Below are 1,153,433 nucleotides of genomic sequence, written 5' to 3'. Positions count from 1 at the left end.
AGCATGCACTCACCTCAGGGCATTTGTATTCCCTATTTCTTCTACCTAGGATATCCTACCCCTCAGCTATCTCCAGAGCTTACCTTCTCTCTTCATTCAGATCTCTAATCAAATGTCACCTTATCCAAGAAGCCTTCCATAGCTAGCTTAAGATTGTCCTCCATCTTGCTCTCTATATCATATTATTATTTTCACTTCCTGGCTTGTTCACTGACTGATTGCCTTCGCTAGAGTATAAGCTCCATGAAAAGCAGGGCCTTTGTTTTATTTGTGGCTCTATCTCCAGCATCTTGACCTAAGGTATTTTGTTATGAGCAGTACTAGCAAACTAATACACTTCCCTTTTCAGTGGCACTTTACTCCCACCAAGAATTTTGAGTCTGGGCTGAACTTAGTTACTTAATTCTAAAGAACAGAGTATGGAAAGTGAATAACAATGGATCTATAGTGGAGAAACCTGGCAAATACTACCAGAACAAAATAAGTATGGTTAATACCATCAGTGCCAAGTCCTACTGACAGCATGCGCCCTTCCAATAGGATACAATAGGAAAGACATTCTAACCTGTGGTATTCTTCCCAAAAACCCAACATCCCAGTCAAATCAGGAGAAAACATCAGGCAAATCCAAGTGAGAGATATTCCACAAATATCTGACCAGTAGTCCTTAAAACTGTCCAAGGTCATAAAAAACAAAGACTGAAAAACTGTCCCATACCAGGGGAAACTAAGGAAACATAAAGTTCAAATACAGTGCAGTACTCTGGGCTAGATTCCAGAACAGAAAAAGGGTAGTAGTGGAAACCTAGAGTCTGAAGTTTAGTTAAAAGCAATGCACTAATGTTGGTTTCTTGGTTGTGATAAATGTACCACAGTAATGCAAAATATTATGTAGGATATACAAGAACTTTCTGTAATGGTCTTTGTAAGTGGTTCCAAAATAAACATTTATTTTCTTTCAGATGGGCAGGGAGAATTAATAGGCAAATCACTAAAAAAAAAAAAAAAAAAAAAAAAAAAAACAACTAGATGCTAGATGGTCAAAAATCCATGGAAATTATGAACAACCAAACACAAGTAATCAAAGAAATGTAAATGATAACAATGAGTTACTTTTCACCCATCAGAGTGATAATGATTTTCAAAAGTGATAATGCCCAATGTTTCTAAAAAGTTATGGGAAAATATATAATTTGCCGCTGACATCTAATGTCTTTATCAAGTACATACCTCAATCCATTTTCCAAGGAAATAAGCAAGCAAGTACTCAATATAATAACTAACATTTATTGAACACTTCAATGTGTGAATGATAGTACAAATGTATTAGATCATTTGACTCTGATGATAATTCTGTAAGGTAGATACTATAATCAACATCCATCTTTTAAGGAAGATAAAATTTAATTAAAATTTTTGTAATAACTAGAATATTTATTATAGTAATGGCTTCCTCCAAGAAAGTCTTCCTCCCTGTATCTGTGCCCTAGCATAGTCCCCTCCCATAGTGACTCTGGGTTTGGCCATGTCACTTGTTTTGTCCAGTGAGATGTAAGCAAATGTCACAAATAGAGAATTTTCCTTTCTCTTTCTGCTTTTGAAATCTTGCCACAATATTAAGACCTCTAGCCTGCTAAGACTCAAAGTTAGTCAATAGCCAGCATCAAACATCAGACAAGGGAAGGCTAATTTAGACAACCCAGCCATAGTTGAGCTCTCAGATGACATTAGCCACATAAGTGACCCCAAGTGAGAGAAGCAAAAGACTCATCAAGCTGAGCCCAGCCCAATATGTTGGGCTCACAGACTCATGAACCATATATGAACCATAAAATGGTTTGTTTAAACCATTAAGTTTTGGGCTAATTTGTTTTGTAGCAATAGATAATTAAAGACAATCCACGGGGCGCCTGGGTAGCTCAGTGGGTTAAGCCTCTCCCTTCAGCTCAGGTGATGATCCCAGGGTCCTGGGACTGAGCCCTGCATCAGGCTCTCTACTCTGCGGGGAGCTTGCTTCCTCCTCACTCTCTCTCTCTCACTCTCGCTCTCTGCCTGCCTCTCTGCCTACTTGTGATCTCTCTCTGTCAAATAAACAAATAAAATCTTAAAAAAAAAAAATAAAGACAATCCTATGAGAGTCTTGTTACATCTAATTTATACATAAGGAATCCTAGACTTAGTTAAATAGTCTATCTGGTTAAGTACCAGAGCCAGGATTCACAGGGACATAGCTAATAATTTTAAGAGAATATTCTTAAACTCTGCTACGCCACTGACCATTCATCTTAGTAAAGTAACTGAAAAGTATTTGAAGGGATTTGTTTAAGTAAATTATGCTAAAAAATAGCTACAATAGAGGATACAATAAACTACCACTAATAATAGAATAGAATGCCACTATCCTCTCAACAATATAAATCCATTGTTGATATGAGAAGATAATAAAAGTCCACTTCTGTTGGGTGTCACTATGGCTCATGCATTCTTCTTAGTGTTTTATGTGTTTTATTTTATTTGCTAGTCACAACAGCTTTGTGAATGGATTGCAAATTGTTCTCATTTATTTTTTTTCTCAATTATTCCCATTTCCCATTTCCTTACAAATGAGGAAAATGAGTGCAGGGCAATTGAACCCCTTACTCAAGATTAATAAGTGGCAAAGTTGAGCTGCAAACCAGGGAAGCCATGTTCCCAACCACAACATCATGCTGTCTGTTTTTCCCACAACATATTTTTAGTTGAGAAAGATCAGATTATGAAAACAATATGTGTTTCCATTTCAGTACCAGAAAGAAAGTGTGGGTGGTTGTGCAGCATGTGTTTATGTAGGCATAGAAGAGAATATGGAGAGACTTCTAAGTATACACTATCAACTGTAGTTACTCCTGAGTGATAGGATTATGAATGACTTTTTTTCTATATATTTTTGTGCATTTCCTGATTTTTTGCAATGAGAGTTTACAACTCTGAATATGAGAAATGTGCAACTCTTTTTAAAAGAAACACCTTAACACTTCAATATTTAAACACTATAAAATAGATTTTAATATTTGCAAAATAAACATAAAGTCCTATATGACCATATAAAAGAGTACAGATTATTTTGTAACTAAATATGGTAACAGATGTTAATTGGACTTACTCTGGTGATCATTTTGCAATATATACAAATAGTTAATCCTTATGTTGTGTACCTGAAACTAATATAATGTTATGTGTCAATTATACCTCAGTTAAAACACACAAAAAATTATAAATTAAAAGCTAATTAAATAATTCACCACTTAAGACAATTTTTCTCATCAAATGGGCGTCTCTTAAATGTTAATTCTCAGTGCTTGCAAGAGTCTTGAGAGATACATATTTTTAGCCACTGCCACTGGGAACATAAAAACCCTACATAGATATTGTATTCAGAAAGATTTAATATCATAACATGTGTTGGTGAGGATGTGGAGAAAAAGAAACCTTTCCTTGTGTGCTGTTGGTGGGAATGAAAACTGAGGAAACCTCTCTAGAAGAGAGTATTCCTCAAAAAATTAAAAATAAAACTACCTGACAATCCAGCAATCAGACTGCTGGGTATTTACTCCCCCAAAAAACAAGAACAGTAATTCAAAGAAATATATGAACCCCTATGTTTATAGCAGCATTATATACAATAGCCAAACTATGGAAGCAGCCCAAGTGTTGATAGATGAGTGGATAAAGAAGATGTGGTGTATAAGTACAGTGGAATATTATTCAAGAACAACAACAAAAAAAAGAATGAAATCTTGCCATTTGTAACAACATGGATGGAGCTAGAGAGTATAATGCTAAACAAAATAAGTCAGTCATAGAAAGATAAATACCATATAATCTCACTCATATGTGAAATTTAAGAAACAAAACAAATGAGCAAAGGAAAAAATGGGAAGAGAGAGAGACAAATCAAGAATCAGACTCATAGCTATAGAGAATGAACTGATGGTTACCAGACATGATATGTGAAATACGTTATGGGAATTAAAGAGTACACTTATCATGATTTAAAAATAAAACAAAAGAATAAAATAGAAGAAATGAGCAAAAATGAAATAAATTTACACATAAAAAAGAATTAAATTATATGTAATAGTAGCAATGACATCTTATTTATAATGCAGCAAATGGGAAAAAAACCCTAAGTCCAACAATAAGAGTATGGTTCAGTGGGTAATGCAACATGTATATAATTAAAAAGAATATAGCCACTAAAAATACTGTTTTCATAAACTATTTAATAACATTCAGTATTTCCTAGTACTTTACTTCTCCTATTACTTAAAAAGCAGAATATTGGGATTCCTGGAGAGGCAAGATGGTGGAGGAGTAGCAGACTGAAATGACATCAGGTCCCAGGAGTTCAGCTACATAGTTATCAAACCATTCTGAACACCTACAAACTCAACAAAAGATAGAAGAGGAGAAGAGGAGCAATTCTAGAAACAGAAAATCGACCACATTCTGTAAGGTAGGACATGCAGAGAAGTGAATCTGAAATTTCAGAAAAACAGACCATGGGGGGAGGGACCAGCTCCCAGCAAGTGATGGAGCAGCAGAGCACAAAATCAGAACTTGAGAAGTCTGTTCCACTGAGGGACATCACTCCAGAGGCTAAGTGGGAGTGGAGCCCTCGTGGGAACAGTGTGGTCTCAGGACCCACGGGGTCACAGAAATGCCAGGGGTGCCTGAGTGTGGCAGAGCTCCCAGGTGTCAGAGAAGGGAAGCTGACTACAGATACAGAGCTGAGGAGTGAGCTCTGAGGTGGGGGGTTACCTTAAACTGTGATCCAAGGCACAGTGGGGCCATGGCTCTTCAAGCAGGGACCCCACAAGTGGGAGATCCAAAAAGACCCCTCCTTCTTCCTCCAGGAGGAGTGACACAGGAATGTGCTGCAAGAATCTGCTGGGTTTGGAGACTCCAAACAGGGTCATACGCCAGAGATAGAAATGCTCAGTCACAGGCTGGATGTGCTCAGACCATGGCCAGAGACCAGGGAGACAGGCATGATTAGTGGCTTTTCTCTGAGGATGCACTGAGGAGTGGGGCACCAAGTGGTCAGCTTCTCCAGGCCAGGGATTGGGAGGCCACAATTTTTATTCCTGTGCTCCCGAGCTCTACAGAAAGCATTTAGGGAACAAAAACTCCCAAGAGCGAACCCAAGCAGATTACTTAGCCTGGCCCCTGGCAAGGGCAATGAAATTCCTCCTCAAGCAAAGACATTGAGAATCACTGCAACAGGCCCCTCCCCCAGAAGGTCAGCAAGAACACCCTGCCAGGACCAAGCTCACTGATCAAGGAAAACAGCAGAACTCCAGAGTTAGGGGAAAGCAATGCATATAATTCGTGTTTTTTACCCCATGATCCTTTAGTCTTGCAAAGTTAAATTTTTTTTAATTTTATTTTTAATTTTATTTTTTTAACTTTTCCTCTTTCCTCTTTCAGCATTTTTTAACCAGTTTATCCTAACAATACTTTTCATAAAAAAAAAAAAAAAAAACTTTTTAAACCTTCATTACTATAGTCAAATTTCATTCCTTCTTTGTATTTAACCTTATTTTTTGTATACATATCGTTTTTTTTTTCTTTAAAATCTTGGAATACTATAAAAAATAAAAAATTTTAAAAAAAAATCTTGGGATACAATTTCTTCATCAAAATATACCCTAAATCTAACACATGTCTTTGTTCTAGTCTTCAGCCTAATCACATTCTCTCTTTTTTTTCTTTTTCCAACCAACTTATCTTATCAATTCCCTTTCTAAGTTTTTTTTTAAATTTTTATCTTTAAAGTCATATTACATCCCTTTATCATGTTTACCCTTATTTGTGTGTGTGTGTGTGTGTGTGTATACATATACATACATATATAAGTTTTTCTTTCTTTAAAATTTTGGGAGGTAGTTTCTTCTAAAAGACCAGAATACACCCAAAATCAAGTGGGTGGCTCTGTTCTTTTCACCAGTCAAACATATATATTTTTTTCTTTCTTTTTTCCCCACCTTTTCTTTCCCCCCAGTTTTGGGTCTCTTCTGATTTGGTTAGTGTGCATTTTTCTGGGGTCTTTGCCACACTTTTATTTTATTCTCACATTTACATATTCTTATCTGGATAAAATGACAAGGTGGAAAAACTCACCACAAAAAAAAAAAAAAAAAAAAAAAAAAAAAAAGGTAGTGCAAATGGCTAGGGACCTAATCAATACAGACATTGGTAATGTCAGAACTAGAGTTCAGAATGACGATTCTGAAAATGCTAGCTGGGCTCAAAAAAAGCATGGAAGATATTAGAGAAACACTTTCTGAAGAAATAAATCCCTTCCTGGAGAAATAAAAGAACTAAAATCTAACCAAGTTGAAATTTTAAAAAGCTATTAATGAGGTGCAATCAAAAAATGGAGGCTCTTACTACTAGAATAAATGAGGCAGAAGAGAGAATTAGTGATATAGAAGACCAAATGATGGAGAATAAAGTGCTGAGCAAAAGAGAGACAAACAACTACTGGATCATGAGGGGAGAATTTAAGAGATAAGTGATACCATAAAATGAAACAATATTAGAATAATTGGTACCCCAGAAGAAGAAGAAAGAGAGAGGGGGCAGAAGGTATATTGAGGCAAATTATAGTAGAGAATTTCCCTAATATGGCAAAGAGAACAAGCATCAAAATCCAAGAGGCAGGGGTCCCTGGGTAGCTCAGGAATTTAAGCCTCTGCCTTCGGCTCAGGTCATGATCTCAGGGTTCTGGGATTGAGCCCAACCTTGGGCTCACTTCTCAGCAGGGAGCCTGCTTTCCCCCACCCCTACCTGCCTCTCTGCCTACTTGTGATCTCTGTCTGTCAAATAAATAAACCAAATCTTTAAAAAAAAAAAAAATCCAGGAGGCACAGAGAACCTCCTCAAAATTAATTAAAATTCATCCACACCCCATCATCTAATAGTAAAACATACAAGCCTTAGTAACAAAGAGAAAATTCTGAAAGCAACTGGGGACAAGAAGTCTGTAACGTACAATGGTAGAAATATTAGATTGGCAGCAGACTTATCCACAGAGACTTGGCAGGCCAGAAAGAACTGGCATGATATATTCAGAGCACTAAAAGAGAAAATTATGCAGCCAAGAATACTATATCCAGCTAGATAGCCACTGAAAATAGAAGGAGAGGTAAAAAAGCTTCCAGGACAAACAAAAACTAGAAGAATTTGCAAACACCAAACCAGCCCTACAGTAAATATTAAAAGGGGTCCTCTAAGAAAAGAGAGAGCCTAAAAATAGTAGACCAGAAAGGAAGAGAGACAATTTACAGTAACAATCACCTCACAGGAAATACAATGGCACTAAATTCATATCTTTCAATAGTTACCCTGAATATAAATGGGCTAAATGCCCCAATCAAAAGACTCAGGGTATCATAATGGAATAAAAAACAAGACCCATCAATATGCTATCTACAAGAAACTCATTTTAGACCCAAACACAGCTCCAGATTTAAAGTAAGGGGATGGAAAACAATTTTCCATACTGATGGACACCAAAAGAAAGCTGGGGTGGCTATCTTTATATCAGATGAATTAGATTGTAAGCCAAAGACTATAGTAATTGATGAGGAAGGACATCATATCATACTTAAAGTTCTGTCCAACAAAAATATCTATCACTTTTAAATAACTATGCCTCTAACATGGGAGCAGCCAATTATATAAACCAATTAATTATAAAATCAAAGAAACACATCGACAATAATACAATAATAGTAGGGAACTTTAACACTCCCCTCACTGAAATGGGGAGATCATCCAAGCAAAAGATCAACAAGAAAACAAAGGCCTTACACACTGGACCAGGTTGACATCACAGATATATTCAGAACATTCCATCCCAAAGCAACAGAATACACATTCTCTCTAGTGCTCATGGAACATTCTCCAGAATAGATCACATCCTGGGTCACAAATCAGGTCTCAACTGGTACCAAAAGAGTGGGATCATTCCCTGCATATTTTCAGACCACAGTGCTCTGAAACTACAACTCAATCAGAAGAGGAAAGTTGAAAAGAACTCAAATACATGGAGGCTAAAGAGCATCCTACTAAAGAATGAATGGGTTAACCAGGAAATTAAAGAAGAATTGAAAAAATTCATGGAAACAAATGGAAATGAAAACACAACTGTTCAAAATCTGTGGGACACAGCAAAGGTGGTCCTAAGAGGTAAGTATAGTGATACAAGTCTTTCTAAAAAACAGGAAAGGTCTCAAGTATACAACCTAACCCTACACCTAAAGGAGGTGGAGAAAGAAGAGCAAGGAAAGCCTAAACCCAGCAAGAGAAGAAAAATCATAAAGAGCAGAGCAGAAATCAATGAAATAGAAACCAAAAGAATAGTAGAACTAATCAACGAAACTAGGAGCTGGTTCTTTGAAAGAATTAATAAGATTGATAAACCCCTGGCCAGACTTATCAAAAAGAAAAGAGAAAAACCCAAATTAATAAAATCATGAATGAAAGAGGAGAGATCACAACCAACACCAAAGAAATACAAACAATTAAAAGAACATATTATGAGCAAATATACGCCAACAAATTTGACAATCTGGAAGAAATGGATGTATTCCTTGAGACCTATAAACTACCAAAACTGAACCAGGAACAAATAGAAAACCTTAACAGACCCATAACCAGTAAGGAGATTGAAGCAGTCATCAAAAATCTCTCAGCAAATAAGATCCCAGGACCAGACGGCTTCCAAGGGGAATTCTACCAAATATTTAAAGAAGAATTAATACCTATTCCCCTGAAACTGTTCCAAAAAAATAGAAATGGAAGGAAAACTTCCAAACTCATTTTATGAGGACAGCATGACCTTGATCCCAAAACCAGACAGTGACCCCATCAAAAAAAAGAATTACAGACCAATATGCTTGAGGAACACAGATGTGAAAATTCTCACCCAAATACTAGCCAATAGGATCCAACAGTACATAAAAAGGATTATTCACTATGACCAAGTGGGATTTATTCCTGGGCTGCAAGGTTGGTTCAACAGCCCCAAATCAATCAGTGTGATGCAATATATATTAATAAAAGGAAGAACAAGAACCATATGATATTCTCAATAGATGCTGAAAAACCATTTGGGCAAGTACAGCATCATTTCTTGATCAAAATTCTTCAAAGTGTAAGGATAGAGGATACATACCTCAATATCATCAAATCCATCTATGAAAAACCCACAGCGAATATCATTCTCAGTGGGGAAAAACTGAGAACTTTTCCGCTAAGGGCCACATGCCAGGGATGACCACTATCACCACTGCTATTCGACATAGTACGAGAAGTCCTAGCCTCAGCAATCAGACAACAAAAAGAAATTAAAGGCATCTGAATCAGCAAAAAAGAAGTCAAACTCTCACTTTTTGCAGATGATATGATACTTTATGTGGAAAGCCCAAAAGACTCCACTCTAAAACTGCAAGAACTCATACAGGTATTCAGTAAACTGTCAGGATATAAAATCAATGCACAGAAATCAGCTGCATTTGTATATACCAACAACAAGACAGAAGAAAGAGAAATTAAGGAGTTGATCCTATTTACAATTGCACCTGAAACCAAAAGATACTTAGGAATAAGTCTAATCTAACCAAAGAAGCAAAGAATCTGTGCTCAGAAAACTATAAAGTACTCATGAATGAAATTGAGGAAGACACAAAGAAATGGAAAAATGTTCCATGCTCATGGGTTGGAATGACAAGCACTGTAAACATGTCTATGCTACCTAAAGCAATCTACACATTTAATGCAATCCCTATCAAAATACCATCATTCTTTTTTCAAAGAAATGGGTCAAATCATCCGAAAATTTATATGGAACCAGAAAAGACCCTGAATAGCCAGAGGAATGTTGAAAAAGAAAGCCAAAGTTGGTGGCATCACAATGTCAGACTTCAAGCTCTATTACAAAGCTGTCATCATCAAGACAGTATGGTACTGGCACAAAAACAGACACAGAGATCAATGGAACAGAATAGAGAGCTCAGAAATAGACCCTCAGCCCTATCGTCAACTAATCTTTGACAAAGCAGGAAAGAATGTCCAATGGAAAAGACAGTCTCTTCAACAAATGGTGTTGGGAACATTGGACAGCCACATGCAGAAGAATGAAACTGGACCATTTCTATACACCACACACAAAAATAGACTCAAAATGGATGAAAGATCTCAATGTGAGACAGGAATCCATCAAAATCCTTGAGGAGAACACAGGCAACCAGCTCTTTGACCTCAGCCGTAGCAACTTCTTCCTAGAAACATTGCCAAAGGCAAGGGAAGCAAGGGCAAAAATGAACTACTGGGACTTCATCAAGATCAAAAGCTTTTGCACAGCAAGGAAACGATCAACAAAACCAAAAGACAACTGACAGTATGGGAGAAGATATTCGCAAATGACATATCAGATAAAGGGCTAGTATCCAAAATCTATAAAGAACTTATCAAACTCTACACCCAAAGAACAAATAATTCAATCAAGAAATGGATAGAGGATATGAACAGGTATTTCTGCAAAGACGACATCCAGATGGCCAACAGACACATGAAAAAGTGCTCCACATCACTCGGCATCAGGGAAATACAAATCAAAACCACAATGAGATACCACCTCACACCAGTCAGAATGGCTACTATTAATAAGTCAGGAAATGACAGGTGTTGGCAAGGATGTGGAGAAAGGGGAACCCTTCTACACTGTTGGTGGGAATGCAAGCTGGTGCATCCACTCTGGAAAACAGTATGAAGGTTCCTCAAAAAGTTGAAAATAAAGCTACCCTACAACCCAGCAATTGTACTACTGGGCATTTACCCAAAGGCGCATGTAAACCCAAATGTTTATAGCAGCAATGTCCACAAAAGCCAAACTATGGAAAGAATCTAGATGTCTATCAACAGATGAATGGATAAAGTAGAAGTGGTATATATATATATACAATGGAATACTAGGCAGCCATCAAAAGAAATGAAATATTGACATTTGCAACAACATGGATGGAGCTAGAGGGCATTATGCTGAGCGAAATAAGTCAATCAGAGAAAAACAATTATCATATAATCTCTCTGATATGAGGAATTTGAGAGTCAGGTTTGGGGGTTGTGGGGTATAGGGAAGGATAAAAAGAAACAAGATGGGATTGGGAGTGAGAAAAACCATAAGAGACACTTAATTTCACAAAACAAATTGAGGGTTGTTTGGGGGGAGGAGGGCTAGGGAGAGGGGGGTTGGGTTATGGACATTGGAGAAGGTATGTGCTACGGTGAGTGCTGTGAAGTGTGTAAGCCTGATGATTCACAGACCTGCACCCCTAAGGCTAATAATACATTATATGTTAGTAAAAATAATTAATAAAGAAAACAGAATATTGGTAAATACCAATACAATCCATATGGAAATGAATATATGCGAATGAATACATAGTGTGCCCTCTCAAAAAAACCCTGAAATTAAATACATGAACATTTAAACCATTATCTCTGAGTCGTGGCATTTTAGGTAACTTTAATTTTCCACTAAACGGTTTTCAAGCACCTTATGCCAAGTTCAGGTTGAAATCAGTTGATCCTAAGGGGCAGACAAATCAGGATCTCTACCCCATGTCTTGGTCCAGAGAGCTACTGCACATGTGAATCATGGCACACTGAATGCCAGCACAGGGGCAAGAGCCAGAGTGTTGCTGAATAGGATTAGAACCGCAGTACAGATGGAGAACTTACACTCCTGCAAGTCTCAAGAAAAAGACTTTACGAAGATGCAGTTATTTCAGGGGAGACAGATATAGGTGGGATCTTCAGCCATAGCACATGAGAATCTTTCTAAGCGTCTTCAGCATGTAAGTCTATTTGAAATTGAACCTAGAAAAGAATACCAACCACAGCACCTGCCACTAACATGTGTTTATATGAAACATATGAAGTGTTTGGGACCAGCAACAGACATATGAAACAGTGCTCAACATCACTTGGCATCAGAGAAATACAAATCCAAACCACAATGAGATACCACATCACACCAGTCAGGATGGCTAAATTTAACAACTCAGGAAACAGATGTTGGGAGGATGTGGAGAATGGGGAACCCTCTTACACTGCTGGTGAGAATGCAAGCTGGTACAGCCATTCTGGAAAATTTTTTTTCTACTTTTTTTCTACAAAAAGTAGAAAATAGAGCTACCTTATGACCCAGGAATTACACTACTAGGTATTTACCCAAAGGAACAACTATAGTGATTCAAAGGGGCACATACAACCCAATGTTTATAGCAGCAATGCCCACAATAGCCAAACTATGGAAAGAGCCCAGATGTCCATCAACAGATGAATGGATAAAGATGTGGTATAGGGGTGCCTGGGTGGCTCATTCAGTTAAGCCTCTGCCTTTGGCTCAGGTCATGTTCCCAGAGCCCTTGAATCAAGTCCCGTGTCAGGCTCCCTGCTCATCAGAGACCCTGCTTCTCCCTCTCCCTCTTCCTGCTGCTCCCCATTTGTGCTCTCTTGTTCTCTCACACACACTCTTTCTCTTATGTGTGCACTCTCTCTCTCTCTTTAAATAAAAAAAGAATATGATGTGTATACATACACACACACACACACACACACACACACACACTGAAATATTACTCAGCCTCCAAAAAGAATGAAATCTTGCCATTTGCAATGATGACGATGGAACTAGAGGGTATTATGCTAAACGAAATGTCAACCAGAGAAAGACAAATATCATATGATTTCACTTACATGTGGAATTTAAGAAACAAAACATGTACATAGGAGAAATAAGAGAAAAACAGAGATAGAGACAAACCATGAGAGGCCCAACTCTAGGAAACAAACTGAGGTTGCTGGAGGGGAGATGAGTTGGGGTTTGGGGTAACTGGGTGATGGGTATTAAGGAAAGCACTTGATGGAATGAGCACTCGTCATTATATGCAAGTGATGAGCCACTAAATTTTACCTCAGAAATTAATAACATGCTATATATTATTTAAATGGAAGTTAAATTTAAAAAAATTAACAAGAAACATCTGGGGCCAGATCTCCCCAAAATCCTAACATCACACCTTGAATGTGGCTTCAGTAATCAGAATCTTACATTCCAGGGGCTTCTTTTCTTTTTTTCCCTACCCCACACCAGGTACTTCCAACCTGCCAAGGCCACCTTCTAGAAGGAGCACAGGAAGCCTCCTCTGCTTTCTGAGAGAGTCAGGGATACCTCTAAGTTAAGTTTTATATTCTCATCTATACAAATACATAACCAACCCAGGATCCAAACCTGTCAGTCTGCAAAGACTACTGTGAATCTTAACCTATGGCCTATGAATGAGAAAAATTCCATCTTCTTCCCATCTACTCCCAACTGGGGGCAGGTGAAGAGCAGTCTACCAATATTTGCATATAAGATTTATTTATTTATTTATTTATTTACTTACTTACTTACTTATTTGAGAGAGAGCATTCATAAGTGGGAGAGGTGGGTTTTGATATAGAAAGAAGCAGAGGGAAAGCAGACTCCCCACTGATCAGGGACCCCTCCTTGGAGCTCAATCTCACAACTCTGAAATCATGACCTGAGCCCAAACCAGGAGTCAGAGGCTCCTAACTGAGCCACCCAGATGCCCTCCCAACATATGTATATGATGTGTGCTTAAATAAGCAACCAAATGGGTGAATCCATGGATCTGATGGCAATTCCTAATCTTGATCGAAATTAACTAAATCTTGACTTTTAATCCAAACTATTATTTTTAAATTCTATTAATTATATTATTTATATATTATATTATTATTTTTAATTATATTATATTTTAATTTACACCCCCACTTTGTTACCGAAAAGTAGCTTACCAAGATGCAAAAATTGTAAGAAAATAATATGAATGAGAAGTAGGTGAGAACGAAAAGTGAATACAGTGGTAGGGACACAAAAACTGTGGGGTCGAGGCTAACACTAAATCACAGATCATGATGTGATTGGTATTTGTCCTTGGTATTACTGGTATTTGCACTTGGTATGTGTCCTCTTATAAATGTAAACAGCATTTTTGAGTTGCGTCAGTACAAATCCAAGTCAGTGTGTTTTACTCCCTATTACGCAGTTACACCCTAAAAAGACAGGACAGCTCTGCTGCAGGTGGTTTAAAGGACGCCTGTCACGGGGCGCCTGGGTGGTTCAGCTGTTAAGTGTCTGCCTTCGGCTCAGGTCATGATCCTAAGGTCCTGGGATGGACCCCTACTTCAGGCTCCCCGCTTGGTGGGAAGCCTGCTTCTCCCTCTCCTGCTTCCCGTTCTTGTGTTCCCTCTCTCACTGCGTCACTCTCTGTCAAATAAATAAAATTAAAAATAAATTTAAAAAAACAAACAAAAAAAAAGGACACCCATCATGGTAGCAGGAAAGCCTAGTAGTTTAGAATTGGCTTTAGAACCTAATGAATACATGATCACAGATAGCAAACTAAAAAACCTTGAGACACATAACAGCAGTTATCTGGTTTTCCATCATACTGGTTGGGGTGACCAATGCCTAGAAGGACTAAAGATGTAATTTAGGAAAAAAGGGGAAAAAAGGTGTAATTTAGAATCGAGTAAATGTTTAATTTATCACCTCTTGTTTCTATCACAGGCTGCAATTTTCAGTCCCCCCCAATTAATGGTAGAACAATGCTGGGTGGGTATACCGTAATCACAAATATTGTAGCATTCAACATTTATTGTATTTAATGCTACTAATATGATATAATTGCTTTGATTGATAATAAACAGGAAACCAAGGTAGATGTTGATTTGTACTTCAGAGAGATGTTATCAACGAACTATATCACATAAGGTAACACGAAGTTCAACTACATACCTATTCAGGAACAATGGCTTTTCTTTTTTTTTTAATATTATTATTATTTATTTGACACAGAGAGATCACAAGTAGGCAGAGAGGCAGGCAGAGAGAGAGGAAGGGAAGCAGGCTCTCTGCTGAGCAGAGAGCCTGATGCGGGGCTCGATCCCAGGACCCCGGGATCATGACCTGAGCTGAAGGCAGAGGCTTAACCCACTGAGCCACCCAGGCGCCCCCCAGGAACAATGGCTTTTCATTTTGAGAAAATCCTAATAGCCACACCTGCTATTCTCTACTCCAACAGAGCAAAAGAAATTAGAAGTTTATGAGCAAGTACAGCATCTTGAAAAATCAAAAACAGGCACTGAGAGAGTCTAATACTTTCCTTAAAAAGGTGATGCCAGAACCAGGGCTGCAGGCATGAGGGGAGGGTACTCAGAAGAAGTCACATGAGCAATTTGAACAAAATCCTCCCTGCTTTCCCCTACTTCCACCTATGTGTGAAGACTGATTGGTTGGTTTATATCAGCAATTTTCAAATTTTAATGTGCACATAAACTCTCTCTTTAAGATACAGACTCTAATTCAGCAGGTCTGGGGTGGGGCCTCAGATTTTATTCATGTAAGAAGCTCCTAAACGAGGCCAGTGCTGCTGGGCTGAGGACCTTAGTAACCGGTAGTAAGGGTTTTTATTGTATTTTTTTTTAATCAGTAAGTTGATCTATGAAGAGATTTGCCTTCACTCAGTACAATGGTTAATTGTACATGCTGGCTTGACTAGACTGAAGGATGTCCTGAGAGCTAGTGAAACATTACTTCTGGGTGTGTCTGTGGGGATTTTTCCAGAAGGAATTATCATTTTAGTCAGGAGGCTGAGTGAAGGGCATCCTCACCACTGCAGGGGGCAACATCTATCCTTGAGGGCCTGAACAGAACAAGGAGTGAAGAAGAACAAATTCACTCTCTCTACTTAAGCTCAGACACCCACCTTCTCTTTGCCTTAGACATCAGCTCTCCTGGGTCTCGGGCTTTTAGACTTAGGTGGGGACTATACCTTTGGGCCCCACTGAGTCTCAGGCCTTTGGACTTGGACTGAATTACACCACTAGCTTTCCTGTTCTCCAGCTTGCAGACAGCAGATCATGAGACACTTCAACCTCTATAACAACCACTTCAGCCAATTCCGGTAAAAATTTCCTCCCCTATATATGTGTATAGATCCTATTGGTTCTATTTCTCTGGAGAACCTTAACTAATCCACTTGAGTAAAACAAACCATTAATGGAGGTTTGGAGACTCAATTCAATAAGCAAAGTGCAGTGTGATCACTTCTAGCCTTGTGTACCTATTTAAATTTAAATGACTTTATGTAAAATAAAATCTAAAATTTAGTTTCTCAGTTACATTAGCCACCTTTTAAGTGCTCAGTAGCCATATGTGGCTAGTGGCCAATGGACAGCATGGAAGAACATTTCCATTATCCTAGAAGGTTCTAGTGAACAGTGCTGAACTAGAGATGGTTTGGTCACCAAACAAAAATGTAAAGAATAGAAGGTTGACTCCACTTTCAAACAAATCAAAAAGTGAACTCTTGAACTGCCATTGGTAAAACTCCAGCAATGTCTGCTCAAAAAAAAAAAAAAAAAAAACAAGGATAGGTCAGGACAACATGATACCCAGTAATAAAAAGCTTACATTCTTTTTCCCCAGCAAAGCGCAGTACAGCTTAACCTCAAATGGAACGTGACATTAAGGAACGAAAAGGGAAAGACGGGTAACAGAGCCGCTGAAGCTAAACAGAGCAAGCCCCACGCTCGGCATCCTTCATTCCACAGCCATAGTCATTACACTGAACTTTTATCAGTCAGTCTCTTGACCTGATGGGGAAGCTAATGCCAGTGAGACAGAAGTGCAGGTGGGGTGGGGCAGTGTCACAGTCAGCTCTATGTAGAATACTCAGCTCTGACAATGCAAGGAAGTCAACTAGCACCACAGACAAAACAAAGGAACAAGAGGATGTATTAGTCAGGGATTAGATAGACAGACAGATAGGCAGACAAATTGAGATTTACTTAAGGAATTGGCTCATGTGACTGCGATGGCTGGCATGTCTGAGTGTGTAATGTAGGCCAGAAGGCTGGAAATTCAAGGAAGAGCTTACGTGGTTTTGAGAATGAAGGCAGTCTAGAAGCAAGATGCCTTCATCCTTTGAAAGTTTCTGACTTTTAACATCTTCAACTGATTTGATGGGATTCATCTATGTTATGAATCTTTACTCAAAGTCTACTGGTTTAAATGTTAATTATATCTAAATCATATCTAAAAAAAAAAAAAAATACCTTCTCCTGGCAATATCTAGACTGGTGTTTGACCAAACAACTGGGTACCCATAGCTGAATCAATGTGAGACAGTTCATCATGCCAAGGGGTTGGAGATTGAAACCTTTAGCTCTAGGTCCCTAGCATTTGGGACCTCCCTTACCACCTCCCTTTCTGGCTAACTTTCTCAAGCTCAACAGCATCACCAGTGGAGATTAATGTTAGTGAGGCTGTAAGAAAGGCAGACCTGGCCATGGTGGCCACTGGTCACCTGTCCCACATGAGGCTGTTGACAATAGAAGGTCTCCATGAGCTTTCAGAACAGCATGCCTGATGTCAACACTGAGGGTTGCTCTAGGACATGGGGTAGCAGAAACACTAGTCTTTCTCTTTTCCCCAAACTGACTCCTGTCAAAGCCTACAAAGACACTAAAACTTAGAATTACATTTTGCAGATTATATGACCACTTGGGAAATCCAGAAAATAAATGAGATGTTTGTCAACTACTTTGAGCATCTCAAAAAACGAACTCTGATGGAGGGAAAAATGGTTTTTATTAAAAACACTTTTCCAGGGGCGCCTGGGTGGCTCAGTGGGTTAAAGCCTCTGCCTTCGGCTCAGGTCATGATCCCGGGGTCCTGGGATCCAGCCCCGCATCGGGCTCTCTGCTCCGCTGGGAGCCTACTTCCTCCCCTCTCTCTCTCTCGGCCTGCCTCTCTGTCTACTTGTGATTTCTCTCTCTCTGTCAAATAAAAAACAAAATCTTTAAAAAAAAAAAAAAAAAAACATAAAACACTTTTCCAGAGGCACCTGGGTGGCCCATTCAGCTAAGCACCTGATTTGGGCTCAGGTCATGATATCAGAGTTCTGGAATCGAGCCCCACATTAAGCTCCACATAGAGGTCTGCACTCAGCAGGGAATCTGTTTGTCCCTCTCCCTCTCTACCTGCTCATGCTCTCTCTCTCTCTCTCTTAAATTAAAAAAAATCATTTAAAAAAGGAAATAATAATAATAATAATAATAATAAAAGAATGCTTCCAGGCTTCTAAACCTAGCTTGAATTTTTCTGTGAGTCTTATGCAGAAGAGGAGGAAATTTCCTTGACTTCTAGAAAAAAAAAAAAAAGAAAAAAGAAAGAAAGAAAAATTCTTCCAGACCATGGGCTTCATAGGCTATGAGCAATATAAGTTTATACTTCCCTGAGAAAGTTCCTTCTGCCCTTAACTTTTTCTGATTTTACATTCATAACTGATGAATATATCCTGCAATGATATTATCTGGGCAAGAAGAAATTAACTTATAAATCCATAGATATCTCCCCCCCCCAATGATACTAGATATTCAGGTAGCAGGTTTTTGGACTGATTTCCTTTCTCACTTATTTCAACATCTAACCATAAACTTTGTGAGTCACAGGCACTGATATCCAACTGTAGCTTTTTGCCTTCACCTTGGCGTAGTCCTTGGGGCATTTTTCTAAGCACTCATCAGAAACCAATTCCTGCTTATAAATACTCCAAGCCACACTCTCTGCACCTGTTTATTCCACAAGACACAACTAAACTCCATGATTACCATTTCCTCTCAGCTGTTAAAGAGCAAAGATTATTAAAAATGTAGTTATTTAAATCTACAAAAGTATTGGTTTATTTCCAATCTTGATCCAGACTTCAAACATGGACCAAATCTCATCATAATTGGATTTCATAGGAAGTATGAGAACTGTATGTAATTAAAGTGACTTAGTTTCCAAGAGTCAATGTAAATTCAGGAAATGACACTAGTAAATTCATTCATACAAGAATATGCCCCTTTTACAATCCCCCCCATCGACCTTTTCACATTCTAGACATATTCTGCTACCCTGCTACCTCACATCCCACCTTCTCAAAGTCATCCCTTCTTTTGAATTCATCCAACTCATTCCCATTTATAGATCCACCAAAAGTCTGTCTGCCAGGTACTTTACCATCTAGTCCCCTGTCTTTGATAAGCCCTCTCAAAGCTAATCACTTAGAATTAATCTCTCCTCCTTTATACTTTCAGAATACATTGTCTTTACCAGAATTAGAAACTTCATCACATGTCAGGTTAGTGTTACTTGTGTACCTTTCTCATTACTTGTGAGCTCTGACTCGGAAATTTACTGTGTGTCATTTTTCTCTCCCAGCACCTAACACACCAAATATATGTTTAAAATGAAGTGGGATGATGGAAGGGGATGGAAGTAGTTCCCAAGCGGAACAGTTTCACAGGCTCAGGTTCAGCTGTTAATACAGCTTTTCTGAAAGCTCAGTGATCCTATAATGTGGTACCATGACTTTAGCCCACAGGACACCAAAGGCAGGAGAGAAATGTCCTTAGAAAAATGATATAAAGAAGTAGAAACAAATAGGACATTCAGTTAGCAAGTACTCATTCTCCCAGAGTTGCTTCAAACTTCCCATTTTTGCAAGAAGAATCTATTTCTGCCTCTGCACTTTCCAACGGCAAAGTGGCAAACTCTGATTATCCCTCCAATGCATACTATAAGAGAAAGGGTTGTGTTTAAATCTCTTCCATATACATTAGCACATTCCATTTTTATGTATCCTGAGAGGCAAGCAGGGTAGTTTTATCTCGTTTTGTAGATGAGGAAAAGGAATGTCAGAATTTAGATCATTTTCCTAAGGTCAGTTTGTGGCAGAGCTGGAATTGTAACTCAGGTTTTTTTGTTTCCTGATTGAGAAATGGTGGTGCTAGCGAGTAGATTTCCAAGCCTTGACTGCCATTCACTATTCCACTCCAGACATTCTAGGGTGGGGATTGGGAGGACAACAGGTAGCTCCAGATGTGGAAGCAGAGAAAGCTCAAACAAGGCATCAGGGAAGTGGAGAAGGAGCAAGCCCTGAGTGTTAGATTGTAGTATTGTGTCAGGGAAGTTCAGATTTCCATAGACTCTTTTCTGCAAGGAGCAGAAACTTTGCCTATTTTAGACAAACCCTTCAGAGATCATCAGTATTTATAATTGTCCAAGTTAGGTAAAAGTAAGGACTCCACACTGGAATGCAGGAATGATGGAATTTCTGGAACCCACTCAGGAATCATTGGTTCATCGAAAGGAAGAAAGGGACTGTCCGTTTCTCCAGAAGAAAGAAAAAGGCAGGGTCTTTTGAGCTCTCAAAATACATAGTCTTGAGACATTTGATCTTGAGAGAAAGTGCAAGTACATCCTTGACCAAAGTCTAGGATGTTCTGCCACAGGCAGCGGCCACTTTTCATAGACTTGCTGACAAGTATGCTTAATTCAATGTTGTGACATTTTATGGGAATTACCCAAATACTGTGGTTATATGCAAATGACAGAACAGCATTTCGGAGCTGTTCTGAAGTTCAAGGTAAGGTTGTTCATAAAACCTTTTTGGCTCTTTGGCATCTGGTATGAAAAGGGGAAGAAGCATGTACATGAAGCCAACATATATCAGATGTAAATGATACATCTGATAACAAAAGACAAAATACATGTAAATTCTATGTAAGATTTCTACAATGGTGAAGATGAACTGGATGAAGAACCCAAGGAATCCCTAAGGTTGAAAGGAAAAGAGGAAACCAAACCAAAGGATGGAAAAGGATCAGTGAAAACAGGGAGAGGGAGGGGAAAAAAGCAAGTCTTTGCAAACACAAATATCTGCTCATCATAAAAAGATTTTTTTTTAGGATTTTTATTTTTTAACCTAGGGTGTAAGCATACCATTTTCATAAATTTATTTTAAATATTGTTCCATTTTGCTTCAGTAGGTTTACAATTTAAAGAAAGAGTCTGACTTTTTAAATAGGAAATACTAAAATGTATAATTTATTGAGACAATGGGACTAGGAACACTTTTTAAGGTTAGATAATTCTAATATTGGAATATGTGTGTGTAACATATATAATATATGATATGTAAAAATCCATGCATATGATATACATATATAATTTATTTGTTATATAATAAAAATACAAAAGTGTACATATACACACACACACACTTTTCTTTAAGAATATTGGCAAAGAGAGGTCTTGGGCAGGTTGTGAATGAACTTTGGGTTCGCTGGGAAAAACAGAATAATAATTTAGCTAAAGAAACAAATTGATGAGAAGAATAAATGACCAGGTTGCTATGTAAATTTTCTCCTGGCTGGTCCAAGAAGACAGAGGTAAGGAACTACTGGAAATGGAATCTTGTCTGCTTCATTCCCACACCCAGTACCCCCAGATGTCAGCCACTAGGAAGTAAAGCAGAAAAGAGCCTAGCTCTTTGATTTGGAAGAGGAGCCCGTAGAAAGCTATAGCCCATAGCTAATTAAAAAAGCCAAAAAGAAAAACCACCACATCCTTTCTGATAAAGAGGAAGAAATTAAAGACTTAGTTACAGGGTTGCTTAATAGACTGTGTGTGCAGGTGTGTATTTTTTAAATTTATTTTTATTTATTTTCAGCATAACAGTATTCATTATTTTTTCACCACACCCAGTGCTCCATGCAATCCGTGCCCTCTATAATACCCACCACCTGGTACTTCAACTTCCCACCCCCCCCACCACTTCAAACCCCTCAGATTGTTTTTCAGAGTCCATAATCTCTCATGGTTCACCTCCCCTTCCAATTTCCCCCAACTCCCTTCTCCTCTCTAAGGGAGTTGGGGGAAATTGGAAGGGGAGGTGAACCATGAGAGACTATGGACTCTGAAATGCAAAGTCAAATCAAGTTCTAAATTACCATCATACAAATAGAACCTAAAAGCAAATTTTTGACTTTGAAAAAAATGAAAATGAATTGTATTTTATCCAAAGCAACAAATCCATTATGGTTTATTTATTATTACTTCTTGCCTATTTGAAAGAGAGACAAAGAGGGAATTTGATGTGGCTTTTTGTTAAAGTTGGGCATAAATACTGTTGGAATAGAAATTAAAACCAGAAGAGAAGAAACAAATGCTTAACCACAAAGGATAATACAGTTACTGTGACAGAGCTCCATGCTTGGCCCCAAGCTTCTTGGCAGTCAAGACCAAAAAGAAAACACAGTAAGTTATATAATGCCAATGAAAGAAAGCATACAAATCCTTCAAGGGAGAAAACCTTTGTTTCTGGTAATAAATTTTCCAAAAAGCATTCATCACTAGATTAAACAATAATTGATAACAGTTGAGCTCTCGTGAAAGGAGCTTGCCTTTGTATTTCTCAAAGGTTGCTATTTTTTATCTTGGCATAAACGTATCATTTAATTCTTACCTATAAGAGGTTAAAATGCATACTGGTGATGCTTCATTTGTACTCTTGTAGAAAAATATATAAGAATGTGGGCAGTATGTTAAAGTCCTAACTCTCTGTCAGTTATTCATAAACAAACTTTACCATTTTAATCAAAGCCAGATGCCAGTCCATGGTGGCATCCAGTAGAATTGCTTTTCATCTTCAAATTTACTAAGGGATAGAGAGAACAATATCTTCATAAATAAGTGAGCATTCTCCAAAGAACAGGGGAATGGAATAAGAATAGTGTCCATGGGGAGCACCTGGGTGGCTCAGTTGGTTGAGCACCCAACTCTTGGTTTTGGCTCAGGTTGTGATCTCTTGTGTTAGGAGCCTGAGCCCCCTGTGGGCCTCTGTGCTCAGTGGGGAGTCTGCTTCAAGATTTGCTCCTTCTGAACCGCTCCCCATTCTCTCTCAAAAAATCTTTGAAAAAAAGAATAGTGTCAAAGGGATTTTAAGATAGCTTGAATATTTTACTGTAGTCAAAGCTTTTTTGGAGTACAGTGGGTCTATTTCTATTTTAATGTCAGAAGAAGGGGCATGGATTATTCCTCTTCCTTGGAATGGTAGAGAGAAGAGTCTCCATAAAACCATGACAAAGGCATGTGGAAAAAAGCTATAGAAAAGACTAAGAAGTGAAAGATACAGGATTATACCAAGATACGAAACAAAGGAAAGCAGATTATAATGGGAAAGGGTGCCAAAAGGCATTTATGAAGGTCCAGAGAAAGAGATCCAGGTGGATTTTCTAGGAAAAGGTGAATTTTATAAAGAAATTATTGAAAATTGCTAAACATCCTGCTTTAAAACAGAACTCAAGAACAAATAGGAAAAACAACTCTTCGAGACAACAGAAATTCAAGAGATTCTAGGAGTTACTTAGAGTTTAATGTGTAGGATTTTGGAATATAAAACATATCAAGTTTATGTTATAAAAGAATAGGAATTACATTCACATAAGGATTTCAAGTCTTGTGACTACCGATGCCATAACCAAAAAGAGTGGAAAGGAAAGAAATAGATACTATAGGGGATATTATAGGTAGAAAGGAAGAAGGGAGGGAGAGAGGGGAAAGGAAGAAACAAGATGAGAAGCAGTGGGACCGACACAGAGCCTGCATTTGGAGATGGGCTCATGCGGATGTGATTCCCTTTTCACCACTCACTGATTCTGTGATAGGACAAGTTACAAAACTCCTCCAAGCCTCAGTTTACTTTCGTAAAATAAGAGTAACAACAGAATTATGAGGAAGGGTAAATGGAATAGTATGAAAAACACTTAGCACAGTGCCTTCCATAAAGATTACTGATGTATTAATAGGGATTGGGTGGGAGGCTGGGGGCAGAGAGGGAGTGAGTGAGAGAAGGAAGAAAGAAAGGAAAATGAAATCCCTACTTAGACTTCAAAGAAATATAAACAGTCAAATAAATTAGGGGAGGAAGCCCATGCTGTTATACACTATTGGATGTATTAGAGTAGAAATTCCCCTTAGAGATTATGGAATTCAACTCCAATTTATAGGTAGCTAAACGGAGGCCCAAAGTCATATTAACTCAAGATCACACTGCAAGTGTGCAACAGCTACCTTCTCTGGAAAAAATGTAAAAAGAAGATTTATTCTCTGAAAAAAAAATGTAAAAAATAATGATTACTTTAGAAAAGAAAATTAATGTCAGACAAGGTTGCCTGATTTATTTATGGCCATAAGTAAGGGGATAAGCCTTAGCCTTGGCTGGCTTAAATTTCCAAAATGTATAACCTGAATATTTTACTTGCCTTTGGCCTAGTCACTTGAGTACTTTTTCTTTTAAATTTAATGAATATTGTTCCATATTCTACTTAAATATAAACCTAAAGAATACACTGAACATTTTATTCATTATAAAACTTCCAAGACTGAGCATGTAGTTCTTTGGGGTAAATAATTATTATCTCTTTGTTACTTTAACCACTGTCTCTGAACACAATTTAGCCCAGACATGGCAATTCATTCCAGAATCATTAGTTCTTGGCTGTCAGTGTTCCTGATACTATTTCTCTTATTCTAGCCAAATTCTAGAAGCTATAATCACAAAGATCCTTTTCGGTGCCCTATAACATTGTTATTATTTTAAAACTATAGCCAGAAAGAGTAATTCTCAAAGGGGGAAAAAAAAAAGTTTGTTTCTGAGGAAAAATTATGTGTTCCAGCCAATAAAGCCTATTGTTGAATATTTATAGAGAGTATAAGAATATATTTTAGTTCTTTTCACTGTTTCAAAGTCCAAATAACTAACAGATACTTAGAATGGGATTTTGGCTTATGTTTATTTTTTACATCAGTATATAGCACAACATCTTGGGAAAATGGTGGAGGTACATTGTTCTATTGTTTAACTAGATTTCTCGACTTTTCACTTGGTTACTACCACCAATCTGATTCCAATCTACAAGCTATAAGATGTTTTTAGGCTCTTTTAAATCCATACAGAGAGAAATGTCAGACAGATTTACCTATTCTGAAGAGTTTAGCATCTAAAAGAGGCGATAATACTTAAATGGTTTAAGAAGATAATTACCAACGCAAGAAAAGGCATCATTTCCACAGTTACAAAATGAGTAACTTTGTAAATACATGCTGAGTTGAGAGAAGGGATGTAAGATGGTTAGGAAAGACCCTCATCTCCATCATCGCCATCATCATTATCATTATCACCATCACTACCACCATTATATCTAACCCGGATGAAGGGCTCATCACGAGCCACAGGATAGTTTAAGTACTATATATCCGTTAGCTCATTTCATTTTTATAACAACCTGTGAATAGGTAATTGTATCCTCATTTACAGATGAGGAAATTGAAGCTCAAAAAGGTCAAGTGATTTATCCAAGATCGCACAGCAGAGCTGAGATTCGAATCCACACATTCCAGCTTCAGAGAACCTGAAAGGAGGAACAAAGAAGTGAGATTTAATCTGGGTCTTGAAGGATAAGACTTCACTAAATGCAGAGGAGATTAGTAGGGAAAAGTAAGAGCAAAAACAAAAAGGTGAGAAAAGTCACATTGCCTGGAGTAGAAGATAGGAAAGATTGGCTATTGGTAACAATGACAACAAAACCATTGAGATTTTTAAGCAAGAAATAGACATATCAAAATGACATTTCAGGGAAATGAATATGACAATAACATGCATGATGGATTCAAATATTAGAAGACTAGTCTATAACTAGTCATGACAAGTGAGATTTGCAAATACAAAGACTCAAACAAGTAGTAAGAGGGAAGGAAAAGATGACTGAGAAATATTACAAAAAGTAGTGTCATCTCAGTCACTGAATTTGCCTGAGGGTTCAGAAAAAATGAAGAATCAAAAGATGGCTCTAAACCTGGACAAACAGCAATATAATATCACTGTTAACAGAAATTAGAGAGTTGATTTTATAGACAACAGTAAACTAAACTAAACATTTTTCCTAAGTCATTGGCTTTCCTATTCAAATGATTCTTCACTGTATTACTTCTTTCTCTGACAATCCATTTTTTTATTTCCCAAGGCTTAGTCATTGATGCTCTTTTCTTTTTCCCCATCCTTTCCCCTTCAGACAGTGCATCCATTCATATAATTTTAATATTAATTTGTATGTTCGCAATCCTTAATTCCATATTGATATCCAGCCTATCTCCTGAGTTCAATATCTACTCCAATGTGCTAAGTCTTCCCCTTGAGACACATCCAGCATCTCATATTAATATGTTCTCAAATAAGTGAAGTAATGGCAGAGCAGACAACAAAGCCAAAAAGGCAACATTTACTACCAACACATTCAGTCAATAGATCTTGATCCTTGCTATACAGTAGAATCAATTACAGAGCATTTAAAATCCACATGTGGCCATTTCATACCTCAGAATCTCTGGTGGAGGGTCATGAACATGTATGTCTGAAAACCTCCATAGGTCTTCCCATTGTGAAATAAGGTTTGAAAATTACTAACTGATACTGTGATTGATCAATAGAGGTACAGCTCAATGTCTGGGGAAAAAAAGAAATGAAACAATTAGAAGTTAGAATCAGGTTACAGAAGAGAGCTCGGTTTCTTGCATGAAACAACCCCAGCAAAATTGTAGAGGTGTTAGGATAGCAAAGATCAGAAATGGGTCTTGAGTAAAAACCAGATTCCCCAGACCAACCACTTCAGCATCACCTGGAAACTTAAAAACACAAAATCCCTCAAGCACACTTGACCTACTGAATCTAGAACTCCAGTAGCAGGGCCCAGCATTGTGTGTCTAACGGTTCTCTAGGTGATGGTGATGCACCATAAAGTTTGAGAACCACTGGTCAAAAATCTTAGAGAATGGACAGAAGGAGAAGACCTAACTAGAGAAGAGGATGTCTGGAGGCCTTAAAATATTTCCAGTCATCCTGTGGAAATCTTGTTAAGTAACCATGCCCTATGCTACAAGGGAAGTTTCATCTACTACCAAAGGATTAATGTTACACAGATAGTATTCTCTGACAACAATGCAACAAAAATAGAAATAAATAACAAAAGTCTGTAAAAAAAAAAATACAGTTAGAAACTAAAACCATACTTCTAAATAATTCATTGAAGAAATAAATATTAGACTGGAAATTATAAAATCCTCAGACATGAATGTCAACAAAAATACTATGTTTAAAACTTGCACGATGCCAATAAAGTGAGACTTAAGGGGACACTTATAATCTTAAATATGTACATTTAAAAAGACAAGGATTAAAAACTAATGAATTAAGTTTCTAAACATAGGTGAAATATGCCATTTTCTAAATTTATCAAAATTAACTCAAAAAGAAATACTGAACATGAATAGACTTGCAATCATAATATTAAAGGTTCTCAAACTGATAACCCCAGACCAGAAATAACATCACATGGGGACTTGTTAGAAATGCAAATTCCCAAGCCCCCCTCGTAGCAACCAAATCAGAAATTCTGGGGGGTGGAGCCTAGCAATGTATATTTTCACAAACCCTCTCTGCGATTCTGGTACCACTAAAATAATACAGCCTGCTCTACAAAAGAAGTTACTAAAATCATCTCAGCAACTTTTTTCTCTCATCATTGTGAAGATTTGAATGGGTTTTCATAGGTGAGATCAGTGAGAGTCACCAGAAGGTGGATTGCCTAAAACATCTTGCTCCTGTTTTGCTTGAAGATGGTATAAAAGTCTGCTATGCCCTGTAGCCGGTACACTTTCAGATGGCATCCTAGCCAAGTTAGTCCCATGTCCAGCTTTAAATTCAAGCCATTCCAGTTGTGTGTATGGTGCCTCTAGGATATTGTAATGTTTGATACAACATTACCAAATAAGCTGTGATCAGAGCACCTAAAAGGACAAAGATTTGAGATTTTTACATACTTTTTGTGCCTGCTTGCTAACAAATGTTATACATGGATGACAATTTGCTCTAGGACTAGCTTTCATTATAACCTGGTAGGGGAATAGTGGAAGAATAGCAAACCCCTACTTATCTGTCCTGGTGCCTACCAGTATCTATAGAAAAGCCAAATGTGGTCAATTAGTGTGGGCTAGTTCATGTTACGTGGATTTAAATGAGACTGGGAAAAGAGAAGTTGGAGACAAAGAGTATAGACAATTCCTTCAAGTAATTTTATAAATGAGAACAGATATGTCAAGACATGACTGGTGTGGGGGGAGTGAAGTCAAAAGGATTATTGTATTTGCTTTGAAGAATCGGTAAAGTAGTTTTCCTACCTTTTGTCCTTTTTAAAAAAATACTCCCCCAGTACATTGAAAGTATCACAAAGAAGAAAACTGAGAGCTGGTGATGCTCAAAAAAACCTTAAAGTGTTTTAAGTTAGTTCACATTTTTAATCTGTTACAGTCTACATTTGAATGTGCACATATGTAATCTATTTAGCATCCGAAAGAGCCTGGCAAATTAGGAAATACATTTAGAACAACAGAATCAGTTTTTAAATTTTTAATGTTTTAGCCACCAAAACACAGAACAGTCGTGAACCTGCCACTCAGCACCTCTTACCCCGTTCCACTTCTGTGGAATGCCATTCCCCTGCGACCCTCACAAACAAACTTTCAACAATATTTGTTCTTTGGAGTGTTCTGTTTCCATAACTTTAGTTCACAGAAGGTTGGATGAGAGAGAAGGACTTTTTGTTAATGAATCCTTCTCTTTTTCCAAAGGCCTAATCCTGCTCATTAGAATGTTTGATTTTTTTCTGTAGTAAATACACCCCGGGTTATTTTCCCTGGTGAATTATCTGGACACAAATGAATTCTGAGTTTTCATGGCCTGACTTCATAATTTTTTCCTTTACAGTTCCCTGCCTGGCAGAATTCTTAAACTGAAGACTGACTCACAAAGACTGCCGGATTGGGCATTCTGAATAAAGAATGAGTTTCTTCAGCTGACAGTAGTTACTGCAGGAACTAACCTAGGAAAGGTGAGTCCTAAGTATCTATTCTTGAGAAAAGACTTAGCCAGCCAAAGTCAATTAAATACTCAGTCCAGGACATTCTAAACATTTCTAACCCACTATCCAGATGTTTCTATGAAAACATCTCTAAATTGGTTCCTTTTGGGAAGCATAATTTTGAAACACTGATGAAAAGAAACCTCTATCTTTTCATCAGATCTAATGAATTGTTCTACTTTATTTAAAAAAAGAATTTATTATTCTGCATTTATCTTTTTCTCATATAAAAAGTCCTCATTATTTAATAGTAAAAAATAATCAACATTTAAGTTCAAGTTGTCATCTCTTTAAACAAGTCAAGAATTCTATTCATTCTTTAAATCTAATCTTTGAGGATGACTGGGTGTCTCAGCCGGCTGAGTGTCTGCCTTCCGCTCAGGTCATGACCTTGGGGTCTCAGAATCCAAACTGGCATCAGGCTCCCCACTCAGCAGAAAGCTTGATTCTCCCTCTGCCCTTCCCCCTGCTCGTCCTCTCTCTCTCTCTCTCAAATAAGTAAAATCTTAAAAAAAAAAAAAAAAAGATTTAGAAATTTTCAAAAATATCTCTCACCAATACTGTGTTAATACCATATGTTATTAAAAAAAAAAAAAAAAAACTTGGGGCGCCTGTGTGGCTCAGTGGGTTAAAGCCTCTGCCTTCAGGTCAGGTCATGATCTCAGGGTCCTGGGATGGAACCCCACATCGGGCTCTCTGCTCAGCAGGGGGCCTGCTTCCTCCTCTTTCTCTCCGCCTACTAATGATCTCTGTCAAATAAATAAATAAAAATCTTAAAAAAACAAAAAACCTTATCTAATATTAACTCATCAACAGAGAGGGGAAAAGTGTGTTTGTTAGAAGAGTGACCAAGCAAGACTGACAAGGTAATAACTATTGCTATACAGAACCCATAAAGTCTTCAGCTCAAGGTCAGACTAAACAAATATGTTTACTTTTCATTCCTTCCCAAACCCCATTTGAAATAAATATATTTGTATTTATATACATATGTATTTATATACATAAATAAATACATTTAAGGTATAAACCTCTAACAGCACTGGAAACAAGAAATAAGAAACAAGAAAAAGTATCAGACCAGAAATGTTGAGGAAATAAAAAGCAGATGAAATCAGATGGATGGAAAATGCAAACCAGAGAAAACTGGAACACACAATAGGTGTGGGAAAGACAGCTGTGAGAGACACCCATCTCTAAGAACTCCATCAGAGAGAAACTAAGCTCTGAATCTACAAATGCAGAAGGCAGAGTGGAAGATAATAAATTAAGGAAATATCTGTAAAACAGCTGAGCCAGTAGTGTCCCTTCTTTCTGTCTATGGAAATCTTCTGGCTGAGGTATTTTTCTTCCAGAGGATCTAACTAGGCAGAGTAAAAGGAAGCACAGCAGAGTCTGAGGTAACTCCAGACATGCACAATGGACACACACACACACACACACACACACACACGGAATCAACTTTCACACCCACACATTCCTTGTACTGGCAATCCTGGGGGGTCTCTCAGCCTGCACAACTGCTCCTAGCTAACATACTCTAAAAGAAATCCTATCTTCTTACACAGAAAATTTTAAATTCTAGATGAAATGTTATGTCCCTAAAAAACGTAAATATTCACAGTTCTAGAAAAAGCTCTAAGCCAAAACTGGATAATAACCATAGGATAAATGAAAAGCATAGGGGGAGAGGGAGTAAATATGCCCCAAAGGTAAAGGATCCAGACTTTTCATGGTTTTATTAGTCTCAATAAAACCAATCATCTCTATTTATTGAAACTATCCCTACATATTTAAAAAAAAAAAAATGGGGTGCCTGGGTGGCTCAGTTGGTTGAGCAACTGCCTTCAGCTCAGGTCATGATCACGGACTTCAGGATTGAGTCCCGCATCAGGCTCCCAGCTCCTTGGGGAGTCTGCTTCTCCCTCTGACCTTCTTCTCTCTCATGCTCTCTCTCTCACTCATTCTCTCTCAAATAAATAAGTAAATAAAATCTTTAAAAAAAAATTTTTTTTAATTTCCTTGCTCCTTCTATAAGGCTAGCACAAACACATACACACATACCAAATGCTACTAGCTGGGTTCTACAGGCCACATCTACCTTGCCAATGATTAGGTATACATAGCAATTTTTAATATTGAATATAAGTTTGATGAAAGCCAAAATCCATTCTCTGCTATTATAGTCTCTGTTTCTTTCTTTATGAGCCTCATCTACTCTAGTTGACTTTTTTAAAAATTTCACTCCTTTAGGCATGTGAGTTCACTATTCTTACCACAGACCAGTTTCATTTGCAAATGTGAATTTTAAAATTCTTTCCAAATTATTAGCAAATCAAATCTAGCACAGAGAACAAAACAGTATAACTAAATAGAGTTTATGCAGGGACTGGTTTATCATCAGACAAGTAACTTGCACAATTCACTATCATCAGACAAGTAACTTGCACATCAGACAAGTAACTTGCACAATTCACTAATAATATTAACATATTAAAGAACCATTTGGTAGATGGATACATACACACACTTGAAAATTTTATATCCATTCCTGCTTCTTTTGTAACTCTTAGTAAGCTAAGAATAGAAGAATACTTCCTTATTTTGACAAAGAAAATGAATCTAAAACATAGAGCAAATGACAATTTTTTAAGATTTTATTTATTTGTTTGACAGAGAGACAGAGCACGCACACACACGAACACAAGCAGTGGGACAGGCAGGCAGAGGGAGAGAGAAAGGGAGACAGAGAAGCAGGCTTCCTGTCGAACAGGGAGCCCAACATAGGGCTGATCCCAGGACCCTGGGATCACTACATGAGACAAAGGCAGATGCTTAACTCACTGAGCCACCCAGGTATCCCAGCAAATGACATTAAGGGTAAAAGATAAGAAAGAGGTCTTTTATCCATTTTGAGTTTATCTTTGTAACGGTGTAAGAGAATGGTCGAGTTTCATTCTTCTACATATAGCTGTCCAGTTTTCCCAGCACCATGTATTGAAGAGACTGTCTTTTTCCCGCTGTATATTTTTTCCTGTTTTGTCGAAGATTATTTGACCATAGAGTTGAAGGTCCATATATGGGCTCTCTACTCCGTTCCCCTGGTCTGTCTGTTTTTATCCATCAGAATCCTAGAGGAGAACATAGGCAGTAATCTCTCCGATATCAGCCACAGCAACTTCTTTCAAGATATGTCTCCAAAGGCAAAAGAAACAAAAGTGAAAATGAACTTTTGGAACTTCATCAAGATCAAAAGCTTCTGCACAGCAAAGGAAACAGTCGACAAAACAAAGAGGCAACCCACAGAATGGGAGAAGATATTTGCAAATGACAGTACAGACAAAAGGTTGATATCCAGAATCTATAAAGAACTCCTCAAACTCAACACACACAAAACAGACAATCATGTCAAAAAATGGGCAGAAGATATGAACAGACACTTCTCCAATCAAGACATACAAATGGCTATCAGACACATGAAAAAATGTTCGTCATCACTAGCCATCAGGGAGATTCAAATTAAAACCACATTGAGATACCACCTTACACCAGTTAGAATGGCCAAAATTGGCAAGACAGGAAACGAAATGTGTTGGAGAGGATGTGGAGAAAGGGGAACCCTCTTACACTGTTGGTGGGAATGCAAGTTGGTGCAGCCTCTTTGGAGAACAGTGTGGAGATTCCTCAAGAAATTAAAAATAGAGCTTCCCTATGACCCTGCAATTACACTACTGGGTATTTACTCCAAAGATACAGATGTAGTGAAAAGAAGGGCCATCTGTACCCCAATGTTTATAGCAGCAATGGCCATGGTTGTCAAACTGTGGAAAGAACCAAGATGCCCTTCAACAGACGAATGGATAAGGAAGATGTGGTCCATATACACTATGGAGTATTATGCCTCCATCAGAAGGGACGAATACCCAACTTTTGTAGCAACATGGACGGTACTGGAAGAGATTATGCTGAGTGAAATAAGTCAAGCAGAGAGAGTCAATTATCATATGGTTTCACTTATTTGTGGAGCATAACAAATAGCATGGAAGATGCTATTTGGGGAGCATGGAGATGGAGGAGAAGGGGTGATGGAGAGGAGAAGGGAGCTGAGGGAAATTGGAAGGGGAGGTGAACCATGAGAGACTATGGACTCTGAAAAACAATCTGAGGGTTTTGAAGGGATGGGAGGTGGGAAGTTGGGGGAACCAGGTGGTGGGTATTAAAGAGGGCACGAATTGCATGGAGCACTGGGTGTGGTGCAAAAACAATGAATACTGTTATGCTGAAAAGAAACAAAAAATTAAAAAAAAAAAAAAAAAAAAAGATAAGAAAGAATTAAGGAAAAGACAAATAGCTATTACTAAAAATTATTCTTAGTTCCTAAATAATGTAATAAGACAAGAAACCAAAGGAAGCATAAATACTACAATGACAATAGCCAATGTTTTGAATAGTTACAGCTCAGGATAATCAATGGAAAATTTTTAGAACTAATGAGTTTTCTGGAAGATCAAGATACAAGCTAAGTATACTGAAATAATGTCATTACTAAAAAAAAAAACCCATTAAATACAATAAAAAATTATATTCATAACAATTAAAATTTTATATATACCTATGTTTTAAAATAATCAAACCAGAGAAGTATAAGAAAATTATTAAATATTTTAGAAAAGCCTTTATAAAAACCTGAATAAATATCAAAATACATTATTCTTTTTTATATAGGAAGATTCCATTGGTAAAGGTATCAGTTTTTGTCAAACTGATAGCTACATATTGAATGTGTTTCTGACAAAAATCCAAACTATTTTCAATGGAATTTGAAAAGTCAATTCTAGGGGCACCTGAGTGGCTCAGTGGGTTAAAGCCTCTGCCTTAGGCTCAGGTCATGATCCCAGAACCCTGGGATCTAGCCCCGCATAGGGCTCTCTGCTCAGCAGGGTGCCTACTTCCTCCTCTCTCTGCCTGCCTTTCTGCCTACTTGTGATCTCTGTCTGTCAAATAAATAAAATCTTAAAAAAAAAAAAAAAAGAAAAGAAAAGTCAATTCTAAAGTTCAGTGGTAAAAATAAATGTGCCGAGAAAAGGGGCTTAAAAATTGAAAAATAATAAGGATTTTCACCCCCTGGCAAATATCAAATATCAAACTATAAATCCATGTTAATTAAAACAGAGAATTTATGTTAAAAATATAGATTCATAGACATACACATAAATATAGATACATATAGACACACACACACACACACACACACACACCACACACACACACACACACACACACACACCCCTCTTCAGGGTACAACCAGAATGAAGAGTGAAGGAAATATATGAAAGAAGGAAATAAATGAGTCTTCCTAAGTTTCACATCCTTAGTGCATCACCATCAGAGTAACCATTAGGAGCTAAAGTCTATGAAAATATGCAGTTCACAAACACTTTTAAGTGCACTGTAGAATATTTATAAATACCAAATGCCTGTAACCTGTAAGTAATTTTACATATAAACTTAATAACAATAATCTGGCTAAGGGTGAGCATTTTATTTTTAATCCTGGGTCACAGTTGGCTTTATTCTATAGAAACATAAGAGTCACGATCCAATAGCAAGGGTCAAAGAAAATGCTTGCACTATGATCCTGGGGGCCAAAATTTCTGTGGAGCATTTCCCCCATGCATTGTAAGATGTTTGCAGCACTCCTGGCTTCTCTAGGCCAGAGTGATATTTTTATAAAGAAATCAGATCATCTCTCTCCCTTATTCAAAATTCTCCAATAACTTCCCATCGACTTACAATGAAATCCAAATTCTCTACAATTCTGCGGCTCCCAGAAGTGTGCACCACACAGACCTCCAGCCTTAGATGCCAGTAGAACTCTCCCCGCCACACACACCTTCTCAGCTGTGATGGCCAAAAATGTTTCCAGACACTGCTGATGTCCCCTTGGGGACACAATTTCCTGGGGCTGAGAACCACTACCATGAACTAATCAAATCAAACCTTTGCCTCCTCTGGGCTGATGAGCACTCAATAGTGTGCAACCCCATTTTGATATTGCTGACCCAAAGCGCTGGTGGGCCTTCTGTGTTACCTGGCATTCCTGCATTGTACCCTATGCCATCACTCCCCCAGAGTCTAGGAGAAGAAACCATAATTTCATCCCCTCCATTTTCATTTTTCTCAAACCTCCCCCAATTCATCCTCAATCCTCGCTTTTGTCAACCAGTAAAAGATAAAACTGTAAGCTCCAGAATAAAATATGTGCATTTATTTAGGGACTTAGAGATTGCAACTGGGAGACACAGACCCCATCAGAATCAAAAGCATGCTCCAGAGAGACAAAGGGTAAGGTTAGAGCTTTTAAGGAGGGAATTTACATAAGTTGTTTCAAACAAAATGTGATTGGTGCTGGTATAGTTACACTAATCTATACATGGTTGGTTGCTAGGGCTACTGTCAGGCAGAAAGTTCATTTGTGTCCATCTTAACATATAACAGATGCCTTGGCTTTCAGCTGAGTTCAGCAAAAATTCTGAGAATTTGAGATGAAGACGTGCATAAGCCCTACATCCCCAATGTCCGCCCAGCTCCATTTTAAATAACCCTGTTAGCAAAGCTTACTCCCATTTTGCTCTGTTGTCACTTTTAACTAATGGTTTTACTTCCTATTTCACTGAGAAAAGAGAAGCAATCTGAGAATAGCTTTCTCACCTTCTTACCACAAATTCTACCAGCATTTATGTGGCTGCACATTAGTTCCCCTCTTATCTGCAGGGATGCGTTCCAAGACCCCCGGTGGCTACCTGAAACCGTGGATAGTAGCAAACCCTCTACATACTGTTTTTTCCTCTGCGTGCAAACCTATGGTAATGTTTCACTTATAAATTAGACACTGTAAGAGATTAACAATAAGTAATAATAAAATAGAACAATTATAATAATGTCTTGTAATAAAAGGATGTAGGTGTGGTCTCTCTCTCTTTTTCAAAAATATCTTATTGTACTGTACTCACTCTTCTTCCTGTGATGATGTAAGATGACAAAATGCCTGAGTGATGAGAGCAGTGAGGTAAAAGGCGCAGGCGTGACGTAGCGTTAGGCTACCATTGACCTGCTAATGATTTGTCAGAAGGAAGATCACCTGCTTCCAGTTGACACAGTAACTGGAAATGCCAGGAAAGCAAAACCACAGGTAAGGTGGGGAATTGCTGTACCTCTATTTGCAACCTTTTTTCCTGTTACAATGAGCAATCCCTCCTTGCTCCTAGCTAAATTCATGGAATGATAATTAATATACACATTAACTTTATAGCCTTTAGTAATTCACAGTTGCCACTATCCAAAGTATATGTACTTAAATTAAGATCCTATCTTATTCCAGCTGTAGAACCGCTGTGATAATATTCCATTTTTTAAATGCTGATCTTATACTCTGATAACAATATTTATAGATATCAATGACTGTATGAGGAATCCTGATATCTAATATCTGTCAATAGAGTGTTTGGAAGTCCAACGTCATTGAAGGATGGAAGCGTCCAAATATCTGGTATCAAGCAACCACATTCATTAATTTTGCGCAAACTGAGGATGTGGAAGAGAGTAAAGATGAAATTTCATTTTTAATTTTTTAAGAACCTTGTCAGTGAGAACAAAAAATGTGAAAGCATTTTGTCAGGTCTTTTATCGAACAGCTACTACACTTTTTAGAATAGCTCTAAGATAAGTGGGAGTCTTTTATAGGTATGTAACCTCCAAATTTAAATTTTTCCTTTGGAGAAAGTAAGATCTCCTTACAGCAATTTACCTTATGATGCAATTTCCAGAGAAATTGGTAAGAAAATGAAGTTTGCCTGTACCTGCACTACTTTTCTCATGGGAATACTCTGAACCTCATACAAATGTTGGCTATAAATGTAGTTTGAAAAAGTTGAGTGAATTAAATGCCAAGTATTATTAAAAAAAATCCAGTTCTTATCACGGAAATATTCTATCCTAGTGTGGGCAGCATGATTACCATGCATAGTCATCCTTTTAGCTTTTAAAATTTGTGGGAGCAGGGACTCTATTATATTCTTTTCCACTGTAAAGTCTAAATAAGGACAATCTTAAAAATGAGTAAAATGAAATGAGCATTTAAGTAATTTAAAGGACAGAGGAAATGGATACATTCTAACCCCTGGGGAGATAAGCATAAGTGGACTCAGATGGCAGAGTCTGGAAAGCGCTCAGCTAGATGCATCAAATGCTGTGATAGAAGGGTTAGAGGGTGTTCCTGAAAAGGAACTGGGATGGTACTCTGGTCAGAGTGAGTGGCACCTACAGAAGACACAATGGATAGCACTTGCTTGAGAGTGGTCAAATGTATTTGTCTGACTAACCCCCGAGAGCACCTAGGCTCAAAACACGGCCTTGCCTGCAAATGTGATAAATATGGACTAGTAGGATCCCATTCCCAATACCGATAGAGAGACAAGACACTCAGGAGTTTCAGTCTCCTACAGCTCAGGATGCAAGACAGGGAAGATCCTTACAGGGTCCTGGGATGGGAGGGTAGATGTTGGCAAATGACACAGTAATTCTCGGCATTCTAGAACTGTCTCTGAATAAAGATAGAAGTTGGGGATGAGGCAGTCTTTTAGATGAACTCAAACTAGTTCCTAGCAGCCATAAAGGACGAAGAAAAGAAATGTTTGAAGAAATATTATCACAGCCCAGAAATGAAAAAAGAACATTAAAGAACATTTCCAAGGAATAAAGTATGTAAGGGTTCCAAGTAAAAGAGCTTAAAATGTTATTAAAAACAATTTCTAAAAATTAATATACTCAAGGCATGATTTTTTTCTAAGTCTTACATAGGTAGACATTACAAAACTATAGCATGAATAAACTTTACCTGTACTGACTAATATCAACATAGTATTGCTAAAAGGTGGAATAATGACAAATAACCACATCCCTGAGAAACCTGCATCAGCATTTCCTAATGTTACATAACCACAGGATGCTTTATGAATTATAAAATGTTGATGGAACACCAAAGATTTTCTCATTTTTATTTACTTTCTTAAGATTTTATTTATTTATTTATTTGTCAGAGAGAGAGAGAGAGAGAACATAAGCAGGGGGAATGACAGGCAAAGGAAGAAGCAAGCTCATCTGCAGAGCAAGGAGCCTGAGGTAGGACTCGATCTCCGGACCCTGAGATCATTACCTGAGCTGAAGGCAGATGCTTAACTGACTGAAGCACCCAGGCACCCCACCAACATCTTTTTAAAGGATTTTATTTATTTATTTATTTATTTATTTGAGAGAGAGAGAGAGAGCCAGAAACAAAGCACAAGAGTAGGGGAGGAGCAGGGACAGAAGCAGGCTCCCCACTGGCAAGGAGCCTGAATGGGACTCCATCCCAGGGCCCTGGGATCATGACCTGAGTCAAAGGTGGATGCTTAACCAACTGAGCCACCCAGGTGCCCCAGAACACCAACATTTTGACAGAAGATATTATGCATACTTGATTAATAGAGGACAGCCAAAATAAGTGTTTTGGGAAAACATCAAAATTGAATTCACATGTGTAAGAAGAAAGAAACACTTAATGAAATCGCAAACAAATTCAATAATAAATAAATACATATCAAAATCATAAATAAATTCAATAGGAAAATGTTCTTCTGTTATAGAGATAATCAAATATTTAGATGTGAATGCTATGATGTTCATAACCTACTTTAAAATACTGACACAGTGCTACCTAAAGCAATCTACACATTTAATGCAATTCCTATCAATGTACCATCCATCTTTTTCAAAGAAATGGAACAAATAATTCTAAAATTTATATGGAACCAGAAAAGACCTCGAATAGCCAAGGGATATTGAAAAAGAAAGCCAACGTTGGTGGCATCACAATTCCGGACTTCAAGCTCTATTACAAAGCTGTCATCATCAAGACAGCATGGTACTGGCACAAAAACAGACACATAGATCAATGGAACAGAATAGAGAGCCCAGAAATAGACCCTCAACTCTATGGTCAACTAATCTTCAACAAAGCAGGAAAGAATGTCCAATGGAAAAAAGACAGCCTCTTCAATAAATGGTGTTGGGAAAATTGGACAGCCACATGCAGAAAAATGAAATTGGACCATTTTCTTACACCACACACAAAAATAGACTCAAAATGGATGAAGGACCTCAATGTGAGAAAGGAATCCATCAAAATCCTTGAGGAGAACACAGGCAGCAACCTCTTCGACCTCAGCCGCAGCAACATCTTCCTAGGAACAACGCCAAAGGCAAGGGAAGCAAGGGCAAAAATGAACTATTGGGATTTCATCAAGATCAAAAGCTTTTGCACAGCAAAGGAAACAGTTAACAAAATCAAAAGACAACTGACAGTATGGGAGAAGATATTTGCAAACGACATATCAGATAAAGGACTAGTGTCCAGAATCTATAAGGAACTTAGCAAACTCAACACCCAAAGAACAAATAATCCAATCAAGAAATGGGCAGAGGACATGAACAGACATTTCTGCAAAGAAGACATCCAGATGGCGAACAGACACATGAAAAAGTGCTCCATATCACTCGGTATCAGGGAAATACAAATCAAAATCACAATGAGATATCACCTCACACCAGTCAGAATGGCTAAAATCAACAAGTCAGGAAATGACAGATGCTGGCGAGGATGCGGAGAAAGGGGAACCCTCCTACACTGTTGGTGGGAATGCAAGCTGGTGCAGCCACTCTGGAAAACAGCATGGAGGTTCCTCAAAATGTTGAAAATAGAACTGCCCTATGACCCAGCAATTGCACTATTGGGTATTTACCCTAAAGATACAAACGTAGTGATCCAAAGGGGCACATGCACCCGAATGTTTATAGCAGCAATGTCCACAATAGCCAAACTATGGAAAGAACCTAGATGTCCATCAACAGATGAATGGATCAAGAAGAGGTGGTATATATACACAATGGAATACTATGCAGCCATCAAAAGAAATGAAATCTTGCCATTTGCGACAACATGGATGGAACTAGAGCGTATCATGCTTAGTGAAATAAGTCAAGCAGAGAAAGACAACTATCATATGATCTCCCTGATATGAGGAAGTGGTGACGCAACATGGAGGCTTAAGTGGGTAGGAGAAGAATCAATGAAACAAGATGGGATTGGGAGGGAGACAAACCATAAGTGACTCTTAATCTCACAAAACAAACTGAGGGTTGCTGGGGGGAGGGGGGTTGGGAGAAGGGGGTGGGGTTATGGACATTGGGGAGGGTATGTGCTTTGGTGAGTGCTGTGAAGTGTGTAAACCTGGTGATTCACAGACCTGTACCCCTGGGGATAAAAATATATGTTTATAGGGCGCCTGGATGGCTCAGTGGGTTAAGCCGCTGCCTTCAGCTCAGGTCATGATCTCAGAGTCCTGGGATCGAGTCCCGCATCGGGCTCTCTGCTCAGCAGAGAGCCTGCTTCCCTCTCTCTCTGCCTGCCTCTCCATCTACTTATGATTTCTTTCTGTCAAATAAATAAATACAATATTTAAAAATATATATATATATGTTTATAAAAAATAAAAAATTAAAAAAAATACTGACACAGGAATATGTACACTTATAAAACACATAAAGCAAACTGGACACTTTCTTTAAGTCATGCAAACCCAAGAGTCGCTCCACGATGTGGCAAGTTGAAGCAGAGCTACAGAGTCTGGAGTGTAGTGGTGTATGCTGAATATGTCCACAAAATCAAGGTATTTCAAGCCACGGGTTGCAAATGTTGAATGTTATGAGCTGAATTATGTTCTCTCTAAAATTCATATGCTGAAGTTCTAATTATATTTGGAAATAGCATCTTTAAAAAAAATAATCAAATCAAAATGAGATCATATGGTGGGTCCTAATCCATTATGACCTTATAAGAAGAAAAGATTAGGACACACATGAACCCAACCTGCTCATGCAGAGAAGAGACCATGTGAAGACATGGGCAAGAAGACTGCCATTTGCAAGGCCAGGAGAGAAGCCTGGGAAGAAACCAACCCTGCTGACACCTTGATCTCTGACTTCCGGCTTCCAGAACAGTAAAAATTAAGTTGCTGTTGGTTAAGCCACTCAGTCGGTGGTATTTTGTTAGGATAGTCTTAGCAAACAAATACAGATTTCCTCCCAGATATATTCGAATCAGAAAGCTGTAAACACAGGTCCTTGAGATGCTGCCTAATCTGTCCATCATCCTTTGGGCAAAGCCACCTTTATGTCTCCCAGGTGAGGGATAAGAGTACTTGGATATCCACAGGAGAGGACTGTTGTCGGGGGTACATGCTGAAAATTGTGAAATCTCAGTTCTAAATTCTTCACAGCACAAACCGATCGATGAGTTTTGGATATTGATTCCAGAACAGCAGCCTTAAAGCTCTGGTTGACAAATTAAGATGAAAAAATTTGGAATGCTTTGCTACAGAACACACTGCATTAGAAACTACCTAAATGTAATCAATAAAAATACATGAGAAGCTGGGAGTCTCAGTCTTTTTTTTTTTTCCTTAACTCAGAATTCAGATGAGGTCATGAAAAACATCTTAGGGAGCATTTTAAAAATATAAGTTAAAGAAATTCGGAAGAAACTTTGTTTCAGACTTTACCTTACATGCACATTTCCTTGTCTCTTGTTTGCCTCTAAAAATATATAAGTAGAATTGTTTCCCCAGTAAAGTTCCTTTTCCAAACCTATCAAGAAGTCTTAAAAAAAAAATCCCAATGTAGTACATGCTAATTGTAGATGGTGTTGACTTTTCTTCCACATATTAAAAAAATAACTTTAGCAGAAAGATTTTTACTTACTAGTTAGCAATGTCCCTGCATGTCTTTTTGCACTGTTTCTAATTACTAAGTTATTTTGAATGTGTGTAAAGCAGAGGAGTTTGCCTAAAGGGCCAGCCTGACATCCTTAGAACAATATCCCCCTTATTGCCCATCTCCCCACCCCATTCTCACTCTTCATTCCCTTTGACCTCTCCTGACCACCCACTCATTCCTGTAACTCTCTTCTTTCTTCCCAGCACGGACAGGGCCCTTCCCTGGCTCTTTGTCTGATGCTTCTCTCTCTGTTCGAAAGGTTCTGGTTGTTGCTTACCCTAACTGAATGTTTTGTACAAGGCTCATCCTGGCTTCTTGGCCCTTTTCTTTCTCACATTCAGTCTCCAAATGAAATTCTTCCAACTCACAGCTTCAGTTACTGATTTTCACCCCCATGTAAGCCTGAAGGCCGCACCTAGACCCAGACTTAGAGTTCCATATGCCCTTAAATATCAATCACATCCACTTGAAGATTTTCAAACTGTTTAAAAACTGAATTCATCTGCTTCCCACTTACATAAACCTCTCTTGCCCCTCAAACCTGGCTTCCCTTTCTTGGTGCCCTAATGGATTCACTGTCAATCTTCCTCATCTGGCCATTTTGCTCACATTCTATATATGGTTCTTTTTTGCAATAAAAGCAAAGTCCAGTAACTTGGAGGCTGTAGTGTCTGCAAAGCCAAAGTATTTACTAGATAGCCCTTTACAGAACATGTTCTCTGAATCCCTATCTAGCACATAGCTCTAGCCTAACCTCTAGTGGGCTGTTTTTAAGCTGTTTATATATATTTTCCCCCATTAGACTCTAGACTTCTTTAGAATAGGGTTAGGTCTAATTCATTACTGTTTTTTAAAATCTCTACTCCTAGCACAGAACCTGATACACAGTATTTACTCAATAAATACTGATATAGAGTCATTTTTTTTTCTTCTTCCTGCTTCATCCTCTAGATCTACTCTGCACTCTTTCGCCCAAAACAATTCTTGGTTTCATGAGATAGGTTGCAAAAATGGCTGTCATAGTTCTCGCACTATTTCCATGCCCTTGGTTAGTCTCCACTGATACAGGCTCTGGCCTTGACCACATTACTTGCTTTGGCCAATGGGATGAAAGCAAATATGGCGCAAGAAGACACTAGAAGACTACTTGTTTACTGGGTCTTGCCCTTGCTTGCTGCAGTTGGAACTCTACCACCAGACGAATGAACCAGACTAGCCTGTTTGATGGTGGAAGACACATGGCCCTGTGAATCCCTTGCTCCAGCCAGATAGGTGAGGGAGGCCATCAAATGCTAGCTGACTGCACATCCATGAGGAAACTCTACTACATGAATGAGCCCAGCCAAGACCAGCAAAAGAACCACCCAGATGAATCTAACTAAACCTGCTGACCTATAATATCATGAGCTAGTAAACTATTATTGTTTTAATCCAATATGTTCCCTTGTGGGAGAGAGTTGTTATATAACATAAGCTGGTTGCTATTTAGGTCTTCTTCATTTTAAATATCTCTACAATTACTGCCATAGACTTGACCACCAAACCACCAAAGCTGTGTCCACCACCACTTTATTCTCTACCCTTACCCTTTATACTAAGATAACACAGTGTAGGAGGGGAAGGAAAAAACTTTCCATCTACCTTTCTTCTAAGTTCTCTGGCTGGCTTAATAATCAAATTAATAAATAGATTAACTAAAGAATAGCAATTTCAATTACATACATATGGGGACCCCACAAAAAAATGAGAACCCAGGTCAATCCAGACAACTGAGGGTTATATGCCATCTTGAGCTAATGAATGGGATAAGTTCTGGGGTTTCAAAGAAAAGGGTGAGTCACAAGAGGCTAAGAAAAGCAGATGTTTAGCAATTGTATTTGTCTTGTCATTCAGATAGGTCATTGTGATTTTTTAAAAAAAAAGTTATCTCCAGTAGTAGCCCCCTTTCTGGGCCAGGCCCCCAATCTAAAATGTTTAGGGTAGTTTACGGGGGAAGTAAAAGTTTCTTTTGAATCTGCTGGGTCTTAATTGCCTTCAGCTCAAAATAGTCCACCTGCCAAAGTGGCACATTTTGGGGAGATTTGTTCCTAACCCCTTCAACACTAACCTGTCTTCTTGCTCCTAATTTCTATTTAGATATGTAAATTGTAGGGGCTCTTGGGTGGCTCAGTCAGTTAAGCAACTGCCTTTGGCTCAGGTCATGATCCCAGGGTCCTGGGATGGAGCCCTACATAGTTGAGCTCCTTGCTCAGTGGGGAGCGTGTTTGTGCTCCCTCTCATGCTCTCGCATTCTGTCAGATAAACCAATAAAATCTTTTAAAAAACATTATGCAAATTGTAACCTCCATGAGAAAAGCTCCTAAAGCATAAAAAGCCTACAGATGAAGTGATCTTACAACTTCCTCTGATATATGAGCAAACTGTCTACTCTCTGCATGTCCCACCATTATATTTTGGAAGGGGTTTTTACAGGTTCACAGCTGGAGAAGAAATTTCCCTTAGCGAAGAATCATACCTCTAGTCTCACCCATATCTGATTTAGATATTTAGATGAGACTTTGGGCCTAAGACTTTAGAGTTAATGTTGGAATGAATTAAGACTTTGGGGGCTCTTGGGTTAGAATGAATGTATTTTCCATGCAAGAAGGACATGATTTTAAGAAGTCTAGAGGCAAAGTGTTATAAACTGAATGTTTGTTTCCCCTTGCATTCATATATCAAAACCTTGTGATATCATGATTTATAAGGAATATATATTTGGTCATTCAGATGACCAAAGTATATGTCTCACATGTATTTCATCTTCATCAACAATTCCTGGCTCACAGCTCCCACCACCCTTAGAATTTCCTGAGCCATAAGAGTATCTTTTGTTATAATATTTGGTCTCTTGACATCATTGCCAAAAAGCACTTCAGATCCATAAAGGTGAAATGAATGTCTTGTTATTCATGACAAGCCCCTTACCAACAAACTGGGCTATGTAAATGAGGTGACTTTTAGAAAGAAGGTAAGGATGTGGGCTGTCAGGGGAACCAACCATGAGTAGAAGATTGGAACTTTTAATCCATGCCATGATTTCTTGAGACTGAATCAATGATCAATGGCCAATGATTTAATCAATGCTGCCTACATAAAAGAGAGGGTTTGGAGAGCCTCCAGGTTGTGGAATCAGATGGCTCCCACATACCCCTATGCTGGGCCCCAGACTCCATAAAAACAAAAGCTTATTTGTCCAGGACCTCACCCTATGTATCTTTTTTTATAGGGCTATCGATTAGTATCCTTTGATAACCTTGGTCATAAATCAGTAATCTGGAGAATAAACAAGTTTCCTGTGTTCTGTGAGCCACTCTGGCAAATTAATTGAACCTGAGGAGGAGGGTGTGTGAATCTCGGATTTACAGCGAGTCAGTCAGAAGCACAGACAATAAATAACCTGGGTCTGTGACTGATAGCTTAAGTGGAGTGCCATCTCTTGGGGATGAACCCTTCACGTGGAAACTCTGATGCTATTTCTGGGAAGATAGTGTCAGCACTGAGTTGAAGTGTAGAACATCTAGCTGGTGTTGGAGAATTGCTTGGTGGTGTGGAAAACTGCCCTCTCAAATATACCCCTCTACACATTAAAAGTGTTGATCAGCACCCATGAAGCCTTAACCTCCAATGCAAAGGTATTTAGAGACAGGACCTTGGGAGGTAATTAGGACTAGATGAGGTCATGAGGGTGGAGCTTTCATGATGGAAATAGTACCTTTATAAAAAGAGATACCAGGGTACACACCCTTTCTCTCTCTCACTTTCTTTCCCTTTGCCACGTGAGGACCCAGTGAATGGCCAGGAAGAGAGCTTTCACCAGAACCTGAGCCTGCTGACACCCAGACCTTGGACTTCCAGCCTCCAAAACTGTGAGAAAATAAATTTTTGTTGTTTAAACCGTCCAGTCTGTGGCAGTTTACTAGGGCAGCCTGAGCTGACTAAGACAAGTGGTCAACAACCACAAGGCAAGAATCGCTTGCATCTCTACCAATCAAAACTAATTGTTATTTCTATATTCAAGAATCTCTTATATTATTATCAGTTTTCCATAACTTACAGAGTTGTAAAAGTTTTCCATAACTTACAGAGTTGTAAAAGAGCTCAAAGGTTATGGGAGGGACAGAGAACACAGAAAAATGCACTAGACAGGACACCTAGTGATCTTTTCTGCCAATTTCCAAATCTATCATAAGTTGCCCTGACATAACTAAAAAGCAAACTGTAAGCTAATTATCTCTACCTCTCCTGCTCTGAGGCTATTCCACAGGACATCTGCTGTCACCTCCTTGGATTAAGTCTCTTTATTCAAACTTACACATAACTTGTTTGCTGTCTTTTATTACAAGTGCAACCCACAGTTCCCAAGCCCATACCAACCCAAAGGAGTTGACAAGAGTCAGAGTCACAATGATATCCTCACAGTATCCATCTTACCTCTAGTCCTCACCAGCAAAATCTTGAACCTTAGATGCCATTGGTCTCCTTGGCCTTAGTCACTACTGCTAGGTCACTTTTCCAAAGTCACGCATGTTGCCATGGGAAGCTGCTCATTCTGTGCTACCATTCTCCTCATGGACAAACAAAGAAGGGGCAATGAAAGTAAAAAGAGCTATCATTTACTGAGCTCCTATTATGTGCCAAGCCTAGATACTTTACATTCTTTTTTTTTTTTCAAAACCATGTCATTTTTGTTCCTGCCTTGGTAGTTAAAACGAAATTATATATCCCTGAAAAGCATTTCTAAAATATAAGACCATTCTTCTATATGCCAAAAATAATCACATTTAATAAAGTTCATTTCATATTTGATAAAATTAGTAAGTTCTTCACTGCCTCTAACATTCAGTCCAAATCTTAATTTTCCCAGCTGTCCAAAGAATGTCCCTTACAGTGGGTTTCTCCAAACCAGAATCCAATCCAGGACAGTGCAGCTGGTTGCCAGGCTCCTTTAAGTCTCTTTTAATCTAGAAAAGTACCCCTTTTTCATTGGCTGATGTGTTGAGGAGATTGGGCTAGCTGTCCTGTAAAATGTCACACTTTCTAGATTTATCTATTTATTCCCTCACGGCATTTGTCTAATTTGTCTAATTTCTCCTATGTCTCCTAGAAACTAGAATAGCTAAAATCTCCAGTTAAGCATTTGTGGCCAGACAGAAAATGACATCAGAGGACAACTAATATCCGCTTGCTGATCATTAGTGATGCTAAGATAGAATGATTTTTCACCTCTCCAGTAAGGCACCAGTGGTTTACAAAACATTGGGCTGCCTTAGGCCTTAAGCATGTTTGAATGAGGTCACCTGCAGTCTTGGCTACCATGTACAAAATTATTGCAGTGAGAAAACACTTTAGAGTCCTCCACAACCCATCAGAAGCTAACATGTAGGACTATTTCCTTTAGGAAAAAACAACTCTGTAGTGAATTTCAATTAAAAATGGAACCTTAAACTTACTGGGCTTGCCTTTTCTTCTCTAGGTACGTTGTCAACAGGGAACCTTGACCCTGGCACTGCCCAGTGTGAAGACTATGGTGATGGGTCTGGGTCACTGACGTGCATGTCCCAGGCTTCTCCCCGTCTCCTCTCACAGCCAGCTTTCCAGCCTTTCTTTATCTTTGTGGTTTTTGTCTGACCTCTTCATGTTTGCTTTCCCCCAGGGGCCCCTGAAGTGAACACAACATTTTTTGCATATACTGTGAGAGGCAAATCTGTTATTGCACTTGAAGTTTGAGGAGCTTAAGAATTAGCAATTGTGAAATGGATCTGCAAGTTTGAATCAAGAAACTGAAATTCATAAGAACTTTTATCCCAAGGGCAGATGAGAGCTTGGCTTTTAAGTGCTATCTGAGTACATCTTCATCTTCAGCAATTATTATTCAGGAAATCAATAATGATAATATGATGCTGAGAAAAGGCAATGTAACTAACATTACACTAATGCCCCACTTCTGAGCCGCTTGAACCAGAAGTCAAATGTGATTAAGAAAGTCTCCTAGAAATTCCAAAGACCTGCAAACCTGCATTCAACCTACTTTCCAGGGGAAGGAAATAATCCTTGGAAGGCAAGTTGAGAAACTTAGTCAAATATATTAACTCTGTGTTCATTTCAAGTGCAAAGCAGGGGCACCTGGGTGGCTCAGTGGGTTAAAGCCTCTGCCTTTGGCTCAGGTCATGATCCCAGGGTCCTTGGATGGAGCCCTGCATGAGGCTCTCTGCTCGGCGGGGAGCCTGCTTCCTCCTCTCTTTCTGCCTGCCTCTCTGCCTACTTGTGATCTATCTCTGTCAAATAAATAAATAAAATCTTTTTTTTAAAAAATAAACAAATAGGGACGCCTGGGTGGCTCAGTTGGTTGGACAGCTGCCTTCGGCTCAGGTCATGATCCCAGAGTCCTGGGATCGAGTCCCACATCGGGCTCCTTGCTCAGCAGGGAGCCTGCTTCTCCCTCTGCCTCTGCCTGCCATTCTGTCTGCCTGTGCTCACTCTCTCCCCCTCTCTCTCTCTGATTAAAAAAACAAAACAAAAAAAAATAAATAAATAAATAAATAAATAAATAAACAAATAAAGTACAAAGCAGGAGTGCCCCTGGGTGGCTCGGCCAGTTGAGTGTCTGACTCTTGGTTTGGGATGTGTCCTGAGACTGCCCACCTTCAGGCTTTGTGTTCAGCAGGGAGTCTGCCTGAGATTCTCTCTCCCTTTCCTTCTGCCCCTGCCCCCGTGAAAACTCTCGCTCTCACTCTCTCTCTCAAATAAATAAATAAATCTTTAAAAAAAAAAAAAAAAGCACAAAGCAGGGAATATAGAAGTGGAGATATATAAAGTCCTCCTATATATGGGAAAAGGGGTTAGTGGGAGTAGTTAATTTAAATAAAAACAGATTTAAATCTACAGAAGCCATTTTCCCCAAAGTAAAGCAGAAAAGACAAGAATATGAACCTCCAACAACTAAGGGAAATTTGTGTTGTCCTCACCTAGAATGGGGCAGTCCCAATCCCTTACAAAGGCAGATCTATGCTGGTGACCCACATAAAACATATTTATTTATATTTGAAGATCTTTCTTAGAAAAAGCAGTAAATTTTTGTTAGGAACACGTACAGCAGATCAACAGGTAAGACACATAGGCAGATTTCATCTTAATGTCAGGAAGAATTTTTTGTGTGGCAAAATATACAGAATATAAATTTATCATCTTAGACTTTTTAAGCATACCATTGCCACATGAAGTACACGCACATTGTTGTGCAACCATTGCCACTATCCACTCCAGACCACACTCTGAAGCACATTAAACGGCACATCCTCATTCCTCCCCCAATCTCGGCCCCTGGCAACCACCATACCACTTTCTGTCTCTGATTTTGACTACTTGTCTAAGCATTCACATAAAGGGAATCCTACAACCGCTGTCCTTTTGCATCCACCATATTTCACTCAGCATAATGTCCTCAAGTCTCATCTACCTTGTAGCATGTATCAGATTTTTACTCCTTTTGAAGGCTAAGTAATGTTTCTGTGTGTGTGTGTGTGTGTGTGTGTGTGCACCATTCATCCATAGATAGACAATTGGGCTGTTTCTATCTTCTGGCTACTGTGAAGAATGCTGTTATGGACATGGGTGTACATATACCTGTTTGAGTCCCTGGTTTCAGTTATGTTGGGTATATACCCAGAAATAGAATTGTTGGATCATACAATAATTTTATGTTTAACTGTTTGAGGAACCGCCATCCTGTTTTCCACAGCTACTGCACTCTTTTACATTCCTGCCTATAATGTACAAGGGTTCCAGTATCTAGACATCCATGTCAACACTTGTTGTTCTCTGCTTTTTGAAATCAACATCTTAAGGCATGCAGAGGAGGAATTTTTTTTTAAAGATGTTATGCATTTGAGAGAGAGTATGTGTGCACATGTGCGAAGGGTGGGTAGTGGGGGGCACGTGTAGACAGGGGGAGAAGAAGAAACAGACTCCCTCCTGAGCAGGGAACTCAACCCAGGGCTCTATCCCAGGACGCTGAGATCATGACCTGAGCTACCCACCCAGGCACATTTGGAAGAGGAATTTTTAATAACTAGACCTGTGCCACATTAGGATGAGCTGTTCCCAGGATATAGGGGCCAATGGACATGTTCTACCAAAGACTAGATAAACTAATATGCTCAGTTATGCAAGTTGTGCACTGTCCAAGTGTGTCTGGTCACAGAGTGTGTAAGGACTAAGATCCAGCACTTCGTTCACATTCCAAGGTGTGAATCCTGGTGTAAAACTGCCTCTTCTGGAGAAAGCAATAACTTTTTCCTCCTTGGAAATATTGCTAGCTTGCCGAGCCGTGTGCTTTATTTTTCAACGCAAACTAAGGCATTTATTTACTAAAGCTATTGGTTATCCAGGCTTACTAACTCTCTGTCATGGGAAAGCTGTAGATAGAGTAGATTAATACACAGGGTAATACCTAGTCCAGCCGGACTAGATGTCCACTAAAGCTCCACTCAATGGTGATATTCTGTGCACCTCTTTGATACTTTTATAAGACGCCCCCTAAAAATTCTTTGCACTCCTTGCATTGACAGGTGGAGGCAATAGCCCCTCACCTTTAACCTGGGATCAGTGACTGCTTCATAATAGAATCCTGCAGAAGTGACACATACCAGTTTCCAGGCCCAGACCTTATAAAACTGGCAGCTTCCACTTCCTGACTCTTTGGACACTCCTTCTTGGAATAGAGCCACCATGCTCTGAGGAAGCCTACAAATCACTCTCTATAAGTCTCTTACTAGGGAGACACACATGGAGAAAAACCAACAGTCATCATCAAGTGAGCAAACTGTCTTGGAAGTGGAGCCTCCAGCCCCAGCAAAGATGAGCTGTCCCAGCCAAGCCCTGCTCAGATTGCAGAAGGATGAGTAAAGTAAATGACTGCTGTTCTTTTTAGCTACTACCATTTTAGGGTGATTTTCTTTAGCTGCAATAGATAATCAGAAGTCTGTAATATAATGTTACCAGGGCTCCAAACTCACCTTTCCACAATATGTTTCACACCAGTAGTGCCTTAAAGGATTTTAAGGGAGAACTTTCTCTAAGGAGCCCTGAATTTATTCTCGTATGTCACAAGCGATGGCATTTGTCCCTCACCTCCTCTCCCACTCCCCAATTTAGGGTAAAACTCTCTATCATAGAAGGATGCTGAGACCCACCTTCTGCACTGTCTGCACACTGTTTGGATTTCTTGAGGAATCACAGGTTTCTCTAAGCCATGCACTGGCCCTTTTCACAGACTCTCCTGCCTTCCCCCCAGTGGTACGGAGCAGTGGGGAGCAGGCTTCTAGAGGTGAGACAGAAGCAAAACTTGACCCAGTCCAAGGTGTCCAAGGTGGTTCTTTAACTTGGGTTAAGCTTAAGGAGGGGGGTGGGGGCATAGAAGCCCAGCCAAGAGGCAAGGAATGCGGAGGAGACTCCCCACCCCCGCTTGGATCCTGGCTCTAGCCCTAGTCCTTTCCTCACGGATCAAATCTGTCTACACTTACTGTGAAGGGAATGGGTTTTTCAGCGAGGCCTTCCTCAGTTCTGAGTCTTGTCTGTAAAACGCTCCTCCTTCCATTGCCAAACCCCCTCCGTTTCGGGAAGGGAAGAGTTAAAAGACTTGCCCTTCAGGGCCTGGGAGGGGGCGGCAGCTTTGCGCTTTATAGTGGCAGCCGCGGGAGGGCTGGAAGGGTAGGACGTTCTTGGCGTCCCAAAGTGGAGGAGAAGGTCTGGGAGTGTTTCGAGGAGAAGGGGAGGACAGATCCGGAGGCGTGTTCCCCTGGAGTTCTCTTTTTCTTGCGAGCCTTCGCGCGCGCGCGCGCCTGCAGTCATCCCTTTGGTTTGGCGGTTGCGGACAGGAGGTGGAGAGACTCCGTCCCACACGGTGGCCAGAAGACCTCCCGGGAGAAGCCGTGCCCAGGAAGCGTCCGGAAGCCGAGGCCGCTGAGCTCTCGGGCCGCCGCGGCGCGGGAGCCGGGGACAGCCACCACCTATCCTCGCCGGCTCGGCTCCCTCCCGCCCGGGTGCGGCGCGCGGACCGGGCAGCTGTCTGAGCCCGCCAAGCTCCACGGTCGGTGCAACTCTTTCCTCTCAGGGAGCCGGGGAGGTGGAGGTGGGGGGCGCCGCCTGGGTCCCTGGGCTGGGAGGAGAGGCGAGCCAGGCGCCTTTACGGCCGGCGCCCTGCGGCTTGGCGACCCTCCGCGCAGGGGCTGGCACCCACCTGCCCGAGGGCGCGCGGCGGGGCGGGCGCCTTCTCGGGAAGGGAGCGCTCCGAAAACGTTTGGGGGCTGGGGCACTGAGCGAAAGCCCCCAGCCTCCCCAGGCGGGATTCAGATTTTTAGAGGAAGATCAACGGTTCTCCCCAGGCATGCGAGAAGTTTGTGGAACATCATGCCCTTGTCTGTTGGTGGCTCAAAAGCCTACTAGTGAAGTTTGCCTTTCTGACTTGCTTGCTTCTCCCCCCACACACCCCCCGCATACCCGGGGTATGCCAAGGGTAGCCAAGGGCAGTCGGTGTGAGGGACTCATGTGTTTTGGAAAACCCCCAGTGCAGCTAGTTTGGAAACCTGCCTGCAGAGGTCTGGGCGTTTTGTTCTGTGCTCTCCTTTTTAAAGGGCACTTGTTGCGTTTCACGTGCAGAAAACAAGGGCTGTATCTAGATAATCAGCCTCTGTTTACACCATCCTAATGGAGTTCCCGGATAGAGTTGGCGGCGGAGGGGGTGGGGTGGGAGGCATATTAAAGTCAGGCGTCTTCAATAAGACCAGCTGCTAATTTATTACCGAGAGAGCAGAACCCACGGAAAACTAGTAAAAAGTTTCTGGTTTATTTGTTGGGGTTTGGGGTTTGGGTTTTTTTTTTCTTATCCTCCTGTAGATATTCAGGGCTTTCCCCCCACCACCTAGTACCCCCTCTGTGTTAAGTGTTAATTAATTGAGAAACACCTTGACAGTCATTTCAGTAAATTACCTGCTTTAAATTTATGCCATTTCAGTAAGATTGGAATTTCCAAATTACTAGTTGTATAGGTGAACTTTAATCCTGAGAATTCAAGGTGTTAAATGCTTACAGTGTCTGCTGAAGGATTCAGTCCTCTTCCTTGGAAATAGCTTTTTGGACTCCCACCAAATTCTTAGCCACCAAATAGGGGGCATGCCTATAAACCTTGGGCTGAACCTGGGATGCCTCACTAGAGAGCCAGGTCTGATTATGACTGAGGGTTGCAAGCACAGTGTAACTTGGATCCATAGAAAAAGGCTACAGATTCATTCTTGGAGGAACATGCATTTGAGAGGGTTTTTTTTGTTTGTTTGGTTGGTGTTATGTTTTTCACCCAATAATAATATGATACCCACATATCTTTGCCAAGTATCCCTGAATTCTGCAGCTTAATACATGTAGAGAGCTGAGGGAGATGTCATCAGAAATGATGTGGTGGTGTCGTTGTTAGAGGTGGAAGGAAAGTGATTTCGGTGGTAGCTAGCTCACACCTTGGTAAGAACCCACAGCCGTGGCCTCCTTAGCTCCTGCATAATCAGCTGACCAAGCAAACCAGCATCATCTCAGACACTAGTGGTACCTTTCCTGAGTGTCATAATCACCCATGATAGCCAGGTCAGTTCACTAAATACTCTCCTAGTGGGTTCTACTGAGCAAAGAGCCACTCCATTTCCAGGAAAGGCCATCTCTCTCCCATATTTAAGGAAATTTTACTGAAGGGTCCATTCCAACTGGAAAAGTGGATTAGCCATCAAATAGCACAAGGTATTGAAGGATTTCTTTTCTCCCATATTTATGATCTAAAGAGAAGAATGACCATATGCTTTGTTCTTGGAGTCCTGGTCTCCACTGTGGAATGCAACTAGTGACTTTTTGTAGATCTATCAACAGTCAGTCAAATATTCACTCTAAACTGTAAAAAGCAGGAAACAACTGCAAACTACTTATAATTAAACAAAGCAAAGTGAGGCATTATCCCTGACCTGCCACTTCTTGGCCATGAAGCCTTACCTTCTTCAAGATTCACTTTCCTCACAATTAAAATGGGAATATTGCCCCTTCCTACTTAGAGTTGCAAAGCTCAAGTCAGACACATATATAATAAATTATTAATATACATACAAGGTGATTATTGTTTCAGGTTACTGGGAAAATCTCAGGGAAAGGCAAAAGTATATGGTATTTGCACCTTGTACTTACCTCAGACCTTCTTTACAACCTGAATAAATCTTATTTCATTTTTATATTGTCTAAACCTAAGCTTTATTGATTTCCCAAGATAACAGTGAAAATTCCTAAGAGTCATTAGTACCAACCATAAATAGACCAAGAAAAAGGACATAGTTTTTAAAAAAATTAAATTATGACTGGGCCTAAAAATCATAGACACATGCCACTGCATTAATGAGCTTATGGGTCTTCATTTAAAGAATCATTAAAAGCTCACAGAGAAGAAAAATTACAAAATATTTAAATAGGAAGAACCATTTTTATTTACCTTTGATTACTGTGTTACCACCAACCCCCTCATTTTCCCCAGCATCCTTCCTAAAGGATTAAAGTAGAAACCTTGACTTTCTGAGCAAGAAGGACCACGTGCTCTCTGCAAGTCACTTATGCAGAAACCACAAATGATCTTCTGGAAACATGTAATCGCCCTCCGGAGTCTATTGCTTCATCAAAACTCTGGAGACTCTGTTGAAACATTATAGAGCTAAGAAGGCAAGAGAATGAGAGAGAGTGTGGGCTAGCGGTTAGGAACTTGGGGTCAGCATCACACTTACCTGCCTTATGATCAGCATTTCCACTGCCACCTGTGAACTTGACAAGATACTTTGCCCTTATGTGCCCCAGGTTCCCTGTGTTTGTAATGGAACTATGTATTGGCTTCACAGGAATATGGTTTGTGTTGTATGGCACCGTGCATGCCAAGTGCTCAATAGGTCTTATAAACGTAGCTATATAGGATGTTTAAAAGAGAGCCTGGGACAGATGTCCCTTGGAAAGCCAGATACTATGCCTGACCTGAGAAAGCCATTACTCCCAGTTTCAGCCATTGGCAAATATTGTGATAATAATTTCTGCGGAATGGAAAAGAAAACATGGGGCCTGTCAGGTGGATTGTACCCATTGACCATCAAAATTTTCAATAAAATAAATATTTTTTCTTTACCAGTTATATAATTTTTAATCCAAACACAGATTGTTAAATGTATCAATGGTGTTCACCACCAGAGTTCTGATTTTATTTTTTTTTAAAGATTTTATTTATTTATTTGACAGAGAGAAATCACAAGTTGATGGAGAGGCAGGCAGAGAGAGAGGGAAGCAGGCTCCCTGCCGAGCAGAGAGCCCGATGTGGGACTCGATCCCAGGACCCTGAGATCATGACCTGAGCTGAAGGCAGCGACTTAACCCACTGAGCCACCCAGGCGCCCGCAGAGTTCTGATTTTAAAAGAGCATTTTATAACACTTAAATGGCTACCTATACTACATTTTATTCCCATGTCCATTATACCATGTGCAAAACAGAACACATTTTGGAATATTGAATTACAGACTTGGGCGATTTTTAGAGTTAATACCATGCAACTTCTACTTGGCAAATAATGCCTTTTCTCTTCATTAATAAGTAAAATTTTGTATCTCAACTCTTGAAGATTTTTGTAATTCAGGTTCTTATCAGCCTAGGTGTAATGGAGAAAAAAAGTAATTTTTTATCTACTAAAGGAAAAACCAGCATATCTTCATCCATATTATAATCTAGATATAAGGATAGCTGTGGATGGAGATGAGAGAGGGAAAGAGAGAAGGAAGCAGAGAGGCATAGAGAGAGAGCCATAATGGAGCTTTGCTCTTTTTTTTTTTTTCCCCCTGCCATGGGATAACCTGACACAGATTATTTTATCTAATTACCAAAATATAAATATTTTTTTACTTGAAGTAGTAAATAATCAGTGACTGTAATTTTATTGGCAGCTGTATTTGGTAACCAAAATTATTTGTCCTCCTTTCTTTTCCAGGTGAAAAAAAGTGAGGGTATAAAGGCAACACAGTAAGAGACTTTTCCTCAAATTTGCATAGTGATGGAAGCCTTTTGCCTCAAGGTGGCCTTTTGGGTAGCGCTGGTTGGATGTGTAATCAGTGACCATCCTGAGAGCTACAGCACAAACCTAAGCACGCCAGTGGATGACGTCACCATTTTTCATGGGACAGAACTCAACCTTCTGGTTACCACTCATCGACCCACTAATTTGGCTCTACCCAGCAATGGTTCAAAGCACAAGTATTGCCCACAGCAGACTAAGATTACTTCGGCTTTCAAATACATTAACACTGTGATATCTTGTACTATTTTCATCGTGGGAATGGTGGGGAATGCAACCCTGCTCAGGATCATTTACCAGAACAAGTGTATGAGGAATGGCCCCAACGCGCTGATAGCCAGCCTTGCCCTTGGAGACCTTATCTATGTGGTCATTGATCTCCCTATCAATGTGTATAAGGTAGGAACTAACCACAAATATATTTGCAGGTTTGAACATATGCTCTGATTCCACAGTAAGAGAGTTGCTGCTGACCTTTGGAATTTTAGTCTATGTTTTTGCTAAGTGATTTTCTGCAGCCTTCAAACTCGGTGGCATTTAAAAATTTTATGATTTGTGAAATGTTACACTTATTTGCTAACTTAATTGTAAACAAAATAGTATTTCTGGGGGGACTTTTCAAAGTCATGGTCTTTCATGAAGCAGGTTCTCATGGCAGCCCTGCACTTGCTGAGTGGTGGGTGATCTTGGGAAGCAGTGGGATTTTTCTGAGATTCAGTTTGCAGGGGGAGATCCGTGGAGCCCAAACAGTACTTCATTTTCCATTACCTTTTTAAGGTGCTGCCATTCAGCAGCCAGAAATCTACCATATGTCTTGAAATGAAAAGTATATATTTTATTTTGATTGTCTGGATTGATATGGAAGGGCAGGCTGGTTTCCCTCGTTGATCTGGGTGACTTAGAGACAGCGGGGTCCATGGGATCACAGGCCAGTGCTAACCCTGTTCAACAGTCTCATTAAGCTGTTTCAAATAGGCATCAACTTACTGTCACCTCCTTTGTTCTTTTGGTTTATGGAGTTTCCATTTAGGGAAGACCCACTGTGTGCCCACCCTTGAGCGAGGTAGTCAGGGTCCCAAAACCAATAAGACGAAGCTGGTGCTTCAGTAGGAGAGGAGGATATCTAGTCCACTGTCACTATGATCACCTCTCTTTAGGGACCAGTTAGTACCAAAACAAGCTAAAGCCAAAAAGAATTAGATAATTCGTCCTTTCTTTAGTGGTTGTGAAGGGAAATTGCTGCGAGAATCTAAACGACCTAAAATTCATGTTAAATCACGTGGTCTGTATCAGCCGTTATGGATGTCTTTATTCTAAAGCCCAGGAGAAGTGCTTTCCTCAGCCTTTTTCTCTTCTGTGTAATTATCCATAAAAACAGTTATTCTGAGCCATAGTATTCAGCATGATGACTTTAAATGGCAAGTTTTGTTCGAAGACATGATAAATTTTAGGTAAGTCTCTCAGTTTCCAATAGATACACTTAAACGGTGGCAAAATTGTACTCGCCTCCCAGGAAAAACCATGAAGTGCTAACAATAAGCTGAAAATAATAATTACAACCTCGAATGTTACAAATAAGAAACATTTCAGAAGTTCTCCAATATACTGTTTGCAACATTGGGGAAATTAGACAACAAATTATTTTTTAAAAATATACCATCCCTTTTCACAGAATAGCATGAAAACATATGTTTTCTATTTGAACTTAAAATGGGATTTTAGAACTGAACTATGATGCAAAACTTAAAATGTGCAATTAACTTCAAATGTTTAGTACATGCTACAGAACTTTAATTTTTTTAAGTTATTAATTTTATCTTTATAAAATATTATGTATAAACACTTGACTTTCTCATAACATCTTTCTTCAATAATAGATTTTAAATGTTTATATGACTCTTAGTCAAAATTTTACTCTAGCAGTCACATTGTAGAGTATTAAATATTGAGTATTCATACTTACACACGAGTTAACCAACCCATCAAGTCCCAGGAGAGTAATTAACTATCTTCAAATGAACTATTCCCATTTGACCATTGGCAAAGAAGCTCTTTGGAAAATCAATGTCTGCAACTGGTGGGAAGGAGACTTGCTTATCTCTTTGAGGTGTTACCTGCCAATCACCAGACAAAACGGCATTTCTGTTCCATAGCAACATTGGAAGTCAGATCATCTGTTTATGTCCAATTGGTGAAAATTCAAATAAAACTTTGTTTTACATTCAAATAACAATGGATAATAATTTACATGTTCTCATTTGACCATATGGGTCTTCCCACTTGGGAATCCAAGACTTTATATACCTTATGTGTTTTTATATCACAGGAGTACATTTGTGTAGTTCCTGTTTTTCTAAAACTCATGTAATGAGTCATTTAACCAACATTCATTTTAGAAAATAAAACTTTGGGGTTAAAATATATATATATATATATATATATATATATATATATTTTATATATATATATACAGTTTAGTTATTTTAATCTTCTTCCAAAGGAAAAGAAGAAAACATTTGAGTAAGCTAAAAAGCCTCACAATATTGAGGGGTTATTTGTCCTTTATTCTGTCAGCCCTCTTCTCTAGGTTAGGAGACCATAAGATGTTGCAGTTTCCCCAAATTCTGCCCAGGAGAGTTAAGAGAAATCCTTCCAATCGATTTGGAAGGATCATGCCTTTTGTCCGCACCTGCCTCCTGCTGTAAGAGTCTGATGCTTGGGGGTCTCACATACCAGACCTGACCATGGCAGTCTGCCCTGTGTTGCAGGACAAAGTAGCAGCTGTCCATCTCACTTTACCATTTTGTTTAGTACTGAGTGGCTCCTGATGGTCTGTGAGAGTGGCAGAGGGGGTCATTCTACACCTGATTTCCAGAAGTTTTCCTAATTGATCTATCTTCAGAGTTTCTTTCCTCCAGCCTATACTGGTCTTCACTTCTACTTATTGAGCATCACTTTAATAAAAAACACCCAGGAGCTGGCGTGTTTAGTAGTCAAGATCCTCCCTCCTCTGACCACATTTCACGTGTTTCTTACCGGCTCCCGGCAGGCATACACAGCTCTGGTCAAAATGCCATCGTAAATGTCATTCCTAGAGAGGGTAGATCTAGTCTCTGATGGTTGCTGCTGAAGCATTTATAGATCCTAAATTGAAAAAATGAGTCTGGAGTTAAATATGTTGCAGAGAGAAGAAATAAGCCAAAAAGTAGGGAGCGACTCCTCTGGCTGTGGCTTATACTTGTGCACACAGACATGCTACCTGGTGATAAAATCAGACAGTCCAAGACAATAAATATAAAGCAGAAGGTACCAAAGAAGCCAAATAAATGCCAGTTTCCTTCTTGGTTTTTGAGCACACAAGGGCCTTGCAAATGGCAATGTTAAAGAAAAGTTATTACTCAGTTTATCCAAGGATTACTCTAACTTTTTTTTTAAGATTTTATTTATTTGCTTGATAGACAGAGATCCCAAGTAGGGAGAGAGGCAGGCAGAGAGAGAGAGGAGGATGCCGACTTCCCTGCTGAGCAGAGAGCCTGATGCGGGACTCCATCCCAGGACCCTAACTTTTAATTGTACAAAAAAGAGAATATCAATAATTACAAGAGAAGACGGACAAAAACAGGAGAGAGGAAGGGAAGGAAGTTACAAGCCCTTTCAGATATCTACCCTGCTAACCTAAACTGATGATGGATTTGAATTGTCAAGAATTTACATTATTTGGGGGCGCCTGGGTGGCTCAGTGGGTTAAAGCCTCTGCCTTCAGCTCAGGTCATGATCCCAGGGTCCTGGGATCGAGCCCCACGTCGGGCTCTCTGCTCAGCGGGGAGCCTGCTTCCCCTCTCTCTCTGCCTGCCTCTCTGTCTGTCAAGTAAATAAGTAAAATCTTTAAAAAAAAAAAAAAAAAGAATTTACATTATCTGATAAGTGCATTTTGAAGAATGCACAAACTTAGCCAGTAAATTAATCTGTTATGTAAATTGTTTACATTCTTTACAATGGCAAAACAAGTAAAACATTGTATCTGTGTTTAGGGTCACAAATAACCTCCCAACTACAAAATGTCGATATAGGTCGGAAGTACAGAATCTGATCATTGTACTCTTTAATGATTCCATGAGATGATGTTTACGCCTGAGGTGTTGTCTACAGGGAGGAGGTTTATAATTTTGAATAGATTGGAAACTTTGCAAATGATTTGTGTGCACGGGTAAGCCAAGGTTGGGCATCACGTGCTTTCAGGATAACAGCTCACCCATACGTGCACACAGATAAGCCTGTAAACTGCTGTACCTCAGCCCATTCAGTAGAAACAGGAATGTGGGGAAATACATGCATGACAGAAGTAGATCAGAGGGGATTAGAATGGTGGCCAAGGGAAGAGGTAAGAAGTTGAGTCCTATGTAGAGTAGAATTGCTAACATGTGTCGCTGGGAGTTGAAATCAGTGCTGTCCTAGATAATCTTTGTAGGTGAATAATGTCTCCATTCAGAATGGGAGGTAAAAGCAGATTTGTGAGGACAAGCTAACCAGCCTGTGACAGAATCCCATAACTGATTGTCGGTTACTAATTTGGTCCACTCTAAGCATCCACCTCTTATTGAGAACAACAATGAAAATAAACAAAGACAATTTCTGTTTGAAATTATCAAGAATATTTTGCAATGGAAAATCGAGACTCAATCCCTTACTCTGGCAGCGGATCTGAGCAATGTGGAAACCAGAGACGTTTGCTTGGAGTCAGTTATCTCCGTGTTCACACAGCCTTTGACATCTTGTGCAACTGGAATCTGGCCTGTTGTTGGGACAGCCATACCAAAGCTGTTTCCTGACACATCAGATCACCAAGGCAACTTCTGCCTCAAAGTTAAATGGCCACAACTTACAAATTGTGTGTCTCCAGTGTAATAGTTGTTCAGTAAGTGCTTATTGGTATGATTTGAATTGATGAGGATTTTTATTGTTAAAACTCACTTCTAATTCGATTTCTTTGAGATTTTTACGTTACATTATTCATGCTGCTGCTCCTGCTGGTGATAATTTTTCGGAGGGAACCTCTGTTCTTGTACAAGACCTGTACATCCTATTCCAAATTGATTGAATTACCCATCAAATTATTGCAGATGTGATAATGGTGATGTTTCCCTTTTACTCAGCATCAAATAAAAACAGATCTTTCTCATGTACTCCAGTAATAGCACTATAATCATATAATCATAAGATTAGGGCACCTGGGTGGCTTAGTGGGTTAAAGCCTCTGCCTTCGGCTCAGGTCATGATCCCAGAGTCCTGGGATCGAGCCCCACATTGGGATCTCCGCTTAGCAGGGAGCCTGCTTCCCCCGCTCTCTCTCTGCCTGCCTCTCTGCCTGCTTGTGATATCTCTCTGTCAAATAAATAAATAAAAATCTTAAAAAAAATCATAAGATTAGGAATAAAAATTGTATTCCTTAAATTTTGCGAAAGAAAAGTGTGTCCCTTAACCAAGATCTCTGCCCCTTGTTGGTGCATTGCGTCCCAGCTAATGTTTCCTCTGGGGTAGTTCTGACCCTGACTTCCCTCTCGGGGACTCCTCTGCACACTTTCCTCTACCTCCATTTACCTCAGCTAGCCTGGCCTGTCTGAGGATACCAAGACGGTATCCTCATGCCTCCTCTGACTTACTCTACTTGATTCTTCAGATCTCATCTTAAATATTTCTCTCTTGGGCAAGTATCTCTGGCCCAAACTGGGTTATTGCCTTTCTTATGGCCACACAAGACACCCTCTATTAACTCTGAAATAGCATTTAATGTATATATTCGATTATTGTATTTGCCGGTGCACTTGCCTGTCTGGCCCACTAGCCTGCAAGTTCCTTGAAGCAAGCTGCCATCCTTCTCATTTATCAGTGTATCTCCTGCATCCAGCATGGACCCCAACTTAAAAAAATATTAGATAAATGAGTAAAATAAGAAAATGTACTCCATTTGCTTCTATAAGAATGTTTCTTCTCCCACACAATTCCAGATCTAAAAGTTGACATGCCTTTAGAATTTACTGAATTTCTACTTTTTTCCTTCAAACCAAGAAAGTCTCAGGATCCATGAATCTGTGAGATGTGTGTGCACAGCAGAGCAGGACATAACAACAGGATCATTTTCCCCCTCTGTCTGGGCATTGTGTCCCCTTCCTCTCTCTGGTACATACAGTCAACTGAAGAGTCTTTTTTCAAGGTTTCTGTGCAATACACATTCTTTGAGCACACTTGGGATTGAAATATTAAACCTACAAGCGAGTTGGAATATCAAAAGCCATGTTCATGTTCTTAAAGATTGTATTTGCTCTTTAGAGGACAGGAAATAGGTTGAGTTTCTGGCATTGCCAAGTCACATGCACATTGTAGAAGTTCATTATGCTAACTAGCTGATTTCAGAATATCTGTACATAAAAGATGACAGAGTGATAAATTTATTACCCAATTTGCTGTTTGTTACAAGGAAGTTGCTGTCTGGAAAGGCTTTAGAACCCTCTCCAACTCTACCTCCCATTCTGACTTTTCGTTTCCTGTGTCTGGGAACCTCACTGCTTTCTCTCATGGTCATGTTAAATAATTATTCTCATGTGAGGTTACTCCGCTAACCCTCAGCATCTGGCTCACAGCGCAGTGTTTCGTACTTCAGGGGAATGGGGGATGGAAATTGTCCATAACTACACGATTGTTCCTCTGGCTGAAGAGGGAGAGATGGTTTCAGTCCTGTTCTCATTAGGAAGGTGTTGAGATGGAAGAGGCGTCATGACAATATTCCTCCATCAAACACTTCAGCTCCTAGAAGAGGTTGTTGTGTTCTAAATCTAACATAAAATAGGGATGCATAAAAGCTTTATTTTTGAGAAAACAATTTTCACAAGCTACGTTCTGTGTGTGTGTGTGTGTGTGTAAATGTTGTGCTCCTTTGAGCATTCAGGTCAATAAAAGCAGACGTTCAGGCTATTTCATTCCAAAATACTTCTATGTGTCTTCATCTCATGAATTGCTAGGATATGAGTGTTAATTCTTTATTATCATACAAGTGTATGCAGTCAGTAGAAAGAAAAGAGTGTGCACACTAAAATGAAAGAGAAGGCAATCAACTTGTCTCTGAAGTTGATTCTAAGACTAGAGTGATTAAATAAGGACTGTTCTAAAAAATTGTCAAAATAAATTTGATATACTGCCAGAAATTCTACAACTGCTTTCTGGAGCTACCATACTCTCCTGGGAGTTAGAATAACTGCTTTCAATAGCTACAATTTTATTTTTAACCATGTCTAGTTTTTCTTGGAAAAACTTTGCTGCATTATAAAGTTAATGGTTGAAATGGAATTCAGTAAGAGGACTAAATGTAAGTATCATTCAGTATTAACTTTTGGTAGCCTTATTTTTAAACTTGAACATCAAAAATATTACAAAACCACGTGCTCTGAGCTGTTTACTTAAATTTGTAAGATTTGAAGTCCCCAGTGTTCCTGGACTCAGGATGCAAAGATCAAGGATGCCCTCCGGAAGATGTACTACTATTTTTAGATGTTCAAATGGAGGTTACTTTTAGAGTTTAAGTATCTCTATGAGTTTCGTTGACCATTTGCCGTCTCAACTTTTTTTTTTAAACAACTTACATAGAAAAGATCATCAGTAATAGAAACCAGTTAAATCATGCTTCTCGTAACACTAATCCTAAACATAGGATCCCTATTATTTTAGATCAAATTTTGTACTAGAAGATAATGGGGAGGGCAGTGGATTGGCCATTTTGTTACTCAGGGATATCAGATCTTTCTTCTCTAAATGTTCTTATTTTATTCATTCAAAAGATATTTATTGAGCTCCTGCTGTATACCAGTCATTGGGGGAAATAGCAATGAAGAAAACCATTCATCCTTCCCCTCATGGAGCTTACATTCTGGTAGAAGAACAAGACGATAAGCATGTGAAATAACTAAATATATTGCATATGCAATAACTGCTGAGGAGAAAAGTAAAATGGGAAGAAAAAATAGAAGGAAGGGGGAGAAGATACTAATTTTAGAGTCAGTGGCTAAAGAATGCCTCAATACAAGGTGACAGTTGAATAAAAACTGAAACATTAAAGGAGTAAACCATGCCATTCGCTAAGTTAAGAGCATTCCAGCCAGAAGAAAGGGTCCTTTAGCCTGGAGGGTTAAAGGACCAGCGAGGAGGCCATCATGGTGAGTGGCAGGGAGAGAGTGGTAACGTGAGGTCCAGGGGATAGGTGGATAAGGTATGAGGAGAAGCAGATAACACAGAGTCTGCCTAATAATAGGGTAACCGTATATTTTAGCATTCAAACCAGGGTAGTTTGAGTGTGAAAGGAGACATTGCCAATAATTGCATGTGGACAGTAGGCATAGACCCAGATTGTCCTAAACACCAGGAAACATGGTCCCCCTACCTGTACATCTTTATAAAGTCCTTAGTCTTTTCCTCTGAGTGATATCGAAAACTTTTATTTATTTTTTTTTTTAAGATTTTATTTATTTGTTTGAGAGAGAGAGACAGCACAAGCAGCGAGAGCTGCAGGCAGAGGGAGAATCAGGCTCTCTGCTCGGCAGAGAGCCCGAGGCAGGGCTAGATCCCAGGACCCTGGGATCACGACCTGAGCTGAAGGCAGATGCTTAACTGACTGAGCCACCCAGGTACCCCAAGATGAAAAGATTTTAGAAGCTTGAGAGCAAAATGAGTAGCATGATTTGGTTTTTATCTTAACAAAAGCATTCTTCCTACTGGTTTGAGAAGCACTTCCTGAATCAGTGAAGGAAAAACATACAATTTAAAAATGTATATAACATGTATAACATGAGAATGGTGTTACCTGTGGCTTAACTAGTGCTGGCTTTGTGCCAGGCTACTCATTTGATCCTCACAACAAACCTATGATGCACTGCCGTGGCCTGAAAATGAAGAAACTGAGTTTAAGGAATTTTCTCAGGGTTACACAGTGAGCAAGGGGCAGAGCCAGGGTTTGGGGCCTGTCTCATCTCAGAGTCCAGGCTGTCTCTGAGCAGCCATACTGCTTCTCTCCAACATACCTCAGAAGGCAAACTTTACAGTCAACCAAATGCCATCCCTTGTACAGAAATATAATGTCAAAGGCTGTCTTCAAATATAAAGTCAGACCCTTTTCTCCCCTCCATTGAACCCAACAGCTTCTTTAGTTGCTTATTTAAGACAGAAGTCACACATCATAAAGGAAAATGTGTGTGATACAGAGACTGCTCTCCAGATAAGCATCTATGTCGTAAATCTCGCAGATTGCATTGGCACATCTGGGAAACAGATTTTTGTATTCCATACTCACTGTCATGTTGGTGAGGCCAACAGACAGAAAGGAGCCAGAAAGTAAAATAATAAGCTGAAAAGAAAGGTTGAGTTCTTGATGAACTGCTTGTCTAAAAGCATGCATCTGCTTATCTGTTCAGAGGGGCACATTTTTCCAAATAGGTGTCTCACCCAGTTCTTGTTGGGAAGGCTGGGCAGATTTGTATGAACCTGAGACAGAAAATGAGGATGTATGGCTAACCCATAGTTTTATTTGGGGTGGAAACATCAGATTTTATTGATGAAACTAAATGCATTCCTAGACTTTCCTTCTTGGTTTCACAGATGCACAAGAATTAAAAGGGGAGTGTGATACACCATGGATGACATTTGGGAACAGGTCTCAACTGATATTTAAAAAGAAGTCAGAATTCTTCAATAAAATAAATTTACATAAGAACTATAAGTTTTGTGAAGTGATTCCATTGACTCTCAAACTATTTAGGGATGCCTGGGTGGCTCAGTCAGTTAAGCGTCTAACTCCTGATTTCAGCTCAGGTCATGATCTCAGGGTCATGAGATAGAGCCCCACATTGGGCTCCATTCTTTCTCTTCCTTTCCTTCTGTTCCTCCCCACTGTTCTCTCACTCTCTCTCTCTCTTTCTAAGGAAGGAAAGAGAGAAGGGAGGGAGGAAAGGAGAGGAAGAAAAACTTTTTAAGTAAGGAACTTGAGTAGTCCTAATTGCAAAAGCAACAAGTGAAGCAAATAATTATTGAACACGTTAAAAGTGTCCACAGTCATTGCCTGTTGAAGTGCGAAATGTAATGGGCGCACATCTCTGCTAAACACTGAACACTATACTACATCCCATCCCACATGAGCTTTCTATCTGATGAAGGAATTCTGCAGAATGTCTGGACCAAGAGAGAAAGAAAAAAATCTCTGACTGCCGTGAACTTTTAACTTAGTTCCATAAAATAAAAATGTCTCGGACACTCCAAAATTTCTCCTTTCAAATAATGTCATTCATGTCATAAACACGACTTCTCGGTATATTTTCACCATTTCCCCAAATCTGATTTTCTTATAGAAGCCAAAACCTATGAAAATTAGGGAAATGTTACCTAATCTCACAGGAAGAGCCGTAATACTGTGTGAACTTTTTAAAATTTTTATTGAAATATACATCCAGGAAAATGTACATGTCAGCTCCACGAGTTTTCATGCAATGAAGACATCCGTGTAACTAGGATCAAGAAACAGAACATTACCTACACCTAGAAGTCCCTCAGTCCCTAGCTCCCAAGGCAACCACTTTCCAAACTTCTAATGGCATGAATTTGCCTGTCTTTGTATTTTATATAAATGGAATCATACAATATATATTCTTCTCTGTGTGGCTTCTTCTGCTCAACCTTATGTTAGTGACCGTAACCCACGTTGTGTTGTCGCTTACTCATTCTTATTACTGCAAAGTACTTGCTTGTCTGAATAGGCCACAATTTATTTATCCACTCCACTATATGTAGGCATTTAAATAGTTTCTAATTTTGAGCTAATAAGAATAGTGCATTTGGGGGCTCCTGGGTGGCTCAGTGGTTTAAGCCTCTGCCTTCGGCTCAGGTCATAATCTCAGGGTCCTGGGATCGAGCCCTACATCAGGCTCTCTCCTCGGCATGGAGCCTGCTTCCTTCTCTCTCTCTGCCTGCCTCTCTGCCTACTTCTGATCGCTGTCTGTCAAATAAATAAATAAAATATTTTTTAAAAAATAGTGCATTTGTGTATATTCTCAAATGCATCTTTGTATGCACACATAATGCTGAAATAAATATTTTACACACGTATATGACTACATATGGATACATTAAAATACATATATAATCGTTACATATCAATATATACCTATATATTAAATATATATTATAAACCTTGATTATAAATCTTTAATATAAATTTTGATCAGTAATTTGGAGAACTTATCAGGGCATGGTACAGTATTAGGAATTGGGCAGGATTTCCTAAACAGGAATTATTTTCTAAAATGCTCCAAAGACCCGTGTGGTATATATGTGAATTTTGTTCATTGTAATTCTTCTTCTTCTTTTTTTTAAGATTTTATTTATTTATTTGACAGAGAGATTGCACAAGTAGGCAGAGAGGCAGGCAGGGAGAGAGGAGAAAGCAGGCTCTCTGCCGAGCAGAGACCCTGATGCGGGGCTTGATCCCAGGACCCTGAGATCATGACGTGAGCCAAAGGCAGAGGCTTAACCCACTGACCCACCCAGGGGCCCCTACTGTAATTCTTCTTTGCCTTTCAAGCAAATCTATTAACTGCCTCCATAATGGATAATCCCCAGATCAACTCACACATTTGCTAAGTGTCTATAGAAAACACAGATGTTAGAATAGTCATGACTTTGAGTGGCACACATTCTGTTTGAGAATACAAAGGCATACCATCAAGTTAGCCCAAATGCCACTGTAATTTTATACTTTAGTGTTTTGCTGGAAATTTTTGAGACCATCAAACACAGACACATGAAAAACATTTTGAATGCTAAACACCTATTAGCCTTTTCTTTAAAAACAGAAACACTGTCATTTCTCCTTCTCCCAAAGTAATATATGCATCTAAAACAAAACTAGTCAAATTAATTTCAAGAGCTACAGAAATAAAATTAGGTTTCAGCATTTCCCATTGAGGCTATAATAAATGGTTATTTATTTTAAAATGTTGAAACACAGCATGAAATGCATATTTAAAAACTATGATTGCAGACAGTAAATGTTATGACAGTTTAAGTTGAAATGATGAAATTTTCCATACAATCTCTCTGAGGTTAATTTTCTTAAATACATATCTTGGCTGTGTCAGTTGCTAGGTAAAACTTGGAGATTTAGTTATAATCTTATTACCACACTGGTAAGGGAGGGTTGCTATAGAAATTTACCAAGCTGTAGCTTATGAAGACAGTAAAATTTCTCTTAATGTCATCCACAAAATTTCCACTGCAGCATCCTGAAAAAGAAATTGTATTCAGCAAAACCACTGACTGTGGGGCGCTTGGATGGCTCAGAGGGTTAAGCCTCTGCATTTGGCTCAAGTCATGATTTCAGGGTCCTGGGATAGAGCTCTGAATCAGGCTCTCTGCTCAGCGGGGAGCCTGCTTCCTCCTCTCTCTCTGCCTCCTCTCTGCCTACTTGTGATCTCTGTCTGTCAAATAAATAAATAAAATCTTCAAAAAAACCAAAACACTGACTTGATTTCAAATGGAACTTAAATGGTCTTACAATGCAGATATTACATACTCCCAGAAAGTATTCAGAAGTGTGTAAAATGTGTGAGCCTTGGGTTTTGTAATCTTATGAAAATGCATTTGAACTCAGGTAATGTGTTGAAACTTTTCCTGATTTTTGTTCCAAGGAAATCGTTAGCTTCACAGTAATATTTTCATTAGCGTTATGGACTGACCCTAAATTTGCCTCCAGTTCCCCGGGCCACCGTAAAGGACGGGAAGTGAATTTGGAAGGTAGTAGACATTAAAAGGAAGAGTCCAGTATTTCATCTGCAAGCCGTCAGTACTCACCACTTCTGCTTTTTCCTGACTCTCTGACCCAGGGGTGGGCAAGATATGACCAGTGGGCCAAACCCTACCCAATGCCTATTTTTATAAATGAATTTTTTTGGAACATAACCATACCCAATTACGTACATAAATAGTTTTGACAGATACCATATGGTCCGCAAAGGCTAAAATATTTGCTATCTGGCCATTTACAGAAAAAAAAAAATTATCAACCTCTGTGACATCTCACCAACTACCCTGCTCCTGTTTCATCCCTGCCTTTCATTCTCCTTCATTTTGTTCCATAGCAGATCAAAAACTCAAAACACGAACTTCAAAAATATTACTACATTTTCCTACCTTTGATTTTTTTTAAGTAGCTTTGGCCTTCAATCCCCCACAAAAGTAAATGGGCATTATCCCAAGAAATTGAAATGTGGTTCTTTTTTTTACAAATGGTTTGTGACTGATCTAGAATAAATCACTAGATCTCTCAAGTCATTATTTTTAGATGAAAAAAATAATGAAGGGCCCCCAATTAATGGAGTCTTATTAGGCATAATGACACATAGTAGACTTGTTCCTAAGGTGACTACTAATATCAGTTAGAAGAACAGCTAGGGGCTGTTATCATCTCTTTGTCTTCCCCATTTAGTTATCATGCATCAGAACTTCGGCCTCATTGAGGGTCTTAGTGACCAAGTATCCATGAAGCCTCTTGGACAAATCATGTATTGTGGTCAAAACTGAAGAAGTTCTAAATTCTTTGTCATGAATTTAGAGATGTTCACTGTATTGTCTTTCAAACAATGAAGAGCAGCACTAAACTAGGTGACCAGATCTTTGGGCAGCCATTCATGTTTCAGTTTAAGAAAAAAAAAGCCATTCATGTTTCAGTAAAGGAGACTATTCCATCTATTTTGGGGAAATTTCATGCCAAAAAAACAAACAAACAAAAAACAAAAAAGAGTACTCTCTAAAATCTTGAAGACAAAACCTTTACATATTTGGAATTATTTTGTCAGAAAATCACTGCACTTTATATTTCTTTGATAAGCCAATTAAATTACATGATTATAAGTTAAAATAAATGACTTCTTTTTTTTAATCTCTGTGCTATAAAATTCAAGGAATTTGAGGACCATGGGCCAAAGGGCCATATTGCAAAAGGGAAAGCTGGGAAAGGATCAGAAATACTCTGCGTTCCTTTTTTATACACTGTGTGTGTGTGTGTGTGTGTGTGTGTGTGTGTACACATGTAATTTTGTGGCATCAGATATTCTCTGTATATATTAACCCTTTCTTAGTTGCTGGGGGAAAGAAGGAGGTGCTATGGGGGTTGGAGGAAAGAAGACAGTGTTGGGTGATGGATCCATCCCTGGGGCTCAACTCTTAGACACTATGTAATTCATCAGGTACACAGAAGACAGTTCATATATATTTAGGAAAAGAAGAAGAGATGGAAGGAGGTAGGGAAAGAGGCAGGGACCTCAGATTCTCAGCATGTGAGGCATCAACGTCTTTGGTTCCAATTGTGTGAACCAGAACACTGAGCTGTTTATAATCTTACTGAGATACTAATTCAAATCGGTCCTGCTTTCAGGTTGATAGAATAAAAGCAGTCCCTCAGCTGACAGACCAGAGCCCACCTCTACCATGGTTCTGAAATTCTTAACTTGTTTGCAGTAACTCTTAACTCTCATGAAATAGTAGAAGTTTCATAGTTGGTGAAAATGGTCCAGAAGACAAAGCTGGTACAGAATTGTTTATATCTAATAAAATATTACTGCTTAGCCAGAAATGGCTAAATGAATGAATGGATAAATGAGTATTTATTAACTTGAATATGCATTTGAATAAAAAATGAATGGAGAAGAGTAAGTGCCTTAGGGCTTAATATTTGTTATCAGTCCCTTTTTAGGTTCCTTGATCCTCAAGTGCATCCCCTCATTCTGTTCAAACTATCTCTTCTCTGCTAAAGATATCCATGACCAATGACTAAAAGCTATTTGGGTAATTTTCATGTTATGTATATTTTGCCACAATTAAGAAAAATTTTTTAAACTAGGGACATAAATGAAAATGTAGAAATATAAAACTTTAGGGACAAAAAGGAAGAAAATCTTTGGGATCTAGGACTAGGTAAAGAGTTCTTAGACTTGATACCTGAAAGACAATCTATAAAAGAAAAAAAATGATAAATAGAACTTCATCAAAACTTAAAACTTTTGCTCTGCAAAGAACCCTCTTAGGAGGATGAAAGAAGGCTACAGACTAGGGGAAAATATTTGTAATCAACAAATCCTACAAAGCCTAATATCTAGAATATATAGGAAACTCTCAAAACTCAACAACAAAAAACAATCGAAATAGAAAATGGGGAAAAATATAAACAGAAATTTTGTAGAAGAGAATATACAGATGACCCAATAAACATACAAAAAGATGTTCAATGTCACCAGCCATTAGGGAAATACAAAATGGAAACCACAGTGAGATATCACTACACGCCTATCAGAAAGGCTAAAATAAACATACATTTGTAGAACCACTCTAGCAAGAAGTTTGCTAGCATGCAGTTATGGTCAGATCCAGCAATTGCACTCTTGGGCGTTTATTCCAAAGTAATGAAAATTATGTTCATGCAAAAACCAGTTCATGCATGTTCATAGTAGCTAATTTGTAATAACCAGAACCCAGAAACAACTCAGATGTTCTCAGTGGATGAGTGGTTAAACAACTATGGTACATCCAGTTCATGCAATACTACTCAAAATTAAAAAGGAACAAGCTATTGAGATATATAATTTGGATGAACCACAAAGGAACCATGCTGAGTGGAAAAAAAAAGCCAATCTCAAAAGATTTTATATTATATAATTCCATTTATATAACATCCTTGAAATGACAGTTATAGAGACTGAGGACAGATCAGTGGTTACTAGGTGTTAGGAATGGGGAAGGGGACGCAAAGGGAGTGTGGTTATCAAAGAACATCAAAAGGGCTCCTTGTGTGAAGGGCCTGTTCCATATCTTTTTTTTTTTTTAAGATTTTATTTATTTATCAGAGAGAGGGAGAGAGCAAGCACAGGCAGACAGAATGGCAGGCAGAGGCAGAGGGAGAAGCAGGCTCCCTGCTGAGCAAAGAGCCCGATGTGGGACTCGATCCCAGGACGCAGGGATCATGACCTGAGCCGAAGGCAGCTGCTTAACCAACTGAGCCACCCAGGCGTCCCGGCCTGTTCCATATCTTGACTGGTGGTGGATACACACACATACATGACCTAAAATTACATAGAAATAAATACAAACCAATGAGTAACATTGGAGGAATATAAATAATATTGCTGGATCATATTAATATAAAAAAGGTAGTACCAGTTTAGAGTCCCACCAACATTATATGACAGTTCCAATGCCTCCACATGCTCACCAACACTTATTATTATCAACTTTTTCATTATAGCCATTATAATGATGTGTAATAGTATCACATTGTGGTTTTAATTTCTATCTCCCTAATAGACTCATGATTTTGAATATCTTACATTGTCATCTTCTTAGCTATATATATCTACTTTGGTGAAATGTCTATTTAAATCTCTCATAGTTTTTAATTGTTACTTATCTTTATATTTTTTAACTGTAGGAGTTTTTTATTTATTCTAGACATAAGTCCTTCATCAGATATGTAATTTGCAAATATTTTTCCCACCCTGGTTTTTCTTTTCATCTTAACAGTGTCTTTTGAGAAACAAAAATTTTTAATTTTGACTAAATACAATTTATCACATTGTTCTTACATGGATCATATTTCTGGTGTCATATCTATGAAATCTTTGCCTAAATGAAGATCACAAAAAAATTCTCCAGTGTTTTCTCTAACACTTTCATAGTTTTAGCTCTCACATTTAGATGTATGATCACAATTAATTTTTATGTAGGTTATGAGATAAGCACCCAAGTTCATGTTTTCTTTGCATAAGCATATCCAGCTGCTCTAACACCATTTTTGAAAAGACTACCCTTTTATCATTGAATTGCCTTGGCACCTTTATCAAAACTCATTTGATAATAAATGTAAGAGTTTATTTCTGGACTTTTCTATTCCAATGACCTATGTGTCTATTGTTATGCCACTACCATTCTGTACTGAAGTTTATAGTGAGTTTTTAAACAGATATTATAAGTCCTACTTTGTTCTTTTTTATTTTTTTTCAAAATTATTTTGCTTATTCTAGGTTCTTTACAGTTATATATAAATTTTAAGATAGGGGCATCTGGGTGGCTCAGTCATTTAAGCATCTGCCTTTGGCTCAGGTGAGTCCTGGGACTGAGCCTCATATTGCCTGCTTCTCCCTCTGCCTCTGTCCCTTCTCCCCCCCCCAACCCCCAACTTGTGCTCTCTTTTTCTCTCTCTCTCTCTCGCCCTCACTCTTAAATAAATAAATAATTTAGAAATTTAAGATAAATTTATTCATTTCCTTGAAGTTAGATAGGAATTGTATTGACCCTTTAGATGATTGCCATCTTAACAATATTGATTCTTCCAATCCATAAACATGTATTTAAATCTTTGATTTCTCCAGTATTGTGTAGCTTTCAGTACATGCCATACATTTCTTTTGTCAAATTTATTCCTATTGACACTATTTTGAGTGATATTGTCTCTTGATTTCATTTTTGGATTTTTCGATTTTCCATTTCTGGTATATTGAAATGCGACTGGTATTTGTATATTGCTCTTGTATGCTGTGACCTGCTAAATCCCTCACCATTACTCTTGCAGCAACAATTTTTTGTTGCTTTTGTTGTTGTTACTAGTGTGTCATGGTTAAGAATGCAATGACTATTAAAACAGTTTTGTGCCCCGTCTTGATTCCTGCTAAGACATCCTGGTTTTACCCACCATTGTTTTTGTACCAGTAGGGCAAAGGGCAGTAATCTGCTAGTGTTATCTTGATCTTGCAGACCCTAGGAAAGGTTCTCAGGGATCCTTAGGAGTCACAGACAACACTTAAAAGAACCACTGATCTAGATGATCTGTAAGCACAGATCAAGCCTGTCCAAGCCTGAAACAGTTTTGAAATTCTAAGATAAGTGTTGTTTACCAAACTTGTCTTAATAACATTTGATTAAATGGCTGATTTTCATGGCAGTTAATATTCCTTAAACCAGTACAAGTATTTCTAAGTAATTGAGTGTCTAGAAAAGGAAACTTGGCGTCACTGTAGACTAATTACATTAGACTGCAAACTTGTATGTTTTCTGTTCTGTTTCCTTACTCCTTTTGGACAGAAAGAAGGTCAAAGAGAACCAGAAAAGTCACAGATGGGAAAGATAAAAGAGAAATTGGGGGAAAAAAATCATATAAAATCAAGGGAAGGACTGAGGTAAGATTAGGGGTAAATGGAGTTGATAGTAGTTTCAGAGAAACCAGTTACAGAGTACTGATGTGAAAAAGAAATCACACAATTTATGAGCTGGCAAAGAATTTAAAGATAAGAAATGTTGGGCCAGAACTAGATTATTTGGCAGAGGAGGAAAGCAAGGCCCCAAAATTTCTGACAGGACAGGACTAGAGCTGGAAGTCAGGATTTCCAGTTTCCCCCTCAGGATGTTCCACTCTTCTCTCTTCCCATTATATATAACTTTTATGGTTTTAATAGTCTCTATACCACACATAGCACTTCCCCCAGAAGATAGCCAGGCTTCCAAAACTTTAATAGTGAATTGTTAAAATGCACGGCATTCTTCGGCGAAGTGTCATCACATGACTGGTAATTCGGACATCTTAGGTATGTTTTTTCTATTTCACTTTATGCCTCAGCTATTGGAAAGCTTGAAGTTTTATTGTCGAATGAGTTTCTGTCATTAAATACTCAAAATCACCTCAAACGTAGGTACTATGTCATGTCAGCTTCAGCATCAATTGTATTCTCCCCACCCACCCCCCAAGTCACATGCAATACTATATCTTCACGCTTCATACCATTTCTTGGTTGGGTCATTGTTTCTAACTACACATAGCATAATTAATTTCCTGTGACCACGTGACATACTTTACAATGAAGATCTAACTCCAGTTTTTAAGATTTTGTACATTAAATCATTAAATAAGCTGCATACCTTCAACTATGCCATTGGTTTTCCCTTTTTCCTACTTATCACTAATTCTTGTTAAGTCTTTTGTAGGTACTCCTTAGATCTTTATGTGGGGATCTCTACCAGTTTGTTTTGTTTTGCTTAGTTCTGCTTTGGTTTTGCCTGCAGGTTTCTTTTAAATAAATACCAGCATGTACTACCATAGACAGCGCTGATTAAAAGAAACAATAAAATTTTTCATTAGGCTTTGGTCCTTACTGTGTATCCAGGTCAGAGCACTTATTGTCTATAATTAACTATGTTCGCACTGTGTTACAAGAAAACGTAAGCCTCCAGTCATGACACATGTATAAAAGCTTTCTCCATTCAGGAAAAACCAGGTTTGTTTTTTTCCAACATGAATCTTCTCTCGATTATGAATGAAATCTTTAAGTATTGACACATATCTTTGGCACTGATCTGTATAATTTTGATATTGAGTACTTCTAATGTTCCTGCTTTAAAGAAGTTTCATTCTTCTCCACCCAAGGATCCTTTGGTTTTCTGCATGCAAAGCAAGCAGAAGTCTCAGGTCCCTTGCTTCTAGATTGGCATCCTTACGCAAACAGAGTTATTTGAAAGAGACATTTCATTCCTAGCCTTCAGGTAACCGAGACTGTTGAGGATAATAAGCCCATATCTTTCTTCTAAAGAAGAACCTTCATGGCTTTGGAACGCTGGTTTTAGAAACTACTTTTCCTCTTTTTCTTTCCTCTCCTCCTTTTGTTTTGTTTTGTTTTGTTTTAAGATTTTATTAAAGAGTGGCTGGCAGAGGGAGAAACAGGCTCCCTGCTGAGCCAGGAGCCCAATGCCAGGATTCCATCCCAGGATCCTGAGATCATGACCTGAACCAAAGGGCCGTTTAACCGACTGAGCCACCCAGATGTCCCCACTTGGTCATTCTAAATAGCTATGTTATTCAGATTCTAAAAAGTTAAGACCTCAGCAAAAATGGAAACCCTCACATTTCAATAGTGTAAGATGGCGGGCAGCGAGGAGTAGCAACAATCCCATGTTTCCCAGGGGTGAGCAGAGTAGTGGGAGCAGAGCCTCAAGGGAACTAACACTTTAGGATCTATCAACATAGATCAGAGGCCAGGCCCTTCTGAGTGCTTTTTGCCTGGATTAATTCATTTCATACCCACATGCACTGGAGGGCATAGATTCTCTTATTATCTCTCGTCTTCTCTGAGGCCACAGTCACTTGTCTAAGTGATGCCAGGGGGCCATCTCAGACTCCAGATCCTATTCTCTCTGCCATTGTGCCAGACCACCTTCTCCTTCTGTTGAGCTGCCACGGCATGTTGCTTACGGCTTTTAAGGACTGTTAGGTCTGTTCATCACGCGGCTAGTCATTTCCTTGAGAATGAGGTCACTTGTGCTTGGGTCTTCTACCACCCTACGCCCGCCGTGACCGGAGGATCCTCCTTCCCGTTCTCAGGGAAAAACGGGACGAACAGCAGGGACTGGTAACAAACAGCTCACTCCTCCAGAGCCTTAGTTCTGCTAATCCCGCTGTTTGGATTGTCTCACCTGCTGTCTACAGGAATCCTCTGAGGTAGCTGTCACCTGGTCTTCATTTTCTAGAGGAGGGAACTCAAAAGCAATGAAGTTAATCAGCAAGCCCGGGTCACACAGGAACATAGCAGAGCCTTAAGTCCTAGGGCCCGCTCTTAACTGCTGTGCAAAGCCACTTGCTTTAATGTAAAAGAAGTGCTTCTGGGTCCCCATAAGGTCACGGAGGGCCTCCGGCACCAGAATCGCGAAACTTTATGGAGTTGCTGCTCTGCTCTGCATTCACCATGCGCTCCAAATTTGGGGCTGGTCAGGAGGCAAAAAGGGCCTGTCGAAGGAAAACCTATGTGGATAAGTACAAGCCACGGTTTTTATTTCATTTATTTCTATGAAAACTCTGTGTGGGGCACCCAGGTGGCTCTGTCAGTTTAGTGTCGCCCTCAGCTCAGGTCATGATCCCAGCGTCCTGAGATGGAGCCCCACATTAGGCCTCTGCCTGCTTCTCCCTCCACCACTCCCCCACTCATGCTTTTTTCTCTCTTTCTCGCTCTCTCTCAAATAAATGAATACAATCTTTAAAAAAAAAAATCTCCGCCTCAATCCTGAAACAATTAAAACATAAAGGAAAAGCCAAATCCATTCTCAGTCACGCACAGTGATTTATTTTATTGTATCCAATTTGAGATTTGCAACAGCCAGAGAACATGTTCACATTAAAGGCTTGTCCTGGGCATCACAGGCATTATAATGAACTCAGTGTGTGCTATTGGAAGACGTTCTTGTTTACTACTGATTTGACTACTCAAGTGCTACATCCTGTGCTCTCTGCCATTCTCTCTGCCTCTCCCCCAGCAAGGAAGAAAACCTAAGGATCCCAAACGCGTACCTGGTCCATCATCTTCAAGTCCAAGTGACACTACCAGAATTCATGTTGAGGAGAAGAGAACAATTAATTTGAGATTTTCAGCTACTATCAACTGTGCTCCTAAATCCCTTGTTCCTGTCTAGGATGGGTGGAGCGGCCCGAAGGGAGGAAGAGAATCCCTCAGCCGCACCGGATGGGCTGGAAGGAAAATTAGCACACCAAAAAAATGTGCCACTGGTTTTATTTATCCCATTATTAAGATGGCATGACAATAACAAAAGTAATGCTCAAGCAATAGCATTCAGTGGCAAGAGATGACATCTGGAATAGATAAAGAGGGGTAAATTCATTTCTATTATCCTTGCTTTCATTAAGTTGTGCATAAATGGTACATTTCCATTTATGATTACACATTATAGCAATTCAAAATAACTAATGTTTGTGTGGCACAGATTCAGTTCGGAGAATTCTTTCATATGCATTGTTCTGATTGAGTCCTCAGATGGTCATCATACTGTTGGAGGCATGAGAACCACCCCACTTAACAAATACAGAAATGAAACTTACATGAGTTTACCCAAGGTCAGGTAGATCTTGATCTGGGTTTTTGTTTTTAAATTATTATTATGTTCCGTTAGCCACCATATAGTACATCATTCCTTTTTGATGCAGTGTTCGCTGATTCATTAGTTGTGTGTAACAGGTAGATCTTGGACTTGAACCCAAGTCTTATGCGTGCACAACCTAAGATGAATTGAGGGGGGAAGCAGCCGTATTCTATAGTGCCAAGCTGGTGAGTCCTGAAATGTCAGGCTATAACATTCAGTGAAGTCACCCGATATTGAACTGTACCTTTATGTACTGATGCCTACAGGGACTACTGGGGGGAAGAAGTAGTGGAATGCAGGCCCTAAACTCGTATGAGTTTTGATTTCATATGTCTATGTCCTATTATATTCTGCTCCTCCTTCACTACTGGGTCGTCAGCTATCATTTTTTGTGCTCAAAGTGCTTCTAGAGCAGTGGTTCTCCGAGTATGGTTGATGGGCCAGCACTATCAGTATCCCCTGGAAACTTGTAAAGTAAGAGTGTAAAGGTGTAAAGTAAGTAAGGCTATAAAGTAAGAGTAAGTCCTTCTGTGGTGAAGATTCAGGCAGTTTGCCTATAAGGAAATTGCGTGAGCTTGAGGGCATAAATTTCACATCAGCCAATTGGCTCGTTACATTTTTGCTCACTTTCTGCTTGTTGTGTTCCAGAAAACTGACATCAACAGGTACAATGCACATTTCTGAAAGGTTCCTGCCATGTAGACATTGCTTTGTATTAAGCACAGTGGTGGACAGAGATCCTGCTTTTGGATCTAGTCATTCTAAAAACAGGTTGCTTATGGGTGTACCATGTGGTAGAAGTCCTTTGGTAAATCTGTTCTGACAGGTTAAAAAATGCAGCCTGTCAATTTTGTATTAGGTTGGACAGAATCCAAATCAGCCACACACATACATAATTTCTACATTAATTTCTGCCTTTCAGAGGTACTTTAGTTTTCAGGTGATCGTGAACTTTATAGATATAGATGATCGTGATCTTTGTATTTCAACTGTAGAAAAAATCTCGTAGGCTAGAACCAAGGAAAGTATCCTTCACTAGCATCCATACTCAGCAGGTTGCCCTCTCCTGTCTCAGTGATTGGTCTGTGGTGTCCTCTGTATACACTTGAGAATGCAGTTAGATTTGCTTCATGTTCCAGTGTCTGCTCTGTGGTTCTTATCAGGCTGGACAGTCTCATCACAGCCCAGACTGTGAGGTCTCCAAAATTTGTGGCAGTTCCTCTTTAACCTGAAGTCTTAACTAGAACAGTGTTCTCCCACTTCCTCAAAGGACTCGCTGACAGGTGCATGGTTTCTTTCAATGTAAAAAATGGAAATATTACTCTGGGATACAGATAAACAACTTCTAAATAAAAAGTAAATTACAAGAGGAATTTGTTTTTAAGGCAAAATTGTTTCTGCCTAATTTCAAAATATGAAAATATTTTCTTGAATTAATGATTGAGGATTATTAATTCATTCAACACCTACTATGTGCTAGGGATTATGTGATGTCCTTGGAAGTTATAAATATGAGGGTTCATAAGAGCATAAGCCCTTGTATGACAAAAATAAGCTATGACTACCTGGTGCCTGATTAACCCTTTGAACCAATCCAACTTGTCAGTTTGTCACAGTGGTTTGGTTTTTCTTTCTTTGAATTGATAGTGGCTTATTAACATCAATAAAATCAACTAGTTCCTTTGCTGTGGTCTAGATTTATCCTATATAGTTACTTATTTTTTCCTATCTTAGTCTGAATTCTTTCATTGATGTGCTTTTCAAAATCAAAACCTTTTAATTAGACAATAGGACTGCTTACCAGGAAAGTACACTAGGCAAAAAAGATCATAAGAAACTGTTAAAACATATTATTTCCATATGTTCCCACTCTTTTTAAGGGCATTTGCTTTTATGTACAAAGGAACTTTTCTGGAAGAGAACATTTAACAATTAACAGTGGTTGCCCTTTGGGCAGAGAGTTTAGGGGGCTTGATCACAAGGGAGATTTGCTTTTCATTTTATGTTTGTATACAACTTAGTTTTTGTCATTTTAAATATTGTTTTCAATTTTGAATGCTAGTAAATAAGAGCAAGGATGCATTCCCAGCAAGTAGTCTTTCAGAAGTTCTAAAATAACTCTTCTAAATAAGAGAAACATAGGTGAGCTACACTCTATGCCTCTTTGATTCCTTTATTGCTAAAACAGAGTGAACTGAGACTTGGAATGTAAAATTACTTCCACACTGGTTCCATGAGGAAAGATTAACAAGCAGAACCTACCTGATAAGGGGGCCTCTTTGAGGAAGCCACCTTTAAACAGAAAAGGAAGAAGTTACCCCTACAGTGCCCTAATTCCCCCTGGTTGCATTAGGACAGTTACTATCCATACATCCTTTCAGAATGAAGTGGATATAGGTTAGAGAAATCTGCACTGTGATTGTTTGGAAATGTCCTCCAATGATTTTTTTTTTTTTTTTTTAAAGATTTATTTACTTAGAGTTGTGGACAGGGGAGGGAAGAGAGAGAGAGAGAGAGAGAATCCTGAGTAGACTCCCCGCTGAGCATGGAGTCTAACTTGGAGCTCCATCCCATGACCCTGAGATCATGAGCTGGGCCAAAACCAAGAGTTGGACACTTAACCAACTGAGTAACCCAAGCATCCCATCCAGTGATTTATTTCCTTTCCCTTTGTCTTTAATTTCCAAGACGAATCGATGCTCACTCCTGGGGAAAGGAAAAATAACAGCGAAAATAACAAAACTCTGTTTCAAAGAAAGACAATTCTATGATTTTTTAAAAAATATTTTATTTATTTGACAGACAGAGATCACAAGTAGGCAGAGAGGCAGGCAGAGAGAGAGAGAGAGAGAAAGAGAGGAGGAAGCAGGCTCCCCGCCAAACAGCCCGATGCGGGGCTCAATCCCAGAACCCTGGGACCATGACCCGAGCCGAAGGCAGAGGCTTTAACCCACTGAGACACCCAGGCGCCCCAATTCTATGACTTTTTTAAGGTGTCCACCAATTCTGTGATATCTTTCCCTTCAGTCCTTCTTCTAGTTGAAACCCTAGTTGAAAGCTTTGCCAAGCATGAAAAAGGAAAAAAGTCCTGAAAGAGTTCATGCTCAGTTGTGTTTTTCTCTGGATCATTTTTCTTACCACTTGTCATTTAGAACCTCAGAGGACTTCTTCAAAGTCCCCCTTGCTAAGCAAGAAACATCCATTCTCTCATTATTGGATCTGTGAATTGGGAAATCCATCCACATGGATATCAGGATCCTCTGTTTCTGAAATGAACCAACCATAACAACTCAGTCACTGTAAAGCATACCCTGTAACAATTCCTACACATTTTAATTACATCTCTGTAGTCTTCAGGGAGAATTGCACTTGCATGACAAAATATTAAACTCTCATTCTATAAAAAGTGGTTTTCAGCTTTTTGTCTCTTTATGGGGGGAAATTCATCTCAGAAATAGTGTTTTATATCTTTACTTGCATCAAGCATTACCAACCAGCAATCAGCAATGGTATAATTATTTGTTAGTTTCAGGAAAACCATCAAGAGTTTAGGGCAGTGTTCCTGTGAAAAGCCCACCAATTGTCCTTGGACAAAAGTTTATGCAAAAGTTCTGAGAAGAGGGGCGCCTGGGTGGCTCAGTGGGTTAAGCCGCTGCCTTCGGCTCAGGTCATGATCTCAGGGTCCTGGGATCGAGTCCCGCGTCGGGCTCTCTGCTCAGCAGGGAGCCTGCTTCCTTCTCTCTCTCTCTCTGCCTGCCTCTCAGTGTACTTGTAATTTCTCTCTGTCAAATAAATAAATAAAATCTTTAAAAAAAAAAAAAAGTTCTGAGAAGATAGTGACAAAGACTCATCAGAGTGCAGGGAAAAAAGAAAGAGAGGAGAGGCAGAATTGGATTCCTCAATTCAAAATACGTTCAGGAAAGTATTCAGAAGAAAGGGAAATATACAGGCAACAAACTGAAAGTTGCTGAAGGGGAGGTAGGCGGGTAATTGCCTGATGGGCATTAAAGATGGCACTTGATGGGGCGGCTGGGGGGCTCAGTCTGTTAAGCGGCTTCCTTCCGCTCAGCCTTCCACTCAGGTCATGATCCCAGGGTCCTGGGATCGAGCCCAGCATCGGGTTCCCTGCTCTGCAGGAGCCTGCTTCTCCCTGTCCTCCCAGCTTCTGCTCTCTCTCGCTATCTCTAGCACTGTCTCGCTCAAATAAATAAATAAAATCTTTGAAAAGAAAGATAGCACTTGATGGAACGAACACTGGGTGTTGTCAGCAGCTGATGAATCACTAAATTCTACCCCTGAAAATAATAACAGTGTAAGTTAATTAAATTGAATTGAAATTTAAAAACTTTTAAAAATGAAAGGGAAATATGTTTGAAGACTAAAAAGAGAGGATTTCTGAGATAAGTCATACCAAGGTCTTAGCCATAAAAATAGAATTTTAGAGAGCCCTACATTACTAAATTCTCAAAATGAGGATTATGTTAATGACCACATTGACCATGAAATTAAACCTCACATAATCTTTTAGATATGTCAGAAGAGAAATTCAAAGCTCTCCTCAGAGCTACGAAAGCAATAAATACATTGCAAAAAAAGAGAAAAAGGGTGTGTCAAGTTAGTAGGACGGTTTTTCCTATTGAGTGGAATCCATCTCTATTCTGAGTCAGCAAATTTAGAAAGGAAATCAATACCTTATTTACTCTAAAAAGGCATCATGTGTTCAGCAGAGTCTCCCCCTTTCAAGTAGCTGAGCTAGTATTTAAGCCCATGATCCTGGTATAATACTTAATTAGATAAATACCCAGCAACTCACAGGGGGTTTTATGATCTTGCTACTTGCCATGGCCACTAGAGGGTATCCATTTTTCCTTCCAACAAAGGTTTTTAATTGTCAACATTTAAGAAAAGACTTTGGGGCAAATGCTACAAACTGATCACAGTAACCACATTTGTCTGTAGGATAAAGGGAGGTTTAAGCCTAAATAAAGAAAGGCCACTTAGGATACACCTGGTGAAGCAGAATGAGCCCCATCGGCACAGAGGAAAGGTTAAGTTCAAAATGACTCCAAGGTGTTAAGCTGCTGACAAGTCAGTACATCCTAAACTACTTCCTTTTTCCAGGATTCCCCATCAACTCACATTCGGAGCCCATGCTGCTTATCAAGAGATAATATAATCCTCCGATACTGCTACTTGAAAACTAACTTTACTTGTGGGTTAGTAAAAATAGATAAGAGATAACTGCCTCCCTTCTCAGTCAAACTGTCACCCAAACCCTGACTTTTTGCTGCTCTTTGAAAAGTAGGTGGTCATTTGCATCGACTTGGATGGGACTGGAAGGGATTATGCTAAGTAAATTAAGTCAAGCAGAGAAAACAACTATCCTATGGTTTCACTCATATATGGAACATAAGGGATAGCATGGAGGACATTAGGAGGAGAAAGAGAAAAATGAAGGGGGAGAAATGAGGGGGGAGATGAACTATGAGACCATGGACCCTAATGGAGGAAACAAACAAACTGAGGTTTCCGAGGGGAAAGAGTGAAGGGAGGAGGTCGCTGGTGATGGGTATTGACGAGGGCACGTGTTGTGATGAGCACTGGGTGTTATACACAACTGAGGAATGTAAGTGTCCACGTTTTGCGTGCCACCTCTGTTGTTTCTGACCCTGGCGTCTCCTTCTTTCAGCTGCTGGCGAGCCACTGGCCTTTCGATCACAATGACTTCGGCTTGTTTCTTTGCAAGCTGTTCCCCTTTTTGCAGAAGTCCTCGGTGGGGATCACCGTCCTCAATCTCTGCGCTCTCAGTGTTGACAGGTAATGGGGTTCTCTCCCTCCACTCATGTTGGGTTTCGAAAAGCATTTTTCTCAAAAAGAAGAGAAGTCAAGAAGCCTTGAGAGTTGGTGCACAGGACAGTTGTTAATTAGTTTCAAGTGATTTAAAATATTAACAGTCTAGCCCTACTGTTTAGAATCACTTTACACATTGGCTGATCATTAGCCATCTTTCGCTCAGCAATGTGTATCTAGAGCATTTTGCCAGTTATAGCTGTTTGGCACCCTATCGCAGCAAAGGAGAAATGAACATATCGGATGGAAAGAACCTTGGAAAAGGACACTTTAGGACATGCAAATGCTATATTTTCCATGGTACATTTCTCATTAGAAAAAAAGTATATCATTCAGTTATAATACTTGATTACTTGAGCCGAGTGGTGAATACATAATATTGTTATATTCTTCTCAAAGTGTCTCTGAATGCCTGAAATGTTTCACAGTCTTTAAAAAGAGGGCAACAACAGAAGCACTCCATGATCGGATTTTGAAAAACCCATCAAGTTTCTCTTAGTCTTTCTGGAATTCTCCTCAAACAGGGATGCCAAGACTTCTCTAAAGGAGTCCTTCTAGATGGTATTTTCTGCACCTCCTAACTTTCATAGCAGTAACTATAAAGAATGAAGTTAGGAACCATATAACACATTCTATGGCATCCCTTTATATTGAATATTTTCCAATGCAAATGCTCTTTAATGTCCCACTTAATTGATCTACCACAATTTAGAAGAGGTTTCCACTTTTGCTCTCTCACACTCTGTCAATCACTCTGTCAGAGCACCTGAATCCCACCATCATAGAAATAAAAGACTCCTTTTCTTAACATTTAAGCCTTTACAGACATTCTGTTATCTATCACCTGCAATCACTTTGGGGGACCAAATCATTATTATTAAAACATAAAAATATTCATCCCCTTAGTAGATGAAAATTATCCTGGCATCCTTTTTTTTTTTTTTAATTTATTTTTTTATTTATCTTCAGCATAACAGTATTCATAATTTTTGCACCACACCCAGTGCTCCATGCAATCTGTGCCCTCTCTAATACCCACCACCTGGTTCCCCCAACCTCCCACCCCCCACCCCTTCAAAACCCTCAGATTGTTTTTCAGAGTCCATAGTCTCTCATGGTTCACCTCCCCTTCCAATTTCCCCCAACTCCCTTCTCCTCTCTAACTCCCCATGTCCTCCATACTATTTGTTATGCTCTACAAATAAGTGAAACCGTAATAATTGACTCTCTCTGCTTGACTTATTTCACTCAGCATCTCTTCCAGTCCCATCCATGTTGCTACAAAAGTTGGCTATTCATCCTTTCTGATGGAGGCATAATACTCCATAGTGTATATGGACCACATCTTCCTTATCCATTCATCCATTGAAGGGCATCTTGGTTCTTTCCACAGTTTGGCAACCATGGCCATTGATGCTATAAATATTGGGGTACAGATGGCCCTTCTTTTCACTACATCTGTATCTTTGGGGCACATGCCCAGTAGTGCAATTGCTGGGTCATAGGGAAGTTCTGTTTTTAATTTCTTGAGGAATCTCCACACTGTTCTCCAAAGAGGCTGCACCAACTTACATTCCCACCAACAGTGTAAGAGGGTTCCCCTTTCTCCACATCCCCTCCAACATATGTTCTTTCCTATCTTGCTAACTTTGGCCATTCTAACTGGTGTAAGGTGATATCTCAATGTGGTTTTAATCTGAATCTCCCTGATGGCTAGTGATGATGAACATTTTTTTCATGTGTCTGATAGCCATTTGTATGTCTTCATTGGAGAAGTGTCTGTTCATATCTTCTGCCCATTTTTTGATATGATTGTCTGTTTTGTGTGTGTTGAGTTTGAGGAGTTCTTTATGGATCCTGGATATCAACCTTTTGTCTGTACTGTCATTCGCAAATATCTTCTCCCATTCCGTGGGTTGCCTCATTGTTTCCTTGACTGTTTCCTTGGCTGTGCAGAAGCTTTTGATTTTGATGAAGTCCCAAAAGTTTATTTTCACTTTTGTTTCCTTTGCCTTTGGAGAAATATCTTGAAAGAAGTTGCTGTGACTGATATCGAAGAGATTACTGCCTATGTTCTCCTCTAGGATTCTGATGGATTTCATGGCATCCTTATTATAAATTATGCCACATATGCCTGTAATACCTGTGAAACACAAAGCAAAAAGTTTATCAGTGTTCTTAAAAATAAATGTATTGCAAAAAAATGTATTGCTGAAATTACAGCACACAAAAATTCCTATAGTAGTTTAAAATGTAATGATGCTACTGACAGAATTGCTGCTGATGCAGTGGTAAACACGAAATCAGAGAGCATTTCTGCTTTACTAGTTGCATTCTCAGTTGTTCCCAGGAAAACCTGAGCTCTGTGTGCTTTTCTTCTGTTATCCTAGCAGGCATTAAGGGCCACTGTATTAACACATGTATGGCGTGTAGGTGGCCACTGTGTCACTTCCACTGGACTAAATAATTGACTGTGTTACCTGTGGCCATGTCCTAAGAAACTGAGTAAGCATTTGTAATCTGGATTTTATTCACTAATGAGTTCTCACTCTGCTGTTCCTATTCCTAGCATCCAGTAGCACTATTTCATCTTGTATCTGAAGTGGTGTAGTATCTAAAAATTAAAGCACTTAAATTTATATCTGTGACATTACTAATAAGTGTAAAGTGCTTCCTGTATTTATCAAGTTGTATATTTAGAGATGTGGCTGTGTATGCTTATTACAAAATCCAATTAAATTTTTAATTACAATATAACTCTAGAATCCCTGTGGGGAAAAGAAAGAGAAAATAATCATTATAGTTTAAAAAAGAATTCTGTTTCCTACATGCATACTCTTCCCATATGATAGTGCTAAATGTTATAAAGCTACAGTATTGAAAAGAGTATGGCGCAGGGGTACCTGTGTGGCTCAGACAGTTAAGCATCTGATTCTTGATTTTGGCTCAGGTCATGATCTTAGGGTCTTGAAATCGAGCCTGCATTGTGCTCCATGCTGGGTGTGGTACCTGCTTGGAATTCTCTCTCTCTCTTACCCTCTGTTCCCTCCTCCCCAATCTAAAAACAAACAAGCAAACAAAAAGACAGTGTGGCACATACATATGAATATACTGAGAAATAAATGGGAAAGCCGGAAGCAGGTGTTACAGTGTATTAGAGTGTAATATAGACTGAAATCACTTTGAGTATAATGGGGAAAGGAAAAATAGTGCTATTTAGCCGTCTGGGGAAAAAGCACGTTAAAGTCTTATATTTTACTATATGTCAATAATAATATTTATAATAGTTACCACTTACTCCATGTAAGTACGTGCTAAGCCGTGTTAAAAATACTTTACAGCAGTTCTTGTCCTTAGTCCTTAGGACACCAGCTTGTGATGGTCCTGTAATCACCCTCACTTTACAGATGAGGGAGGGAGCTGAAGTCGGAAGAGATTAACCAAGGCCATTTGGTGACCAAGGCAGTAATCAACTATAAGTCGTCCACCTTGTCAACCACTACACTCCAGCATGTAAAAACTTATGCCATATAGAAGAAAATAGACTAATATCTTTTTGATCACTAGTAAAGGAGGACTTTTTGAACTTAAAAAGGTGGTAGAAATGCTGAATAGAATTATAAAAGGATTTCAGGACATAAAACTTTAAACAAAGAAGATCAAGCATTCATAAATTTAAAAAACAAATAAATCAAGAAGCTGGGAGAAATATTTGCAGCAAATACCTGTTAAAAAACCTACAACATTGAAGGGGTGGGGGGTGGGAGGTGGTGGGTATTATAGAGGGCACGGATTACATGGAGCACTGGGTGTGGTGCAAAAACAATGAATACTGTTATGCTGAAAATAAATAAAAAATAATAATAATAAAATAAAATTTTAAAAAAGAAAAGAAAGACAAGATAAGACAAGAAAATAAAAGTCTGCTTTGGAGTTTCTGCAAAAAAAAAAAAAACAAAAACCTACAACATGCTAATACTCTTGGTAATCAAGGAGGCCACACAGATAGTAATTAAAATCATAAGACTTCCATATAAAAAGAGCAGGACTATAAAACTACCAAAGAAACTTAAATGATTAATTAACATATGAATAATGTTCATGTAATCAGAGATTTCAGCTAAGAAAACATGTTTCTCAGTATCTGGTGAGAGTAGAGATTTAAACAGCCCTTCAGGAAGGTAAAATCCTACAAATGCTTTTGTCTTATGACCCAGTAATTACAATTTTCAGGATTGATTCTAAGAAAACAATCTAAAAAATTTGGACAGAGAATTCATGCACAAAAATGTGCTTTATAAAATTATTTACGGGAAAATATAGCAATCTTATTACCCCATGTTAGGCCACTGGAGAAGGTGGCTAAATGTAACTGACGTGTGTAGGTATATGAATATAAAATTCCTTGAAGACAACGTGACAAATATTAGCAGTAGTCATATCTCAGGATGGGATGATGGGTATTTGCAATGTTGTTCTGGGAGTAGAAAAAAAATTCTGAAAGTGTATTTACTTTTATTGCCTGTTACCCATTTTCCTTATTTACTCTATGCTATTTTATACATTTTATTTATCTCAGTTATGCAGTTCATTCCTATGACCTGTGTTCTATATCAAGGTTAATTTTCTATGGGCAGGCAGCTCTAAAGCGTAAGCAATACAGACACATAGACATGACCACGGAAGCTTCTGTATGTGGAGAAACACATGCAGGTGCCCAGCCCAGAGCTGCCTCTATCCCTATTAGTGCCTTTACAAAAACCATCATATTTTGGAAAATATCATTTTATTAAAAAACTAAACTTTGTCCCAAAGGCTTTAAAAACCAAGACAATAGGTTACACCTGGTTGGCTCAGTCAGTTAAGCCGCTGCCTTCAGCTCAGGTCATGATCTCTCATCAGGCTCCTTGCTCAGCAGGGAGCCTGCTTCTCTCTCTGCCTCTGCCTGCCACTCTACCTGTTTGTGCTCTTTCTCTCTCTCTCTCTCTCTCTCTGACAAATAAATAAATAAAGTCTTAAAAAAAAAAAAAAAAGAATATTGTCCTTTTCAGGACAATAAGGAGCACTGGGAAAGAGGAATCCAGCTTTCTAAAAGAAAACTGCACCTCTGAGGAAACATCCAACCAAAAGCCAAAGTTGGACAAGATCAGCATATGACAAAAAAGAATGAGAAACAGAATGAAGACAAGGACGATTCTTATTCCCTATAAATAATAACATCTTTTTTAAGACATGTAAGTCTAATCTCCTAAGGGGCATGGATAAAAAGAGAAGCCAAAAGAGAGGAAGAACTCATCATCAGGGAAATGCAAATCAAAACCACGGTGTAATATCATCTCACGCCTGTCAGAATAGCTAGTATCAAAAAGACAAGAGACAACAGGTATTGGCGTGGATGCAGAGAAAAAACGAACGCTGTGCATTATTGGTGGGAATGTAAATTGGTGTGGCTACTGTGGAAAACAGTTTGGAAGTTCCTCAAAAAATTTAAAATAGAACTATCATATGACCTAGCAATTCCAGTTCTGGGTATTTATCCAAAGAAAATGGAAACACTAATTTGAAAAGATATGAGCAGCCTTATCTTTATTGCCACATTATTCATGATAGCCAAGATGTGGAAACAACTCGTGTCTACCCATGGATGAATGGATAAAGAAGATGGGGCACGTATAAACCATGGAATATTATTCCGCCGTAAAAAAGAATGGATCTTGCCATCTGTGACAACATGGATGGTCTTTGAGCACATTACGTTAAGTGAAATGAGTGAGACAGAGAAAGACAAATACTTATGATCTCATTTATATAGAAAATCCAAAAAACGAAACAAGCAAAACAAATCAAAAACAAGCTCATAGATAGCACGGATTGGTGGCTGCCAAAGGGCAGGGTGGTGGGGGTGACATGCTGCAGGGGGTCAAAATGTACAAACTTCCAGTTATAAATAAGCCATGGCATGTAATGTACAGCATGTTGACTATAGTTAACACCGTACTACATATTTCAAAGTTTCTAAGGGACTAAATCTCCAAAGTCCTCATCACACACACACAAAATTCTATAACTGTGGTGAGGGATGTTCATTAGACTTATTGTTGTGCTCATTTCACAATGTATACAGATACTGAATCATTACGTTATACACCTGGAACTAATGGAATGTTTTGTGTCAATTATACCTCAATACAAATAAATTCATACATACTTACATGTTTTAAAAGAGAGACGATAGAGTTTGCTTGCTTTAGTAAGCAATGTAGGCAAATTGTCACCCTTGAGATCTATTTTCTTGTGAGAAAATTTAGAGTATATTTTGTACGTCATGTTATGTGGCATAGTTATAGTGTTCATTTTATATTTTATATAAGTCTAGGTAGTCAATTTTTTGTTGAAAAAATATTTTAGGGACACCTGGGTGGCTCAGTTGGTTAAGCAGCTGCCTTCGGCTCAGGTCATGATCCCAGCATCCTGGGATCGAGTCCCACATCAGGCTCCTTGCTTGGCGGGGAGCCTGCTTCTCCCTCTGCCTCTGCCTGCCACTCAGTCTGCCTGTGCTTGCTCTCGCTTCTCTCTCTATGACAAATAAATAAAATCTTAAAAAAATATATATTTTAAGGTACTTATTCCTTAGTGACATACTATATAATAAATTATCCCTAGATTGAGAAGCATAATTCATAATTTAGTCCCACAGGGGCTCAGGCAGGAAGGTGATGGTGCACAGATGTGAAGAATAAGGTCCAGCTGCTGCCCCTTAGAAGTCTTCATGCTTGTGAAGATGGCAACCTGAGGACAAGGGAGCCTAAATATCTGTAGCCTAAATATCTTCATGCATTTCCTTCATGAAGATATTTAGGCTACAGAATTCCTAAATCCCCTAAACCATCAAAACCCCGCATTGCTCTTCTCGCTCTTTCTTCCTTGGAGGAATCTCAAGCAACCATTTTGCACACTTTCATTCTCCCCACTAGAAACTCTACCTGTCAGGGGTTGAGGTGGGTTGGGGCATGGAGTGGATGGAGGGAATCAATCATAGGTTCCCATATCAGGTGTAGGCTCACCTCATCTTACCACATCTTTCCCACTCCCATCTCATACATGGAGAAAAGTGAACTAAATGTCCCATCACAAATTATCAGCTGTGTATCCAATGACATGTTCTTGGTTAAACGGAGGAAAGAAAAAATGGCATCAAAAGTCTATTTCATTAAGACGTGGGCTCAGTTTTAGATCAAGACAATAAACCATTTTAAAATTCCATTCCCACAAAAATCTGCCTTAATTCGGGTTTTCCGTGGTAATAAACTCAACATTCGTTGTTCCGTGGGTTCTTTCTTTATTATTTTACATTTCACTTGGTACTAACTCTAAGCTTTGAGACCTGAGTGTAGGGAATCTATTTTGACATTTCCAGTTCAAAAGCTTTCAGAGAATAAATGAGAATGAATCATTCACACTTAATTCCAGAAGATACGATTTGCTTTGGGTCTTGATTTGGTTGCATTATATTCTACTAAAAATAAGAAAATCCCTCTTTCCTTTTTTTAAAAAAATCCTTCCGTAAAATAATAAAACTAAAACAAGAAATAAAAAAGAGGGAAATTGCAACCTATTACAAAACAATTTTCAGGTTAGGCATCCCTGCCTTCCTCTTGTGAGCTAAGTGAATCAAACTACAGTTCAGGAAGAGTTCCCATGATTTTTTAAATATATTTTCAGTGTAATTATCTCTCATTTCAGAGTTGTTATTTTGAGAGAAAATAATAAGAGGAACTATATATCCAAGTTCTATACAATTTCTTTATTACCTGATTTTTCAGTGAATATGGAATTCAGAAGGTTGGAAGAAAAAAAATCTAGCTGTTTCACTATCAGCTTTTAATCTAAATGAGGTAAATAAGAGAGTAAGAGGAAACCATGACTTGCCCCAGAAAAGATGAGCTTTCATTGTAAATATTGACTATGGACTGCCTCCTCTACATATTCACTAGTTCCTCCTCAAATCTAACTTTCATTGACTTTTACTTTGCATCCTTAGTCACTTAAGAAAAAAATAAACAGGAATTTCAGAAAAGACTGAGGAAATTTAGAAACAATTTTGACCTCTCCTCAGCTTTATCAGTGAAAAACGGTTTTTTAACACTATAGTAATATACTTCTAACATGAATGAATTTTTCCCAGCAAAATAGGACTAACCAGCCATTACCAACAATTAAAATAGGTATTTTTGCATGCCATAAATGACATATTTCAGATGTTACTTAAGAGTTTATTTGGGGGTAAAAAGGACAAAGCAGAATGGAAGGGGAATTCAATGCTGTTCTTTGTAAAGTTAACGGTCATGTTTAAAGTGGAAAATGACGGGGTCAGACCAGTAAAAAGGTCTGGGTACAGATCTAACTTGTAGTTAAAAATTGCCTGGGGAAGGCGGCTATGAAAAGATAAAACTCTGGTTGACAAATGCTCCAGGAATGATGTATAATTAGATACCTGGAAAAGTTACAGAGACAATTAATAAGGCAATTTTGTTTGATAAGCCTCAAATTCAAAAGCCGATGTCACTTCTTCATTCCAGCATTTCACGTAATCATTTCACGTAATCAGTGGTCTCTATGATGTTCTCAAAGTTTTGTCCTAAGTCAAGAAACATGAAAGTGGTTTTCTGGAAAGCTTCATTTTTATTTAGAGTCAGACTTGGTTTCTCCTTATTCTCCCGGTGGTATGATGTCTTTTTTTTTTTTTTAAGATTTTATTTATTTATTTGACAGAGATTACAAGTAGGCAGAGAGGCAGGCAGAGAGAGAGGAGGAAGCAGACTCCCCGCCGAGCAGAGAGCCCGATGTGGGGCTTGATCCCAGGATCCTGGGATCATGACCTGAGCCAAAGGCAGAGGCTTTAACCCACTGAGCCACCCAGGCGCCCCGGTATAATGTTCTTTTGCTGCATGAAAATAGGGGAGACATGAAAGGAGAGTCAGAGCCAGAAGAGAGAACGCAGGGCCGGGACAGAGACAAAGCCAACGCTGACTGTAGGGCAACCTGGGATCTCATTTTGAGGTCTGTGTCCCTGGCACACAATTATGTATTCTTTTATCTTAATTCTATTGACAAGATCAAGCAACTGGTTAATTTTGCTATCTTATTTTTCTTTGCTAACAGTCTACCCCAAATCTTAGCAGCTTTAGACAACCACCATTTTATTATCTCACCATGTGGTGGGGTAGGAATTTGGGCAATTCCTCTGCAACTTGTCACTTCGCTTGGGTATTTTGGTGGATTTCAGCTGATGGCTAAGCCTGTCTCTTGGGTCCAAGACAAATGACTAGCCCATTGGCAAGAAGAGCTGGAAGTCTGGGCTCAGCGGAGCCTCACCCCCTCTCCTGCAGTCTAGCAGCTCTCAACACGTTCTGTGAGACAGGCACGAGGGTGGAGCTGTGGCTCTGCTCAGAGACCAGGCCTGAAACCCACAAAACATCCTTCCAGCTCCACTCAGCCAGTCCAAGCAGTCACTAGCCAGCCCAACTGAAAGACTCAGCTGAAGAAGTGTGAAAGTGCTCACCGCTATCTTTTAATCCACCAGGACTGGTTTCTCTTTCAAATTCTTCCCGCTGGTTGTTTTGCCTCCAGACTTCTGTATGGCAGTTGGTTTGTCTATCCCGTAAGAGACAGAAATCACAATCAAACATTACAAGTGACTGCATTTGCTGTTAGTTTAAAGTGTGCCTAGGTGAGGATAGAAGTGATAACTTAAGGGAAGTGGCAGAATTGAAGGAAAAAGAATAATTTCTAACGTAGGCAAGTATGGGCAGGCACCTGATAGAAACTTTTTAAAAGTATGTTAGCTACCTTTTCCTTCCCTTGATTCAGTAATCTCACTCAAGATAATTAATCCAGGAAAATGATTCAAAAAGAGAAAAAACTATATGTACAAACATATTTGTAGATGTGATATTCACAACCTTGAAACACTAGAATTGATGTGACCTTAGGAGAAATATTTAAGTAAACTCTATCAATATCCAGTTATACTGTGTAGCTATTAAATTAATAAATGCCATGCCTCTACAGAAGCATAAGGACTTTTTGTTTAAGATTTTATTTATTTATTTGACAGACAGAGATCACAAGTAGGCAGAGAGGCAGGCAGAGAGAGAGAGGGAAGCAGGCTCCCTGCTGAGCAGAGAGCCCGATGCAGGGCTAGGACCCTGAGATCATGACCCGAGCTCAAGTCAAGAGTTGGATGCTCAACTGACTGAGCCATCCAGATGCCCCTAGGGGTATTTTTTATAATGAAAAGTGGATAAGACTAAAAATAAAATTGTAATTGATATGACTATAATATATATTTAGTTTATGCATATGTGAATAGAAATGGACAAAGAATAAAAAGATAAAAATAGATTTTGTTGAAGTATTATCTTTTGAATCTGTTTTATTTTATATTGTTTCAAAGCACATTCCATAATAAATATTTTAAAATTTAGTGACCATCCCAGACCATAAAAATTCAAAAACATGCATTAAATGCCTTTGGCCTTGAAGACATCTAAAAATCTATTTATAGACATATACAGTAACAAGCATCTTTACATAAATAAAACATGTAACTTATAGTTTTATTTTGTTACCAGGGTAACAAGGTAATGTTGTGGGAAAAGACTCCCCCTGGGAGTTGGCACACAAGAGCCCTGGTCCAGGCTCCCCACATTCACAGGAGAGGAGGCAGAGGATATAGTAACACTCCAGCCCTCAGTTCCCAACTAGTAGAACATGAAGGGGAAAAAGAGCAACCCAAGTGTCCCTCTTGGGTTTTTTGAAAAATTATTTGATTCTAAGATTCTCAAAGTATTAGCTTTTTTTTTTAAGATTTATTTATTTATTTTTAAAGATTTTATTTATTTATTTCACAGAGAGAGATCACAGTAGACAGATAGGCAGGCAGAGAGAGAGAGAGAGGGAAGCAGGCTCCCTGCTGAGCAGAGAACCCGATGTGGGACTTGATCCCAGGACCCTGAGATCATGACCTGAGCCAAAGGCAGCGGCTTAACCCACTGAGCCACCCAGGTGCCCTCAAAGTATTAGCTTTTTATCTGTTGCTACTCAGGGATGACTTGAAAAATAAGAAAATGCTCAGAATGTAGTGTGTATTGGCTAAAGCCAATAAACATAAATGCATGTCCAGGAAACAAAGACTCTTAACAGATATGGATTTGGCATCTATTATTCTAGGCATTATGACCAACATATAAAATGTCTGCCCTCATGGAGCTTATATTTTAAGAAAAGGGTGGACATAAGCAATAAACAAAATAAATACAATCTTTGATTGGTCACATGGTAATAAGTGCTGTGGAGAAAAATAAATCGGGTGAGCAGGTCAGTGTAAGTCTGGAGGGGATTCTGGCAATTTCAAATAGCATGTTCAGGAGAGGACCCTGTAAGAAGATATAAGTGAGCAGAGAAGGAGATGATGAAGCAGCTCTGAGGACACCAGTACGCATTCTCCTGGGATGGGAAACCACTGGGGGATTTGAACAGAGGGATGACATGATGGACTTCTGAGCTAATAGGCTCACTCCGGGTAGAGTACAGTAGGGCAAAGTCGATGCAGGGAGCGCAGTGCAGAAGCTACAGGAGAGCTGGTGAGAGGTGGTTACATTTGAATGCATCATGAAGGAGCAGGTTGTAGGGTTTGCTAAAGAACTGGATGTGTGGTAACAAAGAGATAAAGAGGAGTGAATGCTAACTTCAGATTCTGGGCCTGAAGTGGTAAAGACTGGAGAGAGGTTAGAGTGGGGGTCATGGAAGAGGACCAGGAGTCTGGCTTGGGTGAGTGCCAATGCCTACTGGATATCAAGTGGCCATCTCAGTTAAGCAGTTGGATAGACAAGTCTGGAATAGAGGCCAGGTTCTAGGTTAGAGTTGTAAATCTGGGAATTAATGATCAGTATATAGAAAATTGATACTAAAGCCATGAGACTGTATGAATCACTAAAAGAGAGTGTGTCAATAGAGGTGGAAAGAGGTCCAAGGACTAAGGTGGAATCCAATGCTACTAAGAGTTTGAGAATTGAGCAGTTTCCAGCCAAGGAGATGAGATGGGGAGTGGCCAGTCTTATCAGCTGGAGAAAACCCAGAAGAATGTAGTAGAAGCCAAGTGAAGAAAGCATTTCAAAAAGGAGACATAATTACTGAAATATCAGTTGTTAGTGGTTGAATCTACACTTGCAGATTTTCTGTGTCAAGTGAGGATGTCATATGTACACATCAACTCCCCTGAAGGATGCTTTATAATCACACCTAATAAGGAGAACAGGCTTGCATATATGTATGTTGTATCATTATATTCCAAATAGACATCATTTTTGGAACATCCAGTATTTCTTACTTTCCACACCTATTCCTACGCCCGTCACCACAAACGATTATTTCTAATTGCACTTATGGTTGTTTTCTCATCTCATGGAAATGTTATCAAAATGAATGTGATTATAAAAGAAGAATAATCTAATTCTCAGCCATGTGGGTTTGCTACACTACACAATAAACATTACCTCTATTTATTTAAAAATGTTGAATTTACATTAGATTATAAATGTGTAATATTCTGGGAACGCAGCATATTATAAAATGAAGCTGCTGTGTGAATGTATTCATCATAAGAACATGTTGACCATATTTTTTTACTCAAAGCATATTCTATCTCCAATCCTGTCTAAGAAATCTGGCTTTCTCACTCCCTTAGGAGATAAAGCATTTTATTTAAATCACCTTTCCTGGTAGTTGATCTAAGGGAAGAGGGAAAAGAAATAGATACAACTCACAGCCTCAGGATATAGACATCCTGTCTCCATTCCTTTTAGCTTTTACTGGACATCAGGCTGCCAGTCTAATAAGGTAACAAAGAAAAGTAAACAGAAATGAAAAGCAAAATAAATAGCAATCTTTATCCCACTGGAAATAACCATACATTTAAAAATGCAACCTTGGCTATATCGTGAAAGGATTTTCTTTAGCTGTATTTTATTCTCTTCTGAGCTAATCTAGACTTTTTCTTAAGATTCGTATTGTACACCAGTCTTGTTTACCCTAAAAATCTTTTGCAAAACAATTTCTCAGTAAATTGTGCTGTATCTATGCCATGCGGCATCATCCTGCAAACCCAAACTCTGGGTTCTAAGCTACAGTGAAAAATTAGGTAGCATAATTTCTATGACTTGTGTTTTCATGGATGTACTGAAATGGAACACTAAATATAAGGGATACGGGTAGCTTCCCTTGGCTTAACAAATCTTTGATGTTAAGTCATGTGTCCTACAAACCCATGTGCACCTGTCCTCAATGCCTTTGTCTGTTTTACAGTCTTCTTCTGGCATTATCTAATGAAAGCTATAAAAAAAGAATATTTCCTTCCCGTTACAACAGCAAAAAAAAAAAAAAAAAAAAAAAACCCACAATTTCAAGAATGAAGCCAGAAATGCCATACCATGTCACAGTCCCATCTTAATAGTAGGTCTAAAAGTCATTAGCACCAGACCATCACTTCAGGTCAAAGCAGAGTTTCAAAGCCAAACCCTCTCTAGACTTAACATTGAAATGTGATTATTATCACAAAAATATTTAAGTAAAAAATGAGGCAAACAATTTCTTAATGTCAGTTTGTTTTTTAATTGACATCATTGTTCTATTACATTCATGTTCTGCATTTTGGTATGAACCATTGTTTTTGTTTTTGTTTTTTTTTAATTTTTTAATTTTATTAACATGTAATGTATTATTAGCTCCAGGGATACAGATCTGTGAATCGCCAGGTTTACACTTCACAGCACTCATCATACCACATACCCTCCCCAATGTCCATAACCCAACCACCCTCTCCCTAGCCCCTCCCCCTGGCAACCCTCGGTTTGTTCTGTGAGATTAAGAGTCTCTAATGGTTTGTCTCCCTCCCTGTCCCATTTTGTTTCATTTATTCCTTTCCTACCCCTCAAACCCCCCACGTTGCCTCTCAGATTCCTCATATCAGGGAGATCATATGGTAATTATCTTTCTCTGATTGACTTATTTCGCTCAGCATAATACCCTCTAGTTCATCCACGTCATCGCAAATGACAAGATTTCATTTCTTTTGGTGGCTGCATAGTATTCCATTATATATATATATATATATATATATATATATATATATATATATATATATATATATATATATATATATATATATATATATATATATACCACATCTTCTTTATCTATTCATCTGTTGATGGACATCTAGGTTCTTCCCGTAGTTCTGCTATTGTGGACATTGCTGCTATAAACATTCAGTTACACGTGCCCCTTTGGATCACTACATTTGTATCTTTAGGGTAAATACCCAGTCGTGCGATTGCTGGGTCTCAGGGTAGCTCAATTTTCAACTTTTTGAGGAACCTCCATGCTGTTTTCCAGAGTGGTTGCACCAGCTTGCATTCCTACCAACAGTGTAGGAGGTAATCATTGTTTTCTATTAGGAATCTTCCCTAAAGATTAGGAACCAAGGTGAATTTATCTCCATTTTATCTGTTCTACACAGGACCATAATGGGAGAGATACAGTCATTCTCTGATATTTACCAGAAATATTTACTTACTAAACCTGGTACAAGGCCACGGTACCAGTTGTACAGTGAGAATAGAAGAAAAGAGAAGATGATGGGCTATCTATGGCTACTATTCACTTAAGGGTATCTAGATCTACCTCACAGATGTTTTGAGTTTCTTTTTTTAAAATTTAAATTCTTATTAACATACAGTGCAAAGTTGGAATCTGGAGTAGAAATCAGTGGTCTCTCACTTACATATAACACTCAGTGCTCATCACAACAAGTGCCTCCCCCCCCCCTTTTTTTTTTAAGATTTTGTTTATTTACTTGACAGACTGAGATCACACATAGACCAGAGAGGCAGGCGGGGGGGGGGGGGGATGGGAAGCAGGCTCCCCACTGAGCAGAGAACCCTATGCAGGGCTCCATCCCAGGAACCTGAGATCATGACCTGAGCTGAAGACAGAGTCTTAACCCTTTGAGCCACCCAGGGGCCCCAACAAGTACCCTTCTTAATACCCATCACCCAGCTAGACCATCCCCACCGACCTCCCTCAAGTTTCTTTTTTAATGTATAAAGAGGAAGAAGATACAATGAGTACCAGCAGCTTTTCACTACTCCTTCATACAGTTTTTCCTCCAGTGTGAAAAAAACACAGGCTAATCTATCTGATGCTGCCACATTATAAACTGTCACAAGATTTTGCTGAACCCCAAATGAAGATTTCAGACTTGGGCCTGCTAAAGCAACTGATTCCCAAAGGGATGAAACTCTTAAGGATCCCACTTATTTTCCACATCAGAACTCACCGAAAGTGATAAAAAGCCAATGATTCATCATTGGCCAAGGGAAAGATCTTTCCAGCATTTCTAATTTCTTTAATTTAAATAAATTATAAATTTTGTAACGACTGCTTTCCACCACAACCCCCTTCCCCCTGCCCCTTTTTTTTTCAGGTACAGAGCAGTTGCCTCCTGGAGTCGCGTTCAGGGAATTGGGATTCCCTTGATCACTGCCATTGAGATAGTCTCCATCTGGATCCTTTCTTTTATCCTGGCCATCCCTGAAGCTATGGGCTTTGTCATGGTGCCCTTTGAATACAAGGGGCAACAGTACAAAACCTGTATGCTCAATGCCACATCAAAATTCATGGAGGTATGGAGAGTATAAAGGAAATTCACTGGGGGAGGGGGAGGAGGTCTTCATGTATACTTTATCATCACCAAGACTTGATATTTCTACAGTGCCCAGCATGGTTTACTCTTTTAGTTTGGTCACATATTCTTCAGCTGCATGAAAAGTACACGCTATGGGAGGGTTTAACTTCTTGAATAGAACTATTTTGTTTTCACTCTTACAGCACAATCGTAAACAGGACTGTTCTGCACCAAACAACTCAGAGTCTAAAACAAACGTACTCAGTGCTCACTTCGGTAGCACATGAACTGAAAGAAACTGAGAAAAAAAGATCAATGTGCTATTTGTTTTTATAATAAGCAACACAGCACAACAATTTCCATCTGACAGGCATGCTGATGGGCATTTTATGTTACTTGGGCAAATGTACAATGCTCACATTTTTTAAAAAGATAGATTAACTTAAAATAGGAAGCCATACTTACAGGTACTTACGGTCATACAATTCTGCATGTATTATACAAATGATATGAATTTGCAGAACTTTTTTTTTAAGTGTTTTAGTTAAGCGAATTCCATCTTTATTTAATACACCTGACCACATTAATGTTTTTCTGCAGACTTTAATTATGTAATTGAGTGTATTGGAAAACATGTTTAAAATGCATATTTCCTTTACCAAACTAGTCAAATGTGGACGGAGGAGAAAAACCAAAAGAATAACTTCTTCTCTTAAACCGGCATAATTTAGTGCTTTGATGTAGGTTTCATACAGCTCAGATTCCACATTTAATCATTTACAGACATCTCCAGGTATGTTTTCCTAACTTGGAAAATTCACAAAATTAGTGGTTTTACAGTTGACCAGTTTTCCTCTTTGGAAATTCTTATTTTAAATTTAAAAGTGCTCTTGAAAACTGCCAAACTGGCAATGGTAAAATGAAGGTATTCTGTTTATCTACTGACCTTTTTATTAAGTCAGTCTCCAAAGTGAAAGAACAAAGAAAACAGCAGGAGGTTATCAGAATTTGGGAAGTGGGAATAAACCACCTAGATATTCCAAGCTAAAGTTTCAAGAAAAGAGTCTTGATATAAGAAGGGGCTTACTAATCATGTGAACCAGGCAAAATGAAAAGAGCTTTCGCAAAGACAAGTCTCTAATAAGAGTGGGCAAGCAAAGGTTGGCTATCGTAGGGTTTCAGTAAAAGGTAGGAGTTAAAACTGATCATTTTTTACATTCTGTTCCAAGTCTGAAGTTTCCAGATTCTTTTGCTCCTCTTGTTCCTTTTTTCTCATTTTATTCCCTAGTTTGTGCTCCATTTTTTCCTCCTCAACCTTGCTCTAACCTAGAGTGGAGGGAGGTCCCTTCATACCCTGGCTGATGACATTAGTTCAAAGGAAATGTGTGACCCCTTTCTCTACAGGCCTGTGCCTTGGAGGGGGCAGGGGCTCCAGCCAGACCCCTCCGGGGTCAGCTTCCAAACCCTCTGCAGCTGCTTCTGCAGCATTCATACCCAGTCAACAATGCATCTGGAAGGGGGGGAGGGGTAAAGAGTTCTGATTTTTTTTTCTTTTTTTTTTTTTTTTTTTTTTGGTTTTTTGACTTCAGTACTGAAATCTTCTACAGTGTGATATGGAGAGGGAGATATCTGTATGAATACATCTGAAGGAACCAACTCCTTTGGTAGTTTACAGTAACTTTAGGATAGAATTCAGGGAGGGGTCTGTGAATTTAAATGGAAAAGAAATTACATATTCATTTTCACTAACTTCTAATTGGAATTTATCATTTCCTTCAGGCAATGAACGACAAGCATATTTAACAGAACCATATTTCTACTAATAGGAATAATAGACATTTTCTTGTCACAATAACAGTTGGATAATCTTGAAATATCATTTACGCTCATCGCTTTTCAACTTCTGATAGTTATTAGAACCACCATTAGATTTTTTTCCCTTAACTTGTTAATAAACACCTCTATTTCTAGATCAGAATTTTCTTTTTACTATTTCAATAGCTGTGTTTCAATGTAAGTGGTTACCACTGTAATCTTACTTTTACGCATATAGAAGTGTTATTCTCAGAAAGGATTACAGTCTTCACCAGACCTTCAAAGGGGTCAATGGCATAAGAACAGTTAAGAACTTCTGCCCAGAACTTTTTTTCCTCAGAAGCCATTTATAGATTTTTAATAGACATGTTACAAGTGTAGCCTACTGGGCCTCTTTCTATATTCAGCAACTGTCCAGTTTTTCACAGAGCAGCATGATTATTTTTTACTGTGGGAACTGAGATGATACAGGAGGCCGCGTTATCCTTCGTAAATAAACAATCTGGAGAAAGAACACAGAGAAAAGCATTTCTAAGTTAGCGATTAATTTAGTGGAAGAAAGCATGTAGATATAATTTTCTAATTTCCATTTTTATAGGGTACTAAATTTTCTCCTTTAAAAACACATAAAACTGAATAATCCTCTATTTACAAAGCCTGCGCACAAGGAGATAATGCTAACTGTGGCTTCAGATAAGATACTGGGCCTCAATAGTTTCCAGGTGATAGGTATTAAAGAGTGAGAAAGGGCATGGTTTTTGAGGGCTCAAACTGGCAGGCTGCAAGGTCACATAGCAAGCATACCAGGCAAAGGGTTAACTCCCAGTAACCAGAGCTGCACAGATAAGCCATTCATAACCTTCTTGTTACCAAATAAGACTCCCATTAAGTGCCCTTTAACCACGAGTCAAAAGGAAACCAGGCACTAACAAAATTTTGAGGCTCATCAATAAGTAAAGATAAATACATATTCTGTATATCCCAAAATCATGCTGTATGAGCTTTGGAAGGGAATTCTATTTCTTGATTAGGGCTCTCCCACTGTGTAATTAAAACCAACTTCAGTTCATAGTAAGTATCTTTGTCAGGATCATTTTTTTCGAAGTGACATTGCTTCATGGGCTTTTATAAATCCAGGATGATTTTTGGAGTTTCCAATTGAATTGAGTTTTGAGCGTCATCCCCCAAGCCCTTTGCCACAACCAGAGGGTGTGTACATAGAAACATTACTTCAGGCGTGAAAATTTTGAAGCCATCAGAGGTATTGCCCAGTAAGTTTAGATTATAATACCCCTCCGTTTCTCTCCCTTTTATTCACCTTACAGTTTTACCAAGATGTAAAGGATTGGTGGCTCTTCGGGTTCTATTTCTGCATGCCCTTGGTGTGCACTGCTATCTTCTACACCCTTATGACCTGTGAGATGTTAAACAGAAGGAACGGCAGCTTGAGAATTGCCCTCAGTGAGCACCTTAAACAGGTAAACCTCATAGGCTCGTGAAAATTTGGCCAAGACTGATTTGTCCAGACAACAGAAAGCCTATAGATACTGTATTCAGCTGATGTAGCCTCATTTCCTAAAAATAAATAAATACTGTCTTATAACTGTTTTCTTTATAGTTATAATATTAGGAATTTCTTTTGTGAAGGTGGAGAGCCTACCGACAAAAGAGGTGGCCGTGTGAGCAGGGCCAGATAGAGAGGAACTCTGATTTAGTTTGCCAAGAGTATATTCAACACATGTGTTTGTGTGTCTGTGAACTGAACTGGGCTTGTTGGAACTGTGCCAGGACACAAAGAAGCAGATAAAGTCTTGGTGCAGAAATAAAATACAAATATGAAACATTTGGGAAACAGAATCACAAGGTATGGTAGAAGTGGACTGTGTTGTGGGAAACCAAGGAGGACGTAAGACAGAGTCACAGAGATGCTTGTCATGGATGAGGGAGATTGAATTGTTCGTCAAGGATAAAGGCATTTGACGGGGAAGGAGATGACAGAGGGCATATTTCAAGTGCAAGGACAAGAGTCCAGTGAGACCATGGCATGGGCCCCACGCACTTGGGGAGTGGGGAAAAAGAGATGAACCTCATTAGAGAAACATCTCAATGTCCACAACAGCCAAACTATGGAAAGAACCTAGATGTCCATCAACAGATGAATGGATAAAGATGTTTTATACACACACACACACACACAGTAATACTACGCAGCCATCAAAAGGAATGAAATCTTGCCATTTGCAACAACGTGGATGGAACTAGACGATATTATGCTGAGTGAAATCAGTCAATCAGAGAAAGATAATTACCAGATGATCTCCCTGATATGAGGAATTTGAGAGGCAGGGTGAGAGATTTGGGGGGGGTACGGAAGGAAAAAATGAAACAAGATGGGATTGGGAGGGAGACAAACCATAAGAGACTCTCAGTCTCATGAAACAAACTAAGAGTTGCAGGGGGGAGGGGGGTTGAGAGAGGGTGATTGGGTTATAGACATTGGGGAGGATATGTGCTATGGTGAGTGCTGTGAAGTGTGTAAAATCTGATGATTCACAGACCTGCACCCCTGGGGCAAATAAGACATTATTTGTTAATTAAAAGAAAAAAATTTAAGGTCAGACTCATTGTAGGATTTGGGATTGGGTACAGAAAAAGAGGTCAAATTTTGAAGAGCCCCAGGAAGCTGTTGTTGGTCCCCCATGCCCCTCCCCCAAGCAGCAAACAGAACAGATACAGAGGTGGCTTTAGAGGGCAAAGCTATACACTTAGACTTGCTGAGCTCTGTGGTTTGGGGCAAATTGCTTAATGTCTCTGAACCCCTAGTTTTTTATAAGATGCATATAATACCTCATCTTTCTGTACAAATATTAATTCAAGTCTTAAAAAATTATATAAAATGTATATAATAATACATCAAAGTGTATATACCATCTCATAGTAAGTACCCAGAAAATGTTTGTTAGATACTAATTCAAAGAGTAAAACTAGGACCGCCCATAAGTTCTCAGTCTGAGCAGAGAAGTATATAAGAACACCCAGCTGCACCAGAAGATAATGAGTTGTTGTTGATGGAGCCCATAAATCTGTCCTATACAATCGCCATATACAAGCACCATTCCTCATCAGTGACTCCTTTCCACTACTGTACTGATTTTTCTGAGCTTCAGCTTCTTTATCTGTAAACTGGGCATGATAGTATGTAAATTGATACCACTACAGAAATCAAAAGAATTAAGCGCATACAGGGGCTCCTGGATGGCTCAGTGGGTAAAGCCTCTGCCTTCGGCTCAGGTCATGATCCCAGGATCCTGGGATCGAGCCCTGCATAGGGCTCTCTGCTCGGCATGGAGCCTGCCTCCCCCTCTCTCTCTGCCTGCCTCTCTGCCTACTTGTGATTTCTGTCAAATAAATAAATAAAATCTTTTTAAAAAAAAAAAGAATTAAGTGCATACATATACTTTGTAAAATCTGACATGAATACAAAAGGTAGCTATTATCTTTCAGTAAAATTTAACAGAAAAAGTAGATTATGATTTTGTTCAGGCATGAATGTTTCAAGGGCTCCAAATGGGAACTATATCAAGCAATGCTGGCCTCTCCTTCCTGCAGTAGAGGTAATTAATTATAATAAATTTGTAAAAAACAAAAAGACAATGTTATTCAGTGCTGAAATTTTCATTGATACCAAAATTGAGTCTGTTTAAGTTATGAATGGTAACTGCTCTGAGAATAACTGAACAGAATTGCCTGTGAGGATAATAGGATTCTGCTTTACATTTCCATTGCATTCTTTATGTTTCCAAAGAGCATGTTATTTGTTTGATTCCTCCAAGCACCCTGTGATATAGGCAGGACAGACTTCCTTGCACATTTGATTATGAGACTGGCTTACCCAAATGCAGATTAAAACTGAAGTCTTGGTCCTATGAGGCATTGCCTACTGTCACACCAAAAGTTGTAACAGGTTTTAACAGCAGGAGAGCAGGCTGGGCTGGAAGGCTGGAAGACCTTCCGTCGGGGCCGTGGAGAACTAAACTCACAGTGAAAGGCCCTGCCACCCTTTGGCTAGTATCCTACATGGCTCCCAGTTTTGCTTCCTGCGTGGTTTTCTCGAATTTCTCTTCATTATTCTGACAACAAATTTTATCAGTTAGGGATCGTGTTTGGATGCTGGTAGCAGAGAACCCAAAATAACATTGAGTAAAACAAGTGAGGGTTTCTTCTTTCTCCCACAGCAAAAAAAATCAGATGTCACAGGTTCAGTGCTCAAGGGACTCGGAAGCCAGGGCTCTGCTCTTCTGCTGACTTTTCCGTTAGAAGACAGGAACTACAGCTCTACCTTCTCTCAGATTTCCAGGCAGCAAAAAGGGCGAGAATATAGACCATATTAGTGTTTGTGCATCTGAGGATTAGCCTCCCCTTTTTAGTAGCTTTTCCAGCAAATTCACACAGCGATTTCTACTTGATCTCAGCAGTCAGATTGTGTCAGGTGGCCTTGAAGTCGATTAGCCTGAACTCCCCTGCTGCAGCGACAAAATCAAGGATTTGTCTGATATAAGGAAAACAGGAGAAGAGGTACTGGTTAAGCAAATACAAATACCAGACTGCCATGGCAACAAATTAATAATGGGTTTTGAAGGATCGTCCTCTGAGGATTTGCTCAAGGGAGACAGCCTCTCCCCCAGTACCCTCCTTTTCTCTTTTTCTGGTCACACTTTTCCATGAACATAAAAGGATCCTTTAAAATGAGCCTCTATTCCTACAGATAGGAACTCCTTGTTTTCTCAATTGTTGCTCAGCTTGGATGTTCTCTGAAGCCATAGTCCACCCAATAACTCTTTTTTTTTTTTTTAAGATTTTATTTTTATTTATTTGACAGAGATCACAAGTAGGCAGAGAGGCAGGCAGAGAGAGAGAGAGGAGGAAGCAGGCTCCCTGCTGAGCAGAGAGCCCAATGTGGGGCTTGATCCCAAGACCCTGAGATCATGACATGAACCAAAGGCAGAGGCTTTAGCCCACTGAGCCCCACCCAATAACTCTTAAAAGATTAAAGAACCCCAGTCCTTCGGGCTAGAGCCACAATTTGTGATGACTGCCTTGAAATCTTTTTAAACGGCTCTATTAATCATGTGGGTTTATTGTAGGCTGCCCATACTTAATGCTATATGCTTTGGGTTGAAACAACATTACCCTTCCAAATCCTGCTTTCAATCAATTTTATTTTGACATTAACTGATCCCAGTTACAGACAAGTTGCATTTTATGTTCCTAGTTAGGCTTTCACATGCATGCATTGTAACACTCAAGCATGATGCACCCAAGTGTCTGGTTGCAGATAATTCCTAACCTATGATTTTTCTGGTCCTACACAAACTCTAAAGTATGTAAACCTTCAAACTGAGGTCAGTCCAGGGTTAACATGTCCCAGTCATTCTAATCAACATTGCTGATAATCCTTTTCCCTCATCCCTCTGTTTGCAAACAGAGGTCTTTGGAAGCTACATGTCATTAATAAGAGAATTTTAAAAGCAAAAAACTCCCAATGTTAACTTTCTTCAACATAAAGAAATGGAGAAAACACATCGCTATTGGTTTTTTATCTTCTATTCCCTACTTCTGTTTTCCAAATATCTTCGTAGATTTGTTCATTCTTTATTATGTTGGGTTCAGTCACGTTGACTGCCATGCTGTCATTAAGGTTAGTTACCCATCATTGAGGCTTTTAGTTAACCACTCCCCCCATATAGTCACACACATGGGTGCACACACACGCATTCAGCTCCAGTGTTGGCTCAGCTCCAGCCAATTTCCATTTCCCTGACATCGAACTTCTGTCCTGACCCTAATAACCAGCTTGAGGCCACCATCCTTCCTGGCAGCTGCCCAAAAGAATCATTAGCAACTCCTAGATTAGAAAGTTGGACTCCAAATCTTGAGGAGATGGAGGCACTGTGAGGCACACTCTTCTGGCTCTTTTTAAAGTAATTCTTTCTCTGCTGCCTACTACTTCCTTTGTGTAGCTCTTTCCTCTAGCAGAAAAACACTAAATTTATTGTACTTTTTTCCCCCTCGCTTTCCTTTAGCGTCGAGAAGTGGCAAAAACAGTTTTCTGCTTGGTTGTAATTTTTGCTCTCTGCTGGTTTCCTCTTCACTTGAGCCGTATTTTGAAGAAAACCGTGTACGATGAGATGGACAAGAGCCGATGTGAATTACTTAGGTATGGTCCTGTGTACTCGTTAGGAAATTGGAATTTCTCCAATTGTCATGCTTATGGTATTTTTACAAAATCGTCTAGTCTACAGTCTCGTTAGCCCTAAAAATTAAAACTGCAAAGTTGATTATTTTTCTTTCACTGACATAGCCCATGTCTGATCCCAGAGTTTGTGTGAGCCGTATCTGTAATTTTGCGGCTCCCCTCCTGGGGCTGTACGTCATGGTTTGAGCTAACCAAGTGGCAGGTATATCCATAAATGTTCTGCAGAACTGAAACTGCCACTTAAACAAGGCCTTAAAAAAAATTCTGACTGCCACCTATAAGAAATGGCTCCTGGGCAAGAAAAATGCTTATTCTAGGGATAAATGCTAGTTAGCAGGTTGAAAACATTATCTTCTAATTATTCCACTATTTTCTTCTGTTCTAGTTTCTTGCTGCTCATGGATTACATCAGCATTAACTTGGCAACCATGAATTCATGTATAAACCCCATAGCTCTGTACTTTGTGAGCAAGAAATTTAAGAATTGTTTCCAGGTGAGACTGGTTTGCATATATCTTTTTAAGGACAACCAAGGGGGCACATGAAGTCACCAACGAGCTTGGCTAATTTCCAGTGGAGAAGTGAAAATCCTACTTTGTTACCCAGAAAGAGGATCAGATTGCCAGCGTAAAGCAATATTGTCAGAAAAATTATCTGAAAGGAAATACCAATTCAGACAACAAAATATGCAGGGGCTTGACTAAAAAGAACTAACTTAATAGCTTGTTAATTTAGTACGCTGCTTTATAAAGAAATGCTCGACTGTGAGCTCCAAGCTCCAGAGAATTCACACTAACCTCCGATTATCTTAGATGTTAACCACAGCCTCAACAAAACGTGAAGTCTGCTGTTTTAAAAAGTTTTTGCTAAATAATAGGATATTTAATAATAGCCTATGCAAGGAAAAGAAATGCTTATTGCCCTGGCCATCTGAGCTAATATAATTTCATTTGAAATCACTTTCCTTCTGCTCTTCAAACTTCCTTGCAGCTAAGCCAACCCATGTCCTGAAGCTCCATGTCCTTCTTCCTGAGGTATCATCTCCCCGGTTCCTGGGACGATTAGCATGGTGTAAATCCTTACTGCATCCTTTGGCCAGGATGTTTCACTGCAGTTTATGGCACATGTTAAGAAGAGTAGTATAGAGGTCAAGGGTGCAGGATCTGGAAGCAAACAATTTTGATTTACATCACAGCTCTGTACTTGGTAACTGTCTAACCCAGGTCCAGGTGATCCCCCTCCCTCAGTTCGATCATCTGTAAAATCAGATGATCACTGTGTCTATCTCATAGGTAGGATTCAGTGGGTTAATATTTGTTAAGCACTTGGGACGATAATAAGCTCTGAGTAGGAGTTTTTTTATGATTAGGGATAGAGAAAAGAGGAAAAACACCATGACTGCCCTCATGGGATGGACAGGAGAATAGAAGGAGATTGACATATATTTACCAAAGAATCTTACAAACAGATGAAACTAGGTATGGAAGTTCTAGCTGCTACCTTTTTAAAGTCTACTTGATAATGTTTACAAGTCATGAAGTGCTCTACGAAAGATTTTGCCTGGGGAGCCTGGGTGGCTAGTCCGTTAAGCATCTGCCTTCGGCTTGGGTCATGGTCCCAGGGTTCTGGGATTGAGTCCCGCGTTAGGCTCCCTGCTCCATGAGGAGTCTGCTTCTTCCTCTGATCCTTCTCCCCACTTGTGCTCATACTCTGTCTCAAGTAAAGAAATAAAATCTTAAGAAAAGAAAGAGAGAGAGAAAGAAAGACTCTGCCCAGGGAAGCATTGACTAAAATGCTGGTCATAATTAATCCATCATATAATCTGGAATTAATCTAATTTTAATTAATTTATATATTAATTAGAGGGGAAGGGAAAATCAAGGTACAAACTCTCAGAATTTAAACCAATCTTTGTATTAATCTTCATACAGAGGCAATATATGCAGGAGAAAGACCTTAATCCAGAGTGTCCTGGGTTCTAATTCCAGTTCTGCCTGTTTCCCCCTCTCAACCTCCTTATCCTCAGTAATAAAATGGGAAAAATAGCACCTACCACCCAAGGCTACAAGGAGAGATGAGGTATCCAAAGCAGGCAGCCACACAGGTGAGGCACACAGCAGAAATGCCAAGCCCCTCCGGACCCTTCTATACCCATGCCCACCCCAGGTCATAGGACATGCTCCCTCAGGCCAACACTGCCTTCCCTTCCACCTGGATTTGGTGAATAAATTAAAACAAGAAATAAGGGATCTATTTCTCTGCACTAGAATGGACGGTTTAATTTCTACCTAGAGATTACTCGCTCCATATTCTAGATTACTGTTCAGGTTCACATTCTCTCCTCACGTTTTGTTGGTAGGAGCCCAAGGCTTCTGTGTTCTGCTGGAAACAGGTTGGTAGGCTCATTTATTTAGACTTTGTTCCTTCCCCCAGTCCTGCCTCTGCTGCTGCTGTTACCAATCCAGAAGTCTGATGACCTCGGTCCCCATGAATGGAACAAGCATCCAGTGGAAGAACCATGAACAAAACAACCACAACACAGAGAGGAGCAGCCATAAGGACAGCATTAACTAAACATCTTAAGAGATATTCATCAGAAATCCTTCAGATTCTATTGGAGAAAAAAATCACACAGCAACTGTGTTTCCAGAAATCTTTTCTCTAATCCTTCTCCTGTGACTCAGCCCCAAACCCAGAAAAATGCTTTCCAAAACATCAGAGGGTGGACTGGTTTATGGTCACAAATTCAATGAATCTTATTTCTTTAATTTATCTAATTTACATATTGTGCTTGTTATTTACATATTCCACACTAAAAAAATGGTGGGAGTTGGCAGGAGGAAGGGAGACTGTTGGGTTAAATCAGATGGGTATTTACTACTTTTGCATGAAAACAGTCTTCCAGTATTTGACAGCTTCTGTGGAATGTCCAGTGAGAACTAGCCACTATGAAAATTTAGTGATTATGACAAGATTTTAAATTTTTTTGAATTGGCCAGATGCAGTAAGGTAAGCAATCAGGTTAATGTATTTCATGTCACTTTTTAATTTTTAAAACATCAGTTCTCAAGCTGCAGCAAATATAGGCACTTAAAGCACAGGCTGATATCCATATTGGCAGTGTAATAGCTGGTATTCAAAGAATTTTTAAGAACCTTTCTTTTCTTTTGTAATGAGGTTTCATTATAGGAGCTCTGGAGCATATTTTTATGTGAAATTTTAAAATAATGCTTGAATCAAATAGTTCTATTTTTCACAAGCCCAATCTTTTTTTAATGTAGGTATTTTATGTAAAATCAACATCATGTACTAAAATTTAAATGTGCATATCATTCAACCATACCCAAGACTTTCAGTGGAATGTATTTACATCTAAAGCACAACTAGTAGAAAAAGACAAGGTTTTTAGAAGACTTGGAAATTTTCATCGAGGTTTTTTTTTTTTAAATAATAGTAACATATATGTGCACATTTGGTAATAGTAACATGTATGTGGACATTTACATATATGTACGTACATATATGTTATGCATATCACCTCATAGTCTCTTGATTTCTCTAAAAATGTTAACTGTCAGTCCAACTTTTTTGGTCATTCCCTTTTCCATATAAGAAACCATTTCAAAGTGACCAGCTGAGTTTATCACATCAGTGAGATATAATTACCCCCAAATGCCACCATGAATTTACAGTTCTTCACTTCCCTGGGTTTCCAGCATGAATCTAAACACCTCCCCCACCCCCACTCCTCACATGGTCACCATTTCAAAGGGCCCACAGTGACTTTTGCTGGGCATGTTCCAAGATGTTTACAGACTGTGAGTACAGCAGAAAATCTTTTACTGTGGTGTATATAAATATATATAAACAACTGTACATTTTTTTAGCCAATTTTTCTGTGATTGTCTTTATGGAATGTACTTGTGTGTGTGATATATGCATGTGTGTTATGGTATGTATGGATTTAATGTAATCTAATAACATTGACCTGTAATCATACCACAGGACATACTCTAAGCGGAATCTAAGTGGTTGCTTATCGTGACCACTGGCCTTAGTCAGTTTTAATCTATCTGTGTCATAATTCCTGTGAACATGTCACCATTACAAATGGGATATGGGAGGCAGCATGAATGGGGACGAACCATGGGTTAACAATAGTGTTTGTTGAGCTGGTTGATGGGTTCGTTTGATAAAACAGCATTTGGGATTGTACTTTTCCTGTGCTAGAGCAAAAGTCATTAAGTATTGAAGTATTATATTGTCTTGGTTCCTCAACTCAGTATGCTGATGAGACTGACAAGAGGTCCGATGTTTCCTATCAGACTTCACCAGACAGATTGCTGATGATAAATTAGCTAAGCTGACTTGTTGGGGCTACATTTTAGCATAGTTGTGTATAAAATGATATCAGGTTCCAGTTGATCCAATTGCAGGGCTCCTTTATGTGTTAGCAGTTGGATTCCATAACTTACTGGTGCATCATGTGCAGTGATATATACCTATAACATAAGCCAAAGTTCACAGCATTTTGTTTAGACAACTGTCTTCTTTTTTAAGATGTGGTTGTCTCTTGCATATGAAGATACATTGCATCAGTTCAGAAAATCATAAATTCTGAATAACACACAAGCTTCAATGTGCATTTTGCTTATGGGCCAGTAAGTAGCCATGGTTTACCAGAAGGAATATTTCCAGTTTTTACCTTTATCACACCCTCCCAAGCAAATCTGTAGAAATGAGCCAGAAGCCAAGGCCCCTGCATTGGCAGTGGCCCATATGTATAAAATAAAAGTTTACAGAAGCCTTGCAAGTGTCTCTTCATTTCTACATAGTTCTACACAGAAAATGTTCATTACATGAAGCCTATTGCTAATATCGTCTTAGTAATAGCTCAGCAAGCTATTTAACTTTCAGACACTTCCTAACTGTATCCTATTCATAACCTACTTTGTCATACAGAACACTTAACTCTTTCATCCATTCCTTCATTCACATTTCCAGTATATTTTACTAAGCATCTACTTTGCCCCAGTCATTCTTCTAGGTACTAGGGACGTAGCAGTGAACAAAACAGGCAGAGTCCCTGCCCTCATGGAGCTAGCATTCTAGAGGAAGGAGCTGGACAATAAACAGTGCATCAGGTGGATAGCTGGACGAGGAGACTCACGTATATCCAAGCGCTTATTTGACATCTCCAATGAATGGCTAACAGGCACACTGTATCTAAAACTAAGCTACTCATATCTCTCTATTTGGGCTACCCTAATATTCCTCCGCTCAAGTACTAGTCAAGGTTTTTCTCTGGAGAACGCCAAAGCAATAGGACATATTAGATAGAAAGATGATAGCTAGCTAGCTAGATGGAAGACAGAGAGAAGAGGAAATTTTCTATGGGAATTGGCTCACGTGATTATGGAGTCTGAAATATGCATGATCTGCCATCTACAAGCTGGAGAACCAGGAAAGCCTGTAATGTAATTCAATCCAAGTCCAAAGTCCTGGAAAAAAAAATGGGAGTGGATGGTATAACTCCCAGTCTGAGACCCAAAGCCTAGGAACCATGGGGCAGCCTACTGGTCGAAGTCCCAGAGTCCAAAGGCCCAGGAGTCAGGAGCACAAAGTCCTAGGGCAGGAGAAGATGGATATCCCGTGTCAAGAAAGGACAGAGAACTCACCCTTCCTCTGACCTTTTGCTCTTTTGGGGCCCTCATCAGATTTGCTTTACTCAACCTTCTGATTTCAATGTTAATCTCTTCTGGAAATACCCTCACCAGCATACCCAGAAGTGATATCTTACTAGCTTTCTGGGTGTCTCTTGGCCCAGTCAAGTTGACATATAATGTTAACCATCACAGCTCTGTTAAAGACAGCCCCATCCTTTGAGCTGTAATGATATGTGTGTGTGTGTGTGTGTGTGTGTGTGTGTAGGCTTCTATGACGCCTACTTGTTTCCAGCCTTGTACACATTATACCATAATTGGATCTGGTCTCTCGACCCCCATAAATGGTCTAAAGATAATCACATTTCCAAGCTAATTTGGCCAGCATCCCCTGGGGAGTTTTCTCAGGAACAACTAAAGTAGGAAAGAGCCCTTTCCCACTGTGGCACACCTAGTAAGTCATGAGCCTGGGAGGTGCTGGCTACCATGCTTTGGGAATTATGAGGGACGTCAACCTAGAGTGTTACAAAGATGGAAGAGGACACAGAAGTTCTTGGTGCCAGTTTTCCCTGATGCATTCCCATGACTTCAGTAAGCAAGCCAACATATTTACTTTTGTGCCTATGCAAATTGCATTTGGTTTTTGTTGCTTACAATACATACATTCTAAGAACATCTCATCTAAATTATCTTGGTTTGTTTCTTTTTACTGCCTAAATTCAGAGACCTCAGTTTTTTAGAGTTTTAGAGTGGATTGGAAATTCACAGACAATTCCCACATGCCCTCTTTCCCCCTTTCCCTACAAAGAGTTCACCCACATCACCTGAGTAGCTCAGTCAGTTAAGTGGTTAAGCATCTGCCATTGGCTCAGGTTGCTCAGCCGAGGAGCCTGCTTCTCCCTCTGCCTACTGCTCCCCCTGCTTGTGCTCTCTTGTGTGTGATATATCTCTCTCTCAAATAAATAAATAAAATCTTATAAACAAAGAATTCTCCCTATTATTTCCTTTTGTGTTAGCATGGTGTACTTGCTGAGGCAATATTCATACAGTCTTATCAACTAAAGTGCGTAGTGCACATTGGAGTTCACTATATTGTGCATTGTATGGATTTTGATAAGTGAATAGTGACAGTTTTTCACCATGACAGGATCATTCAGAATCGTTTCACTGCCCTAAAAGCCCCTACACTCCACCTTTTCTTCCCTCCTTCCTTCTCCTTGATTTATCTTTTCACCCAGTAGAAATATAGGGAATACCCTCCATTATTACACTGTGCGAGTTGTGCTGGGAATATGAAACCAGATGTATAAATAAATAAATGCACTGAAGTGCTTAGTGATGACTCAGTACATGTCAGCACAGGGGCCTGTAAAGGCACAAAGACAAAGTAGTCAAAATTCTTTAAACTCCAGCTGGTCACATTAGTGAAAAAAATACCGTGTAAGTGTTCTTGCTTCTGTGATTCTTATCTTAATGCAAAAATATGTCACTGCCAGGAGAATGGCATAATAAAAAGCAACAGACTATTGTCTGTGCATTATGAATTCTAAGCCTGTAAATACATATTATTCTCTATTCAAAAATAAACTTAATATTAATGCATTTAAAATTATTAAGGTAATAAAACAAATGGGAGATTAAATCCAGGACAGAACCAAGACAAATATGAATCTTTTGCTTGTCTATTATCTCTATCATTATTTTCAATATTACTAGTCCATAAATAGTACTAAACAATATATTAGTGTGGAGTGAAGAAAATGCACTACCAGTATTCCCAAGCCTCTCCAGGCCCAAAATTCCGAGACTACGATTCCTTCATTTGTAACATAATCTGGTACAGCACTCTATTGATTGATTTTTTTCCATACCTCAAACAAGCGAAGTTATGGTGGCACAAGTCCACCATATGCAATTGTCTCTGAAATTCCAGTGAGGTCTTCATATTAAAACCTCCTCCATTTTTTTAAAAATAATCTTATATTTGGAGAAGCCTCTGTCACACTTTTGCCTAAGTACTTACGAAGACAAACTAGTGTCTATATTTGGTCAGGACCAATACTCTGACTTTTGTGTTTCCAAAACTGAAAGGAGAGGCTACAGTTCCTAGAATGAGGGAATAATCAAGAACTCAAAAATAACAGGGCGCCTGGGTGGCTCAGTTGGTTAAGTAGCTGCCTTTAGCTCAGGTCATGATCCTGGAGTCCCTGGATCGAGTCCCGAATTGGGCTCCCAGCTCCACAGGGAGTCTGCTTCTCCCTCTGACCTTCTCCCATCTTGTGCTCTCTCTCACTGTCTCACTCTCAAATAAATAAATAAAATCTTTAAAAATAATAATAATATCATTGTAACTGCAAAGTGGGGCTTTGCTCCTGAAGCAAACTAGCATGGATCACTTTTGCTTTGATGAAGGCAGAAGTCCTAATACCTCACGGTTTCCCAAGCTTTAACAATAGTATTATTCAGTAGATGTCCTTGTTTCTTCCTGGCAGGTAACAAATTAGGAACGGCATTGCTAAACCTAGATATAATAAGAAGAGTACTGGAATCTCCTGAGGAAATATAGAGTATTCCACAAATTTTTGCTTCCTGGCCTTAAACCACAGTCCTCTTTTCTAATTTATCTACGTGGAGCTGACCATCTTTTGTTTGAATTGGATTCTATGATGATAGTTACAACTGCCTTTTAGAGTTGTGTGACAGATTTGTCCCAGATGGGAGACAGTAATGCGTGCCGCCCAGACTGCCAAGGATCATATGATCAGTCAAATCACCGGCCCCAGCACCTACAGGACACAGCCCTGACTCACTCCACTTATGCACGTTTTCTCAGAATAAAGCCATTTCTCTATGAACATGAGCTCTTCATTTTTCTCGAATTGTGACTCTTGGGAATAACTGTAGTTAAATGCTTAGGGTTTTTAAATATCTTGAAATAAGAAAATCTAGTAAATGTGATCAGGTGAAGGGAACATATGGGCCCTTTGAGGCTTTTCAGGTGTACATTTGTGCCTAACGCAAACCTGATCTCTTTGATCCGGTCTTTTGTCTACGTTATGAAGCCTAATGGGGTCAGGCCTGGATCACTTCTCTTCACTCCCAGGCAGGACCTTGTTGGGAGGGATGGATTTCTGCTGATCAGTTAAGGCCAAACAGGGCCAACAGGGAGGTGGGATGGGGGGAAGGGTGACTTCCCAAAGGAAACCCCACATGGCCTTAGAAAGGGGAAGGAGGAACAGCTGCACCACTTCCTCTCTTTTTTGAGGATACTGTCCATGTATCCTGCCACTCCTGATTTCTTCTGCTTTTTCACATTTTTAGCTTAGTTAATTCTTCAATTTTTAGTACATTCAGTCAAAAGAATTTTTGCTTTTCAAATTGTAAAATCATACACAAAATAGATCTATAATATATTTAAAGCTCTTTCAGAACAAAACAATAATTAATGAATGATCCATGTATTCAGGGGGAAATCTTTATACATGATACTCTAAATATAACAAAAGACAAATATGCAAATATATTTACATAGATTGTTTACATTATATTTGCATATATTATAATCACATGCTTGTATTTACATATATATCTTACATTTATTTTTCTAGTCCTTTGGTACCACAAACAAGGCTCCACCGTACATCTTTGTATAAGACTTCATGGAGACTTGTGTAATTTCCCTGGGACAATTAAAAAGAAGTAGGATTGCTGCTGGGTCACTGGGATTTGGCACTGATACTGTCCTTCCGTACTGCCAGACTGTCCCCACCAGGTCTGGGTGGAGCTGTGATTACTTCAGGGCTCCGGGTGCCTTGCAGTTATACCACCGTACACAGGCACTGTCACATTGAGGGAGCATATATACCTTTAGACATATGTACAGATGCTGTTGGAGACCTGATCAGATCCTCCTGGATCCCTTGTACCGTCTCTGTTCACCCATCCCAGCTTCATGGTTTTTGCTACTATTTATACCTGTCCTTGGACATCAGAGCCCCCTAGCTTATAAGGAGCAGAGGAAGTGACTGGGAATTTTATGTCCACCTATGACTCCCCACCATGACCTGTGGACAACGGCTCTCGTGCCTCAGGTGGGGCTAATAATACCCAGCACCCAGGAAATGGGGCTGAGTCTGTGACTTCACCTGAAAGCTCACCTCTCTTAGGTTCTTCCCTCTCCTCAGTCTGCTTCTTCTATGCCCTTACTGGTTTCTTCTTCTGGGGCTGGGTATTAGCAAACCACTTATGCTCAATTCTTGGCTTGAAGACTGCTTCTGGAGGAACCTGACCAAAGAGAGCACACTTTTTATTTCACAGTTGAATGTAATTGGCAAATTCCAACAATGAACATGTTAGATTCTTTAGCATACTGAATTGGGGCTCATGTTTGAAACTACTCTTGATTTCTCTATCTAGGGCATCTCAGGATGTATGAGATCTCTTCACTAATCGGCAGTCCAAACTTCCTCACCCTCAACTTCAGTCCCATTGGCTGTCAAAGAGCATGTTTTCTGTTGGGTGCTCACACAGACCACTGTGGGAGCTCCACTGCAGACTCTAAGGTTTTCTGTGTGTCCGACATCACTTCTAATGGAATGCGACTGTCCTTACTCTCAGAAGAACACACTTCTCCCAAGTGTCTGCCAGATGAAAACATCAGTCATTTATGAAGCTGGAAATCAGTGAGAGAGGTAACGAGATTAGTCAGCTCTAGGTTGGGAAGTGCAGGTAGCAAGCACAGACCGCTCTTTCAGAGGGCTGGACGATGAAAGTCCCAGAGAACTAGGATGGTGACTTGACAAAACAGCAGGGTCAAAGGAAAGACTTTTGTTTCTTTAAGAGAAAGACCACCTCAGCACTTTTAAGATGGAAGAATTGAGGCCAGTGAAAAGGAGAGGTCATGGAGGGGTGAAGAAAAGGAAGGTAGTTGATGGATCAAGTGCCCAGAGAAGATGAGAAGAGTCAAATATGGCAGCCTTTAGTAGAAGGAAAGATTTAAAACTAAAAAACTCTGTGTGTCAACTATATGAACATGGAAGGAAAAAAAGGAAGGGAGGGAGGAGAGAAAGGATGGAAGGGAGGGAAGACGGAAGATTCTTCCTTACTGATTAATCAATAGCAAATCTCTCTTCAGGCATGTGATCTCCTATTATCTTACAGTTAATGTATTCAGTCCCTTACTACCACAAACAAGGCTACGCTGTACATCTCCCAACCTATGAATGTCCTTTGTCTATGTTTTAGGCTTATGGACAAGAACAGAGCCTGTTTGTACTGCAGGTAGAAGAATGTCATTTTTAAATCAACCCTTACAAGAACAACCTGGAAAGATACCAAGTGTACGTGTAGGAATGATCTCTCCACTTTGGTCACTCCTAGCTAGAGGGACACAGAGAAGACTGTTCATTCAAATGCTAATCTCCTCCAGATACATTCTCATAGACACACCCAGAAATAATGTTGGGGTTTGTTGTTGTTTTGTTTTTTTCAGAAATAATGTTTTATCAGTGGAGCATCTCTTGGCCCAGGAAAGTGAAAATAAAATTGACACATAAAATTAATCATCACAGTTATACAATAAATACACAAGAAAAACCAAAAACATTTCATTACATGTTCATGTTTTCTTATAGAACCTATCTGGGCAAATAAATTTCCAATAAACTGGAGATGCATACCAACTACTAACTATGCCTAAAAGCCTTTATTTTATAAACATCTTCCAATTTCATAGCTGTTCCACATTAAAGAGTCTTTCTCATTGTTATCAATCAGGGTTGCTGGCGAAGAGTAAGCCTTGAAGCTGTTGTCCAGCATGCTTTCCTTCCCTCCCCTTCCTCTGTGTGTGTCCATAAAGAATCTATAAAATGGTAGATTGTTTTCCAACTCCTCCCCTTCTACTGAGTGCTCCACTTCCAAATATACCTGGACTTAAAACCCATCTGGCAGAGTTCCTTACTTCCTCCATGCTGATACCATTTCTCAGATGCTACATCATCTGCAGATACTCCGCAATTGCGTTACAAATTGCACAACTCCTTGCGCTTGGTTAGTGAGTACAGTCTTCCACTTTTGTCATCAGCCCAGCATCCAGAATCTCCTCCAATCAAAAAGTAGAAGGGTCATGGGAACTTAATATGCTACTGAACCATGACTCGGTTCAGGAAAAATAACGGTATAATTTCTGACCACGCTTGGGATCACACAGCATTCCACCAGGTTGCCCCAGTACTCCAGGGAACGTTGTGTGGTTACGCGTGAGTACTCTCATCTAGGAATTATGCTGTGTGACGTACAATCTTACAAGCTCTTGCCTCTGTTGATTACACGGTATGCAACAAATAAAAGGTTGTTATTCTGATTTCAGCTTAAATGTCACCTCCTCAGAGAGACATTTCCTGGCCACACAATGTAAATTTGTCACCCAGTCACTCTACCATATTATTCTGTTTTAATTCTCTGCACAGCACATATCACTAAGTGATACTTTTTTTATTCATTTAAGTTTGTCTATTGTCTGCCTCCTCTGGTCTATCTTATTTTTTATAATATCTCCAGTGCATGGGATAATTCTGGATGACACATAGTTAGCCCTCAATATGTATATGTTAAATTAATTACATCAAGGTGATATTTTTTTTAAAAAGTGGCTAGGAGGATACCTTGAGGCTACTTTTAATAAAGGATGGTCAAAGAAAGTCTTTCTGTGAGGTGATTTTTGAGCCAAAACCTATATGACAATTAGATAAACGGATGAGGCTTTGATTATTACATTGGCCTGCACATTTTTACTGTTGATATAAGACTGTTCTTGTGAAGAAAGGGCTTTATAACTATTGAAGAGTGGCCCAAAAAAGTATGGGATTGGCCCAAAATTTCAAAAGAACAGGCATAGGACCGGACCTATAGAGTGGGTTTAAAAGAAGTAATGACAAAAATCATTTTCAAAGAGGTAATGAGAGAAATCACTGCTTCCCTGAACATTTTCCTCTTCAGTAATCCAGAATTATTTTTCCTAAAATCTCCTTCCACCATTAGGGCTTAATCACCCAAGGGAAGGGAATGGCAGATACCACCCGAAACAAAAGTCCCCAGGGAAGATGATAAGATTGCACCAGATTAGGAAAAATACATGCTTTTCTACTGAGCAGTGGGAAAGCTTGATTAAGAAGGAACAATATGTACATCCCACCTAGGTTCCCTTGGGTTTCAGAACTCACCCCCCATACCCCTAAGATTTAGCCAGTTGAAGAGTTGATTGTGGAAACAGAAATCAGGTAGAGAATAGAGACAAGTTTCAGACTGGTAAATTGTGCCCTGTGTAGAAAGAGGCTTGTATTGCACACTGCAGTTTCTATTTGGAACACATGAGCAGACCATCTCATAGAGCATTTGCTGACCTAAACCAGCATGGGTGTCTGCAGCTGCTGAGAAATAAGCACGAGTTGTTGGGGAGAATTGTATTAGCTATCCTCAAGCCTCCCATACTTTCCCATGCAATGTGGAAAAGATATAGGTATTCCTGGACTTGCCCCTGGAACCAAGAGTCAAGAGCCGGAGAGTTTGCCATTGAGTTACTATAGAGAAAGGTGAGATGACACCAAAGTCCACAGGCTAGACAGGGTAAGGCAGACAGCCAGTTCAGAGCAAGACTGGACATTACAGCAGTGGATGCAATAAGGATAAAAGTCACTCACTGAGTATGTATCTCAGCTGATGATCAGCAGAAGAACAGAAAATGGTATCACTTGGTCAAGGAACACTTTCCAAAACTATGAGGATAAACAAGCTCCTCCTGGCACCTAGCTGCCATCTTTGGCATAAGGAAAAGGAAGGAAGACTCTTCAGAAGAGAAACAACTCTGGTGGGGCTTATCTTACGAATTTCAAATCGCTGAAACATATACAACCATAAAAATGAAACTATAAACTAGAAAAGATGAAACTATCTTCTAATAATAAGCTTTAAATAATTATTTTCTGCAATCAACAGGAATTTAAGTAGCTCCAAAGGAACATGAAGCAGTTAAAGAAATACACATTTTAGATTGCTTCAATTTTGACCCTACTGTTGTGTATGGTTTAAATATCCACTTCTATTGTTCTAGTTTGAGATGCTCAAGTATGCTCAGTTCAACTCACAAACCTCCGCACTAGGTATCCAAGGATTCCTTTGGTCTTATAGTTGTCCTGGAGGCAAAGGTAGGGTGCAGGTAAGAGAGTAGCTTCCTCTATTTGCTATAGAGCCAAGGAAAGGAAACTTAGGTGGTTACTCCTTCCACACCCACAGTACTGTATGATCTATTGGCAGGATACTTGAAGGCAGTAATACAAAATTCCCAGCAAATACCTGGCCCATCAACGGTGTGACTTTGAACTTCTCTGGAAGTGACCCTTCTCTCCTAGCCCGTGTGTTCATCTCTACATTCCCATATACGGTATTGCTTCCATCCTCAACCTCTCCGAGTTAAACCTATGTCCCCCTTCTCCTGTTGCCACTACCAAAAAAGTTAACTTTTCTCTTTTTTTAACACAGTAGCTATACGGAGTTAATAGGTAGAGCCAAGATCATCCATTAAACCAGGATCCCATAGCATTGGTTCCTTTTCCTCAAAAGCTAGAAGACCTTTCTCCAGAAATAGATTTCCACATCTCCCACCCATGGAAGGGAAGAGAAAGCTTTGTTTTCCAAGCTGGAGAAGGTTGCCCAAACATTCACTACTACTTTCCTCCTATTCCCAAATAAGACAAATGACTTCTATAAATGCCAAAAAGAAAAGACAAACCCAAGATGAGTTTTGGGGACAAAAGAAATTAACTCAAGTAAAATGAGTTGGTTAACCAAAAAAGAAAAAATGTAGGATGCAGTAAAACAGAGGCTCTAACAGAGGAGAGAGACAAAGAAATTCCTCAGAATAACAAAGAACAGCAGCAGGAGCCTAGAACAACAAGTGCAAATAGAAACAGGAGGACAGAAAGCTCGAGAAAGAAGAGCTTGTCTGCAGGGGAATAATGAGATAGAATTAGCAAATATATAAAACTGTCCAAATTGTGACATTGCTCTAATGGGGTAATCAGAGAATGGAAAGTGTGTGTGTGTGTGTGTGAGAGAGAGAGAGAGAGAAAGAGAGCGATTGAGGTAAGACTTCTTTCACCCTGAAAAGAAGCCAAAATATGTAAAAATGTTAAATCCAGGGAAATGATAGTATTAAGTACATTATTCAAAGAGATGGAGTTAAATATCAGTAAAAACAAGTTAAAAGTTGAGAGTGATAGCCTCTGGGTTAACAAGTATCAGGAGAGGTAAAGGTAAGGGGCTTCCTCTTTTCATTATTAGCTGTGGTAGATTAAAGATGACCACAAATTTCTTGAAACTCTTCCCACAGAAGGGTCTATTTCCCCTCTCCATGAGTGAGTTAGGGTTGACCTATAAAAGCTTACCAATAATATCCCAGTGGACACGACACTCTGCCATTTCCAGTTGTCAGTTTTTAGAGGAGTAGAAGCTTCCACTGTGGTCGCATGAATCCCTGAACCAACATGTAAGAACACCAACCCCCTCCCTTGAGAGACCACATGGAGAGATCTTTAGACTGCATTAAGAGAGAAATAACCAGCTGAGCCCAACCTTCTAGCCACCTCTTCAAGACACCAGATGTGTGAATGAAGCTGTCTTTGAATTACCAGACTAGACCAGATACCAGCTGAATACACTCAGTTAATGCTATACAGAACAGAAAAATCACCCAGCCAAGCCCTGCTTAAACTCCTGATCTACAAAATCTTGAGACTTAATGAGATTATTGTTGGTTTAACCCATTACATATTGGAGTAGTTTGTTATACAGCAGTAGATAACTGGAGACTAAGTGTTTTAGAGCTCAAAAGTTAAGTCTTAAGTAGTAAATTTTTAACATGTTTATATATAATTTTCATAAAAATAAAAATTAAAATAGTCTGATCTGGGGTGCCTGGGTGTCTCAGTTAGTTAAGTATCTGCCTTTGGCTCAGGTCATGATCCCAGGGTCCTAGGATCGAGCCCCGCATCAGGGTCCCTGCTCAGTGGGGAGCCTGCTTCTTCCTTTCCCTCTATCTGCCCCTCTGCCTGGAAGTGTTCACTCTCTCTTTCTCTGTCAAATAAATAAATAAAATCTTTAAAAAAAATAGTTTGATATGAGTAAGGTCAATGAATTATATTGAGGTCAAGTTCATGGTTGTAATATTGTACTATAGTTATACAAAATGTTACCTTTGGGAAAAACAGGGTGAAGGGCATATGGGAGTCTCTTTCTTTCATATTTCTTACAACTACATGAGACCCCAAAGCTAATTAAAAATGAAAAGTTTAAAAAAATAATTCAGGGGTGCCTAAGTGGCTCAGTTAGTTAAACGTCTGCCATCAGCTCAGGTCATGATCCTGGGATCCTGCTTTGGAGCCCCACACGGGGCTCCCTGCTTAATGGACAGCCTGCTTCTCCCTCTCCCTACCCTTACCCAAACCCCACCACCATCACCCCTGCTCATGCTCTCTCTCTTGCTCTGCATTCTCTCTCTCAAATAAATAAACAAAACTCTTTTTAAAAAAAAAAAGTAATTCAAACAGTTGAATGTTTCTAACTTATCATTCTTATTTATTTTAAACAAAACATAGTGGCATACCTCGCATATTATACTACATTTTTCCACTTAACATATTTTGTACTTATTTCCAAGTCAGCATGTATAGGTCTAGTTTATTAATTTTGATGGCTAAATTATAGTCCTCTGTATGGATTTGCTGTAACTTACTAGCTAGCACCTTAATGATGGATATTTAGTTTGTTTCCCTTTCTAGAGACTATGTACTCCATGAAATTAGAAGAATTCTAAATTCCCTTTGAGTAATAAAATTTAAAACTGGGCAATCTGGCAATATTCCTCTACTATAAACTGATAGAACTTATTTCTATCATTCTTAGGATAATTCCTTTCCTATCTCACATCTTCAATAAGCAATTCTAGAATCAGTAAGCCTACTTCTAAATCTAGGAAGTGTCCACATATCTATACATAGCTAACTCAACTTATGTGTAGCAGATTGTAACTCCAACTGCTAGATGTCGGGAAAAAAAATAACTAAAACTCAAAACTCCAGCAGAGTTACCCTGCCTGAAGGGGTTTCAGGAAAAAATGAAACCAGTAAAAAACACAGATATATGAGAGAATTGATCTTCAAAACTAAGTCTCAAATCACAATGCTTCCAAAACCCATCATCTCAAAATAATTATTTAATCTGACTAGCATGTTTTACATTAATTATATCATTAAGACCAAAAGGAAAAGTAAAAAGGATGCTCCAGGCAGAGATACTGAATTTGTGGCCAAGAATAAGTCATTCTACCATCTAAAGACTCTGTGCTTTTAAGAAGGTGGATCTGGGGCACCTGGGTGGCTCAGTGGGTTAAAGCCTCTGCCTTCGGCTCAGATCATGATCTCAGGGTCCTGGGATGGAACCCCGTACCGGGCTCTCTGCTCAGCAGGGAGCCTGCTTCCTCCTCTCTCTCTGCCTGCCTCTCTGACTACTTGTGATCTCTCTGTCTCTGTCAAGTAAATAAATAAAATCTTTAAAAAAAAAAAAAAAAAAGAAGAAGGTGGATCTGAAGTGTATTATTTGCTCATTCATTCCCCAAATATCTAAGAATTTGATAGTGTATCAGAAGCAGACAAAGGCAGCTCTTTCTCTCTGGAAGAACTCACACTCTAATGGAAGGACCAAGAACTAAACAGATAAATATAAACAATGTGGAACGGATAATAAAAATAAGCACATGATAGCACAGGGCTGCACAGGAGGGCATGCAAGGCTTTGTGACAGGGACTTCTAAAATCTTAAAATAGGGATAAGCATCATCTGTGGGAGAGAGAGCTTATTCCGGCCAGAGGGCAGCACGGACAGAAGTGAGGATAGGGTTGAGTGTAGCTTGCAGCGGTGGGTGGCTCTATATGCAGTTACATACTACCTGAGTATAAAATGGAGCATGGGGTTCTATTAGAGGCAGCCTGGGTCCAGATCATATAGGGCTGGGTGCCTTTCTGAAGAATTTGACATGCATCCCTCAAGCAAGGGGGATGAACATATTTCCCAATTTGACCAAGACTGTTCCAGTTTATGCTTGTGGTCCCACTGTAATTATTAATAGTCCTCACTTTCACATTCAAATGTATTCTGATTAAGATGACAAGCCTAATTATCACTGTGGTTATGATAGATCAACCTCCAATGGTACTCAGATCATTGAAAACCTGCTTATGTGAGAAATAATTGACAGTACAAAGAAAGGAAGAAGAAAACAATCTATTTCCCACCCTGTAGAAACTGTTATCAATGTTAAACAGCAGTGAAAGAATAAATGCAAAATTTTCATGAGATACATGCAGCAGCAATTTTTATAGTCTTTTGTAATATGAAACCCAAAAATATGTACTCTACAACTTTTACTGTTCTTTCTTATACTTCATTTTTAGGATTTTCTTTCCTCTGGATATACTTGTTGATTTATAAAAGAAATACATGAACATGAGAATAATTATAAGTGTAAGAAAAGTGTAAAAGGAAAAATTAAGGTCTATCTTCCCTCCCCAACTCTGGCCCATTACCCAAATGACACTATATGAATTCAGTTTACTAAATAGTATAAATTTAATTGGGCAAAATAAAAGGATAGTTTATTATTATTATTATTATTATTATTATTATTCTATTGCCTTCTAATATGTTTGAACTGCCCCTCTCAGGGTTGGCTAATTCCTAAAATAGCCAACAAGTAGCCTGCAAGCACACCTTTCATAAGTAAAGCAACCAATCCACAGCACATACCCCAACAACATCCTTTATCCAAACATCACACTTAAAGCCACTATCCCCTGTCCTAATCACACAAGGCAAACAACTAGACAAAGCTCCCATGCCCCAGAGTGCCAAACAATTAGGCACAGCTCTCATGCCCCAGAACTCCCCCAAATTATTCAAACTAGGAGTGATACCAGCAAGATGACCAAATAAGACATCCCCACTAGAACCTCCCCACCTCAACAATTTAGTGTCTTTGGCTCCCAAAACTGCCTTTGTGGGAGCTGTGGGACTCAGCACCATAAGCCAAGGGATCCAGAAAGACTCTTGCCACATCCCACACCCACCCCTATGCTATGTGTAACAGGTTTACAGTCTTTGGTTCCAGCTGTGGACCCTGAAGTGGACCATGGACCTGCTCCAGTCTCTGCCTCTCCTGGCTGCAGTCTGAGAGCAGCTGGAGAACACACTCTTAAACAATCACCCATAAATGAGAGAACTCTGTGGAAGTCCAAGTTTCTAGCAGAGATGTTCCATACTGGAGCACTGGAAAGAAAAAAAATCCAAGTTTGGATACAGTGGAGAACATAAAAGGAATAGTTTGACTTTATCAGTACTATCCCTCCCCCAAGGCAAAACAGCCTAGGGCCAAGAGAGTGATTTTTCTGCAAGGGGTTGGGTAGTGAGGTGAGTATATGTGAGTAAACACCTGGCTTCCCCAGATTTACAGGATGCTTCCAATGAGGTCCATTTCTCTCCCACACCAACTGAGTTGAATTATGAACTGTACGACTGAGGGTAGAGAGTGATTGGGAAAGAGATAGATGGGATTCTTGAAGGCATTAAAGAGAAGAAGATCCTAATAACCATGTCACGGCCTCTATCAAAAAGCCCACCCACAAGCCCCTGGAAACCCCTTGCCCTCAGATCTTCCCAACCAGCACCTCCAGAACTCCATGTACTTCACACACACATGTGCACACACACACACGCGCGCGTGCACACACACACACCTGACCTGTGGTCAGCTCCTTGTGTATGCTCATAACAGTAATAACAGTAAGCTTTGGTAGACTCAGATAAAATTAGAAATGAAAGAGGAAACATTACAACTGATACCACAGAAATATGGGGGATCATCACAGACTACTATAAACAATTATATACCAACAAACAATTATACAACAAACAACAAACAATTATATACCAACATATTGGATAATCTACAAAAAAAATTGTATAACTTCCTAGAAACATACAACCTACCAAGACTAAATCATGAAGAGATGGAAAATCTGAACAGACCAATACCAATACCAAAAGACTAATTATTATAATTAATTAATCAATAATCAAAAACCTCCCAACAAAGAAAAACTCAAGACCAGATGGTTTCACTGGTGAAATTCTACCAAACATTTAAAGAATTTATACCAGTCCTTCTCAAACCCCTCCACAACAACAGAAGATCAGGGAATATTCCCAAACTCATTTATGACACCAGGAATACCCTAATACCAAAGCCAGATAAGGACAGTACAAGAAAAGAAAACTACAGGCCAATAATCCCTGCGGAATATAGGTGCAAAAATTCTCAACAAAAACTAGCAAATCAAATTCAGCAGCATATCCAAGAGATCATATGGCATGATCAAATGGGATTTATTCCTGAGATGTGAGGATGGTTAAAAATATGCAAATCAATAAATGTGATGTTAACAGAATGAGAAAAAAAAAAAAAACCTCATGATCATCTCAATATATGCAGAAAAAGCATTTGCCAATATTCAACAACCTTTAATAATAAAAATTCTCAACAAATTGAGTATTGGGCAAAAGTATCTAAAATAATAAAGGCCATATATGGCAAGCCCTCAACTACTCTTCTGCTCAACAGTGAAAGGTTGAAAGCTTCTCCTTTAAGATCAGGAACAAGACAAGTGTGTCCACTCTCACCACTCCTAATCAACATAGTACTGAGAGTCCTAGCCAAAGCAATTAGACAAAAAAATGAAACAGACATCCAACCCTGAAAGGAAGAAGCAAAACTGTCTCTGCTTTTATATGATATGATCTCACATATAGAAAATCCTAAAGACTCCAAACACAAAAAAAGAAAATGTTATAGCTAATAAACAAATTCAGTAAAGTTGCAGGATACGAAATCAACATATAGAAATCAGTTGTGTTTCTATATACTTACAAAGAAATATCTGAAAAAGAAATAAAGAAAACAGTCCCATCCACAATAGCACCAAAACAAACAAACAAACAAACAAACAAACTTAGGAATAAATTTAACCAAGAGAGTAAAAGATCTGCACACTGAAAACTGTGAGAATTGGATGAGAGAAATTAATGAAGACACAAATAAATGGGAAAATATCTTATGTCTGTGATTAGAAGAATTAGTGTTGTTAAAATGCCCATGCTCCCCAAAGCCATCTTTAGATTCACTATGTTCCCTATGAAAATTCCAATAGTATTTATCACAGAAATAGAACCAAAAAAAATTTTTTTTAATATTTTATCTATTTTTCAGAGAGAATGAGAGAGAGAGAGAGAACAAGCAAGAGTAGCTGCAGACAGAGGGAGAAGCACACTCTGCCCTGTGCAAGGTGCCTGATTCGGGTATTAATCCTAGGACCTAGGAGAGAAAGACCGGAGCTAAAGGCAGGCACTTAACTGACTGAGTCACCCAGGCATCCCCCAAATTTTAAACTTTATATGGAACAACAAATGACCACAAAGAGCCAAAACAATCCTTAAAAGAAGAACAAAGCTGATGGCATCACCCTCTCTGACTTCAAAGATATCACAAGGCTATAGTAATTAAAACAGGATGGTACTGGTATAAAAATGAACATATAGACCAACTGAACAGAATAGAGAATCCAGAAATAAAATCTCATGTGTACGGTCAACCATTATTTGACAAGGGAGTCAAGTATACACAATGGCAAAAGGATACACCCTTCAATAAATGGTGTTGGGAAAACTGGTTAATCACATGCAAAAGAATGAAATTGAACCCCAAATCTTACATCACTCACAAAAATTTACTTCAAATGGATTAAAGACTTAAGCCTAACACCTGAAACTATAAAACTCCTATAAAAGAAAATTGGGGAAAATGTCCTTGACACTGGTCTTAGCAATTGCATTTTGGGTATGCCTCCAATAGCACAAGCAACAAAAGCAAAAACAAACAAGTGAAACTATACCAAACTACAAAGCTTCTTTTAGCAAAAGAAATCATCAACAAAATGAAAAGGCAACTTACATAATTGGAAAACATATTTCCAAACCATATATCTGTTAAGGGGTTAATACCCAAAATATATAAAGAACTCCTAAAACTCAATAGTCAAAAGCTAAATAATGCTATTAAAAATGGGGAGGACCCGAATAGGCATTTTTCCAAAGAAAGCATACAAATGGCCAACAGGTACATGAAAAGATGCTTCACATCACTAATCATCAGAGAAACAAAATATCCATGAGATACTACTCACAGCTATTAGAATGGCTATTATTTTAAAAAGGCAAGAAATTAAGGAGGTAGAAGTGGAACGCTTGTGTATTACAGGTGGGAGTGGAAATTGGTACAGTCATTATGAAAACTAGTATGGAGTTTCCTCAAAATAGTAGAAATAGAAATACCACATGATCCAGTAATCTCACTTCTGGGAATATACCCAAAAGTAAAGAAATCAGGCTTTTGCATAGTTATCTGCACTCCCATATTCACAATAGCAAAAAAAAAAAAAAAAAAAAGGGAAAAAAACTAAACGTCTATCAATAGATGAGTGGAATAAGAAAAGAATATGCAGTGTATATACACTATGGCTTATTATCCAGCCCTGAGGAAGAAGAAAATCCTGCCATTTGTGACAATGATGAACCATGAAGGCATTGTATGAAGTGAAATATCTCAGAGGAAGATGAGTACTATATGATCTCATTCACATGTACAACCTAAAAACATCAAACTTACAGAAACAGAGAACAGAATGGTGGTTACCAAGGGCTGAAGGTTGGGGGAAATGGGGTGATGTCAGTCAAAGGGTACAAACTTGCAGTTATAAGATGAATAAGTTCTGGGGATCTAGTGTACAGCATGGTGACTATAGATAACAACACTGTATTATTTATTTGAAATTTGCTGAGAGAGTAGATCTTAAAGGCTCTTACCACAAAAAAAGAAATGTAATCACATGAGGTTTGGGAAGTATTATTTAACCCTATTGTGGTAATCATTTCAAAATATGTAAGTGTATTAAATCATCACATTTTACACCTTAAACTTACATGATGTTATATGTCAATGATATCTCAATAAAACTGAAAAAAATAAAAGAAAATATTAAAACTAGCCAATTCTAAACCTACTGATCATTCCTCCCCCTTTTCTTCCAACAGACACCACAATAAAGTTTCTGCCTACATTTCCCCCACCCTACTGCATCCTGATGGAGACTGTGCTTCTCTCTGTGCCCCCCATGGCACTGCAGGGCCCCTTTTCTTGGGGTCTGTAACTATAAAAAACTATCTTTGGGCTCTGAAAAACAATCTGAGGGTTTTGAAGGGGCGGGGGGTGGGAGGTCGGGGTACCAGGTGGTGGGTATTATAGAGGCCACAGATTGCATGGAGCACTGGGTGTGGTGCAAAAATAATGAATACTGTTGTGCTGAAAATAAAAAATAATTTTTTTTAAAAAAAGGTACATACTGAAAAGAAAAAAAAACTATCTTTTCAATGGCAATCATCTCCTTAGCTGTTTGCCTTGCCATATTTGAGTAATAATAAAACCTACATTCTAAACGAATGTTATAACAGATTTGTCTTCTTTATAGTTTAACCATTATCCCAAGTAGATCTTATGGCTTTCTAGCCACTTTTATTATAGAAGCTTTGTTTTCAGATATTGAAGTGTTACTCCAGTTGAAACCAAAATTTTCACCTCTCGTCTGGCTTAAAGCTTTCCCCCTTGCTCCCAGGCCTGGCCCAGCTCAGAGCAGCAGTGTAGAAAGGGAGAATGATCTTGCTCTTTCACGTCTCCTCTCTTTCTGTTGCCAGATTATCCAGGGGCAAGGGAAGGGAAAGGAAGTATTAGAGGAGTAAGGAGCAAAGGAATTCTTGCCTAGACCGTATTGGTGGTTGTTCTTTGGGCAACACTAGTCCCTTGTTGTGACAGGTATTCAAAGGGAGAATTAATAAGTAAAAACGATATACAAAACTACAAAGATCCCCAAACTGTACCATTTGTTGATTTAATTCATCTTTCAGCTGACATCATGTCACCACTCCTCCCAGCTCTCTCCTTTGGCATTATACTCTGGAGCCTTTTCTTCTGATGCCTCCCCACTCCAGCAGGCAGCTCCTTCAACATGACTAGAGTCTCGATACCTCCACAGCATCCACATGGCCCACAATAACTCAGATACTTGCGTCCTCTGAATGATGAAAGTATAGCTTGCAACCACTGCTGCTCTCTGATGTTCTAGGAAATGTCAACCAGCATCTTTAGGTACTCAAAATTCTCATTGTAAGAAATGAGCTCCTGAATCTAGAATCATCTACAACCTCAAACTCCAGAAAGCACAGGCCAGCTCTCCCAAGATCTCTCTCATCAAACTGCTCTAATCCCATGGAGCTGATCTCACAGTTGAGAGCATCAGTCAAAGATGGTTCTAGTCTTGATTATGGAAAGGACATTCCCATGGGTCATCACAGACATCTGCACTCTCCCACAGGGAGCCTTCTCTATGTAGGCTGCTGGAGTAATGATTATGGTACTCATGTTGCTACTCTAAGCAAATCCTTAGCAAATGACAGTATCTCTAATACCTCTCTTTAGAATGTGGAGATTCTTTTTTTTTTTTTTTAAAGATTTTATTTATTTATTTATTTGACAGAGAGAGATCACAAGCAGGCAGAGAGGCAGGCAGAGAGAGAGGAGGAAGCAGGCTCCCTGCTGAGCAGAGAACCCGATGCGGGACTCGATCCCAGGACCCTGAGATCATGACCTGAGCCGAAGGCAGCGGCTTAACCCACTGAGCCACCCAGGCGCCCTAGAATGTGGAGATTCTTAACCATTTTTCCCTGCTTTTAGAGTTTAACCAAAATTCTGAGCCAATAAGAAAATTCTCATTCTACCTCCTGTTTTAACAGAAATGAGTTACCCACTTTGGAAGCCATTATAAAAATTATAATCCTCAAGGAGTAAAAACTGACACCTCTGTCCAGTCTTAAAAGTCCAGAAGTGTGTTTGCAGTCAGTGTGTCTACTCCCAGAAACTTGATGAGAATGGGATGGGGAGGAGCATGAAAAAAGAGAAAGGGGCCAATCAGAAAGGTGAGGAAGATTAGGACAATATTCAAAAGAGGGTGGTGGAAGGCCCTTTCACCATAATAAAGGAACGGAGCCCAATGTGATTCAACCCAAGCTGTCACTCCCATTTTCATCCTAGAAGCATTCACCACTAATCGATCAAGAGTATCCAGTTTGCAGTAATGCTCCTCGGTCTCTGGAGACTTTACTACTTTGTGGGATGACAGTAACACAATGGAAAAACCTCATTTCCAACCAAGATGGGACCAGGAAGAACTATCTAGACGTGCCCTATAACGAGAAGAAGAGAGGAACTTGCTTCAGTCTCTATCTGGACCATGTATGGCATACAACTTACCTTCTAATTGTCTTCTTTTTACTATTTTGATAACTGAAGAGAAATATGCTTTCATAATATTAAGATGCCCTGTGTTTTTAATTACACAAGTTATGGATAGAAATAATTTTAAAAATATTCTTTGGGCTCCTGGGTGGCTTAGTGGGTTAAGTCTCTGCTTTCAGCTCAGGTCATGATCTCAGGGTCCTGGGATGGAGCCCCCCCATCAGGCCCTCTGCTTGGCGGGGAGCCTGCTTCTCCCTCTCTCTCTGCCTGCCTGCCTACTTGTGATCTCTCTCTCTGTCAAATAAATAAATAAAATCTTAAAAAAAAAAAAAAAAGATATTCCTTACAGAGCCTCTGTCTTCCTCCCCATTGGGAACTATTCCTTCTAAGCCTACATGCAACTATATATGCAACCTATAATTGCTTTACATTGAACTCCAGACTTCTACTGTGTCTGGATTCTGTATGTTCCTCTTTTTGTTTCCCCTCCTAGTGAATATCCTTGGGTAATTTTTTTCAGATGGTAGATGTCTTTCTTTTGCAAGTACTGGAAATATCTATTTTTCCTTCATACCGGAACAATAATTCTGCTTATAATGAATTCTAGGTACAAATTCTTTTCCCTCAAAATGTGGATGGTATTGCTTGTGTCACCAGTACCCATAGTTGTTGAAGAGACATCTAGTAACAATCGAATGTATATTTATTTGTATATGTGCTGTCAAAGTGAGCACTAGAATGTATATTTATTTGAAGTAAACTGTTCTTTTATTCTCTCTAGTCATATTTGAGATTTTTCTCCTTTTCCCTCAAATTGAGATATTTTCATCTGTTTATTCATTTAACAAATTTTTCCTGAACAAGTAATATAAGAGTGCAAGTGATACAGCTGTGAACAAAACAGATTAGAATGTTGTTTTCTTATTTATTTTTATTTGTTTTCTTGCTTGGAATTCTGTGAGTCTTAAAGTTCACATAAATGGATTAATTATTATTTTTTAAATTTTATTTAAGGAAGCAAGATGCCATCTCTAATTCTCTTTTTCTTTTCACCTCTCAATTTTGATGAATGCATTTTATCTTTCAGATTATGAACTCAATCTTTTCCCCATCAATTTTGTAATTCCATACTTCCAAAAAGTCCATACACTTCTTAAAATTTTGCCTTTCTGTTTTTAATTCTGTGTATTCTTTCTTCAACTCTGCTTTTTCCTTTTATGGCAGCCTGATTTTGTTTGGTGGACACAATATTTTCTTAAATATCTCTGGGGCTAGTACTTAGAATTTTAAAAATTCTCTTCTGTTCCTTGAATTACGTTTTCTCCAGAGTCAATAATCATTTCAACTTCGATCTTCCATTTCACATGCTTTGTTTCCTGCTGTGTCTGATGAGCTGTTTTCTATTCCTATCCATCAAAAATGGATGATATAAGTTAACACAAGGAGATGAGACATGTTTTCTCTCTAATTGTGTAGGGCCTCATTTCCCCAATGGTCTCTCCCTTGAAAACTGGACAGTAGAAAAGTGGACAAAGTTGTGTTTCCAGGCAGCCAATATGAATGATTAGCCAAGAACTCTTCCAAATGTCAAATTATGAAGGACTTCCTTAGTGTATTTTACCCCTAAAAACCCTTCTCCTCCATCCCTTCTCCCTTTCCCGTCCTCTTCTTCTTCATTTGGTTTTGTTTTAGAAGTCTAGAGTTACTTTAAATTCTGTGCTACTTTTCTTCTCCGGCATGAGTAATCTCTCTAGGAGCCTCATGCAAGCCTATTGTTGTCTAAAAGCAGTTATTAACTTGGGCCTAAGGGTAAAGCAACTGCTCCCACAGTCCCAATTTAGGGCGTGGAAAAATAGAGTAGCAATTAGGACCCAGAATGTAATTTGAGGCCTTGGTGCAAAATGAAATGAAAATGCAGGATCCCTTGTTTAAAAATTATTAAAAAATTCAAGACAGTGATAGAGCTTTAAATCAAGTAGAGGCCACTTCCAAGCATGAGCACTATGCCACTGTATGGTCCCATGCCTATGAAGACAGCTCTGACTTGCCATTGGGAATTTCTCCCAAGTTCTACCATAAATACCCTTAAACTCCTTGTTATTACCCTTCTTCTATGTCTCTACTGTTCTGCTTTTTACATCAGTTCAACACCTTTTGCTTTCAACCAATCAGGAACTCCCCAGATCTTCTTGCCTGAGGATGGTACTTTACCCCACTTCCCAGTGACTTTTTTGATAATATTCTCTTATAAAATACATTTTTCTATTATCTTGGGACTTTGAAAAGAAAAGGAAGCAGATATCCATTTGAAACAAAACCTGGTATCTTATAGTGATTTTAAAAGCATCCAGTCCCCTATAATTTATTAACCTTAGTAGCACCAGAGTTTACGTATTAACCAGTAGAACCAGAGCTATATTTAGAAACAGTAAAATACTACATTTCTGGACACACTTGTGCACTTCTCTTTTAAAAATTTCACATTACTTCCTATATGAATTCATTTTTAAAAATAACCACTCATATCAATTAAGTTGACAGGCTTCAAAGTTGGTGGGAGTTTCCCATTATACAAAGGAACATCACTTCACCAGAAAAGTGAACTATTTTTAACATCTAGTTTTCTTCAGCCAAAGGATGTAATTTATATACAGAGAGATAAATGAACACTATAAATATGAGGGAGGAGGTAGGAATTTTCTGATTTTAGCTTCTTACTTTTGCTCTCTATGTGTATATCTTCACAAGCTCCACTCTATCATAAAAGAGATTTAACTGATCATTACCTGGTAAAGGCCCTTCAGCAAGAAGAGACTTTCATTTGCCTCTCTAGAACCTATTGCAATTTTATTGAAAAGAGTTCAGAGGCCTAAGACTTCCTTGGACATTGACATAGTTTTTTTCTGTAAATTTTCTTTTGTGTGTCTAGTATTTGGCTGTTTCTAGCTATACTGTGTCAATTAGGGGGAAGTAGGCTCTACTAATGAAACATCATGTTAGAACCATTGTTTCAAGTCACTCAAGACTACTACTTCATGAATTTGAGACAAGTTTTCTTGTTTTCACAAAATTATCTTGCAACTTACAGAAATGAAAATAATTAGACCAGGAAAATGAGACATAACAATGTCATATTTTTCCTAGAAATAATACAAGTAGATACACTGTTTTCAATGGACAGACGAGCCTTAAACACAACCCACACCTTTTGACCTAACACATCCAATTCTGGAAATCAACCCAGAAAATCATCTGAAAAGCAAGTTGTATGCTACAGATTTCCAGGTTTTGGTTTTTTTTTTTTTCCTAACAGCAAAAAATAGTATATCCTAAGAAGGGTCTGAGTATGGCTTCCCTCTAAAACAGAACCTGGGATTCGGACTCAGGTATGTAGCTTATTTGAAAGATGACTCTAAGAAAAAGTAAAAGAGATGGAAGATTAAGGGAGAGAGAAGAAAGAAAAAGCAACAGGTGGTCTATTTTGAGCTGGTTCCATCTGTAGGTGGCATTGGTCTGGTCCTGCTGGGGACTCTCTGAAGAACCTGGCTTTGGGCATCTCAGAGTTGGGAGACAGAGTCCACAGGATGTTGTCTCCAGCTTTCAGTGTATCTGAACCTTTAATAGGCCATTTCAATATCTTACCAATCTGATATAGTGGATCTTGTGGTCATGAGCCCATGTTCATACATCCTTTGCCAAAATGAGTCACTGGGTCCAAGGTAATGTTCCACAGAGGATCCATGTCAGGAAGTTGAGGATAGTAGATGATAAGACACTTGTAATAGTAGAGGCACTGTGGCCAGGGAATATAAACCCATATTCTGCTGTATAAAAGCTTGGGCAAGACAAATGAATGATAAGCCTGAGTCTGAACTAAAATAGAGGCCACACAGAGAAGCACTGAGACAATGAGGTGCCAAACATTTGAGTAGAGCCTTCTTGGACCTATAAAACCAAACCAGCCCCTAGCTGAGTTCAGCTAAAGGAGTGGCTAACCCCACGTAGAAGAGAAGATCCCATCCTAGCCTAGCCCAAATTTCTGACCCAGAGAATCATAAGAAAAATAAATCATTTTTGTTTTGAGCCACTAAGTTTTGGAATGACTTAATAGCAAGAAGCCAGTAGCTTCTATTTTCATACTCTTGGAATGCTACCTCTTAGAAACCAGCTACCATGTAAAATGTAGGACTACTCTGAGACCATCATGCTATGAGGAAACCCAAGCTAATAAGTAGAGGGGCTTTATGGAGGAGCTCCAAGTCTCTCTAGCCAATAGCCCTACTCTACAGAATCAAATAATGAAAAAAAAAATCAAGTAATGCAGAAGAACTACCTATGCAATCCACAGAATCATGAGAAATTTAAAAATAAAACAAAAGAATCATTGTTGTTTTAAGCCCCAAGTTTTGGTATGGTTTATTACATTGCAATAGATCATTGAAACATATGGTCATTCCATTCTTGAGCCCATTGCATAAGCATTGACAGAGGCTGGCTAACATTCACCAGATACATTTGTCCATTCTGTTGCCAAGTAACTCTACTGCTGTGGATGCTTCCTAGCAGATACTGTTATGATCATAAAGCCTTTGTGCCCACACTCATAGTTCCATCTGCCGCACTCTTTCCCTAGATCTTTACTGTCTGATTGCCTACCAATTAAAAATTTAGATTTCAATCTTCCAGTCTTGCTCTGTTCAGGCCTCTGACCAACAAGCCAAGACATTTGCCAATGCTCGGACCATTTTTGTCTTACAAAAATAACAGAAGTGTACTGCTGAGGCTCTCCCCACTGAAAGGATTTCATCTCATCACTGCCTTAGTGGGTGTACTCCAAGGAAGGACCATTGTGTAGCAGCAGTCCATTTTCAGATATCTCCAGCATACTGAGCTAACTCATGCATGACCTGGCTGGATGGTTTTCTCCTGTTTTGGTTGGTCATAGGGAACTCCTCAAGAAGCTGCGAGTGAGCTGAAGGAAAGGTAAGGGTACAAGAGAAGTAGGTAAATGGAGGGCAAGGCTACCTATCCCTGTTAATTTATGCCCTCTGATTAGCTCCCAGATGTACTATATTATCATACAGTATTGCAACTTTCTTTCCAACATTGTGATTTGGGGGCTCCAACTCATGACAAAGTTCATGATAGGTAGTTTTAATAACATAGTTAGTTGATACCCCCATTGTCAGACATTCAATTTCTACCACAGTAACATTTGAAAAGCCTGCCCTTTCCTGTCCATCATGGGACTCCTTTACTCGGCAATCTTTGCACTGGGCTTCCCATTGGCCTAGGAAAGACTTTCTCAGAGACTCTAAATTATTGTAATGTTACTATCACCAGTGATAAGGTTTCATTGTTATCTGGTTGTTAAATGATTTAGTACAAATTAATAATTACAGCTTGACAGTCTAAGTTCTAGAAACACCTTCATACTCCCTGTCTTAGATACAGACTTGAATGCAAGTTTCTTTGGGAAATGATCTCAGAAAAGAGTAAAGGAACTGCCCTATTTGGGCAATTAGGCTCAATCCCATTATGGATTCTGAGAGGAATCATGTTAATATACTCAAAATTATCTTTCCAAAGAAAGAAAGCTGGAATATTTGCCAGCTCCCACTCCTTTATTAATTTTTTTTAAAGATTTTATTTATTTATTTGACAGAGAGAAATCACAAGTGGGCAGAGAGGCAGAGAGAGAGAGAGGAGGAAGCAGGCTCCCCGCTGAGCAGAGAGAGCCCAATGCGGGACTCGATCCCAGGACCCCGAGATCATGACCCGAGCCGAAGGCAGCGGCTTAACCCACTGAACCACCCAGGTGCCCCCACTCCTTTATTACTTGAGGGTTGTTCCCAAGGGTGTTAGTTCTTCTTGCTCTTAATACATACTTCTATGGAACATAAGAAATGTTTTGAAAGCACGAGATTTTTCAAACTCAATCCCTTGGCTCCTTATTCAGGGCTTTTCACTACCGGAACCAGCCTAATAAAGGGGTAGAGGTAGGTGTCCTCTTTAAGCAGGCAGTTTCAGAAAGGCACCAGAAAACCTTCCTGACTAAACAATGGACCTTTCCAACAGCTTGGGGATGCTGAAAATGACCTTCACTCAAGGGAAATGAGACTTCAAAAGCAAGACCCCTTGGAGAGGAAACTGGCAGAGTTAGCCCAAAGTTTGAACAACCTAGAAGAGACCCCTAAGAAGGGCAAGGGAGGGACTGTATGGAGGGACTGGAAGGGTGTCATGGAGAGGACCAAGGGATGAGGAAGGAATTGTTAAAGGCTCTTTATTTGTTTCCTATGGCTGCTATAACAAAATACCACAAACTGGATGGCTGAAAACTACAAATGACTATCTAGATGCTACAAGTCTAAAAGCAAGATGTTGGTAAGATTGTTTCCCTCCAAGCCTCTGAAGGAAGAACTGTCCCATGTCTCCTAGCTTCTAATGGTTGTAGACATTACTTGGCATTCATTGGTTTGTAGGTTCATCACTCCATTCTCTGCCTCTGTCTCCACATGGTGTCTTCCCTTTGTATGTCTATGTATCTGTGTCCAAATTTCCCTCTGCTTATAAGAACAACAGCTATTGGATTACAGCCCAATCTAATCCAGTATGGTTTCCTCTTAACTTGATTACATCTGCAAAAATGTCATTTCCAAATAAGGTAACACTCTGAGATTCATAGTGGACATAGATTTTGGGGGGAAACTATTCAACCCAGTGTAGTCTCCAAAGACAAATAACTAACCACCTAGGTTCTGTCCTTTTGGCCCTTAGATTTGTGGCTTCAGGGCCCCACAGAGTAGCTATTATTACACACTTCTCATGGTTTGCATCATGGGATAACCAGACAAAGTCTTCCCCTTGCATGTGCCAGAGCCAAAGTACAGTGGTAAACCATGCCAAGAACATTCTCTAACTCAGTGCCTTCTAAACTCCTTTACCCATAGAACTCTTTGTTCAAATGAAGTTTTACTAGGAGTGTTCAGAAAAATATAATGGATAACAGCTGCTCTGATGGAAGTAGAGCTGGCAGGAGCCAGGGTCTCCCCCTCCTGGATCAGATTATGAGGAAAGGAACTTCACAGGACATGACTGGAAATCCACTTATCCACTTCTGTGTTTAGTTCAGGAAGCAATTGATAAGTGCCAGTAATAGCAAAGTAAGTACATAAGGGCTAAGAGAAGAAGTATAGAGACGTACAAGGTAAATTTAGAAAGGGCCAGAGAAGGGACAATTATGGCCACCTTATGTATTTTGTTGGAAAAAGGGAGAGGAAAAGTCACAAAATACCAGTCTGTGGCTTCCTGGTAATACCAGGGAGAGGGTAAAAGGATGAAGGGAGCAGCGGTTGAGCATCCTGGGATCAAGCCCTGATCAGGATCTCTGCTCAATGGGAAGCCTGCTTCTTACTTTCCCGCTGCTGCTCCCCTTGATTGTGCTCTCTGTTCTTTCTCAAATAAATAAATAAATAAATAAATAAATAAATAAAATCTTTAATTTTAAAAAAAAAAAAAAAACAGAAAAGGATGAAGGGAAAAGGAAGAAAGGACCTCCTTATACAAGGATTTGGGATGGCAGCTAGTATTTTATGGCCCATGATGGATTCATGGAGGAAGCTCTAGAGTTTCCTGGGTCAAGTTTGAGGCAATTAGCTATAAAGTACAAACAAGTTTATACTGAATGACTTTGAGATCTTCTGTTTCCCAAATAAGTGGATAAACAGAAGACTTAAGACTCCAGACTCATTAATCTAATACCTCTGTGAGCACTCAGCATTCATACGAGGCCAAATAAAAGCATTCAATATAAATAAATCAATAATAATTTATATCTCTTGATCTCTCCAAAGAGAACTGTTTATATGTGGAGAAAAAATAAAAAGAAAGAGCCATTTCTACCCACAAACACACAGAACATTAAAAAAAAGGGAGACCGGGCAGATGGGGTACTGGGTGATGGGCATTAAGGAGGCACATGATGTGATGAGAACTGCGTGTTATATGCAACTGATAAATTATTGAACATGACATCTGAAACTAATGATGTACTATCTTTCAGCTAATTTAATTTAAATTTTAAAAAAAAAATAGTGAGACACTAAGCCATTTGTTGGTTTTTAAAGTCTTTACCAAAGGAGGGAATTATCTGTCAACAAGCCAAGACGTGTGAGTCAATGGGTCAATTTTAAGTTTTTCGAGAGTCATGCTCCCAAGAAAGCACTTTAATTTTTATCTTAAATAGTTTAGTGATTTAACCTATTAACTCATTTTTTTATTTAAAGATTTTGTTTATTTATTTGTCAGAGAGAGAGAGCACAAGCAGGAGGAGTGGCAGGCAGAAGGAAAAGCAGACTTCTGAGCAGGGATCCAGACACAGGACTTGATCCCAGGACCCTGAGATCTTGACCTGAGCTGTAGGTAGACACTTAAGCAACTGAGCCACCCTGGCATCCCTAAACTATTAATTCTAATGCCTTAGAACTAGCTGAGTCCAATATAAGGTAAAGTGGTAGGTGGAAACCATTCTGATAGAAAAATATTGCTAAGTGGTATTACAATTTCTTGAAAGACCTGAATAAAGAGTGTTTTGCTCGGTTGAATATCTGCCACCAATTCTACCTCCTTGACTAGTTCTCAGTACAAGGCTCTTCTCATAGAGGGGCTTAGTCAGCTTAGGCTGCTGTAACAAAATACCACAGCCTGGGTAGCTAAAACAACAGGCATCTATTTCTCACAGCTCTGGAAGCTGGGAGGTACAAGATCAAGGTGCTCACAGACTCAGTGTCTGGTGCGAGCTGCTACCTGGCTTGCTGATGGTCACCTTTTTGCTATATCCCCACCTGGCAGAGAGAGAGAAAGAGAAGGCTGTCTTTCTCTCCTTGAGAAGATACCAATTTATTATGGTGGTTCCACCCTCAAGGCCTCATCTAAACCTAATTACCTTCCAAAGGCCCCACCTCCAAATACCATCACATTGGGGATGAGGGCTTCCCCCTATGAATTTGGGGGTCACACAAACATTCAAGCCAGAGCAGGGGCTCTTCATCTTTTTGAATCATAGACTCCTGTGGAAGTCTAGTAAATAATATTCTTAAGTGGATTTCTTTTTTTTTTTTACAAAGCAAACACTTTTATTTTCTATGCAAAGGTGATTCCGAGAATTTGTAGAAAGGTGGGAAAAGGGCAGCGAAGCAGAGAGCTTCCGGGGGGGCTGGTGCCCCCGGGCTCCCCGCCAAGTGGATTTCTAAAAGCATAGAATAGGGTACCTGGGTGACTCAGTCGGTTAAGCATCTGCCTTCCACTTAGGTCATGATTCCAGGGTCCTGGGATCAAGCCCAACATGAGGATCCTTGCTCAGTAGGGAGTCTGCTTCTCCCTCTGCCCCTCACCCCACTCGTGCTCTCTCTCTCTCTCTCTCAAATAAACAAATGAATACTATCTTTAAAAAAAAATTTTTAAGTTAAAGCATAGAATATATTCCTAGGAGACATAGAAAGGCTATAATAGACACGCCTGTGTATATGTAGGCACCCACATATACCCATCATACATATGACAGTAAACATCACTCGGAGACAGAATTACAGTTTAGAGATCAACTCTGCCTTCCAAAGAAAAGAAAAAATAAATAATAAAATAAAATACCTAGAATTGTATGAATACCAATTACATTAAAATACAGTTATCACCCCACTCGCCTCCAAAAATATAGTTATCAGAATATTTTTTAAAACCAAAATTTATAAGGCAATATATGTCTTTTGTATGAACACATTAAATAATAAGATCTAATGGCAGGTCAAACAACTATCATAATTTCAAAAGAATGATAAAGGTAGATGGTATTTTGAGAGACCTTTCAATAATTGCAATATGATGTGAAAATATCAGTGGTTTCTATTGGTATAATGTCAGAGGTATAGCTAACACTACTGTGACATGTCGCCCATACTCATAACTGAAGAAAAGGCTAACTGTCATTTGGAAATGCATGAAAATAAAAATGTAATTTTTTCCCATCCCATACTCAGCTCCCCAGATTCAAAACTCCTCTCTCTGATTTCAAAAGTTGTCCTTTTCTCAGTGCTCACAAGGGCCTGGATGAAGAAACACACCTTCAGAAACCCCTTCTCTTATAGTTCCTGCTCATGGCTCTCTGAATAAAGTTTATTCCTTATCCTACCCCGACACCTTGGCTAAGGCTCTGTGCCTTAGAGGCCGCCATTCCTGGGGCATGGAGAGAAGGGTTGTAGTTATAATTTCCCAAACAATGTCCCGAACCCAGGATGCAGTTTGTAAAGGGACAGAGAGAAGAGAATGAGCATTTATTGAGAACCTACTATGTGCCTGGCACTCTACTGTAGGTACTTTACAGTCACTATCTCAAGACGCCCTAAGGAAAGAGAAAGAAAATGGATTGGAGTGGATAAATGGGCTGTTGCCAGTTAGCACATGACTGTCCTTGGTTTTGAATCCAAGTCTAACTAATTCTAAAGTGCACAATCTTTTTTTAGTACATTATGCATTGCTGACACTGAGCTGGCCTCTTGACCATTCACAATCAGTTTCCTTATCTGGATATAAGATATTGTGGATCATTTAAGAATCTGTATACAAGTGTTCTGTAAACTATAAAACACTTAACACACATTACTGTTGTTATAATCATGTCACTGTTGTTATTATTAATGTCAGAAATTTGGCAAAACTTCCGCAATCATTGGAAATCCTGGGCAGCTAGACAATTCTGTTAAAAATGAGCCAAAGTAAGGAAGACTATGTCACAGTAATGCGGGGAATAATATTCTGATTTTTCCTGATAATTACCTTATTATTTAAGGAAATTGGATCTTTTCTAGTGAGGAAAACAATTTGCAAATTAAGAATGATTAAATATAATATTCACTTTCTAAGAACTTGTGTAAAGCAAAAAATAGTAATTAAATTAATAATTTAAATATGATAAGAAAATCTTTTATTCAACACTAAGGAAAGATAAGCTTTATTTGAGGGGTCAAAATTTCTCATAATTCTTGGGCAGCAGCTCTATGAAAATGGATGTGCAATAGCTTCTGAAATGCATACTTGTTCTTGATTTCCCCAAAAGTTTCATTGAGATATGCATTCACTTAAAGTAAAATGGGTTGTTTTGTCAATTTTTAATATTCTTTTTTCCTGTTTACAAAAACACCTTCTTATTTTGAAGGGGAAAAGAGACATGCAGATCAAAGGTAAAATACCAGAGATAACCAATGTCAATTTGCTGCACAAACTTTCAGCCAATTCTTAAACTTTTCAATAAATTCAATACTTTGTTTTCAAACTCTGACCCCTTTTAGCAAGTTGGATCCCTTTTAGTGGATTTAGCAACAGTGACTTTCTATATTGGGGGCAAAAAATCTCTTTCCAGATAATAGGAATACATTCCAATGACCAGCTATGCATTAACAGTTTAAAACTATAGATGATCCACTTATTCTTAAAAAAAAAATTAAGAAAAGTAACCATCTGAAACTCAAACTAAAGGAATAGGATTGTGTCAAAACCTGAGGATCTTGGGGAGAGGCAGAGGAAGACAGAGTTGGTTAAAAGAGGCAGGGAGGGGCGTTTGGGTCAGTTTGTTAAGCGTCTGCCTTCACTTCAATTCATGGTCTCAGGGTCCTAGGATTGAGCAACATATCAGGCTCCCTGCTCAGTGGGGAGTCTGCTTCTCCCTCTCCCTTTGCCCCTCCCCCTGTTTATTCATTCACTGTCAAATAAATAAATAAATAAATATGGTAGAGAGAGGTTCTCAAGCCCCAAGCCTGTGTCCTATTTCCTGGGGCCTCCTGGTGGTCCCTGGTACTCTCACATTAGCAATCTGGCATGAGCTGGCTCCTCACTCCCATTGTCACTGTGGGGGTGGGAAAGTAGAGGGAAAGCAGTACCCTAGTCCTTCTGACCTTCCTTTTTCTCACTCTGCAAAGCAAAATTGGTATTCAAGTCTTCATGATCCACTAAGTTAAGTAAAATGTAATTTCTGGGGACTGTAGAGCCCCACATTTTCTCACCAATATGCTAATGCCAGCATTTCTTTTAACCAGGGCTAAATCCTTCACTTTAGAAATAGAAATAACAAGATTCAGCTCCCAAAGTCTGGCTGAGGTAATAGTGCTGCATAAGAAAGTTTTAATCAAAGTGTAATCAGGTGAGATGGAAAGTCATTTTGGAATACATGTTGGGGCAGGGTACCCAGGACAAGAAAAGATGAATGAGGAAATTCATGAAGATCTGATGTTTCCCAGAATAAACTTTGTTTACTTTCAGCTGATGGAGAACAAATAAAGGCCAGGTCAAATTACTTTTGTCATTCGGTTGCAAACATAGATGACACTGAGTACATAACTCCCAAGATGTGTCCCTGTGTATAAGACTGCCACCCACCACACAGGGCTTCCCTTTCAGTTTATTCAACAAGAATCCAAGATCCTGGAGCTGGATGTGATTTTTTAAAAAATCACCTAGTCCAACCCCCTCATTTTCAGAAGAGGAAAGCAAATCCCAAAAAGTTAAAGAAATTGTGAAAGATCGGATCTCTAGTTAATAGCTAGAATGCAGGTCCTCCAAAACTTCTTGCAACCTTACTTTTATTTTGTTCATGATCCCTCTGTATAATTTTAACATTAAGAGCTTCAAAGATACACTAAATGGGGTTTACTTATATAAGGTTGCTGACCTACATCTCTGTTTACTCAAGATGTTGCCACTCACTATTTTTTTTTATAACAATTATACCATGACACTAAAGAATTAATCATGGACACAAAAGATAGAGTGACTGTGGTTAATTTTATATGACAGTTTGATTGGGCCACAGGTTGCCTAGCTGTTTGGTTAAACATTATTCTGGGTGTTTCAGTGAGGGTGTTTTAGTTGAGATTAACATTTAAATCATTACACTTAAGTGAAACAGATTGCCCTCCCTCATGGTGGGTGGGCCTCATCTAACCAATTGAAGGCCTGAATAAAACAAAAATACTGACCCTCACCCAAGTAAGAGAAGAATTCCTGCCTAACAGTCTTCAAACTCGGATATCAATTTCATTTCCTACCATTGGACCCAAACTGACATACCAGCTTTTCTGTGTCTCCAACCTGCTAGCCTTCAGATTAAAAGCATACCAGTGAATCTCCTTGTTCTCTGGCCTACAGACTCAAACTTTCCTAGATTTCCAGCTTGTCAATTTACCCTACAAATCTTGGGACTTGTCAGTCTCTCTAATCGTGTGAGTTAATTCCCAATAATAAATACACCATTCAATGAATAAATGATTATCTTATTGGTTCTACTTTTCTGGAGTATCCCAATACAGTGACCTTTCCTAATGTTTTTATGTTGTGTCTCTCATGTCCCTCAAAATACACTTTCAAGGAAACTTTATGAGCTTTTGCCCAGCTGTCAATATAAACCATTAGGTACCACAACCATAGTTCATATACATTAAAGAACAAAGGAGTAGAATGAACATGAACTCCTAAAGGTCGTTGCTAAAATGAATACTGTAATATTCAGGTTGTCTTAGGTAGCACATCTGAGAAATATGGTTAGATTAAGTTCTTGGACTGATAAAATTTTATTATCAGATCAGAAGTTCTCTGGGAAAGAAAGTCAGGCTGGTGGTGATTGGCAGAAAATGGGAAGAGAAAGAAGAGTCTGATAAAAATAGCAATAACCAGCATTTATTTGGTACCTACTGTATTCCACACACTTTGCAATCATTTATTTATCCAACAGATATTATCAAGCCCTTCTAATGTGCCAGACATTGTTCAGGGCACTAGGGATATAGCTCTGTGTAAAGAGACTTGATTTTTCTGCTCTCGTGGATCCTGCAGTTTAGAGAAGGGAGATAGGCAAGTAACAAAACTGGTGGAGAAAAATAAAGCAGGGTGGAGGGAGAGGCAGTATGAGGTGGAAAGGGTTATCACTGTTAGGGTTGTCCGAGAAGACATTACCAAAGCCAAGGTAATACTTGAGACTAGAGCTAAATGAAGGAAGTCATATAGAGCACACTTTTCAGGCATGGGACTCAGTAACTGCAAATGGCCAAGGCAGATGGATGTTTGCATACTCAAAGAACAACAAGAAAACTACTGGGGCTGGGGCTGAGTTTTTAGCAAGAAAAGAGCAGTAGAAGATACAGTCATAAAAATAACAATGAGCCAGATCATGCAGAATCTTGAATGAGAAAGACAGTAATGGTGGTATAAATGAGATAACTGAGGCTCAGAGTGATTTGTAATTTTCCCACAACTTAGCTAATAAATGATAGAGCCTAGGATAGAGCTATGTATATCTGTCTAGGTCTAAATCCTTTACTCTTCCCATTTCATTACATTGTTTCTCCAGAAAAAGCTTCAAGCCTCTCCAGTAGTTTTGCTTGGCCTTGGATAGTATTTTCAGTAAATATTTGTCTTTTTTTTAAAAACCCAACATATCACACATCCTTCCTCCTTGGAGGGAAATCCCCATTGTGAGTCTTGGCTTGCCATAGTAAAACCAACCACCACAGAGTCCCTCTCCCTAGCCCATTCCGCTGGAGTGAGAGCATGGGACCTGGATCAGCTTGATGACACTACCCTACACTTTGAGCCTTGAGGGTGTAGTCCAAAAGGACAGGGTCAGGTGGCTGTCAGGGGTGTCTAGCAATGCTGGTGGCAGGGATCCAGCAGAGGCAGGGGCCGGAGGAGCACTTTGAACAGAGGTGCCTCCAGCAGGACCCTGGTTGTATTCCGTGATTCCTCCCATTTTCTTAGCCTGATTTCAGCACTGCTAATAATGCTGCAAGCCAAAAAAAAGTGAGGGAACATCTCCTTCAGTTCCAGTGAGGTACTCCTGTTGGGAAAAATTGTACAAGACTTTGGAAAGGAAAAAAAAGATTACCAAGTGTCGTCTTTAATGTATCCATCTCAGCTATCTCTGCCTTTTATCATTTTTGAGCTATTTTACAACTCTTTAATTTGTAGAAAGCTGAAAACAATGCAAATGATTCTTCTCCATGCAAATGCAAATTAGTTGTGTCAGATAGAATGCATTCCCACTTTCCTGTATCATTGTGTGGTAGTTTAAATTCACCTTTAAACCAGTGGTAAGTTCTCATCACACCCCCTCAGTAATTAACGGGTTAAAATCTGAGTTAAGTCAAATCTTTTCCACATTCTTTAGTTGCCTATATATACAAATGTATGGTGCATTGGAGTTTTTCAACCAGTGACATCTTACTGGTTTCCTTAACAATTAGTAAGTTAAATAAAATCCATGATGCATTTTCATTTTATATTTGTATCAGAGGCATGATTTGCCACTTAAAAATATTATTCTTGAACAATAGTGAATAGGAAAATCATATCAGTGTCCTGTCTTTAGCTGGGAGCTCTCTTCTCCTGACCTCCACCTACCATACACAGTCATGTACTTCAAGAGACAAGAGCCCCAAATGCTGGCCTTAGCTCTCACCTTAACCAACTATTAAATTCACATAGCCTCTCTGGACTTCAGTTCCTTCATCTTTGAAATAACGAGGATGAATTCAGTATTCTTCAAGATCCACCTCAGTTCTGGAATGCCTGGGTGGCTCAGTCAGTTAAGTGTCTGCCCTCAGCTCAGGTCTTGATCCTGAGGTCCTAGGGTTGAGTCCCACATTGGGCTCCTTCCTCCTCAGGGAGCCTGCTTCTCCTCTGCCTGCCACTCCCTCTGCTTATGCTCTCCCTCTCCTCATCTCTCTGATAAATAAATAAATAAAATCTTCTTAAAAAAAAAAAAAAAAAAAAAAAAAGATCCAACTCAGCTCTGCCTTCTCATGACTATGTTACATGCCCTTAGGTTTTCTCCCCACTATCTTTTGTGAGTTTCTCATCCCTTTTCCCAGATACTGCTATATATATTTCACCTTATTTCACTTTCTGCCACAGCATGCCCTATTTTCCTCTTCTTGCTTTCTCATGGTTCAATTTCTTGATATTCAGCTTCCTGTCTCCCCACATCTCAATAAACACACACATGAATACAACCTCTTGTGGAAACCAAAAGACAATAACAAACTTGTAGTTATTATAGGATTACATGGAAGAAACAAGTAATTTCCACTCTGCTTTGCCCTTAATCCCTCTAAAGGAGCTACCTCAAAATAAACACTTCACTGAAAAACAAACTAGTTGAACAAACAAACCACTCTGATCTCACTATTCAGAGGTAGGTAATAATAGCACAAGAGGTGGGCTTTCTTTTTTCTTCTCCATTCCCCTTGCCAGAAGGGGTGGGGAGAATGCACATTCTGAAGATGACTCTTTGGCTTCCATAGACAACTGGTCAGGCCTCCATGCTAGAACTCAGGAGTTCCGGATTCTCTCCCAGCATCTTTGAGGTCAAGCATCCTCAGGGAATCTGCTCTTACAAATACTTTCATGTGCGATTTTCTACCAAAATCCATTAAGAATTCAAATGGATCTAAAGAAAAGATCCAGGAAGAAAGCCAAATTAGATTCTCAAAGAGTTGTCTCTAGCAGTCATTGCTGGCCAGTGTGATGTTCTTTCTGAGCTTTCTTATAGCTTGTAGAATGTCACGGGGTGTTTGGAGGTAGAAGGGATTGTGCCAAACAGAAAGGCAAGAACTTCCAGGCCACGTATATCCATGTAGGACTCTTCAAAGGACCCCTGTAGTTCAATGTGGCTGCAGCAAGGGGCTTTGTAGGGACAGGAAGGTGAGGAGGGGAGAGGATGAAGAGGAGGCAAGCCTGGGAAGATAAGGTGAGAGCTAGACTACCAGGGCCACACTGCTGCCTATACCACCAGGAAGCTCCCAAAAGGAAACCTCTGTCAGATTTGCTACCTTGTTAGTTTATAATTCCACAAAACGTGGCAATGTGACTTCTGAAATGTCCCCATTTGAGGTACTCATTCAAACCAACAGTATTTCCTCAGAGACAAATACTGCATAGTCATTTGACCCTAAATGTTTGCTGAAAATAGATGAGTAGCTGGGAGTTTTTGTTTTTCTCCACGCAAACATATGTGAGTGATTATCTTTCTCTTCCCACACCTCACCTTCCAGCAGCAAGAATACATGGAGCAATCATCAGTAAAATAAACAAGCATAGTTGCAATAATTCCAAATACTTTATGCTGCATTAACAACCCAGGAATTTGGTTGGAAGAACATGATCATCTTCTGTCAAAGAATTTCAAACGCATATTCACTTGATTGATTTTGGTCTCCTAGGGATAATCTGGACAGGTGATTCTTCAGCCACCCTGTTTAATGACTAGCACTGAGGAGGCATGGCTTCCACGCCTGGTGAACTTTATTGAGGAGAGGCCTAGAAAGAGGAACTGCCACTTTGGTAAATTCAAATCGTTGCTTGACTCTAAAATCTCCTGTTCCAAGGTACAACCAGCCCCGAACAGACTCAAGAGAGCAGGTTTGCCTTTAACGTGCTCCCACCTCACACGCACCTTCATTCTTGTTCTGTTCCTTTCCTACTGAGACACACCAGGCATCTTAGTCAGCCAAAGATGCCATAACAAAATGTCATAGACTGGGTGGTTTAGCAGGAATTTATTTGTCACAGTCTGGAGCCTTGGAAGGCAAAATCAAATTGCTAGCAGGGTCAGTGAGTGGTGAGAGCTCTCTCCCCTTGAGTAGCAGACAGCTACCATGGGGCTACATCTTCCTGTGGCCTTATCTCTGTGCTCAGAGGGAGCAAGAGATCTCCTTTTTCTAAGGGCACAAATCCCATCATAAAGTCCCCATCATCATGATTTCATCTAATCTACATACCTCCACTGACCACAACTCTAAATACCATCACATTGGAGGTAAAGGCTTCAACATATGAATTGATACATTGATATGAGGGGGAGGGGGACACAAATATTTAGTCCATAACATTCCACCCCAGCCCCTCAAAAGTTATGCCCTTTCTGCACACAAAACACATTCATTCCATCCCAATGACTCTATGACTCTTAACTCATTCCAGTGTCGACTTCTAAAGTTTAAAGTCCAAAATCTTATTTAAATATCATCTAAATCAGATATGGGTAAAACTCAAGAGATGATTCTTCCTCAGGCAAAATTCCTTTCCAGCTGTGAACCTATGAAATCACACAAGTGATGTACTTCCAAAGTACAATGGTGGGACAGGCACATTTCCATTCCAAGAGGGAGAAATAGGAAAGAGGGGGAAAAGTGGTGGTCCTTAAGTAACTCTAAAACCTAGCAAGGCAAATTCCATCAGATCTTAAGACATGAAACATCCTCTTTGGTTTAACAGCCTGCTCTCAGAATTCACTGGGACAGCAGTCCCACCTCCAAGGCTTTGCCAGACAGAAGTTGCACCCCAACATTTAGAGTTGGGGGGAGCTCCTAATGTTCCATAGGTCAGCTTTACTCCTGAGGTATGAATGGGACCTTCCTGGTACAAAAGAAACAAGAGAGGTAGGCCTACCCTTTGAAAATGAGGAAGAGAGAGACTTGCCTCTGAACCTCTGATGGTTGTGGTAGTCCTCATGATCTCTGGATCTCCTTCTGGGTCATTCTTCCCTTTCCTTGAAGAATAGCACACATTCACAGCCAACTAGGTCTATTATCTTGTCTTATAGAATCCAAGAACTCTGGTAGCCTTTTTTTTCATTTTGTCCCATCTCTAACCCTTCAGTTCAAACTGGCAGTGCTTCTTCTATAATCCTCTAACTTTTATCAAGTGATAGTACATTCATTCCCTTGGTGTTCTTTTCAGAACATGCTTTGTGTCATTTTTTTGAAATAGGGACAGGTGAAAATTTTTTCAAATATTCAAGTTCTGGTTATTTTTTACATAATAATTCCTTCTGCAAGTCATCTGGCTCTTCTCTCATTATACCCTTCTCTCACATCTCTGTTCTCTCATTCTTCAGTCAGGGGGGTCAAGCCACTCCTTCTACACTTTGCTTAGAAATCTCCTCAGGAAAATATCTAATTTCATCACTCACAAGATTTATCTTCCATAAAACACTAGAACATAAATTCTTTGCCACTTCTTAACAAAGATCACTTTCCCTCCATTTTTGAATAAGATGTTCCTCATTTCCATCTGAGACTTCCCAGAATCATCCTTAATGTCCATATTTCTAGCATGTACCTCGAAACTCTTCCTGATTGATTGACTAATTGGTTGTAAGTAATTGGCTTGGGCAATAATGGAGACTGAGAAGTCTCAATATCTACAGTTGGCAAGTTGAGAGACAGACCCAAGAGAACCAAACATGCAAGTTTCATTCTGAGTTCAAATCCAAAGGCTGGAGAAGACTGATGTGCCAGCCAAAAAATAGAATTCTTTCTTTTTCAGACTTTTTATTCTATTCAGGCCTTTGACAGATGGGGTGAGGCCCACTCATACTGAGGGGGTGAGGGTGGCTGGCAGACAGTCTGCTTTACTCAGTCTACTGATTCACATGTTAACCTCATTCAGAAACATCCTCACAGATATACCTGGATAGAATGTTTAACCAACTATCTGGGCACCTCAGGGCCAGGTCAAGCTGACATATAAAATTAAGCAACACACAAGTCAATTTACCTTGAGCTGATTTCTCATCTTTTCCTCACATGTTTTACCCTAGCTTTTCTTGTTTCTTACAATTTTCTGGCTTTGTCCAATAATCATAGTCTTTCAAAGAGACTGCTTGATTGCCCTAAAAATTACTACAAAGATATTGATGAGTGCAAATGACTTAACAATTGTTCTACCTATTGCATTTAACTTGTACTTAAGAAAACAATTTTCTGTTGTATTGTGGTAAAATACACACAGCATAAAATTTACCATGTTAACCATCTTAAAATGTACAATTTAGTGAGATTAAGTACCTTAACAATATCACATGGGCATCAACACTATCTATTTCCAGAACTTTTGCAACACCTCAAGAGGAAACCCCATACTGATTCCCTGCTCCCCAGTCCCCAGCCCCTGGAAACCACTAATCTGCTTTCTGTCTCTATCTATTTGTCTATTCTGGGGATTTCATATAAATGGAATCATACACTATGTGACCTTCTGGATCTGGCTTCCTTCACTTAGCTAAAGAGAAATGTTAGAAGGTAAAAATGGAAAGTAGAATATATTTTGTGATATAAACATTTGAAGTATCTTTAAAATTACACCAACTTTCAGGGTGCCTGGGTGGTTCAGTTGGTTAAGCGTCTGCCTTCCGCTCAGGTCATGCTCTCAGGGTCCTGGGATTGAACCCCACCCTGGGCTTCCTGCTCAGTGGGGAGCCTGCTTCTCCCTCTTCCTCTTTGATCTCTCTGGCTCTCACTCTCTCTCTCAAATAAATAAATAAAAATCTTTTTTAAAAAATTACACCAACTTTCTATTTAACTATTTTATTTTACCAAGATTTAGGGAACTCATCTGTGATCCATCTCCCCCAGACATTCCACTTAATGTTATTCTTTCTTTCCATAGAGCTTTAAGGCAGCCAAACACAAGCTAGCATCAAGCCAGGAAGGAGACTGTGAGGACATTTCAGAGGGCCCATCTCCCCCAGCAGAAAGGCCTTCCTTCCCTGCAAGTGACCTGGCAAAACCATGGGAGTCATAAGGTCACACAGCCCTGAGGGACACAAAGATGTTTGTCCCCTGACACTTTAGGTCTTGACGAAAATAAAAGCAAGCACATCTCTCGCAGCAGAGTAAATTATTCATGGGCTTTATTTTAAAAGACAGTATTTATAGGAAAAAGAAATGGACACCATTTCAATTTCCAAAATCATTTCCAGAAAAAGAACATTCCTAATCAAATGTGAGTCAAAGATACTGCCTTCACGGTTTGCCCAGCATAGCGACTGAATTATCAAAGAATCCCAGGTTTGCTTGGATACTGGTTTCTACAATGTGGGTAATTTGAAAGGATACATAGCTTTACTGGGAATGTGCTGCACAGATGGCCAGCCCAGACTGCAAGTCTGCTAAGTTTTATGGGAAACGAGCAGTTTGGCAGCCCCCCAGTCTAAAGGGTTTGAGAATGGCACGCCAGCAGGGCTCAGGCCGCAGGACTCGTTCTGAAACACTGAAGCCTGGAGGCCCCACTTGAGGGTTTCAGCCTGCGCAGGAGATTTTATGTGCTACAAGCTCCCACAGCTTTATTGGGTCTAACGAACCGACATAAGCAGAAAGCTTTACTTTTTCAGATCTTCATTTTTACTCAGTTCCTATTTTTATTAATAACCAAACGCAAAGAGGTTGTAAATATTTTTAGTCTTTATTTCTATCCTGTTACTGTTTCTATTTTTGCCAAGATCAAAGTCTAGATTCATCCTCAAATGAGTTCATGTGCCTTTCCTGCTCCTGTTTCAAAATAAGGACTGCGTAGTCTTTATAATTTTATTCCATGATGACTAGCTTAGATTTAATCATATACACAAGCCTCGGTAACTCCATAAACAAATCCATGTGAGGATAAAAGAAAGACCATAGGCCCAGTCTGAGTACAAAAGCCTTTATATTTTTCTCCTTCTTTTTAGAAGTTTCTGAGGTTTGTAACTGAACACAGTGGACTCTGGTTAAAAATTCATGATTCTTTTTTAAATAACACCATTTCTCTTTTTATGGATCTGTCAGTCCATAAGGATCCCTATTTAACAGCATAAATATTTACATTCAAAAAACATGACTATGAGGTGAGGTCACTGGATTTTAACAAATACACCTGAATTTATCCATACAAATAAATGATGTCTCCCTTAAGTAGGTAGCAACATTCCAAGGATATTGCTATTGTTCAAAAGGATTTTGGAACTTCAGTGAGGAACTGCTTTTCTTCACACGCTGAGGGAGTTGCTTCAAATATCCTTAATGGTTAAAAATATATATGTGTTTCTCATCGGTATAAGCTTCATTTTCAGAAACAACCAAATCACTCAGTAAAGCAAATGGTAATTAACTAGATTGAACTGCTTTAGCCTAAATAAGAAGTGACTAAAATATAAGAAGACTAGCTTTTTCTTTAATATGATTCCTTAATTATTTTCAGTAATTCTAAAAAAATTTCCTAAAATATTTAGAACAATAGCAGTATTGTTGAAAGAAGTGTCTAGACCTCCAAAGCAACTCCTGAAAAGGAGGACTTTCGTGTGACTATATGGAGGGTTGGGGTTGTTGTTGTTTTTTTAAGATTTTATTTATTTATTTGAGAGGGAGAGAGAGACAGAAAGAACATGCGAGGGGGAGGAGCAGAGGAAGAATGAAAGGGAGACGCAGACTCCCTGCTGAATATAGAGTCCCCTAAGCAGGGTTTGATCCCAGGACCCCCAAGATCATGACCTGAGCTAAAGCCAGACACTTAACCAACTGAGCCATAGAGGGTTTGGTCTTGTTTTAAGAAAAACAGGCTATTCTATTTGATTTTCACAGAAACCCAATGTTAACAATGACTAGATAAGGGAGTTGGCTGCTTTTCAGCTTATGCCAGGATATAATCTAACAACTTGATCTTTGGAGTGAACAGAAGGGCAAAATCCAAAATACCTTCATAGAACTCTGCTTTTGTGGTATCTTCCAAAACAAAATGTTCATATGGCTATACAATCTGAAAGTCAATGTATATGCTAAGCCTAAGAGATAAAAGTATATTCAATGTACATATGGATATTAACAAAATATTCAAAAATTAACTCTGCTCTTTAGAATTTATCCTTTTGGTTTCAAAGTCTTATTTTCCAAAGCTAATTTCTTTTTTTTTTTTTTAAGATTTTTTTTATTTATTTATTTATTTATTTATTTATCAGAGAGAAAGAGAGAGAGCACAAGCAGGGGAAGTGGTAGACAGAGGGAGGAACAGGCTCCCCACTGAGCAAGGACTCCCCCCCCATTGTGAGACTCATCCCAGGACCCTGGCATCATAATCTGAGCTAAGGCAGACACTTAACCAACTGAGCCACCCAGACTAAGCTAATTTCATTAAGCATGTTTATGATTGGCTTGCAAAAATAGAATGTGCGGGAATGTTGGGCACTGTACAAAATTGATTTAAATGAGTTTTGTATGTCACCCACATAGAGATAAATAATATAGGTAAGCCTGTATTTTATTTTTGTATTTCTGCTGATGAAAGGGAGAAGGAAACTCTTGCATGCTGGGCACTTATTGTATACAAAGACTGAACCGATTACTAATTTAATCCTCTCCACATCTCTAAATACTTTTAGCCCCATTTATAGGTGAAGAAACTGAGGCTTGGGGAATTTAAACAGCAGAATGCTGGCATACCACTGGCAAGTAGAAGAAACGCACTCAGAATTAGCTGACTGGGGAAGAGAGAAAAGTCAAAGGTTACACTCCTGTGGGTTTTTTTTTTCTCCCCCCAAAAACTGATACTATCATTCCACCTAATTTTTTTCCATTAATCTCAAAATTCTTTTGCCATAATTTTCTGCAAAATGGAATAGTGCAATTACCTCCTGATCTGGGAAAATAAAATATTCAATGAATTTTTATTGAGTTATTTATATAAGGAGCCTTTGGAAACTAGTTAAGTGCTTGAACCGGTTAAGTGCTGGGTGGGAGATATAAAAATAAAGCAAGCTAAATGAACTGTTGAAGTGAATAAAGCAAACGGAAAAAAAAATCATCATCCTGAGTTTAAAAAAACACTCGCAGGCTTAATCATCTATGGAGGTTATAGGTTAAAGATTTAACTTAGGAAAAGGATAAAGAGGAGATCCTTCAAATAAAACATAAGAGGAAGTTGAGAATCAACACCAGGGCATTTCATTTGACCTTAGAGACATATTTAAATTGGTGACTTTTTTGTTTTTAAGGGTGTTTCTGATTTTTTGTTGCTGTTATTGTTGTTAATGTCCTCAATTTTCCAGTTATCTCCTACTTTTATTCTGCCTAGTGAAGCTTGTTCATTTTTACCTTTTATTTTCTTGTTCAGCCCCTACTGACTGACAATTTGAAAGGAAAGAAAGTAAAATAAAGCACCTGGTTTAAGTAATGATTTTTTTTCATTATCCTGATGGATAACAATACATTTTCCAAATAAATACAGGCTCTATAATTTACTAATATTTTGTGAGGTTCTTACCTTATTTCTGCAGAATTTCATTCTCATTGTCTTCTGTCTCTCCATTCATCACCCAAACTAACACCCCTCCCCCAAATTCTAAAAGGGATTAAAGCTGAAGTGATTGATGTTTTGATAGTGATGTGGCCAAACAAATTATCTTATCCAGAAATTTTGACTTAATATGTTATCTGAGGAGCTCACAAAATCTCAAAATAAATTGCATAATTCTGGCTTTTTTGGTTTGTTTTCTGTAAGTCTGCATCTGTTTCTAAGCTAAAAGGATATACAGAAACTTGTATGCATTGTTCATCTTAAATTGACATCTTATAAAGCTGCGCTGAGTACAGAATTTTCTTTCACTTCAAAGGGCAGACCACAGGGTACACAGAAAGAAGGAATTGGGTCCTTCCAGCCAAACACTGCCCTCTGGCACTCATACTCAACTCCCCTGGGATAGAAGAGGGCAAACTCTGGCCCCTTGTAGCCCTAGGTAACATTTCCCATAACCCCTGACTCATAAATATTGACATTTGTCTTCTGTCTCAAGAGCAGAACAAGAGCAGAAAAGAAAAAAAGAGCTTACCCCAGAAAAAAGTTGTTTTCAAGTTGAAATGGTCATATATTTTCTGAAGCCTGATTTATATCGAAGATACTGATATAATTTTAAATAAAATACACCTCATCTTAAAACTTAAAATATAGTCTTATCCATCAACAACTTGAGAATATAGAAAACAAAATTTTTGACAGAGTTTTAAAATGTATTTTTCCATCCAGAAAATGGTTTTAACTAACGGACTGGGTTGATGCAATTTTTTCTAAAAGTAATAACATAACAATGTTCTCAGAGAAAACCTTTTTTGCTGGATATCAATTTTTAAATCATTGTGAATTTAAAATTCTTTAGTTTCAGCAAAGTCTTTTTTTTTTTTTTCCTCTTAAATACTTGTCTCCCCCACAACCACCACCCAGGCTTCAAAAAACAGAAATAATATTGCTAGCTAAGACCTAAGAGAATTCTTCACAGACCCAGCCTGTGTTTTTCCATTGTGGAACTAGAGCACAACCTGGTGGTGATTACTGTCTTTACAATGGTTTATGCCTGTGAATGACCAAAATTACAAGCCAAAATAAAAGAATGCCTAGAAAATAGCATTTTAGAAAATAAAGAAAATAAAGTATCAGGAAAAAGAACTGTAGAGTGGCACTCTTAAATCATAATTATGATAGATCTCCTGATAGTTTCTAAAATAATATACATGAAGAATGGTTTAGTAAGGTTACTGATGGGTCTTTGACACACACTGATACAATTTTAACATTCATATATTTTCATAGTCCCCCTTTTTATGACTTTTCCAGTTGTGTCAATAATGTTTCAAAAGCAAAAGCATTTAAGGGCAAAGATATCTTTGATATGTGACAAAGTAAACTAAACATTTTATCAGCCCTAGCAGAATTCTTTTCTGCTTTGTGCCACAGGTAATGAGCACCATCAAAAGACCAAAAAGAAAAGATGTACTTGTAATGGAATTTTCCTTAACTGTCAAATTTTAGCCAACAAGAATATAGTCAATTAGGCTCATTTCTATTCTTTTTTTTTTTTAAGATTTTATTTATGTATTTGAGAGAGAGCACACACAAGCAGGCAGAGGAACAAAGGCAGAGAGAGGGAGAAGCAGGCTCCCTGCTGAGCAAGGAGCCTGATGCAGGACTCTATCCCAAGATCTAAGCAGAAGGCAGACATTTAACCAACTGAGCCCACCCAGGTGCCCCAGACTCATTTCCATTCTTTTTTTTTTTTTTTTTTGAAGATTTTATTTATTTATTTGTCAGAGAGAGAGAGAGAGCGAGCACAGGCAGACAGAGTGGCAGGCAGAGTCAGAGGGAGAAGCAGGCTCCCTGCAGAGCAAGGAGCCTGATGCGGGACTCGATCCCAGGACGCTGGGATAATGACCTGAGCCGAAGGCAGCTGCTCAACCAACTGAGCCACGCAGGCGTCCCTCATTTCCATTCTTAAAAGGTTCTTAGAATTGTTTCCCCTAGAAGCAAAGACAATTTTATATGCTTTTCTTTCACAGCTAACAATACCATAGATGCAAGACCTTATGGACAAAATGGTGATTCACAGTATCTATTATCATTATGTGTTTTTAGGACTTTACATTCATTCCCTTATTTAATCCTTTTAATAGCCCTATGAACTTAAAGATCAGTATCTCCCTCTTACAGAGTATGACACTAAGGCTTAGAGGTATAACTTGTTCAAGGTCACTCACCCGATGAGTGACAGAACCAAACCCTTCTCCAAGGCCACGCTCAGGCTCTGGCACATCATAGGTCCTCAAATATTGGTTGACTCAGTGAACAAAAACACCTGTTAGAGGATAGTAAAAGTAAGCCTGTATTAGACCCAGTCCTTTTACTCTCCATCTGGTCATTTATTCAACAAGGTTTAGACATACTTTGACTTTTCTCTTGCATCTGCATGCAGTTGTACTCTTCTGAGCCTGCAAAGTGCCTTCTATTTTCCAGAAAAGAATAAAGCAGCAGCAGTACCAGGCCAGAGACACCTGAGCCTCACACCTGAGCTGTTTTATCCATGAGGTACTAACAGGATCTCTATAGTTTTTATGCCACAGATTCCTTTGGAAATCTAGTGAAGCTTCCGGAACCCTTCCCAAAATAATCTTATTAAATATATTACAAAGCAAACTAACTATTTAAAATATTTTCAAATACTTTTTTAAAGATTTATTTATTTATTTATTTGACACAGAGAGAGAGAGAGATCACAAGTAGGCAGAGCAGTGGGCAGAGAGGGGAAGCAGGCTCCCCACTGAGCAGAGAGCCCAATGTGGGGCTCGATCCCAGGACCCTAAGATCATGACCTGAGATGAAGGCAGAGGTTTAACCCACTGAGCCACCCAGGCACCCCCATCAAATACTTTTTAAAAAGTAATTGGCAATATATGTGCTAATTTATTAATCCATGAAATAATGAGACTAGCATTAGTAGCAGATTTAATAACCACTTGACATAAATGGTATTTTGAGATATCTATAACTACTATAATAACTTAATATCTGTGACTTCTAGTGGAAAGAGAGATAATATTATATTAATATATGTGACATTGATTCGTAATTAGAGAAAAAGCCAAATTTCAGTTTGAAGTTAATGAAAATTTTTTTTTCATTCAAGTTCATGCTCCCCTCACTCCTAAAATTAAGAAATCAGGCTAATCTCCATCTATGAAAAACCCAAAGCAAATATTATTCTCAGTCGGGAAAAACCGAGAGCTTTTCCCCTAAGGTCAGGAACACGGCATGTCCACTATTACCGCTGCTATTCAACATAATACTAGAAGTCCTAGCCTCAGCAATCAGACAATAAAAAGAAATAAAAGGCATCCAAATTGGTAAAGAAGAAGTCAAACTCTCACTCTTTGCAGATGAGATGATACTTTATGTGGGAAACCCAAAAGACTCCACCTTAAAACTGCTAGAACTCATACAGGAATTCAGTGAAGTGTCAGGATACAAAATCAATGCACAGAAACCAGTTGCATTTCTATATACAAAGAGACAGAAGAGAGAGAAATTAAGGAGTTGATCCCATTTACAATTCCACCCAAAGCCATAAGATATTTAGGAATAAATCTACCCAACGAGGCAAAGAATCTGTACTCAGAAAACTCTAAAGTACTCATGAAAGAAATTGAGGAAGAAACAAAGAAATGGAAAAACATTCCATGCTCATGGGTTGGAAGGACAAGCACTGTGAAAATGTCTATGCTACCTACAACAATCCACACATTTAATGCAATCCTTATCAAAGTACCATCAACTTTTTTCAAAGAAATAGAACAAATTGGGGCACCTGGGTGGCTCAGTCATTAAGCAACTGCCTTCGGCTCAGGACATGATTCCAGGGTCCTGGGATAGAGCCCTGCATTGGGCTCCCTGCTCAGCAGACAGCCTGCTTCTCCCTCTCCCACTCCCTCTGCTTGTGTTCCCTCTCTCTGTGTGTCTCTCTGTGTCAAATAAATAAATAAAATCTTAAAAAAAAAAAAAGAAATGGAACAAATAATCCTAAAATTTATATGGAGACAGAAAAGACCCCAAATAGCCAGAGGAATGTTGAAAAAGAAAGCTAAAGTTGGTGGCATCACAATTCCAGATGTCAAGCTCTATTACAAGCGCTATTACTGTCATCAAGACAGTATGACACTGGCACAAAAACAGACACATAGATCATTGGAACAAAACAGAGAGCCCAGAAATGGACCCTCAGCTCTATGGTCAACTGATGTTTGAGGAAAGAATGTCCAATAGAAAAAAGACAGTCTATTCAACAAATGGTTTTGAGAAAACTGGACAGCCACATGCAGAAGAATGAAACTGGACCATTTTCTTACATCACACACAAAAATAGACTCAAAATGGATGAAAGACCTCAATGTGAGACAGGAATCCATCAAAGTCCTTGAGGAGAACACAGGCAAAAACAACCTCTTCAATCTCAGCCAAAGCAACTTCTTCCTAGAAACATCGCCAAAGGCAAGGGAAGCAAGGGCAAAAGTGAACTATTGGGACTTCATCAAGATAAAAAGTTTTTGCACAGCAAAGGCAAAGTCAACAAAACCAAAAGAAACTGACAGAATGGGAGAAGATATTTGCAAATGACATATCAGATTAAGGGCTAGTATCCAAAACCTATAAAGAACAAATAATACAATCAAGAAGTGGGCAGAAGACATGAACAGATACTTCTGCAAAGAAGACATTCAGGTGGCCAACAGACACATGAAAGTGTTCTACATCTCTCCGCATCAGGGAAATACAAATCAAAACCTCAGTAAGATACCACCTCACACCAGTCAGAATGCTAAAATTAACAAGTCAGGAAATGACAGGTGTTAGGGAGGATGTGGAGAAAGGGAAACCTCCTACACTGTTGGTGGGCATGCAAGCTCATGTAGCCACTCTGGAAAATAGTATGGAGGTTCCACAAAAAGTTGAAAATAGAGCTACCCTATGACCCAGTAATCGCACTGCTGGGTATTTACCCTAAAGTTACAAATGTAGTGATCTGAAGGGGCACGTGCACCCGAATATTTATAGCAGCAATGTCCACAAAACAAACTATGGAAAGAGCCTAGATGTCTATTAACAGATGAATGGATAAAGAAGATTATACACACACACACACACACACACACACACACAATGGAATACTATGCAGCCATCAAATAAAATGAAATCTTTCCATTTGCAATGATGTGGATGGGGATATTAAGCTAAGTGAAATAAATCAATCAGAGAAAGACAATTATATGATATCCCTGATATGAGAAATTTGAGAAGCAGGGTGGGGGGTTGTGGGTAGAAAGGAGGGAAAAATGAAACAAGGGGGGACCGGAGAAGGGAAACAAACCATGAGACTTTTAGTCTCACAAAACAGACTGCAGGGGGTGGGGGCTAGGAGGGATGGGACGGCTGGGGGATGAACATTGGGGAGGGGATGTGCTATGGTGAGTGCTGTGAATTTTGTAAGACTGGTGATTCACAGACCCATACCTCTGAAACAAATAATATATTATATGTTAATTTAAAAATTTTTAAGAAAAAAAAATCAGGCTAATCCTAAAAGAGTTCCCTGTAGACAAACCTTTTCAAAAACTAAATTATCAAAAATTCTTAAATTTAAAAAGTGCTTTCAGTAAACATACTTATTTACATTTATATATATTCCCATTGATTACTAGGTGAGATATTCACTTTAATATGAATAGTCTGATATGAGGCAAGTCTCCAAAAATAAGCATGGCTAGGTTTGGGGAAGGTATTAAAACAGTACCTGAGTTTTATGACATTAATCAGCAAAAAAAAAAAAACAAAATGTTTATTGATTGCCTATAATAATAACTTCATTTGATTTAGCAAATATTTGTTAGCAGCTACTGTGTACCAGACACTCTCCTGGAAGTATTAAGAACTAGGTAAAAAAAAAAAAAAGAATAACTTTGTATTATTTGTGTAGCACTTTATAATCTTCAAAGCAGTTCTATATACCTCCTTCATTCAAGCCTAATTGTAACAATGAGAGGTAAGCAAAGTCTGGAGGCTTACTCATTAATTCTGTATTTCCACAATAAATGCCACTTCAAACACATGGTAGATGTTCAATAAATGCAGATATTGTACTCTGTTCTTACCCCTTAAACAAGCCCCTGAATTAGGGTTACCAGATAAAATGTAAAACACTCAACTAAATTTGAATTTCAAACAAACAACAATTATTTAGTGTAAGTATGTCCCAAGGATCATTGTAATATACACTGTATTCATTTAGTGGGGCTGTCAATAACAAAGTACTACACACTGGGGTACTGAAACAACAGAAATTTATTTTCTCATAATTCTGAAGGCTAGAAGTCCAAGATCAGAGTGTCAGTAACATTGGTCTCTTCTGAATCCTCTCTTCTTGGCTTGTAGATGCCCATTTTCTCACTATGTCCTCACACAGTCTTCCCTCTATACCTGTGTCCTAATCTCTTCTTACAGGACACCAATTGTATTAGATTAGGGCTCACCCTAAGACCTCATTCTCTCTTGTCTGTTTAAAGGCTCTATCTCCAATCACTATCACAACCCAAGGTACTGGGGGTGATGGCTTCAATGTACAAGTTTGATGGGGGACATTAAGTAAGCCCATAACACACACTAAAACATAGTTGTTTATCTAACATTCAAGTTTAACTGGGCATCCTTTATTACTATTTGCTTAATCTGGCAGCCCTACCCTAGAGTTCTCTGGATTTCTCTGCCTCAGAGGTCTCTCCACTGCAGAAACTCAACTATGGGTAGAAACAGGCCAGAAATGTAGGGAAATTCAGTGGGGTGCTAGCCACCTGCAATCAACACTAGATGTCGTTTAAGGAATAAAGGCACCAGCTTCTCTCCATCTCTCTTTGGGAGATAATTATGAGTGTGTGCTACAAAGTCTCCCAAAGGTTCCCAGTGGGCTGGAGCCCCAGCTGCCCATTAACACCCCTTACCCTCACATTGGCTTCCTTCCCTTCCCTACCTCTCCTTGCCACACCCCTTCTGTGCTTCCTGGAGTCATCTCCCAAATAAACCTTCATATATACATCTTTGTCTCCGCATCTGCTTCTGAGGGAACTCAACCTAAAACAAAATGCTTATTGAACTACATCTTCGTTTTCAGATGAGAGCTTTGGGGAGCATAGCACATGTTGAAGAGCATGGGGGATGAGCGTGCTGGGCCTTCTTTCTTCTATTCTGCACTGCCTCAAATACCAATCATTACATTCCTACCCCATACCACGCCCTGGGAGAGTCCCTTTACAGTATCTTGGTTAATCCTTTCAACTACTCTGTGTGGTAGTTATCTATTGTCAAATTGCAAATAGAGAAATGGATGCTCAGAGAGATTTTCTTTAGTCACATAGCTATGGCAAATGTCTTTTCCTTTGCTTAAAAGGAATATATATACAGATATATATATCTGTGTATATATATATGAGAAGATATCTACAAACACAAGGCAGTAGGTGGAAGTGTATAACAGGTAGCTCAGAGAGGAAGTCTTACGGGCGTCTAAAGAGAGATAAGGGTGAAAATAGGGAGATATTTATACAGGAAGTTGGACCTGGGCTGAGTCTTAGCAAACATGTTAGGTTCAGCTGTGAGAGGATGGGCAGGGAGAGCGTTCGGGGGTGGGGGGGGCCGGGGTGAGCACAATACAGTCACAGAGCTGGGCAGGTGAATACAAAAAGATAAGCAAAATAACTCCATCAGGATATTATCATTTATCTAAAAATTACACTCTTAAGATTTTCTGAATGATCTGGAATTGTGACTGTGTCCCCAGTTAAAGTAACTCAAACCTATGGGTGAGGCATTTATTTCTTCTTTATCCTCCCTATCCCACACATGACCTTGCCTCGTGCTTAAGACCAGAATCAGTCAATTGCTAAACATAGAGGACATTGGTGGCTTCTGCTTGCCCAATATCACCTGGCCCCCCAGTTCACCTGGTAATGGCATTCATCTTTCCCATAGAGGTCTCATTTCATGCAGTCCAGGAGGGCCTGAGCTGCCCCCATTCCACTCCACCCCTCCCACCAACTTCCCCATCCCTAGGCCAGCTACAAAAATAAACATATAGCCCAGACCTGGCCAATTAAGCCACCTTGTACCCCCTTCAGAGCACGGATTCAGGAATAAGCATGTGGCCAGAGACAAGCCAATCATTAATTGTAATTGTTATTAAGAAATAACAAGAAGTACTTCTTTCAGCTACACTTAATGACCATAGTAGGAGTTAGGGGTTACAAACTAAGGGTTAAAGATCAAAGGATGAGAGGAGGGCTGGAAAAGAGCTAGTAAAGATAAGAGAATAAGCATCTCAGCAAAATCATTTGAATCCCTGGATCTAGCCATATCTGAAGTTAGCTGAACTGAACTCTCTGACTACATCAACAAATTCATTTTGTTTTGAGAAAAAGAAATTAGATTTCAATTACTTGCTATCAAAAAAGTTTTTAGGGACGCCTGGGTGGCTCAGTTGGTTGGATGACTGCCTTCGGCTCAGGTCATGATCCCAGAGTCCCGGGATCGAGTCCCGCATAGGGCTTCCAGCTCCACGGGGAGTCTGCTTCTCTCTCTGACCTTCTCCTTGCTCATGTTCTCTCTTACTGTCTCTCTCAAATAAATAAATAAATAAAATCTTAAAAAAAAAAAAGTTTTTATATAGTTAATTTTACTAGAGATCATTTTATTGACATTCCTTCATTGGCCACCCAGGTGTGTTATGCCTCCTCTCAACTCTCTGCCTCCCACACCTAATATTAGCATGTACTTTGAAGAACTTCTAAAAGTTCTACCAGCACACCACTAACAAAGGAGGATCTTTACAAAAGCTTCCAAAAAGAGGAGAGCAGCAAAAAGCCCAGTGTAGAAAACAACTACATTACTAGCTGACACCTTGATTTCAGCCAGTGAATAACTGAGCAGAAAATCCAGCCATCTGACCTATCAAAAGTGTGAGATAATCAGTTTAATTAGCGTAAGCCCCTTTCTGGTAATTCATTACCCCACAATAGAAATGGACACAGGCCACATACAACAACTTGTCTTTCATCTTGGATGGGATATCTTAACAGGCTATAGGGGACTAGGACCTTGGAAAACGGAAATGGAGATATATTTCCAATGAAGCTGGGTAGCTGAAACACATGCATTCTGTGGACCCTTCCCAGCCAAGAGAAGCAACTCTTCCAACTGTGTTTAAAGAGGTTAGTCTCGTTCTGCTTGAAAAACTTTCCTGGTCAAAATTAGCAAGACAGGAAACAAAGTGTGTTGGAGAAGATGTGGAGAAGGGGGAACCCTCTTACACTGTTGGTGGGAATGCAAGTTGGTGTAGCCAATTTGGAGAACAGTGTGGAGATTCCTTAAGAAATTAAAAATAGAGCTTCCCTATGACCCTGCAATTGCATTACTGGGTATTTACCCCAAAGATACAGATGTAGTGAAAAGAAGGGCCAGCTGTACCTCAAAGTTCATAGCAGCAATGGCCACAGTCGCCAAACTATGGAAAGAACCAAGATGCTCTTCAATGGACGAATGGATAAGGAAGATGTGGCCATATACACTATGGAGTATTATGCCTCCATCAGAAAGGATGAATACCCAACTTTTGTATCAACATGGTTGGGACTGGAGGAGATTATGCTGAGTGAAATAAGTCAAGCAGAGAAAGTCAATTATCATATGGTTTCACTTATTTGTGGAGCATAAGAAATAGTATGGAGGACATGGGGAGTTAGAGAGGAGAAGGGAGTTGAGGGAAATTGGAGGTGGAGATGAACCATGAGAGACTATGGACTCTGAAAAACAATGTGAGGTTTTGAAGGGGCAGGGGATGGGAGGTTGGGGGACCCTGGTGGTGGGTTTTCTGGAGGGCACTATTGCATGGAGCATTGGGTGAGGTGCATAAACAATGAATTCTGTTACAATGAAAAGAAATTAATTTTTTTAAATGGGGGGGGGGGAACTTTCCTGGTATACTGTAGAGGAAGTATCTATAAAGACTTAAGGAGATTGGAACTCTGAGTTCCTGCCTCAGGCACAAAGACAACAGCCCTACAAAAACTATTTAACCAGCTCCCACAATTGGTTAAGTTCAAATCTTTGTATCAAATGTGTGTGTGGTGTGTGTGTGTGTGTGTGTGTGTGTGTGTGTGTACGCGCTTATCCTAGTGTTTCTGCTTTTCTGGTTGAACCCATAGTGATGAAGGAGAAGCCATTGTCCCTAATTCCATGTTGAAGTTGTAACCTTTTTGCCCCAGGACCTGGTGTTAGGAGTTGGAAAGTAAGGGCCAGAATCCCCAACAAGAAGATACGGCATCAGGACAGCTAAGATAAAATGGCACTAATATCCTGTTTTGCAGCTTAGACAGGATCACACTAGCATTCTCTTTTGCAGCCTTTGAAGAAATGACTTCTGCAAAATATTGTAAAATAAGACAATTAACCACAAGGCATTTGTCTCTATCACAGCCAAGGAGCAGTTAAGACCTAAGCCTCCTTGGGGCGCCTGGGTGGCTCAGGGGGTTAAGGCCTCTGCCTTCGGCTCAGGTCATGATCCCAGGGTCCTGGGATGGAGCCCCCCATTGGGCTCTTTGCTCATGAGGGAGCCTGCCCCCCACTTGCCTCTCAGCCTACTTATGATCTCTGTCAAATAAATAAATAAAATCTTTAAAAAAAAAAAAAAAGACTTAAGCCTCAAGATGTCAGCAAAAAAGACCATCCACACATCGACATTAAGCCAATAGGTAGACTGATATGTGACCAAAATCCTGATTGGCAGGACTCAGAGTACCCTGAATGCTTAAGATAGCTCTGCAAAAGAGCTCATAAAACCACCTAAACTTAGAAACTCTGGGGACAATCCTTTGGGACCACCTCCTTTTCTGGGAGCATGTACTATTGCAAAATAAACTTTACTTTGCTGCCCCCATTATTTGTCTGGTCTACCCCTTTTTATTCTTTGAAGCAGAGTGACCAAGAACTGTGGCCACTAAAGACAGAAAACTCCTGCAACACTGGTGTCTTCCTAATGTACCTTCCTCAAAGTGTTATTACCTACAGCTCTGGAAGAGGCAAAAGTCACACTGATTTTCCTGTTTGACTCAAGAGGTTCAAGACATATTGGGCAATTTTAACAAAATCACCATGAGTTATTATCAACCCATTGTTTATGTATAAAAAAGAATAATGTGAGAAAATTTATGAATGCTTTGCTCCAAAATCTCTATGTTTTTCAAAAGCATTATCTTGATACTTCCCTTTACTCTGTGAGGGTTTTTTTGTTTAAAGAATGTGAAAAAAATCTAAAAAATATATATCCTTTTGGTTTCTCTGCAAGTGAAAGAAAAACAAACTGGCTGTACCAATCAGACTTCAACCAGAGAAGCAGAGTCACTAGAGTATTATGGGAATAAGAGATTTATTACAGAAAATAAACCACACACAAATGTGGGAATAGCTGAGGAAGTGAAGGTCAAAGGATTTGAGAGAGAGTCTCTAACTAGTTCTCAAAAAGCATTGGCATGAGTGGGTTAGTTGGAGGTTGCAGAGAAATCTGAGAAGCAACTATATGCAGCTCCTTCGGTGGGACTGTGAAGGGAGCAAATATTCCTTCTGTGGAGCTATGACCTCTGTGGGCCTGCAGCCAAGTTTTTGCATAAGGGGATAGGAAAGAATTATGCCTGCTTTGGATGAGCAGGGTCAGCAGTTGAAAACTGGACAGTGTGGAGGAGAGCTGGAATAAGATGGGATCTGAGGCACCTCTGTGTCTGTCTGCCTTACCAGGATGCTCTTCTGAAAATAATGGTCTTTGGTTCTCTTCAACCTTCCAAATCTTGTGGAAGTTTCTCTTTAGCCAACTCTGAGAATTGTGCACAGAAGAGGATTCTGGGAAATGTAATTCCCAGTTTAATGAGAAGTCATACCATCATCCTGCACACTAGCTTGGTAATAGAGGGATTTATTGATCCTAGGACTCCTCCAAGAACTGAGGACAGGAATGAGATTAGGTCTCGGGAATACTAGAAAACAGGAACTCCAACACCATCACCTCTCTCAGTGCCTTGCCTCTGTTGGCCTCGACTTAACCTGCTTCTTTACCTTCCTCTCCACAGACGGACTTGTTCCCCTGCAGGAAACCTATGCACACTGCTGAAAACTCCTGAGTTGTTTGTTTGTTTTTTTAATATTTATTTGTTTATTTGAGAGAAAGCATAAGCAGGGCTGGAAGAGGCAGAGGGAGAGGGAGAGGGACAAACAGACTCCCCACTGAGCAGGGAGCCCAACATGGGGCTCAATCCCAGGACCCTGAGATGATGATCTGAGCCAAAAGCAGACACTTAACTGACTGAGCAACCCAGGCACCCCTCTTGAGTTTTATTTCCTACAGCTTCCTCAAATGTGTTAACTGGAGAGATTCTCCAAGTTTTGTCTCTTGGTGCCTAGCCTAAGACATGCTGAGAAAGGACTCACTGGCCAGCAGACTGGGTCATGTTATAATATTGCTGCTCCTGCTGTACCATGTGCATTGGGAAGGAAGGAGCAGTAGTCAGAGGAAAGTAAAGTATTTTTGAACAAAGCAGCTCATATATGTCCACTGCATAGGGAGCTACTCTTAATATAACAGGCTCTATGCTAAAAATTTTGCATGTATTATCTCAAATAATGCTTCTATCAACCCTTTGGGGTTGTTTTCCTTTTTGTTTCCATTTTACACTTAAGGAAATTGAGGCTCAGAGAGAAGATATCTTACTGAATGTCCCAGCATGCACAAGTAGTAAGATTGGTCTGGTTCTAAAGATTACTCTTTGTACTACACCAGTGGATTCCAGTGTTTCAAGAAGCCCCAATAGCTTTATCTGAATGTCAGTATGTGATGGGTTTTCCCCCAAGATTGCATTTCAACAAAACTTAACATTTTTTAAAGTTCTTAAAAACCACTATGCCATATTGTATTACCTCCTTTCCCATTTCACAAGTAGCAAAGACACAAAATGATCACCTACAATACACATCTGGAGAAAAGCTCTGACTCCTGGTACAGAGCTCTTTTTTCTATTCCATACAGCCCCTGTACTCTTGATCATCCACTATAGTAAATATGATAAAAAATGACTTTTAATTTCTTACATGTAGCAAGAGAAAAGCTGTGTTCCCTCTTCAAGTTCATTTGGTTTAGCATAATTAAAATAAAACCCACACTTGATATAATCACATAAATTGCTACCAATACTACTTCAGACTCAAGAACTTTCTACCACAAAGAAAGGTAAAAGCAAAATGCAACAACAGCTTGGAAGTTCATTGTTTCTTTTCCTGCAAGAATTTCATTATCAATAGCAACCAATATATATCGATCATGCAATAATAAAGTAGAAAAAAGTAAGCATATAAAACACAATCTTAGCCTGTTCTTTTTAAAGTTTTTATTTAAATTCTATTCAGTTAACATACAGTATGGTATTAGTCTCAGGTGTACAATATAGTGATTAAACACTTCTATACATCACCCGATGTTCATCACAACAAATATACTTCTGAATCCCCATCACCTATTTCACCCATTCTTCCACCCACCTCCCCTCTGGTAATCATCAGTTTGTTCTCAACAGTTAACTCTATTTCTTGATTTGCCTCCCTAATTTTTTTCCCTATGATCATTTATTTATTAAATTCCACAGATGAGTAAAATCATACGGTATTCGTCTTTCTTTGATTGACTTATTTCACTTAGCATAATACTTTTTATCTCCCTCCATGTTATTGTAAATGGCAAGACTTCATTCTTTTTTATGGCTTAGTAATATTCTATTGTGTATATATACACCACACCTTATCCATTCATCAGTCAATGGACACTTGGGCTGATTCCATAACTTGGCTACTGTAGATAATGCTACTATAAACATCAGGGTGTATACATCCCTTTGAATTCATATTTTTGTATTCTTTGGGTAAATATCTAGTAGTATGATTTCAGGTTGTAGGGTAGCTCTATTTTTAAGTTTCTGAGGAAGCTCCATACCATTTTCCAGAGTGGCTGCATTAGCTTGCATTCCCGCCAGTAGTGCAAGAGGGTTACTCTTTCTCTACAACCTTGCCAACACCTGTTGTTTCTTGTGTTGTTGATTTTAGCCATTCTGACAGGTATGATGTGATATCTCATTGTCGTTTTGATTTGTATTTCCCTGGTGGTGAGTGATTTTGAACATCTTTTCATGTGTTTCTTGGTCATCTTTTTTTTTTCCCTTTGGAAAAATATGCATTCATGTCTTCTGCCCATTTTTTTTTCTTCTGCCCATTTTTAATTGAATTATTCATTTTTGGGGTATCCCATTTTATAAGTTCATTATATATTTTGGATACTAACCCTTTATCAGATACGTCATTTGCAAATATCTACTTCAGCCTTTGTTGATTGTTTCCTTTGCTATGCAGAAGCTTTTCATTTTGAAGTCCCAACAGTTTATTTTTGCTTTTGTTTCCCTTGCCTCAGGAGACAGATCTAGAAAGAAGTCACCATAGCTGATGTCAAAGAGGTTACTGCCTGTGTTCTCCTCCAGGACTTTTAAGGTTTCAATTCCTATTATAATACCAATAGCATTTTTCACAGAGCTAGAGCAGGCAATCCTAAAATTTGTATGGAACCACTACAGACCCAAAATAGCCAATGCAACCTTGAAAAAGAAAAGCAGAGCTGGAAGCATCACAATTCCAGGCTTCAAGTTACACTGCAAACCTGTAGTTATCAAAACAGTATGGTACTGACACAAGAACAGACACATAGCTCAATAGAAAGAAGAGAAAGCACCCCCCCAACAAAAAACCCACAACTATATGGTTAATTAATCTTCAACAAAGCAGGAGAGCATATTAAATGGGAAAAAGACAGTTTCTTCAATAAATGGTGTTGGGAAAATTGGACACTAACATGGAAGAGAATGAAACTGAACCACTTTCTTATACCATACACAAAAACAAATTCAAAATGGATTAAAAACCTAAAAGTCTCAGCCTTTTAAATTTGGTTGAGTGGACAGACTATAAACATGGAATATAATCAACCATTTATGCTAGCCTATTTTAGCCACTAATGAATGACACAGAATAGGGAATAACGCTGAGGCCTGGACCAGTCAGAAAAGGTAGCAGGGAAAGGGGCACATGTGGCTCAGTCAGTTTTGCAGCCTACTCATGATCTCATCTCAGATCTTGATCTTAGAGTTGTGAGTTCAAGCCCCACCTTGAGCTCTGCGCTGGGAATGGAGCCAAGGAAGGAAGGGAGGGAGGGAAGGAAGGAAAGTAAGAAAAGGAGGAAAAGGGGGCGCCTGGGTGGCTCAGTGGGTTAAGCCGCTGCCTTTGGCTCAGGTCATGATCTCAGGGTCCTGGGATCGAGTCCCGCATCGGGCTCTGCTCAGCGGGGAGCCTGCTTCCTCCTCTCTCTCTCTGCCTGCCTCTCTGCCTACTTGTGATCTCTCTCTCTGTCAAATAAATAAATAAAATCTTAAAAAAAAAAAGAAAAGAAAAGGAGGAAAAGTATCATGGGGTACATTGAAACCCTGGACTTTAACACTTATTCCTATAATTTATTTGTTCATTCATTCATTCATTCATTCAATACTTTTGAGTTGAGCATTATACTTAATGCATGTAAGAGTAAAGGAGCAATGGCATATAGGCTGGATAAGAGGTATGGGACACTCATAGGAGATATTATTCCACTCTCTCAGAATAGTACAAATGAATCTCAAGCAGGCTCCATGCTCAGCACAGAGATCAATCTCACAACCCTGAGATCATGACCTGAGCCAAAACCAAGAGTCAGACATTTAATCAACTGCATCACCCAGGCCCCCCTAGATCCCTTTTTATTTTTTTATTTTTTTTTTTAAAGATTTTATTTATTTATTTGACAGAGAGAGATCACAAGTAGACAGAGAGGCAGACAGAGAGAGAGAGAGAGGGAAGCAGGCTCCCCGCTGAGCAGAGAGCCCGATGTGGGCCTTGATCCCAGGACCCTGAGATCATGACCTGAGCCGAAGGCAGCGGCTTAACCCACTGAGCCACCCAGGCGCCCCTAGATCCCTTTTTAATGAAGTAAAAGACAACCTGGTCACTTTCTACAAAGACACAAAAAACATCTAAATAATAAGTCTCTGCAAGAATAAATGTCTAAATAGCACCCTGTTGAGGACAACCAGGATTGTATCACACAGTTGTCTCAAAGAAACAGCACAAGGAAAAGAGGATGTACCCGATACCCCCAAGTTCTTACCATCCAACTGCTTATGAGGAACATAGTCAGCCATACCATGTTTGTGCTCCAGAGAAGAGGCATAGATCCTCTGCCACTCTGCAAATTTATGGGAGCAATGAAAAGGGGCAGGAATTACTCAACTGACTTGGGAAATTCAGCCTAGCTGGTATAAGAAACACTCTTTGCTGGCATGTTAATGTACATATCAGCAATAGTTTTAGGAAGAGGCCTTGAAATTTATATCACCTCCTACTCAGTCAACTTAGTGGTAGGTGCCTAAGGGAGGCACCTATTTCCAATAGAGAAATAGTCTGTCTTCTCAGAACTGTAGGAAATCAGAGTGAGGTAGGATGCGGAGATACATCCACAGACAGGACTTGACTAGGTGGGAAGAAAGGGGGGTTGGGAATTCTATATAAGGGGCCCGCACAGGTGAAGGTACAGAGGAAGAAATCAGGATGCCACATTCCCCATAGTAACTCAAGTGCTTAGTTCAGTGCCAAATAATAATGGGTAAATATTTGTTCACTGACTGAAAGATATTTAGGAAATCTGCATGCCCAGAATCTCAAACTTGGTCCATAAAATAACTGGCAATGTCTTGGGGCATATTCAAAGCCACAAGAAATAAATGACAAAAATTTTACCAGATTTACTGATATAGTAATTTAAATATATGCACATATATTTTTTTTAATTTCCACATTATATGTGTGTATATATAACTAGTTTCTTCAAACAAAACATGAAATGAGATTTAAAAAAAATGAAATCTAGCCTTTGCAATAAGCTAGAGAGTATTATTCTAAGCAAAAAAGGTCAATCAGGGAAAGACAAATACCATATGATGTCACTCATATGTGGAATTTAAGAAACAAAATAAACAACCAATGGGAGAAAAAAAAGAGAAAGGCAAACCAAAGAACGGACTCTTAAGTAGAGAGAACAAACTGATGGTTACTGGATGGGAGGTGGAAGGGGGATGGGTGAACTAGGTGATGGGAATTAAGGAGGGCACTTGTAATGAGTACTGGGGCATGTATGGAGGTGTGGAATCACTGTATTATACACCTGACACTAATATTGTACTGTCTGTTAACTAACTGGAATTTTAAAAAAAACTTCTAAAAAACATAAAATGACAGAAATTTCTTCCTTGCAGTACCTTCAGGTGCTATCTCAGACCCCTGGGAAGGACATGTTCACTCTTTCCCACTATTAGGAATACTGTAACGGAAAAGCTTTAAAAGCATGAGTAATGGGTTCCTATTAAGCAAAAGTAAAAGAAAAAAGTGATGGAAATAGCAGCAAAGAGATGAGTTGTAAGGTTCCTAACCTTTCCTTGAAGAGTTGTTAAGACTAAGGAAACTTTTTCTTTAAATCAGCAGTAACCTGGATTTTGTGGCCTCCACGATACATATTATTATAATATGTATGCATATATCATATATACTATGTATTATATATAAATTTACATATAATACAACTAATTTAACATAAATATATAAAATACCTAAGATTATATATTCATTTGGTATTATACATAGTATGTATGATATTAAAAATAAATGTTAAAAATAGAAATATTAGTTCATATCAATAAGAAAGTATCTATCTTTATAAACCACCTTTGGGGAAAAATAAAAACTGGACCACCAAGATTCACTTTGGTATATTTTTGCATAAAATTTTACTAGTCGTCAGTGTCAAAATTTGCTCTCACGGCCTTGCTTCACCTCTTTCAGAAAATATACATTGTGCAACTGGGGACTCCCTGAGATTAACTAGCATGGTCAGTTCGGTGTGGCTCTCAACTTCAGATCTGGATATTGTCCCCCATTTGCTTTTTCCAAAGATGCAGGGCACTTATTTCAGTATACCTGTCCTACTGTATTAGCTTAAAAATTGCTGGTGACAGTGTGGCTGAAAAGTCAAATGGAAAAGAATTTGAAAGGCTCAGCATCTTCCCTTCTACTGATTTTTTTAGACTGATTCTTGAGAAGAATGTTCCTGTGCAGAATGCCCAGGCTGTGGCTCCTCTAATCTCGTCAATGCGAGCCCCATCATAATCAGTGGAGATGGCCACACGGTTCATTCACCCCATAGTGATTTGAATCAAACGTGAAAATGGCTGAAATAATTGGGTCAAATCTGCAGCGGGCCACATAAAAATGAGGGCATATTCAAAAATCATAATGGATCATACTGTCTGTGGGTAAAATAGGAGTGATGATGGGAAAGTATCCCCCAGTTTCAGAAGGACACTAGCAAGTAAAATGACATAAATCATTCATATTTATATAGGTATGGAATAAAAATAAATAATACTCTTGATTATCTAAATTTAGGCAGATTTATGTCCCAAACATCTAATTTCCAGCTCATTCCCTCTCACAATAAAAAAGTCAGCCAGCAATGGAAGCATTGGGAAGTCAGAATACTTTAAGCTTAAGTTTTTTTTTTTTAAATACTGTTTCATTATGCTGGGTTGGATTTCTTCCATTTGTCATTCCAAATCCATCCTCTTTCCTTTTCTGCTGTGTTCCATGCCCTGGGAGGACAGTTTGTTTGGACTGTATCAACAGGCTTCCTTGTTCTCAGACTTCCAGTTTGGCCCATAGAAGGCATGAAAGAAGATCAGAGAAAGGGAGGAGAGTGAGGTTGAGCATTGATTCAGCTCCCCTTGATGAGGTCATTCCTCCAGAGAAGGTCATAGCTCTTTCTAGATGGCCTATTCCAAACAGTCTATCTTCAGTCTATGCAATTAATTCCTCCTCTTCACCCTGTTATTGCACCACCCCTACTGTCTTCCATAGTCCTTGTCCCAAGCTTTGTAAACAATCTCTCTAGTAAACTCTCATGAAAACGCCAACCTATTTGACCATGTGTGACCTTGGCTGAATCATATGACCAGCTACAACCTCAAATGAATCATATGACCAGTAATCACGGTTTACAATTACTTGGCAATTGGTTCAAAGTAATTGTCTGATGATAACAAAAGGTGTGGCTATTTCCCTTCTCCTTTTGCATGCTTTCCTTGATAAACCTTGATAAATCTTGATAGATAAGATTCATGGAATGCACCTTCTGTATTATCTCAGACCTTCCTCAAGGGTGTGTGGCCTTGCCTTTATTAAAACAGCTCTAAGTCTAACAGCTGTCTTGGGGGTGGAAAACAACTAATTCTGTCAAGTTGATTCAAGTCAGGCCCCTATTCACCAAATGTATACTTTTTTGGTGATACAAGTCAAGTAGGTCTGCTTATCTAGCTTAATCTTTACTCTGGGACAATTCATTCATTACATTTCCTTGCTTTCTATCAGCTTTTGCTCTGAACCATCTTTTCAAGGGTTTATATGCCAAACAGCCTTGAGATATAGAGATAATATTTCATTCTAGGGCAAAGAGCACATTTGTTTCCTGACCAGGAAAATAAATTCTCCCTCCAGGGCAAAAGTTGCGTAGGTTTGCCTGCAGGCCATTCTAAAAGGTTGGGGTTTTCTAAATTTGAAATTCCTCAGCTGTGATGTAAATCCACTACATTCACAGCATACACTGGGAGTTTTTCACCTAACCTATGGAACATGGAAGGCAAGGGAACAATGCAGACATGAGGCTCACACTCCCTGCTGTGCTAGGAGTAGAAAAGTTCTTTGTCTCTGATCAAGATGTCTATCTTCTATTGGCATTTATGAAACTATGGCAGGCTAATCTGTTAGTTTGCAAACAGGGTAAAAATCTTACACCCTTCACAGTTCTTAACAGTCCAAGGACTCCCACTGTAACTGAACTTACTTGAATTCACTCCTTGGTGAGTCACAGATAGAAACTACAGCAGGTGGAGTTATTGCACAAAGTAAACTTTATTTGCAGCAAATAAGGAGATCATAAGGAATAACTTCCAAAGCCATGACTCCTCAAGTAAGGGCAAATGGGTTCTGTTTATTTAGGGTTAGGATGAAAGTTTAGATGGGGAGCTTTGTCATCACATATAGAGGTGGACATAGGGTGGAGCATGTGACTTAAGGAAATATGCCTATACATACAATGTATGTTATGTGAAGGTGGCTTATACTAGTCCTTGGGCATAGAATTTAGTATTATGAGGCAAAGGTAACTGCTGGTCACTCCATGGGTCACTCCATGGTCCATCTATGCAGGTGTTAGTCAGGGTTAAGTTAAAACTGGTCTGATGCCAAATGATGTGGAGCGTTTCTTTATACATCTGTCATCCATTTGCATGTCTTCTTTGGAAAAATATCTATTCATGTCTTCTGCCCATTTCTTGATTGGATTATTCGTTCTTTGGGTGTTTTGGGAAGTTCTTTATAGATGTTGGATACTATAAATGCCTGATAAGACATTTGCAAATATCTTCTCCCATTCTGTCAGTTTTGGTTTTGTCAACTGTTCCCTCTGCTATGCAAAAGTTTTTTATATTGGTGAAGTCCTAATAGTTCATTTTTACTTTTGTTTCTCTGGCCTTTGGAGATGCATCTAACAAGAATTTGCTGTGGCCGTGGTCAAAGAGGCTGCTGCCTGTGTTCTCCTTGAGGATTTTGATGGATTCCTGTCTCACATTGAGGTCTTTCATCCATTTTGAGTCTATTTTTCTGTGATGTAAGAAAATGGTCCAGTTTCGTTCTTTTGCATGTGGCTGTCCAATTTTCCCAACATTTGTTGAAGAGACTCTTTTTTCCATTGGATATTCTTTCCTGCTTTGTCAAACATCAGTTGACCATAGAGTTGAGGGTCCATTTCTGGGTTCTCTATTCTGTTCCTTTGAAATATGTGTCTGTTTTTGTGCCAGTACCATACTGTCTTGATGATGACAGCTTTGTAATAGAGCTTGAAGTCTGGAATTGTGATGCTCCAGCTTTGGTTTTCTTTTTCAACATTGCTCTGGCTATTTGGGGTCTTTTCTGGTTCCATATAAATTTTAGGATAATTTCTTCCATTTCTTTGAAAAATTGATTGTATTTTGATAGGGATTGCATTAACTGTGTAGATTGCTCTAGGTAGCATAGACATTCCTTGAGCATTGAACATTTTTCCATTTCTTTGTGTCTTCCTCAATTTCTTTCATAAGTATTTTATAGTTTTCTGAGCACAGATTCTTTGCTCCTTTGGTTAGATTTATTCCTAAGTATCTTATGGCTTCAGGTGCAACTGTAAATGGAATCAACTCCTTAATTTCTCTTTCTTCTGTCTTGCTGTTGGTGCATAGAAATGCAACTGATTTCTGTGCATTTATTTTATATCCTGCTACTTTACTGAATTTCTGTATGCGTTCTAGCAGTTCTGGAGTGGAGTCTTTTGGATTTTCCACATAAAGTATCATATCACCTGCAAAGAGTGAGAGTTTCACTCTTTCTTTGCCAATTCAGATGCTTTTATTTCATGTTGTTTTCTGATTGCTGAGGCTAGGACTTCTAGTACTATGTTGGATAGCAGTGGTGATAGCGGACAACCCTGACATGTTCCTGACCTTAGGGGAAAAGCTTTAATTTTTTTTCCCATTGAGAATGATATTTGCTGTGGGTTTTCATAGATGGATTTGATGATATTGAAGTATGTACCCTCTATTGCTACACTGCGAAGAGTTTTGCTCAAGAAAAGATGCTGTATTTTGTCAAATACTTTTTCTGCATCTATTTAGAGTATCATATGGTTCTTACATTGATTACATTGATTGATCTGTGGCTGTTGAACTAACCTTGCAGTCCAGGAATAAATCCCATTTGGTTGTGTGAATAATCCTTTTAATGTACTGCTGCATCCTATTGGCTAGTATTTTGGTGAGAATTTTTGCATCCTTATTCATCAGGGATATTGGTCTGTAATCCTTTTTGATGGGGTCTTTGTCTGGTTTTGGGATTAAGGTAATGCTGGCCTCATAGAATGAGTTTGGAAGTTTTCCTTCTCTTTCTTTCTTTCTTTCTTTTGAAGTTTCAGGAGACTAGGTATTAATTCTTCTTTAAATGTTTGGTAGAATTTCCCTGGGATGCCGTCCGGCCCTGGGCTCTTGTTTGTTTGGGAGATTTTTGATGACTGCTTCAATTTCCTTACTGGTTATGGGTCTGTCCACGTTTTCTATTTCTTCCTTGTTCAGTTTTAGTAGTTTATATGTCTCTAGGAATGCATCCATTTCTTCCAGATATGCTGGGATATAGTTGCTCATAATATGCTCTTATAATTGTATTTCTTTGGTGTTGGTTGTGATCTCTCCTCTTTCATTCATGATTTTATTAATTTGGGTCCTTTCTCTCTTCTTTTTGATAAATCTGGCCAGGGGTTTATCAGTCTTATTAATTCTTCCAAAGAACCAGCTCCTACCTTTGTTGATCTGTTCTACTGTTATTTTCATTTCTATTTCATTGATTTCTGCTCTGATATTTATTATTTCTCTTCTGATATGTTTATGTTTTATTTATTGTTCTTTCTCCAGCTCCTTTAAGTGTAGGGTTAGATTTTGTAGTTGAGACCTTTCTTGTTTCTTGAGAAAGGCTTGTATTGCTATATACTTTTCTCTTAGGAACACATTTGCTATATCCCAAATATTTTGAACAGTTGTGTTTTCATTTCCATGTTTCCATGAATTTTTTAAATTCTTTTTTTTTTTTAAGATTTATTTATTTGACAGAGAGAAATCACAAGCAGACAGAGAGGCAGCCAGAGAGAGAGAGAGAGGGGGAAGCAGGCTCCCTGCCGAGCAGAGAGCCCGATGCGGGACTCGATCCCAAGACCCTGAGATCATGACCTGAGCCGAAGGCAGCGGCCCAATCCACTGAGCCACCCAGGCGCCCCAAATTTTTTAAATTCTTAATTTCCTGGTTGACCCATTCATTCTTGAGTAGGATGCTCCTTAGCCTCCATGTATCTGAGTTCTTTCCAACTTTCTTCTTGTGTTTAAGTTCTAGTTTCAAAGCTCTGTGGTCTGAAAATATGCAGGGAATGATCCCAATCTTTTGGTACTGTTGGTCCGTACCTGATCTGATTTATGACCCTGGATGTGATCTATTCTGAAGAATGTACCATGTGCACTAGAGAAGAATATGTGTTCTGTTACTTTGGAATGGAATGTCCTAAATATTTCTGTGAAGTCCATCTAGTCCAGTGTGTCATTTAAAGCCATTATTTCCTTGTTGATCTTTTGCTTAGATGATCTGTCCATTTCAGTAAGGGGGGTGTTAAAGTCCCCTACTATTATTGTATTATTGTCAATGTGCTTCTTTGATTTTGTTATTAATTGGTTTATATAATTGGCTGCTCCCATGTTAGGGGCATAGATATTTAAAATTGTTAGATCTTCTTGTTGGATAGACCCTTCAGTATGATATAGTGTCTTTTCTCATTTCTTATTGATAGTCTTTGGCTTAAAATCTAATTTGTATGATATAAGGATTGCCACCCCACCTTTCTTTTGATTTCAAGAAGTACTTTTCAAAAGAAGAACAGTTATAGCATGAACTTCCTCCAGGCACACTTCTAACACCATTAGATATGCTCTGCCTTAAGGCCCAACAGGCACATCAGCCTGGACCTGTTGCAGAGCTCATTCTTGTTCCAGGACCCACTTAAAATTATCTCATGAATGGAGATGGCTTATCTCATGAATGGAGTGGTGCAGCATGCCCGAATGTGATATAGATTGCCATCAAAATCCATTATACACATGCCTTTCTTTGCAGTAGTTGGTGCAAGGTATTGCCACTTGTCTCTCTGTAGTAGGGATCTCCTAATATGCCTCAAACCACTGAACCCCTTGAAACTTCATCAAGGTGGCAGGGCTCTGAACTATCACAGTTTGTCTCCTACCCTTCAGTATACATAGTTTCTACTTCCTGCTCACTAGGTTCAATTAACATTGCAAAAAATCAATGTAAAAAGAAAAATGTGATGTTCCAAAAACACAATTAATTAAAGGTATAGCATAGTCTCTGCTACCTAAATGAAAACTTCTCCTGATTGGGTGGGAAAAGAATGCATTTGCCAGATCATTGGTCACATGTCAGGTGCTAGGGTGATGACTTGTTCCAGTCAATATACATCTATAACTATAGCTGCAATGAACAATACAATCTGATTAGGTCAACAATAATCTATCATTTTCCAAGACCCTTCAGGCTGTTTCTCTGGTCACAAGAAACATTTTATGCAGATATAATAGGAATCACTATCCCTGCCTCTCTCACGGTTTTTATGGCAGTGGTAATTTCTACAATCCCTTCCAAAGTATTGCTTCCCAATTACCATTGGTGTATTGTACAGCAAGAGTTCCAGAGACTCTAGATGTTTTTTCCTTTCATAATAGCTTCACTCTGAAGGACAGGGAACCAGAATGGTTGCTTTGTTAATTATCAAGTATATGTGTGTTCACTCTCACCATATATCCTGTAATTGTAATAATAAACATAGTGTGGATCTGCAGTTTCCACTAGACCCACGGTTAGCTGAATTTGGGTCAGGACCTTATGTAAAGCCTGACGTCCATAAGCACCTACTTTGGTGGACTTTTGTAGTGTTTGTGGTTTGGGGGGATCAGTGTAAAATCAGAGTCAGTATGTCATAACTCTCAGAAGTGCTGGGTATTTCCCTTTCCTCAGTGCGCAGTCCCGTGGGTAAATAGCTACAGGTCACTCTGCAGAAAGCTCTTCTCCACCCCGTGGAGGTTCACTTTATAGCTTCCTTCACTATAGTTTCCTGCAGGGTTCTTTTGCAGAGGCAAGTAGCCCCCTCCTCTGCTGCGGGGCTTCAGGTCTGTACACTGGCTTAGTTTTGTGAGCCTGGTAAGAGGTGATAAATCCCCACAGTGATGTCTAGTTAGTTTCTTCCCAGCTAGTTAGTTTCTTCCTTCTCAAAGTATTCCTTCTATGTAAACCAGAACTTGAGGAGGTGCCCATTCATTCCAGAACACCCCTATTACTAGTCTCTGTGAATTCATTGTACTAACTGCATCAAACATGTCTTTGTTAGGATCTACCAACTAGCTCCTTCCCCTCTCAAATTCCATTTTCCCACTGTAATCAGGAAATGCAATTTCTGTGGCATTTCCCACCGTCTTCTCTGGATGTCAGGAGAGCCTGAGAGAGATGCCCTCTTGATCTCTTACCCAGTGCTTGGTTAAAGAAGTGGCCTCTAGGGTTTCCTAGAGGGCATAATTAGGTGGGAGCAGAGCCAGCAACCAATGAAAGGTTTTAGAGTATCAAATCAAGAGGCTGCCACTGCCTCCAGTTTCACTGTGAACTCTAGAATGCTGCTGGAAGACCAAGCTGTGCTGGACACCTCATTATGCCTTCTATACACCAGAGGATGCATCACTGGAGAAACCTTATCACTATTCAGAACTTTAGCTCCAAAGGGTTTGAGAAATGTACTTTCTAGCTAGGTGGCCTTGTTGCCTAACCACAAATCTTTTACTGTGGCAGAAGAGACAAACAGGTAAGATGTGGGGGAATTACTTCCAGTCACCATCCTTCCCTCTCCTTCTCTACTGATTCCCTCCCATCAGCATTTAAACATGCAGTTGTTTTTTGTCATTTTTGTAAGAGAAAACTTCCCCCATCTCTTTATCTCCTTTATTTCCATCCCTTTATTCTATATGCTTGTATATTATGAATTATCCCCCTAATACTTATTTATTATTTATACTTATATATAAGAAAGTCTGAATTCAGCATAGCAAAGGAAGCTATAGATATCCATATGCAATGTTTGAAACTGACATTTCGGTGGACTGACCAAAAGTTGAAGCCTTTTCCAGTGTCAGGTCATTTATTAACATCACCAGATGTGATATGCAGAATAATAGGCCCCAAAGATGTTCATGTCCTACGTCCAAAACCTGTGAATATGTTACCTTGCATGGCAAAAAGGATTTTCAAGATTAAGGATCTTGAGATTATTTTAAATTATCTGGGTGGTACCAATCTAATCACATGGGTCTTTTAAAAGCACTAGGGTGGCTCAGTTGGTTTGGCATTTGTCTCCCTGCTCAGTGGGGAGTCTGCTTGTCCCTCTCTGCCCCTAACCCTAGCTTGTGTGTTCTCACTCTCTCTTAATAAATAAAATCTTTTTAAAAATAAATAAAAGTATAAGATGAAGAAAAAAGAAGGGACTCTCAAAAAGAACTCAGCTTTTGTTGCTGCTTTGAAGGCAGAGGAAGAAGACCATAAACTAAGGATGTGGACATCCTCTAGAAGCTGTGGATAGCCCTCAGCTGACAACCAGCAGAGACAGGAACTTTAGTCCTGTATCTTCGCGGAACTGAATTCTGCCAATGACTTGAATGAGCAAGGAAAGACATTCTCCCTAGATCCTCCAGAAAAAAAAATGTTACCTGGGCAACTCCTGGGCTTTAGCTCTTTGAGGTACTTGCCTCCAGAACTCTAAGATAATAGATATTAAGCCACTATAGTTTGTTTGGCAGCAATAGAAAATATATGAAACAAGGTACTTTTGCCACATAAATCTTCTTTCCTGGGAACACTGATTATAAAACCGGGGCCCCTGAGATTAGGGGGAGTTGAAAAAGATTAGTTGTGGAACAACTGCCCGACTCTTATATCCTGACTTAGAAAGAGTTCTAGGGAGAATTATCAAGCAGGAAGGGAAAAAACAACGACACTGCTCTTCTGTTTTATTTTGTTTTGTTTTGTTTTTAAAGATTTTATTTATTTATCAGAGAGAGAGGGAGAGAGCGAGCACAGGCAGACAGAATGGCAGACAGAGGCAGAGGGAGAAGCAGGCTCCCTGCTGAGCAAGGAGCCCGATGTGGGACTCGATCCCAGGACGCTGGGATCATGACCTGAGCCAAAGGCAGCTGCTTAACCAACTGAGGCACCCAGGCGTCCCGCTGCTCTTCTGTTTTATTCTCCCTTCCCAAATGAGAAAATTGGAAAACATAAATCATAGGATTTACAAAAGAGCAGCAAAAAATTCTAGTCCTACCTCTACGTAATAACGATGATATGTAAATAAAAGCACTGATTACACTGGCCCAAGCCCAGTGGGATTCCATTCAGAGCTATGCATGTACAGAACACTGGTTCTACAGTGGTATTCTTACTCCAACATCATATCCTTCCTGTGTAAAAGCACACAGGACATGCACTTTATATGAGTTTACACAAGTGCAGTTCACAGCGTGAAATTACCCCATAAGGAGCTCTCCTCATAATTGAAGAAAACCATTCCTCCACAGTAGACTAAAATCCTCCCATGAATTCACCTTACACCTCATATAAATCAAAGCCTTCTTTCTACGGGGATCACCATAGTCTAGCATCTAATGTACAAATGAATGACATATTGATCTTTGTTTCAATTCTAAAATAATTTGTCTCAGTATAAAAATATTTTTCCTTTCTCAAATTTTTATAATGCATAGAATCTTCTTCCTAACCCGAAATACCTTCTCCCAAATCTTCTGAATTATCTAGTTTTGAATCTAATACTTAATAAAGTTATTAAGGTTTTTCAAATTTCTTTTAACCTATAACTTGGCATTTCAGAAGTATCACATAAATCAGCCTGAAAATAAAACATCTATGGAGATAGAGTGGGAAAAAAGAGGGGGAAGAAAGGGGGAAAGAAAAAAAAAAAAAAAAAAAAAAACTTCCCTACCAGACAGATCTATTGGAAAGTTATCTAGTGAGTAATAATTTATAGTAAAGGCAATTTATTATTTACCATGCAAGTTGTTTACCCGTTGTTGTTTACATCTTCTTCACTTTCATGACAAAGGCCAATATAGACTACTAAGGATTACCAGGTGGCTTAAGATACTTTATCACTTTTCTTGTGAGGAAACTAAAGAACCCTACAGTCATTAATCCAGTAATTCTAGTAACACACTTTAGAAGATGAGGGTGAATGTTCTACTCATTTAAATACTTATTTCAATAATTTAAACACAGAAACTTCATTTAAAAAAAAAACATAAAAGCTAATGAAGAAAGAAACAAGAAACCTGATCAAGAATGTAAAAATTAAATCTGTAATCAGAGAGTCATCAAAAAATATTGTACCAGGGGAGGGAGGTTGGGAGAAGGGGGGTGGGGTTATGCATATTGGGGAGGGTATGTGCTTTGGTGAGTGCTGTGAAGTGTGTAAACCTGGAGATTTACAGACCTGTACCCCTGGGGATAAAAATATATTATATGTTTATAAAAAATAAAAAATTTAAAATTTAAAAAAAAAGAAAATATTGTACCAGGCAAACCCTGGAAATGTGGGAAATAGTAATTGGGGTAAAACAAGAAGCAAAGGCAAGGACAAATAAATCCAAGTCAGAAACACAGGTAGATGACCCTAGGACTGCACTTCCCAAATTGTGTGCTCAGGGGCATAGGACACTGGAGTGAACTCAAAAAGCACCATGGGATATTTTAACTTTTTGAGAGAAGCACAGAAACATCTGCAAGACATTTTAAGAATGTCTATGATTAGGTTGTCTGGACCTAATGACTTAATAAATGAAACTATGCAGTATTTCTTAGGCTCAAGAACATCGTGAAAAAATTAAGAGATTCCAAAGGTGCTATCAAACAAGAAAGTTTGGGAATCTCTGTCTTAAGGACATACTAGGGTTCAAAAGACATAGCTCACCCAGAACAGAATCAGAAAAGTAGAGCAAAAGTAAAAAGGACCGTGCCTCCAGCCTCTATATGCCTAGTTATACCTAGTGGAGCCTTTCTTTCACTCTATCCTGGCTCTAAAGAAGGGAACCTTTGTGCCCTATTACTGTGAATTTACCACTGGATTCCTTCAAAATTAATGAATATTGATTATAAATCAGTGAATCTTACTCTTACTGAATAACAAAGACAAAACCATGATTTTTTCAATATTGGTTTGGGCATCAAATAACTAGAGTTCCCCAAATATTTAGTATAAGTCTACTAAAGTTTAAATACTTCTCCAGTGAAGAGATGAAGGAACTTTATGTTGATATTCAGTCAGCAGTAACAGTCCATTAAAGAAGTTTTAAAATTTACTCTAAAGGTTGGCAAACTTTTACTCTTCCATTTTTAACAACTCTAAAAATGTAAGAGCCACTTGAAAGCAGTGGGTATATTCGCGTTATTGTCAACCATTCTCCAAATTTCATTATATCTTAAAAAGCTGAAACCCAATACTCACTGAACTAACAGTTCTCCATATCCCCTTATACACCAGTGTACACAGCAGCTCTAGACACCATTAGGAGACTGAAAGGGGGGCTCCGTGGTCAGGTTTAAAAGGTCAAAGTACATACACCAATATCACACCAGCAATATTCACAACAGGCAAAAGATGGAAACCTGGGCACCTGGGTGGCTCAGTGGGTTAAGCCTCTACCTTCGGCTCAGGTCATGATCTCACAGTCCTGGGATCGAGTCCTACATTGGGCTCTCTGGTCCATGGGGAGCCTGCTTCCTCCTCTCTCTCTCTCTCTCTTTGCCTGCTTCTCTGCCTACTTGTGATCTCTCTTGTCAAATAAATAAATAAAAATCTGTTTAAAAAAAAAAAAGATGGAAACCCAAAGGCTCTTTGACAGGTGAATGGATAAAGACCATATAATATATACATAAAATAGCATACTAGTCAGCTTTAAAAAATAAAGAAGTTCTTAGAGGGTATCATGCTTAGCGAAATAAGTCAGTCGGAGAAAGACAACTATCATATGATCTCCCTGATACGAGGAAGTGGAGATGCAACATGGGGGGGGGGTTAAGGGGGTAGGAGAAAAATAAATGAAACAAGATGGGATTGGGAGGGAGACAAACCATAAGTAACTCTTAATCTCACAAAACAAACAGAGGGTTGCTGGGGGGAGGGGGGGCTGGGTAAAGGGGGGTGGGGTTATGGACATTGGGGAGGGTATGTGCTATGGTGAGTGCTGTGAAGTGTGTAAACCTGGCAATTCACAGACCTGTACCCCTGGGGATAAAAATATATGTTTATAAAAAATTAAAAATTTAAAAAAAAAAGAAGTTTTGATACCTGCTACAACATGAATGGACCTTAAAAACATTATGCTAGGGGCACCTGGGTGGCTCAGTGGTTAAGTCTCTGTCTTTGGCTCAGGTCATGGTCTCAGGGTCCTGGGATCAAGCCCCACATTGGGCTCTCTGCTCAGCAGGGAGCCTGCTTCCCCCTCTCTCTGCCTGCCTCTCTGCCTACTTGTGATCTCTGTCAAATAAATAAATAAAATATTTTAAAAATTATGCTAAGTGAAATATGCCAGATGTAAAAAGGACAAGTACTTTATGACTCTACTTACATGAAGTATGGAGATTAATTCAAAGAAACAGAAAGTAGGATAGTGATTACCAGGAACTAGGGGAAAGGGGAAATGGGGAGTTAGTGTCAAACAGATACAAAGTTTCAGTTTGGGACAATGAAAAAATCACATATAGATCTGGTGGTGGCAGTTTCACAATATGTATGTATTTAATGCCAGTGAGCTGTTAACTACCACTTAAAAATAGTTAAATGGTAAATTTTATATAATTATATTGTTATTTTACTACAAGAAAAAAAGATGTAAAAACAGCTCTTAGCTCCTGAGCCATATAGAAATAGACTGCAGACCAGTTTGCTCTGAATTCTAAGAACCACTAAACAAAACAAATAAAATGACATAAAATAGTTGAAAATTTTTTCCAAGTTAATAGAATTCATTTTTCTTTTAACATCAACATGTTAAACAGATTTTCACATTTCTTATATTTGTTACATCCCCAAAACTTGCAAGTGCAGCCAAAAAGATACTTGAGAGACATCTAAGATGAGGTCAAAATCTATATAAAGACATACAGATACATATGAGAAATCTAGTAATAGACATCTGTACAGCTTTACCTCTTACAGATGTAATAAATATGAATAAACCACAATGAAGCTTAAATGTAACCTGAACAATGTGGTAGGTAAAGCTGACACTTAAAATACTGTTTTAAAATACTGGGCAAAAATACTGTTTTAAAGTTCAGATTTTAAAGTTTGATATTACAGCTTGTTCCACTTTTATTTTCTTCCCCTTTCATTTGGTACATGGTAAGCTATTTTCCGTCTGATTTGGGGGAAGAGGAAAAAAATGACATATACAGAATTAATCATAATGTAAAGACCTACTCACATCCTTTTCCTGAATTTGCAACCTTTAAATCTAACACTTAACTCTTTCATTGGTTAGCACAATCTCAGACTCTGAAGGCAACATATTCCTAAAAAAGAAAACCCTAGATGCCTTTTCTAGGCTTAAAGTCAGTTCCAGGCAAAAAGTCATTCTAAGCAAGAAGCCTTTTACTAATAGGTTGAGTGTACACAAATATAAAGGACATGGTTCCAGTTATCTATTCCCTGGCACAGACACAAAAAAAACACCCCTAAACAAAGAAGTAAAACAAACATTTTCATAATGCTTAAGGATTCTTTTTAAGATTTTATTGTTTTCTCAGAGCAGTTTCAGATTTACAACAAAATTGAGCAAAAGGCACAGAGAATTCGTATATAACCACTGTCCCCCCACATGCACAGCCTCTCCCATTATCAGTATTGTTTACCAGCAGGGCACTTTTTTTTACCAAGGATGAATCTGTATCGACACATCAAAATCACCCAAAGTCCACTGTTTACCTTAGGGTTCATTACTGGTGTTGTACACTCTATGAATTTGGACAAAAGCACAGTGACCTATATTCATCATTATAATATACAGAATATTTTCATTGCTCTAAAAATCCTCTGTATTCTGCCTAGTCATCTCTTCCTTGTCCCCATCTGGCAGTCACTGACATTTTTTACTGTCTCTATAGTTTTATCTTTTCCAGAATGGCACATAGTTAGAATCATAGTGTGTAGCCTTTTCAGTTTGGCTTCTTTCACCCAGTAGTATGCATTTAAGTTTCCTCTAAGTCTTTTTATAGCTTGATGGCTCAATTCTTTTTAGTGCTAAATAATATTCCATTGTCTGAATGTACCACTGTTTACTAATCCATTTATCTACCGAAGGACATGTTGGTCGCTCCTTAAGTTTAGCAATTATGAGTAAACGTGCTATAACGTTCAATGCGCAGGTTTCTGTGTGGACATAAGGTTTCGGCTCCCTTAGGTAAATAATAACAAGTGCAATATCTGGATCACATGGAAAGAGTATGTTTCATTTTATAAGAAACTTACAAACTATCTTCCAAAGTGGCTGTATCATTCTGCATTCCCATTAACAATGTATGAGAATCCTTTCACTCCACATCTTTACCAGCTTTTGGTGTTGTCAGTGTTCTGGATTCTGGCCATTCTAAATACGTGTGTAGTGGTAAGTCATTTTGTTTTACTTTGCATTTTCATGATGATATAATGTAGAACTTCTTTGCATATACTTATTTGACATCTGTATTATCTTCTTTGGTGAGGTCTGTTAAGGTGTCTGGCCCATTTTTTAAATGAGTTTTTATTTTCTTGTTGAGTTTTAGAAGCTCTTTATACATTTTGGGTAATAATCCTTTATCAGATGTATTTTTTGCAAATATTTCTCCCAGTCGGTGTCTTGTTTTCCAATTCTTTTAAAGCCATGGATTCTCCAAGTCAGGAATTAGGACAAGATAGAATAGGAATGGCACACTTCTGGTCCACAAGTCTACGGCCTCAGCTGGCAAGACCGGGCTGAAGGAGGCTCAAACGGCTGAGAGCTGGAATCTGCTACCCCACTCACGTAACTGGTACCTGGGCTAACTGGATGGGGTGGGATCAGCTGTGATTGTTAATGAGAGTACTTCAAGAGGTCTCCCTAATGTTCTGGACTTTTCACACCACGCCAGACTCAGGTAGTCAGACTTCTTACACGATGGCTGTGAGTTCCAAAAGTAAGCGTTTCAACAGACAAGATGGAGTTGCATGGCCTTTTGTGACCTAGCCTCTGACATCACATATAGGGATTATGATGACTTTCACTATAGTCTATTGTATAAATCAATCATTTAAGTCCATCACAAGGTATATCTTTTTATGGGAAAGACATCAAAGAAGTTGTAGCATATTTTAAGACCACCATGACATATTTACAGAGAGAGATGGAAATACATGCCAAAGGGTTAACAGTGCCCACCTCTCAGGATCCCTCAAAGTGAATTCTCTTATTATTTTGTCACACTGACAACAACTAGTCTGTTGTCAGTCTAACACAAACAGCCTACATGGATGGCAAAATTCCATCTACATATATTCATATAATACAGTGACAAACAGAAATTTCATTTTATCTACATAAACTTCATAAAGAATGACTAATATCTTACTTTTGGCCCTAGTACTATCTGCCAGTTACAACCAGTTCCTATTTTCTAAACACCATCAAGCTCAGATCCATCCTCAGACTTAGACTAAGTCATATCCAGAAAGAATACAGAAAATACCTATAGCAAGTAAAGAAAGCAGATTAGGGTCACGCCAGCATTATGACTGCTGAAACTGGTGGCCATTCTCTATCTCAGTGATTACTAGATTTTAGGACTTCATGAACCAAGAAAAATTTCAAAAATAAAATAAACTAAATGGTAGGAAATAAAGTTAGCAATATTTTATTTTCCAAGGAAGAATATTTAGAAAACAACTACGGCTCTATAACTGTCATCACATGCAAGAAATAGAAGAGACAATTTCAAAATAAAGCACAATCCTTATGAATAAATTTGACTAAATGAAAACTCACTATATATATCCTTTTCTCATTCCTCCGCTGATCTGCAGAAACTTCACCATAGATGAACCCCAGTTCACAAACTGGTCTGTGAAACCACTTGTGCATCTGACATTCTGGTCTCTTCTATCTCTTGCTTTATTCTAATAGTTCTAGAACTTTAGCTTGCTTCTAGGAACTTGGTCCAAAAGACATACGAATAGGTAATTATCATACAACATGAATGCTGTAAGAATACAGAGGGAAAAAATCGCAAAAGGTTTCATACATTGGATGAAATAGGTTTGCCCACAGCAGGAAGGATTAAAGGTGCCAGTGGCTGTGGCTGAAAGCGCAGAGACAATCTGTGTGCACGGTATGTCCAAGGGAAGAAATATTGTGTACCAAAAAGTAAGTAGTGGTTATACTTGGTTGCACGGTAAGGGTTACTTTTCTTTGTTCTTCTATTTTCTGAAATTTAACAATGGAATATGCATTAGTTTAGTAACTAGGGAATAAACAACTATTTTAATTTTGTAGATAACCTTAGGAAGAACACACAAAAGGCCCATTTTGCTTTAAGAAAGTAGTTTGTATTAAAAGAGGCCAGGTTGGAAAAGGGAGATGTTAAGGATTTAGTAGATGGGGGCAGAAATCCAGCTCCAGACTTCAGCTAGGACGGATGACATTGGGGAAGATAACACTCCTTCAGTGCCTCTGTGAGAATTCCAGGCTAAGTGCACTCAACACCGAGGTCTTCTTGTCCACAGAGTCATTAGTCAGAAATTCTCAGGTGGCAGGTACAGTCTGACAGGTCAAATACTTAGCAGTGCCTTTGGAGTCAAGAGACCAAGGTTAGAATTCCCACTTACCACTAACTAGCTCAAGGAGCAAAAGCAAATTACTTAACCACTTGAACCTGTTTTCTCACTTAACATGGAAAACTGCCTACCTTTCTGGATTTTTGTACAGATTAACTGATATAATGCAGGTAAAGAATTCAGTACAATGCCTGCCCCTCAGAAAATGAGAATTACAATATAGGACACTTCCCGTATATCTAATGGAGAAGTTAGATATCTGTTTGGTTTATTGGTTCTGAAAGGCTTTAAGATCCTATTTACCAAACTGGCTCTATAGGTTTAGCTAAAAGCTGGAAGCACATAAACAGTCTGTCAGTTGGAATGTCAAAGCCTTTTGAAACTTAAGGGTATGAGAGTTTCTAACACACGTTCTTAAATGCGGAAAGGATATTCATAGCTGACAGCTGCTTCTAAAATGAAGCTACCTTCAGAATGTTCTGCAGGATCCAGAAATAACTAAGTAGCCCTCCCCTGGAGTCTAAAAACTGATAGAAAACCAGGAGGACGTTTCCCGTTCTTCCCGGACTTATTCCGGCTCCCCTATGCACTCCCAGAGAGAACCGGGGATCTTTGTTCTAACCTCTTACCCAGGCTTTCTTAATGCTGGAATACAGCGAGGAGAATGCAGCAGGTATTCCTCAAGTCTTTTCAAACATTTCGTCACAGCTTCCAGAATCCTGTTCACCGGCCACCGGGAACCCCTGCCAGTTCCAACAGCTCCCAACTACCTCCTACTCTTCCCAACCTTCTCACCTTTCTACGCCTCTCTACAGCCCCGCCCCCTGCAAATGACCAATCAGAGAGTGTAAAGCGAGCCGGATGGGGTGGGCCCAGCTTGGCAGTGTAGACGAATCAGCACCTTCAAACAGCGGGGGCGGAAGCGGAAGCCCTGGGTTGGCCTTGGGTTCCGCTGTGGGGGATGTCCCGTGGGAGTGAGTGAGGAAATCCTGGCCCCCGCGGGTTTGAGTCCTCGCCTCTTGTCTGCCGGCAGAATCGGGCCAAGAGACCCCTGCAGGCGCGGGAGGGAGGAAGCTCAACTACCCAAGAAAAGAGCAAGTGGACAGGCAGCTGCGGGACAGAACCAAACTGTGTGCAGGGCGTTTAGAAGTCGGTCCTGGTCGGCGCCGCTGTCCTCGAGGCCATGGTGCAGGCGGAGCTCTGGGCGATACCCAGGTGAGGGCAGCGGCTCCGCCCGGGGATTCCACCGCGGAAGAACTGGGTAGATGCGGGGCAGGGAAGAAAGGATGCTGCCCGCACTGCTCCCTGCTAACACCCTGAGCGGCCGCAGTTGCGGTAGCAGCAGCAGAAAGCACAGCGCGGGCCGAGGAGGCGGCTCGAGCTGCTGGTAGAGTCCCCCAACAGCTGTTCTCTGTAGTATGCGAGTTGACACGACAGCCAAAGAACAGGGCTCCCCGTTACAATCTCCTTCGAGCTCTTTTTCCTTGCTACTTGGAGCTGATTTATGCGGAAACATGCCTTGCACTTGTACCTGGAGGAATTGGAGACAGTGGATTCGACCTTTAGCGGTGGTCATCTACCTGGTGTCCATAGTGGTTGCGGTTCCTCTGTGCGTGTGGGAATTACAGAAGCTGGAGGTAAGAAGGTCCTTCACCATGAGTGTCCACCCTTTCTTCTATCTAAGGTGGCCCATTTTTTACCCCAGATGCCCCAGACTTGATATCCTGAAAATTACGTCATGTAAATGAGCCCAGTCTTAGTTGATAAACCTGTCTGGTTTCTTGTTCACGGTATTTCAAAGCATGCTGCGGGTGGAAGGAGGACCAGGTTGAGAAAATAGACTATATTAAGATTGCTGCTTAGAAGAGCACTCTTTTGCAAGTATTCATCAATTCCCAGAAAGTAAGGTAATTTTATTCCTGAAATCTGATCTGTTCAGATACTGGACTTGACTAGATCAAAGAAACAACCTTGAAAACCATGTATTTGAATTCTGTTAGCACTTAACTAGCTTCCTGAATTAAAGGATTCTAGTGGGTTTAAATTTGTAGTTTGTTTTTAATTAGAAATTAGCTCTAGCTCTTAACCCACAAAGATTTTGCAAAAAGTCCCTTGTATATTTTTTGATGTCATATTCTTATTGTGACATCAGTAAAGTGTACTACAAGCTGGAAGACCCCAAGGTAAATACTCAACTCAGATGGGTACTTTATAAAAATTGTACAGTGAGTTTTCAATTCTAAGTTAATAAATACCAGAAAGTACTTTTATTTAGCAACACCTATTTTACAAGAGCAATGGCAAGCCCAAGGCTATTTTAGGCTTTGGAAATGATTCTTAAATAATTAAACAAAATGCAGCTTAATATACAATTTGTTTTCTCTATGTTCACTAAATTATATTTTGTTGACTTTCCCATATTGGCATAGCATATGTAGTTATTTGTCATGTTAATATAATATTCCACTATGTTAAATAGTCCCCATTTGTTAGAAGTGTAGATTATTCTCATGATTTGTCTACCAGAAATCAAGTATAGACATCTTCATACAACTAGGATTCTCTTACTTGGGAGTATTTTTTTGGAGTGTGTCATAGGAACTCCTTTTAAGGCTAATACATTTAATATCAATATCAATCCAATGTAAGATTTCACTTAGCTGTTAGTTACCTGTGGTTTTTAAGTGCCAGCTTGTAAGGAAAATTTTAATCTGCAGTCTCTACTGCAAACACCCTGAACCAAATTCTCTTCATGTCTTATCTGGACTATTCTCAATTCACCAGCCAAATTATCTGATTAAAACCTAAGTCACAGTATGTGCCTCTTCTGTAAATTTTCCAATCACTCAGAGTTCCAGATTAAAAGCCGGCAGCTTTAACTATGGCCAGTATAGCCCGGCATAATCTGCCACCACCCCCACCTCATCCCCCTCTGACTTACCCCAATTCTGGGCTTCTACCAGTGATTTTGCTCAGACATTTGGGGTAGGCTACGGCCCTTACATTAAATGTTCCCCATTCGTGGCATTCTCTTATCCCAGCTGGTATTCTTATTCCTTTATGTCCTTCAGGCCCACTCATGTCACCCAGCTACCCTGTTTAAAAATTGCAAACTTTCCTTCATCCCAGTGATAAATCAGGCATGTGTTCAGTATGGTGAGAGCTAAAAACCTGGTTCCCACTTGCATGGAACTTCGTGGTGAGACCACTACTACAACAACAGCAAAAAAAAAAAAAAAAAAGAAAGAAAGAAAAACAAACAAACAAAACCCCAAATCAGTAAAATAAAATTGCACAAAATGCTATGGAAGAAACTAAAAAAAAATCTAAGAAATGAACAATTGGGCATCTTCAAAACACCACTACAGCTATGGAAAATTAAGTGGAAGTAAAGGGACATTAGAAAGCTCTTCACGATAGTTAAGAAGTCATCAGTGCCTGAGTTACAATGACTTATGACCCAAATCAGGATAGTAGAAATAGAGATGGAAAAGTGAATTTGAGGTATCCTTGGCAGTGAAGAAACAGGACTTTACCAAAGGTTGGGTTGGGGAGGAGAGGCAATGAAAGAAAGAAAGTAATCAAGAACGACTGTGAGTTTTTTTTATCTTGAACAGTAGGGTAAATAGTGATACCAGTTACTGAGATGGAAAGTTGATCGGGACAGGTTTGAGAGAAATTTGAGTTCTGCTGTGGACATTTAGTTTGAAGTGGATGAGAGACCATCAGGTGGGCATGTCAGATACACAGTTGGATATGCAAGGCAAGAGTTCAGAAAGGTTCGAGCTGCAGATATTAAAATGAGAGTTGTCAGGAAAGAGATGGTGCCTAAAGTCATAAGGATAGGGTGCCTGGGTGGCTCAGTTGGTTAAGTGCCTGTCTTGTGCTCGGGTGGTGATCCTGGAGTCCTGGGGTGGAGCCCTGCATCAGCCTACCTACTCAGAGGGGAGCCTGCTTCTCCCCCTCCCACACCCCCTGGCTTGTGCACTGGCTCTCTCTCTGTGTCAAATAAATAAATGAAATCTTTAGGAAAAAAAAAATCCGTAAGGGTGAATGAGATTATAGAGGCTAAGAACCTGGCACCAACATTTAGAAATCTGGTAGAGGAATAGGAACTTTTTGTTTTCCTCAGCCAGTGAGGAAAGAGAATGCCGAAAGAGTGGTGTCTGGAAGCCAGAAAAGGAGAGTGTTTTCAGGAGCTGAATAGTGCTCCTGAGTCGTCTGCTGGTTTTCATAAGGTAGGATGGTCATTGGTGATCCTAGGAATGGTTTCTGTGGAGCTGTAGGGACTGAAACTGTTGGAAGAATGAATGTGAGTCAAAGAAGTGGTATCAGGATATGAAGACAAGTTTTTTTGTTCATTTTTGGTTTTGTTTTGAGTGTTTTTACTATGAAATGGACCAGAGAAATGAATGGCATTATGGATAGGAGTGTGGGTTAAGTCAGGTTTTTTTGGTTTGGGTTTTTTTTTTCTCTTGTGTTTTGTTTTTAAGGTTACATACAATAAGTAGAGCATGTCCCCAAGATTTAGGTGTAATTTTATTTGATCTTCTTAAAACCTGTGTATCATAGGAGTTGTCCTCATCCTATGGGTAGGAAATGCGTAACGTGGGGCCTGCCACATAGTAGGTGTTCAGTAAACCCTAATTATCACTGTTTTTAAAATTTCACTATTGCTTTGGAGCCCCAATTTCTTTTTCATGTGGAATAACATCTTAGTTGGGATTGGGTTCTCAGTTGAACGCCTGAAGCAGAGTAACATACATTTGCTTGAGCACTAAATGTTAAGGAACAGTTTGCATGAAAAACATTTTTGTGTTTTAAACACTAGAATTCCTGTGCTTCCACAGTGAGAAGTCAGTGGGAACTGAGATTGTAAAAAATAGGAAGTTCATAGAGCCCATCCTGTGCCACGGAGGGGCATATACTTACTTATTGGAATGGGAAGATGACCATCTGAACTACTTAAACTATTTCTGTCTCTTACTTGGCTAAGCATGAATAATGGAAGTCCAGTAAGTTAAATGCACACATACTGTCAAACTACTCTGCTGTCATTTTACCCTGCCCTACGTGTCCTTATGCCCCAAGTAGCTTCTCTCTATGTAAGTGCTCCTCTCTTCTCCTGAGGATTGAATCCAGAGAGCACTCTCATTGCACTCTACTCTCTGCTCTGAAAGCATTTGGCTCAGCTTTATTTAACTCACTCCTGGATGATTGTCCTTAATGGTTTTTTCTTTCCTCTCTGCTTTCTTCAAGTTACCATAGGAGGGAAAAATCTATAATACGTATCTCCACTTATGGCTGATAAGTCTAATAATCTTAATGATATCCTCATATCAATTCAAATGTGAATAATTTATTGAGAAATAAATGTAAATTAAAATAAAGATAATAATTATATTAATAATTTCTACAGATACCTAACATTTACTTACTTCTTAAATATATGTGCACACAAAACAGATGCATATAGCTTTTTTAGGTATCTCAAAAGTCAAAAAACTATAAAACCAGTGATTCAAATTAATGGCATCAATATGGACAGATGATGTGTTTCTGAAACTACCACCTGCAATGTAGAAATGGTACTAACTCTTTGATGCAAGATTTTTTTTTTAATTTGGCATCACTCAGTTGCCAAATGACTCAGTTCTGTAGTCACTTGTTTTATGATCATTTGAAAAGAACTTTCTTTTTTATAGCACACTGAGGATGCTTGGCCTTCATTAGTCACAAGCACATCATTTTTCTCTTAAGTCTACCACCAAGTTGGCAGTAAGGAATTATAACAACAAACGTGGGCATTAAAATTACTTGACAATACAGTTCTTAATTGTCACCTTATAACAGAGAAGATCTAGAATATGCTGCTATTATTATTCTAGGTCATCGTTAAAAGGAACATGGGTCTTCCTTGACTTATAATGGGGTTATGTCCTGATAAGCCCATCATAAGTGGGAAATATTGTCTGTAAAAATGCATTTAATGCACTTAACCAGCCAAACATCATCTCTTAGCCTAGCCACTTTAAATATGCTCAGAATAATTGTAGCTTACAGTTGGGCAAAATCATCTAACACAGGCTATTTTATAATAAAGTATCAAGTATTTCATGTCATTTATTGAACACTGTACTGAAAGTGAAAAACAGAATGGCACTGTGGGTATACAGAAGGTTCTCAACTATGATGGTTTGACTTACGATTTTTTTGACTTTACAGTAGTGTGAAGGCAGTATACATTCAGTAGAGACTGTACTTCAGATTCTGAATATTGATCTTTTCCTGGGTTAGTGCTTTGTAGTGTAATGTTCTTCTCATGATGCTGGGCCGGGGCAGCAAGCTGTCGCTTTCCACCAGCCCTGCAATCATGAGGGTAAACAACCGATACAGTTAAAGCCCTTCTGTGCCCATATAGCCATTCTGTTTTTCACTTTCAGTATTCAGTAAATTACATGAGATACGAGATCTTGAACACTTTATAGTAGGCTGTGTTTTAGATGATTCTGCCCAAGTAAGTGTAGGCTAATGTAAGAGTTCTGAGCATGTTTAAGGGAGGCAAGGCTAGGCTATACTGTTTGGCAGGCTAAGTGCATTAAATGCAGTTTCAACTGAGGGTATTTCAACCACAATGGGTTTATGGGTTTTTCATGGGTTGATGGGTTTATGGGTTTTTCCAGATGTAATCCCATCACATGTGAAGGAAGTTGTTAAGTGTATAGATTGTCTACCCTCCTGATCCCATCTCTGACTGGGAGCTACAGCTCCCTGCCCCTGCCCAGCATCAGGAGAACATCAGACCACACAACAAAACACTGAGGAAAAGATCAAAATTTGAAGTATAGTTTCTACTGAATGCACATTATTTTTGCACCATTGTAAAGTCAAGAAATTGAAAGTTGAATCAGGTAAGTCTGGGACCACCGGTACTAAATATTAAATGAAATTGAGCCAAGCAAAAATCCTGGAAAATGATTGCACAGACATTGCTTTTAGAATCTTCATCTCTACATACTTAGCTTTCACTTACTGTTTTGATTATTCCCCAGCATTCAGCAATACTTTTTGTGTAATTAGTCCTTGAACAGCATGGGTGTGAACTGCTATAGGTCCACTTACACACAGATATTTGTCAGTAAATACAGTGTAGTGCTATAAATGTATTTTCTCTTTGATTTTTAATAGCATTTTCTTTTCTCTAGCTTACTTGCTTACTTTAAGAAAACATATATGTAACATACAGAATATCTATTAAAGGACTATTTATATGATAGGTAAGGCTTCTGATCAGTAGTGGGCTGTTAGTTTTTGGGAATCAAAAATTATATACAGATTTTCACCTGTACAGGAGTTGGGGTTCTGTCAAATTGTTCAAGGGCTAACTGTGTTTGCTTTTCAGGTTTTCCATACTGTTTAGTGTAGAAGTTCATTGTTGTAAAAATGCATTTGTTCTCTCTATACTTACGTTTTTTATACCCTTGTTGAAAAAAAAATCCTGTTCAAAAAAAGTAAAACTAGAAGTTGTGGACTTTAGCTCTTTTAATTAACTGTTCACATTCCAAAAGTACCAAAATTAAATGCCCACTTTTTTTCCTTTAAAAAAATGAGCATTAATTTGTACTCCTGCCTTGAAGAGTGAATTCACAAATTAATATAAAATTCACTCCCTCGTGCTCCACAGATAGAACAGAAGTTCAGAATTTGGGAGGGTGGGCAGGAAAGTGAGTGAATTGCTTCAACTCTACCTTAAGATGAGATAGCTCAGGGGTGCCTGGGTGGCTCAATCAGCTAAGCGTCTGCTTTCAGCTCAGGTAATGATCCCAGAGTCCTCCAAATCCAGCCCTTCATCCAGCTTCCTACTCAGCATGGAGTCTGCTCCTCCCTGTTCCCGCTGCTCCTCCCCCTTGCTCATGCTGTCTCTTTCTCTCTCTCTCTCAAATAAATAAATAAAATCTTTTAAAAAAAATCATCCAAAGTATATTTTTAGAAATTGAGTAAGCTTTTAAAGGATAAAATATTGATCAGATACCTAAAAAATGAAATTATAGCTTTTTAAAATGTAATATCCTGAGTTGATACTGTTGTATATAATAGAAGTAGCATGAATTAACACAGTTTATTTGGACAGTAGTTCTGGCAGTACTTATCAAGTGGGAGGGTTAAAAGACATAAAACATATAAAAAACTTAGCAAAGTTATTAGGCAATAAATACTCTGTACATGTTCTACTAACATGTTAGGTAACAATAAAATTTATAGAAAATGTAGGTAGGATTTTAACTCTCCAAACATAAAAGCAAAGGAGTAGACCATAAAAGATTTTTTTGGGGTGTCTGGGTGGCTCAGTCAGTTAAGTGTCTGATTCTTATTTCAGCTCAGGTCGTAATCTCAAGGCATGAGATCAAGCCCTGAGTTGGGCTCTATCCTGAGCGTGGAGCCTGCTTGTGATTCTCTATTTAGCTTTTCAGTTATAATATCAGGATTTATTTTATTAATATTTATTTTTTTTTAAAGGTTGGAATACACACCAAGGCTTGGTTTATTGCTGGAATCTTTTTGCTATTGACTATACCTATATCGCTGTGGGTGATATTGCAACATTTAGTGCATTATACACAACCGGAACTACAGAAACCAATAATAAGGTAAGTGTGAATATATTTTAATTCTTCTAGTGTTATGTTCACTTATTTCATAACTGTGATGTAAAATGTTTTTAATTTATGCTTTGCTTTCCAACTAGGATTCTTTGGATGGTACCTATATACAGTTTAGATAGTGTAAGTATATTTAATTTTATCTCATTGGCTAAGAACTTGCTTGATGATATAACTATATTTACAGAATGCTTACAGTAATGAAAGTTTATTATTTGGCAATAAGGAGTCAGATTAGTAAGAAAAGTGCAAAGATTCACTTGTTTTTAATATTAGTAAAAAAGATGAAGTATGACAATAGCAAAGATGGGTGTTTTAAATTTTAAAAAATCTATAGCTTTTTTTTTTGCTTAGTCGTGTAAAATTTCTAAGTACTAGCTCTTAGTCCTTTAAAAAATATAATATTTAAAATGACATTATCATCCTTTTTATGTTTTGGGGGGGAAAAACCCGTCCCTGATGGATTCAAACATGGAGTTGTCACAGATCACTGCTTTAATTTGGTTAAATATAAAGGAAATATCTTTAATTGCATTTTCTATGATTATCTCAAGAAAAATTTCAGATTATATTTAAGAACCTAATTACAGAGTAATTTAGCTTCTTTCTTCATACTATTTACACCCTCCCCCCCAACACGAATGTTTTTACGTATCCAGTACCTTTTTTGCTTTTAAAAATTCATTTCACAGACTGTCTGGTAGTTCTGATAAATTTTAGAAAGTTTGATGTAAATACCAAGTTTAAAAATTAGCATTGTGATAACCATGAATTGGAATGGCAATTCGTTTTAGCTGCAATATTTTTAACATCTGTGTTTTTTCATAGTGGATAGCTTTGAAATACCCCAGCATTGCAATATATGTGGATACCTGCAGGGAATGTTATGAAGCTTATGTCATTTACAACTTTATGGGATTCCTTACCAATTATCTGACTAACCGGTATCCAAATCTGGTATTAATCCTTGAAGCCAAAGATCAGCAGAAACATTTCCCTCCATTGTGTTGCTGTCCACCATGGACAATGGGAGAGTAAGTATGACTGATTTTAATCTTTTTATGTATTTAGACAAAATTTTTAAGCACTAGTCATTTCTCTGTAAAGCAGCATGTTAAGTACTAGGAGCAGGACTGAAAGTTTAAGAAGAGTTCCTACCCTCAAGTAGTTCATAGTCAAGTTTAAAGAGTATGAAAACACATTTTTATAATCCACACAAACGAAGAACTCTCTTGTACATTATTTATCCTAAATAGATAACTTGCAGGGAAGAAAACTCTGTGAATCATTTAGTCAACATCCTTTTACTGTTGAAACCCAGGATCTACAGAGATTAAGATTACATAGCTAGTTAATGGCAAAATCAGGTGTAAGACCCAGGGATAAGATAGTCTAAGTGGGTAAGTGTTTAGTGTTTATTCTAGTACTATATAATGGTCTGTTGGCCTTATTCTATAGCAGTAGAGGACAATAAAGAAAAATAAAGCCTGAAAATTTCAGTTGAAGCTAAGATTGCATTTTTTATATGAATAAGCCATTGGATATTTTTCATCAAGGAAACTTTTGAAGGTACCATTTTAGAAAGATTAATTTTGTAATACTATAAAGAATGCATTGGAGGGAGGAATATTCCAGAAATGGAGAAATAAATTAGGAAGTTGTTATTTTAGTCCCATTTGTGAGATAAGCTGAGAAAGAGAGGTGAAATTAGAATGAAAGGAAGAGGTTGCAACTGAAGATCTGATAGGATTTGATCACTGATAATGGGGACTAAGGTGAAAGTTGCCAATCAAGATAACTATAATGATTTGGAGTTACAGTAATCAGTGTAGATCTACAACCTAGGGAGACCTGTATTGCCTACTATGCAATACAGAACCATTTGTCCAACATTGGGACTATATATGTCTCTAGTTTATACACGTGCAATGACAGGGAGCTACCTAGCTATTTTAAATGGTAAGCTCTTAATATGCTCATTAACACACTTGATATGTATTGAGCACTTAGTATGTGCCAATATATAGATATATTCTAGTGCATATAACAGATGTAGAACTCCTAGAACCTACATTTCAGTTCGGACGTTTGGAATTAAATGAAGACACAAATACAGAGTTACTTACATCAGGAAATGCTATGAAGGTAAAGGAAAAGACTATGAAAGAGGAATAGTAAAAGAAAACTATTTTAAGTTTGAAATGGGGGAGAGATAACTGTGCCCAGCAACAAATATAATATGGATAGAGAGATTTATAGCTAATGAGCAGATTGAGGTGATCACTGGATGGAAAATTACTGAGAGGAGACATCAAGGGAAGGGGAATTCTCTTTAAAATGACATAATAGAATTCTTGGGAAGGGCAGACCAAGCACTTACACATCAAGGCTGGGGGTGAGGAGCTTGGCAAGGATCAAGGGTAATCAGGTATCGGGGTAGAGGGATGACTTAGCAGTATTCTTACTCAGTCTGACTTAGGCCCCAAGGACAAGGCCTGAGAATGATGCCTAGTTGAAAAGACAACTCAAGGGGGCGCCTGGGAGGCTCAGTGGGTTAAGGTCTCTGCCTTTGGCTCAGATCATGATCCCAGGATCCTGGGATGGAGCCTCGCATCAGGCTCTCTGCTCAGCCAGGAGCCTGCTTTCTCCTCTCTCTCTGCCTGCCTCTCTGCCTACTTGTGATCTTTGTCTGTCAAATAAATAAATAAAAATCTTAAAAAAAAAAAAAAAAAGAAAAGAAAAGAAAAGACAGCTCAGAGGAGACCTGTCTAAAGTTTGGTCAGGATAGTGAGAAACCATTATAGGATGTTGAATAGAGAACTAGTGCCCAAATTTCATTTTTAGAGATTATTGTGCTCTTTGTGGACTGAATTGAGAGTGGACAAGGATGGAAGAGATTGCAGTGATCCAGTAAATACAGTGATGATGGCTTGGCTTTGATTAGGACTCTCCTCCTAATACTACAGAACCTAAAAATGAGACTCTAGCTCTCTCTTCAGGGTGGCTCCTCACAATTAGCTAGGGGTCCACTTAAAACCCCAAACCTTTTTCAAGGGATACTACTGGTCAAAATCCCCCTAGTCTGTGCTTGTGGAATTGATTTGTTCCTCACTACACAATTACATTTATTCTTGTTAAATCTCTGAGTTGGTTTCATTTTTTTTCCTGAGACTTGAATTTTAATAGCTGCTGCCTGAATAATGTCAGCAGTGCATCCATGGTTATAACTCAGGTATTCTTTGCTTTGAAAAAAGATTAAGTGTTTACCTATGTTATGTAATTTAGAGGTATGGCTTTAGTAATAATAAAACGGCTCTTATGCATAAATGCATTGTAGGCTACCAGTCTCCCTTTAATAGGTAACTAGTGTTAAAACTCTGATAATTAATTAGGCTCTGCTGTTTAGGATAATTCAGTATAGTGCTTTGGTTATAAGATGTAAATAGTTGGCAAGTTTGCAGTTGTTAATTGATTAAAAAACTAGGTCAACTTTTTGTCCTCTTGCTGTAACATAAACAGTGAGCACATTGAGTTTTCTTTCAGTGAACCTTAAATTGTGTATGGAGGAGGGGAAACCATTTACCAGTTGATTTAGTATACTGGTGAAAGAAATGGTTTCATGAAATGGTACTAATCCTTACTCTATATTCCTTTCCTTCCTCTTGTTTTTAAAATTCAGGTCATGGCCTAACAAGTTAAATTTGACAGTTTGAAAAAAATTGCCCTAGGGTGTGTACCTTGTAGTGGCATGCTAAGTCTTTAGGTTTTGTTCAGCCTTGTTAGTAGTAAATTGTTTTCTGAAGTGGCAGTACCATATTCCTCTCCCACTGACAGTATAAAACACTTCTACTTGAACCACATACTCACCTACATTTGGAATTACCCTGACTTCTTTATGTTTGCCTGTCAAGGGAATATAAAGTGGTATATTGCTGTGGTCTTAATTTGGATTTCCTTGATTAGTAATGAGGTTAAGCAACTTTTTATGTTTATTAAGTATTTGTATTTCCTTTCCCAAGGAATTCTTGTTTCTGTTTTTTTGGGGGTTTTTTGTTTTTGTTTTTTTTTTAAGGTTTTACTTCTTAGAGAGTGAGAGAGAATATAGAGGTGAGAAGGTCAGAGGGAGAAGCAGACTCCCCGTGGAACTGGAAGCCCCATGCGAAGCTTGGTCCCGGAACTCCGAGATCATGACCTGAGCGGAAGGCAGTCGCTTAACCAACTGAGACACCCAGGCGCCCTGTTTCTCATTTTTTAATGGGTTGTCTGTCTCATGGCTTTGTAGGGGATATTTATATATTTAGATACAAGTCTTTGTTTACTGTGTATAGAAAATACCTTTTTTATAGCTTTTGGCATGCTTTGCCACCTTTATTAAATCTTTTGATAAATAGAAGTTTTGAATTTAATTTTAATATAGTTAAATTTATCTTATTTTATAGTCAGCACTTTTGTGTGTCTTGTTCAAAAAACTATTCCAATTACAGGATTACAAAAACATTGTCCTGTGCTTTTCTTACAAAGATTTCAAAAATTTCTCATTAAGATTTATAAACATTCGATGTTTTATGTTGTATGAAGTAGAAATGCAGTTTCATTTTATTCTGATAGCTAATTGTCCTAGCACCATTCTCTCCCTTCTCCCTCACTCACTGATCTTGCTGTCTCTGTCTTATGTCAGGTTTCAACACGTATGGGTCTGTCTGTGGCTTATTGTTTTGGTTTTTTTGTTTTTCTTTTTTATTGGTTAACTTTTCTATTCCTGGACCAATTCCATACACTAACTACTACAAGTTATTAATAAACCTTAAAGTGAGGGGCTAGGGCCCTGACCCTATTATCTTGGCTATTTGGGGGGTTTTGCTCTTACATATAAACTTTAGGAACAGTTTGGCAAGTTGCTTGAAAAACCTGTGGGTTTTTTTTGTTGTTGTTGCTATTTGAATTGTCTTTGGTTTATTGACATCTTTATGATTTTTTGAGTCTTACCATGATTATGGTCTAGCTTTCTACTTATTTAGCTCTTCCTTTACCTTTCAGTAAAGCACATTTCCTCAAATGTACTTTCAAAAGTCATACATATCTTTGTTGATTTTATAAACATATTTATTGATATTATAAATGGCATCTATTTTAAAAATCATTTTAATTGCTTCCAGTGTGTAGAAAGGCAGTTGGTTTTGGCATTTTGGTCTTAAATCCAAAAATCCTGTTACAATTTTCTTAGTCTGTAGATCTTTCTAAGTTCTGTGTGAAGATAGTCCTCTTCAAGTGAAGGATCTCTTTGCTTTCCAGTCTATACTGTATATTTCTCTTCTTACTGTGCAGTTGAGTAGCCTTAGATATTCTTAAATTATTCCTGATTGTAAAGGGAATTCTTATAAAATGTAATTGAATTTTATGTTTTTAAAGGTGTTTTGTAGGCATCCTTTGTCAAGTTAAATGAGCTAGCTCTCTTTTACTCCTGGCTTGTTTGAATTTTTAACGTATCTTTTGAGATGGTTGGTTTTTGCCTTAAACCTGTTAATTTAGTAAATTAGATTAATAGCTTTTCTAATGTTAAAACCCCCTGTATTTCAAGGATAAATTCAAAGTGATTAAGATGTATCATCTTCTTTGCTATACCACAAGGTTTGGTTTGCTCATATTTTGTTTAGAATTTTTACATCTATGTTCATGAGTGAGATTAGACTATAATTTTCCTTTTTTAAATTGTTCCTGTCTGATTTTCATATCCAAGTTATACTGCCTGAATAGGCATTATCACCTTTTATTTGTGTGTCACAGGAAAAGACTGTAGCTATACCATTGAAGATTAGACCTGGACTTTATGGCAGGACAAGTATAGAACTATTTAGGCATCCTGTTGTTTCTGAAATCATTTTTTAAAAAATAAAATTTTTAGGAGTTAGGCAGGATAAAAAAAGTTTAAAAATGTATAGACAGGGCCATCTGGGTGTCTCAGTCAGGTAAGCATCCTCCTCAGTTTCAGTACGGGTCATGATCTCAGGCTCCTGAGATGGAACCCCAAGTTGGGCTCCAAGCTCAGCAGTGAGACTGCTTGGGATTCTCTCTCCCTCCCACCTCCCCCTCCTGCCCCAACTCATACATGCACACACACTCTCTCAAATAAATAAATCTTTATGGGCATACGTTTATATATATTCTCACTCTCTTCTGGATCTGTTGTTATGATTCGTTTTCCATTTGTAATGCTGTTTGTATCTTTATTTTTTTCCTTGAAAATCTTGTCAGAAGTTTGCCTATTTTTACTAGTCTTTTCAAGAACTGGATTTTGGGGGCAGCTGGGTGGCTCAGTCAGTTAAGCATCTGCCCTTGGCTCAGGTCATGATCCTGAGGTCCTGGGATCAAGCCCCACATCAGGCTCCCTGCTCGGTGGGGAAGTGGAGTCTGGTTCCCCACCCCCCCACACACTTGTGCTCGCTCTCACTCTGCTCACTCTCTCTCAACTAAATAAAATCTTTTAAAAAATTTAAAATGATAAAAATTTTAAAGAACTGATTTTTGGCTTTGTTGATTTTCTGTGTAATATATTGGTTTTCTCTATCATTAATTTCTGCCCTATTTTTACTTCCTTTTTCCGATTTCTTTTGGTTTACTATCTTTTCCTAACATGTTAGAGCCTTAGCTCACTAATTTACATAGCCTTTCTTTTTTTTTTTTTTTGAGAGTTTTTAAATTTTTACACCAATTCTTTATACCTAATGTAGGGCTTGAACATAACCACTCCAAGATCAAGTCACTTGGTCTTCTGATTGAACCAGCCAGCCATCCCCTTTTTTAATACTGCATTAAGAACTGTATATTTCCCTTCAAGTTCTATATTCACTGAATTCCAGGTTTTTTTATAGAAATGTAATTGACATACATTATATTAATTTCAGTTGTACAATTTAATTATTAAATACATATATGTATTGCAAAATGGTCACCACAGTAAGTCTAGTTAATATCCCATGACCACATAAATCCCAGATTTTATGTTCTGTAATTTCATTATCATCCCATTTTAAATTCCTATTGGGATTTTTTCTTTACTGGAGTTATTCTGGAATATTTTTAAATTTCCAAACAGGATTTGGGGTGGATTTTCATTTTATTTCTTTTCATTGCAGTCAGAGAATATACTCTCTCTGAGACAGCCTTTAGAATTGGCTAAGATTTGTTTCATGTCCTTAGTACATGATCAGTTTTTATAAAGGTTTTGTATGTTTGAAGAGAGTGTAAATTTTATATTAATCAATGGCTGTGTTATATTTATGTGCATGATGGGCTCAAGCTTATGTGTTATTCAAATTCTCTGTATTTCTGTTGATTTTGACTACTTGTACTGTTACTGAAAAAGATACTTAAATTCTGCCAGGTTGTCACTTTCTTTCTGTACTTCTGTCAATTTTTGTTTTATATATTTTGATGCTATTTCTATTCCAAATAATCTTTTTTGTCTTAAGTGCCTGAGAGGTTCAGTCAGTTAAGCATCCAACTATTGATTTTTGACTCAGGTCATAATCTCAGGGTCATGAGATCAAGCCCTGCATTGGGATCCAGGCTGAGCATGGATGGAGTCTGCTTAAGTCTCTCTCCCTCTACCTTCTTCTGCCCCTCCCCCTTCAGTCTCAGGCATGCTTTCTAATTTAAAAAAAAAAAAAAAAGTTCTTGTCTTAAAATTATTTTCTCAGATATTAATAGGTTTCTCATCTTTTGTTTAGTATTTGCCTGGCATATCTTTCTCTACCCTTGGCTTTCATCTTTTCCATGTCCTTATGTTTTAGATATATTATATCTTATAAATTTAGTATTTTTTGAATTCTAATCTGACAGTTCATCACTTAAATTAGCCCATTTAGATTTTTTTGATTATTGATATAGTCATTTTAAATATTGCCATCTGTTTGTTTTCTTTTTGTCTTCTGTTCTTTTATCACTGACTCCATTTTTTAAGTAAGCCTTTATTTTAGAATAATTTTTAAATTTACAGTAAAGATGCAAAGACAAGACAGATTTATAATACACCCTTACTCAGCTTCCCCTAATGTTTAACATCTTATGTAATCATGGTACATTTGTCAAAACTAAGAAATACATTGGTGGGGTGCCTGAGTGTCTCAGTCAGTTAAGTGTTGGACTCTTTTTTTTTTTTTTTTTTTTTTTTAAAGATTTTATTTATTTATTTGACAGAGAGAGATCACAAGTAGGCAGAGAGGCAGGCAGAGAGAGAGGAGGAAGCAGGCTCCCCACTGAGCAGAGAGCCCGATGCGGGACCCGATCCCAGGACCCTGAGATCATGACCTGAGCCGAAGGCAGCGGCTTAACCCACTGAGCCACCCAGGCGCCCAAGTGTTGGACTCTTGATTTCAAATTAGGTCATGATCTCAGGGTCCTGAGATCAAGCCCTGTGTGGGGGTCTGTGCTCAGCTGGCTTGAGATTCTCTTTCTCACCCTCTGCCCCTCCCCCTACTCAACATGTGCTTGTGGATGCACTCTCTCTAAAATAAATAAATCTTAAAAAAAGAAAGTACATTGGTATCATACTTCTAATTGCAAATTCTTCCGATTGCCCAAGTTTTTCCACTAATGTACTTTTTCTTTCTAGGATCCAGTTCAGGAATCCACATTCTAATGGAGATTTTAGTAAATAATTTTAAAGTTTTCCAAACAGAGGAATACAAACAAATGTAAACAGAAAAATCTGTTTTAAAACACCCACATTTAACAAATAATATATTATAGATTTTTTTATTATAAAATACTTTTTAAGAAACCTTGAAAACCAAAAGCTTTTTCACAGCTCATATAGTAGCAGAACGGGGTATAATCTTTGACAATTTATAATTTTAACATGACTATTTTTACCTATTACGAAAATATGTACTTTATTGCAGCTATATCAACCTGTTTGCTACCTGGGTGCTACTCCAGATTCCACTGGTAGTTAATTATTTTGTTATTGTTGTTATTTTCGTTTTTTTACTCCATTTTTTTTTCTTATTCCATTTTTTATCACTGGTTTAAAAGTCACATAGTTTCTGATGTTATCATGAATACTTAAAGAGTCTAAAATTTACTGTAATTACTTAAAATCTAACTTTAATCTTAAAAATTAGACACTTTTTTTGCATTTTTTTAAAGATTTTATTTATTTATTTGACAGAGTACAAGTAGGCGGAGAGGCAGGCAGAGAGAGAGGAGGAAGCAAGCTCCCCACTGAGCAGAGATCCTAATGTGGGGCTCTATCCCAGGACCCTGAGATCATGACCTGAGCTGAAGGCAGAGGCTTTAACCCACTGATAGGCGCCCCTGGATAGGCTTTTTTAAAATCTTTTGTAGATTTAACTACAAATATTAAAAATTTACTTACTTTGCACTCCTTGCATTTCCACTCTCTGTGGGATCATTTCCTTCTTTCTAAAGTCTGGCCCTTAAAAGTTCCCTGCAGTGTCAATGTAGCAGTGTCAAATTTTCTCAGGTACACCTATCCAAAAGTATCTTTATTTGCCCTAATCCTTGAAAGACAGTTTTGTTGGGTGTAATTCTGTGTTGGCAGGAATTTTCTCCAAGCATTTTGAAGATTTTATTCTTCCTAATTCTGCCTTCGATTATTACTGCTAAGCTTCTCCTGTCAGTTTGTTATTCCATTATAGATGATCTGTCTCCACCTGCATTTAAGACCCAGTTTTCGATGTTCTGCAGATTCACCATGAAGTATTTAGATTGTTTTATTTCTGCTTTAGTCCTGCCTAATTTACAGGTTGCCTCAACCTGTAGATTTTTATCTTTCATCTGTTATGCAGAGTTCCTAGCCATAATCTCTTCTGATTTTGTCTTTCCTCTACTGACCTCTGTAACTAAAAATAATTCTGATTTTGTTCAGTTCTTTGTAACTCTCACATTTTCTCTTTGTCTCAACCTTTGCTACATTTTGGGCAATTTCTTCAAATACATCTTCCAGTTCAGTAATTCTCTACAGCTTTCAAAGGTAGCTAATTGACTTGACCCTATATAGAGAGTATGGGGCAGGAAGCACAGCATCTATAGTGAAGGCATTCTCTCAGGAGGTCTTGCAACAAGCCCAAGTGCACCCCTTAGGCCTCCACATGGGGCACACTTGACTTTAAATGGGAGTGAACCATCTCAGCAGGGAGAAGGCTCTCAGCATACAGAACCCCAACAGTTTCTTTATTCAGTTTTATTAACATAACACCTCAAGGCTTGAATGCCAGATTCTCAGTCTCCTGTTTAGGTGTAATTCTTTTTTTTTTCCCTAAGATTTATTTATTCATTTGAGAGAGAGTGTGCACATGGGGAGAGAAGCAGAGGGAGAGAGACTCCTCAAGCAGATTCTCTGCTGACTGCAGAGGCCAGCATGGGGCTCGATCCCAGAACCCTGAGATCATGACCTGAGCTGAAATCAAGAGTCTGACAGTTAACTGACTGAGCCACTCAGGTGCCCCTAGATGTAATAATTCTTAAAATTAGGGGATTTGTAATACCTAACACTGATAATCAGTTCTCCTGATAGTAGTACGAAATAAAGCATTTGCCCTCAGAGCAACTTGGTCTTTTCAGAAGGCTTGCACAAGGCTGTCAAGGTAGAGAGCCTTTTTTATTTCCAGACTTTTTGTTTTGTTACTCTTTGTGAATTTTCTCCTCTGTTGAGTGAGCCCAGCAATAGGATAAAAACTGTTTATGCAGGATCTTTTTTTGTCCTTTCATAATATCTAATCAGTGATACTCTCTGGAATGATATTTAAATTCCAAACTTGAAACTGAACCTTAAATGTAAATAATACCTTCTGAATATGCTTTCACATTTACATGCATACAGTTCATTTGTTATTCAGTCTTTCTTCCAGAAACATACAGGGATACACTTCTTTCTGTACTGTAGTAATCAGGAATTTGAGACTAAACACAGAAAGGGATATCTTTCAGAAGATGTAGTTGTCAAATTATTTTCAAAACAGCATTTAAACAATGTTTGCCACCATCTACATTCTTCCCCAGTTATCATTTAGAATGACAAGATTAAAAGAATGAAATATAAATATGGCATCATTTGTCAAAGTGATTTTAATTTGGGGGCTTTAGAGAAAATCTGGTACTATTTAAATGAGTAGTTGAAATTCTAAGGTTTTTATTTTTCCCACTCTTTGGCAGAGTATTGCTGTTCAGGTGCAAACTGGGTGTTTTGCAGTATACAGTGGTCAGACCATTCACCACCATTGTTGCTTTGTAAGTACAAAGAATTTATATTATCGTTTCTTAAAATCCTCATGCTCTGACTTCATAAGAGGATGCACAAAGAGCATTAATTTACTTGTTTATGCTATAGATCTAGTCTGTTATAAAAAACAGAGTATGTAGAAACCCTACTATAAACAATAAATAAGATGATCATTTATAAGCAAAGAATCATCAAAGAATTCTTCTAAATAACAATCTCCACAGCTTTCTGGGAAACATTTTAAAAAATGCTTTTTTTTTCTTCGAATATTAATGTTCACATAGCTCTACAAAAACATCTGTTACATGAAGTTAAAGTATGCTACCTTAGGTTCATTATATGGTTTTATTTTTATATGGTTAACCTAGAATATGAGTACTAGATTTCAAGGATAAGTCATATTTTTCTTTTGTAAGAATTCTGACAAGGCTTAGGAGATGAGGTAAAATGGCATATTATTAAGCTATTTGGTAAAACTATTCCCGAAAAATTTAAGAATATCAGATAAAGTGAATATATTACATGTTTTATCTGTTAATCATAATTGTGCATGTTCAGAGAAGAGGGGGAAGAAAGGGGAAGGCAGCATTCATTTCTTTATTTTACCTTTGAGCTAGCATTTCTTTAGTAACATTTACCTTAGAATTAAACTAATTTATTTATGAAGGCATGCTTTTTCTGCAGTTTAGAAACTGGGGAATCATGTAAGTTAATTCTGAGATCTGGGTATTCATAAAATTTACCTCCCAAGATAGTTTGGGGAAAAAATTATAGTTTTATGTATTGACTTGTATTACATGTCTTAATAAGGTTTTCAAAATTAGGTGACATTAATTTTTTTTTAATCTAGTAATTACCTCCTCTAATTCAATGTATATGTCTTATTTTGGATTTAAGATAAGGGATAATAATATGGTAGCATTACTGGAAAATTATTTTCATTTTAAACCACCTCTCTGACCAAAAATCAAGTAGAGTCTTATCTATGGGGTCTTTTAACTAAACTGACTTGTAAATTTAAGTATTACTGTCAGTGCTGTGTTTTAAACTATATTTTGTTTTAGTTAATCATAAATCTCATTTTTACCATTTTTAAGAATCTGTGAGCTGCTTGGTATATATGATGAAGGGAACTTTAGCTTTTCGAATGCTTGGACTTATTTGGTAATAATAAACAACATGTCACAATTGGTGAGTAAATATTAATTTTAATTACATTAAATTAGTGTCTTTGACTCTTAATTTTCTTAGAAGTTTCTTTGGGAATAAAGTTCATTGTTTTTTAATTTTGAAATTCAATTTATAGGAAGGAACTTGAAGAAACTTTAACATGTCTTTATACATATATAAAAATATAGTATCTTTGTAAATTATCTGGTGACTTTTACCTTGACCTGTTGTTCATGTTTGTTCATTTGGTTCTGGTAGTCATTACATACTTGTGTGGATATCATAAATGAAAGCACAGTGTTCTCCTTAAAAAACACATAACCTAGGCATACTCAAAAAGAGAAAATTTCTATGTCTTTAAAAAAAAAAGTGTAATTGGTATTTGACAGTACCATGTTTGTTTGGGTTTTTTTAAATATTTGGTTTTTTTCTTTTTAAAGATTTTATTTATATATATATATCTGAGAACGTGCACCTGGGTGTGCAGCACAAACAGGAAGAGAAGCAGGCTCTCCACTGAGCAGGGAGCCAGATGCAGGGCTCGATCCCAGGACCCTTGGATTATGACCTGAGCCAAAGGCCAATGCTTAACCAACTGAGCCACTCAGGCGCTCCAGTACCAGTTTTGAATAAAAATGGAGAAATAAGGGGCGCCTGGGTGGCTTAGTGGGTTAAAGCCTCTGCCTTCAGCTCAGGTCATGATCCCAGGGTCTTGGGATTGATCCCCGTGTCAGGCTCTCTGCTCACCAGGGAGCCTGCTTCCCCCCCAACCCCACCACATGCCTCTCTGCCTACTTGTGATCTCTGTCAAATAAATAATAAATAAAATCTTTAAAGAAAAAAAAAATGGAGGAATAAATTTCTCTCATATATGTGGAATAAAGGAAAATTGTGAATGCCTTTTTAAAAAACTATGATCTAGAAACTGAAATGCTCTAAAAAATAACTGTCTGGGGCGCCTGGGTGGCTCAGTTGGTTAAGTGTCTGCCTTCAGCTCAGGTCATGATCAAGCCTGTGAAACATACAAAAAGTAACATACTTAAAGTGGGGGAAAAGTCAGGCAACAAAATTTTACATTTTAGTTGATGATACCTGCTAAAAGGCACCTTGTGTGTAGAAGGGAATGATTGGATAATGAGACTGTGGGCAGCTTTGTATTTTTCTTTATTGCTTTCATATTCTAAAATATTTTACCTGAACATTTTATATAATTATAATGGGGAAAACTAAAGTTCTAGGGAAATGTTTATTTGTATGTACAATGCACTAGGTTGTTAGAACTGATTTCTAAAAATAAACGATAGTCTTGAAAACTTATTTTAAAAAAATAAATTGAACTGGATTAACATACTGCCCTCAAGAAAAATTGTTTCCCTGATTCCTTTCATATTTCATGGTCATAATTTTAGTCAAATAGTACTTATTTACTATGTTGTCTAATAAGCAGGGCTTATTTTATTTGGGCTGAATGAGGGCCTTTTCCTCCATTCATGACAGTCATTTATTCATTATTCTCCTTATGGGCCCCCTAAGGGAATACTTAAAAACATTTTCAGGGAAGACATTATACATCTCTTCTGAGAAATTTCGTATCCTGTAATTTCATCCACAGTAAACTCTGAAAGCTCATTATTAATCTAAAAATAACAGAATAGGGGCATCTGGGTGGCTCAGAGAGTTAAAGCCTCTGCCTTCGGCTCAGGTCATGATCCCAGAGTCCTGGGATCAAGCCTCAGATCGGGCTCTCTGCCTGCTTGTGATCTCTGTCTGTCAAATAAATAAATAAAATCTTTAAAATAAAATAAAAATAACAGAATAGAAAACCTAGAAAAAACTGCCTAAAATATTACTCTGTACCAGGTCTCTGGTTTGTAACTGTTATTTCTGTTACTGTATTTAGTTATTCTTATTGAAGTTTAACTGTTGTTAATTTTGTTTCTAGTTTGCCATGTATTGCCTGCTTCTATTTTACAAAGTACTGAAGGAAGAACTGAGTCCAATCCAACCTGTTGGCAAATTTCTTTGTGTAAAACTGGTGGTTTTTGTTTCTTTTTGGTAAGTGTTGCTTTCTCTTGAATATAAATGTTCTCATTTTCTACAGGGCAATAACACTATTGATTAGGGAGGATTTTCAAAATAGTTTTAATATAGAAAATGAATTAAAATGTTTCTGCTTACCTTTTGAAAAGTTCATCTGTTTAGCCCTTCTTGGTTTTTCATAAAGAAATAATCAGATGGTCACCATCACACTTATAAGAAGAAAATAATTTGAGACAGCCTGTCTCAGCACTAGAGGAATCATTAAAGAATATATGGTGGTCCTTTCATATAAGAGAATAGTCTATAGTTTGAAAGATAAACATAACAATATTTAATAATGTGAGGTAATGTTCATTTACTTAGTAAAATACATTTTTTAAAAAAGATTTTATTTATTTATTTGACAGAGAGAGATCACAAGTAGGCAGAGAGGCAGGCAGAGAGAGAGGAGGAAGCAGGCTCCCCACCAAGCAGAGAGCCCAAGGCGGGACTCGATCCCAGGACCCTGAGACCATGACCCGAGCCAAAGGCAGAGGCTTAACCCACTGAGCCACCCAGCAAAACTGTACATAGTCCCAGTTTAGTAAAAAGGGTGGGTGATAGGGGACCTAGAAACAAATACACCAAATTTAACAGTATACAAGTACAAAAAGGGGAAAAAGAATCATCCTTGAAACCCTACCACCCAGAAAGAATGATTAATATTGTGGTGCAGATAATGTTACATATAAAATGCCACAGAAAGTTTCATACCATAAAAACTTGCTGAATTCAAGGATACATTCAGTATGCTGTGGATATAGTTCTCTATCAATAAAGTGAGGATATAGTTTTCTTACCATTTGGGTTTTTATGGTTTTACTCAGTATTCTGTTTTGTGGATCTAACTTTTTAACTACTCTCCTATTGACATTTAGGTTGTTCCTAATTCTCTGACCATTATAAGCAGTATTAAAGTAAAATTCTTACATACAGAACTTAACTATCTCATTTTCATTATTAGCTGTTAAAATTTAACCTTAGGGTCATAGTCATGGATGTGCTGGAAATGTTCATTGTGACTCAGTGCCTTCTGAGTTTGTCTGTAGTTCCAGCACTTCTAACAAGACTGGTTTCAAAATGTTTTAAAAAATAATCTGAATAATTAATATATGTGTAAATAACACTTGTCCTTTATTTTAAATGTTTATTGTTCCAGGTTTTGGGCATTGTCTGGGTATAGGAAGAACTTAAAATCTAATTACTTGTATACACTTTCAAAACAAAGACATATAAACCAAGTTTTGAAGTTCCATGTGTATAAGAATGCATAATCAAAATTCGTATGACGAAACTACTGGAAGAATAAACTTTTAAAGCGGATAAATATATTTACAATAGATGTGCAATGTCTTCAGGAGTATGCTATGAAGGCAGGGTGGTGGTGGTGTGGTGGTCCACAAGTTGTACTGGGGTTTAACTTTTTAAATGGCATATTTTTAAAACACCTGCTCATTTTATGCTTGATATAGATATGGCGTTTACCTTTTCCTAACATATAGGCAAGCAGTAGTTATTGCTTTGTTGGTAAAAGTTGGCGTTATTTCTGAAAAGCATACATGGGAATGGCAAACTGTAGAAGCTGTGGCTACAGGACTCCAGGTTAGTGCTCTCTGTGAACTTAATAAAACTTTACTGTTTACCCATTTTACATATTATCTCCTGAACCTGATAACATGTAGGCTGTGGGGATTCTATTCTCCTCACTCTGCAGAGGAGGAAAGGGAGGAACCCTAGAGAGACTAGCCATCATCACTAATATGTGGTAGAACCAGGAATAGAACCTAGATTTGGTTTTTCCTAGTCCGTTTCTCTCTGTGCATTTCTCTTAGTCTTTGGGCAGTGGATTGAGAATACATTGTATTTTGCTAAAACATACTTGACTGAGGTAGTATAAAATAGATATAAATTGTTGCCATTTTGTCCTTTAAGAGATCAAAAATAGTTATTTTAGAAAAAGAAAAAATGAATATAACCTTATGAGGAAAAAACAGCTGTTGATATTCAAATACTTGTTGAGAAGAGAGAAAAATAGTGCTTTTCCTTTATCTACAAAACTAGATATAAGCTTAAAGATGGCTGCTTTTTTGTTTTTGTTATTGTAGGACTTTATCATCTGTATTGAGATGTTCCTTGCCGCTATTGCTCATCACTACACTTTCTCATATAAACCCTATGTCCAAGAAGCAGAAGAGGGCTCATGCTTTGATTCCTTTCTTGCCATGTGGGATGTTTCAGATATTAGGGATGATATTTCTGAACAAGTAAGGCATGTTGGTAAGTACCAGCCATTTCATTCACCCAAATAGACAGGTTCTTGCAGTTCTCCTACTAGGGCAATTTAGTAGCTATTTCAGAGATGAAAAGATTTTGTTTAAAGCAGTACCAGTAAGGCTCTTCAAATTGAGAGATGGGAGGGAGAACTTATTCTTAGCATGGTAAGTTTATAGTGGTAAAAACAACTTTTTGCTAACTTGGAAACTTTTCTATTACTTTAAAGGAAGGACAGTCATGGGACATCCTAGGAAAAAGTTTTTTCCTGAGGATCAAGATCAAAATGAACATACAAGCTTGTTATCCTCATCTTCACAAGATGCAATTTCTGTTGCCTCTTCTGTACCACCTTCACCCATGGGTCACTACCAAGGGTTTGGACACACTGTGACTCCCCAGACTACACCTACTACAGCTAATTTATCTGATGAACTATGTAATGATACTGCAGAAGAGAAAAAAGAACTTATAGATAAATCCGTGGCCTCCTGAACAGTGTGCAAAAGTAAACTACTCCTGCTTCCATGTTGTTTCATTACCTGGTATCCCATTGCTCAGGATTTTGTGCTTGGGACAAGCCATAAATGATGGAAAACTTCAACACAAAGAAGGTGAAAGCCAGGTGGAACTACTGGATTTATATAACTGACTGAGTTTTGTATATCACAAATAATTAGTCTGAATATCCTAGACTTAGACTTGATTTCTTCTTAACATTAGAGTATCACATACTCCAATGGTAGAAAATGACTCTACTAAATGTTCCTCATACTACATTGCTTTATCAAGAGGATGGACATTTAAAAAAAAAAAAAAAAATCAATGCTCCCTACCACTGCTGCATGAATATAATGCTCTGGGTTTAGCAGAAAGTATAATTTGGAAATATGAATTAGTGGAACTTAATCATAATCATGTGCCATATATGCCTACCTAACAATTATTTCTCTATTTCTCAACTGGATGTCTTTCAATAAATAAGAATTTATCATTTATTTTCTGCAATTTTTTGTCTCTCATTCTTTAAACATAAACCCTTAATATTTTTACAAAAAGTTCTTGATTAGAGGCACAGCAAAAAAGAAGCCCAGAAAGATTAAAGTTTAGAAATTGCATACCTAAAATGAAAAGACACCTGTGTCTTCTATTCCTTTTAGGAGAATTAAGTAGGACCTAATATTAATCTTTAAAACAACTACTATTTAAAAATCCTATTTGCAACACTGGTAATAGATTAACAGATTATCCATGACTTTTAGATGAAAATAAGCTGGATAGAAGACTAAGAGAATAAATAAGAACCTTGTGATAGAAATGGAGTCTAGGGATGTCTGGGTGGCTCAACTGGTTGGGCATTTGCCTTCAGCTCAGGTCATGATCCCAGGGTCCTGGGATCAATTCCTGCATTGAACTCCTTCCTTCCTTGGAAGGGACCCTGGTTCTTCCTCTGCCTGCCTGCCCTGCCTGCTACTCCCCCTGCTTGTGTTCTCTCTCTCTCTCTCTCTCCCTCTGACAAATAAATGAATAAAATATTTTCAAAAAAAAAAAGAGAAAGAAATAGAGTCTACTTTTCCTTAGTGCTTTTAAGGGTGTCAGCAAACAAAGCTAGGCTGAGTATTCTTAATTATTCATTAAACCACAGTCAGAAGATGTGGAGGTTCTATTTCAGAGACATTTATTACTCAGGGTGGAGTTTCTCTAATTGCTAATCACAACCCACCGGGTGATGTTTAACATTATATACTGAAATCTAGAAAGTGCCAGTATAGGTTGTTAACATAGCAAGAATAAATATTTTTCTCAAAATCTTTGCTTCATATATTTATGCACACACACATTCACATTTATGTACTGGTTCACAGTAATTAAATGCAGTCTTCATTCTTTCCACTCTTAAAAACACTTCTATTTAAAGTAAAGCGATGTGGGGCGCCTGGGTGGCTCAGTGGGTTAAGCCGCTGCCTTCGGCTCAGGTCATGATCTCAGGGTCCTGGGATCGAGTCCCGCGTCGGGCTCTCTGCTCGGCAGGGAGCCTGCTTCCTCCTCTCTCTGCCTGCCTCTCTGCCTACTTGTGATCTCTCTCTGTCAAATAAATAAATAAAATCTTTAAAAAAAAAATAAAGTAAAGCGATGAGAATAGGCAATGTAGAAAGTGCATCTTTTTTTTTTTTTTTTTTTTTAAGATTTTATTTATTTATTTGACAGAGAGAAATCACAAGTAGTCGGAGAGGCAGGCAGAGAGAGAGAGACGGAAGCAGGCTCCCTGCTGAGCAGAGAGCCCGATGCGGGACTCGATCCCAGGACCCTGAGATCATGACCTGAGCCGAAGGCAGCGGCTTAACCCACTGAGCCACCCAGGCGCCCTAGAAAGTGCATCTTAATTTTTTTGTGGCTTCCTTACAAAGAGCACACAGTAAATACAAGGCACGATTATCTTATTAATCTCCCTGTTGCAAGTCTTTAAAATCTGGGCCAATTATATATTTCTTACTATGCATTCAGACCAAAATTTTTAACAACACTGGTTTGGGTTTAGCTCTTTCTTGAATTTACAAGTTTTTTAAAATTTTTTTTTGCCAAAGTAGACCAGGAAAAATGCCATCTATAGATTTTACTTCATCCCTAACTTTTACTCTCTTAGATTTAGCATACAGCTTAGATTCTTAATTGAAGTCTGCATTCTCAAAACACAAAACCCAAGGAGTTTCAGAAGTATAGTATTTAAGAGAAGCAGGCTTCAAATTTACAGGTAACCATAATCCTCAGTCTTTAATGGCAGCCAACTTTCTGATGTATCCCAATTAAGAAGTTTGGACTCAAAGAAACCAAGATACCTTAAAAATTAAAAGTTTTGCTCTACTTACTGGCATAGGACAATGAAGGTGGGACTCAAATCCCTTATCATTATAGCTAGAGTGTAGACTAGAGTATTGAGCAAAATTGAAATCACTGTGAAGTACAACCAAGCAATAAAAACAAACTGCTAATTTGGAAAATCACTGACAGTCTTTTTGAGAAAGGAAGTCTGCAGCAATATCTCTGTAATAATGCTCCTCTTTAAGATCTTTTAAATATACTTTATTAATCAATTTTTTAAAAATACTTGATCATTACAAGGAATTAAATCTTTATACCCCCATTTTATCATTACAATTCCACTACTAATTCAGACCAGAATTGTGTACTTGCTGCTCTACCTGGACAGTTTTTCATTAGAAAACTGCTCTTCATTGCTTTACTGTGATGCTGACACTGCTTTTGTGGTGCTGGACACTGAGTACTAATTCCTCTCCCATTTCCACCTGGATAGGATTCTCTAAAACAACTGCAGCTTGTTTCCAGTGGGAGGCTTCACCTGAAGTATCCAACCTAATCTCGTCATCAAGGTACATATGATACCAAAAGGGAATGGCAGTCACTTGTCCAGATTTACAAATGTGTACCTATGAAAATTAAGAAATCATGAAAATTTTATCAGAGTAAGTAGAGTAGACCTGGATAAATAAGTCTGTTTTTTTAGTAAATTTTAGCTCCAAATTTTATAAAGATTTAATCACCCAATTCAAATTAATACCAATCTACTGTATTCACTGGTATTTACTCAAGCTCCTTTTAAGATATTGTTTAGAAAAAAACAACATTTAAATTGTCAAAGAAAGTGGCAAAAACTATTTTGTGTACATTAAGTATTACCTAGCTTAAGATAATTCTAAATATGAAAAAAATAATCATTTTGTATTACCTTCACTTCTCTGTTAGAGGTGTTCAAATATGGAGTCATTAAATCTAGTCTTAACAGTTCCACTGGCTTGCTTAAAGGTATACAGGGCAATGAGGACAGATCCAAAAATACACGTATAGGTACCTAAAGAAAATACAAATTTTTCAGTTTTACTCCAATTCTTTTTGTGGCCATGTACCCTCTAGTGCTTACTTCATACTTGCATCAATAGGATATAATGCTTTATACACCTAATACGTCATTTAATTCCCAGTTTTGTAAGGATGAAAGAACCAAGGCTTCATAGGTTAAATACTTTCAATTATCAACAGATCTTGTCTTGGATGAACGCAAATTTTTACTAAAGCGAAATAGCTCCAGAAATTTTAAACCCAGGATGTGCTTATGTGTGAAAGATGAACTAATAAGCAAACAGTACAACTATTTGAGAAAATATGCCAAATTCAACCAAATAATTAATAGTGGATTTCACTTGGAAAATAAAGTTTATTTGTATAAAGCAATGGTTTTCAGCTTTGGCTGCCAAGTTAAAATCACCTGAAGAGGTTTTAAAAAGCCCCTAACTGCTCAGGCCACATCTCTGATTGATCTGGGGTTGGGATCCAGGTATCAGTAGTTCTGAAAGTTCAGTCAAGGTTGAGAGCCACCACTATAATGTGTTCCATCAATATTAGTTATCAGTGGAACATTCCTACTAGCAACTTTTAGTCTCTTCATTTGAAATAAAAAGGGAACCTGATTTGAAAGGCACCCTCTTGGGGTGCCTGGGTGGCTCAGTGGGTTAAGCCTTTGCCTTCGGCTCAGGTCATGATCCCAGGGTCTTGGGATCCAGCCCTACATCGGGCTCTCTGCTCCACAGGGAGCCTGCTTTCCCCTCCCCCTCTGCCTGCCTCTCTGCCTACTTGTGATCTCTCTCAGTGTCAAATAAATAAAATCTTTGGGGGGGGAAATGATTTAAAAAAAAAAGAAAGAAAGTACCCTCTTTCCTTTTGAGTAAAATATTAGAGCAACTGTGCATGGTGAAGCAGTGGACACAGATCTATCAATCTCTCCCCCTCGGCATCCTTGAAGGCATCTAACCTTTCCTGCCTTAACAACACAGCAGTTCCATGCCATTTCCAGGACTCCCTGCCCTTTATCCTTGTTTGTATCAATCACCAGAAGAAGCTTTAGATTCCTGTAACCTCTCATCACATGCCCTCTAACCCTCATAGTCTGTCCTCACTCCTGTTTCTCAACCTAGCCTCCTGGCCACTCCTGGCATCTGTGCTAATTCTTACTTTTCCCATCTAAAGCTCATCATTTCATGAATTCTCTAGAGTTCAGTTCTTTCTACATAGCCCCAAGGTGATTCACTCAGGCTTTAAATATCATCTACCAATTCTTTTTTTCATCTATCAAATTTAAGTACCAAATTTTATCTCTAGTCTCAATCTTTCTCTGAATTATTTTCCTACTGTTCAATGATCCCACAAACACATGAATACAACATGATCCTCATGCTATTTTCCTCATTTCAGTAGATGATGACTATTCTTCCAGGTGCTTTCATACCCACATACTATCTACCACAACCTACCTTCCAATGTCTCTACAATCACAACACTTTGCACCACCTCCACATTGCTACCAAATAAGTCACTACCACCTCTCACCTGGATTACTGCCATAATACCTTTGCCTGCTCTCACAAGTGGTTTACTTCTAACACAGTAACCACAATAACTTTCAAAACAATATACACGGTGTCATTCCTCCGTTCAATACCTGCCATTTATCTTCCACCCTTTTTAGAGTAAAATAGGACCAAAAGGCTGTACAAGATCTGGCTCCTAATACTTTTCTGTCTGCATCTTTTACCTGACCTGCTGTTTCTGAACACTCCAGTCATGCTCTTGCCGCAGGTCACTGCACTTTTTGGTCCTTTAACTTGTTTACGATTTGCTTCTTTATTTCTTCAGTTCCCTGCTTAAATATCACTTACCCATGAGCCCTTTCCTTAGTCATCACCTATATAAAATAGTTTATCACATACCCCCATTCCCTATCTCATAAGCTGCTTTATGATCATAGCACTTTTAACCACCATCATTCTAATCTTTTTACTAGTTTATTATCTATCTTGTGTTTGTCAATCTGAACACCTCCATGAGTGCAGGAACATATCTCTTAGATTCACAGCTATATTCCCAAAACCTAAAGTAGCACAAATATGGTACACATTTGTTGAATGAATAAATTTCTGTTATTTTCTGTACAGTCCTCTTTGTGATTTCACTTTCCATGGCTTCAGCTACCAGCAGTCAACCAAGGTCCAGAAGCAGAGGATCCTCCTCCTGACAAACTGCCAAGTCAATAGTAACCTAACACTTACATCATTTCCCTCACATGATCTCATTAGGATACCAATGAGAGGATACAAGAGGCATTTTATCATCCCACGTCATCACAGAAGGGTGAATATGGTACAATAAGCTATTCTGAAAAAGACCACATCCCTGTAAGCTTTATTACAGTACATTATAATTATTCTATTTTTAGTTATTGTTATCTCTTACTCTACCTAATTTATAAACTAAACTATCATAGGTATGTTTACGAAAACAATATAGATAGGTTCAGTACTATCTGGTGGTTTTCACTGTGGGTCTTGGAAAGTATCCTCCATAGATAAGGGAGGACTACTGTGTAGTTTTTTTTTTTTAACACCTCTCATTTTGTTTCATTGGTTCACTCAGTTGTCTATGTAACAGATAATTATCATATTAGAAGAGAGGAGACAATATCACCTAAGAAAATGAGTAAGTGGCCCAGGAAATGTAAAACTACCAGGCAACCTGCCTCTTGAGATGAGTAGTCACAAGCAGAAGAGAGACCAAAGTCTGCGTACTCAGCTGCAGGGCTACTGGTGTGGAAAAGGCAGAAAGCTGGATTTAACCAAGGTAGGATTTTCCTAGGCCAGTACAAAAACTAAAGAGAAGGGGTATATGAAAAGTATATGGACCATGGAATACACACTCTTAAGGAAGAGAGGATATAAAATGGGAAATACAGTGAAATGATGGCAGGATCAAAATATCATAGATTCTGATGGAATCAAAGAATTATAGACACCAAAATCAAGGGGTAATAAGCTAGAAAGGAGGTAGTGGTATTTCTGAACCACACAAACAACCAGAACTTTTTTTTTTAATTGATTTATTTTTTAGTAATCTCTATACCCTACATATAGACTCTGAGATTAGGAGTCATACACTCCTCCAACTGAAATAGCCAGGTGCTCCTAAACTTCTGTCTTCTGATAAGTATATTCTCTTTATTAAACTCTCCAAAATCTGAGATTAAACAAACACTAAAATCTCAGTTAGCCAGCCCTAGGAAAAAAAGCATTTTCTCAAAAAAGTTATATTTGCTGAGCAAGTACTATTCACAGATCTAACTGTATATTCAAAGCTTTACTATGTATAGCCATTAGACAAAAGTTTTAGACGTCACTTCTTTAAATATGTATCTACTTCCCAAAATTCTGCTTTGGCTTACATATCAGTATTCCACCTACTTCCTACCTCTGTCTTCAACCCCAAACCTCTTCCCTTAGACACTCCACCCACACACACAATTTTAACTCACAAATTTGTATTCTGAGGCTAATGCCTCTGCCAGCACTAAATCTTGAGTCCTTGTTTCCCAAATAACAACTAACCCCCCTTGCCTTGAGCTCCAGTTTCCTAAGCTCCTGCATTCCTACTCACAGCAGTCTGACTGTCTAGACATGAGCTGCTTATACCTATCACCTGCTAACCTGAGTTTCAATGTAATTAAGAGTTCATGTTTAGAATGCCAGTCTTTCTCTGGCTGCTCCTGTTTTAGACAAGAAGCACCCTTTTTCCTAAGACTAAATCTAGGAACCTATTTTTCACTTGTAAGAATGGTTCAGAGGAATATCTGTAGCCTTTTGTCAGTAGAAACAACAGATTTGACTATTCTAATCTCTAGGTTGATTTTCACTCATAAATTCCTTTGCTCTAGGACACTGATTACCATCCTAATCCAGCTAAACACACTTTCTCAATAAAACTACAGAGAAAGATAAGGTAGATGGGGGTAACAGCCACCTGGCTGAACTTCTAAACACTTACCTGAAATTGATTAATAAAAGGTGCTATATTTAATCCAAGAGTGCGTTCTGTTCCTTGAACAGCATTCTCTTCTACCAGTGTCTGTGATTCCACAAGCAACCCGAACATCAGCACATACTGAGGAAAGATCTTGCCTCCAGATTGTAGCAAACACCTAGAGAAGGAAAAAAATTTTTAAATCGACTTGCTTCCCAACATTTTATAAATGCCAATAACTAAATCAGAATGAATTGGTGGGCTACAGATTGTACAGAATCTAATAGACTTTATGTTATTGACTGGTAGTTCAGAGTGGTAAACCACTGGAAATAATTTCCCTAAAAGTCAATGTGGCCACTGATCCATGGAAGAGAAAAACCACCAGCTAGCTGGCTGACCTAAAGATAGGTCTTTAGATTTAGGAAGATCATCAATTGATATTAAAACTAGTGATTGAAAGTCTTATTAGGAAAAAGATATTACAAAGTCTCAAAGTGTTGCCCATCCCCCAAGTGACATACTCATTAGAAAGGGAAACAACAATTTATGGTGGAAAAACTTGATAGATACAACTTAAACCAACTGATCTAAATTATTACATCAACAATAATGGAATAAAGCAATACTATGTGCCTCGTAATGTGACAAGACTTGCGTAAGATTCCTCTCTAAAATGGATAATCCAAACCTAATTAAAAAAAAAAAAATGGGGCACCTGGGTGGCTCAGTGGGTTAAAGCCTCTGCCTTCGGCTCAGGTCATGATCCCAGGGTGCTGAGATCGAGCCCCACATCAGGCTCTCTGCTCAGCAGGGCGCCTGCTTCCTGCTTTCTCTCTTTCTGCCTGCCTCTCTGCCTACTTGTAATTTCCATCTGTCAAATAAATAAATAAATCTTTTTTTTTTTTTAAATGAGGAACATTCTAAAAAATAAATGGCCTACACTCTACAAAACTGTTTATTGTCATGAAAAACTTCAGAACTGTTACAGAATTAAGGAGACTAAAGAGGACAATTAAATGCAGTATGTGATCCTCAACTGAATTCTGAACCAGAAACAAAAAAAAAGCTGTAACTGATACTACTGCAACAAATGGTGAAATCTGAGAAAGACTGTACACTAAACATAGATATTGTGGCCATCCTTCCTGATTTTGACAACTATATGATGGTTATATAAATGAATATGCTTGTTCTTAGAAATATACACCAAAGTATTTAGGGGTAAGAGAACGTAATATCTGGAACTTATTCTAAATAGTTCAGAGAGGGGGCGCCTGGGTAGCTCAGTGGGTCGAAGCCTCTGCCTTCAGCTCAGGTCATGATCCCGGGGTCCTGGGATCGAGCCCCATGTTGGGCTCTCTGCTCCCCCCTCTCTCTCTGCCTGCTTGTTATCTCTGTCAAATAAATAAATAAAATCTTTTAAAAAATATTAAATAGTTGAGAGAGAATAATAAAACAAATGTGGCAAAATAGTAACAGTTTGTGCATCTGGCTATAAGGTGTATATTAAAAATTCTTTTTTGCTGCTGTTGTTAAAAGTTTTTTGTTATTCTTTAACTTCTCTGTAAGTCTGAAATTATTTCAAAACAAAAAGTTCAACACTGAAAGAAAAAAATGTAATTAAAAATTAAAATGTTCTAGTAAAGGACGTTAGGAAGAGTGATAGTAAAGGGTTAACAAAACCCATTCTCCTCCTACAAGTGATCTTGGGTTCATCTTTTGATTCCCTGGAAATCCCATAAAGGAAGAATATCAGCCATCTTAGTGTGATCAGCAACACTGCTTAGGACAAAGTTTTTTTAATTGCCTCTTAGTACGCAGAATGCATCTAGACTGAGAGAACCATGAACAAACTATAAGCTCCTGATGGGAAGCTGTATCATCTTTTGGCTTCCCTGAGGGTGGTTATCTTGCAACCAAGTTTTCCTATTGCTACACCTATAGGAGGTATTAGTTCCTATGTGAAGTTTAGGGCTCTTAAACCAAGGCAGCTCCCATGTCCACCTATACAGTCTTGCTTCCTCACGCCTCAGCTGTGAGAAGCACGAGGCAGTAAGTGGGTCTTCTACTACCATCAAATGAAGCAGTTGGGAGAATACTTTAAAGGACTTTAAACCAAGTCATTATTTTCATTTGCCACATTTACAGTCACACATTAAATCTCCCATTTTTACTGAACATTCTAAGCTGGTTTCTACCTGAACTTCTAGGACAGGCTATTTATAGACAAATGGACTTCATATTATCATATGTATCTCTGATAGTAAATTTTTCCTCTTAAATACACAGGATTAATAAGGATCTATTTATAATAACACAAGGCTAAGGTCTGGTTTTGCCAAGACATTTATCCTACAAGTTACTAAAATTACTAAAAAACATTTATCCTACAAATTACTAAAATTTTATGCTATGTAGTTTCCCTGAATGGGTCATTAAAATCTTGACAAACTTATATAAAACACCCATTCCTCAAACCACGTTGGCATTTCTGCTCCTAAATTAGTTTCAAATCACTAATTCTTCTGTCTTTTACTAAACTGATTCTCTCAACCATTTAAAAATACTGTATCTAAAACCAGAATGGCAAATTATAACAAGACATGACAACTAAATGCAACGTAGGACCCTTGATTAGAACATAGATTGGGAAGAAGAAAAAGGAATATAGGATATTACTGGGACAATGGGGGAAATTTTAATATAGACTACATATTAAACAATAGCATTTTATCAATGCTAAGTTTCCTGAGTGTGATTTTATTGTGATATGTAGGGGAGGAAGCCTTTGTTCTAAGGAGATACACACTAAATGTTAAAGAGTGAAGGTTATAAAGACAAAACAGCAGTCTTGTTTTCACTGTTGCAATTTTTCTTAAGTTTGAAATTTTGAAATATTTCAAGATAAAAAGTTGATGGAAAAGTTTACAATAAGTAACAGCTCTCTCTAAAGATTAGCTAGCTAATCAGAAGCCATGTCATAACCAGATCATTTGAAGAACACAGAATCAGCAAGGAAGTTAGAGATGATTCGTAAATATAACGAGACAAGTCATGATCCTAAATCAGGATAATCTCTCTTCAGTAAATATAAGTACATAATCATTTACATTGTAATAAATCCTATATAGTACAGACTAGCCTAAAAAAGGATTCCATCCTGACCCCAATGCTTTGCTTATTTTCGTTACTGCTGTCCTATCAACTTCTAATTTTTTAGGTAAATTCTAGTAGAAATTAATCTCTAGAATTAGTAAAATTACATAGCTCTTAACAAAATTCCTATGTCTTTAGCAAATCAGATAAAAATTTACCTTCCAAAAAACTGAAGAAACCTGTTTTCCTCAAATAGATCAGGTTTAAATCTGAAAATTCATATTGCTAAATTTTTCTCAAGTTATTTGCTAATTGTGTGATCTGTTTAAATAGAAACAGATCAGGGGCACCTGGGTGGCTCAGTGGGTTAAGGCTCTGCCTTCGGCTCAGGTCATGATCTCAGGGTCCTTGGGATCAAGTTCCGCATTGCGCTCTCTGCTCAGCGGGGGACCTGCTTCCCTCTCTATTTCTGCCTGCCTCTCTGCCTACTTAGGATCTCCCTCTGTCAAATAAATAAATAAAATCTATTAAATAAATAAATAAATAGAACCAGATCTAATTTTTTTTTAAGGGCACAAGATCTCAAATGACAGATAGCCACAGCACTTTATGCTGCTTGACTAATCCCCTCCACCCCACCAAAAAACACAAGAGGGTTACTGTACTATGAAATCTGCAAGCTGAAAAAGCACACAGGTTAAAAGTCAACCTTCTAACCATAAAAATCTATGGGAAAGAGGAAGGCAGGGCAATACTTAAAATCATTTCAGAAAATCAAACCAAACAAAGTATCAATATTTTACTTGCTGAACCTTAAAAAAGTTATAAAAGGCTGAATCAAGTACTAATGACTATGCCAGAGATAAATACTACACAAAGGCAGTATATGAAATTATTTTAAAAGGCTGTAGTCCCATTATTTTAATCTAAAATCTTGTACAAATCCTTAACTCAATATTACTGTCCTAACAGAAAGGCTTCTTAGTTACGTTAGATAAAACAGTAATCGCCTTGCAACTATGCTTAGCTTTACTGACATTGTTTTGTTGTCACTTATGCCACTGGAGCTGCCACTGGAGCTGCCAGACTCCTCAATGGAATCTTCTTCAAAGCCAAATAGCACTTCTAAACCATCTGTGCCTTCAGGGGTGAAAAAATACATTCCAACTCAAAAGTTTAACCATAAATGGCAAAAAAATTCTGAAGAGAAGAAATCCTTCAGTTTCTTTGTAACCCAACACAAGATGTTTTTAAATGGGTTTAAATTTAATAAAAAAAAAGTACCAAAAAAAAGTTCTCCTAATTTAGTATGACTAAACATTTTACAACAATAACTACGAAAGTAATTAGAAACTACATACTGAAATCTGTGAAATGACTCATTTTCCCTCGCTTTGCCGGGGTCGGGGGGGCAGTTGGAGAGGGATGGTGTCTGAGAGGAGTTCCAGTGAGAGAGATCCCTTATCCCAGACATAATTTATTCTCCCAATCACTAATTGCACCCTGTTTCCCAGGCATGAGACCTCCTCTTTGTTAGAGGCTAAAGTAGTAACAGCAAGCCTGTGTGAAAGTATCTGCATACCTCTAGCCCCAGAATCAAGATAAGTCAGGTAAGGAGGATGTACAATAGCTTGGGCTAAAGGAAAGAACCACTGGTTCCCCACTGTTCCTCAGAAAGTATTTGGAGGAGAGGAAAGAATACTGGTTAAAACAATGATGACAGGTGCTTCTAGCATTTAGTGCCTAGAGATGCCAAACATCCTGCAATCTATAAGACACTCCTATATAAGAACTGTGAAAAAAAAAAAAAGAAAGAAAGAAGAAAACAAAAACAAAAAAACAAAAGAACTGTCCCACTCAAAATGCTAATTGGACTCCTCCCCCTAATAAGAAAAAAAGGGAAGAGGAGTTGGTAGCTTTACATAAGTTGTTTTCCTCTATTATAACACAGAACACATTGTCTGTTAAATTGTTTTTATAACTTTTTAAAAAATCCTTTAAAGGTTCCATTTAAATAAAATGTGACTGACTGAAAGCTTTCCCACTAAGATCAGAAACAAGACAAGGACACCCACTTTCGCTACCTCCATTCAACATAGTCTCTGGAAGTCCTAAAGGAAGCAATCAGGCAAGAAAAATGAAGGGCATCGAAACTAGAAATGAAGAAGTAAAATTATCTCTGCTCATAGACAACATTATCATATATTTAGAAGCTCCTAAAGATTCCACACAAAAATGTTACAACTAATAAATTCAGCAAAGTTGCAGGATATAAAATCAATACACACACACAAATTAGTTGTATTTCTAAAACTAGCATGAACAATCCAAAAAAAGAAATTAAGAAAACAATCCCACTTATAATAGCATCAACTTAGGAATAAACTTAACTAAGCAGGTTAAAGAGTTGTAAGCTGAAAACTACGGACATTGCTGGAAAGACACAAATAGAAGCAAATGCATGGCTCAGTCAGTTAAGTATCTGCCTTCGACTCAAGTCATGATTCTGGGGTCCTGGGATTGAGCCCCATGTCAGACTCCCTGCTCAGTGAGGAGTCTGCTTGTCCCTCTCCTTCTGTGCCCCCCACCCCGCCTCCCCACGCCTGCGCATACATGCACTCCCTCTTTCTCACATAAATAAATAGAGGGGTTTTTTGGGGGGAGGGTTTTGGTTTTTTTTGTTTTTTTGTTTTGAGTTTTGTTTTTTTGAATAAACTGAAAGACATCCCACATTCATGGACTGGAAGAAAATGTTGTTAAAATATAAATACTACTCAAAGTGAGCTATATAGATTTCAGGCAATCCCTATCAAATCCCAACAGCATTTTTTACTGAAACAGAAAAATCACCATCCTAAAATTCATACGGAATTTCAAGGGATCCAGAATAGCCAAAACAATCTTGAAAAAAACAAAAACAAAGTTGGAGGTTTTTACACTTACCATTTCAAAACTTATTACAAAGTACAGGGAAAATGACCATATAAGCAAAACGGTGAATAGGAAGCCTCCAACTCACCTCTCCCCAAAGACACTTAACAAAAACACACAGACTAAACTGTTTCTGAGATATCTAGAAACCAGTTAGGAGGTTCCTACACCCCAGGCCAGTGCACAGCCAGAAAGAACGACATGGAAAATGGTAGGAAAATGTATCACATTTACTTGCCATAGTCCCTTTCCCAAGCACATACAGCATAGTACAATCAAGAGAGAACTCCCAATTCCTTGCTTCTTGTTGGGAAGAAAAGATATATGCTCCAAAAAAATGTTGGAGCATATATCCAACATTATGACTTTGGGTGGGGGGCTGTCCAAGGGACTCATTTCTCTCTTGCATGAAACTAAGCAGTGACAAAAAAATGGGATTCAGTTTGGGATCTCTGATAGACAAAGGAGATCACTTGGCTTGGTTAAGGAGCACAGGGTGTGCAGTACCACAGAGAGACATTAGGGTGACCTCTAGTACCATGACTTGCCATAACACCAAGGAAGCTGCAACACTGAAGTCGGAATTACCATGACTCAACCACACCCCTAGATACATATGAAAAGAATTGAAAGCAGACTCTCAGAGAGATATATGAATACTCATATTCACGCACCATTACTGACTGTAGCTAAAAGGCAGAATAACTCAAATGTCCAACAACAGATGAATGGCTAATGAAACGGGCATCTTCATACAGTGGAATATTAGGCAGTTAAAAAAAAAAAAGGGAGGAAATCCTGCTACCTGTTATAACATGGATGTACCTTAAGGACATTATGGTAAGTGAAATATATCAGTTACATAAGACAAATACCATATGATTCTACATATGAAGTATCTAAAGTACTCAACAAAAATAGAAACAGAAATTGGAAAGGTGGTTGCTAAGGGGTTGCCAGCAAGGAGTTTATAGTTTATAGTTTAAGTTGCTTATAGTTTTAGTTTTCAAAGATGAAAAAGTTCTACAGATCTGTTGTACAATAATGTGAATACACCTTAGTACTACTAAACTGTATGCCTAAAAATGGTTATGATTTTTAAACATTTTTAATGGTTAATCATTAAATGATTTTTTTTTTATTATAAAGATTTTTATTTATTTGACAGACAGACCACAAGTAGGCAGAGAGGCAGGCAGAGAGAGAGGAGGAAGCAGGCTCCCTGCGGAGCAGAGAGCCCGATGCGAGGCTCGATCCCAAGACCCGGGGATCATGACCTGAGCCGAAGGCAGAGGCTTTTACCACTGAGCCACCCAGGCGCCCCAATCATTAAATGATTTTTAATGGTTATGATGGTTTTATGATTTTTCCACCTAGGAATGCCTTGGTGGCTCAGTCAGTTAAGTATCTGCCTTTGGCTCAGGTCCTGGGTTTAAGCCTCCTGCATCTGGTTCCCTGCTCAGTGGGGAGTCTGCTTCTCCCTCTCCCACTGCTCCCCTACCATGTTCTCTCTAATGAATAAATAAAATATTGTTTTAAAATGGTTAAGATAATAAATTTAATGTTTTTTTTACCATCACAACAAAAAAAAAAGGCTTAGCTGCTTAAAAACACACTTATTATAAAGCTTATTATAAAGAATAGGATGGTAGTGGCATAAAGACCAGATATGCAGATCAATGAAATGGAACTAAAGACTTCAGAAATAAATCTTTACATATATGCTAAAATAGTTTTTGCCAAGGCTGTCAAGACCATTCAATGTGAGGGGCGCCTGGATGGCTCAGTCGGTTAAGCGACTGCCTTTGGCTCAAGTCATGATCCCAGGGCCCTGGATGGAGCCCCACATGGGGCTCCCTGCTCAGTGGAGAGCCTGCTTCTCCCTCTCCCTGCCTGCCCCTCTGCTTACTTGTGCCCTCACTCTCTCTCTCTGTCAAATAAATAAATAAAATCTTAAAAAAAAAAAGACCATTCAATGTGGAATGGATATCTTTTCTACTAATATGATAACCATACTCAAAAGACTGAAGCTGGGCCCTAGCTGTATGCCATATACAAAAATTAAATCAAAATGGATCAAAGATCTAAATATAAGACCTAAAACTATAAATACCTTTAAAAGAAAACATAAGAGAATAGCTTTAGACCATAGCATTTGACAATAATTTCTTGGAAATGACACCGAAAACAGGCAACAAAAGTAAAACAAAAAACAAAGTGGACTGTATCAAAAAATTAAATTTCTGCATATCAAAAGACACTCTCAATAAAGTAAAAAGGAAACCAACCCACAGAATGGGAGAAAATATGTCAATTATCTGATAAGCAATTAATATCCAGATACACAGAGAATTCCTAAAACTCAATTAAAAAAAAAAATCTGACTCAAAAATTGGCAGAGAACCTTTAGAGACATTTTCCCAAAGAAGATATACAAATGGCCAATAGGCACTCAGATCTGAGCAGCACATCTAAAGGACTGTGAAGCTTAATTGAATTTGCTTTCAATATTAAATATGGGGTCAATTTTTGCCTCCACCAACCAACACTGAAGGGAAAATACCTTGGAGAGAAAACTGTATTATAAAATAAAGATTTTAAGACCTAAGAGGACTGGGACTTGTTTATAAGAAGCACTTCACTCTACCAATATACCATCAAATGTGTACTATATGTTTCTTAAAGGTATTTTTTAAGATTTTATTTATTTATTTATTTGAGAGAGAGAAACAAAGATAATGACAGAGACAGCTAGAGAGAGCATGAGATGGAAGAAGAGGGAGAAGCCAGCTCCCCACTGAGCAAGGAGCCCGACTTGGAACTCGATCCCAGAACCCTGGGATCATGACCTGAGCCAAAGGCAGACACTTTACTGACTGAGCCACCCAGGTGCCCCATTAGAGATATTTCTTATATCATAAAGATGAGATTTTATTTTTTCCTTATTTACCCTGAATATCTTTTCTGTTCTTATAAACCTCTACTTAATTCTCTATACTATATACAGGCAGTCCAATCCCAAAGCAGGCTCTCTCCTTCACACCTATAGAGAAGGATATCCTTTAGATGAAAAAAAAATGAGTACTGACATGCACACAAAGAGAAAGGGATAATGTCACATATCCTGAAAAGCAATGTTTAAGGAACATACGTGATCATGACTCATTTGTACAACTACGCCATTAAAGAATAAAAGAATTTACATGAATTTAAGCTCAAAAACCAAAAATTATATTTTGTGTTTTACCTGGATATTGCTGCTTTTTCCATTATTTCCTGCTGAATGAGCCCAGATGGCTCAATGACATCCAATATGATTATACTCCACAACTTGTCTGATTTTGGCCTTTGCAACACAGAAGATTCATCTTCCACATGCCTTAACCAAAACTCAAGTGTTTCTTTAGGAAAGTGATTGGCTTCAGATATGAGGTCCATAGTGATACGATGCTGTTCTTTTTCCATAGAACTGTAAGGTTTAACCTGCCCAAGTGTGCCAGCAATTATGGGCAGAATAGAGAAGCCTTCAGACACATCTAACACATAGAAAGGTTCAGGAACAATCTCTTGAGAATTACTCTCTTCACTTCCACAGCTCATCTCATTCTGACACTGAGTATCCATGGCCTGACACAGTTTCTCTGGAGTCAATGAAGACAATACTTTTTTCATTGCCATCTTAAAGCCTTCATGATAGACGCTGTTATTAAGCAAAGCAATTTCTGTGGATTCCAATACACATGTCTGCTCCACAGAATCTGGTTTACTGGTCTGAAGGTTAGCCAGGGCACTACAGAGTTCAGCCTCACTTCCTAACGTGAGCAAGTCTTTATTTTTGGTAAAATTTTTTCCAGTATCCAATTCACATTCTGGACCAAAAACACTGATATTCTGGATTCTTAAGTAACAATCTTGACAAGACACTTCCATCATCACATGGTCCCCACGTTTTATCCGGTAGTCTCCATAAAATAGTAAGAAAGAAAACAATTGTAATTGATGAATATATTTATAAGTCTGAGGATCATACAAACTCCCCCACCCTCCCCTATTCTGAAATCACTATAGGAAAGATTACATCTATTGATTTAATAGAATTAAGTGAATTAATTCATTCATTTCCTACAAAAACCAGGAAAAATCGCTCCAGCTTTCTTAGCCAAAAACTTAAATTTGAAGACAATTAACTTATAGCATAACAGAAAGATTAGATTCAAGATCTCTACTATTAGACTCCAACCAGTAGTACTACAGCGCTTTTAGTGCAATCACTAGCTATCATCATCTCCATATTAGGGGGTGGGGGAAGGGTTCCAGGGGACTCTTAATCTTCTTCAGTAATGAAGCCAACAATAACAAAGATAAATGAAAGGGGTCAATAATCAAACCCTCACCTTAGCTTAAAGGGATATTCTTTTCTCTAAGAAATTTCCAGAAGAACAAGGCAGGATTTAATAGAATATATTTCTAACTATAAATATTTAGACACTTGAATGTTTAAGAATTTGATAATATAAGGAAGGATTAAGTCCTACAATAAAGACTATATCATGCTCTTATCCGTGAGCTTTCAAACTCGGTAAAAATTTAAATGTAAATGTATAATCACAATTCCTTATCAGCTTTAGAACCAGTTGCAAATATAGGTTATTCTTGTTTACACATTTAAAATGTCCTTTCCCGGGGTGCCTGGGTGGCTCAGTGGGTTAAGCCTCTGCCTTTGGCTCAGGTCATGATCTCAGTGTCCTGGGACTGAGCCCCCACATTGGGCTCTCTGCTCAGCAGGGAGCCCATTTCCCCCTCTCTCTCTCTCTGCCTGCCTCTCTGCCTACTTGTGATCTCTCCCTGTCAAATAAATAAATAAAATCTTTTTAAAAATAAATAAACTTAAATAGATAAAAAATAAAATGTCCTTTCCCTAGGAAAGATTAAAAGAAGAAAGCCCATCCAAAGGCAGAAAGCCCATTTCTAACTATTAGAAAGAATAAAAAATAACACATGAAAAGATGATCAAAATCACTCATCATCATGGAAATACAAATCAAAACCACAATGAGGTATAACCTCAAACCTGTCAGAATGGCTAAAACCAAAAACACAAGAAACAAGAAGTGTAGGCAACAATGTAGAGACAAAGGAACCCTTATGCACTGTTGGTGGGAGTACTGTGGAAAATAGTATGGAAGTTCCTCAATAAATCAAAAACACAACTACCGTAATTACCATAGGACCCAGTAATTCCACTACTGGGTAGTGGAATATGAGAATGAATAATGAAAATGAATACCAAAAAGAATATGGAAACACTAATTCAACACTAATGCCTACGTTCATAGCAGCCTTATTTACAATCACCAAGGTACAGAAACAGCCCAAGTGTCCAATGATAGACGAATGGATAGAGAAGATGTGGTATAGAAGGGAGGATGTGGGGATGAGTTAAACAGGTGATGGGGATATGGGGATTAAGGAGTGCACTTGCTGTGATGAGCAAGTGATGAGCAGTGGTATATGGAAGTACTGAATCACTATATTGTACACCTGAAACTAATAAATACACTGTATGTTAACTGGAACTTTAAAAATGTTTCCAAAAGATGTGGTATATAGATAGAATATTACTCAGCCATAAAAAAGAATGAAATCTTGCACTTGCAACAATGGATGGATCTAGAGAGCATAATGCTAAGTGAAATAAGTCAGTCAGAAACGGACAAATACCATAGTACATTCATATGTGGAATTTAAGAAAAATAAATGAACAAAGAAAGAGACAAATGAAAAAACAGACTCAACTATACAGAACAAACTGGTGGTTACCAAGGGCGGGGGCAGATGGATGGGTGAAACAGGAGAAGAGGATTAAGAGTGTATTTATGATGAACACTGAGTAATGTAGAGAATTACTCAATTATTACAATGATTATCTGAAACTAGTATAGTACCATATACTATACTGGAATTAAATTTTTAATAAACTCAAATAAAAAATGCTACTAACTGAGTACCAGTTGCTATGTGGCTGATATGCATTTTACGTCCATTATTTTTTTTTTTAAAGATACATTTTATTTATTTATTGTCACAGAGAAAGAAAGATCACAAGCCGGTAGAGCGGCAGGCAGTGTGAGAAGCAGACTCCCTGCCAGGCAAGAAGCCCAATGCCAGACTCAATGCCAGGACCCCAGGATCATGACCAGAGCCGAAGGCAGACACTTTTTTTTTTTAAAAGATTTTATTTATTTAATTGACAGAGAGACAGTGAGAGAGGAAACACAAGCAGGGGGAGGGGCAAAGGGAGAGGGAGAAGCAGGCTCCCCTCTGAGCAGGTAGCCCAACTTGGGGCTCGATCCCAGGACTCTGGGATCATGACCTGAGCCAAAGGCAGACACTTAACTGACTGAGCTACCCAGGCATGCTTGTCCATTATTTCTTAAAATCCCTACAACAATCCTGCAAGGTAGGCAGCATCATCCTATTTTTGTATATCAAATAATAAAAGCTCTCAGACATAGTCAGCAAGTCAGCCAGGAAGTCGGTAAGCAGCAGTGCCAAGACCTGAATCCAAGTCTACCTGATTGGCTCCAAAAACACCATACTAGCCACAAAACTATACTCATTCCAAGATGTAACGATCTTGCCAAATTAGATCCTTGACTAGGAAAACTACACAAAAATAGAAACTTATTACCTGCCCCCACTTTAAAAAGGTAGAATTTTTCTATGTAATACAACTTATGTAAACTATATTGAAATCCACCATACTGCTGGTAAAAAAAATTCTATACAAAAAATATCTTTAACAGACTTCTCTAGGGAAGTCTATGAATTTATAAACCCTCTAAAACTGCAAAATTTTGTTCTCTGTGTGTGTGTGTGCGTGCGCACTCGCACGTACTTTTATCACCTGGGGCTCCACAGATTCTACAAGCAGCAAGAACTCCTACCCTAGTACTTTTTCACTGTTCTATAACAAACAGACTAGCATTTCTCTTATCTACGGATAACCAGAGTAATCTGAGCTAAAGAAATCACACTTTTAAAAGATTTATTTATTTATTTGAGAAAACATGCATACGAGCAATGGGAGAGGAGAAGGAGAGAATCCCAAGTCGACTTCCTGCTAAGCACAGAGCGCTACACAGGGTTCAATCTCAGGACCCGAGACCATGACCCCAGCCAAAATTGAGAGTCGGATACTCAACCAACTGAACCACCCCAGGACCCCAATGATAGGTATTTTTGAGTGGTATACAGCAATTACATTTTAATTTCTCTTCTTAAAACATGTATTAATTATTTAAAACTACTTTTTAAAAAAAAAAAGTTCTGGGGCACCTGGGTGGCTCAAACCTGTTAAGCAGCTGTCTTCCGCTATGATCCATCATGATCACAATGTCCTGGGATTGAGCCCTGCATGGGCTCCCTGCTCAGCAGGGAGCTTGCTTCTCCCTCTATCCCTGCCCCTGCTCAAGCCTGAATGCTCTCTTCTCTCCCACATAAATAAAATCTTTTTCAAAACAATAAAAAGTAAGTTCTAAAAAATTTAACCAATCTCCCTTGACTGGAAATTTCTTATTCAAAGTAAATTTTTTTACACTAATTCAAATGCTTACAGGACTAAAGCAACAAGATTTTAAAAAGCAAACAAACAACAATTAGATAAGATATACCTGCAAGGTCATGTGCAGGGTAGACAGCTTGTTCCCAACATGTTTCCTCATTAGGACTTGTGGATAAACTATGTTCATCATCAAGCTGGAGTACAAACCAAACCACAACAGCATCTAGTATGCCTTCTTTAATAACAGGAATACCAATTTTACCAGGTTTCTTAGTTGCAAGACTTTTTAATTCCTGACAAAAATACAAAAGGAATGAAAACATTTTATATATTTAATATATATTTAATATGTATATATCATATCACCAATATCATACCACTTTCCATTTCTGTAAAATTCTCACATCTGCCCAGCATCCTTAGGAAAATCAATAAATATCCTTATACACCCATAGCCACTTGAGGCATACTGGATGAAAAGCTCCCATCTATCATTGTAGAATACTGTGTAACTATTAAAAACAATGAGGCAGATACATAATACTGATGTAGAAAGAAGTCCATGACAAGAAAAAAAAAGGAAAAAGAAAGAAGTTCATGATGTACTGTTGAATGAAGGCAGCAAGTGGCAAACAAACAGGGATTTTATTTTTAAAAAGTGTGCGTGTGTGTGTGTGTGTTTAGAAGAATAGAAAAGCAGGTCTGAAAATATGTACCTCAAACTCGTGGTCTGGGGAAAATAGGACCTAGATTTTAAAAAGGAAGACATACACTGTTTCTTTTCTTCTTTATTACTTGAAAGTGTTAAACAAGTAAATACTACTTCCAAATTAAAGCCTAACTAAAGTGTTGTTTTCTTTTAAACTGTGGCAAAGAAAAATTAACATAAGAAAAGCTCAAAATAAGAAAACAACAGCTTTGGAGTATTTAGCAACTATAACTATATTGTTCCCTACTGTAACAGTTACATCAGAAATGAAATGGTCTTGAAGCTCAGCTTCAGTAAGTAATGTCAAAGTGTTAATACAGCTCCAAACCACCTTAAGAAGAACCTAGTAACAATTACTAGGGGATTAAATTATATTAAATTTATGAATTGTAAAGATCACAGGCTATAATGGCCCTCACAAAGTCTTCTGTCCCCAGACACATCTCATCTAACCTTAATACCTTCAGAGAAGGAAGGACTCTGTGTAACCGTTCTCAATTTCCTTGGGCATTTTCTTTATGCAGCACATCTGCCCACCACCCACCAATACATACACAGATAGAGACATAGGGACCAACTTGTCCTGGTTTGCCCAAGACTGTCCGAGTCTAAAACTGAAAGTCCCATGTCTTGGGAACCTCTCATTTCTGGGCAACTGATTTGGGTGATCACCCTGATACAGATACAATCTAGAGATCTGGGTTACTGTTCTATTCAAGGAATACGGTTAAGCTAAAATGGCAGCATGACATTGAGAAAGTCAGAAAGCTCTAGGTTATAACTCTTGCATTCACACCTGCATAATTTGGGGAAAATTAATGTAAGAAACAATTCCCTCACCTATATAGCACAAGGATAATCTTAACTATAATTATAGTTGCAACACTGTTGTAAAAACCATCTAAGAACACATGTGAAAGCACCTGTCACATTATACATTCCCAACAAACCTTAGGGATTTTTTTTTCCTATGTATTTAAAATAAGTACATAATTTCAGGAGAAAATACTGATTATAATTAAATCATTTTCCTTATATGTAGTAAGTAGAATCCCATGTAAATTCATAAAATAAGACTGTCCTATGTATTACTTTAAAGAATGCTTGAAATTTAATGCTCAAAAATTATAAGTGAACTTTTTCTTTTCTTTTTTTTTTTTTTTACCTGAAGATTGTTGAAATCTACTCTCATAATTTCAAAGCACTCTGTCAAAGCCAAATACCCGCCAGGAACTCGACTCATCTTTTCAGTTGTATATGGTTCAACTGTCTCTTCAGTATCTACAGAAGAACAAGCTGGACTCTGAAATTTCACGTTTGTTGGTAAACAGATCCCAGCAACATTCTTAGTACCCACCCTGGTAGAAGGGAAAATGAGAAGGGGAAGGGAGAAAGATGTTTTCTTTTCTTTGTTTTGTTTTTTGTTATAGAATCAAGTAACACCATCTAATACTGAATCCAGAAAAAATAAACATAAAAATGAAGTCACTTTACTGACAGAAGTTTAAACACAATTACATATACAATCACTAACTATAAAGCAAAACAAATGACAAATAGGTCTATAATAAAATTTAAAAACTCTTTTCATCAAAAGCTACTCAGCTTTAAAAAAGTACAAAGGCACATTGAGTAGAAGCAATTTATAAAACATCTATTCAAAAAAGGGCTCATATCCAAAATAAACCTTCAAATGTCTACAGCTTAAGAAAAAATGGGCAAAAGACGTAAACGGACACTTCACAAAAGAACATATTGCCAATAAGCATGCATTAGTCACCAGGGAAATGAAGTTAACACCTACACAACCACTAGAACTGGGAAAAAGTCAATACCAAGAGTTGGTGATGATACCATCTCATACACTATTGGCAGGAGTATAAAATTAGTAAGATCACTTTGGAGGACTTTTCACAGTACCTACTTAAGCTGAACATAACCATTCTAGATTCACTCCTAATATAGGAACCTCAAGGTATTTGGCTTTCCTACTTCTGGGAATAAGCCAACAAAAATTCATACACACAATCACCAAAAGAATGCTCAAGAATGCTTACAGATGTACTATTTCCAATAATCAAGGAACTAGATATCACCTAAATATCCATCATCAGTAAAAGCAAAAGTTTGGGTATATTCATCCACTGGTATACTATACATGAATGAGAAAGCGCAAACTATACACCTGTGAACAGGGATGTTGAAAAAAAGAAGTCAGGCACAAAAAAACTTACTCTGTATGATCCCACTTGTACGAAATTCAAAACAGTCAAAATAATCTATGGTGTCAGAAGTCAGGATAGTGGCTACTCTAATGGGGGACAGGGAACCCGTAACTGGAAGGGGTTTCTTCCTGGGGACCTTCTGGGGTGGTGGTGTTCTGGATCTTGATCTGATCATTGGTTACACAAGTGTATCAATGTCATGAAAATTCATGAAATCATGAATTTATGGTTTATGCACTTGTTTTAACAGTGTTCTGATGTCAATTAAAATCTACACTGGGAAAAAAAAAAAAACCATTTCATGTACATTTTAGCCACACCATTTTATGAGAAATAAATACTCCAGGGACACCTGAGTGGCTCAGTCAGTTAAGTGTCTGCCTTCGGCTCATGATCTCAGGGTCCTGGGATCGAGCCCCACATTGGGCTCCCTGCTTAGCAAGGAGTCTGCTCCTCCCCTTCCCTCTGCAGGCGGAACAGCAAAGAGAGAGGTTTTTTTCATAATTATGTATATGTTATATACATTTTGGGTGTAATATTATATAAGTGATATATCCTCAAAGTATCAGATTTAGAAGAATCTTACTGGTATTGTTAATTTTGATCACTTGGTTAACATGCTATGTGCTTTTTTCCCTGTGTAATCAACATTTTTCCTTTTGTAACAAATTATTTGTGAGAAGATACTTTTAAACTTAAAATATCTTGACCTTCATTAAATTTCCCCCCTTTGATTTGATCCATTCATAATTTTTGCTCCCATCTTTACATGGGGATTGCAAACAATAATTTTGCAACATTTGTTTTATTATTAGTCAACATTCTCCTGCTGCAAATAACTGTCCTTTTGTCCCCATTTATGAATTTATTAATCTATTTATTATAAGTAGGAACTTAAGGATTCTATTTTATTCAATGGGCTTTAATTTGTAAATGCCCTTATGTATATATATATTTGGTGCTTAAATTCTCTCAGATTTGGCCAGTGGGAGACTCTTCCAAACATGCTTTTATGTCCTTTTAATGGCCTATAATTTTTTTTTAGTACTTCCTTAATTTCCAATGCAAAATGTTTCAGAGTCATCTTGAATCTGTCCTACCCTAATCCTGGAAGCAGCCATTTATCCAAGGAGCTATAGTTCCCTTTGGCAAGGAATGGAATTTAGAAACCAAGACCTAGTATCAGGTATGCTCACTGATCCTATGGTTATACCTTGTCTTCTTCACTTAATAGTGTATCATGAACTTTTTCCATGTCTGTATATGTACCTTAAATAATTCTTTATGACATTTGCATAGTACTGTACTAGGCAAATGTTTTATCAAAAATTATTGATAAAAAAAAATAAAAATAAAATAAAAAAATAATAATAATAAAAATTATTGAAATATTTTCTTATTAATAAACCTTTAGATAGTTTTTTCCCCAATTACAGCATTACATTAAGCACCCCTGTACACACATCTCTGTACACACATGTAAGTATGTTTATCAGGGCAGCTTACCAGAAGTGGAAATACTAGGTCAAGGACTATACAGATCTTTAGTTTTCTTAGATAATGCCAAATAGAGCTACTAAAATGTTATATTAACAGTGTATACGTTTTCCCCATACCTGTGAGAAAACAGGATATTATCATTTTTAATGCTAATATAATTATTCAAAAAAATGTCATATTGACTTAATTTCCATTTCTCTGATTCACAATTTTAATTATATTAATGCTTTGTTGTAAAAGTCCAAGTTTTTATCTCAGCCTGCCAACTGTCTTTTAACTTTATTTACACATGCTTTCACGAGATATATTAAAATTTTTTTAAAGTGGTCAAATTTGTCACTCTTCTATGGCTTTGAGACTCTATCCTATGTTTTCCTTTGGAAAGCCTTCATCACTCAATGAATTTTCTACACTTAGATATTTAATTCATCTTTTTTTTTTTTTAAAGATTTTATTTATTTATCAGAGAGAGAGAGGGGGAGAGAGCAAGCACAGGCAGACAGAATGGCAAGCAGAGGCAGAGGGAGAAGCAGGCTCCCTGCTGAGCAAGGAACCTGATGTGGGACTCGATCCCAGGGCGCTGGGATCATGACCTGAGCTGAAGGCAGCTGCTTAACCAACTGAGCCACCCAGGCGTCCCAGATATTTAATTCATCTTGAATTAAAGTAAGAACCTAATGTTTTTCCCTATATGAAAAATATCTCTATCTCCATTCATCCTTTCTCTGCTGATCTGAAATACCACATCTGTATCATTACTAAATTCCTATAAATTCCAAGGTCTGTATTTATTTAAAGATTTTATTTATTTATTTGACAGAGATCACAAGTAGGCAGAGAGGCAGGCAGAGAGAGAGGAGGAAGCAGGCTCCCTGCTGAGCAGAGAGCCCGATGCGGGGCTCAATCCCAGGACCCTGAGATCATGACCTGAGCCAAAGGCAGAGGCTTAACCCACTGAGCCACCCAGGTACCCCCCCAAGATCTGTATTTATTTTGTTCCACTGATCAGTTTTTCAATTTCTACATCAGTGTTTTTTATTTCTAGAGGTTTGTATCTAATAAGGCAAATTTCTCACTTTTCTTGGCTATTCTTAAAAAATTTGCTTGTTCAAATAAGCATAAGATTCAATTACTTAGGTTCCAAACAGTGATTTTTATAACAGTAGTTAAAATTGTTTCTACCAGGGTTGCCTAGGTGCCTAAGCTGGTTGACCATCCAACTCTTGGTTTCAGCTCAGTTCATGATCTCAGGGCCATGGAACAGAGCCCACAATGAGCTCTACTCTCAGTGTGAAGTCTGCTTGGGATTCCGTTTCCCTCTCTCTCTGCCCCCCACCACCACTTGTACTCACTTTGACGCTCTCTCTTGCTCTCAGATGAATAAATAAATAAAATCCTAAAAAAAAAATTGTTTCTACCAGATAAAATGGTAGCACTCACCTCTTTATCTTTCAGCACTGAGCTTCATGAAAAATAAATACCAGTCTCACCCACCCAGACCTACTCAAACAAAATGTGTGGCATTTTTATGTTTACAAAAACTGCTGGTGCTTCTGTTGTATAGTCAGACCCTTATTTGCTACGTAAATGAATCAATGATAAAGGGATCCTTTTTCAAAATAGTAGACACCAGTCAATTTCTATTTGACTTAGGCAAACAATTTTAGTGACTTAACTATAAAATATAAAGAGAAACTATTCATGGCAAAGAATTTAGAATCATGTTATAGCAAGAAATCTCAGCAACACACAACCTAGCTTTTCTGGTGGGCAACTCAGCAATGTGTCTCCATAAACTGAAAAATATACATAACTTTTAACTCAATTCTTTTTTTTTTTTTAAGATTTTATGTAACTTGGGGTGCCTGGGTGGCTCAGTGGGTTAAGCCACTGCCTTTGGCTCAGGTCATGATCTCAGGGTCCTGGGATCGAGCCCCACATCAGGCTCTCTGCTCAGCAGGGAGCCTGCACCCACCCACCCACCCCCGCTCTGCCTGCCTCTCTATTTGTGATTTCTCTCTGTCAAATAAGTAAAATCTTTTTAAAAAAATTTTTTTAAATAAGATTTTATGTAACTCAATTCTTTATTAAGAAATTTATCCCAAGAAAATAATAAAGACAAGTTCTAAGTACGAAGATATTTACCCTTGTTCTTATATGAAAACAGTAGAAGCACCTAAAAATTCTAAACTCAGAACGAAAGGAAATTGATTTTAAAAAATCACGAAGCATATCTATTAACATGAAGAGGCTCACAAAGAAAAAGCAAACATACTCAATGAAACTTCTGAAACAAAATTAAATTGATATACACACACCTTTACTTACACAGAACAGACACTCAACCAGCACACTAATTCAGCCAATCTATTCATTAAGGCCACTGACTGTCTGGTTGGTGCCCTATGCCCTACCAATAACTATTTTACTTCCTTATCACCCTGTAACATGTACAGAAAAGTAAGGAAGAGTATACAACAAAGATGAGAAGTAGCTATCTAACAGTGAAGAGTTTAGGATAATTTTTATTTTCTTCTTTTACTCATCACTATGTCTTAAAATATTTATATGTTACCTTTACTACTATTAAGTTATTGAAGGGGGCCTCTTTAATCTACCACAAATAAAAAAATACTAAGTTGTATCAAAATTAATTTTCCACTAAGAAACTAAAAGCTGGTTTTAGTTCTAGAGTTCTACTTTATTTTTTTGAGAGTGAGCAAGCATGTGTGCACAAGCAGGGGGAGCAGCAAACAGAAGGAGAAGCAGGCTCCCTGTGGAGTGGGGCTCAATCTCAGGACCCTGGGATCATGACCTGAGAAGAAGGCAGATGCTTAACCAACTGAGCCATGCAGGCATCCCTAGAGTTACACTTTAAAGGAAAGTAAGAAAAAGGTAAACAGGGAATTAAGACTAGAACACACATCATGAATTTAAAGGTCACAAAACTACAAATTCTCATCCAAATAAATATTCACTAAATAAACTTTCAAGTACAGTTTACTCTTTAAAATTAATGTTTTCTAGTATTTACTATTTAAGTAACCACTTACCTATGATGTCTTCTTATCTCTGCACATTCTACTGCCATCCCAAATATGACAGCACTTGCTGGTATAACTTTCCCATACTTTTCACAATTACCATGTTCACCTCTGCTCTAAAATATAACAATAAAAATTATATTCAGTTATATTCATGTATGTAAAAATATGTGTGCATGATTATGAGAAAGAAAATTATTAAGAAAAAAAACTTTAAAATCAACAGGTAAGGATAAACAAGTTAAGGTACTTTTTTCTTTCAGAAGTTTTTTTAGGAGTGCCTGGGTGATTCATTTGGTTAAGCAACTGTCTTCAGCTTGGGTCTCCTGGTATTGAGCCCCTAACTGGGCTCCCTGCTCAGCTGGGACCTGCTTCTCCCTCTGCCTGCTGCTCCCCTGGCCTGTGCTTTCCTCTTCTCTGTCGAACAAATAAATAAAATCTTTAAAAAAATAAAATAAAATAAAAATGAATAAATAAATAAGGTTTTTTTGGTGGAGACATCTGAGTTAAGCATCTGACTCTTGGTTTTAGCTCAGGTCATGATTGCAGGATCATGACATCAAGCCCTGTGTCAGACTCCACACAATCCTCTCCTCCCTCTGCGCCTCCCCCTATTTGCACATGCTATCCCTGCCACTCAAATAAATAAGTGAATAAATAAAATCTTTTTTTAAGATTTTTTTTATTTATTTGACAGACGGAGATCACAAGTAGGCAGAGAAGCAGGCAGAGAGAGGAGGAAGCATGCTCCCCGCCAGGCAGAGAGCCCCAGGACCCTAGAATTATGATCTGAGCCAAAGGCAGAGGCTTTAACCCACTGAGCCACCCAGGTGCCCCAAAATCTTTAAGAAGTTTCTTATGGGGCACCTGGTGGTTCCGTGGGTTACATGTCTGACTCTTGGTTTCAGCTCAGGTCATGACCTCAGGGTCATGAGACAGAGCCCCACACTGGGCTCCACGCTGAGCTGAGTCTCCCTGACATTCTCTCTCTCCTTCTCCCTCTGCCACTCCCCCTGCTCACTTCCCCCTCCTAAAATAAAATAAACAAAATCTTATAAAAAAAATTTTTTTAATTAAAACGTTTCTTTGGGGGATGCCTAGCTGGCTTAGTTGGTAAAGCATGCAATTTTTGATCTCAGGGTTGTGAGTTCGAGCCCCACATTGCTTAAAAATGAAATCTTAAAAAAAATTGAAATTGAAAAGCTTCTTTTGTTTACTAGCCTTATTGTGGAGATCATTTCACAAGATATACAAATTTTAAATCATTACATTCTATACCTGAAACTACTATAATGTTGTATGTCAGTCATACCTCAATAAAAAGCTTGAATATTACTCAGCCATAAAAGAGAATGAAATTTTGCCATTAGCAAGTATACAGATGGATCTAGAGGACATAATGCTAAGTGAAATAAGTCCGAGAAAGAGAAACACCATATGATTTCACTCATATGTGGAATTTAAGAAAGAAATAAACATCAACAAAACAGAGATAAACAAAAAAACCACTTAAATGGAGAGAACAAACTGATGGTTACGAGGAAGGAGGTGGATAGGGGGATGGGTGAAATAGGTGACAGGGATTAAGAGTACACTTATTGTGATGAACGCTGAGTAATGTACAGAACTGCTGAATTAGTATGCTGTACACCTGAAACTAATATAACACTGTACGTTCAGTATACTTAAATAAAAACATAGTAAATTTAAAAAATGAAAAACAATGAATGTGATGCCATGTTAATACTAATTTTATTTTAAAGATTTATTTCACTTTCATTGCTATATATGTGTGTTTGTATATGTATATATGTATACATGTTTTTTTCAACAAATAGGAAGAGGAGGGTAGCTATAAATCTATACACAACAAAAACTGTTGGGTATGACTAACTGAGAAACCAAAATCACTACTACCTATTTGAAAGACCAACTGCTCTTCTTTTCAGCCTTTAATTAGGTATTTTAAATTCAAATCACTTTCTGTAAATAGTAAATTCTCATGACATGTTAAAAGACTTTCATTCACATTACATATTATAAAAACTAAATCTATAACTCATGGGCCACCTTAGAGAAATTCATTGCAAAACACAGGCAATTTTAAGAGTTAGTCCTGTCTAATCAATTGGTACCTTAAAACCACACCAAATCAGTTATTGCTACACTCCCCTTTGATAGTTTGCCAAAAATCCAAGCAGTGAGGGCTACTGAGACTGAAAGTACTTCCCTTTCTCAATCCTACTCAAGAATTCCACAATAGTTGTCCCACAGTGTAGCCTCAATTACTATGAATTCCTTCCTGGAGTCTTTTTATGGCCTATCTACCCCCATGGAGGTACACAAGTATATATTACATTACATGATTAAACTAGTTTTTGCATGGATTTCTTCCCAACTATATAGTATAAACCTTGATAGGAGAATGTATTTTATACTGCTTAACAGTACACAAAGGGGCTCAATAAATACCTACTGAAATAATGAGTTCTTAATCAAATTTAAGTGTTTTCATGCTGCTTACCTTTGGCTGCAAAAGTAAATGCTCCCATGCATGAATCAAACTCTCCACAATTCCTTCTCCAAATAAACCTGCATCGACAGTTTCTGTTACAACTAGGGACACTCTATAGAACGATTTTTTAAAGATATATGTAAGTAAAATATCATGCTATTTAAGTAAAGATGTCAAAGCTGAGAGAACAAAGGAAAAATATATTATAGAAACAGTTCACATATAAAATGTTCTACTACATTTTACTTTTTTAGTATTTACCCTCAGATCTTAAGGAACTTGACTCTACTGTTCCACAGGCTCCTCTGTTCTCCACTGGCACCCTCTGGGGGCAGGGAGACATACAACCTTCACATGACCCTGGGGCCTCTTCAGATGATTCTTTCACTGCCTAAATTCTTAAGAGTACTTCATACCCATTATCTTTACCAGTCCCCTTTTTCTTGGTGAGTAAATGGATTTTTATCCCCAACACTCTATAAAAATATTCTCTATCGTAAACAGCTCCCCTACTTATAAAGATGAGTAATCTTTCTCAGTTATAATTTTCCTTAATCTACAAATAACATGTAATGGACCTGAGAAGACCTCCCTCTCAAAATCCTTTCTCTCCCTTCATTATCCATGTTTACCTCTTACACATTCATTGTAGCTCTCTTGTTGCTTCTTTTGCTTTACCTACTCCCTGTGAGTTTTCACAAAAGTTTAAGTCCACAGAATTGGGATCTTCTGACCATTCTTTCTAGAAAATTTCACCCAAAGACACATAAAAATACTTTCTCCCTTCTCTGAACTTCTTTAGCACTTACTGCCAATAACATTTATTTATGTAATTAAAAGATAAAGAAAAGTTTCATGAATATTCTTTATCTTCCTCTCTAGGTAATAGGTGCCTTGAGGACAGAAACAACTTTGGTATGGGGCACCTGGGTGGCTCAGTGGGTTAAAGCCTCTGCCTTCGGCTCAGGTCATGATCCTAGAGTCCTGGGATCGAGCCCCGCATCAGGCTCTCTGCTCCACAGGGAGCCTGCTTCCCCTTCTCTCTCTGCCTGCCTCTCTGCCTACTTGTGACCTCTGTCAAATAAATAAATAAAATCTTTTTTAAAAAAGAAAGAAAGAAAGAAAAAGAAACTTTGGTATCCCTCAAAGTGCCTAAACCCAATACTATTTAATTACAAAAAATTTTCAGTATCGATGGTTGCATACATTTAAAACGTGGAAGGTATCTCAATCATCTAATCTAGTATCTTGAAATCTCTAGATTTGCTCAAGGTCAAAATAAATTAAAACAGAGTTAGTATTGGAATCCCTATCTCCTAATTCAAAACCCACAGGTCCTTCTATAACACTATCTGTGAAAGAAATGAAGGTTAAATTAAGGTAACTGATTCATGCCACCAAAATTCATAAATTGAAGCCCTAACTCCCAAGTGACTACATTTGGAGCTACGGTCTTTAGGAGATTAAAATTAAAGTTAAATGAAGTCATAAGGGTAGGGCCCCAATGTGACAGAACTGGTATCCTTATAGAGTGGAAAAGACACAGGTGATCTCTCTTTCTCCTCACATGTACAGAGGAAAGGGCAGGAATGCAACTCTCTGTAAGCTAGGAAGAGAGCTCTCACCAGAAACCAAATTTGCCAGCACCCTTGATCATGGACTTCTAGCTTCCAGAACTGTGAAAAAGTAAATGTTTGTTGTTTAAGCTATCTAGTCTATGGTTATTTTGTAATGGTAGCCTGAGTGGATTACGATAATTCAGGACACTGTTTATTTCTACAAAATGTGTCTCTCTGCTTCAACAAGTTAATAAGACTTCTTCCATAAAAATCAATGCTAAGTCCATTGGAAAGTGTAATTATTAAGTAAACAAATATTATTATACATATGGAAGAAGACTTTTAAAAATCACAGTCCAAATGACAACAGAGTATAAAAGTCCTCTTTCAATACTCCCCCCACCCCCACCTCTCTCTGCCTGCCTCTCTGCCTACTTGTGATCTCTGTCTGTCAAATTACCAAAAAAAAAAAAAAAAGAGGGGCACCTGGGTGGCTCAGTGGGTTAAGCCTCTGCCTTCGGCTCAGGTCATGATCTCATAATCCTGGGATCGAGCCCCGTATTGGGATCTCTGCTCATCAGGGTACCTGCTTCCCTCCCCCCACCTCTGCCTGCCTCTCTGCCTACTTGTGATCTCTGTCTGTCAAATAAATCTTTAGAAAAAAAAAAAAAAAGAAAAGAAAACTGTCTCAAAAATGATAGTGTTGGACCAGATGATTTGTAAATCCATTCCAGCTCTAAAATTCCATCACCCTTGCAATAATGATTAAAGTGAGATGATATACTAAAAATCCAAGGCCTATGAAAAAAAGCATTTGAAGGAGCCAGGCCAAAATACTTTGACGGCTTTCATTTTAGCCAAGGTTAACACAAAATATGATAAGTCCATCAAGCCAGATCTACTCTTGTATTATTTTTAACCAAAATTTTAAAATAGTTGACCACACAAGAGATAGTATCCATTTTCACAACCAGAATACTAAAATTAACAGAAGAAAAGTAACTTGCTAAAGGTCAAGTATATTTAGTAAATACCTTAGCACAAGTTTTTTTCCCAAGATCTCTCTAAATATTTTTTATCAAGAATATGACTTTGGAAAATCCATCTTATGCTAAATGATCCCATATTCCTATCTTTACAATATAAGGATTTTAGAATTTTTATTTGGGCTAGAAGCTCTAAACAGAAACATCTTAATTTTTTTAAAAATTATAAAAATAAAATTATATTACATAAAAATTATATAATACCTTTCAGGAATGTGTTTTGGAATTTCTATATCAAGTGACTTCATATGTAAGAGTTTGATTCCTGCTTCCATCTTGTTTGCTGCCACTACATCACAGGCAAGTTCATACATGGTCTTGGATAACTCACAAGCATATACTGAGCGTGCTCCAGCTTTTTTAGCAAACATGCTGCAAGGGGTAAAAGTGTTCCATCAAGAAAAAATAATCCACTGCAGCTTTTCAATTTTAGTGTAATTATTAGGCTTAGACATGCTTTTTTCCTTTTATTCTTTAACTAACACAACCATTATTCATTCCACATTAAAAAAAAAAAATGAACCAGTATTCTTATCAAGAAACAAATCATACAATAAATCATGACACTCATGTTTTTAAGAAGACATAATTGAGATGAAAAATGTCGACAGGCTTTAACTTAGACAATTAGACTCAAACACAATATTAATGCAAAAAGTACTCTTAAAAGGCATTGTTCAAAATTTCAATAGTAACCCCAAATTCTTATTGGTTGTGTCCAGTGCTTGATAAAGTAGTTACAGTGAAAAAAACAATAATAGTAGTTTACATGAATAGTCATAAGATTATGAGAAATAAATTGAACTCTATTTTTAAATTCCACTGTTAAATTTTCCATATTTGGTAAAAAGCTTTAATTTACCTTAGTGTGTCTGTGTGTGTGTGTGTGTATGCATATAATTAAAACACAATTACAACAAACCTTAGTATTCCAGTTCCTGCTCCAATGTCCAAAACACTCTGGGACCCCAAGGAAACTGCATTTTGGATTGCTGCATTATAAACTGTATTCCTTTTGGTGTCATTAAGCATGATAAAGTGCCAGCGTTCCACCAACCAGTTTGCAACACGATAAAAATTCTCCTTTGCATCATTGAATTCAGGGTTTAGTTTTACTGCTTTATGAAAATAGCCAGCTGCTTCATCTCTAAAGCCCATTCTACAGTAAAAAATGACAGACAAAATGTTCGGTTATTATGATATCAATTACTGTGCCTTTGTTCATGCCACTTATCAGGCGTAAGAATCACTCCAGCACCCCAAATCCTACTCATTACAAGCACCATCATTTATGAGAAGTCTTTTGTAAGGATGATAATCTTTGATCATTTTTTTTTCCTTTCTGAACGCTTATCGTATTTATGCATTCTAGGAAACTGACTATAAATTACTATTGTACTAAAATATAGTAGAAGCTCCCCGAGTCATCTTGCATTTAACTAACTCACTAGAAAACCAGTGCTTTCTAAAAATCATTCCTGTGTAAAACATACTGATGCCTAAAGCTAGGACGGGGTGTGACTGTATACCTTCTCTCACAGCAACTGAGTGAATTATCAAGAGCCAGACCAGTTTTTATCAGTTATACTTGTTATTATAATTACATATAATTAAATATTTCAATTAAACATATTTAATATGTAAGTATATAAAATATATATTATATAAATATAATAAATATATATGACAGAAAATAAACATAACTGCAAAGAGAGAGCCACTGTTTCTGAGGACATGAAGCTAAATGCTTTGATAAAAATCAAAGGCGAGTCATCCAAAAGTTCCAACTGAATTAGATGTGAGCAAATCAACAATAAAAGCGGGAAAACTACTGAACTATCTAGAATAGGGCTTCTGGAACTTTCTGTAGTAAAGAATCCATCTCCCCCTTTTTAGATTACATAAATATTTGTAGACCAATACAGTTCTATTGCATGTGATTAGCATGCAACTCACCCACCAGATTTCAGCAGCACCCTAACTGGTCCACCATCTTCTTTCACAAGTGAGTTCCCTGATCACATGCTTGGATTTAAAGCAGTATCAAAGTGCTATATACATTTCTAAACACTTATGCTCAATTACTATACTTACCTGTCGCTGACTGATAATCTGTGGACCTGCCCCAGTGTGTAGTCCACAAATTGAAGAGACATGGGCTAGTAAAACCCTTTTACGCTCACATTTCTTCGTGAGAACTTTTAAGCATTTGAAAATGAGACTATTCATTCAATATATGGTTTATGTAAAACAAACAAACAAACAAACATTCTGGAACTTCAAACAAGGAACTACACTCTAACAAAAGGTAATGGCCGTATGTCAAATGACTGGCACTCATGTTTAAGATTAAAATAAAAATGTTTATGGTTAGTATCTGTTATTTTTAAGTATATTGAAGACAGGTTATCTTATTCTACAACTGACACTACACAAAATACAATATAAAACACATTTTACACAATCACTACGCAGTGAGACAAAACTAGCAATGGGTATTTTAGAATGTTTAAATATCAACAATCTGCTGAATCAATGCCAAATCTGCCCCTAATAATTTCCTGGGGTTTGTGCTTCCCTTAAGTTTGATTCTTTTTTTTTTTTTTTTTTTTTTTATTTTTTATTTTTTATAAACATATATTTTTTATATACATATATTTTTATCCCCAGGTCTGTGAATCACCAGGTTTACACACTTCACAGCACTCACCAAATCACATACCCTCCCCAATGTCCATAATCCCACCCCCTTCTCCCCAACCCCCTCCCCCCGGCAACCCTCAGTTTGTTTTGTGAGATTAAGAGTCACGTATGGTTTGTCTCCCTCCCAATCCCATCTTGTTTCATTTATTCTTCTACCCACTTAAGCCTCCATGTTGCATCACCACTTCCTCATATCAGGGAGATCATATGATAGTTGTCTTTCTCTGCTTGACTTATTTCGCTAAGCATGATACGCTCTAGTTCCATCCATGTTGTTGCAAATGGCAAGATTTCATTTCTTTTGATGGCTGCATAGTATTCCATTGTGTATATATACCACATCTTCTTGATCCATTCATCTGTTGATGGACATCTAGGTTCTTTCCATAGTTTGGCTATTGTGGACATTGCTGCTATAAACATTCGGGTGCATGTGTCCCTTTGGATCACTACATTTGTATCTTTAGGGTAAATACCCAATAGTGCAATTGCTGGGTCATAGGGCAGTTCTATTTTCAACATTTTGAGGAACCTCCATGCTGTTTTCCAGAGTGGCTGCACCAGCTTGCATTCCCACCAACAGTGTAGGAGGGTTCCCCTTTCTCCGCATCCTCGCCAGCATCTGTCATTTGATTCTTAAAATATCATTCAGGTTTGTTTTTTTTTTAAGATTTATTTCTTTGACAGAGACAAACACAACGAGAAAGGGAACACAAGCAGGGGGAGTAGGAGAGATAGAAGTAGGCTTCTTGTTGAGCATGGAGCCCAATGTGGGGCTCAAGCTCAGGATCTGAGCCAAGGCAGACACTTAATGACTTAGTCACCCAGGTGCCCCATCATTCAGTTTTCTTAAACCATAATGTTAATCTGAAAGATATATGGTACACTCAATTAAAGTCTATCTGATATTGATAGACCCAACACGTGTGTCAGTATCAACAAACTATAAAACCACCCTTTTTTTATTTAGAAGAAATATCTTCCCAATTAGCAACTTGAATGTTTTGTTTAAATCTGATGCTACTGGACTATTGGACAAGGTTGTAAAGTTGAGACTTTCCAGACACATATTGTATTTCACAAATAGAAGGAAGGAAGAAAGGAAAGCTATCGTTTACTCAAGAAATTTTTTTCTCCTGGAGCCGTGATTCTCTTAGTGCAGAGTGAGTGACCCACTGTTTTTGATGAGGGAAGTAGAAAGGACAAAAGGTAAGAACCACTGTTGTAAAGAACAAAGACAAACTATATCGCAAAAGCCACATTCACACTTTTACAAGTTCTGAATTCTCAATTATTTTGCATAATTACATTTCCTAAAGCAAACAAGCATTGTCTCAGTAATTGGTAACTGCTCAGACTAATATCTTAAAACAATAGGTAACCAAATTATGATCCATCAAAAGTACAGAGCTCCAATTTTCTGTTGAATTGATCCTAAACATTAGTTTTAAAATGTTATGATCATTACCTGCCTATTATCTGGAAATATAACTGAATCCTGTAGACTAACTTCCCTTATATGGACTGAAGAACTAAAGAAAATTTTGAAATTAAAATGTATACTTTTAACTAATGTGACAAGTTATTTAAAAATCTTCTTAAGCTAAATTTCATTTAAAGGACAAGTAATTGCTAATTAGTAGAGATGGAATCTGTGTATCAGGATCAGGTTAGCTGTTAGTGTGAGCAAACAAGCCTCAGTTGAAAAATCTGCCTCATATTCCCAGTTATTATTATACTCTACAATTAGGAATTGTCAAATATTTGTCTCTTAAATGAGTACTTATTTCATTCTTCAAGTCATGCTGATTAAGACTATTAAACTGTATATAGCTACATCCCTGAGACTAATACATTTTGATAAAGATACTTCCTTTACAGAACTTTTATTGAATAAAACTCAATATGATTGGATGAACAAAGCAGTAATACTAGAGGACAATTGCTGGAACATGTAAAATGATCTCACTATATAGAACAGGACATTAGCATGCTGTTTCTTACAAGAAGCCTCCTGATAATTTGTACAAAGTAAAACCAAATTTAATAAAACAAATCCAAAACAAAAACTGGGTGTTTTCATGTTTTCCTAGTTCTATAGTTTTTATGGAGAATGGACAGAATTTCTAATGGCAAGTTTCCAGCCAGATCCAGAGAAGAGATTCACAAGTTCCCTGGCAAGGTACCAGAGTGACTTACTTCACAGCCATCCTGCAACATACACCTTGGTCCTCTCCAACAAGGTCCCGATCTTAGCCCAGGGAGGGGAACTCTTGGGGCAATGGCTATTATGTAGCACAAATATAACACTAAAATTAATCTGTTATTACATATTATATTTGCTATTCTTATATTCTTTTGAGTTCTCTCTACTTCTTACTGGCCAATCCTTCAGTACTCTGATCCCTGGTCATAGTTAATAATTCTTTATATTAAACTTTCCTTTTCAAATTACTATGTGATTTATCCCTGATCAAGACTGATACAGAGTAATTCTTAACAAGTAATACTAAAATCACTACAGACCTGAAGAGATGCTCCCCCATACTATTACAAATCACTTCATCATCAGGAAACAGTTCCAAAGCTTGTTCATAACAACCAAGTAAGTCTTGTGTTCGACTGAGAGAATCGAGTTCTTCAGCCCACCTAAACAGTGTATACTGAAAAGTTTCCTATTTGAAAGAGAAAACAGTAATTTAGTCAATAGCATAAATGAAGAACATACAGCATCTGATGATTCCACAGAGAACAGAACTTAACTACTATTAACTGATTACTTTAAATTTTATTTAGTTTTAGTAGACAACTTGCCAAATAAACAAATGCATAAATGAATTTTACCACCTATGTAGCAATAACATGCAGAAGTAGAGAGTATGACCACTCTAAACTCTCTCCATTCTTAGCTATCATATCACATTCTCCACCTACCTCTCTTTTGTGGGCTCCTATGTTTTAGGAGTTGTTTTTGGCTGCCTTCTCCTTTCTCACCCATCCAATGCAATAACTATCACCCATGCATTGAAGGATGAAGCAACATCTACATCTCCAATCAAGACTCTCTCCTCTTTTGAACCTGACTCACAAACATAACTTTCCATCAGTCATCTCAACAAGGAACTGTACCCTCATCCATCTCAAATTCAGCTCAACTCAAGTATTTCCTGAACAATCAGTATGCAAAGAACTGGAGCTAAAACACAGCAATGAACAACATAAATCCTGTTCCAGTCCTCACAGAAGACTTGCTGGGAGAAATTAAACACGCAATTTTTAAAAATTCAAAATGCTCTAAAGTGAACCTATTATATTCCTCTCACACAGGATATAAGGTTAAGATACTACCCAATCTCAAACCACTGAGTCATCTTATTTAACACTACCTTAACTCCAATGCAGTTAGTTTCAAACATCTTTAAGTCTGTCACCGTCTCTCCATTCCCACTGTTAAAACATAGTCTGGGCCTTCTAATACTTGTTGGACCACAGTAACAGCATTCCCACTGTCCCCAGCTCCAATCTCACCTCCTCCAGCTATTCTCCACATCACAACACCATAGAAAGAGGGAAGGCTTTAGTCATGCCAGTTTTATGGTGAGCACATTTTACATCATCCTCAGAGATTTACAGAAGAGTTGATACTCGTAACTGAATTCTGATGTAGTTTACTAGAGAGAAGGATATGCAAGAAGAGTCTAGAGTATCAGGGGCTAAAAAGCACAGATGATATGAACTGGATCAGGAAATCTACTGGTAACCAGCTTGGTGTGGCTGAAGTGTGGGCATGGGGAATAGAGTGAGTAGTGAAAAATAAGACTAAAGAGATCTTTTTCTAAAGCCTACACGAAGAATAATGCCTTTGTTCTGCAGGAAACAAAAGTGGTTTCTGAACCCTACCAAACATGAGGCATTCAAATACAGGCTTTAGATATACTTTTGATGTGCACTAAACAATTATAAAAAAGGTATTCTCACTGTTTGACAAAGGAGGAACAAAGAAAGAAACCACCACTTGGGTTGATTCTACTACTGCCTACCTATAAGAGCAAACTGTATCTCAACATAGCACCTTCTCCTTCTTGGGGCCAGCTGCTCGTGAAATTTACAATAAATTTATGTTAACCACAAATATCTAGACATTACTGACATCTAGTAGGTAGAGGAAATCAACAATGTTGCTAAACATTCTACAATGCACAGGCCAGCTGTCCAGAAAAAGAATCACGCCATCAACAAAGTCAGTAAGGCTAATGTTGAGAAACGCTGGGCGAAATAAAGCAAGTAGCTTGAGGCTGAAAACTGAATGCAAAATTAAGTGAAATCATTTAAGTTGGATTCTAATATAACCTGAAGATTTTTTCAGCATTTAAACAATAACCATCACAATCCAGTAGTTGAAGGTTAAAGAATGCATCATCAAATGATAACTTTAGGCTACTTCCAAACTTTATTCAACTGCAGATACCCATAACACTCTTGCACACAGCTGGGCCCGGGGCAAAGGTCCTGAGGCAGGGATACTAGAATTAGACACACGAGGAGGGAGAAGATCCCTTGCGGCCTTATTTGCAATACAGCCTTTATATTAAAATGGAAGTTTTGAAAACGAGAAGTGACATCGTTTGACTTGTTATGAAATGCTCAGGCAGGCTGTGTTGGGACAGCCTACGCGGGAAAGCCTAGCCAACCAATGACTGAGGCTTTAACCAAGGTAGTAAGGGGAAAAGGTGGTGACAAGTGGTCAGATTCTGGATATATTTCAAAGATGGAGCCGACAGGATTTTCTGATGGGCTGACTGCGGGCCTGAATAAAAGAGAAGTCAAGCAGGAACAGTAAATATTAATAGCAACAACTTGCCACCCATCTCAGCCACCCACCTCCCCCAACTTATTTTACGTGAAGAACACAGATCTGCCAGCAAGTTTAAGAAGGGACCTCCTCCTCACCTTCACGTCGTCTTTCAGCTCCGGCGCCAGGCTGAGGACGAGGAGGTAGTGAGCATAGGCGGTGCCGAAGTCCTGGGCGCCCAGGCAGTGCTCTGCGCTCTGTAAGGACCGCGACACCAGCTCCTCCCGCCCGGCTGCCCCGCCGCCACTCCGGGCACCCCGACGGGGCCTGGGCCGCGAGTTCGGCATGCCAGAGCTACCGCCCTGAAACCTGCGCTTGTATAACCAAAGGGAAGATGTTTGGCTAAACGGTACGACAAAACTGTCCCGATGGCCACACTTCCAAGGGACTTAAAAAGAGCGCGAGAGCGGGTACAGGAAAGTTATGCCTCGGCTGCGTCCGTGCACCCCCACCTCCGCCAAACAGAAGCCCCGCCTCCCCCCGGCCAGGCCGGCTCCACAGACCGCGACTCCCAACCCCGCAACTAACGACACCGGCCGCCGGCGCACGCCAAGCGAGCGTCAGTGCGCCCGACGTGGGCACGTCGCGGTCCTTCCCCTCCCGCAGGAAGCGTGGCGTAGGGCGGCCAGTGCGCGTGCGCGAAGCGTGCCTTCGCTGATCCTCTGTGCTACTCTCGCCTTCTTCTCCCCTTCCCTCCTCCTTCTCTCCCTCTTATTCCGCACTGAAACCGAACTTTTTCTTTCGTGTGGGCCAGAACTGTGTGATTTCGACTGCTAGACCTCACAATGCAGACCCAGTCAACGCGAAGCAGCACCTAACCGTGAGGGATCTGAGTGGCTACGAGGAGGAAGGTCAGGCGTTTCCGGTGATGCTTAAGACCTTTGGGTCCTGATTCATCAAATCTCAAAATGGCAAGACTGCAAAGAACCCCGAGACAACAAACGTACCTCAGAGGTGCTAGAGCAAAGGCTTTCACAGGCATGATTTTAAATCACCCTCACAAAACCCCATGAGGTGGGCCTTTAAATCACAATCTTTTTTTTTTTTTTAAGATTTTATTTATTTATTTGACAAAGAGAGATCACAAGTAGATGGAGAGGCAGGCAGAGAGAGAGAGAGAGAGGGAAGCAGGCTCCCTGCTGAGCAGAGAGCCCCATGCAGGACTCGATCCCAGGACCCTGAGATCATGACCTGAGCTGAAGGCAGCGGCTTAATCCACTGAGCCACCCAGGCACCCCTCTTTTTTTTTTTTTTTTTAAGATTTTATCTATTTATTTATTTGACAGAGAGATCACAAGTAGGCAGAGAGGCAGGCAGAGAGACAGGAGGAAGCCGACTCCTGGCTGAGCAGAGAGCCCGATGCGGGGCTCGATCCCAGGATCCTGAGATCATGACCTGAGCCGAAGGCAGAGGCTTTAACCGACTGAGCCACCCAGGCGCCCCTAAATCACAATCTTAAAGACGGAGACGAGGACACCCTGAGAAGTTACTTGCGCAGTGTCACACAGCCGGTTGGTGGCCGAGGCGTGGCTCAAACCCACGTTCCATGAGTTATTTTAAAACGAGTTTAGGGTCTATTTCACTGTTGGGTGTATCACCGCTGTACAGTGATTATATTAATACATAGAGAAAGTTTTTCTACCTTCAAGTGTGGCCCTTAAGAGATGGATTCAAAACTTTAAAGGGGATGAGCTTGGGAATTACCCTTGAAAGCAGTCATTTTTGTCTCATTTTTACTGAGCAAAAAACAACAAGTAGAGCATCTGCATAGCGAACTAACACGTTGGGGGCTCCTCCAAGTCTCTGCCTTCTCTATTGATCTGATTATCTGAACCACCCTTCCTCTGAGCACCTACCAAAGTCGTTCCTAATCTATTTTTCGGAGTCCTGGTCACTAGATTGTAGCCTGCTCTCTTAGAAAGTCCCTCAAATACAGTAACTATTCTTAACCATTTTTGTAACCTTTGCCCCTAGCAGAGTCTAGCTCAAAGTAAGGACTAAAAAAAATTTTTAATGGAAAGTACCGATCATACTACCAAGTTTTGTAGATTTCCCCAACCATTGAGGTCCTTATTTCTCTCCCCTTCTGATTTGCTACTTTTTGTACTAAACAATTTAGGATGTAACTATATATTTCCCTAACAAGACTGAAATGCTAGTCCCCGAAACCTGCAGGGACCCACATTAGAATGCAGTAGAGCAGGAAAAGATCACTGAACTTAAAAATTTAAAAAAAAAAAAAAAAAAAAAAAAGCATTCTAGTTCAAACTTGACCTTTTCTGCCCATCCAATTTTCCTTAAGAAGCATTATTTGTAAAAAAAAAAGCTTAACAAAGCTGTACTTCCTACTTTGGACCAAAATTTGTTAACAATCATCAAATGAGATAATGAGTTGTATAAAAGCATTTTATATATAAGATATATTTAATGCTAGGCATTGTTACTATTATCTAGAGTTATTTAAAATTTACCTGGCTTATTAAAATAAAAATTAGGTCACTAACACCTTCAAGCACTTGATCAGAAATGTACACAACTCATATCATTTAATAGTCTAAAGTAATCCGCTAGCTTCTCCTTCAGAATGCAGAGACAGTGAAATAGACCCAGACTTTCTCTGCAGAGAATTTGGGTTAATGCGGAATCACTTAGAGGTCACCATTCTAGTCACCTCTGTGAGTCCTTGATTCAGCTGAATTACTTCACTTCACAGCTTATCTTGTAGTCCAGGGCATCCTTTCCCATTCTACAGTGGCAAGATTTCTCCTGTCTTGTTTTACTTTGTTTTGTTATTTTGCTCTGTTGGTTTATTGAGATAACTTACATCCCTCAAACACCTAAACTTCATGAAGCTTAATGTGGACATAGATTACCAATATAGGCTCTAAGAGATGCAGGAGGGACATGGCAGGAAGTGGAGAGAAGGCAGAGAAGAAATGAAAGGAGCCAACCTGCCTTGTTTCATTATCATCTACGGCTTCATCCTGTAGACAGTGACTACTGCTAAAAAAAAGTGCAAGGGGTGCTTCCTGCCATTTGTAAAATCCTTCAGTTACCTCTGTGAGCTACTAAGTTGCACTGAGTTAAAATGTGATTAATTTTCATAGAGAAAGCACAAGTGACATTTCTTTGTAGTTCATAGCTTGGACACTATGTAGGTTAATGTGTGAAACAAAGTCAGAAAATTTTTTTTTAATTTCCTTACTACCTACAGCCCATTGACAAGTCCTTGAAACAGGCAGAATGACATTCCTCTAGGAACTCAACTGCCTAGATGTTAATACTTTGTAAAGGGCAAAAAGCCATCATAGTCTGACCAACCCTTCCCCGCTGACACCCCACACCAGGATCCTATAAGTCTACTTTAACGTATAAAAATTCCTTTGGAAACTTCCTTTATCTCTAAACCTCCTTCAAGATATGTGATGGCAATCATCCCCCAAGCACATGGCCCATTGACACACATCTGAAGGGTCTCATGAGTAAGGCTTTATTAGACAGTAATAAATGACCTTTTCCCAACAATAGTTAGCCCGCAGTAGGTCCTGGCAAACTTGCTTCCAAAATTCCTTAGAGACCTATCCCTAATCCCCTCCTAACTTGAAAGGATATAATGGGCCACTCCTCATGACCCCATTGTATCTCTTTCTGCCCACAGGTCCTGTCCCTGTGATTTAGTAAAATCACTTTTTTGCACCAAAGGCATCTCAAGCATTCTTTCTTGGCTGTTGGCTTCAAATCCTAATGTCTTTCCTACATCAAAGGGTAAGCCATTTGAAAAAAATAGAACTGATACAAATAACATGGGACATAGGGTTACCTTAACAAAATGGAATAAAGAATATATTTTGACTATTTTCCTTTATTACCTCATTTCTAATTAAGACTTAGAATTAGATAGTTTGTATTTATTGAAGGTCAACTGTATTTATTGTAATTCTTTCTCAGCCCTTTTTGAAAGAGTATTTATTTGATTAAAAGAACTCAAAAACATGTTGCAAAGCAAATGCAGAATGTAGATTTTACTTCTTGAGACTTAAAGTTTTCTTTGAAAATATTGAGGGCACACCCAAAACTATAAGATACCTAGGAATAAACCTAACCAAAGAGGCTAGGAATCTATACTCAGGAAACTATAAAGTACTCATGAAAGAAATTGAGAAAGACACAAAGAAATGGAAAAATGTTCCATGATCCTGGATTGGAAGAACAAATATTGTGAAAATGTCTATGCTATCTGAAGCAATCTACACATTTAAAGCAATTCCTATCAAAATACCATCCATTTTTTTCAAAGAAATGAAACAAATAATCCTAAAATTTATATGGAACCAGAAAAGACCTCGAATAGCCAAAGGAATATTGAAAAAGAAAGTCAAAGTTGGTGGCATCACAATTCTAGACTTCAAGCTCTATTACAAAGCTGTTATCATCAAGACAGCATGGTACTGGCACAAAAACAGACACAGATATCAATGGAACAGAATAGAGAGCCCAGAAATAGACCCTCAACTCTATGGTCAACTAATCTTCGACAAAGCAGGAAAAATGTCCAGTGGAAAAAAAATAGTCTCTTCAATAAATGGTGTTGGGAAAATTGGACAGCCACATGCAGAAAAATGAAATTGGACCATTTCCTTACACCACACACAAAAATAGACTCAAAATGGATGAAGGACCTCAGTGTGAGAAAGGAATCCATCGAAATCCTTGAGGAGAACACAGGCAACAACCCCTCGACCTCAGCTGCAGCAACTTCTTCCTAGGAACATCACCAAAGGCAAGGACAAAAATGAACTATTGGGATTTCATCAAGATCAAAAGCTTTTGTACAGCAAAGGAAACAGTTAACAAAACCAAAAGACAACTGACAGAATGGGAGAAGATATTTGCAAACGACATATCAGATAAGGGGCTAGTGTCCAAAATCTATAAAGAACTTAGCAAACTCAACATCCAAAGAACAAATAATCCAATCAAGAAATGGGCAGAGGAAATGAACAGACATTTCTGCAAAGAAGACATCCAGATGGCCAACAGACACATGAAAAAGTGCTCCACATCATACAGCATCAGGGAAATACAAATCAAAACCACAATGAGATATCACCTCACACCAATCAGAATGGCCAAAATTAACAAGTCAGGGAATGACAGATGCTGGCGAGGATGCGGAGAAAGGGGAACCCTCCTACACTGTTGGTGGGAATGCAAGCTGGTGCAACCACTCTGGAAAACAGCATGGAGGTTCCTCAAAATGTTGAAAATAGACCTACCCTATGACCCAGCAATTGCACTACTGGGTATTTACCCTGAAGATACGAACATAGTGATCTGAAGGGGCACGTGCACCCGAATGTTTATAGCAGCAATGTCTACAATAGTCAAACTAGGGAAAGAACCTAGATGTCCATCCACAGATGAATGGATAAGGAAAATGTGGTATATATACACAATGGAATACTATGCAACCATCAAAAGAAATCTTGCCATTTGCGACAACGTGGATGGAACTAGAGGGTATCATGCTTAGCAAAATAAGTCAGGCAGAGAAAGACAACTATCATATGATATCTCTGATATGAGGAAGTGGAGATGCACCATGAGGGGGTTAAGGGGGTAGGAGAAGAATCAATGAAACAAGATGGGATTGGGAGGGAGACAAACCATAAGTGACTCTTAATATCACAAAACAAACTGAGGTTTGCTGGGGGGAGGGGGTTGGGAGAGGGGGGTGGGGTTATGGACATTGGGGAGGGTATGTGCTATGGTGAGTGCTGTGAAGTGTGTAAACCTGGCGATTCACAGACCTGTACCCCTGGGGATAAAAATATATGTTTATAAAAAATAAAAAAAATATTGAGGGCATCACTCCTTTGTTTCCAACTGCCTTCTTCCCACTCCCACCTCACAACCAAAACTATAATCTTTAATTACCTTTGAGAGTCTGTTTGATTCCTTCACTTATGTGTTCTAGCTCACCATCTTTTAGTGTTCCAAGAAAAACCCCACTGATTAGAAAACCACAGCTGACTCAGAGGCAAGTTTAATGAGGTTTTCTTTTACCGTGTTCTGGGCAGCTTGTCAACAAACCACACATGCCAAACAAGGAAGTAAAACCAACTGAAAGCCTCTATCAACTTTACAGCGTACAAAAGTTGAAAGTTAACAGTCAAAAAAAGGGCTCATAGTAAGTTCATTAACAAGGGATAAAAAGCTTGCTGGAGACAAGTATCTTGTGTTTATATTTTCTGTGGAGATTCATACTTTTTTTGTGTAATTTAGTTTGTTTTCTTTTGTGGTTTGGAGATCTGTTCTGAACTCTTGCATTTGAAGATTGTTTAGTGAGCTTTTAAACAATATCAATATCTAGTCTTTGTACCTAGAGATACTGATTTAATTGGCCTGGGGGGGAGGGGCAGGGAGAGGGTCTGAACCTGAGTCCTTTTTTTTTTTTTTTTTCCCTTAAGGTTTTATTTACTTACTTGACAGAGAGAAAGTGAGAGAGCACAAGCATGGGGAGTGACAGGGAGGGAGAGGGAGAGAGAGAAATAGGCTCCCTGCAGAGCAGGAAGCCCAATGTGGGACTCTATCCCAGGACCCTGGGATCATGATCTGAGCCTAAGACAGATGCTCAACATCTGAGCCACCCAGATACCCCTGGACATGAGTACTTTTAAAAAAGCTCTCTGAGTGAGTCTAAAGTGTGTGGTAGGGGTGGGAATGTGGTGCAGACTTCTATTTTATCTGATATACTTGAAGTATTTAAGGTATTGTACTATAAAATGTGAGGGCAATGTAGGGAGTAGAAATATAATTTTTTTATGGCTTAACTAGAATTGTAAAGATTCTCTAAATTCTTTTGAAGTGATTGCTATGTGATGAAGAATAGAATGTTCATCATATTGAATTACTTGTTGGATAAAAAAAATTATAACTAGATCAACAAAACACAACCACCATCAACCAGCTGCTTGGGCAGGGAAATTTGCAATGATACATTTCCAATGCTTAATTTTCCCAGTTTCTTCAATCTTTTTTGTTTTACTAAAGTTAGGATTATTTTGTTATTGTTTTATAATAGCCCCTTTCTATTGCTCGTGGCATTTCAAAATATAAAACTCTAATAATAGCTAGATCAGTGTTAAATTCAGGATCTGGATGTACAAGGACAAGGTAAGAGAAGATTCACTTATTAAGTTCTACTGTGTACCAAGTACCATGCTTGCTTCTGGAGAACCTGCCTAAAGCCCCTGCTGGGGATACCTACCAAGATAATGGTACTGGGACAGAGTCCAGGTAGTCTGGACAGAGCATGTCCTCACAGAGCATTCAGGAAAATGCTAAAATCCATTACGGAGCAAAGAATCTAAAGCCCAGAGTCACCTCAGTTCTCTGTAATCCTCTCTCTATTCCCCATCAATCATGACTAGTCAGGTCTCTGCAGGAAAAAGATTCAAAGGGCTTAATTCTAGAGAGCTTAATCGAAGGACATTTTATAGAGGTAGAGTTTGTGAGATACCCACAGAACATCAATAGCTGGATGCTATTACCATCCCCTGTCCCAAGGAAGCAAAATAAAAAGACTATATCACTGGAACCCAGAAAAAGCTGTAGCTGTGGAAGAGAGGCCACTGAAATAGAGGTGTACTATAAGTAGAGGAGAATTCCCTGACCTTTTACTCTTACTGTCCTTGTCTCTCACTGTCCTTCAGCCCTCAATAATATACCAGCCCGATAGGGAGCTTGGATGATACAGCCTATAGAGTCACGCCCTCCAGAGCAAAGAATAGAGCAAAGACAGGTGTAAAATGGTTCAGTAGAGCAAAGGGAAAGTAATCATCAAAATTTACTATGTTTTACCTCTTTTACTCACTAAATTTTTTTTAAATCTGCCTTGTCCATTCAATGCTTATTACCATTCTCTGTGTTCATGTTCTTTTTTTTTCCCCTAGTATTTTATTTATTTATCTGACAGAGAAAGAGAGACAGCAAGAGCAGGAACACAAGCAGGGGGATTGGAAAAGGGAGAAGCAGGCCTCCTGACAAGCAGGGAGCCCAATGTGGGGCTCAATCTCAGGACCCAGGGATCATGACCTGAGCCCAAGGCAGATGCTTAACTACTGAGCCACCCAGGTGCTCCTGTCTTCTTTTTCTTTTAATCTTTCATGTTGTCTGTTATAATGGCCTTTTCATCGTCTAGCTTTTGTTTACACACTCCTTAAATTAATCTTTTATGTTGTAGCTAGAATGATCTAAAACACAAATTCCCCATTCAGTGGCTCCCCAAAACCTACGACTGTATTTTACAAACCTTTTTCTTAGTTGTTTGTGTCAAAAATTTCCTAAATCCTAATTAAAAATATGATCGTCTTTCATTAGGAAAGTGTTGTGTTGAATGTGTAGGTTTACATACAGAGATGGTTTGGTTTAGAATGTATTATTTGAATAAATGAATTGAAGATAATCTGGTATCCTTAGAGACGAAAAGCCAAAAGATTGTTGTTATATTGTCCACCCTGGGCAAAATAAAATGGTTGAGCCACTTAAGATTGGCCCTTAGAGGTAAATGAACTGATAAGGATGCAGCCCCGACTTCTTTTGGAGCAACCTTGGAGGAACTGGACCATCAGGGTACAGGCTTTTCTTTCAAAGGTAGAAGATGAGACAAATTGACTTTAAAAAATCTAAGCCATGGTCATAGGCTAGGCTTTTTGGAATTGGCCTTTTACATCCTCTACCTTAAAGGACTTTCCTTAAGACCCACTTAAAAACTCACTATAGCTCAGTGATTGTGAGATCAAATACTGGAGCCAGATAGTCAGTGTTTAAATTTTAGCCTTGCCACTTATCCTCTAGGTATCTTGAATGAGTTAAAATCCTTAATTTCTGTACCTGAATTTTTTCATTCATAAAATGAGGATCACACAGTATTTGTACCTTAGCTTTGTTTTAAAAAGTAAATGAGTTAATGCACTTGAAGTGCCTGAAACATATGAAGCCCCCAATTAAATATTAATTATTGCTGTTGCTACTTTAGCTTTCCCTGGAGGAAGACTCTACTTGTTCTCAGAGGAGCCAGGCTTCCACCCAAGAGGAGCCAGTAACTATCTGTTCACCAGTCATGTAAGTCTTAACACAGAGCTTGGATCTAGAGAACTTTAATGGGGGTAGGAAGACAAGTCCTTCCTACTCCGCTGACTGCCTCCCAAATAAACTGACATCTGTCTCAGAGCTGAACAATAAATGCTTAATTTGGTTTTCTCCCACAGTTGAGTTAAGGAAAAGGAGCAAAAACAGTGTTTTTCATGGTAGAGTAGATCTTAAAGGATAGATCTTCATCTGTGATAACAAGCTCTCTGAAAAGGTTCTTAGAACCTGATGGAAAGCAATGTTCACAGTAGACTCCTATGACCTATTTTTTTGTGCAGAGTACTATTTGAATGTGAACCATGAAAAAGCCATAAAACAATGCAGAAATAATAACAATGTCTCATTCTATGCTTTGTCTTCAGAGTAGAGTTCCTGAACTGTTCAGTCCGCATGCTTTCCAAGCCAAAGATATCTTCTCCACCCTCTTTATTTGTATTGTTTTGATAAGCACCCAACACCTTTAGGTAAGGGAAGTATTTGCAAGTGATGGTGTGAAAGTTAGCTGAGCTGCTCTGATTAAAGTAGGTATCCGAACCAAAGCCATAAAGTACAGTTGGCCTTCTGCCCATCCCCCCCCCCAACCATTCACCGAACTCTGAGGGGCTTTCTCTAAGGGGGAAATTGCAATCATACAAGATTAAATCCAGGTTCCTTAATTAAGTCCAGATACGTGATTTGGTTTCCACTTAACCTTTCTAGCCTCAATCTTTAACAATTCCTACTTCACTACCACCATTCACACCTTTGCTAGAGTAGTTTTTTCTCCCTATGTTTTCCATCTTAGTTTGCTCTGTTACTTTGTATCACCCCTACTCAGTTCAAGATTCTTCCTTCCAGAAATTGGTAGTTTAGGAGGAGCATTCTTTCTTTGATTTCTCATAGTCCCCTATCTATAGCTCTATCTTAGCATTCACCCAATTATGTAAGTGAAATGATATGTTTGTCTTCCTGACTGAAAAGTGAGTTCTAGCCTTAGAAAGTATACCTTTATATATTCCTTGTCTCCAGCATTCAAAATAGTGACTGGTGCTGAAAAGGTAATGAAATGTGTGATGAACTAAGCTAAAGGCAGTAGCAGGAAGATCAGAGAAAGGAAGACTCAGAAGATGTGTAGAAAACAGAATCTATTGGACTTGAAACAATTACATTATAGGAGTACCAAGGACATAAAGAAAGGGGGAAAAGTTAAGGTGATGCCAAAACTTTTAGCGTGAGCAGCTAGGGACATGGTGGTCTACTGACCAGGGTAGTCAATTCAGGCAATAGCAGCAACAACAAAGATTTGAAGAGAAAGACGATGAGTTAAATGACCATGTTTTAGATATCAATGGGATATCAAGTGACGATGTCCAGTGAGAAGGGAAGAAAATGTATCTAGAGCTCACAAGCAAGATTTGCTCTAGAAGTATATTTGGAGGTTTTAATTATATTGGTAGGTTGAAGTTGTGTGAATGGTTATTATCCTTGGGAAAATGTGCAGAGGGTGGAAATGCTCAAACCAAAATATATAATGAAGAGAGAACAGCAAATCCCCTGGGAGAATCTTCTGAAATTAGTAGTGGATGAAGGTAAAATCCTGGGTAAGATGGATCATTTTGTAAAAATGCACTATTCTAAGGAATGGTTTATAAATGAATTGCCAGTAGGACCAGTGTCTTTCCCAAATCAATCAGGGTAAGGGCATATAGAATAGATAAATATAAGGAATATAAATGTTTTATTTTTTCAATATGCAGGTATAAAGTCCTCTTCAGATTTCTTTTGGTTAGTGAAAACAGGTATTAATGTAGGGGCTTTGGTAAAAGCAAACTTTTGGAATGCAAACTTTTGGAATGCAAACTTTTGGAAAGTGGAGGATACTCTTCAGTTTATGCCATTTCAGCTTACAGATTTCATAGGAACATTCCACTTTCAGATAGTAGGAAGAAGCTGTGTTCCAACTCATTTTTATGAGGATTTTTTTTTGTGACTTATTAAAAATGAGAGTCAGAAAGTTGGAATTTATTGGTATCTCTCCAGGTAAATCTATAGTGAATGTATTAAGTAACTTGATGTTTAAGTAATTTAATATTTCACCAGCCAGCATCTCCCCTCTCTTTTTCTGGGAACTGCTTGCACTTGTCAACTCTCCTGGTTATGCTATATAACAAACAACTCTGAAGTTCACTGGCTTACAAAACAAAGTACTTCTTTCTTATATTACATATAGACTACAAGTTGCCTACAATGATGCTTCAGGCTTTGGGAAGTAATCTACTGTCCACCGTGTCTTATCTCATCCTGGATTCCAGATTGGAGAAGCAGGTCCTAATGTGAGACCTGCCATTCTCATGGTGGGAATGGGAAAAACCTGTTAGAAAAATCATGATGCCTTTTTTAAAAAAATAACTTTATTTATTTACTTGGTTGGTTGTTTGTTTGTTTATTTAAGTAATCTCTGCATCCAAGGGGGGGGCTCAGACTCACAACTCCAAGGTCAAGAGTTGTATGCCTTTCCAGCTAAGCCAGCCAGGCACCCCAAAAATCATGATGCCCCTTAAAGCTTCTACACAAGGGTGTTGTATGTCATGGCCTTTCACTCCATTGGCTAAAGCATGTCATATGAGTAAGCTAAGCCTTAATGGGAAGGGGATATATATTCACCAGGAAAGAGACACTTCAAGTCACATGTACATGGAAAGGGAAGAACAAGTAAGTCAATAATACAATTTGCCATACGTATTCCTCTGTCAGCTTAATCTCCATGACTCTTGTGGGAAAATTCCCATGTTCTTACATGTTCCCAATTTTTTGGCCATAACTGGTTTCTTCAGTGTTGAAAATATAACTCAAACAGAGCCCTTCTATTTTCTAATAGGATTTGGGAGGGGGAGCCAAATTGTATATGTGGTGCTGAAGCGAGCACTCCAATAGCCCAATTGTAAAATGTAGTGCCTGGGAGTCATCAGTGACCACATTCCTCAGCATATAGAGAAAACCAGGCTGCAGTAGTAGGGAATAGAGCTGACCCACAGAATAAAGTCAAACAAGGACAGGAAGGACGTTATGGCATTTCTGCTCTTCCTATGGTTTGGTTGTTCAGCCATTCCTTGGATTCTGTGAATCATGAAACTTTTTTTTTTTGTCTAAGCCAAAATTGTATTGGTGTTTGTCTTTTGTAATGATATCAAGATAATGGATATGTAATTTCACATATTTAGGCAGTCACTGTAATTGACATTTCACACATGAGGATTAGAATTAGGGATGGAAGTTCTCTCTGATACCCTGGCTGGAAGAAATATTTTACAAGAACACCCAAATACATTATTCTACACTGCTCTCACCAGCAGTTCTTTGTACTGGTTTCTTCCAAGGGCACTAACAAACTGGGAAACAGTGACCTGAAAAAAATGGGCTGATGTTGGTTATCTTGCCAGAAATAGTTTGCTTTATGAACTAATTGATATTATGATTTTTTAAACTAGCTTTTTAGTGAGTTGGGTTAATGTGAATCATTTCTAAGAATTTGAGTTAACTATTTAGAATTTAAGAATCTGAAAAGTTGAGGATCATATTAGAGGCAAAACTTATCTAGGTCTGACCTTGCCTACAGCAGGTATACAATCTAATTTTGAGCATCTCCTTAACTGAACAACCATCATAAGCCTGGATTTTTAAAGATGTTGAAAGATAGAATTTCTATGAAGAACTGACTTCTGAACACAAAATTCAACTTCTTGATCATTTCTATCTCAAAAAAGATGTAAAAGATGTATGTTACGTACAGTGTTTTTAGCCTTAGACTATCAGTGTTTAGAGCAACCTGGGGTTATATTAGTGAAAATAGCAGAGTAACATACTCCAAATTTCATCCCCCTATAAAAGCAAATGAAAAATAGGCAAATGAAATAATGAAAAATGATCAGAATTAACTTTTTTGTGACTTTAAAAACTAGCCAAAGGACTATGGCAAGCTGTCAAATATTTATTTGGGAAAAAGGGCTTATTTTTAATATGAACAGTGAAATATATAGTGTTTTAAACTGTGCCATCCCTATCCTCTGCTCCTCAGATCAATGGTAGCTGTGAGAGTAAGAGCCTGCATTCCTCGTACCAGAGGGAACAAAACATACTTCATAGCAAAGAATTGTAATTAATGCAGTTGACCCTTGAATAGTATGGGTTTGAGCTGCACAGATCCACCTACATACAGATTTTTTCAATAAATGCAGCACTGGAAATGTATTTTCATTATTATTATCTTCATATTTTCTCTTGCTTACTTTTTTATAAAAATACAGTATATAATATATACAAAGTATGGGTTTATTGTTATTGGTAAGGCTTCTGGTCAACAGTAGACTATTACTAGTTAAGTTTTTGGGGAACCAAATATTATACTGGGTTTTCAGCTGCCCAGGGGGATAATGGGAGGGCTCACCACTCAACTCCCATGTTGTTCGAGGGTCAGCTATATTTGTTCTAAGCATGTCTGGTGGCTCCCTGGAATACTGGCTCAAAGACTTGTCTTTATTTTGCCTAACTCCAAACTAGTCTAGTGCTAAAGCTCCTTCCCACAGAGCATTTGTCGAAAACATTTACAGTACAATATCTTGGGCTATTATGCTTGCTATGATAAATAATAGCTGGGGTAAACTTGGACAATTCAGAAAGACTGGGCTATGAGTGTCTTGTAAGAGCTTACAAAGCTCCTAAGAATTTAGAAGGCCAAACACATGCTTAGGGTGGTGTGCACGCTCAGGAAAGACCCAAGCAAGCCCTAAGTTCTCACTTCCTGCTGACTTTGAGGTTCTAAGAAAGAAGGACAGAGTTGTAGAGTGCCTGGCGAATGTCGAAAGGATGGCAGGACAAACACACATGGGTTCTCCTCAAAGACTGGGACATTTTTTGGTTCCAAGTGTTTAAGGAAATCTCTAATCAATCATTTAGCTGGTCACTAAGCTACTGTAACAGATACTTTAAGGGGCTATATACAGCAAAGAACAGATTGCAGAATTACTTCAAGGAGAGGCAGAAACAGGGGCACCTGGCTAGCTTAGTCAGTAAAGCATGCCACTTGTTATTTCATAGTTACAGGTTTGAGCTTCATGTTGGGTGTAGAGATTACTTAAAAATAAAATCTTAAAAAGAAAGTCACTAAACAAACAGAACTGTAATAAGCAGTAACATCAGCCAATCTTAGGGAATGGGAGAGTTAATATAATCATTATCACCCAGTCTGTATTTACATAAAGGTTCACTCCTGGTATATAGTCTATGACTTTTGACAAATATATAATGACATGTAGCTTCCATTATATTATCATACAGAATAGCTCCACTGCCCTAAAAATTTTCTGTGCTCTGCCTATTCATCCCTTCTTCCCCTCTAACCCATGGTAACCACTCCTCTTTTTACTGTCTCCATAGTTTTGCCTTTTCAGAATGTCATATGGTTGAAATCATATAGTATATAGCCATTTCAGAAGTACTTCTTCATTCCATTCCATTCAGCCATTCCAAAACTACTTCTATTTACTCATATGTATCAAAGGTGCCTCTATATCTTTTAGTGGATTGATAACTCATTTCTTTTTAGCACTAAATAATATGTGATTTTCTGGATGTACACCATTTATTTATCTATTCATCTACGAAAGGAAATCTTGGTTGCTTCCAAGTTTTGGCAATTATGAATAAAGCTGACATAAACATTTGAATGCAAATTTTTATGTGAACATAAGTTTTCTTTTTTTAATTTTTAAAAAAAAATTTTTTTTATTTGACAGACAGGGATCACAAGTAGGCAGAGAGAGAGAGGAGGAAGCAGGCTCCCCACTGAGCAGAGAGTCCGATGCGGGGCTTGATCTCAGGACCCTGGGATCATGATCTGAGCCAAAAGCAGAGGCTTTAACCCACTGAGCCACCCAGGCGCCCCAAGTTTTCTTTTTTTAAAGATTTATTTATTTGAGAGAGAGAGAGAGAGAGAAAGTTGGGGGGGAGGGGCAGAGGAAAAGGGAGAGAGAGAGAAAGAATCCCAAGCAGATTCCCCACTGAGTAGGGGGCCTAATGCAGGGCTTGATCCCATGACCATGACCTGGAGATCATGATCTGAGCTAAAATCAAGAGTCAGAACACTTAAACAACTGAGCCAACAAGCCACCCTAACATAGGTTCTCACCTCCTTTGGATAAAAAACCAAAGAGCATGGTTGCTAGATTGTGTGTTAAGACTATGTTTTGGGGGCAGTTGGGTGGCTCAGTTGCTTAAGTGGTCGACTCTTGGTTTCATCTCAGGTTATTATCTCAGGATCCTGGGATGGAGCCTGGCATTGGGCTCTTTATTTGGTGTGGAGTCTACTTGAGATTTTTCTCCCTTTGCTTCTGCCCTCCCTCATGCACACTCTTCTCTTTCTCTCTCAAATAAATAAATAAATCTTTAAAAAAAAAAATCATGAGGTGCCTAGGTTTCTCATTTGGTTAAGCATCTGTCTTCGGCTCAGGTCTGATCCCAGGGTCTTGGGATCAAGCCCTGCAATGGGCTCCCTGCTCAGTGGAGAGCCTGGTTCTCTCCCTCCCTCTGCTGACACCCCTGCTTATGTGTGTTTTCTCTCTGTCAAATACATGAAATCTTAAAAAGAAAAAGCCTATGTTTAGTTTTTTTTTTAAGATTTTATTTATTTATTTGACAGACAGAGATCACAAGTAGACAGAGAGGCAGGCAGAGAGAGAGAGGAGGAAGCAGGCTCCCCACTGAGCAGAGAGCCTGATGCGGAACTCGATCTCAGGACCCTGGGATCATGATCTGAGCCAACGGCAGAGGCTTTAACCCACTGAGCCACCCAGGTGCCCCTAGTTTTTTTTGTTGTTGTTGTTGTTGTTTTTAAAGATTTTATTTATTTACTTGACACAGAGAGAGAGAGAGAGATCATAAGCAGGCAGAGAGGCAGGCAGAGAGAGAGGGGGAAGCAGACTCGTTGCCAAGCAGAGAGCCCAATGTGGGGCTTGATCCCAGAACCCTGAGATCATGACCAGAGCCAAAAAGGCAGAGGCTTAACCCTCTGAGCCTCCTAGGCACCCCCTATGTTTAGTTTTTAAGAAGCCTCTAATCTTCCAAGGTGGCTATACTATTTCACATTCTCTGCAGCAATGGATGAAAGTTCCCATTGCTCCACATCTTCACCAACATTTGGTACTGTAAGCATTTCAGATTTTGGCTGTTTTAATAATGTGTAGTGATATTTCTTTGTTATTTTAATTTGAAATTTCCTATTGACATATAACGAGAAGCATCTTTCTATATGCTTATTTGACATCTGGTGTATCTTTTTTGATGAGTTGTCTGTTCATATCTTTTGCCCATTTTTAAAAATCAGGTTATTGGTTTTTCTTGTTATTGAGTTATAAGTATTATTTGTTTACTTTGGATAACAGTCTTTTCTCAGACACGCCTTCTGCAAATATTTTCTCCCACAATGTGGCTTCTCTTCTCATTCTTTTGATAGTGTCTTTCACATATAAGTTTTTAAATTTAGCAAAACCCAATTTAACCATTTTTTTTCATGAATTGAATCTTTGATGTTCTTTCTAAAAAGTTATCACCACTCATAAGGTCATGTAGATTTAATCCTATGTTATCATCTAATGTTTTTATAGTTTTGAATTTTATACCTAAGTCTGTGATCTATTTTTAGTTAATTTTTGTGAAGAGTATAAAGTCTACGTCTAGAACTTTTTTTTTTAACATGTAAGCATCCTGTTGTTCCACCACCATTTGTCAACAAGTCTGTCTTTGCTCCTTTATTAAAGATCAGTTGACTGTATTTATTTGGATCTAATTTGGAGCTCTCTAAACTGTTCCACTGATCATTTGTTATTTTGCCAAAATAACAATATTTTTATAGCAAGTCTTTTTTTTTTAAGATTTTATTTATTTATTTGTTAGAGAGAGAGAGAGAGTGGGAGAACACAAGCAGGCAGAGAGGCAGGCAGAGGGAGAAGCAGGCTCCCCACTGAGCAAGGAGCCCGATGCGGGACTCGATCCCAGGGTCCTGGGGTCATGACCTGAACCGAAGGCAGCGGCTCAACCAACTGAGCCACCCAGGTGTCCCTTATAACAAGTCTTGATGTCAGATAGATTTAGTCTTTTGAATTTGTTTTTCCTTTTCAATATTGTATTGGCTATTCTGAGTCTCTTAGCTCTCCATATAAACTTTGCAGTTAGTTTGTTGATGCCCTCAAAATATCTCACTAAGATTTTTATTCATAGTGCACTGAATCTATGCATCAAGTTGTAAAGAACTGACATCTTGATAAAATTGAAACTTCCTATTCATTAAATATGTAATTTCTGGGGCGCCTGGGTGGCTCAGTGGGTTAAGGCCTCTGCCTTCAGCTCAGGTCATGATCCCAGGGTCCTGGGATCGAGCCCCACATTGGGCTCTCTGCTCCGCAGGGTGCCTGCTTCCTCCTCTCTCTCTCTGCCTCTCTGCCTACTTCTGATCTCTGTCTGTCAAATAAATAAATAAAATCTTTTTAAAAAAATGTAATTTCTGCCCATTTATTTAGTTTTTAAATTTCTTTCATCAGAGGTCTATTGTTTTCTTCAAATAGATCTTGTACATATTTTATTGGATTTATACTTAATTATTTCATTTGAGGGGGTACTGATATAAGTGATGATGTTTTTAATTTCAAATTCTACTTGTTCACTGATGGCATATAGGAGAGTGATTTATTTTTGTATATTAATGTGTCCTATAGCGTTGCTGTAGGACATTCCAGAAGAGTTTTTGTCAGTTTTTTCTGATTTTCTACATAAGTAATTATGTCACCTGTGAACAAAGACCATTTTATTTCTTCCTTCTTAGTCCATACACCTTTCATTTTCTTTTCCTGTCTTATTGCATTAGCTTATTGCATTGCATTAGCTAGGTTGAAAAGGAGTAGTGAGAGAGGGAACATCTTTGCTTTGTTCCTGATCTTAACAGGAAAACTTCTAGTTTTTCACCATTAAATATGACATTAGCTTAGGGGGTTTGTAGATTTCTTAATTAAGTTGAAGGTATTCCCCTTTATTCTTAGTTTGCTGAGAATTTTTGTCATGAATGGATATTGCATTTTGTCAAATGCTGTATCTGTGATATGATCATATAATTTTTCTTCTTAGCCTGTTGACGTGATCAATTACATTAGTTGATTTTAAAAGGTTGAATCAGCCTTGCATATCTGGAGTAAATTTCACTCAGTTGCGGCATATAATTCCTTATACATCGTTGACTTTGATTTGCATTGTTGAATTTGACTTACTAATATTTTATTGGAGATTTTTATACTTATGCTCATGAGAGATTTTAGCCTTTAATTTTCTTTTCTTGTTTTTGTTTTGTTTTGTTTTGAAGATATTATTTATTTAATTGACAAAGAGAGATAGCAAGAGGGTGAACACAAGCAGGGGGAGGGGCAGATGGAGAGGGAGAAGCAGGCTTCCTACTGAGCAGGGAGCCTAGTGTGAGACTTGATCCCAGGGCTCTTGGATCATGACCTGAGCCGAAGGCAGACACTTAGCGACTGAGCCACCCAGGCAGCCCCTTATAATTTTCTTTTCTTTTGATAGCTTTGTCTGGTTTTGGTATTGGGGTAGTGCTGACCTCATAGAATGAGTTAAGTATTCTCTCTGCTTCTGTCCTTTGAAAGTGATTATAGGTAATTGCTATAATTTTTTCCTTAAGTGATAGAATTCATTACTGAGTCCAATCTGGGCAGGAATTGGTTTTTCAAACATGATACCAAAAACAAAAGAACCAAAAAAATAAATAAATTGGACTTGGTCAAAGTTGAAAACTATTGTGTGTCAAAGGACACTATCAAGAATAGGAGAAAATATTTTTAAGTCATATATTGGTTAAGGATCTAATATCCATAACATATAAAGGACTCTCATAACTCAACTAAGAAAGACAAATAACCCAATTAAGAAATAGGCAAAAGATCTAAATAGACATTTATCCAAAGAAGATGTACAAATGATCAACAAGCATAAGAAAAGATGCTCAATATCATTAGTCATCAGGGAAATGCAAATCAAAACAATAATGAGAAATCACTTTGTACACACTAGGATGGCTATAACCAAAAAAACAGTAACAAACTCAAAATTAAAATGAAACTAACCTATGATCCAGAAAACGTATTACTGGGTATTTACCCAAAGAATACAAAAACAGTCATTCAAAGAAAAATATATACCCTTGTGTTCATTGCAATATTATTTACAATAACTAAATTATGGAAGCAGTCCAAATATCCATGGACAGATAAATGGATAAAGAACATAAGGTATACATATGCAATGGAATATTATTTAACCATAAAAAGAACAAAATCTTGCTATTTGCAACAAAATGGATAGATCTAGAGAACATAACGCTAAGCAAAAAAGTCAGTCAGAGAAAGACAATTACCATATAATTTCACTCATGTGGAGTTTAGGAAACAAAACAAAGAAAGAAAAAAAGAGACAAACCAAAAAATAGACTCTCTTATTTTTTTCTTTTTTAAGATTTTATTTATCCATTTGGCAGAGAAAGAGAGAGCGCAAGTAGGCAGAGAGGCAGGCAGAGGGAGAGGGGGAAGCAAGTGCACTGTTGAGCAGAGAGCCCGATGTGGGGGCTCGATCCCAGGACCCTGAGATCATGACCTGTGCAGAAGGCAGAGGCTTAACCCATTGAGCCAGTCAGGTGCCCCAAATAGACTCTTAACTATAGAGAACAAACAGATGATTACTAGAGGGGTACTAGGGGGGCAATAAGTGAAGGGGATTAACTATACTTACATTGATGAACACTATATGAAACTGCTTATTCACTATTTTGTACACCTGGAACTAAGATAACACTCTCTATAGAATTAAAAAAAATTTTTAAAGCAGTAACAATTGTTGGTGAGGATATGGAGAAATTGGATCTGTCATACATTGCAATGCAAAATTGTGTGGTCCCTTTGAAAAGCCACTTGAAATTTCTTCAAAATGTTAAACAGAGGATTACTGTATTACCTAGTAATTCCACTTCTAGGTATATATCTGAGAGAATTGAAACATGTTCACAGTAAAACTTGTACATGAATTTTCACAGTGGCATTATTTATAATAGCCAAAAAATGGAAACATGCCATATGTAATAATGATGAGTGAACCAAAAAATTGTATAGCCATATACAATTTGTTTTTAGATTCCATATGAAATATTATTCAACCAGAAAAAGGAATGAAGTACTAATACACACTACAACGTGGATGAACTTTGAAAACATACACTAAGTGAAAGAAGACTGTAACAAAATTCCTTGCACTGTATGATTCCATTTACATGAAATGTCCAGAATAGGAAATAGAGACAAAAGGCAAATTAATAGCTTTCTAGGGCTCTAGGGTAGGGGTGAACAAATAGTAGAGTAACTGCTAATGGGAATATGGTTTCTTTTGGGGGGTGATGAAAATGTTCTGAAATTATATTGTGATCATGGTCACACAGCATAGTGAAAATACTAAAAACCATTGGAGTATATACTTTAAAATGGTAAATTTTGAGATGCCTGGGTGACTTAGTCAGTTAAGCATCTGACTCTTGGTGTTGGTTCAGGTCATGATCTCAAGCGTTGTGGGATCAAGCCCCACATTAGGCTCCATGCTCAGTGGGGAGTCTTCCTGAAGATTCTCTTCCTCTGCTCCTCCCCTCTCCTCTTTCTAATAAATCTTCGGGTGCCTGTGTGGTGCAGTCTGTTATGCATTGAACTCTTGGTTTAGGCTCAGCCTATGATCTTAGGGTCATGAGATCGAGCCTTGTGTCAGGCTCTGTGCTAGCCTCTCCCTCCCTATCTGCTTTTTCTATTTGTGCTTTCTCTCTCTCAAAATAAATAAATCTTTAAAAAAAATAAAATAAAAGGGAGAACTTTATGTTAAGTGAAGTATATCTCAATTAAATACATATGTATATAAGTATATCTATATCTATATATGTTATAAGGGAGAAAAATAACCTGGCAATTTACAATTTCTGGAGAGGAAACTAACATGAAAAATTAGAGAAAATATAAGCCTCTATTCAATTCAATTCTTGTGTTTTTTTAACATTTTAAAAAATTTGTAGTTGGCATACAGTATTAGTTTTAGATGTACAACATAGTGATTTGACAATTGCATACATTAAACAGTCCTCACATGGTAAGTTTAGTTGTACCATCTGTCACCATAAAAAGTTATCACAAAATTATTGACTTTATTCCCTGTGCTGGACTTTTTATCTCCATGATTTACTTATTTTATAACTGGAATTTTGTACCTCTTAATCCTTTTCACATATTTCACCCATCCTCCCCACACTCTTTTTGCCTCTGGCAATCACCAGTATGTTCTCTGTGTTTATGAGTTTGCTTCTGTTTTGTTGTTGCTGTTTCTTGGTTCATTTGTCTTGTTTTTAGATTCCACATGTAAGTGAAATCACACAGCATTTGTCTTTTTCTGACTGACTTATTTCAATTAGCAGAATACTCTCTATATCTTTTCATGTTGTTGTAAATGGCAAGATTTCACTCTTTTTCATGGCTGAGTAATATTCGTGTGTGTGTGTGTGTGTGTGTGTGTGTGTGTGTGTGTGTGTGTGTGTACATATGACGTTTTATTTGCCCATTCATCTTTCAGTGAACACTATGGTTGCTCCCATATCTTGGCTATGTAAATAATGCTGCAATAAATATAGGGGTGCCTCAAGTTAGTGTTTTCATTTTCCTTGGGTTAATACTCTGAAGTGGAATTACTAGAACATACAATATTTTAATTTTTAGTATTTTGAGGGACCTCTATACTGTTTTTCATACTTGTTATACCAATTTATGTTCCCACCAACACTGGGAACATATGTTCCCGTGTGTTCCACAACCTTGTTTCCACAACCTTGCCAAAAGTTATTTTTTTTCTTTTTGATATGGCCATTCTGACAGGTGTATGGTAATATCTCATTGGGATTTTGGTTTGAATTTCCCTCATGGTTAGTAATGTTGACCATTTTTTCAACTATTTGTTGGCAATCTGTATGACTTCTTTGGAAAAAGTCTATTTGGGTCTTCAGCTCATTTTTTTATTAGATTATTAAGTGGGGGGTTTTTTGGTGTTGAGTTGTAGAAGTTCTTTATAGATTTTGGGTATTAACCCCTTATCAGGCATATCATTTTTTAATATCTTCTTCCCTTCAGTCAGTTGCCTTTTTCTCTTGTTGATGGTTCCCTTCACTTTGCAAAAGGTTTTTATTTTGGTGTAATCCCAGTAGTTAATTTTTGCTTCTGTTTCCTTTGCCTGCAGGTCCAGGAAAATATTGCTAAAGCTGATGTCAAAGAAATTAGTACTTATGTTTTCTTCTAGGAGTTGTATGGCTTCAGATCACATATTTAGGTATTTAGCCCATTTTGAGTTTACTTCTGTGTGTGGCATAAGAAAGTGGTTCAGTTTAATTCTTTTGCATGTAGCTGTCCAGTTTTCTCAGCACGGTTCACTGAAGAGACTGTCTTTTCTTCCATATTATATTCTTGCCTCCTTTGTCATAGATTAACTGACCATATAAGCATGGATTTATTTCTAGGCTTTCTGTTCTGCTCTGTTGATCTATGGGTCTGTTTTTATGCCAGTATCATGCTGTTTTATTATAGTTTTGTAGTGAATCTTGAAATCTGGGATTGGATACCTCCAGCTTTGTACTTCTTTCTCAGGATTGCTCTGGCTGTTCAAAGCAATATTCAAAGCTTTGGTCTTTTGTCATTCCATACAAATTTCAGGATTCTTTGTTCCAGTTCTGTGAAAAATGCTGTTGGTATTTGATTAAGGACTGCACTGAATCTGTAGATTGCTTTTGGAGTATGGTCATTTTAACCATATTAATCATTGCAATCCATGAACGTATATACCTTCCCATTTATTTTTATTGTCTTCGATTTTGTTTGTCATTGTCTTATAGTTATCAGAGTACAGATCTTTTACCCCTTTGTTTAAATTTATTTGGATATTTTATTCTCTTTGATGTAATCGTAAATAGAATTATATTTTAATTTCTTTTTCTGCTATTTCGTTAGTGTATAGAAACACAACCAATTTCTATATATTAATTTTGTGTCCTACAGCCTTGCTGAATTCATTTGTTATTTCTAACAGTTTTTTTTTTTTTTGGTGGAGTATTTAGGGTTTTCTGCCCCCATAACACAAATGTTACTGTGTTTGATGTTGTCCTAAAGACCCCTTAACTTACCCTACTTTTTTTTTTTGATTGATTGATTGATTGATTGATTTGAGGGAGAGAGAGAGAGAGAATATAAGCAAGAGCAGGAAGAGGCAGAGGGGGAAGCAGATTACCCACCACGCAGGGAGCCTAACATGGAGCTTAATCCTAGGAATTTGGATCATGACCTGGGCCAAAAGCAGATGCTTAACCAACTGAGCCACCAAGGTGCATCATTTACTCTACTTTTTAAATTCTTTTAAAATTCTTCTTGCACTTCAGTTTGGGTGATTTCAACGCTCTGTTTTCCAGATTACTGATCCATTCTTCTGCGTTCTCTAATCTGCTGTTGATTTTCATTAGTGTATTTTTCATTTCAGTTATTGTAGTATTCATCTCTGATTGTTTCTTTTTTACATTTTCTATCTCTTTGTGGAAATTCTGAGTTCATCTACTCTCAAGTCCAGTGAGCATTTTTAAGACCATTATTTTGAACTGTTTCAAACAAATTGCTTATCTCCATTTTATTTAGTTGTTTTTCTGAGTCTTTTCTTGTTCTTTCTTTTGGAACATATTTCTTTGACCCCTCATTTTGTCTGATTGTCTGTGCTTTTTCTGTATGTTAGGTGATTCTGCAATGTTTCCTGGTCTTGAAAGTAGTGGCCTTCTATAGAAGGCATCCTGTGACGCTCAGTAGCCCAGTCCTCCAGGTCACCAGAACCACAGCACGTAAAGCCTGTGTAGGCTGTTTGCACCGTCCTGTTGTGACTGCTGTGGGCACATTTGTGGGCAGGGCTGACCCCCAGCCTGGTTGACTCTAATGATCAGTTGTGACTACTGTGGGCACACTGGTAAGCAGGGCTGGCTCCTGGTATGACTGGCTGAGAGGCCTTCATTTGTGCTGGTGGGTGGGTCTGCTTCCCCAACCCAGGGCTTTTTAGTGCTTTGGAAGGGCATTGGTCCTGGCCAGGGCTGTTTGCTGGATGGGGCAGGGAGGCAGTTGCTTTTGGTAGACACCAGTCCTGACCAAAGCTGTCTGCCATGTGTGGCATGGTGGGTGCTGCTTTGGAGGGCAGCCTTTCACAGTGGGTAGGTGGATGGGACTGGTTCACAGGGGAATACCAGATCAGTGTGAGTGGTGTTCTCAAGGTAGATGGACAGTGTCAGAACTAGCTCCCACCAATGTCTGGCCAGCTAGCTGAAGATAAACTATAAAAATGGTGCCTACCATCACTTCTGTTCCTTGACAAAGTTTGTACAGATTTCTACCCCTTTACCACAAGCCTTAAAATTAGTCCATAAATCTCCTTCACATATAATTCAGGTACTACTTTAAAAGAAGATTTTATTTATTTCTTTGAGAGAGAGTGAGAGAGAGAAAGCACAAAAAAGGGGGAGGGGCAATGGGAGAGGGAGAAGCCCACTACCTACTGAGCAGGTTGTCCAGTGTGGGGCTCTATACCAGGACCCTGGGATCATGAAACCCAGGCACTTTTCAAACTGCTGCCTCTGTTCTGGGTCACAGACCACATGATATAATGCATTGGCCCTTTACTAAGAACAGAGTCTCAGCCTCCTATAACTGTCTCCTGGAGGTAAGCCCCACTGGTTTTCAAAGCCGGATATTGGCTTTAAAATATTGTGGGAGCTTGTTGCTTGTCTTCCCAGTGCAGATGAGGAGGTGCAAAGTTTTGGCTTGATTCCCTTGCTCCTCTTGGAGAACCTCTGTGTCTATGATATGCTTCCCATTTTGGGGCCACTGGACTTCCAGGAGGTATGGGTTCTAACCCCATCTCCACCCTTGCTGCCCTTCTCGATGTGGCTTTTTCTTTATTTTTATCTGTGGAAGAGCTGTTCTATGAGTCTCTAGGTTGATTTCAGAGCGAGTTGCATTGTATGTGGCTGTAGAGTCAGTGTCTGTGGGAGGATGTATGCTCAGGGCCCTCCCACTTTGCCATCTTCTCCATCCTCCCAATTCAATTCTTAATTTCTCTAAATATTGCATTATAAGTTCATTTTAAGTGGCTACAACAAGTGCATAGACCTTTAGGAAGGTGCTAGGACTCGAACCAGGTCTTGAAGAATGGGTAGTATTTGGGATATGCTGAGATAAGGGGAATGGTGTTTTTCCAGGAGAAGACACCAACAAAGCAGAAGCAAAAATCTGAGAATGGATGCTGGAGAGAGTAAAGAAAGCTGTCTCTACAGAAACTATTTATTGTTTCAGTTGAGCAGCAGTGGCAAATAAAATCAAGAGTGTAGAATGGGTCTAAATCATGGGAAACTGGAGAATAATACAAGGGAAACTCTCAAGGCAATAAAAAGAAATTGTGTGTATTCATTTTTTTAAAAGGGGGGGGGGGTGGTCACTGGGGTAGCACAGTTGGCTAAGCCTCTGACTCTTGGTTTTGGTCCAGGTTGTGGTCTTGAGGTCTTCAGATGGAGAGCCAGGTGTCAGGCTCTGCACTCAGTGTAGAATCTGCTTAGGATTCTTTCTCCCTCTCCTTCTGCCCCTCCCGTTCATGCTTGCTCTCTCTTTCTCTCATAAATAAATAAATCTTTAAAAGAAAATAAAGATAGAATTCACATTTCTTGAACACTAGAAAATTACTCTGATATCAGTTGCAAGATGAAAGAATTTAAAATAATTCAGGCATGAGCTAATTCAAGCCTGAACTAGAAAAACAGTCCTGGGATTAGGAATAAGGAAGATTTAAAAGGGTTTTGTTCCAAAGATAGAAAGAAAGATTATTTAAAGATTTTTTTAATTAATTAATTTGACAGACAGAGATCACAAGTAGGCAGAGAGGCAAGCAGAGAGAGAGAGGAGGAAGCAGGCTTTCTGCTGAGCGGAGAGCCCAATGTGGGGCTCGATCCCAGGACCCTAGGATCATGATCCAAGCTTAAGGCAGAGGCTTTAACCCCCTGAGCCACCCAGGCACCCCAAAAAAGATTATTTAGAAATAAATTGCTAGTGATGAAGAAAATAACCAAGTAAAAATGAATATTTAGACAATTAGGTATTGCCTCTCTGCCTACTTATGATCTCTGTCTGTCAAATAAATAAATAAAATCTTTAAAAAAGAAAAAAGAAAAGAAGAGAAAATTGAAAGAAAAATGGAAATTGGGAAAAAATGAGAACTTACAGATATATGACAATATTGAGATAACCAAAGTTAGTAAATAAAATTCCAGTTCAATAGTAGGACTAGGGAAGCATGATCAAGGGATCTTTAGTTTAAAAGTCTTTAGTATTGGGTGCTGGGGAGACTCAGTTGGTTAAATATCGCCCTCGCACCGCAAGGACGACAAGAACCCTGGTTCGGATGCATCTTCTCTCTCTTTATTTCCGCAAGTCTACACACTTATATACGCTTACATGACCAATCAGTGAGCAGGGTACAGGAGGGAGCGAATCAGGCTGTGCACCTAAACGAACAACTTCGCTAGCAACCAATGCTGTTTACTTCCACTTTGGGCCTTCCGCTTAGTCTCACGAGGCAATCCTAACCTGGCAACTAGCCAGGCGCCATCTTTTAATGGCGGAGGCCACCCTGGCCAGGGGCCTGCCTCCAACAGTTAAATATCTGCCTTCACTCAGGTTGTGATCCCGGGGTCAAGAAGCCTCGAATTTGCATCTAGCTCCCTACCTGGTTTTACTGAAGCAATGAATAAAATTTTTTATTTTGATATAACCCAATTTCTATTTTTCATTTTTGTTGCCTTTGCTTTTAGTGTCATATTCAAGAAATGTCATAAAGCTTTTCTCCTATGTTTGTTTTATTATTATAACAAATTCTCTTTATATTTTTCTTTAATGAACTATGATATCAAGCATTCATTCAATATTTGCACAAATCACAAAATACTTCACTAATTATTAGTAATTATTCTTCATAGTGACTTTATCATAGATATTACGTCAATGATCATACAAAGGCACATTGAACTTAAGGGTTTTTCGTAGAACAATGGTTCTCAAGCTTTTTGGCTTCAGAATCCCTTTACATTCCCCCAAATTATTGAGGGTACCAAGGGGCTTTTGTTTATGTGAGTTATAGCTATTTTATTTACCTTATTGGATATTAAAACAGATGTTTTTAAAATATTTATTTGAAACAACAGTGATACATTTGTTACATATTACCATACATAACATTTTTATAAAAAATATTAAATTTCCAAAACACAAAACATGTAGTGAGAAGAGTGGCATTGTTTTACATTTTCAGGTCTCTTTAATATCTAAGTCAATAAAAGTTAGCTGGATCTTCATATCTACTTCCCATTCTATCGGTGCAACATGCTGTTTTAACTGAAGTTTATTAAAAAAAAAAAAAAAAACGTCCAGCCTGACTGGGTGCCTGGGTGGCTCAGTTGGTTAAGTGACTGCCTTTGGCTCAGGTCATGATCCTGGAGTCCTAGGATCAAGTCCCACATCAGGCTCCCAGCTCCATGGGGAGTCTGCTTCTCCCTCTGACCTTCTCCCCTCTCATGCTCTCTCTCTCTCAAATAAATAAATAAAATCTTAAAAAAAAAAAAAAAGTCCAGCCTGGCACAGATATGTTGTTGTAAAAGTAGAGAGCATTTTAATAACATTTTTGGATAATTGAGGATATTTTTCTTTGTTATAATACTCAATAGTAATAGTTTTGTTTTGTTTTTTAAGATTTTATTTATTTATTTTAGAGAGAGAGAGCACATAGGAGGAGAGGAGCAGAGGGAGAGGAACAACCAGACTCTGTGTTGAGTGTGGAGCCCGATGTGAGGCTCAATCCCACAACCATGAGAGCATGACCTGAGCTGAAATCAAGAGTCAGATGCTTAACCAACTGAGACACCCAGTGTCCAATAAGTAATAGTTTCTTAAAGGCTAATTACAATATGGTATTTATTTTGTGGTTTATCTTAACCTTTAATGAATCTCTAACTCAGGCATGATTTTGTAACATTGTGCTTTAGTCATTTGGGAAGTAGTTCACTGAGTTATGTAGATGCTCCTAATGTTGGCACATTTTGTCATACTTTATTTTAAAAAGTCATATTTGTTAATATACCACCTCTCTCATCAGAAAATCTCCGTGTCTTGGGAAGCTGGTTAGTCTAACAGTGGTAGATACAATTTCCCAAATTCTAATTTTTATCTGAAAGTTGAATATTTTCATTGGTAACAAACACTGTAAATTATTTTCATAGAAGTTGGAGGTTTGCTTGGCTCATTGACAGAAAAATATCCACCTTATTTTCAAGTCTAAATAACCATAGTTTGTCTTTAAGTTCTTTCAAATAAAGGTGGGGATTAATTTTAAAAAGCAGCTAGTTCTGGGGTGCCTGGGTGGCTCAATCAGTTCAGCGTCTGCCTTTGGATCAGGTCATGATCCCAGGGTGCTGGGATCCAGCCGGAAGTCAGAGCAGGGAGCATGCTCCTCCCTCTCCAGCTCTGCCACACCCACTGCTTGTGCTCAACCCCACTCAAATAAATAAATAAAATCTTTTTAAAAAAGTGGCTTGTTCTCCAGAGAAAGACAACTATCATATGATCTCCCTGATATGAGGAAGTGGTGATGCAACATGGGCGCTTAAGTGGGTAGAAGAAGAATCAATGAAACAAGATGGGATTGGGAGGGAGACAAACCATAAGTGACTCTTAATCTCACAAAACAAACTGAGGGTTGCTGGGGGGAGGGGGTTGGGAGAAGGGGGGTGGGGTTATGGACATTGGGGAGGGTATGTGCTTTGGTCAGTGCTGTGAAGTGTGTAAACCTGGTGATTCACAGACCTGTACCCCTGGGGATAAAAATATATGTTTATGAAAAATAAAAAATTTAAAAAAAAAAAGGTGGCTTGTTGCCTTTCCTCAAGACAACCATTATACTGCTGTATGCAGAAGTGCTTTCTGTATGTTTCCTGTTTTGTCACCCAGAATATTAAAAGGATATGTATTCGAAGGATGAGATTTAATATAAAAGTTAGTAATTTTTACTGCTTCAGTAAAAACTTCTTAAATAAAACTGGCTTTTTTTTTTTCCTGCCAATGTGTGGTACTAGAGAGTACATAACTACTAGTAATTTGGTACCACTGCCTTGATTCATGCTAAGCCACTTGCAATTTAACACAACATTGTTTTCATATGATCACTGCAAATATGACACACTGGGAAAGTCAAATAATGCCGTAATATTATTAAAGAATGTTTTGACCTCTTGGACCCTATAAGGTATTTTGGAGGGATGTGAGGACCACACTTTGAGAACTGATGCTCTAGAATATGAGCAATATAAAAGCAGTGAGTTTCTTTTTTTTTTTTTCACTTTATATTTTCAACACTGTTCTATCTAGAACAGCGCCTGAAACACGATAGGTGATTAACAAATATTTCCTGAACATATTAATAAAATAAGGATAAATGGGAGATTAATTCTTTATAGAAAACAGAATAATAATTTAGGTTGTATTTCTTTTTACCATATATAACTCAATAATTAACCAATACAAGCCATAAATGACATAAAAATCTAGTTTCATATTACCATTTCCTTTCATAAAGATTCCATTGACTACTAACTTATGAGCAAAAAGCCTAAAAGATGTATGTGAAGGAAGACATGTGAAATGTGCCAGAATCAGAATAAATGTCTTTTTTCCCCCCCACGGAAGCACAGAGATTAAATGCTTTCACAAGTCATCTTGCCCAATTCCTTCAATTTTGCAAATTAGAAAATTTAGCTGCCCAGGCTGCTCAATGACTAGCCCAAAGTCTTAGAGTGAGTGGCAGGACTAAAATACAGGATCTTTCACATGTTTTCTTGCATAGAGAAATGATAGGAACAATCATGGGAGGCAAAAAAAAACCTCTTATATATTTCTGCTTTGAAAAGGGGCCAAGCAGATCAGAGTCAAATCCTTAAACCACTCCATAGGTACTTTAGGACAGAAGAGAAACCTGAAGTTAAAGGACAGGACACTTAAGTAATACTTCCTGGACAAGTACCCTGCTTCTCCCCAAGACAGCTCAGGCTGGAGACATGTAAAGAGTACACGGGGAGTCAGCCTAGCCCTGCAGAACTGTGACGAGGAAAAGATTCAAGCTCTGAGAAGTAAGCAAAGGGCAGGCGGCGGGGAGGGGGAGCTGATGCCTAAAAGGAGGACCTTGGAGTTGTACTGGATAGTAACACGGATAGGGCCAGGGACTGAAAAAGCCCCAACAGAGAAGAATGTCTTCGGTATTTGCCAGCAGGGAGCTAATTGGCATTTTGTATGAACTGTCTGGCACTTTCAGGCTGTTTACTATCCCTACCCTCCTCCCACCAGATAACAGTGAATTCCAAGTCACTGTGACAATTGAAAATGTCCTGTGCATTTTCAAGTGCCCACTAGAGGGCTTGTACCACCCCTGATTACCCTGATTGGCATTTACCAAAAAATACACTTCCTGATGGATGTGGTGGGACACAATTTGGAGATGTTTCTCTTCTTCACAGGCTTTTTGGTTTTCCTCCTCCACCACTGGTCCTCCCCTTTTACCCACTGAATCAATAGCATTCATGGCTTCAGGATGAGGGTAAACATAGCTAAGAAGAAATGAGACAACTAAGTTTCGGAATGGGGTTTTTTTGTTGTTGTTGGTGGTGGTATTGTTTAGTTTTCTAGTGAGTGACTTTTATTTTTCTTTGACCTTAGACAGTCAATTTCTACAAAACTTTCTCCAGAGAAAACCCAAATGGAATTTTAAAATCAAAGCCAAAAAAACAGTAGGTTTTTTTAATTATAACAGAAGGTTTCTTAAAAGAAGAAACAAGGGAATTTTTATTTATTTATTTATTTGTTTGTTTGTTTGTTTACTTTAGTTTTAAATCTGTTAAAGGTTGGAGAACTCAGGGCAGATTGTTTACGCCATCAGCTGGAGAGTTATGAGATATGAAGTTGTCTACCAGAAGAAAACAGATGTTCAGCCTCTTGGAAGGAGAAGAGAATCTGAGGGCCTGTTACTGTAATTTAGATGCTGGCAGGTGCCTATGAAAGGCACCCCCCATTCATTCTTGTGAGTCAGCTGAGAGGACAGAAAATGTCCTGGAAGAAGACAGTAAGGACTTTAAAGGCAAGAGGATCTTCACCTTGCTTCCAGCAGACCTCATTGAGAAGGCCCCTGCTCACCACACTGAAGCAGAGTGAATGAGACATGCCTACCCACCCTCCAGCATACTGAGCATCCAACAGTTGTTTCCTGAGCTCCCCAAAGCAGCACATAAGAGGCTTGAGTGGGATGGCGAAATGGGAGGGGCCTTGTGGTTAGGATGGGGTTGTGGATGATAGGCAAGAGGGAAGGGAGCTGACCACCATAAGCTAGAGGGAACTACCTATCTCAGCAGATCCTGGACCAGCTGACTCTGGGTTAATACAACATACAAATCCCAAGAAAAGGAGAGTGAGGGGCAAACTCCTGGGTTGACTGAGTTTAAATCTGTAAATTGCAAAGTTTACATAGAAGGTCAAGTTATAGGGTCTTAAATGAAAAGGGGCTTAGGTGCAGTAATGCACTAAAGAATGTAAGAAATTCATCCTCAATTCAGTAATGAATTTTACTCCCTCTTTGCTTAAGCCCTTTAAATTTGCTGAAGGTACCCAGATGCCAAATACCAACAGTTTAATTTGTTCAGATTTTAGTATTTCTGTGGCTTTGATGACGATTGACAAACAAGTCCTCTTTTTACTTCTCTATGTTTGGAAATACCACTGAAGTGGCTCCTAACTATATAGAGGGGGCTGAAGATCAGTTGATTTTGCTGGTTACCAATGGTTGAGATACTTCGGCTGGAATCTGTCCCTTTTTAAATCGGTGGAATATTCACCCTCTGTTGTACAAACTGTAGTTTTAAAGTTAACTGTCACTCAAAATAGACTTTAGAACAAAGACTAACAAGAGCCAAAAAGGCATTACATAATGATAAAGGGATTGAGTCAACAAAAGTATAAGATATAACACTTGTAAGTATCTAGGCACCCAACATTGGAGCACCTAAATACATAATGCAAATATTAACAAATATAAAGGGTGAAACTGACAGTAATACAATAATAGGAGAGGACTTTAACACCCCATTATATCAATAGATAGATCAACCAAGCACAAAATCAAATAAAGAAGTGGATCTTTGAACAATACATTAGCCCAGATGAACTTACCAGTTATACATAGAACATTCCAGTCAAGAAAAACAGAATACACATTTTTTTCAAATGCACATGGAACATTCTCCAGGATAGATGACATGTTGGGCCATAAAACAAATCTTAATCAGCTTAGAAAGACTGAAATCATATCAAGCTTCTCTTTCAACCACAATGGAAAAAACAAACAAACAAAAAAAACTAGAAAAACCCTGATGGGACAGATGGCATTCATGGCCACTCAGGTGGCCTTGGGATTGGCAATGGGACACATTGTGGGTAGTGCCCTGACCAGAGCCTTCAGTGAGGTGAATGAACTCAGAGCCCACCCAGCCTGCTACTCAGGAGGTCCCCATCCACTCTATCCCCCTGCCCCTGTAGATGGGGCCCTGTGCCTCTGAGATCAAGCAGTTCCTGAACGGTTCCAACACTCAGAGTGACCTGTCCCTGTGCCAGAGCTTCAGTGATGCCCTAGAGCAGTACAAGTACAACCACGTCTGAACTCCCTGCCCTAAAAAGATGGGGGCAGATTTGTGCAAATTGGCGGGCCAGCCCTGCAACCACCTTCCTCCACTTCACTGATGTCAGATCATACACATGTAGCTGGGACTGGGGGTAAGGATGGGGGCTTTCACCCCAGAGTCACAAATGTGCAATTAAAAGAGGTGTTTTTTTTTTAATCCTAAAACTTACATGCAACCACGAAAGACCCCAAATTGCCAAAACAATTTTGAAAAAGAAAAGCAAAGTTGGAGGCATTGCAATTACAGACTTCAAGTTATATCACAGAGCTGTAGTAATCAAAACAGTATGGTACTAACACAAAAAAAGATACATAGATCAATGGAACAGAATAAAAAGCCCAGAAATAAACCCACAATTACATGGCCAATTAATCTTTGACAAAGCAGGAAAGAATATCTGGTGGAAAAAGATCGTCTATTCAACAAATGGTGTTGAGAAAACTGATAAACTACATGCAAAAGAATGAAACTGGACACAAAAACAAATTCAAAATGTGTTAAAGACTGGACACGTAGGTCCAAGTTTTTATTTCAACTCAGGTCTTTATCTCAGGGCTGTGAGTTCAAGCCCCATGCCCTGTGCTGGGCTCCACATTGAGCATGGATTCTAATAAAATAAAAAAAAAAAAAAAGAAAAGTGTTAAAGACCTAAATGTGTGACCTGAAACCATAAAAATCCTAGAGGAGAACACAGGCAGTTAGGTCTCTGACAATGACTATAGCAACATTTTTCGGATATGTCTCCTGAGGAAAGGGAAATAAAAGCAAGAATAAACTATTGGGACTACATCAAAATAAAAGGCTTCTGTACAATGAAGGAAACAATCAACAAAACTGAAAGGCAATCTACTGAATGGGAGAGATATTTGCATATGATAGACATATCTGATAAAGGTTTACTATTTATAATATATAAATAACTTACAAAAACTCAACACCCAAAAAACAATCCAATTTTTAAAAACGGGCAGAAGATGGGGCGCCTGGGTGGCTCAGTGGGTTAAAGCTTCTGCCTTCGGCTCAGGTCATGATCCCAGCCTCCTGGGATCAAGCCCTGCATCGGGCTCTCTGCTCAGCAGGAAGCCTGCTTCCTCCTCTCTCTCTGCCTGCCTTTCTGCCTACTTGTGATCTTTGTCTGTCAAATAAATTAATAAAATCTTAAAAAAAAAATGGGCAGAAATGAACAGACATTTCTCCAAAGAAGATAACCAGAAAGCCAACAGACACGTGAAAAGATGCTCCACATCACTGATTGTCAGGGAAATCAAATCAAAACTACAATGCAATATCACCTCACACCTGTCAGAATGGCTAAAAACAAAACCACAAGAAACAAGTGTTGACAAGTATGTGGAGAAAAAGGAACTCTCTTGCACTGTTGGTGGGAACACAAACTGGTACAGCCACCATGTAAAATGGTGTGGAGGTTCATCAAAAAGTTAAAAATAGAATGACTCTGTGATCCACTAATCATGCTAATGGGTATTTACTGAAAGAATACAAAAACACTCAGGGCGCCTGGGTGGCTCAGTGGGTTAAAGCCTCTGCCTTCAGCTCAGGTCATGATCCCAGGGTCCTGAGATCAAGCCCCGCATCAGGCTCTCTGCTCAGCAGGGAGCCTGCTTCCCCTTCTCTCTCTGCCTGCCCCTCTGCATGCCTCTCTGCCTACTCGTGATCTCTGTCTGTCAAGTAAATAAATAATAAAAAAAAAATCTTAAAAAAAACACCCACACTCATTTAAAGGGATACATACACCCCTGTGTTTATGACGGCATTATTTGCAATAGCCAATTTATGGAAGTAACCCAAGTGTTCATTGGTAGATGAATAGATAAAGAAGATATGGCATATATGTATAATGGAATATTATTTAGCCACAAAAAAGAATGAAATCTTGCCACTTGTAACCATGTGGATAAACCTAAAGGGTATAATACTAAGTAAAATAAGTCAGAGAAAGACAAATACCATACGATTTGATTCATAATGTGGAACTGAAGAAACAACAAATAGACAAAGGGGAAAAACAAGAAAGGGAGTGAGAGAAGCCAAGAAACAGACTCTTAACAGTTGAGAACAAACTGATGGTTAGCAGAGGGGAGGGAGGTAGGAGAATGGGTGAAATAGGTGATGGGGGATTAAGGAGTCCACTTGTGATGAGCCCTGGGTGATGTATGGAATTGCTTAGTCACTATATTTTACACTGGAAATTAATATAACACTGTACATCGATGAAAGAAATTGAAGATGACAAACAAATGGAAAGACATGCCATGCTTGTGGATTATAATAATTTTGTTAAAATGTCCATACTCCACAAGCATTTACAGATTCAGTGCAGTTCTTAATCAAATACCAGCAGCATTTTTCACAAAACTAGAACAAAGAATCCTGAAATTTGTATGGAACCACAAAAGACCAAAGCTTTGAATATTACTTTTAATACCCAAAGCAATCTTGAGAAAGAACAAAGCTGGAGGTATCACAATTCCAGATTTCAAGATATACTACAAAACTATAATAATCAAGACAGTGTGGTACTGGTACAAAAACAGACCTATCGATCAACAAAGCAGAATAGAAAGCCTAGAAATAAACCCATGTTTATGTGGCCAATTAATCTATGACAAAGAAGGCAAGAATATAATATGGAGGGAAAGAAAATCTCTTCAATGAACAGTGCTGAGAAAACTGGAGACATGCTACATGCTAAAGAATGAAATTGGGCCACATTCTTATACAAAAAATAAACTCAAAATGGATTAAATACCTTAATGTGTGATCTGAAGAACTCCTAGGAGAAAACATAAATAGTAATCTTTTTTACATTCGTCTTAGCAACATTGTTCTAGGTATGTCTCCTTAGGCAAGAGAAACAAAAGCAAAAACAGTAACAACAACAAAAAAAATTATTGGGACTACACCAAAATAAAAAGCTTTTGCTGAGTAAGGAAACCATCAACAAAGTGAAAAGGCAACCTACTGAATGACAGAAGATATTCACAAGTGATATCTCCAATAAGGGTTTAATTATCCAAAATATATAAAGAACTCTATAGCTCAGCACCAAAACAAAAGAAAACAACCCCAAATCAATCTAATTTAAAAATGGGCCAGGGGCTGGGGAGGAAACACCTGGGTGGCTGGGTCAGTTAAGTGTCTGCCTCTGGCTCAGGTCATGATCTCAGTGTCCTGGGATTGAACCTTGTGTAGAGCTCCCTGCTCAGTATGCTTCCCTCTCTCTCTTTATTTCTTCCCCCTGCTCACATACTCTCTCTCTCTCTGACTCAAATAAATAAAACCTTTTAAAAAATGGGCTGAGGACCTGAATAGAATTTTTCCAAACAAACATACAGATGGCTACCAGGTACACAAAAATATGCTCAACATCAGTAATCATTAGGTAAATGCAGGAAAAACCCCTAGTGTGATATCACCTTTTACCTATCAGGTAAAAGGTATCAAAAAGCTAGTATCAAAAAGAGAAAAAAAAAAAAACACAGTGTTGATGAGGATGTGGAAAAAAGGGAACTTTCATGCAGTGTTGGTGGGAATGTAAGTTGGTGAAGCCACTGTAGAAAACAGAATAGAGGTTGCTCAAATATTAAAAACAGAAATACCATATGATTCAGTAATTCCACTACAGGGCATTTACCTGAAGAAACAAACACTAATTTGAGAATATACATACATTTCTACATTTACTGCAGCATTATTTACAATAGCCAAGATACAGAAGCAACTCAAGTGTCCATCAGTAGTTTAATGGATAGAGAAGAGATGGGATATACACACAATGGAATATTACTCAGTCATAAAAAAAGAGTGAAATCTTGGAGTGCTTGAGTCGTCTAACTGGTTGAGCATCTGACTCTTTTCAGCTCAGGTAGTGATTTCAGGGTCATGAGATCAAGCCCTATGTAAGGCGCTGCGCTCAGTATGGAGTTTGTTTGAGTTTCTCTGCCTTCCTCTTTGTGCTCTCACTCTCTCTCTCTCAAAAACAAATAAATCTAAAAAAAAAAAAAAGGTATGAAATCTTGGCATTCACAACAACATGGATGGATCTAGAGGGTACGATGCTAAGTAAAGTAAGTCAGACAGAGAAAGACAAATATCATATGCTTTCATTATATGTGGAATCTAAAAACAAAACAAATGAACAAGCAAAGCAGAAATAGACCCATAAATACAGAGACAGATTGGCTGTTGTCAGAGGAGAGAAGAGTGGGAGGATAGGCAAAATGGGTGAGGGGGATTTGGAGGTACAGGTTTCCAATTATGGAATTAATAAGTCATGGGGATGGAAAGTACAGTGTAGGGGATATAGTCTCAATGGTATTGTAATAGCCTTGTGTGGTGACAGATGGTAGCTGCACTCATGGGGAGTACAGCATACAAGGGTGTGGAATCCATATTGTCCACCTAAAGCTTATGTAATATTGTGTATCAACTATACTTCAGTTAAAAAAAATAGAATTTAAAAATAAATAATATTAACTGTACTAAGAAAACAAGGGTTCACACCTCATGGAGGTTTTTAAATTTAGAGGTCATTAACATTCAGATTTTAAATTCAGTAGGCATACTTGGTGTAGAGACTCAGCCTGCCTATAGTGATGACCAAAATTCTTACCTTACTGCATATACTTACTCCAAGTCAACCTCGTTTTGATACTTGTAAGAAGCTCATGTTTTCATTAATATGTTTGGCCTTTCTCTCTCTCTCTCTCTCTCTCTCTCTCCGTAAAACAAAAGAATTTCAGTTGTTCTCGGAGTATACCAAAATAGTCTGAGAAAGTAAGAAAGAAAAGAAAGAAAGAAAGAAAGAAAGAAAGAAAGAAAGAGAAAGGAAAGGAAAGGAAAAGATCAAACAGGGAGAAGGAAGGGAGGGAGGGGTGATGGAAGGAAAGGAAGCAAGTCTCAAGCTCTCATAAGCACATAATCAGATCTTCCCCTCTTTCATGGGACCTGTTATTTGATAAATTATGTTTTATGTTCCGAAAGAGCAAAGTGGGAGTATTGTAATACAGTTCTGGTTTTGCAGCAAAGTCCTGTAAAATTTAATGTTCTCGTTCATAAATATGTGGGTTTTTTTTTAAGGGCAGCCTTATATCGAAGTGATAAAACAAAGAAAGGTACTGAAGTTAGTCAATTTTATGACAAATCTGACACCTGTTGTGGTTGAATTTGATTACTCCATTCACGAAAAAATCTGCAGGCTTGGCTTTCGGTAATTTGGATGGCCTTGTGGTTCATTATGTTGCTTTGGAGCTTTGCATTCTGCTTTTTATTTGTTGGTTTGTTTTATTTTTCACTGAAAATAAGTTGGTAGTTCTAATGGTATTTATGTCTTAGTTAAGTAAAGAATCAAGAGAAGACTTGCAGCCTTCTTAACCATATTAATGTTCTCTCTGGTAAAGATGATGACTGAGACAGTTGTGAAGTTAGAATTTCTTTTCTTCTTTTGATCACTTCATTCTGTAAGTAACAAAAAACAGATGAAGCAAAATTCTGAGAACTAACTTTTAAGCTCAACCTTTAAAAACCTAGAGAAACTATGAGTTAAAAACTGGGTTATTAGTCACTGAGGATGCCAAAGCAACTTAACTTCTCTCTCATAACAACTTTTTCTAACAGGTTAAAAACTGATAAGAAGCTCTTAGGAAAGTCTTATCAGTCATTGCAAAAAATAGGTTAACCCATCCTAATCTGGCAAAGATTTAAAAGGCCTAAATTCCTAAAAGCATTAGGGGATTTTTTTTTTTTTTCTATTTGCTAAGTATGCTGTATAAGAATCATTTCTGTTACAACAAATTCGGGGTTAAAATATCTTTTTATTCATGTGACATGTTCTATGAGTGCATTTGCAGCCTATAAAAGAGACAGTTGCTTAAGCTGACACTGCAGAACATGGCAGGAAGTGTTGATTAGAATTTGCACATTTGTTCTGAGTTTGTGAATTCCAAGAAGGTGTACTAGTGGAGAAGCGGTGGCTTTTTCACAAATGTTCAGCTGTAGATCATGGCTAGTTTTTTGTGTTTCTATGTGTGTTTCCTATGTGATAAAGGCTAGTAGTATTTTAGTATACATCCTTCCTAGTATGTATCCATGCCTTTTCCTCTCTTCATATGTGTTTTTCACTTTGCAAAGTTAATCTCATAGTATACTTGCTATTTCATAATTTTTTTCTCTAATGATGTTATTAATTTTTTTTAAAAATCTCAATCATATAAGATAATCTATCATCTAGCTACAAGCTATAATATAATTTATTAAACTACTTTCCTATTGTTAGACACTTGGGGCTATTTCTGATTCTTAGCTATTGTAACTATTATAGCTAGAATCCTTGAACTTAAACTTTTGGCACATTCTTTTCTTTTTTTAGATTTTATTTATTTGACAGAGTACAAGCAGGGGGAGGGGCAGAGGGAAGGGGAGAAGCAGATTCCCTGCTGAGCTGGGGCTCACAGGGCTTAATCCCAAGATCCTGAGATCATGACCTGGGCCAAAGGCAGATGCTTAACCAACTGAGCTACCCAGGTGCCCCCAAACCTTTGGCACATTCTAGTTTGTCGTTGTTTCCTATAGATAAGTTCCCATAAGTAATACTATTGGATCAAAGGCAAATATTTTTTTTAAGATTTTATTTATTTATTTGACAGAGAGAGAGATCACAAGTAGGCAGAGAGGCAGGCAGAGAGAGAGGAGGAAGCAGGCTCCCCGCCGAGCAGAGAGCCCAATGCGGGACTCGATCCCAGGACCCTGAGATCACGACCCGAGCTGAAGGCAGCAGCCCAACCCACTGAGCCACCCAGGCGCCCCCAAAGGCAAATATTTTAAATGATCACCACCCTAAGATAGCCACTGCCAACAATTTGATGTGTATTTTTATAGTCTTCTAAAAAATTAACATTTATGTGCTTGAATGGATGTATTCATACAAGAAACCTAGTTAGGAGTTCATAGCAGTAATCCAGGAGATGGATCAGAGTGGCTTGCAGCAAGAGGCAGTAATGGACATAGTGAATGGTCGTCAGATTCTGGATAGATTTTTTTCTTTTTCAGGAAGACATCGAATACGGAGTAAGAGAGAAAGAAAAGAGTGAAGATTTACTCAAGTTTGGAGGCCTAAGCATTTGGAAGGATGGCACTGAGATCAAGGGGCAGGGGAAATGCTGTTGGAGGAGCAGGCTGGGGGAGATGGAGGAACAGAATCCAGCTAGGAGAGAGGGAGAGTGATATCTATTCGGTATCCAAGTAGAGAAGCCCAGTAAGCTGTTAAGTATATGAGTCTACACTTTGAGAGTGAGCAGGTAGCGGAAGTATAAATGTGGGAATCCTTGGCATATAGATGACATTTGAAGCCAGGAGATTGGGTGAGATCACCAAGAGAGTGAGTACAAAGAGAAGAGTCAAGACTGGGGAGGAGGGCATTCCTACCTGAAGAGCACCAGACAGTCTTCTGTGTGCTTTGCATAGATTATAGGTTGACTCATTTAGTCTCCAAAGCAACTCAGTGAAGGGGTATGATTATTAACCCCATTTTACAGAGGAGGAATCTGAGGCACAGAAAGATTCATTTAGTAATCAGTAACTATTTCATGATAGGAATTGATGGAATAGGTTTTAACTCCCTTTTTGAATAATGGAAACTTGTTTTGAAATATATCACATAAACTTTTTCTCGTAGGCTTTATCCATTATGTCTCAAAAATCTTAGTAGATATGCATTCCAGTTATACTTTAACTAATAGGCATGACTAATCTGTTCAAAGGTGCTTTTCTTTTCAGCTGACACCCTCAGCTAGTTGAGGGTCCCACTCTTGGTTTTGGCTCAGGTCATGATCTCAGATAATGATCTCAAGGTTGTGAGACTGAGCTCCAGGAGTGGCTCTGTTCTCAGAGGGAATTCTACTCGAAAATTCTCTCCTTCTGCCCCGTTCACACTTGCACGTGAGTGCATGTGCTTTCTCTTCCTCTCTCCCAAATAAATAAACAAATCTTTAAAAAAGAGAGAGAGAGAGAGTATTTAGAAGAGACTGGAAAAAGAAAAGGCTTATTTTCAAAAAGTTAGAGCTATTTTTAGTGTTCACTGTTTCTTTAAAGACCTTGTGTTTATTGTTTTCATGAGTCTCATCCTCAAGAACCATATATTTTTAAATCATACTTAAGGATGGGAAAGGCAAGTTAATAAAGGGAGATTGTCATCACTCCTACCATCTCACTCTATGCCATATTTAGAGTATCTCAGTGGGATGGCTTCTAAGGCCATACCTCACCTTTAAAAGAAATGTGCATAAGACAGGGAAAGACTAATTCACTGTGATGGATTAATCATTACAGAAGGCTTCCTTGGTACCCTGGAGCTTTTAACATTCTTGGGACAAGGTTGCAGATGAATGAACGTGCAGTGTGCTTTTCTACCTTCTCCTCCTTGAGATAAGGGTTACTGTGAAAGGGGAGGTGGGTAGGAGAACTTGCAAAATGCTTTTTCAGATAGTTCAGTTTAAGAAAAAAGGACATATAGAAGTTGAGGATCTGGAAATAAAATATTCCTTGTCAACAGTGCTCCTTGAAAAGTATTCACATACTTTCAAAGGTTCTTATAACTCAGGTTGAATACTATTGTTTTAAATAATCCCAATAGGGAACAATAAAAGAGATATCTTAAAACACCAAGAGTGACTTTAGAGGCATTCCTTTACTGAGGCCAAAATATGAAATGATGGGAAGATGTGTACATTTACATAAATACTAGAGAGTGGCATCACCCTTGAATAACAATATCAGGAAAAGCAGAATCCAGAATTAATTCAGGGAAGTGAAAAATATTTTTTAAAAAAGGAGGGAGGTACACACCAGTCAGAATGGCTAAGATTAACAAGTCAGGAAATGACGGATGCTGGTGAGGATGCGGAGAAAGGGGAACCCTCCTACACTGTTGGTGGGAATGCAAGCTAGTGCAGCCAATCTGGAAAACAGCATGGAAGTTCCTCAAAAAGTTGAAAATAGAGCTACCCTATGACCCAGCAATTGCTCTGCTGGGTATTTACCCTAAAGATATAAATATACTGATCCGAAGGGGCATATGCACCCGAATGCTTATAACAGCAATGTCCACAATAGCCAAACTATGGAAAGAACCTAGATGTCCATCAACAGATGAATGGATAAAGAAGAGGTGGTATATATATATAGAATGGAATACTATGCAGCCATTAAAAGAAATGAAATCTTGCCATTTGCAACAACGTGGATGGCACTAGAGAGTATTGTGCTGAGCAAAATAAGTCAATCAGAGAAAGACAATTATCATATGATCTCTCTGAGGAATTTGAGAGGCAAAGTGGGGAGTTGGGGGGTAGGGAAGGAAAAAATGAAACAAGATGGGACTGGGAGGGAGACAAACCATAAGAGACTCTTAATCTCACAAAACAAACTGAGGGTTGCTGGGGGGTGGGGCGGTAGGGAGAGGGTGGTTGGGCTATGGACATTGGGGAGGGTATGTGCTATGGTGAGTGCTGTGAAATTCTGTAAGCCTGACAATTCACAGACCTGTACCCCTGGGGCTAATAATACATTATATGTTAATAACTTTTTTTTTTTTTAAAGGAGGGAGGTGGTTGGTGGGAAGGGCCCTTTTAAGGTCATGTTCATAGCAAGAACAAAAACATAAAGACACTGGGGAAAGATGATGTAATGTTTAAAAGATAACAGAGAAAACAGAACTAACCAAAGCCTCTTTTTCTCTGTTCTTGTCTCAAAAACTACCTTCAGATGAGAAGGTAATGGTAGGAGGGAACATTAATGCAAAGAAGGTGGAAACAATTGAATTAATAGAGTTATTTTAATGAGTTTATTTTTGATACCCAGATAAATTGTATCCTGTGATACTTAGAGAACTTGTAGGTATAATCATGTAACCACAGTTAACAACCTTAGAAAATTATTTCAGAAACCAAGTCATCATAGATTCATTAAGAATCAATGCTGTCAAACTAAGGTTACATCTAAGAACTTATCCCTCAACTTAAGTCCTAGACTTCATATCTTTATCATTTAATGTTATATTAGAGCATTTCTTTAATATTTCTCATCAAATATACTTTAATACTATAATTTTAGATAGCTACATAGTTCTCAATAGTATGAATATACCCTAAATTGCTGAACCAACCCACCATGGTCAAGTTTAGAATATTTCACATTTTTGGCTTTTAAAACTGTGCCATGGTTAAGATCATTTAACATAAAATTTTATAAATTATGATTTTTAAATTTTAGGTTAAATTCCCAGAAGAGGAATAGATGGATCAATGGCATCATATTTTTTTAATGGCATGATATTTTAATAATAACACCACCAAAACAGCCTCTAGAAAGAAGTATCTATTTATATTTTCTTTTTCTTCTTTTTTTAAAGATTTTATTTATTTATTTGACAGAGATATAGAGAGAGAGCACAAGTAGGCAGAGTGGCAAGCATAGGGGGAGGGAGAAGCTGACTCTCTGCTGAGTAAGAAGCCTGATGCAGGACTCGATCCCAGGACTCTGGGATCATGACCTGAGCCGAAGGCAGCTGCTTAACCAACTGAGCCACCCAGATGCCTATTTATATTTTCAACAACAGTATGTGAATTGCTGTTTTTCCAACCCTTATAATTACTGGAAGATTTTGGTAGAAAATCTTTATATTGGTGATCTTTTTTATAGTGGTAAAATATAAACAACATACAATTTACCATCTTAACCAGTTTCAAGTATGCAATTCAGTAGCATTAAATATATTCATAATGTACACAACCATCACCACTACTTTCAGAACTTTTTCATCATCCCAGAGAGACACTCTGTACCTGTTAAACAAAAATTTAAAAATAAATATTAAAGAGACACCTGGGTGGCTCAGTCAGTTAAGTGTCTGCCTTTGGCTTGGGTCTTGATCCCAGGGTCCTGGGATAAAGTCCTACACTGGGCTCTCTGATCCTCGGGGAGCCTGCTTCTCCATCGGCTTGCCTCTCCTCCTGCTTGCTCAGTCTCTTTCTCTCTCTGACAAATAAATAAAATCTTTAAAAAATATTAAACAATATTGCTATTATCTTGCTGTTTGTTATTCAATCCCATCAATAATACTCTTTCCCCTTCCTAATATGTTAGAATTCTTCTGTATTAGGATAGGGCAGGCTGTACCATGGTAACTACTCCAAAATCTTGTGGCTTACACAAGAGTTTACTTCTCATTCAACTTACATATTCTATGCCAGTCAGCGAGTATACTTGTTTCTCAAACTTTCAGAGGTTCAGGCCCAATCGTATAATCAATTCATAGTTTGCATGATTACTGCCAAGGCAGGGCAAGAAAGTGCTGTTGAGCCTTGAGGCAGCAATCAGATGCTTCAGCCTGTAATGGCATGTGCCATTTCTAAGTATTTGGTTACAACTAATAACACGGTGAAGGGGACAGGTACATTTCTCCCATGTTACCTAAAGAGAGAGGAGAGCGCTAGAAGTTCTACATTTTCCTTTCTATCCTTACTGATACACAGTTGGCTTCATTTAACGACTTGCATTTTTTTTTCCTATTTGTAAAGCCCACACATTAATGTTTCATTTTATGGATTGCCACAAGAAATTCTGGAATAAGTGAAAACAATTAATTTAGAAGAGTAGTAATTTGATCTAAGGGAAAAGACACGTTACATAGTAGTATATTGTGGCTAACATGATAAATTGGGCATCCTTGGGCCCAGTGTTCTTAATATATTCTAACTTCTGAAGTAGGTACTGAACATTTCAGTAACATTGGGCCCTCTGGTTTTCATGTATCACTGTGTATGTCCCATGGAGGACGATAAATATTGGCAAACACTTCACAAGTTCATTAGGAACTTTATTGAGAAATGGGAAATCAGTACTTAATTTTTCATTAGACATGCACTCTCTCTTAGCTCATTTCTGCCAAAAGGTTTTTTTTTTTTTTTTTGGTACCAAAAAATGGTTATGAAACAGTTAAATATTGGTTATATAACTATAGCCATGGAGTTCCGACTTTTCTCTATATGTTCTGTGGCAGCTCCAGTAAGCCTTCATTTTCTTTTTCTTTTAAGTAGCATATAATGTATTATTTGCCCCAAGGGTACAGGTCTGTGAATCATCAGTCTTATGCATTTCACAGCACTCACCATAGCACATACCTCCCCAATGTCCATAACTCAGCCACCCTCTCCCTCTCCCCCCACCCCCCGCAACCGTCAGTGTGTTTCGTGAGATTAAATGTCACTTATGGTCTGTCTCCCTCCCGATCCCATCTTGTTTCATTTTTTCCTTCTTTACCCCCCATAGCCCCCCTGCCCTGCCTCTTAAATTCCTCATAGCAGAGAGATCATAAGATAATTGTCTTTCTCAGATTGACTTATTTAATTCAGAATAATACCTTCTAGTTCCATCCATATCATTGCAAATGGCAATATTTCATTTATTTTGATGGCTGCCTAGTATTCCATTGTGTGTATACACACACACACACACACACACACACACACACCACATCTTCTTTATCCATTCATCTGTTGATAGACATCCAGGTTCTTTCCATAGTTTGGCTATTGTGGACATTGCTGCTATAAACATTCGGGTGCACATCACTCTTTGGATCACTACATTTGTATCTTTAGGGTAAATACCCAGTAGTGCAATTGCTGGGTTGTAGGGTAGCTTTTTTTCAACTTTTTGAGGAACCTCCATGCTGTTTTCCAGAGTGGCTGCACCAGCTTGCATTCCCACCAACAGTGTAGGAGGGTTCCCCTTTCTCCACATCCTCGCCAAAACCTGTCATTTCCTGACTTACTAATAATGGCCATTCTGACTGGTATTAGGTGGTATCTCATTGTGGTTTTGATTTATATTTCCCTGATGCCGCATGATGTGGAGCACTTTTTCACGTATCTGTTGGCCATCTGGATGTCTTCTTTGCAGAAATGTCTGTTTATGTCCTCTGCCCATTTCTTGATTGCATTATTTGTTCTTTGGGTGTTGAGTTTGATAAGTTCTTTATAGATTTCAGATACTAGCCCTTTATCTGATATGTCATTTGATATCTTCTCCCATTCTGTCAGCTGTCTTTTGGTTATGTTGCTGTTTCCTTTGCTGTGCAAAAGCTTTGGATCTTGATGAAGTCCCAGTAGTTCATTTTTGCCCTTGCTTCCTTTACCTTTCGTGATGTTTCTAGGAAGAAATTGCTGCGGCTGCGGTCGAAGAGAGGTTGCTGCCTGTGTTTTCCTCAAGGATTTTGGTTTTTTGTTTTTTAAGATTTTATTTATTTATTTGACAGACAGAGATCACAAGTAAGCAGAGAGAGGGGAAGAAGCAGGCTCCCTGCTGAGCTGAGAGCTGGATGCGGGGCTTGATCCCAGGACCCTGGGAACCTGACCTGAGCCGAAGGCAGAGGCTTTAACCCACTGAGCCTCCCAGGTGCCCCTCCTCAAGGATTTTGATGGGTTCCTGTCTCACATTGAGGTCTTTCATCCATTTTAAGTCTATTTTTGTGTGTGGTGTGAGGAAATGGTCCAGTTTCATTCTCCTGCATGTGGCTATCCAATGTTCCCATCACCATTTGTTGAAGAGACTGTCTTTTTTCCATTGGACATTCTTTCCTGCTTTGTTGAAGATTAGTTGACCATAGAGTTGAGGATCCATTTCTGGGCTCTCTGGTTGTTCCATTGTTCCATGTGTCTGTTTTTGTGCCAGTACCATACTGTCTTGATGATGACAGCTTTGCAATAGGGCTTGAAGTCAGACATTGTGATGCCACCAACTTTGGCTTTCTTTTTCAACATTCCTCTGGCTATTCAGGATCTTTTCTAGTTCCATATAAATTTTAGGATTATTTGTTCTATTTCTTTGAAAAAAAATCAATAGTATTTTGATAGGGATTGCATTAAATGTGTAGGCTGCTTTAGGTGGCATAGACATTTTCACAATATTTGATCTTCCGGTCCATGAGCATGGGACATTTTTTCATTTCTTTGTGTTTTCCTCAATTTCTTTCATATGGACTTTCTAGTTTTCTGAGTACAGATTCTTTGCCTCTTTGGTTAGATTTATTCCTAAGTATCTTATGGTTTTTGGGTGCAATTGTAAATGGGATTGACTCCTTAATTTTGCTTTCTCCTGTCTGAAATGCAACTGATTTCTGTGCATTTATTTTTATATCTTTACACTTTACTAATTCCTGTATGGGTTCTAGCAGTTCTGGAGTGGAGTCTTTTGGCTTTTCCACGTAAAGTATCATATCATCTGCAAAGAGTGAGAGTTTGACTTCTTTGAGTATGATATAGTGTCCCTCCTCATCTGTTATAGTCTTGGGTTAAAATCTGGTTTATCTGATATAAGGACTGCCACCCCAGCTTTGTTTTGATGTCCATTAGCATGGTAAATTACTTTCTACCCCCTCACTTTAACTCTAGATTCGTCTTTGAGACTAAAATGAGTTTCTTGTAAACAGCATATCAGTGCGTCTTTTTTTTTTTTTAATCCATTCTGATACCCTGTGTCTTTTGATTGGGGCATTTAGCCCATTTACATTCAGGGTAATTATTGAAATATATAATTTTAGTGCCATTATATTGTCTGTAAAGTGACTGTTACTATATATTGTCTCTGTTCCTTTCTGGTCTGTTATTTTTAGGTTCTCTCTTTGCTTAGAGGACCCCTTTCAATATTTCCTGTAGGGCTATTTTAGTGTTTGCAAATTCTTTTAATTTTTGTTTGTTCTGGAAGCTTTTTAAAATCTCTCCTATTTTCAATGACAGCCTGGCTGGATATAGTATTCTTGGTTGCATATTTTTCTCATTTAGTGCTCTGAATATATCATGCCAGTCCTTTCTGGCCTGTCACATCTCTGTGGATAGGTCTGCTGCCAATCTAATATTTCTACTGTTTTATGTTACAGACTTCTTGTCTAGAGTTGCTTTCAGGATTTTCTCTTTGTCGCTAAGACTTGTAAGTTTTACTATTAGATGATGGGGTGTGGACCTATTTTTATTGATTTTGTGGGGAGTTCTCTGTGCCTTCTAGATTTTATGTGTGTTCCCTTTACCATATTAGGGAAATTGTCTACTATAATTTGCTCCAAAATACCTTATGCCTCTCTCTCTCTTTCTTCTTTTTCTGGGATCCCAATTATTCTATTATTGTTTTGTCTTGTGGTATCACTTTCTCTAGTATTCTCCCCTAGTGTTCCAGTAGTTGTTTGTCTCTTGCTCACAGCTTATTTATTCTCCATCATTTGGTTTTCTATATCACTAATTCTCTCTTCTGCCTCATTTATCCCAGCAGTACAAGCCTCCATTTTTTATCACACCTCATTAATAGCTTTTTAAATTTCAACTTGGTTAGATTTTAGTTCTTTTATTTCTCCAGAAAGGGATCCCAGCTAGAATTTTTATAACCATCATTCTGAACTCTAGTTCTAACACATTACTAATGTCCGTATTGATTAGATCCCTAGCCATTGGTACTGCCTCTTCTTCTTTTTTTCTGGTGGTAATTTTTTTCTGCCTTGTCATTTTATCCAGATAAGAATAGATGAATGAGAGAACAAAATACTAAAATGATGGCAAAAACCCCAGAAAACATATGCTAACCAAATCAGTAGAGACCCGAAACTGGGCAGGGCGGGGAGGGGAAGAAAGGGGGGAAAAGTAAAAAAAAAAAAATAAAAAAAATATATATATATATATATATATATATATATATATATTAGACTGGTGAATAGAACAGAGCCAGCAACTTGATTTAGGGTGTATACTGGTCTCTTAGAAGAAACTACCTTCCAAAATCTTTTTTTTTTTTTTTAAGATTTTATTTATTTATCAGAGAGAGAGAGGGGGAGAGAGCGAGCACAGGCAGACAGAATGGCAGGCAGAGGCAGAGGGAGAAGCAGGCTCCCTGCTGAGCAAGGAGCCCGATGTGGGACTCGATCCCAGGACGCTGGGATCATGACCTGAGCCAAAGGCAGCTGCTTAACCAACTGAGCCACCCAGGCATCCCAACCTCCCAAAATCTTAAAGAAAGAAAAAGTTATATATATATATATATATATGCACAAAAGTAAGGGTAAACATGATGAAGGGATGAAATATGACTGTAAAGATGAAAATCAAAAATGATTCTAAAAAGGGAATTGATAGATAAGAAGTTGGTTGGAAAAAGAAAAGAAAGAGGAGAGAATGTGATCAGGCTGGAGACTAGAACAAAGTCATGCACTAGATTTAAGATATATTTATTAGAAGAAATTGCATCCCAAAATTTTAAAGAAAAAAAACTTATATATACACAAAATAATGTTAAATACAATGAAGAGATAAAATATGAGTATAACAATGAAAATTTAAAAATATTTTTTAAAAAAGGTATTGGTAAGATAGTTTAAAATGTTAAAATAGGGAAGAAGAAATTTTAAAAAAATAGAATAAGAAAAAATAAAATTTAAGAAATTTAACTTTGAAAGACTAAAGGATCATGGGAAAAAGCCATGAATTCTATGTGCTTCATTTCCCTAGATCTGGAGTTCTGCAGTTCTCAATGATAGGTGAACTTGGTCTTGCTTGGATATTCTTGCTGATCTTCTGGGGGAGGGGCTTGTTCCAGTGATTCTCAAATTTCTTTGCCCGAGGCAAAATTGTACCACCCTTGCTTGTGATCATGCTAAGTAATCTGCTCTGTTTTGGTCTTGGGAGCTTTTGTTCCCTGGATGCTTTCTGTATAGCTTTGGAGGACAGGAATGAGGATGGCAACCTCTCAGTCTCCAGCCCCATTGGAGCTGAGAGCTTGGGGCTCCACTCCTCAGTGCACCCTCAGAGGAAAGCAATCAATCCCTCCTATCTTCCTGATCTCTGGCCATACTCCAGGCTCACTCGGCCTGTTACTGAGTGTTTCTACTTCTGGTCCACGGCCCCATTTGGAGTCTCCAAACCAAGCAGATTCCTGCCGCATGTTCCCACACCACTTCTTCTGGAGGAGGAAGGAGGGGGTGTCTCTCTGGATCTGCCATTTGTGGGGTCCCTGCTTGAAGAACCATGGCCCTACTGTGCTATGAATTATGGTTTAAAGTGACCCCGAGCTGAGAGTGCACTCCTTGCCTCTGTCTCTGTAGCCAACTTCCCCACTCCGATAGCTGGGAACTCTTCCACACTCAGGGACCCCCGGTCTTTCTATGACCCTGCAGGTCCTGAAACCACACTTTCCCTGGGAGAGCTCCACCCCTGCTTAGCTTCTGGAGCAAGGTTCCTCAGTGTAGCAGACTTGTAAAAGTTCCGATTTTCTGCTCCACTGCTCTCTCACTTGCTGGAAGCCAGTCTTACACACACACACCACCCCCCCCTACTCCCCGCCCCACTGTTGCTTCAGATTCATTTCTCTGCATGTTCTGTCTTCCAGAAAGTGGTCAATTTTCTGTTCCTATGTTTGCTGCACTTCTCTTCTTCTCTTCTAGCTCCTGCTGAGTTTGTAGGTGTTCAGAATGGTTTGATAACTACCTAACTGAACTCTTGGGAACTGATGTCATTTTAGTCTGCTACTCCTCCACCATCTTGCTTCCTCCCCTAAACCCTCATTCTCTTTTGTATCTTATACTTAACCTGAACGTTTTTATGAATCATGTTGACCCTGATGCCCTGGCAGCTTTATTCCTCTTGTAGGTTATTGCACGAAACTTTCTAAAATTGGCTGATATATTAAACAGCCAAGAGTAGTGGTGTAAACTCCCAGAAGGAGTAACTCTAACTGTCTCTACCTGATCATAGCCCAGGGAGCTTCATTAGACTCGTAAGTGCCCTTCTTGAAAGTGTGTTGGTTACACTGCTTCTGGGAAGGTAAAAGAAGATAGGTTATCCTTGGTCATCTTTCAGATTTCTTTCTTGTCAAAGTAAGAACTCTGTTCACTGTGTTCACTACACATGTGTGTCATGCACTACTAGATGAAACCATGGCAGCTTAAACACAGGATGGAGGTCCAGGAACCCATCTTGGCCTAATTTTAAAATTCTCTTCCATGATGGGGGACCTGAGTGTCTCAGTCAGCTAAGCATCTGACTCTTGATTTGAGGGTTGTGAGTTCAAGTCCTGCACTGGGAGTGTGGAGTATGCATGTATACATACACACATAAAATCTCTCTAATGCAATTATTTATTATAAAACTCTATTTCAAAATGACACACCCAGTGGAAAATTGTGAAAGGACAACAGCTTGGCATATCAGCCTTGGAACAGGAAGCTGGGTAGACTGCCAGGCAGCAGGTCTCTTTTGACACTCTTGGCTAGAACAGATGAACTTTGTTTCATTTGTCAGTGCTTTATACTTTAGAGTCAAAGTCCTGGGAAAAAGAATCTGGTTGGCTGAGCTTAGGGCAGGTGCCCCACCCTTGGCAATTGCAGGTCTGAGAGGAAGGATTAGCAGAAGGAATCTCCAGGGATCTCTTTGGATTCCGTAATGTGAAGCAGGCACATGAATTTTACCAAGACTCCATGCTATATGGGAAAATAGTTACCCAGGTGAAAATCAGGATGCTCTTGGGAAGTGGGAAGGAAGGCTAAGCCTCCAAAGATGCCAGTATCCACCATTAAGAGCAAAAAAAAGTAATCATTCTAATGACCTCAAAGCCCATGTACTCATTAATCTGTTGAGTTGATGTGTTGATTTATTTTAATATTCTACAATTGTTAGATTGCTTCCTTTTGTTTTCTTTCTTGCAACAAATAGCCCTGAGCAGATACTTTTTTTTTAAAGATTTTATTTATTTATTTGATAGAGAAAGATCACAAGTAGGCAGAGAGGCAGGCAGAGAGAGGAGGAAGCAGGCTCCCTGCTGAGCAGAGAGTCTGATGCGGGACTCGATGATCCCAGGACCCTGAGATCATGACCTGAGCCAAAGGCAGAGGCTTTAACCCACTGAGCCACCCAGGCGCCCCTGAGCAGATACTTTTAAAAATAATTATTTTCTTAGGACAAATGATCAGGCCTGGTATTATTGGGTCAAAAGGTAACACACAAGTATTTAAACCTTTTTCATTTTCTATTTTACTGAAGTGCTGATGGACTCTGAAAGTATGCCTCTAATCATTGTAGATTGGCTTTCCCGTAATTGGATAGTTGCCCAGTTGAAGGTCACCCTGTGAAACCTCTCTCAGGGTCATATCAGAGGCATTTGCGGTCCTGGGAAAAGCATACACTTTAGAGCTCTTCTCTTTCCTTCTACTAATGTTTTTTAAATATCCATTGCTATCTGGATGAAACAGAGTACAAGGTTTCTGCTTTGGTCAATTGATTCACATGTTATAGAAAAGAGGGCAGCATTTGCTGGAGGGATCTGTGGGCAGTGGGGAGTGGCCGCTGATATGTATCAGCATATATAATAGGATATGCCCAGCTCCCTCTCCTCCCTGCCAAGTCTCTCCAAACCCAGAGGCAGGAAAATAAGTGATTTCACTGGCAGGGCACAACACCCAAGAAGGGTACTGGTTGTGTGCCTTGGCCCACATGTTCTTCAGCCAGTTTTTTCTAACTCCAAATGTGAGCTGAGTCCTTTGGAAGCAGCAGTGTGCTTTGTTTTATAATTATCCCTATGTCACTTATTCCCCATGACTAGAGTTCACCAGATTGTAGATGCCTTGAGATTAGGAATTGTCTCACCTAGAAATTGTCTCACCAAGAAACACCTTGGTTAAGTACCTGGAATGAGCAGTGCCTTGCTCATTCCAGGTACTTAATATTTGCTACATATATAGTTTTAAGATTTTATTTATTTGTGTGTGTGTGTGAGAGAATGCCAATGGGGGAGGGCAGAGGCAGAGGCAGAGAGAGAAGCAGACTGCCCACTGAGCGGGGAGCCCAAAAGGGGCTGGATGCCAGGAGGCTGAGATCATGACTTGAGCAGAAGTCAGATGCTTTAACTGACTGAGCCACCCAAATGCCCCAGTATTTGCTGACTACCTTAAGTGGAATAGTTCTAGTACTTTCTTGGGGTCTAAATTCTTCCAAGTTATGTCTCAAGGTGCTGGAAAAGGTGAGCATCCCTTAAAAGCCATTGGGAAACCCTAGGGGGTTCTGGAACCCATGCTTAGCAATCCGGAGGAAAATTGCTAAGCCTGGTGCAGATGCAGATGGATGGGCACTCGTTCACTTTCCAAGAGTTGCTGGTGCTCCAGCCACATGGCCGTTTTGGTTTCTTGTACTAACTCTCTGACCAAGGTTTCACTGGGCATGTTTCTCCCCCTCTAGATCATATCCACTTAATCAGCACTCATTAAATCCTCCTTCAGATCTCAGCTCAGTTGTTAATTTCTCAGAAAAGGCCAAATTCCTCTTATATATAGCATCATGGACAGCTCCTTCCTAGCACTTATCAGTGATTTCATTGAATATTTATATTTGTAATTATTTAATATGTTCCTTCTCCCTGACTGGAGACATTAATCCATTAGGGCATGAATTGTACCTTTCACAGAAAGTGCTCATTTTGTTTACTTTGTCTTCCTGGTTCTAGGGTCCTTTCTGGCATATAGTGGGTACTGTGTTAACATTAGAGGCATGAGTAATAATTTCCCCACAGCACACACATGTACCCAATGCACTCCTGGGAGATATAGAGTATATTGGACAGGATTCTGCAGAGAAACAGAACCAACCAATGCAATATTTAAAAATACATGTTTTTATTGTGGTTATAAATATTTATATTATTTTTATTATGGTAAAATACACATAACATAAAGTCTACCATTTTTAGCCATTTTAAGTGTACAGGTTAGTGGGATTAAGTATATTCACATTGTTGTACAACTTTCACCATTATATTTTATAGATTCCTCCTTCACCAACTCATTGTATACCATCATCATATTTTGGTAGATTAACCCACCTTCAGCTCAAAGGATTTATATATATAATACCAAGAAGTCCCATGATCTTCCATTTGCAAGCTGAAGAACCAGGACAGCCAATGGTGAAAGCCCAGTCCATGTCTGAAGGCAGGAGAACCAGGAGCAACAGTGTCTGGGGATAGGAGAAGATGGACATCTCAACTCAAACAGAGAAAGGGAATTTACCCTTCCTCTACCTTTTTTTTTTTTTTTTTTAAATTTCTTCCCTCAATAGACTGCATGATGCCTACCTGCAGTGGTCACCCCCAGCTCAAAGGGTGGCCCCTGGGTGGCCTAAGCAACTTGGCATCATCCCTACCCTGCCTCAGTGAGCATTTGGGGAGAAGCCTCCGGGTTTAACTGAAATAGGTCATGGCAGTCTCCTAAACTGGTCTGATGCTCTGATGGAAGTAGTTGTGATAGGGGAGCATCTTTCTGGTGTAGGAAGTAACATTGTTTATAGGCAAATCTGGAAATGATGAAGCCATTCAATTCTCAGAAAGGAAGTGTCCAAGAGGCTAAAGTCAATACTTAGCTGGTGCAGAGCTGAGCAAATCACAGAAAAGTGAAGCTGGAGAGGTGATAAATCTACAGAACCCTGTCTTAGCTCTCCAGGGAGGATTTTAGTGATACGGTCCAATAATTTCTTGTTTACATTATTTTGACAATTCCCCCCTTAATACTTGTGAGAAAAAGCAGTCTGATACAATTTGGAAGACACTCTAAGATTTATCTTGCATTTCTTTGTATCATTTATGTTTTATTTTTATTTTTATTTTTTATTTTTTTTTTAATTTTTTATTTTTTATAAACATATATTTTTTATATACATATATTTTTATCCCCAGGTCTGTGAATCACCGGGTTTACACACTTCACAGCACTCACCAAATCACATACCCTCCCCAATGTCCATAATCCCACCTCCTGCCATAGCTATAATTTATGGGCCTCACTCATAAAGCTGTCACCCTGCAGCAGAGATGCTAGGTCTCTGCTCAAAATCTGTTGTCCTTTTTCTCTTTGTAAAAAAAAAAAAATTCAAGTTTTACTTAGGTGACAGTGTACTTGGATAAAAGACCACCTTTTCCATTTTCCCTTGCAGTGAAGCAGTGAAGTGTGGCCATGTGACTAAGTTCTGGCTAATGAGATAAATACAAAAATGTCTGAGACCTGCTGGAAGGCTGACCAAAGTGCTGACTTAGCTGGGCGTGGGGGGTACACTTTTATCCTTTCCCTTCCTCCCACACAGAGGGAGTTCTAGGAGCCTCCTTGTATTGTGAAGTGAAACTGAAGATGGAACCCAATGCTTCCCTGGGGACTGTGGAATCCCGTTAGACTATCTACTTCTGGACTTCCTGTACATGAGAGAGAAATAAACTCTTTACGGTTTAAACTACTGTTATTTTACATTTCTCTGTTACAGTGTGTCTGAACCTATTTCTAATTGACTCAGCCTGAAACATATCCAAAGATTACGTAGAAGCCATGTTTGAGTTTATATGTGGTAACTTTGTTACTCATCAGGGAAAGACAACATTGTATGTAGCAAAACCTACATAAAGAGAAGATTTCATTTGTATTAACCTCTATTTTATCTAGACTGGAACCTGACCAATTTGCATTGTTTCAAATCCTTAGCTAATCCAAGCATTCAGCAAAGCATAAGAATGCTTACCTGATGTATATACTTGAATGTCTCCCAGCCATCTAAAAATGAGTCTGAAACTGAAACTGATCTTGCCCATCCCAGTCATCATTAATTACCACCACCACATGGACTTCTCTATCCCCTGTTTTCCTTTCAGTGAATGTTCAGTGAAATTCATATCCACCCACCTTACTTATCATGATAAGAGCGTGGGGGCCATCTTTCACACCCTCCTCATTTCTTAATATCCAGGCCATTGTCAACTCCCAGAATCTCCCTCTACAATATATTTTGATCTATTTCTGTCTCCACTGTTACTTAGAGGTTAAAACTTTCCCATTTCTTGCTCAGACCACTCCAAAAGCCATCCTTCTGGACTCCCATTCTCCACCCAGCAGCTAGAGAGAAAACACAAACCAAATCACATCCCCATCATGCTGAAACCTCTTTAAAGGCTCCGAATAGCAGTACAGTACAACCTCAAATCATAAATATGGCCTATGAGGCTCCGTGCAATTGGGCCCCTTCCTCCCCTCCACCACCTGTGTTGTCTTGAGCCAGTTTTTCTCACTGACCATGCTTTAGCCGCCTGACCTCTTTTGTCTCTTGAATGTACCAGTCTCTTTCCCATGCCAGAGGTTTCCACAGGCTGGTTCCATGCCTGGACTACTTTGCTCTCAAAGCCCTCTACTTAATGGTGAATTCCTACTGATTCTTCGGGTCACTGATTAAATGACACTTCTGTTAAATCTTCCTGACCCCACTCTTCATTTTTATCAGGCCCTCGATTATAATCTCTCACATGCTCTAACTGTATGGAACTTTCATTTTAAATTAGATATATATTTGTGGGGGGGGGGGTTGGGGGGTAGTTAACGTGTCATTTTTCCCTCCAGAGAACAAAAGCACAGTGAGGACAGACACTGTTTTGTGTACTGCTGTATCACCAGCACCTAACACATAGTACATAATATGTATAGAAACTTAACAAATATTTGTGGGAAGAATGAATGAATTAATGAACAAAAATAAGACCCAGAAACCCATTAGTATCTGCTTTTGTGATCACTTTCTTTGAATTCTGTCTTATGTGGTTTTAGAATAGATTCTGCTGCCTGCCCCCCCCCCCCATTTCCCCCATATTGATAGAATGTAATCTTCATCTCCTCTTCCTCCTCTGTCTTTTCAGCCTATCCTCCAAATTTTCTCCTCCTTCTATTGATCATCAGTATCATGACTTTCAGCAGGTACTTTACAAAAACAATTTTATTAAATCTTTTCAACCAACTTGCAGTTACTAAGTCATCCTCTCCATGCCATGGATGGCAAGCCTGAGATTTAGAGAAAATTTACCTTTGCCAAACTGGTACAATTGTTATGTAGTAAAGGTGACTAGGAGCTCCTAAATTTCTCTTTCCACTGTACCATAAGGTTTCCCTTGACTTTCCCTACTCATTCTTTCTAGTTACTGATCATCTCTACTAGGCACTGCACAAGATGTAATTGAATAAAGCTAAACTAATTAGGCCTTCCACTCCTGGTGATCACAGTAGACCTGTTGAGTGTTGAATTAAGATTCATATTCACCCGCTCTTTAACACTGTTTTGGGGTGTGCGCGTGTAAAGACAGAGGTAGCATTGTTTTGGTGATGTTGTAAAATTGTTTTAAACAACTCATTTTCCTCCAAATATCTAAATATCTAAAGAAGAAGTGGCCACACTGAATGAACCAGAATTTTTGTGGCTGGGAGTAGAAACTAATAAGGAGAGAGTGGAATTTTTGGAATAGCCCCCACCCCCTTTTTTAACTTTGTAATTCAGGTATTCCACCCATTAAAATGTACAATTTAATGATTTTCAGTATAGTTACAGAGTTGTGCAATCATTACCAAAATCTAAGTTTCTTTTCATCATCCCCAAAGAAAACACTCTACCCCCACACCACCATCCAGACTCTGGCAATAAGTCATCCACTTTCTGACTCTACAGATTTCCTTGTTCTGGACGTTTCAAATGAATTGAATAATATATATGGTCTTTTATGACTGGTTTCTTTCACGTACATGTTTTCCAGGTTCACTGTGATATAGCATGCATCAGTAAATTTTTTCTAATATTCCATTAGTAGATTAATATTCTGCTGTATGGATACACACATTTTCTTTATCCCTCCATTCATCAGTTGTTGGATTTTAGGGTTGATTCCATTTTTTGGCTTTTAAGAACAATGCTACTGGAAAGAGCATTTGTACATACATAGGATTTCATTTCTCTTGGGTATATACCCAATGAGTGGAGTTGCTGGCTCACGGGTTATTTTTATGTTTAGTACATTGATGAGTATCTGCACCTGCTGTGTATGAGGATACAGTTAGGGTTTTGTCTAGAGGATTGAGTCAGTTTCTGTTTTGCCAGGTCCTGCTTATTTACATCCCTTTTATTCTTGTATCTTTCCCCCCCTTTATTTGCCTCTTCTCTCCTCTTTGTAGAATCCAGCCCCCTGCTGATTTTAGGAGGAACTGAAGCTTTCAATGCCTAAAAGTTATTTGTAAAACATTTTGAACTCTCTGGAGGATGGACGTTAAAGCAATAATGTTTATCTGTTTTTCTTTGGGTCTGCCGCACGCGGTGCTATTTTGTAACAAAAGAGCTCATTGAGTAGGAGGCTTATTTAACTTGTTCCTGAGGGTTACACTCCAACAACATGCTGTCCAAACAGATTCTTAATTACCCAGAGCGCAGCCTGAACGTTTTAAACAAGCAGTTTGAAGTTTCTTGGAGGATATTAACATCTTTAATAAACCTGGATATGTAAACATATGTTGAGAGCTTGTGAAAAATGTATGTAGAGTTCCCGGTGTGTGCCTGGCACATAATAGCTTAATAAATCGCTAGTTGCCACTATAAAAAGAAATCGGTTGTTCGTTATGGCAACTTTTAAGTATAAATCTCAACTACTTAAAATGTCTTTTTTTTTTGGAGACACATTTGAATTGTTTCAGAATACACAGGATACTTTTCCATGAGTGTTGACATAAATTCTCATTTAATCATCACCCCCACCTCGTGAAACCTGGCATTTGTTTTCTAGTGGTTATTTTTAGAACAATAAGGATCATCTCCACCTACCCAAGTAAATTTAATCTGAATACAACAGAGACAACTCTTCAGTGGTTTATCCACCCGCTCCTTCCCTCCAAATCCTTCTGTGTAGATACGCAGAAGAGTGTAATAGGAGCCGCCGGCCCCCAAGCTCTCCCTGCTCGGGTAAAGCTTTCAATTAAAGCGGAGATTTAACATGCATTTTACTTGAGATGAAGAACGGGGATAAAGAAAAGCGAGTCCAGCGTGCGAGAACTTCCACAGCTCCGGGTCGTTCCCAGAATAAATGAGATCAATGAGTCAATCGTCTCCTCTCGCAAGTCAGACATCTGAGCGCGATCTCCCGGCGGAGGGGATTAGAGGCTGCTAGGAAGACGCCCCTTCCCCGTCGAGTTCCCGGCCTCGCGGAGCTGACTTTGAGTCACCCCAAGAAGGGAGCGGGTGAAAGGGGAGGGGCACGCGCCCCGGGGGTGGAGGAGAGCCGCGGGACGAAATTCTAGACTGAGTGAGGCTCGGAAGGAAGAGGAGGGGCAACTGCGCAGGGGGAAGAGGAGAAGAGTGTGCTGGGGAAGGGAAAGGCAGGGAGGGAGGGAGGAAGAAGGAAGGCGGAGGATAAAGAAGGGGGCGAGAGGGGGCGGGGGCGCGGGGCGGGCCGGGGAGGCGCCCGGGGCGGGCCGGCTCGCGCCTCGGGGAGGGTGTGCGGCGCGGGGGCCGGGCTGGGCGGGGCCGCGGGCGCCTGGGGCTCGGCGGGGGCTGCCGGGATTGGGGCGCCGCGGTTCTCGCTTGCCTCGGCGGCCGGGCTCAGCTCCGAGGGACACGTCCGTGCCTCGCTCGCCCGGGGCCGCGCGCCTCTCCGGGACTTCCTGCCCGCGCGTCCCGCACCTGGCCACGGCTCAGCAGCCCGGCTCCGGCCGTAGTGCGCGGCGGGCGGGCGGCGGACCGCGGCAGTCATGGGGCTGCAGCCCCTGGAGTTCAGCGACTGCTACCTGGACAGCCCGTGGTTCAGGGAGAGGATCCGCGCCCATGAAGCGGAGCTCGAGAGGACCAACAAGTTCATAAAAGAGCTCATCAAGGACGGGAAGAACCTCATCGCAGCGACCAAAAGTAAGAGGGGCGTGGGCGCGGGCAGGCTGCGGAGCGGCGAGGCCGGGAGGAGCCTCTGCGGGAGGGAGACGGGCAGTCGCGTGCCCGGGGTCAGCCGGCCGCGGAACAGGAGACTGGGGACTGGGAGGCCCCGGGCTTTATCCTGCCCGGCTCCCCAGGCAGCGGGTGGCCAGTCCCCTTTCCCGCCCCTAGTGCTTTAGCAGCAGCCAGAGGCAGGAGCTGTGCGTGGGAGAGCGCCGCCCGCAGCCGGGTACCCCTCGGTGCCTGCAGTTCCCTGCCTCACCCGCCCGAGGTCAGGTGGGATTGCACCCTAAAGCTCAGTTTCACTCGTTTTGCCTCGTGACCTCTCCAGAGGACTTTCCTGGGGATTCTTTGAAAACCTGCTGCGTGATTTACTCAAAAGTCCCTTCAACTGCACCCTTACCCTATCATTTTCTGATGTTTTCGGATAGTTTCGGCCCGGATCCTCCACTGTGCTAAACCAGAAAGTTCACCTGGCGTTGTGCTGCTTTCCGCACATTCTTTCCCTCCTGCGCTGGGGAGGGTTCAAAGATTGGGACTTGAAAGGGCGAGCAGGCAGCCTACCCTTTGGCCGGAGCCAGCGTTGCCTGCAACTAGGGAATAACACCCACGTCGGGCTTGATGCCTTCCTCCCTGGCTCTTTTCTTGCTTTTTGAAAAACTAGGAAGTGGCCACCGAGGAAATAGATCTCAATAGATAACATCTGTATCTGAGGGTAGTCTAGGAGAAGGTCTAAAATTTTTGCTGAAACACCAAATTGGTGATGCTGCTGGATGGGTGTGGGGGGGTGGGGCGGGGAGCCTTAGCTCCAGTGAGGAGCTGGGCGGCCTGAGCACACCTGTGGTCCATAACCCTTTGATGATGCCTCCGAGTGTCCTCTGACAGCAGACGATGGACAGGGCAGTACCCAGCCTCACAAATCTGTGTTGTTAGGGTCTCTACCACTTTTCTAGTTTCTCAGTTCAGTAATTCCCAGCTTTGGGAGTTAGTCTCTTGTACACTTGTTTGCAGACATCACCTCTAGGAAAAATACTCCCTATCACTCTCCCCTCTACCACCATTTTGTATCAAGGAAGATTAAAATATGCTGAATAAAACCGTCTCAAGAACCCAGCACAGTGCCTGGAACAGTAAATATTCATTTAATGAATGAGTTGAAATAAGTTTTAATGGGAAGAATTTAGTGAGCCATCCCTGTAATTCTGGAAGCAAGTCACTGCTCTGGATGATGTCTGGATGATGTTCTGTGACCTTGTTGGTGATGCAAAATGAGGATCGGGAATCACTTTGCTTGGGATATGTGACAAGTGGGCTTATTTGGTTGATGACTGTCCACTGTCTTGGCATTAGGTATGTGTGTTGGGTAGGAGGTAGGGAGGGGTTATAAATATGTAGGCAGGAATGAGAAAGGCAGTTTGTGTGTGTGTGTACATGTGAGGGCCCCTGAGAACAATGAGGGAGAGTTCTCCTTCCTCTGTACTTGGTGTTAACCAGTGTCACTGGCTGGGGGAGTGTACCTTCTCTCTTACTGGCTGTAGCAGCTCCCTCTGGAGTTAGGATGATAAGGAGGGAGCCTTTGGTATGGGGAGAGGCAGATGGCAAAGCGAGTTTGGCCACTGGTAGAAAGCTATTTATGTGACTGCATGTAAGCTCTTCTGCCAACAGGACACATGCCTGGTGTTCCAGCAGCAGCTGGTGCATCTGGGGGGCCAGCTGTCAGCCTTCCTCCCCAGAATGTAGACTTTCTTGAATTTGTCAACTGCTGTTTTACTCCTTTTGATTCTTGTCCTTTACCATAAGAAATATAATTTATAATCATTATTAAGAGAGCAACCCAAGGGGGCACCTGGGTGGCTCAGTGGGTTAAGCCTCTGCCTTCGGCTCTGGTCATGATCCCAGGGTCCTGGTATTGAGCCCTGAGTCTGGCTCTCTGCTCAGCAGGGAGCTTGCTTCCCCCTCTCTCTCTACCTGCCTTTCTGCCTATTTGTGATCTCTGTCTGTCAAATAAGTAAATAAAATCTTAAAAAAAAAAGAGAGAGCAACCCAAAAGTATCTTTTTTCTCATTATATTTGATTAACTTGAAGTCCTTCCCAGAAGACAACAAAAATATAGCTTTAGCTTACATGCTTTAGGCCAGTTAGGAAGACCCTGCATTTGCCCAACTTGTTCCTCAAAGTGTAGTTCTAGTTTATATCAAAGACTATGAGCACCTGACTTAAGTCAGGACACCTGTGTTTAATTCACCTTTCCTGTTGGTTAGGGCCTGGCCACATGACAGCTGAACAGGTCACTTAATTATTTTGTGGTCGGTTTCTCTTGTCCTACTTCTTAGAGGTACTGGTAACGTTATGCAGTGTTTGGAAATTGCAGTGTAGGTCAGTCATTTGCCTAACCAGTTGACCTTTTTATCTAACATCTTCGAGTCAAGAAGTCAAGGAAGGATGTGAGGTGGGGAGAGGAGCTGCGGAAAGAACAGCAATCACCTGGGTCAGACTGATTATATTTTCAGGTGTCTTATATTCCGTTGTGCATAAATGGCATTTGGTGCATTTTCAGAATTGTGAGTTTAAGTGATTTGTTTTTAATTGCCCTGTAAGATGTCTCCTGCATGCACTAAATACTTGTTGGCTTTATGTAGTTTTGATGTCATGATGTTTTGAGTATTCCATAAATATTTAAAGAAATTGGAGGTGGCTCTGTGGGACCTGAAGGCTGACTGCTAAGTTCAGTGATGCAGCAATCAGCAAATATTTAGCATCTATGATTCATTAAATATTGGGATTGAGATACAAAGAGGTAATAAGCCAGAAACCCTTGTCCTTGAGTTTATCATCATGTAGTTGAATTAGCCCAATTTAGGGAACGTGTTTGAACTCCTGTAGCATTATGCTAATTTCTTAAAGAAACAAAGGATACCCAGACACACACATATTAAAAGGTTAAGGGATGCCTGGGTGGCTCAGTCGTTAAGTGACCGACTCTTGGCTTGGGCTCAGGATCCTGGGATTGAGCCCCGTGTTGAGCTCCACTCTCAGCACAGAGTCTGCTGGAGATTCTCTCCTTCTCCTCCCACCTCCTCTCTCCCACCACATGCGCATGCTCTCTCTTTCAAATAAGCAAATATTTTTCTTTCTTTTTTTTTTTTTTTAAGATTTTATTTATTTATTTGACAGAGCAAGAGAGGGAGAGAGAGAGAGCACAAGTAGGGGGAGCGTGAGAGGGAGAAGCAGGCTTCCTCCTGAGCAGGGAGCCGGACTTTGGGCTTGATCCCAGGACCCTGAGATCATGACCTGAGCCACCCAGGCACCCCATAAATAAATGTTAAAAATAAATAAAAGTTTAAAAATATAGTGACAAGGGGCGCCTGGGTGGCTCAGTGGTTTAGGCCTCTGCCTTCAGCTCAGGTCATGATCTCAGGGTCCTGGGATCGAGCCTCACATCAGGCTCTCTGCTCAGCGGGGAGCCTGCTTCCCCCTCTCTCTCTGTCTGCCTTCTGCCTACTTGTGATCTCTGTCTATCAAATAAATAAATAAATAAATAAATAAAAATCTTGAAAAAAAATTAAAAAAAAAAATATAGTGGCGAGCAAGTATTCTAACTTTGCCAGAAACAAGAGTTTGTTGTAGGTTAGAATAAAGAAATGTGACTGGCAATTTGGGCACTTGTTTTAAGGAAGGAATAGAACCTTGTAGAACTTGTCAGATTGAAAACAGCTGAGAAGAAACCGGAACACCACAGTGCTTAAGGACCATGAGGAGACCAGCTAGGAATGAGGTGTAGGGAGAGGTCAGTTTCAGATTATGGAGGGTCATAAAACCGAGGTGAGGAATGTGGACTTTATCCTGTGGAGAATCACTGAGGTTTGTCAGCAGAAGGCTGACATAATGGGAAAGAGTTGATTTTGAGACAGGATTTGACATCTGTGTGTAGGGTGGACATAACAGTGGGGGTAGGCGGGAGCTACAGAGAAGTCTGGGATCACTGATTTATGTGGTACATTTGGAGATCATTCACTCAGTTCAATGGAGTCTTTGTTTAAATTGATTTTTTGGTCTTTTTTCTTTTTCATGCCTTTCCTTTCCTAGAATAACCAGTGTCCTCTTTTAATACAGTCTTTCCTTTTGTAAGCCTTTCATGTGCTGTCTGTATAGTTTCAGATGCTTATGATTCATAGAAATGTTTAGCTTATTTGCCAGGAACAGAAATAGACCATATATGCTTTTCTCACAAATTTTACATTAGGCAGTCTTGAGAGAATTTGTTCTGTTTTCAGAGGGAAAAAATTTTTTTTAAAGCAAATAGTCCTTACAGTTATTAAACACTTATACAGTTATATAAAATGTTCTTTAGTAAGCTTAGATTGTCTAGCTCTCTTGATGTGTGTTAAGCTGGAGAGCCCTTGATAAGTGAGCCTGCTTTTAGCACAGATACGGAGAAGGATGTTAGAGGCGCCCAATCCTAGGATTGGAGTCTTCCAAGTCTTGGTTTTAGTACTTTTTTTAGGCCTTGGTATTTTAATCTTTGCTTTGCTATTTCCTTTAATATTTCCTTGATTTTTGCCTTGCTTTCTTTAGGACAACATAAAAGTTCCTTTTTGCTTTCTTTATGTTAAATGTTTCAGAGAAATTGTTCACACAATAATCCCTTTTAGGGGAAATTTCCCAAGTTGCTATTGAATTGGAATATATAGAAGTTTGGAAGACTTAAAAGAATTTCACTTTGCCAACTTGAGCCTCAGTTTCCTTATTTGTAAAATGGTACTATTGCTGAAAGCCCAGTTTGAGGATTAAATAAAATGGTGTGAAAGTGTTTTGCAGACACACATATGGAGGGGTTGTGTAAACTCTATTGTTTGCCCAGCCAGCATTATTCTTCTCTATCTGAATTTTGTTCAGGTGTCTATACCTTTTCTCAGGAGACACAGGGAAAGGTGATTGCAGGTAATTCCAATTAGTTCAACTCAGTTTTTCAGGCCCAGCTGATCTTTAGAATCACCTGGGTGGCTATGAAAACATGTGGTCAGGGTTAAGAGTCGCAGAACTCTAACTCAGTTATGGTGAACTTATTTTCTGGACTGGTGACTGGTTTAAGAATGAGGCTGTTTCTCAGTTCTGGCCAGTGAGACATGATAGGAAGGCTCCTGGAGACTTTGGAAAAGATTTCCTTTTTTGTGAGGAGACTCATAAAAACGGCTTTTTGGGTGCTTGGGTGGCAGTGTTGGTTGAGCGTCTGACTCTTGGTTTTGGCGCAGGTCATGATCTCAGGGCTGTGGGACCAAGCCCAGTGTCAGGCTCTGTGCTTAGCTGGGAGTCTGCTTGAGATTCTCCCTCTCCCACTCGTGTTCTCTCTCTTTCTCTCAAATCTATAAATCTTAAGGGAAAAAAAAAAAAAAAAGCCAAGGGGCTCCTGGGTGGCTCAGTTGTTAAGTATCTCTGCCTTCATCTTGGGTCATGATCCCAGTGTCCTGGGATCGAGCCCCACAGCAGGCTCCCTGATCAGTGGGAAGCTTGCTTCACCCTCTGCCACTCCTCCTGCTTGTGTTCCCTCTCTCACTGTGTCTCTCTCTGTCAAATAAATAAATAAAATCTTTAAAAAAAAAAAAAAAGCTGAAAAGGTTCTTTACTCTTCTGTGATATCTGGTTGTGTTGCCTGGAGCGCTACCACCATCTTGGGACCGATGAGTGGAGCCAAGGTAAGGACTGTGGATCAAAGAGGTAAGTGTATCTGGGTTTTTGACATCATTGTGGGAGCCACAAATTGTTCTATGTCAAAAGCCCAGCTCTGGATATGTTGTTAAATGACCTAAGCCAGTTTGAATTTTGTTTTTTGCTACTTCACACCCCAGTTTTTTTTTTTTTCATACCCCAGTTTTGATGGAGTGTAATTGAAGGAGTATAATTGTAAATTTCATGCTGATGCTGCTATTGAGTGGAATTTAGGGAGGTAAAGAAATGAAATGTTACTTAAAAAGTTGACAAATTACGAATATAATTTTTCCCTGAATGGTAAAGAATACTCATATGTATTTTTGTCAGAAAGAAATCAACAGTTCAGGGCACCTCCTGGATAAGTCTTCAACTCTCAGTTGGGGTTTTAGTAAGGTCGACCAGTCTCCAGGGTGAATGCAGACTTGCTATAGAAAAACTCTCAGACTGGAGCTAGGATGTGGACCCAGGCTTTAAAGCTTCATATACTTTACTCACTACAGGTAGTCCTTGACTCCATAGAGAATAGTTTTTTTTTTTAAGATTTTATTATTTATTTATTTACTAGAGAGAGAACAAGCAGGGGGAGAAGAAGAAGCAGGGGGGCGGGGAAGAGGGAGAATCAGGCTCCCCACTGAGCGGAGAGCCTGATGCAGGACTTGATCCCAGGACCCTGAGAGCATGACCTGAGTCGAAGACAGACGCTTAACCAATTGAGCCACCCAGGTGCCCTTATAGAATAGTTTCTGTTTAGAGCTCTCCACTGGCCAGCCATGTTCATTTAGTGTTTCATCTGCAGGAAACCCTAACAAGTAATGGACAGTGTTTGTGTCTATTGGAAATTCACAATGAGAAATTCACAATGAGACAAGGGAGTCAGAGTCCTCTCTAAGAGGGCTGTACTGAGGACTTGTTAGGTAATCCTATTCATTCTCTATGAAAGAATCCTCAAAGTCTCCTCAACAAATTCCCAAAGAGGCTGTTAGGAGTTTGTGACTCTAATAGCTATTTATCACCTTATGATTTTGTTTATTTCTTGGGTCATAAGCAAGAATTTTGAAGGATATAAAAACACTGAGTAGTGTGTTAGGTTACCGTAAATTATGCTTTGAGTGATTGCTGACTGTATGCGGCAGTGAGTAGGTACAGTGTGAAAGCTTGTTCAAATCACACAGTTTGTCAGTGGAGGGGCTGGAATGTGAACCCACTTTTGTCTGACTCTGAAAGCCTTAACCACAATCCTTAGCTGGCCCCATAAAGGGGTGTAACTGCGGTCTTGTGTTAAGGGAAGTTATTATGATAAATCTTGGTTATCTGGAATGTGTGTCTATTTCATGATCCAGTGGGGAGACTTGTTATTAGCTCTGCACAAGGACCACGATTGACACAATTTCAGGCCTCCTGGGATGATTATCATGAATAAAAGTGGCTTCTAGTTTGTATAGCAAGTATAGGCATTCAGATATTGGTTGATTTAGAATCAATCACATTCAAATCTTTCCTTAGAACAGTATCATTTCCTTCCCATCGGTCTCTGTCTCTTAGTCTCCACTCCCTCCTCCTTCCTTTGCTTCCCATTCCTTCTCCCACACTTTAGTAGAATACATTTTCATTTTGTTCTTCTATTTTGGCATTAGGCTTTTTTGCTTACCAAAATTATGAGATAGTTTAGAAATATAAGAAAATACAGAGACTCTCATAATAACTACAGTGTGTGTAATTGTGTCCTTCAGCTAACATCTTGTTTCATTAAGATGCAAGTTTTTGTAAACATGTGCAGAAGCATATAGGAATAGCTGTGTTCTTAACTCATTGAAAGCACACTGTATAAATTGTCTTTCAAGTAACATGTTTTTTCATTAAGATACAAGTGGTTGTAAATGTTAGTGGAGAAACATACGGAAATAGCTCTATTCTTAACTCGTTAAAACTATACTCTGTGTGTGTGTGTGTGTGTGTAAAGAATCTCAGAATAAACATTTCTGTATTTACATCTTAGTTTAGAAAAAAAGCTTACTCTCTGCCTCTCCCCAGTAGCAACCTGTCCTTCTTCCTAAACAGTAGCAGCTATCTCAGATCTGGTGTTTATTTTTTCTAGACATTTTAATATATATGTACGAATTCTTAGATAATAGCACGTTTTTAGACCTTATATAATGGTTCTGATACTATATGTGCAACTTCTTTTTTCCCCTCAATTTCATATTTGTGAGATTTACCCGTGTGGATACATGCGTAGCTCTATTTCATTTAGTTCAACCTCTTTTTCCTCCAAACTGTGTTTCAGAAAACTTTGTTAATTGATGTTTTGTAGATGTTATATAAAAGTATAAGATGTTCTATGATGTGTCATATATTCGTGCATTTTTTGATTGCCAGGCAACTTATTAGAGAATTTATGCAGCATGAAAGCCTTATTGTAATTAATTTTATAAATTTTAAAACTCTGGCTTTGACAATAATCTGCAAATAATGTGCCCATGAATTTTGAAGTCCTTGGGTAAAATTTCTTTTTGATAAATTGTCAGCTTAGTCTGGATAATCGGAGCAAACCATTTTAAGTTTCAGTCACTGGTCTGAATCACAAAATTTAAGGCCATTTTACTTCCTTGAAATCAGACCGGATATTGGTATCTGGAGGAAAAAAAAGATTTATATTCGTAAACACAGTGTGCAGTAAGACCTCTGGTAACTGTCAGTCTAGTTAGGTCAGAGGAACGTGATTTTTAGGCAGGGATTGGTTGGTATTTTGCGATAGCCCTCAAAGCAACGGGAACCACAGCCTGCTTTATTTGATTATCATAATATAGGAACATAATTTGTAGACTTGCCAAGGGGATACTTTTGTGATGAGGAAGACTCGACATCCCTTTTTTTTAAACAAACACACACATGCTGAAAAACCCATGACACTTTACATTCTAAGGGCAGGCATCTCTAAGTCCTAAGCTCTACCAGTATCACACCCCTGTTCCTCCTGCTGGAGACCTGCCTCCCTGGTTGAACTAGAATTTCCTCCCTGTGTTTCCTGAGGAAGATGTTAATCCTGTGCCACTTGATATTTCAGTGGTGAGTGTGATTTTTCCTTCCTTGTTGGCTTGTTCACCCATTGGCACTGTCTGCCCTTGGGTATCAAGGTGTGTGTTCTGCCACTGTCTGGGAGCGAGCGAGTCATGGTGAGGTGTGTGGCTGGAGGAAATCCATTTAGCCAGAGTAAGGTCACTTCAGGTCTGAATACAGGATGTTTAATACTCTCTAAAAAGATGAATATGTTTATCTCTAACTGTAAAGTTGGCTCCCCTACTTCTTAGTAGTGTTGACTGGTAGACTTTGGACGAATGAGACTTTGGGCAAATTAAATTACTTAAACCCTCAGTGCCTCACTCCCCCCCCCCCCCTTTAAAGATCTTATTTATTCATCAGAGAGAGAGAGAGAGAGAGAGTAAGAGAGCACAAGCAGGGGGAGAGTGGCAGAAGGAGAAGCAGACTCCCCACTGAGCAGGGAGCCTGATGTGGGGCTTGATCCCAGGGCCCTGGGATCATGACCTGAGTCAAAGGCAGACACTTAACCAGGCATCCCATCTCAGTTTCTGTTTCGTTATTAGTAAAGTGGAGATAGTAGGAACTCTATCTGATGGGGTGGCATTATTTAATCCTAGTATTCCATAGTAAAGGATCTCAGAACTGTGTCTGGTCCCTGTAGGAGCTGTCATCAAAAGAGCACCATTCTGACTTCCTTTGTTTTGTACTTGGAGATAGTTGTGGCTTTACCGGTAGAGATGGTAGAAATAGTCTATGAATACATTTTCCTTTCTCTTTCAGGCTAACAGTATTTTGAAGTATAGGGCTGAATATAGGCCCCATGTTTATGAAATAGAAGAAACCAGCTGTAATAGCATGTTGAAATACAGTGGATTACTAAGCTCTTTGCTTGAAAGTTCTGGGGACAAGCCAAAGAAGTACAAGGGAGTGGAGTGTTGTTGACATGTCATTACTTTTATTGGAGAATCTGGCAGATAGGACTTCTGTCACTGTGACAGATAGTTTTGTTTTTCTTTTGTGAAATGCAGGTCAAAGGCAGCATAGCAAAAATATTGAAGAGCATGGTCTTTGATGTCAGATTTACTACATGATCTTGGGCAACTTGTTTAACTCCTTTATGCCTTGATTTTCTCTTCTGTGGAATGTGGGTAGTGTTTTATCTCCCTAAAAGTTGCTAGAATTAGATTAGTTAATTATTTCCAAAGCACTTAGAAAACTGATTCATAATGACCCCTGAGCATAGGAAAAAAAAATTAAATTTCCTAAGCATAGGAAAAAAAAATTAAAAATCTATTCACCGTCATCACTATAATAACCTCATTTATGACAGAGGGGACAAAGTATCATCCGAAGTCATTAAACCCCACTATTGTGGGCAAGTTGCTAGAGGTTTAGCAGTGAATAAAGACCTTGTGTATCTGTTCAGAAGTCAGAGTTCTGGTGGGGAAGATGCAAGATTAATTAAGTCTTGTCACTCTGTTGAGTAAGATTGGGATGCTATGTCCCTAGTTAGGACTATTTAGGGAGTCAAGACTTCAAGAGAGTAGCAACTTCTAAGCTGAGGCCTCAGGGAGGCTAGGAGCTTTCCATGCTGAGGAGAGGGAAGAAGGGTTCTTTAAGCATAGTCAAATGCATGCACGAGGACTGGAGGCCAGAGAGATCGTGTGCTACATGGTTGGTGGAGCAGCACCCCCGGTGGGCTGGGAGTGGGGCAGGAGCACAGTGAGAACAATGGGGCTGCAGAGTGGACAGGTGCAGGGTTGGGAAGGGCCTGCTGAAGATGTTAAGGAGGTCTTCACACTTCATTTGAAGCACAGGAGGAAGTGATGGAAACATTTCCAGTAGGGGATTGGCAATATCAGAATTGCGTTTGAGAAGTTTGTCCGACAGGCAGTGGTTGTGAGAGTGAATTTGAGGAAAGACGACCTGGAGGATGGGAGGTTGCTCCTCTAGGGCAGAGACTTTGGTAGCAAAAGAGGCAGACTCTCGAGGAGGAGAATACAGAGGCTGCAGGCTGTGGTGGGTGATTGGGTGCGGGGGTTGACGAAGGAGGCACCCAGGGTGATTCCTCTGTTCCTGCCCTGGGCAGTTGGGTGCTATTCACTGAGGTAGTCCAGCTAGAGGAACAGGTTTTGTGGGAGAGAGGAGACATTTTTGGATTGGTTATGTTGAGACTGAGATGCTTCTCATCTATCCAGTAGACACATTCAGTAGTTTGCTTCTTTTATAAGTATGTATTTCAGGAACAGGGCCTAAAGCTGAAGGTAAAGATTCTGGAGACACAGTGTATAGATAGGAAAGGACACCGTGTAACAGTAGCAAATCTGCCCGGAGAAGGAACGTAAAGTGAGAAGGCAGGGAGGCTGGGCAAATCCTGGGGAATATGACTCTTTTTTTTTAAATTTAATTTTTTAAAATATTTTATTGATTTGAGAGAGTAAATGAGAGAGAGAGAGAGAGAGAGAGAGAGAGAGAGAAAGAGCAAAGGAGAGAGATCACAAGCGGGAGTTGGGTGGTGGTGGGGAAGAGGGAGAGGGAGAAGACTCCCTTGCTAAGCAGAGAGCTGGACGTGGGGCTAGATCCAGAATTCCAGGACCTGAGCGGAAGGCCGACGCTTAACCAACTAAGCCCCGCCAGGCACCCCAGGAATACAACTTTTAAAGGGTGGGTAGAAGAAGAGCTTGAGAAGGAGATTTGAGAGCAGTAGCAATATGGGGTAGGGGAAGGGAGGAGATGGAAAATCTGGCGAGGGTTGCACATGTCACGCAGAAGGTAGGAGGGAGGCGAAAAGGTCATTTTACAAGGAGAACCAGTACCAGCAGTACAGGTGACCATTGCATTAAGGCAGTGTCATTGGTCAAACAAAAAGACTCTCAGCCATTGAGAGCAGACTGATGGTTACCAGAGGGGAGGTGGGTAGGAGGATGGGGGACATAGGTGACAGAGATTAAGAATACATTTGTCCTGAAGAACACTGAGTAATGTGTGGAAGTGTTGAATCACTATATTGTACACCTGAAACTAATATGACCCTGTATGTTATCCTGGGGAAACAAAAAAGGACAGTGACATTGGTAGTAACTGGGAGATTAGTTTATGTCACAGCAGAGGTGAGACTCTGACATAGAGGGTTGAGAGGAAGGGTGTAAGGGAAATAAGGAGCCCGTAGTATGGATAGCTCTCCCAAACTCTTGGTTAATGAGTGAGATTTGAACATGCGGAGGGTGATATCCAGCAGAGAGGAGAGACTGAAGATTCAGGGAGTATTCCAGACTACAACGTACTTCTGCCTATGGAAAATGGGATTCAGAGCCCAGGTGAAGGCAGGACCACACCCTTCATCTACTTCAATACCGGAAGGCGTGGAAAAGATGGATGCAGGCTCACATAAATTTATTGATTTGTTGAAGACTTAGAAGAAATTATTACCAGTAGATTTATTTTCTCTGTGAGGTGGAGGACAAGATAGTTTCTGGTAGTTAATTGTGGTTTAATTTCTCCTCCACCACATTCTTTTTCTGGTTAATAAGTAATACATGACTTATAAGACTTTCATTTCATAGTCTATTTGAAATGGGGGTGGGTGGGTGGAATCTAGACATTAAACTGAGACAAGGTAATGGTAGGTGTATGGGGAGAAAAGGTAGGGATAAGACATCTGGATAAACATCATTGACATTAACAAATGCCTCAATTCCAGACTTTTTATTTTGATGGCACTTAAAGTTGAATACTTTATTCAGTCTTTAAACTCTGTGTGTGTGTGTGTGTGTGTGTGTGTGTGTGTGTTTCACATATTAAATAAAAACACCTTTTTTTTTCACGGAGTGACACTGCTGATTTTTCCGTTTTATCTCTGTGGAATCATGCTGGTTCTCTTTAAATGCCTACAGAGAAGACAATGCGTCTGGCATCGTCTAGGAAGAGACTCTAGGATTTCAGATTTTTGCCTTTTTGTCCAAGAAAGGAGGAGGAATAGAACCTGTAAGAGTTTAAAATGTAATTATCAGCAATCTAAAAAGATCTTTTTGTCCTCTTTTCTAGCTATCTGCTTAGGTTCTAACAAGTTTAGGAATGATTCTGGAAGAAATAGACTTTTCAGATGCAGTGGTGTGCAGATGGCACCCCTCTTTCTTTAGGCCTGGTTGCACTGAGTGTAGACACACTCTGCCCCTGGAGATGAGGTATGGAAGCTCTCAGGCTCTTCAAAGGGAGGGACTCTAGGACCTTAGTAGAGAAGTTCATTGCTTGTGTCCCTGGAACTAGAGTTCACGGTCTCTTTTTGTGGAAAGTGTAGGATAGGGTTCAGAATTAATCTGAATTCTTTTTCTTTTCTTCTTCTTCTTCTTCTTCTTCCTCTTCTTCTTCTTCTTCTTTTCAAACATTTATCAGAGAGAGCTTGAACACGAGTGGGGAAGGGGCAGAGGGTGAGAGGGAGGGGGAGGGGGAGGGAGAAACAGACTCCTTGCTGAGCAGGGTGCCCAATACAGGGCTCATTCCTAGGACCCTGAGATCATGACCTGAGCTGAAGTCAGATACTTAACTGACTGAACCAACCAGGCACCCCATGAGCCCTTTTTATTTCTTTCTTTATTTAAAAAAATTTTTAAAAAAGATTTTATTTATTTATTTGACAGACAGGGATCACAGGTAGGCAGACAGAGAAAGGGAAGCAGGCTCCCTGTTGAGCAGATAACCCAATGCAGGGCTTGATCCCAGAACCCTGGGACCATTATCTGAGCTGAAAGCAGAGGCTTTAACCCACGGAGCCAGCCAGGAGCCCCGGAGCCCTTTTTCTTTCTTGACAGCATACATTTTTGACATAAAACAGGCTGTATATCCTCTTTCATTTCTTTCAGTTGCAAGTGAGAGAAATCCAATTAAAATCCTTGAAGCAAAAAAGAGATTTCTGGGCTCACATAAGTGAAGTCTGAGGAGTGGGGCTTGCTTTGGGTACACCTGAGTCCAGGGGTTCCAACAGTGTCATCAGGTCACTCTTCATATCTCGGGCATTTCCCTCCGTTGGCTTGACCCTCAAATGGGCACTCTTTGCATGGTGGTAATAGCTTAAGGCTATCTTTCTTACTGCTCTGCGAATTTTAGAGAACAGTGACTCCTTTTCCTTAGAGGACTTGTTCTCAAATGGATGAATTTGACACCCCTGGATACATGTTTGGTTGTCCTGATTAGGAGGTGCTACTAGCATCTGGAAGTAGAGGCCAGTGACGGAGTGCTGGTGAGTGTCCCACAATGCGCTGGACAGCCCGCAGGATCGAAGAATGGCCCAGCTCTAAGTTAATTGTGCTGTGGCTGAAAAACTGACCATATAGTCTAACAAAACACTTTTGAGAATAAAATGATGCCAGAGCAACAGGGATAAACTGGGATTGTCCCAGGGAAAACCTGGACCTGTGGTTGCCTTCCCTAAAGGCCCTTTCAGTCCTGGGTCACTTGCCCAGCCTGGACCCGCTACTGAGGACAGATGGTATACTTGGGCCAGCTGAGTTCTGTGCCCCCACTGGGGTGAAGAAGCAGGCAGCAAGTAATTGCTTTACCAGAATGCTAAGGCTCATAGCAAAGGGATTTGTAGAATGCTGGAAAAGGAGCAGACAGCTAATATGTAAGAGAACTTACATTTTTGAAGGTGACTTTTAGGGGACACCTGTGTGGCTCAGTGGGTTAAAGCCTTTGCCTTCGGCTCAGGTCATGATCCCAGGGTCCTGGGATCCAGCCCGCATCAGGCTCTCTGCTCAGCGGGGAGCCTGCTTCTTCCTCTCTCTCTGCCTGCCTCTCTGCCTACTTGTGATTGCTCTGTCAAAAAAAAGAAAGTGACTTCTAGACTTATTTTGATCTGGGCCTAGGGGTTTCATGGGGCAAAAGAGGGCCGTGAGAAGATAGTCAGAATAAGTTTGCCCTTGGGTACCTGGGTGGCTCAGATGGTTAGGCATCTGCCTCTTGGTTTCTGCTCAGGTCATGATCTCAGGGTCATAGGATCGAGCCCTGCTTTGGGCTCTGTGCTCAACAGAGTTGGGATTCTTTCCCTCTCCCTCTGCCCCTCCCCCTGCTTTCTTTTTCTCTCTCAAGTAAATTAAAAAAAAAAAATAATAAGTTTTGGGCACCTGGTTAGCTTAGTCAGTAAGTGCCTGCCTTTGGTTGAAGTTGCCATCTCAGAGTCCTGGGATTGAGCCCAGCATTGGGTTCCCTGCTCAGTGGGGAGCCCGTTTTTCCCTCTTCTGCCTGCTGCTGTTCCCCCTGCTTGTACAAGCTCTCTTTCTCAAATAAGTAAATAAAATCTTAAAAAAAAAAAAAAAAAAGGAAATATATGATAAGAAAAAAAAAAAAAGAGTAAGGTTGCCTTCTGTTTTTCCCATTGCTTGGTTGATTCCTTTAAACCAAAATTGAAAAGGGCAGGAGAGATGAGAGAATAGAAATCAAGTGCGACTTGCCTGGATACAAGGTTAAGGTGGTTGATACAGTGAGGCAGTTAGTGTCTGTGCCCTCCTGTAATTTACCTCTAAAATACGGAGTGACTGTGACACTTTTTTTTTGATCACTGTGAAAAAAGCTTAGACTAACATAGCTAATATTTATAACATTTTAATTTGTGATAGCCCAGGAAAATATTTCAAAAATTAAATAGTGATTTTCTGGCTTAATTGAAATTTCTTGCATGGTATAGTGCTTCCGTTTTGGAGAAATAAAGTATTGCTAAGAAGAACTGATGTTGTGAGTATAATTCATCTCACACAGTAGATTGAGCAATTTTACATTCTTTTTTCCTTTTAAGGAAAGAAAACTTTTCTTGAACAGAAATGAGAGCAGGTGTTTTTTCTTTCTTTTTGTATGTATTCCAACCTTAAGTTTAAGTTTGAAATCAATTGAGATAATCCTGTAAGCCCCTGGAAAACTTGTCCCAATAAGTTTATTTTCTTCTGAATTGTCTGATAGTCCCTGGAATATTTCCCTTGTCTCCATTTTATTGTGCATGCTGGATAGTTTTTAAAGCAAATATTTAGGTGTGCCTGGGTGCTCAGTGGGTTAAAGCCTCTGCCTTGGGCTCAGGTCATGATCCCAGGGTTCTGGGATCGAGCCCCACATTGGGCTCTCTGCTCAGTGGGGAGCCTGTCCCCCCCCACCTCCTGCCTGCCTCTCTGCCTACTTGTGATCTCTGTCAAATAAATAAAATCTTAAAAAAAAATAAAGATTTGAAAGTAGGTAAGTGACCTACTTGGACTATTTTCATTGCTAGTTTAGGGGAATTGTGATGGTTAAATTGCACATTTATGATGTAAACTCTGGAATCTTTGAGAATTGACTGCTGTGTCTTAATTGTTACTGTCTAAAGGGCTTATATGGCAATGCAAAATTGTTGATGAGCAGTCATACATCCAGAAACCGGATGTATCACTTAACCACAGTTAACAGTTTTTGTTGGCTTTAAGGCGGTGCACTGCCTTTTGGCCCTGTCTATGGGTGTCTGCAGTACTGATTTATCTTGACAATCATGGAACAAACGGGTTTAAAAAGTGCTTCTTTGTCCAGAGAACAAAGAGGCAACTTTGTAAAGACCTTTAAGTTTTGGGACTTTGAAGTTTTCATTTCAAAAGCTTTAAAGCTGAGTGTGGTTTTGAGTAATGTACTTCCTCAGTTTAATGTATGCTGTGAGAACAAAATAGAAAGGAACAGGGAGAGAGTGGGTTCCCTGATGGAAGCTAGTGCACCGGTGAGGATTTGACCTGTGGAAGGTGATGGAGGGCACCTTAGAGTGAGGCGTGCCAGACTGTGATGTGTTTATTGAATGTGTACCCAAACTCAGAATTTACATTAGGAAGGAAAGTTGGAATGGAATTAATATATAATCAGCTCTGTGGGTTCCATTATGTGTGTGTATATAATCTAATCATAATTCAGATGTCACCAAACTGTGTTTATTATTTAAGAGGAATCAGTGATAATTCCTTTAAAAGGAATAGTCCTCTCCCAGCCTATTTTTGGGATGTATATGTGAGTATCCATTTTTATTTGTTAGATTTGTTTAAATGAAGTTGCACGTAAGATATCTTCAACTTAAAACAGCAGTGAGTAGGTTACTTTTGTTTTAAGTTGGAGATACTAGATTTTGCTTTAATTTGCTTCATAATTATCAGTTGAGCTGTCAGAAAATAATAACTGTGATGTCCAGGGCGCCTGGGTGGCTCGGTGGGTTGGGCCGCTGCCTTTGGCTCAGGTCATGATCTCGGGGTCCTGGGATCGAGTCCCGCATCGGGCTCTCTGCTCGGCAGGGAGTCTGCTTCCTCCTCTCTCTCTCTCTGCCTGCCTCTCTGCCTACTTGTGATCTCTCTCTGTCAAATAAATAAATAAAATCTTAAAAAAAAAAAAATAACTGAGATGTCCTAAAACATAGCAGCTTACTAAGAGTAAGGATAATACTGGTGGTTCTGGTAGTAGCAGATAGTATGTTTTTATTTATTGTTCATTTTTAGCACTTATAAGTATGTAAGCCTCTCACATGAATTAACATTTACTTCTCTTAGTCTCATTTGGTGCGCTCATTCTTAGTGCGAATACCATTTTGCAACTTAGGAGCCTGGGTTTAGATAGGTTGAGTTACTTGCCCAACAGCACTTACTCAGAAAGCTGTGTGGCCCCTGCCACTTACACACTGTCTCTGAAGCCTGTAGTTTTCACAACATGCGTTATTGCCATTGACATAGTATTTCACAAGACTTATTTACAGTGTTATCTTGTGTAAAGACACAGGGTGGTGCGGTTATGTCTGCAAAGCACACTTCAGGAAATTTAAAAAATTTCTGTGAAGGTGATAGAAACTTCAAGTTATTAAAAGTCATGGGAAAGGAGGTCATTTTCAGATGTTCTGGAATAGTGGCCATACAGTTCTGCTTGTATTAGAAGAAGTGAAAAACCTTAATGTTGTTGGCCTTTTAACCAAAGCAGAATTTTAAAAGTAATGTTATGGTTAATGATCCTAAGGGTGTGTGGGTTTGATATGTTCTGACAGCCTGATACTGTTGCCATTTTCAGCTTCCCTGGCTTATCATGATAGGCCTGTAGGAGTTCTTCCCTTAAAGAGAAAGAAATACTTTGTTTTGTGAAAAGGATGCTTTATGCCAATTTGAACCTTTGCTTACTTTTATTGCTATTTAATGCCCCAAATTGTATTGGCATCTTATTTCCTTCACAAGCAATGACCGTTTCTTTTCTTTCTGGGTGCAGTTTCATTCTTTTTGGTGATGTATTTTGAATGCATTTACACTGAAGTAGATTTTTTTCTAGTTCATCCAGAAAGAACTTGCTACCCAGAAGTTTAAGAATTTTGTGTAGAGTCATAGACAGTATTAAGAAGACATTGTAGTTAGTTTAAAACTATTTTGGGGCTTTTTAATAAATCTTGAGTATAACGAATTTCAGTTTCCATATAAAAAGCTAGAATTAAAGTCTGGTCTTCTAACCATGTGCCACAGAACTGGAAGGAATGCCAAACCCTTCCAGGTGGCCCCTTTAGCTATCTGCTTTGTCTTCTCTGTTGGTTTCTTGAAGTTCATTTATAGTGTTGAATTTACATGGTAGTAATTTTTTTTTAAAGGCTTTTTATTTATTTATTTGACAGAGAGAGTGAGTGATCGCAAGTAGGCAGAGAGGCAGGCAGAGAGAAAGGTGGGGGAAGCAGGCTCCCTGCTGAGCAGAGAGCCCAATGTGGGGCTTGAACCACGGAGCCACCCAGGAGCCCTACATGGTAGTAATTTTATTTTTTTTAAAAGATTTTATTTATTTATTTGACAGACAGAGATCACAAGTAGGCAGAGAGGCAGGCAGAGAGAGAGGAAGGGAAGTAGGCTCCCCGCTGAGCAGAGAGCCCGAGGTGGGGGCTCGATCCCAGGATCCTGGGACCACGACCCCAGCCGAAGGCAGAGGCCTCAACCCACTGAGCTACCCAGGCGCCCCATGGTAGTAATTTAAAAAATTTATTTGCAGTATTTATGGACAAGTAAATTTGGAAGTCATATTTAAAGGGTGATTTTTTTCTGCTTTTGAGACTATTTTCATGATGCTCATGTCATATTCATATATGTGGAAAATTTAGATGTGGATGAGAGTGAGCAAATTTTGAGACTTAGCAATTTAATTTACACGTGTGAAAGCCCTTCTTCCTGATGCTTCATTTAAAAATTAAAGTAGAGAAATTAGTGGATTGAATAAAGATGATGTGACATTGTTTGTGATGGGGGTTTCCATTTGTCTTCTACTGTTGGTCTTAATAAAGACTGAACATTTCTGAAAGCTTTGCCTCTCACCCTGCTCACATTCGAGATTCCAGTAAACTCTAGATCCTTTGAAGGTTCTGTCTCCTTGCGGTCCTCTCCTAATGCCTAGCACCACACCTGGTTCTTAGGTCTTGGATTAATACTTGCTTGAGTAAATGCCTTTCTGACTCCTGTGATGTTGGAAGTCCTTGAATTCTGGAGAGGTTAGGTGACACCAGTGAAGACACAGATAATAATGTGAGAATCCAGGCCCTTTAGTTCCTGTCCTGCTCCGGAGCCGCTGATGTGAGGCAGAAGTTTCTTGTGTAACTTTGATCGATTTATGATCCCAGCTCTTCTGCAAATTCCCACTGAGTACTTTGTATCTTATGAAAACAGGAAAATCCTAATGCTCAGGAGGTAAAAGCTGCTGTATTTCTGGTTAGGAAGCTGTTTTGGGGGCACCTGGGTGGTTCCATGGGTTAAGCCTCTTTCTTCCACTCAGGTCATGATCTCAGGGTCCTGGGATCGAGTCCCACATCGGGCTCTCTGTTCAGCAGGGAGCCTGCTTCCCCCTCTCTCTCTACCTGCCTCTCTGCCTACTTGTGATCTCTGTCAAGTAAGTAAATAAAATCCTAAAAAAAAGAAAAAGCAGTTTTGGTTTACAGTTGATAAATGTTTGGAGTGTGAAGTTAGACCTAGGGGGAGTTAGGGCACAGTTGGGCTAGCGTGCCCATTCTTCCGAGCGTCCAAACTGCCTCTGGATGCAGAGAAAGCTCAGCATGGTTATTGTCAGAAGGGTATTTCTTTTGGTTGACTTTCTGTTGTCACTTCTTTCTTTTTTTTTTTTTTTTTTTTTTTTTTTGGTGGGAACGCAAGCTGGTGCAACCACTCTGGAAAACAGCATGGAGCTTCCTCAAAATGTTGAAAATAGATCTACCCTATGACCCAGCAATTGCACTACTGGGTATTTACCATAAAATACAAATGTAGTGATCCGAAGGAGCACGTGCACCCGAATGTTTATAGCAGCAATGTCCACAATAGCCAAACTATGGAAAGAACCTAGATGTCCATCCACAGATGAATGGATAAAGAAGATGTGGTATATATACACAATGGGATACTATGCAGCCATCAAAAGAAATGAAATCTTGACATTTGCGACGATGTGGTTGGAACTAGAGGGTATCATGCTTAGCAAAATAAGTCAAGCAGAGAAAGACAACTATCATATGATCTCTCTGATATGAGGAAGTGGAGATGCACCATGAGGGAGTTAAGGGGGTAGGAGAAGAATCAATGAAACAAGATGGGATTGGGAGGGAGACAAACCATAAGTGACTCTTAATCTCACAAAACAAACTGAGGGTTGCTGGGGGAGGGGGGTTGGGAGAAGGGGGGTGGGGTTATGGACATTGGGGAAGGTATGTGCTATGGTGAGTGCTGTGAAGTGTGTAAACCTGGCGATTCACAGACCTGTACCCCTGGGGATAAAAATAATATGTTTATAAAAAATAAAAAATTAAAAAAAAAACAGGGTTCCTGGAGAAATATTAAAATCCTTTCAAAATGATAGCTTTACAAAATTCCCATGCAGTCCCACAATTCTGTGGTCAATTAGTCTTTGACAAAGCAGGAAGGAATATCCAATGGGAGGGATGCCTGGGTGACTCACTTGGCTAAGCGTTCAACTTTTGATCTCAGTTCAGGTCATGATCTCAGGGTTGTGAGATTGAGCCCTGAATTGGACTTTGTGCTCAGCATATGCTCCTTTCCCCTGTGCTCCTCTCCCTGCTCATGCCTTCTCTTAAATGAATAAATAAATATATATATTTTTTCAAAAGTATATCCAATGGGAAAAAACAGTCTCTCTTCAACAATTGGTGGTGGGAAAACCAGACAACAACATGCAAAAGAATGAAACTGGACCAAGTTCTTTCACATAAGCAAAAGTAAAATAAAAATGGATTAAGGACCTAAATGTGAGACCTGAAACCATAAAAATTCTAGAAGAATTTTTATAGCATGTTAGCTATAGCAACGTATTTTCCTGGATATGTCCCCTGATGCAGGGTAAATAAAAGCAAAAATAAACTATTGGAATTATATCAAAATAAAAAAATTCTGCACAGTGAAGGAAACCATCCACAAAACTAAAAGGCAACCTACCGACTGGAAGAAGACATTTGGAAATGACCTATCTGATAAAAGGTTAGTATCCAAAATATATAAAGAACTTATAAAAATCAACACCCCCAAAAACAAATAATCCAATTTAAAAATGTGGAGAAGAAGTGGAAGACATTTCTCCAAAGAAGACTTCTGGATGGCTGACAGACACATGAAAAGATGCTCAACATTATTGATCATCAGGGAAGTGCAAATCAAAACCACAATGAGCTAACACCTCACACCTGTTAGAATGCTAGAATAAAAAACACAGGAAACAACAAGTGTTGCAAGGTCGTGGAGAAAAAGGAAACCTCTTGCACTGTTTGTGGGAATGCAAACTAGTGTAGCCAACTGGAAAACAGTATGGAGTTTCCTCAAAAAGTTTAAAATAGAACTGGCCTACCGCCCAGGAGTCACACCTTTTGGTATTTACCCAAAGAATACAAAAACACTCGTTCAAAGGGATATATATATCCCGATGTTTATAGCCGCATTGCCTACAATAGCCAAATTATGGAAGCAGCCCAAGTATCCATTGATAGATGAATGTATAAAAAAAAGATGTGGTGTATATGTAGATGCAATGGAATATTAATCTGCCTTCAGCAAGAACGAAATCTTGCCGTCTGCAACAACATGGGTGGAGCTAGAGAGTGTAATGCTAAGTGAAATAAGTCAGAAAGACAGATAACATATGACTTAACTCATGTGGAATTTAAGAAATGAAACAAGCAAAGGGAAAAGAAAGTGACAAATCAAGAAACAGACTCTTAATTACAGAGGACAAACTGATGGTTACCAGAGGAGAGGTGCATAGGGGGGATGGATGAACTGGATGATGGGGCTTCAGGAGTACAATTGTCTTGATGAACACCCGTGATTAAAAGAGAAACTTTAAAAAAAAAATTCCCAAACAGTAATGATAAAATACAAGCAAATATATTAATGGGTTAAGCAAAACCAAAACTGTGATATTAGAAGTACTTGTTATTTTAAGAAGAACAGACTGTCATATTTTTCCTTGTTAAAATGTTTCCTTACATAACCAGTTCTTGTGAAACTTAGTCTGGACATTCTGTGTTCACAGCATCACTTCTTATCTAATTTTTCCTAGAAAATTGTAAGGCATTCCATCCCATTTAACTGTAAACAAGAAGAGACCCTAGCTGTAGGAATATCAGTGCTATGTTATAAAAAAGAAAGAGATGGCTCTTTTTGAAAATATTATCATCCTTGGCCGTTTCTTTGGCAAGCTACTGATATGATATTTTAGGGAGTAGCTTTGCTTTTGGTCTTATAAACATAGCAAATAGATGCTGCCCTCTTGTCCTTCTCTTGCCCTCATATAGTGCTGGTGATACTTTTCTGTTTGTCTCATTTATTTACTTATTTAAGATTTTATTTACTTATTTGACAGATGAGAGATCACAAGTAGGCAGAGAGGCAGGCAGAGGGGCGGGGGAAGCAGGCTCCCAGCTAAGCAGAGAGCCCAATGCGGGACCTGATCCCAGGACCCTGAGATCATGACCTGAGCCGAAGGCAGAGGCTTTAACCCACTGAGCCACCCAGGCACCCCCGTTTGTCTCTTTTAGAGGCTAGACTATCACTAAAGAAAGTAGAGATGTACACAAATAAACCAAAGACAAAACACACACCGAACAGCCACAGAGGAGGCTCTGTCTTGAGGAGCAATGCATCAGTCACAGCTGGTTGCATGTAACAGTAGACAGACCTTGACCTAGTTGGTGATTTTTTTTTTCTCTCTCCTAATAATTCAGTAGTAGGTTGTTGTTGGCTGATTGGGAAGGCTGAGGGTTCTACACATTCTTGGCCTTTGCCTCTGGTTGCAGTGTGGCCCAGCCATTACACCCTCTTCCTAGGGCAACAGGAGGAGGAAGTAGTAGTAAGGAGGAAAAGTCTGTATCACAGGCTTTTCCAGGAATCATCCATTGGCTTTTGCTTATACCCCATTGGCCTCAGTTTTCGGGTGGCCTCCCCTCACTGCCGGAGGTCTAGGAAAGGGTTGTTTCTGGACCAGCCTTCATCGTAGAGGAGGGCAAGGGAAGAGAAGATTGGAATGACTGTTGAATGAGACAATTTCTGGACCTGCCAAGAACAGTTTAGGATCTTAGTAGTGTTTCTCTACTTAACCTTAGCTAATCAACAGGGCTTCACTGAGCACTGTTAATGTGAACTCTGTTGTTAATTGGTGTTGGTGAAGGAGAGAGAGAGGGCTGCAAAAATATCATGCATTGTCATATTAGAATTTGCAGTCCAGATGTGGAAGTGAAAAACATGAGACAAAGGTTTCTGTGGAATTAAGTGCTGTGTTTTCTCACCAGATTTTAAGAAGAGGGGCCTTCATGTATATGCAGTATGGTTAAAAAAAAAAAAAAAAAAAAAGCTTCCATATAGAAGGTAGAGTTAGCAGAGCATGGGCTGATGCAAAGGACAGAAATTTCTGGGAAGGGGAAACAGCTTGAATACCCAAGACTGTTTGGGATTTAGTGGAAAATATTAAGACCTATTGGAAGGATGAGTATGGAAATAAGTTCTGCCCTGAAACAGAACTGGGGAGTTGTTGGGGTTTGGGAGTAGGAAATAGGGAAATACGCTGTTTAAAGGGAAAATAATCAGGTACTCCTTTGTGTAGAGCAGGGAGAGCCTGGGACCAGAGAAACCTGTGGAGGGCTGTCCTGCTCACTTGGAGGACAGGGGCTGTGGTCCAGGTTGGTGGCAGAGCAACTAGAGGGAAAGAACCTGCCAGAGGGAAATGAGTGATGCCAAAGGAAAGTTAGCAGGATTCCAGGGCTTCTAAGATTTGCTGAAAAAGCTAAATCAAAGCTCATGTTTCTGGCTTGGTGCATTAGGAGAACATTAGAGACCAGAACCAGAAAGTCCACTGGGAGCACAGAGCCATCCAGGTTGTGCTAAAGGCTGTGTGACCCAGCTGGTCTTCGCAGTCTAGGCTGCTCTGTGGCCATCATCTTTACCCACTTCCAACTGTGTAGCATCCACAGCTTTTGTTGGTTCGTAGTTTCTGCGTCCTTCCAATTTTGGCTTGCTTGTGGGCTGCTTCTCTAAGTGTGCCAGCAGCCTCACCTTCCTCTACTATGCATCTGGGTAATTTCCGTATTCTTAAGTCAGCTTCCTAAGAGAATCTAGTTGGCCCAGCTAATTACCATTGTCCTTGTTTGGGGAGAGGTTGTCTGGCTCAGCTCTTGGGAGGTCACTAACCCACCTGTCGGTTGTCTGCTCTTGGATCTGGTGCTTGCCCCTGTCCAGCCAGCTGTAACCTGTGATACAGAACAGGTTTGTCCAAGACTGCCATCTCACTGGGCCCTGGAAGAGGAAGGGTGGGCTGATTGAGGGGAAGGCACAATTATTTAGTTATGTGTGTAACTAGTACACGTGCCGTAGCTTGCTTTGCATTTTATAATCATTTCTATATGGGGAGGAGCTGTTTTCTATCTCACTTTATAAAGAATGTAGTGCAGGGGCACCTGGGTGGCTCAGTTGGTTAAGCATCTGCCTTTTGCTCAGGTCATGATCCCAGGGTCATGGGATCGAGTCTCTCACTGGGTTCCTTGCTCAATAGGGATTCTGCTTCTCCCTCTGCTTGTGCTCATGCTCCCTCTTTCAAATAAAAAACATTTAAAAAATCTGTAAAAAAAAAAAAAAATGATGTGCAGTTACATATGCTAAAGCCTTTGGCTAATACTTTGTGCTTGATATTTTTTAACCACTTTTTTTATTGAGATCCAATTTATACACCATATAAGTCCCTCATTTAAAGTGTACGATTTAGGGGCATCTGGGTGGCTCAGTGGGTTAAAGCCTCTGCCCCAAGTGTGTCTCATGTGTGTTTTGTATTTGTAGGTGGCTGCTTTGGTACTTTCTGAATGGGTGTGGCAACAGCATTCAATTCAAACCACATGAGTTTGTTGCAATACATAGTGGTTCCTCTCTGATTAAAAACTTGGGGTTTTGGGGTGCCTGGGTGGCTCAGTGGGTTAAGCCGCTGCCTTCAGCTCGGGTCATGATCTCAGGGTCCTGGGATCGAGTCCCGCATCGGGCTCTCTGCTCAGCAGGGAGCCTGCTTCCCCCCTCTCTCTCTGCCTGCCTCTCTACTTGTGATCTCTGTCTGTCAAATAAACAAAAATTTAAAAATAAATAAATAAATAAATAAATAAATAAAACAAAAACAAAACAAAAAAAAAAACTTGGGGTTTGGATTTGCTCCTCCTCCTCTCCAGAGCAGCAGAAGTCTTTCCTGAGTGGAAGGAAGGCCTTCATCGGGGATGTAGCCATTACATCAGGCCTTTACATTTATCCACTATAAAATATAATTGCATGAGATTCTGCAACCTAGTAGGAGCCAACAGTCTGAATTGGAAGATCTGGCCATTTGTAGTATGTGGGCTAGTTAACCTTGCACAGTACTGGACTCTTCCTAAGCTTTTGTTCTGATGGGTGCTAATCAGCCTTCAGGGTGATATTAAGAAGGCTTTGCTAGGACCAAGAAAGGAAAAAAAAGAAAAAGTTAAATGAATTGAATTGAATGAGGGACCGTTTGCTTTACTGTTCTGAGCAGCAGCAGTGTGTTCTGTTCTTTCTCTTGACTCTTTTCATGCTCACGCCTAGATCAGAAACCGCAGATTCTCCAGCTTCAGAAACTTACTCCCTTGGAAATGTAAATATGATAACAGTTAATTTGTTACTATCTCCTACTGATTACAGTTGCTATTTTTTTCCAGCTTACTGAGATATAATTGAAAAAATTGTAAGATATTTAATGGGCACAGTGTGGTTTGATATATGTGTACATCATTTCCCATGGCACTGATGTACTTCATCAGGACTAGTTGAGGCAGATACAGAATGATTGGTCTGGTGGGCTGTAGGAAAAGGAAGATGAGTGTTGATCGGTTTGGTGAGATAGCCAAACAAAGAAATGATTTATTTTTTCATGGCCACGTGGACTGGAGAAGGGCAGATTGTTACTAATTCAAGATTGGTTGTTGCTACTCACACACTCTCTGCCCTATTTGCTGGGAATTATGAATGATAACAGATTTTAACAATTGAGGTAGGACATAAACTGTGACAGGACACCAACAGAAAGAAAATAAGAATGAGTAAACCAACTAATGATACAATATAAAAGCAAAAGACCCATAATAAGTATGTATAAAATTCACTGCAAGATACATATTACACAACAGTTTTTCTCTGTTCTCATTATGCACTAGAATCAAATGGGAAACTATTTTGAAAAATGCTGGTGCCTTATAAAATGATTGAGTGATTTTATTCTGCTTGCTTTGGGATGAAGCCTGGGCTTTGGTAGTTTTGAGAGCTCCTCGGGTGATTCTTATGTGCAGCCAGGATTGAGAGTAACTGGTATAGATGGGTATAGATGTGAATTAAATCTTACATAGGGAGGGATTATTGAACCTTAGTGAGAGTCAGACTCACCTAGGATGCTCTTTAAAAATGCAGTTTCCTGGGGTGCCTTGGTGGCTCAGTTGGTTAAACGTCTGCCTTCTGCTCACGTCATGATCCCATAGTCCTGGGATTGAGCCCCACATCAAGCTCTCTGCTCAGAGGGGAGCCTGCTTCTCCCTCTCCTTTTGCCACTCTCCCCAATCCGTGCTCATGCTCTCTCTTTCTTTCAAATAAATAAAATCTTGGGGCGCCTGGGTGGCTCAGTGGGTTAAGCCACTGCCTTTGGCTCAGGTCATAATCCCAGGATCCTGGGATCGAGTCCTGTATCGGGCTCTCTCTGCTCAGCGGGGAGCCTGCTTCCCCTTCTCTCTCTGCCTGACTCTCTGCCTACTTGTGATCTCTCTCTGTCAAATAAATAAATAAATTCTAAACAAACAAATAAATAAATAAAATCTTTAAAAAATAAGAAAAATAAAAATGTGTTTTCCTGATCTCCACTCACATTCTCTCTGGAGTATGAGGCAGTTTCTTGGGCTGCCCTTTGAGAAACACTGTGTTGGTATAGATTACTGGATAATAATATCACTGGGCACTGACTGGGGTTGGACAGATTTCATGTGAAGTGGGACATGAGCAACTGACTGAGTAATGTGTAGGACTCAGAAGAACACAGGGTGGCAGAATAGAAGGTATATTCGGAACGTTGACAGCGTTGGTTTTAGTGAAGGAGTAATGGCAGGGAGTTGGAAAGTAGAGGGACGGCTGAACCACTTTATGGAGCTTATGTTTGCATTTTTACGTTTGGAGAGACTTGAGTTTGGAGAGCTTGGCCTCAGCTAGTCCTGAGCAAGCCAGGTCAGTAAACAACACAGAGAAGATCGGTGTCCTTAACTGTATCTGAAGTGGTTGTTTTATGAGAGGTGACTTGGGAAGTCTGGTCTCTCCTTTCCCATTGGGCCCCTGCAGTAATAAAATAGTGACACTGAAGCTAAAAAACCTCTAAATCTGGAATAAATTAATCCAGCAAATGTTTGTTAGGAGGCTTTTATATTTATATTTTATTTAAAAAAATTTTAATAATTTTATTTATTCATTTGAAACAGAGATACGGAGAGAGTGAGCATGAGCAGAGGGGAGGCAGAGGGGGAGAGAGACACAGACTTCCCACTGAGCAGGGAGCCTGATGTGGGACCTCATCCCAGGACCCTGAGATTATGACCTGAGCCGAAGGCAGACGCTTAACCATCTGGGCCACTGAGGCACCCGTTAGCAGCTTTGATATGATCAATATCCTGAGGACCTATAGGTTATTTTTAAATAACATTCTAGAATGCTTTGTTGGTAACACATTTATATAAATTCTGCAGACTCACTAGACACCAGCCCATCAGACTAGGAAGAAAAATAGCAAGTGTCACTTTTGTTTGTGCTCAGAGTCTAATAACATTGTCAGGACTTACCGGAAATATTTTAATCAGGACAACTTGCAGTGTTTTTGGTGATCTTGATTTGACAAATGCAGTTGTTTTGTGTTGGAAATATTACCAGAATAATGCTGGAAGACTGTTCATCGGGAGTATTTTAAAAAATATATTTTAGGGCACAGAAACCTTTGAGTATTGAGTACAAGCAAGAGCTGTCTTTCCACAAAAATGCACAGATATATATAATCTTGCTTATTAATTTAGGGCACTTAAATGCTGTGAAGTCAGATTATAACCCCTGTAGGTATTCACAGACTCTAAGTTAACACTTAGAATCGACTAGGGATAACCCTGATGTCATGTACATTTTGGGGAAGTGGAGAAATATGGGTGTTAATGACAGTTTCTCTTCTTTTAATTGTTAGCCACAGCACTTCACAAAGTGTAATTCAGCATCGGTTTAGCAAATATTTTTGAATGAAGTTTACATAAGCCACAGTCAAAGTATGTCCATATCATGATGCTATCATTAAGTGCACTTTGGAATGGGGGCAAGTGTGTATGTATATACGTGTATTTCAATGTGCCACATCCATCTGCCCTCCGGACAGGCTGCAGAGTATTGGGTTGTCTATTGTTGTTGGGTCTCCTGAAGTAAAACACAAGATAGGATTTAATCCAGCAATCCCCAGTGTGTTTTTGGGGAATCCCATTTCTGATAGAAGCTCCATGAAAACAGTCTCAGAAGACTGAGTCCTCCTGTAACACTTGACGTGTTCTATCCTGTCCTGGAGATACACTACACATGTGATTAGAGTAAAAGAATTCTGGCCATAAAGAAATCTGTTTCACTTTGCTTAAACCCACCAATTCTTAAGTTTATTTAACCAGGATTTCTTTTCTCAAAACACCCTTTAGCTTCTCAGAGATAAATACTGTGAAATATTAATTTCACTTACTGTAGTCAAAGTTGGCTGCATGAAATACAAGTGAAGCCTTAATGTGTGTGAGCTACAGATTTTGCTCTCAGAAAACCCATGTGGAAAGAATTATGTTGGCACTCTGAGTGAGAACTTAGTTTCCCTGAAGATCTAGAGTTAGAATTTTGAAAGGCATTCTGAGATGACTGCGTAGACAGTACCTTTTAAAAATGGCCATATTTGGGGCACTTGAGTGGCTCAGTGGATTAAGCCGCTGCCTTGGGCTCAGGTCATGATCTCAGTGTCCTGGGATTGAGCCCCGCATCAGGCTCTTTGCTCAGTGGGGAGCCTGCTTCTTTCTCTCTCTCTCTGCCTGACTCTCTGCCTACTTGTGATCTCTCTCTCTGTGTCAAATAAATAAATTAAAAAAAAATTTTTTTTTAAATGACCATATTTGCTGGGCTCCTGGGTGGCTCAGTTGGTAAGTGTCCGACTCTTGATTTTGGCTCAGGTCATGATCTCAGGGTCATGACATTGAGCCCTGCATTGGGCTCCACGCTCAGTGGGCAGTCTGCTTGAGATCCTCTCTCCTTCTTCCCCTGCTTGTGTGCACTCTCTCTTAATAAATAAAATCTTTAAACAAAAAAAAAAGGTCATATTTACTCTTATAAAAAGACAGAATTCATGAAAAGATTATTGAGAATCATGTTGAAAACAAAACAGAAAACTTTTACAGTTTTCTTCCACTAACCCATGCCTTTTGCTCAACCGAAGTCCTTTTCCTGGTATAAATTGCAAATTTGAAAATAATAATTGATGGGGTGGAGAATTAGGGAATACCATATTTGAATGATCAAGGGAATGGTTCTTAAAGAACAGGACAGATAAATTAGAGCATTTATGTATGATGGAGGAAAGATTTTGGTTATAGAAATGATGAAGGATATTATGTATATTAGGGCATTACTACCTAAGTCTTTAGGGATGAAAATCATACTCTAATGGATTATTGCTTCTTAATAGTTTACTGGTTTTTGGGGGGATGATTTTCAAATATTTATTTGATTTAGATCACGTATCCGACCCTGAATAAACATCTCTAATTGGCTGGTACCCTAGCTGCCAAATATTCGGGAACAGTTAGATTATGGCTCCTGCCCTTGAGAGGGTCATAATTTTGGTGGGAATTCCTTTCCCACCAATGTGATTTTCCTCTGGGTGGCAACTTTTTCTTCTCTGGGCTTTCGCTCCTGTGCAGCCCTTCCCCCCACCCCCCTATTATTGCCACCTACAGTTGCTAGCCTAATCTCAAGCTGAATGAATCATGGACCTGAGCACGGTAGTGCTTATATTGCTTTATTATATTGTGAAACACTTCCCGAGGAGAAGAACATAGAAGTTGTTTTTGAGTGTCTGGAAATACTGCAAACCTATTGCCAAATAATCCTAAAGAATCCACTGTTAATGTCAGTGTAAAGATTTGTTAGTGGCTTATTTGCCAGTTCTTCCTTCCTATCACAGCTGTCTGCTTAATTAAGAAAAAAGTCATCGATGCTTTAAATTTAGTGAATTTTACTTCGTTTTCTCAGAAGAGACTTCAGCATATCCTCATAATAAAATTGTTCATTCTAAGAATCTTCTCTGCCAAAAATTTTCATTTTTTTCAAAAACCTGTTTTTGCCAAATACTAAGTATAAAGGAATGATAGAGACTCTAGAAATTGTAAGAGTTTTATATCACTTTTGCTCTTTTTGAAAGTTTTGATTTAAATACTTAACTACTTAAAAATGAGGGAAGGGATGAATAGCACAGAGGTGATCTCTATATCCATATTCTTCAGGTAGCACCAATCTGTTTCAGTGATGAGGCTGTTTCATGTAAAGTACGATAGTTCTGGTCTTCAGGGAAGTTACTCAGTAAACATTCTTGAGGAAGGAAAGAAAAATGAAAGTTACCTATCCTGGCCCATAATTTTAAACTTAAAAGTAAACCCCTAATCAGAAAATAAATGTAAACATAAAATAAAATAAAAAAAGAAATATAAATTTTATAGGCATCTAGGTTCTTATATGTCTCTGTTCTGTATTGTTTTATTCATAATATGGACATTAAAAATAAACTATGCATCAATAGGAGTCACAGTGCTTATGTACATCTCAAATTCCCTATTAGCTAACATTCTGCTACCGTAGAATTTCCATATATTAAGAGATTCTTTCTACAGCGATGATTAATACTTGTAATGATTACCCTGAGGATCCACAAAATCCTCTTGAGTCATCCAAGATGACATTCAGTACAGCTTTAATGTCACATACTTACTGTCTTCTAATAGTTTGAAAATTGAGAATCTATTTGTGATTTTTTTCCCCCCTCTTGGTTGAATGCCCTATTTCCTGATCATTTCATATAAGAAACTGCAGGATGCTATCAGGAAATCTGTTTTTCTTTGGTATCCCAGTTTAAAAACCAGTGGTTGGGATTATGAAATGTGTTGTGGAGTTTCAGAGAGGAGGCTGAAGTGACGGCTGCCTTCTCTAACCATGGAATATGTAATAGAGCTTTGGACTAATAATTAAAAAGAGGGGTATTGAAAAGTCCTCCCACTGTTTATGCACATATTCCTGATAACAAAAGAGCCCAAGGAAAGCAGGGACAAAAGAGTGTGATGAATCTGTCCCCTTTGATCACGGAGATGTAGTGTGCATTTGTAGGTGAGCTCTTCCTCCCTAGGCCGTTACCATCACCACCGTGGGCCAGGTCATTATCCATCTCACCTGTGCTGCTTCATCAGTCATGTAATTGGGGCATTTACCCCAGTTCTGGACTTAACCCCAAGCCACTGAATCACTGCTACAGTAGCGTTTGTCTATCACAGCACTTAGGAACTAACCTTATTGCAGTATATTATGGCTTTATGTGGGGATCCCGCATTCCAGTTATAGTCACTTGGTGTAAATAAAGAGTGGTTGGTATTTATTGAGCACTTATTTTGTGCCAGGCTATGTATTCAACTTGTAGAGAGTAGTATGTGTTTTGACCTAGATTCAAATTCTAACTAACCATGTGACCTTGGTTCAGGTTATCCTCTCTGGGCCTCAGTGTCTTTTTCTGTTACAGCAGTTATGGTAATTTGTTCGGGTTGGCATAGTGAAGTGTCACAGATTGGGTGGCTGAAACAACATGAATTTATTTTCTCACAGGTCCGGAGACTAGAAGCTGGAGATTAAGTATCTGCACGGTGTTCCCTGATGCCTTGTTTCTGGGCTGAGATGGCTGCCTTCTCCGTGTGTCTTTACGTGCTCTTCCTTTGTGCATGTCTCTCTGTCCTGATCTTCTCTAATAAGGACACTCGTCAGATTGGATTGAGGCCCACCTGAGGGACCTCATTTTAAGTGAATTACTTTTTAAAAAGACCCTATCTCTGGGGCGCCTGGGTGGTTCAGTGGGTTAAGCCTCTGCCTTTGGCTTAGGTCATGATCTCAGGGTCCTGGGATTGGGCCCTGTATCGGGCTCTCTGCTCAGCAGGGAGCGTGCTCCCCCTGACCCTGCCACCTGTCTCTCTGCCTACTTGTGATCTCTCTCTCTGTCAATAAATAAATAAAAATAAATAAATAAATGTTTAAAAAATAAATAAAAGACCTTATCCTAACCATGTATAATCACATTCTGAAGTATTGGTAAGTAAGACTAAAACACATGAATTTTGAGGGACACAGTTCATCAGCCCATAAGAGCAATGGACATAATATATGCTCAAATATTGTATTGTCGTGAGGATTAAATGAAATACACAAAGGTCGGGCCTGAGTGCATACTTATGAGCTTAGTGCATACTCATTGTTAACCTACTCTGTGCTAGAGGTGGGGTGGAATCTTGTTTTCTTTGTGTTCTAGCCAAGTGTAAAAGTAAACACTGGTGAGTGGTGCCGTGAATATCTAGAGGTCTCTTTCCAGAGGCTTCTCATCTTCTTTACCCCCCACTCATGCAGCCAAATTGAGTGATTTGCTTCGAGGCTCCTATGCTCTCTTTCGGGACGTTCTCTCTTCTTCAGCTCCACATCCACCAGGACATCATCTCGAGTTTGAAAGTCCGTGGGCCTTTCCCTTCCCGTTGGCAGGAATATCAGGCTTCTCCTGAGAACAGCCATGTGCTTTGACTTCCTCTCTCCCTTGATTCTTACGGCATTTCCAACTGCCAAGAGCATGTTTCAGCCACTTGACACTGTTCAGATGTCATGGTTTATGTTATTTAGACCTGTTCTTCCCCATCGTCCCTCCCCTTCCTTCACTTATAAGTACCCTCTCCCCACCACAACCGCATTTCCACACACAGACCAGAGGTTTAAGGCAGACTGCGATAGACGAGTGAGGAAGTCATGTGAAAGGAAAACGGGCGCAGGCTTGGAATGACTTACTGTTTGTGTTCAGACCCGTACCATGTGGCCTGTGCCTCATGGTGAATGCGTGGTAATTCCTCTGAGAATATTCTGTTGAAGGATCATGTATGACAAGGCATTAGCCAGGTTATATCATCCAGGTAATTCCAAGTAAATGCACATGAGTTCAAAATCCTAGGGTATAATAGGTCACAAAATCATTTCACTTGTTAACTTTTGGGAGACACTATGTATAAGTGTTACTTACAAATCTTTTATGGGCCTTTTCATTATTAACTATTGAGAAGTTTCCCCCCAGTGTTCTCTCAAGTTGAGAACATGTACTAAGTGTCGTTTTCCAACTGGAGCTTGGTTTCCTGAAAGCTATTCTTGGTGTGGTAGATGAGTGCAGCTGTTCATATCTTAATATTTCAGTTTGAGTCATTGGGTGGGCGGAACTGATTAGAATTCCAAGTGCAATATACAGGGGGTTAGGTGGAACTCTTGAAATCTACTAGGAGAGGGTTTTGACAGAAGTCCTGCATTCTGGGGTTAAGTGGCAAAAAGAACACTTTAAGCACAAAGTATCTGAATAAATGTCTTCTGCATTTCACTTTAGTGTTCTTTTTTGGTTGGTGGAAGGGATATTCTTCTTTATATTAAGAAACAGTTAAGTGGTGCCTGGGTGGCTCAGTTATTAAGTAAGTATCTGCCTTTGGCTCAGGTCATGATCCCAGGGTCCCGAGATCCAGCCGTGTCCCTGATGGGCAGGAAGCCCGATTTTCCCTCTCCCACTCCCCCTGCTTGTGTTCCTTCTCTTACTGTGTCTCTCTCTCTTTCAAATAAATAAATAAATAAATAAATAAATAAATATCTTTAAAAAAAAAAGAGTTAAAATATGTTATCGAGACAGGATTCTTTGAAAATATTTAAAATAATATTCTTCCCTTCCAAAAAGCGCTTATTTACTGTGGGTGAGCATGACCTTATTCTCATGAATGTTCATATGTGTGTTCAAGCTATCATTTTTTTCATTTAAACACTGTATGAAGCTTTATCATAATTCCACTCAATTTACCACAATTGGAATTTTGCTGTATCCCATACACCACTTGGGAAGAGAAATCATATTTATTGGATGGAAAGTGGCTTTTGGGCTGACTAATATAAACATCCCTGGAATGTTAGCCAGTGTAACAAAGAGGGGCAGTGGAAAGCTTCATATTTGAGGATTCCAGCTGCCCAGTGACAGCTTGGGAAGCAGTGTTATGTTTTTGAGTCTGTGTTAGGCATCCACCCCAAAACATATGTCCAAATGTTACATTCTGAGTTATAACATAAACCAACATTGTAATGTTTTCTAGGATGTGGTGTTCAGCGTTGCCATGATGTCATAAGTAAGGCTTGAAAACCAGTGATTCACGGGTGAAGCTTAAAACAGTCTGTTAGAAAGCATGTGCTCCCTCTTGAAACAAGCCATAAATCAAAGTGGAATGCTAGGGAATCCCTACGGGGCAGAGAGGGAAAGAGTGTTCTTGGTTCTCCACCTCAGGTCTTCAGAATGTGAATCAACACAAGGAAGAAAGAAGATGGAAGCAAGAAAGAAAATGGATGGCTCTAAAGCAGATGCGTTTTAGAGCTCCTTGAAGCTCGTTTAAAGGGTTTCTCCCTTTTCTCAGCCATTTAGTCCTGGATCAACTCCAGAGCATAGCCTGAAATATGTTTTGAAGACACCTATGAAGCTGCGCATCAGGTTAGGCACGCAAGAGAACCTGATTGTCTGGGGGGTACACACCTTGGCCTGCCCTGCAAGCTATGTGATCTTGGTCAGGTTACCAACCTCTCAGAGCCAGAGCCACAGTTTCCTCGGCTATAAAATGGGCATGATAATAGCATTCATAGGGGTGTTGTGAAAATGAAATGCATTAGCATATGTAAGGCATTTAGGCCTAGTGCCTGGCACCCGGGCCAGCCCTAAGTGTTGACCGCTAATATTATCTTAGCACATACTAAAAACTCATATGTGACCCTGAGCAGACCAGGTTGATACCCGGTGGCATTGTCCATCCCTGACCTAATTTGTCCTAAGTTCTCCATCTAAACTCTACAGTCCCCAGGCTAGGTAAGCATGAACTCTTGCTCCTGGTGGAGTGTTCATGGAAGAATTTGTTTCTGTAGGTATCTGATGTTGTTTGACAGGTTTGGTTTGTGTGTAAGAGCGTAGGTGGTGCACGTGACCTGGGCTTGTGTCTGTAGGGTTTCAGGTATGGCTTCAGGTGAGGGTGAGAAGGATGATTGTGAGATCAAAGTTTTCCTTATCTCTTTCTCTCATCAGTGCTCTCCATTCTCTAACATCCTTAATTTTTTTGTTTTAACCTTTAAACCCTCTTTATGTCCTGTGACTTTATTTTGTGGAACAGTGACCACCTGGGAGTTAGAGAGCTTGCTGCCTGTGTGTTGTGGGAGATTGTATAACCTTCACATAATGCTTTTACTCATGCTCCTATGTGTGTTTAATTTTTTTTCCTTGGGCTTGAAGAGGCAGAGATAAGATAAACCTTTTGGGGGGCGCCTGGGTGGCTCAGTAGGTTAAGCCGCTGCCTTCGGCTCAGGTCATGATCTCAGGGTCCTGGGATCGAGTCCCGCATCGGGCTCTCTGCTTGGCAGGGAGCCTGCTTCCCTCCCTCTCTCTCTCTGCCTGCCTCTCCATCTACTTGTGATTTCTCTCTGCCAAATAAATAAAGATAAACCTTTTGGTGTTGACTGAGCTCTGTGGGACTCGGAGTTGACGCCAAGCAGCATTTGCGCTGTGTCTCCTCCATGCTAGCACTTCAGTATAGCTCCTTCCCCCTTGATGGGCCTTTCTGGCCCTCCACATCTTCACCTGTGGAGTCCAGGTGTAAAGCTTGCATCCTGCCTCCTGGCCAGTCTGGAGCCCTACAGAAATAAAGGGGGCTTGAGACGGTCCCTGCTGTTTGCTGCTTCACGTTTGTCTCAGGCTCATGGAGGTGGCTTCTCTGCAAGGGCCAAGCTGTGCAGATGGGAGGCTGCTGGAGGAAAGCCGTGCCTGCTGTCTCGGGGCTGGCCCGAGGGCCGGTGATGGTGCAGGTTTTTTCCCAGAGTTACCTCAAGGTCCTGGTCTAAACCTCATTGTCACAGGGACCCAGCTGACGTAGTGTAACAAGGGCTGGTCAGGCAGAGAATGGTGATTATTGTTGGCACAATAATCACGTTGACTTTTGTCTTTTTTTGGTTCACTCAGAAGGCTGTGGGAATATGGAAGGAGCACAGGCTTTGCAGTCAGGCTGACCTGGATTTGAATTCTGCTCTGTCGCTCACTATATTATCATAGATCAGTACCTCCCACTGAACCTCAATTTTCTCCTCTAGAGCCTGGAGGTTCTCATTCTTCTTGCTCAGGGTTATGGAGTAAAAAAAACTAGGTGCAGCACACCAGGATCGTGGCAGTTGCTGATGGTGGGGTGCTTGCTGGGCACCAGGTATCATCCTCAGATAGGACGAACAATGAGTTACTCAGTCCTTGCCATGACAGCATCTCCATTTTGCACCCTAGGAAACTGAGGCACAGAAAGGGTAAGTATGTTGAGCATGTTGGTACTGAAATCCAGATTCAAATCTAGGAACTCAGAAGTTTGCTTCTGCAATTATCCCGATGTATAACTTTTTGATGATTTCTAAGGTATGGTATTATACAATATGGTTCCTTCTTAATTCTTAGTGTCTGCACAGCAGCTTATTAACTGGTACCTGTACTTCTGTAGACCTACCAGTGGGCAACAGATATAACCTACTGATGAGAAAGTTGTCCTTTTGCAGATGTTATGAGGTTATAATGGTTGTTCTGATTCAATGTGAAGCCTATTTCTCCCCTCAAATACCACCTGTGATACCTCCACAGACAGCACACAGACTAGGAGTTATTGTTCTGGAACTTTTGATACATTTGTGAAAAAGAAAGTCTCCAGACCAGTTGGCATCCCTGTGCATTGTTGCTTAATCCAGGCTGACCAGGAGTTCTGTGGCTGCTGAAGTAAGGTTTGAGAGGGGGCAGCTACCCTGCTCACAGGGCAGCATCAGAAGCTTATACACTGGGACTTGCCCTGGAGCATAGACTGTTCCCTTAGCTTCTGGGAGGCTCAGATGACATATAGTGGTTCATTTTGATCCTGCTAGAGTGTCGGGGACTTTTGCCAGGGCATGTTGAAAGCTTTAGGATAGGTTCTGTGCTGGGGGAGAACAGGTCTGCTCTCTTCCCTTGTGGCCTGCAGTCACATGGAGGCTTTGGGGGTAGGTGCTTGGCTATATTCGTCACTGACTAGTCCAGAAAAACTCTGGCTGGGCTTGACCTGGCAGCAGAAAGTACTATGAGGCACTGGTCACCATCATGATCGGTTTTCTTCATTTGGACTTGAGTATATATTCAGGTTAAGCTGTTTCAAGATGGATGTGTCAGATCTGAGTTTCAACTACATATCTATGTATAGATATCTACATATCTATGTCTGTTCACCATGGAGAAGTTTGGTAGCCTTGCTGTGCTAATTAAATGACAGCCTGTGTGGCCAGATAGAGTTGTCTGCTTAGGGTGTGTTTTTCAAACTTGGCCTCATGTTGAACCCAAGGCTTGGAGTTGTAGCCATTCTGTCAGGCAGATCTGTGAATCACCCTGGGCTTCCAGGGTGATTCATGCATGTGTCATTTCTGACTGTGTCTTTACCTCTGGTGGGGACAGCTTGCATCTCTAAATAGTAATATGAAGTGCAGGAGTGTACCCTGTTACCTTGAGTAACACCCATGAGGTTATACACTGGAACCTATATTGTACCATAAATGTTGAGTTTTTAGTGACCTAACTTTCTAAAATCTAGATTCTGTTTCATATATGTGGGGAGATGTCTTTAGAAATTGGAGCCCTAAAACTAGAAAAGAGTTTTGTAGGTCCAGCCCGTGTGTGGTTACCTTTCATCATAGTCTGTGTGTGGCACTAAACTAGATAATGTGAGAAACAAAGTCGGTCCTGCTTCCTGTCCTCAAGTTGCTTACTCTTTAGGTGGAGTGGAGATATATGTCAGCTCAAACACTGCATAGGTTTGCAATGGGGAAGATCCTCTTAGAGGGGTCTGTTAATATTGGCACTAAGAAGAGCAAAATGACTTGCAATTGATGGATTCCTAGTCTCTGAGTCTGGCTTAGACATGATTTTGTGTGTGTGTGTGTGAATTTCCTAAACTCTGAGACAGAGAAAAGTTGAGTGTTTTCTGTCCTATGGCAGGTGTTACCATTCTTGACAGGAAATGGGTCTTTTTGTCCCTCATGTCACCTGGTAGAATATAACTATGGAATTCTGGAAAAAAAGCACGATATGCATTGGGTTTATAATGTGCTACAGCTCTTTAACCTGGGGCAGAGCATAACTTGTTTCTGCTGTGGCCTGGGCTGCTCTCTCAGACATGTTGGAGACCTGCCTGCAGGGAAAATGGTACTCAGAAAGTCCTGCTTCCTGTAGTCTGTTTTGTCTCTGGGTCTTCAAGAGCCCTTTCCCTCTATTTCCTTTTGGGTTAAAACCTTAGAGCAGGAAAGAGACATTTGTGGTAAGTAAGCTATGGCATTGTCCCTCCTCTCCAAAGGAAACTGCTCATAGGGCTGTCGCTAGTTGAAATGTCCTTTTCCTACCTGGGTTTAGCTGCAGAATCCTTCTTAACACATGGTTCCTGGATGTCATTACTTTTTGCCTCAAGTCGGCACATTTTATGAAGTTTGTAATTCCCACCCTAGAAGTCTGAGGTGTTGTCCTCTTTCTGCTCTGTTGCATTTTAATAGGGGTTGAGTGAGTGGTAGAGACCATAGGTTCCATTGGCATTCAAAAGGGAAGAACACATTAGAGAGATCAGTAAAGATTTTATGGTGGAAGAGGAACTTGGTCTGTGCTTTGAAGGGTGGCCAGGAGTTGGATGGAGGAGTTGGATGGTGGGGAGGAGACTGTTCTGTGACTGAGGGGCAGAAGAGGAAACTATGAAAGTAACCTGGGGATGGTGGCTTTAGAGGATTTCTATGGGACAGTGGGTCTCAATTTTACACTATCAGTCACCTGTTGGGCCCCATCCCTGAAGTTCCTGTTTTAGTAGGTCTGCAGTAGGTCCCTATAATTTACATTTCTAATAGGTTCTCAGGTGATGTTGATGCTGCTGGTCCCAGGACTGCCCTTGAGAACCAGGGCTGTAGGGGAGCAAGTACAGTGCTGCGGGCGGAGCTCTATTAAAGCAGAGGTGGTGGCTGGGGCAGCCCTTACAGCCAGCTGCAGGGATCACTGTTCCCATGCATGCTTTGTTCTGAGGGGGTGCAAAGTAAAAGTTCTGCTGAGGTCTGGAGTGCCGGCCTAAGGACCTGGCGCTTGATTGTGGGTAGTGAGAAGCCATAGGAGAATTTTATCAGGATACTATTGTTGGCATCTCCTTTCCCAGTTTACTGGGTAGCAGGGAGGGAAGTGGCCAGAGATGGGAGAAAAGCTGGAGGGTCGTGCAGTGTCCAGGGGACGAGTTATTTTAGGATTGGATTTTAAAAAAAGATCTGGAAGGTAAGAAAGAGGAAGTATACAAAGGTGACCCAACATTTCCTTCAGCTCCAGAGCCTGGGGAGTCGTGGTCACATTGCCATAAAGGGGAAATCAGAGAGGTGGCTGCTTTTCCCAGTTATTTTTAAACTGAGTTTAAATTGTTGATCTTCTCCCCCCCCCCCTTTTTTTTTTTAAAGGAATCAAGCTTCAGCAAGTTAAGTGGCTCCTTTATTTATTTATTTATTTATTTTTAAAGATTTTATTTCTTTATCTGACAGAGAGAGACAGTGAGAGAGGGAACACAAGCAGGGAGAAACAGGCTTCCTGCTGAATAGGGAGCCCAATATGGTGCTTGATCTCAGGACCCTGGGATCATGACCTGAGTCGAAGGAAGACACCGAATGACCTAGCCACCCAGGCACCCCAAATTATCTTTTCTTCCAAGAAGATTATTGTCTATGCTGTTTTCAAAGTGAAGGTCTGTGTAATATTCAATGTCTATAAAATTTCCCCATTTTTAAATGTCTGTGCTTTTTGTGAGTCTACACATGTGGTCACCTGTCTCTCAACATAATTTCCTCTTCTCCTCAAAAAAATTTTTTTTTAAAGATTTTATTTATTTATTTGACAGAGATCACAAGTAGGCAGAGAGGCAGGCAGAGAGAGAGAGGAGGAAGCAGGCTCCCTGCTGAGCAGAGAGCCCGATGCAGGACTCGATCCCAGGACCCTGAGATCATGACTTGAGCCGAAGGCAGCGGCTTAACCCACTGAGCCACCCAGGTGCCCATCTTCTCCTCAAATTTAAATGGGAGAATATCGTTTGAAAATTTCTTAGCCTTCACACTGTAATTTACTCTGGACTCTTATATCTCTGTCGAAGTATAAGTGAAGGACCCTGAGATTATGATCTGAGCCGAAGGCAGCGGCTTAACCCACTGAGCCACCTAGACACTCTCCCTCACTTAAAAAAGTAATTAAATCTATTTTATTAATTTTATAATTAATTATATTAATTTATTAAATAAATTTATTACTTTAAATTTGGAAAAGGAACTCCTGGCTGACTCAGTCAGTAGAATATGTAAGTCTTGATCTTGGCGTTGTAGGTTTGAGCCCATGTTGGGTGTAGAGATTACTTACAAAAAAAAAACAAAAAAAACAAATTTGGAACATAAATATATAATATGAAGTTGGACTCAGCTGCGAACTACCTGTAAATCATGTCTGTAATATTTTCATTTATTTCCCTCAGTTTTTGCATGACTGCATGTGTATTTAGCAGTAGAGTCGGGCCTGTCTGGGTCAGAGCTGAGGCTCAGTATGCTGGTGTGTGGAGCTGAGTGACAGATTTTCTCTTCTTGTCCCCTCTCTTTAGTGTTTGGTTACCCCCCATATTTTGGGTGAGGCCGGCTGACTGGTAGTGACAGCAGCTCCCCTGAGAATGAAACAGAATGCCAGCATTGTTGAGGAAGGATTCAGGCAAGCCAGGCCTGAAATGAAGAGGGCAACGTTTGTATTTCTGATGAGCCGATACTGTGCTCATCTCCATTTCTCCTGGTTCTGTCCTCCTGAGGCTTCAAGGGCCTTTGGCAGAATTCTTGTCTGGGAAAAACAGACTGAATTAACTGTGTCACATCAGGGACCACACAGCTCTTTTGTGGGATTCCCCTTGCCTAGTCCACAGAGAGGGACTCGAGGAGGGGAAGTCACTTGCCTGTCATGCAGAGAGAGAAGGAAACAGTTGAGGTCAGTGACAGGTCAGCCTCATCCTGTGGGTGACCCAAGCAGGGCAGCAGCCATGGAGTAGGACATCACAGATGACAGTGGATGCAGCTAGTGACAGAACTTAAGGCATAGCTGGGTGAGCAGATGCCTAGGGTTGTGTTGCTGGAGTGTCCTCCTCTGAGACCGGGTCTGGTGACAGTGGAGTGGGTTAAGGAAACCTAGAGAGACAGAGGCATAGAGAGCAGCCTGACTTTGGAGTGGAGGTCGGCCCTTTCTCCTCCACCTATCACCTTTGGGAATTCCAGAGAGCGTGAAAAGAGAAAGAAAGGGCTCAGGTCTGGCACTTGGCCATAGGAGCCATTGATCCTGCAGACTTAGGGAGTGACTGTTAGTGACCTTACCAGGGACCTGGAAACCACTAGGGTAGGGTGTGGTGACCATTTAGCTTATTGATCAAACTGGATACAGTTAATATTTTCACTGGGCCTGGACCTGGCAAGCCTGGTCATAGGGTCACCCGAGATATTGGAGATACTCAGGTTACATATACCTATTTTTTAAAAAATGTGGGACCTGCTTTAATATCAGGAAGTAGCTCCTTCCCAAGGCTCTAAGCTTTTTCATAGTTTGACTTTTTTGTTCTCCTTAAAAAAAAAAGAAAGAAAGAAAGAAAAAATGATAACAGTCCCTTTCATATTAATAAAATACAACATAGGAGTATTTTGGTATACTAAATATTGTACTGAAGATACTATTAATGGGTAATTGTGTTTCATCTCATAAATGTACCACAATTTCATTAATTACATGATGTTACTAATGTCAATTCTTTTCCAGCTATTTACTATCAGGAATAAAAGCAAAATAAGTAAATCATGGTGTACCTCTCAGTACCTTCATAAAAGTCAGATTCTTAGAAATACAATAACTGGGTCAGACTGTATAGTTCATTTTTTTTTTAATGATTTTATTTATTTGACTGACAGAGATCACAAGTAGGCAGTGAGGCAGGCAAAGAGAAAGAGGAGGAAGCAGGCTCTCCGCTGAGAGGAGCCCTATGCAGGACTGGATCCCAGGACCCTGAGATCATGATCCGAGCCGAAGGCAGAGGCTTAACCCACTGAGCCAGCCAGGTACCCCCAGATTGTATAGTTCTTGATATGTATTGCCAAATTGTAGGCATTTATTTTAAATTTGAATTTCTAAATTGAAAAATCCGGAGAGTTGAGTTGTTCTGATTTGGAAGTACTGTGGAATAAGTGAAAAAAAAAAAAATTTTTTTTAAGGGACTAAGTATAGTTTTTATCACTTCGTATTTCTCTTCTGACCTTGGACAACAAAGGTGCAATACAGTGAAGCAACACAGGAATAAAGAAAACACTTTTATTGCTAATGCAGCCTGTTTCACGTTGCTGTAGAGGGAATGTCTCATTGAGACTGGGATTACTAAATTTAGCTGTGGTGGGTGTGTGGGGTGTGGACACAGATATATTTGACCATAAAAATCCTTAACTGTTTTTATTGATAATTCGCACAGTATGGTTGAAAGAACAAATATTGGGATGGTTAGCTAAGTGTAGTTTCCATGAGGAACCTGATTCTTTATGTCTGCGGTGACAGTTGTAGAACATATTGGAGTGCCCGTGGCATTTTTCATGTGGCTTATGCATTTTTATCACCAGTATGAAACTAGCACATTTTCAGGAGTGGGTTCTGCTATTGTGAGTCAGCTTTGCAGCTGACCAGTCAGCTACTAGTTATAGAATACTACTTTGTGGAATGGTTGTCAGCAAAAAAGAAAAAAAAAAAAGTCTTCCTTACCTCAGCAAGAATTAGAGCTGAGAAATCAGCTTTGAGAGAACTGTGTGTGTAGACAGTGGGTCAGATGAAGTGAAGGTGCTTTGTTGTGCTTTGTTGTAAAGCCTGTGTGGTAACTGGCTCAGTCACTGCCCGTCTCTGAATGCCGCACGCCAACCCTGTGTCTGAGGTGCCCATTACTGCCTCTGTTACAACTTGCTCAGAGGGGCCAGACCAGTTTGCCAACAGGAAAGAAGAAACTTCTGGAAAGTTAATGTATGGGTAAGGACTTCCTGGTTAGAGAGCATTCCTCAGTTGTTTCCAGTTCCACTGTCTCTAAAGATTCAGAAGACCCAGGAAAGATTTCCTCATTTTAAATATGACAGACTACAGGCAGCACTGCAGTATATGGGGGATTATGTTCTAACAGGGAGATAAAAATGTTATTAGAAGCATGACACTCAGAAAGTAACATCAAAGATAAAAGGAGAGAATACTCTTGAATATTGACTTGTTGAGCTCCTCTAGTGTATATGCCTCGGACTTAAGATGGAAGCATGAGAGTTCATGCATTTGGAAGTAGGACTGTACCTCAAAATAAAATCGCACTGCTGGAGTTCTGCTTTCTGAGATTTCCCGGTTTTCTAATGATGGCCTGCGCTATTTTGTATCATTTGCTGCGGTTGTAATCCAGTGCCCCATTTTGCTTCTCTGTATTCTCTGGCCCCAGATTTAGCATTCACTGTTTGAGGTTCCTCGTTGTTTTTGAAAGATGACTCGACAGTGCTGGGCATCAGGGGAAGCTGTGTTATGACCTTCAGATTAACAGCCTGTACCATCTGTAACATGAGTCTTGCAGACATAGGGCTTTTGATATCTGAAGCACCTCCTTGAATTCCTTGGACACCCCCGAAATGGACATAATGTGCCTGGTATCCAGGACACACGTCCAGTGCAGTTTATGCTTCTGAAAAAGTCATCCAGCCCATCTCCCTTCCCGGTGCCACATTGTCATATTTGAGATCTTTATTCGTAAAATGCGGTATGAAGTCTGTTGAAGATAGTTTTTCCTCTGTCATTAGCCATGACTTTGGCCAATTCTTGTGGATTTTCGTCCTCTGTGAGATTTCAGTATTACAGTGGGTTTAAAAGTAACTATCAAGGTTTGACTTATAAATGACTTTTTTTTTTTTTAAAGATTTTATTTTATTTATTTGACAAAGAGAGAGATCACAAGTAGGCAGAGAGGCAGGCAGAGAGAGAGAGAGAGAGAGAGAGAGAAGCAGGCTCCCTGCTCAGCAGAGAGCCTGATGCGGGACTCGATCCCAGGACCCTGAGATCATGACCTGAGCTGAAAGCAGTGGCTTAACCCACTGAGCCACCCAAATATATATACAAATATGTATTATTTGTATGACTCTTAAATGAGACTCATTTTCTTAATCCTTTAGGTATGCAAACCTCTCCTTATTTTCATAATTTACCACTGAATACATGTTTCTTATATCCCAAGTTAGTTGTGAAAGACTGAGCCCATGAATGTCTTTTACAGGATAAACTTGTTTCTGGCTGTAGGAAAACTGAGGTTGGTGTGTTCATGTTTATTGACAAGAATTTTTCTGAGGTCGGTCACTTACAAGCTCTTGGTTTCTTAACTTTCCAGTGCAAGGTTGCTTTTTCTGGTTAAAGACACACGGAAGGAGACCCTTGGCTAAGGAACTGTGAAAGTTTTAAATGGAGCCTGCAAGTCGGTTGTTCTGTGGAGCTGCCTTATGACAAGGCAGCTGGAGTGCCTGGAAGCCTCTCTCAGGCTGGGACAGGATATCAGATAACTGATTTGCATTAATGTTACCAGGCAGTGTCATTAAGTATATTTGTTTTGTTGATCTGGCAATACCAGTATTGTAGTTGTGTGACACCGCAAGTCATTCCCTGGGAATGGGGAGTGTAAGGTGTAGGACCCTACGGAGGAGTCCCTTGTTATAGAAGTCTAGTTCTTACAAATAGCAGAGAAAAGTAGTGACTCAAAACATGTAGGGAGTATCTTCTTCTTTCTTGTTCATTCAGTCCCTTAACCTAGATACTTTCCCATCTGTAGGAGCAAAAGAGGAAAAAAACCACAACATTTTCATTTGCAGTGTGGGAGGAGAAAAGTTGTCCTATGTCAAAGGATAACTGAGGATAAAATGGTAACTTAAATTCTTGGTGATACAATGGAGGTCATGTATACTGGATGGCACAAATTGGTTTTTGTATCTGATTTAATTTATTGATTTAAATTATTCAAATTTAAATTTAAATTCTATGTAAAATAAATGTACATAATATATAATATATATTGATATATTTTAACATATTAAAATTCATATTTATATATATAAATAAATTATATATAAAACACTGATTTAAATTATTCAGCAATAATTGCTCTCTTGGACCTGTTGAAGTTATTTGGGGATATGGATGGAGAAGTGGGTACACACGAGTCTGTGTTCAGTCTTCATTTCATTTGCCTCCTGCTGTTACATAGCTCAGACCACTGTCGTCTTTTCTGCCTAGTGACTGTTGTCCTCATCAAGGTCACACCCTTTTGAGTCAGTGTAGTGGATGCATTTTTTAATGTCTTAACTTCCTGGCAGCCTGTGATACATGGGGAGCCACTTCTTTGTTCTGGAAGCACTCCCTTCCCCATTCTGAAAGGGCCTAGAATGCTCAGTCCTTATGCTGAAGAATGTCTCTCCGTCACTCTTTTTATCTCCCCAGCCAATAAGCAAGATGGAAGCTAGAAGATCAGGGCTGTAACACGTGAGGTGCTGTAGGCCTCCAGAAGACAGGTGTGACCCCGGAGGACCGGGTGCGATTTCCTGGTAGAAGTAGCTGGATTTTTTCTTCTGTTACACAGCCTTTGAGATGCACTTGGCCCCGTGAGGGGTCTGTATTTGAATAGGTAAAGGCGGGGTTTAAACAGAGCTGGTGGAGGATGGTATGTTTAATTTAGAAATCAGCACAGGCCACACGTCTTCTGCAGAGGGGACGATGGAGTGGTGAAGCAGAAATGAATCATTCTCTCAGCTGCAGTGGGGTGATGGCAGAGGGTGGGGCAGGCGGACAGTGAGTGTGTGTTCTTGCCAGACTCTGGAAGGCTGCGAACATCAGCCAAGGAATTTTGGGTTCTGTTTGTTAGGCAGTGGGTGGACTGGCAGGATTCTGAGCAGGAGAAGCTTTTGGAACTGGGAAGACTGATTCAGCAGCAGTTTGTCTGATGGGATTAGATTGAGAAAAGCCTCATTTTGGTCTCACTTCTGGGCTTCTTGAAGGCATTTGCCCCCCAGAGGGGCGAAGCGCTAACCTCCTGCCTTCATGCTACAGTGGCTCTGTTCTCATGACCATTGCCTTATTGTCCTTTGGGCACTTTACCTGAGCTACCTGGTCCCGTGAGCACTGACCACTGAGTTCCTATCAGCTTGTGTGCAGAGCATATCAAGTAACAGCCGTGACTCTGGTCTCCTGATACCACAAATACCAATACGGTAACCTTAGCAGAAGTCAGGTACCCCGTGGAGGCACAGCAGCAGCGTGGCTGGGGTTCGTGTGGAGCATCAGGTCTGGAGGGGTGAGAAGGACTGCGATTTAGAACACGAGAGAGAAGGGCACGGAGGCTGTGAAGTGGGCCCCTCGAGTAGGTTCAGGAGTGAGGGCTTAGGGAAAGACCAGGACTAAGTTTGTCTGGAAATCTAAGTAGTTCCCAGATATGAAAAAAAAAAAAAAATCATGAGAATGTACTTCAAAGTTTATCAGCTCTTCCTGTCTAGGCATCCTTCCCTCTGTATCCACAAACCAGACACACCCCCAGGACTCCATATAGACAACATAATAGCTTTCTTTTTTTTTCCTTTAAAAGAGTACGTACTTCTGAAGTCAAATGAAAGTACAAAGGAAAAATTCTGAAAGTGCCACCCTTTTTCCGTATGTCTGTAAGCTTGAGGGTGAGGGCAGGGGCGGGAGGGGAGGGGGCATCAGCACCCAGGGCTGGGAAGGGTAGTGCCCTGCACATCACCTGTGCCAACCTACACATTTGGGAATGTTCTATGAATATGATTTGAGCAGCAGTAGTAGTCTGTGTTGTCAGTAAATGATACTATGTTAGGTCTGTCTTTTTTTTTTTTTTTTTAAAGATATTTTATTTATTTATTTGACAGAGAGAAAGATCACAAGTAGGCAGAGAGTCAGGCAGAGAGAGAGGGGGCAGCAGGCTCCCTGCTGAGCAGAGAGCCTGATGTGGGGCTCGATCCCAGGACCCTGAGATCATGACCTGAGCCGAAAGCAGAGGCTTAACCCACTGAGCCACCCAGGCGCCCCTATGCTAGGTCTTTCTTGTTGATAAAAATGAGGATAGTAGTATTAAGAAATATTTGTAGAGAACTCCGATTCTAAGGGCTTTGGTAGATTCCTGTGACACGAGGAGAGCTAGAGTCTTGTATGCTTGGGGGCAGATTCATGCTTCATTGTTGATAAGCTGAAAACATCTAGAAAGTCATTCACATGGAATAAAAGTAGGTCCAAATTAGAATGTCAGTGATACTTATCAAAGAACCATAAATGTGATGCTGGTGCCGTAAGTCCATTCAATTCTTGTGACAGCAGCGACAGTTGGCCTCAACCAGTGTCATTTTCACTGGACCAAGGACGTCAGTGAAAAATGATGGCAAGATGGTCGCTGCTCATTTGGAGGGTGGACTCCCCTCTTAGCTATTCCAACTGCCTTTGGGAGGGGGGCTGGGGAAGAGGCTCTTTTTCAAAGCATTATCTGCTTTCCTTTCCATCTTGAGTGAGTCAGTTTAACTATAATCCTAAATTCAGCGGGGCATAATTACAGTCTAAGCACTATTTTGTCAAGGTATCTATTTCTGTGTAAGTGGGGAGTGTCCATTTGGCCCCAGGGTTCATATATTTTAAGTGAGAGGTGCAGAAATGCCTGATTAGTGGGACACTGAATTCTGAAGCCAAAGAGCCTTTGGTCCCTGGGACCAGGGTTATGTTTTAGATACGGTTGTCAGCTAACTAGAGATCAGCTGCCCTGCCCGTGTCCCACAGCTGTGCCAGACCTTAGACCTTCCTGGTTAGGACTTGCCCCAATAAAATAAACTTGTTCTGTGTAAAACAATGGTGGAAGTCATTTAACATCAGAGCATTCCTGTTGGTCCAGGGAGACAGGATCCAAATTGGATGGTGCAAGTCTCATCCCCTCTCTTTGGCGGGGACTTTTGTGGGCTCACAGCAGGTGCTTTCTATTAGCACTTATGAAGGTGTGTGCATAAGGAGCAGAAAGGTTTTTTTGTTTTGTTTTTAATCCTAGTGTCTTAGTCATCTTGGACTGCTATAACAAAATTTCATAGTCTGCATGGCTTAAACAACAGAAATTTATATCTCACAGTTCTGGAGGCTGGGAATTCCAAGATCAAGGTGCCAACGGATTTATTCATGGTGTGAGCCTTCTTCGTGGTGTGCGCACCTTTTTGCTGTGTCCTGACATAGTGTCGGGAGGAGATCTCTGGTCATCTTACAAGGGCACTGATGCCATCACGGGGCTCCACCCTCTTTGGTTACTGCCCAAAGAACCCATCTCCAAACTCCATCACACTGGGGGTTCGGGCTTCACCATATGAATTTTAGAGAAACACAGATAAGACTCAGTCCATAACACATAGTGATGCTGTTTTTTAAAATAGGTTGGCTACCTGGTAGAAAGTAAGTTTTCAATTTAAGAGACAGTCCAGTGTATCAGTAGTTGTAACTCATGCTCACAAACATTCAGAGACGTGGTTAAAGGCTTTTGAAAACATCCAGAGACGGCTAGGTTAAGAATTTGACTTTTTTCTACCTACTTGTCTTTATTCCACAAATGCTTATTTGAGCACGTCTTACAAGTTGGGCCCTGTGCTGGGTTCTAGGCCAAAGGAATAATAAAATAAAGCTTTTTATTTATTTGAACCATTTGGTAGCCAGTACTAAAGTGGCATATAGTTACTTTCCTCCTGTCTTCTTTCAGATACATTTTATCAGGTTTCAGTCTTGTCCTGTGTGTCTTTTATAGGAAATATTATAACATACATAATATATAAATAATATAATAAATATATAAGTACTCAAACCTAGCTTTATCAGATCTTAATATTTGAAGGAAAATGTCCAAAAATTTTTTTAATATGAAAAATAAACATCACTGGGAATTGAAAATTCCTATACACGCCTCCCTGTCTTATGTCTCTTTCTCCCTTTCTAGGAGTAACTACTATCCTGAATTTGGGGCATATCATGCCATCCATGTTTTTACACTTTTATTATGTGTGTATGAGTTTATAAGCAATAGAATATGTGTCATTTTTAAAACTTTATGAAAATAATAGCAAACTATATGTTCTCCTGTACCTTGAGAGAAATAACAGCCAGGTTATCTGAGATTTATTCCCCTTGATACATAGCTCTAGTTCTTTTTAAGAAAACTGATGTATATAGTATCCCATTGCTGATTATTCTACATTATAAGTCTGTTCTCTTGTTGTCAGATATTTTTGGAATGTTTCCCGATTTTCATTATTGTAAATAGCGCTGCTGTGGACATTCTCATACCTGTCCTGCATATCTGTAAATTTCTCTGGGAACATAAGTAAGTGTGTAATTGCTGGGTTATAGTTTGTGAGCGTCTTCCACCCCAGGCTTATCTCCAGCTTTACTAGACAGTGCCACATTGCTTGACATGGCAGACAGTTTGCATTCCCCCTACAGTGTATCATTGATCTCATGGATCTGCGTCTTCTCCAGTACTTGGTTCTATTGAACGTTTGAGTTTTCACCCATTTGTTGGCTGTAGAGTGATTTATTATCGTTTCTAGCTTTAGTACTGCATTTCCCTGACTTCAGTGAGGTTGAATATCTTCTCACATATCTATTGGCCTTTTGGGCTTTTGCTTCTGTGAATTGCCTGTTTGTCACATAGCCCCACTTCTTTACTGGTTGTGGTGGTCACACTCTGGTACAGAGAAGTGGATTGATCATAATCCTTAATTCATGACACAGTATCACCATTTGGTTTTGCATGACCTGCTTCTTCATTCATATTTTTAATAGAATGTATTCCTGAGAACTCATGAAAGTCTGAAACCCTGCCGACAACTTACCTCTGCCCATGCTTCTCTCCCTTCCATTCCTCTGCCTCCTGTCCCCGTATGTACTGTCCTGAATGTCATCCTTCCTTGGCATCTGGTTCTGTATGTGGTTTTCCTTCTGAGCCTTGCTTTTCTCAATCCCCCATTATTAGCCCGATTTATCCAAGTTGTTGCACTGACTTTAGTCAGTTTTCATTGCCGTAGAACATTCCCCCGTATTGTTACTTTTCTACTCTTTCACTTTTGAATAGGCATTTGGATTGCTTTCAGATTGTTTTTTTTTTGTAATTATGAACCATTCTTTTAGAAGCATTCATGTATGTGAATCTTGCCATGATCAAGACAGTCTCTTGAGTATGACATGGGACTGAAAATGCTCGATTAGATACTCTGACGTCTAGCTGTGTTAGCTAATGCCATTTCCCCCTCAGAGTTGTACCATTCATATTCCCACAGGCTGTGGGTCTAGTTGCTCTGGAGCTTCTTTTTGCGTCTGTGATTCTCATCAGTGAACAGTTGTTGGTTTGGTGGGATTGGATAGTAAAGTCTGGTTTCCTTGTGCTATGCCTGCTGGTATGAAAGGGGTGCAAGGGGAACACATAGCCTGCCCTGCTAACTATTGGAGGCCCTCAGTGTTTATGAAAAGGCCTGATATTTGCTGGATCGCTAGGTGGGCTTAGGTCCATGTGAAACATCTCTCTTTTATGCCTATAATCATTTTAAATTTATAGTGTATCTCACAGGTTTGTTATTTAAAACTCACATGGGTTTAATTCCTGCTCTTCTATAGTGTCTACTCTGTTTTGTCCATGGTCAATTTTTTTTCCACCCTGTGGGCATGCTTTTTAGTTTTGGATTGTGAGCTCCTTTTCAACTGAGCATTATCTGTTGGGAATTCTGGGACACCTGGTCAAAGGTGTATTAAAAATATAGGGTAGGGGGCGCCTGGGTGGCTCAGTGGGTTAAGCCTCTGCTCAGGTCATGATCTCAGTGTCCTGGGCTCAAGCCCCACATCGGGGTCTTTCTTCTCAACAGGGAGCCTGCTTCCCCCTCTCTCTCTCTGCCTACTGCTTTGCCTACTGGTGATCTCTCTCTCTCTGTGTCAAATAAATACATAAAAATATAAAAAATAAAAATATAGAGTATGTGTTTCAGTTTCAAAATACTTAGTGATGTTGGATAAAATAGAATATCCTTTTAAATGCAGAGCTGTGATTATTTATATATATATACATATATATAATTTTTAAAAGATTTTATTTATTTATTTGACAGAGACATGGTGAGAGAGGGAACAGAAATGGGGGAATGGGAGAGGGAGAAGCAAGCTTCCTGCTAAGCATGGAGCCCGATGCGGGACTTGATCCCAGGACCCTGGGATCATGACCTTAGCTGAAGGCAGACACTTAATAACTTAGCCACCCAGGCACACCCAAAGCTGTGATTATGAAAAGAAAGCATAGAAACTCCCCAGAGTTGAGTCTTACACAGGGTCAATAATAAGGGTCTTTTTTTTTTTTTTTAAGACTTTATTTATTTATTTGACAGAGATTACAAGTAGGCAGAGAGGCAGGCAGAGAGAGAGGGGCGGAAGCAGGCTCCCCGCTGAGCAGAGAGCCCAGTGTGGGGCTTGGTCCCAGGACTTTGAGATCATGACCTGAGCCAAAGGTAGAGGATCAACTCACCAAGCTACCCAGGTGCCCCAATAATAAGGGTCTTAACACCAATATGGGGAGAGAGAATGAAGCCTTGAGTCAAAAGTTGTACCTGGGATCTTACCTCATACATGGTTAGCCAGGACCCTCCAATGGCTGCACCCTTGGTGAAGTAGTAGATCAGGAAAAGCCTGCCCAGCACAGAAGTATAAAGAAGTTTGTCCATCTCAGCCTGGGTTCTGAGTAGAGGATAAAAATGCTCTGATCCTGTCTTAAAATTAGGAAGCACAGGTGTTTCTGTACTTCTTAGGGTTCAAATGTATACTACCCACATTTTCAAGGAGTCACAAAGTCAAGAAATGAGCTTAAAAACCAATCCAGAGTGAGTGATTCTCCTCTGCTGAGATGTCTTCCAGAAACAAATCTGTGCTATTTGTCTTCCTCCTTAGTATTAAGCTTCTTGGAACATAGCCATGTAAGTGATCTTATGCACCTTTACATGTCAATGAATTTTTGAAATGAATGAACATGTGAAAAGTAAAAATACTCGGGCATCTTTAACAGAACCTAAAATTCATCTACAAGGTGGATTTTCAACACATATTAAAATATAAAGGCTAGAAGAGATATTATTTTGCAATTAAAGTTCTTCACAATTTTCAAATCATTCCTGCGTTAGAACCTTCGGCAAATCACAGAGTCAGCAGACATTCATTTATTGAGCATCTCGCTGTTCTGTGTATTGTGAAGGATACAAAGACTACCATGTGCTTTGTTCTTAGGGGGTTTTAAGTGTAGGGGAGTGACAGGCTTGAACACAGATAGTTACAGTGAAAAGTGCAAAGTGAGTGCTTTAGTAAATTTTCAAAGTAGTTTTGGGATTGTAGAGGTTGGCACTGATTCATTTGCCCCAAGGACTTTATTCATTCGGTAACATTTAATAGAGCTTCTCTATTAAATACTGGTCAGTTTTGGGAGGGATTACAAGAGAACCTAATGGTTACTGTGTGATCACCCATATATTAGGTGGTAAACATTTTATGTGCAGTTAATCTCTACAACATAATCTTAATTCTCTCATCATCCCTATGAAGAGGAACATATAATTATCCTTGTTCTTAAAACTATTTATTGGGGGGGCTTAAGTGGGTAGAAGAAGAATCAATGAAACAAGATGGAATTGAGAGGGAGACAAACCATAAGTGACTCTTAATCTCACAAAACAAACTGAGGGTTGCTGGGGGGAGGGGGGTTGGGAGAAGGGGGTGGGATTATGGACATGGGGAGGGTATGTGCTTTGGTGAGTGCTGTGAAGTGTGTAAACCTGGTGATTTACAGACCTGTACCTCTGGGGATAAAAATATATGTTTATTAAAAAAAAAAAAGAAAGAAATAAAAAAAAAAGTCAAAATAGAAAGAAAAAACTATTTATTGGAATTTAGTATATATATAGAGAAGTATACTTTTATATATGTACAACTGGATGGACTTTCATGATTTGTATATACCTGTGTAGTCAGCACAAGAACAAGTTGAACGTTTCGGACATTCTGGAGGCCCCCCTTTGCCCCCTTGACTTCCAGAAGCAATGTTTCTTTTCTCATTTCTGTATTTTCTGGAAACAGAATCAATATAATGTGTATAGTTTTGGATTGCTTATTCCTCTACTCGCCTCATATTCCATTATCCCCATTTTACAGATGAAGAAACTGAGGCTGAGAGGTCAGAGTAACCTGACATCGTGCAACTAGTAATGAACATATTACAGAACCGTACCACTGAGTGTTTGCAAAACATGATTTTTAATGTCCCTGTGGTGTCCTGTCATGTACGTACAGCACCATTAATTTAACTGATCTGCTTCTGATGGATATTTGGGTTGTTTACACCATGTTATCATTTATATTTACCATAAAATTTTTTAAAATCACTTTAAGTAGTTAAAGTGTGTTTCTGAGTTTCCAGCTACTTTGCCATTGACTATAATCAGTTCCATGTAAGTATAGCAGCTAATAGACATTAATTTCCCCTGTGGCTAACATAGTAGCTGCTAGTCAAGTGTGGCTTTTGTAGTTTCTATGTGGTCAACTTGTCTTTTCAAAGTGCCTTGTGAGAATGTGCAGTGTCCTTGCTTTTTTCTTCTTGCCATATTTATGCCTTCTTCTTCCTCCTCCTTTTCGGGAAACTCCTTATTAGAGTATCTCTGTTCTGCTGTAGTCCAAATTTACATCCTGTTGCCTGAAGGAGAGCTCTCCCTCTGGCCTGCTGGTGGGTTCTGCAGCATGCTTTGTGTGGATCAGTCCTTCAGAGAACTTCATAAAACATTTTTCAAGAAACCTTCTCTAGTGCAGTGATTCAGAAAGGGAACTTGGGGAGTGTGGACCTCTGGAAAGGAGCAGCTGTCTTTTCTTCACCATGATACCTGGCAGGTAGTAGGTGCTCACTGAATGTGAGGTGACCAAATGAATCTGTGCTAGAGCCTCAGACTGTTTCTTTTCATTGACCTTTATCATGTTACACTTTATGCTTTTGGGGAATATGCATTAATTTTCTTAGGCCCTTTAAACAGAACTAGGATACCTGGAGTTGTTTGTTTAAACTTTTTTCCCCCCTGTTCTTATAGTAGAATAGGAGTGATTTAAGAATCCAATGGAAAATAAGTTTGTGATGATTTTATTATAGCACGAAGTTTCTTATATTTTCTCCATTCATTGAACATTTGTTAAAACCCTACTGAGTGTCATGCAGTAGAGATACAAAGATGAATATAATAATTCCTGCCCTTGAGGAATCTAGTGGGAGATACACATGTCTAAGTATAATGCATTGTGGTAAAATGTATCCACGTATAGCTGTAAGCTATTTTTTGTTTGTTGATTTGTTTTGAACACAACAGAGAGGCTGCCAGGAGGGTCCTCTGGGAAGATCTGACACCAGCACTGAATCTTAGGGGAATCGCATAAATCCATACTGGGTGTTCCATCCAAATGCTGCTGTCCTTTCTGTTTCCTTATTTCTGGAATGGGAGTGCTGCCCATAGTTACACCGTTCTATCCTTTCTAACTTAGAAACCTCACTCATTATTAATATTAAATAATTACTTATTTAATAGTCATTTGTGCTTTAAAGATAGGTCTGTTAGTGACATATTCTTTTAGTTCCCTTTGTTTGACAGTGTCTATTGGCCATTCATTCCCAAAGGATACTTTTGCTGGGTATAGAATTTGCTTTTGACAGTTCTTCCAGTACTAGAAAAATCCATTTCCTTTAGTCTCCATGGTTTCAAATGAGAAAGACATTGTTGGTTTTCTCTGGCTGATTTCAAGATATTTTGTGTTGAGTTTTCCAATGTCTAATTATGATGTTGTATTATTATTATTATTATTAACTGTTGACCCTGTGACATGGCTTTCTTTGAATTTATCCTGATTCAGGAATTTGCACAGTTTCTTAAATCTGTGTACTTGTGACCAGATTTGGGAAGTTTTCAGCCATTGTTTAATTGAATACACTTTTAGTCTAACTCTATTTCTCCTTTCCCTCTGGGACTCTAATGATACAAATGTTGGATCATTTGTTGTTCCGTAGATTCCTGAGGTTCTGTTCATTTTTTCAGCATGTTTTCTCTGTTCTGATTGAGTAAATTCTTTTGTTCGTTCTCCAAGTTCACTGATTCTGTTCTCTGTCCTCTCCAGTCTATTATTGAGCCCATCAAGTGAGTTTTACTTTCTATTAGTGTATTTCTCAGTTGTAGAACTTTTGTGTGGTTCTTTTTTGTAACTGCTATTAATTTGCTAAGAATTTCATTTGTCTGATAGAATTTATAATTGAGTGTTGGAACACTTTTAAGCTTTAAAATCCTTTCAGGTAGTTCCAATATTTGTCTCAGGGTTAACATCGGTTGATTGGTTTTTCTTATTCAAGCTGTAGTTTTTCTGGTTCTTGGTATAATGGATAATTTTTTATTAAAGATTTATTTATTTATTTTAGAGAGAGAGAGTTTGTGAGCCGGGGAAGGAAGAGAGTGGGAAAAAAATCTCAAGCAGACTCCCTGCTGAGTGCAGAGCCTGATTCAGAGCTTGAGTCAAGGCTTGACTTCACTACCCTGAGATCATGACCTGAGCCAAAATCAAGAGCTGGATGGTTAACTGACTGAGCTATCCCAGTGCCTCAATGGATGTTTTTTAATTATTTCTGTTTTGCCTAGTCCTCTTAGGATATTCAGTGTCCCATTTAAATTTTCTATTTTAGCAGTTAGTCTATCTGGTTTTAGCACACAGGTTCTTGACCTACATTGTGGGCCAGGATTCCACTGGTGGTTAATTTTTAGAGCCTCTGTAGTGGTGTTTTAATTTGCTGGTGGTGAGGTGTTACTGGAGCTCCCATTGCTCCCTGCTCACACTGGCTGTGGGGAGAGAAGGGGTTTCCCTAGGCTGGGGCACTGGGTGTCTGGGTAGAGGGCAGGTAGATGCAGGCTCCTGGGAACTTGTGGCTTCCCTGAATGTGATAGAATCCCCACTGCCTGTGTGGGACAGAGGGTCACCTTGATCCTGTCACTTGTTGAGGTGAGATCTTTTTACTGATGCTCTGTGGCTTTCTCAAGGTCTTCTGGACATGAGAAAGGAGTGGATCCCAGGCCTGTGGGACCAAAGAGACTTCTTGGGCCACTTGTGACTGGGTTCTTGTTGGATTGACTTGTCCTTGGGCATATGTCTTGGTTCCCCTAGTTGTTTATTGTTGGTGGGGTTTCAGATAGGTCCCCCTTTTGGTTGGTATAGGGCTTGTCTCATGTTTCTAGAGGAACTCTGATTTGGGTAGGAATCTACATGGTCCATCTATTGTTAGGACAGAGACTAGAAATGGTGGGTCTGAGTGGCTGCCTTCCTTGCATGGCAGGAATGTATGCTTTCCCAAGGTCTTCTGGACAAGGGAAAGGAGGGAGTCCTTTCCTGTTATGCTGCTCCTCTAGTCTTGAAGTTACAGACTGGCTTGCTTTTTTTCTTACCAGTTTTCAGAGTTCTTTGGTTGTGTCTTTCAATATTTCCAGGATTTATAGTGCTCAGTAGAAAGGAATAGAAAGAAATGAGTCTGTTCTATCTTGTCTCTTGTCATTCATGCTTAAATGTTAGATTTTTAAAAGCAATTAAAAATGTTAAGAAGTTTAACATTTTTTTTTTTTCCTTTAGCAAATCATGTCATTGAGCTCTCTTACTTTATAGGTAAGGAAACCTGAGACCCAGTGAGGTTAAGTGACTGCTCTAGGGTTGCCACTGCTAGTTAATTGCAGAGTTCAGACCAGAACTTGGCTCCTGGTGAGGAATCTACTATTGGTTTTATTGTAGCAAACTGAGTCAGCGAGTTATCTAGAGGAGAAAACAAGGGAACCTTGCAGTGCAGTAGTGTTCTGGGCTTTATAAAACATTAGCACACTGAAGGATTAACAACCCAAATGAAAAACCTGTCAGAATTCAAGGTAAAAGATTCAATTTTAAATTATATTGACTGAGATTGAATGACATGCTGTATATTTGTCTCCATTTTAAAACTGAAAATTTTTAATAAAGTCTAAAATAACATACCTCCTGTTTTTGCTATAAAATATCCAAATGACCTTGTAAAATGATCCTTATTACAAAAAATTTCCATCACTGGTTATCATCACCATTCATATTCTACTTCAAAAAGAGTAAAAAATACAATTAAGATTGGTGGCATTATTTAAACAAATTAACATCTTTGCTTAATATTCTGTGCCTTTTAAGATTTTTTTTTTTAAAGGATTTTATTTATTTGATAGATAGCACAAGCAGGAGGGAGAGGGATGAGGGAGAAGTAGGATCCCTACTGAACAGGGAGCCCAATGTGGGGCTGGATCCCAGGACCCTGGGATCATGACCTGAGCCGAAGGCAGAAGCTCAACCGACTGAGCCAACCAGGCGCCCCACCTCTGTGCGTTTTTATCAGATAATCTTTGTGTACTCCACAGACTAGCTACTTCTCACAGTATTTCCCCATGCTTTTTCCTACATCTCAGAACTGGAGAAATGGAGAATCCCAGATGTTAACTGTTCAGTTGTTTATAAATTTTTTGACGTCTCCAGGGCTTTAGAGCAGATAGGGTCAGAGCTGAACTGATGCCAGGACTCTTTGGAGATCTGAGATGGGAAGCATCTACTTCTTCCCCTGGGACCTTTCCTTAAGGCACAGCCAGAATGAGATACAATGAGGAGGGCTATCCACTGGCTCTTTTTAATGTCATTTGTGTCATGAAGACTGACTGAAGGGGTCTTTGGTGGGGGGGCATTTCTGCCTCCTTTCCACCCCTTGTATACTAAGTTTCTTTCTTTCTGCTTTGGTGTTTTTTTTTCCTCTTCCCTACTTATGCAGTCTTTCTGGAAAGTAGAATCTCTGCGCTGAAGAGAGGAATTTAACATTGGGCTTTGGAGAACTTTTCCAGTCACTCATGATAAAACTCTACCATAGGCAATCCATATGCTAAAATCAGCTGCTTAGAATATGGAGTCAAGTTTCATAAAAATCCTATACAGTATGATGGTTAAATTTTCAAACCTGTCTTACTTATTCCATTATATGTGTACTCTCACAAGGTGCTATAAAGGTAGGAAAGTATTAGTGCCAGTAATTCACAAGCTGTTGATAGAAAAAAAGTGTTTGCACAGGGCAGGACCTTTTTGGACCACTGCTCTGAAGTCCCAGTCTCAGCAGGGTGTCGCTACCATACCAGTAGGGTGATGTCTCATAATTGCCTGCTGTGTGAGACAGCCCATTATATTACACTTAGCAAGTTCTGCTTTACTTTAAATCAGATCTGCTCCTGTTAGCTTCTACCTATATTGGCTTTTGGATGAGTCTGATAGGACCATGTGTGGTGAATCTAAGAATTGGTTTAATTGATGTCCCTCAAAATTCAGGAACCTTCCCAAGAGGTTCCCAATTCAGGAACCTTTTGTCTTAATTGGTAGGGTTTTTGGAATCCCCGTTATCCTGATAACTTTTCTTGGATGTTTTGTTTTGCCAGCATCCTTTTAAAATGTAGTCCAAACTAAACACAGTGGCCTCAAGCTTTCTTACTCATGTTGGAAATGTTTTCTCTTAAAGAAAAAAAGAAAAAAAAAGGCCTAAAAATTAAAAACATAAAAGCAAGCTTGTATAAAAAAAATAACTGTTTTATATGCTCTGTATAATATCATGTATGGAAAGGGGATATTTCTTTTTTTTTTTTAATTTTACTTTTAAAAATTTTTTTCAGTGTTCCAAAATTCATTGTTTATGCACCACACCCAGTGCTCTATGCAATATGTGCCCTCCCTAGTACCCACCACCAGGCTCACCCCCCCTCCCCCCAAACCCTCAGTTTGTCACTCAGAGTCCACAGTCTCTCATGATTTGTTTCCTCCTCCGATTTCCCCAAACTCACTTCTCCTCTCCTTCTCCCAATGTCCTCCTTGTTATTCCTTATGCTCCACAAATAAGTGAAACCATATGATAATTGACTTTCTCTGCTTGACTTAATTCACTCAGCATAATCTCTTCCAGTCCCATCCATGTTGATACAAAGGTTGGGTATTCATGTGGAGAGGGGACATTTCTTAATTTGAATCTTCACTTATATGCCCATTCCCTCATTTGTAGAGTAGGAAGCGCAACATCTGTCTCTGGAGCCCTTACCCATGTTAGAAACCACGTGTCAGGAATCCAGGCTTAGATGCTTGCAGGAACCTGGAAAGGTAGTCTATGGGCAGCTGGCTATAAGGAATGGAGGCTCCTAATCGCTGTACTGTGTTGCTGTTTCATGTTATCTCTGGGAATCTGTTTCTCCTTCTCAGAGATGGCTCCAAGTGCCTAGTTTCTATACTTTGGGGTTTCTCCTTTGCTGTATGGAGGTATGAATGTGATATATAAAAGTTGGGTGTTTCTGAACTCATTTATCAGCTTCTCTTTATTTTTTTAGAAAGCCAGTTCTTAGGGGGTACCAGGGAAGCTCAGTTGGTTGGTAATCTGACTCCTGGTTTCGGCTCAAGGTCATGATCTGGGGTTGTGGGATTGGGCTCCACACTGAGTGGAGATGCTTGAGATTCTCCCTCTCTCTCTCTCCCTCTCCCCTGCTCATGTATTTTCACTCTCTCTCTCTCAAAAAAAAAAAAAAAAAAAAAAAAAAAGAAAGAAAAAGGCAAAGCAAAGCTAGTTCTTAGAAAACCAAAGCAAAAGAGTAATCTGGAAGTTAGAATTAATGATATTTGCATGGTAGTGCTTACAGAGTGGATAACAAGCCTGGTAAATCCAGTGCTAATACAAAGTGCTAATCCAAGAGCTGTCCCAATCCATCTCAGCACACTAAAAAGAAGCCTGTACGGGTGCCTGGGTGACTCAGTGGGTTCGGGCCTCTGCCTTCGGCTCAGGTCATGATCCCGGGGTTCTGAGTTCAAATCCCACATCGGGCTCTCTGCTCAGCGGGGAGCCTGCTTCCCCCTCCACCCTCCGCCTGCCTCTCTGCCTACTTGTGACCTCTGTCAAGTAAATAAATTTTTTAAAAAATCTTTAAAAAAAAAGAAGCCTATAAATTTTGTACATACACAATATTTTCCACTCAATGAATGGAACTGTATATTCACTTATAAAATTTATACCCTCACCCAATGAGTCCTTTATACTTACCTTACAAGAATTACCTGTTTTTGTTCAAAAGTGTTTTTGTATTAGCTAATTGTAATGCCCTACCTGTCTTTAACTCTGTAAACTAGAGGACCCTATTTTCTTTCTCTACTATTAAAAAATTCTGGTATGGCTCAGTGTACTGATTTTATCATCCACTAAATCACAGATGGTGCACTGAAAAATGCTGCTCTGTGTAATTTGAAAAATGCTGCTGTAGGTCAGTGCTACTCAAAGTGAAGCCTGTAGACTTATGCTGGTCCACAGACTTTTGGTGACGATAAGCTGACTTCCTTTATCAAGAAGTTCTTGCTGTAGGGGCGCCTGGGTGGCTCAGGGGTTCAGCTTCTGCCTTCAGCTCAGGTCATGATCTCAGGGTCTTGGGATCGAGCCCAGCATCAGGGTCCTTGCTCAGCAGGGAGTCTGCTTCTCTCTCTGCCCCTCCCCCTGCTCATGCTCTCTGCCAAATAAAGAAAATCTTTAAAAAAGGTCTTGCTTTAAAATAGTGTCAGCCAAACTAAACAAGTGTGCTCCGTTAATTTACGTTTTGTCCAAATTATTGGGTCTCTGGGACCCTGGGACCAACCGTTCAGGGGCTGGCACCTTGAATAGCATTGCCCAAGGGCACCACAAACCTTCCTTTGCCACCTAGTTCTTAGCCATGTGGCTCTTAGATTTCCAAGCCTCAGGTAGATTTGAAAGGTGAGGCAGTGCTACACTAATTTGGTATGTCAGTCAAACCGCCATAGCCCAGTGCTGCCTAGTGTGTGAGCAAGTAATTCTACCAGAGTTTAAGAATGAGGAGATCACGAGCTGGGAATCAAGAGTGACCTTGGTTAACTTCCGGTTTTACTCTGTGACCAATTTTGCTTCTGTTTCCCTACCCACCGTCTGTCTACAGAATGAAGACATAATATTGACCTTTGTCATATGATTCTAAGGATGAGGGGTGAATTTTGTATAACACACCCCACATGATAGTAGATGCTTATTACTTTTAAGGATAATTCTGAAATGATAGGTAAACTTGTGAAAAAGAAAAATGGTAGGGATGATTGGTTGTATTAAGTAAAAGGTATGACATGAGACTGTGGTTTAAAATGTACAGAAAGAGAAACAAAGGAACAGAATAAGTCAGAGATACCAGAATTAAGTTTAAAAAAAAGAAATAAAGTTTAGGACAATTGGAAATAGTCAGTTTAGTTTTCTTCTAAAATGTTCAGGGAGGTAAATGATGGGTCCTTCTTTAAGCATGCAGATGATTGAACATGCCTCTTCAAAATAATGGGAAAAATTTGATTACTTAAGAAGATACAAAATTCAAAATCATAATCCAAAAAAGAGGCCACACAAAAAGAGGGGAAAATATTTAAACCAAAATTATGGATTAAACTCGTTGGAGTAGAGTCCATTAGTAGCAATTTATACCATAGAAATACTTGAAATCAAGGAAATAAAGATTAAAGATGAGAAAGTACAAAAAAAGTTAACTTTAAAAAATTTTGGGCAAATGGAATAATGAACTTCCATTTACCTGTAACCTTTCTCAGGCATTATGAAGTCATGGTCCAGAGCTGAGGTATAATTTAGGCTATTTGGAAGGTATCTATCAATCAAGTTTGTAATTTACAGATTTGATCCTTGGGTTTCTAGGTTACTTAAATTTTTAATGATTATATCTTTGCTTTATTGGTTTGTAGAACATGAAATCCAATATTTCCTTTTGGAACTTTTCCATTTCTAATTCAACTTTTTCTTTCCTTTTGTGCTAACTCTCCCTGTGGCAAAAACACTTTCTGTAACATAGTTTGGTGAATGAAGGATGTTAGCTGGTCTCTTGGGAAGTGGAGACTGAGAAAGTGAGCAGATCCATGGGATATTTCAGACGTAGAGTTGGGTGTGTAGGGGGCTAAGGGAAAGGGAGGAGTCAGGATAATTTGTCAGAGAGCTACTTCTTGCCAAATCCCCAGCCTTGCAAAACATTTGCCACTTTTGAGCATTCCCATTTTGTGTCTTCTCTGATTCTGCACACCCCTCCTACCTCATTTTGGCCCTGTCTTTTCTCTGTCTTCTTCTGCCTCCCCCTTTGTCTATCGTAAGTGTCCTTCATGGTTCATTTCTTTATTTGCAGGTCCAGATTTTCTCTATTTTTTCCTTCTGACAAGGAAAAATCACTTCAGTTACCTCTCTGCACATAATTGACAATGAGAATCTCTGGCCTTGACCTTTATCTTAGTTGCTTCCAGAATTTGTTTGTTCATCTGCTACTTTGTGAAATACCTAAAATGCAGTTGTTTCTTCACCTTACCTTGGCTTCCTCTCTTGACTTCCCCTTTTAAAAAAATTGGTTTCACCACTCTTTTATTCAGACAGGATAAAGTTGTAATCTTTTGATTCACTATTTTCCTTTACTACAGTTTGTTATATGAAAACCAGTGTTCTTCCCAAGTTGTCGGCAAAGCTTGGAAGGGATGTCTGCCTGCTCAGGGCCACCTATCTGGTCCCTGCGGACACCATTGTGTGAGCTCCAGTCTGTCTGGACATCGTCCAGAACCTGTACTCTTAATCACTGTGCTGTGTTGCAGGCCAGGCTGTGTTGCAGGCTGTGATGAGGCTTTTTAGAGGGACAACTAACCTTACTTTGTAAAGTATGTCAGTTTTCAGAGGTTGGGACCTCAGCTATTAACAGTAGTCATGTTGGCTATCTTGAGCATTTTTTCTGGAAATGTTGCACACATATTACCCCCTTTTTTTTTTTTTAAATAGATATAAAAGAAATGGGTCTGCTTCCATGGCAGGTTGTTTGTATTCTTTCCTCTTTTAGGGGGAGGAAGAGAGGAGGAACAGTGAGCCGTAGCTGCAGATTCATTTTCTTCTCTCCTACCAATATATGAAAGGTTATTTACCCATATGCTTGCAAATACTGATTTTGCTGAAATCATATTGGCCATCAGGTGAAAAGCTATTCAGGTTTTCTTTCCTTCTTTCATTACTAGTGAATTTTAATTTTTTAAAAATGTTTGTTTGTTCGTGGTTGAATCATGTCAGTCCACATTGGGGAAAGCCATCTGCTTTGCTCAGTCTCCAACTGATATGCTAGTGTCTTCTGGACACATCTCCCAGCCATACCTAGAAAGAATATTTCATGTCATATGCCGGCATCCTGTGGCCCAGTCAAGTTCACACATAAAATTTACCATCACAGCCATGCTGTCTTATACCTCAGTTTATCCTTATGATCATATATCATGCATTCTTCTTTTTTGTCCCCAAATACCATACCTTCTCTTCTCTTCTTTTCTTTTCTCTTCGCTTCCCTTTTTTCTCTTTTTTTCCAAAGATTTTCCTATTCATTTGATACAGAGCGAGAGAGAGAGAGAGAGAGAGAGCGCGCGCACAAGCAGGGGGAGAGGCACAGGGTGACAGAGAAGCAGACTCCCTGCCAAGCAGGGAGCCCAGTGGACTTGATCCCAGGACCGTGGGATCATGGCCTGAGCTGAAGGCAGACGACGTAATTGACTAAGCCACCCAGGCGTGCCCATCCATTTTTCTGTTTTGTCTTGGCTTTAACTTGTTTTTTTCCCCCCAATTCTAAAAGTAGTTTATGCTAGATGAGGAATATTTTGAAAATACAGAAAATTAGAAAATTAAAAAAAAAATCATTGTTTAAGATGGGGCGGGAGGACTTTTATACTGTTAGATGTGCACTTCTGTACTTTTCTCATGCTTTCAGGATTTACAAGTTGACTGTGCCCTATTTATTTATATAACACCTCTTTCCTCTTTTTAATTTTTTTAAAGATTTATTAATTCATTTGTCAGAGAGAGAACAGAAGCAGGGGGAGCAGTAGGCAGAGGGAGAAGCAGGCTCCCCCCTGAGCAAGGAGCCTGTTGCAGGGCTCAAACCAGGACCCTGAGATCATGACCTGAGCTGAAGGCAGATGCTTAACTGACTGAGCCACCCCGTGTCCAAACCTCTTTCCTTTTTAAACATGACTAGTTTTCAGGAGGCCCAGACTTGTGTCTGTCTGCTCTAAGAGGCCTGGGTTGTGCGGATCCTGCCATCTGGGGTCCTGGTGTATGTTGACTTTGCCCTTCAGGAAGCAGGAAACCAAGAAGCCTACCTCGACCTAACTGCCTGGCTGGTACTTGTTTTCTAAGAGTGGCTTTTCCAATTACTCTTTCCTTCTTCCTGTTGGCTGTGGGTTCCTCTGCATAGCTTTCTTATCCTGTCCTTCTTCTTGTTTAATTTTCCTTTCCTAGGAACTGTCCACAAAGCTGTTTTTTGTTTGTTTTCCCCCCAGAACTAAAAAAAATAAAAATTAAAAAGTTAATTTCATTCTGAATAAAAGATAGAACTCTTGGAAAACAGTGAAACAGTGAAAACACTGAAAACAGTGTCATCACTATAGCAAAATTTCCCAGAAATCATTGCACACAGTATGGAGACCAAGCCTGGGCCCCAACCAGCTGTGAAGCCTGCCTCTCTGGGGAGCGGCATGAAGGGAGCAGTGGCCTTGGTGGGCCAGGCACAGGTGGCGGCTGTGCCCTGTGATAAGCTCTGCCGGGTGCCCCTGGAACCAGGCTCAGGGCCCAGCCTTTAGCTACCACTGTAGATGGCCAGGGAGTGAGCTGAGAGGTATCACCTTGTCTTCGGGGGCCTTCTATGTGGGAGCCTTTCCAGCTACCTGTGCCCCAGGTTGCCCACCACTGTAGCAGTGGTGTTGCTAGAAATTCTGTAGTTCAGAGCAACTCCACTTCCAGGCCTGCCTGCGGGACAGAGCAACTCCACTTCCAGGCCTGCTTGCGGGACCCTTCCCATCCCCACTGGTTGCAGAGCTCCTGGTGTTCATGTGTCTGATGCTGTCAGAATCTGACTTGTAGAGCCCAGCAAGGCCAAAGCCATTCACCTTCCAGGAATAGTGTGGGTCCCGTATGAGCTCCCAAGGTCCAGGCCTGTGACCACAGGTGCAAAGACCAACTTGTCCTCCACACAGTGGAGATGCCCATACAACCTTGAAAAAAAAATTCTTGACTTCTCCTCTAATGCTGCAACAGAATCCAGACATTTTGATGATTTACATATATTTTATAAGAGCATCGTAAGGCAAAAATCTTGTGGCCCATCTGTGGCCTGCGTAGTATTACCTGTGGGGAGGCAGCAGTGTATTGTGGTGATTTAGGTGGAAACCTGGAGCAAATCCTTGCTCTAGCATCTAACTCAGTGTGACCCGTTTGTGTCTTCTGGTGCATGTCTCTAAAATAAGGTGGCAAAAAGTGTGCCGAACTGGGCATAGTGAGGGTTAAAGGAACTAAGACAGGTAGAGATCTTCCTCGTAGCCAGCAGCACACGGCGTAGGGCGTGCGGTGTCAAGGACGAGCTCTGTAACTGTTGGATGGTTGTTGTACACATTTTCACCGTTTGGAAGCACTGGATCCGAACCCATGTTCTAGTCTATTAGGATTGTTGAAACTGCCTGATGTCAAACATAATTTCTTAGGCTAAAATGTTCCATCTCGTATACTTCTGCCCTGCCTACTGAGGTTTTTCAGATGGACTGGTTTCTGTCTTTAGGGGCATTTTGTGGAATTTTTATGGTTGACATAGTAAAGTCTTCAGAAGTAGTTTTGACCTTTAAAGGAAGTACTTTGTCCTCTTTGGCTTTGTCCCCAAGCTGTCACTCTTGGCATTTGCTACCTACTTCACAGCAGCTGTAAGGGGAAATGGCTTTGCTTACAGGTGCTGCTGAGAAAGGTCTCTGAGGCCCACAGGACCTCCCTCCTCTCTTCTTCCTGAGCTGGCTGACTTGCTTGGGGTGGCACACTAGACAGTTACTTCTGTCATGGCCTTCTGTGGGGGGAAAAAAAAAATGAGCTGGATACATTTTGTTCTCTTGAGAATTTTAATTTGGGAAACAAGGGAAAAGCAGGTAAGAGCTCCATTTCAGAGAACACGAGAGAGAGAGAGAGAAAAAAGTAAACACTCAGAAGCCAAGTAGTGTTAATGGCAGCGGTCCAGAGAGGAGATCCCATGGCAGGCTATGCTGCGAGCTCTCTGTAAGGACATGTTGTTTACTTAATTTTTCTGGGTTCTTTGCTATTGTATTCCCATTATTTGAGTCTTTATTTCTTGTCTTCAGAAGGCTCTAATTTAGACAGGGGGTGCAGTATAGATAGTCTTTCTCATTCCCATCTGGAGGATTCCCCTCAATTTTGTTCCTACTGCCTGGAATGTCTCCTCTGTGGTTTAAAGTGATATGGATTTAACTCATTTATTTGGACCCTCTTCAAGCTGCCCATTCCATGCTGGGCTTTCCTGATGACTTTCACATTTCTTTTGAATTTGTCTTCCATGGAACTCTTGTGGACTGTGTAATTTGGACCCCTCAGTGTGTATGCGGTATGTGACATCATGGGGATCTCTTTCCAATGGGGGTCACAGACTCCACAGGGCAACCGTCACATCCTGGTGTTTGTATGACATGTTCGGCTGTGCCAAGTGAGTGATATGAGTCATGGGTCATTTCTTGGGGCATTTCTTTTAGCTCTTGTGATCCTGTTTTATCTTGGGACACAAAAGAAAAGGTTTTAGCTCCCCCTTACAGTGACTCCTGTTTTACTTAAAAAAGATTATTTTAAAGGAAACAGATGATTAAAGCATTTGAGGGGAACGAGAGTTACATAGTTACCCTTAGCTTTGGCTGGCAACTAGGTTTTTCTTTCATGCGAGTGCGGCGTGGTGATGCTCCGATGGCAGGAGAGCGGGAAGGCTCGCAGTCATGAACCACAAGAACACCTGACACCGCATGCCCTATACCTGTTTACTTTGGGCTTTAAGCATGTACTGTGGTTAACACGGTAGCTTGTCTTGACATTATTCCCTCTATGTGGTTTTGTTTTTCTTTTTGTCTCCCCTTTCTTTGGTCATTTTGGAAATCACTTTGTTTGGCAGCTCACTATAGTCAGTGACCAGAATGTTTGAATAATATTGTTTTGCTACAGAGCTTAAATCCCTGATCTGTAAGACCAGTACTTACTGATAGTGTTCTTATGCCTGTATTACTGTTAACCCCAGGTCACCTTATTTTTCTAAAAAAGTGGGGGTGGGGGAGAAGAATCCTGTTGAATTAGGTTGCTAGGGCGGCCATACCAAATTATCACAGACTGGGTGGCTTACATATGCAATGTATTGTCTCTTGCCCTGAAGGCTGGAAGTCCAGAACTGAGGTGTCTTCAGGCTGGTGCTTTCTGGGCGCTGTGGGAGGCTTTCCTCACAGTGGCCTGGAACACTGTCCTTAGCTTGTTGATGGCCATCATCCTCCACAGCTCCACCTTGTCTTCCCTTGATGTGTCTGCATCTAACGTTCCTCTTTTTTAGAAGGACACCCGTCCTACTGGATGAGAGCCTACCCTAATGATCCAGCTTTAACTTGATTACACTTATAAAGACCCTCTCCCCAAATAAAGTCACATTCTGAGATCCTGCAGGATAGGACTCTAATATATTAATGTGGGGGGGCACAATGTAACCTGTAACATGGCAACAAGAATACTTTACTCGTTTTAAGCACTTATAAAGCAGACTTTCTTGGCTTCGAAGCCAAGAAGTTTCAAAAGTGATAGCTATTCTTGGGGAAGTTTTTGCACGTAGATCCCTCAGCTCACTAGGTTGAGATCCCAGAGTCTTACCAGTTGTTGGCACAGTTTCCAGAAATTTTTTAAAGAGGTACTGTCATCTCTTCCTGGATCAGGGTAGTAACCTCCTAACTTGTTTTCCTTCTGCCTGTCTTGTCTACCTTCAGTCTGTTTACAGCACAGCAGCCAGAGTGATGCTGCTAAATGTTCAGAGCTCCCCATCTTACTCATAACATAACGGATCTGTAAGACCAGTACTTACTGAACTGGCCCCCCTGATCTTTGCCCTTCTTGCCTATTGCTTTCTCTGTCCCTCCTTGGCTTCAGCAGGTCTGTGTATGACTGTCCCTCTGTCTGGAAAGGCAGTTATCTGTGTGGCTAGCTCCTTGCATGATTCGGGTCTTTGCTTTGGTGCCATATTTTCTACACCATCAACTCAGATCTACCCAGCCTCTCCCCGGGCATTCCCATTTCCCTTACCTTTCTTCAGGTTTCTCCATGGCAGTTACCTGCTCCCTACAGACTGTGGTTTATGTTTTATTATCTGTCTTCTCGACTCCCTTTCTACTACTCTGTCTCGCCTTGGCCTGTTACCCACTCTCACCTCACCTCTGTGTCTAGAACACTGCCTGGCACATATTTGGATAAATCCACAACATGAGTAGAGTGTGGGTGCAGAGAATAATGTTTCTATGGAATGAGATGCTGAGAAGGGAACACTGGAATTCGGGCCGCTTGGGTTCCTGGAAGTATAGGAGTGAGTGTAGATGGGAGGAAGGACCACAAAATGGTTCATTGATTCAGGGATGTGTGGGTGTCCTTGTTTCTCTCATTGTAATACATTGTGATCATTTTATTCTTTTTGTGCTAATGATTTTGTTTTATGAATATCTACTACACGAGTTGCAAGGACAGATTAACGGCCATCTGCATAATCCCTTCGTAAACCCACCAGTTGTTTTACATTTTGTGGGCTTTCCCTCATTTCTTCAGTTCCGTATATACATGTTCCACGTGTTTGTGTCTCTGCCTGGCCTGTAGGCACTGTTCTTAGGTCACCTGTCTATCTTCCTTAACTCAGCCCTGGAGAAGTTTGGGTAGGGTCATGTGCCACGAAACCTGCCAGTGTAGGAAGCGAAGGCTCTGGCTCAAGCATATTGCTCTCGAAGGGAAAGTGAGAGGTCACATGTTCCTTAGATGGGACATTCTGTGTATTTTCAGTTTATAGATGGGAAATCTGATATATACGGTGCATCTTGCCCAGAGCCACACCTGGGATATGTCAGAGCCAATATTTCAAGCCAGCTCTGCCTTTCTTTTTATAAACCACACTGCTTCTACACTGTGCCATCAGTTCCTCATCTGTAAAATAGGGTCATTAGTCGAGGTTGTCTCTAAGATGATGTTCCCTGCTAAAGTTCTTTAATTTAGGCCCAGACGTGGAATCCCAGTGCCTCCAGGGGCCACGCAGATGTTTGATGTATGTGAGGCAGAGGAGCAGAAGACTGCAGGGAGTAGGGGGGCCAGTGGTAATAACTGGAGGGTTTGAGAGATTCAGATGAAAACTGTAACGAAAGCGGTGGCCAAATAAGTAAATCTATGGAACCATTGGTTTTTGATGCTCAGATTTAGGTATTTCCCTGGAAATGTCAAGCTATGCAAACGTCCGCATGCAGCTCTGTGATTGTAATGCTTGTTGGCCCCTTAGCCGTTCTTATTCTCTATGAATTATAATCAGAGAGGGTGGAGCTTGGGAGGGTGTTCAGTTTAATATTCTTTTTCATACTTAAGCACGTCACCTCGGTCCCCTTCCCCATCTGTGTGTGAATGTACCCCACCTTTGCAGCCTTTCTCTGGGGTGTACTGTCCCCCTGCTGGACCATGTATTCCTTCCTAACAGGTGCAACACTGGGTTATCCTGAAAGCAGGATTCTGTACTAAAATTTGGGTTTTAGTTAGTGCTGACCTTGAACTAGGTGTGTGAAACTGAACTCGGTGTTCAAAGTTGCGCTTTCCTTTCCCAACTGTATAGTGAAGGTGAGAGACTGTCAGTGATTTTCAGATTGAGTTTTCTGCAGGGTGAGTTCTCATTGGGGATCCCTTTGTGGGAGATGGGGACCAGTTGAGCGGGATCTTTATCTTACCTCCACCTGAGCAGGTTTGATAATCTCTTGGTTCTACTACTTACTGGTTGTATAATCTTGGGCAAGTTGCTTAACCTCTGCGTGACTCAGTTTTCTTCTCTGTAAAGTGGGCATAATAATAATAACCTGTCTCTTAGAGTGGTTGGGGTACTTAAAGCAATCAATAAATATAAAGTGGTTAGGAGAGTATCTGACATTAGAAGGTCTAGTTGGCAGAATGAGGTCCCTTTCTCTTCCTGGAACCTGTGAATATGTTATTTTACTTGGCAAAAGGAGCTTTGGAGATCAGATTAAGTTAAAGGGCTTGGGGTGGTGAGATTATCCTGGGTGAGGATGGTGGGCCCACTGTAATCACAGTAGTCCTTGAAAGAGTCAGGGAAGATGTGTGATAGAAGTGGAGGCCAGAGTGATGTGACTGGGGGCCGGGGAGTTTGGGCATCCTGTAGAACCTGGAGAAGGGAAAGAAATGGATGTTCCTGTAGAGCCTCCCAGAGGAATGCCTCCCAGTGAGACCGACTTTGGCCTTTTGACCTCCAAGACTATAAGAATAAATCTGTGTTGTTTTTAAGCCATTAAGTTTGTGGTGATTAGTTATAGAAGCAGTGGGAAACGAATACTTGTCTGCTGACTTTTCTGTTCGCACCGTAAATAAGATTTTCTTTGAACAACTCTATCTGGGGCCAAAGACAGTTTGCAGGCTGGTAGGCCAGGTGATGGTCACGTGCCCTGCTTATCTGATGGCCTGAAGTGACTGGGATTCTCTCTGTACACAGAACCTAGCCTGCGTAGCCTCTGCACATTTGCTGAATGTGTACAGAACACTTGAAGTTTGGAATAAAGTGTGGCAAAAATTGGGTGGTGGTCCCCAGTGTGGACCTGCCTATGGGATTCTCCGCAGTGTTCAGACCACCCCTTTCCTGCGTGTTGTTCGCAATGATTTTGGCTACCAGCATCTGGTTGTCTGTTATCGCATCTTGGGTCTTGTACTCCCGGTTTATGCGTTTGCTCCAAGGCATACGCGTCTTTGTGGACTCCTCTTATTTTCTTCTACCCCATAGATTTGTCAGTTCAGGTCTGGAATATTCTAGTGACTTTAGAAGCTGCTTTTTCTGTGAGTAAGAAGATCTCACTCTAAGCACACTGCAGTTAGTCACTCCTGGAATTGGAGTCAGAGCCAGGAATGCCTTTCTGTAACAGTTCCAGAGATGGGTCTGGCCCTTGAGCTGCTCCTAGAACAGCCTGTGATTTGGCCTTCAGGCCTCGACTAGCCCAGTAATGCATTTTGGGCTCATGAAATATTTGCATCATTTAAAAAATCTACAAAGTGAGTTATTTACTTTCTTATTTGACTCGTACAGAGAGGCCCTCGTACTGTTCTTGGATATAGTGCCACTGCCAGTTGTGTGAATCTGGAAAAGAAGGAGGAAAATGTGAAGCCAGTTTACAGGCCTAGAGGAATTTTGTTTCATTGCCGAGTTAAGTTGGATTAACATCGGCATTATATCCTTGGCATGAATCTGGCATGAAAGATATTAAGTTCTTAGAATCTGTACCCTGTTCCTCTCTAAATAAAATGTTGAAGAATTTTGGTACCTGTTTTGATATGCAGAAAGGGTGGCAGAGCTTCTCTTGGCAGAATGTTTGCATATTTGATAACCAGTTACTTAGGTCTCTACATGCAGAGGAATGTGAACATCTAGGTGCAGTTTGCCTCGTTGGAAAAAAAAAAGGCTAATTTAGAATCCACTATGGAGTGTGCAGTCTTGAATCTCAGACTTAATGAGTAAGAAAGATATATTTATTTGCCGTTTCATTCTTCTGAAGCCCAGAAGTGTAGAAGCTGCCACATCTCCTCAAGTGGCCCTGTTCGTGCTTTGCTCGGTGGTATGGGCAGTTGCTGGAGACCCTAGCCGCAGGCTTTATCACCAGAGTGGGGCCTGCCATTTCCCTGGTTGTGCCTCGTGCAGAAGGCAGCCTCAAAGTGTAGGAACGCTAGAGCAACCTGAACAGAGAGGCTTCCCATTCACCTCTTCTAACTGTCTGTATGCGTCTCAGAGTTCACAGTCCTCACTGAAAACTGTTAATGGGTGGATATTCTGGGGGGAAAAAAAAATGTTCTCACTTCTAAAATCAGCAAGGGTGAGCTGTAGCAATTTGGGCCAGCAACAGTCTGGAGGCTGTTCGAACCTGGATTGAAACTGTGGTCACATCTGTCCACGTGGTACACTACATCTCAAACCCACAAGGTCTCCAAAAGAACTCCTCATCTCCCACACAGCTCTTAACCCTGGGAAGGGTTCTGTTGCCTGTGCATTCTTCCGTTTGTCTGCGGATTGAAGACGTACAAGTTCTAGTCTGGGGGACTCTGAAGGGGCAGGTTCATTTGAAAGAGCACAGATCGCATGAATTCTTTACGTTTGCTGTGCTTGTTTGTACCTTCAAGGTACTTCATTCTCAGTGCTCCGGAATTAGTTGGCTGGAGAGGACCGGGGCATGGAGCCCTGTGTATGCAAATTTTCCCGTTAATTACAAATCTTTATTCGCACCGTTCTGATAACTGGGTGAGATCCGGGCAAAGGAATAACACTCCGTCTTCTGAAAGTTGGCATGATGTGTTGGAAAGGACATTGGGAGAAGCTTGAGGGACTGGAGTTGATCCTTTGCCTGCAGAACTTATTACTAGCCGTCTGAAGCGGTCTGTGCCCTTGACCAAGTCACTGATCTATCTCTGAACTTAACCCTTTTGTAAAAGAAGGTGACACCAACGCCTGCCCTCCTGGCTGATTAAGGAGTCAGTGAAGTAGTATCTGTAAGTCCGTTAGCACAGAGCAGGCACTCGTCAGGGTATTCCCATCCAGCGGCCCCTCGCCACCTTCGCCCCAGTGGAGGAATGTGGCCAGCTTCTGTAACCTGAGCACTACAGACTGGTTGAGATTCACCTGCAGTGATACTGGAATGACGAAGCATCATCCTTCGCACAGAGCATCTTTGTGCTTGTTTGATGGACTGTACTAAATATGGTGAACCGTCTTAGGATTTTTGTGTTATGTTTGAGAGGCAGAAGATAGCTGTGGAATTATAAACTACATCGGAGAAGAAAATGAAAAGGGATGGAAATGTGATTAAATTTGTGATTCTTAAAAGGAATGGAGTTTGGTATGGTCAAATTTTTAAACAATAAAAATTTTGCGTAATGAACTCCAATAATAACAGAAGGAAGTCAACAGAAAAGAAGAACCATTTATTTTAAAATAAATTATTACTGTGACTGTAATACTTAGGACTTAATAAGAGAGAAAAGTGTGCTATTTACATAGGAAGAAATACATTAGCTGTGCAAATGAACCCAAATTTAATCTGCTATTGCAAACATTTTAAACTAAAATGAAATTAGGTACTATGAAATACTAAAAAACTGGTGCCTTTAAGTTTTAACTTTCTAAAGAGCATCCTGCCTTGGCCATAGGAAACATGGTCTTTGTTTTATTTTATTTTTTAAAGATTTTATTTGGCAGAGAGAGTACAAACAGGGGGAGTGGCAGGCAGAGGGAGAAAGAGAAGCAGACTCCTCACCCAGCAGGATGCCTGCGCAGGACTCTAGGATCATGACCTGAGATGAAGGCAGATGCTTAATCCACTGAGCTACCCAGGTACCCCAAAACATGGTCTTTAAAGTATGCCTCACCTGGTGATTTGGATAAAACACTGCAGGAAACAGCTCCAGAGGGGAAAAGTATGACTTATGCCAGTGTTTATATCTTATATGAATATTATATATAAAATGTGTTTATAAGTAAATATACATTAACAAAATGGAAAAACATGAAGTGATTCAAAATGATAAACCAACACACCAGTAATATCTGGACATAAATGCATGAAATGCAGAAGGAAAATCCTGTTGCGGTCCCTGTTTCAGGGGTATAAGGAAGCACAAGACTGTTGGTTGTTGCCTCAGGGACTTGTCAGGATACTGTAGGGTAGGAAAACAGATGACACTGAGTAAGTTGTGACTAAAGAAGGTAGTTTCCGGTAGTCAGTACTATGAAGAAAAATAAAGCTGCCATAGGATAGAGAGGGATTTAGGGCTGGGGGGAAGGATGGTAGGGAGGAGGACTGAATGGGCTGAGCCATCAGGGTTATGAAGGAGGCAGCCCAGTGGGGGTGGGGAGGGAGTGTTACAGGCGGAGGGAGCAGCTTAAGGGTGTCAGAATAATTAGATGTTTGTTTGGATTACAGTAGAAACTAAGTTACTTTGGAATGGTCTAAATAGCTAGGTTCTATGGTTTAAAAATTTTTATTTTTAGGGGCGCCTGGGTGGCTCAGTGGGTTAAAGCCTCTGCCTTCGGTTCAGGTCATGGTCTCAGGGTCCTGGGATCAAGCCCCACATTGGGCTCTCTGCTCAGCGGGGAGCCTGCTTCCCTCTCTCCTTCTGCCTGCCTCTCTGCCTACTTGTGATCTCTCTCTTTCTCTCACTCTCTCTCTCTGTCAAATAAATAAATAAAATCTTTTAAAAAATTATTTTTAGTTATGAGATTATGGCAAAAATACAGAGATATAAAAAACAAATCTACATTGTAAACAAGAACCATAAAGCAAATATTTACAGACTCACCACTCGTTTATGAACTAAAATACCTTTAATTCCTTTGTCATTTTCTGTGTGTCTTGCTGTCCTTGGTCCCCAGTGGTAGGTACTGTATGACTTTTGAGGTCATGACTCACTTGCTTTTCTATAATTTCGTGACCTGTGTATGAAATTCAAAATACAGTGTAGCTTGTTTTGAACTTTATATGAAGCCATACTGTGTGTATTTTTGTGTGTGACTTCTTTCTGTCCAAGTTTTGAGAGTCATCTGTGTTGACATGTGAATTTATAGTTGTTTTTACCCTATAGTATATGGGTGTAATGTAATTTTCAGTTCTATGCTTGATTGGTATTTGCTTTTTCCAGTGTTTGGCTATTATTGTGATTGTTCTGTTACAGATTTTTTGGTATATGTCTACAAGTGCCCATGTGTTAAGAATTTATCTTGGAAATTACTTAGAAGGATAATTTCTGGGTTGTAGGATATCATCAAATTTACTAGAAAATGTCAAAGTACTTAAATAGTAAGTATTCCAATTTTTACTTTCTTTTTTTAAAAAAGATTTTATTTATTTATGTGAAAGAGAGAGAGAGAGATAGACAGACAGCAAGAGCAGGAACACAAGCAGAGAGGTTGGGAGAGGGAGAAGCAGGCTTCCTGCTGAGCAGGGAGACTGGGGCTTGATTCCAGGACCCTGGGGTCATGACCTGGCCAGATGCAGATGCTTAACGACTGAGCCACCCAGGTGCCCCCCAATTTTTACTCTAAACCAGCAATATGTAAGTATTTCTATTGTCCCACATAAAGGATTACTCTAACACCTGGGCTTGCCAGACTAATTTTTGCCAGTCTGGCGAGTGTTAGTGAGGTATTGAGATTTTCATTTTTACTTATTGCCGCTAATGAATTTGAGCACCTTTTCATGTGGTTATAGGCCATTTAGATTTCTTTCAGTTCCTTTTGTGAAGGGCCTATTCAAGTGTTTTGTTCAATTTTTTATTGGAATTTCTGCCTCATTGATTTATAGCTGTTATTTATGCCTCCTGAGTATGTGCTTATCTTCACTCTTTTTATGTCTTAAAAATTTTTAAAGCTTAACACAAATTCCATTAATCTTTCTATGTTATCTATGGCTTTGTAACAAATCATTCCCAAACCTAGTGACTTAAAGAGCAGCCTTTTATTTATTTCGGTCTGGACTTGGCTTGTCTGGATGAGTTCCTGCATAGAGGGCAGGAAAGCTCTGCTTCTGCGGGCTGGCCATCCGACCACTGGGACAGTAAGTGGGGGACTGGGCCAGAGGTCTGATGAATCAGTGGGCTAGCTTGGGCATGTTGACATGGAAAGCAGAGGGTTCCAAGAGAGTTGAGCAGAGGTGTACAAAGTTTCCCGAGATGGAGGCTTTTAATTAGCACAGTGTCACTTCCACTACACCCTGTGGGCCATTAAGACCAGCCTAGATTCAAGGGGTGGGAAGAGAGACTCCCCCAATTGCTGTAGGGGTGGCAGAGTCACATCAAAAAGAGCAGTGTCTACGTGGAGGGGTGGAGAATTGTCTCCATGCTTGTAGTCCATCACAATTTACCTTACGGTGTGTGCTTTTTTCCCATATGCCAAGGGTAAGAAATTATAATCCTATATTATCCTCTTAAAATGTTGTGATTTAGCCTTTCACATTTATTTCTTCCAGTCTCTATTTTAATGAGAGAAAGGATTTGAGCAGAGCAAGCAAAACATGAATTAGGTAGAGGGAGAAAGAAGTTTCAAAAAGCATGATAGCGAGGGGGTGTTGATAATAGACGAGGTGATGCATGTGTGTGTGGGCAGGGGGTCATTGTGCCTTCTGCCCAATTTTGCTAGGAATTTAAAATTGTTGTAAAAAATATAGTCTTCTGGAACACCCGGGTGGCTCAGTCAATTGAGCATCTGCCTTGGGCTCGGGTCATGATCCCAGAGTCCTGGGATCCAGTCCCACGTTGGGCTTCCTGTGTAGCAGAGAGCTTGCTTCTCCCTCTGCCTGTTTTGCCTGCTGCTCCCCCTGCCTATGCTCTCTCTGACAAATAAATGAATAAAATCTTAAAAAAACAATACAGTTCTTTAAGAAAAACATTAAGAAACAAAACCAAGCCATGACAGTAGCTGAAAGAGCTGATGGACATGACTAGAAAGTTGGAGAAGTGAGAGAAAGCAGCTACAGCTGAGGGGTCACTGGAGTCACTGGGGGAGCCTTTGTACTTAATGATTGGATGTAAAGAGTTGGTAAAAGAAAAAAAAATCAGCATTTTCTAATGTAAAAATAAGAATTTTTTGCTTTTGTTCCTTATTTAGTCAATGACTAAAATAAAAAAGAAAATTGCTTCTACTATCTCATTAAAATAGTCCTCAGTGTTTTACATTCTTAGCTTCCCTTTCTTGTCAATATTTATTATTTGCATGAGTACTCTGACCAGCAGTTATGGATTGCATTTTATTTTTTTCAACTTTTCAATTTTCTTGACATGAAACTTCAACACAATCTGTTGATATTCACAGTATTGAGACAGGAAGTGTAAGGAGTTCAGGAGTCACTGAGCAGCTTCTTAGAAAGTGCTTTAGACCAGTGGCAGGATTGTATCCTGGGCAGGGTATGGCTTTGTGCAAATAGCGCCTGAATAGAATCAAGCCTTTGCTATTGTAGTAACTGTGTAACTTTGTGTAAATTATTTAACATCTCTGAGCTTTTGCACCCCGTTGTAAAATGAAGATAATCTTTATTTTGTATATGAGTATTGAATGAGATAAAATTACCTAACATGATCTATGGCCCATAAAATAAATGTTTACCCTATTTTAGAAATAGTCTTCCATTTTTAAGGTTTTTTTTTTTCTTTGTATGTACTTCCTATTAATTTTTTTTTTGAGGAATAGTTGTGTTAGTATCAATATAGTGATTCAATATTTATATACATTATGATGTGATTGCCACAATAAGTCAGTTACCATCTGTCACCATGCAAAGTTATTATAGTATTATTAACTATATTCCTTATGGTATACTTTACACCACTGGTTGTTATTTATTTTATAATTGGAAGATGACACCTCTTAGTTCCCTTCCCTATTTCATCCATCCTCCCCAATCCCCTCCCTTCAAGTGTCTGTTAGTTTGTTCTCTGTATCTGAATCCTCTTCTGTTTTGCTTTTTGTTTGATTTGTACTTTTATTCCACATATAAATGAAATAGTGTGATATGTCTTTCTCGGACTTATTTCACTTAACATAATGCCCTCTAGTTCCCTCTGTGTTGTCCCAAATGGCAAGATTTCATTCCTTTTTATGGCTAAGTAACATTCCATTGTATATATAAACCACATCTTCATCTACTCATCTATTGATGGACATTAAGGTTGCTTCTGTGTCTTGGCTATGGTTAATGAAACTGCAGTGTCATTTTATACTATTTTCTATTCATCTCCAGCTTAAAAAACGAGAACCTACAGATCTTTTGCAGAATAAATTCTTCCTACCATTTAAGCTTGGCCTTTAGTTACCTCCATGCTGCTGTCTTCTGTGAAAACTCTTTGATCCTCCTGGGTTTCTCTGGCTGGAGTTTGCCAGTCAGTTAAGGGCATCTGACTGGCTGACTTTGAGCTTTGATACTTTTATATTTGAAACCTTGGCATCCAGCCAGTTCTCATACAGCCCTGGGAGAAACCGTCAGGTGTGTGTGTTCCTAATCATAGCGTGAACTTCTGAATTGGGCAAGTTGTGACCTGAGTGCGCAGCAATAGGGAAAGAGCTTTGGGAAATGGGAACAATGTGGAGCAGTCACATCTCTGAGGAGGAAGAGGGTGGGGGAGGGAGTAAACATTTCTTCAGCACCTGTTCTGTGCTAGAGTCCAGAAGCAAAGACAGAAGCATCCCAGAGCGTGCCAGATTGAGGGCAATGGGCCCCTTGGCAAAAGAGTTAGGTTGTGCCTCCTCATAGATTGGGTGGAGAGCTCTACAGCTCTGGTGATCTTAGGAGGAATACATTTCTTCTAAATCTGGACTTAAAGCTCAGGTAACCATAAACTTTTTCTTTCTAGGTCTTTCAGCAGCCCAGCGGAAGTTTGCACATTCACTCAGAGACTTTAAATTTGAATTTATTGGTGATGCAGAGACAGATGATGAACGCTGCATAGGTATGTAAAGGTGAGGTTTATGGTTTGCCTTCCTTTGCTTTGGCCACCAAATAATCATGACTTTCTTTTTGTAGATGCTTCCTTACGTGAATTTTCTAATTTTTTGAAGAATCTGGAAGAGCAGAGAGAAATTATGGTAAGTTGTGGGATATAAATTAGTAAATTCAACTTTAAGCAGGGAAAATCTGGGTTTAGAAGCTGGTTCTGGTAGAAGTTTTTTAAGATTTTATTTATTTATTTGAGAGAGTGAGCAGGGGGAGGAACAGAAGGGGAAACAGAACTCCCTGCAGAGTTTGGAGCCTGACTATGACAGTTTGGGGCTCTGTCCCAGGACCCTGAAATCATGATCTGAGCTAAAATCAGAAGTCAGATGTTTAACCAACTGAGCCACCCAGGTGTCCCTCTGGTAGAAGTTTTGATGCATTTATCTCCAGATGAAGTAACACTTAATAGTGGAAAGAGCCCTGGATGACAATTCAGGAGCCTGGATTTCTAGTTTCACAGTGGTGCTGACTGCAGTAAGGTCTTAGACAAGTTGTGGGACTTCTAGAACAAGGCCGTTTCTTTATCCATGAAATAGTGGTTTGGACTATAGCAGTGCTTTCTAGATTTCTGTTAGCAGTGGAGCCCTTTTGTTGAAATTGAGTGTCAGGCAGAACATTCATGTACCCAGAAGATGAAGGCAGAAAAGCTTATGTAGAGACAGAAGGACAGCAGAGCAATGTTGGAGCCTGACTCGTAGTTTTGCAGATTTTTATGTTGTGTGATGGAGGAGACTTTGGGCCGGGTAGTCTTCAGAATCCCACTTTGCCTTGAGATTTGTGGTCATGGTAGTTCATCATACTAGCTCTCCCCACATGCCTGATGCTATGCTGAGTGCACTGAGGGGGTGATTTCATTTAACAAACACTCAGCAACGGATTTGGAGGGTATTGAATCATATTTTCTCACCATTCTTTTTTTTTTTTTAAAGATTTTATTTATTTGACAGAGATCACAAGTAGGCAGAGAGGCAGGCAGAGAGAGAGGAGGAAGCAGGCTCCCCGCTGAGCTGAGAGCCCGATGCAGGGCTTGATCCTAGGACCCAGGAATCATGACCTGAGCCAAAAGCAGAGGCTTTAACCCACTGAGCCACACAGGCGCCCCTTTTCTCACCATTCTTAAAAACATCCCTCCTAATACTCAATATTCAATATTCAATAAAGATTCATAGTCGAATTGCCCCCAGATTATTATATACTATCTATTCTCACCGGTGTTTAGATTTTAAAAAGTGACAACTATTTTTTCTGTGTCCTTGAGAATGAGTACTAGCTAGAATTATGTTCAAGTGTAAGTGTATGAGTAGGTTCAGATGTGGTTGTAATAATAATACTGATTGTGATAGCCTAGATAGCCTTCACTCTGACTGGTACTGGCTTAAGCTGCGACTTTAGTGTCATCTAATCCTCGAGTAAACCCTGTGATGTAGATTCTGTTATTGCCCCTGTTTTGCCATTGAGGAAACTGAAGGGTCGTGCCTTGCCCGAGATCACACGGCAGCTGAGGCGTAGAGACAGGCACTCTGAACCATCCGCCATTTTGGCCAGCTTTCTAGTTGTTACAGTAATTAATCTTGCCGGGGGTGGTGGTGGTGGGATTTACATCTGGTTGAGTGGCAGGAGAGGAAGAAGTGGGAGAGTATTGGTTTTTTTATTTAAAAATGATGGGGTGGGGCACCTGGGTGGTTTAGTGGGTTAGGCCTCTGCCTTAAGCTCAGGTCATGATCTCAGGGTCCTGGGATCGAGCCTGGCATCGGGCTCTCAGCTCAGCGGGGAGATTGCTTTCTCCTCACTCTTGGCCTACTTGTGATCTCGGTCTGTCAAATAAATAAAATCTTAAAAAAAAAAAGTGATGGGGACATATGGCCTCTAAAAGCCCTAGTACAATTTGCACTGTACCTTACTTCCTGACGTAATGTCCATGTATGGTAAATATTGTAGAGGGCAGACGAAGGTACTGTGGTCCTGTTAGGTTTTTTGGGCACAAACTGACCTATTAAGTGATTATTTGTGTGATCCCAAGTCATTGATTTTTAGCAGTTTAGGAAAGTCTACATGTGATAGTGAATAAAAATTGTGCTGTGACATTACTTGTCTACAACACAAAGTGGATGTGGGTGTGGTCTTAGTTTATGTATATAGGTATCGGCTTTTTTGTTCTCAGCCCTCCTTGATACTTAATTGTACTTCTGGGATCCTCAGCATTCTGCACATGCACATTTGATCTGCTTCTGTGTTCCAGTTACTGTTTAGAATCTGAGCACACAGAGGCAAACTGATGAGCAAGGTCCCTCATGGAAGTTGCATCCTGGGAAGGGGAGGTGATAAATAAGCATATAATATAGGTCAGGCAGTGGTAAGTCCTACAGAACAAAATAATGTAGGGTTAGTAGTTAGAGTCAGAGAGTGGGGCGGGGTGCTCTTTTATCTGGGGTGGTGAGGGGAGGCCTTTACTGCCGAGAACTGTGAGAGGCGTCCTGGCATTAAAGGGAAGAGGGTTCTGGGAAGACTGGTGCCAGATTTTAGCTCCACTGAAATACTGTGTGACTACTTCCTGTCTTGATGTTCTGTTTTTGTCTCATGTTCCTTGAGATGAACGTGGTCTTAGCTCCAGGCTATCTGATCTCTATCAGACAAGCATGGTTCTCAGAGCTATTCATAGCTGGCATCTTGACTTAGTCTTCACCTATGATGGGGGGTGATAGGGTCTCTTAGATAGGGTGAGCATGGTGGGGCTGGGTTTCCAGTACAGGGTGGAAGTAGGAATAGGATGTTGTCTGCACAAGGTCATGAACCTCAGGGAGGGATGGGACAGTATATTACCACCCATTTGGGGGAACAGCAACTCTTGCTGCTTAGCCTGAAACTCTTCAAAGCCAGAAAGCAGTTTGGGGTGTGGGGGTAGGAGGGAGAAGCTATGACCAACCATAGAATTAAGACACCTAATGCCTTTTCCTTTCTTTTTTTCTTAAGCTTTTCAGTGTGGAAAATTTTGAGCATGCATGAAAAGTAGAGAGAAAAATATAATTAAACTATGTGTGCTCAGTATTCAGCTTCAGTTGGTTGCCACACAACCAATCTTATTTCTCCCATATGTCTTACTCCCTGTCCCAGTGAGTTTGACAGAAATCCCATTATCCTGTCGTTTCATCCATAAATACTCTACTACAGAGCTCTGAAAGGTAGTTCTCCTTTTGCTCCATCGTATCCTCAACACACTTAAAGACAAGCAGTTAATTTCTTAATATTACAGAATTAGGCTGTATTCAGATTTTTCTGATACCCATTTACATCTGCCTTTAGCAGTTGGTTTGTTTGAATCTGCCTCCAAACACATTGCATTTGATTGATAAGTTTCTTTATTTTTCAAAGAGTTTATTAATTTGAGAGAGAGAGACAGAAAAGAACGAGTGGGGAGGGGGGAATGGCAGAGGGAGAGGAAGAAGCAGGCTCCCCACTGAGCAGGGATCCAAACGCTGGCTGGATCCCAGGACTCTGAGATCATGACCAGAGCCAACGGCAGATGCTTAACTGACTGAGCCACCCAGGTGCCTCTTGATTGATAAGTTTCTAAGTCTCTCTTAATCTGTAAGTTTTTCTTTCTCCTTTTTTCCTTTGAAAAGGAGTCCTGATATTTTTTAATTCACTTTAAAAATACCTTTAAAATAGTACTACTTCCTAAGTTATGGGTTAATAACAAAATAGTAAAAGCAAAAGAGTTTGATATTTAACCCATATTGCTGTTCTTTTGGTGTTTCTGTTTAATCTTGATCATCAGGTGTCACTTTTTCTAACCAAGAAAATTGCATCAAGTCATGGCTACCTTTGTTTTGTTTTAAATAGCTTTGAACACTTAGTAAAGAAAACTTGATGGTTTATTAGACACTAGCCTTAAACTTTGAATAAGATAAGATACCTCTGTCAGGAAGTGTTCAGTGTGGCTTTGGAGATTAGCTGGTAAAAGTGAATTAAAATCTTGGGACGCCTGAGTGGCTCAGTTGGTTAAGTGGCTGCCTTCGGCTCAGGTCATGATCCCAGCGTCCTGGGATCGAGTCCCACATCGGGATCCTTGCTCTGCAGGGAGCCTGCTTCTCCCTCTGACTCTGCCTGCCACTCTGTCTGCCTGTGCTTGCTCTCGCTTCTCTCTATGACAAATAAATAAATAAAATCTTTAAAAAAAAGTAAATAAATTCTTCCACTAAGGGGCACCTGGGTGGTTCAGTTAGTTAAGCATCCAATGTACTCTTGGTTTCTGCCCAGATCCTGATCTCAGGGTCATGAGATTGAGACTGCATTAGGCTCTGCACTCCCATGCTCTCTCTCTCTTAAATACATCTTTTTAAAATCATGTATTTACTTATCCTCTTAAACCTTTAAAAAAAAAAAACCACCTCTATTCTACTATGTGTGATAACACAGGTATAGATGGGGTTGCATGAAGTGGAGAAGAGCTAAGTCTGTGCTTGTTAGGAAGGACTTTGTAGAAGAACTTGTGTTTGAGCTGGAGTTTGTGGAGCAGAGACAACAGAGGAGGGCCTTCATGTGGTTTAAGAAGTTCATACCTCCCCAAATTGTGACAAAGAGATGAGGAAGGTCTTTAAGTAGTTAAATGGGAGCCAGTGTATTGTGAGAACTTTTAAAAAACTATTGTTTTGCTTAAAATTACTACACATAGGGGTGCCTGGGTGGCTCAGTTGGTTGGGCATCTGACCCTCGATCTCAGCTCAGTTCTTGATCTTAAGGGTCATGAGTTCAAGCCCCACACTGGGTTCCATGCTGGGTGTGGTGGCTACTTAAAAAAAATGGATACAGAGTACTATGGTTATCAGTTCTATCATTACAGTACCTCACTTTCATCTTTTATGTGACATAATGAAAATCTACATTAAACACATGTTAAAGTTATTTCACACCAGCATTACAGAGCCACATATTAAAAAAGGAATGCAAAATGACAGCTGTAAAATAGAGGTAGAAATATTCTAAAATTGGTTCCAAGATTTAACAAAATCTTAGTGGTCACTTATTCTTTAAAAGCAATCAGGGGCACCTGGGTGGTTCAGTTGGCTAAGTGTTCGATTCTTGACCTCAGCTCGGGTCTTGGTCTTGGGTTGTGAGTTCAGACCCCACCTTGGGTTCCATGCTGAGCATGGAGCCTACTTTAAAACAAAAACAGGTAGTATTTTCTGAAGTCACAAATTAAATGATGTTGTGCCATAATAATTAGATATTCATAATTAAGACTGAGTCATTGAAATGTGAAAAAATATTTTAAATCTAGTGTTTTAGAAGGCAAAGGCCAATGTCAGAAAACTTTATAAAGCTTTCCATTTCTTAAATAAATGTTAAAATAGGATGCTTGGCTTTAGGAATAAAGTCATCAGGGGCACCTGGGTGGCTCAGTGGGTTAAAGCCTCTGCCTTCGGCTCGGGTCATGATCTCAGGGTCCTGGGATCAAGCCCCACATCAGACTCTTTGCTCTGTGGGGAGCCTGCTTCCTCCCTCTCTCTCTGCCTGCCTCTCTGACTACTTGTGATCTGTCAAATAAATAAATAAAATATTAAAAAAAAAAAGGAATAAAGTCATCAGACTAGAAGCTCAACAATAAGAAACAAGTTCTTCTTTGTTGATTTTGAGCCCCCCCCCAAACGTGTGACTGATCTGTATCCCTCAATAGGCTTAGATATAAATAGTTCAACAAATACCGTGTGTTTCCTACATACCAAACACTGTGCTAGGTGTTTTAAAGACAAGGGCATAGTTCCTACCTTCATGTGGTTAGCTGTCCATTGGGAGAGACTGCTCAAAGCATGCTATGTGGTAACAAGAGTTATCGGGGAATTCGGGGAAGGCATGTTGGGGACACCATTTCATACTTGAGTTGACAGGTAAACTGTAGTTATCCAAGTAAGAAAAGATAGAAGTGAAGCACTAGTTTCTTCCCTGTGAGGAAAACCAGTAGAATTTGGGAAACAGGGAGGCCTCTGTTTGCATATTTCCCACCAGTATCTGGCTCTGTGGCTATTAAAGCCAATTTTGTTGGGGAGGGAACTGGAAAGAAGGCCAGTCTGGAAGTCAGAGTGTTTCCCCCCAGCCCCTGCATGTAAGTCCAGTTTCTGTGAATGGATGTGTCATGCCTCTTAAAAGGCCAATATTGACTTTTTCAGGGTAGTGTTTTCAAGTGAGTAGTTTTTACTGATAATTTTCCTAGCCTTGACTGTGTAAGTAAGTAACCTGACTTGGGGAGCTTGGTACTATTTGTGGCCAGAATTGCTGAGCTCACTTCTGTGCGTGTTCTCCAAGGACAGTACTGTGTGTTTCACAGCCAGAATTCTGGAGATGTTCTCTCTGGCATGGCGGGACATGGCGTCCTTATCTGAGATGGGCAACTGTCCAAGAATTTAAGGACTTTGAAAATAGTGCCGCAGGCTGTGTGATGCTCTTCTAAAAGCACTTCGTGCTGTATTTACTTCTCTACATGGGTTCTTTGATCATAACTTTTTTGTTTCTGTCCTTTTCCTAAACATGTTTCTGAGGATTGAGGAAAATCAGGACAGTTGTGAAAGGCCCAGGGGTTGAGGAAATCTTTAGGGAAGAGGGGATGCCTGGAGAGAGAAAGCAGAGCTTGCCAGATGGTGCACAAAAGGCACTTGCCTCTCATCCCGAGGGGGCTGGGCGCCTGCTGGGCTGCCAAGCAGGGTGAAGTGCCAACAGCGTCTTACGCACCAACTGCATCCCCTTTCCTCTTTGAGCAAGATGACCCTGTTGCTGTTAGGAATTTTGGTATTACTTAATCTGTCTTTAGCGTTACTTACGAGTTCTTGAAGTGTGATAAGTATCTCAGGCATTACATGCCATTGGGAAGATTGTGTCTTTAGTTTTATCTTATTTTTGTAGTACATCTAATCTATTTTAAACAGTTCTCTTACGTACTCTTTAGGCTTTTGGGACCTCTTCCTCCTTTTCTTTTTTCTCTCTCCCATGTTTTTCTACACCACAGATTTCACTTTTGTGAGAAGTAGGGTAGGGGAACACTTTCTGGGTGATTATGTCCCCTTAAAGAAGGCTCTGGGCTGAAATGCACCGAAGGCTTTTGTTAATCGTTTAGGTGGTTCCAGGCAAGACACAACGGCAGCGGCGTGTTTCCTCAGCAGTTGCCTGCTTGTTTCACTCCCTTCTCATCGTTCTTTCATCGTTTCAAGTGTCTCACAGAGTGATGTGCTGAAGTGATTTCTGTATCTTTTAGGGTTTTTGATACAGATTTTTGCTCCAAACTTCTTATTTTCTTTTTTCAGAAATGTGTCACGATATTGTTAAAATAACATGTTGGTTAAGGGGCGCCTGGGTGGCTCAGTGGGTTAAGCCTCTGCCTTCAGCTCAGGTCAGATCCCAGGGTCCTGGGATCAAGCCCCGCATCGGGCTCTCTGCTCGGTGTGGAGCCTGCTTCTTCCTCTCTCTCTGCCTGCCTCTCTGCCTACTTGTGATCTCTCTCTGTCAAATAAATAAATAAAATCTTTAAAAAAAAATGTTGGTTAAAATGAGCTTTTTGGGAGAAATTTTCATGCTGTCCTTTCATCAGTATACTCTAGGGCAGTGGTTCCCAAGGCATGCTGGACATGCCAACTCCGGGGCCCCATCCTAGACCTACAGAATCCGGAACGCTGGGGTGCAGCCCCTCAGAGTGTGTTTCAAAAAGCCCTCCAGGTTATTGTGAAGCGTGCTTAAATTGGAACCACTGGCTCAGGGTGCCAGTGAAGTCTCCTCTGGCATTCCTAACCTTGGAGCTAGAGCAGTCTGAAAGTTAGAAACGCTGTAAATTGCTTTTTGATGACTTTCTCTTTACCAGGAGGTTAAACTAGACTTTAAAAACCTAAGCTTGGGGCACCTGGGTGGCTAAGTGGGTTGAGCCTTTGCCTTTGGCTCAGGTCATGGTCTCAGGGTCCTGGGATTGAGCCCTGCTTCGGGCTCTCTGCTCAGTGGGGAGCCTGCTTCCCCCTACCCCTCTGTCTGCCTCTCTTCCTACTTGTGACTTCTCTCTCTATCAAATACACAAATAAAATCTTTAAAAGAAACAAACAAACAAACCCCTCCCCCCAAGCCCCCTAAGCTTTCGTGTGTTGTTTCCAAAGAATTTTGAACTATATCTAGTTTAATTTCATAGAACAGGTTTCTGCTGTTAGGAATTTCAGTGTTACTTAATTTGTGTTTAGCATTACTTATGAGTTCTTGTAATGTAAGTACCTAAGGCATCATATGCCATTGGAAAAATTGTACCTTTAGTTTCATCTGATTAAAAATGTTATATTTTATGTGGTACATCAAACCTGTTTTAATCAATTCTTTTACAGTTAAAGTGACTTTTTTTTTTTTTTTTTGCATGAAGTTCTGATGGAAAGCATATTCAGATGAGGAAAAAATCCATCTTGAACTTATTTGTGAAAACTTTCTCAGTTTAGTTGAAAAGTTGTCAATGACCTAACTTTATGAATAATTTCACTTCTTGGAACTGACCCTTACAATTTGACAACATTATTATTATTATTATTATTATTATTATTATTATTTTCATATAAATCCCTTCTCCCCCACCCCCTCCTTGTAAACTCACTATAATTCAGTCAGATGCAGATGTCATTGTGAAACCTGTTTTCTAGGAAGATAGCTTTTGCCAGTTGGATTTTGATGAACCTAGAATCTTATAGAGGTTATAGTCTGAACTAACTCAAATCAGAATTCTAAAGTGAGTGAGGATATTTTAAGAGGATTGGGCTCCTTGGTGGACCCCTTTCCATGGAAGGCCTTGCTCATGACTCGGTGTCCTATCTTGGTGACTCAGAGTCATCTGTGGTTTCGAAGCCTTGTCGTCATCAGCTTCTACTTCCCTATTGAAACTTATGTTTCCTATATTTTATGTCCTTGGGCTCGCTCTCTGCTTCTGAGGAATCAGCTCTTCTGATAAACCAGTTACTACTGACATGAAAGAGCAAAGAGGACACAGGGACTCCCCCTCATCCCCCCTCCCCCCACCAACCTCACACACGCACCAACAACAGACACAGAATGTGACCAGCCCACTCATTTCATTGTCTTATGGAGAGGAGTGTGGTTCCATTAGTGGGAATTAAGTTCAGCTGAATCTATAGTTTCGTGAGAAACATATTTTTGTCAGATCCAGTTATGAAGTACTCAAAAGTATGGACTTGGCTCCTAAAACAAAGAGCTGTGAGAACACTTACGGAAACTTTTAATCTTTTTATTTACGGAAAGAAAAAGAAGGGAAACCAGAACTCAGTGAGATGGAGTGATTTGATCCACACCACTTCACAAAATGAGTTGGTGACAGTGATGAAAAGAGAATCTCCTATCCACTGGTAGCCCAAGGGCATTGTTCTTTGCCTTTAGCCCCTGGTAAGATTTACCAACCTTTTCTCCACCTTTAAACATGGTTGAAATGGAAATGTATCCTTATAGTTCCATCGGTGAGGCAGCAGTCTTGAAGAAATGTGAATTTTGTTATTTCTCCTCTCCTGTTTGGACATGTGTAAACCATCCTCTCTGCCAGTATTTCAATCAACAAACCACTTGGCCACTTAAGGAAGAGTTATGAATTCTGGTGGATGTTTGAAAACCTTTCGAGGCCTTTTAGTTAGGTCAAAGAAGTTCCAGCATCAGTAAATACCTAAGGAGTGGGTGTTCTCATCTTGGTAGAAGATCCTGGGACCTATACCATAGTGGAGCAGCCCTTAAAGAAGTAACATTTCTCCAGTATTCTTGATGGCACAGAGAAGAAAAAAATGTGTGAGCAAAACTTGCTACTGGTGACAGAGATGAAAAGTGATTCAGAAGAGCTGGAGTCTGAAGAAGTTTTAGAAATATCTTAGATATATTTTGATTTTTGTTTTTTTTTAATGTACGCATGAAAGGGACACATGATATAAATCTACCAAAGAGCTCTTTAAATAAATGTCAAGGTTCTGAGTATTCAATTTTAGTCAAGATTTCATTAGCAGTATTTTTTCCATGATAGTATATGAAAAGGAGAAAAGTATATGAAAAGCGTATTTCAAAATAGTATATGAAAAATACTGTCAATATTATTATTTTACTTTTTGAGAGAAAGTGCTCGTGAGTAGGGGGAGGTGCAGAGGGTAAAGGAGAGAAAGAATCTTAAGTAGGCTCCACGTCCAACCCAGAGCCTGACATGGGGCTCAATTTCACAACCTTGAGATCATGACTGGAGCCAAAATCAAGAGTTGGACACTTAACTGACTGAGTCACCCAGGTGCTGCTGGAGTGTCTTGTTTAGTGTCATATTGGATTGAATGAAATACAGAAATTCCTTGGTGATGGGGATTACGAGAGGCCCAAGGGTATACCAGGGGGCATGATAGTGTAGTGGAAGGAATATGGACTTTAGGGGCAATGGCAGATAGGCACCTCTCAGTTCTACCACTGCAGGGAGTCGAAGGGACCATTGGGCCCAGGGGCTAAATGATTCCATCACTGCATTAGAATGAAGGCCATGCCTCCCACAGGCTGCCCCCAGCCGGTGACCGAGACAGCAGGGGTACAAAAGCAGCTCATTCCTGGGGACCCTGGAGTCCTCTGACAGGAAGCCTTGGCTCAGTACTCCCCGATGACCTTGCTGAACTTTCCCTAGAACTGTCCTGCAGTCTAACCCGTGTCCCCGCAACCGTCTGACCTTTCTTCCCTCCCTGTCTCCTTCCCCGGGGTCAGACCTGCCTGCATCACTGTCTGACAGCTCTTCCAGCCTCCCCATGTTCTCTCACAGATGCTTCCCCTAATACATTTCTGACATTTTTCATCTGGTTGTGATGTCTGCTTCGTTGAGATGTGGTTTAATACAGAAACAGACGGTTTTGAATGGAGATGATGTGTAGAGGAGCCTCAGCACAGGTATTCATGGTTCCTATGGTCCCCATCAGCAGGGAGTGTTGAATTTCTGTGGAACTCTATTCTTCATGTTATCTAAATTTGTAGGCGAATCCTATCTCATTTGTATAATAAATATTTTTGAATGCCTGTTAGGAGCTGGGTGGTGTTCTAGCATTTGAGGATGCAGTGAGATGTTAGGTCCTTGTGGAGATGAGGCACTCAGCTGCTGACTGCTTAGTGGAGAAGGAGAGAGCCTTCCTGCCTCCCGCACTCCTTTTCTGTCTCGGCCACTCCGATAGCCCAGGCACAGAAGGGCTGATGATTAGTCTCTTTGCCATTGACCAAGGGTTTAGGCATTCTTTTCTGAACAGGTCTCTCCACCTTCCCCTCCTTCTCTCTGTCTTTCTCATATTTCCTTCATTCAATCATTTATGGCCTGATTTATGAGGTTCCATTAGGTGCTATGCCTCTGATTTATAGTTCACTTCAGAAATTAAAATATTCTCTGGAGGCCCCTGGGTGGCTCAGTCCATTAAGTGGCCACCTTCGTCTCAGGTCATGATCCTGGGGTCCTGGGATCAAGCCCTGCATCAGGCTCCCTATTCAGTGGGGAGTCTGGTTCTCCCACTCTGCTCCCTCTGCTTGTGCTCTCTCTCTCACTCTTTCTCTGTCAAATAAATGAAATCTTTTTTTTTTTTTAAGATTTTATTCATTTATTTGACAGAGATCACAAGTAGGTAGAGAGAGCAGGGAAAGCTGGCTCCCCACTGAGCAGAGAGCCCGATGCAGGGCTCGATCCCAGGACCCTAAGATCATGATCTGATCTGAAGGCAGACGTTTTAACCCACTGAGCCACCCGGGCATTCCTAAATAAAGTCTTAAAAAAAAAAAAAAAAGTCCTCTTATTTAAAGCTAAAAAATAAAAATTTTAATTCTCTTGTGATACTTTTGCAGCTTTCTGTCAGGCTCCTCTTTCCCTCACTTTTGTGGGATTTTATTGTTTCTCGGATTGTTCTGGCTGGGTATTTATTTAAAAAAAAAAGAAGAAGCTAGATCCTTATTGTCCCTCATGCACAGAGGGAAAGAAGATCAAGGTTAAATCTCTTATTTAATGTCCTTATTAGGTTAATTTATTCATAATATACCCAGTCTTTGAAAATTCTCAGTTTTTCTTAAGAATAATAAAAAAACTTTATTGTTAGAGTCTATTTGATTTAAATAATTGGAGTAAAATTGCAACCTTTAATGAATGGCTTTCAAAATTGATGCAGGGCTTCCTTTTTATTTTTCCTTTCAAATAAACACGAAGATATTTGTTTGTAGAAAAGAGACATTAAGAGAAGCTTAAGCTTTTGTGATGTAATGGCTTAGCTTTTTTGAGGGCAAGATTATGGCCAAATATTCAGGGAGTTAAGCCAGGGAAAAGAAATTGTCAGAACTTCAGCTCAAGTCTTCTGGTTTTGTTAGGCTCTGATTAGAGTTCAGGATTGAAAGTAGTCAAAAACTCTAGCAACTTTTTATTCTTGGACTTTCAGAAAGCAAAGATGTGGTGACTGATCTAGTGAAATTAGAATGTATATTTTATTAATTACAATTTCTAGCCTGTTACATGGGACTGCTGTGGCCTAGAAGAATCTGGCATTCAAGAAACTATTTCCCAATAATTGGTTCTTAATTTTCAGGTTTAAACTCTATAGAATTAATTTATTGCACGTCTATACCTATGTCCCAGTTAGACCTTCATATGTGGGTTTAAGATTCTCACCAAGTTGAGTTGGTAATTTGAGCTACCACTGCTCTAAAATTTAATTTTGTTTCCACCAGAAGGATTAGCTTAGCTTGAGCTGTGCTCATAAATAAAATAACATCCAGGGATTTGTTTGGAAGTTAAAATTGCTTCTAGTGTGGCATTCCCTTCCTTTTTTTTTTTTTTTTTTTTTTTAAACACTTAACTGTGTTAAGTAGGTAGAGCAACTGTTACTCTTTTTTTAAAGTTGAGAATATTCAGGTAACAAAAGAGAATTGCTTTCTTCTCTGGTTTAAAACCAGAACTGGTGATTAGGACCAAGCCCACATGAGAGAATATTGGCCTCTTGTCACTGTGACAAGGCTCTCATAGAACGACCAATTAAATGTTTCCATTTCTTCTTAGCATCAGAGTCTTTTGCCTTCTTTCTCTTATTATTTTAGCTACTAGAAAAATAGGAGGGCTTTATTGTGCATTTTAATTTTTCTATTAGGACCCAAGTCTAGGTTGATGGAGGAAGGCTCAGTCCAGGGAGAGACTGGCTAGATGGAGAAAAAGAGAGATTGCAAAGGATGAGTGTGGATGGGAAGTAATCTAATTCATCAAAAACGATCTGGCTTAATCAGGTTAAAAAAATTATTTAAGAATTGAAGTGATAGTGCTGCATTTTGACAGTTGTTGAAAGGTCTGCAATTTAAACAATGCCAATGCTCTGTTAGTCTAGATTCTCAGTTGCAAGGTCTAAGTCTTCTGAACAGAATGGGAATTTAAAGAATACTTGGTAGTGCACATGGGTGGCTCAGTCAGTTAAGCGTCTGCCTTCAGCTCAGATCATGATCCCAGGGTCCTGGGATTGGGCCCCGCATCCGGTGCCCTGCTCCTCAGAGAGCCTGCCTTCCTTCTGCCTGCCTCTCTCTCTATCTCTCTCTCATGAATAAATAAATAAAATCTTAAAGAATCATGCGTGGTAGCTTGCAGGATCTTTATCTGGTTCTGGGAACCAGGAATGATGGCCGGAGTTGCACTTGTAGAACCCAGTTTGGAGAAGAACGTCAGTACTGTTTGCTGCAGGGTGTGCACAACATGGCATGTCCCAACAGCACCGCTGCCCTTGCTGGTGATTGTGGAGCAGCTCCTTCTGGAAAGGATGGCGCTGCCACCCACCAGAATCTCTGGTCACTAGTTTCTTGAAGTTCTAGCTTCCAAATCCAAGTCTGGGGTGGGAGCATCTCATTAGTGGAACTCTGGCCAGGTCCCACGACCTCACTACCAGGTGGCTGGGAAAACAAGAGTCTGTCATTTTCAGCTTTTATAGTGGAAGGTGGACTGTTCCTCATTTGGTAGAATTCTCAAACATAGGAAGGTGTTTTAAGTGTTGTGTATCCCAAAGGGCAGATATGCACTACCTATATTGTTTATGCCTGATTGTACGGCAACACTGTTTTCCTGTGAGAAGATGAAACAAAAAATGTTTTGGAATGGCTCCAATGGACACACTTGTAAATATGCCTGTGTTTGTCTACTAGATAATCATATGCCTACTTTCATGTAGTTGATTAAATATGTGGCAGTATTTTAAAATCAAATTTTCAAAACCATTTATTTATTTGTCAGAAAGTGTGTACATGTGTACACATGAGTAGGGGGAGGGGCAAAGGAAGAAGCCGGGGGTCTGACACAGGGCTCTATCCCAGGACCCTGGGATCATGACCTGAGTTGAAGGTGACTGAGCCACCCAGGTGTCCCTAAAATCAAATTATTGATGTATACTTTAGAATTTTTTTTCCCCACTTCATAAAAAAGTTATTCCAAGTCTTGATCCCTTTTATGTTAGTATGTTTATCACTGATATATTCTGATTTTTTTTTTTTCGGCATACCTATCCACAGTATTTCATGGCCACACTTGTCTGAGTTCTTTGAGATATGGCACCTTTAAAAAAATTCCTTTCTGATGCTTTCATTGGACATTTTATCTTAAGCTACAGGTGCTCATTTGTAGCACATTTGGACAGTCTCTTTTACAGATTTTGTAATACAGATGTATTTTCATGGCTTAATCACTCTTATTTCTTTTAAAGTGGTCTTTACAAAAGCACAGAACTCTTATAATTTGAGGTTTTCTCCAGAATAACTGCATCTCTTAAATTTCTTAGCTTCCTCTTGTTTTTGTGACCCAGACACTTTTGTGATCTGAAACTAGGTGTGGTGGTGGGGTGGAGGTGGGGGTGTTAAGGCTAAGATTCCTCCAAGAGTTCTTTGTTGATCAAAATAATGGAAAGCACACTCTTTAAGGAGACTGTAAGAATTCTTATATAGGGTTAAGTCCTTTTTTTTTCCCTGAGAGAGAATTTTGGGAAGAATGTTTCTTATGTTCAGATATATATAATAGTTCCTTGACACCCTTTCTTGAGGTTCTGTTTCAAGAAGAAAGTAAGAAACATATCTTTGATACATGGTTTCTTGCTGCTATTCTTGATAGGGGAGTTGGAAAGTAGAGTTTTCCCTTTAATGAGATGGGAAGTATCTGGAAGGTCATGGGAGAAAATAGTGGAAATTCTCCTTTGCTCTCAGATTATGCATTCCTCTGGGGTCAAGAACACTTGGAATCCAGGCTTAAAATAACAAGGGCCATGGGGAACAGACATAATTCCTTCTGTTTCATTAGACTCAGTCTATCCTTGTTAGTACTGAGTGATTAGAAAGGCATGGTTTAGTACTTACATGGACTTATTCACTGTTTTATCAAGACTGAGGTGTGAAAAAAATGTTACTAAAGATCTCATACAATGTAGTTTCGCCTTTTTACTGAATATGGGTTTCTAGGCCCAGGCCCCATTTTCTTTAGATTTAGAATCAGAACTTATCCTTCGATCTCAAATGGGGAAACTCAAAGCAGCAGCAGAGTTTCTCTCCAAAGCAGAGTCTGATTTTGTGCTTGTCAGCTGTCCCTTGTCAACAGGTTTCCTGGTGACTGCTTCAACTATGGAGACAGGCAGAGATACTGCCCTACCTTTCCTTTTCTTTTTAGACATTTAAGTTCTCACCTCCAGGTACCTAATAAAAGGGATTTCAGACTGGACTTGTTGGAAAACTTAATTCCCCAGGCTGTTAGAAAATACTCCTGTTCTTTTACTTTGAATTATGAAGTGTTAATGGATTCTGTGATTGGCCATTCAACACTGAGATGTACCTTGTGCTTCTGCTTCTCTGAACTCCCACAGAATCCTGGAGCTGGTTAAGACCCCAGAGGTCTCCCAGGCCAGCTGTCTCTCAGTGCAGGTCTTACTGAGCTCCTCTTGATGGCAATCCCAGAATCTGATCTATAGTGTTTCCCCATTAGACCAATTCCAATTCCAATTCTGGTTTTCTTATTCTTCTTAAACTGTTGTACCATTCTGGGCACATTCCTGCTTCACTCCAGTTAGAAAATCTCTCTTGAACCGCAGTACCCATGCTACTGAGATAGGACACAGGTGAATGATTGCCTTGTTTGGTTTGAACATATCCAGTGTATGTGTTCATTCTTTTTTAGGGCAACTTATGACTCCTTTGACTCACACTGACTTCAGTTAACTCATTTTTAGGGACTAAAGCCCTTATTAAAGCCTGCTATTAAATTCACATAAAGTATTAAGATAGTTTTACACTTGAGGGGGATCTGGGTGGCTCTGTCATTAAGTGTCTGCCTTTAGCTCACTTAATGAGGGTCCTTGGATCGAGCCCCCGCATCTGTCTCCCTGCTCAGTGGGAAGCCGGCTTCTCCCTCTCCCACTCCTGCTTGTTTCCCTCTCTTGCTGTTTCTTTCTGTCAAATAAATAAAATCTTAAAAAAAAAAATACAAAAACAGATCTTGCCTTTAAAAAAAAAAAATTAAAAAAAATAGTTTTACACTTGAACAGTTGCCTGTTAGTATTGAAACCACTAGATTGCTTATCCCAGCTGAATTCTACAGCATCACTTTTGAATCCCTCTTTTCAGCCAGACAGCTACTTGCACTGTGGTTCTCTTATCCAGCAGTCAATCTTACCTCCTAAATCTTGGTCTCCTTCAAATACTGTAAATGTATATTTAAAAAATATACAGTTGGTTGAGAGTAAGTAGCATATCTTTGGCCATGATACTTGAGATGATTCTCTAAGGCAGGGTTCGGCTAACTGGCTCAAGCCCGCCTTGCCTCCTGTCTTTGTACATATAATTTTGCTGGACTCTAGCTCTGCTCATTCACTTACAGACTGTTTACAGCCGCTTTTGTGCAAATGGCAGAGCTGAGTGGTTGCAACCCAGCCTTTCGTAGAACAAGTTGGCTGACTCCTGCCCTAAGGTGAAAGCAACTGGTAAATGAACACGTTTTATGTTCATGTAGATGCATTCTGTTTCTAAGCAAGACTATCCAAAATCCCTTCTAAGGCTCATTAGTCACGGCTTTTTATGACTTCCTTTTGTGGCCTGTTCAAGTATTTTATGGGGAAAAATATGGTTATATAAGATTATATGTGGATTCTAAAATCACAATCTGTGTTTGCTTTTTCTTTTTCTCTTTAAATGACTTGATTGGTTTCTAATCTACTAGTATTTGAACACTTTTGTATTGTTACTTCAGTTGTGTCTTTCAAGTTGGGGTACTGTTTTCACAGTAATTTCTTTCTTTCTTTCTTTTTTTTTTTTAAATTTTATTTATTTATTTGACAGAAATCACCAGTAGGCAGAGAGGCAGGCAGAGAGAGAGAGGGAAGCAGGCTCCCTGCTGAGCAGAGAGCCTGATGCGGGACTCGATCCCAGGACCCTGGGATCATGACCTGAGCTGAAGGCAGCGGCTTAACCCACTGAGCCACCCAGGTGCCCCACACAGTAATTTCTTTTAAGGTCTTAGGAGTAGTCCTTGACTTGGTATTCGTTTTTCACTGGGGAAGAAGAATCACATTTTGGCCTTAGAACATTTTAGTAACACTTATTACTAACAAATATTATATAATACTTCTGTGAAATTTATAAAAGGAACTGAGAGATTCCAAGGAGTCTCCAGTCTATTTTGAGAAAAAGAAGAAAACAATCTTCGTTGCTCAACCAACATTGCCTTACTGAAGCATTTAGTCGCCACTCTGTTATTTTGTTCTTGAACAGAATACTTAACGTTCAGTTCAGAAGTTACATAACCAGGTTTTTTTTAAGGGAAAAAAAAGATAATTTTAAATATAATAATATTTCAATCAAAACATTTAATGAAAAAATTGGATATTGGAAAATTGGAAAAAACAGGTACTCCTTTCCTTATTCTGGAAATTTCTTTGTTAACCTGCAAACAGTAAGACAGAAATCCCTTATATTCTTTTCCTACACCAGTGTTAGACCTTGGGAGTCAGATATTGCATCAAATTAATTCTCCAAGCGAAGGACACACTTAATGACCTACAATTGCTCATGTGTAATCTTTGTGGCCTGGTCTTTTTATTTTTTTATTTTTATTTTTTATAAACATATATTTTTATCCCCAGGGGTACAGGTCTGCGAATTGGCCTGGTCTATTTAAAGGACATTTACTCCACCATCTGGAGTTTTAGGGCTCACATTTCAAAAGGCCTTCACATGTTCGTGTTATTAATGCCCACAGCTAGCATTCACAGGGCATTTCCTATGTCCTACTCTGATGGCAAGTGGAGCCCATTGGATCTCTTCAGCTGTGTTAGTGACATCAGATTGCTTGCAGCTCTATGCCCTGAGATGTCCATTTTCCCCTCCTCGTTACTCTTATTCTTTGCCTGAAGAGCTCCAGTGCCCTGTTTTGGGCTCAGGTCTGTTTTATACCCTTCTAGAAGTCCTCCCTTACCCAGACAGAGTCCCATCTGTGCAGTTTGCCTGTGCAGTGTGATGCTGGTAAGTTTATGTCTCCTGGAGATCCTCCTACCAGGGACGACCCTCATTGCTCACCTACTCCCTGCCTCACTAGAGAAAATCTCACAACGGGGGCCGATGGGTGTCTGCACAAATTCCTGCTTGCTTATCTCAAAGGGCCTGTAGGCCTGCCTGGAAGTGTTCATGTTTCTCTAGGAAGTACCCTGCTCACTGTTTGTGAGGATTCTTTCCTTCATTCTCCTCTCTCTGCAAACTTTTCCCCATGCCCAAACTCTCTTAGTAAGTGACCTTGCCTTGTATGTCATAGAAAAAAGAACCATCAGGTAGCAGGTCCCCAGCCTCTCTTCATGAAATCTGCAGGCTCATTTGTGCTGACACTGTGTTCTCCTTACTTCCTGTTAATGAGGGGGGGAAGGAGCCCAACTCCTGTGACAGAGCCATACCCATGTGTGGACAGCATCTCATCTCCTCCCCACATTTGAGATTTTGAACCATCTTTTCTGGATTCTTCATGTGGGCATTTAGGTATTTTACTATCCTTGGGATGTCTCCTGGAATCTCAGATTTAATGGAATGCCTTAGTGCTTGCTCCCAGCTGCTTTTCCTCAAAATTTTCCTGCTTTACTGAAGAGTATTGTCGCGTATACAGTTGCTCGTAGCAGGAATCTGGGAGTGATCCTGGAAACACCCTCCTTTCCCGCTTTGTCTATCATCGGTCACTTTGATTCTACCTGCAAATAGCTCTGAAAATGGTCTTCTCTCAGTTTTTGTTATGAAAAATTTTTGTTATTCCAACCCCCCATCCTCTATTGTATGTGCCATTCTAGAAGCCTCCTAGCACGTCTTTCTCCTCCTAGTTTTCCTCATCTCTAATCTCTTTTTCTCAGAGAACCCCCAAGTAATCTTTAAAAGATCTAAATAATCATTGTTTTCGTGCCTTGCTTAAAACCCTCCAGTGGCTTTCATCATGCCCCAAATCAAAGAACTCTTTCCCTGGACCTGCAGGGCCCTGCATGTTCCCACACCCTTGCCTTCACTCCTCTCTTTCCATCTACTTCTCTGTTCTTAATGCCCCCCCACCCCGGAGCCTTTTGCTAGTTACTGTAATACACAAATTCCTCACCTTAAACCTTTTGACCTCTTCTGGCTTCAGGCTGGAAACTGTTTCCCTTGCTCTCTGCACCCCTAATTCCTTCTCCTCTTTCAGATCTGAGCTTAAATGTCATTTCTTTGATGGAACTCTCCTGAGTCTTTTTTTCCTTATAAATCCTCTAATATATTCCTCACCTTAGCCCTGCTTTTCTCCATAGGAAGGGATTCCTAGAATTTGCAGTTAGATGTTTACTTATGTATTCATGAGTGCATCCTGTGTCTCCCATGCTAGACAGTAACTTCCAGGAGGGCGGAAACTGGACTGATTTTGTTCATCATCGTGTCTTCAGCACCTGAGGCTGAACGCTCAGCAAATACTTGTTACGTGTAATACAGGTTTATTGCAATGGCAGCTTGGAATGGGGAAGACCCCATCTGGTACTTTTAGGGCTCATACTTATATGATTTGGAATCTCTGCTCCTGTCTTCTGTGAACTTGAGTGGTTCCTAGCTCCTGTGTTCCCAGCATGGCTTGCTGGGCTGGCTTCTTTCTTGAGTGGGCCAGCCACCATGGAGGATGTATGTGTATATTTTATATGTAAGTTTATGTACGTGTATATTTATATGTAGGTTTATGCAGGAACACGATGTGGAAGCTAGACAGTGACTCTGGTGCTCATAGAAGTGTGCCTTAAATTATTTTGAGAGGTTGTGTGTGAGCTGGGTCACTTTGGAAATGTATGGCAGACCCTCTCCTATCTGCTGGAGGTATTCCCTATTGTTCTGAGTGGTTGGGATTCCTGGCATGTGCTTTGTCCCTGCTCTCTTCTTTAGTGCAGGAGTTTCTGGTTTGCCATTGTTGTAGGTCACATGCTCAACAGTGTAGAGAGGATAAAATGAACCTAGTTTGAAAATGATCCCTTTCCCTTGACTAGTTGTTGCTCTTAATTCTTGTAGTTCACTGTTGCCCCAGCTCCTTGATACCTAAGTGACAAGTTGTCATAGTGGGAGTGAGTAGAACCTAGTTTCTGGCCCAAGGAAGAGAGTTCAACTTCTAGACATCTCAAGTAGGCACAGTCACTTTTTCGAGGATTCCCTGTTTCACCGTTCGAACGGTCTCTTCAGGAGAAGTGCTTACCTAATGGAACATTGCAAAGGAGCCTTTGGTTAAATTCAGAATCCTTTCCTTTCCTTTCCTTTCTTTCTTTCTTTTTCTTTTAATTAGAAAAAAAATGTGTTTGAAGATTTTATTTATTTGAGAGAGAGAGATGGGTTGCCTGGGTGGCTTAGTCCTTAAGCATCTGCCTTCAGTTCAGACCATTATCCTAGGGTCCTGGGATCAAGCCCTGCATCTTCTCTCTCTCCTTCCTGCTGTGTTCTCTCTCTCTCTCTCTCTCAAATAAATAATAAATAAAATAAAAAGAGAGCACAAGAGAACATGAGGGGAGTGAGGGGCAGAGGGAGAGGGAGAAGCAGAGGAGCCCAGCTCAGGGCGGGATCTCCGGAGCCTAGATCATGACCTGAGCCTGAGGCAAATGCTTATCCACTGAGCCACTCAGGTGCCCCAGAATCCTTTCTTTTTCTAAGTCATTTATTCTTTCTATAATTTAAAGCGTGGATTTCTAGGGGACTTTTCTTTAAAAAAAAAAAAAAAAAAAAGCAGTGGCACATTGTTGTAAAGTATTTTGAGGTTTCCTTTTCTATCCTGGATGTTTTCCATATCCTGGAAATACATGGTGAGAAAGCCATTCTTCACCTGCATATTGTTAAATGCATTTTCCTTAGGTAGTTTTTCCCTCTTGTTTGGATTTTCAGCCTTGTTTGTTGTGTATATCCATCTTAAAATGAAAATCCCCAAGCCAGTCACTTTAAGAATGAGAGCAGTTGTGGTTGGAGTCCGTGTGTGGCTCCTATCATGTAGGAGCTGTTTGCCAGCCCGCCTAATATTGACTTTGCTGTGAGTTGCAGTGACGGCTTTGCTGATATCCTGTAAACCCTCAAGAGGAATTTCAGTAAGACTGAGTGTATTTAAACTTGTAACACACAAACCTAGTCCTTTACATAATGTAGTCTGATAACTAATAAAGGAATGTAATTGACTTGTAAATTTCTGAGGAGGGGGAGGGAAAAAAAACTCAAACAGAAGTGTTCTGTTAATGACTGTGATAGACCCCTTTGTTGTTTCAAGACAACCCTCTTGCTATTTTCCCTGAAGAAAGAGCTGTGTTGGGGCTGGGTTGCACATTTCACTGGCACTTTGCCCCACCTCCTCTTTCCTGAAAATATTTATGGAGATCTAGCGTGTTAATAAATTTAGAAGTGATTTAATGGTTGCATTGGCGGGGTGAGATAAGGTAGTTAAAATATGTTGTTCATTTTATTTCTGGGTGGGGTGGAAGAGGGAAATGAAATACTGATTTTTTTTTTCCCTTTTGGGAAACCTAATACTGTGTTCTTTTGTTATCATTCTTGTCCTCTAGGCATTAAGTGTAACTGAAACCTTGATTAAACCCTTGGAAAAATTCAGAAAAGAACAACTTGGAGCAGTAAAGGTTTGTGTCTAATTTGAGTGCACTTGTAAAGGGAAGACGGAGGGGCCGCTGCTGTTTCAGAGGAACAGCGTCAAGTGTACACTTTCTTCACATTTGGCAGCTTTAAAGGAGATGCTGGAGTGAACCATCTGTTGTTTTATGTTTCAATGTGCTTTTTGCCCTTTGGGTGATATGAAATTGTAAACAAAACCAAAACACCTGGGTAGGAGAGTAAAACCTTTAGTCCTCTCTGGCTACACCTTCCCGTAACAAGTTTTGAAAACATCCTTAACCAAAAGGCACACTCGCTCCCAGCAGAAACCTCTTACCTTTGTAGGGAGTGCAGTGGCTTCCTTGAATGCTTCCGTTTAATGGAGAAGTGCAGCCGCATATGGGGGTTCAAGATGAGAAACGCTGCTACACCGTGATGACACTGAAACTAGGAAGAGAATATTGGGGTTATTGGGACGTAATTTCCTTCCATTGAGCACAAATTTATTGAGCTCCTGTTATGTGCCAGTATAGTTAGGTGTCGGGGATTCAAGGAAGAGTAACCCTGCAGCCTGTGCGCCAGGATCTGGGAATTAGCCAGGGTTTCGGGGAATAATATGGTGACTTGACCACAGGGAGCCTGGGATATATGTAGCAACTTCTCAAGTTTGTGAACAGAGCTTTGAAATTATCCCAGAGAAATAATTTCCACCAGCCTTTCCTGAAGTTTATGTATTCACTTGAGGAACAAAAAATAACATTCGTGTGTTGACTATTTTTGGCTTGGCCCGGAAGAGAATAACATCAATTTTAGGTAGGGAACAGAGTTTTTATATTTGTATTACCACCCCGCACCCCCATCCCCCAACATGGCTTGGGGATACGATTCTTTTTTTTTTTTTTTTTTTTCCTTTTTTTACCCTTTATCTTCCTAAACAAAATATTAAAATCCTTTTGTACAGATACATATTGTGGCTTCAAGGGCTGTAGCTATACAGCCGGGCCCAAAGAGTTACCAGCATTTTCCTTGCTATTTATAGAATCAGTTCTCCTTTAAGTGACTTGTTAAAATATTAGACATTTCCTTTTGGTATAGTATTTACCAAATACTGTTTTGACAGTGGTTGGTGGGGTACCCTCCTCGTCCCCTTCCTGGGATTGTTTGCTGAGCTGCACCAGGCTGACTGTGTCTTCTGGCTTTGCAGCAGGTCACTGGAGTTCTGCTTTCACACCTGTGACCTTGGGCGAGTAATAGGTTTTTGTTCCAAATCTGTAAAATAAGAGATCTGGCGATCTGACTGTCCCACTTTGTAGTTTATGATTCTGTTCTAAATCTTGAACATCTTGGTTCTTTCTTTTTTTACACTTCATTGGCAGGTATGGAATGGAAACAGTGTCCATTTCTTATTTTTCGTATTTTTGATTGAGTGAGGGTGGTGGTCAGTGAGGATGTATTATAGAAATGGAAAATGAATGTCTTAGTTAATATATTTTCTTTTTATTTGCCATCTACCCTACGAGGTTTTTGTTTGTTTGTTTGCCTGTTTGTTTTTAAGTGGGCTCCATCCCCAGTGTGGGGCTTGAACTTGTAACCGTCCCAGACCATGCTGTACCAGCTGAGCCATCCAGGCAGTCCCCTACTGGGTTGTTATAAATTTCTGACCCGAGTTTTCTATTGATGGACAGCTCCTCCCTCTGAAACTTTCCCCATTCCTGATGCTGTACTTGTTCAAAGTACATCTTATAGGTAGGATATACTACCATATTAAAAGAAGAAGTTATTTTAGTAGTTTTAGTCTATGCCTTGAGTTGTTTAGTGGCCAGATTCCATCCTGAAGTCTTTTTTTTTTTTTTTTAATTCCTTCATCGTTCTCCTTGCTTTAAGTTTATGAAGGATCTATCCCATGTTCTTATTCTGTATAGTATGTATATTGGCCTTCACATCATTGATACTATTTGAAGCAGCCAGTTCTTGTGGGTCATAGGGAGAGCCCTTTTTTACTGACAGTTTTATATAATACAGAGTAGAGAAAGGTGATTTTCTAGGTGACACAGTGCTACATAAACACCTGTCTCTTTCATTAGATTGTTCAGTGTTTCAGAGAAAAGGCTGTGTTTTCCTTATTTTCTACTGGCCTCAACTCTGCCTTATTATATAAGGTATCTAATAAATAGTCTATTTTGATCATTCTAGGAGAACCTGGGGAGGGTTTATCATCTGTATACTTGATTTTCTACATCTGTGCTGCCTAAATATTAAATCATGTTTTGTTTTTTTTTAAACAGTTTATTTATTTATTTGTCAGAGAGAGAGAGAGAGAGAGTGCACAAGCAGACAGAGGCGGAGAGAGAAGCAGGCTCCCTGCCAAGCAAGGAGCCTGATGAGGGACTCGATCCCAGGACCCTGGGATCATGACCTGAGCCGAAGGCAGAGGCTTAACTGACTGAGCCACCCCGGCATCCCTTAAATCATGTTTTGACAAACATATTTTTGTTTTCACTGGTTAACTGGGATACTTAAAAAAATGACTTAGGTTATTTCTCTTAGGTTAAAAGTCTTTTTTTAAAAACAGAATAATGCTTTTTTAAAAAATTTTTTCTTTTCTTTTCTTTCTTTCTTTCTTTCTTTTTTTGGTGGTGGGGATTAAAACAAGCAAAAAAAACCTTTAAAAGTTGACCACAGCAGAGTGTTTAAAATATCTCTATCAGAATGTTGATGTCTTTCTCTTCTCCTTCCCCACCTGGCATGTCCTGCTGTCTGCCTGTTCAACTAGAGCTCTTTCTGTTCCTTTCAGTCTTGGTTTCTCCAGTTTCCAGAATCCCTGTGATGAATTTGAATTGTGGTTTTCATACTATCTAAACTGTTAGGTGGTTTTTGCAGGTTGAATTTTCTAAAAATTCTAATTTTCTGTGCTGTGTCACATGAGGTGACTCGTCAGAGTTCCCTCCAAGGCCTAGATCAGCTTTTACTTCCTCTGCAGCTCTTTCTCCTTCCTCGGGTTCTCACTTGTTCCCAGTGTCTGCACAGCACTGTCCGTAGCCTCTGCCCATTAAATGCTGAATTAGCCACAGGAGACTAGTACAGGTACTGACCAATGCAAGAGCCTAGTCAGTTGTGTAAAATCTCCAAGAAGTACCCTAGCTTGTGAAGGCTTATGGTGGGAGAATTAAAAATTCCTCTTAGGTATTTGAGCAATTCAGTTATGACAACGTGGCTTTAAGCAAGGGGCAGCATGCAAATATCAAATAGATGCAATCAAACTATATTGATAATAGAGCCTATTCAAATGCTGGGTTGGAAAGAGCCCATTACCATTTTATCCCATGGAGTAAAAAATTAACCCGAAGGATTGAAACAGATGTTCATTTTGTATATTATAACTGCCTCAGCCATTCACTGGCCCTCACACCAAATGCCTTTTGTATTTCTAAGAATGTATCTAATGACTAAATATTTAATAAAAGTTGATTGCCCAGGATTCTGTAAATGACAGCAAAATATGGGTAAAAAGCAAATCTACCTAAATAATCTCTCAAATTATGTTTGATAAAGCAGAAAAAAATGCTGATTTAATTTAATTACATTTCTTTCATTTTAGTGATAACATACTTCCCAGGGCCTGTTACATGGCAGGAGGCACTGGGGTACAACTGTGAATTAAAACTGTGGCTGGTTGCCCTTCAAGAAATTGACAACTCTGGAGGGGAGATGCCAAATAGAAAAGCAATAAAAATACACTAAAAAGTGCCATAATTGGGGTGGGCATAGGTGCTCTGGAACATGCCCTCTGATCTTTGGAGTTCCAGGCACGTCTCTCAGGAAGACCTGACTCCTTCTCGTGTGAATCCCACATCTGCCCCTTAGCTCGCTGTGCAATTCAGAGTGAGTTACTTACGACCTCTAGCCCTCAATTTCCTGATCTTTAAAATGAGACGAATGACCCCTGCCTTGGGAGGTTTTTTTGTGAGGATGACATGAACATGATGATGTATTTCCCATGTCTAGAGTAGGGTCTGGCATACAGAGTCATGATTTATTTTATTGCCCTATTTACAGCTTGTGCTGCACCAACTTGCCAAACGAATTGCTCAGGTTTTTGTCCACTCTCCGCATGCAAGCTGCAGAGATAACATGCCCCATGTGACCCTTCTGGCCAAGTAGTGCTAAGGCAATGGGTAGGTGACTCTGGAGCGACTGCATGGGACCCCAGGGTGCCCGTCAGCTTTGTTGTTGTTGGTACCTCTGCAGCCATAGCTTCCCCCTTCTCTCCTCCTCCGATGGGTGATGGGTGTCTCCTGGGTGCGGTGTCAGTTGCTAGATACTGTGGGGAGAAAAGCCGAATTCTTATTTCTTTGAATAGGTTGACGGGACTTTACAGAAAGGGGGACTGTGGGGTTGGATCAGGCAAATAAAGTGTCAGGCAGGGATATAGGTGACACTTGGTTAGGACTTAAGGGGGGGAGTGCTGTTTTTATGCCCCCACATGGTAGAGGGGTGCCTCCTGGAAGAGGTGGCATTTCACCTGCACCTGCTGGAGGTTGGTAGATCAGGGGAGGAGGAGAATAGGGATGGCAGAACTCTGGTTGGCTTGGGTATCAGGATTCCATGTGAGAAGGTGTCCTGCTGGGTGTATTACCTGTGGGTGAACCTTCCTTCTTGAATGTATGATATTACTCCCATTTTCTTATTTAAGTAAGGGAGGGGGAGTTGGAATCTCTGAGAAAGTAGCTAGTTCTCCAGACTAGGTATGCCTTATTATTTAACGTGTATCATTGTAAAATAAGTCTTTCCATTTCCTCATCCTAGGAAATTTGTGAAATAACCAAAACCTTTTAAAAAGGTATCTGGGAACTTTAAAAACTTCCTACCTTTCTTCTAAAACAAAAAAACCCCAAATTCTAGTACCCTAAAGAAATGTGGACAATTCACACTAATATTTAAGTTTTTGTGAGTTCTTTATATGTTCCTTACTCATTTTTCAATGGGAATATTAAATGATTTTAGCAAAAAAAATTGCTTAACCTTAAGAATGTTTTATGCATTAGGAATATTTGCTTCTTTTCTAATATATTAATTGTCTCTTCTTCTGCTTTGTGGTTGGCCTTTTAGCTTGTTTATTGTGTGTGTGTGTGTGTGTGTGTGTGTGTGTGTGTGTTTAATATCTAGAAGTTCTTATGTCTTCTCCCATTTCTTTTTTGCTCAAAAAGTATGCCTCTGTTCTGAGATCTGATGAAACTGTTCTTTTTTATGGCTTCATTTTTTACTTGTGACTCTTTCAGTCCATCTGGAATTAGTTTTCATATGACATGTGGTTCTCTGTTTCCATGTAGTTAACTAATTATATCAACACCATTGGCTGAAGAATATTTTTTTACCCAATGAATTATGATAAAATCATATATATATATATGTTTACTTCTAACATATTGAAGACACTTGGTTACTTAAGTTTTATTTCATAGGTTTCTTTTTTTATTTATTTATTTATTTATTTATTTATTTATTTTTTTTTTTTAAAGATTTTATTTATTTATTTGACAGAGAGAAATCACAAGTAGATGGAGAGGCAGGCAGAGAGAGAGAGAGAGGGAAGCAGGCTCTCCGCTGAGCAGAGAGCCCGATGCGGGACTCGATCCCAGGACTCTGAGATCATGACCTGAGCCGAAGGCAGCGGCTTAACCCACTGAGCCACCCAGGCGCCCCTATTTATTTTTTTTTAAAGATTCTATTTATTTACTTGACAGACAGAGATCACAGGTAGGCAGAGAATCAGGCAGAGAGAGAGGAGGAAGCCGGCTCCCCACTGAGCAGAGAGCCCGATGCGGGGCTTGATGTCAGGACCCCGGGATCACGACCTGAGCTGAAGGCAGAGGCCCCAACCCACTGAGCCACCCAGGCGCCCCTATTTCATAGGTTTCTGATCTTCCTTTACCATTTATATAGCATACAACTTACTTAGTTTTCCTGTTTTAAATCATTGCTCTTCTTTACTTTTTTGGGGGGGGATGGGTGGTTTTGTAACAGATTACAAACTGAATTTCAGTGAGTCATATTTAACCTGTAAACATAATTTTGCTTGGCTTACTCATGTGAAAGTGTAAAAACAAAACAAAAATAAACTGTTGGCACCATTTAAAAATCTTTGGATTTTTCAGCTGGTCCAGAAAAATCAGAGGACATGGTTTATATATTAGCCTGTATTCCCACATGGTAAAAATGTGCTGGAGCCATGATATAGCCACCTTCCCCTCTAGAATAGTTGTGGATGATCTGGTTTTCCATAGCCCCCACGTCTCCTACACTTGATCTTAGCCAAAAGGCTGAGAAGCGATTGCACCTCTCTTTAATGAGTTCTGTCTTGCTTCACTTTTTGTGCCTGAGTTCAGATACAAACTCATTGCACCTGGCTCAGACTTACTTGAATTTGTACTGCTGTTTTTATAAAAGAAATTTTTGTTGTATTAGATTCAATCCTTCATAGATCCTTTTGTCATAAGTTACTTAATTTATTATATATGTATATATCTATCTATCTCCACTTTATATAAATTATAGATTTATATAAATATTTATATATTATATATCTCTCTCCACATTTATATATATATATATATATCTCCACACACATCTATGTTACATATGTTAGCTCTAGCAGTGTTGACGAAAAAATGCTGTTCTTTACTGAGTGCTACTTGAACATAGTCCCTTTTAAAATTTGCATTATTTCAGCACAAAAGCCACGTGAGCACAAAGAAACACTAACAGCATTGAGAGAAAATGCAAGAAGAAATAATTATTTAAGTCTTCAGGTTTAACAACAAAACCGCAACCGTACGGTGTGTGAACGAATGCATTTCCACTCTGTTGGTGGGAGGAATGTTGTTTCTTGGCTGAATTCCTTCTTCACAAAGCCTTTGATAACCCCCCCCCCCCCCCCCCCCCGCTTTCTTTCATTCTCAACTTTACCCATGTGTTAACTTACAAACCCCACAACTGCTGAGTGTGCTGGGTGTTTTGACTGCTGATTTTAGCATCACTGCTTCCTTTGTCCCATTCTGTGATTCACATGAAATCAAATGAGTAAAAATATTTTCAGTATTCCTGCGAAGGATGAATCTGTGCGGATAGTAAATGTGTTTTCCTATCAGATCCGGCTTAGCAGTCCTCTTGTGGTGAACGCAGGGGCGGGACTTCTCTTCCTGTTTTGTTTCCATGGGCGAAGGGGATGCCCAGAGAACGCTGTGACGCTGGTGCAGTAGAAAGTGGCCTGGACCAGGATCTGTCTTCTCACACCTAATGCAGTGTGCATTCCACCACATCAACTTTTTAAAATAGTGGAAGATTCTGAAATGGCCACATGTTTGTTTTATGTAATTTTTCTGTTAGTCACCAAAACAGTTGATGAAGAGTGTAGTAATAAATGCCTTAAACTTTTTTTTTTTTTTTACTAATTGCAAATTAAGAGCATAAAGAAAATGTGCTTCTGTTTCAACAAAAGTGTGACTCTTGTCACACATAGGTGAACCATCAGATCACAGAACTTTAGGATTGGATCAAAGAATGAGCTAGTACCCAAAAAAAAAAAAAAAAAAAAATCCCTTATATTTTCAGTAAGAGAACTTAGGTTCTGTGTTGTTACTTTTTTTTCCCCCTAAATTGTGCAGCTAGTTTGTCATTAAACTTGGAGTTGAAATGGGAAGAAATGTCTGTTCTGGAGACTGCCTGTCTTCCCTCAGTGTGGGATGAGTTCAGGGTCTCTAGATGAGCTCACATAGCAGTTTGTAGTTCCTTGTGGTGGGGTTTAAAAAAAAAAATTTGAAGAAATAGACTTTTCACACTTTGTTCAGTCGCTTTGCCTACCAGGAAAAAGATCATATCAGAAAAGATTATTTTTGCTTTAGAAGATAGAAGTTGGAAAATAGGGAAGGGAATGTTCCTTTCCAGGAGCCTTTGGAGAATTCAGGAGAATTTGAAGTTAATGGAAACATTTTGACAGTGTGAGGACATTCTGTGCTCTCATTGGTGCTCAGAAATGTTTACTGAAAATCCACTTAAGTTGGCAGGCAGTGTTAGGGAAGATAGTCTGTCTTTTCTGTATTTAACAATTAGGAGACTTGTTTTCTCAAAAACTTCTATAACAAAAGAAAAGCAAATGCTAATTCTAGACAGTACTCGAGAAATGTTTGTAACGTCACACCACCGAGTCTCATTATGAGGGTATCTGCGTTACTTTACACCCTGTTGACCTAGTGATACATGTTCTGAATGATGTTATAGAAATCACTGTGAAGGTTTCGGAAAAAAGATGTTTCTGATCAGAGGGTCTTATTATTAAATTCACACTGGACAATTAAGGAAAATTTTTCCCAAGTTGTTTTTTCTTCTCCAATTGTGATGATGATTTTTTAAAAAAAAATCTAGACCAAAATGTACTCAGTTTTAGGAGAATCCCATTTCTTTGCCAAAGTCTGCATAAGTTTGCTGTTTTAAGCCTGTGTTGTTCTTTTTATTATTTCTTTTAATGAGGGACAAGTGACATGGCTTTGCTTCTAAACACTAAGTGTAAGTATTGAAAAATACCGTGCTCCATAAAAAGCCCATTAAAGGAAAAACAGAAAAGATAAGTGACTCTTCAGTCCTAACACTGTTTTGAGGATGAATAAGCAGTAGCCTGGGTATAGATAGATTTTTCAGATAACTTCATCACACTTAGTGGTACTTTATTTATTTTTAGATACTAATCCTATTTTGAGCTTCTCAATAGATAAACTGTATGTATGCATTTTCCCCCCTGTTTAATCATAGTTGTCTCTGTGTTCTGACTTGTAGGAAGAAAAAAAGAAGTTTGATAAAGAGACGGAAAAGAACTATAGTCTAATTGATAAACATTTGAATTTATCAGCCAAAAAGAAAGACTCACATTTACAAGAGGTATTGTTTTTACTTTCCTGTTTATTTGTTTCTACATTTCAGTAAGGAGTGCATACCTTTTCTTTTTAAAATGTGCTTTTCTTTTGTAAACTTTTCATCTAGGATTATTAGGGATGAAAAAGAAAACGAACGGGTATCACCATGAATTAAGAAAAGAGTTCTTGTGGAACAAGACACAAAATAATGAATACATCTTACAGTGATTAATTCAGTAGAGATTCATAGTATTAACATTTTTGGTTCTGAATATATTTTCACAGGAACAATTTTATCTGGCATTACTGAAGATCAGATATATTATTTTCAGGAATAGATTCATTAATTGGCTTTCAAGATTTTTTGAAGAAATGAGTTGAATTTAATAAGCTCATCTACCATTTTGCTTTTATGTGAAGGCAGCATTAATCTTTTTTAACGCTGAAGATTCAGGAGTTCAGCATCATTGGGAGGAGAGAATCTGTTTTACTTGTGTTAATAGACTCTTTTTTTTTTCCTTTGGAGGGAGCCATGTGTAAGGAGAAAGGAATTTATATCTTATCTCTCATTTTCTCTGTCTTTCTCTTGTCTAAATTCTCTGGCACTTGTGTTTTCTCACTCACACACTTGAGTGGAAACTCAGTGGCTTGCAATTTGGAACATATGTTTTCATTAAAAATAATGGTGTTTTGCAGCTGTTGGGATCTTGACTCATTCCACAAAAGTGTGATTTTTTTCTCATTTGTTTATTTTTAAACACACAAGGAATCTGGGCATAATATACACTAATTGAATTATCATAAAAATGACACTAACAGCATTGGCTCCAGTATATTTAAATGCCAGATGTGTAGTTGCACACCGTGTGTGTGTGTGTGTGTGTGTGTGGTCATTTTGACATTCCCCACATGTCACATTTACTCTTCCCTTTTTAATAATTTTGACTGACATTTGGAAGGTGTTCGACAGTTTATAAAAGAGGAGGCGGGGGGTGCACCTGGAAGGCTCAGTCAGTTAAGTCTGCCATCAGCTCAGGTCAGGATCCTGGGACCCTGGGATCGAGCCTCCCATTAGGCTGCCTGCTGAGAAGGGAGTTGGCTTCTCCCTCTGCCCCTCCCCCACGTGTGTGTGTGTGTGTGTATGTGTGTGTGTGTATGCACGCACACACACAAGTGCACGCTCTCTCTCACTTATACACTCTGAAATAAATAAAAAATCTTTAAAAGAAAAATAAGAGAAATGAGCTTTTATATTACTTATTCCATACTTAACAATTCTGTAGGTAGGTAGGGCCCCTTTTCTGCTTGGTCCGTATTATGTAGAAAACCATACAGATGTTACAATCGTTCCATCATCTCCTCCCCTCTGGCCATTTTGAAACGACAGCTTGTTGTTTTAACCAGCTCTCCTTATGCCAGTGGCTTTCTACCTGTCTTCTCCTCTTACCTTTCTTTTCAGGTATTCCGAAAGGATTTTTCCTTTAGAAAAAACTATTTTCTGGGCTACAAGTAAATTTCCATCTTCACTTCCTTCTCTGATTATGTATCTCGTTCGAGCTGTTGCTCAGGCAAAATCTTTATGGCCATCCTTGGCCCTTTCTCTCCTACACCACATCTAGATTGTCAGCCCGCGTTGTCCTTAGTTTCAGGATATTCTCAGGATAGAGCCACCTCTGACTCCTACCGTCATCATCCTGGCCCATGCCCCTGCTGTCCCTTACGCAGATTACTGTAAAGACCTCTTAATTCATCTCCCTGCTAACACCAATGTATCCCTGTAGTTTACATTCTATACAGTGAGCAGGGTCAGCCTGTCTTTATGTTGCTTCTCTGCCCTAGGCCCTCCCTAATTAATGTCTCCAGAGGCCCAGGGCCCACCGTCCTGTCCTCACACCCACGTGGGCTGCTTTGCCCTGACTGGCCTGGGACAAGCCTACTCCATGCTCAGATCCTTTGCTTTTGCTGTCCCTACTGCCTAGTACGTTTCCAGTCTAGACTCACATGCTTGACTCCTCCATGTACTCTCAAATAGTCTCCACCTAGAGTCCACTTTACTGGAGATGTCCCCAGACATCTTACTTAAGGTGTCCCCTGCCTTATGCAGCTTTGATTTTTTTCATACTCTTAGTCCCATTAGACATACTGTGTATTTGGTTGTTCCATGGCTTCTTGCACTCGTATTTGGTTGTTCCATGGCTTCTTGCACTCGCTTGTAAGCTCCTTGAGGGCAGCAACATTGTTTTTATTCAGTACTCTATCCTTTATACCTAGAGCATTGCTAGTCAGGGAGGAGGCACTTAATAAATATTTACTGAATGAAGAAGGGTGAAGTGCTTGCTCAGTGAGCTGGGGCTTCACTAATTTCATCATTCCCCAGGATAATTAAACTCCAGATCAGAAATTTGAAGAGACCTTCAAGATGAATAGTTTTAGTTTCATTTAAATTGTATATTCTGTCCTATCTTGACTGTATGCACTTTACAAATGTGCAGATTCCCACTTAAATCAGCTTTCTGTTGAAAGTGTGAAGGTTTAAAGGTGGGGGGGGGATGCTCTTTAAAAGTAAAAGGTTAGTTTTGGATCTTCATTGATCTTAGCATTGGTGTATGTGTTCCTCATCTGCAGCGAACCGAGTTGAGGTGCTGGGGATGTTTATAAAGGTTGCTGAGAGTGGTACCAACAAAGGCATAGAAACTTGAATCATTCTTTCTCCTTGTTTCAAATGAAAATAACATAGGAGATAATGTCCCAGAGAGCAGGCTGGCTATTCAGTAATTCTGTTAGGACCATTACCTAAACCTCTACATTTACTGGGCATGATATCATCTACTTCCATCCACATTCCTGAATTCCAACTAATATTTGCGCTAGAACAGGTATCAGAGATTTGAGAAAAATCTATTTCTGTTCATTTTTGAAATATATTTTTTATTTTCTGAGCAGTCAAATGATTATATTTCAGTACATATTACTAGAGAAGTACATATTTTGACTACCTTTGCCTGAGATTAGTCTGTTCTCATATGTTACACATTTACAGCAGGAATGGCCAGAAATTAGATGATGATCAAATAGAAATTTGTTGAAAAAGTCACTTTTGCTTGGTATGGCAAAAAGAATAGTTTGAATATGTGTTTTTCCACAGCACCCAGCAATTAACTCAGTTCTCACAGTCTACCTGGAGACTGCATCAGTCCCAACAGGTGAAGGGCTCTGTCCCACAAGACAGTCCCTTCTTCAGATACCAGCTACAAATCAAGGTTATCACCTGTGCTTCTGACCTACTGGCTCTAAATTCGATGTTCCCTCATCTCCCTCCTCCAGTTTGATTCATTTGCTAAGAGTGGCTCACAGAATCGAGATAAAACACTTATTTATATTTACTGATTTATCATATAGAATAATATAAAAGTTAGAGATGAATAGCCACACAGAGTGGGGGCTGGAAGGGTCCCAGACACAGAAACTTCTGTCCCCATGGAACTGGGGTGTGGGGATGCACTCACATGTGTCCGGCCACGTGGATGTTCCGGAGTTCTTACAGAGCTTAGGCTCCAGTGCCCCTCCTGCCTCCCATTGCCAGAGGTCAGTGTGCAGGACTGAAAGGTCCAGCCCTCTGATTAATCAGTCTTCCTTGTGCTCTGTAGAAACCCCACCTTGCCGCCTCAGTAGCATAAATGCAGGTGTGCTCCAGAGGGGCTCTTTATCTGGGTACAAAAGATAGTCCTGCCACTCAGGACCTTCTGAGGCTTTAGAAGCTTTGTGCTTTATTCCACACATAGCACATTCACGATCTTGTGCAGCCACCACTACCTTCCATATCTGGAGCTCTTCTCATCTCCAAAGACTGAAACTCTGTATCTGTTGAAGACTACTTCCCCAGCTCCCTACCCCCTGCTCCTGATTATAGCCCTTCTGCTTTCTGTCTCTATCAGTTTGTTCTACATACCTTAAAAAAGTAGAATCCTACAGTATTTATCCTTTTGTGACTTGCTTATTCCATTTAGCATAATGTTTTTAGGTTCATCCATGTTATAACATGTGCCCAAATTTCTTTCCTTTTTGAGGCTGTATAATATTATCTCTATCTTTATGTCACATTTTGTTAGCCATTTATCTGTCAGTGGGCACTTCGGTTGCTGCCGCTTTTCTTTTGTAAATAAGGCTGCTGTGAACAGGGTTATATAAATCTTTTAAAGTTCCTCTTTTCAGTTTTTAAGAGTATATACCCAGAAATGGAATTGCTGTATCATGTGATAATCCTGTTTTTATTTTTTTTGGAGAGCTGGCCATGCTGTTTTTCATAACAGCTGCGTCATTTTGCCTTCCTACCAACAGTGCACAGGGTTCCAGTTTCTTCACATTGTCAATGACACTTCTTTTCTTTTTTTTTTTAAGTTAGTTTTGTTTATTATTATTATTTTTGATAGGTATAAGGTGGTATCTTGTATTTTTATTTCCATAATACTTAGTGATTTTGAGCATCTCTCTAGGTGCTAATTGCCATTTATATATACTCTTTGGAGAGATGTCTGGATAAATACTTTTAAAATTGGCCAACTTAGGAAACCTGTGATGCCTTGTAAGAGTGGTTTCTAGGATGACCATTCTTGCTCTTCTGTTCCCCCATGGAACCCTGCTTCTCCCCCAGGTCCCTTCTAGTTGACAAAATAAGCTGGAACTCCCCACCCCCACCCCCTGGAATAGTCTCCTGACCATCGGTGTCTGTTTACTCCCAGAGGATGACACATTTTGAGGGCCTATGAGCAGGATTATCAATAGATGGGCTTCATGCCCTGGCCTACTTTATTTTTTTTTAAATCTTTTTAAAAAAAATAATTAATTTATTTTTAATAAACATATAATGTATTTTTATCCCTAGGGGTCCTGGCCTTTTTTTTATCCCCAGGGGTACTTTATCCCTTTTTTATCCTGGGGTTTTTATCCCCAGGGGTACTTTTTGAGAATCAGGTTCTTTTATGTTTTCTTTAATTGAAGTATGGTGGACACACAATGTTACATCACTTTCAGGTACAGCTATCAGTTGTCATCATAGAGCACTGTTACAGTACTGTTGACTATATTCCCTAGGCTGTCCTTTCATCCCCATGACTCATTCCTGCCATACCCGGAAGCCTGTACCTCCTCCCCACTTCATGCATTTTGCCCATCCTCCCTCCCCCTCCCCTCTGGCAACCATCAGTTCTCTATTTTAACGGGTCTGTTTTGCTTTTTTGTTCCTTAGGTTTTTTTTTTTTTTTTTTTTAGGTTCCACAAATATGTGAAATCATGTGGTATTTATCTTTCTCTGACTGACTTCACTTAGCATAACAGCCTCTGGGTGCATCCATGTTGTTGCCAGTGATTGCCGCTCCCCCCCCCCCCCACGCAAATCTCACTCTTTTTTTTGTGGCTGAATAATATTCCATAGTATGTATATGTACCACATCTTTATCCATTCATCTGTCAGTGGACACTTGGACTGCTTCCTGTCTTGGCTATTGTAAATAATGCTGCAGTAAGTCAGTCTTCTCAAAGTAGTGTTCTTGTTTCCTTTGGGTTAATACCCAGAAGTGGAATTACTAGATCATATGGTATTTGAGAACCAGATTCTTGACATGGTACCCTAGCTGCCACTTCTTCAGTGCCTGCCTTCAGTCATGAGTCCTGAGGTGACTAGATTTCCCAAGTCAACTGTATTCTTAGAGGGTTTGTCAATGGAAATAATGGTTATGTGATTTTGACTGTGCGTGTATGGTTCAACCTTGGGTATCCGTTGGGGTTGGGGTGAGTTTTTCATGAAGAGCCATACTATTTGATGTTCAATCCTTGGGGTCAATCTCATAAAGGGCAGGCGCTGGCAAACTTTTTCTACAGAGTTAGATAGTAAAAATTACTTTTTTTTGTAGGCAGTCAGGTTCCTGTTGCAGCTACTCAGTTTGGCTGCTCCAACAGGAAAGTAGCCATGGAAGAGATATGAACCAGTAGCTGTGACTATGTTCCAATACAACTTTATGTAGGAAAACAGGCTGGGGGCCATATTTGGCATGGGGCTTAGAGCGTTGTGAACCTCTGATCAAGAGTTTCATTCCTCACCATCTCTGATTTAACCAGCCTCTGTTGCTTTACCACAGGCAGATATCCAAGTGGAGCAGAATCGGCAGCACTTTTATGAACTGTCTCTTGAATATGTATGTAAGCTTCAGGAAATCCAGGAAAGAAAGAAGTTTGAGTTTGTGGAGCCTGTAAGTATCACAGAAGGTTATTCCATTGTTAGATTTTTGTGATATAATAGAAACATTTTTCTTCCTGGATCGATTTTACCATTGCTGGGGGCCATTGTGCATACACGTGAAGTGCAAAGCATCATAAATTAAAAAGGGTAAACACATCACCATGAGTCGAGGAATCACCTTACAAATTCGTGGTTCTCAGCCTTACTGGCACAGCAACATGTAGGGAATATTATTTCTCAAGGACTCGGCAGTCAGGTGCAATTTCGGCCACCCTATTGTAGGTCCGCCCTTTAAAGAAAAGTCCTGTGACATAAATGTCAGGTTGGGAGAGACAGTGGTGCTTTGATGGATAATCTTTCCTTTGCTCGAGTTTGTTCGGAAGCAAGCACACCAGTCCAAATTTTGGTACTTTGAACAATTATCAGTAACAAATTATTTCTAACCCAAGTAAGTTATGGCAACCTAAATTAAGAACCAGCAGGTGAAGCATTTGAAACTATTTTGTCAGTTACTCTGGCTAATCTATAGACCTGTGTACAGACATGTGATTTGTGTTTGTGCTTATATGGATGTGTTCTAATAGCTTTAGTTCTTTATATATATGTATTTTATTTTATTTATTTTTTTTTTTTGTGTGTGTGTGTGTGTGTGTGTATAATGTGTATGGACACATGAATATATGTAAAGTGTAATTCATACTGTGGGTTTTAGTGGAAAAAAACCCAAGAAACACTGGAATTCATGATTCTCAAGATTAATTTTAATGTAGGTGCTTTTGCCTATGATTTTTTCTTTTTCTTTTTTTTTTTTTAAGATTTTATTTTTCCTTTTAATTTATTTGACAGAGAGAGATCACAATAGACAGAGAGGCAGGCAGAGAGAGAGGAAGAAGCAGGCTCCCTTCTGAGAGAGAGCCCGATGCGGGGCTCGATCCCAGGATCCTGGGATCATGAAGGCAGAGGCTTTAACTCACTGAGCCACCCAGGCGCCCCTGCCCATGATTTTTAAAAAAAGCTTTACTGAGATAGAATTTACATCCCATACAATTATTCATTCCATGTGTGATTTTGAGAAGCAAAAAAAACCAACTACTAATGATAAACTTAAAATCGGCGTTCATAGAAGCAGTGGTCTAGTTAGATAATAGAATTAACTTTATTTCTTTATTTAAGATTTTATTTAATCAAGAGAAACAGAGATAGTGACAGAGATAGGAGACAGAGCATGAAGCTGGGAGGGAAAGGAGAAGCAGGCTCCCTGCCAAATAGGGATCCAGATGCGGGACTCAATCCCAAGAGTCTGGGATCATGACCTGAGCTGAAGGCTGACACTTAAGTGACTGAGCCACCCACACACCCCTAGAATTAACCTATTTTAAACAGAGAAATTCATCTCCATAAAGCTTTCTTTTATGTGAAATACTAATGAAGACCTGCATTTATTGAGCATTTACAGTGCTCATTGTTCAAGTCGTTGTTCTAATACTTCACCATGCTCATGTGTTTATTCCACACACTAACTCCATAAGGAGATATTTTTTATGATCCCAGTAAGCAAATAAGGAAATAGAAGTACAGAAAGTTTCAGTAATTTGCTCAAGGTCTCATAACAGAGCTGAAGTTGGGGATTGACCCCTACTGGCCACTTGACATTAGAGTCCCAGATTCCTAACTTGTGTAACACGACATTAGGAGGAAATTGAATTTCAAAATTTCCCTAATTCTGACCCCAAATCACTTTTTCTCACTTTAAATTCACTCACATGTTGGGCAGAAGCAGGTGCCCTTTAATCAAGAGGGGTAGGTGAGGGTAGGTCAGAACTCAGAGCTTAATGATCACCCTGTCTCTACCTGTCTCTGCCCCAGTTTCTGAAGATCCATAGACACCAGAGAGATGTCGCACTGCACTGAATGCCACTGGAGAGAGCCGCTAGCTCTTCGTTTCTGTGATTTCAATTTCATTATAGAGTATATTGACCTATGGTGATAAGATTTCAATTATTAATGAATGTAGAGATTCTCTTGACTGAAAGAACAAATGGGTGATATAGAACTCCATTTCTCCAGTACACTGGACTCTCAAAGCTATCTAATGGCTCTGATTTTTAAGGAAAAATCACAAACCTTTCATTTTGTAAAAGGACAAATTAATAAATAATATGTAGTTAGATTTAGTTGAATTCCAGTGACTTTTAAATTATCTTACTTCCAGTAGAATCATAGTGGGATGTGGGGGGGCGAGGCAGGGCGCAATACATGACTGTTTCTATTCTTTTTTTACCTCTACCCTGAGTTTTTTGTTTGTGCTAATGTCATTTTTTCCCCCTTTGTCTTAGATGCTGTCATTTTTTCAGGGAATGTTTACTTTCTATCATCAGGGCCATGAACTTGCCAAAGACTTCAATCACTACAAGATGGAACTACAGATCAACATTCAGAATGTAAGGAAATGAAAGCTTTCTAGTATAAGAGGATCTTTGAGATGTGTATTCTCATTTTGCTATATGAAAAGCCTTAAGCTAAGACTAGGCTGAGCTGTTGGTGTCGAGAAACTAAGGCTACGTTGCCACCTTCTGGTCAGTTCTCAGTGTAACAAACTGCTCTTCAATTAGGTGAGGCTCAGGAATTCTGCCACCTGGTGGCTCTTTTTTTAAAGATAGTGAATTTGTTTTAAGATTTGTTTTAATGTATTTTTCTTGTCTAACTTTCAGGTAAGTCATTAGGTATACGTTTTTAATCAGGAGTCCCATAATTTATTTTTATTATTTTTTCCAGTTTTATTGAGATGAATTCATATATGTACATATACATGTATATGTTTCAGTTGTACAGTGTATTGATGTGACATATCTATTGCAAAATGATTACCACAGTGAGTTTAGTTTATGTTTACCACTTCATAGAGCTGCAGAAGAATTATTTTCTTGTGATGAGAAATTTTAGGGTCTACTCTCTTAATAACTTTTAAAATATGTCCTAAAGCAGTGTTACTGTCACCATATTGCCTTCTGTAGGGATAGTTGTAAGGGTAAACTTAGTTATATAACTCAGTCTTTCGTGGAGAAAACAAACAAAGGAACACTCCACTTTACATGTAAGGCATTTCAGTTATTATGACCTCATTTCTATTACCTGCATATCTTACTTGGTTTTAATCCCAAGTAGGCATCTGGTTCAAGAGGAATTTCTTCCCTGTGTTTATGCATACTCACTAATGTATTGAGTTCATGGTTCCTGTTGGTTTATGATTTAGGAGAGCAGTATCAAATAGTATAACATAGATGATATTGATTAGGAGGTGGTGGATGTTTTTCCTCTCAGCACTTAAGTTGACTTTGAAAGTGTCCTCATTGAAATTCTTTTCAGGTTATGTTTAGTATAATGTTAGACCTCATTAGAGAAAAAAAAAGTGAGTGAGTTTTGGGACAAGCACATTCTAGCTCATCCTGAAAGACATATGAAGGATGGGACTCTGTGCCTGACTTTGAATTTAATCTCATCATTGAGACTGAGGAAGAATGGTTTTGTGTAGATTTTGGTTCTAAGTTTTTTGTTTAGTTCCCTACATTTGGGAGTGTAGATCAATCTCTTTCTCTCTCTCTCTTTTGGTAATTCAAGTATCATTTTGTATTTGTAGATTATTTGGGTGTTGAGCTGGGTTAAATAACTAAAAGAATATCCACCCCCACTCACACCCCCCACTATCAGTGACTATAGTGGAACAGAATTCTAAAAAAACGTCAAAATGTATCTGTATGTATAGATTAGTTCTAATTTTAAAATTGTCTCTGTAGGTAGTAGAACAGTCTAATGTTGCTGCGATTTTTCAGAGTACTTTTGCAGAGAATGGAATGCAGTTTTGTAAAAAGAACGTAATATAGTTGGTTTAGAAGATTAATTATACTCTCGATTTTTTTTTTCCCTCTACCACCTGGCTGTATAACTTGTGGAAATTTACTTCTCCTGTCTGGATGTCATCTGTCAAATGCAGGGCTGGCCTGGATGAGAACCTTCAGGCAGAATGGGTTCCATAATTTTTGAGGCCAGTGTAAATGGGAAGGCAGGATCCTTATTTTAAAATGAGGAATTTCAAGACTGTAACAGCAGAGTATTAAACCAAGCCTGTGACTTTCTGAGCACAAGGTCCTGTGTTGTTACACGGCCTATGTGCCCATGAAGCTGGCTCTGCCTGGGTATCTGGGGTGAGGGGTGGGTGTCTCCCAGGTGCTTCCATGAAACTATCCCTGCATAGCTTGCTTGTGGATGGACGTAGTCTGTAACACTCCTGTGTAGTACAAGGGATATGGTTACCTTATTTACACCAGAATGATTTTGAGAGATTAAATATTTCAGTGAAAATGAGCAATGCTCGGTCATGAAGTTTTAGAAGCAAAACCTAAAAATAAGCTATCCCTTAAAATGGTTTGGAAAATAACTTGGTTAATATCCTTACGACATTCTGAAGTTAACTTACCTTTGATAACAGTCATTTCCCATAGAGAAATGGGCAAAGAATGGTTGGCTGGAAAATATCTCCGTATCCTCTGCAATTCAAGGGTCCTCATCAGTAAACGGCCCGAAGAACTCTTCTCTAAATACTCACCTCTTTTATTCTGTGTCTGATGCTGCTCCCAGAACGCTTTCATCCAGAGCCTCCTCTTTCCACCTCACCTGCAGTTCTGAGAACACCTGGTCCAGGTGTCTCTGCTCTGTTTCTGTTTGTTCCTAGTTCATTCTTTTCCCTTCAGAAACGCCAACGCCTTTGAAACGTGGGCCACTCCTTCCGTGGTACCCGCCCACTGTACCCGAGTGTTGCTGTGCTTTGGTCATTTCTTGGCCATTTTGCTCATTCCCTGATGATACCAGCTTTTAGTGTAATAAAGGGAAAAGGCTGGCGATAGAAAACTACAGATTACAAAAATCCCAGTTATATGTCTTTTTTTTTATGCAGTGTATATTTATCTATTAAGGAAGTAGACCCAAATATTAAAACCTTAACATTAACTATCTGTGTGCTCTAAATATATGGATAATTTTGGTCAACTTTTAAGTATTTGTAGTAAAAAACAGCAAGATCCTTTTATAAAATCAGAAAAAAGGTAAAAGTTACTTAAAAATGAAAACAACCTAGTTTTCCCCATCTGGTTTCACCTTTTCTGTTGTAAAAATGGTAACACCTCTTTTATTTTTTTGAAAGCAATTTATTCCTCTTCGACTTTCCATAATCCAGAGTAAAACATGAAAAGCAAAACCGCAAGATGGCTTTTAGAAAATAGATTTTCAAGAAAAATATAAGTTGCATCAAAATTGAAGTATATTTTAAAAAACTAAATTTAAACTTTTGTTATCTTTATCCCCAGAAGAATGTGGGGAAAGAGAAACTAGAATAGAATTCTTCCTAGAAGGAAATATAATTTGAGAAATCTTAGAATTCATGAAGAATCCCCAGAAGAGCCTAAGAATAGTTAAGATTTTAAGAATATGCCCAAATATTTTTGCTACAGTGTTGTGAGAAAAGTAGAACACTAAAACAATAAATTACTTTTTTTTTTTTTTTTTTTGAGGGATTGGAAGTGATTGTGTAAAAATATGAAAGTGCTTATTTCTGAGAGATAGATTTATGGTCACTTTTAATCGCTTTTAAACATTTTCTTTCTGCCCCCAAGGCAGAACTGTTTATGCTCCTTCTCTCTTTCTATTTTATAATGTTGTGGATTCGTTTTTATATTCTGAAGAAATTTTTAAAAGTATAATTTCGCTTACAATCAGCTTTACAACAATGAACTGTTAGTCTGATATTGAAGATTTTCCTTTATCCTTTGACAGGGAATAACTGTCACTTTATGGTGACAGTGTAATAGTCATCGTAGTATGTAGTAGTAATGTCATCTACATTTATTTTGTTACTGTGGACCAGCCATTACCCGTGTGCTTTATTTGGAATTTGCACATTTCGTCTTCATAGAAGTCCTATGATATAGATTTTGTCATTCATATTTTACAGATGAGGACACTGAGGACAGTAACTTCCTGCTGTCCTACTGCTTTTGGGTCAGGTCCAGCATTGGAACTTGGGTGGACTCCTTCCAAGTGACCATGGTGGTTGGTTTCAGATTCTGTGCTGGGATATAAATGGGTCTCTCATCGCATGTCTGGGGCCTGTTAACATAGGAGCTGGGGAATGTATTGCCCAGACCTCAGCAATTTGTGGGTAACACAAGAGTCCCTTCAATTGTAGAAACAAAGATTTAGGCCCCACGGGTGAATCTCCTCTTACCAGTTCTAAACTGTGTTTCCCTCATCCCCATGGAAGGTATCTTACATGGGATTTAGACTCTATTACCTTTTCACCTGGGGTCTGTTGCCTGCTGTTCCTTTTTCTGCCACCTCCCTCTGCACGGGGACGTTTGAGGGGAATATGGGGATTCCAGTGAGGGTGCGTGTGTGTGTAGGGCCTTACCTCTTTTCTGTTATGTTATTTTGCAAGGTTACTAAAGCAGGGCTGCATGGAACCCACCCTCATGGTTTACAGCTGTTCATGAAACCTTTTTTGTATTAAAGATTTTATTTATTTATCTGACAGAGATCACAAGCAGGCAGAGAGGCAGGCAGAGAGAGAGGAGGAAGCAGGCTCCCTGCCGAGCAGAGAGCCCGATGCGGGGCTCCATCCCAGGACCCTGGGATCATGACCTGAGCTGAAGGCAGAGGCTCAACCCACTGAGCCACCCAGGCGCCCCGAAAGTTTCTTTTCTCACTGAGCAGGGAGCCCACTGCAGGGCTCGATGCCAGGACCCTGGGATCATGATCTGAGCCAAAGGCAGATCCTTAACCACTGAGCCACCAAGGAACTCTCCTTTTTTGTATTTTTAATCATACTTTGCCTTCCTTTCCTCTCTGAATGAGGTCATGGGGCGAGGACGGGAAAACTTAACATGGCTATCTGTGCTTGGAATCAGCCTTTTCCCTCTGCCTTGAAAGCTTTATTTCTGGGTATGACCCTGTGTAAAGCTCCTTCTCTCTCCCGTCTTCCTTTCCCTTACTATGGGAGTGAACCTATGTTAAGCCTGACTCGCCAGGTTTCTAGACATACTCAAATGTGTCTGATTTCCAGCCTGGTCCTCAACTTGAATCCTCCTCCCAAAGAGGTGAGGTAATAATATATTGAATTTATAAGCCTTAATTTAAGACTGGTTTATTTGGAAATATATTTAGGAAAGCATGCTAGGAAAGGAATTTCCTTTTCCTTTTTATTGACAATGGATAGCACAGACGATCTTAGAGGTTATTTTGAAGATAAAGCACCAAAAAGTATTTTCAGTTGTGCCAGCCACAGTGTAAACACTCTACGGGTCACTTACTGTACTGTTTCCAGTCTAACATTGTTATTATTTGATGATAATATTTACCTGGAACTTAGAATTGGAGATTGTGAGTTTCTAGCCTTTCTATTATTTATATTCAAATTTTAAAAAATGTAGGGATACCTGGTGGCTCAGTTGCTTAAATGTCTGCCTTTGGCTGAGGTCATGGTCCCAGGGTCCTGGGACTGAGTCCTGTCCGGTTCCCTGCTCCACGGGAAGTCTGCCTCTTCCTCTGACCCCCCCACCCCCCATGCTCTCTCTCTCAAATAAATAAATAAAATCTTTATAAAAAAATAAAAAATGCAATTTTCACTCTTATTCATAATTTACCTAAAATGGTAAAATCATTCTCCTCCCTCCCCAGTGCAGAGTCGTATGCATCTGAGAAAGTCAGACAGTAAGGCAGGTGGTACTCCACGGCGAGGTCTGCAGCAGGCAAAGTGGGGATGATGGGGGGTGGGGAGGGTAGAGAGGCAGCCTGCAGAAGAGACAGCTGAAGTGTTTGGGAGATTGATTATATGGAGCAGATGTGTTAATTGAACAAGTAAGTAAATAGATTGAGAATAATGGGAGCTGGAGTTCTCACTCTCTGGAAAGAAATGTATCAAATCAGGAAGGGAGGGGTGCCTGGGTGGTTTAGTTAGGCTCCTGACTCTTGATTTTGGCTCAGGCCATGATCTCAGGGTGAGCAGGGAGCCTGCTTCAGTCTGCTTGAGATTCTGTCTTCCTCTCCCTCTGCCTCTCCCTCTGCCTGTGTGTGCTCATGCACGTACTCTCTCTCTCTCTCTGTCAAATAAATAAACAAATCTTCCAAATTGGGAAGGGATAGGCTAGAAAGAAACTGGAGTATTGGATTGGGGTTACACTTGTTGGTGTGAACATGTGAGTTTTTTTAGTATAGCGACACATAGAAATGTATGTATGTAAAGGAAAACCCCACCTATCTTTGTGTACATATATATACATCTGTGTAGTTTTTCTGTCTGCCAAGAACACACAGAAGTAGTGACACCCCTTTAACTGTGACACACTGTGACCAGACTGTATCAGACTCCTTTTGGGACCAGAAAGTAAGGAACTGCACAATTAAGGGAGTGTCTCAAAAGATTCAAGATTCAGCTAGAAGGGGCCCCTGCTGGTCCAATCCCAGGACAATTTGAGCATTACTATAAGTAATGAAAGTATTGGGTGCAACTCATGAGATTAACAGGAATGTCAACGTGTGTGCAAGTGTGTGCTTGTGTGTGTGTGTGCGTGCCGGCATCTGTACACACGGCATGCACGTATCTGTATCTGTGTGTATGTACAGGCATGCCTCACTCTGTTGTGCTTTGCTTTTTTAAGCTTCAAAGATCCTGTGGGTTTTTTTTTAATTTGTTTTTGTTTTTTACAAATTGAAGGTCTACGGCAATCTATGCCATACAATGTTATGTTATTTTTACAGTAGCAGTTGCTTACCTTGTCTGTCTGTCTCATATTTGGATAATTCTCGTGATAATTCAGGCTTTTTCATTATTATTACATTTGTGATCATGATCCATGATCTTTGATGTTACTATTGTAATTGTTTTGGGGTGCCACAGACTGTGCCCGCATACGATAGTGAACGTAATCAGTGAATGTGTGTGTTCTGACTGCTCCACTGACCAGCCGTCCCCCACCTACCCCCATCTTTCTCCCTCTGCTCAGGCTTCCCTGTTCTCTGAGACACAACAATATTGAGATTCGGCTGGTAAATAACCCTATATTGGCCTTTAAGTGTTCAAGTGAAAGGAAGAGTCACACATTAAATCAAAAGCTAGAAGAAACCTTAGTGAGATAGACATGTCGAAAGCTCAGATAGGCTGAAACCTAGGTGTTTTGCCCCAAACAGTTAGCCAAGTTGTGAGTGCAAAGGAGAAATTCTTGAAGGAAATTAAAGGTGCTACTCCAGGGAACACATGGATGCTAAGAAAGCAAAATGCTCTTATTGCTGTTATGGAGAGAGTTGGAGCGGTCTGGATAGAAGATCAAACGAGCCACAACATTGCCTTAAGCGAAAGCCTAATCTAGAGCAAGGCCCTAATTCTCTTCAGTTCTTTGAAGGCTCAGAGAGGTGAGGAAGCTGCAGAAGAAAAGCTGGAAGCTGGCAGAGATTGGTTCATGAGGTTTTAGGGAAGAAGCGGTCTTCCTAATGGACGAGTGTGAGGCGAAGTGGCGTGGGCTGATGGAGAAGACACAGCAAGTAGCTCCATCCAGAAGCTCCAGCTAAGAAAATTCATGAAGGTGGCCTTGCTACACAGCAGGTTTCAATGTTGATAATGTTTGGCTTCAAAGCTTCAAGGGATGGGCTGACTCTCTTGTCAGAGGCTAATGTAGCTGATGACTTTAAGTTGAAGCCGGTGTTCATTCTGAAAATCGTAGAGCCCTTGAGCATTAGACTGAATCTACTCCACCTGTGCTCTGTGAATGGCAGGAACAACAAGGTCTGGATGACAGCACATCTGTTAACGGCGTGCTTTACTGAATGTTCTAAGCCCACCATTGCGAGCTAGATGCCACGAAGAACATTCGTGATTCACGGGAAGAGGTCAAAATATCAACATAAGCAGGAGATTGGAAGAAGCTGATTCCAACTCTCAAGGATGACTTTGAGGGGTTCAAGGCTTCAGTGGAGGCAGTAACTGCAGATGGGGTGGGAACACTAAGAGAACCAGAATTAGAAGTAGAGCCTGAAGAAGGGACTGAATTGCTACAATCTCATGATAAATCTAGAACAGATGAGTTGCTTTTTATGCATGAGCAAAGAAAGCGGCTTCCTGAGATGGAAGCTACTGCTGGTGAAGATGCTGTGAAGGTTGGTTAAAATGACAACAAAGAAGTTAGAACATTCTGTAAATTTGATTGATAAAATAGCAGCAGGGTTTGAGAGGGTTGAGTCCAATCTGGAAAGAAGTTCTATCATGGGCAAAATGCTACCAAATATCCTTGTTGTCTTATTTCAAAACATTGCCCCAGGGGCACCTGGGTGGCTCAGTGGGTTAATAAGCCTCTCCCTTCGGCTCAGGTCATGATCTCGGGGTCCGAGGATCGAGCCCCACATCGGGCTCTCTGCTCAGCAGGGAGCCTGCTTCCTCCTCTCTGCCTAGATCTCTGCCTACTTGTGATCTCTCTCTGTCAAGTAAATAAATAAATAAGTCTTTAAAAAAAAAAAAAAAAAAAAAGGCCTAGCCACCCCAGCCTTCAGCAGCCACCACCCTGGTCAGTCAGCAGCCGTCAATATCAAAGCAAGATCCTCCACCAGCAAAATGATTATGACTGAAAGCTCAGATGATGGTGTTTTTTTTTTTTTTAAGCAAATAGCATTTTACACGTAAAATATGTACATTTTTTGTTTTTTTTTTTGATATGTACATTTTTAAGAAATAATTCTATTGTGTACTTAATAGACGACAGTATAGTGTAAACATAACTTTTATATATACTAGGAGACTCCAAAATTCATTTGACTTGCTTAATCACAATATTCACTCTATTGCAGTGACCTGGAACCAAACCTGCAATATCTCTAAAGTCTTTATATATATAAATATTATACACACACAGACACACATTCAGGAAGAAGTGAGGGTTGAGAGAAATCTAAGTAATGTGACAAAGGAGGCAAATAAATAAAATCAGGGTATCATTGGTATTAAAATGGGGACAAGAAATCCTGGAGGCATGAGAACTAGGAAGGGAAGGAGGGGACCGACCGGCCGTTAATAGATGAGTCCCACTGTCCTTGCAATCCTGCGTTTTGTTCTAGTACATATATATATATATATATATATATTTTTTTTTTTTTTTTTTTTTTTTTTTGTACTCTCAGCTTGTGTTTAAGGTAAGCGTCTTCAGATAAGTTTTCCACTTTGCAATCCACATTTATCAGACTCCCATTCCCCTAAAATAAATGTGTACCATTCTACCATTTTGCTGTTCTAGGACCCTTGGTAACCTCTTTCATTGCAGGGAGGAGAGGGGAGGGATTTCAATAAAAAAATTTTTTTTATCTCCACTTCTTCACAATTTCACATCAGCAGTTTTTGGGTGTTAATACAGTTATTTTAGAGTGTGGATAAAAGACATGTCCAGAAACTTGGCGGTGCTGACTCATCATGCTTGCCTCGGTAATTTCGTCACTTCACCTCGCATGTATGTTTCCACTGTGTCTGTGTGACAGAGATATTAGCACTCCAAGTCTCCTGGGTTTCAGAAATGTGATTTGTCTCTCCAGATATCAAAGACATTATTTGTACATGAGATTCCTTCCCCCGCTCTCCTTTATCTGAGAAATGTCATTTCAAGTGCAACTACCATGACCTGCAAAAACTGACCTCATATTTATCAGTTGGCAGAGAAGAATTAACTTTTTTAGGTTCTGAGTACCTAATACTGCTGGTATAATACTAGTGAGTCAGATTGATTGTGCAAAGGAAAGACTTCCCAGATCTTTTATGACATACTTAAAAAAAAAAAAAATCTAAGATTTAGTAATATTGTGGGATGTGGAGCTATGAATTCTTATGTTGAATAACACAAGCATTCTTGGTGTTCAAAGCTTCAAGAGTAAAGAACCTTCAGTTACCTTAGCTTAGACTCCTCTATTAGCTATTCTACCACTAATTTTTTTTCTTTTAACGGTAATCTTCACAAAGAGACACACTGGAAGTGATGGGTATATTTCAAGAATTTTATAGGAAAATCCTACCAATTTAATTATAGTTATCCAGAGACTTAAAAATGTACATGGAAAAGGTCATATGAGAACTTAAAACTTACTTTTTTTTTTTTTTTTTTTAATCTATTTCAGACACGGAATCGTTTTGAAGGAACAAGGTCAGAAGTGGAAGAGCTTATGAACAAAATAAGACAGAATCCCAAAGACCATAAACGAGCAAGTCAGTTCACGGCAGAAGGCTACTTGTATGTACAGGAAAAAAGTAAGAGGACCTCCAGCAGTGATAAATAACTAATGAAAAATTACTTTAAAACTCTTACTGTAATTACTCCTTTTTGGAACAGTTATTCCTACCACTTCCTTTGCCCCCTCTTGTCTTAGAAGGTATATTTTGTATTGTGGGGGAAAACACATTCTTGCTCTAGGGAAAGGACAGTGAAATTAGGAACTCAAGGAGCACCCCACTTTCCAGACGCACCCTGGAATTCTGCATCACACTTGGCTAAAACTTGCTTATAAGGATGCCAGAACTTGGTGTAAGGCTGAAAGCGAGGCGAGGTATTTTTCCTCCCTTCCCTTCATCCCTCACCGTCCTTATCACCTACGCACACGCATATGCACATTCATATACATATGCACACCCTCCCCCTCCCACAGCCCTCCTTCTCCATGCTCAAGTCAACAGGGACATATTCCTCCTATTCCTTTACATCAGTTCTTTCCACACCGATCTGAGATCATTTGTTCTTGCTAAAATTATCAGGGTGATTGCAGATGGCTATAAAAAATAGTCCTAGATGGCATTCTAACTTATCTCATGGAATTTTTAGTATTGTTGCTCTCAGTGGATATGTGGTGTATAAAGTGTCCTTATTTTGAAAATTAAGGCACCTAAAAATTCTTACAGACTTTTTGATAGTTTGGTCGTATTTTAACTGTTCAGCTTTTAAACTTTACTTCATTAACTGTAGAACCCAAGTACTGTTTAGTAGACGGGAGGCGAATGCGAAAATGTTTCTGTATTTGCTGTTTTCCTGCCTTCCCACACCTAACTGTAGCCCAGCGCCTTTCAGTTTTCAGTAGTGTGGCTGATTTACAAGACTTTCCAACCGACTGCTGGAGTAGGAGAGTGTACTCAGGGAAGAGCTGTGGGGTAGCTACGCTTCCAAGTGAAGTTAATGCATCTGTGGCCGGCACAGTGGGTCTTTTTCCATTTGTCCTTATTCAGTCTGGGCTTCCCACAGTCTTTATGTCTCACAAAGAGGAGTTGCATGGCGAGTAGAACTTGGAATCTTTCTGATGCTTTAGCTTTTTAATCTCAGTTTGTTTTGAATTGGAAATAACTAAATTAATGTGTAGGTTGGAGACATAAGAAGGATAGAATTTTTGTATTATATGCCCCTGATGAAAGTTATAGGAGACTTTAATTTTTAGATTTATAGCTGTTGTTCAACTTACTGTCTTTAAGAGGAAGTGGGCTGAGTCTAGTTGGAAGAACAGAATGAAAACATTAGGGGCAACATCTACTCTTATTAACTGTATGCCAGATACCTTGCTAAACTTTTTATACACCTTGTCTCATTTAATCCATTAAAAAACCCCTATGAAGTGCACAGTACTATTGTTACTCCATTACTGTTACTCCATTTACCATTGAGAAAATGGAAGCACCGTTGAGAAAATGGAGAGAATTTCCCCTAGATCACAGGTTCTGAATGCTGGAATTGTCAGTCCGTGTCACGCTATCTAGGATATTACCTGGAGTGTGGACAGCTGTGGAAAAGCCTATATGCTCGGGTCAGATGGGAGTCAGGAAAGGACAGTGGCTTAATGAATGGGAAGATGTTGGTGTTAGGGAACAGAGACTCCATTTTGAGGATAGGCTTTGTCATTTTTCGGGCCTTTGGTCTAAGCTTAAGTTCTTTAAAATTAAAGAGATAATAATGAACCATCCATTCATCCATTTTTCTTAGTATTTAGTGAAATATCTGCACTTTTTCTTAGTATTTAGTGAAATATCTGCACAGTATGTTCTGAACCATAGAATAGGATACAAATGCTAGCTATTTGTAACACACACACCAGTGGTCCCTGGATTTTGGTTTTTGCACTCCTGATGACCTGAGGTGAGATTTACTATGGTCTAGTAACATTTTTCATTCCCTACTGCCCCCAAAACAATGTGAATGGCTAATTTTTAAAGCTCAGTGGATTCCTTTTGAATGAGTTCTTTTTTCCCTCCTAAGCTTGTCCTTCTTGATTTTTAGGTATAGAAATTTTGTTTGCAGGCAAAATGATGGTGATAAAAGGTGTTACTTTTTTTTTTTTTTTTTTAATCTTTACTTGGTAAAAACACAACTGTCAACTTCTTTAGGGAGTTAATTTTGTTATGATTGGACTTTTACTGGTTTATACTAGATTGCTAGGTATTCCTCACACAGACCCCTGTCTTCCAAGAGCTCAGGTGGTGATAAGACTGACTTTACAAGAGGTAAAAAGAGGTTCTGAGAATGTTCTGGTTGTATGTGAACCGCTCACCTCTCTGTGCTTCAGTTTTCATTTTAAAGCTTAGCTTTACCGTCGTTAGTAAGGACCGCTGCCTACCAAGTTGCTATAGTGAGTTTAACACTCCTGTAGATGCTGGACTAGATGCTTTTTCTCAGCATTGTGATTCTTTGATTGCATCATTTTGAGAGGCCAGAACCGAATCCAAACCCATCACGTACATTGAATGGAATACTTGAAACCCTTGTGAGATCTTAATACCTGGAAATAAACAAAAAATATAGTTCACAATGAAGAGATTTTTAGGTGTAAGATAATGGCCCAGTCTGGCAAACTGTTTGAAGAGTATGTCTTCAACTCATTGCTTTGTTGCTGAAAAGTATTGAATCTTCTCTCAAATAATCTCTTAGCCTTCTTATTTTCCCTACTTTTTTGCTTTTTAAATTGGAATCAACAGTGTTGCTGGTTTGTTTCCTTGAGCTTTATTAGTTGATGCTTAATGGGTTTTTCCTCTTTAGTAATATGTTTGAAACTCTGTGTATCTGCTTATTTATGAGGAAAAATGTAAAGTTCTACTTCTTGTTAAAGGGCCTGCTCCATTTGGTTCCAGTTGGGTCAAACACTACTGCATGTATCGGAAAGCTGCCAAGAAGTTCAACATAATCCCGTTTGAGCACAGATCTGGGGGAAAACTTGTAAGTATTTGATTATATATTATGTGTTCTATATGAGAGGTAGTTTTTGAGGCTGACGTTTTATTCATTGTTTTATTGGTTTTATTTCCTTGAGAGAGAGCATGATCAGAGAGGGGGCAGAGACAGAGGGAGAAGCAGTCTCCCCACTGAACTGGGAGCCCGACACGGGACTCCATCCCAGAATCCCGGGATCATGACCTGAGCCAAAGGCAGACGCTTAACCCACTGAGCCACCCAGAGTCCGAGGCTGACATTTTAATGTTGTTTATATTCTCTAATGATAAAGACATTATATTTTGATTTTAGGATTAAAATCTTTATTTTCTTTCTAAATAAAGTAGGCCAGTGAACAACAATTCTTGTGGTTTTTGGATTGTATGTATGGGTTTTTATGATCAGGACTAGAATCCTTTTATGTCACTGTTCTTGGAGGATAAAATGAACACGTATAATGAGCTTTCACAATTCATTGTTCTGTCAGGATGGTATTTGCAAAGATCTGATATGCACATGTGTATTCACAGCCCTAAAACATTGTACAGTAGATAGTTTGTAGTGAATTTTGTTGTTTTACATTTAGACTTACAAAGTTCTCACTTAGGCCATTCCCAGTTAGTTAACTACTCCTCCCACAGAAATAAATTACAAAAAAACACAAGGTAGCAAAAAGACCTCAGGAATTGGCTCTGTAGGGAAGATGATCGTTATTTGGGTTTTAAATAGAAATGGCACCTCAGGGGAGCCTGGGTGGCTCAGTGGGTTAAAGCCTCTGCCTTCGGCTCAGGTCATGATCCCAGGGTCCTGGGATCGAGCCCCGCGTTGGGCTCTCTGCTCAGTGGGGAGCCTTCTTCCTCCTCCTCTCTCTCTGCCTGCCTCTCTGCCTACTTGTGATCACTGCCTGTCAAATGAATAAATAAAATCTTAAAAAAAAAAAAAAAAGAAATGACACCTCATAGCAATAATTGATAGTCTGGAGGCAAAGCTCTTCCACCAATATTGAATACAATTGGTAACACATTAAAAAAGTGGGGAAGACATAGCTTATTGGGTAGATGGGCATGATTTGCTTGGGTTTCTGTTTACAGATACTTTGCCTCTTCGTGAAATATGTTTAAAACAGCTTATAATACAGGCATAGTTTTTGTGATAATGAAATAGATGTGGAAAATCAAGGCCATGGAGAAGAGGAAGAAGTGAGGATATCACTCGTAAAGGCTGTTGGGCTTAAGATTGAGTATAAGGTTCCTGTCAGGACTAATTCAGGTGCTAATGCATGTCTGCTTAGTGATGTCTCTGTTTAACCATCACATAATAAAAAATACGCTTCAGAATAGAAGTGTATTTCAGAATGTCACATGACTGCGGCATTTTGAATATTGGCATACTTGAATGTTTGTTTAATATTACTTAGAGATTCTCCTATTTTAGAAAATATAACAATGTTCTAGAAGGAGGTACATGGGGTCTTAGAGTTTTTTCCTTAGAACCTGTGTTCCTGCATTGCTTCCATTATGGATGGTTTAGCGAGGTAAAACAGTGCCATATTAAAACAAATTAAATATGAATTCAGAGTGATCTTCTCTGGAAACAAAACCCGCATTGATTGAGTGGTTCTTGCTTCCTATGATCACAGTAGCTACGTGGCCTTTTGATACATAATACCTTTTAGGTAGATTCATTTAGAATTGAAGTTTTTATAGGTCAAGAATGGTCATATATTGCCTATTTCATATGATGTCACATAGTATGAATTAAAAATTATTCCTTTTTAAAAAAGAGTGTAATAAAAGAATAGCAAATATTCTGGCATGGGGAAACTGTTGTTAATCTGTCTTTTAAAATTAGTGCTCATGAGGTCTGGTTTAGTGTTACTGTAATCAAAGTAAGATCTAGAAAACTTTAAGGAGAAGAGGATGACATAAATGATTAAAATTATAAATAAGGATGCCTGGATGGCTCAGTCAGTTAAGCATCTGCCTTTGGCTCAAGTCATGATCTCTGGGTCCTGGGATCTAGCCCCATGTCGGACCCCTGCTCAGCAGCCAGTCTGCTTCTCCCTCTCCCTCTGCCCCTTCCCCCACTCATGCTTTCTCTTTCTCTTGATCTCTCTCTCTCTCTCATATAAATAAAGTCTTAAAAAGAAAGATTATAAATAGTGTTTAAACAGATTTGTTTGAAAGAGAATAAGATAACTGGACTTAAAATCTTGAAACTTGAGGGGCGCCTGGGTGGCTCAGTGGGTTAAGCCTCTGCCTTCGTCTCAGGTTGTGATCCCAGGGTTCTGGGATCGAGCCCCACATTGGGCTCTCTGCTCAGCAGGGAGTCTGCTTCCTCCTCTCTCTCTGCCTGCCTCTCCTTCTACTTGTGATCTCTGTCAAATAAATAAAATCTTTAAAAAAAAAAATCTCTTGAACCTTGGGGCACCCCCTCCCCAATATAGGGCTCTTTAGTGTGTCTATATTATAATTTTTGAGGATGTTTAAAATGATTTTTTGCAGGGAGATGGAGAGGTGTTCTTTTTGAAAGAATGTACCAAGAGGCATACTGACTCCATTGACAGAAGATTTTGCTTCGATGTGGAAGCTGCTGACCGGTAACTTATTAGAATTCTTGCACTTAATGAAAGAGTACTATAAAAAATGATTTAAAAAACAGAGGTTAATTGAAACTGAGATTTCCTTGGCCTGAAAGAATTTTATCTTTTTACATTTCCAGGCTTTGTATTTATTTTGACCTGTTTAGTCTTCGTCTCTGTGTTTAGTTGTGGAGTGATAGCTTGGACTTGGCTGGAGTTTGAAGTCCTTCTAATAAGTAATTAAAAAATTACCTTGAAGCATTTCATTGTTGATCGAAGCCTAATTGTGGCACTGAAAGAATAATGAATGAAAGTGAGGAAGTGGGTGACAAAGCTGATGAGAGATGGTGGGTTGTTAATGCAGAACAATACTCGTTTTTGTGTGTGGGAATTTTCGGTGTGTGTATTCTGTATGTGATGGAGGCTCATAGGCAAACTGTTTATTTAAAGACTGCTTATCTTTTCCCTTGTATGACTTTCCGTTATTATAAAAGAATCTTTGCCAGAGAGGAAGGAGTTAAAAAAAAAAAAAAGAAAAATGTACTTCTGATAATATTACTTCTCTGGCATTTCTTTCTGTGTCCTCCTGTCCTACTAAGAAAAATCTTGGTACTCATAGAATATTTCTTTAGTAATGTCTGACAGTATGGTGGTTCCTCACCAGTGCTGGTTTTGGCAACACTGGTCTTTAGAGAAGGCTGTTTCTTAGTTGTATAACAAAAGTTTACAGTATGAGATTTCTGTAATAAAAGTTCATTTCATGTCAGGATCCATGAATACAAAAATAATTAAGCCTTCCTTTTCCCTCGGATGATGGAGCCTAGTGTATGGGTTGGATGCAGAGAGGGGAGAGCTATGCTTTCCTTTCCAATAAATGAACTGAGATCACATACATAAAAAGCATGCCGCTAGGCACCATGATAAATTTGGCACCATCATGAGAAAGGTAGTTGAACAAGCATTTTGCCAAGGCTGGAATAAAATGAAAGAGAATGTCATTGTGGAAGAGGTTCAGTTTCAGGCCAATAAGGACGGGTTCAGAGACCTTAAGAAGAGTTTCAGGCTGTGCAGTACAACTTGAGCATCTGCGGGTGTCGACCTGTAGTGGGCATTTACTGAGTCCTAAGTGCCAGACAGTGCCAGGTGTTCTGAGTTCATCTTTGATTTATCTCATTGAATCCTCACCACAGCCCTATCAGGCAGGTATCATCCTTCCCATTTTATGATTGGAATCTGGGCCACAGAGAGCTTAGGCGATTTTCCCAAGGACATGGAGTTGGTAAGTGGAAGGGCGGGGATTTGAACTTCTGCATTCTGCCTCTGGAGCCCATTCTACCGCTCAGCCACTATACTGTAAGTCTGAGTATCATCTGTAATTGTGACAGTCCCTGAATAACTGACAGAGGTGAGTCAGCAGTGTTGCTACCAGAAAATGTAATGGGGTTAATCTGATTTGATTTGAAAGCAGGACACTTCTAGGGCTTTCATATATCATTCTAATAGAGCGTTTATTGTTTTTGCCTAACCCCGTATTTTCTCTAAGACTTGATCATGCCAAATGCACTTGGTCAACGATGATCCTAGATTGACCAGGGATTACTGGGGAGTTATTTTTGCCTATATAGGGTAATACTTTACAAATAGAGAAGGGGGCAGGAGATGTTAGAGGTGATCTAGTGGTTTTTAAACTGCTTTATAAGGTTTATAGGCTTTTCGAATAAAATCTTACATTTATGTATATGTGAAACAAAAAAGAAAGTTCCCTTATTGAAGTAGGGTCAGGGGGCCTGGATCCTTACTTTTTCAGCTTCCTCCTTGTAGACATCTCTAATTTACTTCTGTTGATACCCAGAGCTGCTTTTTCGGAAATCGTGGCTGGGGGACCATTAATCTGGTCTAGATAGATGGTCGAAGAAAGGCATATAGAAGGTCTGACATCTAATTGATGACTGATGGATTATTTGGAGTCAGCTGGGCTTGAGACTCCTAGGCAGAGTGGATGGCTCCTGTGACGGTCTGGAGCCAAGGGAAGATGTGGTCCGTTTGAGAGCCCCAGAGAGACCAGCAGCACTGGAGCAGCCAGGAGGAGTAGGAGAAGAGGCTTGAGATACTGTCAGTAGCCTGATATTGAGGTTTTTTAGTTCAGTCCATTAAATGGCATTTATATTTTTCAAAACCCACTCTGGCAGAGTAAAGCCTGCAGGCCGCAAGGACAGATGAAAGGCGCTGTGTTAGTGTTGGTAGCCGTGGGAATGGAAACTAAGGGATCCATCTGAGCCGGAAGTTTAGAGCTAAATTTAGAGACAAATTGAATGTTGGAGTATAGAGCAAAGGAGGGAAAGGTTTCTGGCTTAAATGACTAGGTAATACCATTTGCTAAGATGGAAAACCAAGGAGGCCCAAGGGTGGAAAACAATGAATTCAACTGTGGTCATGTTGAGTTCGATTGCTGTGGGTCATTCAGGAGGAAACCCAGTGGGAGACTGGGTATAGATTGGCAGCTTTGGCAATATTGGACCCCCCCACCCCCATGGCTACACCACGCTCATTGCCCCAAATTTCGTGGACCTCTCCATCTTCAGCTATTGCTCTTTTTTTTTTTTTTTTTTAATTCCTATGGCTATCTTATTCTTTCCTTCCTTCCTTCCTATTCACATGGTTTCATTCTCAAAGTGAATCACTCCGCTGTCGGTATTTTTCTTTTTTCCTGTGTTTTGAGCTGCTTTTAGAATCTTCAGCTACTTAAATGGTTTGTTTCCAATTCTACTCCTTTTATAATTCTTGGTGATTTCAATACTGCCTGAGATGATCCTTTTCGGCACTTTGCTTCTTGACTCCTGGAACTCCTCTCCTTCGCTCGTCTTGTCCTTGACCCAACCTCAGCCATTCACTCTCATGGTCATTGCTTAGGTCTTGTCGTTCCAAGGACCAGCAGCCACCTAAGAGTCTCAGCCACAAGGCTTTCTCTGTTTGGCACCACCTTTTGGGTTTCTCTGCTTCTTTCTTGGTAATTATCCTTAGAGCCTCTCTCATCAGTTTAGCCTATTGTTACTCAGTTTCTTACACCTTCACTTCCTTTCTAACCTGGTTTTAATTTCATGGTCAGTCATTATAGTCACTCTTTTAATTATGCTCTATTGTCTTTCTCTTCCTTTATTAGATTTGCCAGAACAACCCCAACTAAACTCTGCCTTCTCTCTTCCTGGAGAGACGTATTTAACCGTGTTCCCCAGGATCACTTCAGATTCATGACCACTAGCCACATGAGCCATTAATTCTAACTACTAATTGTGTTACATTTTCTGGTTCCTTCATTCTCCTCGTTGATGAATATTTCATATATTTCTCTTTCTGAGCCTCTGACACTGCCTCATTTCTGATAATTTTGTGTCCTATTTTGTTGTGAAAGTAGAAGCAAAGAGATCATCCACTGCCATAAACGCCCCCTCCATCACTGTGTCCAGACACCCTGCCTTCCCTTCGTCTTTGTGCGAGCTGTGTTCCTGAGCCTCTCTGTTCACTTCTCTCTCATCCTATATTTCTACTCCACAATATCACCGAAGCAATCTTCTTTCTTGTTAACCTGCAGATGGCCTTTTCTACTGGATTATTCTCATCAGCACACAAAACATTTTTTTTCATTCATCTTAAAAAAAAAAAAAAAAAAAGCTACCACTATCACCAATGAAAGACCCTGTCTTGACCAGTCTTCCCTTTTGTCTCTTGCCCATTTCTCTCCTCTAATAAACAACAAAACTTCTTTGAAAGCTGTTGTATTAAGGTCTCATATTTTCTTCCTCCTTTTTGAGCCGTCTCCAGTCTTTGTTTCTCCTCTCCACTGCAGTTGTGGAGTAGCTCCCTGCTGAGCAGAGAGCCTGATGAGATGCTGGGCTTGATCCCAGAACTTCTGGGATCATGACCTGAGCCGAAGGCAGAGGCTTTAACCCACTGAGCCACCCAGGTGCCCCTGTCTTTCCTCTTCTTCGCTAGCAGCAGCATCTGACATGACCAGTCACACTCTCTTCCATGACCTACTTGCTTCACTTCTAGAACATCATATCTGCCCAATCGTTTCTCCCACCCCACTGGCTTTTTGATTCTTAGACTCATTTATAGCTAGCTGCTTTCCCAGACCTCTTGATGTTGGAGTTCTCTGATGTTCATCTTAGAGCTCTTTTCCTCATCCTCAACCTTTATCTTGTCCAGCCTCATGGCTTTAAGTGCCATCCTTATGTTGGTAACTCCAGCATTTATTATCTCTACCTACATATTTTCCCTGAATTTCAGGTTCTTATCTGGCTGCCTACTCAGTATTCTCAGTATTGCTTCTGTGATGCATTTTGAACAGTGTGGAGGTGGGAAATCTTGTTTGTTTTGTAAATTTTCCCAGAATTCTTGGAACGAAAACAGTCCCTTTATAGGATCTAACATTTATATAAGTCTATTCAGTCTTATGTAAATACTAATATCATAGAAATATTTTTTCAAAAATAATACATGTTTATTTTGTGTCTTTTTCCAAAGCTTTTTGGTTAACTTAGAAAATAACTTCGTGTATGTGTCTCCTTGAGTCTCTAGGATTATGTTGCTTTTGAGTTAAATTATTGACTCCTCTTGTGTTTGCTTATTTCTTTATTTTTAAGCAGGGAAACATCTATTCAGAATTGATGTTACCAAAGGATAGTATTTATGGGGCTGTTAGGTTTCTGCTACCAGCTCCCTGCCCCCTTGCCCACTTTTGAAACAAAATTTGGAGGGAGCGTGAGGGTACTTTGAGGTCACTTCCCTAATTCTGGGGTTTTGAAAGCTTATTAGTGAATGAGATAGGCTCTTCTCTTGTCTATTTCTCCAGTTCCTGGCCAAGTAGACTACTGGGAATTGTAAGGAATTTGTTCCTTGTCTATTAGATTATGAATTCCATGAGGGTAGAAACCCTGTTTTAGGATTACTTGGTACTGCAGTACCAAATGTAATGCTTTATATATGGTGGGCATTCATCAAATTTGTACTGAATTAAATGAAATTGAATTGTTGTTTAGAAGTGACAGAACTGGGATTAGATTCAATTAAGCAGCTGTCAGTCAGCTGTCCTTTTCTTCTGTACCATGCTGCAGAGCTGTGAGCTCCAGTGGTTTTTTGTTTTCGCTTTTTGTTTTGCTTAAAAAAATAAACTTAACTCATTATGGAGCAGGTGGGTATTGTAAATGGGTTTCTGATGGATTTTGTAGAGAATTCCTATTGGGTACTTTCCTATAGTAATTTCACAATTGATTGCATATGCTTAACATAAACATATTTTGTCATCTTTCCTGTTATCAATTTTTGCTGTTTTTTTTTTTTTTTTTTAATTCCTTGGTTTGGAAAAACAGTAACATTTTGGCAAGAGGCAATGCTTCCAAAACTGCAGAATGGAGCCTGGGCTTGCATTTGATTTATGTAGCTATAAATCAAGAGCTTTTACTTAATTGTTGCACGAGTTGAGATCAAGTTTGATTGCATGTAACAGAAAAACTCAAAATAAAATGGCTTAAATGTGCAAAAGTTTATTTATTCCCATTTTTTGGAGAACCTAGAGGAGGTCAGATCAGGGTGGATATCATGCTTCTTGGTGCCAGATCTAGCTCCCCCTTGTGTGGGGCTTAACCTCCCAGTCACCTTAGGTCCAAGATCCCAGATTCCACTTCTACAGCACTGTCTCTTGTAGGAACACTTTCTAGAGGTTGAACATAACACTTCTGATCACATAACAATGTGAATGGAGTTGTGTGGGTATACCTCATTGCAAGGGAGGCTGGGAAATGCTGAGTCAGGGAAGTTGCTGTCTTTTGTTTCCATACATCCATGTGCTCTTCTGATTTGGGGGGAATCTGTCACTGACAATGAAAGAGAGAATGGTTGGTGGTGGGGGTCCAATTAGCCACTGCTACTTTATCAATGTTAAATGGATCTGTGCTTCATTTTCCTCCTCTCGGCTCACCAGAAGTTTGCTTTGACTATTTCAGCTAAGAACATTTAGGAACATGTGCTGAGAAATCCATCCAAAATGTGAAAAGCCAGCCCACAGAATGGGAGAAATACTTGCAAATGGTATATCTGATAAGGAACTTGTATCCAGAATATATAAATAACTCTTATAACTCAATAATAAAAAGACAAGTAACCCAACTAAGAAATGGGTAAAAAAGTATTTGAATTAGACATTTTTTTTTTTTTTCAAAGAAAATGTACAATGGCTGGTAAGTACTTAAAAAGATACTTAATAGAGTTAGCCATTAGGGAAATCAAAACCACAGTGAGGGATGCCTGGCTGCCTCACTTAGTAGAGCATGTGACTCCTGATCTCCGGGTCACGAGTTCAAGACCTATATTGAGCATCGAGCCTACTTAAAAAATAAATAAAAATAAATAAAGAAACATATTAAAAAAAACCAATGAAATACCACTTCACACCCACTAGGGTGGCTATAATTAAAAAATCAGATAATAACTAGTATTGGTGAGGAGTGGAGAAAATGGATCTTTCTCATACACTGGTGGTAGAAATTTAAGAGTGTAGCTGTTTGAAGAAGAAGTTTGGCGTTCTTCAAAAAGTCAGTGGAGTATGTTACTCTTGATCTCAGGGTTCTGGGTTTGAGCCCCATATTGGGTGTAGAGATTACTTAAAAATAAAATCTTAAAAAAAAAATTAAACATGAAGCTATCATGTGACCCAGAAATTCTGCTTCTAGTTATATATATATATATATATAATGAAAACCTATATCTTCATGAAAATCTTGTACGTGTATGTTGATAGCAGCCTTATTCATAATAGCCAAAATGTAGAAACAACCGAAATGTCTGTCAGCTGATGAGTGGGTAGATAAAATGTGCTATTCATACAATGAAATATGGTTTGGCAATATAAAGGAATGAAGACTAACATGTGCTATGATGTGGATGAACCTTGGAAACCACATGCTTAGTGAAATACGTGAGTCACAAGAGACTACATGTGATATGATTATATTTATATAAAACAGCCAGGATGGGCAGATTGTTAAAGGCAGAAAGTAGATTAGTGGTTGTCTAAGGCTCGGGGTTTTGAGGGAAATGGATACTAACTGCTAATGGGTATGGAATATTTTGGGGAGATGATGAAAATGTTCTAAAATTGATTTTGGTGATGGGTTATACAACTCTTAGAATATATTAAAAGCTGTTGAATTATATATTCTAGGTAAATTTGATAGTGTGAATTGTATTTCAGCAGAGCTTAAAAAAACACAGCTGCAAATAAGGACCATAAGTAAAGTAAGGCTTTTAAAATGATACAAACATTCAGTACCTCAGACCAGCCACATTCCAGATACCACGGGCTGCGAAATGATCATGTCACTCATTTCTCGGGGGAGAAGAGGATTTTGGGTGGCTAGTTTCTCCCTGGCAAGCTGTAGCATATCAGAAGATGCAGCTTTCTTCTCTAAAGGATGAAACACCATCCGTTCCTCCTGCCCCAACAATTTTGTTATATAAGGTGTTTTTGCTTCCTTTGCATGCTTATCACATGCCTCATTGTGCTGTGACCCCCACACATTTGCTTGATAAATAATTACCATTGTGCGAGGTTCTCCCACACATCCCATTCAGGCGCTGCTTAAAGAAAATGCTTCCCATTTTACTCTCATTAATCTGACATTTCAGATATTCTGTTTGGTTTGGTTTAGCCTGATTCCTAGTCTATTTGTCTTGAAGGGTGGCAAGATACTGGTTATATTTTTAATTCACTCATTTATGTTTTCATGATGACAGTGTGTGGAGTCAGTGGCCTGAGTATCTGGAGCAATGAGCGTTTTTGCATGCTGCTATGCTGAAGACTTTATTTCACAGCTATGTGCATGGTACCATCTTGTTTGTCCCTTGAAAAGTGAGTTAAGAACAGGTTGCTTCCAGAAGCCCATGCAGTTGGGCTGAATAATAATGTTTCCGTAGCACATTAACTGTGGTAGCATTTGTGAGTATTTTATAGAGCATGTCATTCGGGTATCTAAACTATCGTTGACTGTGTTTGGCACTTAGGAGGCAAGAATGAGAAACTAAAAGGCCTGACCTTGAGGGAACTCACAGGCCAAGAGCGTTTCAGAGGTCTGAGGTGCTTTAGGGACTGTGAAGGAGTAGAAGTGGGGTTGGCTGGGAAAGCTTGCTAGACAAATGGATGGTTAAATTGGATCTTCAAGATCTGGTAACAGTTTAGAAACTCAGAGGAAGGGTTGCCCACGGCAGAAGGAGTCATAGGAAGTCTTGAGAAAACATACTGAGATAATTCTTTAAGTCTAGTTCTCAACTGTGAGTGTTTGTGTCTGGAGACACTGAGATTGTCACTCCTAACATCTAGTGGATGGAGGCCAGCCCTGATGCTAAATATCCAGCACAAGACAGTCCTCCACAACACAGTATCATCTGGTTCAATATATCCCTGTGTGGCTGTTGAAAAGCCCAGCTTTAAAGAGTTTGTAAAGGTAACAACCCCAACACATTTGTGGAATTGAAGGCAATTGTTGTTATTGTCATTGTTGTTTTTAATGACTCTATTTATGGGATATATATTTCAGTTAAAAAAATATAACAGCTTAATTGGTTATAGTTCAGGGGATGAATAAAACCAGAATGTGAAGGGATCTGTCAGGGCTGATGCATCATTCAAGAATTCTTAGATTCTACTGTAGAGGGACTAGGAAAGGAAGTCATTTTAAAAGAATTTAGGTAGAGCTGGTAGAAAATGAATTACATAGAATTAGAGACAGCATTTCTTGTCTCTGAGCTTCTGTGTTTTTCACAGTGTGTAAGATTTTGCCCTGAAGATGGTAGTTGATAGTTGCATACTGAAATTTTATTATACTTTTAAAATTTTATTTTATTTAAATTCAGTTAATTAACATACAGTGTATTTTTGGCTTCAGGGGTAGAATTTGGTGATTCATCAGTTGCATGTAACACCAAGTGCTAATTACATCAAGTGTTCTCCTTAATGCCCATCACCCAGTTACCCCATTCCCCCACCCCACCTCCCATACAGCAGTCCTCAGTTTGTTTTCTGTGGTTAAGAGTCTCTTATGGTTTGTCTCCTTCTCTGATTTCATCTGGTTTTATTTTTCTCCCTTTCTCTATGTTACTCTTGTTTTGTTTCTTAAATTCCACCTATGAGTGAAATCATATGATAATTGTTGAAAGACACATTTTGTCTTGGTTCCAGTTTTTAAATGGAAAACTAAATTTACATTAATATGAAGTTGTTCTTGAAATACTTGCTGACAGACATTGAAATGTGGATCATAGTGCAGTTCTTAGCTTTTGTGGATAAAGTTGTAATGAACAATTGTATAGAAGTATGGACACATACTTTCATTTCTCTTGGATAATTACCTTGGAGTGAAAATGCTGGTGTGTGTGTGTACCTATATATTTATGTATATTTGGCTTTTTATGAAATTGACAGTTTTTTAGGGTAGTTTTCTCCTTCTGCCAACAATATATGTGAGTTCCAGTTGCTGTACCCCCTTACCAACCTTGGACTATGACAGTCTTTTTCTTTTTAGCTAATTATGGTTACTGATATTGAATAACTTTTCATGTGCTTTTTCTATTTCTTCTGTTGTGAAGTATCTATTCAAATATTTTGCTTATTTTAAAAATTATGTTGTTGATCTTTTTGTTATTGGATTGTAGGAATTATTTTAAGTATTCTGGATACGAATCCTTCAACAGATACTAGTTACGAATATTTAATCTGGCTTGCCTATTAATTTTCTTAAGTGTTTTTTGATGAGAAGAATACCCTAATTTTGATAAAGTTGAATTTATAAATTATTTTTAAAGATTTTATTTATTAGAGAGAGTGCCACGTGTGAGTGGGGATAGGGGCATATGGGGAAAGAGAGGGAGAGAGAATCTGAAGCAGACTCTGAGCTGACCTTGGAGCCTCACTCTGGGCTCAGTCTCACCACATGACCTGAGCTGAAACCAAGAGTCAGAGACTCAACTGAATGAGCTACCCAGGCACCCCTGAACTTTTCAGTTTTTTAAAAATTTTATTGATAGAGCTCTTTGCTCTAAGAAATCTTTATCCCAGGATTATGAAGATATTTTCCCATGTTTTCTTAGAAAAATTTTAAATTTGTTTGCAACCTGTGAAGATTTCGGGTGGTGGTGTGATGTGTAGAGAGTGTTATTTTTTCTTATGTAGGTATCTAGTATTTCTAGCACCATTCAATGAAAAGGACTTTCGCGCCATTGAACTGTTTTGGCATAATTGTCATAAATTATTTGACTATGTGTGTAGGTCTATTTCTAGATTCCCTGTTCTGTTCCATTGATCTGTTTGTCCTTTGCCAGTTTTACACCATCATTATTTCTGTAACTGTATAGTAAGTCTCAAAGCCAGTTGTGAGTCCTCTGTTATTTTTCAAAATTGGTTGGCTATTGTAAATCCTTTGCATTTCCATATAAATTTTACAGTTTATTTCTACAAAAGCCTACAGTTCAATGTCACCAATACAGAGTTTTAATAATTCCTGAGTAATTACCATTTATTTAGTCTTTAATTTCTCTCAGTAATGTTTTATAGTGTTTAATATAGGGGTTATGGGCACCTTCATTTAATTTCTCTAAGTATTTTATGTTTCTAAATGTTATTTTTAAAGAATAAGTTTTACTTTTCATTTTCCAAAGTGCTGTTAATACATAAAAATGCACTTGGTTTTTGTGTCCTACAATATTGCTGAGTTGACTTATTTCTTCTTCAAATGTCTTCATGATTTTTTTATGTACACAATGGTATCATGTGTGAATAAAATAGCTTTCTTTTGGATTGAAGCTGTATGTCTTTTATTCCTTTACCTGTCTTATTGCAGGGCCAATACCTCTAATAAAATGATAAATGATATTGGAAATCTTAACCTTATTCCTGATCCTAGGGGAAAAGCATTTATTATTTCACTATAAAATATGATGTTAGCTGAAGATTGTTTGTAGATGCCTTTAACATGTTGAGGAAGCTTTTATCTATTCCCAGTTTTAATGATGAATAGATACTGATTTTGATCAAATATTTGTTATTGTCTATCAAAATGATCATTGAATATTTTTCTTGAACCTATTAATGGGTGAATTACATTGAATCTTCTAAGTTAAACTAACATTGCATTCCTGAGTTAACTGTACCTGGTCATGATGTATTAACCTCTTTATTGTCTGTTCATTTTGCTAATATTTGATTGAGGATACTTAAATGAGAAATTGGGTGTTATGTTCTTTTTTTGTAATGTCTGTGTCTGATTTTGATATCAGGGTTATGGTGGCCTCAGAAAAGAGTTGGGAAGTTTTCCATTCCCTTATACTATTTAGAAATGTCTGTGTAATATGATATTGTTGTCCCTTAAGTGTTTCAGAGAACTCACCTGTGAAGTCCTCTTGGTCTGGCATTTTCTTTGTGGGAAATTTAAAAATTACAGGTAAAGTTTAGTGAGTAAAGAGGTGTTCAGATTATCTATTTTTCTTGTTTATCTTTTTTTGCTTAATTTTTAAAAATTTTAAAAATTTAATTTGTGTGTATGTGTGTTCCAAAATTCATTGTTTATGCACCTCACCAGTGCTCCGTGCAGTACATGCCCTCCTGAATACCCACCACCAGGCTCACCCAACCTCCTACCTCCCTCCCCTCTAAAACCCTCAGTTTGTTTCTCAGAGTCCAATTTCTCATGGTTTGTCTCCCGCTCTGATTTCCCCCAACTCACTTCTCCTTCCCATCTCCCAATGTCCTCCGTGTTATTCCTTATGCTCCAGAAGTAAGTGAAACCATATGATAATTGGCTCTCTCTGCTTGACTTATTCACTGAGCATAATCTCCTCCAGTCCCATCCATGTTGGTACAAAAGTTGGGTATTCATCCTTTGTGATGGAGGCATTATACTCCTTTGTATATATGGATCTCTTTATCCATTCATCTGTTGAAGGGCATCTTGGCTCTTTCCACAGTTTGACTATTGTGGCCATTGCTGAACATTGGGGTACAGATGGCCCTTCTTTTCACCACATCTGTATCTTTGGGGTAAATACCCAGTAGTGCAATTGCAGGGTCATAAGGTGGCTCTATTTTTAATTTCTTAAGGAATCTCCACATTGTTTTCCAAAGTGGCTGCACCAACTTGCATTCCCACCAACAGTGTAAGAGGGTTCCCCTTTCTCCACATCCTCTCCAACACTTGTTGTTTACTGTCTTGTTGATTTTGGCCATTCTTACTGGTGCAAGGTGGTATCTCAATGTGGTTTTAATTTGAATCTCCCTGATGGCTAATGATGATGAACATTTTTTCACGTGTCTTTAGCCATTTGCATGTCTACTTTGGGGAAGTGTCTGTTCATGTCTTCTGCCCATTTTTGACATGATTATCTGTTTTTTTTGGGCGTTGAGTTTGAAGAGTTCTTTACAGATCTTGGAAATAAGCCCTTTATCTGTAATGTCATTTGCAAATATCTTCTCCCATTGCATGGGTTGCCTCTTTGTTTTGTTGACTGTTTCCTTTGCTGTGCAGAAGCTTTAGATCTTGATGAAGTCCCAAAAGTTCAGTTTGGCTTTTGTTTCCTTTGCCTTTGGGGACATGTCTTGAAAGAAGTTGTGGCCGATGTGAAAGAGGTTACTGCCTATGTTCTCTTCTAGGATTTTGTTAGGTTCCTGCCTCATGTTGAGGTCTTTCATCCATTGGGAGTTTATCTTTATGTATGGTATAAAAGAATGGTTGAGTTTCTTCTATACATAGCTGTCCAATTTTCCCAGCACCGTTTATTGAAGAGACTGTATTTTTTCCACTGTATATTTTTTCCTGCTTTGTTGAAGATTATTAGACCATAGAGTTGAGGGTCCATATCTGAGCTCTCTACTTTGTTCTGCTGGTCTATGTGTCTTATTTTTGTGCCAGTACCATGCTGTCTTGGTGATCACAGCTTTGTAGTAAAGCTTGAAATCAGGCAACGTGATGCCAGTTTTTTTCTTTTTCAATATTTCCTTAGCATATAGGAAAGCAACTGATTTCTGTACATTGATTTTGTATCCTGCCATATTACTGAATTGCTGTATGAGTTCTAGTAATTTGGGAATGGAGTCTTTTGGGTTTTCCATATACAGTATCGTGTCATCTACGAAGAGAGAGAGTTTAACTTCTTCTTTGCCAATTTGAATATCCTTCATTTTTTTGTTGCCTGGTTGCTGGTGTTAGGACTTGTGCTATGTTGAACAGCAGTGGTGAGAGTGGACATCCTTGTTGTGTTCCTGATCTCAAAAGGAAGGCTGTCAGCTTTTCTCCATTGAGGATGATATTTGCTGTGGGTTTTTCATAGATAGATTATATGAAGTTGAGGAATGTTCCCTCTATCCCTATACTTTGAAGAATTTTAATCAGGAACAGATGCTCTATCTTGTCAGATGCTTTTTCTGCATCAATTGAGAGGACCATGTGGTTCTTCTCTCTTCTCTTATTGATTTGTTCTATCGCATTGATTTGCAAATGTTGAACCACCCTTGCATCCCATGGATAAATCCCACTGGTCATGGCGGATAATCTTTTTAATGTACTGTTAGATCCTATTAGTTAGGATCTTGTTGAGAATCTTGGCATCCATATTCATCAGGGATAGTGGTCTGAAATTCTCCTTTCTGATGGGGTCTTTGCCTGGTTTGGGGATCAGGTTAATACTAACTTCATAAAAAGAATCTGGAAGTTTTCCTTCTGTCCCTATTTTTGAAACAGCTTCAGGAGAATAGGTATTATTTCTTCTTTGAATGTTTGGTAGAATTCTCCAGGGAATCCGTCAGGTCCTGGGCTCTTGTTTTTTGGGAGGTTTTTGGTCACTGCTTTTATCTTGTTACTAGATGCTGATCTATTCAGGTTGTCAGTTTCTTCCTGATTCAGTTTTGGAAGTTTGTAGATTTCCAGGAATGCATTCATTTTGTCTAGGTTGTTTAACTTATTGGCATATAGCTGTTGATAATAATTTTTGATGATTACTTCTATTTCCTTGGTGTTAGTCATGATCTCTCCATTTTCATCATAATTTTATTAATTTGGGTCCTCTCTCTTTTGGATTAGTTTGGCCAGTTGTTGATCTTTTCTCGTTAGCTTTTATAAATTGGGGTTTCAAAGAATTTATTTCCTTGAATAAAGGAAATATTGTCTCTGTTAACATGCCTTTCTTAGTAGTATTCATTTCTTACTACTTCATATCTGTAGGATCTGTAATTATTCCTGATACGGGAATTTTTGTTTCATTTTTTTGTGACATCTTGTCTAGAGCTTTATCAGTTTTGTTAAATTGTTTTTACAGATAACCCATATTGTTCATTTTATATTTCATTGGTTTCTGCTTTTATTTTTTTATTTTATTTTACTTACTTTGGATTTAATTTGTCTTTCTTTTAATTGCTCCTTAAGATAAAATTTTGATTTTCTATTTTATTTTTGAATGTAGACTTCTTTTTTGAGAGAATGCCTGTTGTGGGGAAGGGAAGGAGGGAGAGTCAGAATCTTAAGCAGACTCCACACCCAGCAGGAAGCCCCATGCAGGGCTCAGTCTCACAACTCTGGGATTATGACCTGAGCTGAAACCAAGAGTTAGACACATAACTGACTGAGCCCCCCAGGTGCACCTGAATGTAGACATTTAAATTTACAATTTTTCTTAAAAGAGCTGCTTTAGTTTGCATCCTACTGTTTTTTTTTTTTTCATCCTACAAACTTTTATGTGTTCTGTTTTCATTGTAATTCAGTTGCATATATATATATGTATATATATTTTTTAATGTGAATAGGACATAAATGTTGAATTTTAACCCAGGTGTTATTTGGGAATAGTTTTACAAGTTCCAAATGGTTGGGGGTTTTTCTGTGTGTACTATTACTGTTTTTCTATTTTTTTTTTTTTAAGATTTTATTTATTTATTTGACAGAGAGAGATCACAAGTAGATGGAGAGGCAGGTAGAGAGAGAGAGAGGGAAGCAGGCTCCCTGCTGAGCAGAGAGCCCGATGCAGGACTCGATCCCAGGACCCTGAGATCATGACCTGAGCCGAAGGCAGTGGCTTAACCCACTGAGCCACCCAGGCGCCCCTCTATTTTTTTTTAAATTATTTTCTGTTTTTCCTTTATATTCTTTTGGTCAGAGAACATACTCTATTTTACCAGCACTTGGAATTTTACTAGACTTGTTTCACTGCCCCAAAGGTGGTCTATTTAGTAAATATTCTATGTCCACTTAAGAACAATGAGTTTTCTGGTGTTGTTGGATATAGTGTTCTCTAAATGTCATCTTGATCCAAGTTAATGATAGTGTTGCTTGACTTCTATATTGTTTTGATTTTTAAATATTCTGTAAGTTACTAAACTAAGGGTGTTAAAATCTATGATTAGAATTTGCCAATTTCCCTTTAATTTTGCCAATTTTTTTTCACATATTGAATATTTGAGATTTGAGCATTGGTGCATTTTTATGGTTGTTACATCTTACTGATGAAATGACTCTTTTACTGGGATGCCTGGATGGGTCGGTTAGTTAAGTGTCTGCCTTCGACTCAAATCATGACCCCAGATCTGGGAATTGAGACCCATGTTGGGCTCCCACTCATTGGGGAGTCTGCTTCTCTGTTGACGCCTCCTCCCAGTTCATGCTGTCTGTCTCTCTCAGGAAAAAAAAAAGAAAGAAAGAAAGAAAGAAAGAAATGACCCTTTTTATCATTATGAAATGTCTGTTCCTGCTAATCTTTATTTTGAAATCTACCTTGATTGATATTGATGCAGCCATTTGTATATTTTTTTTCTTTTTTCATCTTTTTCCTTTTACCTGTATGCCTTTATGTTTAAACTTTGTTTTTTATAAGTAGTGCGTTATTGAGTTCTGATTTAAAAAATCCTAGCCACTTAGTCTTTGCATTTTAGGCAAGGTTTCAGTTAATTTATGTATAATATAATTACTGATTGTATGGGTTAAAGTGCACTAGCATGTTGTTGTTGTTGTTTAAAGTAGGCCCCACACCCAGTGTGGAGCCCAATGTGGGCCTTAACCTCACAAGATCTGAGATCAAAATCTGAGCTGAGATAAAAAGTCAATCAGTTGAGCCACCCAAATGCCCCTTCGTTTTGTTTTCTATTTGTCTTATTTTTCTTCTGCTCCTATTTTGCTTTCTTTTTAGTGAATTGAGTCTTTTAATATTCCATTTTCTATTTCTAGTTATGCTTCTGTGTATGTACATTTTTAAATCTGTGTACACTATGAATACAATATACATTACTATTTTTACTTTATGAAATCAATTAGTAATCTTTTAAAAATTTGATGTTTTATTTGTGTATGTGATTATCTTTTTAAAAAAATATCAATATATTTATCCATTTTGATTTTGTTCGTTTCTTCCTATAGATCTGAGTTTCTGTCTTGTGCCATTTCCCTTAATTTCCTTAGGCTAAGTTAATGTAAGCTTTTCATATAATGCAGATCTGCGGGAGAATTCCTTCATGTTTCATCTGTCTGAAAATGTCTTTATTTTGCTTTCATTTTTGATAGATGTAGATTTCTAGATTAATAGCCCCACCCCCCCCGCCAGCACTTCAAAGAAGTTGTTCTGTTTTCTTCAGGCCTCCCATTTTTTTTTATCATCATGATAAATCATCCATCTTTCTTATTATTCCCCTGTATGTCATCTTTTTGCTGCTCTTAAGAATTTTTTTTTTTTAATGACCTGCATAGGTGTGGCTTTCTTTATTTTATCTTGCTTTGGGTTCATTGAAGTTCTTGGATATTTGGGTTTATATTTCACAGCAAGTTTAGAAAATCTAAGTCATTATTTCTTCAAATACTTCTCCATTTTCTCTTTCTTCAGTTTCTGGGATTCCAGTTATATTATCTCTGATCAGTTGGTATTTGTTTTGGTTGTACCTGCAGTATTTTAATTTGTGGAAGTGACTGAGTGATGACGTGGACAGACTAATAGCACTGAAAGACCATTTATTAAGAGTTTCCAAGAGAACAGGGCATGCTATGCCACATAGGACCACATGGGCAATGCCAGGTTTTGGTCAGGAGTCAGGAGGGAGTGAGAAAAAATATCCCAGACCAGTCTTTATTGGGATTTTCACAGAAAGGTAAGGCAGAGAAGGAGAAGCAATTTAGGACTGACTAGCTTGAATAATATTGTCAGGCTGTCTCCTCTAGGGGTGGTTGTCCTGGGTGACTTAGGGCATAGAAAATAGTGCCTCCCTGAGTGTAAGTTAGGTAAAGGAGATGGTTGCAGACACTGACTCCAGACTGGTTTTTTGCATATGAAAGGTATCCTCCTGAATTCTTCATGTTGTTTTTTATTTTCTATTTCTTGCATATCCATTTGTCTCTTTTTAGTAGTTTTCATTTCTTTGCTGAAATTCCCATCAGTTTATGCATGTTGGCCACCTTGTATGCTGGATCCTTTATTTATTTAAGATTGTATTCATTTATTTTTTTAAGATTTGATTTATTTATTTGACAGAAATCACAAGTAGGCAGCGGGGGTGGGGGTGGGGGGAGAAGGCTCCCTGCCGAGCAGAGAGCCTGCCACGGGGCTGGATCCCAGGACCCGGGGATCATGTCCCAAGCCAAAGGCAGAGGAGGCTTTAACCCACTGAGCCCCCCAGGCGCCCCTGGATCCTTTAATGTACATATTGCCGTTCATAGGTTCAGTCTGATTTTTTCTGCTTCTAATATTTGGGCTATTTCTGAGAGTCTGGTTCTTCTAACTTCTGTCTATGTTCGGTTACATTTTCCTTCTTTGCATGCCTCATAATTTTTTGGTTGAAAGCCAGCTATTGTAACAGAGCAGTTAGAAAGAAAGTAAGTAATATTTATGACTGGGAAAGGATATGCCCTTTCTTCCGTGGGACTGCTAATGTGCAGGGCTGTCCCTTTAGTTGGCAGTTGAGCTGAGAATCTATGTCGTTACTTCATTTAGATTCTGTTTCTCAAGGGTCCATGTGACTTGAGAACACCATCAGACCTTCTCTGGAGGTTTTTCTGCTCTGCCCCTCATACTTAACACACAAACCTCAGGGGATGGGAGTGGGTCTTTGCTCTGCTCTTGTATTTCCTCCTGAGCACTTGATGAAGTCCCATGGGAGGAAGTTGGAGGATGGGTTCAGACTCTCTTTGCGTCTTGGGTTTATAAGGATTTGAAACCCTCACACTCACCCAAAGTCTGCCTTTCAGACTCCAGTTCTGCTGTTGCCCTCCTCTCTGCTGTCTTCCTCTTGGTCCTGTTGCTTCTCAAAGGATCAAAGTAGCTGTGTCTACATGTGTGTGTGTTTTCTCTTTACGAAAGGGCTTGTTGCTGTCTGCATTTTGGTTCATTAGGTTTTTGTTTTGTTTTGTTTTTGCATCTTCAGTTCTGCAGTCTTCATTTGAACACTGATTTCATAGGTTCTCCATCCTTTTGTTGTTAGGAAAGAACTATGTTCTCTTAAAACTTTCTGCGTTCTAAAGTAGCAGTTCTCTAAGGATTAATGGTTTGAATTCACTTTTAATAGAGGAAATAATCATACTTCTAACTATCTAACTATATCAATGCTTACTTCCTCTATTTGAAACTTTTTTTTTTTTTTTTTTGGTGGACAGAAGAAAGAAGTTATAAAGTTTTCTCCCTTAGTAAAATCATGCACCTTGCTTTGATCATTTCTGGAAAAATGTAAAATTCATAGGTTGGTACTAAAATTTTTTCCCCCAGGAATCTTTGTAAGAAACTGATTATGACAGCTATGTTTCTATAACTTTAGAAAGTGTTTGGTTTGGCTTTGGCACTTTCCCCTTCTCATAGTAAAATTTAGTGCAGGACTTACAACATGCCAGTTGCTTTTTCCTTTTCCTTTTCAACATTCGTCTTAGAAAAACATTAGAATATTCCTAATTGTTACCATTGTAAGTTTTGATAGCTGCTTCTTAGTTTGTTCTCTTAACTTCTCTATTTACAAAACTCATTAATTGGCATCGCATAAATGTCTTGTGGATGTTTTTATTTCTTACATTTTCTTAATTTATAAGCTCATTGAGCTGTCATATAGAATATAAGGAAAACAAAGTTCTTCCACATGCTTTGATTGAACTACAAAAAATGCAGTTGAAAGAGAATTAATAGATATGGGGTCAAATGTAGAATATAGATAATAGGTCTCTAGATTGCTTCTCATGTGTGGGCCTCCGTAGTGCTCAGTAGTGCAGAGTGATGCATATTTTCTTAACGAGTGAAGGAAAAAAGATGAATTGCTGATTTAAGAACAAGAACTTGCTTAACCTAAGTGTTTTTCTTCAGATTTCAATTCTCTACCTTGTGCTCTACAGATTTAACAGTTGCGGTTTTAACAAAAGAAAGATAGACTGTCTGGGCAAGTGGTGCTCTTTTCCCTCATTGGTTTTTTCTTTATGAAAATCGCACCGTTCTTTTTGTATTTGCTAAGAATTTGTTTTGCTTACTGTGTGTGGTAAATTACTCAGAGCTTAGCACAATGCCTGGCACATATGAGGTTTTCAGATGTTAGTTTGGTTGAAATGAATTTTCTGATGAAGAAGAGAATATTGTGTCCTCAGTGGACCACGTAGTACACGGTAGCAGTGTCAGCTCCATGAACCAAAAATTACAACTGTGTCAGTTCTAGTTCCAGCTCCAGTGGCATCACTGATGTTACCGTAGCTTCTCCATGGAATGAAGATGCAATTGGGAATACTCTAGCACACTAGAATTTTCTGTTCTTTGCTATCCATATATTCACTGTGTCATTCTATGCATCCAGTAAACTTCATGAATAAAACATGTCTTTATTTCAGAAGCTAAGGAATTTTTATGGTTTGGTTTAACAGTGAGATGTTGTTAATATTGTAGTTTAAAATGTGTCCACTGTTTCCTAAAGTCTCATATTTGCAAAAGGGTTTCCTAGCAATTGATTAGTAAAAGAAACTTGAGAAATTAAAAATATTTAAAGCATGTTTTATTTTTTAATTTTCCTACACTAGTGTTTTAGAGGTGAGGGCTGAGCCATGGGGGATGAATGTGAGCCATCTCTGTGATAGGACGGGAACCCAGCTTTATGTAGTATTAGTGACTGATCCCTGTCTGTAATGTTACAAGTTGAAGTGTTCTGAACCTGTGTACTGTGATGAATTAATTCTCCAAGGGGGAGTTGTTTTGAGTTACCATGCTATTATTTGTCAAAATGCAAATAGGAATAGGCTCCTCTCCTTGTAGGTGATATATTTCTATTTAATCTCTCATCTTTCAGTAAGTTAGTTTTTTTTCTACTGTATTCCATGAAGGGCTAGGTGGCTCAAGTTTGAGTCATTGTGCTTGGAGACAAGGCATATAATAATACTTTGGTTTTTATGCATTGGGGTATTATACAGAAGTACTCTGGCTATTTCACTGGAAGCCTGGCAGTCCTCCCCCCTCCGCCCCCTGCTTACTATGCGATCTGTAATTCTAGTTCATGACTCTTTAGACTTTTCATCATTCAACACTTTTTTCTTGTGTTTCAAGTTACTCTTATCCAACATCGTTTCTCTTATCCAACATCTCTATTTGCCCCTCTACATGAATATCCAACCATCTATGTGTAGTAAATGTTATTTCCCCTCACATATGCATGGAGAATCTTAGGGGGAAACAAAAAAGTAAGTAGAAAACGTAGGAATCTCATCAGGCCTCAGTGTCTGTTTTGTTTTTGTTTTTTAGGGTAAAAGTATTAAGTCCTTATTTGCTACAGTTGTTTTGACTTTCATGGACTCCCTTTACTATTTATTGTATTACATATTTACTATTTATTTACTAGTTATTGGTGAAACATTGTAATTGACCTGTCCTTCACTGTTGATTTTGTTGTTGGTGGTGGTGCCTAGAGCATAGAGAAGTAGCCACCTATTTCCAAGTTCCTGCATATTTTCCTTCATTTGTGCCTTTCCAACTCATCCCCTCATTCTGCTAACAAGCCTCTGAAGCCAGCTCTTGCCTGTCTTCAGTCCATTTCCACCCAGCACCTGAGTTCACATACACCTTCACTCGTGTTATTCCCCTACTAAAAACCTTTGGTGACATGTAGGATAAATCAAATCCTCTGCATAGCCAAGGATCCCTTTGCTGGACCCCCAGGCTGCTTCTGTAGCTTTCCCCTGTGCTCCTCTTCAGCTGGGTTGGAGGACAGTTGATGAGGCTGACCCAGCTCCTCCAAGGTATGTTCCTTCTCTTTTGTGTGCCTTCTCGGCTTGGGGGATAACTCTGGCCCTGGTTGCTCTGACATGGCCTGTGTATCCTTTTTTTTTTTTTTTTTTTTTTTTAAAGATTTTTTATTTATTTATCAGAGAGAGAGAGGGGGAGAGAGCGAGCACAGGCAGACAGAATGGCAGGCAGAGGCAGAGGGAGAAGCAGGCTCCCCGCCGAGCAAGGAGCCTGATGTGGGACTTGATCCCAGGACGCTGGGATCATGACCTGAGCAGAAGGCAGCTGCTTAACCAACTGAGCCACCCAGGCGTCCCTGGCCTGTGTATCCTTAAGGCCTTAGGTTAAATGTCCCTTTCCCAAGGAAGCCTGACTTCCAGGGCTAGGTAAGATCTTTCTCTTTCTTAACCCCCTATAGCACCTTGAATGTTGAAATTTCCTCAGAGACTGGCAGCCGAATTAGCCACAGTCAAGTCTTCTTGACAACAATTGAACTCAGTCATGTCTTCTTGACAATTGAACATCGTTGAAGTTGAACGCTTTTGTATTTGGGCATACATCTTCTGATGTCTTTATTACTCCCTCTTTTTCTCCTAGGTAGCTGACTTTTTGCAGGACTCTGTATAATTGTAATTAATAGATTATTTGTAATTTTTTTTTTTTTAACTTCTTCTTTCTCTTGTTAGACAGTAAGCCCTTTGTGGGTGGGAGGCCCAGCTCAGGGCCTAGCCCATGGTAAGTATTCGATAAATAATGCCCAGTGCTCCTGGCACAAGTTCTAAAGCATAGTAAGCGCTCACTCAATGTTTATTGAACTGAATGTAGGCTCTGTGTCTTTCTGTGATAGAAGTTGACTTGTTTGGCCTTCTGTCCCATTTTCTCTGCTGATTTTGCCATTCCTGGACTAGAGAAGCTGTCTGCTTTCTATTATGTATTTGCTACCACATCTCATTTTATATTTTTGTTCCCTTAATTACATACTAAATGTTTGAATACGTCTCTGTTTTAGAGAGGTATCTAGATATTTTTCCTTCTTGACAAGAATGGAGCATTCTTGCAGACGTGAGACCCCCCATATGTAAATATTGTTTTATCACTTAAAGAATGTAAAGAAAAACATTCGTGCCATCTGAAGTTTTCCCTCACAATTTTAATTAACTCCCTTGAGCCCAGTGTGGGTTACTAAGAATAAGGGCCAAAATCTTCACGTCCCAGTCAAGGAACTTCTTGAAACAGACTGGTTGTCTGGGCATCTTGCCTTGATTCTTGCTCCAAAAAGATGCTGTGTATAGTAGAGCGGGAGGAGGTGGGACCTTGGGTCTGTACTGTGTGGTGCCAAGGTGATGGAAGAGTGGAATCACGACAAAAAAGTGTCGGGTAGACAATTAAAAGTCATTTTGCTATTTAGGGGTGGGGGAATGGTAATGATTTCCCCCCCGCCCCCTTCCAAATTTCAGTCTGGAGAATATGGTTGTAGACAAGAGCCTATCAGTTGTAGCTATAGTTACTTTGTAGTGAACCCTAAGCAGATAACTTCTGTTGTGCTGTATAAGGATCATGTGGGGGGAGAGCACAATGCCCGTGTGAGTGGGGGTGGGGAAGACGACTTACTCACATTTGGCTCGTTGCTTTTGGAGGACTTTTTACTTTATAGTACTTTATAAAAATTGCAGTGATGATTGAATTACAGTTGATTATTACTGCTTGCTTTACTTGAAAAAGATGATCCATTAGTTAAAAGTTGAGTTTCGAAATACTCCCACAAGAGTGATAACTTTAAAAAGTATATTCTGTGTCCAACAGGAATTAATATTTACTTTTTGTTTCAGGCATCTTCTTTCATTTCTAGTTTTCTGTGTTTTGCCTTTTAATTCTTTGCCAGAAAAGTTCTTTTCGAGTACTAATTCATAATATTTGAATCAGATATTCAAAATCTGTTTCATTCGAGAAACTGCCCCAGGTGAAGAGGCATTATCAGTGGCTTTTCTACCTAGTTATTTCTTCCTGGTATAAAGAGTTTTTCTGGCTGAATCTTTGAACAAATTGAACGGAGAGAGATAATTTGGCCCAGAGGACCAACACAGGGCTCTAAAAAAATATGAAGGAAACACCAAATGGTGAACAGTCTGCCTTCTTGAACATAGAATTGGGATGGGGTGGAAAATGATTATTCTGGTTTTACACTCTATCGGTGCCTGGGTAACACTAAGCATGTATCTCGTTTATAAATAAAATTTAGTCATCGCTAGCACTTCACACCCATTATGATGGCTACTTTAAAAAAAAAATATAACGTAACAAGTGTTGGTGAGGCTGTGGAGAAATTAGAAGCCTTATGCACTGTCAGTGGGAAGGCACAATAGCTCAGCTCCTGTGGAAAAGGTGTGGCAGTTTCTGGAAAAATTAAAAACAGAATTACCATTGAGCCAGTGGGAGGCAAAATTATTTCTCCCTACCCAAATGATACTTGTGTACTCCAAGTATGTGGGTTTTACCATACCCAGCAAGTCTCCAGTTCTCTGCAGAGACCGAATATCCTAAAGCTTAACTTAATTTTGGCACTACCTCAAGTTAATGAAGACGTTTCAGAGCAAGGGCTCGCTTATAAATTGGGGGTTTCATATCTTGGGTTTGATGGTTTTCTAGAACAGCTCTCCTAAAACTCGGGAAGACTGTTTACTTCTGCCAATTTATGATGGATTTTCTAATGGAAATAAATGAACAGCCAGATGAAGAGATACCTAAGGCAAGGTATAGGGGAAGGGGCTTGGAGCTTCCATGTCCTCTCTGGACATGCTACCCTCCTAGTGCCTCCACGTTTTCACTACCCTGGAAGCTCTCTGATACTTGCAGTATTTTATAGAATCTTCATTGTATAGGAATGGTTGATTGACTCATTGGCCATTGGTGATTGAACTCAATCTCCAGCACCTTCCCCCATCTGGGAGGGGTGTCGGGGAGTGGGGCTAAAAGTTCCAATCTCCTAGTCGCACATTTCCCTGGGCAACCAGCCCCCATGCCGAGGCTGTCCTGAAGCTCCCAGCTCTGTTATCTCATTAGTATATAAAATGACGTTTACTTTGGAGATTCCAAGAGTATTAGGAGCTTTGTTCCAGGAAACAGAGTCAGAGACCAAATGGGTTATTTCTTATCATGTCACACCCAGTAATTCCACTTCTGGCTATATCCCTACAAGAACTGACAGGTGAGAGATTTGAGAGATTTGTACACCTATGCTAACAAGAGCATTGCTTAGAATAGCCAAGAGGTAGAAGCAACCCAGGTGTCCATGGACAAGTGAGTGGATAAGCAAAATGCAATGCATACGCACCAAGGAATATTTCTCAGCCTTAAAAAGGAAGGAAATTCTGACACATGATACAACATGGATGAAAATGGAGGATATCATAATAAGTGAAACAAGCAAGTTACAAAAAGGAAAACACAGCATGATTCCACTTATAAGGGTTACCTAGGAGTAACCCACGTCATAGAGACAGAAAGTAGAAGGGAAGCGTGTCCGGGGCTGGGCAGGAAGGGAAAGGGGCGTGGTTTCATAGGTACAGAGTTTTAGTCTTACAAGATGAAGGGTTCTGGGGTTTGGATTCCTGTTAACGTGAGCGTACGCAACACAGCCGTACTGTGCAGTTAAAATGGTTAAGACAGTACATTGTACGTTATGTGTCTTCTGTCGCAATTAAACACTCACCCCTGTTTCTCCCCACAGTAAAACATGAGAAAAGGTGTAAAAGAGGTTTGTTTTACCAGGTCCGGGCTCCGGGCTCACCTGCCTTATCTCCTGGTGTCTTTCAGGCCCGGCGCTGCTCTGACCATGCAGGCGTTCTCCGAAGAGGAACGGAAGCAGTGGTTGGAAGCTCTGGGTGGAAAAGAAGCTGTAAGAACCCTCACTGGCGGAATTGTAGTCCACTTCCTTCAACTTTGACTTGTATTCCTTTTTATGGGATTTTTGCTTTATGGTATTCGGAAAAAAAAGTTCCCCGCTGACGCTGGTGTTTTGAGTCCTCTTGAAAGTGTTCTGCGTTCCAGTCGTTTGGCTGAAGGTTGCAGCCGCCCACGGAGGACCTGTGTGTCCCTAGATTTTACTTTTGATTTTTCTTGACTTTGCCACTCAGATTTGCTGTGCTTGAGGGAGTCGTGAAAATGCTCTTTTTTTTTTTTTTTTTTTTTTTTCCCCTTTCTTACCTGACAGTTCTTTGGGTGATGAATTCAATAAATTCTTGCGGTTCATTTTGATCTCAGTGGAGACACAACAGTAAATATGGAGCAATGAGCGACTGCTGTAGTTATTTTGCTTGATTTAACAGTTTCTGGTTCAGGCTCATTGTTTAGGGTATGCAGGAAAAGGTAGCCTTAGTGAACGCACCTCGTGCGATTGGTGTGAAGAATAAATTAAAGGTCGTGGTAGAGATCCAGAGGCACACGAACTCAGTCTGTTTGCAACTTCATTCAAGCACAGCTTTCGTTTCAGTGGCCCCTTTTGTTTCAGAGGCCTTTGGGAATTGAGAATTTGGTAGATTACCTATTGAACTGGAGACTTAGAATAATTATAGAAAACACCATAGAACCAATTTAAATAAACTCTGCTGAAAGTATTATGACTCTAAGTAAACTGCCGTGCAGGTAATGAGGTGGGCTTAACTGGAAAGCATTCGTCATCTTAGCAGGGTTTAAAGAAAGGGAAAGAGTGCCTTGCAATGTGAAAGAGGGGTCATATATAGGAGAAGGAGAGGTGTCAGAATAGAGTTGTGAAACTGGCAAAAGATAATGTTATCTGATGGTCACAGACATGTTGGTTGAAGTATAGGGTATGGGGGCCAGGGAGCTGGGCCACAGTGTGTGTGGCAGTCCAGGTTCAGTGTTTGAAAAATGAAAACCCAAAGTATATGTGTTAAAAATACATGCTATAAAGGAGAATATATCATGCTTGAGAAAACAAAAATGTAGTAATCCAATTTGCCTGTAATTATATTTGACCTACATTTAGCCTCCATAGTTTTATTTGTCTTGTCCTTGAGGTTTTTAGCTAGGAATCAGGAGTATTTACAGCATTTCTGGTTACTGAGATCCCCAACACATTATACTGATCCTCTCTAGAAAAGGCAATGCAGTGACTAGGACTTATCTCCCCAGAGATTCAAGAAGTGCTTTGGAAAGTGACTTTGGGTAGCATAAAGATCACATGACTAAGTCTTTGAGAAATAAATCTGTTGTCAAAGGCAGTGTAACCTTGAAGACATATATAACCTCTCTTTTAGAGCAAAGAAACAAGTAATTAATTTGAGATACACAGACAAAGGCAAATCTGCAGAAAGAAAATATTTAGCTATATATTTATGTGAGGACACTTAAGGTTGCTTTTTTTTTTTCCCCCCCAGGTGTTACATATGCCTTGCAAATAATGGGTCAGTGCTCAAGTTCTTAGAGGCAGCCTGGAATTAGCACCTAGCTATTTCAGATATAGTCATTTAAATTACGAGCAAGAGTCATCTCTTAAGGAAATACCAGATTTTAGTAACAGTGGTGAAAAAAATGAGCTTCATCTTATGGCTTAGAATGCAGCAGTTCCTTTGTCATTCTGTACCTATAAACGTGAGCATTTGAAATTTACATAAACTTCCAGTGAGTTCCTAAAGAGTCATAGCTCCTTCATCTTAACTTTTGCTACTGTAAGAGACGAAGTTGACTCAGAGATGCCCTTTATTGTTACTTATCTTAGTATTTGAGCACATTAGTATACAATTAACCAGTATTGATGTGGGTTTTTTTTTTTTTTTGCATAGTCCTAGGTATGCTTACTTGAAGACTTTACATTAATGTGTTAAAAATACTGTTTTCCTTTTTTCTCTTTTACTAGCTGTTACACAGTTTTAATAGAGCCATCATCCCAAGACCAGAAGGAAGTAAGTGTTAATTCATGAAAAGGACCATTTGTTCCCCCTTTTCATGAGTTCGTTCTTTTTCATTACTGATGTCAGACTGTTGCTGAGTGCTCTGTACCCTCTAAGCTAGTCCTCCAAATAATATATGGATTCTCTTTGACCTACCGGGGACTGACCCAGATTTGCCTGGACTGCTGTAATCCTCATTAGTCTTTTCCTCTTTTCCATCTCTGACTTTTTTTTTCTTCTCTTCCTCTACAAAACCCAAAATGCTTCCTCCACAACCTACTTTGTTATTTATTCTCATAGCTGTAAATATACATGTAGCAGTTTCAGGGATGCACCTTCCAGCTTCCTAAATTATAAGCTCCCTTGGAGCTGTTCATCAGGTCCCCTGTTTGCAACCCCCTCACCCTGACCCTTGATATTTTTTTATCCTTTAAGTGTGAGTATGGACTATATAAGTAGCAAATCACTGCACTTTAGAAAATAACAGCAATCAAACAAATTCAGATATTCTAGGACATTGATCTTCACATGTGTTGTATGAGCTTGAGGAACATACAGCCTCGCTCTCTGATATTGATTTTTACAGGGATGAAACAAAAATATTATCAGAGTTGTTGGATTCTTTGTAAATTTACTTTGGATATTTTTGGAGAAATTAAGGCTGTGTTTATCACATGTGTACAGTTTGGAAACTTTATGTTCTCTAACACACTATTTCAAAATTACCATGGTATATGTTTCATTTGAGCCAGTGCTTGAGTAAAAGACATCTCGAGCCTACCATTGAAAATTGTCGGTTGTAAACCTACTTGAAGTGCTTTCTTACCCTCTTCTCTTCCTCCCTCCCTGTCTTTCTCCTCTTCTTCTTCCCTCCTCCCATTCCTTATCTCCTTCCCCCCTTCCTTTCTGATATTTTTTTTTTTAATAGAGAAATAATAACATGCACTTTTTTGAAAAATAGTTTTGCTAAACATTTCATAAGATGTTGTGAAGAGTGGATCCTTCAACAGTAAACCACTGCTCAGTTGTTCTCCTTAAAGTACTCTTCAACCTTAGCATTTAAACCTGCACAGTTTATATTCATGGATTGTTTGTGCTATTGCCTCTGAGAGATAAGCGTTAATATTAGTGTTCCCTCGTTCTAAATAGACTCATGTATTCATTCACCTCTCTGATTTCATTTTTGAAACAAGAAACATCTTTTATTAGGATACTCCAGTGTGCCAGACTAATCACAGGCAAGCATCTATATTAGAAAAAAAAAAGAGGAAATTTTAAAAATAAATTTTTCTGCTACATGCATCATTTGTTTTAAATTCATTGTGAAAATAATAAAATACTAAACACTTAGAACATGGCATGAAATGTGAAATTCTTTTTCAAGCTCATGGCCCAAATAATACCTTCTTTTCCTCCAAATAATAATCTTAGAAGTGCTGAAAAAATTTTTTTAAAGATTTTATTTATTTGAGGGAGAGAGAGCATGACCCTGGGTGGGGAGGGGCAGAGGGAGAAGCAGGTTCCCTCATAGGGCTCCACCTTAGGACCCTGAGGTCTTGACCTAAGCTGAAGGTAGCCACTTCACTAACCGAGCCACTTAGGTACCCCTAAAAATCTTTTTCTTTAGGTGTAAGAAAAAAAAAAAAGTTTTGTGTTATTTTTCTGTCAAGTATTTTACTTCACTTATATATAACTTAAAAAAAAAAATCCTGAGGTGGTGGTAGAACTGTGGCAAAATGTATCTTAACCACCTTTAGATAGATTCCCCCTAAAGATTTGTATATGTGCTGCGGAAGCAAGCACCCCCCTAAAGATTTGTACCACATTCTTTCCACTGCTTAAAATAAGTTATATTTATTAATATAAAAATTATTTTATATTATAAATTTACAAATTATTGGTAATAGATGTCCTAGTATTCCAGTAAGTGCTTCTCTAAATATATGAAATTCTCATTTACATTATTTAAACAGGGAACACACAGCCTTTAGCTTTTTTAAATAGTGAAATAAAAATTAAATTGGATTTAAATAATTTTTTCTATTTTTGTAAAGAAGAGAAACGTAAATAATTCATTGTGCCCTTAATATTTTATAACTGTATTTCTTTTAGGTGCACAGTTGGATAAGATGGGATTGACAATTCTCAGAAAATGTATCAGTGCAGTTGAAACACGAGGTAACATGATTGAATCATTTTATTCATGAAAGGCTATAGGTATGTAAAATCTAAGAATCATTTAAAATGCCTGTTGCATGGTTGAGTGTAGCATGGAATACATCAATGCAAAATGTACATTCTGGTCGTCAGAAATTGAGCTGTCCTTTTATCATGACAGGGTGGGATTTTCCTTTCTGTTTACTTTTATATTTCTACCTCCCCCCACCCCCATGGAGACTTGAAGTCAGAGCTGAAATGAGCAGCATTTGAAGAATCAGCAGTGCTGGACAGCCAATCTGAATCGCTTTTTGTTCACTATTAAGTTAGTCTCACCTTCCACTGCCTTGTTGGCCTCCTAAAAAGTCTGTTTCATCCAAGTGTCCTTTACATGAAAAAGAATTCACGACTTTGTAGAAATTGGTGACTTTCGATAAATGTACTGTTGTGTACCTGCCACAACACAGAAGTAACAATCATAGAAGACTTCTAGCGTTCCTCCCCTCCCCTATTCCTTTGTGCCCCTTTGTAGACAATCCCCACTCCTTGCTTGGCCCTTGGCAACCACTGACTGCTTTCTGTCACTTTAGTTCTTCCTTTTTAAAATTTGTATTTCATATATAATATAAATATAAATTTATAAATTTACATTTCCTATAAATGGAATCGTAATGTATAGTCTTTTGTCTATAGCATAATGCTTTTGAGTCTTATCTCTTTGGGTGTATCCCTAGCTCCTTTCTTTTTATTGCTAGGCTTGATTTCATTACATGGATCTACCATAATGTGTTCACTCATTTGCCCATTGATAAATACTTGGATTCTTTCCATTTTAAATTTAAGGAACACTATTCCCTCCCCTTACCAGAAACTTTTTCTTTGTAGTTCCTCAAAAAACAGGGCCCTTGCACTTTGCAGGCATGGTAGCAGACCTCGAAGGAATGGAATATTGAACATTACAAAATAGGCTCCTTCGGGAGGTCGAGTTTCTCTTTGTTTAGAGACCTAGTGAAGTATGGATAAATGGATATTTAATTCACTCTCACATATTGCATATCCCAGTCCTGGCTTGGCTGACTCTGTGGGTTGAGGCATTGCCTTTATACTTTCTTTCAAAACAAGGTCTTTGTGGTGAAGCCAGGTGCCTGCCATGTCTGAAATGAGAGTGTCAGAGGACAGAAGAAGACCAGCCGCTTTATGATTTGGGGATTTGCCCATCGATAGTAAAAGCCCAAGCCACAGATTGCCTTTTCTCCTGTGTTCTCCTAGAGTGGCAATTTGGGCTGGAACAGATTTTCCTTCATTTCAGCGTGCCCTCAAGTTGAGCTGACAGATTTCTTCATTTTTCTAGTGCTTCACACATTTCCAAAATTTAGATAAAAATAGTGTGATTTTCATATCTCTCATTTCATCATTCATGGTTCTCTTTCCCCTGAGCTCCTGAAGTGAAGCACCTTAATTGTATCACTTGTGTGCTTATTATTTTGATAAATTATGTTCCTTCCCCAAAGGATATGTTTTATATATACTGGCTTCTGCCTGAACTGATTAAAATCTACCTTGAATGCTTTCTGATTGGTAGATGTGGCTTTATGGAGTGTAGATATGGCTTTATGGAGTGTTAGATACGTCGAATGGAATATATACATACTAGAATCTGTACTGAATATGTTTTTATTGTAAATTTATGATTATTGGATTTTTTAGCAGAAGAATGAGTCTACACAATTTTTTTTTTAAAGATTTTATTTATTTGAGAGAGAGAGTGTGGAGGGCAGGCAGAGGGACAGACAGACTCCCCATTGAGCAGGGAGCCCAGCTCAGGGCTCAATCCCAGGACCCTGAGATCATTACCTCAGCCGAAGGCAGACACTTAGCTGGCTGAGCCACCCAGGCACCCCAAGTTTACACAATTTAATTTAGATTTTCTCACTTAAAAATAACAAAGAGCGTATGTTTTTCTTTTTCAAATCTTTTGTTCTTAAAGGTCTTCCATTACTGAATGGAGTCTTTTGCTTTTAATGGAATATTAGACTAATAACAATGTTAGAACAATCAATGGTCAGATTATATTATTAAAAATGATGAGAAGCATTGTAGAATCTCTGAGGCTTTTATCCTAAAATTTAAGTTCCTTAAAGGAATATTGCTCTTAATGATTTCCTCCAAATCAGTTATCATGGCTGTCATTTTTTTTTTTTTAATTTTTTTATTTTTTATAAACATATATTTTTATCCCCAGGGGTACAGGTCTGTGAATCACCAGGTTTACACACTTCACAGCACTCACCAAATCACATGCCCTCCCCAATGTCCATAATCCCAACCCCTTCTCCCAAACCCCCTCCCCCCGGCAACCCTCAGTTTGTTTTGTGAGATTAAGAGTCACTTATGGTTTGTCTCCCTCCCAATCCCATCTTGTTTCATTTATTCTTCTTCTACCCACTTAAGCCTCCATGTTGCATCACCACTTCCTCATATCAGGGAGATCATATGATAGTTGTCTTTCTCTGCTTGACTTATTTCGCTAAGCATGATACGCTCTAGTTCCATCCATGTTGTTGCAAATGGCAAGATTTCATTTCTTTTGATGGCTGCATAGTATTCCATTGTGTATATATACCACATCTTCTTGATCCATTCATCTGTTGATGGACATCGAGGTTCTTTCCATAGTTTGGCTATTGTGGACATTGCTGCTATAAACATTCGGGTGCATGTGCCCCTTTGGATCACTACATTTGTATCTTTAGGGTAAATACCCAATAGTGCAATTGCTGGGTCATAGGGCAGTTCTATTTTCAACATTTTGAGGAACCTCCATGCTGTTTTCCAGAGTGGCTGCACCAGCTTGCATTCCCACCAACAGTGTAGGAGGGTTCCCCTTTCTCCGCATCCTCGCCAGCATCTGTCATTTCCTGACTTGTTGATTTTAGCCATTCTGACTGGTGTGAGGTGATATCTCATTGTGGTTTTGATTTGTATTTCCCTGATGCCGAGTGATATGGAGCACTTTTTCATGTGTCTGTTCGCCATCTGGATGTCTTCTTTGCAGAAATGTCTGTTCATGTCCTCTGCCCATTTCTTGATTGGATTATTTGTTATTTGGGTGTTGAGTTTGCTAAGTTCTTTATAGATTCTGGACACTAGTCCTTTATCTGATATGTCGTTTGCAAATATCTTCTCCCATTCTGTCAGTTGTCTTTTGATTTTGTTAACTGTTTCCTTTGCTGTGCAAAAGCTTTTGATCTTGATGAAATCCCAGTAGTTCATTTTTTCCCTTGCTTCCCTTGCCTTTTGCGTTGTTCCTAGGAAGATGTTGCTGCGGCAGAGGTCGAAGAGGTTGCTGCCCGTGTTCTCCTCAAGGATTTTGATGGATTCCTTTCGTACATTGAGGTCCTTCATCCATTTTGAGTCTATTTTTGTGTGTGGTGTAAGGGAATGGTCCAATTTCATTTTTCTGCATGTGGCTGTCCAATTTTCCCAGCACCATTTATTGAAAAGGCTGTCTTTTTTCCATTGGACATTCTTTCCTGCTTTGTCGAAGATTAGTTGACCATAGATTTGAGGGTCTATTTCTGGGCTCTCTATTCTGTTCCATTGATCTATGTGTCTGTTTTTGTGCCAGTACCATGCTGTCTTGATGATGACAGCTTTGTAATAGAGCCTGAAGTCCGGAATTGTGATGCCACCAACGTTGGCTTTCTTTTTCAATATCCCTTTGGCTATTCGAGGTCTTTTCTGGTTCCATATAAATTTTAGCATTATTTGTTCCATTTCTTTGAAAAAGATGGATGGTACTTTGATAGGAATTGCATTAAATGTGTAGATTGCTTTAGGTAGCATAGACATTTTCACAATATTTATTCTTCCAATCCAGGAGCATGGAACATTTTTCCATTTCTTTGTGTCTTCCTCAATTTCTTTCATGAGTACTTTATAGTTTTCTGAGTATAGATTCTGTGTCTCTTTGGTTAGGTTTATTCCTAGGTATCTTATGGTTTTGGATGCAATTGTAAATGGGATTGACTCCTTAATATCTCTTTCTTCTGTCTTGCTGTTGGTGTAGAGAAATGCAACTGATTTCTGTGCATTGATTTTATATCCTGACACTTTACTGAATTCCTGTACAAGTTCTAGCAGTTTTGGAGTGGAGTCTTTTGGGTTTTCCACATATAGTATCATATCATCTGCGAAGAGTGATAATTTGACTTCTTCTTTGCCGATTTGGATGCCTTTAATTTCCTTTTGTTGTCTGATTGCTGAGGCTAGGACCTCTAGTACGATGTTGAATAGCAGTGGTGATAATGGACATCCCTGCCGTGTTCCTGACCTTAGCGGAAAAGCTTTCAGTTTTTCTCCATTGAGAATGATATTTGCGGTGGGTTTTTCATAGATGGCTTTGATGATATTGAGGTATGTGCCCTCTATCCCTACACTTTGAAGAGTTTTGATCAGGAAGGGATGTTGTACTTTGTCAAATGCTTTTTCAGCATCTATTGAGAGTATCATATGGTTCTTGTTCTTTCTTTTATTGATGTGTTGTATCACATTGACTGATTTGCGGATGTTGAACCAACCTTGCAGCCCTGGAATAAATCCCACTTGGTCGTGGTGAATAATCTTTTTAATGTACTGTTGAATCCTATTGGCTAGTATTTTGTTGAGTATTTTCGCATCTGTGTTCATCAAGGATATCGGTCTATAGCTCTCTTTTTTGGTGGGATCCTTGTCTGGTTTTGGGATCAAGGTGATGCTGGCTTCATAAAATGAGTTTGGAAGTTTTCCTTCCATTTCTATTTTTTGGAACAGTTTCAGGAGAATAGGAATTAGTTCTTCTTTAAATGTTTGGTAGAATTCCCCCGGGAAGCCGTCTGGCCCTGGGCTTTTGTTTGTTTGGAGATTTTTAATGACTGTTTCAATCTCCTTACTGGTTATGGGTCTGTTCAGGCTTTCTATTTCTTCCTGGTTCAGTTGTGGTAGTTTATATGTTTCTAGGAATGCATCCATTTCTTCCAGATTGTCAAATTTATTGCCGTAGAGTTGCTCATAGTATGTTCTTATAATAGTTTGTATTTCTTTGGTGTTAGTTGTGATCTCTCCTCTTTCATTCATGATTTTATTTATTTGGGTCCTTTCTCTTTTCTTTTTGATAAGTCGGGCCAGGGGTTTATCAATTTTATTAATTCTTTCAAAGAACCAGCTCCTAGTTTCGTTGATTTGTTCTATTGTTTTTTTGGTTTCTATTTCATTGATTTCTGCTCTGATCTTTATGATTTCTCTTCTCCTGCTGGGCTTAGGGTTTCTTTCTTGTTCTTTCTCCAGCTCCTTTAGGTGTAGGGTTAGGTTGTGTACCTGAGACCTTTCTTGTTTCTTGAGAAAGGCTTGTACCGCTATATATTTTCCTCTCAGGACTGCCTTTGTTGTGTCCCACAGATTTTGAACCGTTGTATTTTCATTATCATTTGTTTCCATGATTTTTTTCAATTCTTCTTTAATTTCCCGGTTGACCCATTCATTCTTTAGAAGGATACTGTTTAGTCTCCATGTATTTGGGTTCTTTCCAAACTTCCTTTTGTGGTTGAGTTCTAGCTTTAGAGCATTGTGGTCTGAAAATATGCAGGGAATGATCCCAATCTTTTGATACCAGTTGAGTCCTGATTTAGGACCGAGGATGTGATCTATTCTGGAGAATGTTCCATGTGCACTAGAGAAGAATGTGTATTCTGTTGCTTTGGGATGAAATGCTCTGAATATATCTGTGATGTCCATCTGGTCCAGTGTGTCGTTTAAGGCCTTTATTTCCTTGCTGATCTTTTGCTTGGATGACCTGTCTATTTCAGTGAGGGGAGTGTTAAAGTCCCCTACTATTATTGTATTATTGTTGATGTGTTTCTTTGATTTTGTTATTAATTGGTTTATATAGTTGGCTGCTCCCACATTGGGGGCATAGATATTTAAAATTGTTAAATCTTCTTGTTGGACAGACCCTTTGAGTATGATATAGTGTCCTTCCTCATCTCTTATTATAGTCTTTGGCTTAAAATCTAATTGATCTGATATAAGGATTGCCACTCCTGCTTTCTTCTGATGTCCATTAGCATGGTAAATTCTTTTCCACCCCCTCACTTTAAATCTGGAGGTGTCTTCGGGCTTAAAATGTGTTTCTTGGAGGCAACATATAGATGGGTTTTGTTTTTTAATCCATTCTGATACCCTGTGTCTTTTGACAGGGGCATTTAGCCCATTCACATTCAGGGTAAGTATTGAGAGATATGAATTTAGTGCCATTGTATTGCCTGTAAGGTGACTGTTACTGTATATGGTCTCTGTTCCTTTCTGATCTACCACTTGTAGGCTCTCTCTTTGCTTAGAGGACCCCTTTCAATATTTCCTGTAGAGCTGGTTTGGTATTTGCAAATTCTTTCAGTTGTTGTTTGTCCTGGAAGCTTTTAATCTCTCCTTCTATTTTCAATGATAGCCTAGCTGGATATAGTTTTCTTGGCTGCATGTTTTTCTCGTTTAGTGCTCTGAAAATATCATGCCAGCTCTTTCTGGCCTGCCAGGTCTCTGTGGATAAGTCTGCTGCCAATCTAATATTTTTACCATTGTATGTTACAGACTTCTTTTCCCGGGCTGCTTTCAGGATTTTCTCTTTGTCATTGAGACTTGTAAATTTTACTATTAGGTGACGGGGTGTGGGCCTATTCTTATTGATTTTGAGGGGCGTTCTCTGAACCTCCTGAATTTTGATGCTCGTTCCCTTTGCCATATTGGGGAAATTCTCCCCAATAATTCTCTCCAGTATACCTTCTGCTCCCCTCTCATTTTCTTCTTCTTCTGGAATCCCAATTATTCTAATGTTGTTTCGTCTTATGGTGTCACTTATCTCTCGAATTCTCCCCTCGTGGTCCAGTAGCTGTTTGTCCCTCTTTTGCTCAGCTTCTTTATTCTCTGTCATTTGGTCTTCTATATCACTAATTCTTTCTTCTGCCTCATTTATCCTAGCAGTTAGAGCCTCCATTTTTGATTGCACCTCATTAATAGCTTTTTTGATTTCACCTTGGTTAGATTTTAGTTCTTTTATTTCTCCAGAAAGGGCTTTTATATCTCTCGAGAGGGTTTCTCTAATATCTTCCATGCCTTTTTCGAGCCCGGCTAGAACCTTGAGAATTGTCATTCTGAACTCTAGATCTGACATATTACCGATGTCTGTATTGATTAGGTCCCTAGCCTTCGGTACTGCCTCTTGTTCTTTTTTTTGTGTTGAATTTTTATGTCTTGTCATTTTGTCCAGATAAGAGTAAATGAAGGGGCAAGTAAAATACTAAAAGGGTGGCAACAACCCCAGGAAAATATGCTTTAACCAAATTAGAAGAGATCCAAAATCGTGAGTGGGGAGAAAGGGGATAAAAAGAGGTTCAAAAAGGAAGAAAGAAAAAAGAAAAAAAAAAAAGAAAGAAAAGAAAAGAAAAGAATTTTTTTTAAAAGATAAAACACCTAAGAAAAATGTAAAAAATATATATATATATATTAGATAAACTAGTAAAAAATCGTTAAAAAAGAAAAAGGTAACAGTTAAAAAAAAAAAAATTTTACCCGAAGGCGAGAAAAAAAAAAAATGAAAAAGAAAAAATTAAATTAACTGCAAGACTAAAAAAAATCACAGGAAAAAAGCCATGAGTTCCGTGCTTGGCTTTCTCCTCCTCTGGAATTCTGCTGCTCTCCTTGGTATTGAAACCGCACTCCTTGGTAGGTGAACTTGGTCTCGGCTGGATTTCTTGTTGATCTTCTGGGGGAGGGGCCTGTTGTAGTGATTCTCAAGTGTCTTTGCCCCAGGCGGAATTACACCGCCCTTACCCAGGGCCGGGGTGAGTAATCCGCTCGGGTTTGCTTTCAGGAGCTTTTGTTCCCTGAGCGCTTTCCGTAGAGTTCCAGAGGACGGGAATACAAATGGCGGCCTCCTGGTCTCCGGCCCGGAGGAGCCGAGAGCCCAGGGCCCCACTCCTCAGTGCGCCCTCAGAGAACAGCGCCCAGTTACTCCCGTCTGCCTGACCTCCGGCCGCGCTCCGAGCTCACCGAGCCTGCGACCGGTTCAAGGTAACACGGAGCTGCGAGCTTACTGTCGGCTCTGTCTCTGTAGCCGGCTTTCCCGTTCCAATACCCGCAAGCTCTGCGACACTCAGACACCCCCGATCCTTCTGTGACCCTGTGGGACCTGAGGCCACGCTGACCCCGCGTGGGCTTCGCCCCGGTTTAGCCTCTGGAGCGATGTCCCTCAGCGGAACAGACTTTTAAAAGTCCTGATTTTGTGCACGGTTGCTCCGCCGCTTGCCGGGAGCCGGCCCCTCCCCCCGGGGTCTATCTTCCCGTCGCTTTGGATTCACTTCTCCGCCGGTCCTACCTTTCAGAAAGTGGTTGTTTTTCTGTTTCCAGAATTGCTGTTCTTCTTCTCTTCGATCTGCCGATGGATTTTCAGGTGTTTGCAATCTTTAGATAAGCTATCTAGCTGATCTCCGGCTAGCTGAAGCAGTCTCAGCTTGCTACTTCTCCGCCATCTTGACTCCTCCCTCTTTTTTTTTTTTTTAATACTACAGGTATGGTTGCCTACTTTTTTCATCAGAATAAAGTAGCTATCTATGTCCTGTAATAAGAAGCACACAAGTCCCCATGGCTTAAAACAGCAAGACTTATTTCTCACTCAAGCATTGGTAGGAGGGCTTTGCTCATCACCAGTACCTTGGTTCCTGGTTGCCTGTGCAAACCAATCAAATTAAAGTTTCCTGGTTGCCGTGCCAGAGGGAAATGGTTCTGGAGGGTTTTGGGCCAGCAAGTAGAATGGTTTGGCCTTCAAGCGAGTTACATTCACTTACAGCTAATTGGCCAATAGAAGCCTTATGCCCCACTCGACCCCAAAGAGTTTGGGTTGAACTAACTCTCTGGAGGAGACTCTGGAAAACACACAGAGAGCTGGAAATATTTGGTGAATAGCATTAATGACAACTGTATTTTGTGGACCTATATGCCTAAAGATCAGGGGCATTTCATAAAATCTGACTGAAAAATTATTTCTAATCACTGCTTTTAGTGTTTTAAACATGAGTATCATTATCTGAAAACTACCATTTCATGTATTTGGATTAAAACCATTCGTGTGCCTTTTTCTCTAATATGTTCTCATAAAGATGACTTTTGGCACTTTAATTATTACTTAATTGGGGCATCACTGAAATATTTGTAAAGCATCAAATAAATGTCTAAAATCTGCTGTGGTTCTCAGTATCCCAAGAAGAGATAACATTTTTAGTGTACCGACGTATTTTTGACAATAGATGTAATATATATGACACTAAGATAATATATATGGCACTAGCATGATACCAGTACATGACACTGATATGTAATCTGTGTAGACATGAACAATATATACTGTCATATGCAGATGCTCACATCTTGGTCTGAGTGAGGCTCTTTAGCAGTTACTCTGCTTTTGAGATAAGAAGAAACTTGTTTCACTACAATATCAGCCTCAGTTAACAAATCATACTCATCATTGCCATAGAGCTGTTTGCTCATGAAGTTCAGGGGTATGTGGGAGTCAGATGACCTTCTCTTTCAGCCTTTACTAAATATTTGTAAATGCTCTGTACTGGCTCTTCATGGATTCAGGCCAACTGACTACTGCTAGGAAATTACTGCTTATGCATACCAAGCTGAAGGCGTTCCTAAAGCCATGATCCCTAAATATTGATGCACATTGAAATCATCTGGGCTCCTCAAAAAATAGGACCTCTCACCCCACTCCCCCATCCCACCTTATCAGCCCGACTTCATTGTTATGTGTTATGAGCTGGGAAGTGGGATTAAAAAAAAAAAAAAAAAAAGTTCTCCAGGTGATTCTATTATGTAGCAAGGTTTGGGAGCCACTGTCTTAATGGAAGGGTTGCTTGTGTGTTCGAGAAATGGGGTGTGCCATTATTATCTTTATGGTTATGCCATGTGGAGAGCTTTTCTTTTAACTTCTTCTTAAAAATAACTCAGCCTAAATCCAAACAAACAGTGAAAACAGAAAAGTTCTGAAAAAATAAAGCAGTGTTCTTTTCCTTCCCTCAGTTAATAGGTGACCTATCACAGTTAAATCCTAGATCTAACATGAAGCCAGTCAGCTAACCAGTATTTACTTATTGAGCAGTCACAGTATATACATAGCTTTGTTCTAGTCCTTTAGGATACATATTAAAGGTTAGTTACATATGATACTGGATACATTAATAATAAACATAGAGATTTATAATATAAATATACCATGCGATAAAATTAAAGTGTTAACGTTTGCAAGAATTGAGAATTTGAATGTATATCGATAGATTGCAGTGTTTTGATAATTGAGGACTGTGTTTTGGAATAGGTTTCCTTAGATTTAGGTATATTTTGGCATTTAGAGACACCTCTGCAAAGATGTGGAGACGGAGTGTGACAGGAACAAGATCAATTTGATGGGAAAGGATGCATGAAGAAAGAGTATAAAAGCAGGTACTCAAGCATTTGAATTTAATTGTGAAGGAACTGGTTAAGTCCTAGAGGGTGGTGGATAGCAGAGTAGGAGGCTTTAAGGTAAATTTGGAAACTAGTCTTGGTAGGAACCTGTGGGATGACTGAGTGCAAAGGAGCCCCAGAATTCTGCCTAGGTTGGAGGAGCCGGCAGGGCAGGCAACTGATTTGGGATGGGAGATTTGGCAGTGGGGTCAGATAGCATGGAGGCACCCCAGTGATTTAGCAGATGAAGCAGGGGTCACATTTCGCACTTTGTCTTATATAGAGGATCAGAGTTCTGCAAGGCATTTCACCTTCAGATTTTAGTTTGGAAAACAGAGGATATCAAGAAAACTCCATGACAGGCTTGTTGTTATGTATCAAGATTACCAATGGTGCTTCTTGAAAATGTAGATTCCTGGGCTCAGTCAGTTGCATTGAACCGTAATCACTGGTAGCTGGGCCTCTGCTGTAGAGAATGTAAGTTCTAATAAGAACAGTTGAAGGGAAACAGGAATTTTCTCACCTTCTGCTTTTAGGAGGTAGGTAGACGGAGCCATGATGGTTTCCTGAGAGAGTAGAGTTTTTGAGGGCTCTGGGTCGTGGATCCATGCAGTTTTGGGGATTATGAGTGTGAGTCTAGCAGATGTAGGGTAGAACCTCCATCCTAAACTGTGCAGTTGAGAGAAGAAATAAGAAAATGGCTCGACATGGCCAAGTCTCAGGCAGAAGCCAAGGGCATTTCAGATTTCCAGCATGTTGTAGAAGGATCCAAGGGAAATTCTGACGTGTTCATGGTGCCTGCTATTCACTGATCGTGTGCTTCCCTCCAGCCCCTTTACCTGCTGTTCTATATGATGCCTAGTTTCTGGTGCCCTGTAGTAGTTTGTTCCTTTGTGGGAAAACACCTGGTTATTCTCAAGCTGTTTTATACCACCTTTCCTCCATTGTGTCTAGGTTGAAAGCCATGTAGCCACCACGTCTCTGCCATCTGATGATGGAGAATATGATGGGCTCATTTGCCCTGTCCCCACCCCCCACCTCACCCCCAGCCTCTGAATCACCACTGACTCAGGGCTTCCCTGGGGTCTCAGCACATAAGCTGCATTCTGAAGGACAAGGGGGAATTAGCCAGGTGCACAAGTGTGGGGTGTTGGGAAGGATTTTGGTGGGCAGGGTTGAAGTGTAGATGTTTGACAGAGCGTGATGCATCTGGGACCTGGGGGTCACAGGCGAGACCGGAGGAAGAGAGGTGCTTGGATTGCTCTGCAGAAGGTATGCACCTCTGTTGGCTGGTAAGAGTGGTCAGGTTTACACTCTAAAATGATGCAGTAAGGTAGGCATTTTGGAAAGATTCTTAACCCTTTGGACCCTTAGTCTCTAGAAGAATGGTGACTAGGAAGTTCATTCACACTGTCTACCCACACCCACATTTGTGAGGATTAGAGCTAACTTTTGTATATAGTAGATATTCATTAAGTGTGTTTTAATGTTTTCCATTCTCCGTTGAAGAACTTCCCTCATGAAAAGGAAGTTCCTCATTTGGCACTTATATTGTCTCATATTGTTAATTATATTTGATCTATTTATTTTGTTTCTGGAACTTTATGGTTTCCTTGGAGTGAAAAAGAAAATCTTGTTCTTTGCTTGCCTTTTCTCATCTCTGCATATAGTCTGTGTCTTACATACATAGAACTCAGTAAGCAGTTGTGTTTGCTTGAGTCTTCAGAGATTTCACTAATGCCACATCAGAAAATTATGTATTCCAGGAGTTGGTAAAATTATTGGAAGGACTTTTTCTTCTATATGTGGTTAGAATTAGTACTTTTGAATAACATGTAGGATTGGTTTTCATTCCTTTGTCATTCATTTATGTCAGCATCTCTTAGAATTACTGGTAATACTTTAGACATAGAAAGATATGTCACGTTGCATGTTGAAGCATTTTATGATTTCAGAGCTTGGAGAGTAATTACACGACTTTCTTAAGTAAATTACTCCCATTCCTATGAAGGGACCAACTCCCACGACCAGTATGTTGACTTTCTCTGGAACTGCACGCCATCTAGTTTTTCAGGTGCGTGTATTCATTGTAAAATAGACAAAAACAAAGTAAGACTCTTGCTTAAAAACTTCCTCTGGTTGCTGTTTTTTAAATAATCATCATGATTTAAAACTAAATTTGTATGCTACTTTTGTTTATGAAGTTTCTCTTAAAAAAATCTTCCATATGTGAATAATTTGAATATTCACTTTAATTTCTAGAGTATGGCATTAAAATGTCGGTCTAGGCAAGCTGTCAGTTATCCAGTTCAGCACTGTAACAAGCTGTGAATTCATGGGGTAGAAGGAGAAAGCCTCGTCTAAGATGTGTCAGTCTTTGATTTGTCGTATGTAAAAGTGAATTTCTCTTTCTTTGAAAAACAGAGTTTTAGGTTTTTGGAAAATCTTTTTTGAAGTCAGCCTTCCGGAGCACCCCTGGAATTGTCTGGGGTCTCGAGAATGGGCCTGGTAGAAGATGAGGCTGTATAACTTCAGTTATTAGTCTTAGTGGGAGGGAAGATGCCCAGAGTGAACTTGCAACATATTTTACCATGATTGCACACTAATCTTAAATTGCCAAGGGCAAATTATATGCAAAATGAAGAAAATAAAGAACAGCTGTCCCCAGAAAATTTACAGCAAGCAAACTTGAGTTTCTCGCTCACTGTCTCTTTTTTAATCATAATGGGTGTGAGATGGGAGTGGGTGGATAACAGAGGACGGTCTTATGTGGGAGGGAACCAGAGAGTCTTGTGGTGTCTGCAGAAATGCAAATGCAAAACTGAAATACTAAATTCAGGCGAGTCAGGATTATTCATTTTCTTAATTAGTAATCTTATTTAAGAACAAATAAGCTTCCAAAGGTATTAGTTTCCAAATGAGTGGTTGCATAAAGTTAATAGGGAAAAATGGTTAAACGGTCTTGCTCCAGAGTAGGCGTGCTAGGTTCTCTGGGTTTGGTTCAGATCCTGATGAGGTCCATGGCATATTATTGCAAGGCTCTGTCAACACTTTCAGCATGAGCTCAAAGGTCATTCTTGATTCAAATATCTTTCAGCACTCATTAGCTCTGCAACCATGGCGGGTTAGACTCCCTGTGACCTGGTTTTATCATGTGTCACCTGGGATAATGGTGGCATCTCCTTTGCGGGCAGGTGGTGAGAATGAAAAAGGAACTTGGGACGTTGGCTCACATGGAGTACTCTGTAAATCTGAGTCACTTGTTTAGGGATATATCTGCGAATAGAGGCCAATCACAATTAAGTAGTTCCATTATTGATTTAAGACTCTGGGACTTTGGGAGCACCGAGGAACTTAGTTTAGTTTACCTTTTTTTTTTTTTTTTTAAAATAGTAATTTACATAGGGAACTAAATCACTTACTTTAGTAATTTTATGTGCTGCTTGTAACAAGCAGTAACAGTAACTGCTTTGGCTTTCAATCTTCTGTTCCTAGGGTCTTGTGGACCCTTGAGTGAGAAGGTGGCTGGGAGGCAGTGAAGAAAGGAAAGAGCCTCAGGAAGAAGACCATGGCTTTTAGATTACCTCAGGCTCCCCCCTTCCTCACCCGCTCCCCTTAAGAGAGACTGCCCAGAGTTGGCCAAAATTGGTTGAGTCCCTGATGTCGCAGCTGCTCTGAGGTGGAGAGACAGATGGCAGCAGCGAGATACCTTTAGGGCTTTCCTGATGTTCTGCTCTGTGTAGAGAAGGGAGGAAACAGAGTCTTGCAAAACATAATAGCCAACTTCTGCCTTGAGTTTGAGTCTCTTTTCTGATACACGTAAGTAAAATTTTTTGATGCCTTAAGCTTAAGCTGCATGAGTGAGTTTGAAAATAAAATGCATTTATTTTTTATTTAGCTGTTCCATCCATTCCAGCTTATTTGATACTTATGTATTCCTGGGCATGCATGTGTTAGATGGGATTCTTTTGGGGTGTTTCCTACAGGAAAAATATTGGAAGAGAAAAATGGTGGTGATATGCTTCCTTTTCTTAAAGATTATCTTCAATCTAGTTTCAAGGCAGTGAAGGCCCTGATTTTATGCTTTCATGTGAACAAGCTATTTTGCAGTTTCATGGTTGCTAGTAGAAAGCTCAAGACTTCTGGATCAGAGATGAAGGATAGTTTACCACTCTCAGTAGCCAGAGTAGTAAATTTTGTGTTGGTCCCTGATTCCCAAGGGCACTGTGGAGAGGGGCATATTATAAGAGCAAAAAGCCTCTGAACTTGGGAAACTTGAGTCTTTTATTATGGCCAACAAGCATGCTTGCCCTTTGTTCTAGATGGAGACACTATCTATATTTTCCAACGTTGCAGGCAAACCTGTTCTTTGTTCCAGAGGGAGATGGTGGAACAGATGGTGTTCACCTGCCTTGGAGTATTGCTGGCAGAGGGGGTGGATGGGTATAATGTGACAAAGATGCTTCGGTGAATAGTCGAGGCCAGAGTGTGGCAGATCCCAAGGGCTGTGCTGCATGCTTGCCTGGTCTCTATAGGCAGTGGTGAGATGTTGACAGATTTGAGCGGGAGTGTGTTCACATCTTTCAATGGGAGGAAGTAGATTTAATGGGAGCCAGCTGGGATGGAGGGGATGGCAGGCAGGATGCCTGGTTGGATTTTAGAAATAATCACAAAAGAGCTGATGGAGGTTTAACTGAGGGCGTCAGCCGTGGAAAGAAGGATGGATAGGACGAGAGACTTGGCAGAAAAACAAAATCTGATGACATGTTGGCTGTAGAAGGTAGGGCAAAGGGAAGGTAAACTGTAAGCTTTCCAGCCAAGGTAGGTGGAAGACACGTTTAGCCAAGACAGAGAATGCAGGAGGAGCAGTAGGTTTGAGAGGAATAAAGGGATTGGGATTGGTTTCTGGTATGAATTCAAGGTGCCTGTGGCATTTCTATCAGAAATAAAAGGAAGGCGACAGAAGAGATGGTGGGCATGATTTTCAGAGAGGTGAAGCTTTGAGTGTCATAAAGTCATGCCAGGTGGATCGTGAGGGAAGAAGATAAGGGGGCAAAAGGCAGAATCTTTGGGGGATCTTTGCATTTAGAGAGTATGAGGAAAAAAAGAATACTTAAGGAACACAGCATAGTCACGGGTCAGAGAAGGAACCCAAGACGATGTGATATAAAGGAATCTAGAAGAGGGGCAGTTCTGAAGAAGAGAAAGTCATACCATACCTATGTCAATCAACTGCTCTAGCAAGTTCAGGCAGGAAGAAGACCAAGAAAAGAACCACTGGGTGAAGAGTTGGGAGGCAAGAAGCTAGAGAGTAGCCAGGCTGGACAGGTTGTACTTCTTACAAGAACCCTATGAGATAATATTTCTCCATTTTACATGAGCACCTGAAGCCAAGAGGTGTGATTTGACTTGTGTTTAAGCTCAGCTAGAAAGCATTAGGCGGCAACTCAAACCCAAGGCTGAGTTTTTAGTGCCGATGCTCTCAACATCCATGAACATGAGGAGATGGAGACTCTGTAGGCTGATTTTCTAAGGATGCTGGAGATAAACGAAAGAATACAGACATATTTTTATTTTTTAAATATTTTATTTATTTGACAGAGAGATGGTGAGAGAGTACAAGCAGGGGGAGCAGAAGAGGGAGAGGGAGAAGCAGGCTCCCCACTAGGGAGAGATCCCAATGCGGGGCTCAATCCCAGGACCCTGAGATCATGACCTGAGTGGAAGGCAGACGCTGAACTGACTCAGCCATCCAGATGCCCCTAGACAAATTTTTAAAGAATAGAGGAAGTTTGAAACCGTAGACAGCAGAAGAGGGAGGCAGGGAGGTTTAAGTGTCAGTCTCCGAAGTGCTCATCCAGATTTGAGGTGAAGCCATTCTAAAGTGATGCCTTCTTGTTTCCTTACCAGCTCCATAATGGACTTCTGAAGGGGCACCATCAGCCTAAGAAAGATTTATCCCCTTTGCCGAGAATCCTTGCAGCACCTTGGAAAGTCTCTTAGTGGAAGACATAATATCAATGTGGAATCCGCATCTGACACTATTTAAAGCCCTAATAACAAATGGCATTTTGTTTTCCAAGTATTTCATGTACCATATCTCACCCAATGCCTACAAAACTCAGTAGGTGGTTGAGGAGATGGAGCTTGTTTATTAGGCTCAAGTGCAAATGAGGATCTGAGGCTTGGAATACGTTCAGGGTCAACCTGTCATAGTTTGCACAACTAGAAAGTAGCAGAGCTGGGATCTGGATCTTCATCTCCTGCCTCGAAGACCGAATTCTCCTGTGGCAGTAGAGTAAGGTGGGAGGAAGGGAGGCCAGTTCTGCCTCACAGGCCCAGGGTCTGTGAGACACTCCTTTCCCTAGGACTTACACTGTGAGGAGACATGGAAGGACACATTGAATGAGCTGTAGCTAGATCTGTCAGATCTGGGACAGCAAAACGTCAGACCTCTGGGGAGAGTTCGGGACCCCAAGTATTACTAATGAAAGAGGAAACTTCCTATCAGTTTGTGGTTTCTTCCCAGCCCTGCTGGAGGTGCCCTGCCCACTGTTTTGGGTGTTTGTGCAAGGAATAGCAGCAAGTCTAGGGGTTGTCTGAAGCAAAAATGCTTCTCCTCACGTGGGCTAGGAGCTAGAAATGAGCCTGGCCATACAATCCTAGGAATGTATATTCTGTTCTGGCCCTCATATCAATGTAGCAGCTCATAAACCAAATACCCTTCGTACTTGAGGCTTGGATTTGAAAGGATGAGTCTTCGCGTCAAGCCTGTATGTGTCTGAAGAGTCCTGAAGTGATCATTGCTTCCAAAAATATTGGCCTGGACTTGGAATTAGATATTGGCCTTGCACTTTGCCCATACTCATGGCTTCTGCTGGGATGAGATGCAGTAATGGAGGCGGATGTTGTCGCCCGCCTCAGTGGGCACCGTGGCCCTTGCGCACTGAGCTCTCGGGTTTCTGAGCTCGGTCCAGGGTTAATTTAGGCATGGGAATACCATGTGAATGAAATCACGATACCTTTCCTCAAAGTCCTTGCTGGTGGAGAGGCTATCCAATGCAGTGCAGAAGTGGATTTATCTGAAAACAGTGTGGGGAGGCCCCTGAGAGTGAAACCCCGACTTCACAGGAGTCGTGTCCCCCACAGGGGGGTTTGTGCAAGGGTGTTTGTGCAAGGAATGTTTCTCTGTCTGCAGCCCACATCATCGTCCTATCAGGGAGAAATTCCAAATGTGATCGGGGAACAGGAATTTCATATTTCCATGAGCCCATGCATACTGAATAAACTTTGACCCTCTTCTCAACCTGTGCTTTATGGTATAAAAGTAGGCTATGGACAACACACCTCAGGCAGGGCAACATGTATTGTGGCTTGTACCTAGCTGTTCTGATACTGATTTTGAATTTTATGCTCAACTAACGCTTGTGATGAGTGGTTGGTATGTGAGGCTCATGCACACGCTTTATACATGTTGTCTCCTTTCATTTCCATGACAACCCCATGCCACCATTAACCTCATTTTTCAGATAAAGAATCTGAGACACAGAATGAGCAACTTACCAGGTTGTACAATGGAGGTAGTGGTACAGTTGGAAGTTTCCAGGACGTCAGCAACCTTAACTCATAATAATTTTCATCTTACAAATTTAAGCTCAACACACTTGTGTTTCCTGATTATGCTTTTTTTTTTTTTTTGAATGAGGGAACCGAGATCTAGAAAGCTTAAAATGTTCTTATCAGCTGTAGTCAGTCTTCTCTTTCAGGGCTTAAAATCTGTTTCTTACCCTTTTTGTAGTATTTAATTCTTTGGACGTGTTAAAAACCATGCATCATTCTTCCAAAGTTTAAGAGTTCTAGAATTCTAGAAATCCATTCTTTTAGATTGATGATGTTGAATGGTATGTCCCTTTGGTGGACTAGAGCAGATGATTCTTGGTTCTGCCTGCTTATACTTAAAAATAATTTAATAAAATGTGTATTTTTGAGAGAACCTTGAAGTATTATGAATTGTCCTGTATCTTGGAAGGGCATCTTTGTGTACGAAGCTGTTTATTTTTATGTAACCCAGTTATGTGGATAGCCTGGAAAGTACTTACTAGATTTGTGCAGCCATGTAAATAGAGTGTGTATTGGGGATTAGTTATAAATAGATGTAAGGGACACATTATCAATTTTTTGTAACTCACTGATGACCTGAAGCACTATTCATGAGCCTCCTCCTTGCTAATTTTGGGGTCACCTTTATAGCGTATCATTCTTAGCCTTGTTGCTGGGTCATTTCCTCACGAGTTTTTCCTAATCACTTCACCTGCCGTGCTTTTTTCCTTTTATTTTCAAGAGTCTCTCAAGGTTAGTTAATATTTATTATATATAATTATAAAACATACTTCCAACTATGATTAATATTTATATATGCATACAATTATATGTTTGTTCATTACGTAACCCAAAGGGGAATTCATCTTTGTGGCACTGGGGGACATGTAGACCTACATTTATATTTATGCATGCGTGTGTGCGTGCATGTGTGTATGCTTTATTAATGATGGCATGTGGCAGGCTTTTGATGTAAATTCCGTGAATGTGAGTCTGGATATTAATGACCTTTTATTAAGGTCATTGACCCTGTTGTCAGCTAGCACAAATGCAAATAAATGACTCAGTCCTTCCACAAATATTGATCAATTCCCTCATTCCATGCCAAGCACTCCGCTCGTTACTATATGAGAACTGAATGAATGTTAGTTGATAGACCCATAACATATGGTCATTTATTTCTGTAGAATCATACACTTAGAAAATTCTTTTTAATAATTTTGTGCCTATTATCATCAAAAGTATTTAGAGTTCCACTTTGAGTCTTACTCTTTTTATACTGTTACATCTTTTTCTACTAACAAATAACCTTTTCTGTCCCTTTTTATTTTTTGTCCTTATCACTTTATAGATCAACCATCAACTTTTCATTTATTTTTATTTTAAAAAAATTATTTATTTATTTGACAGAGAGATCACCAGTAGGCAGAGAGAGAGGGGAGGGAAGCAGGCTCTCTGCTGAGCAGAGAGGCCAATGTGGGGCTCAATCCCAGTACCCTGAGACCATGACCTGAGCTGAAGGCAGAGGCTCTAACCCACTGAGCCACCCAGGTGCCCCAATCATCAATTTTTTAGTCATTTATCCAGTTTATCCATGAATTTATCCAGTTCATTTTTTAAATGTATGCCATGTGCTGAGGATCCTGCAAGTTATTAAGAATCTTGAGTTACCAGGTGTGGAATCTGCTCCTGAAGCCAGAAAGGGAAAAGAAAGACAAGGCTTTATGGCTGTGTTGGTCCCAAGTTGCTCTCTCTTTAATTTTAGTTCTCTTCTAAATTTTACCTGGTCTTCACTTTATTCTACCTTGGTGCTTAAAATACAGTAAGTACACAATGTTTTATGAAATTAATAAGAATTTAAATGTTATATAATTTCTAGTCTGTTATCTTCTCACTTATTTCCCGTTTCTCCTTCCTTTCATTCTGGTCTTTGTTGACCTATCCTCTGTGTGTGCATGCGTATTTTAATCATCTGTCTTCTGTCTTCTGCTTCCTTCACTCTAAATGCCACTTCCTGTTTTCTTCTTACTCAATACATTTATTTGCCAGTTGCAGCCACTCCAGCCTTTGCCCCCACCTCTGTTGTTTAACTGAACTTATCCACCTTCTTTGGGTTTCTTTTCCTTCTGCATCTAATTCTTCTATTGTCCCAGAGCATCTTACTTTTTTGCTTCTCCATCCCACCTACCACGGCCTCTGTGTGCCCCCTGGTGTTGGGGAGTTCTGTCAGGTGTTTTATAGAATAGACTAGACTCTAGTTCTGGCAGCATCATCTGGGCTCTGAGAGGAAAGCTGTTGGGCAGAGATGATGATGAAATCTGACTCATTTCCACTTATTAACTTTCTCCTCAAGAAAGATGTGGCTGGTGCTCAGTGACAGGACTGTGTGAGATTGGAGGAGACAGGTGTGGGAAGGAAGACACATTCGATTTCACCTTGTCCATTTTTGCCCAGGGACAGCTGTCAGCAGGTGCTCATCATGGTAACGGAGAGCACTTACCCTTTCTTTAGTTCTGATCAAAAACAATCTTATTTATTAAAAGAAAAAAACTTAGGGTCTATAACATTTTGATCAGGTGACAAATTTTTGTCCAAAGTTAGAAAGTCTTGTAGTAATGACATCAGAGAATGTTGATATCCTGAAAAGATTGTAATAACTTAGATATTTTAAGTGTTTAGTTCCTAATTGCAGTGTCTGTTTTAGATGAAGTCCAATCTATCTCAGTAGTTCCAAGTTAATTTCAAGTCAAATCACCTTGGCCATGTCTCTTCTTTACTCAACCATTCTCTGCAAGGCACCATGAAAGCTATTAAAAACAAAAACCAAGATTGACCTAGTATCTTTCCATGTCTCTATGTATTTGGAAAGTGAAGGTTGAACACATGTATGAAAATCATGAGGCTGGATGTGTTTTAGGAAGGTATTGTAGACAGTATATAACATCTCCAGTTGGGTTGTGTGTGGAAATTACCTTTAACATACTTAATTAGGACTATTTACACTGAGTGGGGGAAAATACAGACATAAATAATCTGATATCAGGTCAAGCCTTCAGATTTTTATTTTAGGAATTACAAATAAGAGATTGTGGGCTTGTTTTAAAATGTAATCAGGTGTTAAGAAGAATTCATTATGAGTCCCATTCAGAGAAAGGGAATGTCACTGTTGGCTGATGGTAGGAAAGGCAGGACTTTATCTGGTTTTGAAGGTCTGGATGGGACTTCATTTTGCTCACTGTTGAATCTTGGGCAGCTAGAACAGCACCTGGTACGTATTTGATGAATAAATACTTGACAGATGAGTAATTTGTGAAGAGAAAGGGAAGAGCATTTCTGTTAGATGAGCCCTCTACCTCAGGAAGGAATGAATTTAGTTTCTCCGGGTGATAATCTGGGGTCTGCTCTGAAGAAGGTGAATAGTTCATGATAAATGTAGGTAGGTGAGGTAGGGCCCATGTTGGTATTTATGTGTTTATGCCTTGCCTACTTGTTCTGGAATCGAGACTTGATCTGATGGCTTACTCTTTTTTTTTTTCTTTTTTCTTTTTTTTGATGGCTTACTCCTAAACAGGGATGGAAGAGAACTTAGATAATCAAAGTTGTTTGAAAAACAAAAAAATTGATGATGTTCAGAATGAATTATGGTCATGTGTGCTTCCCTGCAAGGATGCCTTAATAAATGTGTGTGTATAAAATTCAAGACTGTGTTGAAGGAGCAGAGATTAGTCTGAAGTTTGAAGAAATTGTGCACACTGACCTATTGAATTTGGAAAGTGACAAAGAGGAAGCAGAGAAAATTTCAAAATTCTAATACTTGGCGATTTGACATAGTGACTCCTTTGGCTGAAAGGGGAAATGTGGAAGAGAAGCCAGAGAGACTGTGTGATAAACTCACTCATGGCACTTGGCATATTGATTGGTTTATATTCTTCAAATGTATTTATTTGTTGTCTTTTATAAGATGTGTGTGTTCATAGATAAAAAGTATGTTCCAATTTTCTTAGTTCAGAGCTTTTCAGGACATTGTAACAAAAACCAAAATCCTACATGATTTGAGTGTGTGTGTGTGTGTGTTTTACAGGCTGTTTCTAAGCTGCTTTGATATAAGGTTTATTTAAATTTCACCTTAAAAAAGTAGAAACTGTGTTGAGTTGCATCAATTCCCCCTTGCACCTTTCATTATGCATTAGCAATTAACTCAGCTTCTCTCAGGTTGATGAATTTGAACTTGATCAATTATCTGATAGTAATTACCAGCACAGAGTGATGATTATTGCTGAAGTAACATTCTTATTTCATTTCTCTATGTATCTAAGGCCCTTCTCAAAGACACACGTTTGTTTGCAGAATATGACTTACTCTTTTGGCTTCTGGCACTGAGGTCAAATTATTTTAGGTTTCTTAAATAGAGGAGTATTGAGGAAACAAATCCTCTGGTATTTTAAACTCTCTGGACATGGCCTTCTGGCCTCTAGGAGAAGGAATGAAGCCCAGTCTTTTCTCTTGTAGTGGGCTCAAACTCTGAGCTTTGTGTTTTTGGACAATTTCCTTTCCTTTTTATCAACTCCTGGCAGGGTTGACCTGAATTTTTCTCTCTCTCTTGGAGTCTGTGAGCCTCCCCATCAGGAAGATGCCTCTCTGCTGCTTTGATTCTTTAGCTTTCAAAGCACCTTTGGAACAGATATGTGTAGACTGAAAGGCTAGCCTTTGCTCTTCTGGTTTTTTGAGCTCTTCGGAGATAATTGAGAGAGAAGGTGTATATGTTTGCTTGGACTGCTGTAGTGAAGTACTACAGACTGGATGACTTAAACAATAGACATTTATTTTCTCAGAATTCTTGGGGCTAGAAATCAGAGGTCCATGTGTCAGCAGGGTTGGTTTCTTCTGAGGGCCCTTCTTCTTGGTTTGTGAATGCTTTATCTTCTTCCTGTGTCTTCACATCGTCTTCTCCTCTGTGTATGTCCCAACTTCTTATAGGAACATTGGTCCTATTGGTTTAGGATCTACCCTAATGACCTAATTTTAACTTAATTACCTCTTTTAAAGACTTTATTTCCAAACAGTGAAATTCTGAGGTAGTGAGGGTTATAGAATTTGGGGGGATGCAAAATTTTGCCTATAATAGACAAGTAGGACATTTGAGAAGCTTGAAAGATGATTAAGGAGAAATATATGAAAGGCAAAATAGAGAAAAGGAAAATAAAGACTTGTTTTCTTGCAAGGAATAATAAAAGCGTGTATGTGTGCCGTGTGTTAGAACTGACAGTATGTGTGTTAATATCGTCACAATATCCTCCCACCGTAACACAAGGTGCAAGATGCTATCCTTGATCTCAGATACCTTATCAAGACTCAGAGCTAAGTTTCCCGTCTTGCCCGAGGTCTCAGAGCTCAGGAGTGACTGAGCCTTCACTGGAATCCTTCCATACCAGAATCTGTCTGGTATTCTATTCATCGCCCGTGCAGGGAGGCAAAAAGAAAGTAAGCTTGCTTGGGCAAATTCCATGGCCTTTTGGGTGGTGTTTTGTTTTGGAAACTTGGAGGATAAGAGGCATCATTTTCCTTTCAGCCAGTTGTGTTCTTGTTAGTGTTAACATTGGTGGTGCAGACCGCAAACACAGGGAGCAAGCTGTAATTCTTTTGAGAAATAAAGATAAGTCTTGTTTATTGGAAAGTCATTTTATTATGCAAGGTTTCAAGCATAAAAACAGTAGAGAGTGGTACAGTCAACTCTTGTATTCCTAGTACGCAGGCTCAACAGTTATAAAGGTTTTACTAAAATGGCTTCATCTGTCCCTTCTTTGCTCTTAAAGGAAATCTCAGATAGGTTCCTTTCACGCTTTTTGGTATGTACCTTAAAAAAAGAGGGACATTTTCTGAGCTAATCTTCATGTCACTCAGACTTTCCTGATTGCCTCAAAAATGCCCTTTTACAAGTTGGTTTATTCAAATCAGAATCCAAATGTGCCATGTATTCAATATACTAAATTATGTCGGACAGTACATTTTCTTGCCTTTACTTCTTGTCTGTTGTGCAAAGAGATACTTTGTATCCCTTGGCTCTGCAGAGAATGCTGTGACTTGATTTATTCCAATGTATACTTTGTAGTAATGTTCCTTCGAAGTTTCAGAGCTCCTCTCTGGACAGAGCATATAACAGCTCTTAAAAACAAAAACAGAAACAGTTCTGCCTTAGTTTTGAATGCATTTCCATGGTCTTAAAGAATCATGCAGATAATGATTTCTTTCTGTATACTAATTAACACCGTGCTATTCTTAAAAGGCTAAAACTTCTCAAGAAAAACGTCCAGAATAAGTAAACATAATAAACATGAAAGTTACAATGCATCTTTACAGAATGCATTGGTACACATGAGTACAACTTAAGGAACTTCTTTCATTAACATTGACTCATTACATTTTGTCCACATGGAACATTGTTTTTATGAGATTATTTTCCAACCATAACTCATGAATACCAAGCTGCTAAAACAAGTTGGTAAACACTTGCTTTTGTCAACCGTTATTTTTATAGTCAACAGGAATGCTGCTAATGTGAGTTAGCAAAGATTCTGAATGCAATTGTTTGTTGCCAGCTTTTAAACTATGACAGTCTTATATTTTGCTAACAACTTTGTCTCTCCCAATAGGTATAAATGACCAAGGATTGTACAGAGTTGTGGGGGTGAGTTCAAAGGTCCAGAGACTTCTCAGTATGTTGATGGGTATGCCTCTTTTCTAATCATTTTCCATGCATTATTTATTTATGTTCATTGACTTCACCACTTAATTTTTCATAGTAATGTACAGCATACTTGTGAATCCATTCTGTTCTTGTCCTGCCTGGATGAGCTTTCTCCTGAGCAGAGATAGCTGATGCAGAGAAGTAGATAAGTGTTCGCCTCAGCACAGATTATCTACTCCCTCTTTACTGATTAAGAAATGGTATGGGGAGGGGGGTGTGGAAAAAGAACGCAGGCTCATGGCTGAAGGTCTTCTTGCGCTTGCTTCTCAGAGGAGAGTAGCAGGCAAGCCTCTGCGATTTGCAGGGCTTCCAAATTGCCTGTCCAGAGTCTTGACAGTACATTTGGTTGGACAAGACCACTGGGACTCACTCATTTTTATGTTGCTTCCAAAACTGTCACTTGACAGCAAGGATCTGATTCTCCGGGATTCATTGGTATTCACAGTGGCTTGTTTGTAGTTTGCACCAGGCTCTTCTCCAGAACCATGCCTGCTCCATCTGTGCTGATAACACAGTGTTCTTTGGCATCGCAGGATAGAGGAAGCCAGAAAGTGAATTCATTTCATTACCCCAGACATTACGTGAATGACAAAGCGCTTTTACATTACACGCTGCTGTCATTTCAGTGCCACCTATAAGGGGCCCCACTTCTCTCCCCACCCCAAAGCAGGCTGCCTCTTGAGGAGTGATGATAAGTCATCAGGCTTGAGGGCCTGCATGTCAAACCAATCTGTCATTTTGACCTTGCTAAATATTAATTAACTTGATATCTCACTTTAATTAATCAATATTAACAATGCCCTTAGGTATGCTGTCAATGCATCTAAACCTGTCTGCATCTTAAAGCATTGTAGGGAAGACTCAGTTTTCGGAAGCATAAACCAAGATGAATCAAATCAACTGACATGTTGCAGATAGGATTGCTTGTTTGGCTGTATTTGAATTAAAGATTTAATAAGCAATAACCTTTTTTTAGCTATTAACCGCAGGAAAAATTGCCCATCATCAATTGGAGAGCTGTCTTAGAATACATTCGCTTTCATGGGCTGTTTTCATTTTCTGCCTCTCTGGTTTAACTTGGGTGTGTAATTTTGGCAGTCAGATTTTCCTTTTTACCATTAGTGAGCTCCAAATTAAATAGACTCAGGTTGCCAGTGGTTCAGTAGCAGCTGGAAGAATTTAATGGGACTCCAGCATCTGCTTTTAGTTAATTTTAAAATTAGAAACACTTCTCTCATTTCCAAGATGGTGTAATAATGATTAGAATTGGAAGACTGTTGGTATCAGAAGGGGATATTTTGGCTGAAAGGCACACTTTGGCAGTAAATTGGTCACAAGGATCCTAGCATTATTTTTATTATCTTGTTCATGTTCAAGGGAAGTTCAAACAAGGGTGTCTCTGTGGTCACGCTGAAGTGTTAAGCTGTCTCAAAAGTTGTTCTTAATCTCATAAAATCCCACTTGATCTGCATCCCTGAACTAAGGTGGTAGTTTCCTCTGCTCATGGGAAATGTCTCAAGATAATCCTGAACTGGCAAGGTGTTTTAAAATACCTAAACCCTCAAAAATTCATAACCTGGAAAATGGTTTTCACTTTCCATGAGACTCAAGAGCAGAGAAGTCGGGGATACAAGCGTGATACAACCCGATTTCAGCTACTCATAAAGAAAATGCTGTGTTTTCCCAAGAAGTAATTCTTTAGGAAGTTGAAGAATTGATGAGAGGGAAAGATAATGACTTATTATCTCCTTATGGGGGGCAGGGGGGTGGGGGTGGGCGGGTCGGTCGTACAGAGTAGAAATTTTTTTGACTTAATCCATAGATAATTCCTAGTATGAATTTAAAACTGCCAGTCACAAACCTTGCATTTTTATTAGGATTAATACCACTTTCTTGTTGCTTTGTTACCAACTCAAACTTTAAGCTCTTAACAGAATAGACTTATTAACTGTATCCCAATTTAAAATTCCTTTAAGAGATCTCTTTCCATCAAAAGAAAAAAAATCTCTCTTGATTCACTAAGTGTTCAAAACATGTAATTTATACCTCTTCCACAAAAAGGGATTTTAGAGTTTCTGCATATCTGCATATACCCTGTCCCCTGGACATTCTTTGTTTCTATCTTTGCTCACCTTCCTATGGTGTTCCAGGGCTCTGTATCTTAAAGAGAAAAAAAAAAAAAATTGGATGAGTTCACCAGAGTTTTAGCTTTGCTCTTTTAAATGCATTCATAATTCCTCCCCTCTAGAGGAGTTAGTTCTAATGATTTTACTGCCCATTGTGGTACGAGACAGTTATTACTATTTATTTTTTAGGTTACCATTTCTCTAGGTAGTGCTTATCTCAAATTTGAATTTTTCAAAGTACAATTTCTCTGTAATGCTTTTGTTCTTTGAAGAGACAAGAAATTAATTTTTTAGTATCTGAGGAAAAATTCAAAGACGTTTACTATTTTTTTGACAACTTCCATTTACTTGGTTTCTTTAGTTCTGGAGAGCTAATTATTTACTTGGATGTTTTTCTGTTATTGCCAGTTTCTATGTAACATATTTGTATATTGTTTGAAATGTTTTAAGTATATAAGTACGCTTGTGTAAATGTGATAATTTCTAAAGAAAGGATGCATGCTTAGTATCTTGCATGCTTTCTTCACCTGTCTTGTTTTTTGGTGTGTTTTCACTCCTTGTATTTAAGATTAAAATAAGAAGTGTTTCTTTCCATTCTTTTCCTCTCCCATCTTCTCTCCACACCCCCTTTTCCTCCACCCCATTTTTCTCTCTTCTTCTCCGCCAACCAGAAATCCTAATGACAGTGGACCATACAGAGTCCTCTAAATAGGCCTGTCATCTCCACTCCTCCCGGTCAGGTCATGGTGATGGGTGTTGTTTGTCTTCTCAGTCGTCTTCCATTCTGGGAGCAGAAGGTAGAGGTCTGCTACATTTCCTGGACCAACCTCCTTAAGTTTAAAAAAACCCAAAAAACAAAAAACAACCCAAGTGAACAATTGTCTTCATTCCCTTTCCAGGTGTTTTTCTTTCCTTCCCCTTTTGCCCTAACAGAGGGCATGCACAGACATGGTTTTGTAAAAGTTGTTTGTTTAAATAGAAACTTGGAGCACTTGGGGAAGGAAGGGAGAAATATCAGATGAGGTGTCTTTGGGTGAGTCATGGATTTTTAGTAAATGGGGTGAGAATATAACAGATTAATTACAATAGCTATTGGTAGGTATGAACTGAGATGGGTTAGAACTGTCAGTATTCTTCCCACCTCCCCACTGAACAATGAAAACATCAGAGCAGGGTGGGGAAATGGTGAGAAAAATGTGGTGGTAGCTTACGTGTGCTGGTGAATTTGGTGGTTATTTCTAAATTTAACTTGCAAAACAGGCTGGATGATTTTATCTTTAGACACAGAAGCATAGAAAACAAGAAATAAAACTAATTTAGAAGTTTTACTGTATAAAATATTACCTTGTTTATTTGTAGGACAACTTTTTTATATAGATTGGAGGAAAAAAGTAATGTAGGTGAAAAAAATTCTGATTTTGATTATAAAGAATGTCCTCAAAATTCATTCAATCAGCGTGCTCCATCAAGTACTTTAAAGTGGGGCCCAAGTCAATATTCAGAAGGGTGTCAGCACTTTGTATTTAGGTGGGGCCAAAAATTTCCAGTTTCAAAAAAAAGAACACTGGTTACATAATTATGAAACATTAGCCCAAATAAAAAGTCAACTATTTGTATCTGTGCTTGTTAGAGTTTTAACTAATCCCTAAGGGTGTTGTCCCTTGGTCAGAAAGGTAGCAAAATTCCTTCCTTGTTTAAAGTAGAACATATATTCTGATATGAACACTCAGGTGCATTTGTAAGTTTGAATCCCAAATAAGTTATTAGCAAATGTACCTGGTCCCAGTGCCTCCACTGATTGTAAAGAACTGCTAGGGATGATTGAGTTATTTGAAAACAGTGAAAATTTAATAGAGGATTAGTACCATGGGCACTGTGTTGTCATTAGCTTCTGATATGACAGCTACTTCTTATCCTGTGAATTCAAAGGATGGCTTGTTTTTCCATAGAAAGAATATTATCCTCAAAATATAGACTGATTATTTGATAGAAAGATGAAAATAAAAGATTTCCTTTAGAAGCCTCCTGATTTTAAAATGCTGATTTTCCAGTAGCAAGTTGATTGAAAATGTTATCTGACTTGTATGTTAAAATGAGATTTAAATAATTGATTTAATGAGAGAGAGAATATTCAGTTACTGAAGTAATTGGTTGGCAAAGCCTTTAGAACAGAATTATTTAGTCCTAGTTATAAAGGATTGCACCTTTAATCAGGGTGCTTAATTTGATTTCTTGAATGTATCTGCGGCTTGTCTGACAAGCTCAGTAACAAATGAGTTCTGAATTGTAGGAACTGATCAAAATGTAATCAGTGTCAATTGCCATTGTTGTAGTTTATTGCACGTTGCTGTCAGTCGCTGTAATCAAGAACTGTTGAAGTGCTTTAAAAAGTCTCCAGACTTTGGAGTAATTGACTTCCTATGTACGATGCTATGGCTGTGGAAGAATCATCACTTCCGGTTTTACTTTGTTTTCAGAAAGTTTGAGAATAACATTGAGTCGCCTTCTATCCTTCCTCCTGCCCAAGCCCAAGCTTTATCAGTGACGTGTCTGCCTGAACGCAGGGGTCCCATTCTGACAGGCTTTTCTTTTCAGTGCCTTTCAGGAGGAAATAACTAACAGGACGTTTCCTCCCCCATATAGACAAATACAGTGTAAGGGCGGGAAAAAAGGAGCCTGAAACAACTCGTTTTCTTAGGTCTTAGTTGAAACCTCATTCCAGAGCGAGGGAGAAATAAAATCTCTTCCAGGAATGTCTGATTTTTTTCCTTTGGATGATAGGAGTGTAGAAAACCAGGCAAGTTCTGTTGATTGTTTAATATCACTCATCATAACCCATTTGCTGCCCCCTCCCTTTGAGTCGAAACCACCTCTGAACGCTTATACTTCTAGTGACTCAGCTGTGGTAATTGCCTACTCATTTAAACAATTTATGGGAGTCTGTACACATTCCTGATGTGCTTTGCCGCTCTTCGGAGTTCTGTGAGAGCGTTTACTTGATTTCCATGGTGCAGACAAAAACCTGAAATTCAGACAGGTTTGAAACTGACTTGGTTTGGGTGATGTAGAGAGCTACTCGGGGTGGTGACGGGATTTAAGCCCGGGTTTGTGATAACATGCCACCGCACCCCACCCCCGCCATGCCAAGCCAACAGCCGGGTGCAGTAGTCCAGCCTTAGAAGGATTAAAGGTATTACCCTATCCAGAGTACTGGCCTTTCCCTTTTGCACCATTCTCTCCTTTTATTTCAACTACGGCTAACTTTCTCCTTTTCAGACTTTTATTACCTCCCTACCACTCCCATTTGTTTGTTTGTTTGTTTAAGCCTCACATCTTTTTCTATCTACTTTTTTAGCTATCTGAAAGGGCATTTGGAAGAAGCACATCATTAACACTTTTAGGACAAAGAAAACTGGTTTCATTCAGAATGAATGTCAGAAGTTTTGCATAGAGGCTTCTGATAAGTGTTTCTTAGATGAGCGTATTAACTGTGATGTTCATGGGAAAGTTGAGTTTTACTGGGCGTATCATTGTATTGTTATTTTGGTGGCTCATGCGCTAATCTTCAGAAAGGTACTAATGTTGAGTCCAGAGCTTAGAAGCCTGGGACCAAACTTACTGTCCTTTTCTTCCCACTGACATGTTGCCATTTTGCTGTTAACAGTGCTGTTTCCCTTGTCATAACACGTGTGATGACCGTAATGCCACCCGAGACACAGTAAAATATGTAGACACTGCCAATGCCACACAGTCGAAGCCACGGCTGCTGAGTATTGTCTTCAATAATAGTAATAAGTGTCCACATCACGGTCATCATGGCGGTGTATGCTTTGAGTTGGGGATCCTGAAATGCCTCACTCTTCCAGGCCTCCCCTTCTCTCCGCTCCATCTTGTCCTGATCCTTTGATCTCCACGACAGATCTTCTGAAGTTGCTTAGGAATGTCTAATAATAAGATTTTTTAAAAAAATTTATTTATTTGTCAGAGAGAGAGAGAGGGAAAGAGAGCAAGCACAGGCAGGGAGAGAGGCAGGCAGAGGCAGAGGGAGAAGCAGGCTCCCCGCGGAGCAAGGAGCCCGATGCGGGACTCGATCCCAGGATGCCGGGATCACGACCCGAGCCGAAGGCAGCTGCTCAACCAACTGAGCCACCAAATAATAGAACACAGCTTAACCCAGAAAAAACTGTGTGTGTTTTCATAAGAAATCCCAGAATTAATTATTTGTGGTTTGGCCATTTAAAAGTGGAAGCTTTGTGAGCCATTCGGGGGCGGGGGGGTGTTGAATGTTCTGGTTTCTAATTATTGGTTTTTTGTTTGTTTGTTTGTTTGTTTGTTTTGCTTGCTTGTTCACTAGACGTAAAAACATGCAATGAGGTGGACCTGGAGAATTCCATAGATTGGGAAGTGAAGACAATAACAAGTGCCCTAAAACAGTACTTGAGGTAAGCTCCTCTCAGTGACAGAAGGGAAGCGTGTGCACCTGGGCATCTAACACACGGCAGATGCAGACTCTGCCTGGAGAGATCAGTCATTGAGTTAAACCTTAGGAGAAAGGGGGACATTTATGTGGGATCTGTGTCTTTAAAAGTGTGCCAAGTAGTAGCTGCACGTCAGTTGTTAGGTAAGTTGCAACACAATTGGAATAGACTTGATTTTTGAAATGATGTCTACGGTAGACATGAGTTTTAGGAGATAAGTGTTAGGAAACAGTGAGGAAGAAGGCTATTTCCTGAATTCGTTTAATCTTTTAGGCAAAATTGAAGATTTTTGTTCGTTTAAATTTAAATCATTGAACTTAGAGGCTTCTAACGATAACACGTAAATATAAAGTTATTCAAAAAGAAGTTCGCTTGAGATGTTAAGCTCAAGTCTTATATTTATTATGGAAGATATTTAGGACAGGGTTAGACAAGGGTTCAGCATCTCTGTAGGTCATTACCCTTTGTATAAAAAAGAAAGGAATGTAATGATAAAAAGCTTGAGATTAGATGAAGAACAATACCACGAGAGGGGAAAAAAGAATTGAGTAAAAGAATGGAAAAAAGAACATGACTGTAATTCCTCTGCTGTGGTGCTTGGGGGGACTTTGATCTTTGTGTGGCAGACCCATAGCAGTGCTTCTTCAGGACTGACTCTTGGTCACCAGCACATCGGATTGTGTTTCAGGTATCTCTTATTTGGGTTTGAATGAGCACATGAAATGAACTGCTATTCCCTATTTTCATATTTTACGCAATCCTTCCATTTGAAAAATTCCAAGTCGGTAACCCACGGAGGTTAGTATGCTGAATCCCCATGGCCCCATTACCCTGCATCTATAGTTATCAACGTCCTACCCCTCGTTTCTTCAATCTCCCTACCTGCTACTTCTTTTGGATACTTTTTGAAGGATTTTCTAAAACGTCATATTGCTGCCCCCATAGATTTGTAAGTATATGCCTACAAAAAGCTAAGGACTTAAAAAAGACAATATAAAAGATAAAAAGAATGCCATGATCATACCCAACAGAATTAATATTATCCAGTACGGAGTCCATGTTTGATTTTTTTACTGATTTTGTTTTTCAAAAGGTCTTTTCATATTTATTTAAATTCCTACAGGGTTTGAATAATGTCAACACATTTCATTTGATTGATATGTTTTAAGTCATTTTTAATCTGCACAGTCACCTGCCTCTGCACAGCTTTCTTCTCCCTCAGCATTGTTGTATGTTTCTTTATAAACCTGGCTCCTTTTTCTTTTTTTTATTCTTATTTTCTTAATGATTTGTTTATTTTAGAGAGGGGGCGAGGGGCGGGGCAGAAGGAAAGGGAGAGAGAGAGTCTTAAGCAGACACCGCATTGAGAACGGAACCCAGTGTAGCGCTTGGTCTCACAACCTCGAGATCCTGACCTGAGCTGAAACCAAGAGTCCGATGTTCAACTGACTGTGTCCTCCAGGTCCCAACCTGGGTCATTTTTTAAGTAGAAATGGCAGATTGTGTCCTGGTGTCATTTAATGTGTTTCTCTAGCCGTCAGATTTCTTGTAAACAGTTAAATCTATAGAATTCATTAGATTCAGAGAATGTTTTTAAGATATTGATTTATTCCAAGACTACATCGTAGTGGTAACATATTAGAAAGCCTGTTACCTGGTTGTCCCACTTTTTTGCCGCCCCCCCCCCCATTGATTGATTTATTTTAGAGAGGGAGAGAGCCTGAAAGAGTGCTAGCGTGGGGAGGGGCAAAGAGAGAATCTCAAGCAGACTCCCCACTGAACATGGAGCCCAACATGGGGCTTAATCTCACAATCCTGAGATCATGACCTGAGCTAAAATCAAGAGTCGGACACCCCAACCAACTGAGCCACCCCAGTGTCCCTGGTTGTTCCACTTTTTAATGAGATTTAAATTTATCAATGGATAGATGTGTATTACCTATTTTTGAGTATTTTATTTAAATAAGTTATTTTTAACCACTGCTTAAATTTTTTTTTCTTAAACTGTGAAGTACATTATTATTGTCCCTAGTTGATAAAGGGATAAAATTAATGCTTAATCTATGTGTTAATGTCTCCCTATCTGCCACTGATAGTGAATAGCTCGTTTGGATGAGAATTACGACAAAATGAATCTTCTTAGCTCCCACCTGGGTATTAGAATGTAAGCTTCCTGAGGACAGGCATCTTATGTGTCTTGTTCATTGTACTATCTCCAGCATCTAGAGCTGTACCTGTCACCAGGATATGAGGCTTCTTGACTGGGGAGATTTTGCTTCCCCTAGGAGATAGCAATGTCTGGAAATATTGTTGGTTGCCATGATTGCTGGAAAGGGGGTGCTACTGGCCTGCAGTAGCGGGGAGGCCAGTGATGGGCTTCTAAACATCCTACAGTGTGGGAAGCAACCTATCATTGTCTCTAAAGGTACAGAATGTTAGTGGTGCTGAGATTGAGAAAGCCTGTAAGAGATGGATGAAGGAAAGGATGGGAGATGGATATAAAAATACAGTGAGCTGCACATGTTACTTGATGAGCAAAGGGTGCTGGCACTCCAGGAGGTAGCTTTAAACACGTCACGTTTTATTCTTTAGTAAATTCATGGCTAAAACACTTAAAGGGATTGACCAAGGGGACTCAGTTATTGGTGGGAAACTAAAGGCAAAAATCCAGTTGTTTTATAATAAATTGTATGAGTGTTTTTTTCTTTTTCTTTTTCTTTGTTTCTTTCTCTTTCTTTTATTTTTTACCCTGTTCCACATGGTTCTTTTTTCCTGGTGGGGTAAGTAGTTTAATAAACTTAGAGGATCTTTTTATTGAGCACCGCACATAAAATTTCTTTTTGGTTCTTGATGCTTTCTGAAGCTAGTCCCTTACTGTTCCTGGTCTTATGTTGCTTTTTCTGCCTTTTTCTCTCGTTACATTGCTTTATCCTTCTGAATTCTGCTTTGAAGCAAACATTGCCTACAGAACAACATTATGAGATGCTATTATTATATAACTTCCCTCCTAACAATATACACAGTCTGCCTGAATGTGATAAAGTGATTATCATAAAATGGCAGATGCCTTGGGAGATTTTGAAAGTTAGGTTGCTGTTCTTTCCCCTTGTTATTTTTAGCAACTAAAAATGCAGTAATTAGGATTTAAGTAATACTTTCTCTGGTGATGCACCAAAGGGGAGAAGATGGAGATTTTATTTTGGCTATCTGGTCTGCCTGCGCCCGTGCATTTCTTTCAGCACAGGAGGTAATGTGGTGTGATGGTCAAGAGCATGGTGGGAGCCAGCCTGTGTGGTTTGGAATCCCAGCTTTGTCACCTCAGGTACCCTAGCACAAAGTTGAATATAGCTTTTCTCACCAAAAAAAGCTGTTGCTCTTGAATTCTTGTCACTGCAAATAACCCAGCCATCTTATTGGTTGGAAGACTGGAGATGTTAGAAGGGAAGTAGCCAAACCCCTAAAACGCTAAGAGAAGGATAAAGATGTGCAGCAGATACATGTTTGGCATCTTCGTATTTCTTCTACTGACCTGAGACAGAAATTCCTTAGTTTCCTGTGTTTTAGAGGGCTGGGTCCCAGCTCCGTGATGGATGACCTGCCTGTTCAGACCGTAATTTTGATATCCAGCAATGTGCGCATCCCAACGGTTTCCCATTGTGAGGGGACAAATGAGCGGTTTTGTGAGGTTTTTCGTGAACTGATTTGACCTAGAAGAAACTTTTAAAGCCTGGAAATTGGAGTGGAACTTTTCGGGAAGAAAGTGCCAGCTTAGATAAATATTATGATTTATATTCATAGACAGATCCCAAAGGGTGGCAAAGGGAGGTAGCTTTAAACCTGTTGGATGGCAAGTTGAGAGATACAGTGATTCGGTTTGATACATTTTGTATGGAGAATTTGTCATGTTTATTACTGCCTCCCTACCATCAACAATATTTAATACTTGCTATTTATGCTGTATTGACTAGCAGACATATGACAATGGTAGAACTAGCTCATAGAAGGTATTTCGATGCAAATTCATTTTTATTGGAAAAGAAGTTCTCCCTCTGGCTTTTCTAAGTGTTCTCCCCCCCCACCCCCCATTTTCTTTTCAGGACTATTTAGCTGGCCTTCTATGCCAAGTCATCATTTTCCTTCCTTGCCATTTTTCACATATTTTGAAACAAAACCTGAAGATTTACTTCTTTTTATTTAGGCTATGGTTTAATTGATTTTATTTTTCTTCTTTAAATGAGAGTGTAGGAGATGAAGGGGAGGGAGAGAGGAAATAAGAAAGAGCTTTTCTTCACTAGGGCTTTAAGTTTTAATTGATGTGCCTGTTGTCAGTGTGTGTGTATGTGTGCGCGTGCGTGCATGTGCATATGCAGTGGTATCCTAAGTTGTATGTAAGGAATATGACCTGTAGATAAATATATATATATATTTTTTTCCAACAAAAATTAGAAGGATTTTTAATTTCCAAGTCCTCTGGAATGCAAAATTAATGCAATGTAAATGGAAAGATCTAATTAATAAATTTAACAAGTCAAAATAATTTTGTTACATAAATTAACCCATTTATTATAGGCTAGCAATGTTTCAAACGGTGGCACTTCTACTGCTCTTTCAACTCCTTCAGTCTTCTGATGGCAGACTTTACTGTGATGGCAGAAGTGGTGTTGTAGGTCCAGGCTCCACCAGCGACGGTTTTCATGCAGGAGCCACAATGCCAGATCCCCACAGCTGTCTTTTCATCTTGGTTTTGCCGCAGAAGGAGCAAGTGTACTTGGCATGCTGGCTTATCTCCATCTTCTTCACCATCTTCCTGAGGGAGGCACCATAACGGGTGCCCTATTTGCCCACAATTCCGACCTTCTTGGTGTGTTTAGCCATGTCGCCCTAAACTAGGTCTGAGCCCAGAGAGTGTAAATATATTTTTACATCTGTTTTATTTGTTTTTTAAGCAGCTTTACTGAAGTGAATTTGACCTGGGTAAACAATGTATTTTATAGTGTACATCCTGGTGAGTTTGACACATGCACACACCTGTTAAGCAGACACTGTAATCAAGACAGTGACCCTCACCACTACCCCCCAAAGTTGCCTCCTTCCCCTGAGGAATCCCTCGCTCCCACCCTTCCCTTTTTCCTCCCTCATTCCTAGGCAACAACTGGCCTGTTTTCTGTCACTGTACATTAATTTGCATTCCTTAAAATTTCATATAAATGGAATAAAAATATATCTTCTTTAAAAAAAAAATCTGGGTTCTTTCATTTAGCATTATTAGAGGGTTCATTTATGCTGTAGCATGTGCCAGTAGTTTATTTCCTTCTTGTTGCTAACCAGTGTTCCATTGTAGGGATACATCACAGATTTTTTTTTTTTTTTTTTAAGATTTATTTATTGGAGAGAGAGAGAGAGAGAGGACACATGAGTGGGGGAGAGGAGCAGAGGGAGAGCGGGGGAGAGACTCAAGCGGACTCCCCACCGAGCATGGAGCCCGATATGGAGCTCCCTGTCAGGACCCTGAGATCATGACCTGAGCTGAAATCAAGAGTCGACTTGAGCCCACTGAGCCACCCAGGTGCCCCTCTGCCACAGATTTTTTACAAAATCCATCCAATCTGGGAGGAAAAATAAAGCTCTGAAAAAAAAACCAACAAAAACAAAAACAAAAACAAAAAAACAAAACAAAAAAAATCCATCCACCTCTTGAGGGATCTTTGGGTTGTTTGTAGCTTCTGGCTATTACAAATAAAGCTGCCAAAATCCTTTCTGTACACATCTTTGAGTAAGGCTTATATTTCTCTTGGGTCAAGCCTAGGAGTGAAATGTCTGTCTACTTCTATATTGGTTGTATGTTTAACATTTTGGGAAACTGACAAACTTTTTTTTTTTCCCCAAAATGGTTATATTTTTTTTGCATTCTCACCCTTAATGTGCAGGAGTTCCATTTCCTCTGCATCATTGTCAACTCTTGATATGGTCCATTTTCTTCGTTTTAGCCATTCTTTTTTTTTTTTTTTTTAAGATTTTTTATTTATTTATCAGAGAGAGAGGGAGAGAGAGCGAGCACAGGCAGACAGAATGGCAGGCAGAGGCAGAGGGAGAAGCAGGCTCCCTGCTGAGCAAGGAGCCCGATGTGGGACTCGATCCCAGGATGGTGGGATCATGACCTGAGCCGAAGGCAGCTGCTTAACCAACTGAGCCACCCAGGCGTCCCTCGTTTTAGCCATTCTAAAGGTGTACAGTGGTTTCTCGTGCTGTGAATTTTCACTTCCACAATGACCGAAAATCTTAAACTTTTCTATGTGCGTATATGCTATCTCTGCATCTTCTTGGGTGAAAAGTTTGTATTCTTCCATGCAATTAAAGAAACTTGTTGCCTTATTATATTTTGGTAATTTTTATCCTTATTTTGGATACAAATTTTTCCTCAGCTGTGTGCTTTGCAAATGTTTTCTTCAGTCTGTGACTTGTCTTTTCCTTCTCTCAATAGTGTCTTTCAAAGAGCATCAGTTTTGATGAAGTTCCAGTTTATCAGTTTTTCTTTTTTTGAATTGTCTGTTTGGTGATGTATCAAGACGTCTTTGCCTAATCCAAAGGCACAAAGGTTTTCTTTTATATTTTCTTCTAGAAGTTTTATAGTTTTAGGTTATACTCTTAGATCTATGATCTGTTTTGAGTTCATTTTTATTTAAGATATGAGATACAGATCCAAGTTTGCTTTTGAATATGAGTGCCCAATTATTCTAATACCATTTATAGGAAGAGCTGTCTCTTTCCTCCTGAACTCTCTATTGAGATGAGCATACAGTTTTTCTATTTCAGTTTGCTACTGTGGCGAATTGCATTCATTTTGTTTAAATATTAAGACAGTACCACATTTGTATGATAAACCCAACTTGGTCATGATGTATTATCCTTTTATTTATCTTGTTTAATTTGAATCTTGTTGATTTTATTTGCCTTTGCTTATTCAGGGTTTAATTTCCTCTTTTTTTTTTTTTTTTTCTGACTCCTCAAGTTGAAAGTGAAGTCATTGGTTTAAGACCTGTCTCCTTATATAGGTGTTGATTGATACAAATTTACCCCTAAATACTGCTTTACTAATAGTATCCCTTAAATTCTGATATGTTGTGTTTTCATTTCCATTTTGTTCAAAATACTTTATAGTTTCTCTTTCTTTGGGGTTTCCCAGATCTCTTTCTGTTACTAATTTTTAATTCAATTTTTATTGTAATCAGTGAAATAGCTGGTATAAATTAAACCCTTTTAAATTGATTGAGATTTGTTTGACAGCCTGAAATATGGTTTATCATGATAAATGTTCCATGAATACTGGGAAAGAATGTCTTTTCTGCTCCTTTTGGATGGAGTATAATTTAGATGAGAGACATATCAGTTAGGTAAAATTGGTTGATAGTTTTATTCAAATCTTCTGTATCCTGATTTCTTTGTCTACTTGTTATATCAGTTATTTAAAGGAGAAGTATTTAAATCTCCAGCCATAGGTGTGGATTTGCCTGTTTCTTCTTTAAGTTCCATCAGTATTTGCTTTATGTATTTTGAAACTCTTGTTATTATTAGACACATTAACACGATTGTTATGCCTTGATTTTTTTTTTTTTTTTTTTTTTTAAATTTGACAGAGATCACAAGTAGTCAGAGAGGCAGACAGAGACAGAGGGAGGGGGAAGCAGGCGTCCCACTGAGCAGAGAGCCTGATGCAGGGCTTGATCCTTGATCTGAGCCGAAGGCAGAGGTTTTAACTCAATGAGCCACCCTGGCGCCCCTGTCTTGTTGATTAATTGTCCTCCTTAGTAATACAAAATGAACTCCTTTATCCCTGCTTTTTTTTTTTTTTTTTTTTTTTTTTTTTTGGCTTTTGTATATGTCTTAAATTTTTGTGTGTCTATGTCTTTGATTTTTCTTTTTTCTTAAGCATTTGGAGAGGGATTTCTGGGTTACATGATTTAAATCTCTTAAAGATTTTTAATATCTTGCCAGATTGCCCTCCAGGAAGACTGTGCAGATTGATACTTGTCTAAGTGTTCTTTAAGTGTTTTTACAGAGTTCAGAGATCTGGATTTTTATAATTTAAGATATGTATACAGATTGAACTGCAGCGTTCTGTTGACCACAGGACAAAATACACTACCATTTGTGTTATCTGGTTGGTAGAAGGTTAAAATTATATGGGCATTTTTCACATTGTTACATATTTCATATCTCTTTTATTTTGTACACATAGGTCAAAAATGGACATCATATTTCTGTAATAGAGATTTGTAAGAGGAGAGGATATGATCTTTGTTTAAAGTTTTTAATGTTTTCTTTTTTAAATATTTTTTTATTTTTTAATAAATATAATGTATTATTAGCCCCAGGGGTACAGGTCTGTGAATCGCCAGGTTTATACACTTCACAGCACTCACTGTAGCACATACCCTCCCCAATGTCCATAACCCCACCACCCTCTCCCAACCCCCCTCCTCCCAGCAACCCTCAGTTTGTTTTGTGAGATTAAGAGTCACTTATGGTTTGTCTCCCTCCAGATCCCATCCTGTTTCATTTATTCTTCTCCTACCCCCCAAATCCCCCACGTTGCATCTCCACTTCCTCATATCAGGGAGATCATATGATAGTTGTCTTTCTCTGAAAGCTTTTAATGTTTTCTTGATAGCATCATCTTCAGTTAATATCCTAGAGATGATTTTCAAAACTATATGCTTATATTTGGTTGGACAGAATGTTTGACTTTAAATAAGTTGTTTGTGGAAAGAAGTTTTATATATAATTTCAGTTGTTTGTAAAGGTATTTTCCAAGATTAAATATGAAATATTATGTGATTAAATCTGATAAGGATTTGTGGCTGTTAAACTTTGTTAGTGCCTGGTACAGATGATAAATAATCCATTTGATTTATGTATCTATTTGATATGTAAAAAATTTCTTAGGGAAAGTTCTACACATTAACTGAGAAATGCACATGACATTTATAACCTTTTATAAAAAATGGACACAAAGATTAGTGACCTCTTTGTATGTGTTTGGTAATTCTGGGCTGTCCTTTCATACAGGAGTCTTCCAGAGCCTCTTATGACCTATGAGTTACATGGAGATTTCATCGTTCCAGCCAGTAAGTATTATGTAGAGGTGTAGTGGTTGACAGTGTGTCTAAGTTTCCACATGAAGAATCTCACTTAATGTTCTTGTAATCTGTATTAAAAATAGAAATCACGTTAGAAGATGTTTGATCTCTTTCATCTTTTAGAGAGTGAAAAAGCAGGACTATTGATATATTCATTCATTCATTCATTCATTCATTCATTCACATTTATTTATTGTCTACTATGGCTAATCACTGGTAGATACTGGGTATGTGGGATTTCTGCCCCCAGGGGTCCATTCTCCAGCAAGTATTGGGGCGCACACACCTCCCATTAACCCATAAAATCTAGAATCATGACATGAGCAAAATGCTTTGGGAACACAGAAGTATTTAACTTGCAGAAGGTTGGGGAAGATTAGCAGATTTGGAGAGATTAGCAGGTTGGAAATGGCTTCACATAGCAAGATATTTAGATGGAAATTACAGGCAGAAGGAGTAATGTGAGATAATGCCAGAAGCCCACACAGTATCCGATAGTGAATTATATGTGATAAAATGTTAAATAAAAAAGGCCTGTAGTTGGTAGAATTTTAATTTGTGATTAAATTTTTCGTGAGTCATACTCATTTGAAGCTGTCTTGTTTTCTCTCTCTTGTTCGTACACCTCAGTTTTTGTGTTGACACATGGTGTTTAATCATCAGAGTCGTCTGAAATTCATTGGTGTGAGGTATTTAATAGTTAAGGAGATGAAGGTTGAGACATGTGAAGTCACTTGCCAGATTACAGGGATCTTTATTTAAAATTCAAAACCTTAGCTCCACTGGCTAAAACCTGCAGGATTGGTTTTCACAGGTGCACTGACAGTAGCTATGATTGTATTTTCATTTCCCTTTTTTTTTTTTTTTTCCTTCCCCCTTGGATGTATTCCATAGTTTAATCTGTTGAAAAATTTAGAGCAATCCCTTTGGGTCCTCTGTTACTGCTGCCTGAACATTGCTTTAAACGTTATCTTCTTGTGAGGTCTTTATGGCAGCCTGGGTAAAGGTTCCTAGCGTGTCATAGAGAGAAGCAATGTGTAGGCCCAATTAGACTGTGCTTATAAAATCAGCCTTTGGAAAAGGCAAAAATATGGGTCTACCCACTTCTGTTTTCACGTGGAAGACTTTTTTTTTTTTTTTTTTTTAAGAGACTTTGTGTGATCAAGGAAGTGGGGGAAAGTTTTCTTGGCAAAAACTCAAGCAAACGCTTAGTTGTTTTGATTCCTTCCCTGTGGCATTTTTGGCACGCAGGGAAAAGAGAAATTAAACTCTAGTTGGAGGACAATCGCTTCATGTTGTTCGCCTTAGAGACTGGAAAAAGCAGAAGAGTGCCAGTTTTCATCTAAAATCCTTTGAGAATGGGAGAAAGATAAAGTGATTATGGAGTAAGGTTTTCAATAACCACAAGTTAGTGTCATTATAATTATCACGCCTTGCAACGGAGGCTGGTGTGTCTGAGATTCTAGTGTCCATGATTTTTACCAGATAAAGGCTTCATAAGAGGCAGAAACTTGCGAGTGGTGATGGAGTCTGAGGTGGTAGGAAGGGAGTTGACAGACTTCGTCGAGGCCGTCCTTGAGGGATGTGGTCGTTTTGCTTACTAGCCCGGTGCCTTGTGTTTGGTCTCCTGACTTTCTGGGGATGCTGGAAAAGAGTCTCCACAATGATCTGAATAACAGTCCCTGTTCCAGAGAAATACTATAGCTACTGTAATTACTGGCATGTGTTTGTACCCAAGTGGAGTTGCGGTTGGAACAGGACCTGTAGTTACCTTCTTTAATGAGAAAAGTACACGTGTTAAACCGGTGTATCCAGTGTTCCCAGCGTGGTCTTTAATTTTTTATTTGAGTCTCTGTGAGTACCCCCTCTGGGTCCTCACTGTGCCTGTCTTAGGAAAGAGTGTGGGAGCAAATTCTCTCATCTTCTTCACCTGGACTTGCAAGAATTACATAAAAACAGTTATAGAAGTCAGGTGGCCAAAATTAGTCTCCCCTTTTGAATATTGTTGGAAAAATTGGGACTGTGGTCGGGCTATCATTTTCCATTAACAACAGCACAAATGACCTTGTTATGCGAAAGTGTCTGTTAGCAGAGCTGACTGCTAAAATTATCAAGCATCGCCAGTCTTTGTTATTGCCTCTCACACTAGCATGGAAACGAATTTTTGATTCCTTTCAGTCAAGTGTGGTTTCCATCCATTCTGGGCTGTTGAGATGATCTCTTTTGCCTTCCCTGCTGAAAGTTCTGGAGGTTTCTCTTGGGTCCCTTTATTTTCTCTCCTCAGTTTCTTCTCTGCAGGCTTCTGTTGAGAACCCGTGGGTTAATTTCTAGAGTGACTCATACAAATATGAACTTTATTTCTTTTTTGTCACCACAAGACAGACATTTTTTGTTCCTCATTCTTAAAAAATACCGACTGTTCAGTGTTGAATACATTGGGAAATTATTTTTTTAAGAGAAAATTAAGAGAGCGGAGAAAGTTAACTAAAATTGCTGAAAGGAGCTAGAGTCTCTCTGTATGGAAAACCATTCCTTTGTTTCTCCTTTACTCACACACAAAATACTTCACTGGTGATACCTCTGGTCACCCACAGTGTGGGCTTTTTTCCCCACGCCAACCAATTCTGCAACCAGCTGAGTGGTCTGCAATTAGATTCAGTTCTGATTCTGTCTACCTGGAGTTAGCATCGGGTCCCACAGGGCAAGGGCTCCGTCCCACAAGCCTGCCCACAGTTGAGACACCAGTTGTGAGTCCCAGGTTGTCTGCAGGACTTCTGGCTAACTGGCTGGAAATCAGAGTTTCACAACCCCCACCTTAGGTACGATAAATGGGTCTCAGAACTCATGGAAACACAAAGTTGTATTTGCCATCTTATTATATAATAAAGGATATGATAGAGGATACAGATGAAGAGCCAGATGAAGAGATACATAAGATGAGATCCGGAAGTGTCCCGGGTGTAGAAGCTTCTGTCCTTGTGGAGTTGGAGTGTGGCACCCTCTGGCCATGTAGATGCGTTCATCCAGTCTGAAGTTCACCAGACTCTACTGTTTTTGTGGGGTTGTCATTACGTAGACATGATGGATTATAAACTCCATTTCTGGAGAATGAGAGGTGGGACTGAAAATTCTGAACTTCTAATTATGGCTTGGTCTTTCTGGTGACCCTCCCCCATCTGGGAGCCCACCAGAGGTCACCTCATTAGAATAAAAGATGATCTTATCACCCAGGGAATTCCGAGGGATTTAGGAGATTGGCGTGAGACACTCCTCTGTCACTTACAAAATTGTGGAGGTTGTTGGAGCTTTGTGTCAGGAACTAGGAACAAAGACCAAATATTAGAACAAAAGATTCTCTGAGCACTCCTATTCACAAGACTTTTAGGAGTTCTATGTCAGGAACCAGAAGCAGAGACCAATATATATTTCTTATTACTTCATACCATCCATCTTGTGAGACGATATAATGAACTCTTAGTATAGAAATTTGTAAAATGAAAACATAGTTTACTTGGTCTGTGCAGGAATGCAAATGATTGTGCCCATCTATGGAAGGCTATTAGGCATCTATGTGGATGTTTTTCTATGGTGTTTATTATCTCTGAGAATGTTAGTCCATGGTCTGTGTCTTAGCCTATAAGACTCAGAGTTCTTGATATGTCATATTGTTAAAAATCAGACCCATTCAGGGTTGGACTCATGTTAAGCTTAGCTTGAGAATGACCACCAAAGCTTGGATGCCTAATATGGCATCATACAAAACTACTTCCTCTTGAACGAGAATACTTGTCTTGTTATGTTCTGTATGTTTTCTTTCAGTAATCAAGTTACCTGGGAAGCAAAATCATAATCACAAAGCTCTTAAGTCATTTATGATGAAAAATGTAACTATTAGAGGATGTAGGGCAGTGGTATTTGCCTAAGTGGAATGTTCTATTCTAGTTGGCAAACATGCGTGGGAAGCAGGAGAATCATGTGATCTTAATTGGGAAGGATTTGGAAACCTGGACATTAAAGGAATTGAATACCTAATGACATTGAGCTATTTTAGCCAGATACATTCATTTCCCAGTGGATAGGGTCACCCACAGAAGAACTCAAATACTTGATGTCTGTTGAGTGAAGCACCTTGGGTAGTGTATGGATGTTTACCGCTATTATTTTCCTAAAATTACTGTACTATTGACGTATGACATTTAAATATTAAAATAACTTAATATTTACCTGCCTAAGTATCTTTGATAAGCTCCAGTAAGCTATGATCATATCTTTTTCAGTCTCTGTTAGTTGGCACAGCATCATAGACATTAAGTGTTGTGGATGCTGATTTTTATTTTCACAATTAAAAATGCTTTGATATTACAGTAAACTAATTCCCTGGCTGAGGTTAGGGTCTGGTGTTATGATTAATTCAGTGTCCTAGATTTTTAAAAAGTTATGCTTTTCATTATATAGTTTATACAAATTAAAATGAAATGCATAAAGCATAGGCCACTAAAGATAATTTATCTAATTATATAATTTATCATTTAGAAAACTTCTTTTGAGTGCCTTAAAGTTATTATTATGTTACAACCATGTGGAAATGCCCATTTAGTAGGGATTTCTTTCTTTCTTTTTTTTTTCTTAGTAGGGATTTCTGATTAACGTCAAAATAAAATGGAGAAAAAATAGTTTAACTTTAAAAGCCTTACTTTTGGGGCACCTGGGTGGCTCAGTTGGTTAAGCATCTGAGTCTAGATTTGATTTGGGCTCAGGTCGTGCTCTCCAGGGTTCCAGGATCGAGCCCAGCATTGGGCTGTGTGCTCAGCGGGCAATCTGTTGTAGATTCTTTCTCTTCCTCTGTCCCACTTCCCTGCCCTCCTCAAAATAAATAAACATTTTTTAAAAAGTGCCTTACTTCCAAATATCCTTCTTTTTGAAAGAGGGGAAAAAGCAGACTTGAGAAAAAGGCGTGTGTGATTTCAAATGAAGATGGCTGTGAGAGTGGCCCTCAAAGAAAGAAGTGGAAGGTTTTGATTCTGTTTTTCAAAGCTGCTTCTACTGTTTTTAGAAATGAAGAACCTTAACCTTAGAGAGTGGGAAATTATTTCTCTGTCTTGTGTTTCTGAATAAGTAATAAATCCCCAAATGTTAAAATTATATTTTCTTTTGAGAGAAATGATTATTAATGACAAGGTAGACAACATCAGTTAGAAGTAGCTTTTTAGTGCAAAGTTTTTAAAAATTTTTAGTTTTTGAATGCATGAAATTTTTATTATAAGGAGTTATCTTTTTATTCCTTTGGAATTTTTATTATTTTTCAGAGTCCTGACTTTAAATTTTCTCCTAGTTTATTTTTATTTTTTAAATTAAATCTGTGAATTGAAAATGTTATTTTTTAAAAGTTTCTTTCATTTTCCTCTAGCTTTGATTTAGTAAGGTATTATCTTGGTTTTAACTCCAGACAAAAACTTGTATAATTTATCACATAAGTTTTATTTTTTTTAAGTATTGTGTATGAAGTATTGATACACAGTGTTTGTTACATTAGTTTCAAATATACAATAGAGTGACTTGGCAAGTCTGTTTGTTACACTGTATTCATCACAAGTGTAGCTGCTGTCTGTCCCCGTATCTCACGGTATCATTGACTACATGCCCTATGCTGTACCTTCTACTCCCCTTCACCCATTTGCCCGTCTCCCTACCTAACCCCCTCCTGCAACCGCCTGTTTGTACTGTGTTTATGAGTCTGTTTCTGCCTTTTTTGTTCATTTATTTATTTATATATTTATTTTTTAGATTACACATTTAAATGAAATCAAATAGTATTTTTCTGGTGACTAATTTCGCCCCTCTTGGTCCATCTATGTTGTTGCAAATGGCAGGATCTCATCTGTTTTTATGGCTGAGTGATATTCCTTATTGACTCTTTAGGTAGTTGTACTGTGACAAATTTAGTTTATATCTAAGAGTCTTTCTTTTTTTTTTTTTTTTAAGATTTTACTTATTTGAGAGAGAAAGTGCAAGCAAGAGGAGTGGCAGGTAGAGGGAGATGGAGAGGTAGACTCTCCACTGAGCAGGGAGCCCAGTGCGGGGCTCAATCCCAGGACCATGGCACCATGACCTGAGCTGAAGGCAGACACTTAATGGACTGAGCCACCCAGGGGCCCCTGTATCTGAGAGTTTTCATTATGTGATATGATTTGATTACTCTGCTTTATCAGATGCCTTTTCATTTCTTAGCCTTTCTGCTTCCTTTGTCTTTAGCAACAACTGTGTCCTATGTTGTGAAATCTCATTCCTCACTGTAAACCATTACTATTGGAAGTGTAAACTTGAACAGACTTAACTGCACAATCACTGGAAGGAACTCATATGATCATAGAATTGATGGTGTGGGGCTCCTTTTAAAATGACACGGAGAGACGTCCATGGTACCTTAAATGAAATAGCCGGTTCACACATTTCATTTTGAAAAACCCAAATTCTGAAAGGATTAAACCTAAAATGTGCCAGCCTCAGTTAGGTGAGATTTATTTTTTTTTTTTTAAGATTTTATTTATTTATTTGTGAGAGAGAGAGAGTGAGAGCGAGCACAGGCAGACAGAGTGGAAGGCAGAGTCAGAGGGAGAAGCAGGCTCCCTGCGGAGCAAGGAGCCCGATGTGGGACTCGATCCCAGGACGCTGGGATCATGACCTGAGCCGAAGGCAGCTGCTTAACCTACTGAGCCACCCAGGCGTCCCTTAGGTGAGATTTATTATGGGTAGCTTAATGCAAGTGAACTTTTTGTTGAAACATAATAGAAATGCACATGAATAATAAGTATACAGCTTTATAAATTTTCACATATTAAGATAGCTGTGTAAGCAGCCCTGGATCAAGAAATACGGTATTGTCAGAGTCCCAGAAACCCTTTCTCACACCCGCACAGTCCCTGTGACATAAGAGCACTCCCCGGCCTTTTTTTTTTTTTTTTTTTTTTTTTTTTTTTGATTTATTTGACACAGAGAGAGAGAGCACAAGCAGGCAGAGCAGCAGGTAGAAGGAGAAGCAGGCTCCCTGCTGAGCAAGGAGCTTGAGGTGGGACTTGATCCCAGGACCCTTGGATCATGACCTGAGCTGAAGGCAGTCGTCTAACCAACTGAGCCACCAGGTGCCCCACTCCCCTGGCTTTTGACACCATAGGTCCAGAGGTTAGGGTTACTGCATTTGCATTGTATCCAATTGGAATCATCCAGAATACCCTCTTTTGCATTCAGCTTTTTTGGTCATCTTGTGACATTCCTCCATGCTGAGTGAATGAGCAGTTCATTCTCATTTCTTGTGGTGTAGGATTCCTTTGTACGAACACACCACAATGCATTTATCAGTTCTTTTGATGAGACTTGAATGGTTTCACTTCTGGGATTATCAAGAGTGCTACTGCTGTGAACATTCTAAAATGTGTCTTTTAGTGAACGTTTATGTGCATTTCTCTTGGTTTTGAGTAGAATTTTTGGGTTGTGGGTTGGAATGTGTGTGTTCAATTTCAGTAGGTACTGCCAAAGAGTTCTCCAAAGTGATTGTGCCATTTAATTATTCCCACATAGAGTTCCATTTACTTCATATCCTTGCCAGAACTTAGTACTACATTCATTTAAAGCCATTCTGCTGGGTGAGTAGTAGTAACTCATTGTGGTTTTAATTTTATTTCCCTGATAAGGAGGTTTAGCACTTTTTCATATGTTTATTGGTCATACGGCTAGCCTCTTTCCTGAAATTCCTGCTCCAGTCTTTTGCCCATTTTTCTTTTGGATTGTTTCTTTCTTTTTGGATCGATTAGTAGTTCTTCATAGTCTGATGGCATGTTCTTTCCCTACTATATGTATTTCAAATGATTAGTGATTGCTTTTGCTGAGTTGTTTTATGTATGTCTTCTAAAATGTTAACAGAACAGATACTTAGTTCTTACAGTAAGGAAAAAGTAAAACCACCAACATTTTGAAGAAACAGATTCCTGAAATCTGACAAAGACAAAAACTATATTATTTCACTTATATGTGGAGCCTTAGAAAAGAAAAACAACAACAAGCAAGTTGATAGATACAGAGAATAGATTGGTGGCTGCCCAGGGCTGGGGAGTGGGCAAAATGGGTGAAAGGAGTTGAAAGATGCAAACTTCCAGTTATAAAATAAGTAAGTCGTGAGGATGGAATGTGCAGCATGGTAACTGTAGTCAGTAACACTGTGTTGTATATTTCAAAGTTGCTAAGAGAGTAAATCTTAAAAAAATTTTTTTTTTTACCCCCTAAGATTTTATTTATTTGAGATAGAGCTTGAGAGAGAGAGAGAGAGCATGGTGGGGGGTAGGGACAGAGGGAGAAGCAGAAGCAGACTCCTCACTGAGCAGGGAGCCCGATGCGGGACTCCATCCCAGGACCCTGGTAGACGCTTCACCAACTGAGCTCCCCAGACATCCCAATCTTAAAAGTTCTTATCACAAGAAAAAAATGTATAACTGTGTGGTATTGGATATTAATTAGATGTATTATCGGGGTCATCTAACTATATATACAAATATTGAATCATGTTGTACATATAATACAATATTTTATGTCAGTTATATTTCAGTAAAAACAAATACCCCCCTTTTTTTTTTAAGATTTTATTTATTTATTTGCAAGAGAGAGAGAGAATGAGAGCGAGCACAGGCAGACAGAGTGGCAGGCAGAGTCAGAGGGAGAAGCAGGCTCCCTGCGGAGCAAGGAGCCCGATGTGGGACTTGATCCCAGGACGCTGGGATCATGACCTGAGCCGAAGGCAGCTGCTTAACCAACTGAGCCACCCAGGCGTCCCCAAATACCCCTTTCTTGATCTGCTTTACCTCTCTTCCCCCTTCCCTTCCATTTCTTGATTTTTGAGCCAATGATCTGAAATTCCACTCTCTCTGTCCCTTCTAGCCACTCACTCTTTAACCTCCTTGTATAACTGGAGAAGGACTCCCTGCTGGCCAGCTTAGTGGTGGGTGTGCAGGCCCCCCTCCTCCCCGTCTTGCACTTCCTCAGTCCCTCGTTAACTCTTGATACCACTGGCTACCCAGGCCTTGCCTGTTTCTTCTCATTTGGCTTTCTCATGACATTGAACCTCCTGGCCCTCCCTCCTCTTCCTCCTCCTGTGCGTTGTTTAGCCCCCCCGCTGGCATCTTCACTGAACCCCAGTGGTGCTCTTTCCCCCACAGGACGTTCTGTTGGCTTTCTGAAGTAGTCAGGCACCGTTGGCCATGTGCTGGAGGTCCCCATGCCCCTCTGGAGAATATTGCTACCTTCATCTCTAATGCCTCCTGCCATTCCCAGATCCCTGCTAGATATCTGCCCCTTGCACCTCCCTTCCTCTGTCACTCCCACCGTCCTTGTCCCCTTCAAACCAGCGTTGTCTTCTCTGCTCCTGTCTGTCAGTGGGACTGACCATACTGCTGCATAACCCAGGCATGAAACACTGGTTTTGCCTTCTTCCTTCTGATCCGTGGCCGGTCTGCAGCTAGATCCTGTCAAGTGGACGTATTCCATAGGAGCGCTCACATAGTAAGAGTAATGGAGGTAATGGCTAACAGTGATGGAGCGCCTGCTGTACCTGCCACCGGCGCTCAACCCTTTGCAGGTGTTACCTCACTGAGTCTCATAATGGCCTTTGGAGATAGTGCTGTTAACTTCATTTTGCAGATGAGGAACTGAGGCCCCAAACCTTCTGTTAGCAGGTATCTTGCTCTTGCTGTCTATTGGAAGCAGCAATTCTGAAGCCTGCCTGCCGGCTCTACTTCCTTACTTGTAATTCTGCTACACCCCCCCCACCCCGCCTCATTATTACTTCTTGGCCAAATAGCATTTCCCTCCTAATTTGCTTTTCTCTCCATTTGAATCCATCCTCCAAACATGTCAGGTATATTTCCCCAAATTTGACTCTGTTCGTATCTCTTCCCTTACTTACAGTAATCTTACTTACAGTGACGGATTTAGTAGCCCACGGCAGAGACAGATTCTTCAAATTAGCTTTTACAAGCCAGAGTTTTGCCTCGGACTTTCCATAAGCTTAAGGTGCTCTCTCTCAATAGGCTGTGCATTTTCTTATAGCGTTTGTCGAATCTGGAGTGTGTCCCTAACTCCTCATTTCTGCCTTGCTTCAAATTCTTCCCTGCTCTTCAAGACCCAACTCAGATGCTGTCCTTTATGTGAAACCCTCCCTCAGCTTCTACTGCCAGCTCTCTGTGAGCCTCCAAGCAGTCTGTACTCACTGAATTCTCATCAGCTGCATCTCTGACACCCCTGAAAATTCCAGTGGAGGTCTCAATAATAAGCATTTTATTGATTTGGTATTTTCTGTCAAGAACACAATAAAAGGAATTTGGGCGTGTTGCTAATAAGAGCCATGGATAATTCATTCCAAAATCTCAGGGGAAAGTGAATGCGTTAGTTCCCTCTTATTGCTGAATAGCTTCAGTCAGTCAGTCAGTCAGTCAATAAGTAAGTAAAATTCACTCACTCACTCACTCACTCACTCACTTACAATTCTAGAGAATGGAAGTCTTTAGCCAAGGTGTAGGTTGGTGGGGCCGACCTCTAATGGCTCCAGGGAAGGCTCTTTCCTTAACTCTTCTGGCTTGTGGTGGTTCCCAGCCATCCTTGGCATTTCTTGGTTTATACATACATCATTCCAATCTCTGCCTGCATTGTCACATGATAGTCTCCCCTGTGTCCATCTTCATATGGCCATCTTCCCTTTGTTTTGTTTTTTTTTTTTGTTTGTTTGTTTTTGTTTTATTTTTATTTATTTTAATTTAATTTGATTTAATTTATTTTCCCTTTGTGTCTTTGTTTTCTTATAAGGGCACCGAACATACTAGATTAAAGGACCACCCTGCTCCAGTATGATCTCAACTGACGGCTTCTGCAATGACCTTATTTCCAAATAAGGGCATTATGCTGAGCATGTCATTTTATTCTGATGTTTTGATATCTGGGGACTTATTGATCCTAGGGAGAATGCCCTTTCTGGGGCTAACCAATTCCTTGAGGTAGTAAACTGAGCATGCTTTCCGTAGGCCAACCAGTTCAGAGCCCATTTTCTCTTCCTGACTCTTTTGGGCTCTTACACTTCAAGTCCATATTCTCCTGTCCTAGTTCACCTCAGGGACAGGGACCAGATGTCTCGGCACAGCCCCTACGCCCTAAAACCTGCTACAGTAATTCAGACCAACCCGTCCTGAGTCTGCTCACTCTGCCTCACCTCTTCCTTCACATGGAAAACACAGTAAAGCCTCTTGCCTACATTTTCCCCTTCTTCCCTCTGCCTCTGGGCTGACGCCGGCTTACCACGCCTCCTGTTTCTAGGGGGTATAACTATATTATAGTTCCTTCAACTGCATCACTTCCCTGTCTGCGTGTCTTACCATACCTGATTGAAATAAATCCCAGGTATGGTTTCAAAGCAGTTTGTTGTGAGACCTTAGGGGGTTATAACCTCAGTGTATCTTTTGGGGGGATAAACCCTCATCCCTAAGAGGGAAGAACCTATTTGCCCCTGTTTTATTTGCATTCCATGGTGGGGCAGAGACCCAGTGACTTGACTCCTTCAAGTGATGAGCCGATTTGAAGTGCAGAATGCAAGAAGGAGAAGCTGTAGTAGCCCTATGTTCTTAAATATCACCCTAGGGAAAGGCACTCATTGCATTCACACTGAAATGATCTCCTAGGGCAGGCACAGAAGACCAAGAAGAAGCCAAAAGATAGATTCCCCCCACCTTTTTGGCGAAAGGTATAGAAATACGTTTACATTCTCTGTTGAAAGTTGTTGAACAGATGAGCTGTTGTCATGGTTGGTTTTTATGAATGTATTTGATTCTGTGTAATCTATTCTTTTCTTCTTCTTCTTCTTCTTTTTTTTTTTTAAAGAAAGTGGAAGCCCAGAATCTCGTGTTAATGCTATCCATTTCTTGGTACACAAGTTGCCAGAGAAGAATAAAGAAATGTTGGATATTTTGGTGAAACACTTAACAAAGTAAGCCCCTTTGTCTTCTAACTTTCTTTGTTTCACTCTGGGTGCCATGTGGGGTTCTTGGACCGTGACGGTTGGAAGTGGGGCTGTCTACACAATACCAGGGACCACGCCTGGAAAGGCAGGCTGGACAGTTGACTCACTGTGTATGTTTTGGACAAGAACATTGAAATATGATGCTTTTGTGAAGTTGTATAATTATTTGCTTAACATCACTGCCAGCAACTTGGGGTTTGATTGGAAGTAAAAGAAGAGAATTTTATACACTTCCCTGTACACAGATTCTGGAAATGTGATTATAAGTCTGTTAGCGAATTTAGCCTGGTTTCACACCTACCTAAGTTTGAGCATGGCCTTTAAATTAGTTTAATCCAGTAATAGGTAGTTATTTCTTAGGATCCATTTTAGTCTTTTTATTCCCTCTTTAAAAAGTGAGCAAAATCTGATCATTTAGTGGAGAAATTAACCCTTTCTTCATATACAAATGACTCTTAGATCACTGTAGTTATAGAAATTTGGAGGTAATAGGAAGCTGAGGAATGCTGTTTTAGAATGTTTTTAATTTTCTTTTATTATCCTGTTTATTTCATTATGTTTTTATTTTACATAAAAAGAAACTGAAGGCCAGAGGATATTATGACCTGCCAAGTCCAAGTGTCCTACAACTAGTGAAACCATATTTGTTCATTTAGTCAACACATATTTATTGAATGCCTTTTTTAGGTGCTAGTGGATACATAATTGAACAAGATAGACAAATTCCCTACTTTCATGGAGTCCCTTCTTTATAAGAGGGAGAAGATCATAAACAGAGTACAAATAAAAAGACAAAATAATTTCAGGTGATAAGTGATTTAAAAAATAGAATGAGGAGATAGAGAATATATATTGGGTGTGGGACTATAAAGAGTGTTATTATGGAAGGTATCTTGAGGATTAGGCTTTGAATTGAGACCTGAATTAAGCATCAGTGCTTCTGAGAACAGTTGTCTGGATTGCTCACTGCACAATGTATTGGGCCAAAGGGGTAAATGCAGGAGCTCTGACCAAGTTCTCTGTGCTTGTGAAGCTAATTCTTACAAAGGTGCCATATAATCTGGTCATTAGTGGAAGCCAAAGATATAATAGTCTGGGGGAAAAGGGGATATTCTAAGAAAAAAGGAATGGTAACAGAAGGTCTTCAGAGGGACACAAGCCTAGCATAAACATGGAATTATTTAGAAAGCCATTGTGGTTAGAGCAAAGCATCGAGAAGAGAGGAATAGCAGGATGGTAGGCAGGGGCCTCATCCCCTAGAGTCACATCAGATCTTGTTATTTCAGAAGCAGAAATTAAGGACATTTGAGTGTCTTGATTTTTAAGGAAACACACAGCTGTGGAAGATTGTACGTTCCCCAGCTGTTGTCTCTCTGTTAACAGACTTTCAACCCCATCCCCCCTTCCCTACCAGTGTTTCGAATCACTCCAAGCAGAACCTCATGACTGTGGCAAATCTAGGAGTGGTGTTTGGACCAACTTTGATGAGGCCGCAGGAAGAAACTGTTGCCGCCATCATGGATTTGAAGTTTCAGAACATCGTGGTGGAGATCTTAATTGAAAACCATGAAAAGGTAAACTCTATTTGTGTTTTTCCTTAAGGGAATTCCTGGTTTTGGCTTTATCACCATCTGAAACTAGCCTTTAAGAGCGCCCCCCCCCATTAATGATTTTATTATTATTGTGATGATGAGTTTGGTTCTGAGAAGTTCCCACTGAGCTTCTGTCTTCTGGTGGATTTCCATAAATTCTGATATCTCACTGGTTTAAGGAAGAAGCATTCCACCCAGATGCAAATGACAATCTGCAGTATAATATTGGACTGTTTGGATTCTTTGCAGCCTTCAATCCTATCCTTGGATTTCTCAAATTCTATTTCTCTAACTCAGGGAAAATATTTTTGGCAGTCTGTGTCACATTAAACACAACATATAACTCCCCCTTATCTCCCAAATTGTGCTGACAATTTCAGGGGATTCACATGCCTCCCTGAATCTGGGAACCCTAGGTTAAGAATCTCTGGTTTAAAATGAAAAATCTTAGTGACACATCTTACTTGTTTCTCTATAATCAGGGAACTGCAGGAGTTTTCAAAGTAGGATATATTCTTTGAAGAACTTTTATGTAGTTTTTTCTTATTATCATCATAGATCCAGACCTCGGTAATAATTTTCCTCAATTCTTTTAAGATAGGTAATTTGAAAATTGTTAAAATGCTTGGTTACTCATTTGTTTATTAAAGGTTGTTGTAGTTTGTTTTCAGCTGATATGCTGAGCATGTACGAGGTGCTAGGCTATGAAGCCGAACATTGCAGCCCTGATGGAGAGTAGCTCACAGTCTAGGAGGTGGAGCCCCATTTTGGGACTTGTATCCCATAGCCCTTATCTCTGTCTAACCTGTTATATAGTTTATTTATTGTCACAGACATCTGTTTTTCCCTGCCAGATCTTTGAGGCAGAGATTGTTTTTTACACTTAGAATACTACCTGGTACATAGTAGGTGTTTAGTTCATATTTATTGGATGAACTAATGAACTTGGGAAATTTTAAGGGGGTCAGAGGTGTGGGAAAGAGAGAAACAGAGGTGTAGTCTCTATGAGCAAAGCATAGCAAGAACCTCATTGCATTTACTATTTGCTAGAGCAATTGTATCTTGTGTGAATATTGGTTCCCACTGAAGAGTTAAATGTGAAAGCTGGTCAGAGATTTTCTTCCCCAGCATAGTAAAAGTAGCTTGTTTATGGAAGTAAAAATTTGGGTCTTTTTTTGGATTGTTTTGTTTGTTTGTTTGTTTGTTTGTTTTTAGGTAGCGGGTGGTGTTCTGAGCTATCCAGATAGCTTTAAGATGGCTTCTAATCATTTTAGAAAAAGAAATAATTAAGAACACCTGGGTGGCACAATTGGTTAAGTGTACAGCCTTTGGTTTAAGCTCAGGTTATGACCTCCGTGTTGTGGGATCGAGTCCCACATTGGACTCCGTGCTCAGCATGGAGGCTGCTTGAGATTCTCTCTCTCTGCTTCTCCCCTCACTTGTTCTCTCTCTTTCTCAAATAAATAAAAAAAAAAATACATATTTAGTAAGAAAAAGAAATAATTTAACCCACAAGCTTTGAAATAGTGTTTAGTGGTACAACTGTCCTTAGATTAAGTCCCAATTAGGCAACTTTTATACAGTTTATTTGTGAAAATACTGGCTCTGGGTCTTGCTCTCAGATAAAAGGATCTCCATTGAATGTTGTAGCTTCCTATTTTCTTATTTGAAACTGAGAAGATAAGTTCATGATTTTTCTGCTTGGGAATTCGGTAGTGCTATTTTCACCTTGTTAACAAATCTTACAGGAATTTCCAAGTGGCACTGGCGAGCCAATTACAAGAACAATGGCAATGAAACTGGACCCGCTGTCAGAGATTGAGCTCTGTAGAGCCGAGGAGAGGGCTCTCCCTTTTCCCCTCTGCCTTTCTGTGGCTGTGCTAGAGAATGCTATGAATGCATGGCCAACGTGAGTCGACACACTGACTTTCCTATCAGGAAGGGGGCATGTGGGGGATCGAGTTTCAGATTCTCCACTCAGTGTCTGGGTTTAGGTTCGGAAGCACAGGGTTGCTTGGGATGGGGAGCTGTTAGCTTGGATTGGTTCATATTTCTGAGCACTTAATTTCTCCATTTCCTCCTCTTTTCTCTCCTATTTCATCCTTGTCCACTTTTACTCCCAGCTCTTTGTTCTTGCTCAGCTGGACATCACTTCAGAGTCTAGGCTCTGCTATGAGGAAGGATATTTCCGCTGACGAGGGTGGTTTGTGCAGGAAAACTGCCCGTGGACACATGGACCCATAGGAGCCCGAGGTTTCCTTGGCAACTGATCCATGTTTACCACCCAGAGATCTTGTGTTTGACTTGAGTGTGGTGAGGGAGGGATAGGATTCCTCTTAGTAAGTGTTCGAGAACAAAATGAGAGAGAGAGGAAGGTGGATAGAAGGTCCAAAGGAGGAGGCCCCTGGGGGAGGAAAGTGTTCCATAGATAGGGAGGCAGACAAGGGCGATGAGAGAGGGAACGAAGAGTCCTAAGTTCTCTGAAGGGGCACAGAGGGGAAAGTGGCAGTAGAAGGAAGGTCTTTTCTTTTCCTCAGCTACTTATTTTTTCATCTTAGGATCGTGCAAAAATATTGACTCTGACCAGGAACGTCACCAAAGCCAAAGAAGAAATTTTCAGCATGTAATTAAAGCAAGAAAGCTCTAGATTAATTTTAGAGTTAGAAAAAGACCCAAGTTAATCTGCCTCAGAGATCATGCTTTATCCTAGCCTCTTTGCTGTTTTCATAAAACCCATATGTACTCTATAGGAAACTTAATCCACATGTTTTGGCCTCATTCCCACACAATACATTAAGATGTTGTTTTAAAAGAAGCGTTTATGGGCCAAAAATATTATCAAGGTCTTTCTTCCCGTGCGCACCAGAAAATTGCATTTCCCAGGTGGAAAAGGGTACTGTGAAGTTCCCACAGATTTTCCAGTTGGGATTGCGCCTTATAATTTATGAGCTTTATGTAAATATTTTTTCTTAAAGATTTTACTTATTTGAGAGAGAAAGACAGCCTGAGCTTGTGGGGGTGGGGATGGGGGTGGGGGAGAGGGCGGTACCCCAGGGAGAGGGAGAAGCAGGCTCCCCACTGAGCAGGGAGCCTAATGTGGGGCTCAATCCCAGGACCCTGGGATCATGACCTGAGCCACTCAGGTGCCCCATAAGTTTTGTTCTTGACAAAGTATACTTCTTATGGATCAGTGCAGTGTGTTTGTGGTGAGCCCCTGCTTGGAGTCAGATGTGATGTGAGATTTGGGGAAGAGTCCGGCAGGGGAAAGATCTCTCCACCAGTCACTGCAGGATGCCATGGAGACTAGCGCTCTTGGAGCGATGCAGAGACTTTAGAGGAGAACTTATGTCCAACTGTGAGGAATCTGGAATGTTTCCTGACTAGGTGGTTTGAATAGGTTTTGGAATGGAGTTTGAACAGGTGGTGGGGATGTTTTAAGAGGACATTTCAGTATGGGGAAGTCGTGTAATCAGAGAAGTACAGAGGGTAGGCATGTGTTCTGGGAATGCAGCTTCTGTGGGAATAGCGGTGAGGGGCATGAGAGATAGTTGTAAAGAGATTCGGGCCAGGTGTAGGGAGGTTGGGAATAACACCCTAGGACTTTTGGATTTCGTTTTATGGGTATCAAGGCCTCTCATGGTTTTTAGGTAAACTGCTTCAGGAAGTTTAATGTGGTAGCTGGTTAGCAAATAGGAAGTGGGAGAATCCCAGCCGGGTGAGAGGTCAGATGGCTGAGGACTTCGTAGTGAGAATGGGAGTTCAAGGGTAGCGGGCCTCACGTCCTGAGGCCCAGTGGACACAGTCCAGGGGCTGGATCGGTGGGCTGTCTCAGAAGAATGTGTTAGGAGTGACAGTAGGTCACAAATGAGGACCCAGAGCTGGAGGAACATAGGGATCCTTAATAAAAAGAAGGAAAAAAAAATAGGTTCGGGGCAAGAGTTCAGTGTTTAATGTGCTGAATTTTAGCTGTCTGGATGTCTAACAAATAGTTGGAGATGTGGGGCTCAGATTTGTGAGAGGATTTAGTGGCAAGAAGTGTACGATAAAAGACAAGAGATGAGCATGGGAGAGCGTGCTCACTGCGTTCTAGGCTTGGTCTCACTCCATGGTGGGGACTTACCTCCTGTAACCTAAGTGTGTACTTGTGTGTACATAAAACAGATAAAGTTATTTAAATCAGATATGCTAGGTACTTAAAACAGATAGATAAAGTAAAAAAATATATAAAGGTCCTATTGCATGCATATGTAATAATATTCCTTTATATGTGCAGAATTCTTATGACATATATTGTCCCTTCACATCGCGGGAGAAGACTGAAGGGCGAGAGATTAGCTTGTTTATGGGCACCTCGCCGGTGAGTGGCAAGGCTTGGGTTTGAACTCAGGGTTGTTTGACCCCCAAATCTTTGCTTTACCTCCCTAGGAGAAGGTTAAGAGCAATATCCTTGAGAAACACCAAGATTTTTCTCTTAGCGAGAACCCAGGAGCCAGAAGAAATCCAGGCGAGTTTCAGAGTTAGGGTTGTCAGGGGGCCTTGTCAGTGATGCTGGAGCTGTCACTACGGGAGAGCTCAAGTATTTACTCCAAGAGTAAAATGTCTGTTGAGAGCAAGAGCTGACGTTGACGTCAGTGAATGAGTGTTTGGGAATAGGTGATCACAGGTACGGATTTACGTTGTATTTTTCCCGCACGACAGAATGTAACAGAGGAAAAAGCAGACCAGACAGGGAAGGGAAAGAGTAGGGTAGGACTGGCAGCTCCTGATGTGTACTCAGTTTGCCAATCAATCTCAGTTCTAGTTTTCTGTTAGCTAATTTCTGGGGTTGGGGGTTCTTCAGAAGAACTTAGGGATGGAAAGAACCCTCCTGGGAGTTCATCGAGTTTGTCGAAACGGAGCCCGTTCTGCTGTTTTATATCTTTGTAGTGTCATAAAAGAAATTTGTGTTTATAATGTAACTCTCTTCTGGTCTCTTCCCAAGTCCCTGAGGGCCCTTGAAGATTATGAAGACCTTTGGGAATCACCAAAGAAATCATTAATACCAGTGTGGTTTTCTTTTATTAGCTGTCATATTTTGTGATAGGATTTAAATTGGCAGTTCATATAAAGTAAGATATATAATGTTATTCTCAATCAAATCACTTTACATGATATATATAATTTCAATCCAGATTGTAGGCATGCCTTGTTTTATTGTCCTTCGCTCGATTGCCCTTCATAGATACTGTGTTCTTTACGAAGCAGAGGTTTGTGGCAACCACGCGTGGAGCAAGTCTGTCGGTGCCATTTTGCTTTGTGTCTCTGTCACATCTCATGTGTCGGGCTTTGCAATATTTTTGGCTTTTTCGTGACTCTGTTAGTGATGGTGGTCTGTGGTCAGTGATTACAGCTTGCCGATAGCTCAGGTAGTGGCTAACATTTTTTAGCAATAAAGTATTTTTTAATGTATGTCCATTATTTTTTAGACATCATGCAGCTATACTCTTGATAGCCTATACCACAGGGTAAACATAGCTCTTCTATGCCTTGGGAAACCAGAAAATTCACTGGACTCGCTTTATTACAATACTTGCTTTGTTGTGGTGGTTTGGAACCAAACCTGCAATATCTTTGAGGTATGCCTGTATATTTACCTTGTTAAGGATTATAATTGGATTTTCAGTGGGATTGTCCAGATGTGGTGCTCTGGTTGCCTTCAGCTTTGTGTGGTGCTGCGGTTCACCTTGATGTTCCCGGATTCTCTGGTGGTCAGTAGGGCATGAAGTTGTTTCTGAGCATTAGCCTTTACATACTGTAGTTTCTGCGGACCCCGGGGTGCCAAGAGATAATCACATTTTTATTTACATAAAACTTTTCCTCGGTAAAGATTCTGAAAACTTCGTCGAAATAAACAGTGTTGTCTTTGAAATGGGTGTGCTGGCACGCTGTGCCTCATTTTTCCTGGTGAGAAAATGGAGGTGATTTGTGATGCTCACGCGTTGTGGAAAAGGCTGATGTTCCATTCCTGTTCTGAGGTTTCTTTAGTAACCATCTCTGTAACATGTGTTGCAAATTCCTTGAAGAGGTGGTGTCCCTCCAGCACAGAAAAGTAGAGATGAGAAGGGCATAATATACGTTTCTTTTCAGGTGTGCAACACAATCAGACTATTAAATTACATGCACACGTGATGAGTATCAAATGGTACGTGGCATTCCTCTGTTGACCTTGGGTTCCAGTTTCAGACCTACACCCCTGTCTTTGCCAAGATCTAGAAGAATGTGTCCCTGCCCCCAGGCTCTGCGGTGGCACGGATTCCCTCATCGGTCCCAGCCTGCAGTCCGGCAGCAGCCACAAGTGGATTGGGTTCCATCTGGGGCAGCCTGCTCTTCCGTTCCTGTGGCAGCAGAGACCACGCACATCCTAACCCTCTTCTGTGGGCTGATCTCTGTCATTCTTGACTGTAAAGGAGGCCTGAGGAGGTATGCAAACTGTTTTCCTGGAGACGCAAGGAACCCTTAAGTCTTAGAGTGTGCCTGTCATTCAGTGGGAATAAGAAATCTCTCTTTCTCTCTCTCTCTCTCTTTTTTTTTTTTTTTTTGAATTCAGCCTAAAATGCTTCTTGATTTAGCTTTGCTGGCACTGGGTTGCTAGGCAGCACCAGTTTTCATGTGAGAGAAAAATAAATATCTGAAACAACAGCAACAATGGTAAAACTCCGAAGTTTCCAAAAGCTTTATGTTTGCCTGAGTAGTGACGATTTAGTGTAGAAGTCAAAACCCCACGGCAAGAATAGTAGAAAATTGCAGAAGGGTGGCTTTTTCCTTCTTCCAGGTTTCTTGAATGTTGGCATCTTTGGCGTAGCCGCGGAGACTTACTTTACTGTTAGATTTTCTCCCCCCTCAACAGGGCCTTGCATTCTCTGGAGTGTTTAAAAAGGAGCTTTAAAACCACAGACAACTTTCTGTCTGCCTTTCTCCTTCCTCAAAGACAAGTCAGAAAATAATGACGACATTGTCTTCCCAGTTCTGCCGTCTTCATTTAGCTCTGCTGTATAGGAAGTCCCTTCTTGGTGCTGTCGTGTGGCTCTGGAGGGGGCAGGTAGCGTTTTTCCCAGGGTACTAGGGTGGTTTGATAAGAGAAAATTTGAAAGGTTGTTAGTTGACTCCTGATGGCCTCAGAACAGTTTTGAGTTCCAGCTCCTCCTACTTCCTGCTGATTCCTTTTAACAAATCCCCTTTTACTTCTGTCAGTTTAGTACTGTTTTGGTTGCAGCTAAATGATCTTTGGACAGTGTGAGACAATTCACAAGCGCTATACCTGCAATTTGATAAATTTACAGATGCATGATTTATTTGTCAACTTTGATTTAACTCTGTTTATATTTCAGTGCTATCAGGTAGCTTAGGCATGTCCTTGGGGCTGGCTGTTAACTCAGGTCCAGTCTTTTTGGAAACAGATCAAGTGGGTCCAGTCAACAGAGTTTTAGGTGGAACCTGGCATTTTGAGGTTGTCCAAATATGAACCTGTTGCTCTCTTCCCATGATCTTAACTAGAACTTCTTTAACTTTCTTCTTCAATTTTCTCAGACCAGTATTTAAACCAGAAGTGACTTTTCTCTCAACTCTAACATAATTTCTTTTTCTTCTAAGTCATTGTGTTCCCAGTTGTTGGTCTCCAACCTGATAAAGCCATTCCCTCCGCTGCTGCATTCTTACACATCTCCTGGCAGCGTGGGCCTCAGTCTGCCACTCAGTCATGTAGCATTTTAACGTCTGCTCCTGCATGTGCCATACCCTTCCTCCGTCTAGAGCAGTGGTTTTGAAGTTTTATTACATTAGGACCTAGTTTGAAAATTTAATGAAGGCTTTGGGTTCTGTTCCCAGGAAATGGTATTATTATTATAGATACACCGAAGAAATGTAGGCGCAGTTCTAGGAATTTCAGGTTAAGAACCTAGAACCATGGGAAAACCAAGAGCTGCCATATATCCAGGTGAGGTCAGGGTCTGGAACATGTCTTCAGGCCCAGCCTTTCTTGTCTTTTGATGTTGACTTATTTTCCATGTTTTTGCTCAGAAGCCAGGAGGGGAGCGGATAAAGATGTCGCTCATTTCAGATTCACGCTTTATTTAATCAGTGACACTTCGTTGTTTCTGTTCCTTACCCGGGCCAGCCATGAAGGAAACCCTTTATTAAAATACTGATGGCTCAGTTTGGCCATGGAAAGAATGAGCCCACACTGAAAGGCCTTGTCCTTAAATAACGAAAGGCAGCTGTTTTCCATTGAGATGTGCTGATATTCAGACTTCTCCCTGAGTGGGAAGCAGAAGGAACCTGACTTGGGGCAGACTGAAGAAGGCACCTTTGTCCTCGTCAGGTTTTCACAGTGCAGCCTTGTTGTCTCATTTGAATTCCTCTGACTTGCCCTGAAATTAAAACTGTTAATTTTAATTTTAATTAAAACTGTTAGTGATAACTGAGAGCTGACCATGTGCCAGTATTTTAGCTCTTGCCTCTTTAGCATGGCAAACACTAGGTAGCTGTCCTACCTAACTAAATGTTTTCACTAATGCATGGTACCTGGAAAATGGCTAAATTAAGGGTTGACAGTTTCAGCTCATGCACAGTGGGGCATGTGACAGTTCTATTTCTGCTAGGCTTCCATAAATTCTCCAATTTCTGGGACGCCTGGGTGGCTCAGTTGGTTGGACGACTGCCTTCGGCTCGGGTCATGATCCCGGAGTCCCGGGATCGAATCCCACATCGGGCTCCCAGTTCCGCGGGGAGTCTGCTTCTCCCTCTGACCTTCTCCTTGCTCATGTTCCCTCTCACTCTCTCTCTCTCTCTCTCAAATAAATAAATAAAATCTTTAAAAAAAAAAATTCTCCAATTTCTGCCGTAACTAAAAGTCAGAGGAGCTAAAATGTCTACTTGAAGAAGCAGGCCGCTATGTTATATCCTCCAAATTGAAGTCTTGCCGGTAAGTGTAGTGCCTGCTTTCGTGGCTGTGTCTGAGGTCCTCAAGACCACCCCCACGTTCGGGGATGTGCTGGAAGGACACAAAGTTGTGCTCACAGCTATCATCACAGCAGTGGAGTAAGGACACACAGAGAAGAAGACAACCCGGGTGGAGTCTGGAGGAGTCCGCATGTCGTTTGGCTTATGCCCTCCCCTCCCAGAAGTCACACAGAGCAGACTCTTCCTTCAGCCCTGAAAATGTAGAAACATGTGTTTGATACTTCTGTTCAGGAAAGCCCGTTTGAGACCAGTGCCTGTGGGAGCTAGTCACATAGGCATCCTTTGCTCACCATATACCAGAATTCCAGACTCCCAGATGGGAAACAGGTATTCCACATAACCCCCACATAGGCCCACCGTGCCCAAACGGTTTGAACACGAATTCAAACAGTTTGGGCATGGTGGGCCATCCTAACCTTAAAGGGAATGTTTTCTATCAGTTTAAAGAACTGTTTACCAGCCTAGTCCCTAGACACCAACGAAGGGCCAGTTTGGCAAGCAGGCCTTCTAAAGATGCCCATCTTACGCCTGCTGTGTTTATTCTCTTCTACACACTGGGCATCTTCTAACTGCTGGGGTGAGGAGGTTGAGGGCAGGGGTGACTGTGAGTGACTGTCTCTCCTGCAAGGATGTTCTCTGTCTTTGGGATTTAGAGCCTTTTGTCTTTTGCTTTGGAAGTGTCTTCTCCATGCTGTTGGGGAAGTGTGTGTTGTCAGCCCTATTAGGAAGTGCAGGATTAACTTTATTGAGGAGCATGGGAATCGAGGCGAATGTGGTCAGTGTAGGTCAAGTAAATTTCAAGCCATGCAGCCTTATGTCGCTGGACTAATTTGGCCCAGGATGAAAAGTCCTTAAAAGCCCTCCTTGTTTAACTTTCCAGTTGGTTGATTTCTCCTTGAGAATGACCCCACAGGGCAGGAATCAGTTTTGTCAGCTTTATTTCTGTTCTCACTCTTTGGCTCTATCAGGTGCTGTCATTGGGGGCCCCCCATTTTCTCACAGATCAAGGTCCTGCCCTGTCTGTTCTGCCCTCCCTCCTTGGCGTCTGATCCAAACCCCCCTTTTCATGCTGGCTTGGGCTTTGTATTATCTGGCCGATACCCTCCTCAGAGCCGCACTCTTTATTTAATCTTCTGGATTTTTCTCTAGAAAAATCCTTTTACTGAATAGTTTTAAAAAGTTAAAAACAAATATGTAGCCTTTCATGAGGATTCGTTAGGTGAGCTAGTCATCCAATATTAACACTGTGTTCCCCCTCCCAAGTCATTGTTTTTCCTCAGACAGATATTTGTAGTAGTATTGTCTCTCTCTCTCTCTCTTTTTTAACTACCAGTACCATCTAACCCATCGTGATTTAGAGGAAAGGTTTGATTTCCTTTTGTTTATGTCACAGCTCCTCTCTTGACCAGATAATGATGACTTCTATTGATCTTGACAAAGTATTGTTTCTTGTTACCGTAGAGATACAAGTGTCTAGAATTCTGGAGTCTACTAGACTAATCTAGAATTCACTTTAAGTAAAACCTAATTACTTAAAGCTTCTTAAGCAACCTGTACTAAGTCTGGAATCTGCTCGAAAATAATCGAGGGATGTCGATGAATTAAGCTGATCAGTTAATGACTGATGAAGTTAGGTGATGCGGACATAGGAATTTATTATATTATTTTTTACTTGTGTATATATCTCAAATTATTCATGATGGAAGTTAAATGACCTGATATTTGGTGTTGGCATCATTTCTTTTATACACTTACCAATTCATTCAGCAGACATCTATAAAGCTGCTCCTTCATGCCTTGTACTGCGTGGACAGGCACAAAAAATTAAGGGAGTGGGGGGAAGCAGATCTTGCTTTCTGGAAGTCCAGGGTGTAACAAACTCTGACATAGTGGTAGAGTTCTAGAAACATGGCTCGAGGATTGTGTGTTTGGAGTTTGGACCTTCCAGAAGCCAGTAGCTTTCTTTGTCCAAAGCCAGGTTAAAACCGTTTCTATACTCGGAAGACTTATGTAGCAGGCATTCCTTTGTGAATCAATCAGTTGTTTCTTCAGAAGGTATGTACCCATTCCCTTTACAACAGTGACTTAGGCCTGCAGGAGACCTAGTGGATGTAATTATAAAATTTGAAGCTGCTTTTCTGAAGCATCTAGTCTGCATAGGGCAGAGGGTCGGCACCAAGGCCATCTTGAGTACCTGATGTTCCAGCCACTGGCTAGGTCTCATTTGTAGGACCCATGAATCAGCCAGTCAACCCTGAAAGAGTGTGTTTGTTTGTTTGTTTGTTGTCTTTTAGGTAGTATTGTTTTCTCTGCAGTTTACAGAGTTGAAATTAACTTACCCAAGGTCACACAGCTTGCTTTATTCATTGACAGTCTGCCTCATTCCAAAAAGGATTTCAGGCAGTTAAGCCACACAGTTAGAAAATTCCTTGTGGTCTTTCTACTGTCCCAAGAAAAACAAGACCATATTTTTTTCTTTTTAAGCTTAAATGATGCATAGTGTTTCAGTCAATATTAGTACATGGATAGCTCCAAGTTTAAATTGTACAAAAGTGCTTACGTATGTCTCTGTTGGAATGTGTAGGAGTGAGAAAGGAAATCTCTGTATTTGATTTCATAAAGGCATGAGCTTTATATAGTTGCTTGAGACACACATGCCAGTGCCTGGTTGTGTGCATAAGACAGTTCTTATTAATCATCGCACAGCTGGTGTGTTGTTTGTCATCATTATTACTTATTCTTAATTACCAAAAGTGCACATGGGCTGCAGACTGTAGATGGTGCCAAACCAAACCTCTAAAGTGGTTGGACTAATAGGTTTTGAGGGAGATTTATAATCCTTTGGAAATGATAGCAGTGCTGTATATAGTCACATAAAGAAACAGTGTACATCAGAAACTCACACAGAAGCGGGATCATAATCTTAGTGTATGATCTCAGTATCTGCCTCCTGTTCTCTTTAATTTGTTGCTGAATCAACTTTGCTTGTTTTGTATATTGAGAATAGAATTTATTTATAGGCTGTGCCTCTTTTGAAGTAATTGTTTCTCTTTCCCTAACTCAGCAATAAGTGAAAGTGGAGGCATTCTTTCTCCAGGAAAGCCTTTAAACCCTTGAGTTTTCTAGAATGTCATTTCTGTTTAGATGGAAATGCGGGACATGACTACTAAGAGGATTAGTCATCATTTTCAAAATTTAATGAAGGAATTAGGTCATTTGTGCTTAATGTGCTAATAAGCTCAGAGTAAGCTGTACTTACTGATGGATTGATGTGGAAGGGTCCTTGGAATAATAATTGTTTCCTGTGTCTACTCCTTTTATTCCACAATTTCTGTAGGACTGTGTTACCTGCAATGCCCAGGGTCAACTGTGGTTGAACTCTTTTGGAAGTCCTCTGGGTTTTATCCAAATTCCGTGTAACTGAAAAGAAAACTCTTTCACTTGACTTTATTATTTGGATGAATCCAAACTCTTATAAATGGTTTCTAATTCTCCATTGTTTTCTGTTCTTGGCAGCTTTTCTGCTCATTACTGTAGGTCAGTGATTCCTAACCAGTTTTTAATGTTTCATACTTCTTGGAGAATTTGATTAAAGATAACAATCTCGTTTTCTAAAAAGAAAATAATACAAGTGCATATATACCATTTACGGACAATTTGAGGGTATACACTAATACCAGAGTCCATAAGGAACCTCAGTTAGGAATCTCTGCTTTGGGGGAATGAACTTGGGTGATACCGAAATAACGTAATAAAAACATGTGGCTCTTTGACACAACTGGGAGTAAGGAAACTAGTGAAGTTCAGTAAAGTTACAGGCTTCTACATGTGATGGTGTGTTACCTTTTACTTACGTCTTTACCAGTAGTATTTATTGTCTGTTTCTTACCTAAAACAGATACCTCAAACACATGCTCTAAGATAGCAAGCTCAGATCTCAAAAATCTTACAATATAAATCAAAAAATAGGTTAAAAGGAGAAAAGAATAACACCTTGGTATCAGCCAAATGGAAGAAAAGCTAGAGACCAGCAAGTGACATTTTTAAAAACTGGCATGGACCTCATCTGTTTTACTCCTAACTCTGCCTTCCACAAATGCGACACAGAACAGATGCATATGTAATCCTCACAATTCCTTTTTGGAGGGAGGTGTAGAAGATGGTTTGGTCAGCCTTGGGTTAGACTTGCAAATTCCACAAAGGTAGAAGCTCCTCCTGACCACCCTGCTCTCCTAGCCAGAGAAGGAGACTAGGTGGGGTGTGATGCATCATGGACTCCCTCTCACAGACAGCCTGGGGCAGTGATCTCCAGCAAGAAACAAAGTCAGAAAGGAAACCTCAGAATCAAGACTAAATTAAAAATTTAAAAAAGAGCTTCTATAAGAGAAGAACATGGGAAAAGTGAACCCCAAGATTAGAGAGAGGAATACTGTTTCACACCCTGATAGCTTGTGATGTGAACATCTAGAAATCCTCTTACCTGGTCCATCTTCTGCCTGGAGAATGATAGGAAGCGGTGATAGCGGCCACCAAGGGCAGAGACTCCTGGTGGGGGCTGAAGGGCCAGGACCTCTGCTGGAATTGTGGGCAGCCCAGGCAGGGGGACTGAGCACAGACACAGACAGGCATTTTTGCAAAACCCGAGGTGAAAGACCAGGTTGTGCGCAGCCCCAGCCGCACTGTTGCCCTCCTCCTCCTCATTGGTTATGGACCAGTTGTGTCCTCTGAAAATGTTCAAGCCCTAACCCACAGGGGAGGAGCGTTTTGGGTCGGGGGGGAGTCTTTAAAAAAGGGAATTAAGATTAAACAAGGTGGTAAAGATGTGGCCCCCGTCCAGTATCAGAAGGGGAAAGGACACCAGGGATGTGCTTGCACACAGGAAAGGCCGTGTGAGGGCACAGCAAGAAGGCAGCCACCGACAAGCCCAAGAGAGAGGCCTTGGGAGCAGCAGACCCTGCTGGTACCTTGAGCTTGGGGCTCCAGGCTCCAGAACTGTGAGAAGATAGATTTGTGTTGTTCAAGCCACCCAGTCTGTGGGGTTCTGTTGTGGCAGCCCAAGCAGACAAACACACCCTTCTCCAGCTACAGAGCGCCGGGCAGGCAGAACTGTTGTGTGTGGAAGAAGAAAACAGACCCCCGCAACATGGGAAGAGATTCAAGGACGTGTCACCCATGGTGTCGTGGTGTGAATAAAGTGTTGACAAAGCTGCCCATTTAGAACACAAGTAAAATTGAAATCAACCAACCAAAAATACCCACTGTGGAGTCTATATGAATGTATTATTGCAGCAGGAGGGGAGAAAACGTAAACTGTAGTGGAAGAATCTGTTTTGGAAGAAATACTGATCCAAGGAAGAGAAGAAAAGAACTTAGTAAAATTTGTCTCTATAGAAGAATTAAGTAGTTAATGAAATGGGAGTTGAAAAAATAAAATGACTCAGGGATTTTTTTTTTTTTTTTTGAAGGTACTTGTGGAGCTAAGGAAACAGTACACACATACAGTATTTTGAAACAAATGAACAAATTAAAACATGTCAAAAGGAATAGAATAAAAAATTAAATTACGCTCATTCATGAAACAGTCATGGTCAGTGGACGGAGAGAGACAGGCAAAAGAAGTCAAAGAAACAGAGGGAAAAATGACCTGTTAGAGGTCACCATAGCAGTACAGAATGAAATGCATGGAATAGAAATAATCTTAATGATAAAACAGATGATGACTTTTTTCTGAATCAAAGTGAGACCGTAATCTATCTGATCAGAACATTCACTGAATTTCAAGAAACCTTAGTTCTGATTTTAAGTTCTTCAGAATTAACCATATAGAAACAAACTCTGATTAGGTTATTAGATTTTGAGGAAAAATAGAAAACCCATTAGGAGGATTCATCTGGTTGCCTCATATTTTCCTACAGCAGCTCAGAATACAATAAAGCAATGTTTATAGGTTTTGAGTATCTGTTCTTGGCCACAAGGAAACATCCCAAATTTCAAAAGGTAGAAATAACACAGACCGTTTTTTTCCTGATCTGTATAACACTCTAAATCTGGGAATTGGAAGAAAAGAAAAAGGTCCCTGGTCACCTGGAAATTTAGAAACTTTCATGATTCATGGATTAAAATAGAAATTAAAAAGTTGGAGAATGCCTAGAAAAATATCATGAAAACAAGAATATCAAAACCTAAATTTGTGCAGAAATTATGTTCTGAGGGAAATGGATAACCAAGTCAGTAAGAATGAAATAAATTACACTTCCACCCACTTCCCCCCAAATTTGGAGAAATTAAGAAATATAAAAGATGAAATTAATTAATTAGGAAATAAAAGTGTTTTTTTTTTTTTAATAAAGCCTCTTGCATTTTTGGTAGAGTTGGGAACATAAAACAGATTTCCTTGGCTAAGCTAGTCAAGAAAAACGGGTGGGAGAGAAGGCTCACAAATATAAATAGAAACAAATATGGAAATAACCATAGATACACAGTGCACAAAATTTTGAAAATCAGAATAAAATTAGTGAACTAATAAAGAAATGGAAACTTTAAAAGAGCTGCCATCCACAACAAGCACCACACACAGGTATTTTCACAGGTGAATTTTAAACTTGGAAGCAACTGTTTAATCTGTTAATGTTTAAACTGGTCCACACCATGGTAGAGGAGAGTTTCAAATTCTTTTTATGATGCTGGTAAGGCACCAGTGCCGAAGCCGGTTGGAGATAAAGTTGTAGATCAATTTTACTTAAGCATGTTGTGCAGAGACCTTAAATAATACATCAGGAAATAATAGCAATACTTTGTGTAATATTTCAGTCTAAGTTGACTTCATCTCTGAAGTACAAGAGTGGCTCAATATTATGAAATACATTAATACAATATATCACATTATTAAGTCAAAGGAGAAAACCTTATAGCCGATGCCTAAAAGCATGTGACAGAATCTACGTAATTCCTAGGGAAGTATTCTAGTAAAACAGAAATTTGTGGATACTTCCTTAAAATGATCTAAAACTGTGTATTTTATTCCTTAAGTTAGTATTCTGTTTACGTACTGAAACACTTAGAATGTTGAAATTGTGACTTGGCTCACTGTTACTAATTAACTATTGTCCTAGAATTATTAGACAAGAAAAGCGAGAAAGCGATATGAGGTGGTTTGGAAACTGGAAGAGGGAAAGTTTGCATTATTTACGGGTGTGATTGTACACACAGATAGCCCCAGAGAGCAGATTGAAGAGCTCTTATATACACTAAAATGATTCACTGGGATAAAGGATTAAAAGTAATTCCCAAAATCAATAGCTTCCATATGTACTACAAGGCCTCAGAAAATACAGTGGGAGAGCAGGCCCTATTATCAATGTTCTCTGAAAAGATGAATTGCCTGATGTAAGCCTAAATCAAGAAATGAATCACCAGTGTGTAAGGTTACATGAAGAGATGAAGAACACCTATTTGAAGAAAGCTAGAAAGTTCCACCAAGAATTGAGGGAAATCTCCTGGAGGAGGAAATGAGTATATGTGAGCTGGAACAGACTTTTTGTGATGGTTTGTGTGTCCAGCAAGGCTTAGAATGACCTCCTGCTTTGAAGCCATCTCTCTGTTACAAAGGACTCGAAGGATTAAGTGTCAAGATTTTGCAAAAATGTAGAGCATAGTCACTGCTATTGCATGTCCACCATACCTCAGTGCAAGAATCAGAAATGGGTTGAGGGTTCTGCTGCAAGCTTCGAAGATGCGGCCCAAGGGAAAACGTGGTTCTGGGAAAGGGGTGAGAGGGGATCAGCCTCTGGGAGTGACAGTTCTGACAGGAAGGCACAGGGTCCCAAAGGTGGTGACAATGCAGTAAAGGTCAGACACATTCTGTGTGGAAAAACATGGGAAAGTCATGGAAGCCATGGGAAAGTTAAAGTCTGAAATGGATTCAGTGAAGTGGCCACACAGTATAGTGAAGATAAAGCCAGGCATGGGGGTGATAAGGGGTGGATGACCACAGGTTCCATGGTGGGACCATTTCAAGAAGCAACATTTGCCTTGCATGTAAGTGGGCTGAATAAGCCTGTGTTTACAGACCCTCTGGTTAAGACAAAGTTTGTATATCCTATCATTATGGTTGAAGGGAGAAAATAAAATTGTATGAAAGACTTAAAAAAAAAACCAAACAACAGAAAAAAGCCTTCAGTGGCGGGGAAGAGAGTTAAATTATGGGATGGCCATAAGGAGAAATGTTCAGCAACCCGTTAACAAGAATGGACTCATAAGCATTGATACCAAGTATGGTGGACGTGTGCTAAGGTGGTCTAGGCCCTTGGATGCCTGTGGGACCTATGGCTTGATTCTCACCAGTAGAATCTAGGGTGAGGGGCTGTTTTCCCCATGATGATTTTGTTATAGAAGACTTCATGGGAGCAGACTGGAGACAGGTTCTTGGTGGCCTGGAAGAAGCAGATAGCCATGTTGGGCACTGCCTTCAGAGAGGACCTTGGCAAGGCAGAGAACTGGGAGCCTCTAGCCCATGTTCATCAAAAAGTCAGAACCCTCAGTCCTGACTGAAAGGAAATGAATCCTGCCAACAACCCAAATGAGTACGGAAGCCGATTTATCCCCAGTTTGGCCTCCGTAATGCTAGCTGGCAAATACTTTTGATTATGGCTTCGTGAGTTGAGAACCTGAGCAAAGAGGCCCAGTTAAGATGTGCTTGGACTCCTGATTCTTGGAAACTCTGAGAGAGATGATACCTTTCTCATACACATCACGAATCAGAAAATACAGTAGTAGTAAATGTGTTGTTTTTAGGCTTTGAGTTTGTGGTAATTTCTTATACAGCACTAGTAAATGAACACACTGAAACTGAATGATATCTAAAACACTGGTGTGTACTCCCTTACTCTGAATTAAACTTAAAAAATCTCATCCTACTCACTGACCCATCTTTTCTTTCATACCCTAATGACTGTGGTCATCATGGCCTCTTTGGCATTCCTGGAACATGCCAGGCACATTTCTCCCTCAGGGCCTTCATGCTTATTTATTTCTAAGGTCCAGAACATTGTATGTTCCATAGTAAGCATTCAGTTAATAGTTGAATAGTTAAAAATTTCTTGGAAGTGTATCTCTATTAGGATCTTCTGTGTGTTAAAATACGTACCTAGAAATTATGTGTGTGTGTTTTGTGTGTGTATGCAGGCATATGCATAGACAACTTTTAAAATTTTCTTAGAAGAAATCAAAGAAGCTGTTGGCAATGATTATCTTCGAGGGGTGGAAGAGAGGACTCAGTATTTTTCTGGTATTGATTTGTCAGTACCCTCATCAACAGTGTTATTAAGATAGGGACATTATGGTTCATTTATAGTCTCCTTGTTTGACTTAAAGCCAACTACCACATACTTAAATTTACATTATGGAATAAACAAATACTCTTGTTCTCTATCTCACAGTGTAAAAATATCTGTCAACTTGACTCAGCTACTGGAAGAAACTGGAAATTGCTAGAGAGATCAGACTTCAGTTTGAAGAACCTTAATCATGAGTCCGATTCTTTTTTGAGTTTGAGCTCCTTACATTCTTCCACGTCCTTCCATGAATGAAGGCCTAACAGGGCCGTCTTGTCTTTAGATGACAAAAACTTGAAGCAGTGATGAGAGAAGTATTTGTATGTATGACCTACTGAGCATGTTTACGGCAGAGTGCTTACATTGTGAAGTCACTTTGAAAATGATTATTTTGCTTGTATCCAAACTGTCATCTGGTTGTACAGGGTATCAGATGAAGAAATGAAACAAATGTGTCTCTTTATGACAGATTACATAAGGATGACCACAAATTCCTTTACATTCCTTCCATCAAGATAAGAGAATCTGTTTCCTTCCCTTAGATCTTGGTGACCCCTGGGTTTGAAACTCCCAAGGCTTTGGAGAGGGCTGTTATGAAGCAATCAACAAAAGGAATGTCTCACCATTTCACTGAATTGGTTTAGTAACTTCTGTGTTCCTATTGACTTCCAGAAGAATGTTCTTTTAGGTAGAAAAGAGAATATTTTTAAAGGTTACATATTTAAAGAGCAACACATTATCTGCCTATTTTCATACAATTATAACTCTAAAAGTGAAAATACAGTGCCGGCACTGTAGGTGGTTAGTTAACTTCTCATCTTGTTCTCCCTGAGTTGACATTAGTTTATAGCTTTCGCCAGTTGGCTAAAATTTCCACCTAGCCCCCCAATTGTTCCCCAACACACAGACTTTATTATCAGTGGGACTCTTGGGTCTCTTGGAGCAGTGCTCAGTATTACTACTATAGTACCTGTATGGTTTTTTGTTCTGTTTATTTACATATTTTTGCATAGTAGGATATAGGAAAATAAGGGTAAAATGCCTATAGGTGCTGTGGCTCTTAGGAAACTCCAAGGGGGTTAATCATTATGCTCTTCAACAAACATCTCTATATCCATGGCTGAGGAGCTGTAAGATCACTATTTCAGAAGCCAAATAAGGATAACTTTATGTTTAACGAGAGCATTTATGAAATGTTAACAGTTCACGAAGCTTTTTCATATATTATATCTGACATGTTCTTCCACTGCAAAGGGAAAACCAGAATAGGAGTGAGTGGTAAGACGAGATTACTCCGTAACAGTCAGGGCCACCTCTGTGTCCCGTTAACTGTGCATCTGGGACCTAAGGAGAACTCAGAGCATGGCCAACTTGCAGCAGGAATTAAGGGAGCTCAGGTCTCAGCATGGTACAGTGTGAATTTATCACAGGGGGTGGGGAAAGGTTATCCTGTCTTGCAGAAAAGGGTGACAGGTCAGCTTGACATGCTTGTTTCTATATTGAGGAGTCAGGCCCTTGGCTCAAATAGCTTGGCGAGTGAGACTGTCTTTTGGAGAGGGGCAGATTTTTTCTCATTCATGGGCTCATAGGTCAACTCTCCAAGCCCAGCCTGCATGCAGTGTTGGATCCTCTTTTGGAATGCTCCTGGTCTTATATTTGTAGGACTTGGTAAAACTTTGGTGACATGGAACTCCTCGTCTCCCAAATTCACTGCCAAGAGTTATGTAACTTCATTAGTTCAGAAGGTTTAACCCCGTATATTCTGTTGATATATGCCTTCTTAGATTCTTAACCCATTAGGCCTGGTTTTTTTGTTTGTTTGTTTGTTTTTAAAGATTTTATTTATTTATTTGACAGAGAGAGAATGGGAGATCACAAGTAGGCAGAGAGGCAGGCAGAGAGCGAAAGAAGGGAGGAAACAGGCTCCCTGCAGAGCAGAGAGCCCGATGTAGGGCTCGGTCCCAGGACCCCCAGATCATGACCTGAGCCGAAGGCAGAGGCCTCAACCCACTGAGCCACCCAGGCACCCCTAGGCCTGGTTTTAATCTCTGGGCCAAGTACAAGATGAATCCCTCTTTCACATGATAGTGTTTTTAGAATTAGGTGACTGGTAAATTGCATGAGTTTGTGTTCAGTTTCCCACCTTCCTAGTCACATTGTGCTGTGTTTTATAGCAAGTAATATCTGTTTGGTCTTTGTCCACCGTTCCTGCCTCCCAGTTCCCAGAATTCTTGGAATTTCCTGAGCCATAAGAGCAATGGGGACATCTTTGTTGAGTTTGGTCTCTTGTCCTTAGTCCCTGAATCACTTCAGGTGAAATGGGAGTCTTATTATTCCTGAAAAGCTTTCTCTGCCACAACTGAGTTTATATAAACGAGGGGGCTTTTGTAAGGTACCTAAGCATGGGGACTCTTTGCCAGAAGAACCAACAGTGAATAGAGTATTGAAACTTGCAGCCCTAACCCCTGATTTAGGGGTTAAAGAGAGAGGGTGGAGGTTGAATCAGTCACTAGTGGCTAGTAATTTAATCGATGATGCCTATGTCATTGATAATGACTATGCCTTCGTAATGAACCCCAAAGCAGAGCGAAGCCACAAAGCTTCCCATATATCACAGCACCAGATCCCAGACTCTATGAGAACAAAATGCCTTTGTTTGGCACCTTACCCTAGGTATCTTTTCATCTGGCTTTTGATTTACATCCTTTCAGATCCTTTGTAATAAACTGGTAATCTAGTGAGTAAACAGGTTTCCTGAGTACTGTGAACTGCTCTAGCAAATTAATTGAGCCCAAGGAGTGGATCATGTGAATCTCTGATTTATAGCCAGTCAGAAGCCCAGATTAAAACCTGGTCTTACAATCTGAAGCAGGGGTTGGGGGATGCAGTCTCATGGGACTGAGCCCTTAACCTGTGGGATCTGATGCCATCTCAGTATATACTGTCAGAATTGCGTTGAGTTGCTCTAGTGTGGTGCAGTCAGTAAGGAAGGCAGTTGAGATTAACATCTTCCTTGCTCTAGATGTTCTATCTGTCAATCCTGTTGGAGATGTCCTCAGCTTGTCAGTCATGACAGGTGGTGGCTTCACCCAAGCCATACTGTCCACATTGACTACTCATGGCTGTGCCTGAGGCATATGTTCTCATACTGTACTTGTGTGGCTGTTTTTATACAGGTTCAAGTACCGGCCCGACAAGTTTTATCTTTTCAACCCTGTATTTCCAGTCTGTTTGTTTCCAGTCTGCTGAAACCTGCTTGGGCACACTTCTTGCTCCAGAAATTGTTCAGTATCTCTGCAGTTTTGTGTCCTCTGTCTATGAAGACAAGCGATTACTAACAAATACTGAGCTCTGAGGCATAACACTAGAAATGTTTCTCTAGATATATAGTGGGGGTTCTCAATCGCTAGGGAAATTTGGCAATGCGTGGGAACATTTTTGATTTATAGAACTGAGTGGGGCTGCTATGGGTATCTAGTGGGTAGAGGCTAGAGATACTGCTAACCATGCATGGGGTGGTGCCTCCAATAAGAATGATCAGGATGTCAAGGGTGCTGAGGTTGAGGAATCTTTGTCCGTATTAATATAGTTCTTACAAACAGTGTCTGGTGAGCATGATAATTTTAATTGTGTTAATCAGGTTTATTAGCACCTAAGACAAGGATTCTCAAAGTGTGAATGGGGCTTCCCTGAGACCCTTTAAGGGATCTCTGAGGTACCACTCATTCTTTTACAGTTGTAAAGAGGAGTTTTCCAGAGGTGATATGATATCATAATATGGAAACAGATTGAATGCAGAAGCAGATATGAGAATCCAGCTGCCTTCTCTTAAATCTGACATTGAAGAAATTTTTCAAAATGGAAAACAATGCCATTTCTCTCATTAAATTATTTTTGTTTTGGAAAACCATTGTTTTTTCATAAAAGATGTTAATATGTAATGGATGTGTTATTTTTAATCAACTAAAATGTGGTTAAATATTTTTTATAATTTTGTTTCTTAATTCTATCACTAAGAATGTCAGTGGACATAATCCACACAAACAAACATCCATACACTTCTTTTTTTTTTTTTTTAATTTATTTGACAGACAGATCACAAGTAGGCAGAGAGAGAGAGAGAGGAGGAAGCAGGCTCCCTGCTGAGCAGAGAGCCCGATGCGGGGCTCGATCCCAGGGTCCTGGGATCATGACCTGAGCCGAAGGCAGAGGCTTTAACCCACTGAGCCACCCAGGCACCCCACATCCATATACTTCTTTGGGATCCAAAGAACATTATGAATAGTTTTTACTAGTATGTATAAATAGTTCTTACTAGTATGAAGAGGTCCTGAGATGATGAATTTTAAGAAACTTAATTATTTTAAAAATTTATTTAAATTCAATTAATTAACACATAGTGTATTATTAGTTTCAGAGGTAGAGTTATGTGATTCATCAGTCTTATATAATAACCAATACTTATTACATCATGTGCCCTCCTTAATGTCCACTACCCAGTTACTCCATCCTTCTACCCCGAGCCCCTCTGGCAACCCAGTTTTTTTCCCTATGTTTGAGAGTCTCTTATGGTTTGTCTCCTCTGATTTTGTAGTTTTTTTTCCTCCCTCCCTTCCCCTATGATCCTCTTGTTTTGTTTCTTAAATTGCACATATGAATGAAATCATATGATAATTGTCTTTCTCTGGTTGACTTACCTCACTTAACGTAACACACTCTTGTTCCATCCATGTCATTGCAAATGGCAAGGTTTGATTTTTTTGATAGCTGATTAATATTCCATTGTGTGTGTGTGTGTGTGTGTGTGCCACGTCTTCCTTATCCATTCATTTGTCGATGGACATCTGGGCTCCCTACATTGTTTGGCTATTGTGGACATTGTTGCTATAAGCATTAGGGTGCAGGTGCCACTTTGGATCACTACATTTGTATCTTTGGGGTAAAACCTTGTAGTGCAATTGCTGGGTCATAGGGTAGCTGTATTTTCAGCTTTTGGAGGAACCTTCATACTGTTTTCCAGAGTGGCTGTACCAGCTTGCATTCTCACCAACAGTGTAAGAGGGTTCTTCTTTCTGTGCATCCTTGCCAACATCTTTTGCTTCCTGAGTGGTTAATTTTAGCCATTCTGACTAGTGGGAGGTGTACATCATTGTGGTTTTGATTTGTATTTCCCTGATGCTGAGCGATGTTGAGCACTTTTTCATGTGTCTGTTGGCCATTTGGATGTCTTCTTTGGAGAAACATCGATTCATGTCTTCTGCCCATTTCTTGGCTGGATTATTTGTTCTGTGGGTGTTGAGTTTGAGTTAAGTTCTTTATAGAACTGGGATATTTTCCCTTTATCTGATAAGATATTTGCAAGTACCTTCTCGCATTCCATAGGTTGTCTTTTGTTTTTGTTGACTGCTTTCTTTGCTGTGTGAAAGCTTTTTATCTTGATGAAGTCCCAATAGTTCATCTTTGCCTTGGTTTCCTTTGCCTTTGGAGATGTGTCTAGCAAGAAGTTGCTGTGGCTGAAGTCAGTGAGGTTGCTGTCTGCGTTCTCCTCTAGGATTTTGATAGATTCCTGTCTCACATTGAGTTCTTTTATCCATTTTGAGTCTATTTTTGTGTGTGGTATAAGGAAATTGCCCAGTTTCTTTCTTCTGCATGTGGCTGTCCAATTTTTCCAGACACCGTTTGTTGAAGAGACTGTCTTTTTTCCATTGGATATTCTTTCCTGCTTTGTCAAAGATCAGTTAACCATAGAATTGAGGGTCCATTTCTGGGTTCTCTATTCTGTTCCATTGATCTATGTGTCTGTTTTTGTGCCAGTAGCATATTCTCTTGATGATTATAGCTTTGTAATAGAACTTGAAGCCCTGCATTGTGATGCCACTAGCTTTTTTTCTCAGCATTTCTTTGGCTATTTGGAGTTGTTTCTGGTTCCATACAAATTTTAGGATTATTTGTTCAGCTCTGAAAAAAAGTTGATGGTATTTTGATAGGATTGCATTGAATGTGTAGATTGCTCTAGGTAGCATAGACATTTTAACAATATTAGTTCTTCCAATTCAATGTTTTTTCCATTTCTTTGTGATTTCCTTAATTTCTCTCATGAGTGTTCCTTAGTTTTCTGTGTATAGAAACTTTGCCTCTTTAATTAGGTTTGTTTCTAGTTATCTTATGGTTTTGGATGCAATTGTAAATGGGATTAACTTCTTAATTTCTCCTCCTTCTGTCTCATTCTTGGTGTATAGAAATACAGCTGATTTCTGTGCACTGATTTTATATCCTGCTACTTTACTGAATTTCTGTATGAGTCCTAGCAATTTTGGTGTAGGTCTTTTGGGTTTTCCATGAAGAGTATCATGTCATCTGTAAAGAGGGAAAGTTTTACTTTGCTGATTCAGATGCCTTTTATTTCTTTTTGTTGTCTGATTTCTGAGACTAGGACTTCTAGTTCTATGTTGAATAGCAGTGGTGATAGTAGACATCCTTGTCATATTCCCGACCTCGGGAAATTTCTCATTTTTTCCCCATTGAGAACGATATTCATGGTGGGCTTTTCGTAGATGGCTTTTATGATATGAGGCATGTCCCTCTATCTTACACTGGGAAGAGTTTTAATCAAGCAAGGATGCTGTAGTTTGTCAAATGTTTTTCTACATCTATTGAGAAGGTCATACGGTTCTTGTCCTTTCTTTTATTAATGAAAGGGAGCATGTTGATTGATTTGCATATGTTGACCCAACCTTGTAGCCCATGAATAAATATCACTCGGTCATAGTGAGTAATCCTTTTAATGTACTGTTGGATGCTTTAATGTACTGTTGGCTGGTATCTTGGTGCGAATTTTGCGTTTATGTTCATCAGGAATATTGGTCCATAATTCTCTTTTTTGGTGGGGTCTTTTCTGGTTTTGGGATCAAGGTAATGCTGGCCTCAGAAGCAGTTTGGAAAATTTCCCTCCATTTGTAATTTTTGAAACCGCTTCAGAAGAATAGGTATTAATTCTTCTTTAATTGTTTGGTAGAATTCATCTGGGAAGCCATCTAGCCCTGGACTCCTGTTTGTTGAGAATTTTTTTAAAAATTTATTTATTGTTGAGAAATTTTTGATTACTGCTTCAATTTCCTTGCTAGTTTTGTGTTTGTGCAGGTTTTCGATTTCTTCCTGTTTCAGTTTTGGTAGTTTATACATTTCTTGGAATGCATCCATTTCTTCCAGATTGTCCAGTTTGTTGGCATATGGTTGCTCATAATCTGTTATTATATAAGTATTTGTATTTTGGGGGGGTTGGATGTGATCTCTCCTCTTTCATTAATGATTTTGCTTGTTTGGGTCCTTTCTCTTCTCTTTTTGATAAGTCTGGCCAAGGGTTAATCAATCTTACTAATTCATTCAAAGAACCAACTCCTAGTTCTGTTGTTCTGCTCTGTTGTTTTTGTTTCTATTTCATTGATTTCTGCTCTGATCTTTATTAATTCTCTTCTCCTGCTGTGTTTAGGCTTTATTTGCTTCTTTCTCCAGGTCCTTTAGGTGTAGGGTTAGGTTGTGTATTTGAGACCTTTGTTTCTTGAGAAAGGCTTCTGTTGCTATATACTTTCCTCTTAGGGCCATCTTTGCTACATCCCAAAGGTTTTGAACAGTTGTGTTTTCATTTTCATTTGTTTCCATGAATTTTTAAAAATTCTTCTTTAATTTCCTGGTTGACCCATTCATTCTTTAGTAGAATGTTTTTTAACTTCCATGTATTTGAGTTCTTTCCAACTTTCCTCTTGGAATTGAGTTCCAGTTTCAAAGCACTGTGGTCTGAAAATATGCAGGGAATGACCCCAGTCTTTTGGTACTTGTTGAGACCAGATTTACAATCCAGTTTGTGATCTATTCTGGAGAATGTTCCATGTGCAGTCACGAAGAGTATGTATTTAGTTGCTTTAGGTTGGAATGCCATGGATATATCTATGAAGTCCATCTGGGCCAGTGTATCATTCAAAGCCCTTGTTCCTTTTGATCTTCTGCTTAGATGATCTGTCCATTGCAGTGAGTGGGATGTTACAGTCCCCTATGATTATTGTATTGTTATCACTGTGTTTCTTTAATTTTGTTATTGTTTTATATAATTGGCTACTCCCATTATAGTGTCCTTCCTCATCTCTTATTCTGGTCTTTGGTTTAAAATCTAATTTTTCTGATATATAAAGCTGCTACCTCAGCTTTCTTTTGATGTCCATTAGCATGATACATTGTTTTCTACCCCTTCACTTTCAATCTTTAGGTGTCTTTGGGTCTAAAATGAGTCTCTTGCAGAAAGCATATCGACGGGTCTTGCTTTTTTATCCACTCTGATATCCTGTGTCTTTTGATTGGTCATTTAGCCCATTTACATTCAGAGTAACTATTGAAAGAGGAATTTAGTGCTACTGTATTACCTATAAAGTCGCTGTTTCTGTATATTGTCTCTGTTCCTTTCTGGTCTGTGTTACTTTGAGGCTCTGTCTCCACTTAAAGGATTTTAATATTTCTTACAGGATTGGTTTAGTGGTCACCAATTATTTTAGTGTCTGTTTGTCCTGGAAGCTTTTTATTTCTCTTCTATTTTGAATGACAGGCTGGCTGGGTAAAGTATTCTTGGCTGCATATTTTTCTCATTTAGCACCCTAAATATATCTTGCCATTCCTTTCTGGCCTGCCAAATCTGCTGAGGATAGGTCTTCTGCCAGCCTAATGTTTCTACCTTTGTAGGTTATGTACCTCTTGTCCTGAGCTGCTGTGAGGATTTGTTGTCTCTGAGATTTGCAAGTTTCACTATTATATGTTGGAGTGTTGACTTACTGATATTGAAGGGGGTTCTCTGTGCCTCCTGGACTTGAATGCTTGTTTTCTTCCCCAGATTAGGGAAGTTCTCTGCTATAATTTGGTCCATTGTACCTTCCGCCCTCCCCGTTTCTCTCTTCTGGGATCTCAATTATTCTAATATTATTTCACTGTATGGTATCACGTATCTCTAAAATTCTCCCATTGTGATCCACTTAGTTTCTCTTTGCTCTCAGCTTGTTCTGCATCATTTTATCTTCTGTATTCCTAATTCTCTCTTCTATCTCATTTATCCTAGCAGTTAGAGCCTCCATTTTTTATTGCATCTCATTAATAGCTTTTTGATTTCAAATTTGTTGAATTTTAGTTCTTTTATTTCTCCAGAAAGGGATTCTCTAGTGTCTTTTTTTTCAAGCCCAGATATTATCTTCATAATTGTTATTCTGAATTCTAGTTCCAACATCTTAATTATATCTATACTGATTAGGTCCCTGACAGTATTGCCTCTTTCTCTTTTTTGAGGTGAGTTTTTCCATCTTGTCATTCTTGCAGAAAGTGGTTGCTTTTGTATCTGGAGAATTGTGGCAATTCTTTTTTTAGGTCTCTGGTTTAGTTCAGAGGTGTCCAAAATGATTTGATAGCTGTCTACCTGATTTCATGGCACTAGGCAGAATTAAGGCCTCCTACTCCTCCGCCGTCCTGGACTCTCTCCACTGAATTTTAGGAACTTCTGACTAGGTTACATTTTTTCATTTTATATGTGAAGATATCATATCATGAGACCTTATTAGAATCTAGATGTATATATAGAGTGTTGATATTTCCCAGCCTGAAAGGAAATTGAGTGCAGGTTCCTAGTGACCTGTGGTAGTTTCTGGTTATCCTTTTCTGCTCTTCCAAGTGATCACCATTCCTTTAGTAATAAATCTGAGCCCAGTTTGGGATCCCCATTTGTTGGAAGGATTTCCTCTGCTTCAGTTCCTTTCCTTTATTCATGGGTATCTTTTGTTTTTGTTATTGTTGTTTCAGAGTTAGGATTAAATTTTTGAAAATGTCTTCGGCCTTCAAGAAAGCTTTCCTTTCAACTTTCCTTGCAGGACCTCAAACGATGGAAGCGTACATTACTTTACTGAGACCATTTTGATGTCTACTTTTGTGAAACCTAGGTCTGGTATCCAGATAAGGAACAGTGCTATTCCTTGGAGAGAATATGTGGTTTACCCTCTGATCTTAACTTTAACTTTTGAGATTACATTTCATATAGTTAACCAATTCAAAATATCATTGATATCTGTCATATGGATATGTGTTTGGGGTATGTTTACCTTTGCTCCTTTATTCTGCTGTGAAAGTAATGGGGGGGAAAAAAGATCTGTACAGATGAAGGGTGTGAAGGATGTAGTAGTTGCAGGGTGTATTGGCTTATGGGAAGAGCATGGTGTTTGAGATGCTAGACATCATCTGGTCTGGTGCAACCCTTTCAGCTGGAACAGAAAACTGAGGCCTAGATAGGCTATTACTTTCCCAAAATCATAGTATATTTAAAAGCAAGGAATATTATTACTTTATGACCTTTTAGCACTTTATTAGTAATATGATTGTGCATAAGTTTTTTGATCTCTTCAGGCATCTGTTTCCTCATCTGCATCATTGAAATCAAAATAGCAACCTTGGTAGGGTTGTTTATATTAATTTACATAATACCCTTTCTGTTGAAAAATTTCAGACCACAGAAAGGTTGCAACATAATGCAATAAACATTTGTAAAACTATAGAAGTTATTACATTATTATTGTTATTGTTGTTGAATCATTTGAGTTGAAGTTCCATTTCTACATGACCCCCTTCATTTCTAATTACTGTGGCATGTGTCTTCCAAAAACCAAGGACAAATTTAGGAAGTTTGACACTGACACAATGTTGTTATTTAGTGTATTGCAACACTAAGTGTGACCCACAGTCTTAATACATTGAGGCTAACTGGGAATTTGTTGGAATTGAGAAGTTTGGGCCCCATTCCAGGCCTGCTGAATCAGAATCTGCATTTTAACAAGACCCCTGATCTGTATGTGTATGAATATTTGAGAAGCACTGTTCTGAGTAGTCCATATTTATACTTCATTAGTTTTTCCCTGATACTTTTTGTTTTTAATTTAAGTAATCTCTTTGCCCAACATGGGGCGTGAACACATGACCCTGATATCAAGAGTTGCATGCTTCACTGATAGGTTTTATAGAAAAATTTACCCACATGCAGGATCCAGTCCAGTATAATGAATTGTGTTTTAATCATTGATATATCTCTTCAGTTTTCTTTAATTTAGAATAGTTTCTCAGTCTGTCTTTCATGATACTGATACTTTTGAAGAGTATAGACCAGGTGTTGTTTTTAATTTTTTAATTTAAAAATTTTAATTCTAATATAGTTAACATACAGTGTTATATTAGTTTCAGGTATACAATATAATGATTCAACAAACCTGTACATTACTCAGTGCTCATCAAGGCAAGTGTACTCTTTAATCCCCATCATCTATTTTTACCCATCCCCCACTGCCCTATGGCAACCCCCAGTTTGCTCTCTATAGTTAATAATCTGTTGTTTGGTTTGTCTCTTTTTTTTTTTTTTTTTTGTTCATTTGTTTGGTTTCCTAAATTATGCATATGAGTGAAATCATACAGTATTTGACTTTTTCTGACTTCTTTCACTTAGCATTATACTCTCTCGATCCATCTGTTCTTTTTTATGGCTGAATAATATTCCATTTTGCATATATAAATTACCTCCATTCATCTGTCAGTGGACACTTGGGTGGCTTCCGTAATTTGGCTATTATAAAGCTGCAATAAAGTTAGATGTGCATATATATGTATTTTAAAAAATTTATTTCTAAATATTTATTTATTTATCTATTTATTTATTTATTTGAGAGAGAGTGAGGATGAGTGGGGGGCAGAGAGAGAGGGAGAAGCAGATGCCTCACTGAGTATGGAACACATGCGGGGCTAGGTCCCAGGACCCTGAGATCATGACCTCAGTTGAAGGCAGATACTTAACTGACTGAGTCACCCAGGCACCCCAGGGGAGCATATATTTCTCCAAAATAGTATTTTTGTGTTCTTTGGGTAAATACCCAGTAATGGAATTATTGGCTCATATTGTAGCTCTATTTTTAATCTTTTGATGAACCTCCTTACTTGTTTTCCACAGTGATTGCACCAGTTTGAATTCCCACCAGCAGTGCACTGAGGTTCCTTTTTCTCCACATCCTTGTTAACACTTGCTGTTTTTTGTGTTTTTTGATTTTAGCTATTCTGAGAGGTGTAAGGTTCTATCTCATTGCAATTTTGATTGGTATTGCCCTGGTAATTAGTGATGCTGAGCATCATTTCATTTACTTGTTGGCCATATGGTCTTCTTTGGAGAAATGTCTGTTCATATTTTCTGCCCATTTTTAATTGGAATATTTTCGTGTTTGTGTGTTTCACGTTATATATGTTCTTTATGTATTTTGGATACTAACCCTTTATCATATATGTCATTTGCAAATACCTTCCCATTTGGCAGACTATTTTTAAATTTTGTTGATTATTTCCTTTGCTGTGCAGAAGCTTTTCATTTTGATGTAGTCCCAATAATAAATATTTGCTTTTGTTTCCCTTGCCTCAGGATACGTTTTTAGATGTATCTATTTTAGCCATTGCTATGGCTCGCATTAGAGAAATTAGTGCCTGTGCTCTCATCTAGGACTTCTTTGTTTTCACGTCTCACATTTAGATCTTCAATTTATTTTGAGTTGATTTTTGTGTATGGTGTAAGAAAGTAGTCCAATTTCACTCTTTTGCATGTGATTGTGCAGTTTTCCCAATACTCTTTGTTGAGGAGATGGTCTTTTTCCCATTGCATATTCTTGTCTTCTTTGTCATACATTAACTGATCATATAAATATGGTTTTGTTTCAGGGTTCTATCTGTTCCATTGATCAATGTGCCTAGTTTTGTGCCAGTACAATAATGTTTTGATTACTAAAGTTTGTAGTATATCTTGATATCTGGGATTGCCATACTTACAGTTTTGTTCTTCTTTTTGAAAATTGCTTTGGCTATCTGCGGTCTTTTTGGTTCCATACAAATTTTAAGGTTCTTTATTTTAGTTCTGTGAAAAACGCTCTTGGTATTTTAATACAGATTGTATTAAATGTGTAGTTTGCTTTTGGTAGTATAGACATTGTAACAATATTTGTCCTTTCTGTCCATAACCATGGATTTTTTTCCATTTGTGTCATCCTCAATTTCTTTCATTGGTATTTTGAAGTTTTTGGAGTATAGGTCTTTCTACCTCCTTGGTTGAGTTTATTCCTAGGCATTTTATTATTTTTGGTGTAATTATAAGTGGGATTTTTATCTTAATTTCTCTTTTTGCTGCTTCATTATTAGTGTATAGAAATGCAGTGAATTTCTATATATTGATTTTGTATCCAGTGAATATACTGAATTCATTTATCAGTTGTAGTAGTTTTTTGGTGGAATCTCTTGGGTTTTTTACATATAGATCACATCATCTGCAAATAGTGAAAACATTACTTCTTCCTTATAAATTTTGTTGCCTTTTATTTCTCTTTCTTCTCTGATTGGTATGGCTAAGACCTCCAGTGCTATGTGAAATAAAACTGGTGAAGGTGGATATCCTTGTCATATTCCTGATTTTAGGGGGAAAGCTCTCAGTTTTTCACCACTGTGAGTGATGTTAGCTGTGAGTTTTTCATATATGGCCTTTATTATACTGAGGTATGTTCCCTCTAAGCCTACTTTTTTGAGGTTTTTTTTTTTTTTTTTTTTTTTTTTTTTTCCATGCAGGGATATTGTACTTGTCAATGTTTTCTCTGCATCTATGGAAATGATAATTTGGTTTTTATGCTTTCTCTGCTGATGTGATGTATTTTTAAGTGTATTGTTGGATTGGTTTACTCTATTTTGTTAAGGAATTTTGCATCTATGTTCACCAGAGATATTGGTCTGTACTTTTTTTTTTGGTAGTTTTTTTGTTTGTTTGTTTTTTAATCTGCTTTTGGTATCATGGTAATGCTGGCTTCAGAAAGAATTTGGAAGCTTTCCTTTCTCTTCTACTTCTTAAAATAGTTTGAGAAAAGTAACTGGTTCTGGACTTTTGTTTGTTGGAAGTTTTTTGATTACTGATTTGGTTCATTGCTAGTAATCAGTCTGTTCAAATTTTCTTCTTTTTCCTCATTTAGTTTTGGCACATTATATGCTTCTAGAAATTTATCCACTTTTTTAGGTTTTCCAATTTGTTGGCATATCATTTTTCATAATATTCTCTTATAATCCTTTGTATTTCTGTGTATCAGTCATTATTTCTCCTCTTTCATTTCTGATTTTGTTTATTGACCACTTCCCCCACCCCCAGAATCTGGCTAAGGTTTATCAATTTTGTTGATCTTTTCAAAGAATCAGCTCCTTGTTTCATTGATTTGTTCTTTTTTTGTTTGTTTGCGTTTTATTTTTCTCTAGTATATTTTACTTCCTTCCTACTGCTGGTTTTGGGTTTGTTATTCTTTTTCTAGCTCCCTTAGGTATAACATTAGGTTATTTATTTGTAATTTTTCTTGCTCCTTGAGGTAGGCCTGTAATGTTATTAACTTCCCTGTTAGAATGATTTTTGCTGCATCCCAAAGATTTTGGACTGCTGTTTTCATTTTCGTTTATCTCTGTGTATTTTTTGATTTCCTCTTTGATTTCTTGGTTGACATATTCATTGTTTAATATCCTGTTATTTAAACTCTATGTATTTGCTTTTTTCTAGGCTTTTTCTTGTGGTTGACTTCTAGGTCCATGACATTTTGGTCAGAAAAGATACATAGTATGACTTCAGTCTTTATGAATTTGCTGATAAATTGTTTTATGCCCTAATACATAATCTATTCAGTAGAATGTTCCATGTGCACTTGAAAAGAATGTGTATTTTGCTGTTTTAGGACTGAGTGTTCTGAATAAATCTGTTAGACCCATGTGGTCCAGTGCATCATTCAAAGCCACTGTTTTCTTGTTGGTTTTCTATCTTGATGATCTATCTATTCATTGATGTAATTGGGTGTTAAAGTCCCATACTACTATTGAATTACTGTGAATTATTTCCTTTATATTTGTTATTGGGTGCTTTGTGTATTTGATTGGTTCTATTGTTATATCTTGTTGGATTGTTCTCTTTATGATTATGTTATGTCCTTTTTTTGTCTCTTATATTTCTTTTAAAGTCTACTTTGTCTGATAGAAGAATTGCTACCCTAGCTTTCTTTTCACTGCTCTTTGCATGACAACTGCTTTTCCATGTCTTCACTTTCAACCAGCATGTGTCTTTAGGTCTGAAATGAGTCTGTTGTAGGCAGTATTTAGATGGGTCTTGCTTTTTTATTCATTCTATCACTCTGTGTTTTTTGATTGTAGCATTTAGTCCATTTACATTAAAGGTAACTACTGATAAGTATTTACTTAATGCCATTTTGTTACTTGTTTTATGGTTGTTTTTGTACTTTTCTGTTCTCTTGCTCTCTTCTCTCATGCCTTGTTGGTTTTCTTTAGTGATATACTTGGATTCCTTTGTTTTTATTTTTTTGCATCTCATTGGCTTTTGATTTGTGGTTACCATTAGGTTTGTGTATAATGTCTTGTTGCATATAGCAGTCTATATTAAGTTTAAGGTCACATAGGTTTGAACCCATTCTTTACTATTCTTCCCCCCCACGTTTTATATTCACTAATTTTTTTTTCCCAAAAATTCACCCATTTATTTGAAAGAGAGAGAGAAAGAACATGAGAACATATGTGTGGGGGAAGGGGCAGAAGGAGAGGGAGAGAGAGAGAAACAGACTTGCTGCTGAGTATGGAGCTCAATGGGGCTCCAGTGGAGCCAATGGGGCTCAGTCCCACAACCCTGAGGTCATGACCTGAGCCAAAATTAATAGTTGGATCCTCAACTGACTGAGCCACCCAGGTGCCCCAGCCTTGACTTATTTTTAAAAATATAATTTTACTGCTTTCGTGCATTTTACTTTTCTTATTCTTACTTATGGGGTTTCCTTTTCATTCAAAGAGTCCCTTTTAATGTTTCTTGTACACCCTGGTTTAGTGGTCATAAATTCCTTTAACTTCTGTTTGTTTGGGAAAATCTGTCCTTCTATTCTGAATAGTAGCCTAGCTGGATAGAATATTCTCAGTTGCAGGTTTTTTTCCTTTTAGCACTTTGAATATGTTATGCAACTATTTTCTGACCTGCGAAATTTCTGCTGAAAAATCAGTTGATATCCTTGGATTGAGTTTCCTGCATATTTTACTGTTTTCCTTTTCCTTGCTCCTTTTAAAATTCTTTATCAGTATTTTTTTGCCATTTTAATTACTATGTGTCTTGGTGTAGACCTCCTTGGGTTAATTTTCTTGGGGGCTTTCTGTGCCTCCTGGATCTAGATTTCTGTTTCCTTCCCCAGATTTGGGAAGTTTTCAACTTTTATTTCTTCAAAAAAATTTATGGCCCTCTTTCTTTTCTATCTGGAATCTCTACTATATGAATGCTATTCCCTTTATGGTATTGCTGAGTTCCATTGTCTGTTTTCATTTTTATTATTTTTTGTCTCTCTGGTTCAACTGGATTGCCCTGTCTCCCACGTCACTGATGCATTCTTCTGCTGTCTCTGATCTACTATTTATTCTCTCTAGTACATTTTTAATTTCAGCTATTGAGTTCTTCATCTCCGATTGGTTCTTTTATTTATTTATTTTTTTAATCTCCTTGTTGAGCATTTCACTGACATCCTTTACTCCTTTCTCAAGTCCAGTGAGTATCTTTATTAGCATTATTTAAAATTCTCTATCAGGTATATTATCTCCATTTTGCTTCAGTCTTTTGCTATGATTTTCCTTTTCTTTGATTTGGGACATATCAAATCCTTTGTCTCCTTATTCAGTCTAACTCTCTTTGTTAGTTTCTATGTGTTGGGCAATTAGCTATGTCTCCTGCTCTTTAAAGTAATGGTTTATGAATGAGATGTCCTATAGTGTCTTGCAGTGCAATGTCCTCTGTTCACCAGGACATGGTACTTCATGGGAATCTCCAATGTGTATTAATTGCTTGCTGCTGTTATGGCTCATCTGGCTTTGTTCAATCCAGTCATGTGACATGGCTTTCTTTGCCTGTTGTGGGCAGGGTTTGGTCCCTGGGTTGTTAGTGGGCCAGTCTGGGGCTGCCTTGGGCTTGAGTTGAGTCAGACTATGCATTTGCCAGAGGAACAGTAGCACTGAACTACAGGGTGCTTTCCCTGAGTTGTCCCCTGTGAAGCTTTTTTTTTGGTGGATCTGTTCTGCAGTCAGACTTAATGTCTGCAGTTAGAAGACATATCTAGTTATCTTCCCCTCTCTCTCTGGGACAGGAGTCACTTTTCAGTGGTGTTGGCCACTGTCAGGGCTGCTAGCACAGTGCCAAGTTTTTGGCACCACTTTGGAATGGCTGTGGCCAAGGGTTTATTGGAGGAGACAAGGTGCATGGTGACAGCAAGGTCCACAGCAGTGCTCTATGGGAGAGGAACTGCAACAGCTTGGAAAAATTCCTGCTGAGGCTAACTGGGTTATGGGGGAGCATGTCCACAGAACTGTGATGGGGGCAGGGTACTTTTAGCAAGCTAGGTGGAGAATGTTGGCACTGTCTATATATGTCTATATATTTAGGCTGGGAAGCAGGGTAGGTAAGTTGGTGCCACTAGCTCTTTTTTTCTTGGAGAAGTCTCCCAGAGATCCATGTCCCCTCTGGCCTGTGCTCTGATATTAGTAAATAAATCTCCTTCCTGTATACTCCTGTTTTTCAAACTGCTGTTTCTATGCTGTATCTCAGCAGGGTTGTTTGTTGTACTGTCTTTTTAATGGTAGTAATTCAGTTTCATCTTACCCTTTAGCTCCCAAAGCTGAGCCCACTGATTCTTAAAGTTCAAGTGCTAAGCCCCATCAGTTGTACGAAGTTATGAAACAAGGCCCCTTCAAAGCCAAATGTTATGGGAATTCCTCTTCCCAGTGTGTGTTCCCCATGCCTAAGGTATCTGGTGTGGGGTCTGGTCTCTTCCATGCCCACTGTGTCCCTTCATCCTGCAGATAGTCCAGCAAGTCCATTTGGCTCCTGATGGTGTCTTTGCCCTTCCTGCCCTCTTTGGTGTGGCATCTTTTCTACATTTAGCTGTAGAGAGTCTGCTCTGCCAGTCTTTGGGTCATTTTCTGGGTTATTTGCACTGATGTGGGTGCTATTGAGTTGTAACCGTGAGACAAAGTGAGCTAAGGATCCTACTACTCCACCATGTTCCCTGGAAGTCTAGACCAGTTCTTTTATAAAACGATCTTTATTTTGAATCTTTCTTCATGTTTAGGTTCAGGTTGTATATTTTTGGGAGGTAAATGATGTTTATCTCCCAAATGATATTCTAGGCAAATAAGCTGGGATGTTTGAATGGCTGGGACTGGAATCATCTGGAGGCTTCCATGCTCACATCTGGTGCCTAGGCTGGGGTGATTCAGAGGCAAGGCTCCTCTGGGACAATGGAACAGAGTTTCCTACACAAGCTTGTGTTTCTTCACAGAGCATGGCAGCCTAAGACAGCATTCTAGCCACCAAGACAGAGACTGTAGGGCCTTTTATAATCTAGCATCCATAGTTCTATACCATCACTAATGCATATGCTGTTGGTTGGCATGGTTAGGAGTTGCCCAGATTCAAGGGGAAGGGATATAGATGCCACTCTCTCTCTTTTTTTTAATCTTTTTATTTTTTACTTTGTTATTTTTTTTATTAACATATAATATATTATTTGTTTCAGGGATACAGGTCTGTGAATCATCAGTCTTACATAGTTCACAGCACTCACCATAGCACATACCCTCCCCAATGTCTGTCACTCAGCCACTCTATCCCTACCCACCCCCCCCCCCCAGCAATCCTCAGTTTGTTTCCTGAGATTAAGAGTCTCTTATGATTTGTCTCCCTCCCCAGTCCCATCTTGTTTCATTTTTCCCTCCCTTCCCCGACAAGTCCCCACCCCACCTCTCAAATTCCTCATATCAGAGAGATCTTATGATAATTATCTTCTCTGATTGACTTATTTCACTTAGCATAATACCCTCTAGTTCAATCCATGTTATGGCAAATGGCAAGATTTCTTTTCTTTCTCTTTCTTTCTTTCTTTCTTTCTTTCTTTTTTTGGTGGTGGATAGATGCCACTCTTGATGGAAGAGTGTCAATGAATTTGTGATTGTGTTTTAAGAATGTCAGAGGTGATGACTGCCAGATTTTTTAATTGTAAAAATGGGGTTTTTCCCCGTTTTTGTAATTAAGTTATAGCCTCAAACTATTTTTTAAAATATTTTATTTATTTAAGAGAGAGAGAAAGAGAGAGAGAGAGCATGAGTGGGAGAGGGAGAAGTAGACTCCCTACTGAGCAGGGAGCTCAAAACAGGGCTGATCCTAGGACCCTGGGATCATGACCTGAGCCAAAGGCAGGTGCTTAACCGACTGAGCCACCCAGGTGCCCTACCAATAGCCTGAGACTATATAAGAATCCTATTCCGAGGTTGACTTTTATCCGTTAGTGATAGCATTCATTGATGGCTCCCTAACATTTATGATTTGGGACTTAAATTACATAAAGATCTTAAATATGCTCATCATCTCCCAGTAAATAAGCATATAATGATGACAATGTTGGATTTTTGAATAATTTCTATGACAAAGATGAGCATGCATGACCCAATTTGACAGGTACTAAACAATTTATACAGATATAAGTAACAAGCACTTAAATTATTAGAGTGTCAACAGAAATACAGATGAAGAGGTTCTGCTCTCTGTGTGGTTCTGTGGTCGTTTTATCCTGACTGTTGTTTCCTTCCAGTTAAAGGAATGCACTTAAGGCATAGCACCATTCATCATGATTGGAAACATTTGTGTCAAAGCCAGTTCTAGAAGAAGTGAAATCAGTTGAGGGAGATCTTTTCTTTTACACTTCAAACACAAGCTGTTATAACTGAGAATTAGCACGTTCCAAACTGAGGTATAATGCAGGAATGTAAGCATTAACCTTTTTAGCTTCACCTTTGAAGGTGCAGGAACTAGGTAAAAATTATGCTTTCATCATATTTAAGTCTTACTAAAATGAATTGTGCAGTATATCCTGAAGGAGTTGTTATCATGTGCCATTATGTGATTTCCACAGAGGCTTGAGTTGGCGGGGTTAGGGTTGAAACATTGGGCTGCTTGGAATATTCTTAGAATTATACATGAGGGGGTACCTGGGTGGCTCAGTGGGTTAAGCCGCTGCCTTCGGCTCAGGTCATGGTCTCAGGGTCCTGGGATCGGTCCCGCATCGGGCTCTCTGCTCAGCAGGGAGCCTGCTTCCCTCTGTCTCTCTCTCTCTGCCTGTCTCTCTGCCTACTTGTGATCTGTCTGTTGAATAAATTAAAAAATAAAATAAAATAAAATCTTAAAAAGAAATTATACATGAGTATTTTCTAAATTCCTGATTAGAAACATTTCAAGTAGGAGGTGAAAATCTAGCTATATGCAAAGGTGTTTAGAAAACAAATCTTGCCTAAAGCTTATTCCTAACAATTATATATGGCAGAGGTCACCTATCAGTGTAGCTAAGACTGAATACTGGCAAATTCTAGGACACTGAAATCTGTATATTTTTGTAGCCATGTATTGACTTCTTTAAAATGAGACAAATGTTACATGGGGGGAAAAGCTCTGAAGAATAGTCATTAAAATTTTAACAGAAATGTTTCTGTGTGTGGGATGATGGGTGGTTTTTAGTCTTCTTTAAAGAGTTTTCTTTCTTTCTTTTTTTAAGTTTACCAGAAATTCTACAAGGAATATAATGTGTTTTAGTTATCAGTTTTGTAACATGAATAAATTGTACAGTTGATATTTGAACAGTGAGTTTGAACTGCACAGTTTCATTTACAGATTTTTTAAAAGATAAATACAGTACAATACTATAATTGTATACTCTCAATAAAATTTTCTTTAGCTTGCTTTATTGTAAGGATACAGTATATAACACATGTGACACACAAAATACGTGTTAATCAACTGTTTATGTTATCAGTAACAACATAGGTCAAGAGTAGGCTATTACTAGTTAAGGTTTTGGAAAGTCAAAAGTTATATGTTGATTTTTGATTGCCTAGGGGAGGGGAGTCAACACCCTAACCCCCACATTATTCAAGGGATAACTTTAATTTGAAACAAAAAAAAATTACCAATAAAAGATTAAACCAAACTGTTCCTATAAATTTTAAAACTATTGATTTAGTATGAAGACTGATAAACATTTCCTCCCCTGGCCATGCAGCTTCTCATATAGCACCACCATTGACCACCTTCAAAACATGGTTTTGCTTTAGACATATCATTTTTATGAACGTTAAAAATGGAGAGAGAGAAAAAAAGGCTGATGCAATATCTCTTAAATAATATATAGGCCATGCCTGGGGGCATATATACTTAAAAAAGGTTTTAGATGATTCTGATAAATATAATCATATACATACCTTCAGGGGATATTGTCTTCACTGTGATTCAAATCCACACACTTCCTTTTAGAGAATTAATAGGTCTGTGGCTTATTTTTCCTTTCTTAGGACATGGTCATTCTGGCCTACTCAAATGACTAGGGGTCATAGCTTGTATTCCAAAAGAAAAATGTCATTCTCCTTGAAAAGGTCATAAAATGATGAGTGTGTTTACTTGTACTCGGTTTAAAGTGTCACAGGTGTCATAGAAGGAGGGGCCTGCTCTTTGTCATGGCTAGAGCTAGTGCTGGGTTGGTGAGGCCTCTTCTTATGGATTCCCAGGCCTTTGGGGATTGTAGATGGTAGGTTTCCTGTGTTCTGATCCTCTGTGCTGCTGTTAGGACAAAGTGATTTCTAAGGGAGTGTTGAGTCCTGCAAAGATAAAGGATGAAAAAAACAAAAAAAAAATCTGGGAGAAGTGTACACCAAAATTGGAGGAAGAGGAATAAGAGGGAAAAAACAAAAGGAAGGACTATCATGTATGGAGTATGCTTCATTGTTGGTGTAGAGTACCTCTATTTCCTTAATGTTATTCTAGGCTTTCATTGCTGAAAGGAAAACTTTTTTACTTACTGGTTTTTTATTTAGCGAAGAATATTTGGTGGCATTTGGGTTTTGAAAGTCAGAGTTACAGCTGTGTTTAAGAAGGTGTATTCTTCTGACTTTGGAAGGTGTACGCTTGTGTTTCCCAAATGTTTGCAGGTGCAAATTGATAAAACAGCACCTGGAGTGTTTTCAAAGTTTCGCAAACCAGAAAACAACATTTCAGAACTGGGAATATATGTTCACACCATGAGTGTAAGAGCCGTGTAGCTTTGGCTTGATCAGAAGTTTCTCTTGTGAATTGAGTGGGGAGAAAGTTATTTAGGGAGCCTATAAACATTTTATTAATACCATTTAGTTCCCAATATATCAGAGTTATTAATTATTATCACTACCTGTGTCAGTTCTTGTTGAACACCAGAAAAACCAGGGCACAGATGTTGTATGCACACTTAATAGCACTGAAAATATCCATGGTTTGGGGTAGGTAGTTCTGGGGTATGTTTCATTATATAAAGTCTGGTAGATGAAAGTTGTCATTTACTGAAATCTTGAAGTAGAAAAACCAAAGTCAGTTGTGTATTACTCTAGTGCATAGAGTGCTGCAGAAATCAATGTGGTATATACCCCATTAGGACTTGGGAAGGGGTCTGAAAATGTCTCTAAGAAATTAAAGCTAAAGACTTGGAAAGAAAGGAAAAGAGGAACTCTAGCAATTTGATAAAATCCAAAAAAACACACTTTTTGCTTTTTTTTCCCCTCCCCTCCCCTGACTTCCACTCCCCTCCTCGGAGGGTCTTGTAAACCAAAATTGAAGTTGTTTTTTGGAAAAGTTCAGGGCAAGTCAGGGCCACAGTGAAAGCCTGAACCCATAGGATGAATAGGCTGGAACTGGGACTGTCTCCTGGCCCCCCCTCCTTCCCTCCCATTCTTCTTGGCTGCCCTCCCCCCTGTCTTCTGTGACACAGTGGGAGGGGCCTCATGCTGCCTGGAAGCTGGCTCTCTGAACCAAACCCTGTAACCCATTCCAGGGTCAGCCTCACAGATCCCCATGTAGAGGCTTGCATCAGATAACACATATGAAAGCGCTTGGAGGAACTGCAGCTGTATAGCAGAATCTGCCCTGATGAGGAAGCAAGTGAATACAGAACAGTCTGTTGGAAAGAAAGGACCAGAGCCAGCAAGATGGGAAATAGCATTTGGCCATTGAGGCCTTGGTCTGGGAACAAAGTTTGGGTTTACCACTAACTAGTGGTATAAAAATGAGCAAATCTTTGACCATAGGAGCCTCGGCTTGTTCCACTGTGAGATAAAGGGCTTGGCCTAAGTGATAAGTAGGATATTTTTCAGCTCTGAGATTCTGAGTTCTAATGAACCAGAACAAACGTGAAGCATTAATCTACTTCCAGTGTCAAGTCTAAACCCAACTGGTATTTCACTGTCAGCCCCTATTGTCGATTCTAGTTATATTTTCTGCTAAAGACTTGTGTTTAGTCATGGGGTTGAGCTGGTTCAAGGACAGACACCTAGAAGGTCTTCAGAGTTCTCTGTGTAGTGCTCACACTGTATCTGACTTCCAAAGTTTTGTTGTAGATGGAAGGTTCAGGCCACCTTGGTGCCAAGCTAGAGTCCTGCGATCTTAAGGTGATGAAAGTTTGTCTAAACACAGTATAGACTCTGAAGGTTGAAGGAATATCTGGCCATTCTGTAGTTCAATATTGTGGAAAGAAGACTGGAAATTTTATCTCTGCTCCTCTTTGTACATTAAATGTTCCCTGAGGGGAGTAGGCATTGATTTCCAACTGCCTGCTGGCTCTCGCTCTCTCTGTTTATGGGTAGTATAGTTAGGTGAGATCTACCATCATCAAAGAGGACATAGTATGAATGGGGCTTAATGTGATTGGAGATACTGGAGACAGAGCAGCAGAGTGACTAACACATCCATACTGGAGTCAGGAAATCTGGGTTCAAATCTTTGTGGATCAAGCACTTGGTCGTAATAATATGTCAGGCATATATTTCAACTACCCAGTAGTTGCAACTATTATTACTAAAGATGATAAGAATATGCACAGATATTAATAATCTTCCTATTGCAGTAAAGACCAGTGAATTCTTCTGCAGAGACACATTAAAAAAAAAAGAATAATCTCATCCCCCTTAATTTCCTTTAACCATATTACTAGTTAATTTAGTTGAATCAAACGCTGCAGGTTTGAGTTAGGTTTTAAAGCAAACTTTTTAGAAACCATTTTTATTTGCTGTATATCTACAAAGCATTTCTAGCAGACACAGCCCCATCATTTCCATATGTGGCCGCTGGTGGCAGAGCAAGAAGGACTTGGGGAGGTATTTATCTGTATAGCTGAGTCCCATGGGCATAAATGTGCAGTTTGTTGAGTCTGAGGAATCTGTGACTGAAAGGTGGTGCCAGACTTGTGTTTGTGCTGACGCTCAGGAGACCTGAATACGCGCTTGCTTACCTGACATGCCTATGTGTGGAGTTTTGTTTTTTGTCATTGAGTTGTCTGGTTTGAGTTTTTCTTTGTTGTAAAATACGTAGGTGCAGTGAAGAAACTTTCTACCCTGAAAAAAATGTTTTGAGTAGACTTGATCTTTTAGAATTGTTTCAGATGAGTTCATCTGCCCTACAATGAAGGTAGCATGGTGTTAGAGAAGTTAGGAGAGTCCAAAGATTTTGGAAAGAGACGTGGGCAGTAAAGGAATTTGCATCCATATAGTGGTTCTAGAATCAGGAATCAGTGTTAAAGATGCACATCTTGGCCACATAGAATAAGACAAGCAAAATTGTAACTTCTAGAATCAGATGGCCAGAAAACAGGTCAAAACTTTTAAAGTATAAACAGTTTACTGTTTCTTCCTCTCCTAAGTTTAAAAAAATTTTTTTAAAAAGTTATTTCTGCCCCTGGGGATAAAAATATATGTTTATAAAAAATAAAAAAATTAAAAAAAAAATAAAAAAAAAATAAAAAGTTATTTCTGGTGTTTCAGAGAGAACCATGAGAGCGTAACTTTGTAACTTAAAAAACAAACGAGAAAAAGAGTTGAGTACTTGAGTCTAGTGCCTTTTGGCAGGCGAGAATTCTACCCTGAACCGCCAATGCAAGGCTAGTGCCTTTTGGCAAACAAGGTAGATGCACGTGAAAGGTAATGGGTCTTGAAACATCTGGGAGGACCTAGCACACAACCAGGGTGAGTTTTAGGCAGATAATCTTTTATATACATAATCTGAGATTATATAATCTCTAGTTTTACTCTTTTAAAACAGATATAGAATAGTATATAGTTGGTGATTCCACACTGCTCCCCCCCCCCCCCCGCCCCAAATTAAATTTTGTTTTTTAACTGGCAACAGGAGCTTTGGAATCAGAGCTGAGTGGAGATACCAACAATACCATTTTCAAACATAGATTGGAAAAGAGACTTGGGTTCATGATTTAATCTTTGAGACTTTATCATTTTAAAATGTGGGGAAAATGCCTTCCTCAAAAGTTGCGAGAATATTAAAGAAAGCCTACTACCTAGTAGGTGTTTTTTTACATGTTAAATGTATTCAGTGAAAGAGGAGGTAATTTAAATCTCAAATTTTAGTGCAGCAGTGTACACAAAGTCATGATGTGATTCTAGCTGACTTGGGAATTCCATTGAGGAGCTCTATTTTGTTTCTTCCCTTTTGCCCATTGCTGAATGGGTTTTTTCCATAATGTTTTCATAATGTTCAGAATACACAGTGAATTGGAGGAATATTCAAGACCTTAAGAACTTAGAGCACTCTCAAAACAGTGGTTGAGCTGAGTAATGAGGGTCTAGATCCATTTTTATTATCATTATCTACTATATGAGATCTTATTAGAAGTATCAGTAGCTCCATTTTATTTCTGGTTACAGTGGGCCAACTGCTGTACTAAACTTTATAAATGTTTTCTCATTTAATCCCTGTCATAACATGAGATCTAGTTGTTATAGCCCTCATTATACAGATGAGAAGATGAGGTACTCTGTTTTAAGCAGTATGTCTAAACTTCCATAGTTGAGAAGACTTAAAAGCTAGATTAGTGCCTTCTCAAGTTAGCAAATGTGCCTTGGTATCCCCTCATTCAGATGAAAGATTACCTCTTTGAAGTGTTAATACACCATGGAGTTTATTGAGGGAGTGGTCGATATTTGGAATCTTAGAGATATTTTATTCCAATTAGGAGTTGGGAAGGTTCCAAGGAATTGATTGTATATGTTCAGTGTCAGTTTTTCTGAAGTAATTTTTCTGTGTTTTTATTTTGGCTTTGGTCTATCCAACAAAAGTGTAGAGTGCTATATAATGATTGTCTAAATGGGCACTTCTCAGGCTTGGGCTACACAGAAGAATTGCCTGGAAGCTTTAAAAATGGAAATCAAAGGAAAACAAAACATTTCCCGATTCCCAGGTATAATTTCTCCCCAGTTTTATTCAGATATAATTGACATAAAGTGTTCGTTTTAGTTTAAGGTGTACGGTATAATGATTTGATCTATGTATGCACTGTGAAAGGATTACTACAGTAAGTTTGGTTAACACCCATCATCTCACATACTTAAAAATTTTTGTTTCTCATAATGAGCACTTTTAAGGCTTATTCTCTTAGCAGCTTGCAAATATGCAATACAGTATCACTAACTGTAGTCACCATGCTGTACATTCCATCCCCAGAACTTTATCTTATAGCTGGAAGAAGTTTGTACCTTTTGACCACCTTTATCCATTTTCCCCATCCCTGTCCTCCTACCTCCGACAGCCACTAATCTGTTCTATTTCTAGGAGTTAGGGTGGTTTTTTTTTTTTAATTTATTTTTATTTTTTCAAGATTCCTCCTATAAGTAAGATCATAGAGTATTTGTGTTTCTCTATCTGATTTCACTTAGCATAATGCTCTGTGACCATCCGTGTTGTCATATGGCAAGATTTCCTTGTCTTTTTATGACTGAATAATATTCTCTCAGATACTTTGATGTAAACTCAATATTGTCATAAGTATTCCAGAGGCTTCTGGAGGCTCAGCCCTGGAATGTCTCAGATCAGTCCCCCGTGAATATTGGAGTCACACTCCCAGGTCCTGGCTTGCTTCGTAGTTTGACTCTCTAGACTTGAGCTGCTCCACAGCTCACCGCCCCACAATATTCCTACTCATCCTCTCCCCCTGAGATGTGTGGGGGAACAGCAGTCATCAGTGTGGATCTCGGGGGAAGTTCTGTTCGGAAGGTTATTAGCTAGCTATCTAGCATCAGTTCTGGGGATACAACTTTGCCATTGTTTATCCAGGCTTTGGATGTATTGCCTCTGTGTACTGTTTGGTTTCCGATTTCACTACTGTCCCAGAGGTATTTCCCATATTTGTAAAGATCAAACACAGGTAAATCAAGACCCTATTCCAAAAGTTGGCCACACGTGCTGTTTTCTTCCAGTGGAAGTAAGTTTCCCCATCTTTTCTTCTCTTCTTCACATTGTCGTGCATTTTTCAGCCTAACTTCTCTTCTGTTCCCACTACCCCACAACTTTCTTTAATTTGCACAGTGACAGATGGTAATAAATCCAGCTGTGGACAGTAGTTTAGACAGCAGAGGATTTTTTTTTTTTTTTTAAGGCAGATAAGTAATTTGCTATTTGCCAGAGTGTCTGATTGGAACACACAGTCTGTGGAAATATGGTGTTAGCAGGTTACCAGTTGGAGCACTAAATTACATTTTCACTAGCAAATATTTGTCCAGAGTAATTTAAATCATTTTGTATTCCATTTACACATGAGGGGGCAGTATGGTACTATCAAGCAAAGGCTCTGTTGAAATTGTCTATTTTTATTGGTATATAATAGTTTTTAGGTGAGAACTTTTAGTCTCTGCGATTATAGCTCTGCTATGGTTGTTAGCTGTTAAATGTGATACGCATATGTGATACCCTCACTCGTATACCCGGGTCACACGCCTGTTTTTATTTAAAAGCATAAATAATCATTTCCTTGCAGCAGTGGGGTTTTCCCACAGTGCTTTTTATTGTCAGTTTATATTTATGTTTTGTTTAATGCTAGCTAGCTTTCTTCCTGTTTCCTGCTTCCACTTGGGGAGCATCAGCCCTCTTGGAGATGCAGTCTCTATTAGGTTGGTATGTCTAAATATTTTATTTTATGAGTTCATTGAAGACCAAAGGATCTGCAGTTTTGTTGGGGACAGGATGCCTCTGAACCCAGGTCTTGGAAGGTCTCTATATAAATCACCTCTGCACGATAAGCTTCCCTTTACAGATTGCTTTTCTCAAAAGAAAAAAAAAATTGCTAAGCAAAGAAGCAGCACATTTTAATTAATGTTATTATTGCTGATCCATGAGTGACACTGTAAGATAATCAAGGTGCTAATATTCTAGGTTTCATAAATGGAAGGGGAATTATTAAAAGAAGTTGGAAGGTATTAACTGATAAAATCTATAAAGCATTTTATGAAAAATGTACATGGGACTCTGAAAGGTAATTTCATAAGCACAAGCTATTTTTAAATGTGTAAAAGTATTTGCAGTCATATGTTTCTGTTTATGTAGTTAAAAAAAAAAAATTGAGACCAGCATTTGGCATAAATATAACCCTGTATGAAATTTAATGGGGTATTTACTTTTGACGTTTTATCCTGGCTACTTTCTTTGTGGATGGATAGCTGTGGTATTGTCTACACCTGGTAAAGATAATTATACATATTTAGTTTGGGAATGAATTTATTTTGCAATGTAATGATTGGATGTTGCTTTTACTTAATTTTAAGGGGAAATTTGATTTTGAAATCTGATGTTAAAAAAATAAATGAAAGGCTTAGAACCTGTACCTGAAATTTGAAGGAATGGGTTTTTGGCTCTAGCGTGTTTTGGATGAGCCCCAAATCAAATGTTGTTTGATCCTGGTTTAGTATTGCAACACATAGGTTTCTGTTCATTGGAAACGATTAATGTCCTTTATGCTTTGATGGCAGATTTTTAGGACCCTGCCTGATGCCACATTCCCAGAGCCAGTCTCCCTGTCAACATCACCCCCAAATGCTCCACCAAGGCAATCAAAGAGACAAGGCCAGAGGACTAAGAGACCCGTGGCTGTATATAATCTTTGTCTTGAGCTGGAAGATGGTAAGATGTTAATGATATTTTTCTGCTTGACAGCCTGTTGAGAGTATGGTATATCGTATGTCCCCAGGGAAGGCCATGGTTTTCCTTCCTCTGTGACTTAATTCCTTTTCTCCTTAAAATGATAATTTTTGAGATTAACAAGGAGGGTGAAGCTTCCTCGGCAGAGAGAGAATGCGAGTTTCAGGTTTGTGTTTGTATTTGTTATGCATGCTGCTTTTTTTATTTTTAAAAGACAGCTTAAATTTCTTTTTTGGGAGACTTGTGTGACCTCCTGTGAGGTTATATAACTCTGAGACAAATGGAAGGGGAACTAAAATTAAAGCAGATCTTTTGAGAGGAGCTGGTAGTCTAATGTTAAATGCATCTGGATTAGAGACAGAGTCTTCTGTTGCCCTAGAGTTTAGGGCTTCTGCATCTTACTTAGCCCATCTTTCTGATGTTCTTGTGAGGCTAGCATCTCCTCATCTAGCAGGAGTGGTAAAGGGACCTGCCTTAGGGGCCAGGCTGAGTGGAGTGAGCATAAGCTGTAGTGGCAGTCGGGCGAACGGAAGTTCTCCCGTCTCATCCTGGCTGCCACGTTCCTGTCACTCGTTGTCATGCAGCCACATTGTTTCAGCATTGCCAGACTGCCTCACTGTTTAAAGAGAGCTTGGAAAGTGGAATTTGAAATGCTGATCTCTACAAAACAAGACTGTGCCATGTAGAAGTCACCGATTGCCAGTTTGTAATCATGTGGTTATTGGTATGGAGAGGAAGATGATCCTGGTCTCAGAAACTCCAATTTCAGGAGGCATGTCTGAAACGGGGACTCATTTGTTGTGGGATTTCACATTTCCTGAACTTGAAACTCATTGTCATTCTTTTTCTTCTTATCCTTTTTTTTTTTTTTCTTTTTGTTTCTTTCATTAATTATCCTTTCAAGCCATTACAGTTATATCGGTTTGGAAGTTGAAGGTGAATGTCAGAGGGAGGAAGGGAATGAGTGCAGACAGAAACAAATATAGTACCTTCATCATGAGGACCTATATAGTCAGACACGCAGGTAGTTAATATCCAAAGATTGATGAGAGCAAGTAACAACTGACTTGGGAGTCTCCCAGGAGGACTCAGAATGCTTCCTGTAGTAACGTGGGGGGGTGAAGGTGTGCTGGTATTCTTTTATATTAACACATGCATCATTTGATACAACTATTAGTTTTACAATCAGATCCTTCTTTTCCAGAGGAAGAGCCTAAATCCTTAAAATCAACCCATAATTTCAGAGCTTACTTTTAGACATCAGTTTCAACTTCTGATCCTACCTAACTTTTTTGTTCTCTTTTTTTTCTCACCTTCACTCCCTCAACAGAGTTGCTAATAAGGAGTAAAACTGACTGGTTTGAATTGCACCTTTTCTCATATCTCACTTGTCCTCTGGTGGAAGTGTTAATAAATTGTGAAAGAGGCTAATGTTGGGAAGTAGGAAGAGAAAAAGAAGTCAAGGAGATATATCATACATTATGTAGAATAGTATCTACATTGGCTCACTGGCCCTTGAGCAAAACTGAATTGACTATATTTCATAAAGGAAATGACTGAAGAGGGACTGTTTGTCTTAGAATCATATCTACTTTTTTGGTATTTTAAGGAATTAAATCATAATACATGTATACATGGTATACTGGCCTTTTGATCATTGGGTTGCTAAGTGGTTAGTAATGAGTAAGAAGTTGCTGAAGTGGTGTTTGGTGCGTCTTTTATGGGAATCCTCAAGATGGTATATAATCATAGCTTTCCTAGTTTTAGGTCATATAATAATTCTTAATTATTTGATTATAAGGGGAAAAGATTGTGAAATACTCAATTCCTTTAGTCCATTTTTATGTTCATTATTTATATGATGTTTTCTTCTGCATTTTGTACTTTATAACTTTACATTACTCTTGCTTGATTGCAGCCTTGGAATTTGTTGTTGGTGTTGCAAGCTGTCAGAATCAGGAAAATTTGTGCTTTTGTTGTAGAGTGATTTTATTTGACTTTAGAGGTCATAATATAAAACAATTAAAAGCTATTATTTATCCTCCCACCAACACCCCATTAATTGTAGCTAAGCTTTAGTGAAACTCAAGTTTGTGAAGAAGAATTATTTCAGAGAGAACAGTAAGGTCTACATATTGCATTTTCCAAAAGGAGAATGAGTTGTGGATAAATGAAGAGAAAAACTTTTGAAAGAAAGCATATAGTAGAAGGTTACTAAAAAACTGTTATTGAATACCACTTATCATATTGAAAACTTTGCCCCCTTCTGGGGGGGGGGTCTATTTTTGCCATTAAGATGTAGTCTTTTTTCCCCAGTAGCATAAGTTCTGTTATTGTCAACTCAAAGTTTTCAAAAAGTTCATCTTTTTTGTATTTCTTCTTATCAGTGGTGCTAGTCACTTGCTGTGTTTCTCTAGGTTTGGTTAAAGTATGCATTATAGCCAACTTAGGTGGATTATTTTTCTCAATTTTGTAGCTTATATGAATGTGATAGATAATTTAAATGCAAATATGCCCTCTCTCCCATTTATGCACTGTAGTATAAATTAATCTTGACTTAATGAAACCCAGGGCAAATAGTTTTTCTTTCAATTTAGTTGGATTATCTGTCAAGATTCAAGGGACTGGACTGGACAACTGGAGATTTTCTTTAGCCCTATGATTTGGTCACAGATTTGGTATTTGAGTTTGTAGTGTGTTAGTTCTTCTTCTGCCTTGAGTAGGGAATGAAACTGTGTGGCGTAGCAAATAGCCAACCCTGGAAAGCCATCAGAATCGGCTTCAGTGAAACATCAGGGAGATCAAAAAGTCATTATTAGTGAAGAGTCAGCAAGCCTGTTATAGGAGTTGAAGTAGGATAGGCCTAGAAGCAGAGAATTCAAACGGGCATAAAATGAGAGTGAAACCCTCTCCTGTTATACATGACTTTTACTATGATATGTTCAACCTCACTTTCATCCTAATTGAGAGATGACCAATATAATTAAAGACGCCTAATATCTTTACTTTGTTGAAGACTTTAATTGGCTTTGGCACATCTAGTCATGCTGTATAGACAATGCTCATTATTTTTCTTTGTAATATATGATTAAGTGATATTAAACTTACTATTTGCAAAAGACTTTAAGATTCTTGTTAGTTGCTTAAGGATCCTTACTGATGATTAATATGAACTGAAATGGATATAGTTTTTGGCTAGATTTCTTTCAATAGAGCAGCTTTTAAATCTTTACTGAAATTCTTATCTTTATTTTGTAATTATAATACAATAATGTAGAAGCCATATTGTTTGTTTTCATATAGCATTTAATAATCTTCAAAGTTGAGGAGATTTGGCTAAGTCTTTTGTGAAATAGCAAAATATGAGGTAGACCAGAAAGTACGAAAAGGAAAACTAAAAATCAGAGGTCTACATTCATTCTCCAATTATCTTTCTGTGTTTTTATTTTCTTAGAATTAGTAGTAAAGTAACTCTAAACAAGTTCATCATATAACGTATGTTTCTTTTCTCCTGCCAGCTCCATATTTATGTCCTTACTACCACTTATATAAAAAGAGACTGTTTTCTTTTTTTTCTTTCTTTCCCTGTCTTTCTTTCCTTCTTTGGGGTGGGGAGGGGCAGAAGGGAGGGAGAGAGAGACTCCCAGGCAGACTCCCTTCTGAGCACAGAGCCTGACTCCAACTCGGGACTCTATCTCACAATTCTGAGATCATGACCTGAGTTGAAATCAAGGGTCGGACGCTGAACCAACTGAACCACTTGGATGCCCCGAGACTATTGTCTTTGTTGTAATTCTCCCAAATATAAGGAAGGTTCTTGAGGCTACATGAAATATATTCTTTGTTATTTTCATTCATGGCAGAAGAAAAATTTTAAAGGTTTGGGGAGTGGGAGAGAAGATGATTGTCGTCTAAATTTTGACTAAGCTCTCTCTTTCTTTATGCTAGCTCTAATTATAAACAGAACTAGGCATTCACAGGACAAGTTTTTATTTGTATATTCTTGGGTAGTTAGGTAGGCTGTGCCCATCTTTTGTATATGATATAGCAGTTTATTTGTTTAGGCAACTGAAAAAATATGATTTATGGTGAGTTGAAAACAGAATCATCTTGCAAGCCAGTTGGTAAGATTTAATAATATAGAGTAGGTCTTACTTGGGTATTGTTGGGTTGGCACTTTCACACTTGGATGCTGGATGTGCTAACTGCAGCACGTTTTGTTGAATATGTGTTATTGTAGTCCTACAGTGTGACAAGGGTGCAGAGCCTTATAAGCAAAAAGTGAAAATGTAACTGTTGAAAGGGAGATAGATAAACAGTGAAGCATGAACATTTCCCTTCTGTTCTAAGGAAGAACATACTGTGACATGGATCAGTCTCTAAAATTGGACAAATAAGTTGTATAAATGTCCTTTCAGCTTACATGATAACAAGTTGGATTTTTTAAAATGATTACCTAACAGTTAAATGTCCCCTATCAGTGAGAATAATGCTGATGAGATAAATGAGGCACCTTAGGTATGTCAGAAAAAATCTTGTTGAATAATGAGGCATAAGCAAGAGAATAGAACTAAAAAAGTAGGCTACTGTAAGGCCTTTTGAAATGTAGATTTTTAATCCTAAAATATGGAATGCTTCTGGCAGTTTGGAGGGTTTTTTTGCCTCTATCATTTATTAGTGATTTTTCTTATACTGGACACTAGAATCAGACTTCTGCATATCTTTTTTAAAAAATATTTTATTTATTCGAGAGAGAGCGTGCACAGGTGGGGGACGAGGCAGAGACAGAGGGAGAAGCAGGCGCCCTCCCACCTCACCCCCCAGTCCCTGCCAAGCAAGGGGCCTGACGAGGGACTGGATCCCAGGACCCTGAGATCATGACCTGAGCCTAAGGCAGACACTTAACCAACTGAGCCACCCAGGAACCCTATACTGGCTATCTACTGAAGAGCTTTTATAAACTCCGCATTATGTCACACAGTGTTTCAAGGAGTAGATATTCTACTTCCCTTCTGTCACTACATAGTGAAATAATGAAACAGCATGGCAGTAAGGGCCCAGTCCTGGGCTATCAGCTGTGAGGGCCTCGGGAAGCAACTCCAGGGCTGCAGGAGGTGGGGAAGTTTTCCTGGTTTTCTTGAGGGGAGCCATTTTGGCAGTTGGACCGGGAATGATTTCAGGTGAGGGGACTAGCTTGAATGAAGGCATGGCAGCAAAGTTGAGCAAGAACAAGGCAGGGGCTTAAAGAAGAGGCTAGCTTGATCCGAAGGGGACAGGGGTGAGGGGTAGTGACGGGCAACCTGATGAGATGCTGCCAACCCTGCCAAGGTCTGCCTAAGAAAGGAGCAGGTGGTAAGAAGTCTGGGCTGAGGAATTCATATTCTGATTCAACTGGTGGGCAAATAGCTTACCGTCTCTAAATCTGTTTCATTACCTACAAAATGGGAGTTACCGTAATGTCTACTACTGTGGATGGTTGAGAAGATTTTAGGGGGTTAATACACTTAATATAGTGTCTGGCATATAGTAAACGCTCAAGTACTGGCTTTTTCTGTTCAGTATTGTTGTTAAAGCCAGAGAAAGGTGCCTTATAGTTAGAATGATAAGAGAAGTTACTATTTTTTTCAGCAAGGGAGTTGTAACATGGAAAATAATATCAAAAGAAGTTTAATGGGACTTAATTTGTCTGTAGGAATCAGGAAGATTGTGGCAAAGGCTGGTTAAGTAGTTTAGGCTCAGAGTGATGTGGTCTTGAACCAGCACTAGGGATGGAAGATGAGTCTGGGAGAGATATTCAAGCACGTTGAGGGGACTTCTTAACTGACTCAGTGTGGAGGATGAAGGCACATAATCAAAACGAGGTCTTCAGCCATGTGTTACGCTCATAGATAAAGGTATCATTGCATTTATGTCTTGGGTTTTGCCTTGAGGATTTTTTTTTTTTTTTAATATTTAGACCACCTTTCCATCAAGAGGAAGGAAGTATCTCATTTTGTTAGCATATTCAATACATACTGCTGTATGTAACTGTTTTGGAAAATAGGTTTGGTAAAAATAGCATTAAATGTATTAGTATAAATATTGTATATGGAAAGTCAGTTTCCATACTGCCTATGGAAAGTCAATATTAAGAAAATATTAGAATTTTCTGAATATTTTAAGAAGAACTATTAAATAATACAAAGTGTTACATCTTCTTAGAGAAAGAATAATCTCACAACTGTGAACAGTGGAGAACTCCTTTTTTCCCCTCTACTTTACCTCACAGGTTTATAGCCTCATTCACTCAAAGACTGGAGGGTACAAGATGGGAGAAAAGCACTACACTAACAGGCGCTCATTTCAGTAGATGTCAAAGGTGGATAGCGGGCAGTCCTGGCAGCTATGTACTCTCTGATCTCAGTTCCCAAGAGAGCATCTTCAGAAATTGCTTTCATGAAAACATGCTTTTGTAAGTGAATTGTAACTGCTCCGTCCTCCCTCGATGTAAGAAGAACCACCGTAAAACCATTGTTGATGTGAATCTCCAGTGACATTCTACAGCTATTGACATTTTCTTGTCGACCTATCTGATCAGCTTGACACAGAATTATAACCAGCCCAAATAACTGAGCACAAACAGATCTTTGGCTCAAGCTTGGCAATCTTCTCTCAATTCTTATCATTTTTTTGGCATGACACTTCATGGATGGGCTCTAGATAATAACTTCCTGAGTGCCAGGCCTCTTGCCATCTCTCCAGAGCAATGTTATGATTCCCTGACATGGAATTACTGTATTGTGAAGTTAAATCTAAGACCAGGCTTGACTCCGTGACAGTATATGTAGACAGATTATTTCTTAACTCGATTTTACAATGATGAGATCAATGGGTTGGAAAAAGCAGCCAGAAATTTCAGGGCTGTAATTGAGTTGTGGTGTGCCCATTAATCATGCAAGCTGCCTCCCCTGCCTTGGCGTCTCCCCAGAAGCCTCCCAGAAGCTCAGCCCCCCTAATGTTAGTGACAAAGCACACGGCAACTTCTTATATGACTTCCTATATAATCTTAACTCTGCTTCTGTGTGGGATGAACATTTCCCCTTTTCTCTGGAGGGAAAAAGCTTATTTAATGCCTTCAAAAAAAAAAAAAAATACATAGCTGCTTCTGTGGTGAAAATAAGTTCATGGCAGGTAACTAGAATTTATAGAAGAGAGAAAAATTCTTTAAAGCTGTCTCCCTGTGGTGTGGGTTTTTTCTTCACTTCTAATAGCTTTTATTTTAATTTCTAGTTCTGAATTCAAGCAGCTGTCATTCTCTTTATAGCCCTTTTTGAAACTCCTACAGCGTAGGAGGTAGCCGGGCTGTCTAAGAAACATCTTTTCAAACCAACCAAAGTATTGTTTATCCTGAATGAAATAGAATTTTTAAGGCTGTCAAGAGTGAGTGATTTGAAACGTTTTCTTTAATAGCCAGGAAGATGAGCAGAAATTTTGAAGGGGAGGAAGGTGTTATCTCAACGTGGCCAATTCCAAGTAACTTCTATTACTCAGAAAACTCTTTTGGACCAAGATAAAAGTTACCACGAAGTAAGAATGTTGTCTACAATTAATATAACAAAACAAACCTGTGACAGCTCAGTTTTATTTCCTGAATCCATACCAGCTGTTGAGGAAAAAGAAAGAACGTGAGATGGAGTCAACAGTGGAGAATATTCCTATGAACTAGTCATTTCTAATTGCCTTTTGTGAACTCTGAGTAGCAGCTCTGCTGAGGGTTCATTCCACTTTCCATGGCATTGCTGTGTACCCTCTGCACAATATCTAGAAGGAGTTCAGTGTCACCCTTGGATGAAAAAAAGAGTCTTCAAACCTACTAAAATGAATTCTTGGGCTGGCATTTTGCATGTACTAATATTTGCTCTCTAAAATCAACAGCATGGCTTCTCGAGCTTCAAATGCGATGATGGTCATAATTTTATTTTTCTCTTCAGGTCAGAAGAGAATAGTACTTTTTAAAGTCTTTGTTGATTATCTTATTTTTAAGGTATATATTTTCTCTCAAACATTTTAATTGTTAATGCAAGAGCAAGATGCAGAATTTGGAGGGTGATGATGGTGAACAGTTACATATGCCATTGTATGCCAGACACCGTTTTTAGCAATGTCTGTCAGATAATAGATAAAGCTCATAACCGTCCAAGAGCTGCTTGAATTCAGAACTAGAAATTACATTTTGTGGTTCAGGAAACTGAGGCCTGGGGTCAGGAAGGCACCCAAGTCTTCCAGCTGGCCAGTGCAAAGCCAGGACTGAGCCTAAGCAGCACGATCCCACGGTCTGGTCTGGCCCCTTTCCTCCCAGCTGGCGTGTGGAACACAAGTGTTGCAGCGAGAGCTCCTCTTCCCGGAGTCCGCACACATGGCCTGTTGGCCTCTGACTCTTTCAGAGATACTTGGTGCATTTCAAACAGTGTGTCGATTTATTCTTTCTCAACTTCAGGAATGATTCTTGGTTTTTCCATTAAAAGCCAAAAAACCAAAAAACCAAGGGCATTGTTTCCATGTACTGGATTCAGAGTAATGGTCTCGGTGGAGGAGGTGAAAGAGAAGAGGCAGAGATATGTATGGTTTTAAATCTGGGACACAGTGGCAGAAATGGGCTCTCCAAAAAAGAGAGAAAGGAAGCAAGCAGGCAAGCAAGAGAGGGAGGAACGTGGTGGGGGGAGGAAGGCAGGATGGAAGAAAAGGGCGAGGGGTGTGCCTGGGTGGGCTCAGTTGGTTAGATATCTAACTTTTGATTTCAGCTCAGGGTCCTGAGAGCGGGCCCTGTGTCGGGCTCTGTGCTGAGCGTGGAGCCCGCTTAAGATTCTTTTCCTCTGCCCCTCCCCTCTGCTTGCTCATGTCCTCTTTCTCTTAAAAAAAAAAAAAAAGGAAAGAAATGGGGCTCATTTTTATGGAAAATGGGGAGGGGAAAACACTCATTTTATTTCAGTGCTGTATTTGTTTTCTTGTGGATTATGCAGCCATTTACCTAAACAGACCAACAGCCCATTTCATGTTAGCTGTTGTGCGGATGTCTCAGGTACCAAACTGTGCAGCAGGTTGTCATAGTAGTGGAAAGGGAATGCAATCAGCAATGTAAAGCTGCCTGAATATCCTGGATTCTGCTAGTATTTTTTCCCCTCCTCTTTCTTCCTTCTATTAAAAAGAAATCTAAAAAAAAAAAAAACCCAAAAACGTAGATAACGCGTTCCCTGGTTGGAAACACCAGAAAGTATAGAAGGATGTAGTGAAAAGTCTCCATTCCACCCCGTCAGCTCGGTTCGCACACCCTGCGGCGTCTGCGCAGTGGGTCTGTCTGTGATCACTGATGGTCATGGCTCGAGCCACATGAAAGTGCCAGCTTTGGGTTCCACAGTTATCTAATCTCGGCCATTTCAAAAAGAGTTTCTCATTTAGTAGGTCAAAAATACGTAAGCCATCAGAAATTTCATGCAGTTCAACCTATAGTTTCTTAAATCATTTCAGGGTGGAGACCCAAATTGGATTGCTAACTACTGTTGTTGGAAGGGTTGTACCATTTGAAACTGCTGTTCATGCATGTCAAAAATGATTGGAGAGCCTCAGTTTCCCATGGCTGAACCTGTGGTTTCTCATTTATCCTTCCAGAATTCTTTATGTATTTATAAGCAAATATGAATGGAGATTCTTCCCTACTTTCTTATGCATCCAACAGCCAGGTGTACCTAATTAAAAAAATATTAAATAGACTCATTTTTGCTTTTCATATTGCTACAGAGCTCTCCTTCCCTGTTTTTCACTGCTGTATAGTATTCTGTAGGTTCTGTTGTACACATGTACTCCTAAGAGAGCCTTGTGTTCCAGAGTCCAACCCAAGTGGATAATGCAAACCCCTTACTAACCGCACGCAGGCTTTAGCCTTCCAACCATAACCAGAATGTTTTCACAGAGATAATATACATGGTATGTTTTTGAGTGAATAAAGCAGGCTATAAACAGAATTTCCAAAATGATCTCACTTGTAAAGGAAAACTATGTCAAGAAATGTAGAAGCATAGTCATAAATCTGGAAGAATATGAATCAGTTATGACCTTGGTTATACTTAAGAGGTGAGAGTTGAGGTTTTCTTCTTTATTCATATCTGTGTTCTTTTTTCCTATATTACTTGTTACACATTCCTTGTGTAATAATACACATATTCCTTGTTATACACAGGTATTATTTATTATACACATATGTACATATTATTTTTATACACAGTGTTACATACACGTTCATATAAATACAAATGAATACACATGTGCCACATAAATATATCTGTATTTAAGTTAAAGAAGTTTCAGCTTAACACTGATGCAAGTTGTGCTTGGTATTTGGTGTGCTGGGTGTAAGTTTAAGGTTCAAAGTGGAAAGAATGAAGCAGGTCCCTAGAAGAGGGTTCTGCAGCCGCTCTGGCATGAGTTGGTGTGGACAGACTTCATTGGTGCCACATTGAGAATGGATAGCTCTTGCTGGTTAGTGGTTTTCTGTTTGACTTCATATATCTTTCATCTTCCACTTGGGTTGCTCTCTGAGCCACACTGTGCAAGCATTTTGGGGATCACTATCCCTGGAAAGACTTAGGTAGCAAAGAGTTTTATTGACTGGTAGAATTGCTGTGGTCAAGTTTGGATTTAAAGTAATCTGGATTTAAATCCTTGTACTCTTTCTGTCTTTTATGATCACGGCAAATTCTCTTCTAAGCCTCATGAGTTTGGTGCAATAAAATTTCACATGGATTTTTTGCCAAGAACAAATGAGCTGATAGTTGTAAACCGCCCAATATTTTGCAAATACTCAAGAGTTTTAGCTTAGTTTTCTCAGGGCCTGCTGTATGAGGTAAAGGGCTTCAAGTATATTTTCATAGAAGGTAGACTTCCAAAGAGAGTGTAACTCCATCTCTTATTTTTGCCAAGCGTAATACCTAGGCATATTGGTTTCTAGTGCCTTAATCCACCATTTGATGATAATTAACATTCCTCAGGGGAGAAGAATGGCAGAGGAGGAGGGCAGGTAAATAGCTAGGAGTCCAGCAGCCCTCACTGTCTCAGCTGGGTTGGAGTTTGTGTCCTGAGCAGTGATCTAAATTTCCTGAGCTGTCCAAGTGTCAGCTTTCCTCAGAAGTTTATGGAAGACAGTTTGATTCAGTATCTGATTACTTTTTGGTTCCTCAGGATAATAGTACATGGTTGTTATATTTTTTGTTTGTTTATGTAGGCAGAAATCTGAGTCGGTAAATAATACTTCAGGACTGTTGATGATGGTGTAAAAATGCTCTCAGGCTTTACAGAGTAAAGCAATTTGCTTTGACTTCTATTGACACGGCAAGTGAACGGGTCTTATTCACTTTATAATTGAATTGCTCCAGACTTCCATCGACCTTTGCAAGTCGTAGAGGTGGTTCCTGGCGTTGTAACCTAATGCCCATTAGCTGCTGCTCTAATGTTATAATGGGGTTCGTGTTTTATGTCGTGTGATACTAACTCATCAGCTTGTCCTCGCCTATGTGGTGGGTATATCCAGGCTGTGTAGTAGTTTTGGGGGGCGAGCATCATCCTCAAGTTTTTCAATCTGCAAGCAATAGAAAATAGAATTTGCCTAATAATTTTATGGTAACTTCATTACACCTTTTATGCCTTGATGTGACGCATGAATTCATAGTTCAGGAGTTGCCTTTTTCCCTCTTATACAAGTGTTTTGGTAGGTGCATATCTGTATGTAGTTTTGTTTTGTTGTGCTTTTGGAATTGGGAGTCGGAGGCTATTCTACTGAGATAACCTTTCCTAGACACAATTTCAGATAAAGAGATCGTATTACCCAAGTGGATGATTCCCATTTAGCCACTGAGTGTCATTAATCTGCATGTTATTTAGCTTCATTAAGGATTCTATTACCATTTGTCTTGTTGGATGAGGGCAAAATGAAATGAGGGGACCTGGGACATTTTGCCCCCTGCCCAGCATGACGTTGACTTAACTTGTAGCAGAACTGAGAATTGGGTAAGTGGGACTTTAGGAACCTTTCCTTCCACTCGGCAGTGATAACCTGTCTTAGGGCACTCCCACTGTGGAGAAACACAATTAGCTTTCTTCCCCAATGGGCATTTGGCAGGGTTAATCTCTTCTGCCTCCTCCCCTTTCTTTCCTAATGTAAGACTTAGGGAAGACTTTCTGATCAAAGAATCTAGACTGTTTTCTAACAGAAATCATTTACCACCTACTACTCTAGGAACACCTAAGAATTCCCTTTGAAAGGTAGGGTTGGATTTGCTTTTTTAACAAAAGATATCCAATTACTGTAGGAATTTTAAAAGTTCGATTTTAAAGTCAAACTTTGAGTTTCCTAACCTATCTTGATTATTCTAATTAGTTTAAGAAAGGAACTCTGTGTGTGTGTGTGTGTGTGTGTATCTACATTTTTAGTTAAGGAAAGCTGATGTATAAGATAATATGATGTAGTTCTTCTGGTTGAAGTTTGGAGGAATGGATAAGAATAAATATCTGGCCTGAAAAATATATCAACTTTAATTTTTGTCTTGCTTTAGACTTTTTCTTTTTATAGATCTTGCCTGTTTAAGGGCACTATTGATAGTGTTTCATAAAGCAGATTATCTCAGGTCTTTGGCTATTTTGGGTACAGTAGACTGGCATATGGGAAGATGTGAAGGGAGTGCCAGGTTTCCTTTGGCTCGTTAGGTATTAATTGGGTGTTGAATCTGACCCTGACCCTTCCCAGCCCTGCTGCTCACAGACCGCTCTGCTGTGCATCATTCCTTCTGTTTGTATACCACAGCTTCCAGTTAGAGAAGGTCATAGAAATCCGTGAAGTTCTGACCCAGCCAGCCATTTGAGTAGGTTGTGAAGAAACAATCCTGTTCACTTTTCTTCAGCAATCAAAGAGTTGGCTACTAGGATGAAATCAGTGTTAGGCAAACCACCTAGGCAAAATAGGCTGTTCCCTTATTTTTACCATTTTCCTCAGTCATGGTAAATTTGGGTATCTGGCCACACTCATGCCTATACGTCGGTAATTACGGGAAAGCTAGTGCTAAGGACAAGAGATGCAAAAACAAAACACTGGATGAAAGCATAATCTTGCCTTTGGAGCAGGCACGAGTGATAAGCTGTTCTGGAAGTCATGCTTCTTACTCAGAGGTGAGTAAGGTATTAATTGGGCTAGATATTAATTAACAGGTATTAATTAACAGCTAGAGAATGTTTCACTGTCTGTAATGATTTTACCCAGTAGTCTGAAAGCAAGTAGGAATTACGACATGCATCCAAGACTTGGATAGAAAGCATGAGTCCATGGGCAACTGGGTTGTCCTTGGATGTCCTTGTTAAAGGTAGAATTCTGTTCTAGATGGGTTGTTTTTCTGCTCCAGTATGACAGTTCTAGGATGTCTCATTTCTCACGAGTCAAGTAGCAGAGTTTGAACGTGTAGTAAACACATTTCAGGGAAGAGCCTTGCCTGACGTATGCTACAGTTCCCATGCACTGGATCCTTATTGAATTCTCTGATCTCCGTTTGCCTTAAAATTCCCTTATTAGTCCCCTTCTCATCTTTATGGAAATCAGCGGAAAAATTCTTTCTTCCTACTGTTCCATATATCTGAAGCTTCTCACCAGCTCCTGAACCTATTTATCTTAATTTACGTAGGTCACTTCCATATTTGTTATCTGGTTTTGACATGGTAAAATACGGTGACTCAGACTTTATCTTAGCGAAGTAGAAATGATGTCAGAAACTATAGGAAATGAATTTGGGAGTACTGTATTTGATACAGGGCCCTCCTTTTCAGTACATGTTATGTCCTGGGCAACATTAGAAGGAAAGATGGCTATGGCTCGAAAGAGATTATATTGATGTCATAATATCTGCTACATGGTGGAAACTAGGGCAGCCTGAGTATTTCCTGCTTCGTTCAAAGGTTGTGTTTTCAACAGGCTTATATAAGTTAGCAAAACAAACAAATGAAGCTCTCTTCCTACTGCAGCATTTCACTGTCACCTCCCACCCCCTCCCCACTTATAGCCTCGTCCCATCAAATTCATTCCCAAAACTATTGTCTGTCGGCTACTGTGACAGATGTTGATTCTTGAGGGTATCCTCTCTCCCACCTGCTCAGCCCTCCTCGGCTTCAGTCATTAAGCCTAAATGTTTGGAGCGTGAATCTACCTTGGTGCAGCATCATTAGAGAAGACACACCAGTTGGGCAAAGAGGTCAAAATACTCTCAGCTAGACCGTAGTGATTATTATTGGGCAGCCCTATTTTAAAAGATGGAAAATACAGAATGACAGGAGAATGGATCCAGGCACAAGGGGAGAGGATTAACCACAGCAGCTTTGTTCACCCCCCGAGGCTGAGAGTGTCCGCCTAATTTTGGTTGAAATCAACCTTCAGAAGTTTAATAGATCATATTTAGTCGTCAGACCTATTTCTCTGTACTTAAGGTGAGTTTTTATTTGCTGAATCACATTTTCTCATGGATTTAACACTGTGATTTTTGAGACTTTGTTTCTCCTGGAAAGTCTTAATGCCCATAAATATTAATGATAATAGTTAAGGATATTACCTTCTTACCTTGCAATATAGCTTGCATTTACTAATTATAATATACAAGTAATTCCCCTTACGTCATGCACTAAAAATAAAAAGTACATCAAATGTATTTCAGTAAATTTTAATTTTATTGAGAGTTTACTGTAACTAAATTTTTTAAATTCACATATAATATATTATTTGTTTTAGGGGTACAAGTCTGTGATTCGTCAGTCTTACACAGTTTTTAGCACATACCCTTCCCAGTGTCCATCCCCTAGCTACCCCCTCCCCTTCCAGCAACCCTTAGTTTGTTTCCTGAGATTGAGTCTCTTATGGTTTATCTCCCTCTCTGGTTTTGTCTTGTTTCATTTTTCCCTCCCTTCCCCTATGATCTCCTGTCTTGTTTCTCAAATTCCTGATATCAGTGAGATCATATGACAGTTGTCGTTTTCTGATTGAGTTATTTTGCTTAGCATAATAGCCTCTAGTTCCATCCACATCATTGCAAGTGACAAGATTTTGGTTTTTTAATGGATGCATAATATTCCATGGTATATATATCACATCTTCTTTATCCATTCATCTGTTGGTGGGCATCTAGGCCCTTTTCATGGTTTGGCTATTGTGGACATTGCTGCTATGAACATTTGGGTGCATGTGCCCCTTTGGATCACTACATTAGGATCTTTGGCCAGTAGTGCAATTGCTGGGTCATAGGGTATCTCTATTTTCAACTTTTTGAGGAACTTCCATGCTGTTTTCCAGAGTGGCTGCACCAGCTTGCTTTCCCACCAGCAGTGTAGGAGGGTTCCCCTTTCTCCGCATCCTCACCAACATCTGTCGTTTCCTGACTTGTTAATTTTAGCCATGCTGTAACTAAATTTAATTTGATCATTTAAACAGCCATGATGACTCTCATTTGACTATCAGTATTTTGGAAAATTGCCTGTTTAAATATGGCATAAAAATGTTCTGAACCTTTTTTGTTTTCCAATAAATATTTTGGATCTCTAAAGTTTGCTTTCGTTTTTTGTTTTGTTTTGTTTTGTTTTTTTGGTGTGTTTCACAAATTTTGATGTGAAATGTTTTTATTATCATTGAATTCTAAATCTTCTTAAATTTCCATTATAATTTTCTTTTAAACCATATTTAGTTTACCAGCATATGGAAATGATTAAATCTGTACTTTTGTTTATGAAGTTATAAATAGTTTGCAATTTTAATCTGAGATGACAGTATGTATAATAGTCAATCTTTGGTATTTAAGACCTTAGTCTTGCTTCAAAAATATTCTGTGTTCTTCTTCTTTGTTGTTGTTTAAGTGTCACTGACACAAAATGTTACATCAGTTTCAGGTGTACAACTTTATAATTCGACAGGTCTCTGCCTTGTGCTATACTCACCACAAGCGGGGCAGCCGTCTGTCACCATACCCTGTTATTAAAACATCATTGACTATATTCTCCATGCTGTACGTTTCATCCCTGTGACTTACTCATTCCAGAACCAGAAACCTGAATCCCCCAGTCCCCGTCACCCATTTTTCCCATCCTTTTACCCTGCTTCCTTCTGACAGCCATCAGTTTGTTCTCTGTATTTATGGGTCTATATCTGCTTTGTTGTTGATACTGTTCTATGTGTTTTTTTTTTTTTTTAAATTATTTTATTTTTTCAGCGTTCCAAGATTCATTGTTTATGCACCTCACCCAGTGCTCCATGCAATCTGTGCCCTCCTTAATACCCACCACCAGGCTCACCCATCCCCCACCCTCCTCCCATCCATAACCCTTGGTTTGTTTCTCAGAGTCCAGTCTCTCATCGTTTGTCTCCCCCTCTGATTTCCCCCAATTCACTTTTCCTTTCCTTCTCCCAATGTCCTCCGTGTTATTCCTTATGCTCCACAAATAAGTGAAACCATATGATAATTGACTCTCTCTGCTTGACTTATTTCACTCAGCATAATCTCCTCTAGTCCTATCCATGTTGATAAAAAAGTTGGGTATTCATCCTTTCTGATGGAGGCATAACACTCCATTGTATATATGGACCACATCTTCTTTATCCATTTGTCTGTTGAAGGGCATCTTGGTTCTTTCCACAGTTTTGGCGATTGTGGCCATTGCTGCTATGAACACTGGGGTAGAGAGGGCCCTTCTTTTCACTACATCTGTATCTTTGGGGTAAATACCTAGTAGTGCAATTGCAAGGTCTTAGGGTAGCTCTATTTTAAATTTCTATGTGTTTTTAAGATTTTTTTTTTTTAAGATTTTATTTATTTATTTGAGAGAGAGAGAAAGAGTGAGAGAGAGCATGAGATGGGAGAAGATCAGAGGGAGAAGCAGACTCCCCATAGAGCTGGGAGCCTGATGTGGGACTCGATCCCAGCACTTCAGGATCATGACCTGAGCTGAAGGCAGTCGCTCAACCAACTGAGCCACCCAGGCACCCTTTTTTTAAGATTTTTTTTTTTAAATTATTCATTTCACAGAGAGAGATACAGCGAGAGAGGGAACATAGGCAGGGGAATGGGAGAGGGAGAAGCAGGCTTCCCACAGAGCAGAGAGCCTGATGTGGGGCTTGATCCTAGGACCCTGGCATCATGACCTGAGCCGAAGGCAGATCCTTAACAACTGAGCCACCCAGGCACCCCATGTTCTATGTATTTTTAAAGAATATGTATCCCATTTATTGCCGTGTGTGTGTGTGTGTGTGTGTGTGTGTGTGTGTGTGTGAAATAGGTCACCTCGGTATTGTTGACTGTGGATATCTTTTTTTTTTTGGCCTGCCTGATTAGCATCTGAGAGTAGTATGTTGAAATCTCCAATTACAATTGTTGATTATTCTGTTTTTCCTTACAGTTCCACTTGTTGCTTGAAGCTGTATCCTTAGGTGCTTACCTTCTTGTTAGATCATCTTGTCCCTTTATCAGTATAAAATGACTCCCTTCATCTCTCCCCCTTGTTAAGATCATTATCTTTTTTTTTAAATTTTTTTTTTTTTTTATAAACATGTATTTTTATCCCCAGGGGTACAGGTCTGTGAATCACCAGGTTTACACACTTCACAGCACTCACCAAAGCACATACCCTCCCCAATGCCCATAACCCCACCCCCCTTCTCCCAACCCCCCTCCTCCCAGCAAACCTCAATTTGTTTTGTAAGATTAAGAGTCACTCATGGTTTGTCTCCCTCTTATCTTAATATTTGCCTATTACTTCTGTTATTTTTTTTTACTCTCAGCCTTTTTTTTAAGCATTTTTTTAAATCAACACACTGCTGGATTTAATAAAATACATTTGGGCAGTCCCTGCCTTTTAACTATTGAGTTTAATCCATTTATTTTATTGTATTTACCATTATGTTAGGACTTCTGTCATTTTATGATTTTTATTTAATAAATTTTGATACTTTTTTTCCTTGCCTTTTCTTTAAAAAAGCAAATGTTCTTTTGTTTCCAGTACTGTTTTTGTTCCTAAGGCGATTGTTCTAATGTTGGGGCACATAATCTCATTTATCTCTTGATATCTTAAATTTAATTATATGTGTTTCTCTCACCACGCCTAATAAGACAAATTATTTAATGCACTCTTCTCTGTCTCTGGGTTCTCCTCCCCAGTCATGTTGATATTTTCCAAAATTTTTGTTCTGGATCATTATTATTATGTTTTTACCTTTTGTCCTAAAGTTTTTATAAGGTAATAATAGACATTATCAAGTTTGTTGAACATACCATATTACTTCTTTAATTAAACAATTGAGTGTTTTCTTTAAGAATGTTATCAATGCAGTTCTTTTTGTGGCAAACCTTGTGTATTTTTATGTTTAATAATACGTTTATTATGGTCACATTTGAGTGGCAGTTGGCATTTTGAATATATAATTCTTTGCTCAAAATTCTTTAATACTTTAAAAATATTACTTCATTTGTGCATGCAGAGTTGCTGTTGAGAAGCCTGATGTCAGTCTGGTTCTTTTTTTGTAAGATCTGCTTTTTATATTAGGAAGCTTTTTGTTTCTGTTTTTTCCTTGTATTTGATATTCTCAAATTTTGCAATAATGTATTCTATATGCATTCTTTTCTCTCTCTCTCTTTCTTTTTCTTTTTCTTCCTTATTCTAAAATTTTTAATTTTAGTTACCACACAGTGTTACATTATTTTCAGGTGTATAATACAGTGATTCATTAATTCCATGTCACCCAGTGCCAATTTCACCCATCTCCCCACCCTCTCTGGTAACCATCAGTTTGTTTGCTGTAGTTAAGAGTCTGTTTCTTGGTTTGTCTCCCCCGACCCTTTTTAAAAATCTTTGCTCATTTGTTTTATTTCTTAAATTCCACATGTGAGTGAAATCATATGGCATTTGTCTTTCTCTGACGGTTTTGTTTTGTTTTTTACTTAGTATTATACTCTTCAGCTCCATCCATGTTATTGCAAATGGCAAGATTTTATTCTTTTTTTTTGTAGCTGAATATATATATATATATCCTCTTTATCTGTTTATCAGTTGATGGACACTTGGGCTGCTTCTATATGTTGGCTATTGTAAATAATATTACTATGAATATGGAGGTGCATGTATCCCTTAGAATTAGTGTTTTTGTGCTCTTTGGGTAAATAGTGTGATTACTGGATTGTAGGGTAGTTCTATTTTTATTTTTTCGAGGAACCTCCATGCTGTTTTCCACAGTGTCTGCACCCATTTGCATTCCCATCAGCAGTGCAGGAGGGTTCCCCTTTCTTCATATCCTCACTAACACCTGTTGTTTTTTTGTGTGTGTTGTTGATTTTAGCCATTCTGATAGGTGTGAGGTGATAGCTCCTTGTACTTTGATTTGCATTTCCTTGATGGTAAGTGATGGTGAATATCTTTTTTTGTGTCTGTTGGACATCTGGTTGTCTTCTTTGGAGAAATGTCTGTTCCATGTTTTTTGCTCATTTTTAATTAGATTATTATTATTTTTTGGATATTGAATTTTATAAGTTCTTTATATATTTTGGATACTAACCCTTTATCAGATGTGTCATTTTCAAATATCTTCTCCCATTCCACAGGGTGCCTTTTAGTTTTGTTGTTTCCTTCACTGTGCAGAAAGTTTCTATTTTAATATAGTCCCAATAGTGTATATTTAGTTTTGTTTTTCTTGCCTCAGGAGACATACTTAGAGAAAAGTTGCTTTGGCCAATGTCAAAAAAGTTACTGCCCATGTTTTCTTTTAGGGTTTTTATGTTTTCAGGTCTCTCATTTAGGTCTTTAATCCATCTTGAATTTATTTTTATGTATGATATAAGAGAGTAGTCTAGTTTCTTTCTTTTGAATGTTGCTGTCCAATTTTTCCTGCACCCTTTGTTGAAAAGACTATCTTTTGCCCTTTGGATATTCTTTCCTGCTTTGTTGAAGATTAATTGGCCATATAATTGTGAGTTTATTTCTGGGTTTTCTCTATTACTCCATTGATCTGCATGCCTATACCATACTTTTTGATTATTACAGCTTTGTAATATAACTTGGAGTCTGGAATAGTGATGCCACTAGCTTTGCTTTTCTTTTTCAAGACTGCTTTGGCTATTCAGGGTCTTTTGTGGTTCCACACTAATTTTAGGATTGTCTGTTCTAGATCTGTGAAAAATGCTGTTGGTATTTTGATAGGGATTGCATTGAATCTGTAGATTAGTTTGGGTAAGTGTAGACATTTTAACAATCGTTTTTCTTCTAATTCATGAGCATGAAATATCCTTCCATTTTGCAGTATTTTTTTTTATTCCCTTGTTTGGCACTCTGAGTTCTTTGGATTGAGGTCTCTGAAGTTCATTTAATTTTGAGGAATTGTTGTTTTTTCTTTAAGTATCCCTTCCTCTCAATTTATTTCTTCTTTTGGGGCCTGGATGTTGGCAATTTCACATTCATTCTATATTACAAAGCTCTAAACATCTGAATTTTTGTGCTTGTTGAGTTTGCTATCCTAGCTTTCTTTGTGCTCTAGAAATTGTATAATTCTGTCATAAAGGAGGATTTTGTGTGTATACTCATGGTTGTGGTGAGTTGGAATCACCTCTCTCCTGTTTTCTCCTACCTCTCTGTCTGGTTCTTGCCTCAACCTAAGTGCTTTGGTTGGGAGCTAGGTCTTATTATTCCTGCCAATAAATCACATCCTATGGGGTGGGAGGGTTAGGAATGTCAAATCTAGTTTCCCAGGCAAGTGGGGAACTCAGTCATAGATTTCAGGCCTCCATTTAGTGTGGAGAGTCCTCCCAGCCCCCAGTTCCACATGGAGAGCCTAGCTCTAGCCACCTGCCCCATGCATAGTGGATTATAGGTGTATTGTACTTGGGACACCTCAGGATTTTTAAATGTCTGTCTGGTTCTGCTGATTTCCACAGGTCCTGGAGCCAGTAGTCCTTCAGTTTATGCTCCCACTGACCTCTGAAACTGCGTTCCCTTTGTTTCACAGATAAGTTTAACAAAAATTAGAGTACAGTTATATCTTTTTATTTATGTATTTTTAAAATATTATTTTATCATTTTGTTGTTGGTGGTGGTGGTGACAGCGTATGTGGGAGGGTAGGGTGGGTTTCCACTTAAAATTTCATTGCTCTCTTGAGTGGAAATTTCCTGACCAGCCTTTATTATGTAAGTGTTACCGTGGTGTTTTAAGTGTAGTTACTTTGCTCTTAGCAAATGCTTCTTTGACCCTAGTGATGAACTGTTTGATATTTAGAAGTACCTATGATTTTCCTGACCTGACAGGGGGCATATGTGTGGGTCAGTGGAGCGGCAGCAGTGGTCTCATTAGAATGAAGTTCAGTTAGTACGCTGGATCCTTTCTCTGCATTTTTCTTTCCCTTTCTTCTGTTCCACTTTCCTTTTCTTCCCTAACTCCTTAACAGTTAGGAAATACATTTGTGAGGAAGACGAGAAGGAAATGCATGAAATGGAAGGGAAACCTCAAAGCCTTGTTCCCTCCGATCATGTAAGAAGCTCTTCTTACATGAAATGACCAGAAATAAATGGGGAGAGTCATTTGTCATCATGTGAACAAGAAAGTTCACCTCCTAGAGTAAAAGTCTGTCTGTCTATTAAAATTAAAGAGATAGAACGTCCTTTGCATTATTAGATATGGTAGAACTATGAAGTTCTTGTTTTGTCTTCTTGCTCTGATTTTCTGCCAGTCTTTGAAGTTTCAGTCTATCATGAAAATAAAACACTGCTCATGTCCTCAGAGTCATTAAAAAAAAGTCAGACTCAATAGTGAAATGTAGTAGCCATCACAAAAGTCGTGTCCTCTTGGATGCTTTTTTGCCCAAGGTTTATGAAAATGTATGCCTGTGAGAGAATCCTAAATATTTGCAGAATCACACTTCTTCTTTGTATTTATCGTACTAAGCATAGCAGCAATCACCACCACAACCACCACTCTTGCTTGAAGGAGAAGCTTCCTTCTTGCATCTGAGGCTTCTCCAGGGTTCTCTTACATTCCCACATCATTTTCTTTGTGTCCATTTAGTGCCGTGACTTCAGTTCTACCTACCTGACACTCAACTCAAAACAACTGTCCCCAACCTCTTTGCTGAGCTCAGCAAAGGAGTACCCAGCTCTCCTCTGGGTACTTTCACCTGGACATTTTATTGACACCCGTGGCTCAAGATGTCTACAACTGGTCTTATTATCTCCCACACGCAATTTGTTCCTTGCTTTTTATTCCCTATTTCAATTAATAATTCTACCATTTGCCTTGTTGCCTAAGCCAAGAACTTGAGGGTCATCTTAGGTTCCTCTCTCCCCCTTCAGCTTTATGCACAGAGTCCTAGTGTCTATACTACTGAACATCTAGCGTCTGTTCTACTGAATATCTCTTGAATGCATTCTCTGGATCTTGTCACTTGAGTGCTTCACCCCCCACACTAACTTCCGAATGCTTATGGAACCAAGTCAGGCACTTTAATGTTTATATATCATCGCACTTTGTACCCTTACTCTCCACCTTTGACCTTATTCTCCAGCCAAATCCAACTATCCAAGGCTCTGGAAACTGCCACATTCTCTCTTGTTTCTATGCTTTCAACCATGATAGTGCTGTATCAGGGGTTCTTCCCTTGCAAGTTTGGTAATAATTTCTTCCTTTTTCTGTTACCTGCCTCCTATGTCTTTCTCCCTCCACCACTGGCAGGTTTGAAAACTTCTTTCCCTGGATCTCAAAGCTGCTTGATACAATCATAGTATGACTGACGCCATCTTCTACTGTTTGTCTTTACCTTACTGCCCTTGGTACTGTACTGTGGGCACTTTCGAGTTAGGGACTGATTCTTCACCTTTATAACTCCACAGCCATGATGTCTCTCGTATGTTAAGTAGAGGCTTAGTTAAACATTTGTTGATTGATAAAGAAGATGAGAGGTATTTGTGGTTTGAAAGGGGAGAGGATGTTAATCAGAAGCTGTGTGCAGATTCTGTAACAATAGTTTGAGGGTTATAGATTTTTTTTTTCCTCCTCCTCAGTTCCTAGAGGCACGGGCTTTCCATATTCATAATATTTCATGTGGCAGTGAGTCCATGGTATTTCCTGAAGGTTCCTGGTTTGTTTGGTCCTGCATTGTGTCCTTTAAGGATTACCAAGACTGAGGTCTGGTCTCTACCCTCAAAAAATGTATAATGGAAATGGGGAATTCAAACCAGGTCATGAAACCATTAGATGATAGCAAATGCAAACTTGCTTGTTGCCTCTCATTGTGAGAAAGGAGAGAAGGGGCAGAACAGGCAGCTGGCAGGTGCTTTATGGAGAAGGTGGGAATGGAGCTGGATGCTGTGAAGAAGTCATTTTCTCTTCTGGGTTGTGGTAGTTCTATTTCTAGTGAGTTTCTTCTCTGGGAGTCTGTTCATAATGAAAGTCCTTCGGCACCATTTCTGCTCACTTACCGAAACAACCTTGTTACTCACAGGTGATTTGTCTGTCTGTAGGTGCCTGTTAAAGGGTAACACCTACAGGAAGAGGTTGTGTGACACTCGAAGGAAATGGAAGGTGAGAAACAATGAGAGTATCCGACTTTAATTCTCAAGTACAAATCGGTTTCGTAGGCTTTAAAATCTTAAATCCAGAAATCATTTGGGTATGGAGGTTTTTTGGAAAAAGTTTTATTATTTTCATACTAGTTAAAAAAGCCCTAGTTTGATTTGGGGGAACTGAAGTTTCAGAAATGGTTGTAAGTATTTAATGTTTATGTGCCTGGGGCGTTCTGTGCCCGTTTCCTCGAATTCAGTGATTCTCAAGTAGATAAGCTCAGTCCGGAACAGTGAAGGAGAAAGGGAATCTGTCTGCCTAGAAAGTAGGGAGAGGTATCTCTTCATTTGATCAGTTTGTATAAACATACTCCCTTCTACCAATATTCTTTTCACTGGAGGGGTTCAGATCGCTCCTGTTTGGCTGGCTAGGAGAGAGAAATTCTCATAATAGAATGTGATTTAATTTGTTGAATGACCGTTTGTGCTGTGTCAGTCTGCTGGGGAAAAGGATTTGAGGCCTTGTGGATGAGCTAGTGTATCCGGTTGTCAAAACATCTCAGGCATCTTTTGGAAGTAACGTTAGACCCTTGCTTTCCACTTCCCTGAAGTTGCTTCTCATTGAAAGGCTTTTCCTTGTAGGAATGAGTCAGGAAATATCTGGCCCCAGACTCTCATTTGCTGTTTTTGCTATGTCATGCCCTGCCCTAGAGACAGGGCATGAGGCCCAGAGAGCAGAGGGCCAGGATCCAGCCTGCCGAAGCCAGGAAGCTGCCTGCGTCTGACTCACTGTTGAGGTGATCCTGTTCTGCTTCGGAGCTGATCGTATTTTGCTACTTCTAGCCAAGCCCCGATTTGGCAGCGATCACATACATACGTGTTCAGGAGCTCCCAGGGGGGCTGGAGCTCCAGCCCTTATTCTTGGGCATATTCACAGAACAGAACTGGATGCATGTGAACTCTCCAGACACAGGAGGAGAAGTAGCTTTCGTTTCAGAGTGGACTGTAGCCCAGAATGAAGATAAAGCAGAGGGAAATCATAGTGGCCTATCAGTGGGTTATGGTTTATTTTCCTGAAAGGTGCCCCGTGTATTTGGGGCTGAGTTACTCCAATTAGCTAAACACTATTGCAGTGACGGGCTGTGGAAAAGTGACTTCACTGAAAGAGGAATCATGCAATACTCTAGATTGCATATTTGCAGATGGGCACTGAGCAAGGCTTTACAGGGACACTGAGGCCACCGAGAAGACCTGCCCACAGAGGTTGCCTTCATCTCTGATTGCGGCTTCTCTCTCACCTTCCCCCGATGACAACACACTTAAGGAAAGAAAAAGCTCAGAAAATGGTCGCTTACCAGAATCCTCTGCCCACAGTCGTCCTGGTAGTTCTTCCTAACTATCCCCATAAAGAATTCCTCTTTCCAGCCATCACCACCATCTGTAACTCCTACTTTCCTGAATTCAACTTTTCTAGATCTCCATTTCTAAGATTCTTTCTCATAGCCTGAGTTGTAAGCTGGGTCAGAGTTAAATAAGAACTGTCTAGTACAATCAATTTTCAAGGTTAGCATCCTGGGATCTAGCTTAATCAGAGCCCAGAATTTCTCTTGTGCTTCATTATTAGTAGAGCTGAAATCCATCCGTGGTGGTTTTCCGGGAGCAAGCTCCTTGCTCTTCCTGGCGTGCATGCGCACTCTCGTTCTAGGACCTGGGACCAAAGGACCAAGGGAAAATGAAGGTTTGATCGGCTGGAAGCGGTTTGGCTTGGGTATGGTCCTCCAGCTCTGCTCCAGTGGCAGATTCTGGATCTACTGTTGTGACCTCTCATCTATGAAATCAAGGTCAAATCGGTGCCTCTTGATAGAATATTGCTACTTCTGCAAGGCCCCCTGAGGCAGTTAATATTTTAATGGGGACTGTGAATGTGAATGGGGCCGGGGGGCCCCAGCTCTGATAGGTGCTGTTCGAGGATGTTATGGTAGGGGGTAGAGACCCGTTGAGGAGAACATCTGCTTTTGTGAACTCTCTTCTCCATCTTCTCCATTTCTTCACCCCAGCCTGTAATATGTACAGATGATACTAAATGCATTCCATAAAATGGTCCTCTGTGAATGAATAAATCATGTCACCTATTTAAAAAATGCCTTTTAGTTTTGGTTTAAAGTCCTCCCTGCAGTCACCGCAGGGGCCTGATTCTTCTAGAACATCTTCCCTAATGTTCACAGGGAAATGGAAGTTTCCCTGTGTCTGGGATTTTAATAAATTGTACTGTTAAATTGTAATCCAAGATACCAGCTCAGAAGACAAGATCCCTTTAGAGTCGCTGAATTTATTATGCACTAAGTGGTGACTGGCAATGTCTGAAAGAAGCATCCGGTGACTAGAAAGGGAGAGATTGGCCATGTTGGGGTTGGTGTACTGCTCTGAATTGTTCTTGGAGTTATCACTGATTTATAACTGTGTTCCTTAGAGATTAGGAAATCATTGTGGCCACCACTAAAGCTCTCATCTTCCATTGGATCTGATTTTGATTATTGTGTTTTCTTATGGGGAAAACACCCCTCACTGTGTATCATCTGTGATTTAGTTTAAGCATCTTTGGTTAAAAACAAAAAACAAAAACTTTAAAGAGAGGACACCCAAAAAATTTCAGGGTGAATTATAAGTGTAATCTTGTATTTAATTTGATTTGAGTAATCAAATGATGCCATTTAATTGTTCGTGGAGTTGTTTTTTCCCTTTTGAGTACGTGTTTGGAAGTTTATGCTATTTTTTTTCTTCCTTAGGTGACAGTGTTAACCTTCCTAAGGCCGACACCACAGCTGGGAATCTAGATTCACTTTCCTCTCCATCTCCCACAATTGCAGCTGTTCCTGGGCCTCTTGGACCAGACAAAAACCACCTTGCAGATGGGAGCAGCTTCGGGGACTGGGCATCCTCTGTGTAAGTAACTATGCTGCTCTTTGGTGCTGAGGAAGGAGGGCTGTGACCTTCATGTTGAAGTTCACATGGCAAGTGGGTACTAAAGTGTTAGGTCTGAGGATCTTTGCTCTCTGGTCAGTGGGATGCTTAAGGAAAGATCGCGCATAAGGAAGTTCTTCTTGAAAGCATCTCTGTATTTCCAATGTGGAAAAGTGGACGGGTGCTCTTTCAAATCTGTTTTGAGTTTAATTTGTGGCAGTTTTGGGTTGCATGAAGGAAATTTGTTATTGTTCTACTCAGACACTCAGGATGTTTTCTCACTAGTAATGCAAACTTTTAGACATAGGAGAATGCATGCATTGGGATCTATATGTAGACTCTTGAAACTCTGTAGAATGATATTTTAGTTGTTTGAATTTTCAAGAGCTTTGTGCTAGGGTTCTCTATCTTCTCCATAACACCCTGCATACTTGACAACTGATGGATGAAATACCTGATTTTATCTTCTCAGTTTGGATGTGCAGATCAGCTCGGGTATATCAGGACAAATAATACTAATACAAACAATATCATGGACATTATCTGACTACATGTTTGTCTTTCTGCACTGACCAAGCTGTGAAATAAATGCAGATTGGTGGTGGTTTGGGACATCCAAAGAGAATCAAATTTCAAACAAATGCTTGGAGAACAACAACAACAAAGGAACCCTACTAATAATTACATGCCCTTATTTGATTAGTCAATCAAATTACATCCAAAAATACATTTATAATTTAGCCTGAGAATATTTGGGTGTCTTGTCTTCAAAGTTAAAAAAAAATTTTTTTTTAAAATCAAAATTGCCTAAAATAAGTCCTAGATAATGATGTCATCCAACCCTAACTGGGCATTCTTGGGACTTTAAATGGAATTGGAAAGCATCCCTCCCATTACTTGGCTTTTTATAGTTACTGCTGGATTCACATGAAATCATTATGAACTTAATTAAGTATTAAAAGAGGCTGGGAGAATTTTGGTATGCTAAAATTTGGGGGTGACCTAAAGACTGAAAATCTAACTGAAACTGCAAGTGAAACTCAAAATATGGAAACATTCTCCAGATGAGCTCTTTTTCCCCAAGATTGTAATAAATGTATATTCATGTGCTGGAGACTGTGTATTGTGGACTTAAATTGCATATTACTCAAACATGCTTGTCATTTTTATTATTCTTTTTCTAGATTAAAAATTCTCTTTTCAGTTTAATACTCCAAGCACCAGTGATAGTGGTTACATAGGAACCAAGAATCTAATCCTGGGCACTCTGGGGGTAGAATTTGCATGGGTGCATGTGGGTGCCTGTGTGTGTATTAAAGCAAAAAACAGATTTCTAATTACTTCTTTCAGTAAGCGTGTATCACAGTGGGGAGCTAGTTCAGTTAGTCCTGCCTCTTCCAGAGTGGTTCTGTAGGAATGTGACATTATGAACCATGATATAGCCAATGCTCAATTCGTAGCACGTTCATGCCTGAAACATGAAGGGCTTGATATTTTTGGTCATAAATCAAGCGAGGAGTGAATTCCCCAGCTTCCTATTCATACTGATTTTAAAATGTCATGGAAAGCACTCCAACACTGAGAGGCCAAAAAGGGAGAGGAGAAAATAAGTAGTTGAAGTGAATCTGGAAAGGAGATTTGTGTTACAATGTAGACTTTCTCCTACTTCAAGAATTTGGGTTCCCCCCCCATGTAATGGATAAAATGCATGGATATTTCTCTTAATTATATAGAGTGTTTCTTGTGTATCTTTTGAAGGGTTTACTTGTAAGCGTATTTCAATCCAGATTTATCACGAAGTCAGGAGTGTGTCCCAAGCTTGAGCACTCACCAAGATCACCTGGAGGGCTTGTAAAGCCCCCACTGCTGGCCCCTTGCCCCCCGAGTGACCCTGCGGCTTGAGGGGCTGCCTCCAAGTATGCATCTCTAACAGAATGCCAGGTGATACAGACAACTGCCCCTCTTGTCCCCCTGGAGCCTGGCATGTGTGGATTGTAAACAGCTTCCCCAAGTGTCATTAGGATGAGTGATCTCTCTTCTTGCCTCCCCTTCTCCCCAGCTCTTCTGGGATGGTGTGTTTGCTGTCTTGAAGTTCCCCTGGCTGGTTCCCCATACTTTGATTTGCTGTGCCTGAAATATTCCCTCTTTCTTTGCTCACGGCGATCTGACCTATCTTTAGGGCCTAATTTAGTTTCCACTTTCAGGAAGCTTTCTCTAGTGCTGTAGTCTATAGGAAGATTCTCAATATCTTTCTGTCTATACCCGATGCTGGACGTGGGGAAAATATTGCCTTCTAGTATTAGGTGATGTTTACCTTTTAGTGTTAGTCGATATTTAAGTGGTGTATGCGTATGTGTATCTGTATATTCATATCAAAGTCTCTGTCTGCCTATCTCTGTATTTTAGTCTGTTCAGGCCGTGATAACACAAAAACTTTGAGTGGCGTATAAATGGCAGAAATTTATTTCTCACAGTTCTGGAGGTTAGATTTCCAAGATTAGGATGTCCTCATGCCAGGTTCCGGTGAGAGGCTACTTCTGATTTACAGAGTGCTGCCTTTGTCATTCTCTTAAAGACCCCTAATTCCATTCGTGAGGACTATTGTCAGGACCTCACTGATCCTAATGACTTTCCAAAGACCCCACTTCCTAACAGCATCGCACAGAAGGGTGTAGAGTTTCAACACAGACATTTGGGAGGGACGCAAACTTTCAGTCCCTAACACTGTCTTTTTCTCACTCTAAGATAGGTTATAAAATTATTGATGATACAAATTGGGTTTTATAACTCTATGAATTTTTCGTGATCTTGACATAGTTCTTAGAATGGGAAATAAAATATTATGTATTTATAAAAATACCTCCCTCTTGGTAATCTCATTTCTTTCCGTATATCACTGAATGTCTGTTAAGCAACTGTGGTTTGTTTCTGGTCCATCTGCCTCCTTTCTTTTAAAGATGAATGAATCTTCCTCCAGGAATTTCACGGAATTAATCTCACCATTTTCTCTTTATAACATTTTTTTCTTTGCTTCCTTAGCATCTGTAAATGTGGTTTTCATTGTGTGGTGTTTTGTTTGTGTGTTTTTTAATTCATGATCTCTGCACGCAAGCTGTACAGTATTGAATATGAGTAGGTTCTGAGTAAATACTGATTAAAATTCCTTTTAATGAAACCAAAATTGCTGTGGTGTCATTAAATCCTCTCTCTAGGGCTTTAAGAAAGGAGGCAGTGCCTGGGCTGCCTGGTTTTACTCCAGGGTAGTGATTCTCCATTCCAAAACTTACACTTGCTTTATCTCATGTCCCGAAACACGGACAAATGTATGTGGATCACATAGGACCCCAGTAGCTCTACCGCACAGAAATGCCGTGACCCTAGCCACTGGAAAGCAAATTTGCAGGGGAAAGCCTATAGCAGCCGAGATTCAGATAGAGGCAGTGTGTAAATACAGCTGTAGCCTCTGACAGGTAGGAAACAATACAGCAGAATTGGATTTCTTGGGTTTCTGCTGATGTTTATGACTTGTGGGTATTATTCATTGCAGTCAATCAATCAGGAGCTATTACTTACCTGTACACTCAGTAAGGTGATGGGTGACTTCACTGCCAGTGAAGAATTGCTAGCTCAGTCTCCTTGGAGGACATTACATCATAGGTCAAGGTATTTCGGATGTTCCGAAGTCATTCCCCCCACCCCCCACCCCCAATAAAGTGGTTTTCTCTAAACAGATTTTCTTCAATTGTAAATGATGGAACAGGTTCTTGGCAAGTAATCCTTTTAGGTTCCCTGCCACAAAAAAAAAGAAAAAAGAAAGAAAAAAAAAATCTCTTTTAAGAAATACCCGCCATTGCCATCTGCTTCCTATATAGGTTTCAAATGAAAAGGGTCACCCCGATTCTTGCCAGCCCATCTCCACCTCCAAGATGGCAGCATCATAGAATATGTCTGTGTGGTTGGGAATGTTGGTATCCCCGGGTACAACTGACCCTGTGCTCTGGTGGGCCGGGAGGGTGGTAGATCTTTCTGTCCCATATGATGAGAAGCTTGGCTTAGTTTATCCTGAATATTAAGCAAGTCCTGACCTATGTTTGCTGCCCAGAGCTGCTTTGTGCAACAGATTCATGCCTACCCGGACTTGATGCTAGCTGCTTGCAGTCTTTAGACAGTAGACTCCCATTCTCATTTGCAGCCTGTGCTGCAGGTCACCCGTAGACCCTGTATGCGCTCACTGGTAACCAGTTGTATGCTCATCAGTGAAATAACTCGCTTTCTTTAAATTGGGCAGTTTGAGGTTATCCATAAACAGCTACTTGGCATTTTAAATTACTCGACTGTTGGTTCCATGATTGCTTTTTAGGAAAAGTTGATGAACACATTTTGCTAGGAGCCCTTCAAGTTTGATTTGTGGCTTAGTGTACCACAACAAACCATGAGTGATTTGTCTGAAGTTCAGAAAATTAATCATCTTTAACATTTTTAAACAGATTTCTGTGAAATTTGGCACACACTTAGAAATTAGAAGATAGCAGTCATATGGAAGCTCTGTCTTCACCTCCTTGTTTCATCTCCTTTTCTTTCCTTTCCTTTTTGCATCTTCTCCACCCCCTCAGGGAGACTTCCTCTCAATTTTACTGCTCCCCACCCTTCTTGGCCAGGGGCAGTCAGTTCACCCTAGAAATTGGTATCTTATATTTTCCCCCCTCTCTTATTATGCTTATTGTTTAAAAAGAAAATAGTAAATTTACCTCTTAAAAGTTCCATCCACATCATTGCATATGGCAAGATTTCGGGTTTTTTGATGGCTGCGTTATAGTCCTGTGTGTGTGTGTGTGTGTGTGTGTCTATACACCACATATTCCTTGTCCATTCATTTATTGGTGGACATCTGGTCTCTTTCCACAGTTTGGCTATTGTGGACATTGCTGCTATCAACATTTGGGTGCAGGTGCCCCTAAGATCACTACATTGTATCTTTAGGGTAAATACCAAGTAGTGCAATTGCTCAGTCATAGGGTAGCTCTATTTTCAACTTCTTGAGGAACCTCCATACTGTTTCCCAGAGTGGCTTCATGAGCTTGCATTCCCACCAACAGTGTAGGAGGGTTCCCCTTTCTCTGCATCCTCTCCAAAATCTGTCGTTCTCACTGTGGTTTTGATCTGTATTTCTCTGGTGCAGAGCGATGCTGAGCACTTTTTCATGTGTCTGTTGGCCATTTGGATGTCTTCTTTGCAGAAATGCCTATTCGTGTCTTCTGCCCATTTTTTGATTGGATTATTTGTTCTCTGGGTGTTGAGTTTGAGAAGTTCTTTATAGATTTTAGATACTAGCCCTTTATCTGATATGTCATTCATGAATATCTTCTCCCATTCTGTCAGTTATCTTTTTGTTTTGTTGACTGTTTCCTTTGCTGTACAAAAGCTTTTAAATTGATGAAGTCCCAGTAGTTCATTTTTGCCCTTGCTTCCCTTGCCTTTGTGGATGTTTCTAGGAAGAAGTTGCTGCAGCCAAGGTGAAAGAGGTTGCTGTCTGTGTTCTCAAGGATTTTGATGGATTCCTGTCTGACATATAGGTCTTTCATCCATTTTGAGTCTATTTTTGTGTGTTGTGTAAGGAAATGGTCCAGTTTCATTCTTCTGCATGTGGGTATTTTCCCAACACCATTTGTTGAAGAGACTATCTTTTTTCCATTGGACATTCTTTTCTACTTCATTGAAGATTAATTGACCATAGAGTTGAGAGTCCATTCCTGGGCTCTCTATTCTGTTCCTTTGATCTATGATCTATGTGTCTGTTTCTGTGCCGGGTTTTGGACACAGTTTCTGTCCTGGCTATTTCCTTGAATCTTCTCTCCAGTTCTGTGAAGAGCTGGCTGCTTAGCATCCTCACGACTTTCCATACCATCCTGTGTGTCTTGCTAGGGCATTTTTAGTATTTGTATTATATACTTAGATTCGCATGTGGGTTTAATTCACATCTTCCCTTGTGCTATAATTGCAGGTTCCAAAATTTGAAGGTTTGATTTCCAGTTCAGAATGTTGATGGTTCATGTAACTTTAAAGCCCCATAATGGAAAGTTGACTTTCTAAAATTAAGACTGTCAAAATTTTGTTGTAGCTTTTCTCCCGCTTAACTCAAAGAACCAATTATGTCTTCTCATGATTTTATGTTTTGTTGGTTTTTGCTTTTATGATTATCATTCGCTGTGCTTGCATTGGTTGGTACGGTCTTTACATCAAAATGAAGGCAAGGACCTCCTGAGTCCTCTGTAAAGTGGAAGATCACTTACACTGGTGTAGCGTTTCCAGGGGAATTCTACCAAACATTTAAAGAAGAACTAATTCCTATTCCCCTGAAACTGTTCCAAAAAATAGAAATGGAAGGAAAACTTCCAAACTCATTTTATGAGGCCAGCATCACCTTGATCCCAAAACCAAAGGATCCCATCAAAAAAGAGAGCTACAGACCAATATCCTTGAACTCAGATGCGAAAATTCTCACCAAAATACTAGCCAACAGGATTCAACAGTGTATTAAAAGGATTATACACTGGTGTAGCATTGAGTGTAGAATCAGACTTGGCTTTGTATCCACATTCTGCTTCTGAAAACCTTGGAGGCCTTATGTAAATTATCTAAACAAACCAGGGCTTAGCAAGATTGCCTGTGAAAGGGGAATCACCACATCTGCCCTTCCAGATTGTGAAGTTTCAAGGTATAACATCTAATATAACCCAGTCACTGCTCCCTTGGGAACGCCAGGTGGCCGCCTGTCTGGATTGCTTCCCTCTGAGAACCAAATTTGATATTCCTAGCTTAAGTTGACCTGCCTTCCTGGTTCATCAGTTCCATAATCTCCTTACCATATAGTGCAGGGAAATAACCTCTCTGGTCCTGGGGACCAGGAAGCCTGAGAGGTTGGTCCAGGAGGACTCCGCTCGGGGATCCTCTTCTTGCCTCTCTGTGTAGGAACCTCCTTTATAGAACCCTGTAAGATTAGGGCCTTTGGTTATTGCATTACCAAGGCATGGGCTACCCACTGGCACCAGACCAATCTGTAAATTATTCTGAGCAGTATGGATAGCTTACCTATTAGAACAGATAACCCATAAAATCAGCTTGGTAAGTAACTGAGCTTTTTCTTAGCAAAGTAATGCTGCACCCCTTGTGAGCTGTGCTTGGTAGGCCTTGTGTTCTATGTTCAGGCCTCACACCGGGTGGCAGCTGTTTTCCACATACGAATTGAGCTGGTAGAAACATTTCTGTTAGTTATCCCGTAAGACCTCGGTGCTGAGACCTCTAATGCCCCATCATTTTCTGAAATGAAGCTTCAGTTCCTTTTCTGTTCAGCGAGCAAGCTAAAGTGCAACCCTCTTACCTCATTCCAGTGATCATCTGGAAGGAAGAAAAATGGGACTCAGGGAACAATCTTTGAGTGAAAGATGGGTCAGAGATATAATTTGAAGGCAATTCTTTTATAGTGAAACCCAAGAAAATGATCAGCTCTGGAGTGAACTTCGTAATCTGTAGGATGACTAGGTGGTGGCATCCTTTCTCCTTAAGGAGGGAAACTCCCAGGAGCCTCAGCGTCTCACAGCAGGAGGGGGGACCGCGTGTTTACCGTGGCTGGGTCCAGCTTGAAAAGGCTGTGTTTCAGCTGTGCTCCAGAGATTTCCTGTGGAGCTCTTTGTCCTCTCCCCGCCTGCCCCCCTCCTGCCAAAGACTTTTTTCCTCAAGGGGTGATCAAGTTACTGCTTTTATGTGCTGATTTGATACATGGTTGGTGCTCATGAGCAGCTGGTGAGGAGCATTTCTGCTGCAGGTAGGCCCTGGGCGTTTGCAGATGGACTTCTGGCACATACTGGGGGCCCCATGCCACAAAGCCAGTGTCGGCGGACTTGGGGAGCAGGGGCTTCTCAGGCCCAGGGGAACTTGCCATCATTGTCATCTCCCCCAATGCTCCACTCTGAACTGGATTCTCATCTGCTCCCTCTAGTGCTGGGGTCAGCACACTGTGGCCCACTTCTGACTGTCTGTATACATAAAGTTTTATTGGCGTACAGCCACCCAGTCATTGACCTGGTCTCGGGCCCAGTTATTGACATTGTCTCTGGTGGCAGAGGGGAGGAGCTGGGAGACCAGGCATACGGCCTGCAAACACTGAAGTGTTTAGTGTCTGGTCCGTTCCAGACAGTTTGCTGACCTCGATCTCCTCTATAAATAAATCTTTTTGGAAAAAACACCTTTCTCACAACCCACTTTCCACAAGTGAGGCTAATTGCCTTAAGGTGGACAGTGTAGGTGATTTTTAAACATAATCGTTATGAATCTTTTTTCTTGTCGTTGAACCAAGCAAAAGGTTTCCTTGTGGCTTTTGAATGTCTTCAAGTGGTGTGATCCTAATTTCAAAAGGTCTTTAGTGTTTGAGTGAATAAAGAGTTATATGGGGCTTTTTTTTTTTTTTTTTTTAACAACCTATTGTTTAAAAGTTTTATTTGAAATAGTTGTAAATTTACAGAAAGGCTACAAAGACACTACTTCTAAACCCATCAACCAGCTTCCCCTGTTGTTAGCATCTTAACACAGAATCATGGCAGTTTTATCAAAAATAAGAAATTCACATTGGTACAATCCTGTTAACTACAGACTTGATTTGGATTTCACTAGTTCTTCCACTCATGCCCTTTTCTTCCAGGATCCATTCCAGGATACCATATGGCATTCACGGCATTCAGTGACTTTTTTTTTTCTTTTTTTAATGATGACATCCACCGAATATCTCCAATTTTTTCTGTTTGATAGAGTTTAGATATTGTCTTTGGGTAAAGAAAAATGACTTGTTTGGGATTATGTTACCCTGGAAGGCAGAGGTGACCTTTGACTCCCAAGGCCCTAAGGCTCGTAATCAGAGCTTCACTTACGAAGTGTTGAGTGAGCCAGTGAGCACCTGTCACTGCGGGATGCCTCACACCAACACCCCACTGAAGCCATACAGCCACTTGTGAAGCCTTTTGTTTTCGTTAAGGAAATTGAGACCAGGGAGTTTATTCTTACCCAGATTTCAGGTGTGGATGACCCTCAGCCCGAGACTGACAATGCTAGCTAGTGAGGAGTGTCCTCTCTGTCTACAAAAAAAAAAAAGAAAAAAAGAAAAAGCAAAGGGAGATTAGCCAGAGCTGGCTTGGGAACCCAGGTCACTGTTCAGAATAGCGGTGCTTCCTGCACTTGTAGTTTGTGTGATTATAATCCTTCTGTAGCCACACAGTCCTGCCCCCACCCCCCACAAGCGGGTCTGATTTCCCATCCCTCTCCTTTCCTCTCCTTGTATTTTGTTCCAGCCCAGAAGGGTGTGAGGCTGTGAGCTCCATGCAGACTAGTCAGAACGGGCTTTAGTATGCACATGACCTTGAGTCAATCCTCTTCAGCTTTCTGAGATGCTCTTCTCTCAGGTCCTGTGAAATGGGAGCGTGGCAGGAAGTGCGTCGGCGTGCGCGGGCTGTGTCTGACACCGTGCTGGAGCGTGCGGCTGGGCCTCAAAGGAGGAAGTTGTGGGGGGTGACAGCGATATTGACACTGGCAGCATCAGCTCAGGACAGACACTGCGTCGTCCAGAAAGCCTTCTCAGGGCCCACGTGAACGTTGGATGCTTCCTCCTCTGTTCTCCCAAAGGACCCTGGGCAACTCTCTACATGGCAGTCATCACACTATGTCATGATTACCAACTTGTCATTCTCTCCTCACTTGACTGGGCACTCATGGAGAGCAGATGTCCTCATCCTCTGGGTGTCCCCAGGGCCTAGCATGGGGCCTGACAGGTAGTTCTCGGACCGTAAATGATGAGTGAATAAGGTCCATATCCCAGTCTCCTTATGGGCAGTGAAGGCCTCCTGGTCCATCCCTGCACGATGGCGCCTCTCTTTGTCATAGACGTTTGCTTCATGCCACTGCTGTCCCCCCTCAGTTTGCTCATTTGGAACCGACAGTGCGCCGGCGGTGGAATTCTCCTTCTCTGGCACTTAAGGAAGAACTGTGGCATTTATTTGAACAGAGATTTCCCATAATATACAGATCTACAATATTTCCTTCTGTCTTTATTAACATTTTCAAACACTTTTGCCCAGGACAGCTGTTCTAGACTTATGCTGTACGTTTCCCAGGCTGGAATGAAAGATCATTTCACTAATGTGTTAGCTTCTGCTCGGAGACCTTGCAAATGAGGTTTTAAAATCTTTCATTCCAACGCAAACTTCTTATGTGGTTCTCACATCATATAATCAGAGTCAAATATCTTGGTTGGGGGGGATTTAATCATTTCATATAAGCGATCATTTCTTTCCTTGATATGTATTCTCCCTGGTCTGTGTCCTTTGAATTTTAAAATGATGCTTGTTACTCAAAGAGCCCAGAATTGGGCACTTGTGTCACCAGCACTGCCCAAAGCCTGACCCGTCTATGTTATTCAAGAAATGTTCACTAGATGCAAAAGTTCTCTAGTGACTGGTGCAGCTGTTGTTGAATTTTAATAGTTAAGGCCCTAACTCCCCTCCCCCATTGCTGAAATGCTTGAGCACTTCTGCTGCCAAAAAGTTTTTAATATGCATGGAGTGTCAAGTCTGGTATTGGAAAAGATTGGGTCACAGTTTGAATCAGAAGCAGCATATATTGCTGATATGTTACATTTTATAAATATAAACTGTAAAGTATACACATACACAGCTACTGTCATAATTTTATGTGTCTGAGGGTTTATTCCTGCTTACCACGAAAGCTAGAGGGCCTTTCCCTGAAATACAGACATACTCCAAAGCAAGAGTGTGCATTTTTTTAATTGTTGTTTTTTTTTTTAATAGAAGTCTCTCAGCGCTTTCAAAAATGCACATTCTATCCCCCACTTATGTGTTCCCAACCCACACCCCCAGAGCATAGGAGCCTTCTCTGTTGCCTTAGGAATTGCCAGATAGGCTTTCAGCATGAGAGTTTTCAAGAATGAGTTTCTGAGTTAGCTGTATGAAATCTCTGTGTGTTTTTAGTGAGACGGTCTTGTTGCCATTTGTTCCTTTTCTTTGAGAAGGAAACGTTTCTCCTCAAAGGAAGGTGGTTGGTACTGGCTCTTCTGCACTAAAAATGGAGAGGGGTCCATTCAGAAGAAGGTTCTTTCAGTTTAGTGTGTGAAACTGGAAAGATAGCAAACAAGTAGATATTAGTACTTCCCTTTAATTTATTTCTGTTTTGGTAAATGTGGTTTCTGAGCTTTTCAGGAAGAGTCGACTTTTGCCTCCATTTTTGCAAACCACAAGTTGGCGTTCAGGAAGTATGTAGTACTTAGGTACTTTGTTGTAATTGGTTGCAGCTTGTCATTAAATAAAATTGGTGGTTTGGGATCATGCCAGTCCTACTCATCAAAAATTTGTAAAGGGGCAGCAGGAAGAAGGATACAAATGTTTTTTGATGCTTAAATTTGGGAGGTGGTGGGAGAGGACACTCAAAATATTTCATTTATGTTTTAGCAGGTAATAAGCTTTTTATTCTTAGAGTATGCATCGTTTTTGGTTTTTAACCCAAAGACTTTTTTTTTTTTAAAACCAGAATTCTCCTCTGAACCACAGTCAAAAAAAAAAAGAGAGAGAGAGAGAGAAAAAGAAAAAAATGGGCCGAGTATTTTCTCAATTCTCCCAAAGATGTTAATGTCAGGAATTCTGAAGTCTGAAATCTTATTCTGCTTACAAGTCACCAAATTTGTGTGTGTGGTTTCATGGATGCTGGTAGAAGCTGCGTGACTCTTGGTCAAAAGACTGATCCTACTACAGAGCAGTAGTAGAGTAACAGTTCCCTAACTCCTACTTCCCGCAGGCTAATGCCCCATGGGCCACATGATACCTGCATGCCAGCTGTTGTAAGAGAGGAACCTGGAGCTTAGGAAACCCACATCTTTTATGCTGGGCAGTAAAGCCTGCTTTTTTTCTCCAGGGGGAGACCCAGTCTCTATCTTCCCATGCTGTTTGCTCTGCAGATATCCTTGGAAAGATAGTCTAGAACAAAGGCAGACAGTGCCTCTCTGCTCAGTAGGAGCGCACTACACAAGAAGCCGTCAAGAATTGTCTCCCACCATGTGGGTAGCTGGAACCATTCTAGTTGTATAGAAGAGGTGTTAATTTTATGTACCGGGATGCCTTAGGGCTCAGGATGAGAAAAACTGTGAGACCGTTCCTGGGGGCTGCCATTTCCAAAATGCCCTGTGTTTTAAATCAAAGAATAGAAAGCAAATATCAGAAACAACATTTTCCTCTGCTGTTTTTTGGGAAAACAGAAGTAGTATATTTGAAGCATTGAATAAACAGTTGACCCTCGAACACTCAGGTTTGATCTGTGCAGGTCCATGTCGATGTGGATTTTTTCATTACAGAACAGTAGTGTAAATGTCCTTTCTCCTCATTACGATTTTCTTTAAAACACCTTTTCTCTAGCTTACTTTATTTTAAGGATATGGTACATAATGCAAATGTAACATATAAAATATGGGTGAATTGATTCTTACCGGTAAGGCTTCCAAAGGTCGACAGAAGGCATTTTGGGGGAGGGTTAAGTTTTTGGGGAGTCAGAAGTTAAATGTGGATTTTTGACTGTGTGGGGGTCAGTGCCCTTAATTCTCACATTGTTCAGGTGTAAACTATAGTCAAAAAAATTACTGAACTTCATTACAAACAAACAAACAAAGCATCCCACCAAATTCTGTGGAGAAAGTAGTTTATGTAAAGAAGCTAATGCTTACAATTTCTTCCCTTCAAAAAAAATTTGGGCAGTTTGCTTGTGGGAAACACCTATGAAACATGTCATTATCAGACCTCTGTTGGCTGAGGTGAGAACTCGTTTTAGGACTTTCTATTTACTTAACCACTTCTTGCCCCCCTCCTCAGTCCTTCCCAGTGGAGAAACCTGTGAAAAGTTTCTTGTATCCGACCCAGCAGCTGTTCTGTTTGTTTTCCAAACTTTGTTTTGCCACGTAGGTCTCCTCTTTCTGATTCTCCCTGTGACTTCTGATGCCTCCTCCCCATAGACACTGTTTCCAGACTTGGGTTTTGCTACCTCTTTTGAATATTCCACCTCACAGAGTTTGTGGCCGTGTGGGATTCTGAAATCCAAAGGAGAAGTGACTGGCTCAGGTTTCTGAGATACTGTGGGGAGAACCCAGGAAACTGAATACAGAAACAGGTCTCAGTTATGTGGGTGACCTGGTGAGTTCTGGGTCGCTTAGCACACCTATATATTGAAGGGCATCAAAAAGATCACAGCACACAAACAAAAACAGCTGATGTTGAGAACTTGACCCTGAACAAGGATTGCTGAGTCTGCATCCCTGTTTTGGGACAGGATGGAGAAGGCCGAGCTCGGGGATGGGCTTAGACCTAGAACACCTGCTATACCAACAATTCTTTCACTTTCCAAAAGGAGTGCTTTTCCTTTACAAAAAAGCAAACCACTTAAAAAAAAAAAAAAAAAGTGAGGATTAAGTAGATAATAGCTATAAAATTTATGATCTTTGTTTTTAAAGAGCCTTATAAGTATAGTCACCATTGTTACTTTATCTTTCCTCCTGTAGCTGTCCTCCCTCTCTGCAGATGGATGGTGGTCATTTAATCACTAGGCTATTTATGACCTGAAAGAGCTGATGGGGGTGTGGTAAAACATCTCATCTACAGCCACCACCGCCCTCCCAGCACCTTGAATAATTGCTGGGAGATGAAATGGCAATTGTTTGGCTAAGTGCAGCCTTAAATTCTCTGTCAGAGCTCCAGTCACTCCTTCCTGTCCCTTCCTGATTAGTAAGACACCACTTAAGACTCATTTTCTGATAAGGCGATACAGACCATTTGAGATTTATAGATTTCTTTGCTTGGTTATGAAACAGGTTTTATGACTTCCACATGAATTGGCTGGATGGGGAGATTGTAAACAAATTGTTCAAAAAATAACATTTTTTGAAAAAATGTGAGCCCCTCTCCCCTTTTCTGATCAAAGGATAGGAGACCTGCTACTGTACTAAGTTATCTATCAAGTCAGGAATGCAATATTCCATGTACTCGATTTGTAAAATCCAATTTTAGTTGTAGAATGGTTGTTCAGGTATTCGTGGAAGACTGCACATGCCTAGCCCTCTGCCTGGCTCTGTGAGGTCTATGGAAAGAGTTAAAGTCCCGATTTTACCCCAAAGGCAAGAGAAATCTCAGAAACCATCACAGAATAACTCCTGCCAAGGTGCCCTCCCATTTCTTATTGGGCTGGGCCTTCAGAGATCTGTGACTTAGACCAAAGGAGAAGCATTCGGGGAGGCAGGCCTGGAGCTGAGTTGAGGAAAGGACAGACTGGGGCTGGCAGAGGGGTTGGGGAGCCTGAGAGCTGAGAAGAGACCTAGGCAGGGTGCAGGACCATCAGGAGAGCAGGCAGAGGGCAGGTTGGGAAGTGCACTCATTCTTGGGGAGACGGATGGGGCAGACTGGGTCTCAGGTGGCTGAGGCTGGCTGGTTGAGCTACTTGAGTTGGAGGAATTGGACTGGGGGCTGAGCCAGGAGACCACAGTGGTGACCCAGGCATGAAGCAACCTGATGAGAAGGTAAAGAACGGAAAAGCATGAGAGCTAGGGGAAGTAAAAATGGATAGAATTCGATGTTAGCTCTGCTACAGAGGAAAGAAGCAAAGATAATGCTCAGGAATGTGGAAGGATAAGGGAGCTGCTCACAGAAACTGGTTTTAGCTGAAGCGGGTGAATTTGAGGTGAAGAGCATCTGGGTGTAGCAGCCACTGAAATGCATGTGTGTTGGAAATGTAATTGAAATGAGCAACTTTCGTCACTGTGCTTTTAAAGTAAGCTTCATATGCCATAGTCACAGCCTCCAGTTTAGAGATAATTAAAGAATAACTTAATTCAGATCCATACCTATATATTGCATTCTTTTTCATGTTTAGAGGCCCCTCCGTGAGTCTGTTCCCTGACCTTTTTACATTAGCTTTTTTTTTTTTTTTAAATTTGCAAATATTGGGACACCTGGGTGGCTCAGTGGGTTAAGCCGCTGCCTTCGGTTCAGGTCATGATCTCAGGGTCCTGGGATCGAGCCCCACATCGGGCTTTCTGCTCAGCAGGGGGCCTGCTTCTCTGCCTACTTGTGATCTCTGTCTGTCAAATAAATAAATAAAATCTTTAAAAAAAATTTGCAAATATTAGGGAACATTAAGGTCCCTAAAGATTTTTTTTCCTGCTCATGGGTTTCTCTCATTAATGCTGTCTTTGGTCTACTCTAGACTAATCTTGATTCGTAGCTGCAGTTTTGTCTGAGTTGCCCTGTGTATGTGACAGAGGAAAGGGCTTTAAACATTGAAAGGCCATGGGTTAAGTTTTTGGAGTGAAAGGTCATAAGTTGAACTGTAGATTCTGACACTTCACTTACAAGCAGAGAACATGAGCACTTCAAAGTCCAAGTAACTGGTCATGGCAGTTGGATTCTAGTGTCCTAATTAGTGAACTGGATACAGTGCTAGGTTGGACAAGACTTGACCTTGTCCACATACCTGGAGAAATACGAGGCATCTCTCCTTTGGACTGTGGTTCTTGGGGCTACAGACCTAGTGAGAATTCAGTCCCATTCTGGTCACTGGGGGAGATAAGGAAGCTATTGTCTTAGCCATTTGGGAATGGGGTGTCACGTATTTGGTTTTCTGTGGCTTTTATACTATTAATCCTGTCCTTCGAACTTCTGTCTGCAGCCCCTGCCAGACACGATCGCCCATGGTCCAGTGGCTTAACACACAGTCCCCGACCACACCGAGCTGCAGCCCGGCTGTTACACCTCCTTCACCCAAGCCCCCGCCTTCCCCCCTCTCTCTGCCTGCCGCCATAGTGGACAAGCCGCCGGAAAGGTATGGGGAGTGGAGAATGATGTCGAAGACCGGGGCAGCACCCAGGCCTGATCAGCCTGAGCAGCTTTTTGTGTTCCCCACATGAAAGTGGATGCTCAGGTTCTTCAAGCCTCCTGGAGCTCATGCGTGACATTGACCACCTTGTCTCAGGCGGTGCTTGGTTCAAGAGCAAATACATTCTCGGGAGAAATTTGGCTTATGTGAGAGCTGCTTGAATCTGCTGTCCTCCTCTATTTTGTTTGGTGCTTCTTATGCGTTGATGAAGCCATTTATTTTGGAAGAGCTCATTATACATGAATATAAAGTACTTTTTTTTTTTTTTTTTTAAGAAAGTGAACAGGGTCCCAGGAACAGTGGTTAACATGGCCATTTAATGGGCCCATTGTGCAGAAGTCAAAGGAGCTGGCCTAGTAAGCCCTTCATCTTGGGTGGTCGGCTGAAGTTCTTGTCTTCCCTGGCTTCCCCCACTCCAGTGAGGTGGGGCACTTCCTTCTGCTTCAGTCTGCATCTGGCTGACACCATGGTCTCCCTCCTCGCCTGGCGTGCTCTTTCCCCAGAAGGGCACAGAGGGCATTTTGATAAGCAGCGAGAAGCTTATTAGCCTTGAAATGCATTTTGGAGGCAGACGCAAGGGGGGTCAAATAGAGAAGACCCGACTCAGAGCCACAAACTCCTTCCAGAGTGGTGTGGAAGCAGACTATCCATGTGGACAGATTTCCGCTGTGCACTGCCCAAGTCACTCGGGGCACGTGCACCTCTGCCCTTCACTGCCTTGCCTTCTGTCTCAAGATAGGGTGCTTTTCCTAATAGAGGAACACGGTGCTTAGAAGTAAACACCCTGTGGCTCCCATAATGCTGAACGATAGGAAACGGCATTCCACCAGGCAGAGAGGAGAATTAGGTGATGAGGTTCAGTGAAAGCTTCTCGGAGAAGCTCCCTGAAGAAAGATTTGAATTTGAAACCCATCATTTACTTGAAAATCAAGTGCTGTAGCTGTGCCTGGTGTTCATTTCACTGCTATTTGGTTGGTTTGTTTTTTGTTTTTTTTTTTTTTGGAAGTTGTCCCACTGGTGGTATGTAAATGAGATTTGGGAAGGGGTGGGGTTGGGGGGGGAGGTGAGGTTCCCCCTCCTGGTTTTTCACGTTTTAATTTGTGTCTTTCATGTTCCCTTCTCAGCGTTGTCAATCGGAAGGCTCGAGCGGTGTATCCATGCGAAGCAGAACACAGCTCAGAATTATCTTTTGAGATAGGAGCAATTTTTGAGGATGGTAAGTGTTAGTGGGAGCTCCGTGGTAGCATATGTTCTGTCCCCTCCGAATGTCTACAATCCAGAGTAAGCAGTCACTGGTTATGGGGTTGTCAGGGGCACACGTCCATCCCTTGACCTTTGGGTGGGAGAGAGCTGGCCCCGTTGGCTGCCAGGAACTGAACACCGGTGGCCGGGAGCAGGGAGGGCCATGGAACTCCACTTCAGCTTTCATCTTTATGATTCTCCAGCCCTTTGAACTCTTGTGAATCTTTGTTTAGGATACCTTTCTCCTGATGTAAAGAAGCTAGTGCCATTTGGAATTAAGAAATACGTCTAATTTGCATCCTTTGTTTTCCTCTCCCACAGTCCCCAGCCAAACCTCTTAAATGTGTCAGGTTTGCCAAATCTGAGTTACAGAAGAGTACTCTTGTCAAAAATGTTGGTTTATAGTTCCCTTCCCATTCTTACGCTTTACGTGATTTTTGCTCATTTGGATAATGTGTGACTCTCTGGATCTGGGTATTGACTTTGTGTATTGGATTTTGTCTGAGTCTTTAATATTCACGCGCAAGCATTTAGGAGCTCTACCTGGCTTAATGTTTCACAGATTTCTCCTATGGTTCATTGTTTATCTCTTTTCCCCCTCTCCTGATTTCTTCCTTAACAGTCTTACTCATTATGAAATTCACTGGTTGCTGTGGAAACAGTGATGCGTGTGGGTGGAGCTGCCCAAAAGAGTTCTGGGGAGGCAGTGAGGATCTTATATGTTTGAATGGAATGGTCGGTCAGCCAGAATGTCTGGAATATGTGGAATATATCAACACAACACTTAGTGGTATATCGTCAGTCATGCAGTGTTTGCTGGCGATTGTTTGTTTGTTTATTTATTTATTTATTTATTTATTTGACAGAAAGAGAGATCACAAGTAGGCAGAGAGGCAGGCAGGGGAGGGGGGCGGGAATCAGACCCTTGCCAAGCAGAGACCCCGATGTGGGGCTTGATCCCAGGACCCTGAGATCACAACCCAGCCGAAGGCAGAGGCTTAACCCGCTGAGCCACCCAGACACCCCTGATTGTCTTTTTTAGAAAGCAAGTTGCCTGTTTGTTTGTTTGTTTGTTTGTTTAGAGAGGGAGGGGGAGGGACCGAGGGAAGGGAAGAGAGAGGTGATCTTAAGCAGGCTCCACACCCAGTACGGGGCCTGATGGGCTTGGTCTCATGACCCTGAGATCATGACCTGAGTCAAAATCAAGAAGTGTCAGACATTTAACCAGCTGAGCCACCCCAGCGCCCTGCCAGTTGCCTCATTTAGAATGCATTTCTGCCTGTGTGTGGTATATACTCTTGAGAGCCAGCGACTCCTGATAGTGCCAGAAAACAAACAACACTCCCACCAGAACCCCACATATGACAGAATTATACTTTATAGAGGAATTTTGTTCTTGGAGTAGAAGCAAGGTCATTCCTCAATCACCGAAACACATATATGTGCGATTTTTGCGAGGAGAGCGTGGTAAAATATCCGCCCTACTCCAGGCCTGTCACACACTGGCACCCCACAGGGCAGGAGGGAACGTTGAGGCAGTAGTGTCGAAACCCACCCATTTGAGAAATGATGGTGAATTTTTACGTCGTGTGATTAGACCTGATTGGGAGCTTCTGAAATCCCTGTATTAGAATGTATTGTTCATGAGATATTTACCTTTGTAGAAGGTATATCTGTGAGGATGTCTTTGGCTGCAAGTAACAAAGACTGATACAGCCAGTTCTCAGTCACGAAAACGGATTGGCTCTTACGGTGATTAAGTCTGCAAGGTTTGGTTAATTCACATTCTCAAAGATAACATCACCATCACAGTAGATCTGCCTCTTCTGCGCCATTCAGGGCTTGTGGTCAGGGGCCTCTGGCTGGCTTCCCCAGTGGGATGAGATGGCTGCCAGTCCAGATGTCATAGCTGTGCTGGACCCTCGCAGAAGGGCATGCCTCATCCTTGTGTTTTTTAAGAATGGGAAAACTTTCCCAGAACAGGTTCCCTAGTTTACCTGTCCTCATGTTTCAGTAGTCAGCACAAGGTCAGATGCTCATCCTAAAACTGACACTGGCCAGGGCTTAGGGCAATCCGAACCATGGGGGCCCCTCCTCTGGGCACACAGACTTGTGAATGAGTGTCAGGACCTCAACCAAATCCAGTTTCTGCCAGCATGGGTAACAGAGGAAAGACTAGCAGATGTCAGACACGAGAGACTGAGCTTCTCTACCTCTGACGTCCCTAAATGATTTGCAGGAGACACACACACACACGCACACATGTCATTATTTTGCTTAAGATCAGATTGGCTTTTCTACTTTCCCTGTACCTTTGGACAAGTTCTTTAAGCTCTCTCTGGATCCAGTTCCCCATCCTCATCTTCAAGGATGCCTGTAAGAGTGATGTGGTGTCAAGGTAGCTTTTGGAGCCATGATGTAGGTGGGGCTTTGAGAACAGCACAGATGTCCACGGAGGATGTTGCCAAGCAGGGAGCCATGCTGTAGGAGGCTCCGTGCTGCCTCCTACAGACCTGGTTCCCTGGAGTGCTGGAGACTATCTCTGTCTGGGTCACTTGGTTCAGTGGTTCCTCAGTCCCTCCCTCAAGGCCAGCTGCTTTGCACCTGCCTTGTTGACATGTTGCCACTTTCCCTTACCCAAGCACGTGAGCATCTTATTTTATGTGAGCACCTTGTCCTGTGTATGCTCCCTGTGGTCCTACCACAGGTGCACAGAGAAGCATGGCCGACACAGAGGAGCACATTCAGAACCTACACCCTGACACTTGCTGTGTCTTAGGGCTAGTTCTTAAAAGGTACAGAATGTCAAAGGCTCTTAAACAGCATTTATTCTTTTTACTCTGTATTTTCATCTCTGTGTGTAATAGATCTCTTAGCAGAAAATGCATAATTCATTGTGTGCTTGCTTAGAATGTGTAGAGAAGCTCTTCCTTGAATGGTTTGGGGTCTTCCCTTCTGGGGACTGACACAGAGTAGGACAGATGGGCAGCTCATCTGGCCTCAGCTTCCATGAAGCAAGGCAGAGCTCTTCGTGGCCACTGTGACAGCACTGGCCATGGGAATACGGCCAGGACCACCTCCTTTGTGCACACCAGCAATACTCTGGCCTCCAAAATGTCTGAGACCTTTTTCTGTGTTCATTTGCACTGGAGCCTTAGCAGCTATCGTAAAGCCTCTTGCAGCGTAATCCCCTTTTGTACCTCATATGGGCAACATAGGAATTTGGTTTATGGCATCCAGTGCCCTTTGGTAAAGACAAAATCCAGGTTAAAGTGGCCCATGGGCTGCATCATCGGTAGTTCTGTGGTTTGTAATGTACACGACAGTGAGAAACCCTGAACCAGAGTGTGGAAGAGAAAGGGATCTTTAGTAATGAAGTAGCTTGATAGTTCTTCCTTGCTCTTTTCCTCTTACCGTGTGGATCTGAAGGTAGGTTTTGAGTTTAAATTCTAGGCTGAAGATTGATCTGTATCGTAGACACATGAATGCTTAGCCGTTGTTCCGGGGAAGTGCCGGAAGGGCCTGGGCAACTCTGGAAACACGTTTGCTGGTGGCCAGTCAGTCCTGCTCTCTTTCCAGATAGGCGGTCCTTCAGCTGGCAGATGATCAGAGTAGGGAGCGGTGTCCCTCTCTGTAGGCTGCCAGGCACGACTGGAGGGGGCCCCCTGGTGTCCCTGGTGGGAGGGTGTCTGGGAGCTGGCCATCTCTCAGCAGCGCTTCCCAGACTGTTCGTTTCCATGTGGATATGTGATTGAGCCAATGCTTTGGAGAACAGGTGCGGCCCAGATTAATCTTTTAAAACTCCAGGTGATTCGTTTTAAAGATCTCAAATATATAAAGAGTAATCCTTGCAGAACAATTTAGCATTATCTTGGCAGGTTGAATCTGTACAGACCCCACAACCCAACAGTTGTATTCCTAGATATATTCCTAACCTTTGGGAATCATTACATGTTAATTTAAAAAAAAAAAAAAAGTGAGTGCCAGAAGTCTCTATTCAATGTGGTTCTGGCCAGGCTCAGAAATAAGCAAAATAAACAGCATATTATTTTGAGATCTGTACGTGTGTGATGAAGCTGGGTTTTCACCATAGCTGGGGTAAGAGAATGAGATACAGTGTTCAACTCCTGATGAGCTCGAGGTGGTGTGGGGGGCATTAGGTGAGGATCTGGCAGAGGAACAGCTCTGTTACATTCACATTGCTCCATGCACCATATTACATTCCTACCAACAAGGCACAAAGGTTCCAATTTCTCCACATCGTTGCTCAGGTTTGTTTTGTTCTGTGTTTCTGATAACAGTCATTCTAATGGGTACAAGGTGAAATCTCACTGTGGTTTTCCCATGGCATCCTCATAATAACAGGGGCATGGGAGCCAGTTACAAGAATAATTTGCAAGAAGCTTTCTTCAGAACAGAATATGGACTCAGTTCTGGTTTGGGTGGGTTTTTTTTTTTTAAAGCATAATAAAAACAACACATATGACAAATATTCAAGTGTTATGAAGCATCATCATAATATAGTGGACACCAGGGAGCTACAGTGCATGACTGACACAGAGCTGTTCCTCTGCCAGATCCTCACCTAATGCCCCCCACACCACCTCGAGCTCATCAGGAGTTGAACACTGTATCTCATTCTCTTACCCCAGCTATGGTGAAAACCCAGCTTCATCGCATACGTACAGATCTCAAAATAATATGCTGTTTATTTTGCTTATTTCTGAGCCTGGCCAGAACCACATTGACGGCGTGGAAGTTCCTTAAACAGATGAGTCACAAGGTTACCATTCAGTCCAGTTCCACTTGGATGTGTACACAAAGACTTGAAAGCAGGGACTCATGTTCCTGGTGTTTGGACATCCATGTTCACAGCTGCATTTTCACAGTAGCCAAAAGGGGGAACACCCGAATGTTCATTGACAGATGAGCAGATAAAATGTAGTAGATAAACGTATAGTGGAATATTCAGCCATAAAAGGAATGAAATGCTGAGACATGCTCCAACATAGGTGAACCTTGAAGGTATTATGTTAAGGGAAATAAGACAGTCACAAAAGACCAAATTCGGTGTAATTCCATTTATATGTAATATCTATAATAGGCAAATTCACAGAGACAGCAAGTAGCATGGAGGGTCCCAGGAGCCTGGGGAGGAGATGGAGAGTTAGTGTTGAAGGGACAGAGAGTTTCAGTCTGGAAAGGTATAAAAGCTCTGTGGATGGAGATGGTGCTGGTGGTTACAACATTGTGACTCTTCTTAATACCATCGAATTGCATGCTTCCCAATGATTAAAATGGTAAATTGTGTATATATTTCATAACAATAGAAACAGTTGTACTAGGGAGCACTGGTTTAATTGTCATCACACAGTGATTGGGTTCCTCAGGATCTGTGACTCTCCCAGGGCCACGCGGCTCATAAGTGGCAGGGCAGGGCCCTTTCTTGTGGTGCACAGGGCGTGGACGTGGTGTATGTGTGGCATCACACTTCATGTAAATTGTCTCATTTTAGTCTTTGCAGTAACTTCAAATGAGTTATCGCTTCCCCTCTTTTAGAAAAGAGGAGCCTGGAGGTCAGAGGAGATGAAGTAAATCAACCAGGGTTGCTCAGTCCTGAAGGTGCCAGGGTTCCAGCCAGGACCTTGTTTCACTTATACTCATTGCCTCTTGGAGTCAGAATCTTCCCCCACAATGAGGCACTTATCTCTGAAACGGCCTGCATTAGGGTTCTCCAGAGAAATAGAACACATGGGATGTGACTGTGTGTGTGAATGAGTGGATCGCTTTCCATAGATAGCTATTGGCTCATGCAGTTGTGGGAGACGCACAACCTGCAGGGTAGGCCAATGGGCCGGAGACCCAGGGAGTAGTTGTAGTCTGTGTCCAAAAGCAGGCCAAGGGCAGGGTACCCTCTCCTTTGTGGGAGTCTTTGTTCCATGCATGCCTTCAACTTATTGGGTGAGGCCCACCCATATCCTGGCCAGTTATCTGCTTTACTGAGTCTACTGATTTCCCTGTTCATTACGTCTAAACAGGTAGAATAACACATGGGTACCATGGCCTCACCAAGCTGACACATGGAACTTTCATACTGCCATTGGAGGAAGCGGTTTGATCAGCCAAGTATATAGCTTGGAGCCTAGGGTGGGTCTTCTGGGATCTGATGCTCCCAGGAGGGGATAAGTCTTCATACAGGTGATGAGACCCTCACAGGCCTCATCCGTAGCCTTTGAGCCCCCTTTCCTGGGCCTGGGCAGGCCCAGCTATGGGTGCTTTGCTCTCTTCCCTCCCCTTCCCAGCCGTTGGCCACTTCCAGGCTCTTGGGTACTGTGAGAGTCTCCTCAGTCCCTTCTCTACATTGGTGACCTTTCTCTCATGCCCTTTGGGGAGATGAGGGCTGTGAAGGCAGCGGGTGAGGTGTGGAGAAGGCCCTCGGTCTGTAAGAGGGTTGGTGCAGGGTTCCTGACCCCACTTGGTTTCCCACATTTAGGCCTTCTTCACCCCCAGCTTTATGGGAAATTACCTTTCTTTCTCTTCTGTTCGGCCTGTGTCTATTAATACCCACTCGGGGAAGAGTGGGCGTTCATTGTATATAGGAGAAGAAACAGTGAGCAACTCCAAGGTGCTCTTCCATAAGCTATTTTACGAACTCCTTGTAGCATTCCTCCAGGCCAAGTGCTGGTAACCCATTTTGCAGGGGAGGAGGCTGGGCGGGGCTCCGAGGGTTCAGTCGTTCCCCAGGTGCACCTGGCTCTCATCTGTCCGCTGGGAGACTCCCCTCCAGGCAGTCTGTCCTGAGCCCAGGGCCCCTTTCCATGGAGGCTCTCCAGGTTGCTGTTCTGATGACATTGCCAGCTTGGGGGCAGGGGAGGTGGAATAAGTGAGAAAATCCTGCTCCGAGGACCGGTTCCAGGCTAGAAATCAGTGAGCGAGCAAAGAAGGTGACCGGCTGCTGGACTGCCCGGGAAGCACGTGCCTTGTTCATTTGCTTATTCATTCTTTAAACAATTCCTCATGTGCCCGGCATGATGCTAGGGGTCCCGGTGTCATGTTAGAACCTAGAGTGGAAGAAGGAGAGTCACAGTCAACCTCCCACCCTCTCTCTGTCTCACTCTCGCTCACACCCGCGCCCCCCCTTCCCCCACGGTACATGACTGGTGTGTCCAGGGGGTCCCTGACTTAGTCTGGAGCACTAGGCTGGCCTCGGCGGGCAGGACGCCCCAGCTGCTCTTTGCAGGCTGAGGAGGTGTCATCCAGTCCTGGGCGGACGAGGAGCCTCGGAGCCTCGGGAGCAGGTGTGCGGAGGTCGCACGGTGGCCGCCACACACGAGTGGGTGACGAACTCCGCTTGGCTGAGCTGGAGTCAGCCTTTCAGAAGAGAATCAAGAACGTGTGGTGCACACCGAGGAAAGTACTGTTAGGTGCAGGTTTTGTGTGGTGGGCCCGGGGCTGGGTGTACCAGTTTCTGACACCGGGTAGTTGTTCTTCTGGGGGGTGAATCCCAGCTGCGTGGCTCGGCCAGCTCCGGGCCGTCTGTGTCCTCCCCTTTCCACACGCAGCCGCCACTTCGCTCCTGGCCCTGGCCGAGGCCTGAGTGCGGCTTGCCCACAGTTGGGGCCATTAAATGCTGCTGTATTTTACTTCCAAAGCCTGGTGACCAGTGCCTGGACCCTGCGCCCTTTGCTGTCCAGCCTGCAGTCCTTTTTTGTATCTGTCATGGATACTTCTGGACGCCTACAGTTTGCCCCACACTGTGTTCAGATGTGTGCGGCCTAGGCCCCGACCGCAGGAGCACCCCATCCTGTGTGGCATAGAGACAGGTGCCCAGACATGTCCGTGAGGCCTGGGGAGTGCTGGAAATGGTCAAGGGAGTCTCCCCAGAGGACAGGGCATGTAAAGGTCTCTAAGAGGAAGACCACCTGGTGAAGAGGCAGAAGGCACCGTGTTGGTGGGGAGTAAGAGGGGAGGTTGGGGATTTGGGCAGGACCGGGTGTCTGTGCACCTGACCAGTAGATGCTGAGGTCTGTTCCTGTCCCTGCCAGCCTTCAAGCAGGGGAATGTCATCAGCTCCGTGTTCTAGAGAGTTCCCTGAGCTCCTTTGTGCATGGGGATTAGAAGGACCCAGACGAGAAGCTGGGGGACTGGTTAGGAGGCTGCTGCAGGAGGAATGATGGGGACTGTAGTGGCTGAGGGGCAGATCCTATAAATAGCACTTGTACCTGGCCATGGGCCCCCTTCTCTTCTGGTTGAGCCTTTAATGTACACAGTGGTGCAGTGAATTCCTCAGGAAACAAGGACTTGGGAGCGTTTTGATAAAAAGTGATTTCTCTTTCTTTTCAGTGCAAACCTCGAGGGAACCCGGCTGGCTAGAAGGGACCCTGAATGGCAAGAGGGGGCTGATCCCACAGAATTACGTCAAGCTGCTCTAGTGCCTGGCCATTGAGGCCCCACGTGGACCTTGGCACCTGGGAACCGGCCTTCTGCCTCCAGGGCAGAACCCACAGCCACCTGGACACAGGAACTCCACATCACCAATGGGCACTCCAGGGGCAGGGAGGGGGACCTACTGCCCGAGGCAGGGGTAGAGGACGTACCGCAGGGAACTGCTTCGGCCTGTGGAGCTGGAGAAGGGCGTCAGGATTGACAGGGTGGACTTTTCACGTGTCAAGCCTTGGGACTTTGGACTGTCCTCAGCCTGCCCAGCCTCCCCCGTGGTGACGGCTCCACCGGGCAGCTCCCTGCACACCTGCTGCTGAGATGTGAAAGGGAACTTCACTTACTCGTGGGGGTGTGTGTGGCCTGTGTTCTTGGCTGTGGTGGATGGGGTGTGGAGGGGGCTGCTGCTGGCAGGCGGGGAAGGGTCCAAACCCAGAGGGCAGCAGAGAGATGCTCCTGCTTAGACGGCCTCCCAGGGCCCCACATTCACTCTTCACTCTACTTAGAGCGCACTGGCGTATTTATAACAGGCTTCTCGTTGGTGCTTCTCACCTGTGTGCTGTTTTCCAGACACCACCTTTTTGCCCCAACTTCTCTGTAAATGAAATAAAATGTAATTTACTATTTGATTTTGTGTGTGACAGTGTGGGGAAGAGATCATGGAACTCATTCCCTCTGTAATGTTTTATGATTGGGCACCCAGTGTGTAGAAATTCATTTTCCTCTGATGTTGGCACGTGCCCACAGGTAGAGTTTATCCACAAGGAGCCTTGCTTTTTCACAGCAGGCTGTGTTCCTGAGGGTGGCAGCCTTCTCTGGCGTGTGAAATCCTGGCTGGCCACCTCCAGCCCCCTGAACAGGCCTTCCCTTATGGCGTGTGTGACTCCTGAGTAGGAGTGGGGCTGGGGCTGTGCTCCCCGGTGGTTCATGCATGAGCTGCGTCAGGGCCGGGCCTCATGACTTGCTTCACTGGGCGGCTCCATTCCCCTCCACCCCCACCCCCAGCCCGTGTTCCCTCTGTTTGCTGGGCCTCAGCACTAATCTCTCGATCTGCCTTAAGCTGGGCAGTGGAGCGACTGGTCAGGCATCCAGACCATTCCTGGAGGAGTCTCAGCCATGACCCTGCCCATGATGACACCCCTGCTGTGTGTGTGTCGAGGATGAGGGGCGGCCGCTGGGATGCTTCCGTCTTGGTCCCGGGCACAGACCAAACCAACTTCTCCCTCATCCCCTGATCTGGAGTCCTTGGAGTGTGGAGCTCCTTTTGAGGAGCCTTATGATCTAAAGCCTGCCTCACCCTGCTGTGGCGGCCTGGGGGTGGGTCTCTCTTCCCCACAGAAGGGAGGCTCCTCAGCCTGTCAGACTTTGCTCCTAAGAATTTGCTGCAGGAAGGATGTGTCTGCCGCCTCTTCCCCAGATGAGTCGATTCGAGAGCTTGCTGGTTATCAGGTTTGAAGTCACCTCCCTGGACCATGTTGGGTGTCAAGTTTAGGGTAAAGGGTATACAAAGGGAATGGGCCTGTTGAAAAGCATCCATGTTTTACATAAAAATAAAGACAGTCCAAGTGCGATCTAGTTGAAAAAACTGATCTGTGGGCCTAGGGGAGAGGCCTGAGATTGCCAAGGAGCCCAGGGCCTCTGGGTGACGGCCAGTCCAGCATTCTGTTTTCTGAGTTATCACCTCCTGCTCACTGCGCTGCTTGGGATGTGGAAGGGAAACTTGGTTTATGAGAAGCCCTTAACTGATGTGTCCCACTTTAAGAAAGCCCTCTGCAGGACAGTGCAAAGGTCTGGGTACTCAGCGTGGGCTCAGTATAGCACTGGGGGTGATCTGGCAGTTTTCCCAATTGCTAGATCCCCATGAGGCATTACAGACAAGCCCCACTGCACCAAGACCTGATTGATTTGCTTGCTTACAGGCAATTTCCATCCTTGACAGTGAGGTGCACCCTACCTGCTGTTCCCTGCCCAATGGCTGGCAACCCCCAAAGTGTGTTTACCACCCCTTACTTGGTCAAGGAAATTGCTACTCAATAACTACCTGTTTGATTCTGGGTCAATTAAATTGACTCTGGTTCTGTTTCTTCCTCCTAAAAAGAAAATGATAGCCAGAGGTTTGGTTTGGAATGATGTAACCCAAGTGGCATGCCCAGCGTGTGGTATGTGTTTAGTAAATGGGACCTGCTTTCCCTGTATTGTTTCCACCATGACTCAATTACACCTTTGGCATCAGGGCCATTTGTGTTCCATAGGGGGCTGATGGGGTGGTCACGAAGCCCCAGAACATGCTGGGTGCAAGGGCCCCAATAGCCCCAGGCTCTGAAGACCCCTCCTGTGGCAAGCTGAGGAGGAGCACCAGGGAGCAGCCAGGGATGTCTGTCTCTGCCAGTGGGACTGGTCGGCCAGCTTGCCGGGACCTCCAGGTAGGAAGCTCCCCTCTGGGTCTGGCCCAGAGTATACTTTGTAACGGGATCGTGAGGTGTTCGCTTAAATGACAGATGGTCTTCATTCCCCCAGATGAAAAATAGGGTGGATGTGTTTCTGTGTTTCTGCTCAGGCCCTGACCATCTGCAGGGCTCTGACCTCTCAGTCCACTGTGTTCATTGAGAGTCACCAAGGGAGCTTTGGCCAAAAGCAGACACTCAGATTTTGTGTTTCTGCTTGCCATGGGACTGTCTATGGGGCTTTCTGATTGCATCATCCAAGAGCCTGTTCAGGAAATCTCTGTGCCTATAAAGAAGATGCCATGTGAGATTAGAGCCAAAGAGCTTGTGGGGTTCCCCCTCTCCTTTGTGGTAGCAGAAACATCTGCAGTTGGGGGTGTGGGCTGTGGTGTGGGAGCAGTGGATTGTCTGTGCCAGCAACGGATGTTTTTCACTCATTCTTTCCTCATACAGACTGAATGACCCAGGAGAATTTGTCCCATTTTATAGATGGGGAAATGGAGGCCCTCAAGGACAAAGAGTTTTGCTCAGGTTCAGTCAGCTAATCATGTTCTTTCTGCTGTACCATCTTGCCTCTGGGGGCCAGCCAGTAGGGGACAATGGCTGTTTTGGGTTGATTTGCACTCCTTGTCCCAGATTCATGGGTTGATTTGCATTCCCCTTCCCAAATTCGTGTGCTGAATTCCTAATTCCTAGTACCTCAGAATGTGACCTCATTTGGAAATAAGATCATCTCAGGTGTAATTAGTTAAGGTGAGGTCAGTACAGATTTTGATCCAGTATGACTGGTATCCTTATAAAAAGGGGAAATTTGGACACAGAGACAGATGTACGTAGAAGGAAGACAATGTGAAGAGACACACAGGGAGAGGATAGCTATCCACGAGGCAAAAGGGGAAGTCCAGAACAGATCCCTCCCTCACGGCCCTCAGAAGGAACCAACACTGCCAATAATACCTCGATCTCAGACTTGCAGCCAATGGTTTGTGGTACCTTATACAGCATTCCTAGGGGACTAATACAGTGGCTACCTGTATGGGTTTCAAGTTGAAAAAAACCTATTTTGAAACTTTTTTCACTATTTTCTACCCTGGGCAAGTGAACTTGATCTCTTTCTGCTTCTGTGGAGAGAGCACTACTGACCTCACTGGGATGGTGTGACCAGCAGGTGACATTAAGTGGCTGAAGGGTGCACAGCTGGAAACAGAGTTTGGTAAATGGAGCTGGGAAAAGACAGCTGGCAGGGTACCCTGGTGGTAGGAATTAGTCTTTCCCCTCCTTTTGTCTCCTGGCCACCTGCTGCTTTTCTCCAGGTCCTTCTCCAAAGGCCAGTTCTTGGTCCTTGCCCCTATGTCGTCTGGTCTTTCCCTGCCTTCCCAAGAACATACTCTGCCTCTGTCATCTTGGCCTTGTCTTTGTTCCCTGTTTACCTCAGTGCTAAGCCCCTTCTCACCTTCTTGTTTCCCCTCCAATCTCTCCAAGTCAGTCTTGGTGACTCCTCCTCTCAGCCAGATGTTTTCCATGACTTTCTGAATCTGCCTGAGCCACCCAATTTCCCTTCCTTCCTTTGCCCAAAGATGTTATTCCAGGAGTGTGTGGCTCTGCAAATGTCTTCTCAGAAGCTTGTCAGCACTCTTTGTCCTTCACCGACTTGGGTGGTAATTTATTGCTACCGCACTTGGGTAACCTGCCATAGCCTCTTTGATGCTCATGTCTGCAAAAAGTCTCAGTCTACTGGTTAGAGGAATACCTTGGGGAATTCCTTGCTATCAGGAGATAAACTTGATTGGAAAGCAGATTTCTGCATTTTGCCCAAGAAGACACCCACACTTTGGACCTGGACAGTTAACACACCAGATTCCTTTAGGCAGCTCAGTGCCATGTGCTGGTGTCGTGAAGTTCTTCCTTGGAGGATTTAGCAAATGAGGCAACATGGCAAACAGCAACTCAGAGAGTAGGAGGAGCATGATCCGACCCAGCTCAGCCAGTCTTCCCAGGAGCTGTGACCCTCTCTGGACCAGGCTGGCCCAGGGCATGAAGAGCCAAAGAAATGGGGTTTTCAGACCACCAATAAACTGGAAAGTGCTGTCCTGGTAACATCAGTGCTGTGAAAAAGCATCAGAGTAATTGCCAGTGGTAGATTGATTGAATGATCACAAATTTCAGCCCTCTATGAATCCACATCCCTTTTGTAGAGCCCTCCTACGCTGACTCAAGGTTTGACCTTATAACTGGTTTTGGCTAATGGAACAGGAGCAAACTGGATACAATCAGAGGCGTGAAAAGTATTGCAAAACCATCCTAGACCAGTCCACTGATGGTTAACTACAGAAGCACGATTAGGGCTACCTCAGCCAAGCCTGGTCCAGATCAGCAGGACCCTCCAAGCTGATTCATAAACTCATGAGACCTAATAATAAAAGGTCATTAAAACACCACATTTTGGGGTGCCTGGATGGCTCAGTGGGCTAGGCCTCTGCCTTCGGCTCAGGTCACGATCTCAGGGTCCTGGGATTGAGCCCCGAATCGGGCTCTCTGCTCAGCAGGGAGCCTGCTTCACCCTCTCTCTCTGCTGCCTCTCTGCCTACTTGTGATCTCTCTGTCAAATAAGTAAGTAAAATCTTAAAAAAACAAAACAAAACAAAAAACACTACATTTCAGGATGCTTTTCAGCTAACTATCTGCAACTCTGCTCGGTAGTTCACTTTGCTTTGGGTACGGGCTTGGATATAGTCTTAGTCCATGCTGACCATTCAAATCGCATTGTAATCTTCTCTACTCCAGTGTTGTTTGGGAAGCCACTGTTTGATTTCCAAGAAAACTGCTGCACGAACAATTGGAGACTTGAAATTAAAGTGCCAGAGATACTCATAATCAAGTCATTTTAGTCTGTGTACACTTGCAGTTTATAAAAAGTATGTTAGCACTGACTTTAACATAAAGGGACAATGTTTTCTATTTGCTTGAGGGGCATTCAACATACAGAGGCAAACAAACCCCTAATTACATATGCATCACCATGCATAATTTCTGCTGCTCTTGTGTACAGTGGCTGGCGGGCTTAGTGGCAGAGACTTCGTTCTTAGCTAATGATTCCTCAAGATGCAGCTGGATTTTTGCATCTGAGCACTTTTAGAAATTCTTAGAAACAGTGTCACCCTTTTCCCGAGAATGAGTCTGCTCTAGTCAGAAAGGACACCCACTTTAATTAAGGGTACACATTGGTGTGGCCTCCAGCTGGTCTCACCCTTGCCCCTTAGTAGGTCAAATTCCATAAGCTTGGAGAAAAAATTAACTGCATGTATAGATATTTTATAAACAAATTTGTGAACCCAACTCCAAAGTTAAAACATTTTTTCTCCTGTTCTGTGTTTCATGGCCATGTTGTGTTCCAGAAGTCTTTCTATCATGTTAAAATGAAGTTGAATTTGTTTAATGCTCAACTGGTCTTCTCTTTCTGGAAGCAAATAGTTTGAATGATCACCAGTTAAATGACATGTTAAAAATGTACTTGAGTCCATCTTTACATGTTTTCTAGTTTTAAGATGAGCTGATAATTGTTTCCTGCTCTTCTGTGGTTCATATTAATGAGCGAAACCAAGGGGAGTGTGAGAAGCATTACGGCCAGCGGGGAGCAGAGTCTCTTGTCGGCCCACGAGGACCCAGGGTGAAGGAGCACGAGAGGACTGTGTGGAGGAAGAACACTGGAGTCAGACGGGACATCTGGTCTACTCAGGTCAGTCCCAGCGCCTGACAGTGATCAAGCTTCCCTGTGGCAGTAGAGAAAGGAAGCAATGCGCCTGGAGTGTTTAGTGGCTACATAGCGGGCAGTTCTTGTTGCTAAACTGTTACAGGTTGTTTTAGTGACCCACATATTATCAGCAGTAAGGAACAAGGCACTGAATTAGTCCCAGAAGAGTATAATTAACATGTGTCTAGCAGGGGCTCTATCACAGGGGAACTGTCTTGGATGCAGGCAGAAGCGCATATTCTCCAGATGTAGAGGGGCACAAAGTCCAGGTATGCCTGCAGACACCCAAATGAAATGTTTCCAGAACAACAGATGATTAAAGTAAAGGATTTATTGTAATCTGCTTACAGTCCTTTGCAAAGACAGACATATGTTTTTGCATAAAGATATAAATTGCTTCATTTTAAACTAATTTAGTGTTTTTTAATTATATGAAGAAGTTTTGGTGAAATATGAATTGTACCAAACCAAGATTTTTAAGAGCAATATGGTACAAAAATAAGAGCAGACAGACAATTTGGACTGGGACAGGCATTCAACAGTGAATTTAGAATATGGCTTTGCTGTTTAATCAAGCAAAGTTACCTGGAGACACATAAAGAGCCAGTAACTTTGTTAATACAAAAAGCTGATGCAGACTGTCTCCATCCCAAACCTGGTTACACTGAAATTCCAATTTCATAAAACGTAAGTCTGAGCTAAAAGCTGCTCTTGTAAGCCGTGTCTTTTCTCGGAACTCCCAGTCTGCATGCTGTGTATTTATCACCCTCCAAGTGTGGCTTTCATATTGCTGTGCATGTAAGTTGACTGTATTTAAAGATCTGCCTATAAATTAAATTACTGAAATTGCAAATTATGTAAGAAAAACTCCTCCCTCTGAATGCAGCTTTCACTGGTTCCCCCTTGCATAAGGCAGGTGTCTTCTGAAAGACAAGGTAATGTTGCCTGCATGGTGAACCCTAGAGAAGAGTATGGATCCCAATGCTGCCTTCTCCTGGCCTAGGGCTTCTCCAGCGACAGCTTTTAGGTTCTGGAAAATAATGGGATTTCACTGAGTACCTGATGATTATCATTACTTTTAAAAAGATTAATTTGGCCTCTAGTCAAAGTCGTTTGTTTAAGTGCAATCATATTGTGAAGCTTCCCCAAAGATAGGTTTGTGATTTGGGGCAAGAGAAAAGCCATAAATTGCATCAGTGCCAAACAGATTAATGAATTAAAAATTTTAGTGCCACTGTCTTGCTTATATGATCTGTAGTTTTTTTTTTTCCAAAACTGTTTATGTATAAAATTTTTAAAACCTACCTTTTAAAAATCTAAAAACCCTCCAATTATCATATGGTCTCCACGCCATTCTGACTGAAATGTGCCAAAATGCATCTTTCCTGGTACGTCCTGCGGCAGCTTACGTGTCCCCCTTACCAGTTCTGAGAGCGCAAAACCTCTTTCCCAGACCAGAAATGAACACGCCACCTTCTACAGATAGAGAGAGTGCCTGGAATTTCCTTTCCCGAAGGAGAAAATGCCGTTTTCTAAAATGGGACGAGACTGTGCTCTCTGGGCCATCGCACTTCCGGCCTCGTGCTCCTAGAGCAGATGCTGCCTCAGGAGAAAAGCAGCAGAAGAGGCCGCTCTCCTACAGCTGCAGCCCCCGCAGGACCTTCGCTCACATGTGTTGCCAAAAGACCCTTTCGAGGAGCTGCAGACACCACAGCCCGTTGTTCCCCGACAGACGCAGGACAGAGCAGAAGCCAGGGAACCTGCTCAAGTCCCAGGAACACCCCCAGCGGGAGACCAAAGACAAAACGAAAGTACAGAAAAAGTAGAAAGGCTGAAAGACAACCAAAGAGGTTTAAGTGTGGTTATTTACAACAGAGACTGTAAAATGGTAAATTAGATATGAAGCTAAAAAAGGCACAGCTTTCCCTTTCTTAAATACACTGTAAACGGTTCATTATGCATGCAGAACATTTCACTTTACAAAAAAAATTTTTACCTTGTTTAGACAAAGATAGTACTTAAATAGTCTCCAGCAAAATAGAATTCTTTCAAAAATACTTTCCCCTTCATCCTATCAACCATTAAAGTTTTTTTGTGTGTGTGTTTTGTTTTTTTTGTTTGTTTGTTTTTGTATGTGTCTCATTTACAAAAGTTCCTTACACCTTAGTTCAGGTCCTTCACAATTTATACATACAGTAATGTACAGCACAGCAAAAGACTGCAAAAAATTATTTGTAAAGCCAACACAATAGATACTAGAAATTGAAACCAAGGCATTTGTTTAACATCTTATCTGTTCTAATTAAATAATAAATGGACGCTAAGGGTGTGTATACCAGTGATGCAGAAGCCCGTGTGCGGACAGGAACCCCCGGGGGGGCTGCTGTTCCCCTCCACGTGCTCTGTTATTACACAACAGGAATCTGTATATATTTTTAATTTTTTGTGTGTGTTTTTTAAATAACAAAAGAATATTAATGCCCCATATTGACTATACGTTTTATGTGCAACCGAGGGTAAGCTCTAAAAAGTTCGTTAGTCCTTGAACCCTTTTAAAACAAGCGAACGATACCAGAAACTACATGGCATAGTTAAAACTTCCATCTGTTAAAATATCAAAATCAGAGAGTTATTGACTAGATATGGCTTTTCATCCAGAGGAACAGGAACGTGTTTCTAAGCGCTGGGGAGCGGAGAGGGAAGAATCCTTCCGACTGCTCAGGTCTTGCCAAATCCATGTCACACTGCTTTCCCGGCTCCAAACCCTTGACATAATTTTAAACTTGAGAAACTGCTGAACAAGTAGGAATCAGCCATCACATGTGAAAAACCGGATTTCTTGGGTCCTTCGTGGGTGTAGAACAGCATGGGGAAACTTAAGGCAAAACTCTCCTGGTGAGATGTCCTCCGTCACTTCCTGTGAAAGTAAAGGGGCTTGGCGTTCCCGGACTCCACCTTCGGCAGTTGGTCGCTGATGATCTCCACCAGCATCGCGGGGAACTCCACCTTCAGGGCCTGGGACTCCCGGAAGGTGTAGAAGCAGAATTCCAGCAAGTCGCTCACCAGCTGCAACACACAGGACACGACACTGAGGTCTCCTTTCCCTCCCTACACCCCGCGCGTCCTAACTCAGGCAGGAGCTCCAGCAGCCTTCAGAAAGCCAACAGGAAAGCGTGTCTGTGACGCTGCCTGATTTGGCTAAGTCCCCTGTGCTGGGGGAGGAAGGGCGCTCACCTCACTTGTCAGGGAAGGTGCCTTTCATGCAAAACAGGTTCAGCCCAGAGCTGAGTATGGAATACTGACTGACTCTACCGCTGGCAGCGGGGTCAGGTCGAGTTCAGGGTGGCTGGGATGCTGAACAGCTCTCACCAAATTCTCATTTGTAAATGTGTGACTCTGCTGGGGCAGGCGTGTATGTGTATCTCTGGGCGCTGGTGATGGGCCTGCCCCAGGCTCTGGGGTGGGCTGGGGGCGGGCAGGTGCTGGCTCAGGGCCTGCACAGTGGAGGCCCAGGACAGTGAGGGACAGGACACAAAACCTTCTCTACTCCCAGGTGGGCCCCACCACCCTCTCCTCCAGCTTCTCACCCTGAGCTGCGGGCAGGATTGAGACTTCTCAGTACCCACCCTGAGCTCTATTAAAGTATAATTGATACATAACATTGCATAAGATTAAGGTGTCCAATGGGCTGATTGGATACTTACACACTGCGAAATGATTAACACCTTCACCATGTCATATAATTCCCATTTCTTTTTCTGTGGCAAGGATATTTAAGGTCTACTCAGCAACTTTCAAGTATGTGATATAGTATTAGTTATATTACCATGTATACTCCATCCCCAGAACTTATTCTCTCAGCACTGGAAGTTTGGGTCCTTTGAACAACATCTCCTCATTTCCCCGTCCCTTGGTACTACTACGTGAGTTTGGGCTTTTTTAGATTTCATGTATGAGCGATCTCCTATGGTATTATAATTGTTCCCTGACTTCACTTAGCATACTGCCCTCAAGTTCCATCCAGTTATGGCCAACAGCAGGACTTCCATGTTTCTCATGGCTCAGTTCCCGTGTGTGTGTGTGTGTTTCGGATCCATTCTCAACCACTTTCTATTTCAGCCTGATGGTGACAGAGTGCGAGCGGCAAGGATAATCTCTTGGTCTACTTGCCTGTCTGGCTATTTCCCCTCCTTGTTTGGCCCAAGGACCTTTTCCATCCTCCTGGACCTGAACCACTCCCATTTCTGTAAGTTAACAAAACAAGCACTCACAAATGCAGTATACCATTAACTCCACACCAGGACAAATGAGTTTTGGTCATTTCCCACTGTATTAAAGCACACATTACATGCCATAAAAATCACTCTCGTCTTAATAAAAGCATTCTGGTGAAAATACATATGTAACTTTCAGAGTTTTTTCTTTTACCTTAATTAGCAACCCTAAAGACAGTAAATAACTGCACAGTAAAGGCCTTTACTACGAACCAGAAATCAAAAGAATGTCCTCAGGAAAAATATCTGGTGCTTCTGTTTGTGCCTGCGTTTGCCCTCGGTCTGAGGAGGGACACTTCCCTAAGTAGGTTCCAAGGCCTCAGAACTTTAATAAGTGTTCCTTATGCACAGAATGTTGGGCCAAACAAGCTGGAAAACAGCACAAGCCATTGTCCACTCTGGGCAGGTTCACATTCTGTGCTTGCCTCGTGAAGGCGGAGTCTCAGTTTCTACATCTGTAAAACGGGGTATATCTGCCTCACAGGGTTAAGAGGACTGAATGAGTGAACTGGGACACAGGAGGCCAGTTCTTAGTCAAGCTGTGGAGAGGTACTGCTGGTAAAACCCCTCTAATTCTGTCCTCCTGAGTGGTTATCCCAAATTCCTTCAAACATGAAACATCATTTTTCTCTATGGGACATAGTTTGCAAAATCTGCTCTCGGTAGTCTTTGTGTAATTTGGTGACCTTGGGTCCCCCTTCTATAAACTGAGGTACAGGAGAATTTTGTGTTTCACCTTTCCAGGAGAGATTCTTAGAACTGAGATAGTAAATTTCTTAATTTTTTAAAAAAGATTTTATTCATGGGCGCCTGGGTGGCTCAGTGGGTTAAGCCGCTGCCTTCGGCTAGGGTCATGATCTCGGGGTCCTAGGATCGAGTCCTGCATCAGGCTCTCTGCTCAGCGGGGAGCCTGATTTCCTCTCTCTCTCTCTCTGCCTCTCAGTCTACTTGTGATCTCTCTCTCTCTCTCTGTCAAATAAATAAATAAATAAATAAGATTTTATTCATTTATTAGAGAGAGAGAGAGAGAGAGAGAGAGAGCAAGAACAGGAACACAAGCAACAGGTGCGGGAGAGGGAGAAACAGGCTTCCCACCGAGCAGGGAGCCCAAAGCAGAGCTCAATCCCAGGACCCACTGATCATGACCTGAGCCAAAGGCTTAAAGACTGAGCCACCCAGGTGCCCTCATATTTTATTTTATTTTAAGAAGGGGAGTGGCAGGGAGAGAGAATTTTAAGCAGGTTTCAATCTCACAACCCTGAGATCATTGCCTGAGCCAAAATCAAGAGTCCAACACTTAACCAACTGAGCCACCCAGGTGCCCTTTTTTTTTTTTTTTTTTTTAAGATGGTGGACTAGTGGCTATGAAAGCTACAATCCGTACTGGGCTTCACTCTCCGTATGTGGTGCAACAAATGAGCTGGTCATTTCGACTGCAGGGCACACCTTTCAGTGGTGACGGCAGAGCTTTCTGCACCAGCTGCGGGCAGACAGAACCAAGTTTAAGTTCACCCCCATCTCTACCCCTCCCTGTTCCCAAGAGCCCTCTTTGTGGGATGCCTGCAGGACTGTGGAAGAGGATGGTTTTTCCTTTTAAAAAATGTTAACCTCCATATAAAATTGTACCAAAAAAATAAAGTACCTAGGAATCACCTTAACCAAGGAGGTAGAAAACCTATACTCTAAAAACTATAAAACACTGATGAAAAAAAGTGAAGACAACACAAAAATATGGGAAGATACTTCGTGCTCATGGATTGGAAGAACAAATATTTTTAAGATGCCTATACACCCAAAACGATCCATAGATTTAATGCAATCCCTATCAAAGAACTATAATAATCCTAAAATTTGTATGGAACCACAAAAGACCCCTAGTAGTCAAAGCAATCTTGAAAAAGAACAAAGCTAGAGGCATCACAATTCTGAATTTCAAGATATACAACAAAGCTATAATAACACAGTATGCTACTGGCACAAAAGCAGACACATAGCTCAATGGAATAAAGAGCCCAGAAATCAACCATGCTTATATGGTCAATTAACCTGTAAAAAGGAGGCAATAATATACAACAGGGAACCACAGGTTGTTTCAGTAAGTGGTGCTGGGAAGACTGGAGCACCTTCTCATACTATACACAAAAATGAACTCAAAATGGGTTTAAGATCTAAATGCAGGACCTCAAAACATAAAACTCCTAGAAGAAGACATAAACAGTACCTTCTTTGACATTTGCCTTCACAAGATTTTTCTAGATATGTCTCCTGAGGCAAGGGAAACAAAAAGCAACAATAAACTATTGCGACTACATCAAACCAAAAAAGCTTCTTCCCCCCCCCCCCCCACAGAGAAGGAAACTATCAACAAAACTAAAAGAAAACCTATTGAATATTTGTAAGTGATAGACTGGATAAGGAGTTAATATTCAAAATATATAAAGAACTCCTACAACACCCCCCAAGACCAAATAACCCAATTTAAAAAGGGGCACAAGACCTGGATAAACATTTCTCCAAAGAAGACGTCCAGATAGTCAACAGACACATGAGAAGATGCTCAACATCAGCGACCATCAGGGAAATGTGAATCAAAACCACAGTGAGATATCACCGTATACCTGTCAGAATGGCTAGAATCTAAAAGACAACATTAAAAAAAAAAAATGTGTTGGTGAGGATGTAGAGAAAAAGGAACCCCTGTGTACTGTTGGTGGGAAGGCAAACTGGTGCAGCCACTCTGGAAAACAGCATGGAACTTCCTCAAAAAAATTTAAAAAGAGAAATACCCTATGATCCAGTAATTCCATTACTGGGTATTTACCTCCCCCAAATGAAAACACTAATTCAAAAAGATATATGCACCTGTATGTTTATTGCAGCATTATTTAAGATAGCCAAGATATGGAAACAGCCCAAGTGTCTACTGACTGATGAATGGATAAAGATGTGGTATGTGTGTGTGTGTGCACACGCACACACACAATTGAATATTATCCAAAAAAAAGGGATAAGCCATAAAAAAGGATTAAAGTCTGGTCATTTGCAACAACATGGATGCAACTAGAGAGTATTATGCCAGTCAGAGAGAGACAAATACCATAGGACTTCACTCTCAGGTGGAATCTAAAAAACAAAACAAATGAGGAGCAGAACCAGAACCAAAAATACAGAGAACTAATGCTACAGAATGAAGCTACCTTTTGTCTAAGTTGATAATTAGCCACGGAGCCAGGGGTACCATCGTCTCTCTCTCTCTTTTTAAAAAATATTTATTTATTTATTTGACCCTGAGAGAGAGTGTGAGCGCAAGAGCGCGCGTGCGCGCACAAGTAGGCAGACAGGCAGGCAGAGAGAGAGGGAGAAGCAGGCTCCCTGCTGAGCAGAGAGCCTGATGCGGGGCTTGATCCCAGGACACGGAGACCATGACTTGAGCTGAAGGCAGAGGCTTAAACCACTGAGCCACCCAGGCACCCCATCTTCTCTTTTTTTGCAGTGGTTTGCATCTCTTCTTAGTGTAACTTTTCACATTTGCCGGTTCCTGAGCAGCCTACAAGCTCTTTGGAGGCAGGAAGCACCCACCCACTCAGCTCCACTGCATCCGAGAGAGGACCCCTTCCCACTCCTTCTGTGCAGCCCTGCTGAGAGCTCCAGGGACCAGAGCCCCTGTTGCTGGGCCTTGCTCTTGTGTTTCTCAGACTTTTTCCAAACTCTTAAGTGCTCAGAATTAACTAATTTCAACAGTGTTTCCTTAGGGCAGTGTATTGCTAGTTCTAATCAATGAACCCAAACAAAACTGGGTAATTTTGACGGGCATCTTCATTTTAGTGGCACTAAGTAGGTAAAGCAGGCTCAATACATAAAGCTAAACTCTTTCATCAGTACTCAAAGCTATCCCCTTTCATCCTGCCCTGTGATTCTGGGCAACTCACTGATGCTGGGTTTTACAATGTGACTTCATACGTACGCCATGCCATGGTGCCATGAACCCCAGTCACTGCTCACTGGGGTTGGAGGGACAGGTGTGGGGAGGGGAGTCACAGCTAAAGAGATCGAAGTCCTACTGCTCCACTAGCCCATCAGCATGAATACGTTAACTGCAATGAGACAAAAGGCCAGATGCCTGAATATCGATCCTCACCAGGCTTTCCTGGTAAACACCAGGCTAGAGGGAGAGGCAAGAACCCTCACTGTTACCAGAAATGAGTCTCACATTATTAGGAATCAGAGAAAGTCCTGTGCACTGACTTTTCATCCTGTACAAAGTCTATCTGCTGGATCACGGAAGTTTTAGCTAGTTGCCGGGCATGATTTATCCCGCCTGAAGGGCCACAGCGATCAGGGTGGTAGAGGATGCTGGTGAGGTCTCAGGGCAACTGATGGCACTTTACTTGCACCAAACACGAAGCTGTCAGGTTCCATGAGTGCCCCCTCCCCCACCGAATCATTGCCAGCAGCATGGCTGCTCCTACCCCAAGCGACAAATGGCCTGTGGGGGCACCATGCAGGGAGGGTCTGGCACCACTGTTCTCAGGTTACACAGTCACCAGATGGTGACGGAAACACCTGAATGATAACAGCCTCTCTGAAGTAGGGTCACACATATTTTCAACAGCACATTCACTTCTTGTAAGTTATCTGCTGACTCCAGAACTTTCCCCCAAATAGGATCAAGCTTTTAGCCTGAAATGAGCACAGGGAGGGAGATGGGGATGGTGGTTCAAGGTTTATTTTCAAAGATCAGAATTTTAGCCAGCTATGTAACAGGGTTACCTGCAAAAGATACACAGCTTCAACTCTAAATGCTATTATACTCATAGAAATGGCCAGCAACCATTTACTCCAGGTATTCCTGCAACAGCTTTGTGAATACTGGAAAAGGCTACTCAGTGATTGTATAAGCAGTCCGGCCTTCATTCCAAACCCTATGCTCCACCCATTGCAAATCAGTGTGGAAGATGGCTGCACATGCAAATGTGGGCCCCTTAGGGCTGTTTCTCTCTGGCTGGTGATGCCTCAGTGAAACATAATGGTGACATGGTACATGAGTAACAACAGCAACCCAAATTTAATAGCATTAGCTTCTATACCCAGAAGATAATATAACCTTTAACAATACAGTTATACTGCTATTTACTTGTGGGTTCCCTCTGGAAACCCAAGCCACACAATGGCACTACTCTGCTGAGTGCTCTTGGTGGGCCTACCTACAGGCTGCATTTGGTGGCAGTCCTAATGGCAGGAAAACACCATTAGGAAGTGATGTTAGCACACAGCAGTGGAGGGCATTCCTCCTTTTTTGTCCCTCTTTTTCAATGAAGAGTTAGTCATCTATCCATGAACAAAACTGCCTTTGTGGGATTTGCAGGATCTGGCACCATATGCCAAGGAACCAAGAGGAGTCTGGCTCACCTGTGTATCTGGTTATGGGCACAGGCTGTGGGACCAGTGGGACAGTGAGCTTGCCCCAACCTCTCTTGCCATAATCAGGAAAAAAACCTAAAGAGTGCTGACGTGGGCTGATACCCATAGACAACAGAGAAACTTCTAAAGCTTAGTCCTTATGAAGACAGACTCCAGCATGCCAATAGAGCAACAAACAAGTCTGGACACAGCAGAGATGGTAGAAAGAATTTTACCAACACTGTCCTCACCCCTACCAAGGAAACACTGCATTGGGCTGAACTAGCAGGTGGTAGTGATCTCTCTCATAGAGAAAAAGAAGAGCAGTGAGTGTCTAGCTATCCCAGTGGAATGCTGTTAGAGAAACCTGTTACTCTCCAGCAGCACCTGAAGAACTTACTTAGGCAGGATCTCCATGATTGGGAGGAAAGACGAGGTAAGAAAACCAAAGGACATTAAAGGGACTCAGGGCATGCTGATTGTACTCAGCAGGAAGTCCAAGCAAGAGCCCCTGGGAGTACTACATCTGAGAATCTCCCTATGGGGCCTGTGGGCAACTCTAATACCCCAAGGGCTAAATCCATACCTCCTTGCACTCTGTGGGTGGTTACATGTGCACACTCCCAAGTGTGGTGGCAAGAGCAAGCTCTTTAGGAGTGTGCTCAGAATACAGGCCAGAGTCTGTGGACAAGGGGGAAACCACAATCTTGAGCTGTCTTCTGGAAAATAAAAGAAAGGTTTCCAATAGCCAGCCTGGTGAGTTTTAAGAACCAAAGATGTAAGAGCTTAAGAATTTTGCCACAAGAGGGAGCAAGAATAGTGGAACAGGTGTACCCATACAAAGGCAGAGAAAATCCTAGATGGAAATAGCACTAATGAACCAAATACCCAACCTGAAGGCAACAATCAAAGATTTAAGGAGGTGACTGCTACTTCAAGTGTGAAAGAAGCAATTCAAAACTATAAAGAACATGAAAAATCAAGGAAACATGTCACTACCAAAAAATAATAATTCTCCAATAACAGCTCAAAGGCAAGGGGTTTTGGATAAAGAAATCAAAATCAGTGTTGAAGAAACTCAATTATCTACCAGAAAACTCTAAATATAGTTGAAATCACGCACACACATGCACATGCAAATACAGAAATGTTCAAGATGAGATATTACTAACAAGACAGAAATTACAGAATGGAACCAAGCAGAAATTCTGTACCTGAAGAACTCAATAAATGAAATAAAAAATGTAACAGAGTAGAGCAAATGGAAGACAAAATAAGTGAGTTAGAAGACAGACTTTTGAAATAACCAAGTTAGAGGAAAACAAAAACAAAATGAAAAACTGAAGAAAAACTACATGATCTAATCTATGGGATTTCATCAAAAGAGCATATATTAGAATAATCCAGATTCTGAAAAGAAAAAAAGAAGATAAGGGGACAGAAAGTTTATTTAAAGAAATAATAGCTGAGAAGTTCCCAAACATGCAGAGAGAATTGGACATCTAAGTTCACAGAGCTATAGAAGATTACCCTACTATCTCATGCAAAAAGACCTTCTCCAAGACACATTATAATGAAACTATAAAAAAAAAGTTAAAGATTAAGGAATTCTATAAGTATCCAGGGGGAAAAAAGCTGTAACCTACAAAGGGACCACCATTAGGCTGTCAGCAGATTTCTCAATAGAAGCACCATAGGCTAGGTAAGAGGGGAATGACATATTCAAAGTATTGAAAGAAAAAAAAATTGTCAGCTAATAGTACTATACCCAGCATAGTTATCCTTCAGATATAAAGGAGAAATAAAGACTTCCCCAAACAAAAGCTGAAGGAGCTCTTCACCATTAAACATGCTTTGTAAGAAATGCTGAAAGTTCTTTAGGCTAAAATAAATTGATATTAATCAGCACCATGAAAATACACAAAATTATACAACACACTGGTATGGTAAATACAGTGGATGGATGTTATAGTATAGTATACATGTCAAAGAAAAAAGGACTAAAAATAATTAGAGCTACTATAATTTAACTATAGCTACTATAATTTTGTTATACAAGTAAACAACATAAAAAGAGGTAAACAGACCTCAATGTGAGGCAGGAATCTATCAAAATTGTATAGGAGAACAAAGGCAGTAACCTCTTTGACACTGGCCACAGCAACTTCTTTCAAGACATGTCTCCAAAGCAAAGTAAACAAAAGCAAAAATGAACTCTTGGGACTTCTTCAAGATCAAAAGCTTCTGTGCAGCAAAGAATACAGTCAACAGAACAAAGAGGCAACCCACACAATAGGAGAAGATATATGCAAATGACACTACAGACAAAGGGCTGATATCCAAGATCTGTAAAGAATTCCTCAAACTCAATGCCCCAAAAAACCAGATAATCATGTCAAAAAATGGGCAGAAGACATGAACAGATACTTCTCCAAAGAAGACATACAAATGACTAACAGACACATGAAAAAATGTTCATCATCATTAGCCATCAGGGAGATTCAAATAAAAACCACACTGACATACTACCTTACACCAGTTAGAATGGCCAAAATTAACAGGACAGGAAACAACAAGTGTTGGAGAGGATGTGGAGAAAGGGGTACCCTCTTACACTGCTGGTGGGAAGGCAAGTTGGTGCAGCCACTTTGGAAAACAGTGTGGAGATTCCTTAAGAAATTAAAAATAGAACTTCCCCATGACCCCGCAATGCACTATTGGGTATTTACCCCAAAGATACTGATATAGTGAAATGAAGAGCCATCTGTATCCCAATGTTCACAGCAGCAATGGCCACAGTCACCAAACTGTGGAAAGAACCAAGATGCCCTTAACAGTAAAGAAGATATGGTCCATATATTATATACAATGGAGTATTATACCTCCATCAGAAAGGATGAATACCCAACTTTTGTGTCAACAAGGACCAGACTGGAGATTATGCTGAGTGAAATAAGTCAAGCAGAGAGAGTCAATTATCATATGGTTTCACTTACTTGTGGAGCATAAGGAATAACATGGAAGACACTGGGAGATGGGGAGGAGAAGTGAGTTGGGGGAAATCAGAGGGGCAGACAAACAATGAGAGACTGTGGACTCTGAGAAACAAACTGAAGGTTTTGGAGGGGAGGAGGATGGGAAGTTGGGTGAGCCTGGTGGTGGGTATTCTGGAGGGCATGTATTTCATGGAGCACTGCGTGTGCTGCATAAACAATGAATTCTGGAACACTGAAAAAGAAATAAAATGAAAAAACAAAAAACCCTAAAACAAAAACAGACAAAAAAAGAGGTAAATAATCACATCATAAATAAACAAGGGGGGTAGTTAAGGGTGAAGCATTTGTAAACAATTGAAGTTAAGTTGCTGTCAGCTTAAAATGGCCTGTTTTATTTATGAGAAGTCTTATGTAAGCCTCATGGTAACCACAAAGCGAAAACCTAGAATAGATGCACAAAAGATAAAAGAGGGAAGCCGAGCATACCACCATAAAAAATCACTAATTTACCAACTTAGGCAGAAATAGAAGGAGACTACGTAAATACAAAATAATTCGAAAACAATAAGATGGCATTATAAGATCTTACATATAAACTGTTATATGCAAACAATGGATCATGGAACACTATATCAAAAACTAATGAAGTACTGTACAGTGACTAACATAATAAAAAATAAAAATATTTGAAATTAAAAAGATAAGAATTCTAAATGTAAATGGATTGAATTAACCAATCCCAAAGCACAGTGGCTGGATGACTAAAAAAATGACACAACTATAAGCTGCCTACAAGTCACTCACTGCGGCTTCACACAGGATACACATAGGCACAGAGTGAAGAGATAGAAAAAGGTATTCCATTCCAGTGAATATCAAAAGAAAGTAAGGGTAGCTATACTTAAATCAGAACAAATAGACTTGAAGCCAAAATGGTAACAAGAGACAAAGGTCAATATATAATGAAAAAGGGATCAATTCATCAAGAGATGTAACAGTCATACATACATACACACCCAATATTGGAACACCTAAATATATTAAGCAAATATTAATAGATCTGAAGGAAGAAACAGACAACAATACAAGAATAGTAGGGGACTTCTAATACTCCAATTTTAGCAATAGACAGATCATCCAGACAGAAGACCAACAAGTGAACATTGGGGTTGAGCCACACATTAGGCCAAACGGATCTAACAAAGATTTATAGGCCATTCCTTCTCACAGAGGAATACACATTCTTCTCATGGGCACATGGAACATTCTTCAGGAGAGGCCACACGATAGAACACAAGTCAAGTCTTGTGAATTTAAGATGACTGAAATCATACCAAGAATTCTTTCTCACTACAATGTAACAAAACCAGAATAACAAGAGGAAAGCTAAAATATGTGAAAAGCTACAAATACATGACAACTAAATAACATACTCTTGAACGCCCAATGGTTCAGAGAAGAAATCAAAAGGAAATAAAATATTTCAAAACAAATGAAAATGAAATGCAATATACCAAAACATATGGGATGCTGCCAAAGCAGTTCTGAGAGGGAATTTTATAGTAATAAGTGCATATATTAAAATAAAAGGATCTCAAATAACCTCACTTTATATTTTCTTTTTCTAGAAAAAGAAGAACTAAGCCCCCAGTCAGCAAAAGGAAATTAGTAACAAAGATTAAAGTGGAAATAAGTGAAACAGAGACAAGGAAAATAACAGAAAAAAATCAGTGAAACTAAGAGATGGTTTTTCAAAAAGATTAAACTGTCAAATCTATAGCTAAACTAAAAGGACAAAGAGAGGACTCGAAATCAGAATTGGAAGAGGTGACATTACAAGTGATACTACAGAAATTTACAAAGGATTGTAAAAAATTACTATGAACAAATTCTATGCTAACAAATTGGTTAATCTGGAAGAAATGATAAATTCTTGGAAACCTACAACCTGCCAAGAATGAATGAGGAAGAAACAGAAAATATGAACAGACCAATAGTACATAAGGTGATTTAATCAGTAATTAGAAAGCTCCAAACACTGAAAACTCCAGGACCATTACCATTATACCATACCATTACCAAAGCCAGATAAGGACATAAGAAAACTATAGACTACTATCCCTGATGTATACAGATACAAAATTCTCAACAAAATAAAAGCAAGCCAAACTCAGCAATGCATTAAAAGGATTGAACACCATGACCAAGTAGGATTTATTCTGGGAATGCAAGGATGGTTCGTTCAATATACATACATCAATAAATGTGATACACTACATTAACAGAAAGATAAAAATCATGGTCATATAAATAGCTGCACAATAAACATCTGACAAAATACAACATACTTTCATTATAAAAACCCTCAACAAAATGGTTATATAAGGAATAAACCTCAATATAGTAAAGGCCACATATGACAAACCCACAGGTAACATACTCAACAGTGAAAAACTGAAAGCTTTTCCTCTAAGATGAGAAATAAGGCAAGAATGCCCTCTTTTATTCAACATAGTACTGAAAGTCCTGGCTATAGCAATTAGGAAAGACAAAGAAATAAAAAGCATCCAATTCTAAGAGAAAGAAGTAAAATTGTTATTTGCAGATGATATGATCTAATATAGAGAAACCTTTAAAGACTCAACCCAGGGGTGCCTGAGTGGCTCAGTGGGTTAAAGCCTCTGCCTTCGGCTCAGGTCATGATCCCAGGGTCCTGGGATCAAGCCCCGCATCAGGCTCTCTGCTCAGCGGGGAGCCTGCTTCCTCTTCTCTCTCTGCCTGCTTATGATCTGTCAAATAAATAAATAAAATCTTTAAAAAAAAAAAAATAAAGACTCAACCCAAACTGAATCAATGAATTCAGTGAAGTTGCAGGAGATAAAATCAACATACAGAAATTAGTTGCATTTCATACACTAACAACAAAACATTTGAAAAAAATAAAACTATCCCATTCACAATAGTATTCAAACAATAAAATAATTAAGACTAAATTTAACAAAGGAAATGAAAGATCTGTATAATGAAAATTATAAGTCATTGATGAAAGTAACTGAAGAAAATGCAAAAAAATGGAAAGATATCTTGTGTCCAGGGGATCAGAAGACTTAACATTATTAAAATGTCTTTACTACTCAAGGCCATTTCTATATTCATTACAATTGCTATCAAAACCTTAACAGCATTTTCACAGAAATTTTAAGAAAAAAGTATGAAACCATAAAAGATGCTGAATAGCAAAGCAATCATGAGGAAGAAGAAATCTGAAAGCATTATCTTTCCTTATTTCAAACTATACTACTGAGCTACACAGTAATTTAAATATATGTTTGTTATAAAAATAGAGACAGAGCAATGGAACAGGGAGTCCAGAAGTAAACGCCAATATTAACAGTCAACTAATATTTGACAAGGGAGCCAAGAACACTCAATAGGGAAAGGATGGTCTCTAGAATAAATGGTGTTGAGAAAACTGGACCCCTATCCTATACCATACACAAAAGTTAACTTGAAATGGATTGAAGACTTAAACATATAACCCGATACCATAAAACCCCTAGGGGGAAAAACATAGGAAAGAAGCTCCTTGACATTAGTCTTATCAATGGGTTTTTAGATATGACACTAAAAGCACAAACAACAAAAGCAAAATTCAACAAGTGGGACTACATAAAACTGAAAATCTTCTGCAGAGCAAAGGAAACAATCAAAGAAAGAGAAAAGGCAACCTAATGACCTAATGAATGGAAGAAAAATATTTACAAACTATATCCCAGAGAAGGGGTTACTATCCAAAGTATATAAAGAATTCATCCATCTCAGAAACAACAACAACAACAAAAAAACCCCAAAACCCAATTAAAACAAAACAAAAACAAAAGCCACACACACACACACACACACACACACACACACACACACATACACACACACGAGCAGAGGAACTAAACAGACATTTTTCCAAAGAAGATATCCAAATGGTCAACAGGTATGTGAAAAGATGCTCGGCATCACTGAATATCAAGAAAATGCATATCAAAACCACAATGAAATAACACCACACACCTGTAAGAATGGCTGTCATTAAGAAGACTACAGAAAACAAATGTTGGTAAGGATGTGGAGAAAAGGGAATGAACACTTGTACCTACTGGTGGGAATAATGCAAAGTTGTTCGGCCACTATGGTAAACAGTATGGAGGCTCCACATAACATTAAATATGTACCATATGATCCAACAACCCTACTCCTGGGTATATAATCCAAAGGAAATGAAGATGGGGCATGGAAGAGAGATCTGCACTCCCATGTGTACTGCAGCATTATTCACAATAGCCAACATATGGAAACAACCTGTGTTTGTCAGTGGATAGATAAAGAAGATGTATGATACACACACACACACACACACACACACACACACACACACGGATATTATCCAGCCATAAGAATGAAGGAGATCTTGTCACTGGTAATTAACAGATGGCCCATAAGGGCATTATGCTCAGTGAAACAAGGCAGACAGAGAAAGACAAATGCCATATTATCTCACTTAGATGTAAAATCAGAAAAAGCCAATCTTGATGGCAACTTTATGAAGATCCTGAATTCACCCCCCTCTAATGGACACACCAAAGTCTACACCTACATATAAAGCAATTCCTCCTGAAGGATTGTGGGTTGATTGAACAGCATTGGCACAATAAAGCATTGTGGGCCCACACACATAATGGCTAGAGAGACAGAGACATGGTAGTGATGGGAATCTCATCCCCAATGCGGTAACCTGCGGTAGGGAGGGACATCACAGATGGGCCATGTACAGATTCATCTGACCTGGGGCACGGCAAAAAACCATCAGTTTAAAGGGCAACTAGACTGCAAGTGAAGGAAATACATTTACTAACTCTGACTGCTAAATGGTGGGGGAATTTCTGTAACTCTCTTGAGCATTAGTGGTGCTGGCAAGACCCTCTCCACCTTGATAGCACAGATAGGAACAGGGAACAGGTGCTCTAGTTAGCCTGCTGCCTCAGCAAGCCCTAAGCCTCTAGCCCAAACCAGCTCCATCCACTTCATCAAGGCTGCATGAGCATGGCACACCCTGGGAAACCTGTGGCCTACATCTGATTCAGCCCCAGCCATCCCCACTCAGGGCAGCTCTGGCACCCTGCCAGGATGTCCCCTATGCAAAATGCCCTGGTCTATGCCTGTCCCAGTTCAAGCCATCCACCAGGGTGACCCTGGTGGGAAGCAACCTGGGACCTCCTTGTCCATGTCCATTACATCCACAACCCAGGTGTCCAGTGCCAGTCCTAGCTTGTAGCACTGACTGCATCTTCACCTATTCCTCCAGGGTGTCCCCTGTGCAGAGCACCTGGCCCATACCTGCTTCAGCTCGAGCCATCCTGCTAGCATGGCTCTGGTATAGAGCATCCCAGATCCCCTGGTCTGCAATGACTACAGTTCCAGCTGTCTCACTAAGGTGGCCTAGGTACAGGGCCACTTCGGGCTCCTCATAGAACCTTACGATCTCCTGGCCTGTGCCACCTACAGCTCCAGCCAGCCAGCCTAAGCCACCAGGAATACAATCTAGACGGGACATTCTTGTTCAAGGCCACTCCTTGAAGCATGGCAGAGGTAGCTGTTTCACCTAAGAAACACATGAAGTCAAACAAAATGAGACAGAGGAATATGCTTCAAACTAAAGAATAAGACAAAGCTTCAAAAAAGAATTAAATCAAACAGAGATAAGTGATCTACCTGATGAACAGCTCAAAGTAATGGTCATAAAGATGCTCACTGGACTTGAAGAAAGAGTGGATGAACTTAGTGAAAACTTCAACACAGACCAAAAAAAAAAAACAAAAAAAACACAAAAAAACAGAGTTGAAGAATACAATAACTTAAATGAAAAATATACTACAGGGAATCAATAACAGATTAGCCAACATAGAAGAACAGATCAGCATCTGGAAGATGAGGTAATAGAGAACACCAAAGTGAAAAGAAAAAAAAAAGTGAGGATAGGTTATAGGATCTCTGGAGCAACATCAAGCATACTAACATTTGCATAACAGGGATTCCAGAAGGAAGAAAGAGAAAATTACAGAAAGCTTATTTAAAGAAATAATAGCTGAGAAATCCCCTAACTTGGAGGAAGAAAGAGATACCCATGTCTAGGAAGCAAAGAGAGCACCAAACAAGCTGAACCCAGAGAAGTCTACACCAAGATACATAATTAAAATGGTAAAAAGTGGGGCACCTGGGTGGCTCAGTTGGTTGAGCATGAGACTCTTGATTTCAGCTCAGGTCATGATCTCAAAGTCCTAGGATCAAGCTTCATGTTCAGCTCTGGGCTCAGTGGGGAATCTACTTGAGGATTCTCTCTCTCCCTCCCTCTGCATCTCCTCTTTCTCTCTAAAGTCAATCAATCAATATTTTAAAAATAGCAAAAACTAAAGATAAAGAGGAAATCTTAAAACAAGCAAGAGAAAAGTATCTAGTTATATACCAGAGATATCTCATAAGGCCATTATCAGATTTTGTAGCAGAAACATTACAGGTCAGAAGGGAGTGGTCTGATATATTTGAATTACTGAAAGGAAAATGCCAGAAGTACTCTACCCAGCAAGCTTATCATTCAGAGTTGATGGAGAGAAAAAATTTCTCAGACAAGTAATGTTAAAGGAGTACTTTACTACTAAACTGATGTTAAAGGGGCTTTTTAAAGCAGAAAAGGAGAGGCTGTAAGTAGAAGAAAATTATGAAAGGAAAAAATTTCATTGGTAAAAGCAAATATATAGTAAAAGTAGTAGAACAATCACTTATAAAGATAGTATGAAGCTTAAAAGAAAAACATAGTAAATCAATTATATCTAAAAATTCAGTTAAGGGATTCACAAGATAAAAAGATGTAAAGTATGACATCTGATACATAAAACATGGAGGGGAGGAGTAAAAATGTAGTGATTTTAGAATGTGTTCAAACTAAAGCAATCAACTTAAAACAAACTGCTATATAATTGGGATGTTATATATGAACCTCATGGTAAGCACAAACCTATAATAGATACTCAAAAATAAAGAGAAAGGAATATAAACTTAACACCAAGGGAAGTCATCAATCACATGGGAAGAGACCAAAGAAGAAAAAAGGAACAGACAAAAACAAAGCAAAATAAGAAAAGCCTAACTCATAAAAGCAGAGAATCAAATGGTGGTTACCAGAGGGTGGGAGAATAGAGGAGATGTTTGAAGCTACAAAACTGAAACCAGTATATAAGTCCTAGAGATTTAATGCACTGGATTCACATGTGTCCCTGAAGCATGAGACAAGGCTCAATGGAGCTGCTTGCTCCCATGTGAGCTCTGCCTGCACAATTCTGGATAAGGGAACAACCCCCACTATGAGCATGGCCAAAGCCAGGACTCCAGGCCAGGCCAGGCGTCTCTGGCTCTGCCTCCAGAGAGGCCTGGCTGCCTGAAGAAGTGAGACAGGGTTGTCCTGTGTGGCCTCACAGGGATAGTTCCAGAGTCTAGGATGGTGTAGGCACGGGCATTCTGGGCCACACCAGCTGCTCACGAGGAAGGGGTTGGCTTCTGGGGTGGGAAGTAGAAGCTGCTCCACATGTTATGAAAAACCAAGAGCATTTCTGAAACTCTGTTATTGGAGGCTACTTTTTAATTTGTCTTCATTACCATTTTTATATTAAATTCAGTGGTAATGCTTGATCTCTGGTCAGTGATGAATATTAAATCTTCCAAATACGTTTTCGGATGCTGTGCTAATAAGCAAGATGGGTTCAATTTCCTTCTAATTTTTTTGTACTTAAATTTATTTAATTTCCAGCCTGTTTAAGTTCCCTTGTGTTACAAGCCTCATTCTGGATCACAGCTCCGCCTTCTTGTGAATAAGGTCTATTGTACATGTGAAAAACACAAAGAAAAATGACACAATGGAAACAGAAAGTAGAGCTTAAAGATAAAGGGATAATTAGAACATTGTCGAACAAAGGGAATCTAAGGGAAGGGTTGTGTTAGAAATGCACTGGCATGTTACTGTATATAGAAGTATGAACTTTTCTTAATTTTGTTTTCAATATTTCCTAGATCCTTCTTGCCAAAGTACACTGTACTAAGCAATCTAAAAATCTAAACCAATTCCTGTTGGTAAGTTACCAACTTTAATATCAGGTTAACTCAGGATTAAGCAGTTAAAATCCTTATTTCAATTTCTGAAGTAAAAGGAACACTAAATAAGGGGCAGACCCCACTGGGCAGGGGCAGCCTCTTTTGATCCAACTAAGGACACTTGAGAACAAGGGGTCTCATCTATTCCCCTGTTCTACTAAATCAATCAGGGTTTGGCAAACTATGGCTTGCAGGCAAAATCTGGCCTAATAATCGTTTTTTATAGTTTTTTTCCTTTTTTTTTCTTTTAAAAGATTGAAAAAAAAAATAGAAGAGTATTTTTGTGCCAATACCATACTGTCTTGGTGAGCACAGCTTTGTAGTAAAGCTTGAAATGAGGCAACGTGATGACCCCAGCTTTTTCTTTTTCAACATTTCCTTAGCAATTCCGGGTCTTTTCTGGTTCCATACAAATTTTAGGATTGTTTGTTCCAGCACTTTGAAAAATGCACAAAAACAGATACATAGACCAAGGGAACAGAGTAGAGAGACCAGATATGGACCCTCAACTCTATGGTCTAATAATCTTCAACAAAGCAGGAAAAAATATCCAATGGAAAGAAGACAATCTCTTCAATAAATAGTGCTGGGAAAACTGGACAGCTATGTATAGAAGAATGAAAGTCAACCATTTTCTTACAGCATGCACAAAGATAAACTCCCAATGGATGAAAGGCCTCAACGTGAGGCAGCAATCTATCAAAATCCTAGAGGAGACCATAGGCAGTAACCTCTTCGACAGTGGCTACAGCAACTTCTTTCAAGACATGTCTCCAAAGGCAAAGGAAATAAAAGCGAAAATGAACTTTTGGGACTTCATTAAGACAAAAAAGGCTTCTGCACAGGAAAGGAAACAGTCAGCAAAACAAAGAGGCAACCCACGCAATAGGAGAAGATATTTGCAAATGACACTACAGACAAAGGGCTGATATCCAAGATCCGTAAAGAACTTCTCAAACTCAACACACACAAAACAGATAATCATGTCAAGGATTGACAGAGGACATGAAAGACACTTCTCCAAAGAAGACATACAAATGACTAACATACATATGAAAAAATGTTCATCATCATTACCAATCAGGGAATGTCAAATCAAAACCACATTGAGATACTACCTTACACCAGTTAGAATGGCCAAAATTAACAGGACAGGAAACAAGTGTTGGAGAGGATGTGGAGATTCCTTAAGAAATTAAAAATAGAGCTTCCCTATGACCCTGCAATTGCACTATTGGGTATTTACCCCAAAGATATAGATGTAGTGGAAAGAAGGGCCATCTGTATCCCACTGTTCATAGCAGCATTATCCACAATCACCAAACCGTGGAAAGAGCCAAGATGCCCTTCAACAGATGAATGGATAAAGTAGGTCCATATATACAATGGAATATTACACAGCCATGAGAAAGGATGAATACCCAACTTTTGTGTCAACAAGGACCAGACTGGAGGAGATTATTCTGAGTGAAGTAAGTCAAGCAGAGAGAGTCAATTATCATATAGTTTCGCTTACTTGTGGAGCACAAGGAATAACATGGAGGACACGGGGAGATGGGGAGGAGAAGTGAGTTGGGGGAAATCAGAGAGGGAGATAAACAATGAGAGACTGTGGACTCTGAGAAACAAACTGAAGGTTTTGGAGGGGAGAACGGTGGGGTGGGGGGATGGGAGAGCCTGGTGCTGGGTATTAAGGAGGGCACGTATTGCATGGAGCACTAGGTGTGCTGCATAAACAATGAATCTGGGAACACTGAAAAAATAAAATTAAAAAAAGAAGAGTATTTTGTGACATGTGAAAATAATATAAATAGCAATTTCAGGATTTTTACTAGAACACAGCCAGGCTTACTCATTGACGTAGTCTCTATGGCTGCTCTCCTGCTACAACGGCAGAGCCAGGTAGTTGCAGCAAGACTGTGGGGCCCACAAAGCCTATAGTATTTAGCATTTAGCCCTTTACAGAAAAAGCTTGCAGGCCCTGGACTGGAAGGCATGCCAGGGATTTAGTAACAGTTTATGGGAGAACTGGCTTTGGTTGGTTGTTAAAATATATAAATCAAGTCTAAGATGTCTCCTGGTTTCAGAAATACTGAAGTGTGGGGGGAAAAAAAAAGAAAAAAAAAGTCTGTGAGCCAAGCAATATGGTTGGTAGCTAGAGCTGGCTTTCTAAGTGTTATATGGATTCTCTGAGCCTTTAGGAAACGCTTTCCAAAGAATTCTTGTCATGGTCATCATGGTCAAGCATAAAGGCTCCAGAATTTGTCATGCGGATGGAGAACCACTGTCTTACAGTTCTGGCTGCTCTTTCAGAGTCATTTCCCTTCGAGCCTGGAGTCCCTGCAGGTTACACACATTTACAGTTGTCATTACACACGGTAGTTCCGTTCTATTATGTCAAGCAGAACAGAATGAGCAGATACTGAACCCTTGTTCCTAGGGAAAATACAGGGTTAGGTTTCTATGAATTGCTGGTCCCACTGTCAGCAATCAATACACAATCTTGTCTTATGTGTTTCTGTTTCAAGACACCTTATTTAATGGATACTGCTAATTCTTTAACATTGAACTCATGGCCAGTAGCACTATAACTCATCCCTGAATGAAGTTCACCGAACACAATATTTTCTCCATAAGGCACATCACAGCCTTCTTTCCGCTTGGGAACATGAGACAGTGCACGAATACTACATTTGGGGACTACTGTAAACAACAGAATCAACAAAAATGCAAAAACTGTGTCATTAAACAGATCCTGAAAAGGACACTTGTTGACCAAATGACAGCTGAAACAAGAAGGCAGAACATCACCTTGTTTGGCCTTCATTGGGCACACACACATTTTTACTGCTTGGTGCCCATCTGTGAATGACTGTAAAAGGGCCATATTGATTCTGGGGTTACAAATACATTTTATCCAGTAAGAGAATATGTAAATACAGATTCTGAAAATAACGAGAATCAACTGTGTTTGAAACCATAGTCACTTTCTAGTTCCTTTAACCATGACCTTGATAAACAAAATTGATCAACCGGCATCTTCTGGATCTTAGCAATCATAGTCATTTAAAATGATCTGCTCCAGTCTAAAACAGCTCCAGCTGTAACATTCCTCTTTTCTACTGCTTGATGATGTCTCTCTCCCTTTTGAAATTTCTCCACTCTTTCTCTTTGTATCAAGTTAGGCCTGATTTTTTTAAAGGCTCCTTTTCAGTGTATGGCTGAATCTCTTAATTCCTTCAATTCTACTACCCTGCTTCAATTAGCTTTCTGCCTTTCATATCCTCCACTGCCTCCTTTCACAGACACATCTGTGCGGTGCCCTGTTAGCTGCGAAGTGCCCCCCCCCATGCTTATCATCACCTCGAACCCAAACCATCTTAGATGGTGATATTGTGCCCAGGACCACTAGCATCAGCTGTGGGGCTCCTCGTTCAGTTTGCTACAGATTTCAAGATTGTGAGAGCAAAACATGAAGCCAAGACTGGAAGCCTTCTATGTGTGGGCCCTTGAAGGACCTCTAACCCACCAGGGGCAAGAGAGCTCACCAGGGGCAGGGCTTGTCCGCCCTTGTGTCTCATATGTGCTCCCTTTCCTCCTGCACCCCTGCCTTCCAATTCTGCTTCACTTACAAACCTGGGACAGCATACTTAATCAGTCTCTGTTTTAATTTTTTTTCTCTGTAAAAGGTAAAAAAAAATGAGTAAATATTACTTTTATTCCCTTTTTATAGAGGCAGGAATTAAGATGAGGTGATTAAGTGTAAACAGTAGTATTTATTCATCCTTGCCTCATGGAGTTATTAGGAGGATTTAATGACAAGACTTAAGAAAGAAAGGTACGACGTAAATCCCAGGTATTATACAGTTATTTTATATTGTAAGAAGAGGGATTTAGGCTGCATAAGAGGGGGCTTTTTATTGACACAGGTGTTAGACAATGAGATAGTTTTCCAAAATCTTCCCTAGATATATTTTAGATTAAAAAAAGATTCCATGTGTCTGGTTAGATTTTGATGCGATCTTCTAAGAGTATGGCTTCTAGTACCCTCAGTGGTCTTTTCTACCTGTTATTTTGTTTTTGTTTTTTGTTTTTTCAGAAAGCTCACCTTATAGCATCAGAAGTCTTACAGAATCAGATGGGAACAGAATGCACAGTTCTTTTATATCTCCCCAAACAAGGCAAATTCCTAGCTCTCCCCCCCCCCCCCAGCATTCTTTCGATACTAGCTGTGAACAGTGGCACATGTTCTGTGGGTATGCAACTTTTAAAATGTTAATTAATGAATGCAAAGAAGTAGTTATTACAAGAAAATATGCCTTTCTCCCTCTTCTTTAAATAAATTAGGATCAGACATAACTTTTAATTTTTCTAGTTAAGTATTAAAAGGAACAAACTACTATCTGCTATCATTGTAAGTTCATAAGGGAAAGATTCTGACACCAAAACAGATCATCAAAACCCATGCATCTGATACAGGGTTAATAACCAGAATATATAAAGAACTTGTACAACTCAACAACTACAACAAAAAATTGGTTAAAAAATGGACTAGGGGGGCTGTCTGGGTGGATCAGTCTGTTGAGCATTTGACTCTTGATTTCAGCTCAGGTCATGATCTCAGGGTTGTGGACTGAGCCCTGTACTGGAACTCTATACTCACTGGGGAGTCTACCTGGCTTTCTCTCTCTTCCTCTCCCTCTGTCCCTTCCCCCCACTCATAGTCTTTTTCTCTTTCTAAAATAAATGGATAAATCTTTTAAAAAATGGGCAAAGGGCTTGAATAGACAATTCTCCGGGGAAGAAATACAAATGACCAATAAACACATGGAAGATGCTCAACAGCACCAGTGGTCAGGGAAATGCCAATCAAGACCACAAGATACCACCCTCATGCCAGTTACAATGGCCATCATTCAAAACAAAAAGGAACAGAAACTCAGTAACAGCACATACCCAGTGCTGGTGAAGTTGGAGAAAAATTGGAACCTTTGTGATCTGTTCGTGGGGATGTAAAAAACAGTGAAAATCAGTTTGAGGGTTCCTCAATAAATTACACTTGGAATTATCATATGCCCTAGCAATTCTACTTCTAGGAACACACCCAAAGAACTGAAAGTAGGGTGTTGAGGACAGATCTGCACACTCATGGTCATGTTGTACTATTTACAATAGCCAAGAGGTAGAGGCAACTCAAGTGTCTGTCAGCAGAAGAATGGATACACAAAGCGTGGTATGCACATACAGTGGAATATTACTCAGCCTTAAAATTAAAGACCATTCTGACACATGATACAACATGGATGGACCTGGAGGATAATATGCTAAGTGAAATCCATCAGTCATGAAAAGATGAACACTGTATGAGTCCATATATTTGAGGCACCTGGAGTAGTCAAATGCAGAGACAGAAAGTAGAAGTGTGGTTGCCAGGGGTAGAGGAGAGGGAATGAGGAGTTGTTTAATAGAATATATAGAGTTTCGGTTTTACAGGTTGAAGAGCTCTAGAGATTAGAGGATAAGGTGAATGTACTTAACACTAGTGAACCATACATTTACAAATGGTGGAAGTGGCAATTTTTATGTTCATGTATTTTACCGCAATTAAATTAAAGGAATGGCAAACTCCTATACTGAAGTTCTTTCCTCATTTCCTAAAATCTAATACAATTGCATCTCAGAATGTGACCTAGCTAATGACCAGCAGTTGGTAGGCACTGCCACAGTCTAAACATTAGCCACTGAAAACATTCAATGTTTTAAATCAGCCTTTTCCAAAGACGTAAGGAAGTAACCCAGATTTGGCATTAAGTCAGCCACAGAAAACCATGACCAACCACGAATGAATGAAGGAGATAAAGTTCTGGGCTGCATGTGGAAATTAACTCTCATTGTCATTAAGATTTCATATGAACGTGATGGGTGAGAAAGGACTCAGGACCAGTATTATTGATAAAATTGCGACTTAAAATGCAAGATCAGCCCTAATGCACCATGGGTTGCCTCTGAGGCCTGCCCTCCACCTTCTCTAGATAGATAGACAGATGTATGCGGTTCGTACACATGTATTTAGTGTACAGAATAAATATGCTTGTACAGAGTGTATAATAAAGCTTTTACTAATTCAAAATTACTCATGTGTGACTGGATCGAGTTCTGTAATAGTTTGTTTTGGGGTTATTCACAAAGACAGAGTTCGCTAAGCCACTGTGATTTTTTAGCTATACTCAAACACAAAAACTGCATGTTCTTTCATCCACATATAAAATACTCATTTATATACATGCTCTTACATGACAGAAAGATTCATGCTTCTATTTATTAAAGCAATTTCTCTAAGGAGGTTTACTGGAAAACACCTTGAGTGTTCTTTAAAAAAAAAAAAAAAATCTTGTCCCAGTTTGCTTTGTGGCTTCTGATACAGTTTAGAAACTACTGAACATTAACACAAGTTGAATCAGTCAGCGATTTTTCATAACCTTCCTGTTGCTATGGCTATTCAAGTTTTCAGACAGTTTGCTGACTGACCTTTCTGCAGCTTCTGCCCCTCTGACCCCTCATTTGCACAGTGGGAGATAAACTTTTCTGGCTTGTTCCTTATATCCCTCCTTTTTTTTTTTTTTTTTTTTTTTTTTTTTTTTTTTTAATTTGGATCAGCAGCAGCTCCTTTGTAGCCTTTCCAGAATCTTCCCATTTGGAATCCACTGGCCATTTTGCCCTCCGGGTTTGGTTCTAGGCCCTCTGCTCCACACCAATGTGTGGGCCCATCTGACTCTAGGCTTCATGACCACCACGTGCAGCCAAGTCTCCCTTCTGCATCAGCAGCCCATGTTCCTTTTCTTCTTCTCCAAGGAGCCTCGTATCTATCTGACATTTCTCCTGGGTTGTCCTAAGGACACCTTAAATCAGGACATCCAAAACCTACTCATCATATCCCCTCCCAAACCCCTCACCCCTTGTCAGTGCTGGTTCCAGCCCATCCAGCCATCTATGTCTAAATCCCGCATCATCTTTGACCTCCTCCCTCCTCTCTCAATCTCCATGTCCTATTTGTCACACCAGGAGCCATCCATTCTACCACATGAATGTCTCCTCAGTCCCCCTTCCCCCTAGTGCTTAGTCCCCCATCTCTTACCTGGATCACCTCACCAGCATCCCAACTGGCGCTTTGTTTCTCTTGCTCCTCCCCTAATAGTCTCTAGATCAGCCCTCAATTGTCAAACTTTCTGCATTACCCCAAATGGTGGCAACTAGCTACGGGTGGCCACTGAGTACTTGAAATGTGGCTACTATGATTGAAGAACTGAACTTAAAATTTCATTTAACTTCCATGTAAATAGCCCCATGTGGCTAATGGTTACTGTACTACACAGAGCAGGTCTAGATTCTCCACAGATGTGCTCAAAATCCTTCAACAGCTCCCTTGTGGTGGTTCACAGATACCCTCATCGTCTCCATTCTCATTTCTCTCAGTTCCTCCCCAACACCCTTGGATGCAATGAAATTCTCCATTCCTCAAAATCACCACGCTTTCTCCCTTGGGACATTAACTCCTTTGGCTTGAAACAGCTTTCCTCCATCTGTCTGGCAAACTCCTACTTTGCCTTTGGGGCTCAGCTTAGCAGTCACTACCTCACCTCAGGCCAGGGGCCATCTCTACCCTGCTTCTTCCTCTTCCAGATATGCCACCTAAAAGCCTTAGAGCCCATACTGAGCACCTGTCACACTGGGTTTTAGTTCCCAGTTTGTCTATATTTCCCATCAGACTGCACTCTGAGGTCAAGGACCCAGGCTCCTTTGCTGCTGTTGTATTCTCAGCACCAGCACAGTACCTGGTCTGTACCTACTCTGCCAGTGCCTACTCTGCCAGAGCTCAGGTACCAGAAGCAGAGCCTCTTGGCAACACTTCCTCTGCACACCCAGTGGAGACAATCAACAGGACACATGGATGTGTCATTCCAAGAGTCTAAAACAAGGAGTCACTGAAAGATATCTTTTTACATATTATCCTGGCTTTTCAGATCCTCTTTCCAACAGGTTTAGGAAGACAATAATTCAGCTATTCTGCTGCCTCTCACAATATGAACTGATTACAAACCCTAGGGGAGCTTTGAGAGTCACAATCCTGACCACTGACTGATGCTGCCCTTAATTCACATGAGAACAAAGAATGAACAATAGGCAAGGCCATCCTTCATATCTGTGCGGGGGTCACATCTTCTGTTGGGCTTCATGGCCAAGCCTACATCTTTCCAAGCCACACCCAAAGTCATGAACTCCCTATTTATCCACAATATCAAAATACTAAAATATTCTATTTTTTTCCATTTTCCCTATTCTTGTTTTTTAAAAAATCTGATGCATTTTTCAACTATATAAACATAACAATGGTCTAAATGAAAATAAGCACTCATTGGCACAACTCACCCAGGGCAATGCATTCTGAACTATGCTATACCCTTGAAACTGGGAATCTGTAAGGGCAAATTCCAGTCTTCAGGTATTATATTGAAATGCAAAAACAGATGCTGTAAACCATTAATAACTTTTCCGCCGGTATTAACAACTAGACAAAGAAAAAGATCTGCCATGTCAATTATTCATTTAATTTGAAATCTTCACCTATGATGATTTCGTTTTCAAAAGGAGAAGGTCTTTGCATAATTTGTGTCCTGGTGTCTTAGAAGATAAGGCTTTGCTTACTTAGCTGACTCTAGAATAAACATCTTTTCCTTTACTTAGACTCTTTCTTAGTCATGGTCTTGTCACATAAGAAGGCAGTATAACGCTGCTAACAACTATAGTAAATAGTTGTTTTGCTCAGTGAAACAGAATGTGGCTTTGAACTTGATCTATCATACACACGAACACACACACATACACAGGTGTGCTACCACCAGTACTGTATTACAAATAATCAAATAATGTCATTTCCTTGTCACCTGAGCAACGGGAAGAGAGGGAAATTTCTCTCCTTGTGCTGAAGCAGCATGGCCAGCCTTTATTCATTGCTCGAGGTGTTCTGATAATATCTGAGCCAAGGGTTTCTAGTTCGCCAGCCTCAATCCTCCTGATGGTCACCTCACAGCAATCTGCCATCATTCCATCATCGAACACCCTTAATCCTCCCAGCAAATTAGAAGGTGGTTCAAGCTCACCCCAAAATGTTTGTAACAATACGGATCTCCCCTGTTAAATGTCCAGCTGACATGGGGTTGCCCGGGACCTGAAGGACCGTGGAAATGCTTGCAGACTGACTGAATTCTAGTGACTCACTACCAGACAACATATGTGCTTCCTGCCCTGCTCTGTGGAGTGGTCCTTACTGCCTATCCTGCCAACTGTAAACTGCCCGAGGGAAGTTTTTGGGTGGTGCGGGACATGGTTTTGGGGAAATGCTAACGCAGTCTGGGGAAAAGGGGATGCGGAGGGGTGTTTGTTGCCCACTCTGTGGCAGATGCCCACTCAGGACCTATGTTATTTCATTCACTCTTGAAAGTTCCCTATAAGTTGGACATCATTCCCATATTATAGTTGAAGAGACTAGGGGTGGAAAATTTAAGTGAAATGCCCAAGTTTACTGGGAGAGATGGTGGTGGAGCACCACAGGCCATCCCCTGGGTTAACATTACTGCGGTGGGCTCCTATTTTGGTCTCAGAACATTTCCTGAGGAGAAGCTGACTGGGAAGACATAAACCAGAATCTAATGTGAAAGAAAGTGGGCTGCCCAAATGGTGGACTGAGCCAAACTTGTGGCTTGCATTCTTCAGTATGGGGTGAGAAAAGCTGAAAATAGGTTTGCATCGATCTCAAAACCACCTATAGTGTAATCACAATGGAAATTACCACTACCACAGCCCGGATGCAAAAGCACCTACTAATTAAATGAGCAATGAGAATCTCAAAATAATTTGCTAATAGTCTCGACTGCTTGCAGCAATATCTCTTTTGTTGGTGATCGTGTCACTGAAACTTAACGCCCTCTTCACTACAGAATGAAATCTCCCCAGTGTGCACGTGGAGCATTTACTGTACCGCCAGATGTTCTGCTCCTCCCCCATCCCCCCCGCCCCCACCCACGGAAGGGAGACCTTCGCTCTGAGAGGAAGAGCCACTTCTGTTGTCGAGCATTCCCTCTCGAACTGCAGAAAGCAATTCTTCAGCAACATGACCCTCACGGTGTTTCTTTTTGTCACACAGAGAACAGCATCTAAGGGACACACCACTGCCTGCCCAGGCAAGGGACAGGTTCTTACCTGGCCTTGATGATCAGACGCAGAGACAAAAGCCCCCACCCCCAAGCTGGCTTCGCTGATGCTGAGGCCAACCTAACATTTTGTTTTGGGAACTGCTAAACATGCATGACATTTTAATACAATGCCAGGTTCACTGCCTTCAAGATGTAACCCCATGCCTCACAAAAACAACACATTCCAGAAGATGCCAGCGAAGATCCAAATGAGTCTGGAAAGCTGGAGAGAAATGCAGCTGTTTTTAATGTTCCTAGATGCTAGTTTTCTGATCTGCAGAGGCGCAGACCGGCCTTAAACTGAACAGCTGCTATTAGCCTGAAGCTCTCCCTCATGGCGATAGTGGGGTCAGGAGCACGAGACAGTGAGTCAGGAGGGGTCAGCAGCCACCAGCAATGTATGGACCCTGTAAAGTCACTCTCTGGGCATCTGTCTCATCTCTTCTTCTATGAAAGAGTCTCTGAATCCCTTCTGGAAGCCTTCCAGGACCCCTACCCGGCACAGCTGGCTCCTATGCCTTTTCAACCAGGCTTTCTATCAACTCAGAATAAACATCAGTGGGCCCACGACTCATGGCATGCTCACCTCCTCAGAAGTCCCAAGCACACTGCCTGTACAGTGCTGTCTGGGGCCCCTGGGCTGACTGCAAGCCCCTGGACGCCAGGCTTTGGGTTTGTTCTCCTTCGTACACTGACTGCCTTGTACTTTCAGACATTAAAGCACCTGCTTTGTGAGACGAACATCTTCTTGCATTAGACAAGTGGGATTCTGAAGGACATTCCATTCACACTTGCACCATTGGTCCTAGAACATGGTGGGGTGAGGGGGTGCTCACTGGCTCATGAAAGAAGGAGACCCGTGGACTCTCAAAGGTTCTACTGCTCTGGTGGCCAGTTTTGGCACCCGATTCCCTTCTGTTGTGCACTGTTTCTCCAGCCACCTGTCTAAAATATAAGCTATTTGAGGGTTGGGTTGGTGTCATGCATTTATTTTGTATCCTTTGTAGCCTTGTCAATAGGGCTATGCATGAGGCACATTTTTGCTCGTGTGTATAAAGATGATTACAATAGTATGATCTTGAAACTAATTAATACAAAAAGGGCAATTTTTGCTTCTAAAAAGTACCATTAATATCATCATTTAACATTTACTAACAGTTCTACACAATGATCACAACACAGTTCTTGATCTCTATGAACAGAAGTTACCAATAACTTCATTAGAAATGTGCTTCTTGGGGTGCCTGGGTGGCTCAGTCGGTTGAACATCTGCCTTCGGCTGAGGTCATGATTCCAGGGTCTCAGGATGGAGCTCCGTGTTGGGCTCCCTGCTCAGTGGGGAGTCTGTTTCTCCCTCTCTCTCTTTCCCTCCTCTGACTCATGCTCACTGTCATTCTTGCTCACTCCTGTTCTATCTCAAATAAATAAATAAATAAACTCTTAAAAAAAAAAAGAAATGTGCTTCTTACATGTGGAAAATTAGTTGCCTGTCTTAGCAATAGCTAGAAAGCGACCATTAATTATCAATTTTCTTTAGAAGAATAAGAAATCTATACACCTTGCATGTAACACTGAAACATTTACAATATTAAAATACATCTATTCATAGCAGCCTGACCACAGCTGCTTTCTTTGAAACATTCTCTGGGGAAAGATTGATGTTCAGGGGGATTATGATTCATTAAAGCTGCTGACCGATTCAAATACTTAACTGGCCAACCTATTTTTTCAGAGAATGTTCTGTTCACACACCTTGGCACTGTTCTGCCAACAACATGTGTGCACCATGTGGGAGAAATCCACATGAACTGAGATCTTTGGACATGTGTCCTGAGGGGTGGCATTCTATGCATGCTATTGAAGCAGAGCTTTGATCTGACTCATAGGGTTCATATTCGTGTGAACCTTAGGCACAAATGCTCTTTTTCCACAAGGTGACCAAAATTAGGCTCGAGTACAGAGCCAGTCATTGTTAGCTCTTTGTTCCCTGGAAGAAAATTCCACAAATGTTGATTCACTAATTTACTCTAATGAAAAAGCTGTAGGCAGTCTCAAGTCTGAGTAAGCGTGAATGTTAGAAAGGTCCCTCTAGACTTACAATGCATTTTTCAATGTTCTGTCTGGAATAGGAATATAAATAGAGCATTCAAGATGCTTCTGTTAGGCTACTTCTAAGTGCAAACATTTTTGATAATTTAAAACAAGGGTTTCAGAATTAAAATGACTACAGTGATTCCCCAAAGAATGTTCTCCTTCCAGCCATGGTGGAGTAAGGTGGATTGGATTTACCCTTCCACAAGGAAAAGCCAAAAATGCTCTCAAAAATCAAAATATTAAAAAAAAATGGTTTTCAAGTTACTCCATATCAGTCAACGAAGGATAGTGATCTCTAGAAGAAAATAGGAAAAAAGCTTTGTGACATTGGCTTGGGCAAAGATTTCTTGGTTATAGCACTAAAAACAGGAATCATAAAAGAAACAATCAATTGGGCTTTATAAAAAATTGGAAACTACTGCTCTTCAAAAGACATTGTTAAGAAAATGAAGATAAGCCACAGACTGGGAGGAAATATTTGCAAGTCATAAATCTGATAGAGGATCTATATCTAGAATATCTAAAGAACTTTTAAAATTCAACAACCAGATGATCCAAATTTTCAGAATGAGTGAAAGAGTTGAATAGATACTTTATAGATGATGACATAAGGATGGCAAATAAGCACACAAAAAGATCCTTGATCATTAGGGAGATGCAAATAAAAACCACAGTGAGATACTAGCACATGGCTATTAGAATGGTTAAAACTAGCAAGACTAGCCATACCAACTGCTAGCAAGGATGTGAATCACTTTGAGTGCATACACACTTCTTAACGGAAGGTACAACTGGACAACCACTTTGGCTAAAGAGTTTGGCAGTCTTATAAAGAAGGAAAATACTCCTACCATGTGACCCAGGCTTTCCACTGCTAGCTAGCTATTCACCCAAGGAAAAGAAAGCAATGTCCATATGAAGATTTGTATACAAATTTTAGGGCAGCTTTATCTGTATCAGTCCCTAACCTGGAAATCACCCAAATGTCCATTAACACATCGCTGGACTATCAAACTGTGGGATATCCATTTGGTGAGATGCTACTCAGCAAAGGGCAGAGATGAACTAGTGATACACACGTTGATGAATGTGATACAATGTGATACATGCTACTGTCCAATGCATTGATGAGTTTGTGATGAATCTCAAGATAATTATGCTAAGTGAAGAAAGTTAGACCAAAAAACCTACATACCACATGATTCCATGTATATGAGATGCTTTGAATATATTAATAAATCTACATAAAAAAACTAATGAAGTACTGTATGGTAACTAATATAATAAAAAAAAATTTCTGAAAACAGCAACAACAATGAAAAAACAAATCTGTATTGCCAGAAAGCAGCTGGGGAGCAGGAGGTAGCAGGAAAGGTTAAAAAAAAGGGGGCAAAGAAATTTGGGGGGCCATAAATATGTCTATTATCTTGATGGTGATGATAGTTTCTCCAGTGTGTGAAAAACTTCCCAAATGTATGCTGTAATAATGTTCAGTTTATTGTGTTATCAATTATGCCTTGACAAAAAAAAAAAATACTAGGAAGACACTGATTTACCTTGGGGAATTTTGTAGAATATTATCATTTATGATCTAGCCCTTTGGGTCAAGGATTCATTGAGTTCCAATCTTGTGCCAAGCATGGCTCTAAAAAACCAGCAGGGTGAGGACAGTCTGACACATGGACCACAGGTGTGGACTCTTGAGTGTTTCTTTAGTGCAACTCTGTTCACAGCACAAAGATTCTGAGAGGTTGTGGAAAAACCAGTTTTAACTTCCGTTGTCAGTTTCATTATATGCGAACTGCCTTTAAGTTTATCATCTATTATCGTATGTTGCAGTGATGACAATCACATACTAATTCTGATTTTGCACTTGAGCCTGTCCATACATTTGAACAAATAAGAGAATTCATCAAGAAAGAACCTAAGAACCCATTCTGAGTCCACCATAAAAGGCTTTCCATAAATCTCACTGGAGAAAGCAAATATGTTACCTATTGTCATACAGGTGACCTATTTTCCAGGCTCTAGTTTCGTTTGTTCTCTGTGTGAGTTGTGGAAGGCAGAGTTGTGATCACTCTAAAGATGCATCTGCCATCATCTCTTAGTCCTACGATTTTCCATTAAACCATGCTCTTTAGGCCACTGATAATTAGCCAAATGATCACTGAATTCACTTTGTGAGAATTTGACTTAATACCACACAGAAAGTTGGGAGAAAGTAAAAACAGTTCAGTGTAAAACACTGGCAAGTCACATTCCTTATCTATCAAACCACACATTCCATTGGCATAAACAAAATCTTAAAGGATGACTCATGATTTAAATACAAATACTAGTCTAATACTAGCTAGCCATGGAGCCTTGCAATACTTTTCTGAACAACAGAGAAATATCTGAAAGAGGATTTCTTATACAAATCATATGGGCTGAACTTGGGCAATACATTTTTCAAAAGAAAGTACGAAAGCCTCACAAACATAAAAAATGAAATCAGCATGACTGCATACAACTTTTTCTTTGAGCTAGAGCTACATAAAACTGCTCGCAAAGTGAAACAAGAAGCATATTTCAAATGACATAACAAAGCAAGTTATCCAAATCGATATTTTGTAGAAACTGCTAACACCTCGGCTACATCTATAATTGATTCATTTAGAAACAAGCTCAGAATTTACTTTCTCTATTTACATAAGACAAGAAAGGTGACTCCTGTGAAGAATGAATATAGGATTCAAAATTTGGCAAAGACTGAGATGATCCAAGTTGGCCCTAGACCACTAATAATGTTTTGGAAAGACTGGGTTATTAGATTAACAGTTGTCAAAGATGGACACTATTTACGCAATGTTAAAGCAAATATTTTCATTAACCAAACATTTCCTAAATTGTAAGCAGAAATGTGAAACTTGATCTGATACCTGTAGCAAATCTGAGGGCCTTCCCTGGCCCGGGACACAGAGGTTTTGCCATGATGGTCCATACCACTCTCATTTTGCTCAGAATGGAAGACAGCCACACCCTTTACTTTACGTGGGTTTGTTTCAAACGTGATCTAAAGAAAATTTCCTTCTTAATCAATTCTCAGCACTTGCTGCCTCCCACTGAATCATTTATCCCTATTCTTCCCAAAGCCCTGAGAACGCTTCCTCACCTCTCTAGTTCTGTGGGGTCAACAGGGTGTGATGGTTGATCCCTCATTTAACAGGTACCAAGAGGCTCTACTTACGTCATGCATGGAGTCCAGAAGCTTGGTCAGTTGGTAGAACCTTTGCCAGCTCTGCCCAGAATTGTTGGGACACTTAGTTACCATCTTCCTCAGTTCTTTGATGTAATTTGTCCTCATTTCTTCAAATGCGGCCTGGCTTTTGAGGCCATCCTTTGGAACTGTGTGTAGGGAATACAGACATGTAAATCCCCAGGATGGAAAACAGCATTCACATTGTAGCAGTTAAATAACCTAGAATATTTTGAGGTTTTTAGGCTCACACTTTCAGATTGATACTGAATTGCAACTAATTGCATTTATGAACAAATATGGCAGTTATCTACTGATAAATTCTGGTTCACCTCTATGTACAAAGAATAATAACTGCTATTTATTGGGTGTATGTTAATATATATCTTGCATATATTAACGTGGGCTTGACCTCAGTTTTATGACATAATCATTACTCTCATTTTATAGATAACAAAACTGAAGACTGGAGGTTTAATTCTGCCCAAGGACACAATAAATTAAGGGCAGAGAAGGGGTAGAAACCTAGGTCTATTTCCAAAGCCTGCTTCTTAACCACAATGCTACGTTGCCTTGTGGCCTGTCATCTAAGTGTTTTATGGATCCTAACTTGCCAATACTTCAGAGGTAGGAAAATATACTTTGATTTTCCAGGACAACTGGAAGAGTCACAGACATTCTAAGCTGGGTCTAGAATTAGAAAGCAACATCTCTAAATCCAAATTCAAATATCAAAGACACTTGGGGAGACTAGCTGTCTATAGGGTGGGGGAGGACAGGCATGCTGGGAAACACTTTGCTTCTTCTTTGCCCCAGGATCACATGACCAGTGGGGCCCTGTCATGTGGTCTCCCAGGCAAACAGGCTGTGGGTCTGTGCATTGGTTTGTGTGTGCAAAAGAGTAACACCACAGTGGCTCTGCATGTAAAGCAAAATCTGTAACTTTCAGAGGATAAACCACGTTCTCCTTTTTCTTTGAACAAGTAAAACATTAAGGATCATGTTTTCTTTTATGTAGCGGCTGGCTTTTAATTTTAAATTAAAAAATCCCATTTAGAAACAATATTTTGGGATTCAGGGTTTGGAAGCATATCAAATGTCTCTGCGTCCTGCTGAAAGGAGATGCTTTGTCCCAGGATACATGTGAAAGCCCTTATGGAGGAAAGGTGCTCCTGTGCTGAGAATGTTCTAGAAGGAGGTGCAAGGCAGAGTGTAAAGTATTCCCTCTGAAAATCTACCTACATGTTTGCTTTTTTTCCACCATAGCGAATAAATAGTTATGTGTATGCTTTAACTTTGAAAAATAAAATCACTTAAGAACTTTATTTTTAGGAGATGGAGACTTAAAGAAAATTCATCTTGTGAAATTAATGTTCTGAGTTTGAAACTGCTTTTGCTTTCACTTCTTAATTATATAGCATATTTGTTAATATGTCATAACTTGGATAAATAATAATTTACTCAGGTCATCAGACCTTTAGAATAGCTAAGTACATTTTTGACTATTATGAGAGCCCTGGAAGCTGGGAATACTGCTGTTTCCAAATTAAACCCTGTTGTCCTGTACAAAAATTATCTTACAAGTTACATTCACATCTTATGTTAATAGTCTCCTTGAATTTAATTGTTGAGGCTTTTGATTTGTGGTTTACCTAAATCTGCTTTTCTGGGGGAAAAAGAAACCCCTAATAGTAATTGCATGCATCTCCGGAGGCTGCCACAATATTAGCTGTGGTTTCAAATATTTGACATTCACATTAAAAGTTAAATGCCACCCATTATATAACAAATAGTTTGTTTTCTTTAAAAATAAAGTCTTGCTTTAAAAGTATAAAACATATGAAGGGTGGTAATAATCAGGATGTTAACAGTAGAACTATAGATCTACTTTCTACCAAAATTTTAATGTTAACTTAAAACTTTCTGAAAGAAATGGCAAGTTTGCAAATACTTTGCAAATAGTGCCCATACACAGGTTAACAATTATTTTTTTAATCTATAAAATATGGAGTAAACCTTTTGCTTTTCAACATTAATGTTTATGGAGATCATCCCATACATTAACAAATTACCTGAAATTAGAATGGAGTGATTAAATTTCACTACTACATTTCACTACTCTTTGGTGTATCTGCTAAGATTAAGCAAAGACCTCCTTATGGATAGTTCTGTATTAGAAATTCTCAAGATTACAAATGATTTGTGTCAAATATTACTTATATATTGTTATAACTCAAATATATTGTACCAATTTCCCAGCCAGATTTTTTAGAAGTTGAAACAAACCCACAAATAAAGAGAACTTAAGCAAAACCTCAAATTTTGGAGGTTTGCCCAGATTTTCTGAATTTACTTATTAAATGCAGCAGGGCTGCTGGAAACCATCCAAACAACTGGGGTAGAAGTTCGTCTGTTTTTCTCCATAAGCATTAAGAACACAAGATTCTCTCAATGTTATTGCTTAAAACTTTCTTGATATACTGGACATCAGGTGTGCAACTTAATCACCTAAAGAAGAAAAATTCTAACACATTCTATCACAGGTTAGCAAAATAAACTTACTAAAAGCCTGCAGCTCTATGACTCATACAATTCTTTACTTATATTTTCCTGCCTTCTTATTTTGCTTTTCCTGCATCTATAAAAATCAGAATTCAAAGTACTGAGCTATTTGGAAGCTAATAAATTAATTTGGGTAGCTTCAAAATGATATCAGGATTGATTATAGGCTGACTGATTAAATGGTCTTAAAGGATAAGCCACCAATTAAGACGGAGTAGTATCACATGCATTTTTTCATTTAAATTCTATCACCCATCTGATCTATCTACATCTAGATCTATACTTGCAACATTTTTCAAGTCAGTAACGGTTAATGACATGGCTTGGAAACAGGAACAGAATCACTGTCGCTGAATTTAAAGATTCTGTTTCCAAAGTTATATTCCAAAAAGGCTAAATCGGGGTGGTCAGAAACCTGGAAGGTGAGCAGAGTAGGGGAAAAGAGCCCAGTTCTCCGGACCCTGGACCCTGGGCCCTGCGGATGACGGGCTGCGCCGCACAGGACCCTACAGGAGATTGGCAGAGTGTAATCAGTGAGGAATGGTAGGGCCTGCGGCAAAGGGGAGAGAACATGCCCTGCCTTGGGCAATCGAATTCAATGAAAATAAAATGAGACAAAAAGCCAAGAGCAACCTAAAATACCTGTGCGGGCCAAACAAAACACAGCTGTGAGGTGCTGGTCCCACCTCTCGGCTGGGGCTGTGGGTCAGCCCCCTGGGGGTCTAGGTCCCGCCTGCTAAGCCTTCCACACCCCCTGCTGTGGTCACGTGCCGCTCCCGGCTTCCCACTGCGGTCACGTGCCAGCGGCCTGCCTTTCTGCCCCTGGCTCCCCGCTCTGGAGAGCTCAGGAACAACACTGGACGTGAAGTCCAAAGCCAAGGCTTTTGAGTTCTCATGCACAGAGGATACTAGACAAAAACAACATGTGTGCCTCCTTTTTGTTCGCTTCAGAGAGGGGTTATCAACTCACAGGGTTCTTTTAAGCATTAAATTAGACGTATGGCAAACCCTTCAGAAGCCGGGAGCTGCTACACACAGGGAAGCAGATGCTTATCCAGAGTCGCTATGGCATCTTCTCTTCCTGCTCTTGTCACTACTTGATTCAGCCTAACTCCTCCTCAGACCCAGTCCCTCTCTGGGGGAAAAAAAAAAACAACATCTCTTTTGACCCCTCCTATTCTCATTACCTTGAAGAATGAGGCCACTTTCTCCTAAATGACTCTACTGAAAACTGCTCCTTGCACCACGCCCCTGGTTCATGCAACAACGGGAGGGCCGCACATGCGCTGGATTCTCTTCTCTGCTTCCAGGGGGTCAGTCAACAATCTCTCCTCCTATGAAGTCCATACCTCTTGCCCTAGCATCCCTGGCACCCAGAACATGGCCCAGTTTCCTCAGTGGCCACAGCACTTGGCTTGGAGATTTCTTCTCCATGCTGCCTCCTGCCATCATGCTTGTCTTCCTCTCATCTGATGTGAACTTTCTCAGATTCTTTCTCCTCAATGTGAAAATGTCTGTGCCCTGTGCCATTGCCCCAGGAAGAAGTGCTCAACACCCTTGCCAAAGCTAATCCTGTTCTATCTTGTCTCTCGGGCACTTTATGTCATCAACTTCTCTACTTTCATACCTGGTTCCAGAAGCCTAAAAAAGCTTCCCATCAATCTGCCAAGTCCCTGGCCATCAGGCACCTGCCTGAGTCCTAATGGTCAACTCTAGTAGGCCTCGCTCTGTGCTCTCAACTTTCTCTGTGGATGCTCTGCTATTAGTCATGCTCCTTTTGGAAACCAGTTCTTGGCTTCTAGTTTCTCTGCCTCACTGACAGTCCCGACTCTGCCTCTTCAGCCCTGCCATCTTCCTCTCACGTGGCTCGACTGGACCGTTTCTCTTCTTCCTGTGCCTTGGCAGCCCCACTCACCATTTTAGCTTGGATGATAATTTTCTATGAGGACAATTTCATGTTTATGTCTCAAAACCCAAACCTGTCTTCTGAGTGCTAGACCCAGATTCTCCCCATCTTTTGACCCATTAGGATACATCTGAAAATTAACCCATTTGAAATAGAAGTCATTTTATAAAACCCCCACCAAATCTTTTCCAAGTCCCAACATGAACATATTCCCTTTATGGTATCAACTGCCATCCTAGCCATTTCTCTGTGAGCAAAACCTGGGTCACTTCTGACTCATACCGTTTTGTTTCCCCTTCTAGTCCACCGTCCGTTCGGCTGTGTTCCTTGAATGCCTTTGCTCCTATCCATCATGCCACCTACCACTGTCATTCCTGCTATTATTTCAATAGCCTCACAGCAGTCTCTGTGCTTCCAATCTGGCTAAGTTCTCTGTCTTTGCCTCTCTACCGCCCTCTCTTTTTCCTCTTTAATCCAGTCTACTACCAGGTACATTTTCATAAAGGCACAGAAGTTAGCCTGGGTCATGTATTCCCACTGCAAAAAGCCTGTGGTGCTGCACTCCTCTGCCCACACAATGAAGGTCAGGTGTCTTCAACAGACACTGAATATCGTGGTCCAACCTCCATCCCAATCTTATTCCTCACTCCTCTCCAATCCCACATCACCTTATATACCTTGAAAAATTAAATGAATAGAGAATAAAAAAATTTAAAAATTAGTGGGTAAACCACCTCACCCAGAATAAAGTTCTAACACCTGGATATGTTTTCCCAAATCTCCGTACTCGCTCACATCATCCCCTGATAGGAATATCATCTCAGACCTCATATCCAATTCATAACCCTTGCAAAGCTTGCCAAGATTCACCTTCACTATGAATCCGTCTCTGACCTTCAAAACTAAATATGCTCCGTCCTTTTTTGAGCCACTGTGACCCTCTTTATCTTCTATCTTTATTGGATGATCCCTTTCCACAACATACTAAACGTATCTTTGGATTTATCTTATAGTAAAACTTGCTGAGGGCAGAAACTGTACCGTGTATAATCCTACTATACGGAAAACAGTCAGTCAATATTTAGTGGTGGGATGGATGAGGAAATGAAGGAATATGCTCTTACTTCACCCAAAGCCTCTACTCTCCAAGTAACATAGTTCACCAAAGACCAAAGACCTTCTCTCACCTCCTCATTTTTTTTTTTTTTTAATACCAACTACCAGACACTGAAAATAGGCTCATCTCCTTATAGGTCAGATCATTGGACGACATAGAAAAAGTGCACAAGTGGACATCAACTTACTTGTGCTTAGCAGCAGCAAAACTTTCATTATGGTGTACTCTTCAAATGTGAGCTGCAGTCGAACGAACTGTAGGCTGATCTGATGCATCCCCTGGCATAGTTCATACATGGCTGACTGATGCATCTTTTCTCTGCAAAGGAAATGGAAAAAAAAAATTCTGAAAATACACGGTTCAGTATCAAGCCCAAACTGGTGGCCCAAGGCAGCTTAGTCAGAGATCTGAGTCAGTTTCTCCTCTGTCTTCAACATGGAGCAGATACATATCCAAAGACAAGTTAGATGCTTTTCCCACTGATGGCTAAATTGCTTCTAGACCAACTCTGCCACCCCATTTCCTAGTGCCCTGTAACAATGTGCCAGAAGCATGAACACCAAACTTTTTCAAAGCGTGCCATTATTTCATGTCAAGAGTAATGACTGGTCGTGTTGTGTTATATAGTGAGATCATCCAGACAGCAGAGGGCCACTGTGATGTGGGGTGAAGCCTACAGGCTTCTGTTCCTTTTCAGCTAGAGAGAGCAGGCACTTTACTGTTTTTGACAAACTACTAGATGCTGTGAACACGGGACAGTGATGACCAGTCTTATTTCCATGCGGACCTCCCTTACAGAAGTCATAAAACATGACTGTTAACTGTTTGTAGCAGTACACTTGAAAAGGAAATTGAACAAAATTTTGAAATGTGAGAATCCTGAACAGAATCTTTCTGATAAAGAGAAAAAGCAATGTGGGAAACAAAGGCAAAAGAAAAATTAAATTTCCATACTACTTATAGCCCATTGACAAGTTCTTAAAAGAGGGAGAGTGACTTTCCTCTAGGAACTCAGCTGCCTTGATGTTAATACTTTGCTAAGGGCAAAAGGTAATCTTAGCTTAACATTATCCTGCCCCCCACCCAGGATCCAGTTAATCTACTTTAATATATAAAAATTCCTTTGGAAACTTCCTTTATCACTACCCACTCCAAAATATAGGTTGGTAATCCTCCTCCAAGCATATGCCCCACTGATATACATCTAAAGAGTCTCATGACTAAGGTTATAATAGACAGTAATAAGTGACCTTTTCCTAATAGTTAGCCAGCTCAAGGTCCTGGAAACCTTGCTTCCAAAATTCCTTAGAAATTTATACTATCCCTAAACCCCTCCCAACTTGGAAGTATATAATCGGCCACTCCTTATGACCCCAGTGCAGGTTTTTCTGCACTCCCAGGACTCTGGGATCTGAAGGTAGATCTTAACAACTGAACCACCCAGGCGCCCCGTTTTCATGCTTTAATAAAACCACCTTTTTGTACCAAAGCTGTCTCAAGAATTCTTTCTTGGCTATTGGCTCTGAACTCCAACATTCCCAGTGTCAGGAGTTTGGGATAATGTATACATGTTTTTACTTGGACAACCAACCAATCAATCCTGTCCCTCCACCAAGTCTAAAAGTCTTCTTTCTTTCCTTCCTTCCTTTCTCTCTTTTTAAAAGATTTTACTTATTTATCTGAGAGAGTGAGTGAATGAGAGAGAGAGCAAGCACAAACCAGGGAGGAGTAGAGGGAGAAGCAGACTCCCTGCTGAGCAGGAAGCCCGACGGGACTCCAGGATCATGACCTGAGCTGCAGGCAGACACTTAACTGACTGAGCCACCCAGGAATCCCACTTGCTTTTTTTTTTTTTTTTTTTTTTTTTTTTTTTTTTTATGTGGGAGGAGGGTACACAGAGGAGCATGCATGCTAGTAAGGAGAAGGGCAGAGGGAAAGAATCCTCAAGCAGACCCCCACTGGGTGCAGAGCCTGACGCAGAGCTTGATCCCATTACCCATGAAATCATGACCTGAGCCAAAACCAAGACTCAGACACTCCATTGACTGAGCCACCCAGGCCCAAAATGCTTCCATAAAAATCTAATGAAACAAGATGGGATTGGGAGGGAGACAAACCATAAGTGACTCTTAATCTCACAAAACAAACTGAGGGTTGCCGGGGGGGAGGGGGTTTGGGAGAAGGGGGTGGGATTATGGACATTGGGGAGGGTATGTGATTTGGTGAGTGCTGTGAAGTGTGTAAACCTGGTGATTCACAGACCTGTACCCCTGGGGATAAAAATATATGTTTATAAAAAATAAAAAATTAAAAAAAAAAAAATCTACGGTATATAACAACAGAAGTCATCATTGTCTCTTTTCATGAGAAGTAAACAAAGAATCAGTTATTTTTTAAGATTTTCCTTCTCAAAGTAGTAAATCTTTTGGGAGGTCCTCATAACTATTGCTTTATGATGACTAGAATCTAATAAATGAAAAAGAGACTCTTAGTGAAAAAGGGAATGGACTTGATAAAGGCCAAAGAAACAGAAAGAGGTCCTGATAGCTGATCTATTTCTATGGGTGATGGACAGCAGGCGGAAGTCTGCAGGACAGCAACCCTGCAGGATGTCTCCCAGGACGCATTCCTGGGTTCCCCTCATTGGCAGAAATCCCTTTCACCTCAACTCTGAAAGCCACCTGTATAGAACCCATAATGGAACACAGAACATTTTCTCTGCATTATTATTGTATGTCTTTTGTCTCCCATCATCTGGAAGATATTTTTAATTATGTAAGTGTTTTAAACACACACACACACACAGAATAATAGCAGGAGCCTCTACATCTGCCATCTAGAACTAACAATGTAAATAAATGCTAATATTTTTGTCATATTTATTTCAGATCTTTAAAAATTAAACATGGCAGAGTTACACCTTGCTCTCTCTTCCTCCTGCTTCCCATTCATCTTCATTCAAGAAGGGGACTGCCCACTTTGGAGGACTACCATTTCCTCTCGGAGGTATATATTTTACTGCCACATGTATGTGTCTATAAAAACAGCATACACTACCTGTTTTGTTTTATGTAAATTTGTAATTCAACATGCATATCCTTCTGCAACTTATTTTTTATTCAATGTTATAATTCTGAGATGTATCCACTTTAATACAGGTAACCATAAATTAATTCATTTCCACTGATGCAAGTTTCAATTGTTTAAATATATCACAATTTACTTATCCATTCCATTACTGATGGTCACTTGGACTGTTTCCTCTTTATCGCTATTATGAATGATGCCCAAGGAACATCCTAGGGCATTAATCTAGGATACAGAATGAAAGCAGAATTGCTGAGTCACACATCAGTGCACATCTGCTGCTTTCACTCCAACCAGTAAGAGATAAGAATTTCCTTTTATTCCACGCCCCCACCAAATTTGTTGCCAGCTGACAGGTGTTGAAAGGATAGCCCCATTGGTGCTTTTATTTGCATTTCCATTAACACCAGTAGGCGGAACATTTTTCAAATGTTTTCTGACCATTTGGGTTTCTTCTTTGGTGATTTGTCTCTTTGTATCTTTACCTATTTTAGTGTAAGCTTTTCCTCCTCTATCACTAAGTTACACCATCTTTAATCCTAGTATTTTTTTGCCTTAAAAATTTTGTCTAATAATAATTTTGTTTCTTCTTTTTTCTCTTCCTTCCTTCAACCTTCTTCTGCTCTCTCTTTAGAATTTGCCTGTTACGCTTTTTTTAATCCCTTATTTTCAAATGTCCCAAATAATTGTATTTCACATGTCTCTTACATAAGCAGCAAAAAACTGGATTTAAAAAGTCTGAGTCTCTGTATTTTAACAACTCAGTTTAATCTGTTCTCCTTTACCATGATTACTGATGGTTTTGGATTTTTTCTCCTAGCATTTTAACTTTCTCTCCTCTTTTCCTTCTCTTTTTCCACTTTACTGCCTTTGACTGGGTTGATCCAGCTTTTGAAAAATCCCCCTCTTTGCCACAGTACTGGATTTAGAATGTACGCTTTTATTTTTATCCTTTAAATAATTATCAAGTTGTGAATTTGTATACTTAAGAGTCAAAAGTTAATCAACAGCTTTTCCATGAGCAACAAGCAAACAAAGTCAACTGTCTTCGGTCGACTGCTTCCAGTTCTCCTTGTTACAGGTCTTTAGAATTTAGATTACACCTGTTTTCACATCTCTCCTGAAATCAGTCCTCCTCAGACCCACATGCCCTCATCTGTCTCATTAATGATGGGTTTCTTTGATTACCACGGTTTCTTATACCTTAGCTCATACTTCAGGGTTGTTTTGTATTTTTACATGTTAAAGAATTTTTTTTTCATAATTCTTTAAATAGTGGTCAGCCATTGAAAGTTTAAGTCTTTCCATCTTGATTTGTCTCAAAATCTCTTTATTTCACCTTCATTCTTCACAAAATTGTAGACTTCCAGCTTGACAGGTAATGGCCCTCCGTACTTTGAAGCTAGTACTCCACGGTAGTTGGGCCCTAAGACCTGCTTTTGTGGAAATTTGTTAGTCTAGTTGTCATTCTTTTACAGGTAATCTGCATTTTCTTTTTGGTAGCTTATCCCAAATTTCCTGTTTATTTGATGTCTGCAGTTTCATTCCGAAGAGCCTGAGTGCCGAGTAGTATTTCTCTTGCTTGGGACTCAATAGCCCTATTTTATTGGAAGGTGTAAGTATTTCTTCAGTTCTGAAATGTCCCTAGACATTGTTTCTTCAAGTATCACCCCTGTCCCATTCCTGCTACTTTTCCTTTTTGAACTCCTATTAGCAGTGCATTGGATTTTCTGTGTCCTCCACATCAACCCTCCTTTTGCAGTCTAGGTGATTTTCTCAGATCTGTCTTTTAACTACATATTTTTGTGTCTAATATGTTTAATGTCTACAGTATTTTAGTGACAATATGTTTCATGTCTCGGTGCCTAGAAATATTCTATTTAGTTCCTTCTCAGACATCTCTGTTATTTTCCATAAGGCACTTTTTATTTTCTGGCTATTATATCTTCTTTCTCTAAACTATGTCTTTATCTGTTATACCTCTTAATACTTTCAACATTGTATCTCATAGTTTCTTTCAGAGTTTGCTTTTGTTTGTTCAACTTTTGGGGCTGCTCATATGCATACCTACCACACACTGTTTTGGCTTGGGTGAATCCCGGGGCCCTGAAGGGCACTGAGGATGGAAGGGACTCTACAGGAAGTCTCAGCATTTACAACTGTTAGAGGTAGAAGCACTCCACTTGTTCTGGACCAGTTTTTATGCTAATTTCTTAGCTTAAATGCTTTTTGCAAGACTTGTATAGTTTAAATTTAGATTCCGCATTTGATGTGATACAGGCTTGTGTTTCTTATTTCTTTCAGCTTCCCTGCCATGTCCCTGGGCTGGCTGGCATGTTGAGTTGTGCTGTCCTTGTTAGGAGACAGTGAAATCGCTGCAGAGCCATGGCTTTATGCAAGAGGCTCCATTTCTGGCCCCAGCCTTGCTAGAGTCTATGTTCTTGATTCCCATTCCTGTTTGTGTTCTTATATGCACCCCTAAGGCATTTATCTACATCCACAGTCTGTGGGCCAACTACAGCTTTAGCTCCAAGTTACACCACTCTGGCTGTGAATTCCCTCTTCTTGCACCTGTTCCCCCCCAACCCCCACCTTTTAAAGCTTGCCTATATATTTAAGACTTTCTTTTTTAACTGCAGAATTTCTATGTGTTTAGAGGGAAAAAAAGGCTCAGTTCAGTTTCACCATCCTGATTGCTAACTACAAGCTTCTTAAAGGCAGGATCCATGTCTGGCTCACCTTTCTGAAAGTCAAGTAGAATATGATAGCCAAGTATCATGTGTCAATCTTTGCTCAATAAATATTTCATGAATGAATGAGAGAGAAGAAAAAAGTGAAGACAACAAAATGATTTGCATATGATGATGATGATTAGAACAAGAGAATACTGAAAATTTACACAAAGGTCAAATGTCTAATAAAATAGGGCTTTTATGAAGTTCTTCAAAACTTTCTCCAAAAAAGGAGAGATTTTAGTTGTAAAATGGGATGGAGTGAGTAACAAATCAGGATATCCACGGAATACAGCAAAACATGCATTTGATGCTTGGCAAATGAAAGAGTGGACTCCTGTGCATTTGATTCCTTAGGCCTGGTGCTGGAGAGAGCACAGGCACCCTTGACTTTAGCCCAGCAGGGTCTGCAGATGTGCTGCCCATTGGCCCTTCAGGGTGCTGGCTTTGTCAGTCTGTGATCACATCACTTCTGAGACCCAGACTCATTGCATGTCAAACTGGGATACTAATAATAATTCCAACCTTGTAGAAATGTAGAAACCAATTATATGCCAATTCTTAGATTATAAAGTACTATTAGCTTTTTTTTTTTTTTGTATAATAAAGAAAATAAAATTCTTCTTGAGAGACCAGTGATCATTTCAGTTAAAACAAAGCAAGGGATAATCAAATTCTCGAAATGACTTTACAGGCAAACAATATTATATTGTTACCATTATTTCTCTTTGTAGGGTAAAGCAGGAGAAAACACAGAGAGTGTAGGTTTTCAGGGAGGTGGAAGGAACTTGCCAGGAGTAGAATGTGAGGGCTCAGCACCTCCGTGTCAAAGTGTTTCTGTTCTCAGATGTGTTGACAAAACATCCACACACTGATTAAGGTGACTTGAAGAGAGACCTCAGATGCTACTTGGATTAGATGAGAGCATGGGTTACCACACGCCTGAAGGAAGCTTGCTTTTGCCCCTTCAGTATGAACAGCAACTCTTTACCTCTTTCTTGAGGCCTTATTCCTTGAGTAACCTCCATGGTCTTCACAGCTATCACTTATGGGGTGCCTACCATCCACCAATGTTAAATTCAGTCTTGCTAATTCTCACAGTGCCCTGTGAAGAACTATCCTCACGTTCACGATAGGGAAATGAAGGTACATGAAGCAGCCAGAAGCTACCCCATGTTCTCCACTTCGTACCTCAGGTCGTCTTCTCTCTCTTTGCTTGCCAACAGCTCAGCGCTGTTTTCGCTTTTTCTCCAGAGGATCTCTTTCCAACTATGAAGAGATGTTTGGTACCTCATATGTTTTGTTATTACATTCACTTATTTGTTTATTCTTTGCTCCCCATTACGTGGTAAGATTTTGTGTTTTCAAACTCCACTGCTGTTTCCACTGCATGAAATTGAGTTCTCTAAATGAAGAGCACTGGGTACTCAATATAGCTTGAAATCTCAGGAAAATAAACCATCTTAAAAACACATTTTACATCACATCGTTTTTGCACAATTAGATTAAATGCACGGAAATGTACATCCATAGAAGTTGAAACAAGGACAACCTTTTTGGCATGACACTGGTATTAATTTTGCAATATTACTTCACAGAAATACTCTTTGCTATATGCTTTTATTCATTTTATAATCTTACCTCATCTTCAGTAGAATAATGTAAAAATACATGAACGACTTTGCGAAAAAGGTGAAATCTGTATAATGCTTCTAAAATATAAAAGTCAGTGCAGAAGTTATCCCTGAATGCTGAACTAATATGGAGGCAGTGGAAGATTACTAAAGTAGGAAATAGCCCTGTATTCAAGTGAACATTAGACCTGAATAACTGACAGCCTTCTGAACAGGGGGCACATGTTACGCATTTCTAAACATCTCATTTGCAGGAAAAGAATGAACTCTATTTTTGGATAAATAAATAAAAACAACCAAAATGGGCACAGAGACCCAGTTCTGATTCCAAAGGCCTTGGGATAAAATCTACAAGAATGATAGCCCTAAAATATTTTTTAAAAACACTTTGAAAAAAAAGAAAAAGAAAAAGAAGAAAAAGAAAAAAGAAATATTTCAATAGTTTTGAAAACCTATCATTTTCTCAAACTAAGAAACCAATTTTATTCATAGATATAACTTCATCTGGTTCTCTCTGAGAACACCCATTACACTAAACTACAATCACAGGGTCATTTGGAAATAGTTTTAAAATATTAAAATAATCTAACATCTCCAAACCTGATTAACTTGGAACAAAAGTGAATAATTGAAGAGTTGGAAAATATATTTTTCCTGGCCTTTGAGAGAACTTGGGGTTGAAAATGGAGTTCATTTTCATGGTAACAGTGGGAATGAGAAAAAGCCCTATTATAATCAGAGTAGGAAGGATGTTCCCAATTTATTTTTTGTATTTATTTACTTATTTGGAGGGGACAGAGAGAGCAAGCGAGCAGAGGGAGGGGAAGAGGCAGAAGGAGAGAGAGAATCTCAAGCAGACCCCCCCGTGAATGTGGGGCCCCATCTCAAAAGCCCGAGATCATGACCTGAGCCAAAATCAAGAACTGGAAGCTTACCTGACTGAGCCACCAGATGCCCCACGAAGTTCACAATTTAAATGATCTGTATGCTAATTTCTGGCTCTTAATTTAACTAAAGAACTGAACAACTTTTGGATCTATAGGGCCCATGCCATCTTGCCATTATTACATTACCAGTAAAGTCATTGCCCAACTTTATGAGGCTAGTCTTCTGAACTATGGGTCAATGGCTGTCAGAACGAACACTTCTGTTTTGGTATTCAAGTACTGGCTTACCAAGACACTACTCAAAATGTATTTGAGAAGCTTAGTCATTCGGTTACCTGGAGGCTCATTTGGAAGCAGCTGATTTGGAAATTACTGACCCAAATTAAAGGAAATCCTGGAATCATATTTATGTTCTGTTCTGTTGGAAGTAAATATCTGATAAGCCCAAATGACAAACCATTCCAAACTATGGGTATCTGCAGGACTCAGGAGCTCTAAGTATTAACCTGAACACCTACTGTGGGTCCTCGTGCTCTGGCTTCTACGGGAGGATGCAGACCAACTTCTTAAAAGAGACTCTGCAAAAATTTAAAGCAGGGTCTCAGAGAGACATCTGTACGTACATATTCATAGCAGCATTACTCACAATATCCAAAATGTGGAAGCAACCCAAGTGTCCTTCAATGGGTGAATGGATAAACAAAATGTGGCATATACATTTGCTGGAATATTATTTAGCCTTAGAAAGGATATTCTGACACACGAGCCAATACGAACGCACAAAATGATATTCTGTTAAGTAAATGAGCCAGTTACAAAAAGTCAAATACTGTAAGATTCCATTTAAATGAGGTACCTGGAGCAGTCAAACTTCTAGAGACAGGAAGTGGAATGGCCACTCCCAGGGACTGGGGGAAGGGAGGAAAAAGCACTTATTTACATAACACTGTGAATGCACATAGGATTACTGAGCTGCCTAATTAGAAATGGTCAAGTTGGTACATTTTACCTTAAGGGTATTTTATCACAACTGAAAAAAAATTTAACTAGAAACATGAAAGAATCTCTGCAACCCATGAGACTATTTGCTATACTCTGATAGAGATCAAGAGACTAGGGTTTGTGTTTAATTAAGTAACTTCTCTTAGAGTTCAGGCTTTTCATTCATTCTTCTTCTTTTATAATATATAAAATATCTCTTTTCTTCACTGTTTTTACTACTTGCTTTTGGCCTTTTTGTGTCTTGATGGACTTTCACTGTATGTGCTTTTACTGCAGGCTGTGCTAAATGCTTTTTAAAAGAAGGAAGGGTAAAAATCCTTTTAATAAACCATAATTCCAACAAAGTCAGTCACAGAAACACTTTCTGAAAGGCCTGTCTGCTGTAATTTTGGTACCCTTAGGGAGAAGGGAAAATAGAACTACTTTTATCACTCTTTTCTCTTTCTAAGAATTCACATTTAATAAACATAATCCTTTCACATTGGCTGATTTTATAAATGCCAAAGCAAAAAAGTTCCCAGCTCTTCCACCTATGGGAGCATATGAAAGGTACAGTGACATTTCTTAACTGAAGATCCTTTAGCAATATTGCACTTAGCTGTACCGTGGTCACCTGCATGCCTTTTAGGAAAGGAAAGCATCACTTTATTTAGTGAGGAACTACAAAAGTAAATTTCCGAAACATTTCTCATTAGCCCACGATCAAACAATCACCAACTCCCATTGCTCTGAAGGTCCCTGTCCTCCACCTGGATAATCATCTCTGATTGATTTTTGTTATGTGAACAGGTCCCAAATGACACCAGTTCTAAATAAATATCTGGTAGCCCCTGAGATTAGATAGATCTAATGGATTTCACAGACCCTGAGATGCTTTTAAAATGTACATATATTGGGGCACCTGGATGGCTCAGTTGGTGGAGCGTGTAATTCTTGATTTCAGGGTTGTGAGTTCGAGCCCCATGCTGGGTATAGAGATGACTTAAAATCTTAAAAAATATATGTATTTTATATAAATATATACATATATGTATTTTATATATAAATATATAAACTATGATATATTATTTATATATATAAACAAAACACAGCAAAGCTCATTCAGGGCTGGACTCCTTGAAGTCCCTGGAATCTCAGGAAGGCTCTTCAAAAACCTGTTTGCTAACAAGCTAATACTTCTGTAAATTTCTCCTAGGAATGAATGCGGGTATCACATTGTTGGAATGCATACAGCAGCCGTGTCAATCTTACAACAGAGTAAAATAACTTGAGCTACGGTACACGCATAATCACAGCCGATCTGAGAGGCCAGACCTTACATCTGATGCTGCAAACGACACCATCGTGTCTGAATCAATGTGACATCTTGTTAAGTGGTCAGTGTAACAGATGGTCCTTGTCTTAGGCGTGTTATTTTTCTAAAAAAAATAACATGCAGAAACAGGTTTTTTTTCAAACCCTAATTAGAATAAAAATGACCTCAATTTCAAAATTCATATCATTCCAGTTTATGGTATACATTTTTTTTTTTTCCATAATCTTACCAGATTTCCCCCTCACTGACAAACAAGATCTATCTGTAGAAGTCCCCTCACGCTCGCTGCAGTTCTGGTATGTGTTAGAGCACCTGTGTCATTTATTTACAGCCAGGCCAGAACTCAGCCACTTTGGTCTAGGAGTTGATGGGCCATGTTTTTTGTGGTTGTCTTATTGTACCAGTGAGTGGGATCCCAGTGGTTTCCCTGACGTCCACTGATTCTCTAATAATCTTACATGGTCAACTCTAGTATGAGTTAAAAGATAATTCAGTGTTTTGCCACCTTAACTGATGTCCCAAAAGGGATGTGTTTTTGTGGAAGTGCCCTTGAATCTAAGCATCACAGTTGCCACTGATGGTAGTAGATGTTACGCTGATCAAAATAGTATTTGACAATCTAAAAATTTAGAAGGGGCTTGGTTACATGGCAACCATAATTTACCACTGACAGTCCTAGAAATCATCAAAAAAATTCTTCTAACCATATATTTTATATATAGTGTTTTGTATAAAAAAAGTCTTTGGTACCTTAGATTTTTATATACTTACATAGTTAGTATTTCTTTTGGATACAAGGACACATGTTTCTGGTAGAGCAAAGAAAACACAAAGTCATAACCCACTGTGAAAATTTCCTCTTAACTGCTATATTAAGGTGGAAATATCCAACAGCAAGCTTACAACCTTGAGCACTTCATAAAATCCAAACCATGTTAAGACTTAACACCTGAATTTCTCTCCACACAGAAAGGATACAAAAACCCAATATTCTCTGGTGAAAGAATTTTTTAAAAATTATCCAAGCCTCATTTTTGTAGGATATAGACTCTAATACTAACTTTCTGCAGATATAATGGTATGCAGAACACAGACATTTCAATAAAAGACAGAAAGTCTTTGTGACTTATTATCGCTTCAAACATGGACATTTTGGGTATATACTTAAAGACACTGCTTAATTTCAATAAACGACCACAGTTTCCTCACTTGTAAAAAAGGAGCTGTAAAACAGTAAGATTCCCACCTGTTAACTAGTGAAATTCAAGAATGAGAACAAAGTTAATTGCTGAATTCGGGAGTATGGCTAGACTCTCGTGGGCATAAAGGGTGACAGCAAATCACTTTTCCTAGTACAAAAAAAGATTTGTATTAAATTGCAACTTATGGAATATCACGTATTCTTCGTGAAACAAAAGGCACATTCCTCTAGCAACAGACCTGGCACAGGTTATAAGGATGGACATTTACTCTGATAAAGCCCAGGTATGCGGTTATGCTTCTGAGGCAAGAGCGGAGCGTGGCTCACACTTGCAGAGGTGACTTTCCCAGTGTGTGCACGGGTTGGGGTGGAGATGTGGAAGGTAGCGAGCAGCTGTGCTCCCGTTCCAGGATCACAGACTCCTTCTTCTATCCGCAGCACCTTCCTTTGGAAGAAGAAAATAGCTAAACCTCTAGAGACTGTTATCACAGACACGGAGTAATTCACTAATCGACCTGGGTCCTAGAAAACATTCTCAGGTGCCATCGCTTTGTATGAAAGGTAGTTTATTTTGTTTGTGTGAATCCTTCCAAAAGCTGATAAGTCATCAGCCTAAATAATAATAAAAAAAGATGATATTCAACTCAATTAATCTATTAGAGATGAGCCATGTTGTCCTTTCTTATTATTCTGAACATCTGTCACAAAGCAGATTTTGTTCAGGACACGATGAACAACTGCATCATTCATGACTGGGTGAAGTAAGTATGATAGTACCAGGTCACTACACCAGCAGTGACATCTGTTTCCCGTAAAACATCACTGGTCAGACACATACTACACATGCACATGAGGTGGCATGAATGCCATGGTTATTCAAAGTGTAGCCTAACTGCTCCACATCTTCTTTATCCACATGTAGAAAATACCTAGTCAATACAGCTCAGGAGGACAGCCGATGTACCTAACCTCCTCTACTTGGAAATTCTGTGACCTTCTGAATGTTCTCTAATCAGAATAGAATGGCCATGCAGTCTTTAAGGACAAACAAATGATTCTTTGGGTTTCTGTTTTCATCCACTAGAAGAAACACACATTGAAGGCCAATGCTTCAAAAGCGTTAGCCCCCGAGCGCCTGGATGGCTCAGCTGGTTAAGTATCTGACTTTGGATTTTGGCTCAGGTCACGATCGAGGACTCTTAGGATTGAGCCCAGCATCTGTCTGGCTCAGTGTGGAGTTGGCTTGTCTCTCCCCTCTGCTCCTCCCCCAGCTGGCACTCTCTGTCTCTCTCTCTCAAACAAAATAAAACAAAATAAAATGTTAAAAAAAAAAAAAAAAGTGTTAGCTTGCTGTGATCTCTTGAACAGGCAGGACCCCAGTCCCCAGCCGGGCACTGGGTCCCGCACCCTGGTAAAAGAGTGTGAGTCGAGCCCCTCCCTCAGTGTACTGCTGGGCACAAAGAATGGGGGGGTGGTTCGGCAGCCAATTGACAGCAGTGTTCTTCTGCAACAAGTATAAAGAATAGCAGTCAGGAAAGATATAAAATATAATAAAAATTAGAAAAGCAAAATCACTCTTCTGAGTAGTTTCTGGAATAGAATTTCAACGATTTGAAGACCACGACTGGTGGACCTTGAGTGAAAAAGTCTCCCACTTCGGGTTAGGACTCCAAAGAAAAGAGCACAAGGGGTCATACTGAAGCCAAAATGCAACTTTTTGTGTTTACTGTTTTTCTTCCCCTGCAAAGGTGCAGGAGAGCCTTATCACACCTAATTTCAAAACTAAGACAATAGCGGACAGCATGGCGGATGGTTAATAACACTGTATCACCTATGTGAAAGTTGCTCAGAAAGCAGATCTTAAAACTCATCAGGAGAAGAAAAGTTAGTAACTATGGTGATAGATGTTACCTAGACTTACTGTGGCAATCAGTTTGCCATATGTGCAAATATGCGATCATCATACTGTCTACCTGCAACTAATACAATGCTACATGTCAATTAGGTCTCAATATAAAAGCTAAGCTGACAATGGGATGTAACATTTTTATTTGATAAATGAGAGATAGTGGAGGGCTGTTAAGTCACAGGGGGAAGAGGAAAGAGGAGAAAAAGAGGCCAAGAGGAAGCCGAAGGGGAGGGCTGAGACAAGAAAGAAAAAATAATGTCAGTTCTGGCGGGAAGGAAGTTAGGGAAAGCCGAACTAGTGAGAAGAAAAGGGGAGTGGGAAAGAAACAGCCCCTTCCATTCTGAAGTGTGAGCCCACAGTTCTTCATGCCCCGGGCACAGTTCGATAGCTTCAACACTGAAATTCAGACACTCGTCCCCTGTGCCGCGCAGGTACAATTCCTCATGCCTGGACCATAGAGGATCATGTTCACTGTACCCATCCAAATTCTAACCCTCCTTTAGAGGCTAAAACAAGTTTTAAAGCCAGATAATTCTGCCAGGCAGCTTTCTTTGCTATTTTCAGCCCAAGGGAATCACCTTCTCTTTAAACTCCTGGAGCCCCCATCTCAAATAAAACTTATTTGTCACACTTGTCATGTGGACTCCATCCTGTTGGGCCACCACTCTTGTGTCTTGGTCTTAATTCGCCAACCACCCGACAGAATCCTTGCAACAGCCACCATGCTGCTTTGCATATTGTAAATATTCTCATCATTTATTAATGACCAGTGAGACGCAACTGTTTCTCATAATTTTTTTTTTAGCTGAACAATAGGAAGACATACATTTCACATGAGGGGAAGCAATTAGGATATTCACTTATAATACTGTCCTCCTCCCTTTTAATTGGCCTCATTTTAGTCACAAGACCTCACAGCTATAAGTTATCTTGTTGGAAAAGCAGAATCATAAACTATAAGAGGTTGGAAGAGACCCTAAGACCCTTCCATTTCCATTACTTTAGAGAGGCATGGAGACATAGGGCATAACAAGAACAGCATGGACTTCCACGGAGATACTGAGAGCGACCTCTCAGCAGCTATGCGATCTTGGATAACCCTACTGAACTTCTCTCTGCCTGAGGCAGCTGAATTATTTATAAAGCAGTGATAATAGTATCTGCCTGAAGACGTGACTGTCTATAAACAAGACAGCACACATAAAAGCATCAAGTAGGGAAAATGGCACATAGTAGTCTCTGTAAATGTTCTGCTACTAGACCGAGAGCCCTTTAAGCATGAGGACCACGTTCTACTCAGGTGCCAATCTCAGATACCTTGAGAAGAGATTAAGTCCTTCCTGAATGAGAAAACAGAGATCCAGACCACAAGTGAGGCTTCCCCAAAGCAAAGCAGAATAACAAGTCTGGGTTGGGTTTTATCGATCGCCTTGTCTAGTGCTTCTCAAAGTGTGGTCTGGGGACTCTGGGATATCCCCAAGACCCTTTCCAGAGGTCTACAAGGTACTCCTTTTTCCAACTAACTACCTGGTGAAACAGGAAATTTTTTTTCATATACTTCAGCCAAAACAACCTATCACCACAGACTAAATATGAGAAGCAGACAAGGGAATACAACAGTCTTCATTGAAGTCAGACTGAAAGGATTTACAAAAAAGCAAAAAGAGTGACATTAATACTTTTGTTAAAAAAGTTACTTTTCATAAAATATTTATTCTATGCTGCTTATGTTATTTATATAATATGTACTTGTTATTTTAAAGTGAATGATAAGACCATATTCTAAAATTTTGTTTTAATTTCTTATATGGGTAAATAAATATGAATAATACAAACAAAAGCTCTAAAAGCACCAGCTCATCATCCATCAAATTCCCCCTCCAAAGCACTTGATTGTACCCTATTATCCATGTAAGTGAAGATGATATAGACTGAATGTTTGTGTCCCCCCAAATTCATATGTAGAAACCCTAACCCCCAAGGTGGTAACAATGGGAGGTGAGACTTTGGGGAGTAAATAGGTTAACATGAGCACAGCCTCCATGATGGGATTTACAAAAGAAGCAGCAGCAGAGACACCAGAGCTTTCTGTCTTCCCCATATGAGGACACAGTGAGAAGGCAGCTGCCTATAAGTCAGGAAGAGGGCCCTCCTGGAACACAACCATAAAGGTACCCTGACGTCCGATTTTCAGCCTCTAGAACTGTGAGGAATGAATGTCTGCTGTCCAAGCCACCCAGCCTGTGGTATTTTGTTATCGCAGTCCAAGGTGACTAAGACAGAGTGATATCATACCTGCCGCAAAAAAGAAATTAGGAGTTTATAAACTCCTAGTTCCCTTGATTCTACTGAGGCAGTGGTTATCTTAAAGTGCAGGAGCACAGTTGAGGGGCCATTAGACAAAGGATGCCACATCTGTAAATATGGACCCTGACTGGAGCAGTATTCCTACTGCAGAGAAACAGAAGAGCTTTTTTTTTTTTTTTAGAAGATTTATTTTGAGAGAGAATGAGAGTGCATGTGCAAGTGTGGGGGGCAGGAAGGGCGAAGCAGAGGGAGAGGTAAACTGAGAATCTTAAGAAGACTGCAGAGCCCAACACGAGGCTGAATCCCAGAACCCTGAGATCATGACCCAAGAGCTGGAGAATTAACCAACTGAGCTACCCAGGCATCCCACAGATGAGCTTTAATAAGTAGGGAAGGTCACCAAATATGGCCCCTTTCCCCCCCCTTTCCCTTCTCTACTTATTTCTTTCAGAAAAGTATCAATGCCAGAACCAACGCCCCCAACCCCTGCTCAAAAATTAATCTCTTCAGAGCCTTCCAGATACACAAATCAACTATTTTGCTTAGGTTTCATGGGTGGAAGTGAGGGATTGAAACTCAAATCATCTCTCATGTATGACACAGTAAAAATGGATAATCATGTGGTTTTGGTTCTATAAGTGTCTAGAGATGAAAGTTCACTGAATAGTTTATATATCAAGACACATTCAAGTGTGTTCTCCTCCTTCACTCTGGAGGAGGATGATCAAAGACAGCATCTATGTGTCTGTGATGACCTGTGTCAAGGGAGGAAGCCTAGCACTACTCTCCTCAGTTTTGTAACTAACTTACGCATTCCTCAGCACCTGCCCCAATCTTACAATGTAATCACTGCATCGAAATTAATTTTTCTGTTTATCGATTATTTACAGAAAAGAAATTCATCACAGTGATTTTATTTTGTATTGAAAGGAAGAGTATTTTTAGCTCAAGAGACTAAAATTTTGGGGCATGTTAACTGAAATACAAAGCAACACGATAATATTAGCCACGCTAAGCCTTTTACAGATAACATGTGACCTTAAACTTGTTTTGACTTTTAATCAAAATAAAAAATAGTTCCCTCTATTTATTCAGAATAAAGCTTGGACATTTTTCTTGCATCATTACTACTTGGTGCAATTTTGGGGCATCTGGGGGTTTCAGCTGGTAAAGCATCTGGTTTTGATTTTGGCTCAGATCACTATGTCAGAGTCATGAGAGTGAGCCCTTTGTGGGTTTCCACAATCAGTGTGGACTCTGCCTGAAGATTCTCTTTCCCTCTCCCTTTGATCCTCACCCTGTTCAGGTTCTCCCTCTCTCTCAAATAAATAAATAAATAAATATTAAAAAAAAAAAAAAGACAGCCAGTGTCTTTCTTCAATAGAAGACTGGTTATAAAAAACAAAACAAGAGCAAAACCAGAAAAATCTCTGAAACCCAACCCCCCAACCTCCTTCCCCTAAAAAACTACTCTGTGCAACCTCTCTAGAGTTCTACAGAGTTTAAACAGTGCATTCCTTTTACAGTCTCCATTTTGTTTCAATTCCATACTATACTGGCAATTACCTGGCTTCATTAACTACTTAGGAAATTTCTCAAGTATGCTACAAGATGCAACATGTAAGAAATATTAACATATAGCATTGTTCCTGAAGGAAAATTTGAAAGAATGCTATAAAAAAAATGAATCTTTTTCATTAAGTTCACATGCTATGCCCTAAAAGCATTATAGAGTAAACCCATATCAGGAATCTAGCATCCAACATTTGTACTAGAAAGAGCACTCATCAACAGACCCCAAAAAAGCCACTGAGTGCCAATATGTACAAAGTATTTTGCTAAACATTAAGGAAAGTTTTTTTCAAGTATGCTTCCTGCACTCTAGAAGTTTACAGTACAGCTGGACTGAAAATGTATATAAAACATAAAAAGCAGCAGATAATTGATAGAGAAAAAAGTAATATAGAAAAGAAAGTTTTGGGGGCAAAAAGGCCCTCTTGATTTTGAAGATAAGAGAAGCCACCAGAGAGGAGGAGTCCTTCGGTTTAGGCGAGGGCGAGGAAAGGAAAAGGTCAGGAGCAAAGGCACAGCAGTGGAAAGACAGGACTAAGGGAAGAGAAAGGTTAATTTGGCTTGTGCAGAGTTTATGCAGAGAAGCAGCAGGAAATAATGCTGAAAGCAGCATTTTAAAATTAATTAGTTCATCAAGCACTTACAAATGACAGACAGTATTATAGGTGCTGGGTCTGTGAAGACAAACCAGACAGGCCAGGTTCCTACCTTCTCTGAGCCTACGTCACGGTGGCAGGAGACGTACTACAAAGAACAGAAATGTGCGGTATGATGGGGAGGGACAGAGCAGATGGGTCTCTCTAGATCTGGCCGTCAGGCTTCTGAACAAGGAATACTTCCAGCTGAGACAGAAGGGGAGAAAGGACCACCCTCCTGCACAGAACAAATAGCAGGTAGAAAGGGTCTGAGAAAGGGATGGGCTTAGAGCCTTCAAAGCACCATAAGGAGGTCAACATGGCTAACCAAAAGCGCTGGTAAATCTTCTGAGGGAATCCAAACTGCACCTTATTATTTCAAACACTACTTTGTCGCGGTTGTACACCTGGATGATGGTATGTTCCCTGAGCTACGGTCCTGGGAGACACAGCAGGTGAGATTTCTTTACCTTGCTGCCTCTACTTCTGCTCTCCCGCCCACTGCCAGCACGTGTTGCTATACGTGATCCGTGACTTCTCCCTGTTGTATTCCCAGTGCCTAGAACCGTGCTTGGTTTCCTGAAGTTGCTCAAGAAACATTTGTTGCGTGAATGAACTGGATAAATATCACTTACCGCCTTCTCCGAAGAACAGTCCAAAATGAGAAGGCGGGGTTTGGCGAAGAAGGAGACAGGTCCAGGAATGAGTTAGAAGGTTTACCGGCAGTCCTCGTCTTAATACTCCTCTCTTCAGTGTTCTTGCCTTCCTCAGGTAGGGCAGTGCCCTGACCCCTGCGCGCTCATTTCAAGAACTCCCCTTAATGTGAGCAGGAAACCAGAAGCAGCACCCACAGCCAAGTTACCCATTTATTTAAGACCTTCCCTCCTCTCAAACCTTTTGCGGGAAATGTCTAGAAGTAACTTTTTGCTCTGACTCTACTCATCACTACGCTAGCTGATTAAAGGGGAGAAATACTGTTTTCAAAGAATGGGAGAAAAAAGAAGAGAAGAAATACGTCTCCTTTGGAGTTCTGCACCTACCTTTCCTCTGCTTCCCTATGTGACTGAATGCTTATTTCTCTTTTGTAGCTTAGAAAATCTCCTCAGGTTTCATTGTAGCTTTGCTTACAGTTCCCTCTGCCTTCAGATAGCAAGAGGTCTTCCCACACCCTACCTTTGTGCAACAGAAAAAATGCCATTCTGCAATGTTTCTGCCACTTGCAGGCAAGGGTTGACCGTTTTCTAATTTGTGACATTGTTTTTCTTCATTCATGAGTGTCGATCTCCAAAGTCTACAGGGGCTGGGCATGAGGGAAAAGGGCAGGTGCAGGCAGCAGGCAGCAGTGGGAGCCATGGGGAGAGGGGCAGCATAAGCACCCTCTAAAGAGGGAGCTGTGGCTCCTGTCCGACTCACAAATGGCCACACCATTCGCTGCAGACTGTGGCCTTCTCGCTGGTAGAACAGGACTCGGTTTCCATAGGGTCCAATGGAAAGATAAGGCACAGAAGGGGGACTTTTTTCTGTTCTTTCAGTTTATCTCTTCATACTGACGCAGAGAAAAAAAACAGAAGAAATATCAGAAGACAGGAGGTATGAGTAGGGGTGTGTGTGTGTGTGTGTGTGTGTGTGTGTAAGACACAGAGAGAGACAGAAAGAGATGGAGAGGGAGGAAGGAGGGGGAGCAGAAGGAGGAGAAGGGAAGGTGGTGGGAAGGGTTGGAGGTCAGACACTGGAAACTACACAGAACAGTGTCCCAGTGTGCACAGGGGAAGTAAGAAATCCTGTCTGGAAGCCACAGAGAGGGAAGAGAAGAGGGGAAGAGTCATTGGGGACAGAGAAGAAAAGTAAATGAAGCCAGGGAAGGGGAAGTTGACCCAGGCTCATCCTACTTCCGTGGCTCCCCCCATCAGAACTCCTGTCCCCCACCATCACTGGCTCTCACCCTGCTGGAGTGAGAGTACCAACCATGCAGTACCAACCATGCTGCCTTAGGAGGGCTGGGGGAGGCCTGTCATGTCCTAACTCCATCCACTCCTGGCCTTCGTGGGGACAGCCTGATCCCAGCTGGCACAACAGTGACACGGCCTTGGTATACACAGCCCAAGTATGAGCCAGGCCTCTCAGGGCTTTAGGACCTTAAGTGAAGAGGGTCCGTAAGGGCACTGTGGCCTGGGGAGGGCCTCTCATTAAGGACAGCTGGACCATGGCAGCACAATGATCCCCTACTGGGGCGACAATAAGAACAGACAGCACTCCATGAAACAGGAAATGACTCTAACTGAGTCTATACTTCCCTCCTGGTGCTGCCATCACACAGTCAATGGCCGGGAGGGGGGGGGTTCACCTTCCATCACTAAGAAGCTGAGGTTGAGGAGTCCAGGTCCAGGGCAGACACATTGAGAGCGCTCACTCACAGGGGCTCAGAGAGTGGCACCAAGATTTAAACTCTAAGGTTTAGGAACCACAAAGGCAGTGCAAGATCATTCAAGAACCATTTTTTGTTGGGCTACCACTTGGTACAATAGAAACATGATTTTAAATATACTTTTGATTCTAAAATATTGGTCAAGACTTAAAAGAGAGTAGTAACACTGAACCTGCCTTTCAGAAACTTAAAAAAAAAAATTGGAAGAAATTTCATTACAGGCTTAAATGGCAGTTTTAATATGTGTACTGAATTGATAAGAAATTTGAATACTTGCAGCGATCTGTAGCAATATATGATAAGCTGTTTCAAGGTACAATTGAATAATTAATCATTTAATACATATTTGAAAAGTTTCACATTTATAATAAGAAAAGTTCTATGCTAATTTAAAGTATTAACTCATATCTTCACCCCAATGTTTAATAAAAAAAGATGGGAAAGAATGTCTTCCTTAATTATTCCCTGCTCCCCACCTTTCCTCCAACTCCAATAAAGCCAGTACACAGTATAAGGATAAGATCTTTGGGAACTTTCAGATCTGTTTTACAGGAGAAGGCAAACACAAAGAATCAGCTATTGAAGTTTTGGTCATGGTTTTAAATAGAGCAAAGCTTGTGGTGTGAAAACTGCATCCCCTATCACACTTCTTTATCATAAACGTCATCCTCATAATGAGCAATGATAACTTAGAAAAGCGTCTTCTAGCCTAATCGATTGTTTGCTTCATTTGGTCAATAATTCATTCATTCGGCAAATATTTAGAGTTCTTCCTTTGCCTTGGACACCATGCCAGGTGCTGGAAATTAAAAACTGATTACGACAGAGCTCGTGATTTCAGCAGAGAGGTACCAGGGAAACAAAGTAGGGATACAGACACCCAAGAACTGCGGGTGCAAGTGAGAGGTGGCCTGAGCCTATGGAGGTTGGCGGGACAGCAAGGTAGGATCCCGCAAGGGAGGATCCCACCAGAGCGGATCTACCTGCCACCGAACAGTGTACGTTACTTCCTTGCACTCTTGGAAGGGTACTGGCTGAGGGAAAGACCAGGGACATGTTGAGCAGACAAGAATGTGAAAGGTGCTGGCAGGCAAGCGGGAGGTGTCCTTCCCGCTTTCTGGTTCACCACCCGCTGGGCTCACATGGCTTTTAATGTTGGTAGCCATACTTTCTTTCAGGAAACCCCCTCTTTCCTTGGGATCTCTCCTATCTCGTGTCCTTTACCACTTCTAAAGTAAGCTCAGAATTTGTATCTTCAGCTGGGACCTCTCTCTAAGCTTCAGGTGTGGATAATAACTGCTTATTTACTATCTTTCCTTGACTAGTATTTGAAAGGCAATTCAACTTTACGTTTAAGACTGGCCTCACACTATCCCTTCCTCTTCCTTTCCGAACTCTGGTCCTCTAGCCTTGCTCCCTTCTCCCAGGCAGTGACACCGTATCCTACCTGGCACTTAAGGCAGAGGCCTGGAAGTCTTCCTAGACACCACTTCTCCTCCCCTCCATTCTCTACCTGCAGCTGACCACCAGCAATTCCCACAGATTTTGCCTTTTAACATCTTGGCATTTCTCTCCATGTCCCATCACTACACAGCTCTGCATGGAGTTCCTTCCTGCTGCTGGGTCTGCACATGCTGGGCCGTCAGCCTCCATCAGCACCCCTCCTCCGGTACTCCCTCCACCTGGGTGACCCTAGTTTACGCAATACCGAGGAAGCTTTCCCAACTAGAGCAATCCCTCCCATTAACTGCCCCCAAAGTGCTTGCCCTTTCAATACTTACAATCATGATTTTCGGATCCTCGGATCAAGATCTGTCTCCCTGATTGGACCGTATGTTCCATGAGCCGGGAACTGTCTATACATTTTCCCCCTATTCTGAAGGTACTGTTCAGAACGCTGGCAACAGTTATCAAATATTCCTTCAATAAATGCAGGACGAAGCCTGCGTGTGCAAGCAGACCCTAGCTGCAGGCCATCCTCTCTAACTTAGTAGTTTCCCTAACAGATACAGGGTCTATGATAGAATCCGATAACAGAGCCACTGATCAAGCTCTTTTTTTGTTGGTGTGATTGATAAAAAGGCTTTATATCATTTCCAGATGTTTTCTGGAAGTAGGTTCTCCTCTTTCTCAACTTTGAAAAACAAGCTCTGCCCTATTCTTTCTAGTTGAGAGAAACCTACAGAACTCTAGGGTGAGGTTAAGGTCAAAGGTTTAAGAACAAGATAGAACTTTCATTCTAATAATTATATAGTATCATAACATATAACTATTTATAACATTAGAAAGCCATTATTGTGCTTCCGCTTTATCTGAATTAGTATTTTTTACAATAGGAAAATGTACACAAAGTGTATATGGCCTTTTCTATCTTTGGTTTCCTATTTATTTCCCAAACCTTTCAATCATGTTAATTTAGGCTTCAAATATAAGCTGCTTTCTCCTAAATCTCATTTGTTAAAAAGGATTCTAACACTTTAGTACTGTTCCGAGAATGTATATACTCGGGTATGTGCATATAATTAAGAACTAATAGAGTACACTGAAAGCATAGGCACCAAAAGAAAAAAATAAACTGCACTTCATTAAAATCAAAAACTCTAATTTTAAATGCCTCAAGGAATACTATCAAGAGTGAAAATACAGCACACAGATGGGGAAAGTATACAAAACACATCTCTGATAAGGGTTTAATATCCAGAGTATATAAAGAACTCCTACAACCCCAGAACAAAAAGACAAACCATCCAATTAAAAATGATCAAAGGACTTGAACAGACATGTCTCTGAAGAAGGTCTACAAATGGCCAATAAGCTCGTGAATGGAGGCCCAACATCATTAGTCATTAGGGAAATGCAAATCAAAACCACAATGAGAAAGGACTTCACAGCTCCTAAGAGATAAATCAGAGAAAGACAGATGCTGTATGATACCACTTACATGTGGAATCTCAAAAAGGCTAACTGGTAAAAACAGATCACAACAGTGGTCACTACAGGGTGAAAGGAGTGGGAGGGAGAGGTGTGGTTTTAAAGGTACAAACTAGCAACGAGTAGACAAGTTCGGCAGACTTTATACACAGTATAGGTAAGGTATGAAATATTTTATTATGATCGTCAACCTTGCTAATGGACTAGATCTTGATTACTCTTACCAGAAGAAAGAAATGACAATCATGGGACTTGACAGAGTGCTAAGTACCAGATACAATGGCAATCATATTACAATATATAAATATTGAAAATCAACGTGTACACCTTAAATTCACAGTATTATATATCAAATATATTTCAAAAAAAAAAAAGGAAAAGAAAAAAAAAAGAAATACAAACCCATCCCCAAACATTTTATACCTACTAGAATAGCTATCGAAAACAAAAAACCTAGGGCCTCCTGGGTGGCTCATTTTGTTAAGCATCTGACTCTTGATTTTGGCTCAGGTCAAGATCTCAGGGTGCTGGCGTGGAGCCCTATGTTTGGCTCTGCGCTTAGCGGGCAGTCTGCTTAAGAGTCTCTCTCCCCCTTTCCCTCTGGCCCTCCCCTATTTCTCTCCCTCCCTCCCTGTCAAATCAATCAATCAATCAATCAATCAATCTTACAAAAAAAGAAAAAAAGAAAAAGCCCTAAACAGAAAATAAGTGTTAGCAAGGATGTGGTGAAACTGAACTCTTGTAACTACTGTTGCATTGCTGGTGGGAATGTACAATAATAGCACAAGTGCTGTGGAAAAGAGTATGGTGGTTCCTCAAAAGTTGAATGCAGAATTACAGTATGCTTCAGAGATTCTACTCCTAGATATACACCAAAAAGAAATGGAAGCTGGGACTCAAACAGATATTAGTATACGAATGTTTATAGCAACGTTATTTACAATAGCCAGAGGTGGAAATAACCCAAGTGTCTATTGACAGATGAATGAATAAACAAAATGTGGTCAAAGCTCTTTACTTGGTAAAGATAAATAAGGTAGTTATATTTTATAAAGTTGCAGCAAACACTGAATCCGTGAATACTGAACTCTTCCTCCTAAGGAAACACAGGGTTGGGTTCTCGAGATCCACTGATCGCTTTCATCACCTGATCTATATACATAATTCTGTTCTGTGTGTATTTCTGCTTAAGGGCAACTTATTAATAGATATATACCTGATTCATTAGCATTGAACTTACAGCCAACAACACTATAACTCATGCCTGAAAGACACTTATCTAAGACCTGTATTTTCTTCCCCTAAGGAATGTCAGACTTCCTGCTTTAGGAACACCAGATAGCACTTCAGCCTTCTGCTTAGAGGTCACTTTAAACAGTGAAATCACCAACAAAAAGCACAAAAATGCAAAAAGCGTGGTACTAAATAGACCATGAAAAGGCCACTTGTTCACAGTATGAGAGCCGAAACAAAAAGGCAGAGAGTGTCTCTCGGCTGAAATGTACACACTGGGTGTCGCAATTTTATTGCTGCTCTGGGCACATCTGCGAAGGACTATGGAAGTGCTGTGTGTGTTCACTCTGGGGTTACAAATAAATGTAGCCAGAAGGTCAATTCACAAATACAGAATCTGCAAACGATGATCATCGATCCTAGGTACATACATTGGAATATCATTCTGCCATAAAATGAAATTCTGATACATGGTACAGTAAGAATGAGCCTTGAAAACCTTATGCTTCAGTGAAATAAGCCAGACACAAAAGGATACATATCATATGACTCTACTTGGTTGAATTACCTAGAATAGGCAAAGCCATGGATTAGAGGTTATCAGGTGTTCGGGGGAGGGGAGACTGTGGAGTTCTTGTTTGAGGGGTTCAAAGTTTCTGTCTGGGACGATGAAGTCTGGGAGACTGACGGTGGGGAAGGTTGCACAGCAGTGTGAATGTGATTAATGCCACTGAACTGTACACTTAAAAATGGCTCAGATGGAAAATGTTTATGTTGTATGTATTTTATGGGAAAAATTAATAGATGTACTCAATAAGACCAAACACATCATTTAAATCTCCAGTTAAAATCAAACGGAGACATGCTGGATGGCATGGAATAGAGATTCTTGTTTACCCACACTTTTAAAACCAGGAACATGTTTTTCTTTTGGTTTCTAGACCATATTTGAAAACAGGCTTCCTATTTAATAATATCAGCTGATTAATGAGGAAAACAAGTAGATGAAAATGTGCATGTCAGTTGTTTGGCCTCACTTCATGCTTTTGGTGAAAAATTATGCAGTAGAATTATTCTTTCTGACTAATTGCCGAAAGAAGAGTCACCTTGAGAGCAAACAACTGATGTTCCTAATTTATACTGGAATAAAACAGTCTTCGTGTCCTACTGTATTGGGGTGAGCTGCACTTGGTAGGGAAATTGCTATGGTACCATTTAGGTATCTTGGCACTATGAGTCCACTTCTAATCTTTTGCATTGCTTTTCTGTCTTGTATTATCAATCTATTTCTTATCCGCTTCCTTTCTTACTGAAAACCCCTATTTTCCTACCTAGAGAGAGACATCTGATAGAATATGGCTGTGGTTACTATCATAATTCAAATGTTCCTTTTTTATATTAGGTGTTTCTTGACCCAACAGTTACAAAGAAGCAACTGGTGGAGATAAACGTAAACAAACTGTGCTAATGTAAACTTAACGTAGGAAGGGATTCATGGCCAAAGAAATCTCTCTTATAATTCTTTTGATCTTTTAAAATGCATCATAATACCAAAGATGTTTTACTACAGAGAAGCACTTTTGGCTTTTTTTTTTTTCATGATTTCAAAGAATGGTAATTATGAGTGTCATGAAAACACATTGAGCAGCTGTATACTGTTAACAATAGAACCACTATATGAATGCGTGCTAAAACTGGCGCTTCATACATTCCCATTTCCTAGAAACTAGAGAGCCTTCTCAAATGGAGTAGATACCAGAAGAGACTGTTTTCTATTAATCGTGGCGTTGTACCAGTCAAGTTTTTAGAGCCAACTGGATCATCTTTCTTTTGGGACAATTCCCACATACTATTATATGAGATCTATATATACTGATTTATATATACTCAGACATGTGCATGGTAATTCTGCAAAAAGGAATTTTTAAATCCTTAAATGATAGGATTTTTTTTCCTCTTAAAAAATGCTATGTGTCAGTGGATTCTTTCACAAATATACATATGATTTATATTTAGAAAGCATAACAAATAACTCTGCAGTTTATTTTATGAAGGCTAATTAATAGGTACTTACTCATTAAAGACTAGGTCTGGCGCAAAATAGAGAAATTGGCTGTTGGTATGTTTGTACGATCTCCAGCTCAAGGCAAATGATGATAGACACATCCAAGAATACTGGATTAGGGTAATTTGGTCCTCAAGAGGCAGGTTTCTAAATCCTGAAGAACAGAACAATTAATCACAGAAATACACTTAGCATTTAAGTACATTCCAGGAAGAAGCTTCTTAAGGCAACCCTAAACAGTCACCTGTCTCTAACAGACTCAATTTAGTTCAATAGTCATTTAAGGAGCACCCACCCTGGGCAGAGCCCTATTCAACATTTCATTCTAAATGCACCTTACATTTTCAATGAGGGTGAACTGTCAGGACAAATAAAACCAGGGAGCTCAGGCAGTTTCATTGTGGGTAATGTCTAAAACCCTTGGTTAGACTGGAGGAATTTATATTAACCTGTAAAACTTGCTTCATTCTACTCACAATAATATTAAACTAAAGAATATTTTAACAATTGTTAACTCCTGCATATCCGCTATCATGGTGGAAGATTTTAATTTTCGTGAATTTGGGGTGGTTGAAAAAATATCATTCCTTGCTCCTTTTCTTCTGGGGGTAATACCGGACTCTGATAAAGTTGTGGAGTAGAATGAGCGTCCTTGGGCCCTGTCCTGCCCTCTCCCACAGTCTGGTGTACGCCTCTGATAGCTCTTCTTTTGTTCCTTTTCTCATTGCCTGTACTCCCAGGGGCAACATGGTATTCTTCCATTTGTAGAGTTTTACCTGGGCAAGCTCCTCTTCAAAGAACAACTATCGGAACCTTCCCCAGTCTTTTCTCTTAGGGCCCTGGCTGACCACAGGTAATCCAAGAAACTGCTTTGCTTAATGGACTGGGACAGTGGGATAGCCATTCTAAGTGATGTTTCTGTAGATTAATAGGGGCCTTATTAATAAAATTCTACAGCGCAAAAAATGACTAAAGGAGGAATTTCAAGGACAATTTAAAGGGTGCTGGAGGTAAGATGCCGTTTTCAGAAAGAACAATCTTTCAGGGTCTCATAGCACTTACTCGGTAGGTCTTCGCTTCCTTGTCTGCGCTAAGATTGGCCCTGCTCATATGATGCTGATAATGGGCTCATTGCGTTCTCACAAACAGAATGTATTTGACCTTATGAATATTTTGGGTCTGAAATGTCGCCTTTCAATCATCAACACAAGAAATGTATATTAACAACAGAACCCGTAGCCCTAACATCTCAGGAGAAATGAGCACGTGAACAGTTTCCCTACCCACTTGATTAATTTGATATTGATGGAAAAATATGGTGTGAGGATTAAACGGGGAGCTAACTCCAACTGCACTGTTGGAGATGGCGAAATCTGTTGCCCTGACTTCTCTAGTTTGGGATGCAGACTGTGACAGGAGAGACGTTCCTACCTGGAAGTACCTTTGCCCACTTCACCACTTGGATCATCTGTTTGCCTGCTAAGCGGTTTAGAGTGGAGAGCAGGTTCTCGGCGGTGTCTGGTTTTGAGCTGTCATAGCCTGCATACACAATCTCAGGCTCGATGTTCTCAAGGATCATAACAGGGGAAGGTGTGAGTGCTCGTGAGATCGTGGAGAGCTGAGGGACCAGCGCTGTGTTGACTGAGGGCTCTTTTGCGGGAGGGATGTACGTCGTCCCTTCCTCGGGGCTCTGGGGAGGCGGGGGTGGGGGTTGCTGCTGCTGGGACTGTTCCTCATGAATACCTTTCAACTTGCCCAACTTCTTGGACTTTCGCGCTGTAAAAAATTATAAACGATAAGGGTAAATTAAGATTATGTTTGGGATACATCACACCAGGTAAGTTACAATAAAACACTGACTTAAACTGATGACTTTCTTTGAAAGATGTCCTGCCACACTAACAGAAATAGTCCCTTGTCAGTATTTTTCTAATACCAGGCACAGTCCTATTTCCTATCAATTAAGCAATTTAGCAATTTTATGAATAGGTACTATTAAGATTCTTATTCTATAAGGAAACAGACCAGAGGGTTAAGAATTCTAAGATCACATAGTTAACACATGATAGAGATGGGAGTTCAGAGGAAGGAGAATTATTTCGTATGCCAGTAAGTTACATATGCCTCAGTTCAATCTTACAGAAACCAGTTATTCCCGCTATTACCCACCAATGAGTTGCCAACAAGTGCCAGAATGGGTCTTACGATTCCAGTGCTGTCTCTGCTCCCTCTAATTAGCTCTCCCTGGTCCCTTTACTAGTTCTTCTTGGTGCCTCTCTACCACGTTTCCTGTTCTGGTCCATGTGCAATTGCTGGCTGCCGCACTTATTTCGTGTAAATGCTCCTGGGGCTACGTCCCCAGCTATACTGAGAAGCCCCGAAACACAAAGCCTGGGTGTCCCTCCTCGTTTACAGCCCTCTGGCCCCTGGGTAACTGCTGCACTTGGAGACAGGGATGTGCAGATTTCCACTGAAATAATGGGACAGCAATCAATCCCAAAGCAATGCAACAAAAGGGAATAAATTAAGTATCTAAATGATTTCAAATGAGAGAGCTAACTACTCTATCTACAGGAATTAATGCTACAAAAAAATCAGGTTTAAGTTACATCAATACACCCATATAAAATCTTCAAAAACCTGTCTCACTGACTATTTTTGATATAAACAATTCACATTATCATATAATCTAGAAATAAAAAAATATAATACTATAATGGGATACTACTTTAGATTTTTAGGAGAACATATTATGTACAAGTGACCTTGTGTTCTGATTTGCTGAGAACAGTCCTGGTTTATGCTGGTTTTCTCAGCGTGATTACCAGAAGCAGCCTGTTTACTCTAAGGAGTGCCAAATTTTGGACAATGAATATAATGTGGTCATTTTAATGAAAACCAAAGGGTCAGTATGAAGTTTAATAACAACTGTTTTTATTTCTCATTTCCTTCAAGGGCTCCTAAAACAGACAATGAGAAATGAAAGACCGGGGAGGTGGAAGGGAGACTAGAAGGCAGATGGGAGAACTGGGGGGTGGACGCAGCTGCATGGGGGTGGATGGGGAGATGGACAGATAACCAGGAAGATGGATGGAGGACTGAATGGATAAAAAGGAAAGTAGCTTAGAAATGCCAAACTAAACCTCGAGCTATGGTGATAACTTACTTGCAAACGCAAGGTTTCCAATTTTACTGAATACTTCATTTCAAAATTCTTGAAAGACCAGGTACCTTCTACTTAGTTCTAACATGTAAGGGACTTCTAGAATACACACTTAATGTAAACTAGAAATATGCCACACTAATTAACTTGATTATAAAAAACAACCATTCTTGATTACAACTGTGGCCATTAATACTGACCACATTCATTACAGAAACACGATTTAGGTATAAGACAAATCACTGGCCAACGACAGATCTATCTGTCTTATCTATCTGCTTAAAAGATATAATTCCTATCCTTGAGGAGTTTAAAATTAGCAGAACAATTTTAAAACAGTCATTTCAAATCATTTCTTTATAGACTGTCTCCTTCAATAAAAGATATGTGTCAGAAAAATCTGATTTTTCAGAATTGCTTCAATAAAAAGCAAAGGTATCATATTCACATATGCAAATGGGAAGCTGCAAACGAGCTCTGCCCAGGGGTGCTGAGCTTACAGTGGAGAACTCAGATGCTTCCGAGGAACGGATGAGTGAGAGACCACGAAGAAATCAGCCAAGTGCCTCACCAATAGCGCATAGTGACCATTTGGGGAATCAGACATCTCAAATGGCCTATGTCACACAAACTTTTCTCTAAGCCTCAACTGATTCACTGAAAAATGGAGATCATGGGGCTTCCCTCTCCCATCTCTCAGAGGGCTAACTTGGGAAAGAAAAATAAAACCATATTAGAAATTATTACTAGCATCTGAAATAATATATTTTTTACTTTTTCGATATAATATTTCAATGGTACTTCCATTCTTTCCAAAATTTTGCAAATATTCAAAATATTCCGGTTCATTAAAATGTCCTCATTCATTTTAAGACTACATCTGACGATAACCATAATTTGATTGACTAGGAATAGCCAAGGGTTATATTTTCAACTTTTATTAAAAGTGATATTTGCTTGCAAATTAATTATAAAACTCATATTTGTTTTAGGCCTTAAGTCTATTATGCTGTGTTTATTCTCCTGGCTGATTTAAGGTCAATGCCATGAAATATCAAAAAGAAGAGAGCTTAATGTTTTCTCTAGCACTTATCCACAAGACTATGTCCTGTAGCGTAAACTAGTGAGCAGATTATCAACATTCTGTTTGGTATTTCAGGTACATTTAACTTTACCCTGTGATTTTGTGAACATATGTGGGACACACTTGGAATCGAGTAATACTTTGTATTTATTTAAATAGCTCAGGGTAATATTTTCAGTGTGCAGATTTTGCAGTCATGTGTATTCGTCCAATATCTTTTCTAAAAGTACAGGGAGTTACATAATTAATTACACTTTTATTACTCAAAGTAGCCTTTCTAAAACACTTGAAAATTTTATGCTGCTCTTCTAATACATGCTGTATTCTAAAATGAAAGCTTCTAAAAGTTGTTAATAGTGTCTTATGTGTTCCTATAATGTCCTCTTGATGATGCTTATGGGTACTCAATAAATGTTGAATTATTTCAAACTCAAATTTTAATAAACGTGAATAAGTTATTATACTTTAGTAATGGAGTTACACTATGCGGTTTCCCTTCTAATCCTTTTCTCTTTGTCTAATTTGCATCATTTTTATACTTTAAGATTAGCACAAGCTTCAAGTCCAAGTGTATAATTAAGATGTTTGCTAATTACACAGGAAAATCTTTTGCCAAAGATCCTTAATAAGCATGTTTCCATTATCCAAAGCATCAGTGAACATAAATTTGGGGTCTTAACACTGCTTACCAACCACCTTACTAAATTACCATGGAGTTAATGGGTGTTGGGCTTGCATGCGTCCAGGTGGCCGGAGCCCTACTTCATTTCTTGAGTGCCAATGACAGCTGCGGGGGGTGGGGGGGTGTGCACGTGCACGGTGTGGGGGGAAGTGCAGTAACGGGACTGTGAACACGTCCCAGTCCCATTTAGGCCTAAAGGAGTTTCTCTTGTTCTACCTGGAAGTTACAGTAACTAGGATGTGCTTACAGGCGGCCCTTGGCTGCCAAGTCCTTAATTACTAACAGCATCTTGGCAGCCACTTTTTCCTGGCACTGCTGGGAGCCAGAACTCTATAGATTCTCCATGAATTGCTCCCCCAGGAGCTGTGCAATGGGGAGGCCCTGCTTCCCAGTCTGACCAATATGCAGAAGCCAGCAGGGAACATCTGGCTGGACCTTCTAAAAAGTGTGAAAAACTCCCAATGAGTTCCAAGGATTCACAAAGGCCTTAAACGTCGCATGACAAGACTTCCTTTTTGGTTTACTCTCTCTTCTGAAGCTGACAGGACCGGCAAGAAACCTTTTTGACAAACTTTTGGGGGAGTAGTATGATGGCCAGCTAGGATTTCTGTCATTCTTATATCTCACAGTAAAATGAGGCGATAAACAAGGTTCTCACAGTACTGTCATCGTGATCTTTCTCAAGTACCAATTACCCTAGAAATGGGTCATTAGCACGGCTTTGTTTTTTTTTTTTTCTTTCCTTATTCTTCTTCTCGAGTAGAATAAAAGACTGAGATGGGATTTTTTTCAATCATCACATTTCACTGGAAAAATTTAAAGTGAGAACTCTGTCATTTTAGAGAAGCTCCATGCTAGGTCTTGAAATTCTAGATCTTGGCAGGAAATATTAGAGAGGATATACTCAGCTTATGTGAAAACATGGATTTTCTGTTCACAGGCCAAATATAACTTCTGGATTGAACCCACAGGACAAGAACGGTACCCATCCCGTCATCCCTCCTTTAACAGACCGCTTCTCTTGTCACCCTCTCATTGGTCATGTTTTCCTACCCTCCTCATCCCCTTTATTTGCATGGCTGCTCTTTGCCTTTCTACTGCCAGAGAAGGCACACTCAGGAGCCGGGAGAACAACCAAATATCTCTGTGTGGTAAAAGCCAATGAGGGAATGTCATCTTTCTACAGGTTTAATTGGTTTTTGCAGCAAAACCTCTCTCATCGGTACTAACAGGAAAAAGAGCATCGAGTATTCACGAGGCTGGATGCTGGGGTGAGCGGCCAGCACCTTGATTTATGACTAAATGATTAGCTTCTCAATTGATAATAAACAAGCTGCATTTCAATTGTTTATAAATACTCCTTGAGTGGTTGAAGAACTTGAAAACAGCGTGTTTTATTAAAATTTTTCTCGAAACATCCTCATGTTAATGTACATAACTTAATAAATTAACAGGCATTGTTTATGTCAGCAACATAGAAAATATGCCATGGCAAACTCAAACCCAACTTGTGACCACTTTAAAAAACATTATACACACACACACACACACAAAATGGTAACCGTATGAGGTGACGGATATATAGTAGCTTGTGGCAATCATTACACAGGTATATCACAATACCAACTAGTACACATTAAATATAAATAATCTTTTATTTGTTAATCATAAACTCAATAAACCTGGGGAAAAAAGATATTCCAAATTAGTGGATCTCCACATATTAAATTTTAATGTGTGTACAAATATACCCACAGATATCTTTACATATATAATAGACATAATTTTGTTGCTGTCAGAAAACTTGTTTCTTCACTACTTAGCCAGTGACCACTATCTACCCACTACATAGAAGGTGTCTTGGTTCTGTAAGCAGTGTTGAATAACAAGATCCGAGCCTGGACAAGAGATCAGAATCTTGGGGAAGGAAGGTGGATCAATACATAAGAAAAAAAAAAAAAAAAGAAAGTATTTAGGCTTGTAAAGCAGACCATGATAAGTGTGGGATCCGTGGTACTGACAAGATACTTGGAGAATTGGATGATGGGAGGGAGAAGTTGTTTTATCTTTCTCAGGGAGGTCACATTTTCCTGTATCTCTCTGCTTTAATTCCCACCATGCTCTGGTTTGCTTCGGGTGTGATTCAGATTACACTGAAGACCCAAGTGCGCCAGGCCACCTCCTTCTATAAGGATTACCCAAAGTTAAGCCCCACTGACTCCTCTAAGAGGAGAGTCCCTCAGACCGGAAGGCAAATCTCATCAGAGAGACTTAAGCGAATCTGAGGCAGCCAGAATAGGGGGTCTACTAATTTTGCAGAGATAGTAACAAGGTTCTAGAAGATAATCCCCAATGACATATTCTGATACTTTCCCAGCTGGAGACAGGAGGTGGGAAAGGTGCAAAGCAAGCATCTGCCTACAAGGTACTTCTGGGGCTAGACAGATGATTAATATGATTGTTTTTATGACACTTATATTTTATTTTATATAATGTTTTCCTCTAATAGCAACATTTTTCCTCCTCCCTTTTTTCTTTCAATGCCAGTCAGACTCAGGAATGTGTGTACGATGAGGCCATGTATGGAGAAGGTTCCATTTGGGGCCAGAATTTTGAAGGTGACCCAGCAAGTCTTCCAGGTCTGGCCAGGCTGCGACTACCTTAAACTAATTTTATTAGTGGGGAAATAGCGATAGTGAAAAGCTGCCATTCACTGAGAATCTGTATGTTAAGTGCTAGGATGGCATTATTTCCAATATTTTCTTGTAAAAAGATCTCACTGAATCCGCAGAAGGACCTTGTGAGGTCAGTACTGCTTGTCATCACCACCACTCAGACGGGTACGGTGGTGTGCACAGGGTCACAAGGATGGCACTGACAGGACTGTGGCAGAGGAAGTAGGCGGTGAACTACTGTAGTGACAATGGAAAAACAGAAGACAGAAGCTCCATTACATGTGCAGGTGACATCAAATCAGGAGGTCAAAGCGGGGTGAAAAAGGGCCCGGCCCTCCAATGACTTTTACAAGTTCAGCAAGGTTACCATTAGGCTGCCTCTATTGAAGAGAGTAATCTTTTCAGCAGAAGGCATATTATGACCTGTACTGATTCACAAGATATATTCTCTCCTCATTCCCTGGGCAGAAGGGCCAACTTCGGTATACTCTGGGGCTGCTACTGCTGTAGCAGGTGTCCCAGGCTTTATGCATTCGCTCAGGTGAGGGCGCCTTCATTCTGATGGAAGAAGGTACCAAAAGATGCAGAATTCAGACTGGTCTGTGTAAAAAAAAAATAGTATATATTGGGGCAGAAGAACTCACTACTTCTGATCAAAGATAAAGGTCCTAAGATCCACTACGACTGAGAGTTGAGTTCTTTGGTCAAACAGATCTTTGAAATCAGATGAACATTCTTGAAAAAAAATACATATTATTTATCTGCTTTGTAAATTCACATTCTTTAGGAATAACTATGCTATGCTTAAGATCGATATATCTGTGGACGTAAAGCAAAACACGAACAAATAAGCACAAAAGGGAAAAAAAGGAGAGTAAAAACCTCCATCTAGCTTTATAATAAACTCAAAATAAGAAAAACAGTGCCACGCTGGCTGTGGCTGCCAAGCGAAAGGTCCCTCCCTCAGTTAAAAAGTTAATTCTTTAACAGCTGCAAGGGTTGCCTTTCTTGGCATATGTTTGAGCACAGAATTTATAACACGAAGCATGATCTCATTGGGTATGCAAGGTAAATAGTCTCATTAAGAATGTTTTATGAAGAAACATTACTGTTCTAACAAGGTCAAAGGGTGAACAAGGTATGAGAAAGAGGCAGAAGGCAGTGACCTGGAAACAGACTACAGTGCCCAGCTTAATTTACTGTGCCTTCCTGCGCCCTAGCATGATCTTCCATTGGCTCAGGCCAAAAAGAACTGGTCAGATGCTAGGACACATGCTGGGCAAAAAATCCACAGAAAGGGCCCCATGCGTACCTTCTCAAACCAGCAAGCTGGCTCAGTGGGATCTACCTTAAGTAGCAGTATACACACACAATACACACACACACATTTGCTTATTTATTTAGATTTATAAATATATAAACAAAAGCTTATCCAATAGATATATTAGGTTATTTACTCTTGATGAATGGCATTTTTCTTTACAACATTTTTGGCAAAAGATTCTATAAATAAGCTCTAAGAGAACACTTAAAATACAATGCTTTAACATTTGCCTGAACATCATTTTTAGGCATGTTTCGATTGTTTTGTTTTTCCCTCTTAGCATTTGTTCCTACTTTAGTGCTGTGGCTTCTTTCTCTTGGTCCCTTTCATTGTACCCAGTGACCTTACAACTCGCAAGTATTCCAGAATTCGAATGCAACGAGGCCTAAATTCAATTTCAGATTTTTTTTTGTGACTACTATTTGTGCACCTAAGAAAGAAAAGCTATGGAGTGGAATGCAAAAATATGCAGACTAGGAGGATAGTTTTATCTCCAATACCAGTTTTCTTCAAAAGATTTTATAGCTCAATATTCTTTCTGTAAAATAATTACTTAGAGCCAAATCATTATAGTTTTAATTATTTTTAAGGACTATTACTTAACAGCATATTTTTTATAAGGTCATCTCAATTTTAATCAAATTATAAGTAATGCTTTACATTCCTTACATGAAAACTAAACTGACGAGGTTTTAGTTGAGACTACTGATGTGGAGATTATAACTGGATGATTAAAAATTATTAAAACTTCTTAGCAAGAAAAAGAATTGGTGAACTAGATAATCAAACACAGAATAATAATCCCATGAATTCATATAAACATGTATTTTTAACAATTGGCATAACACAGAAAACACTCTGCATTTCTGAGTACGATCACTCTAGTATTTCAACATTAAAAAAATGCAAGACAAAGAAGCAAAGCAGAATTTTTTAAAAATCTTCATATTAGAAGCTAACGCTAATAGAAAAAAAGGATAAGTAAACACGTTAACAAGTTAACAGGATGACATCAAGTTGGGAGGGAAATTAAATAGCCCTGAGGAAACAGAAAACAAATGTCAATATTTGTAGCTTTCATGCATTTTAAATAAATATTACTCTACATTTTATTCCACTGACATTATCAGAATAAGTCTAAATTAAGAATTAATAGTAGCCAATGATGCATGTACTTGAAAAAAAATTATTTTTCTAGGCTGGGATCTCTTCAGGATACAGGCTGAATTGGTCTGGAAACTCCCAGATAAAGCTGAGCCAAACCAAATGGCCTTTTTTGAATAAGTGATTCTCTTGCATTTGCTTCTCGTGTTTTCATTCCAGCTTTTCTCTGCACACAGGGTTAGCGCTAGAACATTCTGAGGCACTCTGATGATGTCTGTGTTGGTAGGTCGCAGGTCACAGCTGAGGAGGAGCCTTCTTAGCTGCCTGGTGGTGAGCAGAGCCATGCCAGGGTGGGGGCGGACTCCCATGCCTGCCCTCTCCGCTCTGTTTAGAAGACGAACAGCTATTTTTTTCATCTGGTATTCTGCCACAGTGTAAATTCCAGAGCTTTGGTGGCTCTCTCAAAACCTAATTCAGCACAGCAGGCAGGACAAAAGCATCTTTAAAAGAATATACTTTCCATTTAAGTTTCAAAAGTAGTCTTCAAATTTATATCATTTAGCTACATGTAAAAAAAAAAAAAAAAAAAAGGTCCAAGAAAGAATTTCAGGAAGTTTTTGTTTGTTTGGTTTTTTTTAGGGCAAAAAAGGTGGTTTTATTAAAGCACAGGGACAGGACCCGTGGGCGGAAAAGACTCAAGAAAGTTCTTAATAAATATGATGCTAACCCATAAAAAGAAACTTTTTTAGGAGAAGTAAATGTTAAATTCCTTTTTATATTCCATGATTCCTTATAGTCTATTTTTCCTTCACATAGGAGATTGAACTATAGATTTAGATGAAAATAAGCCTACCCTTCTCCATCACAGCTGGAAGATGAGCTGCCCTGAGGAGGTCTTCTGGAGACTATTTAAGTAGTACAGGAAGGATAACTGGGCCATTCTGAAAGTTTTTCTTTCAGGCTACAATTCAGATTTATGTCACTGTAAGTAATTTTTAAAGTAATGTCACATTTACAATAAGGAGATTAAACAAAAACAGTTATGGTTTCTTCTCACAAACTGCCTGCCATTTTCCCATTAGTATTCTGCTCATATTCCAAAGATGGGTTTCCCTTCATTTAAAACACAGTCTGCTAGGCTGTTGTGATTTTTAACACCCTTCTATGTAGCTCTGAAGAATGGATGGTGCCTTTGATGATAAACTGCACTGATGGCTTTGCTGGTGCTCAAACGAGCCTCTTCTAGCATCATGGGGTGGCCCATGGCTGTCAATCCCAGAGCACAGGTCTTGGCTAGAAGTCAATTCTTCATTGCTGATTTGGGTTGGAGCCAATTTCGTGCTATGATTTTCAAATGGACAATATGTTTCTAAGGCACATACAATGTAAAACACCACTTTTAGTGCCCATAATAGTTTTTAACTTCCATAATTGAATGGGGGGGGGCACAAGCCTATAACATTCCCATTCAAGAATTTGTAAGCTGTCATAGGAATTTCTTCAGTCCTAGAGTTAAAATTCAAAATTCTTTCCTAGATTCAACTATTCTCCCTTTATAGGTATGATCATAGATAATAAAGATCATGAGACATGCTCAACATAAGAACATCGTCTATACTCATTTGTTTGAGTTCTATATTCTCATGCTTAGAACATATCAAAGCACACAGCAGGTATTAAATAAGTGCTTACTGAACAAAGAGGAAAAAGTGAAAATGAATGAATGCCTTGCTGATATTCTACAACCAGTCGCATTTCTTAATGTGATGACTACAGTCACCATTCTCTAACAAAGCTCTTGAGGAAAACAATATGTTGGGTTTCGTCCCAAAGCCCAGTGAGCTAGGCCAGTCTATACAGAAAACAGCTCTAGCCAAGGCTCAACCCAGCCTTAATTTGATCACAAAGGCAGGTCAGGTGTCTCCAAGAAGAAGAAAATCAAGTACAGTAGTGGAGGGCAGGCAGCCCTGCTGGCTCTAACCTTGAGAGAGTCTAATGAGAGATGATAAAGGGAAAAGCCAAAAGTTAAGTTTTTTACCTCTTTAACCTCGTAGAAGAAATATTCTATCTAGAGACAAAATCCAGGAAGGAGGTACTTAACATTCCTAATCTTTGGGCCCAATTAGTATCACTGAGTTAGACACACACAGCAGCATGGGTTCCTTTTTGTGGGCGTAATGATGGGAAATGACTCTGCCTTTAACCCTGACCCATCCTTGGGAAAGAGCGCAGGATGCAGGGAAAAGCTGTGGTCTTCTCCTGCCCCAAATGACTCACTAGTTCAACACTTGATATCCAAATTGTTGGCACTCTAACAGAATCATAGCCTTTTAGGACCAGAAGGTACATCACAAAACAGTCAGTTTAATCTCCTCGTCTTAAATCAGAGGAAATAAAGTTCCAGAAATTTGAATTTGTTGAGATTCCAGCTGGTTAAGGTGAAAGATACATTCAGCCTCATCATTTCAAGTTCAGTGGCCTATTAGCAGTGTTAGCAGCAATTTTTATAGAGGAGCGTCTCAGTAAAACATTTATCTGTATTTTATTATAGGATGTTGGAAGGCATTTGACGAAAATTATGAAGGAGAAGGTGAAGACCTTTCCTGGCTATCTGATAACTACTTTAATACCTGCTCATATCGCATGAACATGAAGCCCACCAAATAGAATTCTGGCTTTCTTAAAAATAGTTTCTTCAGGATTATCATGAGAAAGTGGTCAAAGTTGGATAAAAAGTTACTTATGACTCTTCGGAAATCCCTTTTACGATGATGGCACCGAAAGCTAAGAAGGAAGCCCCTACCCCTCCCAAACCCAAAGCCAAAACAAAGGTTTGGAAGGCCAAGAAAGCAGTGATGAAGGGCGTCCACAGTTTCCAAAAGAAGAAGATCCACACATCACCTACGTTCGGACGACCCAAGACTCTGCATTTCCGAAGGCAGCCCAAATACCCTCGAAAGAGTGCCCCCAGGAGAAATAAGCTTCATCACTATGCCATCATCAAGTTCCCCCGACTACCAAGGCAGACATGAAGAAAATAGAAGACAGCAACACGCTTGTGTTCATTGTGGATGTCAAGGCCAACAAGCAGCAGCTCAAACAGGCTGTGAAGAAGTTTTATGACATTGATGTGGCCAAGGTCAACTCCGTGATCAGGCCTGGTGGAGAGAAGAAGGCATATGTTCGACTGGCCCCTGACTATGATGCTTTGGATGTTGCCAACAAAATTGGGATCGTCTAAACGGAGCCCAGCTGGCCAAATCTAAATACAGTGTTTTTCATGATAAAAAAAAAAATTTTTTTTTTACTCATGACTCTAGGTGGCAAGCTGGTTAGTAGACTAAAACTGTTTGCATGATTCTAAGTTGTCTTATCTGCGTATAGGATATCTGTTTTGGTAATGACATCCCAGAGGATATGCCTTATTAGTGACCCAATAATTGCCACGTATCACTCTAATGATAAATTTCAAGCCACTGAATAACTTCTGTAGACCTTTCAAAGCCCTGTGATTTGCACTTAGCTGTTATGATGCAGAGAATGCCAGGCATGAGTTGAAGCCCCTGAAGGCAGGTATCTGCATAAACAGGCCGTTTTCCTAAGTGCCAGGCAGGATTTGGAGAAATGGGGTCTTATGTACCTACAACTGCCCTCACCTTTCTGTCTCCACAGAATAAGTATGTGGCATAAACTACCAACTCCAGGAAGTTAATTTTTTGTAACATTTCATATGCATCAGTTTGGTTAAGGAATCACTTACATGAATTATTTCTAATATTTTCAGCTGTTAGAGTCCATGCTTTTTTTTTTTTTTTTTTGGACTTGGTTTATACATTAAATATAAGTTTTCAATTTTTGTATTTTCAGGGAACTGCTCTCAACTAGGGAGAAGACATACGGTATATTACAAAAAAAGTAGGGAAAAGAGACCAGAAATTTTGGGAAGAAAGTCTATAAGCTAATAATATCCAGCTACTTGGGTTAACTTGTCCATGGATACATTTTAATTCCCAAAGTATAAATAATTATTAAAAGCTTTGTATATTTTAAGCGCTTAATAAAAGTAACAACATAATTGAGAAGTTCAACAAATAAAGGATCTAAACAAATGAAGAAAAGCAGATACTCCAAAAACAAACATAACCCTACCACTCTAACTGTGGTCTACACATGGTCTTCCTCAGGATCATCTGGGGGCTTTTCAAGATGCAGAATCTTGGGCCATCCCAGATCTACAGGTCAGAATATCTACAAGTGGGGGCTGAGGGTCTTCAGTTTTTAGGAACTCCCATATGATTTTTTTTCTTGCATTTTAAAATTGAGAACCACCATCCTAAATGGTCTGAGTGAGATTACAGAAGGGAGGAGAAACAGAGAGGACCTGGAAAAAAGGTTCTTAAAAAAAAAAAAAAAAAAAAAGGGAAGGGAATGAGCAAGACACAGAAATTAAAACACAGTCTACAGCAGCATTTCTCAGTCTTATCACTACTAACATTTTAGGCCAGATAACTCTTTGTTGCTGGGTTCTGTCCTATGCAGTATAGACTATTTAAATAGCTACACCCCTGGTCCTCTACTCCCTAAATGCCAGTAGTATCCTCCCACTCCAAGCTGTGACAACGAAATATATTTCCAGACTTTGCCTAATATCCCCCTGGGGATATAATTGCCCCTGATTGAGAACCACTGGTTTACACTACGGAAGTTGATAAAAACAGTAACAGTGAGCTAGAAAGATAATTAAATTCTTAGACTATATAAAAAACAATCAAATGAGAACTGAAATAAGCAGCATACTAATTTATTATGCTCCTAAAGTTAGTTTCCTTGATCACAGAAGTCATAAACTGGAAAGTGAACTAAGTAAAATTTAAAAACTTCGCTTTCATCTTTCAGACTTTGGCATCTTTCACCAGAAATTTTATAATTCTGATATCTCAAAAAGAAATCTTAAATTCTGACAAGATCTGCGTATTCCACACCCCCCCCCCCCCCCCCCGCAAGGCAACAAACGCTTGGAGCTGAGAGCTGGCTACTCCCCTCAGACAGAGCACTGGAGGTCTTCCCCTGTGCTTCATAGATGGGTTAATTCTGTACAAAATTCTCTGTATGCATCAGTAGTGCTGTAAAAGATTAGGACCTATCCATAAACTTAAAATTCATGTTTAGCCTTTTAGAAATCCAAATCTTATTATCTGGGCTATACTGAAAACATAATTTACCAACAACATGGGCACACACACCGGCACACTAGAGAAGTTCCCACAGCTTAGTGTAATCCCAGCCTCAGGTTAGCGATTCAAAAGCCATGGCCAAGTACCCTACCATGCTCAAAGGGTGTGTGTACTGACTGACAAGTGCATATCCTGCATGTTATTACACTCATAAAAAAATGAGTAATGACTGACTGACTTCAATATTCTCACATTAAACTTCAAGCTGGGTTTTTTACAATAAGCTTCCTTACTAACCATCCATTAAAAGAATATTTGTTCCTGCAATGAAACAAAACAGTCTTCCTTCAGCTGTGTTGCTGGCACTGCTCCCCATGGTCAACTTCCTGCTGACACCACCTGGAGGTAAAAAGGTCCACACCCATAGGTTTATAGCCTACTTCCCATCTTTGGAAGTTGCACCTTTCCCCTCATCCCATGAATGGTAGCCCTGCACATAGCCTAATGAAGCATACAATTAAGCATGACTATAACATAAAGGAATTTCCAGGTATAACCTGTACAGAGTTGCTTCAATCAAGAGTGTAGTTTTACACTATTCAGCTCGGCAGATTCACATTTTTCTCATGGATGAGGGCCTTATAGGTCCTTTCTGATAACACACTCCTTCTTCAGCTGGCAGGCTTCTCTACTTCGCTGAAATGGGACCAAAACACTGTCTTCACATTTATGGTCACAAACACAGCATTGCTTATTTCTGCTTCACTCAAATGTCTGCCCAAACATGGGCTGAGGCACTTCTGTCAATCTTGGTGAAGTTCTTGGGAAGATGGGTTTCTTTTCTCACCTGAAATCAGCATATATGCCTGACTTTGACTTTGGATTATAACTGTTCTGGAGACCATAGACCATAGACCATAGACCATTACACTGATGTAATTAATGAACCTGGGGACTTGGGATCCCACTAAGCTGCTCCCCCAAATCTTCATCTTAATCTACTCATCTCAGGTCTTTTGCACTCCTGTATTTTTTTTTTTTTCTTTTCTTTCTATTACCTTATAACCCTGTTTTTTTACATTTATTTTAAAGGTTCATTTCTCCAGTCTTTTCACTCTGGGCCAACTCAAAGGATCCTCTCTGGACCTTGAACTTAAAGCTTCACTACCAATCATCAGACCAGGGCTAGAATTTCCACCTTGACAGCTACAACAGCTAACCCAAAATGCTATCCTCCTACACTGGAGACAAAAACTGTGGTTAGATAAGCATAATTAAGAAGTTCAAACATCACATAAAATCCCCCATCAACAAACAAAGAGATACACAAAAACCTTTTTGCAATATATTATCATTTAAGAAGTTGCCAGTTATACTATATAAGTCAACATTATGATCAAGAGTTTTTATATGTTTTTTGGAAACGGTACCTTCCTGGTAAGGGTATGGAAACAATAATATTTATAGTAGAACTTTCTTAAAATATCATCCTTGGAGTCTTTGTTATGGGACTGGTTTCAAAATGAGAATACTGTGCCTTAAATAACTGTCTAACCAAACTTAGAATTTTTTGCTATGGTCAGCTTAGTTATATTTGTGCAAAGTTTAACTGCATGCTCATGCATTCACTCACTTATCCCATGAGCATTTATTAAACACTGATTTGTTTAAGTGCTCTAGATATAGAGACAAAGGGAGAGCTCTGTTGCTGAGAAATTCAAAGACTATTTGACAAGAAATACCTATAAACAAATAATTGTAGTCAAATCTGAGAAGTGCTCCAACAAAGGCTTTGGAGTTACAGAGGAGGTATTAATTAACTTCATCTGAGGAAGTTATAGAAAGCTTTATACAAGAAGTCTTAATGAATTATATGCATATTAATATCCTGGAACTGTCTAAAAAGGAATGGAAGTTCTCCCCACTGTGCAGAAGACTCATCTGTGAGGGGTCCTCAGTGTGGAGGTGATGAGTTTTTTGAAGGAGGAGCGGAGTGGGTTAGAGACTTGTCAGCAAAGGGGAGGAATATGTAGGACATTTCAGAACTGTGTGGACAAAGGCGTAGCAGAAGGTTGTGAACAAGAAATCAGAGTGGCTTTAGGGAAAGATGGGATGGTGTCAGGGGAAAGGAGAGAGGCAGATGAGCCGAGCAAGTGTGGACAGGACCCAAATCAGGAAGCCATCCGGAAATCCCAGAGTGGTAACTGTGTTTTCTTGGATATAAATGGTTAATAGTGTGCCGACAAAAGAATGGTCCCCCAAAGACATCTACCTCCCAGTCTCCAGAACCTGTGAATGTGTTACTCTGCAGGGCAAAAGAGACTCTGCAGATTTAATGACGTTAAAGTAGGGGAGATGCATTTAATCTGGCTATGAAGATGGAAGCAGGTCATAGCCTTCAGAAGCTGGAAAAGGCAAGGAAATGAATTTTCTCTTTGAGCCTCTACCTAGGACACAGCCTCCTGACACGTTGATTATTTTAACTCAGTGAGACCCCTTTTAGATTTCTGACCTCTAGAATTGTGAGATGACAAATGTGTGTTGTTCTAATCCTGTGGTACTTTTTATAGCACTGATAGGAAACTCATACACTTAGGAATACAGGTGGCTCCCTTGGCCTGCCTGTGCCTGCTGCAAATGAGAGGCCCTTGCTGTGCCTGACAAAGGGACCTTGTCACTCACAGCAGTGAGGCTGACTTGGCAGGAACTTCCCCACAGCATTGAAGCAGAGGGAGCTGTGGGGTGGGGGAAGTCACCAACTGTGTGGAGGGCACAGCGGAGTGGCTGGCAGGACCCGTTGCACTGGCCGGTGCCTATGAGCAGTACAGACCCTTTCCAGGGCCCAGGAGAGGTGGAAGTGAAAGGGATGTGTGCGGGCTGAAAACAGACCATCATTGTATTTATGGCTTTATGCTCAGTCACAGGATCCCATTTATTTTATTTCAAATAACCTAAGGGGAGGCTTCAGAGTTTCTTTATTAAGGGAGAAAATGAGTCAAACATTTTGAAAAAAATCGACCTATAGGATAGGAAAGCCTGCTGGGAACAGGGCAGTTAGTGAACCTTACAGTAAATAAATCAAATAGAACTAAGTCTTTCAAGTTTTATTTTGAATCTGTTTTTTAATCCAGGGCATTTTAATCAAAGCTCTTATATATTTAAAGCCTGATAAGGAGTTTTATTTAACCACGAAACAACTGGAAATGTGTCACCACCATTATCTGAGAAGTTTAATGATGTGGCCCAAACCATCTCTACTGAGCCAGGATGGAGAAGTGGGTCAAGAGGTCCTTTACTCTGAAGAACAACTGTGTGGGGAACAGACCCACTCGAGGGCCTGGAAGACGGAATGCACACAGACATCTTCGGGCCTGTGATGACTTGCTGGAGAGAGGAGCACCACGGCAGGGGTGGTGGCACTGTGTGTGTGGGAAGATGGAAACTTGCTCCCTTTGGGCTCCTCCCAGCTCTCTTCAGGGGTGCAAATGTCCACTCATGCCCAGAGTATGAGGTGGGAGCCAACAAACAAAAGTCACGTGACACTGAGGAGGATGCTTCTAAATCAGTTTCCTGTCTTACAACAAATCACAGTCCTGTCCACGTTCCCTCCTTTCCCCCTTCGCTTTCTTCCTGAGATTATTCTCTGCCTCCTCATCTCCTCCACTCATGGCTCCCCAGAAGACAACTCTACGGCCCTTGTTTCAGACTTGTCCTCTCTCAGGATAAGAAACCAATGTTCATTCTTTGCGTTTTGAGCACTCTGCCCCCCATATTTGTAGCATTTAAGTGTATAACTTATAAAGTACTGCTTTGAAGAGCACGGACCACTAAAGCCAGTGGACTAAAAGCTAACACGGCCCTCTGTAAGTCTGTGTTAGGGTTAACAAGGAAAATACAAATATGTTAACTTAAAATATCATTTTTAGGGGAATTCCCCCAATAAAGAAATATTTTCTAAATGCTTAATGATTTACTTGAGAAAAAGAAAAGTAACACTAAATAGAAAAACAAAACAAAACAAAACAAAACAAAAACCTAAGGTGCTTAAAAAAACCAAACAATGAAAGGGTTTTCTTCTGTTAAGAAAACTGCTACCAATGTTCTAGTAACCCTAGAACAGTTGTTTTCAGCTCTAGTGAACTGATGTACAATGTAGGTTTTTTTCAAAGTAAAGATACCCATGCTCCTTAAGATTTACTGCATGAGGGCTCTGAGAGCAGGGCAAGGGCGAGTGTGAATATGATATGGAGCCAGAACTAAGAACGACCACCCTAAAATATCCCTTAATTGCAGAGTCCTCCTGGGCTTCCTATCTTTCTTCTGCATAATCTTTTGAATGTGGCTTAAAATTTCTAACCTGACTCAACTTAGCTTATCTAAATATATAAGCATATACAGACTGGGAATTTGTTTTTATTCTACAGGATTTAAAAGAAAAAGAAAAAAAGTGAGTTGGGGCGCCTGAGTGGGTCAATCAGTTAATTGTGCAACTCTTGATTTTGGCCCAGGTCATAATCTCAGGGTTGTGAGGTCCAGCCCCACGTCAGGCTCCACGGCGGCACACGTCAGGCTCCACGGCGGGCATGGAGACTGCTTAAGGTTCTCTCTCTCCCTTTACCTCTAATCCTCCATCCCCACCCATCCAAAAAATAAATAAATAAAGGAGCTAATTAACATATGCAAATGTTTCTAAGTAATTATCATGAACTGCCACATGAAGGTGAAACTGAGTTTTTACTGGTGAACTACTCTAGTTTTAGAATCAAGAATGGCTAGAGGTATCTGGGTGGCCCAGTAGGTTAAGTGGCCCAGGTCATAATCTTGAGGACCTTGCGGTCATGGGATGGAGCCCTGTATCACGGTCTACTTCAGATTCTCTCTCTCTGTCCCTCTAGCTTACACTCTCTTTTTCTCAAATAAATAAAATCTTAAAAAAAAAAAAAAAAGAAAGAAAAAAAGAACGGCTTGATTTGGCTATTTCTAAATTAAGAAAACTGTGTGAGAAAAGAAATCTTAAAGAATTAAAAACATTACAAAAAAAGTTCTTCATAACAGTTTGTCTCCTGACTTCTCTGGCAGTTGTTGAAAGTGAGTTCTGAAGTTTCTGGGGAATCAGTAACATGCTAGTCTGGTTCAGGAACTGAAGGGAGCAGGCAGAAGGTTAGCTTCTAGAAAGTGGCTCCCAAAGTTCTGGCCTTTCTCTACAGATGTTTCCCCTCATGTTACAAGAGCTACAAAGGAGATAAGACATGGTCTGTGTTCTCAGGAGACTAACCAGAGCTGCCTCAGTTGTCCTCAAACTAGAAATGATGGAAAATCCTCTAAGATGGCCAAAAATCTTCACGATAAAGTCAGTTTAATTTTTTGGTAAGAATGTGAAGGGCCTAATCTCATAATTTGAGTTCAGGGAGCAGCATCAAGTGAAGATAGGTGCTAAGTTGGAACCGGGGTGGTGTGCAGTGGGAAGGGGATGTGTGGTGCTTTTTTAAGGCTTCACGATGCAGAGCTGCTCCTTTCCAGACAACGTCCCACACAAGGATGGGAAACTGCCATAAAGCCATTTGCACAAAGAAAGCAACCAGGATGCACCACATATCAAGGGGCAGAGCCAAGGGAAGCCATCTTGAGGGGCCGCCACGTTGATCGATAAATACGAATCAAGAAGTCAGTGGATAATACCACTCCAAGGCAAAGACAAAGAACTCCAGGGATCTGTGCCACCGTCAACACTAATGGTGCTCTTAAGGCCCTGCTGCAATTCTTAATGCTTATCTGGCCCATAATAAATTCTTCATGAAAGCAAGGCCAATGCCTGCCTTCTCATGTCACACTGGCGACATCATGGGAGGATATCGGAATTTCAGAGGCATGTGACACAGATTTGCTGAACAAATCAATGGACAGATGCAGCAGAGATGCCCTTTTATAGAGAGTATGATTCTCTCCTACACAAATTAGATTCATCTTAATATAAAAGATAAGTATATGGCAACAGAGTAACTGCTTATCTTTATCACTACTAAACATATTTCATATTATTATCCTCTCAAAACAAATACTGTACAAAACACTAAGGGAGAAATATACAATTACATTTTGGAGTTTCTTATTTTTATGACCTAACTCAACAACTGCCTTTATATCTTTGTTGATAGATCTCCTTTTCAAAATAATGAAGCAGCACATTCCGAAGAAACCATTTTTGTTAGCTTTGCTAGTTCAGCTTTTAAAGTCTCTTGTTAAAATGTAAATCATTATTTTTTAATCAGTAAATAAAGTGCTCAGCAAACGTCCATCTTTATTCTCTCAATATATTAAAGAGAACTATTACTTTATTAATCACTGCAGTATGTATTTTATAATTCAATAAATCAATAAAAATATTTTAAAAATCTGTTAGAATTGGGTTAGCCTTTAAAAGGTATGTTTTCTATCCCAGAAAAATCATCATCTTAAAAGATTCTAATTATATTAAATATACATATTAGTACCAAAGACTGAAGAACTGTTGGCAAGTTAGCTGGATGGTTTTTTGTATATTCTAGAGGTGAGGACAGAGGACTTTTTGTAATATAACTAGTTTCTGCTCCCCATCTTCCCACTCGTAACATTTTACTATGAATATGGGGAGAAGATACTTATTCAGAAAGCCAACAAACAAATGACCATTAGTCTCTAGGTTTTCAAATGGAAAAAGATTAAGTTACATGCCTTAGTGGATATACCTGTTCAGTAATTTTAACTTCGTGAAACCAGTGTTTGAGGTAGTAAAGTGAATCCTACAGAACAGGTGGGAACTTTACCTAGAAACAGTGTTCACACCTTTCTAAGCTGAATGAGTATGGTAAACCTATGATGCTTGATTTTAAGTGGTTTCATCTTCTCTAACATTTCCTTAGCCCTTATTCCCTACCTTTCCTTAACCCCAGAACTCATCCTTTCTCCTAGAGTCTGGCATTTAGGGTCAGAGAACAATTGGAGTATATAGAGAGATGTTCTACAAGAGAATGTATACTTTACACATTGATTCTTTTTTTAGTTAAGATTTTTTATGTGTGTATGTGTGAGCTTTTTGTTTGTTTATTTTTAAAGTAGCTATGTCAAAAATTCTTAAACTCCAAAATAAAGCCTTAGTAGTTGTGTTCTAAGAAGCATTAGAAGTTATTTTCCTTTATCAATTTGCTAACTAGAAACAAATGCTTTTTTACTTTTAAATGTATGGATAACTTATAACACATGAATAAAAATCAGAGTTGAAAAAATTAACTGATTTAGGGGATTCTCTACAATTAACAGATGACTGTAATTGTTATGAGTCTGTACTGAATCTATTACAGTATGATTGCTATCTATACTTCCAATTCCTTTCTGAAAAATGGGATCAAAATTTTTCTTGTCAAAAATCATCAACTGTTGTGCCCCAGGGGTCTATAACCTGCCGCATCGACCTGGGTAAGGTAGGGGCAGCAGAGGCAAAGACCTCTGGAGGACTCCACCCAACCAGAAGGTCCATTCTGGTAGGGATCAACCAATGGGCCCAGATCCTTTCTTGGGAAGTTTGAATATAGGATACTTAGGTGACAATGAAGCTGAGAGACACAGAAGGCAGTACATAGAGACAAGTGTAGTGAAAACCACAAGTAAGCAAAAGCACCTAGTGAGGGAGAAAAGAACTTCTTCCTTGAAAAAACAAGCCATAAAAAGAGAGGGAAAAAAATTAAAGAGAAAGCCCTAGAGATTGAAAACTTGACGTGTCCAAAGAATATCCCAGTATTTCCCAAAGACTAGTTGTGAAACCAACAATTTTCTTAAAATAAAACTGTCTCCTGAGGTAACTTCAAAGAGTGTAACAATATGAAGCTCCAGGAACAAAACAAAACTGAAACCAAAACCCCCCATAGTTTATCAAAGAGTTGGAAAACAAGTGTGTATTGCAGAAAACATCAGTGAATGTATGAAAGGCTGCTGTAGTCCAGCCGAAAGAGAGACTGTACACGTGAGGCACTGCGCAGGACAAAGGGCCAGGTCTGACGTTGGGTCTCTGGAGATCACTGTAGCCAGTGACAAGTTAGCCTGGCCCCAAGTCAAGACTAAGCTCTCCCACCAATTAAATAAGAGGTAGTGACAACCTACAAGGAGAGACCACAAATGGGAAAAAAAAAAAAAAAAAGAAAGAAAAAAGTTAAAGGAAACATGGACATAACAATGGGTCTCTGCATACCAAGCAGAATTTTTCCAACATCTCTGGGTTATATATTTAAAAAGACAGAAGGGAAGCAGCCTACTTTAGTAAGCTTGCCAAGGCCCAAGTATGTCCCTACAAATGCGTATATTCTTGGGACAGACGAACCTTTGATTTGAACGCCTCTACTACTTCTAAGGTGTCATCAGTCACAAAATAAGACCCCAATATAATTAAGAGTATTGTGAAACTAACAAAAATTAAATGTACATATTGACTGCAAATTATATAATCATAATAGCTAAAATCTGAAAAGAAAAAAATGCCTTGGAATTGAAGAAACACAGTAAATCTTTAAATTCTGCCTGCTTTGGGATCAATCCTGAACTTTCCTCCATGAAATTTTGCAGGGTAAAAATGCCAGTTGTTCAATTCAAGTTATATTACTGAGACAATTAATACCACTTAACTTATACATGAAGATTAAAAAGAAACATACTTTCACTGATTTATAAAAATGTATTATTTTCCCCTCCAGTTTACTGTTCAACAGTCCCACTGAAATTCTTATTGTCTACAAGCAAGAGGGATTGGAAAGAAAAAAAAAAAAAACAAACCCAAGGAATGGTATTTCTTCATAAAATTCGGTACACTTGGGCTTTCTAAACTTTTACAGACTACTGCATATCCTACTGCCTCGGGAGACCCTTAAAGATATAAAAATTGTTTTTCTTATTGGATTTCAGATATTAAACCTACTCTTCACTGGCGTTGATCCTGTAATTTCTCTCACCAGACCCACAGTGTATGTGAGTTTTGCAGGTGACCATGCCAACTAGTTGCAGCAAGTCGCTGGCAGGTAAAGTCAATTTCCCTCAAGTAAACAGACCCCTCTCCTTGGGCTTGGCTCGGCAGTTATGACTCTGTCATTTTCCCATCTCTGGGTCTTTTGTTTTTCACTCACTTCTCCATTTTGGTTTTTAAAAGCATTTCACAGCAGGAGATTGATTTACTGAGGTCTCTAATCTCTCTTCTCCTTTTCCTCCTTCCTGTCCAGGGACAACTCCTTTGGTTATCTGTATATCTGATTCTCTACGTTTTCTGCTCAATAGCAGTATTATTTTCAAGTGTCCCTTCGTTTTTAGTTCAAAACTGTGAATTCTATTTTAAGTTTTATTATAAAACATGCTCATATTATTAAAAAACTGGAAAGGCAAAAGAAAAACTTTGACTATACCCATTCATATATCTACTATATTCCTACATCCACTGTACTCACAAACCCAGCCATTTTTGGTATTCTATGATCTCCCCCCAACCTCTTGACTCCTGCAAGTCTTTTCCTATAGAGCTGTAATCACAAAATAAGTAACTTAAATAATTTTGCATACTAAGTTTTCATTATTACTTTTTTAAAGAAAATTTCTGTGTTGCTATGTATTTTCATTGCCATTTTATTGGCTTATTAATATCGCATTATGTGGATGAATTTTAATTTACAGATTTTCCTTTCTCTGGTTCCATTCTCATCAAGAGTTCTTGATACAAGAGTTCTCTGTTTCTTTGAACGCTGCTAGAATTAGAGTTATGTTTGGTTCCGTTTTTTACTGACCTGCCTTGGCTCTGTCTCCAGAAAGCAACTTGGATGTCTACTGTTGCTTCCTATGCCTGACTTCCTCTCTTTGCATGGGGTATGGTCCATTCCGAGAGGAATAAGTAGACTTGCCTGACAGGGCTACCCTTCAAAGGAAGGCTCCTGCTGAACTGTGTGAAAGTGATGGGTGGCGTTCAGGAAAGCTGCCGATATGCTTTGGAAGTAAACTGGAACCCAAGTTAGGAATAGCCTGTGGTTTGTAAAGTCTAATTTCTAAATTAGAAATTAGGAAGATTTTAATATTTTAGAGTCTTCATTAAAGGAATGTGAAAGTGGACTTACACTAGTTAATGAAAAATGAAACGGGGGGGTGTGCTTTGGAAGAGAGAAAGACAACAGAATCAGAATCCTTACATTGCATCTTTTAAGTCTCTCATGATATGATCTTGGATTCCAAATTCCTCATCTGTAAATGGGAGGATAGAAAAATCTTCAAGAAAAATCTTGAAGACCCCCTCTGTATTCTATGGCGAGAGTACAGTCAACTGAAAATACCTTCCCCCTCCCCACACACACATTCTTGGTCTGAGGGCCACTTGGCTTTAATGCTATGTTTTATCTATTTTTGGAGAAGCTCTTAAAGACCTGTATAGATCATCCTCTTCAGAACACTGGCAAGTAAAAGTGATTAATTCCTTTGCAGAAAGCTATGCAAAGCAGTAAATTCTCATGCATATGGAACCATGACTTTTTTAGATCTACTGATAGGGGCTATAGCAAGAGTGGCAGGCCCAGCTTGGGGCCAGGAAAGCTGTTATTTTCCTTTCAATTTCTCTGTTGACATTCTCACATCTTCTGCTATATTTTCCTTTGCATGCAGCCTAAAGCTCAGCAGGATTTTAAAGAAAAGGAATAGTGCTTGTGGTAGGAAGAAGGGAGTGGGTCTAGAGAAAAGGGAAGAGGCACATTTTGTGGCTTTAATTTTTGAGAACTAAAAATCTACTTGCTCTTCTTCCGTCCTCCCACTCTCTAGGGTAGAGGCCAGCATGGGGACAACGGTTAAAATTACACGCTAACCAGCTGATAAGATAGGAAAAAAAATTATTCTAAAGTATTTTGGATTCCTGAAGCCTTTGGGACGGGAAGGCTAATTTTGTTCCCAGAGTCATGGTCACTCACCAACAGAAAATGCCTTCCAAATATTACACTGGGTTGGCAACCAAGAGAGACAGAAGGGAAGAAGAGTGGATCAGAAGAAACTGGACAGCCCTGCTCTGTTAAGAACATGGGTGAGACTGGGACTTGTCTAGATACAGGCTTGTAATTTAACTCACATTTTTAATTTACAAAACTGCTTCACGGTAAAAGGTGAAAATTCATGTTTTTTTGAATATAATAAAAATGCTTGCATTTCTTATTGCCCACATTGAAACCAAGAGCAAACCTTCAAAATAAATTACAGAAGAAAAAGAAAAAAAATTCCAACGTATGTCACCGCAACTGGATAATTAGTAGATGTTAAGGATGTAATCCATGAGCCAGAAGTGGTTAAGTTAGAACTTGAGCCTAAAGAAAAAAGTATCTTCATAAATATTAATTTCTGGGCATTTTTTGACTCAATACTTTCAATGACAAAGATTCACAGTATGCTTTCTCTCTAGTAAAATGTTTTACCAAAACCCACAGAACCTATGCCGCATATACAGAAACTAATGACAAATGATGTGAGTTCTAGATCAGGTCCTGTGCCAAACCCCACTCACAGGTCATTACAGACACAAATGAAAAAGCAGGATGCTGCGGCTGCCATTAACAGACAATCTGGGCCATTTTAGATGTGCCAATCTACAAATAGCCGACCTATGTCGAACCACAGTGATGCTCGACACAGGTTTTGATGCCAGGGACGAGATCTGAGTTCCCTGGCTCTGCAGCCTTAGGCCTGTTCTTTAACCTCTCTGTGCCTCTGTGAACTCATTTCCAAAACGGACAGTTTTAATAGTATGTATCACATGTTGTAATGTGAGGCTTAAAAAGGATGACACCTATAAAAGGCCTAGCAAAATGCTTAGAACACAGAAGCCCTCAAAAATGCCATTCAATCATTCATTCATTCATTCAACAAATAGCTACTGAATACCTGCTTTGTGCCAGGCACAGTTCTAGACACTGCAGAAAAGGCAATGAACACAACAGACAAAAATTCTTTCCCTGCTGGCGTTTATATCTCAGCAGAAAATATCTCATTGAATAGTGCTTACAGTAATTTACTCTTATAGCTAAATCAGTGGGTCTTGATGCTACACAGGGTACATTTACCAAAGTCTGGAAACATTCTTGGTTGTTACACCTGGGGTGAAGGGACTGCTCTTGGCATTTAGTGGGTATAGACCAGGGATGCTGATACACAAAGGACGCAAAATATCAAACACTGCAGAGGTTGAGAAACCCTGTTTTACAGGTTATGGATGGGCTTGGTTAACCCTTAACAACACCCTACAAGGTAGGAATTATAAATATGGTTATTTTTTTATAATAACTAACAGTACTTATATTTTATAGAGTATAATTACATGATATTTATATAATATTTATGTATTAAAGTTTTATGGTCTTTATAAAGTACAAAATATATATACAGGCACTTTAAAAGATACCTCAGTAGTGTGCAAGTATGCCTAAGTTCTGATTTTGGAATTTACAAAATCGATTTAAAATTTATTTTATAAGCAATGGCTGTACCCTTGTGCCATCTAGATCTTAAACGATTAATTTCTCCAGTTCTCATTCACATGCTTAAGGAGGTGATCTTTGTGCCGCATTTGCACTGATTGACACAACAGAACAAGAGAACAGTGTGGTATCCTAGAAGCACCAGACCAAGAATCCAGAGCTAGAAGGCCTATGTTCATCATGTCACTCACTGGCTGTGGTATTTTGGGGCAAGTCACTTAGCCAGTCTGGGCAGAGATTTACGATCAGCAAAACGTGGAGCAAAAACGTCTTTCAGATCATGTGTGAAAGCGCTACGAGTACTTTCAATCACAATGAGCACTGCCACCGCCCAGCAAACCACTGACATGTACTGAGTGATCACTTTCTTTTCACTGCACACTGACTCAGTCAACCCTCATCACAGCCTCTGAGGTAAGCAGGCCAATGACTGCAAGCTAAAGATAAGGAAACACGGCACGGAAAGGTGGTAACTTGCTGGAGGTTACAGGGTCAGGAAGTGGTAGGGTAAGGGTTCCTACCCAGGCAGTCTGGCTCCAGAACCCATCCTCTTAAACAGCACGAGTCTCTCCGGCTGAGCAGTTATGTAACATCTTCTGGCCCCACTCTGCCATGAGCAGCCTCAACTGGCCACAGCCCAGACTCCTCCCGATTTCTAAGAGTCGCTCTGCTCTGTGTGCTGCCATGTTTACTCCCAAGTCCTGACTAGTGGCCAGTTGCATTTACCAAAGCAAAAAAGAATGAAGTCTCATTTCCTTTTCAAATTATTTTATTTCTTTTAAATTGGTAGTATATACGCAACGCATTAAACAAAATACAAAATTCAAAGGCACGGCGGATAATAGAGTGACGAGAATTCTCCTTCCTATCCTTGTCTCCTAGCTATCCACTCCTTTCTACTGAGACAACCAGCACTACTAGTTTCTTATAAACTATTCCAGAAATGTTCTATACAATATATATATATTTTTCTAAACGAGTTAAATCACTTGTAGTAGGCAAAACATCCAATACTACAATCTTATTTTTTTCACTAAAGATTATTTTGGAGATCAATCCATACAGAGCTTCCTTTATTGTCTGAAGAGGATCTGTAATTTATTTAACCAATCCTGAACATATGAATATTTAATGTTTTTCTGATGGTCAGCAATATTATGATATCTTATGAATGTATAATTTCTTATATTGCAAAAATGTACTTAGGACCCATTAAGTCAAGGGATATATGTCCTTTACCATTTTACGGAAATAACTGAATCACTCTCTATACGGGTTGTATTACCTTATATTTCCACCTAAAATGCATGAGATCACCATTTTCTGTATCATTAAACAATATATCATAAAAATGTTTTATTTTTAGCATTTGTAAGAAATTTAACTCATATTTTTAATCTGCATTTCTGTTATGATTAGATTGAGAATCTCTTCATGTGTTTCAAAAACCAATTATATTTCTTTTGTCTACAAATGTTCTGTTCATATTCTTGTTTTGTTAAATCTTATTGGTTTTTTTTTTTTCCCCCGAGAAGGGGACAGGAAGAGGGGAGGAGGGGGTGAGGGAGAAGAAAATCTTAGGCAGTTCCACACCCAGCACAGAGCCTGATGCGGGGCTTGATCTCACCACCCTGAGATCATGACCTGAGCTGAAATCAAGAGCTAGATCCTTAACCAACTGAGCCACCCAAGCACCCCTCAATCTCATTTTTATAATAACTTGGTTTCTTTTTCCTATGGAATTATAGGAGATTTTTATGCAAAAAATAAACCCATTATCTATAAGTTGCCAGTACTTTCCCCCAGTTTCTTATTATTTGCCTTTGTAGTAATATTTGATTTATAAATAGTGTTGATTTCTTAATTCTCTTCTTTCATAGCTTCTGAGTTTTATACTTAGAAGGGTCTTCTCCACTTGGAGAGTATAAGAAAAATCCCTCTTTTCTTTTAGTACGTCTATGGTTTTATTTCCAAGTTTAAAACTTTGAAAGATTACAATTTATTTGGGTGGGTAGTTAGTATGAGATTGGACTCAATTTTCTTGTTTTCCAGATGGCTACCCAGTTGTCACAATAATTTCTGTTGAATAATCTATCCTTTTACCACTGATCTGGAATGACAACTTTATTATACACAAAATTCTCGTATTATTTATTTCTTTGAATTTCTGTTATTGTCTTACAATCGATAAATAAACAGATCATTTTAATTATTGTAGTTGTAGCATATGTTTTACTATCTGGTAAAGGTAGTCGACCTCATTATTCATCTTTCCAGAATTTTGCTGGCTGTTCTTTAGGAACTTAAAATCATCAGTTGGTAATTTTGTTAGGATTGTGTTATATTTATAAATTCATTCAGAGAAAATGGATACTTTTAGCAGGCTGAATCTTCCCATCCATGGACACCATATACTTTTGTGTTTGGTTCAAGTCTTTTAACCATCCCTCACCAGCCTGCCCCCCTCCAACCCCATCTTTGGGTGGGCTACTGTGACATTTTTAAGTTTTTTCATATAGGTCTTCATTTATTACACTTATTCTTAGAGTTAGAATGTATTCCTATCTGGCTAATATTATCACATGCAGGGCTTATTTCTAAACAGACACTGTAATAAAAACTGTTAGTTATGGTTTCATATAAAAAGTCATTCATTTTTGTTTTGGTTTTGGTTCTGTTCTGAGTACTTGAAACCTTAGCAAACTCAGGGTTGAAAACTATTGTAGGACCATAGCCACATAACATACTTCTTTTAAACTCCTGCTAAGAAAGAAATACTAAAATGATTTATCATAAGCTTATTAGATTTTTAGAAATCTTTGCTCCATGTTAGTTTTATCTTAGATTTTGGGAGTATACAGAGCTTAGCAGTGTTATGTTACATATTAACAATTTTTATTGAACTAAAAACACAAAACTTACCTCCTAAATTCATTCCAGCTTGAAGACATTTCTGAAGTCTGCAGGCGGGACAATTCTTCCGTCGAATCTTATCAATGATACAATCATTTCTTCCAGCACATAAATAGTTGTGTTGCCCTGAATAACCAAAAAACAAAAAAACAAAAACAAACAAAAAATCTGTCAGAATAAAGACTACTACACTAATATAAAGAACTAATAAGTATAATCAGAATACGAAACTTCATTTTTCCTGCCCTGAAATTTCTTTTTCAGAAAACTAGAAGAGGAATAATATTTACAGGTAATATAGGTATGGGCATGGCCAGTTTCACACAGGTGAGATTTTAGATTACAGATAAGATTAATACTGCATTTATTTCCAACTGACTTTCATATATGTGGAGCCATGCTCCATACTGAAATTATTGGTAGCTGCCCAATCCCTCTCAGGCAATGGTGCAATTTTCATTTACACATCACAGAAGCAACAGAGTGGATTGTTTGAAGGCTCTCCTGCAGTTGCTGGAGTTGCTATGGTGCCCACCATTTACACACAGGTGATTTCAGTGGGAAGACTTACAGATTATATAACTATAAATGTTTAACTGTAACTGTTAATAATATTTAATAAATATTTATTATATATTAATAAATAAATATTTAACAATATTTAACTGTATCCTTACTGTAACAGTTAAATCTTTAACTGTAGACCAAAATGTAACTTAAAATATTCAGATGTGGGACTATAGTCAGAAAGAGGCATCTACTACCAAAATGTGAAATTGTAGCCTAGCGCTATTACTGCTTTATTTATTTCAAAAGATTTATAGAACATCCACTAGGTACCAGGCACATAGCAATGAATATGAGCAATGAATGAGGCGATCAGAAGTCCCTGCTATCATTAACCTTCATTCAACTGGGAGGAGACAATCAACAGACAAGGTAATTAGGTAAAATATACAAATGCTGGAAAGCTGTGCTAGGGAAGGGGCATATAACATGGTGGAGGTGTGGGAGAATACTGGTATTTTAAAAAGAGTATGGAAGGCCTTACTCAAAGATGCTTTAAATAGAGGTCTGAAGGAAGGAAGGCACGATGTGGACATCTTGGGGAGAAAAATATACTACACAGAGGGAAAAGTAAATAAGGTAGGGGCGGGCATGGGGAGGACACCTGGCATGTTTAAGGAACAGACAAGTATGAAAGAACAGAAAGAATGAGTGGAAAGTAAGAGATAAGGAAAAAGAGTTAATGTGAGTTAGATCATACTGGGCCACGGTAAAGACCATATTTAAGACTTGGACTTTTAGTTTGAGTGCAATGGGAAGCTTTGAGCAGAGAAATGACTAGATGTGATTTACATTTAGCATGATCACTCTGGCTGTTATGTTGAAAACGGACTCAATGGATGGAGACAGATATAGGAAGAACAGGGGTAGGAGGCTATCAGTACAATCCAGGGGAGAGATGACTGTGGGTCAGGTCAGTGTGGTAGCACTAACAGTGGTGAGAAGTGGTCAGATGCATTTTAAAGGTAGAACTGCTAGCATTTGCTGATAGATCAGAAGAAAAAGGGGAGGTAGAGGCATTAAGAGTCTTGGGCTGAACCCTTAAGAAAAATGGAACTGCCTTAAGTTGAAATGGGCAAGACAGTAGGAGCATGTGGTTTATGGGAAACTACCCTAATTCAGTTCTGGACATGTTAAGTTTGAGATGCTTGAGAAATTTCTAAGCAGATGTGCTAAGTCGGCAGTTAGATACTCAGGTCTGGAGTCGGGGAGGGGTCTGGGCTGGAGGTATAATAGTGTGCAGTCATTATTTTAAGCCATGAGACTGGATGAGATCATATGGAGAGTGAGCACAGATGGAAAGAGAAGAGGTCTGAGGACTGAGTCATGGGTCATTGAAAACATGCAGACAAAGAAAGGAGAGAGGGAATTTCATCGATTGCTATAAAGCAATAAACAGGATCTAAAGCACTCCCTTCAGCTTAGGACTATATGCTCCCTTTGTTGAGACTTACTAAGTAAATTACAGTATATACTCAATAAAAATAATGTGTTGCTTAATGTAATTGAAATAATTTAATCTAGAGCACATTCTCAGTAACATTATGGTAAATCTTAGTAATAATAACAATAAACAGTACTAGAATAGGGAAATCTATCAAAGTAAAGAAATGAAAACCTACCATTATAATAATCTAATGACTTTTTAAAAAATCGGTGGCTCTTAGTGGGTATAAGTAAGTATAGATAATTACACAAAGGCAATCAATACACATGGTAAAGACTGTAACTGATTCATATAACATTTCATGATGCTGTACAGTATCTTAAGTAATTGGTTACCACCTTTAAAATAAAACTTTAAGATCCTATTATAGCACTATCTTATTTAAGCCTTACAACAACCCTATGATATAGAAGGTCAATATTATTAATGCTATTTGCTCATAAGAAAAAAACTCATGCTAGCACTGGTAAAGTGACTTCCCCAAATGATGGAACTGGAAAAATTCAGGAAGGCTGACAGTATCAGTGTGCATTAAAGGCCAGTCTTAAACATCAACTTGCAATATGATTTGCTGGTGGTCCAATGGGAGGCTAAAATGCTCTTTGGAACCGAGAAGCAAAGGAACACTATTTGAATGAAGACACTCTATTCATCAGTATATCCAGTGACAACCAGCATTATGTGACTTTTGGATGGTGTGAAATTGAACACAAAACCAAAGATTTATCTACGACTCACACTGAACTGAACAAACTTTAAAGTCCAAAGAGAAAACTAAATGTAATTTTAATTGGTTTTAATTCAGCAAGTATTCACTGGGAACCTACTATGTGTGCAAGGCTGCCAGACATTTGCATAAGGGGCTGGGGTAATGTAAGGTTCTTTTCCACTTCTGCCAATGTGCAGTAAAATGTGACTAAGTCTCTTAGATTGCAGGCATACAAGAATGCATAAGAAATGACCACTGTCTTCCATGCACACTAGAAGATTTTCTTCTTTGGGTATTCAAAAACAGAAACTTCCAAAAAGAATACAAATTGAAAAAAAAAAAAAAAAAAAGAGAAAAAGAAAAGAAACTTCCAAAAGCTGGATGTTTCTGTAAGGATTCTTAAAAAATGAAGACACCTTAAAATCCATGTTACTATAATGGTTACAGGATAATTTCCTTCCTGCAGCAATATTTGAAATTGTATACCCGGTCTCTGCCAACCAGTGTGGTCGCAGCCACCAATTCATTTTCCAAAAATAGGATGGGAGCATTGTAAGGGTCTAAGAGTTTTCACAGTTTTCCATCGTGTATATTTTTAGTTGTGCAAACATTAAAGATTTAAATCGTACCTTACACTAGTAAGCAATGTATGTCCCATCCCTCAGTTTATATTAAAACACCAAAGTAACAACAACAAAACCTGCAGTGAAAACAAGAGAATGCATGTAGAAGATCTAAAAAACTTTAATATGTCTTATTTAAACATTGTGTTCTCCTGGTATTAAGATTGCTAGTCCTGAGTAAGTCAAATCCCAGGCATTTTCACGTAAACGATTTCCTATGATGCTAACAAAGGGCAAACAACCAGAATGCTGGGGACCAGACAGTGGAGGCTTTGGATGACAAACTAAAGCACTCAGATTTTATTCAGCAGGTGATGGGATATCACTGAATATTTTTGCTTGCAATATGTTGAGTTCAGAGCTGTGTTTTAGAAACATTAATCTTAAGTTGAGATACCAAGTAGATAGAATGGAAATAGGGAACACTATTAACAGTCTACTTGAAAGTTCTCAAAGATGGCCTTTATGCAAATTAGTAGCTATATATTTTGTCAGACTATATAGCAACAGAAATAATCCTGTAGTTAAAAAGAATCTTGGTGATAAAGGAAACAAAGATTTCTCATTCAAATTACATGTCCATTATGGGGAGAATTCCAGTTCTGGTAGTGGCAGAACAGCTTGAATCAGATAAACCTCCTACAGATAACAATTATAAACTGTCCACAAAAGGAGAGAAAGAATTGAAGGCACTGGGGAGCAACAAAAAGCAGGAAGAAACTGGAAGAAAATGGACTCTTGAAAAAAGACAATCACCCCAGACAAGATTCACCTTTGAACAGGTCTCGCCTTGAGGGCCTATATTCCACTCAGTGCAGGGTTGATAGAAAACAAGCAAAATCCTCAGTCTTACTAACTTCAGAAGGCAGAGAACAGATTTGGGGACTATCAGAGTAGCTAGAAATTGAAGAAGGATATTCTGGAAAGAAGAGTGTCATAGGGGGATGGAGGTAGATAAAATGTACATATTAACTCCCCTCAAATTCTTGGCTGACCCCTAAACTGAACATGAAATTTCAAAGAGTCTAGGGGTAAAACAGTTTAAAATAAAAGGGCTGGGCAGATTATTTCAGCTGCTGCCCATCACAAAAAGTTTGAATCCCACTAAATTAGAAGGACTCATTAAATACCTCAGGGTTTCCATTTTAATATTGGAGGTTCCCTACCTTAGGAGGAAATATGGTATTCCAGGGCTGAGACATTTAGCCTATGGTGTTTATCCTAACCAAAATAGACCTATCTTTAAAAACGTTTAAAGCAAAGGCTTGACAATTTCAAAGTGATCTATCAGAAATATAACTACTAGAACAAATCTCAATACTCTTTGGAGAATTATAACAGAATCTGGATAATCCAGAAAGTCTAGAATACAATAATAATAATTAAAAATATTTAAAAACAGGAAAATCTGAACCAAAGTCAATATAAAAATTTATCAGTAGAAACAGATTCCAGAGGTTGACATTAACAGATAAGGATTTAAAAACTGATCTGTTAGAATGTATAAGTAAATATGATTAATAGGAGTTAAGAATTGTGAACTGTCAGAAGAGGTGTGGAAACTACAGAAATAAAATAAACAAAACCAAATGGATATCCAAAAACTGAAAAATATAATATCTAAAATAAAATATTTATTGGTTAGAATTAACAACATACTGGGCACTAAACAAAAATGGGCTATTGAAATTAAATAAATATAAGTAGAAATCATCCAAACTAAAGCACAAAGAAAAAAATTAAGTATAAATGAACAAGGTACTAATAGCCTGTAGGATAGCTTTAAGTAATTTAATATATGTGTGCGGTTGGAGTTCCAGAAACAGAGAGAAAATAGGTCAGAAAACTATGTGAAAATTTATAAATTTGATTAAAGCAGCAACTTGAAAATCTAGAAAGCTTAGCAAATGCCCCCTTAAAGGATAAACACAAAGAAAAGCACTATAGCACAATATAGTTAGGTTGCTGAAAAACAGAAATAAAAATAATTATAAGCAGCCAGAGCCAAAAAAATTACATAAAGGGGAACAAAGAAAAGAGCAATATTTGACTTCATATCAAAGCAATTGAGGCCAGAAGACAACATACAATATTTTGAAAAACCATCAACCCAGAATAACCAATGAAAATATTTCTCAAAATGAAGGTGAAATAAAGATAGTTTTGGATAAACTAAAGCTAAAAGAATTTGTTGCTAGTAGAATCACATTATAAGATATGGAAAAGGAAGTTCTCTTTGGTGAAGGAAAATGATACCAGATAGAAGTCTGGAGGTACTGAAAAGAAAAGCAAGAACTGGAAATGATAGATGGTAAAATGTAAATGAAATTTTCTTTCTAAAAATTATTTAAAAGTCAAATGATTTTTTTATAGAAAAAAATAATAAAAATGTATAATGGTATTTATAAAACATGTGTGAGTTTTATATCCGAGAACAAAGCAAAAAGAAAGGATATAAATGAAATTCTACTGCTGTAAGTTTATTACATTATACTTAAAATGGTATCCTTGAAATTAATTGAGTATAGACAGTGATAAATTAAGAGTACATCCTGTGATTTCTAGAACAATGGTTCTCAAAGTATGGTCCCTGGACAAGCAACATCAATATCACATAAGAACTTATCAGAAATTTAAATTTACAGACATACTAACCAGTAACTCAAGGGTGGGACCTAGAAATCTGTGTTTTATATAGCCCTTCAAGTGATTCTGACACAAATTAATGTTTGAGAGACTGCCTGAGCAGCCACTAGAATAATAACACTAAGAAGTATAGCTGAAGAGACAGAAGAGATTTAAAATGGCATCCTAAAATGTACTTAACCCAAAACATACAGAGAAGGAAAAACAAGGGAACAAATAGCAGAGCGAACAAAAGGAAACAAATACCAAAGTAACAGATATAAATCTAATAGAGCAATAATTACATTAAATATAAATGGTTTAAACACTTTAATTAGAAGTCAAAGATGGTAGACCTGCTAAAAAGAAGCAAGACTGATATACGTGTTAAGGTGTATTTTAAATATATAGGCACAGACAGGTTGAAGGTTAAATTATGGGAAAATATACACAATGTAAAATGTAATGTAAGAAAGCTGATGCAGCTATATTAAAATCATACTTCAAGACAAAGAGTATCACCAAAGAAACGATATCATTTCATGATGATTATAAAGACAGATAACAATCCTAAATACAAAATGCATCTCATAGCAGAGCTTCAACATACATCAAGCAAAAATTGACAGAACTAAAAGGAAAAAATATAAATCCAAAATCACAGTTGGAGATTCAAGAACCCTTCTCTCAGCAACAATTTCTCAGAACGATCACTATCTATCTAGAGAAACAGTTAAGATATAGATGATTTGAACAATATTATCAAACACCTTGACCCAATTAACATTTAGGTTACATAATTACACAATACACATGCTCAAATGCTCATGGAACATTCATTGAGATAGAGCACATCTTGAGCTATAAAAGCAAGTATCAAATTCTAAAAGGATTGAAATCACAAACAGTGTGTTTTCTCACCACAAAGGTACTAAATTAGAAATCCATACCAATATAAGTTAAAAAGCTACATATACCTGAAAAGTAACACCCATCTAAATAATTTTTGGGTCAAAAAAGAGATCAAAATGGAAATACTGAATATTTCAAACTGAATGATAATGAAAACTCAACATATCAAAAATTTTTTGGATAAAGCTAAAGCAGTACTTACAAAAGAATTTTTAGCTTTATATACTTATATTATAAAAACGAAAGGTTTAAAGTTGATGATCTAGGATTCTATCTCAAGAGATGCTAGAAAAAAATAGAAACTAATTCCAAAGCAAATAGAAGGAATGAAATACAGTATAGAAATCAATGACAAAGGAAAAATACAAGTAACAGAGAAAAACCAACAAAGCCAAAAAGTAGTTCTTTATAAAGCCTAAGTAATTAGGCAACAGCAGATAAGCTGCAAATTCTGCTCCATGTCTTTTCACCTCCTTAGGCTGATGGAGCAGCCACCACAGTGAATGCTGTGAGTCTCATGGCACAGAGGCTGGTGAATCTACTTAGGAAATCCAATGCTCCAGTCTAGAAAGGACAATTCACTATTCATTGCTTATATCTAATGCAATAAACCCACCCAACCACAAGGCAGGCAGGAATTGGAATCCTACCTTGTGCCCAGAAGACAAAGAGCTGGAAATATATGAGGAACCTGGCTGAAGACTACCTCCATGAAGGGTAAATGAAAACATAAAATTCAGCCCTTATATTAGTTCTTCTCAAAGTATTAGAAGATGTACATTGTTGCTTTTTTTGTTGTTTAACAAATTGATTTTAATAGAAAATGCTGAGAGCTCTTTCCATAAATAGCTGAACTTTTCAAAATGTTAATGGGAAGCTACTGGTGTGTAATACATTTCCATTTAAAAGAAAATAAATACCTATGGACTATTTTAATAAAGAATGTAATCCATTGACTGCCCCCAAGTCCCAAAACCCCACCTTATTTTATCAATGGTAGTATACTAACACGCACATGTATTCAGAATTTGTACCAAAAAGAAAAAAAAACACACACACACAAAAAACTAGGGGCGCCTGAGTGGCTCAGTGGGTTAAGCCGCTACCTTCGGCTCAGGTCATGATCTCAGAGTCCTGGGATCGAGCCCCACATCGGGCTCTCTGCTCAGCAGGGAGCCTGCTTCCTCCTCTCTCTCTGCCTGCCTCTCTGCCTGCTTGTGATCCCTCTCTGTCAAATAAATGAATAAAATCTTTAAAAAAGAAAAAAAACTAAATAAATTAAAAGCTTATAGGGGAAACGCAAATGTCACACAATTTTCAGATAGATTATAATTATTTTTCTTCATAAAAATTTAGAGAAAGTTCCATCTGGCTAGTTGGTAACAAGCACTGTAATAGATACTCCAAAGAAAAGAATGTTCATTTCCATGAACATGGAGGGAAATAAAAGCTTAAAGTAAATAAGATGCTTTGAAGATTCCAAAATATTACTTTGAAGTAAAAGCTTTTGTACAAAATTGCTGAACATCCATCTATGACATTCTATTAGGCACTACGAAGAACAATATAGCACAAACAGCATACTTCCTGGTCCATACATGCTACTGAATAAAAGAATGAATATAAACATACTGATAAATTCAATTATGTACAACATACAGAACTTAAATGTTCATACAGTATGTTGTATATAGACAAATGAATGTTCACAGAAGTCCCACTGACTCGTAGGTAATTGACTTTCACAAAAGATCCTTGCATACAGATTCTTTCTGCTTATCTCCAGCATCAGACCTTTCAGACTCTCCTACATGCACACAACAATGGAAAAAGAGCTCTCAGGATTTACAAGGAAGCAGCAGAGAGGTCTGTGAAAGGCAGAGCTTAAACCAGGGTCACAAGCCCACAGTGGATGAGTGTGCCTTCCTGGTGTCCTAGGTCCTCAGGAATTTCCCCATGAAGCCCACATGGTACTCCACTGAAGTTGGCTAGGTATCCATTACAGAGCCACTTGCCTGTAAGAGCATGTTGTTTTAAGAATGAAAATCTGTTCAGTGGAGCTCAGGGAACTTTAGTCACTCACCCATCTGTGTGTACTAGTTCAATGTACCTCCTGCCTGAGGAAGCGGCAGCTTTTTGGAGAAAAGGCAGTCATTCCAGAAAACAGAGAGCCGCCAAGGTTAGAGCAAATCTGGATGGGGTACCAGGAAGCTTAGTTAGTACATATGTAATATAAATTCATAGGTTTACAGACTAACCAGAAGTACTCAAACCAAATGGAAAGTGCCCATGGACTTTAACAAAGCTGAGCTCAAAAATTTAAAAAAATGAATCAACAGTATCATTTTTGCCCTATTGTTCTCAACTGTGATATTGCTTCTAAGTGGAAAATAATTCAGAAAGTGTCTAAAAATTATCATTGTTTTAAAAGTTACTGAACTCAAGAAGAATTATCTTTTAAAATTTTCAATTACTTTGAAATCAAGAACCAAGTTTTTGTTGTACTTGGGCTGGGCCCAAATGAGAAAATACAGATTGGATGACATATGGGTCTTGCCTTAAAGCATCAATAATACTAGAACGGAAAGAGTGGAAACATGGAAGGCAGCAGGGAGGAGATACAGTGGGAAGGGCACATCTTTGTCACCAGACACACCTGGGTCCCAAGCCTACCTCAGTCAATAGGGAGCTGTGAGATGCCTGGCCAAGCTGCTTAACTTGTTCTAAGCCTCAGTTTCCTGAACTATAAAATGGACATAGTAATGCCTGCTTTGTATGTTGTTGAATGGATTCAAATTGATAGATATATATAGAACACATGCTAGTGATGTCACTTTTGTTGTTGTTATCTCGGCCTTAAAAAAAAAAAAAAAAAGTAGAATGAGAAAATCCAAAGAACAAACACAGCCAACTCTTAATATGTCAGTGAGGAACTTCCTGTGGGAAGAGAATATCACCACTGAGTGAGGAACACCTGTAGATGAAAAGAGCCCGCTTGAGATGAGACAAATACCATACAGCTCTGATCTCATCTTCAAGTCTTAAGTTTTTCAACAAGCAGGCAAAGATATGAGAACGGGGAACGACATCCTTAGGGTAAACATGGGCCAGAAAGCTGGGACTCGGATCTGTCCGTAGCTCAGCTAAGAATTCCAGATGAGGGCCAAGACCCTAAGAGGGTATAAGACTCTGGAAGGTTACAGGTCCTTGTACAGTTGTTCCCTCTCTGCTTTCTCTCTTTTCCACTGTTACTTAATACCAAAACTCTTCAAAGTAAGTAGGCACACATTTTAAAGGCAAAACATGGTCCATTCCCTCCATGATATTTCTAGAAGGTGGATGAGGCTGGGGAAATGTGGTAAGATAAATCACGCGAGGTCGATGTGGTATGACTTTAAAGAAGGAAGTGATTACACTGGGAAGAGACGGATGAGGAAGGCTTTGCGCAGAGAGCCAGCATCTGAGGTAAGCCTGGAAGAATGCTGTAGATTTTAAACATGGAGAGAACAAGCACACTGGCATCCCAGGCAAAGGACTGGGGCAGGGAACAGCAGGGACAGGGTTAAAAGTGTGGTGAGCAACTGGTCTGGCCAGTTGAGGCCCAGGAGGACAGGGGAACAGAGAAGGAACAAGCTGTATCTACACATTCTGGTGACCAGAGGACATCCAGGGAGCTGTCAACACTATGAGGGCTCCCGAGGCCTCTCTTCCAGGTTTTAGATGCGTTCATCCACCTAACTCAGTGGGTGTCCCCACCTGAAGGTCTCTGACCTGTCAAATCCTGCATGTTCACTAATCAAGCGTAATGTGCCCACCCCACAGACAGCCCTCTTCCAGGCTCCTATAGTCCCCTAGCCTTAAAGCTATGGCCAGTTATTAGAACTAGAAGCTTTGGGGTCATCTTTAATTTATACCCTGCCCACCTCCCCACAAACTCCCGCAATCTTCAATATTCAGTGAGGTCCTGACGCTATGAGGTCCTGATGATTCTCTGCCCTGAGTTTCTCCTGCATACTGTCTACATCCGCTGGTATTTTTGCCCTTGATTTTAGGCTCCCTTGGTTATATTTCTGAGTTACAGTTTGAATCCTTGTTTACTGTCTGTGTGACCTGAAACAAGTTACTTCACCTTTCCATGTATCAGTCTCCTCATTTGTTAAATAGGAATTATCAACATGCCTATCTCATGAATTATCGGGAAGATGAATACACCACATAAAGTACTTAGAATTATCCCTGGCATCCGGTAAGGATCTGGTGAACGGTAGTTATCATAATATTATTACATATGACATAATATTATTACATATACGTATAATATATTATCACATATTATTATGATTGTAACTAGTCTACCCTGCCTCTACCATGTCCTTACTTCTAAATCAAATGATGATTAAATTTTAATTTGAAAGTTGTCCAAAAGAAATGAACTCTAACATAGCCCATAGTATCTAAGAACACAGAGTGAAGAGCTACCCTGGTTGAAATGCCCATGAGGACCCTCCCTGGTGCTGCTCCCCATTCTGCACCTGCCAGTAATCCAGAAAGCACTGTGCTGCAAACCTAGGGCTCCTCTGAGCACACATTCAGAGCCATGAGCCTCCACCTTCCAGAGAGCTGTGCAGTGATCCTTAGGAATCACAAATCTGATCATCTCATCCTTCTGCTTAAAGGTCTTCGAGGGCCCTTCACTACCTAAACTTCCAAGTCCAAACTCTTCTGTATCTTATTCAAAGTGACACTGAGCCACTGGGCCACAAAGAGGGGAGTCAGGCTGGCAGGCAGAGCTCAAAGACGTGCTCAGCAAAACTTACTGCTATTTCAGGAAAAGTAAGCAAAGCTGGGATCAGAGGCATTTGACACTGCAACACTGGACTATTTTCTTCTACTGCTATTTTAGTTATGGTGTTTTTATTGTTATTCGATTGCTATTACAAAGGGAATGAAAGATACTGTATCTGGTGACTTATTTTAAAAAAATGGAAAAACTCCGAAGATCAGTCCAGAATTACAAACCATCCTTAGAGACATCCTAAAATTGCAGGTGGACAGCGCAGGGTGCAGGGAGCATCCCTGCGTGTCGCACCCTGGCTCATGTTCCATCTTAGGGCTGTGGCCACACCTGTGGTACATCTTCCCCATTACTTCTTTGCTTTGACCTTAGGAAGGATTTCTGCTTTGCTCTGGCTCAACTACTTTCATATTGAGTGATATCTAGGGATACACACACCTTCTTCAATTCCCCAGCAATGTTCTCCTTCTCTACATTTGGAAAAATACACTATCCTCTCTTATTCCACCAGGGAGCTAGGCCATACCCCCCCCCCTTTTTTTTTTGCTCTTACCACTAAGCCACATCCTTCAACATATTTACCACTTGCCCCTCCCCCAGGTTGGTATTTTATTTACCACCAGCTACTGCTTTATTTCTTAATTTGTTCACCATTCAGGTAGGGAAATGTGGTACTAGATCCTATGTTTCTTAGAGATTAAAACAGAAGCCCACACCAGTGTCCCTGAGACTCAGATCTCAAAAATAAGGATATACAAAATACAAAATAGGGGGGAAAAAATACCAGGTGGGCTCCCCCAATGTGAATCCTGCAACAAAGATCCTATAGTCCTTCTCTACCTACTTTCATGGAAACCTGCTCCCCAATTCCTGACTCCCTAGATCTGCAAAATGTTTGAAGGCAGGGAACCCAGAGAATATATGGAAATGTGAGAACCCAAATGTCAGGGTGCAAGCCTCTTGATGACAGTTAAGACATATTCTAGATCCTCTGCTATGATTGTTTTCATTTTCCTTTTAAAAAACAATCTATCAAAGAGATTTCACTAAAGGATCTCATTTTCCTTTAAAATTTTATTTTCATGCTTTCCATGCTATGTGAAATGCAATTTTCTTTTTCACGCCTTGAAACTACAAGAGAGTTTAACTAAAAGGGGGCAGAAATGAATAACAGCTTAATATTTATCACTATCTGAAAGATACATTGCTCAATAATTTCTTATATGCCCAAAACCATTAACGAACCTGAAGGTTTTGTTGCTGTTACTGTTATTAAAACTTGAAAACTCTGTGCTTTAGCAGAAAACCAAACTTTTTGAGTCTTCTTTAACTTAAATACCCCTGATGGATACTCTTAAGAATTTCCAGGCTTTATGTACACTGTAGTTTCCCTTTTTCTGAAAAAGGCACACATTTTCAGAAAGGCCATTTCACCAGATCCCTTTTAGAATTAACTTTTGGATTAAATTTCTTTCTGATTTTTAAAGGTCCATTTATTATCCTGCTGGAGGATTTTTTTTTTTTTTTTAAAGCAGTTGACAACTGCCCAGCAACAGCAGCCTGTGTTTGCAGTCACTATTTTGGGCTACATCACATGTCACTTACATAACCTTGTTTAACTGCTCTTGAACTGGTTTGAACAACCTGGGAAACAGATTAGGGCAGTCCCAGCAAATTCCCTCATTGCAGATTCTGATGGGTGATTTCCCACCCCCTCCACCCCCATCTTAAAAAGTTGCACGGTGAAGGAGACGGTGTCCGACAAGAACTGGTTATTCATTGTTAGAGCCAGCTAAAACATTTGATAATTAACTTCCTCTGCTCAGTTTAAACCAGTCCAGTCTGCCCATAATAAACCAATGAACAATGATCCCCTGCTGCTGGGGTTTATGAGTGAGCCTGGATTAACATGCATTAAAATGCTAGGGGCGGGGTGGGAAGGGGGACTCTCTTGAGAGGTACAGGTTGCCTCTGCTCCCTTTAAACACCAATCTTTCAAAGTTAGGTTTTGAGGAGTCTAAGATTTTAATTTAGAAGTCAGATTGGACTTATTTTTTTTCCCTGTGGTGTTTCAAGAGTTCTTCCCATGTGGGTAAGCACGAAATTCCCAGATAAACATTCGTCTTGGTGTGGAAGGTGTTAGTTTTTCATTTAAAAAAATAAATATATATAACTTCTAATTATCGTGACTTAAATTTTAGGCACTCAGTATATTTTGGTGAAAGATAATCAAAGAAAATATACGACACAAGCCAAGAGCAATAAGCTTTTAACCTTGAGAAACATGTATTATAATGTGCAATAAGAAAAGACAAGTACGTTATTGACAAGGAACAAGGAATGTTTTTTTCAGGAGTGACTTACATCCTACACATATTCAGTAGTAGGAATTTAACATAGTTGTACTTCACTATGCAAAAACATCTGTTATCTAGATAAACTTTCTTTTAAATAAGTTATTCAGGGCACTGGGCAGGGAATTAACATTTGTTGAATTCCTATTATGTGACAGGTGCTTTACAAATCATATAATTTAATCCTTAATTTAAAAATCCCATGGGATGTGGGAATGAATTCTCTGAGACTGGTCATATGTTCTCCATTTTGTCAATGAAGCCACACAGAGAGGTTAAATCGTGTGGCTGGCTTAGCTGGGATTTCTCCCTGGTGCTCTTTCATTACAGCATTTTCTCTTTCTGTGGTTCCATACATAGTAGAAATATCCTTAAGATATTTATACTCAGGGGGTAAAATGGAACAGAAGGAGGATCTTCTCATGAAAAGATATTTAGCCTACCATATAGGAATAACTTGTATACTGAAATATTAACTACTCTGACACTTGAGAAGAGAAATGGCATCAATTGAGGCCTATCTTCAAGTCTAAGTCTCAACTGATGTTACACAGGATGGCAAATTCCCATACAGCCCAATCCACCACTTTTCCCTGGTCCAAATGTACCTATAAACCCTGGAACCTGAAGCAAACATATTCACAGTCTCGCAGAACTGAATTCCGTGTGCTGTGTTCTTAACGATCAGATCTCATTCGTTTTTGCCCAACCAGCAAATTCCCCAAGATCTTAAAAAAGAAATGAGGCCTGGCAGAGAGAAGGGGTCTTGTTCAACCACCCTGGCCTCAAACTATTTGTTAAGATTTGAAGGTCTCAACACAGCTCAGTGGGTCCTTATTTGCCATACGAAGCATAACCTGGTTTCTAAACGCCCTTCTAGCTCTAAGCCCAAATGAAACTCAGACGAGAGCTGTTTTGGTAACAGAGAAAGACTGTATCATAAACTTATACTGATAATCTAAATTTTTGCTGGAAAAGAAATTATGAAACATTTTGATATGAGGTTGTTCTGCTCACACACACACACACACACACACACACATTAAATTAGACTAATTTGGGTATATAATGATATAATGGCATGTGCGTGGTACAGAATTACAGCAGTATTACAGGTCATATGACATAAAGGTTCTCTCTGTCTCCACTATCTTCTGACCACCCTGTTCCCTTCCCCAGTGACAACCATTGTTATCAATGTCTTTGTAGCATTCCAAAGGTTTTCTATGACACGTCTTTTAAGCACAGTGAATATGTTGTTTGTTGAGTTAAGCACTATTAATTCAATATGTCTGTTATTTTACTAATTAACTCAATAAATAGTTATTGGGTGGTCATCTCATGCCAGTTATTGTGATCAGCACAGGGGCTGAGAGATACATAAGGCAAGAGCGCTGTCCTTGAGGGACTCATACGTGGCTCAGTGTGGGAGACAGGGTGCTAAGCAAATCGAGCCCTGGATCAAGAACATGTGGGCAGAGCACTAGAGGAACGTGGAAGAGGAAGGACTTTTGTTTCAGAAGTCAGAAAATGCCCCCTCGGAAAAAAGGAACACTAGGCCAGCTTCTTGAGGAATGTTCATTTGATGGAAAGGGAGAGAAGTTTTCTAAGTAGAGAAACAACGTATTAAAAAGTAGATGCTGGCAAACGGTATCCTTTAAAAGGACGGGAGAGCCTGGTGTGGCTGGAGCATAGGAAACGTATATGGAGGCTGTAAAAAATAAGACTGTAAGGACTTGCCGCGCCATGCTACGTAGACTCGCTATGGCTCTTTAGGCAATGGGGAAGCCAAATCCAGATCTGATTTGTATTTTAGGAAGTTCACAGGGGCAGCTCAGTTGGAAATACTCAGAGTGATGGCAAAGAGACTGGTTAAGCTAAGAATTCACATGAGTCTTTAAGAGGGAGGTTAGGAGACCTAATTTCGAAGTAGTCATCCTAATCTCTGTTACTCCCTAGCTCCAAATGTGTTTTTCTGTATCTTACTCGCTTCAACATCCACTTATTCAAGGGAGAACAGTTGAAACCATCCTAAACTATTTCTTTTTGGTCCTCCATGCAAATATTCTACACCTTTCTGATTTTATAATCCAAAGTTGTTTACTTCTGCCTCCACGATCTCATGGTCTCAAAGAAGCAGATACTGTGTATCTTCGAGGCAAAAATGCTAGCCTTTGAGTTACCTTCTTACCTTGACAAAGCAGAGCAAATATTTTCTTTTTTAGCATTCTAAATTGGGAAGTTCCCCTTTATCGAATTACTCCCAACAGAAATTACTCACAAATTTTAGGATCTTTGAACCAAAATTCTTGTACTGATGAGGAAAAAGTGGTACAGGATGTAGATCTGCATACATTAGGACTTTGTGTAAGATTATTTTACCACTTGGAGTTAAGAGTACAATCAGAGGAGACATGGTGGAGGAACCGTGGGAAACTGTCCTGTGAAATAAGACGAGCTGTTGGCTGAGAAGGGGAAGGGCAGGGGCAGATGAGAGAGCAGATCTTAAGTGTGTGGAACCATCATGAGAAGATGACTGACAGAACAAGCTAGAAAGGCAGAGGATTAATTTTTGGTGAGTAGCTATGGTGCTCTAAGCTACCAGGCTGGAAAAGTTATATGCTCACCATACTCAGTGTTTATAGATAATATTATCCTCATGTTCTGGACAAGAAAATAAGTAAAGCAGCTGTCCACGGTGCTTCTCGTGGCCAGTGGTGATGTCAGGATTTGAACCCAGATCTGATAAAGCCCAGGGTCACCTGGCAAATGACTCAGGATCAGTCCTGAAATCTTAATATCCATGGTATCTATTTTTGCTTTCTAAGAAAGCTTTGTACTTACACATTTTAACCTTGCACATTTGATCATTTGACTAAATTGCTTAAAATCAAACAACTTCCCTTTTAGAAAATAGCATAGTCCTTATTTATAGCTGAAACTCAGAATAAGACAAAGCTCCTAATGTAGTTCCTAAGGTAGTGATGTCTTTGGGCTCAGACACATGTGGGTTATATCCAGACTCTATCACTTATCAGCTACGCAATACTGAGCAAACCTTACAATTGCAATATATTTTCTCACCCACAAAGTCAAGGTAACCAAACTGAGCTTATGGGGGAGATGGGTTTCTCCAAGGTCACATGCTTGAGCCTGAGATCAGGGAGAGGAGCACTGTTCCTGGAGCTGAATGCCTGGCTCCCACCTCATTTCACCACACCCTGACTGTGAGAGCTGGTTAGCAGGCCTCATGAAGCCTTCCTATCCCATCTATAAAGTGGGGAGAGTAATAGTACCCCTCCCTTAGGATAGCCCTGTCTAGGCTAATCTTGACTTTGAGCAGGAAGGAAAAAGTCCCTCTATTCTAAACCTGGGATCTCTGTATTATGTCCAGTAAAATCTCTAATTATACTTATATTCTAGGTTTACTTTTTGTTAACTGGGCTTGTGCCTCATTTCCCTGTGTCCCACTGCCTGTTCTGTAGCTTGCATAGCAGCACCCCTGAATTCTTATTGGACAAATCCGTTAACATCCTGGCATTCCCTGAAATCCAGCTCCCAGACTGAGGCTGTGACACTTGTTTCTCAAGAGCCCACCTGGCTGCTCTTGTGCTCAGAGACTCTCATGATGCCCTGCCCAGACCACAGGGGCTTCTGTGCTCTGCCCTCGGAACTCTGTTCTTCTGGCCTGAGTGTCCATGCTCCAGTAACTGTCCCATATAGGTGAGCATGTCTGGTTTCATCCACCAGGCCTTTCCAGGTTGCCCCATCATTACTTACTCTACAAAGATGTCTTTTCTTTCCCTAATTCTTGTCATTTCTTTTACACAGAAGAGATGAGACACATAGAGAAACAAGCATTTAGCTTATTTACAAATGTACTATGTTTTTCCCCCCTCGAAAAGCAAGACTTTGTCATGAGGAACATATAAAACTTGATCATTAAGAAAATACACAGATTTACAAATTGATTGCCTATTGATCATTGTGGTCACTTTTAAATCAGAGAGACACATTCACCTTAGTGGCTGCTGTAACTGGAAAATGGCCAGATGATTTTTTAGCTCATCTGGACAATCTCAATAGGCCTGGGATTGTTGTTCCCAGCTCTTACTGGTCTGGGCCTTCTCCTGCTCTTCCAAGTCTCCCTTCTTCAGGCCTCATCTAGCCATAGGTCCGGGGTTGATACTGCTTTGGGTCAGAAATTCACAGAACATTCCAGCCCTTCTCTCTACTCCTATTCCCCATTTATGATGCTGGTCTCCCGCATTTGCTCAGAGTTGAACTGCTGCGTAACGTGCTCTCACTGCACAAGAGTTTTTCATGCCTAAATCTCCCTACTGGACCCCAGGTCATAAGTCAGCACCTCAGTGCAATGTCCTCTTCTCCTTGAAGGGGCAGCTTCTAGAGGATAACTGCTTTTTATTAATAGGGAATGAAAGTGGACAGACAGAGGCCTGCTTTGGTGTGATGTCTGAGTTTCTAATACCCTCTCCTGTGGGGTCTAGACCCAAGCACAGTGCACTAGAATAAGGTAATTCGCTTCCCTACTTGTTGGTGCTCCTTATAAACACCCTAAAGAGAGAAAAAGACCTGGGGTTTGAGGTAGGGTTGGGCCTTGGTCTTGGAGCCCCATCCAAGCTGCGTTCCCAGGTCCCTGCCTGACACTGCTGCTGTGTCCTTACTGTCCCCACCCTTTGTCGCTCTACTCTACCGTATGGTTTAAGCTCCACAAACCACAGGGAAGACTTTAACCTGCCAACTGTCTATACCTGGATTCTTAGTCCTACACCCTGTCATCAGCTATGTGATCCCCGAGGCCTCCTACCCGCCATATGTGCGGACTGCAGCTGGGAATGGCAGTGCCCCTTGGACTCTTGACTTTATTCCTATTTGTCCTAAGATAATGTTGCAGGTACAGCACCATGCTGTGAGAATGAAGAACTCCTGAGACATAGCAAATGTAAAGCAAACATAATGTGGTTTTTAAGCTTTTTCTAGCCACAAAGCCAATAAATTATTACTTTAATAAGTTAAATAATTGTATTTTCAATTTTTATTATTTTTTAAAGATTTTATTTATTTATTTGACAGACAGAAATCACAAGCAGGCAGAGAGGGAAGGGGGTGGGGTGGGCGGGAAGCAGGCTCCCCGCTGAGCAGAGAGCCCAATGGGAGGCTCAATCCCAGGACCCTGGGATCATGACCTGAGCCAAAGGCAGAGGCTTTAACCCACTGAGCCACCCAGGTGCCCCAAGTTAAATAATTTTATATATAAGTTCCTGAGTAAGCTTTATAAATCCCTAACTAGCTGGTCATCCTGGTTAAGATGTAGCCTTCCTAAATCCCTTCTCTTAACTGTAAAATGGAGAGATGGGCTTGTCTCCACTGTCTCTGTGGCTCTGTCTCTTTGCTTCTATGGTCCTGAAAAGAGGAACCATTGAGGGAAAGATACAAAGTCATCATTAGAATGAGCAGGCAGTAAATAGGGCAATGTAGCCTTACCCTGTGGCCCGTGTAAATACACAGTGTAATTGGCAATGCCAAGCTAAGAGCAAATTGCTAAAGACAGGAGAGGGAGCTGTAATCACTGTCCTTATCCCACACAAGAGTCTTAGAATTGCAAATTAGTTAAAAGAATTCAAAAGTAGTCACTATGGCCTTTGGTGAGAAAGGCAAAGATAACAGAAATTACTTTTGTGAAAATAACTTCCAAAGAAAGTACTCCCGGAGAGAATCTAACAAAATCCTAAGACCGTGTATGTATGTCTACAGATATCCATGGATACCTACATCTTAAAGAACTGTAACACTCCTGAAAGTTAAAAAGCAATCACGTTACAATCCTGAAGCTGTGTTATGTTAAAAAAAAATTTTTTTCCCCCACTGGGAAATTCTCACTAGGTATTCCAAAATTTAACAAAATGCAGAAATAGGTTTTGACCCCCTCCACATTTTCCATGCTCACTCCTACAAGTTTTTAAGGAGGCTACTTGTTCATGTATTTATCTTTATGCTGCGATTATAAAATTGATAAAACATGTTGGGGGGAAAAGTCTAGAAGTCATACTGTACGTCAAAGAGAAATCAGAGATTATTATAGTGGAGAAGCTGTGGCTTCCCAGGAAGAGAATTAAGGAAAGAGGTACTCTGTGGTTAACACCTAAGATCAAGTAACGTGAGATAGTATGCCTGTATGAAGCAGGATGGTGATAAACATAATACAGCTTGTAGGCCAAAAATAGCCTAGTTTTTCCCAGCTCTGAATTCCATCTGTCAGAATAAGGTGGATGGCATTCATCAGTACCCGCAGTGCATATATAGCTGGACTGATTTAATTCTCTGGGGGACTTAAATTTTCTTACCCATAAAAATGATCAAGCAAATTAATAGAATTTGTGTAAATTCTTACATAATGGAGGCTTTGGACATTATCATCAGTCCATTCTTTCTCCCTTCTCAGAGACCAAGGTCTTTCTACACGTGTCTAACTAAGGTCTTGACTAAACCTCAATGCTCTCTGCAAACTTAACTGACCTTGGACACATACATCTTCTCACTCGTAAACACCCTCACACTTTACTCGAACCTCAGGGATCTAACTTAGATTAGCGAGGAACTATTATGAGCTGGGCCCCACAGTGCTGCATTATTTTAATTAAGATTTGTAAGAATACCATACACTATTACAATTACTCCCACTTCATGATGTTCTTATTGCTCTGGCAAATTCTCCCTGGCAATTATTGCTTTCTTCCCTATGTGAAGGGTGGGTGTTTGTGAGCCATTTTTTCATAGATATGAAAAAGTATCAGAATACTTTTAAGGGAGGAAGAATGTCTTATGTATCAATAGAGCCCCATGGTGTATATCACCTGGTAAGTGTGAAATATGCATTTATACCATTCTCAAAAGTAAAGAGTGCAGTGCTCTGGTTTAACACCAGGCTACTGGTTTAACACCAGGACAGGGAGGCTCTGTCTTCTCAGCTGGTGCACCAGCCCTGGGCTAATAACAGCAGTTTCCTCCCAAACTTCTCAGTGCCCTAGCTGGCAGAGTCATAGGAGTCACCATTTAAGGTCTTGCACCGGAGAAGTCAATACTTATTGTATCACCATGTAGTAAAACAAATATACACAAGGGGCGAAGAAAATATCTGAAAGTGAATGAGAACTTCATTTGAATGAAATAGAAATTTAGACAAAAAGTACATTTTGGAGATCTTTAGAGGTCCACAACAAGATTTTGAATAACAGATTCTCATTTAACCAAAGTTTAGTTTTATTTTACAAAATGATTTGTCCTGTACTTCTGGGGCTAATAATATGTTATATGTTAATTAAAAAATAAAAAATTAAAAAAATGATTTGTGATAAAACAAAAGTGTTTTCTAAGTCTATGGCTTCAGCTTCTGTCCCTTTATACTCACCTACTGTGTGACAGGCATTGTGTTTACTGACATATAGCAGGTATAAGAAAAGAAGCTTACAAAGTTGTTCACAGAACTACATACAGAACTATTTACAGGTATAAAAAGTGTTAGGAACTTCATGCCTGTTAGGATGGCTGTTACTAAAACGATAAGAAATAACAAGAGTGAGTGAGGATGTGGAAAAAAATGAAACCCTTGCCTTTGGTAGGATTGTAAACTGGTAAAAGCCACTATGGAAAATAGTTATTCAAGAGATTACAAATAAAATTACCATGTGATCTAGCAATCCCATTTCTAGGTATATATCCAAAGGAATTAAGAACATTATCTCCAAGAGTTATCTATACTTCCATGTTCATTGCAGCTTTATTCACAACCAAGGTACAGAAACAACCTAAGTGACTGCTGATAGATGAAGGGATAAAGAAAATGTGATACACACACACACAATGTAATATCAGTCATCCTAAAGAAAGTCTCCTTGCTACAACATGGATGAGACTGTTGGGAACTACGCAAAGTAAAATGAGCCAGAGAGAGAAAGATGAATACTGCATGGTATCACTTGTATGTTGAATCTTTAAAAAAGAAAAATATCAAACTCATAGAAACAGAGTAGAGTGGTGATTGTCAGATGGGAAAATAAGGAGGGACTGATAAAAGGGCACAACCTCTCAGTTATAAAGATGAATAAGATCTAAAGATCTAATATATAATATGGTGACCAAAGGCAATGACACCATATTGTATAAATGAAATTTGCTGAGAGTAGAACTTAAGTGTTTTCACCAAAAAGAAAAAGAAAATAATAAAAAAGAGATAAATACGTGAGGTAATGTATTTGTTAATTCAACAGTGGGAATTCTTTCACAAGGTGTATGTGCATCAAGTCATCACATTATATACATTAGGTGTGTTATAATTTTACTTGTCAATTACACTTCAATAAATCTGGGGCAAAAAGTGTTATGAGATCACAGAGGAGGAGGAAATTAATGAAGGAAGAAGGAGAGATAGCCAGTGGTATTAGAGAGGCTTGATGAAGAGGTCATCTTTATCTGGATCTCAAAAGAGAAATGCAATTTCTCCATGCTGAGAAGGAGAGGGAAGGACACTGATGCTTTCTTTCCCTTGAGACCATACCTGCTCCAGTGGGGCTATAGCTGCCATAACATGGTCCCAGAACACACTCAGCGCCTTCCACGTGGGACTCAGAACAGATTGGCTGAATAGCCTTATGGTAAAATTCAATGAAGTCATGGAATTAATTTTAAAGTCAGTATAATAAAGATAGCAAAAAAATATTAGTAAAGACAATCTTATCATCAAACCCAAGGAAAAACAGAAATCAATAGCCATGATTCCAAAGTCCACGAAATGTCAAACGAGAGGTGAGAAACTGAGAGAATGTTTAGGTAGGTTTGGAGTTACATGATAATTTACTAGAGAATCAGTTTTCTGCTTTAATATTTATAGTATTCTGAACTGAGTATGTTTATCTCGTATGAAATTAAAGCTGAGTATTATTAGGCAGCATTTCCAAAGGATACGGTCTTTCACGTGTACTCAACCTTTAAGTCAATACAATCTAATCGCTTAAGAAACGAAGACATTACATCTCAGACAGCCATTCTGCCTAAAAACACTCTAAATTATTTAAATTGAATTCTGATTAAAGTTAAAATAAAATCTTCTTCAATAGGGCATGCAAGGTTCCTTAGAACTTTTGCAAATGAGATCTTTGTAATCTGATTCTGTTTCATCCAGTAAAACCATATAATGAATATGCCATGAAAGTGCAGTCACCGTGGCTGTCTATGGAGTACTTTTCAACTTACACAGCCCTCTTGTTCTTGCTTGAACTCTAAAAAGGCAGGGGGAAACAGCACAAATGCTTCTCCTGAAAGTCTGAATGCTACTTTTGGTAACTGAATTGAGAATTTTGTTTCTTATAGAGGACCGCAGTCTTTTGTTTATTTTAGAAAATCAAATAATTTCAGAGCTGGAGGAAAAGAGTTCATCCCCACCCGGGGGGTTAACCAAGGTCACAGAGATAACAGAGAGATGTTAAACTTTAAATCAGAAGAGCTGGGTTTGCAATCAAACTCATCTAGTCACTAGCTGTGTGAGTGGGGAGCAGGTTACTCTACTCCTTAGGGTTCACTTCCTTCATCTGTACATCTGTAAAAATATAACCTGTGTGATCGGCTAGAAGATTGTAAAGGAGGGGGGGGGACCCCATATTTAAGGTGTGAAGTCTAGTGTTTAGTGGGATTGGTATGTAAACAGCTTCGTTTTTAACATGGATTGTAAAGTTGAGCTCTGAACTAAGAAAGATGCCCCTGCTATCAGCCCATCATCCTGTCTGGGCTATTTTTATTACACTCTGCTTTAAAACACACACATACACACTGAAAACCACAGACTAACAGAATAACCATGTACCCACTTTCTATAATCTGAGTTGCTTTTCATCCCTAGAAAGGAAGTAAGACAGATCAGAGATTTCCCAAGTCACAGGCTAGGTCACAATGAATGCATTTGGCTTTGGGACCACTTCGCGTTTGGGATGGACAGCTGAAAATCGGCGGGAAGTGAGGACACGGGGGGGGGGGGGGGGGGGAGAGCGGACAGTACTGTGAGGGATTGCTGCAGCCCGGGCCAGGCGGAGGGGGGCCGGGAGGCTGCGACGGGCTGGGGCCGCGCGATGCCGCGCTGCGTGCAGCAGCAGGAGGCCGCAGGCCCTGGCTCGGGGCTCGGGGCTCGAGCAGCTGCTCCAGCTGCTCCGTGGGGCTTGCCAAATGCTGGCCTGGGGACCGCCAGCGGGGGCGGTGGTGCCGGATCTTCCATGGCTTCAGGAGAAGCTGGGCGTCCAGGTTTTGTGTGAAGCCTCCCGATGCCTAAGTGCTGGCAGCTCATTCGCAAATTCAAAAAGAAAAATTGTACGGGCCAAATGAAACACCTCAGCAAGCTGGATTTCAGTTTGGGGGAAGTCAGAGGAAGACTCTCTGGGGGACAAGAGCACCCAGGTGTGGCGGGGGGGGGGGGGCGGGGGGCGGGGCCGGGGGGGGCGGGACCCGGGCCGCCTTCAGGAACCGGAGGGGGCTGGGAGTGAGGAGCAAACACAGCGCTGCTCTCGGGAGAATGTGGCCTTCTGTATTTGAATTTGTACTTCGATGTCTAAGAACTCACAACAAATCCTGGAAACTGGCATCAGGACAGATCCTATAAACCCCGTTCGGGGTACGAGAAGGCAAACAGGGCATCTAGAACAGAGGCATGTCCCTGATTTTCGTTACCCTTATGTCCTTGGGATTCACTGCGATATGCCTCTGGTGTTTCACAGAGTATTGGGAAAAACATTTAAATCGACTCGCAGCTCTCTGGAAAACCATTCCAGTTCACTAAGCTGCAAATGTTATTAAATGCCCTTGAGGCGTTTAGCCACGAACTTGCTGTATGCCGGTGGAGACTGTGCTCAGCAAGCTTACGGAAGCTGATCCAGGCCTTCCTTGCGAGGAAGCAAATGCTGTGGATAAACAATATGGAGAAAGTGGAGGTCATTTATTAACTCGAATTACAGTAATGCCACACATGACCAAAGGGATGCACTGGTAGCATCAGGATTAAAATAGCCATTAAATTTAAGCTTCTTTTAAATAACCTGGTAAGTAACACTGGGCATCAAGAACAAGAATATTAAGGCAAAAAGGTTTCCTCACGCCATATCCTATTTGAGAGAAGGTATGATTACCCTGCCAAGCTCTGAGTACTGCAAGGACCTATCTAGAGCCAGAGTAAACAAATTTTCTGTACTTGGGCCAAACTGTAAATATTTTAGGCTTTGTGGGACATATAGTTTCCGTTACAACTACTCAGCTGTGCCATTGTAGTGTGAATGCAACCACAGAAAATATGTAAATGAATGAGTATGGCTGTATTCCAATAAAACTTTATTTGTGGACACTGAAATATAAATCTCATGTATTTTTTTCCCCATGCATCATAAACTATTATTTTCCTTTTGATTTTCCCCATCCATTCTTAGCTCAAAGACCACAACAAAGAGTCGGTGGGCTAGATCTGGCCCCTGATCCAGACAAATAAGAGGAAACAGAATTTCCTGGTCAATTACCATAATGCACTTAATTAGGACAACAAACCTATGAAATACTCTTTTTATCTCCATTTTACATATGAGAGTGCTGAGACTTGTCTAGTTATACAGATAGGAAGTGAGAAGCCAGGATTTGAACCCAAGCATAAGGCTGTAGACTCCATGCTGAGGGCCATACATGCACATCATGGTTTTTGACCCTGGCTAGGCATCAGAACCTTACTGGAGACTTTTCAAAAATACAGATATACCCAGATCTGGCCCCTGCCTCAGTTTACCAAATCAGAATCACTGGACATAGGACCCAGGCATCTGGATGTAAAAAAATAAAAAATAAAAAATACAGTTTCCCACTAGTTCTGGAGTAAAACAAGGACCTACTTTATGCTTAGAGCCTCTGTGGGAACAAAGACTATCAGACGTGGTCCTCCTAATAAAAAGCTTGCATATCCTGAATGTAAACCACTCTGCTATTTGGACCTGTTACTTAGCTCATGCTCATAATCATGGGCAAATTCTTTAAAAGAATCAAATTACAGATCAGGCTCACGAGAAGCTAAGTCCCAGATGGTGCCCAGAGTCTTATTACCAAAGCCATATTTGCTCAAAACTACTGCCACAGAATTGGGGATGAGCCAAAGTTGAACTAAAGCTGCATGCCTAAACCATACCAAGAACAAAAAGTGGCAAGACAGCTAGAAAAGGAAATACGAATCACCTAAGAACTTTAAATACATTTAAGCAGGGCAAGCATAGATAAGCCAACCTGATTTGGGGCAAAGCATTTACTTGCATGACTGCAGTGGGTTCCCAGTGGTCAGGATTCTCCCTTATAGCTCTGGGAAGTAATGGAGTCTCTGCCTGAGAAAAACTCACCCTACGAAGCCCCTGTGATCTCCCCTGCTAGATTTAACCCAATGGCAGCAATCTGCCCAGAGAATGTGCTTCTACCTTAGAAAAAAAAATAACGGACTGCTCCTAGGACATGCACAGGATAAATGTGTCATGGTCCCGAGGATCCAACCTTTACACCCTCAGAGATTTTCAGCCTGGGCACAGGGGCAGTCATGTCTTCCTGAATTTCTCCTTGTCAGAGGTCATTAGTGCAACAGATTATATGGCACTCACTTGAATGATGTGACTGTCCCTACTGATGCCTTCCTGGAGCACATCCACTCTTGTACTATGACTTGACCCTTGCAAACAGAGTTTCTGCCTCTTTCCACCTTTTCTTTTGATGACCCATGCTGATATACTTGCCACTAGCCAACCTTTTTTTCCTTTTATCTACTTGCCTCTGACACCACACATGGGTCACAGCCCTGTGACCCAAGCTACTCTATAGGTTTTCATTTTCGCTGGGACTGAGTGCTTACTGTTATCAAGTACTCAAGAAGCTTGGAGCTATAAAAGGAGAAGACAGATATGGAGAACTGTGTATCGAAAGGGGCAGACAGTATGTGTATGTAATGAACGGTAGCCCTTGTAACAAACATCTGTTGCCACTAGTAGGAAACTTCAATAATGGCACATTTGAATATAAAAGACAATGAAAACCTCCTAAAACCAGGGCAAATCTACTGAAACTAAATGCCTTTTACTTGCTGGGAGGCTGACTCAGTCAGATAAATAGTGTTGTTGTCTTGTTACAGTTTTTTCAGGGGTACCCTTGTAACTCCGGCAGAGCAGTATAAAAGAAAAAGTCACCAACATTTGATCTTAACTTTTTAAGATACTTGGAGCCAGTGTCTGGAGGATGTTAAGATTATGAATTTGCTACAAGCTTAAGTACAAGAACAAGAGTAAGTGTGATAGTTATAATTGAGAAGTATTGCCTTAATGAGAACAAATGAAAGTTAGAGAAGGTTTTAGTAACAAGAATGATGGATACCATTGGGAACACACACACACACACACATACACACATATGTATATATTAGAAATATATATATATATATATATATTATGCTAGAATGGCAAAAACAAAATAATACTGATAAGAGTGTGCCCCAAAGAGATACTCAAGCAAAAATATGTGTAATGGTTGAATAGTCCGTCATACAAATGATGCAGGATTGTGCAGAATCCTGGGAAGTGCTATGTTCTAAGGGATCTAAAAGGCTCTAGGATAAAGCCACCCACTCTCTCATAGATAACAAGCATCCAATATTAGTGTCATGGTTTTGTTTTGGTTTGGTTAATATTTTGGTGTATTTCCCTTGTCTTATTTATTTTATTTATTTATTTGACAAACAGAGATCACAAGCAGGCAGAGAGGCAGGCAGAGGGAGAGGAGGAAGCAGGCTCCCCACTGAGCAGAGAGCCCAATGCAGGGCTCGATCCCAAGACACCAGGACCACGACCCGAGCCGAAGGCAGAGGCCTCAACCCACTGAGCCACCCAGGCGCCCCTCCCTTATCTTATTTTTCAGGTGTCCATTTTTTAATACACAGAAATATCTATTTTCTCACCCATTTTATGTGTACAACTCAGTGATTGTTAGTTATCTTACGTGCTGTGGAATCATCACCACAGTCCAGTTTTAGAACATTCCCATCGCCCCTAAAAGATGCATTAGCTCACGCGCACTTACCTTCTTCACCTGCTCAACCATTAACCTGTCTTCTGTCTCTTTAGATTCGCCTTACTGGACATTTCATATAAATGGAAAAATGATATGTAATATTTTGCTTCTGGTGTGTTCCACTCAGCACAATGCTTTTGAAGCTCATCCGTGTTGTGGCATGTTACTCGTGGTCAGTTCTTCATCACTGAAGAATATTCCATTATGTGGACATACCACATTGTTTAGTCCTTTGCCAAATGACTGCCATGGGAGGCTTTCTATATTGCTGTTATACCCAAAAATGATAATGTGGACATGTGTTTATAAATCTTTGAGTGGGTATGTACTTTCATTTTTCTTGGGTGGACACCTAGGAGTGGAATTTCTGGGTCTTAAGTTTAATTTTCTTTTTAAAAAAGATTTATTTATTTATTAGAGAGACAGAGCGAGTGAGCACGTGAACAGGGGAAGGGGTGGAGGGAAAGACAGAGAATCACAAGCAGACGCCCCTCTGAGCAAGGAGCCCAGTGCAGGGCTGGATCCCAGAACTCTGAGATCACGACCTGAGCCAAAGTCAAGAGTCAGACACTTCACTAACTGAGCCACCCAGGCACTCTGGTAAGTTTAATTTTTTTTAAGAAACCGCCAAATTTTTTTTCAAACTAGCTGTATCATTTTACATGTCCACTACCAATGTGTGAGAACATCCTAACGCTTAATATTACCTGTTTTATTTTATATCTTTATTACAGCCATTCCAGTGAATTTGCAGTGGAATTTCCCCATGACTTCAACTTTCATTTCCTTCACGATTATTGGTGCTAAACATATGTTCATGGAATTATTAGCTATTTGTGTATCTTCTTTGGTATATGTCTATTCAGATGATTTTTGTTCATTTTTAAAAGAGTTGTCTGTCATCTTATTACTGGGTTCTAGGAGTTCTTTATATATTCTAGATCCGAATATATAACTAGCCCGACTAGTAGTTAACTTTGGATGGAACTCTCAACTTTCAATCAATGAGCTAGAATAGGGGCTCTCCAACTGTAAAGTAGGATTTCTAGGACAGTTTTAGAGAGGCCAAGAAGTCAAAAATATTGTCATAATGATACCAAGGCAGTTTTTACACTTCTCATTCTTTCATGGGTATACAGTGGAGTTTTCCAGAGACTAGAAGTATCCACAATTATCTGAAAAGGCTCTTAAAATACTCTTCCCCCTTTTCAACTATTTATCTGTGTAAAGCCAGATTTTCTTCACATACTTCAAACAAAACGAGAATCCAGCTGTCCTCCATTAAACCAGATATTAAAGAGATTTGCAAATATACTCCAGTGCCATTCTTCTGCTTTTTTCTTCAGAAAACAGTTTTTTCATAAAGTATATAATTTATGTCAATATGTAAAGAGTTTATTGTTATTCTTAAAGAAATTAATAAATAGGGGCGCCTGGGTGGCTCAGTGGGTTAAAGCCTCTGCCTTTGGCTCTGGTCATGGTCCCAGGGTTGTGGGATCGAGCCCCGCATCGGGCTCTCTGTTCAGCGGGGCGCCTGCTTCCTCCTCTCTCTCTCTCTGCCTGCCTCTCTGCCTACTTGTGATCTCTGTCTGTCAAGTAAATAAATAAAATATTTTTTAAAAAATTTTAAAAAAAGAAATTAATAAACAATTTTAAATGTCTCTTCTAATTTCTAACATAAAAAAATATAGATAGGTGTAACTCACATAAAGGGTTTTTGGCATCTTCAATGTTTTTAAGTATGTCAAGGAATCCTGCAACCAAAGTCTTGAGAACCACTGAGGTAGAGAACCCGTAAGTTAAGAAAATACTGGAGTGGGGCGCCTGGGTGGCTCAGTAGGTTGAGCCTCTGCCTTCAACTCAGGTCATGATCCCAGTGTCCTCAGATGGAGCCCTGCAACGGGCTCTCTGCTCAGCAGGGAGCCTGCCTCTCTGCCTGTCAAATAAATAAATAAAATCTTAAAAAAAAAAAAAAAAAGAAAAGAAAAAGAAAACATTGGAGTGACTTGTGATTACAGAGGTCACCCGAAAGCATTGTCGCATGCGAGTCCAGCAAACAAAATCTATAATCAAAGGAAAATGTCCTTGTGGAAGCCAGTTTGAGATGCCACCAACAAGAAGTAGCTCAGACATGGACATGTGGAGCGCACTCCTGGGCAGGGCTCGGTGGCAGGGATCTCAGCTCCTCATTTGGACTGGGGTGGGAGGGATAGGGGAGCACGGAGAAAGAGCACGGTGTGATGTAAAAGAATACACAGGGTGGACTCCAATTAATCCCAGGTTTTTAACATCTGCTTCTTCAGATCCAACAAACATTTTTGAAGGCTTTGAGGCTTTTGCCATCACACGCTGAAGAGTAAAAGATGCAAGCAAATATGAAAATATGTACAAAGAGTATCTGAAGGTGAGACCAAATTTCTGATGAGATTACTGTTGAAACATGTTAAACTCTATGCATTATGTAAGTCTAGAACAGATGGCCTCTGGGATGACGTTATTCCAATGGTAAGCTGACCATCTACCTCCTGGGACACTTGTCAGAACAGAGTGGCTGAGGGTTTGAAAGGTAAATTCTAAATCCTTATTATTATGTAAACCTACCAATCATTTTCTTTGGAATACATATGTTAAATCTCAAACAAGATTTCCAGAGTCATCACACTAAAAAGTCCTATGAAGAAGACGTACAATTCATACAGTAATTCTTTCTCAATCACTCTAATATATTCTCAGACCTCCTGCAGTTTGAAGGGGACTATCTGTTTAATTACCAGGCATAATATGTCATGAACTACTACAGATGAAAAAGAAAATGGATGATAGAAATTGGAAGAGGAAATAATCGAATAAGTTAGATAAGCTTCTTCAAAACAAACTGATTAAAGTTTACTTATCTTTTTTCTATTCATTGAGACTAGAAATGAACAAAACCTTCCACAATAAGAAGATTTAAACCAAAGTAAAACACATCCTTATTACATTTCAGAGTCAGTTTAGAAATAGTACTATAATTTTAATATTCTAATATGGAATAATTATAATAACAGCATAGATTTGGGTGTGTATGTATGTGTGTATTAAATGAATATAATCCATAAAAAGCTAACTATGTCTGCCAACCACTCAACTTATTGGCTTATTCAAAAGTAAGCAATCAGTAACAGTTAGCTATTATTATTATTATTATTGATTGTTATTGATGGAAAAAACCCTCACTGATACCAAAACTCACTGATACTTTTGTGTGTTTAATCTATGGAATGTCATCATTGTATTATCTAAAAATTAAACGAAACATCACTGGAATTAGAACATACCTTAGGAAGAATCATAAAACACCATCTAAAATGACGACTTTTCCATTGCTTGCAATAATGGGAATAAGGAGGCATAAATAATTAAAATTCCTCAATAAATATCCATTTCTTAGGGGGCCAGGTGTTAAGTATGCAAAAGCCTGTTGATTTAGTTGACGAGTCCAAAGCCCACTTTACTCTACAATGTTTGCCTGAAAGAAATTCACCTTGGTTATCTAATACTACTAAGGAAAAGCCAGACAAATTCATATTTTTTTCAACAGCAACTCTGCCACTCAACAACTGAAAATTTTCAGTGTATTTTATTACAAGTGGTAGCATTTAGGAAATTAATGAAATATAATAAAAGTGACATAATTTAAAACATGGGTTATACACTCTAAGATTCCTTATTTAATTCAGATAATTTTATAGCTTGCATGTGAAATGTTCACTAGGAAGGAGAAGAGAAGGTAGAAGTCTGCTATTTATATCATAGCAATTTCAATAAAATAAGTTTTTATTGATCATGTACTGTGTGTCCACCAACTTCTTAGACACTATGGGAATACAAAGACATTTCAGGTAACATTTGCTGCCCGTGGGACTTCACAGCATAGGTTGAATGTGACAGGATCTAATACACAGGTGTGTGGGAGAGGAAGGAGAAAGGTATCAAGGGTAAAAATATGTGGTAGAGATAATATAGGCAATTGGGTAAAAGGAAACTGTAAACTAGAGTTCTTTAGAAATACATTAGGAAAAATATTAAAGAGGCTAGAAATTGAATAGCTAGAGAAGTAAAAGGTATTCGGGTTCCCTCTCCACTTTTCAACCTTACCCATCCATCTGCCCTATACTGGCACTCACCTTCAGCAATACTTATTTTTATTTTTTTTTAAAAAGATTTTATTTATTTATTTGAGAGAGAGAGAGAAAGAGAGAACATGGGAGCAAGCAGGGGAGGGGTGGGGGAGCAGGGACGGACAGAGACCAGCAGACTCTGAGCTGTGCACGAAGCCCAACGCAGGGCTCAATCTAATGACCCTGAGATCGTGACCTGAGCTGAAACCAAGAGTCCACCACTTGACCAACTGAGCCACCAAGGCCCCCCAGCAATATTTTAGAGCTATACATTAAGCTCCAAATATTTCCTATGTCTCCTTCAAATCTCCACTCATTCTCTTCCCCGGTCTCAAATGCATTCCTCCTCTCTGCTTCTGTAATTTAGTATTCTCCAAGATGCAGCTTAAGACCCATAAGGAAGCACTCACTCGGTCCTCATTAAGCACGACCATGTATTGTTAGTGTTGTTTTCACACATATGTTTTAATTCCCTAACTAAACCATAAACTGCTTGAGCACATGGACTGTGTGTTATACAAATCTGTGTATTCTCCACAGTGCCTGGCAGGCTTTCAATAAATATTTGGTAGTTGATTAAGGTAGAATCTGATTTAAGAGCAAAGTCAGACTGTTACTGAGCGATGGTAAGCTCTTATTCAAGAGAGGCACAAAGAAATAAGCATTGGAGAAATCCCAGCTGAGCAACAGTATGGTTAGTTTAGGGATAGGAAAGAGTCTGCCAATTGAAAGAAAATCAGTACCTGATTAAACAGGAGGAGGGAAGGCAGAGATACTCTGAAGGAAACGTTAATAAGAGAGACTGACTTTATGAAAGGAACAAAGGTAAGAGATAAATCCAAATGACTTTAGGGTTATAAACCTTAGTGTGAAATAATAATGGTGTTATCATTAATAGTAATGCAGAAGTTGGAAGGAACTGCCACGTTTATGGGAGGCTGGGAAGTTAAATTTTCATCTTGTTATGTCTTAGGCATCTACAAAATCTATGCACAGACAGACTGTAGCAACAAACGAACAGATAAAACATGACTGAGAACTGAAGCTGAATTTGTTGACTTTGGAGATGTTCACAAACCTATGTTGACTGAATATACTGAAGGAATTAAGCCAAGAAAGGAAAACACCAGAGAGTCAAGAACCTCAATTTAGGTGGGAAGAACATGAATGAGAGAAAGGACAAAAAAAAAAAAAAAAAAAAAAAAAGTGGAGGAAAAAGAGTGAACAAGCAGAGACTATACAGAACTGCCTAAACTTAGGAAGAAGTAGGTTATCTTGCAATAAATTTCATGAGCTGGACAGTCAAGAATTTTATGATTGGGGACATGCTGACTTTTAGTCTAAAGATTTCATAAAGGACTACATCCCCCACCGACACACACACACACACACACACATCAAAATGGAATATATTAGAATGGCATTCAAAGCACAATGATTTTATCTCTTTTACCTCTTCAGCCCTCCTGGTAAAGCTCAAAGCAAATAGTGAATAAATGTTTGTTACGTGAACGTGCAAAATGTTCCCAACTTGGAAACACTGAGGTAGCATTACACTGTGGATTACACAGACAAAGGGAAATGAGACTCTCAACCTCACGGTGAGTCCTGTGTACAGTGAGTCCGTTCCATAGCTGGTGATCACTTCAAAGTTTTTTTTTTTGCTTTTTATGGATTTCAACAGATTCCAAATTTCAAGAGATTATGTGACATGTGGGAAAGTGTTTGGGCTTTGGAAGTGAACAAGATGAGTTAGAATCCCAACATGGTCATTTGTTTTAAAAAACTGAAGCTTCTGGAAGTAACAGTTTCCATGTCCTTACTTAAAAACGGCAATAACGATATCTAACAGGATCATTATGAGAAGTAAGAGATACAGTGAGAAGGCCTGACTCGGAGAAAATAGTTCATTTTCCCTCTTATTTCAGAGAAACTACTTTCAGAAAAATACCTCCAGCACTGAGATTCCAGCTCTTGTTTCCATTTTAATCGAGTATCTCCTCTTTCTGCTGAAGCAAGGAGAAACTGATGAACAACAAAGAGGGATGTATTACTAGGAATTAAGTATTGAAAACTAAAATTTAAATCAGGGTATCATCTAGAAAACTGGAGCTTTAAATATTCATTAAGCCCACTAAAAGCCATAAAAATGTATACGGCTGATGAAACACTGATTATTTTTCTCTTCAAACTGGACTCTCTTCAACCTCCAACCCAGCTGACACAAGATTCTAGAGGATTCTATCCCAAGTCCAGAGAATTCTGGTGAGGCTTGATACCTGACAGAAACCTTCTGTTGAATGATCAGTAAAACTAGTCTAAAAAATGCTGTGTGAGTTTCTAGAAGTTACCCTGTATCAGGTAATACGAGTTCATGTTTGTCAATACAATTCATTATTAAACAACATTAAAAAATGCCTTGAAAAACAGATATAAAAACATAAATTCCCTTATCTCCAGAACTTTGTTTTTAAAAGTTTATAGATAATTTTATGATTTCTCTAATTTTTTCTCTGCTGAAACGGACACAAATATTCATTTAGAAATTAGTCATTCCCATCATTTCCTAATGAATTACATATAATTTGTGAAATTAAAACTTGACTAACTTTGAAATAAATTAGATTTCTCTTGAACAGAAAATTTCAGTATCATTTCTACACCACTAACACATTTAACTCAGTTCTAAAAAAAGTTACCAAAAAAAAAATAATAATAAAACCCACACATGAGAAACATTTTCATTAACAAAAACCAATGTTCTGAGGAAATAAATGCAAGGTATTTAGTGGCAGAGTCATCCAGAAGATTATAATCCTAGTATTTTTACACTCTGACTTAAGCTGCTCTCAAACATCTGGCATTCTAACTCTATTACTCATTGGGTCCTTCTCTCCCTTTCAGAAAGGATGTTTATGACTTAGTAATAAATGTTCTAGCTTTATACAGAAATTTACTGAAGTAAGAGTAAATATTCTCAGATGTCTGCAATCTACAGTACAAAATATATTAATGAAACTTAGATGAGAGGGCAATATGCTTTCCTAAGATAGGTCTAATTAAAATAATACATTAAAAATAATATATTGTAAAATTTCCTGAAGACACCTACCACAGACTGTTAGTGAAAGCTTTATATACATAAATATTAACTTAAGTTTCCAGTTTTATACATGCTGTTCTTGCTTAAGTTACAAGTCCTTCAAAATTCTACTTAGAGTGTATTTGATGCCAGGCAGTCTGCTCCATTCTGGGCCTTGAATTTAAGTGAGAAAAAGTTTACTGTCTAATTCAACATGTTTGGATAAAGACACATACCCATCAAATCCAGATCCAGACTCTTTCCATCACCCTTCCTCCAGCCAGTCTCCACACACCTCTGGACAGTCACTACTGTGATTTCCTATCTCTACAGCTTGGGTGTTTTGTTTTGTTTTGTTTTGTTTTTTTGTTTGTTTGTTTGTGGGGTTTTTTTGGCCTTTCTTGAATTTCGTATGAATGGAATGGCACAGGCAGCTCTCTTTTGTCTCTGACCTCTTCTGTTCAACATTGACTTTTAAGATTCATCCAGTTATATGTATCAGTAGTTCATTTTTTCTCCCATTTCTCAGTACTATCCTCTCGTATAAATAGACAGAGTTTATGTTATGAATACTGATGCTGTTGATATTCATGTACACATATTTGTGGGATATATGTTTTTATCTTTATGGATAAATACCAGAAAACAGAACCTCTGGGTTGGAGGTTAGGTATATATTAGATAGGCAGAGGACACATACAAACTTTACAGGAAACGATGAAATGGTTTTTCAAGGCGGCTGTACCATTTTATACTCCCACCAGCAAATTCTAAGAGTGCCAGCGAATACACACACTTGCTGCTATTTGGTGATGTCCATCGTTATCATCAAATTCCACAGCTGTAAAACAGTCCCTGTGCAGTCTTAATTTGAAATTTGTGTTCTGACTATTAATGTTCTTAACATCTTTTCATGGGCTATTGGCAAGTATCTTTTGGAAAGCATGTGTTCAAGTTTTTCTGCTAACATCTTTAGCTTTTAATTTTGAAATAATTTCAGAATTAGAAAAGAGTTAAAAAAAAAAAGTCCCAAGAACCCCTGTATGCCCTTCCCTCAGCTTCTCCAAATGTTGGCATCTCACATAAGCCTCACGCAATGACCACTGAATTATGCTACAGTGCTGTTAATTCATCCATAGACCTTTTTCTATTTCACCAATTAACCCACTTAGATCTTTTTCTTCGGGATCCAATCCAGGATTCCGCAGTGCATTTGGTTGTCATGTCCACTCAGTTTCCTTCCTCCAATCTGAGACAGTCGCTCAGTTTTTGTTGTTCATGACCTTGACATTTTTGAAGAGTACTGGTCAGTTATTTGGTAGAATGTTTCTTAGTTTGAATTGTCTGATACTGCCTTATATTTACCTTCAGGTTAGGCATTTTTGGCAAGAAAAGAAAGCAATGCTGTACCCTTCTCAGGGATCACAGCAGGTGCTGTGCAATGTTGACATTTCTTGTTATTGGCTTTGTTAACTTTGACCACTTGGGTTTCTCACAGGTTTCTCCCCTACAGTGCTGTTATTTTTCTGTTATTAATAAATATCTTGTGGAGAGATCCTTTGAAACAATGTAAATATCCCGATTCTTCTACTTTCACTCACTAATTTAGCATCCAACAAGCATTCTTACTTGTAACAATTTTTACCATGGTGTTGGTCAAGTACTGTTTTTCTAGTTCCCTCATTTCTTCCATGTTTATTAATGGAATTGTATTATAAGGAATAATTATTCCTTTCCCTCATCTATATATTTATTGTATATGAAATTATGGATGTTTAATTTATACTATGGGTTATAAACCATGACTACCATCCATTTATTTTGTTATTTAAGCTGTCCCAGAATGGCTATTGGGAGCTCCTTCAGCTTGGCTCTTGGGCACTTCTGACATGCCCCCCTCTTTTATTTTTGAAAGACCACCTTATTTTCTGGTTCCATAAGTTGTTCCAAGGTCATAGTATATGTTCCTGGCCCCAGAAGTGAATGGGACCATTTCTCCAGATATCCTGACCTTTTTGTTTGTTATTTACTAGAAATCAAGATCTACAGCTAGGTGGGCTTAACACTACTGGCTATCACTGTTTCTGGATATTTTCAGAGACAGAACAAGAAGTGTATGTGGTGTGTGTGATACATATATGTGTGTGTATACAAACACACATGCATACATATAGATATATAAACAAACATATAAACCTATTTCTGAACTATATTTATATATACTGATTAGGAATCATGAGTTGATACTCCTATTTCTTATTTCAATCCAATCCCACAGGATTAATTTTTTACTTACAACCAAACTCATTAGTTTCTGGTTTATCCTTCCTGTACAAATAAACATAAATATGCATATGCATATATACATATATTAGATATTGTGTTTTCACCTATCTTGAGTTAACAGTAGCATCACATAGATACACTTTTGCAATCTGCTTTTTCTTTTTAATAAAATGTTCTCTATATCAATTCTGAGATCTCTCTCATTCTTTCATAAAGCTGTACCGTACTCCATGGATGGACGGATCAACCCACCGTTGATTTAATCACTCTCTTATGTATGCGTATTTAGGTTGTTTCTAAAATTCTATAATAACAAACTAAGTTACAGCAATTTTTTATTTTTATTGGGTGATCTGTGTTTTTCTTAAGAGCAATCTACGCCTATTAATGTATTCACTCTATGTCATGTAAATAAACCATTGGTCAGATGTGTAAGATGTACCTTATAAATATTTTCTTCATTCTGTACTTCCCACTGTATTTTCTTCATGGTATCATTTGATGAACAGAGTTTAAAATGTTGATGAAGTTCAAACTTTTGATGAAAAGAAGGCAGAAAAAGGCTTTAAAAAGTCTTAAGAGTTACTGAATAAGAGTTTCTTATTTTTAAAAATAGCTCACATAAAAGAATAGCTCACATATGCAAACTGTAAATATACAGTTTAGGCAACTATTCAAGCCTATTATAATAGCATCGGAGAAACAGAAAGTATCTTTTCCCTGCAGCCAGATTGCTGGCAGGACAGAAAGGCAAGTACCTCATCCAAACTTCTGTATCATGCAGATAAACGAGCCGGAAGGCGTGGACGAGATGAACAATCATGGTGAGAGATGGAAGGACTAAGAGACACACTTGGTCCAGACACCATGAGAAAGGTTACTGAGCAAAGAGAACGGATACAGAGTGAGAAGCTCTTTCTTAGCTTTTTTTTTGCTGAAAGCAGACCAAAGCAAGTGAGCCCAGTGTACGTGGCCATTCTGGGACTGGAAAGAGTCTCAAGAGCATGATTCTAAAGAAACCACAGTCTGGCTGTGGCTTTCCTGGCAGAAAGGGATGAGATATGGCTGCAGAATAATGATGTCCGTGGCTCACAGATGTGTCACGACAGGTCATAGAAACCCCTGGGATACTCAGGTCTTCTAGTTCTGAGATCTGCTACAGCAAAGAAAAGAGACACCAAAATGAAATTCACCAGGGCGACCTCTGGCCAAAGATGCCACTTGAAAGTAAGAAGAAAGTTTATTTTTTCATGAGCTGCTTAAAATTAAAAAGACCTTGTAGTGGGCCTTATTTTAGCTCAGCTGTGGCCCATTTCCTCCTTCTCCCTTCCCCAAAGAACTCGAAATACGCCCCCTTTCCACCTCCTCCTACATAGTTTATCTGCTTGAAGGGTGCGAACTCCAATCTCAGCCCAAGGGAAATTCTTAATCCTATGGGGTAATACCAATCCCCTTGTCAGCAGCTCTCACAAGCCACCACATAACTCCAAGGCCAAAGGTTTGCTGAGGACGTCTGGAAAAACAAAGCTCTCTCATTCTTTTTTTTTTTTTTTTTTAATGAGAATTCTCTCTTTTCCTGTGCATAAATGAGAAAGCATAGCTCTAGTCACTTCTGGAAGCCAGCCCTCGAGTAAAATGGGCTCTCAGAGGAGAGAACAGAGAGAAGAAAAGAACCTGGATCTCGACATTGTTATTCTCCTGTGTTAGTCAGTCCTGACACCGGCTTTCCCTCTGGATTTTCAGCATGTGAGCCGGTAACAGTTTTTATTATTGAAGTCTATGTGCATTGGATTTCTGAAAATTAATTACAGCCAAAAACATCCGAAGTGACAGAATATCCTACTTAACATACAATACCTTTGCCTTAGCTAACTATTTTCTTCCTACATTGCATTTAAGCTTGGTGTTCAGTTCTAACTGTGTAGTAGGAGGAAGTAAGAGTAAGCACAATTCACGTTCCACATGAAAGATGGGAGAATGTAATTATGCTTTAAGTCTCAATCCTGAATTCAGCAGAATATGTGGTTTTTTAGTATCTCACCGAAGTTCAGCAACAGCTAAAGAATGAGAAGGATGTGTCAGCAATTTTCAAAATTTAAGTATTAGTTACTGAAATAAGCTCTTGTGATATAAACTCAAAATTCTAGAAGATAAACTCTAGAATTCTAATATAAACTCTAAATTCTAATATAAACTCTAGAATTCTAAGGATGCCTGGGTGGCTCAATTGGTTAAGAGTCTGCCTTCAGGTTACGTCATGATCCTGGGATCCTGGGATCCTGGGATCGAGGCCATCGGGCTCCTTGCTTGTCAGGGAGCCTGTTTCTCCCTCTCCCTCTACATGCTGCTTCCCCTTCCTGTGCTCTCTCTTTGTCAAATAAATAAATACAATCTTTAAAAAACTGAATTCTAAAAATGTGCATGTGTGGTATTCACATGGTCAAACAAATAAGATGGATTTTTCTTCTTAGTATCATCTAAAGGATGCCTTAGATCCTATTCGTCAAGGTAATTTTCATCCGTTGGTGAGTATTCCAATTCCTATGACAAATTAATCATCTTAAAGACTATTCTGTTAAAAGCAGAGTGCTCTAATGTGACAACTGGAAGTACCACATTCTAGAAGACATAATCTCTACTGCGAGTAAAGAGCTAAATTCTAGGGCCAGATAAACAATAATTTTGCATAACTAATTGAAACTTTAAAAATTCAGCTCCTTTGCTCTAAAAAGCAAAATGTAAACAAGACATGCCACAACTATGAACAAATACTCATATATTCATTGTTAGGACAAAATAACCTACCTATAAATCACTTGAAGTAAATGGCCCACACTTACTGAATAATTACGAGATTGAACATTACCCCCAAGCACAATCTCTACACGCAAGTTTGGTTATTGCCAGGTACAGTCAAGGTCTTAAAAGTATTCTGCCCACTAAATAACACTAGCAATGTGTACGGCCTTCCACCTTGGATTCTGGAAAGGTGACATAATCATCAACGACTTTTAAAACAAACTAGAAAGATTTGCTCCACATGAAAATATTTTCACAGGATATTTGGGCTAAACCACATCTGCTGTTTTATGGTATCATGAAAATATTTACAAGACCTTTGGTATGGTTAATAAATCATATTTAATATTACAACTCCTAGGGGGGCCTGGGTGGCTCAGTGGTTAAAGCCTCTGCCTTCGGCTCAGGTCATGATCCCTAGGTCCTGGGATCGAGCAGGGAGCCTGCCTCCTCCTCCTCCTCTCTCTGCCTGCCTCTCTGCCTACTTGTGATCTGTCTGTTAAATAAATTAAAAAAAAAATCAAAAAAAAAAAATTACAACTCCTAGCCCCCAAGATCCTAGTTATATGCTATTTAGGACATTAAGCTCTGTGGAGCTTGCTTCGTTCCTGATTTGAACAAATTATAAAAAGATATTTGCAATATGATACTAAAGAAAATTTAAATGATTACTCTTTTAGTAATAATTCTATTTAACACTTTTAAGTGGCAATTTTAGTTACATTTTTTTAAAGAGACCAATCTCTTAAGATACATATTAAAGAATTTATAGAGGTTGGACATGATTGAAACATAACCCAGTAAGGCAGAAAAGGGGATATATTGATAATCGTGGAACCTGAGTGATGAATACATGAGGGTTCATTATACAATTTTATGTATTTTTAATATAAAATTCTCCAAAATAAAGTAAAAAGCACTTATTTTATAATATGAGGAATGAAAAGCAGACTGGTTAGGTTGATTTTCTTTTTCAGCTTAAGGATAAACAAAACCACTCTGAAATAGGATTTTATTTTTTTTAAATTTCAATTGCTTTACTGAAATATAATTTATATCCCTATAATTCACCCATCGTAAGTGTACAGTTTATTGATTTTTAGTTAGTTTATTCCATTGTACAACCATCAGAACAATGATTTTTAATTTTAAGCCAAGAAAATTTTTTTTCAGTTGGGAGTATTTTTAATTTTTTGCTGTTGTGAAACAAAGTTCTACTCAACAATGGTTATCATAACAGCTTAGCTATGCTTTAGAAATATGCCTATTTTTCTCTTCCTGAAATATCAGTAATCCAAAAAAAAAAAAAAAACCCCAACCCAGTATTTATCAGCAACTAGTTTTTGAGACTATATCCATCCCCCCCCCATCTTTACTGACATATTTTCTCCTTGCCAAGTTATGAGGAAGAAAGACACATGTCCTTTCCTTTTCCATATAACTTCTCCATTGGCAGACGGCCACACCAGCAGCAGTGGGCAAACTCGAGTTCTGAATTGGCTCTTCTGTGTTTCTACAGCTAGTTCAGGGCAGCCCCGGGGACGGTTCCCACCCCATAGGAAGAGCAGAATATAATTTATCTTTCCCACTTCTCAGGAAAAGAAAAAAACAAAACAAAACAAAAGAAAAAACAAAAAACCTGAATACACTAGAGTAGGCCTGTACAGCACGGTGCTATCAGGTAAACCAATTTTGCTGCTACTCTACCACCACCTCTGGCCAGGCCTAGAGGCTAGAGCTAAGTTACCATCCAGCTAACAATGGCTCGCAGTATTTATTTCTATATAAATCCTCTATGTTACTTCAGTGGCACCCATAGGAATTGGCATGTGTGCTTTCATTTTCAAATTTCCAGTCTCAGCTGAGAAAGAATAATGGAATCCTATAGGCTTTTCACATGGGTGAAACATAACTTAATATTAGAATAATTCATTTTGGACACTTGCCATTAATATATACAATTTGTAACCGATATCCCTTACTTTAAAAAAAGAAAGCGTATAAGACTTTTGTTGGAAGGTTTATAGATACCACAAATAAAATATTATGATTTTATAATCACTCATAATACTCAAACCTCACTGTTTGGAGTATTTAGAAAAAAATCTATGCTTCTGAGGCAGTGTTGCATATATCTGGGCACTCATGATCACAATTAATCATGCATCAAACACCGAGTAACTGGTTTATTATCCAAACACTTATATGTGTGAAAGGAGGTGCTATTAAAACCTGCAGCAGGATAACAGGAAAAGCCAAAACTATCCCAGGCAAACTGGGTCACATGATTGCTCTAGTTACATGTCAATGCAAAAAACATTTTAGATCAATGGGACTTAGCTATAATTCCCAATTCTTTGGGGTGTATAGTGAAATCTCTACAATAGTTATTCTCAAACTTCTTTGGAAAGCTGTAGCCACCAGTACGGGAGAAACTAAAAGGGATCTCTTTTCAAATCTCTTCCTTTGAACTCTGATATTTTACCTTTATACCATTAAAATCCTTATCTTTATATTTATATGTCAATGAACTATAGATGTGAATGAACTATACTGAGTATAGGAAAACATTATAATTTATCAAACAAAATTATGAAAATCACCCAAATCACCCAACTGTAGAAATTATTTTTTCACCCAATTTTAAAAGTCTGAAAACAACATCCAATTCTAGGGAAGACACATTCATTTCCCAACCAAATCATTTAATTGTTTAAGAAATATATTGCCAAAACCACTAGTACTATAAAATACCAGTGACAATTTTGAGACTCAGAGTGTGCACTTAAATTAGAAATCCAAAATAGAGAAAAAGAGTGACCCTGGTAGTGCTCCCCACAACTATTTATATCATTTGGATAGTTCTAGAATTTGAATAGCATTTCGATTTCTTTTAAGGTCTCCTCACACTAAAAATGCCATAATTAACATTCTCAGCAGCATTTATGTCTATGAACATTAAAACCCAAATCAAACTAAAAAATTAAAAACAGCTGGAATTTATAAACCAAAAGGATTTTCTCCTCTGGTAAAGAGATTATAATGAAGTGTGGCCCAATTTTATGAACTTATTAGTCCGACTAAATGAATTTACATTCTGCAGCACTCCAGTAACTTTCTAAGTTGGAGTACTGCCCAAAAATGAAATGGGGATTTTTTTCTTGTTGCTTTTTATGCAGAAGTCAATATGATTTACATTTAAAAATTAAATTACAGAATAAAATACATGGCATTAAGAAATCAAGTCAAGAGTACTAATGCATAAAGTTGAAACATGATACAGAGTTGAGTAATATGATATGCTTCTTTTGTGAAGCTAAAATGGTTACAATGGGTGACTAATAACAATGTGAGTTTCCCCTCTCAAGAAACAAGCAAAATACAGGCTAAAATTATTTCTGAATGAACTTCTAAAACGATTAGCATCATTCATTTAGACACTCTGGTATTAAGATGATACCAGCTTCAATACGGGTTCTGACAGCTTGCTCCACTTATGTAAGAAGATCTCTAGCAGACTCCACTCTGAGCATGGAACCCAAGGCGAGGCTCCACCCCACCACCCTGAGATCACGACCTGAGCTGAAATCAAGAGTGGGTAGCTCAATCAGCTGAGCCACCCAGGCGCCCCTATACTAGTATTTAGAGCAAACCATCTGAGGACACCATCAAATATTCTTCCCTTTCCCTAAGCAATCACTACAATATCTGCTCGTACTATTTTGTATTTTTATTTAAAATTACCAACTGCTATTTGCAAAAGTCTCTATTTTCAGGCATGGCCACTTGGCGCGTTCAGTATCTGAATCTAGAGGAGAGATGAGGTAACACATAGCCACTTGAGAAGTGCCTTAACAGGAAAGACTGTGTATGCAGTCACACATGGAAATAAAGGACATTCAAATTTACCTTTGATATCTGTTGCCCAAAACAATGTTTTTCCTTAGCTGAAATTTACCATTGCATTGATCCTGTATGTCAAAAATGGCTTGAGTTTCTTAATGTCATCCATAAGAATGTGAGAAATTTGAGCTAATCACTATGACTAACACCCTTAACAATGAGAGTCATTTTGGCAGACAAAGGAGAGGTCAGAAAAACCAACACAGAAAAGGAACTGGAGTAAGCTATCAAAAGTGTTGAGAACGATTTAAAAATAGTAATAGATATAAATTGCATCCAAAGACCATCATTAAGCATTGAATTACAGTGCACCGCAGAGACCCAATTCAAAAGATAATAATCTTCCATTTTCTCCTATAGTTAAAATTTTTAATATTGTATTTCCCAAGATCTGATATAAGACAGACATTCAACAACTACCTATGACTTTGAGGAGACTCTGGAAATCCGGGTTTATAGTTCATTCATTCCCCTACCATTTACTAGGTATAGTGTAACTTGCAGGAATAAAAGACTAAACAAGGCAAGGTCCCTGCTCTTAGCAGTCCAGTAGGAAGACATAAACGGGCCATTTTAATAGAGCTTGTTAAGACCTGTGGTGGGGCAAGCTCAGGTGTCACGGGACACATAGGATTCAAGGGAGCTTCCTGGAGGCAGCCACCTCTAAAATGAGAACCGAAGCTCTAAGGGGGAGCTGGCTGGCACAGCGCAGAGAGAGGGGGGAGGAAAGAGTGAGCGATCAAACAGGGGACTGCGTGTGCAAAGGCCCTGGGTGGGATGGGCAGCCACACAGACACATGGGAGGGAGAGACACTTTCGTAAGTGAAGTGCAGGGGGAGAACAGATTCTGACGCATGACTGGAAAGCAATAAAGCTAGTGCGGCAGGCAGGTTCCTGAGCTCATACAGAATGCTGAGGAACCCTGAAAAGCAAAGCAGAGGAGAAGAGTGAATGCTGGGGGTGGCCTCACTTGCTCTCTGTCACGCGCTCACCCGCACCAGCCTCGCTGCACACACGGATTCAAAGTGGGGCCTCTGCATCTGTACTGTTGTGTGCCTTCTAATGAAGGCCAGGCTTGCAGGAGGCAAGGTGAGTTGTGTCAACACGGTTCATGACCTGTGGTGCCTGCAGGCCTTATGGCAGGCACGGGGTCTGCAGTTCAGCTCGGGCTCCCATCTGTCCTCCCCTTTCCCCAGCTGCCCTCTGGATGTCCCTCCGGGGCATCCGAGTCTGCCTCTGGTTTAGACTACTGAGAGTGATGCCACAGGGAGGGGGGAATGTGTCTTCCGGGCTCTCCAGGTTCCTAATCTGTGACAAGTGCGAGGACAACTATAAAGATGCAGAGGACATGCACTTGGCTAGTTGTCACAAGCACCAGAAGGCACAGTCCTTAACATCTGCTAAGACGTCCCATACACCTGGCTGTCAGAAGCTGCACGGGGCCCACAGTTCTCTAAAGACATTTTATCAGGTGTTTTTTTTTTTTTTTTAAATATATTGGGGAGATAAAACAGGTAAGAACTGAAGTATAAGAAGAAACTCTCCATTGTTTGGAAGAATGTGGGACCTTTCAAAGTTCTGTGGACAGATGTTCAAGTTTTTTTTTTTTCCCCTCCTCTGTGATCAAACCCTAGAAGCTCCAGAGAAGCTGTATGTGAGATTTGGTGTTGTTCCCCTCTTCTCTCCCAAGGACGGTGTTTCGTTAGTACACAAAGGGCAGTCTGATGGTCAGAGCCCTGCGTGAGGTCCTGCATGGGCGCAGGTGTGTGCGGGAGGAGGAGGCAAACAACAGTTAAACAAGAAGGGCACCAAGGTCAGTACAGGAAATTTCCTGGTCGCCATATTAAAAAGTAAAAATAAACAGGTGAAATAAATTTTAGTGCTTTTACTTAACCCAATGTCACCAAGATGATAATTCAATATAGTCTTATAAAAATTATGAAAGGTATTTCATATTTTTTCCTACTAAGTTTTCAAAATCTGATATGTATTTTACATTTACAACACATCTCAGTTAGGACTAACCCCACTTCCAGTGTTCAAAACCCACATGGGGCTGGTATCTACCATACTGTATAGTTCAAGTTCAGAGTATTTTTACTAAACCTTCCATCTGCAACAAACCATAAGCCCATGAGAAGACAGAGACATTTCTCAAGGTAGAAGTAGCTAGCCTAGGATTAGGGGGTGGCTCTCACTGCCAGGAGATGGTGGTGTCACTGGGCTCTTGACAAGCTGCCTAGGGGCAGTGGAAATGCAGAGTGACAGTAGCTGGCTCAGGGGTGTAGTGATTCTGCACAGGTGGTCAACTTACGTAACATCTACCAACTCCCTCTTAGAGGACCAGAGCTATTCTGGATGTAAACTCTGTTAAACTCTGTTTTCCAAAACACCTTTTCCATTCACTTCTATTATTTATGACTAAAGGTCTGGGCACAGATTTTTCCATGTTAATCATATCTTAAAATGGTTTTTTAAAAAATTATTTTTATTGACATATAATGTATTATTTGCCCCAGAGGTACATCTTACACAATTCACAGCACTCACTATAGCATATACCCTCCCCAATGTCCATCACCTAGACACCCTATCGCCCACCCCTAGCAACCCTCAGTTTGTTTCCTGAGATTAAAAGTCTCTTATGGTTTGTCTCTCTCCCTGGTCCCATCTTGTTTCGTTTTTAAAATGTTTTTAAAGACTAAAGGTCTGGGGACAAAGATCTGGCTCTTCTTTGCTGCAGGGAGCCACTGGGAAGCAAGTCTTCAGTTTCCTTTACCTCACCTATACAATAGGGTCAAATTAAAAATAAAATAAAATAAAATAAAATGGGAAACATTTCTAGATGCTAAGTGTTATATCCGACAGAGTGGGTCTGTTGTAACTTCTCTCAATTCCTCCGGGACTTACTGTTAAGGATGAAATGAGGCACCTCTCTGGAACTGTGAAGGGCGCTAACCAATCTGTGTCTTGGTTCCAAATGCCTTGATACAGATAAATCCGACCTCCTTACCATGGTCTTTGAGGTCCTACAAGATCCGGTCTCACCTCTGTGCCCTCACCCCATCATTTCCTTCATTTCATCTCCCCTTTTCCCACTTTCCAGCCACATGGGCCACTGCCTATTCTTCTTCCATTCTAGTCTCCCTCCTGCTCTGGGACCTTTGCACTGTGCCCAGGACAAATTTAGGGCTTTTATTTCCACTTCAAACTTTAAGTCCCAGTCACCTCTCCATGGAGCTTGGAGGGATCACACTGTCTAACATAACCATTTCCCTCCTTCCTAGATACTCTGGGAATTCTTCACCCCCCTTTATTTTACCTATTTGGTTATTGGTAAATTGCCAGTCTTCTCCTCTAAGCTATACTGTCTCTGATGGCAGTAGTGTTGTTCTGTACCCTGTGCCTCAAACAGCATCTGACACCCAGGAGATGCTCAAATTTTTCATCACTCCATGAATAAATGAATGTCATTCAAATACGTATTTTCTTTTTTTTTAATCAGTAACTAACAGGGCAAAGCCTTTCTTGGGCAGTTCTCTTTCATCATAAAAAGTAACTTTTCATTGACATTATGCTAAGTGACCAAAAGCTAGTCACAAAAAGACAAACACCTGATTCGCGTACAGGAGGCACTTGCAGCAGTTAAATCCACAAAGACAGAAAGAGAAGTAGAGGTTACCAGGAGCAGAGCAGGGGAGAGGGGGCAAAGGCGAGTCATGGTCTGGTGGGTACTGAGTTTCAGCTGGGGGACGAATGGAGGAGGACGGTGGTGAGGGCTGCGTGACCCTGTGAACGCACTTAGTGTCACTCAACAGTCTCCCCAGCAGCAGTTAGGATGGTAAATGTTACGTTAGGTGTATGTTCCCACAGTTTTTAAAAAAGGTCACAATGATACAGATACCTATCCAACTAGCATAAAGTAAAAAGCATGGTAATACCCGCTGCAGGTAGGGCTGGAAATAGCTGCTGGTCAAAATATAAATTACTGTAACCTTTGGAAAGCAATCTGGCAATAACCTCTTAAAATCAAAATCTTCATGTGATTCAGAAATTTTAGTCTGGAAAACTATCAGGTGTAATAAATATAATGATGTGTACAGGAAAAATCTTCTTGGAAGCATTCTCCCTCCATGTGGGAAGAGCCCATTGCACATATATTTTTGTACTCCTGTGGGCCCTGCATTTACTGGACGAGTAAAGCAAACATCACAACACCAACTGGCTCTCATATAATTCCCTGCTATGCTCAAAGGACAGATACTTATTCGGTCTTCATTCTTGTTTTTTAAAATTTCACAGAAAACATTTTCTTATATAACAGGGTAAAAGACTACTTATTAAAAAGCTGGCCAAATGATGCAATTTAATCATCAGATCAACTATCCCCCAGGCTTAGAAGTTTTAAAGTCTACTACAGAGTAAAGAGGACTAGTTCCTACGTGTAAGAACTTATGCATAGTTCTTATGTATAAGAAACCAAGGCATATGAATGAATCACATTAAGCCTTAAACATTTCCCGAAACATAATGCAAATCAAAACTTTTATATCTACTCAGGGAGACAAAGTTAAGGCATTAAGGAAACACTATCAGAATGATTCTAACAAGGAGGCATCGGGGTGGCTCAGTGGGTTAAAGCCTCTGCCTTTGGCTCAGGTCATGATCCCAGGGTCCTGGGATCAAGCCCCTCATTGGGCTTCTCTGCTCAGCAGGGAGCCTGCTTCCTCCCTCTCTCTCTGCCTGCCTCTCTGCCTGCTTGTGATCTCTGTCTGTCAAATGAATAAATAAAATCTTAAAAAAGAAGAAGAAGAAAATGATTCTAACAAACGTAGGAACATAATTGGTTGCAAGGTTACCATTTTAGGTAGAAGGATTTCTCCAGATTTTTTTTTTTTTCCTCTTTAAATAAGATAGGTACTTGGCTGTAAAGGTATTTTTTTTTTTTTTTAACTCTGGGAAAGATGATCCCATGATAAACTCAACTATCACTAATAAGCTGATGACTATTATGAAAAACAACTCAGAGAAAAAAAGCTAATTTTCTTCCATTTAACTGTCCCAGTGATTCATTTTAAAAAGGATTTCCAGTCTCCTCTGAGTTCTGTGTAAGACCAGACCTGCTTTCCTGGATTTCAAGGGTTCCATGGCACCTCCTGATGCACAAGAATAAGAGTGCCATGGGAAGACTCGTTTTTAGCATTTTTATTTCAACAAATACAGACTTCGTTAGGGACGTGCCTCCTTTAAATGAGGTTCACGTGAACGGCTCTCGGTAGTGCTCACCACTAGCTCCCTATGCCCTAAATATGTCAAAGAAAAGCTAAATGAGATATTCGCAAATCGAAAATATGAAGTCATTCCCATGTCTTATGAAGGTACAGAGCATCTGAAGTCTTGGAAAGAGAATCATCTGTTGATTTTAACAATGCACCAAGTATGACCTTGGGACCAGTTTATTGAAGAAAAGTGCTGTGTGATTCCTACTGTAATTTCTGCAGTGGAAAAGTTTCCTGTAGTTAGAGCTTTACAATGGGCACTATGCAAAGTTATTAAAATGGGTAGGTTTGAGGGATAGTAATTTATGTAAGAGAATGAGTTTGTGTTACAGTAAGTTCTGGCTAATATGTACCAACAGGGTTAGCCGTATATATAGGTGGGACTGGCAGTTAACTACTGGCCAAATCACCAGCTTGACAGATGGAGCCTACAGTCCGAGCCGGAGACATTTATTGACTTCCTTGGTTTAAAACACCAGTGACACAACAGCCACCCTCAGTGAACAGCACCCTCTCCGTCTAACACATGTATTCACTTCTAGAGGGTCAGCCACAGGTTTTGGGATGAGTAAGGTGGGCATCCCAGGCATTCCCAGGGAAAACCATTACAAGTTTAAAAAAATATTTTTGGACACTGTAAATCAACTCCTGGTTAAAATTTTTAGCAAATGGCACACTCTCCACTTTTCTCCAATAAGTCAGACTCCAAGGGTTATTAGCTCTTTTGTCAGGACCTTATGGAGTCAGGTTCAGACTGAGTCCAAGCTTTGCCATTTACCAGCTGTGTGAGCCTCAGTCACTCAGCTGCAAGTGTTTACTAGTCTGAAGACACTTGCAAACATAAAGGTGTTGTGATCACAATGGTATAGAACGATATGGAAGTGAGCTTTGCTGTGTATTTCTTCCTAGGAGCAAGCCCACAGCGTCTTAACTTAAGCTCCCAGCATATTTTGGTTTCTGTAGACTTGGTCTTGAAAGGAGACAAATTGACTAATGCAGAGATACATATTTTTAAATTCATTATTGCTTTTCCTTCTCTTTCTGCTAAATGTTTTTTAAAGAATACTTCCATATTAGGACTATGTAGGCAAAATTGTAGTAAAATTTTGTTACAAGTTAGAATTTAAACTACTCTTTTTAGAAAAATTACAGTTTAGGACTTTTGATCTGTGCCCATATCTAATATCATGCAGTGACTCTCTTCTACAAAATAGTATTAAATAGTATTATAGCTTTTAATGTCACCCATTACCCTATTTGATAACAGAACAGAGCTATTTTAACAACTGAGAAGGCTGCTTAACTCAGGTCTGCATCTGATTTCAATGGTATTTATTCTCACTGGGATTCAAAGAAGCTCCTTACTGGTTTCAGAAACGCATTTTATATTTAGTACCTGACTGAGGGGAAGGTGGTTAGAATGTGATACACAAAATTATTGTTCCTCTGACATTTTGTACACTATTCCACCAAGTATCCACTTAGAGAGTTTTGCGTAATCTGTGGTGTACGTCCAGTCTGGCAAGTAACAACAACGTGAACGGCTATCATTTACCGAATGACTGTAACAAACCAGTGATTGGCATACATCATCTCCAACTGCCAAGACAACATGCTGAATGAGGTATTACTTGGTCTTCATTCTACAGCTGGGAATCCAGGAGCTACTAATAACTTGCCCCAGTAATACAACATGTAAAACCAAACAAAATAGAGCTTGGTGTCACAAAGACCTGTGTGTACTCCTACCTCTGACATTTGCTGGGAGACTGTGCACACAGGACACTCCTTACTGCCTACAGAAACCATACCAAAATAAAACTACAGAATCTCCATTTCAGTGTCTCGCTCATCACGGCAGTTAACAGACATTCACAGTGATGAACAGCCTGTACAGTCACCCTAGACTCTGAACACAGGCCCCAAAGGTTACTATTGAGGAAGAACATGGCACATCTTAACTGAATATAAAAAATGAGATCTTATCATCTAGTTTCAGTTATGATTAAAATTAAAAACCAAGACAGCATAATGGTGGTTGCTGAGGGCCAGGGGAAGGGGAGAGTATATAGTTCTCATTTAATAGGCATAGAGTTTCAGTCTTACAAGATGGAAAGAGTTATGGAGATGGATGGTTGTGATTGCACAGTGACATGAATATAGTTAATACCACTGAACTATACATTTAAAAAGGTAAGATGTAGTGGTACCTGGGTGGATCAGTGGGTTAAATCCTCTGTCTTCCGCTCGGGTCATGGTCCCAGGGCCTTGGGATCGAGTCCCACATTGGGCTCTCTGCTCAGCAGGGAGCCTGCTTCCTCATCTCTCTGCCTGCCTCTCTGCCTACTTGTGATCTCTGTCTGTCAAATAAATAAAATCTTTAAAAAAATGGTAAGATGTAAAATGTATGTATATGTATTTATATGTAATATATAATGTTACAATAAAAACTAAAACAAACCAAAAAGAAACACTGAGCTTTATTAGACTGAATCTGAATTATACTTAGATGGAAACTATGTTTTAGTAAATGGAATCATGACATATTTTCCATATGACAGCAAAAGTACTTTATTATATGATCCTGAACAGAATATTTATCCTATGATTTACCTGTGTAATATAAAAAGAAACCACTGCCTGGTATTGATATAGAATGGATTCTTAATTAGCCCTTCGATGAGTGGGTACATGCAATATGTTCTAGAAACCTGAATATAAGAAAATGTTTGGTGTCCCCTTGTTATAATATATGAAAGAGAACAGATGCTCTTCCCATGTATATGTAGAAATTTCTATTTTAAAAGACACTGGTCTAGGTGCACGTGGGTGGCTTAGTCAGTTGGGTGTCCAACTCTTGATTTTCACTCAGGTCATGATCTCAGGTTTGTGATATCGAGCCCCGTATTGGGCTCCATGCTAGGTATGGAACCTGCTTGAAATTCTCCCTCTCACTCTGTTCCACCCCCTGCTCATGTGTGTGCACTCTCTCTCTAAAATAAAGAAGAGAGAGAGAGATACTGGTCTACAGTAGGCAGCATAATGCATCACAGGTACACCCCTCTCTACATAAAGATGTTCCTTTTAGAAATGGTTTTTCCCAAAGCAAATGACCTATAATACATAGTAGAATGATATCATAATGCAATTATTAAAGGAAAAACTACACAGTGAAAGATGTTTGCTAATGTTTCAACTTAAATCTTAAACATATTTCAGTAACTGAAAAAACTGTTTCATGCAGGGTGGATTTAAAAAAATTCTTTATTGAAAGTACCAATCACAACTATCCAAAATGATACTCTTCTTGCAGTTCAAACAACGACAGGTTCTTCAGAAAACCGTAATCAGATATGCTGAGCACATTTATTTATTTATTTTAAAGATTTTATTTATTTATTTGTCAGAGTTAGAGAGAAGGTGTGTGTGCATGCACAAGCAGGGGGAGCAGCGGGCAGAGGGAGACGCAGGCTCCCCACTTAACAAGGAGCCCAATGGGAGAGTGGATCCCAGGACCCTGGGATCATGACCTGAGCTGAAGGCAGACCCTCAATCAACTGAGCCACCCAGGCATCCCTTGTTGAGTACTTTTAATTTAAAAAATTTAAAGGGAAAGTGACAGTAATTTTATATCTAAAATCATTTAATAATGGTATTTCTACAATTAATGTATTCTCTTCAAAAACAGTGACTCTTATTAATGCCTATTAATGCTCTTTTAAAATTACTATTTCTTTTTAAATTGTAATATCAAGTTAGATTGGATAGTTTAAAAAAAAGCAGAGTTACTACTTATGTAATGGTAAGTTATGGTAAAGACAAAACAGGAAAGCCTATTCCATTTTCCCACATAAATGAAAACCCATATTTTATGTTGCGCTTCTTACTTGTTCCCCTGATATAAGAGATAATTTGCTTGATTTTTAAAAATAATTTAAAAATTGCTTTAATCTTCTCATTTGTTTTTACAAAAGATGTGCTAATGGCTCAGGAAAGATTAATTTTTGATACTAAAATATTTTTTTTGTTCTCATCCCCTCCTTGTGGGTCAGGACTATAAATGACAACTTACTCAGTCTCATAAATAGCTACCAGGACTTGAAAACTGCAATTTTCTGTTTAGAAAAAAGTTCAACAGTGAGAATCTTTGTTTAAAAAAAAAAAAAAAAAACCTTTCCTGGTTCCATTAGACCTTTACACAATTTGTACTGCTTTACTGGAAAAGACAAAGTTAATTCCTAAGGCTCAATATGATTATTTTGCTTTATAGGTAACTTTCAAAATATACTAGATGTATTTTAGGGGAAATAAAAAAAACCACATTGCTTAGAAGGAAGTAAGGAGTGGTGTCAGGGATTGGCGTGCCTTTTCGTTAATGGGAATGGCAGCACACTCCCAGGGCCTTGTGCAGAGTAAGCACTCAGGAGTTTGCTGAACTGCGTGAAGGTACATGGGCTGCTGTGTGGGTCTACACTGGGGTGCACATGGGGCATTTTCTTCTCCATTTTCAATGACTGATTTCCCTCACTGGCCACGGTCCTGTTGTGTCCCTGCCTCTTCACGTGTCCTCTCAAACATGTGCTCTCCAGGCTCTGGACCTGGCTTTCCATGTTTCAGTGAGATCTGACCTTAGTCACTATTACAGCTCTGTTCTTTGAGATGCTGGTTAAATTAATTAGGCAAAGGTCAGCTATTTCAGTATTTGGGAGGTGGAACATAAATATTTTGAATTTTAAGTATCACCAATTAGAGGAACTAAAACTCCTCAAATAAATCTAAATCTTAATCAGATGTGTCAGTCCCACATTTGCTTTTAAAAAGTGAAAGGGAAGGTTGTTTGCAGGAATTTTTGTCTAACATCATTTAATAATGGCATTTCTGGAACAATTTCTTCACCCATTCTTTTAAAACCAGTAATTTTTAGGTTGAATCGCTACACTGTACATCTGAAACTAATACAATACTCTATATTAATTATGCTGGAATTGAAATAATTTTTTAAAAAATAAAAAAACAGTAATTTTTAAAGGATTTCTAATTAATGGCTACCAGTACTCCACTCCAATTCTTTTTCTGAATGCAACTGTATTTCATATTAGGTAGTGAAAAACGAAACAAAACAAAACAATTAGTACTTATGTAATGTTAGCAATATCAAATTGCTGAGCCTGGTCCAACAGGGAAAATGCTATGGTGTGGGCCAGATGAAAAAGAATCAACCTAGACTAATTCTGCACTGGTTTTCCAATTAAGTGGTTCAACAAGAGTGGGAGGGTAAAAGAATACAGTATGTTTTAGAAATCTTGGTACAGTTAATTTAAAAAAAAGATAGTAAAAAGCAGTTGTGAACTTGCAAATGGTTAAGATGTTGTAAGAGTGTGAAGATGGTCTTTGTTCTTCATCTGTTTCTGTATTTAGGTGGATTAAATTTAAATCTGACCTTAAATTCAAAGGTCTCCCCACCGTGCCCCCTTGGCACAATACTCATGAACAATATAGATCTGCCTAAACTGGTGACAAAGAGGTCAAAACTCCAAGTCGTGCCTAAAGTAATAGATGCTTTCCTTAAAGTTTTATTGGTCTTCCCTTCAAACCAAATATTTAACTGTACATAAAATAGCTACAGTTTAAGTATTCCACGCTTTACTGAGAACCAACGTACATTGATTAAATTACTTCCTAAGAAGGGGAAAGTTCTTTTTTAAATGTAATATTTGTAAAGCAAGCCATTACTGTTTTTAAAGCAGTTTAAATGTATATAAACTCTTTTATATCTTCCTAACTCTGAGGGATGGGTAGGGGCTGATACTTCAATATTTATTTTTTCTGGTTTCTAGAACAGGTAACAGACATTCAATTATTTGTTCAAAGCATCAGAGTGACAGCACTATGGACTGAAGTCCACATTGTCTGACCCAAAGCCAATTCTCATTCTACTCTACCAACATTCTACATAAAAAGGACTTTATTATTTTTAAAGATTTTATTTATTTGAGAAACAACAAGAGTAAGAGAGATCACAAAGGCAGAGGGAGAAGCAGACTCCCCGCTCAGCAGAGAGCCTGATGTGGGGCTCAATCCCAGGACCCTGAGATCATGACCTCACCTGAAGGTAGATGCTTAACTGACTAGGCCATAGAGGTGCCCCTAAAAAGGAGTTTATTATTTATTTATTTCTATATTTTAAAGATTTTATTCATTTATTTGACAGAGAGAACACACAGCAGTGGGAGTGGCAGAGAGAGGCAGGCTGAGTGGCAGGCTTCCCTGCCACTGAAAAGGAGCCCGATGAGGGACTCCATCCCAGAACCCTGGAATCATGACTTGAGCCCAAGGCAGACGCTTAACCACCCAGGCACCCCTAAAAAGGAGTTTAAAGCCTATTTTGGTAACGTTTTCTTATACAGCTTCTTACTGGGGGACTCCCACAGTAAAGTGTGCAAACTGACAGATAATATTTAAGTAGCCTTTCACTAAAAAATTAGTAAGTGATCAGTATGGCTTACAAGAGGGCGGTATGAATTTGGAAGCTCAAGCCCTGGTTCTTCCTGATGAACTGGAGAAGAAAATAAAATATAAGAAGGGATTAGGAGGGAGGAGGAGGTATCTGCCTTGTAGTTTTCAAATTATATAATTTTGAATCCACTGAAATCGAAGAATATAATTTAATGAGTCTGAGCTATCCTACCTTAGGGTATCCTATCCTACCCTATGGATATCTGCCTTGTAGTTTTCAAATTATATAATTTTGAATGCACTGAAATCGAAGAATATAATTTAATGCATCGGAGCTATCCTACAGTGATATATGTAATTTGAAATGTATGTTAAACTTCCTAAAAACCTCACCATGTCTACTCCTCAGCTAATTTGCTATGAGTGACTCTCCACAGTTCTTCTTGACAATTATGATGTCCTTCTAGATTTAGATCCTTAATCTAAATCTGTTGATTAGGGCGCCTGGGTGGCTCAGTGGGTTAAGCCGCTGCCTTCGGCTCAGGTCATGATCTCAGGGTCCTGGGATCGAGTCCCGCATCGGGCTCTCTGCTCGGCAGGGAGCCTGCTTCCTTCTCTCTCTCTCTCTGCCTGCCTCTCAGTGTACTTGTAATTTCTCTCTGTCAAAAATAAATAAAATCTAAAAAAAAAAAATAAAAAAAAAATAAATAAATCTGTTGATTAAGTTTCATTAATCAACAATCTGTTGATTTGTTGGTTTGTTCCATTTGCTTTATTTCATATTTTACCATTAGAAAAGTAAACAAAACATTTTTGTAACCATGTATTAGGCTGTCAGATGCCAGCAGTTTAATGGAGCCTTTGGTCTTCTACCTGTGGAGAGAAAATATATTTCTCCCCTCTTCCTTAGGGATTGTTCTTTACTCTCTGGGGTGTAAAAGTTCACTGTTAGTTAGCATCCCAGCACACACAGGAAGGTGATGCTTTTGTAAATGTGACCTTATAGCCAACAAATTGCAAGGGCCAGCATTTACTGAAGAGCTCTGAATAGGGCCAACCTGGGGCAAAATGGAAAAAATCTACATTGCTTACGAGAGCTGTGAGCTTCACTCCTCGCTCTCAGTCTGCTCTTCTCTAGGTACGGATTCTATGATGTGGAGGGAGGTGTGTGAGTTTGAGAGAGTGTGTGTGGGTGCACAGAGGGCTTAATGATAATAAACGTCTTCCTGACTTTTGAGGTTTTCCCTGCTCCTTAGCCCCAGAACAGCCATCACCAGGTGGTCGAATGAGGTGTGGCAAAACTCTGGAATTGTGTATGTGCTGCATGTATCTGCTTATCTCTAGAAACATCATTATCAACCGCTCTCTGTTTCCTGTCCAAAAAGTCAGGATGAGTAGTGAACACAGATACCACAAGTAAGGTTAAAAGGAAAAAAAAAATCACTACACTACACTGGGCATGTCTGTCCTTAAAAAGCAAACAAAACATTACAGGGCAAATTTTAGGGGCTTGAAACACTGGCATCTTTTTATTTGATACAGAATTTTTCTGTCTTCTCAACCATAAATAGCTTCCTGTTGTGGCTCCCTATGGGGTCATAAGCAGGTGAAATCATCATTTGGTACCTCTAATAGGAGAAGTAACAACAGCCCAAGTCCCCACAAGGACCACTTCAGGCAGCAGGCCTGTTCCACTGGTGCTGCAGGCCCGACACCTTCGCCAGGCTTTCAGTTTCATTGTGTAGCTTCCCACACACCACAACAAAGAGCCAGAGGAACCACTGACAGCTATTGCCTAAAACTAAGCCCATCTGCCAAAATGCTGACTACTTAATGATGCAGTTTATTTTAAAATTTTCAAGAAACTATTTCCAGGTAGAAAGTGAACTTTTGCAGAATTTTGTCTCCGCTTTTCCTTTTCTACTTACCTGGACGTTTTTTTCCCTTTTGGAGAACTGACTGCCACAGCCTAACCGGTTCTAAACTCCACTTTTCCATCATCTCTATTCTTAGAGTTCTTCCTTCCTCAGTCTCTATCAGAGACTTCCTTCTCCCAAACGAAACTACCATGGGGTCTTCCTAATTCTTCCCTCACCAATCAAGTCCGGTCTTTCACTGAGTGGCAACAATGCCGTCCCAAATTAGGTCCTTTCTACTCTCTACAGTCCCATTTCAGTAGTCCTCTTCTCCTCTAGGTGGCACCTGTCACGAGCCACTCACCATTCCACACCAAGAGATAAAACCGCCTAAACCACGTGTAATTTTCTCCACTGTAAAGAACTTTATAAAAAGACCTGGCATATTTAAGAGAAGGGCTGCAATTTCTCATTCTAGTATGAGGGCCTTACATAAGCTGGCCCTCATGTCTTTGTTCAGTTGCCAACCTGCACAACTGGTCATGGGCCTTCTCTGGCCAGGCTGTCACTGAACAGGGCTTGCTCAAGCAAGTGGGCTCAGGTTCAGGCTCTAGCTTTCCATTCCTTCTCCATTCTCTCCTCCTGATCCTCCCCATCTTTCCAGGACCCTATTTTGGCATTTGACTGTGGTCAATTTAGCAATTTTCATTTTCAGTAACAAAGTATCAAATCATGTAAATTGTACAATCCTAATTACACCACGAGTACAAGGTCTGTGAGAGCAGCTTTGCGTCCTACGGCTCCTGGGTCTGTTTCTAAGCCACACGGTATAAAGCAGACAACAAAGAGCTGAGGAGTTAGCAGCTTTCAGCTTTGGATGAGGGGGGCCATTCTCACAATGGTTCTCTGCACTTGATAGGCTACATCTAATTTTTATCACACACAGGAAATGAAACACAGGAAGATAAAAGTTTTTAAAAAAGCTTTAGATTAATATCAAGATGTTAAAGAGTACTTCAGGATGGTAATGGTAATTTTTTAAAAATATGGAGATCATGACTTAAGAAAAAAAAAAAAAGAGACTACTCAATTTCTTTCCCATTAGGGCAACAGAAATTCAAATTAGAATTTCAACTTGGAATGGCTAGGAGTTAATTATTTAGAGTATAGCGAGATAACTGTTAAATTATAATGTGCTCTTCATAAGTGTTCTGAAGCCAGAGATGTTGCCCTACTTTTTGGTGGGTAAAAATAGTTGGGATCTTTGTAACTCTGTGAGAGGCAGTATAGCTTATGTGTTAAGCACACTGAGTCAGAATGCTTGGGTTTCCTGAGTTCAAATCCCACTTTCTTCAATCTGAGGGATCTTCAACTACTCACCTCTCACATGCCTCTGATGACTGATCTCTAATATGCAGACAGATAATAATCATTCCTATTTCATAGGATTATTAGGAGGATTAAAATGAGAATATAGAATAAGGTTCTTAGCATGATGAGCACAAAATAAGTACTCAAATATTTACTATTATTGCTATTAATTTCAAGAGTTGAAGGATCATAGCATAAAGGCTTGTTAAAAAATAGTCAATGTTTCAGCCACTCTGGAAAACAGTATGCAGTTTCCTCAAAAAGTTGAAAACAGAGCTACCCTATGATCCAGCAATCACACTACTGGGTATTTACCCTAAAGACACAAATGTAGTGATCCGAAGGGGCACACACACCTGAATGTTTATAGCAGTAATGTCCACAATAGCCAAACTACGGAAAAAGCCTAGACGTCCATCAACAGATGAATGGATAAAGAAGATGTGGTGTATATATACACAATGGAATACTATGCAGCCATCGAAAAATGAAATCTTGCCATTTGCACTGACAGGGATAGAACTAGAAAGTATTATGCTAAGCGAAATAAGTCAGAGAAGGGCAATTATCATATGATATCTCTATCATAAGAGGATATGAGGAATTTGAATCAGGGTTGGGGGGTCGTCGGGGTAGGGAGGGAAAAATGAAACAAGATGGGATCAGGAGGGAGACAAACCATAAGAGACTCTTAATCTCAGGAAACAAACTGAGGGCTGCTGGAGGGTGGGGTGGTTGAGTGATGGACATTGGGGAGGGTATGTGCTATGGTGAGTGCTGTGAACTGTGTAAGACTGATGACTCACAGACCTGTACCCCTGAAGTAAATAATACATTATGTGTTAATAAAAAAAAAAAAAAAGTCAATGTTTTCCTTATAACAACAACTGCATAGAGAGTTTAGATTTAAAGATTCAAAACTCACAAACTTTGCAGCTGTAGGAAGACTGTCATGAGGAAAGAGCAAGATGAAACATGGAGGACTGGGCAGTGTGTGGCGTGCAGTTACTGCTCAATAAGTAGTAGCTGTTAGTATAGGAGCAGGTGGTTGACAGAAAAGGTATTTTTTTTTTTTTTAAAGAACTGCTTCTTAAGATAAACTCAGATATTCCATTAACAGCAAAAAGAGTTACTTTTTAAATTTCAGATTACAATTCGCATGGAAGGAACAGACACATGAAAACCAATGCTCATGAAAATTTTCTTATCAACAGGCAATCCTTTACACTAGTTTTTTAAGAACATCATAGGTCTTTGAGTTGACTGTTGGAAAGACAACAGCCAAAGGAGTGAGTGGCCAGTCTCTGCAAAAGTGTCAGAGTATATATTCTCTATATCATCCCCATTCCTGGCTCTATTTTTCTCTTTCTTGCTCTCACCTTCCCTTTGCCCTGTTTCTCCCCCCCCCCCAACTAATTTTAGATTTCATTTTAACTTATGTAAAGTTGTCAGTTTCTTTGGATGTTTTTTTCTGGAATGAGATGGGATGGGTAGCAAACAAACACATAAGCATTTGAAAATTACTGGGCTTCTAATTTATACTTTACAAATTTGCTAAGTGAAGTGCACCTTAATTTAAAAATTAAGCTACAAGAAGTTCTCCTTGGATAATGCCAAATTACTCTTAGCTTACCTATCTCTACTTCAAATCATTTTCTTTCTTTCTTTCTTTCTTTCTTTTTTTTTTTTAAAGATTTATTTATTTATTTGACAGAGATCACAAGTAGGCAGAGAGGCAGGCAGAGAGAGAGGAAGGGAAGCAGGCTCCCCACTGAGCAGAGAACCCAATGCAGGGTTCAATTACAGGACCCTGGAAACATGACCCAAGCTGAAGGCAGAGGCTTTAACCCACTGAGCCACCCAGGTGCCCCTCAAATCATTTTCTAATAAATCACTTCAACATATTTTCTACTTCAGAGAAACAGTGACAGAAACAAGGGTGAATCCCATATATAGTCGACAAATACTGCACATGTTTGGCATTATCTTTGCATTGATCAGCAAATCAAGTCTCCTTTATAGCATGGTACATTCTTTATCTAAATACCCATTTCTTGGGCAAATGTGTCTATTTTCATGGATGATGATTCCAAAAATCTTTGTTTTCAATCTTGCCTTATTCCCCCCATGCTTCAAATTCTCACAAGCAACATTCTGTTAGGCACACCTGAATGTCTTCTAGACATTTCAAACTAAGGGTCCTAAACCAAACTTCATTCCAGTCTTCTTTATCCTGACAATGCTGGCCCCCACCACCGCCTTTTCCCATTAATTACATAAATGGCTCCTTTCTTAGGTCTGTCTGATCTCTCCATGATCCCTCACTAGAATGTACACTCCACCAGGGTAGGGATCTTTGTTCACCTGATCTTCATTTCAGATGTACCTAGGTAGGCCTAGAATAGTGTCTGGCCTTTGGTAGGTATTAAATAAATGTTTGCCCAGTTAATGAACCTTTCCTCCCATGCCCCCAAAGCTACTCCCTCTCCAATGTTCCTAATACCAGCAAATGAGCCTGGGGAATCATCCTAGATCTTTGCTTCTTTACGTCCTGTAGAGAACTGCCAACGTTCCTTCCCAGATAGTCTCATTAACTACCCCTCCTCTCAATGCCCAACACTGACGGACTAGTGCTTTCCCTGGGCATCTCTTATCAAAATGATTAAAAACAGCCACTGGAACTGTCCTGTCCCTATTTAAATAGGCATACTGTCCTGAAGCCAGATATTAAATACAAAACTGAGCCTGCCATTCTGTTGCAGAAAACATCAGAGATTCTGTTTGGCACAAGGATAAATTCCGGCCCCTCCTGATGGTCCAAGAACTGGACTCAACCTGCACATCTACTTTCACCTTCTATTACCTCACACCTCAAATTTTTGAAGTGGCTAACGGGAAATTGCTTTTGGTGCTGTGCCAATAGCCTATCCTCATTTTTCCTCACTATTGCCAATTCTAATATTTCAAGATTTAGTCTGGGGTCAATTCTTTAAGAAGCCTTCCCTGACCTTCCAAGTTGGCCTAAATGTCATGGCTTTGCATGTTCCCATAGCAACTAACTGAAGGGATATAAAAAATCTAGGCAAACATTTGCAATTAACACTAACTAAAGCCTTATGTTTATTTAAGGAGGAAAGGAGTGTTCATAAAAACCAAAAATATGATCTACTGGGTAGGTATTTATTTAAGCTCTTAAAATAAGTAATTAAAAAGAATAAGGTTACTTGGTTCCCAATATGTGGTAAAGGAAAGAAAAAATCTTTAAAGAATTTTATGAGAAAACTGTAAGCCAGAACAATCCTTGGTTTCCTATTCTGACTCAGAAGTTCTGTAAGAGTGACATGGACTTTAATTTTCTTTAGCCTCCTGTACATGGCTCATGGGGACACTGAGGGTTATATCATATCATGAACTGAAGACATCTAATAAATACACATTATTTCCTTGCATTATCATTTCCTTAATTTTATATTGCCAGTTATAAGGTAATGGCTATATTTAAATTATTATATAATACCATCTTAATTAGTTTGTGTCCACTAAATTCAAGCTATTTTGGGGCACAATTGTATTATGCCCATCCCCCACACCCCTACCCCTCCAACTTGTTCATATAGCATTGATAGGGCAAACATGGGTATGACAGAGTGAGACATGTTTTCCTCTGGACCTGCTCAGTTTAATCATTAATTTCAGAAAAGCAAAAGAAATTAACTATTAACCAACCATCACATTTCCTTAAGAACAGTTTTCCCCAAAGAATAATCTATAAATTTAAAGATTTTTTAATCTATATGCTGTGAACTACATCTGAAAGGACTGTGGTACATGTTCATAGGCTTGGTTACCTTAAAATTTTGCATATTTGAGGAATCCTTTGATTAATGTACAATTATAGCTCTTAAAGCAATTTCACTTCAGGAAATATATCTGAAATCTCTTAAAAGGAAATGTCTGAGTATGGAAACCGACATCACATGATTTGGCTGACCTTATCAAAATATGGACTCTTTAGCCTAACAGGTCTGCTTACAAAAGTTGATACTTTTGTTGACTTTACATAATAATGAACTCTCTCTCTCTCTCTCTCTCTCTCTCTCTTTTTTCAACCTTGTAACTCTTCAGTGATTTGTGGTAGCTGTGTCTACTAGACACTGCTTGTATACTGAGTATCCAAAAAGGAAATTAGGTTATAAAATAGTGTACTGAATGTAGTTGGCTCTGTTCACGGAGGGAATCACAAAATAAAATACACATGAGATGAATCTAATGGCAATTTACAGTTGGAAAGAGACTGAGATAGTAAAAACTCAGACTAGAATCAGAAGTTGCAGATTAGAAGGCCAAAGGCCAACATAAACTCTTGGGACTGTTGCACTGCTAATTTAGTAATTTGGTGGGAAGTCATTTAACCTTAGCTACTCTCATGCCACATGTTCACATTCATGTGTATCTTCAAACATTTATTTGGTAGCTACTAAATATCTAGAATCTTGTGAGGTTCTCTAGATAAGACTCTGTCCTGCCCTAAAGACATATAACAGAGGAGCTCAAAGTCCAGTTGATGGCTCTTACTATTTTCTTTACTATGCAACTTCCAAACATGAGACCACCCCCATCAGTGACAAAAGGTCATTAGAAGAGTAAATCTCAACCGTTCAGGCTATATTGGAATATGTGAGATAGCCTCTCGAGAAAATTTTGGCAGACCCTCTGTTATTCCCACTTTCCCCACATGCTCTTTGAGAACTTTTGAGAACTGCTCATCTAGAAGGATTTTACAACCTCCAAGGGCAGCTCTATGAAGAAAATAACATATTATACAAAAAATGAAGATCTAGTGAAGAAAAAACAAAAGCCTAACAGTGCCACATTTATTGTATTGATAACCTATCTCTCCGCAAATATATTAAACAGAGAACTGTAGCATTTGATCCTAGGGAATTGAATATTAAAATAAAGATCTAATATTTTGATGTATTTTGATTTATAAAATTGGCAAAAACATTTTGTTTTCATTTAATTTTTCTTAGTAGGTAGGGCAATACTACTATTCCTATTTAGATATAAAGAAGCTGAGACCCAGGCAAATTAAATAACTTGCCTTAATCTCACATCTACTGAGTGGCAGAAATTAAAACTAAATCTTCTGACCCTAAAACCAGTCCAGTCCAGTTTCTACCCAATGGAGAACCCTACCTAAGAAATATAAATATATAAACGCTGATCCGTTTTCAAGATGGGAAGGTCCTGACAAACCTTCAAGGCAAAAAAGCAATTCAAATTTAAAAACGAAATTATAAACTTCCACTTGTAAGGTCTAATAATATAGCTCTTAACTGACATTATTGGAAAATAAGGTGTTCTGGATGAAACTTCTAAGGATTTTTATACTAGATGTTTAAGATGAAAAAAAAAAAGCACATATATACATCTTATTAGCCAGAACACAAAGAACATAATTTATACTTTTAAAAAATGATTTTCAGTCTCCCTACACAGTTACAACTACACTATTATACCAGCCTTTAGAGTGGAGTGTTCTGGGGCACAAAGCCTTAAACAAGTAAGCTCAGAGCTCAGATTGCTACATTCTTCCTCAGGTCTCCACTCTAGTGGTCACTTCCCTTTCTTTTGGTAATTGGTGGTGATTAGCTCTTTTCAGCTTAATTGACTCCCCTCACCCCAGCTCCCTCCATTCACTGCAGCTTGGAATTCTCTGCTTTTGTATTCTAAAGAGGAGCTTAAGGTTATCAGGGAAAGCCAGAAAACAAACTTAGTAAATACTCAAATTTAAAAACACACACAGACTTTTGCATATGTGTATGAAGATAAGCCCACAGTTACCCATACACAGGCACACATACCGAGGGTGCCAGGTTATGTCTTCTCCATGCTTGTGTCACTCCCTTCGTTATCATGAATGAATAACACATAGGGTAGAATGTCCATGAACTTGAGAATTATAGAAAATGAAAGAAATAGATTGTGAGATTTAGAGTTGTGAGATGTTAGGTTGGGTCTAGTATGGAGTCCTAAGACTTTACTATGGGGTCCGAGTTTTTGGCCTTATGATTTTGAATAGATTGGTAGACTGGGTCTGGTTCTAATCATCTTCATCTATAAAAGGGGAATAAAAAAGAAATCTATATACCATAATTTGATAACTAGTGCCTCAAACTATATAAAATATTATAAAATAATTTATTAAATCAAAAAGTTCTGATACAAAGATAATCTAATTTCTCATATATTCTCTCTTTCATACATGATAAAACAGTAAAGAAATACAAGTACAAAATAAAAACAAGTCCTCACTCTCATGAAGTTTATATTCAAAATTTATAACCTTTTTTCATGTAGGTGAACTCTAAAATTGTAATTTCCCCCCAAAATAGGGACTACGTTAATAGAAATCTTAAAAGGCACTTATTAAGTTTCATTATTCATTATTGATTAGCTTTCCAATGAAAGAAGAAGATGTTTAGATATCAAGGCTTTTCCTTATTTATTTATACCTGAGTTACAAAAACAGTTATTTCCTCAGTTACTTCTATAGAAATTATTTAAAACAAAAACTAAGCAAGACCTTGGGAAAAACTTTTGCTTCAGAAGCAGAGAAGCGCAGGTTCTATAACCAGCCGAAACCTGGGTCCTGATGACCCAGATGTAGGGCAACGCAGAGGGTCCCTCTCTAATCGCCCTTCTCCACACTGCTTTATTTTTTAAAATCTCCTTACTTCGGTTCAGTAATCAGTGACTGGGGAAGTGGGAGCGGAAAGGAGTCCTTATATTGGAAGGTGCAAAGTGGCATTAGGAAGGAATCAGAGGCAATTTTTCCTATTTATCTTCTACCAGGCTAATCATAGAGTTAAGGAAAGAGAAAAGGGGATAGCTAGGGAGGAAAAGTGTGACAAAAAGAAACTGACTGCAGTTTCGTACAAATTTGTTTTCCAGGGATCAGTTTTCTGGTAACAGGATCCATTTTTCCCTACAGGAAATATTCTTCCCCACTGTTGGTCTAGGTAGGTTAGGTTGGCTGACTCCAGCCAGAAGGAGCCTGTCAGATCCCTGAACTGTCACATTCCCAGGCACTGGGATTGGTTCAGAGGGCAAAACAGGAGCCAAGTGCAATCTTAGGAGATTTAACTGGGGATTTTATAAGAACAGTTGCGAACAGAGAACCTCTTTTTCATGAGGGCCTAGTGGCTGTCTCATCACCATGAGAGAACCTGGACTGGACGAGAAGAGAGCCAGAGCAAAGTTAAGGGGGAGAGAGAACGGGATTAAGTTCTAACAACCTGGCTTAAGACCACATCTTGTTGGAAGCCAAGCCTACACTAGGGCTTTAGAGTTATGTGAATCAATGCATTTCCACTGGTGCTTAAGCCAGTTCGTGTTGAATTTTCTGTCACCTGTAACTAAGAGCCCATGTTTTGCAAAAGAAATACAGAACTATCACTAATTCAATGCTGGATTTGGGTACTATTCAATAAATAATAGCGTAAATAATGTAAAATCATGTAATATTAATTAAATAACACAAAATCAATTCTAGAAGCACAGAAATATCTCCTTGGTCAGCTTTTCATCCAAAATTGAAGACATTTCCTCCCAGTCACCAGCAAAACAAAGACAAAACATTCAAGTCCTTAACCCTTAGGTCTCTGAAGCACAGAAAACTGTCCTGAGAAATAAATCTACAGGAGTCTTAATGCTGAACTCCTTGGTGAAATCAGTGTTAATTACACCGATAACGCTGCTCTTACGAGCAAAAATTCTACAGTCTAGCCAGTCATGTAGTCAACACTAATAAAACCATCTGGACTAAACCTGATGTTAATTAATTGCATATAAGTGAGGATGGAGGGAGGCAAAAACAAACTAAAAGAGGAAGTACAACTCCTTGGATAGAAGCAAAAGCTAGTCTAAATACACCTAGAGGATGTTTCATTTAACTTCCTGGTTTGGAAAACCTTCAGTTAGAACAAAGGTAGGACTTTAGGGGACCTAGAAGCTGAAGGAGCTGCTAAATGAAATTATTCAGTATGGAACACAACTTAAATTACAGACACGATTTTGCTATTAATGTTTTAATTTGCCATAAACACATGTATTTGATACAGAAACACAGGAAAGACATGATGCATTCTATGTGTGCCTAGTAAAATGCTCCTGCACAGGGCAAATTAAATTTATGGAGAATTATATTTCTAAGGCTCACTGAAAAACAAAGACAAATAAATGAAAACAAAAACTCCTTTTTGATTAACTGCAGTTCTCCATGTCAAATTCTGCCCATTAAATAGTGCTCATTGGAAAATGTCCTTTTGGTGTTAAGGTAAGATATTACGACTATTTGTCACGGACAGACAGCCTCAAAAACGTTTTTGAATTATTTCCCAATAACAATTTAGAGTTAACTATGCAAGTAAACGACACACTAGGAAAGGAAATGTGTAAAAGGAACACCCACATGAACATTTACCTTCCACTGCTCTTTTGAAGAACACTTTGCAGCTGCCACAGGTTACCACCCCATAATGACATCCTGAAGCCTCATCCCCACACACCAAACATATTTTGGAAGGTCTTGAAGATCCAGTAGAAATACTTCGCAAAGTAGAGCTGAGGAGAGAAATCAAGATTTAAATAAATACACTGTAGGAGCACATTTGATAGGGTGTATAGCTTAGCTCAAAATTTGTCAATACTCACGATTCCATAAATGAATTCAGGATTTATTGGCCAAACATGTGACCTAGAAAATGAAGGCAGAACCCTATCTGTGGAGGAATGTTATCCAGAATTCTGGAGAGCAAAGCAAAACCTTTTCTCGGCACCAAGAAATAAAAATCACATGTACACATTTTCCCCTACTTTTTTTTAAGGTTCAGGAGAATTGACAGTTATTATTATAATTTTTTAAAAGATTTTATTTATTTATTTGACAGAGACAGAGAGACAGAGGGAGAGAGCACAAGCAGGGAGCGGGGCAGAGGGAGAATAAGCTCCCTGCTGAGCAGAAAGCCCTAGGTGGGACTCAATCCCAGGACCCTGAGATCATGAGCGGAACTGAGGGCAGACACTTAACCGACTAAGCCACCAAGCGTCGAGGGCCCCTCCCCCTATTTGGGGGAAAATTGACCAGAAAATATTGTTTGCATTCTAGGTGGCAGGGAAGAGAAGAATCCTGAGCCGAGTCATCGGGAAGTATTTTTGGTATCAAAGAACTAATACAGTACTGTACTCTTTTCACCCAGACTCAGATTATCTATCTCAGTTATGCCAGATTTAAAAAAACAAACAAACAAACAAAAAATCAACTCTCCCATTTCCAAAACAATCTACTAATTAAAATTTAAAAATTCTTGCCTCAACTGCCAGCAATTTTATCCCATCAAGCTTCTGCATTTTTTCATGTTACCTTCAATATGTTCGAATCACTACATCCTGCTTACTAATTTGAAGGGACACAGTCAATACTTCAAAAAAAAAAAAAAAAAGCCATACATATTAAGTATCTCAGGTATCTTTCTGGTAAGAAACTGAAGGGTTCTGGGTGTCAGTTTTTAGGGACCAATTGAACCCTTTAAGCAAAAATCTATATGAATACTTCGAAAGGGAATCTTCTCATATATATTATGAAATATATTACACTGCTAGCTAATGGCACAGTTTGAACAAAACTGTTTAAATGAATTCCAGCTCAGCAACAGATGTGCTGTGAGCCGGCAAAGAAGGTGATGTTACTCATTCCTTGTCCTCATGCATTTATCGAATACCTACCTGCAGGTCCCATGCAAGGTACTGAGGAAATAAATACCCAACCCAGTCTCAGTCCTTCAGTTAGTGGGGACACGAACTATTATGGTGAGTGCTACAGTGCAGGGTAGTACGGTGGCACAGACTGGGAAGGGGAGGAGAATGCCAGCTGGGGAACAGTTCCTGAAAGGTGACCACTGAACTGAATTTGGAAGAACTAGATGAGAGCTAGACCAAGAAAAGGGGCAGGGGAAGCAGAAAGGGCAACGGCTCGGAGAAATGCCAGTTGGACCTGTTCGGGAAGCTGAACAGACTTCTTGTATGTCACCACCATCACCTTGCTGTCACATCTGTCTCCATGTAAAACAGCAGGGATGTGGGGGAAAAGACTCAAAGAAAGGGGCGCCTGGGTGGCTCAGAGGGTTGTGCCTCTGCCTTCGTCTCTGGTCATGATCCCAGGGTCCTAGGCTCGAGCCCCATGGTGGGCTCTCTGCTACGCGGGGAGCCTGCTTTCCCCCCTCTTTCTGCCTACCTGTGATCTCTCTTTCTCTAGCGGGTAAATAAATAAAATCTTAAAAAAACAAAAACAAAAAACTCAAAAAAAAACATAGTAAAAGGCTACAATGGTTACATTACACTGATGCTTTTTCTGTTTTCCCAATTAGCTAAAGTATAATAATAGTTCTGACCTGGTAATTAAAAAAAAAAATTTTTTTTTGAACTATTTTAACTGTGCTCTCATCAAAAAACAGGAGAAGAAACAAAATATTTAGCTGTTGGAGAACTACAGCATGACTGACTTTCTAGAAAAGGTCTTCTTAAATCAAAGACTGAAACAATGTTCTCCAAAGTTGTTTCTCCTTCTGAGAAGAGTGCTCTTTGTTATTTTTATTAGTGTCCTTTGACTTCTTTATGGCATTCAAAACATTCCATTTCAGCATCAGGAACTTCTTCAGCATATTAGCCAGTGAAACTGGATCCACACTCTGTCTGACTGTCTTACACTTCACAGGGAAATACCTCAACTCCTTAAACAATTAGAATGTAACTTACAATCATCATTAACATGTAACTGCTTTTTCACAACTGCTATCATTCATGGGGCTTGTCTTGGTCCCCAAACTTCATAATCTCTTGACTTCGTTCTTTGTAACTCTCTTCTATCCAAATTTACTTTCTCTGTGATCTCGCCTAGTTTCTTGGCTTTAAATATCATCCATATGGCCAGGCCTTCCAAATATTTATCTCCAGCCCAGACACCTCCCAGGAATTTCCGACCCATTTATCTAACTGCCTGACATGTCCATCCGATTGTCTGACGTGCACCTCAAACTTAACACGTCCGTAAGTTTGCTGACTTTCTCCCCGCTCCTCCTACAGACAAACTTTGTCCTTTCAGTTAATGGCAACTATTTGGGCTGAACTGTGTCATCTCCAAAATTCCTGTGTTGAAGTCCTAGCCCCTAGACCTCAGAGTGTGACGTTTTCTTGGGAATAGTGTCATAGCTGATACAATTAGTTAAGATGAGAGGATTCTGGAGCAGGGTGGGCCCCTTATCCGATATGATTGGTGTTCTTGTTAAAAAGCGGAATGTAGGGCGCGCGCGTGCGCGCACACACACACACACACACACACACACACACAGAATGCCCTGCGAAGATAAAGGCAGTGATGCTTTTACAAGCCAAATAACACCAAAGATTGCCAGAATCTAGAAGACAGGTATGGGACAGATTCTTGCTCACAGCCTTCAGAAAGGAATAACCCGGCCAACACGCTCATCTCGGGCGTTGGGCCCTCAGATCCCTGAGACAGTACATTTCTGCTGTTTAAGGCTGTGGTTTTCTGTTGCTGCAGCCCTGGGGCAAACTAATGCAGCGACTTGGACTCATCTCTGACTACTTTTTCTCCAATCTGTTAAATTCTATTCACTTTGCCTTCGGGTTCTCCTCAATTCCCATACCTCCTCTGGGACAACTAGCCCAAGCCATCAACAGGTCTTCCTTATGATTTGCAGAAAACTTCTAGCTGATCCTGTTTCTCCTTGCCCCCTTCCTTCCCCTGTATCCAGAATGATCCTTATTCACTACTTTGCTCAAAACCATCTGGGCCCTTTCCCTCACACTCAAAGGAAAACTCAGTTTACCCATGAGACCACAGGGCCAGAATCTGGCCTCCCAGACTTCTCTAACCTCTCCTGCTTGCCTATACCACTCCAACAACACTGGCCTCCCCACTAGCTCTGATGTCCACCACGTGTGCTTCCACCTCAGGGCCTTTGAGCTTTCTGTCTCCTCTTCACCTAGATATCGACAGAGTCCCCTCCCCCACCTCCTTCAGGGCTTCATCCAAATGTCACAGTATGCAGTGGAACCAAATTAAGTTGAAAAGAAAGTCTAGCATTAAAAAAGACACACCATGAAATCCAAATTAAAACAGTTTTCTTTAATTACAAAATTAAAGCAAACATGAATTATTTTTCCCTCCTATTCACCACCGTCTTTCAATGACACAAGAGCAAATCTGCCTCTGCACGCCTCTTGCATCCCTCTGCCTCCTGGGTTTCTGTCACTGTACTGAGCCCATTCTCCTTAACACGCCTCCTCTATTTTTCAGCCTCCTCATTTTCTAGACCATCAATGCAGCGTTTCTTCAGAGCTCAACCTTTGGCCATCTTTTTTTCTTATTTCTGTCCTTTATCCCTTAATGATCTCCTTCACTCTCCTGGCTCCCACAGCTCTTTTGGTGAATGACATCCCAAATCTTCGTATCCGGCTCCAGCCGCTCCCCATGTCCAACTGCCTATTTTTACTTCCTTTCCCTAACATCTCTGCCTCTGCATTCTGTGGGTTTCTGGAAGGGTCCTGCCGTCGGCGAGCCTGCCGGGGCAAACCTCTCTAATTGTCAAAGCTAACAGTTACCAGGGCTGTTCCTTGGCCTCACCACCTGCGGTAAACATGGTACCAGGCCCTTGTCACTCACTTTTGAAGGGTTCCTCCCTGACACCGGCGTCTCCTCCCTCCACCTCCTCCTCCAGTAGTGGAGAAATGATTTTTCCTGTTGGAGAGTTCTGATTATATGCCTTCCATCCCCTGTCCCCCACACCACGAATGATGACCTCAGTAGGACAGCTAAGTCCTCTTCCTCCTCCCAATCTTCCCTGCAGGCCCTCTCATGTGCCCAGCCTTGTGCTGGCCACATGCTGACACCCCTACTGGTGTGCACACCTGCACCCGCACAACCCAGCTTTCCTGCCCTGCTCCCACTCCTGGCAATGCATCCATCCTTCCGGCACCTTGGTGTTCTCCCAGCTGCAAGCACCCCTCGCCCTCCTCCTGAGTCACTCAGCACTTGGCTGACTCCCTCCACCCCCCCACCATTGCAGTCCTCATTTCTGGCCTTACATTAGTGACCTGTGCACTTATCCTAACCCCTTGAGGGCAAAAACCTTGCCCTGCACATCTCTGTGCTCTCTGCTGCCATTAGTGTGGGGTGCTACTATTTATTGAATGAATGAAATCGCACTCCTACTCTCATTACAGTAGAACATAAATTTCCAAGAGGCGATAGTACAGAAGGTAAATTAATGAGGCCAAGGTTATAGGTTCAATTCCCATGCGGTTCATTTAGCTTTGCACAGAGGGAAAGAGGGGGAAAAACATCCAGGGACACAGACTACTGTCAAAAGCTCAGCCAGCTGTCTCACAAACATATGCATTATTAATACAGAAGACAGGCCACGTAGAGTGGATGGGTCAGGAAAACGCTGTTCCCTACTGACATTTTATCATGCGGTTATCTTTGAAACTGAAACATGGCACATTTGGGGGAGTTATATATGTAGTTTCAAGCAACACATCAGTACATTTTAGAAGGGGGTAGGTAGAGAAAGAAAAGGGGAGAAAAAAGAAGCAGGAAGAGAAGGACAGGGGCAGGGGCAGACTGTGAATTCACTTCTTCTTTTTGTTTGTTTTTTAAAGATTTTACTTATTTATTTGACAGAGATCACAAGTAGGCAGAGAGGCAGGCAGAGAGAGAGAGAGGGAGAGAGAGGAGGAAGCAGGCTCCCCGCCGAGCAGAGATTCCCAATGCGGGGCTTGATCCCAGAACCCTGAGACCATGACCTGAGCTGAAGGCAGAGGTCTTAACCCACTGAGCCACCCAGGTGCCCCATGAACTCACTTCTTTGACACTGAGTGTTATCAAAATACAAAGCTTATTTGAGTGATTGTGTAGGTCAGAATTCTACTTGATAGCACAGTCTATTTCCTAGGCAGCTGCAGTGGTTGTGAGACCCAGATTGCAGGGCCAAATATGCGGGGCAAAGGCAGGGAGGCTCAGGCTCCAGTTCTCACCCAGCTGTTCCCTGGTCAAACCTGAGCAAAACCACCTCTCCTCTCTGGACCATAATTCTCATCATAACAAGTTAAACAGGGAATCTCTAAGATTTTTTCCAAGATATTCTTTTAAGACAAAGGTGGATACAAATGATAAATGTGACAGCCCGCCTGTCCTGATCGAGTTTTATACAAATCAAATTTCAAGCTCCAATTAAAGACAATGTATTATGCACCACAAATAACCATCATTTGCTCTAGATCAAGCATAAAAACATCTCTATGTAAAAATGGACTCTTTCTAGAACAGCTAATCATGGCCTTAAAAGTCTCTTACATCTACATGATTGCATCTCTGCTGATTTTGGTTAAAATTCCTTTATAAATGCATGCATTACGATGGTACTCTACCCCTAAAAGCCATTTTAATATTGACAAGTTGGGGAAAACTACCCAAACTGATAATTTTTGGTCTCGGTAATCAAAGAAACGTTCACAAAAAGAAGTTCATAATCAACAGACAAAGGGAGTTAGTTCATAGGAATTCATACAAATGTTAAAATACTATAAAGCAGAAATCTATGAACATCATATATCAATTTGTAAAGTCAGTGTCTCTTTCAGGGAAATACAAGTAAGATGCAGCTATTTTAGTATCAAAAATAGTAATTCTAATGACCCAGTGAAGAGATTAAAGACAATAATCAAAGGTTCAAGATGCACGCCGATTTTGGTGACATTTGGAAGGGTCACAAGCCAATCATCAAAAACATTCCCTGAAATGGTGGGGTGTTTAGGAAGAAGCAATAAAGAAGTTATGTAAGAAAATATGATTTTTAGTGATCAAAACATGACTGGAAAGCAAAACAAAACAAAACAAAAAAACATGACTGGAGAAACCATCTCACTGAGAATTACCATATGTAAATTTTTACCAAATGTAAAATTTACCATATGTAAAACTATCTTTCCCCATCTTTTTAATAATTATAGGACAACACAGTAGTGATTAATCCACTATTCAGTGTACTGAAATTTCTTCATATGAAAATACTTTCTTGTTTCTTAAATGGACTCAATGTGAATTAAACAAACCTATCTTTTGTACTGTCACTTAATCAGATCTATGCTTCCACCAGGACCACTAGCTGCTAAAAAGATCTTTTCTACATGTAATCAACTCTAGTGTTCAGTCAGCTACCTTCAGCGGGGTGAGAATTTTCAGGAACAAAACAACATTCAATAAGCATCCTTGTATCTGAACATTGCTGGTGTGTTTAAAATCACTCGGTAATTAAGCGTTCCACGGAAGGCCTACCATAGGCACCACTGTGACAAGAGAGAAGGTTTCTATTGTAATAAGAGAAAAAATACAGAGGTAAACGAACAATTGCAGATAGTGATAAATACTATAAAGAAAATGACAGATTGAGATTGGATGGGGTGGTGGAGCATAGGATTTTTTTTTTTTTAATTAACACATAATGTATTATTAGCCCCAGGGGTACAGGTCTGTGAATCATCAGTCTTACACAATTCACAGCACTCACCACAGCACATACCCTCCCCAGCGTCCATCATGAGCCACCCTATCCCTCCCTCCCCACCCGGAGCAACCCTCTGTTTCCTGAGATTAAGAGTCTCTTATGGTTGAGCACAGGATTCTTTAGAAAGGTAGACTGAGAAGACATCTTTGGGGACACTGAAATGACAAAGTAGCCAGTTATGGGAAAAATGCCAAACAACAGGACAAATAAGTGCAAAGTCCCCGAGACAGGAATGAATGTGACATTTTCCACAGACAGAAAGGAGGGCATTGTGGCTGAAGGGCAGGCAACAGGAGGAAGGGGCAATGGGAGATGGGATGTAAGGCCCAAAAAGAGGGCAGAGAAGGACCACATGGGCCTCAAAGGCTATGGGAAGGAGTGAGAACACTGTCCTGAGTGCCATTAGCAGTGATGTAAATGCTGATATGTTTTAAGCAAGAGAGGAAGAAGATCTGATTGACACTTAAACACCTTACTGCGGCTATTGCATGAATGGACCAGAGGAGTGGGTGGTTTTTAAATCACCGAGGACAGTAAAGGAGACTCCAGTAATGCCCCAGCCAACGCAGGATACTGGGTTCCACAATCAAGCTTAAAGTAGTAAAGACAGTGAAAAAGGACTTTTTTTTTTTTTTAAAAAGTAGATAGTACTGACAGATTTGCAGAATAATTGGATGGCCGTGCTATGAATATATAAGATAAGGATGAAGGGCAAGTGGGAGGGTAGAGAGATTGTTTTGGATCCCAGAGGTAGGATAAAATTGGTACGTTATATGCTATTTTTGTAAATAATGTAATAACAATTAATTAAATGATAGTTTATTCAGGATAAATGGGGAGTGATCTATATCAGGCTCACTTAACCTTTCCAGGCCAGTGTCTTCATCCATAAAGTAGTGATAACAAAGCTTCTATGTTAAATTACTCAATATACGTAAGACCTCTAAGAACAGAAACATTTTCGGTGTTATTTAAATTCTGGTGAAGATTAATCAGTGTTACTGTAGGATATACAATCTGTAACTGATTGCCATAGTAGTTAAACTACAGATAATTCCACTTTTCTCTATTATGTTTTTCTGTACTGATTTTAATTTATATAAGCACTTATAACATTGGGAAGCAACAAAAGAAAAGGTTTTAAAAAATATACTATAAAATAGTGGTACTACAATAGCCATATTGTGTATGCATAAGCAGTGTTTTGTGTGCATATGGATTTAAGTACTTCTTGTAAGCATTCTCATTCCTCTCATGTCTGTGATGTGCAAGTTGGGAACAGCCACATTAGAGTATTAGAATAAGCATCAGAGATTCAAATAAATTTTTTATAAAGAAAACTGAATCTAAGAAACATAACTTTCTGGAGAACACTTAAAAAAAAAAAAACCTTTCAAGAACATAAATCAACCTTTAACCACTGGTTTACTAAAACAGTATTTTCACCCATACATAAAATATTAAAAAAAAAAAAAAACCAACACAAAACCTTTTTTGCTATTTCTTCTTGCTTTGATAAGCACACATTTTGAATCATATTTAACCTGAGGTATCTCATTCTAGTTTCTTCATTAGCTAGCAGGAATATTTGGGAGTGATTCTTGTGGTTTATTTTCCTTTATGGTGTTATCTTTGGTGATAAATGAATCATTAATTTTGGAGGGGGTAATTCATCACTAAACAGGGTTCATCCTCTTAAGTCACAATTCATGGTGTGCCACGGATAGGAATTTAAAAAATTGGTATCATATCTTATAATCTCTGTGTGAAGGTTATAAAGTTACCCACACAGAAAATTCAAGGATATAATTAGCTTGGAAAATGAAAATTTAAAGCACAGCTATGGTTGATCAATCTTTTCCAATTGACTTTTTTGTTTGTTTTCACAATAGCTTATACCATTAATAATATTAGAGTGGCTCTGTTTAATGAGATATGTATTTTCTACACTCTAAATTTCATTTAAATGAAGGAAATTTGCCCACAAAAGACTTAAAATCATATTAAGGAAGCATAGCTTCACCAGCGCAGAAAAATATCTTGACATAGACCTAAAAGAAAAAAAGGTAGAAGTATTTTGGATCACAGCAAACTGAAGCCCACACTACTATGGGTGGAACTTCATTTTGGAAATAAGGATCTATATTAGGAGGGCATTTGAGTAACCTTTTCTCCTTAAACTATAACTAGACAAATTAGCATTTCATCAAAATATGCAAAACCTATTTTTGGAAAACAGACAAAAATATTTAAATCTAGATTAAAATGTATTTTTTAACAAAGCAAAGAAAACAGTCAAATGTAATTATAGGCCACCATATTATTAATGAATCATTTTAATCAAATGATTTTACTAAATACAAGCTATGTGAAAATCCTTCTGAGAATATAAAGATTACAAATGGCTTCTACTCTCAATAAGTTTAAAATTGAGTAGGGTACATAAGACCTAGAGATTGGTAAATATTAGTCTTACATAATAAGAGTCATCCATGATCTGACATATTACCGATGTCTGTATTGATTAGGTCCCTAGCCTTCGGTACTGCCTCTTGTTCTTTTTTTTGTGTTGAATTTTTACGTCTTGTCATTTTGTCCAGATAAGAGTAAATGAAGGGGCAAGTAAAATACTAAAAGGGTGGCAACAACCCCAGGAAAATATGCTTTAACCAAATTAGAAGAGATCCAAAATCGTGAGTGGGGAGAAAGGGGATAAAAAGAGGTTCAAAAAGGAAGAAAGAAAAAAAAGAAAAAAAAAAAAACAAAAAGAAAAGAAAAAAAAGAAAAGAAAAGAAAAGAATTTTTTAAAAAAGAATACACCTTTCAGAAAGTGGTTGTTTCTCTGTTTCCAGAATTGCTGTTCTTCTTCTCTTCGATCTGCCGATGGATTTTCAGGTGTTTGCAATCTTTAGATAAGCTATCTAGCTGATCTCCGGCTAGCTGAAGCAGTCTCAGCTTGCTACCTCTCCGCCATCTTGAGATCTAGAGTTCAGAATGACAATTCTCAAGGTTCTAGCTGGGCTCGAAAAAAGCATGGAAGATATTAGAGAAACCCTCTCGAGAGATATAAAAGCCCTTTCTGGAGAAATAAAAGAACTAAAATCTAACCAAGGTGAAATCAAAAAAGCTATTAATGAGGTGCAATCAAAAATGGAGGCTCTAACTGCTAGGATAAATGAGGCAGAAGAAAGAATTAGTGATATAGAAGACCAAATGACAGAGAATAAAGAAGCTGAGCAAAAGAGGGACAAACAGCTACTGCACCACGAGGGGAGAATTCGAGAGATAAGTGACACCATAAGACGAAACAACATTAGAATAATTGGGATTCCAGAAGAAGAAGAAAGTGAGAGGGGAGCAGAAGGTATACTGGAGAGAATTATTGGGGAGAATTTCCCCAATATGGCAAAGGGAACGAGCATCAAAATTCAGGAGGTTCAGAGAACGCCCCTCAAAATCAATAAGAATAGGCCCACACCCCGTCACCTAATAGTAAAATTTACAAGTCTCAATGACAAAGAGAAAATCCTGAAAGCAGCCCGGGAAAAGAAGTCTGTAACATACAATGGTAAAAATATTAGATTGGCAGCTGACTTATCCACAGAGACCTGGCAGGCCAGAAAGAGCTGGCATGATATTTTCAGAGCACTAAAGGAGAAAAGCATGCAGCCAAGAATACTATATCCAGCTAGGCTATCATTGAAAATAGAAGGAGAGATTAAAAGCTTCCAGGACAAACAACAACTGAAAGAATTTGCAAATACCAAACCAGCTCTACAGGAAATATTGAAAGGGGTCCTCTAAGCAAAGAGAGAGCCTACAAGTGGTAGATCAGAAAGGAACAGAGACCATATACAGTAACAGTCACCTTACAGGCAATACAATGGCACTAAATTCATATCTCTCAATAGTTACCCTGAATGTGAATGGGCTAAATGCCCCTGTCAAAAGACACAGGGTATCAGAATGGATAAAAAAACAAAACCCATCTATATGTTGCCTCCAAGAAACACATTTTAAGCCCGAAGACACCTCCAGATTTAAAGTGAGGGGGTGGGAAAGAATTTACCATGCTAATGGACATCAGAAGAAAGCAGGAGTGGCAATCCTTATATCAGATCAATTAGATTTTAAGCCAAAGACTATAATAAGAGATGAGGAAGGACACTATATCATACTCAAAGGGTCTGTCCAACAAGAAGATTTAACAATTTTAAATATCTATGCCCCCAATGTGGGAGCAGCCAACTATATAAACCAATTAATAACAAAATCAAAGAAACACATCAACAATAATACAATAATAGTAGGGGACTTTAACACTCCCCTCACTGAAATGGACAGGTCATCCAAGCAAAAGATCAGCAAGGAAATAAAGGCCTTAAACGACACACTGGACCAGATGGACATCACAGATATATTCAGAATATTTCATCCCAAAGCAACAGAATACACATTCTTCTCTAGTGCACATGGAACATTCTCCAGAATAGATCACATCCTCGGTCCTAAATCAGGACTCAACCGGTATCAAGAGATTGGGATCATTCCCTGCATATTTTCAGACCACAATGCTCTAAAGCTAGAACTCAACCACAAAAGGAAGTTTGGAAAGAACCCAAATACATGGAGACTAAACAGTATCCTTCTAAAGAATGAATGGGTCAACCGGGAAATTAAAGAAGAATTGAAAAAAATCATGGAAACAAATGATAATGAAAATACAACGGTTCAAAATCTGTGGGACACAACAAAGGCAGTCCTGAGAGGAAAATATATAGCGGTACAAGCCTTTCTCAAGAAACAAGAAAGGTCTCAGGTACACAACCTAACCCTACACCTAAAGGAGCTGGAGAAAGAACAAGAAAGAAACCCTAAGCCCAGCAGGAGAAGAGAAATCATAAAGATCAGAGCAGAAATCAATGAAATAGAAACCAAAAAAACAATAGAACAAATCAACGAAACTAGGAGCTGGTTCTTTGAAAGAATTAATAAAATTGATAAACCCCTGGCCCGACTTATCAAAAAGAAAAGAGAAAGGACCCAAATAAATAAAATCATGAATGAAAGAGGAGAGATCACAACTAACACCAAAGAAATACAAACTATTATAAGAACATACTATAAGCAACTCTACGGCAATAAATTTGACAATCTGGAAGAAATGGATGCATTCCTAGAAACATATAAACTACCACAACTGAGCCAGGAAGAAATAGAAAGCCTGAACAGACCCATAACCAGTAAAGAGATTGAAACAGTCATTAAAAATCTCCAAACAAACAAAAGCCCAGGGCCAGACGGCTTCCCGGGGGAATTCTACCAAACATTTAAGGAAGAACTAATTCCTATTCTCCTGAAACTGTTCCAAAAAATAGAAATGGAAGGAAAACTTCCAAACTCATTTTATGAGGCCAGCATCACCTTGATCCCAAAACCAGACAAGGATCCCACCAAAAAAGAGAGCTATAGACCGATATCCTTGATGAACACAGATGCGAAAATACTCAACAAAATACTAGCCAATAGGATTCAACAGTACATTAAAAGGATTATCCACCACGACCAAGTGGGATTTATTCCAGGGCTGCAAGGTTGGTTCAACATCCGCAAATCAGTCAATGTGATACAACACATCAATAAAAGAAAGAACAAGAACCATATGATACTCTCAATAGATGCTGAAAAAGCATTTGACAAAGTACAACATCCCTTCCTGAACAAAACTCTTCAAAGTGTAGGGATAGAGGGCACATACCTCAATATCATCAAAGCCATCTATGAAAAACCCACCGCAAATATCATTCTCAATGGAGAAAAACTGAAAGCTTTTCCGCTAAGGTCAGGAACACGGCAGGGATGTCCATTATCACCACTGCTATTCAACATCGTACTAGAGGTCCTAGCCTCAGCAATCAGACAACAAAAGGAAATTAAAGGCATCCAAATCGGCAAAGAAGAAGTCAAATTATCACTCTTCGCAGATGATATGATACTATATGTGGAAAACCCAAAAGACTCCACTCCAAAACTGCTAGAACTTATACAGGAATTCAGTAAAGTGTCAGGATATAAAATCAATGCACAGAATTCAGTTGCATTTCTCTACACCAACAGCAAGACAGAAGAAAGAGATATTAAGGAGTCAATCCCATTTACAATTGCATCCAAAACCATAAGATACCTAGGAATAAACCTAACCAAAGAGACACAGAATCTATACTCAGAAAACTATAAAGTACTCATGAAAGAAATTGAGGAAGACACAAAGAAATGGAAAAATGTTCCATGCTCCTGGATTGGAAGAATAAATATTGTGAAAATGTCTATGCTACCTAAAGCAATCTACACATTTAATGCAATTCCTATCAAAGTACCATCCATCTTTTTCAAAGAAATGGAACAAATAATGCTTAAATTTATATGGAACCAGAAAAGACCTCGAATAGCCAAAGGGATATTGAAAAAGAAAGCCAACGTTGGTGGCATCACAATTCCGGACTTCAGGCTCTATTACAAAGCTGTCATCATCAAGACAGCATGGTACTGGCACAAAAACAGACACATAGATCAATGGAACAGAATAGAGAGCCCAGAAATAGACCCTCAAATCTATGGTCAACTAATCTTCGACAAAGCAGGAAAGAATGTCCAATGGAAAAAAGACAGCCTTTTCAATAAATGGTGCTGGGAAAATTGGACAGCCACATGCAGAAAAATGAAATTGGACCATTCCCTTACACCACACACAAAAATAGACTCAAAATGGATGAAGGACCTCAATGTACGAAAGGAATCCATCAAAATCCTTGAGGAGAACACGGGCAGCAACCTCTTCGACCTCTGCCGCAGCAACATCTTCCTAGGAACAACGCAAAAGGCAAGGGAAGCAAGGGAAAAAATGAACTACTGGGATTTCATCAAGATCAAAAGCTTTTGCACAGCAAAGGAAACAGTTAACAAAATCAAAAGACAACTGACAGAATGGGAGAAGATATTTGCAAACGACATATCAGATAAAGGACTAGTATCCAGAATTTATAAAGAACTTAGCAAACTCAACACCCAAAGAACAAATAATCCAATCAAGAAATGGGCAGAGGACATGAACAGACATTTCTGCAAAGAAGACATCCAGATGGCCAACAGACACATGAAAAAGTGCTCCATATCACTCGGCATCAGGGAAATACAAATCAAAACCACAATGAGATATCACCTCACACCAGTCAGAATGGCTAAAATCAACAAGTCAGGAAATGACAGATGCTGGCGAGGATGCGGAGAAAGGGGAACCCTCCTACACTGTTGGTGGGAATGCAAGCTGGTGCAGCCACTCTGGAAAACAGCATGGAGGTTCCTCAAAATGTTGAAAATAGAACTGCCCTATGACCCAGCAATTGCACTATTGGGTATTTACCCTAAAGATACAAACGTAGTGATCCAAAGGGGCACGTGCACCAGAATGTTTATAGCAGCAATGTCCACAATAGCCAAACTATGGAAAGAACCTAGATGTCCATCAACAGATGAATGGATCAAGAAGATGTGGTATATATACACAATGGAATACTATGCAGCCATCAAAAGAAATGAAATCTTGCCATTTGCAACAACATGGATGGAACTAGAGCGTATCATGCTTAGCGAAATAAGTCAAGCAGAGAAAGACAACTATCATATGATCTCCCTGATATGAGGAAGTGGTGATACAACATGGAGGCTTAAGTGGGTAGAAGAAGAATAAATGAAACAAGATGGGATTGGGAGGGAGACAAACCATAAGTGACTCTTAATCTCACAAAACAAACTGAGGGTTGCCGGGGGGAGGGGGTTTGGGAGAAGGGGGTGGGATTATGGACATTGGGGAGGGTATGTGATTTGGTGAGTGCTGTGAAGTGTGTAAACCTGGTGATTCACAGACCTGTACCCCTGGGGATAAAAATATATGTTTAGAAAAAATAAAAAATTAAAAAAAAAAAAACATAAAAGAAGCCAAAATTAGCAAGAGAGGAAACAACATGTGTTGGAAGGAATGTGGAGAAAGGGGAACCCTCTTACACTGTTGGTGGAAATGCAAGTTGGTACAGCCACTTTGGAAAACAGTGTGGAGATTCCTCAAAAAATTAAAAATAGAGCTTCCCTATGACCCTGAAATTGCACTACTGGGTATTTACCCCAAAGATACAGATGTAGTGAAAAGAAGGGCCATCTGTACCCCAATGTTTATAGCAGCAATGGCCACGGTCACCAAACTGTGGAAAGAACCATGATGCCCTTCAACAGATGAATGGATAAGGAAAATGTGGTCCATATACACTATGGAGTATTATGTCTCCATCAGAAAGGATGAATATCTAACTTTTGTAGCAACATGGACGGGACTGGAAGAGATTATGCTGAGTGAAATAAATCAAGCAGAGAGAGTCAATTATCATATGATTTCACTTATTTGTGGAGCATAACAAATAGCATGGAGGACAGGGGGAGTTAGAGAGGAGAAGGGAGTTGGAAGGGGAGGTGAACCATGAGAGACTATGGACTCTGAAAAACAATCTGAGGGTTTTGAATCAGTGGGGGTGGGAGGTTGGGGGAACCAGGTGGTGGGTATTAGAAAGGGTACGGATTGCATGGAGCACTGGGTGTGGTGCAAAAATAATAAATACTGTTATGCTGAAAATAAAATTAAATTTAAAAAAAAAAAAAAAAAAAAGAGTCATCCATGGCTTAAAAATAAATCCAAATTCAAAAATGAGCTGCACCTAGTAAAACGTCCACACAATGCCAAAATGTACTAGGCTCCAAACTCAAGGAACACATTCTAGAGAAAAGTGTGAAAAATGGCCCAAATCATGGAGGGTCTCTCACACTAGATTAACTAGTTAGGATGACTGTAGGATACTGAGTGGAAATATCTGGTAGACAACTGAAAATGTGGCCTGGAAAATGGAGGTGGATACAAAAATCTACCATGTTAAGGGTCATAATAAAAGTGACTTGATTATGATTTTCAATGTGTACAATACAGACAATGAAAGCAAAAAGACCAGATGAACTGGAAGAAAAGAAAGAACCAATAGATAGTACAAGCACAAAAAGCCCATTCGACAAAAGCAAGGGTGGATCATAACTTGAAAGATTTGACAGAGAGCAAGTGAGCAAGGAGCACAAGCAGGGCAATAGCAGAGGGAGCCCGTTGAGCAGGGAGCCCAATGTGAGACTTGATTCCAGGACTCTGAGATCATGACCTGAGCTGAAGGCAGATGCTTAACCCACTGAGCCACCCAGTTGCCCCAAGATAGGTTATTCTTGGACAGCAAGGACTCTAGATTTTATTCACAGAACAATGAATGAATTCACCCAGGGAGAAGTTGAAATGAGGAGAAAAGATCACAAGTGGAAATCTACAGAAAACAAACATTTCTGGTTAGTCAGTCAAACTCAATAAATAAACCTGAGGCGGGGGAGGGGGGACCCAGGGAGTGTGGGGGGGTGGGGCAAGAAGGCAAGATAACCCAGACTTAGCAAGAAAGGGAGGAGCGCTTCAGTGGAAGGTCAACAGCATCAAATGCCACCAAGAGAGTTAAGACTTAAGGTTGACCCCTGGGATGTTATCATGGTTGACAACATTGACTTTAGGGATGATTAATTTTATGCATACAGAAAACACATATATAAGCCATAATGATGTGAAAAGCATTCCACAGATTTCTATTAAGAAGTTTCTAAATTCGGGTGCCTGGGTGGCTCAGTGGGTTAAGCCACTGCCTTCGGCTCAGGTCATGATCTCAGGGTCCTGGGATCGAGTCCCACATCGGGCTCTCTGCTCAGCGGAGAGCCTGCTTCTCTCTCTCTCTCTGCCTGCCTCTCTGTCTACTTGTGATCTCTCTCTGTAAAATAAATAAATAAAATCTTTAAAAAAAAAAAAAAAAAGAAGTTTCTAAATTCAGGGAAATCCCCTTCTTATAAAACTATACCTGGTAGGAGAATACACTTAAGCATATGCAGAGTCTCTAAAAAGACCTAACATCAAATTATATCCAGAAATATTTGTTAAGCATGTAAATGTCAATCACTGGCTGCTAAGACATGGGCTAAAAAATGTGCTTACATATTTTATTTTGCTTCTGTGATCACTGGCATATGTGAATGTATTATACATCATAAGTTAGCTATCTAGAATCCTTTGGAAAGAAATAAGAAACTTATCACATCATCTGTGGGTCAGTATTTTATGAAGTATGTTTTAAGGAGATTACCTCTAAATGCTTGCTTGAGCATATAAAGCATGTTTTAAAGAGACTACTACAAAACCCTTGCTTGAGTGTTTTTAATTACAGTAACTTTGCTTTCGAAAACATACTATATATAGTACACATGATTTAACTTTTTACCCTGAATGTTAACTATCCTTATGTTAAGATGCAGACTTAGATATTGATACAGATGGGACGAGACACTGAGTACTAATGAGTACTGAACCTAGCTATGGACCTTGAACCTGAGTTATTTAGAAATGACTGGCCAAAGTATGTTCTGTTTACCATGTTTTCAAAAAAGTTGATGCAAAACATGCTTCACCATGGCCTTTCTGTGCAGTAGAAGACGGCGTCTTTCTATACATTTAATTAATGAGTCAAAGCTCCAAACTTCTTTTTCCCTGAGTGTTTTTTCTTACATCCTGGAAATTATCATTTTCCTTGCCGCTGGTATCACCGTCTGATTCACCAGCTCAATTCCACTGCACTGGTGCTATTCAAGACTTGGACAGGAGATTACTGGGGCTTTTGTTAAGAACTTGCAACCTCCTATTCTACCTGCCTCATCCTAAGTTTCTTCACATAGGATAAAGGGATATCCCTCATTATTTCATGAATGTACATGTGATAGGTTTATAGAAGCTCACTCAAAAATCTATAAATGACAATGTGACGGTATTTTTGCTGACACGACATCCTGCCATATTTACTTTAAATCTACTCAATATCTGACTTTGAGTAGAGTTGGCACCCTTCAAAATATTAAAATTAGCAGCTTCATCTGATAGATATCAAAGTCCTAAAGAGTGGTTATAATTAATGGAATTAAATAAATTCATTCTTTAACATTTCAGTTTTCAATAATAAATGAGAAATCAATGGAGAGTTAGAAAAAATTGGAAAAAAGTTCCTGAGTAATAAACTTACTTTCTTAGAGTTCATTCTATAATTGTGAAATAACATTATTGCTTCCAGGTCAGCTCAATACTCTGAGATGGATCTTTCAGTGAAAATATAAGGATTCTATCAGAAAAAAAAAAAAATCTTTCTTATACACACATTAGCTTATAACATATAAAAAAATACATCCTTTTCAAAACACTAATGAACTCTTCTAGTCATCGGGGGTTTTCTTTATGGAAGCCTACAGTATAACCACACACACGAAAAAAGCAACTTTTGTCCTTATTGTGCTAAAAGGCAGCATGACTTGTACCTGGATGCTGTTGGCAGGCATCAAAAGACCTGATTCAGTCAGCACTGCAAAATGCTACTCAGGGGAAAGACCAGCCTCACTGGTAAGCTCTGAAAATAAGACACACACACACACACACACACACACTGAAGAGGAGACACATATACACACACATGCAAAAATCTTCTGCAGTGTCGCTATATGTGCTGCCGTTCAGGTATTTTTCATTAAGAATTTTCTGGGAAGAAAATAGCAGAGGTGGGGCGCCTAGGTGGCTCAGTTGGTTAAGTGTCCGCTTCAGCTTGGGTCATGATCCCGGGATCCTGGAATTGAGCTCCTTGTTGGGCTCCCTGCTCAGTGGGGAGTTTGCTTCTCTCTCTCCCTCTGCACCCTCCCCATGCTTGTACTCTCTCTCTTACTCTTTCTGTCTCAAATAAATAAATAAAATCTTCAAAAGGGGGTGGGCACCTGGGTGGCTCAGTGGGTTAAAGCCTCTGCCTTAGGCTCACGTCATGATCCCAGGGTCCTGGGATGGAGCCCCTCGTTGGGCTCTCTGCTCAGCAGGGAGCCTGCTTCCCTCTCTGCCTGCCTCTCTGCCTGCTTGTGATCTCTGTCTGTCAAATAAATAAATAAAATCTTAAAAAAAAAGAAAAGAAAAGAAAAGAAAATAGCAGAGGCTTTAGGTAGGAGAAACCAAAGAGCACTAGTCAGAAGGTTTAGATGACTGAATCTGCAGAGAAATTCAGAGACACCTTTCCTACCTTGTCCCCACACCCTTCAGAACTGACAAATCAATGCTGTTAAATTCCAACAGTTGCCCCTACTCCCCACAGAACTAACTCCCTTTCAAAAATTCTCCCACTCAAGCACAATTTGTAGGATTCAGTCATATGAAATAGGTGTTTTTCAACCATTTTTGACCTGAAAAATCAGGAATTTATTATGTAATGGATCCATGTATAGCCTCTGGCTTTAATAAAAACATAGAATATAACAGCCTTTGAAATTCAGTAAAATGATCATTTACTACCACGTGGGTAATAGGACTCTACTAAGTATGGCAGCTCTAGGCCTTCAAGGTAACACACGGAAGTACTGGGGTGAAGTTAAATACTAGTTATCCCCACCCCAACCTGCTAAATTCCTTTCTGTCACTATATTCTCCCTTCTACCAATTTTGGTTAAGATTTAAAAATCTGTTGTTATATATTTTTCTTCATTTTTTTTCTGATCAATTTGATTACTTTTACTTTTAAGTGAAAAAGCTATTTTTTAAATAACTTTAATAAACCAAACTGTATGCTCATTTCCTGACTTGGCGTGAACAAAACAATGACAGAATCCTGACTACTTTTTTTGGGTCTTTGTTTTTCTTAGGGTTTGAAGTTTGGGGCTGTTTCTTTGATTTCCTCCCTCTAAAAATATTTGAAGCCTAAGGTTGCAGGCTGGCTATTCTCTGGTTAGCTAAGATTATTTGCACACATACGTGCTAACACACAGCCACTGAATTATTGCCATTCTATGTGGCCAACTTGAGGGGCACATAAAAATGCTGTATTTATTTCATTAGCTACCACCTTTCCCAGATATTTTGCACCCTACCCTACACTTAAGGAAAAATCAAGGAAAAAAAAAATCCCCCAAATATTCTGCCTCTTCTACCTTTTCTCTACCTCTTTCTCTTCCTATCTCTGTCCCCCTTCCTCTTGTCCCAACTCTACTCTCATGCATACTTTGGTTTTGAGAAAAAAAAGCTACAACTAAAATCAGGGATGCGGGTATATCTGGTCCTTATTAGAGCAGATATTAACATTATTTAAATACTTAATTTAAATTAAAAGGGCCAGTAGTTGGGAGTAGAAGACAGAAGAGCTAATCAGAGCCCACTGTTCTAGCTAGGCTCACTTGGACCTCCTTCTTCACCCAATCTCTGGGGCTATTCTGGTACTAAGGAATAGGGGTCGTTACCTTCAAGTATCTCTCCAAGTTTGTTTTCCCCCCTCTTTTCATTTATTCAACTCCATTACTGAGTACCTAGGACATGCCAGACAACTGTTCTGCCTTTGACACATATCAGCTAACAAAACACACTAAAATCCCTGACATTCGGAGGTCATATTCTTGTGCCAGAATGGAGGTGGAAGGCCTGGTGGTGCAGACAAATCTCCACAGGAAAATACACAGATATTAATAAATATATGTCTGTGTGTATTAACTTCTGAAATAGTTTCATATTATGTTCCTCCCTTAAAAAATAAATAAAGTCTCTTAAAATATCAAGGCAAGAAAAACCAAATGACAGTTCTAGATTCAGTTAACCAGATGTCACTTCTATGTCTGACAAAGATTCAAAAAAGTACTCCCAAGAGTACTGAATCATAAACAGGATTTAGATATATACTTCTATTGTTAAGTCCTGGGTGTGTTTGTGTGTGTGTGTGTGTGTGTGTGTGTGTGTGTGTGTGTGTGTAAATACCCATGGCATTATGTAAGTAAACATACCACTCTTTGCTTGCTTTCAGTGAGATGTGGCAGCCCTTCAAATGAAAAAGCTACTCATATTTACTACTGGCTTTAACGCTCAATTTTTTGTCTTCTAAGGGTGCAAAAGCTGTACTTATTAAAGACAACTGTTAACATCAAAATTTCCCTGATGTTCATAAAAGCAATTACAGAAGCTTTTCTTAAAAGTTTTATAAGTTAGGCTTTCCCTTTTGGAAAAGATCTGAGAAGAGATGAAAAAGGCTTTTAAAACAAGGCAAATGGCATAGATATCAAAGCAAATAGGACATTGTTTAGTGGTCAGAAGTAGTTCCAATGCAGTTTGTGGGGAAAAAAGATTTCAGTGATGAAAGTTGGTGAAGAAGTTGAGGAAGGAAGGGCATTTCTTCAGTTGTAACCGACAAGGCAAGAAGGGGATAGAAGTCATTTAGATCCACCTTGTTTCAAAAATGTCTTCCTGCCTTATACTGCTGCCAGATGAGAAATGGGACAGTCAACTGATACCAACCTGATAAATTCCTATGTTTAATTTCAGTGTCTCAGAACTAGGACTGCTAGATGTCTGGACGTCATTTCAAGGACACTACATATGTCCTCAATTAAAACTATACAATCAACCCTTGCTTGCAATATAAATTTTTTTTAAAGATTTTATTTATTTATTTGACAGAGAGAGATCACAAGTAGGCAGAGAAGCAGGCAGACAGAGAGAGCGGAGGAAGCAGGCTCCCTGCTGAGCAGAGAGCCCGATGCGGGGCTCAATCCCAGGACCCTGAGATCATGACCTGAGCTGAAGGCAGAGGCTTAATCCACTGAGCCACCCAGGCGCCCCTATAAATTTTTTTAATAAATATTTTATTTATTTGGGAAAAAGAGTGAGTGAGAGTGAGCAAAAGCAATGAGGGGGAAGGGCAGAGGAAGAGGAAGAAGCAGACTCCCCCTGAGCAGGGAGCCCGATGCGGGGCTCCTCTGAGGGCCCCAGGGGCCATGATCTGAGCCAAAGGTAGATGCATAATCTACAGAGCCAGCCATGTGCCCCTGCTCTATAAATTTTGAAATCTACACCAATATTCTCTTTCTAGTGTTTGAAACAGTACATATATACTATATGCACTCTCCAGCAGAGAGAGATTAATATAAAATATTTCCACACACAACATAATGCAAATGTGTGTATGCACATGTACTTCTACCTAGGCAAATTTCATGATGCTTTAAAGAATATGGTCAGCAGGATAACTTTTTAAAATACAGTACTGAGAAGGCGCTGAGACAGGAAGATGGTCAGGAAGCCAAAAGAGAAGAATGAGAGGCCGAGAAGGCATGCTAGGAAAGCACTGGGCAACCAGCTGGGGCCAGTAAGGGCAGAAATGCTCTAAGTTCTAATGGAAATGTTTCAATTCAGTGAGACCCTTGGAAACCAAGTAGCAGAGAGCCAAGCTCCAGAGCAAGAGACAGGTAGCTGGCCTTGACTGGGTCACTGAGGGGGGCAGATAAACCTGGAATCTCTTCTCACCCAGGGAGGCCCCCTGTCTTGTCCAGGGACACTTGAAACCTTACTCTAGGCTTGGGAGTGGCTCAGTCCAGACCCCATCAGGTGCAGAGAAAAGCCAGCCAACATGTTCAATACAGATAACAGAAAGCCAGTTTGTGGGAAAAAAGTAAAGTTAATGCAGGTGAGAAAGGAAAGGGAGAAAAATAAACCTTTCAAAAAAAACCTAGGTAACTGGAAACAGCATAAACTTTCCGAATATGGTAAGTGTTTCAAGGGAACTGCTGCTGAGAGCAGATGGTGTTCACGGAGACAAACGGCAATTTATTGGAGTCCTAGAAAGGTGGATATATACAAGCTTAGTCAGAAAAGTTGCCTAAAAATGGCAGGCATTTCCAAGAAAGAAATGGGAAAATAATGGTAAAAATAAATTTGCGACAGAGGGAATATGGCTCTGAGGTATGCCTTTAAGTTCATGGTTTATTTTCTGAGCAGAGAAGACTATTTATTAGTTGAAATAATTGCAGCCTTGCTAACCGGAAAGATCATTAGAAAATGGTAAGTGTGAGAAATTGAAGGTAGGGAAAGGATTTGTTAGGGCAGGAGAAGGAATATTCTATTGTATACTTGCAGGGTCAGAAAATAATCTGTTGAGATCTAAAATTAAGCTAGAAAGTTTTGCTTACTTTTATTTTCAAAATTTAAATGAAAAGGAGTTGAGAAATTCTATTTTTTTAATAAAGTATAAAGCTAATCTTTTTATAAACCAATTAAAAATTTGAGATAAAGTGAAAATAATTGATATTGCCATATGCCATTCACACAACTAATAGAAAAAAAATCTGGAGTTTCCAAGAGTCAACAGATACCAAACAACTCTGAACAAATTTCTAATTCAATCTGTAATTCCTGAAGTAGGGAAAAATAGTCCATCATAGGCTTATTTAAATAAGCATATCAAGTATGATTAATATAAAATGATTGCAATAAAAATGAGATAATTTGTCTTATGAAATTTTGTGCTACTACTTGAATTTTACTCATAAATCCCATTTTCCCGCTAAAACTAGTATTAAAATCATTCTAAAACATACAGAATACAGTGAATCTAATGGAAGATTTTCACCTCAGAGCCTTAGGATCCTCACTGTGAACATTTTAAGGCAGTCTTAATATGTTTGACCTAAGAATATTTCTTGAGTGAGATGCTATTTTGCTGACGATTCCCTATTAACTCCTTGAATTCTGCATACAAATTAGTAAGTGCAGATTCTGACTAATTTGTATATATTTAACTGTGGTTTTGGAGTGTTTTAAATACGAGTCTGATGTAATGGGTCTTGTGTGCATTTTATAGATCTTGAGGTAGACCCAGAACATAGTAATGAAAGACCAAAGATGGCAGAGTTTACTCTTATCACTCAGTTGCACAAAGTTAAAAGAACTTGTGTAAGAGTTAAAGGAATAAAGGCAGTATTACTGGGACAGGGATTTCTTCTTCCTAATGACAGGCAGAGTCCCAGCAAGACATACCCAAAACTAGATAAAAGACTAGAGTCTGGTAACAACAGTTCCATTAAGGTGTATGTTTCTCAAGTGGTGCTGGATGAGCGTAGATGGGTATGGGCACCCTCCCTTTCCCACAATCCCAGTAGCAATTGGCTCTTCCTGAGAAACACATTTTAGTCATTCTTAAAAGTGTACCACAACTTCCTACTGTTTATTCAAGAGAAACTTGGGGTAACACTTCACAGAGGTATAAGGGAAGGCAACAGTTTTACTCTTTTTCTTTCACACTACTGAAACAATTTATAACAGTAATTCCATAACCCAGTGATAAATTTCTCTTTTACAGAAATAGTTTCAAGAGTATTGACAGCTGTCTTTTACTCTAGTTAAAATAATTGATTACATTTGTTTGTGTACTATTACAAGTACAGTTGAGACTCAACCTACTGTGTGTTCAGTGACTTGATAAATACCATTTATAAAGGGAATCAAAATATCATAAATGATATCTTCTGTAACATATGTTAAAAGTCAAACCTTTTAGGGAAGCCACATCTATGGTAGCAACTTGAAGATCAGCATCACCTAATTTTTTTTTTTTTGATAAATATTAGCATAAAATTCTACAAGATGGGATTTTCTAATAAAAGCTTAAATTTCAGCTCTAAAAAAAAAAATTCAAGTCTGTTACTTTGTAATATTAAGCAAGATAATGAGTACCCACAGGGGACATTTAAGGACTATTAAAACGATCTGAATCATCACGTATAGAAAATAATATGCCTTGGAATCCTCATGGTTATGGGTCATCCTCACAGGCATATGAAGTATTACATGATTTTAAATATTATAATACAGTATCCAAATCTCTAACAAATTAATCTACATCAAAATTATATGTGTTCTTTTATTTGTGCTGCAAAATTCAAGTGAATAACAGGAAATAAAAGTTTTACAAATGGTGTCCAGATTTAAAATAATCCACGACCTCCGGAAGGCTGCTCCCATTACCTCTACCCCACCCCAGCACTCATGCCAGAAATCCTGCGAGCTCTGTGGCAGCAGCTACACTAGTCATCAGCACCCAAGGCCAACTGCCAAGGCCAAGATTTGGGAAGGCAGGAGACAGAGAGCTCTACGCCTATAGGACCTTATAAAAGGAAAACCCACAAATTTGGTCTCCATATGAATTACCTTCCTGGGAGCCAAAGTGTGTTTTCTAAAAGGAAAGAAAAACAGACTCCCAGCACCCAGAGATGGAACCCTGCTATGAATAACATTATTTAGTTAAGAAACTATCTTTCAGGAAATGTTTCACAGGAGTTACAGAATCAAGTTTTGAAATATAATTTATTTTTTAAGTTGAAGACAGTTTGCATTCAGATTGGCTAAATGATATGTAAGATTTTCAGAGGACCCTAATCTGACTGCAAATAACTTGGGAAGACTAAATATGGACTGATAACCATAAATATAACAACATATTTTTAGAAGTTTTGTATAATACCTGGTTCTCCCTACCTACACCCCAAACTTTTCACCTCTCAAGAAAGGCCAATTTTTCTTAAGACCCTGTCAGGGAAATAGCTGGGGGGAGGGGGGAGTATGGAGAGGGTGGCTGGATTATGGACATTGGGGAGGGTATGTGCTATGGTGAGTGCTGTGCAGTGTGTAAGTCTGACGATTCACAGACCTGTACCCCTGGGGCAAATAATATATGTTAATAAAAATTTTTAAAAAAGGAAAAATAAAGAATTTTTATCTGGTAAGAAATGCACTGAATTTTTAAACTTAAAATATATGTATAAACATGAACATAACATATGTAGACTACTATATCTCACCTCACACTGCTACTTAAAGAGACAAAGTATGTATTCTTTAACTAAAATAAGAACTACTCATTTTTTTTTAAACTTTCCAGTTTAAGAAACCAATCTTGAATTTTGAGCCCAAGAACTGCCAAAGGGAAAACAAAATTCAAGACTGATTTCTTGCCTTATGAAATAGCTAAATCTCACCCTAACGTACAATTTTCAGAAATTGTTATTCTCAAGCAAAATAATAAGTGATTAGATTAGACAAATTTGGTGGAGAGCAGAACATTAAATGAGCATAATTTTTAATTCATTTTCTCCCTGTTATTGGAAGTTCTGTAACTATCAAAAATATGCATTTTATGCAAGACTTATATAAAGAGAAAATACACTCTAAACATTCATGACTAACAATTCAAAAATAAAATATGAGCAAAGCAAAGCCCTAAGTCTTTCAAATCTATTAGCCCTAAGTCTTTCAAATCTATTAGCCAGAAGGGTTCAGAGTCTTTTCAGAAAAGCAATGCATATGTTGACAAATTTGTATATAATATGTACCTATTATCCTTGATGTAAGACAAACTAAGAATTTAACTTGAATCAAATCAAGCATTGCATTCATACTTTACAACACTTTGTAAAGCAGTAATTTTAGCTGGCTTCAAACTAATAAAAATATTTTATTTTTACCTTAAAATAATCTGTTTACATCAGGAAAAATAAAAACTTAATAACAGCAGATAAACTTATCCTTTAACAGAATTCCACTGAGTTCCTATGGGAGAATAAATCTAGTTTTCACCAACTGTTCAAAGAGATTTTAAGGCATAATATATCCTCACAATTTTTCTGAAGTGTACTTTTTACTAACTACTATCAGAGTTAACACTATCCTAGTCCCTGGAGAAATAAAAGTAACTCGTTCTGCATTCTTTCAGTCTATAAACACAGTTACCTGTTCTCTTAGGAGAGTTAACATGGAAAGGAAGTTATGAGTAATACCAAAAAGGATGTCAATTACGGGAAGAAAACTCTAATGTACTTGGAAATGTAGGCACACCTTGTTCTAGTGCACTCTGCTTTACTGTGTTTTGCAGGTATTGTGCTTCTTACAAACTGAAGGTTCAAGACTTCAGTGGAGACCGCAGATGTGGTGGAAATACCAAGAGAACTGGAAGTGGAGCCTGAAGCTGGGACTGAATTTCTGCCATCTCATGATAAAACTAACAGATGAGGAATGGTTTCTGATGGATGAGCAATGAAAATGGGTTTTTGAGATGAAATCTCCTGCAGTGAAGATTGTTGAAATGACAAGGGATTTCGAATATTCCATAAACTCAGCTGGGAGAGCAGCAGCAGGGTTTGAGAGGACAGACTCCAATTCTGAGAGATGTTCTACTGTGAGTAAAAGCACATTTAGTGCATTGCGTGCTACATTTGCAAAGGGAAGAGGCAATGAATGGGACAAATCTCATGTCTCATTTTAAGAAATTGCCAGAGCCACCCCAACTTTCAGTAGCCATGATCCTGATTAGTCAACAGGCATCAACAGGGAGGCAAGGCCTTCCACCAGCAAAAAGATCATGACTCACTGAAAGCTCAGATGATGGTTAGCATTTTCTTTTCTTACCAAGAAAGTATTTTTTTTACTTAAGGTATGTACTTTGTTTAAGACATGATGTTACTGGACATAGGCTGAGGTATTGTGTAAACATAACTTTTATATGAACTGGGAAACCAAAAATTCACTTCACTTGCTTTATTGCAATATTTGCTTTATTGCGGTGGTCTGGAACCGAACCTGCACAATATCGCTGAGGTCTGCCTGTAACAAGCATGGGATAAGGCTTTCAGATATACTGGGCTGAAAAGCCTTGTATAACAAGCCACTGAATTAATTGTTTTAGAGCACATATAGGAGAGCTCCTCTGGTAATTTCCTCATATTACGGCAGGAGAAACAGATTCATATGTGCATTAACTCCCCTTTCATGCTAATTTTTCATTATTAAAATGTGTTTGAGAGAAGGGGTGAAGGCTAGTGGGGGAAAAACAGTGAGCTGAAGGAGAAACTCTCGGAGTCCCTGGCTACCTGTGCTCCCTGGGTCAGAGCTGCAGGTCCCTGCTTGAACCATTTCCTTGAGAATTCCACTGTGAGTGTCCTTCCCTTCTTCTCCCAGGGATACTTCATTTTTTCTTATTCTTATTATTTCTTTTTCTTATTTCTTTTTTTTTTTTTAAGATTTTATTTATTTACTCGACAGAGAGAGATCACAAGTAGGCAGAGAGGCAGGCAGAGAGAGAGGAGGAAGCAGGCTCCCTGCAGAGAGCCTGATGTGGGGCTCGATCCCAGGACCCCGGGATCATGACCTGAGCTGAAAGCAGAGGCTTTAACCCACTGAGCCACCCAGGCGCCCCGCTTATTCTTATTCTTATTTCTTATTCTTATTCTCTAAAATCAAGCTGTCATGGTTTTGACCTCCCCCTGTTTTCTCTTTTATCCCTTTGTTTAATTACAATTCCAAAATGAAAGGAAACAGTCCTGTGACACTAGCCAGTTAATTCCATGAGAAAAAAGAGGGTGAGAGATGAGAGAAGGCATTTTTCTATTTTCCACCATAAAACTAATGCCTGTGGTTCTATGCAAATGCAGGAATAACTATGTGAACTTTAGTAAATTATATTTAATTGAAACAAAAGTTTCAATTCAAAGATAATTAAACACATTCTACAGTTTTACATATTATTGTAATTACTCTGTGTCCTTTCTTAATTAAAAAAATGAGCACTTTATGTGCACTTAAACACTTTCAGTCATTACCAAATATTTTTATTTATATTTTCTCTTTCTCAATTATGAAAACTTAGCTGTAAAACATTCAAGTACTCATTATATATTTGAAAGCTTTAAAAATCAGTGTTTTCTGAGATATGTCCTATACCTTGTGCTTTTCTCACTTTAAGCCCCACTCTTTGCTTTGGGTTTGTTTCTTATGCCTTATGAAGAGATGTGTTCAGTATCAACGTTCTTGGGGTTCTCGTTTTTTAATATTCTTTCCACCTCTCAATTCAGTATAACAAACATTCAACAAGTATCTGTGCTATGTGGGATATCATGCTGAATGCTTTGGGAAATGTAAAGATGATTCCTGTCCTTTTAAGGAACTAAGAGGGCAGCACAGATACATGTACATATAGACATATATAATATTCATTAATGTTATAATATATAGAGAAAAATGGTAACATGAGAATAAAATAGGAAGATATTAATTCATTTTAAGCAGTAAAACTTAAGGTGGGGGCCTTGAAGTATACGTGACATTTTAACACCTAAAAGTTTTCATTAATGTTTCTGAATATGCCTTTTAAATTATTATTATTATTATTATTATTTTTTCCCAGAAAGGGATAGAGCAGGCAGGTGAGCCACGGTGTGGGTGGTAGTGGTAGGAGGGACAGAGGGAGAGGGAAACAGGGAATCTTTAACAGGCCCAGAGTGGAGCCTGGCTCTGAGATCATGATCTGGGCCAAAAATCAAGAGTCTGCCACTTAACAGAATGAACCACCCAGGTATCCTATAGATTATTTGTTTACAATATGGTAGGCTCAGACAACAATTAAAAATAGAACTATTTTCTATAGTAGCACAATTAAAAGGAAATTTGTTCAAGATAAATACTGCAGGCAAGCCTTAAATATCTTACAGCATAAGAGTACATGCAGTAGGGACAGAAGTAAAAATGTCAAGTAGGCTATTTCTTCCACAAACACTCACTGAGCAAGTCAGTAGAATGCAGAGAGGAGGGTAACAAAGCCCTTGCTGGGAAGGAGCAAGGAAACAAAGAAGAAAGTCCCGAATTAAAGTCAGTATGTATGGGTGTAGATATCCAAAGGGAAGAAATACCAGGAAACTGCCTAAAACTCATCTGGCAAGAGTAGTCTAAAGAATTCAAGGGTGGTGGGGCGCCTGGGTGGCTCAGTGGGTTAAGCCGCTGCCTTCGGCTCAGGTCATGATCCCAGGGTCCTGGGATCGAGTCCCACATGGGGCTCTCTGCTGAACAGAGAGCCTGCTTTCCTCTCTCTCTCTCTCTCTCTCTCTCTGCCTGCCTCTCTGCCTACTTGTGATTTCTCTCTGTCAAATAAATAAATAAAAGATTAAAAAAAAAAAAAAAAGAATTCAAGGGTGGTAATGAGGGAGGGAAGATAAAGTCCAGGAGAGACAGGGGTAGGTAAAGAGAAGCAAAGAAGGGATACAAGATGGACACAGGTGGAACACGGTGGTAGAGGATAAAGAGGATTGACAAGACTAAGAAGAGAAACCAAGGGGATGGCCTGGAAGGCCAAGAGCTGAGGGACTTCATAGGGAATCTGAGGAAAAGAAAACAACAAAGAAGTGAGAGATGAGGTTAGAAGGAAAAGGAAGGAAACACATAATTGAGAAAATAAATCCACCATACCTAGTGAACTACAAGGAAAGATTCCTTTAAATGTCCTATGTGCTACAAGTGAAAACATCTAGCACTTGAAAGAAGTAAACATTAAAAAGAATAATTGGGTCATTTTTGAGATAAGCAGCAGCATGTGAAGGAAGGAGATAACTTTTAGCAATTAAAAATTAAGTAACTTTCTTAAGACTATGGTCAGGTAAACCACTTTTAGCCATACTGAAAGGATCAGAAAAATATAAGCACCGTCAAGTCACAGTCTTACTTCTATAGAAATTATAACATTGCAAAATTGATGAGTTTTTTTCAAAAGAACATTAAATTTTTAAATAAATTATATCAGGCATATAATGCTTAAGGTTTATAAATAGGGTTTCCTTCATGCTAAGGGATATTTTCGAAAAGAACCCACTGATAAGAGAAACCCAAGAGTGACAATAGCCATAAGAACTCTCAGTGTTTTTCCCATTGTGATTGCTCTGACAAGTCTCTTAATCTTAAAAGACTATCAAGAAATTTAAGTATTAACTACCTCAAATTCAGCTGAGTGCTGTTTTTCAGCTGAATTGCATTTACAGTTTTATATTCAGTTCCTATCTACCTCTTTCTGTAATCCAACTGGCAGAAGGCACTCAGAATTTTTCTTTTTCCACAATACAGCGAGAAAAATGCTAAAAATTATGCAGTCTATACAATAAAAAAACAACTTATAATTCAATTCTTGGTTAATTCATAACTGCTGCTTAGACAACAAATGACTTAGTTCATTAATTCATATTTGATTACATCAATTTCTGGTAAAACATTATTCAATCTTTAACAGTAGTGACGATAGAAATTCAAAAGGACATGAACCTTTTTGAGTCACACAGGAGACAAGTGAGGCTGAGGACAGTTAGCAGGCCATCTCTAACCATGTGAGTAATTACTACTTCCAAGGTATTTCCATACCAATTAAATTCACTTTAGGAAATACTTTGTTGATCCTCGACCACGTGAGAGAGAAGCCTGTAAAGAAGAATGGGACAAGGCAGAAGTGAAGAGTCTGGGCACTAAAGGAGCACTGAGGAGGGCTCCTGTGGATATATGTCTACCAGTATTTATTCCCAGCTCCTCTTTGCATGCATATACATCCCCCATGAGCCTATGAACTCCTTGAAAGTAGAGACTGGCCTTCTAATCTTCGGGTCCCGAGCAAAAGATGTGACATAAATTAATACTCAATACACATTTGCAAACATAAATATATGAATAAATGAGCCAAAGGACAAATGACCGTGTCTGAGTTTATAAAGATCAGTCAAGGCAGAATCAAGTCTAGGTACTGATTCAGTGATCTTTACTTTTACCTAGAGGAATCACAGAGTTGTTTCATTTTTGCAACAAATCAGGTAAGGAAATAAATACATTCAGGTTGTTTACTAATAAGGATTCCTGCTGATCTATCTTACAGTCAAGGATACTTACTGGTACAGCCTTCTGACCAGCAAGGAAGGTGAAAGCATCCATGATTTTCTATCTTGTGGGCCAAGCTTTTATTTTACACTTACATGCAGGGCTCCAATTAGTGCCTTCTGCCATCAGATGGCACACTGGCCCATAGCACTACAATCCCAAGCCACTATCCAAACCTGACCTTCAAGGGCAGGAAGAAGGAAGCTTAACATGTGCTGAACCCAAGAGCACTGAGGGGTCAGAGGCTTTACATGCATTCTTTTATTTAATTCTACAAACAAGTCTTCCTGCTATTGGTCACTGTTCTCATTCCATGGATGAGAAACTCAGGCCCAGGAGAAGCAAAACAGAACTACCTCTGGTTACAGAGCAGGTACCTGGCAGAGGTAGACTTGAACTTGGGTTCATAAAACTCCAAAGCCAATTCCCTTTCTAGCTCTCAGGATTATGTAACACGTGGTTCATTTCCAAGGCCGAGCGAGCTCCCTTGATGTGAGCGATGGCAGCTCTGAGAGTCCTACTCTGCAAGTGTCATGGGAATACACCACGCCAAAAAATGAACTGAGGATGTCAGAAGAGACCGAGGAAAGAAGTGATTTCTGGCTCATTGCAGCCTTTATCATGGGATGAATACATTAGGAAGTGCTCAGGTTTTGGAAGGGAGCGGGGTGGGGCGATGGGTGAGCCTGGTGGTGGGTATTAAGGAGGGCACGTATTGCATGAAGCACTGGGTGTGGTGCATAAACAATGAGTCTTGGAACACTGAAAAAATTAAATTAAAATTTTTAAAAAGTGCTCAGGGCCTTCTAATCTGGAACTTGCATTATGGAATACAGAAAAAAAAAAAAAAAACCTCAACTCTTCTGAAGAATGAGAGTGAAGTTATACAGAGTCTAATGGTATCAATAAGAGAAACAAGAAGCCTGGTTTATAGAAAAGGCAGGGGAGGAAGCATACATACTTCATCTTTTGAAATTAAAATCCTCCTCCCTCCATGGGCAGATACTGCAGCTGCTTCTCTGTCTCTCCCATGTGGAGACAGGACAAGTCAAATATACTGTTACTTTAAAAAGTGTGATGGTTTCTCGTATAATTTCTATCAATCTATTTAAGAACATACTATGTTATAAAACATGTTTATTTCTCACAGAATTTAATCTAGAGGGAAATATCAACATGTTAGTTTAATTCAAAGAATGATTTTACAATGTGTATTTGAACAGATGATTAAAAACAGAAGAAATTTTATGCATCATTTGTTTTCTAATTAACATGTGACTATTAGAGCTGCAAAGCAATGTGTTAAATAAGAATTATTGGAGAAATTTTTTCTTCATCTTAAGTGACATTGCCGGACAAGCCTAGGGGTGTGTGTGGCACAAAGAATTCTGTTATTTAAATTTCTGTCAGTATTCAAAACTGATAAAAGACCACGATGAACAGAAATACAATTTTGGGCTAGGGGATGCTGAACTGTTAAGATTATACTATTTTAAAGCCAGTTGATAACAGTAACAGAGTGAACCAGCAATCACTTTAAAAGACTTGGCTACTATGAGTGACTTTTAAGTGTCTCTGTTGTCTTCTGGGGGTACTTTCAACCAGCCCCTCTTGAATGTATAGGTCAGTAAAAATCAGGTCATACAGAGCTGAGGAAAATAATCTGATTTATAGATGATCAATCATTTGGATTCTAGAGCAACAGAAATTCTCTGTGATTCACTTCTACAAATAATAGCATGGATCTTCAGGATGACCATATGGTCACTGAAAAGAGAAAGTTCAGTCAAATTTGTTATTTTATGAAATAAAATAATAGCCTGAATAGTCATTCTTGGCTCATTCAGCGGAATGTGGATGGAGGAGGGATGAACCTCTCTCCTGAATAAACCCAAGAAACAACCACAGATTGTTCAACCAAGATAAGGAAATTATGCAACTGTCAAGTGCAGAAATGTTTTCTCAAGAGTTGTACTCAGCTCTTTTTCTAGGCATGATATGGAATACAGGGTTAAAGAAATCTATGTCCAGTTGCGGAAGCACGTGAAGAAATTCAGCTTACTTAACAGACAGCAACATAAATCCAACTGCACTCAGTTACAGCAAAAATCTCCTAGCACAACTTCTGCCCATTATTACTTTACAATCAAGTACAAAGGGAGTCATGATTCTTCTCTGAATGGGGAAGTGGTTAGGGAGTCAAGTGCTCTAAACTCTCCTGCCTGCACCACATTCTTATTCTGCATCTGTATTTCCTGCTTGCTTGTGGCAGAATGCTAATTTCAACTAATTTAAATGAAAGCCCCACATAATGTGGCACTCTCATTCTATTTAAACAAAAACTAGCGATAAGGAGCAAGTAAGGGATGGCCCATGAGGCTGCTCAACCCAGCTTTCCATTATTTAACAGAGAATTATTAGCTATGCATGGTAACCATTTTTTCCTCTAATGTTTTTGAATTCTGATCAGAGCCATTACTACTGTTTCTAACTTTGTACCCTCTTTTGCAAGCTTTCACAAGCCCCTTATTAAAGCACTGGGAAGGCTTCCTATCTGATGCTCTGCCAGGCACTGTCCTTTTGGACACAATGCATTCAGGTTATTAGCTTGATGTGCATCATTCAGCAAGCTGTCTTACAATTTCACTGATCATCATCTAGTAAGACTGAATTGCTGCCTTGCCCATGGCTTTTAGATTTATATAATTAACCAAAATTAGCTTGATGTTTAAAACACAATGCCAGCCTACTCACTTATTTTTGGAAGAACACTTTAGTGAACACAATGAGTGGGCTGATTTGGAATTGCCAACTTAAACTGTCAAAGTTTTCCTATAAAATTACTATGCTTAAAAAATTCAAATTCTATTAAGGCAAATACCATTAAAAGAAAAACTATGTGATAAAATAATCAGGTACCATATTATTTTCATTTAGGTTCATTATGATATTCGACTAAATTCTAGTATAAAATATTCCGTACAATTCCTTGGGTGTGTATTGTAAATATTAGTTATATATAGAACCTTCGGGAAAAGTGTAAAATCGTTTTGGTTATAAAGCCCTACAGAAACATAGCATGTACAAAATGACATGTAAAAACTATCACTTAGAAGCTATTAATGTCAGATAGAAAATTAAAAATAGCCAACTAAATGCTAAACATTATAGTAGATAGTAGGTAATACCTTGGGGTATTGAGCTTGAGCCTGAAGTTTTTCCAACACACTTTTGCTTCCTTACATCAAATTTACCTTCATAAGTGACTCAGGAAAACATATTTAATTACCAACATTTTTCATAAAGGGGACTGAAGCACAGAAAACCAAAATGATTTCCATAAAATGAAGCAGTACAGTCTGTAAATAGCATGTAGAAGAGCTGAAATTAAAATTCAGTGGCTATTTCTAGTTCCACTAAAGCCAGTAATACGTATTTTAGAGTTTGCTGGACCTTGGTTTGAATAGTTTTAGGCAAATTTGAACTTCTCTGTAACTCGTTTTCATTATATGCAAGATGGAGTCAGTAGTAACCTACCTCATAAGGATCTACTAGCACATGAATCCCTTACAAATTATGCAAACAGCACAAAGCGTAACACATAACATAGGTGATCTGTAAAATGCTAGCTCATTTGTTATTCATTCATACTTACATTTATTCAGCCAGTATTAACTGAGCATGTGTAAGTGCCAGGCATTGTCTAGGCCTTGGCCATGTGGAGCTATCACTCTAGGAGGATAATCAGAAAGAGGTTGGCTTATGGCATAAATGCCAATGAATAGCCCCTCAGCCCTTGTCCTCACCCCTCCATTCAGCACATGGTTCCTGGGCATCGGCCAGTTGTGCTGGCATACAAAAGGTTCTAAGATTTGAATCCTGCCCAGCTAGTTCACTTTTTCTCTCTTGTTCATTCTGTCTGCTCCTTTTTTTTTCTTTTCCCCTCTTTCTAATCTTTTAGTCTCAGTAATCTACAATTTAAAACAGTAGCTTCAAATTGTGCCAGACACAGGGGTTCAGCCAGGAAGGTGACTGGGAGTTGGGTGCAGCTTGGAGAGATGGGTCTCCCAGCCCTGCCGAAATCAGAACAGATATCTCTATTGTATCTGTTTCATGCCATTGACTTAACATCCTAGGTTTTCAGTACAAGATTTGGGTGTGAATAAATAGCTTGAGTGCTAAATGAATGTTTGGGGAAAAGAAAAAAGCACCAATTTAAAATATGTCCCATTCTTTAATAAGGTGATCTACAGGAAAAAGAAATGAGGGTGGCATAGGGAATCTAGTATACAAAAAGAAACTTTTAAAAGACAAGTGAGCTATATGGTTCTTGATAGGATGTTGGGTTGAACAAGTCAACTATCAACATTAAGACAACCAAGGGAAATTTAAATATGAACTGGGTATATAATAATTAATTTTAGTGTGTATCACTATGACAATATTATGTGGCAAAATATACCTTTTTAAGAGAAGAGCACCGAAATACTGAGATGAAAAACAATGATGTCTGTAATCACGCTTTAAATATTATAGCCCCCCAAAAGATGATGTGAACATGAAAGTCAACAATTGTTAAACCTCAGTGATTACTGTGCATTATACACTTCTCTTGACTTTCAATACTTTGGATATTCTTCATAAAAAAAGTTTATAGGAGTGCCTAGGTGACTCAGTCAGGTAAGCGTCTGCCTTCAGCGGAGGTCACGATCCCAGGGTCCTGGCATCAAGCCCGGCATCAGGCTCCCTGCTCAGAGGGGAGCCGGCTTCTCTCTCATCCTCTCCTGCTCCCCCTGCTTGTGCGTGCTCTCTCTCTTTCTCTCCTCTCTTTCTAATAAATAATTTTAAAAAAGAAAGTTTTTAAATGATCAACACCTACTGGCATTCATTGGCCTTAATATACCTCAAACTTCCTTCAGTTGCACAAGTTAAAACTGTATGCAGGTTGTTTGTTTTGTACTTTAAAAGCTTTATAATCCTATTACGGCATTTTAAAAAAATATCAAAATAACTCACAAACCACCATGGAGAAAAGAGATGGTTTAGAGATTACATATAATCATTACTGAATGAGGAGTCTCCACGCATGCTCTGATATTTTTCTGTTAAACAGATAATCTTCAGGGCAAGTATATACTTAAAAAGACTCTAGAAGCAGGTGTAGTGAATGGTCTCTAAGATGACCCTTAATGAGCCCCACTTCGCAGAATTCAAACCTTGTATAATCCTCCCCCCTTGAGCACTAGGCTGGACCTAGAAACTTCATTCTAACCATGGAATACAGCAAACATGATGAGAGTTCACTTTGGGGATTAGACTGTAGACTTGGTAGAAGACCAAGACTTTCAGACTCCCTCCCTCCTTTGCCTTTCTTTCTTGATTTCTTGCTCTGATAAAGTGAGTTGTCATGTTGCAAGAGAACTGCTCTATGGAGAGCCCCACGTGGCCTCAGAATAGTAGTGAATGGGGAACTGAGCCCCCAGTTGAGAAGCCAGCAGAGCACTGAATTCTGCCAACAACCACATGAGTGTGCTTGGCCCAAATCCTTCTCTCACCCAATCTTAAGATGGCTGCAGCCTATGAGACCCTGTCTTAGTTTGCTAGGGCTGCCATTACAGAATACCACAGACTGGATGGCTTAAACAACAGACATTTATTTTCTCACAATTCTGGAAACTGGAAATAGGATATCACGATGTGGGCAGGTATGGTTTCTTCTAAGGGCTCTTCTGCTTGGCTTGCAAATGGCTGCCTTATCTCTGAATCTCACATGGTCTTTCCTCAGTCTATATACATGTATGTGATGTATGCGTGCAAATTATCTCTTCTTAAAAGACATCAGTCATATTGCAGTAGGACCCACCCTAACTGCTTCATTTCAATTTAATTACCTCTCTAAAGGCCTTAGCTTCAAATACAGTCACATTCTAAAGTACAAAGTTAGGACTTCAACTGTAGAGCAGATACAATTTAGCCTATAACAGACTCTAAAGCAAAGGACCTTGCTAAGTTACTACTGAATCCCTGATCTACAAAAGAAAATGTGATATAATAAGTGTTGCTTCAAGCCACTAAGTTTGGGATAATTTGTTTTATGGCAACAGATAATTAATATACCAGGTCAAATAGTTACACCATTCACCACCTGGGCCTAGTGAAAAACAACTTTATTAAAGCTTTTTATATGAACTTGAACAAAAGCTCAAATATTTATTCCATATTTTCCTGAATAAATATATTCCTGAAATGGCCAATGTTCTTCTAATGCAAATAATTGCTTGGCTGTTGTCACATATGAACTTGGAACATATCCACCCTATAAACACCAATTCCTGATTTCAAATCTCTTTGACAGGTTCTAGTTTATTATGACTTCCGGTACTTTTTCTTGCACTCACACTGTCAAAGCACAGTATTTTGAAAGCTTTGATGTTTGAAAGTTTTAAGTGAGGATGGTCATCTTCTCTGCTCTACACATGCAAAATATTTTCATTTTTGATATATAATAACCTATTAGAATGAGCAATACGATTTTTCCAGCTCTATATTATTTATTTCCTTCCATTCAAACTTGTATACAAGCCTGCCTGTATTTAGCACTTTTCTACTTAAAACCATATCAAGTAAATCAGCATTTTTATTGCAAGGAGGGTGCATATAACAAATCAGCTTTCTAGATTGACCTCTCTTTATTTCATTTTTTAAAATAAAATGATCACATTACTTAAAGACCAAAAACACCATGTTCCCTTCCATTTTGGTTTTATTTCTCCCACCTACTAATCATAAACCTATAACTACATTATGACTTCAAAATTTTTTTTCAAACAGTTGTAAGCAAGGTTTCCCATTAAGTCTTTCTGTCAAGAATTTCTATACTTCCATTTATGAAAAAAATATGGACACTATCCTGAGTTTGGCCTTATGGTACAGTATTTGCCAAAAATATCTCTGGGCTTATGTTTTCAGAGATGAAAACTATCTTACAGGACTGCTTTGTACTCTATTTTTTGTATGTATGTATTATTTTTATTGATCTTACTTTTGGGTTTTGACAAAGCTTTCATATCTTTTCCTATTACTATCAATATTTCAGGGTGTTGCTGAACATTAGTCAATGAAACCAATTCTTATCTACAAACATTTTTATTTAGTTCTTACTTGTATTTACATATAGTGAAGTGAATGTGCTCTTCCTTTTCTTCAACATCTTCATTATTATCAGTGATGTTTAGTTACTTTTTCTTTAGTTTCTTAAAATTTTTCAAAACATCAAATTTCCCACTGAGCAAACACTATGGTTTTGTTGCCATTCTCAACACTGCTTTGTAGTATTTATTCTAGTAATATATTTCTTTTATTTGGAGTAGCCTACATCTGTCTTCTTTAGGTCCTTAACATACTCTACTACCACTCTCTGGATGTCATCTATAGCATATGAAGGGTAAACCACAATATGCATGTCAAATTAGCAGTCATCCTGATATTCCCTGTAAGAAATTATTATTCTGGTTCTAGATTTACCTCTCCTGGTTTCTCAGCTGAAATGCTAGCTGGTATATAGTAACATGCAGTAAATATTTGTTGCTTTAGATAATCACACTTTAAGAAGACAAATACAAAATACCATGGAGATACTGCTAAAACCTTTATGACACACATTTTTAAAAGATTTAAAAGAGAAAATTCTAAGATGTTAGACATTTTGCTATGTTGGCTTATAAAGTTGGAAAGAAAAGTGCTACATATAAAAACATACATACACACACACACACACACACACACACACACTCTAGTTCCCTGTCCAACCACCGTTAGAGTCCATAGTAATCCTCTGCAGGTTGGTGCAGTATGAGGTTTCTCTCAGGTTGTGGTCTGAATGAAGGTGGAAGGATGAGAGAACTTGGTAAGGTCTTTTAAAAACTCAAACAGCTGAGTTCTTGGCTGGTTCCCAAGTACAGCTCTCATAGGTCTTTGGAATACTCAGGGCTCTTGCCAGATACTGGGCAATGAAACCAGTCATAACACTAATGCGATAGATAGGTTAAAATCTATAGAAAAACTGGACTTGATAACCTTCTAGAATGTATCTATTTTATATACTCTTACTTTTAAAAAAGATTTTATTTATTTATTTATTTATTTATTTATTTATTTATCAGAGAGAGAGAGAGAGCACGCGCGCGAGAGAGTGAGCGCACAAGCAGGCAGAGATGGAGAGAGAAGCAGGCTTTCTGGCGAGCAAGAAGCCTGACGTGGAATTCGATCCCAGGACCCTGGGTCCATGACCTGACTGTAAGGCAGTGGCTTAACTGACTGAGCCACCCAGGCATCCCTATATACTCTTTTAAATAAGCAATTCAAAGTATACTCACTGGCTTCTGGACATTAGGGCTATACCAGGTAAAAGGATACAGAGATACTATTGAGATATAGCTATACAGAACACTAAAATATATACTGAAAAAAATGCATGATATCAAAGGAGGTTTACAATTGACTTCATGGTTAGACCTTGAAAAATCTCAAAATAAGAACCCTTGAATTCATGGAAGGAATTTTTTTAAAAATTTAACTTGGAATTACAATGAGTAAAAAGTTAAACTCTTGTTCAACAAATACAGTACATAATGCATATTTTTCATATGTAATATCGACAGTATAAACACCAAACTAGATATAAACAGTTCTAAAAACAAAACAAAACAAAAAACCCGAGTCAATTTGTAACCATTCATTTAGAAGATAAAATTTCCTCACTAGGAAAATAATTTTGTTATGGTAGTCCTCAGACCAATCCCTGCATCAGAATTTATTGGGTAAAATACCATTTCATCAGATCATGCTGTGAACATTTTGGAAATCTAGAGACAGAGATTGCTTGGGAACTCTTCCTATGCTATCTCATATAAGTTTATGGATTCTGAGGCTAGTTAAGTGTGTGTGTGTTGTTCCTTCTTCTAATTCATTACTGATCAGAAATGCCTTAATGACAGTATATATTCACCTAAAATGCTGACATTTAAGTTACTTTCCTATAATCCCAACTGATATTCCTCTTCATTCTGAGAAATTTGTGTTCCATGTGAAGGTTTTCTGTGTCTTCCATAAACTAGTCAGAGTCTGGTCTACACACTCAATTCATCTGAGAGGCAAGAAGAAAGGTAGACATGTCATGCTATCTCACTGCTTTTAATGGTGTAAGACGTCAATTTGGTGATCTACTTGTTAGAGATCATCATTTCAGATTTTTCAGGAGTCATTGTTATAAAATTCCTCCTACCAACACATGCTGGTTTCCCCTAACTGAGTCTCTGTGTGGAGCACAACAGTCTCTAGGGGACAGGGTCCAGCTTCTGTGCCAGGTCATGGAGGTAGCCTTCAGTACTCAAAGTCCCTCTTCTCCATGTATGCTTTCCCCAAATGCGGGGTTTGGCTGTCTTGCATGTTCTCCTAGGTACCTGCATATGCCTTCAAACACTGATCCAGCAAAATTACCCATGGTTACAAGCACCAGCTCAAAACAGAGCTTGGTTCAAATCACAGTGTCTTACTAAGTCATGAGTGAATTTGAATTAAATACGTACTGCCTTGAGTCACAGTTTTCTCACCCGTAAAATGGGAGACAGTTCTGAGGGTTAATGGAGACAAATACTAGGGACATGGTCAGCACTCAGTATTAATCTGCAATTACATGCCATAAATTTGATTAAGTCCTGAGTGGTAGTCCCAAGGGATTTCCTCTATATCACATATACAACCACCTCATGTTTCCCATATACAGACAACCTGTGCATTACTGTTTCTGACAACACTGGATTGAAATTGTCCAAAAACATTTTAAGCATCTCATTACCCACTTCCTCACAGAATGGCTCTTTATCCCGTGTTCTATTGCAATTTAATCCAAGTACTTTAACTGTTGATAATCTAAATTTTAATCCAATACTATAGTCCTCTACCTTCATTCTAGGTCAAGAATTCCTTTTGGAATTCCTCATTGTTTTGTAACTGTTAATCAAATGATTAAATAAGCACTCCTGCATTACTTAAATACTGGCAAAACTATGAAACATTTAAAAATTTAAATATATTCATAAAAAATTAAAAATTAATATAAAAGATAAAACAGAGAAGAAGGGTCATTAATTTATACCTGATTTTAGACATTCCACAGAATGGAAATTTCCCTTTAAGATATGGTATAAGAGCATCTTTTCTGGACCCAAATTAATATTTAAGATATACTGATACAATGAGAAGAAATTTTGAAGCAAAACTCTATAGAAAAATTAAGAAAACTGGATGTACCGACAAGTACATTTAAATATGACAATAAACATTGTCTCCAAAAATGTCCAAAAGCCACAGCCTTGACTGGGAACCATCATAATAAGGCTCATCTGTAGCACCTAATTCCCTTCTATCCCCATGCTAATTCTCTGTATGCACTCTCTACACTGAAGACTAAACACATAGACGTTTGTGGTCTATGACCCATTATCCACATCATTCCCTCCATCTAAAATGCCTACTCTCACCATCTTTGCTTACCACAAATCCTGCTGACCTTCTAAGGCCATGCCCAAATAGTGGCACCCCCATACACCGAGATGGGAGGGCTCTTTCTTATACCCTCGCTATTGGGCTAACACATGTCTATCCTCCTCTATTAGAATTAAGCTCAATAAAGACAATAGTCTTACAAATTCATCTTCACTGCACCATATCTCCCAGCAGAGGCATGTGAATAAAGCATCAACAGATGCATCCTGATGGGGATTTAACAGGTGCAGCTTATGTTGTCCTTTCCTCTCCATAAAACTTAGGACACATGTAAACTGCAACCTGACAGGAGCTAGAAAAGTTACATTTTTACTTCAGAATCCACCCATTTCATCCAGAAATACAGCAAGCCCAGAAAACAGAGGTTAATTTTGTTCAAGTTAATACTTTGCTTGAAACAGAGAGACCTTTAATATGAGCTGAGAGAGGGAATAAAGGGGAAAAAGAATGTAGTTAGGTTCTAAGATTGGACTCGGCAGATCTAGTATGAGCTTAGGAAGGTCACAAAATATCTTACTGGACTCGCATCCTTTATCAAAATCAGTTATCAAAGCTTGTATTTACTTAACACTGATTATTTTAAAAGATTATTTTGAAGGACAACAGTAATATTTTTACTGTCAACTGACTTAACTGTTGTGCTCCAACCACACTTACAGTGTTACCACATTTCTGGGAATTGACCCAAAAAAAGCAGTATTCACAGTTATCCTTAAGAATGCCTTTTATTCCTATAAAAGATTCTAGACTGGAAAAAAAAAACAGAAACAAGTAATATTTTATTTTCTCCCATTATGTTCAGTAGTAAAATAGAATGCTATCTAATTAGAATCTTTTATTTGTTATCTTTCTTCACACCAAGACATTATACCTTTCATAATCACATAATCATTGAAACCGAATGACTTTATTCTTAAGAAAACGGGATTGTTTTTAATGATTCATTGTCTTTATGACTTCAATCTGCTCAGTAATGATCTAACCAATTAAAAAAGCACATCTGTCTATAACATAAATGGAACCGATGAGAAAGATTCTAACACCATAAATGGAAGGGGGTCTGATTCAGTTGCCCGTTTCATTTTATGCATAGAAACAACTGACCGGTAGAATGAATATTTTATAAGTGGCTATTACTCTAAATCTAAGCACTAGATCAAGTATCCAGAAAATTTAACTCCACATACTGGGAGTTCTGTATCTGCATCTGTATCAGTGTTCTGGTTGTGATACTGTACTATAGTTTTCCAAAATGTTAATGGGCGGGGGGGAGGCTGGGTAAAGGACACACGGGATCTTTATTAAGTTTTACAACTGCATATATATCTAAAATTATCTCAAAAAAACTAACCAAAAGGTAATAAAAGTACAAAATAAAATTCCAAATATCAAAAATTCAAGTGAATTAAAGGCAGACTTATACTTTTAGTATATAATGGAGATAGACATCCTTTATATTTTACAATGTAAATACAAGACTAGACAACACCTGAATATATTTATATGGCCATGCACTCTCCAGTAAGTATCCACTAGCCATAATTAAGATAAACTGGAAAAATCCATTGCTTAGTAGTACTAGTAGCATTTCAAGTGCTCAATACCCATATGTTTCTAGTGAGCAGTCATTCTGAATAGCACAGAATGACCATGTCTATCAACAAGGAAAATTCTACTGGACAGCACTGTTAGACAATTCTGATGAAAAAAAAAAAAAGTGTTTGTGAATGAGTCAATCAATGAATAAATGACTTAGCTAGTGAACAAACCAACCTATTAAAAACACAAGTTTTCACATTAAATGTGATGAAAGCTCATAATTATCTAGTTAGCTTTCATTACCTTTTACCTAATCCTCAGTCACTATCTATTATCTTAAATTGTTAAATTTCTCAATTCAAACCAATCAACAAAAATGTCTGTGCAATTCTGGAAAGAGTCCACATTTTCTAATTAGAATATGTAGGCATAACTTAGAATAATTCATAGCATTCAAATTAACCTTAGAATCCTGAAAATTTGCCTATATATTAAAAAATTACACATTATACATCCATCAGAATAGCTAAAATTAAAAACATGGATAACGTAAAACACTGGTGAGCAGGTAAAGGAAAAAACCCTCACGGGGCGCCTGGGTGGCTCAGTGGGTTAAGCCGCTGCCTTCGGCTCGGGTCATGATCTCGGGGTCCTGGGATCGAGTCCCGCATCGGGCTCTCTGCTCAGCAGGCAGCCTGCTTCCCTCTCTCTCTCTCTCTGCCTGCCTCTCCATCTGCTTGTGATCTCTCTCTCTGTCAAATAAATAAATAAATAATCTAAAAAAAAAAAAAAAAACCCTCACATATTTTTGGAAGTACAAATGCTGTATCTTCTGTAGAAAAATGCCTGGCAATTTATTGGAGATTAAACACCCACCTCCTCTATGACCCAACAATTACTTTCCTAGATATTTTCCCAAGAAAATAAAACATGTCCTGGAAAGTAGGGCTATGCATGGAAGCTTTATTCTTAATAGCCACAAACTGGAAAAAGGACTAGGTGTCTATTGATAGACATATATTCTGACAATGGCATACGATGCAGCAATAACAAGAGAAGTTTGTAACACCACGGATAAATCTAAAAACCATTAAGTGGATGAAGAATATATAACATGATTCCATTTATGTGAAGTTCTAGAACACACAAAACTAACCTGTGGTAAAACAAAACAAAGCAAAATAAACCCAGAACAGTGACTGCCTCTGGGAGAGAGCCAGGAAGGGGAAGAGTGGGTGTGAGTGTTGTATCTTGAATGCTCCTTTTAGAATGTATGGATTTTGTTTTTTAACTGAAATAAGGAGCTAGAAACAAAGACGAATATACTACTTCCAAATTTAGTTTCCCTTTTATCAGCAAAGGCTCAGCTAATTTAAAAATCAGTAATGCCCAACTGAGACACTGATATAGGACATGCTGATCAAATGACTTATGTAGAGTCTTAGAAAAGATAGCAAACATTGAAGAGTACTTTCTGCAGAACTCCTACTCCTTGTTAGTCTCTCGCGCACTGGTGGTCAGTGCTTAGGCTGATCAGAGTTCAACAACAAGTAAAGAAATTCCAATTACTCTGTTGCAGAGAAATTACAAATGCCACTGTATATATGCTCTCTCTCCCATAACCTAAGGCTTTCATATTTAAAATTTATCCTTAATGAATAAACAGCATGCAATTAGTTTTATGTGTAACTTACCATTTCTTACAGTTCTTGAGTGGTCAATGAAATAAAATAAAAACTTCCTCATTTACGAAATAATGACAAAGGCGCAAAGCATTTTTGGTGTCACTGGAATACTTTAAAATTCTGGTGTAGATACATTTGAAAAGGGAAGTACAAAACTGCTCGTTTTCCATCTAATTAATTTGGATCCTTAATTTTTTTCCTCAAGTTTTATTCTATTATATTCACTTAGGGCTGTGTGCATAAAAGCTTCTCTGATTGAGCAGAGCAGCACTTTGCACATGAGTGAAAATGTATGACTTAGAGCTAGGAAAAAATACTTGCAGGCAGTTAACTCAGTCTGGGGATGTGGAATTAAAGAAATGTTACTAATATTAAAACAGGTGACAATTCTCTCAAGAAGATGAATATTTTATAAAATTCAGATAATTTATATACTTAGTATGTGTCCTGGGCTATTCAAGTTGCTTTTATTTCACATACAGAGCCAAATAAGCAGCTGCTCCCAGAGTTCTCAGAAAGGAAAGACTTGCAGGAGGTAGAGTGCCATAGAAGGGATTCTGAGGACAGACTAATGAAAGGACAAGAGCTGACTCTACTTTAAAATGAAACTGTCCATGACAGCCATCTGGCCAGCAGCGTGCACTGTACTACTGCCTTGTATGTTCTGCATAGCACACGACAGTGTAAGGCGTGCTTTCACAAACTGAACTACTCTTCTGCTACCTATCATGCACCGTTCTATGCCATCTTCCCTACATTTTCTTAAAAACAGGAAATAAATAACTACCCAAGGAAGCAAGAGGTAGAATCTAAGGGGTTTCAATGTGCAGAGTTTTTCTGGATTGAAATAAAATGCCCCTTCTTCTGTCCCACATCTCTGAAGTACCTCTTGGTGGCATGCTGGGACTTAGCAAACAATGATGACCTCTTTTGTTGAAAATAAGATGGGACACCCAGTGCACTTCAACTTCTTTCTGCTGAAGTTGTAATTGGCAATATAGGATGCCATGGGTATCAGAAAGCCTAGATCACAAAGTAATGTGTGGGAATCATAAACAACTCATATTTTCTCTCTGCTCTCCCCACCTTGTAGTTGGAAGATGTTCAAACCTAGAGAAAAGCTGAATAGTGTGTAAGGTATACCCTTTACCTAGATTAACCAATTGTTAATGTTTCCCCACATTTATGTTCTCTCTTTATATATACATACATAGGATAGAAATAGTATGCTAGTTGATTTTATAGTCAGCTTGACAGGGCCACTGTACCCAGATACTGGTCAAACGTTATTCTGGATATGTCTGTGAAGGTATTTTTCAATGACATTTAAAATAGGGGATTTTGAGTAAAGTCAATGCCCTTTATAATGTGGATGGGCCTCATTTAGTCAGTTGAAAGCCCAAATATAGTAAGACTGACCTCCCCCGAGCAAGAGGGAATTGTGACAACAGAAGGCCTCCAGACTTGAATTGTAACCTCAGGTCCTCCCTTGGTCTCCAGCCTGGTGGCCCACCCTTCTGATTTCAGACTTGACAACTTCTATAATTTCAAAAGCCAATTCCTTAAAATAAGTCTCTCAACAGATCGAGAAAGACCTAAATATAGATACAGACATAGATCCATTTTATTGGTTTTATTTCACTGTAAAGCCCTAATATATATAGTTTTTTTTTTGTTTGTTTCTATTGCAACATGTGAAAATACATGTAGACATCATACAATCTTGCACCATCTATGATCAATATATATTTCCTAAGAGCAAGAGATTCTCCTACATAAACATAAGTCTATTATCACAACTAAGAAAACTAGCATTCAATCAATAATATCTAACATACAATCATTAAAATTGTCCCAGCTGTCTCAAAAATGTCTTTTATACTTTGTTTTCATAAAGATTCAATCAAGGTCGACTACTTGCATTTGGAAAATTTTTTTTAAATCAATCAGACTTCTTTAATAGGGTCTACAATCTAAATTTGTCTTATTTTCTCATATTCAGACCTACAATAAACTGTATTGGCAAGAATACTACATAGGTGATACTGTTTATTTTTATTGTGTCATATCAGGAAACACATAATATCAGAGTATTATCACTGATGATATACATTTACAATTTTATTTTTTTAAGATTTATTTATTTGTCAGAGAGAGAGAGAGAGAGAGAGCGAGCGCACAAGCAGGGGGAATGGCAGGCAAGAGGGAGAAGCAGGCTCCTCACTGAGCAGGGAGCCTGATGCAAGACTTGATCCCAGGACTTGATAACCTGAGTTGAAGGCAGACACTTAACCCACTAAGCCACCCAGGCGTCCCTATGTTAGTGATTTAAAAAAAAAAAAATTTATTATGAAGTTTATGCCCCTTGACTTCTAGTCCAGATTCTGTTACAATTATTCACAAAATACTTTTAAGTAGATTGCATTAAAATCTACACCATAGAGAAATACAGGGCCATGACCCTATGCTTAAGGTCTGCAGATTTTAAAGTAAAAATTTGCAAATGATGAAATTGGTTTTAATAAAGTAAACAGCAAGATCATTCACCTCAAAGGACTTATTTATACAAATAATTGCTGGGGAAGGACCAGGAATGATGTCAGCCTGTCAAACCCTCCTCATGTATGAAGACCAAATCCTGATTACTTCCCTTTTTTAGTTTTCTGTATATTCCTTACTTGTTTGGTTTTGGTTTTTGTTTTGTTCTCATTGTTTAGAATAAAGAAAGAAAAGTTAAAAAAAAAGTTTATATTTCCAAATCCATGGGGAAACACAATTCTGAGATGAAGCCTACAGAGAAAGAGGATTCTCTAAATTATCTTGTGGAAGCTAAATCCCAACCATCTCTTTAAGATGTTCATGGTTTTGTTGTTGTTTGACAACTTGACTGTTTTATGCTATTATGCGAGTAAAGTGAAATTCTATAATTTACCTTTCTTTCTTATAAGTCATACTTGGAAATTCAGAAGAAATACGGGATAAATACTAATCAAAGAGAAAACAGTGTTAAGTGGGAAAGTCTGGGATATAAGATTCTTGACTTTAGTGAACTCAAAATATTTTACTTTAAGCTATACACGGAAGATCTGTCCATGCAGGTGTATTTTCTCACTTTCTTTGTAGCATCTCCATATATGAATTTTCGCTTACAAAAACTAGGAACTTGAAAAAACAGTGCCAACACAGCTTTGGAATCCATAGTGCTCTCTGTGCCCATCTTTCCTTCTGCTGACCGTTCTCCAGGGAAGGGAGAGGCAGCCTCACTGCTGCTCACTCTTAATCGTTCACTGGAAGGCAATGAGATATTTGCACCCGCAACTCTTGAGGGAGTGTGTTTATTTTAATATTGAAAGCCACTTCCTACAATTTGGGGCGGGGGAAGGGTTTAATATACGTTTTCAAAAAGGTCAAGTGTCTTAGATAATAAGAAAGACAAATTGAGAGGAGAGAGAATAAATGTGATAATGTTCATTCATTTGTAAAGGGATAAAAGAGAGAAGGAGGATTACTTTCTTAAAGCCATTACCTACAAACTGACGACGTGAAACAAAATCTTCCAAACCTCTTGCACTCCTCTTTCAGACTCATCATATCCCTAGGTTATGAATTATTATGCATACTTTACTACTCTAGTAGGCTTCCTCGAAATCTGGGACTCTTGTATTCATTTTCAAATCCATCCCAGACTTCACCTTCTCCAACTGCCTGAGTAAAATTTCAAATAAACAGACTTATCATTCCTACACATGAGGACAAGTATATTATCATGAATGATCCTTGAACATATTCTAAAGTTTAAATTACTACTAACTGGACACACTTTACAATTCTAAAATAATATGACACAACACAAAGCAGTAAAGTTTGGATCCCCCCATGGAAACAAATAAAACTAATTTTCAATAATGTATCTCATTCTTTAAAGCTGTGAACTAGGAAGGATAATATTAAATGTTTAAGTTCCCCAAATAAGAGAGCACATTAATGGAGGAAGGTTCTATTTTCCAATAAGTTCTAACAGATGGTTTCCAAACACATACCATAGATTTAAATGCATAATTTCACCCTATAAATATGCTGCAAAACATTAAAAATAGATTATAGCACATATGCCTTATGGGGCAAATGAAATGATAAAAGGAATTTTGTAGTGGATAAGCTCATAATTAAAAGATCCTGCTTGTTTACAACTAATGTCCCTTTTAATAGAATTAATGGATTAAATGAAACAGCTTTATAAATAACAGTTAAGATTATTTCCTTAATTTACATCTTAATATCTTGACACAATATAAGAGGAAAGGTTTTTCCCTTTAACATAAATATTTTTTCTGACAGGTTAAGGCTTTTGGGAATTTTTTTTCCTATTTCTACCTCACTAATAAACAACCAAGCCACATTCAAATACTAAAATAGTTACTATGTTACATTACACTAGGTAAAAAACGCAAAAAGATAAAACTGGGCAAAGAGAAATGGCAATCATCTTTGAAGGAATTTTCCTATTTAAGATGGTTTTCTCTGCTGAATTCTCTCTCAGAGCAGTTAGTTTTGATGATTTCAGGTGTAACTTACTATTGCAATTAAAATGTGTACTAGAAGGTGAAAATAAAATGGTCAGTTAAGGAATTAATCAGTTATTCTGTATTGTATTTCTATAGTACTTTATAATTTTCAACATAATTGCCTGATATTTACCTTGCAGATTCACATGAGGATGAAATGAAATCAGTAGACAACATATGACAAATGAAGACACTTAAAAACGTTGAGTAGTGTGCATGACACAGCCCAACTACTAAAATATCCTTTAGATCACAATCACCACGAACCCAGACCTGATGAATGCCCTTTAAGACAAAGCACAAACCCAAACATGGCTGGATCTTTGCTTATGAAGCTCATATTTTTTTAATGTGCATAAGGATCTAGGGATGGTACCAGCACTGCTTTGGGGTGGAGGCCCAACTTAGCTGAGAACACTTAGAATAAGCCTCTTCCCCAAAGAGAAAAATTAAGTGGCAAAAGATGACAAGAAATGTGCTTTCTCCACGCAGTGGGTCCTACTAAATGAAAGGAAGATGTTTGCTTTAAATAAGCTCTTGTATGGGAGAAGAGTTAGCATAAAGCTGAACTCCACATCATAGAGGAAAAGGGCATTTCAAGATACTTTAAAAGAAAAAAAATATATAGCATAAGTCCAGTAATTATTATTATTATTTTTTTTTTAGAGAAAGCAAAAACACTTTGACTCCCATTACCCAGCCAGCTCTTGCCAGCTCCTCCATCCTCCTTCACAGCAAAGCTAGAGAGAGAACGCCCCATGCTCGCCATCTCCAAATTCTGTCCTCCCTATCCCCAGGGAACCCCGTGTCTGGATATGGTTAGCCCCAGCCAAAGTACTCTCACCACAGTGAAAAAGGACTTTGACACTCTAAGTCCAAAGGACAATTCTCAGTTCTCACCTTATCTCACCTATAACCTGCAGCATCAGACATCTTGGATCACTCTCTCCTCGAAATAGGCACTTCACTTGTTTCCCAGACACTACGTGCTCTTCGCTTCCCTTCTAACACCCACGCCATCTTGCTTGGGCTCCTTCATCAACTCGCCCTTATCTTCCCACTGCATTGTATAGCTCTTGGCCTTTTCTCTTCTCCACTCTCTCAGTAGCCTCATCCACCTCTATTCTGATGACCCTCAAGTTTATAGCTCCAACCTAAACCCCTCCGCAGATTCCTACACCTTACTGCCCACCCAGCATATCTATGTGTTGCCGTCACCTGGAATGTAGCACCTTATGCAAACTTATTTCTCCGCCAAGTCTATAGCGGTCTCCTTCACCTCAGTTAATATAACTCCATTTCTCCAGCTGCTCAGGCATAAGCTTTGGAGTCACCCTTTCTCTCCCATGCCTCATTCTGGTGAAACCCATCACCTCTACCAGCAAACCAGAAGCAGCATTTGGTCACGTCTCACCCCCTCTAGCACTACCACCACGGTCCAAGTGACCATCAAATGCATTACTACAGTAGTGTCCTGATGGGCTTCCAATCCTCCACCCTTGTCCACTAGAATCATCATACAGCAGTCATGAGTCATCCTGTGGCATCTGAAGCATAGGTCACTAGTGTGTTCCCAATTCCCAATAGCTTCCTATCTGGAATAACTGCTTAGCGCCTAGCAGCGGTCTACAAGGGCGTATACCATAAGGCTCCAGTAATCGCTGACCCTACTGCCCCTTACTCCACCCTCTCCCGTAGTTTGCATCAGCCATGATAGCATCCTCGAGGATTCTGGAACATGCCACATCGCTCATGTGTGGTCTTTTTCATCTGCTAGTCACTCTGCTAAGAATGCCTTTCCCCAGAGGTTTCTTTTCTCTCTCTTTTTCTTTCTTTTCTTCTTTTTTCTTTCTTTCTTTCTTTCTTTCTTTCTTTCTTTCTTTCTTTCTTTCTTTCTTCTTTCAGATTTATTTATTTATTTGGGAAAGAGAGAATGTGTGCGTGAGTGGAGGTAGGGGCAGAAGGAGAGGGAAAGAGAGAAGCAGACTCCTAGCTCAGCACACAGCCCGACCTGGGACTCAATCCCACAATCCTGAGATCACAACCTGAGCCTAAATCAGGAGTCAGACCCTTAACCGACTGAGCCACCTGGGGTGCTGCCCAAACCTCATGACCCCATCACCCCACCCCGCCAGAGGTTCCATCATTGTCTCCTTTACCTCCTTGAGGAGGTAAGTTCAGGAGGTTTCTCAAATGTCAACTTCTCAGTGAGGCCTCTCTTGACCAGCCTTTCTAAAACAGCACAGGTACATGCATGTGTGCACATACAGAGCAATTCCTCGTTCCCAGTTTTGCTTTAGTTTTTGGTCACACATCACTTTAACATACCATGTTTTATTTTTTAACTTTTGTTTGTTCCTTAGCACTGCACTGGAGATAGCTTATATTGGCTCATGAAAACCAATGTTTACATTTTCAGGAACTCTGCAAATTGGTTATTAAACTACACCTATTATTAAAAATCACTTTCTATAAACTTACAGTTAATCACATTAAAGGGGTAATAAAGACCCAAAATTTATTGTTTCCTATTTCCCTCTATGTTTGTTATTTACAGCTGCTCTACTGGCAGGAGATGCTATAACTGTACTCTTCCCCCCTTCTCATTCAGTAACGTCACCTTTGTAGATTGAAATCAGTAGTGGTGGCAATATTTACCCTACAAAAAGCAGCAGACACTCAAAGTCAGGGCCTCTCCTCCCAGACAAAGAGCCAGTCACTGAACAGTTACCATGACCAGCACTGACGGGCTGACTCTACTCTAGCCATGCGGCTTGGCATGCGATGGGCACTAAAATCCTGAAGGGATGACAGAACACATTTCTCTGGAAGTCACTGGCAAAAGTATGATGTGAAGAAAGAAAGTGCAAAACTATAATGTATTCTCATCTGACAAGTCACATACAGTTTTATACGTACCCTATTAAATAATGTCACATGAATTCAAATAAACATCTCATAAAATGATGATTCAACTTGGCTGTAGTTGGCATTTTCCCAAACAAATAATCATACCTTCAAAATTAATGCACTGCCTCAGAGTTTCATTTAGCACTTCATTTCAGCAAATTTACAGAAGTTTTTTTTTTTTTTTTTCAGTGTATGTCTTTAGTTAAAGAGCTGTAATGCAATTAAATGTTACAGAATTTTAAACTGTTGGAATGATTCACCTTTGAACTACTAGAAGCTGTAAGTATAGACAATAAATGCATCATTAACCCACAACAAATAAAATTAACACTTTTCAAAGGCAAGAAATAGTAAATGGTCCTCTTAATTACTCGTTTAAATGACCCAGGACTCTCTTTTATTACCAACTGCAAGGAATAAGCCATACCAAAATAAGATAAACTGTGATGGATAATTTACCAGAGAAAGGAAACGTTACAGTCTTTAGAAAGTCCTTGGGCTGCAGTCCAATAACGTTTATCTTATGAGGAGTACGCAGATTTATTACAATCCATTAAAAAAAATGCCATAAAACATGATCACTTTTCAACACACTTAAATCCTGAAAAACTTTAAATTTGTAACAAGTCCATGTCACTCACGGAAAATTTTGATGTATAAAATATTTTTAAGCCATCCAGTATGTTATATTTGTGAGAAAACCTAGCTGATGGGTAACAACAATACACTTTGTTATGGTTCCTACTAGATTTTATTGACTGAAGAATCTTTCAATTTACATTTTGTAAACTAAAAAGCAGAAATAAAACGTTGTTATAATAAATTAGCAAAATGCTAAAATCTTTTTAAATCCAAGGACAAACCTGCAAGGTATGTATTATATCACTGTCCCCATTTTAAAAGTGACAGAAAACTGAACTTCAGTGGCTTACCTAGCTTCCACAGTCAGTCAGATGGGAAAATGGGCCCAGATTTCAGCTCTGAATGCTCTGTTCTTTCCATTATACTCTGCAGCACTTTTTTTTTAAGATTGATTTTATTTATTTATTTATTTATTTATTTATCAGAGAGAGAGAGAGAGCACGCACAAGCAGGCAGAGTGGCAGGCAGAGGCAGGGAGAGAAGCAAGCTCCCTGTGGAGCAAGGAGCCCGATGCAGGACTCTATCTATCCCAGGACTCTGGGATCATGGCCTGAGCCAAAGGCAGTGGCTTAACTGACGGAGCCATTCAGACATCCCATACCCTGCAGCATTTTTAAGTGCTCTTCATTTGAAAGGTTTTTTAAAAATTCAATTAGCCAAAATATAAGACATCATTAGTTTTTGAGGTAATGTCAATGATTCATTAGTTGAGTGTGACACCCAGTGCTCATCCCATCATGTGCCTTCTTTTTCGTCTGTCATCCAGTTACCCATCCCCCCACCCACTTCCCTTTTCACAACCGTTAGGTTGTTTCCTGGTGTCAGAAGTCTCATATGGTTTATTTCCTTTTCTGATTCCCTCCCACCCCCCGCCGTTTTCCCTCCTTTCCCCTATGATCCTCTGCACTATTCCTTATGTTCCACGTATGAGTGAAACCATATGATAATTGTGTTTCTCTGATTGATTCATTTCATTTAGCATAATACCCTCCAGTTCCAGCCATGTCAACATAAATGGTGGTTATTCATCCTAACGGCTGAGTAATATTTGCTTTGACCTTATGTACCGCAGCCTAGCTTTACCTTTCCTGCATGTATTCTGTCTTGCAAAGATGGCAAAGGTATCCCCCCAGGTGAAGTGATTTTCTTGCTAAGCTCAACAGTAAAAACTAGGATCCTCAAATCCTACAGCAAGCCTTTCCTGCTAGCACACATTTGCAGGCTTTATGAAAATGGCTAATATACCTGTGCCTTATACTTTTTCTGGGAGGAAAGCAGGTAATGGAAGGTTATCATTTACAGAAGCTGCAAATATTTCGACTCCTATCTGAAAGAGCTGAATTTTATTGTAAGAGCAAGTGTGCAATACCGCAGTTTCAAATCTAACTAAGGAATCACAAACGCGAATGAGAGCTACTAAAAGTGGATTCTGTGAAAATAAACAAAAGGACTGGGGCAGGGGTGTGGGGTTGGGGGGAAGATCTTCAAAGGTAATAGGATCACATAGTTTGAGGGGCAAATGAAGGGGAAGAGCAAGAGTGACCTGAGGGAGATGAGGCGTCCACCTCTCCACACTTCGCCAGAAATCACCACAGTGTCAGATGCAAGCGCACTATTTTTAGCACAGTATTGAACTTGGTCATTTTTTAGTTCTGTGAAAAATATTATCATTCTTTCAGATCTATAACCATGTTTAAAATACGAGACTTGTTACATTTAAGAACTTTATTCGGTCTCAGTTGTGGAAAAGATGTTGAGTTTATTATGCACATAGTTTTATAGAGGTTTTCACTCATTAATGGTCTAGTGGGTATAAAATTGTATTTTATGTTTATATTTACAATTTACACAGTAATGAAAACTGAGTACCTACAGGCTTACATTCTATACAGTATTTTAATGTAACACCGTAAAACTACCTGCATGTCCATATTTTAAAGATGATGTAACATTATTAAGAATCATTTACAAATAGTTTTATAATTTCCTAAAAAGGATAATTCACTGTAGAAGTATCTTAATTTCTACACGGGTTCTGAGGTGAAAACTAATTAAATCCAGAAGATTTTAAATGAAAAATTAAAATCGAAAGCCTTCCTATATAACTTATTTATAAAAACAATGGGCAAATACTATGTTCTTTCCTTTTTTTTTTTCCTCCCAAGTTTTAATTTAAATTCCTGTTAGCATATAGTACAGTACTGGTTTCAGGAATAAACTATTTCTGCTATCAAAATAAATTACCATAATGCTCTCATAACTAAGAAAACATAAATCCAGTAATTACACAGAATCTTTAATTAACATGGTAAACAATTTGAGTGTTTTATACAATGAAAAAATGTAAAATCTCTCTTATGTAAAATTCTAACATTGAAAACAGCATTCTACAAACATCATACAATAAATGACAATTATGTACTTTTAATGTTGAAAACTCTTGATTATCTACAGTTCAGGCAAATAGAAGTTTTAAATAACCAATGTTTTGACAGTATCAAAGTTGCTATGAGGATTTATTTTTAAAAAACAGCTTTTGCAGTATGTCAGGAGACCAGAATAGTTAGGGCCAGCACTTGATTTCCTCCTACATCATGGCTCACGATTCAGTCACTGTGAGATGCCAATTACTCCCAAAGCCCAACAAGGTCTTCCAGGGTTGGCTGTCCCCAGGTTTTCATTCCCCAGACACGCATTCCACAGTAAACCACAACCACTCTTGGTGGTTTGAAGCTGTCACTGGGCCTGAGCTCACCTGTCATGCAAAACGATCTGCAGTGTCACCCCCAAGCCACCATGTTTAGCTGTTATTCCCCACTGTCCAACATCTCAATACAACTTGAGCCAGATAAAAAGAAACTCTTCTGGAAAACTCTGAACCCCTCACTGTCTACCCAACCAATACATCATGTTGCTTTATAATGACAGCCTCAGACTGCAAGGTCCTACAATACCTTCTGAAAAATGATTATGATGTAGCTTTTAAGGATATTTTGCTTTCACAGAACTGAAAATTTGTGCTGACAGTAAGTTTTACTACACTTTAAAAACGTTTTATGACTTGCACTTTCAAAAATTCCTAGTCTTTGACCTTATAATCCCCCTTTATGGAATTCAACTTAATCTGTCAGAATTTAGATGAAGATTTAGGTACAACTATGCACATTACAGGATTTATGGGGAAAAATTCAACACAAACTTGAATGGTCAAAAAAAGAAAATGTAAATATATGATCTGTGATATACATTGTAAACTTTTTCAAACACTAAAATTGTTTTCCATGTTAAAAATGCTTATGATGTGCTAACTGAAAAAGGCAAAAAGCTTGTAAGACATGATCTCATCTGTATTCAATATGTTTAGTAGTACACACACAGAGAAAAGATTAGGAGGGAATATATAAAATATTTAATAGTGATTATCTTTGGTGTGGCTGAAATATTAATTTGTTGACTATTTAGCTTTATATAGTTATGTATAATAATTTAAAATAAAGTTTATTTATATATTCATAGTGAACATATGTTATTTTTAATCCCTCTTAAGGGGGAATATTAGATTATTTACTTTCTGGGAAGCCACAACCCATGTAAATGTAGCTTTAATTTACTGTAAACAAATTTCTGTAAGGCACTGACTTACTACAAGTAATGATTCTCATGGAACATTAGAGGAAAATATTATCCATTTACAAAAGGGAGGGATAAAGAAATTGGTATAATCGATCATGTAAAGTGTCACTTAGAATTACAAGAAATAGGTATTTGTGAAATTCTCTTTTCAATTTGCATCAAGAAGGAATTTTTTACAGATTTTATTTATTTATTTATCTGAACAGAGAGAGCGAGCACCCATGAGAGAGAGGGAGAGAAAGAGGAAGAGCACAAGCAGGGGGAGCAGCAGGCAGAGAGAGAAGCAGGCTCCCTGCTGAGGAGGGAGCCCAATGTGGGACCGGATAGCATGACCCTGAAATCATGACCTGAGCTGAAGGCAGACACTTAACCGACTGAGCCAACTAGGCACCCAGGAAATTTTTATAATAAGGCAAAATTATGCTCAGTTATATAGATTTTTGAGATTTATGGATATGGCTCTAATTTGATACGATTTATTTATGCTTTACATTATTTTACAAAAATATGCATTCTGGGTTCCAGTATTCCACTTAAAAATAAAATGTTCTTTATTAGGATTTTAAAAATGAAATCATAGTCCTATTACTGTTTAGGAATTTATTGACTTAAGATACAAGAAATTTAATCTTTAGGTCGCCTGGGTGGCTCAGTGGGTTAAGCCGCTGCCTTCGGCTCAGGTCATGATCTCAGGGTCCTGGGATCGAGTCCCGCATCAGGCTCTCTGCTCAGCAGGGAGCCTGCTTCCCTTCCTCTCTCTCTGCCTGCCTCTCTGCCTACTGTGATCTCTCTCTGTCAAATAAATAAATAAAATCTTTTTTTAAAAAAAGAAATTTAATCTTTATATTTAAAAGAGTCTCACAAAAGAGAGTTACTTGAGTGGCAGAAAGAGTATTTTAAAAATTTCCAGTTATAAAAGTGAACATATTATCATTTTACCATTTTCTTCATAATTGCTTTTACCCAATGAAGTATAACTAAACCAGGTTGTTTTGTACTTATTTTGAACAAGTCCTAAAAAGATTGAAGCTACCTAAAAGAAAACACAACTGACATGGTTATAATGAAGACGTAGAGAGGAAGTATGGAGATTTGATGATGCCCAAAAATGATCCCAAAGAGAAAGCTATTTAGTTTTAATTTTCCTTGAGAGATACATCATAAATCACTTAGGCATTGTTTTAAATATATGTACAAATGAAGGAGAGGAGTTATGGTAGAAAATAAAACCTGATGGATCTGTAGGAAAAACAAAAATTACACCTATCTTATTTTTTTAAAAAGTCTTCAATCCTAAGGTTTTTCTAAACTTTATAAATTTAAAATGTCTGGATTTGTTTCCATCGCACAGATTACTGACTTCCAAAGTCTACACAGCTCTGACAAGAATGAATCTAAATCTCAGTGCAGAATGACAGCCAGCTGGTGAGACCAACATCTACCACCAGCTCATCATTTTCCTATATGCTCCAGTACTGGCCAGAGAGAATAGTGTAACTCCAAGGAAGACTAGCTATCTCTAAATGGGTGAAGAATCATCCTACCTGCCTTCACAACGACTGTGCAAGTCTTGTTATTTTTTAATTGCCGCAGGCCAGCAAATGAAAGACGTGCAAAATATCGGAAGCCAAAGACAGAGGCCAAATGTTAACTTCAAATATTACACAGGCATGAGAAAGAAAATCAGTATCATTTTTCAAGGCCATCTCCAAATTACAGAACCATTCACTTAAGCACAAATTTTCCAGCATAATTATCCAACACAAGCATCACAAGGTCTGCTGCTATGCCTAAGCAAGGAGTATGGGAGGGTGTATGCATACATCGGGAGGGGCTCAGTCATGAACACAAAAACTCTTCATACAAAAAAATCACTTGGCTTTGCTACCAAACAACTTTGTAAGCTTGAGCAGGACATCTTGGGTCTTGGTATCTTTAACCACAAAATGTTGTTTTCCCTATACATTACAATTCCCTAAAATTACAGGAGGTAGGAGAAAAGTAAGCAGACTGAGTAAAGTTGCAAAGTAGCCTCTGTGCACATGAATGTTCTAACTTCTTTTTTTTTTTTTTTTTTAACTCTAGTGCATTGTGCCTGTTGTTTGCTCCCCTCTAACACCAGAGAAGTCCCAACAAATCGATCGATGAGAAAGAGATGACTGGACTTAACGGCAGGCGGGACGTCAGGCCACATTAAATACAGTAACTCTGCATGAAGTACTGCATAGGTATTCTCTCATGACAGCAGCAGATGTGGATTTTTCACACACGTGACTGTCATCTATTGAGTGTACGAAGCGTGAAAAGGGTAAGATCAAAACAGATTTAAACAAGGGATAGTTGTTCATCAGGGAGAAACAACCTAGACTTCTACTCCCGCTGTTAAGTAAGCAAGCTGCTAGCAAATGGTAAAGGAAGTCTTCCCCCAATGGTTGTGTCAACAAAACCAAATACGTGGGGCACCTGGGTGGCTCAGGTCATGATCCCAGGGTCCTGGGATCAAGCCCTGCACTGGGCTCTCTGCTCAGCAGGGAGCCTGCTTCCCTTCCTCTCTCTGCCTGCTTCTCTGCTTACTTGTGATCTTTCTGTCAAATAAATAATAAAAATAAAATCTTAAAAAAAAAAAACAAAAACAAGACAAATACTTCCCCCTACCTATAACGATTGATAATCCTTTAATATAGTCACAGGTGAATCCTTACAGTAGTATACGGTATCTAAGATCTTGTTTCATTTTGTCTGTAACTAGGAAATACATGTACCAGTTTGGCTGCATTTATCAAGATCCTGTTTTAGTTCTAAGGCTTAAGTTTTAAGATTCAAGATTTTAGTTTTGTTTTGTTCAGTGAATCACACCACTGTTAACAAGTTTGTGGGTAAGTTTGATCCTCAAAAATACACTTAGTTTCTACTGTATAATTCACTGTAGATGTGAACGTCAACCAGCAAGAGGCAAGATCACGGGACCTAGGTTGTCATAAGAACTACAGATGTTTCATTTTTAAAATGTATCTTTTTCAAAGTACATTTATAAACTTCAAGTTTTCCAGAATTACTGCACCAAGATGAGCGAGTTCTTTAAAGAAGAGAAGGTTACACACAGCTGGAGTTGGTCCAGGAAAGGGTTTTATTATTACCCATTATGTCTATTGTTCTAGTATACAAGCTGTCAATCTTTCAAAGACTTGAGATTCTCAGGTTTTCGTCTTGTTTTTTTCTTCCAGAATTTGAAAGATTTTGACCCCAACTGTTTATGAAACAAACATATTTAAATAACACATTCAGAACAAAGACTGACAAAAGTTAACCTCTGTGACAATGAAGCTCCACCACTACTAACAATGTTCACCTTTCAAGAAGGGAGACTAGGCCAGTGCCAAGAAATCCCACTGTCTCATGCTTAAACTAAGTATTTCAATATTCAAATACTCGAAAAGAATATCTGCTTTGTAAATTAATACAAAAAGAAAAATGACTGGAAGACTAAAGCTCAGTAATAAAAAACCACTGGAAAACATTATATTCATAAAGTATAACTTAAACAGATCTAAAATACTAATTACTTCTTTACAGATATACTATCTAAGATAAAGTCATAGTTGAGTAAGAATTACTTTTGTCTGATAATTCAATTCTATTATTTTCAGCTCCATTGAAAGAGGAAGCAGCTCCATTGAAAGGGGCACCCTCCTACACTATTGGTAGGAATGCAAGCTGGTGCAGCCACTCTGGAAAAACAGTATGAAGATTCCTCAAGAAGTTGAAAATAGGGGCACCTGGGTGGCTCAGTGGGTTAAAGCCTCTGCCTTCGGCTCGGGTCATGATCTCAGGGTCCTGGGATCGAACCCCGAATAGGGCTCTCTGCTCAGCGGGGAGCCTGCTTCCTCCTCTTTCTCTCTGCCTGCCTCTCTGCCTACTTGTGACCTCTGTCTGTCAAATAAATAAATAAATAAAGTCTTTAAAAAAAAAGAAGAAGTTGAAAATAGAACTACCCTATGACCCGGCAATTGCACTACTGGGTATTTACCCCAAAGGTGCAAATGTCGTGATCCAAAGGGGCATGTGCACCCAAATGTTTATAGCAGCAATATCCATAAGAGCCAAGCTATGGTAAGAGTCTAGATGTCCATCAACAGATGAATGGATAAAAAAGATGTGGTGTGTGTATGTGTGTGTGTGTGTGTATGTATGTGTGTGTGTGTGTGTGTGTGTGTGTGTATATATATATATATATATATATATATATATATATATATAGTGGAATATTATGCAGCCATCAAAAAAGCCACAATAATTTTACCATGTGCAATGATGCTGATGGAACTAGAGGGTACTGTGCTAAGTGAAATAAGTCAATCAGAGAAAGACAATTATCTTATAATCTCACTGATATGAAGAATTTGAGAAACAAGACAGAGGATCAGAGGGGAAGGGAGGGAAAAATGAAATAAGATGAAACTAGAGAAGGATACAAACCATAAGAGACTGTTAATCTCAGTAAACAAACTGAGGGTTGTTGGAAGGGAGGGGAGCTGGATGAATGGGATGGCTGTGTGATGAATATTGGGGACGGTATGTGCTACGGTGAGTGCTATGAATTGTGTAAGACTGATGAATCATAGACCTGTACCCCTGAAACAAATAATACATTATATGCTAATAAATTAAAAAAAGGAGCAGCAGCTCCATTAGTGGGAAGAAATTAAAATTAAACTAGAAGAAGATGTCGGTTGGGTGAGGGCATTAATCTTTAACAATCAGTGCAGTTCAATAGGAATACAAATAAAAATAATTTCCTCACTTCTTTGTCATTACTGATGGTTTATGATAAGCACTGATTGATGCAGAAAGGAATCTCTGTTTTATTGATTGAAGGAAACATCTCAATTCCCAGACATCCAAAAAGTAGAAGAAAGAGAAAAGGTACATTTCAAATTAAGGATATGTTGCTCACCTCGTTGAAGATATGTGAATCTTTAAACTGAAGTTCAATCTTCTAAAGCCTCAATCTAAAAACAAAACACACAGAAAAACCCCAAACCAGAAAACACCCTAATCACGGACAGTCCCATGCATCTTTCAAACTCACCGCAATGATCCCTTAGAGAACTGTAGGGTCCTGGGGGCCAGTATTGTGGCAAAGACATGTCTAGAGTCTGCAGCACCTCCAAATACACTACACTGATGGTTTTTGGATCTCCTGTTCTTCCCCACAGTCCGCAATTAGCCCATAACTCTGGGGCACCGAAGCTCCCAAAGTTCCTTCTGTGACACCATCCTGATACTGACTTCACCAAAGGAGTAGAAAAAGCAAGGCACAGGAGTGGATCCAACTAGACAAGGAAGGGGTAAAGTGGCTGTGATCTGTGACGGGAGTCCAAGTGTTTGTCTGTTAGTCTTACGCAAATGGTCTCATGTCTCAGCACAGACAACTTGCTAGCCTTCGCTGCGTTCTCTCCATTTCTTTTACATGCTTCCTCTCACATACACGCTCCCACCTGCGTGCAGAGCTATGCAGCTTAGCCAGGCAGAAGCATGTGAACCAACATGTTAATGGCCAAGTGTTTTTCCAGCTCCAGCCCCTAAAGCCTCTTCCTTCTTGTGGGGGGATTTTGGTCTTTGCAGTTTTCCTTTCTTGCCTTAATATATGCCCCAGCTTGTCCTTTTCCAGGGGCAACAGGGGGCCCCGACAGCTATGGGTATTTATTCCGAAACTGGCTTCCTGCCAAGGCTCTGTCACTTTTAGCTAGGGCTGCGTTTGCTATAGAAGTGACTGGAGTGATGGGGAAAGAGATGGCAGCAGCTGTGGGAGGACTGAATTGTTTTACTGCCCCTTCTATCTATAGCAACCAAAGCTGGCATAGGCCAGTGGCACTGCAGGGCGACACACTGACATTCTACTTCCCACTGTAGAAGGAGGGGAGAAGTTGAAGGCAGAAGCATCAGCATGGGAAAGAAAGATATACTTAAGAGAAAGAGAAGCATTCATTCTTATGGCGCAAGAATGCTCAACACCTGAATACTCTATAAATTCTACTTCTTTCTTGTGAGGAGGACACAAAATATCCTCCCACGGAAGAAAAGACAGAGAGCCAAGGCCCTGCCTTTTAAGTACACCGTAGCATTTTTCTTTGTCTCCTCTGCCAAAGAAGCAGAAATGATGACAACTTGGGATAGTGTAAAGGGAATAGGAGTAGACTCCATTCACCTCCTATCCCCAAAAGACGAAGTCGTCTCCCCAGTAAAAGCAACCAAGGTACCGGTCCTTGGTTTTCAGGAATTATCCATGCAGCCAATCCAGATTTTTAAATTTGTATCCATTAGTTTGAAGAGTAGAGAGGGCACCATTAGTACAGAACTATATTCTAATTCTCAATGACAAAGGGAGTAAACTAACAACAGGTTAACTACCACCAATGAGCCAGGCACTCATCTTGGCTGGCTCAAAGAATTTATCCGAGGCCTCAAAGTCAATAAATGGTAGAGTACAAATGATAACCCTGGGTTTTCTAATACCAAAAGCATTCCATTTCAAATGTAACTTAAGCACACAGTCTCAGCCAATCTCCAACCCCACTTCTGCTGGACTGCTTGATGCTACAGCTAGTTTTTATGCTTTCCCCTTTCATTCTCTATACCTGCAGAAATGTAAAATCTTTAAATTGATAAAAGATTAGAAAATAAGATGATGTGTTGAAGGTCTATCAGGGGTCAAAAATGCAAACACCTTCAGGGGGCCTGGTGACCAGGCACAAAAATGAGGAAATGAGAGACTATGCATACTGGAGGAGCCCCAGCCCCATGTCCCACACAAGATGCATGGATTAGAATTGCCCTTATCCTAAGGACCTACGAGGATTTCCTTCATTTATACTTATAGAGTATATAGATGCTTACAGAGGCTACACTTTTGGGTTCCTTCTTCTACCACTTCATCTCCCTTCCTCCCACAATACCAATTTGGCATCACAAGAGATTTCTCGGTAAAATAGTAATCTTCTAAGTAAAATAAAAAGAAGGAGGTAGAAAGAGAACTTCTGGGGCGCCTGGGTGGCTCAGTGGTTTGGGCTGCTGCCTTCGGCTCGGGTCATGATCTCAGGGTCCTGGGATCGAGCCCCGCATCGGGCTCCCTGCTCCGCAGGAAGCCTGCTTCCCTCTCTCTCTCTCTCTCTCTCTCTCTCTCTCTGCCTGCCTCTCTGCCTACTTGTGATCTCTGTCTGTCAAATAAATAAATAAAATCTTTAAAAAAAAAAAAAAGAGAACTTCTGTTTGCTGAACACCTCTCATGTACTAAATAGTACACTGGCAGATTTACATACACCAGCCTCAAGCAAGTCCTGGAAAAATTATAAAACTTATATATAACTTATATAAAAACTTCTATAACTTATAGTTTACGTAATTTGCCCAAGGTGGAGAAGACTGGATTTGAATTCTGACCAATTCTAAAGTCAGCAATTCATTCAACTAACAAACAGAAGATTAAAATGATTCTTCATGAATTTTAATATGTTAATTGGCTTTCATCTTAAGTTTTATTTAACTCATTAGTCTAACAGGATTCCTAAGTCACAGGGTGGTACCTGATGGCTTTTCATTCTGTGATTACCTCCTGTTTTTGCATGCTTGGCCACTGATGATCTCTTATCTATTTCTGACTAGCCAGGGATACCATGTTCCAACAATGCAAACATTTCCACAATACTAATTTGAGGCCAAGTTTTAAAAAATGGATAAACTGAAATTTGAATTTCTAAGGTTAATCTCTCATTATCTAAGAAATATTTTGGTGTTAAGTGGAAAAAATATGCCTCCCAGCATCTACATGTGCTTTTTATCTTCATAAAACTCGGCAAATACTAGCTAATTAATCCTAGCAAAAGCCCCACAACATACATAAGATCTGATTCATTCTCAATGGGCATTTATAAACTAGACAGTTATGGTTTCAAAATTTATGAGTCTTCAGCTCATGAACATTATGAAATACAGCCCAGACCCACAACTGGCCCATCCAAAGTCCCAACGAAATAACAAGCTCTCCATCATCAATTTATAACCCGGTGTCTTGCAGAGGTTCCTTTGGGCTCTTCCACCGCCTCCAGTCTCATGGCGTCTCAGAAAACAATGCCCTTCGTGCCACAAGCAGAGGCAGCCTAACTTAGGCAGCAAAGTACATTTTTTTTTTTACTGCATATGAAATTTTTATATATTGTTAATAATATTTTTCTTTCTCGGATTTTGGCAAATAAAGATCGAAGGAAAAGCTACCAGCCTTTAAAAAAAAAAAACCAACAACAAAACTTCAAGTTTCAGGCATATGTGTATATTCATGGAAGATACTAAGACTTCTCTTAACCTGTTTCACTTTATATTCAAAAGTTCACTCACGGTATATAAATGAGATACATACACTCTCCAAAATTGGTCAATAGAAAGTAGATCTAATCCTAACTTTTGACATTCATTAGGTTTCTCGATAGGTGCAAAAGTTAAAAAAAAAAGAAGAAAGTCATTCTGCTACTTGTTAAAGTTGTATCTAGTACTCTTTAGAATGTTCTTAATGACAAAAAAGATGGGTTAAGAGAAAAACTAAAACGGCTATGAGAAAAGACTGTCCCAACATGAAAAGAATCAGTCGAATCAGGGTTTGGGAAAGTCCCCTCAGCAGACTACACACATCAACAACATCAACGTAAAGGAAAGCACAGAAGTGAGAGCAACTTTCAAGTGGAAATACTACATTAAAAAAAAAAAAAAAGATTTTATTTATTTATTTGATAGAGATCACAAGTAGGCAGAGAGGCAGGCAAAGAGAGAGGAAGGGAAGCAGGCTCCCTGCCAAGCAGAGAGCCCAATGCAGGGCTCAATCCCAAGACCCTGGGATCATGACCTGAGCCAAAGGCAGAAGCTTTAACACACTGAGTCACCCAGGTGCCCCGAAATACTACATTTAAGGGCCAAGGTAACTCTCCTAATTAAAAAAATAAATACATGACAAGTAGTAAACTTTTACAGATTAAAGGTATTTCTAGGATGAAAGTTATATATGACGTATCTATAAGGTTTCTAAGTAACAACTTAAACTTAATTTTTCTTCCACACTTATGCAAAACTTAAAGAAATCCTATGAAAAACTGCCTTTTTCATAAATATATAAAGATACCCCCTTTGACTTTAAGAACAAAAGAACAAAGAAAGTAGAATTCCACTGGGAATGTGTTTTTTCTTAATACTTAGGTGATACCTCTATGAATATACATACCCCGCCCATTTATCAGATTTGGAAGAATATACATCAAAGTTGGTTAGCAGTGGTTATCTAAAACATAGTTGCTTGTTTTGACTTGTATCAAAATATCCTGTATTAAAATGGCTATTAAACTGTAAGCATTGGTATGCTACTATCTATGGCAAAATATCCAAGTCAAAACATCACATACCTACAGCAAGGCCAGGATAATGTGGCTTTTTGACCTGAAAGCCTTTCTTCTCACCCTGGGATAGTGGTATCCCAAAGGACATGCAGTACAGTGGAATACTAGACAGCCATGGGATATGGAGCTATGCCTTCATGGGATATCAATTCTATTCAACTTTGGAAAAAGTTTTAGAAAGGACTGCCTTTGTGTGTGGATTTTTGTTTGTTTGTTTGTTCTGTCTTGGTTTTGGACATAACAACACAAGTAAAATCTACAGAAACTTACTTTTCCAAATGCACTAATTTTGTGTATATTTCATTAAAAAATTCAGAATTAAAAAATATATATATCCTGAGAACAGACAGAAAATTTGGCATTTCTGTATCACAGGTGGGTAATAGTAGCATAACTGATTTTAAACTGCACACACTCCTGCCTACCCAAAGGACACTTCCAAGTCTCTTTTGCAGCTGAATGGGACCATGTGACTAAGTTGTATCTAATTAGACATGAGAGGAACTATTGCTGGGAACTTCTAGAAAGTCTCCTTAAAGTCTCCCTAGTGATAGGAGAATGAAAGTTGGGAGGACCCTAATTTTTTTTTTATTTAAATTCAATTAGCTAACATATAGTACATCATTAGCTTCAGAGGTAGTGTTCAATAATTTATCAGTTGTATATAACACCCAGTGCTCATCACATCACATGACCTCCTTAATGCCCATCACACAATCATCCCCTACCCACCTCCCCCATATAGCAACCCTCAGTTTGTTTCCTATAGTTAAGAGTCTCTCATGGTTTATCTCCCTCTCTGATGACTTCCCATTTAGAGGACCCTAAATTTCCACCAGTCTCTGAACCTGGGAGCCACCAATAGCCCCAGCCACTTCCTAGGTTCTTTTACATGAGAGGGAAATCTTATTTAAACCACTATTTTGTGTGTGTATAGCTAAACCTAAACCCAGAGGGTTGCTGGAGGGGAGGCAGGCAGGAGGATGGGTTAAATGGGTGATGGGTATTAAGGAGAACACTTGTGATAAGCCCTGGGTGTTAAATGTAACTGATGAATCACTAAATTCTACTCCTAAAACCAATATTACACTATATGTTAACTAACTAGAATTTAAGTAGAAACTTAAAAAACCCCACCCAGCTGATGTAAGTAAAATTGGAAATAGCAAGGCAGTGTTAGTGTGAAAGCTGTTCCAAAGTGAAATAAACATTTTTTGTGGCAAGAACAGACTGTAGCCAGGACCAGAACCCTGCCCCACTGGCCCAGTCCTAGTCCAAAGGAATCAGAAAGCTAGGATTAGCAATTTCAGGGCTCGACCTCTAAGATGCCCACAAAGCTAACTTTCTGCAAAACAAATTTACAAAACCTAGATAAATACCAATGTTTTGCTTCTGTTTTTGACTGTTATACTTCAAAAATCAAAATAATTTTAAATTTATTTTCAATTGAGAATATGCCTTGATAATGAAAAAATGGAAACATGATACTGAAACGAGGGAGAACACCCAAAACAGGAAGGTGGATTTGCAACAACCAGAAGTCATGAAATGTCCTAACTGACCTTATCACAGAGGTTGATAAGGAAAATTATGACGAATACTAGAAACACCTATAGTTAAAATAAGAGGTTTTTTGATTTAGAGAAAGCACCAAGCACATGAAAAATTGCATAAAGCAGCCTTCAAGGACAGTATCAGAATGAACATAAATCGGGAATAGCACATAGCAGAAACTTGGGCACTGATGTGATCATAATTTGTTCTAAATGACAAAGAAAAGGAGCAACCAACTTAAAAAGGGGGGGAATGTCCCCCTGGTTATCAAACGGATTACTGTAAAACTTTCTTGAACTGATGGATTAGTTTGCTGAAAATGCCATAACAAAGTAACATGAACTGGTGGCTTAAACAACAGAAACATACTGTCTCATAATTCTGGAGGCCAGAAGTCCAAGACCAAGGTTGTCGTCAGAGTTGGCTCCTCTGAGAGTCAAATACTGTTGAGAAAGAGAAAGGGCTCCAGGTGTTTGGCCTAGCTTCAGGTGGTTTACTGGCAACCCTTGGCTCCTGCTTTACCACTCTGATCTACCTCCAGGTCCACGTGGTATTCTCTTTGGACACTTGTGTCTGTGTCCCAACCTCCCCATTTTTAAAGACACCAGTCTTACTGGATTAGGGGCCCACCCTACTCCAATAGGAATTCATATTAACTAATTACATCTGTGACAACTATTTCCAAATAAGATCACATTTGAGGTATTGAAGGGTTGAGACTTCAACATACGAATTTTGGCAGAGTGCAACTCAACCCACTTGCAACTGGTGAGAGGCCAAGGTCATTCTGATTTTTCCCCATTACAGCTGGCTGAAAGTAAATAGATGTTAACAATTGTGCCATTTTGTATTGATTTTTATTTGTATTTATTTATACATGTCTGTGACACATGTTAATTTACAAAGCGTTTGATCACAAATAACTAATAACGTCAAGCCAGCTAAGAGTTCTCAGTGGTAATGACTAGAGGAAAATGTGTAGAGAGGTGCACAGATGGGGCCCCATCTAAAACAGGCAAAACCAAAGGAGTGATGGCCCACAGAAGAGCTACTATTCAGCCCGAACACAACAGCACCACTAAATCATCCACTGAACACACAGGCCCCTCTCAAGTATCTCACTGTGCTCAGTAGGTTTGGTGAAATTGGAAAAAAAATTGTTAAGAATAAGCATCAGGAATGCTCCAATACTCACCATTTTAGAAAAACTTGAAATGAAAAGGGGAATGACTTTGAAAAGTTGCTCTACTCAACTACACAAATGTACCCCTCACAACATTCTTATTCAGTTTTCATTTTCATGTTGGCAAGCATTTTGGCTATACAGTGTGTAAGAAGTCATTTAAAAAAAAAATAGAATGTCACAACCAGTAATGTTATTTTAGAAAATTCCCCCTAAGGAAATCATAAACAGAAAAAAAAATGTTCATGGCAGTGTTATGTCTAACACTGAAAAAGTAATGAACAACTAACTGTCTGAGAAAGGGAGATGGTTAGCCAACTACAGCATAACCAGGATAATCCTATGCAACAGGGCAGAAAAACATATGCCATTATGGATTTCTGCTTTGTGTCCATTCCTCTACCACTCTCCCCAAGTGGCCAGGCACTGTATGCCCTTTGGTTGCCTCCAGTGGCGGGGTCTCAGAGGGCCAGAGGCAGATATTGCTTACAGACAATCTGATTTCCTCACATTTGTGGAAGGCTGAGATTAGACCAACTGTTCTTGTGGGTGGGAATGGAAGAGAGAAGCATGCCTTCGCAGCCTGTGAGATGCTGGCAGCATAAGGGAGACCTACCCGAGGCAGGACTAAGATAGGCCTATGGGAGTGGGTGGCTTACCAGGACATAGGGTTATTCATTTGGTGATCAATGCAGAGATCCAGAAGAGACAGACCTGACAGGATTCTTATGCTCCACAGGCAGTGAAGGCACATATCCATCAAAAACTGCAAGATCGTGCTGGCTTAATAAAGATCTATTAGTAGTTAGGGCACTGGACCTCATAGCACATTCATTGTGCTATGTCACCCCTCACCCCGGTCAAACACACACACCCACACTATAGGACCTTTGCCAAACCTTGGAAAGAGAAAGCTATAGTTGAGAAACTGAGTGTCCTTTTCCCTAGCCTGTCAGAGCAGGCTCTTAGATCCAGAAGGAAAAATCTACAAGGCTCTTGCATACCCTAGTTTGTGGATTAACAATTATACATATTAGTTAGGCATCAGAATAATATGAAAACATTAAAGTTATGCCAAGAAATCTGTAATGTTATGGAAAAAGGCAGAATACATAAATACACACAAGTATGATGCCATATATATGTTGTTGTAATTTTAAAGCACATAAAAACGTCTGTAAGGAAATATATCAAAATGCCAATTGCTGTGGCTTCTTCTTTTTCAGGGTCATAGGAGGAGGGAATATTGTTTTTCTTTTTCCTATAATATGGTTTTGGTACTGTTAAAATGGAAAAACAATTCGAAGTAAACGTATGTGACTAAAACATTCTTTCATTTCAAACCTACATTAAATTCATTTGGGGTTCATGTAGACTTCTGCTGATTATTTTTCTGAATGTTGACTTCCATGAAAATTCTTGCTGATGCAGAAGTTATAGTGGTGGGCTTACTGGATTTTAAGCAGGGACAGGGCAAAGCAGAAACATTAGAAAGAAAAGGTCTTTTTTAGTAAGATTAGTTGGACTTCCAAGTATATTTAAGAATTAGGATTTGCTACTGCCAACAAGTCAGAACATAATAATTTATCTATTTTTATAAAGGATTTAATTTGGTCAAGAAATCGTTGGTTTCAGTATTGGGTAAACACTTAGGTTTGATGGTCTTTTAACAACTGAAAAGAAAATCAATGTTTGAAAAGCTCCTTCAAAAAAGCAGAAATATATGACATATTACTCAAATTAAGCTAACATTTCAGGCAAAGAAAATCAGTATTTTCATTAACACACTTATAACGCAATGGTTTCAAAATACAAAATGGGAATTCAATTTCTGTTCTTTGTTTTTTTGAGGGAGGGATGTTTCTCTTTTTAAATTTGGGAAAGAGCATGGTGGTTAGTGCTTATAAACATAGGAAACCTGGATTTGTATCTTGGATTTCTCACCAGAGTTGTGACCAGGTATATAATTTCTAAACTTTACATCCCTCATTTTTCCCCCATTTGTAGCATTTGGATAATATAAGAACTGGCCCCACTAAGATACTATTAAGATTAAATACTGTATGTAAAATACCCACGTGCAAAATGAACACCAATCTAGGACCCTACTGTGGTTATTCCTTTTAGGAACAGGGCTTGTTTCAAAAAGGAAATCTTCCTTTCATGAAGGGGAACAGCAAAACTACAACATAACTCACAAAGGTCACTTTTTCTTTAGAAATCCCCGTTGTTCCCTACAGTATTAATAGCTGCCTTAGAAGAAAATGTATTTAGTTATAAATGTGCTTTTCTTTGCTGGACTGTAATATTTAGCATCCACCTAACCAAGAAATGTTAAATAACAAATTAAGGAGATCCAGTGTTCCATAAATTAAGGCATCCGATATACCAGAAGTATTAAGTTCAGACAATATGTCTATAGACAAATATTCAAAAACAGGCTATCTAAGAGCTAAATGTAATGTGATTTTTAAAATAGTATGTTTTGGGGGCGCCTGCATGGCTCAGTGGGTTGAAGCCTCTGCCTTCGGCTCAGGTCATGATCCCAGGGTCCTGGGATCGAGCCCTGCATGGGGCTCTCTGCTTGGCAGGGAGCCTGCCTCCCCCCCGCTTCTCTGCCCGCCTCTCTGCCTACTTGTGATTTCTGTCTGTCAAATAAATAAATTAGATCTTTTAAAAAAAATAAAATAAATTAGTATTTTTTTTCTAAAGAGGCAAGGTTAAAATGTTTTTATTTTTAAATAGTGCAGATGAAGAATCTTATTGGTACATTTAACTTTGCTTGTGGTATAAAAACTTCTCGTGATTTATCTTGGATTGGTTTATTCATTAAAACTCAGGGGTCAAAACAAATGGTTTATAGGAGGTAAGGAGGTCAAATAAAGGAAGAAAGCTGCCAGGATGGGCATGGTAAGCCCAATGTTGAGGGTAACCAACCTTTTTGGTCTCAGCAGGAAGGAGCAACTGGGGACAGTGGCAGGTCCTGTGACCTGGAGATATGTCCCACCAAAAGAAGGCAGCTGCTCTGGACAAGACAGAATTCAAATCCAGTCATACCAGAGAGTCTGGTCTCTCCCCTCCCCCAAAAAAGAACCAGAAATAACTGCATTTTAAGAGTTAGGGAATAATTTAATTAAAAACATAACAAAACAAAAATGTAGGAGCCAAACCAAACACATCACAGGGCCAAATTTGGCACGGGTGCCTTTTGTGACCTATGATGTAAGTGTTCCTAATCACCTAAAACATTTTCAGTAACATCCCCTTTGGAATGTTTGAAATAGAAAAAAAAAATTGTTTTAATTTAAGAATTGCATTATGTATACACATATCCATTTTAATATAGCTACTTATTTTTAAGTTTAAATATACCTGAAAATTAGAGTCAAACTATTCTATCTGTAATCAAGAAACCCCTAAAGGCTCCCCACCCACATGTAGTCAAAAGCCAACCCACAACCAAAACACTTCTAGGCAGAAAACACCGTTGTCAAATATTCATGCACTAGATTTGCATGGAAATCTCTGGTGCCTCCTTCTAACTTTCTTACTCTTATTTCACATGTTTTATAATCAGTCTGCCAGAGAGAGTAGGGTTGTCAAAGACAGCCCCATGGATGACAGATTTCAGGGTGCAAATGGAGATGACTGGAAGACTGAACTCAGAGGGTGACAGCTACAAGCAGTCAAATGACAGAGCCTGAGATCTTTGGGAGAAAGGTCATGTTGCCCAATATGACACAGGGAGCTCAGAGTCTTGAACGGACTTTATTAGAAGGACCTGGTAGTTTTTCTATTCAGTACAGTAGTTTAAACTAGTACTATAAATAATATACAACACACACACACATACACATACACTATCATAGTCTGGGTTCTCAAGACAAAGATACGTAATTGGTCAACATTACATTTCAGAGAGATACATGTTTACTTCAACAAACATTTATAAGAAATCTATTAGGTGCAGGGCCCTAAGCCACCACAAATACTTGATAAAAATTATTTTAAGGACTGATGTCTTCTTAGGTTAGTCTACATCTCTGAAGTGCCTTATGTCTCTAAACCAGTCTGTGCCTTTTCAGTAATATTTGAACATTTAAGAGTTCCTCATGGTAGAGATAAGGGTTTAGTTTGATTTTGCTTTAAATCAGAACTGTGACTATAGATAACAAGTAACAAAAAAAACCCAAACTCCTATGTTTAGGGATATTACCTACCAATGAATTGATCAAAAATAAGTTTGTTCCCATAAGCAATCACTCAAAGTTTGGCCAGTAACTGATCAAAACATTTGTGCAGATGGACTAGATTTTAATACAGACTCTGCCATCGCTGATGGCACATTCTGATGAAAATAGGAGGTGGTATCCGTTCCCTCTTAGCTAACAGTGTCAAGGAAGTAAGAAGCTACAATTAACCTTCAGCTCGATGCCCACAATGTACAGTAGCAATCAGATATGTCTGGTTTTGTTCTGCTGAACCTCTTGCCAGTTAGCATTTAAGAACTGATGCTATATATTTTTGCTGTTATTAAGTTGTGGTTATTTATTTCTCTAAGACACACAATTCCCAAGCCTAGAGAGAAGAAGAGCTACTGAAAACTAAGTAAATGAAGTATAGGTGACTTATTTAAATGTTATTTCTACGCCTTCACTAACTCAATATTACACTGAGTTCTGCTTCATTTTAAACTTTCTTGTTGTTTTTACTTTACTTCAAAGAGTTTGATTTCAAATAGATTAAACATTAAGGTGAGGAAAGCTGCATTTCTTCTATCACTTAGAATGACTCTAAGTTTGGCTTTTAGAAGCACAAGGACAAGACTACAGTATACAGCAAATAAAACTCTTCCAAGAGTCAAGCTTGGTGATGTACACCAGGAACCAGCAACGGCAATAAGGAGATAAGGAGTGCAGTTCAAATTAAGAAAGACCAGAATTGGGGTCCCTGGGTGGCTCAGTGGGTTAAGCCGCTGCCTTCGGCTCAGGTCATGATCTCAGAGTCCTGGGATCGAGCCCCGCATCGGGCTCTCTGCTCTGCAAAGAGCCTGCTTCCCTCTCTCTCTCTCTCTGGCTGCCTCTCCATCTACTTGTGATTTCTCTCTGTCAAATTAATAAATAAAATCTTTAAAAAAAAAAAAAAAAAAAAAAAAAAAAAGAAAGACCAGAATTGTTAACGAAACAGAGAAAACACAGCTGAAAAAGTGAGACAAGGAAAAGCCTTATAAGGAAATCCATCACATCATTTCCTTAATGCCAGGGCTATTTCAAAGCATCATCTAGCATGGTATTGAGCAGCAAAAAGCCCAGCAGAAAGTTCTCCAGTCGGGTGTTCCATACGTGCATTGTGACTGGTATCAAATGGCACAAAATAAAACAACTCTGAGAATACACCTGTATTTTACATCTGATGAGGCCCTAGTTTGCTGACCCATAATAAGCCCCTTATGAGCTAAGCTGTGCTTTCACTATAATCCTTTCCCACATATCTGAACCTGCTGTGGGATTTTTTTAAACTGCTATTAGCAGTGACTAAAACTTCTAATCCCCTGCTATGCCTTTATTATTAACACATACAATTATCATGCTGGAGCATTAAAGAATGGTGAAAAACCTTATCTTATTTCTAAATCTCACTATTTCTAAGAGAATAGCAGTAGGATTTTCACAGAAATACTATTTCAGTCATTTCGTCTGTATTTTTGCTGTAAATTACTTCAGCTGCAAGGTTAATTGGCATCTCTTCCAGGCTACGAGAAACTTCAAAGTACCTGGAATGAACCCATTACTAATGCAACTACTTCAGATATAAAGTAATCTTGCTTTAGTTTACTAAAGACAAGGGCAGATTTTCAGCCCATTCTTGGAATGAAAAAATAGAAACCATTTTGGAGATTAATATGGTAGTTGGACACAAAGGAGTTCATGTGACTCCATGGTAATTATTAAATCAAATATCACAGCTCTTTCCCTAGTCAAACTTAGGAAAGACGGTGAAGCAGCCCAAATTCTGAAAGCCGTCAAGCAAAGACATCTATCCATTTAGAGGACTCTGAGGCAAAACTGATGGCACTCTACCACCCCTTACTGCCATGGGAAACTTATCCCCACCACCTTCCTTCCATTTCCTCAGTCCTTACTATTTTATCTCAGGGTCAATTATTTTGCCTTTATCAGTTTCTGTGTCACTGAAAAAGAATTACTAAGCAATAAAGAAGTTTCAACCCTTTAGCCCAAACTCAGGGTTTCTTCAGCTCACAGAATCAAGCACGGAGGCAGTCGGGGGGAGGGGGAGGCATACCTAAATTTTGACCTATTAGAACTCCCATGTTAGAGAGGTAAAGGTACTGGCTGCCTTCTCTACACTGACACCTGCACTGCCCGGCATGCTTTTGGTCCTCAGAATTTTACTAGGTTTGTTATTTTTAATCCTCAGGGTTTGGGGTGGAGTTGGATGGTATGAAGCCCAGTTTTCTCAGTGGGTATGTAGACAACTCCAACCCAAGCCTTTAGAAACTAGGCCTAAAACTTCCTACAAATAAGAAATAAAATTTCCCCAACAGAGCACTTCAAAAGTAGATGATGAAAGTGAAAATCCATTAGGGGACAAAAGAAAATCCATTAGGGGACAAACCCACAAAACACATACACACAGTCCAACAAAATAGCAAAGGAAAAAGAAAAAAATGGAGAAAGGAGAAAGAAAAGCAAAAACGAAAAGCAAAAAGGAAAGAAAGAAAAAAGTAAAAAGAAAAAAGACTTGTCCTTAATAGTAATTAAGGACAAGTCTTCTCCTTTTGAGCTTGGGACATTCAAATTTGAGGGTTAAATCTGAGCAGGACGCAGAGTGGAACTTGGTTCAGTTACAAAAATTACAAGGCTGGTTGCATTCCTGTTTGCTGAGCCACAGGAATGATAAGCAGGACTAAAGTTGTTGACAATTCCTGATACAGTTTTAAATTAATTGCTGAATGCCAACTAAGCCATAAGCTACACCTAGGGAAAGGATGATAGACCCACGTTTTATGGAAAACTTCACAAAGAATAGTTCTAAAGCCTTTTACCCTTTCTTTTAGGATTGACTTTATTTCAACAAGGAGGAGAAAATTCCAACCAACTGCTCTCTTAAAGTAACACGAAGGGCAACTTGCAGGTTTACATCTTCAAAAATACTAATCACTAGAATTTTTAAACTTCCTAAAAATACTCAAATATATTCCTTATGTTCATCTGGATTAAAGTAGTATTTGAATTATATGCAATATACTGCAATCACAGAACTTTAAGGAATATCAAAGCTAATAACTCATGAAATCTGAACAACATGGAGGGAGTATGGCTGGAAAAAGCATGGTGGGCTTTAAAACCAGATACCAGGAGTGGAGATCAAACTTCAGTGGGAGCTACATCAACCTGTCAAGTTACTCAGTCTCTGCAATTTATAAAACAGAAATACCACTGTGTCCTCAATAGGAGAACAAACCCACAGCACCTAATGCTTGCTCGGGACCTTGTCAGCATTCACTAAGTGTCAGCTGCTCTGAGCAGGAGCTGGACAACACAATATGGCCAGCCAGGATCTCAGCCCAGCTCTGCCTACCTCCAAAATCCAAGATTTTTCCACTGCTTCTCTGTTATTAGTCTGAGGTCAATGTTGCTACTATTGCTCAACATGCTTAACATAATTAAGAGGTTTAGAAATTTTAAAACTAGATGATGAAATCTGAATTCTCTTGAGGAAGAATCAGGATGATACACATGATCAAGATTTGCTTCTCTGCTGGATCTCAATCTGACTCTAAGAGTGGAAAGAATACTTAACCCATTAAACTATCTGGTTCCTTGTAACATTATTCCAAGGCCATATTGGATTAGCAATTCCTCCAGTTTACTTTCCACTGATTAGCAGAGGATTAAAGACAAACAAATTCAAGTTGGTTTTCAGATGCACAAAATTAAAGATTGAGAAAACCTGGTATTTTCAAAGCATGCACCAATGAAGGATTTCTCTTTAATTGTTCTTTCCAAAACTTTTAAACATTCAGTGAAATCATCTCAATTTGCTTTGCTTTGTTCTTTGCTTTCAAATACTGTAAATGGCTGGATTCCAGATAGAGTAGTTATCCTCAAATGCCTTCCAATGAGGCCTGCCAGATTCCGTGGTTCAGAAGTAATTTAAAAGCAGAAATGTGTAACAAATGAGACCTAATGGAAAACACTGGATGCTTTATAGTCAGAAAGATCACTTCTTTTTTCCAGTGAGAAACAGACAATACATATACACACATGTGCATATGAACACAGACACATGCAGACCCGTGTAAACAAGACAGAAAATGAACTGACATGTGTTTTATTTCTCTTCATTATAGACACTAATTGGTAAGAATGAATATATATATATGTGTGTACATATATATATACACATATACATACATACATACATGTTGTTTTTGAAAAGAAAAAAAAATTCATGATGCAACTATTAACCAAACTCAACAACAGCAATGAAAACAGAACATTTGGGATAATACAAATGTTTTATGGGGCGGGGGGGAGCATATTACTTGAAAGATCACAAACCGCTTTCTTACATAAGACAAATTCTTTCTCCATACAATGAAATAGCTTTTTAATAATGACCTGTTCACAAGAAGAAATACTCACCTAATTAGTGTGACTTCCTAGTGAGATCTAGTATTCAAGCAGAAGTTGGGATGTTCCAAAGGTAATTCATGCACTAGGTAAGGGTTAATTAAATTTGGGGACCACCCCACTGGGTTCTTCTGGATTTGTTCACTTGTTCATCTCTCCTAATATTCATGAAATGATCAGTAAATGCCAGGTACCTCGCTACACACTACATATATAGCAGAGCATCACAGGGCAGACCCAGTTCCTGCCTTCCTGGAGCTTGGAGTTCAGTAGGGAAGATGAAATACAAAGATTTACAAACATGATGAATGCCATGGGGAAGGTCAGGAGAGAAACTCAGGCAGGAGGCAGTGAGAGACTTCTCTACCAAAACCATTTGAAGGACAAACTGAGGTTAGCTGCACAAGAGGAGAGGGTAGAATGCTCCAGGCTAGGTTAAGTGTGAGTGAGAAGTAAAGGAAAGCCAGGATGGCTAAAACGAAGGCAGAGAAGGGTGAAGCCTGCAAAGGAAAGTAGGGAAATGACCTTAATGAATACGATTAGGCATGTGTGGATTTTATCTCAAGAGCAATGGAAACTACTGAAAGATCTTAAACTATTGGAGCAACACTTAGAATGTCCCAGGAAATGTGGGTAACACTGTGTGATGGCAAGAATGGAGGAAGGAAGAGCAGAGGGCAAGCTCTTACCCATAGCCCACAGTAGGAAGGAATGATCATATGGCCTAAGGAGATGGCAATGATGATAGTGACTCAAAGATACCTGATTGTTACATATGCTAACACTGGAGGTGAGGGTGAGCAGTGTCCAAGAAAATGTTCAGGATTCTGGCATCAACCAAGTAGATGGTAGAAGAAGGTGTTTTCACGGGATGTGAACATTGGAGGCAGAGCAGACTGGAGGTAGGAAGGGAAGGTGATATGCTTTGTTTTAGATGGGCGAAGTCTGAGGTGTCCTCTAGGCAAATAGATAATGGGTCTAGAGCCCTAAGAAAGTTGAGGGCTAACAAGGAGGATTTGCTTTTTGTGAGCGCATGGACCTTTAGGGTCCAATATGGCAGCCACTATCCACATTTGTCTATGGAGCATCTGGAATGTGGCCCAATCAAGATGTGCTATATAAAAAAATACATCCTAGGTTTCAAAGAAATCTATATGAAAATGAAATGTAGGATCTCACTGCTAATTTTTATATTGAATGGGTAGTATTTTTGATGTATCAGTTGAAATAATGTTAAAATGAATCCCTTTTTTTAAAGTATAGTTAACATACAATATTATACTAGTTTCAGGTGTGTTAGTTTCAACAGTGACTCAACATTTCCATACGTTAGTTACAAAATGATCACCATCTTCTGTTTCTTTTTACTTTTATAATGGGGAGTTAATGGGAAGCCATTCTAAATTCAGAGTTAATGGGAGTTTTGCATTATGGTTTGTATTCTATTTCAATAGGTGACACTGGTATAGACAGTAACCGAAGTTTAGAAGAGTAAAGAAGACCATTAACTAGAGCTTGATCTCTAATGAAGCTGCAGGATTCAACACACATATGACGAGTGTGATTGGGGGGGGGCTGCTGAAAACATGGAATAAGCTGATAAAGCTGGATTATATGGTACAATAGAAGAAAGACAAGCACAGCCTCTGACCAGCAGAGAGTGGACGACAGGGCTGAATTCTGCTGGGTAATCAAGTAAGGACTGAAAAGCATATTTAAACTAGAACACCAAAGAATAAATAGGGTTACTAAAATGTTAACTTATTAAAAAGCCATAATTGTATTACTATAATTTAATTTTCCTGAATTTATGTAAATTTATGTAAATTTTACTGCAAAGTTCCAAATTCTTATTGTATTGACTTCCAAATGGTATATTATTTTAAATAAAAGTTTTAGCACCTTTTAACCCATACTTTTCCACACCATCCCCGAAATGCTAATTCAGTATCAACTGAAATCCTTGAGATGACTGAAAACAATCAAGTAGAAGAAAAAAACCTCTGCTGTTTTCAAATCACATCTCCTTTGCCGCGTGACTCACACATTCCCCCTCTACTGAGTCATCCTTGTTCACCACCATATAATCACTGATCATTTCCAAAATTCTTCAAATTCTAAAATTATATGTATCTGTTGTTAATGTCTATGTAATTCTTCATTCCATCCACAATAAAACCAGTGCAGCTTATAAGACATGGTAGCCTCACTAAAAGAACCCATTGTGAATAAAATAGGCATTTGCACTTTTTTTCCCCGTTTAACGTTCCCAACGCAAGTATTCAACACATATTTCTTAAGAGCCTACTGTGTGCCTCCAGTGAATCTACAATCTGTGGCACAAAAATAAGTTTCATTGTTTTATAGCAACAATAGCAAATAACAACCATCATAGCAGTAGTAGTTTTTAACACTTAAAATTGCTAGAAAGGGTGTCATTCAGCCCTTTCCACTTGTGACTTATATGGTGGTCACAATGAACTCCTGTTAGGTCATTCGTTAGGCCTATTTTTTTTTTTTTAAGATTTTATTTATTTATTTGAGAGAGAGAGACAGAGAGAGAGAGCATGAGCGAGGAGAAGGTCAGAGGGAGAAGCAGACTCCCCATGGAGCTGGGAGCCCGATGTGGGATTCGATCCTGGGACTCCGGGATCATGACCTGAGCCAAAGGCAGTCGTCCAACCAACTGAGCCACCCAGGCATCCCTCGTTAGGCCTATTTTACAGATGAAAAAAGTCAAGACCCAGCAGCCAGTCCTTGAGCCACACTCCGCCTACATAGATCTAATCATCATCACCTGGCTGGGCTTTAATTTACACTCCTCCACCAGCTGTGTCCAGCCAGAAACCTGATGTTTCAACAGGCTCTGTCCTCCCAGAGAAGCACCTATTGAGGTGGTTAACTTCCACTCTGATTTATGCCTGATTCACCTACTGCTCTATACGCTCCCTGAGAGCCGGACTGTATGTTACTATGTCTTCAGCATCTAGAGAAATGCCTGGAATATAGGGGGTACTCATAAAATATTAGTTAAATGAAAGAAAGTAAGCTTTCCAAATCTAAGAAATTTACTCATGTTCAGGCCCAAACTTTACCATTCAAAGGAAAATCTTTTATCCTTGTCTATCTTCTTAGGTAGGGCAGAGTAAATGTAACAGTAACTTCCCAGGGTCATCAACATAAACTCTAATTTTTGTACTTGTTTGTAAAGGCAGTGATGCCGTTGGGGAGCTAATGAGGTTTATAGGGTTGTTTGCATCGATAACAGATAGCTGCCTAATTGCTGTGCTAAGTGTTTGTATGGGTTTTTCTGTCCTATCCTGCCACTTTCAATATGCTTGTTCTTATCCCCTAATTTGCTGCTAATATATGATATTTGATACTTGTTTACTCACCCTATCAAAAGGGCATGGATTTTTAGTGTAGAGATTTTGTTATATCTATTTTAAGGACTAGAATGTCTTCTCTGCTTTCTTCCTTCTGATCTTCCAACCATTTTCAAGTCTTAGGATTAACCTGTTAACTCTATTTTTGCCGCATTCAAGGGAATATCACCAAGCACAAGGAAAATAACTAGAAAGAATAAATAGCTGAGCATATATTAAATTAATTTACCCAAATGTTACAGAGAAGTGCAAACAACTCCCCAAAGCCTGGAGGGGATGCTTCCTTACAATTAACCAGGAACCAGAAATGGATAAAACAATGGTTTTACAATATATCACCTTTTGGTATAGAAAATTCCATTACATACTATGCAAAATAATCCTTCATATTTCTGGCATTAAAGTGTTCTCCCGGGGCACCTGGGTGGCTCAGTGGGTTAAAGCCTCTGCCTTCAGCTCAGGCCATGATCCCAGCGTCCTGGGATTGAGCCCTGCATCAGGCTCCCTGCTCTGTGGGGAGCCTGCTTCCTCCTCTCTCTGCCTGCCTCCCTCCCTGTTTGTGATCTCTCTGTCAAATAAATAAATAAAATCTTTAAAAAAAAAAAAAAAAGTGTTCTCCCTCCTTAAGGTCCTCTTTGTTGCTCATCATTTTATTTGACTTTCTCTACATTTTTTTTTTCTGCTTTCATTGTGTCTCTCTTGTACTAGAACTTGAGTCTGAAATATAGCAGCTTTCTGGGGACCGCTCATTTTGCTTGTTGGAAATGTTAAGGTCACCTAGAAAACAAGACTAAAATAACAGAAATTATACTCAAAGAAGGAAGGGTGTATGATGAATGTTTATCATCTTTAGTGTAGCCCCACTGGGTTGCTGAAAGAAGTGATCACATATGCCTACAGAGATGTGTCCTGGTCTAGCGCTGAACAAACTTGTTTGATGAGAAATGACTCCCTTCTATGAAGGTTCTGTTGGTTGCTTGGGAAAGGAGATCATAATGACCAGTTTCCTTAGTGTTTAAAACACATTAGATTTTTTTGTTGTTGATGTTAACGTCCTAGTTAATTTCATGGCTTCCATTTCCCAGTAGACAATTTTCCATTATTCGCTAAATTTCTTTGAGTCCCCAGAAAGGTTTATGGTGCATATTGTTGGTATCAAATAACACTACAGTATACTGCTCCCAGTGTAATGTTATGAGGCTGAGGGAAAATATCTGGAGGAAGAAGAACAAATACATAAACATAAAGTCAAGGAAATATGCAAACAAGGGCCCCATTATACAAGTGGGAAAATAAACCAAGCAGTCCCAAATTACAATATCATTTTCTTTCCTGAAAGACAAGTACTTTATTATAAATAAAACCAAGAAACATTTACTTATTGCTTAGAATGTGAGCTAGTGTTGTGGTAGGTGTGTTATGTTCCTAATTTCCTTGATCCTTACTAACTCTATAGGCCATGTAATTGGGCACAATGCCCATTTTATAGATGAGAATATGGAGGCTGAGAGAAATTAAATTGCCCAAGAAACAGAATTACAAAGTACAGAAGGAGGTCTGTTTGACTCCAGAGTTAGTGCCCTTTCATTCTGACCCTTTTGAAATCATCTGTACTCTGACCTTCCACTGCAGAATATGAGAATTTCCAAGAAATCTCACATTGTGGGACAGAAACCCTAGTTTATATTCATAACATATGAATAAGACTTTTAATTACTGTACATTTGGGTAGACCAAACAAAAAGTAACCAACTACATACACTTTAATTTTTCAAATAACTGGCCCTAATATGTTAAGGGAAGAAGCTCAAAGGACTACTATCTCTAAAAGGCTGTTTAATTCTTAAACTCAATTTTCCAAAGTATACCCTCAATTCAGGCCATGCTATTTTCTCAGACTACTAGATTAGTCTCCTAACTGATCCCTTAAAAAATTTCTTTTACATTACTACCACAGTAAAATATCTAAAACACAATTTTAAAACTTCCTCTCCTCTGCTTAAAAGCTTTCAAGATTCCCATCATCTACAGAAACACTAATCTCCTTGGCATAGGATACAGGGTGGGCATTTAGCGGCTGGTGCCCATCACTCACCTGTCTTAAAATGGCTGTGAACTCAAGGGCAAGAAACTACTAAGTTTTATGAGTTCAATAAGTGTTTACTGATCTGAATTAAATTAATAGCCATAAACTTGGTACAAAATATTGTTCTATCCTTCTATTTTTTTTTTCATCCTGAAAGAAACTATATTGTCTACATCTCTGATGTGCTAAAGTAGCTGGTGTGCTGTAGTAGTGTTCAATAAAAAAAATAAAAAATTATAAAAATAAAATCCTTACCAGGCTCATGTTTGTTTCAACACTCAAAAGGTGTTGCCCAGGAAATCTGAGTCTTCTGTTTTAACATCCATTTCATGTTCTAGGCTAACTTGTCTTTTCTAATATGTAAATCTGCCTCCTTCTTCTCGCTGCTCAGGAACACCTAGTACCTCATCTTTCAGGGGCTGCCCTATTCTCTACCTTTCTTAGCAGCTGCATAGTGACCAGAGGCCTGCAGGGGTCCCCACTAATGATGACCTTGGTGAGGCTATCAACCACCCAAGGGCAGGGACAGTCTCTTGGTCACTATGTATCCCCAGCCTCTTCCCAAGGCAATTGGCAGGTGATCAGCAAGTGCTGATCTGACTGAATGAGTGAATAAAAGAGTAAATAAATTGACTCACAGTGACCAACTGAATCTAGGTTTCCTCAGCCATAAAAGAGTAATAACTGTTTACCTAAAAGGTGACATTGGATATTGCAGGTAATATTACTGACTCATGGGAGCCAGTCTCAAAATTCAGTCTCCATTTTTTCTTTTCTTCTTTTTCTTTTCTTTCAAAGATATCATAGCCAAGCACACTGTATTAGTTTTAGGTGAACAGCAGAATGATTTGATGTATGTCTGTATTATAAAGTGATTACTAGAATAAGTTTAATTATATCCATCACATCACACAGCACACAGTTCGAATTTTCTCTCTTGTGTTTTAAGATCTACTTTCCTAGAAACTTTAAATATACAATACGGTATCATTAACTATAGTCATAATGTTGTACATTCCATCCTCAGGACTTTAATTAACCTCATAATTGGACATTTGTACCTTTTGGCCGCCTTCACCCATTTTGCTCGCGGCCCACCTTCACCTCTCCCACTCACACCCCTGGTCACTAACAAAGTGTTGTCTGTAACTAGGTCAGGCTTCCTTCTCTTTTTAAAGCCAGGGCTGAGATCAAGTATGGAAATTCAGGACACTGAAATGGTGGATAATCTGTGGTTAACAAAGAAATGAATTTTGGAGTTCTTAAATAACCAATGGAAATATGGGTTACTCAATCTTCCTGGCATGCTGGATGAAGGAGATCCGCTTCTTTGGAAGCCTCCTTAAACTAGGAGGATGGATTTTACAACATTAGTTCTGGAAGAAAAGTGTCCTACTCATTTTCAAGCAAAGAGACATCTGAAAATATTTTTCTGGATTTCGCTCTCCGTTTTTGGAAGTCATTCTGAGAAAAAGTAACTGGTGAAGTGATACTGATGGGATGTTATTTTACACTTTATTTTTGAGATCACTCAAGAGTATTTGTTTTCTGTGTTAATTAAAATAATAAATCTTAACTCTACATACAATTATGATAGCATATATCCTTGTTCATCTAGCCAAAATGCTGCCTGGTATCTTTTGAATTCTCTTCAGCCAGGGGTACAAACTACAGGGTGACTCACTATGGACTGCTCCTCAGACAGTTGAAAGGCTCTTCCTCCTAATATCATACTCTGTATTTTCTCCTACTGGCATCGGCAGGTCATTAGAAAAGGATGAGAAATTGTGGTCATGGATCTCTATTAATCTTAGTCCCAAAATCAGTTAGCAACAAGCTTCTTCCACCATGAAACCCAATAAATGAAAAAAACAGAGTCTTCGTATTTTTAAAATGGTACCTTACTTGATGTTTTGGAAATGCTAAACAACGAGGTTGTTTTGATTTTTTTTTTTGATTTTTTTTTTTTATTTTTTTTTTTATTTTTTTTTTTTTAAAGATTTTATTTATTTATTTGACAGACAGAGATCACAAGTAGGCAGAGAAGCAGGCAGAGAGAGAGGAAGGGAAGCAGGCCCCCTGCGGAGCAGAGAGCCCGATGTGGGACTCGATCCCAGGACCCTGAGATCATGACCTGAGCCGAAGGCAGCGGCCTAACCCACTGAGCCACCCAGGTGCCCAGATTTTTTTTTTTTTTAAAGTATAGATATAGTAGGAATATTTTAAAGTACAGAAATAGTAGGAATGCTAAATCACAAGGAAGACCCCTGAAAAACAATGATTGTTTTATAACATGGTTAAAAAATGCAGGGTAGCTAACAAGTTACGTAACACATTTTCTGAGATAACGTAAAATAAAAGCCAAACAGTGAATGGATAAACATTAATGGGAACACAAGTGGTAACAAGGCAGGTCTTAAAATTCTTTAAAACTCCTCAAAATGGTTTGCATAGATTATAGAGAGCAAAAAAGTGAAGTACTCACTTTAGGGCAAGGCATCAGTTTTTACAGAACTAGAAAGAACTTGTATTTTTGCCCAAATAGGTAGACTCTATCTCAACATGTTCCTAAGATATGATTAATCCAAATACCATATTTTTAATTTACCTATATCCTGCCTTATTCTAAAAAATATAAGGCAGCTTGCAGTAAAACCACTAGTTAAATTCCAAAACCCTGATATACAATTGAAGCACCAATATATTTTCATTAATACAAATTCACTTTAATTTTTGAATTATAAAAATCCCAGAGTCAAAGCTAAATTTGTAGTGTTAAAACCACAATAAGAAACAGCTTGTCTAATAATAGAGAATTGCTTATATACACAAACATAAAAATTATATATAAATTTTCTATATAAATCCATAACTATTCATTATATCTAACAACACTGGAAAGTTTTCATGAGCTATGGTAAGTACTAGTAGTTGCAAAAAGACAGTTTGCACAAAATCATACCACTTTTATTTTTAAATAAAATATATGGATATCCAGACAAAGAAGATTGGTAATAAAACCTGGATTTCCTAGTTTTCTACAAAATGAATGTGTTTTAGAAAGTGGGAGGTTACACTTTTTAGAAAAATGCATAATGGTCCTATGGTTGTTTCCCAGTATGAAGAGACCATCACTGCTATTCAAAACAACTCCCTGTTAGGGGAGAGCATCTATTCTCACTCTTCTTACTGACTTCACATGTTTTATTAAGGTTTTATTGTTTTACAGGACAGAGTTTCACCCTAATTCAACCCATGTACTGTCAATAAGGAACCATATCCTAGTGATGTTTCACTGCATAGGAAATGGGTTCTACCCATTCACACCCCTTAAAAATGGTATTATAAAAATACCATTACAAATACCAAAAATTATTACACAAATTACTTAAAATTACTTATTTGTATACTTACTTAAAATTATTACACAAATTACAAGTTGATTATATTTCTGGATGTGTAAAAATTATTTTAAACCTACACAGCCTTGCAAATATCCACTCACTCAATGAAGAAAAATAACTGAATCAAGAAGTAAATACATATTCTGAAGAAGGGTGTTATAAAATAAATTACATTACTCTGTAGGATAAACACCTATGAAGGCATTTTTTTTCAAGCCTGTGCAAGGAATCTCAAAATAAAAGATTCTGCTACAAAATAATGGTATACTACGGATAATTATAATAAAATACAGATTTTTTCTATGTTGCTGGTACATAAAGTATCTCCAAAAAAACACAGTTCATGAATTTATTTGTATGAAAAATATCATAAAACTGTACCACACCCAGTTATTAATTATCAGATTCATTTTGTAACTAGGAAAAACATGAAATGAGGACAAAAACATTATACTCCAAATTAACAGTGGAAATTAAGAAGTGATGATTTTTTTTTTTTGCTAAGCTTATGTTACTTTTTTAAAAGTAAATATCTCTATCGCATGATATCACTAAATTATTTCAATGGAGGAACAATAAAATAACTGTTTCTAATGGAACTGAGCAAAATCAATCCACCCATTTAAATAATCAAAAGTTTACAATGAGCTGTTCTTATAGTCAGGAACTGCCTAGATGTAAATGTTCTACATATAGTAAAGACTCCTCTTGCTGCTCCCACCACCTCCACAATTTATCAGTAGGCTATCTACACCACACTTCTCAAAGTAAAGTCCACATACCTCCTGGGGGAAGTAAGGTGTTGCAGAGATTAGAAATCCCAAGAAAAACCATAGCATGTCACCTTGGGTTTTTTACTGTATGAGTAGAATGCTTCCAATAAAGTATCTTAGACAAAAGCACCAGCATGCTTACATGCCCTACATTTACCATAATGTTTCTCTTCCTTGGTCTTCACATTTTCTAACTTTTCCTCTAAACACCCCACTCTACTCCCACTCCAGTTCCTTTCCCGATTAATAACTAACTTCAATGTTGGTGTGACAGCCAGAAGAAAATTCTCCTGACTTTGCCAGGTGGCGCCCCCTCTGGGGCAGCACCGTAAGTACTTCTCCTACCAGAGGACACGCAGGGGTGCTCCCTCTGCTGTTTACTGTTAGCACAGTGCGGCTTAAGCAACAAATACACAAGCTGATCTAAGGCTTGCAGGCCCACCATGACCATGGAAGGTCCTGGTAAGCCACTTACTAATAAAGCTCATCACAAAGTTAAGAATAACACTTTGAATAAAAAGGTTTCTTGTCAGAGACTTGAAATATAGGAAAGGTAAAGTTTAGGTGTTGGAGATCAAATTCTTGTCCTGCTACCTGATCCAAGCCAAATTACTTAACTTTTCTGTGTTTCCTTGTTTGAAAATGGGAGCAGGGATAAAACCCATCACACTGGGTTAAAGGGTACATTAAATGAGCCACGTGCATAACATTCTTAGCAATAGGATCCAACAAGTACTTAGTGTTTTCTGAATGCTGCTATGAATCAAGATCTTGAAAGTGAAACTGCATAATATTCATGTGTATACTCTTCAGATATACAGAATAAAATTATCATTATTCAATTCAATGAAAAGGGACCTATTATAAACACTTTATGTTATACTTACTAAACAAAAGCTATTGTTGCTATAATAATGAAAGCTTGCGTCCTGTGTAATTGAGAAAAGTTCATTTATAGTACTTAAAATATGGATAAAAATGAAAATCTACTGTAAATGTACAAATGGTTTTGCCAATTCCATTAAAATGTGTGTACCTATGTATATATGTATACTATGTAATTTTGGAGAAAATGATATGAATATGTACACACAGTAAATTCTCATTTAAAGAAAGACATTTGTGAAATATACATTCAGAATAAAAAAGGAATATTTTTTCATAGTTGCCCCTATAAAGGCTGTGTATCTAGGCTATAGCTTATAAAGCCACAATTTTCTACATGTTAATTATTGGGAATTTAATGTTAAAGGCACACCATAACTTGGAATTTTCTAAAGGGATACTTAAGACCTATATATTACTATGACATTATTTCATGATCAAAAAGACTCATTTACAAAAACATTGTCACAGGAGCATTAAGTCTTTGTATATAAAAATAAAGTTGTGACTCTTAATCTCACAAAACAAACTGAGGGTTGCTGGGGGGAGGTGGGTTGGGAGAGGGTGGTTGGGTTGTGGACATTAGGGAGGGTATGTGCTATGGTGAGTGCTGTGAAGTGTGTAAATCTGGCGATTCACAGACCTGTACCCCTGGGGCTAATAATATATGTTAATAAAAAAAAATAAAGTTGTTACCAAAACAAAAATTTCACTTTCCTATAGTTCTCTGGTCAAAATTTTATAACTCTGGCCAAATCTTTTTTTATTATTATTACAGTTGACAATGTTATATTAGCTTCAGGTATATAGCACATGATTCAACAATTCTATACATTACTCAGTGCTCACCAAGATAAGTGTAATCACCATCTGTCACCATACAAAGTTATTACATTATTACTGACTATAACCTCTACGCTGTACTTCTCATCTCATGACTTACATACTTCATAACTGGAAGTTTATACCTCTGAATCCTCTTTACCCATTTCACCCACCCTTCCTCCACCCTCCCCTCTGGCAACCACCAGTTTGTTCTCTGTATTTATGAGTCTGTTTCTGTTTGTTTGTTCACTTGTTTTTTAGATTCGCATGTAAGTGCAATCATATGGTATTTGACTTTGTCTGACGTTAGGTCCATCCATGTTGTTGCAAATGGCAAGATAGCATTCTTTTTTATGGCTGAGTAATATTTCACTCTGTATACACACCACAATTTCTCTATCCATTCATCTATCAATGGACATTTAGATTGCTTCTGTATCTTGGCTATTCTAAATAATGCTGCAAATAAACACAGGGGTACATGAATGAAATTAGACCACTTTCTTATACCATACCAAAAGCAAAACAAAACAAAAACTCAAAATGGATTAAAGACCTAAATATAAGGCCTGAAACTCTAAAACTCCTTAAAGGAAAACAAAGGCAATAATCTCCTGAACATTAGTCTTACCATCATTTTTCTGGATAAATCTCCTTATACCAGAAAAACAAAACCAAATATAGACAATTAGAACTACTTTTTAAGCTTTTGTACAGTGAAATAAACCATCAACAAAATAAAAGGCAACATACAGAATGGAAGAAGATATTTGTAAATGATATATCCAACGAGATTAGTATCCCAAAATACATCTTTAAAAAAAAACTCTCATACTACTCAGCACCAAAGAAACAAATAATCTGACCAACTCTTCACTTGTAAATCTTTAAAAACTAGGATTCATTCATTTCTATAATGAAAGCATGAATGTTAATACAATATAAGCCCATTTAACTGTGGAAACATGACCTATGCTTTTAAATGTCAAAAATTTCATCATCCTCTGTAGTGAGAGGACTGAATTCTAAGGCTCATCTCCCAACATGAATTCTTGTACTTTTCAATGACTAGACTCTCAGTATCTTTCCACTGGGTAGCTAGAACATGGAAGTCTCTCCCAAATCACAACTTTATCAAGGTAAAACAAATATAATGCACACACATATTGCTTCAAATACAAAACATTTCTGTGATAACTACAGATTCTAAATTTATTCCTAGAAAAATCTGGGAAAGGAGTAACATAACAAGCTTTTGTATTAAATACAAATAAATCTCCATCAAAGTCTCATTATTTATCTAGCATTGATGATTTTTGCTAAATTGTACCATATTGGATTGCTCTTTCTCTGTTTATAAATCCCCATTATATTTTTCTTCTAATTATCATTTAAGAAAGTGTAAAAGAAGTGTAAGTCACTTTAGTTCCTGGCATGTTAAAATTAAAAGTATGACAGGCTAGGGGGGAAAAAAAAAGTGTGACAGGCTACAAAAATGAGGGACAGGTCAAAAAAAGGGATAAACACACTGAGACCAGAGATTTTTACTTCTCAATTTACAGAGTATTATTATGAGAAAACCACAAATTATAAAAATGCATTGAAAGTGTTCTCTTTCAAAAGGGCTACATTTATTCAACTATGTGTTCCCAATACAAGGTAAACCCCTTATTAAAATGCCATGCCTCAGTTCTTTGTTTGCTAAATTTAAATTATATGAAACTGCTTAATCGCTGAGATTCTAAAAGTGGTAGGTCTTAGAATCTGAATTAAAAAAAAAGATTCCATTTCAAGACACTCATATCTTTGATTATAGTGACCCATTAGAGTACTTGGCTAACAAACTGATATTTAGTTGGCAATTTCCTTAGATCACAGTAATAGCATATCAAAACCAGTATTTCCATAAGACAAGCTTGATCCTGAAAAAGGGAAAGCATCTACAAAAACACGAATATAATAAAAAACAAGCTAAAGCACAATTCACAAAAACAGCAAAATGCAAAAAAAAATTCACTTGCTAGGTCATAAAAGATATCTAATTTTTTACACATCCTTTTTTTTGGATAGTCATGCCAAAAGAGAACTGTTTAAAGGAAGAATTCATGCTAGAATTGATAAATGAATTGCTTTTGCTAATCTGTAATTTTGGTCCAACTTTCTTATACAGTTCTCTCTATTTTGATTTTCTGGACCATTCAACTTGGATATCATGCAAAAAGATCATAGCTGACCACGTGAAGTCAAATGTGTTTACTTTTCCCTGCCCTGCCTTCACCATAGCTATAAAAAAAAAAAAAAAAAAGGTAATACTTTGAACACCTTATAACCTAGAAAAAATTTTTAGAATTTACTGGACCACATGGTTCTTACAAGTTCCCAACAAAAGATACTTCTTATATCCGCTTGGGTTATATGTAGGATCTGTAGCTCCCCAAAGCAAAGGGATTCCAGTTACCTTTGGTTTCACTACCACCACTGGCAGATGTAGCTAGATATATAAAACTTACAGGAGAAACAAAGGAGTACAAATAAATTTTGCATATACCAAAAAAAATCAGCCACCACTGTATCTTTCAGTGCTGTTTACAAATCAGAGTTTAGTTCAGAGAGAGACAGAGGATATAATGTTAATGGCGGTAATCGAAGACTTTGCTCCCATTTTTCCTCCGTTTTTGGTGTCCCAATCCCCTTTGACAAACAGCTATGTACCCACATCTCTTCTATTTGTGTATATACATACCGATTTTAGGTATAACTTCAAGAAGCCCATAGAAGTCCCCAAATTAAGGCTTTTAAATTTTTAAAATGGCAATATCGTGTATTGGGGACCTCTATCTTTACATATGATTGATTCGATTATTCTGTGCAATTGACCACATGGGCTAGAGACAGGTGAGAGTGCAGGATGAGAGAGGAAGGCAGGTTGAGATGCATGAGCAACTGATGGACAGTGCTACAGCAGAGTTCCTGCATGTGCTCTGCTCTCATCTAAGAAGGAAGCAAAGGTAGAAAAACTAAGTAGAAGGAAGTTACAGATAGAAGCTGGAATGGAATTTTCAAGGTAGCCTGTTCAAACGCAGAAACAGAGAAGAGATACTATAGTCGTTTAGCAAAATCTTAGCATAAAAATGGCATGCTTTCATCTCCCTTTGCTTCACACTTCATTACCATTTTGCTTATTTAACATCAAGCACTATAAAGAACTTTATGAAAATAAAATTATCTAATTAAAACGAATAATGTATATATACATCCACATAAGTCCACTGTATATAGGTTCTTTTCTCCACTTAATAGTGTGTGCTTTCATCTTGAAACAAAACCAAAAACAAGTTTCAACTGAAACTGAATCAAGGTAATGTAGGCCAAGATCCATACTATATAACTGCAGTAAGTATGCTCATTAATTTCTTTTCTGTGCTGTGGGTAGTAAAAGGTATTACTATGAAGCTAAGGTACTTCAGAAAAGGCAAAAAACTCAGCCAAAAGCATTACAAAACTGTAGTATTATTAGAATTACATTTTCTTTAGTACATTTTCCCTTAAAAAAACTTTCTGAAAAAAGCTTAGAAGCCTCTGACATATTAATCAAAGATTAATCATCCCTATTTAGATTTAGGATGTATTGGGTTATTAGAATCATGTTATTGACTTGCTGCTAGAAAGATGATTTCTCAGATTCTGGAACATTCCAAGTCACATAGTAATTTGACTGGGCTTATAAAAAAAGAATTTTAAAACACCCTTTAAGTCCTATGTGCCAGGTATTTTAATAGGAAATTTCACATAACTTTTCACCTTAATTATATAATGCTGAAATGTTTTATAACACAGTATTAAAAATGGATTGGCAAGAAAAAGCAATGTTCAATTATATTTTGACTCATGAAGTCCGGGGTTCCAAGTCTGGAGTGTGTCACTCCAGCCACAAGCTATACATCAATGAATCAATTTATACGTGAGAAATCTCAATAACAAAATTAAAGTGTTAAACCTTTAATCACTTGGAATAAAAAAATCTCTAGATGATGATATTCTTTTCTCTTTTAAATGTAATATAATTTACATTCTCCCAGTGACACAGTAATTACTGTGAACACCAGTTATTATACAGAACTTCGCAGGTAAATTGTAACTACTGATGGCACGAGCCAAAGAATGAGAGAACCATACTGAAAGCCGCCCCAGCAGTGGCCCCGCAAGCAATGCTGGAGATGCTCCTGACACCATCCTGCTCCATCCTCCTCAAACATGATGTAGCTACTGGAAAATTATGGGCTCTGTTTTTTTTTTTTTTTAAAGATTTTATTTATTTATTTGACAGACAGAAATCACAAGTAGGTGGAGAGGCAGGCAGAGAGAGAGAGGAGGAAGCAGGCTCCCTGCTAAGCAGAGAGCCCGATGCGGGGCTTGATCCCAGGACCCTGGGACCATGACCTGAGCTGAAGGCAGAGGCTTTAACCCACTGGGCCACCCAGGCTCCCCTGGGCTCTGGTTTTAATCTGAGCTCTGACACCTTATCATCTGAATCTCAGGCAGGGTAACTCTCTCTGGTCCACCATGTCTTTACCAGTTAATTTTGTGTTAATACCACTTACAAAAAAAAACACACACATAAAAACAACAACAACAACAAAAAAACCTGTGATAAACAGCCACTCAAAAAACAAACAAAAACACAAAACAAAACAAACAAAAAACCACACCCACTCACTACCTTCAGGACCTTCCCCTCTCAGTCCATTCTTAAAGGCATACCTTACCTTTAATGGTTACTGAGGTATAGGTGACCATACCTTCAGAGCCAAAAACCGAGGGATATGACCACATAGCTAGATTAATATTTAAAATACAGATTTCCTGGAAAGTACAGGATACACAGCATTCCCTAAGACTGTACGCTGTCTGTCCTATTTCTCTTTATTAAAAGTTTCTTGTAGTCTTTACTCCTAATTGGCCTTTCCATGATTTCTATCCATGTATAGAAAGTATAAAATCATTCCTGCTTTCAACTGCTCAAAAGCTACAGAGTACCAGGCATTACGCTCTCAGACTAAAGCAGGGAAGAAATGGGCACTGTTCCCATTGCAATGGCATTTACAATCTAGAGTTTTGAGGAAGAAAGAGCCATTTAATAAAGAAATTACACAAATAAGCAACTACCAATTGTGATAACTGCTGTGGAGCACAAGAGAGTGAATCTTACCACAGGGAAACCAGATTTGGCAGAGAGTCGGGCAGAGTGTGAGGGAGGCGGGGCAGGGTCTCTGAGGAAGGTACATTTGAGCACAGTGCCGAAGGCTCTCACTCTGCTTCCGTTCCCTACATTCTTCTGCCTTTCCATTGTCCCCTTAGTCTCTCTTACTCCCAAAAGGTGCCCTGACGTTGAATCTGAAGATCTTGCTCTGAGTCTCGTCTGTAAAGTGATAGAGTTACTTCATCTTCCTGGGCTCAATCTGCAAGATGGACATCTGCCCCAGCTACCTCAGAATTCTTATACGTGAAGTGACAGACATCAAAACTCTTGGGGTCTACAGAAATACTTAACAATGCAAACTTATTTTTCTCACTACGTATTTCTTTTTTCCTCACCATTTCTGTTTTCTTATATTTGGTGATGTCCTTACTGTTCTTAGTGTTCTCTGAAAAGAATGGACATTTCAGATATCCCAAGTCAACCCTCCATTTCCTTCTAGATAGAATTTAACCCACCAGAACATGCCTTCCTTGTGTTTTTCAGTCACTCACTCACTTAACAGACCTTCAGAATGTGTTTGTTATGTATCCAAGTCACAGGCATTAGGAGATAGGATTTTAAAAATCTTTTTAAAATATGGCACCACTCGTAACAACTAAAGTTGACTTTTCATGTATCTCTATACCAAGTCTTTATCGGTAACTTCAAAGGGGTAAAAATAGTCCCCCGACCAAACTGTATATTCAATCTCAAGCAGCAACGAAAAAATGAACGATGTGCTAGAAATAAAAACTCTAAAGAGATTTCACATTTCAAAATTAATTCCTAATTAATCTTACTCAGTAATTATATTTTAATCCAATCACATGGCTTTACAATTAGTCTTGAATATGAATCCAGGTTTTATAACTTCGGAGTAACATGACCATTTCATAAATTGATACCCATTTCAATTTACTCATCTGTTAAACTGCATAATATTTATGACCTACATAAGGCTCTCATAAAAACAAAACTTTTATAAAACATCAAATACAATACTCAGTATCTTTGTTCTTCCCTCCTCCTATGTATTTTTGATTACTTATATTAGAGGAGCTTCAACACACTGCTACATGTTGGTTTGCTGTAAACAAAACATGTGCCTTCCTCCTGCGCTTTACCTGACTGACATATTGCTTTGGGGAGCACTGAAGCCCATCGGTTTAGATTAGAGAGTTGGAGAATATAGGAATCATTTTTAAAAGAAATATTTAGGGGAAAGTAATCCTTGTTTCTTCCATGAATGGTAATGTTTTGGAGCTATACTAAAATTGGCATTTTAGTATAGTTCCCGGAGCTGTCCATTGCGAAGTGTAATGACACTGAGCCACACTGAAACTGGAGAATGAAAGCACAATTTATATTAGATCTAGATGGCTCACTTATATTATTAACATTTATTAATATATGTCATGTTCTTAGGAAGGAAAAAATACTTTCATAACATCTTCTATATGCATAATACTAAAGTTTTTCAAAACTACTTCCCTTGTCTTATCTTTACAATTAATTTCCCAAGTCAATGCATGTCTTATCATTCTTTGTGCCACATGGCCTAACTGGCCCTGGTCACACAGTGAGATACTGGTAAAAACAGCTCTAGAGGACCCATCTGCTCAGTTCCGTAGCCCAGGGAACCCTTATTTATGCCAGGATACTTTAGGCAGTCTGATGAAGTCTACGGACCCCTTGTCAAAATGATGGTATTTTTAAGTGTGTTACTAGATTACACAGAAAATTATCAGATTGACAGTTATCAAAATATTTAAAATGTGATATAATAATGTACTGCTTAATAATGTATTAAATAACAAATTCTAACTGTGGGTCTAATAAATGCTGTAATTTTGAAGTAGTGATGAGCTTCAATATTTTGAGATATCTGTAACAACTATAATGTAGGATGAAAATATCTGTGATTTCTATCAGTGGTAAAGTTACAGCCTGCCAATATTGCTAGGGTTGATTGCCTACATTCATAAATAAGAAAGAGGCCAAATTTCAGTTAGATACTAGTGAAAATAAAAGAGTAAATTTTTTCCCCACCCAGGCTCACAAATTCCTACAAATTCTGGCCACTGACCCCAGGTGGGTCTCCTGTCAACTCTCATAACAAATTTCACCAATTTATAAGGTAGCCACAGAAATTCTAAGCTGTTTCAATATATGACAAAAAGTTATCCTTAATATCAACGTCAACATCTAAAAATCAAACAAACAAAAAAGCCAGAAAACTCTGTTTCAGAAATTCAAAGCTATTATTTCCCTATCTTCACCAATGTTAACATTCTAAATCTTAAGATAAACCTCTAAGATTATTTCAGGAAATAGGAAGTTCTTAAAAACCTGATCTGCTGAAAACATATATTTTGTTTGGCTTCCAAATCAAAGGAAACAATGACACAGCAGGTGTAATCACATACAAGGATGCTAAAAATCATGAGGAGGGATCATTCGCTTCCACCTCTTCCTGCAAGCTGTGCCCCCTGCAGGGTGCTCTCCCCCATTGTTTGTGCCCTTCTCACAGGTTAGTGCACTTGTTGCTTGATTGTACATATCGTGTACAGCTCTAGCTAATGCCAAAGTACCCCATGTAGGGAGATCTCAAAGTAGCTCCACGTCCATTCTTTGTATATCTAAAGACCACAGTTTCTGAAGAACCTAAACATGGATTGACATTCTAAGTGTATTGGTAGAGACAACTGGACAAAATACTTGATATCAGGAGGTTCCCAGAAAATCCATAAGGAACAATTTAATGCATATATAGTCAAGTTCTTTCTCCTCCTAAAAAAATAGGGTTGACCTTCCTGAATTATAATTGGGACATATGTCTACTCTACACACCACACACTGAAGATTTAGTAAGACTTTTGCCAATTACATGACTGTTTAGGAATTTTTGAAGTAATTTCAGTTGCTTTTTTATATACTTTTTTAAAAAATAGGAATATTCTAGAAGATACACTTGAAAAGAAAAAGTTACTGGCTCTCAAATTCAATTATACATTTTAAGACACAAGTACTAATTTAGAAAAATCTAAATTAACAAACTCTACCAAATCAATGTCTCCATTCTTCCTCATCAGTTCACAAGGCTTCTCATGTAAAAAGCGAAGACCCTATCAAATCATCAAAAATAATTCTGATTTCTCTTTCCTCCCACATATGTAAATCCTGAGTGATTGCATTCCATTCTGAATATCAAAAGCTAAGATTACAAAAAAAAAAGAAAGAAAGAAAGAAAAAAAAACCACCTCTTATAAGAGCTATAATAGAAAGGAATTTTCTAGAATAGCAAATCCTCAAACAGTGAAAAATGACCTTCTATTAGCTATATTTAGATTTTATTAACCTTGGCTAGCTGTACAATTACACTGGCAGTGTGATTTCAATAACACCAATCTACAAAAAGTAATTTCACTCTTAGATTTTATGTATGGTCATTTATTTTCTTTGGGGATATGCTTACACTTTACAATTCATTCATAAGTAAAACATGGCCCTTATAAAGTTCAGAATGAAGTATGTTACACTCTATGAAATCCGTCTTTAATTTTGTCACCTCAAAGGCTACCCATTTTAAAAAGAGTTCACCTCACTTAAAAATGCAAAAAGGGTTCCAGTATCTCCACATCTGATAGTCAGTGTTCAAAAAATATATATAATAAAATGGTGCTGTCATGAGGTTGTGTCCTTCATTACATTTGGAAAGTTGCTGAAAAATTATAAGGTGGTTTCAGTAAATGTAAATGTTGGAGCAACCCAATATTAGACATAAACTTTCAATACAGACATACCTCAGCGATGCTGTGGATTTGGTTTCAGACAGTCATAATAAGCAAATACCACAATAAAGCAAGTCAAATGAATTTTTTGATTTCCCACAGCATATAAAAGTCATGTTCACGGTCTAGTCTATTAAATGTGCAATAGCATTATGTCTAAAAAAAAAACAAGGTACACACCTGAATTTAAAAATACTTTATTGCTAAAAATAATGCTAACCATATCTGAGCTTTCAGTGAGTCATGATGTTTTTGCTGGTGGAAGGTCTTGCTGCTGGCTTCATGCTGATGGCTGCTGACTGATGAGGCTGTTGAAGATTGGGGAGGCTGTGGTGATTTCTTAAAATGAGACAATAAGTCTACCCATCAGTGGATTCTTCCTTTCACAAAAGATTTCTTAGGAGCATGTGATGCTGTTTGATAGCATTTTACCCACAAGAGAACTTCTTTCAAAATTGGAATCAATCCTCTTAAACCCTGCTGCTGCTGCTTTAACAACTAAGTTTATGGAATATTCAAAATCCCTTGTTGTCATTTCAATAATCTTCACAGTAGTAGATTCTATCTCAAAAAGCCATTTTCCTTGCTCATCCACAAGAAGCAATTTTTCATTGATCTTATCACAAGATCGCAGCAATTCAGTCCCAGCTTCAGGCTCCACTTCTAATTCTGATTCTCTTGCCATTTCCACTGCCTCTGTGGTTATTTCTATCTTGAATCCCCCCCAAAGTCATCCATGGGCATTGGAATCAACTTCTTCCAAACTCCTACTAATCCCATGAATCATAAATGTTCATAATGGCATCTAGAATGGTGAATACTTTCCAGAAAATTTTTAATTTATGTTGCCCAGATCCATCAGAGGAATTGCTACCTGTGGCAGCTACAGCCTTACAAAATGTATTTCTTAAATAGTTAGACCTGGAAGTTAAAATGACTCCTTGATCCATGAGCTGCAGAATGGATGCTGTGTCAGCAGGCATAACAACAACATTCATCTTGTTCATCTCCATCAGGGCTCTTGGGTGACTAGGTACATTGTCAGTGAGCAATCATATTGTGAAAGAAATATTTTTTTTCTAAGCAGTAGGTCTCAACAGTTGGCTTCAAGTATTCAGTAAACCAGGTTGTAAATAGATTTGCTATAATCGAGGCTTTGTTGTTATATTTAAAGAGCACAGGCAGAATAGATTTAGCATAATTATAAGGGACCTAGGATTTTTGGAATGGTAGATGAACACTGGCTTTAACCAAAAATCAGTAGCTGCATTCTCCCCTAAGAGACTCAGCCTGTTCTTTGAAGCCTTGAAGCCAGCACTGACTTCTCTATAGCTACTGAAGTCTGAGACAGCATCCACTTTCAATAGAAGGCTGTTTCATCTACATAGAAAATCTGTTTGTGTAGTCACTTTCATGAATTACCTGAGCTAAATTTTCTGGATAACTTGCTGCAGCTTATATAAAAGCAACCTTATACCTTTATGTTATGAAGACCAATTCTTTCCTTAAACCTCATGAACCAACCTCTGCTGGCCTCCAACTTTTCTTCTGCAGCTTCTTCATCTCTCACCCCTCATAGAATTGAAGAGGTTTAGGGCTTTGCTCTGGATTAGGCTTTCACCTAAGCGAATGTTGTGGGTAGTTTTATCCTCTATTCAGGCCACACAGACTTACTCCACATTAGCAATAAGACTGTTTCACTTTCTTAGTACTCTTGTGTTCACTGGAGTAGCACTTTTCATCTTCTTCAAGAACTTTTCCTTTGCACTCACAACTTGACCAGCCCTTGGCACAAGGGGCCTAGCTTTCAGCCTGTGTTGGCTTTTGACATGTCTTCCTTACTAAGCTTAATCATTACTAGCTTTTGACTTAAAGTGAGAGATGTGCAATCCTTCCTTTCACTTGAACACTTAGAAGCCATTGCAGGGTTATTAATTGGCCCAATTTCAATATTGTTGGGTCTCTGGGATTAGGGACGCCCAAAGAGAGGGAGAGATGGTGGGAAGGGCCAATCAGTAGAGCAGTCAGAACAAATACAACATTTACATTTAAGCTCACCGTCTTATATGGGTACAATTCATGGCATCCCACTACAATAGTAACATCAAAGATCACTGATCACAATCACCACAACAAATATAATAATGAATAAATTTGAAATATTGTAAGAATTACCAAAATGTGACACCAAAAAATGAAATGAGCAAATGCTATTGGGAAAATGGTACCAACAGACTTGTTCAATGTAGGGCTGTCACAAACCTTCAGTTTGTAAAAACAAAACAAACCATCCAGCAAACCCTACAAGACTCATCTGTGAAGCACAATGAGGTGCAACAAAAATAAGGCATGCCTATATAGTATAATTGTTCTCTTGGGCTGTAGCCTATTACATAAATACTACTATAATGTTAAATCAACAATGCCATCATTTAAATGTATAAAATATTAAAAAGTTTAAAGATACTCTCAATGAACTGAAAAAAAATGTCTATTAAAATTCAGCTTGGGTTTAATATGAAAAATGTTAACGTACCAAAAGAATTCTAGCTAAGCAATCATGTATAAACATAGATATTAGCCTGAAATTCAAGACAAGCTGCTGGGTTGAATGATGAGACCATCAACTTGAGTTCTTCAGTTCATTAGCTTAACCACAATCCCAACCTAATATCCATAAAGTCGCAAAGGCAAATGTAATATACCTCCTAAGTTTAGAGAACTACACAAATTTTTCATTATTCACATCATGAAGGATTTATGTTCAGCATTACTTTAGTGACAGTGAAGAGAAAACTAGAACAGTCCTTGAGGAAGAACTTTTTAAAGAGCACTAAAAGCCTGTTTTTCTTGAGTTCCATGCCACTATATTGAAAGGCAGAACTGCATCTCTTAAAAAACAAAAGCAAAAACCTCTGCAAATTATTCAGTATGCTTCCTCCCAGAGATACACCAAAGCAACACTCTATCTTCCTCTACAGACTTGCCCTCAGCTGTCCTTCCTCTACCACATCTACCTAAATGCCCAAATCCTGAACTCTCCTTCCTCCCCAAATCCTCATGCACCAATCACTCACCAGGGATTCCACCTCAGTGTCCCTCTCCCTTCCCCCCTTGCCCCTCAGATCAGCATCCTGATGCCCTTGCTGAGGTAGTGGGTCCACCTCTCCCCATACAATGTCAGTCACCTTTCCTCTTCTTCACTTCCACAGGCACAGCTGCACCCTTGCAGGGTCTCTGGCCTCTGAGCCCTGTACTTCTAGGTTCATCTACAAGTCACTTCCTGTGGGAGGAGGAAGAGCTCTAACAACAGGTACTCCCTTCTCTGGTAGGATAGGTCCTAACATGAAGAATGTGTTTCAGCTGAATCACTACATCCTCAAAGAAGAGAACCAAAAGAAGGGAACAGAATTCTAAGCTGTGCAGTGGCACTTTAAATGTCAGGGTGGATTTTTAGCTCCCCACTAAATCCCTCATTTCTGGCCTCTGCTATTGTTATTCCATATCATTACTATTCATGATAATGAATAGCCAACAGCAGTATTTTGTTATCAATAACATGACAGGGTACTTTAACATACACAATTATGTATTTAAGCCTTCTCTGGTCCTAGTTACACGGAGCCCAAGAGGTGCCCTACACATTCTATCAGTACATAGTGATTCACTGATATCTAAGTGTGGGTGAGAGAGGAAGCAGCGGAAAGGGATCTAAAGACTGGATGGGTATATAAACTAAGCACTGCAAGGGAGAGAGGGAGTGAAAGAAAAGACAGGACAATGTAAAAGGCACAAAGAGATATTCAGGAGATATCCACAGAGAGACCCTAGAAAGTGGGGCTCAATTCATAAGCAATCTCAATTCCTAAGTCTCTGCTCCACTTTGTCCCGCATGACTTCCCAAAAGACGCAGCCCTGTGGAGATCGAGTTTGTTTACACCATCCTGGGGATACTCACTAACTTTTCGTCTTGGCCTTTGCTAAACTTGTTGCCTTCAGTTCTTTTCTGGTTCTACCCCTCTGCAGCTTGTTGCCATTAACTACATTCGGTAGAAATGCAGTCTGCACTTTAGAATTCTTTGCAAGCAATGGGGCGGGTCACACTTGGCAATTATCTGTTAGTACAGGAAAAGATCATTTCCCTTAATAGAGTTTATGCAAAAATTATCCAGAGTGGATTACAAGGGCAAGTATCTAAATTGTGATTCTACACAGAGCATGGCGTTAGTGATTTTATGTGATCTGAAATGTTTGCTATCGATGAATGAAAGGAGGGGCACTTCAGAAATGTTGTTTAAGATACCCATAACATGAACTAAAAATATATTAGAACACACTTTTTTACCCCATGACATATATAAGCCACTTTCTCTTATATTTCCCCCACACATTTTATGACTATCGCATTTGCCCAAAGAAATTTAAATGCCCCAAATGGCAGCATTAGCAGAAACATATACCTCCCCTGAAATATAAAAAATTTGAGTTGGATTAAAAAAATAAACCGACAGAACTTAACTGATAATGGATCTGAAAACTGACATTTAAATACTTCTTCAGCACTTTGCACATAATCATCATGCTCACCATTTCTCTTAAATCTGTCACGGTTTCTCTAAATTTTAAAGCATAAGCTACTGTTTCTGTATGGCAAATGGATTCTGCCCACTCTGATGTCATTACATAAATCCTTATCCGGTGATACCTACCTACCCCCTTGAGAGGCTCTTAATGAAGAGAACAAAACAAACATAATTAATTCTGTATAAGAAAAAGCAGTAAAGAGGAGCTTACATTGCAAAAAGCAGCAAGACCTGCCTCTGAGCTCATGGTTAGCTATCCTGGCCTCTTCATACACTGCCCAGAACCACACAAAATCAGACACAATTAATGGGCACTAAGGAGTTAGAACCAAGCAGTACCTTCGTAAAAGCAGTTACTTTCTAAATCAATAATAATATGTCTTCTTATACACTAAGATGATGTGGCCAGCCCATCTACTGGGAGGCATGTGCTGTGAAGTAATTTTCTCACAGTGGTGTTGGATATAAGATTTGTCCCAGGGGGATAGACGGCTAGTGACAGGTGCAAGACAACTGGCCAGATCCAGCCATGTGATCTGACTACAGAACAAAGCCGAGATCCTGCTTCTTCTGGAAGAAAACTTTCACCTTGGGCCCCATGAAACCTATGCCTGACTTGGTTGGATAGGCTAAGGCACAAAAACCAACACAAAAGCTTGGAGGGCAATTTTTCTGCCTAACTGAATACCTATTTTCCTATGGATTAATATTTAGAAGAAGCTCACTACAAACCAATTAAAATAATTCAAAAGTAAAAAAAAAAAAAAACCTACTTTACTAAGTAATGAAAATGTTGCTATTCAATTTATTTTGTAAAAGTCTTTCTTGTGAATGTAATCATGAAAGTGGTATGGTTAGAAGAATCATATAATTAGCCTAACTTTTTTTTTTTCCAATACTGTATTTGTGTGTCAGTATGTCTGCACATAAAAGGAACAGATGTTTATTTTTCTGGATAAATACTTGGAATGGAATGCTATCACATGGAATGTTATCAAAATCAAGAGGTTTAGATACAATTTTCCCTAACTATGCAATTTATATGAAATTTTGAAACAGATGAATGGTAAGGGGTGCAGAAATTTAGATATATGGAAAAAGACAGAAAGCACTCTCTCTGGTTTAAAGTAAAGCAGAAGAATCAGTCTTACCAGTTGCCATTTATTCAGAGAATAAATTATGAACATTAAGTTCCCTTCTTTACTCTTAATTACTCTTAATCCTAAAACAGGACACCTGGTAAAAATGTCTCTGGACCTGTCTGCATAGGGAACTAGATAAACATTCAAGGACCTCTTGGCTCGATGATGTTACAATTTTACAATTCTGTAGATATTCAGAGACAAAAGAGGCTCCCAGAGACAATGCTACACCACAGAAATAAACCGGCATATCCCACCTTATAGAAAGTAAAATTTCATACCTAGTAACCTTGTGGATAAGCAGTCTCTTTCAAAACAGTTTCTAATTTATCAAAGGAGGGGGAACAATGAAGGAAAATATATTTAAAAGCACCAAGAACTTAGGAGGGATACCTAAAATTTTGCTAAAACAGAACATTATCTATGCTCATTAACCTGAGATAGGTACTACTGTGATAAAAGATTATCCAAATGGAGAGTCTAAAGACTAGATGCATTAAATGAGGTCATTACCTATAATGATAAACTTGGTGAGCGACAGCACCCATGCAATACAAGATTAAAAGGACAAGGTGGAGAAACTCAACTTTCCAACTTTTCCCCATAGAAATAGCTATCCCTTAATTTTTCATTTTTCATTCCACAAACGTCTGTTACTACCTTATACCAACTATTATTGGTAGTTCTTTTCTGACCCTTAGTCAGAAAAGAAACAAAAAGCTCATGATCATCATTTTAGTAGAACAGATTTAAAAGTAGAAATAAAATATACTTGTATGTCTTAGCAAATAAAGCATATTGAAATTAAGACGTATTCTCTGGTAAAACATAGCATTAAATATCACACTCCACCTTAAAAAGTGTTCTGTGGGTAAATAAACCAAAGCAGAAAGCTATCTCACTTCCTGAAAATCTCCTACTAAACTAAAAATGATGGCAGAAACAGAATTCTAGATACTATACCATAATCTCCTGTTTTAAAAATATGCTATATTCCTTCTCATTTATATTGTGCTATTAACATTTTCTGCAAACAAATGCCCTATTATTTACCATTGTTTCTCAGTGATTCCATTCATACCCCTGGAGGTGATGCGACTGATAATCTCATCATACCCAAAAGTTGAAGAGATGCCAAACACAAAAGAAGCTTTCTTAACATGGAAGAAAATATTTGACTCGAGGTTTGAGAAAAACATTTCCTATTGGCAAGCAGAAATAAAAAGTGCCTATAAGCAATCTTATTCACTGTAGCTTATTTTAAATAATCTATCATGAAATAGTATTTCAGACTGTTGATAAATGGAAGGTGGATGAAAGGAGAACGCCAATAGCTTCTTTATTTTTCCAAGTTATTAACAGTTCAATGCAGATACTTACTGGATCAATTCCAGAGAAAAGTTACTCAGTTATAACATGACTTGAAGGGATCATAACCAAGATTAAATATGCCAATCCTTCCACTGATTTCTGAGTATGCTTCAGACGGTTTAATCTCTTTAAAGAATCTTTGCTCCTACGTTGTTCAAAAATTCAAAAGTATGGAGTAGACCACTCTTCTACTACTAAAGGAATTTATATGCCACTTGTAATGGAAAGATTTTTCAGCAATATCTGATTGTGTACATACACACACACACACACGTTATATGATCTGGAAAAAGCATCTAAAGAAGGTAGATGTCTTTAATAAGACATTAGGATAAACAAGCACTATATATATATATATATATATATATATATATATATATATATATAGACAAGCACTATAAAGTGCTTGTAAATTTCTAACATGTAATGGGATTAAACATTATTTCTTACTATATAAAGCAATGCTATACTTTGATTCCCTTCTGAAGTCACTTCTATTCTTCTTTCCAAGGGAAATCAGGTTCCATCGATGCCTCAAGTCCTCCAACCCTGATGGCATTCTTCATCCTGACTGGAAGCCCCCGGGGCTCTTACTTCCCTCTTCTCCCACTGGTAAAATTCCACCCACCTTTCAAGCCCAGCTCAAATCTACCTTCTTATATAGTCTTACACAATATTACTATTGAAATCCATTGTTCCATCTCTATTATTTCACTCTCATTTACTGTTTTGCAACTGACTTTCCAGAGTATGCCTTCCATTCTCGTTATCCATGTGTATACACCCATCTCCTTGAATATACTTCTTTAGATGCCCAAGAAAAGGTCTGACAGATTGAACTGAAAGAAGATTTTTTTAAGATGCTGAAACTGAAGTTAAGGATAGATCTGTGAAATCACCATAAATTATCCTCATTTTAGAAACAAGGCAACAAAATTGGAGCATTTTAATGAATTATATCAGAGATCAAAACTTTTGGGTAATAGAACCAGGACTGAAACCCAGGGGCTGGGGCTCAAAGCCTTGTAGCACAGTGATCAGCAGCTGCCTCTCAAGACAGGAGATGGAATTTCCTCCCTAGAAGTTTTTATCCATACTGGAATTCTTCAAAATTACAAATGCCCTAAACTATAAGCCATTTTTACTCAGTCTCCCAATGAATGACACCAGATGGCAATGGCTTACCATAAATAAAAGAAAAAGGAATCAAGTGAGAATTAAGGAGGTAAAAATTTCTTCAAATTACACAACATTACAAAATTATACACCTACATTCTATAAATGTAAATGAAATAGTCTATATTAGCATACCGTGTTCTCATTATTCATTAAATTTAATCTATAAAAAAGGCAAAATAACCCTTTATCTAGACTCTTCTCACTGAAAGGAACTTCTAAGGTCATCTTGCTCTACCCACCACCTTACCGATGAGGAAACTGGGCCCAGAATGAGTCAACAGCCTCGAGGTCATATTATTATGAAACAAAGGCCAAGATGAGAAGCTGGCCTCCTAATGCTCAGCCTAATTGCTTTTTCCACGATACTGGTGGAATTACATACCATATTTCTAGAGAAACACTGAAAGTAAGACCTATTAGTTACATATTTGTCTAAAAGAACCTCATGAATACTTAATCTTTAGTTTAACAACCTAAATTTTATGAGGAAACTGAGGCAAAAGTAGCCAATATATTTTGCCCAACTTTTTTTTTTTTTTTTAAGATTTATTTATTTAAGATAGAGCACGCACATGTGCGAGCAGGGAGAGGGGCAGAGAGACAGGGAGGAGAGAATCTCAAGCAGACAGTGCTGAGTGTGCCCCAACATGGGGCACGATTTCACAACCCTGAGATTACCATCTAAACCGAAATCAAGGGGCGCCTGAGTGGCTCAGAGGGCTAAGCCTCTGCTTTCGGCTCAGGTCATGATCTCAGGGTCTTGGGATCGAGCCCCGCATCTGGCTTTCTGCTCAGCAGGGAGCCTGCTTCCTCCTCTCTCTCTGCCTGCTTCTCTGACTACTTGTGGCTTGTGGTCTCTGTCTGTCAAATAAGTAAATAAAATCTTAAAAAATAAATAAATAAAATAAACCGAAATCAAGAGTCAGACACTTAACCAAATGTGTCACCCAGGTGCCCGATTCTGTCCAACTTTTAAGATTATTTTCAACAAGTTCAATGAAAATCCCCCCTTAAAAAAATAAAAAAAATATGAAGATATGAAGAAAATTCATCACAATAACCAACAGAGCATCTCTGTAGAAGCAGACTCCCTTTCTTTGTTAATCATCTAAGCTTTCTTAGATTCTCCACATTTCCTGCAAATACTGTCATAAAACCTATCTGATTATAAACATAATTTCCTCCACCTTTAACTGCATTGAAAACAAGACAAACATCCCCTAATTAGATCCTAGTGAAGTTGTCTTTTATAAGAAACAGAGATTAATGAGCCAAATGAAAAATTAAGTATGTTGACATATGTCTATTGTATAAAATAATTTTAATGTCAGGGAAGTAGGAAAGAGCTGTACACTCAATTTTAGCTTGCTTTTCAGACAAATACAATATACATTTAATTTCTACTAGGGTCTAGAAGTTTCCATGTGCAAGATTAATCAACAAAACTGCAAAACTTAAAAATGTTGACAAGATGATTCTATCAAGAAAGTATCTACTTCTTTCTGGCATCTCTATTTTAATATCATGAGCAAACAATCCTTTCAAATACATTATACTTCCAAGACTTTTCTCGCATTTTAAGTTTCAAAGGGGACACACCTTGAAGTTGAAAGGCAGACCTCCACACCCTTCATTTCCCTCTACCTCTTTTCAATTCAGAGGCAGCCTCACAAATTCCAACACAAGGGGTAGGCAACTTTGTAATGTCAGAAGTAAAACTAGAATCTGAAACCAAAAATATTCTAGGACAACAGGAAGTAAAACCATGATAACAAAGAAAAGTAGCAAAACATCAATACAGAATTAATTTTTAAAGTCACATAGTATTAAGTGTTTTGAATACAACTCCGTTCACACTTCTCTACTCAAGTTATTTTCATTACCAAGAGAGGACACTGTCCTTTTAAAAATTAAAAGTATTAAAGTTATTCTGTTTACTTCAGCAGAAAGTGACCCAAGGCTAGGAGTGAGGGAGAAAAAAAATGGGCCGTTTGGGCACTTTTTCCCTAACGACAACAACTGTTTTTCTATCTTATGATAGAGGAAACTCTTCAGTATGGAAGGAGAAAGCAAATAAAAGAAAGAACTGTAATTCTTGAGCCTGTGCCAGTTTACAGTATTTAAAAAAAAGAATCTGCGCCACAGCTTGGCGGTCGGCCATATTTACAGTAAGCTATCTAGAGTTTTGCCCGACAGGAAGAACAAAGGACTCAGTGTAGTGCTGCTGGTTTTGTGTGCTTCAAATATTGTACAGGGTAGGAATGCAGCCCCACATGCAACAGACCCTTTGCTTTCTGCAGCTCTCTCTCCTCAAGGACTCTCCAAATGTGGTCAGAGTCTATAAAAGGGCAAGAGAAGGCTTACCACTCTAAGAGTTTTAGCTTAAACTTCAAATAACCATTTTCTTTCACTTTTAAAAATGCAACTTCTCTATTAATTTAGCTTGAACTTTAAAATTTCAAAAGCTTAAAAGCATATGATGTTTAACAATATAGGTAATTCTATCTTCCAAGAATAGCTAAACCTGAAAAAGAGCCCGGACTACAATTTTCTTGGTGAGATTTAATATATATTCCTTCCATTATGTTATTAGAAATTTTAAGCAAATAACTGGAATAAGTAACACCAGGAAAATTATGTTAGGGACTCAATTACTATTTTAATATAGTACATTCCCGGTCTATTTCCAGAAATAAATAAAAAATTAAAGGTATAATTTTTTTACCATAGTATTTAAATCAACAACCAAAACTCTTTTCCCTCAAAGTTATACTTCTCTTGAAACTTTGTCCAATATAGTACAAATTCAAATTTAAGGATGTTGAAATTTCGATTTAATTATATATACCTGGGTTTACATATTTGCCAAGGTCAAAATATTTTTTTTTGTTCTAAGCAGACACAAAAGACAACACATTTCTGATTTAACTTTCAGTTTTCTCATTGACATTTTGTTCTAGCGGGGAAGGGAGACAAAAGAAAGGTACATAATACAGAGACTATTAATGAAGTCTGCTAAAGAGAAAAGATAAAAAAGGCATGAGGGGATATGAGCTGGTGGGGAGGGAAGAAGACTATAAAATTTGGGGTAAGAAGTCGTGGAAGGTTGTCGGGAAACTGAATTTGTAGCCCGTACCTGTATGGGAGAAGGATAACTAGCCTGGGAATATCACAAAGAGCGCTTCAGCCATTGTGACCAGCAAAGGATGGGGTTTCTGATGGAATACATATTGTGAAGCTCTTCTCACGGGGGTGGGGGGGGGCAACAAAGATAGTTTCATTTAAGCATAGATGCTGTCCACAAAAGAAGGAAGGGGCTGGTGCTGGGTGAGAAGGAACAGCAGCAGCTAGAAAGAATGTAAAAGGAGAGAAGGTAAGGAAGGAGTAGAGGAGTAAGGGAGAAGCAAAGCTAGAGACACTGAGGCTGATGTTGAGAGAAAAGTTAGTGCCCTAAATATTAATATTTATTAATAACAGCTGGACCTCAGACATTTGTAAAGAGTCTATAAACTGCGGCCACCTGGAAGAGGCTTCTCCTGAGAGTCTGGGTAGCTAGGAAGAAGAATCACCGAGACAGTGACAGATGCTTCTAGTTTACTTAGATTTTGTTTTTGAGGTTTCCATTGTTTTGTTTTGTTTCCTTCCTTGTGGGAAAAATTGAGGAAGTGAACTTCTCTGGGATCCAGGCTGTGGAGCCTCCCAGTGCCCAAGAGACAGCTGGAGGGAGGAATGGGTACACGGTGCAAATACAGACCATGTAGGCATGGCATCTAAAGCCACTTCATAGCGTTACAGGACTCGGGTGCAAAGACACACCAGATATGTGGGGTAAAGGACAGACTGACAACCAGGGGAACTCTTCAAATAGTCTACTGTCTGTACAACTGCTGGGTCCTTGATACTGGCCACGGAGGTGGTTAGAGGAGAAATCATGAGTATGAACTAGAAAGATACAATTTCTCTCCAATCTGGGTGCTTGGGGGCTCCCTTGAAAGAAAAAAGACAACAGTAAGAAAACACTAGTAGCTTTCAGAGCAGCAAAAACTTCTAACTCATTAGTAACAGTGTTGGCAAAAGTGTGAAATTAGGAGGAGTCTCATACACTGCTGGTAGGACTATAAATTGTAGAAGAACCTGGGAACAACTAGGGAAAAAAAGATATGCATCCTCCATGCCCTGTCAATTTCATTTACAGGAATATACTCAGAAAAATTGTTGTGCCATGGTACATTTGCACAAGGAAACATAAAAGTACTCAGTGTGCTATGCTTTGAAATAAAGAAAAATTGCAAAGAATTTTCATCAAAAGGAAACAAATCCTGTTCATTATAGAATATATAGCGATGAAAATAAATTCACCAAATCAACGATGTAAGAAAAAAAAAAAAAAAGATGAGCAAAAGCAAGCTACAAAATAATTTACAGCATATTACACAAAAATTAAAAGCTGGAAAACAACACTAGAGAGATTAAACAGCTAATAAAATAAAATGGAAAAAAAGGATTAAGAATATTTATCTCAATTCAATCATGTAGCCAAATTTAACTCTACAGAAAATCTAGATACTTCTTTCAGAGTATGCATGTTATTTTAAAATAATTCCTATTTAAGAATCCATTTTAAGAATGTGAGCCAAGTATTCTTTATGACAGAAATTCTCTAACAGAAGTGGTTAGGAATTCATCAATGATCCTCTTCCCCACCTCCTCCTGGGGAAGAGAGGGAAGGATTCAAACCCTGGTGCACAAATGGGTGGAGCAGAACGCACAGCGTAGCAGCCACACCTGGAGAAAGTTCACCCTCTTTCCCAATGTCCCACAGCTGACAAACTGGGCTGTCCCTGCTTTGAGAGACAAGATCTGGGAGAAGTACCGAGAAGGCATCAGGAGAGCTCCTAGGTGGGATTTTCAAAGGAGTCTAAGAAATCATCACTTTATAAGGACTAGTTAAGCTTCTACTCAGAAACAAGAGCTGATAAGAGGTAAAGGACCAATTCTGAATTAAAAGAAAAATTTTATAGTAGTCTCCCATATTATTTACTGAATAAGCAACGTTGATTTTCTAATGATGCCAGCGATAAAAGGAAAGATGAGTGAAAAGTTCAGAGAATTTAAAAATTTACTTCAATAACTTAAAGATATTGGGAAGCAGGATGACCTCATAGACTCTGTATTTATTCTTCCTCATAGATGCTCCCTTATTAAGTCCATATTTCAGTAAGAATATTCTTTAATACCAATAATACCCTATTTTCACCTAATTTGGAAAACTAACATTAAGAATTACATGGAAAAGTTCACAAAAATAGATAATTTTTTTTATTACTCAAAAACAGACATACAGGAAAGTTAAGACTATCAAAAATGTAGTGATTTGGGGTAAATATGATGCCAGTGGCACTACACACGCACATAGTCTTTTTTTCCTTGTTTATTGAAATATAATTCATATACCACACAATGCATGTCTTTAAAATATATGCTTCAGGGATTTTTAATACATTCAACAAATTATGTAACCATCCCTTCTAATTCAAAATCTTTTTATCCACCCCAAAAGACACTGTACCCATTAACAGTCATGTGTCATTCCTCCCCGTCTCTAGCCCCTAACAACTATTAATCTATGTTCTATGCCTGTAAATCTGCCTAGTCTGGACACTTTCATAAATAAATGGAACCAGACAGCATGTGGTCTTTGGTTTCTTGGCCTCTTTCATTTGGCAAAATGCTTTCAAATTTCTTAAGTTGTAGCATGTAGCAGCTCATTTCTTTTGTGACTCAATAATATTCGACTGTATAGCTATACCACATTCTGATTACCCATTAGTCAGTTGCTGGACCTTTAGGCTGACTTTTTTGGCTATTATGAAACAATGCTTCTGGGAACATTCATGTACAAGTTTTTGTGTGAACATATATTTTCAGTTCTCTTGGAAGTTCTGGGTCATACGGTAATTGTATGTTATTAACCTTTTGAGAAACTACTTTTTTTAAGGTTTTATTTTTCTGAGAGACAGTGAGAGAGCACAAGCAGTGGGGAGAGGCAGAGGGAGAGGCAGACTCCCCACTGAGCAGGGAGTCCGACTTGGGGCTTGATCCCAGGACCCAGGGACCATGACCCGAGCTGAAGGCAGATGCCTAACTGACTGAGCCACCCAGGCCCCCTTGCCAGAATACTTTCCAAAGCACTGGTACCATCTTACATTCCTACTAGAATGTATGAGAGTTCCAATTTTACAACATTCTCCCCAACACTTGGCATTGACTGTCTGACTACAGCCATCTTGGTAGGCATGAGTGGTATCTCCGTATTGTCTTGATTTGCACTTCCCTTATTACTAACGATGCTGAACATCTCCACAGTACACAAACTTTCCCAATAGTTTTCCATATAGTTTAGATTGATCTAACAAATCTATTAACAATAATGATGAATAATTTTTCAATTCTTATATAATTTTTACATCAGACCTCACTAAGGAGACTTACATACAACCAGTGAATGTTTATTTTGTGAATGAAAAAACTATTAGAAGATGATAAAAAGCATATCTTTAAAAAATTATATACACTGACATAAGATTTGATACATTTATATACTCATAATACAAACACGTTGTCCTTCAGCAAACATGTTTGATCAAAGGAAAGTTCAGGTAAGAATGAAGTTTGTAAAAAGCAGTTCAATATCTTCTAGCAAAAGAGTAAATGGTGGTAGGTGAGCTAGTCCTGTTGTTCAAATGCCATTGATTGTTTCTCCAGAAAAATGTAATGATTCTCAATAATCACTGCCAGTTTCATCACTTGTTAGTTTCTAAATTGCTTTATAATTTACTTCTGTGACCTTCCCACAGACTAAAATAAAATATTAAATTATATTCAGAAGCATTACTAAGTACTAGAAAGTATATTTTGTCATATGACAAAACATATTATTGCCCACACTCATGACCTATAAACCCCTGTACAACGAAAGTTAGTAGGGAAACCAATGCTTAAAACATGGAAAACGCAATCAAAATGTTCCTATTTCAAAAAACATAAAACAAGGAACTGAAAGCTCAAAGTACAACTGATAGTAACAGTTTACTCACTCCGGTTATGATCACTTTTTAACTCATTCAGGAAATGCCCGCATAATCATTTAGTAAATGACACCATAATGTTTTCCACTGAAAGTACCAAACTCAGTGAACTCCATGAAATTTTGTCTGTGTGTGTGTTCTAGATATTCTGGTCTAACCATTATGGCACCTCCCACTATGCTTTCTACTTTCAACCCCAAATATCTGTCCCCCTGTCTGGACTTGCCCCTTGTCCAGTTTTCTTTCCCTCATCATGCAATCTGCCCAGATCCAATACCAGCTCTGTACGTGATAGAAAGATGTTCCTCCCACTGAGTAGCTACATTAACTATCAGTGGGGGCAATTAAATCCACAGGTGGGTAAAAGGAGCTTGATTCTGAAGTATCAAAGATGACACCCAGGTTTTTAGTGTGGCTGACTGTGTAGACAGTCACAGCCTTGTCCACATAAACCTTTATGAAGGTATGAGTCAAATCAAAGAAAACAATCTTCAAATTACAAAGCACAAAAGTAATTGCAATCCTTTCTGGATCTCTAAATTAGTTAGTTAGTACCTATTCTACGTCCTCCTAACTGGACTTCGACCTAGGTGCTAAGGATAAAGACAAGATGGTCCATGAACTAAATATTTAATATTAATCAAGCACTTATTATAACAGTTGCTTCACTTCTACATCTTCACAGAAGATCCTACTATTGTGCCTGCTGCATCGAGCAAACAAACTCAGGACTTAAGTGGTTTGCCCCAGCCCATGAACCAACCAATACACAGGCCAAGGTCAAAAGACAGACCTTTCCAAGCCCAAAACCACCCAGCCTCAGTACTTCGAGCAGTTCTATCAGTGAAGTGTGTATGAAAGGTACAGAATATATATTATACAGATGCAATCATTATGCATTTATAGCATATAAAAATAATGTCTATAATTTCCAGAACATTATACATTAAATAAGCCAGTCTAGGTATTTTATTTCTAATTTGTAACATCATCTATCTCTTTTTAAAATATGCTACAATGGGCGCCTGGGTGGCTCAGTTGTTACGCGTCGGGTCCCGGAATGGAGCCCCACATCGGGCTCCTTGCTCAATGGGAAGCCTGCTTCTCCCTCTCCCATTCCCCCTGTTGTGTTCCCTTTCTCGCCGTCTCTCTGTCAAATAAATAAATAAAATCTTTTTAAAAATATGCTACGAATGGCAATAATCAGTAGAGTTTTTACAACATAACCTCTTTACAGGTAACTAACTTCCTACTGCCAACCAAAAGATCTACAATGGAAAAAAGAGTAAAAGCCACTCTAAGTAATATTAAAAGAAGAACATGGGTTAAGATCTCCTAAATAAAGTAGGAATGCACATAAAACACTGAAACAATATTACCCCTGCTCTCCAACAAAAGACACCTGCTCCCCAATCATATGCTTTAAAAAAATGTGAAAGTCTTCATTTACTCGAGATAGTATGTTCAAATCTAGTTTTTAACCACAGTTCACTTACCCAAAGTATAAATTAGACAACCTATAAATTAGACAATCAGTAAACATACTCAGAATATTCTCAAAAATAAACTGTAACAAGAGTAAAATTATTCACAACCTGATTATTTTAATATATAAGAACTTAGAGAGTAGCATGAAATATTGTCATGCTGTATGTTTCATTATACTGTATAAAAGTGGCTATAATAATAGGAACTAGACACAAAATCAAAAGACAACTGACAGAATGGGAGAAGATATTTGCAAACGACATATCAGATAAAGGATTAGTGTCCAGAATCTATAAAGAACTTAGCAAACTCAACACCCAAAGAACAAATAATCCAATCAAGAAATGGGCAGAGGACATGAACAGACATTTCTGCAAAGAAGACATCCAGATGGCCAACAGACACATGAAAAAGTGCTCCATATCACTCGGCATCAGGGAAATACAAATCAAAACCACAATGATATATCACCTCACACCAGTCAGAATGGCTAAAATCAACAAGTCAGGAAATGACAGATGCTGGCGAGGATGCGGAGAAAGGGGAACCCTCCTACACTGTTGGTGGGAATGCAAGCTGGTGCAACCTCTCTGGAAAACAGCATGGAGGTTCCTCAAAATGTTGAAAATAGAACTGCCCTATGACCCAGCAATTGCACTATTGGGCATTTACCCTAAAGATACAAACGTAGTGATCCAAAGGGGCACGTGTACTCGAATGTTTATAGCAGCAATGTCCACAATAGCCAAACTATGGAAAGAACCTAGATGTCCATCAACAGATGAATGGATCAAGAAGATGTGGTATATATACACAATGGAATACTATGCAGCCATCAAAAGAAATGAAATCTTGCCATTTGCGACAACATGGATGGAACTAGAGCGTATCATGCTTAGCGAAATAAGTCAAGCAGAGAAAGACAACTATCATATGATCTCCCTGATATGAGGAAGTGGTGATGCAACATGGGGGCTTAAGTGGGTACAAGAAGAATAAATGAAAGAAGATGGGATTGGGAGGGAGACAAACCATAAGTGACTCTTAATCTCACAAAACAAACTGAGGGTTGTTGGGGGGAGGGGGTTTGGGAGAAGGGGGTGGTATTATGGACATTGGGGAGGGTATGTGTTTTGGTGAGTGCTGTGAAGTGTGTAAACCTGGTGATTCACAGACCTGTACCCCTGGGGATAAAAATTTATGTTTATAAAAAATAAAAAATTATAAAAAAAAAAATAATAGGAACTAGAGTAGTAATTCTGAATGATTTTCTAGAATTTCTTTTCTGAGCTGAGGAAAACCAAGCCTTAGGGCAATAAGGACAGTGATATATCTACGATAGCAAGAGGCATGTTAACTTCATGTAAATCAAGACAACTTAGTTATAATTTTCTTATACTCCAGGTTGTAGTAGCCTGAAATTCTAGTAGATCTTTGTTTTTTTTAGAATCATTTCATACTTTTGCCTTTGGTTAACAATTATGGGTTTTCTATATTTTGAATGTATCTGAAATTAAACATGACAGCTTTGCCACAATTTTATGAAGTTTTATAAATGTTAAACAACAGCTGTTTGACTAGGGATTTACCATACCAAAATGTAAACGAACATCACCAGTGCAAAGGGCCTAAGTATACAACTTTAACACCATAAGCCAGACAGTTTGACTTCACAGAGTCTATAAATAAGCACCTTTTAAAGCTGAATGACAGCAATAAGGAAATAGATGCTCAGTAAAATGACAGAAGCATTTTTTGTTTTGTCTTATGAATCAAGATTCATTAGAAATTTCTGGAAAGGAAAAACATTTTATGTAGACTACATTTGGTATCCATTGTTTTGCCATATTCAAAACAGGATTCAAATGATCATGTATGATACTTCAGGTTTTCTATTACCAAAAATATAAAAATGTTAAAAAAACCTTCTATATATAATAATAGAAGCTAAAACTTCTTATATCAATATATGAATATTTGTAGTCATTTTATTTCTTATTCTTATACTTCAGTTTCCTGTAAATCTTTGTATCTATTTAAAAGCACACTTGGGGCACCTGGGTGGCTCATTCAGTTAAGTGTCCTACTCTTGTGATTTTGGTATTCATGATCTCAAGGTTGTGAGATGGCACCCCACGCTGGGATCCACGCTCAGCATGGACTCTGCTTAGATTCTGTTCCTCTGTCCCTCTTCCCCACCCACTGCCTGCACTCTCTTCCTCTTAAAAGAGAAATAATAATTAAAAATAAATAAATAAAAGTACACTGGATTTTCCTTGTAAGAAAATATGAGAATTGTATCACTAGTGTTTTTTTTTCTAAATATTACTGACAAAGAAAAAAAAAAGACGTACTATACAATATGGTCCAATCAACTGAGCTTTTTTGTAATTCAAATTGTATACAAAGAACCTACTAATATTATGCACCTCAACACCACGTGGTTTTGAACTCACTACTCAATTCCAAAATTCAGTACATACTCTAAACAAGAAACAGTATTTGCTAAATTTAATTCCCCAATTGGGTAGAATAAGTTTTCCTATTTTATTTGGTGAAAACTACAGATTTTTCCTATGCTTTTTACCAATTTTTAGCCATAATGTTTTACTATCTGTTCTTCATAAGATATAATGTAAATGGAGAACTTGTAAATTAATTTAATGAAACATTTCATTGCCTTTTACGATTTCTTCTTGAAATTGGTCATAAGAATACCCGTAATGAGGCATATTGGTAACCAGTCTGCAACTGCAGGTCCTGTAATAACTACAAAGGAAGACCAAATAGTGACAAAAGCCATCAGGGCAAAATCTGTTCCACTCTCCTTGGGAAGCATGATCTCCCTGGATACCACTTTCCGGAGAACAGAAAGGAGATCCTAGATCTTCCTGTGTTCATTTTATCAAAATGGAGGCACATTCCTCTGGTGTTTATGGGCCTTCAGAGGTTAGTATGAATATGACATGGATTCACAAGCCTGCATCATAACCCCGCAGATCCTCCTACAGGACAGCAACACTGAGGCTGCCAAAGGCAGGATTCTGAGAAATAAGCTACCACCTAATGAATGGACAAATTCCCGGGAGAACAGATTTATCCTATCACCATTATATAATAGGAAGAAGCCCTATGCATCATGCAGCTTGTGCTAAAATGCTTAGTGATCTCATTCCTACCATAACAAATTATCTGCCAGAAAAGACCTTCAAGGTCAACCCTGGCAACAATTAAAAAATAATGAAAAGCATTCATCCCTAAGGCAGAGTTAGAATGTTTTAGTTTGAAGCAATGTGCTGTATATTTTATTAGCTATAACTTGTTTAATTATTCATTGGAACTCTTCTTATATTCCATACAGAAACCTCAGGTTGCTCAGATTTCTATCTGAAATCCTTTCTCCCCACCCCCCTTATTCAAGGGCAAATGCCTTAAGAACCCACATTTCTATCCATTATTTTCAAGTGGACAAAAAGATGTATTTGTTTAAGATAAAATACTAAATTAGAGCCAGCAAGATAACAGAGTGAGAAAGAGGGAAGCAGGGACAGAGAGGAAAAGACAGAGAGACAGATACACTATTTCATCATCCTAAATCATGTAAACCTCTCACGAGCCTTTCCACAGGGATCCTCCTTCTGCACCTCAACAGCACCCTCCCTCCGAGAATTCCACTGTGTTCTATGTACTCCGCTGGTGTTCTCAGCGTCCAGGACTCCCTGCAGCCTGAAGGCCTGACTGAAGCATTGCTAGGGCAACTTCCAGAAACATCTGTGTGGCAACCCATCAGTAAGGCCACCACTTCCTGGCACCTGCCGCCACATTCTGGCACCTGCTGCCCCTAAGGAGAGAGCTACTGGCATTGGCCTCTTTCAGATGCATGGGTGCACGGCAGGTGCTCTCTGCTGGAGGAGCACACAGGGGTGTGCGGGAGCTTGAGGGCAGCTCTGCCCTCCAACGCCAACACAAACGGAGGAATGCTGCTGGTGTCTGCAAGCCTGAAACCACCGGGACGGACATGTGGGAAGAAGCGCTCCTCACTCACATGAAATGGAGGCATTCCCTCCATCCTCTCTACAGCCCTGAACATGAGAGTCCAAAAGCAAAACAAAAGTAAAAAATCATACTTTAACACCAAAATTAACAGGGTTATTTGCATGTGTGGTCTTAGGTCCAAGCCACAGGTGAGTCTCAAAAGGGTGAGATGCCTGAAAAACAGCATACCTTAGAGCTTTCCATACAAATAAGGCTTTTACGAGTAACCTGATGGCAATTTTTCATAAAAGTGACCACCAACACTATATACACTTAGCTTCACATGTGGTAATGTAAAAGAGCTAGATTTGGAGACAAACTGAATAAACGGTAATCCAAAGACCCAGATAATCAGAACATCTTATACCTTAGATGGATCACAGTGACCAGTTGAACTCCCTCATTTTATTTATTTATTTTTAATTTTTTTTTTAAATTTTTTTTTTATAAACATGTATTTTTATCCCCAGGGGTACAGGTCTGTGAATTGCCAGGTTTACACACTTCACAGCACTCACCAAAGCACATACCCTCCCCAATGTCCATAACCCCACCCCCCTTCTCCCAACCCCCCTCCCCCCAGCAACCCTCAGTTTGTTTTGTAAGATTAAGAGTCACTTATGGTTTGTCTCCCTCCCAATCCCATCTTGTTTCATTGATTCTTCTCCTACCCACTTAAGCCCCCATGTTGCATCACCCTCATTTTAAAGGTGAAGGGAGGAAACCCTTCTGCTAAGAAGAATGCAGTGATTTGTTAGGTTGACAAAGTCACCCATCAGCAGATTCAGGGCCCCTAACACCAGGTCTGTAGCATTTCTACTGCAGGACCAATTGCTATAATTTGAGAACTCCCTGGGGTCAATTTCAAACGGAAGGACTACAGAATGCTAACTTCTTTTTACTCTATTATTCCTTAGAGCTTTGCCTTGTTCCTAAATCGATGATTAAAAAAAGAAAAACAAAAACAAAAACCCCACAACCATACTTCTCCCACATCTGCCATTTTCCTGGGCTTTGTTTTGGGTCTCTACCAGGAAAATCTCTGCACACAGGTGGGGCAGATCCTTCTACCTACCTCTACCTACCTACTCCAGTTTTACACCACCACCCCTCCCCCCGCCCTTATTCTTAGTGACACAAACCCTGTTTTGTGCACAGCAATGGTTCCCAGCTAATAAAACCCATATCCCAACCTCCAGCTCAGCCACGGATGGCAAAGAGTCTTAGCTTGGCCAAGGACACATAAGCAGAAGGTACCACTTGGGGTTGCCAGGAAAGCTCTTTAAAAGGGAGTAGATTTGACTGGTTTGTGCCTTTGGCTTCTTGCCTTTCATCTTCTTTGTTCCTAGGAAGATCCTGGAGGTCCAGTAGCCACACAGTCATCATGAGGCAGCAAGCATGAGGATGACAGCCAAAAGGAGGGCCAAACAGGTCAGAGAGATCCTCAGATCTGATGATGCTGGAAATCTAGAGCTACCTGCCTCAGGCTGCCTTATCTAGACTACAGGAAAAAAAAAAAAAAGTGTTTTGGTTAAGCCACTGTGGTTTCAGTTTTCTGTTACATACAGCTGAAATTATTGCTGATTCATATATCAGGTGTTGAAGGATGTCACCATGAACAAGAAAAAAAAATCACAATTGTATATTTTTAATTGCATACTTCAATTTTTTTATGGAAGCATGTTTAGTCCAACCACTGACTGAATGCTAATTTATCTGGACTAACATGTGATAACATTGCTGGGGGGGCGGTGCTTGGAAGAGATATCAATATGTCCGACTGTCAAAAACATACTCATCTGATGTACGAAGTGTTAAAAATGGTTGTATCCCAAAAAAAGTTGATGTAAATTGTATCAGTAACTTGTGGTAAGTTCTAAGAATCTAAGAGTGAGAGCAACATCTTCTATATGAATTCCTCCTCCTCACAAGAATGTGTTTTTATTCTAAATAGCTGACATCTCAATATCTTAATTCTGAAATTTAGAGCAAGTAGTATTATCCAAGTTGTACAAAGAACATCTAGGTAACCTGTTACTGATTTCCTCATCAAATACTTTGTAGCCAGGAACAGCACATGAACAAACTACTGAGAATCTTGCCACATACACTGCATTTCTGATAAGTCATTTTAGTTTCTACATCCAGATTCATTCCCAAGACCACCCAACAATTCTGAACTGTTACTACCTCTGCCAGCCATACTCATTTTTATTCTTGTCTCATTTGCAGATTCTAATAAGCTGAAATGAGAAAATGGCTCCAGAAAATAATTTATATGCTACAGTAGCTTTCTTTATTTTTCTCTAAATATTAGGTAAGTAAATAAAAAGTCCAATACGTTAGAACAAAACAAAGTATGTGAGGGTGAATCAACCTCTTCTAAATTTTAAATTCACAAATTTTACTCTTCAAAATGTCTATTTATATCACAACATGACTTCACATAAGAAACTATCAGCCATCAACACCAATTTTAACATATAAAACCAGACAGAAAATGACAAAATGCTTGGATATAAATAGGAAAACACTGAGCAGTCATTTATTTGGAAATAATAAACCCATCTCTCTCTCTCTCTCCCTTTTTTTTTTTTTTTTTTGATTTTATTTATTTGAGAGAGAGAGAGAGAGAAAGCATGCAAGCAGGGAGAGAAGCAGAGGGGGAGGAACAAGCACTGAGTATGGAGCCCTCAGTGGGGCTCAATCTCACCATCCTGAGATCATGACCTGAGCCAAAATCAAAAATTGGATGTTTAACTTACTGAGCCAACCAGGCGCACCCAAACAGACCAATTTCTTAAAAATGCTTATCATTTAGCCCCCATCTTGCCCACATACCGATACAGGTGTCATAAGTGGAACTAGTCAGGATGACTCTGAACTGAAAGGCACTCTTGAGTCACAGGAGTGTAGAAGACCCACCCAAGAAAGAGGTATTTCTCTGACTCCCCCGCAGATGAGCCAACCTCAGACAAGGGACCTGGGTGGCATACATCTGTGGCAAGCCGGTTGGAAAGGGGAATATTCAGTCATAGACACTGCCTCTGAAGGCCACCTTACAGCATACTGGTTTAGAGGGGAAGGCTTTGCCTGGCTACTATAGCATCATTACATCATGCTACATGTCAGTATTTTAAAGATATACGTTATTCCTCAACTGATTCAATGTTCAACAATAAGGTATTTCATCTAAGATTTCCACTTTCATTTACCAAAGCATTATACATGGCTCTTCCCAAGGCTTCAGAAAAGCCTGTCCCAGCCACACCTCCAGGCCTTTGAAACATTTTAACCTGCACTCAACAGCAATGAGGGGCCTGGCCCCATCTTGCAGAAAAAGCAAAGCTCCAGGTAAAAAAGGGTTCACTGCAGAGAGATTTTTGTCTCTGTGTATACGAAGAGGACAGTAGGTGCTCTGCCATGAACCTGCAGTGCATAGATAAAAGGTGATTCAGCTGCAGGATTTAATAGGTAGGTTCCCAATGTAAATGTACTATTTACAAATGTAGTAAACGTCCCCATCCTTCCTCTTTACGGTATATTTTAAAAATACATTGATTTGTAGCTTTAGAAGTCTTCTTGTCCTGTGCTCTTTTCTCTCCCCATTTACATTCTAGTACTACTTCTGTAAAATATGAGGCTTTGTTCTCTTTGTAATTACAGGAAAAAGTCCTCATTAAGAGAGGGTGCCAGTTTAACTTTTAGTAGGTTAATCTATGTAGATAAGAATTTTTACAAACTAAACTGTATAAAAAAATATTTTCTTTGGGCTGTGAGAGATAGATCCTGCCTCTTCATGCATTTCATAATAGCTATACTGAGATAATCAAGTCTTACATATGTATTATTTCATTTAAATATACAGAGGCATTCTGTTGGTTATTACTACAACAAAATACTGAGGACAAAAATACTAAAAGGATAAAGGATATTGCTAGGGAAAAAACCCTAGATTCAGAAATTACTGCTTCATATTAAAAATGAATTGAGAATTTTAAACTGTAAAGAACATAGCAATATTTTTTAAAAAGTTTCACCTGCACAGCTTAAGCCACCAGGGAAACACAAGTTACAATCTTAAGATACTACTGCGCACATATTAGAATGCTCAAACTCCAGACTGCTGACAATACTAAATGCCAGTGAGGACGGGGAGCAACGGGAGCTCTCATTCGCTGCTGGTGGGAATGCAAAGAGGTACACGGCCCCCTTGGAAGACCGTTAGGTAACTCCTTAGAAAACCAAATGTACTCTTGGGCACCTGGATGGCTCAGTGGGGTAAGCCTCTGCTTTCAGCTCAGGTCATGGTTTCAGGGTTCTGGGATCGAGCCCCACATGGGGCTCTCTGCTCAGCGAGGAGCCTGCTTCCTCTCTCTCTGCCTGCCTCTCTGCCTATTTGTGATCTCTCTCTCTCTCTCTCTGTTTCAAATAAATAAAATAAAAATCACTTAAAAAAAAAAAAACTAAAGACACTCTTAGCTCGCAATCACACTCTTTAGCAGTTACCTAAATAAATGCAAAACTCGTATCTACACACAAACCTGCACACAGATGTTTATAGCAGCTTTATTCACAACTGCAAAAACTTGGACGTGACCAAGATGTGTTTCAGTAGGTAAACGGATAAACTGTGGTACGTTGGGATAAGAGATTATTATTCTGTGCTAGAAGAAATGAGCTATCAAGCCATGAAAAGACACGGAGGAGTCGTAAATGTTCAATAAGGGAGAAAAGACAATCTAGAAAAGGCTATCTACCGTATGATTCTAACTACAAGACATTCTGGAAAAGGCAAAAATATGGAGACAGTGTAAAGACCAGTGGTTGCTGGGGCTGATACAGGTGAGGAAGGGATGGATAGGCAGAGGAGAGAAAATGCTGGAGGCAGTGAGGTGCTCTGAATGGTATGATAATGGTAGATACATGTTATTATATATTTGTCCAAACTCACAGAATGTGTAAGACCAACTTTAAACTCTAGTGTAGACTATGGACTCTGATAATGACCTGTCAATGTAGGTTCCTCTTCTAAACAAATTACCATTCTGGTGAGTGATACTGATAATATGTGAGATTATGCATCCCTTTAATTTTGCTGTGAACCTAAAACTACTCTTTAAAAAGTCTTCAAAAATTCACTTGTAACACTATGCCTGAATTTTTAAAATCATTACCTTTTACACAGGCAAATTTAAGAATGTGTAATGCAATGGTTCATGCTGTTTGTGGATACATAGGAATGTGGTAAAAGTAGAACACATGTACTAGAATGGAGCACACCCGCATGGACATATCTGGGGAAGGAGTAAAGGAAATGTAATTAGGAAACCTTTAATGACACATTACTTTAAAAAAAAAAAAAAAGAGGCAGGGAGGTCAGCAGTAATGTTTAATTAAATACTGACAATTAAATCAGAGATAAATGCATGGATGTTTATTAGTATGTTCAATTATTTTCTTGTCTTTTCTACATTAAAACAAAAACAAAAACACAATAACAAAACCCTGGGGTGGAATTACCACATTCTCAGATGAAAACAGGACCAAAGGGGATGTGCAGTTAGGTAAGAAGCGTCAGGCTCGGGAAGAGTTGGAGTGGCAGAGATTGTACGCAGAAGGATCACCAGAAAAGAGGACAAGGTAGGATAGTCTGGCGAGACAGTACACTGCAGGCACTGTGTGAATGGAAAACACAACAAGGTCTTATTCAAGTAGATGCTGTTTACTTGGTAATGTGTGACCCCAGAATTCAGTGCTGTATATATCAGCTTACTATGGGCCAAATAAAAAAGATGCTTGATTTGTTGCATAAAACAAAACCTTAAATACAGAGGAAACCACTAAAATAATGTAGGAACAACAATCTTGAACAAAGATTTGGCAGCACTACACACAAATTGTTATAAAATACGTGCTTACCTATAAGTGTAAAAATTATGCCTGCTCATAATATGACTTTTAAGAGTGAAGTCAGGAATTTATTTTATCTGGTACACCACAGTAATTTGCTATAAAGCTTTATGAAACAGCTAAAATAATGGTACAGCCAGAAACCAATTGTTGCTAAAATGCATTCAGTTAAAATGGAAAATATAGGGAAATAAAACACTGTAATTGTCTCTCAACCCACATTATATATTATGTTGCTAAATTATATACTATTATATTCTCTACATTTTAATATGCTTTCCCATGAAGGAATTGATAACATAAGGAAATGATTCTCTGCTTTTATTTCTGAAGACCTAAAACATATCTCACACATATTTATAAACCAAACAGGGCCTCAGCCTCTTATGAGATCCCGAGGCTTATAAAATCTTTTTCACAAAACCACAACATGAAATAATGCATGAAATAGCTAACGCAAATTTTCTGTTCTACTTCTTACTCTGAATCACAATTGGGGAGTTACATATTTAAAGTGAGCTATAATATGTGATGAAAAAAAAAATCAAGGTTTTCTTAATTTTGGAAAATTCTTTTAATAATTCATACAAATGTTGTCTTTGGCCTTGATGATATTTATTTTAACCTTGTCATCCACTGAATTGTTGGTGCAAAAAAGCTGAGATTTCTCCCCAAAGGGATGAAAGAATTCCATAGCCCTGGTCCAAATGTAGCAGGATGGTGACAAACCACATACTAGGAAGGAATATGCATACTACTTAAACAAAAGGGTAAATGTCTCCTTTACTAGGGGCCATGTGAGAATTTTCTTTTAATGTAATGAACCATCACAATTAATAAAATAGTAGAAAAACCTTTTGGGAAGTAGAAGCTTACATACCTTAAGAAAGCGAGTAATTTTCCAAATAAGACACACTTACCAATTATGAACGGAGACATTTAAACCAAAAGAGACAGACCGTGGCAGAGATTTTATAGAAATCACTTCATAACTCCTTCTACGTTATGTTTTCAGTCCAGATTTTCTATGAGTACCTTAATATCTGAAATAGGAAAGATAATAATGTGCTTGCCCCTTCTTAAGTTTGAGACTTCACTGAATTCACTCTAAGGAACTACAGTGCTTCTGAAATATTTGCCAAAAGCAAGATTTAAACTGTGCGTTTCTTGCAGACTTCCAATGTAGATGCAAGAATGCTCTCTCAGGAGGTTACGACCATCCTCTTCTCTTGTGCTGAGAGTAGACACTTCTGACTGGTGTCCCGGGATTCAGCCCAGCACCTGCTTCTGACTCTGTGCTCTACAGATAGAGAAGACTAGACTAACAAAATTGGGAAAGCCCGTTGAGGAAAACACAGGCTGACTTTAAAACATGGTTTTGTTTTGAACAATCTCAAATAAATATTGCCCTTATGTAAAGTTAAAAAAAAAAAAAGACTTTATTATTGTAAAGTGGAAGTGTTTTACTAAAATAAAATACTGTAAAAGCTGCTGCTGCTTTCTGAGACAGAGAAGTGGAAGATACATTTAGCGTGCTTCTAAGTTCCTTTAATAATTTAAGGCTTTACCTTAATTTCAAGGTAAATGCTATAAATGGTACCATCTCCTTGATTAGCTTCTATAGGTAATCAGAGCTGATGTTCACAATCCTCTCCCATCTTTATAAAGACATCTCTCAATAGGTAGAGATTCAAGTGCTAATAAAAGGATTGCTACCAAAATTTATTGCTTCTATTTGAGTTTCCTATAAGTGGAAAATCCCTAAGGCTGTAATAAATGCTGATTTTTTTTTTTTTTAATGAGAAGGTAGTTTCAGGAGCCAAAATTAAATTCCCCAGAAATTCACAAATTAATTTCCCTATCTTATTTCATCACATACTCTTCATGGGGAACTTAGGAAATAAAATAAATGTGAAAGGATATGACATTTTTTAAAGTAGAGAAATAAATAAATTCAAAGTACAGTCATTTCTCAATTATTCAAATATGTGGAGACCTTATCTTGGGTCAGTGGTTCTTAATGATGGGTATGTAGAGCCACCTGGGAAACTATAGGACGATGCATGTACCCAGGCTCTGCTTCCTATTCAAGGGTCTGAGGTTGTGCCCTGGAAGTTGCAGCTTTAGAAGCTTCACAGGTGGTTCTGACACACAGCCCTGGTATGTGATGAGCTGTCACAGGTTTAAACGCCTTGGGAGCTGGGTAGGTAATCGGAACTAGTGAATGGGCAGTGGCAGGGCCTGTGACAAAACAGAGAAAACACCCCCGGACAGCTCCTTGGGGACTTGTTGATGTGAGCCGCATATGCCAGGGCTTCCATTTTGTTAAAGAGAATAAGAAATTCAGCTTCAGTTTAGTATAAAATCTCTAGTTCTCAATGTTTAAACATGCCGATGATCACACGGAGGCCCCAGCAGTCAGTTTTTGATCCTTGGTTTAAAAGATCAGCAGTACTGGGGCGCCTAGGTGGCTCAATGGGTTGAGTCCCTGCTTTCGGCTTGGGTTGTGATCTCGGGGTCCTGGGTTCAAGCCCTGAATTGGGCTCTCTGCTCAGTGGGGAGCCTGCTCCCCACTCCCCCTGCCTGCCTCTCTGCCTGCTTGTGATCTCTGTCAAATAAATAAAGTTAAAAAAAAAATCAGCAGTACTGAATAATTGGTATTTTGCAGCTCCTTGCATCAAGCAGCGGGGTCAATTTCCCTGCCCCCTTGATTCTAGTTGGACTGCTGACTTATTCTAAGCAACACAGAAGTGACACTGTGCTCCAGAGTTGGGGCCTCCAGACGCCTTGCAGCCTTCCCCTCTGAAGACCCCTGCTACCACGTAAGCAGGGGTGCGGGAGGTCACTGAACAGTGAAAGACCACATGGAGCCACGGCCTCCCCCACCAAGGAGCACCAAGCTCCAACAGAGGAGTGAAGAGAACACTTGAAACTCTCCAGCCGCCGTCCTTCAAGCCATGAGATGATCACAGCTGCCTGAGCTGACCCGGCTGAGCCCACCCAAAACGCAGAATCATGTTCAAATCAAGAGTTATTGCTTTAGCCACTAAGCTTGGGGAGGTGGATTAAGCAGAGATTGAGAACGGCTGCAGAAATTACAGTGAAAGTAAAGTGTTGCCATCATAAAAATAATAAAAACCCAAAACATGTGGCATCAGTTTGGGGAGTGAATGGTAGACAAAAGCAGGGAAAATTATAAAACAGTTAATTAAAGATGGGCGGAACAGCAGCCTGTTGTGGTGAAATAACCGATAGCATTTCTGCTTGTGATAACTTGGAAGATAGAAAATGCATTTAATGAACTTGCTGATGTGGCTAAGAAGATCCTAGAAAGAAGGCTGAAAATATAATTTGTTTCCTTAAGCTGCCTATGATAAAGGCACGGTGGGGGAGGGGGAGTAACAAGAGCTAAAAAAGGAACTTTCCAGTTAGCAAGCAGAATGTAGGGGAAAATAGAGTCCAGAATTTGGTGGTTGGAAATAAAACTGTCTCTCATGCTCAAAGTTTTCAAAATTATAGATAAGCAGTGTGACAGCAGGGGGCGGGGGGAGAAGTAATACTTGAGAAGCAGCAGAATATAAACTTAAACAGAATACATACTTAAACAGACATGCGCACGTGTGTGTAGGCATACTATTTTTCTATTATTCAAAGTATTGTTTTACATTAAAATAAATAGAAATTTATTATTTATTATTCAAAGTATTGTTTTACATTAAAATAAATAGAAATATACTACGTACAGTTCCTAAATTGGCATGAATTTTCCAGTGTAAGACTTCAAAGAAATTGCATTCTTGTGGCTAGTGGTTGGGGATTCTCCTCTACCACGTTAGGGGTAACTTGGTGGAAAAAGTGAGCTGCTGTGAGGTAACCCCCAGGTAAGCCTCCCTTCATGAGGTTTGGAAACATGGCATCCAATAAAAGTCCCCACCAGGTAGGGAGCAGGGCAACAAGGAGTTGTGGAGTCACAGCTTGTCCAAAGGATTATCCCGACTCTCACAGATCCATTTCTCAAAAGAAAAGAACTGAACCAAATGGCAGAAAAATTAAGAAACACAGACCTCTGTAATTAAAACAGATGACCCAGAATCCATGTGCCCAAAGTGCTCCCGTACAGTGACAGGCAGTCAGGCTCTTAATTAGAGCTTATTTGCTCTCACTGTACATCATACTGAACCATACTCAATTCAATTTTCCAGACTCATTACAAAGGGAATACAGTATTTAGGATGAGCTCTACAAGCTAGACAAGATTATAGCCCCCAAAGCAGGAAGCAGCAACAGCAGTCTGAGGTCATTTATTTTGATAGCAAAATACGCTAAAAATATCAGTTGGTATGAAGGGCATCATAGTTTGGCATAATGGTTTCATTCACTCAACTAAAATATTGGCCATGTGCCCTGTGAGGTGCCAGGGATAAAAAATGTTAATCTTGCCCTCCGTGGACTGACAAGCAGGTAGAAATGGTCATCATCCTAGGGTAGGGATATGGAATTCTACTACGCTTACAAAAGCCACTAAGCTCCGAGGAGCTTAAAATAAACCCGAGTTTGATCATTCATCAAGGAAAGGTTTTTGCTCAGTACAATCTATTTAAGACAGGAAAACGGGCAATTTATTTTAGACAGACTTCTATTCCAAATGTCTAAAACAAAACAGTCTTGAATTTTAAGCAAACTCTCAGCTCTGGAACAATCCCAACGCCAAAGTTGTACTGAACATATCATATGCAATATTTCATGATACATCCTATAAATATAAAGCAGAACATAAAATAAATTACATATATAAACAGAGACAAAAATTCATATGTTAGTACTTATGAGTAATAAAACTTGAAATACTTATGTTTTCCCTGGGGCAAAGTTTCTTCATTTTATCCATTAAAAGTTCAAGGCAATTTGAGAAAAATTTATATCCAACCATTCTGTATACATCTAAATTACCCTCAGTGTTGTATAACTGAAGCAGTTCTCACTAACAAAGACTAGAAAAATAACTGAATTCTAACTTGAATTTTTTAATTGCAAAAGAAAGAAATTATTTTCCTCCCACAGTTAACAGAATAAGTTGGTAGAAACAGTTTCATTAAACTATAAAAAAAAGAAGCAAAACTTCCATACCATGAATTTGATATTTTTTTCTATCTAAATGATAAAATAGGGGAAAAAATGTTGAAATCTCTGGAAACAGGTGCCCATAAAATTGCCTCCTTAGATGATAACACTGCAGGCGCTAAAGAATATTTTAAATTCATTTAGAAATAATACAATAGCTCATTTGAATGTATTCCATAAAGTAAATTTACTTTTGATGAGCTGAAAATTTAATATACTCTAATAAACTTTGAAAATTTTTGAAACAATTTCTAATCTATTCACTAATTTTTAAACTTTTTTTTTTTTTTAACAACATTACATTACAAAAGTAAACACGGTTCTCTCCAATCCCTACTTCTGTTTGTAAAGGACAATTCAATTTATAGAAGTTGATGTTGTGCTCATTTCTTCCCTGCTGGAAATCTAAGAACCCTTCTTTTTGAAGAATTCAGAGGATTTAAGCATTAAGTATAAACTACCAATTAGAAATGTTCTCTGGAAGTTTCAGTATCAAAATCTGCCACATGAACCTCACTGAGATTTGTAGTTTGACCAGCTACTTTGGCATTTTGCTTCATCAATCATATACCAAGTTACAAAAGCAGCTGCTTTCACTGAACCTCCCTCCAGAGTCCCATAGTAGGAAATTCCAGTGAGGACCAGCCTCGCCCTTTTGCCTCAGTCCCTCACTGGCTGCCCGACCAACACGCTGGGCCATGCATCCCTGAGGAACAAGGCAGCCCTTCTCCTGACCCTGGAGAACCATGGGCTTTCGTTATGATCCTATTTCTGAAGGCCCTGGGCAGTGAAAACAGGAAAGCTGTTGGAGTCATAGTCCTGGGCTCTAATCCTGGTTTACAGTCTGAGAACTACAGAGCCTGGACCGGTTGGATAATCACTGTACAGTAGATACAGTGACCAATCTCAGATATGCTACCAAAATGTACTGTTACATTCTTAACTCCACTAAGCAAACTAAGACAAGAACCTAAGGTAAAAGCACTCCAAATTCATTAATGAGAAAAAACAGACTTAAGAAATTAAATAATTTGCCCATGGCTCATACAGTTAGTGAGGAATGGTGCTAGGGAGAGGGTTCAAACTCTTGATTCACTCACTCAAAAATATTTACTGAAATGCTCCATACGTAACAATCATACATCTCTAAATATAACAGATACTCTCTTCCCTCATGGGGTTTACATTCTATCAGGTAGACCAGAACTTAATAAATTTATGACAACTACTTACTGTGGTAAGCTAAGAAAGAAATAGTCACAGTAATGGGAGAGTAACCCTATATGTGTGTGTGGTGCAGGGAGGTGAGGAGTTCAGAGAGTATGTCTGGGGAAGGCCTTTCATGAAGAGGTTTACTGCTGAGCCACCATCTGAAAGAAGATATTTCCATAAGGGAAGGACATTTTAGCAAAGGATAATAAATTTATACTTAGGGTGGCAGAGAAAAGACTCTATAAGCCACCTTCTGGTCATCTCTCAAGGCTCATTTCTTGTCTGTGCTCAGCTCAAACTCTATGCTGTTGTCCATTCAGAAACACTTCAAGCCGTTAAAACTGCTTGCCCACCTTTGCCCCTGGCCTTTGTGTAAATGTCTCGGTATGTCTACTTATACTGAGAATACATATAAGATTATTCTGCTCTTATATTATAGTGCACATTCTCTATGCTCTTATGATCTTCATGATTATGTTAAAATGGCAACATAATATTCCACTAAATGTCATGCCACAATTTATTATCTTACTTATTTTTTTTAATACCTAACCAATATTTTTCAAGTATGGAAGTATACTGGCTCTAGGTTCCAAAAAGGGACACTGGTTTCAGGCTATGTGCAGATTTTTAATCTTAGCCCGGTGGGGTGGTCAGTATTATACGTATAGTAATAAGCCTCATGGACAGTAGACAGACACAACAATTACCTTCTAGGCTTTGAATTCTTAACAATAAGCTGCCCTGTTTCGGTAATCACTCTAAACTAGGAATAACGGGAGACAGGAGGAGGAGAAGAAGGAAATATCAAGATGAAGCTCTTAATAACAAAGGCATCTAATATTTAATAAAAGAAAAATCAGAAACCATATCTTTATTGTAGCAATGATCTATGACTATGACAATATCTGGCTAAGATATTGTCATATTCAAATCAATAAGTATTTACTGAGTCTCAGGTTTTGTGGGAAACATAAGATTCTCATGATATAGCTGAGAACAAAACACCTCAGAGAGGGACATAAAGACCCTGGAGTCACTGCATTCCTCTTCAGTAAGACCTGCTAAGTTTGCAGTTAGTATCTTTGATGTTTGTATTATTTTTGTGTACAGAAACAATAAAAATCACTATATAAGTCCTTGAGGTCTGGGAGCTACATCTTCATTTCAATATCTCTAGTACCTACGTGGTAAATGACTGGCATTAAATAAATATTTTATAAAAAAAAATAAATGCCTTGAGTTTATTTCTTTAAAAATTTTATGATTAAAACATATACATGCCATGGAAAACAAAACAAACTTAAAAGGCTTTCCTGAATGACATGGAAATAAGTCCAAAATGTATTATTAAGTTAAAAATGGCAAGTTGCAGACAAACAGTGAGTAATCTGTAAATACATCAAAAACTTCTGAAAGGATATACACCAAATAGTAGCTTCTTTGGTTTTGATGGTGGGTTTTTGGTCTTGTGGTGGCAGTGTTTTTGGTGGTGGTAAGCAACAGGGAAAATTTTACTCTATATAATTTATCATATATGTATATAGATAGAATAAGTCTCTATAGATATCTGTAGATATCGATATAGAATATTGATATATATATCACATACTTCTTTAAAAGTATGTGATATAGATAGAATATCACATGGATAGATAGATAGAATATCCATATCTATAGATATCTATAAAGATATGGATGTTCTATCTATCTATATCACATACTTTTAAAGAAACACACATACTTTTAAAATATGCATCGTGAAAAGAGGAGTTAAAGTGATTTTTAAAAATACCTGAATAATCTAAATGAAAAGTGAGTTTTATCCAAATAGTTCCATTCACAAAACTGAAAAAAAAATTTAAAAATGTTTGGTATGAAATCCACACTTTCCTTTTTTTTTTTTTTTTTAAGATTTTACTTAAAATCTTAAAAAAGTGAGGGGAGGGAGAAGAAGGTTTCTCGGTGACCAGGGAGCCCATTGCAGACTTGATCCCAGGACTCCAGGATCATGACTTGAGCAGAAGGCAGCCGGTTAACTGACTGAGCCACCCAGGTGCCCACACTTTCCTTCTCATATTACTATAAAGCTTCAATTGTATGTTTCAATAAATAACTAGTTGAGATCCCAATCATATACTGGATGCTGAAAAGGAAAGTGAGTTTTCTCTATTCCACCAGCCATTAATGTTTATACTCTGCTATGGTCTGCTTTCTATTTACTGGGTAACAATATCTTTACTACAGAGGAAATCCCCCTGGCTTCAAAAGGAAATCTTCCATTAGAGAGTAGTTCAGTACTGAAAGAAGGTGATCAAGCCCAGAGGAAAACAGAAATTTAGAGAGATGTTCCGTTTTCTAATGGCTAAAAGGAAAATATCTACTTCTAGCAGATTTCAATGCTTGCCTTTTCTATATAATGTTACCCAATCTTATTTTTAAAATATTCTTTACAAATTTCTCTCATGCTTCAGAAAATATATATTTTATACAGAGCCAGATACTGATTGAAAAATGAGTATCTACTACACTAGATTTGATCACAGTAATTTGCAAATTTAAGTGTTCTAAATAATACAGAGTGGAAAATAAGTACCAGTGTAGAAGTTAAAGATTCTAGCAACTATGAGAACTTTTTATACTTCTTCTGACACTAGTTTATGTTTTAAATGAAGGTATATTTTCTGAAATCTTTTAAAATGCCAAAAAAAACCCTCACATTCTGTTTTGTATACTTCCTGTTTTAAATGTACCAGGGGAGCTGTTTATACACTGGGAGGAGGTCAATGATAATTTGTTAAATATATAAAGCTTCACAATCCACTACAAACTTTATCTGTCTACTCTTTTTGGTAAGTATGATCTATATTTCTTGTGTGGGAATCCAAGAGTGAAAACAGTTACAACTTTTGTTCAGGCTCAGAGTGCTGGGTCAAATTTTAAACTCAATTATATTGGATTTCAAAAATCTGTGCTTCTGATGCTTTCCACTTGCAACTATTTGAGAAAGTATATATATTCATTTCCAATTTATCTTGATTTAATTTTATAGATCAGGCTTAAAGCCAGGTACACCTGCACAGAATAACTAAAAACTCTAGTTTATAAAAATGTACATTTCCAAGGAAGAAATGGTTCGCTGATTATTTACATTTCATATTTTTCTTTAGAATATGATTCATTTAAAATTAAAGTTCTTCTGTGTAAACTTTAAATGTGGTATATGAAACTTAAATTTACAAAAAAAGGAATAAGAACACATTTATTAATTGAAGTATAATAATATTTAATAGTTAAAACTTGGGTTTTGGCCAAAGATCATTTCCAGTCTCTCAGAGACTTTGTTTTATTTTTGTCTGTCTGATGGTTGGAAGACAAGTATCTGCACACAAAAATGCAAACGAAGTATTTTGAGTCTCATGCCATAAGCAGAAGTATGATGCTAGTATAATGTTCTGTTAATTTCAAGGAATCATTTTTGAACACTTATGATCTACCATCTCATCTAGAAATTCAAATTCAAACTAATATACTTGATGAATTTTTTGGAAGGAAAATGATAAAATGATTTTAAAACATAATATCAAAGCATAAGAAAACATAATAAAAATGGAGCAAATGCACTTAGGGGCATACTTTCAGTAATGATGAAAGTCTATGTAATGTTTTTCATTTACATTCACAATTTATTTGTAATATTTGCTTCTCAGAATGTTACCTGAAGGAAAAAATCATAATCAAATTTAACTGACTTAAAATAACCAGAAATAGGAGCATACATTTAACAGAATTTACTAAGCTTATAAGCTAAAATGCATGTGAGGAATTAAATGGGTCCAAATTCATGCACTGGATTTTTTAGCAAATTATTTCAGCATACAAGGTCAGTGGACTGTTAAATTTCAAATATTTTGCATTCTTGAAGATTAATTTCTAATAAGATAGCAATGTTTTAGAAAGGTCTCCCGCTCATATTATATTCAAAATCCAGAAAGAACTTATTTTGCTTCAAGAAAACTTAGTAGATGCAAATAACAAACCATGGCAATGACAATTTAACATGCAACATGCCCCTGGAAAGAAAGATACACTACTCTCTCTAAAAGTCTATAGGAAGAACAAAAGGCAATAGGAAGTTTATAGGAAGAACATTATGCATAGCCATCACCCTTCTCTCTCCAATTCTCTAGAGTGAAAATATCCTGCAAATCTTTCATCAACATACATGTGTAGGACATGTGTGTATGTGCCCAAACGTGCACCCCCACACAAACCCTATTCTGGGTCCCAGAATCCCAAACTGAGGGGGAGTAGGATGAAGTTAAGACATGTCAACCCCCAGAACCACATCACCTCCTTTTACAGGTAACATTTACAGCACAGGTGCCAAGATTTCCTTCATTTCTCCTGGGGAAAGGATTTTACTTTGGGGACATACCAAGTTTAACAAAATTCCATCACAACAAAATGCTGACCAGTTGCTGAACTAGTCCTAACTGGATTTTACCTCCTACAAGAGGAATCAGTCTCTTTCTAGCGAAGTTTGAATGCTCTATAGTGATAAAAATGAGAGATTCTTAGATTTATAAAGCACTTCACAAATGCAAGGTCTTTACTAGAAAGTTAGAAGTCTCAACAAGGAAGTTCCTGATAGACACTCAAAGGGCAGGCAGCAGGGCACCTGTGCTCACACCTGCACAGGTAACAGCTGTCCAACAGAAGCCGAGCTGTGCACCCCCCCTTCCCCTTTGCACCCCCACTGCAGGTCTGCCCGGCCTTGACACTATTTGCCAACTCTGCGACTTTCCAACTTTCAAATGCTAACCTCTGTAAGAGCAGTGAACAAGAGAGATACAGCCCTGTCCTAACAGGGCATTCATTCTAGAAGGGAGGACAGTTAAATAATACAAAATGGTAAAAGAGTAGTGGTACTAATAATACTTGTAATGTACATATTTAGAGGAGAAGTATGAAGAGCCATAAGAATATCTAGAAGAATTTAAGGTCACAGAGTTTGGATGCCTTCTTGACAGATAAACGTTCGAGCGAAGCCCTGTGGTAAACACGGGCAGGACACACATGTGGGACAAGGCAGTTGTGGTGGTTACAAGGTATGCAGAGAAAACAGCCCTGGGTATACAGAACTGCCCCCAGAGGAGAGCAGTACACTGTTGGAAAACTTGGAAGAAATTCAGCACGGTAAGAACAAAGTTGAACTAAGGATCCTGATTGATAAGCTGCTAAATATTGACATTTAGGATTTTTTAAATACTAAACCTTAAGGATGTTAAACAGGAAAACTCATTATTATACAGAATAAGTGTTAAGAAAACACTTTTTTTCCCCCTCTGATTCCTTGAACATCAGGCTGTGTGATCTACAAAACACAAAATAGTGTTAGAATCTCACAGTTGACAGTCTCAGGGAGATGTGAATTTAAGTTGCAGGTTTTAGGCTAAGAAAATGTAATACCAAGCAGTTAAAATATCTATACATATGTGTATACACACACACATACCTTAATTAAATAATGCCAACCACTTGCGTGGAGTTAACATTTAGGTAAGTTCCAAGCATTGTGGTAAGGGCTTTGTGTGTATTATTGGTTCTTCACAAATTCCCAGTGAGTTAAATAGAAGATCACAAACGGAGAAACTGAGGGTTACAGAAGTAATGACTTTCCTGAGGGCAAAATACTGACAGTTAACCGGAACCAGAATACAAATGCAAGTCAGTACAATTTCAGTTCCTGCCACTACATGGTTAAAAAAAAAAAAAAAAATTCAAAGATATCTGTTAGGAAGATGATTATCTTTAACACTAGACAAATATGGCCTATGAACAACAACAAAAGCTCTGTTACATGTAGAATTTACTTGATTATGTTTTCTTCATCTAAAAGAAAGTCTTAAAATCAGATTCTATAGCTATAAACTGCATGGTCCTAAAAATGTATCTCTTGTGATATAATTTCCCATATTAAAATGATTTTATCATGCCTCCCAAACATATAATTAGTTTTGACTGAATGGTTTACTTTTGTGAAATTGTATTGATCTGTTCATTAAACAGCTTATTCTTCAAAGAAAACAGTGTTAAAGTCTGCATAAATTACTACTGATAGACAAGATTTCACTAGACTTCCAAGTATGCCAGTACCTTTTTTCATAGTTCTAGAATATGATTTGCAAGTATATGCACATAATGAATCTAAATCAATGTAAATCATTCTGATCTATCAGAGGTCCCACTTCATTAGGAATACATTTTTTCTCTACACCCAGTGTTACATGCAATACATACCCTCCTTAATACACACCACCGGGCTCACCCAACCCCCCACACCCCTCCCCTCCATAATCCTGTTTGTTTCTCAGAGTCCACAGTCTCTCATGGTTTGTTTCCCCCTCCAGTTTCCCCCAACTCACTTCTCCTCTCCTCCCAATGTCCTCCGTGTTATTCCTTATGTTCCACAAATAAGTGAAACCCTATGATAATTGACTCTCTCTGCTTGACTTATTTCACTCAGCATAATCTCCTCCAGTCCCAACCATGTTGCTACAAAAGTTGGGTATTCATCCTTTCTGATGGAGGCATAATATTCTATTTATATATGGACCATATCTTCTTTATCTATTCATCTGTTAAAGGGCATCTTGGTTCTTTCCACAGTTTGGTGACTGTGGCCATTGCTGCTATGAACATTGGGGGTACAGACGGCTCTTCTTTTCACCACGTCTGTATCTTTGGGGTAAATACCCAGTAGTACAATTGCAGGGTAATAGGGTAGCTCTATTTTTAATATTTTAATACTTTAATTTTTAATAGGAATACATTCTTCTAAAAAATTAGTTCACCATCCCATCTTTAACTAACAGCTCTTTAAACTACTTTAGTATTACTGTAGTATTATAAAATGCCACACTTATTTTTATAAAAGATATTTTCTTCTAAATAATTCATATTAGCAAACTGATGTAATGAGAATTCCAAAAACCTGGTGACTGGCCTTTAGTAATACCTTTCTGGAATTTAAAAAACAATTTTTAGATTAAAAAAACAAAACCAAAAATCTAGAGAATCCCCTCTCTCACCACCCTCCTTCTGCTATTGTGTAGTTGCAGGAGGTAACCCAACATGTGCCCAAATTAATACCTTAGCAAAAAAATTAAAAGATTCCTTTATTACCTATCACATATGAACTAGCAGGGACCCAACACCCATGAGTAAATGTTTAAGTTTTAATCTAAATGTGGAAAAGGTTGGGGGGAAGGTAGAGGGTAGGAAGTGACATGGCACAGATGGGCAAACCAGGCCTTAATGAATTGGAGTAAATAATCAAAATTATTAATCCTATTACTCACTGCCGGTTATCTGATAGTTATGAGGACACAAATTAGATTTCCATCCTCCATTTTAATGTAACTGTACAGGTAGTTTCTGAAACCTCAGAGAATTTATTTGTAGGATTTTTAGTAGAGATTTATCTTGCCACTCCCATTAAGTTTTATACTTCTGGAAGGCAAAGATCATACCATATTTCTTTTCTTTTCTTTTTTTCTTTTTTTTTTTTTTTAAGATTTTATTTGAGAGAAAGAGAGAAAGAGAACATGACCAGGGGAGGGGTAGAGGAAGAGAGAGAAGTAGACCCCCGGCTGAGCAGGTAGTCCAACTTGGGGCTGGATCCCAAAACCCTGAGATCATGACCTGAGCCAAAGGCAGACACTTAATTGATTGAGCCACCCAGGTGCCCATACCATATTTCTTTATACTCTATAACATCAAGCTCCATAATTATACTCAGTTGAAATAATCAAATCACCCATAAAAATGCTATAATTAAAAAAAGAGTACTACTTTTTTTTTTAAGATTTTATTTATTTCTTTGACAGAGAGAGATCACAAGTAGGCAGAGAGGCAGGCAGAGAGAGAGAGAGGAGGAAGCAGGCTCCCTACTGAGCAGAGAGCCCGATGCGGGACTCGATCCCAGGACCCCGAGATCATGACCTGAGCCGAAGGCAGCGGCTTAACCCACTGAGCCACTCAGGCGCCCGAGAGTACTACTTTTTTTTTTTAATGCTAGGTGGCATTTTTGCTTATAAAAGGGCAGCTGCTTTAACTATTTAATTTTCTGTTTATAAAAATAATAGATTAATTGTAGGAAACAGAATAAAAACTGTTGAAAAAAATGAAATCAATTATAACATCAGACTATCACCCAGAGACATGTATCACCCAGAGAAATAAATTAGCATATTTCATCTTTGAAACTATTTCATCTGTGAGTATTTCTAAGAATGTATATTTTTGCATATATGGATATATGAAAAGATCATGCTGAAAATGTTGTTTTGTATGCTGCATTTTCATTCAGTATTTTCCTATGTCCTAAAATTTAGAAAATACTTAAAATACCGCTATAAAGCTCGAACTATACCAAACTTTGTTGCATAATTCACCTATTAGTTTTCATTTTCTAGGCCTTGCTAACATTGTGGTGAATCTTTGTCAATATCTATATTTCTCATTATTCGCTGAGGTTAGTTTCCTAGAAGTAGAGGTACTGGGTCCAAAAAGGGAAGGCTACTAACATACTGCCCAACTGTCCTCCAAAAAAGGTCCCTCATCTGTGCTCTTATTAGAAGTACAAGTGTGTTTCTCATTTTAAAAAAAGGAACTTACTTTAAAAATTTTGCCAATATGGAAAGTAAGCAATAGTTTCTTATTATCTTAATTCATATTTCTTTGGTATTAAATGAGGTAAAACATCTTTTCATATGATTATTAACCATTTATATTTTCTCTTCTTTCTATACAAAAATTCTTTTGTGTTCGTCCTTATCATAAGCCATGAACTATTCAGAACCTGATTTCAGAAACCCATGAGTTGCCATCTTGAGGGGGGTCTGTACACTTCCAAGTATTTATCCACAAAACTTGGGCTATATCTTTATTAACACAATTTTGTTTTTGTCAAAACTTGTAAATCTAGAAGCCCCTGGGTTGCTCAGTCAGTTACGTGTCTGCCTTGGGCTCAGGTCATGATCTCAGGGTCCTGGGATGGAGTAGTCCCACATCAGCTCCCTACTACTCATCAGGGAGGCTGCCTCTCAGTCTTCCTCTGTGTTCTCCCTCTCTATCTCTCTCAAATCAATAAATAAAATCTTAAATAAAAAGCTTATAAACCTAACTTTCATCACTTCTGATGGAACTTTTCTCTAGTTACAATAAATACATTTTAATTTCCAAAGCATTACCTTGGAAATCATCCTTAATTAAGTCAAGAAGTCACTTTCTAGGTTAATAACTTAAAAACTGAGAAAAATATTTAATAAGATGTTGAAAACTGAAGGCATTAATATTGAAATATAACTACATTTCTACTTAAAGTCGTGTAAAAATATTATCTAAGTGGTCTTCTTCACTGTCATATCTTACACATAAATTCATAGTAAAATGTCCCAAGGAAAGTATGTTTTAGTAAAGAGAAAGTATGTTTCCCCTGAAGCTCTGAGGAAAAGCATTAGTAAAAACAGAATTTAGGGGACGTGGGGTGGGAGAAATGAATGTAGGGGGTCAAAGGTACAAAATTCCTATTATAAAATAAGTAAGTCCTGGGGATGAAATTTACAGCATGACGACTATAGTTAATGATACTGCATTGTGTATTTTAAAGTTGCTTGGAATAGATTTGAAAAGTTCTCGTTATAGGAAAAACTGTGTAACTGTGTAAGGTGATGGATATTAACTAGCCTTATTATGGTAATCATATCACAATGTACACAAATATGGTATCATTATGTTGTACACCTGAAAAAAATATGATGTATGTCAATTATACCTCAATTTAAATAACAGCAGTTAGAGGATGCCTGGGTGGCTCAGTTGCTTAAGGATTTGACTATTGGTTTTTGCTCTGGTCATGATCTCAGGTCAAGAGAGAGAGCCCCTGGTCATGCTCCCTGCTCAGTGGGGACTCTGCTTGGGAATCTTTCCCTTTCCCTCTCTCTCCCCCTCTGCTTCTGGACCTCCCACCCCCACCCATACTCTCTCTAAAATAAATAAATAAAATCTTCAAAAAAAAAAAAACCCACCCAGCAATTAGGACTAAGTAAATTACTTTCCTTGGAACATTTTACCATGAATTTATGTGTAAGACATGACAGTGAAGAAGACCAACTAGTTAATATTTTTACATGAGCTTAAAAGAAATGTGGTTATATTTTAATTTTAATAATGTTTTCAATTTTCAACATCTTATTAAATATTGCTCTCAATTTATAAAATATTAGCCTTGAAAGTGACTTCTTGACTTAATTAAAAATGATTTCAAAGGTAATTCTTTGGAAATTAAAATATACTTATTGTAACTAAAGAAAAAGTTCCATCAGAAATGATGAAATCTAGGTTTACAAGCTTTTTTCTTTTTTTAAAATTTTATTTATTTATTTGGGAGAGACAGAGAGGGAGAACACAGAGGAAGAGTGAGAGGCAGCCTCCCTGCTGAGAAGGTAGCCAATGTGGACTCAATCCCAGGACCCTTTATATATTATGGAGGGCTTAAGAATGTCCCTATTGATTGAGGCCCACATCGGGCTCGGCGGGGAGCCTACCCTCCCCCCTGCCTGCCTACTTGTGATCTCTCTCTCTCTCTGTCAAAAAAATAAATAAAATCTTAAAAAAAAAAAAAAAGAATGTCCCTATCATCACATGAAAAGGATGTTATAAGGCTAAATGTCATATGTTTCTAAAGTCCTTTAAACTATCTTATATTAAAAAAAAGTAATGCTTTCTTTAAAAAAAAACACTAAGTAAAAGTCACACCAAAATTCAGGTACTTTTAAAGGGCTATGCCATTTTTTATATAGAAGAAAGCTTTTTAAAGACCCTATAGTCATTCATTTCTCAATTTACGACTGTCATTCAAAAATACATCTCAGGTTTTAGAAAACATGCTATTAATCTTATATATATGTGAATTTCCTATTATTATGAAATAATAAGTAGTAACTAAATGGCTTTCTGAACTAAGCTCATCTTACACTAGCTGCTGCTTCTTTCCCATACTATTCTAAATCAACTGTACTTACAATAAATAAAACCATGCTTAAATTATCTATTAATAAAGTTTTAAAGGAAAGTCCACTCTTAAAATGAGGCAATGGGACCGCCTGGGTGGCTCAGTGGGTTAAAGCCTCTGTCTTCGACTCAGGTCATGATTCCAGGGTCCTGGGATTGAGCCCCACATCGGTTCTCTGCTCAGCAGGAGCCTGTTTCCTCCTCTCTCTCTCTGCCTGCCTCTCTGCCTACTTGTGATCTCTGTCTGTCAAATAAATAAATAAAATCTTTTAAAAAAATAAAACAAAATGAAGCAATGGACAGAGAAGTCTCCAAGAAACCAGACCATCCTCTAAAAGATATCAAACAGCTTCTCTGAAATCCTCAGTTCATAGCATATTCCCCTTTAACTGAGCAATAACAGGAGTTCATGGGCTTCAAATTTATAAGACTTAATTCAGAGAACAGTTAACACCACATTTTATTTTAATTGTAGACATTTAAATCAAAGTTTAAGATACAGAAATAAAATTAAAATACAAGTTAGTGTCTTGTGATCTACCAACATGGGACCTTCCACTGTATTTCAAAGAAGCAGGGTCTTACAAAGAAATTATTTTTCTTCCCTATCTGTGAGTTTCCCTGAACATCATGGACTGTAAAAAGAAAAAAGTAACTCCAGGCAGTGAGTACTTGCAGACTGGCCTTTCAGATTTCTCTCTTACCTATAATAACTGAGGTTATACTTCTATCATTTATGTGTCCAGAGACAACAGAGTCACACACCATTTGGCCAGGATAGTGACAAGGCATGCTTTATAGATGACGGTGAGTTCACAGATATACAGGACACACGCAGCCACCAAAGACACAAACCAAACCCAATTATGCAAAGAAGCCTCAGAGAACCCAACTCTCAATTTAGTGTTACCTTACACAGTTTGGGGGTCCTAATACCGCAGTTCTGTTCTAAATCCCAACTACGTATTTTTATTTTGGCGAGAGCTCAATGGCAAGAAGAGCTCTTCTTGGCTGGTTGCATCAGGCTTCTTCTCTTTTCAGTGGCCCAAACAAAGAATTAAACTATTTAGTTCTAGGTTCCAAAATATTTTTGTTTGGAAGCACAGTAATTAGCAGCAAATCTTCCTGGCTTATGACCACTTTCTGTTGTGGTGGTTAGTTGAGGGGGGAAAAAATTCAAATACAAAAAGTCGGAAGCAGGTTTGATAGCTTTATTCCACATTTTTATACTTCCATTATACTACACATATATAAACAATAAGTGGACATATTCTAGCTTTTAAATTTTTATACAAATGGCCACATGATCTATATTGTTCGATAAGCTGTCCCCCCGGCCACAACTCAACATTGTGGTACTGAGACCCATCCTCAAACATTCTGGATAGTGTGGTCCTACTTTATGTTGTCTTCAGACAATGGCACATCACAAGACACTTATGCAGGGTACCATCTGTATATATATCCAGGACAAGCTGTAACATAAACCACTGGGCAAGCAAACTTTAGTCTTCAGTGTTGCTAAAATACATATTCTCTTTTCTCTTACCTTACCTCCTCTGCAGATACACAATAAGACAGAGGAACCCCATGACTCTTCTACTCAGGAATATAAAAACCCACTCATGCCAAGGCACAAAGCCATAAAATTATAAAACCACTGCTCATTTTAATTAACATGACAGTATTCATAAGAAAAGGTCTGTCAGAGCTGGGCTGTAAGCCTGGTTCTAGCCATTTTACTAACTGTGAGATCTAGAACAAGTTAGCCACTTAAAAGCATCCGTTTCCTTACCAGCAAAGCAGAGGTTAGCACACCTGTCTCCTACAGTGGCTGCAAAGGCTAATGCTTGGAAAGAACACGGCAGCTAAGGCTGACACGTGGGCAGTACTGAAGCTAGGCTTGACCGCTGCTGCAAATGGCTGCCTATAACCCACCAATGGGCTATGTTCTTCTTTGCAAGGAGGGGTGGGGGCAGTGATGTTTTGTTTACCCTTAGGAGAGCTATGAATCCTTTATGCTTAATAACTTATTTTCTAGGGACTGGCATTCCTAAAAGTATAATTTAAATTGGTTAAATTTCAGAAGATTGAAATTGTGTTAGAATATGTAAGTGAAATAAAAAAAGATCAAGCTGGAATTGTAAACTAGTTTCTTGGCTAAGTAGTCACAGTTTTGGGATTCAGATTTAGTGTTTCAATGATAGAATGCAGGCAGCATCTATTGCTAATTTAAATTGAAGAGAGGCAGAAGCAGAAGCAAGAGAAGAGGAGAAAGGGTAAAAAATGTTCCTTCCTTTCTTAGGAAGAAAAAATAGGGTTTGTCTGAGAGCCTTATAATGGCAACACCAATTGTAGCTTCAAAAACTCAAACTGCCAGAACTTGCCAGTCTTATGAACATTCTTTTTCTTACTTACAGTTTCTAAAAATGTGCAATTTTTGCCTTTTAATCTGTGACAGAGCCTTCCTCTCTGACCCAGACCACACCACTGTGAATATCAATGTGCTATCCAAGGGTCACCCCCAAAGACCACGGAGTGCTTCTACCACACTTCAGGTGGCAAATTCTGTTGAGAGTATAGAACAAAATTTTACATCATTTGAGCTTTTTCCAGTCTGTGGGGCCTTTTATTTTTTTTTCCAAAGAAGTTTAAGATAATAATCTAAATCTACAGAATAACTGGGATCATCAAAATGAGAAGTTTCCCCTCTTTTATCTTCTCACACCAGCATATTATTTTCACAAATACCTGAACCTCAAAACCAAATAAGAAATAAACAACCCTGATTCTGTGTTTTATCTTGTGTTTACTGAAAGCTTCTAAACAGCTAGGTAGCAGTCACTTTTGGTAAGTCAGTGTATAACTGGTTTTGGTTCTTTGCTGCTTAAATATCATAGGAAATTATCCCTATTACTATGAAGATCACTTCTGATGATAGTAATGGCAGTGCCTCATTTCCTAGGGAGACCTCATTTTTGAAAACTAAACTCTTATCAATTACTACATGGAAGTGTTTAGACTTAAAAATAAATCCTATGAAAGCATATATTGGAAAATATCTTTATGAATATAAGGAAGGAATTCTTGGACAAAGCATATAAAGCACAAACCTAATGTAAGAAAAAGTGAAATTTTACATCAAAGTGAATTATTTAAAAAATACCATAGCAAGGTTAAAGGACAGGTCACAGATTGGGAGATCCTATTTTTGGCTTATATAACCAAAGGTCTAATGTATGGATTGTTTTTATAAATCAATAAATAGAACACAAGCCAAAAGAAATCTGGGTAAACAGGATATGAATAGCAATTTACAGAAGGGGAAACCCAGTCTGATAAACCTATGAAAATATGTCCAACTTCACAAGCAATGAGGAGATTCACATTTAAACTACAAATGAGACCTATTACCTACTCATAATATAGAGTGTCAGCAAGGACATGAGGAAACCAGTAGTAACTTACACATGCTTTTGACAATGTAAATCAGTACTATTACACTGCCCCGCACCATGCAAAGTTTGTAAAATTTAAGATATATACATTCTCCATTACCCAGAAATTCTATTTCTAATTTTACATTCTAAAGAAATCTCTGTTCATGTGTATAAGGAGACATTTAAAATTGGTCTTTGCAGCACTATTTTTTTTAGCAATAAAATCGGAAACAACCTCAATGCCCACTAGTAGGGAACCAGATAAGCAAAAAAATTCTGTAAAGCAATTAAAGTGGAATGAATGGGATCTAAATGCATCACACATAGAGCTCAAAATTGCTTGATGTTTTGCAAGGGTAAGATTTCATTACTGTATAACTGTTAAATACGTGTATAAACGTATATATGTGTAGGATTAAAAACATGGGGAGAGGATACACTTGACATTCTTCACTTTGCCCTGTGAAGACAGAGGAAGTGAAAGGCTGAGAAGGGATTCAAACAGGACCTGAAACTCATTCATAATATTTTGTCTCAAGTTTAAATAAAGATCTGAAACAAATGATGAATTAACGTGTTAACTGGGGGGCAAACGGATATTATTTTCACCTCTGGCAATTTAATTTTAAAAAATAATAATGGAAAGACAAAGAAGGCATCAAGTTAAAATTCCTAACCCCCATGCAGATGATAAATCCTGTTTGTTTCAACTGATTCAGCTTCCTAGAAAACAACAGTCATCTTCCTTTATTGTCATCTACTTTAAGCAATTCTATTCTAAGCTTCATGCCACTTTCAAAAAATACACGCAATAAAATTAATACCAATAGGTCAAACTTCCATATATTAACAAGGTCTTTTGGGAGATAACTTGTCATAAATACTGATGTTAAACATGAAGACTTAGAAAAAAATATGTATAAGCTAAAAAAATGTATAAACTTCTGAAGAAATGTATAAATTCCTTAATTTGCTTAATGAAAAAATTTTTACTACAAAGAATTACATCAGTAACAAGAGTATAATTATAGATATAAATCTAGACAAGACAATTTCCATGGTCATCACATTCTCAATGAACATAGTTTCTAGTCAGCAGACCAACTCCAAACCGTAATATTATTAACAAGATTAGGGTGTAGGGTTGTTTGTTTTTTTTTTTTTCTTAAATAAGAGGAATTTCATATTGTACAGAAAAACCAGTCTAAAGTATTTGGCAATGATTAGCACCCCCCCCCAATCTATTAGGCTTACAAAGTTTCCAGTGATTCACCCAATATCAAATAATAAAACTCTTCCTGTTTATCCACATCTAACTTCTCCTCATATCATTGAGTTAAAGGATCATTATGGGAGAACAGGGCAACAACAACAAAAAAAAATTAAAAAAAATCAAGGTTGTGGATCTAATCTAAGTACCTGACAGAATCATTCTTACACAATCACAGAAACCGAAAAGGTCAAATTTCAGGCTTGATAAAACAGGGACCCCATGGTGGAATAAGAGGAAATATCAGTAAAGTAGAGGAGAAATACATATGAGGATAATGTATTTTTTTTTGTATGCAATATTTTTATTCTGCCAAACAGCTCTTAAGTTCCTTTATTAGTTTAAGAAATAAACTAAATTATGAAAACCTTGCTTTATTCATCATGCTTGCTTATTCAGATAATTATAAACATAGCATTTTAATTTACTCTCAAGTAGTTTTAATAGATACTACAACAAATGATCCTATAACCTTAAAGAATCTAGAAGTAGACAGAACCTGCAAGAGGCAAAATAACATTCTGAGAGGCAAGGGCAAGGCCTTCACTGTCCTCCCTCTACACCCACCAGATAAATCTTCTAGACCTGGCCTGGAAAGAAAGGCAAACAACCTTCAAGCACAGACCCTAAGGAAAAAAAAAATGCCCATCAGCCCAGAATTCTTTACTTCTCTGAGAAAATGGCAGTGCCACCTGGAGGCAAAGATGATCTTGTTCTACATGAGAGGTTTCCTGTACTCTCAAATGAAAGCATATCTGATGTTCTTTTAATAATTTATTACAGACATAATACATTCTCATTGTAAAAACTTTGGTAAATATTAGAAAGAAAAATTAGCAAAACAGTAATCTAAGTACTCAGAAATAACCACTAATGATTTTAAGACAACTTCCATTCCATTGAGAATGAAATACACATATTCATTTCCACTGAGAAAACACACACACACACACATAAATATGACCACACAAATTCTGTAAATACAGTTGCATATATAATGTTAAATAAAAACTATATTTTAATGATTTCCCATATTAATTTTTCTCTATAGAAATGACTGCATATATCACACAGTAATATTCAAAATAAATGTATCAGTTCATTAAAAAAGCTATTTAAACTTTTATAAGTTATGCTAAAATGAACACAATTATACATGAATCTCTATCCACATATATAATAATTTCCTTATGATACAATCCTAGAAACTGGACCTTTTAAGGTACATACAGCCTAAGATGCCAAGAACAATAAAGAAAATACACTTGTGTAGAGATTACTACAGGCCAAGTACTTTTCTAAGAAGTTCACGTATACCAACTCAATAAGCCCTTACAATAATTGGTGAATTCTATCAGTGTCCCCATTTTACGGTTGGGAAAACTGAGGTACAGTGAAGTTAAGTAACTTGCCCAAGGTCACACAGCCAATAAGTGGTAAAACTCAGATCCATCTGGCTGGGGAGTTCATGCTCCAAAATCATATTACACTACTTCTGATGGTATATACTATCAAATTATTTGTCTCTATTTATATTCCTCACTGGCATCTTTCCACAGTGGCATCCATTCATCCATCAGTTGTTCTCCTCTCTGAAAATCTGATAGATGAAAAATGCTATCTAACTGTTGCTTCTACTTGTTTCTATTTACTAGCATGACTAAACGATTTAGAAGTTCATACACTTCATCTGTATTTGCTTTTCTATGAGCTGTCTACTCATGTTCTTTGCTTGTTTTTTTTGTTTGTTTGTTTTCCCCCACCCCTACAGAAGTCTTCATGGTCTTCTCATTGATTTGCATTACCTCTTAATAGAGTTGACCTAATCACCATTTCTCATCTTTGTCTTAATTTTATTTGGCATATGGGCACCTAGAATTTTTACATAGTCAAATTTTTGGTTTATGTGTATGTACTTTCTTCTTTGGCTCTAGTCTTATAAAGCACTTCTCTATCCGGAGTCAGATATGCATTCAACTGAATGTTTTCCTTGACTGAGCTTCTCTTTAATCCATCTGGAAATTATCTGGTGTATGGTGCTGGCATTAAATCTTAAGCAGAGTGGAACTGTAAAGTTTTGATACTATAGATGGTTTTACATAATATGTTTTTTATCCTTATGTGGTTTTTAGGCCAGACAGCAACATATGCTGACTTATTACAACAGAATTACTCAATCTGAGGAAAAGGCATAATCTAAGACACTTCTATTCTGGTTACAGCCACATCAAAAACATCGCAAACATGAAAATCATTCTCACCTTTAAAAACCCACAGAGTGAAAAATGAAGGGGGGGAGGGTTGGAAATCAGAGGGGGAGGTGAACCATTAAAGACTATGGACTCTGGAAAATAAACTGAGGGTGTCAGAGGGAGCGGGGTGGGAGGATGGGTGAGCCCGGTGATGGGTATTGAGGGCACATATTGCATGGAGCACTGGGTGTTATATGCAAACAATGTAGCATGGAACTCCACATCAAAAACTAATGGTGACTAACACAACATAATTTTAAAAAACTAAAAAAATAAAATAAAAACCAACAGAGTAAGAGCTGTCACAGACCTTCCCTGAACAATAATTCTAGCCCAATCTTCAATATAAAGTCAGCAGATTTTTCATAGCTGATCTAAATCCCTAACAGGGCTTCTTGTTTTATTCTGTTGTCCCAAGGGAAGAACAACTATATATTTGGTATCATCAGCTTAACAGTTCTTATATTTGAATATCACTATTATACTTAGTGATTTTAACTGTGTGGAGGAAGAGCAAGGGTCTGGACATTTTTGCTGATGTCTCAGGCTGTCCTCTAAATCACTATACTATATAATAGGGCATGATCAGCTGTGAGCTATATGCCAAGTACTTTGTTAACAATAAGAATGATATTGATGTTTATAAATGACTTTCAAAACAAAAACACAAAACAGGTTCATGATTCTTCTTGTAATAAAGCCACTTGTCTGCATCCTCTTGCTTTCACTGGCAGAAGAGGTAGAAGTTAAGACCATTACTGCATATTACCATGCTGCGTGTATTCCCTATGCAACAGCACATAAGGAATTCTTAGTGAATACTATTTTTATGCTGAGTATTGATTTTTTATGAATACCATAAAAACAAAAACCTCATGGTGCTATCTGCTCTACTGCCCACACATATATACTCGTACAAGGCTTTTAAATCAAATCTGCCATAGAGTATGTGATATATGTGAATACTAATCTTCATTTGTATTTTATTCTGAAAATTTGTATTTTACTCTGAAAAAGAGTTGAGAATCCCTAAACTATCTTCATAATCATTTCTATTTTTGGAATTCATAAAAGAATAGAGTTCTCAATTAAGTATCTCATGAGGGCACAAAGAATTGGAAGGATTTCCTCTCTCTAAAATAATGTTAGTTTTGTGGCTGAATCTATTAAATCTACATTGCTAATTCTTCTCACAATGGAGTATCTTAGGTCATACTTTTTTTATGAGCAATTATTTACCCATGTAGCTCCTATGTGTTCCTATTCCTTTCTATCAACTCTAATCAAAACTATTAATAAAAGTCAACAATAATAAGAACTAAGATTTTATTTTCACTGAGCCATCACTATATGCCAGCACTTTTATTTACGTGGATTGCCACAGATAAATTTCCCAACAGCTGTAAGGGTAAGGACTATTACTGTCACTGTTTTAAAGATGGAAACTCATTGTGCAGGAGGTTAGGTAACTTGCCTAAAGACATAGAGTAAGCAAGCAGACATGTAATCCCAACATTGTCCTCACTATCCGCCATCATTCTCCTACATAGTCATTTTGCACATTTTCTCCAATATACCTCTTTATACAGGCCTCTCCACACTCCCTATTTCATGGGGTTCTTTTGCCCAAATAGCCATCTTGCATAAATATTTACCAGATGTTAGGAGATGTGGTGAGCGACTGTTGAACAGACAACTCTAATTGCATTTTCAACTATAAATGTTCTCTTGGTAATTGATCACTATGCTCCTCTTTCTGTTGTTCTATAATTATAGTTTAACAATGACCAAGATAAGCAGTTCTTAACCTGGAGCTAGGGGTTCATAAACTGGTCTGTGAATCTTCTGAAGCCATATGCAAAATTATGTGTGTAAATATGCTTGTATTTGAACTTAGGTTTAAGCTCATTTTTTAGTAATCCTCCCACCCTAAGAAAACATTTCCAACAAGAATGGCAGAGACTCTCAATCAACAGGACAAAGAAAATACCAGATAATAGAGACTTCGTAGGTGCGCTGAAGAGGGCAATGATAACCAGCTCTGGACAGTCTAGGACCATATTTATTAATGGGGTCAATTCAATAAGCCTTTTAGAGTTCCATTAATGCTGATTTTCCCTATGTATCAGAAAATGAGACTGAATCTGCAGTGTACTGATCTTAGAACACATTCTGGTTACTAGTAAATTTTCTTATCATTAAAGCATCTGTAAATGTATTCCACAAAAGAGACTATTGGATCTCTCCCTCTAAAAAAAAAGAGTCACCTTGGCCTTTCCAACCATCATTTTTCTGTTCTCCATAAGTTCTCACTACTACTATATAGCTTACTTCAATAATAGCAAAGTCTTATTAATGAAAACTGTGGCTTTCACTTCTAATGAAAGAATAATTAATAATTGCCTGTTTGATTGGTTTTGAAATTACTGACATACAGTAGTGTCTGTTGGCCTACGACACTAAAGAACCACCTTCCCATGTTCTTAGCCCACTGGGCTGGGTGAAGGTAAGCACCTACACCCCCCCGGCCCCCCCTACACGCACACACCCATACTATCTCTACTCAAGGCTAGTTGTAAAACCTGAGCCAGGCCGATCATAATCCATCAAGAAAAGGGCTGATCCTTTCACCAGGATCAAACGCTAATGAAAATGCAAGCCCAGAGTGATACTGTCCATAGCTTCCAAAAACAAAGTTGAATGAAAGGAGAAAAGCTGCAATAGATGGAGAGACAAACTTACCACACCACCATTTGAAACCTGGGATCTAGCCAAACCTGAGGTTTACCCCTTGAGCTCCTCCCATTTTGTGAGCCAAGAGATTGCGCTTTATTTAAGCTAGTAGGGGATGGTTTCCTGTGCTGTCGTCCACAAACCAAGAGTTCTGGCCAATTCCATTAAACTCCCATATGGCCATCATATAATTTTATAAATGAAATTAATATTTAACTTCCAAGCATTCTCTCCCTGTGTTCTCCAAAGCGTATTTGGTACCTCCCAAAAAACACCTACCACAATTTACTTTGTAATGGGATCTTGGATGTATCTTGGCTGGGTGTCCTAAACGATGAGAAAGTTCTCCTTTTTGCTCTGACCACACACCCAGGATTATGCTTTGACAGTATCAGGAGCTTAATAAATGCTTGCTGAATGAAAATCAGTGCTGAACAAAATACATATAGGACACTGTACTTATTCGACAGTGCAGAAGAGTCAAAGCTAAGTATGACATGGTACCTGTTTAGTCTTTGCTCTCAGGGGCTTGCTCCAACAGTGGACTTGCAGTACACCTCAGTATCTTTCATCAACGCAGGGCACCCCCATTTTTTGCCAAGATAAAGTGCTACTTTATTTGCCATAAGATATACATACATAAAATTTACTGTTTTCACCATTTTTAAGTATATAGAGTTCAGTGGCACTTAGTACATTCACACTGTTGTTCAACCATCACAAACATCCGTATCCAGAACTCTTCCAGGTTAAGTGCCTTGAATGTGCATTGTTGTTTGTTACAGATCCCAGGGAGTTCAGTAAGTAGAATTGGTGTTAGTTATTTATAGGTGGCAGTGCATTCCTCTTTGAAAAATCTCCCTTTCTGCAGTCTTGTACTAGTCTTTCTCTCTTTCCTCCCCTAAGCTAACGGCCAGGGAAGAGCACCCCCTTTTAAGCCAAGCAACTGAAGCATCAACACTAAAAATAGGATGACAAACTTCAATCATTCTTCAATGATTAAAAGCCTTGAATAACTCAGAGTAGCATGCACAGTGTAAGTTACATATGTGGAGGAGACGGACTGCACACAGATGCTGACACATTCATAGAAATTTAGTCAGTTTCCCTGTTAAAACAACATTGATCTTTTTAACACTTGTTTTACGTCTATTCTCCTTAAAGCCCTCATAATACTAGATTTGGTTATTTCTGCTACAGTAAATTGGCAAGAGTTAAAATTTTTTAAAAAGCACATTTCATCTGCGTTATGAAATCACAGAGGCTGTTCACAGTTAGGTTTTTGGTTTTTATTTATTCCATTCTCAGGTACTGGCAACAAATTCATCCCTCAACAAATGCACAATGCACAGTGTTGTACTCTGTCACAAAAATCTTTAGTTTTTTAAATGAACACTAGCTTAAAAGTAAGGCGTAGCTGCTAATAGGCACCTAAGACCCTTCCATAGAGAGGTTTCAGAAGTTATATAAGAGTTCCTACCTCTAAAAAAAAAAAAAAAAAAAAAAAGAGTTCCTACCTCTAGATTTTCACTATGAAAGGTGATCGTGCTTGTAACCTCTCCTTCCCCTACTTTACCCATCTGTCAGATTCTTCAGTTTGCTAAAAAAAAAAAACAGTATTTAGGAGGGGGAAAGTACTGTTTTCACCTGAATCATACCAACCAAGTCCAAAATACAGGGTATATGTCAACAAAATTATCATATTTCTGCCACATACAGAAAACTCAAATGCTTCTAGAAGTCTCAAAGGAATACCTCACATGTACATTTACCTCAGCTGGGTCAGAAAATGATAGAGAAACAGAGAAAAAAATGTTTTGTATTGTGGGACCATATATTCTTCCACGTTACCTTAGTTTCAAGAACAAAAGCTGCTCTGAACATAATTTCCATTTCAAAACTACAGGGAGAATCTAAATTGAAGTAAATTAAAGAATATCTGCTCCCATCTAAAATCTCAACACTCCCAAACTTTGCACTTGGAATCTCTTCTCAAACTTATCAGAAAAATATTTATTAAGTAAATACAAACTCTAACATGTGATGGAAGAAAATGAGCACATTTCCAGTTTTGGAAAGAGCACTGTTAATTCAAACACCAGTTACTTGAGGACACAAGAAATGGCCTTCCAAACAAGCTAGGATTCTGTTCATTTATATACATGTGTGCATGTCTGAATTCCATACATTGACATTTCTGATTCATTTACACCACTTTTTGCTTTCCAACTTTGTCAAACCAGGAGGTGGCTCTTCCTGTTTCCATCTCCCAGGGTTATATTTTTTCCCCCAATCTAATAAAAAGTACTCTATTTTGGTATCAAAATTATCAGATTTACTTTCATCCAAATAAAATTATTTCACTCCTTTTCTCTTAGTCATAATTATGCTCAATTTTTCTCCTTATTACTATTTTTATTCCTTATACCCTGTGGCTATCTACGTTTTGTGGGGCTGTGGCATAGTGGCATAGTGGAATAATGGAAAGGAACGGGCTTTGGGCCCAATAATCTGCCATTCAATTATTTCTTCCTTCAAACTCTAACTTCCATCCCTTGCCCAACATTCTGACAACTCAGGCACTTTTCCTCTTAGCTTGAATTACCAATATGATGGTCTTTCAAATGCTTTTTTGTTTCAGTCACTATTTTTTATCTCCCTTACCATATTTACCTTCCTACCCTTTTATGTCACTTTCTAGGTTATGAGAATGTTTAATAATGCTATATTAAAATTGCCAAACACTTCTTTTTGCCATTCACAGATTTCTATCATCTAGTTTACTCTAAATAGCATTAAGTCGTCCAAGCAGGCTTCATTTGTCCTATGTCCAAATACCTGGCCTGTGCTGTTACTCATTCCTCTGATACATCTCTACTCTCCACCAAATACCACAAACCTTCAAATGTCAACTGAAATTCACCTCCTTTATGAAGCTTTCCTTGGCTATTCCAGCCCACATAGAACTCTTTCTTTTCTAATCTTTGGAAACAGTTCTTATCTGCATCATGCAATCAAACACATAATTACAGAACAACCACAAAAAAAAAAAAAAAAGCTCTACAAACTCATGTGAGTCATCTCCCCAGCTAGAGGGGAATATAGGGAAGACGTGCGGTTTGCTCACCCACTGTTAAGAACAGAGCAGGTACTAAATAATTTGAAAACTATCTATTATTTTCCCCCTATTAATCCAGAAATTTAAATAGCTATCCTTCTCTTGGTTCTACGTCTTCTGTGAAAAAGTTCACATTAATATCCACTGATAAAAGAACTCAAGAAGAAAGCAACCCAGTAAAAATGGGCAACAAAGTTCACAGGCATGAGAAGGCAGCCTATGAATGGCAAGGAAGCACATGAAAAAGTGTTCAGTATCATTTAGGTGGTAAAGAAATGCCAATTTACATAATGATGAGTTATCACTACACGCCTATTGTAATGTCTAAAATTTAAAAAGACAGACTCTCTAAGTGTGGGCAAGGATATAATGGAACCAGAGCTCTCACACACTGCTGGTAGAGTGGTAAAATGCTACACTTTGGAAAACAGCTGGACAGTTTCTTAACAATTAAACCTACACCTACCATATGACCTAGCCACTCCACCTACAGGTATTTATTAAAGAAAAATAAAGCATATGTCCACACAGAGATCTGTATGTGAGTATTTACAGCAGCTTTATTTGTAACAGCAAAAACTACAAACAACAGGTGATGGATGAACAAACTGTGGTGTAGGCACAAACGGAGTACTACTTGACATTAAAAAGAAACTGATAATACGTGCAACAACATGCATGAATGTCAAGTGCATTATGCTAATTAAGAGAAGCCAGAACCAAAAGGCTATAAAAAGTGTAATTCCATTTATATGACTACCTAGAGAAAACTATTCTACAAAGATGGGGAACATATAAATGGTTGCTCGGGTTTGGGAATAAAGAGGGGGTTGACTGAGAAGGGACAACATAAGGGAATTTTAGTGGGTGACACAGCTATTCTTATTTTGAGTGGGTGGTGGTTACAGGATTATATATTTGGCAAAACTTTAAGAATTGCACACCAAAAACAGTGAATTTTGCTGTTTGCAAATTAAAAATAAATAAATGACCTCAAAATACTGTGTCACCATACAGCTTGTAATACATCATTACCAACTACTTTATTATGTTGAGGCCAGAAAAAAAAACAAGAACAGCATGTGTTGATTATTTTTATGAAAATCCTTAAAAATATGCTGATAGAAGTGACCACAATTTTTTGCTCGGTTATTTGACAATAATTGTACTAGTCTTCCACAACCATCAACACTTACCTAGTCATTCCAGATACATGCCTGCCCCAAGTTCCTCTGCTAACCAATTCATTCGTTCGTTCAGTGGGGACTTATTGAACATCAACAATGCGCCTGGCACTGTTTTAGGTATGGCAAATGGCCTGGTAAACAGGACAGCTAAGGGCCCTGTCTCAGGAAGTTTACATTCTAACTAGAGGAAGCCAAGTAAACAGATAACTTCTGATAGGTATGCACTATGAAGACAACAAAAGCAGGTGATGTGTTGTTAGGAGGTGGGGGGGGGGGGCACTACTTTAAACAGGACATCAGGAAGACCTCTGACAGGGTGACGTCTGAGCTAATGCCAAGTGACAAGAAGGGGCAGACAACCCAAATCTGGAGACAAAGCCTTCTTGGTAGGGAGAACACTAAGTACAGAGGCCCCCAGAGGGAAGGGGGCTTGGTTGGTCTGAGCCACAGAAAGGTCAGTGTGGGGACTGAGCAAGAAATAAAACCAGTTACTAAATAAAGTAGTCAGAGGTCTGATATTTCTGGGCTTTTCAGGTCCTCAATTAGTTTACTTTATGCCGCCTGCAATGAGAAGCAGCCAGAGGGCTTTACATGAGCTGCATAATCTGATTTATGTTTATAAAAGAGCCATCTATTTTTTTGGTTAGGACATTCAGTTTTTTTCTCTATCTCAAGTATTTGTTTATTTACCTCTGCTATGTGCCTTAGGCAAATCACATATACCTGCTGGGCCTCAGTTTCCGTATCTGCACAAATAGTGACGCTGGCAGCCAGTAACTGCTGACACACACTGGTTCAACGGGGCAATTAAATATCTGACCCTGTAGCTGACTGCAGTTTCCCTTTTATTCTCAGCATCCCAGAACACTGCCCCCATCGGGCATCTGCCCTGCTTCTTACACTTGTAGCTCAATCATGGCGCAGTCCCCTCGCCACCCTCTTCACAGCTCGCCAGTCCAACACAATCCTCAGACTCCAAAGCTGCGGCTCCTCTCACCCTTTCTCTTTACCGCTGAACAGATGCCTCCTGCAACCCCAAGTCTCTCCTCTTCCTTCTTAACTTACTCCTTAGCCAATCTCAGTCTGATTCCCATTCCCACCACTCGACAGAATTCCTTCTCGACAAATCACGAGCACCAACTATTCAGTCCAACTTCCGGTCCTCCTCACCCCATCATTAGGTTTCCTACTGAAGGAAAGGACGATGTACTAGACAAAAGGACAGGATCTACTCCCAGCTCAGTTACCAACTGCTTTATGTGATCCTGGAAAAGGCATGTAATCTCTCTGGACCTTAGTCTTGGGGTTGGATTTATAGATAACCTTAGAGCCCTTCTAATTTGGAAATCTCACTACTGATTCTTCCCCTTGGCATCCATGACTTGGCACTATCTTGATTCTCTAAACAACTCCCTGTCTCCTTTATTAGGATGTGTTGTTCATCTCCTAAATGGGGATCTGTTCCTCCAAAGTCCTAGCAGAATGCACTTTAAATGACCCTTGAGTCATATATACAATCTCTCCATGGGCAATAGCACCCACACTGACACCCTCAACCTCCACTTCTAGGAACAGGCTTCCTAGACCTCCAGATCAACATTTCCGCCTGTAGAGAGAGCTCCTCCAGTTACAGGTAGTCTGGAATTGAAAGCTCCTATATCCAAGATAAATCATTACTACTTCTCCAAGGCTACTACTCTTTTTGACCTCTCCATTTCTCTTATTGATCATTGTTATCCATGACAGTCAAACTTACAACATGTTGAGTTTTCGCTGATTTTCCACATACTTGACCCTCTTTCCATTTCTATGAAAGTATCAAGTGCTCTCCTTTCTCTTCCTTCACACTTCACTCCTAAAACCACTTGGCAAGACACAGTGAAGTAGAGATCCACAGTAGAGGGTAGGGTGTGGACAGCTGTCATGGCTCACAGTGGGGCACCAAGTCCAAGGGTAGCTCTGATGCCCAGTGCAAGGGTGGGGAGGAAGAGTCACACATCCATGTGTACACAAGGTCTAGTGCATAGTATCAGAACCCAAGCAGGGAGAGGATAGCCCTGCAGGGGGAGTCAGTGTAAGAGTGGAGTAAGAAGGGCTTCTGTTGGGGGAATGTGGCCCTGTGACCCAGAACACGAGTTAGACTCCCAGTCATAGGCAGGAGAGTATCTGTGGGAATGGGGGCAGTCTGACTCTGCGGACGCAGCTGACACCAGGACTGGGGCAAAAAAAAGTGCAAGGTAGGTCTAAAGCAAGTAACTTAATGTTAACTTCTTGATTTTGATGGTTATATTGGGGCTACGTGAATGTCCTTTATAATTCTTCATAATGGACTTAACTTTTTTTTGTGTGTGATTATTTCAAAAATTAAAAAAAAATTATACAAAAATCAACACCCGCAAGGGCTTCTTCTGTAATCTCACATCTGTCCCCCTTTTTTTTTCATTACTCTGGACAGAGAGTCAAGTTCCTATCCCCCTCTACTGTTGCAATAACTTCTTAACAAGGCTCCACCCCACAATCACTGCCTAATTAAGGTTTTTCCAAAGTGCGCTTCAGCTCATGCCACTTTCCTGCTCCAACATTCCAGTAGTTCCCCACTACCTCCCAAATTAAGTACAAATTTCTTAGTGTGACCTTCAAGTTCTACTCCCTTCTAGTCCCAACTAACTAACCTCTTCCAGGCTTTCTTCCCCCCAGTTCTCTGTGTGTCACAGTCAGCCATAAAGCAGGACCACATTCAGTGTTTTCTGCCAGTCTCCAAGTTTTGCTCATGTGACTCGCTCCATCAGGAAATGACCATTCCTACTCTCTGCAAAAACTTTAAGACTAAGGATAACTATCATTTCTGACCACCACCACCCCATCTCTCCATTTTCCAAAACATGCCTAGATAATCTTATATTGTCAGAATACCAAAGCTGACTTTGCCCATTATAAATCTTATTTCATTTTATTTTAGATTACAATCCTTGTTTATATGTCTCCACAACTCCTAATCTCTAAGATGAGGATACATCCCAATGAAGGAATCCTCATTAATAAAATGAAGTCACAGCCACAATTATGAATCCATATCACCAGTTATTAGCTCACTCTCTCTCCCTAGTGAACTTTTAAGTATTCAAATTACTTTCTGTTTGTTCTCTTTCCTTCCTTATACTACAGTTTTCTATTTCTTGCATAAATATAAGGAATTTCTACCTCTTTTCTACAAAGAAATTTTGGCCTAGGCCTCACCACTGACAATCATAAATCCAGAGGTTTCCAGACATCAATTAAGTAACAGGTGCTTATATGTAATTACATTTTAACTTCATTATTACTTTACTATATATAGAACAAAATAAAACTCTTAAAACTGAACACAAAGCCTATACTTGACAAGTTTAAAACTAGAAATTCTAAAATTTAAGATGAAGACCTATACACTTAACATAATTATATTTCCTTGGTTTTCACTAATAAACTTTGAAATGCGGTCCACAAAAACACACAATTTAATGGCTATATTTAAATTTAATAACGAAGCAGATTGTTTTTTCTTGATTTGAATTTAGTAAATAAAAGAAAATGATACATTATTTGGCAGAAGAGCTGAATTTTATCAATAGATGAGTAGTATGAAACTAAAGCAACAGCTGAAAGCCTGGAAAAAAGTATTTTGAAGAAAAAAGTTAGTAATATCAAAGCATTAGGGGAAGTGAATGGTTACTCCTAAATTACTTGTGATCAACATAACATCTAGTATTCCCCTCAACATTACAAGTATAGAAAAGATCAAACAGGGGTGCCTGGGTGGCTCAGCCGGTTGAGCGTTTGCCTTCGGCTAGGGTCATGATCCCAGGGTCCTGGGATCGAGTCCCACATCGGGCTCTCTGCTCAGCGGGGAGCCTGCTTCCTTCCTCTCTGCTACTTGTGCTCTTTCTCTCTGTCAAATAAATAAATAAAATCTTAAAAAAAAAAAAAAAAGAAAGAAAGAAAGAAAAGATCAGACATATCCAGAATTTCAATAGCGCAAAAGGCATCAAATCCATTAAATGCTACACCTCCAGATCCTAGGTTTTTTGTTTTAAGATTTTATTTATTTGACAGAGAAAGAGCACAAGCAAGAAAAAGTACTAGCAACATGCAGAGGGAAGGGAGAAGCAGGCACCCTGCTGAGCAAGGAGCCCCATGTGGGGCTTAATGTGGGATCCTTGATCCCAGAACCCTGGGATCATGACTTGAGCCACCCAGGTTCCCCTCCAGGTCCTAGTTTTAACACAACACTGTTGTGCGTGCAAACATTCTGAAGTTGAATAACTTGAGTGTATTTAACTGAAACCACAGCTCTTATCTCCATTTTTTAAGTATGAAGTAAACAGTTCTAAGTATACTAATACTCTAGATGATAAAAGGTGGACATACTGATATATAAACCTAGGACACCTGTGATGTTAAAAGCAAAATTTATTCAAACTGCATTGTACTTAGTGATTTATTCATTAAAAAGCACTACGAGTTTGCTTCTTTTTTTCTTTTTTTTTTTTTTCAATAAAATTATCACTACTCTCACCAGAAATACTATAAATGAATGGAAGTGAATGAATCATCGGGAGAAGCAAGTCTCATTGTGAAATCATTTCTAAAAATATTATTTAGAATACTAACCGGGAGAAATTCTAGGTACACTAGCAATTTCAAAATCAAAATACTGTGAGACAAATAATAAGAAAAAGAAAGTTCCATGTTTTCACTTTCAAATGACCACAGTAATTCTTAATGATTTATTATAGTAAACACTAATAATCAATCCAATTCCACATCCCACCCCAATCATCATTTTTTTTCACACTTTGCATTACACAGAGATATTTAGATCCCAATGGTTTACTCATAAAGTTTGCTAAGAGGCAGGGCAACTTTTGTAACTCCTTGAATTCTAGCTTTTGCTTTATTACAGAAGGAGAGTTTTCAAAAACTCTAGGGACAACTGAAAAATAAAAAAACAACTGTAGGTTGTTTACTAAATTGTTTCCTTCTTTCATGGAAAAAAAAGCAGCACAGATTAAGTTATAAACACCCGACTATCCATCTTGAAACCTACCAGAATATGCCCTTTGAAACAGTGAACTTTATATTCAAAGGTCTAAGTCAATGTTAGCGCTGTTATGATGCTATCAAAGTGACTATGACCATCGCCATAAACATCAATGTTGTATCAATAGAAAAACGCTGCTTTCAAAAGGAAGAGTGTAAATTAAAAGAACAAGAAATTCATCATGAGTATCAAATTTTATAAAAAAGACATGATTAAAAAATACTCTGCTTTTTCAAAGTAAAATAACTCACCCCTACTCACTTCTAAAAGATAAATGACAATGACATTTTTCTATCCAAAACACTCTGGAAACTACACAGCTACACCTGTGATTAAAATATAGTTGACACCAGATCACCAAATATGTTAAAGGATACTCTATTTTGATTTTTAACATACAGAACTCCAAGGAAACTTCACAGCCACTTAGTAGTCTGGCTGGCAGACCTCGGAGAGCATGGAGTTCAACATGTTCACTTTTTATGAAGAAACTGAGGCCCAGTGACTCACCAAGGTCACAGATTTGTTTGTGTCCTAGCTGACAGGGAAACTCCAATCTACATGACATAACCAGGTCCAGTGTCCATCCTCAAGGCTTTACATTCAGCTTCTGTCATAATTTACTTTACACTTCGGTGGCCTGGCAATCCACTCACTAGAAATGATTAACAGACAGATGGCTTTCGTCACTGCTTTCTCAGGATGCCCACGGACCGGGATGAGGAGAACACACACTTCACAGCCATTACTCACTTCTATCAACTTGAAAAATTAACTAGATGAGAATCATTTTTCTTATGTGAATAGGGTACTCCTTCCTCAGCATAATATTCAGTAAGGCTAACACAAATAAAATAATAACCTCTTTTTTCATTAATCTCCAAAGGGTGTACAGAATAAAAGAGACCAGCACCTCTCAGCTTTTGGGTCTTAGGACACCTTTCCACTCTTAAAATATACTGAGGATACCAAAAAGCTTTTTGTTTATGTGAGTTACAGCTAATGGTATTTATCGCATTAAAATTAAAACTAGTATTCATTTTAAATGATTTAAAACTAAGAAGTTGTTACATGCTAACAAACGCATATGTTTATGAAAAAATAATTGTTTCCCAACACAAAATCTTGAGTGAGGACGGTGACACTGTTTTACATTTTTGTAAGTCTATTATCTCACTTAATAGAAGATAGCTGGATTTTTCATATCTACTTCTACATTCAATGTGTTGTGACAGGTTTTGGTTCAATGTATGAAAAAAATCCTGGCTTTACGCAGGTACGTTGTTGGAAAAAGGACGAGCATTTTAATGATCATTAGAGATAGCTACAGATGTGATTCTTTAATACTACACTGAGAACTCCCTGTAAGTAATTTCTTTTTTTTTTTTTTAAAGATTTTATTTATTTATTTGACAGATAGGCATCACAAGTAGGCAGAGAGGCAGGCAGAGAAAGAGAGGAGGAAGCAGGCTCCCTGCTGAGCAGAGAGCCTGATGCGGGGCTCAATCCCAGGACCTTGGGATCATGACCGGAGCCGAAAGCAGAGGCTTTAACCCACTGAGCCACCCAGGTGCCCCTTTGTAAGTAATTTCTTGAAGGTTAGTTGCAATGTGGATCTGAAACCATATTAGTGAACTTTTCATACACTATCACATTAAAAGCCACTGGTCTAGCCTCCATTTTGAATGGATCTTTTACCAATGTGTGATCTTTCAATTCACAAACCTCCCTGAAAGGGTCTCAGGAATTCCAAACACTTTGAGACCTCTTAGAAAACAGCTCAGAGTTCAATCTAAAGACAAAGGTTATTATGAAACATAGGAACGGTCACACTCTATCTTGATTCTCCACAATCTGGAATTCTTTAATTTATTCCACATCCCCTAGAACATGGTATTATCATCCCACATTAAGATGTAGACCAAAAGGTTGGATTTTGATCCAGAAGACACTAAATAAGAGACCGGTGATGAAGTATGAATGAGGTTTAATGAAATATTCTAACATGTGCACTGAAATCTAGAAAAATATCTAAGTATCTTCTAATCCTTGAGCAAAGCTTTATTCTGAGAATAATCAAAACAAACAGGTTTGGATAATACTCACCAAAAAAAGCTGTGAAGAATCAGTAATCTGTAAGAGACTTCATAACATTGAAGCTTTGTTATTAGAGTTTTTGGAAAACGCATACTAACTAGCATAATGCCAACATGTATGTAAACAAAATGAATCCCCTCTGACTATATTAACATGCATGTAAAGAATTTTGGCGTACTCCAGAAGAGACCTTGAACACCTCGGTACCCACAAATGCAGAGCAGGCTCAAGGTCAGTGACTCACATTAGTATGTTTAAGGCTATGGGTCACTAGAACATCGGAAGGGGCTTTAGGAATTGAGTGAGTTTAAATAGCAGAAATAGGATGCAGAACAAAAAGCAGAGAACTAATGATTTTATCTACTACAGCCCTACTATTGCTACCAAAAATATCATTACCCAAAGCAAGAGCCTTAAAAAAACTATAAAAGCAAATAAGTATGTACTGGTGAATGTATGATGCATGTGAACCACAAAAAATAATAATAGAGTAGAATTTAACCAGAATTGTCACCAAACTGTGGAAAGAACCAAGATGCCCTTCAACAGACAAATGGAAGATACCGTCCATATATACAATGGAGTATTATACTTCCATCAGAAAGGATGAATACCCAACTTTTGTATCTACATGGATGGGACTGGAGGAGATTATGCTGAGTGAAAAAAGTCAAGCAGAGAGAGTCAATTATCATATGGTTTCGCTTATTTGTGGGACATAAGGAAAAACACGGAGGACATTGGGTAAAGGAAAGGAGATGTGAGTTGGGGGAAATCGGAGGGGAGAGACAAACCATGAGAGACTGTGACTCTGAGAAACAAACTGAGGGTTTGGGAGGGGAGGGAGGGATGGTTGAGCCTGGTGGTGGGTATTATGGAGGGCATGTATTGCATGAAGCAGTGGGTGTGGTGCATAAACAATGAATTTTGGAACACTGAAAAGAAATAAAATGAATTGAAAAAAAAATTATCAACAAATATTTCTTTCAACTATGTATAAAATATTTCTTTAAACTATTTTGTAATTTCACATAGTGAAGAAAACAGAAAACTAAAGGATATGAAAGCTAAAAATTGTGCAAACTAATCAAATGTTAACAGTAAGAGTTAAAATGCATATAATACCTATTGCATACCAGATGATAAGCAAAATTAACTCAGTTATCTTCACTATATTTGAGATGCGTACTGTTGAATTCTTTTTTCTTTTTCCTCCGGATGAGAATACTAAAAGCCCAGAGGGGAAGGGGTATGCACAGGGACACAAAGCAATTAGGTGGCAGAGCTGGGATTTCAACCCGGGCAGCCATGCTCATACTACCAGGTTGTACTCCCTCATACTAACTCACCAAAAACATCACTTACAAAAATATCGACATCATGTGCAAAATTTCCTTCTCTAAAAGTAAAACAAAGCACTAGCAGGAGACCACATGCTGAGTTTGCTCCTGATGAAAGCCATGCTATCTTAGGCTATCTCCCTAATGGGGTTCAGAATTTAAGAGATAGAGGCAGTATCAGAACATGATTGTTCCTGCTATCGAGAACAGTAATAACGTATCATTTAAAGGAATGTTTGCTTCCATAAAGGCAAGAGGAGCAAGGTTTGAATCAACGACAAGGAAAAGAATGCATGAATTAAACTTTTAGCTTTTGGCTCATAAGAGAACAGGAGGAGAAAGATATAGAAATACACGTAAACCCCATGTTAATGGGATGAAAGTATTTCCCAAAACGTAAGATTTTAAGGGAAATATCCACAAATTCCTAAATGCCAAGTGAAAGAACTGTATCTAGGACATCTATTCTTTATATGTTCAATAAAGGGACCATTTATCACAACCATGTAATAAAAACAGTACTGAAGCAAAGTCCAATGCAAGTATTCATTGTATAACTTAGAACCACCCTTCACAGTCATATCGAAAACCTCTTCCTTGTTTTTTTCTAAATATATACAATACGCTATAAGCAAAAAGCAAAGTCAAGAGTTATTTTACAGTAAAGTATGTCTTCTTGCAGATCTTATAAGTTATACCAGCTCAAAACTGCAGTGACATATTTCACTTCCAATATGAGTAAAAAAGCAAGACTGTCCACTTAGTAATTTTAGATGTGCTGAGTCTTTAAAAGCCCTCAACAGTTAAGGAAATGATTTATTTGTATTGAAAACCATGACTGACATATAATTAACCTACTCAAAAAAGGAAAAAGAGGGTGAAGAGCTTGTGGGTAACAGATTTGGGGTCCAATTTCATATTTCATAACCAATGAAGTGATTAATAAAAGCTAAGAAAAAAGACTAAGACCACAAGAAACAAATTTAAAACAATTCTAGTGAACCAGTGTATAGCTAAAGAAAAAAATAATCTAGCACTAGTCTGCTGAAGTAAATATAGTAACAGGCAGCAGAAAATAAACTTTTCCCAAATACCTACGACAGGCAATGTGCAAAGGGGAAAGGGATACCCACACACTCCTTCCCAATCAACACAAATATTTTCTAAAAGATTTTAAGAATTTTTTGTTTCTCTACTTCAAAAAAGCAGTGACATTATACAAACAAGGAAAGAGGTGGCACTCAATGACCATGCGGAAAACAAAAATAAAACAGTAAGCTGAAACGTGTTTAAATTTATCAACTGTGAATACTGACCTTTTCAACATTTTATAAAGCCATGATTTTCAAAAAAGGAGGCAAAAACCAACTTACCTTGTTACATTTTCTGGAATGTATTCTAGAACTGGATATCCATCACTTCTTCTAGATGACAGGTCACCATGTGATTTCCATGACTCCACTAACGTATTAACAGGAGGAAAGGAACTCAGGTGTTGGAAAGATTGGTCTCTAGCCGATCGTGATAAAGATATTGTACCTTGAGCACCAATCCTGTAGTGAAAGGACTGTCCACCTGAATTCACACCAACAATAGCAGATGAAGGGATGCTGGCCTCTGGATAATAGCTCCCATCATCTGGTTCCTGTTTAATACCCATTGGGAATCCACTGCCTTCACAGTTACCATCAAAGCCGGGCACAGGTGGTCCTAAGATTCCTGATAGAGAATAATAGTCTTTATCATCCATAAAGGAAAAATATGAGCCATCCATAAATGGAAATGGGTTTACCGTTGGATTCCCTTTAAAAGACGTGCCTGAACATGAATGCTTGGTTGATTCTTGTTTTATTGGTACTGAGAATGGGGAATCAGAATTTATTTTGCTATTTCCTCCCAGACATGAGCTGCTAAAAGCTCCATCCGGCTCCGGTTTTATGTACTGGACAATGCTAAGTTGGCCAGCCACACCGTTGGAGATGGCATTCTCGACTTCCTCACTCTTAGGAAAAGGGCCCTCTTGAGCACCTTTCTCCTGTGTGTCAGGACTAGGAGCCACATCCCGGGCTGCACTGGATCCAGCTGGGGCACCAGAAGCAGCGTAGCTGAAGGCATTGTTTACCGGGCTACAGGTAGATCCCATGGTGCTAGCAGTTGGACTGGAAAGCGTGGATCTGTTATTTGTGTTGGAAGGGCTGGAAACAGAGCACCTTGAGTTGTTGATGTTTGCAGGGCTAGACACAGAGGATCGCAGAGTGACATTATTAGGACTGGAGACCGGAGATTTTACGCTGCAATGACTCGGAGGGCTGGATATTGGGGATTTCATGCTACTTAATGGACTTGAGAGAGGAGAGCCCACATTGCTGGCGTGTGCTGGGCTGTGCGACCTGGAGCCTCGATTTTCAACATTAGGGGAGCATGTCAAAGGAGTCCCCTGGGTGATAGGGCTGTGCACTGCGAAACTGCCAAAGCTGGCAGAGGTGGAGGACACAGAGCTGATTCCAGCAGGGCTGCAGACTGAAGAGGTCATGTTCAGAGGGCTGCAAACAGATGGGCTCTTCTCATGACATAGGATAGGGCTTCTAACAATGGCACGCATGACCCCACCATTCACAGAGCTCCCAGAGTCAGGCATGAAGGATCTCAAGGGCCTGTTCACACTGCCTAAAGTGGAAGAATGATGGCCATTTTCTTTGTAAAATTTCACCAGCTGTTCAACATTTTGATAAATCTTTGCTGGACTCATGCTTCCTTGCTGGTTCTGCTGATCGTAGGTGTAGTCAGCATCTCTTACGGAGTCCATGTATAAACCCATGGACTCAGCCACAGTTGCTGAAAGTTCCTTAGACTCCAGCTCAGTTTTAATATCAGATGTTAAAATCCCAGACCGATTATTGTCTTGCTGAAGGCAAGGGAGTAGTTCATGTTTTTCTTTGCTGCTTCCTTGAGTACTGTTGTTTGGAATAGCACCGGAAACACAGCTTACGTTGACAATCTCCATGTAGTTATTCTCATCAGTCCTCTCTGGAGGTCCCAGGGAAGAATGTTCCACAGCCTGAGAAACTTGACCCCACCGTCTTTCCATATCTAGACCGTCAGGGAGACTGTGGTAGCCTTTGGTCTCCATAGCTAACAAATAAATTTATATTAAAAAATTGAATTAGAGTCATTTATAGCACTATTACTCTAGAAGACATTCCAAAATTCCATTTACTAAGCTATATGTACATATTCTACTTATCATAAGCAATACTTCTAGTTATATTAAAATTGTTACCTTTTTGGTACTCTTATTAACAGTCCTGACTATGACTTGTCCAGAAGCTGGACTACAAGCAGCAATCACATAAAATTATTTTGCATCTAAATAAAAGTAACATGCTGCTATAATACAGCCTTTAGATTTGCACAAAATATCTACAAATATTAACTTATTTAATATTCAGAGTAATCCTGGGGACTGATGAGGCAGGCAAGGAGGAAAGGAAGGGCTTAGTGATATGGGTGACTTGCCCAAGGTCAAAGAAGTGATATGTAATGTAGTTGGATTTAAACTAAATCTTCTGACTCCAAAAACCTTTGGAGTTTTTCAAGCATATGGAAGCTGTTTTCCATATCTAACACATGGTTTTATTAAAAACAATACAGAAATACAACCACTGTTACCTTTTCTCAATATGAAATTAAAGTTACCAAGTGAATTATCACAGGAAAAATAACTTAAGAATTATTTCTTTAAAAAATAAGATTTTCTTGGGACGCCTGGGTGGCTCAGTTGGTTAAGCAGCTGCCTTCGGCTCAGGTCATGATCCCAGCGTCCTGGGATCGAGTCCCGCATCGGGCTCCTTGCTCGGCAGGGAGCCTGCTTCTCCCTCTGCCTCTGTCTGCCTGTGCTCACTCGCTCACTCTCCCTCTATGCCTGACAAATAAATAAATAAAATCTTTAAAAAAAAAAAAAAAAAAGATTTTCTTAAAATGGATTAGTGATGAGGATAAAATAATGTCAGTACTGAAAAATAAAGATTCATGTATCCTGATTAATTAAGATGGTCCATAGCTCCATAGAGAGGCAGTATAGCAACTGGGGAATGTCAGCACTAGATTTTCCGTATTACCATGCTGGCAGGGACTTTGACATGCATCCTTACTTAGTAGTACCTCTGCTATAAAGACTTCCAGCAGAGACAGTTTTCTTTTCAACAGTAAATGGAGGAAGTCTGAGATGAGTCCTGACAATTATGTGTTCATTCATTCAACAAATATTTACCAAGTGTGTGCTACATCCTGGGCCTACAACCAGTCACTGAATCTATAGTGATAAACAAAACAGGCACAGTCCTTATCCTCAGGGAGCCCACAGGTTTTTTCTTAGATACACAACCATATCCATTGGCTCTCTATGTAAATTTATTTCATAGACAAAATAATTATAATAGGTTATATTTACATAATCCTACACACTATATAATTCGATGCCACATTATAAGCCTCTTATTTACCCTAAGAACCTTGTAAGATTCATTTAAGTATTATCCAAATAATATGTTGGGGAAACTGAGGCACAGGCCAACAGCTATGTGGCAGAGGTGAAATTTGATCCCAGGTCTCTCTTTACACTAGGATATCTCTGCCTCGGCATTACTGACATTTTGGGCCTGATAATTCTTTGTGGTGAAGGTCTGTCCTATGCACTGTAAGATGTTTAGCAATCTCCCTGTCACCTATCCACTAGCTGCAAGCAGTACTCCCCATATCCGGCTGTGACAACCAAAATGTCTTCAGACATTACCAAATGCTCCCTGCTTTGAGAATCACCACTCTAAAGAAACATATCTTAAAGAAAATTAATGCATTCTTAGCAAAAAGGTCATTTTTACATTATAATAAACAAAACTGCTAAAATCATTATGTACGCATTTTTCAAATCCTTTCAGGTGTGTCAACAGTCCATGACCCAAATAAAAGTCTGATGCAGTTTCTGCAGTTCTGTGCACCAATATTACTTTAGGCCTCTCATCCTTTTCCCCCTTGGCCACTCACTACCCCCATCTTCCCTAGCTTCCCCTCAGGAAAAAAGAGACTAGGAAGTCCTTCTGCTACAGAACTTAAATTAATTAACACAGAAAAATAACAGAATGGCTCTACTAAATAAACTGGCAATAGATATCACAAGGCTCTATAATAACATGTAATGCCTAAATTTTCTAACTATTGTAATTATCTCTTACTTCATTGTATTCTACGCTACATTTTGAGTTCTCAGGAGGCAGAAACTTTGTCAATTTCACTACTGCATCCCAAGCAGACGACCCAGTACAAAATAAAAGATGTTAACTCTTATAATACTCAATTTTTGAACACTAAAATCTAGCATATAACCTTTTATTTAAAGATCATTATTCTATAAATTCCTAATCACAAGTCAATCACAAAGCAGAGGAAAATAAATCAAATTACAACAGTTGAGGTGTTTACCTGATAATTCTAGCCAAAAAATTTAGTGTGGATAAAAAACAAGTTGAAATACACACACACACACACACACACACACACGTCATGAAATGGAACTTAAACTGCTAATACTGACCTTTTCTACACTGAAAAACCATTTACCTATAACCATACTATTCTGTGCTTCTACTTCTACCTAAGAATACTCTGTCCTCCCCATACTTGAATAGATACACATCTAAGGTATAGATGTTTCAGGTCCAAATTCATTAAACAGCAGAAGAAACATGTCCATTCATCTTCAAAACTGAACATCTATTTTGTATCACCCCCTCTCCACTTCCTGCCCTGAACCCTGTCCATAAACCCACATTCCCTTTCTTGGTGAACCACACCACTCTCTACCTTAATTCCAGCAGATCACCCTTGCTTGAGGACCCTTGCCAAAGGCTTCCAAAGTCTCCAGCCTCCACACCTTCCACCTACAGCTTCCTTCCTCATCTCCATTCTCCCCACCCTACCCGACCCTAAGCAACAGTCTGAAAGGAGAATCCTATCTCCAGATCCCTGTCCAAAAATCCATCTTCCAAACATTCTCTTGGAAAGGATGATCAGGAACTGCTTTTCTGAAGTTTCACAGTGTAAACCTGCATGCTGAACTCCTGAGAAGTTTTACAGTGCAGAAACCTGTTTTCTTTTTATTCCAGCATCCTCTAAATAACTTGGCCACTGCTCCCTTTTTCTACAACACCTACTAATATTCTAAGGGATGCCTTTCACCACTCTGCTCTAAAGCAGGAGCCAAATCTCAGACTTGTGAGGGTACATGAAGATTCGAAGAGAATCTACATGGAAGAGAGCAGGCAAGTACAATCTTAAAGCACTCTACAAGGAAGCATCTTATCACTAACATCATGCAGCTGATCACAACTTTCCAAGTCCTATTTGGCTAGCCTCGAACTCTTAACAGTAACATAAAACAGGCTGCATTTCACCACGTTATTGACAGGGCTATCATTAAAGAATTTGCAAAAGGCTTTGCTGAAATCTAAATTAGTTCTGTGTAAAGTATTGTCTTCATCTACCAACTTTAGACGCACCTCTCAACAAAGAAAATAAAGGTTGGCAACTGTCAAGCACAAAAGAATAGAGGACTTCTAGCATCTGCATGGCTTCCAATGCAAATATTTTTAAAGATCAGAGTTCTTAAAATCTTAGGAGCATTAAAATATTTTGTGCTGAGTTCCCATTATTTTAATCAGTCTTCTCTGTAAACAAATAGATTAGGTTAGGCATTCATTTCCTATGTAGTCCAGGAAAAAGCCAGGTAGTCTTTTTGGAAGTGGCGTAATAACCATGGCTTAAGCAGAATTTCAGTTAACCTGAACTTACTAATAAATACTGAAAATACTAGTTGATGATTATACTCCTCATAGAACTTAATACCCAGTGAGTAAAGGGAAAGTTTTTGTTACTAAAGTATATGATGAAGCAGACACTTCATATATACATATCTAGCTTATATAAAATTAGACTTGTCTCCCTTTCAGCAGAAACTATAACAGAGGCTCTACTGGGACAAAGACAAAAACCATTATGAGCCTTTACTTTTCATGCAAATGGCCTCCCTCAAAACATAAAGGAAATTTCACAAAAGTAAGGAAAAGTGCTAATGAAAGTTCTACCTTAAGCCATTCGTATGCTCTTAAGCACTATTTTCGCAAAGGAAAAACCTGACTTTAAAATTTTGTTTTACAGTCTATGTTAAATTGCGTTTTTCCTAAGGAAATAGTTTTTTTCCCCCCAGGAATATTAACAAAGATTCTTGTGAATTTGTATTTTGTCTGAAAACACTTTCACTTTTAATATCCCCAAAACATAGTCCCACTTAAAACATATCATTTTCTATAGTTATTTCACTGTAATAGGGCATCTTAAAGATAGAACCTTAACAATTTCACAATTTTCAGTGGTCGTATCACTATGAAAGTTTGCTGTCTGTGACTATTTTTCTGTCATACCTACCACAGAACTATTATTATGTTCTCCTCTTTTATACACGAGGTAAATGATAGAAACCTGCCCAAGGTCACCTAATAGAGCGGGAGAACCAGTTAGAACTGAGCACACCTGATTTCTATTCACTCACCTAATTCACTGAGCCACCTGATCCTTCCAAAAATCCCCAAGCCAAACTATGTCTCCCTTAAAGGAAAAAGCTCCCCTTTATTTATTTTTTTTTTAAACTTCTATCCTCAGGTATTTCAATGCTAGTGTGCTTTGAGCTCAAACATAAAATTAAAACTTCACAGAACTTCACAGATGGAGAATGCTGTTAACATTACTTTGTAAATACCATCAATAACAGCACCTATAGAAATGGCCATACAAATGTTAAAAAGCAATTTAAGTGCATTAGAAATTCACCGCTTTCAAAAACTTGTCTGTTATCAAACAAAAGTTTTTCTAACTTCTAGGTTATAATAAGTTAAAAGTGATGGTGCCATAAACCATTCTGATTTAAACCTAGTCTTTTAAAATTCAGTAGGAAAAGCCATGCACCTAAATTCAGTATAGTAGGGTACGGATGACACCAAAAAAAGCTTCATCCTTCCTCTCCTGCCTTTGGAATTCCAACTGATGCCACAGAAAGCATTAGCCTCTCTCCAGAGTTTTATAAATACTAGGGAACGGGAAATGCACGAATTTCCAGAGCCCTCTTCATACAGGCTACATCAGGATCTGTATCTCCTTCAACTGCCCTTTTCCGCTACACCTCCTGCTAAGATTTGGGTGCTTCCGCAATTGATAGAGTTAAGAAATATTATTCAAACGTCCTTTAAAAATTGTAGAAGGAAAACGATCCGAAAGTCATCCTTGGGGAGAGGAAGGGAGGTAGACCTCCCACTGCCAAAGGCGGTTGAAAGCTGCTCATTAGAGGGCATTTATCCAAAGTGGCCAAACTTTCCCAAAATAGTCCTCTGGCGGCCAAAGGGGGTAAAAAGTGGAAAACCAAAACAAAACAACAAGCACACAGCACCATACTGACTGTGCCTCCGGATTACGCAGCCACTTCTCCCTGCAAAGTGCACGCTCCCGCGCCGCGGCCGCAAGCCGAGTCCGGCAAGCTGCGCCCCGCGGCGCACCCCTACACACCTGCCTCGGCCGGGGTCCGTCTCTCGGCGTCTACCTGTTGCAGCGCTCGCCAACGCCACGACACCCCTGCTGCGGAGCCCCCCTAAATCCAACCACATCCAGGCCAGCGAGTGCCGCTCTCCCCGCAGCGAGAGAGCCCGAGGCAGCAACGCTCTTGCACCCAGGTGACTGCACGGGCTTCCTCCGAGCAGCCTGAAGTTGGCTTGCGTCTCCCCGGTCCAATGACACCCCGGGCGCGGAGGGGCGGAGAGGAGGGGGCAGGGCCAGGGCCAGGGCCGGGGCGGGCGAAGTGGGAAGGGAGAGAGTGAGAGAGGGCGGGCGAAAGCCCGGAGGGGGAGTGGGCCAGCTCCAGGGCCGGGGTGGTCACATGTCCAGATAAAGTTCAGGTTGCTATCCCGCCCCCCTGAGCTCTTCCTATTGGCCCGGAGGGAAGCAAGGCTCCACGCTGCACAGGTCAGGCGGGTTTCTCATTGGGCAATCCCGGCTGTCAGTCACCAGGAGGGCGACATGACTGATACAAAGTTGCTGCGACACAGCCTAGACTCGCAGCTCCCTTAAAGCCGCAGCCACGGCGGACGCTTGGGGTGCCAGGCAGCAGCTACGACACAGGGCACTAGACACTCTCCGCACGCTGCCCCCCGCCCCTCTCGCTCTACTGCCCCAAACTTGCTCGCGCCCACCTGACTCTCCTGCTGCCAACCTCAGGCTATCAGGAAAGAGGTGAAAAGTGTGGTGACGCGGAAGAAGTCGGTTTTTCCGAGATCCAGTCAAGGTGTTGTCCCTCATACTCTCCACCTGCAGCGCCAGGTGAGCAGCAGGCCTGGCCCAGGCACCGCCCACAGCGTCCGCGCGCGGGGGAGGACTCCTAGTGGGCTTTACCCGACCCCCGAGGTTCCTCTCCCCGCCCCTTTCCTCGGTCTTGCGAGTTACCTCTCGGCAGAGCAGCCGCAGCGTAGCTGCCAGCGAGAGAGAGGATCACGTTCCCACTCGATTTGAATTTCCTTGTTTTAACAGTGCAGCCAAAGCCCTTTAAACGCAGCCTGTCTCCCACCCAACACCCCCCCACCATTTAAAAAAAAAAAAAAAAAAGTGCCAGGGTCAAAAGCTGTTGCTCTCCTTTATGATTTTGTTGGTGTATTTATTAGTTTAGTATTGGATTTTTCCACTAGCTCAATTTGAAAGCTTACCATCGAGGATATTCACCTCTTTATAATGGGTGGGAGGGAGTGCCCATAATTGGGAGAAATACACAGGAGGGGAAAGGAATCAAAGTGTTTTCTAAGGATCGAGTGTCTGCAAGACACTCCAACCGCCCCCTCCTCGACTCTCCTCTCGCCCACCCAAACGCTGTAGTTACTAAGCAAAAGGAAGGGCTTCTTAACTTTGATTTCTAAGGACTTTGAGGCTCCGCGTCTGAGGCTCCGTTTTGGGCTCCCGGCTGGCCCGGAGTCAGCACCAGTGACGTACACACCTAAATCTGGTCCCCCAGCCCTCGGCGACCCGCAGCCCGGTGGTGGCAGCTGTGCAGCCTCCCGCCTCACCCTTGCCTCGCACCCGCCAAAGTCGGAGGGCGGGGGGGAGGGGGGTTCACCCTGTCTGTGCCCAAAGGCCCCCTCCTCTCTTTACAGTAACTGAGCTTCGGGATTCCAGACCCCGAACCAAGGAAGACTCGAATTCGCCGCCGCTCCAGGTAGGGGAACTCCCTGGCGGCGGGGGCGACTTCGGTGCTCAGTAGTCCCCTGCGCAGAGCGGCCCCCGGGACCCCACAGCCGGGAGTCCTCGCCAAGTGTCCCAACTTTCCCGCGGGGCCCGCCGTCACGCGCGCTGTCCGGGCCAGGCGAGCAGTCTGGCATCGATCGCACCGGGCCAAGCGCAGGCGGCAGGCAGGAGCGAGGGGAGTCCCGGACCTAGCTAGCGCCGGGGCAGGCGAGGAGGCGGCGGCTCAGCCTGCACTGACAAATTATTCATTATTAAAGGAATGGACGTGTGTCTTTTACTAAGTTTTTACCTCCTTTACGGAGGGCCGGTCTTGCCCTGGATCTCAGCTTCTTGTAAAATCTAGGTTAGATTTTGCAGGGACAGCCGCTGCGATCGTTCGCCTGCCGCCCAGCACCCCTGCCCGGAGGCGGCCCGGCGGGCACCTGGTCTCGTGCCCACAGCCCACCTCGGTTCGCCCACTCGCGCCCTCTACGCGGACCATGCCTTCCCCGGGGCCCCCTTTGCGCTTCCCGGGCCCCCTCCCGCCGCTGTCAGCGCAAAGTGACTGTCGCTGCACTCACCTTTTCTAGGACATGGTGGGGAAGCTGGGGCGCGGGGCGGGGGGTGGAGGGGATGGGTGGGGGTGAGGGCAGCGAGACTCCCGCCGCCGCCGCCGCTGCCGCCGCCACCAGCAAGTCCAATATTACCAGATCGGCGGTAAGGATGGAGAGGATGATAATCCCGGCAGTCGCCCTACTGACGGTGGGTAGAGCTATAGACCAGGAGTGTTGTTACCCCGCAGGAGGAGGCGAGGCGGCGGCGCCAAACCGCGCAGAAGGGGACGCGGGCGCCCGCTCGCCCCCAGCAGCGGCGGCCCGGCCTCAAGCGGGCCCCTCTCCCGGGGCTGCTGGTCTCCCCGGCGTTGACGGCTGCAGACTTGGAAGCCGGGAAGTAACGGCGGGATGATTCCGCGCCTGAGCCCCGCAGCGCGGTTCTCCGCGCCCCCTCTTCGGGCCTGGGGTGGCCGGTGACAGCTCGGGCGGCGGAGCGTGTGTGTCTGTGTGTAAGTGAGGGGGCGGCCGCAGGGGGAGCCCGCGGCGCCGCGGCCCCCTCCCCGGGTCACACCCTCAGCCGCCGGAGGAGGCTGCAAAGCGTCCAGTCACCGGCTGGTGGGAAATCGGGATGGGGACGCCAGTGGCTGGTTGCCCTCTCACCCTGGCCCCTGGCAGTAGAGAGGCGGAGGGAAAAACCGAACCGCCGATGCACGTACCCTCCCTCCACCACTTCCCACGTCCTCCCAAAGTCTGGGCCTGAGCTCGCGCCCTGGCCTCAGGTGCAGTCCCCACCCACGGGGGGCAGGAGGGGGCACGGGTTGGGGACCACGCGCGGGGGGCGGGAGTGAAAAGTTTCTTTTCCTGCTCCCTCGCCGCCCACCCAGTGAGGCTGCTCTTCTCCCCCTTCTCTCGAGCTTGCGGCGCCTTTGCCCCACCCCCACCGTAGCGGGGGGGGGGCGTGGGGGGGCGCTGAGGAAGGACGGGTGGCTGTGCGTGGGGGCGTGTGGGGAGACTGGTGAGGAGCGGCGGCCGCGACAGGTCCCCTAGCTGTGACAGAGGCTGAGATGCGGGCGGTGGTGCCTCGGTGGAGGAAGCTGAGGAAGGGGCGCAGCGCCAGGACCCCTCCCCCCAAGCTCGGCGAGCGCTGCGCGCCCCCGCGCCGCCCCGCGCGCCCCCGCGCCCTCGCGCCAGCCGGGGCAGGCACCTACGCAGACGCGAAAGTGAAAGGGGGGCGGCCGAGCCGTGAAGGCGGGCGCGCCGCGAGGGGCAGAAGATGAAGCTGTGACCCTCGATCCCGGGATTCTCCCGTTCCCTCTGCCCTGCGGAGCTGTCTGCCGAATCCGGGCTCCGGAGCCTCCCCGAAGTCCCACGTCCGCCACTCTCTGCCACACAGATTACCCCCATCAGGCGATGTGTGTGTGAATGTGTGTGTGTGTGTGTGCGCGCGCGCGCGCGCGCGCGGGTTCACGCTCACTCACGTGTGTGAGATATACGTTCAGCCCGACTCTTCCACCGCACCGTTACAGTTAACCTTGGTGGAATATACTGGGGGGGAGAGTCACTACCCCTTACACGCTTCCCAGCTTGTGCTCTATGATTCCGTTTTTTAAACCCCGCGAACAGCACCCCCCACACACACCCCCTTTCCAGTTTAGCACTACTTTTCGTACCAGATCTATTGACCACCATCCTAACCGCCCCGCCCGGCCCTTTTCAGAGTTCTTTCCCATTTTCTTCCTAAATAGCTGTGAAAGTTGCTAATCTCTTCCCACACAAAACCCTGTTAAACTCAGAGCTGCCCTGTTGAAACAATCACTGCCTTTCTTCAATCACATTCCCACTGTCCGAATATCGAGCTTGCCTTTGCGTCCATCACCCACACAGCGTTAGCACTACTCAGTTCTTAGATGGCTGAGGGTCGCATTTTGGCCTCTAAAAACAACCTTTTGCCTCAGTTCCCTTATTTGTAGGTAATGTGAAGTTCTTAAGGTATTATGTTTTAAGCGAAATCAAGAAAATAATATATTTTCAAAATGAACGTATTAATAATTAATTACAAGTGTCCTGACAGCAAAAACCGAATCTTGAAATGCATCAAAAATAAGATGGATTGACACAGGTGGGTTGATAAAATACACGGAAGAATGCATAGATATGTGATGAAGCATGTGCATACTGAAGTACAATATTAATGGTAGAACCTAGTTGGTGGGTATACAGGTGTTTGCTGTGAAATTTTCTCAACTTTTTGGTATACTTGAAATTTTTCATAATGAAATGTTAGAAAAAAACTCTTATTTAAGGAAACCTATATTATGTAAATTCGGTTTACAAAATTAGTAAATTGATTAGATATTATCTTTCCCCTTTAAAAATGATTTACCATAAACATTCTTTACCTAAATCTCTACCATGATTTTAACCAATAATTTCCATTACAGACAACTTGTCAAGGATCAGGTGCAAAGATGGTGCAAAGATTTCTTCCTGTGTTTTTTCTTGTCCATTCTTAAATTTTTATCTTCCCTGCCTTAAAAACCATTTGATATTGTAAAACTAAGATTGAGTTTTTAAATGTATATAAGTATTCTTTTAAAACTTTTTCACACCAAAATAGTTGGGAGTAGGGAGTAGCATATGCCCATATATACCAGCTTCTCTTATCCTTTGGAAAGGGTAATTGGGGATCCTGCCGTTATTAATAGTCAAATCTTTGGGGATATCTAAGTGTTTAGCTATTTGCCCAAACATTTAACAAGTAAGTTTTCCTCTTCTCTTTATTTTGTTGTGCCATCTGTAAGACAAGAAGTGGTCCTGTGCTATCTTAAGGGAGAACAGCTCCAGGATAAAGTTCGTGGCTCCCTCATCTGAAGAGAAAGTGACGTTTTGCTTGGAATCACCCCATAAGTGATGCCCCTGAAAGACTCCATCAAAAATGGGGATGCAGGGTTTTCCAGTTGTTTGGAATATTCTGTGCCAATGCTTGTTAATAAAGAGCCCTATCACCTTAAAAAAGTGTACACTTAATGTCATTATTTGCTTGTTTTTTAAGCTGTCTCAACAGTTTGTTCTTTTCATCCTTTTAGATAAGCATATTTTCTCTTTGCAAAAGGATGAAATTTTTTTTAAATAAAATTAAGAAACAAAAAAGAACAGAAAAAGAACTTCATCTCCAAATAGAGACAATTTGCAGCTGCCAAATAGTCTTAAATCTTGAAGCAGCAGCAATAGTTATCTCCCTCTTGAAAATAGATCACCCTCCGTTTACAGTCGCTATACCTTAGGACATCACTCTCCTTCATCCCATTAGTGTCAAACTCCCTGAGGTTTGCCACCATAAAATGCAGGACTCAGCGTTTGCAATTTACATGTGTGACATCACATCCTCTATTATATAACTTCAGATACAAAGCCTAATATCATCTAAGTTTGTGTTGGAAAAAAATTCTCCCTTGCTCTTTATTTTAGCTTTAGCAGAGCCACCCTTTAGTTCCCTGATTCTAATCCCATTTCTTCAAAGAGCTGACTCTGGGGGAAGTAAAAAAGCATAGAGTAGTTTAAGCCATGAAATCATTACTCACCCCCCCAAAAAAATCTTCTCAATTTTATTTTGAAATGTATTAAATACATCTCCTTTATATCTTTATAACCAACAAGAAAGTGAAAACCATTAGGTATCATATAATTTAGTTGTATTCAATAATTTTTAAAAGTTAAAGGCTAAACATTTGGTCATAGTTAGCTTCATTAATAAGCCTAGGCATGCTGGCATTTTTTTCTTTCTAAAAAGCTAGGCTTTTTCCACACCCCCCCACCCCCCCTCCCCGCCACTGTCTCTTACCAGCTGTTGGAAAGAGTTGAGAAAGACTGAGAGAGTCAGAATGAGAGAGGAGGGAGGAATTGGAGAGAGAAGATAAATAGGGGAATAATAGAAGATAGAACTTTTTCTTTGTTTATTGCAAAACACACATGTTACAGTTTATAAACATTGCAAGCAAATAAGAAATTGTGGACCAGAAGATAAATACAAAACATATCAGGGTTTTTGTTAATATCCGAAATAGACCAAACTCAATTTTCTAGACTATTTGGAATATTTTTATTAGCTTTCATTTCTGTATTTGTTTTTCTGTCTAATCATCTATCTATCTTAATTTCATTTATAGTCATTTTAAATAAAAATACATAAACCTAATAGATTTCTGTGGCCAGATTTTGAGATGACAGAGCACCCAACAGCACATGCATCACAATTAGTATGCCATATTATTAGAAGCAAATCAGATTTCACTGTGCCTACACTGCTGTTCTAAATTTAGAAATAATGTACAGTAGTTGAAAAGGGGGAGAGGAACTTAGAGCAGTATATTTTAATAAAAATAAAGATATTTTCAATTTCTTGTCTTTTTCTCTCCTTTTTTTTTCCTTCGTTTAGTACAGGAAATTCATCACCTTTAAATAACTGTGCTAATCTTACATAAATAAATTCATGGTTTGTTTGCACGTTAGGACTATGCATTGGGGCTGTTTCTCTGATATTATGTGCAATAACAACCACAAAAAAGTGAAACAATCCAGTGGGTCAGGTGTGAGAAACATAAGAGTCTCTGTTGAACTTGATGAAAAACTCATTTAGAATTTCTCATTAGGACTTCACAGGAGCAGTTAGCTTTTCAGTAGTTGGCACTATATTTTTAGCAGCATTTTAACAGCTGTCAGTAACAACTAAGACAACATTTTGATCAACACTATTTTTTTATTCTAACAAAGATGATTGCAAAAAACCCAAAATGCTTTAGGATTTTGATGTTTTGCTATGAAAATCACAATTAAAAATATATTTTTTGTGATATAAAATGTTAATACCTCAAGGGCAGGCAATAAGTTATCCATATAATAATGAGGCCAAGTGGATTTTTTAAATTTTAATTTTCTGATGCCTAGGTACATCCAATAAAGATTATTTTATTCTTAAAAGGTATATTCAATGTCAGAAATAGAAATGTCAGAATGAGAGAGTGTGCAGTGTATCTTGTCATATATTTGCAAGTAGGTCAAGAATAGCCATATGGGCACCCAAATGGAATAAAATCTTTTCCCTAACATTAGAGTTTATAAAGGGAGGTTATCATATGTCAGATACATGACATTAGAAATAGCAGACAGAAAAATGTAAGACACTTTATGGCAGATGTCATCTTTATTCCTAAAGATAGAGGTAAATTTGCTATGGATAATGCATTACAAAGCAAATGAAAACTAAAATTTCGGCAACAGTCAGATTTGCCTTTCACCCATAGTGTCCCCAACTGAGTGATTTTTGTTCCAAGGCAAGTAGGAGTAATGGTATATTATTAAAGAAACCTACTGAATCATCTTACTCAGAGGTCATCTACTCATTTGGAGGACCTAATCCAAGTTTTGAGTTTGTCCCAACAAAGGCAGCTGAGTATTTCCCACTTCATCTAGCTGGCACAGTGGAGGAATTGATGCATTCTTATGTCAAATGATATTTTTATTATATTGCATTTGTTTTTTCTAGCCCTTCTGGGGGCCACTTCTATTAGCTCTTTCAATATGAGGCATTTTTAATTGCTTGGTAAGACTTTTTTTCAACAGACATAGGCACCTTTAGTAAAAACTGTGGTTAAGATACCCTTTCCTCTTTCCCAGCCTCAACTCCTGCCAGATGCAAATCTTTTGGTGTTGACAGTTTTTCACAGAGCATCATATGGTTTTCTTAGTGGATAAATTTTGGACCTTAAATGTCCATGTGTAAAAAGGAAACACATAACCTGTACCCCTGGGGATAAAAATATATGTTTATAAAAAATAAAAAATTAAAAAATTTAAAAAAAATTAATAGTAAAAAAAAAAAAAGGAAACACATATAAACACTTTGTATATGGAAGGTATATGCCACATCAATTATTAATATTTAGACCACAATCTATTTTGAAGTACTTAGTGCCAATTATAGCTAGCCTTTAATATTTTATCAAAACAAGTAGACATGTTTCCATTTAACCTAGTTCATTTCTTTAAAAAAAAAAAAAGCTTTTGGATGGCCTTTGCCATGCATATAGTAGAACCATGTCCTGTAAGTAGAAGTTAAATAGACTTATGATGCCTCTGTACAATGAGTTAGAATTGTTTTGTTGTGTAAAGGACCAAATAAGCTCCTAAAATTTTCAGATTTTTCTAATACATTTATGAATATGACTTTTAATCTGTTTGATATAATACAAAAACATGTATTTTTGTAATAATTGTATATCTCAAAAAAGAAAAAAATCCAGGAAAATTATTACTATAACTACATCATTTCAACATATACTACTCCCTCATTCATTTATAAATTACTGTTTTTATTTCCAAATTGAGTATCACATGAACTGAAGTTTTTTTGAAAATATAATTAGTTCTTAAATTATCTTTATTTGTTAAAAAAAATATATATATATAGTTGTTATAATTCAATAAAAGCTTCCAAGGAACAAAACACAATATCATATGTACATATCTTTTTATTTACTTTAAGTTATTTCCATGGCATCGTGAGATTATAATACTAAAATTCAACTACTAGTACATTAACAAACTATGGACTCAGGAGCTAAATCAAGATTATTAATCACAGCGAGTGTACTCACTGAGAAATTTAAACAAACACTAACTTCTGCAGATAATTCAAAAAGCTCAAGGTACAAAAAAGAGCCAATGTTCAATCTTCTGGAATGAAAAATCTAAGCAAAAATTTTTAGCTTCGAGCTATATTTCACTACCCCTTTTCACAGAACCAGGAAATCAAACAGTACTGTAGAGCCAGCTTACATGGCTTAGAATTCTGACTTCATCACCTACTAACCTTATGACCCAGTACAAATTACTTAATCTTTCTAAATTTAGGTTTCCTTATTTGTAGAATGAGATTATTGATACCATAACAGGATATGTACTTAACATAGTACTTGGATCTAGTAAGTGCTCTCAGAAATGCTAAATATCCACCTCTGGAGGTTTGTCAAATCAAGATTGATTCTTTGGAGGATTAAAAATCTTGCTTCCAGTTCAAAGGATTTTCGAAGTCTCTTGAGAATCAGTGATCTGCCTTAAGCATTTCACACTTCAAAAATTTTCTTTTGTAAAACAGAGATTCTCAAATTTTAGTATGTATAGAATTACCTGGAAAGCATGTTAAAAGAGATTTCTAGGCCCCAACCCCAGGGTTTCTCATTCAGTAGGTTTGGGGTGGGGCCTGATAATTTGCATTTCTAGTAAATTCCCAGGTTGTTGCTGCTGCTGCTGCCTATCTGGAAATTACTCTTTTTGAGAACCACTGCCCTACAGTTTGGTGAATGAAACAACTGGCCCAGACTGCTTATTTTGAGGAGCTTAAGTTATCACTGGAAGGCGCTGCTGGGGTGGGGCTAAGAAACAGGAAGTAGGGGATAGAAGAAAGGAAGTGTCAGATAGTGATAAAAAGGAGTAGGGTAGAGGTGGGCCTTCATATCACATAATTATAGGAATTATGAGACCTCTAGTTCAATATATACCCCTTGGATTATATGCTGATTTTCCCAGACCTCTGGATTCCTCCCCTGAATCAGTATTTGAGAAGTACTTTATCACTTTCAGGCTCTTGAAGTACCTATTAGTTTATTATTGTATTATCTTAAGGCACTAACTAACTTTGGTTTATTTGGAGAAGATGAGAATTGATAACCCAACTGCTTTAATTACCTTTGCACACAGTTCACTGTAGTCAAGTCCAGATCACTTTTCTCTCTCTATCCTGAGTATATTGCACCTATTACTCGAGTCAGATTTTAACTGATTTCTTTTTTCAGCTTTCATCCTATCAGAAGGGAACATTAGACCCATTGGCTGTCATAAGGTTTTGACAAAGCCATAGTTGTCATTCTTAGTTTTTAACCAATGATCATAGGAGGAAATTTCTAATATTTTCTTCAGGAACCCAAGCCTACTGTTTATACCTATAATAACTGCGTCACTTTGTTAAGAACTGATCTTGTCCATTGCAGGATTTACCTTCCTTGAGAAGTTGAAAAATAAAATTCAGTCAAGATACATGAAATTCCCATATTTATAGAGTTGAACCTAAAGAACAATTATTAAAGCCAACAGGAATAAAATAATGCTGTATTCCTAGTGTTACTTAAATCAAGCTTGACCTGGAATGAGCAAGATAAAAAGGGGAGAATAGAATATGCACTTGTGAGAAAACCTGGTGTTATAGTTAGCAGTGGACTCCAACTGGAGCATTATGTCATTCATAGGTTGTGAAAAAAAATTCAGAAAGAAAACCCAATGTTGTTAGCAGTTTTTGAAAGTAAGATATACATGAAAAAAAGTGATTTGATTTCCTTAACCTGGTAGATAGTGACATCATACAACACTATTAATAACAAATTAGGTAACCCATTGAGTTCATTTTATTTTTTGCTACTGTAAAAATCACTTGGAGTTTTTGACCGCTTCTTTTTAATGTTGCTATATTAATATTTAATTATCACATTATAAAGCATAACATATTGCATAAGTTTATAAATGTTTCATAAAGTATTTCAAGCATACCAAAAAAATAATCACAGGCTCCAAGGTAGTCACCACCTTTATATTATGAGGTGGGAATATTTTGTCATATTTGCTGCATTAGTATAAAAACCTGTGGGAGGAATACATTCCTATTTCCTGATAGGGGCTACTGTTGGAGGAGGAAGCCAAAAAATATAAAGGGTAGGCTTTCATCACCTGGGGGTTTCATTCCCACTGTTACAAACCCTGGGTATTGTACTTTCTTCCCAAGAGTTTAAGAGAGAATTAGTTCTTAATATATGCAAATAACTCAAAGTGGGGCTCTCCTAGATAATCCCAGCTCATAGTTTCAGTTGAGGGAAGGGATTTAAAAGTCAAACTCTTCTCCCTGAGATCCTTAAGAATGAAAATGACTTCAGGGCAATGAGAACTGCCCAGCTAGGAGACTATGGAACCTTGGAACAGAGCAATTCAAATTCAGTTCATTTCAATGCTACTGCTTTTGGGTCACTTTCTAATCATCTTTTTCTTAGCCCAATTAATTCCAGTCACCTTTTTCTCAATGAAATGCAGGATTCATATAAGCCACTGCTTGTTGATTTAAGTTATTACCAAAACTATTCTGATTGGTTGGCCTATGTTGTAGGAATTGCTAAATATTTTGACTCTAATCCTAGAAAAAAGTGTTCAGTCCAAATTGGACAGATATCTTAGTTTGTTTGGGTTTCTAAAACAAAATACTACAGACTGTGGAGTTTATAAACAGCAGAAATTTATATCTCACAGTTCTGGAGGCTGGAAATTCAAGATCAGGGTGCTAAAATGGTCGTGTGGACCCTCTTCTGGGTCACAGTCTTCTTGTTTTATCCTCACATGGTGGAAGATGTCAAGGCACCTCTTTTATAAGGGTAGTATTTCCATTCATGAGGGCTCTGCCTTTATATCCTAATCACTTCCCAAGGTCCACTTAACATCAACACCTTGGGGATTAGGGTTTTAACATATAAATTTTAGAGCCATTCAGACCACAGAAAAGGGCTTAGGAATTCAGTGAGTTTAAGAAGTATTCAGCGCATATTATTTGGCAATATGTTGCCCTTTAAACTAAGAATAATATTCAAATACTTCTTTTATATTCTGATGTATTAGTCAGGTATAGTTGAAGCTCCTATACAAAGATACCCCCAAATGGGTGGCTCAAGTAGAAAAGAAGTTTAATTCTATCTCACATAAAATCAAGAAAAATGAACTTTGTTCAGGGTAGATGGGTGGTTTTGCTTAACGAGGTCTTCAGGAACCCTTGTAGGGGAGTAAATACTACCACCCCAAAATATGCCTCTTTAGCATATTATTTTAAGCTGGTTATTTTTAAGGAACTCTGAAAACCAAAAAGAAGTTACCCTTTTGTAGGAGACATTTACATGTATAAGGGAAATCTCCATTTGTAAAAGTGTCTCCCTTGTTATACCAAGATAACTCTAAAATCTCTAGAAACTGTTATCAATGGAGAAGACATGAATTAAAAATCCACTTAACAACATTATGCTTCTTTACCGTACTTTTCCTGGTAACCTCCCATAACTGACTCTCCACCCCCAACATCTTTTGTCTTTAGTTGGAGCTATTTACAGTATGGCTCTGGCCATTTTGGATACTTAGTTTTCCTAGGTCTCTCCCATGTATATAGGAAGTATACATCTTATTAAACTTTTATTTGTTTTGTTTGTTTTTTTTTTCCTGTCAATCTGTCTCATGTCAATTTAATTCAGACTAGCCAGGGAAAATTTGAAGGGTAAAAAAATGTTTTCTCCCCAACAGCCCCATTCCATAGAATGTTGTTCTCATCCGTATGGTGAAAGCTGTATCACCAGCATCATATCCACTGGTGTTTTTGCTGGTGCAGCCACTCTGGAAAACAGCATGGAGGTTCCTCAAAATGTTGAAAATAGAACTGCCCTATGACCCAGCAATTGCACTATTGGGTATTTACCCTAAAGATACAAACGTAGTGATCCAAAGGGGCACGTGCACCCGAATGTTTATAGCAGCAATGTCCACAATAGCCAAACTATGGAATGAACCTAGATGTCCATCAACAGATGAATGGATCAAGAAGAGGTGGTATATATACACGATGGAATACTATGCAGCCGTCAAAAGAAATCTTGCCATTTGCGACAACATGGATGGAACTAGAGCGTATCATGCTTAGCGAAATAAGTCAAGCAGAGAAAGACAACTATCATATGATCTCCCTGATATGAGGAAGTGGTGATGCAACATGGGGGCTTAAGTGGGTAGGAGAAGAATAAATGAAACAAGATGGGATTGGGAGGGAGACAAACCATAAGTGACTCTTAATCTCACAAAACAAACTGAGGGTTGCTGGGGGGAGGGGGTTTGGGAGAAGGGGGTGGGATTATGGACATTGGGGAGGGTATGTGTTTTGGTGAGTGCTGTGAAGTGTGTAAACCTGGTGATTCACAGACCTGTACCCCTGGGGATAAAAATATATGTTTATAAAAAATAAAAAATAAAAAAATAAAAAATAAAAAAAATAAAAAAAATAAAAAAATAAAAACAAAAGTTTTAACCAAGTAGCTTGTACGTATCACTTCTGCTTACATCCCAATAACCAGAGCAATTTTTAAGAGAGGTTGATTGGTCATATGCTCTCCCAAAGCTGGAGTTCTACTGCTAAAAGGAAGAAAGGGAGAATTAAGTACATGGAACAATCAACGGTCTTTGTCACATGATGACCAATTCCAATGAGTAGAGAAGAAAATGAGACAGACTTAAGCTGTGGCACAAAGATCTAAAGTTATAACTGAGGGTGTAAACAATGATGGGGGGAAGGGCAGGTGAGGTCCAGGGCCAGAATGTAGATGTTGGGATTGGGATTTACACTTTCATAATCAAAGGGACCATCTTTTACAATACACCTAGACAGTGGAATCAGTGATAACTAAATATTCTAGTGAAGGTGAGCTAATTTTTCACTCAGCTACATGGTAAGTTTACAGAACAGGTTATCTTCAATTAATGATTTTTTTTTTTTTAATGAGAAGAAACATCCAATACAGACCAATCTAAAAAAAAAAAAATCATTGAAGTATAACAAGAATTTTAGCTATTTGAGATAAATCAGCAGTGTTTGAAATGCAAGTAATGTTATTCTATAAAGAGCCAAAAAAGCTCAGATTTTAACCTGTACCTGACACAGTTAGAGCGAGTATATTCTCCTAAGTGTGTATGTTAGCACAGAGGGAATATGCAGGAGGTTACAACCTCCTTTAGCATGCCTGCCAGAACACCATGACACAAGGTTAAGAGCAGGTCCTATGTTCAGTTGGTCAGTACTGGACAACTGGACTTCTTGCTTACATTATAGCCTTTCGCCCTGCTCATTGACTGATATGCATGCCTGATTGGTCAGTGCTGCCCTACAAGTCATTAAATATTAACATTACCCCTGCTTTCAGGGTCTATTCAAAATTTTTTTGAGAGATGATCAGACTGCAAAAGGCCAAGGAAGAAGATTCTTAAGGAAAAAGTAGTAGTTTCTTCTCTAGTCTGCAAAAACTTTGCATATAGGTCAGATAAAATGGAGAAAAAAGAGACAACACCCAGGTTTATTTGTCAATCCATCTTTGAGATAGTACTGTAGAGAGTCTGCAGAAAGGATACATTTTGCTAGTTTTGATTCATATGCTATTCATAATTTACTGGCCTTCCTGGAATTTTGATGAAGAATTCTAGATCTCCCTGGAGATTCCTTAAGAAATTAAAAATAGAGCTTCCCTATGCCCCTGAAGTTGCACTATTGGGTATTTACCCCAAAGATACAGATATAGTGAAAAGAAGAGCCATCTGTACCCCAATGTTCATAGCAGCGATAACCACAGTCACCAAACTGGAAAGAACCAAGATGCCCTTCAGTGGATGAATGGATAAAAAATATATGGTCCATATATACAACGGAGTATTATGCCTCCTTCAGAAAGGATGAATACCCAACTTTTGTATCAACATGGATGGTACTGGAAGAGATTCTGCTAAGTGAAATAAGTCAAGCAGAGAGAGTTGATTATATGGTTTCACTTATTTGTGGAGCATAAGGAATAACATGGAGGACATGGGGAGATGGAGAGAAGTGAGTTGGGGGATACTGGTTGGGGAGACAAACTATGAGAGACTGTGGACTCTGAGAAACAAACTGAGGGTTTGGGAGGGGAAGGTGGTGAAGGCTGGGTTAGCCTAGCAGCGGGTATTATGGAGCGCTGGGTGTGGTGCATAAAAAATGAATTCTGGAACACTGAAAAGAAATTTTAAAAAAAGAAAAAAGAAAAAAAAAGAATTCTAGATTTCCCATACATTCCAGATGCCACATAACTACTCTATTTACAGAGTATGAAATGTTGAGACAGATTACAAAGGAAGTTGTGAACTTCCTACTCTAGAAAAATTTAGAAGTAGCATTTCCTCTGATCTGAAATGGTAAAGGCAGGGGTCTGTAAGCAGGGTGATGGATAAGGTATATATCAGTTTGTTTAGCCTTTTAAATAATTACTTTGCAAAGAGGAAATGAGATCAGGAAGAAAGGCCCTATATAGCCTGATGAATCAGTGGGTGATAAAGTACATTGGAACTTTGACATCCTTTTACATTTTCTTTTGAAAAGTTGCCTCTATGTCATAAACTAAACATCACTTAAAAGAGGAAATTCAGCAGGGTTTGTCTTTTAGAATGGCAATAAAGTATAAAGGTTAAAACATAGACTCTAGAACCAGATTGAGCTTGGGTTTAGATCCTAGCTTTGCCTCTGAATAGCTGTGTGACTCTGAGCCTCAGTTTCATCACCTACCAAATGAGATACTACAGCTTACCTCATAAGGTTGTTATGGGTATTAACAACTTGCAAACTGACTTACGTGTAGTAAACAACAATAACTATGATATTTTTCATACTAGTAATCCTAAACCATTTTCTCCCACCAATTACACTAACCATATTCTTTCCTGCTCTCCATGCACTTGACATCTGATCTTATTGGATCACTTCTCCTCTTTTTGTATTTTCCTTACTGGGGTCATTAGATATTCAGGGCTATCTGCCTGGCTTCCTTACATTCACATTCATGTAGATTTTCTTCTGATAGCTCAACCCTTCTGTCACAAAACATGCAACTCTCTTGGTACAGTTCCACTCCTGATGTAGTACCCTTGTGTTCTACAGCATAAACTTGACCTCGACCTTTACATAATATTCATAGGGTCTTTTTGCTATGTGAAGTAAATTTCCTAAAATAGTGTAGAAGACATATTGCTATGGATCCTCCAGATTTGATCTCTCTCTCTCTCTCTTTTTTATGAGCACACAGAAAGGCTACATATCTCAGCCTCCCTTGCATTTAGGTTGGGTCCATATGACTGGGTTTATGTCCTGATATATTGGTGGAAATGATGTGCTCCACTGGTCATAAGACCTCTTCATTGATGATCTAACCTCTCACTTCCCTTACAATGAATACCTGGGAGGTCCCACGTTTAGGATGGCAGTATCATAGTATGGAAGGAGACTGATCCCTGAGTCACCTCTTGGAGGAAATCTACCAAGGAGAGTTGCCTGAACTATACTGGACTGTGATGTGAGTGACAAATCTTTATTGTATGCATTCCAGGAAACTTGGGTTCATTGCCCTGATTAATTTAGAAAGGATAGAATATAAGTCTATAGTGAGCATTATAGGAAGTTTGAATGTATTTATACTGGGATGTTTCCTGTATTTAATATTACTGAATTCATTATGGAGTTTAGGTAACAGAATATTGTAGAGAAAAGGATATAGACAATAGAATCCCTAGAACTAGACTTGAATTTTGTCTCAAACATTTATAACTTTGACTTTAATGTGTTCATTCTCTGGAATTCAAATAATACTTCCTTTCTAATAGTGTTATCGGGTAAGTCAACTAAAACCTATTAGGTAACTATCTTCCATCCTTTTCCCTTTCCAATACTCCAGTATTTCCAATCCAGTGTCTTATTTCTGTAATTCTCCCTTCTAAACTGCTTTTCATAAGCTATACTTTATAACAGCACTGGACTAAAACCTTGACAATAAAAGGTAGTAATATGGTCTGGAGAAAGTATCCATATCTTTAATTTGTACCCAAATAAAAGAAAATCATTACAAAATTTTATGTGTTGAAAATAGTACTTAGTAGAGAACAATTTCCTCTTTATTTAGTGCATTATTCAGAAAGCTCCCAACTTAGAAAGCCTATGCCATGCACCATAGCACAATTTTGAAAATATTGTATTTAATTAAATTGGGAATTTCTAAAATGATTACTATAGAATTTATCTTTCCATACCTCACATAAAATTTTTGACCCATGCAATATTTATGAGTTAATTTTCCTTCTCCCCATCTCATCTTAACAATCAGAAGAATAGCCTCCATTTCAAATTGCTGAGGGTGGTCCATTGGAGAATGTGCACCAGCAAAGACAGAGACAAATAGTGACCACCTATTTTTCAATCTCACTGTTTACACACACACAAAGCCATTTGCACAGAAAATATAAACACAGACTTCAAAGGCGCACCTGCAAGAGCTGCCTTATTACATGTTTAATATTTAAACAAATTGTTTAGAATTTATGACATACACTTGCCAGCTTTTTAAATTAAAAACAAGCTAATACATAACTTATTAAATTAAATGATAAATAAAACAATATTGTACATTAGGCATACAAGAAAAGAGGGTTAACAATTCAATAGGTATTATATTAGTTTATACACCTTGACCTTACAGTCCACAGTAATGTCTTTAAAAGATCAATATTGCAACAAACTAAGCTCTCTGTGGCACAGGTTCCTTTTTATAACATTTGCAAACTTCCTTTCAAATATTAAATAGATGTGTCTGAAAATTGATGGAGTAGCTATGTGCTCTCTCCATCTTCTTTGCCTTCACAACTCTTTTCTTTTCTCTTTCTCTCTTCTTTTTTTTTTTTAACCATCCCAAACTCTAATTTCCCTCCAAGCTTTATCCTAAGACCTCTCCCTCCCACCACCTTTCATTTAATGTGGAGTGGCATTTTACATAGAGTTTGATTCTTAAGTAAGTGAGCAAGGTGAAAAATCATACCAAGTCAGAAATACCCTAGGAAAAAAATCCCTTAAGGCATAATTTACATGGCCATTTTTGTGCACATTTGGGGCTGATATAGCATCCAACTCAGCCAGTTTTTCCTCCAGCATTGGAACAGATTGCTGTTTTCTCAGCTAAACACCTGATGAAGTAGTTGGCTTGCATTTAGGGGCCATGTTGTACAAAAAAAAAAAAAAAAAAAAAAATGTATCTTAAAACACTTGAATCACACTCAGCATGGTAAGATGCTCATTCTATGAGAGCAATTCAGGAACTGAGACCAACTGAAGGAACATCAGATTCGCATCTCCCATCCTGCGCTCCTCGGGGCATATGCTCTAGTGGAACGTGGAACAGAATCACCCACACTATTTACATTCTTCTCTTTCTCTCTTTCTCTTTCTGGCAGAGTAAGTAGAGTTGAGTATGGATAAGAACTTTATTCTCTGTGTGTTAAGGAAAAATTCTATTCAAAACCACAATTTTTTCTAAGGGCAGCTTGTGTTAGAGGACATTTCAGGGTCTCTGTTGCTCTTGTGGGCAGTAACTGTCCCCTTCAATTTAATGGAGGGAACCACCTCATAGTCATGGACATAAGATTGAAAGACATGAAAGTCTGAGAGTATGAAGATTGGAACAAACAGACTTATTCCATTTTATGTTCTCTCAACACTGATTCTATTGACATTTTGGATTGACTAGTTCTTTGTTGTGGGGGGGTGTCCTGTGAATGTAAGATGTTCAGCAACATCCCAAGTCTCATCTCACTAGAAGCCTAGAGTAAACATGCCCTCAAGTTGTGAAAATCAAAAATATCTTCAGACATTGCCAAATCACCCCAAGGGAGCAAATCAGCCTTAACTGAGATACTCTCCCTGAATAATACAGTAAAGTGTGCTTGAAAATCTTGGGGGGGGGATAAATTATGAATGAAAGAAGTAAAATTGAAATATGGGATGAGATAGAAGGAACTTTCTAGATAGTGCAAGGCTGAGTACAATATAAGGTGAAGTGGCTTCTGAAAAGTCCTTAGGCATGGGACAGCTGAAAGCGTTTAAAAGACAGATATGTCTAAAATCCCATTTGAAGCTGTTTTTTGTTATATGAACTCCCTTCCATTTCCCCAAACCTTCAATAAAGTCTATTGTCAGCAACAACACCACATGAGAGCAGTTAGTCTGTGGCTACCAAGGAAGGGAATGAGTTCCCTCACTGGGCTAAGATGGAATAGGAAGGGCCCACATAGAAAGGTCACTTAATTCAGAGGAAATGGCATCTTGGTAAGCATTCACAACATGGATTGTGCAAAAATCTTTGGATTTCCACAAGGAGTAGATTGTGGGTTTGAACAACTCTTATCTACATCTTAAAAGGCAAAGAATTTCCAGTGGTGCTATTAATTAGTGGCACTCTGAGGTTTTACAACGTGTGGGTTCGAAAGGCCACACTGAGCCACCACCAACTCTGGCAAGTGTTAGTGTGGAAGACAAGGAGACTCGTCTCCATTTCTTTCAGTGAGTTAGGAATCTTGGGCCTCCTGAAATGGCAGGTGACCTCTTCTACTGTGAGAATGGTCTTTACTAGGTAACATAAATCTGCCTAGGACACTGCTATTCCCCAGTTCTGTCACTCTCAAAATCTGTCTCTTTTGTTTTTCCTTCTTAGCTGCTTCTCTATTGCCCTGTCACAATGTCCCATACATTTTTCTATAAAAACATTTTAGATGTATTTTTTGTCACCTTCCCATGGCTGCCTTGCATTGATTGAATACAGATTTGGAAGGGTTCCACTTTTGTTGGCCCATTCCCCTTTTAGGATCAGGTCCATCCTATCAGATATGAACTGTTTACTCAACATATTCTACTCTTTATTACTTCCATGCTATTCTGGTCTCAAGCTATTTCTTACTATAGAAAGTCTTTCATTGCCATTATCTTCAGGTCTTAATTTGATCTATTCTACTTAAAAAAAAATTGGTTCAATAATACTATTTCTTATAGTAGAATAAAGTCTAAACTCACAGAATTTTATGTATTCTTTTTAGTGGCATTTATAATGTTCTATCCACTGTAAGAGCTATTTGCATACATGGTATATTTACTTTTAGACTAAGAGCTCCTTGAAAACAGGAACTGTGTCTTATCATAATAATTGGTTCATAACAGCTGTTAAGTCGTTGATTTTAATTTTTTTTTATTTTTCCCCAAAAGAATTTAAGATGCCTTAGAAGGACACAGCATATTGGCTTATGACTTAAATTAGAAGAAAATGAGAAAAAAATAAGAGAGATATGATAGCACTTAAGAATAGTAGGTTATAAGTAAATGCTTGCTGAAAAATATATCAATTTTCTTTACATAAACATTGTCAGTGCCAGTCCAATCATAGACACAGGCTGCATGTGCTTCCTTACTCACAACTCTGTCACAATGATGACATTCATGCTTCATCCCCCTTCTTTACTCTCTATTTTTTTCCCTTTCTCAAATCTAGGCATGCTTTATTATGTGGTTCTTTAGAAACAACCCATCTTCTTCCACAACATTTACCTTCCTGACTGCAATGCTCATTTTAGGCATGGGAACTTGATTTAAGCCAAGCCAAATAGAATCCTTCTCTTGGATTTTTGGAGCTGGAGCAAGAGGTAAGAGTCTCTTCTCCATGGATGGTAAGCCTGGAATCTGCTGAATCACCATACTCCCTGGGTAGAGAAAACTGATTTTCAGGAGAAAAAATTGAAGACAACTTACAGAAAGAAACATAAGTCAGAAACAAACAATTCTTTTTTCTTCAATTCTTCAATTCTCCAAATGACATTTGTACCCCCAGTTCTTATTTCTGAGGACCCACCTACCTCTCTAATCCCCACCCCAAAGCTTCACTTATCCCCTGCCTTTCAAAGTATGTCTGTTAGAGCTTCTTTTGATTTTTATTGGATTAAGTCCAAGCCCTTGAGTCTGACAATCCAGCATTTCCAGCACCCAGTCAGGCTTATCTTGCTTCTAAATTCTCAGTTGAGAGCTGCCGTCTCCCAGATTCCAGGCTCATTCTTTCCTCTGTGGTTTTCTTATAGTTATTTCCTTACCTTGAATGACCTCTTGCCTCCTCTCTCTGCGGTGCTAATACTAGCCTTTCTTCAAGATCAAATTCAAAATCTATCTCCTCCATTAAAACTCTCCTTGATTAATCTTTTCCTTCTCTGAACTACTGTAGCCCTTATTTCCCCGTTTTGAACCATGCTGTGTAAAGCACATTTGTTTTTCTGCCTTAGATTGTTCTATTATGTGTTTTCTGTGTAAGAGAATGTTTTGGTTTGTTTATTACTTACAAACTTATGTACCTTTAAGAAATGGTATCTCCTCTTTTGTCTGCTGGCACTTTAATTTGTTTGGGTATGAGAGTTTGTGGTGAGGATTCAGGGAGCACTGCATTGGTCTACCTTAAAGAAAAGAACTGAAAATATGAGGCTTTTGCAAGCAACTTAGAAAGGGAGAAATGAGGCGCAGAGGGGGAGACTGGGAAGGAGGGGTGAGTAAAGCAGTGAAGCAGAAGAAAGTTGTAGATAACCCAATAGAATCATTTCCCATGATCCTCAATTGCTCAGGAAATTAAAATAAACTTGTAAAATGCTTGGAGAGCTTGCATATTTTATGGAAATTGGTGAAGGGCTAGAGTTTGGGTGAAGGCTTTTAAGGGGGAAAACAGAAGAGACATACATGGATGCAGGTGCTATAGACAGAATGATCCTGCAAGATACAAGCCCCGGGTGATCTGCAGAAACCATGAAAAAAGTTTCAAAATGCAATCAGGTGTGGATTCAGGGGTTCAAGCCAAAGGGCAAGAGGTTTCATCTGGAGAAAAGATCTGGACTATAAAAAGTGTTTATTAGTTTAGTAGTAGACACATTAGTCTTGCCTTCCCATGTTGATGCAAGTTTCCTGATGCAGGGACCATCCTGTCTTCTGTCTCAGAGCCTCTCATGCTGTATGAAGCCCAAGATAACTGTTTCCATCTTCTGTCCCTTCGCTTTCCAACACTTCCTGCATATTAATGTAGGGGTAATAAATCTTATAATTTTGCTTTTATCACATCAGTTCTCTGATGTATGAAAAAAGAAGGAGGAAGAGAAGGATGAAGAGAGTAGAAGGAGAGTCTGTAGTTTGTCTCTGCAGCCATGTTATATTCTACTACTGATGGTCAAACTCCTTAGCTATATGGCCCTCATCTGATTTCTCCAAACTCACCTCCTCTTACCCAACATGAATCTCTTTTCCAGGAATGCTGGGTTCCTCTCTACCTACTCACATGGCACAAAGAGTCTCTTCTCAGTGTCTTTTTTATGCAGTCTCAGTTTTCTCTCTACCTATCAAATCCTACTTGCCCTCAAATTCCAGCACAAAACACCATTTCTCCAGGAAAACTATGTCTCTCAACCAATCTCTAAATATCTTTCTGATCAGAACTTTAATTGCATTTATAGTTTGGACCATGCCACATAGCATTGATTATTGCTCTAGTGATTTAATGTTGGTTAATCTTCTCATAAGCACCTTGAAGATAAAAGAATGATTTATATCATTTTTTATACAGTGGGTGCTTAGTACTACTGAGTGTATAAGAAGTCTCTTTCCTAAGTGGATTCACAAAGATCAGGGGCTTTACTTGGTTTTCTATTCTTTCCTCAGTGCCAGAACATTGCCTGGAAAATAGGGGTTACTCAATGAATATTTGTTTAATGAATGAATAAATGAATGAGTAACTATTGGTCTGCCAAACTTTATGACTCCCAGTAGGAAGACCAGTCTTTTTTCTTTCCCATCACCTGTATAGGCCTTTACATCACTCTTTTGTATTTTATAACTATTCTTCCTTTGTCAGATTTCTCAGCCTTTCAAATAGTTTTTTTTAATTATTAATTTTTTTAAATTTATAAACATATATTTTTATCCCCAGGGGTACAGGTCTGTGAATCACCAGGTTTACACACTTCACAGCACTCACCAAAGCACATACCCTCCCCAATGTCCATAATACCACCCCCTTCTCCCAAACCCCCTCCCCCCAGCAACCCTCAGTTTGTTTTGTGAGATTAAGAGTCACTTATGGTTTGTCTCCCTCCCAATCCCATCTTGTTTCATTTATTCTTCTCCTACCCACTTAAGCCCCCATGTTGCACACCAGAAAAATACAGAATATTTTAAAGCTTAGGTTAGGGAGATTTTTTGCATAAGTCATAAAGGAAAAAATATGAATAAATTTGACTACATTAGAATTTGAGGCTAACTTATAAAAAAGACATCATAAAGAAAGTTGAAAGGTAAGTTATAGACTGGAAAAAATATTTCAAACCATATGTCTGACAAAGAATGGTATCATATATATTTAAAGCTCAGTTTAAAAAATTAAGAATCCAACAGAAAAAAAAATGGGCAAAGAGATGAATAGGAAATTCCCAGAAAAAAAGGGGGACCATTTATTCAGGGAAATACAACATCAAATAAAATTGAGAGTGCACTTACCTCATTTTATTGCAATTCTTATTTTAGGTATATATAAATATATATTTTAGGTATATGTATTTTAGGTACATATATATTAGAGATTTACATATACATATATCATAATATATGTATAAATATTTTTACATATATGTTAAACAGTTTTACATATATTACATATAAATATTCTTACATTATGTATCAAAGCACATAATACTTTTACATATATGTACAGATATGCACAAAGAATCTTAGCAAAATTACAATTGTAAAAAAAGGTAAAAATCTAAATTCTCACTAATAGGGGATTAAATTGTAGTATTTTCCAAAAATCAGTTAAAATAAGTGAATTAGAACTGTATGAATCAACATGAATAAACCTCAAAAACGTGATTTGAAGGTAAAAGGCAAACTGTAGAATATGTACTACACAATAATATTTACATAAAACTTAAAAACACACAAAACAATATTTGATACTACTACTATTACAGTAGACTGGGGTCCCCATAAAGCAGGCTCTGAGATAGAGGTTATTAAACAGAAGGTTCTTTAGAGAGTGTTTTTGGGAACATAATCTTGAGAGAAGGACAGGAAGGAAGCAGGACAGGGCAGAGGGAGAGTCTGAACCATGATATAGCCTTAACAATGGCCTTAGTCAACCCCTCTGATAGCCAGTGAAACTAGGATTGCCCCTCAGAATTGTCTGGAATTGGGATTAGGGCCCTTGGCTTTATATGCCCGTGATCCCACTGGATATGGGAAGGTGCATGATGTTAGGGAGGCAGTTTTCCTCAGACTCTGTGTAGTCATTAGGAATATTCACACAAATATTCTAACCTTTTTCTCCTGGGTATATGATAAAATTATATTTCCCTGTGTCCTTCGAGTTAGGCAAGGACATGTAACATGCTTTGGCCAAATGGAATGGAACTAGAAGTTGTATAGGTCGCTCCTAGGGAGAATTTTTTTTTTTTTAAGATTTTATTTATTTTAGAGGGAGGAAGAGAGAGAGAGAATGGGAACACTAGGGTGCGAGGGCGGGAGGTGGGGGAAGAGGGAGAGAATCTCAGGCTGCTCTATGATGGGAATGGAGCTGAGGAGCTGACTCAGGGTTTGATCTCAGGACTCTGACTCATGAACCAATCTGAAATCAAGAGTCAGTCACTTAGTCGGTTGTGCCCCCAAACACTCCTAGATAGAAACTTTGAATAGTCTACATGTGATCCTCCATATTCCCTTCCCGCTGCCATGGTGATCAGTGATGTTGTAGATCTGTGGAAGCTCTTCCACCTGCATGTCTGAATGAAGACAAGGTGGAGCAGGGCACTCAGCCATCTTGTGATCAGCACTAGGCATAAACAAGAAATAAATAATATCTGTTTTAAATCACTAACATACTGTTTTGTTTAGTTTTTGGTCACTGTAACATAATAACCTAGGTATCCCAACTGATATCTCCTCTTGATTCCAAGTGTCATTTTTGCCATCTTTGGTCTCTTCTTCTTGCCATGTATATTTACTTAATAATAGCCTTTCTGTCTTGTTTCCTAGACTGAGTTTCATAAAGTATGTTCTGCAGAAAACTAGTTATGTGAACCACTCTCCAAAATCATGGTTTTATAGTCAACTAGGTAGGAAACCATATACTTTATCACTCTTTCAGGAATTATAATTGTTCATTAGCATATTTAATTTCCAGAGCAGTTTTTTTTTTTCATAAAGAAACCTGTTTTAACTAATTTTAACCTTCCATTTCACAATCTCATTTGACTATGGAACCCTAAAAATAACATCTATTAACATCTGACAGAGGAACACGTTTTTGGAAACTATGCCCTGAGCAATCTTCCTCTTTCCATTCCAAATTAAACACATCCAGCAGGTCTACTTGGAAGTAAAAAGAATGGAACTGGGACTTACTTATGATGGATTTAAGAACTAAAAGTCTTTTTATAAATATAAAATTCAATAGAATTGACTTGTAAAAAAAAAAAAGAAAAACATTAAATCTGTAGCAAGATCAATCAACTCTCACATAGAACATACAGACTAGAAAACACAAGTATGTACTCAATATAGAGTTCTTAATCACCTAAGGATGACAATATGTTTTCAAATATAATATATAGACACATTAAAAGAAAAATAATTAGAGTAACTAACATTATCAAACAAGCTGGTATAGACCGAACCTTGAGGATAATCTAAGGTCACACAATGAGTGAAGGCCAGAGTGGAGTCTAGATTTCAAGTATTAGATCAGAGAATCAAGGATTCACTGAATCACAGAACACTCATCCTTTGATACTATTCTGAATCTCTTACCTGAAATATGATGTATAAGAACTTAAATCTTAGGCACAGACAATGAGGGTGTGTATTTCTGTCATGGCATCAGAAAACGAAAGAATACTTGCCAGTTTCCCAGTCTGGCAAAGTAAAAAAAAAAAAAAAAAAAAATGCCTGCTTATCTACCTTATCAGTGTAGCAAATTATAGCATCATTTGTTAGTTGAAAAAATGGCCCACTGAGAATGAGGAGGCAAGGCAGACGGCTAACTGTACATGTATAATTTTTTTCCTTACAGAATTTAGAGTTAAGAAATTATGTCTTTTGAATGAAAACTCCATATTTTAATGAATTTGATGGTCAACAACCTGGAATGCATGAAGTAGAATGTTATATAATTTCTAACCTCCTCCTCTTCCTTTTCATGTGTCTGAATGAAGGGGGAACTATTTTAGCTGACAGAAAGAAAAGACAAAACTTTAAAAGAAATACAAAACTACGAAAGTATTGCTTTTGCCTACATACATAAGAGTTTGAAATAGGAATAAAATTTACAGTGTAATGTATTAGAGACTCAGAATCCAGATATTTTGGGAGTAGATGGCTCAGCAAAAACACAAATTACTTTTAGACCCAATCTATTATTTATTATTTCAATTTATAAAAAAAAATGCACCCAATGCATCTTTGGGATGAACAATTCAAAGTCATTGTGATTCTTTAGCTGGCTTATCCCTGGCATGGAGAAATCTGCATATTTTATGTTGACTTGAAGTTGTATTCTGTATGAATTGTCATGCCATTAAAACCAAAAGCTAGTTTTTTTTTTTTTTTTTTTTTTTTTTAAAGATTTTTTTTTTTTTTTTTAAAGATTTTATTTATTTATTTGACAGAGAGAAATCACAAGTAGGTAGAGAGGCAGGCAGAGAGAGAGAGGAGGAAGCAGGCTCCCTGCCGAGCAGAGAGCCCGATGCGGGACTCGATCCCAGGACCCTGAGATCATGACCTGAGCCGAAGGCAGCGGCCTAACCACTGAGCCACCCAGGCGCCCCCAAAAGCTAGTTTTAAAGAATAAAATTCATCATGTTATCATATATATATTAATTACTTTTAGGTTACATATCAAATAATATCCTGTCAATAAGAGGTTGTAATTAAATTATGAGAAATGGCTACTGAGATTTAAAGTGGGACATTATTTTTATCAGTATAGTTAATCATTTTTATTGCCTTGAAGCCAGAATAAAAAATCCTCCACAGAATTCAAAGTGTGAACCTCATTATTTGTAAATTGAAGTAATTAGTTTCTTTAGTTGGATTGTCAGAGCTTACATTAAATCATCATTCCTAACACCTTCCTTCTTCCTTCCTCTAATGTTTCACCTACCTCCCAACTTCCAGAAGTTTCTGGTCCACTTAGTAGACCCAGGTTTTCAAATGTCAAATTTGGAATGTCAAATGTTTCCAAATTTAAAAAAGAGAAAGTGATTATGCTGAACTCAAAAGTTTCCCTTATCACTTAATTTTGAGATTAGTAACAATTTTTAGGAGATTCTAATTTTGATTCTGAGACTCTTTCTAAAAAAATTTACAGTGATGCAAATAGTCTTTCTAATGTTAAAAATTATTTTTAAGTGGTACATTTAATTGAAAAAATATGACTTAGTAATTAATTTCTTGTTTTTTTCTTAAAATATACCATATGTAAGCAGATAAGAAAAATTAAACTGTCTTGTAAGAAACAATAGACTGTTCTTTCGAAGCCGAATTGTACATACCTTCTTACATAAATATTCAATTCTTGAGCGTGGGTTCTATTTTTTACTTGATTTTCCAGTGTTTCTTTCTTGTGTAATATTACATACCTGATGTATATAATATGATGCAACTATTTTCAAATACAGTAAAAGTAATCAGTTTATCTATATAATAAGTATAGTTTATTGCTCTCTTTATTAAAGGTGAAAACTATAATACATTCATAAATTCACAAAGAAGCAGCCAGTTTGGCAAACTTCTTATATTAAATAAGATAGCGTTTAATTATTAAAACAAGTAGGCAATGAATTCAATGCTAATTAAAATCCCAGCTAAATAGCTACTCCCCATTCCCTATTTCTAATTCAGTGTCCATCAAAAAAGTTAAATAAAGGTCACTGTATCTTCTGATATTTGAATATCTAAGAAAGAAATCTGGCTGTTGAGTCCAACATGATTAGACCTAAATCTGAACTTGAAAAAATAAGCATATAAAACAACCAGCCAAACAATTAAGCTAAAAAACTCCATAGCATGAGATTTCAAAAATGACATGGCTATAGGACAAGCTACTTAGAAAAGTAGATTTCACATTTTTGTGTGAAAAGTGAGAGCTATGCATCATTTTCAAGCAGCAGGTAAATAGTCATTCGTGTTGCTACATCACAAGCTCAACGTGTCCATAATAGGGTGAATAAAACTGCATGGTACGGAAATAGATTCTTAAAAATTGAGTTCAAGTTCTATCTTGCTTATCCTATGAATGTGAATGAAAATAATTCAGAGGCTTAATCTGAACAAACTATTTATCGTGGTGCTCTTAATAAAACACTGGTTTCAAACAGCATTTAGGATATAAACTACAGAATGAGGAATCAGAGATCCCATTTCCTGGCGCAATGAAGTGTTTTTGAAGCTACTCTAATTCTTTCAACTTCCAGTTGATCAGATGATTGGAGCATCTTACAGGATGAGGCTGGGTGAGTCCCTCTGAGGTGGTCTACCTAGAAGTTTCTAGGGACAAACTCAGATCACAGTAAATAATTTTGCTGCTTTCTCTGCACTGCCTTCAGAAAAGCGCAAAACAACCAAATGTTATTGTGAAATGTCCAACTACCCAAAGTCTAAGGAAATAGGAAGTGTACATTTTCTCTGAGATTAAAGAGGGCGGGTGATATGATGAACATTGGGTGATATGCTCAACTAATGAATCATTGAACATTATATCAAAAACTATTGATGTGGGGCACCTGGGTGGCTCAGTGGGTTAAAGCCTCTGCCTTCAGCTCAGGTCATGATCCCAGGATTCTGGGATTGAGCCCCACATCGGGCTCTCTGCTCAGCGGGGAGCCTGCTTCCTCCTCTCTCTCTCTGCCTGCCTCTCTGCCTACTTGTGATTTCTGTCTGTCAAATAAATAAATAAAATCTTTAAAAAAAAAAAAAACAAAAAACTATTGATGTCCCATACCTTGGCTAATTGAATTAAAATAAAAATAAAATGTTAAGTATTTACATCTTAAAAAAAAGATTTCAACTTTGTTTATAAAATAGGTTTAATATGAGTGAAGAGTTTACTTAGTTTGGCTTACCTGGTTAATTATGGTAACCCTAGGTGGTAGGGTCATTTACAATGATTCAATTAATTAGTCAAACACCTTTTTTAGTGAAGCCAAACTCTCTGCTGGGCACTGGTAGAAGCCTACCTGTATCATCGTTCATACCCCCCACGCCCACAGCCCACTTCTCTATCCATGCTCTTAGCCAGATCTGTTCATCAAGAGGCAGAGTGCCAGATGCCTCGGTGGCTCAGTTGGTTGAGTGTCTGCCTTGGGCTCAGATCACGATCCCAGCATTCTGGGATTTAGTCGCTTGCTCAGCAGGGAGCCTGCTTCTCCCTCTCCCTCTGCAGCTCCCCCTGCTTGTGCTGTCTCTTTCTCTCTCTAACAAATAAATAAAATCTTAAAAAAATACTTAAGAGGCAGAGTCCGTATCTCTGCTCTCTTGGGACTTATTCCTCCATGAGGCAAAAAAGCCCTGGCTATATATCTAGGGGATGAGAGACCACTGGGACCAGAACTATGTCAGCTCGGTTGCCCTAACAGAGGGCCCCAGACACGTGAGGGAACCTTACCAACTTGAAGCTTCAGCTCTGACTTGAAGTTCATCTACAGCTGATCAAGGAATGAAGGAGCCCAGCTGAGGTTAGAACAACTGCTCAGCTGATCTCAGCCTAAATTGCCATGAGATAAACAAATAGGCAGCTGTTAAAAATAAATTGTATATTGATAATACTCTGTTGTCCTCAATTACTGATGTGACACCTAAGAACTGAATCAATAAATTCAGGGCCAAAAGATTAAAACCCATTTAGCCACGTCTTTGTACGGGCTATCGTTTTTAAATTACCAGTGGATAGGGCACCTGGGTGGCTTAGTGGGTTGGGCCTCTGCCTTCGGCTCGGATCATGGTCTCGGGGTCCTGGTATTGAGTCCTGCAGTGGGCTCTCTGCTCGGTGGGGAGCCTGATTCCCCTCTCTCTCTCTGCCTGTCTCTCTGCCTACTTGTGATCTCCCTCTCTGTCAAATAAATAAATAAAATCTTTTAAAAAAATTAAAAAAATAAACTATCTGTGGATAATTATTTTGCAAGGCAGTACATAAGTTAAATGGATAGTCACTGCCTTTTGGTATTTTAAAAAATTATTTACCATATAAATCACATTTACATTCCTTACCTTGGTAGAACTATCCAAAAGAAAGTGTAGCCATACTTGATTAATTGGCATATTTAATGTATTAAATAACTTAACATTGAAAACCAAAAAAAGGTGGACCTAAGAAGCCCCACATACCTATTAAAAACCAAACAAAAAAGTCAATTTATGTGTGACTAACCATTATATGTATATGTGTATGATATTGTGAAAGCTCATCAAGTCTCCCTTCTATCTAGACATTTCACATCAGTCAAGGACCAAATGGTCCTCTCAAAGGACAGACAAGAAGTCCCTCTTCCCCATTCCAAACCTTTCACATTCTTATGATCTTATTTAGGCCATTATTACACAATCCCCAAATTCATCAAGAATCACAGAGCAGACAAGTGATAGAATTTTAAAGTTAGTAGGAACTTCAGAGGTTACTGAATGTATTGGTGAAAAAAGCAACAATATATATGCAGAACCTGATTTTATTCCTACCTGTGTCACTTGTACATTTTTTTAGCCAGTGGTTTTGATTGATACAGTAGTAAAATGAGAGTTTTGGTATATAAGACTTCTGTGTGTGAGAGGACAACTAAAACAAATTAATTCTTCTCCGCATTCTGGAAGATGGTCAAGAAGTGTTGAATTGTGGAGGATAATAGAGAGGGTTTTCAAGAAGCTGAACGAGGAAGGAGACAAGGATGTCACTAGACAAAGTAAGTCTAATGGAAGAATTTGGGGAAGTTTCGTTTGTATAGTATGCGAATTTTCCCATTCACCCTGCCAACACTTTTGGAGTTGGAATATTGGAGCAGGTCGGGGAGGCAGGCAGACTGAGGAGTGTAACTAAGTGCTCCTCGGGGCTCTAACATGGGCTAAAAGTGAGAAAAGAAGCTGCCCCCAAAAGCCCGGTTGTACTTGAGTTACATAAGATTCCTTGCATGTCTAAAAATCTCTGGCTGTGAAGGCTGTCTGCGCAGCATTTATACTAAATAACAGTTCTCTGTATTCTAAATTCCCTAACTCAGAATTTTTGATGAGCCATTTGGGACCTGGCTGATGTATATCTTTATGGTATACATAAAGAAAAGATTTGTCGAGGAAATAAATGGCACAAACAAGATCAGAAAAATGACACTCAAAATGTTTGAAAGAGCAATTTTCAAACACCCTAAATATTTTAGGAACATGATTTTAGTCAATTGTGCTCCATAAAATACATTAAAATTATGACCGATGATTGAAAATGATGTATATATATGTTTTCTGTAATGTTGCAGAAGGATAATTGGAAGACATTGCCTTTTTAATGTGTGAATTATAACAAGATTTACAGAAATTGGCTAATAATATGGCACGCTGATGAGATGAATTAGTAAATTAACCCAAGCTGTTACTGTACATATGTAAGTCCTCTGAGATGGGAATTTTTAATTGATTCCTCAAGGGTGCTTGTTAAAGTAGCAAGATGGCTGCTTGACTGTTCATGTAAATTAAAAAAAAAAAAAAAAAAGAAGTCAGTTAACTAGTGGGAATGGTCTTCATAAAGACACCACAAGCCCTGAATATCAAAATTGCAGCTAAAACTAAAGGCTAGTTAATTTTATTTGCTCTCCTGCTTACCTCCCAGCTTCCTGCATCTCCAGTGCCATCAGTAATGGCAGACCCCTATTGCCAGCTACTGCTTGCTCATACTCTAATCTCATCTAGCTCATTTTCTTCTCAAGTTTTGCCTCTGTCCTCTACTAGTTCTTTGAGCACCATGCCAATGTTTTATATTCTCATCTCCCCTATAAAACACTGGTTTAATGCAGTGAAGTGGAGTGGAAAGGGAATGAGATTTTATTTGAGTTGGGTTCAAATCCTGACTACTCTGTTTAACAACTGTGTAGTCTTAGGAAAGTTACTCGATCACATTCCCTGTTTCCTCATCTGTGATCTGAAGGGAATAATTCTTATCTTGCATGGCTACTGTGGAAATTCAAGATGATATAGATAAAGCTCCCAGAACTTAGCACAAAATTAGTAGCTAAAATAATTTTCTCTTCCTGTTTCTTTTTCCTGAAACCCAGACTTGCTCCTAGTGACACTGCTCCCCCCTCAACACTCTAGGTGTTGCTCCTATATTTTGGCTTTTGGAAGAGGACTTGACAATGTCCGGGTTCCCTGCAATTTCTCCTGGCAATTTTATGTAGTTTTCAGTTAACAATCTCTCGTCCTTTGGAGGACATGCTGGCTCTTTGTATCTCTTATCTCCCAACAAGAACACATATGATTACTTTTTATTTGATCCTCATAAGAATGTTGAGTGATAGGGAAAGCCAATATTTTTTTTTTAATTTTATTTATTTATTTGACAGACAGAGATCATAAGTAGGCAGAGAGGCAGGCAGAGAGATAGGGGGAAGCAAGCTCCCTGCCGAGCAGGGAGCCCGATGCAGGGCTTGATCCCAGGACCCTGAGATCATGACCTGAGCCGAAGGCAGAGGCTTTAACCCACTGAACCACGCAGGCGCCTCAATCCAATATTATCTTGACGAAATGATATGTATTCTTGTCCTGTTACCTCTGAGCCATTTTTTTTTTCTTAATTCTCAAGGACTTTGGAAGTTGGCTCATGCATCTGCTGTCATCTTAAGTGACTTCTCACAGTCTGCTCGCACACTGACATTTACCACCATTCCACTTTACCAATCCCATTTACAGAGAGGTATACTTTGGCCCTTTTACTTGCTTGGAACTGCTCCTTGAAAATCAAAATTTTGAAACAATTCTCTCTGCCCACAACTTTGTAGTCTTTCTTTTCCCAAACTCTCTCCTACAAAACCTGTTCTTTAGCCTCACCATATACTGCTGCTCCTCCAATCCTTTCTAGTGTCTCAGTTTAGGAATGTCCTCCAGCTTCATCTCCTACACGACCACCCTGAATGTCAAGTAGGAGCTCATTCATACGTTCATTCATTCCATATCTCTCTAGCACCTTCTATGTGTCAGGCCTGTGGTGGGAATCATGACAGGCCATTACCATAACCCTGAAACATATCAAAGTGGACTTCGTCAGTCCTTCTTTTCATGTATTCATCAACACTTTTGGATTCTTCATCCCCTCTTCTTTCCTTTGTTTCTACCAGGGAAAATATCAGTTTTAGTTATTTATTTTCCCCGTCTTTAGACCTTCTGGATCTAATGTCCGCTAGAGAACATCCTATCTCCTTATGATTTCTTGCCAGAGTTGGGTCTTTGGTGTACATCTAATTTTTCACATTCGCCAGATAAAGCCTTCTTTCTCTGGAGCTGTCAATCCAAACTTGACTTTCTTCTCAAGCCTTTACCTACTCCATCACTGAATGACCCAGCCTAGCCTCACGAAGAAAATAAAGAGTGTCAGTTATGAAATACCTCAATATTTCTCACCATTCATCCCGACTTAATCAGTGTTGTCTTTCTTTCTTTCTTTCTTTCTTTCTTTCTTTCTTTCTTTCTTTCTTTCTTTCTTTTCTTTCTTTCTTTTTAAAGGGCAAGGGTAAGATCAGGCAAGACAAGAAATAATTTGCACAACTAGCTTCTCCATAGGTACTTTGGTCTCATCTCCTCTGACTCCCTCCTTGATTCCTTAATTTATGTGCTCTTTCAATCTTCTAGTCCTTCTTCAATAGATTCTTAACTTCAGCATCACAGACACCCTAAACAAGCTATCTCTTAACTCGACCACTTAAGCTTCCATCACACAATTCCATTTAACATCAGCAATCTTGAGAAAGATATCTTCACTCACTGCCTTCACTTATAAACCTCTCCTTTACTCCAAAGCAATGTGACATCTATTTTCAAAACTAACAAAATTGTTTCAACCCTTAATTTCAAATCCTTAATGATCCTTCAGGCCTCTTATTACTAGAAATGGTTGGCTATCTCTTGTGTTTAGCCATACCCAGTCTGCATCTGGCCAAAACTTGGTAAGGAGCTCTGGCAAAAATCCTGGACATTTTTGCCATTTTGTAGTCTTGTTCCTCCAACTTCCTAGCTGTGCATTTACTTGATGCTTTACCCCTGGCTCCATCTTTGATCTCTAGCCAGCATTTGTCACTTGCCTTTGATGACAGATTGGCATTCTTTGGCAAATCTTTGGAACATGCCCACAGTGTCTGATGTAATTCCAGAATCTATAATCCTACTTATGACTAGTTATCATATTGGTTTCGCTGCTTGGTCTAGTCTGAACCCTTTTACGTGGGTGGGACTCTTAAAGTCTGTCCTTCCCCGGTTTTCATGATACCCTTCTCTCCTGATGCTTTTTATACTTCTCTAACCATTCTTTCAAGTATCCTGTGAAATCTCTTCTTCCTTCGCTTCTCACTCTATACACTTTTCTTGGCAGATTTCATCCACTCCCATGGCTTAACCATCATTTCTATGTTGCCAACTCCCAAATTTATAATTTCAATTTTGAATTTTTTTTCTGAGTTCTATATATGTAATGCAAACTGCACACTGGATTTGTGCAGTTTGGACTCCAAATTCAATATATTTAAAAACAAATTTATCATCTTTTCCTTCTAACCTGTACTTTCTCTTGTGTTCCCACTTCAGTTAATGTTACTTTAACTTCTTTTTCTTAGAAGCTACTTGAACATTAAACTTTTGGAATGCCTCCTCTGAGTGACCTCTTATATCTGTGTGTGTATGTGTGTGTGTGTGTTTAATGAGTTTCTTCTAATGCAGCCTAGATTAGTCCCTGCTTTGTTTCTTGCCTAGATTTCTTCCAGTGGCCTGGTAATTTGGGTCCTTCTAGTATTTGCTTCCTCTTTCTAGCTGTTTTCACAGTGCCTCAGAGTTTACCTTTTAATGGAAGGTTTTATTTATGCCACTCCACAGCTTTACAACTTTTTAATGTACTTGGCCTTCCTGCAACTTAACCCAAGATGTTCACATCTGAAGCTCTATGCTCCCTTCTCTATCCAAGGTGAATTAACTTTCTTTTCTTCCAATTTAAACATTAATTCAATGTCTATCTCTGATGCAACAACTCTGAAAAGCCTTTCCCAAGACTTTCTGATGTGTTTCCATAGCATGTATTTCTCTCTTCCAAATTGTGACTCAGGGACCCAGGTTCCTTCTATTTTGTGGCTCTGCCATCTCTTGGGACTCAGAGTATTCCATTAATTCCACTGCATCTGGTTGGAAGATGAGGAAAAGTAAGTGGAGGATCACATGTGGGAGGGTTCTTTGGTGTATGCCACTGGGGTTGAGAACCCAGTGAGTCAGTCATATGGCTACTGCTAAGTACAATGCTGGCTGAATACAGTAGTCTTTCTGTGTCCAGGAGGAAACGGGTTTGGTGAACAACTAGTGAATGTCTCCCACACTGACACATGGGAGGTGGTTAGTACATATGTTTGTAAAGTGAGAATGAATTACCTTATAAAACGAGCATTAGCTGAGGTAATTCTATATCAGTGTTCCTGTCTTTCAGATTCCTTATTGCCTTCCAGCACTGTAATTCAAGAAAAATAAACATTATATCATATGGTCATATAAAAAGGCATATCATTGGTCAGGACTTTGATTTTATTGCTTAACCAAATACTTTCATTAGTGACCTTATAATTATAATGTTCAGAGATAGACCCCTATCCAAACAACACCACAGTGATTTACAAATCACTCAAAATTACTTTGCAATATTGTCATGTTTCAAGACCATTAATTTCAGAATCCATCCATTTAGCAGTTTGGGAATGACAGACCTTGTTGAAAGTGTGATCTGACTGTGTGTAGTAGAAGGAGCACTGGGGATTCAAGCTCTCACTGTACTGCTTCCTAGTTAGAGATGACTGATAAGACAAATAGCCAAAATTTCTTTACTTTCAAAATGAAGGGTTTTAGGATAAGCCATCAGCCCTCTTAGAATTTTAACACTCACTTCTAGAATTTGTTTGAAAGTGTTAGTTAATTGTGGACAGATTGGCAGTCATTGGAGAGTTTAATATTTCTAAGTAAGTTAAGCTAAATCAAGTTGTGTTTAGTATTAGATGTCTACTAGTGATCCTTAAAAGCCAGGGGAAAATACTATCTAAAATTAGGTAAGGTCTTCTTTCTTGCTATATTTACAATCAGACTGAAGCATTGCAATTATCAGGTCTATTTGCAAAGGCTGTGCCCCTTTCCAGTGCTCATGCAGTAACACATCCCTCTTACACTACTAAATGGTCTGCCGCTGAGAGTAGCCAGGAGTTTTTGTTATCTAAATAACATCATCTCTCAAGATGCTATTATTATAGCAGAAATAACTGTTTGCTTATTGACAAAGAGTACTTTGGAATGGTTCATAAAGTATTCATAGAGGACCATGTAAAATTAGCACCCAAGAAATGTGCATCAGTTCTCAGTGTGGTAGAGATTGCTTGGCCTATACTGTAGCTTAGAAATGTTCTTACCATCCCATCTACTATTAATAAATGTGATCTGCTTTATTTTTTTGACTCTAGATAACACTCATGAAATTGTAAGAGAAGTTTCCAAATCTCACACTATTGCAGAAATTAATGCCTCTAAAGTCATTGTCAGTTAAGTTAGCATGACAAATCTGTAGTGGCCTGAAAATTTAGCAGGACTTGAAATTTACACCTGTGATCTGAAACCTAATCTACCACTCATTAGATGTGCCATGTTGGTCAAATCTCTTAAGCCTGATATTCCTGGCTCACGATTCATGAAGTGGTACTAATGCATTCATTGATTTATTTATTGAGCATCTACTGTGTCATAGGCATTATTGTAGGACTGGGGAAATAGTAGCAAACAAAATTAATACCCACCCACATGGAGCTTATATTCAAGTACAGAAAGGTAAATAAAAGCCATGTCTTCGCAGATGGCAAAAATGCTATTGGAGAGTGAGATACTACTTTGTTTGGGGGGTCAAGGAAGGGTTCTGAATAGTTGACACTTACGTGAAACTTAAAAGAAGTGAAGGTGAAAACTATGTGTATATCAGGGCGAAGTATGGTTCAGGAAGAAGGGTAGGCACATGTATAAAGCCTGAGAAAAGTAATATATTTTCTCATCTTCTTCATAAAATTGCTTTGAGGAGCAAATGAAATAATACAAGGAACTTATATATTGTTGCATATTATGTTTACTTTCACTGCTATTGTAGTCTGTGTTTTTCTATACAGCTTATTTTTGCAAAATGAACTATTTTATGTTTTATTAAAAGAGAGAAATTCTTTAAGAACTATAATCTTGAGGTTCACTGGTGAAAATACACTTCATTTCTGTCTTCAAAGAATTTATAAACTACTAGGTGAAGTCTGTAGGAAAAACGCGCAGTGTAAGAAAAAATACTTCAAGACAAGTGTCAGGGTGATGCAGCAGTCTAGCGAACAATGTCTGGGATTTAAGAATTCAGACACTATGACACAAGAGAAATGGATTTCTCTATTTAGGAACACTCTTCTCTACATCAGGCTTTCCTCTCTCTCTTTTTCTTTCCTTTCTTGTTTTCCTGCCTTTTGCACACAGATCTTCAGGTGGCTTACAAGCAATAAACACTAGTTAAGAAAGAGGAATTTACAACATTCACATGAACGTAGCTAAGAAAACATTTCTTAATGCTAAACTCAAATACTGTTAGATATTCTCATGAAAGGTCAAGGAGCAGAGAAATTTTATAATTTCCTCAGATAAACAGGAGAAAAAATGTCTCCTTGCTTCTGGTCCTCTGATATTGGGAACAACTGGCTTGAGTACGGAAATACTCTTGACAAATATTTGTATTTGTTTCTATATACACATGGAACAAATATTCAAAAATTTTTGTGAAGTGAGGCAGGGTATATGCAAACATGTAAACAACTAAATTTGAAAGCAGAAAAACAGAATTGAAAGAATGTTCATGAAGGTGCACAACGAGAGAGAAATTCCATCGAGGGGTTGTTTAGCATTAGTTGAAATACCAGTTTTCAGAGTAAGTCACATAATATTTAGTCATGCATATTTATAGATAAAGCCATTATTCATTTTAAATATCACTGAAAATTTTAAATGTATTCTAACCAGCCTCAACACTAACCCGTACCCTAATCTGAAAAGCAGAAGCTCTTTTGTAATGAGTTATAGACATTAGGTTCAATATTCTTTCATTTATTCATTTATTTAGCCACCTTAAGTTCAAGATTTGCTGTGCTTTCTGAGCATCTTCTGTATAGCTTTGAGGTCACTGCTTTGTAGAGCCTGGGAAAAGAAGCAGGTCCTAGAGATGTAGAACACTAGGACTTTAATTACTTCAGTTGGCAAAGAGAAAAGGATTTCTGTCTGAGTCCTCACAGATCACATTTCTCAAGTTTATGCCAAGCCCTTTTCCCTCTCCCCACAACCCATGAAATGTTTCCCAGGAGACTCATGATTCTTAAACTTGAATGTCTCAAGGTACACCTGGAGTGCTTTCTATAAATCTAGAGATCCCAATTCAGGATGTCTGGGGTGTGGCCTGGAATCCGTGTTTTCAATAAGGACCCAGGTGCTTCTGATGCAGATGGCTTGTGGACCACACTGTGAGAACACTGTTTAGACAAATTTACCCAAAGGTAAAGAAGTCTTTAAAGAAGTTGAATGTTGTAATGAGAGACAAATTGTTGACAGGTGGTTCTGCTTGAGCAGGAGTCTGGGAGTCCTGTGAAATTGGTGACGACAGGGAGAAATTATTTCAACAGATAATTTAAAAAATATTTTAATTTTATTTTTTCCATCATAATAAATATACTCTTTAATTCCTATCACCTATTTCACCCATCCTCTTATTCACCTTGCTTCCAGTAACCATCAGTTTGTTCTCTGTAGTTGTTGTTTCTTGGTTTGGGTCTCTCTTGTTTTTTTGCTCATTTGTTTTGTTTCTTAAGTTCCACATAACATTGAGATCATATGCTATTTACCTTTCTCTGATTGACTTATTTCACATAACATTATACTTTAGCTCTATCCATGTTGTTGCAAATGGCAAAATTTCACTCTTCTATAGCTGAATAACATTTCACTGTATACATATACTACATCTTAATCCATTCATCTATCTATGGACACTTGGCCTGCTTCTATAGTTTGGCTATTGTAAATCACGCTACAAAACACATAGGGGTGCATATAGTCCTCTGAATTAGTGTTTTTTCCAGTAAATACCCAGTTGTGTGATTATGGATTGTAGGGTAGTTCTCTTTTTACTTTTTTTGTCCATACTGTTTTCCACAGTGGCTGCACCAGTTTGCATTCCCACAAACAGTGCAAGAGGATTTTCTTTACGTCCTCATCACAGGGGCATCTGAGACCAAGAACTGGAATGTACTCAAGGCATCAACACTCCCTTGTCTTAATTCATCTTAGTGTTATCTACCTTCTCTCTGCTGACACCTCTGATTCTAAGGCTCACATAGCAAAAAAACAGGACCACTGACTTCCCCAGTCCCAAGTCTTAAAACCCAAGCAAAGAGACCTAGCTAGCAATTATGGCTAGATCATAATGCAGCTCTCATGGAAGCCATATATATAGATAGGAGCAATTACTTGAGAAAGGATCCTCCAATGTCCTTAACACTCTATGTTACAGACTGATAATTTTCCTAAAAGTAATAAAATTTTAATAGGATGGCAATATGACCTAATTTGCATATTAGAGAGGTGAGTGTGTCCATAATTTGGAGAATTGTTTTGGGTGGTGATGATAAGGTCAAAGAGAGAAAAATGAGTTGGTAGCTTGCTGCAAGTGAGAAAGAATGTGGTGTGGCAGTGGGACAGTGAACACATGTGGTGAATTTCTGTTTACTTTATACTGACTTGAGTGTTTCAAACTGTGTCATTAGTACAGTATTCCAGAAAGTTTAACACCCGAAGAGGGCTGGTAAATATTTTCATGGCTAATGAAATGAACTTCTCTAGGAGGGGAGTAAGTTCTTTTCCCTTTTGTGATTCTTACAGAATGAACATGATTCACTGAAGCTCATTGTTTTGAGTCTCCTTAATGTCTGCATCTCTATCCTTTTTAAAAATTCTCATTGCCACAATAAGGGGATAGATCCAAGTTGAGGAAGTGCCATTTTATTTATTTTTTTTAATTTTTAAAAAGATTTTATTTATTTGACAGACAGAGATCACAAGTAGAGAGAGGAGGAAGCAGGCTCCCCGCTGTGCAGAGAGCCCAATACGGGGCTCTCCATCCCAGGACCCTGGGACTATGACCTGAGCTGAAGGCAGAGACTTAAGAGCCACCCTGGTGCCCTGGGAAGCCCCATTTTAGAAAAAAGTATCAAAAAGTATCAAAAGTATCAAAAGTATCAAACATTATAAAAACAAAATTAGACCAGGAAGTTAATTTGTATTTAAACTGGTAAAAAGAATCACAACTGATAAATACCGCAATCACTACAAATACCATAAAAATAACATAAGATTTGGGGCACCTGGCTGTCTCAGTGGGTTAAAGGCTCTGCCTTTTGCTCAGGTCATGATCCCAGGGTCCTGGAATCGAGCTTGGCATCTATTTTTCTGCTCAGCAGGGAGCCTGCTTCCCTTCCTCTCTCTCCGCCTGTCTCTTTGCCTGCTTGTGATCTCTGTCAAATAAATAAATAAAATCTTTTAAAAAAATAAAAAATATAACATAAAATTTTTATTAATTAACTATTTTATAACCTCACAGAAATTTTTTACCTGGTATGTATTTTTTTGACTACAAACTTGATTACCTCTTTATAAGCTACGTATTGTGTAATAATTTTTTAGAGATTAGAAAGACAATTCAATCTTTCTCCAACTTAGTAGAATAAAGTTTAAAAATTACTAATAGTTTAAGAAAGTTTCTTTCAGCATCACAGACCATTATTATATGTCATATAAATTGTTCTCAGTTATAAATGAGTCTGAAACTTATGAAAAATCTATTAATTTTTTTCCTCATAAATGAGTTGCTTTAGACTTGTGAAGTGGGCCTAAAAGTACATATATGTTTTGTAAATCTAAATGTTTTGAAAAGTTTTATTTTGTACAATTCCATTTTAAAAAGAAACAGTATGGTTTATTTATAACACAGTTAAACATTTATAATGCATATGCTGCATTGTTGAACATATTCCAAACTGGAGAAGACATCTATTTTGATTAATTATCAATAAGAACCAAATCTTCCAAGTCTAACTTCACATATCTGATAGATTAGATGGTAGAGTTTTCCACAGACTTGGCTTCTGGCTCCATACATTTCAAAATGACTTTCTCCTCTACCACCTACACCTTTGGGGCCTAATCTGAGGGCAGATTATGTTGCAATCCAAACTGTGGCCCTGCACTTTCATGTCCAGACTCTGGGTAAGATGGCACTGGGGCACAGGAGTATTTCTGAAACCATTTCTGTGTAGGGAAAGATAGTAGTAACTTGATTATACAGGGACATGAATGAAAAGCACACAAATATATCTTACTTAACCCAAACTAAATCTCTCTCCAACTCCAATTCCTCTTAGTCCATTTCCATAATGCCCATAGTCTCTCCAGAGCACAAAGAAAGGAAAGTGATATGGAAGAAAAATAGAGGTGTGCTATAGACTGAATGTTGGGAGCCCCCATTCATATTTGAAACCCTAAACTCTGTTGGAATGGTATTAGGAAGTAGGGTCTTTGGGAGGTGATCAGGGTTAGATGAGGTCATGAAGATAGTGACCTCATTATGAGGTCCTTACAAGCATCCTTATGGAAAGGAGGAAGAGAGCTCAGTCTCTCTCCCCCTATGAGGACAGAGGAAAGGCTGTGGGAATACACTGCACCTCACATGGCTATCTGCAAACCAGGAAGTAGGTCTCATCAGAATTTGACCATGCTGGCCCTGATCTCAGACTTCAAACCTTCGGAACTGAGAAAAAAAAAAAAAATGCTTGCTATTTAAGTGTGATATTTTGTTATGGCAGCCCAAGTTGACCAAGACAGGGTGAAAAGAGAGAGTGGTCTTAACCAATTAATATTTTATTTTTGTAAAGTTCAAAAACCCACTTAACTATGTGAAGGTATTGCTAGGGTCTTTTCTGAAGACTTAGATGAGGCTCATGCAAGTGTGGGGCCAAAAATTAAGCTTTATTAGCTTCAGGTAGATTCATCTTTGGTCACAACCCTAATTCTAGTCATTACCAATTTGTGCTCAGATCATCACATTAATCTTCTAATGAATTTCTCTGGATCAAGTCTTCTCCCTCAACCAGGTCGCATAACTACTGCAATAATCTTTCCCAAATACCCTCCCCACCTAAAGCCATTAGACATCCATGGAATCAAGTCTAAATCCCTTAGTCTGATATTTGAGGTCTCTACACGATGGGTGCACTTTTTGTTTACAAATTTTTATCCTATGGCTTCCTACACACACACACACACACACACACACACACACACACAAGCAATTTTTGGGAGACTATTTAGCAATAGGCATTTCCCCAAGTGCTAGCATTTTAAACTCTTATAACAACTCTGCACAATTTACAAAAGAAAGAACAGAGCTCAGAGTCAACAGCTGGAGTTGGAAGGTAGATCTGTCTGACTCAGTTCTCCTACTCTTTTGAAATACTGTATGATGTGCCTCTAGCTCAGTCCTTGTCTTGCCCTTTGAATGTGGATATGGTTAAACCTCTGTTTTAATCCCATCCTCTCAGGAAAGCTTTTCCAATTTATTCCCTCAAATATGGGCCCTTTCCTGCTTTGAGATCTGCAGTACTGGGAATCTGTGTTATTCAGTGGGCATATATCCTTTACTGCCTTGTGTTTTTAACTTAATCCACCCTATGTGTACCAACTATAACTTGGTTATAAGCTCTTTGGAATAAGAGAGAATAGTTGTTGCTTTTGTGTATCCCTTGCAACACATGGCAAGTCTTCCTAAATCATTTCATAGATAAGTCTAGAATGAGTGTATTTGTTCATCAGTGGGACCCACAAAATTAAGGTCAAAGGAGGGGAACAGCCAGCCATGCTGCCTCTTACTATTTCTCTCGCCCATTATTAGATTATTAGGGAAAGACAGTTGCCACTGCTGCTTGGTTTTAAACTCTTCTCAGAAATACAGCTGCTGATTGACAAGACCTCAGAGAATATTAAAACAGCACAAGCACCAGTTGGCACTTGCTGACACAGTGATGCTATTCCCCAAAGCATTACTCTCAAAGGTGACTGGCACACCCATCAGCTTTCACAATGGTGACAGAAGATAAAAGAGTTCAGTTCCCTGGGGACTCCAAACACTTTAACTGGAGAAAAAGTTGACATTTCCTGAATCACCCTGACACTTGTCTATCTAGTGTTCTCTGGTAAAGTTATATTTACCTTTCTATCATATTTACTATTGGTTTTTATTTTTTGTAAGGATTATGGCATTCAATTTTTAAGGTTTACTTGTTATTTTCCAACTTTGTGTCATAGAACATTTAAAATATATACAAGGGACACTTGGGTGGCTTAGTCAATTGAGGCTCCAATGCCTGGTTTCTGGTCAGGTCCTGATCTCAGTGTTGTGAGATTGAGCCTTGAGGCTCTGCACTCAGCAAGGAATCTGCTTGAAATTCCCTCCCCCTCCCATTTCCCTCCCCAGCTCTCTCACTCTCTGTCTCTAAAATAAATAAATAAATCTTTAAAAAAATATATACAAAAATAGAGAAAACAATAAGATATATCCCCATATAATCATCACTCCTAAAACTAACATTCCATGGCCAATCTTGTTTCATTTCTCCTTCAACCCAGGATTTTTTTTTTTTTTTAAACTCAGAATCTTTTTGAAGCACATCCCAGAAAGCATATTATTTCATCCTTTACTCTTTTTAAAATATGAAAAAATAAGTCTTGACAAATGAAGCTCAATATGGAAAATTTTGGTGATAACACTTTTAACATGATAAATTTTTAAATTATGACATTTGATTTATATTTTATTTAATTTTACAAAAAATACTTACATGAAATATCTCTTTATTTAAAAATCCCGAGTATAGAAGTCCTGAATAATAGTAAAGAGATAAAAATTAATCTTGTTCATTTTATTCAAATATTGGGAGCTAGCTAGCAGGAATAAGTAAAATATCCAACTAGTACATTATTGATCTGGTGTTTTAGCTGGAAAATGTTTTCAATCCTGTTTACCTAATTTATATATTTTTATTATGCTAATCAAGTTCCTTAACAGCACATAGAATTTGTTTGACTCTGGAATGGTCACTGGGTTATTGAGGCTTCCTCATGTGAGTACTTTTACAGCACTTTGGATCTCACTGGAACAACAGAGTTATAGATAATGGAGAAGAATGTGTTGGTGGCAAAAGTCATTCCTCTTCCCTCTTCAACTCTCTCCTGATATCACTTTTTCTCCTGCCATGAAAAAGACTGAAGGCTTATTAGGACGCTCTCAACAAAGGACACAGGGCAGGTGAAGAAAGTAAAACACAGACAATTTAAAAGAACTTTAAAGAGCCTATAATGAAATTCATTCAACTTCTTTATATTTTTAGTTTCTGATGTCTCTCATTGTCTCTTAGAAAGGATTCATGCCTTCCTGTTGGTTGCTATGATGAGACACATGTGGAACTTTTCATTTTCCTGGATTGTGTAGACTTTAGCTGTCATCTTTACTGAATAAGCCAGCCTACGAGACAGCTCAGTTCAGGCCCTTTGTTATTTTTATTTTTTGTAATAGTAAGAAAAAAATGACTGATGTAAAAAGAAGAATGCATTTCTAAACTCTACTAAGGGGACAGTATCTGTAGAAGGGTAAATGATGAAGGAACTAGAAGTCCTAGTCTGGAAGAAGGTGTAGAGATCTCTTAATCACAGAAGGGGACAAATGGATCGTTTGGAGGCTCAACGAAGAGTGGAAATCTTTGCACTGTTCCTTTGCTCTCATTATTCTCAGGACACAGGGCCCCAGGTGTCAGGTTCCCAGACTCACCAAAGCCCTACCCTATATATCAGCCCTGGAGCCACTGCATGGTTTGGACAATAAGCAGAGGCAATGACCAGTGTGAGCTAGAAAACAGTGGGTTTCTCAGCCACAGAAGACTTTTAGATCTACGTTGAACCTGGACAAAAAGGAGCCATAGTGCCTGAATAGTAACCAAAATCAATTTTCCTATAGCCTGTTGATTAGATTAAACATTATTTAGAAAAATAACAAATGTGCCATTTCTTAAACATGTGATATGAACTAAAATTTATGACAGGTGCATTTTATATTTTGCCTAATTTACTTGAAAGAATCCTCAGAAACATTGAGGGAAGTTTCTTTTAATGGGATTATTATATTTATGATTTTTGAGGTTTTGTTTTTTTCATATGTTATGGACTGAACTGTGTCCTGTCCCCCTGCCCAACCCCAAATCCATATGTTGTGATGTTGTGGACTTGGTCTTCTTGATGTGACTGTACTTGGAGACAGAAGCTTTAAAGAGAAAATTCAAGTTAAGTGAGGCCATAAGGGTGGGGTCATATTTCAATAGGACTTATATCTTTATGAGAAGAGAAAAAAACATCAGGAGTGTGTGCACAGAGGAAAGGCCATGTGAAGATACAGCACAAAGGAGGCCATCTATAAGCCAAGGAAGAGGCCTCAGGAGAAACCAGCGATGCTGACACTTTGATCTTGGACGTCCAGCCTCCGAAAATGTGAGATAATAGATTTCTGTTGTGTAAGCCACTCAGTTTGTGGTATTTTGTCATAGAAGCCCTGGCAGATACTATATTTAATATAGCATATTTAAAACTTTCATATATAGGTCCTTATTCTCAGAGAAAATCTATGATATTGTAGCCTAATAGACATCTTATTGTTGGGTGGCACTGGTTTACACTTGACTAGGAAAAACAATTCATTTTCTGAAAACAGTGTTGCAGTGGGCTACAGAACATACTGGAAGCCACCAAGCAAATACATGGAAAGTAAACATTCCCCACACAGTGACTAACACAAGGAGAGAGTATGTGCAGGTGCAAGGGGAGGGGCCATCACATTAAGTTCCACCGTAAATACTTGCCCGAGATATGTGGTAATGCTAGCATCACATTACCTTTTGTCAGTGTGAAGTTGCCCGATACATGTTAGTTAACCAGGAAGATGATATTAAATTATAAAAATTACTTCTTAACTCCTGTATTTGCCTGTACACTGCCATTACAATTTTGCTTAAAATCTTTAAAGATTGAGAGTCAATCTGCTTATGACTTTATAGGCTTCTAAAATTGCTAGTTAAACTTTATATATACTGTCAAAAAAGAGAGAGAGAGGACAGGAAAAAATACAAAGATAAGGAGTACATGTGGTTAAACCAGAAGTTTCTAGAAATCAGGGATATATCATTGTAACCTTGAGATGCTCAAACACACTATTTTACGTGTGGCTGGCATTTATGATTGGTTTAATGCATGCAACTCTGAGAGAAAAGCATACAACTAATATGGCTGTAGAATAAAGATTAAATTCGAAAATAGACTCAAAATGGATGAAGGACCTCAATGTGCGAAAGGAATCCATCAAAATCCTTGAGGAGAACACAGGCAGCAACCTCTTCGACCTCAACCGCAGCAACATCTTCCTAGGAACAACGCCAAAGGCAAGGGAAGCAAGAGCAAAAATGAACTATTGGGATTTCATCAAGATCAAAAGCTTTTGCACAGCAAAGGAAACAGTTAACAAAATCAAAAGACAACTGACAGAATGGGAGAAGATATTTGCAAACGACATATCAGATAAAGGACTAGTGTCCAGAATCTATAAAGAACTTAGCAAACTCAACACCCAAAGAACAAATAGTCCAATCAAGAAATGGGCAGAGGACATGAACAGACATTTCTGCAAAGACATCCAGATGGCCAACAGACACATGAAAAAGTGCTCCATATCACTCGGCATCAGGGAAATACAAATCAAAACCACAATGATATATCACCTCACACCAGTCAGAATGGCTAAAATCAACAAGTCAGGAAATGACAGATGCTGGCGAGGATGCGGAGAAAGGGGAACCCTCCTACACTGTTGGTGGGAATGCAAGCTGGTGCAACCTCTCTGGAAAACAGCATGGAGGTTCCTCAAAATGTTGAAAATAGAACTGCCCTATGACCCAGCAATTGCACTATTGGGTATTTACCCTAAAGATACAAACGTAGTGATCCAAAGGGGCACGTGTACTCGAATGTTTATAGCAGCAATGTCCACAATAGCCAAACTATGGAAAGAACCTAGATGTCCATCAACAGATGAATGGATCAAGAAGATGTGGTATATATACACAATGGAATACTATGCAGCCATCAAAAGAAATGAAATCTTGCCATTTGCGACAACATGGATGGAACTAGAGCGTATCATACTTAGCGAAATAAGTCAAGCGGAGAAAGAGAACTATCATATGATCTCCCTGATATGAGGAAGTGGTGTTGCAACATGGGGGGCTTAAGTGGGTAGGAGAAGAATAAATGAAAGAAGATGGGATTGGGAGGGAGACAAACCATAAGTGACTCTTAATCTCACAAAACAAACTGAGGGTTGCTGGGGGGAGGGGGTTTAGGAGAAGGGTGTGGTATTATGGACATTGGGGAGGGTATGTGCTTTGGTGAGTGCTGTGAAGTGTGTAAACCTGATGATTCACAGACCTGTACCCCTGGGGATAAAAATATATGTTTATAAAAAATAAAAAATTATATTAAAAAAAATTTTGCATATGGCATGCAAAATTCATTTAATCACTTTATAATTATATACTGTATATGAATGAAAATATGAGAATAGGTTTTAACTGGGTCAATATAGTGACACAAATGTAGGTATTCCTGAATTTCTAGGTATTTCCAAATATCTATGGTATTAAATATTATTAAAAACAAATGGACTGTCTAAATTGGTCATTTATTACTTGTTTGGCTTCCCTCTCCCCCACGCTATTGAGGTATAACTGACAAATAAAATTGCAAAATATTTAAAGTAACCACATGAAGATTTGATATACACATACACTGTGAAAGGATTTCCACAATTGAGTTAATTAACACATCACATCATCTCATATATTTACTTTTTTTTGTTTTGCTTTTTGTAAAAATATTTGATATAAAAAATATTTTCCTAGAGGGACCCCTCTTATACTGTTGGTGGGAATGCAAACTAGTGCAGACACTCTGGAAAATATTATGGGGTTTTCTCAAAAAGTTAAAAATAGAGCTACCTTATAAGCCAGCAGTTGCACTACTAGGTATTTATCCACAGGATACATAGTGATTTGAAGGGGCACATGCACCCCAATGTTTGTAGTAGCAATGTCCAATATAGCCAAAGATAGAAAAAGCCCAGGTGTCTATAAACAGATGAATGGATAAAGAAGATGTGGTGTGTGTGTGTGTGTGTGTGTGTGTGTGTGTGTGTGTGTATGGAATATTACTCAGCCATCAAACAGAATGAAATCTTGCCTTTTGCAATGACATGGATGGAACTAGAAGGTATTGTGCTAAGCAAAATAAGTCAGTTAGAGAAAGACAAATGCCATATGATTTCACTCATCTGTGGAATTTAAAAAGTAAATGAACATTAGGAAAAGGAAGGAAAAGTAAAATAAGACGAAAATTGAGAAGGAGGCAAACTATAAGAGATGCTAAACTATAGGGACCTAATTGGCTTGCTGGGGGGGATGGGAAGGGAGGTGGGGTAACTGGGTGATGGGCATTAAGGAGGGCACTTGATGTAATGAACACTGGGTGTTCTATACAAGCAACGAATCATTAAATTCTACCCCTGGAACAAAAAAAAAAAAGAAAAAGAAAAAGAAAGAAAAATGCCCTCCTTGCTTAGGAACAAATACTAGCAAAGATTAATAGTGTCTAAGTTCCCTAAATATATCAACCTGGTAATATGGTCATTTGATTTACAATTTGTCATATGTTAGTATGCATCATTACATTAGTAGCATATATCATATATTAAAACAAAAAGAAAACCATTATTTTTCGATTCCAGATAAGCACAGGATTCTCCCAGGAGGCAGTGAGAATTGAGTAAAGTACCTGATGCAATGTCTGCAGAACCAAATGCAGGATAAATTTCCCTTCGTGAATCTATCACTTCGCCTCTAAATTCCTGAGACAAGCAGAACACAGGAGAGGGAGAGAAGGACCCAGGTGACTAGCAGATGTGGGAGTGACCTACATGTGTGGCTACACACATAAGCTCCAAGTGACCATCTTGGCTGTGCCCTCTGCAGGCCCTGCAGCCTGATCATAACAGCAATAACATTGGAAATTATTTATTTAGTGTAGACAAATCATAGACTCTTGTGCTAGGTAGTTTCATTGGTTATGTTTACTCCTACCAAAAATCCATGGCAAAAAGAAGTTTCTCTTGGTTTCTGCTCATGGGAAGAAGTCTAGCAATGGTACAAGAAGCGATAGAACTGTACCCCTGCCATGGATCAGTTTAACCAGAACCTAAAGAGGCTTCCTTGAGGTGGTGAATTTGGAACTGGATCTTAACTGATGGCTCCAAATTTGCCAGGAGAAGAAGAAGGTGCTAGGCACTCAAGACAGAGAGAAACAAATATGAAAAGCATTTAAGCATGATACAGCATGACACATTCGGAGAACACTTCAAAGAAACCTCAGCGTTTACCGGAGCCCCAGTACATTTCTCTTTCTCTTAGAAAGGAGAAAACAAAGTGAGCAAACGCCATGGTGATATAGTGGTTATTTTTTTACTGAGCCCTTTCTGTCAGCTGTTTGACTTGGTATTAACTTTGTAGGAGGCCCTACTAGACATTCTACTTAATAGAACTGTTGGTGGGTGTAACTTTCATATTCTATCCTAAAAAATCTCAGTTAAGGTTTCTACAAATCTGGAGGGAGGCCCTATTCAAAAGGCTATCATATTTTATATTTTAAAAAATAATTATTTAAATTTATTAAAAATTAATATTAAAATACTTAAAGACAAACTAAATGAGATTTTTTTTATTTACATAAAGCTAATTTATTTCCATTTTGTAATTTGCACAAACTCTAAAGGATAATGAACTTTGGTCCCCAATGTTCTCATTTTTAAGACAACATGTAAAATGAGATGATTATTTGTTTGGATGATGAATGGAAAACTTTGCCATAGATATATCCATGAATAAATGGTTTTCTTTTCTAAATTTAACAGAGGTAGCAGCATGCAGCTTTAAACTATTAAATAATATTAGGACACCCTAAATAAGAGACTGTGATCTCTAACTCATAAGTGAAACCAGTAATTTTACTATTGTCTATCAGAAAAAAGTCCACCTTCCTCTTAACTTTCAACATGAAGAAGGCAAGTTTGAAAATTTTAGTGTGAAGCAATAATGTCCCAAACAAAAACAAAAGTATAGGTTAGCAAAGGATTGAAGAGAAAAGTAGTGGAGTGTTTTGGTTTCTTCTGCATGCAATGTGAGCATATTTACTTATTTAGACTGAAGCAATGTGATGCATTTGCAGTCACTTTGTAATATCTGCCCTTTTTTGGAGTAGCTGGTTTTGGGGGTACATAAGGGTTTGTAGCTTTAGCTAATGGCATGGATGACGTTTTGCCCTCAGAGTGCTGTATTTTTTAATCTTTCTCTCTTATCCCTTAGTGTCTTTCTCATCCCTGAAAGACTGCCTGGAAAGAATGGCATTGTAAGAACCATTGCAGCCTGTGCTTCCACAGTTCTATTTCATGAAGAGGGTCAGGGTCAGTTTCTGGCTATGAACTGTAGAAATTGACCTCTAAACCAAGAGGAAGTACCAGGTTTACAATTTGTCCAGGAACTCTAATCTTAATATTTCAAAGATGTACATGCTTGATAAACTATTAAACATCAACTATTAAACATCAACCTAGGTCATCCTAGGTAATTACTTTGCATATTTCTACAATGCAATGTACTTTAGAAGTTACTGAATCAATGGAAAGAAAAGATTAGAATCAATTACATAGAATTTCATATTGCATCTCAGAATTCAAAGCTATGTTTGTCATCAGTGGAAGGTGAACTTGGCACATATGTTCTGGCTTAACTAATAAAGGCTTAAAAACATAGCAAGACTATTAGTTTAAACAAACTATTACATAAATATGGTTACCTAAGAATGCTCAAAAGATAAGTGTTTAGTTTTCTTGGCTCAATCAGTGTCTGCCTTTGCAAAATTTATTTGTGGCTCCAACTACACAAGTTGGAGAACATATAAATCATGCTATGGCCTTTTTCTGGGAAAACTAAGTCATTCCCAGACTCACAACATGAGTTGAATTATATGGATTCTATGGTTTCAAGCTACAAAACACTTTCCCTGTTGTATGTAATCACATGGTTCATTACTACAGAGCTTCCCAAACACTTTTGGTCATGACACACCAAAAATGTCTTAGTCACATGGCACACTGGAGTAAATAGAAGAGGGTGTCCCAGTGATGGGGCCAGGGGTTCCAGCTTCCTCTGTCTCCTCCTCACAAACTTGAAAGATAAGACTCTTAACATCTTGGTACACTTACAATCTATTCATAGGCATACAGTTTGATTTATTTAGAACTGCTTTAATAGCTCATCTGAGAAATCCAAATACTCCTCTACTATAGTCAATTATCACATTTTAGAGTTGAATGGGGCCAAAGAAAACTTCTGGAGTGATGATTCAACTTACAGATAAGACAACCAAAGAAGAAAGCAAAAGCATGATAGAGTGAGGAAGGAAGGGATTTTAGTAAGAGAACTAGGTCTCAATCTTGGGACTACTGTTGAGTAGTTTATAATACTAGGCATGCTACTGAGGCACTCAGAGTCTCCATGTCTTCATCTGCAAATCAATGATAATTTTAATTACTATATATATATAATATTTAATTACTAATTGCTATAATATTTTAAGATTAAAAATAATGTGTGTGTTACATACCTAACACGATACCTGACAACATAATTAATTGCTAATTTGCTAAGTGACTTTCCTGCTTTATAGAGCAAGATGTTGAACCTGAATTAAAATTCTTTACCTTACTTCCAGCTCAGTGCATTTTTCATACATTGTGGTGTCCCAGATTTTTAAAAATATTTTGACCCTCTATGGTAAGGACTGAATGTGCCTCCCAAACTTACATGTTGAAACCCTAACCGCCAATGCGATGGTATTAGGAGGTGGGGCTTTTAGGAAGCAATTAAATTTAGGTGATTTCACAAAGGCAGAGTCCACATAGTAGGAATAGTATCCGTATTAGAACAGGAAGAGACCAGAACTCTCTCTCTCATCACCATGTGAAGATGCACCAAGAAAATGGCCAACTGCAAACCAGGAAGAGGGTCCTTACCAGACATCAGCTCTGCTTGCACCTTGATCTTGAACTTCGTAGCCTCCAGAACTTTTTGTGAGAAACAAATGTTTGCTGTTCAAGCTGCTGAGTGTATATTTTGGTGTAGCAGCCCAAGCTGACTAAGACACTTTACTTTTATTATTGGAGCTCACCAATGTTGTAGTTCATCAGTTTAGTGGTTATCAACTCCCAGTTTATCCTAGCAAGTAAGCATGGACAGAGAAGGGTCCCCCCAATAGGGACGCCTGGCTCAGCTCATGAGCCTAGGGTCCTGGGATTGAGTCCATACCAGGCTCCTTGCACAGCAGGAAGTCTGATTTTCCCTCTGCCTACTCCTCCCCCTAGTTCTGTGCTCTCTCTCTCTGACAAATAAATAAAATCTTAAAAAGAAAAAAGAAAGCAACCAATATATGGGGAGCACTTACAGTTTTCAGTGCATTCTTACTGACTTGGGGCTACTGAATAACCTTGGAGAACCACAATAGTCCATGTTTTTGCCACCCTTGATATACAGATGAGGTAACCTCAGTCAAGGAAGCAAAGTATGGCTGAGGCCTATTACCCCTGAGTGACAGGACACGAATCGAGTCTGTCTGGAATCTTTGTGTTTCCGCTGCTCTAAGCATTTCACTGCTGGACTTGGGAGTGGACTGTAGATGAAGATGCTAATGGTTCAGACCCTTAACCACACCCAGTGGATCAGTACCCAGTGATGAGAGAGGCAGGAATAAGATGTGCACTGGTGGTGGAGAAGACAGTTCTGAAGGAAGAAGCAGACACAGGAGGAGACCACTGTGCTGGAAGCTAAGAAGTGGATAAACCTAAAGCTTCTCCAGATGTTCTCAAGCCATTGGAATAATTTCAATTTGCTAAAAAGAGTAGCATGATTTGAGGCCTCTGTAAAGTAGTAAGACACCACCTAATAGTATCACACCTTGCCTTAGGCACAGACTAAGTTTTTCTAGTATTTTGATAAGATGAGTATTTTACCAAACATTATTTCACTCCTTTTTTTAAAAAAAAATTATTTATTTATCTGAGAGAGTGAGAGAGTGCTTTGCATGCAGAGGGGAGAGGTGGAGGGAGAGGGGCAGAATCTTAAGCAGACTCCCCACTGAGTGTGGAAAGAGCTCGGGGTTGGTCTCATAACCCTGTGATCATGACCTGGGCTTAAGTCAAAATATACTATTTTACTCTTAATTAGACTTTAGAAAGTTGAAGTGACACTTCGAAAAAAATTGAAATAATCTAGTTCAGCCAGTATTCAGGACAATCTAAATTAGTGTATACTGCAGTCATTTGGAGAACTGATTCATCATGCACAGTTTCTAAGCTTATTTACCTTGTTTCAAAGGCAGAGAAGCCATAAAAATATAAGAAGATTAATATTAAGAGATAGTAATATCCGATACATATAGTTTCGTGGGGCCTGGGAAAAGATATGCTGAATTATGTCAAAATGTATGTGCAATTAAAAGTAGAGGATGGATCCAGTGAAATTTGCCTTCAAACCTTTCATCAGGAATTGGTACAGACCCCTGTTTCTCTAAAAATCACTAATTTTTGACTCTTCAGCAAATTTTTGACTGCTTTTTACTCTTCAGACTAATTTTTGACTGCTTGTTCTTTCTAATTTTTCTCATTTATGAGAGGCTGCACTAAGCTTTGACTCAGCTTTTCATTTTAAACTTCCTTTAATAGATGATCTAGGTATTAAATGGTAAAAATAATTTCAATTTATTGAACATATAATAAATATCAGATATTCTGCTGGACTCGTGTGTGTGTGTATGTATGTGTATACAATATCTATAATCTATAACACAGCCAGGCAAAGTGAGCATCTCATTTTAGATGAGGGGAAACTGAGGTTTGGTTATTTTTGTGATCAGCCTAGATTAGTCTATGCTGTCTACTTATAAAGTAGTCCAGCCCTGTCTACTTATAAGGCGTACACTCCTGCTTCATCATATACATTCTGAAGATGTGTAGAGATGTTTGATTTTCAAGAAGCCAGTTTGAATATAGAGCATAATTCACTCATCGATTCTACAACTGTTTATTTAACTTTTATTATGTTCCAGGTACTGTGATAAGAACTGAGTTTAGAATGATGAACACAACCAACAAATGGCCCCTACCCACAAGGAGCTTCACCATCTTGAGGAAGAATCTGTTACTTAACTATTCTAGCAAGGAGAAAACATAAATGGTATTATTGATAGGTGCTACTTTAAGTCTTCGAATGCTTTAAGAAAAAGAAAAATAATAATTATAAAAATAATATAATGTAACCATTTTTATTTTTGCATTTTGTTTCTAAAGATAGCAAAGTTTTCTTTTTTGTTTTTAAATTTAATTTATGCATTTATGTATATATTTGTTTTAATTTCAGGTTTTTATTTAAACTCCATTTAATTAACATGTATTATGTTAGTTTCAGGACTAGAATTCAGTGATTCATTGCCTACATAAAACATCCAGTGCTTATCACAAATGCCTTCCTTAATCCCCATCACCCATTTAACCCATCCTCCCCACCCACCTCCCCTCCAGCAACCCTCAGTGTGTCGCTATAATTGAGTTTTTTTATGGTTTGCCTCTTTTTTTCCCCTATGCTCATCTGTTTTGTTTCTTAAATTCCATGTATGAGTGAAATCATATGGTATTTGTCTTTCTCTGACTGATTTATATCACTTAGCATAATACACTCTAGCTCCATCCATTTTATTGCAAATGACAAGATTTCATTCTTTTTTTTATGGCTGAGCATATATATATACTGAATATAGACTGAGTATATATATATATCTCACAACTTCTTTATCCATTCGTCAGTTGATGGACATTTGGGCTTTGTCCGTAATCTGACTATTTTGATAATGCTGTTATAAGTATCAAGGTACGTGTGTCTCCTTGAATCAGTATTTTTGTATCTTTTAGGTAACTACCTAGTGGTGTTCAACCATTTCAAAAGATAGTGATACAATAGCCAAACTATGGAAAGAACTTAGATGTCCATCAACAGATGAATGGATCAAGAAGATGTGGTATAGATACACAATGGAATACTATGCAGCCATCAAAAGAAATGAGATCTTGCCATTTGCAACAACGTGGAGGGAACTAGAGGGTATTATGCTTAGTGAAATAAGTCAATCAGAGAAAGACAACCATCATATGATCTCCCTGATATGAGGGAGTGGAGATGCAACGTGGAGGGGTTGGGGGGTAGGAAAAGAATAAATGAAACAAGATGGGATCAGGAGGGAGACAAACCATAAGAGACTATTAATCTCACAAAACAAACTGAGGGTTGCCAGGGGGAGTGGGGTAGGGAGAGGGTGGTTGGGTTATGGACATTCGGGAGGGTATGTGCTATGGTGAGTGTTGTGAAGTGTGTAAACCTGGGGCTAATAATACATTATATGTTAATAAAAAAATTTTAAAAATTAAAAAAAGATAGTGATAAAGTCATCCCTCCCTATGTAAACATATACACTGAATTCTTCTGAAGACTCACAAGACTCACCATAGGTAGTCTCCCTCACTCTACTTCTTAAGACTCAGAGTCTCTGACTACATCTAGAATTAAAAATAATTAAGAACATTTCCACTTGTGCAAAGAACCCACTTCAAAAGTACAGATAACATGAAAAGCACAGGCACACTATATCTAGATATTGACTTTTTTGGGTTAGCATTTCTAACATTAATATTAATTAGCAGAGAATTAAACATCATCTCTGAGTGTTTATTTACTTTGGGAAATGTGAACTAATTAAGAGGAATGTATATGTATCTAACTAATTAATACTTACGGTTCCTCCCCAATGTGTTTTCTTTCATTTCAAAAAGTAACAGGGTCTACTGTTCATAGCCTTAGGTACATATTAATGAGATTTGTGGTATTTAATATATTCTTGATCTCATCTCTCTGTCAGCCTCTCTGCCTTACTTCTGCTAAATTTGGTCATATCTTGAATCTAATAGTTGCTGCACTTTCTCCCCATTCATTACTAACCCCAATCTGGTTTTGATGGACCTGTTCTTACTTTAAATGAATCTCAAAGTGAAAGAAAATAATATTCAATTTCCACTCTTTCTGAGAGTTGAAAATCTTCCAGTCAAGTGGAGAACTTCATTGTGGAATTTTTGGTTTCCTTTAAATGGGGCTTAGTGTCACTAGATTTGCCTAAATGTGCCTGAGAAAGAGTGTCAAAAGGCAAAGATCAAAATAAAGGCACAAATGAAGCCAAGAATAGTTGTCTATTGTTCTTGACTCTTAGATCATTTTTTAAAAATGAAATGCTTGACTGACAAAGATTCAAATGCTTGCCTTTCTTGACAAAGGTTAGCACAATGTGTTGACATATTATGCAAAAGTGCCTTACTAAAGTGCCAAATAAAACAAGACATAAGTTCCAATAGATGTTGCATTGACAAATACAATTAAATTTTTTAAAAGATTTTGCAGATGATAAAAGTTATTCCTAAGAGATTTAGAAATTCAAATCACCTAAGAGAAATCTTACCCCCACTTCTCTTGATATTTTCATGTTTTAACTGTCTTTTGGACATTATTTGTTGTGGCATTATCAACGTTTCCATTATTTACTCAGTTCTTATTGACATTTTTATTCCTCTAATACCCTGTTTTCCTTATAGCCTGAGGCCTGCAGGAATGGAAGGGAGCTTCACATTCAGACTTTGTTAAAGGTAAAGGTCACTTAAATAAAACTTTCACTAGTCCAAGTTCCTGACTTGTAGGTTGGAGGTTATTCTTCCAACTTTCTTCAAGTATATGAAGTAACTTCAGAGCATAGAAACTATTGTCATTACATTAAAATAGATGATTCATTCTGTGTGTATTTCCAGGTTGGAGAGTTAGTTCTTCCTGCATTTCCTTCCCTGTAGCCAGAGCAGAGGGTCCTCCTAATCCTCTCTGACTTCAAAGGAAATATATTCCTGTTTCCTCCTAGTGTTGGAATAGGGGTGGAATTAGAGAATTTAGGCAGACAAGTTCTCTCCTTTCTAGAAATATCTATATGTAAGTAACATATACAGAAATTTATCGAGGTGTCCTTGCATAAAACATATAAGGAACTTATATATGGAGAATTTTTTCTAGAAATATATATATATATATACATATATATATATATATATGTGTATATATATATATATATACAGAGAGAAATTTTAAAAATATTTGACAGTAATCCAATTTAGTTTATTTTGTAGAGGAAAGAACGCTGAACTCTGAATTAGAAAACCTGCACAGTTACTAGTCATGGGTCTTTAAGCAACACATGAAACACCTCTAAACCCAGATTAGTTTACTCAATGGCACACAAATGATAGTATCTCCTGTCCTACTTCTTAGGTTATTGTGAACATGAAATAAAGTAATATATGTGAAAGTGACTTAAAACCTGTAAAGCTCTTAACAACCACCCAGTGTTATTATTGCATGACACCTTTTACTTGCCTGCAGTGGTCACTAACTTAGCTTATGGGCCTATGAACCCCATCTACAAAATCTATATTAGAGCCCAAAGGAAAATGATTTGATCTATACAAGTGTTCTTTTTTAAATTGACAACATTTACAGCTTAAGGAGCAAAAAAATGCATTTGTGTGTATAATTGTGCCTAGAAGAATGCTTATAAATGAAGTCCAAGGAAAGGTTAGCATTGTGCCCTAGTCGAGGCAGTAATTACACATTTCAGGGTGAAAAGTGCGAGTTTGCTCCAATAGGACATGCCTGTTGGTGCCAGGACAGCTGTGTGTTTAATCTCAGTAGCCCAACCATTTGGTACCAGCTCTGTTATCACTTGTCACCTGCTCCTACCTCTGCTGTTGTGTAAAAACCGGTGAGACTTTTGGCGCATACTACAGCAAACATCAATTTGGATCTTCTCCGGTCAATATATTGGCAATCTAACATAATCTCAAACTGAACACTAAGTCAGGGTAATTTATCTGAACTGATTTGCGTTCACCTCCTAAACATGAGGATTTGTACCTCTTTTCATGCCTGTGTTAGCACACATCCTTGATTCGCTAGTAAACATAAGGAGGCTCTATCCCCTCAGTGTTCTTTTTTTTTTTTAAAGATTTTATTTATTTTATTATATATAAATACATATATATATATATAGAGAGAGAGAGAGAGATGTGTGTGTATATATATATATACATATATCTGTATGTATGTATGTGTATGTATGTATATGTATATATGTATATATACATACATACATATCTATATCTCTCTCTCTCTCTATATATATATACACTCTCTCTCTTTGTATAAGCAAAGAGAGAAGCAGGCAGAGGGAGAGGGAGTAGCAGGCTCTTCACTGAGCAGAGAGCCCCAGGTCGGACTGGATCCCAGGACCCTGGGCTTATGACCTGAGTCTAAGGCAGATGCCTAACTGACTGAGCCACCCAAGTGCCCCATAACCAGTGTTCCTGCAGTGTGTTTAGCTTTGGTCTGAGCCATTCACCTTAGCTTTCTTTTTTTTCCTTCTTTAGCCAAGGATACCCAGTGTTTTTTGGCACTTGGACATTTCTATAATTAGTCTGTGCAAGTGTGCATAACCTGCAGGCTATGGTCTTACCCCTGATGTTTCCCAGATATACCCAGACACCTACGAAGGTGAGTTACATGCTCTTCCTTAAGGCCCAGTTCAGAATGGCCAAGTGCCACTGTGCCTCCTCGTTTCTCCTCTGCAAACATGGGTGCTACTTGGCTCTATATTGACATACTGGTGTGAGTTTGCTAAATTTAGGCCCTTCTGGGAGGTTGTGTTTTCTCAACCACAACTTTTGAGTCTGATGCTGTGTATATGTTTAGGGCTTGGAGTCAACAAGAATTGTCGATATTTTATATAGTTTTCTGAACTACTTCCTCTAAAATCCAATTGAATATTAATATTATTTGGTCACTACAGATCCTAGCTGGTGGCATTCTTTCTTTCTAAATATTCTGATATCTTTTTTTTTTTTTTTTTTTTAGAAAGGAGATAGTTAAACATTTTAGCAATAGGTCAGTGTGCAGAGGTCACTAGAATAAATTTGTGACATTTTCCTGCCAAACAAGCACCAAGATGTGGCATATTAAAGTTTAATTCAGATTGAATGAAGTCATTTTAAAATTAGCAGAAGGACAGCAAGTAATAAAATTATGGTAGCATTTTGGCACATGTTCTGGTATTCATATATTCGCACGTCCACCTTTCACTTGCTGAAATGGTAAATGGTTACTATATCTGTGATATATTAATCATATTTCTCTTTCCTGGAATCACAAATTCAGGTCCAATTATGCTTGGTTAAGTCTAACATCTTTCAGAGAAATAATTGATGTTTTTAAAAATTCCTAGGTCAGAAATTTTGCATAACTTTTTAACAGTGAATCTCTATTTCATCTGTGATTAAAATGCAGTGGAAATTTTCAGAAAAGCTACATTCCACCTTAATGTTCATGGGTAGAATTCCTAGAATGCTGCTACATATCTTAAGAAGTATTTCTTACAAACATGTTTAACATGTATATGTTTATAAGTATTAAGCTTAGTAGCTGTATTAGATATTAAGAGAAAAATATTCATAGCTGTGGAAAAACTATCTTTATACAATATTTGCATTCTTGCAAATTTGCATGTCCACATTTCTAGAATTGCAATATTTTTCCATTGACTTAATAGCAATTTCAGAAATATGTTTTCATATAAACTTTTCTTTCAAACAACATACATGTAATTTTTCAGAATGTGATAAATCTCTTTTCTTCTTTGTGCATTTTCCTTGCAGAAGTCTTCAGTGAATATGAATTGCTTTTGTTGTGAGATGTATTTGTTTAAAAATTTCATAAATTTCAAAAAATATCCAACACAAGATTAGCTAAACTTGTGTTATCTTCGTACAATGAATTAATATCTCATCACTAAAACTCATATTATAAAAGAATACTTGTGACATGAGAAAATAAATAATATATCACACAAAACAGCCTACTATAAAATAGTAAAAATTAAATTTTGGTAAGAAAACTGTGTGTGTATATATGGATAGAGAAAAATACACAATGGAATATTAATTGTGGTTATCTCTCAGTGGTTAGAATGTGGATGCTTTTGTTTTTTTTTCAACTTTTCTATACTTTTCAAGTTACTCTGAGAATTGTATATTATTTCATAAGAAGGAAATAATATATCTAAAAACAATAGAGTATATAGTACTTATATACATCTTTTAAAATTCTGTATTTAGCAGGCATGACAAGGAAAGTGCAGGAGATCTAGATGGAGGGTCCAGAACAACAAAATTCACAGAAGAGTAACAGGACATTACATTTGATGAGTGACAAGTAGATCTACAGAGCTGAAGAGGTAGACAGGGTCAGATTATATAAGAGCTCATAAACTAAGCTAAGAAATTTAGATTCTGTAAAGAGTAAACATACATACAGGTTTACCTCAGAGAGTCCATTTTAGTCCTATTGTAGCAGAATAATTATTAATAGCATTCCCTATTATTATCTAAATTGTCAGAGTTTAGATGATAAATTATGTGGTCATCTTATATAGATACTAGAAGACCACTGAAACTTATTACTAGGAGTTTAACACAACCAGCTTTACACTTTGGAAAAAGATCCTTGGTTACATTGTGCAAAAATGAATTGTGGTAGGGCATAGGATATGCAGGAACATGGACAGGGAAATCAACTAGGAGACTATTGGAAAGTTTATGGGAACTATGTCAATATCAATAGGGTTACTGTAGAGGAGACAGGAAGGAAGTTTATATAGAAGAGTAGGTTTAAAAATTCATATGAGACATTTTAGTTATTTTAAGGTAGAAATGGGTTTCTCTTGATATTGTTTGTGGAAAGTTCTAGACTAGCACAGTCCAATAGGGCTTTCTGTATTGATGAGAATTTTTTTATATTTGTGCTGCCCAATATGCTAACTTAAAATTGAGTCTTAAATTATATTAAATTTTACTTAACTTAAATTTGAGTTTAAATTCCTTTATGTATCAGGGCTTCTGTACTGGACAGAGTAGCTCTAGACTTTTGTCTGCGAGGTGTGAGAGAGAGAGATCTGGCCTGTAGATGTAGCTTTGTGAGGGATCAGTTAGGTGCTGGCTGAGTAAATTCATTTGACCAGCAGATCTTGTATATTGAGAAGAGAGGAGGATATCATATATAAGAGATTATTAGAGGAGTCTGCAAAGAAGACTAAGGATTGGGGGAGAACCAGGAGCAAGAGTTGGTTTTGTAGTCAAATAAATTGTGAGTGTGAAGAAGGAAGAAATTAATAGTAATCAAAAGTCTTGGCCTGTAAGACACTCAGGTAAAATGGACACATTTTGGAAGGACAGAAGCCAGGAGATTATAGATGTATGGAGACATTTGGAGATCAGCAGAAGAGTCTAGGTCTCAAAGAGTTGAACTGCTGTTGAAACTCCACTCTCAAAGGGAGAGATATGGGAGAGAGTTCAGCAATAGTGGAATCTGATGACTGATTTAGTATTCTGGGAATCATGAGGGTAGGATTCACAGCTGACTAAGAGAAGACAGTGTTGGTGAAAAGCAACACTGAGAATTGAAGTTATACAGCTTCTTTAAAGGTTGAAACACAAAAATTCACTATGCCCCAATTCTTAAGAAGTCATAGAGCAGATTTCTTGATGCAGCTACTTTCATAAGCAATGATGGCTGTGCCAACCAGGAAGGAAACCTGTTTCATAAACGCAAGGAACTGCTTTATTTTCTTCTTTGATGATATCAGACAAGAACCTGAAGGTTTGTTTATCATTTCAGCAGGGCAACTGCAGCAAAGGCCCACAGATGAAAGAAAGGTGGAATCCAACAAAGGAAGACAGAATCAAAACATCCTCTCAATAAAAAGAATGATTACTGAAGAACAACTCAAAGTTTATTTTAGGAATATTAGAATGGGAAAGATGCAAATAATTTGTGTTCATCTGTAAGCTGCATTTGGGGAGGCAATGTGATGTAGCAGGATACACAATTGAGCTGGTAGACCATCCAGTAGAGAAATTTTAATGCTGGTTCCACTGTTAATTAAATATATGACCTTAGCACATACACTTTTTTTTTTTTTTTTTTGCACATGCAACTTTTAACTCTTCTGGGTAACAGCTACTCATAAAAGTAGATTAGTGTTAAAGTTTATGTTTTTTAACTTTAAAATTCCATTACTGTTAAGGTCAAGGTAAAATTATGTCTAATGTGCTATGATAAATCTGGACCTATGAAACTACTGTTGACTTGTGTCACAAAATTTCACTCACTGTTTCAGTGAATACATTTGAAATGGATCTAATGGCTGTATTGGCCATCCATATGTAGGAAACTGATGCTGAAACAGATAATACAGGGATAAGCCAAGTTTTGCAAAGTTCAAAAATTATAAAATACATAAAGAGTTATTTTCAAATTATTAAAAAACAAATAATGAGGTTGTGCCTAAGCTGAGAACCTGTAAAACAAGTTTCAGTTCAAAGACACCGTTGAAGACTTCTTAATGGTGCCTGGAGGGGTAGACAGTGTGGTGGGTTAAAGAATGCAATACTTTTAATCTTTGGTTTTAATACTTATTCAATTAAAAAAAAAAAAAGGAAGAAGGAATGAAACAAGGAAGAAAAGAATGGAGGAAAAAAGGAAGAAGGGAATAAAGAAAGGAAGAAAGAAAAGAAGGAAGGAATGAAGGGGAAAATGAGAAATGGAAAAAAAGAGAAAATGCAATCTGTTTGTTTATTGTTGCAAGAAAAGTTTGGTGTGGTAAAACGTAACTACAGTTTCAATCCTAATCTTCCAGTAACTGTGTAGCCTTGGGCAAGTAATTACCCATCTCTAGGCCCCCATTTCTTCATCAGTAAAATGAGGGGTTTGGGCCAGAACATTTTTTTTACTGATTTATTTATTATTTTCCTATTTTTAAAATTGTGTATGTTAGTCACCATACAGTACAACATCAGTTTTTGATGTAGTGTTCCATGATTCATTGTTTGCGTATAACACCCAGTACTCCATGCAATATGTGCCCTTCTTAATACCCACGACTGGGCTCATTTTGAAAGTTCCTTCTAACTTTATGGTGTTACAGCATTGACAACGTTAACTTCCATGGCCCTGGGTTGCGGTTTTGTGTTGCTCAGAAAGGAATAAAGCATAGTGTGGGGAAAGTTATCTACTCATTATTTCACTTTAATGCGTATATTCAGTTTTAGGAAACCATGTTCAGCAGACTAAAGTGAGAAAATAAAAAGCAGTCTTACCAGTTATCCCTACAGCTCCAGCTGTGATGGAGGGGGTGCCTGGAATCACTAAACCTGCCCAGGAGTGGAGTCCTGAGGACTCTCCTCTTCTGTTCTCTCTGCCACCCCTCTTCCAACATCAGTCCTAGGAAGATGTACTCATCTCTATCGCAGAAGACAAAGGCAAGTCTCTGTGCTAGAGATTAAGGGATGTGGGGGAGAATGAACAAAAATACCCTGGGATATGGGACCTGTGGAAATTCATGTATTTTCTGCAACCAATAAGTGTTTAATGAAGGTTTGTTATAAGTTATTGGGTTCTCCGCCCTCATGTACTTTGATTACCCCTTTTAATCGCTGAGGTTACTCTGCAAAAACACGAGAAATATCTTTGTTGGAAAGATGGCTTGCCCTGGTTTTCATGTGCCAAGCTCCTTTCCTGTACCGAAACAGAAAAAGATTTTCTTTGAAGATATTGCAAGTTTCACAGGAGGTAGAATTTTTTTCCCCCCTAAAGTAAGGGTCTTTTAAAAATCTTTCTTTTTAGAGAAGGGTTGGGCAATTCTTTCACTGTCAAATCTTTAGACTTAATCAAAGTGCTAGCTGAGATTCTGGAATCAGGAGGGTCTTACATGTTTAAGATTTCCAGAAATCACTTAAGCGGGCTGTCCTTAAAGACAGGGTAAGGGTAACAGAGTTCACTCTGCTTGGATTCCCAACATGCACATTACTTTTCTGTTTCATGTAAACAGCTAAAATGACAGAGTGTGATGACTCCTCTTAGGATTGCTGTATTTTTTTCTTTTATTAGAGATTGGCAAAACACTTTCAGTGATACAAAGGGACAGAAGAAAAGCAGTGCTTTTTAAAAAATATTAAACTTTGTGGGACTTTAAATATCAGGTTTGAGGAAAAAAGGGTTGTTATTTTGGTTATAATATTCTTGACCTTTGAGTGTAGACCTGACTCACTTTCAACTGCTTTTTATCCTTTTTGCATCTCAACCTGTGAGGCTATGGTATAGAACTTTCCTTTTTTTCTTTTCCCCTGCATGGAAACATTTTTAAATCTTGACTACTTGGCACCATAGCTATTCAGTATAGACATTTCTTAGAAATCAGTGAAATGATGCATTATCCACATTTCTAATTGCTAACATTTACTACTTTACTGTTTTCTCAGCTGTCATTGAAAAACAAATGACCTTAGTCCTTAGTCTTTAAGATTACTATTCATATTGGGCTTCGCTTACCAACTCTTTGCTCTTGAAATTCTCCTTCTTTGACATGTCCAACAACATTACCACTCTGGTTCTTCCCCTTACTTTTTACCTTTCCTAATTAATTTTTGTTGTAAGTTTTTTCCACTTAAATTCTTTTTCAAACTTGTCACTTTTCTCTCCCCACATTTTTCTGGAATATGAGCTCCTTCTTATGGCTTCATCTATTATTTCTAGTTTGTTACCTCAAAATCTAAATCTTTTACTTTGATTTGGTATCTGAGTTGCACTCTTGAGTCTCCAAGTGCTTCTTAGGTCTTTATAACTTGTGAAATTAGTGCTAAGTGAGGTGAAAGTTAATTGTTTCCCGTGAGTGAATTGCATTGAAAAATTACTAGTAGCTTTTATCTGTGGAGGCAGATATTCACTTTGGGGCAGATCTTGGCTTTCTTAAGTTACACAAATATAAGGCTAATATTTAATCTGGGGCTGGTGCTGAAGTTACCTATTTCAGAGATGGTCTAGTGCTCTTTTTTTTTTTTTTCCAAGATTTTTATTTATTTGTTTGTCAGAGAGAGAGAGAGAGAGCGTGAGCGAGTGCACAAGCAGGGGGAGCAGTGGGCAGAGGAAGAAGCAGCCTCCCCGCTGAGCAAGAAGCTGGATACAGGACTCCATCCCAGGATCTTAGGATTGTGGCCTGAGCTGGAGGCAGACACTTGACTGACTGAGACACCCAGGTGTCCCAGAGATGTCTAGTGTACTGTTTGAGGAGATAAAAGTATTCTCTTGCATCCATATGGATACTACAGAAAAAATTTATTAACGATACATTTGAAAATTCAAAATAAATAAGCACCTTTAAAACTACAATATATTGGGGCACCTGGGTAGCTCAATTAGTTAAACATCTCTTTGGCCCAGGTCCTGCTCTCAGGGTCCTAGGATGGAGACCCACGTTGGGCTCTCTGCTCATTGTGGAGCCTGCTTTTCTCCTTCTACCCTCTATTGCTCTCCCTGCTTGTGCATTCTCTTTCTCTCTCTGTCAATTAAATAAATAAAAAATTTTAAAAACCCCAAAACTATAAACATTCGGGTGCACGTGCCCCTTTGGATCACTACGTTTGTATCTTTAGGGTAAATACCCAATAGTGCAATTGCTGGGTCATAGGGAAGTTCTATTTTCAACATTTTGAGGAACCTCCATGCTGTTTTCCAGAGTGGCAGCACCAGCTTGCATTCCCACCAACAGTGTAGGAGGGTTCCCCTTTCTCCGCATCTTCGCCAGCATCATTTCCTGACTTGTTTATTTTAGCCATCAACAGATGAATGGATCAAGAAGATGTGGTATATATACACAATGGAATACTATGCAGCCATCAAAATAAATGAAATCTTGCCATTTGCGACAACATGGATGGAACTAGAGCGTATCATGCTTAGTGAAATAAGTCAAGCAGAGAAAGACAACTATCATATGATCTCCCTGATATGAGGAAGTGGTGATGCAACATGGGGGCTTAAGTGGGTAGGAGAAGAATAAATGAAACAAGATGGGATTGGGAGGGAGACAAACCACAAGTGACTCTTATTTCACAAAACAAACTGAGGGTTGCTGGGGGGAGGGGGTTTGGGAGAAGGGGGTGGGATTATGGACATTGGGGAGGGTATGTGCTTTGGTGAGTGCTGTGAAGTGTGTAAACCTGGTGATTCACAGACCTGTACCCCTGGGGATAAAAATATATGTTTATAAAAAAAAAAAGAAAAAAAAAAAGAAAAAAAAACCAATAAAAAAAAATAAAAAAATAAAAAGTGAAAACAAAAAAAAAAAAAAAAAAAAAAAGAAAACCCAAAACTATAACTCACTGGGGCACCTGGGTGGCTCAGTAGATTAAGCTTCTGCCTTCAGCTTAGGTCATGGTCCCAGAGTTCTGAGATTGAGCCCCACATTCAGCTACCCACTCAGCAGGGAGTCTGATTCTCCCTCTACTCCTCCCCCAGTCATGCTTTCTCTCTGTCTTTCAAATAAATAAAAAAATAAAATCTTAAAAAAAAACCAACCCCATATAACTTATTAAAACTGATGCAAGAAAATAAGGTGAATAATTTTATTTAGGAAATGAAATCCTTTTTAAAAAGTCTTTGCAGAAAGAAATATCCAGACCCAATAAATGCTCCTGATATTTAAGGAAGAAATATCGCCAATGACAAATTATCAGGTAATTACAAAAAAAAAGAATCAATAGGTTGATGTCACTCATAAATGTAAAAGCAAAATCCCAAACACAGTATCAGCAAAGAGAATCCCACAATATGCTGAAAGGATCGTACGTCATCAGTGTTGCAGATTTGGCCTATGGGAGGGTCAATGTTACTTTTTAGTATACTCATTTCTTGCCTGAGAGCTTTCTGTGGACCACATGCATGAAGGCCACAGATACCAGAGAATTAACACTTCTCAGATGCAGTTCTCAACAATGACTGATTGGTGGGGCGGGGAGTGTTTTAAATGTTCTAGTTTCCTCATCTCTCAGGTGGGATAACTCTGAGACACCTGCCTATGCCATTTCCAGGAGTTTCTTGGTAGGTTTAAGCTCCAGTCACAGACCATGGCCACTGGCTTGATAATTCACACTTTGTTGGCTTCCTTTTCTTCCCTGTCTCACTTCTCCATTCTCTATCAGAGTTTTTCTTCAACTCTTCATAAACTACTTACAACCAAATCTTTGTCTCAGGGCCAGCTCTCTCTCTCTCTCTCTGTGTGTGTGTCTGTGTGTTTGTTTGAGGGTGGAGGTGGGGGAAGGACCCCAAACTAAGAAAATAACCAAGTTGGATTATTCCAGGAAGGAGAAATAGAAAATGCTTTTGACATTCAAAAATCAGTCAATTTAATCCATCACATTTACAGAATAAAGGAGAAAAAAAATGCCATAGGGTTATCTCAATAGACACTAAAAGTATTTTCTAAAAGTCAATATTTATTTATGGTAAAAATTCCTACCATAAAATGGAATTTTTCACTCTGAAAAATAGTAGGCACAGAAAATGGAATTCCTCAGTCTGAAAATTGTGCACTCACAGAAAGGTCCTATAGGAAACATAATACTTAGTCATGAAATATTTAAATTTTTATCCTTAAGATAGGAAACAAAGATATTTGCTATCACTACTTCTATTCAACATTGCACCAGAGGTCCTAGATAGTGAAATAAGGCAAGAAAAAATCATACACCCTAGAAAAAAAGAAACTGTCATTATTCATAAACAAAATAATTATTGGTATAGAAAATACCAAAGAATGTGCACATAAATTATTGGAATTAATAAGTGACTTTAGTGAAATAACTGGAGATGATAGGGTTAATATAAAAATATATTTTATTTCTATATACTAGGAACTAATAATTAGAAAATAGGAGTAACTGGGTGATGGGCATTAAAGACAGCACGTGATAGGATGAGCACAGGGTGTCATATTCAACTAATGAATCATTGAACATTATATCAAACATTAGTGATGTACTATACCTTGGCTAATTGAAATTAAATAAAAAATAATAATAATTAGAAAATAAAATTCAGGGGTGCCTGGCTGATACAGTTAGAAGGTTACGTGGCTCTTGATCTCTGAGTTGTGAGTTCGAAACCCATGTTGGAGATAGAGGTTGCTTAATTAAATAAACTTAAAAAAAAAGAAAAGAGAATGAAAAAAAACAACAACAATGCTATGGACAATAATACCAAAAGCAACAAATACCTAGGAAGAAAATCTAACCAAAGATGATAACATATCTCCCCACAAAACTATAAAACATCACTGGGGTGAGTTAAAGAACTAAATAAATGGAGAGATTTTTCATATTTTCCATTTGCATTGACCTGGATGGAACTGGAGAGTATCATGCTGAATGAAATAAGTCAATCAGAGAAAGACATCATTGTATGTTTTCATTCATATGTGGAATATTGTAAACAGCACAGAGGATCATAGGGGAAGGGAGGGAAAACTGAATGGGAATTCATCAAAGAGGGAGACAAATCATGAGAGACTCTTAACTGTAGGAAAAAAATAGGATTGCTGGAGGGGAGGTGGGTGGGGGATGGGGTAATAGGGTGATGGACATTAAGGAGGGCGCATAATGGAATAAGCACTGAGTGTTAAACATAACTGATTGAAAACTGACTTGTTGAACACTAAGAAACAAAACAAAAAGAATAGTGAAATATTGATGCCAGGATACATAAGCTTTTATATGATATATATTACACATATGGTTGCTATCTCTGTGTCTCTTGTTTACCAATCCCCACTAGAATGACTCTCCCTCTCTTCCCATCCCCTGAGGTTAACCACTTCTCAAGATGTGTTTCTCTTTTCCCTGCAGGTCCTTATAGTTATATAGTATATACTATATATATAGTATATACTATATATAATATATATACTATACAAATAATATGATAATATATAATAATAATATAAATAATAAAATAATATAATATACATTATATAGAAATATATATTTATATTATATATGATATATGACTAATAAAGTAATTTATATTATTATTTATATTATATGTAATATATAATATAATATATTATTTATATTTATATATATTTATATTATATATTATATTATATATTATATTATATTATATATATTATATATAATATATTTACAAAAAGTTTACAAAAGGATACATTTTATACCACAGAGTCTTGGTAATGGCCAGTGAGTCAAGGTTGACGGCTTTGCACTCACAAACAATCTCCAAAATGCAGTATTGCACCACTCCACTGCGCAACTTGCTGTGGGCTCTGAATGTTGCAGGAGACACTAGTGTGCCAGCATCAATTTAACATTGCAGTCTTTCACTCACTCCACCCTCTTCCAAGCTCATGTCTCATGCCCAGGTCATGAGACCATCTCTAGCTTTGAGGGAAGTTGGGAAAACAATTTTCTACATTCTACTTTGAGGAGGTGAAGATTGTCTTGTCTTTAAATTCCTTTAGTGCTAATTAGTGGTACCATTCAACTAACCATTGATTTTGCCTTTTTAATATTTGTGATTTTGCTAAAATAGTATGAAATCTCATTTTATTGTTGACCATATATGTCATTATTTGGCATTCTCTCTTCATTAAAATTTTAGGACCCTTTGGGGAGGATAATAATCCTTTACTTTTCACAAGAAATAGCATATTACTATCAACATAGGAAGTGTAAAATAAACGTTTGTTTTGTGATTGCTCCATGGTTTGAGTCTTGAAGGACTAGAGATCATGGTCAAGTAATTAAAAAAAAAAACATATTCATGTGTATTCTACTGTCCAGACCATGATACAAGGCAATTTACATAATCTGTTTCTAATTATCCAGGAGTATACTTGTTTATTAACACATTTTTGAGTTTTTTTTCCCTCCCACTCCAAATTTTTCCTAGACTAAATAGGGGGCAAAAATGGGAAATAACATGGTATTTATAAAAGTCCAAAGGGAGATGAAACTTGGGTAATAAAATGTTTAATTTTTTTGAATCCAAATTTAGAGTGTAACCCAGACCTTTTCGGGGGGAGAATTTTTACTGAGTGAGAAACAAGAAATTTGTCAAAGAACTTTATACAGTAGGAATATGTCAGAAGCTCCTTTGGGGATTCCTAAAATATGGTCTTGGAAATAAATAACCAACTGACCAACAAACTATTAAAATGGTTGAGACTATGGGGCTCAGAACGAAGGTAAGTGAATGGTAGACTTGTGTTTGTGTTTACTACTCACTTGTTATGTGTCTTTTCTCCATCTGATGTGGGTGCTTTGATGAATACTGGTGTTTGTAAAACTTGGAGGGAAGGTGAGGCAGCACGTAAAGACCCGTACAAGCCTCCATGACAAATCCATGTCATGAACCCATATTTTCACAACTAGATGACTGTTGAAGCACTCAGGAAAAATGCTAATAAAATATATGGAAATCTTGGCAGAATAAGTATAGGACCATAGACTTGGTACAAGTATCAGAAGATCAAAATCATATCCCAGCCTGAAGAGAGAAAACAGTGATGTCAATTACTTATTTTGATTAGCAAAGGATATCTAAAAGCAGTCATGATCTTTGTTACCTAGGCATTAGAGAGATCCATGAGATCCAGGAAGCAGGAGTGGAAAGTGGAATCAATCAGAAGTCCAGTGCTCTCCAAGGTTTACTGGTCAATATGGGGCATATATGTGTGTGCGTATATACATATGTATATAAGAATATACATATATACTCAGACTCTAGTATAGAATGAGGTTTTCTGACCTGCCTTATAAGCATGTATTAAGCACTTACTAGGTGTTAAAGAGTTGTCTAAGTGATACCAAAGAAGAGATACTATCTCTGTTCTGTGGTGGGAAGAACAATGTGCATCACTGTGATAAAAGCTCTGTTGTGGAAGTGACTGTGTTTACTGCTTTATTCTCAGCACTCAAAACAGTGGCTTCAATAAATAAGCACTAAGTAAATGAATAAATTATTTCTTGAATAGGCTCATCAGTTCCTTTGATGTGAGTGATGATTAACTTTAAGTAGACAAGTCAGACAGGGAAGGCCTAAATTTAGCTAGTGTATGTAACTGTCACAGAAGCATGAGGCTCTGAGACTGGGCAGGTGTGAAGAATGTATGACAATAGGAGACTCATATAGATGCTGTTTGCCAAGCTGGAGGGTGGCAAGCAAACACAGAGTCAGTGGAAGAAAAACTGTAAAGATCCCACGAAGTAAAACTTCGTATGACTCAGTGGAATCCTGGAATTCCAAGTGATAATAGGCAATGCATCTTTCGTTGCACCAGTTAGAAGTCTAGCTATATATGAATGATGGTAGTGGGCAGAGGAAGATTTTAAGTTGTGGAGAGTCACAAATAGCTGTGGGCTCTACAAATAGGGCTACAGCTGCGATCCATACAATAGCCTTTATGTGTGTACAGTGCAGAAAGAACAGTTGGTCAGGCAAAGGTTTTTTTCATCCACACCTGTTCACTGAGATAGCAATCACCAGCCCTGGTATCTCCAAATATAAAGGTAAATATATATTTTATATATCCATAACTATATACACATCTTGTAAACTAAGTGAAAATTAGATTGGCTGATTTTGCTCTTCTAAAAGAAGAATGATATCTATTATAGATACTGGGTCAAAACTGGTAAATCCAACATCATGTAGAGGGATCGCTTAGTTGTGATGATTCCTTTGGAATCATTAGTGTGGTTTCATTTATGAGTACAATACCAGTAGAGCCTTGTTATGAGTGACTCTTTAAATATATCGAGTCACATATATCATGGGTCAAATCACTTCTCCTGAAGTACAACAACCACATGTACTAAAGCCTGAAACAATGCAATTGGCCTATTAACCACTAACTCACTCAAACTTAACAAACACATATCAAGTACCTCCTAAACTGGGGAGACTATGGGTGATATAAAGATGAATAATTCATAAACTTTGTCCATAATTATCTTAAGAAAACTAGGTTTATCTTGTGAGGTGGGTACTTTAAAAGAGTTCTTTCAGTGTTCTGTGGCAATATTAATATCTGTTATGAAATATTTCATCCTAGATTTCTTGAGAAATGTCATGGCATCCTTTTCAAAGTCGTTTTTAAAACATCTATTGAATTTTTAAAGAAAAATTAAATAAAGGGTAGGTAGTTAAGTATCAATGTGCATTTGGATAAAAACCTGATTGTATGTCTTCATTACAGTTAGAAGTTTAAAAGCTTACAGCTGCAGGGTAAAAACTTGTGAGAGCTGTTTGTCTCTCAACTCAGACTTAATCCAAGCTATTAACTATGATTAAAATCCAAGATAGGTAATTGTCATGATTTAGAATAAGTCTACAACACTCTACAACGTGCTTAAGTAGAATATGTTTTTTCTGGTTAAAGTCATAGAGGAGGTAATGTTTGCCTGCTCTGAGATTCTCTTGCTATATCAGAGATTATAATTTAAAAATTATTTAACACAAATTAAGTGATTTCTTATTCATTTTTAGAAGGTGGTAGTGTCAGTTATCCATTGCTGCATGACAGAGCAACCCAAAACTTTGTGACTGAAATTGAAAATCATTTTATTTGCTCATTTTTCCAGGTCAGCTGGGAGGGTCTTCAATTCTGAGCCAGCTTTGTTCATCTTTATAAGCAGTGGGCAGGTCATCTGCAGTTGGATGGTCTGGGATCATTTCATTTCCATGTCTGTCAACTGGAAGGTCTGGTAGCCTTTCAGCTGGGATGGCTCATTTTTGTACATGGTCTCTCATTTTCCTGTAGGCTTACCTGGGCTTCTTCACAAGGTGGTAGAAATTTTCCCAGATGCAATAGAGTGCACGTTCCAAGGTACAATTCCTTTAAGCTTCTGCCCACATTAATGTTTGTTGATGGCTTTTTGACCAAACCAAGGAAAAAACCCCAAACAAGCAACCCAAGATTCAAGGAGTGGAGTAAAGATTCTCCCCGTTGTTGTGGGGGGGGGGGATGTTGAAAAAGTCATATTGTGAAGGGGTGTTCTTATAGAAATGGCAGGAATTTGTAATCATTTAATTGTAATCTATTATAGTGTGTTCTACAGTAAGTTTTCTCCTGCTCTGCCAATGAATGCCAATGAACATAATATGATGTAGATGTTAGATTATTTGAAGATTGTTTCAGGTTCTTGAAGTAAGAAAAAGAGCCAATATTAATTCAGGAGCTGTTTAAAAAAATAACATTTACTTATAAGAAGAGATTAAGAAACATACTTTATCAAGAAGAAACATAAACATTTAAGAATTATTTGATAGAATAACCAGGGTAAGTTGGTTAGGATAAAGAAAAACTGGCCTCTGCCTTAGCTCTAAGGTGAAGCCTTTTTAGCTCCACTAAGTAGGACACTCACAATCTTTTAGTTGGTATAATGTGTATAGGTCTCTACTGTTTTTGCTTTGCCTTTCTCCTTGTTCCACTCTCAATGGTCTATACCTTCATCCACATAACATTACATATATTATAATGATTCTCAATATGTATCTTCAGCTTTGACCTGTATTTTGAGTGACAGACCTATTTAATTGATTGACTCTTTGATTATCTCTAGAAGTCTTTGCTCATGGGTATTCCAAATTCAACATGTCCAAATCTGAATTCATTGCTAAGTGCTTAACCATTTTTCTCCTACTGCAATCTCTAACTTAATGAGTGGTAATGCTAAAAATAATTCCATGTCCAAACCAGAGATTGGAGAATTAGCTGAAGTTCTTCCTTTACTCCCATCATCACCTTCTTTTTGCCCCTTTAACATTTCCAGATTTCAGCTTTCTGATTCCATTGCATCTGTCCCAGTCAGATGCCTCAGCTCGTCTCCCTGCTTTCAAGTTTTTCTTAAATGTTTCCAACTCACTGAATTCCTAGAGAATTCAGAAAAGTTTTAATATTTGCATAAGCATGAGGCAAATTAAGAATGTGAATTTAATGTAAATAATTATGTTTTCAAAACACAATTTCTAGAAAAAGTGTTGTAAAATGTGAATTTCATCATGTCATTCTAAAGCTTCCATCAAAAAAAAAAAAAAATCCCCATAACCTTTAGTATATGATCCACTTCCTTATCTTGACATACAATTCTCTCCATGGTCTGACCCATATGCTCCATATGAGGAAACTGCAAAGATGTTCTATGACACCTCTTATTTCCTTTTCCAGGCTGATTCCCTGTCTTTATTTTCCTCCCTGATCTCTTTCCTTCTCCAGACGATTAACTCTTGCTCATTCTTTAAGAACTCTAAAGCTATCTTCCTTGGGAAGTATTCAGAAATTAACACGAGACCTAAGTTGGTGGTCCACTGCTTTACCTTATATAGTACACAACTACCATAAGTCATATCTCATAGTTTTTAATTGGTAATTTACTTAGGTCATCTCTGTTGTTGATATGTGTGATGTTATTATTTAACACAGCCCCTAACACAGAGTAAGTTCTGAGTACTTGAATTATTACTGAGATTGAATGAATCAATTGAATGAATGAGTGGATGAGGGATGTGAGGAGAGTATAATTAGATTAGAGTTGTCCACCTGCCCTGGCTATACTGCCACCCTATACACAAGGTGGAACTATTTATTATTCAGAGGTAACTTATATAAGCCTGGCTTTTGGAAAGAATGTACATGGAGTTTAAGTCAAAATTCAGCTGAGGGTATGAGTGGCATCAGGTTGAGAATGGGAACAGCTCTGCTTCTGAAAATTTAGGAGTCATTTATCAGTTATTTTATCATTTATCAGTTATTTTATAATTGAAAAAGGAGTTCTGTTAGACATTTGTCTCAATACAATTGAGGGGATTCATTTTATTTGTTGCTAACTCTTAATCTCTGTTGGGATTCTCTCTAAACACTAATCCCTTTCTAGTATCATGAGTATCTTCCTAGAGAATTTAAGTTATTTTTAATATTTGCCAAAGTGAGGCAAGTTAGGAATGTAAATTTAATGCAAACAATTATGTTTTTCAAAACCCAATTCAAATAATTTTGGGATATCTCCTGTTTTAGGTTATTTAGATCAATGCTTCTCAAATCTAACCATGGATAATGAAGTTGTAGATGATTAGTAATTGAACCTGATTGTCTGTACTTAAAAGCAAGTTTGGTGCTGGCAATAGATTGATAGAAATATCTTAACACTACTCTTGATGTATTACAAAGATGCAAATCAAAAGAACTCCATTTATAGCAGATAATCTCTCCTTCAAATCAGAATATACTAAAATGAGAGTCCAGGAAAATCTATTGTGTGTGTGTATGTATATGGTCTTACATTACTTTAAGAATATCTATTTAGTGAAAAGAAGAGTTATATCATTAATTTTTTGTCCTGCCTTCTTTCCTAGACACAATGGGTTCTTAGTCAATGTCTTCATTCTTCCTAGTAGTCCATTTCTCCACCATTTACCTTGAACTACTGACTACTCCATTTTTTCACTTATTCTCAGGCTATTATTTTCTCTTCTATTCCACAAGAAAAAAAAGCTATTAGAGCAAACACTTTTAACTTCCTGCCATGGGATTGATAAATGTGGTAGTAACTATGCACTTTCTTGTCTTTCTTCTGTCTCTTACAAAGTAGGAGGAGTCCATTCTCTAAGACCTGACCTGGCATCCTTGTCTAGAATCCATTTTTCTACAGACCTGAGTGTTTCCCCTTTGCTTGCTGTCTGCTTGTCATCCTTGATCACTTACATACTATACTGTTACTGTGTTTTCACTTTTCTGTCTTCTTTTGCCAGACTCTACATTCTGAGTCCATCTTGTTTACTGTAGTCTTTCTAGTACTGGGCATACAAAACACTGAATAAATGAATGGGTGTCATAGGGTTTGGAACAGTTTTCTCCCATTCTTATCTAGACCTACCCTGGTTTTGTTTTCAACTGCTCTGAGCTCTTAAGAAAGTACTCTAAAAAAAGTACCAGCCTAGGTTGCCAGATTTAATAAGAACAACAAAAAGTACAGGACACTCAGATAAATTTGATTTTCAAGCAGACAATGGGTAGTATTTTACTTTGACTATGTCCCCAGATATGTAATCATTTTAAGATATTTAATTTAATATTTATATAATATTTGGGGTCATATATGCTAAAAATCTGTTAATTGTGTGGAATTTAAATTTAACTGAGCTTCCTCTATTTTATCTGGCAACACTACTCCCCAAGAACTGTTTCCTGGTTACTGGAATCATTTGTTTAAACATAGATAATAGAATTGGGTAACTGCTTCCATCTTAAGCTCTCTGTAGCAAATTTCTGTTGAGAACTCCCCTTATCCTTTGCAAATTTTCACTTTTCAGTGCTTGCAGCAGGACATTTCCATCTCTATCCATGGAGAAAGTTTTTGCAATTTACTAGGAGGAAAAAGTTTTGCCTTTGAACTATTGTCTTTTGAAATGGTGCTATTCGCATATAATTCACATACCATTCAATTCATCCACTTAAGGTATACAGTTTAAGGGGTACAATTCAGTATAGGCAGAGTTGTGCAACTGTCGTCACAATCTAATTTTAGAACATTTTCATCACTCCAGAAAGGAACCTGGTACCTGTGAGCAGTCACTCCCCATCTGTCACCTACCCCCAGCCCTAGGCAACCACTCATCTGTTTTCCATCTTTCTGGATTTAGACATTTCATTTAAATGGGATCATATAATATGCAGTCTTTTGTGACTGTATTCTTTTCCTTAGCAAAATATTTCCAGGGTTCATTTATGTGGTAGCATGTAAACTACTTCCTTCCTCTTTCTCTTTGCTAAATACTATTGCACTGTGTAGGTGTACCACATTATGTTTATCCATTCATCAGCTGATGGACATTTGGGTTGTTTCCACTGCCTTTTGTAAAAATAACATTCTAAAATTGATTTGTGTCAATTTTACGTTTATTGTCTATGGTCAAGATTTAGAGAAAAATAAAGACAACACTATGCTTGTCTTAATAGTTATAGAATTTTAATTTGTTTCTGAAATTTCTTTGGATTCTTTGATCTTTCCCTATTTTTATCTAAATTTTTTCTTTCACATAGGAATTGTTTAATACAAGAGGTATATTGGATGTTGTGATAAGCAATGCAGATTTTGTCAGACTGTACCATTCTGAGATCTTAGGAACTTTAAATTTGAGAATTTGTGGTACAACATGTCTGTCTAGTATAGTATTTTCCATGACTACAGAGAATATTATAGACTAGGGCATCTGCAATTGATTATATTCCTAGGCACAGATGTGTGAAATAGTGGTTGTGAGATTGGAATTTTTATGTTATACGTTTTTACATAATATACTGTGGTCTGATCTGTGAATAACTGCACCCAAGGTGGTAAGTCAAAATATAAACCCAAAACACATCAAGGTAATAAGGATTTTTGAGTCTTCACAGACACAGAAATGTCAATTTAAAAACAAGTAATCTCTTAGAGAATACAAGTTCATGAGAATCAACACTGACTATTCACTATACAACAATATTAATTATAACCCCATGGGGGCCTCACAAGGCTATGTTTAAATTGAACCAAAAATAATAGAAGATTTGTAAAATTAACTATCAACTTGCTGTGTTTACATTATCAATGCATGACTTCCTTCCTTCCCCCTTTCCTTCCTTCTCCCTCTTTTCTGTCTTCCTTTCTTCCTCCCTCCCTTTTTCTTTCCCTTCCTTCCTCCCTTCTTTCCTTCCTTCCTTCCTCTTTCTTTATCTCTCTTCCTTCTTCCTTTCCTTCCTTCCTTCCTTCCTTCCTTCCTTCCTTTCTTCTCTCTTCTTTTTATGATATTCCCGAGGTCACATGGGTAGAATAAACAGTTGGAAATTGCTTAAAGGAGCCATAATACTTTGGGCATTTTAACATACATATTGATGAATACGAGGTAGAGATTTCAAACTCAGGTTTTGTGATGACTTAGGGAATATATAATTACTTTCAAGGGGTATGAGCAAATCTCAAAATAAGATGAATATAGATTCACTTTAGTCTCTACAAGTACCTATGTTAATTATTCTTTATAAATAATAAGATGTGAATCAAAAACCACTAGGATGTTGACTCTTTATAAAGCTTGAATGAAGTCTTAATCTATTGGAGGTTGCGCATTAAGCTGTTTGAAGCACACTCCTTTTTACACATGTACCTTATTGAAAGTTGTCTTTTTAAGATATTCCTAAAGTTGGTGCTCACAGACATAAAATAGATTGCTCTAATCCTCTAAACTGCATATTTGCTGTTTGATTTTCACTCAGAACTTATTGAGTGTTCATTAGGATTCTGTATCATTCTAGATGTTAATATTTTAGTCACCCTAAGACTCCATCACATATCTACCACCAAGAAAGAAGAAAGAGACTAATGAATTTCAATGAATTGTAAGCAATATGCTGATTTCAGAGATGAAAGAATACATTGTAGAGTTAATGAAAAGTACTAGCACTGTTGAAAGTCTAAAGATATACTCAAAAGGCAGCTGTACTCTAAAATATATAAGGCATTGGTCAATTTCATTTAGTTATAAATTAAGCACTTTAAATATGTTTAGCTCTGGCCTTAATCCTAGCCCATAACTGGGCTGGAACCATTTACTTATCTAGAAGTTTCTGTTTGTTAATCACATTCTGTGTGTACCACTTTATACCAGTAGGAATGGGTGGAGTAGGTAGCTGCCCATGAAGTGTGGGTTAAAGTTCTCTGGGAAAGTCTTTATCCATACTATTCTTTTACTGATGCCAGAAAATTTCCTGCAAGCACTTTCTTCCTTTGGCCTTATGTCCTTTGAACATGTGGCTATTTCTGGAAGGATGCACTGAGTATTTTAATCATTAACTCTCTGGTGTGGAATCATTGGTTACATTTTCCAGATGGGATAGCAACTAGGGCTTTTCTTTTCTTTTTCTTTTATTTTTTTAAAGCACTCTACCATACTGATGAGGAATCGGAGCTTCAGAGACCTTGTGTAACTTATCCAGGAGTGCACAGCATGTAGGTGACTGAACTGGGCTTTCAACTCTGTGCTGTTTACTGGGTCAGACTCTCTTTCATGAACACCGAAGCAAAGCCTCCAATCTAGCTGATCTTCTGAAAGAGAAGAGCATAAAGAGAGAAGTGGAGAGCTTGAGAGCACCAACCCTAAGGACAGGACTGGGGGTTGGTTTGGGCAGTGAGAAGGCAAAGGTTTCTGAAGGGGAAAATGGGAAATTCTAGAAGTGGACTGGTTGGTTCACCATTTCCCCTGTGCTGGCATCAGAATTACTGATTCCCAGAATGGAACTCATCCACCTTTCACGTATGTTAGGTTTACTTCAGTTCGATATTTTACTGCAGTTCCTCAGAAAGACTTTAAGACTCACTTAGGAACCCTGGCAAATTTTTTTTAAATTTTGACTCTAAAGCTGGAATTATTGCATTTTTAACCTATACCAAATGCACATTTTTCTGACCAATATTAAGACATTGGAACTTCGTTTTCTCCATTTTTTCTATCATTGTGATAGAAACACAGCTGAGAAACTATACCAAATAGTAGTGTACAAATGTTTGAACACACCCACACTCCTATCTGTATATGAATCTTAATGGCAGTGTATAAGGCTCATGGAAAGATAAGACATATTAGTATCATTTTTTCTTAACAAGGGTAATATTGTCTCTTTGCCCTTTAATAACACTGAAAAGAAAACTGTAGATTTTGATATGAACACAGGGATGTCATGTAGTATTATTTGTGCAGGAGATGTGTGACATGCATAAATGATACCACTGCAGACGCTCAAGTCTAATCATCAGAGTGAACTGGTAAGCTGTAAAGCAGAAATAGTATTATGCTGAATTTATTTATTCATTCCATAAATACTTATAGAGCTAATGCTGTAGATCACCATACATGCATTTTTCTGGGAGATGGATACATAGCAATGCACTAATCAGACAAATCTTCCACTCTGAATCTAGTGGAGGGTTAGATGAGTACAGTAGGAACAATTAAATGCTTATGGTCATTAATAGATAGAGTACTTTTTCACACTTGTTATTCTCTTCGCTTCAAAAACTTCTCACCCAGCCCTTCACTAATTCTTATTTCCCCTCATGTCTCCATTTAGATGGCTCTTCCTCTGGAAGCCTTTCCTGACCCCCAAATTCAGCATATCTACCCTTCCCATCTACTCTCACAAAACTTTGCCTTATTCATCTTCAGCTCTTATGCTATATTGCTTTCATTATATGTTTTCTCTACCAGATTACGAACACTGAGACATTAAGAACCACAAATATTTTGTCTGTCTTTGTACCCTCAGGAACCTGTGTTGTGTTTGACACAGGATGGGAATGACTGTTTACTCTGTGAATAAACAATTTAATGAAATGACTTCTTCTCACATATCAGTAACTTATGGAGTAGTTCAAATTTATATTTTCCCTAATTACAGATTACTAGATGCTTATTTCAGGAGAACCCTCCAAGATCTCAAGGATCTGAGACCCCAGTTTACTGAGAGTCTAATCACTGAGTTCCAGGTCCATGGATCATTGTGGTAGAGTAGCTGACAAAATTTTAAAATGTTCTTGTCTGGTGTGTGTGTGTGTGTGTGTGTGTGTGTGTGTGTGTGTGTGTTTGAAGATGTTAACTTTGATTTGCACCATATTGGTACATGGATCCTAAGGTATACTTCGTATCTCAACCCCTGCAAATATATAGTGTAAGAGCATCAAGGACTGACATGGCATAAAAGCAGTAATATGGGAAGATAAAAGTCATAGTGATAGCAGTATACATACACTTATTAGTCTAATTACGTGCCAGGCAATGTTATAAGCACCTCATCCATCTTTACTCATTTAAATAAACCCACAACTCTATGAGGAAAATGAGGCCTAGGGAGTTTAAATAATTTGACTACATAGTGAGTAAATAGTGGAAAAGGATGTGAGCTCTAAAGCTAAGCTCTAGAGTTTACGTTTTTCTACATCCTACTCCTTCCATTTGAAAAACAAAACAAAACAAAACAAAACTATGGCTCTGAAAAAAAACTAAGGAAAACTGAAAATAAGAGAATAAAACAGCTAAAATACCACTTGAATTGGACCTAAGCATGTATTGATGTATTAAAAACTGATACTTTCTAAGTTACCACTGATGCCTATTTTTTTTTTTTTTTTTTTGCCAAGGGAATTAATTACTTATTAGACAGATGGAAGAGTTCAGTTGAAGGGGAAAGCGCTAAAGTATGTAGCCAATGTGAGAGAAAGGGCAAGCTTAGCTCACAGTGATATGCCAAAAATACTTGCAAAAATATGTCAGAAAGATAGCAGGCAGGTGACTAGCATCCCAAAGTCCACATGACTGAGGCCAACATGGGAAACGAAGAGAAGGCAATGAAAAGAAAGATGACAGGTGAACAAAAACCTTTTATCTTTTAAAAGAAATCTTGTGCAATGAAACAGAAGAGATGAGTCACAGTGCTGTAATTAGATAGGTAGAACATTGTACACCACAGATTATTGGTAGAGTAAAAAAATTTAATGACTTAACTAATTAATATCAAATAATATTTTTGCAAAAAATAATTTTTGATAACCACCCTTTTGATTAAGATTTTACAACATCAAGGGAGGTTTATTAGTAACTTACCTATAAATGTTGAAGAATTTCCACAGTCCAGGACTAGATCAGGTTGTGGGAAAAAGGAAAGAAAATTTGTAAATTCCTTTGAGAGATCTTAGAAACAAATGAATATGATGAATTAAAACTTGAACATAGACAATATGCATTTTAGGGTAAGGATGAAGCATTTTTTGGTAAAATTCTAAAACAGAATATAAGCATCTCTTCTGCTAGCATGTGATGCACACTTTTCCGAAAAACTTCATGTCTGGCAAAAATCATCCCTAAAAGATAAAAAAGCTTAATGTGAAAATAGAATTGGGGCAAGTCATTCCAAACCTATACAACTTATAACCTGTGCATGTCAAAAAAATACCAATCTTAATTACTAACTAGTTAAAAAGACACACAATACTCCTAAAAAATAACACAATGGTACATTTTAGATTTCACCCTTGGGGGGAAAAAGGTGAAAGCAACTGGGTTGAGGTGAATGTAAGAGAGGGTTGAAGCATCTGAATTATAGAAATGAGGGAAGAGAGAAAAGCTGTAGGTTGAGGAAAAGTTTCAGGTTTTACACAAAAGAAGAGGAAAACCTCCCTACAAGTGCTTCCAAGACAGTACTTGTTTCACTGCTCTACTACTGTGTCTGTTTGCAGCCTGTCCTGTTACTGTGTTATTATATTGTATTAAGCTGTTGTTACTCAGTGACACAAAACTTTAAGGGTCCGGGAAATTTCATCTATGAACGAAGATGACTTTTGTGTACAAGCTCTCACATTGTAGAGAATCTATCAATTGTAACTTCATTTCCATCCATCCATCCACCCATCTTTCATCTGTCTGTCTGTGTCTCTACCTACTTAGCTACCTACGTATTTACCTATGTACCTAGTTGGCATGAGGACTGAGGATGTTCTTAAATTTAGTCTTTCCCTCTCAGTACCCAGAAAACTGTGATCCTTTTTGTCACTATAGCACCTTACAACTCCCATTTGGATCTCTTATTGCTCAAAACTGTTCTTCGTTTCTGTGACTCTTTGCCTCTATTGTTGACTTTGTAGTTCAGAAATTATGTTGATATTTTTTGATTCAAATAAATTCAATATTGAAATTCTTGATTCAAAAATATTAAAATCTCCAAATGTTTTTCATTATCGCAAACTTAGTCTCTAAAATCCCCCAAATTCCTTAAGACTATGGAAAATCTGAAATATATACTTATCCTTTGAAATTAAAGTAAACACAGGCAATTTTCTCCTTTGTATTGAACTAAATTGCTGTTAATGCTTTTCTAGTTCTATTTTTGTACTGAACGACTAGGTTATATGAATTTTTATTGCATGCTCCTTCCTTTGCATTGGTAAAAATCATTTTGAGTGAAGAATTATTTCTCTCAATATAGTTTAATTATTTCTGAAGAGTTGGCAGATGAAAAAATGACAGGAATATTATTGCTTGTGTTTAGCTTTTAGCACATTTAACATGTGTAACTAAGATAATTAGAATGAAAAGAATGCTCTTTTATTTAATGAATTAATGGAACGGGCATCCAGAAGTTGCACTGTGAAAGTTCAACTGAAGCTTTGTTTAAACCTTCTTCCATTAACTGACTGAGTTGGTTCTGTAATTTCATAGCCAATAGGATAGTAAGGTCTTCCTTTGCCTTACTTTTATCTTCTGTATCCAAGTTATACGCATACACTCATTTGATATACAACTTTACTTTTAAGTTTATATGAAAGATGTAACATAATTTTATTCTAAATATGAACTTGACAATATGGATTCAAATTTGATTCACTGATGTGCAACCTTGCGTGTGATATCTGAAACCAGAAATTGTCAAATGGTATATCAAAAAGGTAAATTAGCATTTTCTCAGTGCAACCTGACATGACAGATGGGTAGGAGAAGTGCTGTTATCTCTGAGAAGAGACTAAATATATTATAATTTGGATGTATACACAGACTGGATAAAGACTTTCATAAAAGAATTTTCAATGCAAAATCTATTTTCCATACTCATAATAATTAGTTAAACCCTCTCCATCACTCACTTCTTTCTATGCTTCTATGAATTCCTTTGCAAATCATCCATGCATAAAAATTACTTTAGAGGATTTGTTTATTGAGCACATACTAATTCTAAGATACCATGTTAGACTCTGTAGACTACATTGGTAGGTCATTTCCATGACAATAATATTAGTAGTAGTAATAATAAGAATACTCATACTGATAATTGCTAATAGTGATTGAACACCTACCATGTGACAGGAGCCACTCTAAGCCTTTTACATGTATTTTGACTTTCACACACAGATACACATCACACAGTCAACTAACAGTAAATGACAAGTGAGTGATGTGGGCAACATTTGTTTCTAAAGATCAGAAAAGGTTTAACATCTGAAGGGTCACATGGAGAAAGTGGACTGAGCTAGGGCCAAAAATGAGCCAGGGTTGTGTAGATAGCATGAAGAGATAGGGCATTTTTGGGCAAAGAACTGGGAAGAAGGTCTGTGGGCACAAACAGCGGTGGGAAACTGCAGTCTGGAGAAACAGAATTTATAGTAGGAAGAAAGTTATGGTAGAGAAGGGGGGTGATTTATAGTAGGAAGAAAGTTATGGTAGAGAAGGGAATATGGCTCTTGAGCACAAAACTGAGGGGCTTATATTGAATACTGCATAAGTCATGGGGATCTACTGAAGTTTTCTGGATAAGGAGGGTGATTTGAAAGCAATAAATTTGGAAGACCTATATGGTGACAGGGCAAGTTGTGTTGAAGGGAGGAAAGGTGGAGTTAGAGCCTGATGAGGAGGCTGTGTTTGTCTAGGAACTGACATAAAGCGATGATGATAGGAAGTTTCACTCGCCATCTGTCAGAGGTGAGGAAAGAGGAATTGGTGATGGCTGATGTTGGTGTAGATGACTGTCAGGATGAGGATCTGTTTATGAGAGGGAGGTGAGGAGTTGAGTTGAGAGAAATGCCTAGAAATGTCTAGAAAAAAATGCCAATTTTTTTCTTTAGGCTTCCTACAACGATTTGAGTTATAGGTAAAGAAGCAAGACAGAGCACTGCTGGGGGTTCATGATATTACCAAATTAGAGAAACAAAATAATGTGAGAGGCTTAGAGTTATTTAATCATCTGATTAAAACTATTCTTTCTAAGGGAGACAGAGAGTAAGTAAATGTTGCTATCAAACCATATATTTAGTTTTTGAGGAAAGTCTTCCTGTCCAAAAGGTCTTTAGTTTTTGATTATGTTCTTAAAACTTTTAATTTTTTTAAAGATTTATTATTTATTTTAGAGAAGAAAAAGAGCTAGAGAAAGCACATGTAAGTGAGTAAGGGGAGGGGCAGTGAGATAGGGAGAATGAGAGAGAGAGAGAGAGAGAGAGAGAATGAATCCCCAGGCAGTTTCCCTGCAGAATAGGGAGCCTAACATGGGGCTGGATCCCAGGACCCTGAGACCATGACCTGAGCCAAAATCAAGAGTCAAACACTTAGCCAACTAGGACACCCAGGTACCCCTGTTCTCAAAACTTTTGAAAAAGGAAATGTGATTTGTTTATGACTCTTAGAATGTTGATAGATTTAAAAGCATGAATGTTTTTCCATATACTAATAATTATAATCAATGGGGATTAAAATTCAAATGCCAGCACTACCCAGAAAAATCATATTCTGTCAACCCTAACCAAATAATGAGAGAAAAAAAACCAATGAAAAATAATTCTCTTAGGAGACATCAGTTTAATTTCTGTGATAATTGGTGATGAAACTATAGGCCTGTTTAATACAGTATTCCAGAGTGGCCAAATATGGTTATTAAATTAAAATTAATTAAAATTAAATAAAGTTATAAATCCAGTGCCTCAGTCTCACTAGCCACATGTTAAATGCTCGATGGCCAGTGCAGATGAAGAACGTCTCTGCACTGCAGAAAGTTCTGTCAGGCAGCACCGGTATAAGCTATAAAACCACCTAAAGCAGAGCTGGGTGTCATAACAAGATGTGGGGTGCCGTATATAGATAATAATTTCATTGTTAAAGATACGACAATATTTCAAGACTGCTTTTGTGTTTGTTAAATCTTGTTAAAATGGGGCTTATTTGCTACATAGCCTTGGGTTAAGTTTTCTTTTATAAGAAGCGCTTGCACACAGTTACAAGCTGTTTTCCAAATAACTATGAATGGGAGTGGGAGTTAGAAAAAAACATCAGAAGATGTTTGGAGAGCCTCAAAGCATCTATTTCTTGGGATGGGGCAGGGTGTCGCTCTCTCTGTGTTTATTCTCTTAGCTGTTTCCACTTCAGTTCTCCCCATTTTCTGATCTGGATGGATAGCGAAACCTTCCTTGAGCGCTGAAGCCAAGTCTGTGTCTGGAGGAGCCCATCTTACAGAGCAGCTCAGTAATCTCATGGTGAACTGAATGGGGAGGAGCTAGACTTGTGAGGGGAGGATGTGGGGATTGAAGATGGAAGAGCAGGGGCACTACTCGTTTCTGGTGCAGAGATTTTCTGTTAGGTAGCAAAGAGTGGAGGAGCCCAGAAGGGAAGAAAACTGTGACAGGAAGCCGCAGGCAGCGTCTGTAAATTCTGTGTTCCACAGCTGGAAGAGATGGCAGAGTGGGGTAACATGGATACAGGTACTCAGCAAGTTACAAATCACAACATAAATAGCACTTGTTGAGGTGGACATGATAAGGTTGGGAGCATAAGGAATGGACACTTCATTAAGTCATTGTGTCAGATTTAAAAATGCAGCTTTCTGGTGATAGCTCGTGTGTCAGTTTGGGATCTCTTAAAAGGAGAAGCTGCAGTGAGGCAGAGGGAGAGAGAGCGGACTTCAGAGGTGATCTCAGGAATCTGAAGAGAGAATGAAGTATGAGATGGGGAAGAGGAAGACAATATGAAGATATATTATTATGGTCCCTGCTGTGGGCAAGGAGTCTCTCTTCTGCTGGAACCTCCGCAGTTCTCCTGAAAGACAAGAAACTGCCATCTGCCATTTGTTGAGGGTTGTTTCAGGGGTTCGAACTCCCCTGTATTCCTGGGGTGCATTTCCATCTGGCTCAGCAGCATTCCCAGGGCCTGAGACAAAATGCAGAAAGGCTTGAAGCACCTTCCAGAGATGGGATGCTGTCATTGCATCAGGCGTCTGAAGCATACAAGTCTGTCCACCCCATCTGTGGCTGCAGTCAGAGGGAGCCTAGGAGATGTGAAGCTAGTCACCAGAGGCATCTTCTATAGCTACTATTTACTTAGAAGAATCATACATGTCAAATACTGTGCTAAGACAAAGCATATACAGTTTCTCATGTAGCCATACAGCTCCCCATAAAGTGGGTGGTATGCGCCTGCATCTCACAGAAGAAGATACGGAACTGAGAGGTGAAGTTAACCTGCCCAAGAAACAATGTATCAAAAGCCCAAGATTACAAATGGCTAATATAGGACTTTTACCCTGACTTTGGCCCATATACCTAGTTCCACTGTCCTTCATGCTCCCTCAATGGCGCTAAACTTGGCCTCCCATCTTGCTGTTTTTCAGAATATCTCCTCTCACAATTTTTTCCCCAATTGCTCTTTGCAGTGCAGCATTTCTGCACATTTTGGCAAATATATACAACCCTGTCTCTCCTATCACCACCATAATCAATATGTGGAATAATCCTATCACCCTCAAAGCTTCCCCTTTCAAGTAAGCCCCTCTCAACATTTCTAGCTTCCGGCAACCTCTGATTTCTTTTGTTTCCCTGTAGTTCTGACTTTGCAAAGATGTCACATAAATGGAATCATACCATTTACAGTCTTCTTAAGTCTGGTTTCTTTCGCTTGTCACTACACACTTGAGAATCAGCCCAATTGTGGGGAGTGTCAATAGTTCATTCCTGTCTATTATGAAGTACTATTCCATTGTATGGCTGTACCATAGTTTGTTTTTTCATTCTCTAGTTGAGGGACATTTGGGTTGTTTCCAGTGTTTGGTGATTACAGGGAAGCTGCTATAAGCATTTGCATAGAGGTATTTGTATGAACAAAGGTTTTCATTTCACTTGGGTAAATACCTAGCAGTCAGATTAATGACTCTTACTGTAAGTGTTATGTTTAACTTTTTAAAGAAATTGCCAAGTCATTTAATACTGACTTTACCACTTGGCATTCCCACTGTTAATTACTCCATTTCTCACTAGAACTTGATATTAAAAAGATATTTTTAAGCCATCCTAATAGGCATTTAGTGTTATGTCATTGTAGTTTTAATGTATTTCCCTAGTTATAAATGATGCTGAACATCTGTTCATGTATATACTGTATCTGTATATCTTTCTTGGTGAAATAGCTTTTCAAATCTTTTGCCCACTTATTTTTTTAAAATTTTTTATTTTTTATAAACATATATTTTTATCCCCAGGGGTACAGGTCTGTGAATCATCAGGTTTACACACTTCACAGCACTCACCAAAGTACATACCCTCCCCAGTGTCCATAACCCCACCCCACTTCTCTCTACCCCCCTCCCCCCAGCAGCCCTCAGTTTGTTTTGTGAGATTAAGAGTCACTTATGGTTTGTCTCCCTCCCAATCCCATCTTGTTTCATTTATTCTTCTCCTACCCACTTAAGCCCCCCATGTTGCATTACCACTTCCTCATATCAGGGAGATCATATGATAGTTGTCTTTCTCCGCTTGACTTATTTCGCTAAGCATGATACGCTCTAGTTCCATCCATGTTGTCGCAAATGGCAAGATTTCATTTCTTTTGATGGCTGCATAGTATTCCATTGTGTATATATACCACATTCTTCTTGATCCATTCATCTGTTGATGGACATCTAGGTTCTTTCCATAGTTTGGCTATTGTGGACATTGCTGCTATAAACATTCAGGTGCACTTGCCCCTTCGGATCACTACGTTTGTATCTTTAGGGTAAATACCCAGTAGTGCAATTGCTGGGTCATAGGGCAGTTCAATTTTCAACATTTTGAGGAACCTCCATGTTGTTTTCCAGAGTGGTTGCACCAGCTTGCATTCCCACCAACAGTGGAGGAGGGTTCCCCTTTCTCTGCATCCTCGCCAGCATCTGTCATTTCCTGACTTGTTGATTTTAGCCATTCTGACTGGTGTGAGATGATATCTCATTGTGGTTTTGATTTGTATTTCCCTGATGCCGAGTGATATGGAGCACTTTTTCATGTGTCTGTTTTGCCCACTTATTTTATTGGGTGATTTATTTTCTTATTATTGAATTTTGAGAGATCTTTCTATATTATGTTTATGCAGGGTTTTTTTTTTTTTAAATAAGATGTGTGTTTTGCCAACATTTTCTTCCAGTATATGGCTAGTCTTCATTCTCTTAATAGTGTCTTTTGAACAATTCTCAATTTTTATGGAGTCCAATTTGTCATATTTAAATTTTTAAAAATTTTGATTTTTTTAATTTTAATTTTTTTAGATTTTATTTATTTGTCAGACAGAGATCACAAGTAGGCAGAGGGACAGGCAGAGAGAGAAGAGAGAGAGAGAGGAGGAAGCAGGCTCCCTGCTGAGCAGAGAGCCGGGCTCCATCCCGGGACACTGAGATCATGACCTGACCCGAAGGCAGAGGCTTTAACCCACTGAGCCACCCAGGCACCCCTAAATTTTTTTTTTTTTTATTAAATTCCGTGGACACCTGAGTGGTTTAGTTGGTTAAATGATTGCTTTCAGCTTAGCTCATGATCCCAGGGTCCTGGGTTCAAGCTCCCTATTAGACTGCTTACTCAGCAGGGAACCTGCTTCTCCCTCTCCTTCTGCCTGCCACTCTCCCTGCTTACTCTCTCTCTCTCTCTTTGTGTCAAATAAATAAATAAAATCTTTTAAAAAATTTAACTTCTATTTAGTTAACATATACTGTATTATTAGTTTTAGAATTAGAATTTAGTGATTCATCAGTTCCATGTGATATCCAGTGCTCATTACATCAAAGTGCCCTCCTTAATACCCATCATTCAGTTACCCCATCTCTCCACCCACTGCCCCTCCAGCAAACCACAGCTTGTTTCCTATAGTTAAGAGGCTCTTATGGTTTGTCTCCCTCTCTGTTTACATAGGTAACCTAGAGAATGGAAGAAGATATTTGCAAATGACTTATCAGATAAAGGGATACTATCCAAAATCTATAAAGAACTTATCAAGCTCAACACCCAAAGAACAAATAATCCAGTCAAGAAATGGGCAGAAGACATGAACAGACATTTTACCAAAGTAGACATTAAAATGGCCAACAAATACATGAAAAAATGCTCAACATCACTTGGCATCAGGGAAATACAAATCAAACCCACAATGAGATTCCACCTCAACTGGTCAGAATGGTGAAAATTGATAAATCAGGAAACAACAGAGGTTGGTGAGGATGTAGAGAAGGAAGAGCACTCTTAACACTGTTGGGAATGCAAGCTGGTGCAGTCACTCTGGAAAACAATATGGAGGTTCCTTAAAAAGTTAAAAATAGAGCTACCCTATGATCCAGCAATTGTACCACTAAGGTATTTATTCAAAGGATACAAACATAGTGATTCACAGGGGCATAAGCACCTCAATATTTATAACAGCAATGCCCACAGTAGCCAGACTATGGAAAGAGCCTAGATGTCCATTGAAAGATGAATGAATAAAGAAGATGTGGAAGTGATATATGTAGTATGAGTGTGTATGTGTGTGTGTGTGTGTGTATGTAATTCAACCATCAAAATGAATGAAATCTTGTCATTTGCAATGACATGGGTAGAACTAGAGGATATTATGCTAAGTGAAATAAGTCAGCAAGAGAAAGACAAATACTATATGATTTCACTCATATATGGAATTTAAGAAACAAAACAGATGAACACAGGGAAAAGAAGGGAAAATAAAATAAGACAATTTGTCATTAAAAAAAAAATGGTTTGTACTTTTAGGGTCATGCCTAAAAATCTTTGGCTGCCCCAGGTCACAAAGATTTTCTCTTGTTTTCCTCTAAAAGTTTTGCAATTTTAGGTTCAACTGGAGGTATATGATCCATTTTGAGTTAATTCTTATATGCAGTACAAAGTATAGATCAAGATACTTTAGAAAAAAAAAAAAGATAGCTCATTGTTCCAGCCCATTTGTTGAAAAGATTATCCTTTCAAAATTGAATAGCTTTTACAACTTTATTGAACATCAACTGACCATGTTTGTATGGGTCTGTTTCTGTACTTTTTACTGTATTCTCTTGATCTACATGTTTATTACTTCTCCAATACATTGCTTAATTACCATAGCTTTATAAAAAGTTTGGAAATGTAATGTTAATTCTCCAAATCTGTTTAATAATTTTAAAAATTATTTTTGCTATTATAATGCTGTCTTATTTTGCCTTTTCATATACATTTTAGAATCATCTCAATGATTTCTCCAAAAAACAATTCTGCTAGACTTTGATTGGAATTCTAATGAATCTATAGGACATTTTTGAGGAAAAGTTACACCACAACAATATTCCCCTTATTTTATTACTTATAAGTCATCACACAGTAGGACTGAACAAAAGCAACATAATGAAAGGAAGACATGTTTTTTAAAGTGTGACTGCTAACTTGTTAAAAAAATTGTGAACCCTACTATTTCCCAAGTATAATATAAATATCTACAAAATAATACAACCTTGTGTTGTTGGCTAGGAGAAGGAAATAGTGTCTGTTGCTCAGGAGAAAATGATATTTGAATTTTGTTATTGTCCCTTCTAACTTTGCTAGTTTCCCTTCCTGTGTGGCTGAAATATCCATCTCTCTCAAATATAAATTCTATATCACTTGTAAGTCTTTATGGAATCCAGTAAGTTGTTTAAAAAATAATTACTTCTTCAAATATATTTCAAAGTGAAATATTCCACCAAATTGGGACACCTATAGAAAACAAATGTATTTATTATTATTTTTTAAAAAAGTAGAACAGGCGCAGGGTGCCTGGGTTGCTCAGTGGGTTAAGCATCTGCCTTAAGCTCAGGTCATGATCTTAGGTCCTGGGATCGAGCCTTCAGTGGGGAGACTACTTCTCCCTCTGTCTCCCCTACACCCTGGCTTGTGGCTCTCTCTCTCTCAAATAAATAAATAAAATCTTTAAAAAATAAAAATAAATAAGTTAAAAAATGTAGAACAGGCAAATAGAGAGATGATCTCAATGCAGGTCTCTGGCATTGAAGATTTCAGAATTTCTTAGGTTTGCATGCTTTACAGTGGTAACTCTAATTGCTGGAATTTTCTAAATGTGCATGGTTTTTAGTTGGTAATTGAAAAAATGCATAAATGTTTCTTATACAGAAGGAGAGGCTTTTTTCAACACTGGTATCTTAGATTCTGTCACCTTTACCTCTGGGTGTCAGGCCTCCATTTTGTTGTTCATTCCTCAAATTCAACTTTCAAATCATTATTACTTGCCAGCTCAGTGTTTTAACCTTCCTCAGCGTATTACTGGCTCCTTGGCAGAATGTCAGCCCTGTCCAGGCAGGACATCAGACCAGTCCAGATTCAACTAGCTTGATCGAAGAAACAAGCCAGTGCAAAACAGCAAGATCCTCGTTAATCTTAATTAACAGTTCCAAACAGAGTTGCACAACAAGGTCATTTTCCCTAAACGAATTATTAGAGATAATATAAGAAGTAGACTTCTCTAAGCAGTATTTTTCAACCCCAGGAGTTGGCAAAAACTGTCCCAGAGAATTTCTGTTTTTCTGAGTCAGTTCACTCTTAAAAAGTTGAAGTGACTATTCCCTTGAAAACGCTGAAGTCATGGTCTATATCTGTTCCCTGCCCCCCTTACCCTAAGAGTCAAACTACAAAATTCAGAGCTTTTCAGAGAATGCTATAGAGTGATATTTCCTCACCTGGGGGTGTAGGGAGGATTAGAAAAATCTCAGATTTTCTCAGAAAATCTTTCTTTATAAATTAAGAACATCCAACGTCTTCCAAAGAACTCTAAAAAAGCTTCTTTACATGTCTACTTGCTTGTCCATTTTATTGACTTTTGATTTATTAAAAATTAATTGGGCACATATTTTCATAAATTAGGGCCTGTGGGTTTTTTCACATATTTTGTCTTTCACTTACTTGTTTGTGATTACCTTATTCTCTCCAATAGCAAACAATATTGTTTCTATAAAAAGACTTTAATTTATGATGAAAGGTACAGAGAATGGTATTTTTCTAGGCATTTGAGATCCTACCTTTATCAAAATACTATTTAAACATCCAAATAAAATTATTGGCAAAAAATGCTAAAACATTTAACTTGGACACATAAATATAAACGTCAAAGTAGATTGACAGTTTCTCAAATTTCTTAGTAAGTTCTCAAAGTATTTGTAAGTAAATACAAACATGCATATAAGTATTTAAACATAAATATAAATATGCATGAACATTGTTGGCTTCTTTGGCAGTGTTCTAACCCAGTGAAGAGAGAAGAGCACTTAGCTTCAAAGTTTATCTAAGAAACTCAGGTTCAGAGTTACTGTAACAATTCTTGTGAAAAATCAAAACACTGCCAAAAGCAGCTGAAGCTGCTGACCTGGCAGCCTGAATCTGAAAGAGGCATGCACTAAAAGCTGTAGGGGTTGAACTAAACATATGGTATCAGATTACTATTAATCTGGAGAAACAGACCATCAGCAAATTGAGAAAAGAATCTCTTATTGCAGTGATTTGTCAAGGCTTTGAGTTTTCATCCTTTTCTTCCTTTCTGATTTGTCTTCTGGTGCTTGTCTTATTGTCCTGTAGGGGTAAGGGTTTTCGTAATGAATAGATTTCCCCTACAGTGCTTATACACATGTTCTCACCAATAAACTATCAATTTCAAACCGACACTGACATATATGCCCATGCATGTATATATATCTACATTGGTAGTTGCTATTAAAGCTATATACTTATAATATTTTGTATATAACATATATGCATATTTGTATGTATTATATATTGAAGACATTATCTATCTTTCAATCTATCTATCTCCAGGTAGTTCTTTTTAAATTTTTAAATTCATGTTTAATTTATTAAATAATTTGCTCAAAGTGAATATAATAGTCTACTCAAACTATGAGAAGATGGTGTGTAGGCTTAGACACAGCTTGGTGGTAATGGTTGTTTTACTCTGCCAACTGCTTTACCAATCAATGTATCAGTAGAACAAGTTGATTGTTCTGTTTTTGGCCTTCCAACCACATTAGATGCAACTGTTTGAATAAGTTTTTGAGATATGTGAGTATATAAAGATATGAGGAGGAAATAACAGTTTCCTACTCTGATTTGGCATAAGATGTCTTAGAGAGGAGAAAAGAGGCTACATTTTATTGAGAAGTTACCTGATGGTTAATGACATAAAAACAAAACAAAGAAAAACAAACTAAACCAGCAAATAACTTGTTTCAACACATTCAAAGATCAATTCAGCCAAGGTGAGTTCAATTAGTAGCTCAACAGAAGTACTTTTATTTGCATGTGGTGTATTATAACTTGATGATATATGTGCATTCTCTAAACCATCAATGTGCCTAATAATTACACATTATACACCTTGTCATATTACGTTGAAACACACTGTCTTGTGCTTGTATCTGCCATCACTCCCTTAAGAGTCAGAAAATCTGTTCCCTCCCACCATATTTCCAGTGATTAGCTCAGTGCTCAGCGAATTACAGGGAGATCTTGTAAGAGTGACTGGTGAGCAAGGTGGCAAGTAGAACAAACAGTGAGTTGTTGGAAGTGACTGAGCTAGGACCTGTTTCAGAAACCAGAAGCTACAATCCTTGAGAGATTTGGTGATGTAAAATCCTGCTCTTCTAGGAGGGCAATCATACAAATATTGAAATTAAGTTCTTTGCTATAATTGTCTATGGGTCTAGTTCCCTCCCCAATTCCTCTAGACTTATAAATCTCTGAACCTACTATATAAATTTACAGTGAATATAATCTTCCCATTATTTTTTAATTTCTTCTGCCTTAAAACTATGGTCTTTAAAAATGTAAAAGCTTTAAGCAGAGAACCATATAAATTCTATCAGTCTTCCATTTGACTATGAGCCACTACTTAGCAAGAATAGATTCTTCTCTGTAGGATGAGTAATTAGAAAAACCATCAGACTTATGAAAAATCACAGAAGCTCAGAGAGAGAGAAAGAGACAGATTATAAAATATGGATGTGGGTGTCATTATGAAAAAAAAAAACCAAAACCCTAACAATCTATGTTTTGGAAGTATTGCATGAATATGGGAAATTTAATTGCTTAATGAAAAGATAAAATGAATTCAGTATAAACAAAATGATGAACGTTGAATGGATGAAATAAAAAATAAATATAATCACACATAATTCAGAGCTTAAAAGGAGAAAAAGAAAGACATAGATGACTCATCAAAAGGTTAACTTATATAAAATAAATTCTCTAAATAGAAAAATAGAAAGAATGAATCTAGAACAATGATGATCAGGAAAAAGGCAAACTCCATCATGAGCTTGAATGCACTGAAGTATATTACAGGTCAACTTTATGAAAACAGAACATTAACTAGACATAGTCTAATGCAATCCTTAAAAATCCCAGTGAAGTTATCCATGTGTGAAAGCAATAGAAAGACATTCTTTGTTATGTGTGAATTAAAAATATGCTATCCTGACATCATAAATACATAATTTGAAAATCTGAGTTGTAACAATATAAATAGTGTCAAAGTTCAGAATTCTTGACATAGCAAATAATGGCTGCTAAAAACAATTAGTCTAGTAGTGCTTGGCTGGCTCAGTGGGAGGAGAATTTGACTCTTGGTCTCAGGGTCATGAGTTTGAGTCCCACACTGGGTGTAAGATTACTTAAATAAATAAAAACTTTTAAAAAATCAACGAGTCTAAATCCTTGGTAAAAACTATTAGACTAATATCTAAATTACCACATGGGTCACAAAATTTAGCTTTTATTGTGTAAGATATTAAAGAAGGAAAAATACAGGAAAAATTAAATTAATATCTAGAAATTGGAGAATATTCAAAAGCAAAAGCACAAAATATTTTATTTTCTATCAGTGAAGGTTAACAAATGATTACTTTGCCCTAAATCTAATGGTTACTTTAATATAATTTTACAACTGTCTTTGAAAAGTTTAAAGTAGTTGCTTAAGGGGTAGGTGTAGGTATTTTTCTTTGCAAGTCAAACAAAATAAACAGCAGCAAAAACAACAAACAAACAAAAGCCCCAACCAAACCTCTACTTAGGGAAAACTAATAAAAGAAAATCAGGAAGCAATTATTTTTAAAAGATAAAAAGAAAATACATATTGGTAGAAGCATGGCCAACTATTAATTAGACCAATAAATGTGTATTAATTAATATATTGCAAGGCTATAGTAATCAAAACAGTATAATATAGGCATAACAACAGACACAAATATCAATGGAGCAAAATAGCCCCAAAATAAGCCCTTGTATATATGATGAATTTCTTTGCAACAAAAGAGCCAAGAAGATAAAATGAAGAAAGGATAACCTCTTAAATAAATGGTGCTGAGAAAACTAGACAGCTACATGCAAAAGAATGAAACTAGACCACTATCTTAAACTACACAAAAATTAACTCAAAATGCATTAAAGATTTGAACATAAGACCTGAAAATATAAAATTCCTGGAAGAAAATATAGACAGTAAGCCTCTTAACATCCATTCCACATTGATTTTTTTTTTTTTTTTAATTTGGCACCCAAAGCAATGACAAAAAAGCAAAAATAAACTAAGGGTTCTACTAAAGTAAAAATATTCTTAACAGTGAAGGAAACTATCAATAAAATGAAAATACAACCTATCTGATGGAAGAAAATATTTGCAAGTCATATATTTGCTAAGAGATTAATATCTAAAATATATATAGAACTCATACAACTCAATAGCAAACAAAACAAAACAAAACAAAACAACCCCAGACAATCTGATTGAAAAATGAGCAAAGGACCCAAACAAATTTTTCCAAAGGAGACCTACAGATAGCCAATGGACACATGAAAAGATGCCCAACATCACTAATCATCAGGGAAATGCAAATCAAAACCACAATGAGATATCACCTGACATCCCTTAGAATGGTATTATCAAAAAGACAAGAAATATCACCTGTTGGCAAGGATGCAGGGAAAAGGGAATCTTTGTGCATGTTGGTGGGAATGTTTGCACAGCCACTGTGGGAAACAGTATGGGGTTCTGCACAAACTTAAGAATAGAACTGTCATATGATCCAGCAATGACATTACTAGATATTTACCCAAAGGAAAAGAAAACACTAATCTGAAAACATCTGTGCATACCTGTGTTCACTGCAGCATTATTTACAATAGCTAAGACATGGAAGCAACCTGTGTTCATCAATGGATGGATAAAGAAATGTGTTCTGTACATACAATGGAATATTTTTCACTATAAAAAAGGAAGGAAATTCTGCCATTTGTGACAACATGGATGGATTTTTTAAAGAAGATTTTTATTTATTTGAGAGAGAAAAGGAAAGAGAACATGAGCAGTGGGTGTTGCATAAGGAGATGGAGAGGAAGAGGCAGACTCCCTGTTCAGTCTCGGGGCCCTGAGATCATGCCCTGAGTTGAAATCAGACACTTAACTGACCGAGCCACCCAGGTACCCCAGCATGGATGGACCTTGAGGGCATTGTGCTAAGTGAAATAAGTAAGGCAGAAAAATAAGTACCATATGATCTCGCTTATATGTGGAATCTTAAAAAAAAAAAAATTGGAATAGATGCAAAGAACAGACTGGTGTTTGCCAGGGGTAGATGAAATTGGTAAGGTAATCAGAAGGAACAAACTTTTGGTTATAAAATAAGTAAGTCATGGGGATGTAATGTATAGTGTAGTCATTATAGTTAAGGTAGGATTTAAAGGAAAAACATTAAATGCTATAAAGAGGTTCATTTTAATCAGGAGATGGTAAAATTAGTGACAAAGATTAAAAACATTCAAAAATCCTCATGCATGGAATGTTATAGTGTAACTAATAGAGAAGGTGAACACTTTTTGAAATTCAAAGTAGTTTTAGCAAAATTTAATTATTGTGATATTTTCACTACCATGATAGATCAATTAGACAAATAAATTATTAAGAACATTAATACTTAATTTCAACATCATTAGAAGTAAAAGAAAATAGGGGTGTCAGAGTGGCTCAGTCAGTTAATCATATGCCCTGGGCTCAGGTTATGATTTCAGGGCCCTGGGATCGAGCCCTGCATTGGGTTTCCTACATCGGGGAGCCTGCGTCTCCCTCTCCCTCTGCCTGCCACTCCCCCTGTTCATTCTTTCTTGTTTGCTCTCTCTTTCAAATAAATAAAACCTTTAAAAAAGAAATAAAGAAAAAAAAATTAAAAGGAGAAAACTTTACTACCTATCAATGAGAAAATATTTTTTTGAAAATGTCATACCCAATGTTAGTAAGTGTTTATTAAAAGGGATCCTCTCATGGCTGATGGTTGTGTAAGTATACCAATTGATTAGAAAAATAGCTTGATAATATGTTTCAACAGCCCTAAGAAAGCTCATATTCACTATCAGAGTATTTTCACCTCTTGTAGACAGATTGTACAAAGATTTATGTGTATGCATGTTAAATTTGCAGAATTTTCAATTGAAAATCACTATGAATAAATATCCATTAGTAGAAGAATGGTTAAGGAAATATTTTGTTATACATTTAATTATTATACTTGGGATTATTGAGGATAATATTTTTGAAAAATATTGATTGACACAAGGAAAAGGAAAAATAATGTTTATTACTATTATAAAGAAAATTTATTACACAAGATTCAATGAAAGAGAGAGTGAGTGAGAAAGCAAGGGAAGGATCAGAAGGAGAGGGACAAGCAGACTCCTCACTGAGCACGGAGTGGGACCCGCTTCAGGTTAGGTGGGAGCCTAACCTGAGAGCCAAGAACCTGAGGGTTGAACAAGAGTCATATGCCCAACTGACTGTGCCGCTCAGGCAGCTTTCCCCTTAAGTTTTTATTAGGACTAAATTTTTCTTATTAGGATACACATGGTATTGTTATTGTGTAGACCCACGTAACAAAAATGGAGAAACGTTTTATTCCTAGGAGTGATATACTATAAAAGATTAATAATACAAACTTTCTTAGTTAGCAAGAAAATTCATATTCACTTTGTTTTACTTTTCATTTGGTTACCAATTCTGAGGCACCTAGAGTCAACCTACAGTTGTAAAGTTGTACCTATTTTTTTAAAAGGTAAATTTTAATAGCAGTTTTAGATTCACAGCAAAATTGAAGGGTAGGTACTATACTTGTTATCCTGATGTCTCTGTACAGTCTGCAAGTCACATTTGATGGTGTGCACTTTTGCAACTGAATCTAATGCTACATTTATTAGGGACTTTGGTCTACATGTAAAAGTCAGCCAGGCATTAATGGAAGAGCCACTGGGTATTGAAAGTGAGTATATTCAGCATTTTGTCTGGGCTAGAAGTCAATCAGAATGCAATCATTCATTAAGGCTCCTGCAAGCAATAGCCACTGTGCTGTGCCAACATTCATCAAGTTAAGGGCCAGGAAATGTGAGTGCCAGGGCACATCTCACAGAGACAGCATAAAAGTCAGCTCGTCTCAATTACAGCTCAGCAATGGCTGCCTTCCTCAGAACTACACTCTTGGAAGGGAATTTGGGAGGCAATTCAGTTTTTTTGCATTGGGTTCATTCCCAGCAAGGATACCCTATAAGATTATAAACAAAGTACGATACTTATTTTCCCGTTCTTGATTTTCACAAGAATGGTTGGAAGACAGTGCCTGTGTCTTGCTGACTCAAGAAATCAAAGGATCAAGAATTCTCTCTGTCAAATAAATAAATAAAATCTTTAAAAAAAAAAAAAGAATTAAGAGGAGCAGTAGTCTGACTATTTGGTGTCATGTTGAAGGAGAATATTGAAGTGGGACACTAAACAGCTTTTCAGGAAGGTAGTTAAAATCTTAGCTCTACCTTTTGTTGACCAGGCATCCCTAGGCAAATTCTGTAAGTTTTCTGAATTTTAGTATCCTTATCTGTAAACGATCTAATCCATAGGATTGTTGTAATAAATACATAAAACAATGTAAATAAATTACCTGAGAAAAGTGCACAATATGTGGTAGCTGTTATGATTAGGGCAAAATATCACCACGATTAGAAAATTCTCTTTCTTTTGAAATTGGATGTGGATAGCTATGTTTTTAATAGTCAGATAAAGAGTTCAACTTTGGAAGCAAATGATAGTGATCAGGGAAGTAAAGAAAGTCCTAAGAGTTCCTCAGAGAATCTTCAACTTCCATGGCTCTCATTATGAAATAACATCGATGTATTTTTCTCGCATAAGCCTTAAAAGATGTCTGAAGTTCATCTGTCATCATGGAGACATCCACAATAATTACTGAAAACAGAAGAAGGTTTTATAAGTCCGAATTGTTTTGGCAGTGGAGGAAATGTCTAGAAGCAGGCTTCACTCTTGGTAACACTCCCTCATCTTCTTGTTTTGGGATGCCCTTGTGAATGGGTATGTGTATTTTGAAGGGGTTGAACTATAAAAATACAACTGTTTATCTAATGTTCCCCAGAATTAAATGAAAATATGATGTAGTGTCATATGTTAAAATGATATAAATATCATAATGATGTAAATGCTCCTATCAACATGGCAATGTACTTTGTGTCTATTCTGTGATTTACCATGCATCAGTAAATGGCCCTGCATCATCCCTAGAATAGTCATGTGGCAACGAGAATTCTGTTTGAGCTCATGGTCAGTTTCTACAACTGTGTGTGAGGAAAGCCCATGGTACAATTCACAATGAGAGTTTCCTCTTTCACTCAGAAGCCTATGGCATGCAAGCCTGTAATTCTGGTATGCATGACTCCATGGATGAAGAATTGGAGTCTTGCTTCAAGGGTTGGGCTTGATGTTACTGTACGGCCCATTGCCACAGTGTTGCTGGGCAACGGGGTTTGTTTTCCTGCTTCTGGGATTCCCACTTCTGCTTTCATAGACCTATGCTACATAGTTTATCTGTGTGATGTGTTCTAATTCTGTTTAAGGAGGGTGGCTGCCAGCAACCCAGGATTGGCAAGGGGGGACTTAGGTTATATAATCTCTATCTCTTTTGTTATAAGGTTAAGAAATAATAAGAATTTTCCATTATAAAGATGGGCTTTACTGTCACACTCTGGCAGGCCACCACCTGTTCAAAGATCTTCAGCCACTGGCTCCAGTCCCACTCTTCTGTGGGTGTACTAAGTTTTAATTTCTGAGGAGTCCATGTAAAAGTAGCTGAGAGTGGATAAAGGAATGACGTATGTGCCAGCAAGGATGGTGTTTACGGGAACTGTATTTCAAACTAGTCTGACAGAGGAAGCTGCTTACTTGTTTGATATGGATGTGACAACGTTCTTTAGAACACTGGTCATCTTAGCCAAAAATACACAAATCTAGAACTACTTTCAGACGCTGTACTGTGGGGGGAACTGGAGCTATTTCTACTGGATGGGATTAGCAGTAGTTGCAGTTGGAGAAAAAAATAATGAGAACTTTATACCAGCTAAGAAAAACAGTATCACATAAACATAAAAATTTTAAATTGTATCCACCTGCTTCTTTGCAAAGATTGGAAATGTTTTGTTGTGCCCTCAGATTTCTATACATGTATAGCAACATTGCAGAAGATGCCTTTTTACTTCTTTTTCTTCAACTTCTATTTTTCCCCCAATATTTTTTTTTAGTGTTTCAGAAGGTTTTTTATGCATAAATTTTAGTGTGCTAGGAGAAATACAATTTTGATTTGATTTTATGGATTATAAATGAAGAATGTAACAAATTTGAGATTATTGAGGACAACCAGATTCCAATGAAACAAAACAATGTAAAGGAGAATTCTCTTGTGTTTCAGAAAATGTTGAGTCCTTTAGAGTGCTGTGCTGAAAATTGCTTAACAAGGGCCTCGGGGGGATAGGTGGAGTCTTGAGTCGTAATGTTTGCTAATTTCCGTGGTGTAAATACCCTCACTATAGCTGATTTCAAGCTGCCAACTCAATGTTTCTGAATGCAGAGCTGGGAAGAGAGGAACACTACAATCTGACTCCAACACACCATGGCTGCTAGATATTAATGGGAATTTGGGGAAGAAAACATTCATAGTTTTTTTTTTTTTTTTTTTTTTTTAATGGGAAATACTGGGTACAGCTAAACGTGTGGAAACTCTTGTAACATTTAAAATACTAATTTGTATTTTGAAATTCTAAGATATTCTTTATACTTTATTTGACTACCGAAAATTTTAATTGGAATACCTGTTAATATCAGGTAGGATACTAGCATTCTAGGGAACATTATTTAGAAAAGGCTTAAGTTAGAGTTGTAGCTTTTGTGATTTTAATCCTTTAAATTGTATAATTCTTTTAACTTATAAAAGTGACATTCAACTCAAATTAATAAATCAGCAATAGAGATTAAAAGAAGTTAAATTATCTCTTTTAACTCTACTTCCCTGCATTAATCAATGCTAAGAATTTGATGTATGTCCTTTCATATTCTTATCATATCAACATATAAAACTTATAACTACATATATAGCAGAAGTTCCCCCTTTGAACTGCTAAAAAACCACTTTATTCTGCAATTAAAAATCTTTCAATTTTGTATTGTAAAATAAGACGTAAAATTAACAAACTGCATAGAACAAAGGTAGGACTCAGTGCAATGATTCTCAAACTTCAGTATACATTGGAAAACTTGGATTGACTCTTCGAATGCAGTTTCTGACTCATTAGGCCCAGGCAGGGTCTGAAAATGTGCATTTGTAACAAGTTCCCAGGTGAAGCTGATACTGTCTATCTGGACCCAATTTGGAGAACCACACGCTTAGTGAACTATTTATAAGATGAATATCTTATAATAAACACAAGGCAGGTGAGAAAACAGAACTTTGTTGCCACTTGGAAGACCCTCTGTGTAGCCCATTTTTTTTTTTTTTTTTGTAGCCCATTTTAACAAGAGTTCTTCTCTCCCTTCCAGAGTAACCAGTATCCTGACTCTTAATCACTTTCTTCAATTGGTTATGAACATATTTTATTAAACAAATTAGGTTCATCCTGGACACACTGTTTGGACATGCCCACAACATGTTTCCATGTCTGTAAAATAGTAATCTATATTATTTTTAAAATTAATAAACAATTTTTTTAGAGGAGTTTCAGATTTATATCAAAATTAGGTGGAAAGTCCAAGGGAGTTACCATATAATCCCTGCCCCATACCTTTTCCACCCCCACAAACTTACTTACTACTGACATCCTGAACTGCAGTGATACATTACATTAGTTACTTCTGAAGTCCATAGTCTGCATTTGGGCTCCCTCTTGGTGTTGTGCATTCTACGGTTTGGACAAATGTATAATGATATGTATCCACCACTATAGTATCATACAGAATAATTTTTCTGCCCTAAAAGCCTCTGTTCTCTGCCTACTCATTCCCCTTTGCCTTTTTTATTCCTGGCAACCACCCATCTATTTACTGTCTTTGTAGTTCTGTCTTTTCCAGCATATCATAGAGCTAGAACCATACAGTATAGAGACTTTTCAGATTGGCTTATTTCACATAGTAATATATTACAAACGTGAGATTCCTCATGACTTTTCATGACTTGATAGCCCTTATTTTTTTTTTTTAGTGCCAAATAATATTCTATTATCTGGATATACTACAATTTATAGTTATCCATTTACTCACTGAAGGACATCTTCGTTGCTCGTAAGTTTTGGCAATTATGAATAAAGCTGCCATATACATAGGTGCACAGGTTTTTGTGTGGACATATGTTTTTAATTCATTTGGCTAACTACCAAGGAGAATAATTTCTGCATTGTGTATGCTAAGAAATGTTTAGTTTTATAAGAAACAGGAAACTTGTGTTCCAAAATGGCTGCACCATTATGCATTCATACCAGCAATGAATGGGATTTCCCATTGTTTTATATCCTTACCAGCATTTTCCGTTGTTAGAGATTTGGATTTGAGTCATTCTAATAGGTGTCTAATGGAATCTCATTCTAATTTGTAATTCTTTAATGACTTAGAATGTTAAACATTTTTATATGTTTATTTGACATCTATATATCTTCTTTGTTGAGATGTTTTGTCCACTTTTAAATTGGGTTATTCATTTTATTATTGTGGAATTTAAAGAGTTCTTCATATATTTTAGATAATAGTCTTTTACAGATGTGTCTTTTGCAAATATGCCCTCCTAGTTGATGGCTTGTTTCTTCATTCTCTTAACATTTTTTTAACAGAGTAGAAGTATTAAATTGTAAACAAAGACAACTTATGAATTATTTATTTTTTATAAACTTTTTATTTTTAATTTAAATCAATTAAGATAAAATGTATTATTAGTTTCAGAGGTATAAGTCAGTGACTCATCAATCTTATATAGTACCCAGTGTTCATTACAACATATGCCCTCCTATATTCCATCACCCCGTTACCCATCTCCCACCCCCCTTGGCTCCAGCAACCCTCAGTTTTTTTTTCCCTATGATTAAGAGTCTCTTATGGTTTGACTCCCTCTCTGATTTCATCTTGTTTTATTTTTTCCTCTACTCCCCTATGATCCTCTGTTTTGTTTCTTAAATTCCACATATGAATGAGATCATATGATAATTATCTTTCTCTGATTGACTTATTTCACTTAGCATAATACCCTCTATTCCTATCCACATAATTGCAAATGCCAAGATTTCATTTTTTTTTAATGGATGAGTAGTATTCCATTGTATATATGTAGTCAACTACTTTATGCATTCATCAGTTGATGGATATCTGGGCTCTTTTCATAATTTGGCTATCGTGGACATTGCTGTTATGAACATTGGAGTGCAGGTGCCCCTTTGGATCACTGCATTTGTATCTTTGGGGAAATCCCTAGTAGTGCAATTGCTGGGTCATAGGGTAGCCCTATTTTGGACTTTTTGAGGAACTTCCATACTGTTTTCCAGAGTGGCTGCAGCAGCTTGCATTCCCACCAACAGTGTAAGAGTGTTTTCCTTTCTCCACATCCTCACCAACATTCATTATTTCCTGATTTGTTAACTTTTGCCATTCTGATCAGTGTGAGGTGGAATCTCATTGTGGTTTTGATTTGTAATTCCCTGATGCCAAGTGATGTTGAGCATTTTTTCATATGTCTGTTGGCCATTTGTATGTCTACTTTGGAGAAATGTCTGTTCATGTCTTTTTCCCATTTCTTGGCTGGACTATTTTTTCTTTGGTTGTTGAGTTTGCTAAGTTCTTTATTGATTTTTGTATACCAACAGTTTATCTTGTAAGACCTTTGCAAATACCTTCTCGCATTCTGTCAGTTGTCTTTTAGTTTTGTCAATTGTTTCCTTTGCTGTGCAAAAGCTTTTTATCTTGATGAAGTCCCAATAGTTCATTTTTGTTTTTGTTTCCCTTGCCTTTGGAGATGTATCTAGCAAGAAGTTGCTGTAACTGAGGTCATAGAGTTTGCTGCTTTTGTTCTCCTCTAGGAATTTGATAGATTCCTGTCTCACTTCTAGGTATTTCATTCACTTTGAGTCTATTTTTGTGTATGATATAAGGAAATGGTCTAGTTTCATTCTTCTGCATTTGGCTGTCCAATTTTCCCAACACCATTTGTTGAAGAGACTGTCTTTTTTCCATTGGATCTTCTTTCCTGCCTTACTGAAGATTAGTTGACCATAGAGTTGAGAGTACACTTCTGGGTTCTTCTGTTCCATTGATATATATGTCTGTTTTGTGCTGTTACCATACTGCCTTGATGATTACAGCTTTGTAATAGAGCTTGAAGTCCAGTATTGTGATGCCCCAGGTTTGGTTTTCTTTTTCAACATTCCTTTGGCTATTTGGGGTCATTCCTGGTTCCCTACAAATTTTAGGATTATTTGTTTCAGCTCTATAAAAAGGTTGATGGTATTTTGATAGGGATTTCATCGAATGTATAGATTGCTCTAGATATCATAGACATTTTAGCAATATTTGTTCTTCCAATCCATGAGCATGGGACATTTTTTCCATTTCTTTGTGTCTTCCTCAATTTCTTTCATGAATACTTTACAGTTTTCTGAATACAGATACTTTGTTTCTTTGGTTAGGTTTATTCCCAGGTATCTTATGGTTTTGGGTACAGTTGTAAATGGGATCGAATCCTTAATTTCTATTTCTTCTATCTTGCTGTTGGTGTATAGAAATTCAACTAATTTCTGTGCATTGCTTTTATATCCTGCCACTTTGCTGAATTACTGTATGAGTTCTAGCAATTTGGGAGTGGAGTCTTTTGGGTTTTCCACATAAAGTATCATGTCATCTGTGAAGAGTGAGAGTTTGACTTCTTTTTTGCTGATTTGGGTGCCTTTTATCTCTTTTTGTTGTCTGATTGCTGAGGTTAGGACTTCCTACTATGCTGAACAGCAGTGGTGATAGTGGACATCCCTGCTGTGTTCCTGACCTTAAGGGAAAAGCTTTCAGTTTTTCCCCATTGAGAATGATACTTGCTGTGGGCTCTTTGTAGATGGCTTTTATGGTATTGAGATATGTTCCCTCTATCCTTACACTGGGAAGAGTTTTAATCAAGAAAGGATGTTGTACTCTGTCAAAGGCTTTTTCTGCATCTATTGAAAGATCGTATGGTTCTTGTCTTTTTTCTCCTTGCACCCAGGAATAAATCTCACTTGGTGATGGTGCATAAGCCTTTCAATGTACTGTTGGATCCTATTGGCTAGTATCTTGGTAAGAATGTTTGCATCCATGTTCATCAGGCATATTGGTCTGTAATTCTTTTTCACAGGGTCTTTGTCTGGTTTGGGGATCAAGGTAATGCTGACATAATAGAATATGTTTGGAAATTTTCTTTCCATTTCAATTTTTTTTTTTTTTTTGGAACAGCTTCAGAACAATAGGTACTGATTCTTCTTTAAATGTTTGGTAGAATTCCTGTGAGAAGCTATCCAGCCCTGAACTCTTGTTTGTTGAGAGATTTTTGACTACTGCTTCAATTTCTTTGCTGGTTATGGGTTTGTGCAGGTTTTCTATTTCTTCCTGTTTCAGTTTTGGTAGTTTATACACCTCTAGGAATGCATCCATTTCTTCTAGTTTGCCTAATTTTGTTGGCATTTAGTTGCTCATAATATATATATATATATTTAAAGATTTTATTTATTTATTTGACAGAGAGAGAGCACAAGTAGGCAGAGAGGCAGGCAGAGAGAGAGAGGAGGAAGCAGGCTCCCTGCTGAGCAGAGAGCCCAATGCGGGACTCGAGCCCAGCCCAGCACCCTGAGAAGTCCATCTGTGAAGTCCATCTGACCTGAGCCGAAGGCAGCGGCTTAACCCACTGAGCCACCCAGGCGCCCTGCTCATAATATATTCTTGTAATTGTTTGTATTTCTTTGGTGTTGGTTGTGATCTCTTCTCTTTTGTTGATGATTTTATTTATTTGGGTCCTTCTCTTTTATTTGGGGTAAGTCTGGCCAGGGGTTTTTTGATTTTATTCTTTCCAAGAACAAGCTCCTAGTTTCATTGGTCTGTTTTACCATTCTTTTGGTTTTGATTTCATTGACTTCTGTCCTAATCTTTATTAATTCTCTTCTCTGCTCCTGCGCTCCTTCTCTTTTAGGCTTTATTTACTGGCTTTTCTCCAGGTCCTTTAGGTATAAGATTAGGTTGTGTATTTGATATTTTCTTATTTCTTGAGAAAAGCTTATATTGCTATGCTCTTCCCTCTTAGGGATATTTTTGCTGCATCCTAAACATTTTGAACAGCTGTGTATTTATTTCTATTTGTTTCCATGAGTTTTTAAAATTCTTTTTAAATTTCCTGTTTGATCCATTCATTCTTTAGTAGGATGCTCATTAGCCTCCCTGTATTTTGAGTTCTTTCCAAATTTCCTCTTATGATTGACTTCAAGTTTCAAAGCACTGTTGTCTGAAAATATGCAGGGAAAGATCCTGATCTTTTGGTACCAGTTGAGACCTATTTTGTGACGTAGAGTGTGATCTATTCTGGAGAATGTTCTATATGCACTAGAGAAGAATGTGTATTCTGTTGCCTTAGGATGGGATGTTCTGAATATATCTGTGAAGTCCATCTGATCCAGCATGTCATTTAAAGCCCTTGTTTCCTTATTGGCTTTGTGCTTAGATGATCTATCCATTGCAGTGAGTGGGGTGTTAAAGTCCCCTACTGTTATTTTATTAGTATCACTGTGTTTCTTTAATTTTGTTATTAACTGGTTTATATAATTGGCCACTCCCATGTTAGGGTCATAACTATTTATAATTGTTAGATAGACTCTTTAATTATGATACAGTGTCCTTCTTCATCTTTTCTTACCATCTTTTGTTTAAAAACTAACTTGTCTGATATAAGGATTGCCACCCCAGATTTCTTTTGGTCCATTAGCATGATAGTTTTCTGCCCCTTCACTTTCAATCTGGAGGTATCTTTGGGTCTATAATGAGTCTCTTGCAGATAGCATATTAATGAGTCTTGCTTTTTTATCCAATATGATTCCCTGTATCTTTTGACTGGGGCATTTAACCCATTTACTTTCAGAGTAATTAGCGAAAGATGAATTTAGTGTCTTTGTATCACCTGTAAAGTCACTGTTTCTGTTTATTATTTCTATTCCTTTCTGGTCTATATTACTTTTGGGTCCTCTCTTTGAGATGCCTTTTAATATTTCTTATAAGGCTGCTTTAGTGATCACAAATTCTTTTAGTTTCTGTTTGTCCTGGAAGCTTTTTATCTCTCTTATTTTGAATGGCACCCTAGCTGGATAAAATATTCTTAGTTGTATATTTTTCTCATTTAGCTCCCTGAGTATATCATGCCAGTCTTTTCTAGTCTGCCAGTTTTCGGTGGATAGAGAGCTCTGCTACCATATTGATGTTTCCACCCTTGGAGGTTATGGTCCTCTTATCCTGAGCTTCTTTCAAGGATTTTCTCTTTGTCTGTGAGATTTTTAAGTTTCACTATTGTATGTCGAGGTGTTGAACTTTTTATATTGATTTTGGGGGGTTTCTCTGTGCTTCCTAGACTTGAATGCCTGTTTCCTTCCACAGATCAGGGAAGTTCTCCCTATAATTTGCTCCAGTATATCATCTACCCAACCCCTTTCTCTCTTTCCTCTTTTGGCATACCAATTATTCTAATTTTGTTTTGCTTTATAGTATCACTTACCTCTCACATTCCTCCCTTGTGACCCAGTAGTTATTTGTTTCTTTTTTCCTTAGCTTCTTTATTCTTCATTGTTTTGTCTTCTATGTCACTAATTCTCTCTTCTGCCTAATTTATGTGACCAGTTAGAGCCTCCATTTTTGATGGCCTATCATTAGTAGCCTTTTTGATTTTGACTTGGTTTGATTTTAGTTCTTTTATTTCTCCAGAAAGGGTTTATCTTGTGTCTTCTATACTTTTTCACATCCAGCTAATATCTTTATAATCATTATTCTGAACTCTTGTTCTGACATCTCACTTATATCCATACTGATTAAGTCTTTGGCAGTCAGTACTGCCTCTTGTTGTTATTTTTTGAGGTGAGTTTTTCTGTCTTGTCATTCTGACAAGACAAGAATAGATGAATGAGAGAACAATATTCTAAAATGGCAGCAATGACCCCAGAGAAATATACACTAACAAATCAGAAGAGACCCTTAAATGGAAAAAAAAAAAAAAAAAAAAAGAGAGAGAGAGAGAGACTATAACCAGACAGGTGAACAGAACAGAGCAATACACTGGATCCGTGTGTATATTGTCCTGTTTGTTAGAAAACCAAATCCCAAAACTGTAAAGAAAGAAAAACTTCATATATATATATATATATAAAGGGTGGACAGAGTTGCGCCACCCTTGCCAGGGAACCAGACTAAATAAGTGGCTCTGGATTGCTTTATATGGCTTTTGTTCACTGAAGTCTTTCCATGCAGCTTTAGAGGATGAGTATGAAAACCATGGCCTCCCAATCTCTAGTCCCAGAGCTGAGAGCTCAGGGCTCCACTTCTCATTGTGCCCTCAGAGAAAAGCAGTCAATCGCTCTTGTCTCCCTCATCTCCATCCACACTTCATGCTCACCCAGCACGTGATGAGCTTTTCTATTTCAGTCACGTGACTTTACTTTGAATCTCCAAACCCTGGAGACATCTGCGGTGCACACTTGTGCTACTCTTCCCATCAGAAGAAAGGGAGTATCGTGACAGTTTTGCCACTTGCTGGGCCCCTGCTCAGAGAACAGTCACTGGACTGTGTAGGGGTTTATAGTATATGACAACCCTGAGCTGAGAACCTATTCCTGGACTCACTGCTCACAACCAGCTTACCTGCTCTGATGCCTGGGAACTCTGCCACACTCAGTCATCTCTCGACTTCCTGTGACCCTGGGGATCCTGAGACCACACTGTCCCACATAGTATTCTGCCCTGCTTTGCTATCTGAGCACCTTTCAAGCAGGGAAGTCCCTCACTGGAGCGGACTTCTAAAAGTTCTGATTTTATGCTCCACTGTTGTATCATTTTCTGGTAGCTGGATGATGGAGGCTTCTTAACCCTACAGCTTATATTCTCAAATATTACCTTGGATTCACTCCTCTGAACCTCTTACTTTGCAGAAAGTGGTCACTTTTCTATTTACAGAGTTGCAGCTATTGTTTTCTTAGATCCCTGGTTGAGTTTGCAGTTGTTCAGAATAATTTGATAGCTTTCTAGTAGATTTCAAGGGATCAGGGGAAACTAAGTTCTACTCCTCCACCATCTTGGATTATGTCCTTCAATTATTTCTTTCATACATTTGTTGTATTTAAAAAGGTGTCTCCATACCCAAGGCTTCATAGGTTTTATCCTCTATTGTTCTGTAGGAGTTCTCTTGTTTTGCATTTTACATTTAGGTCTATGATGCATTTTGAATTAATTTTTATGAAGGATGAAAGGTATGTGTTTAGGTAGGGTTTTTGTTTGTTTGTTTATTTGATTTTTTTGGTTTTTGGTTTTTTTTTTTTTTTTTGCATGGGCATATCCCCTCATTCCAACACCATTTGTTGAAAAGACTATTTTTACTTTATTGTATTGTTTTTTGCTCTTTTTCAAAGATCAGTTGACTATATTTATGTGGATTTACTTCTAGGTTTTCTATCTTGTTCTATTGATCTATTTGTCCATTTTTTAAAATAAAAGCCATAATTCAGTCCAACACCCCTTCACTTATTCCTTCTCCAGTGCTCTTGCTTCCTTTATGTAGATCCAAGTTTCTGACATGTCATTTTTCTTCTCTTGGAAGAGATTATTTTTAACTTTTTTTTTTTTTCGGAAGGCAGATCTATTTGCAACAAATTCTCTCTGTTCTTATTTAAGTAAGTATGTATGTATGTATTTATTTATTTTACTTTTGATGGATAATTTCACAGGGTATAGAATTCTAGGTCAGTGTTTTTTATTCTATCAACACTAAGTATTTCACTCCAATCCCTCTTTCTTTCTTTCTTTCTTTCTTTCTTTCTTTCTTTCTTTCTTTCTTTTTCCTTTTTTTCTTGCATGTTTTCTGAGAAGACAGATGTAATTATTACCTTTGCTCCTCTGTAAGGAAAGCATTTTTCTTCTCTGACTTCAAAATTTTTCTTAATCATTGATCTTCTATAGTTTGAATATGATATATCTAGGTATAGGGTTTTTGTTTTTGTTTTGCTTTGGAATTTATCTTATTTAATATTTCCCAGGTTCCTGGAACCGTGATTTAGTGTCTGAGGTTCTTTTGGAGAAATTCTCAGTCACAACTGTTTTTAATATTCCTTCTTTCCTTCTTCTTCTTCTTCTTCTTCTTTTCTTTCTTTCTTTCTTTTCTTTTTTTTTTTTTTTTTTTTGTATCCCCATTTTGTATTTGTTACATATTCTGTAGCTGTCCCACAGTTCTAGAACACTTTGCGGTCTTTCCTTAGCCTTTTCCCCCCACTCTTTGCTTTTTAGTTTTTAAAGTTTATATTGCCATATCCTCATGTTCAGAGATTCTGTCCTTAATTCTATCCAGTCTACTAATGAGCCTACTTAAAGGTATTCTTCATTTATATTACATTTTTTTTTAATTCTAACATTTCTTTTAGAGGTCTTTTGTAGAATTTCCATCTCTCTGCTTATGTTATCTCTTTGTTATTTCAAGTTGTCTAATTTCCCCATTAAAGCCCTTACTATATTAGTTACAGTTTTTTAAAAAAATTAATTGTCTGAAAATCTCAACATTTCTGCCAACCTGACTCTGGCTCTGATGCTTATTCAATCTCTTAAACTGTGCTCCTTGCCTTTTAGTATGCATTGTAATTTTGTTGTTGTTGTTGAAAATTGATGTGATGCACTGAGTAAAAAGAACTATGATTCATAGGCCTCTCGCATGTAGTAATAAGTTATGGGAGGAAGGAAAACATTCTATAGTCTTGTGATTAGGTCTCAGCCTTTTGGTGAGCAGGTCTCTGGAACATGAACTTCATCAGTGCTCTTCAGTTGTTTTTCTCTTCTTTGGTAGGACAGGATGGCTGGAGGGAGTTGGAATTGAGAACTTCCTTTCTTCCAGGTTGGTTAGGCTCTGATTAAACTCTAGCAGGTTATGCCTTAGTAAAATAGTTTTTCCTGAGGGCAGGTCTTGTTAAAACGTAAAGAATACTCTGACATATTTCAAGATGGTAACTTTTCCCCTATTCATAATAGAAACACAGAAGTGATTCTTCTCTGATATTTACTGTGAGGACCTTATAGAACTATTGGAGGTAAAATTCACAAAAGTATAAAGGCCGATTTGTGACTGGGTACCCTTGGAGTTTTTAACTCTCAAACTTGCTCACATTAAGCCTCCAGTAATTTCTCATTTACAGTCTAAATTTTCCTGCCCCAGCAGGAAATTTCTAAAGTTCCTCTAGACTTTCTGCTCATGGGTTTCTGATCCAGGAAGTTGTCTCTGTATATGCTTTTCTTTCTCTCCAGTTTGGGGGGGCAACAGTTTGTTCTGCTTCCTTACTTCACTGATAAATATAAGAATTATTTATTTTCCAGTTGGTTCAGCTTGTAACTTGTTATGATGGATTGGTGACTTCTAAGCTTCTTACATGCTGGGCTGGAATCTGGGAGACTGCTTTGTGTTTTTATTAGCCAAGTGTGAATCCCAATACACGATTGATTAAGCTTACCTTTCCTTCCCGCAATTTGGTATATCTGTAAAACTATCTGCTGAAGAGAACTGGCCATTTGACTTATAGAGTTGTTGAACAGACCTGGCCATTTGACTTATAGAGTTTTCATGATTTGTGTCTTGTTGATTTTATAATGTTGGTACAATTTAACATAGCCATTTGTCTTTTATATTCCTTCAAATTAACAGGTGGATCCAGAGGCTTACTCAGATCCACATCCAAGAACTTTGGCAAATGCATAAGTCATTTGAATTTCTTCAGCATGAGAAGTCTGGCTTTCCCTCTATTTTTAAATCAGTTTTGTAGCATAATTTATGTACAATAAAATTCACCAATTTTACATGTGATATTTGATGAGTTTGACGAATATGTATAGTCAAGAAACTGTAACAATGATAAAATTGAATATTTCCATAACTCAAAAAGTTCTATACACCTCTTTGCAGTCGAACACCTGTGTCCACTCAGTATCTCCTGAAAATCACTAATTCTTTCTTTTCTCTAGTTTTTGCTTTTTCTATAACTTTAAATGAATTAACTCATACACTATGTAGTCTTTTGTATGTGTTTATCTTATATTACATAGTGCTTTTGAGGTTCACCTCTGCCTCTGTGAATCAGTAGTTTTTTCCTTTATAATTACACAGTATTATACACAGTGGATTTACCACAATTTGTTAATCTGTTTACCAGTTGATGGACATTTGAGTTTTTTCTTGTTTTTGGCTATTAAGAATAAAACTGTGCTGAATGTATCTGGCTCCCAGGTAAATTCATGCAAATGGAAACCCAGTAGATATAACTCTTTTCCTCTGAGCATTGTCTCCTCACCAGAATATGTCAGTTTTTGTTCATTCAGCAGTGCTTTCAGGCAGCCTGATTTTTGTAGTTCTGTATTCTGTATTTGTATTATAGTTGTTTTTTGATCCATTAGGAAATCAGTTTGCCATTACCCAAAGTATTTGTTCTCAATATGATGATATTCTATTATTTCATTTTCATTTATTGTTTTATTTGTTCAAAATATATTATTTACCAGAGCCAGCTCCCTCATCTACTATTTAATTACCTATGGGTAAAGTTTATATCAGGATGACAGGAATAATGCTTGATTCTGTCTTTTTATTTACCTGGTTTTCAAGATAATGAATTGGAGTCGAGTCATCCTCAGAATATGATTAATTAGTTTTTAAAAATAAATAACTATGATAAATAATTAATAACTTTCCAAAGCAGAAAGTGCCAGGTCCAAATGAGTCCAGTAGTGAATTCTATCAAACATTTAGGAAAGAAATTATACCATTTCTCTACAATCTCTTCTAAGAGATTAGAGCAGAGGAACACTTCTTAACATAATACAAGGCCAGTATTATCCAAATAGAAGAAAATAGAATAGAAGAAAAGAGAAATTCAGACTAATGACTCTCATGAACACACATGCAAAAATCCTCAATAAAATATTAGCAAATTGAATCCAGTCATGTGTAAAGAGAATTATATACCATAACCAAGTGGAATTTATCCCAGGGATGAAAGTCTAGTTCAATATTTGAAAATTTATTAATGTAATCTATCAATAGGGTACGGAAGGAAAATCACACAATCATATCAATAGATACAGAAAAGGCATTTGACAAAATCCAATACTCATTCATGATAAAAACTCTCAGAAATATAAGAATATGAGAGAACTTCCTCAACTTGTTAAGGAGTATCTGAAAAAACAAAACAAAACAAAACAAAACAAAAAAACCCACAAGCAACTAGAGCTAAAAGACAACAGAATGGGAGAGGGTACTTGCAAATGACATATCAGATAAAGGGCTAGTATCCAAAATCTATAAAGAACTTCTCAAACTCAACACCCAAAGAACAAATAATCCAATCAAGAAATGGGCAGAAGCCATGAAGAGCCATTTCTGCAAAGAAGATATCCAAATGGCCAATAGACCCATGAAAAAAGTTCTCATCATCACTCAGCATCAGGGAAATATAAATCAAAACCACAGTGAGATACCACTTCACACCAGTCAGAATGGTTAAAATTACCAGTCCGGAAACAACAGGTGTTGGCAAGGATGAGGAGAAAAGGGAACCCCCTACATTGTTGGTGGGAATGCAGGCTGGTGCAGCCTCTCTGGAAAACAGTATGGAGGATCCTCAAAAATTTGAAAATAGAGCTATTCAATGACCCAGAAATTGCACTTCTGGGTATTTACCATAAAGATACTAATGTAGTGATCCAAAGGGGCATGTGTACCTGAATGTTCATAGCAGCAATGTCCATAGTAGCCAAACTATGGAAAGAGCCCAGATGTCTATCAACAGATGAGTGGATAAAGAAGATGTGAAACACACACACACACACACACACACACACACACACACACACACAGGAATACTATGCAGCCATCAAAAAAAGAAATCTTGCCATTTGCAATGATTGGGATGGAACTAGAGAGTATTATGCTAAATTAAACAAGTCAATCAGAGAAAGTCAATACATTAAGCGTTAATGAAAAACAGAAGTGTAATTAGAAGTAAAAAAAACCAAACAAACAAAAAAATGAAAAAACTAGAGCTAATTATGAGCAACTTGAAGATTTCTTACTAAGATCAGGAACAAGGTAAGATGTTCCCTCTCACCACTCCTTTTCAACATTGTACTGTAAGTCTTAGCTAATTAGACAAGAAAAGAAAAATGATATGAAATCATGTATTTAAACATATTTTTTGAGTTTTAATGCAGTGCAATTCTTATTCCTACTGAAGTTCAAAATTTCTATCTTTAGATAGTGGACTCTTCTTCAAGATGGTTCCTATGGATTATATAACAATACTGTTTTTAATAGTTTCATGTTATCTGGTATATCAAGATATTACATGCTCTTTTTGTTCATCTCCTTTCTTAGATGAGATTCAGGAAGCACCACCCCTCTCTGTTTTTAACTGGAAAATAGTATTTCAAGGCCACATATCTGAGGCCCTACTGATGCTCCTTGCTATTGGAATGATGATTATTTATAGACCTTTTCAGTGGACAGATAGGACACACACACATACCCTAAAAATACCTTATATGTTTTTGTGATATTTCAAATTAAAATTCAGAATGAGATGGTTTTTCTTAACCTGCTCTGTGTCACACTATTATTTTTATTCTGCATTTTGAAAATCCTAGAGTCATAGGAAATGTTATAATTAAAATATCCTATAATTATTTATTTGTTTTACTCCATGCATATGAATTTTATCAAAATACTAATACTACTAATACCACTAATATGATTAATTAAAATAGTTAAAACTGTTTTATATATGTTATCTTGCTCTTTTTCTTTTTATAGTTATAATACATCTAAATGTGACAATCTATAATCTATTTTAATTTTGATTAGTTTTATATATATTTATGTATTTACTCTTTACTATCAGTCCTTGTGTAAATGTCATTTTGGTCATTTTGGTTGATTTAAGTTATTTTTCTAGTAGATTTCTTAAGAATGTCTCTTGGGAACAATGGTCTCTAAATTCTTGGCTATTGGTAACAATTAGTGTTTTTTAATTTAAAGATCCATTTCACTGCATAGAAATCACTTGGCTCATGTTTTATTTCCTTGACTACATTAAATATATTACTTTATTTCCTTCTGGCATAAAGATGACAAAGAATCTGATAATATTATACTTTTATATTTTTTACAAATCATGTGCTTTTTTTCTCTTGAACACCAAAGGTTTTTAATTTTCTATTACAAGCCTAAAAATTCTACTAGAATGTTTTGGTTTTGTTGCTCTGAGTCTATATACTCAAGTACACATTGTGCCTTTTCAATATATAGTTGCAGAAAATTTTTATTATTATTTTAGGAAACTTTTTATAATCTTTTAGTTATATTGATTTTCCTGGTTAGGGCTCCTCTTATCCATATATTGGATCTTTTTTTTTCTTACTATATGTTACTATTTGAAATCCTTTTCTTATTTTCTTTTGATTTAAAAAAATCCTTTCCCTTTTTTATCATTTATATTTAAAGATAATTTTGGGGTGCCTGGGTGGCTCAGTCAGTAAATAGCTGACTCTTGATTTCAGCTCAGGTCATGATCTCATGGTCCTGGGATTAAGCCTTGCATCTGGCTCTGCACTCAGTGGGGTGTCTGCTTGAGCATTCACTGTCTCCCTCTCTTTTTGCCCCTGTCCTCTCTCATATGCCCTCTCTCTGTCTCAAATAAATACATAAAAGAATAAAGATAATTTTTGTTGTGTTAATCCACTCCTGTTTCCTTTTAAGTTAGTTTTCATTTCTAAAATGATTTTATATCTTCTTTCTAATTTGTGAATTCTCTCATCTCAATTTGTAATTTTTATAATATTGAATTATACTGTTTTTTCATATTTTGTACATTTTAAAATATCTTTTAGCTTGTTTTGAAATAGTACTTTACAATATTTTACTGTCTTTTGAATACATCTTTCTGGCAAGTTTTTATTGCTTATAGAGATGTCATTCTGGTTCTTATTCTTTTTATGCAGTAATTTTGAATGGGATTTGATTTCAATAATTTACATTGCTCATTTTAATATTAATAATTTCAGTTCTTCTGAAATTTTATAAGAAGCCTAGCTCATATAGTCTTCTGCCTTCACAAAATTTCCTTTTCTGCTTTTGTGTAGTGTTAAAAATATGACATAATGCTTTCTAAGATTTCCTTGCTTTATTCACTTTGTTGAAAATTTTTTTTGACTCTTCTCTTTTCTTTGTCCCTCTTATCCCAGTAGAACCAGTTTTCATTTTGTTCAAATCCATTTTCCCTCAGTTTATGGCCTTGTACTACAAAGGAGCCCTGCAAATTCAGTTTCAAGAGTTCACAGAGGCTAGGCTGATCTGAACTCTTTAGTCCTTACCATGGCTTTTTATATTTATTCACTATTACAAGGTGTAAAACCCTTCCTAGATGCAGCTACTGTTCCTGAAATGGCCTTCCAGTGTTTAAGGTGACTATTCAGCGTTATACTATTCTTAGATCAGTCAGGTGCACCATTGCTTCCCTCTGCTTTCTCTCATACAAATATCAATAACATTTAGATCTTATAGGTATTGGTGGTTTATCTGTATCTGTTTGTATTTTGGGGTTCACTTGTTATTGATTTTTGTTGTAAATATTTTGTTTTAGCTTTCCAGGAACTTTGACTATTTTTATGTAAGCACTCAGAAATATCTGAAAGCTGTGCTACTGCCATCATTTTCTCAGAATGCACATCTTTTGCTTCTTAAAAGACATGGCCGTTTTCAAGGTCAATGCATATGGATCTAATGCATTCTTTTTAATAGTTGAATAACATTTAGTTTTGAAAACACAATTTATTCAGCCATTTTATTTTGTTATAAGCTTTGCCATATATATTGCAAACATATTCTCTCAGTCTATCTTTGAATTTTGAGAGAAAGTTTTGATTTTTATGTATTAAAATCTGTTGATAATTTTTTTATGGCTTCTGAGCTTTACAATATTCTTCTTCTTTTTTTTTCATTTATTTATTTTCAGCATAACAGTATCATTATTTTTTCACCACCCAGTACAATATTCTTAAGTCATCTTTCATTTCAAAGTTACGCAAATGTGATTTTAAATATTCTACTGCTTATTTTTTTAGTGTTTAGTTTTTAAGTTCATGTGTGATTTAGTTTCATGTGTTATCTAATAGGATATAATTTTATTTTCCTAGATGGATAGTCATTGAAAAAAGTGCATTTTATAAATCATTTCTATTATATGTAAAATTCATGTGCATTGGGATAAGTTTATAGACTCTATATTTTCCTATTTGACCATTCCTGTTTCAACATATTCTATTAAAATTATGGTAACTTGAGACTAATGCTTTGTATTTAGTGGGGCAAGCATCCTTTTATCATTTTATTTTTATTTTTTAGTTATCAATTTTTAATAATTTATTTTTTGCACGAAATTAAAAATATAATTTCTACATTACACAAATCCCTTATTATAATATATTTGGAAATGCATTAACTTTATATATTAGTCTGGGGGAAAACTGACATATCTATGACATATTTTTTTTGTATCTAGGAATATCTATCTTTCCAAAAGTATTCAGGTCTCAGTTTTATGAATGTGTATATGTATAAACAAACATAGATTTCATAATTTTTCTTTTATGTCCTTGGACTATTTTAAATAGTTGTTCATATACTTGGTCAGAAACAAATTTCACCTTCCAAAATGTAGATACTTTTCAGAGCATTTTCTCTGAATATAATCAAATAAAGGGTGTGGGAGGTTGGGGTATCAGGTGGTGGGTATTATAGAGGGAATGGATTGCATGGAGCACTGGGTGTGGTGAAAAAATAATGAATACTGTTTTTCTGAAAATAAATAAATTAAAAAAATAAAAAAATTAAAAAAAAGAAAAGAGTAATAAAAAGTTGTCCAGGATAATTTCCATATACTTCTGGTGAAGGTATAAACTGGTTTAAGAACTTTGAAAACTGTTTGAGAGATTGAACTAAACATTGAATATACACATACCCAACAATTTTACAACTAAGTACAAGCCCCTTGGACAGATGTGTACCAAAACGTGAATGTACATAGTATTACTATTTATAATAGCCCGAAACTAGAAACAACTGAAATATCTTTCAACAGTAGACTTCGTAAATAAATTTTGGTATCTCTAGGCAATGGAATACTAAATAGTAATGAGAAAGTATAAAGAATTGTTACATAGAAAAACATCACTATTTTTATAAAGATATTAGTAAATAAAGGAGCCAGAATAGAAAGAGTACTTACTGTATAATATCATTTGTACAAAGTTTAAAAATGGCAAAACTAATTTATGGAAGTTGGGATAGGGGTGGACATAAGGACTGGGAAGGAATAGGGTGACCATTGCAGTACTGGTGATGTTCTCTTTTGTGAAGTTATTAAGCTGTATGTTTATGATTTATGAATCATTTATCCATGTGTTACACTCTAGCAATGAATATAGTTAAGAATGTGTTCAGGATATATTGTTAATTGTACTTATTTTCTAAACAACAAGTGAAAAGCCTCTCCCAAACCACACAACCAAATAAACACATATATCAATTTCAGTTCACAAATAGATGTTTTTCTTCAGATGGAACAGATGGTTTTTGTTATTGTTCATCAATTATTATTTTTTATTACATTTTTTACCAAAAAAAAGGTTTTGACAAATGACTCTGGAAGAATTACAGTGTTGAGAAAAGATGCATATTAATGTAGAGGAAGAAAATATTTGGTCCTACCTGCTTCTTTTAAAGCTCTCACACTGACCCAATCCCATGTAAGCAGTACCCATAAATGCAGAATTTCTAAGGACCTTGCATTATTTAAGGTTTTAAGTCTGAAGTTTTTGCTCTAATTCAATTTCAAATCTTCCTTCCCAATTTCCTGCAGATCTCAATGGCTTCTGCTCCATTATTCTTTCCACATTCAGTGCTCTACACATCTCTTGTACATCTTCTCTTTTCTGACCATGTCTATACCCTCCTACCGAATCATGCTACCATGGCCAGCCAGAGTAAATAGACACTGTCTTTAGCATCCTACTCTTGGCTTAGCCTCTCTCACCCTTGTCCAGTGTCTCTAGATTGTTCTTGGCCCTGAAAAAGGTTCTAGATGAAGAGTACAGGCTTTTTTTTTTTTTTAACATCATTTAAAAATTCAAACTTACACAGAAAAGGTACAGAAAATGGTAGAGTCTTCCTTCAGATTCTCAAAATTAACATTTTATCACTTTTGCTTTATCAATCACTCTCATTTCTGTTCTTTCTCTATTGTCATTGTTTGTGGTAGGTTTGTTCTATAAAGACACAGCAAACACTGAATTAGCAAATGCTGAGCTCCTGGGGGAAATACAGGTTTAGATTCCCATGAGTCTCTGCTCACATTTCCTGCAACTGACCAATATAAAATCTTGTTTAATGTGTGTTTCTGTTTGAGACACTTTTAAAAACATGTACTGTTGATTCATTAATATAGAACCAAAGGCCAACAGCACTATAACCCATGCCTGAAGGGAGCTTATTTAAACACATCTTTTCTCTATAAGGCCATCACAGCATTCTTGCACTTAGGAACACTACACAGCAATTTAGCACTATATTGGGGACCACTTTAAACAGTAAATAACCAACAAAAAACAAAAATGAAAAAAAAAAACCACATGGCATTAAATTAACTGTGAAAAGGACACTTATTTACAGTGTGAGAGTTTAAACAGGAAGGCAGGACATAAGTTGTTTAGCATCATCTGGGAAGTGCACATTATGTGACTCAAATTTTCATTGCAGGGCACATGTCTGTAAATGATTTCATAAATGCTACAGGTATTATTTTGTCATTACAAATAGATTTTAGTGAGTAAATAAATTTGCAAATATGAAACCCATGGTGAGAATTTCCCATATGTAGGCTTACACATATACACACATATATTACTGAAATATTTGAAAGTTGACTATATAATACTTTTTTAGTCTTAAATATTCTAGTTTGTATGTACTAAAAACAAGAACATTATCTTATATAACTTCATTACAATGATCAAAACCAAGAAATTAACCTTGACGGAGTACTATTACAGCTACAGATTTAGTTTGTATTTCACCAAATATTTCACTAATGTCCATTATATTTCAGGATGCAATCCAGAAATTTAACTGTCATGTCTCTTTAAGTTTCTTTAATTTGTAACAATTTCTTAGTCTTTATTTGCCTTACATTGATGCTGTCTTCACAGTGGTATTGGGGCATGGAAATAACAAGGAGAAAATTATAAAAGATATAAATGAAGGGCAGACAAGAAAATATTCCTTATTAAACATTGTTGGATTATTGTGATGATAATAGGAAGCAAGAACTAGCACTGTGCCACCAGACTATTTTCACTTTATTCTTTTTGAGTTAATTGCCTGTGATTCCATCTTTATGCAAATGAGAACATTGTCGATCAGAAAAAGTAAACCTTTTTGGAAGATCAATTAGTTATCACTGGTGGGATTAGAATTCAAACCAGGTTAATAAAGCACTAAAAATCAGTGTTCTTTAAGATATACATTCTAGTACTACTAAGATGGTACCCAAAGAAATATTAACTAATCTCTTGTCCAATATAATTGCTATACTGCCCTGATTTTTTTAAATCCCTTATCTTAAGAAAAAAATAAAAACACAAAAACAATATAAGAGACACAAAATAAGCTTTAACAAAAGAATTGTAAATCCAAACAGAACCATTAAAAACTTTTGTCAGGAGATGGCCTAGAAGCAATCTCATTATCATTTTTCCCATCAGCATCTCCCATGAGTATGCATTTAATTTTATTGTTAAACTTGACTTTTAAGATTTGTATAAAGCAGTATTTACAAAGTTGTTAGCAGTCTCCCTTAAGGTAGGAGATATATGGATTTGATTAGGCTGTGTTCTCAGGCATGCTGGAAAGGGATATATCCTGGGAGTTAAGTTTGAATTTAGGGACTGTAATTCCAATCCAGGAAAAGTCTGTCTGTTTAACTAGAATACTTGTTCTTGTCCCAGTGGTCTAATGAGTACACCACATGGTCAAATTGTTCTGCAGAAGCTGAAACCAACAGTAGATGGGATGTATGGTGGCATGTGAACATCTACATAAGAGTCAAGAATGAATTGTTTCTCTGACTCTTCTGTCTTTGTTTGGAATTATAGAATCAGAAACAGAACAGGAGAGGATTTAAGATATCATCTTGGCTAACTCTCTAATTTGCAGTCCTGGTGTAGATGGGATGTATGGTGGCATGTGAACATCTACATAAGAGTCAAGAATGAATTGTTTCTCTGAATCTTCTTTGTTTGGAATTATAGAATCAGAAACAGAACTATAGAGGATTTAAGATATCATCTTGACTAACTCTCTAATTTGCAATACTGTTTTCCTATTAAAATAGATTTTTGTAAACAAAACAAAACAAAAACCCCCAAACCCCTAACATTCACTGAGACCTTATGATATACTACATATTGTGTGTTTGATTACTTAATTTTCACAATTCTCTGAGGTAGCTATTACTATTCACAGTGTGCAGATGGTGAGACAGAGGCTCAATATCTTGTCCTAGGTCTCATAATTAACAAGCGATAGATTGAAGTCTGGAGTCAAACCTTCAGAAAATGTGTGCTCATTTCATTACATCACTGATTTTCTGGGTATAATATTTCCATCTCTCTGAGGGATTTGTTATACTAATAGTTATTGATAACTACCAATAGTCTTAAAAAATTGAATTATGTGAAATCTATTCTCAGGGTTTTCCTAGTCATCATCTTAAACAATTAGTTTACAAGTGTGGCTCATATATCTTGATCTGTGTCTTTAAAGATTTATTTCCATTACCTATCACTCTGATTTTCTCAGATCCAAAGGTGTTACTGAGATAGTCAGATAAATTATACCTATAAATGTGAAAATGGGAAATATCTAGATGAGTACCTCTTGGGGAAAATATGCACTTTTTTTTTTCTTCCTAAGAAAGACTTAATATTGGTTGGTGTCTAATTCATTGAGGTGAGATTTTTTTCAGGCCAATCTACAGAAAGTTGAATGGGATTCAGTCTATTAATGAAATTGAGAGAAGGACATCTGTGAAAATGGATTATTAATGCTCAGGTCTTCTATGTTATCTATTTCATAACTCCTGACAGGTTAGCAAAATAGGTATAGGAAATTAAAATGGTACGTTAGGGTTGTAAAGGAAGCTTGAGTTCTGGGTTCAAATAGGTTATTATTATGAAATTAGGAATAGAGAAGTATAAGATGCTTTGCTAAAAGGTTTTCATTATCTTTCAGCACTGATATTTATACAAATATAAAATATCGAAACAAAAATATCATGGTCTGAATAAAGTAGTAATGATCTTTAACTGTATGTTGAAATCAACTAACAACCTGTAAACCCAAGCATTTCAGTCATTTCATTGTGCAGAAAATCTTCAAATGGCTGTTTTTTTTTTTTTTTAATGCCCTTACTTTCTGAAATGGAAACTTGAAAAAGTTTTCATTGCAATCATAATGTTTGAAGACTATTGCATGTCAAAGGAAAATTCACATCTGAATGCCATGTGTTTAACATCAGCAGAAGAAGGAAAAAAAAATGGAATACTTGACCAATTAATTACAAAATTCTAGATACAATTAGCCTACCCATGTGTAGAAGAATGGAGACTTAAGAAATAAAATGAGAAATCACTGTTACTAAATGCAGTTGACCCTTACACAAAATGGGTTTGAACTGCATAGGTTTACTTATACATGAATGTTTTTCAATAAATATATTGGAAATATTTTGGAGATCTGTGACAATTGGAAAAAACTTACAGATGAACTGCATGGCCTACAAATATTAAAAAAAATTAAGAAAATTAGCTATGTCATGAATGCATAAATATATGTAGATACTGGTCCATTTTATCATCTACTTTCATAAAATACATATAAATCTATTATAAAAGTTAACATTTATAAAAACGTATGCATATAAATACTTATAGAACATACATGACACCATTCACAGTTGAGAAAAAAAATGTAAAGAAATGTGAAGGTACCATATCAGAACTGCATAAAAATAACTATTGTACATGCTATGCTACTAAAATAATTTCCTAGATACCTCCTGTTGCTATTGTTGAGCCCAAATGTTGCAAGTATCTGCTGGGAATGCAATGTGATGTTAATCATCTTCACATGAGCAGTTTGTCGCAAATAAATTGCACTGCCGTAAAAAGTGATCTCTCACGCTTCTCACATATTTTTCACCATGTTCAGTGTAATACTGTAAACACTGAATAACACCATGGGAGCCATTTGAAATGCCACTAGTGATGCTAGAAATTCTCCCAAGAGGCAGAGAAAAGTCATAACATTACAAGAAAAAGTTGAATTGCTTGATATGTACCATAAATTGAAGTCTGTAACTGTGGTTGCCTACCATCTCAAGATAAATGAATCCAGTGTAAGGACCATTGTAAAAAAAGAGAAGAAAAGTCATGAAGCTATCACTGCAGCTATGCCAACAGGCATGAAAACTTTACACATTTTGTGAAATATTTCTTTTTTATCTCATATTGAAAATGCAGCTTTTATGTGGGTGTGGGGTTGCCGTAAGAGAGGCCTCCTTATGTACTGTAATGTAATTTGAGAAAAAGCAAAGTCATTATATATCAACTTAGAGCAAAAAGAAGTGAAGGATCTAAAGCTGGAGAATGTCATGCCAGAAAAGAATGGTTTGATACTTTTAGAAAGAGGTTTGGCTTAAAAAAATGTCAAGATAACAGGAGAAGTAGCTTCTGCCAACCAAGAGGCAGCAGATGATTCCCGGGTGCTATTAAGAAAGTCATTGGAGGAAAAATATCTGCCTGAATGGATTTTTCATGCAGCAGAAAGTGCCCTATTCTGGGAAAAAAATGCCACAAAGGATATTTATTAGTAAGAAAGAGAAGTGAGCACCAGGATTTAGGGATTTAGGCAGGAAGGGATGGGCTAACTACAATTTGGTGTAAATGCGATTAGGTTTATTGTCACATCTGCTCTTACCTACAAAGATGTTAAATTCTGAGCCTTGAAAGAGAAAGATAAACATTAGCTGCCAGGCTTTTGGTTGTACAACAGGAAGTCCTGGACAATAAGAACAATTTTTCTGGATTGGTTTCATTGATACTTTCTTCCTGAAGTCAAGAAGTACCTTTCCAGTAAGAGACTGACTTTTAAAGTTCTTCTGATATTGGACAATACCCTTGGTCTCTCAGAACCCCATGAGTTCAGCACCAAAGATGTTGAAGTGGTCTACTTGCCCCCAAACACAGAATCTCTAATTCAGCCTCTAGATCATAAGGACTTTTTTTTTTTAATTTTTTTTAATTTTTTATAAACATATATTTTTATCCCCAGGGGTACAGGTCTGTGAATCACCAGGTTTACACACTTCACAGCACTCACCAAAGCACATACCCTCCCCAATGTTCATAATCCCACCCCCTTCTCCAAAACCCCCTCCCCACAGCAACCCTCAGTTTGTTTTGTGAGATTAAGAGTCACTTAGATCATAAGGACTTTTAAGGCTCATTGCACATGGTATTCTGTGGAAAAGGATTGCCAACACTGTGGAAAAGAACCCTGATAGAACATCATTAAAGTCCGGAAGGACTATAACAATGAAGATGCCACCATTGCTATATAAAAAAGCTATTAAAGCCATCAAGCCTAAAACAATAAATTCCTGCTGGATAAAACTGTGTCCAGATGTTGTGTATGACTTCACAGAATTTACAACAGAGCCAATCAAGGAAATCATGAAAGGAGACTGTGAATATGGTAAAAGAGGTGGGGTGTGAAGGGTTTCAAGATACAGATCTCATAGAAATTCAAGAGCTAATAGACACCACACAAAAGAAATTAACAGAAGATGACTTGATGGAGATAAGTGCTTCTGAACCAGTGCCAGACCATGAGGAGGAAGACATAGAAGAAGCAGTGCCAGAAAACAAATTGATGTTAGACAACCTGACAGAAGTGTTCTGGTTATTCGAGACTATTCTTGACTTCTACTAGGACTTGAGCCCTCTGTGATATGGGCACTGAAACTACAGCAAACAGTGGAAGGATTGGTACAGTAAAGAAATGTTTTTAGAGAAATGAAAAAGGAAAAAAATTCAGACAGAAATTACTATGTACTTCTATAAAGTTACACCGAGTGTGTTTGCCTCTCCTGCTTCCCGTTCCACCTCCTGAACCCCTTCACCTTTGCCACCTCTGAGAGAGCAAGACTAAACTCTCCTCTTCTTCTTCCTTCTCACCCTACTCAATGTGAAGACAAGGACAAAGACCTTTATGATGACCTCCTTCCACTTAATGAATAGTAAATAACCATCATGCCATATAGTTAATGACCTTAACTGTTGTGTATGTGTGTGAACATCTTCATGTAAAATCTAGTAACTGTATGGCAAAAGCTGCATGAGACATTTTTGTGTCATTATCATCATCATCGCCTAAGTATTCATCTTGTAGAACATTGTGTGCAAGACTTGTATGGAAGTGGGTGGTCTATCTTTACATAGGCATAAGATAAGTGATATAGAATATAATGCGTTAGTTTTCTTACTGTTCTATAACTTTGCTTTCAAAAAATTACATTACCATACAGTATGCTTCTCTCATAATTGGAGAAACTATGTAACTATGTATCATCAGCCTATCACCACAGGTTTTTATTTTTTTTATTTTTTAGAGGTAACAGTTTTCTAATACTGTATTATAAATATAACTGCAAAACTGAATGGCATTAAAGTTTTATAATAATTCATTCATTAGTGTATAGGCTAGACTACAATAAAGCAATCTTATTGTTGCTTTTTCATTATCAATGCATAAATCATTAAACCTATAAAAATATGAATTTTTCATGTGAATTTATCTTTTCATTTTTGATGTCTAGTGTGAGCAATATATATAACATCTACAGTTTTTAAAATATTTTCTAAGACTTTATTTATTTATTGAGACAGAGAGGGAGAAAGAGCATGAGTGGTGGGGAGGGGCAGAGGGAGAATGAGAAGCAGACTCCCTCCCCACTAAGTAAGGAGCCTGACATGGGGCTCAATCCCAACACCCTGAGATCGTGACTTGAGCCAAAGTTATGTGCTCAACCGACTGAGCCACTGAGGCACCCCAATCCACAATGTTTTGTATCACATAGGACAATATTAAAATAGGTTCTGACAGATAATTCATCTTATAAAGAAATGATGCAAACTAATTGCATTGATAAATGATATAATGTAATGTTTTTTCTTTTTCTTATGATTTTCTTGATTACATTTTCTTTTTTCTAGTTTACTTTATTGTAAGAATCCAGTATATAATACATATAACATACAGAATGTGTTAATCAACTTTATGTTATTGGTGAGGCTTCCAGTAAACAGTAGGTTGTTAGTCGTTAAATTTTTGGAATCCACATGACTCTTGACTACTTTGGGGGTTGGTGCCCCAACCCCTGCATTATTCAAGGGTCAAATGTATATTTTCTAGTTAGTAGTATCAAAGAAAAAACCATATACTTACATATATATATATATATATATATATATATATATATATAATTTTTCTATTATTTACTGCCAAATTAAGTGATAAACTATGATAGAAAGGGCAAGAGCTCTGAGGCAGGACAGTGAAAGTAAACTGCTGTCTGTGCAAAGACAAGGTAAACTGCATCTAATCCTTCATAGTTATGGAAGTTTTATTTCATAAATAAATTTCAGAAGCTGTGCTGATCTGCTCCAGTAAAGAGATTATATCGCACATAGTAACTGTGACCTTGTTAAGTTTACAGAGGTTCACCCTCATTTGCTGTGATCCATCTTAGGTTTATGAAAGCCTAGATAAGTTGATAGAGATTTGATACACTGCCACTGCATCCTTCAGTTCTTTGATGGTGGTGGATATCTCTGTAATTCTTTAAGAGATTGGAATTTCTACTGATATATTTACTTTGATTACTTCTGATTATTTACCTTCGCTGGGATGCAAATTTCAGGAACTTCCTTTCATGATATCTCTTGCTCCAACTTATGTGAGCTGCTACATATACCTGCATCAATTATACATTCAGAACCTGAGGAATTACCAAAGACTAGGCTGAAGGACTTATTGGACCCACTATCAGATGATTCTGAGCTATTATTGCATTGATTACCTGGCTTCATAAGCTCTCATTCAACTGGAGAACTGTGATAGTATTTTGTATCTCCTCAGAAGGTCTGAGTATTACTTGTTCTCTGGTGGCCCTTATCCTGGCATATAACTACAGGTTTCATTAAAGAAAGAAAAAAGGTATATTATCTAAGTAAGTATAATATATAACCCATGGCAGAATTGAAGGGCCATTCTTCAAAGGGATCTATCCTCCCCTTCAAATGATGTTGATAAATGTAGATCTGAAACCTGGATGGAAGTAACGATTTTCCATTACAGTACTGACATCAACATTTTCCTTTTCCTTTTCAGATCTCAATTTCTTTAATACACAAATGAACAATAGCTGTTCTTATATCTCAACACTATAGACATAATGACTTATTCACTATCATCAGAGATCCCTGTGTGTCAAGCACATTTAATACCTCTCTGGTCTTGATGTCATGATGTTCATGACACTCACCTTGTTTCTGATGGTTAATTGTTCCAACAGGCTTTTGTCATTCTGGAGCTCAGTTCAAAGACAGATGGTTACTTTGCTTCTCAAGAATTCCAATGTCCCCTAACAATAAAGCATTGATCTCTGAGGTTAACTCAGGGATGGATAGTTGACAAGAGCCCAGAAGTAGGTACACTAGGTATAAAACAGAAATAGATACATGTTGGAGGCTGTGGTTTAAATTGGTAGAGAGTCAGTGAGGAAAGGTTTAATAAATGGGACTATAAAGATTTATTTGCCTTAAGAAGAAAATAATTATATCCCTAGATTATAACCCTATTGTACATTGTGCTAAAGTAAATTCTAGGTTAATATGTTTTGAATGTGAACAGCAAAACTAAAAACATTTTATAAGAAAATATAAGACAATAACCTCATGATTTTAAGGTAGGAAAAAACTTCTTAAACATGAACACAAGAGTACAAGAACAAAAGGCATCAAGTGTAAGTGAAATATTGACAAATCTGTCAACTTAAGATAGAAAACTATAAGCTAAAATACAGCAGACAGATTTGGAGAAGATATTTGCAGTATTTTAGCACAGTATTCATTGCCCAAACATTAAAAGGTCATCTACAAATAGGTAAGAAAAAAAATATAGTATGATATAAATAATATGGATAATCAATTCATGGAAGAGGTTACCCAAATGTCAAGTAATAATGAAACTGTAAATTAATGACAAAAATGAAAAGTAAAGACACAATGAAATACTATTTTACACCAACAGATGTCCGTAACTCTAAATATCTTGCAATCCCAAGTGTTGGAGAGGTCGTGGAGTAACAACTGTTTTATACATTGCTATTGGTAAAATATTTAGTAAAGCTGAATATATCCATATCCTACAATATAGCAATTCCATTTTTATGATGATTATAATTGAAATCACACAGAAAATATTTTCTTCCCCAGCTTGTCATCATACTTTAAAGTCCTAAAGGTACATGCTTTTGGATTACATTACTGTTTATAAAAGGTCATGATTGAAATGCAGATAGTTTTCATTGGATAAAATTAACCCACAACATGCGTTATTTTACAAACTTAACTTTTCTCTCCTGGACAAGAGTACTGAGGAAGGACACATGGGAAGAACAAATAGAAGTCTTAAAAGTGAAAGTTACTATTCAGAGGGGATTCAAGAAAATGACAATAGGCATATTGTCATCTTTTCTTCCTTGTCCAATTTAGATTTAATTGCATATTCTTAGTTAAACATCTACTGAGGCCTATAGCCTTGTGTTCAATGAAGCCCTTGGTTTTGTGGGAACATTAGTAGAGAATACAAATGAAGGGGATTTTTTTTTTTTTTTTTTGGCCTAGTGAGCTCAGTGACCACTTAGGAATCTGCATAGGGGCACTGGAATAGAGATCATAAAGTGAGCAACCCTGGAAAATAGCTTGATTTACAAGCATTGTGGATCAAGGAGGTTATAGGTAAGAGTATTATTGGCTATCATGAATATGATGGGTCTTCCTGGCCTTCAATGGAGAAGTGGCTGAGTCATGTCAGACCTGTGCCTAAGAGATTGAGGAAAAAGTAGGCTTCCTCTAGGTTTCTCAGCAGGGTTCTAGAGGCTTGGTAAGAGTCACCATTTAACTCTATCATTTTGGGTAATGCTGCCTCTTAGAGGTACTTGAGAACTAGATCATGTGCATAGTGAATTAGAACTACTGAAATAGGCAGATGACAACATGCATAGAAAAATAATAAACATGATCAAAGAAATTAAAGTTGAGCAACATACATTTGAGTCTTGACTGGCCAAACTGGAGTATCTTGTTGAATTCTCAGCGCATCCAGAAGTCATTGCTTTAGTATTAGAACAAATCTAACTCCAGCCAAAAAACTATCTTAGGTTTGTCCTAAGATTTTTTAAAAACAATTCTTTGGGGGACCAAGTATGCTAATAATTTTATAACTTAAGTGCAAGTCCAGAACAAAGTCCAAAGTTTCTTTCTTTAAAGAAAGAAAAACATTAATCAAGTATTTAATAGCATGAATTTTATAATCTTCAATATCCAATAAAATTACTAGATATGATGAGTCAGGATAATGTAATAGCTAAGAAAAAAATCAATCAATAGAAACAGATTTGAAAATGGTAGGGATGGTGGAAATAACAGAAACAGACTTTAGAAGAGCTATAGAATTTAAAGAGAAATGTGATATAATGAGAAGAGAAACAGAAGATATAAAAATGACAAATGATACTTCTAAAAGTAAAAAGTACAATATCAGAAATAAAAAAAAATACTTGATAGGATTAATAGCAGTGTAAATTCTGTAGAGAAAAAGATCAATGTATTAGAAGATCTGGCAATAGAAACAGTTCTAACAGTGGAGAGAAAAAAGAGGTTGGAAAAAAAATGAATAGACCAGAAATTAGTTAAATAGAAAATGAACAACAGTAAAGAAATTAAGCAAAACCAACAGCTAGATCTATGAAAAGTTCATCAAAATCAATAAACTATAGATAGATCAAATGAAAAAGAGAAAAGACATTAAATACCAATATCTAGAATAAAAGAGGGAATATTACTACAGATTCTACAGACATTGAACAAATAATAAGGGATTATTATGATGAACTATAGTCTAAATAAAATAGAAAAACTGAATTCCTTATATCTATTAAACAATTGAAATCACTCTGTAATTGAATCATACTCACGCCCTACTCTTCACGCCCTCCACCACCACCAAAAAGAAAACCAGGTATAGGATATTTCAGTGGGTACTTTGATCAAATTTTTAAGAAAGAAAATCAACATTCTAAAAACTTTCAGAAAACAATGAGGGCAGTACTACTTCCTAACTTATTTTAAGTCCATCATTATCCTGACACCAAAAGTAGGTGAGACATATAAGAAAAAAAAAGGCTACAGATCAATATTCCTCATGAACATAGATGTAAAAAGCTTTTTAAATATATTAGCAAATAAACTTATGAATACAGAAAAAGCATACTATATCATCATCAAATGTGTTTATTCCCATCAATAAAACAAAATAAAAATGTTTTCAGGCAAAGAAAAGCTGAGAATATTTGTTGCCAGCACACATTAAGATATAGTAAGTGAAGTCATTCAAGTTGAATAAAAATTATCCTCGGTCTGCTGTTCCCCATGTTCGCTTTCTGTCTCTGACAAATAAATAAAATCTTTTTTTTCAAAGGCAAAAAAAAAAAAAAAAAAAAAAAAATTATCCCACATAGAATAAAGAAATGCAAGGCAGAATGAAGAGTACTGGAATGGTGAATGTGTAGATAGATATAAAAGGGTATTTATTGTTTAAAACAAAAATTATAATAGCATATTATGAGGTTTTAGCACATCTAGAAATATAACAATAGCACAAAGGATATGAGGAGGTAACTTGTTATATTTCTTCAGTGTTTGTACACTATTTGGGGAATTCTAAAAATGTTGAATTAAGTTGGACTGTAATAAGTTAAGCATCTATATTTTAATCTATAGAATAACTACTAAAGGAAAAAATACAAAATATTACTACAATGCTATTGAATTAGGTAAAGTGGAATTTTTTTTTTTTTGGTGAAGTAGAATTTTTAAAAGTACTTGATTAATCTAAAAGCAGCAGCTGGAAAGAAGAAATAAAGGAAAGAAGAACAGATGGGATAAACAGAAAACAAATAACAAAATAGTAGAGTTAAACAAATTTAACCAAATTTAAATACCAAAAATCACATGAATCGTAAGTTGTTTAAAACCTCTAGTGAAAAGATAAAGATTATTAGAGTGTATTTGAGAAAAATAAGACTCAACTTTATTCTATTTACAAGAGACAAACTTTATAAGAACATTGGTAAGTGGAAGGTTAAAGAATAGAAAAATATACAGCATGAAACATGAATGTGGGGCCACTACTGATATCAGACAACATAGACTTAAAGGTAAGAGGCATAGTTCATACTGAAAAGAAGAAAAACATAGTTCTAAAATTGTTTGAAGATAGTAACATAGTTTCAAGTTTATTTTAACCAAAACTTGGCAGAAATGGAAGAAAAAAAATAAACATATCCAAAATCAGAGTTTGAGGTAAAATGAGCAGAAAAAAAAATTAATGAGGTTATATCAAATTTGAACAGCCTGATTAACCAATTTGACCTATTGACATAAGAAAGAATACACAAATTTTCATGTGGCCATGGAATAGTTAACAAAAGAGAACCTATGCTGAGCCATGAAAAAACTCTTTTAAGAAATATCAAAAGAACTTAAAGCATACAGAGTATGTTCTTCTACCAGATTGGAAGTAAGCTAGAGATCAATAGACAGACATAGCTAGAAAATATGCAAAAATTTTTGAATTTTAAATTTCAAAGCAGTATCTTTCAAAAATAGCTCATTGAGTCAAATAGGAAAGCCTGATTGAAATTACAAAAATATTTTGAACTGAATAATAATACAAATATAACATATTGAAATTCACAGGACATAAATAAAGCAGTGCTTAGAAGGAAATCTTTAGCTTTAAGAACACATATTAGAGATGAAGGAAAGTTGAGAAGCTATGATTAAAGCTTTTATCCCAAGAGGCTAGAAAAGGAATTACAAATTAAACACAAAGAAAATTAGGAGAAGGACATATAAATACATAAACGAAAATAAATGAAGTAGAAAGCAAAGGGGTAGTCAAGAATATTGACAAAGCCAAAAGTTGTGTGATGACTTAATGTGTCACCTTGACTTGCCCATGGGTGCACATATGTTTGGTTAAACATTATCAGGGTACATTTGTGAGGGTTTTCTTGGGTGAGATTAAACATTTGCATCTGTAGACGGACTAAAGCAGATTGCTGTTTCCAAAGTAGGTGGGCCTTTAATTCATTAAAGGCCTGAACAGAACAGAAAGGCTGGCTAAGGGAGCATTACTTTTTCACTGACTGATTGTCCTCAAGCTGGAACATCCTGCCTTTGGAATTGGAGGAAGTCAGGAAATTACGCTGTCAGTTAGGCTTCTCAGGCCTTTCGACTCAAGAGTGGAACTATACGATCAACTCTCCTTGGTCTCCAAATTGCTGCCTTCAGATACTGGGACTTCTTAGACTCAACAGTCCTGGGAACAAATTTTGAGTGGTTTTCTCCAGGAAAGAAGGCCTCATTGTCTAATTCTCCCAAACATTTAAAAGAAGAAAATGTATCCATCTAACATAAATGCTTTCAGAGACTCCAGAAAGAGGGAACACTTATTGTTTTATTACACCAACATAACCCCAAACTAAAATCTGAAAATAACATTAAGAAAAGAGAAAGTTAGAGACTTTAACGGGGCACCTGGGTGGCTCAATGGGCTAAAGCCTCTGCCTTGGGCTCAGGTCATGATCCCAGGATCCCTGGAATCAAGCCCCGCATTGGGCTCTTTGCTCAGCAGGAAGCCTGCTTCCCTTCCTATGTCTCTGCCTGCCTCTCTACCTACTTGTGGATCTCTGTCTGTCAAATAAATAATAAAATCTAAAAAAAAAAAAGGAAAGAGACTTTAAGATCTTACGACAATGGATGTGAATTCTTAATATAAGATTAGCAAATTGAATCTGGTAAAATGTGAAAAGATAATAAATCATAACTAAGTGAAGTTTATCCAAAGAATGGAAGGTCATCTTAACATTAGGAAATCAACCAATAAAAAATCAATCTAGTTCATCACATTAATAGAATAAATAATAAGAAAATGATCATATCAATCCATATTCATAAGAACTCTCAGGAAACTGAGAGTACAATAGAGCATCCTTAACCTGATAAAGAGTATATATAAAAATTAGGGTTTCATAATTAGTATTAAATATTGAATGTTTCCCCCTCCATCTCAAGTTTGGGAAGAAGATCACAAGTCCACTACCACTATTTATACTTAACATCATAAAACATCATAAAGCTATTATTTTTTTCAGTGGACATGATTATATATGCAAAAAATCTAAAAGAATCTACAAACTGTTCTATTACATGAATTTAGCAAGGTCTTTGGATATAATGTCAATATAAAATTATTTGTATTTCTAATGCATTTCTAATAATAAATAATTAACACAATAACACCAAAAATCATTAAAATTTCTAGGAATTAGTTAGTAACATGAAATATGTATAAGAGATCTACCCTGGGAATTACAAATATTGTTAAGAGAAATTAAAGAAAATCTCAATAAGTGGAATGATATGCCATTTTCAAGGAATGGAGGACTCAGTGTTTTTAAGATGTCAGTTGTCTCCAGATTGGTCTATAGATTCGTTACTTTCCGAATAAAAATCACCACTGGTTGTGTGTGTAATTTACATGTTATATGGAACAGTTAAGACAATTTTGAATAAACAAAACAAAGTTTAAGCACTACCAGATATTAAGATTTACTAAAAGGCTACAGAAATTAAGACAGTGTGGTATTAACCTAAGGATAGAAATTTGTTCAATTGAAAAGAATAGAGAATTGAGAGATAATTCTACTTGTATCTGATCACCTGATTTACTACAAGAATACCACTGTATTTGGAGAGGGGAGGGGGAAGGTAGTCTTTTCAAAAAATTATGGTAGAATAATTAGGTATCTCTATGGAAAAAATAAACTCTGACCTCTTACAAAAATTTTATTGAAGGTAGGTCAAATATCTAAATACTAATGGGAAAATAATAAAGCTTCTAGAAGGAAGCAGAAGAATATCTTCATTATCTTGAGGCATGTCATTTTGTTAAATAGGACACAAAAACATTAACTATAAAATAAAAGATTGACAAGTTGAACTTCATTAAAATTAAGAACCTCTGTTTTTCTAAAATGCCATTGAAAGAGTGGAAAGGGAAGCCATATACTGGGAGAAGATATTTGTAATATATACATCCAATAAAGGCTTGAATCCAGAAAATATAAAAACCTTCCAAATCATTAGTTAAAATACAAATAACCTGATTACAAAGTAGACAAAAGATTTGAATAGGCACTTTATAAAATTGGCTTCATAAAAACCAAAAAGAGCATGAAAAAAAGCTAAACATCATTACTCATCAAGAAAATGCAAACTAAAAGCATATAAGATCCCATTTCACACCAGAATGACCAAATTAAAAAGAACACCAATCAATACCACATGTGAACTAAGATATGGGGAAACTGGAGCTTACATGTATTCTTTGTGAGAATGTAAATTAGTACAAAGTCTTTGGAAAACTAATTTTGCAGTATATAAGCATACATTTACTTTATTACCCAGTAGTTCTTGTCCTAGGTATATACCCAAGAGAAATAGATATATATATCTGCTAAAAGACACATAAAATAATATTTTTGTAGCCCTATTCCTAATAGCCTCAAAGTAAAAAGATCCAAATTTTTAAATTGTACAACATTCATATATAAAAAGCAATGAAAGTGGGTAGAAGAATAAATGAAACAAGATGGGATTGGGAGGGAGACAAACCATAAGTGACTCTTAATCTCACAAAACAAACTGAGGGTTGCCGGGGGGAGGGGGTTGGGGAGAAGGGGGTGGGATTATGGACATTGGGGAGGGTATGTGATTTGGTGAGTGCTGTGAAGTGTGTAAACCTGGTGATTCACAGACCTGGGGATAAAAATATATGTATATAAAAAATATATGTTTATAAAAAAAAAAAAAAAAAAAAAAAAAAAAAGCAATGAAAAGACTGAAGTGTTTCCATTCTCTACAATATAATTGAATGTCATATATATAACATTGATTAAAAAAGTTGACAATAGGGGCACCTGGGTGGCTCAGTGGGTTAAAGCCTCTGCCTTTAGCCCAGGTCATAATCTCAGGGTCGTGGGATCCAGCCCCACGTAGGGGGAGGGGGAGTCTCTGCTCAGCAGGGAGCCTGCTTCCCCATCTCTCTGCCTGCCTCTCTGTTTGCTTGTGATCTCTGTCAAATAAATAAATAAAATCTTTTTAAAAAAAGTTGACAATAATGAGCTCACTATATGAACTATTTACATGAAATTCAAGACCAGTCAAAGTTAATCTGAGGAGATAGAAGTGATAGAGCAGTGATTCCCTTTGGAGCTGGAGTGAGGTAACAGTATGTATAAGTTTACAAAAGGGCACTAAGAAGACTTCTAGGATGTTGTTAATATTTTTATCTTGATCTGGGAGGTATCTATTTATGCAAAAATTCATCCAGCTGTACGCATAAGATTTATATACCTTACTATATATATGTTACACCTCAATTTAATGTAAAAATAAAAAATAAACTGGAAACCCTTAGAAAAATCAATCCAAATGGTCAACAAAGGAAAATATGCTTAAATTTACAGTAAGCAATTGCAAGTTAAAGTAACATGAAACATCACTTTATACATATGAGGCTGCCAAAGAACTAAAAAGCAGGTATCACATTGCTGGTAGAAATGTGAGTTATTACAATAGTTTGGAATGCAATCTGGCAAGATCTGTTAAAACTCAAAATATATAATACTTTTGACCAGCGATATCAGATCTGATAATCTGTCTTAGAAACAAAAGTTCTGGTACTCAATTGGTATTTATAAAAGTTGTTCACTGAAGCCTTGTTTATAAAGAGAAAAAATGGAAACAAAGTTAATGCACAAATAGAGTAAGCTACTGATTTATAGCTACTGATTGGGTACATATACATTATACCATAGCAAACAACCATATACATTATACCATAGCAAACAACAACTAAACAGGGTGAATTACAGCTGCATAAATTGACTTGACAAGATATAAGTGAGAAATGGAAGAAAGAAATGGATATACTTTTATTTTCAGTTAAAAGATGAGAAAAATTCTATATGCATGAATATATATATAAAATTGTATATCTATATATAATTCTACATGTCTCTCTGTGTTATAAGAATATAAGAAAAAATAAAGAATAATATACTACAGTTTTAATCATAGATAACATGGTGGAATGGATTCTATAGTTTGGAGGGTAGAGACATTGACTAGGAGAGCTAAATAAAACAGAAAAATTAAAAGTACTCAAAAATTTCCGTTGTATATAGGCATTTATGTCAAATTATGTATATATGTATATGCAAAAAGGAATTAAAAATATTTTTAAACAGATTTTATTTATTTGACAGAGAGATCACAAGTAGGCAGAGAGAGAGAGAGGAAGCATGCTCCCCGTGGAGCAGAGAGCCCGATCATGACCTGATCCGAAGGCAGAGGCTTAATCCACTGAGCCACCCAGGTGCCCCACAAAAAGGAATTTAAAACAGACATTTATTTATAAAAATTACCCAAAATGAAACACATGATTATTTTACTGATGCTTCAAAGTATTTTTACTTATTTAGTAAATCTTTTACTTATTTACTTACTTAGTAAACAAATTATGTTATAAAATTGTATTTTTTTCTCTTACTTTTATCTGTAGATACTTTTTTCTTTGGTGTCTCTATGACCTTAATGTTTCTACATTTAAATGGCTTCAGATTTCCTTCTAGATAATATTTCATAATTTTCTCATTTTCTGGATGCTGAATCACTTTATTCTTAAAATCAGAATTATACTAGCATTTTTGCCTTATCAATTTTACCTAATTTTAACATTTTCCCTTTGTTTTTAAAAAATCATTTCATTAATTTAAATTCCTGGGAATGTGGTTATTGAGTCAAAAGTTTTGAACCAAAAAAAAAAAAAAAAGTTTTAAACATTTTTATGACTCTTGCAATGTATTGCCAGATTTTTATCCCAAAAGAAGAAAATAATTTATACTAATACCAGAAATGCATGGCCTTGATTCTTCAAATTATATGCTTATATTTTTTATAATTTAATAGATGTGAAAGGCATATTTTGTCACTTTAAAGGTTGATTTTTCTTTAATATTGAGATAATATTGTCATTCCATTTTTTTAAAGTATTTATTTTGTTTTTAGAGAGAGAAAGAAATTGAGAGAGAAAGTAAACAGGGGGAGGGGCAGAGGGAGAGGGAGAGAATTCCAAGCAAACCTCACAAAGAGCACAGAGCCCAACCTCGTGTTCAATTCCAGAATCCCAAGATCATGACCCCAGCTGAGACCAAGAGCTGGAGGCTCAATGAACTGAGCCCTTGTCATTCCATTTTTGTTGTCTTCAAATGACATTTCCCCTTGGGCTTTGGTATTGTTCTTTATAAATTGATATATAGGTATAAATTTATATCAATTTATATCTATATATCATCTATCTATATTTATTTATTTTAGAGAGGGAGAAATGGGAAAGGCGGAGGGAGGGGGAGAGAGAATCTTGAGCAGCCTCCATACCCAACATGGAGCCCATTGTGGGTCTTGCCAACTGAGCCCCCCAGCACCCCTAGAAAGGGATATTTAAAATGTTTTTTCAGACACTCACTATCTTGAAAGCATATTGAAATTTTATGAGAAATAAGAGTGTACTGCAGATATAGTCTTGCCTGGCCACTCAGAACTCGGGATGTAATGGGGATCTGGGTAATTTAGGGGAGAATGGACAAGAGAAGTGGAGTATGTGCTAGCTGAGTAGCTGTTTTTGAAGATGATTATTATGCAGTGCATTATCTTTTGACTCTCTAGTGCTTATTCATCCTGTCTGAGTTTTGAAGTTGCTCACGCAACAAGGCTGCCTTGATATTTCCACACTTAAGCTTCCATGATAACATAGTGTCCAGGCTACCGTCATTTAAGATCCTGTTTTTATAATATTTTGGTTACTTGTGTATCTCCCCATTGAACTGGAGAGGTGTAAAGACTGAAGCTACTACCCTGTAGAGTACCTAGCACATAGTAGGCAGTTAATAAACAGTGAATGAAGCAATTTATCTTAAGCAGAAAATAATTATCTTCTTTAGTAATTTTGATAATTAAGGTCAATATAATCATGACAAAAATTCTTAACAGGAATAGACATGCTTGTCCTTTTATCATCTAAGAAAGTTACAAATTTGGGAGAAATCTCACGTAGACAGATATTTATATATAAGTGTTCAATGAAGGGGTTTCTAGAACTCATTATGACAGTTCATTCCAATGTACAACCAGTGAAAAATTATGAGTACTTCATAAATAGATTTGTTATATTTGACTATGTGATGCCATGGAAAATTATATAAAATTAGAAATATATTATTCCATAAAGTGATGTAAGCCTCTAGTTTGTTTTCCATGTTTTTATGGCTTTCAGCCTTATATTTACTATAGCAATTTTTCTGATATCCTGGGCCTTGAAAAGGTATAAATAGAATATTATCACCAATAGATAGCACCTTGAATTAAGTGATTCTATCATCATAGAAGATTTAAAGATTAAATACTGACTGTTCATATAGAACCTGTAACAGAAATAACATTAAAAGCTAACACGTTCATTGTGTATGCACAGTGTATGCTAGGCATTGTCTAAATGCTTTATTTCTAAATGCATTTATTTTTCACAAGAATGCTACGAGGTATTATATTTACAACATGTTGGCACTCCAAGATACTCTCACGTTAACCTCATTCAGTGAGGACGTCACCCACAGAGAATGTAAGTGATTATAGTCACATAGCCAGTGTAATCAGAAAGCTAGTGTTTGGTCACAGATTTCCTGGGTAGTATTCTTCAGATCTACTTTCCCTCCACTAGTAATTTCTAGAAATTTGGATATTATGTTATTTTTATGTTTATTTTAAACAAGGAAGGAAGAGCTAGCATAATGTCAAACATTTTTCTTATTTGAAGTTAGATGATTAAAAGGCAATATTTTTACTCAGAAAACAGGAATAGCAATTAAAAAACAAAACCAACAAGAAGTAATGAATAGTAACAATAATAATGATCATACTTAGCATTTTTTAATAATTTGTCATTAGTCAGACTCTGTGCCAATTTTACATGGATTATCCTCCTTAATCCTCATACAATCCCTTGAAGTAAGTACTATTATTTACATTTTGCCATTATGATTTTGTAGTAAGTATATTTTACTGAAAAAATAAGTAGAGGGGATGGATGTGACTTTAGAATAATATTTAGTTCTTCAAATTGAATAAAATTTACCTTTTAAAACACAATTTTGTATGTGTAGATATTTGGTTTCCTTGTTTGTTTTTCTGTAAAATGTAAAACTAATCCATGGTATGATGCTTTAATAGTGGGCACATGTCATTATACATTTGTCTAAACCCACAGAATGCACAACACTGAGAGTGGTCCTTAATATAAACCATGGACGTTGGATAATAATGATATGTCAGTGTAGATTCATCAGTCATAACAAATGTACCACTTTGTTGGAGCATGTTGATAGTGGAGGAGGCTATCCATATGAAGGGGCAGGAAGTATATAGAAAATTTCTGTCCTTTCCACTCAGTTTTGCTGTGAATGTAATGTATGCTCTCAAAAAAAAAAAAAAAAAAAGTCTTGAAATACCAAAAAACAAAAACAAAACCTCTTAATCATGGACAAGTATTTGCTAACGCTGATGCCATATTGCTTCCCTACCAAAAGACAGAAAAAGTTGAGCAGCTGTTTGGAAAACTGAAGCAGGAGACTTCAGGTTCCAGAAGAAATGTTAAATTGACATCCTGAAATATCATTTAAAGCTTTTCTATATAGTTAAGATATTCTGGGTATAGCAGCAGCCAAAAGACCCACTTGGCAGTGAGTAAATCCATGTAGCTCTTTTAGAGCAAAGACATTAGTAACCCATTGAGCAAAGAGACAGAGTCATGAGAAGTGATTTGTTCTAAAATGGTCTCTAGAGCTACAAAAATAGGACAGTCCTCCTATGAGTCTGCCCATGTGGCAAGACTGTTATTCTCCCTCTGAGATTTTTAACCTTATCCATATATATGGCAAACAACTCCATTAGTAGTGTTATCTGTGAATGCAAACTACAACAATACATTATATATGTGTGCTAACATATTTGCTGAATTTTAAAGTATGCAGCAATGTGAGAGTTGGAGTGAGGCTGTTGTTTATAATGTATATCATGAAATGAAGAACAGATGATCTAAGAATGAACATTTGTTGGAATGATCTCTCTGGGCTTAAATATTTATTTTACTTCCTCCATTCCCCTCCCTTTTTGACAAAGTACTATGTTATCCAAAATCTACAATATGAAACCATGGAAAGTTTATGACAAAATCACCTCAAATTGCTACCATAAATTATTACCTCCTACATAGTCTTTTTCTGCTATGTGCGATTAATCAAGGAAACAACTTATTCTTTCTAATTAAAGAACTGGTTCTAAGAGTTTTATTTTAGGTGTAGAAGGGGTGTTAAATTCTGGGAAAAAGAATACATGGTTGTCCTAAAAACACTGTGCTTTTATTTCTGTCTTTAGGGTTTTGTGAATGATCCCAAGGAAGGGATGTCCCTTGTCCTATTCCTCAGGGAAAATTGGAACCCATAGTGAAGATAGTTTTGAAGGAAACATTGTCTCAATAGGTTCACGTCGTAGATTTTGGGGAGAAACACTGAAACAGTGCTGAGGATCAAGATGTAGAAATCACTGGAGACAAAAAGATTTATTTTCTCTTTTAGCTCCCGCAGAGCATGATGAGGGTCCCACCACCTATTTCAAAGGGTTTTTATTTATTTATTTATTTATTTTAAAAAGATTTTATTTTATTTATTTGACAGATAGAGATCACAAGTAGGCAGAGAGGCAGGCAGAGAGAGAAAGGTGGAAGCAGGCTCCCCGCAGAGCAGAGAGCCTGATGTGGGGCTCGATCCCAGGACCCTGGGATCATGACCTGAGCCAAAGGCAGAGGCTTTAACCCACTGAGCCACCCAGGCGCCCCTCAAAGGGTTTTTAGATTATCTGCTTATTCCTAGATTTTTACTTGTTCTGATAAATTATTTCACCCAAAGCTCATTTATCCCTGAGGTGTAATGATTCATCTACTTATTCATCCATCTATCCATTCATCTAATCATCTTATAACTAACCAACCAGTAAATATTTACTGAGCATCTACCAAATGTATATGCCGTAAGGTCCTAAAAATTCAAGTATGAATGAGAGATGATCTTTGCCTTTGAAAAACTCACAGATCAATACAGTCAGGCAAAAGAACATTTGCTTCACTCCTTGAATTATTCTAGAACTGGATCATGCCAAGACGATTCAAGGGGGCATATCTATCAGAATAGGAGCAGTCATTGTGCAGTCTGAAGTCTGGGTTCATCCTCAGTTACTCTTGTAACCTCACTGTGTACCATGGTCCTCAAGGCTCTCATTTTGACCCAGCTGTTAACTGCAGCCCAGCCTAGATTCTTTCTGCTTCAGGGAATTTTACTGTTTTCTTATAATCCAACATTATGTTGTATCTTCCTTGATGGGTTCCAGCTTCTATTTTCACACCTGATTTTCAGAATGATTGTCTAAAGCACAAACTGGATTGTATTACTCCTCTATTTAAAACCAGTTCATGACTTTCTGTATCCTGCTTAAGATAAAGTTTCAGTCCTTAAGCATGGTATCCCAGATCCTTTATTATCCGGCTCCTGCTCACCCCTTTAGTGATTTCTCACTGCTCTCCTTGCCCCTGCCATACAGAATCATGTAACGTTCCTTGAGCCCAACATGGTCTTCTGTGTGTATAATCCTTTGCACAAGTTATTTTCTTTTCCCAAAATGTACCTATTTCCTTTTTCGACCTGATAATTTCCTGATCTTTCAGGTCTCAATTTTGGTGTCACTTCCTCTAGAAAACCTTCCTAATCCCTGAAGTGTCATAATCATAGTCAAGTATCTCCTATGTGTTCCCACAGTGTCTTGTATTTCCCCTAGCAAAGCACAGCAGGGACCTTGTCATGTTCACATGAAAAAGGTACTGGCAATGGGTATTCAGTGAATGTTTGTTTAGTTAAGAATATTGAATTGAGGCACCATAATTTCCCTCAGGAAATGTGTAAGCTGATTATTAATGGTAATGGTTTACCATGTGGCCAAGTAGCCTGTGGGAACTAGAGGGAAGTTGGTGAGCCTAGATATTGCCACTCCAATACACTTACACAACTTGGCTTGAAGCTTACTTTTCATGGGGTAAGAATAACAATTCTCTTACAGATTCAAAGACCAAATCACTAAGAGCTATAAAATCAATTCATGTTTAGGGTCCAAGCAGTTCATTTTTTTTTTTTTTTTTGGTCTGTCTTTGGGGGAGAGGAATCCCTATACTCTAGGTTAACTGACAAAACTTTCCATACTAGCCATGCAAACAGTAAGCATGACTCTGGGGACAGGGCCATTTCTGCAGTATATTCAGGTTCTAGAAGTTACTGTTTAAGGAACCCGAGAGAACCAAGTTCAGCAGCTCAGGTTCTCTGGAAGTCATCAGTTGTGGAGATCTGCACAGAATGTGTAGGATTCACAAACCAGAATAAAATAACCTGGGAACCCTTTATAATTTGTGTATGTGTATCGGCCTAGGAGATACTATTACTGTTCTGTGGAGGGGGAGATTAGGGTCACACTGAATTTTAAAGGTAACACAATCATCGGTTTGTGTAGTCACAGTTTGGGGAAAATTGGAGGCTATTGAATTATGCCATAAATTAAGCCAACACAAATTTTCTCTTTTCAAACATTTCATAGTTTGCACATTTTTAAAAATGAGGGAATATAAAACTATGGAGCATAGGTTGTTAACAAAATACAGTTTGGTTTCTCTGTCTCCAAGCAGATCTTCATTGAAGGAGTTTTTTACTTGACTTTTCAAAATCTTCAAAGAGGAAGATTCTATAACTTCTTTGGGTAACTAGTTCTTTTGGCTTCCTTGAAGTAATTTAGTTCACTTCTGTAATAGTTCCTCTGGTAGTAATTTAAAATCTTGTTTTCTTTCCATGGTCTTAACTTAAAATGACAGCTATGTCATTTTGGTTAGTGTGCTAGGATATATGAAGAAAACTTTCAATTATCTATGCTAATGGGCAAGTGAGGAAGAGCATGAATGAAGAAGATCTAACATAATCTCCAAACCTCAGCTTAGTTATTAGTTTTGACTTTTTCTCCATAAAACTTTCTAAGGGTCTACTAAAAAGTAACACACTGATTTGAATTTCATGCCTTTACTTTTTCACTTGCATATTCTCTGGTGGAGGTGTTAATGATCATTGAGATCCCCAAAGGGGAGGGAGATAGTGGAAGATGGAGAGGTCTGGGATGCAGATAAATTGGAGACTACATTCATGCATTTATAAAAGCTTTAGATTTCTGGCTTACCAATCTGCTTTCTCCAATTGCTCTATAACTTCATTTAGCATTGTAAGTTGTGAAATCATTGTGCATGCATGTCATTTTGGATGTGCAAAATGTACACTCTTTTAAACAGTATTCTGCATTGAGCAATGGTAATGTAGCTAGTCTGAGCTCAAAATCCATGAACTACATGACAATTAGGTGCTACAAAGGGAACTGAACATGCTCATTTGTAAAAATGGGACAGTAAAATAATAATTGCTCCTTAGTAATTAAAAATGCAGCCAATTAAAGGCATGCAAATTTACATAAATGGAAGAACCTTAAGTTTTGCATTTCCTGACTGATAGGATTAAACTTCCAAAGAAAGTGTGAATTAATGCAAATGTTAACATGGCATCTCCTAAATCCTTTTCTACTTTTACCACCAAGAACAGAATATAGAAAAGTAAAAATTCATAATGAGAGGCCAGTCTCTGCTTGTTTTGTCATTTACCCAAAAAATACTAAGCATCCTTAGAAACCATGGAAAACTTAGTAAGATTTCAGGTGGCAAACATATATGCAGATCTATCTATATTTTTAAAACTGCATCTATGTCTGTATGGGAGAGACCTGATCTCATATGATATAACCACAGATTTCAAACTCTCTGATAAGAAATATCTGACTTTCTTTTTCAAAGGCTGTCATATTTGGTGATGACACTCCTTTAATTAGAACTTCTTCTTCCTCATCTTTCTAAGATGACTTCCTGGTTCCCCACTATCTCTAGCAAAAAGATTCTTTGTTTCCCTTTTTTTTTTCCTCTGCCTGTTCCCTTTCCAGTGGGATCTAGGTCCTATGATGACAGTCCATTCTCTTCACACATTTCTTCTTTCCAACCGGACTCCCACATCTACTGTCCTGGGCTGAAGAGGTGCAGGTCTCTACAGGGTTGTCTTTGTGTACCTATGACCCTGTAAGGTCAGGCTTGTTCCAAAAAAAGTCATCCCAGTTGGACCACAAGCCCCATAATGCTAGGTTTATGGTTACAACTATGGTTTTGTTGACTGTAAACTGCTTAAGACATTTGGACATTTGGATTCTTGGATTGATGCTTATTTACTAGACTTTCTTGGCGATGGGTATAAGAAACAGCATTCCAGAGGATCTCTGCTTTTCTCTGCTTTGCATGTTTGATATTGCTTAATAAACATTCATGTATATTTCTTCTCCTTTACCTGCTCATTTATTGAATATCTCACTGACATTAAATATTTTCTAACTGACAAATGCAAAGCTTATGCTTATTTTTATGAAGATTCATTTAATATAAAATTTTCAGAAGTATTCTGCATTGTAAAAGCTGGAGTTATCTGTCAAAAATAAATGCCTATATGATAAACCAAAGATATAGAAAAAATACAGGGTTTTAAGAAATGAGTTTCCATAAGAACACAAGTTATAATGACTCATCAAACATTGTTCTTTGCATACCACCATGGGCAAAGTCCTCATTCAGTTTCAGATAACTTTTTTTTTTTTTTTAAAAGATTTTATTTATTTACTTGACAGAGATCAGAAGTAGGCAGAGACAGGCAGAGAGAGAGAGGAGGAAACAGGCTTCCCACTGAGCAGAGAGCGTGATGTGGGGCTCAATCCCAAGACCCTGAGATCATGACCTGAGCGGAAGGCAGAGGCTTAAGCCACTGAGCCACCCAGGTGCCCCTCTGATAACTTTTAAATAGTTTCTGTAGCCCATCCTTTCCTGATAATAAGTATATTTAAGCTTTATTTCTCACAGATGAAAATCACTTCTGAAATTTGAACTTTTATGATTCTACTATGTTCAGGTGACTCACTGCTAAAAATAGCTATGGTTAATGGCCTGTTGCTTCATAGTTTCACTCCCTTGTAAGGCACTGAAGGGTGTGCCCCAATCTGTGACCATTGTTAACTTGCATTCCCAGCAGAGTTTCTGAGCTACCACCAACCAAAGAAAGGACCTCTGGTTGTACTCTTTCCTCTTAGAATGTGGATTTGTCATAAAAAATGTCTCAGTCTGAGTGGGGAAAGGTAAGGAAGGATAGCTTAGAACCTCAGGGTGCTGGGACTCTCAGCTCCTTCCTACTGGTTCACTCCTGTCTTTTCTTTTCACTGACACAATACTACATTGTTTTGCTTTTAAATCTCACAGTTTACACAGAGGAGGTCTTTTGTTGGTATCCAGAAGGTTTTAATAATTGTAATAATTATATCATTTTTATTTTTTCATTTGAACAAACCATCTTCAATGTCTAGGAGCATTTCCAACTTGCTACTATAGCAGAGTTTTTTATGCTTTAAGATGGAGCCCATGCCCACTGTCTTTTTCCCTCGTCACTCTTCCCAAGGGGTTCTGTGGGCTCTACAATCCCCTCCTGGGTATATCCTATACAGGGTCATAGGGGAACTTTTTCCCCCCACCAAAACCTTTTTCTTAAGTTCTTTTATCTCAGTCCCAGATTGGGTTCTCCAGAAGCAGATGTTGAGTCAGAGACAGGAGTGAAGTATACATTGAGTGAAGGATATTCTGGGTCAATACCTTTGGCAGGAAACGGCACTGGGCAGAGGGAGAAGTTGAACTGCATTACTGGCCAGACCTCCCACTGGAGCTCTGGAGTTGATCTATTCCATCAGAAATTTCAGAATGCCATTAGAATGCAATGCTGAAATGGCCAGGCCTTTATATCCTTGCTGTAATCAGTCACTGGACCAGCCCTGGAAGGGCATTGCTTTGTTGAGGAGAGCATCTGCTGCTGAAGCAAACCTTGAAAAGAGAGCAATCAGAGGTCCTTTCGTGACAGTATTCTCGGCAGCTGGTACAACAGTCTTTTCCTTGAATGGAATTTGGATATCACAGTTCCATGTTTACTGTAAGTATTTTTACTAATGTGGGTCTCAGGATATGCTATGAGTAATCCACACTTTCTTTAGGTAGATATATGAACAGAAAAATAAAAGTGGTGCAATAATTCTTTTGTGAGGTGGTTAGGGGCAGGAAGGTCCTCCCCTGTACATTGGAAGGTGTTGTCAAATGTCCCCTGGGGGACAAAACCGTCTCTGATTGACAACTACAGTGTGACATGAACAAAAAACAAAAGTATAGTTTTGCTCTCATCTATTAAATTAGCTGATATGCTTTATCAGAAAGAAGGAAAAAACCACCTTTTGATAATAAGAAGGAACATTCATTCATAATTATTGTGCCAAAAAAATGATGGCTAAAGTAATTAGAGAAAAAGGAATCTAGTGCTTCAGGGTGGAGATTACTTAATTAATTAAATAACTTGCATGTGAATAGAATGCTACAGTTTGTTTTTTCCCAAGTGTTCTGTAAATTTCCCGGGTACTCTTTTTCTCTCTTTTCCTTGAAGGTAATGTGATTGCAGGTTTCATCTTTTTTCTTGTTTTTCCAATCTGGCTTTAGTATATCATTCTCACCTAGACAAGTTCTATTCTGGGTGAGGATATTAGGTGGAAGTGGCTTCTAACTAAATACTGTGGTTATGACTGAAGTAAAAAAAAAAAAAAAGAAAGAAAAAGAAAAAGCAAAGAAAACTCCAGAAGTTGAAATAGGACATTTTTAGTTCTTCCTTTTTCCTCACCTGGATGGTAGATAACTTTAATTTATGTATAGGCATCATTTTAAGAACTGATGTAAAACTGATGTTGATTTCTTATATATGTTTTTCAAAGTTGTTCTAGGTGAGCAGTTGATGTTTTCTCCTTGTCAAGTAGAGAAGTAGAAGAAAACAGGAACTCAGTTATATTTGAATGCTGGAATGAAGTTTTCCTGAATGTTTCTTTCATGACTGCTGAAGAACTAATGATTAACATGACAGAAAGTTTTAGGTATGTTTCAAATAATGGCATAAACTAGACACCAAGATATTCTTCCAAGAAGGAAGGACAAGATTTTCTCTGAATGGAAAATTCACATTTGAAATGTCTATATGAGACAAACCATAAGAGAGTCTTAATCTCAGGAAAAAAGCTGAGGGCTGCTGGAGGGGAGGGCAGGTGGGGAGGTTTCGGTGTGTGGGTGATGGACATTGGGGTGTGTATGTGTATGGTGAGTGCTGTGAATTGTGTAAGACTGATGATCCACAGGCCTGTACCTCTAAAACAAATAATACATTATATCTTAATTAAAAAAAGAAATGTCTATGTGAAATATATAAGCTATATATCTCCATTTTGGAGCAAGAGAAAGATTAAGGAAAAAATTAATTATGTAAAATAACTACAAAGAATTTTTATTTGGTAGAGAAAAATAGATGTTAATTTTAGAAAACAGATTAATGAATTTTGAAACCTTGTATATTTATAAATATTTAAAATTGCTTTTCAATATGTGTCCCTTTACAATTGTTGGCAGGTATTTTTCTCCATTAGTGATTTGTGATTCTTTCTTGGAATTATTATTATTTTTTTTAAAGATTTTATTTATTTATTTGTCAGAGAGAGAGCGAGCGAAAGCGAGCACAGGCAGACAGAGTGGAAGGCAGAGTCAGAGGGAGAAGCAGGCTCCCCGTGGAGCAAGGAGCCCGATGTGGGACTCGATCCCAGGACGCTGGGATCATGACCTGAGCCGAAGGCAGTGGCTCAACCAACTGAGCCACCCAGGCGTCCCTCTTTCTTGGAATTATTAAATCCCATTAAATCGACAGGTATTATGAAGTATGTTTAGTGCCAATAGAGATAAGACTAATACATAACACCTGCTCAAATTCTTGAGTTAAAGTACTTCCAGAATAGTGATTGTTCAAGTGATTTGAAATTTATGACAAATCCCTTTGAAGACTTCTCTGAAAATGCACAAAAAGATCATTCTGTACTTTTTGCCCCTTTTCTCCAATTTTGCTCATCCTCTTAACTGCCTATCTCTGGCAACCACCAAACTGTTCTCTGTATTGATGAATTTGTTTTGTTTTGTTTTGTTTTGTCTTAGATTCCACATACCATTAAGATTGTATGGTATTTCTTACTCTGACTTATGTCACTTAGCATAATGTTCTCAAGGCCCATCCATATTTTTGCAAATGATAAGATTTCATTCCTTTTTATGGCTGAATAATATTCATATATATCCACCATTTCTTTCATTTATTCATCCATTCTTGAACAATTTTTTTTTTAAAGAATTTTATTTACTTAACAGAGAGAGACACAACAAGAGAGGGAACACAAGCAGGGGGAGTGGAAAAGGGAGAAGCAGACTTCCTGCCAAGCATGGAGCCTGATGTGGGGTTCGATCCCAGGGCCCTGGGATCATGACCTGGGCTGAAGGCAGATGCTTAATGACTATGTCAACCAGGTGCCGCACATCATTGAACATTTTGATTGCTTCCATATCTTAGCTGTTAATAATGCTGTAAGACTTGAAAATGGGCATATATACATCTTCCTGAGTTCATGGATTTTTTTTTTTTTTGGTGAAATTTATATATTGATGAAGTTTTAAGCTATCTGGATCTATTTATTATGAGTACCAATATATTTGAAATTACTTCTGTTGTATTATTCTTGTTTCTATTTATAACACTTTGGTTCTTCTTTTCTAAGTATTTCAATGAAGGGACTTATTGACCATTTTCTTTCGATGCCACTTAATTTTGTTATTCACATATTTTTTAAAAAATTGACTTAGAATCTACATATAGTGTTACATTAGCTTCAAGTGTATAATATAGTAATTCAACAAGTTTATACGTCATGCTATGCTCACCAGAAGTGTAGCTACCATCTATCATCATACAATGAATGCTATTACAATACCATTGACTATATTCCCTACATTGTACCTTTTATCCCTGTGATTTATATATTTCATAACTGGAAGTCTGGATCTCCCACCCCCCTTCAATCCATCTCCCCCACCACCTTTCCTCTGGCAACCACCAGTTTGTTTCTGTATTTACGGGTCTGTTTTTTCTCTTTTTATTTTCTTTTTTTTTGGTATGTTTACTCACTTGTTTTTTATATTTCACATGCAAGTGAAATCATATAGTATTTGTCTTTCTCTGTCTGACTTATTATCTCACTCAAAATAATATCCTCTAGGACCATTCATGTTTTTGCAAATGGCAAGCTCTTATTCTTTCTTTATGGCTGAATAATATTCCAGTGTGTGTGTGTGTGTGTGTGTGTGTGTGTATTACATCTTCCTTATCCATTCATTTATCGATGGACATTTGGGTTGTTCCAACACCTTGGCTATAGTAAATAATGCTACAATAAACAAAAGGAAGCATATATGTTTTTGGATTAGTGTTTTAATCTTCTTTGGGAAAATGCCCAGCAGTATAATTACCAGATTGTATGGTATTTCTATTTTTATTTTTTTGAGGATACTCCATACTGTTTTCCAAAGTGAGTAAATCAATTATACATTCTAAACAACAGTACACAAGAGTCCTTTTTTGGTACATCCTTGCCAACATTTGTCTTTTTGGTAATTGTCATTCTAATAAGAGTGAGGTGATATGTACAGCATGATGACTATAGTTAATACTGTACTTGATTTACTAAGAGTAAGTCTTAGACGTTCTCATCAGAAGAAAAAAATTCTGTAACTATATGTGGTGATAGATTCTAACTAGACTTACTTTGGCGATCATTTCCCAGTATATACAAACATTGCATCATTACGTTGTGAAACTAATCTGAAACTAGTGTGCTGTATGTCAATTATACCTTAATTTAAAAAATAAGAAATAACATTCTGTTATTTGTGACAGAAATAACATTCTGTTCATTGCATCAATACAGCCCCTTTTATTATAGTTAACGTACAGTAGAATTTGCATACATTCTTATTCAAGGATAAAGCAGGCAATTGCCCACAGAGTCTGGTTGGATTGGCCTAAAGAAAGCGATACCCAGTGGGGGAGCATGTTCTAGTGCTAGACAATGTTTTGCTAGAAATGCTTTTGTGGGAGGATTATTTTGTGTCCACCCTGGGAGCCATAACTCCTTTGGAAGTTACTGCAAACACTGTTTGCACAGTTACTATTATATGAGTTTGATAAATTTTTTAGATTAGCAAGGGTACTTATACTGAAAAAAGGTTGGGACTACACAGACATTTATGTAAAATTGGAACATTATTAATTTAGGGCAATAAACCTAAGTTCTGTTGTCTCTATAGCTGACATGCTGTAGAGATCTGAACAAGAAAAACAATTGGTTGGATAATCCAATATACATGATGCTTCATTTAGCAATGCTTGCCCTCTTCTCAGGATAGTGCTGGAGGTATTCTTCAGCTCCTTGCCTACATACATCTTGCAGACCCATAATACTTAAAGTCAATATTGGCCTGGGGAGAGTCTTTTTAAAAGGTAATTCCTTGTAAGGGAAAATATATTTTGTAAGATATTTGTAAAAATATTTAGAAGGGATTTTTATTGATAATATTGTTAGATGCCATTTCACTTTCTTTGGAATAATTTTTCTTAAAATATCCAGGCTATGTTGATTATATTTTGCATTCTTCTGAACCTCTTCAATCTCTTGCACAGTGCCATTTTCTTGATATGTTACACATGCATAAAAGTACATAAAAGTAAGCATATAGTGCAGTGGATTTCCCCAACTGAACAGACTCATAGAAACCATCTCTAACTGCTCACTTAAGGGTAAACATTATTCTGACTTCTGCAGCATTGAATAACTTTGTTGAGGCAAGGATAGTTTCCTTCATCAGAATTTTGTTTCCAAACTGTTATGTTGATTTCCACCTTGCTGTTGCCCCATGCCTGTATGTAGACAGGACACTGCCTGAGGAAGGTCTATCCAAACTGATCTGGTCCAACAGTATGCATGTTTTCTAGGCAATCAAGATATAGGTAGAAGATTAAGAGTCACTTATGGTTTGTCTCCCTCCCAATCCCATCTTGTTTCATTTATTCTTCTTCTACCCACTTAAGCCTCCATGTTGCATCACCACTTCCTCATATCAGGGAGATCATATGATAGTTGTCTTTCTCTGCTTGACTTATTTCGCTAAGCATGATACGCTCTAGTTCCATCCACGTTGTTGCAAATGGCAAGATTTCATTTCTTTTGATGGCTGCATAGTATTCCATTGTGTATATATACCACATCTTCTTGATCCATTCATCTGTTGATGGACATCTAGGTTCTTTCCATAGTTTGGCTATTGTGGACATTGCTGCTATAAACATTCGGGTGCTGCCGGGGGGAGGGGGTTTGGGAGAAGGGGGTGGGATTATGGACATTGGGGAGGGTATGTGCTTTGGTGAGTGCTGTGAAGTGTGTAAACCTGGTGATTCACAGACCTGTACCCCTGGGGATAAAAATATATGTTTATAAAAAAAAACAAAAAAAAAAAACAAAACAAAACAAACAAAAAAAAAAAAAAAAAAAAAAAAAAAAAAAAAAAAGATATAGGTAGAAGGATGGAGTATGGCAGGACTGGGTATCGTGGGAAGAGGGCTTAGAAAATGTGAGATGTGCAAAGGCCAACTTCCTTGTTTTTCTTCTACTTAGGAAAATCTCTACAGAGCAGAGTTCTCGTTTCTTTTTGCAATTTTCCTCTTCAGACTCCTGTATGGTTCTTATTGTTGACTTTGCCATTTGTGCTTATAGAAGAAGATCAAGTGTTGCTTTCAGTATAAAATAGCTTGTGAGTATTAAAGACATAAATACTGAGATTTATAAGAACATTGTGCTTACATAAGTATTTTACTTCAGTGCATTTCCAGGGAATGTCTCTTTCAAGGCTGAATAGGACCTATATTTTCAATTCATCAACGGAGCATTAGTCACTAAAAGAGGTAAAAAGATCAGTCAAAGCATAGGATTATATTTTAATGAGAGGGTGGAGTGTTAGAAGAAACTGATGGCTTCAGGTGTGGATTCCTATTGGTCAGGAAGAAATGCTGAGAAGAAAAACAACAACACTGAGTATCTTAGAGGAACTTCCATTAGCTCTCACTTGCCAAGAGCTGAGGTAATCCTTTAATTTTTTTTCTTTCTCTCTTTAAGAAATATAGGTCTTTAATGCCCCTTTCTAGAGAATGGAGTAGTTAGTAACAGTGTGATTTATCTAACTTAAGCCTAGGCTGAGTGCACCACCTTCTTTTCTTACCCATAGCATAATTCTTAGAAGGTCCACTTCATAGAAGAACATGACTCAAGGAAACTCTTAATAGCCCTGAATGCTGCTTTTTTAAATTTGAGTCAGACTCCACCATACTGAATGCAACACTGGTTTCATGCGTTAGAATGTGTGACTTATTAAAGCAACTTATGAGGGTTGTTGTCTCTTCTGTCAGATCTACTTTTACATGATTCCCTATGTTTTTCTGAACAGAGTTAGGGCTTAGACTAGAGCCAGGGGAGATGGAGAGTTACATTAGGCTGGAGACCGAATGATCAGTTCCTCCGAATGTGCAAAAAAGCAGCTGTACCTGCCAGCTGGAAGTAGGTTTGCATGTCCTATCTTGATATTCACAAGACTGGGAATTGAAGACCGCTTAAGTGTGAGGTCTGGATTTTCCTTTTAGGTTCATTTTGAACCCTTCAAATCTCACTGAGACCCACATAAAAAGAATGTTCTGGAATGCATCCATATTTACAGCTTGCTTTATGTCATGTTTTTATTCATGAGTCTCGGTTCTCTCTGTCTTCTCAATTTTGATATCTATTTCCCCCCATATTTGTCCCTATTCAAATTCTTCTAACTCTAATGTACGCAGTAGGTTTCCTTTGACTTCATGGGACACTCAATTTAGCTCCACTTTATGAAGTTGGATCTACCAAGGCAAAACTCTGTTTGATGAATCCTGGTTTCTATGTCCTAGTTTTTCCCAAGAGGGATAGCAAAAGCTGTAGTGTAGCACTGGGTTCTCTCTCTCTCCCTTCACCATCCCTCCTCACCTCTTTCTTTTTCCATTGGTGCCAATTTATCAGTTTATAATGAGAAATTCAAATGTCAAGTTATTGCTTCTTTTGTTAGATTGGTTTATGTTTTCCCCTATACATAAAAGAAAACTTGCTTAGTGAGCATGGAAAAAGATATAGGGTAGTAAATTATTATTTGATTGTTTAAGCCATTCATCTCTGAAATAGGAGAGTACTTTCCACCTGGATCATATGCTTGAGCTTGGGAACCCTTCTGCCATGTTGGTTGGTACTGGTGTTTTGTATGCTTTTTGGAGCTTGAGGACCCTCCTTTTTCATGCTCAAATATAAGCAGGCTACAACCTTTTCTTCCACCTTCTCAAAGTCTCTTTATACCTGTGTTTTCTTTTTTTGCTGCTTTAATGATGAATTTCTGCATTTCTCTCTTTTTTCCCAATATTCCTATCTCTTGTTTGTTTTCTGGACACTCTTTTGCTGCACATCATATGTCTTTCTATATACTCCTTGCACTGCACCTCCATCTCTGTCTTTCTGCCCTGGGTTTCTGTTTTCATGTAGTAAAAGGACTGTTTATTTGCCATGGAAAACCAGATCATCATTGATATCTAAAGGCAAGATATCCTCCAGAACCTATGTTTCCTTAGCATTTCCTAGAAATAGGAAAGTACAATCACTGTTACTTCTTAATTTCCTTAGTTTAGTGATATGGCGGAGACTAAGGTACAGCAAAGGCTTTCAGACAGCCTCAGCCATTTGACAGCTATGGGAGTAGCCCATTGAAATACCAATTTAGAAATTTTAATGGATTATTATTTTTATTGAGTTTTATACAATAACATTTGCCTTAAAAATATTATTTGTTTATTTATCTTACCAAAGGTGGATGTACAAGGTGGAGGAGGCATATCTTAGGATCTGTTCTTAGTCTCTTCAGGGCTTGCTCTTGGTAACATTTCTCTCTTTCTCTCCTCACTCCTGTCTGTGTGTATGTGTGTGTGTTTTCTGAGTAAATGAGGAAATAAGTAAATGGAGGAAATCCCATGATAGGAAAATGAAACAAAGAAGAATTAAAGATGGATAATGATACTATTTTCTTTGGCTTTTAGTTGTTCATTAACTAAGAGGAAGGCAATATACTTTTTATTTATTTATTTGATTTTTTAATTAACATATAATGTATTATTAGCCCCAAGGGTACAGGTCTGTGAATCGCCAGGTTTACACACCTCACAGCACTCACCATAGAACATACCCTCCCCAACGTCCATAACCCCACCACCCTGTACTAACCCACCTCCCTCCGGCAACCCTCTGTTTTGTGAGATTAAGACTCTTATGGTTTGTATCCCTCCTGATCCCATCTTGTTTCATTTTTTCTTTCCCTAGCCCCCAAACCTCCCACATTGCCTCTCAACTTCCTCATATCAGGGAGATCAAATGATAATTGTCAGATGAAGGCAATATAAATGAATGAAACTAGAATGAAAAATTGGCAAGGTAAAGAATTTTTAAAGAAATCATTATTTTTCATTTTTTAACAATGTGAATTAACTCCAGTTAGCTGTTTACAAGATGCTGCAAAGTAGCACTCTTACCACAACTGTTTTAACGAAACAAAGGTTCATTTGTAAATAATCATTTTTTTTCCTCCAAGGATATTGTGAAAGTATGTTTTTGGTTTGTTTATCATTCCCCTGAAACCCAGCTTATACTGATTATCTCATGTCCTTGCAACTCAAAGAATGTTTGTGCCTTGCTAGCATAAGGATGGGAGCTTGCTAGAAATGCAGAATCTCAGGGCCCCATCCTAAAGCTACTGAATCAGAACTTGGATTTACCAACAACCCTGAGTGAGTCCTATAAACATTGAAGTTTAAGAACAATTGACCTAGAAGATCATTCATCCCAAATTACCAAAAAAGCTTTAGTCTATTTTCCATGAAATTATCTTAAATTCTGAATTAGTGGAGTCAAAGGTATTCAACTTTTATTAAATTTTATTTGTTAATGTAGATTAAATTTCACTTTTTTGATTTATATAAAATTTTTGTTATCTACTAATTTATTTCATAGTCTCGAGTTCTCTACTTCAGAGAAAAACTATCTATTAAAAACTGGGAGCACCTGGGTGGCTCAGTGAGTTAAGCCTCTGCCTTCAGCTCAAGTCATGATCTCAGGGTTCTGGGATCAAGCCCCACATTAGGCTCTCTGATCAGTGGGGAGCCTGCTTCCCCCCCAACCCGCCTGCCTCTCTGCCTACTTGTGATCTCTCTCTGTGTCAAATAAATAAATAAAATCTTTAAAAAAAAAAAAAGCCAAAAAACTGCAGCCATACCCAAATCCTCTTTCTGTCTCCTCAGCATATCTAGGCTTTGTCCATAAGATTTTATTTGAAGGAGATTTTGACATCTTGACATTTCCTTTCCCCTGGTATTGTATTTTTTCCTTTAAAGGTGTGTTGGATAATTTCTTCTAGCCTCAGAACAAATCTATGTATCATGTTTTTATTTCTTGAATTTAAGAACTCCCAAAAGACTGAGTGAAGTCTTCTTATAAATGTTCATTGGTAATATTTGTAACCTATTTGATGAGGTAAAAATTCCTTATATAACATATAAACTACCACAACTGAACCAGGAAGAAATAGAAAGCCTGAAAAGACCCATAGCCAGTAAGGAGATTGAAACAGTCATTAAAAATCTCCAAACAAACAAAAGCCCAGGGCCAGATGGCTTTCCGGGGGAATTCTACCAAACATTTAAAGAAGAACTAATTCCCATTATCCTGAAACTGTTCCAAAAAATAGAAATGGAAGGAAAACTTCCAAACTCATTTTATGAGGCCAGCATCACCTTGATCCCAAAACCAGACAAGGATCCCATCAAAAAAGAAAGCTATAGACCAATATCCTTGATGAACACAGATGCAAAAATTCTCAACAAAATACTAGCCAATAGGATTCAACAGTACATTAAAAGGATTATTCACCACGACCAAGTGGGATTTATTCCAGGGCTGCAAGGTTGGTTCAACAAGCGCAAATCAGTCAATGTGATACAACACATCAATAAAAGAAAGAACAAGGATCATATGATACTTCCAATAGATGCTGAAAAAGCATTTGACAAAGTACAGCATCCCTTCCTGATCAAAACTCTTCAAAGTGTAGGGATAGAGGGCACATACCTCAATATCATCAAAGCCATCTATGAAAAACCCACCGCAAATATCATTCTCAATGGAGAAAAACTGAAAGCTTTTCCGCTAAGGTCAGGAACACGGCAGGGATGTCCATTATCACCACTGCTATTCAACATAGTACTAGAGGTCCTAGCCTCAGCAATCAGATAACAAAAGGAAATTAAAGGCATCCAAATCAGCAAAGAAGAAGTCAAATTATCACTCTTCGCAGATGATATGATACTATATGTGGAAAAACCAAAAGACTCCACTCCAAAACTGCTAGAACTTGTACAGGAATTCAGTAAAGTGTCAGGATATAAAAATCAATGATTATCAGAAATCAGTTGCATTTCTCTACACCAACAACAAGACAGAAGAAAGAGAAATTAAGGAGTCAATCCCATTTACAATTGCACCCAAAACCACAAGATACCTAGGAATAAACCTAACCAAAGAGGCACAGAATCTATACTCAGAAAACTATAAAGTACTCATGAAAGAAATTGAGGAAGACACAAAGAAATGGAAAAATGTTCCATGCTCCTGGATTGGAAGAATAAATATTGTGAAAATGTCTATGCTACCTAAAGCAATCTACACATTTAATGCAATTCCTATCAAAGTACCATCCATCTTTTTCAAAGAAATGGAACAAATAATCCTAAAATTTATATGGAACCAGAAAAGACCTCGAATAGCCAAAGGGATATTGAAAAAGAAAGCCAACGTTGGTGGCATCACAATTCCGGACTTCAAGCTCTATTACAAAGCTGTCATCATCAAGACAGCATGATACTGGCACAAAAACAGACACATAGATCAATGGAACAGAATAGAGAGCCCAGAAATAGACCCTCAACTCTATGGTCAACTGATCTTCGACAAAACAGGAAAGAATGTCCAATGGAAAAAAGACAGCCTCTTCAATAAATGGTGCTGGGAAAATTGGACAGCCACATGCAGAAAAATGAAATTGGACCATTTCCTTACACCACACACAAAAATAGACTCAAAATGGATGAAGGACCTCAATGTGCAAAAGGAATCCATCAAAATCCTTGAGGAGAACACAGGCAGCAATCTCTTCAACCTCAGCCGCAGCAACATCTTCCTAGGAACAACGCCAAAGGCAAGGGAAGCAAGGGCAAAAATGAACTATTGGGATTTCATCAAGATCAAAAGCTTTTGCACAGCAAAGGAAACAGTTAACAAAATCAAAAGACAACTGACAGAATGGGAGAAGATATTTGCAAACGACATATCAGATAAAGGACTAGTGTCCAGAATCTATAAAGAACTTAGCAAACTCAGCACCCAAAGAACAAATAATCCAATCAAGAAATGGGCAGAGGACGTGAACAGACATTTCTGCAAAGAAGACATCCAGATGGCCAAGAGACACATGAAAAAGTGCTCCATATCACTCGGCATCAGGGAAATACAAATCAAAACCACAATGAGATATCACCTCACACCAGTCAGAATGGCTAAAGTCAACAAGTCAGGAAATGACAGATGCTGGCGAGGATGCAGAGAAAGGGGAACTCTCCTACTCTGTTGGTGGGAATGCAAGCTGGTGCAGCCACTCTGGAAAACAGCATGGGGGTTCCTCAAAATGTTGAAAATAGAACTGCCCTATGACCCAGCAATTGCACTATTGGGTATTTACCCTAAAGATACAAACGTAGTGATCCAAAGGGGCACGTGCACCCGAATGTTTATAGCAGCAATGTCCACAATAGCCAAACTATGGAAAGAACCTAGATGTCCATCAACAAATGAATGGATCAAGAAGAGGTGGTATATATACACAATGGAATACTATGCAGCCATTAAAAGAAATGAAATCTTGCCATTTGCGACAACATGGATGGGACTAGAGCGTATCATGCTTAGTGAAATAAGTCAAGCAGAGAAAGACAACTATCATATGATCTCCCTGATATGAGGAAGTGGTGATGCAACATGGGGGCTTAAGTGGGTAGAAGAAGAATAAATGAAACAAGATGGGATTGGGAGGGAGACAAACCATAAGTGACTCTTAATCTCACAAAACAAACTGAGGGTTGCTGGGGGGAGGGTGGTTGGGAGAAGGGTGTGGTATTATGGACATTGGGGAGGGTATGTGCTTTGGTGAGTGCTGTGAAGTGTGTAAATCTGGTGATTCACAGACCTGTACCCCTGGGGATAAAAATATATGTTTATAAAAAATAAAAAATTAAAAAAAAATTCCTTATATATTGTAAAGTGCATTCAAAGACAAATTTCAGGTTTTGGTTCAAATAGGAATGAATTTGTAGAACAGCAGGAAAAAGTCTTCTTATCATTGTACAGACCTTATGTCTCTTACATCCACTTCATCTTTTATCTTTATACTTCAAACAATAGCTTTAAGTTGCTAAAACACGTGTAAGCCAAAAAATATAAGGCAAAATAAAAATAGGACATATCACATTTGCCTGACATCTTTTTAAAAGGACAATTTGTTGATCAATTTGAGAATCTATATTTTATCTTTAAAGATGCATAATATTGTAACTATCTGAATGGCATCCTTAATCCTACTTATTTATAAATACTTCTTCCAGTAAGAGATATCAAAAGAAACTTCTTGATATTAATTTATTTGATGTGAATATCAAATTATTGAAAAACTAAAATATAAACTCCCTGAAGGCTGACATTTTTGTCTGTTTTTTCGCCATTGTACCCTCCATCTGAAGAGTGCCACACATAGAGTGTATGATAAATGCTTGCTGATAGAATTAATAAATAATGGGATTAGAGATGTAAGTTCTCTTCCAAATAATGGGAGAGGATTCATTTCTTACTGGTTGCATTTTGCTGAAAGTATCTTTGAGGAATAAGATTTTCCCTGGAAACAACATCTTTTAAAAATTATTTTAAACATATGATGTATTATTAGCCCCAGGGGTACAGGTCTGTGAATCTCCAGGTTTACACACTTCACAGCACTCATCATAGCACATACTGTCCCCAATGTCCATAACCCAACCACCCTCTCCCTACCCCCCTCCCCCCGGCAACCCTCAGTTTGTTTTGTGAGATTAAGAGTCTCTTATGGTTTGTCTCCCTCCTGATCCCATCTTGTTTCATTTATTCTTTTCCTACCCCCAACCCCTCCACGTTGCATCTCCACTCCCTCATATCAGGGGGATCATATGATGGTTGTCTTTCTCCGATTGACTTATTTTGCTAAGCATAGTACCTTGTAGTTCCATCCATGTTGTCACAAATGGCAAGATTTCATTTCTTCTGATGGCTGCCTAGTATTCCATTGTGTATATATATACCACATCTTCTTTATCCATTCATCTGTTGATGGACATCTAGGTTCTTTCCATAGTTTGGCTATTGTGGATATTGCTGCTATAAACATTTGGGTGCACGTGTGGATATTGCTGCTATAAACATTTGGGTGCCCATGCCCCTTTGGATCATTACATTTGTATCTTTAAGGTAAATACCCAGTAGTGCAAATACTGAGTCATAGGGTAGCTCTATTTTCAACTTTTTGAGGTACCTCCATGCTGTTTTCCAGTGCTGTTGCATTCCAGCTTGCATTCCCACCAACCGTGTAGGAGGGTTCCCCTCTCCCTGGAAACAAGATCTTATCTAAACAATTAATAACAGAAGCCAAAGATAATTATGATTCTTAAAAGTATTATGTAGGAATGTAGGAATGACCACAATAATATGCCCAGTTTATCTATCACTCATCTATTTCATGGCTTTTATCTATGATGGCATCATGTCTGAAATGTTTTTGTCTTGAGATGTTACGTCTTCCTGTTCCTTGATCTGACCCCATCACATAGACTTGTGGTAACAAAACTATTTAGAGGGATTTCCTACCTATCACTTTTCTGGTCCTGAGGTAGATGGAGCCTATTTTTCCTTCAATCTTGATTCTGATGCCTTTCTCTCTATTTGGTTATCTGATGGCATGACTTTTCAGTAAGTTTAATAGACTCATGGCCCCTTTTCCTTATGGAAAAACACACTCCATGTAGAGTATGTCAACAGGTAGATAAAAAATGTTGGAGTGGTATTTTCCATTTTGTGGAAGATTTTGGTTCAAAGTAACTTCAGTTCCTTCCAATTTCACTTTTATATCTTATAAACAATCCCCCAAAGAAACCAGGTCTTCCCATACTCTGCTGAGTTCTATAACAAATAAGGTCTATATGGTGGAAGTGTTGGGGGAAGTACAATGCAGAATCAGTGGTTCCATGAGTCTGTCTGTCCTTTCTTGAGCAAATGTGGTCCTCAGTGCTACCTCACAGACAGAAGAGCCAAGGTGACTACTTTGTTAGGGAAGCATGAACAATGGCAGTTACAGGATCCAGAGGAAGTCTTGGGGGCATGTCTTTAGAACTTTATGTTGTGGCTGCTAGCTTTATGGAATGCCAGAACCTACTAAGTGTTGTTAGTATTATTAGTATTATTGTTGTCCCTGTAAAAATAACACAGAAACTAAGGAGGGTCTGAAGCTATAAGGGTCAGCTAAAGTTGTGGACCATGTGCTATGAGAATCCTGTGTCCCAAGTAATCTGGTCTATTTTTCAATTTTATTTAATTCAACTTAAGACTTTATACACACACACACACACACACACACACATCTATATGTATGTGTGTGTGTGTGTGTCTGTGTGTATATATATATAGATATACACACATACACTGGATACTTGGCATGATGCTCAGTGCAGGAGATACAAATTAGATAAATATCTCATGATTCAGTAGGAGAGACCAAGACATGCAGATGTAATTTAACTGGGTAAGTATTAGATTATGAATATTTAGCTATTGAAAAGGAAGGTAAATGATTCTACCTGGTTGTGTCTGGAGAGAAAAGATAGGGAAACCTTCACAGAACACATGAAAATGTGTATCTAAAATACATAGATTGAGTTGATTCTTAGAAGGTGAATAGGATTTTAACAAAGAGCCTAACACATGAAAGAATATGATATGTTCAGTCATGATGAAGTTTATATGACTAGAAAATTCGTTGAATTAGATAAAAGGCTAGAGATGAGATAGAATAGGAAATTGAGAACATTGTAAAGGGTTTCAAATCCAACATGAATTGAACATCCATGAGAATCCAAGCACATGGCTGTTCTGATGGTACAAAAATGAATAAAAGTCAGTATCTATTTTTGAGATGTTCTCAGTTATATGCATGAGTCAGATTTGAAGTAGTGTGGTGAAGAATAGCAGGTACAGAGAACAACACATGCAAAACAGAGGCCTGATGATGTCTAAGATTTCTGGAAACAATACTGGCCCAGAACTGCTGGATATAAGATAAGGATGGGTAGAGATAAATCTTAAAAATCAGATTGAGATGAGATTGGAAGTCCATTATGTATCATAATTAAAAGTTTGAATTTTATGCTATAATTAAGGAACAGCTATAAGGATTTTAAAGTGAAGATTTAACATGGTTAATATTGGATTTATAACTGATAACTTTGGTGGTATTGTATGAACTGTGACTTGACAGAAAGATGGGAAGAGAGATTGGAGACCAAAGACCAGGTAAGGACAGGTAAGTGGTCCAGACAGGAGGTTATATGACCAGACAAGAGGTTTTCTGATCTAAGGCAGCTAGGTTTTATCAATAATGATATAGCATTTTATGGGGCTTGGGAAGACAGGGAAGGATGATTTTTTGGTGAGAAGAAAGTGGTCACCTTAAGTTTGAGGTATCTGGGTTATCCAAATGGAGCAGTGAGGTACACAGTTGAAAATATGTAATATTAGTATATATTAGTCTAGAGTATATATTAGTCTAGATTAGAAATGTCTATCTGGTATCAGCAGCTTGCAGGGTATAGATGAAGCTAAGTAAACAGCCAGAGATGAACTAACTCTTGGGGAAAATAAACATTTGGTGATGGACGAAAGAAAGGAACAGAAGGAGACAAGAAAACCAGAGGAAATCAGAGGGATGAATATTCCACAGGTTCAGATCTCTACTATGGTCTCCCTGTTGATGGTGGTTTGTCAGTGTAATAGTGAAATATTTGAAACCACAAGTTCCCTCAGCTGGAGCAACAAATACTAGCTATTTTCTTAAGACCTCTGTCAAGATATTTTCTTGCATCAAAATTTGAATTTTTTTTTCCAGAAGACAATGAAGGTCAATATCACTCTTTTTCAAAAAAGCAAAGCTAACATTTTTTTAAATAACTTTAAATAACTCTTAATTTTTCAAGCCATTACTTCAAACCATGAAGTAACTTTTGTACCAGCTAGCTTCACATGCATTTAATGAAGAGAAGCTAATGATTTAGAGATTTCTGTGAAATGTTTGTGACTTTAAAGAGAAAGTAATTTTAAGAGAAATACATTGGTCAACAATGTGAAATACTGTGAAGTCAAGGAGGATAAAGAACTGAGAAGGAACACTTCTAGACTAAGTTCCATGGGGGCAGGAACCACATATGTGTTTGACATATATTAGGCACTCAATGAATATTTGTGGAATTAATGATTGTATGTATGTTCTGGATTTACCTGATGGGCACATGCTGTTTCTATTTTTCAGTTTACTCTTACCTATATATAGCATTACTTATAATTCAACATGTAACCCATATTAGATGTTGACATTTCTCTAGTTTTCAAAAACTGGAGGCAGAATTAGTCGAAAAAGAATATGATCACGTTTTTCTAGCTAAAAAATAGGCGTTATTCTGCATGAAAGGTTTTTACCAACATCATTTCCAAATAAGCGAGATATTATGCATTAAACAATGGAAGATAAAATAGCATACATTTAATTTCCTGTGTCATCAGAAGTATGCTCTTTTGACCTTTACAAGTTAAATTCAAAATTTAATTCAATTTACCCACTAAAGGGTATTAAGGTTCTGAAACAAAGGTTTAGGTTGGATTCAGAAAGATTTTAATGAGTTGGATGTTGGTCAAAAAACATTTACTATTTATTTTTTTAAATGCTCCTTGTTCATCATGATTTTCTCCCCAACATTTTCATAGTTTATCTTCTAGTCCTATTAGCAGATCCACTGCTATATTAATTTGAAAGTAGTAAATTTCTTTCAAGGACCTAAATAACTTACAGAGCGTTTTAAAAATATCACTTGAAAGGAATTTGACTTAGGTTTTTTCAGTAAAGAATCTTCAAAACTCCTACAAATCTAAACATGATTTTTAAAATTTTTGCTAATTTGTACTCTTCTAACTTTCAATGTGATATTCATGTTTAATAGTGTGATTTTCTTTTTGTATTCTCTTTGAAGAAGTTTATGAAGGTAAACAACAGACTATGGAATTCCAGTTGATTAATATATACTAATTTAGAGAAAATTGTTTTTGAACATTATATATACATACACCACTAATTATAGATGAGTATGAAATGGAGATGATATTGTTTAATTAGTGGTTTGAGCTGCTGTCTTGGGTTAGTTTCTCCAGAACCAGGCTCAGAGAGGAGGATTTGTGGCCAAGTGATTTTTTTAGGAGGTACTCTTTGGGAGAAGCTGGGAAATTGGGCAAGCCATGCAAAAGTAGGATTTCAAGCAATGTCTTTCTTGGCCTCAGATTGAGGCCAAAGTGTTGCTCTGAAGTATTAGGTGCACCTCTGAGTTTCTTACCGTAGGCAAAAACCGAGACTGTCTTGTTCAGTATCAACTAGTGATTTGCTGTGGGCTGTGGAGAGTAGGGGAAAAGTGGAATATATTTCTGGAACTTCTGTCTAATTATACAGGCAAAGTGGGCCTCTGAGGAGAATCTGAACTTGGCCATCAAAATCCAAAGGAGCAGATGTAGGGGATGAGGGTGGGGTGGTAGTAATGGTAGAAGGGATCTGAAAAGATCTGAGTGGAAAAATATATATAAGCTATATATAGTTAAAAACTAATTTTCTTGAAAATATTACAATTTCCAAATTTGCCTAATTTCTCTCATTTCAGTTGCTGATCCCAAAATCCACATAAATATGGTTTTATGTAACTAGTTATAGTACATTTGTTGCTTGGTTGCTAGGTTAAAAATGTCCTCTTTTCTCTATAGACAAACCAGGTAGAAATTCACTTAGAGATATACTAGCTGGCTAGAAGGAAATGTTCTTTATTGCTCCGTTTTATTTAGAGAAGCTCCCTTCTGGTCCTAGCACAAGCTATTCCACATAATGTGTTTCCGTAGTACAAATAGGTAAGTGATTCACCAAATAACTTCCATATTACATTTGGTAAGTGACCATTTCTCTCATTCAAGAATTTTTCCAGATCCACACAAAGTTTGTTTTGCTTTTGTTATGGGCAGTTCCTTTTTTAAATCTCTGTCCTGTTAAGATATTTGTTGGTATAAGATAAAGAAACCATACAAATGCATATGGTGATGTTTTAGCTCACAAGCATTTCACAGAAATCTCTAAATCATTAGCTTCTCTTCATTAAATGCATGTGAAGCTAGCTGGTACAAAAGTTACTTCATGGTTTGAAGTAATGGCTTGAAAAATTAAGAGTTATTTAAAGTTATTTAAAAAAATGTTAGCTTTGCTTTTTTGAAAAAGAGTGATATTGACCTTCATTGTCTTCTGGAAAAAAAAATTCAAATTTTGATGCAAGAAAATATCTTGACAGAGGTCTTAAGAAAATAGCTAGTATTTGTTGCTCCAGCTGAGGGAACTTGTGGTTTCAAATATTTCACTATTACACTGACAAACCACCATCAACAGGGAGACCATAGTAGAGACTGGCAGTCATTTTCATCACAGAAAATCATGTTCATCTTCTCCTGCCTTTCACAAATCTAAAACCAGTACTAATTTACCTTTCAGAGCCATTGCACAATCGCGCATTTTCCCCTTCCCTCACCTTCTCTCTTTCTTACACTTATCCAATGTGAGGAGAAATAAATGAAAGGAGGTCAAATGTCTTCACATCTGGAAACATGACCTTGTATTAGTTTCCAAACAAATTTTTCTAGATTGTTTAGTGAAGGTAGTTTAATCACTTACTTGAAGCAATAAGGTTATCTTTTTGTTTGTTATTTTCTATAATTATTTTCCCTCACCCTCAAATGTTAGCAAAATGACTTTATAAAACACCCAAATTCATACTACTTATTGCCAAAAATGTAGTAGATACAAAGTGAGATATGTAAGGATAGGGCAGAATGGAGATAATTATAAAAAAGCAGAGAAAGTAGAGGGAAAGTGCTCCCAGGTATTTGATATGAATGGTTTACTATACCTGGACAATTCATTTAACTTCAAACTTCTTGTCATTTAAGGTGAAGGAAAACACATTTTAATTTCTCAACTTATCTGTTGTCAATGTCAGATCACTTTGACACAGAGAAATTGTCCACAAGCTGAGAAGAACTTGGCCCAGTTTATCCCCATCAGGTCTATTTTTCCAAATTCCAGTCAGAAATAACAAAGTTTAGAGGAAGTCTTTACATGTGAAATATATATCACCTAAATAGTGATGAATAAGATCCAGAAGTGATGTGACTGATAAAGAATGTGTGTAGGAATGGAAATGGACTTAGACATCACCCCCACCCAGATCTTGGACCACTGTATTTATCAACATTTTACTTTCAGAGTGGAGTGAAAATTATGTTAGGAATGACAATGGTCTTGAGAGACTACAGAACCTATTAAACAAACTGAGGGTTTCAGAGGGATGGGGAGGGGGGTGATGGGGTAACAGAGTGATGGGTACTAAGGAGGGCATGTTTGGTGATGAGCATTGGGTTTTATATGCAACTAATGAATCATCATTGAATACTACATCAAAAACTAATGATGTACTACACAGTGGCTAACTGGACATCATCATCATCATCATCATCATCATCGGAATGACAGTGGCTACTCTGTACTCTGAAACCGTGGTATGAGAACACTGATGGAAGAACCGTGGGAAGCTAGGCTGAGATGACCACCCCTTTCTTCCCCTTTTCTCTCTCACTTTTTATTCCTTTTGATCTAAGCGTCTTCTTTCTCATTTCCTTATGGTGAGTTTTATGGGACATCCTTTAGTCCCATATATCTGCCTCTGTGGTCAAACAGACAAATCATTGTCTCTCGTGAACATCTGTTTTTATCCCTGTCAAGGAAAGAGGCTAGCCCTTGTCTTCTTTCTCCCTCATAAGAGTTTAAG

At 38.8% G+C, this 1,153,433-nt stretch overlaps 5 protein-coding genes, 4 long non-coding RNA genes and 2 pseudogenes across 15 annotated transcripts; 6 read left to right on the top strand and 5 right to left on the bottom strand.

Annotated features, from left to right (window-relative positions):
- Positions 1-51,627: 51,627 nt before the first annotated feature.
- EDNRA (endothelin receptor type A) lies at positions 51,628-112,493 on the top strand. The gene is made up of 8 exons (XM_059175874.1): positions 51,628-51,988; positions 55,942-56,424; positions 83,708-83,835; positions 99,413-99,611; positions 102,754-102,906; positions 107,512-107,645; positions 108,070-108,178; positions 110,118-112,493. Exons 2-8 carry the CDS (start codon positions 56,005-56,007, stop codon positions 110,256-110,258), a joined length of 1,284 nt encoding a protein of 427 aa, XP_059031857.1. The 5' UTR covers positions 51,628-51,988; positions 55,942-56,004; the 3' UTR covers positions 110,259-112,493.
- Positions 99,605-159,322, bottom strand: LOC131832644 (uncharacterized). Its single transcript, XR_009354126.1, has 3 exons — positions 159,224-159,322; positions 117,505-117,631; positions 99,605-101,930 (listed from the first exon to the last, which is right to left on the bottom strand). It is a non-coding gene; the product is annotated as an uncharacterized LOC131832644 (long non-coding RNA).
- A 29,398-nt stretch (positions 159,323-188,720) lies between these two features.
- Positions 188,721-192,648, bottom strand: LOC131832637 (uncharacterized). Its single transcript, XR_009354124.1, has 2 exons — positions 192,428-192,648; positions 188,721-191,817 (listed from the first exon to the last, which is right to left on the bottom strand). It is a non-coding gene; the product is annotated as an uncharacterized LOC131832637 (long non-coding RNA).
- Positions 192,649-192,757: 109 nt separating this feature from the next.
- Positions 192,758-218,225, top strand: TMEM184C (transmembrane protein 184C). Of its 3 annotated transcripts, XM_059175845.1 has the most exons (10): positions 192,759-193,442; positions 200,323-200,453; positions 200,552-200,588; positions 201,294-201,499; positions 211,641-211,715; positions 212,805-212,898; positions 214,820-214,932; positions 216,459-216,558; positions 217,062-217,233; positions 217,457-218,225. In XM_059175845.1, exons 1-10 carry the CDS (start codon positions 193,224-193,226, stop codon positions 217,720-217,722), a joined length of 1,413 nt encoding a protein of 470 aa, XP_059031828.1. In that variant the 5' UTR covers positions 192,759-193,223; the 3' UTR covers positions 217,723-218,225. The 3 variants fall into 3 exon arrangements, with proteins under 3 accessions (XP_059031835.1, XP_059031828.1, XP_059031844.1); XM_059175852.1 differs by lacking the exon at positions 200,552-200,588 and having other exon boundaries at positions 192,758-193,442; XM_059175861.1 differs by lacking the exon at positions 200,552-200,588 and having other exon boundaries at positions 192,760-193,020.
- Positions 218,226-220,286: 2,061 nt separating this feature from the next.
- PRMT9 (protein arginine methyltransferase 9) lies at positions 220,287-259,385 on the bottom strand. 2 transcript variants are annotated; one of them, XM_059175825.1, is made up of 12 exons: positions 258,933-259,385; positions 256,509-256,657; positions 252,202-252,438; positions 251,484-251,651; positions 248,684-248,786; positions 246,169-246,275; positions 240,556-240,748; positions 238,791-238,974; positions 234,365-235,079; positions 225,112-225,265; positions 220,973-221,095; positions 220,287-220,673 (listed from the first exon to the last, which is right to left on the bottom strand). In XM_059175825.1, the coding sequence occupies exons 1-12, from the start codon at positions 259,119-259,121 to the stop codon at positions 220,458-220,460; spliced, it is 2,538 nt and encodes an 845-aa protein (XP_059031808.1). In that variant the 5' UTR covers positions 259,122-259,385; the 3' UTR covers positions 220,287-220,457. The 2 variants fall into 2 exon arrangements, with proteins under 2 accessions (XP_059031808.1, XP_059031817.1); XM_059175834.1 differs by lacking the exons at positions 248,684-248,786; positions 252,202-252,438; positions 256,509-256,657; positions 258,933-259,385 and having other exon boundaries at positions 251,484-251,616.
- A 58,943-nt stretch (positions 259,386-318,328) lies between these two features.
- On the top strand, positions 318,329-636,794 carry ARHGAP10 (Rho GTPase activating protein 10). 2 transcript variants are annotated; one of them, XM_059175791.1, is made up of 23 exons: positions 318,329-318,705; positions 398,108-398,203; positions 398,278-398,339; positions 420,312-420,383; positions 429,184-429,285; positions 435,395-435,505; positions 437,832-437,936; positions 447,688-447,817; positions 450,649-450,755; positions 453,254-453,348; positions 478,390-478,471; positions 480,452-480,497; positions 482,598-482,663; positions 507,428-507,502; positions 514,003-514,090; positions 523,193-523,251; positions 535,174-535,279; positions 536,727-536,886; positions 584,196-584,346; positions 610,809-610,884; positions 626,659-626,811; positions 627,990-628,081; positions 636,451-636,794. In XM_059175791.1, the coding sequence occupies exons 1-23, from the start codon at positions 318,552-318,554 to the stop codon at positions 636,537-636,539; spliced, it is 2,277 nt and encodes a 758-aa protein (XP_059031774.1). In that variant the 5' UTR covers positions 318,329-318,551; the 3' UTR covers positions 636,540-636,794. The 2 variants fall into 2 exon arrangements, with proteins under 2 accessions (XP_059031774.1, XP_059031766.1); XM_059175783.1 differs by having other exon boundaries at positions 318,331-318,705; positions 610,728-610,884.
- On the bottom strand, positions 518,646-519,001 carry LOC131832596 (large ribosomal subunit protein eL43-like; annotated as a pseudogene).
- On the top strand, positions 552,866-554,040 carry LOC131832587 (peptidyl-prolyl cis-trans isomerase NIMA-interacting 4-like; annotated as a pseudogene).
- A 6,258-nt stretch (positions 636,795-643,052) lies between the features above and the next one.
- Positions 643,053-987,157, bottom strand: NR3C2 (nuclear receptor subfamily 3 group C member 2). 3 transcript variants are annotated; one of them, XM_059175756.1, is made up of 9 exons: positions 986,395-987,157; positions 976,879-978,637; positions 810,168-810,319; positions 742,344-742,460; positions 713,138-713,482; positions 711,716-711,860; positions 684,959-685,089; positions 679,178-679,335; positions 643,053-645,807 (listed from the first exon to the last, which is right to left on the bottom strand). In XM_059175756.1, exons 2-9 carry the CDS (start codon positions 978,633-978,635, stop codon positions 645,652-645,654), a joined length of 2,961 nt encoding a protein of 986 aa, XP_059031739.1. In that variant the 5' UTR covers positions 978,636-978,637; positions 986,395-987,157; the 3' UTR covers positions 643,053-645,651. The 3 variants fall into 3 exon arrangements, with proteins under 3 accessions (XP_059031739.1, XP_059031729.1, XP_059031747.1); XM_059175746.1 differs by lacking the exon at positions 986,395-987,157 and adding an exon at positions 984,116-984,489; XM_059175764.1 differs by lacking the exon at positions 986,395-987,157 and adding an exon at positions 984,116-984,488 and having other exon boundaries at positions 810,180-810,319.
- LOC131832574 (uncharacterized) lies at positions 837,198-871,501 on the top strand. Its single transcript, XR_009354111.1, has 3 exons — positions 837,198-837,515; positions 869,643-869,865; positions 871,205-871,501. It is a non-coding gene; the product is annotated as an uncharacterized LOC131832574 (long non-coding RNA).
- On the top strand, positions 984,627-989,376 carry LOC131832572 (uncharacterized). The gene is made up of 3 exons (XR_009354103.1): positions 984,627-984,922; positions 985,744-985,805; positions 989,169-989,376. It is a non-coding gene; the product is annotated as an uncharacterized LOC131832572 (long non-coding RNA).
- Positions 989,377-1,153,433: the final 164,057 nt, after the last annotated feature.

This window comes from Mustela lutreola, chromosome 1 (genome assembly GCF_030435805.1).
Source record: "Mustela lutreola isolate mMusLut2 chromosome 1, mMusLut2.pri, whole genome shotgun sequence".
Classification (NCBI taxonomy): Eukaryota; Metazoa; Chordata; class Mammalia; order Carnivora; family Mustelidae; genus Mustela; species Mustela lutreola.
This window is presented reverse-complemented; position numbering and strand designations above follow the sequence as displayed.

What these genes read in the sequence shown, in the direction of transcription:
- PRMT9 (XM_059175825.1), bottom strand. Translation starts at nt 259,121, where the DNA reads ATGCCGAACTCGCGGCCCAGGCCCCGTCGGGGTGCCCGGAGTGGCGGC. An exon ending in CCCTGCACATGACCTTGCAG is followed by an intron (nt 235,080 to 238,790) that starts GTATATCTTATC and finishes TATTTTATGGAG; the next exon opens with ACTACCGGATAAAACGTGGG. An exon ending in CTTTTATTAATCAATTTCAG is followed by an intron (nt 221,096 to 225,111) that starts GTAAGTGTTTAG and finishes TATTTTCTTTAG; the next exon opens with GTACCTATACGTGTATTTTT.
- TMEM184C (XM_059175845.1), top strand. Translation starts at nt 193,224, where the DNA reads ATGCGAGTTGACACGACAGCCAAAGAACAGGGCTCCCCGTTACAATCT. An exon ending in GGGAATTACAGAAGCTGGAG is followed by an intron (nt 193,443 to 200,322) that starts GTAAGAAGGTCC and finishes TTTTTTTTAAAG; the next exon opens with GTTGGAATACACACCAAGGC. An exon ending in TTCACCACCATTGTTGCTTT is followed by an intron (nt 211,716 to 212,804) that starts GTAAGTACAAAG and finishes ACCATTTTTAAG; the next exon opens with AATCTGTGAGCTGCTTGGTA.
- EDNRA (XM_059175874.1), top strand. Translation starts at nt 56,005, where the DNA reads ATGGAAGCCTTTTGCCTCAAGGTGGCCTTTTGGGTAGCGCTGGTTGGA. An exon ending in AGCCGATGTGAATTACTTAG is followed by an intron (nt 107,646 to 108,069) that starts GTATGGTCCTGT and finishes CTTCTGTTCTAG; the next exon opens with TTTCTTGCTGCTCATGGATT. An exon ending in AATTTAAGAATTGTTTCCAG is followed by an intron (nt 108,179 to 110,117) that starts GTGAGACTGGTT and finishes TCCTTCCCCCAG; the next exon opens with TCCTGCCTCTGCTGCTGCTG.
- NR3C2 (XM_059175756.1), bottom strand. Translation starts at nt 978,635, where the DNA reads ATGGAGACCAAAGGCTACCACAGTCTCCCTGACGGTCTAGATATGGAA. An exon ending in AGCTGGAATGAATTTAGGAG is followed by an intron (nt 713,483 to 742,343) that starts GTAAGTTTTGTG and finishes AATTTTTTACAG; the next exon opens with CGCGAAAGTCCAAGAAGTTG. An exon ending in TTCTGGACTCCATGCATGAC is followed by an intron (nt 645,808 to 679,177) that starts GTAAGTAGAGCC and finishes TGTGTGTTGCAG; the next exon opens with CTGGTGAGCGACTTGCTGGA.
- ARHGAP10 (XM_059175783.1), top strand. Translation starts at nt 318,552, where the DNA reads ATGGGGCTGCAGCCCCTGGAGTTCAGCGACTGCTACCTGGACAGCCCG. An exon ending in AACAACTTGGAGCAGTAAAG is followed by an intron (nt 420,384 to 429,183) that starts GTTTGTGTCTAA and finishes TCTGACTTGTAG; the next exon opens with GAAGAAAAAAAGAAGTTTGA. An exon ending in TACAGATCAACATTCAGAAT is followed by an intron (nt 437,937 to 447,687) that starts GTAAGGAAATGA and finishes AATCTATTTCAG; the next exon opens with ACACGGAATCGTTTTGAAGG.